This window comes from Oryctolagus cuniculus, chromosome 17, assembly GCF_964237555.1.
Source record: "Oryctolagus cuniculus chromosome 17, mOryCun1.1, whole genome shotgun sequence".
Classification (NCBI taxonomy): domain Eukaryota; kingdom Metazoa; phylum Chordata; class Mammalia; order Lagomorpha; family Leporidae; genus Oryctolagus; species Oryctolagus cuniculus.
In genome coordinates, this window is record NC_091448.1 from 60451329 (window position 1) to 61572854 (window position 1121526).

The 1121526-nt window shown below is 47.1% G+C and overlaps 13 protein-coding genes, 3 long non-coding RNA genes, 1 other non-coding gene and 1 pseudogene across 103 annotated transcripts; 9 read left to right on the forward strand and 9 right to left on the reverse strand.

Annotated features, from left to right (window-relative positions):
* Positions 1-237: 237 nt before the first annotated feature.
* On the forward strand, positions 238-91561 carry AKAP10 (A-kinase anchoring protein 10). Of its 2 annotated transcripts, none has more exons than XM_008270672.4 (15): positions 238-311; positions 14036-14083; positions 24329-24511; positions 26971-27528; positions 45916-46014; positions 51994-52078; positions 52823-52946; positions 53978-54114; positions 56598-56742; positions 59936-60109; positions 66980-67089; positions 71055-71137; positions 78256-78308; positions 78945-79040; positions 84462-91561. In XM_008270672.4, the coding sequence occupies exons 1-15, from the start codon at positions 302-304 to the stop codon at positions 84465-84467; spliced, it is 1911 nt and encodes a 636-aa protein (XP_008268894.2). In that variant the 5' UTR covers positions 238-301; the 3' UTR covers positions 84468-91561. The 2 variants fall into 2 exon arrangements, with proteins under 2 accessions (XP_008268894.2, XP_008268893.2); XM_008270671.4 differs by lacking the exon at positions 238-311 and adding an exon at positions 6766-7069.
* Positions 91562-93980: 2419 nt separating this feature from the next.
* On the forward strand, positions 93981-94144 carry LOC127484554 (U1 spliceosomal RNA). Its single transcript, XR_007911617.1, has one exon. It is a non-coding gene; the product is annotated as a U1 spliceosomal RNA (small nuclear RNA).
* Positions 94145-118011: 23867 nt separating this feature from the next.
* Positions 118012-201385, forward strand: ULK2 (unc-51 like autophagy activating kinase 2). 3 transcript variants are annotated; one of them, XM_008270670.4, is made up of 27 exons: positions 118012-118279; positions 119495-119587; positions 120631-120672; positions 133385-133417; positions 133719-133755; positions 137059-137232; positions 138676-138749; positions 140777-140878; positions 141910-141968; positions 143857-143939; positions 153773-153820; positions 154090-154235; positions 160304-160475; positions 167616-167676; positions 174091-174228; positions 179750-179895; positions 181951-182031; positions 185490-185776; positions 186101-186288; positions 186655-186758; positions 191266-191415; positions 192794-192999; positions 194634-194812; positions 195583-195701; positions 196318-196475; positions 197442-197577; positions 199720-201385. In XM_008270670.4, exons 1-27 carry the CDS (start codon positions 118190-118192, stop codon positions 199776-199778), a joined length of 3165 nt encoding a protein of 1054 aa, XP_008268892.1. In that variant the 5' UTR covers positions 118012-118189; the 3' UTR covers positions 199779-201385. The 3 variants fall into 3 exon arrangements, with proteins under 3 accessions (XP_008268892.1, XP_002718995.1, XP_051680394.1); XM_002718949.5 differs by having other exon boundaries at positions 118054-118279; positions 154147-154235; XM_051824434.2 differs by lacking the exons at positions 118012-118279; positions 133385-133417; positions 133719-133755.
* A 13050-nt stretch (positions 201386-214435) lies between these two features.
* LOC138846238 (uncharacterized) lies at positions 214436-247782 on the forward strand. The gene is made up of 3 exons (XR_011383709.1): positions 214436-214961; positions 228219-228250; positions 247714-247782. It is a non-coding gene; the product is annotated as an uncharacterized lncRNA (long non-coding RNA).
* Positions 247783-311438: 63656 nt separating this feature from the next.
* On the forward strand, positions 311439-930940 carry LOC103347106 (uncharacterized). Of its 50 annotated transcripts, none has more exons than XR_011383690.1 (32): positions 311440-315644; positions 316596-316735; positions 320254-320293; positions 329585-329623; positions 339216-339295; positions 341535-341694; positions 389891-389922; positions 440927-441082; positions 441722-441924; positions 442871-464186; positions 483145-489564; positions 490106-496378; positions 671063-671265; positions 672217-672356; positions 675006-675045; positions 692449-692523; positions 702547-704686; positions 705219-705925; positions 708267-708341; positions 711401-711469; positions 714626-714665; positions 729047-729195; positions 731432-731591; positions 736144-736346; positions 737338-737477; positions 779005-779036; positions 857852-866139; positions 866344-866382; positions 870960-874405; positions 874877-885522; positions 903226-903300; positions 907826-907975. XR_011383690.1 is itself a non-coding variant. In XM_070061481.1 (31 exons), exons 22-29 carry the CDS (start codon positions 764797-764799, stop codon positions 915902-915904), a joined length of 879 nt encoding a protein of 292 aa, XP_069917582.1. In that variant the 5' UTR covers positions 311452-315644; positions 316596-316735; positions 320254-320293; positions 329585-329623; positions 339216-339295; positions 341535-341694; positions 389891-389922; positions 483145-489564; positions 490106-496378; positions 671063-671265; positions 672217-672356; positions 675006-675045; positions 692449-692523; positions 702547-704686; positions 705219-705925; positions 708267-708341; positions 711401-711469; positions 714626-714665; positions 729047-729195; positions 731432-731591; positions 736144-736346; positions 737338-764796; the 3' UTR covers positions 915905-915924; positions 916197-916345; positions 918688-918762. The 50 variants fall into 50 exon arrangements, 32 of the variants coding, with proteins under 32 accessions (XP_069917585.1, XP_069917582.1, XP_069917589.1 ...); XR_011383692.1 differs by having other exon boundaries at positions 872356-874405; XR_011383695.1 differs by having other exon boundaries at positions 857852-858140; positions 859635-866382.
* On the reverse strand, positions 394655-443188 carry LOC103351455 (uncharacterized). 8 transcript variants are annotated; one of them, XR_011383704.1, is made up of 11 exons: positions 411850-411938; positions 409649-409722; positions 409422-409556; positions 404611-404681; positions 402227-403481; positions 401737-401761; positions 401055-401108; positions 398996-399042; positions 398507-398583; positions 398339-398427; positions 396566-396702 (listed from the first exon to the last, which is right to left on the reverse strand). XR_011383704.1 is itself a non-coding variant. In XM_070061520.1 (10 exons), the coding sequence occupies exons 6-10, from the start codon at positions 433874-433876 to the stop codon at positions 427613-427615; spliced, it is 426 nt and encodes a 141-aa protein (XP_069917621.1). In that variant the 5' UTR covers positions 433877-433915; positions 434561-434585; positions 435051-436304; positions 437447-437517; positions 441727-441861; positions 443059-443188; the 3' UTR covers positions 425747-427612. The 8 variants fall into 8 exon arrangements, 5 of the variants coding, with proteins under 5 accessions (XP_069917623.1, XP_069917621.1, XP_069917622.1 ...); XR_011383705.1 differs by lacking the exon at positions 409649-409722 and having other exon boundaries at positions 411850-411947; XR_011383703.1 differs by having other exon boundaries at positions 409422-409722; positions 411850-411941.
* Positions 604101-606422, reverse strand: LOC138846233 (leucine-rich repeat-containing protein 37A3-like). The gene has a single exon (XM_070061523.1). The coding sequence runs from the start codon at positions 605111-605113 to the stop codon at positions 604619-604621; it is 495 nt and encodes a 164-aa protein (XP_069917624.1). The 5' UTR covers positions 605114-606422; the 3' UTR covers positions 604101-604618.
* Positions 614161-615804, reverse strand: LOC103347368 (leucine-rich repeat-containing protein 37B). The gene is given in 2 exon segments (XM_070061472.1): positions 614161-615508; positions 615511-615804. Coding segments are annotated over 2 exon segments (1578 nt in total). The 5' UTR covers positions 615755-615804; the 3' UTR covers positions 614161-614174.
* Positions 659996-925581, reverse strand: LOC127489621 (uncharacterized). Of its 12 annotated transcripts, XM_070061507.1 has the most exons (13): positions 924416-925581; positions 915139-915538; positions 910452-910585; positions 909531-909696; positions 904816-904878; positions 904060-904157; positions 902038-902108; positions 901548-901572; positions 900851-900904; positions 787732-787778; positions 787242-787318; positions 787073-787161; positions 723915-724520 (listed from the first exon to the last, which is right to left on the reverse strand). In XM_070061507.1, exons 6-13 carry the CDS (start codon positions 904082-904084, stop codon positions 724156-724158), a joined length of 753 nt encoding a protein of 250 aa, XP_069917608.1. In that variant the 5' UTR covers positions 904085-904157; positions 904816-904878; positions 909531-909696; positions 910452-910585; positions 915139-915538; positions 924416-925581; the 3' UTR covers positions 723915-724155. The 12 variants fall into 12 exon arrangements, with proteins under 12 accessions (XP_069917617.1, XP_069917614.1, XP_069917608.1 ...); XM_070061508.1 differs by lacking the exon at positions 909531-909696; XM_070061506.1 differs by having other exon boundaries at positions 904060-904878.
* LOC138846237 (uncharacterized) lies at positions 690444-706577 on the reverse strand. Of its 2 annotated transcripts, XR_011383708.1 has the most exons (6): positions 705845-706577; positions 699679-705077; positions 698758-698923; positions 692864-697483; positions 691260-691330; positions 690444-690794 (listed from the first exon to the last, which is right to left on the reverse strand). It is a non-coding gene; the product is annotated as an uncharacterized lncRNA (long non-coding RNA). The 2 variants fall into 2 exon arrangements; XR_011383707.1 differs by having other exon boundaries at positions 690450-690794; positions 691260-697483.
* Positions 838465-848860, reverse strand: LOC100341317 (leucine-rich repeat-containing protein 37A3). The gene is given in 11 exon segments (XM_070060887.1): positions 838465-839791; positions 839829-840080; positions 840082-840202; positions 840204-840668; positions 840670-840888; positions 840890-841119; positions 842660-842723; positions 842853-842951; positions 843075-843106; positions 843618-844640; positions 845085-848860. Coding segments are annotated over 11 exon segments (4227 nt in total). The 5' UTR covers positions 846285-848860; the 3' UTR covers positions 838465-839269.
* Positions 890546-898749, forward strand: LOC138846123 (uncharacterized; annotated as a pseudogene).
* Positions 930941-973978: 43038 nt separating the features above from the next.
* Positions 973979-1041926, forward strand: EPN2 (epsin 2). 9 transcript variants are annotated; one of them, XM_070061528.1, is made up of 11 exons: positions 973982-974127; positions 1005750-1005850; positions 1006465-1007234; positions 1009029-1009199; positions 1025271-1025383; positions 1026363-1026455; positions 1027239-1027413; positions 1036401-1036574; positions 1037109-1037195; positions 1039024-1039239; positions 1039457-1041079. In XM_070061528.1, exons 3-11 carry the CDS (start codon positions 1006640-1006642, stop codon positions 1039753-1039755), a joined length of 1923 nt encoding a protein of 640 aa, XP_069917629.1. In that variant the 5' UTR covers positions 973982-974127; positions 1005750-1005850; positions 1006465-1006639; the 3' UTR covers positions 1039756-1041079. The 9 variants fall into 9 exon arrangements, with proteins under 9 accessions (XP_069917631.1, XP_069917630.1, XP_069917629.1 ...); XM_070061530.1 differs by lacking the exon at positions 1009029-1009199 and having other exon boundaries at positions 973979-974127; positions 1039457-1041926; XM_051824449.2 differs by lacking the exons at positions 1039024-1039239; positions 1039457-1041079 and adding an exon at positions 1037307-1037923.
* Positions 1041927-1042412: 486 nt separating this feature from the next.
* Positions 1042413-1049596, reverse strand: B9D1 (B9 domain containing 1). Of its 4 annotated transcripts, none has more exons than XM_008250338.4 (7): positions 1049406-1049596; positions 1048832-1048900; positions 1047481-1047592; positions 1046220-1046316; positions 1045850-1045912; positions 1043547-1043614; positions 1043255-1043451 (listed from the first exon to the last, which is right to left on the reverse strand). In XM_008250338.4, the coding sequence occupies exons 1-7, from the start codon at positions 1049466-1049468 to the stop codon at positions 1043309-1043311; spliced, it is 615 nt and encodes a 204-aa protein (XP_008248560.2). In that variant the 5' UTR covers positions 1049469-1049596; the 3' UTR covers positions 1043255-1043308. The 4 variants fall into 4 exon arrangements, with proteins under 4 accessions (XP_069917636.1, XP_069917637.1, XP_008248560.2 ...); XM_051824464.2 differs by having other exon boundaries at positions 1048876-1048900; positions 1049406-1049538; XM_070061535.1 differs by lacking the exon at positions 1043547-1043614 and having other exon boundaries at positions 1042413-1043451; positions 1049406-1049561.
* A 6967-nt stretch (positions 1049597-1056563) lies between these two features.
* Positions 1056564-1057764, reverse strand: LOC138846240 (uncharacterized). Its single transcript, XR_011383711.1, has 2 exons — positions 1057624-1057764; positions 1056564-1056841 (listed from the first exon to the last, which is right to left on the reverse strand). It is a non-coding gene; the product is annotated as an uncharacterized lncRNA (long non-coding RNA).
* Positions 1056837-1063454, forward strand: MAPK7 (mitogen-activated protein kinase 7). Of its 4 annotated transcripts, none has more exons than XM_008250339.4 (7): positions 1056837-1058581; positions 1059111-1059348; positions 1059836-1060001; positions 1060550-1061628; positions 1061739-1062430; positions 1062739-1062872; positions 1063007-1063454. In XM_008250339.4, exons 1-7 carry the CDS (start codon positions 1058363-1058365, stop codon positions 1063158-1063160), a joined length of 2682 nt encoding a protein of 893 aa, XP_008248561.2. In that variant the 5' UTR covers positions 1056837-1058362; the 3' UTR covers positions 1063161-1063454. The 4 variants fall into 4 exon arrangements, with proteins under 4 accessions (XP_008248561.2, XP_069917627.1, XP_008248562.1 ...); XM_070061526.1 differs by having other exon boundaries at positions 1056837-1058539; XM_008250340.4 differs by having other exon boundaries at positions 1058067-1058271.
* Positions 1063455-1063565: 111 nt separating this feature from the next.
* On the reverse strand, positions 1063566-1066757 carry MFAP4 (microfibril associated protein 4). The gene is made up of 7 exons (XM_002722656.5): positions 1066617-1066757; positions 1066308-1066358; positions 1065989-1066076; positions 1065568-1065722; positions 1065083-1065179; positions 1064811-1064993; positions 1063566-1064466 (listed from the first exon to the last, which is right to left on the reverse strand). The coding sequence occupies exons 2-7, from the start codon at positions 1066311-1066313 to the stop codon at positions 1064219-1064221; spliced, it is 777 nt and encodes a 258-aa protein (XP_002722702.1). The 5' UTR covers positions 1066314-1066358; positions 1066617-1066757; the 3' UTR covers positions 1063566-1064218.
* Positions 1066758-1086413: 19656 nt separating this feature from the next.
* On the forward strand, positions 1086414-1091920 carry RNF112 (ring finger protein 112). 2 transcript variants are annotated; one of them, XM_070060055.1, is made up of 15 exons: positions 1086414-1086558; positions 1086658-1086839; positions 1087022-1087062; positions 1087677-1087962; positions 1088063-1088269; positions 1088386-1088517; positions 1088723-1088827; positions 1089153-1089203; positions 1089432-1089488; positions 1089577-1089651; positions 1089762-1089882; positions 1089967-1090136; positions 1090212-1090265; positions 1090489-1090563; positions 1090651-1091920. In XM_070060055.1, exons 2-15 carry the CDS (start codon positions 1086786-1086788, stop codon positions 1091119-1091121), a joined length of 1899 nt encoding a protein of 632 aa, XP_069916156.1. In that variant the 5' UTR covers positions 1086414-1086558; positions 1086658-1086785; the 3' UTR covers positions 1091122-1091920. The 2 variants fall into 2 exon arrangements, with proteins under 2 accessions (XP_069916156.1, XP_051681123.2); XM_051825163.2 differs by having other exon boundaries at positions 1087698-1087962.
* Positions 1091921-1121526: the final 29606 nt, after the last annotated feature.

A 1121526-nucleotide genomic window follows, 5' to 3' on the forward strand; every position in this document is an offset into this window, starting at 1 on the left:
CTGAGCACCAGAGAAAAGAGAATGCCCAGCATTCCCAAGGACTGTGTGATACAGGATCTGAGCTAAGACTGACTGAAACCAGAGCACCCAGCGGAACATATTTTACACTTACAACACATCTTCACTTGACTAGCCACATTTCAAGGACTGAATATTCAGACAGGATAGGTCTGAAGAATGCTTGATTGTTTGGACATTCCGTATAGCATCATCCTGGGGCTCTGTGTTGATGATGTCATGCTATTTGTACCTAGCGAGCAAGCAATGGCATGTATTCCAGATACATTGACAAGACACATACATGCCAGAAGGTGGGAAATAAGCCCTCCCAAGATTCAGGAACTTGCTACACTGGCGATGTTTTTATACTTGTTAAGTATTTGTATAGAAAACAACTTAGCCCTATGCCCAAAGAGATATCTGACTTCTGCTGTTGACCACTTGGAAGTGATCTCTAGCCCTTGAAATATCACTCCTAAAATGAGTGTTTCTGTTTTGACTATGGGTCTTGGGCCAACCAAATAGCAACAACGTGATTTGGGTTGGGGACTTTGGGTCAGGCTGCATCAGTGGAAATCCCTGGAGGGGCTGGAATCCCTGATCAGTCCCATGGGCAGTCAGCCATGCTTGCATGATGGAATCTCAATAAAGACTTTGGACTCCAAGGTTTGGGTAAGCTTCCCTGGTTGGCAATACTCCACACTGGGTACCAACCCTGTCCTGGCTCCACGGACAATTGGAAGGTCCCCATTTGCAACTCCCCTGGACTCTGCCCTGTGCATGTCTTCCTGTGGCTGATTATAATCCATATCCTTTATCTGTAACAAATCATAAGTGTGAGTGTAACATCTTTCAGTGAGTTTTGTGAGCCCTTCTAGCAAATTATGGTATGAAGAGTAGTCGGGATTCCTGAAGTGAGGCTCTCTTGCGTGGACTGTGCTCCCACTAACTTCATAGTTATCGTTCACAACATTGTTATTGCTCTTTGTGATCAATGTGTATTTCTATTAATTCACATATGTATCACTTTCTTCATTCTTTAAATTTTTAAAAAATGCAAACAGGATCCTCTTGTTTTTTGAATATTTTTACTTACTTGCAAGGCAGAATTACAGACAGAGGAGGAGAGAACACAGAGAGCAAGAGAGATCGTCCATCCTCTGGTTCACTCCCCAAATGGGTGCAATGGCCAGAGCTGGGCCAGGCCAAAGCCAGGAGCCCAGAGCTTCTTCTGGGTATCCCAGATGGCTTCAGAGGCGTAAGCTTCTTCTGCCACTTTTGCAGGTGCATTTGTAGGGAGCTGTATCAGAAGTGGAGCTGCTGGAGCTTGAACTAGCTCCTATATGGGATGCCAGCAGTATGCTGCAATGCCAGCTCCCATTCTTTAAATAAAAAAAAAAAATTATTAGAAAGGCAGAGAGACAGAAACACAGAGAGATCTTTCATCTGCTGGTTCACTCCCCAAATACCCTAATAGCCAGATCAAAGCCAGGAGCCTGGGACTCAGTTCAAATCTTCTAGGTCTCCCATTTGGGTGACAGGGACCCAAGTATTTGGGTCATCACCTGCTGCCTCCCAGGGTGCACATTAGCAGGAATTTGGAACAGGAAGTAGAGCTAGGACTTGAACACAGGCACTCTGATACTAGATGCAGGTGTCCCAAGCAGTAGCTTATCCACGTCACCAAATGCCTCTCCCATGTTCTTTGTTCTTTATGTACCTTTCATTACTTTCCATCTTATATTGCCTTACTTCTGCCTGAAGTAAATCCTTTAGAGTACCCTTTAGTGAAATCTGCTGCTGAGAATTTTTCTGTTCATGTCTGAAAATGTCTTATTTTGTGACATCCTTGAAATATAGGCTTTGTGGGTATAGGATTTCAGGTTGATAGTTACTTTTTATAGCACATTCAAGGTCTATTTTTAGTCTTCTGGTTTTTATAGCTGTTGTTATAAAAAACAGCTGCTTAAGCATTATTTCTTTGAAAATAATGTTTCCCTAGCAGTTTTTAATAATTTGTTTTATTTCATGAAGTCTTGTTATTAATAATTTATGTACATATTTCTTTTGATTTATTTTGCTTGCAATTTATAGTGATTCTTGAGTTGATCTGGTTTCATTTATAACCTCAAGAAAATTTTCAGCCATTAGTTTTTCAAATATTTCCTTTACTACACTCTATTCTTTCCTTCCAGTACTCTGATCAAACACATGATAAACCTTACACCCTGCAAGTTTCATTTGAATATTTTCTTTTGGCCTGTCTTCCATTTCGTACATTCTCTCATCAGCTGTAGCTCTTCTTAACATATTATATAGTTTTGATTTCAGCAATCTTTCATTTCTTGAATTTCTAATTGCTTCCTGTCAGTTTTAATAGTTTCCAGTTCTTTGCCCAAATTTTCAATCTTGTCTCCTTGAATATAGTAGGAAGAGTTATACTGAAAGCTATGCCTGGTAATTCTGCTATGTAGGGATCCAGTATGACTGCCTCTATTGTCTGCTGTTTCTCTTGGCTTTTGTTCCTTTTGTCTGTGACTAAGTGCTAGACATATGAGAAAAAATGTTGAAAAATTGGATTGCTTGGATGATGTTATCCTATTCCAAGAGGATTTGCTTCCAGCAGGGACCCTGGGAAACCAGAGTATAGCTTTTCTTAATTTATTCTTAGGGATTAAGATTTCAGTCACCCAGATGACTGAAGCTGGGTCGCAACCATTTAAACAGTTGGTCTACTTAGGGTATAGTTTTCTCAGAATCACAGCCAAAAGCACACCTTGGACCTCAACTTTTTTCTTCTAGTTTGTGACACTATCAACAGCATCACTCAACTTTTCAATGTTTTTTTCATGAACAGCAAAATTTCCCAATGCAAAAGGTCCTAAAGAAGGGACTTGATTTGATTATCTGGATTTTGTTTTTCTTCTCTTTCTTCCCCCAGCAATTGATTCTTCTTTACCTTCTTATTGCCACAATGTCAATTTTTTTTTTCAAATTTTGGAAGCAGGGACAGAGTCCCCATGTGCTGATCCACTCCCCAGATGCCCACGACGGTTAGGTCTGGGTCAGATCGAACCTGGAAGCAGGGAACTCAATCCAGGTCTCCTATGTGAATGGTAAGGAAGGACCCAACTTCCTGAGCCAATACCTCATGTTCTGCACTAGCAAGAATCTGTAATCAGGGGTCCTGAACCCAGGTCTTTCAATGTGGGACATGGACGTCTTAACTGCCATGTACACATGCCTGCACCAACTCCCAAAGTCTTTCAATGTTTTATTCACCTTGTTATTTATTTATTCACCTTTTTAAAAGCATTCCTTAGCATGTGGTTACTCCAAAATTCCTACTCCACTGATAGGAATAGTGGAAATGTCTATTGTCCAAATTTAGGAGATTATAATCTCCTGGCATCTTGTTTTGAGGTTTTTTTTTTTTTTTTTTTTTTTTTTTTGGACAGGCAGAGTGGACAGTGAGAGAGAGAGAGACAGAGAGAAAGGTCCTCCTTTGCCGTTGGTTCACCCTCCAATGGCCGCCGCGGCCGGCGCCGGCGCACCACGCTGATCTGATGGCAGGAGCCAGGTGCTTCTCCTGGTCTCCCATGGGGGTGCAGGGCCCAAGCACCTGGGCCATCCTCCACTGCACTCCCTGGCCACAGCAGAGAGCTGGCCTGGAAGAGGGGCAACCGGGACAGAATCCGGCGCCCCGACCGGGACTAGAACCCGGTGTGCCGGTGCTGCAAGGCGGAGGATTAGCCTAGTGAGCCGCGGCACCGGCCTTGAGTTCTTTTGAAAAATGTGCAGTAAACTCCCACTTATCGAGCACGATTACAGAAACTCTAGAAGTAACTAATTTGATTAAGGTAAAAAAAATCAGAAGCCACTTTTATTTTATTTTATTTATTTCTTTGAAAAGTAGAGGGGGAGAGAGAGAGATCTTCCATTTGCTAGTTCACTTGCCCAAATGCCTACAACAGCCAGGGGCAGGGGCAGGGGCAGGGGCAGGGGCAGGCCGAAGCCAGGCGTAAGGAACTCCACCTCAGTGTCCCATACAGGTGGCAGGAGCCCAAGTACTTGTGTTTTCACCTGCTGCCTGTTAGGCACATCAGCAGGCAGCTGATTGGAAGCAGCAGTGGGGCTTGACCTCAGGCACTCTGATATGGGCTGTGGGCATTCTAAGCAGAGTATTAATGTGCCACACCACAGCACCAACCTCCCAAAGCCATAACTTTTTAGAGACAAATTTCACAAAGTTATTGATGCCAATGCTTTTGACAGTGTAAACAATGAGTTAAGAATTAATCTTTCCTTAGACAGTGATGAAAATTTTGTAAAGATCAATATGTTTTTGAGGTAAATGTGACCTTATAGCTGCTTATTAAAAGGTAACAAGGAGGGCCGGCGCCGTGGCTCACTAGGCTAATCCTCCGCCTTGCGGCACCGGCACACCGGGTTCTAGTCCCAGTTGGGGCGCCGGATTCTGTCCTGGTTGCCCTCTTCCAGGCCAGCTCTCTGCTGTGGCCAGGGAGTGCAGTGGAGGACGGCCCAAGTGCTTGGGCCCTGCACCCCATGGGAGACCAGGAGAAGCACCTGGCTCCTGCCTTCAGATCAGTGTGGTGCGCTGGCCACAGCGTGCCAGCCGCAGCGGCCATTGGAGGGTGAACCAACAGCAAAGGAAGACCTTTCTCTCTGTCTCTCTCTATCTCTCTCACTGTCCATTCTGCCTGTCAAAAAAAAAAAAAAAGGTAACAAGGAGGGACAGGCACTGTGGTACAGTAGATTAAGTCTCAGCTCATATAAGAGAGCCTGGATGGAGTTCCAGCTCTGCTTTTATTCAGCTTCCTGCAAATGTGACTGGGAGGCAGCACATGGCTGCCTAAGTATTTAGGGTCTTGTTGGGGGGGAGGGGTACCAGCAGGGAGTTGTTGACTCCTGCCATTGGCCTGGCCTAGCTCCAGCTGGGTGGGCATTTGTGGAATAAACTAATGGATAGATCTCTCCCTCTCCTTCTGTTTCAGTCACTCTGCCTTTCAAAAAAAGAAGGAACTTTCTTTTCCTATATAATAAATATAATTTTTTGCAATAGTTTCCTTTGGATTATGAATGATTGAGCTAGAAAGCTATTTTTATAGAATGTTTATTGTAGAATACTGTTCATTACTTTGTAAATGGTATTTGTCATGGGAGATTAATTTTACTCACAGACTTTGCTAATTAACAGATTTTACCTCACTGATTTGTTGTAATTAATACAACTGGTATTAAGAAAAACCTGCGAGGATTCCCTTAAAGATTAGGAACGTAATTAAAGGAACTCCTGGTAAAAAAAATTTAATTTTACATATAAAGTGACTCTTACAGATTAATTTGAAAAATCCAACGCAGAGTATCAGTTTGCCACAACTGGTTATTCAGGCCGGTGGAATACTCTTGTTTTTAAAACTCTTGTTTATTTTTAACTTTATTTATATGTGAATCATCAAATTTCAAGAGATTAAAACGACCTACTCTTAACAGGGAGCTTCCCTGAGCAAACACTTTAATGGATGATGATTCAGAAAGAACCAGAACCTCAGGCTTGCTGGTCCTTGGGAGGGAGAGGGGGCAGGACCCGCGGAATCAGTGGCCACAGCGGGGTGCGGTGCCCCGGGGCGCAGACTGGTTTTCAGACGCATTTCCCACCCCGCATTTCCCACCCCGGGGCCCGGGGAGATGGGTGGTTGCTCAGGCGCCCAGCAGCGCACACCCGACTCGGGCATCCAAACTCACCCCCAGTCCGTCTGGCTCCTGCCCAGCCAGCGTTCCTGCAGGCACTCTCTCTACCCAGAGGAAAATTAGGTCTGGAAAGCCAGGCTTCAAACCTAATTAGTCTGTGATCTGATGGGGGCAGGCGGCTTTTATTTTTCTGTGCCCAGTTTTTCCTTTCACCCAGACCGACCGGCTCCAAGGGCTATCACTAAATCCGCAGGGTTCAGCAAAGTACTTGCGCAGGGCACGTTTCCAAAGAAACGTCAGCTCTGCTCATCTTTCAGGCACCTGGAAACAGCCCCCAACACGAATGAACCCCGCCATAGACGTGATAAAACACACAGCAACCTGCGAACATCGGTTGCGTTGTTACTATCTTGGCGCTGCTCCAGGTTCAAGCCATAGCATCAGCACCCAGGCGCTGAGCGCACCGCGGGGTCCCCAGGGGGCACCCAAGGGGCGACGGGGGAGGCTTGCTTCATTCAGCTGTCGAGGTGGAGAGAGAGTATTACGTGGCTTTCCCTTTCAAATTTAAAATTCGCACTTTCCCCTTTTCATTCCCGGTTTCTCCTCAGGGTTCGGGTTCGTTTCGAACTTACACGCCGGGGGCCACCTGCTCCTTCGGGGACAGCAAGGGCTGGGTAGGGGAGTGGGGGTTTCAGGGTGAAGCTTCTCAGGCTGGCCCAGCATCTCAGAGCAAACTCGAACCGAGGGGCCAAGCTAGAGCGTGGAGTTGACACCCCGACTTTTTCGGAAGCGCACGCTCTGCAAGGCGCCCATCCGCCGAGGGCTCAGGACCCGAGGCGCCACATTATATAAACTGCTGGGGAGGGGGGAGGGTCTCCCGCTCCAGTCTGCAGCGCTCCACGAGGAGCCTGCTCCGGTAGCTACAAAACTGCAGCGGGAATCGCGGCCATGTGCAGGTTACCAGGGTCACGGGACCCGGCGCAGGCCGCACACGCCCAGGGTCACGTGGGAGGCGGCGGCGCGCACTCCTCCACCCACGGGAGGAGGCGGAGAGGGAGAGAGGCAGGGGGCGGGGCCGGAGGCTGGGCCTCCCGTGAAGCCTCGCGCGGGGAAGGACCGGAACTCCGGGCGGGCGGCTTGTTGATAATATGGCGGCAGGAGCTGCCTGGGCATCTCGAGGAAGCGGTGGGGCCCACACCCGGAAGAAGGGTCCTATTTCAGGCTAGTGCAGCGGCCCCTGCGGGCCCGGAAGTCCGGGCCGGTTGCTGAATGAGGGGAGCCGGGCCCTCCCCGCGACAGTCCCCCCGCGCCCTCCGCCCCGACCCGGGCCCCGCCATGTCCTTCTTCCGGCGGAAAGGTAGCTGAGGGGGTGCCGGCGGGGGAGCCAGGCCGGGCCTCAGGGGTTGGCGGTGGGGCAGGTGGGCCTGCAAGGGCTTCCTCCCGGGCGGCGACGGGGCCCTCCGTGAGCCTCCCGGCCTCCGCGCTGACGTCCCCGAATGCCTCCCACTGCTCCGGGTCTCTGCAGGGAGGGAGTAGGTGGCCTCCTCGCGCGAGGTCGCGGCGGAATTGTCGCGCTGGTCCGAAAGTGGTTGCTGGAACTCTTGGAAGTGAATGCTTGTTTGCTTAAGAATAGCTCTTTGGGTGTTTTTGGTTTCTTTTTCTTTTTCTTTTTTCTTGTGTGTGTGGTTTGCTGGGGGGGGGGGCGGGGGGAGGCTGTGGCTCAAGCTCAGGGACATCCCTTTAGTACCTTATTACGGAAGCCTCGGATTTTTCCAAATATTGAGGATTTTATGTCTAAAAGCAACACATGGAAAAACTGCTTTCTTCAACTAGTGCTGTTTTCCAGTTTCCTCTGTAGGGGGAAGGGAAATTGCAGTCTTTAAAAATAAAATGACTTACTGCTGAAGTTCCCCTACTGAGCAAGGTTGCTTGTTTTGATGACTTAGCACATTCACTAACTGCTGAAACCCTAACTTCAGATAGAAAGGAACTACTTCTGTGTCGGGTTTTCGGTGGTGGTAACTGCCCAGTTTTTTAGTAGAGGGCAAGGCTGTGGATTTCATGAAGAGTACCTATCCGAAGTGAACGAGTGTGAGTCTGTCGTGGATGACAGTGGTTTTGTCCCTATTACTAAAAAGAAACCGGACCGGACAGAAACAGGTTTTCTGAAAAAGCACTAAGCCACATCAGAGCCTGGGGTTCACATGCCATCTGAGCTCCCAGCCGTGTAACCTGCAGCAGGCCAGTTAACCCGTTTCTCTTTCTTTGCTCTACTGAGAATTAGATTATTCCAAAAGGCCCCATTCAACTCCAGACGACTAAAGAATTCCTCTCAATAGGTGCAGGATTTTAGTAACTGATAGTAGGTGGTGAATGAATGAAGGCTGGCAAAATGGTAGTAGGAAGCTTTGTTAGTAAAGGATGTAAGTATAGTTAATAGCTCTCTAATGTGTCTGACAGGGTTAAAATGTTTAGCTTGCTTTTTTTTTTTTAAGGTAAAAAAGTTTTCTTAGTAAAGCTAGTTACACAAGACATGACCATTCACCATGTACTTCTGAGTGCCTACAGTTTGCCAGGTACTGTGCTGAGTCCTTACCATCCAGCAGTACAAGACAGAGTCCCTGCATCCATGGAGCTTATTGCCTGCTGGGATAGACAATAAATAAGCACACAAATGTCTCTGTGTGTGTGTGTGTATTTGGTGTGTATTCACAAACTGAGTAAAGTGTAATGAAGGGGAAAAAAGACCTTGGTTGAATGTTAGAGGAAGGTCTCTGCAGGTGACCTTGAAACTTAGATCAGCAGGTGGTATCTTGACAGAAACCAGGTTAGAGCACTAGAGGTATGGGGAATGCCACGTTCAGAGGACGTGAGTTGATGACTGTCTAGAAGGGAAAGAAGGCTACTGTGGATGTGGCAGAGAGGTTGGCCAGTATCAGATGACTGAAAGGTTTTAGACTATTGGTGGGTTTTGTTCCAAGTTGAGAGAGACTGTTTAAAAAAATATTTAAAGTGGAATGATCTTGGCCGGCACCGCGGCGCAATAGGCTCAAACTCTGCCTGTGGCGCCGGCACACCGGATTCTAGTCCCGGTCGGGGCACCGGATTCTGTCCTGGTTGCTCTTCTTCCAGTCCAGCTCTCTGCTGTGGCCTGGGAGTGCAGTGGAGGATGGCCCAAGTGCTTGGGCCCTTCACCTGCATGGGAGACCAGGAGAAGCACCTGGCTCCTGGCTTCAGATCAGCGCGATGTGCCGGCTGCAGTGGCCATTGAGGGGTGAACCAACGGAAAAGGAAGACTTTTTTCTCTCTCACTGTCCACTCTGCCTGTCAAAAAGAAAAACAAAAGTGGAATGATCTCATTTTTGTTTCTTTTTTAAAGATTTATTTATTTATTTGAAAGTCAGAGTTAAACAGAGGAGAGGCAGAGAAAGAGGTCCTTCATCCCTTGGTTCTAGATGCTTTTTGGAGGTTTAGGTGTGTCAAAGGTGGAAGTTTTTTTATTTTTATTTATTTTAAAATTTTTTTTTTGACAAGCAGAGTGGACAGTGAGAGAGACAGAGAGAAAGGTCTTCCTTTGCCGTTGGTTCACCCTCCAATGGCCGCCGCGGCTGGTGCGCTGCAGCCGGCGCACCGCGCTGATCCGATGGCAGGAGCCAGGTACTTATCCTGGTCTCCCATGGGGTGCAGGGCCCAAGCACCTGGGCCATCCTCCACTGCACTCCCGGGCCACAGCAGAGAGCTGGCTTGGAAGAGGGGCAACCGGGACAGAATCCGGCGCCCCGACCCGTGCTAGAACCCGGTGTGCCGGTGCCGCAAGGCAGAGGATTAGCCTAGTGAGCCGTGGCGCCGGCCCAAGGGTGGAAGTTTTAAATACGACCTGTATGTTGATGATACCCAAATTTATATCTCCAGCTTGCATCCTATCCCTTGAATTTAGATTGGTCTATCCAGCTGTTAGTCCAATTTATTAACTCCAACTTATTAACTCTGAAACCTGTTCATCAGATTTTTGGCCTTTTAGTTAATTGCTCAGGCTACAGTTTTAGTATATCCTTGAAGGTCTCTTTCTTTCTACTCTGTATCTGATCTTTCAGCAAATCTGTAAGGCCTACACCAGAATATGTCCACTTCTACCCACTTCTTACCACCCCCTTACCAAGTTAACACTTTGGATTAGGCAGTTACCTCTGTTTAGATTGAGTGGTTAAGGACATCCTCCAAGGAGATGTCACAGAAGTCAAGAAGTCACAGAAGTCAAGAGGGAGCTGGTTTTATGAAGATTGAGGAAACAGTGTAATTTTGCTATAGCCTTCCATTTGGTTTCCCTCTATTCTTGATCCCTGTGATATGTTTTCAACATGAATGCATAGAAACAGACCTAGGTATATACGGAAACTTTATAAAAAAAAGTTTCTAGTCCTTTGAGAAAGGATGAACTAGTTGGTAAAGGATGTTGATTATCCATCTGGCAAAGGAAAAAAATTTCCTATCTCCTATCATACACATTAAGAAGTCAGAAAGGTTTTTCTTGAACGAACCAGATGTTTTTTGTCACACTCTCCTCTACCTTTGTAACTGTGAAAAGTATGTAAGAAAATGGGCATGGCTATATTACAATAAAACTTTATTTATAGAAAACTGATATTAGATTGAATTTGGCCCATGGTGTATAGTTTTCAATCCCTGATAAACAGAAATAATTTCCAGTTACATAAGAACCCACAACATGAAAAAAAAAAACCTTAAAATTATATAGAAAATGCAGGGGCAGGGTGAGATTCTGATCTTGGGGCAGTGAGGAAATTTTTGAAAAAGTAGACTGGGAAGGGCTGGCATTGTGGTGCAGTAGGTTAAGCTGCTGCTTGCGATGCTGGCATCCCATATTGGAGTGCCAGTTTGAGTCCTGACTGCCCTTCTTCCTGTTAATGTGCCTGGGAAGGCAGTGGGAAATAACCCAAATACTTGGGCCCCTGATCCCAAGACAGTTTCTGGCTCCATGCTTCAACTTGGCCCAGCCCTGGCTGTTGTGGCCATTTGGGGATTGAACCAGGGCATAGAAGGTCTTTTGTCTCTCTCTTCCCCACTTCCCTCTCCCGTCTTTGTGTCTGTCTGTCCCTGTCTCTGATGCTCTGCCATTCAAATAAATAAATAAACCTTTAAAACACAGGAAAGTAGAACCTATGTAATCTTCATTTGACTACATTAAAATAAAAATGCAATAAAATATACCTAAGATATTTGTAACAATGAAATATTAGTTTCTAGATTATAGTGTGTGTGTGTGTGTATATATATATATATATCAAGTTTCTGCAAGTAGTAAGTAAAACACAAAGAATGTGAAAAAGGGCTTTATGAAAGAGGAAACCTAAATGTTTTCTAAATATGAAAGAATGTTTAGGGGCTGGTGCTGTGGCACAGTGGGTTAAAACCCTGGCCAGAAGCGCCGACATCCCATATGGTCGCCTGTTCTAGTCCTGGCTGCTCCTCTTCTGATCCAGCTCTCTGCTATGGCTTGGGATAGCAGTAGAAAATGGCCCAAGTCCTTGGGCCCCTGCACCCACATGGGAGACCCGGAAGAAGCTCCTGGCTCCTGGCTTCGGATCGGCGCAGCTCCAGCCATTGCGGCCATCCAGGGAGTGAATCAGTGGATGGAAGACCTCTGTCTCTACCTCTCTCTGTAACTCTTTCAAAATAAACAAAATAAATCTTAAAAAAATGTTTAACCTCAAAGGAAACAAGGTGATGAATCTGAAACTTCAAATAGCATTTTTTTCAAAGATTTATTTATTTACTTGAAAGGCAGAGTTATAGAGAGGAGAGGTAGAAACAGAGAGAGATCTTCCATCTGCTGGTTCACTCTCCACTTGGCCGCAATGGGTGGAGCTGGGCCAATCTGGAGCCTGGAGCCAGGAGCCAGGAGTTTCTTCCACTGCTTTCCCAGGCCATAGCAGAGAGCTGGTTTGGAAGTGAAGCAGCTGGGACTGGAAGTGGCGCCCATATGGGATGCCAGCACTGCAGGCAGTGGCTTTACCTGATATGCCATGGCACTGGCCCCTCAAATAGCATTTTAAAACTACTAAACTGGCAAAAATTAAACATTCCAGAGATGAGATTATACAGCTTGTCTATAGGAGTGTAAATTGACACAGTCACTTCCGTTAAGAAGGTACACAATTTGTTACCTAGTGATTCCATTTCCAGGGACTTATGCATATATGTATAGGAAGACTGAACTAGAATCAGATGAATGTTTGTAAGTGAAAATTGGGGAAGAAAGTAAATGTTCATTAATAGGAAGATGGATTAATAAAGGCATATTTAAAAAGGAATTAAGTAGCTAAAGTGAATAGAGCTAATTGAATAAACCAGAAGTGCATCAGTATAGACATTGAATTACTGAATGGAAGTCACGAGTATGTATAAAGTATCATTTGTGTAATTTTAAAGATGTGCAGATACCATGTTTTCATTTTTTATACATTTATAGTTGTTTATGGTAAAAACAAAAACTAGTATACAAAGAAGACATGTTATTTAGGGTTAGTATTTACCTGGCAAGGGAAGAAGAGCAGTGGAGTCAGGTAGAGATTCATAGGGACCTTGACTATATATTATAAAATAGGGGACAAAAAAGTGCTATCATTTGATAGACTGTTGTACATTTTTATGCTTGAAGTATTACATAGGAGTCCTGATTAGTAGGACAATGGTTTAAGGCTAACAGAAGTGAAACTGGGGAGGTAGAATCAGTTGGTCTTAAGTGGTTTGTGTTGGAGGCAAAATATTAAGGCTGACTCCCAGACGCTGGCCTGAGTAACTGATGATAGATTCACAGGAAGATGAAGACTGAGGTAGGGACAGGATTGGGAAAAGATACATTCTGGTTTGGAGAAATGGAATTGAAGAGGGGTATGGGTGACTGTATGAATTTGAGATTTAAAAAATTTAGAGTGGAGATACATGAGTAAATGTAGGAGACACAGCATACGTATGAAAGCTTTAAGAATGGGTCAGGTCAGCCAGGAAATATCTATGGTGAACAATAAAAGAGGGGCCTGTCATTTTCCTGTGAAACCCAGCAAACCAGAGGTCAGGGAGGTGGGGGGTTACCAGAGGAGGGCTAGGGACCAGGAGAGGGGAGCGCTGTGGTAGCTGAGACTGGGTAATGTTTTCAGCTGCAGTTGTTTGGCAGGTGCTGCTGACGTGGCCGCAGGTGCTGTCAGCCTGCCACATTTTCATATTTTATCTTCACGATGCAGTGATCGGCTCCTGAGATGTTATTTCTTCATTGGTTCCCATTTGGGCCTCCACGTAGTCGAATGTAGACTTGAAGGGAAGATGCTGTCTTCTGAAAAGCCTGGAGAGTGGCACATATTGTGCTTTCAAATAGCTGTTGATGAATGGACTTCAGGGAGCTACTCTGACACCTAGTTATTTCCTGTTTCTAGCCTTTCAACTTCTAATATTGAAAAGGGTTAAGTAGACAGATGCGCATGCTGGGAGATAGCTTATTTTGAGGAATTGGAGATTAAAGGAAGTTTAATATTGAAAGAAACCAGAAAAGTAGAGGGTTAAAAATCGTCTTAGGTCAGCTCCCATAACAGTGTTCACGCTTGACTTAAGCTGGCTTGCACCTTCCTTCCTTGGATTTTATATTTTAGCTTATCTGCAGTAGAATCTTCGCTGTTTTGTATAATAGAGGAGGGTGTATGGTTATTTTAGAGACAAATTGTTAAGGCTTGAGTGTTAGGAGTTTACAGTGTTTGTCTTTGATGCCACTGGGGACAGGGCTAAAGAAGAAATCAAGTGATACACAACTAAAAACTCTTTCTTCATTCTTTCTTTGCATCTAATAGTAATAGCCAGTGTAGTGGGTAGCACATGGTAATAATATTAATGTTGATCCTAAATTTATTCCAAATCTATGCTAGTTACTGTTCTGTGCCCTATACAGATGTTTGGTTTTAGCTTTTTTTTTTTTTTTTTTTTTTTTTTAACCAGTAACCCTCTAAAGTAGACCTAATTGTATAAGGCAAGGAAATTAAGACCCGGAGCAGTAAATTATCTTTTCCAAGATTGCTTGGCTAATAAATGAGAAAGCCAGAATTTGAACCCTTGTATTATGACTACATTGTCTGCATTCCTTATGTTTTTGAATGCCATTCAGAGGTTACTTCCTTAGAGAAACCTTCTTCAGCTGACCTGCCTTGCCCCCCTCTGATCTTTGAATATTCATCTGTTAGAATAAAACTTGTCTGGTTTTTACAATCTATAAAATGTGTCTTTCAAAAGTTGGTCATAATGCTCCTTTGTCTTCTAGTGAAAGGCAAAGAACAAGAGAAGACCTCAGATGTCAAGTCCATTAAAGGTGAGTTCAGTGGCATTCATGGCACTAAAAAATTTTGTGTTGTGCATTTATGAGCTCTTTAATCCTGTTACCTTGTTCTTTCTTTCAGCATTAATCTTTTCTGCCTTATTTTGTAACTATGATCATGACTTATTTCCCTCTTTAACCTGTATGGTCTTAAACACTTAGCACACCATGAGCTTTAATTTCCTTTTCCAAAATTTATATATTTGACAGGCAGAGTGACAAGGAGGGAGGCGAGGAGGGAGAGAGAAATTTTCTGTTCATTGATTAACTTCCCAAACACCTGCAAGAGCCAAGGTTGGGCAGGCTGAACCGGGAACTCCCATCTTTGTCTCCTGTGAGGGTGGCTGGAACCCAGCTATTTGGGTGATCATCTGCTGCCGGCCAGGCGCCTAAGCAGGAAATCTGGGTCTTCTAGAAGCATGCAGTAGTTCAGACTCAAACCAGGCACTCCAATATGGGATACAGGTGTCCCAAGCAGTGGCTTAACCCACCGCACCATGCTGTCCTTGGATAATGAGATTTCTATTGGGCTTTTGTTGGCTGTACTGTTGATAACAGTGAGCTAAGTCCCTCCCTAGCGATCCCACATTTGATTGTTTACTAAAAGTAATTAGTTGACTCTTTTTAATAAAAGACCAAGAATACCTGTAACTGAGCAGTCTGGTAATGGACTGCCATTTATCCAGAAGTGTGGATGCTCGTGGTTTTCACTGCTTTATTACTTTGCATGGCCTTAATTTAAGATTAGTCAGGGTACTTTGTTGGGCCCAATACATTGTCCTTATTTACAGGTTAGAACATTATTTTTTTAGATAGTAATCTCTGCTGTGTTTTTGAATGATTTAGTTATGTCCACTGTACAGAGATTGGAATGGAAAAGTTATAATGGAAATTTTTTCTATGGTCATTATGTATACATATACGTGTTTATATACATGTATGTGTTATAAATGTAATTTATTATATAAAATCTACAGATAGCTGCTTACTAGATTTTTCTAATATTTTTATATTGTATAGCTAACACTTAGTATTTACTGTATATGCCCAGTTTCCCAGAGACTAATTATAACTTATTTATTTCTGATAATTTACAGCCAGCTGGGTTCCACATTAGTTCAGATTGCCTCCTTTAAGCAAAATTTGCTTGACAGAGAAGGCTTAAAGCCCTTAGCGAGTAGAGTCTTGTAAAGTCTAGATCTGATTGTATTGGAAGGAAGGAACTTTGTCTCAGGCAGTCAGAATACCAGCTTCCACTCTGAACCTTGGCTACTGACAGTATGACCTAGGTAAGTCAGGGAGCTTCCTTCAGCTTCTTCATTTGTAGAATAGGGACATTGGCCTAGCTAATCTAAATCTCTACCATGCTTACACTCTATGATGGTACATGATCTGTGCCTATTACTCACTGACTTAACCTTAGGCTGGTATAGAAGCAGTTACAGGAAACAGTGCCTCAGAAAGATTACAGTTTGATTAGAAAGACAAACTTAGGCACAGAATAGTAGCAACTAATAATGGCTACCATTTACAGAACGCCTCTTGTTCTAGGCATTAGACAAAAATTATGGCTATAACAGTGAACAAAAAAAGACTTGAATCCTGCCCTCATTGAACTTACAGATTGATAGGGGAAAGGAACAATAATCAAATAATTCCACAGAAGACCTGGATTAGTTATTAATTATGCAAAAAATTAGGAGGCAAAGTGTATAGAACTCTGTGACTGATTTAAATACAAGGTGTGAAGGAGGAGATAAAGTTTGATACCTACCTTTGTGGCTTGCCTAACAGAACCAGATAGGAAATTAGATGTTCAGTTTTGGTATGTTGGGTAGAAGGTACTTTTCAAAAACATTTTTAATAACAGTAATTATGCATATTTATGGGCTACAGTGTGATATTTCAATATATGTATACAGTGTATTTTGATCAAAACAGGATAATCAGAATTTCCCCTTCTTTGATATTATTTTATGGTTGGAGGATTAGAGCTTCTGTTTGTTCGTACAGTATATACTAGCTTATTGTGAACTATAGTCACCCCACTATGTTGTGACTTTGACTCTGATTTGGTACCTATGTCCAGCTCCCTCTGTCACCCCTCCCAGTCTCTAGTAATCACCATTCTCTGTTCAGATTGAAGGTTTTTTTTGTTGTTGTTGTTTTTTAGCTCCTATATTTGAGGGTATTTTTCTGGGTCTGGTTTATTTCATTAGCAAGATAACATCCAGTTCCAAGCATTTTGCTGCAAAGACAAGATTTCATTCTTGGTAAAGGCTTTTTAATGACTGAGTAGTATTCCCATTATATACTTACATAATTTTTTTATTCATTCATCTGATGATGGACACTTTGGTTGATTCCATATCTTAGCTGTTGGGAACAGTGCTGTGGTAACCATGGTAGAGCTGGTATCTCTTTGATATAATGATTGAGATATTCTGAATATTAAACCTTTGCTTATAGATAAGTAGCTTACAGATATTTTCTCCTATTCTGTTGGATGTATCTTCACTCTATTGATTATTTCGTTTGTTGTGCAGAAGCTTCTGAGTTTGATATAATCTCATTTATCTAATTTTGCTTTTGTTGCCTGAACTTTGGGGTGTTGTTCAAGAAATAATTGCTGGGGCCAGTGCTGTGGCTCACTAGGTTAACCCTCCGCCTGTGGCACTGGCACCCCAGGTTCTAGTCCTGGTTGCTCCTCTTCCAGTCCAGCTCTCTGCTGTGGTCTGGGAGGGCAGTGGAGGATGGCCCAAGTGCTTGGGTCCTGCACCTGCATGGGAGACCAGGAAGAAGCACCTGGCTCCTGGCTTTGGATCGGTGCAGCTCCTGCCATTGCAGCCATTTGGGGGGTGAACCAACGGAAAGAAGACCTTTCTTTCTGTCTCTTTCTCTCACTGTCTGTAACTCTACTTGTCAAATAAAATTAAAAAAAAAAATCATTGCCTATACCAGTGTCTTTTTTTTTTTTTTTGAAAGATTTATTTTATTTATTTGAAAGAGTTACAGAGAGAAGTAGAGACAGAGAGAGCGGTCTTCCTTCTGCTGGTTCACTCCCCAGATGGCCGCAATGACTAGAGCTGCACCGATCCAAAGCCAGGAGCCAGGAGCTTCTTCTAGGTCTCCCACATGGGTGCCAAGGACTTGGGCCATCTTCCACTGCTTTCCCAGGCCATAGCAGAGAGCTGAATCAGAAGAGGAGCAGCCGGGACTAGAACCGGTGCCCATATGGGATGCCAGGGCTTTAACCCACTATGCCACAGCACCGTCCCCTATACCAGTGTCTTGAAATATTTTCCCCATGTTTCCTTCTAGCAGTTTTCATAGTTTCAGGTCTTCCATGTAGATCATTGATCCATCTCAAGTTTATTTTTGCATATGGTAAGAGATAAGGATCTAATTTCATTGTTCTACATATGTAAATCTAGTTTTGCCAGCACCATTTATTGGAAAGACTCCTTTCTTTGTGTTCATGGTACCTTTGACCAAAATCTGTTAGCTGTATATACATGGATTAACTTCTGGGTTCCCTATTCTGTTCCATTAATCTGTGTGTTGGTTTTTATGCCAGTAATACCCTGCTGTTTTAATTGTCCTAGTTTTGTGGTATGGTTTGAAATCAGGTATTATGATTCCTCTAGCTTTATCTTTTTGATTAGGATAGCTTCGCTGTTCTGTGTCTTTTGTGGTTCCATATGAGTTTGGAATTTTTTTTTCTATTTTTATGAAGAATGTCCTTGGTATTTTTATACTGAACCTATATTGCTTTCAGTAGTATGGATATTTTAATGGTGTTAATATGTTGTCTTCTTTGTATGTGTGTCCTTGATGATTTCTTTTATCAGCACTATATAATTTTCATTATAGATATCCTTAATGTCTTTGGTTGAATTATTCCTAAATATTTAACTTTTTAGTAGCTATTATGAATGAGTTTTCTTTCTTTTTTGAAAAAAGATTTATTTGTTTGAAAGGCAGACTGTGAGACAGAGGAAGAGAGCGAGATCTTCATTTGCTATTCACTCCCCAAATGTCTGCAACATCCAGAACTGAGCCAGACCAAAACTGGGAGCCTAGAACTTCATCTGGGTCTCCCACATGGGTGGCAGGGGCCCAAGCACCTCCATCTTCTGTCGCTTTAATAGGTGCATAAGCAGGGAGCTGGATTGGAAGTGGAGCAGCCTGGACTTGAACATGTGCCCATATGAGTTGCCAGCATTGCAGGTGGCTGCTTAACATACCGCAACACTGGCTATATACTGAATTGTCTTATTGGTTCTAACAGCTTTTTGGCAAAATGTTTATAGATATTTCTGTGTATAAAATCATGTTACCTACAAACATGGGTGTTTTGACTTCCATCTTTCCATTTTCAATGCTTGCTTTGTTTCTGTTCCCTGGTTGTTCTTGCTAATATTTCCAATATATGTTGAAAAAGAGTGGTGAAAGTAGACATTCTTGTTTTGTTCCGGGTCTGATGAGAAATGCTTTCAATTTTTCTTCATTCTGTAGGATATTCACTGTGGGTTTATAATATATAGTCTTTATAGTTTTAAGATATTTTCCTTCTAAACTCAATTTGTTGATAATTTTTATCATGGGAGGGTGTGGAATCTTATCAAATGCCTTTTCTGCTTCTATTAAGATGATCATAGTTGTTTTGTTGATGTGATTTACTATGTTTATTGATCTGTAAATGTGGAATCACTTTTACATCCTTAGAATGTGTCCCACTTGATCATGATGTATGATCTTTTTGATGTAGTGTTGGATTCAGTTTGCTGATATTTCATTGAGCTTTTTTGCATCTTTGTTCCTCAAGCATATTGGTCTATGGTTTTCTTTTGGTGTTGTATCTTTGGTTTTGGTGTCAGAGTAATATTGGCCTCAGAAATTTTGTCAGAATTCCATCCTTTTCAGTATTTTGGAATACCCTGACAAGTAGTAGAGTTAGTCCCTCTTGAAATGTTTTGTAGAATTCAATTGTAAAGCTGTCAAGTGCTAGACTTTTCTTTGATAGGATATATTCAATCACTGCTTCAGTCTCATTATTTATTGGTCTGTTGAAAATTTCTATACTTATTGATTAATCTTGGTAGATTTTATGTATCTAGGAATTTATCCATTTTTCCAGGGTTTTCCAGTTTATTACCATGTAGTCATTCATAGTAATTTTTTATCCTTTTGTATTTCCATGTAATGTCTCCATGTTCATCTCTAATTTTATTTATTTCAATTTTTGCTCTTTTTCTCTTTGGCTAAAGATTAGTCTATTTTGTTTATCTTTCTTTAAAAACAACTCTTTCTTCTTTTGATCTTTTGCTATTTTTTAGTTTCAATTTCATTTATTTCTGTTCTGATCCTTATTAGTTTTTGTCTCCTGCTAATTTTGGGTTGGTTGGTTATTTTCTAGTTCCTTTAGCTGCATTGTTAGATTGTTTTTTTGAATTCTATTTTTTTAGAAGTATGCACTTAATGGCTATAAACTTCCCTCATAATAATGCTTTTGCTGTATCGTATCCCTGAAATTTTGATGTCGTATTTTTATTTCTTTCAAGAAATGTTTGATTTCTTTTTTTTTTTTTTTTAAAGATTTATTTATTTATTTGAAAGGCAGGGTTAGAGACAGAGAAGAAGAGACAGAAGAGGTGCCAAAGTCAGGAGCTTCTTCTGAGTTTGGCACGTGGGTAAAGTGTGCCAAGGACTTGGGCCATCTTCCACTGCTTTCCCTGGCCACATTAGCAGGGAGTTGGATTGAAAGTGAAGCAGCTGGGGCTTGAAACAGCACCAATATAGAATGCCAGCATTGCAGGCGGTGGTTTGACCTGTACCACAGTGCCAACCCTGCTTTTTAATTTGTCTTCAGTGATTCATTGGTCATTCAGGAACATGTTCAATTTCCATGTATTTATAATTTTCTGTTCTTGTTGTTGATTTCTAGTTTTAGTCCTTTGTGGTCTGAAAACATACATGATGTTCTTTCACTTTTTAAAAGTTTACTGAGACTTGATTTGTGGCCTAATTTTCTAGAAAATGTTCTTTGTGCTGATGAGAATATATATTCTGCAACTGTTGGATAAAATGTTCTCTAAATATCCATTACATCTATTTGGCCTATAATACATTCCAACTTTGATGTACCTTTGTTGATTTTCTGTCTAGATAATCTGTCCATTGATGACAGTGCATTGTTAAGTTCTCCAGTCTTACTGAATGAGTCTGTTTATCCCTTTATATCTAATTATATTGTTTAATATATTTGAGTGGTGTTGTATTTAGGTCATGTATATTTATGATTATTATATCTTCTTGCTGAATTGATCCTCTTATGAATATATAATGTCCTTCTTTGTCTTTTTTATAGTTTTTGATTTAAAAATCTTTTTTCTGACATGAATATGGCTACTCTAGCTTGGTTTTGGTTTTCATTTATGTGGTGTATCGTTTTGATAGATAAGAACTAACTTTGGTCATTTTGTTAGTTGCTTTCTGCCTCTTAATTTTCTTGTGTTTTGGTAGATTTCTGTCATCATCAAGTTAGATTTTCTTCTCTTTGTGTTTTACATTCTCTTAGTGAATTTTGTACTGTCTTATGTTTCATGATGGTTGTTGTGATTCTTTTACTTCTAATTTATGACTCCAACATTCCTGTAGGGTTGGTTTGGTGGTGGTGAATTTTCTGTTTTTGTTTGAGAAATTCTTTTTTTTTCTCTTTTAAAATTTATTTATTTGAAAGGTAGTGTTACAGAGAGATCAGTCTTCCGTCTTTCTCCAAATGGCTACAGTGGCCAGGATGGGGCCAGTCCAAAACCAGGAGTCTGGAACTCTCTTAAACTGAGGAAAATACCAGTCTTGCAGTATCGGTGTAGAGGTCAATGAAATAATGTCCAAACAACAGTGCATAGAGCAGCCAGCACAGTGTGCTCTCCTGTAGCTGTTTTTATCTAGTTTTAACAAAGCCTCCCCCTCAGTATTTGAATTACTCATATTAAATGAAGTATTACAAGGAAGTCAGAGGAATTTGAAATCAGTAAATGTTTTCTGAAGTTTAGGAAAGACTTCCTGGAAATGAAGAAGGATCACATGGAATCCACACCGGCTCAGCTTAATTCTTTTCATATATATTTGACAGATCTTTAGACAAGTAAAGCAAATTTTTACAGAAAAATTGAAATGAGGTTGGGGTTGGTCACAAGACCAGAACAGTGAATTGAGACAGAGAAAACAGGAAGCCATTGTAGGTTTTTGGCAAGATACCATGTCGTAAGTATGGTGTGTTTGTGCAGGTTTAGCCTGGAAGAGTTGTGTAGCTTAGAGATCTCATCAGTTTTCTGTAATGTAGCAAGACCTGTGCTGGAGATGTGGTGTTGAAAATAAATACAGGGGCCAGTGCTGTGGCATAGCAGTTAAAGCTGTTGCTTGCAGTGCTGGCATCCCATTTGGGTGCCGATTCGAGTCCTGGCTGCTCCACTTCTGATCCAGCTCTCTGCTATGGTCTGGGAAAGCAGTGGAGGATGGCCCAAGTGCTTGGGCCCCTGAACCTGCATGGGAGACCCAGAAGAGGCTCCTGGCCCCTGGCTTCAACTCCGGCCATTGCAGCCAATTGGGGAGTGAACCAGCGGATGGAAGACCTCCCCTTCCCCCTCCCCTCCCCCTCCCCCTTCCCCTCTCCCCCCTCCCCCCTCCCTCCGCCTCTGCCTCTCTGTAATTCTGCCTTTCAAATAAATAAATCTTGAAAATACATACATACGGGCCGGCGCCGCGGCTCACTATGCTAATCCTCCGCCTAGCGGCGCCGGCACACCGGGTTCTAGTCCCGGTTGGGGCGCCGGATTCTGTCCCGGTTGCCCCTCTTCCAGGCCAGCTCTCTGCTGTGGCCAGGGAGTGCGGTGGAGGATGGCCCAAGTGCTTGGGCCCTGCACCCCATGGGAGACCAGGAGAAGCACCTGGCTCCTGCCATCGGATCAGCGCGGTGCGCCGGCCGCAGCGCGCCGGCCGCGGCGGCCATTGGAGGGTGAACCAACGGCAAAGGAAGACCTTTCTCTCTGTCTCTCTCTCTCTCACTGTCCACTCTGTCTGTCAAAAAAAAAAAAAAAAAAAAAAAAGAAAATACATACATACGTACATAAGAAGATATTTAAATATCGTGGCCTAGCTAATATATTTTTTAAATATTTATTTATTTATTTGAAAAAGTTACAGAGAGGAAAAGGCAGAGAGGTCCTCCATCCACTGGTTCACTCCCCAGATGGCCACAATGGCCGAACTAGCTAATATTTTTTAATATCTTGAAGGAAGAATCAAGTAAAGAGATAAAAATGAATAGCAGCAAGTAAAGCGATAACAATGAAAAAGAATGGGACCAAGATTTTGAGCTTTGGAAACTGGTGGATTGAGCAGAGAGAGAAGTTGAGAAGGAAAGTTAGTTTAGGAGAAGATATGATTAAGTTGATATTTGGGCACATTAGGTTGAGACTGTAAAGTTAAACTGAAAATGCCTAGTAGTAAATAGTGATACCAGATCAAAGAACAGGTGTGAGATAGTGTTCGGGAGTTTTCCAGTGGTGTCCTCTAGAAGCTGTTGCCAAGAGGGTCCACACTGGGGGCATGACTGAAACTCTCTTTGAATCAACCAGAGTTACCATGATTTTCTGTTTTACAGGCATAATAAGGTCTGTGTTTTATTAAATTTATTTTAGGAGAGAAGTAAAGGAACTTATACCTTTTAAAAAGAATGTTCAGATACTATTGCTGTAATCATAATCGAAGGTTTGAGAATAAGTATGATTTCTAGCAGAAAGAGTCCAAGAGATAGCCTTGGAAAACAGAGGGCCAAGGAGGGAGGCCATGTCTTCACAGAGGGAATGAACAGCTAGGAGAGTGTAGAACCGTGGAGACCAAAGATAGACCGTCAGGAAGGAGCAGGTAGTCATGAGTTACTCCTTCTTACAGAGCAGTTAAAAGAGGGGGAAAAAGACTTGCACAACTTAGTTCATCACATTTGGTATTACACATACATCTAATTAAGAAACAGTCTCATTATTCCTATAGAACCTTATTTGTAACTTACAGCCTATATAAGAAAATCAATTATTAATAAACTTGCTGAAATGATTTTGTTCCCTTCAATCTATCATGACAGTACAAATAAATCAAAGCTGTCTTCTAAAGTTGAACAAATTGTTTGAAGGCATTCACTCTCCATTCCATAATTCCCACAATTCCTGTTTGATTTATCAGTTTAGATACCTGGGAAACAGGTACGAATATTCACATTCTTATTTGCTTTATCCTGCAGCCACTTCTCAAAGAGCCAGAAATCAAATTACAGTATTTTTTGTTTCTTTATAAGAAAGATTACTAAGTATTAACTTGTATTTTACATCTGGAAACTGCTGAGATAGGGAGCACTTACTAGTAGATAGAAGTCTGGTTACCTAAGAATATTTATGTTGAGTGCTGGTAGACAGACGTTTAGACACCTGACAATATTTATCTTGTGTGGTAGAATGTTGAGTGACCTATATAATTTCTGTACTTCTTGCTATAGCAATGCATTGAGCCAAAAAATTTTTTAAATCTTTAATAAGTTATTGATATTAGTGTAAAACAAATAGGATAAGTAGAATTTTAACTCAGCTGTAACAACAAGTTCATAGGATAACTTTGATAGTATTGTAATATTGAGTTATCTCCAACACATTGGTAGTTAACTTTATTCTGAAGCCTGAAGGACAATATTACTTCTTCAGACTACAAAAGAAAATATTTATTGTGAGAGTACATTACCTTAAGTGGCTTGAACTTTAACCATTAATGTATTTTGTTAGAATAATTTTATTACTCATTTAAAAAATAATTATTGTGAAAATATTTTTCTAGTCCCACCAAGCCAAGCCTTTATTCTGCATTTTTAGTTTTGCTTCTGAAACAAGCAAGGACCAAGGCATTAGAAGAAGTCTGTTTCAGAACACTTCCTAGCTTTGGTGCTTTCATTCTCAGTAACAATTCTCAAAGTTCTGTTTAATTTTCATTTCTGACACAATATTTTTAGAGTTATAAATAATACTGAAATGTTTCTTAGCTATTTTCTGTTGTGTAAGTTACCTTTTTTTAATTTTTGTTGGGTGTACCAACTTGAAGTATTACAAAATATAGTTTTTAAAGTTCTCTTATAAGAGTTTTGAACCATTAATTGTGTTTAATTTTTAACAATTTTTTGAAAAATTATAGCTTCAATATCCGTACATTCCCCACAAAAAAGCACTAAGAATCATGCCTTGCTGGAGGCTGCAGGACCAAGTCATGTTGCCATCAATGCCATTTCTGCCAACATGGACTCCTTTTCCAGTAGCAGGACAGCAACACTCAAGAAGCAGCCAAGCCACATGGAGGCTGCTCATTTTGGAGATCTGGGTAAGTAACTTTTTGCTAACTTGCTTTTTAAAAAAACAAAATATTTATTCATTTGAAAAGCAGTGTTGCAGTGAGAGGGGGAAAAACAGAGAAAGAGAGATGTCTTCTATCTGCTGGTTTATTCTCCAAAGGGCTGCAGTAGCCAGGGCTGGGCCAGACCAGAGCCAGGAGCTAAGAACTGCATCCAGGTCTCCCATGTGGGTGCAGGGACCCAGGCACTTGGGCCATCTCCTGCTGCTTTCCCAGACACATTAGCAGGAAGCCAGTTCTGAAATGCGGTAGCCAGGACTCAGACCAGCACTCCGATGTGAGATGCAGGCATCACAAGTGGCAGCTTAACCTTGTCCCTCAAGGCTGCCTGCCACCTGTGTTAATTTCTAATAGGAGGGAGATCTTGAGTACAGTACATGAAACTGCTGTCATAGGAGAGTGAGCTATATAATTGGAAGGGGCTTTGAAAAAATGGGTTTAAACTAAAATCACAGCACCAAGTATAATGGATGGCCCTATGTTCTCCTGTATATACATAAAACATGTCCAGTAGCAAAATGAACAGTTTCTAAATAAATATATTTAACTGTTTAATATAAATATATGAAAATGATATTTCATTTGGCTAGTGTTCAGGGAAATGCAATTTAAAATAATGAGTTACTCCTTGACACATTAACATATTTAAAGTTTGCCAAGGCTTTGCTGTTTCTTCCTAAGTGCTTCTCCAAAAAGATTTTGCCAGTATGTTGTCATCAGTGTGTAGGAGTGTTGCTATTTCCCTTGTTAGTATTTGTTATTAACTAAATTTTTTTCCATGGGGGGGGGCATTTGGTCTAGCAGTTAAGATGCTGGTTATGTTGTCTAGATCCCACATCGGGGTCCCTGGGTTCGATTCCCAGCTCTAGCTCCTGATTCTAGCTTCCTGCTAATGCAGATCCTGGGAGAAAGAGGTGATGGCTCCATTAGTTGGGTTCCCGCCACCTGCATTGAGTTCCTGGCTCCTAGCTTCAACCCCTTGGCTGTTACAGACACTTTTTTTTTTTTTTTTTTTTTTGACAGGCAGAGTTAGTGAGAGAGAGACGAGAAACAGAGAGAAAGGTCTTCTTCCGTTGGTTCACCCACCAAATGGCCGCTATGGCCGGTGTGCTGTGCCGATCCAAGGCCGGGAGCCAGGTGCTTCCTCCTGGTCTCCCATGCAGGTGCAGGGCCCAAGCACCTGCCTTCCCGGGCCACAGCAGAGAGCTGGACTGGAAGAGGGGCAACCGGGACAGAATCCGGTGCCCCAACCAGTACTAGAACCCGGTGTGCCGGCACCGCGGACGGAGGATTAGCCAAGTGAGCCGCGGCGCTGGCCTGTTACAGACACTTTTGAAGAGTAAACCAGCAGATGGGTGTCCTCTCTCCACCTCTCTAATAAATAAATATTTTTCCCTTTCTATAAGCAAAAAATGTCAGCTTTTTTAAATTTGCTTCCCTGGGATTTTTAATGGGGTTGAATATTTTTTCATATTTTTATTGGCCCTTTTTCTTTCTTTGGAACTAGTATCATTTCTTTCTGAAGAATTTACATAATCTGAATGGCCTTAAAAGAGATACTAGGATTAATTGAGTGATAGAACTTTTCAATAATTTAAATAAGTTTTGGACAGTTGTTTCTTTACTTTGTTTAGAAACTAAAACTGATTTTTTTTTAGTTCTTTACTCATTTTAATTGTTAGGAAGTAGACTTTTTTAAGATTTGTTTATTTAGTCATTCACTCACTCATTCATTCATTTGAAAGAGTGACACAACATGGGGAGAGGTGGAGATCTGGTTCACTCCTTAACTCCATTTGGTTCCCACATGTGTGAGAGGAACCCAGGTATGTGGGCCATCTTCCACCGCTTCCCAGGCATATTATCAGGGTGTTGGATTAGAAATGGAGCAGCTGGGACTAGATCTGGTGCTCTGATATTAGATGCCAGCATCACAACTGGTGGCTTAATAATGCCAGCCATTTTTTTCTTCTAATTTTTTTAATTTATATATTTGAAAGGCAGAGTGACAGAGAGAGGGAGACACACACATACACACACACACACTCACTCACTCTGTCTTTGCAGTAGTTCACTCCCTAAATGCCTGCAACAGCTGGGTTTGTGACAAGTGCAAGCCAGGAACCAGGAATTCCATCCAGGTCTCCTACCTGGGTACAGGGGCCCAGGCACTTGGGCCATCTCCCACTGGCTTCCCAGGCCATTACCAGGGAGCTGCACTGGGAGCAGAGCAGCCAGGACTTGAACTGGTGCTCCAAGATGATGCTGGCATCACAAGCAGTGGCTTAACCTGTTGTGCCACAGTGCTGGCCCCAGGAAGTAAATTTTATTCAAGACCTCTGGTACCACTGTTGCTAAAAGTGATAGATTCATCTGTTGCCTAAAATTGTTTGTACTGAACTGCTAATTCCTTTGTTTCTGACTTTTAGGCAGATCTTGTCTGGACTACCAGACTCAGGAGACCAAATCAAGTCTTTCAAAGACCCTTGAACAAGTCTTGCACGATTCTGTTGTCCTCCCATATTTCATTCAGTTCATGGAACTTCGGAGAATGGAGCATCTGGTTAAATTTTGGTTGGAGGCCGAAAGTTTCCACTCAACGACTTGGTCCCGAATAAGAGCACACAGTCTGAACACAGTAAAACAGAGCTCACTGGCTGAGCCTGTCTCTCCATCTAAAAAGCACGAAACTACAGCATCTTTTGTGACTGAGTCTCTTGATAGGAGATTGGAGGATTCTAGCTCAGCCCAATTGCTTATGACTCAGTCAGAAGAAATTGACCTGAATGGTAGAACTAACATCACTCAGAATCACTTGCTGCTCTCCCAGGAATGTGACAGTGTGCATTCTCTTCATCTTGAAATGGCCAGAGCAGGAACTCATCACGCTTCTGTAGAAACCCAAGAATCCTCCTCTAGACTTACAGTAGCCAGTAGAAATAGCCCCTCTTCTCCATTGAAAGAATTATCAGGAAAACTAATGAAAAGTAAGTATGTAATTTTCTGTTTCCATTTATTTTTAAATTTACAATGCAGGATTTAAGATGAAGAGTAAAGAATTGAGATTGTTTTGTTTTTTCTTCTCTAACAACTTGCAAATTTGGAAAGATTTGCAGAGTAGAGTGGAGTTAGATCAGTGCATGAAAAAGAAGCGAGAGAGAGGGGGGACATCCACAGATCCTCTAAGAAATGTGTTAGCAGAGTTGACAAATGAAGTATCCTACTTCTCTCTTCCACAGATGTGGAAATTAAGCCATTGTACCAATAGGTTTATTTTCTGTCTCAATCTTAATTTTTATTACTTTATTGCACTTTTCAGAGTTTTTATAAAATTACCAATACATGACACTTACTGAGTTCTGTGCTAAGCATACATTTGGATTTCCTTTAATAGTCACAACACCTCTATGAGGTGGGCATTATCGCATGTTACACATGAGAAAACCATGTCCTAGAAATGTTAATTTGCCCTAAGATGGTACAGTGAGATTTTTCTTCTTGTTGTTCATCTTATTTGTTCTTTGTTTATCTAAGGGGTTGGTTGATTTCTTTAGACCTGTTGGTTTTTTGATTCTTTCTAAAGGTAGGTTTAATCTGCTGTGGAACCAGTTTTTAGCATGTTGTTTTCATCTTAAAGGTAATGTGTTTTCATCTCTAGAAATTTTTTTCTTTTCTTCAGATTTACCTTTTTAAAAATAGTTTTTTGTTCCTGTTACCCTTCTCCTCTGGGTAGTCTTTTATTCCTCCTTTCTCTCTCTCTTTCTCTCTTTTTCTTTCTCTCCATCTTTCACTTCTTTAAATTAATTAGTCTTCTATCTACAGTTTGTGTGGATATAATTTTTTCTTTTTTTTAAGTTTCACACTCTTGGTGTGATTTTAGTGATTTTTGGCTGTGAACACATTTTGTGAACTTTCATCTGTGAGTTCTTTAGATAATCTGTTCAAATTGGGTTACTCATATTCGATTTGCTTTTGCCATGCATTTGGGGCCTGCTTCACTGTTCTCCTTTGAACAGCAGAGCAACAGAAAGAGAGAGGGGGAGACAGAGAGACATACAAACACCATTGTCTCTTCTGGGTAGTCTTCTATTCCTCTTTAGTTAACTCATCCAAGATGTCGCCCTTCGGATTTCCAGGTGAATGCCCCATCTTGTGCTTTTACTCATCTGGATTTGCACTGACTCCTTTTAAATCCAGAGATTTTGACTGCCAAAAGTTATTTTAAAAGTGAACAAATTTTGGTGTGAACTGCTATGAACTTACTGCAGAAATATGAATGTGTTTAATTTTGGAGTATTATCTCAGATACTGCTGGGGTGTTAATATTCTATGTGTTAAACATAGTGTATTATCTTTATAAAATCCTCCAAAATTGACCCCAGAGATTTCAGGTAAGAGAACTGCCTTTACTTGCTTCTGCTTTTGCACAAGCTCTGATACACTTTTTTTAAGGCATTTTGAGCCAATTCAGTATTGGGAAGAGTTTTTCTGAACATCTAGTCTGGATGCCTTCTGGAAATGGAAATCTGAGGCCTATTTCTTTAATATTAATATACTTTATTATTTTTGAAAACTTTTGATGGTAATTTATTTCAATGAACAATAGAAATAGCAGTGGAATCACTTAAAGAGGACTAGATTTTTTTTCCTTTTTCATTTTTAAAATTTATAGTGAATTTGGCCTTTTTGAAAGGTACACTTATATGAATTTTACCATATTCATAGATTTCTGTGACTGTCACCACAGTCATAACGAAGAAAAATCCTGTCACTTTTGCAGTCAAACCCGTCTGTCCTAACACTTGGCAACCTGTGATCTGTTTTCCAGATGTATAGTTCTGCCTTTTTTGGAGTGCCATAAATGTGGATTTATACTGTATGTAACCTTTGAAAATGGCTTTTTTTCACTCAGCACTGTAACTTTGAAGTTCATTCATGTTGTTGATTATATTAATATTTCACTCCTTGTTATTACACAATAGTACTCCTTTGTGTGGCTGTGCTGCCATTCTGTTGGAGGACATTTACTTTGCGGTTATTGGTGATTATAAATATAAGTGCTGTGGACATTTACGGACAGGTCTTTCTCTTTCTCTCTTTCTTTCTCTTTCTCTTTCTTCCTCTCTTTCTTCCTCTTTTTCTCTTTTTCTTTCTCTCTCTGTTTCTTCTTATTCTTCTTTTTTTTTTTTTTCTAAGATTTATTTATTGGGGCCAGCACTGTGGTGTAGGAACTTAAGCCTCCACCTAGAGTATCGGCATCCCAATTGGGTGCTGGTTCAAATCCTAGATGCTCCACTTCCAGCCCAGTTCCCTGCTAATGCTCCTGGGATAGCAGCGGAAGATGGCTCAAGTCCTTGGGCTCCTGTACCCATGGGAGATGCAGAAGAAGCTTCTGGTTCTTGGCTTCAGCTTGGCCCAGCCCCAGCCATTGTGGCTGTCTGGAGAATGAACCAGCGGATGGAAGACCTTTGTCTGTCTCTATCTCTCCTTCTCTCTATATCTCTAAATCTTAAAAAAAGAAAAAAAATTTTTTAAAAGATTTGTTTAGGCCGGCGCCGCAGCTCACTAGGCTAATCCTCCGCCTAGCGGCGCCGGCACACTGGGTTCTGGTCCCGGTTGGGGCGCCGGATTCTGTCCCGGTTGCCCCTCTTCCAGGCCAGCTCTCTGCTGTGGCCAGGGAGTGCAGTGGAGGATGGCCCAAGTGCTTGGGCCCTGCACCCCATGGGAGACCAGGAAAAGCACCTGGCTCCTGGCTCCTGCCATCGGATCAGCGCGGTGCGCCGGCTGCAGCGCGGCGGCCATTGGAGGGTGAACCAACGGCAAAGGAAGACCTTTCTCTCTGTCTCTCTCACTGTCCACTCTGCCTGTCAAAAAAAAAAAAAAAAAAAAAAAAAGATTTGTTTGTTTATTTGAAAGGTAGATACGGAGAGAGAGGGAGAGACAGATCTTCGATCTGCTTCTTCACTCCCCAAATGGCTACAACAACCAGTGCTGGGCCAGGCTGAAGTCAGGAGCTTCTTCTAGTTCTCCCATGGGGGTGGCAGGGTCCCAGATACTTGGGCCATCTTCTGCTACTTTCCTAAGTGCATTACCAGGGAGCTGGATCTGAAATAGAGCAGCCAGGACATGAACCAGCACCTATATGAGATGCTGGCATCACAGGCAGTGGCTTAACCTGCTATGCTACAATGCCAGCCCCTGGACATGTATTTCTGTGGATATAAAATTTCTCCAGAGTGAAGACCAAGAAGTGTGTTTGCTGGATTATATGTTAAGTGTATATTTAATTATGTAAGACTCTGCCAGACTGGTTTGTTGAATATTGCATTTTGCATTCTTACTAACAATATATGAGAGTTCTAGTCACTTCAGTTTCTTAGCAGCACTTGATACAGTCAGTTTTTTCTTTATTTGCTTTTTGTTTTAGTACTTCTAATTGATAAATAGTGGCATCAACTGTGGTGTTACTTTGCATTTCTCTAATAGCTAATGATGTTAAGTATTTTTTCATATGTGTTTTTGACATATGAATATGTTCTTTCATGAATTACTCAAATCTTTGCTCATAGTTTCTTGAGTTTTTTGTTTTGTTGAATCTTGAGAATTCTTTGTATATTCTGAATGTAAGAGCTTTGTTAACTATGTGATTTGCAAATGTTTAATTCCAGGTTATAACTTTTCATTTTAATGAAAGTGTTTTTCACGGAACAAAAGGACTTTTCCTCACTTCTTAAAATTAGATTACTGTTTTGAGATCTTGCTTTTCAAAAATAAACATTTAATGCTATAAATTTCCTTCCAACCACTACTGTAGCTACACTGCACATATGGAAATTTCAAATTGAGCGAAAATGAAATGTAATTTCCCTTACATCTTGCTGTTTTATCTGTAGAATATTTGAAAACACGTTTAATTTCTAAGTGGACGGCTTTTTTCCTTATTTACAGTTGATTTCTCATTTAACTGCAGTATGGTCAGAAGGTGATTGAGGATTGAATGTTGACTTTTTTATTTCTTTTAAATTTGTCAATTTTCAGAATGGTGACTATTCCATGTACAATGAAAAGAATGTATATTCTGTTGGCCAGTTTGCTATAAATGTAGTTGTACTGTTGGTTGATGATAGTATTCAGTTTTTCTATACTCTTAACTGATATTTTGTAAGCAGTCATAATACTCTGTTACCCAGAGAAGTATATTGAAGACTAAACATACTTGTGTTTTTTTCACTTCTGTATGGTTTTGCTTCATGTATTTTGAGGTCCCATTGTTAGATGTAAACACATTTATTATCGTGTCTTCTTAGTGAATTGCTTCTTTTAATTATTATGTGATCTATGTTAATTTTTCTAGTTATAAAGTCAGGGATATCTGTTGCTTGGTTTATGTATGCACTCCAGCATTCATTTGATCAGTGTTTACATGGTATATCTTTTTCATTCCTTTACTTTTGGACTACCTTTATAATTTTATTTATACTGGGTTTCTTATTGGTAGTATACAGTTGGATCGTGTTGCAGTAACCATTTTGACAGTCTTTGTTGATAAATTCAGTTATTTCAATATAAATTTTAGTGTCATTCTTTGCATTAAATGTAATTATTGCTGTATGACTATTTAGAATAGGGGTATGGAACATACTGCATATGTAGAATCATTTGATCTTGCCCTGCCAAGGCAGCCACAGGTGGGACTCGAAATTCAGTAAATCTGTAATAGGCTAATTTTTAACTTCATAATTTTGTTTTGCCTGACACTGAAGTTATAAGTATCCAAATAGTCCTTTGCAAGAAAAATATTTCCTACCCCTGATTTAGAAGCTAATATTCAAATACAGTTATATGAAGTGCAATTATGTGTGGTGTTAGGTCTACTAGTTACTGTTTTTTGTTTTCTACTCCTTGATTTCCTCTTTTCTGCTTTCTTCTAGATTGAATTTGGTTTTAGAGTTATCTACTGGGTTATTGTTTGTCTCTCTTTGTATAGGTTTTTTAGTGACTCTTGGAATTACAATGTACATAACTTTTCATATTGTACTTAATAGTATCACTTCAAGTGGAATGTAGAAACCTTACCATCACATAGATTCCTTTACTTTCCCACTTAGAGTTGTCATCTGCATACTTTGAAAACCTTGTCAGGCCGGCGCCGCAGCTCAATAGGCTAATTCTCCACCTTGCGGCGCCGGCACACCGGGTTCTAGTCCCGGTCGGGGTGCAGGATTCTGTCCCGGTTGCCCCTCTTCCAGGCCAGCTCTCTGCTGTGGCCAGGGAGTGCAGTGGAGGATGGCCCAAGTGCTTGGGCCCTGCACCCCTTGGGAGACCAGGATAAGTACCTGGCTCCTGCCATCGGATCAGCACGGTGGGCTAGCTGCAGCAGCCATTGGAGGGTGAACCAACGGCAAAGGAAGACCTTTGTCTCTGTCTCTCTCTCTCACTGTCCACTCTGCCTGTCAAAAAAAAAAACAAAACAAAAAAAACCAAAAAACAAAAAACAAAAAACACCTTGTTAGGAAGTGTTAGAAAAATTGTCTGTTTTATTTGTTCATATATTTGCTATCTGTGTTGCTGTTGAGTCTTTTTTTTTTTTTTAAAGATTATTTATTTATTTGAAAGGCAGAGTTACAGAGATAGAGATATCTTCTGTCTGCTGGTTCATTGCCCAAATGGCTGCAACAGCTGGGCATGGGCCAGGCCAGAGCCAGGAGCCAGGAGCTTCTGGATCTCCCATGTGGTTCAGGGGCCCAAGGACTTGGGCCATCTTCTGCTACTTTCCCAGGCCACAGCAGAGAGCTGGATGGGAAGAGAAGCAACTGGTACTAGAACCAGTGCCCATATGGGATGCCGGCACTACAGATGGAGGATTAACCTGCTGCGCCACAGTGCTGGCCCCTTTTTCTAGTCTTTTTTAAAAAAGATTTATTTATTTGTTTGAAAAGCAGAGATAGAGAAGGAGATAAGAGAGACCTTCCATCTGCTGGTTCACTCCCCAAATGGCTGCAGTGGCCAAGACTTGGCCAGGCTAAAGCCAGGAGCCTGAAGTTTCTTTTGGGTCTCCCATGTGGGTGCTGGGGCCCAAGCACTTGGGCCCAACCGCTGCTTTCCCAGGTGTATTAGCAGGGCGCTGTATCATAAGTGGAGCAGCTGAGACTTGAACCAGTGTCATATGGGGTGCTGGCACTGCAGGCAGAGGTTTAACCTTCTATGCCACAGCACTAACCACTTTTATAGCCTTTTTTTTAAATCCTATTGTTCAGCTTTAAAATTTCTTCCTTTTTTTTTTTTTTTAAGATTTGTTTATTTTGTTATTGGAAAGGCAGTTACAGAGAGAAGGAGAGGTTCACTCCTCAAACGGCCACAATGGGCAGCTGAGTCAGACCAAAGCCAGGAGCCAGGACCTTCATCCAGGTCTCCCATGTGGGTGGCAGGGTCCCAAACACTTGGCCATCTTCTGTTGCTTTCCCAAGCACACCAGTAGGGAGCTGGATTGGAAATAGAGCAGCTAGGAATCAAACTGGAGCCCATATGGGATGCAGGTGCCACATTCGGTGGCTTAACCCGTTGTGCCGCAGCACCAGCCCTAACTGTGAAATTTCTTTGCATCTGTCTTCAGATTCATTGATGCTTTCCTCTTTTGCTTCCATTCTGTTGTTAAGTCTTTGCAGTGAATTTTAAATTTTGATTTTTTTTTTAGTTCTAAAATTTCCTTTTTTGCTATCTTCTATTTTTCTGCTAAGAGTGTCTTTCCGTTTGTTTCAAGAGTGTTTGACCTTAGTTCTCAGAACATTATATCAATAGCTTTTTTTTTTTTTTTTTTGACAGGCAGAGTGGACAGAGAGAGAGATAGAGAAAGGTCTTCCTTTTGCCATTGGTTCACCCTCCAATGGCCACCGCGGCCGGCGATCGCGCTGATCCGAAGCCAGGAGCCAGGTGCTTCTCCTGGTCTCCCATGGGTGCAGGGCCCAAGGACTTGGGCCATCCTCCACTGCACTCCCAGGCCATAGCAGAGAGCTGGCCTGGAAGAGGGGCAACCGGGACAGAATCCCGCACCCCGACCAGGACTAGAACCCGGTGTGCCGGCGCTGCAAGGCAGGGATTAGCCTATTGAGCCACGGCGCCTGCCCAATAGCTTCTTTAAAACAAAACAAAAAGATCATTGTTATAACTCTAAAGTTTTGTCTTCTTGATTATCTTTTCTCTTGTGAAATAGTGGAATTTTCTGGTTTGTTTTTTAACAGTTAATTTTAGGATTATATCCTGGAATGTTAATGTTATTCTGGTGAAGTTGCATGATGCTGGGTCTTGTTTAAATCCTATAGAAAATGTTTACGTAAAAGCTATAGCAATGATCGACCTAGTTAGGGGCTGGGTTCAGGCCACAAGTGTCCACTCAGCATTCTGTCAGCTGTGGTTCCATCATCAGTTCAGTTTTGGATAATACCTGTGGATCTGCCTCCCAGGGTCCAGTCTGGGAGCTGGTCAGTGGTCAGATCTTAGTTCTCATTGCCTTTTATTAAATCTTAAAGTCAGATTCTTGGCATATCTCACTCAGGGATCACTCCAGGAATACATATACAACTTTCTTTTTTTATTTTATTTTTTTTTGCGAGGAAGAGTTAGACAGTGAGAGAGAGTTATAGACAGTGAGAGAGACAGAGAGAAAGGTCTTCCTTCTGTTGGTTCACTCCCCAAATGGCTGCTATGGCCAGTGTGCTGCAGGGATCCAAAGCCAGGAGCCAGTTGCTTCCTCCTGGTCTCCCATGTGGGTGCAGGGCCCAAGCACTTGGGCCATCCTCCACTGCCTTCCTGGACCACAGCAGAGAGCTGGACTGGAAGAGGAGCAACCGGGACAGAATCCGGTGCCCCAGATTTTAAAAATTGGAGCAAACTATCTTACTCTAGTAGTATTTGTTGAGTTAAAATTTTTAACTTATTTATATTATTTATTAAAATGTTTAAAAGTCTGTTAGCACACTTCTTAAGAGGCTGCTTGGGATCCCATATCAGAGTGCACAGTTCAAGTTCTAGCTGTTCTTTCTGTTCCCACTTCCTGCTAATGTGCACCCTGGAGACAGCAGGTAAAGGATTAATTAGTTGGGTCCTGTCATCCCATGTGAGAGACCTAGATGGAGTTCCAGGCTTTTTGTGCTATCCTGGCCCAGCCCTGGCTATTAAGGGCATTTGGGGTGTGAATCAGCAGTTGGAAGAAGATAGCTTTGGCTCTTGATCTTTGGCTCTCTTTCCCTTTCTTTCTCTATTTTCTGTCCCTCCCTTGTATCTCTGTATCTTTTAAATAAACAAGGAAAAAAAGTGTTAATGTCCTTGTGAAATATGTGAAAATTGAGATTTCCAGTTACAAAAGAAGTTCTGTTTCTGAAATGAAATGTAAAGGTGTCAAAACTTCATTCAGTAAGTTTAATCCCCTAGGAAATAAATACACATTAATATCTACACAATTGATTATTTCAGTTTTGTCTGGGATTGGCAGCTGTTTTTGGTTAATTGGGGGAACAAATATTTAGAAACAGCCCAAAGCTTTTGACAAATGTTTTCTATGTAACAAATGTCTTTGCTGTACTTAGTACTTTGTTTCTAGTAGCTATACCATAACTGTGTTCTAAAATAATGGAATTAATTTGGGTTATTTTAGACCTGCTAAAAGGGAGAAACAGTCCCTGAAAATCTCAACAAATTTTATTTTTCATGAAGGCCCTGTTATAGAAAGGTGTAATTTATAAATATGGATAATTCCCCTTCCAAAAACATTTCTTTAAACAACTTTTTATCTTAGAGACAACATTGTTTGTAAATTCAGACCTTAGTTTTAGTCCTGACATTATTGGTACTTTTTTCTTTTTCCCTATGAATTTTTGAAAATACTAATTTTTCAAAATGGCAATAAAAGTTATAAATATTTATGATGTACAACATGATGTGTTGACATATGTGCACATTATAGAATGCTTATCGATTCCTCACAGACTTAACTTTTCTTTATGGGAGAACTTTTGTTTTTTAAAGATTTATTTATTTGAAAGGCAGAATTGACCAAGAGAGATCTTCCATCTGCTGGTTCACTCCCCAAGTGGCCAGGAGCCAGGAGCTTCCTCTGGATTTCCATGTGGACGTGGGCCATCTTAAACTGCTTTCCCAGGCACATTAGCAGGGGGCTGGATTAGAAATGGATTCACACTGGTGCCTATATGGGATGCCCACACTGCAGGTGCAGCTTTACCCTCTACACCACAATACTGACCCCTCTGGGAGAACATTTAAAATCTATTAGCAATTCCCAAATATACAATACATTGTTTTGTTTTGTTTTTTTTGACAGGCAGAACTAGACAGTGAGAGAGAGACAGAGAGAAAGGTCTTCCTTCCATTGATTCACCCCCCAAATGGCCGCTATGGCCAGCACGCCGGCACGCTGCGCCGATCCGAAGCCAGGAGCCAGGTGCTTCCTCCTGGTCTCCCATGCAGGTGCAGGGGCCCAAGCACTTGGGCCATCCTCCACTGCCTTCCTGGGCCACAGCAGAGAGCTGGACTGGAAGAAGAGCAACTGGGACAGAATCTGGTGCCCCAACCGGGACTAGAACCTGGGGTGCCAGTGCTGCAAGCGAAGGGTTAGCCAAGTGAGCCGTGGCACCAGCCACAATACATTGTTATTAACTACAGTCACAAGTTGTACAGGTCTCTAAAATTGATTGTTTGGTCTAGTCAAAATTTTTTATCCTTTGACCAATGTTTTCCCTCTCCCCTTCTTGAATTCTTACCAACTAATAAATTAATCACTTGTGGGGCTGTGGGGCTGGTGTAAGGACACAGTGGCCTTTGATGCCACTTTGATTTAGCCTTTGATGCCAGTGTCCCATGTGAGCACTGGTTCTAATCCTAGCCACTCCAGTTCTGATCTGGCTCCCTGCTGTGCATCTGGGAAAACAGCAGAAAATGACCCAAGTTCTTGGGCCCCTACCACTCACATGGGAAACCTGGATGGAGTTCCAGGCTCTTGGCTTTGGGTTCTCCCAAGCCTAACCGTTGCAACCATTTGGGGAGTGAACCAAGGACAGAAGATCTCTGCTTCACTCGCCTTCGCCCTCTCTGTCTCCTTCTCTCGCCCCTTCTTCCTCTCAGTAATTTTGCCTTTCAAATAAATAAGTAGATCTTTTAAAAAATTATTATGGTAAGAACAGATGCATGAAATCTACAGTCTTAACAAATTTTTAAGTGTGTACTACAGTATTGTTAACTACAAGCACAGTATTGTAGATCGCTAGAACTTACATTACATCACTTAAATTTTATACTTCTTAATAATACTTCCCCATTTTCTTTTCCCCATCTCCTGACAACCACCATTGTGTTTTCTGCTTATGAGTTTGGCTGTTTTAATTTTTAATTCATTTATTCATTTTATCTGAAAGGCAAACAGGGAGACAAAGTTCATTCCCCAAATGCCTGCAACTGCTGGGGCTGGGCTAAGCCAGAGCCAGGAGCCAGAAACTCAGTCTGGGTCTGCCATGTATGTAGCAGGAACTCAACTACTTGAGCCATCACCTGCTGCCTCCCTAGGTGCACAACAGCAGGAAGCCAGAATTGTGAGTGGAGCTGGGAGTCAAACTCAAATACTCCATATGGTGTGCAGGCATCCCGAGCAGCATTTCTAGCTGCTGCACCAGTCAGTCAGTATTGGCTATTTTAGATACTTCATATCACTATATTTGTCCAGTGACTGGCTTGTTTAATTCAGAGTAATATTCTCAAGATTCAGCCATGTCATTGCATATAACAGGATATCCTTTCTTTATGGCAGGATAGTATGCCATTGTAGGCATATACCACATCTTATTTATCCATTCATCCATCAGTCAGTTTTTAAGTTGTGTCTTAGCTATTGTGAGTAATGCAGCAGTGAATGTGGGACTCCAACTGTCTCTTGAGATCCATGTTTCAATTCTTCTGGATAAATACCTTATATGTAAGATTCCTGGGTCATACGTTAGTTCTATTGTTAATTTTTTAAATTTTATTTGTTTTGAAGGACAGAGAGATAGGCAGAAAGAGAGTGCTTATCTACTGGTTCACTCCCCAGATGCCTGCCAAGGACAGGGCTTGGAGCAGGTAACTCACATCCAAGTCCATTAGCCATCAGCAGTGCCTGCCAGGATCTCCACTACAACAAACTGAAATCAGGAGCCAGAGGCAATTACTGAAATCAGGCAGAGTGGTATGACACAAGTGCCTTAACTGCTAGGTTAAATGCATCCCCCTATTTTTAATTTTTTGAGAAATTACTGTATTGTTTTGCATACCAGCTACACCATTTATATTCTTAACAACTGTGTGAAAGTGTTCCAGCTTTCCAGTGTCCTTACTAACACTTGTTTTGCTGATAAGGATCATCATAAAAGGTGTGAAATGTTATCTCATTGTGGTTTAGATGTACATTTCTCTTATATTACTGATTTTGAGCATCTTTTCATATATTTCTTCTCATATGAAATGTCTCTTTCAGTCATCTTTCAAGTCATTTGCTGGATAACTTGTTCTTATTGCTGAGTTGTAGAATTTTCAGTGAGGTACAGGATCGGCAAGTGTTTTCTCCTGTCTGTAGGTTGCCTTTTCATTCTGTTGATTGTTTCCTTTGCTGAGCAGAAACTTTTTAGTTTGGTGTAGTCCCCTGCTTATCCGTTTTTGCTTTTTTTGATGTCATATTCAGGAAATTACTACCTAGACCAGTGCCGTGAATGTTTTCTTCTAGAAGTTTTAGAGTTTCAAGTTTTTATTTTAAGTCTTTATTCCATTAGGAGTTGATTTTTGTGTCTGGAATAAGGTAAAGGTACAGTTTCATTCTTTAGCATGCGGATTTCCTGGTTTCCCAGCGCCATTTGTTGAAGACAGTATCTTTTCTCCATTATGTATTCTTAGTGCTCTTATCAAAGATTAGTGAACTGTATATGCATGGGTTTATTCTGGGCTCTCTGTTTCAGTCCATTGGTTTATTTATCTTTATGTCAGTGCCATACTTTTTTTTTTTTTTTTTAAGATTTTTTTTTTATTTGAAAGAGTTACACAGAGAGACAGTGAGAGACAGACCTTCCATCCACTGGTTCACTCCCCAGAGGGCTGCAGTGGGCCAGAGCTAAGTCAGGCTGAAGCCAAGAGCAAGGAGCTTCATCCACGTCTCCCACATGGGCAGCAGGGGCCCAAGCCACTTGGGCCACCTTCCATTGCTTTTCCTAGGCCATTAGCAGGGAGCTGGGTAAGAAGTAGAGCAGTTGGTATATGAATTGGCACCCAAATGGGTTGTCACAGGTGGAAGCTTTACCTGCTACACAACACTTGCCCCTATACTTTTTAAATTACTATAGATTTGTGACATATTTTGAAATCGAAGTGTGGTGCTTTCATATTTTTTTAAGATGTATTTATTTATTTGAAAGGCAAAGACAGAGAAAGAGAAAAAACAGAAAAGGATCATGTATCTCCATGGTTCACTCCCCAATTGCCACACCGGCCAGGTCTAAACCAGGCTGAAGCCAGGATTCAGGAACTCGCACTGGCACCATCTTCCGCTGCCTTCCCAGGCTCATCAACAGGAAGCTGTACCAAAAACAGAACAGCTGGGATGTTGGTGTTTAAAGTGGCAGCTTAAACCACTGGCCATAATGCCAGCCCCAGCTTTCTTCTTTCTCAAGATTGCTTTGGTTGTTTGTGGTCCTTTGTGGTTTCTTATGAATTTTAGGGTTATTTTTTATGTTTGTGTAAAAAATGCCATTGGAATTGGACAGGGATTGTATCGAATGTGTCTTTGCATATTAGGGACATTAAAAATATTGACTTCTAATCCATGAACACAGATGTCTTTCTATTTATTGCTGTCTTAATTTCTTTTCATTTGTGTTTTATAGTTTTGAGTGTGTAAGTCTTTTACCTCCTTAAGTTTATTCCTAAATATTTTATTCTTTTTTTTTTTTTTTTCTGACAGGCAGAGTGGATAGTGAGAGAGAGAGACAGAGAGGAATAAATATTTTATTCTTTTGGTGCTGTTATAAATGTGATTGTTTTCATAATTTCCTTTATATGGTTCATTTTTTAGGATATAGAAATGTAGTTGATTTTTCTGTGTTGGTTTTGTATCATGCAAGCCTATTGAACTTATTAATTTTAACAGTGTTTTGATAACATCTTTAGGGTTTTCTGCATGTGACATCTCTGCAAATAGATAATTTTACTTTTTCCTTTCCAAGTTGATGCCCCCTCCCTGGCTCCCCTTCTTGTACTGTACTGAATAGAAGTGAGAAAGAGCATCCTTCCCTTGTTCCTGATCTTAGAAGAAAAGCTTTCAGTTTTCACCATCGAGTATGATGTTTGCTATGGGCTTTTTATTTATGGCCTTTGCTACATCGAATAATTTCTTCCTATTCCTAATTTGTCAAGAATTTTTATTATAAAAGAGTGTTGGATTTTGTCTCATGTTTTTTTTCTGAATCCACTGAGATAATTGTGTGATTTTTATCCTTTTGTATTAATGAAATGTGTCACATTGATCAGTTTTGGTATGTTAAACCATTTTGTATCCCAGGGATAAATTCCACTGGATCATGATGTGTCATCCTTTTAATATGCTGCTGAAATTGATTTGCTGGGATTCTGTTGAGTAGTTTTTGCATCTTTGTTTATCAGGGATATTGTCCTGTAGTTTTCTTTTCTTGTATGTCCTTCTCTGGCTTTGGTACAAAGTAGTCCTGTCCTCATAAGTTTGGAAGTGTTTCCTTCTCTACAGTTTTTTGGGAATTTGAGAAAGATTGGCATTAATTCTTTTAATGCTTGATAGAATTCTCCATTTAAGCTATGGGGTCCTGGGTTTTGTTCAGAGGTTTTGATGTATTAGTCAATCTCTTGGTTATTGTTCCAATTTTCGCCTTCTTTATAACTCAATCTTGATAAGTTTTCTAAGAATTTATCCATTTCTCTAGGTTATCCAATTTGTTGAATTACAACTATAATTGTTGATAGTAGTCTCCTATGACCCCTTTTTAGTTCTGTGGCAATAGTTACAGTGTCTTCTTTTTCATTTTGATTTTACTTGAGTCTCCTTTTTTCTATGTCTAGTTAATGGTTTGTCAGTATCATTAATCTTAAAGACCTTTTGTTTTGTAGATTTTTCCATTTTCCCAATTTTTTATTTCTACTTTAAACTTTATTATTTTCCTCATTTTACTAACCATAAACATAGTTTGTTCTTGCTTTTCTAGTTTCCTGTGGTATAAAGTTAAGTTGTTTATTTGTGATCTTTTTTTTAACATAGGCATTTATCACTACAAACTTCCCATTTAACACTGCTTTTCTTGCCTCTCCCAAGTTTTGGTATGTTGTATTTTTATTTATCTAAAAATATTTTCTTATTTCTCTTCTGATTTATTCTTTAACCCTTTGATTGTTGAAGACTATATTGCTTAATCTCCACATATTTTTAAATTTTCTAGTTTTCCTTCTGCTGTTGTTTCATTGCATTGTAGTTGGAAGAGATATTTGATGTAATTTCAGTCTCCTTAAGTGTGTTAAGTCATGTTTTGTGATCTAATGTGATCTGTCCTAGACAATGTTCTGTGGGTGCCTCTGTGCTGCTGTTGGATGAACTGTTTTGTATGAGTCTGTTAGGTCTATAATTTTTAAACTCTGTTTCCTTACTTATTTTCTGCCCGGTTGTTTTACCCATTATTCAAAGTGGTGTATTGACGTTTTCAACTGTTATTATATTGCCATCTATTTCTCTCCTCAGCTTTGTCAGTATTGCTTTATATATTTGGTTCTCTGGCATTGAGTTCATGTATATCTACCATTGTTATATCTTCCTGGTGGATAGACCCTTTCATCATTTTTTTTTTTTTTTTGACAGGCAGAGTGGACAGTGAGAGAGAGAGACAGAGAGAAAGGTCTTCCTTTGCCGTTGGTTCACCCTCCAATGGCCGCCGCGGCCGGCACGCTGCGGCCGGCGCACCGCGCTGATCCGATGGCAGGAGCCAAGTACTTTTCCTGGTCTCCCATGGGGTGCAGGGCCCAAGCACCTGGGCCATCCTCCACTGCACTCCCTGGCCACAGCAGAGAGCTGGCCTGGAAGAGGGGCAACCGGGACTAGAACCCGGTGTGCCGGCGCCGCCAGGCGGAGGATTAGCCTAGTGAGCCGCGGCGCCGGCCCGACCCTTTTATCATTATATAAAATCCTTTTTTGTTTCTTGTGACAGTTTTTGAGTGAAAATCTCTGTACTCTGAATCCTGTATGGCTTTATTTTGGTTACCATTTGTGTGGTTTGCCTTTTTCCATCCCTTCACTTTCAGTCCATGTATGTCCTTTTTTTTTTTTTTTTTTTAAAGATTTATTTATTTTACTTGAAAGTCAGAGTTGCACAGAGAGAGGAGAGACAGAGAGAGAGAGAGAGAGAGAGGTCTTCCATCCACTTGTTTACTCCCTAATTGCCTGCAATGGCCAGAGCTGTGCTGATCTGAAGCCGGGAGCCTCCTCTGGGTCTTCCATGCAGGTGCAGGGGCCCAAGGACTTGGGCCATCTTCTACTGCTTTCCCAGGCCATAGCAGAGAGCTGGATTGAAGTGGAGCAGCCGGGTCTCAAACTGGCACCCATGTGGGATGCCGGCACTGCAGGTGGCGGCTTTACCCACTATGCCACAGCGCCGGCCCCCAATATATGTTCTTAAATCTAAAGAATTTAGGTCTCTTGTATACATCATATAGTTGGTTCTTTTTTATTATTATTATTCATGCTTCTATTCTGTGGCTTTTGATCAATAGTTTAGTCTGTTTACTTTTAAATTAATCATTGATAGGATTTATTATTGCCATTTGCTAATTGCTTTCTGTCTTACAGATCTTTTGTCCTTTTCCTCTCTTGCTGTCTTCCTTTGTATTTGTTTTTTTTGTAGTGTAATGCTTTGAAGTCTTTCTCATTTTCTTTTGTGTATCTTCTATAGATTTTTTTTCTTTGTGATTGCCATTGGAATTACATAAAATATCTTTTAACAATCTCCCTTTTTAAAATTTTTTTAAAAAATTTATTTGAAAGGCAGAGATAGAGAAGGGAGAGAGAACCTCCATATGCTGGTTTACTTCCCAAATGGTTACAAGGACTGTGGCTGGGCCAGGCTGAAGCCGGGAGCCAGGAGCTTCTTCTGTGTCTCTCACATGGGTGCAGGGGCCCCAAGGACTTGGGCTATCTTCCACTGCTTTTCCAGGCACATAGGCAGAGAGCTGATCTGCAGTGGAGCAGCCAGTACTTGAACTGGCAACCATATGGGATGCCAGCATTGCAGGCGGCAGCAAGGTTGATTGGATGGTTGATTGATTTGAAAGGCAGAGGCAGAGAGAGAGAGAGAGGTCTTCCATCCACTGGTTCACTCCCCAGATGGCCACAACAGCTGGAGCTGAGCTGATATGAAGCCAGGAGCCAGGAGCTTCTTCTGGGTCTCCCAAGCAGGTGCAGGGGCCCAAGGACTTGGGCCATCTTCCACTGCTTTCCCAAGCCATAGCAGAGAGCTAGATCGGAAATGGAGCAGCTGGGACTTGAACCAGCGCCCATATGGGGTGCTAGCACTGCAGTCGGCAGCTTTACCCACTACGCCACAGTGCTGGCCCTGACACATCTTTTTTTTTTTTTTTTTTTTTTTTTTAAGATTTACTTTATTTGTGGGGCCGGCACTATGATGCAGCAGGTTAATGCCCTGGTCTGAAGCGTCAGTATCCCATATGGGTGCTGCTTCGAGACCCACTTCCAATCCAGCTCTCTGCTATGGCCTGGGAAAGCAATAGAAGATGGCCCAAGTCCTTGGGCCCCTGCACCCGCGTGGGAAACCCAGAAGAAGCTCCTGACTCCTGGCTTTGGATCAGCCCAGCTCTGGCTATTGCGACCAATTGGGGAGTGAACCATTGGATGGAAGACTCTGCCTTGCTTCTCTCTCTGTAACTCTGACTTTCAAGTAAAATAAATAAATCTTTAAAAAAAAAAAAAAAGATTTACTTTATTTGAATGACAGAGTGACAGAAAAAGAGAGATCCTCTGTCTACTGGTTCACTCCTCAAATGGTCTCAACAGCTGGGGCTGGGCTAGGCTGAAACCAGGAGCCTGAAACTCCATTATGGTTGGTCTCCCATGTGGATGGCAGGGACCCAAGTAGTTGGGCCATCCTTTACTGATTTCCTAGACACATTAGCGGAGAGCTGGATTAGAAGCAGAGCAGGTAGAACTCAGACCAGTGCCTCAGCTGTGGCCCTAACATGTATCTTTTTATTGTAGAGCATGATTTTTGTTCAAAAGAATGACTACTAACTGTTATCATTTGTACTTGATTATTTGTCAGAAATTTATTTGGAAATGAATGAAGTGAGCCTGTCACCTCAAGGAAAATAGCTTATAGTATTTGATGTCAGTGATAAAAATTCAAGTTTTTCAAATGAAAATTAGAATTTTGGAAAATTGTTATCTACCACCATGTGCTTTAGCTTTAAAGAATGCTCTAATAAGGTTGTTGGTGGTATTAATGATGGGGTTATTTTTGTTTTTTTATAATTTCTGATGTAGTGGGTCAACATGTGGAAGATCAGTATGAATCAGGGTACCAATATTGTCTAAAATAGTGGAAATATATAAGGTTATAAAATCATTCTGTAATGTAAAAGTCCCATCAAATAGGGAGATAGACAGTGGATTTTAATGTAACAGAATATGAAAAGTTCATTGATACGGTTTTAGAGTCTATGTTCTAATTAACCTTTAAGAAATTGCTGCTTGTCGGGGCTGACATTGTGGTGTAGCAGGTAAAGCTGCTGCCCGTGATGCTGGCATCCCTTATGGGTACCAGTTCGGGTCCTGGTTGCAGTCACTTCTGATTCAGCTCCTTGCTGATGTTCTAGGAAAGCAGCAGAAGATGATGGCCCAAGTGTTTGGGCCCCTACCACCATGTGGGAGATGCAGATAAAGCTTCTGGCTCTTGACTTGGGCCTGTCCCAGTCCTGGCTATTGCAGCCATCTAGGGAGTTAACCAGCAGGTGGAAGGTGTTTCTCTCTCACTATAACTCTGATAAGTATTTTAAAAAAAAGAAAAAAAAAAAAGAAATTGCTACTTGTTGAGTTTTAGTGAAGTATCAAAGAAGCTTATTTGCACAGTTATCTGAAAAAGATATTCAGATTCTGTTCCCAACTCTATGTCTGTAAGGCCAGATTTTCTTAATACAGACTTCAGCCAAAACAGCATAGCACAAGATTGGATGGCAAAGCAGGTATAGAATCTAACTGTTTGCTATCAAGACAAATGTGTGATTTGCTTTTTGATTTTTGAAGTTGTTGTCCCCTTCCCTTGCAGGTATAGAGCAAGATGCCGTGAATACTTTTACCAAATATATATCTCCAGATGCTGCTAAACCAATACCAATTACAGAAGCAATGAGAAATGACATCATAGGTAAGCAGCACTTGAAGCTATGGGAAAAACAAAACAAAACCTGACTGTACTTGGTAATTGGCTAAGAAATTGTTTATGAATATAGAATATAAGTTCCTTTCCTAGTATGTTTTCAGAGTGCTTTCTTATATCTGACTGTTTCTCTTAAGTATTGGACTCACTCTCTTATATTTGAGCAAGAGTAACAATAGCACACATTTATTGAACACTTGGTATGTCTCTCACAATATTCTGAGCATTTTCCGTGGCTGACTGGTTTAATCTTCTAAAGAACCTTGTGTGATAAATACAGTTGTTGTTTACAAATGAGGAAACTGAAGCACAGAGGAGTCAAGTCCTTTGTCACACAGGTCAGACTGGCACTCAAGATTTGAAATCAGATTTCCACACCTTAACCACTGTGCTGTATCAGCAGTTTTTAATGCTGTATATTAGGACCAACCTTCTCATACATTCTTACTCCTCTGCCCAAAAAAAAAAGACTAGCTTAGAAACATTAAAGTGTTTCAGAGTAATAAGAGCAAAAATAATTTCAGGAAATTGTTCTGATCACATATACATATCTGTATATGATACTTAATCAGTAAATACACTTCTCTATAGGTCATAGAAAATAGAAAGTTTGAAAGCTTTTTCTATTTTGTCTGGATGGCTTTAGGTAGTTCTGTATTCACAGATGAAACTGGTTCATTTTTTTACATTTAAGAAGTATTCATTATAGTTCCACAAAGCCTAGTAGTACATTTTCTATTTTTATTCATCAAAAATTATTATTGGGGCAGACATTGTAGTGCAGCAGTTTAACCTGCTGCTTGCAATGCTCGTATCTCATATTGGAACACTAGTTAGAGTTCTGGCTATTCCACTTTCAGTCCAGCTTCCTGCTAATGTGCCTAGGAAGACAGTGGATGATGGCCAAAGTACTTGGGTCCCTGCCAACCATGGGAGACCCAGTGGACTCCCAGGCTCCTGGCTTCAGACTGGCCCTGCCTTGACTGTTGCAGCCATTTAGGGGGTGAACCAGCAGATCAAAGATAGCTCTCTGTGTCACTGCTCCTCTCTGTGTCATTCTGCCTTTCAAATAAATAAATAAGCATTTTTTTTTTCAAATAGTATCATTTTTGGCCTAGTGTTTACAATGCTGGTTAGGATGCCCACATCCCATATCAGAGTGCCTGGGTTCAATACCTGTCTCCAGCTCCTTGCTCCAGCCTTCTACTAATGTAAGCCTTGTGAGGCAGTGGTGATGGCTAAAGTAAAGTTCCTCCCACCCACATGGAAGATCTGGGTTGGATTCCCAGCTTCCAGTTTTGGCCTGGCCCAGTTCTGGCTGTTGTAGGCATTTAAGGAGTGAACCAGTAGATGGGGAGCTCACTTTCTCTGCCTCTCAGACTTAAAAAAAAACAAAGTATTTGGGATTACTGAAATAAAGCATGTAATTCCACCCCTAGCAAATTTTTCCCAGTATGAGACTTCTGCAGTCTTCACTGTATGTACTTTGCCCCTTTCTAGTCTCATCTGTGCGCTGTGGTTCTTAAAAATTGACAGTACTTTCCAGTGAACACCTATTGACTGCTTTGGGGTTCACCAGACGCTGTCCTCATTTCTTTTTTCTTTTCTCACACTGATATCTGTAACACGTGGGTCTTACAACTATTGATAGGATTTCCATATCTGCTTGTATTTGGGGATTTGTGAAGATACCATTTCACCTAGTTTTGTGACATGTTGCCATGGGATTTTGATTTTTTTGTGTAGTTGCTCTGGTTTTATGTGGGAATTTCCAGAGTTCCTTAGACCAACTTCTTCTAATAATACAACTAAGGTTTTAACTATTAGAGTTTGGCTATTTGAGAAATTGGTTGGCTATTAATTCCTTGAGTCTGTACTGTTGGATAAACTGGGTAGGAAAGAAAAGGAGGAAGACATTTTGAGCCAAAGAAAATAGTTTATTTTATTTTATTAAAGTTTTGTTTATTTGGAAGGCAGAGTTACAGAGAGGCAGAGAGAGGTCTGCTGGTTCCCTCCCCAAATGGCTGCAGTGGCTGGAGTTCGGCCATTCTGAAGCCAGGAGCCTGGAGCTTCTTCCTAGTCTCCCACGTGGATGCAGGAGCCCAAGGATTTGGGCATCTTCTGCTGCTTTCCCAGACCATAGCAGAGAGCTGGATCAGAAGTAGAGTAGCTGGGACTCAAACCAGTGCCCATATGGGATACCAGCACTGCAAGCAGAAGCTTTACCTGCTAGGCCACAGTGCTGGCCCCCCGAAAGAAGACATTTTAAAATGAAAAGTCACTGAAGCTCTATTTTTCTTTTATTTAAACTTTATCAAATTGTGTAGTCCCATGAGATAAAAAAAAAAAAAATCTGAAGGATCAAGTGAGTAACAATGATCAAGGGATCGGAGTTTCCATCCTGGAGTCTATTAGTATGCATTTTAGAATGTTAATTACCTATATGGCTTCAGACAACTTACTTTTCCACTTTGAACATTGTCCTGAATTCTGCCTTTATTTGTCCCCTCTTGCAGTTAGAATTTTTTAAAAGAGCTTTTCTTCAAATGAATTTTGTTCACATGAGCTTCTTTAGCTATTACTGTATATCCAGCCTGCTTCTTTAGTTGTAAATGCTACTAATGGGATTTTGTCTTGCTATCTAATTATTCTGCTTTTACATGGGGATTCAGAAATACAGAAACTCTGCTTCTATTACCACCTCTATCTTCCATAAGTCCTTGAAGTAGTAGTGTTTTTAAATGCTTTGAAGGAGCAGTTGATAGAATTTATGAGTGGGTATGAGAGGTTAGAAAAAGCTGCCAAGCATGACTCCATTAAACACACATACACACAAATGCCTAGAGTAGTGGAGTTGCCATTTATTAGTTAAGGAAGACTATGGGAGTAGTTGTTTATGGGGGAAAATCAGGAGTTTGGTTTGAGATATCCAGATGGTGAATGTGAAGTAGGCGATTGAACATCTACATTAGGAGTTGATGACAGAGGTTCACATTGGTGATAGATACTTGGGAGTCATCAGCATGGAGGTAGATTTAGAGCCATTACCACAGGAATGAGTCTAATGAGGGAAAAGAGGCCCAAGGACAGAGTCCTGCAGCATTTAGAAGTTTGCAGATGAGGAAGAATTGGCAAAGGAGACTTAGCAGTAAGAGCCACTGTGTAGGCCCTCTTACATCAGCTGTATTTCAAGAAAGTAGTTTTTTCTGGAAATCGGGGTGGGGGATTTCTGGGACAGAGTGATCAAAGATGTTAAACGTGGGAGACCCGAAAGAAGCTCCTAGCTCCTGGCTTCGGGTTGGCACAGCTCTGGCCATACGGCCACCTGGAGAGTGGACCATCAAATGGAAGACCTCTCTCTCTCTCTCTTTGCCTCTCCTTCTCTCTCTGTGTAACTCTGACTTTCAAATAAAATAAATAAATCTTTAAAAAAAAAAAAGATGTTAAACAGGAATAGATGTTAAGCCTAGTGGTTAAGATGCCTGCAACAAACATTGGAGTGACTAGGTTTGCTACTAGATCCATCTCTTGGCTCCAGGTTCCCACCAGCACAGACCCTGAGAGGCAGCAGTGATGGTTCAAATAGTTGGGTTCCTGCAACCCACATGGGAGACTTGGGTTGCAATTCTGACTCCAGCCCTAGCCACTGTGGGCATTTGGGGAGTGAACCAACATATGAGAACTCTCCCTCCTCCTCCCCCTCCCCCCCCTCCCCCTTTCCACTCTCCTGCTTCTCCATAGGATATGAGTTGGGATGTTTTCTAATTGTCCCATTCTAACACCATCTGCCCGAAACAGTGTCAGATCTCATAGACTGAGGGCTCAGGTCTACACTCCACATGGCCATTCCCAAGCATGGACTATGGCCTGAACTCCTGACTGATTGGCTGTGAATCAGGATTTCCACAATTCCCAGCTTGGGTTCAATTGATTTGCCCAAGTGGCTATAGAACTCAGGGAAACACTTCTCTGAACATTTATTATAAAGGGTATTATCAAGGATACAAATGAATACAGCGAGATAGAAGAGATGCATAGGGTAACATATAGAAGAAGGGGCATGGAATCTCTAGACACACTGCCCTCCAAGAACTTACCATGTTCAGCTATTTTTTAGGGCTTTTTGAGTCTTTCATTGTTAACACAGTTGATTACATCACTGGCCATTGATGATCAGCTTAGCCTTCGGCCTCTTTTCCCTCTCCAGAGGCTGGAGGATGTGGCTGAGCTTCCCAACCTTCTAATTCTGCCTTGGTCTTCCTGGTGACCAGTCATTTCATTAGTATGTGAAAGATACTCCCATTACTCTAGAGATTGAAAGAATTTTGGGAACTGTATGTTAGGGAACTGGACAGAAGATGAAATACGTATTTCACAGTATCACAGCTATATATTGTTTAGCAGAGTGAGAGAGTAACCAGGCCAGGAAACTATATGTGATCCTTGGCTTTTGGTTAAGGTCCCAATAAGGTCACAAGCTCAAAGTGAGACTAGCCATCCTGGTAGTGGGGTTTGTCTTTGTTTTTGCCAGCTGTTCGGCCACTAGCTAAATGGCAACAGCATATTGATTTAGGCAGTTCCTTGCATATGCTACCTAATTGTTCTACCAATAACGTTTTGATAAATTTTTTACATATAAATGTTTTCACAAATCCATAAATCCTTAGGTTGCAAACTTAGAGATAGAATTGCTGCCCAGAGGAGTATGTTCATTTTTAGCTTATTCTTTTTTTTTTTTTTTTTTTTGACAGAGTGGACAGTGAGAGAGAGAGAGAAAGGTCTTCCGTTGCCGTTGGTTCACCCTCCAATGGCCGCCGCGGTCGGCGCGCTTCGGCCGGCACACCACGCTGATCCGATGGCAGGAGCCAGGAGCCAGGTGCTTTTCCTGGTCTCCCATTGGGTGCAGGGCCCAAGCACCTGGGCCATCCTCCACTGCACTCCCTGGCCACAGCAGAGAGCTGGCCTGGAAGAGGGGCAACCGGGACAGAATCCGGTGCCCCAACCGGGACTTGAACCCGGTGTGCCGGCGCCGCTAGGCGGAGGATTAGCCTAGTGAGCCGCGGCGCCGGCCTATTTTTAGCTTATTCTATAAAGAGCCAGATTGCCTCCAGAAAAGGATCTATCAGTTTAAACTCCCACTAATAGTAGTGTCAGTTTTCCCATGCCCATGCTCAAACCTGTATATTATTAAACAATTGAACATGTGTATTGTTAAATCTATGCTGATTTATTAGACAAAAGGTATAGAAACTCCTTACTCTGATAATTTTTTCACATTGTCTATTTTATGTTTGTTCTTTTGTGAGTTGTCTATTATGTTCTTTGTTCATTTTTCTTTAGAGACATGTATTTGTAAGAGCTCTTGATAAATTAATGGTAGTAATATAAATTAATGGTAGTAATTTTTTTTTTAATTTTATGTATTTATTTGAAAGGCTGAGTTAGAGGAAGAGACAGATCTTCCATCTGTTTGTTCGCTCCCCAAATGATCTCAACGGCTGGAGCTCAGCCAGGATGAAGTTCCATCCAACCTGGAACACCATCCAGGTGTCCCATGCGGGTGGCAGGGGCCCAAGTACTTGGACCATTTCTGCTGCTTTCCCAGGCGCATTAACAGGGAGCTGGATAACAAGTGGAGCATCTGCTGGTGTTACTGGTGGCGGCTTAACTGCTGTGCCACAGTGTTGGCAGTGATAGTAATCTTTTGACTGTCACACATACTGCAAGTTTTGTTTGCCTTTTATTTTGTTTTATTGTATAGAAATTAATCTTATACTATTAAAACTTTTTTATTTTTGCTTTTGCACATGTGCTTCGAAGAAACTTTTTCTATCTCACATTGTTACCTGTATTTTCTTTTAGTTTTATTTAAAACTTTTATTTATACACTCTTTTGTTATTTCCTAGTTGGATTCACAAATGTGTACCGTTTAAATTTTTAGAAATACATGTATTTTTTTTTAACAGCAAAGATTTGTGGGGAAGATGGACAAGTTGATCCCAACTGTTTCATTTTGGCACAGTCCATAGTCTTCAGTGCAATGGAGCAAGAGTAAGTGAGTTTTGTATTTTCACATTTGCGTTCTTGGGAAGTTGGGTTTGGCATTAGAAATGGACTTCACTCAACTAAAAACAAAATATCTTTGAATATTTAAGTATTTTGGATATTTTACAGAATCATAAGCAGGAACATATCAACTAAAACTATCATAGTTAATAGTTTGTTTGAAATGTAAATGATTTTTATTTTTAATGTTGTATTTCCTAAGTTAAAATAATTTGTTTTTAGTTTTGAAGTCATTTCAAGGTGATTGGGACTATCAAATAATGCATGTCTTCAGATGGATAGCTTAATTTGTTAGTTCATGCTTTAAGCTTTAGATTTATTGAAACTGCCTTCAAAGTGTTTTTAGATTGACTGCTGCATGCCCTTGAAAAAAATTGTCTGTATTCATTCTTTCATTTCATATTTATTAAAAGTATGCTTTATGTAAGATATGGTAGATACAGTACTTAAAGGAAGTTGTAGCCTAATAACAGAAATAGGACATGCTCTTTGGTTACTGTAATACAAGGTAGCATGTGTTAAATATCAGGGGGAGCTTACAAAGTCAGTAAGAGGTGGGAGAGATTACTTACAGGTAAAGAAATCAGAAATGACATCATGGAAAGTGAGGTGTAGCCTTGACCTAGGCTTTTAAGATACAATAGGGACAATATGGAAAGAGTCTGGTTTTCCCAGTGAAGCTCTTTCCTTGGTCATTGCCTCAAATTTTCCCTTTTTGTCCATGTGCAGGCACTTTAGTGAGTTTCTGCGAAGTCACCATTTCTGTAAATACCAGATTGAAGTGCTGACCAGTGGAACTGTTTACCTGGCTGACATCCTGTTCTGTGAGTCAGCCCTCTTTTATTTCTCTGAGGTAAATTCTACATTTCCTTTCACACTGTGTTAGAGCATTCCAGCTGCTAAACCCTAAATGCTGGGGGCCTGTTTATAGAAAATAACATAGAAGAGACAAATTGTTTCCAAAGAGATTTATTATTGTTTTAAGTTGTATCTAATGTAAAGAGTACTTTAATGGCATATTAGTCAGATGAAAAGTTACTATAACTCTGATTTTTGAAACACTCAGTTAAACTTCTTATAAGAGAGTCCACATGTCTTAATTATTTGGAGCTACTTTAAAAACCTCAGAATTTGACACTTTTGATTACAGTACACAAATAATTGCAGACTAGACTTTATAAGACAGACAGAAAGGTAGTACAGTTTTTCCCTACTCTCACGGTTTTCACCTCAGCTGCTCAATAGGATTGCTTCAGTGAAGCGTTTGCTACAACCAGTAAATATGTTCATCTCTTTGAGGCATAGTTTAGTGTAATGTTATGTGTTAGGTTTCAGCAAATGAAATTCTTTTGTTAAACAAACGACTAGTAAGTAGCAGTAACGAGGGTTACTAATCTCTCAAGGCAGTTACTTACACACTTGTATTCTGCCTCTTCACAAGAACACTGTTACTCAGTTGACTTGTCATCTTCACTCCCTTTTCTTTGCCAAATCAGCATTTATTCAGGCGAATGTCCTTATGGCTTGATAGAAACAATCAGGTTTGAAAGACTTGATTTGGTTAGTCTATCCTTTGTATGTTTGCCTGTGAGGAACTGCTGATAATTTTTAGTCCAGTTCACTAAAGTTTGCCTCCAACTGTGTGGTGGTTAATTTTTGCTAATTTGAGGTAGGAGGGAGGGGAGTTGTTTCTTCCTTAAAACAATTTTTTTTAGCTTTTCAGTCTCTAATGCCTGTACGTTGCTAACTAGCATTAACTGAAGAAGTAGATCTTTCTGTTTTTTGCTTATGTACTGCATTTTAATACTTAGGGCTTATAGATTGGAGGTTGTGAGAGAAATCTGTTTCTAACCTTAATTTCCCTTTTATGTTTTTCCTTCCTAGTACATGGAAAAAGAAGATGCAGTGAATATCTTACAGTTTTGGTTGGCAGCAGATAACTTCCAGTCTCAGCTTGCTGCCAAAAAGGGCCAGTATGATGGACAGGAGGCACAGAATGATGCCATGATTTTATATGACAAGTGAGTCTCGTTTTATAGGTAGATGGCTTTAGCATCTAGCAGATGTTTATTGAGCATTTGGTATATGTATGGAAATAAAAGTGAGTAAACTCAGTTTCTGCCATCCAGGAGCTCATGGGGGCAGCATAAAAGCTGTGCAGATGGTGCATTTAAAGCTTTTGGAGGCAGGGTGTCCTAGAACAAAAGTTTTTCTTGGGTTTATGTGTGGAAGATAGGCTGATGGTACGTGGTGCCCACAAAAGGTTTTGCAGAAGAAAAGTTTGGTTTGGATCCTCAAGAATGAATGGAATTTTCCTAACCAGAGAAGGCAAGAAACAACATCTTGGCAAAGTCACTGAAACAAGCAGTCACAAATCCTTGGAGAAATGTGGCACTTTGAAGCAGGTTGAGTTTGGATTAACAAAGGGGTAAGGAAGGTGAAACTAATTGGAATTAATTATAAAGACACTTCAACACCTGTGTATGGTATCTCTGTTGCAAATCTGCTCAGCCACCTTACTAAATGAGTAACAGTTTTTCATTAGTTTTAACTGAAAATGAGAGATTGGAAAAATCTCACAGTAAACAGAATTGAAAACATCTGGTTAGACAAGTGAAAAGACTATGGCCAGTTCTCTAACTTCTTCAACTCTGTAAAGAGAAGTAATGTGTTACTTGTAACTACAAGTGAGTGCTAAGGTGGTAACTTGATGATAGAGAAAAGCCCTTGATTTGTTAGAGTCTATTAGAAGGGAGATAAGAGCATCTAGGCCAGTGGTTCTTGAGCATGGAGGTGTGCAGGCTCACGTGTGGTCTGCATGAGACTCACCTGCGAGCTGGTTAAAAATAGTCTCCCAGTCTTCCCCTAAGAGATTCTGAGTCAGCAGGCTTGAGATGTGACCCAGGAATCTATTTTTGTAAGACATGCCAGAAAATTCTGATGAATAGCCAGATTAGGTATCTAGTCTGATTTCCCTGTCTTGTAGATAAGGAAAGTAAGGCCCAGGAAGATAGTGATTTTCTCAAAGTCACGGGGCATTAGTGGCAGAACTTAGACTGAAATGCAATTTTTAATGTTTTGTCCAGTGTTTAGTGTAACATATCTGTAGAAGATATTATACAAGAAACATTATGGCTATTAAAATAGCAAGAATTTACATTTATAAATTTAATGTGGGGTGCCTAAAAATTTATGAAGCAGTGTTTTCCAACTTACTTGCAACATGGGAGACTCACTTTTTGTTATCAAAATGCTGATTTTCAAAGAAGAGTTCTGGGGCAGTGCTGTGGGGCAGTGGGTTAAAGCCCTAATCTACAGTGCCAGAATCCCATATGGGTGCCTGTTTGAATCCCGGCTGCTCCACTTCGTATCCAGCTCCCTGCTAATGTGCCTGGGAAAGTGGCAGAGGATGGCCCAAGTTCATATGGGGAGTGAACCAACAGATGGAAGTTCCCCCCAACCCCCCAACACCGCTGTCCTTCCCTCTCTCCCTCCCTCCCTCTTTCTCTTTCCTCTCTGTTTCTCCCTCTGTATCTCTTTCAAATAAATAACTTTTTTTTTTTTTTTTTAAGAATATCCTTTATGCTTGAACAGAATAATAGCACTAGTAAGATCCTGGCTGGAGCTCACTCACCACACAGAGTGTGAGCAAAGACCTTGTTTTCCCACAGAATCTCATTTTCACTTTGAGAGCCGTTTGTAGATGAAGATTACTATAGCATATCCGACTAGCACTGGCATTTTTACAAGTTATTGTGCCACATTTGACCTTAAAAATCCCTGCTTGTTTTTATATTTTGTATATGCATCATTACAATCACCCATAAGTTTCTGTCATAGCCAGGAGATGGAAGCATATATTTTTCTTCCTTTAATGTTTCTTTTGTATTCATCAGAAGCTTTCCAAAATACTAGCTATATTATATCCCATCAAGGTAGAAATCTTTGAACAACTGCCATTCATCACTCCTTTTCCTTCCCACACTATATCCTCAGCAGCTCCTTTTCTCTCTGAATATACCACATCTGGGCACTTTTTCCTCAGTGCCATTTCATTTTGAATTTCTTCACATTCATTGCTTGTGCCTCATAGTTATGATGGTATGTTTTTACTGTAGCCTACACATTGATCTTTGTCTTACTTTCTTGTAACTTCATTTCTGTCCTCCAGGTACTGAATAGAGAATAAGTGTCCATTCAATATGTGACTGATTGGTTTCTTTACCTAAGTTGTAACTTGACCCCTCCAGCTCTTAAAAACCAGTAGAGTTGTCTGGGCAAGAGTGAGGATGATTGAAAGAAGAAGGAAACAAGTTGACACAGATATTTTTGGGGAAGTGGGAATGAATAAAGGTGATAGCAGGGCTGTTGTCACCCCGCTCTATGGTTCTGGGTCTGCAGGCTGAATCAAGGTGCCCCATGTTAGATTGTCTGTTTAAATGCCAAACATTGCTTCTACTCAGCTGTGGAATTTGGTTTTACTTTGGTTGTCTATCTGCCATAGGTACTTCTCCCTCCAAGCCACACATCCTCTTGGTTTTGATGATGTTGTCCGGTTAGAAATTGAATCCAACATCTGCAGAGAAGGTGGACCGCTCCCTAACTGTTTCACAACTCCATTACGTCAGGCCTGGACGACCATGGAGAAGGTAACCAAGAGCTTCGAAAGTATTAAACTGTAGCAGCTTTTACTGATGGAACCTGGAATATACAGCATGGCGAAAACCACACCTGCCAGGGCAATGGGAAGTTGAAGCAGTGCAGCATGGTGCTTAAAGCAGAACTTTGGGTCTGCATTGCTGTGTATTAATCTTAACCTTGTGGGTTCAGTGACCTCTGGCTACTGAATTCAGTGTTGAATGCAGTTTTTATGGCTACTTACCTCAAAATTATTCATTATTTATTTATCATTTTTATTAAAGAGAGAGATGGATATAAAGAGAATGCCTCCCATCTGCTGGTTCACTTTGCAGAGGCCCACAACAGCTAGGACTGGGCCAAGTCAAAACCATGATCCAGGAATGAAATCCAGATTTCACATGTTGGTGACAGGCACATATGTACTGGAGCCATCACCACCACCTCAGAGGGTCTGCATTACAGGAGCCAGAGCTAGTTATCAAACCCAGTCACTCTTCATTTAGGACATGGGTGTCTTTTTTCTTTTTCTTTTTTTCTTTTCTTTTAAGATTTATAGATTCACAGAGAGAGGTAGAGACAGAGAGAGAGATCTTCCATCTGCTGGTTCGCTCCCCAAATGACCTCAATGACTGGAACTAAGCTGATCCAAAGCCAGGAGCCAGGAGCTTCTTCTGGGTCTCCCATGTGGGTGCAGGGGCCCAGGGACTTGGGCCATCCTCTGCTGCTTTCCCAGGCAGGGGGCTGGATCAGAAGCGGAGCAGCCGGGACCCTAACTGGCAGTTATATGGGATGCTGGCACTGCAGGCTGGGGCTTCAACCTGCTGTGCCACAGCGCCGGCCCCAACATGGGCATCTTAACCAGCGTAACTGTTGGGCTAAATGCCCACCCCTCTCAAAAGTTATTTTGAGGGTTTAAATGACTTTATAAATGAAATGCTTCTTAATGTAGCGCCTTACATAATAAATATTAAATAATGTTAGCTGGGGCAGGTATTTGGCCTAGCAGTTAAGATGCCTGCATCCCATATCAAAGTATCTGGGTTTGATAACCAACTCTGACTTTTGACTCCAGCTTCCAGCTAATGTGGACTCTGAGAGTCAGCAGGTGGTGGCTCAAGTAGTTGGATCCCTGCCACCCATATCAGAGACCTGGATTCAGTTCCAGGCTCCCAGCTTTAGACGCCAGCCCATTGCAGGCACATGGGGGAGTGGATGGGAGCTCCCCATCTCTCTATCTCTGAAAAGAAAAAAATGGGTCTACTACTGCTATTATTATTATTATTATATCATTTAAAATTATCAGCAGTATAAGGGAAAGGTAATTTAGGAATTACCCAAATATTGTTGAAATTTGTGAATAGTTTGTTCTTCTAGTGAATTAGAGTAGATGTAACCAGGAATTTTACAGAGCCAAAACAAACCTTTCAGGTTATGTTGCTTATGTATGTCATGTGGATCCAGGTGGAAAAAGCTTAAGTAAGCATTGTTACATAATACCATACATAGAAATGGAATTTTAGGAATAAAAAGTTCTATATAAAAATCAAACCATTGAAAAGCTAGTAGTAAATAGCATTTCTATCCGCTATTACCTAGGGATAGTATTTTTTATTATTAAAGTTAAAATTTTTTCTAATTTTAGAGGAAAAGTCCAGATCTGCATCCTATAGAGAATATTAATTTTCTGAGTAATAAAACACATCAAAAGAGAAATAGTTCACCGCGATGTTCTTACCACCCATGTAGGAGACTGAGATGGAGTTCTTGGCTCTCAGTATTAGGCTGGCCTGGCCTACGCTTTGTGAGCATTTGGAGAATGAACCAAAAGGAGGAAGTTCTCTGTCATCCTGCCTTTCAGATAAATAAATCTTAAAAAAACAAGACCATGGTAGATACTGGGAAAAAGACATGAATGATTTATTCAACAGATACTTTTAATTATTTCTGTGCTACTTTTGGTTGTTACAGTGATAAACAGGAAGAAAATATAGTTTCTATGTTTCTGGAGCGTAGTCTATAAATGAAGGCACATACTAAATACAGATATAAATACTTCCAATTGTGTGCTAACTGCTGTGATGGGAAAACAGATCGTAATTGGAAATGCATATAATGAACATGGGAATTTATTCAACATCATTAATAATTAAGAGCAAATTGAAACATCTGTGTATCATTAGGCATTTATTTAACAATAATTAAAATACAATCTAATTTTGGAAAGCCTGTGTAGAAATGGATACTTTGATAAGTTGCTTGTGATACAAATTGGTAAAATTATTTTGAGAAGTAAAAGGCCATACATACCAAAGTTAGTCTGACCCAGCTTCCTGCTAATAAAGCTGTCTGAGAGGCAGTGGATGACAGCTGAAGTTCTTGGGCCCCTGCCACTCACATGAGAGACCTGGATGAAGTTCCTGGCTTTGGCCTGGCCAATTCCTGGCTTTTGCAGCCATTTGGGGAGTGAACCAATGGATTGAATCTCTCTCACTCTGCCTGTCAAATAAAATTAATAAATCTTAAAATGGAATTTTTAATATCAGCAATCATAATCCTTTTAATTTATCTTAAATTCAGTTCAAAGATAAAAACCAACATATGCACAAAGAAAGAAAAATCTGTTTACAGATTGTATACACTGTGTAACAATTTCTGCTCACCATTTATTAAATTTTTCTTAATTATTTTCATGTTATTTGAAATTATGACAGAGAGGGAGAAAGAGAGGGAGCTTCCATCTGCTGCTTTATTCCCTACGACAGCCAGGGCTGAGCTAAGCCAAAGTTAGGAGTCTTGAACTCATCTGGGTCTCCCATGTGGGTTGCAGGGATTGTATGCCACCTCTCAGGGTGCACATTAACAGGAAACTAGATTGGAAGCAGAGGAGCCTGGACGTGAACCATCTACTCCAGTATGGGATGCAGGCATCCTAATTCCTGTACCAAACACCTGCCTTTGCTCACTAGTATTATTAGCAAGTCTATATAATAGTTTCATGAGAAGTAATTTTTTAGGGGATAGGGAATGCAACAAAGTGGCACAGAGTAATTTTAGTTACAGTGCAAAACTATGTGCAAAGGGATAATGGAATATAACAAGAAGTAAAACGTTTGTGTTAACTAGTGAGGTATAGGTAAAGTTTATTTAAAGTTCAGTTACATTAGATTTCAACTTTAAAACAGTGGTTTTCCTATCTTTCAGGTCTTTTTGCCTGGCTTTTTGTCTAGCAATCTTTATTACAAATATTTGAATGACCTCATTCACTCAGTTCGAGGAGATGAATTTCTGGGAGGGAATGTTCCACCGACTGCTCATGGCCCTGCAGGCCCTTCTGATGAGTCTCACCCAGGTGGTTCTGACAGCTCCGCTTCTCAGGTATTGGTTGATACGCATCTGTTCTTAGAAGAAAGGGATACAGCTCGTCTTCCGAACACCAGTAACAGATGCTGTCTTTTTAAATTATAGAATTAAAAAAGAAAATTACTATACTCGTACATTCCAATCATAGTATTGTGGTGGTTGATGGTATCCTGTATTGTATTGTAAGATGTCCTAGTATTTTTTTTAGGCCATGATTCTGCTTGACACTGTGACTGTTTCTCCTAATAATGAAATAATGTGAAATACATTTATGGCCTCTGGAGAAATTATTTGAGAAATTTTAATGCAAAATTTAGGATGCTGTTTTTTTTTATGGGGTAATTGAGTGGATCTCTTAGGTTTCTTGATATTGTATTTCAAGACCTTTTGGGTTTATTTTGTGGGTTGCTTTTTATTTTTGTTTTTGAGGGAATGCTTTCATATATCAAACCTTACCCAGTTCCACCAAAATCATAGTAGTATATCCCCAAGACAGGAGATCTAAGGATACATTCACAAGTTAGCTGATTTTATTGAAGTCACACAGTAAATGCCACAGCATGAGATATTCCCCATTGAGTATACTTCATGATAAGCTTTATAATAGAGCATAATATTCTGATCACTGTTGACAAATAGCACATTGGGTTTTTTGATACTGGGCTTTGGATAAATTGTCTTGGTTTATCAGATAGTCCTGTTGGCCATCAACAGAGCTCTCCTGAGTACCCTTTCTTCCTGTTAAACTACCATGGGCAGTAGCCTGCTTAGTGTAATTGCCATTTTGTTTTCTGATATAAGCTAGACTGTCTTGTTTTTATTCAGGCAATTAAAATGTCTAGGTGCTAATAAAATATATTTATGTTTTGTTGAAATATACCTACAAAAAAGTGCATATATAACTAACTATATATGTACCTTGAAGAACAGAATTAATTCATATTACCTGCATTTAGATCAAGATAGAATATTACCAACGTGGCAGAAGCCCTCTTGGACTCCGTTCTACTCCTCGTCATTCCCCCCGACTAGCATGGCACTCTCCTGACTCTATGGCATACATTAGTGTTACATGTTCTGGTTTTTTTTTTTTTTTTTTTTTTATGATTTATTAATTTAGCTTCCATCTGCTGGTTAACTTCCCAAATGGCTTCAGTAGCTGGGGCTGGGCCAGACCAAAACCAGGAGCCTGGAAGAACTCCATCCAGATCTCCTAATAGGGTAGTAGGGCCCAAGTACTTGGGCCATCTTCCACTGCCTTCCCTGGCACATTAGCAGGGAGCTGGATTGGAATGGGAGCAACTGGGGCAGCCAAGACTGAACACCAGCACTCATGGGATGCCAGCATTGTAGGGCAGTGACTTAACCCACTGCACCACAACACAGGCCTCTTTTGTCTTTTCATAAGTGAAATCATAATTATCTATCCTTTTGTTTCCTTCTTTTGTACATCTTTATTTTGGTAATTCACATTTATAATGTATAATTCAGTAGCTTTACAGGGTATTCACAGAATTGACCTTTTTTTCCACTGCAAAAAGAAACCCCATTTATTTTAACTCCAAATCCCCCACTTCAGCCTTAGGCAACTGCTAATCTACTCTTTGTATATAGAGACAATACATTTGCCTGTTCTGAATGTTTTGTATAAATGGAACCTCATCATATGTGGTCTTTTCTAACTGAGTTCTTTTACTTAGAATCATGTTTTCAGGGTTCATCAATGTTTAGCTTGTTTCTGAACTTTATTCTTCTTTATAGCTGAATAAGATCTCATTGTCAGGATATACTATTTTTTTAATTATCAGTTGGTGGACATATGAGTGGTGTCCCCCTTTCTGCTGTTATCAGTAATAATGCTGTGAATGTGTGTGTACAGGGTTTTTGTGTAGATCCATGTTTTTATTTCATACCCAGGAGTAGAATTGCTGAGTCAAGTGATAACTTTTGTTTAACTTTTTGGGGAATTGCCAGACTCTTTTCCAGTGTAGCTGGATCATTTTACATTCTGACCAGCAGTATATTAAGTTCTACTTGCTCCACATTTCAATCACCAAAGCTTGTCTTGGTGATTATAGCTATCTCAGTAGGTATAAAATACTACATTGCTGAGGTTTTTTACTTGCATTTCCCTGATACCTAGTGATGGTGACTATGTTTCCATGTGTTTATTGACCTTTTTTCTATTGTTGGAGGAATATTTATTCAAATCCTTTGCCCACTTTTAAATTGGGCTGTGTTTATTATTGAGGTACAGGGTTCTTTATATATTCTGTATGTAAGTCCCTTATCAAATATATGATTTTCAAATATTTCCTTCATTCTTTGAGCTGTCATTTCACTATTGATAGAGTTCTTTGAAGCACACAGTTGTTAGTTTTTTTTTCCAGATTTATTTATTTATTTATTTGAAAGTCAGCATTACAGAGAGAGAAGGAGAGGCAGAGAGAGAGGTCTTCCATCTGCTGGTTCACTCCCCAGATGGCCACAACAGCTGGAGCTGCGCTCATCCAAAGCCAGGAACCAAGAGCTTCTTCCAGGTCTCCCATGTGGGTACAGGGGCCCAAGCACCTGGACCAAATTCTACTGCTTTCCTAGGTCATAGCAGAGAGCTGGATCGGAAGTGGAGCCCATATGGGATGCCAACACTGCAGGCAGCGGCTTTACCCACTATGCCACAGCGCTGGTCCCTCAGGTTGTTTTAGTAAAGTCTAGTTTATCTATTTTTGTTATTTGTGCTTTTGATATTACATCTAAGAAGCCTTTGCCAAGTTCCAGGATATTAAGATATGTCTTTATGTCCTTTCCTGAATGTTTTATAATTTTATTTTATACTAATGTTTATGATGAACTTTGAGTTAGTATTTATATATATTGTGAGGTGGATAGCCAACTTTTTTTTTCTCTTAAAAGATTTATTTATTTATTTGAAAGGCAGAGTAACTGAGAGAGAAAGAGAGAGAATCTTCAATCTATTAGTTCACTCCGCAAGTGGCTGCAACAGCCAGGGCTGGGCCAGACCGAATCCAGGAGCCAAGAGCTTCTTCCAGGACTCCCATGTGGGTGCAAGGGCCCAAGCAGTTGGGCCATCTTCTCCTGCCTAACCAGTCATTAGCAGGGAGCTGGATCAGAGTCCTGGAGCAGCCAGAATTTGAACTGACACCCACATGGGATGCCAGCATCCCAGGTAGTGGCTTTATATGCTGCACCACAACACCGGCCCACCGTTTCAGTTATTTCTACAGGTGAATAATACTCTATATCACATTCAGTTTATCCGTCCGTTAATGGGCAGTGTTAATTATGTGAAAAGTGCTGTTATGAATATTCATGTACAAGTTGTTTGAGTATGCATCAACATGCATATACCTCAGAATGGAAATGCTGTCATATGTTAATTCCTTGTTTAAATGTTTGGGAATTGCCAGACTGCTTGTTTGTTTATTTGAAAAGCAGAGCGATAGTAAGACAGGGAGAGCTACAAAGACAGGGATTGATTGATTGACTTCTGTGCACTGCTTTACTCCCCAAATAGCTACAGTGGCTGGGTTGGGCCAGGCTGAAGCCAGGAACCCCATGCTGGTCTCCAGCATGGATGGCAGGGGCCCACTTGGGCCATCTTCTGCTGCTTTCCCAGGAGCATTAGCAGGGGGCTGGATTGGAAACAGCAGCTGGGACTTGAACTGGTGCTCCAATATGGGTACCCCCACAGTGCAGCTCCCCCAGCTGTTTTCTACAGCAGCTGTACCATTTTATATACCCATCATTGGTGTATGAGAGTTCCTGTTTCTGTATGTGTTTTCCAGTGATTGTCATTTTACATTTTTTGTGATGATATCCATCCTTCTTGGTGTGAAGTGGCACCTCTTTAAAAGTTTTGATTTTTCCTTTTGGTTTGTATTTCCCTGATGCCTAATGATACTAGTATCATATGCTTGTGGGCTACTTCTATATCTTCACTGAAGAAATGTCTATTCAGACCTTTTGCCCATTTTAAAAATTGAGTCTGCGGACCAGCGCCGTGGCGTAGCGGGTAAAGCCACTGCCACAACGACCACCGTTGTGCCGATCTGAAGCCAGGAGCCAGGACCTCCTCCGGGTCTCCCATGTGGGTGCAGGGGCCCAAGGACTTGGGCCATCCTCTACTGCTTTCCTAGGCCATAGCAGAGAGCTGGATCGGAAGTGAAGCAGCCAGGACTGGAACCGGTGCCCATATGGGATGCTGGCACTGCAGGCGGTGGCTTTACCCACTACACCACAGCGCTGGCCCCGTTAGTGTCCTTTGAAGCATAAATTTTTTTATTTTCAATGAAATCTAGTTTGTCTATTTTACTGTTTTTGCAGCTACTTTTGGTGTCTTGTCTTAAGAGTCATTACCAAACCTAGGATAATGAAGATTTACAAATTTCTATATTTACTTGAAGAGTTTTAGGTCTTTGGCCCATTTTGAGTTGGTTTTGCATATTGTATAAGATAGGGATCCAACTTCATTCTTCATCTGAATAAACAGATGTTTCATCACCATTTACTAGAAAAACGGTGTTTTTTTTTTGTTTTTTTTTTTGTTTTTTTTTTTTGTTTTTTTTTTTTACCATTGAATGGTGTTGCCATCCTTGCTGAAAATCATTGACTGTAGATGTATGGGTTTATTTCTGGACTATTCCATTGATCTGTGTGTCCTTCCCTACACCGGTACCACATTGTTCTAATTATTAAGCTTTGCCTTTAAGTTTTGAAATCAGAAAGTGTTTGTCCTCTGATTTGTTCTTTTCATTTCCAATATTATTTTGGCTATTCTTGGTTCCTTACAATTCCACATGAACTTTTTGAACATTTTGATCAGGATTGCATTATTGCATTGACTCTGAATTGCCTTTGTGAGTTTTGTCATCTTAGATGTTAAGTTTTCTAGACCATGAATGCAGTATAAGTTTTTCTTTCTGTCCTTAATTTTGTTCAGCAATATTTATAATTTTTGTCATGTAAGTCTTGAATTTTCTTAGGTCAGTCAATCCTAAATTTAAAAAAATTAAAATTATGTGAGAGAGATAGCAGTTGTTAGGAAGACAGACATGGGCAGGCAGAGCTCCCATCAGCTGGCTGGGTCACTCCCCAAATGCTCACAAAGGCCAGGATTGGGCCAGGCAAAAGCCAGAGCCAAAAACTCAGTCTAGGTCTCCCACATGGGTGGCAGGGACCCAACTACTTGAGCCTCTCAAGATGTGCATTAGCAGGAAACTGGAATTGGGAGTGGAGCAGAGACTTGAACCCAGGGAGTCAATATGGGATATGAACGTCCCAGCCAGTATCATAACTGCTAGATCAAATGCCTGCCCATCTGTGTTTAATTTCTAATGTTTTTATTGAGATGTTTATATCTGATGTTTCTGATGTGTGTATTGATAAAATTTGTTTATTTTCACTTTCAGTGTATTCATTGATAGTGCATAGAAACGGAGTGATTTTTGTTTGTTGATTTTGTACCCTCAACTTTGTTGTTTGATTTGTTAGCTCTAATAGTTTTCTTGTGAATTCTTTAGGATTTTCTATATGAACTCCTCACATCTGCAAATAGTGATAATTTTCTTCCTGTCTACTTCGGATGCCTTGTATTTATTTTCTTGATTGATTGTTCTGGCTCAAACTTCTAGTATGATGTTGACTATAAGTGGCTTAAGTAGGTATCTTTGTCTTTTTGTTCCTTACCTCACAGGGTGAGCTTTCAGTGTTTTACCATTCAGTATGATGCTAGGTTTGTGTTTTTGTAAATGAACTTTTTTTTTTTTTCTCACGAAAGATGTTGGGTTTGGTCAGATGTTCTTTCTGTGTCAATCAAAATGATCTTATAGGTTACAGTTATTAATATGTATTGTATTAATTGATTTTTAAATGTTAAACCAACCTTGCATTCTTGGGTTGATCTCAGGATGTGTGCATTCACTTTACTAGTATTTTGTTGAAGCTGTTGTATAATCATAAGATAGTACTTGTACTTACACTCACTAAGAGATTGTGGTCTGTAGTTTTCTTGCAATTTCTGGTTTGGGTATCTGAGTAGCAATGGCCCAATAGAGTTATCTGGGAAGTATTCCCTTTGCTTTTTTCTAGTGCCTTTCTTTTTGATTTGACTATGTGTCTTGGAGAATGTCCCTTTTTAGCAGATAAAGAGAGCCCCTTTCGCCGTAGAGTGTACTATAATCTGTGTTTAGTTATATTGTTTATTTAAGCTGTGCCTTAGTTATACATGTTAAGCTTATTCCTCTTTTGCTATTTCAAATAATGCTGCAATGAATAATCTTATATGTCATTTTTGCATTAGTGGTGATACTATCTATAATCGAATTTCTAGAAGTGGAATTTCTGGGTCAGCCCATAGCTCTGTATTTCATGAAAATTCCAATTCTGACTTGCCTTTTTGTGGGGGTGAGGAGTAGGAGGTAGAATGCTGGAGGGGAACATGCTGTACTCAGCTAGTCATTTTGGAAGGAGTTATTTAGCTTCTTTTTTGCCTCACTGAGAATCAAAAATATTCATGTTTACTCTGCAAAATTGGGCTTTACATTTATTAACCAGGATATATACCCCTGAGTACTTGCACACTGGGGGAAGATATCTGGGAGAACAGCACATTTGTTGGGACATAGGTCATTAAGGAAATGGACATATTTGGCATGCTAATGCTTATTTTATACAGTTTAATACTGTGCTTTCCTCTGGTGGTTAAAATTTGAGAATTATTGTTATAATTTCAGAATTATTGCCATTAAACATCTCAGTAATGATGGGGTTAAGGGAAAATTTGTGTGCTTCAAACTCTAAAGAACAAACACAGCACTGTTTTATTTCCTCATTAACAATCTGTTAATTTTATAATTTCTCTTGTAGTCCAGTGTGAAAAAAGCCAGTATTAAAATCCTGAAAAATTTTGATGAAGCAATAATTGTGGATGCTGCAAGTCTGGATCCAGAGTCTTTGTATCAGCGGACATACGCAGGGTAAGCTTAGCTCATGTCTTGGATTTTTACAAGTCTAAAGAATTTTTCATCTTTTAAAAATTTTAATTAAATGCTAATTTTTGTTACTAATTTTTTGCTTAGCACTTCCATATACACTGTAGTGTATGTGGTGGTTGGGAATAAAGTCTCTAGAGTGACTTCTGCATTTCCTCATGGCTGTCACTTCTTCCATCTATAAAACAAGAATACTATTAATGGATTAAATTAGATAATACTTAGATATTTTAATATTTAAAATATTCTCTGATACCTAATAAGCACTCCATAGGTATCATTACCGTCATTAGTCCACCACGATGTACAATTTTTGAGTGTCTTGTTTATATAGTATATTTTAGGTTGTTTCTTGGACATTTAATTTGATTTCACATCTTAAGCTATTTTCGTTTCAGTCTTCAAAATAAAAATAAAAATAAAAGAGTGGTAACATCATTTATTGTGGACTGCATAATTTCAGGCTTGGACAATGGAATAAAAGATTCTTTCATATTTAAGAATTAACTAGGTTGTTCCTTTAATCCTGTAACAAAAAGACAGTGATACATAGAATATGCCACCTAGTAAAATTTACCACAGATCAAAGCACAAAACCACCTCCTCTTTCCCAAAAGTGAGTTGATTAACGTGAAGCCTGTGTGAAGAGGTGTTTTTTTTTGTTTTTTGTTTGTTTTTTAATTTATTTGACAGAGTTAGTGAGAGAGAGAGAAAGGTCTTTGTTCCGTTGGTTCACCCTCCAAATGGCCGCTACGGCTGGAGCTATGCCGATCCAAAGCCAGGAGCCAGGTGCCTCCTCCTGGTCTCCCATGCAGGTGCAGGGGCCCAAGCACATGGGCCATCCTCCGCTGCCTTCCCGGGCCACAGCAGAGAGCTGGACTGGAAGAGGAGCAACCGGGACTAGAACCCAGTGCCCATATGGGATGCTGGTGCCGCAGGCAGAGGATTAACCAAGTGAGCCACGGCGCCGGCCCAGATTTTCTTGGCACTATTCTATACCCTACCCCAGTCCTAGCAGTATCATGAAAAAGGGATTTCAGTCTGCTCAATTGCATTCTTCAGAAAGTACCTGTGAGTAATTAAGAGATAAGGAGTCTGGAAAGTATTTTGAAGAAAATAAAAGGAAGTTTAGCCTCATTGTCTCTGGCAGGTACACTTCAGTAAGTCAGCTCTGGATTAATCTTTAATCTTCCTCATACTCTTAAAATGGTGAACAGTAGCCCAAACAAATTATTTATTCCAAAAGATAATATTTATTCCTAAGGAATGATTCATTTATTCAAAACCTTACATAAGAAAGACTATCAAAGATATTACTTCTCTAGGTTTTCTGCTTATGTAAACAAATTTTTTAAAAAAATATGAGTCAGAAAAGAGAAATAAAGATATTTCTTTAAGTATGGTTTTCAATTTTTTTTTTAGTTCCACATCTTTAGGATTTTCTTGAAGTCTTTCTCAAGGCAAATAAATTTGTGTTAGTTGAGATATTGGCACTCATAAAAGAAATAAAGATTCTTTAGGAAATCTTTCTCAAAAATAAGATCCACTTTGCCTGAAATAAAATAATGTATAAATTTCACAAAACTTGTTTTATTTCTTTTAATTGCAAATATGTTATTCTTGTTAAAATATGTATAGATAATTTAATGTCCCCCTTTAAAAATTTTTGTATTTATTTGTATCTTCCATCCCATTCGCTGGATCACTCCCCAGTTGCCCTCAACAGCAAGCAGTGGGCCAGGCTGAAACCAGGTGCCAGAAACTCAATTGGGTTCTCACATTTTGATGGCAGAGGCCCAAGTACTTGAGACATCACTGCTGCTTCCTAGAGTGTATGTTAGGAAGCTGGAATGGAGAGCAGCACCTAGAGTCAAATCCAGACTCTCTGATAGATGTGGACATTCTAACATTCTAAGCAGTGGTGTGACCTCTGCGCCAAACACCTACCTCCAGTGTCGCCTTTGATTGCACATCAGTGCTTGTTTCTTCCCCGTCCTCCATAGAGCGATGGTTGTTATGGTGTGTTTTTGTTTGCCCTCCCTCTCCACCCCCCGCCCCATGTATGCGTGTGTGTGTGTGTGTGTGTTTTGATTTTTGTTTTGTTTTTTTGTTTTTGTTTTGAGGTAGACAGGCAGCTCCCATCTGCTGTTTCACTCCCTAAATGCCCACAACAGCAAAGTCTGGGCTAGGCAAGCAGAGAGCCGAAAGCTCAATCCAGGTCTCCAGTGTGGATGACAAAGACCCAGTTACTTGAACCGTCACTGCTGCCTCTTTGGGTCTGCATTAGCAAGAAGCTGGAATCAGGAGCCAGAGCCAGAAATCAAACTCAGGCAGTATGATGAGATGCTGTCCTCTAAAAAAAGATTTATGTCCTCCTTCCGCCATCTTGGAGCCTGTGGAGGCCTGCTGTGTCTGTGATACAAGGCCATTCTTGCTGGCTGTAAGTGAGGACTGTAGAACCAGAGGGAGCACACAGCAGCACTGCTTAAAATTGAAGGTATTTATGCTCCAGATGAAACTGAATTCTGCTTAGGCAAGACACACTTATGTGTACAAAGAACAACACAATGACCTGGCATCAAACCTAACAAAACCAGAGTAATATGGGAAAAGTAACTTGTGCTCATGGAAACAGTAGTGTGGTTCATGCCAAATTCCAAAGCAGCCTTCCTGGGAAGGCCATTGAACACGGTATCCGTGTGATACTGTGCACTTCAAGAATTTTAAAGCACTGAAAAGTAAGCAAGTGAAAATGAATTGCTTCTCTTGTTAACAAAGATCACTCATTTGAAAGGCAGACGTACAAAGAGGGAGAGACAGAGAAATCTGTCCACTGGCTCACCCCCGAGATCGTCCCAACAGCCTGATCTGGGCCAGACAAAAGCCAGGAGCTCCATCACTAGTGGATGTCGAAGTTACAAGTACTTGGGTCCTCTCCCGCTGCCTGTCCAGGCGCACTAGTAGGGAGTTGAATCAGAAGTGGAATAGCTGGGACTTGAACTGGAGCTCCTGGCACCGCCGCAAATGACAGCTTCTTTCATTGTTGCTAGTGAGGTTGAGCTCCTTTTGCTAAGTTAGTTGATTATTTAGGTTTTTTTCTTCTATGACTTTTCATCTTTTTGTATTTTTTGGTTGGGTGATTTAATTAGTGACTTGTTAGAATTCTGTGGTTTTGGATATCTTATCATTGGTTGGTAATTTTAAAAGTAAGACCTTTCAGGAGCTGGCACTGTGGCACAGGGGGTAAAGCAGCCACCTGCAGTGCCGGCATCCCCTATGGGCTCTGATTCATATCCCAGCTGCTCTACTTCCAATCCAGCTCTCTGCTGTGGCCTGGGAAAGCAGTACAAGATGGCCCAAGTACTTGGGCCCCTGCATCCACATGGGAGACTCGGAAGAAGTTCCTGGCTCCTGGCTTTGAATCAGCTCAGCTCAGGCCATTGCGGCCATTTGGGGAGTGAACCAGCAGATGGAAGACCTCTCTCTCTGCCTCTCCTTCTCTTTCTGTGCAGCTCTGACTTTCAAATAAATAAATAAATCTTTAAAAAAAAAAGACCTTTCACTGCAATCTTTGCCTTTTTACTGCTTTATATCCCTGTAACTTTGTAATATATTTTAACGGTGTTAGAGTAAGACTTTTTTTGTTTCTTCTTTTACACGATTATCTTGGCTATTGTTTTGCCATTTCTCTTCTGAGAGTTTCAGAATTGTGAATTACTAATTAATGTGTCATGTTTCATAAACCTTATTGGGATTTTAGATGGAATTGAGTCAAAGATTGTTTTTCTTTCTGTGGAACAAAGTTGTTTCAAATAAGTCCCACTTTGAATAACATGAAATAGCATAAATGTGTTTCTGGTTTTTTAGGTTAGATGACATGCTTCAAATTGATACTTTTCTTCTAACTTTAAAACTAGTTGCTAGAAATTATATTCTTTTCTTCGTGTTAGGAAGATGACATTTGGAAGAGTTAGTGACTTGGGACAGTTCATCCGAGAATCTGAGCCTGAACCTGATGTGAAGAAATCAAAAGGTTTGTGATGTTTTCATACTCCATATTAAGCCTTTACTTACATTACTTATTGATTTTTTTTTAAGTGAAGGACACTGTAAGTTTTAATTAGTGATAAAATCAGCAACCTTCACCTTTGTAGGCACAAGTAAGTATAGGATGTGTTATCATGTCTCTCTAAAATCTGTTCCTCCGAATCAAGTTACTGAGCCTGCCTTACCAATACAGAGGCACATCAGTATGAAAAATACTGTTGCCTTTTTATTTAATGGCAAAATACACAAGCTCAGGGTCAACTTGAAGTTTATTTTGAGACCCTTTATTATATTAAATTTCCTCAAAATCTCAGAAAGATGTTTTGAAATATATGTGGAAAGTATTACTTTGTTGGAGTTCAGATTCTTATTTGGTTTAATCGGCAGAAAAGGGTCTTGGAGAAGACTAGACATTAGATGCAGAAATCCTTTTTAGACAGGTGTATTCTTTGTGACTGATTTCAGCTTACAAACTGTTGGTTTACCTAGGAAGTTTGGGAAGATAAAGATAGATCCATTAAAATACTATCTGTTAGATTTGTCTTTTTTATTTTTATTTTTTTAAAGCAGCAATAGTTGGGTAATGAATTGTACCACTTTGTTTCAGTGACTATCAGAGTAAACCAAAACATGCAACAATTATGGAAACAACTTAGACCAAAGTGTGTCTATTACATAGTTGACCTTATTTATTCAGATAATTAGTATATTTCCTATTTTGACAAAAAAGTCTCATATGGGTAGAATGTTGTAAAAACTGGATCAGGAAAGTTCATTCTGGAAATAGTTTTTGAGTTACTGTTCCTCTGTATGTACTGGTTTTCACTGGGCAGGTTAGAAGATAGGAATTGAAGCTGTCATTGTGTCATAGCTGGTAAAGCTGCCCTGTGTGATGCTGGCATCCTGTATAGGCACTGGTTTGAGTCCTGCCTGCTCCGCTTCTGATCTAGCTCCCTGCTAATCACCTGGGAAAGCAGCAGAAGATGGCCCAAGTGTTTGGGCTCCTGCCCACACGGGAGACCTGGATGAAGCTCCTGGCTTCTGTCTGGCCCAGCCCTGGCTGTTGCAGCCATTTGGGTAGTGAACCAGCAGATGAAAGATCTCTCTATGTCTCTCCCTCTCTCTCTCTAACTATGCCATTAAAATCAATAAAATAAGTCTTAAGAGGAAGAAGATAGGAATTCTGTTACCAGGAAACTTAGAGTTTAGTAGTTTTGTGTCTTGGATTGGGTGTAAGATGAACTCTGGGAAGCAATCAGTGGTGGCCTTGGAACAGGGGAAGTGTTGGATGATCCCAGTGAGATGTTGGCCAGAATGGACAAATTAATGTCATTAGGTAGCTTTTTTCCTTTTAAGATTTTTTTTTATTTATTTGAAAGAATGATAGAAAGATCTTCATCTGTTGTTCACTCCCCAAATGACCTCAATAGCTAGAGTTAAGCCAGACCAAAGCCAGGAGCCAAGAACTCCATCTGAGTCTCCCATATGGGTGGCAGGGGGCCCAAGTACTTGAGCCATCTTCTTTAAAAAAAAAAAAAAAAAAAAAAATTTATTTGAAAGGCACGGAAGCAAAGAGAAAGGTCTTCTATCCGCTGATTCATGCCCCAAATGGCCACAGTGGCCGAAGCCAGGAGCCAGGAGCTTCTTCAGGGTCTCCCACATGGGTGCAGGGGCCCAAGCACTTGGGCCATCTTCCACTGCTTTCCCAGGCCATAAGCAGAGCTGGATCAGAAAAGGAGCATCCAGGACAGAAACTGGCACTCATAAGGGATACTGGCGCCACAGGCAGAGGCTTAGCATACTATACCAAAGTGCCAGCCCCAAAGTCTCCAGTATTAACAGAAAATCTCTGAGCTGTTTGTTTTTTGGTTTTTTTTTTGAAGTTGGTCGTATACCTCTGACAGCTCATAAAGAAGTACTGCTGCTTCATGTATATAGATGTTGAATATATGCAGCTTGTTCTTGTTTCATATTAATTAAAGTGTTATGAGTAAGGATTTAAAAACAAACTTTTCCCCACGCTACTGAATCTCTGTTCATTCTGTTCACTGTCTCTTCATATTACTCATTCTAAAGCGTAATTGAGTGCCTACTAAATGTATCCCTTGTTCCAGGCACCAGGAAGAAAACAAATTTCCTATTACCCTAGAACTTACATAGTAGTGGAAGAGAGAGTAGATAGTTAAAGAAATGAATTACTGCATGTTACCTGTGCTTCTGTATTTCTGTATAAACATAAAAGGCAGGATAAGACACTAGGAAGGTGATGGGGGCTACTCTTTAGAGATGGTTGTCAGGAAAACCTTACTGAGGAGGCAGCATATTGAGGAAAGACCTGAGCACAACAGGGAAATAAGTCCTGGTAGTATCTGGAAGAAGAGTGTTTTTGGCAGAGGGCAAAGATTAGAAACCAGCAACCAGAGCAGATGACTGGGCATGGGCAGCATGGCTGGAGTGAAGTGACCAACAGGATGAGTGGGAGAAGGTGGGAGAGCTGGGAGGGTTTGCAGAGCCTACGGCAAGGACTTGAAAGCGTTGAGGACATAGTGGAAGTTGGAATAGGGAAGTGATGTGATGTTTTAAAGAGATTGCTGTAGCAGCTTTTGGAAAGTACAGAGTGGTGTTTGAGAAGCAGGGAAACAGAACCTTCTTGGCATGTAGTCTAAGTCATAGTCTGAATAAGGCATGATGGTGAGCGAGGGCTAGGCTGGTGGGGGAATAGCAGTCACACTTGGATTACATTTCAAGGAAGAGGTCACAGGGTTATTTTCTCTGCCAGGAAGTTCATCCATCAAGCTACTTACATTGTTAATTTGAGGCACACCTACATAAAGTAGTGAATAGGAATTTCTGCAATTTGCTTAAACACATACATTTATCCTGGTATGTCCTGTAATTGTCCAGGTATCCCTTAAGTCAACTATTTTTTGGTAATGAAGGAGCCAAGAGATTGCATTCATTCACTCCAGACACTTTGGAAAGATTTCTGTGTCTTGAACACTCTGCTTAGATGCCAGGGTTGTAAACTAGAGGGTAAAGAGGGAATGGGTTTCACTCTAGCCTGGTTCCTTCTTCATAACCCTGATCTATTAAGCACACTGGGCTAGTTTTCTTACAGAATGCTCAATGTGGATTTTCCTGGTTGTGTTATTTAGCTTATTCTTCCCTCCCCTTGAGCCCAGTTCTTCTAAACTAGAATTTATATCTGGAGTCTTGATAATTCAAGCTCTACATTCTTGGATAGAGCATGTCATAGGTAATGTATGTGGTGTTTTTAAGTCTGTCTGTTAATGGGTGTATACTTGCATGTTAAAATATTCCCTGAATGGATACACAGAATACTTAACAGTGATTGTGGAAGAGTAATTTACATTTTTTGTTATACCCTTTTCCAATTTTTGAATTTTCTTACCTTATGCAGACTTCACTGCTTAATTATCATCCCCACCACAGCATGGCTTCCTGTTGCACTTGAAATAAAATCTAACCTCTCTGCTGTGACCTGCAAATGTTCCTGCTGCCTCTACAAGTGTAACGTTACCCTGAAGCACTCTCCCTTTTGTGAACTAAGCTCTAATTGAACTATCCTTTATTCTTTTTTTGAGGTTTCTTCCCTTTCAGTCCTCTGCCCTGGCTTGTACATGATGACTGGCTCCTTCTCATCTCAGTATTAACCTCTTCACGGAGGCCTTCCTAGCCACATGGTCTGAAATCACCTGTACCACAAAGTGCCACTTCTGTGTCTTCCTCATTGTCTGCAGTCAGCCTGCTAGTTGTATGGACTTGCCTTTGGTCTATTTGATGACTAAACTATTACCTCTATGAGGGAGCACGGATTTTTTCTCTTATTTGGTATTATACCCTTTGTTTGTAAGATTATGCCTGGCATATGGTAGGCACTCATTGAATATTTGTAGATTGAACTAAATAATTTAAAATTTCATGATTATTTGGGTGGTGAGATTATGGGCCGTATCTATTATTTAAGAAAAAGGTCATTTTAAAACTTGGTTGCCCTTTGCATACTGGTATAGATAATAAGTTTTCTTATCTACATAGAGTCCCTTTATCCTTCTCAGACCCTAATTGGTATTTCTTAGCATTTTCCAGCTCATGTAATTAATTTTTTTTTATTATTTTTATTTATTTGACAGAGTTAGACAGTGAGAGAGAGGCAGAGAGAAAGGTCTTCATTCCATTGATTCACTCCCCAAATGGCCGCCATGGCTGGCACTGCGCCAATCCGAAGCCAGGAGCCAAGTGCTTCTTTCTGGTCTCCCATGTGGGTGCAGGGCCCAAGCACTTGGGCCATCCTCCACTGCCTTCCCGGGCCACAGCAGGGAGCTGGACTGGAAGAGGAGAAACTGGGACTAGAACCTGGTGCCCATATGGGATGCCAGCGCCGCAGGCGGAGGATTAACCAAGTGAGCCACGGTGCTGGCCCCTCATGTAATTCTTAGACGATACCTCTGTGAAGACAAGCTCCTCATTTTACAAGTGGTGAAATTGAGGAGTAGGAAGATTGTGGTTTGTTAGGAGTCAAACAGCAGCTTAATAGCAGATACAGAGTATTATTTGGTTCATAGTATTATCTTGACAACAGTTCTAAGCCTCAGGTCCCCTTCCTCTACATTTCTGTTCATCCTTGCTGAGGACAGTTGGAAAGACTTTCCATCTCAATGGTTTTAATTTGGGTTTTGGAAACCTAGTAATAGGGCACAAAGGAAATCAGACTGCGTTTTTCTTCTTTTTTAAAAAAATTATTTATTATTTATTTGAAAGAGTTACATACAGAAGGAGAGGCAGAGAGAGAGAGAGAGAGAGAAAGGTCTTCCATCCACTGGTTCACTCCCCAATTGACCACAACAGCCAGAGCTGGGCCCATCAGGAGCCAGGAGCTTCTTCTGGGTCTCCCACGCGGGTGCAGGGGCCCAAAGACTTGGGCCATCTTCTACAGCTTTCCCAGGCCACAGCAGAGAGCTGGGTCAGAAGTGGAACAACAGCCAGGGCTCAAACCAGCACTCATATGGGTTGCCAGCACTGCAGGCAACTGCTTTACCTGCTATGCCACAGTACCGGCCCCAAGACTGAGTTTTTAGAAGGGTGTATCTTAGAAGTTTCATGTAATCAAGGTAATTTACAAAGTGACATTAAAAGCATCTAGAGGAGAGTGTGGCAAGAAGGAATTATGAAGAATGTTGTGAGCCTGTGTCCCTGAGTGGAATTCCCCTCGTGTCTAGTTGGAGTGATGAGGGAGAAAGCAGTACTTGTGTCAGGAAAACCCTGGACTGTGGTGTTTAGGAGCATGGGCTCCACATGTAGTCATCAGCGGTTTCTAAGCAGAGTTGAGAAGAGACAGAGTGAGGGAGACTCTTAGACAACAGGATTAGTAGTAATGAAGAAGAGGTTTTGGAGTTAGTGATAACAAAATTTAGAGGGAAAGTCTGACTTAAGAGATTTCCAAGATTGAATTCAAGAGATTGTAGTCCAAGGGGAAACTAGGTGACAGATTCATATGTGAATGAGTAAATAAGGACAGAAGCGTGTTTTTTTTTTTTTTTTTTTTTTTTAAACCCAGGTGAAAATTATGGTCTTAACTGAAACAGAGGATGTAGAAAAAAGAATAGGTGGTGAGCTCAGTTTGGAACTTGTTAAATTTAACATGCCTTTGGACAACTTGAAAGTATGAATTTGATGCCCAAAGGGAGTTTCTGGGTTATTTGTATATTGAAGAAAATTGAAGCCCCAGCAGAGAAGTGAAGAATGCTAGTAGTAGAACTCTAAAGAAGTGCCCTGTTACAGAGTGAATGCAGAGGGTGAGTCAGAGGTGCAGGTAGAGGGGGAGAGGCAAGAGCGCCAGCAGCACGGTGCTGCAGATGAGACCGACCAGCAGTGGGGTAGACCTCGGACACAGCTTTCAGTGCTATGGCCCTGTTGCCTCTGCCTGACTGTAAACTTTGACTAAGCTAGTGCTCATACTTAAATTAATTAAAATTGTTGAGAGAAAAGGATTCAGGCTTGATGTTTTTCATAAAGGCTATGTATCCCATTTACTGAATTAGAAGTTTGCCTAAAGAAATAATCTGACAGTAACTCACGTAGTTTAAGGTACAGTTGGGAAGTTAATGTTTAAACTATTGAATAAAAGTTTAAACTATATATTTCATGTATAGAAATAGAGGCTAGGCTACTTCCTTGATAATTCTTCAGCATCTGTGTGCAGATATATGTTTGTGTGTCCTAGAAGTTGAGGTGTGCTGTAGCTTGGATAGAGCCTGCTGTTTGAAATTCTGCTCTCACTCACCTGATTTATGCAGACAAGACAGCCAGCATATAGCAGCACAGTCTGTACTGTGAGGAGCTGGTCTGGAAAGTTTGAAAATACAAGAAGTGGACCAATGTCTCCTCATCTATTGCTAGTTTTTACCCAAGAGCAATATCTTGGTTATGGGTTGTTTTTTTTTTTTTTAATTTGTTTTTAAGATTTATTTATTTTAAAGGCAGAGTTACAGAGAGGCAGCGGCAGAGAGAGAAAGATCTTCCATCTGCTAGTTGACTCCCCAGATGGCTCCAACAGCCAGAGCTGCGCTGATCTGAAGCCAGGAGCTTCCTCTGGGTCTCCCACACAAGTGCAGGGGCCCAAGGACTTGGGTCATCTTCTGCTGCTTTCCCAGGCCATAGCACAGAGCTGGATTGGAAGAGGAGCAGCTGGGACTAGAAATGGCGCCCATATGGGATGCCGGCACTACAGGCAGCCGCTTTACCTGCTACACTACAGCACTGACCCCTATGATTTTGTTTTGTTTTTCATGTTTGCTGTGTATTTAACAACAGATATAGTTTATTTCACTAAGTGAAGAAAGGAGAAGAAAAATCCAGAATTCTGAACAACTTTTAAAATGTATTTCAAGCCATGATATTTGCAAGTTAAATATTTGCTATGAAAACAGTATAGCTGGTGATTATTGATGATAATATTCCTTAAAGAATATCCATGTCCAGAAGGGAGCAGCTTTTAAAAGAACAGTATTTTTCAATGTAAATTTATGGATGAAATCTAAATTGTGCATGAAATCTACATTCAATTTTGGCTTTGTCTATTAGGATCCATGTTCTCACAAGCTATGAAGAAATGGGTGCAAGGAAATACCGATGAGGTAAATGCAACTTTAGTGTGAAGATTCCTGTTTGTGAGTACCACTTGTGTCCAAGAAGAGTTTGAGGTTTTCTTTCTTTAGTTCCCATACTTTAGCAACATGGCCCATCTGTATTCCCTTATCCAAGAAGTAACAAGAAAGGGTAAGGAGGGCTTCTTCGCATTTCACAATTGCCTGAAGCTAGAAGTGATCTTCAGCCCACAGACCATGGTCACTGAAGGATATCCATGCATTCAAGTTTTCATCGACCAGCGGGCATCAGTAGTCAGTGCAAAAAGCTTCTGTATTTCTGCACTCAGTTTGACTGTTTAAGAGTGGAGGCTTGCTTTTCGAATAGTTTTGTACATGAGAGATGGCAGCAGAAAAAGGAAAGAGTGTTATTTTGACCATCTAACATGAAAGTGGTCATGGTTCTTGATGCCTGTTGATTGATCCTAGAAGCCAGCGAGTGGCGTGTGCATACTCCTGTATCATAGCCAGAGCATATTCCAGATTTCTTTCATACATGGGAATGTACTTCTTATCCAGATAAATAGAAATTATATGCATATACAGTTGTGTTTAAAGCACTGATTATTTGCATCTTGATTCTTCTAATGAGTAACCATTATCAACAGTTTGAATTACTTCCTTTAGGCCCAAGAAGAGCTGGCTTGGAAGATTGCTAAAATGATAGTCAGTGACGTCATGCAGCAGGCACAGTATGATCAACCACTAGAGAAATCTACAAAGGTAAGGATGACTTGTGTTCTGACCTAGCTTTAGTAAATTATATTCTGGGTATATAAAGATTAAGAGGACATAGGGGACTTCTGTATGCACCTCTGGATTGCTGTGGGAATTGCCTTTTCATTATAAACAAGTAGAAAATTGATAAACTAAGTGAGAAAACTGTTTCCAGATATTAGACAATGGGAGTATAGGGCTGAAGAGTAACATTGAAGTAATCTTGTTTCACCACCAGAAGCAGCCTAGGAAGGGCAGAGAGAGGACAGAGTCCAGTAGTCTTGTTGAATTTGAGGAGTCAAATAAAAATCCAGAGACCCTGAAGTGTCTAGAAATTATAGAACAGGGGACAAGAGGGAGTTGCAGAGATTCAGAGAGGCTGTTGGCTGAATACATATCTGTGGATTGAAAATGCACATCTTCAGGGAAAGAACCACCAGAAATCATGAAGAAAGAACTATGAGTAGTACTTGTCCCTCCTGGTCAGAATGGTATACACAGAACTCTGGGTAGTGTCCACACAAAGGTTACACCTTACTACTGGGGCTGAGTTAGCCCCAGAGGAAAGCACTTCAACCTAGAGGGACAGGCATGTGGTATAGCAATTAGATGCCACTTGAGATACCTGTACTTCATAATGGAGTGCCTGGGTTTGAGTTCTGTCTCCCAGCTCCAGCTCTGTGTTAGTGCATACCCTGGGAGAAAGCAGGTGACACAGCACAAGTAGTTTGGTTCCTGCCCCCATGTGGGTGACACAGACTGAGTTCCTGGCTCCTGGCTTTAGCCTGACCCAACCTCAGCTGTTGGGGACATTTGGGGAGTAAACCAGTGGATAGAAGATCTTTTGCTCTCTGTTGCTGTGCATTTCAAATAAATAAGTCTTTAAAGAAAACAAAAAGAAATGAAAGAAGAAAGAACCAGTAGGACAAATAGCAAAGTAGATTTAAACCGAATGATATTAATAATTATATTAATTATTAATATTATTAATTATATTATAATTTATATATTTAATAATTATATTAATTATTAATATTGTCCTCAATGATTATTAATCATTATATTAATAATTATAATAGATGTAAATGGTCTAAGTAGTCTAGTTAAAAACTAGATTGTAGGATTGGAAAATAAAGCAGAAAAAGTAAAAAGGCAAAAGAATGAAAAAGATAAGCATACAGATGCTGTCAGAACCAAGCTACAATGGCCATTAATGCAAATCAGAGTAAAATTCAGAATAAGGAGGATTACGAGGTGCAGCTTCATCTAGAAAAGATGAAGAATCCTAATTATGTATGCAATTACTAAGAAGTTCAAGTTCAAGGGGGACAGCATTGCGGTGCAGAGGGTTGCAGTGCTGGTTCGAGTCCTGGCTACTCTGCTTCTGAATCAGCTTCCTGTTAATGCACCTGAGAAGGCAGCCTGGGGGAGACCTGGATAGAGTTCCTGGCTCCTGGCTTTGGGCTGACTCAGCCCAGCCCTGACTGTTATGGCCATTTGGGGGCAGTGACTCAGCAAACTGATGTCTGTCTGTCTCTGTCTCTCTGCCTTTCAAATAAATAAGTATTTTCTTAAAAATGCTCCAAGTACATGAAGCAGAAATGGATAGAACTGCACAGAGAGGTAAAGAAATCTGTAATAACATAGATTCCAGCAGTCTGCTCTTGGTAATAGAAAGGGCATTGCTCTTGAAGAATTGGTATACCCCTGTCCACCAGTCAGACCTGAATGACACAGCAACAGCAGAATGCACATTCTTTTTTTTTTTTTTTTTTTTTTTTTTTTTTTTTTTGTTGGACAGATAGGGTTAGGGAGAGAGACAGATTGGTTCACCCCCCAAATGGCCGCTACAGCCAGAGCTACACCAATCTGAAGCCAGTGGCTAGCTGCCTCCTCCTGGTCTCCCATGCGGGTGTAGGGGCCCAAGCACTTGGTCCATCCTCCACTGCCTTTCCAGGCCACAGCAGAGAGCTGGACTGGAAGAGGAAAAACTGGGACTAGAACCCGGCGCCCATATGGGATGCCGGTGCCGCAGGCAGAGGATAAACCAAGTGAGCCACAGCGCCGGCCCCTGAATGCACATTCTTTTGATGTTCCCATGAAACATTTACAAAGATGTGTTGTATTCTCAGCCATAAAACAAATTTCAGTAAAGTTTAAAGGATAGAAATCATCCAGAATATGTGAAGAACTCTTAAATTAAGGAAGACTGACCATCTGATTTTTTTAATGACCAAAAGCTATGAAAAGACTCTACATCTGAGAAAACACATGAATGGCAAAGCCTTATGTACATTGATAGTCATTATGGAAATGCAAATTAAAGTGATTCTGAAATTTCACATAAACATAGAAGAATGGCTAAAATTAATAAAATTTATAGTACCATGTGTTTACAAGATTGTGGAGTAGCTTAACGTGTGATATTTTACTGCTGGGAATGCAAAATGATAGAGCCACTTTCCAAAACAGTTTGACAGTATCTCATAAAGTTAAACATAAACTAGCCAGGCATTTCCTTGGGGAATCTGGTGTCAGAATTGTTAAGTTCTTGGACTGGTATGTTCTCCAGAGACCAGATTCCTACCTAGAAGATTCTTGCCAAGCTGCCCGTTTCTTATTAGCCAAGAAAGGACAAAGCTAGAGGGGCTCTGTATTATTACACATATATTATAGCCAATCCCTCCTTAATCCCCTCCACCCCATTTTCAGTGCAGCTTCCTTATCCGCAGGCATAGCTAGCATATTTTAGGCCAGAGACACTGTTTTATTCTACTCAGAGGTAGATGTCAGATTTTTGTGCTGAGGTTGAGTTTTGGGCAGAAGCAATCACACAGTATGGCTAATGAGAGCTTCAGAACCATCACTGTCAGATCTGCCTGCTTCTGCCTTGGGCTTTTGACAAGTCTTCATGTTTGCATGCACCCTCATTCACCTCACCGAGGTATATTGCCGCCAATTTTTGACAGTGTGAACCAGGTTACTGCTCAGCTCCTCTACTTCAGTGTTGGGTTGCGTATCTGGGTCCACTACATGATTTAACACTTGTCCATTCACTTCCAGCTTCCAGAATGTTGCCACTTCCACCCTTTTGTCCACTCATGTGAGTTTGTGTTTACAGAGAAAAACGTGGTGCCAGTGTAAGAAGGAATGAACTGAATGAGTGTGATCAGTCCACCAGTTCTCCCTGGAGGGCAGATAGCTCTGATTCAGAAATTAGGAAATCCAGACTTGCCTTCTCTGTAGATTCGCCACTAGTTCTCATCTTGCCCATGAAACTACACAAATAGCTTTCAGAAAATTGAAGACAATCACCTAGTCCCCCTTCCGTCTTTTCTTCAAATGAGACATTCTCAGTTCCTTCAGCACTTTTACTTTGTTACCTGAGGACTTAATGTGACAGAATTTCTGCTCATGTTCTTCATGCAGACATGAAACTACTCCTCTGTCACTTACGTTAACCAAAAATCAGGAATCGGAGGAAAGTATGATCAGATGACATGGAACTAGCAGTACTTTTGAGGGCTTTAGTTTGGTTTGGATTCATCATCACCCATTGCTTTCCAACTTTCCAGACAACGTTTTACTGTAAGAGCTGACATTATCACAGTGTGGTGTAACTTTTCATTGTGCTGATTCATTCCAAAGCCCTGTTCACTTTTGCAGACTCTATCCTCTTTTCTGTGAAAGGGTGATACTTTTATCTATATATATCTTCTGGCTCAGTCAAACTAAAATAGCAAGGAGCAAGCTAAAGGTGTTTAAAAAAAAAACACAGGGTGGTTATTTTTGTGATTCTCCATAATCATGGTGGTGATCAAATGTTTGACAATAAGATTATGTTCTTTAGAAACCATTTTGGAAAGCAGATGTTTAAAATTCAGACTTCTCGTTTGAGTTACATATTCAGATTTTATTACCATGTGCTTTTCATTTTGGAGATAGGCAGATGTGTTTTGCTCTATTTTGGTTCTTGAGCTTGCCAGGCCTTCTCTCTGATTTGTCAGGATGTCTGTGATGCCTGTCCCTCGGGCATTAAAACCAGCAGAACTAGCTGGGTCCATTTTTCGGCAATGTGTGCAACTTCTGCAAATGGCTTTCCTTCTCCAGTCCCTCATTTCCTCCTCAGTGAGTAAGAGAAATTGGACCAGAAAACCTCAGAAGGACCCCTTCTAATTCTCATTCTATGGTTTTAAGGTTGTAAGCGCCTGTAGGCCCTTGCAGGAATACTCAGTCTTTCTAGCCTGTGTTGATGACTCTCTGCCTGGAACCGTTAACTCTACGTTGCCTCTAGAGTGTGCTTGGACATTCAGCATGAGCTGTCTCATGCACTTCCTGAGTTGTTTCATGAGCCTAGTCTCATTTTACAAACAGTGGGCCATGTCCTCTGTGATGTTTATTTTCTCTTCAGTCCTCTTGAGCTTGGTCTGGGGAGCCTTGGTGATGAGAGTTCTTGGGGATATTCTGTGTTATGACATTATTATTATTATTATGATTATTAAGACTGTTTCAGGTTTCCCCTGTTACAAGCAATATTTATTTTCATTTTATTTTAAAGGTACAAAATGGAGAGAGAGTTCAGGTCTTCAGTCCACTGATTGACTCCTCAAATGCCAAACAGCTGAGTCTGGGCCAGGCCAAGCCCGTAACCTAGAACTCCAACCAGCTGCCTCCCAGGGCAGGAAGCTAGACTTGGAAGTGGGGCTAGCACCTGAACCCTGGCACTCTGATAATGGGATGCAGATATCCCCAGCAGCGTCTTAATTGCCATGCCAAACACTCCACAAACAATATTTTTATGAATGTCTGTATATTTAGATAAGTGGGAATATTTTTCATTGCGAAATCTGTTGCCAGAATGTAATGGTGAAACAGTCTGGATGCTGGTCTTTGTTGCGTGATGCAGAGTGAGTTATTTAACCTCTTTCAGCTTCCATTTACTCATTTGTAAATAATGCCCCCTCCCCCCAGCTGTGGCCCAGTAGGTTAATCCTCCACCTGTGGTGCTGCTGGTCTCCCATGTGAGTGCTGGTTCTAGTCCCGGCTGCTTCTCTTCCAACCCAGCTCTCTGCTGTGGCCTGGGAAGGCAGTGGAAGATGACCCAAGTCCTTGGGCCCCTGCACCCACATGGGAGACCAGAAAGAAGCACTTGGCTCCTGGCTTCGGATTGGTGCAGCTCTGGCCATTGCGGCCATTTGGGGAGTGAACGAACAGACGGAAGATTGTCTCCCTCTCACTGTCTGTAATTATACCTCTCAAATAAATAAATAAAATCTTTTTTTAAAAAAATGAAGATAATAATTGTATTTTACCTCAAAAGATGGTTGTCAGTTCTAGCTGTCATAAGCTGTGGTATATAGTAACACCTGCTAATGATAATGGGTCACTTGTAGCAATGTGCCTTACCTTTTTTTTTTTTTTTTCCAGCTATGACTCAAGCCTGAGATAAAGGAAATCTACTTTTGAGAAAACAGAAAACTTTTTTCCTTTGGTTGGAATCTTCAACACAGCCAGTGAAAACAGAGCACTATGTTTCCTTTCACTGATCTATCACTGTTGTTTCCAAGAAAGAATGGGAGACAATCCTAGACTTCTACCATAACGCAGAGTAACATGTAGACTTGATGCACACGATGTTCACACAGTGAGAGTCATAAAGATACAAAGTGGCATTGTTTACATTACTAGAAAATTCTTAGTTTTCCATGGCAATAACCCATTTATGAGAGAGTTTTAGCCCCTGGAATAGACAAAGGACCACATGCCTTGGGAGGCAGATCAGCCTGGGGTTGCTGTCACACTGATCCATCTCTGGCAGCATCACAGAGCAGGTGCCAGAGGTGCTGTGTGTAGTCCTCCTAAAACAGACAGGAGTGAGCCCACCGAGAGCCAGGAGGGGCGGCAGTGCGGTGCTAACAGAGAGGGGACTCAGCTGTGCTGTCTTCCTTCACAGAGGCGTTACTTGAGAAGGAAACTGACAGGCCATGGGTCAGGTCTCAGTGACATCATCATTCCCGTTGGTGGCAGTATACAATTTACACACCTTAATTGCTCCTGAGCTGCAGCGTCCTTACAGTTGTCTCTGCTGCTAACAAAGCGTGATGCTAGTTCACTGTGAGCATCCAGACTTGCTCCTTTGAATTCTGCGCTCCAGTGACTTAACTTTCCTTTCAGCATATGTGTGAAAAGAATGAATAATGATCACTCCAGTTTTCCTTCTGTAGTGTCTTGAACAAAATGGTTATTCCCAGATTGTACATTTTTTTTTTTTTTTTTTTTTTAAGTAAGATGGACAGGTTGGGCTGGAGGGAGGGAGGAACTCGCCTAGGTTTGCCTCCCCTGTTCTTTGCTCTGAGCTGGGAAGTGTACAGTTGGCGGCCTTTTTTCTTTCTGTCTTCAGGACAGAAGTAGACTCACTCACTGCTCTTGCGCTCAGTCAGCTCTTTCGTGGGGACCCCACAGCCGCCAGCAGGGCTGCCCAGTTGGCAAGCACACTCCACCGGCCCTGTGGTGCCAGTGCCTCCTCGATGTGCGTAATTGTTTGAAGGCAAAGTTTGTTCTCTTAGGTGTTACTGCTTTTGCAAAAAAGAAAAAATACTATATATATATATGTACTATATATATATAAATATATAACTATCAATCACTTCTGTCCTTGAGAAAGTCTTGAATGAACAAAGAATTTATTCCATTGCATTAGTTGATTGTATAGAGGCGCCCTGTTTCATCAGCAGAAGAGGCGAAAAGGCCGTGTGTAAGTTTTTGGTACTGTGTACCACCTGTTGTTGTTCTAAAGCGAAGTATTCATGTACGTAAACCATATTCTATTTAATTGTGTTTGATTTTAAAAAATATATATATGAATTATATTTAAAATCGTGTCAGCTTTCTGCTTTCAGGGCATTTATGGCTCTTCTGTTGAATATCTTAATCCTTCCAAATAATTCCATTTGCTTTACAAAACCCCTGAACTTGAGCCACTACTGGACTTAGCCTTGTGTTTGCACTGTATGGCATAGACCTGAGGTTTTTATTAAGGATATATGCTGTGATTAACTTATTTTGTTCTTTTTAACAAGAATATTTTCATCTATCTCACCTTGTTTCAATCTATGATGGAAAAGCAATACAAAGGTCATAGAATAAACTGGTTTGGGGTAACTCTGGCTGCCTCTGCATGTTGTGGAGTAACAATTTCTGGAAGATTCTAGGCTCTTTAAGCTGATGCGTTCAGTGAGATCATTTCTGATGGTTTCTTGGTATACGTTTTGTGCTTCTGTGCGGGAGATCCCAGTAGCTGTAAGCCTGTGGTGGAGGGAAGAGCAAGTTGGAGGTTTCGTTACCTTTTTTCTGCTCCACCCCCCAACCCACCTCTGTGGTGAGATGCAGAAGTTGGAATTGGGTTCACCTGACATTGAGCACCCTTTGTGTCCCAGGCTCTGTTCAGGGCATCTGGAGAATATGATTCCCTGGCAGGGTTTTTATAGGTTCAAGGAATAAGCTTCACCTTTATCATGTCATTGACATCAAACACAAATTGTTTAAAAAGAAAAGATGCCAGTGAGAAAGTGATACCTCTGGTAACTTTGTGTCTAAATAACTTCTGTAAGATTGGTGAAAGTAAAAAGCAAATGTCAAACCAAATCCAGTGAAGAGCAATAAAACAGGGAGCAACTTTTTGTAACTTTATCTACGTGAGTTTTAGTATTGTGTAGAGCTTTCTGAATTGTAAGCATTTTACAGTACTGGCGCTTTAACTGGTTCGGTAGGAATCTGGAGGGGACGGTCACTCTGAGTTTACAAAGTTACAGACTTTTTTGTTGTTTTATGTAAGTGTTGAGAGCTAAGACCCTGATGGACGCAGCAGCTGACCTCTAGTGGTGCTGTCTGGGGACCTGACTGTCTCACAGTAACCCCTCCTGGCCCCCACCTACACTGGCACAGGAGTAGGGGCCACGATTCTGGAGGAAGACTTTGCTCTCCCACCGTTTCCTCCTTGTCCCCACATAACCAGCTGACTCAGGGTTGAACTCTGACCCAAACGAGCCTAATTCTTTATTTTGGGAGTTTCGCTTGGATAAGGAGAGATAGCAGTCGCCCTCTGGGGTAGTGGCTTGGAGGGTCACTTACCCAGGCAGGAGCCTGCATGTGCGGACAGGCCTGCGAGAGCAGCTGCCTTGGCAACCCTGAGGACTGCATGTGGCCCTGCACCCTTACTTGGACTCCATTAATCCCTCAGGTGTGCTTAGAATGAATTTTGAGTTTTTTCAGAATCAGTCTGAATTGAGTTTCTACTGCATGCAGCCAAGAGGCCGTAATAAAAGGACCATGGCTCTGATTCCTGGTGACCCTGTGTACTCAGCATGTCTGCAAAGCACTGCTGAATTCTGGAGCATTTCCCTTTTGTAAACTTTCCCTGATCATCTTGTGTTTTTTTCTCAAAACGGAATCCTAATCTAATGTAAATGAAAGACACTCACTCTTCCTTACAGTGAGGAGTGAGGAAGGGACAGGGTAGGTGCCAACATCCTGTGGGGCGGTGACCACTAGGACTCAGGACAGGGGTTGTCTTCCTGTCTCCCGACTTCCTTCTCCACTCTCAGCAACTCTGCTAAACCTGGAAACACAGGGTGTTCCAGGTAATGAGTGCCCGACACAAGCTTAACATAGAGGAAGGGGGTAATGATTACAAAGTTTGTAAATGCTGACCACTTCTATGGATGCGGCAAGGTCTCTGGCATTTGGCTGGAGGCACAAAGGGAAAGTGGGCACCAGTAAACCCTGTGAGGCGACAGCATCAGCAGCCGCAGTAGTAGCTGCCCTCTGATCCCCTTACAGGTGGTCATTGTGAGCCCTGAGGGAGCCGTCCCCTGCGTGGGCAGAATCGGGAGTGGCTTGGAGCAGGGAGGATGGGGCTCTGCCTCCGGGACAGGCCTCGGGGTCATTCGTGACCATGTAGGATTTCTGCCCAGTTTGGCACACAGGCAAGGTGTTCCTTTGGTACTGCCTACTGTGGCACATTTAGGATGCCACAGACCTCACCTGGAATCCTTAGGCCTCTCGCCTAAGGGTGATAGCGCATCCACCACCTCCTAGCACCCCATGAGGCACTGCAGGACTGAGCCCTTTAGTGTCCCCTGAGTAGCCCTTGTAAGCACAGGCTGGAACAGTAGGCAAGGAGCCTAGGAAGAGCAGACTTGACTTCACCTCCCAGGGAACCAGGATTTGCCAGGGAGTCCATGAGAGACGAAGGCTGTGACAGCTGTGGCGTTTCTCCCAGCCTCAGATTTCCAGTCTCTTGCCTTAAAGGTGCCTTCTTCAGTCTCATCCCTGAGTGATTCCAAGCCAGCCTCTGCCTGAATCATGGGAAGGATCTCACATACCGTACCTGTGGAGGAGGCTCTGACTTGAAGAAGCACCTCGCCAGGACTTAGGGCTTCGGACTAAGGGCAGCTCTTAAGTCTGGACCCCAGCCTCACCAGCTCCCCAGAGCCCAACAAAAGCACCCAGGTGTTAGTTTCCCGTGGCCAACAGCAACCTTTGTTCCTTCTAATTACAGAACAACTGATGTAGTGAATGTTTACTCTGTTATAACAAAGCTGGGCACTGTTTACAGTGCAAGGGCACAGGAACAAAGTAAACAAACTTGGAAGCCCCACAGAGCTTGCTTTCTACTGAGGAGGCGGTGGAAGTTGCGTCTAGAATATATGTTGTTACTTTGGACTCAAGCTGACTTTTTGAGCCCAGGTTTAACTTCCTTTATTCCTCAAAAGAAATCACTGGGTCTCCCCTTGGACCACCCCAAGGAGAGCTACAGCTTAGGGAGGGAAAAGGCCGCGATACCCTCTCAGCCCCATGCCCTGTGAGGACCAGATGCTGTATTTTTTTTAAAGCATTTTATTTTATTTTATTTTATTTACAGGCAGAGTGGACAGTGAGAGAGAGAGACAGAGAGAAAGGTCTTCCTTTTGCCGTTGGTTCACCCTCCAATGGCCGGTGCACTGCACTGATCCGATGGCGGGAGCCAGGTACTTCTCCTGGTCTCCCATGGGGTGCAGGGCCCAAGCACTTGGGCCATCCTCCACTACACTCCCTGGCCATAGCAGAGAGCTGGCCTGGAAGAGGGGCAACCGGGACAGAATCTGGCGCCCCGACCGGGACCAGAACCCGGGGTGCCAGCGCCACAGGCGGAGGATTAGCCTAGTGAGCCGCGGCGCCGGCCTCAGATGCTGTATTCTTCCATTCGTTTGCTGCAGACCAGGTGTAGGCACTTAACCTGGGGTTGGGCACCTGGTTAGCAAAAAGCCTGCTCTCTGAGATGGTCAGGATGAGCTTCTCTGTGAACAGGGTAAGGCTTAGAGGACGCCAGAGGATCAGCCCCAACCCCCATGGCTCTCTGAGTTCTACTTAAATGATGGTAAGGACTGGCCAGCGTAATCCAGTATGTGCTCGTTCCAGGCACTATCACAGCCTTACAAAGGAAGTACTTGTTTTTCCCTTAGAAATGAGGACAGTAGTTGTTTGCTCTTGTCTCGTTTTGCAGCTCATTCGTACTCGCCACAGGCTAGTATGGCAGATGCTGAAGGCTTAAGAAAACTGGTGGCTTTAAAATGAAAAACATTCCATCCGTTACCTTAAAGCAGTAGTTCTTAAACTTGCACCCGCATCAGGATCCCCCAGAGACTTCTTAAAACGTAGAGTGCTGGGCCTAACCCGAGTTTCTGACTTACTAGGTTTGGGTTAGGGCCCGAGAATTTGCATTTTTCACAGATGGACAGATGATTATGCTGCTTTGGAGTCGACACTTTTGTGGATCACTGCCTTAAAGTCTTTCCAGCAAATCGGGAAATCAACGTTTCCATTTATTGGCTATATAGAAGTATAGTTTGAGGCGCATTACCCATGATTCACTCAACACGAGTCCTTTGTTAGTCAAATGTGTATCAATGCTGAGAGCACCCAAGCCCCACCCCACTGTCTCATCATGAGAACCTGGCCAGCGCTGAGGCCATCAAGGCCATCCTCACTGGGGTGGAGCTTAGCAGAGGCCACCACACAGCAGTCACAGACCCGGTGCCTTTGCTGGGGACGGGGAGCCTGACAGTCCCCTAGGTCTGAGACTTTGCACTGTTGGGAATCACACCTAAGTCCCCATGGACCGTTTTGCACTAATCCTGCCTCGTTCATGTCCTTCCAGCTTACCTCCCAGCTCCTTGCTGCCAGTTACCCTCCAGGATCCTGACCATGACTTTCCTGGTACCTCATTTCTTCCTTTCTTTCTCATTTGCCGAATCTCCCTCCTGACCATTTGTTCTCCAGCATGCGTTTCCTGATGGCCTGTTAATGTGACTATGCTAGGTGCTGAGGACACAGTCATACCCAGGACAGACAGACTGCCCGCCCTCCCTGTGGTCTAGGAAGCGAGGAATTACAAGTGGGGTGAGCGCTGTAAGGGTAAGGAAGCTTCCGGGGGGGATTTAGGTGGACACCCTCATCCCCTATGACTTACACTCCCTGGTCATCTCAGTCTTTCTGCCTATCCTACACGTCTCCTCTCCCTCAAGGTGCCGCTATTTCACAGTCCTAACTACATATCCAGGCCACTCTTAACCCCCTCCCCAGCTGGAGCAGGACTCCGTGTCCAGGTTGTCCACCAGCACCTGCTCCTGGCCGGTGCTGCCACCACAGTTTTGCTCAGACTCCTCACTGAAACCCTTGACCACCTGGGAGCCAGTCCTCCGCCATCTGGCTGCAGGCGGCCCCTGGCTTGCTCTCCAAGTCTGTGATACACCACTCCTTTCTCCATGCCTTTGTTCCGCCCCCGGAAGCGGCACTGGCCATGGTGACCATCGGCCCAGCAACCTGTGGCCTGTGGTTCTTTACCTGTTCTTTTCTCAAGAATGGGAAAATATTGAGGATGGTGTTTTACTCCACCCGTAACCAAACTCGGTCATCTGCCGCAACTGCTCTACCTCTGGTTTCTTCTCACACGTGTTAGCCCACAGCAACCTCAGATGGGGCAAGTCTGAATGGTCAGAGATTCCTCCTGTGGGAGTGGGTTGAAAGAAGGGAGGGAAGGAACTTACTCATTCCAGGAAGATACTCCTTCACCATTACAAGGGTCTAGTTTTGTAAACCAGCTTTTCAGAGAGCAATTTCAAAAGCAGTTAAGTGAGCAGTTCTGGTGCAAGGACTACAGACATCAGCCTATAACTTGGGGGTGGGGGGATGACAGTCCTAAGGGGGTGATTTGCATGAAACTCTCCAATGAGAGTGTCAGATGTGTGTCTTCAAAGTGCTGCAATCAAACACCTTAGACACGAGAGACGAGGTGCACGTCCGAGACACTGGCTATAGGTATCATGAAGACATTGATATCCAAGATTCTTGTAGAGAATTTGAATCAGATTGTTATTTGAAATATGAGAATGGGGAAAAAGCAATATTTTGTATTAATGTATTATTGTATATAATGTTATTTTAAATAAGCATGTGTAACTAAATTAATAAATTAGATACTATAATGACATCTGACTTACTTCATTGACATTCCTGAATGCTTAAGCACTCAGACTGAGACCTTGAATTTTTTTTTTAATTTCTTCCATAGTGATAAAATATGGATTTGCTGCTTGTCACCTGCCAAACAGATTCCAAATTCAGACCCTGAATTACACATCTCCTGCTCTTTCCTCCACGGGTTTTTAATTCTTAGAGTCAAGGTGAACATACTATAAAATGACCTCTCCAGGGTGGACATTTGTCCTACTGGGTAAGCTGCCAGTTAGGATGCCTGTCCCACATCAGTGTGCCGGAGTTAGAATTCTTCTGGCTTCTGACTCCAGCTCCCACTCATGCAGACTCTGGGAGGCAGGCAATGATGGCTTAAGTAATTGAGTCGCCACCCAGGTGGGAAAATCAGAAGGTGTACCCATTTTCTGGCTTTTCAGAGCCACCCAGCCTCTGCCTTTTTGGGCATTTTTAGTTGAGAGACCAAGAGATAATGGTGGTATCTCTCCCTTTGAAATTAATAAAGCTCTTTACATTGATTAGGGGCCAGCTTTGTATCACAGAGGGTTAAACCACTGCTTGCAATACAGGCATCCCATATTGGAGTGCCATTTTCAGTCCTGGTAGTTCTACTTCTGATCTAGCTCCTGGTTAATGCACCTGGGAAAGCAGCAGAAGATGACCCAAGTCTGTGGGCCCCCGACACCCTTGTAGGAGACCAGGTGGAGTTCTGGCTTTTTGCTTCTGCCTGGCCCAGCGCTGGCTGTTATGGGCATTTGGTGACTGAACCAACAGATGGAAGATGTTTCTCTCCCCTGGTCTCCCCCCTCCTCCGTGGCCATGTGTATCACTCTGCCTTTTGAATATGTCAACAAATCTTTGAAGAAAATTTACAGTGCCCTCGCCCTTCACTGTGTATAAAGAAGTTTTGCTTATCTTTGAAAACTAGCTCACTTCTGCCATCTCCTGCCAAGGTCTCCCCTGACGCCCTCTCTGGCTGACTTTCCCTGGTGACTTCCCCAAACAGTGTCCAGTTTGACCTCATTGGAAGTCTGTTCTGGCCCTGTCTGCCCCATCAGATGGGAATGAGTTTTCTCAGGAACGGCCTGAGTTTGACCTCCAGGGAATATGACCCAGAAAACTGCTAGAATAAACAGAAGTGTGCTTTAAGTGGAGAGTGCTCATCTTTCTGAGTGCATCTGCCCAGCCTCTGAACTAAGCCTGCCTGTAGCTCAGGGCAGAAAGATACTTTTCTGCTCTTAGCAAGAGGCTCATCCTGAGCTGTCCCTGGGCTAGCCCAGTAGTTCACAGGGTATCATTTTCTGGTGCTCAGGGGTCCCCAAGACCTTTTGTAGAGGTCTACAAGATCAAAGTTACCTTCTTAACACTAAGATGTGGGTTGCCATGGTCACCATGTGACTGTTGGCACTGACAGTGCAAAAGCCGGAGTGGGTGAGACTTCCGTCACCTTAGCAGGAATCTGGACAGTGACACTAAACTACCAATCATATTCTTCACCACCACCTACTGGAAAGAGGAAAGCTAGTTTCCCATAGGAATGTCCTTGATGAAGCAGTAACAATCACTCATTCTACATCTCGACCCCATAGTGTGGATTTTTACTGTGTGTGAGTCAATGGAAAGTCTACTTCCAAGCCAGCTTCCTGCTCGTGTGCCTTTAGGAGCAGTGAGTGATGACCAGAGGACTTGGGCTCCTGCCACCCGTATAGGAGACCCAGATGGAGTTCCTTGGTCTTGGCTTCAGCCTGGCCATTTGGGGACTGAACCAGCAGATGGAAAATTTGTTCATTCATTCATTCTCCCTCTGTGCCTTTCAAATAAATTAAAAAAAATATTTTTTTAATTTTAGAGAACACTCCTAACTATTGATTACTTCCCAAATTTCTGCAACAACCAGGGCTGGACCAGGCTGAAGCCAGGAGCTGGAAGTACCATCCAGGTCTCCCACATGGGTTGCAGGAACCCAGCTTCCTTGAGCCATCACTGCTACCTCGCAGGAGCTAGCGTGATGTGGATGTAGGCCTCTTAGCCCTAGGCCAAACGTCTGCCCCCACGGAAAGCTCTGCCACATACCCAAGTAGGATCTTTGTCTCCAGGAAAAGCACGTGTGCTGTTGTCAAGTCTTGAGCAGACTTGGCCATCATTTTCATGGACCATCATTTTTCCTTGAAAGAACAGTTGACAAAACTACTTATACTTGATATTTAAAAGACATTTTCTTGAACATGAATTAAGTGAGCCTGTCATATCAAGGAAAAGAATATTGACATAACTTACTGCCAAGGACAAAATTTGAGTCTTCAAGAACTAACTGATTTTGGCAGAGGGGTATTTGCCGCTATGAGCTTGATAATTTCCCAATGCCTATTAGTTCAGGTGAGATGTAGGTAGCAAATGTCATTTAAGATATGTGTAATACTTACCTGGCAGGGGAGATACCATGATCATGAAGGTGGTTTTCCCAGGGCGAGGCTTAGCCATTGCCCTCCAGATGTGCTGACCCCTGCAGTTTCCCCAAATGTGGGAAACTCGACTGCATAATTTGTGGTAGTGGGGAACTGCATTCACACTCTTCCCCTAATTAAAAAAAATTTGTAATACATTTGGAAGATCTGCGTAACTCAGTGAGCCAGTGTTTTCAAATGACCAAAGCATGGTGTACAAAACCGTGCATTGGTAAAAAGGATCCATTGAAAGTGCAAGATGTAATCAATAATTTTGATAGAATATGCAAAGTTCATTGATATGACCTAGATTCTATATTGTAACTAGTCTTTAAGAAACACCCACTTGGGGCCGGTGCTATGGTTTAGCAGGTAAAGCCGCCGCCTGAAGTGCTGGCATCCCATAAGGGTGCCGGTTCGAGTCCCGGCTGCTCCACTTCCCATCCTGCTCTCTGCTATGGCCTGGGAAAGCAGTGGAAGATGGCCCAAGTCCTTGGGCCCCTGGTTCTGCTTGGGAGACCCAGACAAAGCTCCTGGCTCCTGGCTTCAAATCAGCGCAGCTCCTGCTGTTGCAGCCAACTAGGGAATGAGCCAGCGGATGGAAGACACACACTCTCTCTCTCTCTCTCTCTCTCTGCCTCTCCTTCTCTCTCTGTGTAACTCTTTATTTCAAATAAATCAATCTTTTAAAAAAAAAACACCCACTAGTCAAATTCTGATCCAGTATCATGAATATCCATCAATCCTGAAGAATCTATTGAGTTACTCCTCCCCTTTCCAACTACGTTATCAGTTTGGCCAGATTTTCTTCTACTCTAATAGCAAATACCACAGATCGAATGCAAAAAAAGATAAAGAAAATCCAGTTATCCACTTTTCTCAAAATTTGGTTTGGAAAATATCAATTTTTTCATTGTGTGTTTTATGTGCTGATTTATAATGGGCATAGTGTTGCTCATAAATAAAAATAAATATAATTTAAATTCCTTAGTTCTAAATACAGTAAATATGTCAGGAGTCTTCAGACTAAATATTTAAGAACTGCCAGATTAATTAAGGAAATGACAAAAATGCTGAAACACAGGCCAGCGTTGTGGCACAGTGGGTGAAGCTGCCTCTTCAGATGCCAAGACCCCTATCAGAGTGCTGATCTGATTCCCAGCTACTCTGCTGCTGATCCAGCTTCCTGCTAATGCACCCTGGGAGGCAGGAGATGACAGCTCCAAGTATTTTGGCCCCTGCCACCTACGTGGGAGATCTGGATGGAGTTGTAGGCTCCTAGTTTTGGCCTTGCCCAGTCCTGGCTGTTATGAGCATTTGGGGAGAGAACAAGCAGATGGAAACACATACTCACTTGCCCTCTCTCTTTTTCAAGTTGGATGAGAATAAATAAAAACAATCTTTTTTAAAAAGTGAACACAAAACTAAGGAACAGTATGGGAAAGGAATGGACAAAAGAGAAATGAAGTTGGACCAGCGTGGTGGTGCATCCCGTATCTGAGTGCCAATTTGAGTCCCAGCTGCTCGGCTTCTGACCCAGCTTCTTGCTAATGAGCCTAGGAAGCAGTGTCTGATGGCCAAAACTTGAGTTCCTCCCACCCATGTGTAAGGCCTGGATGGGGCCGGTGGTCACTAGCTAATCCTCCGCCTGCGGCACCAGCTCCCCAGGTTCTAGTCCCGGTCGGGGAGCCGGGTTCTGTTCCGGTTGCTCCTCTTCCAGTCCGCTCTGCTGTGGCCCGGGAAGGCAGTGGAGGATGGCCCACGTGCTTGGGCCCTGCACCCCACGGGAGACCAGGAGAAGCACCTGGCTCCTGGCTTCGGATGGGCGCAGCACGCTGGCCACAATGCGCCGGCCGTAGCGGCCACTTAGGGGAAAAACCAACGGAAAAAAGGAAGACCTTTCTCTCTGTCTCTCTCTCACTGTCTAACTCTGCCTGTCAAAAAAATAAAAAATAAAAATAAAAAAAGACCTGGATGGAGTTCCTGTCTCCTGGCTTCATTCAGCCTAGCCGAACCCTAGCTTTTGCAGCCATATGAGGAGTGAACCAGTGGATGAAAGATTTTCTCTCTCTTATTTCAAATATATTTGAAAATATAGTTTCAAATATATGTCAAACTCTCTGAATTTCAAATATAAATCTTTTATAAGAAGCCCTTTCAATCTTTAAAAATAAGAATGAAGAGATATGTTGTGAGAAAAAACAATTCCAAGAGAAAATTTTAAGTTGTCTAATTATATGAAAGTAAGTTTATTTAATGACAAATTGAAAATTATAGTAAGCTTTTTAAATCTTTCCACTTGCAAAATTTTGAGACTTGTCCAAATGATTTAGGAACTCAATGAGTGAAGATGAGCAAAAATTAAGTAAAACACCAATCCCAATAAATTATTTGATAATAAAGATGTTAAATATGTTTTTTAAAGAGTCCTTGACATTATTACAAGGATTCTGGACTCAACACCATGAGCAGTATTGTTAATATTAGGAGACATTCTCTACATAGTATATTCATTTTTTAAGCAGGAATATTACGACTTTATTGTCTCTATAATGAAAGAAGATGAAGCTTCGAACTGGATCTCTTGAGCCCTTGTCTTATCTCCTCCCAGTTGGAAACGTTTGCATCTCTTAATAGCCAGCATTCTGTTAGATCCGGAGGCAGACTCCATGCGTTCACGCCTCAGCACAATCTTCTTTGGAGCTTTAGCCTTTTTCTGGAAAATCCGCTTAGTCTGCCTGCCATAGCCACTCTGCCTCCCCTCATAATGCCACTTTCCCTGGGCATGCGGAGACGCTTTGTCTTTCTCGTACTGTGTCACTTTGGTGCCCACCATGCTTCTTACAGGTCTGGTGAATTTCATTGGCACGGACAGTCAGTAAGTACGTCTTAAGTGACCTTATTACATTAAGTGTAATGAAGAAATGAAAAGAGATTGATATAGTTTCCCTCTCTGTCTCCCTCCCTCCCTTCCTCCCTCCCTCCTTTAAGATTTATTTATTTGAAAGGCAGAGCAATAGAAAGGGAAAAACATCTTCCATCAGCTGGTTCACTCCCCAAATGGCCACAGCAGCCAGAGCTGGGCCAGGCTAAAGCCAGGAGCCAGGAACTCCATTCAGGTCTCCCATGTGGGTGGCAGTGTCCCAAATACGTAGGCCATCTTCCACTGCCTTCCCAGGCACGTTAGCAGAAAACTGGGTCAGAAGCCAAGTAGCCAGGACTCGAATTGGCACTCTGATATGGGACACAGGTGTCCCAAGTAGTAGCTTTCCCCTCTGTGCCACAATACTGGCCCCTGTAATTCCTTGTATTAAAGCAAGGCTGGGGGTAGGGGATGCCAGTGCTCTGGTGAGCTGGATTCACACACCGGGAAACTCTATTTCCTCCTCATGCCCCTAGCCAGTTACTACCCCCAAAGGGAATAGTGTCATGACTTCCTTAACAAACAACAACACCAAAACCAAAAGATTAGATTAAATATTTTAAAAATGGGACAGAGATCTTCCATCTGCTAGTTCACTCCCCAGATGGTCACAATGGCCAGTGCTGAGCCAAGCTGGAGCCAGGACCTTCATCCAGGTCTCCTACATAGGTGGCAGGAGCCCAAACACTTGGGCCATCTTCTGCTGCCTTCCCAGGCGCATTAGCAGGGAGCTGGATCGGAGGTAGAGCAGCTGGGACAGGAACTGGTGCCCATATGGGAAGCCAGCATCACAGATGACATACTTGACATTGACAAGATACTAAGTGCTGTTTTTTTTTTTTTTTAAGTGTTTGTACCAATTTATACCACAACACTGCAGTGTGAGGGTTCTCTGCTCTGCCTTGCATCAACACTTGGTGGGGTCAGTGTCTTTAGCCATTTGGCGGGTGTGACAGTGCAGTCTAAGTCTCTCCTTGGCAGGCTGTAAGCTATATATTATATGGCCCGCCGGCACCGCAGCTCACTAGGCTAATCCTCTGCCTTGTGGCGCCAGCACACCAGGTTCTAGTCCTGGTCGGGGCGCCAGATTCTGTCCCGCTTGCCCCTCTTCCAGGCCAGCTCTCTGCTGTGGCCAGGGAGTGCAGTGGAGGATGGCCCAAGTTCTTGGGCCCTGCACCCCATGGGAGACCAGGAGAAACACCTGGCTCCTGCCATCGGATCAGTGCAGTGCGCTGGCCGCAGCGTACTGGCCGTGGCGGCCATTGGAGGGTGAACCAACGGCAAAGGAAGACCTTTCTCTCTGTCTCTCTCTCACTGTCCACTCTGCCTGTCAAAAAAAAAATTTATATTATATGGCCCAGAGCTGTCCCGTGTGGCAGGGGTCAGGGACAGAGCAGTCACCTCACCGCTGGAGCCGTGATGAGCAGCCCTTAAGGACTGCAACTTCCTGGCATTTGGTTGGTCAATCAGAAGGTGGTTTGAAAATCAAAGTGCGGCCAGCGTTGGGGTGCAGCAAGTTAAGCCACTGATTGGGATGCCCGCATCCTACACTGGAGTGCCTGGTTCAAGTCCTGGCTACTCTGCACTTCCGATCCAGCTTCCTGCTAATGGACCTGGGAGGCAGCAGATGTTGATGGCCCAAATGCTCAGGTCTCTGCCACCATTCATGTGGGAGAATCAGATGGAGTTCCTAGCTCCTGGCTTTGGCTTGGCCCAGGCCTGGCTGTTACAGGCATTTGGGGAGTCAATCAGTGGGTGGAAGATCCCTCTCCCCACTGCCATCACTTTGCTTTCCAAATAAATAAATAAATCTTACCAAAAAAAAATCAAAGTTACTTGGGAGAGGGAGGTGGTGGATTTGTTGCTTTCATTCCCTGGGATTCTTGTGGCATCACCAGACCCTGGATTTGGAGACAGGGCTCCTCCTCCTAATAACTCCAGTTCCTGGGGCCGGCGCTGGGAGTAGAGGGTAAAGCTACCACCTGCAACACCGGTTCAAGTCCCAGCTGCTCCACTTCTGATCCAGCTCTCTGCTATGGCCTGGAAAAACAGTACAAGATGACCCAAGTGCTTGGGCCCCTGCACCCATGTGGGAGACCAGGAAAAAGCTCCTGGCTCCTGGCTTTGGATCAGCACAGCTCCGGCCATAGTGGCCATTTGGGGAGTGAACCAGCGGATGGAAGCTCTCTCGCTCTCGCTCTCGCTCTCTCTCTCTCTGCCTTGCCTTTCCTTCTGTCTCCGTGTAACTCTGACTTTCAAATCAATAAAAAAAAAAAACAAAACCTCCAGTTCCTTGTTGCTTTGTTTTTCCCTAAGCTGATCTTCACCTGTCTTGAATTGAGAACTGCACATTCTGTGTAATAATCGTTTCCCAAACACACCAGACCCCTTCACTTCACTGAGATTTTACGGAATCTTTTGTAATCCTGCCACCTGCCATGCCATGCTCATTCTCAAAAGCCCAACTTCAGCGTCTTCTCTACAAAGGTGTCCCCGATTGTCCAGCCCTCCCAGTCTCTCCCCACAGTTAATAACTTGTATCTGGCGTTAGGGCGCTTGCCTATACGTGGGGCGTCTCCCTGCAAGCCCCTCCCACGCACGTGGCTCGCTCGCTCACCTCCTTCTCATGATTGTCCCCATGTGTCTGCTCAGCACCTTCTCCTCGGGCTGTAAGGTAAGCTCTATGAAGACAAGGATTTGTGTCTGCTTCATTTATGTATTCTGGTCCCAAGCCTCGGAAAATGCCTGGTTCCAGAGTAAAGGCTGCATTTGTTGAGTCAATAAATCTTGTCTCTTGCTTGACCGGATCACTCTGCCCTGTTTCCGCTGCTCTTTCCCTCACTGAACAACAAATTCCTGGTCTCAAGGACGGTGTCTGAAGCAGCTCTGTACTGTCTTAGCAACGGGCGCTTCCCACAAGCCAAGACAACTTGTTCAATGCAGAACAAAAACTGGAAGCAACTGATCAGATCCGTGTGGAATCAAAGGAGATCAAAGAGGGCTCTGGGCAAATGTGGAAAACGAGTCAGGTGGACAGGAGAACAGGAAGAGAGCTTCTACCCAGCGACAGCATCCCGCAGTAACCCGACAAGGCGGGAAGGTCGGGATTGAGCAGAGGGAGGAAGAAGATGAAACTGAGAAGGTAGCGAGGGGACACATCATTTCTTCATTCAGTGAGCGTTTAGTAGCTGAACAAGAGAGAGGTTTTGGAGTCATCAGTAGGGATAAAGCGACAAGAGGGGTTGAGACCAGAGAGTCCGGAAGAGGGAGTGCTGGGCTTTAGAAGCACCGAACTAGACCTTGTAAAGCCGCAGAAGCCCATTGAAGCGTCTCCTGGTAGGATTTTAAGAAACCTTTCCTGGTTTTTGTTTGTTTGTTTGTTTTAATATTATCTGTGCTTACAATAAAAGCAATAACAATTCATCGTAGGAAAATTTGAACACACAGAGAGCCATCCGGTGTTGGCCAAGAAACTCATGGCTCCTAGCCAGATCTGCTCACGGTTTTAGAAAGTAAGAGGGATGCTGAGAGCGGGTCTGAGTGCCTGTTTTTTTTGTGTGTGTGTCACTGTTTTTAAATGTATTTAGCTAAACATTTGTGTGGCTTTTCCAAAAAAAGGTACCAATGCTATTGTAATATACTTGCTGGAATTTCACACTCTTTTTTTTTTGGTTTGTTTATTTTTCTTCTATTTTTGCTGACCTCTCCCTTCCTCTTCTCCCAAGAGACTCATGTTAACAACCTAGTATGGATTTTTCCCATGGGAATACAATCACATAGAAACACATGGAGACGGGTGCTTATAAACACGCATGCAGACAGTACCCTTCCCATGTTTGTTAGAGGTATTAAAAGACATGATTCCATGGTACATACTCCACTGCAGTTTGCAGATACTTCAGAAAGGTTCTGGAAAAAGAAATGAAAAGGTAAGTTTACATGAGTGCAAAACATTTTGAAATCCACACATAGTTTTTTCTTTAAAAAAAAAAGATTCATTTATTTATTGGAAAGAGTGACACAGAGAGAGAGGAGAGGCAGAGAGAGAGGGAGAGAGAGGTCTTCCATCCGCTGGTGGTTCACTCCCCAGTTTGTTGCAATGGCCAGAGCTGCGCCGATCCAAAGCCAGGAGCCAGGAGCTTCTTCCTGGTCTCCCATGTGGGTGCAGGGGCCCAAGAACTTGGGCCATCCTCCACTGCTTTCCCAGGCCATAGCAGAGAGCTGGATCGGAAGTGGAGCAGCCAGGATTAGAACCGGTACCCATATGGGATGCTGGCGCTTCAGGCCAGGGCGTTAACCTGCTGTGCCATAGTGTCAGCCCCTAATTTGCATAATACCCAGTTGCAACCAACTTTTTGAAGACCCCCGCATATGCTTAGGTTTCAAAAAAATTTTTGCACCAAAATAAGCTTATGTTTCAATTACATTTTTTTATTTGACAGATTGAGTTAGACAATGAGAGAGACAGAAAGGTCTTCCTTCCGTTGGTTCACCCCCCAAATGGCCGCCACGGTTGGTGCTGTGCCGATCCGAAGCCAGGAGCCAGGTGCTCCTTCCTGGTCTCCCACGCGGGTGTAGGTGCCCAAGCACTTGGGCCATCCTCCACTGCCTTCCCGGGCCACAGCAGGGAGCTGGACTGGAAGAGGAGCAACCGGGACTAGAACCCAGCGCCCATATGGGATGCTGGTGCCGCAGGCGGAGGATTAACCAAGTGAGCCATGGCGCCGGCCCTATTACATTTTTTATGAACATCTTGAAGTACCCTCATATTACCGGATGGGATTCCTTCAAGCTGGCTGAAGCAAATCTAATTAACCCTTGTCAATAGTTGCATGCATATTAATGCCAGAGTGAGGGTGCACCAGATTCAGTTACTCCCTGTTGTCAGCCATTTACTATTTTGTGAGTGTTACTATGAAACATGCTACATTACATTTATCCTTTAGGTTTTGGTTCTTTTATTTCTTGGGACAGATTCCCTGGGGTGAAACTGCTAGGTTTGCTAGGATATGGACTTTTTAAAAAGATTTATTTTATTTATTTGAAAGACAGAGTTACAGAGAGAGGTAGAGCCAGAGAGAGAGGTCTTCTATCTTACTGGTTCAACCCCCAAATGACTGCAACAGCCAGAGCTGAGCCGATCCAAAGCCAGCAGCCGGGAGCTTCTTCTGGGTCTCCAATGTGGGTGCAGGGGCCCAAGGACTTGGACCATCTTCTACTGCTTTCCCAGGCCATAGTAGAGAGCTGGATTGGAAGGGGAGCATATGGGACTAGAACTGGTGTCCATATGGGATGCTGGTACTGCAGGCGGGGGCTTTAACCCGCTGTACCACAGCACCAGCCCCAAGGATATGGATTTTTAACTGTGATAGTTTTTCCAGATTACTTTCAGAAAATTCTGCCAGAGTTGCCATTTCTGCCTCTTTAAATTTTGCCAGCCCAAGGGCAGTAAAATGATATTTCAGGGTGAGCATTGTGAATAAGCTGCCATGGGGATGACTGTATCCCATATCAAAGCACCTGGGTTTGGGTCTTGCCTCTACTTCTGATCCAGCTTCCTGCTAATGCATACACTGGGAGGAAACAGGTGATGGCTCAATTACTTGGGTCCCTGCTACCCAAGTGCAAGACCCAGATGGAGTTCTGAGCTCCTGGCATCATCCTGGCACAAATCTACTGCAGGCATTTGGGGAGTGAACCAGCAGATGGAAAGATGGAAGATCTATCTCATTCTCTCTCTCTCTCTCTCTCTCTCTCATGCTCTGCATTTCAAATAAATAAAAATAAACACTTTCAATATTGGAATGTTTTTTAGATGAGATTTTGTTTTCTTTCATGTGCTTTTCCCTATAAACTTCCATAGATCTGTAAATCATTTGAATTTGCTATTGTGTGATTTGCCTGATCAGGCAAATCACATGATGGCGATGCATCAGAGCTCTTGGTAGAAATATATGTTATATATATACACACACACTCACACACACGTCTACAATGTGTCCACACAGAGTCATTTGACTTGAAAATCTTATTATTCCAAACCTATGATTTCCCTCTTGACTTTTTTAATGATATATTCGTGATACATTTTTAGTTTTCACCAAACACACTTTTCTGTTTTGTTTTCCCAGCTCCTTGGTTTCTCATGTTAATCAAGATGATCTTTTTTTTTTTGCCCTTTTTTTTTCTTTTTTATATTTAATTTTGAATACCTCTGAATTTGGGCTTTCCCTAAGGTATAAAAATGAAAACTGGCTCTCAAGTTTTTCTCTTTAGTCCTCTCAAGGTCATGTATTAAATGAGGCATCTCTTTTTGACAACGTCTCATTCATTCATTCAACACACAGTGGTTGTGTTGGGTACAAGGGCAGACACTGGGGGCCTTTCACAGGAGGACCACGTGGACGAAAGGTCATCTGAGAATCAAAGTTTAAAATCATCACAGAATGGCTCACAACAGAGGTTACAGGAAATCCTATGACTCCTACTCAGCGACATCTTTGAGTTGGGTCTGTTGCACAGCCTGCCATGCTGGCATCCCATATGGGCGCTGGTTCAAGTCCCGGTTGCTCCACTTCCGATCCAACTCCCTGCTAATGGCCTAGGAAAGCTTAGAAGATGGCTGAAGTCCTTGGACCCCTGCATGCATGTGGGAGACCCAGAAGAAACTCCTGGCTCCTGGCTTTGGCTTGGCCCAGCCTGGTCATTGCAGCCATTTGAGGAGTGAACCAGTTGGATGGAAGATCTTTCTCTGTGTCTCTCCTTTTTGGTAACTTTGCCTTTCAAATAAATAAATAAATCTTAGAAAAAAAAAAAAAAAGAATGTGTCAGTCAGAACACACCTGAAGAGCCAGCTTTGGAGTATGGGACTTAGGAACACTAGTGGACTGGGCTATCCATTCAAGGTAATTTATCAATATGCATAAGAGCCTTAAAATATTTATGCTCTTTCATCTAGTAATTATGATTCTGGAAATGTATCCTAAGGAAATAAATACGTAGGCAGAGATTTTATTTTCAATACTATAAACTAAATGCTATTTATAATAATGAGAAATTGGAACAGTCTAAATGCTCAGTATTCAAAGAACAGTTATATAAGCTATTGTACAAACTTGAGGCAGCCATTAAAAAGCTTGGGTTTTTTTGAGAAATATGTATTAATATGAGAAATATTTGACAATAAAACATGAAGTGGAAAAAATAGAAAAAAGAGAAAGCCAAGTTCTATGTGACAGTAATTCTGCATAAAAGTATATTTATAAATGTTATGTTTGTCTATCTGACTGTTACACAGATGTATTCAATTTGAGAAAGCTCAGTAAGCTATATGTTTACATTATTCACTATTTTTCTGTATGCATGACATATACCAATAAAATACTTGTTACACTTTGGTTTATAATATTTCATGATTATACCCAATTTTAAAAATGGAAATAAGTACAAAAGAAAAACAGTGTGCAAATCAGAAAGGAAGTAGGAACCTTAGAAGAGTAAAAAGGCAGAGTGAAGAGGACAGTCTGGAGGAGAGGGAGTATTTGTTAACTACTTCACACCCAGCTCCCTGCTGGTGCACCTGGGAAAGCAGCAGAGGATGGGCTAAGGTGCTTGGGCCCCTGCACCCACGTGGGAGACCAGATGAAGCTCCTGGCTCCTGGCTTTGGATTGGTCCAGCTCTGGCCATTGTGGCCATTTGGGGAGTGAGCCAGTGGGTGGTAGATCTTTCTCTCAATCTTTCCCTTTCTCTGTAACTCTGCCTTTCAAGGGATGGAAGACCTCTCTCTGTGTGTTTCTCCCTCACTCTCTGTAACTCTGCCTTTCAAATAAATAAAATAAATCTTTTCTTTTTTTTTGACAGGCAGAGTGGACAGTGAGAGAGAGACAGAGAGAAAGGTCTTCCATTGCCATTGGTTCACCCCTCAATGGCCGCCGTGGCTGGCGCCCTGAGGCCGGCGCACCGCGCTGATCCGAAGGCAGGAGCCAGGTACTTATCCTGGTCTCCCATGGGGTGCAGGGCCCAAGCACCTGGGCCATCCTCCACTGCACTCCCTGGCCACAGCAGAGAGCTGGCCTGGAAGAGGGGCAACCGGGACAGAATCTGGCGCCCCAACCAGGACTAGAACCCGGTGTGCCAGCACCACAAGGCTGAGGATTAGCCTAGTGAGCTGCGGCGCCGGCCCAAAATAAATCTTAAAGAAAAATATTTGAGTTACCATAACCTGGATGATACCTCCAACGACATTATCCAAGACCAGCAGATACCGTTGGCTTTGATTCTACTCACTCCAGACCCCTGAAGCCTCAGAGTCCCATGTAGCTTTGCAGTGCTGTGGGTAAGTAGTGGTCAATCATTACAGGCATTCTAGCCCTCAGGGCAGCTCAACTATTCACTCATCCAACAAGAATTTAGGAGGGGACAAAACTGACAGAGGCCTGTCCTCAAAGAGCTTACTCCCTAGTAGAAGCGGCAGACCATCAGTAGGAAGAATGAATGACAGGCAGGATGGCAGCTAAGGTATTAAGGAGAAAACTAAATGTGGGAAGTGAGGAAGGAGGTATGGAGGGAGGGATCTTTTTAGAGCAGGTGACCCTGAATGGCCTCACTGAGCAGGTGTCATTTGAGTGGAGACAACAAGGAAGGGAGGCTGTGATCCACAGGCGGGAGAGCACTCCAAGTTAACAGAAGAGCAAGCACACAGGCCATGAGTCAGGAGTCTGCGTCACCCAGTGAGACTGGAGCCGAGTCAACCGGGGGAAGGTGATTGTCGGTGACGTCACGGAGGCCAGAGACTGGGAAGCCTCGCAGGTCGTCATAGGAACTTGGGGTGCTGGCCTTGCGGGGTAGCGGGTAAAGCCGCTGCTTATGATGCCAGCATCCCTTACGGGCACCAGTTCATGTCCCAGTTGCTCCACTTCCAATCCTGCTCCCTGCTAATGGCCTGGGAAAAGCAGCAGAAGATGGCCTAAGTGTTTGGGAGCCTATCCCAGAAGGAGCTCTTGGCTCCAGGCTCCTGTCTTCAGCCTGGCCCACTGCTGGCTGTAGTAGCCATCGAGGAGTGAATCAGTGCATAAAAGATTCTCTCTCTCTCTCTCTTTCTCTTTCTCTCTCTGTGTGTGTGTCTGTTTCTCCTTCTCTCTCTGTAACCCTTTCAAATAAATGAAGAAATAATAAATAAATACATCTTTTAAAAAAGAAAGAACAAATGAACTAGGGCTTTTCCCCTGGGTCAGATGAGATTGTGTCAAGTTTTTGACAAAGAAATAACATGATCTGGGTTATTTTTATAAAAACAAAACAAAAGACTTCATTTTTAAAAGTAGTTTTAAATTCACAGCAAAAGTGAGCAGGAAATACAAAGAATTCCCGTATTTCCCCTGCCCGCCACCCCCAGCCCCACAAATAGCCTCCTCCACTTTTTTTTTTTAAAGATTTTATTTATTTATTTGTGAGGTAGAGTTACGGGGGTGGGGGGGGGGGAGACAGAGCAAGGTCTTCCATCCACTGGTTCACTCCCCAAATGGTCACAACAGCTGGAGCAGGGTTTGATCCGAAGCCAGGAGCTTCTTCCAGGTCTCCCATGTGGGTGCAGGGGCCCAAGCACTTGGGCCACCTTCTGCTGCTTTCCCAGGCCATACCACAGAGAAAATTGGATCAGAAGAGGAACTGCCAGACACAAACTGGTACCCATGCGGGATGCCGGTGCTGCAGGCGAAGGCTTAACCTACTGCCACACAGCACCTGCCCCGCCCATGATTAACACCCATCACGTGAGTGGTACATTGGCTATGATCAATGAACCTACATGGACTCTCCTAATCACTATAAGTCCATGGCTTACATTAGGGGCTATGGTGTGATCAAGATTTGACTTCAGGGGCTGGCACTGTGGCGTAGCGGGTAAAGCTGCCGCCTGCAGTGCTGGCATCCCATATGGGTGCCAGTTGGCATCTTGGCTGCTCCACTTCCCATCCAGCTCTCTGCTGTGGCCTGGGAAAGCAGTAGAAGATGGCCCAAGTCCTTGGGCCCCTGCACCCACGTGGGAGATCCATAGGAGGTTCCTGACTTTGGATCGGCTCAGCTCCAGCTATTGCGGCCAATTAGGGAGTGAAACAGCAGATGGAAGACCTCTCTCTCTCTCTCTCTCTCTGCCTCTCCTCTCTTTGTGTAACTCTGACTTTCAAATAAAAATAAATACATCTTTAAAAAGATAAATAAAATTAAAAAATTTTAAAAAGATTTAACTTTGGACCTCATGCAGATGTTAAATCCCAAAGTCATAAGTTGATGTACTTGAGCTAATTATGAGGTTTCAGAGGTGGACCTAGCAGGAGGTCATTAAGATCATTAGGGGCATGACCTTGGGAGGTAGTGCTTTTTTGTAAAGATTTATTTATTTATTTTAGAGGCAGAGTTAGAGAAAAACAGAGAGAAACAGAGAGGGAGGGAGGGAGGGAGGGAGAGAGGGAGAGAGGGAGAGAGAAAAAGAAAGAGAGAGAGAAATCCATTCACTAGTTCACTCCCCAAATGTCCCCTACAGCAGGAGTAGGGTCGATCCAAAGCCAGGAGCCTGGAACTTCTTCTGGTCTCCCATGTGGGCACAGGGCCCAAGCACTTGTGCCATCTTCTACTGTTTTCCCAGGCCATTAGCAGAACTCAAACCAGTGCCCATATTGGATGCTGGTGCTGTAGGCGGCAGTGTTACCCACTATGCCACAGCACTGGCCCCCTGCTGTACATTTTAATAATTGAACTAGTCCTCATAAACCAGCCAGCTGGCCCTCTGGACAATATTTGTGTATTGCAGCCTCTGAAAATGTGATTAACATGAACTTGAAGATGAAATCTCTCCCCTGGAACTCCTGGTGTTCATGAGACCTGCCAGGGTAAGCCAAGTCTGACACCCTGAATTCTTGAGGGAGGACAGTGGTGCCAGCTTCCCCTGATGTCCCTTCACTGTCAGCATGCAGTGCGGTGGCCTGCAGCTTTCCACTGGGTTCTGCTGATCCCACTGCTTATTTCTTCCCCAAGACCACACGCACGGTTTTAGTTCTCGTTGCCAGTGGGTTTTGCTTCTTCCTTCCTTTGAGAAAGGCCCACAGCCTCTAGAAGCTTCCTTCTGGGCAGCCGCAGCGTGTCAGCTGTGGGCTTTGTGGCTGGCCTCAGGCGGGCTCCCAGCCAGGGCCCCAGGACACAGAGGAGATGGCTTTGGGCCCTGCGGGTGACACAAGGCATCCACTTCCTCCCAAGTTGGGCAAAGATAGCGGATCAGCACTTCTCACTTAGCACGGTGGGGAGGAAAAAGGGAAATATTGTTTCCCACTGTCAGCAATCACACAACTGTAACTGAATCCTCAGGATTAGGGTCCCCTCCAGTGAGGCTCTAAGGACCACTGTGTCCGCCCTGGGAGAGCAGCCCTCCTTGGGAATGAGATGATTTGAGAGGGTCTCGGTAAGAAACCAGAGAAGACACACGAAGTCTCCAAACAAGTTCATGGGAAGATGGAATGAAGAGATGTTTCTTTTGGTGCAAAAGTTTTTGAAATCCAGGCAGGGGCTTTTCATCAGATGCATCTTCCATGAACTTTTTAGAGACCCTCCATACATCCACCCCGCCCCCCATCGCCCCCAGACTGCTCTCAAACTTTCTCATCTGAGTCCCTTCAAACTCCGGAAATGTTCTGAAGTTCTCCAAAGAGCTTTGGTTCATGTGAGTTTTGTCTATTGACATAAACTGTATCAGAAACTAAAATAGAGAAGTTCAAAGAATATTTATTTTTACTTCATTTTAAAATAATAATAAACTCAGGAATACTAACATAACTGACACATCATGAAGAATAACTATACTTTTTTTAAAAAAGATTTATTTATTTGCTTAAAGGCAGAGCTAGAAAGAGAAAGAAGCAGAGAGAGGTCTTCCATCCACTGGTTCACTCCCCAAATGGCCTCAACGGTCAGAGCTGCATCAATCTGAAGACAGGAGCCAGGAGCTTCTTCCAGGTCTCCCACACAGGTACCGGGGCCCAAGGACTTGGACCATCTTCCACTGCTTTCCCAGGCCATAGCAGAGAGCTGGATCGGAAGCGGAGCAGCGGGGACTGTAACCAGCACCCAGATGGGATACTGGCACTGCAGGTGTTGGCTTCACCCACTGCACCACAGCCCCGGCCCCAAACTATACTTTTCAGAACAAAAGATTGGCAGATGTTGTTTTACATGTTGCAGATATTTACAGTGTATGGTTATTAGAAGACAGCTGGATTCTCATACTAGCTTTGCATTTAGTCAGTTTTGAGACATTGTTTTGGTGGAAGTGTATGAAGAAAATCTGGCCTCACAGGTATGCAGCTGGAAGAGCGTTCTACTACTAGCTCTGTGGCTATTCTTCTCTGATAGTCATCAAAATTTGGCAAGTGGTTGTTTTTAAATGTTAGCTAAAATGTAAAATCCAAACCAGGTCCCATATCAATGAAACTTCCAGTCTCATATCAAAATCCATTGGTGGGGGCCGGTGTGGTGGCGCACTAGGTTAATCCTCTGCCTGTGGTGCCGGCATCCTATATGGGCGCCGGGTTCTAGTCCCAGCTGCTCCTCTTCCAGTCCAGCTCTCTGCTGTGGCCCAGGAAGGCAGTAGAGGATGCCCAAGTGTTTGGGCCCCTGCACCCGTGTGGGAGACCAGGAGGGAGCACCTGGCTCCTGTCTTCGGGTTGGTGTAGCTCCATTTGGGGAGTGAACCAACAGAAGGAAGACCTTTCCCTCTGTCTCTTTCTTTCACTGTCTGTAACTCTACCTGCCACATAAATAAATAAAAATCTTAAAAAAAAAATCCATTGGTGGGCCTTACACTTTGAATGGAAAAAACCAATGCGTGGTTTTGATTATCATGCATTGGTCATTTGAAAATATTAGTTCAGGCCGGCACCGCGGCTCACTAGGCTAATCCTCTGCCTGTGGTCGGGGTGCCGGATTCTGTCCCGGTTGCCCTCTTCCAGTCCAGCTCTCTGTTGTGGCCCAGGAGGGCAGTAGAGGATGGCCCAAGTGCTTGGGCCTGCACCCGTATGGGAGACTGGGAGAAGCACCTGGCTCCTGGCTTTGGATCAGCGAGGTGTGCCGGCCGCAGTGCGCCAGCCGTGGCGGCCATTGGAGGGTGAACCAACAGCAAAGGGGAAGACCTTTCTCTCTGTCTCTCTCTCACCGTCCACTCTGCTTGTCAAAAAATAAAAATAAAAATAAATAAAAAAAGAGAAAACATTAGTTCAGGGGCGGTGTTGTGGTGCAGTAAGTTATCTGTGACACTGGCATCCCTACAGGTACTGGTTCCTGTCCCAGCTGCTCCACTTCTGATCCAGCTCCCTGCTAACATGCTGGGGAAATCAGGAAGATGGCCTAAGTGCTTGAGCCCCTGCACCCACGTGGAGACCCAGATGGAGTTCCAGGCTCCTGGCTGTGGCCTGGCTCAGCCTTGGCCATTGCAGCAATTTGGGAAGTGCACTAGCGGATAGATCTCCTCTCTTTCTCTTTGTCTCTCCTTCCTCTTCTGTAGCTTTGCCTTTCAAATAAATAAATTGTAAAGAGAAAGAAAAAGGAAGGAAGGAAGGAAGGAAGGAAGGAGAAAAGAAAGAAAGAAAGAAAGAAAGAAAGAAAGAAAGAAAGAAAGAAAGAAAGAAAGGAAGGAAGGAAAGAAGGAAGAGAGAAAAAGAAAATTAGTTCAGCGGTTAAGATGCCTGTTAAGACACCCACATGCTATATTGCAGTGCCTGGGTTCAATACCTAACCCCAGCTCCCACCTCCAGTCTTCCTGCCAATGTAGACCTTGGGAGGCAGAAGCGATGGCTCCCATAATGGGATTCCTGCCACCCACATGATAGACCTGGATTGAGTTCCTGGCTCCTACTTTGGTTGCCTCTTCTCTGGCCATCATGGGCATTTGAGGAGTGAAACAGCAGATGGGAGAACACACACAGTCTCTTTTTTTCTCTGTCTTTCAAAAAAAAATAAATAAAACCTTAAAATAAAATCACGTTTGGGGCTGGTGTCACAGCTCAATAGGCTAATCCTCCACCTGCGGCACCGGCACCCCGGGTTCTAGTCCCGGTCGGGGTGCCGGGATTCTGTCCCAGTTGCCCCTCTTCCAGGACAGGCTCTCTGCTGTGGCCAGGAGTGCAGTGGAGGATGGCCCAAGTGCTTGGGCCCTGCACCCCATGGGAGACCAGGAGGAAGCACCTGGCTCCTGCCTTCGGATCAGCACAGTGCACCGGCAGCAGCCATTGTGGGGTGAACCAACAGTAAAGAAGACCTTTCTCTCTGTCTCTCTCTCTCACTGTCCACTCTGCCTGTCAAAAAAAAATAAATAAATAAATAAAACAAAATAACATTTGTTAGCCGGATCACATCAGAAATGTCTGGGTGTTGTGATGCTATCAGCTCCCAGTGATGAATGCCAGTTGTCCACAATTATAATTTTGACATGAAAACTAACATTTTATCTTTGATGCAACAGACTCACTTCACTCATCTTCAAGAATATATTTTTTAGATACCCAAATCAGAATAAGCAGTTTGTCCATTGTTCCTTCAAGTAAAAATGATATTCTATGAAAATGTTGGCTACGTCTTCTCAAGACTTGGATAATTGCACAGTTGCTTTTCCTGGAGACAGGGATCATATTTCAGTACATAGAAGATCTTTATGTGGACTTCCCATTTTGCCTTTTGTCACACATGATACATACTTGGATGGGGCCAGCGCTGTGGTGCAGTAGGTTAAAGCCCTGGCCTGCAGTGCCAGCATCCCATATGGGTGCTGGTTCTAGTCCCAGCTGCTCCTCTTCCGATCCAGCTCTCTGCTATGGCCTGGGAAAGCAGTAGAAGATGGTCTAAGTCCTTGGGCTTCTGCACCACTTGGGAGACCTGGAAGAAGTTCCTGGCTCCTGGCTTCGGATCAGCTCAGCTCTGACCGTTGTGGTCATTTGAGGAGTGAACCAGCAGATGGAAGACCTCTCTCTCTGTCTCTGCCTCTCTGTAACTCTGTCTTTCAAATAAATAAAATAAAATCTTTAAAATAAAAAAGTACATACTTGGGGGGCCGGCGCTGTGGCAGGTAAAAGCCAGTACCTGCAGTGCCTCAGCAGCCTGCCAGGTGGATTATGAAATTATGAAAACAGTTTTGACCTCACAGGATGTCTTGGAGATTTTCAGGAGTCTTTGAAGTCCACAGTTTGAGAACCAATGAGTCAATTTATCAGCTTCAACAATATTATAATAAAAGTAAGGAATGTAGTGACTTCTTCATTGTACTATCATTTAGTAAACCCAAAATAAGGGGCCAGCGTTGTGGTATAGGTGGTAAAGCTGCCACCTGCAATGCTAGCATCCCAAATAAAAGCCTGTTCATGACCCAGCTGTTCTGCTTCTGATCCTGCTAATGGCCTGGGAGAATGCAGTGGAAGACGGCCCAAGTGTTTGGGCCGCACCACCCATGTGGGAGACGGGATGAAGCTCCTGGCTCCTGGTTTGGCTTGGCCCAGCCCTGGCTGTTGCAGCCATTCGAGCAGTAAGCCAGAAGATAGAAGATCTCTCTGTTTCTCCCTCACTTTCTGTTAACTCTGACTTTCAAATAAATAAATAGATCTTTTAAATCAATAAATAAACCCAAACAAAATTTTTCACTTTAGTATTGAGCCACTCCCACTTTACAGTTCTTATGAAATGCAATACATTTAAAAAAAATTTTTTTTTTGACAGGCAGAGTGGACAGTGAGAGAGAGACAGAGAGAAAGGTCTTCCTTTTGCCGTTGGTTCACCCTCCAATGGCCGCTGTGGCCGGTGCGCTGCGGCCAGCGCACCGCGCTGATCCGAAGGCAGGAGCCAGGTGCTTCTCCTGGTCTCCCATGGGGTGCAGGGCCCAAGCACTTGGGTCATCCTTCACTGCACTCCCTGGCCACAGCAGAGAGCTGGCCTGGAAGAGGGGCAACCGGGACAGAATCCGGCGCCCTGAGCAGGACTAGAACCTGGTGTGCCGGAGGCGCAAGGCGGAGGATTAGCCTAGTGAGCCGCGGCACCGGCCTCCAACTCTTTTTTTTTATTATTATAAATTTTTAACTGATGAATTTTTCAAAAAATATTTTAATTTATCTATTTGAAGGGCAGATGGATAGATGGAGAGAGAGATAATCACAGTTCTCCCATCTGCTTGTTCACTACCCAAATACCTACAACAGGCCAGACCTAGGCTAAGCTGAAGCTAGGAGTCTGCAACTCCATCTGGATGCAACTCCATGTGCATGACAAGGATCCAAGTACTTGAGCCATCCTCTGCTGCATCCCATGGTGTGTATTAGCAGGAAGCTGGATAGAAAGTCGAGGAACCAGGACTCAAACCTAGGCACTCCAATAGGGGATGCAGGATCCCAGTTGGTGGCCTAATCTGTTGTGACATAATGCCCCCCCCAATTTTTTAATGACAAATTTTTCATTTTAGAACAAGGTCCAAGTCTTCATTCATCGGTAACTATTTCAGTTGCAGTTTTCAAGTACTTTATTTCATTCTCCCTTCAGTTTAGTCAATATATGGTAGTAAATACAAAACTTATCTAAGATTGACTAAAAGAGATTTACTCGCTTTACAAATGTATTATATCATCAAGAGGTAACTGAATATAGTGATTAAGTGCCACATTAAAATGTCTGAAAATTCTTTAAATATTTGGCTAAAATACTAGACTTTCTCCCTCTGTCGACCCGGTTTCCACTCCCTTTGTTTCACTGGTGTTAATTCCCGATAATCATCTCACACCTGAACTCTAGGTCAGTGTTCTGTTTCCAGAGAATCCAACCTGGGGCAGGTGTCGTGTCATCTCAGTAGGTCTTTGGTAAGAGGGAGTGAAATCTAGATTGTGATGAACTACAATAGGCTTATTTTTTCTCCAAGTTCAATAAATCCATTCTGGCTGAAAATGTTCTATTCTTTTTATTTATATATTTTTAAACGTTTATTTTCATTTTGGAAAGCATGGAGAGAGAGAGAGGTGGAGAGAGAGAAAGAGAGAGAAAGAGATCATCTCATCACAAATGCCTGCAACAGTCAGGACTGGGTCAGACTGAAGCCAGGAGCCTAGACACTCCATCCAGGTCTCCCATGTGGGTGTCAGGGGCCAAGGACTTGATTAAAAAAATGCCCCCCACTGTCCTCATTTTTTTGCATTTTATTAGACAATTCCTAGGCTGAAGTTTACTATTTACGCCATTTTAGAAAATTTATGTTTATGAATCAGGTTTTGGAGTATGTTTCTAAAAACTTTAATAAAGATATCCAAATCTTGTTGCTTTCTTTTTCTTAATGTTATTTAAGAGCAAGAGCGAGATCAAGACAGAGAGAGAGAGAGAGAGAGAAAGAGAGAGATCCTTCATCCCCTGGTTCACTCCCCAAATGCCCACAACCGCCAGGGCTGGGCCAGGCTGAATCTAAGAGGCTGGCACTTGATCTGTGTGTTCCACATGGGTGGCCTGGGCCCAAGCACTTGAGGCATCATTCGCGTCTTCCTAGGACGCATCAGTAGGAAGCTGGGTCAGAAGCAGAGACACCGGGACTCCAGCCGAGCACTCTGAGATGAGATGGGGATGTCCCAAGAAGCAGTTTGAGCTGCTGTGCCACAGTGCCCGCCCCTGCTGCTTCCTGGCTGAAACCAGGGGCCAGGAGAACTCCATCCGGGTCCCCACCATGGGTGGCAGGGGCTTCAGCACCTACAAGCAGGAGCTGAATGGGATGCAGGCGTCACAGGGGGTGGCTTCCCCTGCTGTGCCACAGTGCTGGCCCCTGGGAACTCTGAGAATCACACCTGTATTTTATCTGCACTTTTTTTTTTTTTAAACATTATCGTATTTGGTATTTGCTGTTTGTCATGGACATAGTCCTAAATAAACATTCTTTTTGCAAAGCTCCCACTACCTCCATCATTTCTTTTCAATAATGAGCCTCAAGGTCAAAACTCCTTATGTGCAAGTGGCCCAGGTCACAATGCACAGCGACATTAAGGGGTCTGCGGGTGGCTTCCTAAAAACATCTTCAGGAGGAGGGGGCGGGGCAGCGTGGCTTAGCAGGTAAAGCTGCCACCTGTGTGACACCAGCATCCCATATGGGCGCCGGTCCTTGTCTGCTGCTCTACTTCCAATCCAGCTCCCTGTTAATGAAACTGGGAAAAGCAGTGGAAAATGGCACAAGTGTTTGGGCCCCTGCACCCACGTAGGAGACCTTGAGGAAGCTCCTGGCTCCTGGCTTTGGCCTGGCCCAGCCCTGGCTCTTGAGGCCTCTTGGGGGATTGAAACAATAGAAGGAAGACTTCCCATAACTCTTTCAAATAAATAAGTAAATCTTAAAAAATAAAACTTTGGGGATAATTTTCGGATCAGGGTGCTGGGGGTGATACCCAGCTTCTAACTCCAGCTTTCTGCCTTTAACACATGGACCTTTGGGGACACCCAAACGAATATCCAAACAATAGCAAGGGGCTATCAACTGTATCTCACAACAAAAGCGTGGAGATGTGGATGTGTGTAAGATATGCGCTGGCTAAGCTGGACGCTGAGGGGACCACCAGGAGGGTTCCAGTGCTGTTCTCTGAGAGTTCCGAAGCCCAAGGAGGGGCTTTGGCACATAGACCCCCAGCCAGTGGCATCGGATGCTTCTGGGAAGTGGAGGATGGCTCCCTGAGCTTCTGTGGGAACTGCTGCTGGCCCTACTCTTGGTGTGCTGTTCCCTGCCCTGTTGCTTCCTTGCTATCCAAAAATTTCACGTTCATTGCTCTTGTCAACAAAGCTTACAGGAAGTGAATCCTCCAAACACCTGTTAGATTAACTGTCCTCAGTGGGTCTAGCTTGTCTGGCCATGGGGCTGAAAAATGTCGTCTCTATTCACCTGGAAACCACCTGTGGACTCAATGGAGGAGAGAGAGAAAGATGCTGACGGTGCCTGTCTGGGGCTGGGGACATACTGCCTAAGGCTAGCTTTGGTCTCACTTTCCTGACTTAACCCCCCCCCCCCCCCCATGTAGTGCCTATGCACTTTACACACTTTTCACTCATTAAAAAATTTTTTTTTGACAGGCAGAGTGAGAGAGAGAGAGAGAGCAGAGAGAGAGAGAGAGAGAGAGAGAGAAAGGTCTTCCTCTTCCATTGGTTCACCCCCCCTCCCCACCACCAAATGGCCGCTACGGACGGCGCCGCGCTGATCTGAAGCCAGGAGCCAGGTGTTTCTCCTGGTCTCCCATGCGGGTGCAGGGCCCAAGCACTTGGGCCATCCTCCACTGCACTCCCTGGCCACAGCAGAGAGCTGGACTGGAAGAGGAGCAACCGGGACAGAATTCGGCGCCCATGTGGGATGCTGGCGCCGCAGGTGGAGGATTAACCAAGTGAGCCACGGCGCCGGCCTCCCCTATTTCAATTTTCAAACCATAAGAAAAAAAAAAATCCTTCAATCCGCTGAGGAATCATCTCCAGATCAATCCTTGTGTGTGTATACCCACACTTGCTTCACTCACTGTCAGTGTCTAGAGCTCCAGATTTTCAATGTCCAGCCCAACCACCTGCGCCAGATTTTGAAGTCAGGATAGAATTATGTGGGAGGTCACAGCAGCAGGAATAGAAATGCAAGGCCCTCCGTTCTGAGGGCGTGGGCACGAGGGCGCTAAGGTCTGGGATACACTTTATCCCCTCTGGAACTCATACTGAAATAGAATCCCCGTTAGGAGATATTAAGAGGTGGGACCTTTAAGATGTGATTAGGGTTCCGCCTCCATGAATGGATCAATCTATTCAGGAGCATTCATTATCACAGGTGAGCGGGCTAAATGGAGAGTGGCTGCCTTGAAAGCCATTTTGGCTGGGTCTTGCGTGTGCTCCCAGCAAGATCATCCCCACATGGGACCACTCCACTTTGGACCAGAAATGTGAGCCGAAATAATGCGCTTTCTTTTGTAATTTACCCAGTCGCGGGTGTCGTGCGTGCAATTTGCAACCAAAACGGACTCAGACATTATCTGGGACTCCCGGGGGCTCGCTGCCTGAGGGTTGGATATTTCAGTCTTCAGAGGCTGCTGGCGGGGAGAGGTAACCTGAATGCAAACATCCTAAAAAAAGCTGAAGTACAGGGACCGAATTTTCCACCCCATTTCCAGGCATGCTGCTTATACAATGATTTCTCGGGACATTTTCTTGAGGGAAAGCTGGCCAACTTGAATGATCAGGTAGAAAAAAGAAAGTTCTCGAAAGCCACTGAACGTTAAGCCTCAAACTTAACAGAACCCGTGGGGAGTGGCCCCGGGACAGCGATGCATGGACACTAAGCCTGGGCGGCCACAGGGCCACGGGGTCTCCCTCACCCAAGAGATACCCTGGTCCCGCCCGCAGCTGCCATTCGACCTCCGGTTTCTGCACAGCACGCCTCAGGGCGTGGCCCGTGCCCAACGTGCTTCCCAACCCCGCGCGGAGCCCGGTAGCGGGTGACCCAGGTGTGGCCGCAGCGGCCCGAACACCCCGCCCTCGCCTCAGCGGACACCCGCGGGGGCCCCCTCAGGGAGGCGGAGCCGCGCCCCAAGCCGCGCACTCCTTTTCTCGGCGGAGGCAGCGGGCTCGCCGCGCGCTGCGTCCTACAAGACGTGCTGACGTCGCGGAGGGCCGGCAGTCGGCGCGGGAGCGGCCAGCGCGCGCGCCTGTGCGTTGGGTGCCGCTTGAGGCGGTGGGGCGCGGGGACCGGGCTGTGCCGGTCTTAGGGCGGCGACCGCCGCCGCCGCCGCCGCCACAGCAGCAGCAGCAGCAGGGAGACGAGGGCCGAGGCGGCCGCACAAGCTGGGGATGGGGAGGACCGGACTCCACACCTCTCCCTTGCGCGCGTCTAGCTCCAGGGGCGCACAGTGACGGCGGCGGCGCCCCCGGCCCGGCAGTGCCGAGGCCGTTTCACCAGAGACCCCACCACCATCACCACCGCCACCACCGCGGCCGGCGTCGGGCCGGGCCATGAGGAGGGGCCGGGCCAGCAGGCCTCGCTGACCCCGGCTCCGCGCGGCGGCCTCCTCCCGTTTCTGCCCCGGCCTCTCGGTATGAGCGTCCGCCCGGGCCCGGGGCCGCGGCTGCCCCAGCCCCGCCGCCCCTCGCGGGCGCGCTCCGGGCCCGCGGGCCCCCGGTGCTGATCCCTGCCCACCGCGCCGAACCGCTCTGCCGCCGCCGCCGCCAGCTCGCTGTATGCCCCGGAGGCGCGGCCATGGAGGTGGTGGGCGACTTCGAGTACAGCAAGAGGGACCTCGTGGGACACGGGGCCTTCGCCGTGGTCTTCCGGGGGCGCCACCGCCAGGTGAGCGCTGCCTGCCCCAGCCGGCCGCGGGGCGAGGCCAGGGCTTTTGGGGTGGTTTTGCAACTTGGCGAAGCCGCGCTCCCTCCCCACTCCCCAACTTGGCTGGCGGCCCCGGGCCTGCCATTGTGCGCGCTGTCAGTGTCGCGGGGTTGGTTTGGATCGAGCGGGGATTGTTTGGAGGCCGGAGCCACGCCAGGCAGCGCTGCACCGACCGAGCTGCCGGCCGCCCGGGGCAGCTGCTGACCCCCTTGGCTGTCGGGGTGCTGGGTAACCGGAGTGCGCCCGGGGGTCCAGCCTGAAGTTAACCCTCAACCCGAAAGGACTGCATAGCTCTCCGTGCACGTCTGGAGGCTCGAGCACGGCACGGCTGGACCTTTTTTTTTTTTTTTTTTTTTTTTTTCCTCCGCCCTGGCCTGCCAGAGATTGTCACCTCTGAGGTTGATAATTGCAGACCTGGTGGAAAGCGGGCGGGTTTCCCGTTAGCCCGGGGCTGTCTCCAACCGGCCGGTGTCACTTTCCCCGGCGAGCCCCGCACCATCTTCCCGTCTTGGGTTAGAGGGCTCCCAGTGGAAAAGATGGTTGCACGCTGTATTTTTCAGTCAGTGCAAGTAAACACGAACGCATGTTCAAGCCTGAATTGTTTATTTATTTATTTATTTTTCCTAAGAGGCCTTTGCTGTTTCGCAAGTAGGGTCACACGAGGTTTCAGAATCTAAAGAATTTGGAAAGGCGCACCGGGAGTGGAAATAATCCTAAAGGGTTTGGCAGTTATGAGTGGTGCCAAGGGGCATGTTGAAAGTGTGCCGTCTTTGCTGTTTGTTAGACGAGGTAGTAACTGCTTCTCATTTATTAGTAAAAATAACTTTAAAAAAGGAGGTGTCCTCCCACAGTAAACCAGGGTTGTTTTCAGTTAAGCATATTTATGTCCACATCTCCCTGCATCTTAGAAGTGGTTATGAACTGTGTTCTTTTGTCATTTAATGTGAGTGTCTGTGTGGTCTCAGTATGGATTATTTTCAGGAGCTGTGTTGTGTGTGTGTGTGTGGAAACACTGGCTTGTTACACTGTAACTGATGAAATCATTGCAGTTCTTTTCCATTGTCTCCCCCCCCCCCACATTTATTTGCTAAATCCATCTTTGTGCTTAGATTTTGTTTTCTGCTGACTTGTTTCTGTGGAATAACTTCCAGGAATAACATTGTTTTTCCTTTTCAGAAAACTGACTGGGAGGTAGCTATTAAAAGTATTAATAAAAAGAACTTGTCAAAATCCCAAATACTGCTGGGAAAGGAAATTAAAATCTTAAAGGTATGTTGCTTTGTGTAGAATTTCATCCCAGGTTAGAGGAAGTGAACACATGACGGCAGCCTTTGCAGATTTGGTGGTTGGCCCCAACTCAGAGTTTCTAGCTGCTCCTCATTTTGAAACATGGAGTACTCTGAAGCTGTTTTTACCAATTTACCAATACATGTTTGCCTCTTGGCCAAATGTTGGGGAGGGATTTTAAAAAGACTGCTTTTAAGTTTTTTTTTTCCCTTTCTTTCTCCCAGTTGCTGTGGTATTGTTTGAGAAGAGACCCACACATTGTTTACCTTTTCTGTTGACCCTAATTTAAAAAAAAATTTTTTTTACTACGTTGAAGAAAGGTATTTTCCTTGGAGGCAGTGTTTTTGGATCACTCACAATCAGTGTTACCCAAGTGAGCTGGTTTGAGGAAAGCAGGAAATGATTCCATGGGCAAATTAGTTTGGAAAATCCTTTTTTACTAAATACTTCTTGAACAAAGTACTTGGCTAATTAAAGTCTGAAAAATTGTACAAGGTTTGGTATACTTAACCCAGTATTTCCAAACTGCTATGGTCATGGAACCCAAACACGTAATCAGCTCTCATCAAAACTATTATGGCAATCTCTTTGGTAAGAATTATAGCTCTGAGTTAACAGTTATACTTTGTTTTCTTTTAGGCAGATAATGTGCTTTTGAAAAGCAGTTTGATATTTTTAATACCTCTATTGCTATTACAAATTGAATATTAAAGTTAGAAAACTGTTAGAAAGTCAGTAGCCATGTTAACTATAGAACATATTTTATAAACAAGTATAGGGACTTTGTTAGGCATCTAGAAACTGATGATGGTGAAAAACCACTTAGGCCATAAGAAAGTTGATCAGGTACATTGCTTCTTATGCTTTAATAGGTTGGATTGTTCTCACTATGTCTAGAAGTGTACTGTGCTATAACTAGTGTTTCTGTATGTGTGTAGGTGTGTGTATTTATATTTTTATTTGTATATTGAAATATATTAAAATTGTTAGATTACATACAAACGTTTTCTCAATTTCCTTAACAGGAACTTCAGCATGAAAATATTGTAGCACTCTATGATGTTCAGGTACCTTATTTTGGATTTTTTTTTAAATTAAAAACTCAGAAATTTTTATTTTTGTACAATATCAATGAATCATAATGGAAATAAAAAATGACCTTCATTCTTGTTGAAAAGACATGTAGCTTGAGTTATGTGTTTGTTAAGGTGTTGTTTAAAGAAGCACAGGGCAGTAGGCTAAAATAATGTGCTGCACGAGGAAACTTCCTAACAATTGATAATATAGGGGAGTTGTTTTAGGTCATGTAGAGGAATACTGGTACTACACCTAGTATTTCTGTGATAAGTAAGAAAAGACTATTGTGGGCACTTGAAAATTAAATAGAGCTTTTTTTTCTTGTTATGAAAGCCATATTTGTAAATTGTAGAAACACTTGAAAATAAAAAGGATCAAAACCAGGATAGTATCCATGTCTGTCACTAGCTCCTGAGTTGCGTTTTGCTTGGAGGTAGGAAGGCTGGATCTGAAGTTACCTGCTAAGGTGGATTTTCTTTATGATCCAGATGATTCTTGGAACTCCTTTTTAAGAGCCCAACTTTGGAGGAAATTTCTATTTTCTCAGTGAAGCATTAGATGAAGTAGTTGGTTCATACTTTGGGGCCATGGTATGTGCAGCAGTCCTCCTTTACATTACCTTCATGATTAGGGTGATGGTCACCATGTGAGATCCACAGAGGGAACAGCAGATTCGAGTTTTCACCCCAGAAAACCAGGGTATACAGTGTGCACAGCTTCTGTGACTTCTTTGTTTTGCTTTGATTAGTCTGCATAGTTGAATTTCAAGTAAACGAACATCTTTTGTGATTTTTCTATATGTATTTCTAGCTAAACCCTTTTCTGTACTCAATGACTCATATTTATCCATTTTGCATGTTTTTGAGTGGCTGTTATGTGCCAGGCATTGTTCTGATAATTGGGAATAAAGCAGTGGATAAAACCAAGTTCTTGATCTCAGTGTGCCTAATTTTTGTGGGGTGAGACAAAATAGACTATTTTATATGTACTTTTTAAAAAAATAGTAAACCTTTTTTTAAAGCTTTATTTTTTATTTATTTGAAAGGCAGAGTTACAGAGACAGTGAGTGGGGAGGAGAGAGAGAGAGATCCATCCATCCATCCATCCATCCATCCTCCATCCACTGGCTCAGTCCCCAAATGGCTGCAGTGGCTGGGGCCGGGCCATGCTGAAGCCAGGAGGCCAGGGCCTTTTCCCAGTCTCCCACGTGGGTGCAGGGACCTAAGGGGCTGCTTTCTTAGGCCATTAGCTAGGAGCTGGGTTGGAAATGGGGCAGTGGGGTCTCTAACTGGCACCATATGGGGTGCCAGCGTCTGCAGGCAGAGGCTTAACCTATGCTACAATGCTGGCCTCTACATGCACATTTTTTAATGTAGTCATTTTCATATGTTTATATCATAACACAACTATCTAAACTCACAAGATGTTTAGGTTTTTCTCATAACAGAAATAATGTGCACCTTCTGAATATATCCTTGATTATTTCAAATTCAGTTTTTAGAATTGGAATTACAAGGTCAAATAGCATGCACGTTTTAAAAATGTCTGTCTGTAGTATATTACGGCTCTACAAGAAATTTGTGATGTAAACTGCCATTTACAGAATATGTGTATGCTGTGGAGTATATTTTATTGCTTGTTCAAGTAGGTTTAAGTCTTTCCTTCACCTGAGAAATTCAAAACAGTACGGAAAGGAAGGAGAGGGGTGGGTGTTTGGCACCGTGGTTGAGACTCTGGCATCCTATATCCGAATTCCTGGGTTTATATCCTGCCTCTGCCTCTCCTGTTTCTTGCTAATTTGTACCATGGGAGGCAGCAGATGATGGCTCAAGTACATGGGTCTTGCCAACGATGTGGGAGACCTGCATTGAGTTCCAGGCCCCCAGTTTCAGTCCTGCTCGGTCAGCATCGCTGAGTCAGTGGGTGGAAGATCTGTCTCTGTCTTTCAAAAAAGTACAAATAGATAAATAAAAGTTATTTAAAAAGGAAAAAGAAAAAAAACTTGAGTCAAAACTAACTCAGCTCGTAATTCCTGGTTGAAACGTTGATTCTCCTCAGAGCTGTTACGTAATTTGTCTTGGTCTCTGTGTATCAAAGGCATCAAGTAGTGCAAGTCAGCTCCTACTACAAAAATTGCTAAATAATATTAACACTTTTTTTTTCAACAGGCAGAGTGGACAGTGAGAGAGAGAGACAGAGAGAAAGGTCTTCCTTTGCCGTTGGTTCACCCTCCAATGGCTACCGCAGCCGGCACGCTGTGGCTGGCGCACCGTGCTGATCCGAAGGCAGGAGCCAGGTGCTTCTCCTGGTCTCCCATGGGGTGCAGGGCCCAAGCACTTGGGCCATCCTCCACTGCACTCCCGGCCACAGCAGAGAGCTCGCCTGGAAGAGGGGTAACCGGGACAGAATCCGGCGCCCTGACTGGGACTAGAACCCGGGGTGCCGGCGCCGCTAGGCGGAGGATTAGCCTGTTGAGCCGCAGCGCTGGCCAATATTAACACTTTTGAAAGATTTATTTATTTATTTGAAAGGCAGTTACAGAGAGGCAGAGAGAGAGAGAGAGAGAGGTCTACCATCTATTGTTTCATTCCCCAAATGGCTACAACGGCTGGAGCCGTGCTGATCTGAAGCCAGGAGCTTATTCTGGACCTCCCACATGGGTGCAGGGGCCCATTCTTGGACCATCTTCTGCTTTCCCAGGCTACAGCAGAGAGCTGGATTGGAAGTGGAGCAGCCAGGAGTCGAACCGGCACCCAAATGGGATGCTGGCACTGTAGGCGGTGGCTTTACCCGCTACACCACAGCGCCAGCCCCAGTATTAACTCTTAATTTCCCCTTCTTGGAGAGGTACAGAAAACCCTCACAATTGCAGTGTAGATTTTGCTTTCGGGGTAGAGTATACTTAGACATTTTTTTTTTGTATTAGAATGAAAAATATTGTCAAGTGCCAGTGTTGATTGTTGAAGGAGATAAAACCTGAATTATCAAATAATCAGGACTTTCAAGCTGACTACATTAAAATGTTTCTTTTTAAAATTTATTTTGTGCTTTGTATACTACTGGATCTAATTTATAAAAATTTTAAACATATCAGTCAAATGAATATAGCCTTGAGTATTTGACTATCAAATAAGCAGAGTTTCAATCTAATATTTTGGGTTTGTTTCCTTGATTGTTACTGTTCATCAAGTGGTACATCATATTTAGATAACGTAAAACTGTGAATAAAGTGACACAGAACAATAGTATGTGCCATGCCATGTGTGGATCTCTGACCTTACGTTAGAGAGACGCCAGCCTTTATCGCCACCATGTGGTTCTACTTTTGCGAATTTCGGGAAGAGACGACTAGGCCTTGGTGAGAGGCATCAGGAAAGTTGGAACAGAGGTTGCCTCTTGGCAGCTGGGATCGATGACAGAGGGGCAGGAAGGAATTTTTTGGGGAGACATTATGCATTTCTATTCGAAGCGTAGGTACACGGTGTATACATTTGTGACAGCTCATTGAACTGTACACTTCCATCACTGTTGGTTTATGTAAATTGTACCTCAGTAGACACAAAAAGTGCAACTGGTAAATGATAGTTTGAAAAATATTTATAACAATAGATAACAGGGAAATATGCAAAGAATTTAAGACCTCACAAAATTAGTAAGGAAAAGACAAAGAAAAATAAGCAAAGGATATAAATTGTTGGTTCTCATAATAGAAATAAAAATGGCTACTAAATGAAGTAGGAAATGTAAATTAAAGTATCAGTGACGTGTCTCTTCTCATTTCATCCAACTGGTAAAATTAAAAAGTGCAGGGCCAAGTGCTTGGGTCCCTGCACCCGCATGAGAGACCAGGAGGAAGTTCCTGGCTCCTGGCTTTGCATCAGCGCAGCACTGGCCATAGCGGCCATTAGGGGAGTGAACCAACGGAAGGAAGTTCTTTCTGTCTCTCTCATTGTCTATAACTCTCTCTCTGTCTCTCTCTCTCACTGTCTAACTCTACCTGGCCAAAAAAAAAAAAAAAAAAAGTGCAGGGCCGGCATTGCAATGTTGTGGGTAAGGCTGCTGCCTGTGACGCTGACATCCCATGTGGGTAATGCTTATTGAGTCCTAGCTGTTCCACTTCCGATCCAGCTCCCTGCTGATGATCTGGGAAAGGCAGCAGAGGATGCCCAAGTACTAGGCCCCTGCCACCCATGTGGGAGACCTAGATGAAGCTCCTGCCAGCCCCTGTGTTGTAGTCATCTGGGGAGTGAACCCGTGGGTGGAAGACCTTTCCCTCCACCCTTTCCTCGTCCCCTCTCCCCTCCCCCAATACTCCCTCTAAACTCTGCTTTCTCTCTGTAACTCTGACTTGTAAAGAAGTCTTTTAAAAAAAAGTGCATCAGGGTAGGTAGGTGTTTGCCTAGTGATTAAGACACTGGTTAGGATGCCCGTATCCCATCTCCCAGTTCTTGGATTGAAGTGCCAGCTCTGCCCCTGGTTTCTGCATGTTGGGTGAGTGAGCCAGCAGATGGGAACTCTGTCTGCCTCTCAATTAAATACAGAAAAAATTTTAAGAAATAACTCCTCTCTCTAAGATTTATTTATTTATTTAGAGGGCAGAGTTAGAGGGAGAGGCAGAGAATCTTCCATCCACTGGTTCACTCCCCAAATGGCTACAACAGCTAGGGCTGGGCCAGGCCAGGCCAAAGCCAGGAGCCAGAAACTCCTTCCAGGTCTCCCATGTGAGTGCAGGGGTCCAATCACTTGGGCCATTTTTGCTGCCTTCCCAAGCACATTAGTAGGGAGCTGGATTGGGAGTGAAGCAGCCAGGACTTGAACTGGTACCCATATGGGATGCCAGCACTGCAGATGGCAGCTTAGCCTGCTCACTGTGCCTCAGTGCTGGTCCTGTGACTCCTCTTTAAAAAATAAAAGTACAGGGGGCTGGCGCCATGGCTCACTTGGCTAATCCTCTGCCTGTGGCGCTGGCATCCCATATGGACACCAGGTTCTAGTCCCAGTTGCTCCTCTTCCAGTCCAGCTCTCTGCTGTGTCCCTGGAGGGCAGTGGAGGATGGCCCAGGTCCTTGGGCCCTGCACCTGCGTCAGAGACCAGGAAGAAGCACCTGGCTCCTGGCTTCGGATCGGTGTAGCTCCAGCCGTGGCAGCCATTTTGGGGGTGAACCAACGGAATGAAGACCTGTCTCTCTCACTGTCTAACTATCTGTCAATTTATAAGAAAAATGTTTATTGGTAGGATTGGGGGGATTCCAGTGAATAGTGTATTATCATATGTCACATGTAGAAATGTGGATTGTTAGGACATTTGTGGAATATTGTTTGGTAATTCCTGTTTTTGCCCTTCTGCTTCCCATTAGAATATTCTCAACATTGCCACAAGAGTGGTCCTGTTAATGCCCAGGTCAGGGCATGCTGCCCCTCTGCTCAGAGCCTTGCAATGGTGTCTCATTTCTATCAGAGCAAAAGCCAAAGTCCTGTTACCACAGCCTAACCAGTTATGTAGGACTCCTCTGCCTTCTTTGTACCTTGCTGCTTCTGTGCTATCTACATCAGCCTCCTGATGGTTCCCGAAGCACCCGGTTACCCTGGCCCTGGCCCCTTTTCGCTTTCTACCTAGAACCTGCCTCCTCTAAATATGCTGCCCACGGGAATCTTTGTGTCTCAGTGACAGATGCTGGTGCCTCCAGATATGTTCCCCGGCCTTCTTGAGTCTTTATTCACAGACTGTGTTCTCAGGGAAGTTCTCTTTAGCCTAAATAAAGTAGCAATCTCCTCCCTAGCATTCTGTAGCTTCCTTCCCTACTTTTCCCCAAAGCACTCACCACCCTCTAACATACTGTTTACACTTTGTTTGTTTGTTGTCTCTCCCTGAGAATTTAAGCTTAAAGAGAACAGGGCACTTAAATCTGTTTGCTTACCGCTAGCAAATAGCTTGTGCTTGGATTAGAGACTCATCGTGTATAAGATAATTTAAAAATAGTGTAATCAAGAGGAATCTGTTTCTGTTGGAAATAGATACCCTTTTACTGAGCAGCCCTCAATTCCTGGACATCTGTCTCATAGCCGTAAAAGCATATGAACTAGGATATATGTCTTACAGTTATTAATGTAGCATTGCTTGATGTGCCTAAAACTGGAAACAAGTAAATGTCCTTTAGTGAATTAATAGTGATATAGCCCCACTGTAAAATATTATACAGTAATTGAAAAGAAAGTTACATATGTCTGGGTGAGAGACAATGATGAAGAGATGAAGCCTGGAAAATTAGGGAAATATTTAAGAGAATTGATAGGACTTAGGTACTTGGGCTGTAAGAGGTGAAGGAAAGGGAGTCACACTGACAGTTCTTTGTTGTGTATTGATGTTTTTTTCAAATGTCTACACTCTGGTTTTTCTTTGGTTGTTTTGATCTGATTTTGACCTTTTTTTGTACATAGAAGTTCTTACCTAGTAAAAATGTATCTGCCTATTCCTTAATGACCTGTAGGTTTCATGTCATAGAAGGATTTCTCCACCATGCAGTTATAAAAATGCCCTACCATATTTTTTGCTAATATTTTTGGCTTAATTTTTTCATATTTATGTTTTTGCTTTCTAGGATTTATGTTCAAAGGGATGATGTAGGGATTTAGCTTATTTTCCAGGAAGCTCAGCTAGTTAAACCAGGATTTTGGCTATTTTTGATGATAACTGTAGAAGAGGATTTCTTCCTCTTCTTTTAAAAATAGGATTTAAGCAATTTGAAGAATTATAGGCAAAGTCAGGTTCAGATTAGGTGGTACTTAGTTATCAGTTAATTGAGATCAGTGTTAAATATCTGGATGTTTTTGCAATCTTTTTTTTTTTTTAAGATTATTTATTTGAAAGAGTTACACAGAGAGAGAGAGAGAGGTCTTCCAGTCTTCCATCTGCTGGTTCACTCCCCATTTGGCCACAACAGCCTGTGTTGATCTGAAGCGAGGAGCCAGGAGCTTCCTCCAAGTCTCCACGTGTGTGCTGGGCCCAAGGACTTGGGCCGTCTTCTTCTGCTTTCCCAGGCCATAGCAGAGAGCTGGATCTGAAGTGGAGCAGCTGGGACTCGAACAGGTGCCCATATGGGATGCCGGATTGCAGGCTTTACCTGCTATGCAACAGTGCTGGCCTTGCAATCTTTGTTTTAATTAGTGCTCTTGACTACACATTAAGGAAACAATTTTTCCATAAATCTATGCTGGTTTGTGTCAGATCAGTAAGCTGGAAGTGACTTTCATATGCATCATTGTATTTTGCATCTTTGAGTTTTTAAGAGCTTCATCTGTATGTTTATATCCTTCCAAAATTCATGAGTTGACATTATATCCACCAAGGAGATGGTGAGAGGAGGTGGGGCCTTTGGAAGGTGGTTAGTTCTTAAAGTAGAGCCCTCCCAGGAGGGGTTAGTACCCTTATGAGAGAGAGCTGTCTCACCCTGCCTTTATGAAGACTGTCATCTGTGAGTGGTGGTGACAACATAGCCCTCACCAGATACCAGTTCTGCTGGTGCCTTGATGTATTTCCAGCTTCGAGAGCTGTAAGAAATCCCTGGTACCAGTCCCGCCCCCTCCAGTGTAGGGGAGGTTATGGTCAGAATGAGCTAAGAAATGATCTGTGAGGAAGAGCCTGGGCTGTAAGTAAGGAAAGCTGGGCAAAGAATGCTTTCTAGCAGACTAGACAGGAACTTGAGCAGGCCACTTGTTTCCCACGTTAACCCTACTCCTTGCTGAAGTGGGGATGATTCCAGCTTGCTCACTCATAGAATGCCCTGTTGTCCAGTGCGGGTAGCCCCAAGGGAACTAAACTGGAGGATTGTAATCTTTTTCCTTTTTTTAAGTTTATGTGATAACCACAGAGGTTACCTGAGAAGTAGAGATGAATTAAATATAGCAGAGAGATGTGAGGTTTTGAGTCTTAGGAACTGAGAATTTTTCTTTTCAGTCTTTCCCTTGTTACTTATTTTCTGTTGCTTTGGGTCTTACTTTGGGCCATCTTCTGCTTTCCAAGATGCATTAGCAAGGAGATGGATTGGAAGCAGAACAGTGGACTTGAACCAGGGCTCCAATTTGGGATGCCAGCATTGCAGGCAGCAGCTTAATGCGCTGCACCACAATGCTGGCCCTTGAACAGACATTCTTTTTTTTTTTTTTTTTTTTTTTTTTTTTTGACAGGCAGAGTGGACAGTGAGAGAGAGACAGAGAGAAAGGTCTTCCTTTGCCGTTGGTTCACCCTCCAATGGCCGCCATGGCCGGTGCGCTGCGGCTAGCGCACTGCGCTGATCCAATGGCAGGAGCCAGGTGCTTCTCCTGGTCTCCCATGGGGTGCAGGGCCCAAGCACCTGGGCCATCCTCCACTGCACTCCCTGGCCACAGCAGAGAGCTGGCTTGGAAGAGGGGCAACCGGGACAGAATCCGGCGCCCCGACCGGGACTAGAACCCGGTGTGCCAGCGCCGCTAGGCGGAGGATTAGCCTAGTGAGCCGCGGCGCCGGCTGAACAGACATTCTTAACTTTACTAGTCAAAGAAAAGAAAATTTAAAAAAACCAAACCCCCTTTACTATTTAGCTTACTGTGTCTTCCTTTCATATGAAGGATATTCAAAAATTTCATGGGATGTGTGTATTATGAAAATTCTATGCATGGATTTCAGAATTTTTTTGCATCCAGATAAACCTAACTTTTAATTTTATTGTTTTGATAACTTCTTTGAAATATTGTCATATTTAGTGCTTTTGTGTCTTAAGGCCACTTCCTGTATCCACTGTAGAGTCATGAAGATGTTTCCCCTTTTTTAAAGAAGTTTTAAATTCATTAATTTATTTGAAAGGCAGAGAGAGACATAGACAGATAGGGACAACTTTCATATACTGCTTCACTCCCCAAATGCCTGTGATGGCTTGGGCTGGGTCAGGCTAAAGCCAGGAGCCTGGAACTCAGTCTGGGTCTCCTACATGGGTGGCAGAGACCCAGCTACCTGAGCTGCCTCCCAGGGTGTGCATTAACAGGAAGCTGGAATCAGAACCAAAAGCGGGGTGGGGACTCCAATTCAGGTACTCCAATATAGGATGCTGGTGTTTCCAGTAGTGGTCTCACTGGTGCACCAAATGCCTGCCCCTCTCTAATTTTTTCCCCCAAATTCTTTATTTTTTAAAAACTTTTTGATTAGCATGTATACTTGTACAGGGCATAGTGTAATCTTTCAACACTTGGATAAGTGCAGACTGATTAAAGCAGGGAATTGGTGTCTCCACTTCCCCACCCTTTCTCTGTATTTGCAGCCAACCAGCTCCTCTCTTTGAGGTCTTTATACAGTGTATAGTACGTTGTTGTGAACTATAGTTACCCTACTGTGCTGTGGAACCCTGGAACCTATCTCCTTTCTGTATTTTTGGTATCTTTTATTCAACCTCTCTCCAACGCCCTCCCCGACTTTTCCCAGCCTCTAGCAGTCACTATTTTAAATTCAGATCAACTTTGTCTTTAACTTCCACATAGGAGAAAAAATAAGCAGATGACTAACCCATAGTTCAAATGGTTCAGAGCAACCATGAGTTTACTTTCTCCATCTGAAAGATGGATATTTACCAAGTATATGAACTGAAGTTTACTTCTGTTTTCACAAAACCTTTAAGAAATAAGTGTACAGACTTGTTTCATCTCTTTGCACTTGTGGCAACTATTAAAGCCATTGTCTGCTGAGTAGTTTCTTTTTAGGAGTTAGGTTTTTATCTTAGTCATTAAAGAGTTTGAGCAAGGAGAATGATAAAGTTAAATTCCTGTTTTTAATTTTGTTGGTGGAGGTGCTGGGGGGGGGGTGACGATTTCTTGTCATCAGGAAAGAATATGTATGTGTATAGCTAGGGCAAGGTGTCCATGGTGGTCTGGCTTACAAATTCCGAGGGCTTCCTTCTCAGCCTTTCTGATCCTACAAGTATCTGTTCTAGATTCTTATGTGCCCAGTGCTAGTTGAGTTTCCATGTGTCTATAGGTGACTTCATTCATTCTGTTCAAAGAAAAACACTTTCTTTTGCTAACTCTTTCCTGACTTGGCAGCTAGTCATGCTCCCAAGTATTTAAGTGCTTTATTTAAACATATGTACACTTCGGTAAGGGGGGACAAAATAAGAGGATATTTTGAGTGGTTGATTCTGTCGAGATTTTCACTGTTTTTAAGGTAGACAGAGGAAGGTTTTTATGAGATATCAATGATGTTAAAATATTTGTTATTTAATTTATTATTTATTAAATGAGTGAATAAAAGAGTAGTTGTGTATACTTCTAAAATTGTGAATACCCAGATGGGAATTTGACCTCCCTATTGAGAATAGAAGTTATTTATGGTGATTAATCCTCCTTTTGAGGATACCTATATTGATTCCATATCTTGGCTCTTGTGAGTAGGGTGAGTAGGGCTGCAGGAAACAGGGGAGTGCAGACTTCTCTTTTGCATACTCATTTCACCCCTTGGAATATCTGCCTAGCAGGAGGACTTATGTCCGGTCTGTTTCTAGTTCTTTGAGGAATCTCTATACTGTTTTTCATTGATAACTAATTTACATTCCCACCAACAGTGTGTGAGTTCATTCAGGGTTCTCTGCATCCTTGATGGCATTGTTATTTTTTGATCTCTCTGACAATCTATTCTAACTGGGATGAGATGGTATCTTGTGGTTGATTTCCCTGATGGCTAGTGGAGTTGAACATTTTTTCATATACTTGTTGGTTGTTTGTATATCTTCTTTCGAGAAGTGTGTATTCAGGTCATTCACCCATTTTCTAAATCAAATTTTTTTTGTTGAGTTTGTTATATATTCTGAAAATGTATCCTTTGTCAGATGCATAGGTATTATGGGTATTTTTCCCCAATTCTCAGCTTGTCTCTTCACCCTGTTGATTGTTTCCTTTGCTATTCAGAAGCTTTTTAGTTTAATGTAATCCCATTTGTCAACATTTGCTTTTGTTGCCTGTGTATTGGAGGTCATATTAAAAAAAAATCTTTTTCCAGACCAATGTCCTGACATGTTTCCCCTCTGATCATTCTTTGAGTTGCTTATCTGGGAAGCAGACGTGGAGCTATGTGAATTTGAGAGCCTACGTAAAACTCTTCAAATCAGTTCCTTAAAATCTTGGAACACATCTTGGGAACATGTGATGAAACATCTTCCATTTGCCAACAGTCCTCTGCTCATGTGACTACCCCAAATAAACATAAACACTAGAATAATAACAAAGTGCTCTGGGTCATGTGTTCCACAAATCAGATTGTGCATTTAGAATGGCTAGAGAGGATTAGAAGTTGTTTTGCTACTCTAAATCATAGACTTCAGGGTAGATGTACTTGCCTGAGCACCAAAGAATCTTTTCTCTTTTAAGTGGTAAATTTACCATGCTTTCCATCTTAGATATTGTGTTAGGTCAGTCTTAACCAAAAGATAGATATTTCTTCTTTCTTTAGTTCTTTCCATAAACGGAAATGAAGTTTTTTTTTTTTTTTAAAGATTTATTTATTTGAAAGGCAGAGTTACAGAGAGAGAGAGGAAGGACAGAGAGAGAGAGATCAATCTTCCATCTGCTGGTTCACTCCCCAAATGGCTGCAATGGCTGGAGCTGGGCCAGTCCAAAGCCAGAAGCTTCTTCTGAGTCTCTCGTGTGGGTGTGGGGGCCAAATACTTGGGCCATCCTCCACTGCTTTCCCAGGTGCATTAGCAGGGAGCTGGATTGAAAGTGGAGTAGGTTAGGCCAGCGCCATGGCTCACTAGGCTAATCCTCCGCCTTGCGGCGCCAGCACACCAGGTTCTAGTCCCGGTTGGGGCGCCGGATTCTGACCCGGTTACCCCTCTTCCAGGCCAGCTTTCTGCTGTGGCCCGGGAGTGCAGTGGAGGATGGCCCAAGTGCTTGGGCCCTGCACTCGCATGGGAGACCAGGAGAAGCACCTGGCTCCTGCCTTTGGATCAGCGCAAATCCGCAGTGCGGCGGCCATTGGAGGGTGAACCAATGGCAAAGGAAGACCTTTCTCTCTGTCTCTCTCTCATTGTGCATTCTGCCTGTCGAAAGAAAAAAAAAAGTGGAGTAGGCAGGACTTTAACTGGCGGCCATATTGGTATGCTGGTGCTGCAGGCAGCAGCTTAACCAGCTGCTGGTGTGCCATAGTGCCAGCCCCGAACTCCTTTTTTTTTTTTTTTTTTTTTTTTTTTTTTAATTTATATATTTTATTTGAAAGAGTTACAGAGAGAATGAGAGCCCAAGAGAGATGTCCTTCATCCTCTAACTCCCTCCTCAAATGGCTGGAGCTTCTTCTGAGTCTCCCACATGGATGCAGGGGCCCAAGTACTTGGGCCATCTTCTGCTGCTTTTCCAGGCTATTAGCAGGAAGCTGGATTGGAAGTGGAATAGCTGGGAAAGGAACCAGGGCCCATATGGGATGCCGGCATCATAGGCAGCGGCTTAACTCGCTATGCCACAATGCTAACCCTGGAATTGAACTTTTAATGACTAGTGTTGGTTAAAATTTGATTTGACTTTGAAGAGGAGATGTTTTAATCATTGTGTTGGGAATTTTACTTTTACATTCTAATGGATTTTTTATTTCATTTTGCTAGTTTAATAATGAACAAGTGTACCATTATTTTAGCTACGATAAATTTTTTGTTTAATTTTTTTCTAATCTAAGAGAGATATATTTACTTTCCAGGAATTACCCAACTCTGTCTTTCTTGTGATGGAGGTAGGTAGAATACAAGCTTCTGTTCAATTCATTTTAAATTCCCTTTGATTAATATGCACTTTAAAACTGATAGTAGATTATTATTTGAAAATTTGAATTAATGAAGTCAGTTCAGTCATCTAGATTTCTTCCATATAAGTAAGGAATATAAAATTTAAAAATTTTAATTCCATAATTATGTTTTTTAGACTAGATTCACATGATACACAAATGACTTTCTAAATAAAATGAACTGAGAATGGATTGAGTTAATCTTGAGTCACTGACCTTACTTTAATGACTTTTTCTTTTTCAATATCAGTATTGCAATGGTGGAGACCTGGCAGATTATTTGCAAGGTAATGTGTGTGTGTGTGTGTGTGTGTGTGTTCAGTATAGGTACTACTGCAGTCTGTTTAATACTAAGAAGTACTTTTGAAATATGCTGTCCTTGTTTTATACATTCCTATGAGACATTCAATAACTATTTTTGTGTATATTTAACATAGTCACTTTGCTAACAGTTTACTGTGGTTGTGTTCCTAAAGTTACCTGTGTGTAAATGCTGCTTTTGTGTGTGTGTGTTGAACACTGCGTAAGAGATGAGCCTTCTGCCCAGGAGGGAAGAAGCCAACTAGAATTTCTGTCCTTCAGAGGGCTCAACTGAGTTGCTGTCAGGGAACCTCGCATTTCTGACAAACTGGAAAATCTTAATGGAAGAATGTATTAAATAATGCATTTATGTGAATATGTCTTACAATTTAAAAAAATCCATTATGAAGAACTAAAGGTGACACTGAAATTATTTCATGGCATTGAATTAAGATTTTAGAACTGGATGGTGCATGAAATTTTGAATGCAAAGTGCATACACATAGGTTGTGAAGCATTCAAATAAAATTGTGTCTCTCCAAAGTATTTTATCATGTTAAAAAAAAAATAAGAGACAGCTTTCCCATCTGCTGATTTACTATCCAAATGCCTGCAGTGGCTGGGCCTGTGGGAAGAAGAGAACTCAGGTCTCCCAAATGGGTAGCAGGAACCCATTATTTGAACCATCCTACTACCTCCTGGGGTTTGTGTTAGCAGGAGCCAGAGCCAAGTACCAAACCTAGACACTGCAGTGTGGCATGTGAGCATCTGGGTTTGTGGCTTGTCCTCTATGCTAAACATCTCACCCCAGTATTTGATAATTAAAAAAATTTTTTTCTTAAGATTCATTTTATTATTTGAAAGCAGTTACAGGGAGAAGTAGAGACAGAGAGAGAGGTCTTCCATCTGCTGGTTCACTCCCTAGATGGCCTCAGTGGCTGAAGCTGTGCCGATCAGGAGCCAGGAGCCAGGAGCTTCTTCCGGGTCTCTCACGTGGGTGCAGGGGCCCAAGGACTTGAGCCATCTTCCACTGCTCTACCAGGCCATAGCAGAGAGCTGGATCAGAAGAGGAGCAGCCGAGACTAGAACTGGCACCCATATGGGATGGTGATGCTTTAGACCAGGGCTTTAACCCACTGCGCCAGCCCCCTAAAAAAAAATTTGTTTTCATTTTATTTAAGAGGTGTGGGTGGAGATCTTCCATTCACTGGTTCATTCCCCAAATGTCTGCAGCAAGTCAGGGCAGGGCCAGGCAGAAGCTAAGAGCTTACAGTTCCATCTAGTCTCCTCCATGAGTGGCAGGAACCCAACTACTTGAGCCATCAGCAGCAGCCTCCCTAGGGTGCTCATTAGCAGGAATTTGGATTAGAAGCAGGGTAGCTGGAACCAGGCTTTGCAGCGTGAGATGAAGGTATCTCAGGCAGCAACTTAACCACTGAGCCAAATGCCCGCCCCTAGTAATTTTTAAATCATGGAGATTTATTTTATTTGAAGATGGTGTCACTTGAGAAGTCATTAAGATGATTTTGGAACCATAATATTTCACTTGTTCCAGGTGTTAATGTTATTTTTATGTTTCTTAATTACAAATGGAAAGGTTATGTAGAACGTATTCTAAGAATTAGATGGACAAGAATGTCTTATCAAAAGATTTAAATAGAGTCAAAGATATTAAGTCTTTAATGTAGATTTGAGGAATTACATTTAGAACATTTACATTTGTTATATTTGAATGTGTAGTATATTTGAGTAATTATGTGCCAGACCTTTTTATAAAATCTTCATCATCAAACGTGTTATTTCGTTTAATCTTCATAACACTCTGTTATGTGGTTGGTCTCTTATCAGCTTTTATAGCTGAGGAAGTGGGCACAGGGATTCATTTTTTGGAGTTACACAGTGAGTGAAGGAGCCAGGATTTGAACAAGTTTAGCCTAACAATCAAGCCGTAAACCCTCATGCACCCCAGCACACACAGAAATGCTGTAGTGGTTACTACACGGTGATTACCTTTTAATGATATTCAGACTGCCTCTTTATAGTAGTAAAAGCATTTTTTTCTTAAAGGCATCTTTAGTTGAGAAACATCCAATGCTGGGACAGTAGTGTTGGGGAAACTGGGGAGAAAAAAGGAAAGAGAGAGATGTACGTTTGGCCTAGTGGATTAAGAAACTTCTTGGGGCGTGTTTCTGATTCTAGCTTGCAGCTCCCTGCTAATGCACACCCTGGGAGGCAACGAGTAATGGCTTAAGTTCTTGGATCCTTGCCATCCTTATGGGAAACTGAGTTGGAGTCCTAGCTCCCAGTTTTGGCCTGGTCAAGCCCTGGATGTTGTGGGCATTTAGGAAGTAATGGATGGGAGTTTATCTGTCTTCCTGTCTCTGTCTATCTGTCCCTCAAATAAATAAAATTTAAAAATAAAAGATAAGATGTGGGAACTCAGATCCTGAGAGGTATAAGCAATAGTGGTATCAAGTCTTTCTATTCAGAGATTTTGCCTGTATTTTTTTTTTTAAGATTAATTTATTTGAATGGCAGAGTGATATAGGGAGAGACAGAGAAAAAGAGACCTTCCATCTTCTAGTTCACCCCTGAAATGGCCACAACGGCCAGGGCTGAGCCAGGTTGAAGCCAGGATCCTGGAACTCCATCCAGCTCTCTATGTGAGTGGCAGGGGCCTAAGTACTTGGGTCCTCTTCTGATGCTTTCCCAGACACATTAGCGGGGAGCTGAATCTGAAGCAGAGCAGCTGGGACTCAAGTGGCACTCTGATATGGTATGCCTGTGTCATAGGCAGAGGCTTAACCTGCTGTACCACAATGCTGGCCCACATTTTGCCTGTTTTTTATTTTTAATTATTTTTATTTTGCTTGTTTTAAATTTGTGCTTATGTGATGGTTAGAATTAAATATGGACATTTACCCAGATACTTGACTAATATGAAAAGCAGCTTAGTTTTTGGCTTGTAAAGGAGATTCACATTTGTTGTACTTACAGTATTTTAGTAATGTGGCCACTTTCAGCAGTAAAAACAGAAAGGGCAAAGCCAAAATCACAGGTGACAATGGAGGAAAATGCAAATCAGTTTTCTTTGTAACAGATTGGTTACATTTTTGGAGAAATCTAATATTTCTTCATGGACTTCAGTTATTAAAGTTAAAAAGTGAGTGAATGTGCATTTCTTTTCTTCGCTTCATGCTGTCTTTCACAACTAAATTCTGTTAATGGAATATGCAGATGATATTTGATTTTTTTGTGCTTAAATATTTATGTAATTCCTTTCCTGCCAGCTAAAGGAACTCTCAGCGAAGACACTATCAGAGTATTTCTGCATCAGATTGCAGCTGCCATGAGAATTCTGCATAGCAAAGGAATAATTCACAGGGATCTCAAACCACAGAACATCTTGTTGTCCTACGCCAACCGCAGAAAGTCAAGTGTCAGTGGTATTCGCATCAAAATAGGTAAAAGGCCATGCATTGTTTCATGGAAGAGACGTTTTTGAGACTCAGTGTTGTAGATAATTTTAGTTCAGCTTTATTGATGCAATGTTGAAATTTTTATTGAGTTCAGCGAGGTCTGTTTAGATATGTGAATCCTTTTTACCTTATTGCGTTGTGCAAGGGATCTTCAGAGTTTATGGGAAATACATCTTATAAAGATATCTTATACCAAAATAGACTTTTAATTCCATTTTCTATGAAGTTTTGGAAGTACCTTTGTATAATAAGTCTTAGACAAGGCCAGGCTGTAAATACGAATCTGAGTAGCAAGTGTTGCTTCTCTTGGTGGGGAAGCTGATGTAGTATAATACTGGCACCAGTCTTATAACCTTGATTCTTTACAGCTCATGGGATTTTGATGTAAGGATCTAAAAGGTCATCTGGTTCAGCCATTGGCTCTTGTTTGGTGCTCTTGTTTCTCAGAATTATTTGAAGCAGTAGGGGAAAAAATTCAAATTTTATATCTGTTGTTGATATTTGTTGAAGTATATTAGTAAACCACTTATTAATAATTAACATTTTCATACCCCTTGCTTACAAATCTGGCAGAGTAGTTACTTAGACATTTGATGGTATTTTTTATTTTATTGAAATTGATAACCACTTTTTTTCTTTGGTAGATAGTCTTATTCAATAAGCTGTTTATTTTTCACAATTCTTTTTTTTTTTTTTTTTTTTTAAGATTTATTTATTTGAGTTACACAGAGAGAGAAGGAGAGGCAGAGAGAGAGTCTTCCATCCACTGGTTCACTCCCTAATTGGCCGCAATGACCAGAGCTGCACTGATCTGAAGCCAGGAGCCAGGAGCTTCCTCCAGGTCTCCCATGTGGGTGCAGGGGCCTGAGGGCTTAAACCCATCTTCTACTGCTTTCCCAGGCCTTAGCAGAGAGTTGAATTAGAAGTGAAGCAGCCGAGACTCGAACCGGCACCCACATGGGATGCCCGCACTGCAAATGGTGGCTTTAACTGCTATGCCACCGCACCAGCCCCCACAATCCTTTTTTTAAAAGGTTATTTATTTGAAAGAGTGACAGAGAAGGAGAGGCAGAAAGAGATCTCTTTGCTGGTTCACTCCCCAAATGTCTTCAATGGCTGGGGCTGGGCCAGTCTCAAGCCAGGAACCCAGAACTACATTCTGATCTCCCATGTGGGTGGTAGGGAACCAGATACATGAGCCATCAGCTGTTTTCCCAGGCACATTATCAGGGAGCTAGATCAGAAAGAGTAGCTTTCTGGACTTGAACCACCTCTCTTGATTTTGGATTGCTGGTGTCACAAGCAGCGGCTCAGCCCACTGAACCACAGTGATGGCTTATTTTTCATAACTCTTTTGTACCATCTTGTGCTTTGTTAAGTGTGAGCAAAGATATAATTTGTTTCTTGCCTTTTTATTTTGTGAAATAGCGGATTTTGGTTTTGCTCGTTACCTGCATAGCAACATGATGGCTGCAACACTGTGTGGATCTCCAATGTATATGGTGAGTGAGTGAGTGCATCCTTGTGTATTTAAAGCGTGGCATTAGAAACACTGGAATTTAAGTACAGTGGTCCCTCTTATCTGCAGGTCATGTGTTCCGGGACTTACAGGGCATGCCTGAAACTGTGGATTGTACTAAGCCCTGTATATCCTAAGTTTTTCCTGTAAGCACTGCCAGCATTGCTACATAGTGCCTGAATTAATATGTCCTTCCATGTTTTATACCCTAGTGCCTCCTTTGCATCATTACGCATGATTTTTGTTGGTACTGAAGTAAAATGAGGGTTATTTGAACATAAGCATTGTAATACTGAAACAGTTGATCTGGTAACTGAAAACGCTACTGAGTAGCTTCAGGTGGGTAGAGTGTATGGTGTAGATAGATTTTACCATGCTATTCAGAATGATGCGCAGTTTTAAGACTTAGGAATTTTCCTTTAATATTTTTAAATTATAGTTTATTGTGGACAACTGAAACTGCAGAAAATGAAACTGCAGATAAGATGGGACTACTGTATAATTCTTGTTTCCAAGTAAGGTGGTTTTATATAGTCTATGTTTATATTACTAACGTTAATTATATTAGTGATAATGCTATATACAGCATCATACATTGGTAGAGTAGGCTGTAAAATCAAGTCTAAGTCACGTTTGCTTATTTTAATTTTTTTAAATGATTAGTTATAGAAATCTATTAGCTTCAACTGAATATAAAAATTAATGAAGTTTTGTCAGGCTTACTTGATGCATCATGTTAGGGAGTTATTTAAAAAACGCCTTTTGGGGCACCTCTTCATCTGTAGGAAATGCTCATCTTGTGTGTTGCCTGTCTTAGCAAGATCCTATGGTGATTTTCTTACATGTCTTTACACTTAAAGCCAAAAAAATTTTAGCTTTCCTCTGTATCTTTTCACATAAATTTATCTTTTCACATAAATTTCACATAAATTTGTCTGATAGAATTGGGCTATTAAACTTTTGAACTAGTATGAAGTATTAAGCCTGGAAGTACATAATTCTGGAATTTCAGAGGAATACCTATTTCACTTCTTAGTTTAAAATGAGTTTATGTTAGGAAGTCCATTAAAAAAATCAACTTTGAGGTTTAATGAAACTAGTAAAGATTTAAAAAAAGTTTTTACACTAGATTTACTTCCTTGATCATAGTTTTACTGTTTATGTGGTTCATATTTTATAATTTAATTTTTAGTTTGCATTTTTTCTTGATTATGAGTTCAGTCTTGTAGAGTGTTTTGGCTGATTATTAAAGGAAGGTGACTCAGTAAGAAATTTACTAGAGACAGTAAATAAAAAGTGTTGCTTAGGAAATAAAATTCCACTATCTTTAAGTATATCTGACATTTCTATTTAATGTTTTTCCCAATTGGTGATATATTTTAAAAAAAGCAGCATTTGATGAGAAGCCTGAAAATACCTTTAACAAAGCAGCAAAGAAATGCCTTTACTTTTAGGATCATTTATTAAAAATTTTGTTGTTGTTCATTCATTTGAGGGACAGAGCTGCCATCCCTGGCTCTCTTCCTGATTGCCTGCAAGGGAAGGTGGGGTGGGTTGAAGTCAGGAGCCTAGAATAAGATCCAGGACTTTCAAGGAACTCAGTTACTTGTGCCACCCCGCTGCCTCCCAGGGGGTGAGTCAGGAACCCGAGCCAGGAATCTGCACGGCTTCCCCAGGGTGGAATAGAGGGCGTCTTGAGCACTAAGCTGAAGGCCTACCTCTCTATTGTTATCTTAATTCTCTTACTGTACTTTGTTTCCATAATGATATATAGAAACATTTGTGTCTACAACTTGTAACATAAATACAGAACTGTTTTTGATATTTTTAAATAAATCTCAATATAATAATGTAGTTCTAAGTTCATTGCAGTGTCATTTGTTTACAGAAATATCACAGTCTGTTAGTGTGTGTAACTTTATTAAGAGTTTGCCCTTTTCTAGTTAATTAGCATGTGTAGAGTAAGTCCAGATAACATGGCTTGTGTCTCTTGAATTTTTCTCTGCCTAGGCTCCTGAGGTTATTATGTCTCAACATTATGATGCCAAGGCAGACCTGTGGAGCATAGGAACGGTGATATATCAATGCCTAGTTGGAAAACCACCTTTTCAGGTAGGCTTTGTTCTTACAGCTTCACTTTTGGGATCTTATTTTACAATTGCCATTCGCTTATAAAATGAAAAGTACTCTGAAAGGAGTGTTTTTGGTTGCTTTGTCACTTACTTTGATTTTGTTAACGGCTAAAGCTGCTATGGTGAGCCAGAACACCTTTTTGCTTTTCCTCTTTTATCTGTCTGCACTTTGTAGGTGGACTGGCCATGAAACCTGTTGCAGGCTAACAAAGAAAACCAGGCAGAGTCAGGACTGATAGCTAGGGGGTCATATGCATGAATGATGACACCAGTGCTTCCTGCTTAACCTGGTTTTGGAGTCCTGGAATCCGTGTCAGGGCTGGGGTGGTTGGAGAGATCATGGGAAACTGTCTCCAGGTCTCAATTCCTGACACTGTTCAGTGAGAAGGGAGGAATTGTTGAGACTCCATGGAAATTATTTTGTTCTCTCCTAATATCTTGTCAAGAAGTGGCCCTCTGTTAAGAGTATGATCATAATGATTTCATATTGCCATGTTATAATTTCTTAGTTGCAAAGATTTTTGAATCTGATAACTGGAACAAAGTGGAATTATTTACCCAAGATAATCTGAAAAATAGAGAAATACCCAGGTTTAACACTTTGAATTTCCTATTTTAGTTTGTATGTAGAAGCAGTTTCACTAGCTCAGCAGCAGTTGCCACAGGGTGATGTTTGTGGCCATGGGAAGACAAAATAGCAGCAGTTCACTTAGTTCTCTTCCTTGAATCCCTTGAAATGCCAAGTGATCCAGACTGTAAACATATTCTGGCCATGTAACCACCAGAGTAGTGATTCTTAATCTTTTCTGATTTTTAGGCGCTTCTGAGTGTGTAAAAAGTGCACACAATTACAGAGGTTTTGTAAGTTCCTAATGCGCAGCTATGGCTCCTTCAGTAGTCCATGGCTTTTAAGTTCAGAATCTATGTTCTATAGCAAGAATGTGGCGCCAGTCATGTGATTTGGAAGTTTTGCCCCTGTTGTTTAGGAAATTATTTTTTTTTTTTAAACAGGCCAATAGTCCTCAAGATTTAAGGATGTTTTATGAGAAGAACAGGAGCTTAATGCCTAGGTATGTGTTTAGATTACACTGAATTTTACTATTTGGGAACATGGTGTTTTTATTTGGACTCTGTGTTTTATCTGTTTCTGTTGTTGATGCTTTTTTCACTTGACAGAAATGTGATTGTGTTTTTTATAACCACAAATCACAAAGTTACCAGCACATCATGGGTACTGTACCTTATTCCTTATCTTTTGAAATATGAAGCAATTTAAAAGAAAAATATTACAAAAGTTACATGTGTTCCTTATGGAGTGGGAGATGTGAAGAGAGTAGATATGCATAACATAGAAAGTAAATTCTCCCTTAGGCTTTGTCATACTCCATAAGGATAGTAAGAATTTGTTCTGTATCTTTACAGGTCTTTTTTATTGGAGCTCTTTATACATGTTTGAGTGTTCATTTATGGACGTATTTTTGAAAAATATTTATTTATTTGAAAGGCAGAGTTACAGAGAGGGAGAGGCAGAGGCAGAGAGAGAGAAGTCTTCCATTTGCTGGTTCACTCCCCAAATGGTCCCAGTGGCCAGGGCTGGGCCAGACTGAAACCAGGAGCCAGGAGCTTCATCTGGGTCTCCCACACGGATGCAGGGGCCCAAGGACTTGGGCCATCTTCCACGGCTTTCCCAGGTGCATTAGCAGGGAGTTGGATCAGGAGTGGAGCAGCCTGGACATGAACTGGTGCCTATATGGGATGCTGGCACTGCAGGAAGTGACTTAACCTGCTACACCACAGTGCCAACCCTAACGTACATATTTATGCATATATATATTTAAGACAAATTACATCATGCTTTATGAATTGTTCTCCAACTTTTACTCTGTTAGTATATCTTAAATGTTCAATTTCAGTATGTAGAGAGTTAACTGCAATCTTTTGAATGTCTACATAGAATCCCTTAATTAGATGTACCATACGGTATTTAATCAGATCCCTATTTTCATTTTTTGGCTTCTACAAACAGGTTAAAGTGAAATATATGTGCACTTTTGTGCATGTGTGAATTTCTTTAGGGTAGACTCCTAGAAATGGAATTATTGGGCTGAACAGCAGACTCTGCAGATAGGCTCTCCCAATTACTATAGCAATACAAGAGAATGTTCCTTTCCTCACTTTTAAAAAAAAAAATTTTTACTTATTTGTAAGGCAGAGTTACAGAGGAAAAGGGAGAGAGGGAGTCTTTTATCTGCTGGCTCATTCCCTAAATTGCTGCAACGTTCAGGCTGCAGCCAGGAGCTTCCCTTTGGTCCTCTCTATGGGTGCAGGAGCCAGATACTGGGCCATCTTTTGCTGCTTTCCCAGGCCATTAGTAGGGAGCTGGATTGGAAATGCAGCTGCAGGACACGAACCAGTTTATGCTGCTTCTCAAAGGCAGTTGTTTAGTGTTTTTTTCCCTCATCTTTGAGGTCTGAGGCTTTACCATGCTGCTCTTGTTATAAATGTGGTATCTGTGAAACTGCATGTATATTTTTCCTTTATCATAACAAGGCAAAAGTAATGTAATTAATAAATATAAACCCATGGAGCCAGTGCTGTGGTGCAGCGGGTTAAAGCCCTGGCCTGAAGTGCTGGCATCCCATATGGATACCGGTTTGAGTCCCGGCCATTCCACTTCTGATCCAGCTCTCTGTTATGGCCTGGGAAAGCAGTAGAAGATAGCCCAAGTTCTTGGGCCCCTGCACCCGCGTGGGAAACCCGGAGGAAGCTCCTGGCTTCGGAGCAGCACAGCTCCGACTGTTATGGCCAACTGGAGAGTGACCCATCAGATGAAGACCTCTCTCTCTCTCTGTCTTTCTGTCTCTCCTCTTTCCATGTAACTCTGACTTTCAAATAAATAAATAAAATAAATCTTTTAAAAAAATATGAACTCACTATTTTTTTTTCCCTTTCCCTCAGTATTCCCAGAGAAACATCACCTTACTTGACTAATCTCCTTTTGGGTTTACTTCAGAGAAACCAGAAAGATAGGATGGACTTTGGTAAGTAATGACTTCAAATTTTCATGGTTTCTAATTATTTTTGATTCCCAAAGGATTTTTAAAAAGATACTGTAGAGGGAATAGTACTTAGCCTGGCCGGCGCCGCGGCTCACTAGGCTAATCCTCCGCCTTGCGGCGCCGGCACACCGGGTTCTAGTCCCGGTCTTGGCGCCGGATTCTGTCCCAGTTGCCCCTCTTTCAGGCCAGCTCTCTGCTGTGGCCAGGGAGTGCAGTGGAGGATGGCCCAAGTACTTGGGCCCTGCACCCCATGGGAGACCAGGATAAATACCTGGCTCCTGCCATCAGATCAGCGGGGTGCGCTGGCTGCAGCGCGCCGGCCGCGGCGGCCATTGGAGGGTGAACCAACGGCAAAGGAAGACCTTTCTCTCTGTCTCTCTCTCTCACTGTCCACTTTGCCTGTCAAAAAAAAAGTAGTACTTAGCCTGGTGATTATGACACCTGCATCCCACAGTGGTGTGCTTGGATTTGAGTCCTGGCTCTGACTTCTGATAACAGATTCCTGCCAGTATAGACCCAGGAAGGCAGCAGTGTTGGCTCAAGTAATAGGATTCCTGCCACCCATGTGGGAGACTTAGGTTGCATTTCTGACTGCAGTCCAGCCCTAGCCATGGTGGGCATTTGGGGAGCAAACCAGTAGATGGGAGCTCTCTTCGTGTGTTTGTCTATATCACTCTCTCCTTGCAGATAAATAAAATATGATTATTTTTAAAGATTTATTTATTTATTTGAAAGAGTTACAGAAAAGCAGAGGCAAAGAGAGAGAGAGATCACTCTTCCATCCACTGGGTCACTCTTCAAATGGCTACAACAGCCAGAGCTGAGCCAATCTGAAGCCAGGAGCCAGGAGCTTCTTCCAGGTCTCCCACATGGGTGCAGGGGCCCAAGCTCTAGGGCCATTCTGCACTGCTTTTCCAGGAGCATTAGCAGAGAGCTGGATCTGAAGTGGAGCATCTGGGACTCAAACTTATGCCCATATGGGATGCTGGTTCTTTAACCTTCTGTTCCACAGTGCCGGCCCTGGTCTAATGTTTTAGTTTGCAATTGCTCTCTAGAGAGAATGAGAGCGAGTGAAATCTTCCATTTGTTTGCTCACTCCCCAAATGCCCATGATAGCTGGAGGTGAGCCAGGCTGAAGCCAGGACCCTGGAACTGTCTGGGTCTCTGATTCGGGTGTTAGGGACCTAAGTACTGGAGCCATCACCTGCTGCCTCCCAGAGTGCACAGTAGCAGGAAGCTGGAATGTGACAGTGGAGCTGGGACTGAAACCCACAGGCTGGATACATCAATGTTTACTGATGTATGGAATGTGGGTGTGAGAAAGAGAAGACAAAAGTACTCCAAGATTTGTGTCTGAGCAACTGAAAGGATGGGGTTGTAATTTATGGAGATTGCAATGATCATGTGGATGGAACAGGCTATGGGGACAATTAGGGGAATTTAGGTAGGGCATGGTAAGTTTAAGATAACCATTTGATATCCAAATGTGTATATTAAAAGAGCACTTGAATTTCAGAGGAGATATCTAGGCTGGGTGTATATTTTGGAATTGTCAGCTTCTGGGTGATATTTATTAAATTATTTTATAGTGTAATATTTACATCCTTTATTGATTGTTCTATTTAAAAATTCTTTAGTTATTTTCTTAATGGTTGCTCTACAATGTGCTTCTTAACTTACACAAACTACTTCATAATAATATTAGTTAAATTCCAGGACCATACAGAAACTTTGCCCATCTAATATAGCTCTGTTCCCTTCTGTCTTTGTGTTCTTATTGTCATATGTATTATGGCTATGTTATAGTCTCATAGATGCAGTGTTGTAGCTATTGCTTTGTATGTGTTTATATCTTTTAAGGAAGGTAGAAGAAGGAGAAAAAAATTTAGAGTCTTATATTAACCTGTATAGTTATCATTTCTGATACTCTTCAGTTCTTGTGACCAAGGTACTGTTTAGTGTCATTTTTTTGGCTCCAATATGGATGCCATTCCTTCTGCCTTTATGTTATCATTGTCATATATATTGGTCTTTATATGTTATAAGCCCAGCAGTACAATTTTACAGATATTATTTTATCATTTTATCTAATTTCTTTTAAGTCAGAGGAAGAAAAGAGATAAATGTAGGATATACAGATGGTCTCCAACTTAAAATGGTTTAACTTATTTAGAGTAATGTGAAGTACACCATGCAACTCTTCTGCTTTTCACTTTCAGACGAATATTAAAAAATTATGGGATACATTTAATACTTTATTACAAAGTATAGGCTTTTGTTAAAAGCTTTTGCTCAATTGTAGGCTAATATAAGTATTCTGAATATATTTAAGGGGGTTTAGGCTAAGCTGTGGTGTTTGGTGGCCTACGTGTATTTAAATGGTGTGTGTGTGTGTGTGTGTTTAAGATTTACACAGAGTTGCACAGAGAGTGAAGGAGAAGCAGAGAGAGAGAGGTCTTCCATCTGCCAGTTCACTCTGCTCTGCAATTGGCTGCACCGGCTGGAGCTGTGCTGATCCAAAGCCAGGAGCCAGGAGCCTCCCCTAGGTCTCCCACACAAGTGCAGGGGCCCAAGGACTTGGGGCATCCTCTACTGCTTTCCCAGACCATAGCAGAGAACTAGACCAGAAGTGGAGCAGCTGGGACCCATATGCTGGCGCCCAAATGGGATGCTGGCACTGCAGGCAGCGGCTTTACCCACTATGACACAGCACTGGCCCCTAAATGGTTTTTTAATCTCTGTTCCTTTCTCTGTCTCTTCATTGTCAAGGATTCCCACAATGCATATTTTGGTCCACTTGATGTCCTCATTGTTGCTTAGGCACTGTCACTTTTCTTTAATATCTTTTTTCTGTTCCTCATTTTTATTGTCTTCTATTCATATTTGCTGATTATTTTTTCTGTTTCCTCATGTCTGCCTTTGAATTCCTCTAGTGAATTTTCATTTTAGTTACTGTACTTTGTAGCTCCACAGTTCCCTTTTAGATTTTCTTTAAAAAAAAATTTATTTATTTGAAAGAGTTATACAGAGAAAGGAGAGGCAGAGAGAGAGAAAGGTCTTCCATCCACTGGTTCACTCCCCAATTGGCTGCAACAGCTGGAGCTGTTCCAGTCTGAAGCCAGGAGCTTCTTCTGGGTCTCCCAATCCAGTGCAGGAGCCCAAGCACTTGGGCCATCTTCTACTGCTTTCCCAGGCCATAGCAGAGAGCTGGATCTGAAGTGGAGCAGCTGGGACTCGAACCGGTGCCCATATGGATGCTGGCACTGCAGGCGGCAGCTTTTCCCACTATGCCACAGCGCCAGCCCCTAGATTTTCTATCACTATTGATATAACCATTTTTTAAAATATAATTTTTTGACTTTATCTAGATCTTCTTTTCATTCTTTGAGCATCCTCAAGACACTTATTTAAAGTCCATCTAGGGGGGCTGGTGCTGTGGTGTAGTCGGTAAAGCAGCCGCCTGCAGTGCTGGCATCCCATATGGGTGCCAGTTTGAGTCCCGGCTGCTGTACTTCCTATCCAGCCCTCTGCTATGGTCTGGGAAAGCAGTAGAAGATGGCCCAGGTCCTTGGGCCCCACGTGGGAGACCTGGAGGAAGCTCCTGGCTCCTGACTTTGGATCGGCTCAGCTCCAGCCATTGCGGCCATTTGGGGAGTGAACCATCGATGGAAGACCTCTCTCTCTTGCTCTCTCTCTGCCTCTCCTTCTCTCTCTGTGTAACTGTAATTTTCTAGTAAAATAAATAATTTTTTTATAAAAGTCCATCTAGGGGCCAGCATTGTGACGTAGTGGGCTTGTGTAGCTGGCATTTCATAGTGGAGCGCTGGTTTGAGGTTTGGTTGCTATACTTTGGCTTCAGCCCCTGCTGATTTGCCTGTGAAAGCAGAAGATGTTCCATGTATTTGGGCTCTTGCCACTCCTGTGGCTTTAGCCTGGCCCAGCTCCAGCTGTTATGGCCATTTGGGAAGTGAACCAGGAGATGGAAGGTCTTGAGCTCATCTCTCTTCTCTCTGTCAGGATTTCACATAAATAAAATAAATCTAAAAAAATAGTCTTTCTTGAGTAGGTCTGCCTTCAAGTTTTTTTAGGCACAGTTTCTCCATAGGCTATATTTTCCTCTTATTTAATTGAAAGGCAGAGTTATAGGGGCTGGCACTGTGGTATAGTAGGCTAAGCCTTCACTGGGGGCACTGACATTCCATATGGGTGCCGGTTCATGTCTGCTGTTCCTTTTCCAATCTAGCTTTTTGCTATGGCCCGGGAAAACAGTAGAAGATGAACCTGCACCCCCATGGGAGACCTGGCAGAAGCTGCTGACCAGCTGTTGAGGCCATTTGTGGAGTGAACCAGCAGATGGAAGATCTCTGTCTTTCCTCCTCTCTTTAACTCTACCTCTCAAATTAATAAATAAATCTTTTTTTTTTTTTTTTTTTTTTTTTTTTTTAAGGAAAAGAAAGGCAGTTATAGAGAGGAAGAGACAGAGAGATTTTCCATCTGCTGGTTCACTCCCCAAATGGCTGCAACAGCTGGGGCTGAGCTGGGCTGAAGGCAAGAACCAGGAGCCTCCTCCAGGTCTCTCATGTGAGTGCAGAGGCCCGAGCACCTAGGCCATCTTCCACTGCTTTCCCAGGCCCAGTATCAGGAAAATTGATCAGAGGTGGAGCAGCTGGGACACTAACTAGCGCTCATATGGGATGCCAACATAGCAGGTGGCCGCTTAACCCACTGTGCTTCAATGCCTCCTCTATATTTTCCTCCTTATTTGGGTGCATTGTGATTTTGGATTAAAAAACTGGACAGTGCACATCTAATAATGTGGTAGTTTTAGAAATCATATTCTTGCCCTTTCCCAGAGTTTTTTGTTACTATTTCTGTTTCTTTGATTGTTATAGACTGTCTCTGTGCCAAGGAACAGTCTCGAGAGAAAAGGTCTTTGGGAGTCTTTCCTGAGCCTATGCATTTTCCTGGGCGTGGACAGCCACTTTGTGATTTTTACTGTACATACAGCTGCTTTTGTGTGTTCTAGTCTTGCCTGGCTACTGTAAAGGAAAAATGAAAGAAATGAAGAGTAGGAAACATTTGGTTTATACTGGTTAAGATGGCAGCGTCCCATATTGGAATACCTGGGTTGGAGTCCTGGGTCCTGAATTCAGCTTTCTGCTAAAACAGAACCTGGGAGGCAGTGGTGATGACTCAACTAATTGGATCCCTGCCTCCCAAATGGGAGACCTGGATTGTGTTCTCAGTTCCCTGCAGCTTTTACTTGACCCACCCTTGGCCATGGCAGGCATTTAGGGAGTGAGCCAATGAATGGGTGAATGGGAGCACTCTGTTTTTCTGTTTCTTTCTGCCTTTTTGTCTCTGAAGATTAAAGAAAAAAAAGTGAAGTAGATCTTTAAATCCCTGGTAGTCACTTCAGCTGGATGGAGGGCCTTGCAACAGTAGCCACCCACCTCTTCGTACCTATGTGATCAGAAGTAGGTTACACCTTTGCCTGCAGTGCCGGCATCCCACATGGGAGCCAGTTTGTGTCCTGGCTGCTCCACTTCCAATCCAGCTCTCTGCTTTGGCCTGGGAAAGCAGTGGAAGATGGCCCAAGTGCTTGGGCCCATGTACCCACGTGGGGGACCTGGAAGAAGCTCCTGGCTCCTGGCTTTGGATCAGCTCAGCTCTAGCCGTCGCGGCTACTGGGGAGTGAACCAGCAGATGGAAGATCTTTCTATCTCTCCCTTCTCCCTGTAACTCTGCCTCTCAAATAATAAATAAATTTTTTTAAAGTAGCAATTAACAGTCAAAGTACATATGCCCAGTAAACAGGACAAAGTCCTTTGTGCTCACCGTGGCTCCTGCAAAGCTTGTATGCTTCAGGAAGAAATGCGCAGCTGCCCGCCGTAGCATTGGGTGGCTGCCACTGTGCTAAGGCCTGAAATGTATAGAAATTAACTGTAGTTGGCCTTCCAGCCTTCCTTTAGATGTTGCAAGCCTTTGGTACACTCCAGAGTTCCAAAATAGTGGCATCATGCAGAGTCTGCCAGTGCTATTTTTAGTCTGTAGAGGGGGAGCTAGGTTCCTGGTGCTTCATCCTCTGCCATCTTCCTAGAATACTTATATTTATTTCTTGTTTATAATGTACTTCATCATTTTGATAAATTTTCTTTCTTTACAGTATTATACTTAGGTAAATGAAGGGAAACAAGAAAATACCTTTATTAGAATGAAAGATATTTCTTAAACCACTATGAAGTCGGAAAGTCACCTTTCTCAGATAGTGTTAGGTTTCTGTAAGGCATTTGCTTTTTTTTTTTTTTAATTTACATTTTTTTTTTATTTGAAAGGCAGAGTAACAGAGACGGGGAGTTGAGAGCAAGAGGGATCTTCCATCTACTGGCTCACTCCCCAGACGGCTGCAACTGCTGGGGCTGAACTCCCACATGGGTAGCAGGGGCCCAGTACTTGGGCTGTCTTCTGCTTTCCTGTGGGGAGCAGCTCAGACTAGACTAAGTTACTGGAATTAAGACTTATTCTATGCATCTGCTCTCCTCTGTGGGGAGCAGCTCGGACTAGACTAAGTTACTGGAATTAAGACTTATTCTATGCATCTGCTCTCCTACAATATGGCGCTGGGAGAGGAGAAAACAGCTTCTACCCAGCTGCCTCCAGTTCAACCAATAAACTGTAGGACTTGCTCCTGATTGGAGAGCAGCGTACTCGGCGTGTGGGCAGCCGAGTTAGGATTGGCGGAGGAGGACTATAAAGGAGGAGAGAGACGGCACGCACCAGGAACACCTATGGGGAACATCTAAGGGGAACATGTAGCTGAAGGAACACCTGTGCAGCCCCCGAGAAAAGCCGGCCGGCGGTGTGCCGCTCCCCTGCGGAAGTGGGGAATGCGGCCAGGGGGAACTGCCCTTCCACGGAGGTGGAAGGGACGGTAGCCAACCCGGGAAGAACCAGCAGCAAACCCGGGGAGGGCCGAGCAGACGAAAGAACAGCGCAGGGTCCTGTGTCGTTCCTCCACGAAGAGGGGGAGCGACACTTTCCCAGGTGCATTAGCAGGGCGTTGGATCAGAAGTGGAGCAGCTGGGACTCGAACTGGCACAATGCTCTGATATGTGATGCTGGCGTCACAGGCAGCTTGCCTAACCTATGCCATAATGATGGCCCCCATTTACTCTTCTTGGATTTTAGTATTAGAAAGATCTACACCAGTCCAAGAAAGTACCACTAGTGATACTGATGTCCTGGAAGGTGACTTTTTGTGCTGTGCTTAGGAATAAGAAAAAACTGGGGGGGAGGGGGGAAAACTGGGTAGTTTGCCAACGTCCAGATTCCTGAATGCCTTTGCAGAGAAAGTTCTCAGATACTTAAGCTGCATTCCAGGTATTTTCAGTTCTTTGACCATTAAAAGATTTGGGAAGGAGGAAAAAAGAACACTGCAGACTCCTGTAGAAAGACTTTGGCCTCCAAGATGGGCTTTCAGGAAGAGGCAGCTTTGTGTGTGGTGACCCTTTGTGAATACACGCTCTGTGGCAGCTCAGCTGTCAGCAGGCTGCTCTCCCAAGCACAGTGCCTTGCACAGCCTACAGTAGCAGATGCAGCTTTCTTAGAGTTTTTGATTTTTAAGATGGGTCCTTGATTTGGGGCTCTCTTCTATAAGTATAAAGCTAAGAGTTTCCCTCTAAGCACTTTAACTTATCATAGTTTCCCTTCAAATGATGTTTTACCACTTCACATGAAGTGAAAGAACTTGGGACACATTTTTAGGGTTTATGTGATTCTTGAAGGTTTTGAAAAAACATTTATCCCCAAACTTGTTATAGTTTCAATTCCTCTTTGAGGAAAAATTCTCTGACTTGTTCTTATCCATCTTATGTAGACAATTAAAAATTATTCTTTCCAGGGCTGGTGTTGCGGTTTAAGACAGTGCCTGTGAAGCTGCTATCCTATATGTGCACCAGTTCAAGTCCAGGCCTCTCCTTTTCTTTTCTTTCTTTCTTTTTTTTTTTTTTTTTAATTTATTTGACAGGTAGAGTTATAGACAGTGAGGGAGAAAGCCAGAGAGAAAGGTCTTCCTTCCATTGATTCACTCCCCAAATGGTCTCCAAGGCCGGTGCTGTGCCAATCTGAAGCCAGGAGCCAGGTGCTTCCTCCTGGTCTCCCATGCAGGTGCAGGGCCCAAGCACTTGGGCCATCATCCACTGCACTCCTGGGCCACAGCAGAGAACTGGACAGGAAGAGGAGCAACCGTGACTAGAACCCAGCGCCCATATGGGATGCTGGCTCTGCAGGCGGAGGATTAACCAAGTGAGCCACAGTGCCAGCCCCTCAGGCCGCTCCATTTCAAATCCAGCTCTCAGCTAATGCTTCTGAGAAAGCAACGGAAATGGCCAAAGTACTTGGGCTCCTGCCATCCACATGGGAGACATAGATGGAGTTCCAGGCTTCTGGTTTTGGTCTGGCTCATTCCTTGTCATTGGGGCCGTTTGGAGAGTGAACCAGTGGATAGAAGATTCATATTCATTCTCTCTCCCTCTCACTCCCTCTCACTCTCCCCTCCCTCCCTCTCCCCTTCTTCTCTGTAAATCTGCCTTTCAAGTCTTTTTTTTTTTTTTTTAAAGATTGTTCTTCTTAGTCTTAATCCCATCAGTCATAGGTATATGTTGGTAAATACTTTTATCTTTCAGAGGAGAAATTAAACTGATGGTTGCTCTGAACCATGAGAAATATTGTTCAATAGTGAAGCAACATATTCATGGATAATAGTTTTAATTAAAGATTGTATGAAAAATTTGCATACTTTCAATGGAATAATAAATGGCTTGAAAAGTGGTTTTGTTGTTGGCATTCAGCCTACGTTATTTATATCTATTTCATTCCCGTTATATCTTGTGAAAATCTTAAATGTCAAATTGGAATTTATGAGTTTGTGTAGGTGTATAAATTTTTGTTCTAAAAAATACCTAAGGTAGAAAGTTCATGTTTCTCTTTAAAACCTTTCATGTTGGTATTCTGTAGCAAGGGTTATGATTGACATTTGCTCTAAGAGGCTTTGGGTATTTCAGTAAAACTCATGAGATCTTTTAGAGTAGAAGATAATTTATACTAAATAGAATTAAGCTTATTCTTGATCTTGCTTAAATCTCTCCATGTTAGGACTGTGCTATTCTCCTTGCACAGATAGTCACATACACAATTACTGTAAAAGTCTGAGATACAATGATAAAGGAGATTTTAAAAGTTTTTTTATGTTTTTAAAAGAAATAATGAAATACTTTAAACACACAGGAAAGTGAAGTAAATAATAAATTTCCATTTATACCTGCTTGTTTATCTTTTCTTAGCAGGCCTGTTGTGCAGGTTTTAACCTTGGTGAACAGTTAAAGAAATGAAATAATAGTTTTTCCAAAAAAATGTAAAGCCAGCTATAGGAGTATGTTTCTGGGCTGCAAGGAGAGTATTCATTTTACAAATAAGCTTCCTTGGTTTCCTCTTAGGACAATTAACAATCGCCATATTTCATAGACTTATGTGGTCAGCAAGGGCAAGGTGATGGCAGTGAACACATCTTCCAGAGTAGCCTCTGATCGGGTATCCCGGGTTGGTAATGAATGGTTTGAGAACTCACACTTAAATTATTTTACTAAGAATTATAATCACTTTTTGTATTATAAAAATAATGCACTTTTACATTTAAAGGAAATGGAAGCTATATAAAGAAGTTAATTATTTATGATCTAAGACATGTTGACTACATTGAGGAGATTATCCACAAGTCAATGGCTGTTTAAATATTGTATTCTGATTTTTCATTACAGAAGCATTTTTTAGCCATCCTTTTCTTGAGCAAGTTCCAGTAAAAAAATGTGAGTACTCGGTGTTTTTGCATTTTTACTTGAATCAGTGCAGACAATAAGTGCACTTTGTTGTGCATCTCAAGATTTCATTGAGATTCTCTTACATACCTGTAATTGGGCTTATTTAATGACAATTCTGTTTTTCCTTTCAAATCCAAGTTGAAAATTTCAGTGATTGCTTCATTTTTAGTTTGATCCATAGAAGCTATAATAAGTAGGTAAATACAAAATTGTGATCAGCACCAAGGTGTAGTGGTTTTGATGGGCTTTTCTATTAGGTCATGTAACTGCACTTCAAAGAAGAGACGGAGCTCTTTGTCGGTTTCTTCCCCCAGCTTGCCCAGTTCCAGTGCCTCTGTATGCTGGCTCTGTTTCCGGAAGCTCCTGTGGCAGCTCTCCATCTTGTCGTTTTGCCTCTCCACCAGTAAGTTCTGGTTTTATTAAAGAGATTTCGGATTTAGTGCTGCTGCATCTATTTACATACAGACATGCAAATATGTTGTGAATTATGCTTAGTGTAAAGTGTTTACAGTGAAACTGAGGTTCAGGAGAAAGCGTTACAGTTGGGTCAAATGGACCTCTGCCCTTACTTAGCTGTGTAAGCTTCAGCAAGAAATGTCACCTCTCTGGTCCATTTTCCTTTGAACAGTGAGTATGGTACTGCTATCTTTTTATGTTCTGTGAGATTTTGGGGATGGTACTTGAAAACAGAGTACCCATTACAGGTGGATAGGCAATATTTATTTTACCCATATATTATAAATGTCTGAGCCAGATTTTATTGGCTTGGTCTCACGTGATTGTAATTACTGTCCTCGCTTCCACTCAAACTTCTTCCTTCCCTCAAGTTACATTTCCTTCATGACCGTGTTCCTTCTCATTTAAGTGCTTCTTCCTGAACCTGAGAGCTTCTGGTAACTTCTTCCTACCCTACTCGCCCAGGGTTTTGTACGGACCCTCTCTCCAGTCTGTTGCAGCTCTGTGACCTTGAAGCTCTTTCACAAGCTGCTGGTGCTGGGCTCCTGTGGTAGGAGTTCTGTTTTCCACATTCTCCTGGCACATGTGCGTTTCTTAAATTCTGCTGGCTGAAGGTTGGGAGTCAGGAAGAGAGGCAGTTGTGTGATTAGCTGGTTGAGGCAATTCAGATTTAAGAGCATGGGGCTTGGGAGCTGTTACTTTCTTCACTAGTGACAATCTCTCTGAGCCAGTATCCTCATTTGTAAAGTAAATCTAATTTATCTACTTTGTGGGGTTCTTTAAGGATTAGTGAGCACACAGTAAGTACTCAGGTAGTAGCAGCTGCTATTATTATTTTCCAGGAAAACCTGATACCCATAGTCATAGCAGATGTGGAAACAGCCTCCTGCAAGCAGATGAGTCTTTACACTGGCAAAATACCACAAAAAACAAAAAACCCTTTCTTACACAGTTCTGCAAATTCAAACCAAATAGAAGAAGTGGTGTGTTAATAAGGCTTCTGTTATATTCTTGTCAATTTGAAAAATTAAGAGGAAAAATAACACTGTTTTTATTGTGTGAGTCTGGAATATTACAAAAAAATACCCCTGTGGATTTGGAGCTCACTGGGGAGAGACTTTATTTGGAGATTTGGAGTTAGGCAGACTGGGCTCAGTCCTGGCCCTCTGCTTGCCTGCTTAACTCTGAGAAGGTCAGTTAGAGTGCTGAATCAAGGGATCCTTATCTAGAACCTAGGCCTCATCACCCTTGGCTCCTGGGGTGTTGGTGCCTGGCTGCAGGTAAGTGCTCAATACATTGTAGCTGTTACTGTGAAGTTTACATTTTCACCATACATTGTGACACCTAGCCTGAAAAGCAAAGCTTGTGTCTCAGAAAGTAACCACAGGGAGGAACCTGATTATGGGAGAACAAGAATAAAGGATCCTGGAGGATGGTAGATGCCAAGGCCTCCAATCAGACCAGTGACAAGGATCAGAAAAAGAGAGCTCAGTAACGCATTGAACGGGAAATTTGCTTTGACTGACAGGCATGATGGGATTTTTATTGATTAGGTCAGCCCTGAAAGGAGAAAACAAAGCAAGAGCTAGCCTGGGGCTGCAAGGCAGAGCAGGAGAGAAGAGGGGTAAAGCAGGGGGAGGAGGAGCAGAGCAGGAGGGGGGAGGGGCAGGAGGGAATAGGGTGCCATATTTGGATGCTAAAACTTTGGTGGAAACCATTTTTAGGAGGCCTTTTTAAAAAAGCTAATATTTGAAGTGAAAATAAAAGGGAATTTAGGTGCATTTATCATCTCTAATTATTGAGATTAGAAAAAAGGATGGTTTGATAGAGCTTGTAGTTAAGACACTGCCAAAAGTGAGATGATTTTACCCGGACATCTTTGTTCTTAAGGCCGATACAGACTCTCATACTGAGAGTTGATATGGGCATGTAGTATAACGTTCTTTCTTTATGTTCTCCTGCACATGTAGTTGATTATTTATTTCAGAAGAATCTTTGAAACACAAAAATAAAAATATAATGAACAACAAAACTCCAGATCACTCCTTTTGTTTTGATACTATGAATCAAATGCTATTTAGGTGATAAAAATTTCTTTAGAATACCTATTATGTTTCATGACATTTGTTGAATGCCTGCTTTGTGTGAATTTTGGTTTATACTAATGAGTGACATGACCAGGCCACTCACTTAAGAGATTTTTAGTTTAATGGTGTGGACAAGAGGTGAGTAAACTTGATCACTATTAGAAGTGTCTGTGTCTTCAGAGATGTGGATAAGGGGCATCAGACCAAGGACTTAGGACTGTTGAGAGGAGAAGATTGAGCTGAGTTTTGAAGAGAGTTAACAAGAGGAATTAGTAAAAATGTGCTGTTGCAGACATAGGAATCCCTGCACGTGGGTAATAGAAGTTTGACCCACTGAAGGTACTCTTCTTATCCCCTGGAGACATTCACATTTAAATTTGCCTGAATTAATTTAAATTTAAAATTCGGTTCTTTGCTCACACTAGCCACATTTCAAGTGCTCAGTAGCTGCTACTGCTGGCTACCATATTAGACTGCTCAGATATAGAACATTTCTTCAATTGCAGAAAGGATCAGGCTGCTTTGGGTAGTTCAGTCTAGTGGAAGCAGAGAGCTCTGGCACTGTGGTGAGAGAAAAATAAAGCCAAGATTTGAGTGCTGAGCAAAAGAGTATAAACTGTATCCTTCAAGCAGTGGTTGGCCCTTAGAATGATTGTAAATGGAGAAGTGATGTGAGCCTGTGTGTTTTAGCTAGATTCTTCCAAAATAGCACCAGGGATTGCGTCTCTCTATTAGAGGAAAGAGAACAACCTGAGGTGGTTGCTATTATTACTATTATAGACTAAGCAGTAGAAAAAGAGGAGGGGCAAGGTAGAATGGAGGGAAAGAGTTTGAGTCTTAGAGGCCATTTGAACTTGGGACTTGAGGAGGGAGACCCTGCTGGTGGTTGAATGGTGACTGATGAAGTCGCTCAGTGAGAGAACATGGGAGCAAGGCTTTGGAGTAGAAAAGTGCTGAATTAATCAAGTTCAGGCTCAGCATTTTTTTTTAAGGTTTACTTATTTACTCAAAAGTCAGTTACACAGAGGAGAGGCAGAGAGAGAGAGAGAGAGAGAGAGAGGGAGAGGTCTTCCATCCGCTGGTTCACTCCCCAGATGGCTACAACGGCCAGAGCTGCGCCGATCTGAAGCCAGGAGCCAGGAGCTTCTTCCAGGTCTCCCACATGAGTGCAGGGGCCCAAGGACTTGGGCCATCTTCTGCTTTCCCAGGCCATAGCAGAGAGCTGGATCAGAAGAGGGGCATCCAGGACTAGAACTGGTGCCCATATAGGATGCTGGCACTTCAGCCAGGGCTTTAACCTGCACCACAGCGCTGGCCCCCAGGCACAGCATGTTGTCTGTACAAGTGAACACGGGTTTTGAGCTTGTTAGAAGGAACTAGCCTTGGGGTAAAAATTGAAGAGGACTGGTTACTGGACACATGGTTGTTAGAAGTAGAGTTAGAGTGGTCACTAGGGTAAGGATACAGAGTGGATGGCCCAGGGTGGCACCCAGGGGAATTCTGTACCCTCCATCTCCTCCTCTTCAAGGGGCAAGTGTGAAATTTGTACCCACAAAAGAGAATAGGAATGAAACCCCGGGAAGTAGAATGAAAAATAAGAGAGAATGGAGTCATTGGATGAAGGCAAAGATTGTCAAGACAGAATAATCCGTGGTGCTTATGTGGCAGAGAATGGAAGCCCCTGAGGGTGGAGGAAATGTCTGTTGGATGTGGTAGTTGGGAGTTGTTGGTGAGCTCAATAAAGGCCATTCTGGGGGCCACAGACCACCAGCCGCCTGCAGTGTCAGCATTCCATATAGGCACTGGTTCAAGTCCCAGCTGCTCCATTTCTGATCTAGTGCTCTGCTATGGCCTGGGAAAGCAATAGAAGATGGCCCAAGTCCTTGAGCCCCTGCACCTGCATGGGAGCCCTGAAAAGAAGCTCCTGGCTTTGGATCGGCGCAGCTCTGGCCATTGTGGCCATTTGAGAAGTGAACCAGTGGATGGAAGCCATCTCTCTCTCTCTCTCTCTCTCTCTCTCTCTCTCTCTCTGCTTCTCTGTAACTCTGCCTTTCAAATAAAATTAAGGAAAAGACATTCTGTTGAAGGATTGAAAGCAGAAAGAGGATTATGATGGGTTAAGTGGTCTACAGAAAGTGAGGATTGAGTCAATGAGGACTGATAATGTAGAAAATCAGTGTTAAGAAGTGAGAAGAGAGTGATCAGAGAGGGCTCTAGGGATTTCACATGAGAGAAAATGTAACCTGTTGATGGGCAGACAGGGTGGTGGGGGAAGCCACAGCAGGAGGAGAGGATGTGAGGGGAGTTTATTAGAGCCCTTGAGGAGGTGGGGGAGAAAAGACTGTAGAATGTCTCACTCAGATGAAAAAGGAGGACCAGGATGCAGATAGCTTTATAAGTAGCAGAGGAAGAAATTGAGAAAGCCCGTGCCTAAACAAAAGATATGGTGAAGTTAGATATTTGGAATCACATTTCAACTTGATTACTTTTTAATTTTGTGGGTTCTGGAAAATTACCTGACCATCTGAGTTTTGTCAGAGTAGGGCTGACACATGGGAAACTCTGAAAAGAGCCTAACCCATGGTTGATGCTCAGTCATGTTAGTCCTTCCATCTTCTATTCTCTTTATTACCTTTTTGAATAAAAATCTCTTCAAAAAGTGGCAAGATTTTGGGGGTGGGTGTTGTGGCATAGCAGAGTGAGCTACCACTTGAGATGCCTGCACATCATATCAGAGTCCTGGTTTGAATCCTGGCTTCTCCACTTCTGATTCAGTTTCCTGCTGATGCATCCTAGGAGGCAGCAGATAGCTCAAGGCTTGGGCCTCTGCCGCTCATGTGAGAGACCCGGATGGAGTTCTGGGCTCCTGGTGTTGGCCTGGCCCAGCCCTGGCTGTTGTGGGCATTTGAGGAATGAATCAGCAAGTGGAAGATCCCTCCCTCTGTCTCTGTCATTCTGCCTTTCAAGTAAATAAACACATATTTCAAAAAGTGTTTAAAAGTTTTATGTTATGTATGTGTCACACACGCTAGAGTAGAAAGGTGATTTGAGAGAGGATCAGCAGCAGTGAGTTAGGTATTTAAGACTTGAAGAGCATTATGTGGCAGTTTTCCTTTTCCTAAAAAAGCCAGTGATGCCACAGGGTGTTAGGGACTTAAACACAACAAATTGTGAAGTTAATTGTTTCAGAAAATCATTGTGTAATACTGCATTCCATTAGAGTTTTCACTAGAGTCCTTGAACTAGGCCAATACCAAAAGACACATAGCCAGTGACATACTCTTCTGTAACACGGATTGCCTATTTGTCTAAATATATTGTTTGCTTTTTTTTCTTTCCTATCCTCTCTCTCCCAAGCAAACCAATTCCATCCCCTAACAAAACAAAATCGAAAGGAACATATCTATACCTGTAAGGTTTTCTAAATCTTTCTGTGAGTGTAAATAACATTCTGAAGTTCGGGTAGCCTATTTGATTTTGTCTTCTCTTACACACAGATGGTCTTTTTGGTTTCCTGTTTGCAGTGTTTTCTTCATTGTCGATTTAAAACTTTTTTTATGTGTGTAGGATGTCATTAAAGTTTCTGGACATTTCCGATATTTAGTGTCTATTTTCTAGACCATGAGCTGAGGGAGGGGGACTGGGATGGTAAAAATGCAACCTTCCAGAATCTTGAGGAGAGGCAGAAATGTGCATATGATAGATGCTATGATGTAATTTAATGTGTCATTTTTGGAAAACATCTTGGAAGTATTTGTGAACATTTTTAAACTGTGCTTTTCTGAAGGAATGATTTTCCAAAGAGAATTTTTGAAATCTTTGATGGACCTGAACTTTATTCCCAGTTTTATGAAACAAAACATTCTTTAGTTGAGTGACTATTTGTACTTGCATTAGGCCAGTTTTAATTTTATTTTGTTAATTTTAGTCCCTTCCAGATATGCAGCATATTCAGGAAGAAAACTTATCTTCCCCACCATTGGGTCCTCCCAACTATCTACAAGTGTCCAAAGATTCTGCCAGTACTAGTAGCAAGAACTCTTCTTGTGACACGGATGACTTTGTTTTGGTTCCACACAACATCTCGTCAGACCACTCATGTGAGAATCTTTTCTACTTATACACATTATATTTGTTAATTTACTAAACTAGCACTTTTTAAAATTTTTTATATCACACTTTCTTGTGTAGGGCACCTTTTCAAATGGGCATTTTATTTAGTTTTAATTATCAGAATTTTACACCTACTTTCTGAAATCTGCTCAATCATGTTTTATTTAAAACAATAATTTTGCATTCTGAAGTTACATAAAAAGCTTTATTTGAAATAATCTCAAATTCTATTTGTATTCAAACAGAAAGAAAGAAAGAAGCTAACATGAACCTGGAATTAGGAGAGAAGCCAGAACTCAGTCCCAAGCACTGTGAAATGGAATGTGGCCATCTTAACTGCCATGCTAAATCCCCACCCTCCATTCACTTTTTGAAGCCCCTTGATATAATTTAATTTCAGCTTGATAAATCCGACAAAAATAGTTGAGAGATTTTGATGTAATCCCAGTGATTCTGTAGACTTATTCATATTCAGAGACAGTCAAGATCTCTAGTGTTAAATTGTCCAAACAAGATTGTTTCTCCATGTTTGTAGGACTTTTAAAAATGTGTCTCTATACATTTTTATATTTTTCTACATTAAAAGCACTCCTATCTTTTTGTTTTTATTCTAGTTACCTATGTGTTTTTGTGCTGCTGTAAATTTTTCAAAGTTGTTCCTATCCAGGTCTTTGTGCTGCCAAACCCCATGGTCAGTTCTCAGTCTTTGTCTTCTTGATGTCTCCATGGCATATGTTATAGTTGGCCACACTCTTTATTTTTAATTTCTAAAATGTTATTGTGAGTTATATCCTATATATAAGATATTTAAAACATCTGTAGAGTTTAAAAATAATATGTAACAAAGACCTCCTGAGACCCCTCCTGATTTTCTTATCTTTTTTGTCTGGTGTTCCATCTTTTGGTCTTATTGCTCTACTTTTAGGAGATTTCTGTGATGTTTTCTTGGTAATTTTTTCAAAGAACATAATTACAACATTGTGGGCTGGCTTTTGGCATAGTAGTTAAGATGCTCCTTGGAATGCCTGCATCACATATTGGAGTTCCTGAGTTCTAGTATTGGATACATTCCCATTCCAGCTTAGGAATAATGTGCTCCCTGGGAGATAGCAGGTGATAGCTCATAGCTGGGTCTCTGCCACACACAGAGGGGACCCTCATCAAGCTCCCAGCTCCTGGCTTCAAAGTGGCCTAGTTTCAGTTGTTGTGGGCATTTGGAGAATTAACCAGTAGATGGGAGATCTTTGTCTATCTGCCTTGTTTATTTTTTTCTGTCTTTCAAATAAATAAAATAAATAAATATTTGAAAAAATAGTCTATTAGGACCATTAATCAGTGTTGGCACTGTGGCATAGTGGGCTAAGCCTCCACCTGCAGTGCTGGCATATGGGATACCCGGCTGCTTCATTTCAGATCCAGCTGCCTGCTAATGCACCTGAGAAAGCAGTGAGGATGGCCCAAGTGCTTGGGCCCCTGCACCCATGTGGGAGACATGGAAGAAGCTTCTGGCTCCTGGCTTTGGATGGGCTCAACTCTAGTCATTGCTGCCAATTGGGTAGTGAAACAGCAGATAGAAGACCTCTCTCTCTCTCTGACTCTCCTTCTATTTCTGTGTAACTCTGACTTTCAAATAAATAAATAAATAAATCTTGAAAAAATTGTTGTAAAGTTAAAAAAGTATTTATTTGAAAGGCAGAGAGAAAAAGAGAGATCCAAGCAGTGTCTTCACTGCTGTTTCAAATGCCCACTTGGGCTTTATTTTTCTTTCTAGAACTGGGAGACACTTCATTCAATAAAATTGAATAAGTGTTCTAATGAGCCAAGCAGAGAGGTTTTTTTTGTTTTCTTTTTAAAAAGAAAAGGAGTTACACAGAAAGCGGAGAGGCAGAGAGAGAAAGAGAGATCTTCTATCTGCTGGTTTGCTCCCCAGTTGGCTGCAACGGCTGGAGCTGTACCAATCCAAAACTAGGAGCCAGGAGCTTCTTCCTGGTTTCCCACGTGGGTGCAAGGACTTGGGCCATCTTCTGCTTCCCAGGCCATAGCAGAGAGCTAGATTGGAAGTGGAGCAGCCAGGACTTGAACCAGCACCCATATGGGATGCTAGCACTGCAGGCGGTGGCTTTACCCGCTATGCCACAGTGCCGGCCCCAAGAAGGGTGTTTTTTTAAGAAAGAAAAAGCCTGAAGAAAGTCCAAACAGGTATCTAAAAGGGAATATCATTTCAAAGTTATTTTTCCTTATAAGGTGGGAATGAGGAGACAGAAAAATAGGAAAGCAATTGATTGGTTAACATCAGGTTATTTTAGGTTACTTTTTTGTGAAAGGATTAGGTAACTTCATTATAGTGCCAATTGAAACTGAACCATTTGGAAAATTTGTTCTCTCTCTAATGATTCTTGGAAAATAAGATGAGCAGTTTAGTTGCAGCTTGTTAATGTTAACAAGTGACTCCATTTTTTCTTAAGCCTGTTCTCTTGGAACCTGTTTAGTCTAAAACAGTGAACTCCTATATTTTTTGTTTAACTTTTTTCTATTGAGTTTTTCATTTATGCTGTCATGTTTTTAAATTTTCAGAGTTCTTTCTTTCCTTACTCTGAATATTGTTCTTATTTCAAGGTGCAATATTTTGTTTTGTTATATGATCATAATTAAAAATGAAGAATTTAAAAATTTTGTAAGTTCTGTATAGGTGGGGCTTATTGTCAATAAGCCTCTACACTAGGTTCTATGGGTGGGGCATTTATTTAGACTGTTTTCTTTTTGGAGGGCCACTCCAAAGAAGACTGATCAGGTCTTCTGCCTAAAGAGTATAACCTGGCACTGTTTTGAAGAAGTTTGGAGATCTCAGTAGTCAATGTAAGGTTTTACTTACTCTCCACCACCAGCCTTTTTTCACTGTTGGAGTACCCTCGCCATTCATTCTTAGTGTTCTACCATCTAGAGACCTTGTTTTCCTCTGTCCCGAATATAAACATCCATTGTTTAAAGATCCTCTCCTCAACTCTATGTAAACAGGACTGTCTGCATAGAATTGAGAAGAGGAAATGAAATACTGTCCTTTTAAAAAATTCTGTATTTTGAAAAATTTTATTGTATATACTTGAATATACAATAAAAGATACATATATAGTAACAAGATAAGTATATATAATAAAATGGCTACTATGGTGAAACTAATTCACATATCCATTGTCTCACATAGTTATCCATTTTTCCCCACGTGGCATGAGCAGCTATAATCTTATCTAGCAAAAGTCTTGAAGACAAGTACACAAATGGGATGAACATTATGGTGCAGCAGGTTAAGCCACCACTTGGGACACCCACATCCTTTATCAGAGTGCTTGTTGAAGTCCTGGCACCTCTGCTTCTGATCCAGCTTCTTGCTAATGCACCCTTGGAGGCAACATATGATGGTTCAATTAGCTGGGTCCCTGACACTCACGTGGGAGACCTGGAAGGAGTCCTGGTCTCCCGCCTTAGTCCTGGCCCAGGTCTGGCTGTTGTGAGCATTTGGAACATGAACTAGCAGGTAGAAGATATCTCTCTCTCTTGCTCTACCTTTCAAGTAGATGAAAATAAATGCATAAGCATTTAAAAATAAAAACTGTATTCTTACTGCTTCTAAATAGACTTTCAAACAATCCTCTTTTTAATTCTACCTTAAATGCCACTTTGAGAATTATATGGTGCTACTAATTACTCAATATTTTGGGGCTGTGTGCTATAAATTGGTTTACTTCTAGGACTAATGGCTGGCTAAGGATTCTGTCTTCTTGGGTCTATTTGGTCAAATACTCCTTGTCCATCAATTTTCTAACTTTCAGATTTTTTATAGCTGTGGAATTTTCTGTTCTTTCACCCTGTGAACTTAGTTTGTTCTCTTTGCTCATCTCTCCTCTTTCCCTATATTTTCAAAATAACAATATAGTATCAAAATAGCGATACAAATACCACGTAAAATGAGACTGTTAAAAACTGCTTTTAAAATACTTTGTGAATCTTGTGGTTCTTAGGATACTCTCATTAGGAATATGCAGTAAACGATTTGAGTTTTAAGGTCACTTGAAATAATTTCCTTTTGATGATTAAACTACCAAATTGATACATAACCAGTTAGGTTCCTTTACTTTGTTTTACTTTTGGTTTTCAGGAAATTTTTTTTCTTTTTCTGATTTCATTTTCTTTTATAATTATGTATAATTCCAGACTTAAAGTTTAAGACAGAATATACTTAGTAAAACCTAGCTTCTATCCTTGCCTCCTCTACTCTGTTTCTTCCATTCTCCTATAGGCAGCTATTTAATGTCTTTATAATAGACTCTGTCCTTACCGTGATTTGATACCTGTCAGCCAGTAGCACAGTGTGGTGACTGTAGTTCATAATAATGTATATTAACTGTATACTCCAAGTATAAAGAAATGAGAAAGAAATGGAAATGCTGATTACCTGGCTTGATCAGTTCTGCTGTATACATGTTGAAATACTGCATTATATCCCATACAATTGTACAAGTATTACATATTAATAAAAGTAGAAGCCAAAGTGTAAGTAGCCCCCGCTTACCCCACTACTCTTTGATCCCTTACCCCGATTTATGTTCTGTTATACTTCCATCGTATATGACATTATTATATGTGTTTTTGTACTACTAGAATGTAAGCTTCATGAGATGTGCCAAGTAAATGCATTTCTGGATTCCTATTTAGGGGTATTCAAAGGGATATTTGTGATTTTTTCCCCCTTTTGAATATAGGTTAGTAGCATAGTTTATTTATTTATTTATTTATCTTTTTTTTTTTTTTTTTTTTTTGACAGGTAGAGTTAGACAGTGAGAGAGAGAGCTAGAGAGAAAGGTCTTCCTTCCATTGGTTCACCCCCCAAATGGCCTCTATGGCTGGCGTGCTGCGCTGATCCGAAGCCAGGAGCCAGGTGCAGGGCCCAAGCACCTGGGCCACCCTCCACTGCCTTCCTGGGCCACAGCAGAGAGCTGGACTGGAAGAGGAGCAACCGGGACAGAATCTGGGCCCCAACCGGGACTAGAACCTGGAGTACTGCCGCTGCAGGCAGAGGATTAGCCTAGTGAGCCAGGGCGCCGGCCAGCATAGTTTATATTTATTTATTTTTTATTTTTTGCCAGGAAGAGTTAGCAAGAGAGAGAGAGAGGAAAGTCTTACTTCTGTTGGTTCACCCTCCAAATGGCTGCTACGGCCAGCGCTGTGCCGATCTGAGGCCAGGAGCCAGGTGCTTCCTCCTGGTCTCCCATGCAGGTGCAGGGCCCAAGCACCTGGGCCATCCTCCACGGCCTTCCCGGGCCACAGCAGAGAGCTGGACTGGAAGAGGAGCAACCGGGACAGAATCTGGGCCCCAACCAGGACTAGAACCTGGGGTGCCAGCGCCGCAGGTGGAGGATTAGCCAAGTGAGCCGCAGCGCCGGCCCAATTTTTAAAGTTTATATTATTTGATTAACATTGCTATTATACTTTAATAAAGGTATATTAATGATTCCTTTACAGGTGTTTAAAATTACAGAGGACAATATGATATAGTGACGCAACAGTGATAGAGATAGGAGTCCCCTGAGATCTGAGCTGTGTTCTGCTCCCTTACAGTTAACCCAGGGGTGGATGAAGATGACTGTGGCATGTGCTGAGTTTTTCCAAAAACTCATGCAAGTGCTGAGGGAATGTAATGCAGAGGCATTAGATTACATTAAACTTTGTTATATATAATTAGTTCTGGTTTTATATATGTACTGTATGGGTGGTCTGCAAAAAATTCAAGGAAAACGTGTATTATGAAAACATTATGCATGGATTCCAAAAATTATTGTACCAAAAGAAACTAACCTTTTAATTCCATTTTTCCACAAACTTTTTGAAGTATCCTTACATGCAAAAGTGTTCAGTAAAAGCTACAGAGCTTATGTGTGCAATGAAATTAGCACAACCCTCTAAACTTTCGGGGTGTGTGGCCCGGTGGTAAGCCATACTTGAGATGCTTGAATCTCATGCTGTGGTGCCTGGGTTTGAGTCCTGCCTTTGCTTCCAATCCAACTTTCTGCAAGTGAGCGCTCTAGGAGACAGCGGGTGATGGCTCAAGTACTTGGGTCCTTAATACTGTTACAGAAAGCTGGATTGGAGAAATCCCCTTCAAACAGGCACTAGAGGCTGGGTGGAGGATCAGCAGAACCAGTTTATTAACGTCGATGTGCCCAGTGGAACCTTTTCCCAAAACTGGGCATCTGATGCAGGTTTCTTAAAATATTTCTGGGTTTTTCAGAATGCATTAACAGTTACAGTCTTGGTGGGCTTCGTTACAGCCTTAGGACTCAGGACCACTGATGAGGAACTTCAGGTCACACTCATGGAAACTTGATGAGGGCGGAGAGGAGGGCTGCAGAAAACTGAGATTAGGATACCTACCCCGACATACCAGCACCTACAGGGGACAGATTTAGATGACTGCCCAAACAAGCCAGCACCTATGGGGAACTGGAACAGGGGTTACAGTAAATAGAGATTAGGACATCTGCCCTCCTCAAGAGTCTTGTCTCTCCCGTCTCTGGTCACAGCCTAACTTCCTCTTCAGACTGTGTTCCGGGCTCTAGACTTTGACCTGATTTAGCCCTGGCTGTGACAGGGATTTGAGGAGAGGACCAGTGAATCTCTCTCTCTCTCTCTCTTTGTTTTTCTTGTACTCTGCCATTTAAATAACATTGAAATTGAAAATTAAAGAACTGGAAAATACAAATAAGTTATTCCAAAGACTTAAAAAAATAACCTTTTGCCAGTGAGAAATGAAAAGAAACCTGATAAAAATGGTAGCACAGATTTGTGTGTGTTACACGATGAAGAAGATACATAAATTTTGCAATAAGATGTCACTTGACCTTGAAGAAGGCTCAGGTGTTCTTACAGAAGTGCTAGCACTGGAAGAGCTGCAGGCTGTGTATGCAGCTGGGTGCAGGCTTCTATTCTTTCTCATGGACGCAACTGCAGCATAAGCAGACAGGAAATGCATGCATGCTGTGTCAGGGTGTTTCCTAATAATAATGTCAGAACAAGTTTGCATTTTTTAAAGCAGGTGGTGTGGTGGGACTAATTATATTATTTTTCTCCTTTAGATGATATGCCCTCTGGAACTGCTGGAAGACGTGCTTCCAATGAGTTCTTGGTGTGTGGATGGTATGTGTATATAAAATCTATAAACAATTCTTCATATTTTGGTATTTTGAGTTAAGGCTATAGAAGTTTTTATTGTTGATTTAATATCTGTAGTTACATAATTTCTCATTAAAAATTATTAATAAAACATATAATCTATCTTAACTTTGAAAAAACAATTCTTATTTAATTTATTTGATAGACAGACACATTTAATTTATTTAAGAGACAGACCAATAGAGAGGGAGCAAGAGAGAGCGAGCGTGCATGTGCACTCACCTGACAGCTCGTTCTCCAAATGCCTGCTGGGGCCAGGGCCAGGCTGAGGCTGAAGCTGGTTTCTAGGAGCTTGATCCAGGTCTCCCATGTGAGTGGCAAGGGCCAGCTATTAGAAGCATTAATGCCGCCCTCCAGAGCGTGTGCACTAGCAGGAAGCTGGAATTAGGAGCCAGAGTCAGGAGTCAAACCTGGGGACTCCAGTAGGAGACACTGGTGTCTTAATTGCCGAGGCAAATGCCTGCCTCTTCCTGGTTTCTTTGTGTATACTTGGTGAACTCTTTTTGAAAATTGGGCATTTGACAAAACAGCTACCTCTCCCATTCTTATGTACTGGCTGTGTGCAGGGGAAGACTAAACATCTATCATGGTGCTTACAGGTTATGGGATCCATCAGACCATTCCTGGAAAGTGTCTTCTTTGGGAATGTATCTTTGCTTTTATTCAGATAAACACAGGTGCTTCTGAGTGTTTTAATTTCCTGTTCTCAGAAAGTTGCAAGTCTGTTACATTCCTCTGTCCTTAATCTCTTGCTCCCCCTGGTGCCTGCCATCAGAAATCCAGAGTCTGCTATTAACCAGTTCAGAGCTGTTTTCCTTGGCCTCTAGTCTGGTTTCCAGACTGTGTCACTATTCCATTCCTGCTGTGAGCCAAGCAGTACAGAAACTGGTTCCTCGAGCAGACCTTACTAGAATGCTGATACAAGGTTGGGTGGATTCCTTTGGTCCCAAGGGAAGAGGAAGGAATTCGGTGCTGTTCTCCTGACCCTGCCTTGCTGAGCCTGATGAGAAGAGGGGTTAGGGTAAACAAAAAGTGAACTTCCTTTCCCACCTTGGCGCCATCTCTCCTCTTACGCATTTCCTTATGCCTGGGTTACAGTTCCTTAACTAGTAGTTCCTAGTTCACAGAAAAATATTTTGGTACACATAAATTGCTTTTAAATCAGTATTTCCATGAGCAAACAAGGACCTATGACTTGTTAGTCTTGTGTCTTGCTTACATCATATTTTTCATTCTTTTAAACATGAGATAGGGCGTGGGCATCATGGTGCAGCAGGTAAGCTGCTATTTGGGACATCCATGTCCCATATCAGAGTGCTGGGGTTCAAATTCTAGCTCCACTTCCAGTCCAGCTTCTTGCTGTGCACACTGTTGGAGGCAGCAGGGGGTTTCAACCACCCATGTGAGAATCACAGGTGAAGTTCTGGGCTCCTGTCTCAGCCTTGGCTTTGTAGGTATACGTGGGGTGAACCAGTAGATGGAAGAGGATCTCTGTCTCTTTGTTTCTCTGTCAGTCTGCCTTTCAAATTGAAAGAAAAAAGAGTTTTTGCAAAGTTTGGAGAAAAGTAAAATATGGATAAAAGATATGGTCATTACCTGTATACTCATTCCTTTAACTCTGTTAAATCCTAACATTTTTGCCTTTTAACTGTTTGTTTGAAAGGCAGAGTTGCAGAGAGAGAAGGAGAGACAGAGAGAGAGGTCTTTCATCCACTGGTTCATTCCCAAATGGCCACAAAGGCCAGGGCTGGGCCAGGCCGTAGCCAGGAGCCAGGAAACTATTTGCATCTTCCAGGTGGGTGGCAGGGGCCCAAAGACTTGGGCCATGATGTGCTGATTTCCCAAGCACATTAGCAGGGAGTTGGATTAGAAGTGGAGCAGCCAGGACTTGCACCAGTGCTCATATGGGATATCGGCAGTGGCTTAACCCACTATGTCATAGTGCCAATCCCCTAACAGTTGTTAAGAGAAACAAAATATGAAGTCAGTTGAAATCACACACACACACACATACATATATGTCTGTACTGTTATAAGCAATATATAGATTTTTTGCATGATTTATATAAATGGCATAATACATGCTTTTTTTTAAAGTTTTTAAAATTAACAACAAAGTGTTAGAAGGATAAGCTGAGGTTTTAAATGTCCTGGACTGCAACGATGAAGTAAGAAACTCTAGACAGGACAAATGTGAATATAGTTTCTTACTTGTGTTACTACTGTTGGCTGTGGGTCAGCTACAGCTTTGCTTCATGTGTTGTGGTCTTTCTGGTGTACAGATTGGAAGGGCAGCTCTGATTTGGGACATGCTTTCTCAAAAGAAAGGGAAAGAGAGTGATGGCAGAACTGCACACAGGCTCTGCAAGCTTGTGCTCTGCCCTCCCAGCTGGGCGCTGTTCTTCCACACTGCCTCCTGGGGGGCTTGTGGTAGGCAGCACAGTCACCAAAATGAGCTTACCTTTTAATTCCATTTTTTCTTTGCACTTTTTAAAGTCTCCTCTTAAATTTCTAGGTTCCCCCCCCCTTTTTTTTTTACTTCCTGCCTTTTTTTTTTTTCAGGCATCTTGGGCTCCCTTTTAGCTTCTTTTCCTGTGATATATTTAACTTTTCTTTGCTTCACTGATGAGTGTATTTTTACCTAAAGAAACTTCTCTTAGTAATAGGTTCTTCGTTACCTGTGTGATGGTCTACAGTACAGGTAGGGAGCATAATACCTATTCTTCCTGCACCTGGGCAAAAAGTAGGTGCAGAGGTTGGTATATCAGAATTCTGAAGAAGGATTGTTCCCAGACAGTGATGGATGCCAGCCACATCCACAGCCTGTAGTGCGTGAGAGGATGTTACCTCCGTGTGGAGCCCCTTTTCTAGTGGCCTCCCTTCGTAGATACTAACTTCTTTCTTGCTGGACCCCTCACCTGCGTTTCATGTGCAGGTGTGGGACCACGTGCCAGGCTGGTCCCCTCTCTGTGCTGCTTTGGCTTCAGGATCATGACCACTTATCCCCAGGGAGCTCTGTGTGAGTCACAGCTGTGGCTCTGCATTTGTTTGCATAGGCCCTCCCTTCTTTCCGGGTGTTACATTCATTCTGGGTGAATCCTTGCTGGCCTGATGACTTGCTAACTTGATGGATTTACTCATGGAGTCTTCCTAAAACACAGAAGTGGTTACATAAAGACTGAATCTGAAGAAGAGTCACCCACTCTTAGCCCTTGCACTCGTCTTCTCTCAGCTTTGGGAGAGGAGATAGAATGGCCTGCGGCTGTGCTGCTGTGCTGTCAGACTGCATAATCTTTGCAGTATTCTGAGGGGCTCAGAGATGACGGTCCACACAGAGAATCCCCTAAACTGTGAGACCTGCTGGAGGTGAGGAGCTTGTGCTGGAGACATTTCCTTCCTTACCTCGGGCTCAGAGAGTCAAGCGATGCTTAAATATTGATTTCAGTGAAAAGCAGATAGAAAAAAGGCTGCAGTACCCTTAGCTGACTGGAGGTCTGGGAATTTGTCCAGGGAAGACTTTCTGGGCTCTGAGTCTATTTGCAGAGCCTGTCCAAAGACTGAATGAGACAACATATACACAACACTCACCAAGGCTGTTCCCTTCTCCATGTGCCGGGAAGAGGAGGAACCAGAGTTAGAGAGAGAGAAAAGGAAGGGGAAAGAGAGAAGGAGGGAGGGAGGGACAGAGAGAAGGAGAGGGAGGGAGGTGCTTTGAACTATGAGATTGCTAAATTTACTTCTTAGGGTCCCTTTATTTAGCTTTTCAATTTCCCATTAGAGATGGAAAAAATATTAGAACTTGACAATGTTTAAGTTAAAAGAAAATCCCTGATATACTTCGTTCAGAACTGAATGCTTTCAGAACTTTTTGTTTACTTTTTTTTTTTTTGACAGGCAGAGTGGACAGAGAGAGACAGAGAGAAAGGTCTTCCTTTGTTGTTGGTTCACCCTCCAATGGCTGCCGCGGCTGGTGCGCTGCGGTCAGCGCACCGCGCTGATCCAGTGGCAGGAGCCAGGAGCCAGGTGCTTCTCCTGGTCTCCCATGGGGTGTAGGGCCCAAGGAGTTGGGCCATCCTCCACTGCACTCCCTGGCCACAGCAGAGAGCTGCCTGGAAGAGGGGCAACCGGGACAGAATCCGGCGCCCCGACCAGGACTAGAACCCGGTGTGCCGGCGCCGCAAGGTGGAGGATTAGCCTATTGAGCTGCGGCGCCAGCCTGTTTACTTCTTTTTTTTTTTTTTTTTAACTTTTATTTAATGAATATCGATTTCCAAAGTACAGCTTATGGATTACATTGGCTCCCCCCCCCCCAATGACTTCCCTCCCACCCGCATCCCTCCCCTTTCCTGCTCTCTCTCCCCTTCCATTCTTATCAAGATTCATTTTCAATTTTCTTATATACAGAAGATCAGTTTAGTATACATTAAGTAAAGATTTAAACAGTTTGCACCCACATAGAAACACAAAATGAAAAATACTGTTTGAGTACTCGTTATAGCATTAAATCACAATGTACAGCACATTAAGGACAGAGATCCTACGTGAGGAGTAAGTGCACAGCGACTCCTGTTGTTGACTTTACAAATTGACACTCCTGTTTATGGGATCAGTTTACTTCTTAAAAGGAAACAGTGGGAAGATGGCAGTTGTCCATCCACATGCTGATACTTGTGTCTGCTGGTCGCTTGTTGTAAGGAACTTGGGCTGTCAGACCTGTGTGTGTATGAGCTTACAGGCCCTGGGCTAGTGAATGAAATCTCTTGAAGCTGTTTTAGTTTTGAGTGGTAGAGAGTTTATTTGTTTTTAGCTGTTCTCAGGATTCAGATAAACTGAAGAATCAGATGTATGATGTTAAAAACAAAAATCATCATATTAAAAAATACCTAATGGAAATACCTAAATGAAAACCAGCCCATTGAATGGTGTACAGTCTGAAATCCCCCTGGATGTAAATGACTGTGTGCTGACTGTAGCTGAGGTTTTCTGCTATCAAGAGCAGTCAGGGTAAACAGTTATTGTTTCTGTGGCTCAAAGAAGGTAATTGTCTCCAGTCCTCCTGGCCTTTTCTTTCTGTTTCTAAGGTAACTGCTAATAGTGAGAACGAGGCACATGAGATTGATTTTCTGGCCATCAGTTCACTCTCCAAATACCAGCAATATCTGGGGCTGTGTCAGACCAAAGCAAACACCTGGAACTCCTGTGGCATCTCCCACATGAGTGGCAGTGGCTAAAATACTTGAACCAGCACCTTCTACCTCCCAGGGCACATATTACCAGGAAGCTGGATCAGAAGAGGAAGCAGAACTTGGTCCCAGGCAGTCTGATAAAGGGATGTGGGCCTCCCAAGCAGCAGTTCAACCTGGTGCTTCACCAGGCTTGCTCCAAGTCATCATCCATTCATCCATCCATCCATCCATCTTCCCTCCTTCCTATCCTGCCTCCCTCCCTCCCTTCCTTCCAAATGAAGAGTTAGAGAGAGAGAAAGAACTCCCCAAATGGCTGCAATGACGGGCTAGGCTCGGCCAAAGCCAGGAGCCAGGAGCTTCTTCTGGGTCTCCCACGTGAGTGCAGGGGCCCAAGGACTTGGGCCATCCTCCACTGCTTTCCCAGGTTCATTAGCAGGGAACTGGATCAGAACTAGAGCATACAGGACTCAAACCAGTGCCTATATGGGATGCTGTCGCTGCTGGCTGTGGCTTAACCTGCTACACCACAGCACCAGCCTCCAAGTCATCTTTCTTAATGCCCAGCATTGTCCCTTGTATGTTTCAGGAAATTTTCCAAAATGAATTCAAAGTTATCCCAGGAATACTGTTTCTGAATTGATAAAAAGTGAAGAAGGAAGCTTACTAAAGAAACCAATACCAGACACTTGAAAATGTGGACCTCTTATCAGTTGTGTGCTTTGAGAATTGCGCAGTGTGTTTTCAATCTTCTTTAAGACAGATTTTCTTGGGAACCCTAACTGCATTCATGACTTTGATAAACATTCCAGTTACCCTTGCTCATGAATTTCCTGTTCTTCTACCCAGTGTATTTCCCTAGAAAAAATTTTTTCCCTGTCATAGAAATGAGTAGTAGAATGGGAATGGATGAAACAGTTTGTTGACTGTGGACTCTTACTGATGTTGTAGAGGAACTTTTCATCCCAGGTTATTGTTACAGCTCTTAGCCCTTGTTGTGCCTATGAATGTCAGGACAGCTCTTTAGATAACAAATGTGACTTTTTTTTTTTTTACCTCTAAATATATATTTTGTAACTTAGACACATACGTTGATCATTTGGCTGTTTCTCAGATTTTCTCTCTCATTAATGGGTCAAACAAAAGAAAAACCTTACTGATACTTCTTTTCTTTTTCAATAAATTATGATTGTAGGCAGTGTCAGCCTACTGTGTCACCTCACAGCGAAACAGCACCAATTCCAGTTCCTACTCAAATAAGGAATTATCAGCGCATAGAGCAGAATCTTACATCTACTGCCAGCTCTGGTACAAATCCACATGGTTCTCCAAGGTAAGCTGGCATTTTTCCTTTCTTTAAAAATTCTTTTGATACTGTGATTGAAAGATCCATGACTTTTGGTGACAGACTTAATCTCTTCCATATATGTATAATGGAAATGTACAAAATCGAAAGATTTTATGATTGACCCATTTAAGTGATATTTATGCTTAGCTGGATAATATAATATATGCACATATAATGAGGATACTTCAAAAAATTTGTGGAAAATGGAGTTAAAAGATACATTTATTGTAATGCAAAAAGTTTGAAATCCCTGCATAGTTCTTTCATAAGATACACTTTTCATAAACTTTTCAAAGTGTCCGTGTGTATTTATTAATATAATTACTTTTAAGAATTGAGTAAGAACTTGTTAAAATAATGAAATCCCACATGTAGCAGATTAGTTACATATTGTTTATTTCATCCTTGTCTTCAGACACTCCACTAACATTTTAGTAAAGGAATAACAAACACCAGTAACATAGGATAGATGTTCAAGGGCCGGTGTTGTGGCACAGAGGCTTAAGCTACCGCCTGCAATGCCATCATCCTGTATGAGTGCTGACTGAAGTCTAGGCTGCTCCTCTTCCAATCCCCCTCACTACTAATGCACTTGGGAAAGCAACGTAAGATGGCGCAAGGACCTTGGCTCCTACATCATGTGGGAGACCTAGATGGAGTTCCTGCATCCTGGCTTTTTCCTGTCCTAGCCCCAGCTGTTGCAGCCATTTGGGGTAGTGAACCAGCAGATGGAAGGTCTCTCACTTTCTCTAACTCTGCCTTTCAAATAAATAAATAGATCTTTAATAATAAATAGAAAAAGAGATGTTCAGTGGATTAGAGATTTTCATAATTTCTAGAAAATGGGAGGAAGATGGAAGAAGGGCTCACTTTAGCAGGGCTGATGTAATTGTGACTATCAGAGAGCTGACAGGATGAGATTTACTGTGCTCTCCAAAAGCCTCAGAGAAGACGGGATCTCAGAGAACTCAGGTGGAGTAGAGAGAAAAAATAGCACTTCAACTTCTAGTAACTTACTTTATAGATTCATGCACATAGGCATAAACATATTCTACACATATAGTCTTTGCCAAGGTATGAGATTGCATACATGCAAAATTATTAACTGTTATGATAGCAAAGGATGAGAAGTAAGCCAAGTGTGTACCAGTTAGGGGCCAATTGATACACAGTGTGTCTTCCATTACAAGAAGAATAAAGAAGGTGGTGATTTACTGAGGTCAGCACATTTTTTACTTATACTACACATTGGAAAAAAGATAGTTAATAGAATATTAATAGTCCTTTTTAAGATTTATTTATTTATTTGAGAGGCAGAGTGACAGGAGAGAGAGGGAGAGACAGAAAGAAAGGTCTTCCCTGAGCTGGTTCACTCCACAAATGGCCACAATGGCTGGAACTGGGCTGATGGGAAGCCAGGAGATTCCTCTGGGTCTCCCACATAGGTGCAGAGGCCCATATATTTGGGCCATCATCTGCTGTTTTCCCAGGCCCATTAGCAGAGAGAGCTGGATCAGAAGTGGAGCAGCCAGGTCTTGAATTGGCCCCCATATTGGATGCTGGTGCCGCAGGCAGAGGTTTAACCTACTACGCCACGGTGCTGGCCCAAGCAATAGTTGTTAAAGTGTGATCTTTGGGTTTCTTTACAGTGTCCATGGCAGCAAAGTGATTTTCATAATAACCCTAGGATATGGTTGGCTGTTTTGTTGCACTAATAGTGCCATAAGGAAAAATGCAACGGCTGGTTGCCTTAGTGTGAATCAAGATGGTAGAACTCAGCTGTACTTTTTTTTTTTTTTAAGATTTATTTATTTATTTGAAAGAGTTGCAGAAGGGGAGAGACAGAGAGATCTTCCATCTGCTGGTTTACTTCCCAGATGGCCACAAAGGCTGGGGCTGGGCCAGGCTGAAGTCAGGAGCTTCTTTCATGTCTCCCAGTTGGGCTATCTTATGTTGCTTATCCCAGGCCAACAGCAGGGATTCACTGCATTCTTAGTCTTGGTTTTTCTCACTACCACTGCACACTTTGTAGTACAAAGGAACATGAAATTTCTTTTTGAAGATCTCAACCCTTGAGTGTAATCTGTATGTAACTGTACATTAGAGTAAGGCCGGCGCCGCGGCTCACTAGGCTAATCCTCCGCCTAGCGGCGCTGGCACACCGGGTTCTAGTCCTGGTCAGGGCACCGGATTCTGTCCCGGTTGCCCCTCTTCCAGGCAGCTCTCTGCTGTGGCCAGGGAGTGCAGTGGAGGATGGCCCAGGTGCTTGGGCCCTGCACCCCATGGGAGACCAGGAAAAGCACCTGGCTCCTGGCTCCTGCCACTGGATCGGCACAGTGCGCCGGCCGCAGCGCGCTGACCGTGGCGGCCATTGGAGGGTGAACCAACGGCAAAGGAAGACCTTTCTCTCTGTCTCTCTCACTGTCCACTCTGCCTATCAAAAAAAAAAAAAAAAGTACATTAGAGTAGCTGTCTTAGGAGAAGCACTTATATGGTTTGCCTTAGTTGCAAGCTGAACTGGCCACTTTCTCATAGAATATCCTTTCTACTTTAAAGAATGCATGACAAATGTGGTTGTGGGCCTTTTTGTCAAAAATGAAGTTTTGTTTCTTTGAAGAAAGGAAGTGACAGCACATGTCAGTGATAAAATTTGAGCTTTTAAGCAAAAGTTAGAATATTGAAAACTTGTATTCACTACTGTGATCCTGACAACTCCTGTTATGTCTTGACATATGATTCTGTTGACATTGAAGATGATATTTTGATAAAAATGTTTAATGTGTCAGCGTTTGGAGTATCTGCATAACACCATGAACCAGTGAACAAGTATTAAAAAGTCATGCGTGGGGTTGATGTTTAGTCCAGCAGTGAGGATGCTGTTACAGGCACTGTGGCATAGTGGGCAGCACCTCTGCCTACAGCACCAGCAGCCTATATCGGTGCTGATTCGTGTCCTGGTGCTCCACTTGTGATCTAGCTCTCTGCTATGGCCTGGGAAAGCAGTTAAGGGTGGTACAAGTGCCTTGGGCCCCTGTACCTGCATGGGAGACCTGGAAGAAGCTCCTGGCTTCGGATCGGCCCAGCTCCAGCCATTGTAGCCATGTGGGGAGTGAACCAGCAGAGGGAAGACCTTTCTGTCTCTTCCTCTCTCTGAAACTCTACCTCTCAGATAAATAAATAAAATCTTAAAAAAAAAAAAAAAAAAAAGAGAGACACTGCTGTCCCATATCAGACTACCTGGGTTTAAGTCTCAGCTCAGCTCCTGAGTCCAGCTTTCTGTTAATGGGCACCCCCTGGGAGGCAGCAGATGATAGCTCAAGCAGTTGGATTCCTACCATCCAAGTAGGAGACCTGGATTGAATTCCTGGCTCCTGGCTTTGCCTGTGAACATTTGGGATATGAACTAGCAGATGGGATCTGTGTCTCTCAAATTTAAAAAAAAAATCACATGTTAAAAGATTCATTCAGAGTACAAGATATTTAGCTAAGGAACAGAACTTAATGTCGAAACGGAGTGCTAGAGTTCATTGGTAGTGTTAGATTCCACATTGTACTTTAGAAATTACTACTTGCTGACTTCTGGTGTAGTACAAGAGAAGAATATTACATTTATCTGAATAGACTGCCAAAATATTCCTTTCTTTCTCAGTAACATATCTCTGTAAGCCTGGATCTTTTATATACCTCACCCAGAAAAACATATTGTTTAACAAGTTCAATGCAGAAGCATTGATGATAATCCAAATGTCTCCTGTTAAGTCAGACATTAGGTATTTTCAAAAATGCAATAATATCCTGCTTCTCCTAATTTGTTTTGGAAAACATACTCATTTTCCATACTCTTATATTACATGTAATACATTATTTTGGTGAATTAATAATGTGTTAATTTTCAGTTACTTTGTAACACATTGACAAAAGATATAAATTATATAAATTAAAACTGGAATCTTCAGTAGTTATAAGAGTATAGATGGACCTCAAATCAAAAGGATTGACAATGCTTGGTAAATGATACCACCTTTGATGTTAAGACAAGTGAAAATAATATGTGTTCAGTTTGCTTATATGAGAACATGCATTGAGGAATTTTGGAGGGATACACTTGAAACTAAAAATAAAAGCAGATGATTGCACAGCAATTGAGTTGTTGCTTGGGATGCCTGCATCCCATATCTGAGCACTTGGCTTCAGTTCTGGCTCTTCCACTTCTCATCCTGCTTCCTGCTAATGTACACCCTGGGAAGCAATACATGATACCCAAGCACCTGCATCCCTACCACCACCCACATGAGAGACTCAGATTGAGTTCCTGGCTCATCCTGGCAAAACCCTGATGTAGGAATTTGGGAAGTCAGTGGAAGTGGATGAAAGATCTCTGTCTCTCTGCCTTCTTTTTTTTTTTTTTTTTTTTTTTTTTTGACAGGCAGAGTGGACAGTGAGAGAGAGAGACAGAGAGAAAGGTCTTCCTTTGCCGTTGGTTCACCCTCCAATGGCCGCCGCTGCAGCCGGCGCACCGCGCTGATCCGATGGCAGGAGCCAGGGTCCAGGTGCTTTTTTCCTGGTCTCCCATGGGGTGCAGGGCCCAAGCACCTGGGCCATCCTCCACTGCACTCCCTGGCCATAGCAGAGAGCTGGCCTGGAAGAGGGGCAACCGGGACAGAATCCGGCGCCCCAACCGGGACTAGAACCCGGTGTGCCGGCGCCGCAAGGTGGAGGATTAGCCTAGTGAGCCACGGCGCCGGCCTGTCTCTCTGCCTTCTAAGCAGAGGTGGTGGGGCAAGCATTGTGGTACAGTAGGTTAAGCTACTATTTGGGGAAATCTGCATCCCATGTCTGAATGCCAGTTTGAATCCTGGCTTCTCTGCACTTCTGATTCATCTTCCTGCTAATGTGGCCTGGGAAGCAGCAGATGATGATGGCCCGAGTATTTGGGTTCCTGCCATTCCCACCCTGTAGAGCTCCTGGCTTTGGCCTGGCCTAGACCCAGGTGTTGTGGGAATTTGGGAAGTGAACCAGTGGAGAGAAGATCTCTATTTTTCTTTATCTGTCACTCTGCCTTTCAAATAAGTAAATCTTAAAAGTATTTTAAAAAAGATTTTATTTTGTTTATTTGAAAGAGTTACAGAGAGGGAGATACAGAGTGAGAGAGAGAGAGATCTCCATCTACTGGATCACTCCCCAAATGGCTACAGGAACCAGGGCTGGGCCTAGCTACTTCCAGCTTTCCTATGTGGGTGCAGGGGCCCCCAAGTACTTGTACCATCTTCTGCTGCTTTCCCTGATGCATTGGCAGGGAGCTGGATTGGATATGGAGCAGCAAGGACACAAAGCACTGCCCATATGGGATGCTACACCACAATGCCAGTCCCAATGAGTTACATATTTTTAAAAACTCTACTCCGTAGCCTATTGTTAAGGAAGTTTCAGAAAAGGCCAGGAATAAAAAGAGCCCTATAACCTGCCAGAGAACAGAGAAGAAGTAATTGTTTTTCTTCTCTTTTAGATCTGCAGTGGTACGAAGGTCTAACACCAGCCCCATGGGCTTTCTTCGGGTGGGATCCTGCTCCCCAGCGCCAGCAGACACAGCACAGACAGTTGGACGGAGACTCTCTACCGGATCTTCCCGGCCTTACTCACCTTCCCCGTTGGGTAAGAAGAGTTTAAAGCAGTTGTTTTCAACCTTTCTTTCACTGTAACAAATATGACATGACATGACACAGTCTGTGTAGGAGTATTGGCTTTTTTTTTTTTTTTTTTTTTTTACAGGCAGAGTGGACAGAGAGAGAGACAGAGAAAGGTCTTCCTTTTTCTGTTGGTTCACCCCACAATGGCTGCTGCGGCCGGAGCACTGTGGCCAGCGCACCGCGCTGTCCGTAGCCAGGAGCCAGGTGTTTCTCCTGGTCTCCCTTGCGGGTGCAGGGCCCAAGCACTTGGGCCATTCTCCACTGCCCTCCCGGGCCATAGTAGAGAGCTGACCTGGAAGAGGGGCAACCGGGACAGAATCCAGCTCCCCGACTGGGACTAGAATCCAGGGTGCCTATGCTGCAGGCAGAGGATTAGCCTATTGAGCCGCGGCGCCGGCCAGGAGTATTGGCTTTTGATGACACCAGTTCTCAGCTGATGGGAGATCTTGGTCATCTCTCCAGCCATAACTCATTCCCAACACCTTCTTAAGAATCTCTGCATAAATCTATTAGGATCAGTATTAGAAAAATAATACAGCTGCATCTTCATAGAGTTTGGGTTCTAAATGCAAAGTCAGAAACCCTAGGTTAAAGAGCATAAAATGCCCACCCTCATCACTCGGATTTATGAGGATTAAAATACAGCAGCTCCTGCATGTACACCAGAAGCCTTCCATCTCCAGTAGGAACCTGGTGACAACTTTGTTACAGATCTTCTACTGGAAGTCATGTCCAGTAACAAGGAGAATGCTAAAAGGAACAGCACAAATTCTGTCAAACAGAAAAACAGACTACAAACTACATGTTCAGTGCAACTAAGAGAAAAAAATACCTGAACTCCAGACTATGTATAAGAAAGGCTAAAGCCACTGAGATGACAGCTCTGAGGGTGGGAAGAACTGGTGGCAGATCCTCAAATTGCAGATAGCATATTTCCAAGAGGAGAGGGCCCTACCTCATCGGAACTGCTGTAATAAAATTAAGATGGCACAGGAGGAAATCTCAGGAGATAGATAAAGGTTACAGGTAGTCCCCAGGAGCCCTGCTATTTTAAAAATGTAAGACCTACAATGATAATTTTTTTAAAAAAAATTAAATTTCATGTTACTGTTGTAGTACTTTTAAAGCTGTCTTTCTCTGGAAAATCTTCAGACAATCTTGGCCTTCTTTCATTTTGCAGGAGCCCTGGAGGCACTATAAGATCTTCAAAGACAAGAGCCAGACCTTATCATTGCACTCAGGAAAAGGCCCTTCCTTGGGATCTAAGCTCTGCCTAAGCATTTAGACATCATCCCCTTCTGCCATAGACTTGAGTGTCTTGTTTTTGTAAACTCCTGAAGCCTTTTCCAATGTTGCCTTTTATGTGTGTGTGTGAGTTCTAGGGAAGGTGAATGCAAAAAAAGAGATTATATGTGTAAGAGCCTGATCAAGGGAAATACCTGTGAAGGACAGCAGTGGATAGGGGAAGGCAGGAGGGCCCGCACCCAAACGTAGGTTAGACAGCTGGGAGAGAGGAAGGAAGGAAGCAAAATTGGGCAAATAATCTCAGATTTAACACACCTCTAACAAGGTGTTCTCCAGACTGAGGGAGTAGCTCGAGCACTGAGGCTCTCCCTGACACACTTCAACAGGCCCGAAGCAGTACCCTGCTATACACAGTCCTTGCTGGGAGCAGGGGCATCTGGCTTTATCACCAGTGGGGTTGATCCAGAGGGGCAGCAGCTGGATTGCTGCTAGCTGAGCCCCAGATACTTTTTACAAACTCTGTCATACACATGCGCCTGGTACAGGCATTAGTTTGGTCGTGAGACTTGCTTTCTTGATGATCTCATTTCAAAGCAAGTTACTATTGTAACCTTCATGTGCCTGGTGCCGGGTACATGGGTTGCTTGATAAATGTTTGTTGAGCTAAATCTTTGCTAATTTAAGTTTATAAACTGTAGAATTCTGAGCAGCTTGTGTATGTGTTACAACCCTGTATTGATTTGGGATCGTTTCTTTTCCCTGTCTCCCTTTGTAGTTGGGACAATTCCTGAGCAGTTCAGTCAGTGCTGCTGTGGGCATCCTCAGGGCCATGAATCCAGGAGTAGAAACTCTTCAGGTGGGAAAATTTATTTGGTATATTAATGATCTGGATTAAATTATGAGTGGATTGGCGTTTTACATTTCTTGTCCTGTTAAAAGAACAAAATTGCTGTGAAGTATTTCCTGTACTATCCTGGTTTTAGAATCTTGGTCTAATGTGTTTTAGCATATAATAGCAAATCTCATACTCTTTTTGGGTGTGAGATTTCATTATGAAAATAAGTATTAGGAATCAAATAACTTAGCTCAATTTTATTCATTGTCACATATAATTAATCTAGAAAATGAAATTTTATTATTTTGATATGATTTTTGATTAATATGATTTTTGCCAGTCATCGTCAGATTGTGTGACTACGTTTGCTTTACTATAGAATGTGCTCTCTAAAAAGATGTGGTGTAAATCCATGCCAGGTTAAATTTTGTTGTATGGGCATTTGAGGAATTGGCCAGTTAAAGGAACTCTTTTATTCTAAGTTTATTTGTACATATTTTGTATTTTCACATATATAAATGGCAAAACAGTTCTGAAAGAGTAAATATCAGTTTTGGAATGAAATTAATTTAGTGGCCAATAGCAAAGTTGCTGGTGTCTTTTTTTTTTTTTTTTAAAGATTTATTTATTATTTATTTGAAAGGCAGAGTGCAGAGAGAGGAGAGAGTGAGGTCTTCCATCTGCTGGGTCATTCCCCAAATGGCCGCAATGGCTGGAGCTAGGGCAATCCGAAGCCAGGAGCTTCTTCCCGGTCTCCCATGCAGGAGCCCAAGGACTTGGTCCATCTTCCACTGCTTTCCCAGGCCACAGCAGAGAGCTGGATCAAAAGTGGAGTAGCTGAGCCTCGGACTGGCTCCCATTTGGGATGCTGGTACTGCAGACAATGGCTTTATCTGCTAGGCCACGGCACCAACCCCTGGTGTGTTTTTAGAAAGATGATGGTTGGGTCCCTAAGAATACTTGCATGCCCTTAATGTTATTGGTGATAATTGACCTTGGAAGAAACTCTAAAGAATGTGTAACTGGAGCTCAAGCCTTGTTGGACCTTAAGTTGGCAACAGCGTAGTTTGTATAGGGAGAGGGGACTGTACCTCCTGGCTTTTGACATGGTACCCCTTAAGGGTCAAGAATATGTGTGGGCTGGCAAGTGTTTTCTTTGTAGAGAATTTGGGTTTTTATGTTTTAAATATGTCACTAATAAACCCAACAAAATACAGAAAATATCCTTACACCTGTTATTTTTAGACAGTAAAATTCTGGAAAAGTATTATCTTTATGATTTTCTTTTCTACTTTTTGTTTTATTTGAAAAGCACAGTAACAGAAAGGGAGAGACAGAGATCTTCTGTTTGCTGATTCACTCCCCAAATGCCCTCAGTGGCCCTCAATGGGGGCGGGGCAGAGCTAGGCCAAAGCCAGGAACCTGGAAATCGTCTGGGTCTGCCACGTGGGTGGCAGGGGCACAAGTACTTGTGCCTTCTTTCACTGCCTTTCCAAGCACATCAGCAGGGATCTAGATTGGAATGAAGATGGGACTTGAAGTGGTGCTGTGATACTGGATGCCAGTGTTCCATGTGGCAGCTTAGCCCACTGTGCCACACTCTCGCCCCACTTTTCTGTGTTTTTACAGTTTTCTTTTCTTTTTCTTTTTCTTTGGCCAGGCAGAGTTAGACAGTGAGAAAGACAGAGAGAAAGAGTTCTAGACAGTGAAAGACAGAGAGAAAGGTCTTCCTTCTGTTGGTTCACTCCTCTAATGGCCGATATGGCTGGCACACTGCGCCGATCCGAAGCCGGGAGCTGGGTACTTCCTTCTGGTCTTCCATGCGGGTGCAGGGACCCAAGCACTTGGGCCATCCTCCACTGCCCTTGTGGGCCACAGCAGAGAGCTGGACTGGAAGAGGAGCAACCGGGACTAGTACCCTGCGCCCCAACTGGGACTAGAACCTGGGGTGCCGGCACCACAGGTGGAGGATTAGTCTAGTGAGCTACGGCGCTGGCCTAAAGTTTTCTTACTTATTTTTATTTGGAAGGGAAGAAAGGAGGGGGGTGGGAAGAGAAAGGGAAGGAGGGAGGGAGGACAGTGTTCTTCATCTGCTGGTTTACTCTCTAAATGGCCACAACAACCAGGTTTGGGCTAGGCTGAAACCAGGAGCCACGAAGTCCATCTGGGTCTCCCAAGTAGGTGAAAGGGACCCAAGTGCCTGAGCCATTATCTGCTGCCTGCAAGGGTGCACATTAACAGGAAGCTGGATTGGAAGTGTCGGTGAGGCTTTCACCCAAGCATTCCATTATGGGATATAGACATCCCAAGCAGTGGATTAGCTGCCATACCATGATGCTTGCCCTCCATTTTGACTTGTTAATTTTTGTTTTGAATAGGGATTATTTTGGATTAATTTGAAAAGTTTCTTTTAGTTGCTAGGTAAGAAAAGAAAATAATAACACTGATAGACTCAAGATATATTCTTTTTTTTTTTTTTTTTTTTTTGACAGATAGAGATAGACAGTGAGAGAGAGAGACAGAGAGAAAGGTCTTCCTTCGTTGGTTCATCCCACCAAATGGCCACTATGGCTAGTGCTGCGCCGATCCAAAGCCAGGAGCCAAGTGCTTCTTCCTGGTTTCCCACGCGGGTGCAGGTGCCCAAACACTTGAGCCATCCTCCACTGCCCTCGCGGGCACAGCAGAGAGCTGGACTGGAAGAGGAGCAACTGGGACTAGAACCCGGAGCCCATATGGGATGCCAGCGCCGCAGGCAGAGGATTAACCAAGTGAACCATGGCGCTGGCCCCTCAAGATGTATTCTTATAAAAAGTACAAATCATATGTTCACTGTAGGCCTTTGTTTCCATTCACTGTAACCATTCATCAGTGTGTAGTTTTCTTTGGTGCATGAGACCTTGAATTAACCTCAGTGATTTGGGCTGGGCATTTGGCACAGTGGTTAAGTTGCTGCTTGACACCCACAGCCTGGTCCAAGTCTCAGCTCCTCTACTTCTGATCCAGCTGTCTGCTAATGTGCACCCTGCAGGCAGCAGAGGGTGACTCAAATACTTGGGTCCCTGCCACCCTTCTGGGAAACCTGGATTGAGTAGCTGGCTCTTGACTTTGGCCTTGCCCAGCCGTGGCTGTCACGGGCATTTGTAGAACAAAGCAGTGGGTGGAATATCTCTGTCTCCCTATGTCTCCTTGCCTTTCAAATAAAATTTAAAATTAGTAAATAAAGACTTTTTTAAAAAACAGCTAATCTGCCATTGATTAAATTTTGTCTCCTGAGACTACCAACCACATTGCTTTGTAAATGATGCCAGAAAGTCTATTGCCAAGCAAACAATTTTTAGAATATCTCATGAAAAACAAGACATTCCTCAAAATTCTTATTTAAACATTGTCTTCTTAATTTTTAAGTTTTTGCCTTGCATTTCTTCATCTTAGGTTAATGTTGCAATATTACTAATATCATTAATTCATTTTTTTGATAGGCTCTCCAGTGCCACAGGCCCAGTCACCACAACCTCACTTATTGGGTGCTAGACTGCAGAGTGCACCCACTCTGACTGACATCTATCAGAACAAGCAGAAACTCAGAAAGCAACACTCTGACCCTGTGTGTCCATCCCACTCTGGGGCTGGGTATAGCTACTCACCACAGCCCAGTCGGCCTGGTAGCCTTGGAACCTCTCCCACCAAGCACATGGGATCCTCCCCACGGAATTCTGATTGGTTCTTTAAAACGCCTTTGCCAACAATCATTGGCTCTCCTACTAAGGTGTGTTTATTAAACCCTTCTGTAGATCATGAAGTGGTATAGTATTTATGAAGAGGATTCATGATGAAAATAGCATAATTTAATGAACACAACCTCTGTGCCGGACACTAACCACTTGCTGAATGCTCTCCGTGCATGAGCCCATTTAATCTTCAGAAAAGGAAATAGAGACTTAGTGAGTTGAAATGAATGCTCTGAGGTGACAGGCTGTAAATAGAAGAGCCAGTATTTGAATCCAGGTCTGAGTCCTGATTACTGTGCCACACACCCTGCTAATTCTGAACACTTCCTGCCATATTAACTAGCTTGTATATGTTTCTTTAGACCACAGCTCCTTTCAAAATCCCCAAAACACAAGCGTCTTCCAACTTGTTAGCCTTGGTTACTCGTCATGGGCCTACTGAAGGGCAGTCCAAAGATGGGACTGACCCACGGGAATGCTCCCACTGCCTCTTCGTACAAGGAAGTAAGAGGCAGCGGCCTGAACAGCAGAGCAAGGCAGTGTTCGGCAGGTAAAAGACTGTTTCTTTCCTCGCCTTAAATATGAAAACTGTAATAGCAAAACAAATATATTTCTTTATAGAAGCTGCCAGATCATGTAAGTCTAGAAGCTGGCTTATGCCTTCTAATTATTAATATGTATTGTATACATTTAACATCTCTGGAAATTGCAGATGCTTCCAGTAACTGTAAAATGCAGAGTTCTTCCTGAACTTCCTGAATTTTCTACTTTTGTCTATTGTTTTGGTTATGGAAGTTTATATCTACCTTGAATTATTTGGTGTCTGAATTTTTGTTTCCTTATTCTCTGTCTATTAACCCTTCTATTTTTTTAAAAAACTATACCTCCACATTATTAACATGACTATTCTTTTTAGATCTGTCAGTACTGGGAAATTATCAGATCAACAAGTAAAGACAACTTTAGGTGGATACCAGGGGAGCACAGACAGTTTAAATACAGAACGACCAATGGATATAGGTAAGAAAAAAATCTAATTTCTTCTTAGGTAATTTATTAGCATATGCTTTACTTTCTTATTCCAGTGGTGACAAATTACCATAAACTTGGTGGCTTAAAACAGCTTAGATGTGAGGCCAGTGTGTGGCATAGCAGTTAAGCCACTGCCTACAATGTTAGCATCTTGTATCAAGTTCAAGTTTTAACTGCTCCACTTCCCATCCAGCTCCCTGCTAATGTGCCTGGGAAAGCAGTGCAAGATGGCCCAAGTCTTTGGGCCCCTGGCACCCATGTGGGAGACCAGAATGGAGTTCCAGGCTCCTGGCTTAGGCCTGGCTCAGCCCTAGCCATTGCAGCCATTTGGGGAGTGAACCAATGAATAGAAAATCTCTCTGTCTCTCTGTCCCTCTCTCTGCCACTCTGCCTTTCAAATAAAATCTTAACAAAAACCAGTTCAAATGTGTTACTGTACAGTTCTAGAATTGTCTTTGTCACCTCACTGTCCTGTGGAGATAGAGACTTGTTCAACATCTTGATGATTAGCAGCCTATAAATTAGAAGGAATTCTGACCTGGATTCTTTTTTTATTAGTAGGGTAATACAGGCCAAATTAGTGTAAATAGATGAGTGTACTTCAGAAGGTTCATGGAAAATGGAATATAAGATAAATGTAGTTGTATAATAAATTCCCCAGGTGATTATTATGTAAATGCAAATTTGAGAATCACCATTGTAACCTTTTTGTTGTTGTTTTCTCTGTCACTTTTTAATTGACTTCCCCTTGAGCATCCAAAGGAGAAAATGCCTGGTCAGCAAAATACCTTACTGCATGTGGTTTCTAGTTCAGAGAGAATTCTGTAGGATTTATTATTTCACTCTGTCTTCTTGCCTTCATGATTTCTAAAGAGAATTCCAGTTCATATTATGATGGTTGTTGGCATGATATATCATTTCCCATCCTTGTACTTTCAACCGAGTTATATTTTTGACACTAAAGTATGTCCTCTGTAGATGCATATATTGGATCTCATTTATTATAAGCTGACAGTCTTTATATATTATTTGGCATTTAATATTATTATTGACATAGTTAGATTTATGTATGCATTTTGCCTTTTTTTCTGTGTGTGTCATGTTTATTTTATTGCTTTCTTTTGCATTAAGTGAGTAGTTTGAAGTGTCAGATACTGATCCCTTTAATTATGTTTTTTACCTTCTTAAAAAGTTATTATTGGTTGTTTTGGTGCTTACAGTATATGTATGAAGGTACTTCAACAGTTTGTAGAAAGTGGAGTAAAGGGGCTGGCACTCTGGTGTAGTATTAAGCCTCTGCCTGCGGTGTCAGCATCCTATACGGGCGCCAGTTTGTGTCCCAGCTACTCCTCTTCCGATCCAGCTCTTTGATATGGCCTGGGAAAGCAGTGGAAAATTGCCCAAGTGCTTGAGCCCCTGCACCTTCGGATCAGCCCAGCTCTGGCTGTTGTGGCCATTTGAGGAATGAACCAGCAGATGGAAGACTTCTCTATTTCTTCCTCTCTAACCCTGTGGAATGAATAAATAAATCTTTAAAAAAAGAAAAAATTGAATAAAAAGGTAAGTTTATTTTGGTTCAAAAATTTTTGAATTCTGTGCATTTCATACTAATCTTAGCCCAGAGACTGAGAAGTGATTCTGTGCATTTCATAGTATGTACTTTTCATGAACTTTTTGAAGACTTCTGGTATGCATGGATTTCAATATTTTTGCACCAAAGTAAACATTTTAATTCCATTGCCACAAACTTCTTGAAGTACCTTTATATTAAATTATAATAATCCACTTCAGATTTACACTAACTTGATTCTAGTAAAGCATAAACATTTTACCCCTAGATAGCCCTTTTCTTTTCCCTCTTTAAGTACTATTTCTTTCTACTTGTAAAAAAATATTTATTTGAAAGGCAGAAAGATAGACAGACAGTATCTCCTGTCTGCTGATTCATTCCTTCACAGATGCTTGTAACAGCCTGTACTGGGCCGGGCTGAAACCAGGAGCAGGTTATTGAATCCAGATCTCCCAAATGGGTGGCAGGAACCCAAGTACTTGAGCAAGACTGCACGTGAGCAGGAAGCTGGACTGGGAGTGGAGCTGGGACTCAAACTCAGGCACTCCGATGCAGGATGCAGGCAGCCCAAGTGGTATCTTAACCACTGTGCTTAACCCTTTTCCGTCTTCAAGAGCAGTTTCTGTTGCCTGTTTTTTTCTCTGTGTACAGTTATACTCTTCACTGCTTATTTGCATGTATCATAATTCTTTAGTTGCAAATTGAACATGTTATATGATGTTTGATAGCAGTTCTAGATGTAGATCTTCCCTCCCCAAGCTTTATAAAATTTTTAAAATTTTGGGGTTGGTGCTATTGGGTAGAAGGTTAAGCCTTTGCCTGCAGTGCCTGCATCCCATCCTGGTGCTGGTTCAAGTCTCAGCTACTTCTGATCCAGCTCCCTGCTAATGTGCCTGTGAAAGCAGCAGCAGATGTCCCAAGTGCTTGGGCCCCTGCACCCATGTGGGCTCCTCTTTAGCCTGACTCAGTCCTGGCCGTTGGGACCATTTGGGGAATGAACCAGTGGATGAAATTCTCTCTCTCTCCTCTTTCTCTCTGTCTTCCCTCTTCCCCTTCCTCTGTATTTCTGCCTTTCAGATAAATAAATAAATAAATCTTAATTTTTTTTTGTCTGGTGAACTATTTCAGTGAAGTCTTGTATTTGCCATTACACAGGAAGATGATGCCGTGGCTGCATGGGTAGTCACTGTGGTGTGACAGTAGTTTTAGTAGAACTCTGATTCTGTTCTCTCCCCTGTTGACATCACTCCCAGCTGCTAGCCTCTCTTAATTGCCAGTAGGTTGCTCTGTTTTTGACAATGTCTTGGGGGTATAATTTGTTTAACAGGCTGATTTAATTAAATGCTGGCTCCTTTGCAGTAGTCTTTGAGGACAGTCTTCAAGCATTGTTTGGATTACAGGAAGGTTCTTAGGTGTCTCTTTCCTTAGTTCTCTCTGGTAAACTACTAGATGATGCATTGTTTACTTTCTGGCTCTCTTGGAGCTACCAGCCTCCTTGCATTTGCTTACTACCAACATCTGCATTGTTTTGGATACCTCCCTTCTGGGTGAACTTCCACATGATCTACTTCAAATCGTTTCCTTGGGGAGAGCTTCAGCATTTTCTGTTCTCTGTCTCTCCCACTGCCGGAGAAAACCTGTGCACCACTGCTGTGGAGCTGGGGCTGAGGACAGAGGTCTTATTTCTCTTGGAGGGACATCTCAGCTCTATGCATAAGTCATTCTTTTATGTGCTTTAACCCCAGAAGTCACTGGGAATTGGGACAGGTTTTGGAAACAGCCTGCCTTGATGACCATAATGTGTTTCATTGCACTTTATTTTTAAAGTTTATAGAACTCATTAGTTCTACATGAATATTTAAGTCCAAGTTAATGGATATGAAACCAGATTGCTTTTCTTAGAGTATTTAGTCATTAAAAAATGCATCTTTGATAATTTATACTCTTTTCCATTTCTGTCTTTCACATGAACTTTCTTATCATTTGAAGTTATGTATTTGCTTTCCAGTTACAGAGATTCAGCTTCTGAAAATTAAAAAAATGTTGATAGTGGGGGAAAAACTTAAGACTTTAGGTAAAAAAAAATAGGAACAGTAGATCTTAAAAATAGCTCCATGAACATCCTTAGATATTTTTATACCTGCTAAAATAAAATCTTGAATATATTAAATAGTTGTATAAATCATTTTATACATTTTCTCTAACAATAAGTACCTTTAATTAATTTATTTTTAAATTTTTCATGCTCTCCATTTGTTAATTATTTCCTGGCAGTTGCACTACGTTATAGATAAGATGGACATAGAGGCAATTTTTCAGTATTTTTTTAAGATTGTGATTTGTTTGTGATTAACTCCTGCCTCCATTCTGTGGTTTTGGAAGTAATGCTTGAATGTGGAAAAGCTTTGGGCAGCTTTCATTGGTTTTGCTTAGTTCAGTGGATAGGGGATTTTTCATCTGCCCTTCGTTTTTAGCTGAAGCTCAGTCCTCTGTCCAACATTGTCCAGCCTCCCTTCTTTCCTGAAAGATGGACGTATGTGATTCTGACATGTATGTTGGTATCTTTCTATAGCTGTATTGCTGTGGGAACTCTCCATTCAGCTTACTCTTGTGTTCTTATTTCCAGTTCTTGGTTTATACTTTTTCAAATTGCTCTCAACATATAGATTTGCATTTTATATATTTTGGAAGTATCCAGAAGTAACTGAGTACTAGACTTTGGTGTGTAATTCACACAACTATGAAGAGATTACTGTAAAATATTTTTAATGGAAATACAGTATTGGGTTTTTTGATTTTAAGAAATAAATGCCTTTTGTTGAAAGAAAAAAAACCTAATACAAAATCAGAGTCTCCCTGTACGATCCTACCCTCAGGTGTAAACACTGTCAAGGTAATACAACATTTGTAAACGTTTCATTGTAGCTCCTGCAGGAGCCTGTGGTGTTGTACTGGCACCTCCCACAGGAGTGGCAGCAAGTTCTAGGGCTGTCCTCTTCACTGTGGGGTCTCCTCCGCACAGTGCCACGGCCCCCACTTGTACCCATATGGTCCTTCGAACAAGAACAACCTCAGGTGAGGCACTTCATCCTATTATGATCTGGGGCTGGTATTTAGAGTGTAGTGTTCTGATAATGACTTACTGTAACTTCGACAAGTCATTTGTCTCTGGGTATCAGTTTCTGTAGAAATGGAAATAACCTTAAAGAGATATAAGAAGTAAATAAAAACCTTTATAAAGTAAATGTTATATTACTTATATAAAAATATTATAATATATCATAAATATATGCTTATGTATAATACTAAAAATAAATGTGATTTCTCCATGAAGAAGGAGCTATGCATATACTTTTCAGGTTATATGTTGAAGGCTTATTTTTATAGGCTGAATGAATTATTTGAAAATGATAGGCTATTGTTTGTTACTGTTTGTTTTTTAGAAACTCAAGTTTTTTTTATTTAAATGTTATATAGTTGAGGTTTTAATCTTTAAACTTTATCCTATATACATATAGATAATCTAATAGATTTGTTTTATCATGTATTCTGTATTAATTGGTTATATATGAAAAATTAAGTTAATAATATTTAGATTAGACTTGACATAAGCAATTTGATAGCATCTTATTTATATACTGTACTTTGTGTCCTTTAAGTTTTCTTTTTATGAATAAGTTACTAGTCACAACATCAGTAGATTAATAAGCAAAGGATAGAAGTAGGTAAGAAGAAGTAGAGCTAAAATGTTTTAAGATTATTAAAAATCTTAAATAATAAATTACTCTTTTAAGATTGTAATATTTTTATATCAATTAATATCCCAACATTTTTAGAAGTATTATGCTTGGTGTTGAAGTTAGTGGTATCTATGTACTTATGCCTGTTTTAGAAAGTAATGTGGCAGTTCTTAGGAAGAGCTGTAAACATGTTTGTAACATTTGATTTGTAGTAATCGATTCCTGTGTATAATACCACTTTGGAGTAATTTATCACAACAAAATTATTTAAAAGAAAGAAATAGCTGTGTGTTTCATAGTACTGTTGTTTATAATGTGAAAAAATCAGAAACACAAGTATAAATGACTCCAAATAAACATTACATATACACAGTTAGTGGACCACTGAGCATCCACTGAGTTTTCTAATTATGAAGCCTCTGGAGCAGCAAGGAGAAATGTATATGATATATATTTGTGTAAGGCAGATCATAAACTAGCTATGATGATATCTGTAAAATATACATATACGCAAGGGATAAGAGCGAACATGGAAAACTATAAACTAGTCATATGCTCAAAACAGGAGAGAGTATCAGTGACTTATCTTTTAACATTTCCTTTCTTACTTCACTAGGTTTTGTTCAATACATAAGAGTAGCAGTGGGTGTACAAGCCCTTACTCTGTGACCTAACTCTGGGCGCGGGGCCATGTGTCCTGTGCTTCCTTGCAGTGGGGTCCAGCAGCTCGGGAGGCTCCTTGTGCTCCGCAAGTGGCCGCGTGTGTGTGGGCTCCCCGCCTGGGCCATTGGGCTCTTCCCCTCCGGGAGCAGAGGCAGCTCCCAGCCTGAGATACGTGCCTTATGGTGCTTCACCCCCTAGCCTAGAGGGGCTCGTCACCTTTGAAGCCCCTGAACTGCCGGAGGAGACCCTGATGGAGGTAGAGGAGAGGCTGTAGTGGCATGTGAATGCGATGTGTGAGAACGGTTTATGATGCTAGAAGAGCAGCGCACATGGCATAGTCCTAAGTCGTGTTCTTCTCTTTACCTCACTTTTTCTTTTCTGTTTGGAAAGCATTGCTGGTGTGTTTTCAGAATAATAACACTCATCCTGGCAAGCTTTGGTTCACAGGAGGGACACATATAAATTTGGGTATTTAATATTTGGTTTGAAGTTTATTTACTACTTTGAGATTGTAAAAGAGTAGTATTTATCCTGTAACCACAACATTTTATTCTCAAAATATGCTTTTCTTCCCAAGGTAAAAATAATTTACTTAACACTTAAGTTTAAATTAATAAACTATAATGCCAGATTAGTCAATGATATCATTAAATGCTACCTGCTAAGCTGGCAGGGTGCTTGCATTTGTAGATCAGTACTGAGCCAGTTCTAAAGGGGAAAAAAAAAAAAGACATTGTACTTTGAAGTCTGCTGAGCACAAGTCTAGAACAGAAGTTAGTTTTATGATTTCAGTGTGTGGCCATACAATTCTAATTGTTTCAATTCAAAAACACCACTCAATTGAGTAATGTTTCTCAGTCCTTATGTGTCCTGCTAGTGTAGCCTGAGTTTTAATTAAAATAGCCAGCTCTTTAGGCTAAGTAAAGAACAAATTCTCTAGGACCTCTGCTGCTTTTTTTATGTAAATAAGAATAAATATTTATATACAAGTTATAAAATAGTACATGAGTAGTGATTTTGTAACTTAGAAGTAATTTAATCTAAAATTGAAAAAAAAATCCTGATTTTTTTTCTGCCTCCATCAAACTAGATATAAATTATATTCTAGTCTGTATTCTGGTGCATTGGAAGAATCCAGTCCATTGTACCATCACAGAACAGAGAGACTTTCAGAAGTTGATTAATGTATTCCCCTGTGTCTAGGAGAAACATAAAAGGAGGGCAAGAAACTTTAAATCTTATTTGAGATTTCAAAGTACATTTATAACTAAACCCAACAGAACATTAATTTCAAAATAGGTTTATAGCAGATCTCAACAGAGCGTTATTTCAGAATCCCCATTTTCAGTGTTGCTTCTTTGGGTGCAGTTATGCCTGTATATGCCTCCTTTAACTACCTGAAAAAGCCACGGAAATTCAGAGCTTTGGTATTAGGAGACCCTGTTAACTAAAAACCATCAGAAATTAAAATAAGGCTTTTTTTAACTACAAGAAGTTAGAACAATTCATTAAGTTACCAAGAAGTGTGTTTTAGCGTGGAGCATACACTTAAAATCTTGATATCTGTTTTGTCATGTTTCTGTCTCATGCATATTGATGTGATTTTTCAGTTTTCATTTTTTGTCTGATAAAAGCACAGTGACCTCTCTTTGGAGCTTACTTATATGGGTGCTCTAATACATACACAAACACACGCACATACCCACATTCAGCTACATTTATATTTTTCTTACCAGCTTTCTGACCTTTATTGAAATCTCAGTCTCCTTTGTTCATTCTAATATTCATGAGAGTAGAAAAGCATTAACAGTGGCCCTGGTTTGTGTACATAAGTAGGTATGTACCTATTGACCATCTGAAATCTTGCATGACACATTGACTTTGCTGCAGCGAGAGCACACAGACACCTTACGCCATCTGAACGTGATGCTGATGTTCACTGAGTGTGTGCTGGACCTGACGGCCGTACGAGGGGACAATCCTGAGCTGTGCACATCTGCTGTGTCCTTGTACCAGATTCAGGAGAGTGTGGTTGTGGACCAGATCAGCCAGCTGAGCAAAGACTGGGGGTAGGTGCCCCCCTCTTACGCATTTCTCAATCCTTTATGCTTTCCATAAACTTGTGTCTGCTATGTAGGCAGTATCATCCCCTGAAAATCCTATCTTATTATTAGAAGCTTCATGGGAGTCTCCTGAGTCATTTCGTTGTACACAATTTCACTGTATGAGTCAACAGATTCTGCAACCCTAGCATTGGCATTCCCCTTTCCCTGTAAACGATACCATTGAATATATTCGATGATGAAGAGATTGTTTTTATCTGAGAGTTTCCGTTGTGTTCAAAGTACACAAATCTTCCATGCCAAGCTTTCTCCCTTCAGGAGTTATGTGTGCACTAAAAAAGCAAGGAGGTGTTTGGGCATAGTGGTTAAGTTACCAATTGGAATGGCTGCATCCCATATCAGAGTGCCTGAGTTTGAGTTCTGGCCCCACTGTCAATTCCAGCTTCCTGATAGTGTGCGCCTTGGGAGATGGCAGGTGATAGCTCAAGTGCCAGGATTCTTCCGTGCACCTGGGAGATCCAGATTGATTTCCTGGTTCCTGATTTCAGCCTTGCCTAGTCCTGTCTAGGCATTTGGGGAGTGAAGTAGCAGATGGAAGCTCTCTGTCTGTCTGTCTGTCTGTCTGTCTGTCTCTCTCTTTGCCATTCAAATAAAATCAGTCAGTGAAGCAAGAAGATGCACTTTAGAAAGGCTTTTGAATGGTGTCCTAATGTGGGCCACCAAATCTGCTCTGTTGGTTCAGAGGTAACGCTCTGCTCCTGTCTTCCGGGTTGCAGGCGAGTGGAGCAGCTGGTGTTATACATGAAAGCGGCACAGCTGCTTGCAGCTTCCCTGCATCTTGCCAAAGCCCAGATCAAGTCCGGGAAGCTGAGCCCATCCACGGCTGTGAAACAAGGTATGGAAGCACACTGCAGTGTGTGGCACCAGGGCCCTTGAATTGCCCCATCCCATCCTGCCAAGGAAAAAAAGTTTCTTATGAGAAATTCCCTTGTTATTCAATATTCTTGACTTGGAAAAGATGCTGGGGTTTTTGGCCTTCACCATTTAATTGATGCAGAGACAAGTCAAAAGTGTTTTTATTAAAAATCTTTCCAGGCTGGCGCCGCGGCTCACTAGGCTAACCTCTGCCTGAGGCGCCGGCACTCCAGGTTCTAGTCCCGGTCGGGGCGCCGGTTCTGTCCTGGTTGCTCCTCTTCCAGTCCAGCTCTCTGCTGTGGCCTGGGAGGGCAGTGGAGGATGGCCCAAGTGCTTGGGCCCTGCACCTGCATGGGAGACCAGGAGGAAGCACCTGGCTCCTGGCCATTTGTGTGGTGAACCAACGGAAGGAAGACCTTTCTCTCTGTCTCTCTCTCTAACTCTGCCTGTCAAAAAAAAAAAAATCTTTCCTACAGAAAGAGGGCTCATAGGTCATTTGGTGTTACTTTCCTTATATCATCAGGAAAAAGTGTACATTACCATGTCTTTGTTTCTGGAGGAAAATTAAAATTAGTTCCATTTTAACTTTTTTTCAGTTGTCAAAAATCTGAATGAACGATATAAATTCTGCATCACCATGTGTAAGAAACTTACAGAAAAGCTGAATCGCTTCTTCTCTGACAAACAGAGATTTATTGATGAAATCAACAGCGTGACTGCAGAGAAGCTCATCTATAATTGTGCTGTGGAAATGGTAACTCTTTAATATTTAATCTCACATATGACTGCTTAACTTTAAGACCCTATTTTGGGCCGGCGCCGCGACTCAATAGGCTAATCCTCCGCCTAACAGCGCCGGCACACCGGGTTCTAGTCCCGGTCAGGGTGCCGGATTCTGTCCCGGTTGCCCCTCTTCCAGGCCAGCTCTCTGCTGTGGCCAGGGAGTGCAGTGGAGGATGGCCCAAATGCTTGGGCCCTGCACCCCTTGGGAGACCAGGAGAAGCACCTGGCTCCTGCCTTCGGATCAGCGCGGTGCGCCGGCCACAGCACACCAGCCGTGGCGGCCATTGGAGGGTGAACCTCTCTCACTGTCCACTCTGCCTGTCAAAAAAAAAAAAAAACAAAAAAAAACACCCTATTTTGAAGTATCTTTTTTTAAAGAATGTATGTCCTATCCCTCTCAAGTCCTAAGTATTCTGGATTACTAAGGAATATTAATCAACAGTAACACTTAATGTAATGTAATTTAATAATATGTTTAACTACAGTAAAATGTTATAATATCTTTTATTAAACATTGCTAACACTAGGCTTGAGCTAATCTTTTTATAGTTGGCATCTAAAAGTGTTGGCTGGATATGTTTCTGCATTTTTAGAAATTGTGACTTGATAAAACTGTTAGAAAAAATACTTTATTAACCAGTCTACAAAAGTTTATATGATTAGTTCCCACTTACTGATTTACTACTTTGAATTATACTGCTGTTCTAGTCTTATTTTGAAAGCCATTTAATGTGTCATTAAAATTTTTTTTAAAAAGATGCTAGTATACATTTTATGACACCTGATTCTGAATCCTGGAATCATAGTGTGGTGGATTATAATCATGTCATCAATGTGTTAATTTCAGATAGTTTCCACTTTAAAGCTACATTGTCCAAATGGATTTGTATTTTCTTGGAAAAGTTGAGAATCTTCTTGTCTTTGCTGCCTCTTCCAGGTTCAGTCTGCAGCCCTGGATGAGATGTTCCAGCAGACTGAAGATATTGTTTATCGTTATCATAAGGCAGCTCTTCTTTTGGAAGGCCTCACCAAGATCCTCCAGGACCCTGCAGATATTGAAAATGTACATAAATGTGAGTTGACTTATACTAATTGGTTGCAGTTTGTCTGTGTTCTACAAGTGTAGTAGAAAGAGCCTGGAAATTGGAATCTTTCTGCCTATGTTTGTATCGTGGATTTCCAACCTTGTGCCCATCACTAAACCTTTCTGGAGTCTCAGATTCTTGTTTTGTAAGATGGGGTTAACAGGCCGGCGCCGTGGCTTACTAGGCTAATCCTCCGCCTTGCGGCCCTGGCACACCGGGTTCTAGTCCCGGTCGGGGCGCCGGATTCTGTCCCGGTTGCCCCTCTTCCAGGCCAGCTCTCTGCTGTGGCCCGGGAGTGCAATGGAGGATGGCCCAAGTCCTTGGGCCCTGCACCCCATGGGAGACCAGGATAAGTACCTGGCTCCTGCCATCGGATCAGCGCTGTGCGCCGGCCGCAGCGCGCCGGCCGCGGCAGCCATTGGAGGGTGAACCAACGGCAAAGGAAGATCTTTCTCTCTGTCTCTCTCTCTCACTGTCCACTCTGCCTGTCAAAAAATAAAAATAAAAAAAAATAAAAATAAAGTATTGATAAATATGTCTAAACTAGAAATAGATACATAAATATAGCTACTCTAACATTTTATACATTTACATTCATAAAAGTAAATAATATGTTTATAAGTATTAATATGAAGGTACTTCAGAAAGTTGGTGGAAAATGAAATTAACAGTATGAGTTTATTTTAGTGCAAAAATTTTTGGAAATCTGTTTATAGTATTTTCCTAATATACATTTTCCAAATATCTGGAACAACATTTATTGCACTGAGCAACATTTTTACACCAGAATAAAATCATGCTTTTAATTCTACTTTTCTATGAACTTAAATTATCTATGTATATTAATATATTTAATATAACACAAATGAATATATTTAATAAAATTACTTTGTAGGAGAACCTCATTTTTATTATTAAATACAACTGGAGTAGGCATTGTGGTGTAGCATGTTAAGTTACTGCTTGGGGCATCTACATCCTACATCAGAGTGCTTGGGTTCACATCTTGCCTCAGCTTCTGATCCAGTTTCCTGCTAATGCATACTCTGAAAGGCAGCAGACGATGGCTCAAGTACTTGGGTCCCTGCCTCTGCCACCCATGAGATGAAGTTCCCTGGCTCCTGGCTTTGGCCTGACCCAGCCTCAGTTGTGGGCATTTATGCATTTGAACCATTAGGTAGAAATTGTCTTTCTCAGTCATTATGTCTTTCAAATAAGAATAAGATAAAGAAAGTTTAAAAAAAAATGCAACTGTTAGTGACTGAAGAATGCTGTGATGATCCTGTGTACTGCAGATTAGTTACAGATAGCGGAATGGAGAGTAGTAGGTTACCAGGATGACACTTTTTTTTTTAAGGTTGATTTATTTGAAAGGCAGTGAGAGAGAGTGAGCGAGCAAGTGAGCAAACTGTGGTTCACTTCCAAAATGCCCACAACAACCAGGTCTGGGCCAGGCTGAAGCCAGGAGCCAGGAACTCCAGGAACTTCATCTTGGTCTCCCACATAGGTGGCAGGAACCCTTGTACCTGGGTCACCTTCTGTTGTCTTTCTAGCCACATTAGCACAAAACTGGATAGGAAATGGAGTAGTCATTACTCGAACCAGTGCACTAGTTTGGGACATGGGTATCCCAAGTGGCAGTTCAACCTGCTGCACCACTGTGCCGGCCCCCAAGATAATATTATTACTTATCAAATAAAAGCCAGGATAGTATGTAGCCTAACTGGTGAGCTCACATTCTGTATCATAGTACCTAGTTCGAGTGCCAACTCCAGCTCCCAGTTCTGGCTTTCTGCCATTAGTCCCTGGAGGGTACATAGTTGTGTTACATTTTGAATAGCCACCAAAGGATGACAATTCTAAAATTATTTGTAGTTGTGAACAAGTCAGCTGTTAAAACCTGAATGTTCTTTGTATGATGTGTTTATTTAAATTTCACCACTGTGCAGCACTAAGCTAGAAACCACATCGAACTATTACGAGGCAGAAGGAAACATTCAGAACTGTTAACTTTGGGGCAAAGAAATGAGACAATGTAGAGAGTGATTTTTTTTTTTCGTGAGTTCTTCTGTCCTTGGTTTGGTTTTGAAACTATGGTTGTGAATTTCACTTGGAAAATTTTATTTCTAGATAAATCTAGTATTGAAAGAAGATTGTCAGCACTCTGCTATAGTACCGCTACGGTGTGAGCAGCAGCAGGCTATCCCGTGAACCACTGGTGGGAACAGGAGATGATCCACTTGGGAATACAGCTTGGGTTCTGCCACCCCATCCCCAGGAAACTGTAGTTTCTCAACTGGTGACTACCAAAGAACAAGCAGTGATTTCAAAAAGGAAAAACAATAAAAAACTACACATTTGTAGGAAATCTGCCTTATCGGAGAAGTCACCCCTACCCGTTTTCTTTGTAAAAGAAGCAAGAATATTCCACTTGACTCCCAGTTTGAACTTGGTAAATAAATGTACCTTAGAACTAGAATTATCAGTACAGTTATTCTTAAGGATAATTAAAGATGAGTGGCTTTTCACTCAGCTTTCACTTTCACCATAGCAGTGTGTGAAATTCCATGTGTTTGCTGAGGTACACAAGTAAAAATATTTACATCTCATCCAGGCAGTTTGATATTTGGAGTGATTTTATCTGAATCTGAGCATGCATCCTTAAACAGCTCAGGAAGAAACAGCTTAAGAAGAAGCAAAAGATGGCTCTTGGAAGGAATTTTGAAATCTTCAATTTGATCTTAAATGGACACATGTTAATCTTCCAAAATTCTTTTATATTGCACTAATTTATTAAAACAATTACATATTGGATTTTGCAATTTAAAACTAACTGAGGCACAATGAACTTGTTTAAAATATTTTACTTGATTATATACATATACCCTTTCCAGATTTCACATGTAATCACTAGTGAACTTTTAAATGGTCAAAACTTGTGTTCATGTGACCTTTGCATTTTTTTAACCTGTTCATCTACACCTACAGATTTTCTCAGTAATATTTTGAGTTGCTGGTTATTTGCTTTTGGTTGCATGCAGAATGTGCATTGATGCCTGTGACCTTAGAATTACTAAAGGCACTAGGTATTTGGGGGCAGTATTAAAAAGTATATCATGAATCAAGTTTCAAGAATCTTAGTAGGGCCAAAACGAAGTTGAAGATAAAGGCTTGTTAGTAATGTGGATTTTCTACATGAAGTTAGTGAAAAATGAGGTTTGTTTGTCTTAGGAAAACGGGCAGCTCTCTCCAGTCTAATGTGTATTTTTCATGTTCATCCTGACAATGCACCGAGTAGCTCATCATGGAGAATGCAGGCAGTTAACATCCCCCTCCAGGACTGGTCCCTACTTTGTATATTATTTTTGTTTCTTTTACTTATTTGCTTGAATACTTGAATAAACCACTTACCAGTTTAAATCCTTTTACTTTAAAATTTTTACATAAAATAATACAAACTCTTTGACAAATTGCACAGACACTCTGGCATTAACCTAATTTTAGTGTACTGATAAAAACAAAAACAAATATGATTTCCCTTACTTTGACAAAGTAATGTAATTTTTACCTTATTTATCTGTATGAAATTCCAGCAGTTAATTTGAACATTTATTTATATGATGTTTGTATTTTTAAGTCTTTAATACAGTGTTTCTACCTCTCATTTGTAACTGCATGCATTGTCCTTGAAACTAGGTAAAACTCACTAAATTGTTGTGTAATAAATAGCCTTTTTATTATTGCCTGTACAAATGTATATTAAGGTAAAATAAAACTGACAAGTGTTTCTAGGTTACAATTGGGTCCATGTTAAGTGGCCTGTCAAGCCAGATACTTCCTTAATGTGTTTGTAGACTTGGTTATAAAAATCCTTTGCCCCGTCAGAGGGCTGACAATTCTCTTGCAGGTGCCCTAGACCATTCAGCGATGATCCCTAGCCCTCCTTAGCCTCAGTGACACTGTCTTTTATGTAATATTTTGGACTTATAGTCAATTTTATTCATGTTTGCTCAGTTACCACCTGTATTATCTCAGATGACTCAGGTGTATTCCATCCCTTCCTCTCCTTCCTGTTTCATTTGAACATAGGATGAAACAGGTTCAGAGAGGGAAAGTGACTGGTCTGAAACCAGGAACTAGGTTCCTGATCTCACCGTGCTTTGTGACTTCCACCAGGAACTAGGTTCCTGATCTCACCGTGCTTTGTGACTTCCACATCTGGTGTTTGTCTTGCATAATAAAGGTCTCGTGGTAGGAGTTTTCGTGAACCAGTGAATTCTCAACAGCCGAGAACAAACTAAACTCATGAGTAATGGATCCGGTGATGCTTCCATTGTCAAGGCTAACTGCTGTAAGAGACTTTGCCTTGATTATAGCAATAATAAACAAATGCTTTATGTTTGCATGAGTATTTTCAGATTTCACATCATGTATCATAAAGTGGAAATGGTCTAGCCTATATCATGCATTGATACCTATATTCAAACTGTAACCTGAAATATTACTGGCCTCACAAATTAAGTAGAGGAATAATCAGCAAATTGTTAGTTGGCTTTCCTGCTGTGATGATTTCCTTTATTCCCTGTACCAGACTCTGCTCTAAGTCATTATTTCCCACGGTCCCATGCTCCCTTCCCTCCAAGAGGAGTGACCAGAGCAGCAGCAGTCCTCCACTTGCTAGGAACCAGGGAGGAGATTGTTAGAGCTGACCTCCTCAGTCCCCAGGGGCAATAAAGAGGACATTGAGTTTGAGGCAGTGGATATGAAGACATGGAGTAGTTGCCCCAAACCCGTGCATCCTTAAAGGTCGAGTCCCCACACCTCTGCTTTGTATGGCAGTAGCTGCTCTGCCTCCCTCCAGCTCACCCTCCTGCCAAGGCTTAAACCAGCTGTTGCTGATACTTACATGGGAATATCACATCTAAAAAGTATGTCACCCAATTGTAATACATTTAGTGGAGAGAAACAGCGTCCAGTCCCAGTCCTCACTAAGAAGATTCTGCCCATTCTAGAGTTGTGTGTCTTGAGCTGGGGAGGGGATCATTGTTAGGGTGGGCCACCTCAGTCTCCGAGGGCAATAAGTTGGAAGGTGAGTCACTGGGACATGAGAGCCTTGACTCAGACAGCTGAAAAACCCTTGCCATGATGGCAGTGGTGTAGCACTGCTTTGGTGGATGGCATCACACAATTTCCTGTGTGCTCCCTCCTCTTGGTTTCTGTAGACAGGTGTGTGTGTGTATGTTTTTTTAAGATTTATTTATTTGAAAAGCAGAGTTACAAAGTTATAGGAGAGAGATCTGCCATATGCTGGTTCACTCCCCAAATGACCACAAAGGTCAGGGCTGGGCCAGGCAGCAGCCAGGAGCCTAGAACTTCTCCCACATGGGTGGCAGATGCCCGAGGACTTGGGTCCTCTCCCACTGCTTTCCCAGGTGCATTAGCAGGGAGCTGGATCTGAAGTGGGGCAGCTGAGACATGAAACAGTGCCTAAATGGGATGTCAGCAGCATTGCAGGTGGCGGCTTAACCTGTTGCTCCCCCAGGCTGGCCCCTCTAGACAGTTTTCTTTTTGGATGAAGCAAAGTTGATCCGTTTTTTCCTAGGAGGATGGACTTTGGCAGGAAGTAGTCACTGGTTTTGTTCTGCCATAGATAGGTATAGATTAGAAGTATCTGCACTCACCTCTAGACAGCCTTAAACCACTTCTTGTATGTGGAATCCACAGCAGTCGAAGATGTTGGGTCCCTCCTAAGTTTATTTCTTGTTTATCAAAGCCTTTGCAAGGTTCGTTCTCTGGGGGAGGAGTCGAAGTGTTATTTTCCTCGCCTGAATCAGAAAACCACATAAGAGATGATCCACTTAAAAACACTGCAACCAGGAGAACTGTGAAAATTGTCTTGAGAACTTCAGCGTCTATGCAGGAGGTGAAGCTAAACTGGTGAAGGATCCGTGAGAATTCGGTGATCAAACTAGCGTACAGGAGCGGAGACTAACATCCTGCCACTGCCTGCAGAGCCCCTGCACCCTTGGGCTCAAGTGAGGCCGTGTCTGGTGTCCTGTGCAGTTGGAATTAGTCTGTAAGTTTTCCCTTTTTCCTAGAAGCCCATTAGGCCAGTTTTTTAATGTGACAAAGATGTTTTGTTGTTGAAGGTGTTTTAACAGCTCTCCATTGCGCCTTCTGGACTGAGTGCAGCAAAGGAGGCTGCAGAGGTGATGGAGCATGGTGGGGGGGGGCACTATGCTGTCCTTCCCGCCTTGGGGTTGAGGCTTCCCTGCATGCTGTGCATGGCCGGCCCAGGACGGGGTTGGGGAGGGGTCTCCCAGACAGGCTGCCTGGGTGAGCGGTCTTGGCCCTGCTCTGTGCTGCATGCCCTCCTCTCAGAATGGTGCTGCTCTTAGACACTTTGCTTCTATTCTCAGGAAACGTCAGTTCAAACACTGGTTTATTGAAAACTGTTCTTTCCCGCCTCAATTTGGCAGCATAACTTAGTGGTCCAGTTGGTCTCAAATCACAGCTGCACCCTGTCCAGCCGTGTGTCCTTGGGCAAACTTAACCGCTCCATCTCCCTCTCTGTTGTTGCATAGAGGGGTGAGGATGAAATGTCAATGACTCTGCAGTCCTTTGAACAGCACCTAGCATGTAGCATTCCCGTGAGGCCTGCTGGTGTGTGGCTGTCAGTGTAGGGCTCCTTGTTGCTCTTTGTTTTGAGGGGGTATGAATGGTAACTTGTTCTGCATTTGTTTGGGGGGCAAAGCTTGGATTTGGACTCACTGCATCCACATGTACTTTGGAATTTGCATGCAAGTCACCTTTTCCCAGCTTAGCCACCAGGCACCCTGGCTGCAGGCTTCCTTTGAGTTGCCTGTTTGGGTCAGTGTGACTGTTTAATGAAATGCGCCAGTACAGTATTTAGTACTTCATTTACTCCTCCCACCGATCCTTGCCTCATTTTACAGAGGGAAAAACAGATGTGCAGAGTGAGTTCCCCAAACCACACAACTGGCTCATGATGGGAGCAGACCACTGCAGAGGTCTGGACTTACACTGAGCTCAGCAAGCTCTCCCTGACCACCAGACAAGTCTGAGGCAGCTGGAGCCCTGCACTGGTTTCCCCCTAGAGACCCCAGGGCTCCATTCAACCCCCCATCTCCGGAACACGTTCTGGTGAGGCACAGGAAGCCGCGACAGGAGGAAGAGCTCCATGCCCTTTGGGGCCCACGCGTGTCCTGCTGGACCCATCTCCTGCCTGATGGAGGGCTGCAGAAGTTTGAGAAGCACGTGGTCGCACAGCTCTGTGCAGCCCTGTGCAGCCCTCAAGCCTGGAGCTGCAGCCCGGGAGCAGTCGGCGTTAGAAATCACCCAGGGTCTCCCAGCAGAAAGGGCTTCTGGGACATGTGAAAAACTCAAGCATTGGATGACCCATTGGGAATGGTTTCTGCTTGGTAGCTGGCTGGCTGTACGTGGGGCCCTGGATTGAGCTCACTCCTGGGAGCTGATTCAGTGTGAGATGGGAGCAGCCTCCACAGGCACAGCGCCAACCTGGGATCAGCACCTTCACTGGTGACAGGAGACACAGACCCCTTCCTCTGGAGTGCCCCGTGGGCTGCTGCTGCACGTGTGGCACAGTCCTGCCCAGTGGAGGGTTCAGTGCCAGCCCCGTGGCTCGGGAGGAGAGAGGCTGTATGGCCGTTGATCATTCCTCCCCACCTCAAGCCACCAAGTCTACCCAGTTTCTGCCTTCTGCTGCCCGACTCTTCCAGGCCAGCCCTCTTCACCGTGAGAGTTTGTGTGCCCCCGGTGCATGTCTGCAGGAGTGCCTGGTCGCATGGGAACCCCACCTGGCTGCTGCAGGAACAGCTTGGCAGAGGAGGAAGTGGCCTGTGCCCCGCCACACCTGTGGAAGCGCTTTTCCAAGTCATCCTGTGGGCGACTGAGTGCCTTCTGCCTGGCATGTTGATGCTTTCTGGGAGACAGCCATGGGAAGCCTGCAAGTGAGAGTTCTGATGTGTTCCTGGGCACCCAGAGTATTTCAGGGAAGATGAAGCGGAACTGAATGTGTTCCCCGGGAATAAACTAGCAGCAGAAAGACGGCCGGCAGCTGATTTGATAGCAGATGCCTTACACTGGGGTTGGAAAGTAGATTGACAGTTTCTCATACACACCTGGACTGTTCTGAGCATGACTCTTGCTTTTTCTTAGATCCCTTTTTCATGCTAACAGCAGCCCTGTGTACCTGTCCTTGGGGGGAACTTTTCTAAACTATGTTGAAACTGCTTCAGGGCCAGCGCAGTGTATTGGTCCCCTCCCCCTGAACCGGGGGTGAAGTGGATGGAGAGAGGGAAATGAAGCAAGCATTGCACTGTGGATATGAGTCTGGGTTCCTGGTGGCTCCTGCGTTGCTGCAGGGCTACCCACCAGGCTCCTCTCAGCTGGAGCAGCTTTGTTGAACTGGCTCTCCCTGGGTAATCATCTGCCTTGTGCTTCTAGCACCGTGTGGCTCCCCAGTGCCCCTGAGAAAGGGGTGGCCCAGGCTCCACCCAGCCCACTTTGGCTCCCTGAACAGAGGTGGCTGATCCGAAACTTGGGACGTCCCCACCTGCAGAGGCACCTGGCCTCCTGCAGCTCTGTACCGGCCTCTCCCCATGCCTTGCTGGAGCTCAGGCCTCATCTGCCCGGTTACTTCTCTCTACATTGCCTGGAGGCCCCCAGTTTTTGCCCTTTCTTTGGTAGCTCATTGAAAACAGGTTCATCTGCCAGGAATGGGCACAGAGCAGGAGACCAGGAAATGCCCTGATTGATGCAGACGGCGCCTTCTTGGGGGCCACTTTCCCTCCCAACATCCCTAGGTTGGAGCTAGAGGAGCTCACTGCAACGAGAAAGGCTATTCTTCTCGACTTGAGCTGCTGCCTCTTTTTCCCTCCTATTTACAAGAGTGGTTATCCTTAAGCATCGGCAAAGGGTTACCGGACTCCACGGTGCCCAAGCCCCTTAACAATAGAATGACACATCTGCCTATAACTGACAAGCACTGCTGTAGACTGCAAATCATCTCTAGATGACGTATAACGCCTAATACAATGTAAATGCTAGGTTAATGGTGGTTGTATTGTATTGCTTAGGGAATAGTGACCAAAAAAATCTGCAAATGTTCAGTACAATTTGTTTTTCCAAACATTTTTAAATTTTTTATTTTTTGACAGGCAGAGTGGACAGTGAGAGAGACAGAGAGAAAGGTCTTCCTTTGCCGTTGGTTCACCCTCCAATGGCCGCCTTGGCCGGCGCGCTGCAGCCGGCGCACCGTGCTGATCCGATGGCAGGAGCCAGGAGCCAGGAGCCAGGTGCTTTTCCTGGTCTCCCATGGGGTGCAGGGCCCAAGGACTTGGGCCATCCTCCACTGCACTCCCTGGCCACAGCAGAGAGCTGGCCTGGAAGAGGGGCAACCGGGACAGAATCCGGCGCCCCAACCGGGACTAGAACCTGGTGTGCCGGCGCCGCTAGGCGGAGGATTAGCCTAGTGAGCCGCGACGCCGGCTGTTTTTCCAAACATTTTGACCCAGGTAGTTTGGATCCATAGATGCAGAGCCTGTGATACAGAGAGTCAACTGTACTTAGCAGAAACCCTCACGATACAAATAAGCAAACAGAACAAGCTGCCCACAATCCTAGGGATTACATTAGCATCTCAGTCTTGTCCAGATTATCTTCCATGCATACAAAATCTTTGATAAAAAGGAGATCATAGAAAATACGCTACTTTATATCCTACTTTTAAAATTTTTTACAAGGCAGAGAGACCTAGAGAGCCACTGCCCATCCTTTAGTTTGCTTTCCAGATGCCCACACTGGTTCTGGGCCACGCTGGGGGCAAAGCTGGGAGCATGGAACTCAATCTTGGTCACCCAGGGTAGCAGGAGCCCAATATTTGAGCCATCATCCCTGTTTCCCAAGGTTCAAAATTTTTTTTAAAGATTTGCTTATTTTATTTGAAAGAGATCTTCCATCCACTGGTTCACTCCCCCAAATGGCTGCAACGATTAGAGATGGGCTAGTCTGAAGCTAGGAGCTTCCTCTCGGTCTCCCATACCAGTGCAGGCACCCAAACACTTGGGCCATCTGCTGCTTTCCCAGGTGCATTAGCAGAGAGCTGGATTGTAAGTGGAGCAGCCAGGCCTGGAATCAGCACCTATATGGGATGCCAGCACCGCAGGTGGTGGCTTTTCCTGCTATTCCACAGGGCTGGCCCCTTAAAATTTGTTAAATAAAATAATGATGCCGCTAACTTACAGTGGGGTTATATCCTGATAAATCCATTGTAAATTGGAAATTGCAGGTCATAAATGCGTTTAGTACACTTAACATATCACAAAAGCTTAGCCCAGCCTACTTTTCCTTTTCCCCAGATAAACCTTTTATATAAGGAATACAAATTTCATGCATTTCATAGATACAACTTTAGGAACACAGTGATTCTTCCCACCGTACCTGCCCTCCCACCCACACTCCCACCCCCCTTCCTTCTCTCCTATTCCCAGTCTTATTTTTTTACTAAGATCTATTTTTCAATTAATGTTATACATAGAAGATTATACTAAGTAAAGAGTTCAACAAATTGTATGGGAAAAAAACCCATTCCTCAATAGTCGAGACAAGGGCTGTTTAAAGTCATTGCATCTCGAAGTTGATTTCACTTTATTTTAGGCATTTTTTTTTGAGAAAGTTAACTTTAAAGAACCCAAGAATGATACATCTTTTGCAAGCACTTAGACATAACTAACTTATAAGACGTAAGAATATCCTCCACTTAATACACTGAAATGAAGTAAATCTTTGAGAACAAATTTTACAGTTAATTCTCACAATACAACTCATTGAGGACAGAGGTCCTGCATGGAGAGTTAGTGCACAGTGAGTCTTGTTGTTAATTTAACAATTAACACTCTTATGTATGACGTCAGTGACCTGAGGCTCTTGACATGCGCTGCCAAGGCTATGGAAGCCTTTTGAATCCACAGACTCTGTCAGTATTTAGACAAGGTCATAAACCAAGTGGAAGTTCTCTCTTCCCTTCAGAGAAAAGTACCTCCTCCTTTGATGGCCACTTCTTTCCACTGGGATTTCACTCACAGAGATCCTTCATGTAGAGCATTTTTTGCCACAGTGTCTTGACTTTCCATGCCTGAAATGCTCTCATGGGCTTTTTAGCCAGACCTGAATGCCTTGAGGGCTGATTCTGAGGTCAGAGTGAGCCCAGCCTACTTTTAACATGCTCAGAGCATTTCCATCAGCCTACAGTTGGGCAAAATCATGCAACAAATTCTATTTTATAATAAAATATTGAATGTTTCCTGTAATTTATTGACTGCCTGTGTCAAAAAAAATGCAGACAACACAGCACATTGTTAATCCCCTTTATAATAAATGGGTAAATTTATTTTCTGGGTTCTGTGAGCTAATGTAGCAAATTAATCGAACCCAAGAAGGGGGTTCCAGGAACCTCATTTACAATCACTTGGCCATGGCCTGAGCCCTCAACCTGAGTGATCAGAGGCTGTCTCCAGTAGGTGAAGTCACCTAAATCAGATTGGAGGACAAGAGACTGTGGATGCTGCTGCGGTGCTACCTACTTGGGGGATGGGGAGAAATTCCCACATCTGCTGTCTGCAGTGATCTGCGTTTTGAGAGAACAAGGGGTCTTCAAAATGTTCTTGAAAAATGTGTATTATGAAAAAGACCACACATGAATTTCAAAAATTTCTGTGCCCAAATAAACATCATTGAATCTCATTTTCCACAAATCTTTAAAAATGTACTTTATTTGAAAGGCATATATAGAGAGAGCTCTCTCTCATCTGCTGTTTTGCTTTCCAAACGCATGCAACAGCTGGGGCTGAGGCCAGGAGCCCAGACCTCATTTCAGGTCTCCCACATGGGTGGCAGGGACCCATGTACTTCAGCTGTCACCTGCTACCTCCTAGGGTCTACATTAGCAGGAAGTTAGGTTGGAAGCACAGGAGCTGAGGACTTGAACCCAAGCACCCTGATATAGGATATGGGTGTCCCAAATGGTGACTTCTCAGCTAAACCAATGCCTACTTCCCATGAGCTTTTTGAAGTTCCCTCAAATAGTAAGAGAAATGGGGGCTGGTGCTGTGGTGTAGTGAGTAAACCTGCCGTTTGCAGTACCGGCATCCCAATATGGGTGGCAGTACAAGTTCGGCTGCCCCACTTCCAATCCAGCTCTCTGCTATGGCCTGGGGAAGCAGTGAAAGATGGCCCAAGTCCTTGGGCCCCCGCATCCATGAGGGAGACCCGGAAGAAGCACCTGGATCCTGGCTTCGGATTGGCTCAGCTCCGACTGTTGTGGCCACCCAGGGAGTGAACCAGTGGGTGGAGAACCTCTCTCTGCCTCTGCCTCTCTGTAACTCTGCTTTTCAAATGAATACATAAATCTTAAAAAAAAAAAAAAAAAAAAAAAAAAAAAAAGGAGAGAAATGGAGTTCGAGTTTGTTTTTTCTAGTCCGGATTTTTTTTTTTTTTTTTTTAAGATTGATTGATTGATCTGAAAGAGTTAAAGTTTCCATCCACTGGTTCACTTCCCAGATGGCTACAACAGCAAGGCTGGAGCCAGGAGCCAGGAGCTTCTTCCAAGTCTCCCACATGGGTGCAGGGGCCCAAGGACTTGGGCTATCTTCTGCTTTCCCAGGCCATTAGCAGGGAACTGGATTGGAAGTGGAGCAACTGGGACTTGAACTGTGCCCATAGCTTAACCCATAATGCTGGCCCCAGGGAGAGGATATTTTAAAGGATGGAAAGCAAATGTTGATCAAGTTATAATTGGAGGCAGTAGTTGGTGGTGGGGGAGTACTGGAGGGGCTGGCGTTTTGGCTGCTGTAGCAGGTAAAGCAGACGCCTACGATGCCGGCATCTCATAAGGGCATGCATTTGAGTCCCAGCTGCTCCAAACTTCTCATCCAGCTCCCTACTAACGCACCTGGGAAAGCGGAAGATGTCCCAAGTGCTTCTGTCCCTTTAAGTCACAAAGGCAGAGTAATAGAGATAGAGCTAAGGAGAAAGGGATCTTCTTTCCATTGCTTCACTCCCCAAATGCGGTGACAGTCAGGGCTGGACCAGGCTGAAGCCAGGTGCCTAGAACTCCATCTGGGTCTCCCATGTGGGTGCATGGGCCCAAGCACTTGGGCCATCTTCTGCTTTCCCAGGTGCATTAGCAGGAAGCTGGATCAGAAGGGGAGCAGCCAAGACTCGAACTGGTGCTTATATGGGATACCAACAATTAATCTGCTGTGCCACAACACCCGCCCCTTTCTGTGTTTTCTGGTCCCATCCTGTGGTGTGTGGGGAGAATCCCTCCAGGGCAGCCAAACAGTTTGAATTCATTTTCCCCCCTGACTGTTGGATGTCAGTGTTACTGTGGAATGTGTGCACATGGCCATAACATTCCCTGTTGGCGGGAAACCGCTTTGCTGCCAGGTTTTGCCACTAGCATCCTGAACTTACTGGATCGTTAAAGATCATTAAAGATTTTTTTTTATTTTAAAAATTTTGAGATTTATTTGAAAGGCAGTGTCAACAGTGAGGCAGAGGCGGCGGGGGGGGGGGGGGGGGAGAATCTTCCATCTGCTGGTTCACTCCCCAAATGGCTGCAATGGCTGGAGCTGGGCCGATCCAAAACCAGAAGCCAGGAGCTTCTTCCAAGTTTCCCACACAGGTGCAGGGGCCCAAGGACTTGGGCCATCTTCTACTGCTTTCCCAGGCCACAGCAGGGAGCTGGATCAGAAGTGGAGCAGCCGGGACTTGAACTGGAGCCCATGTGGGATGCTGGCACTGCAGGTGGTGGCCTCACCCACAATGCTACAGCGCCGGCCTACTGGGGTCTTTTGTGTCATAGGTGTTGGCAGATGACTTTCCACAAAGGCCGGCTGGTGAGCCCGCAGACTTCTGTTGGGGGGCATGCTGTCTGGGGTTTCTCTGATCTACATTCCCATTTTCTGACTCTGGGTGGGGGGAGGGCTGGAGCATTCTTCACACACACACACACACACACACACACACAGGAAATTGGCCTCCATGTCCCAGGAGCAGCTGCTTTCATCCCTTGCTTCTGATGATGAGTCTTTGCGTTTTCCTTGTCAGCATTTGTGAACTCTTGGTGCCTCATAGCCACTTGCCTGACCAGGTGCTGGGGGTGGTCATGGTTTGTGTGTCCTCCAAAGGCTCATGTGCAGGAAGCTTGGTCGCCAGTGATGGAAGCTTTAAGAGATGGAGTTTAGCAGAAGGTCATGGGGGTGTTGCCCTCACAGGGCACTAATGTAGTTCTCATGAGAACCCCGTTAAATCCTGCAAGAGTGAGTTGTTACAGAAGAGCAAGACCGACCCCTCCCCGTCTTGCCCTGTGATGCTCATGTTCCCACTGTGATGTCATCTGCCATGATGTGGATACAGGCGGTGGGGCCCTCACCAGAGCCAAGCACATGCTGGCTCCATGCATGCTCTTGGACCTCCACATCCGTCAGCTAATAAACTTCTTTACAATTATCCAACCTTGGATATTTTGCTATAGACACAGACTGGTCTCTTGCAGCTCTCCTTGGTGCTGGTGGGCTGGACCCCCTCTGGGCACAGCCTGGAATACCCTCTGAAAAACAGGCTCAGGCTAGGAAACTGTTCCTGATCTGTTGCCCAAGTTCCTGTTTCCTCTTAGCCTCATTCCTACTCTTGGTTACAGACGCCCAGGCAGCTGGCAGGTGCTACAGTGACTTTCAGAAGAGAGGTGACCCCTGGGCATGGTCCCCAGGTGGCGGGAGGAGCAGAGTGGCAGGAACTGAGAGGGGGCAGACAGACGGAAATCAACCCATCTGCAGGCTGAAGGGTCTCTCCAGAGGTAAAGTCAGACACAAGGTCATGTACTTCTTAATGGTATTCCTGTCAATGACAAACCACATATACTAGGAAAACAATGATCCCCTAAGATCTTATCACTCAGTGATACCATAGCCATCTTTGTGCAAATGCAGTCTATGATGTTGGCACAATGTCAAAACCATCTGAAGATGCATTCCTCAGAACAGGTGACGCATGCTCGTATGTTACCTCAGGGGGACGAGCAGATCTGCAGAAAAAGCCATCCCTGTGGGTACATTTTGCAGTTCACTGGAACTTCCTCTGTAAGTGAACTATTTTGGAAAGAATTTCACATGGCAAAGGCGTTTGGTGGGTGCTGTCTCATTAGGATCCCTAGGGATTTGGGCCCAACTCTTAAATGGTGGAGAAATCAGGCCCAGGGAGGGTTTCTTCTGTGGGTCACACACACTCCTCCCTGCCGGACCATGTCCTCCTAGCACTGGTTTCTCTGGGTTCTTTTTTTTTTTTTTTTTAAGATTTATTTATTTACTTGAAAGTTAGAGTTACACAGAGAGAGAGGGAGGAGAGGCAGAGACAGAGAGAGATAGAGAGAGGCAGAGAGAGAGAGGTCTTCCATCTGATGGTTCACTTCCCAATTGGCCACAACGGCTGGAGCTGTGTTGATCTGAAGCCAGGAGCTGGGAGCTTCTTCTGAGTCTCCCACGTGGGTACAAGGGCCCAAGGACTTGAGCCATCTTCCACTGCTTTCCCAGGCCACAGCAGAGAGCCGGATCAGGAGTGGAGCAGCCGGGTCTCGAACCGGCAACCATATGGGATGCCCCACAGCATTGGCCCCTTCTCTGGGTTCTTGGATGCCACAAGTTCCAGTTCTTCCTCACCAGATTCTGATCCAAGATCAAATTCTCAGCCTTGATCCTGATCTCCTGAACTACGGACCTGGCTACCTTGGCATAGAACTTGGATTAAGTTTTTTAAATAAATGTATTATTTATTTGAGAGGGAGAGAGACAATGAGGGAGTATGTTAGTTTTCATCCCCTGGTTCATTCCCCTGCTGCCTGCCAGTGCCGGAGGCAGACTCAAATGCAGGTACCCCAATGAGGAACACATGTCAATCTTAACCACTAGGTCAAAGACTCTCCCCCCTCCCCAAATACGGTTTTGCTGGGCAGATCTAGGACAGGGGGAGGAGGGTTACACTGTGGTATCATGGAGGCTACAGGAACTTGAGAGCACCATGTACCAGTTACAGAACTGCTGAGAGTTACAAAGAAGTGGTGCCCAGTTTGCAAAGCCAAGCTCAGCAGTTAACCCACTTTGGGTTTGTAACTCTCTATCCTACATTCCGGGGAGGCTTAGTATCACAGCTGCACCAAGGTTAACCTAAGTCTTCATGAAGACACACCACGGTCATTTCTCACAGCCATTGCTGCTGCTTTCTTAGGCTCTTTAGCAGGAAGTGGGATTGGAAGAGGAACAGTTGGGACTTCCACTGGTGCTCTGATAAAGGATCTTGTTTGACAGGCAGAGAAGTTAAACCAGCTGCATCACAAGGCTGGCCAAGAATTTGAATTCTTAATAGAAGCCCAGGGGCCGACGCTGTGGTGTAGCAGGTAAAGGCGCCACCTGCAGTGCCGGCATCCCATATGGGCGCTGGATCGAGTCCTGACTGCTCCTCTTCCCATCCAGCTCTCTGCTATGGCCTGGGAGGGCAGTGGAAGATGGCCCAAGTGCTTGGGCCCTGCACCCACATGGGAGACCCGGAGGAAGCTCCTGGCTCCTGGCTTCAGATCAGCACAGCCCCGGCTGTTGCAGTCTATTGGGGAGTGAACCAGCAGATGGGAAAGTTTCTCTCTCACTTTCTCTGTCTCTCTCTCTCTGCCTCTCCTCTGTATAACTCTTTCAAATAAATAAATAAATAAAAATCTTTTTTAAAAAATAAATAGAAGCCCTCACAGTCACTTGGCGAAAGAACAATTCCGGATTTTCCCTCTAAAACATTCTTTCGCACTGTGGCATCGTCCTCCAGAGTCGCTGAGGCCAAACCCAGAGTCGCTGAGGCCAAACCCAGAGGCGGTACTTGCCCGCCCTTCTCCCTCCGCCATTTCCTCAACGCTCAAGCCCTCCAACCACCAAGAAAATGCGTCCCGCACTACATCTCACCATTGCTTGCCCGGCCTGAGCACCACGGAGCATTCCCTGCGATGCGGTCGTCCTTTTTCCTCGTCTTTATTTTTTTGATTGGTTGGGGCTCTTCCTCACCGTCCAATCAGAGTGAGTCTCCCAGAAGCCATCGCGCAAATACTGCAGCTATAAAAGGGGGCCTTGCGCTTCCCGCGCTTGCGCCATTTTTTCCACGAGGCCCAGCTTTTCTGCCCTTTTCCCTCGGATTGTCGTGTTACCTGACGGCCGTCAGGGGCTCCAGCCCCGATCGGCGAGCGAGGGGCAGCGGCGGACGCCGGCGGGAAGGGCGGGCCCGCGGCCGTGCGCCAGGTGAGGGCGCGGGTTCGGCCAGGCCGAGAGCTCTCCCGCGTCCGCGCGGCGCCGGCTCCTCAGGCCTGGCGAGTCCCGGTGTCCGCGGCCGGAGCGGCGCCGTCGGCCCTGACCCCGTCCCGGAGCGGGAGCCGGGAAGGGAGAGCGAGGACCCGGCGTCCGCGTGGCTCCTCTCGGTCAGCCCCGGCCGGGCAGGGCTCCTGCGGAGACGCCGCCCGGCGGCCTCGGCCTCTGAGGAGGGAGCGGCGCGGCCGCGCGGCCCCTCGTGGCCCGGGGTCCCGGCGGTGCCCGCGGGGCGCGGACGCTGAGGGGTCGGGAGGAGGCGCCTCCGGGGCGGATGGTGGGGGACCCCCGCTGGGCGGGGCGGGGTGGGGGTCACGATGCCCGCCCCGTGCTGGGAATCCTCTCCTTCGGGTGTGTCTGGTGTAGTGTCCGGGGTTCACGGCTCTACTTCGGACTCGTTTTCACTTCAGGGTAACAAATCCCAGCCGCCCTCCCCTCTCTGCGGAGGGCACGTTCCAGGACCCCCAAGCGACCCCTGAGGACGCAGCTCGTATGGAACCCTGTGTAAACCATGAGTTTTTAAATGTACATCACGCAAGGTGCATTCGTGAGTTACCCGCAGTGCAGGTCAGGTGTTTAGACGAGAGGTTCCGATGCTGGTTCCGAGGTCCATGTCTCATATTGCAGTACCCGAGTTTGCGACCCGGCTCTGGCTTCCGACTCTGCCCACTAATGCGTAGCTTGGGAAACAGCAATGACCGATGGATCGTGTCATTGAGCGGCTGCTGCCCACGTGGTAGACCCTGATGGCATTTTTGGCTCCACACACGTGGGTAGTGAGCCAGCAGATGCGAAGTGTGGCTCTGTTTCTCAAGTAAAATTAAATAAATAAATAAGGGGCATTAGAGGTTTAAAGCACCAATCTCCTTATAAATATGGGACAGTTGTTATAACTGGTGAAGTGAAAGTAGTGACATTGTTGTAGAGGGAGAAAATAGATTACTTTTATTTGGAGCTGCAATAGTTTGTTGGTTCCTAAAACCAATGGGTTATTTCTACCCTTTATAGCTTAAGAAAGCCATATTACTGTGTGTCTGAGCATGTTAGCCGTTTTTGCATACTTCCTCAGTGAATAAGGAGACTGAAGTTTCTGTTTTTACATTCATAAGCTAACGTTGTCTCTTTACAATGCGTGTTTCGTGAAATGATCTTAGAACTGAGTGATAGGGAAGAAGGTGATGGATATGAGTGATTTCCTCGTGTGAATGAAAGAGGGATGTTATTGATATGATATGGAAGTTTTCCTTGTTGTGTTGTGATTAGTAAGCAGATGCAGTGTATAGTGTTAATTCACAGGTTAGACTCTGTTAGGATGGTAGTAGGTTTGGACCGTGAGAATGATGTCTTTTTTGTGAACAGCCACCTGATTAAATTAATGATTGGTGCTGAGGCTGAGTTAGTTAGGTTTGCCAGGGTTCATCATGCTGCTGCTAGAGGTGAAACTGTTTTGTAGTCCTTGGGCAAATCGTGAAGTTTGCCTGTGAATAGAGTTTGCAAGACAAAATAATATTGCTGATGTTAGGCCATGGGCCAGTGTTAGAGCTGTAGCTCCTGTAAATCTTCGTGATGTTTGAATAAGGACAGTCACAATCACCAGTGTTAATGTGGCTCACTAATGAAAAAGTGGTTAGTGATGCTAGATGTGTTTGACAGAGCGAGATGGCGCTGGTTAGGGGTTTCCTCACAGGGCTCCTCTGGGCAGTGAGAAGGCTCTCTGCTCTGTTTAAGGGATTTCAGATTGTAGGCACTCATGCTATGCTGTAGCCTCCTAGTTTTAACAGTGTGACTGCAAGGCATATTGATCTGGCAATAGTGGCCTCTACATGGGCTTCTGGTAATCACAGGTGAAGACCATACAGGGACATTTTTGCTTTTTACTATCAAAGTTATTATGCATGGTTTCCATTTAAATGCTATTTAGTTTCCTCATTGGGTAATAGTTACTTGGGTTGAAATTACTGTTGATGAAAAGTATCTAGAACAAAATTACTTCTGTGCCTGTGAATGTCATAATTAAGAATGCCTATAGATTAATATTTAAATATAGCTTTCTTTCATGGAAGTGGTCCTTTAGAAAGGGGATACTCACTAGGATTATTAAGGGAAGCTGTGAGGTGGTATCAAGAGGAGGGTCAGAGAAGAGGCTGGTGAGAGACTGCTTATTTTATAATAGATTTATTTATAATAAATAGGATTATGAGGTAGTGTATAAGCTCTGTGTTTATGTTGATTCAGAGTATAATGTTTTTGTGTACATTGTTATGGGAATAAGTGTAATTGTAAATTATATAATTCATAGGAGAAGGGTTAAGTTTGTACATTATCTGACCGTAAGTGTTGGATGCTATTAACTGTGTTTGGCGCACAGTGGCTTCATAGGCTAAAAATACTAGTAGGCAATGAATATACATGATATGATAAAATGAGCATTCAGGATTACAAGGATTCCTAAAGTGAATGCATATAATATTGTGCCTTATAAAACACAAAAGTGACCATGTATCAGTATACTGATGATATTCCTAGTAAGGATGCAATATATGCTAAAATATTTATACAGATTTGAAGGCATATTGGTGATAATAGAATACCTTAACCTAATGGAGGGTGCAGGGCCCAAACACTTGGACGATCTTCTACTGCTTTCCCAGGCCAGAAGCAGAGAGCTGGATCAAAAGAGGAGCGGCCAGGACATGAACTGGCACCCATATGGGATGCCAGCATAGCAAGCAGAGGCTTAGCCTTCTGTGCCACAACCCCTGCAGGATTCCTTCTGTTGTTAATTCAGGATTTTACATAAGCTGGCTCTTCAAGTGTGTGATGTGATGTGGGCACTGTGTAGTATTCAAGTTTGTGACAGTTAAATTACTGAGACTTCTTGTTCTGAGGCAAAAACTTCTCAAATAACACAAATTATTACTATAATAGCTCTTAATGAAATAAATGACCCTGTTGATGATGCAGTATTTCTTGTTGAAATTTCATCAGGAAAGTTGGAGTATTATTGTTGTATGCCCAATTATGCAAGAAAAATATTGATTTATTATACAAATATAATTAAGTAAATTGTAGCTCAGGTAGACTCAAGTGTATATCCTGAAAATAGTAAAAGTCAGTATGTGACTCCTCCTGCGATTGTGAATGCAGATCTACAGACAAGACACAGTGGAAATGTGGTGTGGCACAGTATGCATCGTGAAGAACGGTGTCTAGGAATGAGTTGGCTAGAGCAATGCCTTGGCCATCTAACAGTAAATAGAAAGATAAAACCCAAGGCTCACAGTATGGGTGGGATCATTCGATATTACCTCCATATGAGTGTAACTAAAGAGGAGCCAGGAGCCTCTTCCAGGTCTCCAGTGCAGGTGCACAGTTCCAAGACCTGGGCCGTCTTCCACTGCTTTCAGGCTCTAGCAGAGATCTGTATTGGAAGTGGAGCAGCTGGGACTCGAACTGGAACCCATATGGGATGCTGGTGCTGCAGGCTGGGGCTTTAAGTTGCTGTGCCACAATGCCGGTCCCAGGAGGATTATATTTGTAAATAATAGTGATCCTACAAATGGTTGGGATATAGTAAGTGATTTAATATTAACTATCATGATGAAATTGATGGCTTCAAAAATTGATGAGACACCTGCCAGGTGAAGTGCAAAGATTGTAAATCTACTAAAGCTCGTGCGTGTGCTAGATTTTTGGCTGCAGATGGCTAAACTGTCTATCCTGTTCCACACCAGCTTCTATAGAAAAAGCAAGTAGTAATGAAAATGAAGGGAGTAATAATACAAAGCAGATTATCTACTTGAGGAAATGTTGTATCTGGGGCTCTGGGCATTGTAAATGGGGACAGTGTTGGTGTATTTGAGTCAAATGTAAAGATTTGACTTAGATAGCATTTAGTGTTTATATTTTCATATGCTTTCTAGTGGAATAAGATGGGTTTTACCACATGTCCAAGTTCTTTGAAAGTGGGTCTTGGATTGTGGTGGGCTTACACATCCTTTGTGACTTTGGAGATATGCCATTCTCAGTATGGGCTTGTGTCGCTCCCCCACTCACGGAGGAATGACACTGGGCACTGTTCTCTTTCCCAGGTCCTTCCCGGATTTGCTGCCGCTCCCCCGCCTCCGCGGAGGAGCGGCACCCCCACTGCTCCCTCGCTTTTGCTCTCCGACCGCATGTTGTCTCTCTCCCCCTTTTATAGTCCTCTCCCACCAATCCGTGCTCTGCTGCCCACGTGCTGAGCACACTGCTTTCTTCCAAACAGGGGTTGGGTCAGGAATCAGTTAATTAATGAAGCAGCTGTGTAAGATTTGTTTACTCTCTCTCAGCGCCATATGGTGGGAGATCAGACGCATAGAGTTAGTCTTAATAGTCTCAGTGGTCTAGTCTAGTCTTGGTAGTCTCAGTACTTATTTCGCCATGTTGCGGGAGACAGGCCCTGCTCCCCACAGGCTTGTGGTTATGTGTGCAGATTATAGGTGGAAATGTGTGGTTGTACTTGGTTGAGTGTCTGTTCTGCATTGACCAATGTGTCTCTCCTTCTGACAATACTACATGGGTTTTATTAGTTAATAGAAAAGTGTTGACATGGAAGGCACTTAATTCCCATTTTTTGAAATTGCTTCAGTTACTTTAGTGTCTCTCTCCACATATGATTTTTTAAAAAGATTTATTTTATTTATTTGAAAGAGTTACAGAGAGAAAGAGGTAGAGACCCGGGGGTGGGGAATCTTCCATCTGCTGGTTCACTCCCCTGATGGTCTCAATGGTTGAAGCTGAGCCGATCCGAAGCCAGGAGCTTCTCCCAGGTCTCCCGTGTGGGTGCAAGGGCCCAAGGATTTAGACCATCTTCCACTGCTTTCCCAGGCACATTAGCAGGGAGCTGGATCAGAAGTGGAATATCTGGGGCTCAAACCAGTGCCCATATGGGATACCAGCACTGCAGGCCAGGGCTTTAACTCACTGTGTGCCACAGCACTGGCCCCCACATGTGATTTTTTAAAAAATAAATGTGCATACCATTTTTCAACCAGGGAAGCTATGTAACTTGCTTTTTGCATTTACTATTTCATCACTCGTGATTTCCTCACTCAAACACAAGTTGAACTGCAGATCCATAGTATTGTGTGTACGGACGTACAGGAATTTATTTAAGGTGCCCTCTCTCACTGAATGTCTGAAATCCCCACCTCTCAGATTTTCTCATTTTTTTAAGGGAAAAGGTTTATTGTCATGTGGGGGAAACCTGACAGGCAGAGGGGAGAGGGCAAGAGAGTAAGCGAGAGAAAGAAGTCAAGAGAGAGATCAAGAGAGAGAGCACGTGTGCAGGAAGCGTGTCCTATTAAACCTTTGCAGGGGGCTGGGAAATAGCAGCGAATCCTATTGGAGTGGGGGTGGAGCTGACACCTGTGGTTGGGCCATTTTGTCATCTGGCTTCTAGCAGTGGTGGCGGGGGCTAGAGCTGAGGATGGTGTCCAGGGAGTAGATCGTGCCACAGATAAGACTGCACCATTTTACTAACCGCCCCCCCTTTTTATAAAGCAGGTGTTGTATGGGATCACATCAGCCCCCAAAGTCCAGGAGGGTTGGAGGGATGATGATCTGTCTTTAGAGCTACTTTCTGTTGACATGGGACAACAAGTTACTCTCTGCTGGCATGGGGTGATGCCTCAAGCTGCGATCTCCTGGGTGGGGAGCCAAGTATATCCCTGTAGCAGCATTGGGTTTACCACCTGACTGGTGAAGGCTTTGGTTCGTTCCATTATCACCTCCTGTAATCACTTAAACAGACACTGTAGTATGAAAGACAGGGTGAGGATAGCAGCCAGTGGTCATAAGAGTGGCATTAACTAAGTAATGAGAGGATTTCATAGAGGAGAGGAAATGAGGGGGGAGTCTCTGGACTCTGTAAGACTGTTTGATGGATGTAGTTTTGCCTGACCTTATTGATTAATATAATAACAACACAGTTAAGGTCCATCTATTCCATAGTACCACATCGGTTAGTGAGGCAATATGGCTTTGGAGACCTTAGATGACATCAACTGAGGTCTCGATGGGCCTAGTGACCTTCTCTTGTAACTGCAAACAACAGTTGTAAAACTGTTGGAGTTGTTTGCAGTAGGTTGGTTGAGATAACATTGTGGCCAAAAGCTGCTCTGAGACCACTACTGAGGACAGAGAGGCTGCGGAGCTGATCCCAACCAAGACTGGGAGAAAGGTCGCTCAATTCTTGTGGGTAGAGGGCCTTGTCTGTAGAAAAATTCTGGGGGCTGGCGCTATGGTGCAGCGGGTTAAAGCCCTGGCCTAAATCGCTGACATCCCATATGGGCGCCGGTTCTAGTCTCGGCTGCTCCTCTTCTGATCCAGCTCTCTGCTGTGGCCTGGGAAAGCAGTAGAAGATGGCCCAAGTCCTTGGGCCCCTGCACAGCATGCGAGACCCGGAAGAAGCTCCTAGCTCCTGGCTTCGGATTGGCAGAGCTCCAGCCATTGAGGTCATCTGGGGCGTGAACCAGAAGATGGAAGACCCCTCTCTCTGTCTCTAGATTTATCTGTAACTCTGTATTTCAAATAAATAAAATCTTTAAAAAAAGAAAAATTCTGAACAATTATACAACATTAAGTGGGGGAGAGGACCATCAATGCATATGGTTGGAGTGGAGCCATTGATGTAAGAGTAGAGGCTGTGATTACAAAGGAATGAGTCCCCAAGTGGGCTAGACAGGGTCTAAAATAAAGGACAAAGTCATTATTAGGGGACCCAAGAAAGCTGCTGTCTAAACCATGAACAAGTTTTTTGATTGAGAGGCAAATAGAAACTGACAGAAGGGGCCTGATAATAGTCAGGTGGGCTTTAAGGCCTTGCCAGTTATGAGGCCCAGACCTATCTGTCTCTTCACATGGGGTACATCCCAAGGGAGGTGTGAACCTCCTTGGGGAAGGCACCCTGTTGACTTCCCTTATGTAGCTGGCCTGAGAGGAGAGCTGGCCAGGGAAAAGCAGGTGGCATCTCTAACAGGAAATTTGCAGTTCTTTCTGCAATGTTACTGACCCTACTTGGCCGTCCCCTCAGCAGCAGTGGTTAGTTTGGAAGCTGGGTCGAGTGAAGGGCTCTTCAGCTTAGAGCCAACAAAGTCTGCAGCTCTGATCTGGGCGTCCTTTGACTCCAGGGCAGATCCATTTCCGGTGACCCGACTGTTTGCTGGCAGAGCTGCCAGGGCTCTTCATAAGCTGAAGCCCTGGCTTTCCATATAAACCAGCGCATGACTGGGCTGTTGTCTCCTTGATGGCAGATCACTGTGTAGAGCAGCCTTAATTGGCCTGCCGCCTATCTTTACAGTGCTTCTGCTGCCTAGCTTTCTCTTCCTCTGTTTTTTTTTTTTTTTTTTTTTTTTTTTTTTTAAAGCAGGCCAGAGGGAATTTTTAAGAGGATGCAAGTCAAAGGGGTGCTCAAATCCCATCTCTGATCTTTGATGGTCTAAATTAGAAGTCTATGGTAGGATTTTAAAAAACATTTATCCCTTTTAGGTCTGGTAATACAAGATCATTAGACTTTTTATCTTTGGACATTTGTATCTGTAGTATTTTATATTATCATAACTTAAAATTTAGCACCACTTCACATCTTGACAGTACCTGTAATATAATCAAATTGCCTGATTAGTTGGTGTCTCTACAAGATGAGAGACAGATATCCTTTGATATTTCCAGGGGCCCAAATGGAAATATCAAAGTCCAGAGAATTTGGAACTTTGATTTTTTGAATACCTGTCAAGGATGCCAAGAAGGCTTAAAATATCTGGTTGAAATAGGATCTCTTAACATCATGACATAATATAGACCAGATTTGATCACTGTTACAAGGTGATTACTCAGATGTTTTAGAGTAAACATATATTTAAACAAACCAAAACTCTTAATAAAAAACTCAGTTGTAAAACAATTCGAACCTAACAAAGATATTAAGAGAGCACAATAGATTACTTCAATGGAACACAAAATCTGTGTCTTTGGTCATTCCAAAAATCAGAAATAAAATGTTAAATTTAAGAGCCAGTGCATGGAGGCCAGCGCCGCGGCTCACTAGGCTAATCCTCCGCCTAGCGGTGCCGGCACACCGGGTTCTAGTCCCGGTTGGGGCGCCGGATTCTGTCCCGGTTGCCCCTCTTCCAGGCCAGCTCTCTGCTGTGGCCAGGGAGTGCAGTGGAGGATGGCCCAGGTGCTTGGGCCCTGCACCCCATGGGAGACCAGGAAAAGCACCTGGCTCCTGGCTCCTGGCTCCTGCCATCGGATCAGCGCGGTGCGCCGGCCGCAGCGTGCCGGCCGCGGCGGCCATTGGAGGGTGAACCAACGGCAAAGGAAGACCTTTCTCTCTGTCTCTCTCTCTCACTGTCCACTCTGCCTGTCAAAAAAAATAATATAAAAAAATATAAGAGCCAGTGCATGGGATCATATCCAATAACTTGGAAGAGTTTTAATAGAGTCAGAACTAGGGAAGAGAGAATAGCTTACTGGAGCTGGCTTGAAAACTGAGAGTCAGCAGTTAAACAAAAATTTTTTTTAAAATTTAATTTAATAAATATAAATTTCCAAAGTACAGTTATGGATCACAATGGCTCCCCCCCATAACTTTCCTCCCACCCGCAACCCTCCCATCTCCTGCTCCCTCTCCCATTCCATTCACATCAAGATTCATTTTCAATTATCTTTATATACAGAAGATCAATTTAGTATATATTAAGTAAAGATTTCAACAGTTTGCACCCACACAGAAACACAAAGTGTAAAATACTGTTTGAATACTAGTTATAGCATTAAATCACAATGTACAACACATTAAGGACAGAGATCCTACATGAGGAATAAGTGTACAGTGACTCCTGCTGTTGACTTAACAAATTGACACTCTTGTTTATGGCATCAGTAATCACCCTAAGCTCTTGTCATGAGTTGCTAAGGCTATGGAAGCATTTTGAGTTTGCCGACTCTGATCTTATTTAGACCAGGTCATAGTCAAAGTGGAAGTTCTCTCCTCCCTTCAGAGAAAGGTACCTCCTTCTTTGATGGCCCATTCTTTCCACTGGGATCTCACTCGCAGAGATCTTTCCTTTAGTTGTTGTTGTTGTTGTTGTTGTTTTGCCAGAGTGTCTTGGCTTTCCCTGCCTAAAATACTCCCATGGGCTCTTCAGCCAGATCCAAATGCCTTAAGGGTTGATTCTGAGGCCAGAGTGCTTAAACAAAACTATTAAAAGGAGATGCTACAGGTTCTAAACAGATTTTTAAGATAATTTCAAAATATTATAAAAACCTCCTTGCTTTAACAGAAGATCAGATTCTAGTTCCATGTCAAATAATAGTTTTTGCTTTCCACCTGCTGATTTCCTTGATTTATATTTTGAAATAACCCTTTAGAAATCTCCAGTTAAGACAACATTTTCAAAATAAGATAACATATCATATTCTAACCTTACTGTCAAGCAATGTTGGACTATTTTCATAGACAATTTATGAAAACATGTTAGCAAACTCAAGTAGTTTTTGCATAGAATATAAGGTGCTAAGTTTACATTTAGACACATTTATCTCATTTGCTTTACCCAATTTACATTTAGCAATTACACTTGGATGACTGAAATTGCTGATATTATACCATACCTCTATCTGAATTATGGTCAAAATTACATTCACATGGAATTCTACTCCTTTTATAAAACCATCTATAAATCAGTTGCATTAAACCAGAGACTGAAAAAATCCACATTTACCCATTGCTGTTTCATTGGAAACTTGTTAAAACCAAATTGCAAACCAAGATGCGCAAGTTACAAAGCAACTATTTTTTTAAAAATTTATTTATTTATGTATTTATTTTGACAGGCAGAATGGACAGTGAGAGAGAGAGACTGAGAGAAAGATCTTCCTTTTCCGTTGGTTCACCCCCAATGGCCACTGCGGCCAGCACGCAGCGGCCGTCGCACCATGCTGATCTGAAGCCAGGAGCCAGGTGCTTCTCCTGGTCTCTCATGCGGGTGCCTTGGGCCATCCTCCACTGCCCTCCTGGGCCACAGCAGAGAGCTGGACTGGAAGAGGGGCAACCGGGACAGAATCTGGTGCCCCAACTGGGACTAGAATCCTGGGTGCTGGCACTGCAGGTGGAGGATTAGCCTATTGAGCCGTGGCGCCGGCCACAACTATTTTTTTAAAGGCAGTAATCTTCCTAGATTCAAAGAGAGAAATTCTTGTAAACCCAATGTCCATTTACAGTTGAACCAAATTCTAATGCATGAGATTGTTATTTACCAAAGACATTTTTTTAGATTCCAATTGGATTTGAGTCTACTTTTCTTTTTACCCAAGAAAGACCTTAGGCCAGTGATGCCCTGGTCAACAGTCAGCCACTCGGGACTGCCTCTGAATCAAAAGTTCAGGCAGCTGCTAGACAGGTCCCAAGGGTGACTGTGGGCTGGGGCCGATGTGCCAGGGACAAGAAGTCATTATGTTAGATTTAATGGGGCAGAATATCCATAAGAGTAGATGGACACCCCTCCAGAGATTCCTAAGGAGGAAATCTGATAGGTGACAGAGCAAGGGGCAGTTAGGGAAAAGGAGATATGTCTGGAAATAGTAATTAACCTGGTGAGCTGGCTGGTTTGCAGGTCTGGTAGTGTTGATCTTTATTTCATGTGGGTTGGGAGAGATATATCTAGGAAATGCTCACTCCTGGGACCAGGAAATCGAGTTTGTAGGAATTGAGGAGACCTGGTGAGGTCAGCTTGAAATTCAGTTACAAGGCGAGGACAAAACCCACCAAAAGACCTGATTATCCTGTCTGACTTGCTCATGATAAAACAAAAGAGCTATCAAAAGGGTGGGATAGGTGACAGGAGAACTCAGGAGGTTGGAATCGCCACTGCCTTGCTATTCTTATGGTAAAATTGGAACAGGAGCTGGAGGGGTGAAGCCCCTTGGAGAATGAGAGCTGGAGGGTGATGGCATGGAGACAAGCCCACTCCCAAACTTGCCTTTGCTTCTCTGGGAGTAGGGTGTTAGGGAGGATAATAGATTAGGCAGGGGGAGTAGACTTTGGACAAGGGCTAGTTCTGTGATAGGTGGGAATTCCTGGACAGGAGGGGGAGATACAATTGAGACAGCAAGAGCCAGAGCAGCGAATGTAAAAGAAAGGGGTTTTGGCTTTTTAGTGAGCTTTGGAGGTTCAGAGAACTTGAGCCAGAGGAGGTTTAGACTGAGATAGGAGAAAGCTTGGACATAGGAAATCTTCCACTTTTCCGAATGCTCACAGATGGAGACCTTGAACTGGTTGTCGAGGTAGCAGACTAACAAGAGGAGGATTAACTAGAACATGGGAAGAAGCTCTCCTGGTGACCCGTAGAGTCAGACTGGCCGATGTTGGGGATCCCTGAGATCATGGCCATCTGACGGAAGGATATGGGAACAGAGGGTGGCGTCGTTACCCATGCACCCATGGGAACCAAGGACATAACTCGTAGAAAGGAAACAGGGGGTTGAGTCGTCACCCATACCTGCTATTGGCTGGACACAGAGTCTGTAGAGGCATGAGGCCGTAGGAGTTGTGGTGCCTGGTACCAGGACTTTGGGGTGAAGTTGCATAGAACCATAACCTGTAGAGTCTAAATGACAGGATTCTTCTTCCTCCCTGTCTTACCTTGGAAATTTGGAGGGCTGGTGTGTGGATGGAGATTGCAGAGTGTTCAGAGGTGAGGGAAGTCCGGGGTTGAGTTTTGTGGTTGGCAGAAATCCAGGATCCCAAAGCAGCTCACATCCCCGAGACGAAAGCAAGGTTGAGGGCAGAGTCTGGCCCCAGGTTTTGGAGCCAATGAAAGGTCACCACAAAACACACCAAACACCAGAGTAAGGGAAAATGTTTATTGTCAGGTGGGGGAAACCCGACAGGCTGGAGGAGAGGGCAAGAGAGATCAAGAAAGAGAGAGCAGATTTTCTCATTATAGTAGGTAATGCTGAAACCAGTATCTTTTAAACATTTATTTAAAGAAGCCCAGAGTGAACCAACGGCAAAAAAAGATCTTTCTCTCTGTCTCTCTCTCTCTCTCTCTCACTCTCACTGTCCACTCTGCCTGTCAAAAATAATAAAGAATAAAAAACATAAAATAAAGTAAAATAAAAGTGAAAAAAAATAAAGAAGCCCAGAAATTACACGTGTTTCTAGGGCACCACTTAATGGGCAGGCAGCATCCTTTGCGTATGTGCATTCGCACAGATGATCCCCATAGCGTTGGCTGTTTTCACGCTGCTTCTGTGTTATGTTTAAACTTCAAGTGGTCATGGTCATTTGTCATTTCCCTTTTGTCCTCTAGGCTTTGTTTTATTCCTGAAAGCCCTTCTCCAGTCGGGAATGCCAGGATCACACTGGTGCTGAGAGTCCTGGGTTTTCAATGTGGGAGGCCTAAGACACATGGTTTCTAGTTGTTTCTCAATGAGTCAGTGAGCCCGTCCTCTAGGTAGCTACATTGGCCTCTAGGACAAGGGAGTTATAGGTAGAGCCAGCTCTGTAATAGGGCATAGTGTTCAGGGTCTGGGCCTGGCTTCTGTAAGTCCCCAAACATCCTCCTTGAAGTCCATTCCTGGTAGGGTTGTCCGTCCAGCCTGATGCCATGATGTGTACTCTCTCCATGGTGAACTGAGAGCACAGTGTGAGGGAATGTTCTTAGAGGTCAGCTGCTGCCAGACCCATTGGTTGAGATTCTAAGCTCTGACTCTAAGCAGTTGAGATTCTAAGCTCTGACTTAACTAAAAGATGGGTTTTCCTTCTTGTGGACATCTTTGGAAAGAGCGTTCAGCTCCCTAATGGGCTACCTGTTGCCATAGGTAGTTCAGTGACATGTCCCTGGTGATTGGTGTTGCCATGGACCATGGACATGGCAGTGAAGGGATTTCCTGGGTGTGTATGCCCTCAATATTGCCAATGCTGGAGGGGAGGGCCAAATGGCCTTTAGACAAAGGAAGTGAATGTGTGGTTGTGTGTGCTTTGCTGTGTATCTAACTTATTTGTACATGTACACTTTCTTGTTATACTCTCATGCATGTGGGATCAGATATTTTTCTATTTTATTTATTCCTGTGATGTACATGTTTGTATATATTTGTGTTTGTATACATTTGTAGAAATAATGATGTTAATGCATTCTTTTCTCCTAGGGAGTTGAAGCATCCTGGTTGCAAGAATACAGGTAAAGGAACCATTTTCTGTATGTTTATAGAGTGGTACAAGTAGTCAGACAGTTAAGAATATATCTTTAAGAGTTTGTTCAATGTTTATGTACATTTTCATAAGTGTATACAGGCCAGGATTTCTACAAGAGCACTATTTTAGCTATGAATACCATACAGAACAGAACCTGCCAATCATGGGCCAGAAATGTGCAACCCTGCCTGGGTTGAGGTCATAGGAGCCCTTGGCTGACCATCGCCTTTCCTGTACGAGAGTGTGGGGGCCATAAACATCCAAGGAGACCCTCGGAAGTCCCACGTTATCCTCAGGGCACTCTCACGTGGCAGACCTGTGCCACCAGCCTTATGTCACCAGAACTCAGGTCTTCATGGACTACCTCCAAGTCAGCCTCAGAACATAGCTCTCTGTGTGAGGAAATTCTCCACAGAGAGGGCTAGCTTCAGTTCTGTTGGCATCTGAGTTGCTCAGACTCGTGGCTGATTCAAAGGATGTGTTTTTCTTTTGATGGAAAGAGTGGCCATCTTTCCACCAAGATTCAGATCCATGTTGTCATGGCTGTTTTGGTAGAAAGGCCCTGGTGATTGGTGTGCACTAAGGGGCCCTGGAATGGGCAGTGAAGGGCCTCCAGGTGTGTTATACCCCAAGCTTGCCAGTGAGACGTGGAGGGCCTAATGCCTGGACAATTAGATTATATAGACTATACGTGTGTCTATGTGTCTATGTGTGTCAGATTGTGTGTGCTCCCCAGTGTTGTGTGTGTAGTTATTTGTATATGTACATTGTCTTGTTATAGAATCATGGATTTAATACTCATGGATTTATTTCTCTGTTACTTACTTTGGAAACATATGTTTGCATGTATTTTTGAGTATATACAGCTCTAGAAATAATGGCCATAGAACATTCCTCCCTTCTACAGTGTCAGATTATCCCATATAGCTCCACAGTTAAAGGAACCACTGTCTGTTCTGTAGACTAATAGGAGTACATACACAGTTATGTACACTTCCTCCGCAGTTTGTTCAGTACATGCACACATTTACAGATGTGTGTGTAATGCGTATTTGTCTAAGAGTTTTAACTTTTCTTGTGGATATGATATGGGTTTCTACCTGTCAATGTAGAAGCAAGGGACTTCTGGAAAGATTAATGGCCTGGGGATTGGGGACTGGGGATGACCTATCGCCTTGCTCCTGTCTTCTGGCTATGTCCATGGGCAACATATATGTGCACACACGTCTAACAGTTTTTCTAAGTGTCTTGGCCTATAATTAGTGGGCCCTAAAATAGACAGTCTCCTTATGCATCCACCTTGGCTTTCAGACCAGACATCCAGCCTGTGACCTGGTGAGGGGTATCTTTCACATGGGGGTGTTGTCTGTAAAGGGTGTTGTCAGCCATGGGTCCTGAGCGCCTCAGGTGTGGGAGGCGTACAGCATGTGGACTCCAGGTGTTTCCAAGAGAGTCAGTGAGCTGGCCCTGCAGTTCTCCTGGGTAGTATCTCTAGGACATGCTGCTTTGGCCAGAGCTGGCTTTCCCAGAGTGTGTAGCCTTCAGGCCTGTGCCATTTCCTGGTCTCTTTGAAGTCCCCAAACAACCCCATTTTGGTTGCACTGTGACAAGACCATCCCTCCAGCCTCATGCCATCTGACCTGGTGCCTAGGTTTACTGCCTACAAGATAACCTCCCCAGAAACACGGATTAGGGGGAGAGGCCAGACTTCACCTACCCTTGTTGAACCAGGAGTCTTTTTTTTTTTTTTTTTTTTTTTTTTTTTTTTTTTTTCTGACAGGCAGAGTGGACAGTGAGAGAGAGAGACAGAGAGAGAAAGGTCTTCCTTTTGCCGTTGGTTCACCCTCCAATGGCCGCCGCTGCAGCCGGCGCACCGCGCTGATCCTGGCAGGAGCCAGGAGCCAGGTGCTTTTTCCTGGTCTCCCATGGGGTGCAGGGCACAAGCACCTGGGCCATCCTCCACTGCACTCCCTGGCCATAGCAGAGAGCTGGCCTGGAAGAGGGGCAACCGGGACAGAATCCGGCGCCCCAACCGGGACTAGAACCCGGTGTGCCGGCGCCGCAAGGTGGAGGATTAGCCTATTGAGCCACGGCGCCGGCTTGAACCAGGAGTCTTTAAGTGCCACAAGTTTTCAAAATGTGAGTTTTCTTTCTGGAAAAGAGTGGCCAACAATCCACTGATGTTGAGGTCCCTGGTTTCAGGGCTGATGCACTGACATGTCCGTGGTGATTGGTGTCATCCCATGGTCAATGGAACTATCAGCAAGGGTCTCTGGGTGTTTCTGACCCCCATGCTTTCCAGCACAGAGAGGAGGGCTCAGTGGCCCCTCTGTGAAGAGCTTGAGTGTGTGTGTCCAATTCTGTATGAGCTCTTTGGGGCTGTGTATATTAGTTTTGTAAGCCCAATGTGTTGTGAACATCAGGTATATGGATGTTACAGATTGGTTTCTATCTGTATTTGTTTCTAGGATACATGTTTTACGTATTTGTGGTGTGCACATTTGTAAATTAAAGGTTGTCCTGACTTCCTTCTTCCTTTGAGAGGGAAGCATCCTGGAAAGAAGGATTCAACTTTACAAGTAAAAAACAACTTTCTTTTTTTCTTTTTCTTTTTTTTTTTTGACAGGCAGAGTGGACAGTGAGAGGGAGAGACAGAGAGAAAGGTCTTCCTTTTGCCGTTGGTTCACCCTCCAATGGCCGCCGCGGCTGGCGCGCTGCAGCCGGTGCACCGTGCTGATCCGATGGCAGGAGCCAGGTACTTATCCTGGTCTCCCATGGGGTGCAGGGCCCAAGGACTTGGGCCATCCTCCACTGCACTCCCTGGCCACAGCAGAGAGCTGGACTGGAAGAGGGGCAACCGGGACAGAATCCGGTGCCCCAACCGGGACTAGAACCCATGTGCCGGGGCCACAAGGCGGAGGATTAGCCTAGTGAGCTGCGGTGCCGGCTACAACTTTCTTTTTTAAAAAAGATTTATTTATTTATTTGAAAGGCAGTTCTGGAGAGAGGAGAGAGAGAGAGAGAGAAATCTTATCCGCTGTTTCACTCCCGTGGTGGCTGCAACAGCCAGGACTGGGCCAGATAGAAGCCAGGAGCCAGGAGTTTCATCCAGGTCTTCCATGAGGGTGTAGGGGCCCAAGCACTTGGGCCATTTTCTGCTCTTTCCCAGGCACATTAACAGGGAGCTACATCAGAAGTGGTGCAGGGGCTGATGCTGTGGCATAGTGGTTAAAGTCACCTCTTATAGTACCTGCATCCCATATAGGTGCCCATTCAAGACCTGGCTGCTTCACTTCTGATCCAGCTTCCTACTATGGCCTGGGAAAACGGTGGAAGATGGCCCAAGATGGAAGATTCTCTCTCTCTCACTCTCTCTGCCTATGCCTATGCCTCTCTGTAACTCTGCCTATCAAATAAATAAATATATAAAAAAAAGTGGAGCAGCTGGGACTTGAACTGGCACCCATATGGGATGCAAGCACCACAGGCAGAAACTTTACCCACTACACCGTAGTGAGCCCCCAAATTTTATTTTTCAAAGCATAGAGGTATTTATAAAGTTATATATGTGTCTTTAAACATTCATTCAGTACTTTCACACATTTCCTTAAATACATCAAGGGAGGAATGTGTCCAAAAAGGTTACTTTTGCTACATATCCCTTGCAGCACTCAAATTCCCATTAATGAACCAGGAGTCGTCCGGAAATCTCGTTGACATGAGATCCGGGGACTCAAGGCTGATCTAGATGCTCACTCTGTCCCTATCTCCTGATCTTAGATGATGCATAGACAGCTCACATCCCTGTGCCCTCCAATAAGGGAGATAACCTACTCACCAGCAGAAGGTCCTTTATTAGACCCATTCTTGTGCTTCTACCTGTTTTTTTATGCTTTATCCTCAGCCTCTGGTGTGGGGGTTTGTTGTCTCCCACATGTCCCATTCGAATAGCCAGTAAACCAGCCACAGGTCCATAATGCCCCTCCAAGCACATGAGAGGCTTAACAGGAGTGGTTTCCAGGTGTTTCCAGGAAGTTACTTCTCTGGCCTCCTGCTCACTGTGTCTGAGGCTGTTCCATCCACTGTTCCATCCACTGTTATCCCTTTTAGACTTGCTGACTCTGAACTATCTGCACCATGCACAAGTGCATCAGGAGGCCAGCCCAGCGCCTCCTCTGCATGCCATGCCTATGTTTCTGAAGTCACAGGTGCACACCATGCCATCCATGAATCCTGCCAACCGGTGCCTGGACAGTTTGGGGAGAGATCACCTGTGCATGCTTGTAGGGTATCAGAGGCTTGAAGAGCTTGTATGATATTAATCTTGTCTTTTGCTAACAAGCGATGCCATGTGTATGTGTTTGTGTGTGGGGGGCAGGGCTAAGATGCAGCTGTGGGGGTCAGTGTTGTGGCACAGCAGGTTATCCTGTCACCTGGAATGCCGGTATCCCATATGGCCACCAGTTTATGACCGGCTGCTCCACCTCCCACCCAGCACCTTGCTAATGCACTTGGAAAAGCAGTGGAAGATGGCCCAAGTGCCTGGGCCCCTGCACCCACGTGGGAGATCCAGATGAAGCTTCTAGCTTCTGCCTTTGGCCTGACCCAATCCCAGCTGTTATGGCCATTTGGAGAGTGAACCACCAGTAGATGGAGGATCTCTCTCTCTCTCTCTCTCTCTCTCTCTCTCTCTCTGTGTGTGTGTGTGTGTGTGTGTTTCTCTCTCTCTGACTCTGCCTTTCAAATAAATAAATAAATAAATAAATCTTGAAAAGGAAAGATGCAGCTGTGGGCCTGGCTCAGCCATTCCACCAATGGGTGTCCCTGGACAGTGAGCAGTAGGACATCCCCAGGCTCCAGGGAGCCAGAGTTCATTCATGAACTCCTGGTTTGTGAGTATAAGATCATCATTTTATTTTCCAAGCCACCCATCCTATAGTGTGTGTGTGTTCTGGTGTGTGTGTGTGTGTGTGTGTGTGTGTGTGTATAAATCTTTATTTGCTCAGGAATTGAATTCATGACATTATATGGATGACAGGTTTTTTTTTCCTGTACATTAAATTTTATATATCAGCAAAGAAAATTCAAAGAGTACTTTTGCTTAGAGAGTTTATTTCCAAGGTAGTGTATTTAAGGACAACAAGGGCAAATCAGTAAGGATGATCCTTGGCCATTCTGTGTCAAACACAAGAGATTGTGGTAAGCCAGCTGTTTATGCTTGAACTTGGCAAAACTCATTTCTGCTGGAGTTGTGGACCTAGGTGAACCTGATCTTGCATGTACCTGTTTGATAGTCTAAGGGATTCAAAATGCATAGCACTCACTAACTAAACCTAACTAACTAAAAAACATTTTGGTAACTGAAACCAAATTTTTCTGAAATAAGACTGATGTAAAAGTAAAGTGAAAATTACTAATTCTAAACTCAAATGCCACAAATATAAATAAAAAAGCTCCTAAATTTTGTGATTCAAAGAAACCAAAAAACTAAAACTTAATGATCCTATGAATGAAATGGTGACCGATAAAGACAGGCTAACCAGTCACTCAGAGAAAAGAATTTTGTAGACATCATAGAAAGTAACTGCATAATCTCAGAAATTCTGATACTGACTCTTCATAGAAAGGGATTTTATAAATCTAGATTTGCAAAGTTGGGGGCCATTGTTTCCTTATATAACAGGCCTTCCTATGGAGTAGCAATAATCCAGTTAAGCTGAAAAAGGGGTTTTCAGAGGGGAATCTCATATGGAATAATGGTAAATTGCAGAGCCAAGAAATCAGGTGTCATGTTTTTCAGCATTGCACAAAAGCAACTGAGAGAAGCTATGTGAAGTAAGACAAGTCTTTCTGAATCCTATTGCTCATGCAGAATTCCCAAAACCGAATTTTCTATTAAAAGGAACAAAACCAGAATCTTGGTGGCAATATGCCCATCCCCATATAAAAGTACTAGAGGGAGGAATCAGTAATAAAGAGAGAGAAAGTACTCTCTGATACATGAAAACACTTCCATCTTTGTGTAATTTGTGTTCTCGGTGGGGTAGTTTTCAGGATGAGGGAGACATGGTTGAGACAATGATACCAAGCATGGAAGGACATGATACTAAGAATCAGGGAAGCTCAGAAATGAATGGGCAGACTCAGGAAAGAAGGAGGAAAACAGGAAAAACTAACATCACCCGTGAAATGCAAACCAGAAGAAACACAAACAGATCTGTGCCTTTCAGGAAACAGAAGGTGAGAGAGGACATATACAGAATAGGAGCTTGACCAAAGATTTCAGAAGATGAGAGAGGAATACCAGAAGTTGAATACCTGCATGTGTATGAATGAGATTGCTGGAAGAGGAAAAACCAATGCAATGATCTAAAGCTAATAATTATAATTCAGACTGTTTCCGGAAATGACAATATGCTCTCAAACTCCTCCTTCACAGAAAACTGGGTCATACTTTGAGTGAGTGAAGCCATTTATAGTCTAGTAAAATCTGGGAATTATATGAAAAATATTCAGAGATCTAGAATACAGGGATGAGTAACATAGAAGGGAATGAAAATGATCCAGCTGGTCTGGGTTGGGAGGAAAAAGAAGACAATATTTAAGATGCTCAAGAAGAGCCAAGAACTTTGTGCCATCCAAGCTGCCATTAGGTGAAAAATAACATTGGCATCCAAGTCTTTGTGAGAGATCTTGGGTGAGATGAACCACATGATCCCTTCCAGAGGAAGGAACAGACATGAGACAAAAACCCTAGAAAGTCATTACTGTAAGGACAGATTTTAACAGCCAACCTGGCAGTGACTTTGTTCAGTGAAGACCAAATGAGATTCCTCTCGAGGGAGTGATGATGGTAGTACTCCCTAGGGTGACTGCTCTCTGATCATTTTAAGTTCTGCCTTTGCTAAAGGTGTTTTCTTATGATGTATTTATTTTACAGAAAAGCATGTAAAGATCAACTAGTACTAGGTGAAAGAATTTAATATAAAGCTCGCAGAGGACTGGTGAGGAGGGCCGTGGCTGCTGTTGTGTCTCCTCCTGTGTGGTTCAAGCTTCCGATGGTGTGGGAAGCTCCAGCTCCTCTGGGTCCAAGGACTCCACACTGCAGACTTCCGAGCAGCTGAAGATGTCTGCAAGAAAGACACAGGAGCAGGGGTCAGTGGGGAGGACAGGGATGAGGCTGGGGTGGGGACAGTGGGATGGGTGTGCAGCTCTCAGAAGGCTCCTGTGCCCTGGGAGGTAACCGTAGGTCCTGAACTCCACAGCAGTCAGGGCCATGGGGCACTGAGGCCCATCTGGATGGGGTGTGGATGTCCTACAATTGTGAATTCCCCTAGGCACTCACCTGGGCAGCCTTCATGGGACTGGCTACTTTGGCAGTGAACCTGATGCACGGGAAGGGGGAGGTCTCTTGGCCCCTGGGATTACAAATCCAAGGCCCACTCCCCTGGGTCTTGTGAGGAGCAGGAGGTCTGATGACACAGAATGGGAGTCCTGACCTTGCCCACTCAGTCCTTACCCCACAGGTCTGGGGCCTGTGAGCTGCATGTTAATCATGGACAACTGCACAGAGCCTTTGGTTTCCTTCCCTAATCTTGTAGAAGTTCTTTCTATCCTCCCTGTAAAAGTCATCTCAGAGATTTTATTGGCAAAGAATTATTCTGTGGCATTAAAACCCCACCATTATTGCTTTAGTATATTTTGGCATGGAACATGTGATGGAAGACTTTCTTTTGAAGACATACAGCCAATGTGTATTTGTAATTGAAGTATAGATTAGAGCACAAATGAGAAGAACAGAGGGGCTTGGGGCCCTGCTCCTGCCAATCTTCGAAGTGAGCTTTGCCTTGAATTGCTGGCAAGTGTTTGAATTTTTTTTTTTAGTTTTTTTTTTTTTTTTGACAGGCAGAGAGAAAGGGGCAGAGAGAAAGGTCTTCCTTTTCCGTTGGTTCACCCCTCAATGGCCACTGTGGCCGGTGCACTGCTGCCAGCGTACCACACTGATCTGAAGCCAGGAGCCAGGTGTTCCCTCGTGGTCTCCCATGCAGGTGCAGGGCCCAAGGACTTGGGCCATCCTCCACTGCACTCCTGGGCCATAGCAGAGAGCTGTACTGGACGAGGAGCAACTGGGACAGAATCCAGCTCTCCGACCGGGACTAGAACCCTGGGTGCTGGCGCTGCAGGCGGAGGATTAGCCTATTGAGCCATGGCGCCAGCCCAAGTGTTTGAATTTGACAGGTACATAGGAAATTTTATACCCAGAAAAATAAAGCAATCAACATATAAAAAAGGCTCTAAGAAAGTAGCCTGAGGTCCCCAAAAGGCCTGGAGCTCTTGTGTTCTGTGCTGGCTCCTATTTGGTGTCAGCATGGGCTGGGTACCCACAAGGATACAAAAGTGGGTGCAGTGGGCTCTCTTCCTGGTGTGAAAAGGACACCCATAGGTACCTCTCTCTGTCTCGCCCTCTTCCTAATCGTCCTGAGTTTGAAGAGGTCAGGGACAACCCCTAGTATCTCCCCACACCTGTGAAGCTGCCTGTTGACTTTGGGCTGGGCAGGTAGGGATGCACCCTGTAGTGGGAGATGTTCAACAGCTCTGGGGGCTCTCCCCAGAAACAACACAACTAACATCCCCCTCCGAAGTCATTTGCATGCCAATCCTGCTAGCAACTCCAGCCTTTCCTTCAGATGAAGCAGATACTGGGGGCTCAGCCTGGGAGCCCTAAGGGCTGCCATGGAATGGGGATGTGTCCCTGGAACCACCTCTGGGTGCATCTTTCACTCACCTGCGTGGATCCTGAACATCCATTCATCACTCTCCAGGTCAGGCTCGACGGCAGCCTCTTCACCTCTGGGCTCCAGTTTGTTGGCTTCCCTGAGGTGTCACAAAGAATGTGAAGCAATGGAGTCCATGTGCCCTTACTTCCCTGACCCCCGTCTACCTGCTCTAAACTCACATTTCCTGATCTTGATCGAGGTCCTCCATGTCCTGTAGACTTTCAGGGTAGTTAACGTCAAGGGAACATGTGGACAGCTGGAAGGAGACAAGTATGTTTTCTGAACCAGGTGTTAAGGAAAAGCCCTGTCCTGGGGGACATGGAGGCCAGAGTCAGACTTCCCTGGAGTCCTCCCTCCACTGACACTGGGACCCTGCCTGCCTGTCCCCGGCCAAGTTCCCTGTGTGGGACAGTTGGGTTCCTCAGCACCATTTCATAGTGCAGTGTGGGGGTGAGGAGTGAGGGCAGGGCTGATGAAGGGAGAGGGGAGGGCTGCAGAGAGACTGGATCAGCATCCACAGTGCAAGGACATCCACTGCCTGGATGCCACCAGGTCCTTCAGGATGCGAATCATCCACTGTGGTGAGGAGGGAACACGAGAAGCAGGACCAGGTGCTTGTGAGCAAGCAAGCAAGAGAGTCAGAAAAAAATGAAAGGAATCACTCACCCCTAGATCGCCGCTGCCAAAATAACTTTCAGATTCTGCCAGGTTGCCTTCCGTGTGCACCAGAGCAGAGAGAAGGAAAGGGGAGAGTTAGACTTGAGGTAAGGACTCGGATCCCTGCTGCTGGTTGGATGATGTAGGCCAACCTTGGACCCCATGTCTATATCCCTATTCCAGGGCCTAGATGGCTTCACCTCTGTAATAAGTGAGAGGATCTCTGAACTTTGCCTTCTTCTTCCTGCCTCAGATTCCCATCACTGTGCCTAAGAAGTGTCACCTTGTTCCTCCATAGGTAGCCACTGGGTCGATGTGTGCAACTCATTGTTTTCCATCCCCTCATGTTTCCCTTCCTCTATTTTGTCTCATAACTCTTGTCCATTTCCTTTGTCCTTGTCATCTACCAATCATATTATTGTCTGATATGGGAGCTCTGGAGGCCAAGATAAAGATATACTGTGACCTGGGGCTGGCATTGTGGTGCAGCAGGTTCAAGCGCCACCTGTGGGGACCCCTCCATGGGTCTCCACTGGTTGGTGTCCCTGCTCCTCCACTTCTGATCCAGCTCCCTGCTAATGTGCCTCAGAAAGCAGTGTAAGATGGCTCGTGCTTGGGCCCTGCCAGCTGTTTGGGAGACTCTGATGGAGTTTTGGACTCCTGATTCGGCCTGGCCCAACCTGCTCATTGAGGTTCTATGGGGACTGAGCCAGTGGATGGAAGATTTCACTCTGTTTTTCCCTCTCTGTCTATAACTCTGCCTTTCAAGTAAGTAAATAAATCTATAAAAAACATGTTGCCATGGCTGGCGCCGCGGCTCACTAGGCTAATCCTCCGCCCAGCTGCGCTGGCACACCGGGTTCTAGTCCTGGTTGGGGCACCGGATTCTGTCCCGGTTGCCCCTCTTCCAGGCCATCTCTCTGCTGTGGCCAGGGAGTGCAGTGGAGGATGGCCCAGGTGCTTGGGCCCTGCACCCCATGGGAGACCAGGAAAAGCACCTGGCTCCTGGCTGCTGCCATTGGATCAGCGTGGTGCACCGGCCGCAGTGCGCCGGCCGTGGCGGCCACTGGAGGGTGAACCAACGGCAAAGGAAGACCTTTCTCTCTGTCTGTCTCTCTCACTGTCCACTCTGCCTGTCAAAAAAAAAAAAAAAACCATATTGCCACGCACAGCAATATATCTATAGATCACTTACATGGGGAACAAGTGTCATGGACACTTGTTGGACCTTTGGAAGGTAATGAGGACCAACCCCACATGTCTGGGGTAACCTCATGGAGTTTGGAAATATTGAATCATCATAAGAATCCCATGTTTCCTGATCCAGTTGAAAAGATGACCCCGAGAGGAGAGGAAATTTAATTTGTTCAAATTCTGGTAGTCGGCCAAGGAGGCAACAGGGTGTCCACAGCAGGTGTATTCTTGGCTATATCAATAAATGGGACTTGCTAGGGTTTCACTGAGCAGTGGGAGGACTGGGAAGTAGGACATTGGCAGGCCTGAGGACAGGGAACGTGCTAGGCATGACTGGAGGGGGAACAGGCTGTGTTTGAAGCAGTGCATCTGAGGGGAACAGTGATGCCCAGTCCTGCTGCCCAGAGGCCCTCCACTGAGCCCAGTGCATTCCAGGAGATGAGGTCAGCAGGACCGTGTGTGTGTCCAGCCCAGGATCCCCTAACACACATCCTCTGGGCAGCCTGTACAGCTATGCAGTGTCTCCAGTAGTATCTGGATAATGGCCTGTCACACAGTCTACTCCAAACACTAGACTTGGAGGAGATTAGGAAGCCAAGATGAACCCAGAGTAATGCTTGGCCCTCACAACTCTAAGACGCTGGGGCCTCCCCAGTCAGCCCAGAGCAAGTATTCTTTAACTCAACTGACCCGGGGTGTGTGTGTGTGTGGGGGGTGCTCTTCTTCCTTCTGCCCTGAGCTGAGGATGAAGCAAGGAGCCCTTACTGAGACACAATGGCAGCACCTTGCTCTTTGACCTTCAACCTTGTAAGAAAGAAATTTCTGTTCCTGATTAGTTACAGAGTCTCAGGTATTATGTTGTGGCCAGAAATGGACGAAGACAATGGTCAGTGCAAAACCCAGACATCTCTTGTGTTCAGTTGGAAGGTAGTGCTGTCCTGTCACAATGCAGTGGATTTGATCTTTGCAATGGAAAAGCTGGGGTGGCCAGTATTAAAGCAAATGTAAAGTTTTAAATAGTAAAGCAAGAAATGATAGTTTAAAATTTCTATTGCTCCAATCCCATGGGCATAAAACCTCTTCCTACTCTATAATTAATATAAAAAAGAACTAATCAGACGTCTACATACAATGTCTTTTTTCCTCCTGAGTTCCTGTGTCCTCTCAGGGGTCCACAGCAGCAGATAACCCAAGCATTGCCCTAATTTGACCCTCTGGTCTTTGTGGGTGTTGCTCCTACCTGAAGAGGCTTCATCGTCACTGGTATAGTCAGAAACGCTCTGTAAGACCCAATCTTGAGAGACACAAACACAGACAATAAGTGTTCACAGAGAGTCTCACCCATTCCTCCCCTGAATTGCTCAGCATGACCCTGCCCCTTGCTCTGTGCTCTCAGCCTCTTCCTGGGCTCTGTGGACCTGACCTTCAGGCAGACATTGACCACAGCTTCAAGCCTTCCAGGGAGGGAGAGGAGCTGACAGCACCACCTCTCAACGTCTCACTTTCCCTAGTGCACTGAAATATGGTGCCTCCATCCTGCATCTGAAACCCCTCACTTTTTTATATACATATTCCTGTAACCATGCAGCAATACCTCTGTGATTGTTTTTTTACAGAGAACTGATAGTGGCTTCAAAGGAACATAATTAGGGTAATACACACAAACTGCCAAACTCAGACACTCAGAACTGTAACACATGGGTACCCACATAGATAAAGCCCACCCCCATGCACAAGCCAGTATCTTCCAGGGACCCCAGAAAATGATCATTACCCTTTATGAGGAAGTTAATTTCCCACCAGCGCACTCCTAGTCCTCTGTCATAGCAGGAATTGGGCGTCAGGTGGCCTTTCACACTAAAGCCCCCAAGATAGTCCCATTTGTGCTGTCATCTGGACTATTCATACTATAGGGAGTAAATGTTTCCCGAATACATACCACTTGCTGTTCGTATTGAAATCACCTGTAATTAGAAAATGGCACCATGAGGGTCTGAACACTCTGTGTCCCTTTGCACCCGTCTTTAATACCCTTGGTGACACTGGGAAACCCCATGTGAAAGAGTGGTCCTATGGAGGGAACCCAAAGATGTGAGCAGAGCGATCACACTCAGGCCAGGAGGCATGAGCTCTTCATGGGGGACGTGTCTCTCCAGTCCACTGTGGTGGGAAGTCACAAAATTCCTTTCAAAAGAGGAGAAGTGCTGCAGAGAAAAGCTTGCTGTGGTCCAGTCCTGACAGTCATTTTGTCCCTGTGTCCCGGGTCAGCTCTCTGTTGGTGTAAACTCTCCCTCTCAGTGGCCCTCACCATGCACAGGGTGTATCATGGACCCTATCCATGTTCAGATTTTTCTTCTCTTCATATGGTTGAGAACGGAAGAAGCCGAGGAAGGAACATTTCTGTTTTTGAGGAAGGCGGGGGCCCTTACCTCAGTGTACTCTGGAGTTTCTTTATCCTCCGTGTCACCAGGAAGCTCCTCCCATGCATCCTCCAGGGGCACTAAAAGGACATATGAGAACTGTCAGTACACTGGTGCATCAGGGAGCATTGTTGGATATGGGCATGGGGCGAGGGTTAAGGTGAAGGAGAAGAACGTGAAAGACCTGAGAAGCAGAGCCTTAAACATTCTAGTCAAGGCAGCTTCATTCATGGGAACTATTTGGGGTCAATACCACTATGGTTGCTGTATTTCAGTAAGAGTCCTCGGACGACTCCTGCATGTTTAGAAGCCAAATAAACGGCTACTGTCGTCTTGATGTTTCCCAAGGTACTACTACTCAGGGATCAATATCTGTTTATTGTATTTGAATATGTCATCTCTCCTATGAGCTTCTGAACTTAATTAAAAGCAACCATTAGTGGGAGAAGGACTCAGTTGTAGGCAAAGCAACATGTTCATTTATTGCCAATCCCTAGGTACCACACAAGTAAATGAAGAAGATGTAAAAATGGTGAAATTCCACCATTTAAAAATGAGCACCAGGCATTATGGTAAAACTTTTCTCCTGATCTTATTGTTTTTATTACCATTAGAAATGGTATCTTTATGGATTATAGCATAAGAATTCATTGTATGCAGACAGTGTGTGATGATCAAATCATGTTGACCTTTCCAGCTCGCTAAATATATTTTAAACTGTTTTCATTAGTATTAAATACTTTTCACATATGTTGGGAGTATGTTTCATATCCAGCTAAGCCATGGAATTGTGACCTAACCATTAGACACATGTGGGGAAAGGGTTGAATGAGCTCACTTATAAAGTGTGGAGGGTGATCAGGTTCTTTTTTGTTTTTGTTTTTTGAGAATTGAACCTTGAGCTGTGCATTTGGGAACACTTTTTCTGTGGGAAGTATGTACACATATACACATCCAAGCACTTTCAAAGACATACACGCTCACTCCTAAAAACTCACCATACTGGGGCACAGAAACCCCCACCATCTAAATGACATAGCTATTTCCAGAGCCTGCCTTAGATGCCTGTAGCTATGTGCTAGTCTTTCTGGTTTTTGTTTTACCACACCCTCAATCTTTTTAATCCACCAGGAAGCTGGAATCAGGTTGGCTCTCCAGAAGAGAACCGGCAGGAAGGTCCCAGTGTCTCCTCCCTTCAGTTGTTCCTCAGCACCGGAGGCATTCTAGAATACGTACAGTGTCCACTGGATCCTGAGTCCACCTGCAGTCAGAGAAAGGAAGTCACTGTGAGGTCAGATACTGTTTGCACAGGTCTCTTCTCCTGGTGCTGACCTTGGGAAACTTGATGGGATACAGTGCATGAGGCAAATGCCCCAAATAAAGCACAGAGGATACTTGTGTGAAATACGTGAGTTTTTCACAGCCTATTTTATGTGTTCATTTTGGTTGGCAAATGCAACATTCATTTGTGAAAATGAAAACCTGGGGGTTGGCCTTGTGGCACACTGGGTTAGGCTGCCCCCTGTGAGGCAAGCATCCCATATCAGAGCACCAAATCAAGTCCAGGCTGCCCTGCTGCTGCCAGTTCCCTGCTCATGTACTTGGGAAGGCAGTGGAGGATGTCCCAAGTATTTGAGTCCCTTCCAACTAGTGGGAGACCCCCAGATGGAGTCCCTGGCTCCTGGCTTCTACATGGCCAGCCCCAGTCATTATAGCCATTTGGGAGGGTAACCAGAGGATTTAAGGTCTTTCTCTGAGTGTCTTTCTGTTATTCTGCCTTTCAAATAAAGAATAAATCTTTTAAATCATAAAATATTTCAACTATGCAGAACTGCTCCTGTGGGAAACGCCCAGCACCCCATCACTTGTAATTGATGCTGTGATTACAGGAGACCCTCTTGAGTCATGTCTCACTTTATAACAGACATGCCCTGGGCTTTCCCCACCAAATAAATTGTGGAAGTCATCTGCAGTATAGGCGTTCAGATTTTCATATCTGAGAAAAACGTTGCCTGGGCCTGATGTTGTGACACAGTGAACGGAACTGCTGCCTGCAGTGCCAGCAGTCCATCCTGCAGTGCCAGTTTGCATCCTGGTTGCTCAGCTTCCAATACAATGCCATGCTGTTGTGCCTGGGGAGGCATGGAGAATGTCCCCTGTCACTCATGTGGGAGATCTGGATAGCGCACTGGACTCCTGGCTTTGGCCTGGACCAACTCTGGCCTTTGTAGGCATCTGGGGAGTAAACTACTAGATGGAAGATCTTTTGTTCTCTTCCCCTGTCTCTCTGTAACTCTGCCTTTCAAATAAATAAGTAAATAAGACTAGTGATTGTATACCAGGAACATTTGTTTCTGTGACCAAAAACCCCAGTCATACCTTGCCAAGAGATGTGACCTCCTCCTCTGCTCTGCCTCTCGGAATCGCTTCCACCAGGTCCTCAGGAGCAGCTAGGAGAACCACGGGGTAACTGTCAGGTGTTGTGGATGAGTTCGGCAGGGAGACTTGCTTGCTGTGGACATGGGCCTAGGCTGTGTGTGGGTGGTTGGTGAGCAGTGAACAATGTCAAGAGTTCTGTGCTGCACTCAGTAACAGAGCAAGAAAAAGACAAGCCAGCCCTGCACCCACAAGTAGCAGGAAGGCCACCTGATGTGGGCTTGGAACTGCACACGTGCCACTGCTGGGCCATCCTCCCTGGTGGATGACAAAGCCCAAGAAGAGGAGCAGGAAAGAAATGAGAAGGGGAGTTTTGGCTTTCTTACTACCAGCAACCAAATGAAACAGTCAATTTAGAAATGAAACAGTCAATTTAGAAATAGGCGATTGCTATAGTGCACTGATTCCTTGATGATGCCTCATCATTGCTCCTGCCCAAAATGGGCGTGGAAATGCCCAGATTGTAGACCATGGAAATCCCCACATTTTTCTTGTTGTGTCCCAAGATCATTTACCTCCATGAATCTACATAAGCAGCTATTACATTTGCCATCTTTCCTTTCAGCTATTTTTAAATTGCTGTGGGCAAGTAGACATTTATTATCTGAATCACTTGTAAGTGAAAATTTCAGTGGCATGAATTACTTGGCAGTGCTGTGTAAGCACCACCCCTGTGTGCCCCAACAGTTTTCATCATACCCAATCTAAACTCTGCATCTATAAAGGAAGAACTTTACCTTCTCCTCCATCAATCCCCAACTAATCTGTACTTCCAGTCCCTTTGAATTTGCCTGTTGTAGACATGCCATTGTATTAGAAACATACAGTGTTTGTCTTTCTGTGTCCACCTTAATACAGTGTCATGTGTTACCATGTCCATCCGTGGTGTGATATAAAACTTTAATTCAGTTTTACATATTTTAAACTCTTCCATTGTGTTTATATAGCACATTGTCATTACTCATCCATTTGTTGGTGGATACTGGGAAATAACCCAGTTTTTGTTGTTTCTACTTTCTGCTTGCTGTGAACACTTAGGTACAGAGAGATACCTGCTTCATCATCTGCTGTCCACTTTTTGGTGATACACAGAGTGTGACAGAAAGGGAGAGACTACCTCAAAAAAGCCAACATAGGGGCCAGCACCATGGCACAGTATGTTAATCTTCTGGCTGCAGCGCTGGCATCCCGTATGGGCACCAGTTCTAGTCCCAACTGCCCCTCTTCCAGTCCAGCTCTCTGCTGTGGCCCAGGAAGGCAGTGGAGGATGGGCCAAGTGCTTGGGCCCCTGCACCACGTGGGCGACCAGGAGGAGACACCTGGCTCCTGGCTTCGGATCAGCGCAGCTCCAGCCCTTGCAGCCATTTGGGGAGTGAACTAACAGAAGGAAGATCTCTCTCTCTGTCTCTCCCTCTTATTCTCTGTAACTCTCTCTCACAAAAAATCTTTTCTTTTAAAAAAAGGCCAACTTAGATCTATCAAAAAAGTGAAGCAAGTGGGCAAGCTGGCACCCTGAAATTCCTGCCTGCAGCTGACAGGTGCAGAGAGCACAGCTGCAGTCAGCATAGCTGAAGCAGCGGTCCTGGAGCCTGTGGCTCACAGCGCACATGGATGGGAGTGTGGATGGGCTCAGAGGCTGAGTGTGCACCTGCTGGAGAACGGACCCAGTGGGCTCCAGTCTCCAGGTCACCCCACTTCCATATGTTTGTGCTCCACAGGTCCACCAGATTCTCATGGTGAAGGTCGGAGGAGAACCCCTGTGGGCCCAGGAGAGGGGGAAATGCCTATTTGGAAATACTCAGGGGAAAGTGAGCACTGTGAAGTATTCCCAGGTGTTCTTCATAACAAAGTCACATCCTCCAAGGAAACCACCAGAACCTTATGTGACTGGATAGGGGGCATCCAGACAACTCTAGTCCCCACTAGTTTTAGTAAAATAAATAGGGAGAATAGGAGGCTAGGGAAAGCTCCTGGCTCCTGGCTTCAGATCAGACCAGCTCCAGCCATTGCAGCCAATTGCAGATGGAAGACCTCTCTCTCGCTCTGCCTCTCCTTCTGTCTCTGTGCAACTCTGACTTTCAAATAGATAAATAAATCTTAAAATAATAAAGGTTCATTAAAGTCAGAGACCTTCAGCCATGTGGCATGGAGGGGCACAAATTCACTATTGTTTTTTTTTTTTTTTTGACAGGCAGAGTTAGAGACAGAGAGAAAGGTCTTCCTTCCGTTGGTTCACCCCCAAATGGCCGCTATAGCCGGCGCGCCAATCCGAAGCCAGGAGCCAGGTGTCTCCTCCTGGTCTCCCATGCAGGTGCAGGGCCCATGCACTTGGGCCATCCTCCACTGTCCTCCCGGGCCACAGCAGAGAGCTGGCCTGGAAGAGGAGCAACCGGGACACAATCCAGAGCCCCAACTGGGAGTAGAACCCAGGGTAATGGTGCCCCAGGCAGAGGATTAGCCAACTGAGTTGCGGTGCTGGCCTACAAATTCACTAATATCATTGAAAATTGACAGATTGAGCAGGAATGAAACAAGCCAGGTGGAGTTGAAATGGACAGCAGTATGAGGGCTTCAGCATGTTCCCTCCCCCTTTCACTTGAAGGACCTGTGAAGGTGACCTTATTTGGGCATGGAGTCATTGGAGGATTAACCAGTCAATATGAATTCATATTGGAGTAGCAAGGACTTGTTCCCATATGACTGGCATTTTTACAAGATGAGGAAACAGGTCCAAGATGGAAGGATGCCATGAAATGATGGGGGCAGAAATTCAGGTGCTATGGTAGGCACACAGGAGGCCCAGGATTTCCAGGAAACCAGCAGAAGCTGGGAAGGGACAGGAAAGATTAGTCCTGATGGGTTTCTGTGGGAGGGTGACTATGCATAAACCTAGATTTCTGACACCCAATCTCCAGACCTGTGGAAATATAAAATATCATGCACTTCAAACTGACCACCAACCAGGCACTTGATTATGGCAGCCCGAGAAAATTATTATCCCTCAACTAACTATTTTGATTGGCGTGTAGAGACATTTCAGCCATGAGGGAAACACATTCTTCTCAGGTTCATATGAAGAAGTCTCCAAGGCAGATCAAAGTATGAGCTCTGTCACACAACCACTCACTCAAAGTAATGTATGTCACACAGCTTGTGCCACTAGGCAACTATGGAAATACAATAGAGTTCAATCAATGCAATGAAGATTGCTTGGCAAATTTCGCAAGAACTATGGAAGCTAAAAAGCATACTCTCCAAAACAAATGGGACAAAGAAGACTGTATAGACATTTTAAACTATTTTGAACCAAGCAAATAAAAACCCCTTTTGCAACTTTGGGTTGCAATGAAGCAGTGCTCAGAAGGAAAATGGAGCCCTTGAGTGAAATACTTTAGAAAATGATGATGATCTAAAATCAATAAGGGATTCTTACAACCTAGAGAAGTAGATGACCAAAAACAATTTGATGTAAATTAGATAAAAAATGAAAAAATAGCAATTTTCTCAGAAATGGATGTAATAGGAAATGGGCAGAATAAAACAAAAAGTCAAAAAATATTTTTTTTGAAAAAAATCCATAAGATTGTGAAACCTCCGCCTGTCTAAGCACAAGGCAAAAAGAGAAGAAACAATGTCTGCTACTGCAAATGAGAAGGGAATCCTCACCTTTCATGGCATGGACAGGAAAAGGAAAAGAAAAAAGTACTTTACATACTGTATGCCCACAAGTAGGTTCAACGAAGCCTGAAATTCCTTCAGAGTCAGAAACTACCCAAACTAACCCATGGGCCCGAGCCTTTGAAGAGAACTTTACAGCTACAAAAGGCGAAAGAAGGTGTCAGGGCCATGTGGCTTCATTGGTGAACTCCAGTCAGTTTTACCAAGAAAAATGTCATCCCCATCCAAGCAAGGGGCCATAGTCCTAGGTGTTTACCCAATTAATTTAAAAAACTTTGTCCCCACAGAACCCTGCCACATGACTGTTTCTGGTGGCTTTCTTCCTGATTGCTTAAATTGGAAACCAGGACCAAGAACATTGGCCCATCTATCCAAGGGGGTATAACTCAGTGATGAAAATCATTGAGCAATCAAGCCACAAAAAGGAGCAGAAGAGTTCTTATGTATGTTACCAAATCTAATTCCAACTCTAGGAAACTGAAAAAGAATGACTAAAAAGATATTTAAAATGGCCAGTTCTAGGGTCATGTTCTGGGGTCATTCAAGGGTTCTAGAAACATGGGTAAAGTTGAATAACTCCTAGGACTGTACCACCAGAAACAACCAACCTTAGTGCAGACTTGGGAGTTGAGTCAATAGTAACATTTCTTTATTGGTTCAGTCTCCATAACAAATGTACCGTACTAATGGAAGTGTCATCAGAAAAAGGGAAGTGGGAGTCCAGTATGAGAACTTTAGGAGCTATCTGTTCAGTTTTCCTATTTTATCTCCAATTGTTAATATTAGCATGAAATCTGGTGGCACTCTCTCAGTAAGATGTCCATTTCAGCGCATGTTGCACAATCGGGCAAATGTCTGAACAGTACCTTGAGATGTTACTACTAACAGTGACCCCAAGTTTAAGTTGTTAACATGTCTTCCCTGTGTAGTGGTCACCCTGCTGATTGAGTTGACCAATTCTAATTTTGCAGTCATGGAATGAAAGACACAGATAGCATAGCTTTTTAAGAGTTTTGTCTTAACTATGAGGCCCTGAATAAAGCAGAATCCTGATTGTTGAATGAGCTTCATGATTGAATTTGCAGAGTACCTTCAACTGATTCCTTTGTTGTGGGCATCCTGTTCTTTGGCAAGACACGGATTTTTCTGACCTTCTGTGTGGAATGGACAGTCGATGTTCTTGACCTCCGACTTCCTTTTCGTCTAAAACTCTTTAGACAAGATCCTGGAACAGTATGACAATACAGACAGCTGTTGACATCCCACTGACAGGAGACCACAGGGAAGTGTATGATCATTGCAGTTCCTCACTTTCTTCCCAGTTTTCCCATTCCATAGTGCAGAGCCATCCTCTAGGCGGATCTTGCAGTGTGGTGAACATTTCCTACCCAGCTGTTTGATAGGGTAGACAAAGACTTTTGTTAAGATGAGAGTACAGGGACGGTGCTTGAAGGTTCAGCCCCTAGAGGAAAGCTGCACGTACCTGGGAAAGTTGCACAGAGTCCCCACCCCCACCACCTGTCTAGGTTCCCTGTAGGAGATGTGGAGATACTGATATGACCTGTGTTGTTTTTTGAGCTCAAGTGATTGAAAATAAGTGGATCTATACCCAGTGTGGTGCTGCATAATTGTCTGAAATTCTTCAGTCTTCAGATGTCTGGAGGAACAAGTTGATCACTGGTGGTGACTGAATGCAGGGAGGATATGTGACCACAGAGGAGGACAGGATGGAAATTGCTCTCCCTTCTTCCATGCATAGAAAGCTTTACAGCTCATGGACAGACTCTGTCATTTCCAGGCTCCCCGCACAGCCCCAAGCTATGGGCAGACCAGCATCTGCTCCATGTTGATTTACTATTAAGCAAATTGAAAATTAGGGGCTGTCGGTGAGTTGTCCACATTCCTAACACTGACAAGTCATGGATCTGGATCAGTCTCACCATTGGTCCCTGGGGGATGGAGGACTGTGAATGTCTTTACTAGAACCCTGGACTAAGCACTGTCAGTGGCTTTCTGACATCTTCCAGGGCAGGATTTCCTCGGGAATAGTCTTGCTCAGAGCAAAGTTCTGGAGACAAGAGAACTCATGACCCAGATGCCTTCCTCTAGAGTTCTATTCCTGACTTAAGATAGGATGCTTTCCTCCAGGACATCCTTTGCGAGGGTCTGGAGAAACCCAAACTTACACCCATCCTGACCCCGCATGTTCACACTGGCTCAGCCTTCCCCATGGCCAGGTGACACCACAGGGCCAGTGGTGTGTTTGGTTTTAAAACTGGCTCAAAACTCAGGACATTCCACAGCAACTGCCATGTGAGGGTGAGCCAAGCATCGACTTCTCAGCCATGGCCAACGCTGCATGAACACTGAACAGAAATTCACCCAAAATGGGGCCATTCCATTGTTGTGGTGTTGGGGGATGGGGAATTTGGGAACAGATTGTTGAAGGGAGTTCGTGTGGTTCTCAGTACTGAATTGGTTAATACTGGGGAGAGTCACTAGAACACAAGCCCAACCCCTCTTCCTGTCTCTCTTCTGTCACTCTGCTTGCTCTTCTACTTTTCCACAATGATGGGACACAACATGGGACCCTTGATATGGGCACCTGATCTTGGACTGCTAGACTTGAGAATCCTGAGCTTGGGGGTCTTCTTCCTTTATCATTTACTCTGTCTCAGATGAATTTTTTAATGCCACAGAAAAGTTAATATCTGTCCTTCAGAGAAAAGTGACTGAGCAGTCTCAAATCCCTGTCTGAAAAAGGCAATGTCTGTACCAACTCTGTGTTTGCACCTTCATGCCCATGACCTTTCTCACCAAAACCCAGTCCCTAGGAACTCTTCACCTCTCTCTAGACCCTGCAGGGACAGCATACACAATTCCCTCTCCCATCGGTGAGGTTCATCCATTGCCAGGCTTGCCCCATCCAACCCATGATTCTGCCTGAGGACCATCAGGCAGGCCCCCTTCTCTCAGTCTTCAGACGTCTGCCCCGCTGACCAACGGTGCTGTCCCTCCTCCCCGTTTCCCTGTAACCCCCAAACAGCAGGGTTCATGTGTTTATCCACCCCACCCTGAAATCCCAGTTTCTTCCAATGTGACAAAAAGATATCTGGGTTCAGACTGTTCTTACAGTCTTGGTCTCAGATGGCGACCTCTACAGACAGAAGAGGTTGGCTTGAAAGTGCCTTTTTGTGTGATGTCTGTGTTGTGTTTGGTCTTAATTTTTCCTGACTGATGAGAGTAGTGTGAGTTTCTTTCCTATCATCATTCTCTGGATAAGGTGCAAACAAACTTGACATTGGAAATAATGTGTTTCCCTAAATTTAGGAAAGATTTTGAAACAACAAACTTAACAGAAGCATCAAAAGTAGAAACTGAATAATACGGATGACCAACTATCTTTATAAATCTGTAGACAGCCTGGAATGGGGAAATGACAGTCCATGAGGAGAGTGATTAAGCAGAAGGTAAGTGGCCGGTGGAGAAGCAGCATTGTGGAGGTCAGTGTGGCCTACCTGCTGGACAGCAGTTGAGATTTCCCATCGCGGACCACTCTGGATAGGACGATACGCACGTTCCCACTGCACTCAAGTTTGAACCTTTCAGCTCAAGAGAGTGACAGTTGGAATGGCAGGATGATGTCACTCACCTTGTTACCCTGGCGACAGGACACCATGGAATTTTCAAAGTGAGCCATGCCACAGTGTAGGTGCTGCTGTACTGCTGTCTACACACATATTTTTCAGTGTCCAAGCGTGGTCATTTTAGAGTCCAAGTTTTGTTTCCAAAACTGACTCCAAGACCCACACATTATCATTCCCTCCTTGTGAAGTAAGTTGAGTGACTTAAGAGGATCTGTTTCCAATATAGCTGAGCAGACCTGAAGCATGGAGCCCTAGGACTTGGACAATTCTCTGCTGCTTTCCCAGGCAGATTTGCAGGAGACTGAATGGGAAATGGAGCAGCTGGGACTCAATCTGGTACCCATATGGGTTGCTGGCACTGCAGGCCAGGGCTTTAACCTAATGTGTCACAGCGCCAGTCCTCCTGATTTAGTCTTAGTAGGATATGTGTATTCAGGAGTTTATCCATTTCTTCCAGGTTTTCCAGTTTATTAGCATACAATTCTTCACAGTAATTTCTTGTAAGATTTTGCATTTCAGTGCTGTTGGTTGAAATATCTCCCTTTTCATCGCTAATTTTATTTATTTGAGTTTTCTCTCTTTCTTTGTTAGTGTGGCTAGAAGTTTAACTATTTTCATTATCTGCTCAAAATGCCAACTTTTTCCAATGTTGTTTTTTGAAAATTTCCAAATTTCCTTTATTTCTACTCTGATCCTTAATTATTTCTTCCTTCTATTGATTTGGGGTTTGGTTTTTTCTCATTTTCATTTATTTCAAGAAAGTTTTTCATTTTAATTTCTTCAATGACCCATTGATCTATCAGTATCATGTTTAATTTCCAAGTATTTATGATTATTCTATTGTTTTTTTTTTGACAGGCAGAGTGGACAGTGAGAGAGAGAGACAGAGAGAAAGGTCTTCCTTTACCATTGGTTCACCCTCCAATGGCCGCCACAGCCGGCATGCTGTGGCAGGCGCACCGCACTGATCTGATGGCAGGAGCCAGGTACTTATCCTGGTCTCCCATGGGGTGCAGGGCCCAAGGACTTGGACCATCCTCCACTGCACTCCCGGGCCACAGCAGAGAACTGGCCTGGAAGAGGGGCAACCGGGACAGAATCTGGCGCCCCAACCGGGACTAGAACCTGGTGTGCCTGCACCGCAAGGCGGAGGATTAGCCTAGTGAGCCGCGACACCGGCCTACATTGTTCTTGTTGTTGATTTCTAGTTTTATTGCTTTCTGGTCTGAGAAATTACATGATATGATTTCAGTCTTTTCAAATTTGCTGAGACTTATGTGTGGCCTAACATGTGGTCCTATCCTGGAGAATGCTCCGTGTGCTGATGAGAAGAACGTGTGTTCTGTAGCTACGGGTGAAATATGCTGGACATGTCTGCTATGTCCACTTCCTCGATAGTCAGTTTCAACTCTGATGTATCTTTATTGATCTGTCCTTTGGTGAGAGTAGGGTGTTGAAGTTACCCACTGTGATGTATTGGAGTCTATCTCTTCCTTTAGGTCTAGTACTATTTGCTGTATATATCTGAGTGGTCTTGTGTTGGGTGTATATATATTTCTGGTTGTTATGTCTTCTTGCTGAATTGTATAAAAATATAGTGTCCTTTTTATCTCTTTTACAATTTTTAATTTAAAGTCTGTGTTACCTGATATCAGAATAGCTATGCCTGCTCAGTTTGGTTTCTATTTGCCTAGTATATCTTTTTCCAACCCCTCACTTTCAGACTGTGTGTGTCTTGGCGAAGTAAGTTTTTGTAGGCAGCCTATAGTGGGGTCTTGATTTTTATCCATGCAGTCAATCTAAGTCTTTTGGTTGGAGAATTTAATCCATTTATATTCAAGGGAAGTATTGATAGAAAAGAACTAAGACATTTATTTTGTTGATTGGACACTGATTCTACCTGCTCTGTTACTGTATTTGTTGGTGTCCTGTGTTTTCATGTTTATTTCTAATGCAGGAAGCCCTTCAGAATTTCTTGGAAGGCTGGTCTTGTAGTGGTGAACTCTCTCACTTTTTGCTTAACTGGAAAATGCCTTGTTTCTTTTTCACTTTTAAAGGATAGCTTTGCTGGATATAATATTCTTGGTGAACTTTTTTTCTTTTTCTTTTTTTAAAAAGATTTTATTTATTTATTTATTTGAGAGTTAGGGTTACAGACAGAGGGAGAGACAGAGAGAGAGAGGTCTTCCCTCTGCTAGTTCACTCCCCAAATGGCCACAATGGTAGGAACTGCTTTTCTTCTGGGTCTCCCATGAGGGTGCAGGGGCCCAAGGACTTGGGCCGTCTTCCAGTGCTTTCCCAGGCCACAGCAGAGAGCTGGATCAGAAATAGAGCAGTGGGGACTCCAAGTGTCACCTACGTGGGATGTTTGATGTTATCTAATTGGTTTTTCTTTATATGTAACTTGATTCTTTTCTCTGGCTGTTTTAGAATTCTCTCTTTGTCTTTAACTTTCGACAGTTTGACTAGAATTTGCCTTAGGGAGATCTTTCTTGGTTGAGTCTACTTGGTGTTCTTTGGGCTTCTTGTATCTGGATTTCTGTGTCTCTTTAAAGACACGGGACATTTTCAACTATTACTTTATTTAGCAGGTTCTCAACACCTTTCTCCTTTTCCTATCTTTCAGGATTGCCTAAAATATTTAGTCATTTAATGGTATCCCATATTTCACATAGACTTTGTTCATTCCTTTGAATTATTTTCTCTTTATTTTTGTCTGATTGCTTTATTTCATGTTTTACCCTTGAGGTCAGAAATTCTTTCCTCTACTTAGTCTTTTTTGATGTTAGTGATCTAAGTCATATATTGTATTTCATTGATTGAAAATTTCATTTCTAAAATTTCTGTTTGGTACTTATTTATTTATTTATTTTTTATTTTTATTTTTTTGACAGGCAGAATGGACAGTGAGAGAGAGAGACAGAGAGAAAGGTCTTCCTTTGCCGTTGCTTAACCCTCCAATGGCCACTGTGGCCGGCGCGCTGCAGCCAGTGCACCGCGCTGATCTGAAGGCAGGAGCCAGGTGCTTATCCTGGTCTCCCATGGGGTGCAGAGCCCAAGCACTTGGGCTATCCTCCACTGCACTCCTGGGCCATAGCAGAGAGCTGGCCTGGAAGAGGGGCAACAGGGACAGAATCTGGCGCCCCGACCGGGACTAGAACCCGGTGTGCTGGCGCCGCAAGGTAGAGGATTAGCCTATTGAGCCATAGCACCAGCTGTGTTTGGTACTTTTTACGGCACCCCGGGTTCTAGTTCTAGTTAGGGCGCCAGATTCTGTCCTGGTTACTCCTCTTCCAGTCCAGCTCCCTGCTGTGGCCAGGGAAGGCAGTAGAGGATGGCCCAAGTACTTGGGCCCAGCATCCGCATGGGAGACCAGCAAGAAATACCCGGCTCCTGGCTGCGGATCGGTGCTGTGCGTCGGCCATAGCAGATATTTGATGGGTGAACCAACGGAATGAAGACTTTTCTCCCTCTCTCTCTCACTGTCTAATTCTGCCTGTCAAAAAAAAATTTCCTTATTTGAGAGTTACGGTTAGAAAGAGAGGAAGACAGAAAAGTCTATCATCTGTTAACTCACTCCCCAAATGGCTGCCATGGCCAGAGCTGAGCCAACCCAAAGCCAGGAACCAGAAACTTCTTCTGGTCTTCCACAGGGTGAGGGGCCCAAGCACAGGGTCATCTTCCACGACTTTCCCAGGCCATACCAGAGAGCTGGATTGGAAGAGGAGCAGCTGGGACATGAACTGGCAGCTTTATGGGTGTTGGTACAGCAGATGGAGGCTTAGCCTGTTGGGTTCTTCTTAATGAGTTCTACATCATTAGAAATATTTTCATTCATGTCACTCATTGATTTTCTCATTTCTTTAGTCTGTCTGTCTATAATGTTCTCTTGTACCTGACTGAATTTCCTTACCATCATTATTTTGAATTCTGTATCTGTCATTTCATAGATTTCCTTCAGTTCAGGATCTAATTCTGCAGGATTATTGTGTTATTTTGGAGGCATTATTCTACCTTGCTTCTTCATGCCTCCTGTGTTCTTAGGTTGACCTCTGCACATCTTGTGTACTTGTCCCTTCCTCTTTATGGAGTAATTTTTATAGGAAAAGGGCTTATGCTTTAGCTGGAATGCAGGGTATCACTTGGCTTGTACCTTTGTCTTTGGTTCTAGGTGTGCCTGGGAATGTAGTCTCAGTGATTTCTTTGACTTAATCAGTGTCAGTGTATCTGCAGATGATACAGTGGTTTTGTATGGGACAGTTTGTTGGGATGTGAGTGTGGCTTTAGATGAATATGGATTTTCTAGCATGTGTGTCTTTGGTCCACGATGAGTTTGGCATCAGTCTTCCTGGTGATGGTGATAGCTAGGGCCTTGTTTTTTGTGCTGAGGGAGACAAGGATGGGTGTCCCTTCGTCCTGCTGGCCTGAGTGATGCCAGGGCTTGTGACATGGATTGCCATAGCTCTAAGACTGTGGGATGTGGATGGACCTTTCCTCCACCCTACTAGGGAGTCCAGCTGGTGCTGTGGCTTAGAACACCAACAGCCCTAGTCCTAGGACCAGCAGATGTGAACTGAACATTGGTCCAGTCCTACAGGATGACTACAAGGGATACAGGACATTGTGCTCTGGAGTGTATGAGTCCAGAGTGATTGATTGCAGGTAGGGTCTTTCCTTGGTCCCCCAGGGAGATTCCAGTGGCACTGAGACACTAAGAACTGATTGCTATGGTCTTTGTGTTGCAGGGTATAGTGGAGTCATTACCCAGATCTCCCAGGGTGGAGCAGATTTTTTATGGGTTGTTTCTGGTGTTATCCCCCAGAAGCTAAGGTGAATCCTCCTGGCTCACATAGAATGGTGAGCATAGCTCTGGGGCTCATGCCCCAAACTCTCCTAGCTGCAGCAAGCAGGTGGTCTGTCTTTGCCCCACATGTTGCCCTGATGCTGATGCTGGCAGGAGTGAATAGAGGTTTGTGTGACTTTTTGTTGCCGAGTATGGCTCTCTGCAGAGTCAGGGAGGGGCAGGGATCCATGTGGCTTCCCTTCTGCAAGCCTGGCGGTCGCTGAGACCACAGTCAGCTCTGTAGGCAGACGTGGGGGTCATCAGGTGACTGGAATTACCTCTCAGCTAAAGCTGTGAGGGAGGGGCCCGGGGCACTTGCTTCCTGCCTTGACGTGGCAAGATGGCCGCTCTCAAGCTGGCAGCTGGTCTGCTGTGTGGCTGCAGCAGGGTCTCTGTCTTCTCTCCTCTTGTCCCACAGAGTCTTTCTTGTTTCTTTACTTCTTCGCCAAACATCTCTGTCAGTGAGACCCCTGGAAGTGTGGTGCCTCCTTTGTTCTTTTTGTGTCCCAGAGCAGCTGGGGACTAGCGGGTTACACCCTATACAACCATCCTGGGCCTCCCCCAACAAGACCTTCTAATCCATAATGTGATAACTCTGGAAATCTTCCCCGCCCCACGTTTGCGGTTCATGGTTAACATTTTCTCATTTTTAATTAATGTCCATTATGTGTATGTGCATGTATATACATATGTGTGTATGCATTATGTGTATGTACATGTATGTGTATATTGTACATTATATATATGCCTGGGGTCAGCCTAAGGGTGGGCTTTAGATTCTCTTGCATCTTTTCTGAGTCTGAATCTTCGGGTATTTGTAGTAATTTTCTCAGTTTTTCCATACATAACTTGCAGTTGATTTTTCAGAAAGATTTACTTATTTATATGAAAGGCAGAGCAAGAGAGAGAGAGCAAGGAGGAAAGAGAGAGAAAAAGAGAGAGCGAAGAGAGAGAGAGAGAGAGCACTTCCATCTACTGGTTTACTTCCCAAATTGCTACAGCCATCAAGTGTGGAACGAGCCACAGCCAGGAGCCAGGAATTCCATCCTGGTCTCCCACTTGGGTGGCAGGGGTTCAAGAACTTAGGCCGTTTTCTGCTGCCTTCCCAGATACATAAGCAGGAAGCTGGACTGGAAGCAGAGTAGCTTGGACTCAAATCTGTCTCTGGAAAGTCCCCAAACATGTACATTCTGATGGCACTGCATCTTGTCCCTTTAGTCACCTGACCTCATGCCTATGTGTACTGCTCTCATGGCAATCTCAGAACACAGAATGAGGACATGTTCTCAAGGGAGAGGCCCAGCTGCAGCCTCCCCTGTTGGCACCTGAGTGTCTGAGTCCTCCATGGGTTATTGAAGGTATGAACTTTCCTTTGTGGTAAGCATCTTTGGGAAGAGTGGCCAGCTCCCCACTGAGAGCCAGTGAGCTGTTTCAGGGTGATACTCATGTATTTGGGAGTTGTAGATTTATTTGTGGCTATATTATTATACAATATGTGTGTATGTAGTTGTATATGTATACCTTTCTAGAAGTTACAATAGTAATGAATTCTTTCTCCTAGGAGTTGGAGCATTCTGTACCCAAGAATACACCTACACAGGTAAAGGATCCATTTCCTATCTGTAGGCTCTTTCAAGTGTTTTTGTAAAAGGAAAGATGTGGGTCCAGAGTGTCCCCCACAAGTGAGAGTGGCCTAGGGTATGTGGATCCTAAATGTTTCCAAGTCAGTGAGCTGGTCCTCAGCTTGCCAGGTTCACTTTCCAGCTCAAGGGAGTATGGGCCAGACCCGGTGGTCTAATAATGCTTGGTAATACCAGTCTGGAGCTGTTCCTGGGCCCGAGGAAGCCCCCTAATTCCCATCTTGCTGCCTTTCCTTCATGGCTATCCCCAGTCCAGCACCGTAGCACCTTAAGTCTGTGAGTGCTGCCTCCAGGGTAGTTTTAGGAAAGAGAGTGAGACGTTCTCAAGGGAAAGGCACAGGTACAGCTGTCACTCGTGGATCTCAGGTCCCCTTGGGTATTCAGAAGATGAGCTTTGTTTCTCTGGAAAGAGTGGCCAGCTCCACACTGAGAGTGAAGTCCCTGTTGTTGGGGTGGTTCAGTGACATGGCCGTGAAGATTGGTGTCAGCCAAGGGATCCCGGACTTGGCAGCAAAAGACTCCATGGGTATTTTTGCCTCCTAGCTATCCAGAGAGGGAGAGGAGATCTCACTGTCATGAGGACAAAAAAGATTGTGTGTCAAATTGTGTGTTTCCCTGCCTGATGTGTGTTATTTGTTTCCATTTGTACACTTTCAGTTTATAGATGCATATATTTAGGAATCATAGATTTTTCTAACTATATTACTTTTTCTGACATAGAGTGATGATAGTGATGAATCCATATTCCTAGGATGTTGAAGGTTCTCAGCTACAAGGATGTAGCCAGATGGGTCCTGGAAAATTTTTCTGTAATTTTAAACAAGTGTGAGTAGTTACACAAACACACACAGAAACACACACACACATACATCTTTAGAGGTTCATTCAGTGTTTATAAACATTTACAGAGTTGTGTAGCCAAAGATTTATTGGAAGTTGGTTGTTTCCCTTTGGACATCAGACAGGGCTCATTCTCTCACCAACAAACCAAGAGATGTCTGGAAACTTGCTGCTTGAGGTGGGACAGGACGTGGGCTTTCCACGGCCTTAGGTCCTACTTTGTCCTGGGTTGTACATGTGCAATCCCCAGTCCCACTTACCTCTAGCAGTTGGCTAAACCTCTTTGCCCAAGAGAGTTGGGCCCTAAGTTAGAAACACTCCTTATATATCTTAATGGGCTAGCAGGACTGAAAGTCGCCCTCTGACCTGGTGAGCTGGATCTCTTTTATGTCATATTGTTCAGAAGGCTGGTAAACCTGCTGTGGGCCCAGAATGCCCCTCCAAGACAAGCGGCTTACAGCATGTAGGTTCCGTGTGTTTCCCAGAAAGCTAGTGTGGTGGCCCTCCAGCTAGCCTGGTCCACATCTCTAGGACAAGTTCATTTTGGCCGAGTCTGACTCCCAGAGTGTGTAATCTTCAGGGATGGTGGCCAGAGCTGACTCTGGGGAGTGTGCAGATCCACATTCTGGTGGCACCATGGCATAGCTGACCCTGCAGCCAGGTGTCATCTTCCTGGTACCTGCCTATCCTGCCCAAAAGGAAACCTCAAAACCCAAGGAAGGGCCAGCATTATGGCACAGTGGGTTCAGCCACCAGCTACGATGCCAGCATCCCATATGGGAGTCAAGCTGTGTCTTATCTGTTCTGCTTGCTATCCAACCCTCTGCTAATGCACCTGGGAAGGAAATAGAAGGTGGTCCAATTCCTTGGGTCCCTGCACCCATGTGGGAGACCCAGATGGAGTTCCAGACTCCTGGCTTTGGTCTGGCCTAGCCCTGGCTTTTGTGGCCATTTGGGGAGTGAACCAGCAGATGGAAGATCTTCACCCTCTATCTCTCTCTACATATCACCCTGCTTTTCAAATACATAAAGATAACTCAGATTGAGTGGGAGTTCTCAGAGGAGAGGCCCAACTCCATCTACCCCAGTCTGTAGTCCAGGCTCTGAGACCCTGGGTTGTACAAAATGTTCTTTTCCTTCTGGGTAAAATCTCAGGCAAGGATGGCCAGCTCCCCATAGAGAGGGAAGTCACTGTGGTCAGGGTTGTGCATGGGCACACCCCTGGGGAGTATCAGTGATCACACCCTGAAACTGGTGTGAAGGGTCTTCTTGGGTGGTTATGAGCCTGATGCAGAGCAACAGGGAAGGGAGAGCCCAGTGCTCCCTAACCACAGAGGTCGTGTGTTTCTTCTTGTGTTGTATGTGATTGATTTGTATATGTACATCTTCTTGCTTAGAAATTCTTGTATTTGGAAATCATTGGTGGACTTCTGTCTCTGGGTATTTATTTCTGAGACAGACAGACACTACCCTGTAACTGTGTGGGTGAGCATTTCTAGGACTAATGGGAGTCGTGATTTCCTCCTTCCCAGCATGGTGAAACATCCCAGTGCAAGGAAATAGCACTACATGTAAAAGAACAATTTTCTATATTGTGCAGACACACACAAGTATTTCGACAGTTATGCACATGTGCTTTGGCTTTCATTTAATATTTGTGTGCCTCTCTGTACATGAATACAGGAAGGTATATGCCCCATCGTGTTATTTTGACTGTGGACATCATTCAAGATGCAGCTACCACTTGATAAGCCAAGAGTCACCTGTACATGGTGGCAGGGTATCAGAGGCTGGAATGGCTCACATGATGTTGATCTTTCCTTTTGCTGACAAGTGATGCCAGTTTGTGTGATGGAGATGTTTAACATGCAGCCGTGGGTCTGGCTCAGCCGTTGCACCAATAGGAGTCCCTGGACAGTGAGCAGTAGAGCACCCCAGGCTACAGGAAGCCAGAGTTCATTCACGTAGTCCTGACACGTGAGTTTATCTGTATAAACGCAGCAGGATTTTACTTCCAAGCCATACTTCTATAGAGTATGTGTGTGTGTATACATATTTAATTGCTCAGGCTTTGGTTCTTGACATTATGTAGATGATAGGTTTTTTATCTATATATTATTTTTTTAATTTGGCAAAGACAATTCATACACTGCTTTTCCTATGAGATCTTATTTTCAAAACACTGCATTTAAGGATAATTTGGGCACAAAGTAAGGTGATTCTTGGCCATTCTGTGTCAAATCCAGGAGATTGGGGTGAGTCTGCTGTCTGTGTCTGAACTTGGCAAAAGCCATTTCCTGCTAGAGTTGTGGCCTAGGTGAATGTGACCCCGGATGTTCCTGTCTGGCAGTCTGACAGACTCAAAATGAATAACATCACTAATTAATTAAAAAGCATTTCTGTGATTTAACGCAAATTTTTCTGAAATTAGATTGATACAAAAATAAAATAAAATTATTAACTCTAAACTCAAATGACACAAGTAAAATTAAAAAACTCTCAATTTTGTGGCTCAACGAAACTAAAACTGATTCATCAAATGAATGAAAGGATGTCCACTAAAGAAAGGTTTACCAATAATTACGAGAAAATCATTTTGTAGATTAGATGAGTCCATGAGCTCAGTGATTCTGATACTGACTCTCCATTAAAAGGGAATAAATATGGCCAGCGCCGTAGCTCACTATGCTAATCCTCTGCCTGCGGCGCTTGTACCCCGGGTTCTAGTCCTGGTTTGGGCACCAGATTCTGTCCCAATTGTTGCTCTTCCAGTCCAGCTCTCAGCTGTGGCCTGAGAAGGCAGTGGTGGATGGCTCAGGTGTCTGGGCCCTCCAGCCACGTGGGAGACCAGGAGGAAGCACCTGGTTCCTGGCTTCAGATAGGTGCAGCATGCTGGCCGTGGCGGCCATTTGGGGAGTGAACCAACGGAAGGAAGACCTTTCTCTCTGTCCCTCTCTCTCACTGTCTAATTCTACCTGTCAAAAAAAGCTAATAAATCTGGATTTGTGCACTTGGGGGACCGTTGTTGTCTTCCATAAGAGACCTCTCTAAAGTAGCAATATTTTGGGTGGGGAGACTCATATGATATAAACTGCAAAACTAGGAAATTAGATATCATATTTGCTAGCTTTGCACAGAAACCACTGAGAGAAGCTGTGTGAGGTGAGGCAAGCTTTTCTGAATCTTTGCGCTCATTCTAGAAAAACCAAATTTTCCATCAAAAGGGAGAACAAAAACCTTGATGGGAATATGCCCATCCCCATACAAAGGCATTAGAGGGGGGAATCAGTACTAGAAAGAGAGCAAGGACTCCCACACTGAAAACATTCCCAGCTTGATGTCATCTGTGCTCTCAGCAGGGTAGTTTCCAGGATGAGGAAAAAGTCATTAGGAAAATGATACCAAGCATGAAAGGACGTCGTTACTAAGAATCCAGGAAGCTCGGGAATGGATGGAGAGAAAAGGGGAAAGAAGAAGGAAAATGGGAAAAGGAACATCAGCCATGAAGTGTAAACTAGAAGAAACACAGGAGCAGGATGTGCCTTTCAAGACACGGAAGGTGAATAGAAGAAAATGTTAACAACAGAAACCTGATCAGAGATGCCAGGAGATGAAGAGAAGCACAGGGAGCTGCTGGATGCCTGAGATTCCTGGAAGGGAAGAGACAGTGCAGTGACCCAAAGCCAATCAGCACAATGCAGACTTCTTCTGCCAACGAAAATGCACTGTCAGATTCCATCTTAGAAGACCACTGGATATGACTTTGGCTGATGCCATTGATATTGCAGTAAAATCTATGTATTAAAAGAAAAATGTTCAGGCATCTAGAATACAAGGATGAGTGACATAAAGGGAAATGAAACTGAGTATCTCATCGGTCTTGTAGAGACAGCGAGTCTGGGCAAAAGGAAAAAGAATATATTTAAGATGCTTGAGAAGAGAAACTAAACCTGGAATTCTGTGCCATCCAAGCTGACATTAGGTAAAAAGTACATTGGCATCCAGGTCGTCAAGAGAAACCTTGAGTGAAAGGGACCCCATGATGCCTTCCAATGGAAGGAACAGATGGGTGACAACAAAACCCCTAGGGACCGTCAGCAGGTTAACGCCCTGGCCTGAAGTGCTGGCATCCCATATGGGTGCTGGTTCGAGACTCGGCTGCTCCACTTCCGATGTAGCTCTCTGCTATGGCCTGGGAAAGCAGTAGAAGATGGCCCAAGTCCTTGGGCCCTGTACCCGTGTGGGAGACCTGGAAGAAGCTCCTGGCTCCTGGCTCCTGTCTTCAGATCGGCGCAGCTCTGGCCGTTGCGACCATCTGGGGAATGAATCAGAAGATGGAAGACTTCTCTCTCTGCCTCTTCTCTCTCTGTGTAACTATGACTTTTGAATCAATAAATAAATCTTTAAAAAACCATAGAAAGTATTGCTGTAAGAACGGATTGAAAAGACCACCCTGGCAGTGACTATTCATTGAGGATCAAATGGGATTCCTCCTGAGGGGTTGGTGGTGGTGGTAGTCACTAGGGTGACTGCTCTCAGATCCTTTAAGTTCTACCTTTGCTGAGGTGTTTCCCTGTGATGTGCTTCATTGGACAAAACCATATGAAAAGCAACCAGTACGGATGATGATAATTTAATACCATAATCTGCAGAGGACTGGTGAGGAGAGATGTGGCTGGTGAGCTGTGTCTCCTCCTGCGTTGTTCAAGCTTCCTGTGGTTGGAGAAGCTCCAACTCCTCTGTGTCCCACCCTCCACATTGCAGGCTTCTGAGGAGCAAAGGAATCCGCAGGAAGACACAGGAATGGGGATCAGTGAGGAGGACAAGGATGCGGCAGCTGGTGCAAGGGGTGTGTGCAGGACTCGGAAGTTTTCTGGGACCCTCGAAGGTGACCCTAGGCTGTGATCTGCCCAGTGATTTGGGCCATCGGTAATGGAGGCCCATTTGCTTGTGGTATGGACATCCCACAAGAGTGAATTCCTGGGGGCCCACATGTGGTATAACAGGGTAATACCACCTGCAACTCCCTCATCCCATGTGGCACCATTTCAAGTCCTGGCTGCTCCACTTCTGATCCAGCTCCCTGATAATGTGTCTGGGAAAGCAGTGGAAGATGGCCCAAGTCTTTGGGCCCCTGCACCCATGTGGGAGACTGGAAGAATCTCCTGGTTCCTGGCTTCAGTCTGGCCGAACCCCGGCTGATGGGGCCATTTGGGATGGAAGATCTCTCTATGTCTCCATGTCTCTCTCTCTCTCTTGCTCTTGCTCTCGCTCTCTGTAACTGTGCCTTTCAAATAAAATAAATCTTTAAAAAAAGAGTAAATTCATCTAGACATTCACCTGGGCAGCCTTCAGGGAACTGGCCCATTAGGTAGTGAACCTGATGCACAGGAAGTGGGAACTCTCTTAGCCCCTCAGATGCACAGGAAAAGGGAACTCTCTTGACCAACTTACTTGGGTCCTGTGAGGAGGAGGAGGTCTGATGACACAGGAAGGAGTACTGACCCTCCTCACTCTGTTCATACCCCAGGATCCTAGCTTGTGACTGACAAGTTAACTATGGAAGACTTCCCAGAGCTCTTTGAGTTCCTCCCCTGGTCAAGCAGAACTTCTTTCTATTCTCCCCTGATTGCAGGGATTTTATTAGAGAAGAATCATTTTGGGATCAGAATTGTGGCATGATGAGTTAAGCCACCACCTGTAATGCCTGCATCCCATTTGGGATGCAGTCCAAGTCCTGGCTGCTCCACTTCCAATCCAGCTCCTTGCTAATGGATGTGGGAAAGCAGCAGAAAATTGCACAAGTCCTTGGGCCCTTAAGCTGATGTGGAGGATCCAGATGAAGGCTGACTCCTGGTTTTGGTCTGGACCAACCCAGGCTGTTGTGGCCATCTGGGGAGTAACCAGTGGATGGAACATCTCTCTCTCTGTTTCTCCCTCCCTCTCTGTAACTATGCCTTTGAAATAGAAAAGAATAATTTTTTTTGACTTTTAAACCCGAACATTATTGCTTTTGTGCATATCAGCATTGAAGGGGTGACGGAAAACACTTCTTTTCAAAAGGTCATAAACCCAGTGTGCATATATAATTTAACTATAATTAGAGCACAAATAAAAGGAACACAAGGGATTTATAACTCTGCTCCTCTTGCTCTTCAAAGTGAGCTTTGAATTGCCATCGTGTTTCTGTGTGAATTAGACAGATGCACAATTTTATAATCCTTCCAAATAAAACAATCCAACCATATAAATAATCCTTCTTTATCAGCCTTTTACGAAAGCAGGTTGAGGACCCCTATGGCTTGGGAAATCCCTGTAGCTCTTGTGTGTGTGTGTGTTTTTTTTTTTTTTAAGATTCATTCATTTATTTGAGTCGGAGTTACACAGAAAGAGAAGGAGAGGCAGAGAAATATAGGTCTTCCATCCGATAGTTCACTCCCCAGATGCCGCAACGGCCAGGGCTTCACCAATCCGAAGCCAGAAGCCAAGAGCTTCTACTGGGTCTCCCATGTGGGTGCAGGGGCCCAAGCAGTTGAGGCATCTTCTTCTACTTTCCCAGGCCATAGCAGAGAGCTGGATTGGAAGTGGGGCAGCTGGGACTTGAACCGGTGCCCATATGGGATGCCAGCACTGCAGGCGGTGGCTTTACCTGCTGTGCCACAATGCCGGCCCCATCTCTTTGTTCTGTGCTAGCCTCTGTAATGTCAGGATAAGTTGGGTGCCCACAGGGATGCAAAGGTGAGTGCAGTGGGATGTTCTCCTGGAGTGAAAAGGAGCCTCAAAATGTGACTCTCTCACCCCCTTCCTAATCATCCTGAGCTGGAGGAGGTCAGGGATGGCCCTGTGTCTCCCCATGGCAGAGAGTCTCCCTGTTGACTTTGGGGATGGGCAGGCAGGGATGTAGGCTCTGGAGGGAGATGTTCACAGCTCTGGCGGCTCTCCCCAGAAACACACGGCCAGCAGCTCCCTCTGATGACGTTCGTGTGCCAGTCCTCCCCTTCCGATGAAAGCAGCCACTGGGGGCTCAGCCTGGGAGCCCTAGGGGCTGCCATGGAATGGGGATGTGTCCCTGGGACCACCTCAGGGCACATCCTTTACTTGCCTGTGTAGATCCTGAACATCCATTAGTGTCTACTTGATGGATCAGGGCTGACGGCAGCCTCTCCACTTCTGGGCTCCATTATGTTGGCTTCCCTGAGGTATCACAAAGAATGTGAAGCAGTGAAGTCCGTGTGCACTTACTTCCCTGCCCCCCATCAACCTGCTCCAAACTCACATTTCCTGTTCTTCTTGGTCAAGGTCCTCCATGTCCAGAAGACTTTGGTGATAGTTCACCTCCAGGGAACATGTGGACACCTGGGAAGAAGAAATGGTGTGAGTTTCCTGAACCAGGCATTAAGGAAAGGCCCTCTCCTGGGGGACATGGAGGCCAGAGTCAGACTTCCCTGGAGTGCTCCCTCCACTGACACTGGGACCCTGCCTGCCTGTCCCCAGCCCAGCTCCCTGTGTGGGCAGTCGGGTTACTCAGCACCGTTTCATAGTGCAGTCCAGGGGTGAGGAGTGGGGGCAAGGCTGATGAAGGGAGAGGGGAGGGCTGCAGAGAGGCTGGATCAGCATCCACAGTGCAAGGACATCCACTGCCTGGATGCCACCAGGTCCTGCAGGATGCGAATCATCCACTGTGGTGAGGAGGGAACGTGGGAGAAGCAGGACCAGGGGCTTGTGAGCAAGAAAGCGAGAGAATCAGAAAAGAGTTGAAAGAGGAATCACTCACCCCCCAATTGCCACACCCAGTGGAAAGTTCAGATGCTGCCACATAGCCTTCTGAGTGCACCAGAGCAGGGGTGTTGAGGTTGCCAGAGAGAAGGAAAGGGGAGATTTAGGCTTGAGGTGAGGACTTGGATCCCTGCTGCTGGTTGGATGATGTGGGCCAGCCTTGGGACCCCATGTCTATAACCCTATCCCAGGCCTGGATGTCTTCACCTCTGCAATGAGCCTGAGGATCTCAGAATGTTCATCTCTTCTTCCGCCCTCAGCTCCCATGACTGTGGCCAGGAAAGGACCCCCGTGTCATCTTGTTACTCCATAGGGAGCCATGTCCATGACATGATCTCTGTAACACACTGTTTTCCACCCTTCATCTTTCCCTTTCTCTATTCTCTCTCCTAATTATTGCCAATCTCCTTTGCGTTCATCAGCCTGCACGAATCAAATTGCCATCTGCTATGAGAGCTTTGTAGGCAAAATGAAAGTTGTGCTGCCACGTGAGGATGGCACTGTGGTCGCGCCAGCGTCCCCCAGAGCACTTGTTAGTGTCCTGAATGCCCCACTTCTGATCCAGCTCCCTCTTAACGGGCCTGGGAATGCACCAGAAGATGGCCCAAGTGCTTGTCCCCTTGCCACCAATGTGGGAGAAGTGGATGGAGTTTCAGGCTCCTGACTGGCCTGGTGTAGCTCAATACTGGGGCCAATTGTGGAGTAAACCTAAGGATGGGAGAGCCCTTCCTCTTGTTTCTCCCACTCTTTCTGTTACTGTGTTTTTTTTTTAATATTTATTTATTTATTTGAAATGAGGAGTTACAGAGAGAGAGGGAGAGACAGAGAGATCGTGCATGTGCTGGTTCACCCCTCAGATAGCCGCAATGGCTGGGACTGTGCCAGATGTCAGGGGTCAGAAGCTTCTTCTGAGCTCCCACGTGGGTGTAGGGGCCCAGAGACTTGGGCCATCTTCTGCTGTTTCCCAGGTGCATTAGCAGGGGGCTGGGTTGGCAGTGCAGCAGCCAGCCCTCAACCCAGCTGCCATATGGGATGCTGGTACTGCAAGCTGCCACTTAACCTGCTTCACCATTCGCCAACCCAGAACCCCCAAACACACATCCTCTGGGAAGCTTGCACAACCATGCTGCATCTCCCGTGGCAGCTGGATGACAGCCTGTCATGCAGCCTACTCCAGACAGTGGACTTGGGTGAGATGTGGAAGCTGAGATGAACTCAGGGTTATGCCCTCTCCTCACAACTGGAAGTCAGTCAGCCCAGAGGAAGTATTTAACTTGCCCAGCCTGGGTCAGGCCCAGTAAACTGGAGTAGACAATGAGGACAGAGCATGAAGGTGCTGATCCACGGACTGGCCATGCAGAGGGAAGGGTCCACTAGTCACTGTCGGCTGGCACTTGCTACAAGGACTCTGTGGGTTCCAGCCGGTGCCTGTGAGAGAGGGCGCCCACTGCATCCCCTGTCCTTGATGCAGCAAGGAGCCCTTCCTCAGAAGCAATGCAGCACCTTGGTCTTGGACCTGCCAGCCTCCGCACAGGAAGAAAGAATTTCTGTTCCTTGTGAATGACTGAGTGTCAAGGGTTTTGTTACTGCGCACAAATGGACTGACAATGGTCAGTGCCAAAGTCAAATACAAATCTCCTGTGCTCAGTTCCTAGTCAGTGCTGTCCCATCATGACGCAGTGGATTTCAGCTTTGCCTTGGCAAAGCCAAGGATGGTGGGTATTAGAGAAAATTACATTTTTTCATTCGAAAGGAAGAAAAGTTCATTGTAAACTCAGTTCTCCTCATGCCCATGGAAATAAAACCTGTTGCTACTGTGCCAATCCCATAGAAGAACAAAGCAGACTTCTACGTACACTGCCTCTCTTTCCTCCTGACTTCATGTGCTCTCTCAGGAGTCCTAAGCAGCAGGTGTACTCCCATTGTTCCCTCTTAATGACCCCCCGTCCTTATGGGTGTTGCTCCATACCTGAAGAGACTTCAGCTTCACTGTAGGACTTAGAAATGCTCTTTGAGTTCCAATCTTCAGAGACACAAAGACAGACAATAAGTGTTCACAGAGGTGTCTCGCCCATTCCTCCCCTCACCCTTGTGCACATCTTGGATCACACAGCATGACCCTGCTCCCCCTCTGTGCTCTCAGCCCCTTCCTGGGCTCTGTGGCCCTGCCCCTCAGCCAGACATTGACCACAGCTTCAAGTGTTCCAGTGAGGGAGAGGAGCTGATGGCACCTCCTCTCAGTGCCTCACTTTCCCCACTCCTGAATGACAGTGGCTCCAGCCTCCATCTGAAAACCCCCAGATCCCACTGTGCTGTGCATGCTCTGAGCTTTATGGCTGCATCCCCAGCTCCCTTCCACAGCAAGGAGCTGGCATCAGGTGACCATGCATGATAAAGTCCCCAGGGTAGTCCCCCCTATGTCACCATCTGGACTATTCCTGCTTCAGGGAGTGATTCCAGAGTATGTACCAATTGTCATTCCTACTGGGGTCACCTGTAATTAGAAGACAACACTAAGGAACAGATTGAGCTGTGTGCCGTGACCGCAGGTCTTTCATTCACTTGGTGCCATTGAAACCAGATGGGGAAGAGCAGTCCCATGGAGGGAACCCCAAGACAAGAACAGAGAGATCCTAGTTCACGCCAGCAGACACGAGCTCTTCACACATGTCTGTTCAGTGCACTTTGGTTGGCAGTATTACAGAATTCGCAAAGGAAGGGATATGGTGCTGAGGAAAATCTTGCTATGTCCAGTGCCAACTGGTGCTGCCATTTTGCTTGTTGTGTCCTGAGTCATCCCTCAGTACATAGAGACTTTACTGCAGTTGCTCCCATCAAGCACAGGGTGTGTGATTGACCCTTCCCGTGTTTGGATTTTTCTTTCTGTTTTATTAAGAAAGCAGCCAAGGAAGGAGCGTTTCTGTTTTAGAGAAAGGTGGGGCACCTCACCTCAGTGTGTGGAGATTCTTTATCCGCTGTGTCAGCAGGAAGCTCCGCCTCTGCATCCTCCTTGGGCACTAGGAGGAAATAGGGTGACTGTCAGTACAGGTGGAGCTGCCCCTCAGTGACCCGAGGAACACTGATGGACATGGGCGTGGGGCGAGGGTTAAGGCAGAGCAGACGAGCAGGAAAGAAACGAGAAGCAGAGCCTTTGGCTTTCTAGCAAGAGGCACTTCATCCAGGGGAAACAGTCCACTGAAATCGGGTCAGTACCACCATGATTGCAGTATTTCAGGAAAAAATCCTAGGACGCCTCCTATCTGTTGGGAACCGGACCTAAACTCCCATTGCTGTCTTGGTGTCTCTACAAGGTCATTTCTTCTCCTGGCACTTACTGTATTTGAATACATCACTTCTCCTATCAGCTTCTGAACATGCTAAAAAGCAACCTTTATTGGGAGGAGGGACTCCATTGTATGAAAACATCCCATTATATTCAGGTATTCCACAGTCCTGCATTATCAAAGCAATTAAATAAGATTTAAAACACTGAAATCCAAATGTATTCCTAATGTATTTAATGGGTTTTGTAACCTCTTTGTCTTTCTTTTCTATATGATATGTTTATGTCCATTGAATGGGCGGCCCAGGCCTGCTATCTAAAGCAACAGTGGGATAGTTGATGCAAGAAGTCATCATGTGGTGGGCAATGGTGTCTCAGAGACTACACAGGAGATTTGAGACAAGGGTGATGGACATAAGGCTCACAACATCATTGTAGTTTCAGTCCTTATTTTGCGCTGTACGCTCAGGGAGAATTCTGCTGGGTTTGAGCATTTAATTCCACAGCTTGTGTTGATCATCTGTTAAATTCAATAACATTTCTCCCTTATCTTTCTCTGCTTTGGCCAGCTGCTGAGAAAGGGCCTTGGCCTTGCCATTGGTTTACCTTCACTGTCAGAATCTGTGAGTTGACCAGAATTTTTGTTTATGTTTCACATTCATGATGATGTAGAAGCCTGCAGTTCAGTGTACCCATTGCTTCTTGTGTTATTTGACCTTGGATCTCAGCTTGTAATCGTGTATAACATCTTGGATCTCTATGGTTATGATAACTCTTGGGGAATATGTAAGTCCTGGACTCCCTTTCATGGTGTTGATAGTTATCTCATGGCTGAGTGCTGACTACAGCTCAGTAGCCAGGAGGTCAGGGTTCATACTTGCTTTTCTCATTGGGACATGAATGTCTTGGGCCACTTGTTTATGTATCATGTCCATATAAGGAATGGAAGTGGAACCTACCCTTCAGACACATGTTGGGAGAGGGCTGAACGATTCACTTACATAAAGTGCAGAGGGAGATCAGATATTTTTGAGAACCGAGACTTGAGTTGTGCATGTGGAAAAACATGTTCTGGGGAAATGCACACACACACACACACACACAAATGCTTTTAAACACATTCATGACCACTCATATAGATCTCACAACAGTGATGCACACAAACCTAACAGCATCTACATGGCAAAGCTATTTCCAGGGCCTGCCATACGTAGCCATAGATGTTCCTGGCCCATCTGTTTCTTTCTCCACACCCCCAGTCCTTTTTCCACCAAGAAACTGGAATCAGGTTGGATCACCAGAAGAAAGCAGGCAGGAAGTTCCCTCTCCCATCCCTTCGATCGTTCCTCAGCAGTGGAGGGATTCTAGAATATGTAGGGTTTTCACTTGCTCTTGAGGTCATCTGCAATCAGAGAAAGGAAGTCACTGTGGGACAGCCGTGTTTGCACAAGTCTTTCCCCTTGCTGACCTTGGGAAGCCTGAAGGGACATAGTGTATGAGGCAACTGCCCTCAAATAAAGCACAGATGGCACTTGTGTGCCTGCAAGGTACAAGCTTTTTTCATGTCTATTTAGGTTGGAAATTCTTTTTTTTTTTTTTTTGACAGGCAGAGTGGACAGTGAGAGAGAGAGACAGAGAAAGGTCTTCCTTTGCCGTTGGTTCACCCTCCAATGGCCACTGCGGCCGGTGCGCCGCGCTGATCCAATGGCAGGAACCAAGTCTTATCCTGGTCTCTCATGGGGTGCAGGGCCCAAGCACTTGGGCCATCCTCCACTGCACTCCCTGGCCACAGCAGAAAGCTGGCCTGGAAGAGGGGCAACCGGGACAGAATCTGGCGCTCCGACTGGGACTAGAACCCAGTGTGCCGGTGCTGCAGATGCAGGATTAGCCTATTGAGCTGCGGCACCGGCCTAGGTTGGCAATTCTAACATTGATTTGTAAGAACAAAAAGCTGCGGGCTGGCATTGTAGGGCAGTGGGTTAAGCCACCCCATTTGATGCTAGCATCTTGTATCAGCATACTGGCTGATTTTCCTATTAATGTGCCTGGGAAGGCACTGGAAGATGGCCCACGTACTTAAGTCCCTGCTACCCACATGGGAGACCCAGGTGAATTTCCTGGCTTCTGGCTTCATCCTGGCCTGGCCCTGCCTATTATGGCCATGTGCGTAGTGAACCAAAGGATTTAAGATCTCTCTCTCTCTGTCTTTCCCTCTTGCTTTCTGTTACTTTGCCTTTCAAGTAAACACTTGATGGGCTTCATCATGTCTGCCCAAAGTAGATGCTTCACTCGCAGGACCTTTGAGTCATTGGAGACTGAATCCATTAAGCTGAGTTCATATTGGAGAAGGTGTAGGTACACCTGCAGGTCATCTTTGAAGATGAAAAGGCAGGACCAAGATGGGAGACAGCCAGGAGATGGTGGGGGAAGAAATTCAAGCATTGCTGTAGCTATCCAGGAAGCCCTGGGTTCCAGGAAACCAGAGGAAGCTGAGAACGGGCAAGGAACGGTTGTCCTTGGTGGATTTCTGAGGGAGTCTGCCTTGCCTACACCTGGGTTTCTGACACCAACCCTCAGACATGAAACAGCATTTCCTGCTTTTCAAACCAACCAACCAACCTGGTCCTTAGTTATGGCCACCCTAAAAACCAGTACAGGCACCTTCAATCAATGAGACTTGATTTGCATTTAGAGCGATTTCCACAGTAAGAGAACTACATTCTGTGGTTCACATGAAGAAGTTTCTGAGGTAGACCAAAGTGTGAGCCCTATCACACACTGTACTTATTTAAATATTGCATGTCATACAGAATATGCTACTAAGTCATTAAGGGATTGCACTAGCGTTCAATAAAGGAAGATTGCTTGAAAAATTCCCCAGCAAGTATGGAAGCCAAATAACATACTGTCCAAAACAAATGGATCCCTAGTAGACTCTGTGGTAAATTTAAATTATTGCGAACAAAACAAAATGAAAACATCATTTGTGGGTTGCATTGAAGCAGTGCTGAGAAGGAAAATGGTGCCACTAATGAAATATATTAGAAAATGAAGATGCCCTATGATAATAAGGGATTCTTTTGGCCTGGGAAACCAGAGGATCAAAGGGCAATTAATGTAAATTAGATGTTAAAAAATGGCAGTTTTTCTCAGAAATCAATGTAATAGAAAATAGGAACTCAACAGCAAAAACCAAAAAGTCAAAAATCGTTTCTTTGAAAAGCTCAGTAAGATTGTGAAACCTCTCCCTATCCAAGCTCAAAAAAGAGGTAACAGTGTACTGCTACATCCTTACCATGGATGGCGTGGACAGTAAATGGAAAATAAAGGAGTGTTTTGCATACTGTGTGCTCACAAAGTGGACAGATCCCATGGAACAGACTGATTCCTTTAGAGTCAGAAACCACTTCCGCTAGCCAAGCTAAGATCTAAGCAAGCTGAAGAGGCCTTTGTAACTAGGAAAGACATGAACGCATAAGTTTGCAACAAAAGGTATCAGGCCTAGATGGATCCATTGGCCAATTCCAGCCAATTCTTACCAAGAAAAACATTGTCCCCAAACAAACAAGGGGGAAGCTGTATATACCTGGGAAAGTTGCACAGACCCTCACACCTCATCCCCACCACCACCCCTGTGCCTAAATTCCCTGTGTGAGATGTGGAAATATTGATATATTCTGTGCGTGGTTTTGAGCTCCAGGGATTAAAAACAAGTGAAAACTTTCCAAGTTGTTGCTTCACTATTGAATTTGTTCAGTCTTCAAATGCCTGGAAGAATAAATGAGTCATGTGGGGGTGACTGAATACAGGGAGGATTCTAGGATGACTACTGAAGAGGGTAGAAAGCTTTCTACCTCCTGGAGAATCTCTGTGATTGCCCAAGGATTAGCCCTGAGTTATGGCAGATTAGCAGTTGTTCCGTGTGATTTGTAGTTGAGCAAGTTGAAGTTTACAGATTGACCGTTGCTTGTCCAGAGCCCCAAAACTGACAAGTGATGGATCAGGGGCAGGATCACTGTTGTGTCCCTAGTGGACAGAGAACCCTGAACACCCGAGATGTCTTCTTCCTGCCCCCAAGAACCCTGGACTAGGAGTTCCTCTACTCTCTCAAATCCTCCAGGACCAGGGTTTCCTAGGGAACACCCATGTTCTGGAAGAAGTGTCAGAGACAAGAGAAATTGTGAGCCAGATGTCTCCTCTGGGTTTCTAATCCTGACTTAAAGTGGGACACTTCCCTCCAGGACTTCCTCTCTGAGGGTCTGGAGAAGCCCATATTGAGCCCTTTGTGGTCTGGCATCTTCACACTGTCCCCTGTCTCCCAGCCTTCCCCATAATCAGATGACCACCCCATGGCCCAGTGGTCAGGGCATCTCCCAGAAAGTGCCATGTTAGGGTGAGCCATGAATTCTCTTCCTTGCCATGGCCTTGCCCACATGCACACTTAACAGAAATTCACCTGAAAGTGTGCCATGTGGGCAGGGCCTCAGGGACCTTCCTTCTGTGATTCCCTGTGGTTTGCCTGTGGTTTGTCCTCCAACAGGTTGACATTGACACCCATCACTGTGGTGGTGTAGGGTGGGGCTTTCAGCAGTGATTAGAGTTGAAGGGGATTCCTGTGGTTGTCTCAGGACTGAACTGGTCAGGACCTGGGTGGGTCATCAGGAAGCAAGCTCAGCCCTCCCACTGTCTCTCTTCTGCATGGTCCTGCTCTTCCACTTGTGCACCATGGTAGGATACAACCTGGGACGCTTACCAGATATGAGCACCTGATCTCCAGACTCCCACCATTGACAACCCTGAGCTCAAGGATCTTCTTTCCTTTATAATTTACCCTGTGTCTGGTGTGGTTTAATTTCTCAGAAAATTAGGAATTCCTGCTCAGAAAGTAGCTGAGCAGCCTCAAATTTCTATCTGAGAAAGGGCAGTGTCTGTAGCAGCTCTGAGTGTGCCCATGACCTTCCTCACCAAAACTCAGTCCTTAGGAAGCCCTCACTTCTCTCTAGACCCTGCAGGGACAGAAGACACATTCCCTCTCCTGTCAGAGAGGTCGACCCATTGTCAAACCTTCTGCATTCAAACCCATTTCTCCCTGCAGACCACCAAGTAGGTCCCCTCTCTTCTGTCTTCAGATGTCCATCTCATTGACCCAGCCACACTGTCCCTCCTCCCCACTTCCCTGATAGTCCCCAAACAGCAGGGTTCATGTGTTCACCCACCCCGTGGAAATCCCAGCCTGACATCCCAGTTTCTTTTCTCATGTGAAAAAATATCTCTGGATTACCACTGTTCTTATAGTCTTGGTCTCAGATGGTGACCTCTGAAGAGATGGGCATGAAAGTTCCCTCTTGAGTGATGTCTGTTTTGTGTTTGGTCTCAATTTCTCCTGACCTGACGAAAGTAGTGTGGTTTCTTCCCTCTCATCTATTCTCTCAATAGCTGTGAGCAAACTTGGCATTAGGAACAATGTATTTTTCAAAATATAGGAAATATTTACAACAGCAAATAAATAGAAGCACTGAAAGTAGAAAGTGAGTAATACTAACCTCCAGATTTATAGATCTGTAGACAGGTTGGAGTAGGGGAAGTGAAAGTCCCTGAGGAAAGTGTGTCATGCAGCACGTGCTGGCCCCGTGGAAGAAACAGCCCCGTGGAGGTCTCTGTGACTTACCTGCTGAGCAGCAGTTGTGATTCCCCATCTTGGACCACTCTGGCCATGAAGATGGGGATGGCACTACTGCGTTCAAATGTGAGCCTCTCAGCTCACAGAGTGACAGTTGGAATGGAAGGCCGATGTCACTCAGCACATTACCGTGGTGACAGGACACCATATAGTTTTCAGAGTGAGGCCATGCCCCACTGTACGTGATGCTGGGCTGCTGTCTACACAGCTATACTTTTCTATGTCCAAGAGTGTCATTGGACAGTCCCCAAATTTGTTTCTAAACCTGAAACCAAGACGCACACACTGCCATTCTCTGCTTGTGACAGTAAGTTGCATGAATAAAAATGACCTGTTTTCAATCATGGCATTTTCAGCGTGAGGCTGGCATAGCAAACATGTTGAGAGTAGAAGGGGTTCATTCCATGCTTGATTTGAGATCCCATTATTATCCCATGACATATTTTTAAGTCATCAGGTATATCTAGGTCAAGCAATTTATATTTGTTCCAAGTTAAATTTTTTTATATTTTATTTTGTTTAATGAACATAAATTTCCAAAGTACAGCTTATGGATTACAATAACTTCCATAACCCATAACTTCCCTCCCACGCACAACTCTCCCCTCTCCCACGCCCTCTCCCATTCCATTCACATCAAGATTAATTTTCAATTATCTTTATATATAGAAGATCAATTTAGCATATATTAAGTAAAGATTTCAACAGTTTGCACCCACATCGAAACACAAAGTGTAAAATACTATTTGAGTACTAGTTATAGCATTAATTAAACACCTAAGAGTAATTGTGTATTAATTACAGAGTTCAACCAATAGTTTTAAGTAGAACATAAAAAATACTAAAAGGGTAATGTATTAAGTTCTTTTTTTTCTTTTTCTTTTTTGTTTGTTATATAGTTATTTTTTATTTAATAAATGTGAATTTACAAAGTGCAACTTTTGTATTGTTGTGCCCCCCCTCAACCTTCTTCCCTCCCGTGGCCCTCCCCTCTCCCACTCCCTCTCCCATCCCGCCCTTCATCGAGTTTCATTTTCAATTACCTTCATATACTGAAGATCAACTTAGTACATACTAAGCAAGGATTTCAACAGGCTGCACTCACACAACCACACAAGGTATAGGGTATTGTTCGACTAGTAGTGTTGTTTTTAAGTTTCGTAGTAGAACACATTAAGGACAGAGATCCTACCTGGGGAGCATGTAACCAGTGACTCCCGTTGTTGATTTAACAATTGGCACTCTTATTTATGACGTCAGCAATCACCCGAGACTCTTGCTATGAGCTGTCTAGGCTATGGAAGCCCTTTGAGTTCACTGACTCTGAATGAACTTCTTTGGTCAAGGCCGTATCACAGTGGAGGTTCCTTCCTCCCTTCAGAGAAAGGCACCTCTCTCCTTGATGGCCTGTTCCTTCTGCTGGGGTCTTGTTCACCAGGATCTTTCATTTAGATTGTTTTTTGCCGCCGTGTCATGGCTTTCCATGCCTGTGAGACTCTCATGGACCTTTTAGCCAGATCCGAATGTCCCAAGGGTTGATTCTGAGGCAGGAGTGCTACCATTCTATGAGTCTGCTGTGTGTCCTGTTTTCCCCGCAGGATCATTCTCTCCTTTTAATTCTATCCTTCATTAGTTGCTTACACTGGTCTTATTTGTGAAATTTCATCGACACATACCCTATATTTTTGATCGGTTGTGTATTTATACTTATCACTTTACCAAGTGCGTTGGCATTGGTACCTTCCTCCTTGGTAAGATTGAGTTGAAATCCCCTGGCACATTTCTAGTTCCACCATTGGAGGTAAGTCCGAGTGAGCATGTGCCAACCTATATATCTCCTCCCTCTCTTATTCCCACTCCTATGTTTAACAGAGATCACTTTTCTGTTAATTTTAAACACCTAAGAATGATTGTGCATTGATTACAGAGTTCAACCAGTGGTCTTATGTAGAACAAACAGAGCAGCAGCAACAACAACAACAACAACAATACTAAAAGGAATAAAATAGTAAGTTGTTCCTCAACAGTCTAGACAAGGGCTGATCATGTCATTGTCTCTCATAGTGTCCATTTCACTTCAATGGGTATAATTTTAGATGCTCGTTTAGTTGCCATCGATCAGGGAGAACATATGATATTTGTCCCTTTGGGACTGGCTTATTTCACTCAACATGATGTTTTCCAGCTTCCTCCATTTTGTTGTAAATGCCCGGATTTCATTGTTTTTTACTGCTATATAGTGTTCCACAGAGTACATATCCCATAGTTTCTTTATCCAGTCATCCATTGATGTACATTTAGGTTGATTCCATGTCTTAGCTATTGTGAATTGAGCTGCAACAAATATTGAGGTGCAAATGGCTCTTTTTTTCTCCCCTTTAATTCCATTTGGGTAAATTCCAAGGAGTGGGATGGCTGGGTCCTGTGGTAGTGCTATATTCAGGTTTCTGAGGACTCCCCAAACTGTCTTCCATAGTGGCTTTACCAGTTTGCATTCCCACCAACAGTGGATTAGTGTCCCTTTTTCCTGACATCTTTGCCAGCATCTGTTGTTGGTTGATTTCTGTATGTAACCAATCTAACCAGAGTGAGGTGAAACCTCATTGTGGTTTTGATCTGCATTTCCCTGATGGCTAGGGATCCTGAGCATTTTTGCATGTGTCTGTTGGCCATTTGGATTTCCTCTTTTGAAAAATGTCTGTTAAGGTCCTTGGCCCATTTTTTATTGGGTTGTTTGTTTTGATTTTGTGGTGTCTTTTGATCATTTTATAGATTCTAGTTGTTAATCCTTCATCTGTTGTGTAGTTTTTGAATAACGTCTCCCATTCTGTTGGTTGCCTCTTCACTTTCCTGACTGTTTCCTTTGCTGTAAAGAAACTCTTCAATTTGAGGTAATCCCATTTGTTTATTTTATCTTTGATTACTCGTGCCTCTGGGGTCTTCTCCAGGAATTCTTCACCTGTTCCAATATCTTGAAGGGTTTCCCCTATGTTCTCAATTAGTTTCATGGTGTTGTGGCGCATCTCTAGTTCTTTGATCCATGTTGAGTGGATTTTTGTATAAGGTGTAAGCTAGGGGTCTTGCTTCATACTTCGACATGTGGACATCCAGTTTTTCCAGCACCATTTGTTGAAGAGGCTGTCCTTGTGCCAGGGGTTGATTTTAGGTCCTTTGTCGAATATGAGTTGGTTGTAGATGTTTGGATTAATCTCCGGTGTTTCTATTCTGTTCCATTGGTCTATCCATCTGTTTTTGTACTAATACCAGGCTGTTTTGTTTATAACTGCCCTGTAGTATGTCTTGAAGTCTGGAATTGTGATGCCTCCGGCCTTGCTTTTATTGTAAAGGATTGCTTTAGCTATTCTCGGTCTGCTGTTTCTCCATATGAATTTCAGCATCATTTTTTCTGGGTCTTTGAAGAATGACTTTGGTATTTTGATTGGTATTACATTGAACTTGTAAATTGCTTTTGGGAGAATGGACATTTTGATAATATTGATTCTTCCAATCCATGAGCATGGCAGGTTTTTCCATTTTTTTGTGTCGCCTTCTATTTCTTTCTTTAGTGTTTTGTAATTTTCATTATAGAGGTCTTTGACATCCTTGGTTAAATTTATTCCAAGGTACTTTATTGTTTGTGTGGCTATCGTAAATGGAACTGATCTTAGAAGTTCTTCCTTGGCCCTGGCGTTACCTGTGTATACAAAGGCTGTTAACTTCTAATCATTGACTTTGTATCCTGCCACTTTACCAAACTCTTCTATGAGTTCCAATAGTTTGTTGGGTCCCCTATATATAGTATCATGTAATCTGCAAATAGGGATAGTTTAACTTCCTCCTTTCCCATTTGTATCCCTTTAATTTCTTTTTCTTGCCTGATGGCCCTGGCTAACACTTCTAGGACTATATTGAATAGCAATGGTGAGAGTGGGCATCCCTGTCTGGTGCCAGTTTTCAATGGAAATGCCTCCAACTTTTCCCCATTCATTATGATGCTGGCCATTGGTTTATCATAGACTGCCTTAATTGTGTTGAGGAATGTTCCTTCTAACCCCAATTTGCTTAGGGTTATCATCATGAAAGGGTGTTGTATTTTGTCAAATGCTTTCTCTGCATCTATTGAGATAATCATATGATTTTTGTTTCTCAATTTATTAATGTGATGTGTTATATTGATTGACTTTCGAATATTGAACCATCCCTGCATACCAGGGATAAATCCCACTTGATCCGGGTGAATGATCTTTCTGATGTGCAGTTGGATTTGGTTTGCCAGAATTTTGTTGAGTATTTTTGCATCTATGTTCATCAGGGAGATAGGTCTGTGGTTTTCTTTCTCTGTTGTATCTTTTCTGGGCTTAGGAATTAAGGTGATATTGGCTTCGTAGAAAGAATTTGGGAGGATTCCCTCCCTTCCAATTGTTTTGAATAACTTGAGAAGAACGGGGGTTAGTTGTTCTCTAAATGTCTGGTAAAATTCGACGGTGAAGCCATTTGGTCCTGGGCTCTTCTTTTTCAGTAGTGCGTTTATTACTGATTCAATTTCTTCCATGGTTATGGGTCTGTTTAGATTTTCTATATCTTCACGGCTCAGTTTAGGAAGGTTGTATGTGTCCAGGAATCTATCCGTTTCTTCTAGGTTCCCCAGTTTGTTAGCATACATCTCTTCGTAGTGGTTTCTAATGATTCTTTTTATTTCTGTTGTGTCTGTTGTTACATTTCCATTACTATCTTTGATTTTACAGATTTGGTTCTTCTCTCTCCTTTTTTGGGTTAGTTGGGCCAATGGTGTGTCGATTTTGTTTATTTGTTCAAAGAACCAGCTCCTGGTTTTGTTGATCTTTTGTATTGCTTTTTGGTTTCAATTCTGTTTATTTCTTCTCTGATCTTTAGTATTTCTTTCCTCCTTCTGGATTTGGGCTTCATTTGCTGCTGTTTTTCTAAATCCTTGAGGTGCATGGAGAGTTCATTTGTTTGGTTCCTTTCTAGCTTCTTGATGTAGGCCCCAATTGCTATAAACTTTCCTCTTAGCACTGCTTTTGCTGCATACCACAGATTTTGATAGGTTGTGTTATCATTTTCATTTGTTTCTAGAAATCTTTTGATTTCTCTTTTAATTTCTTCGATAACCCACTGTTCATTTAGGATCATGTTGTCCATTCTCCATATATTTGCATATTGTATAGAGATTCTTGGGTTGTTGATTTTGAGTTTCACTGCGCTATGGTCTGAGAAACTGCATGGTATAGTTTCAATTTTTTTGAATTTGTTGAGGCTCCCTTTATGGCCTAGCATATGGTCAATCCTAGAGAACATTCCATGTACTGGGGAGAAATACGTGAACTATTTGGCTGTGGGGTGGAAGGTTCTGAAGATATCTATTAGGTCTATTTGGTCTATAGTGTCAATTAGCTCTGTTGTTTCCTTGTTGAATTTCTGACTGGTTGATCTGTCCATTGGTGAGAGTGGGGTGTTGAAGTCCCCTGTTACTATTGTATTTGAATCTATATCTCCCTTTAAATCCTTTAGTAATTCTTTCAGGTAGCCAGGTGCCCTGTACTTAGGTGCGTATACATTTATAATAGTAGTGTCTTCCTGTTGGATAGATCCTTTAATCATTATATAATGCCCTTCTCTGTCTCTTTTAATAGTTTTTATGTTAAAGTCTATTTTGTCTGATATCAGGATGGCCACACCAGCTCTTTTTTGATTTCTGTTAGCTTGGAGTATCTTTTTCCATCCTTTCACTTTCAGTCTGCGTGCATCTTTGCTGATAAGGTGTGTCTCCTGAAGGCAACATATAGATAGATTCTCTTTCTTGATCCAATCAGCTAGTCTATGTCTTTTGGTAGTAGAATTAAGACCATTCACACTGGCCGGCGCCGTGGCTCAATAGGCTAATCCTCCACCTTGCGGCGCCGGCACACCGGGTTCTAGTCCCGGTTGGGGCGCCGGATTCTGTCCCGGTTGCCCCTCTTCCAGGCCAGCTCTCTGCTATGGCCAGGGAGTGCAGTGGAGGATGGCCCAGGTGCTTGGGCCCTGCACCCCATGGGAGACCAGGAAAAGCACCTGGCTCCTGGCTCCTGCCAGGATCAGCGCGGTGCGCCGGCTGCAGCGGTGGCCATTGGAGGGTGAACCAACGGCAAAGAAGACCTTTCTCTCTCTGTCTCTCTCTCTCTCACTGTCCACTCTGCCTGTCAAAAAAAAAAAAAAAAAAGACCATTCACATTCAGTGTGATTACTAAGTACTGTCTTTTCCCATTCATGTTTCCTAAACAAGCTGTTTATGTATTTTGAACTTTGTTTGTAGGTTACTCTAGATTCGCTTTTTTTTTTTTGTAGTGAAGTTCTTGTTTTTGTATTTCTGTGTGTAGCAAGTCTTTGAGCAAGTGTTGTAGGGTTGGACGCGTGGATAGAAATTCTTTCAGTTTCTGTTTGTCTTGGAAGATTTTTATTTCCCCTTCATTCATAAATGATAGCTTTGCAGGGTATAGTATTCTAGGTTGGCATTGTTTGTCTTTTAAAACTTGAAATATATCATGCCATTGTCTCCTTGCCTATAGTGTTTGTGATGTGAAGTCTGGGGTGAGTCTGATTAACTTACCCCTGAATGTGATTTGTCTTTTTTCTCTGGCACATTTTAGGATTTTTTCTTTGTGTGTCACGTAGCTGAGTGTTGCCACAATGTGTCGTGGTGAATTTCTCTTCTGGTCTACCCTGTTCGAAGTCCTGGCTATCTGTTGAATTTGCCTGTTGTTATCCAGCTGCCTTTGTTTGAAGTTTTCTGATATTATTTCATTGAAAACACCTTCCAATCCATTCTCTCTTTCCACCCCCTCAGAGACTCCTATTATCCAAACATTACACCATTTGATTGAATCTTGTAGGTCTCCGACCATATGTTTTAATTTTTTTATTTCTTCTTCCTGCGTTTGAACTGACTGTATTATTTCTGGAAGTTTGTCTTCGAATTCTGATATTTGGTCTTCTGTTTCATCTGTTTGATTTCCGAGAGATTCCACGGTGTTTTTTATTTGGTCAATTGAATTTTTCATTTCCAGTATTTCATTCTGGCTTCTCTTTAGGATCTCTAGTCCTCCCTCGCTGCCCGCCCCTGTGCAAGGAGTGTCCTGTCGCTCCACTCCACCTTTGGGCTCCGCCTCCAAAGGTTAGTGCAGAGGCAGAGGCAGTTCTCCCCTAAGCCCGAATGTAAACAAACAAGATGGCTGCTTCCCGCCCGCTGCAGCTCCGACTTGGGGGAGGGATCCTCGCTTGTTTAGTCCCTCAATTTGTCCCCCTGAATCGGGCGCTCTTTCCACAGGCGCTACTCACTCTGTTCCGTTTTCTATTTCCTCCCCTACTCAGTCATGCGTGTCTCAGTGTCCGTCCCAGGGTGGGTTGGGGGAGGGGTGGTGGTGGCTGTTACAGCAGTACTGGGCGAGCGCCCTGTCTCACCTTGGCTTCCAGCGCTGGTGCGTACACACTCCTGCTGGTGTCCTGCTCCTCAGGCATCTGCGTCCTCCTCGCAGGTCCACCCTGTCTCTCCCATTTCGAAAGAGCTTCCCTTTCCCCAAAACTACAAATTCTCACCCCTCTTTGAACCTTCCCTTCCCAGATCATCAGTGTGCTCCCTCCCTATTCCCCCAAGTTAAAATAAAAATTGATTTATTAGGAATTTCACTTTAAAATCTCCCTCACTCTTAATCAAATTCTTCCAATGTTCATTGCTTTAACAAAATACCCAGGGTTGCATAAGTTGTAAAAAAAAAAAGAAAAAAAGGAAAAAGGCTTCATGAGAGCAGGCATTTGGGCAGCAGTTAAGGTGTCCCTTGGTTTGCCCACATTCCATATCAGGGCCTAAGTAAAGTCTGGGTCCAACCCTGAGACCACCTTGCTGCTACTGTGCAGCCTGGGAGGCAGACAATAGCTGCTTGAGTAGTTGGATTCCTAGCACCCACACGGGAGACCTGCATTCACTTCCCAACTCGTGAATTTGGTGTTGTATATTCATCTTCACTTGTTGGGATAATACTTTTAATTTCTGACAGGCTCTGGTTTTGAATTTTTTAAGTAAAAATAAGTGTTGCTGGGATGGCGCTGTGTCACAATGGGTAAAGCCACCACCTTGCAGTGCTGGCATCCGGTATGGGCATTGGTTCAAGTCCTGGCTTCTCCAGTTCTGATCCAGCTCTCTGCTATGGCCTGGGAAAGCAGTGGAAAATGATCCAAGTCCTACATGGGACCCAGAAGAGGCTCCTGGCTCCTGTTCAGATTAGCTCAGCGCTGGCCATTGTGGCCATTTTGCAAGTGAAACAGGACAGAAAACCTCTCAGTAACTTTGCTTTTCAAATAAATAAATCAGTAAATCTTTAAAAAAAAAACCAAATTGCTGCTTGGTCTCAAGGTGTTTGTGAATACTCCACATACCCTTGTATTTTGAATTGCCAGTTGAATGTGCATTTTGATCTGGGAACATGCTCTGTAGGATTTATGATAGTTAATATTGCACAGATTGTTTCTTGGACACTGAATGTGTTACGTGCACCAGTGTTTGGCATGGTGCTGTTGAGGAATGCACTATTCTAGACTTATTTCTTAGATGCAGGTGATTGATGATGCTCTTCAGTTCAACCCTGAACTCACAGGCGCCCTGGGTTGATTGGGCACGAGGCTGTAACCAGCTCCTGGCTTGTGCATTGTCAGTTGACATCCCCAGACCTTCCAGGAGTTGGACTATTCCTCTTTGCCCAACAGTGGAGCTTCTGGACTGGACCCAGTGCTTATGCACCCACCTGGCTATTAGGCCCACACTCTGCCTTGGATCTAGTGAGGTGAGTCTCATGTGTTGTGTTTCCCAGAATGGTGGTACAACCACACTTGAATCCTGTAGCTACGCAGATAAAGGAACAATTTTCCCGGTTTTTTAGACAGTTTTTTGTCCAGTTATGTACTTGTCTTTATCTAATTGTTTGTAAGAGGATGTGGCCAAGTATTTTCCAAGAGGGTTATTTTTGTTATAGACAACAGAAAGGTCTCAGCTTCTCAATGATGAATGAAGAGACACCTGGAAACCTTGCTGGGCTAAGATCAGAGGTGACCTGGGCTGATACAGGCCCTTGTTCTTACCTAGGACTTTGAAGAGGCCTGTGGCATATGGCTTAGGAGTATAACTAAAAGAGGTAGTCAGTTGGTCTTTTAAGTAACCTGTTCTCTGCCTTTAGGAAAAAATAATTTTGGCCTGCCTTGGCTGTCTTATAAGGCCTGTGGCCTTAGCCTGGCTATATGAATTCCCCATCATCCACACTGTTGTCCTACCTGGCATGGCTCTCCTGTAGCCTGGTTTCATGTTACCTCATGCTTTTGTGTACTGCCTGTCTCCAGAGGAACCTGACAGTGCATAGTAATGGAAAGTTCTCAGGGGATAGCCCCAGCTCCAGCCCCTCCCCCTGCTCTCAAGTTGGAGCCTTTGTGGTTTATTGAAGAGATTTATTGAAGAGATGGTTGCATATCCTTGGGAAGAGAGGCAGTATCACCACTTGGAGTGAGGTCCTTTCAGTCAGGGATGGTTCAATGGCATGGGAATGTGCCTAGTGAGTGGTGTCTGCCTTGGGAATCTGGGGCTGGCAATGAAGGGACTCTCTGGGTGTTTATGCCCCATGCACTTGCCTGTAAGGGAGCAGAGGTCCCAATGGCCCTTGACCTGGGAAATGGGTTTTGTGTATTTTTGTGAATTATATGTATATTGCAGGGCCTCCCTGGGTGTTTATGACCTCAAATTTGCCAGTAGGAGTACAGAGGGACCAGTGACCCCTGGAGAAATGGACTGTATGTGTGTGTGCGAGGATAATGTGTGTTTCTAAGTATTTGGTGGATATTTATTCATATATTTAATACTTTCTTGATAGCAACTAATGATTTTGGGAGCCATGTATTTATTTCTGTATTATTTGTTTTAATAACTTTTTGTTCCAGAACATTTTTTAATCTACAAAAGAAAATTTGTGAAGTAGTACACAGAGTTTATGTATACCCAATACCCGGATTTCTCTTTTATTAACATCTCATATTAGCATTGTATGTTTTTGCAATTAATGAACCACGTCCAGCTTCCCCTATTTGTTATCCATATTCCTTCTATCCTCCCCTCCCCTCCCAGTCTCTAGTAATCAACATTCTGTGTTCACATTGAATTTTATTTTGCTTCCACAAATGAGGGAGAACATATGGACATACGGTATTTGCCTTTCTGGCTTATTGCACTCAATGTGATGTCCTCCATTTGCATCTATTTTGCTAAAAATGATAAGATCCCATTCTTTTTTTTTATCTTTTATTTAATGAATATAAATTTCCAAAGTACGACTCATGGGTTACAATGGCTTCCCCCCCCATACCGTCCCTCCCACCCACAACCCTCCCCTTTCCCACTCCCTCTCCCCTTCCATTCACATCAAGATTCATTTTCGATTATCTTAATATACAGAAGATCAGCTTAGTATACCTTAAGTAAGGATTTCAACAGTTTGCTCCCACACAGAAACATAAAGTGAAAAATAATAGATGATTTTTTCTAAATGTTCATGAAATCAGATCAGACCTATTGTCATGTTTAATCACAGTGGGAGTCAAGTTGGGAATTGATAATTTCTTTTTTTTTTTACAGAAGATCAGTTTAGTATACATTAAGTAAAGATTTCAACGGTTTGCACCCCCATAGACACACAAAGTGAAATATACTGTTTGAGTACTCGTTATAGCATTAAGCCTCAATGTACAGTACATTAAGGACAGAGATCCTACATGAGGAGTAAGTGCACAGTGACTCCTGTTGTTGACTTTACAAATTGACACTCCTGTTTATGGCATCAGTAATCTCCCTATGCACCAGTCATGAGTTTCCAAGGCTATGGAAGCCCCTTGAGTTCTCTGACTCTTATCTTGTTTAGACACGGTCATAGTCAAAGTGGAGGTTCTCTCCTCCCTTCAGAGAAAGGCACCTCCCTCTTTGAAGACCTGTTCTTTCCACTGGGATCTCACTCACAGAGATCTTTTTGCCAGAGTGTCTTGGCTTTCCATGCCTGAAATACTCTCATGGGCTTTTCAGCCAGATCCGAGTGCCTTTAGGGCTGATTCTGAGGCCAGAGTGCTATTTAGGACATCCGCCATTCTATGAGTCTGCTGAGTATCTCACTTCCCATGTTGGATCACTCTCCCCTTTATTTATTCTATCGGTTAGTGTTAGTAGATACTAGACTTGTTTATGTGCTCCCTTTGACTCTTAGTCCTTTCATTATGATCAATTGTGAACTGAAATTGAAGATCCCATTCTTTTAATGGCTGAATAGTGTTCCATTGTGTGTATATATCACTTCTTTTTTATCCACTCACTTTGGGGTCTTATCCAAGAAATCATAGCCTATTTCAACATCTTGAAGTAATCACCCTTGGTTTTCTAATAGCTATTTTAGACTTTCATGTCTAACATTTAGATCTTTGATCCATCTTGAGTTGATTTGTGTATTTGGAGAGATAGGATTCTAATGTTTTTAAAGATTAATTAATTTATTTGAAAGGTGGAGTTACAGAAATGCAGAGGCATAGAGAGAGAGACAGGTCTTCCATCCACGGGTTGATTCCCCAGATTGCTGCAATGGCCAGAGCTGTGTCGATCTGAAGCTAGGAGCCAGGAGCTTCCTCCAAGTCTTCCCACATGGGTGCAGGGGCCCAAGGACTTGAGCCATCTTCTGCTGCTTTCCCAGGCCATAGCAGAGAGCTGGATCAGAAGTGGAGCATTCAGGACTTGAAGCAGTGCCCCTATGGAATGCCAGCACTGCTGGCGGCAGCTTTACCTGCTACGCCACAGCGCTGGCCCCAGGACTTTAATTTTATTCTTCTATGTATGTACCAAGTTTTGCCAGCACCATTATTGAAAAGGCTGTCCTTTCCCCATATTCTTGGTGCCTTTGTCAAAGATCAGTGGGCTGTTTTTACCTGTCTTAATTTCTGAGTTCTCTATTGCACTTTATTGATCTGTGTGTTGGCTATTGTGCCAGTTCTGTGGTGTTTTAGGTCCTGCACCTTTGCAGTTTGCTTTGAAATCAGCTATTGGGACACCATCAGCTTTTTGTTTGGTTTTGCTCAGAGTTGCTTGGCTCTTCTGGGTCTTTTGTGATTCCAAATGGATTTTTTGGTTGTTTCTTCTAATTGTGTAAAGAATGTGATTGGTGTTTTGATTTGCGTTGCATTGAATCTGTAGGATTATTTAGGTAGTACGGACATTTTAATTACATTAGTTATTACAGTCCATGGGCATGCAGTTTGTTTCCACTTTTTTTGTGTCCTTGGTGATCTCTTCTGTCATTGTTCTGTATTTTTATTGTAGAGATCTTTAACTTATTTGGTTAAATTTCTTTCTAAATATGAATGGAAAATTAGCAGGCAGTATACTAGCCAAGTTCAATGAAGAGAGTACACCTGACAGGCCAGGTGCTCATCTAAAGAAAGAATTGAGAACCTAGTCTGCATTCAGACTTGATTTTTATAGGAGTTCACTATGGCCAGGTGTCATATTGCTTGTAAGAAAGCCTTAAAATGCAGAGTGAGGGACTGGCATTGTGGCACAGCGTGTTAAGCCACCAGTTGTTAAGCCACTGCCTGTGTGCCAGCATCCCATACGGGTGCCATTCAAGTCCTGTCTGCTCTGTTTCCAAATCAGCTGCCCACTAATGTGCCTGGGAAAGGAGCAGAAGAGGCTCAAGCCCTTGATCCTCTGTTCCCACGTGGAAGACCCAGATGGACTTCCAGGCTCTTGGCTTTAGCCTGGCCATTGCAGTGATTTGGGGAGTGAGCCACTAGTTGGAAGATCTCTTGCTCGCTCGCTTGGTCTCTCTCTCTCTCTCTCTCTCTCTCTCTCCCTCTCCCTCTCCCTCTCCCTCTCCCTCTCCCTCTCCCCATCTCTCTATGTAATTCTGCCCTTCAAATAATATTTAAAAAAATCCTGACATGGAGGCAAAGTTCTCAGGGGAGAGGCCCAGCTTAATCCATTTTTAGTATTTGAAAAAGCTCTTACTGGTTTCCATTAGGGCTGTACTGTTCACCATAGTCATATTAAAAAGGCATGGTGATATATAATACACGTTTTTATTTACATTTCCTGGGAGGATTAGTGATGTTGAGTGTATTTCCTTGTATCTTTTGTACTTGTGTATGTACTCTTTGAGATATGCGTGTGGATGTATTTGCTCCATTTATAAAGGAAATTACATGGTGTCTTCTTATATAGCTGTTGGAGGTCCTTGAATATTTTGAGTGTTAACCGCTTATGAGATGAGTGATTTGCACTTGTTGTCTCCTGTTCTGTAGGTCGTCTCTTCACTCTGTTGGTTGTTTCTTGTGCTGTCAAGAAGCTTTGTGGTTGGAGGCAATCACATTGGTGTATTTTCATTTTTGTTCTCTCTGGTTTTAGGGCCAAATCCAACAAACATCCCAGTCAACATCAACATCATGAATTCAAAAATCCTTTTCCCTATTATTTCTTGATGGTAGTGGTTTAGGTTTAGAGTTTGAAATCTTCCTCTTGGCCAGCGCCACAGCTCACTTGGCTAATCCTCCACCTGAGGCACCAGCACCCATGGTTCTAGTCCAGGTTGGGGTGCCAGATTCTGTTCTGGTTGCTCCTCTTCCAGTCCAGCTCTCTTCTGTGGCCTAGGAAGGCAGTGGAGGATGGCCCAAGTGCTTGGGCCCTGCACCCACATGGGAGACCAGGAGAAGCACTTGGCTCCTGGCTTCGGACTGGCACAGCGCACCGGCTGTAGCGGCCATTTGGGGAGTGAAGCAACGGAAGGAAGACCTTTGTCTCTGTCTCTCTGTCTCTCTCTCTCGCTGTCTAACTCTGCTTGTCCAAAAAAAAAAAAACAAAAAAAAAACAAAAAAAACACCAAAAAACCTTTCTCTTCAGTCTTAATCCATTTTGTCTTGAGTCTGTTGGGAAGCCACAAGCCCTTGATTCTGCAGCAGGAAAACCTAGAAACCATAGTCAACTTTATCAAAAGCACACTGCCCAACCTGGGCTTGGTACAGATGGAGAAGACCATCAACCAGGTGTTTGAGATGGACATCGCTAAGCAGTTACAAGCTTATGAAGTCGAGTACCATGTGCTTCAAGAAGAGTTCATCAATTCCTCCCTGCTCAGTGACAACCAAGGAATGCATAAATTAGAGAAAACCAACAACAGCTTACACAAACAGAACCTTGACCTCCTTGAACAATTGCAGGTGGCAAACAGCAGGATCCAAAGCCTGGAGGCCACGGAGGAGAGCTGCTGAGCAGTGAGAGCAAGCTGAAGCAGGCCCTGTTGGCACTGGAGCTGGAGCGCACCGCCCTGCTGCAGGCTGCAGAGGGGCTGCAGGGGCAGTTGCGGGCCCGGCCTGTGCTCAGCCCCAGCCCACAGGCGACTGAAGGCCCGGAGGAGAGGGCGCAGCTCCATCCTGACGCTGTCCAGGCCCTAGCTGAGAGGGACCAGAGATGCTGGAGGAGACAAGGGAGCGTGGAGTGAGCTTCTCAGGGAGGAAACTGGCAGCCAGCATGCAGCCTCATGAGCTCAGACTCGCAGCCCAGGGGGCACCTGTGCTGTTGTGGTGACGGTGTTTTGGGTTCTGAACCGTCCCTTCTCTGGTCCTAATTACTGTACTCAACAGCTTTAGATGGCATGGACACAAATAAATGCACATTTATATTTCAAAAAGAAAAAAATACGGGTTGTTATTTTATTTTGTTGCAGGTGGATATCCAGTTTCCTCAACCTGCTTCATTGACAAGTTATCCTTTTATCATTGTATGTTCTTGGCACAATTGTCAAAGACCACTTGATTCTCAATCCATAGGTTTATTCTGTTTTCTGTTCTGTCACATCGCTCAGCATGTCTGTTTTTATGCCAGTACCATCTAATTGTGGTTACACTAACTTTTTTTCCCCAAAGAAAGCTTTTATTTAAGGAATACAAATTTCATAAGTACAACTTTTTTTCCAAAGAAACCTTTTATTTAATGAGCACAAATTTCATAAGTACAACTTAATGAATATAGCATTCTTCCCACTAAACCTGTCCTCCCACCACCACTCCCACCCCACCTCCTTCTCCCTCTCCCATTCCCAATCCCATTCTTCATTAAAATGCATTTTCAATTAACTTTATACACAGAAGACCAACAATTTTACACATATACACAAAATATACAAACTGTTTGAGAACAAGTTTTATAGTTAATTTTCATAATACATCTCACTGAGGACAGAGATCCTGCATAGGAAGTAAGTGCACAGTGACTCCTGTTGTTAATTTAACAATTGACACTCTTATGTATGATGTCAGTGATCACCTGAGACTCTTGACATGAGCTGCCTAGGATATGGAAGCGTTTTCAGTCCACAAACTCCATCAGTATTTGGACAAGGCCATAGGCAAAGTAAAAGTTCTCTCCTCCATTTAGAGAAAAGTACATCCTTCTTTGATGGTTACTCTTTCTGCTAGGTCCTCACTCACAGAGATGTTTCACACAGAACATTTTTGCCACAGCGTCTTGAATTTCCATGCCTGAAATTCTCTCATGGGGTTTTCAGCCAGAGCAGGAAGCCTTAACGGCCTTCATGATTTTCTTATTTCTGTACAACTCACTTAGCTTCACTGAGGTGACTACTTTTTATTTCCCTTTTTAATTTAAGTTTATTGATACATTAGATCGTAGTGTGACAGCAAATGCATGGTACTTACTACAACAAAATTCTCACCAATTTTCATGCTAATGTGATATTAGCACAAAGAGAAGAGATTAGGTGACTTTTAAATTATGTATCAGGCTGTTTGCAGTTCTGCCCTTTTTCTAGGTGAATTACCTGCAGTTTTGTTTTCTTGGTTTGATTGCATCAGTGCAGTTGACGCTGTGTTTCTGGAAGCCAAGCCTTGCTTTCTTGTTTGTACATTGGAAACAACAACAACTGCTCCCTGTCATGATGGCCTGGTGCTCCATCAGTCAGCAGTGCTCTGCTTGATACAAGAGATGGACTGACCCCTGAGTGTGTTGTGTGAGACTTGGGAACTTCTTTCACCACTTCTTTTCCTTCTACATCACAAGAAAGAGCTTGGACCTGTACTTCAGTGAATTCTCCAAGTCCAGCCTTGTCTGTCAGAAGAGTTCCTGCCCTAACTGTTCTGTGAGTCAGGCAGTGATCAGGATGAGCATCTGGGAAAGGGCCCTGTGGGGGGTGACCTGCGTGGTCGGGAGGCCAGGAGTCCAGGTGCACACTCCAGTCTCAGTGTCCCTCCTGTAGGAGAAGTCAAAGTCAGCCACCTTCCCTGGGTTTTGCTCAGCTTGGTTCAGGGAGAAGGTAATGTGCAGAATGTGACATTGTTCTTACTCATTATAAATTGACTGCTTCCTGATTGCTCGTGGGTGCCTCAGCTTCTCAGAGACTGAATTCAGAACATCTCTTCAGAGGCTCAATAGGCTAATCCTCTGCCTTGTGGCACCGGCACACTGGGTTCTATTCCCAGTTGGGGCGCCAGATTCTGTCCTGGTTGCCCCTCTTCCAGTCCATCTCTCTGCTGTGGCCTGGGAAGGCAGTGGAGGATGGCCCAAGTTCTTGGGCCCTGCATCCGCACTGGAGACCAGGAGAGACACCTGGCTCCTGGCTTTGGATCAGCGTGGTGCACTGGCCACAGCATGCCGGCCATAGCCGCCATTGGGGGTGAACCAATGGAAAAGGAAGACCTTTCTCTCTCTCTCTCTCTCTCTCTCTCTCTCTCTGTTACCTTCACTCTGCCTGTCAAAAAATTAAAAAAAAAAAAGAATATCTCTTCATGGTGTTTTGCTACTGATGTCATTTAATTTAAATGTAAATGGGCACTTAGCCATTCGTTGCTTTCTGATGTTTTCTTTGATTATTGGTATCATAGTGATACTGAGATTTAGGCTCATTCTGTGTACACTTGTAATCCACAGTGTTCAGACACAAGGAATATGAATTTTAGAATTGTCTTCCTCATGAACTTGTGTTCCTAATGAAATTATTTGTGACTTTCCTTTTCTCCTGACTGCAATGATCTGCAAATTTAATTTATACTTTGTATGTGTTTAGGGTATGTCCCATATTACATCATTTCTCAAACCACAGGTTCTAAACTGTGAAACATTATTTTTTAAAAAAGATTGATTTTGCTTATTTAAAAGATAAAGTTACAGAGAGAGGTACAGACAAAGAGAGAGAGAGAGAGAGAGAGAGAGAGAGAGGTCTTCTATCTGCTGGTTCCCTCCTCAAATGACTGCAACAGCCAGAGCTGAGCCATTCTGAAGCCAAGAGCCAGGAGCTTCTTCCAGGTCTCCCACCTGGGTGCAGGGTTCCAAGGACTTGGACCATCTACTGCTTTCCCAGGCCATGTCAAAGAGCTGGATCAGAAGTACAGCATCCAGTACATGAAACCAGCAGCACTCATATGGGATGCCAGCACTGGAGGCCAGGTCTTTAACCTGCTATACCAGGCTCCAGCCCAAATCTAAAAACATTGTTGTCATCCACTCGTAGATCTCACTGCAGTGACTATGCATCTGTTTCCTTTTGGTCATAATTTTCCTGAGCAGTTCTGCTGCCTGAGAGCAGCACTTTGTTTCCAGTTGGGCTCTCTCACTGGATGCTTCCTAATTGTACGGGTGCCAGTGAAAGGCTGCCAGGACAGATAGATCAGCCGGGGTCCCAGCACTGGTTCTGAGGGTCCCCCATGAAGAGTTCCCCTGCCTCCTAAGGCCATTCTGCTTTTCCACACGCTGCTGTCTTCACTTCTAGACCTGCTGATCTGAACCATCCCTAGCGTGCACGTACACACAGGAGACTAGACCAGCGCCTCCACCGCATGCCTCGGCAGCATTTCTGAGGTCACCGGTGCACATTATAGAATCCATGAATTCTTCCAGCCTGTGCTTGGAGTGCTCTGGGACAGGTCACCTGTACATGCTTGCAGGGCATCAGAGGCTGGAAGGGCTTGTATGACATTGTCCTGCATTTGTTGACAAGTCATGCATGTGTGTATGTGCAGGGGTGCTTAAGATGCAGCTGTGACCTGGCTCAGCCATTCCTTCAATGGGAGTCCATGGAGAGTGAGCACTAGAGCATCCCCAGGCTACAGGAAACCAGGAGTTCATTCACACAGTCCTGCTGTTAACTTTACATGTGTAAGGATCAGTGTTTTATTCCAGGAAACCCAGTCTGTAGTGTGCATGCATACATCTTTAATTCTCAGGAATTAGATTCATGACGTTATGTGAATGATAGGATTTTATTTATACATTAATTTTTTTACATGGACAAAAAAAAAGTCAAGGAGTACTTTCCCTTTGGGAATTTATTTCAAAACAGTGCATTTAAAGGCAACATGGGTGAATCAGTAAGAGGGTCCTTGGCCATCGTGTATCAAACACAAGGAATCGTAGCATGCCTGCTTTCTTTGTCTGAACTTGGCAAGACTGTATTATGCTAGAGTTGTGGGCCTAAGTATATATGACTTTATGTGTATCTGTCTTGTAATCTAAGGAATTCAAGAGGAATAATAATCACTAATTAATGAAAAAAATTTCTGCAGTTTAACCAGATTTTTCTGAAGATTGATATAAAGTGAAAATTATTATCTAAATTCAGATGACACAAATATAAGTAGAAAAACCACTAATTTTTTATTTTGTGACTCAAATAAACCAGAAGAAATTCAGACCTAATGATCCTATGAATGAAATAGTGACCAACAGAGAAAGGGTAACCAGTAACTCAGGGGAAGCATTTTGTAGACACATGATAGAAATAACTCCGTGAGCTCCAGGATTCTGACACTGCCTCCCTGTATAAAGGGACTGAATCTAGATTTGGGAACTTGGGGGCTGTTGTCCTCCATAACAGGACTTCTACTGAGTAAGAATAATCAGGTCAGACTGATTGAGAGGGGAGGTTCATGAAACAATGAACTACAGAGGCAGGAGATTAGGTGTTGTATTATTCAGCATTGCACAGAAACAACTGAGAAAGCAGGGTGAGGCGAGACAGGCATTTCTGAATGCTATTGCTCATTCAGAATTACCAGAACTTAATTTTCTATAAAAAGGAAGAAAACAAAATATTGATGGATCATACAAGGGTACCAGAGGGAGAATCAGTAATCGAAACAAAGAAGGAACCACGCCACACATGAACAGACTCCGATCTTGCTGTCCTTTGTGTGTGGAGCAGAGTCGTTTTCAGGATGAAGGAAAAATCACCAAGACAATGGTACCAAGCGTGAAGGGACATCATTACTAAGAATCAGGGAAACTCAGAAATGGATGGGCAGGACACAGGAAAGAAGAAGGAAAACAGGAGAAAATAACATCAGCCTTGAAATGCAAACCACAAGAAACACAGGAACAGACTGTGCCTTAGAAGAAGCAGAAGGTGGCATAAGGGAAATACTGTTAAGAATAGGAAGTTTACTGAAGATTTCAGAACACGAGAGGGAGATACCAAAGGTGAATCCATGCATGTGTATGAATGGGATTCCTGGAAGAGGGAACCAATGCAGCGATCCAGAGCTAATAATTAGAATTCAGACTTCTTCTGCTATGAAGTATACTCCCACACTACTTCACAGAATCCTGGGTCTGACTTGGAGTGACTGATGTCACTGATACTCTAGTAGCATCTGTGAATTAAAAGAAAATGTGTTCATGCATCTAGAGTTCAAGGATGAGCGGCACAGAAGGAAATGAAAATGAGAATCTCACCAGTCTTGTAGAGACAGCGAGTCTGGGTCAGGGGAATAAAAATGTATTTAAGATACTCAAGAAGAGAAAGGATAAGTCAGGAACTTTGTGCCATCCAAGCTGACGTTAGGTGATAAATGCTTTGGCGTCCAGGTGGTCATGAGAGGTCCTGGGTGAGATGGACCTCATGGTCCCTTCCAGAGGAGGAGCAGACACGAGACAACACAACCACTAGGAAGTCATTGCTGCAGCACAGATTGAAAAGACCACGCCTGGCAGTGACTTTCAGTGGAGACCACATCTTTCCGGTTCCTTTCCAGAGAGTGCTGGTGAGGGCACTCACCAGGTGACAGCTCCCGGACCCTTTGAACTTCTACCTTTGCTAAGCTTGTTTTCCTACACTGTGCTTTATTAGACAAAACCATATGAAACCAACTGGTGCTCGGTGATGATTTAATATCAGAGCTCGCAGAGGACTGGTGAGGAGGGCCGTGGCTGCTGTTGTGTCTCCTCCTGTGTGGTTCAAGCTTCCGATGGTGTGGGAAGCTCCAGCTCCTCTGGGTCCAAGGACTCCACACTGCAGACTTCCGAGCAGCTGAAGATGTCTGCAAGAAAGACACAGGAGCAGGGGTCAGTGGGGGGACAGGGATGCAGCAGGGGTGTGGGCAGTGGGATGGGAGTACAGCACTCAAGGGCTCCTGATCTCAGGATCTCCCGAACTCAGCAGTAGTCAGGGTCCTGGTCACTGAGGCCCATTTGCTAGGGCGAATTCCCCCAGGCATTCATGGGACAGCCTTCAGGGAGGGGACCCCTTAAACTGTGAACTTGATGCACAGGAAAGGGCAAGTCTCTCGGGCCCTGGGATTTCTCTCTCTCTCTCTGTCTGTCTCTCTCTCTCTCTCATTTACTAAATATAAATTTCCGAAGTACAACTTTTGGATTGTAGTGGCTTTTTTCCCCCATAAACTCCCTCCCACCGCAACCATCCTATCTCCCACTCCCTCTCCCATCCCATTCACATCAAGATTCATTTTTAATTATCTTTATGTACAGAAGATCAGTTTAGTATACACTAAGTAAAGATTTCAACATTTTGCACCCACACAGAAACACAAAGTATAGAGCACTGTTTGAGTACCAGTTATACCATTAATTCACATAGTATAACATATAAAGGACAGAGATCCTACTTGAGGAGTAAGTGCGCAGTGACTCCTGTTGTTGGTCTAACAATTGACACTCTTATTTATGATGTCAGTAATCACCCGAGGTTCTTGTCCTGAGCTGCCAACGCTATGGAAGCCTCTTTATTTATTTATTTATTTATTTATTTATTTATTAATTTTTTTTGACAGGTAGAGTATAGAGAGAGTCAGAGAGAAAGGTCTTCCTTCCATTGGTTAACCCCCCAAATGGGTGCTATGGCCAACGTGCTGTGGCTGGCTTGTTGCACAGATCCGAAGCCAGGAGCCAACTTCCTCCTGGTCTCCCATATGGGTGCAGGGCCCAAGCACTTGGGCCATCCTCCACTGCCTTCCCAGGCCACAGCAGAGAGCTGGACTTAAAGAGGAGCAACCGGGACAGAATCTAGTGCCCCAAACGGGACTGGAACCTGGGGTTCCAGCGCCACAGGCAGAGGATTAGCCTAGTGGGCCACGGCGCTGGCCTGGGAGCCTCTTGAGTTCACCAACTCCCATCTTGTTTAGACAAGGCCATAGTCAAAGTGGAAGTTCTCTCCTCCCTTCAGAGAAAGGTACCTCTTTCTTTGATGGCCTGTTCTTTCCGCTGGGATCTCACTCACAGAGATCTTTCATTTAGGTCATTTTTTTTTTCCCTGAGTGTCTTGGCTTTCCATGCTGGAAATACTCTCATGGGCTCTTCAGCCAGATCTGAATGCCTTAAGGGCTGATTCTGAGGCCAAAGCGCTGTTTGAAACATCTGCCATTCTGTGAGTCTGCTGTGTATCCTGCTTCCCATGTTGGATTGTTCTCTCCATTTTAGTTCTATCAGTTAGTATTAGCAGACCCTAGTCTTGTTTATGTGTCCCTTTGACTCTTAATCCTATCATTATTATCAATTATGAACTGAAGCTGATCACTTTGACTAGTGAGATGGCATTGGTACATGCCACCTTGATGGGATTGAATTGGAATCCTGTGGCACATTTTAGCTCTGCCATTAGGGGTAAGTCTGATTGCACATGTGCCAAACTGTACATCTCCTCCCTCTCTTTTTCCCACTCTTATATTTAATTTCAGTTAAATTTCAACACTTCAGAATAATTGTGTGTTAATTAAAGAGTTCAACCAATGGTACTAAATAGAACAAAAAATACTAAAAGGAATAAAGCAGTAAGTTGTTCCTCAACAGTCAGGATAAGGGCTGATCAAGTCACTGTTTCTCATAGTGTCCATTTCACTTCAACAGGTTTCCTTTTAGGTGCTTAGTTAGTTGTCACCGATCAGGGAGAACATATGATATTTGTCCCTTTGGGACTGGCTTATTTCACTCAGCATGATGTTTTCCAGATTCCTCCATTTTGTTGCAAATGACTGGATTTCATTTTTTTTAACTGCTGTATAGTATCCTATAGAGTACATGTCCCATAATTTCTTTATCCAGTCTACTGTTGATGGGCATTTAGGTCGATTCCATGTCTTAGCTATTGTGAATTGAGCTGCAATAAACATTGAGGTGCAGACAGCTCTTTTATTTGCCAATTTAATTTCTTTTGGGTAAATTCCAAGGAGAGGATTGGCTGGGTTGTATGGTAGTGCTATATTCAGGTTTCTGAGGAATCTCCACACTGGCTTCCATAGAGGCTTTACCAGTTTGCATTCCCACCAACAGTGGGTTAGTGTCCCTTTTTCCCCACTTATTCACCAGCATCTGTTTTTGGTAGATTTGTGTAAGTAAGCCGTTCTATCCTGGTCCTGGGATTAAAAAGCCAAGGCCTACTCCCCTGGGTCTGATGACACAGGGTGGGGCCGTGATCCTGCCCAGTCTGACCTCACCATCAGGATCCAGGATCCAGCCTGTGACCCACATGTTAACTACAGACAACTGCCCCAGCTCTTCGGTTTCCTTCCCTAATCCTGCAGAACTTCTTTCTATCCTCCCTGTAGATCTGATCTCAAGCATGTAATTGGAAACAGTTATTTTGTGGCATTAAAACCATATCATGATTGCTTTAGTACCTTTCAGCATGGAACTGGGATGGAAGCCACTTCTTCTGAAAGGGTCATAAAACCAGTGTGTGTGTATAATTGAAGTGTAAAATCAGAGCACAGACGAGAAGAACAGAGGGACTTGTGGCCCTGCTCCTGTCACTCTCCAAAGTGAGCTTTGCTTTGAATTGATGTCAAGTGTTTTTGTTAGAACTTGACAGCTATACAGATGATTTTATATCCCCCCCAATAAAACAGTTTAAACATATTTTAAAAAGCCTCGGTCATCACCCTCTAAGAAAAGGGGCTGAGGGCCCCCTGAGGATTGGGGAAATCCCAGCAGCCCCTTGTTCTGCACTGGCCCCTAAGTGGTGTCAGGATGGGCCGGGTACCCACAGGGCTGCAAAGGTGGATCTGTGGCCTCTTCTGGTGTGAAAAGGAGCCCAGAGGTGCCTCCCTCTGTCCATCCTCACCTCATTGTCTCGAGGTGGAGGAGCTCAGGGACAACACCAGTGTCCCACCACAGCTGGTGAGGCTCCCTGTTGGCATCCATGTTGGGCAGGCAGGAAAGTGCCCTCTAGAGGGAGGTGTTGAGCGGCTCCGGTGGCTCTTCCAGAAACACCACCACCCGTGGCCACACTGAAGCCATTCACATGCCAGTTGTACCAGCACCCCCAGCCTTCCCTTCAGATGAAAGCAGCTCCTGGGAGTTCAGCCTGAGAGCCCTAGGAGGATGTGTTCCTGGGACCACCTCAGGGCGCATCCATCACTCACCTGCGTGGATCCTGAATAGCCATTCCTCTCCACTCTCCAGGTCAGGCTCGACGGCAGCCTCTCCACCTCTGGGCTCCAGTTTGTTGGCTTCCCTGAGGTGTCACAAAGAATGTGAAGCAATGGAGTCCATGTGCCCTTACTTCCCTGACCCCCATCTTCCTGCTCCAAACTCACATTTCCTGATCTTCATCAAGGTCCTCCATGTCCTGAAGACTTTGGGGATAGTTCATGTCCAGGGAACATGTGGACAGCTGGAAGGAGATAAGTATATTTCCTGAACCAGGCATTAAGGAAAAGCCCTCTCCTGGGGGACATGGAGGCCAGAGTCAGACTTCCCTGGAGTCCTCCCTCCATAGACACTGGGACCCTGCCTGCCTGTCCCCAGCCCAGCTCCCTGTGTGAGCAGTCGGGTTGCTCAGCACCATTTCATAGTGCAGTCCGGGGGTGAGGAGTGAGGGCAAGGCTGATGAAGGGAGAGGGGAGGGCTGCAGAGAGACTGGATCAGCATCCACAGTGCAAGGACATCCACTGCCTGGATGCCACCAGGTCCTTCAGGATGCGAATCATCCACTGTGGTGGGAAGAAGCAGGGCCAGGGGCTTGTGAGCAAGAAAGCAAGAGAATCAGAAAAGAGATGAAAGAAGAAATCACTTACTCCCAGATCGCTGCTCCCGAGGGAATGTTCGGATGCAGCCACATAGCCTTCCATGTGCACCAGAGCAGGGGTGTTGAGGTTGCCAGAGAGAAGGAAAGGGGAGAGTTAGACTTGAGGTGAGGACTCGGATCCCTGCTGCTGGTTGGATAATGTGGGTCAACCTTGGACCCCATGTCTGTATCCCTATCCCAGGGCCTAGATGGCTTCACCTCTGTATAAGTGAGAGGATCTCTGAACTTTGCCTTCTTCTTCCAGCCCTCAGATTCCCATCACTGTGCCTAAGAAGTGTCACCTTGTTCCTCTATAGGCAGCCACTGGGTCGATGTGTGCAACTCATTGTTTTCCATCCCTCGTGTTTCCCTTCCTCTATTTTGTCTCATAACTCTTGTCCATTTCCTTTGTCCTTGTCTTCTTCTACCAATCATATTATTGTCTGATATGGGAGCTCTGGAGGCCAAGATAAAGATATACTGTGACCTGGGGCTGGCATTGTGGAGGAGCAGGTTCAAGCGCCACCTGTGGGGACCCCTCCATGGGATCACTGGTTGGTGTCCCTGCTCCTCCACTTCTGATCCAGCTCCCTGCTAATGTGCCTCAGGAAGCAGTGTAGGATGTCTGAAGCTTGGGCCCTGCCAGCTGTTTGGAAGACTCTGATGGAGTTTTGGACTCCTGATTCATCCTGGTCCAACCTGCTCCTTGAGGTTCTATGGGGACTGAGCCAGTGGATGGAAGATTTCTCTCTGATTTTCCCTCTTTGTCTATAACTCTGCCTTTCAAGTAGTAAATAAATCTTTACAAAACGTATTGCCATGCACAGCAATACATCTATAGATCACTTACATGGGGAACAAGTGTCATGGACTCTTGTTGGGCCTTGGGAAGGTAATGTGGACCAACCCCATATGTCTGGGGTAACCTCATGGAGTTTGGAAATATTTAATCATCACAAGAATCCCATGTTTCCTGATCCACTTGAAAAGATGACCCCAAGAGGAGAGGAAATTTAATTTGTTCAAATTCTGGTAGTCGGCCAAGGAGGCAACAGGGTGTCCACAGCAGGTGTATTCTTGGCCATATCAATAAATGGGACTTGCTAGGGTTTTCACTGAGCAGTGGGAGGACTGGGAAGTAGGACATTGGCAGGCCTGAGGACAGGGAACGTGCTAGGCATGACTGGAGGGGGAACAGGCTGTATTTGAAGCAGTGCATCTGAGGGGAACAGTGATGCCCAGTCCTGCTGCCCAGAGGCCCTCCACTGAGCCCAGTGCATTCCAGCAGATGAGGTCAGCAGGACCGCGTGTGTGTCCAGCCCAGGATCCCCTAACACACATCCTCTGGGCAGCCTGTACAGCTATGCAGTGTCTCCAGTAGCAGCTGGATAATGGCCTGTCACACAGTCTACTCCAAACACTAGACTTGGATGAGATGTGGAAGCCAAGATGAACCCAGAGTAATGCTTGGCCCTCACAACTCTAAGATGCTGGGGCCTCCCCAGTCAGCCCAGAGCAAGTATTCTTTAACTCAACTGACCCTGGGTGTGTGTGTGTGGGGGGGTGCTCTTCTTCCTTCTGCCCTGAGCTGAGGATGAAGCAAGGAGCCCTTACTGAGACACAATGGCAGCACCTTGCTCTTTGACCTTAACCTTGTAAGAAAGAAATTTCTGTTCCTGATTAATTACAGAGTCTCAGGTATTACGTTGTGGCCAGAAATGGACGAAGACAATGGTCAGTGCAAAACCCAGACATCTCTTGTGTTCAATTCGAAGGCAGTGCTGTCCTGTCACAATGCAGTGGATTTGATCTTTGCAATGGCAAAGCCGGGGGTGGTCAGTATTTAAGAAAATGTAAAGTTTTAAATAGTAAAGCAAGAAATGATAGTTTAAAATTTCTATTGCTCCAATCCCATGGGCATAAAACCTCTTGCTACTTTATAATTAATATAAAAAAGAACAAATCAGACGTCTAAATACAATGTCTTTTTTCCTCCTGAGTTCCTGTGTCCTCTCAGGGGTCCAAAGCAGCAGATAACCCAAGCATTGCCCTAATTTGACCCTCTGGTCTTTGTGGGTGTTGCTCCTACCTGAAGAGGCTTCATCCTCACTGTTATAGTCCGAAATGCTCTGTAAGACCCAATCTTGAGAGACACAAACACAGACAGTAAGTATTCACAGAGTGTCTTGCCCGTTCCTCCACTGGATTGCTCAGCATGACCCTGCCCCTTCTTGTGCTCTCAGCCCCTTCCTGGGCTCTGTGGACCTGACCTTCAGGCAGACATTGACCACAGCTTCAAACCTTCCAGGGAGGGAGAGCAGCTGACGGCACCACCTCTCAACATCTCACTTTCCCTAGTGCACTGAAATACGGTGCCTCCAGCCTGCATCTGAAACCCCTCACTCTTTTATATACATATTCCTATAACCATGCAGCAATACCTCTGTGATTATTTTTTTAGAGAACTGATAGTGATTTCGGAGGAACATAACTAGGGTAATACACACAAACTGCCAAGCTTATACACTCAGACCTGTAACACATGGGTACCCACAGAGATAATGCCCACCCCCATGCACAAGCCAGTATCATCCAGGGACCCAAGAAAATGATCATTACCCTTTATGAGGAAGTTAATTTCCCACCAGCGCACTCCTAGTCCTCTGTCATAGCAGGAATTGGGCATCAGGTGGCCTTCCACACTAAAGCCCCCAAGATAGTCCCATCTGTGCTGTCATCTGGACTATTCATACTACAGGGAGTAAGTGATTCCCGAATACATACCACTTGCTGTTCGTATTGAGATCACCTGTAATTAGAAAATGGCACCATGAGGGTCTGAGCACTCTGTGTCCCTTTGCACCTGTCTTTAATGCCCTTGGTGACACTGGGAAACCCCGTGTGAGAGAGTGGTCCTATGGAGGGAACCCAAAGACGTGGGCAGAGTGATCACACTCACGCCAGGAGGCATGAGCTCTTCATGGGGGACGTGTCTCTCCAGTCCACTGTGGTTGGACATCACAAAATTCCTTTCAAAGTATGGAAACACATGGAGACTGAACAACATGCTCCTGAATGAACACTGGGTCATTCAAGAAATCAAAAGAGAAATCCAAAACTTTCTGGAAGTAAATGAAGACAACAACACAACATATCAAAACTTATGGGATACAGCAAAAGCAGTATTGAGAGGCAAATTTATAGCAATAGGTGCCTATATCAAGAAATTGGAAAGGTACCAAATAAATGAGCTTTCAGCGCACCTCAAGGACCTAGAAAAACTGCAGCAAACCAAACCCAAATCTAGTAGGAGAAGAGAAATAATTAAAACCAGAGAAGAAATTAACAGGATTGAATCCAAAAAAACATTACAAAAAATCAGCCAAGCGAGAAGCTGGTTTTTTGAAAAAATAAACAAAATTGACACCCCATTGGCCCAACTAACTAAAAAAAGAAGAGAAAAGACCCAAATCAATAAAATCAGAGATGAAAAAGGAAACGTAACAACAGACACCACAGAAATAAAAAGAATCATCAGAAATTACTACAAGGACCTGTATGCCAGCAAACAGGAAAACCTATCAGAAATGGATAGATTCCTGGACACATGCAATCTACCAAAATTGAACCATGAAGACATCGAAAACCTAAATAGACCCATAACTGAAACAGAAATTGAAACAGTAATAAAGGCCCTCCCAACAAAGAAAAGCCCAGGACCAGATGGATTCACTGCTGAATTCTACCAGACATTTAAAGAAGAACTAATCCCATTTCTTCTCAAACTATTCAGAACAATCGAAGAAGAGGGAATCCTCCCAAATTCTTTCTATGAAGCCAGCATCACCTTAATCCCTAAGCCAGAGAAAGATGCAGCACTGAAAGAAAATTATAGACCAATATCCCTGATGAACATAGATGCAAAAATCCTCAATAAAATTCTGGCCAATAGAATACAACAACACATCAGGAAAATCATCCACCCAGACCAAGTGGGATTCATCCCTGGTATGCAGGGATGGTTCAACATTCGCAAATCAATCAATGTGATTCACCACATTAACAGACTGCAGAAGAAAAACCATATGATTATCTCAATTGATGCAGAGAAAGCATTTGATAAAATTCAACACCCTTTCATGATGAAAACTCTAAGCAAATTGGGTATAGAAGGAACATTCCTCAATATAATCAAAGCAATTTATAAAAAACCCACAGCCAGCATCCTATTGAATGGGGAAAAGTTGGAAGCATTTCCACTGAAATCTGGCACCAGGCAGGGATGCCCACTCTCACCACTGCTATTTAACATAGTTCTGGAAGTTTTAGCCAGAGCCATCAGACAAGAAAAAGAAATCAAAGGAATACAAATCAAGAAGGAAGAAGTCAAACTATCCCTCTTTGCAGACGATATGATTCTGTACTTAGAGGATCCAAAGAACTCTACTAAGAGACTATTGGAACTCATAGAGGAGTTTGGCAAAGTGGCAGGATATAAAATCAATGCACAAAAATCAACAGCCTTTGTATACACAAGTACTGCCATGACTGAGAAAGAACTGCTAAGATCAATCCCATTCACAATAGCTACAAAAACAATCAAATACCTTGGAATAAACTTAACCAAGGACGTTAAAGATCTCTACGATGAAAATTACAAAACCTTAAAGAAAGAAATAGAAGAGGATACCAAAAAATGGAAAAATCTTCCATGCTCATGGATTGGAAGAATCAACATCATCAAAATGTCCATTCTCCCAAAAGCAATTTATAGATTCAATGCAATCCCAATCAAGATACCAAAGACATTCTTCGCAGATCTAGAAAAAATGATGCTGAAATTCATATGGAGGCACAAGAGACCTCGAATAGCTAAAGCAATCTTGTACAACAAAAACAAAGCCGGAGGCATCACAATACCAGATTTCAGGACATACTACAGGGCAGTTGTAATCAAAACAGCATGGTACTGGTATAGAAACAGATGGATAGACCAATGGAACAGAATTGAAACACCAGAAATCAATCCAAACATCTACAGCCAACTTATATTTGATCAAGGATCTAAAACTAATTCCTGGAGCAAGGACAGTCTATTCAATAAATGGTGCTGGGAAAACTGGATTTCCACGTGCAGAATCATGAAGCAAGACCCCTACCTTACACCTTACACAAAAATCCACTCAACGTGGATTAAAGACCTAAATCTACGTCCTGACACCATTAAGTTATTAGAGAACATTGGAGAAACCCTTCAAGATATTGGCACAGGCAGAGAATTTCTGGAAAAGACCCGGGAGGCACAGACAGTCAAAGCCAAAATCAACTATTGGGATTGCATCAAATTGAGAAGTTTCTGTACTGCAAAAGAAACAGTCAGGAGAGTGAAGAGACAACCAACAGAATGGGAAAAAATATTTGCAAACTATGCAACAGATAAAGGGTTAATAACCAGAATCTACAAAGAGATCAAGAAACTCCACAAAAACAAAACCAACAACCCACTTAAGAGATGGGCCAAGGACTTCAATAGACATTTTTCAAAAGAGGAAATCCAAATGGCCAACAGGCACATGAAAAAATGTTCAAGGTCACTAGCAATCAGGGAAATGCAAATCAAAACCACAATGAGGTTTCACCTCACCCCGGTTAGAATGGCTCACATACAGAAATCTACCAACAACAGATGCTGGCGAGGATGTGGGGAAAAAGGGACACTAACCCACTGTTGGTGGGAATGCAAACTGGTCAAGCCACTATGGAAATCAGTCTGGAGATTCCTCAGAAACCTGAATATAACCCTACCGTTCGACCCAGCCATCCCACTCCTTGGAATTTACCCAAAGGAGTTTAAATTGATAAAGAAAAAAGCGGTCTGCACCCTAATGTTTATTGCAGCTCAATTCACAATAGCCAAGACCTGGAACCAACCTAAATGCCCATCAATGGTAGACTGGATAAAGAAATTATGGGATATGTATTCTTTAGAATACTATACCACAGTAAGAAACAACGAAATCCAGTCATTTGCAACAAAATGGAGGAATCTGGAACACATCATGCTGAGTGAAGTAAGCCAGTCCCAAAGGGACAAATACCATATGTTCTCCCTGATCGGTGACAACTGACTGAACACCAAAAAGGAAACCTCCTGAAGTGAAATGGACACTATGAGAAATGGTGACTTGATCAGCATAGCCCTGACTGCTAATGGACAACTTAATACATTATCCCTCATAGTATTTTTTTTTGTCTGTTCTACTTAATATGACTGGTTTAATTCTGTAATTATCACACAGTTATTCTTAAGTGTTGAAAATTAACTGAAATGTGATCCCTGTTAAACATAAAAGTGGGAATAAGAGAGGGAAGAGATGTATAATTTGGGGCATGCTCGGGCTGACTTGCCCCAGTTGGTAGAGTTGGAAACATACTAGGGGATTCCAGTTCAATCCCATCAAGGTGGCATGTGCCAATGCCATCTCACTAGTCCAAGTGATCAATTTCAGTTCACAATTGATCATAATGAAAGGACTAAGAGTCAAAGGGAGCACATAAACAAGTCTAGTATCTGCTAACACTAACCGATAGAATAAATAAAGGGGAGAGTGATCCAACATGGGAAGTGAGATACTCAGCAGACTCATAGAATGGCGGATGTCCTAAATAGCACTCTGGCCTCAGAATCAGCCCTAAAGGCACTCGGATCTGGCTGAAAAGCCCATGAGAGTATTTCAGGCATGGAAAGCCAAGACACTCTGGCAAAAAGATCTCTGTGAGTGAGATCCCAGTGGAAAGAACAGGTCTTCAAAGAGGGAGGTGCCTTTCTCTGAAGGGAGGAGAGAACCTCCACTTTGACTATGACCGTGTCTAAACAAGATAAGAGTCAGAGAACTCAAGGGGCTTCCATAGCCTTGGAAACTCATGACTGGTGCATAGGGAGATTACTGATGCCATAAACAGGAGTGTCAATTTGTAAAGTCAACAACAGGAGTCACTGTGCACTTACTCCTCATGTAGGATCTCTGTCCTTAATGTGCTGTACACTGAGGCTTAATGCTATAACGAGTACTCAAACAGTATATTTCACTTTGTGTTTCTATGGGGGTGCAAACGATTGAAATCTTTACTTAATGTACACTAAACTGATCTTCTGTTAAAAAAAAAAAAAAAAAAGAAACTATCAATTCCCAACTTGACTCTCACTGGGATTTTTTTTTTTATCTTTTATTTAATGAATATAAATTTCCAAAGTACGACTCATGGGTTACAATGGCTTCCCCCCCCATACCGTCCCTCCCACCAACAACCCTCCCCTTTCCCACTCCCTCTCCCCTTCCATTCACATCAAGATTCATTTTCGATTATCTTAATATACAGAAGATCAGCTTAGTATACCTTAAGTAAGTATTTCAACAGTTTGCTCCCACACAGAAACATAAAGTGAAAAATAATAGATGATTTTTTTAAAATGATGATGAAATCAGATCAGACCTCACTGGGATTAAACATGACAATAGGTCTGATGTGATTTCATCATCATTTAAAAAAAAATCATCTATTATTTTTCACTTTATGTTTCTGTGTGGGAACAAACTGTTGAAATCCTTACTTAAGGTATTCTAAGCTGATCTTCTGTATACTAAGATAATCGAAAATGAATCTTGATGTGAATGGAAGGGGAGAGGGAGTGGGAAAGGGGAGGGTGGTGGGTGGGAGGGACGGTATGGGGGGGAAAGCCATTGTAACCCATGAGACGTACTTTGGAAATTTATATTCATTAAATAAAAGATAAAAAAAAATTCCTTTCAAAAGAGGAGAAGTGCTGCAGAGAAAAGCTTGCTGTGGTCCAGTCCTGACAGTCATTTTGTCCCTGTGTCCCGCATGAGCTCTCTGTTGGTGTAAACTCTCCCTCTCAGTGGCCCTCACCGTGCACAGGGTGTATCATGGACCCTATCCATGGTCAGATTTTTCTTCTCTTCATCTGGTTGAGAAAGGAAGAAGCCAAGGAAGGAACATTTCTGTTTTAGAGGAAGGTGGGTGCCCTTACCTCAGTGTACTCTGGAGTTTCTTTATCCTCCGTGTCACTAGGAAGCTCCTCCCATGCATCCTCCAGGGGCACTAGATGGACATATGGTGACTGTCAGTACACTGGTGCATCAGGGAGCATTGGTGGACATGGGCATGGGCGAGGGTTAAGGCCAAGGAGAAGAACGTGAAAGACCTGAGAAGCAGAGCCTTAAGCTTTCTAATTCAAGGCAGCTTCATTCATGGGAACTATTTGGGGCCAATACCACCACAGTTGCTGTATTTCAGTAAGAGTCCTGGGACGACTCCTGCATGTTTAGAAGCCAAATAAACGGCTACTGTCGTCTTTATGTTTCCCAAGGTCACTACTACTCAGGGGTCAATATCTGTTTATTGTATTTGAATATGTCATCTCTCCTATGAGCTTCTGAACTTAATTAAAAGCACCCGTTATGGGGAGAAGGACTCAGTTGTAGGTAAAACAACATGTTCATTTATTGCCAATCCCTAGATACCACACAAGTAAATAAAGAAGATGTAAAAATGGTGAAATTCCACCATTTAAAAATGAGAACCAGGCATTATGGTAAAACTTTTCTCCTGATCCTATTGTTTTTATTACCATTATAAATGGTATCTTTATGGATCATAGCATAAGGATTCATTGTATGCAGACAGTGTGTGATGATCAAATCATGTTGACTTTTCCAGCTCCCTAAATATATTTTAAACTGTTTTTATTAGTATTAAATACTTTTCACATATGTTGGGAGTATGTTTCATATCCAGCTAAGCCATGGAATTGTGACCTAACCATCAGACACATGCGGGGTGAGGGTTGAATGAGCTCACTTACATAAAGTGCAGAAGGTGATCAGGTTCTTTTTGTTTTTGTTTTTTGAGAATTGAACCTTGAGCTGTGCATTTGGGAACACTTTTTCTGTGGGAAATATGTACACATATACACATCCAAGCACTTTCAAAGACATACACGCTCACTCCTAAAAACTCACCATGCTGGGGCACACAAACCCCCACCATCTAAATGACATAGCTATTTCCAGAGCCTGCCTTAGATGCCTGTAGCTATGTGCTAGTCTTTCTGGTTTTTGTTTTACCACACCCTCAATCTTTTTAATCCACCAGGAAGCTGGAATCAGGTTGGCTCTCCAGAAGAGAACCGGCAGGAAGGTCCCAGTGTCTCCTCCCTTCAGTTGTTCCTCAGCACCGGAGGCATTCTAGAATACGTACAGTGTCCACTGGATCCTGAGTCCACCTGCAGTCAGAGAAAGGAAGTCACTGTAAGATCAGATACTGTTTGCACAGGTCTCCTCTCCTGGTGCTGTCCTTGGGAAACTTGATGGGATACAGTGCATGAGGCAAATGCCCCAAATAGAGCACAGAGGATACTTGTGTGAAATATGTGAGCTTTTCACAGCCCATTTTGGTTGGCAAATGCAACATTCATTTGTGAAAATGAAAACCTGGGGGTTGGCCTTGTGGCACACTGGGTTAGGCTGCCCCCTGTGAGGCAAGCATCCCATATCAGAGCACCAAATCAAGTCCAGGCTGCCCTGCTGCTGCCAGTTCCCTGCTCATGTACCTGGGAAGGCAGTGGAGGATGTCCCAAGTATTTGAGTCCCTTCCAACCAGTGGGAGACCCCCAGATGGAGTTCCAGGCTCCTGGCTTCTACATGGCCCAGCCCCAGTCATTATAGCCATTTGGGAAGGTAACCAGAGGATTTAAGGTCTTTCTCTGAGTGTCTTTCTGTTATTCTGCCTTTCAAATAATGAATAAATGTTTTAAATCAGTAAAATATTTAAACTATGCAGAACTGCTCCTGTGGAAAACGCCCAGCACCCCATCACTTGTAATTGATGTTGTGATTTCAGGAGACCCTCTTGAGTCATGTCTCACTTTATAACAGACATGCCCTGGGCTTTCCCCACCAAATAAATTGTGGAAGTCATCTGCAGTATAGGCATTCAGATTTTCGTATCTGAGAAAAACGTTGCCTGGGCCTGATGTTGTGACACAGTGAACGGAACTGCTGCCTGCAGTGCCAGCAGTCCATCCTGCAGTGCCAGTTTGCATCCTGGTTGCTCAGCTTCCAATACAATGCCATGCTGTTGTGCCTGGGGAGGCATGGAGAATGTCCCCTGTCACTCATGTGGGAGATCTGGATAGTGCACTGACTCCTGGCTTTGGCCTGGACCAACTCTGGCCTTTGTAGGCATCTGGGGAGTAGAGTACTAGATGGAAGATCTTTTGCCTTGTTCCCCTATCTCTGTGTAAACTCTGTCTTTCAAATAAATAAGTAAGTAAGTAAATAAGACTAGTGATTGTATACCAGGAACATTTGTTTCTGTGACCAAAAACCCCAGTCATACCTTGCCAAGAGATGTGACCTCCTCCTCTGCTCTGTCTCTCGGAATCGCTTCCACCAGGTCCTCAGGAGCAGCTAGGAGAACCACGGGGTAACTGTCAGGTGTTGTGGATGAGTTCAGCAGGGAGACTTGCTTGCTGTGGACATGGGCCTAGGCTAGGTGGGGATGGTTGGTGAGCAGTGAACAATGTCAGGAGTTCTGTGCTGCACTCAGTAACAGAGCAAGAAAAAGACAAGCCAGCCCTGCACCCACAAGGAGCAGGAAGGCCACCTGATGTGGGCTTGGAACTGCACACGTGCCACTGCTGGGCCATCCTCCCTGGTGGATGACAAAGCCCAAGAAGAGGAGCAGGAAAGAAATGAGAAGGGGAGTTTTGGCTTTCTTACTATAGCAGCGAAATCGTTACGAAACAGTCAATTTAGAAATAGGCGAATGCCATAGTGCACTGATTCCTTGAATATTGCCTCATCATTGCTCCTGTGCAAAATGGGCATGGAAATGCCCAAAATGTAGACCATGGAAATCCCCACATTTTTCTTGTTGTGTCCCAAGATCATTTACCTCCATGAATCTACATAAGCAGCTATTACATTTGCCATCTTTCCTTTCAGGTATTTTTAAATTGCTGTGGGCAAGTAGACATTTATTATCTGAATCACTTGTAAGTGAAAATTTCAGTGGCATGCCATGAGAGTATTTCAGGCATGGAAAGCCAAGACACTCTGGCAAAAAGATCTCTGTGAGTGAGATCCCAGTGGAAAGAACAGGTCTTCAAAGAGGGAGGTGCCTTTCTCTGAAGGGAGGAGAGAACCTCCACTTTGACTATGACCTTGTCTAAACAAGATAAGAGTCGGAGAACTCAAGGGGCTTCCATAGCCTTGGAAACTCATGACTGGTGCATAGGGAGATTACTGATGCCATAAACAGGAGTGTCAATTTGTAAAGTCAACAACAGGAGTCACTGTGCACTTACTCCTCATGTAGGATCTCTGTCCTTAATGTGCTGTACACTGAGGCTTAATGCTATAACGAGTACTCAAACAGTATATTTCACTTTGTGTTTCTATGGGGGTGCAAACTGTTGAAATCTTTACTTAATGTACACTAAACTGATCTTCTGTTAAAAAAAAAAAAAAAAAAAGAAAGAAACTATCAATTCCCAACTTGACTCTCACTGGGATTAAACATGACAATAGGTCTGATGTGATTTCATCATCATTTAAAAAAAAATCATCTATTATTTTTCACTTTATGTTTCTGTGTGGGAACAAACTGTTGAAATCCTTACTTAAGGTATACTAAGCTGATCTTCTGTATACTAAGATAATCGAAAATGAATCTTGATGTGAATGGAAGGGGAGAGGGAGTGGGAAAGGGGAGGGTGGTGGGTGGGAGGGACGGTATGGGGGGGAAAGCCATTGTAACCCATGAGACGTACTTTGGAAATTTATATTCATTAAATAAAAGATAAAAAAAAAAAAAAGAAGTGTGAAAAAAAAAAGTTCATGGAAAAAAAAAATAAAAATAAAAATATGAGAAGACAGCAAAAAAAAAAAAAATTTCAGTGGCATGAATTACTTGGCAGTGCTGTGTAAGCACCACCCCTGTGTGCCCCAACAGTTTTCATCACACCCAATCTAAACTCTGCATCTATAAAGGAAGAACTTTACCTTCTCCTCCTTCCATCCCCAACTAATCTGTACTTCCAGTCCCTTTGAATTTGCCTGTTGTGGACATGTCATTGTAATGGAAACATACAGTGTTTGTCTTTCTGTGTCCACCTTATTACAGTGTCATGTGTTACCATGTCCATCCCTGGTGTGGTATAAAACGTTAATTCATTTTACATATTAAAACTCTTCCATTGTGTTCATATACCACATTGTCATTACTCATCTGTTTGTTGTTGGATACTGGGAAATAACCCAGTTTTTGTTGTTTCTGCTTTCTGCTTGCCGTGAAAACTTATGTACAGAGAGATACCTGCTTCATCTTCTGCCGTCCACTTTTTGGTGATACACAGAGTGTGACAGGGAGATACTACCTCAAAAAAGCCAACATAGGGGCCGGCACCATGGCACAGTAGGTTAATCCTCTGGCTGCAGCGCTGGCATCCCGTATGGGCACCAGTTCTAGTCCCAACTGCCCCTCTTCCAGTCCAGCTCTCTGCTATGGCCTGGGAAAGCAGTGGAAGATGGCCCAAGTCCTTGGGCCCCTGCCCCACGTGGGAGACCAGGAAGTTGTGCCTGGCTCCTGGCTTCGGATTAGCACAGCTCCAGCCATTACAGCCATTAGCTCTAATTTATTCTTATAATCAGATCTCAGAATAAGGTCAGTATTAGAGACAAATATGGGCATTCTGTATTAAAGCAAATGTTGTTGAACAGTCTAGATCAATATTTACTGTGCATTTGCCTAATAGTAGAGCCTCAGAATTCTTGAGGCAAAAATGGATGGAACTACAAGGGCGGATAGACAAATTCAGTATTTTTTTTTTTGAGATTTATTAGAGGAGGCCTGCACTGTGACGTAGCAGGTTAAGCTGCTACCTGCAGTGCTGGCATCCCATATGGGCACAGGCTTGAGACCCGGCTGCTCCATTTCCAATCCAGCTCTCTGCTATGGCCTGGGAGAGCAGTAGAAGATGGTCCAAGTCCTTGGGCCCCTGCACCCATATGGGAGACCTGGAAGAATCTCCTGGCTCCTGGCTTCAGATCAGCCCAGCTCCAGCCACTGTGGCCAGTTGCGGATGGAGGACTCCTCTCTCTGCCTCTCCTTCTGTCTCTGTGTAACTCTGACTTTCAAATAAATAAATAAATCTTAAAATATAAAAGGTTTATTAGAGTCAGAGACCTCCAGTAGAGTGGCATGGGGGGGGGCACAAATTCACTACTGTTGAAAATTGACAGATTGAGCAGGAATGAAACAAGCCAGGTGGAGTTGAAATGAACAGCAGTATGAGGGCTTCAGCATGTTCCCTCCCCCTTTCACTTGAAGGACCTGTGAAGGTGACCTTATTTGGGCATGGAGTCATTGGAGGATTATCCAGTTAATATGAATTCATATTGGAGTAGCAAGGACTTGTTCCCATATGACTGGCATTTTTACAAGATGAGGAAACAGGTCCAAGATGGAAGGATGCCATGAAATGATGGGGGCAGAAATTCAGGTGCTATGGTAGGCACACAGGAGGCCCAGGATTTCCAGGAAACCAGCAGAAGCTGGGAAGAGACAGGAAAGATTAGTCCTGATGGGTTTCTGTGGGAGGGTGACTATGCATAAACCTAGATTTCTGACACCCAATCTCCAGACCTGTGGGAAAATGAAATATCATGTACTTCAAACTGACCACCAACCAGGCACTTGATTATGGCAGCCTGAGAAAATTATTATCCCTCAACTAACTATTTTGATTGTGTGTAGAGACATTTCAGTCATGAGAGAAACACATTCTTCTCAGGTTCATATGAAGAAGTCTCCAAGGCAGATCAAAGTATAAGCTCTGTCACACAACTGCTCACTTAAAGTAATGTATGTCACACAGCTTGTGCCACTAGGCAACTATGGTAATACAATAGAGTTCAATCAATGAAGATTACTTGGTAAATTTTGTAAGAACTATGGAAGCTGAATAACATACTCTCCAAAACAAATGGGACAAAGAAGACTGTATAGACATTTTAAACTATTTTGAACCAAGCAAATAAAAACCCATTTTGCAACTTTGGGTTGCAATGAAGCAGTGCTCAGAAGGAAAATGGAGCCCTTGAGTGAAACACTTTAGAAAACAATGATGATCTAAAATCAATAAGGGATTCTTACAGCCCAGAAAAGTAGATGACCAAAAGCAATCTGATGTAAATTAGATAAAAAATGAAAAAATAGCAATTTTCTCAGAAATGAATGTAATAGGAAAAAGGAAATGGGCAGAATAAAACAAAAAGTCAAAAAATATTTCTTTTGAAAGAAATGCATAAGATTGTGAGAACTCCGCCTGTCTAAGCACAAGGCAAAAAGAGTAGAAACAATGTCTGCTACTGCAAATGAGAAGGGAATCCTCACCTTTCATGGCATGGACAGGAAAAGGAAAAGAAAAAAGTACTTTACATACTGTATGCCCACAAGTAGGTTCAACGAAGCCTGAAATTCCTTCAGAGTCAGAAACTACCCAAACTAACCCATGGGCCCGAGCCTTTGAAGAGAACTTTACAGCTACAAAAGGCGAAAGAAGGTGTCAGGGCCATGTGGCTTCATTGGTGAACTCCAGTCAGTTTTACCAAGAAAAATGTCATCCCCATCCAAGCAAGGGGCCATAGTCCTAGGTGTTTACCCAATTAATTTAAAAAACTTTGTCCCCACAGAACCCTGCCACATGACTGTTTCTGGTGGCTTTCTTCCTGATTGCTTAAATTGGAAACCAGGACCAAGAACATTGGCCCATCTATCCAAGGGGGTATAACTCAGTGATGAAAATCGCCGGTGCCGCAGCTCACTAGGCTAATCCTCCGCCTAGCGGCGCCGACACACCAGGTTCTAGTCCCGGTCGGGGCGCCGGATTCTGTCCCGGTTGCCCCTCTTCCAGGCCAGCTCTCTGCTGTGGCCAGGGAGTGCAGTGGAGGATGGCCCAGGTGCTTGGGTCCTGCACCCCATGGGAGACCAGGAAAAGCACCTGGCTCCTGGCTCCTGCCATCGGATCAGCGTGGTGTGCTGGCCGCAGCGCGCCGGCCGCGGCGGCCATTGGAGGGTGAACCAACGGCAAAAGGAAGACCTTTCTCTGTCTCTCTCTCACTGTCCACTCTGCCTGTCAAGAAAAATTAAAAAAATTAAAAAAAAAAAGAAAATCATTGAGCAATCAAGCCACAAAAAGGAGCAGGAGAGTTCTTAGATGTATGTTACCAAATCTAATTCCAACTCTAGGAAACTGAAAAAGAATGACTAAAAAGATATTTAAAATGGCCAATTCTAGGGTCATGTTCTGGGGTCATTTAAGGGTTCTAGAAACATGGGTAAAGTTGAATAACTCCTAGGACTGTACCACCAGAAGCAACCAATCTTAGTGCAGACTTGGGAGTTGAGTCAATAGTAACATTTCTTTATTGGTTCAGTCTCCATAACAAATGTACCGTACTAGTGGAAGTGTCATCAGAAAAAGGGAAGTGGGAGTCCAGTATGAGAACCTTAGGAGCTATCTTTTCAGTTTTCATATTTTATCTCCAGTTGTTAATATTAGCATGAAATCTGGTGGCACTCTCTCAGTAAGATGTCCATTTCAGCCCATGTTGGACAGTTGGGCAAACGTCTGAATAGTAGCTTAGATGTTACTACTAACAGTGACCCCAAGTTTAAGTTGTTAACATGTCTTCCCTGTGTAGTGGTCACTCTGCTGATTGAGTTGAACAATTATAATTTTGCAGTCACGGAATGAAAGATACAGATAGCATAGCTTTTTAAGAGTTTTGTCTTAACTATGAGGCCCTGAATAAAGCAGAATCCTGATTGTTGAATGAGCTTCATGATTGAATTTGCAGAGTACCTTCAACTGATTCCTTTGTTGTGGGCATCCTGTTCTTTGGCAAGACATGGATTTTTCCGGCCTTCTGTGTGGAATGGACAGTCGATGTACTTGACCTCCGACTTCCTTTTCGTCTAAAACTCTTTAGACAAGAACCTGGAACAGTATGACAATACAGACAGCTGTTGACATCCAGCTGGCAGGAGACCACAGAGAAGTGTATGATCATTGCAGTTCCTCACTTTCTTCCCAGTTTTCCCATTCAATAGTGGATCAGGTTGTTGAAAGGAGTTTGTGTGGTTCTCTCAGTACTGAATTGGTTAATACGGGGGAGAGTCACTAGAACACAAGCCCAACCCCTCTTCCTGTCTCTCTTCTGTCACTCTGCTTGCTCTTCTACTTTTCCACAATGATGGGACACAACATGGGACCCTTGATATGGGCACCTGATCTTGGACTGCTAGACTTGAGAATCCTGAGCTTGGGGGTCTTCTTCCTTTATCATTTACTCTGTCTCAGATGAATTTTTTAATGCCACAGAAAAGTTAATATCTGTCCTTCAGAGAAAGTGGCTGAGCAGTCTCAAATCCCTGTCTGAAAAAGGCAATGTCTGTACCAACTCTGCATTTGCACCTTCATGCCCATGACCTTTCTCACCAAAACCCAGTCCCTAGGAACTCTTCACCTCTCTCTAGACCCTGCAGGGACAGCATACACAGTTCCCTCTCCCATTGGTGAGGTTCATCCATCGCCAGGTTTGCCCCATCCAACCCATGATTCTGCCTGAGGACCATCAGGCAGGCCCCCTTCTCTCTGTCTTCAGATGTCTGCCCCACTGTCCAATGGCGCTGTCCCTCCTCCCCGTTTCCCTGTAACCCCCAAACAGCAGGGTTCATGTGTTTATCCACCCCACCCTGAAATCCTGGTTTCTTCCAATGTGACAAAAAGATATCTGGGTTCAGACTGTTCTTACAGTCTTGGTCTCAGATGGCGACCTCCTCAAAGAGAAGAGATTGACTTGAAAGTGCCTTTTTGTGTGATGTCTGTGTTGTGTTTGGTCTTAATTTTTCCTGACTGAAGAGAGTAGTGTGAGTTTCTTTCCTGTCATCATTCTCTGGATAAGGTGTGAACAAACTTGACATTGGAAATAATGTGTTTCTCTAAATTTAGGAAATATTTTGAAACAACAAACTTAACAGAAGCATCAAAAGTAGAAACTGAATAATACGGATGACCAACTATCTTTATAAATCTGTAGACAGCCTGGAATGGGGAAATGACAGTCCATGAGGAGAGTGATTAAGCAGAAGGTAAGTGGCCGGTGGAGAAGCAGCATTGTGGAGGTCAGTGTGGCCTACCTGCTGGACAGCAGTTGAGATTTCCCATCGCGGACCACTCTGGATAGGACGATACGCACGTTCCCACTGCACTCAAGTTTGAACCTTTCAGCTCAAGAGAGTGACAGTTGAAATGGCAGGATGATGTCACTCACCTTGTTACCCTGGTGACAGGACACCATGGAATTTTCAAAGTGAGCCATGCCACACTGTAGGTGATGCTGTACTGCTGTCTACACACATATTTTTCAGTGTCCAAGCATGGTCATTTTAGAGTCCAAGTTTTGTTTCCAAAACTGACTGCAAGACCCACACATTATCATTCCCTCCTTGTGAAGTAAGTTGAGTGACTTAAGAGGATCTGTTTCCAATATAGTTGAAGTAACAGTTTGAATGAGAGGCATGACCTAGCACTGTACAGCATCATGTCATCTGCAAACGTGGATATTTGGTTTCCTCTTCTGTGACATTTGAAGCTCATTGTTTCTTTAATTCTGTAATTGCTCATGCTAAAACTTTCTAATTTTTAAGATATATTTATTTATTTGAAAGGCAGAGTTACAGAGAGGCAGAGGCGGAGGCAGAAGCAGAAAGAGAGAGAGAGAGAGAGAGAGAGAGAGAGAGAGAGAGAGAGAGAGAGAGGTCTTCCATCCACTGGTTCACTCCCCAGATGGGTGCAACTGCCAGAGCTGTGCCGATCGAAGCCAGGAGCCAGGCGCTTCTTCTGGGTCTCCCACGTGGGTACAGGGGACCAAGGACTTGGGCCATCTTCCACTGCTTTCCCAGGCCATAGCAGAGAGCTGGATCAGAAGAGGAGCATCCAGGACAGAAACTGGCACCCATAAGAGATACTGGCACTACAGGCAGTGGCTTTACTCACTACGCCACAGCACAGCACCCCCTCCCCCTTGCTCATGCTTTCAACACTATATCAAGTACGAGTGGTAAAAATTGGACATCCTTGTCTTGTTCTGGATCTGGTTTCAAGTGTTCTGTATTCAGGATGATACTGATTGCCAGTTTTTCATATACATACATGCACACACATATAGGTGTATCATTTTGAGATATGCTCCTTGTAGAACTAATTTGTTGAGGGTTTTTATAGAGATGGGATGCTGAATCATGATTTCTCTGCATCTATCGAGATGATCATATGGTGTTCTTCAGTTTGCTACTGTGACTTACGATATTTATGGGTTTGTGAATGTTGAACCACACTTGCACCACTGGGGTAAATGCTAGTTGATCACGGTTATGATCTTTTTGATGTAGTGTTGGATTCAGTTTGCTAATCTTTTGTTGAGAATTTCTACATCTGTGTGTATCAGGAATATTGGTCTATAGTTTACTTTTTATGTTATGTCTTTGTTTGGTTTTGGTATCAGAGTAACACTGGCCTCATAAAAAGAATTCAGCAGAATTCTTTCATTTTCAGCATTTTGGAATAATTTGCAAGTATTGGAGTTAGTTCCTGTCTAAATGTTCTGTAGAATTCAGTTGTAAAGACATCAGGTCCTGGACCTTTCTTTGACAGGAGACTTTAGGTACTGCTTCAATCACATTGTTATGGTTTTCTATATCTTCTTGATGTATTATTGGCAGATAGCGTGCACCCAGGAATTCATCCATCTCTTCAAGGTTTTCTAAGTTGATAGCACAAAGTCATTCACAGGAGTCACTTGTAATTCTTTGTGTTTCTGTGGTATCATTTTTCATCTCTAATTTTATTTATTTTAGCTTTTTTCTCTATTTTCTTTGTTAGTTGGCTAAAGATTTAGCTGTTTTGCTTATTTTTCAAAAACCATCTTTTCCCTTTTTTTTGATTTTAAGAGTTGTTAATTTTGTTTGAGTTTCATTAATTTCTGCTCTGATTCTCTTGATTTCTCACCTCCTACTAATTTTGGGTATGGTTTTTCTTGCTTTTCCAAGTCTTTAACATGAATATTAGATAATTTATTTGAGATCTTTCCATTTTAAGGGAAGCTTGTTGTTGTAAACCTTCCTCGGAATACTGCATTGGCTGTCCTGAGATTTTGATATGTGTTGTTGATATTCTCATTTGTTTCAAGAATTTTTATTTCTACTTTAATTTCTTCCATGATCCATTAGTCATTCAGTAGCATGTTGTTTAATTTCCATGTATTTGCAGATTTTCTGTTGTTACAATTAATATTTTTAAAGATTTATTTATTTATTTGAAAGTCAGAATTACACAGAGGAGAAGCAGCGGAGGGTGGGGGGCGTCCATTCGCTGGTTCACTCACCAGTTAGCCACAATAGCTGGAGCTATGCTGATTCGAAGGCAGGATCCAGGAGTTTCCTCCAGGTTTCCCACATGGGTGCAGAGGCCCAAGGACTTGGGCCATCTTCTACTGCTTTCCCAGGCCATAGCAGAGAGCTGGATCAGAAGTGGAGCAGCCAGGACTCGAACCAGCTCCCATATGGGATGCTGGCACTGCAGGAGGCAGCTTCACCCTCTACACCACAGCTCCAGCCCGCATAATTGATTTCTAAATGTTTTCCTTTGTGGCTTGAAAATATACATGATGTCAATTTATTTTTTTTGTTTACTGAGTCTTGATTTGTGGCCTCATCTGGGGTCTATCCTAGAAAATGTTCCATGTGCTGATGAGTAGAATGTGTACTCTATAATTGTTGGGGAAATGTTGTTTAAAGTCTCCTAGGTCAATTTGCTCTATGATATGGTACAACTCTGATGTTTCTTTGATGCCTGTCAGTGGTTGAAGTCTCCTGGTATTACTGTGGTGGAGTCTATCTCTCCCTTTAGCCCTAATAATATTTACTGTATTTGTATGGTCTTGTGTGCCTGTATTTTCATATATGTTATATTATCTTGATGAATTGATCCTTTTATGAATATATGATATCCTTGTCTCTTTTTGCAGCTCTTAATTTAAAGTCTATTTTATCTGATACCAATATGGTTCCTGCAGCTTGTTGCTGGTTTCCATTTACATGATATATCTTTTTCCAACCCTTCATTTTTGCTCTTTTTTTTTTTAAAAAAAAAAAGAGGTACAGAGAGGCAGAGGCAGAGAGAGAAGTCTTCCACCTGCTGATTTACTCCCCAGTTGTCTGTAATGGCCTGAGCTGAGCCAATCTGAAGCCAGGATCCAGGAGCTTCTTCTGGGTCTCCCACGCTGGTGCAGGGGCCCAAAGACTTGGGCCATCTTCTACTGCTTTCCCAGGCCATAGCAGAGAGCTGGATTGGATGTGGAGCTGCCGGGTCTTGAACTGGCACCCTTATGGGATACCGGCCTGCAGGTTGTCGCTTTACCCACTGTGCCAAAATGCTGGCCCCTCCAATCCTTACATTTTTAGCTTATATGTATATTTATCTGTGAATTGAGTGTAGACAGCATGAAGTTGGATCATGTACATTTATCCATTCAGGAGGATAAACAATTTATCCATTCAGGAAGTAGACATCTGTGTAAGTTATGATGGTACCAATTCTTTCCTCCTAGGATGTTGAAGCTTCCCAGATGCAAGGATACAGCTACACAGGTAAAGGAAGATTAACTAGTTCATAGAATTTATAAGTATTTAAATAGTTACATGTCTTACTGGTTCACTCACTTTTGTTCATACTTCCATAAGCGACATAGGTAAGGGTTTTCCAGTAGGGTTCTTTCGCTATGGACACAGTACATGTCCCACTTCCTACTGAGGAACCATGGACGGGATGAAGTTGTAGGGCCCCTTGGATGATAGAAGCCCTTACTGACAGCCTCCATCGATGTAAAACTGGCTCTGGGCCTTGTGCATGGTGATTTGCATCCATGGCTTCCTCCAGTGGTTGTGACAGTCCCCGTCACCCCACAGTGGAGGGCCCTGTGTCAGTCACACCTCGTGCATACCTTTGGGAAGGCCCAGCATTGCCCTCTGACCCAGCGATGTGGGTCTGTGTTGTGTCACATTTTCCATAAGGTGTGGGATCTGGGTGTGTACATTCTTTGTCAGGATCTGTGAAACAGCTCCAGGGAAATTTGAGTGGGGCTGCCCCATAGATACGGTTGAGAAAAACATTGGCATTTTCATTCTCACTTTGCAAATAATAAAGAGGGAGAATTGGCCGGCGCAGCGGCTCACTAGGCTAATCCTCCGCCTTGTGGCCCCGGCACACCGGATTCTGTCCCGGTTGCCCCTCTTCCAGGCCAGCTCTCTGCTGTGGCCCAGGAGTACAGTGGAGGATGGCCCAAGTGCTTGGGCCCTGCACCCCATGGGAGACCAGGATAAGTACCTGGCTCCTGCCATCGGATCAGCGCGGTGTGCCTGCCACACCGTGCCGGCCGCAGCGGCCATTGGAGCTGAAGCAAAGGCAAAGGAAGACCTTTCTCTCTGTCTCTCTCTCTCACTGTCCACTCTGCCTGTCAAAAAATAAAAAAAGAGGTAGAATTGTCCGCTTATGTTTATTTTATTCCTGTACTCTGTTTCATAATTTTGGATGTAGTTTTGCACGTATATTGCTAGATGTGTAACTCCTTTATTTTTCAGTGTCTAGTAAATGCTATTTGGTAACCTGTAAATGGCAATTGTTCTTCGCTGGTATAATGTAGGTGCATAGACATCTATATCCGACGGTGTCTTTGCTTCTTTTTGTCTCCATCTGCTGTCGTGCACAGGATGCCTAACTAATCCCCATCTATGAAAACCACTGGACAGCGACTCAGTCAGTAGTCCAGCAGGGGGCAGCAGGGAAGAAGTCAACGGTTCTGAGCATCCTGCAGTGTGGACAAAACGGCCAGCAGGTGGAGCCCCAAAGCACCTTGGCTGCCCTGAGCCTGGCAGCACACATGTGCATTTCCCACTGTTGTCTGGCTGCCTCTGTCCAGGAAAGTGCACCCCCGGCTGCTTCTGTTGCAACCGGAGGAGGCACCGCTGCACCTTCAGGGAGACTTGAAGCCACGTTCACAGAGAGGAAAAGGCTCCCGATGTGACACGGGTGCTTGAAGAGGGAGGTTTCTGGGAAGCAGCACCTGAGACACCCTCGTTTTCCAGAACGTTCTCTGCTGGGGTCTTTACTTCCTCACTTAATGTCTTAGCTAAGTTTACTTTACAAAAATATCTGTCCTTGAGGAGTATAATGGATGCCGTCAGGTCAGACTAGAGTTCTTGTGGATTTAGTATTGCTTAGGGGAGACTCAGGAGGGGCAGATGTCTACACAGCAGGAGAGAAACCAGAGAATCTGTCACACCCTGCAGTGTGGTCTGGGGAGAGGCCGCTTCTGTCAGAGCCTGAGGTGGAGGGACAATGGGAGCCCCGAGTGCCTGATGCTTTTTTAAAAAAAAAAAAAAACAGGTAGAGTTACAGACAGTGAGAGAGAGAGACAGAGAGAAAAGTCTTCCTTCCATTGGTTCACTCCCCAAATGGCCACCATGGCCAGCACTGCACTGATCCAAAATCAGGAGCCAGGTGCTTCCTCCTGGTCTCCCGTGCGGGTGCAGAGCCCAAACACATGGGCCATCCTCCACTGCACTCCCGGGCCACAGCAGAGAGCTGGACTGTAAGAGGAACAACCGAGACTAGAACTCGGTGCCCATACGGGATGCTGGTGCTTCAGGCCAGGGCATTATCCCGCTGCGCACAGCGCTGGCCCAAGGGGTGTTGAATTTTATCTGCATCTATTGAATTGACCATATGGGTTTTTTTTTTTTAAAGAGCTTTTAAAAATTTATTTGAGAGGTAGAGTTACAGAGAGAGAGAGGGAAGAGGAGCAGCCGGGGTATGAACTGGTGCCCATATGGGATGCCAGCAGCACAGGTGGAGGCTTCGCCCACGATGCTACAGTGAAGGCCCCAACCACATGCTTTTTGTTCTTCATTCTATTGGTGTGATTTATGACACTTATTGATTTGTGAATGTTCAAGCACGCTTGCATTTCTAGGATAAATTCCACTGGATCATCATGTGTGATCTTTGTGATGTGGTCTTGGATTTAATTTGCTAATTTTTTTGAGAATCTGCATCTATGTTCATTGAGGGTCTCGTTTGTAGGTTTCTTTTCATGTCATATCTTTGTTTGGTTTTGGTATCAAAGTGTTACTGGGCTCATAAAAAGAGTTTGGCAGAGTTCCATGCTGTTTTGTATTTGGAATAATTAATAATTTGAAAAGTATTGGAGTTACTTGCTCTTTGAATGTTTTATAGAATCCAGCATCAAAACTATCAGGTCCTGGGCTTTTCCCGATGTAAGACTTTTGGTTACTGCCCCAATCTCATTGCTTGTTACAAGTCCATTTAGGTTCTGTATGTCTTCCTGATTTAGTCTTTTTTTTTTAAGATTTATTTTATTTATTCAAAGGAGTTACAGAGAGGTAGAGGTAGAGGTAGAGACAAGGAGAGAGAGAGAGAGAGAGAGAGAGAGAGAGAGAGAGAGAGAGAGATCTTTCATCATTGTAGAGATCTTTCACTCCTCAAATGGCTGCAATGGCGGAGCTGAGCCGACCTGAAGCCAGGAGCCAGGAGCTTCTTTTGGGTGCAGGAACCCAAGGTATTGGACAATTCTCCGCTGCTTTCCCAGGCAGATTTGCAGGAGACTGAATGGGAAATGGAGCAGCTGGGACTCAAACTGGTGCCCATATGGGATGCTGGCACTGCAGGCCAGGGCTTAACCTAATGTGTCACAGCGCCAGTCCTCCTGATTTAGTCTTAGTAGGTTATGTGTATCCAAGAGTTTATCCATTTCTTCCAGGTTTTCCAGTTTATTAGCATGCAGTTCTTCACAGTAATTTCTTGTAAGATTTTGCATTTCAGTGCTGTTGGTTGAAATATCTCCTTTTTCATCTCTAATTTTATTTGAGTTTTCTCTCTCTCTTTCTTTGTTAGTGTGGCTAGAGGTTTATCTATTTTCTTTATCTGCTCAAAATGCCAACTTTTTCCTTTGTTGATTTTTTAAAATTTCCAAATTTCCTTTATTTCTACTTTGATCCTTAATTATTTCTGACCTCCTGCTGATTTGGGGTTTGGTTTTTTCTCATTTTTCTAAGTCTTCAAGATACATCATTCGATCTTTAATTTGAGGGATTTGTCTTTTTTGATGTAAACACTTAATGCTGTAAACTTCCCTATTAATACTGCCTTTGCTGTGTCTCACAGGTTTTGATACGTTGTGTTCTCATTTTCATTTGTTTCAAGAAAGTTTTTCATTTTAATTTCTTCGATGACCCATTGATCAATCAGTAGCATGTTTAATTTCCAAGTATTTATGAGTATTCTATTGTTCTTTTTTTTTTTTTGACAGGCAGAGTGGACAGTGAGAGAGAGAAGAGAGAAAGGTCTTCCTTTGCCATTGGTTCACCCTCCAATGGCTGCCGCGGCCAGCGCGCTGCGGCAGGCGCACCGTGCTGATCCGATGGCAGGAGCCAGGTACTTATCCTGGTCTCCCATGGGGTACAAAGCCCAAGCACTTGGGCCATCCTCCACTGTACTCCCTGGCCACAGCAGAGAGCTGGCCTGGAAGAGGGGCAACTGGGACAGAATCCGGCGCCCCAACCGGGACTAGAACCCGGTGTGCCGGCGCCGCAAGGCGGAGGATTAGCCTAGTGAGCCACGGCACTGGCCTACATTGTTCTTGTTGTTGATTTCTAGTTTTATTGCTTTCTGGTCTGAGAAATTACATGATATGATTTCAGTCTTTTCACATTTGCTGAGACTTATGTGTGGCCTAACATGGGGTCCTATCCTGGAGAATGTTCCGTGTGCTGATGAGAAGAACGTGTGTTCTGTAGCTACGGGTGAAATGTCCTGGACATGTCTGCTATGTCCACTTGCTCGATAGTCGGTTTCAACTCTGATGTATCTTTATTGATTTTCTGTCTGCATGATAGTCCTTTGGTGAGAGTTGGGTGTTGAAGGCACCCACTGTGATGTATTGGAGTCTGTCTCTTCCTTGAGGTCTAGTACTATTTGCTGTATATATCTGAGTGGTCTTGTGTTGGGTATACACATACTTCTGATTGTTATGTCTTCTTGCTGAATTGTATAAAAATATAGTGTCCTTTTTATCTCTTTTACAATTTTTAATTTAAAGTCTGTGTTACCTGATATCAGAATAGCTATGCCTGCTCAGTTTGGTTTCTAGTTGCCTAGTATATCTTTTTCCAACCCCTCACTTTCAGACTGTGTGTGTCTTGGTGAAGTAAGTTCTTGTAGGCAGCCTATAGTGGGGTCTTGATTTTTTATCCATGCAGCCGATCTAAGTCTTTTGGTTGGAGAATTTAATCCATTTATATTCAAGGGAAGTATTGATAGAAAAGAACTAAGACATTTATTTTGTTGATTGGACACTGATTCTACCTGCTCTGTTACTGTATTTGTTGGTGTCCTGTGTTTTCATGTTTATTTCTAATGCAGGAAGCCCTTCAGAGTTTTTTGGAAGTCTGGTCTTGTAGTGGTGAACTCTCTCACTTTTTGCTTAACTGGAAAATGCCTTGTTTCTTTTTCACTTTTAAAGGATAGCTTTGCTGGATATAATATTCTTGGTGAACTTTTTTTTTTGAAGATTTTATTTATTTATTTATTTGAGAGTTTGAGTTACAGACAGAGGTAGAGACAGAGAGAGAGAGGTCTTCCCTCTGCTGGTTCACTCCCCAAATGGCCACAATGGCAGGAACTGCTTTTCTTCTGGGTCTCCCACGAGGGTGCAGGGGCCCAAGGACTTGGGCCATCTCCTCCTGCTTCCTCAGGTCACAGCAGAGCGCTGTATCGGAAATAGAGCAGTGGGGACTCCAAGTGTCACCTACGTGGGATGCTTGATATTATCTAATTGGTTTTTCTCTATATGGAACTTGATTCTTTTCTCTGGCTGTCTTTACAATTCTCTCTTTGTCTTTAACTTTCAACAGTTTGACTAAATTTGCCTTAGGGAGATCTTTCTTGGTTGAGTCTACTTGGTGTTCTTTGGGCTTCTTGTATCTGGATTTCAGTGTCTCTTTAAAGACACGGAACATTTTCAACTATTACGTTATTTAGCAGGTTCTCAACACCTTTCTCCTTTTCCTATCTTTCAGGATTGCCTAAAATATTTAGTCATTTAATGGTATCCCATATTTCACATAGACTTTGTTCATTCCTTTGAATTATTTTCTCTTTATTTTTGTCTGATTGCTTTATTTCAAGTTTTACCCTCGAGGTCAGAAATTCTTTCCTCTAATTGGTCTATTTTGCTGTTAGTGATCTAAGTCATATATTGTATTTCATTGATTGAAAATTTCATTTCCAAAATTTCTGTTTGGTACTTATTTATTTATTTACTTTTTATTTTTATTTGTTTGACAGGCAGAGTGGACAGTGGGAGAGAGAGACAGAGAGAAAAGTCTTCCTTTTCCATTGGTTCACCCTCTAATGGCCGCCGCGGCCAGTGTGCTGTGCTGATCCGAAGGCAGGAGCCAGGTACTTCTCCTGGTCTCCCATGGGGTGCAGGGCCCAAGCACTTGGGCCATCCTCCACTGCACTCCCAGGCAATAGCAGAGCGCTGGCCTGGAAGAGGGGCAACCGGGACAGAATCCGGCACCCCAACCAGGACTAGAACCCGGTGTGCCGTCACTGCCAGGCGGAGGATTAGCCTATTGAGGCACGGCTCCGGTTCTGTTTGGTACTTTTTAAGGCACCCTGGGTTCTAGTTCCAGTTGGGGCGCCAGATTCTGTCCTGGTTACTCCTCTTCCAGTACAGCTCTCTGCTGTGGCCAGGGAAGGCAGTAGAGGATGGCCCAAGTACTTGGGCCCAGCATCCGCATGGGAGACCAGCAAGAAATACCCAGTTCCTGGCTGCGGATTGGTGCTGTGCACCAGCTGTAGCTGATATTTGAGGGGTGAATCAACGGAATGAAGACCTTTCTCTCTCTCTCTCTCTCTCTCTCTCTCTCTCACTGTCTTATTCTGCCTGTCAAAAAAAAATTTATTTCCTTATTTGAGAGTTACAGTTAGAAAGAGAGGAAGACAGAAAAGTCTATCATCTGTTAACTCACTCCCCAAATGGCTGCCATGGCCAGAGCTGAGCCAACCCAAAGCCAGGAACCAGAAACTTCTGGTCTCCCACAGGGTGAGGGGCCCAAGCACCTAGGTCATCTTCCACAACTTTCCCAGGCCATACCAGAGAGCTGGATTGGAAGAGGAGCAGCTGGGACATGAACTGGCAGCTTTATGGGTGTTGGTACAGCAGATGGAGGCTTAGCCTGTTGGGTTCTTCTTAATGAGTTCTACATCATTAGAAATATTTTCATTCATGTCACTCATTGATTTTCTCATTTCTTTAGTCTGTCTGTCTATAATGTTCTCTTGTATCTGACTGAATTTCCTTACCATCATTATTTTGAATTCTGTATCTGTCATTCCATAGATTTCCTTCAGCTCAGGATCTAATTCTGCAGGATTATTGTGTTATTTTGGAGGCATTATGCTACCTTGCTTCTTCATGCCTCCTGTGTTCCTAGGTTGACCTCTGCACATCTTGTGTACTTGTCCCTTCCTCTTTATGGAGTAATTTTTATAGGAAATGGGTTTATGCTTTAGCTGGAATGCAGGGTATCACTTGACTTGTACCTTTGTCTTTGGTTCTAGGTGTGCCTGGGAATGTAGTCTCAGTGATTTCTTTGACTTAATCAGTGTCAGTGTATCTGCAGGTGATACAGTGGTTTCGTATGCTACAGTTTGTAGGGATGCGAGTGTGGCTTTAGATGAATATGGATTTTCTAGCATGTGTGTCTTTGGTCCACGACAAGTTTGGCATCAGTCTTCCTGGTGATGGTGATAGCTAGGGCCTTGTTCTTTGTGCTGAGGAAGACAAGGATGGGTGTTCCCTCATCCTGCTGACCTGAGTGATGCCAGGGCTTGTGACATGGATTGCCGTAGCTCTAAGACTGTGGGATGTGGATGGACCTTTCCTCCACCCTACTAGGGAGTCCAACTGGTGCTGTGGCTTAGAACACCAACAGCCCTAGTCCTAGGACCAGCGGATGTGAACTGAACATTGGTCCAGTCCTACAGTGTGAATGCAAGGGAGACAGGACATTGTGCTCTGGAGTGTATGAGTCCAGAGTGATCGATTGCAGGTAGGGTCTTCCCTAGGTCCCCCAGGGAGATTCCAGTGGCACTGAGACATTAAGAACTGATTGCTATGGTCTTTGTGTTGCAGGGTATAGTGGAGTCATTACCCAGATCTCCCAGGGTGGAGCAGATTTTTTATGGGTTGTTTTTGGTGTTATCGCCCAGAAGCTAAGGTGAATCCTCCTGGCTCACATAGAATGGTGAGCATAGCTCTGGGGCTCATGCCCCAAACTCTCCTAGCTGCAGCAAGCAGGTGGTCTGTCTTTGCCCCACATGTTGCCCTGATGCTGATGCTGGCAGGAGTGAATAGAGGTTTGTGTGACTTTTTGTTGCCGAGTATGGCTCTCTGCAGAGTCAGGGAGGGGCAGGGATCCATGTGGCTTCCCTTCTGCAAGCCTGGCGGTCGCTGAGACCACAGTCAGCTCTGTAGGCAGACGTGGGGGTCATCAGGTGACTGGAATTACCTCTCAGCTAAAGCTGTGAGGGAGGGGCCCGGGGCACTTGCTTCCTGCCTTGACGTGGCAAGATGGCCGCTCTCAAGCTGGCAGCTGGTCTGCTGTGTGGCTGCAGCAGGGTCTCCTTCTCTCCTCTTGTCCCACAGAGTCTTTCTTGTTTCTTTACTTCTTCGCCAAACATCTCTGTCAGTGAGACCCCTGGAAGTGTGGTGCCTCCTTTGTTCTTTTTGTGTCCCAGGGCAGCTGGGGACTAGCGGGTTACACCCTATACAACCATCCTGGGCCTCCCCCAACAAGACCTTCTAATCCATAATGTGATAACTCTGGAAATCTTCCCCGCCCCACGTTTGCTGTTCATGGTTAACATTTTCTCATTTTTAATTAATGTCCATTATATGTATGTGCATGTATATACATATGTGTGTATGCATTATGTGTATGTACATGTATGTGTATATTGTACATTATATATATGCCTGGGGTCAGCCTAAGGGTGGGCTTTAGATTCTCTTGCATCTTTTCTGAGTCTGAATCTTTGGGTATTTGTAGTCACTTTTTCAGTTTTTCCATACATAACTTGCAGTTGATTTTTCAGAAAGATTTACTTATTTATATGAAAGGCAGAGCAAGAGAGAGCAAGGAGGAAAGAGAGAGAAAAAGAGAGAGAGAGAGAGCGAAGAGAGAGAGAGAGAGAGAGCACTTCCATCTACTGGTTTACTTCCCAAATTGCTACAGCCATCAAGTGTGGAACGAGCCACAGCCAGGAGCCAGGAATTCCATCCTGGTCTCCCACTTGGGTGGCAGGGGTTCAAGAACTTAGGCCGTTTTCTGCTGCCTTCCCAGATACATAAGCAGGAAGCTGGACTGGAAGCAGAGTAGCTTGGACTCAAATCTGTCTCTGGAAAGTCCCCAAACATGTACATTCTGATGGCACTGCATCTTGTCCCTTTAGTCACCTGACCTCATGCCTATGTGTACTGCTCTCATGGCAATCTCAGAACACAGAATGAGGACATGTTCTCAAGGGAGAGGCCCAGCTGCAGCCTCCCCTGTTGGCACCTGAGTGTCTGAGTCCTCCATGGGTTATTGAAGGTATGAACTTTCCTTTGTGGTAAGCATCTTTGGGAAGAGTGGCCAGCTCCCCACTGAGAGCCAGTGAGCTGTTTCAGGGTGATACTCATGTATTTGGGAGTTGTAGATTTATTTGTGGCTATATTATTATACAATATGTGTGTATGTAGTTGTATATGTATACCTTTCTAGAAATTACAATAGTAATGAATTCTTTCCTCCTAGGAGTTGGAGCATTCTGTACCCAAGAATACACCTACACAGGTAAAGGATCCATTTCCTATCTGTAGGCTCTTTCAAGTGTTTTTGTAAAAGGAAAGATGTGGGTCCAGAGTGTCCCCCACAAGTGAGAGAGGCCTAAGGTATGTGGATCCTAAATGTTTCCAAGTCAGTGAGCTGGTCCTCAGCTTGTCAGGTTCACTTTCCAGCTCAAGGGAGTGTGGGCCAGACCCGGTGGTCTAATAATGCTTGGTAATACCAGTCTGGAGCTGTTCCTGGGCCCGAAGAATTCCCCTAATTCCCATCTTGCTGCCTTTCCTTCATGGCTATCCTCAGTCCAGCACCGTAGCACCTTAAGTCTGTGAGTGCTGCCTCCAGGGTAGTTTTAGGAAAGAGAGTGAGACGTTCTCAAGGGAAAGGCACAGGTACAGCTGTCACTCCTGGATCAGGTCCCCTTGGGTATTCAGAGGATGTGCTTTGTTTCTCTGGAAAGAGTGGCCAGCTCCACACTGAGAGTGAAGTCCCTGCTGTCGGGGTGGTTCAGTGACATGGCCGTGAAGATTGGTGTCAGCCAAGGGACCCCGGACTTGGCAGCAAAAGGACTCCATGGGTATTTTTGCCTCCCAGCTATCCAGAGTGGGAGAGGAGATCTCACTGTCATGAGGACAAAAAAGATTGTGTGTCAAGTTGTGTGTTTCCCTGCCTGATGTGTGTTATTTGTTTCCATGTGTATACTTTCAGTTTATAGATGCATATATTTAGGAATCATAGATTTTTCTAACTATATTACTTTTTCTGACATAGAGTGATGATAGTGATGAATCCATATTCCTAGGATGTTGAAGGTTCTCAGCTACAAGGATGTAGCAGATGGGTCCTGGAAAATTTTTCTGTAATTTTAAACAAGTGTGAGTAGTTACACAAACACACACAGAAACACACACACACATACATCTTTAGAGGTTCATTCAGTGTTTATAAACATTTACAGAGTTGTGTAGCCAAAGATTTATTGGAAGTTGGTTGTTTCCCTTTGGACATCAGACAGGGCTCATTCTCTCACCAACAAACCAAGAGATGTCTGGAAACTTGCTGCTTGAGGTGGGACAGGACGTGGGCTTTCCACGGCCTTAGGTCCTACTTTGTCCTGGGTTGTACATGTGCAATCCCCAGTCCCACTTACCTCTAGCAGTTGGCTAAACCTCTTTGCCCAAGAGAGTTGGGCCCTAAGTTAGAAACACTCCTTATATATCTTAATGGGCCAGCAGGACTGAAAGTCGCCCTCTGACCTGGTGAGCTGGATCTCTTTTATGTCATGTTGTTCAGAAGGCTGGTAAACCTGCTGTGGGCCCAGAATGCCCCTCCAAGACAAGCGGCTTACAGCATGTAGGTTCCGTGTGTTTCCCAGAAAGCTAGTGTGGTGGCCCTCCAGCTAGCCTGGTCCACATCTCTAGGACAAGTTCATTTTGGCCGAGTCTGGCTCCCAGAGTGTGTAATCTTCAGGGATGGTGGCCAGAGCTGACTCTGGGGAGTGTGCAGATCCACATTCTGGTGGCACCATGGCATAGCTGACCCTGCAGCCAGGTGTCATCTTCCTGGTACCTGCCTATCCTGCCTAAAAGGAAACCTCAAAACCCAGAGGAAGGGCCAGCATTATGGCACAGCGGGTTCAGCCACCACCTACGATGCCAGCATCCCATATGGGAGTCAAGCTGTGTCTTATCTGCTCTGCTTGCTATCCAACCCTCTGCTAATGCACCTGGGAAAGAAATAGAAGGTGGTCCAATTCCTTGGGTCCCTGCACCCATGTGGGAGACCCAGATGGAGTTCCAGACTCCTGGCTTTGGTCTGGCCTAGCCCTGGCTTTTGTGGCCATTTGGGGAGTGAACCAGCAGATGGAAGATCTTCACCCTCTATCTCTCTCTACATATCACCCTGCTTTTCAAATACATAAAGATAACTCAGATTGAGTGGGAGTTCTCAGAGGAGAGGCCCAACTCCATCTACCCCAGTCTGTAGTCCAGGCTCTGAGACCCTGGGTTGTACAAAATGTTCTTTTCCTTCTGGGTAAAATCTCAGGCAAGGATGGCCAGCTCCCCATAGAGAGGGAAGTCACTGTGGTCAGGGTTGTGCATGGGCACACCCCTGGGGAGTATCAGTGATCACACCCTGAAACTGGTGTGAAGGGTCTTCTTGGGTGGTTATGAGCCCAATGCAGAGCAACAGGGAAGGGAGAGCCCAGTGCCCCCTAACCGCAGAGGTTGTGTGTTTCTTCTTGTGTTGTATGTGATTTATTTGTGTATGTACATTTTCTTGCATAGAAATTCTTGTATTTGGAAATCATTGGTGGACTTCTGTCCCTGGGCATTTATTTCTGAGACAGACAGACACTACCCTGTAACTGTGTGGGTGAGCATTTCTAGGACCTGACACCATCAAGTTACTAGAGAACATTGGAGAAACCCTTCAAGATATTGGCACAGGCAAAGAGTTTCTGGAAAAGACCCGGGAGGCACAAGCAGTCAAAGCCAAAATTAACTATTGGGATTGCATCAAATTGAGAAGTTTCTGTACTGCAAAAGAAACAGTCAGGAGAGTGAAGAGACAACAGACAGAATGGGAAAAAATATTTGCAAACTATGCAACAGATAAAGGGTTAATAACCAGAATCTACAAAGAGATCAAGAAACTCCACAAAAACAAAACCAACAACCCACTTAAGAGATGGGCCAAGGACCTCAATAGACATTTTTCAAAAGAGGAAATGCAAATGGCCAACAGGCACATGAAAAAATGTTCAAGGTCATTAGTAATCAGGGAAATGCAAATCAAAACCACAATGAGGTTTCACCTCACCCCAGTTAGAATGGCTCACATACAGAAATCTACCAACAACAGATGCTGGCGAGGATGTGGGGAAAAAGGGACACTAACCCACTGTTGGTGGGAATGCAAACTGGTCAAGCCACTATGGAAATCAGTCTGGAGATTCCTCAGAAACCTGAAGATAACCCTACCGTTTGACCCAGCCATCCCACTCCTTGGAATTTACCCAAAGGAGTTTAAATTGACAAATAAAAAAGCGGTCTGCACCCTAATGTTTATTGCAGCGCAATTCACAATAGCCAAGACCTGGAACCAACCTAAATGCCCATCAACGGTAGACTGGATAAAGAAATTATGGGATATGTATTCTTTAGAATACTATACCGCAGTAAGAAACAATGAAATCCAGTCATTTGCAACAAAATGGAGGAATCTGGAACACATCATGCTGAGTGAAATAAGCCAGTCCCAAAGGGACAAATACCATATGTTCTCCCTGATCGGTGACGACTGACTGAACACCAAAAAGGAAACCTCCTGAAGTGAAATGGACACTATGAGAAATGGTGACTTGATCAGCATAGCCCTGGCTGTTAATGAACAACTTAATACATTATCCCTCTTAGTATTTTTTTTTGTCTGTTCTACTTAATATGACTGGTTTAATTCTGTAATTATCACACAGTTATTCTTAAGTGTTGAAAATTAACTGAAATGTGATCCCTGTTAAACATAAGAGTGGGAATAAGAGAGGGAAGAGATGTATAATTTGGGACATGCTCAAGCTGACTTGCCCCAAATGGTAGAGTTAGAAACATACCAGGGGATTCCAATTCAATCCCATCAAGGTGGCATGTACCAATGCCATCTCACTAGTCCAAGTGATCAATTTCAGTTCACAATTGATCATAATGAAAGCACTAAGAGTCAAAGGGAGCACATAAACAAGTCTAGTATCTGCTAACACTAACCGATAGAATAAATAAAGGGGAGAGTGATCCAACATGGGAAGTGAGATACTCAGCAGACTCATAGAATGGCAGATGTCCTAAATAGCACTCTGGCCTCAGAATCAGCCCTAAAGGCATTCGGATCTGGCTGAAAAGCCCATGAGAGTATTTCAGGCATGGAAAGCCAAGACACTCTGGCAAAAAGATCTCTGTGAGTGAGATCCCAGTGGAAAGAACAGGTCTTCAAAGAAGGAGGTACCTTTCTCTGAAGGGAGGAGAGAACCTCCACTTTGACTATGACCTTGTCTAAACAAGATAAGAGTCGGAGAACTCAAGGGGCTTCCATAGCCTTGGAAACTCATGACTGGTGCATAGGGAGATTACTGATGCCATAAACAGGAGTGTCAATTTGTAAAGTCAACAACAGGAGTCACTGTGCACTTACTCCTCATGTAGGATCTCTGTCCTTAATGTACTGTACATTGAGGCTTAATGCTATAACGAGTACTCAAACAGTATATTTCACTTTGTGTGTCTATGGGGGTGCAAACCGTTGAAATCTTTACTTAATGTATACTAAACTGATCTTCTGTACAAAAAAAAAGAAATTATCAATTCCCAACTTGACTCCCACTGGGATTAAACATGACAATAGGTCTGATCTGATTTCATGAACATTTAGAAAAAATCATCTATTATTTTTCACTTTATGTTTCTGTGTGGGAACAAACTGTTGAAATCCTTACTTAATGTATACTAAGCTGATCTGTATATTAAGATAATCGAAAATGAATCTTGATGTGAATGGAAGGGGAGAGGGAGTGGGAAAGGGGAGGGTTGTGGGTGGGAGGGACGGTATGGGGGGGAAACCATTGTAATCCATAAGTTGTAATTTGGAAATTTATATTCATTAATAAAAGTTAAAAAAAGAGAGAGAGACAGAAAGATGGGCTAGAACTGTAACTTCGCTGTTTGGATCAATACTTTAAAATAAAAAATACAGGAGAAAAAAAAAGATACTCAAGAAGAGAAAGGATAAGTCAGGAATTTTGGGCCATCCAAGCTGACCTTAGGTGATAAATGCTTTGACGTCCAGGTGGTCATGAGAGGTCCTGGGTGAGATGGACCTCATGGTCCCTTCCAGAGGAGGAGCAGACACGAGACAACACAACCACTAGGAAGTCATTGCTGCAGCACAGATTGAAAAGACCACGCCTGGCAGTGACTTTCAGTGGAGACCACATCTTTCCGGTTCCTTTCCAGAGAGTGCTGGTGAGGGCACTCACCAGGTGACAGCTCCCGGACCCTTTGAACTTCTACCTTTGCTAAGCTTGTTTTCCTACACTGTGCTTTATTAGACAAAACCATATGAAACCAACTGGTGCTCGGTAATGATTTAATATCAGAGCTCGCAGAGGACTGGTGAGGAGGGCCGTGGCTGCTGTTGTGTCTCCTCCTGTGTGGTTCAAGCTTCCGATGGTGTGGGAAGCTCCAGCTCCTCTGGGTCCAAGGACTCCACACTGCAGACTTCCGAGCAGCTGAAGATGTCTGCAAGAAAGACACAGGAGCAGGGGTCAGTGGGGGGACAGGGATGCAGCAGGGGTGTGGGAAGTGGGGTGGGTGTACAGCACTCACAGGGCTCCTGATCTCAGGATCTCCCGAACTCAGCAGTAGTCAGGGTCCTGGTCACTGAGGCCCATTTGCTAGGGCGAATTCCCCCAGGCATTCATGGGACAGCCTTCAGGGAGGGGACCCCTTAAACTGTGAACTTGATGCACAGGAAAGGGCAAGTCTCTCGGGCCCTGGGATTTCTCTCTCTCTCTCTCTCTCTCTCTCTCTCTCTCTCTCTCTCTCATTTACTAAATATAAATTTCCGAAGTACAACTTTTGGATTGTAGCGGCTTTTTCCCCCATAAACTCCCTCCCACCACAACCATCCTATCTCCCACTCCCTCTCCCATCCCATTCACATCAAGATTCATTTTCAATTATCTTTATATACAGAAGATCAGTTTAGTATACACTAAGTAAAAATTTCAACATTTTGCACCCACACAGAAACACAAAGTATAGAGCACTTGTTTGAGTAACAGTTATACCGTTAATTCACATAGTACAACACATTAAGGACAGAGATCCGACATGAGGAGCAAGTGCACAGTGACACCTGTTGTTGGTTTAACAATTGACACTCTTATTTATGATGTCAGTAATCACCCGAGGTTCTTGTCCTGAGCTGCCAATGCTATGGAAGCCTCTTTATTTATTTATTTATTTATTTATTTATTTTGACAGGTAGAGTTAGAGTCAGAGAGAAAGGTCTTCCTTCCATTGGTTAACCCCCCAAATGGGTGCTATGGCCAATGTGCTGCGGCCGGCTTGTTGCGCCAATCCTAAGCCAGGAGCCAACTTCCTCCTGGTCTCCCATGCAGGTGCAGGGCCCAAGCACTTGGGCAATCCTCCGCTGCCCTCCCAGGCCACAGCAGAGAGCTGGACTGAAAGAGGAGCAACTGGGACAGAATCCAGTGCCCCAACCGGGACTAGAACCTGGGGTTCCAGCGCCACAGGCAGAGGACTAGCCTAGTGAGCCACGGCGCTGGCCTGGGAGCCTCTTGAGTTCGCCAACTCCCATCTTGTTTAGACAAGGCCATAGTCAAAGTGGAAGTTCTCTCCTCCCTTCAGAGAAAGGTACCTCTTTCTTTGATGGCCTGTTCTTTCTGCTGGGATCTCACTCACATAGATCTTTCATTTAGGTCATTTGTTTTTTCCCTGAGTGTCTTGGCTTTCCATGCCTAAAATACTCTCATGGGCTCTTCAGCCAGATCCGAATGCCTTTAGGGCTGAACTGAGGCCAAAGTGCTGTTTAAAACATCTGCCATTCTGTGAGTCTGCTGTGTATCCCGCTTCTCATGTTGGATCGTTCTCTCCCTTTTTTATTCTATCAGTTAGTATTAGCAGACACTAGTCTTGTTTATGTGTCCCTTTGACTCTTAGGCCTATCAGTAGGATCAACTGTGAACTGAAATTGATCAGTTTTACTAGTGAGATGCATTGGTACATGCCACCTTGATGGGAATGAATTGGAATCCCCTGGTATGTTTCTAGCTCTACCATTAGGGGTAAGTCCGATTGTGCATGTGCCAAACTGTACATCTCCTCCCTCTCTTTCTCCCACTCTTAGATTTAATGGGGATCACTTTTCAGTTAAATTTCAACACTTTAGAATAATTGTGTGTTAATTAAGGAGTTCAATCAATGGTACTAAATAGAACAAAAAAACATATTAAAAGGAATAAAGTAGTAAGTTGTTCCTCGACAATCAGGACAAGGGCTGATCAAGTCACTGTTTCTCATAGTGTCCATTTCACTTCAACAGGTTTCCTTTTAGATGCTCAGTTAGTTGTCACCAATCAGGGAGAACGTATGATATTTGTCCCTTTGGGACTGGCTTATTTCACTCAGCTTGATGTTTGCCAGATTCCTCCATTTTGTTGCAAATGACCAGATTTCATTTTTTTTTACTGCTGTATAGTATTCTATAGAGTACATGTCCCATAATTTATTTATCCAGTCTACTGTTGATGGGCATTTAGGTCGATTCCATGTCTTAGCTATTGTGAATTGAGCTGCAATAAACATTGAGGTGCAGACAGCTCTTTTGTTTGCCAATTTAATATCCTTTGGGTAAATTCCAAGGAGAGGATTGGCTGGATTGTATGGTAGGGTTATATTCAGGTTTCTGAGGAATCTCCACACTGGCTTCCATAGAGGCTTTACCAGTTTGCATTCACAGCAACAGCGGGCTAGTGTCCCTTTTTCCCCACTTATTCAGCAGCATCTATTTTTGGTAGATTTGTGTAAGTAAGACATTCTAACCTGGTCCTGGGATTAAAAAGCCAAGGCCTACTCCCCTGGGTCTGATGACACAGGGTGGGGCCGTGATCCTGCCGAGTCTGACCTCACCATCAGGATCCAGGATCCAGCCTGTGACCCACATGTTAACTACAGACAACTTCCCCAGCTCTTCGGTTTCCTTCCCTAATCCTGCAGAACTTCTTTCTATCCTCCCTGTAGATCTGATCTCAAGCATGTAATTGGAAACAGTTATTTTGTGGCATTAAAACCATATCATGATTCCTTTAGTACCTTTCAGCATGGAACTGGGATGGAAGCCACTTCTTCTGAAAGGGTCATAAAACCAGTGTGTGTGTGTAATTGAAGTGTAAAATCAGAGCACAGATGAGAAGAACAGAGGGACTTGTGGCCCTGCTCCTGTGTCTCTCCAAAGTGATCTTTGCTTTGAATTGATGTCAAGTGTTTCTGTTAGAACTTGACAGCTATACAGATGATTTTATATCCCCCCCAATAAAACAGTTTAAACATATTTTAAAAAGCCTCGGTCATCACCCTCTAAGAAAAGGGGCTGAGGGCCCCCCGAGGATTGGGGAAATCCCAGCAGCCCCTTGTTCTGCACTGGCCTCTAAGTGGTGTCAGGATGGGCCTCGTACCCACAAGGCTGCAAAGGTGGATCTGTGGCCTCTTCTGGTGTGAAAAGGAGCCCAGAGGTGCCTCCCTCTGTCCATCCTCACCTCATTGTCTCGAGGTGGAGGAGCTCAGGGACAACACCAGTGTCCCACCACAGCTGGTGAGGCTCCCTGTTGGCATCCATGTCGGGCAGGCAGGAAAGTGCCCTCTAGAGGGAGGTGTTGAGTGGCTCTGGTGGCTCTTCCAGAAACACCACCACCCGTGGCCACACTGAAGCCATTCACATGCCAGTCGTACCAGCACCCCCAGCCTTCCCTTCAGATGAAAACAGCTCTGGGGGCTCAGCCTGGGAGCCCTAGGAGGATGTGTCCCTGGAACCACCTCAGGGCGCATCCTTCACTCACCTGTGTGGATTCTGAATAGCCATTCCTCTCCACTCTCCAGGTCAGGCTCGACGGCAGCCTCTCCACCTCTGGGCTCCAGTTTGTTGGCTTCCCTGAGGTGTCACAAAGAATGTGAAGCAATGGAGTCCATGTGCCCTTACTTCCCTGACCCCCGTCTACCTGCTCCAAACTCACATTTCCTGATCTTCATCGAGGTCCTCCATGTCCTGAAGACTTTGGGGATAGTTCACATCCAGGGAACATGTGGACAGCTGGAAGGAGACAAATATGTTTCCTGAACCAGGCATTAAGGAAAAGCCCTCTCCTGGGGGACATGGAGGCCAGAGTCAGACTTCCCTGGAGTCCTCTCTCCCAATGAGATTGGTGCCCAACTTTGCCTGTCCCACCCCAGCGCCCTATGTGGGCAGTCGTGTTCCTCAGCACCGTTTCATAGTGCAGTGTGGGGGTGAGGAGTGAGGGCAGGGCTGATGAAGGGAGAGGGGAGGGCTGTAGAGAGACTGGATCAGCATCCACAGTGCAAGGACATCCACTGCCTGGATGCCACCAGGTCCTTCAGGATGCGAATCATCCACTGTGGTGAGGAGGGAATGTGGGAGAAGCAGGGCCAGGGGCTTGTGAGCAAGAAAGCAAGAGAATCAGAAAAGAGATGAAAGAAGAAATCACTTACTCCCAGATCGCTGCTCCCGAGGGAATGTTCGGATGCAGCCACATAGCCTTCCATGTGCACCAGAGCAGGGGTGTTGTGGTTGCAGGGAGAAGGAAAGGGGAGAGTTAGACTTGAGGTGAGGACTCGGATCCCTGCTGCTGGTTGGATGATGTAGGCCAACCTTGGACCCCATGTCTGTATCCCTATCCCAGGGCCTAGATGGCTTCACCTCTGTATAAGTGAGAGGATCTCTGAACTTTGCCTTCTTCTTCCTGCCTCAGATTCCCATCACTGTGCCTAAGAAGTGTCACCTTGTTCCTCCATAGGTAGCCACTGGGCTTCATCCTCACTGTTATAGTCGGGAACGCTCTGTAAGACCCAATCTTGAGAGACACAAACACAGACAGTAAGTATTCACAGAGCGTCTTGCCCGTTCCTCCACTGGATTGCTCAGCATGACCCTGCCCCTTCTTGTGCTCTCAGCCCCTTCCTGGGCTCTGTGGACCTGACCTTCAGGCAGACATTGACCACAGCTTCAAACCTTCCAGGGAGGGAGAGGAGCTGACGGCACCACCTCTCAACATCTCACTTTCCCTAGTGCACTGAAATACGGTGCCTCCAGCCTGCATCTGAAACCCCTCACTCTTTTATATACATATTCCTATAACCATGCAGCAATACCTCTGTGATTGTTTTTTTATAGAGAACTGATAGTGGCTTCAGAGGAACATAACTAGGGTAATACACACAAACTGCCAGACGTGTGCACTCTGAACTGAACTGTAATACATGGGAATCCACAGAGATAAAGCCCACCCCCATGCACAAGCCAGTATCTTCCAGGGACCCCAGAAAATGATCATTACCCTTTATGAGGAAGTTAATTTCCCACCACCACACTCCTAGTCCTCTTTCATAGCAGGAATTGGGCATCAGGTGGCCTTCCACACTAAAGGCCCCAAGATAGTCCCATCTGTGCTGTCATCTGGACTATTCGTACTACAGGGAGTACGTGATTCCCGAATACATACCACTTGCTGTTCGTATTGAGATCACCTGTAATTAGAAAATGGCACCATGAGGGTCTGAGCACTCTGTGTCCCTTTGCACCTGTCTTTAATGCTCTTGGTGACACTGGGAAACCCCGTGTGAGAGAGTGGTCCTATGGAGGGAACCCAAAGACGTGAGCAGAGCGATCACACTCAGGCCAGGAGGCATGAGCTCTTCATGGGGGACGTGTCTCTCCAGTCCACTGTGGTTGGAAGTCACAATATTCCTTTCAAAAGCGGAGAAGTGCTGCAGAGAAAAGCTTGCTGTGGTCCAGTCCTGACAGTCATTTTGTCCCTGTGTCCCACGTCAGCTCTCTGTTGATATAAACTCTCCCTCTCAGTGGCCCTCACCGTGCACAGGGTGTATCATGGACCCTATCCATGGTCAGATTTTTCTTCTCTTCATCTGGTTGAGAAAGGAAGAAGCCAAGGAAGGAACATTTCTGTTTTAGAGGAAGGCAGGGGCCCTTACCTCAGTGTACTCTGGAGTTTCTTTATCCTCCGTGTCACCAGGAAGCTCCTCCCATGCATCCTCCAGGGGCACTAGACGGACATATGGTGACTGTCAGTACACTGGTGCTTCAGGGAGCATTGGTGGACATGGGCATGGGGTGAGGGTTAAGGCCGAGGAGAAGAACGTGAAAGACCTGAGAAGCAGAGCTTTAAGCTTTCTAGCTCAAGGCAGCTTCATTCATGGGAACTATTTGGGGCCAATACCACCACGGTTGCTGTATTTCCGTAAGAATCCTGGGACGACTCCTGCATGCTTAGAAGCCAAATAAACTGCTACTGTCGTCTTTATGTTTCCCAAGGTCACTACTACTCAGGGATCAATATCTGTTTATTGTATTTGAATATGTCATCTCTCCTATGAGCTTCTGAACTTAATTAAAAGCACCCGTTATGGGGAGAAAGACTCAGTTGTAGGCAAAGCAACATGTTCATTTATTGCCAATCCCTAGGTACCACACAAGTAAATGAAGAAGATGTAAAAATGTTGAAATTCCACCATTTAAAAATGAGCACAAGGCATTATGGTAAAACTTTTCTCCTGATCTTATTGTTTTTATTGCCATTATAAATGGTATCTTTATGGATTATAGCATAAGGATTCATTGTATGCAGACAGTGTGTGATGATCAAATCATGTTGACCTTTCCAGCTCCCTAAATATATTTTAAACTGTTTTTATTAGTATTAAATACTTTTCACATATGTTGGGAGTATGTTTCATATCCAGCTAAGCCATGGAATTGTGACCTAACCATCAGACACATGTGGGGTGAGGGTTGAATGAACTCATTTACATAAAGTGTGGAGGGTGATCAGGTTCTTTTTGTTTTTGTTTTTTGAGAATTGAACCTTGAGCTGTGCATTTGGGAACACTTTTTCTGTGGGAAGTCTGTACACATATACGCATCCAAGCACTTTCAAAGACATACACGCTCACTCATAAAAACTCACCATACTGGGGCACAGAAACCCCCACCATCTAAATGACATAGCTATTTCCAGGGCCTGCCTTAGATGCCTGTAGCTATGTGATAGTCTTTCTGGTTTTGTTTTACCACACCCTCAATCTTTTTAATCCACCAGGAAGCTGGAATCAGGTTGGCTCTCCAGAAGAGAACCGGCAGGAAGGTCCCAGTGTCTCCTCCCTTCAGTTGTTCCTCAGCACCGGAGGCATTCTAGAATACGTACAGTGTCCACTGGATCCTGAGTCCACCTGCAGTCAGAGAAAGGAAGTCACTGTGAGGTCAGATACTGTTTGCACAGGTCTCTTCTCCTGGTGCTGACCTTGGGAAACTTGATGGGATCAGTGCATGAGGCAAATGCCCCAAATAAAGCACAGAGGATACTTGTGTGAAATACGTGAGCTTTTCACAGCCCATTTTACATGTTCATTTTGGTTGGCAAATGCAACATTCATTTGTGAAAATGAAAACCTGGGGGTTGGCCTTGTGGCACACTGGGTTAGGCTGCCCCCTGTGAGGCAAGCATCCCATATCAGAGCACCAAATCAAGTCCAGGCTGCCCTGCTGCTGCCAGTTCCCTGCTCATGTACCTGGGAAGGCAGTGGAGGATGTCCCAAGTATTTGAGTCCCTTCCAACCAGTGGGAGACCCCCAGATGGAGTTACTGACTCCTGGCTTCCACATGGCCAGGCCCAGCCATTATAGCCATTTGGGAAGGTAACCAGAGGATTTAAGATCTTTGTCTGTCTGTCTCCCTGTTATTCTGCCTTTCAAATAAAGAATAAATGTTTTAAATCAGTAAAATATTTAAACTATGCAGAACTGCTCCTGTGGAAAACGCCCAGCACCACATCACTTGTAATTGATGCTGTGATTTCAGGAGACCCTCTTGAGTCATGTCTCACTTTATAACAGACATGCCCTGGGCTTCCCCCACAAATAAACTGTGGAAGTCATCTTCAGTATAGGCGTTCAGATTTTCGTATCTGAGAAAAACGTTGCCTGGGCCTGATGTTGTGACACAGTGAACGGAACTGCTGCCTGCAGTGCCAGCAGTCCATCCTGCAGTGCCAGTTTGCATCCTGGTTGCTCAGCTTCCAATACAATGCCATGCTGTTGTGCCTGGGGAGGCATGGAGAATGTCCCCTGTCACTCATGTGGGAGATCTGGATAGCGCACTGGACTCCTGGCTTTGGCCTGGACCAACTCTGGCCTTTGAAGGCATCTGGGGAGTAAACTACTAGATGGAAGATCTTTTGCCTTGTTCCCCTATCTCTCTAACTCCAATAAGTAAGTAAATAAGACTAGTGATTGTATACCAGGAACATTTCTTTCTGTGACCAAAAACCCCAGTCATACCTTGCCAAGAGATGTGACCTCCTCCTCTGCTCTGTCTCTCGGAATCGCTTCCACCAGGTCCTCAGGAGCAGCTAGGAGAACCACAGGGTAACTGTCAGGTGTTGTGGATGAGTTCGGTAGGGAGACTTGCTTGCTGTGGACATGGGCCTAGGCTGTGTGTGAGTGGTTGGTGAGCAGTGAACAATGTCAGGAGTTCTGTGCTGCACTCAGTAACAGAGCAAGAAAAAGACAAGCCAGCCCTGCACCCACAAGGAGCAGGAAGGCCACCTGATGTGGGCTTGGAACTGCACATGTGCCACTGCTGGGCCATCCTCCCTGGTGGATGACAAAGCCCAAGAAGAGGAGCAGGAAAGAAATGAGAAGGGGAGTTTTGGCTTTCTTCCTACCAGCAACCAAATCATTACGGAACAGTCAATTTAGAAATAGGCGAATGCCATAGTGCACTGATTCCTTGATGATGCCTCATCATTGCTCCTGCCCAAAATGGGCATGGAAATGCCCAAAATGTAGACCATGGAAATCCCCACATTTTTCTTGTTGTGTCCCAAGATCATTTACCTCCATGAATCTACATAAGCAGCTATTACATTTGCCATCTTTCCTTTCATGCATTTTTAAATTGCTCTGGGCAAGTGGACATTTATTATCTGAATCACTTGTAAGTGAAAATTTCAGTGGCATGAATTACTTGGCAATGCTGTGTAAGCACCACCCCTGTGTGCCCCAACAATTGTCTTCATACCCAATCTAAACTCTGCATCTATAACGGAAGAACTTTACCTTCTCCTCCTTCCATCCCCGACTAATCTGTACTTCCAGTCCCTTTGAATTTGCCTAGTGTAGACATGTCATTGTAATGGAAACATACAATGTTTGTCTTTCTGTGTCCACCTTATTACAGTGTCATGTGTTACCATGTCCATCCCTGGTGTGGTATAAAACGTTAATTCATTTTACATATTAAAACACTTCCATTGTGTTCATATACCACATTGTCATTACTCATCTGTTTGTTGTTGGATACTGGGAAATAACCCAGTTTTTGTTGTTTCTGCTTTCTGCTTGCCGTGAAAACTTATGTACAGAGAGATACCTGCTTCATCTTCTGCCGTCCACTTTTTGGTGATACACAGAGAGTGACAGGGAGATACTACCTCAAAAAAGCCAACATAGGGGCCGGCACCATGGCACAGTAGGTTAATCCTCTGGCTGAAGTGCTGGCATCCCGTATGGGCACCAGTTCTAGTCCCAACTGCCCCTCTTCCAGTCCAGCTCTCTGCTATGGCCTGGGAAAGCAGTGGAAGATGGCCCAAGTCCTTGGGCCCCTGCCCCACGTGGGAGATGAGGAAGTTGTGCCTGGCTCCTGGCTTTGGATTAGCACAGCTCCAGCCATTACAGCCATTAGCTCTAATTTATTCTTATAATCAGATCTCAGAATAAGGTCAGTATTAGAGACAAATATGGGCATTCTGTAATAAAGCAAATGTTGTTGAACAGTCTAGATCAATATTTACTGTGCATTTGCCTGATAGTAGAGCCTCAGAATTCTTGAGGCAAAAATGGATGGAACTACAAGGGCGGATAGACAAATTCAATATTTTTTTTTGAGATTTATTAGAGGAGGCCTGCACTGTGACGTAGCAGGTTAAGCTGCTACCTGCAGTGCTGGCATCCCATATGGGCACAGGCTTGAGACCCGGCTGCTCCATTTCCAATCCAGCTCTCTGCTATGGCCTGGGAGAGCAGTAGAAGATGGTCCAAGTCCTTGGGCCCCTGCACCCATATGGGAGACCTGGAAGAATCTCCTGGCTCCTGGCTTCAGATCAGCCCAGCTCCAGCCACTGTGGCCAGTTGCGGATGGAGGACTCCTCTCTCTGCCTCTCCTTCTGTCTCTGTGTAACTCTGACTTTCAAATAAATAAATAAATCTTAAAATATAAAAGGTTTATTAGAGTCAGAGACCTCCAGTAGAGTGGCATGGGGGGGGGCACAAATTCACTACTGTTGAAAATTGACTGAGCAGGAATGAAACAAGCCAGGTGGAGTTGAAATGAACAGCAGTATGAGGGCTTCAGCATGTTCCCTCCCCCTTTCACTTGAAGGACCTGTGAAGGTGACCTTATTTGGGCATGGAGTCATTGGAGGATTATCCAGTTAATATGAATTCATATTGGAGTAGCAAGGACTTGTTCCCATATGACTGGCATTTTTACAAGATGAGGAAACAGGTCCAAGATGGAAGGATGCCATGAAATGATGGGGGCAGAAATTCAGGTGCTATGGTAGGCACACAGGAGGCCCAGGATTTCCAGGAAACCAGCAGAAGCTGGGAAGGGACAGGAAAGATTAGTCCTGATGGGTTTCTGTGGGAGGGTGACTATGCATAAACCTAGATTTCTGACACCCAATCTCCAGACCTGTGGGAAAATGAAATATCATGTACTTCAAACTGACCACCAACCAGGCACTTGATTATGGCAGCCTGAGAAAATTATTATCCCTCAACTAACTATTTTGATTGGCGTGTAGAGACATTTCAGCCATGAGGGAAACACATTCTTCTCAGGTTCATATGAAGAAGTCTCCAAGGCAGATCAAAGTATGAGCTCTGTCACACAACCACTCACTTAAAGTAATGTAAGTCACACAGCTTGTGCCATTAGGCAACTATGGTAATACAATAGAGTTCAATCAATGCAATGAAGATTACTTGGTAAATTTTGTAAGAACTATGGAAGCTAAAAAGCATACTCTCCAAAACAAATGGGACAAAGAAGACTGTATAGACATTTTAAACTATTTTGAACAAAGCAAATAAAAACCCATTTTGCAACTTTGGGTTGCAATGAAGCAGTGCTCAGAAGGAAAATGGAGCCCTTGAGTGAAACACTTTAGAAAACAATGATGATCTAAAATCAATAAGGGATTCTTACAGCCCAGAAAAGTAGATGACCAAAAGCAATCCGATGTAAATTAGATAAAAAATGAAAAAATAGCAATTTTCTCAGAAATGAATGTAATAGGAAATAGGAAATGGGCAGAATAAAACAAAAAGTCAAAAAATATTTCTTTTGAAAAAAATGCATAAGATTGTGAAACCTCCGCCTGTCTAAGCACAAGGCAAAAAGAGGAGAAACAATGTCTGGTACTGCAAATGAGAAGGGAATCCTCACCTTTCATGGCATGGACAGGAAAAGGAAAAGAAAAAAGTACTTTACATACTGTATGCCCACAAGTAGGTTCAACGAAGCCTGAAATTCCTTCAGAGTCAGAAACTACCCAAACTAACCCATGGGCCCGAGCCTTTGAAGAGAACTTTACAGCTACAAAAAGTGAAAGAAGGTGTCAGGGCCATGTGGATTCATTGGTGAACTCCAGTCAGTTTTACCAAGAAAAATGTCATCCCCATCCAAGCAAGGGGCCATAGTCCTAGGTGTTTACCCAATTAATTTAAAAAATTTTGTCCCCACAGAACCCTGCCACATGACTGTTTCTGGTGGCTTTCTTCCTGATTGCTTAAATTGGAAACCAGGACCAAGAACATTGGCCCATCTATCCAAGGGGGTATAACTCAGTGATGAAATTCATTGAGCAATCAAGCCACAAAAAGGAGCAGGAGAGTTCTTAGATGTATGTTACCAAATCTAATTCCAACTCTAGGAAACTGAAAAAGAATGACTAAACAGATATTTAAAATGACCAGTTCTAGGGTCATGTTCTGGGGTCATTCAAGGGTTATAGAAACATGGGTAAAGATGAATAACTCCTAGGACTGTACCATCAGAAACCACCTTAGTGCAGACTTGGGAGTTGAGTCAATAGTAACATTTCTTTATTGGTTCAGTCTCCATAACAAATGTACCCTACTAGTGGAAGTGTCATCAGAAAAAGGGAAGTGGGAGTCCAGTATGAGAACCTTAGGAGCTATCTGTTCAGTTTTCCTATTTTATCTCCAATTGTTAATATTGGTGTGAAATCTGGTGGTACTCTCTCAGTAAGATGTCCATTTCAGCCCATGTTGGACAATTGGGCAAACGTCTGAATAGTAGCTTAGATGTTACTACTAACAGTGACCCCAAGTTTAAGTTGTTAACATGTCTTCCCTGTGTAGTGGTCACCCTGCTGATTGAGTTGACCAATTTTAATTTTGCAGTCACGGAATGAAAGATACAGATAGAATAGCTTTTTAAGAGTTTTGTCTTAACTATGAGGCCCTGAATAAAGCAGAATCCTGATTGTTGAATGTGCTTCATGATTGAATTTGCAGAGTACCTTCAACTGATTCCTTTGTTGTGGGCATCCTGTTCTTTGGCAAGACATGGATTTTTCCGGCCTTCTGTGTGGAATGGACAGTCGATGTTCTTGACCTCCAACTTCCTTTTCGTCTAAAACTCTTTAGACAAGAACCTGGAACAGTATGACAATACAGACAGCTGTTGACATCCAGCTGGCAGGAGACCACAGAGAAGTGTATGATCATTGCAGTTCCTCACTTTCTTCCCAGTTTTCCCATTCAATAATGGATCAGGTTGTTGAAAGGAGTTTGTGTGGTTCTCTCAGTACTGAATTGGTTAATACGGGGGAGAGTCACTAGAACACAAGCCCAACCCCTCTTCCTGTCTCTCTTCTGTCACTCTGCTTGCTCTTCTACTTTTCCACAATGATGGGACACAACATGGGACTCTTGATATGGGCACCTGATCTTGGACTGCTAGACTTGAGAATCCTGAGCTTGGGGGTCTTCTTCCTTTATCATTTACTCTGTCTCAGATGAATTTTTTAATGCTACAGAAAAGTTAATATCTGTCCTTCAGAGAAAGTGGCTGAGCAGTCTCAAATCCCTGTCTGAAAAAGGCAATGTCTGTAGCAACTCTGTGTTTGCACCTTCATGCCCATGACCTTTCTCACCAAAACCCAGTCCCTAGGAACTCTTCACCTCTCTCTAGACCCTGCAGGGACAGCATACACAGTTCCCTCTCCCATCGGTGAGGTTCATCCATCGCCAGGCTTGCCCCATCCAACCCATGATTGTGCTTGAGGACCATCAGGCAGGCCCCCTTCTCTCTGTCTTCAGATGTCTGCCCCACTGTCCAATGGCGCTGTCCCTCCTCCCCATTTCCCTGTAACCCCCAAACAGCAGGGTTCATGTGTTTATCCACCCCACCCTGAAATCCTGGTTTCTTCCAATGTGACAAAAAGATATCTGGGTTCAGACTGTTCTTACAGTCTTGGTCTCAGATGGCGACCTCCTCAAAGAAAAGAGATTGACTTGAAAGTGCCTTTTTGTGTGATGTCTGTGTTGTGTTTGGTCTTAATTTTTCCTGACTGAAGAGAGTAGTGTGAGTTTCTTTCCTGTCATCATTCTCTGGATAAGGTGTGAACAAACTTGACATTGGAAATAATGTGTTTCTCTAAATTTAGGAAATATTTTGAAACAACAAACTTAACAGAAGCATCAAAAGTAGAAACTGAATAATACGGATGACCAACTATCTTTATAAATCTGTAGACAGCCTGGAATGGGGAAATGACAGTCCATGAAGAGAGTGATTAAGCAGAAGGTAAGTGGCCGGTGGAGAAGCAGCATTGTGGAGGTCAGTGTGGCCTACCTGCTGGACAGCAGTTGAGATTTCCCATCGCGACCACTCTGGATAGGACGATACGCATGTTCCCACCTCACTCAAGTTTGAACCTTTCAGCTCAAGAGAGTGACAGTTGGAATGGCAGGATGATGTCACTCACCTTGTTACCCTGGCGACAGGACACCATGGAATTTTCAAAGTGAGCCATGCCACACTGTAGGTGATGCTGTACTGCTGTCTACACACATATTTTTCAGTGTCCAAGCGTGGTCATTTTAGAGTCCAAGTTTTGTTTCCAAAACTGACTCCAAGACCCACACATTATCATTCCCTCCTTGTGAAGTAAGTTGAGTGACTTAAGAGGATCTGTTTCCAATATAGTTGAGGTAACAGTTTGAATGAGAGGCATGACCTAGCACTGTACAGCATCATGTCATCTGCAAACATGGATATTTGGTTTCGTCTTCTGTGACATTTGAAGCTCATTGTTTCTTTAATTCTGTAATTGCTCATGCTAAAACTTTCTAATTTTTAAGATATATTTATTTATTTGAAAGGCAGAGTTACAGAGAGGCAGAGGCGGAGGCAGAAGCAGAAAGAGAGAGAGAGAGAGAGAGAGAGAGAGGTCTTCCATCCACTGGTTCACTCCCCAGATGGGTGCAACTGCCAGAGCTGTGCCGATCGAAGCCAGGAGCCAGGCGCTTCTTCTGGGTCTCCCACGTGGGTACAGGGGACCAAGGACTTGGGCCATCTTCCACTGCTTTCCCAGGCCATAGCAGAGAGCTGGATCAGAAGAGGAGCATCCAGGACAGAAACTGGCACCCATAAGGGATACTGGCACTACAGGCAGTGGCTTTACTCACTACGCCACAGCACAGCGCCCCCTCCCCCTTGCTCATGCTCTCAACACTATATCAAGTACGAGTGGTAAAAATTGGACATCCTTGTCTTGTTCTGGATCTGCTTTCAAGTGTTCTGAATTCAGGATGATACTGATTGCCAGTTTGTCATATACATACATGCACACACATGTAGCTGTATCATTTTGAGATATGCTGCTTGTAGAACTAATTTGTTGAGGGTTTTTATAGAGATGGGATGCTGAATCATGATTTCTCTGCATCTATCGAGATGATCATATGGTGTTCTTCAGTCTGCTACTGTGACTTATATTTATGGGTTTGTGAATGTTGAACCACACTTGCACCTCTGGGGTAAATGCTAGTTGATCATGGTATATGATCTTTTTGATGTAGTGTTGGATTCAGTTTGCTAATCTTTTGTTGAGCATTTCTACATCTGTGTGTATCAGGAATATTGGTCTGTAGTTTACTTTTTATGTTATGTCTTTGGTTTTGGTATCAGAGTAACACTGGCCTCATAAAAATAATTCAGCAGAATTCTTTCATTTTCAGTGTTTTGGAATAATTTGCAAAGTATTGGAGTTAGTTCCTGTCTAAATGTTCTGTAGAATTCAGTTGTAAAGACATCAGGTCCTGGACCTTTCTTTGACAGGAGACTTTAGGTACTGCTTCAATCACATTGTTATGGTTTTCTATATCTTCTTGAAGTAATATTGGCAGATAGCGTGCACCCAGGAATTCATCTATCTCTTCAAGGTTTTCTAAGTTGATAGCACAAAGTCATTCACAGGAGTCACTTGTAATTCTTTGTGTTTCTGTGGTATCATGTTTCATCTCTAATTTTATTTATTTTAGGTTTTTTCTCTGTTTTCTTTGTTAGTTGGCTAAAGATTTAGCTGTTTTGCTTATTTTTCAAAAACCATCTTTTCCTTTTTTTTGATTTTAAGAGTTGTTAGTTTTGTTTGAGTTTCATTAATTTCTGCTCTGATTCTCTTGATTTCTCACCTCCTACTAATTTTGGGTATGGTTTTTCTTGCTTTTCCAAGTCTTTAACTTGAATATTAGATAATTTATTTGAGATCTTTCCATTTTAAGGGAAGCTTGTTGTTGTAAACCTTCCTCGGAATACTGCATTGGCTGTCCTCAGATTTTGATATGCTTTGTTGATATTCTCATTTGTTTCAAGAATTTTTATTTCTACTTTAATTTCTTCCATGATCCATTAGTCATTCAGTAGCATGTTCTTTAATTTCCATGTATTTGCAGATTTTCTATTGTTACAATTAATATTTTTTTTGACAGGCAGAGTGGACAGTGAGAGAGAGAGAGACAGAGAGAAAGGTCTTCCTTTGCCATTGGTTCACCCTCCAATCGCCGCCGCGGCCGGCGCACTGCGGCCAGCGCACTGTGCTGATCCCATGGCAGGAGCCAGGAGCCAGGTGCTTTTCCTGGTCTCCCATGGGGTGCAGGGCCCAAGCACCTGGTCCATCCTCCACTGCCTTCCCGGGCCACAGCAGAGATCTGGCCTGGAAGAGGGGCAACCGGGACAGAATCCGGCGCCCCGACCGGGACTAGAACCCGGTGTGCCGGCGCCGCTAGGTGGAGGATTAGCCTAGTGAGCTGCGGCGCCGGCCCCAATTAACATTTTTAAAGATTTATTTATTTATTTGAAAGTCAGAATTACACAAAGGAGAAGCAGCGGAGGGTGGGGGGCGTCCATTCGCTGGTTCACTCACCAATTAGCCACAATAGCTGGAGCTATGCTGATTCGAAGGCAGGATCCAGGAGTTTCCTCCAGGTTTCCCACATGGGTGCAGAGGCCCAAGGACTTGGGCCATCTTCTGCTGCTTTCCCAGGCCATAGCAGAGAGCTGGATTGGAAGTGGAGCAGCCAGGACTCGAACCAGCTCCCATATGGGATGCTGGCACTGCAGGAGGCAGCTTCACCCACTACACCACAGCTCTGGCCCGCATAATTGATTTCTAAATGTTTTCCTTTGTGGTTTGAAAATATACATGACGTCAATTTATTTTTTTGTTTACTGAGTCTTGATTTGTGGCCTCATCTGGGGTCTATCCTAGAAAATGTTCCATGTGCTGATGAGTAGAATGTGTACTCTATAATTGTTGGGGAAATGATGTTTAAAGTCTCCTAGGTCCATTTGCTATATGATATGGTACAACTCTGATGTTTCTTTGATGCCTGTCAGTGGTTGAAGTCTCCTGGTGTTACTGTGGTAGAGTCTATCTCTCCCTTTAGCCCTAATAATATTTACTGTATTTGTATGGTCTTGTGTGCCTGTATTTTCATATATGTTATATTATCTTGATGAATTGATCCTTTTATGAATATATGATATCCTTGTCTCTTTTTGCAGCTCTTAATTTAAAGTCTATTTTATCTGATATCAATATGGTTCCTGCAGCTTGTTGCTGGTTTCCATTTACATGATATATCTTTTTCCAACCCTTCATTTTTGCTCTTTTTTTTTTTTTTAAAAAAAAAGAGGTACAGAGAGACAGAGACAGGGAGAAAAGTCTTCCATCTGCTGGTTCACTCCCTGAAAGGCTGCAATGGCATGAGCTGAGCCATTCTGAAGCCAGGAGCCAGGAGCTTCTTCTGGGTCTCCCATGCTGGTGCAGGGGCCCAAGGACTTGGGCCATCTTCTACTGCTTTCCCAGGCCATAGCAGAGAGCTGGATTGGAAGTGGAGCTGCCGGGTCTTGAACTGGCACCCTTACGGGATGCCAGTGCTGCAGGCGGCGGCTTTACCCACTATTGCACTATACTGGCCCCTCCAATCCTTACATTTTCAGCTTATATGTATATTTATCTTTGAATTCAGTGTAGACAGCATAAAGTTGGATCATGTACATTTATCCATTCAGGAGGGTAAACAATTTATCCATTCAGGAAGTAGACATCTCTGTAAATAATGATGGTACCAATTCTTTCCTCCTAGGATGTTGAAACTTCCCAGATGCAAGGATACAGCTACACAGGTAAAGGAAGATTAACTAGTTCATAGAATTTATGAGTATTTAAATAGTTACATGTCTTACAGGCTCACTCACTTTTGTTCATACTTCCCTAAGCGACATAGGTAAGGGTTTTCCAGTAGGATTCTTTCGCTATGGACACAGTACAGGTCCCAGCTTCCTACTGAGGAACCATGGACGGGATGAAGTTGTAGGAGCCCTTGGATGATAGAAGCCCTTACAGACAGCATCCATCGATGTAAAAGTGGCTCTGTCTGGGCCTTGTGCATGGTGATTTGCATCCATGGCTTCCTCCAGTGGTTGTGACAGTCCCCGTCACCCCACAGTGGAGGGCCCTGTGTCAGTCACACCTCGTGCGCACCTTTGGGAAGGCCCAGCACTTGCCCTCTGACCCAGCGATGTGGGTCTGTGTTGTGTCACATTTTCCATAAGGTGTGGGATCTGGGTGTGTACATTGTGTGTCAGGATCTGTGAAACAGCTCCAGGGAAATTTGAGTGGGGCTGTCCCATAGATACGGTTGAGAAAAACATTGGCATTTTCATGCTCACTTCTTAAATAATAAAGAGGTAGAATTGGCCAGTGCCGCGGCTCACTAGGCTAATCCTCTGCCTTGCAGTGCCGGCACACCGGGTTCTAGTCCCAGTCGGGGCGCCGGATTCTGTCCCGGTTGCCCCTCTTCCAGGCCAGCTCTCTTCTGTGGCCAGGGAGTGCGGTGGAGGATGGCCCAAGTGCTTGGGCCCTGCACCCGCATGGGAGACCAGGAGAAGTACCTGGCTCCTGCCATCGGATCAGCGCAGTGCAGTGGAGTTACTTGCTCTTTGAATGTTTTATAGAATCCAGCAGCAAAGCTATCAGGTCCTGGGCTTTTCCTTGATGTAAGACTTTTGGTTACTGCCCCAATCTCATTGCTTGTTACAAGTCCATTTAGGTTCTGTATATCATCCTGATTTAGTCCTTTTTTTTAAAGATTTATTTTATTTATTCAAAGGAGTTACAGAGAGGTAGAGGTAGAGGTAGAGACAAGGAGAGAGAGAGAGAGAGAGAGAGAGAGAGAGAGAGAGATAGAGAGAGAGAGATCTTTCATCATTGTAGAGATCTTTCACTCCTCAAATGGCTGAAATGGCCAGAGCTGAGCCGACCTGAAGCCAGGAGCCCTAGGACTTGGACAATTCTCTGCTGCATTCCCAGGCAGATTTGCAGGAGACTGAATGGGAAATGGAGCAGCTGGGACTCAAACTAGTGCCCATATGGGATGCTGGCACTGCAGGCCAGGGCTTTAACCTAATGTGTCACAGAGCCAGTCCTCCTGATTTAGTCTTAGTAGGTTATGTGTATCCAGGAGTTTATCCATTTCTTCCAGGTTTTCCAGTTTATTAGCATACAATTCTTCACAGTAATTTTTTGTAAGATTTTGCATTTCAGTGCTGTTGATTTAAATATCTCCTTTTTCATCTCTAATTTTATTTATTTGAGTTTTCTCTCTCTCTTTCTTTGTTAGTGTGGCTAGAAGTTTAACTGTTTTCTTTATCTGCTCAAAATGCCAACTTTTTCCTTTGTTGTTTTTTGAAAATTTCCAAATTTCCTTTATTTCTACTCTGATCCTTAATTATTTCTGACCTCCTGCTGATTTGGGGTTTGGTTTTTTCTCATTTTTCTAAGTCTTCAAGATACATCATTCGATCTTTAATTTGAGGGATTTGTCTTTTTTGATGTAAACACTTAATGCTGTAAACTTCCCTATTAATACTGCCTTTGCTGTGTCTCACAGGTTTTGATATGTTGTGTTCTCATTTTCATTTGTTTCAAGAAAGTTTTTCATTTTAATTTCTTCGATGACCCATTGATCAATCAGTAGCATGTTTAATTTCCAAGTATTTATGAGTATTCTATTGTTCTTTTTTTTTTTTTTGACAGGCAGAGTGGACAGTGAGAGAGAGAGAGACAGAGAGAAAGGTCTTCCTTTGCCTTTGGTTCACCCTCTAATGGCCGCCATGGCCAGCACCCTGTGGCAGGCGCACCACGCTGATCCAATGGCAGGAGCCAGGTACTTATCCTGGTCTCCCATGGGGTGCAGGGCCCAAGCACTTGGGCCATCTTCCGCTGCACTCCCTGGCCACAGCAGAGAGCTGGCCTGGAAGAGGGGCAACTGGGACAGAATCCGGCACCCCGACTGGGTCTAGAACCCAGTGTGCCGGCTCCGCAAGGCGGAGGATTAGCCTAGTGAGCCACGGCACCGGCCTACACTGTTCTTGTTGCTGATTTCTAGTTTTATTGCTTTCTGGTCTGAGAAATTACATGATATGATTTCAGTCTTTTCACATTTGCTGAGACTTATGTGTGGCCTAACATGGGGTCCTATCCTGGAGAATGTTCCGTGTGCTGATGAGAAGAACGTGTGTTCTGTAGCTACGGGTGAAATGTCCTGGACATGTCTGCTATGTCCACTTGCTCGATAGTCGGTTTCAACTCTGATGTATCCTTATTGATTTTCTGTCTGAATGATAGTCCTTTGGTGAGAGTGGGGTGTTGAAGGCACCCACTGTGATGTATTGGAGTCTGTCTCTTGCTTTAGGTCTAGTACTATTTGCTGCATATATCTGAGTGGTCTTGTGTTGGGTATATTCATACTTCTGATTGTTATGTCTTCTTGCTGAGTTGTATAAAAATATAGTGTCCTTTTTATCTCTTTTACAATTTTTAATTTAAAGTCTGTGTTACCTGATATCAGAATAGCTATGCCTGCTCAGTTTGGTTTCTAGTTGCCTAGTATATCTTTTTCCAACCCCTCACTTTCAGACTGTGTGTGTCTTGGTGAAGTAAGTTCTTGTAGGCAGCCTATAGTGGGGTCTTGATTTTTTATCCATGCAGCCGATCTAAGTCTTTTGGTTGGAGAATTTAATCCATTTATATTCAAGGGAAGTATTGATAGAAAAGAATTAAGACGTTTATTTTGTTGATTGGACACTGATTCTACCTGCTCTGTTACTGTATTTGTTGGTGTCCTGTGTTTTCATGTTTATTTCTAATGCAGGAAGCCCTTCAGAATTTCTTGGAAGGCTGGTCTTGTAGTGGTGAACTCTCTCACTTTTTGCTTAACTGGAAAATGCCTTGTTTCTTTTTCACTTTTAAAGGATAGCTTTGCTGGATATAATATTCTTGGTGAACTTTTTTCTTTTTTTTTAGATTTTATTTATTTATGTATTTGAGAGTTAGAGTTACAGAGGTAGAGACAGAGAGAGAGAGAGGTCTTCCCTCTGCTGGTTCACTCCCCAAATGGCCACAATGGTAGGAACTGCTTTTCTTCTGGGTCTCCCACGAGGGTGCAGGGGCCCAAGGACTTGGGCCGTCTTCCAGTGCTTTCCCAGGCCACAGCAGAGAGCTGGATCGGAAATAGAGCAGTGGGGACTCCAAGTGTCACCTACGTGGGATGCTTGATGTTATCTAATTGGTTTTTCTCTATATGTAACTTGATTCTTTTCTCTGGCTGTCTTTGGAATTCTCTCTTTGTCTAACTTTCGACAGTATGACTAGAATTTGCCTTAGGGAGATCTTTCTTGGTTGAGTCTACTTGGTGTTCTTTGGGCTTCTTGTATCTGGATTTCAGTGTCTCTTTAAAGACATGGGACATTTTCAACTATTACTTTATTTAGCAGATTCTCAACACCTTTCTCCTTTTCCTATCTTTCAGGATTAACTTCCAGGGTCTTTTCCAAGAAGTCTGCCGGTACCTATATCTTGCAGGGTTTCTCCAATGTTCTCTAATAATTTGATGGTATCAGGTCATAGATTTAGGTCTTTAATCCATGTTGAGTGAATTTTTGTGTAAGGTGAAAGGTAGGGGTCTTGCTTCATGCTTCTGCACGTGGAAATCCAGTTTTCCCAGCACCATTTATTGAATAGACTGTCCTTACTCCAGGGATTGGTTTTGGATCCTTGATCAAATATAAGTTGGCTGTCGATGTTTGGATTGATTTCTGGTGTTTCTATTCTGTTCCATTGGTCTATCCATCTGTTTCTGTACCAGTACCATGCTGTTTTGATTACAACTGCCCTGTAGTATGTCCTGAAATCTGGTATTGTGATGCCTCCAGCTTTGTTTTTGTTGTACAAGATTGCTTTATCTATTTGAGGTCTCCTGTATCTCCCTATGAATTTTAGCATCATTTTTTCCAGATCTGAGAAGAATGTCTTTGGTATTTTAATTGGTATCGCATTGAATCTATAAATGCTTTTGGGAGAATGGACATTTTGATAATGTTGATTCTTCCAATCCAGGAGCATGGAATTTTTTCCGTTTTTTTGGTATCCTCTTCTATTTCTTCTTTAAGATTTTGTAATTCTCATCGTAGAGATCTTTAACGTCCTTGGTTAAGTTTATTCCAAGGTATTTATTGTTTTGTGGCTGTTGTGAATAGGATTGATCTTAGAAGTTCTTCCTCAGCCGTGGCATTGTCTGTGTATACAAACGCTGTTGATTTTTGTGCATTGATTTTATATCCTGCTACTTTGCCAAACTCTTCTATGAGTTCCAATAGTCTCTTAGTAGAGTTCTTTGGGTCCCCTAAATAATGAATCATATCATCTGCAAAGAGGGATAGTTTGAGTTCTTCCTTCCCAATTTGTATCCTTTTAATTTCTTTTTCTTGCCTGATGGCTCTGGCTAAAACTTCCAGAACTATATTGAATAGCAGTGGTGAGAGTGGGCATCCCTGTCTGGTACCAGATCTCAGTGGAAATGCTTCCAACTTTTCCCCATTCAATAGGATGTTGGCCGTTGGTTTTTCTTTTTTTTTTTAATTTTTTGACAGGCAGAGTGGACAGTGAGACAGAGAGACAGAGAGAAAGCTCTTCCTTTTGCCATTGGTTCACCCTCCAATGGCCACCACGGTCGGCGCACTGCACTGATCCAATGGCAGGAGCCAGGTACTTATCTTGGTCTCCCATGGGATGCAGGGCCCAAGTACTTGGGCCGTCCTCCACTGCACTACCTGCCCACAGCAGAGAGCTGGCCTGGAAGAGGGGCAAATGGGACAGAATCTGGCGCCCCGACCGGGACTAGAACCCAGTGTGCTGGCGCTGCAAGGTGGAGGATTAGCCTAGTGAGCTGCAGTGCCAGCTGGTCGTTGGTTTTTCATAAATTGCTTTGATTGTATTGAGGAATGTTCCTTCCATACCCAGTTTGCTTAGAGTTTTCATCATGAAAGGGTGTTGTATTTTATCAAATGCCTTCTCAGCATCTATTGAGATAATCATATGGTTTTTCTTCTGCAGTCTGTTAATGTGGTGTATCACATTGATTGATTTGCACGCATTGAACCATCCCTGCATACCAGGGATAAATCCCACTTGGTCTGGGTGGATGATCTTTCTGATGTGTTGTTGCATTCTATTGGCGAGAATTTTATTGAGGATTTTTGCGTCTATGTTCATCAGGGATATTGGTCTGTAATTCTCTTTCAATGCTGCATCTTTTTCTGGCTTAGGAATTAAGGTGATGTTCGCTTCATAGAAAGAATTTGGGAGGATTCCCTCTTTTTCAATTGTTCTGAATAGTTTGAGAAGAATTGGAGTTAGTTCTTCTTTAAATGTCTGGTAGAATTCAGCAGTGAATCCATCTGGTGCTGGGCTTTTCTTTGTTGGGAGGGCATTTATTACTGTTTCAATTTCTGTCTCAGTTATGGGTCTGTTTAGGTTTTCTATGTCTTCCTGGTTCAATATAGGTAGGTTGCATGTGTCCAGGAATCTATCCATTTCTGATAGGTTTCTCTGTTTGCTGGCATACAGGTCCTTGTAGTAATTTCTGATGATTCTTTTTATTTCTGTAGTGTCTGTTGTTATGTTTCCTTTTTCATCTCTGATTTTATTGATTTGGGTCTTTTCTCTTCTTTTTTTAGTTAGTCGGGCCAATGGCATGTCAATTTTGTTTATTTTATCAAAAAACCAGCTCCTTGTTTGGCTTATTTTTTCTAATTTTTTTTCAATCCTGTTTATTTCTTCTCTGATTTTAATTATTTCTCTTCTCCTACTACATTTGAGTCTTCTTTGCTGCAGATTTTCTAGATCCTTGAGATGCACTGAAAGCTCATTTATTTGGTGCCTTTCCAATTTCTTGATGTAGGTATCTATTGCTATAAATTTGCCTCTCAATACTGCTTTTGCTGTATCCCATAAGTTTTTATATGTTGTGCTGTTATCCTCATTTACTTCCAGAAAATTTTTGATTTCTCTTTTGATTTCTTCTATGACCCAGTGTTCATTCAGTAGCATGTTGTTCAATCTCCATGTGTTTGCATATGCTCTAGGGATTCTTGAGTTGCTAATTTCCACCTTCATTCCACTATGGTCTGAGAAGCTGCATGGTATGATTCTAATTCTTTTGAATTTGTTGAGACTTGCTTTATGGCCTAGTATGTGGTCAATCCTAGAGAAGGTTCCATGCACTGCTGAGAAGAATGTAAATGCTTTATGTGTAGGATGAAAAGTTCTGTAGATATCTGTTAGATCCATTTGGGCTATAGTGTCGTTTAAATCTACTGTCTCCTTGTTGATCTTCTGTCCTGTTGATCTATTTCTGAGAGTGGAGTATTGAAGTCCCCCAGTACTATTGTATTGGGGTCTAAGTCTCCCTTTAAGTCCCTTAACAAATCTTTTAAATAAACCGGTGCCCTGTAATTAGGTGCATATACATTGATAATCATTATATCTTCCTGTTGAATTGATCCCTTAATCATTATATAGTGCCCCTCTTTGTCTCTCCTAACAGATTTTGTGGTAAAGTTTATGTTGTCAGATATTAAGATGGCTACAGCTGCTCTTTTTTCATTTCTGTTGGCATGGTATATCTTTTTCCAGCCTTTCACTTTCAGTCTGCATGCATCTTTGTTGGAAAGATGTGTTTCTTGTAAGCAGCAAATAGATGGGTTTTGTTCCTTAACCCAGTCAGCCAATCTGTGTCTTTTAACTGGACAGTTCAGGCCATTAACATTCAATGTGACTATTGATAAGTAGTAACTTTGCCCTGCCATTTCCCAAAGATATCTTCTAATATATGTTTTGAACTTCCTGTGATCTTTTGCTGTGAGGTTTCCTTCGTTTACCTTCTTTCACATTGATGACCGTGTTTCTGTGTTTCTGTGTGTAGCACATCTTTAAGCATCTTTTGCAGGGCTGGACGAGTGGCGACAAATTCTTTCAATTTCTGTTTGCTGTGAAAGGTCTTTATTTCACCTTCATTCACAAATGAGAGCTTAGCAGGATATAATATTCTGGGCTGGCAGTTTTCCTCTCTTAGTACCTGGGCTCTATCTCGCCATTCCCTCCTAGCTTGTAGGATTTCTGATGAGAAGTCAGCTGTGAGTCTGATTGGAGATCCTCAGAGAGTAATCTGATGTTTCTCTCTTGCACATTTTAGGATCTTTTCTTTATGTTTCACTGTGGTGAGTTTGATTACAATGTGTCATCATGAGGATCTCTTTTGGTCACGTTTACTAGGGGTTCTATGAGCTTCCTGTACTAGGATGTCTCTGTCCTTCTCCAAACCTGGGAAGTTCTCTGCTAGTAGCTCACTAAAAAGGCCTTCTAATCCTTTCTCTCTCTCCATGCCTTCAGGAACTCCTAGAACCTGAATGTTGGGTTTTTTAATAGTATCTTGAAGATTCTCGACAATATGTTTTAGATTTCTAATTTCCTCTTCTTTTCTTTGGTTTGACTGTATATTTTCCTGTTCTCTGTCTTCTAAGTCCGATATTCTCTCTTCTGCTTCACTCATTCTGTTTTTAAGGCTCTCTAATGTGTTTGTCATTTGATCTATTGAATTCTTCATTTCATTATGATTTCTCATCACTATCACAGTTTCATGTTCTACTAGTTGTTTCATTTCATTTTGATTCCTCCTTAATATTTCATTTTCACAAGAGAGATTTTCTATCTTGTCCATTAAGGATTTCTGTAGTTTGAGAATTTGTTTTTGAGAACTTCTTAATGTTCTTATCAATTTTTTTGTGATCTGTATCTTGCATTTCTTCTATCTCATCATCTTCATAATCTTGAATTGGGGTGTCTATTTCATTTGGGGGCATCATAGTGTCTTCCTTGTTCTTGTTACCTCAGTTTCTGCGTTTGTTGTTTGTCATATTGGAGATATTCTTTGGATTCTTTGCTGTGGTGCTTTTTCTCATTGTACTGTGACTCTAGATTCAGTGGACTGTCTGCTTTTGATGGATCCTTAGAGGCTGTAATGGGTGTGGCCAGAGAGCTCTGTTTGGTTCTTCAGGGTTAAGGGTGTGCCAAAGGTGATCCACCCAGATTGTTCTCTCACTCGCTTGCTCTCTCTCTCTCTCTCTTTTTTTTTCTGACTCAGTTGGGAAGTAATTCCACACAGCTGAGTGTGATTGAGGGTAGTTGATGTATGAAATCTGGCCCCTGTGGGTATTTGTTTGCTTACCCCTGGGAGCACACAAAGAGTTTATGGAGCCCTCAGTGTGGTCTCAAGTTTCTCTGCAGTCTCTTACCAGTTTGCACAAGTTACCGAGTTTGTGTACTCGGTGAGTTCTCTCTCCCCCTGTCAGATTTTCACAGTCTCAGTTCGTTAGCTCCACACTTTCACTAACTAGGTCTTAACTTCCTGTTATTTCTCCCAACCAGAGTCAGGTTTTTCTGGTTGGCTAATGGCAGGCACCTCTTACATACATAAAATGGTGCCTGCTCTTTGTCTTGCTCAGCTTTGTAAGGTGAGTGGAGAGAGAGGTTAATGTCCGTGCCGGTTCCCCTTATTTGTTCATTTTTTCTCTCCTCCAGTCAGCCTGGTGAACTTTCCCCCGTGGGGCTTCAGGCCTCATTCCCTGTGGGCTCTTTCTGCCTTTCCCCGCCAGTGTCTCTGGTTACTGAGGTTTTTTGTCTCACCTCCCCTTCCCGCAGTGGCATGCACACTCTGTGACTCACGTGGCTCGGCTCCCGCGGCGGCTCGGCTTCCACATGGTGGGTGACCTTGCTCTCCCCGTAGGTCCTCTGTGTCACATCCACTAGATCCAGAAGAGTTTCCTCTGTAATTTTTTCCTGAGCCTTTTCCTGAGGCTACAGTAATTCAACTTTTATTAAATATCTTTTCCCGGACTATTGGTGTGCGCCCTCACTATTCTGCCATCTTTGCTCCACCCCTTATTATTATTTTTTAAAGATGTATTTATTTGAAAGGCAGATGTACAGAGAGAGGGAAGGAGGGAAGGAGGGAGAAAGGGAGAGAAGGAGAGAGAGACAGAGAAAGACAGAGAGAAAAAAGAGAGAGAGAGATCTTCTGTCCTCTGGTTCACTCCCCAGATGGCTGCAAATTGTTGGAGCTGGGCCAGGAGGCAGAAGATTCCTCCGGGTCTCCCACATGGGTGCAGGAGCCTAAGCACTTGGGCCATTTTCTGCTGCTTTCCCAGATGCATTAGCAGGGAGCTGGATTGGAAGCAGAGCAGCCAGGGCTCGAACCGGTGTCCATATGGGATGCTAGCATCCTGATCTAGCACCTGTGTTCAAGGTGCTATAGCCAAGAGATGGAGGCAACCTTCTTTGCAGGGCCTCTACACATGGACTGAAGACTCTGACTTGGGTGCAGTTTCACAGCACATACTGGGACCCTTGCTGGTTCTGGGGACCCTGGTTCTGGGGACCCCAAGCAACTGCCCTCATTTCGTCCAGACCACTATGTCTAGCCTCAGCCCCAGGGCACTGAAGAGAGAGACTTTGCCTGGGATGATAGAAACAGACATCTTAAACGGATGTCTCCCAGTCGATTCCCAAAGGAATCGACCTCATTGGTAATGGAGAATGAAGGCACACATGCTTTTAGGTGCTCTGGAGAACTATGGGGATTGTGGGGAAAGGCAATTAGGGACAGAGTCAAGATCAGGCCAAACTGTAGGGCCAGCCAGTCTGCAAGAGAGAATTGTGAATAATACGATAAGAGTGATGTAGGTAATGAGGTATTAATTTTTTTTGACTGGTCATGTACAAAGATACACATTCTAAGTACTGACATATATAAAAAGCACAATCAGATAAAGTTTATTTAGAAGATGAGAAAGTGGACACACACACACATGTGAGCATGGGTTGCTCCATGTAGAGAAATCAGTCGCAGTCATGAGTAGACAGTGGGCCAGATTTGCCTGCGAAGAGAATGGGTGGGAGAAGGAAGACAGACAGGGCTCCAGGCAGTCCCTCCAGCCATAGTCTGTGGTGGAAGAGAGACCCCCTCCCTTCTTATGGTCTCTTACGAGCTTGGGGCTGTGCCTTTCCAGGCATGGAGCTACCTGGGAATGAATTATACGGCACCTCTGCGAGTTCCATGTGGAGCTCATTATAAATATTGATAGGTCCCGGATGAAGCAGCAACATCCCAGGAAAGGGGGTGTCTTGATAGACAAGTGAGAGGATAGAATTACACACAGGGGCTTGTGACCTGCATCTCAGCAATCCTAAACAAACTTCCTGCCTATTTCTATCTCATCAAAAGAAGCTGAAATGTCAAAAAAGAGACAGCACGCGCGGTGGGTGTCATGCAATGTCCCTTCAAGAGAGCCGTTATTGACTGGATTAGTTTTGTGGGGCACAAAATTTATAACTCAGGACATTGTGGGAAATGATAACGCAACCAGCCAGTGGTTCATGGAGTTCAACAGCTGGGTGTGTTTAGGGGAAGAGAGGAAGAGAGCCCTCCCCATGCACTGCTGTCCTGAATGTCTGCACACATGGAAAAAGCTGAGCCTCTCTGAGGAGCAAAATCAAGAGTTGCAGGGAGGAAACAGACTTTATTAAAATATTAAGCTGATCACTAAGCAAATAAATGAGAAGATAAAAACCAACCAGCCTTCGAGAGAGGAGAATCACACCCAGCATTGCTATGATCTACAATGTCTTTTCAAAAAAAAAAAAAAAGTAAGCAAAAAATCCAGGAAGGCATGACCCACACACTGGGAGGAAAAAGCAGGCCAGGAAACTGCCTGTGAGAGGGCTCAGATGTTGGACTTAGCAGAAAGAGACGTGCATTGGGCCTTTTAGAATGAAAAAATAAAAGTAGCAACCACAAGAAAGCTGGAGTGGCTGCTGTGCTATCAGGCAAGATAAACAACACGAAAATGTTACTAGAGAGAAACAGGGACACTTAATACTGTCAAAAATATATAACATTCCCAGATAAATATCCAGCCAATGGCAAAGGACCAAGATACATGGAACAGCACTGACAAAATGAAGGGAGAAATAGACAAGTCGACCAAAATGGCTGGAGATTTCCACAACCTGCTTTCAGAAACGTACAGAAAAATTCGACCAAAGGTCAACAAGGAAGTGGAAGGTCAGAGCAACACTATAAATCGATTATATCTAACAGACATCTCTGGAACACTTCATCCAACAACGGCAGAATATACCTTCTTATCAAGTGCAAATACAACATCCTGTAGACCATAGACTCAATTAAGCCTAGAGCGAATTATAAAAAGCCATAACAAATTTAAAAGATAGAAACATATAAAGTTCATTTCCAACACAGAGTAAAATGAAAAACCAGTAGCAGTAAAAAATCGAGGAAATTAAAAAGTATGTGAAACTTAAGCAACACATTTTTTTTAAATTACCTATTTGAGAGGCAGAGTTACAGAGAGAGAGAGAGAGAGAGGGAGGGAGAGAGAGAATGAGAAACAGTAAGAAATCCTCCATCCTGTGGTTCACTCCCCAAATGGCCACAGCAGCCAGGGCTTGTCCAGGCTGAAGGCAGGAGCCTGGAACTCCAGCGTGGGTCTCCCCTGTGGGTGGAACTCAACTACTTGAGAGCATCACCCAGTGCAGCAATAGCAGGGAGCTGGATCAGAAGTGGAGCCTCTGGGACTCAACTGGGCACTCCTGACATGGGGTGTGGGCATCCCAAGCAAAGGCTTAAACTGCCGTGCCACCACACGCTCCTCACAATTACTTACAAAAATGCAGCTGTAACAAAGCACCATGAATCCTGCGGCGTAATGCAACAGGAATTCCCTACATTAGAGCTGTGCAGGGTAGGAGTGGAGGTGGTCCTGGCCGGGCGGCCTTGCATAGGGTCCCGTAAGCCTGCTCAGGTGTGGGCAGGGCTGCATCCCTGTACTACAGACTCTGGGGAGGAGGCGGCTGCTGAGTTCATCCAGATTTTGGGCTGAACTCTGTTCCTCAAGGGTGCAGTACTGAGGACCCCCTTTCCTTGCTGTCTGTCACCTGCAGGCTGGTGCCATGTTTCCATGTGGCTCCTGTCTACAGTCATGGGCTCCGTCTCTCTCTCGCCCCCTCAGCTCTCTCTGACCTGCCCTTCTGTGTCCCCTCTCTCACTCAGCCCAGATTAAGTTCTCTGACTCCTGCCATCAGACTGAGCCCACTGGTGTGGGGGTGCCTCTGGGAAGGCCCATGGCCGTGACATCTGTGACACCTGCTAAGGCTCTCCTGCCCAGCGACATGGTCACAGGACATAGGGTGAGGACTGGAGGTTCTTTTGGGAGGCCACTCCATCTACTACAGTCCTCTAAACAGGCGTTTCTTGCTGCCATCCCACCACACTTATCCTTTCTGGGTCACCAAGGACCTACACGTTACCAGATCCAGCGGTCAGTCCTCAGTGTGGCTGGTGTTGGCCCTCTGTAATACTGGATCCGCCTGATGCCTTTCTTTGCATGATGGTTTCAGCCCCTGCCTTTACGGCCCTTCGTCCCTGACAGCTCTTGGTCTTCTTTGCTGCTTCCTGCTTTAACCCACCGCCTGGAGCTGCCTGGCTCCAAGGCTCTGGTCTTGAATCTGTTCTCCCTCCAACTAAGTGGTTACACTTCTTCAATAGCTTGAACAGCTATAACTCTATGATTCCTGAATGACCTGCTGGAGTGATTGAGACTACTGACATTGTGGCATCCCTGAAATTAAGAACTGGCTTCAGTAAAACGCCGCCCTGCATTTGACGACTGACTCAGCAATCCATGGTGCTGGATGTAGACCAGGAGAGCTCTTTTCTCCCGAGGTGTACGCCCAAGATGAGAAAATCGCATCATTGGAAGTTGTCAATCACACCCTGCTGATCCATGATCCTGTGGAGCTCAAGAGAGGCTGGGGGAGGCAGAAGCAGTGCCTCTGCCTCTCTTCTCACTCGGCAATTGATTATTGGGGTCTAATACCAAGTGTATAGCCACCACTTCCTCTCCTGAGTATCATAAAGTGTATTTTCACTATCCCTTACTATAAAAGGTGACTTTTTTTAAAGGTTATATTTATTTATTTGAAAGGCAGAGTTAGAGAGTGAGAGTGAGAGAGAGAGAGAGATCTTCCATCTGCTGGTTCACTCCCCCCATGGCTGCAATGGCTGGAGCTGGGCTAGTTCAAAGCCAGGAGACAGGAGCTTCTTCTGGGTCTCCCACATAGGTGCAGGGGCCCAAGGATTTGGGCCATCTTCCACTGCTTTCCCAGGCCATAGCAGAGAGCTGGTTTGGAAGTGGAACATCCAGGACAAACTGGCACCCATATGGGATGTCGGCACTACCTGCTAAGGCACAGTGCCGGCCCTTTTATTTTTGTTTTGCAACTGTTTTGACTCTTTATTGATCCAAAAGGTGTTCATGGAGGGCCAATTCTTCACTGTGCCCCCACAGAGAATACAATCAAGAACAGGACGGGTAGGGAGCTTACAGACAGGTGACGAATAAGAGAGAGGGAAGTGCAGGTTGTGATTAGGGTTTGAGATAAGAAGAGAGACAGGGCACCTCGTGGAGAAGAAGCCAGGACAGTGTGGAGAGGCATCATAAGAGAGGACCTGAGATGACAGCATTTCAACTCAACCTCACGGATGAGAAGCAGCTGCCATCGCCACACTGGCATCCCCAGAATTCTTGGCTGAGTGATCTACATGCCTCAGGAGGATACAGCTGAGCCCTCTGGAGGAGGGGGGTCTTCATGCAGGGCTGATGCGACTGGAGCCCAGTGCATGGGGACACTGTATTGCTTGCAAGTCTGAAGGTGTGCTCAGGGCACAATGTCAGACCTCCAGGCCAAGGTGCACTCAGGGCCTTCCTCACACAGGTCACTGTAGGCCCTGGTGCGGGGCCACAATGTTACTCTGCAGGGTTTTGCAGCATGGGACTGAGCATGTCACGTCACTGTTTGTCATGCCTGGTTCTGACTGTCAGTAGATGATGGTTGGAAGGCAAGGCCATTGTGAAGCAGGGACCCAGTCAGCCAAGGGCGTAGCCATGGTCTGCAATACCTGGGGCTCCGTCCTGGGAGTGGCAGTGACCTTGGAAGAAGCAGTGGACAGAACTGCAGTATAGGCTGGAGACCCGGCCTGCTGCGTGCACTCTCCTCGCAGCCCGGAGCACAGATGCAGTGACTACTCTGCCTTGAAAGCAGCAATTTCGGGGCCGGTGTTGTGTCCCAGCTGTTCCTCTTCCAAGCCAGCTATCTGCTGTGGCCCGGAAAAGCAGTGGAAGATGGCTCAAGTGCTCCGGCCCCTGTACCCAAGTGGGAGACCCTGAGGAAGCTCCAGGTTCCTGGCTTCGGATTGGCGCAGCTCTGGCCTTTGTGACCATTTGGGGGGTGAACCAGCAGATGGAAGACCTCTCTCTCTGTCTTTCCCTCTCTCTGTCTGTAACTCTACCTCTCAAATAAATCATCTCTTTTTATTTTTTTGACAGGCAGAGTGGACAGTGAGAGAGAGAGACAGAGAGAAAGGTCTTCCTTTCCCGTTGGTTCACCCTCCAATGGCCGCTGTGGCTGGTGTGGCCGGCGCACTGCGCTGATCCGATGGCTGGAGCTAGGTGCTTCTCCTGGTCTCCCATGGGGTGCAGGGCCCAAGCACTTGGGCCATCCTCCACTGCACTCCCGGGCCACAGCAGAGAGCTGGACAGGAAGAGGAGCAACCGGGACAGAATCTGGCACCCCGACCGGGACTAGAACCTGTGTGCCGGCGCCGCAGGTGGAGGATTTATTTGGCGCCGGCCAAACAAATCTTTAAAAAACCCAGAAAAAAAACAAAAAACCTGAGTCTGAAAAGTAATCCCTTTGATCCAAGGTCATATATTTTGTATCTCTTAATAAGAAAATTTTATAAATATATATTTAAATATTTATTTATTTGAAAAGCACAGCTATGAACAGAGAGGGAGAGACAGAGAGTGAGTGAGAGAGAGAGAGAGAGGGAGAGAGAGAGAGGTCTTCTGTCCACTGGTCCACTGATGGCCAGGAAATCCAGGGCTGAACCAGGCTGAAGACAGGAGCTAGGAACTTAATCCTATGTGAGTGCAGGACCCAAATACTTGGGCCATCTTCTGCTTTCCCAGGCCATTAGCAGGGAACTGGATTGGAACTTGAGCAGCTGGGACACGAACTGGCATGATGGCATTGCAGGCAGCAGCTTAGCCCAGCCCCCTATAAATATTTTTAGAAGTCACAATAAGTCAGGTACTTTAAAAAATTATTTGTGTGTGTGTGTGTGAGAGAGAGAGAGAGAGAGAGAGAGCAAGCTCATCTTCTGGTTCACTCCCCAGATGCCTATATCTAAGGCTGAAGCCAAGAGCCAAGAGCCAAGGACCCAGTCCAGGTCTCCCTTGTAGGATGCAGGGACTGAAATGCTTGAACCATCCACACTGTCTCCTGAAGTCTGCTTTAGCAGGAAGCTGAAGTCAGGAGCCAGGGCTGGGTATTGAATCCGGGTCTCCAGTGTTGAATATGGGTGTCTTAACTGCTGGGCCAAACACTCATCCCCATCATGCACTTTTTTTTTGACAGGCAGAGTGGACAATGAGAGAGAGACAGACAGACAGAAAGGTCTTCCTTTGCTGTTGGTTCACCTTCCAATGGCCGCTGTGGCCAGCGTGCTGCAGCCGGCACACCGCGCTGATCTGAAGCCAGGAGCCAGGTGCTTATCCTGGTCTCCCATGGGGTGCAGGGCCCAAGCACTTGGGCCAGCCTCCACTGCACTCCCTGGCCACAGCAGAGAGCTGGCCTGGAAGAGGGGCAACCGGGACAGAATCCGGCACCCCGACTGGGACTAGAACCCAGGGTGCCAGTGCCGCAAGGCGGAGTATTAGCCTATTGAGCCATGGCGCCGGCTCTCTTTTTTTTTTTTTTTTTTTGACAGGTTGATTTATAGACAGTGAGAGAGAGAGAGAGAGAGAAAGGTCTTCCTTCCGTTAGTTCACCCCCTAATGGCTGCTACGGCCGGCGCTGCGCCAATCCGAAGCTGGGAGCCAGGTGCCTCTTCCAGGTCTCCCATGTGGGTGCAGGGCCCAAGCACTTGGGCCATCCTCCACTGCCTTCCTGGGCCACAGCAGAGAGCTGGACTGGAAGAGGAGCAACTGGGACTAGAACCCGGTGCCCACCCCGTCATGCACTTTAAAGCCTTTCTTCAGTCTCTCAAATACTTTTTGAACAAAACAAGGCATAGATAATAAAGGAATGAACGGTTTTCCAAAAAAGCAGTGTCTTTAAAATACAGAGTACAGCACACCCTCCACATTCCACAGTCATGGCTGATTGCTGCCATTGTCTAGGGTGTTCTGGGCCTCCCTGGGCCAGGCTGTGCTTAGCACACACTTGGTCGAGCCCCCCTCGCCATTCCCAGTGCTGTGCGCTGAGTGGAAGGAGATGGAAGAGGCAGATTCTGCCCTGGTGCAGGGAGAACTGGTTCTGTTAGCCTGAGAACCTCTGCTCCCATCATAGTTAAGAAACAAATGAATAGAGATCTTGCTTGATTCCCTTTCTAGACATAAACACATCTTGAAGATCAAAAATAAAACACCACTGAGCATACGCAGTGGATGGCCACTGCATAGTGGACAAAGTGAGGGAAGGTGACATCTGTCCCAGGAGGTCCCTTCTCTGGGCTGGCCTGTGGTTGACCTTTGTGGCCACTTTCTGGTAAGACGCACAACTTGGTCGCATGTTTACATGGTTTAGCTATGGAAGGACACAGACAGCCTTGTATTGTTGGGAACAGATGGAAAAGTCATCACAATTTCCCCTGACCTTTTTTAGTAAAGGAAAACATTTTCATTGGATTGCATAAACCACTGGCTCGGGGCCAGTGTTGTGACACAGTGGGTTAAGCCGGAACTTGCAACGCTGGCATTGATACCAGAGCACAGATTGAGTCCCACTTCTTCTTCTCCTTCTTCTCCTTCTCCTTCTCCTCTTCCTCCTCCTCCTCCTCGTTCTTAAAATTTTATTTATTTGAAAGATTTACAGAGAGAGGTAGAGCCAGAGAGAGAGAGAAAGAGGTCTTCATCCGCAGGTTCGCTCCCCAAATTACTGCAGAGCTGAGCTGATCTGAAGCCAGGAGCCAGGAACTTCTTCCAGGTCTCCAACACGGATACAGGGGCCCAAGAACTTGGGCCATCTTCTACTGCTTTCCCAGGCCATAGCAGAGAGCTGGATCAGAAGTGGAGCAGCCGGGACTTGACTGACACCCATATGGGATGCTGGCACTGCAGGCTAGGGCTTTAACCCGCTGCGCCACAGCACAGACCCCCCTATTCCACTTATGATCCAGCTCTCTGCTAATGTGTTTAGGAAGCAATGGAAGATTGTCCAAGTACTTGGGCTCCTGTCAACTTAATTCCCTTAAAAAAACTATTTAATTATGCAAATAAGATTAATCACATCATCAAAAAGCGAGTTACCTGAGTTGGCTATTTAGCAGATTGTGTTATTTCAGTGTCTACAGAGATGTGACTATCTCTAAGATAAAAGCTCAACTTGTGGAGTGCAGGTTAGTTTTCCAGAATGTGGCCCCCGCCCCCAGTCCTGGACATCCCAGGAGCCCCGCGTGCATTCACAGGGCTCACACTACACACACCTGCTGCTCTGAACAAGTGCACACCAAGCCGCACGAGTGTTTTGCACCGAGGGCTCCTCACATGCACTCAACACTCTTCTTTCCTGTCCTCCTCACTCGGATCTGCCAAAGCCTCACAGATCACACATCTGAGTCAACTAAAATAGTTCCAAGTTCTACGGCACTAAGGTCTATAAGGCACTTGTCCACTTAAGGCAACGACTTCCAGTGCCTACCGGGAGAAAGGACATTTTTATGCTGTTCTCTGCGTGTCTTCTTTTCCGTGATAGATCTCTTATCAGTCTCCATTTTGTGGGTGAAAAGAAGCAGCTTCATTTGGGTGATGTGTGAAGTCTTTGATGAGAGTGTTTACAATAAAGCTTTTTTAAAAAATATGTATTTGAAAGGCAGAGTGACAGAGAGGGTAGAGTAACAGAGAGGGAGACAGAAAGAGAGAGAGAAAGAGAGAGACTCTTTCATCCACTGGTTCATTCCCACGTGAGTAGCAGGGGCCCAAGGGCTTTGGCCATTCTCTACTGCATTCTCAGGCACATTAGCAGGAAGTGGGATAGGAAGCAGAGCAGCCAGGACTTGAACCGGTGCTCCAATATGGGGTATAGTTTTTGCAAGCATTAGCTTAACCCACTGTGCCAAACACTGGCCCCAGTACTTTCAGATTTAGATAGACTCATTTTTTTTTTTTTTTTTACTCCTTAAAAGCAACGTGTAAGAATTTGGGGAATTGAGGGATATGTTAGTACAAAAGTTACCTGTTTAGAAAGTATCAGTATTTTCCTACAATTTGTTCCATGCTAGCCAAGACAGCCAGTAGTGGATGGCGACCGTTTTCTATTTTCCTTTTATGTTTCAATTGTCTTTAATATAATTGATACTAGAGGGGCCGGTGTTGTGGCACAGTTGGTTAAAGCTGCATCCTGCAGTGTTGGCATGCTATATGGGTGCCGGTTTGAGTCCCAGCTGCTCCACTTTTGATCTAGCTCTCTGCTAATGTGCCTGGAAAAGCAGTGGTGAATGGCCCTAGTCCTTGGGCCCCTGCACCCACATGGGAGACCCGGAAAAACTTCTTGGCTCCTGGCTTCAGATCAGCTCAGCTCTGACCACTGCGGCTACCTGGGAGTGAACCAACAGATGGAAGATCTCTCTTTCTCTCTCTCTCTCTCTCTCTCTTTATCTAACTCTGCCTTTTAAATAAATAAATCTTTAAAAAATAGTTGGTACTAGGAGAAACTCATTCCTTTTTGGCCTTGAGCCTCAATGGCAACATTCATTTAGTTGGCTTAATACTTTCCAAAGAATGTTCCCTTGGACAAATAAAAGAAGTTGCTAGAAAACAAAATTATCAAGGCAGAGTTTTAATTTCCCAAGACGGAAAAATAGAAATTATTTTGTGGATGTTTTTTCCTGAAGTGTAAAGGTATAAAGTTAATTGGGAGGGTCCAGCGCTGTGGTGTAGCAGGTAAGCATTTGCTTGCAGTGCCAGCATCCCATATGGGTGCTGGTTCGAGTCCTGGCTGCTCTACTTCTTATCTTGCTCTCTGCTATGGCCTGGGAAAACAGAAGATGGGTCCAAGCCTTTGGGCCCCTGCATCCTTGTGGGAGACCTGGAGGAAGCTCTTGGCTCCTGGCTTTGGATCGGTGCAGCTCCAGCTGTTGCAGCCAATTGGGGAGTGAACCAGTGGATCGAAGACCTCTCTCTCTCTCTGTAACTCTGACTTTGAAATAAATAATAAATAAATCTTTCTTTTTTAAAAAAATTTTAGACAATCTAGTGAGATTTTTTTTAAAGATTTATTGATTTATTTGAAAGTCATAGTTACATAGAGAGAGGAGAGGCAGAGACAGAGGGGAAGGGAGAGATAGAGATAGAGATAGAGATAGAGATAGAGATAGAGAGAGAGAGAGAGAGAGAGAAAGAGAGGTCTTCCATCTGATGGTTCATTCCCTAATTGGCCGCAATGGCCAGAGCTGCGCCGATCTGAAGCCAGGAGCCAAAAGCTTCTTCTGGGTCTCCCATGTGGGTGCAAGGTCCCAAGGACTTGGGCCATCTTCTACTGCTTTCCCAGGCCATAGCAGAGAGCTGGATCAGAAGTGGAGAAGCTGGGTCTCGAACCGGCGCCCATATGGGATGCCAGCGCTTCAGGGCAGGGCGTTAACCCACTGTCCCACAGCACCAGCCCCATAAGTAAATCTTTCAAAAAAAAAAAAAGAACCCCACCCTGGTTAAAATGCCTGCTCCCATATTGTACTGCTTGAGTTCCATACTCAGCTCTGGCTCCTGACTCCAGATTCCTGCTGATACAGGCTCTGGGAGGCAGCAGTGTTGACTCAAGTCATTGGGTTCCTGGCAACCACACGGGCGACGCAGCTTCAGCACAGCTCAGTACTTGCTCTTGCAGGCATCTGAGGATTGATCCAGCAGATGGGAGCTTAGCTGCCTGCCCTTCCTCCCCTGCGTCATCAGTGCCCCCTCACACGGGGTCAGTCCTGGTCTCCAGTATCCTACACCTTATCTACAACCCCACCCCTCAGAGCAACCCCAGAGCCCTTGAGGCTGACACCTGTGCCTGCTTCCCTCTAGTGAGGGGTAGCGGAGGGGCAGAGGTACAAGTGAGCTGCTTTGCATTGCTTGAAAGCCCCCACGGCCCCCTGTGGTCCCCTGCACCAATATCTGGGTGGCTGACGAGGAAGAGAAACCCACTCACCCCCAGGTGCACCCTCCACTCTGCATGCTCCTTCCCAGCGCTGCGTCTGATTGGTGGTCGGTTCTCAGCACCTCCTCCACTCCACCCACCGGCCCCGCCAGGGGAGTCCCCATCACCTCTGACCTTGCGTCGGGTGCCAGCGGCCTCTGTGTGGGCACACCCCACAGTCTCCTAGGTCAGTCAGCCGCCTCACCTCCACCACCTCCTTCCTGTCTGACCACGCCCTCCTGCCCGAACTGGCTTCTCTGGGTTCCTGGGCCAGACATGCTCCAGTTCTCCCTCTTTAGAGTCTGTTCCCAAATGAACATCTCAGCCTTGACCCTGATCTGCTGTATCACTGACCCAGCAACTTGAATTTCAAGAAATTTTTTAGTTAAAGAATTTATTATATATATTTAGTTGAGAGGCAGAGAGAGAGAGCGAGAGAGAGAGTGAGAGAGCGAGAAAGATAGCAGTCATATACTGGTTCACTCCACAAATACCCACGACAGCTGGGGCCTGGGCTGATGCCAAGAGCTAGGAACCCAATCCGGGTCTCCTTCATGAATGATAGGAACGCAATTCTTTCAGCCATCGTCTGATGCCTCCCTGCACTGGCATGAATCTAGAACAAGAGCCAGAGGCAGGACCTGAACCCACGCACTGCAATGTGGGATGCAGGTGTCATTTTTTTTTTAAAATACCAATTGCTCCCTTATCTTTGAATGTATTTCACTAACTTTTTTTTTAAGATTTATTTATTTATTTATTTGAAAGGCAGTTACAGGGAGGCAGAGGCAGGCAGTGGATATCTTTCCATTTGCTGGTTCACGCCTCAGATGACCACAATGACCGGAGCGTCACCAATCTGAAGCCAGGAGCCAGGAGCCAGGAGCTTCTTCTGGGTCTCCTACGTGGGTGCAGGGGCCCAAGCACTTGAGCCATCTTCTGCTGCTTTCCCAGGCCGTAGCAGAGAGCAGGATCTGAAGTGCAGCAGCCGGGACCTGAACCAGCGCCTATATGGGATGCAGGCACCGCAAGCAGCAGCTTTACCCACTTTGCTACAGCGGCGGCCTCCAGACGTCATTTTAACCACTAGGCCAAATGCTCACCATGAGAAGATTCTTTTTAAATTTTTTCAATTGTTTTTAAAATTTATTTTTTATTTGAAGGCGCAGGAGGGGTGGGGGAGAGGGGAAGAGAGAGAGAGCTTCCATACGCGGGTTCACTCCCCAAATGGCTGCCATGGCCTAGGGCTGGACCAGGCGCCAGGAGCTTCATCTGGGTCTCCCACTTGCAGGGACACAAGTGGTTCCGTAAGGGATGCTGGCATCGCAGGCGACGGCCTAACCTGCTAAACCTCGCCGCCGGCCCTGTCTTCGCTTTTTGATTGGTTGGTGCCCTTCCGCATCATCCAATCAGAATGAGTCTCCGGGACCCGCCACCTTAACACCGAGGCTATAAATAGGCCGCTGAGCTTCCCCCTCGCCATTTTCTCCGCGAGGCCCGGCTTTTCTGTCCTTCGGCCAGGGGTTGCGCGGTCACCTAACGGCCGTGCGGGGCTCCAGCGCCGATCCCTGGATCCCTGGACAGGACGGCAGCGGCGGACGCCGGCGGGAAGGGCGGGCCCGCGGCCGTGCGCCAGGTGAGGGCGCGGGTTCGGCCGGGCCGAGAGCTTTCCCGCGTCCGCGCGGCGCCGGCTCCTCAGGCCTGGCGAGTCCCGGTGTCCGCGGCCGGAGCGGCGCCGTCGGCCCTGACCCCGTCCCGGAGCGGGAGCCGGGAAGGGAGAGCGAGGACCCCGGCGTCCGCGTGGCTCCTCTCGGTCAGCCCCGGCCGGGCAGGGCTCCTGCGGAGACGCCGCCCGGCGGCCTCGGCCTCTGAGGAGGGAGCGGCGCGGCCGCGCGGCCCCTCGTGGCCCGGGGTCCCGGCGGTGCCCGCGGGGCGCGGACACTGAGGGGTCGGGAGGAGGCGCCTCCGGGGCGGATGGTGGGGGACCCCCGCGGGGCGGGGTGGGGGTCACGATGCCCGCCCCGTGCTGGGAATCCTCTCCTTCGGGTGTGTCTGGTGTTGTGTCTGGGGTTCACGGCTCTACTTCGGACTCGTTTTCACTTCAGGGTAACAAATCCCAGCCGCCCTCCCCTCTCTGCGGAGGGCACGTTCCAGGACCCCAAGCGACCCCTGAGGACGCAGATCGTATGGAACCCTGTGTAAACCATGAGTTTTTAAATGTACATCACGCAAGGTGCATCGTAAGTTACCCGCAGTGCAGGTCAGGTGTTTAGACGAGAGGTTCCGATGCTGGTTCCGAGGTCCATGTCTCATATTGCAGTACCCGAGTTTGCGACCCGGCTCTGGCTTCCGACTCTGCCCACTAATGCGTAGCTTGGGAAACAGCAATGACCGATGGATCGTGTCATTGAGCGGCTGCTGCCCACGTGGTAGACCCTGATGGCATTTTTGGCTCCACACACGTGGGTAGAGAGCCAGCAGATGCGAAGTGTGGCTCTGTTTCTCAAGTAAAATTAAATAAATAAATAAGGGGCATTAGAGGTTTAAAGCACCAATCTCCTTATAAATATGGGACAGTTGTTATAACTGGTGAAGTGAAAGTAGTGACATTGTTGTAGAGGGAGAAAATAGATTACTTTTATTTGGAGCTGCAATAGTTTGTTGGTTCCTAAAACCAATGGGTTATTTCTACCCTTTATAGCTTAAGAAAGCCATATTACTGTGTGTCTGAGCATGTTAGCCGTTTTTGCATACTTCCTCAGTGAATAAGGAGACTGAAGTTTCTGTTTTTACATTCATAAGCTAACGTTGTCTCTTTACAATGCGTGTTTCGTGAAATGATCTTAGAACTGAGTGATAGGGAAGAAGGTGATGGATATGAGTGATTTCCTCGTGTGAAGGAAAGAGGGATATTATTGATATGATATGGAAGTTTTCCTTGTTGTGTTGTGATTAGTAAGCAGATGCAGTGTATAGTGTTAATTCACAGGTTAGACTCTGTTAGGATGGTCGTAGGTTTGGACCGTGAGAATGATGTCTTTTTTGTGAACAGCCACCTGATTAAATTAATGATTGGCGCTAAGGCCGAGTTAGTTAGGTTTGCCAGGGTTCATCATGCTGCTGCTAGAGGTGAAACTGTTTTGTAGTCCTTGGGCAAATCGTGAAGTTTGCCTGTGAATAGAGTTTGCAAGACAAAATAATATTGCTGATGTTAGGCCATGGGCCAGTGTTAGAGCTGTAGCTCCTGTAAATCTTCGTGATGTTTGAATAAGGACAGTCACAATCACCAGTGTTAATGTGGCTCACTAATGAAAAAGTGGTTAGTGATGCTAGATGTGTTTGACAGAGCGAGATGGCGCTGGTTAGGGGTTTCCTCACAGGGCTCCTCTGGGCAGTGAGAAGGCTCTCTGCTCTGTTTAAGGGATTTCAGATTGTAGGGACTCATGTTATGCTGTAGCCTCCTAGTTTTAACAGTGTGACTGCAAGGCATATTGATCTAGCAATAGTGGCCTCTACATGGGCTTCTGGTAATCACAGGTGAAGACCATACAGGGACATTTTTGCTTTTTACTATCAAAGTTATTATGCATGGTTTCCATTTAAATGCTATGTAGTTTCCTCATTGGGTAATAGTTACTTGGGTTGGATCAAAAGAGGAGCGGCCAGGACATGAACTGGCACCCATATGGGATGCCAGCATAGCAAGCAGAGGCTTAGCCTTCTGTGCCACAACCCCTGCAGGATTCCTTCTGTTGTTAATTCAGGATTTTACATAAGCTGGCTCTTCAAGTGTGTGATGTGATGTGGGCACTGTGTAGTATTCAAGTTTGTGACAGTTAAATTACTGAGACTTCTTGTTCTGAGGCAAAAACTTCTCAAATAACACAAATTATTACTATAATAGCTCTTAATGAAATAAATGACCCTGTTGATGATGCAGTATTTCTTGTTGAAATTTCATCAGGAAAGTTGGAGTATTATTGTTGTATGCCCAATTATGCAAGAAAAATATTGATTTATTATACAAATATAATTAAGTAAATTGTAGCTCAGGTAGACTCAAGTGTATATCCTGAAAATAGTAAAAGTCAGTATGTGACTCCTCCTGCGATTGTGAATGCAGATCTACAGACAAGACACAGTGGAAATGTGGTGTGGCACAGTATGCATCGTGAAGAACGGTGTCTAGGAATGAGTTGGCTAGAGCAATGCCTTGGCCATCTAACAGTAAATAGAAAGATAAAACCCAAGGCTCACAGTATGGGTGGGATCATTCGATATTACCTCCATATGAGTGTAACTAAAGAGGAGCCAGGAGCCTCTTCCAGGTCTCCAGTGCAGGTGCACAGTTCCAAGACCTGGGCCGTCTTCCACTGCTTTCAGGCTCTAGCAGAGATCTGTATTGGAAGTGGAGCAGCTGGGACTCGAACTGGAACCCATATGGGATGCTGGTGCTGCAGGCTGGGGCTTTAAGTTGCTGTGCCACAATGCCGGTCCCAGGAGGATTATATTTGTAAATAATAGTGATCCTACAAATGGTTGGGATATAGTAAGTGATTTAATATTAACTATCATGATGAAATTGATGGCTTCAAAAATTGATGAGACACCTGCCAGGTGAAGTGCAAAGATTGTAAATCTACTAAAGCTCGTGCGTGTGCTAGATTTTTGGCTGCAGATGGCTAAACTGTCTATCCTGTTCCACACCAGCTTCTATAGAAAAAGCAAGTAGTAATGAAAATGAAGGGAGTAATAATACAAAGCAGATTATCTACTTGAGGAAATGTTGTATCTGGGGCTCTGGGCATTGTAAATGGGGACAGTGTTGGTGTATTTGAGTCAAATGTAAAGATTTGACTTAGCATTTAGTGTTTATATTTTCATATGCTTTCTAGTGGAATAAGATGGGTTTTACCACATGTCCAAGTTCTTTGAAAGTGGGTCTTGGATTGTGGTGGGCTTACACATCCTTTGTGACTTTGGAGATATGCCATTCTCAGTAAGGGCTTGTGTCGCTCCCCCACTCGCGGAGGAATGACACTGGGCGCTGTTCTCTTTCCCAGGTCCTTCCCAGATTTTTGCCGCTCCCCCGCCTCCGCGGAGGAGCAGTGGCACCCCCGCCGCTCCCTCGCTTTCGCGGAGGAGTGGCACCAAGGAGCTCTCCGACTGACTCTCTCAGGGGGGCCCCTGCATGTTGTCTCTCTCCCCCTTTTATAGTCCTCTCCCACCAATCCGTGCTCTGCTGCCCACATGCTGAGCACGCTGCTTTCTTCCAAACAGGGGTTGGGTCAGGAATCAGTTAATTAATGAAGCAGCTGTGTAAGATTTGTTTACTCTCTCTCAGCGCCATATGGTGGGAGATCAGACGCATGGAGTTAGTCTTAATAGTCTCAGTGGTCTAGTCTAGTCTTGGTAGTCTCAGTACTTATTTCGCCATGTTGCGGGAGACAGGCCCTGCTCCCCACAGGCTTGTGGTTATGTGTGCAGATTATAGGTGGAAATGTGTGGTTGTACTTGGTTGAGTGTCTGTTCTGCATTGACCAATGTGTCTCTCCTTCTGACAATACTACATGGGTTTTATTAGTTAATAGAAAAGTGTTGACATGGAAGGCACTTAATTCCCATTTTTTGAAATTGCTTCAGTTACTTTAGTGTCTCTCTCCACATATGATTTTTTAAAAAGATTTATTTTATTTATTTGAAAGAGTTACAGAGAGAAAGAGGTAGAGACCCGGGGGTGGGGAATCTTCCATCTGCTGGTTCACTCCCCTGATGGTCTCAATGGTTGAAGCTGAGCCGATCCGAAGCCAGGAGCTTCTCCCAGGTCTCCCGTGTGGGTGCAAGAGCCCAAGGACTTAGACCATCTTCCACTGCTTTCCCAGGCACATTAGCAGGGAGCTGGATCAGAAGTGGAATATCTGGGGCTCAAACCAGTGCCCATATGGGATACCAGCACTGCAGGCCAGGGCTTTAACTCACTGTGTGCCACAGCACTGGCCCCCACATGTGATTTTTTAAAAAATAAATGTGCATACCATTTTTCAACCAGGGAAGCTATGTAACTTGCTTTTTGCATTTACTATTTCATCACTCGTGATTTCCTCACTCAAACACAAGTTGAACTGCAGATCCATAGTATTGTGTGTACGGACGTACAGGAATTTATTTAAAGTGCCCTCTCTCACTGAATGTCTGAAATCCCCACCTCTCAGATTTTCTCATTTTTTTAAGGGAAAAGGTTTATTGTCATGTGGGGGAAACCTGACAGGCAGGGGGGAGAGGGCAAGAGAGTAAGCGAGAGAAAGAAGTCGAGAGAGATCAAGAGAGAGAGCACGTGTGCAGGAAGCGTGTCCTATTAAACCTTTTCAGGGGGCTGGGAAATAGCAGCGAATCCTATTGGAGTGGGGGTGGAGCTGACACCTGTGGTTGGGCCATTTTGTCATCTGGCTTCTAGCAGTGGTAGCGGGGGCTAGAGCTGAGGATGGTGTCCAGGGAGTAGATCGTGCCACAGATGAGACTGCACCATTTTACTAACCCCCCCTTTTTTATAAAGCAAGTGTTGTATGGGATCACATCAGCCCCCAAAGTCCAGGAGGGTTGGAGGGATGATGATCTGTCTTTAGAGCTACTTTCTGTTGACATGGGACAACAAGTTACTCTGCTGGCATGGGGTGATGCCTCAAGCTGCGATCTCCTGGGTGGGGAGCCAAGTATATCCCTGTAGCAGCATTGGGTTTACCACCTGACTGGTGAAGGCTTTGGTTCGTTCCATTATCACCTCCTGTAATCACTTAAACAGACACTGTAGTATAAAAGACAGGGTGAGGATAGCAGCCAATGGTCATAAGAGTGGCATTAACCAAGTAATGGGAGGATTTCATAGAGGAGAGGATATGAGGGGGGAGTCTCTGGACTCTGTAAGACTGTTTGATGGATGTAGTTTTGCCTGACCTTATTGATTAATATAATAACAACACAGTTAAGGTCCATCTATTCCATAGTACCACATCGGTTAGTTAGGCAATATGGCTTTGGAGACCTTAGATGGCATCAACTGAGGTCTCGATGGGCCTAGTGACCTTCTCTTGTAACTGCAAACAACAGTTGTAAAACTGTTGGAGTTGTTTGCAGTAGGTTGGTTGAGATAACATTGTGGCCAAAAGCTGCTCTGAGACCACTACTGAGGACAGAGAGGCTGCGGAGCTGATCCCAACCAAGACTGGGAGAAAGGTCGCTCAATTCTTGTGGGTAGAGGGCCTTGTCTGTAGAAAAATTCTGGGGGCTGGTGCTATGGTGCAGCGGGTTAAAGCCCTGGCCTAAAGCACTGACATCACATATGGGCACTGGTTCTAGTCTCGGCTGCTCCTCTTCTGATCCAGCTCTCTGCTGTGGCCTGGGAAAGCAGTAGAAGATGGCCCAAGTCCTTGGGCCCCTGCACAGCATGCGAGACCCGGAAGAAGCTCCTAGCTCCTGGCTTCGGATTGGCAGAGCTCCAGCCATTGAGGTCATCTGGGGCGTGAACCAGAAGATGGAAGACCCCTCTCTCTGTCTCTAGATTTATCTGTAACTCTGTATTTCAAATAAATAAAATCTTTAAAAAAAGAAAAATTCTGAACAATTATACAACATTAAGTGGGGGGGAGGACCATCAATGCATACGGTTGGAGTGGAGCCATTGATGTAAGAGTAGAGGCTGTGATTACAAAGGAATGAGTCCCCAAGTGGGCTAGACAGGGTCTAAAATAAAGGACAGAGTCATTATTAGGGGACCCAAGAAAGCTGCTATCTAAATCATGAACAAGTTTTTTGATTGAGAGGCAAATAGAAACTGACAGAAGGGGCCTGATAATAGTCAGGTGGGCTTTAAGGCCTTGCCAGTTATGAGGCCCAGACCTATCTGTCTCTTCACATGGGGTACATCCCAAGGGAGGTGTGAACCTCCTTGGGGAAGGCACCCTGTTGACTTCCCTTATGTAGCTGGCCTGAGAGGAGAGCTGGCCAGGGAAAAGCAGGTGGCATCTCTAACAGGAAATTTGCAGTTCTTTCTGCAATGTTACTGACCCTACTTGGCCATCCCCTCAGCAGCAGTGGTTAGTTTGGAAGCTGGGTCGAGTGAAGGGCTCTTCAGCTTAGAGCCAACAAAGTCTGCAGCTCTGATCTGGGCGTCCTTTGACTCCAGGGCAGATCCATTTCCGGTGACCCGACTGTTTGCTGGCAGAGCTGCCAGGGCTCTTCATAAGCTGAAGCCCTGGCTTTCCATATAAACCAGCGCAGTGACTAGGCTGTTGTCTCCTTGATGGCAGATCACTGTGTAGAGCAGCCTTAATTGGCCTGCCACCTATCTTTACAGTGCTTTTGCTGCCTAGCTTTCTCTTCCTCCTGTTTTTTTTTTTTTTTAAAGCAGGCCAAAGGGAACTTTTAAGAGGATGCAAGTCAAAGGGGTGCTCAAATCCCATCTCTAATCTTTGATGGTCTAAATTAGAAGTCTATGGTAGGATTTTAAAAAACATTTATCCCTTTTAGGTCTGGTAATACAAGATCATTAGACTTTTTATCTTTGGACGTTTGTATCTGTAGTATTTTATATTATCATAACTTAAAATTTAGCACCACTTCACATCTTGACAGTACCTGTAATATAATCCAAATAGCCTGATTAGTTGGTGTCTCTACAAGATGAGAGACAGATATCCTTTGATATTTCCAGGGGCCCAAATGGAAATATCAATGTCCAGAGAATTTGGAACTTTGATTTTTTGAATACCTGTCAAGGATGCCAAGAAGGCTTAAAATATCTGGTTGAAATAGGATCCCTTAACATCATGACATAATATAGACCATATTTGATCACTGTTACAAGGTGATTACTCAGATGTTTTAGAGTAAACATATATTTAAACAAACCAAAACTCTTAATAAAAAACTCAGTTGTAAAACAATTCGAACCTAACAAAGATATTAAGAGAGCACAATAGATTACTTCAACGGAACACAAAATCTGTGTCTTTGGTCATTCCAAAAATCAGAAATAAAATGTTAAATTTAAGAGCCAGTGCATGGGATCATATCCCATAACTTGGAAGAGTTTTAATAGAGTCAGAACTAGGGAAGAGAGAATAGCTTACTGGAGCTGGCTTGAAAACTGAGAGTCACCAGTTAAACAAAACTATTTTTTAAAAATTTTATTTAATATGCCTGTTGGCCATTTGGATTTCCTCTTTTGAAAAATGTCTATTGAGGTCCTTGGCCCATCTCTTAAGTGGGTTGTTGGTTTTGTTTTTGTGGAGTTTCTTGATCTCTTTGTAGATTCTGGTTATTAACCCTTTGTCTGTTGCATAGTTTGCAAATATTTTTTCCCATTCTGTCGGTTGTCTTTTCACTCTCCTCACTGTTTCTTTTGCAGTACAGAAACTTCTCAATTTGATGCAATCCCAATAGTTGATTTTGGCTTTGACTGCCTGTGCCTCCCGGGTCTTTTCCAGAAATTCTTTGCCTGTGCCAATATCTTGAAGGGTTTCTCCAATGTTCTCTAGTAACTTGATGGTGTCAGGTCGTAGATTTAGGTCTTTAATCCATGTGGAGTGGATTTTTGTGTAAGGTGTAAGGTAGGGGTCTTGCTTCATGATTCTGCACGTGGAAATCCAATTTTCCCAGCACCATTTATTGAATAGACTGTCCTTGCTCCAGGAATTAGTTTTAGATCCTTGATCAAATATAAGTTGGCTGCAGATGTTTGGGTTGATTTCTGGTGTTTCAATTCTGTTCCATTGGTCTATCCATCTGTTTCTGTACCAGTACCATGCTGTTTTAATTACAACTGCCCTGTAGTATGTCCTGAAATCTGGTATTGTGATGCCTCCGGCTTTGTTTTTGTTGTACAAGATTGCTTTAGCTATTCGAGGTCTCTTGTGCCTCCATATAAATTTCAGCACCATTTTTTCCAGATCTGAGAAGAAGGTCTTCGGTATCTTGATTGGTATTGCATTGAATCTGTAAATTGCTTTTGGGAGAATGGACATTTTGATGATATTGATTCTTCCAATCCATGAGCATGGAAGATTTTTCCATTTCTTGGTATCCTCTTCTATTTCTTTCTTTAAGGTTTTGTAATTTTCATCGTAGAGATCTTTAACGTCTTTGGTTAAGTTTATTCCAAGGTATTTGATTGTTTTTGTAGCTATTGTGAATGGGATTTTTCAAAAGAGGAAATCCAAATGGCCAACAGGCACATGAAAAAATGTTCAAGGTCATTAGCAATCAGGGAAATGCAAATCAAAACCACAATGAGGTTTCACCTCACCCCGGTTAGAATGGCTCACATGCAGAAATCTACCAACAACAGATGCTGGCGAGGATGTGGGGAAAAAGGGACACTAACCCACTGTTGGTGGGAATGCAAACTGGTCAAGCCACTATGGAAGTCAGTCTGGAGATTCCTCAGAAACCTGAAGATAACCCTACCGTTCGACCCAGCCATCCCACTCCTTGGAATTTACCCAAAGGAATTTAAATTGGCAAACAAAAAAGAGGTCTGCACCCTAATGTTTATTGCAGCTCAATTCACAATAGCTAAGACCTGGAACCAACCTAAATGCCCATCAACGATAGACTGGATAAAGAAATTATGGGATATGTACTCTTTAGAATACTATACCGCAGTAAGAAACAACGAAATCCAGTCATTTGCAACAAAATGGAGGAATCTGGAACACATCATGCTGAGTGAAATAAGCCAGTCCCAAAGGGACAAATACCATATGTTCTCCCTGATCGGTGACGACTGACTGAACACCAAGAGGGAAACCTGTTGGAGTGAGGTGGACACTATGGGAAATGGTGGCTTGATCAGCATAGCCCTGACTGTTAATGAACAACTAAATACATTATCCCTCTTAGTAGTTTTTTTTATCTGTTCTACTTAATATGACTGGTTTAGATCTGAAATTGATGCACAGTTATTCTTAAGTGTTGAAAATTAACTGAAATGTGATCCCTGTTGAACATGGTGGTGGGAATGGGAGAGGGAAGAGATGTATAATTTGGGACATGCTCAGGCTGACTTGCCCCAAGTGGTGGAGTTGGAAGCATACCAGGGGATTCCAATTCAATCCCATCGAGGTGGCATGTACCAATGCCATCTCACTGTTCCAGGTGATCAGTTTCAGTTCACAGTTGGTCATGGTGAAGGGACTGGGAGTCAAAGGGAGCACATAGACAAGTCTAGTACCTGCTAACGCTAACTGATGGAGTAAATAAAGGGGAGAGTGATCCAACATGGGAAGTGAGAATCTCAGCAGACTCATAGAATGGCAGATGTCCTAAATAGCACTCTGGCCTCAGAATCAGCCTAAAGGCATTCGGAGCTGGCTGAAAAGCTCATGAGAGTATTTCAGGCATGGAAAGCCAAGACACTCTGGCAAAAGATCTCTGCGAGTGAGATCCCAGTGGAAAGAACAGGCCGTCAAAGAAGGAGGTACCTTTCTCTGAAGGGAGGAGAGAACCTCCACTTTGACTATGAGCTTGTCTAAACAAGATAAGAATCGGAGAACTCAGAGGGCTTCCATAGCCTTGGAAACTCATGACTGGAGCATAGGGAGATTACTGATGCCATAGACAGGAGTGTCAATTTGTAAAGTCAACAACAGGAGTCACTGTGCACTTACTCCTCATGTAGGATCCCTATCCTTAATGTGCTGTACATTGAGATTTAATGCTATAACGAGTACTCAAACAATATATTTCACTTTGTGTTTCTATGGGGGTGCAAACTGTTGAAATCCTTACTTAATGCATACTAAACTGATCCTCTGTAAAAAAAAAAAAAAAAAAAAAAAAAAAAAGAAAGAAATTATCAATTCCCAACTTGACTCTCACTGGGATTAAACATGACAATAGGTCTGCTTTGATTTCATCATCATTTTAAAAAATCATCTATTATTTTTCACTTTATGTTTCTGTGTGGGAGCAAACTGTTGAAATCCATACTTAATGTATACTAAGCTGATCTTCTGTATATTAAGATAATCGAAAATGAATCTTGATGTGAATGGAAGGGGAGAGGGAGTGGGAAAGGGGAGGGTTGTGGGTGGGAGGGACGGTATGGGGGGAAAGCCATTGTAATCCATAAGTCGTACTTTGGAAATTTATATGCATTAAATAAAAGTTAAAAAAAAATTTTATTTAATAAATATAAATTTCCAAAGTACAGTTATGGATCACAATGGCTCCCCCCCATAACTTTCCTCCCACCCGCAACCCTCCCATCTCCTCCCTCTCCCATTCCATTCACATCAAGATTCATTTTCAATTCTGTTTATATACAGAAGATCAATTTAGTATATATTAAGTAAAGATTTCAACAGTTTGCACCCACACAGAAACACAAAGTGTAAAATACTGTTTGAGTACTAGTTATAGCATTAAATCACAATGTACAACACATTAAGGACAGAGATCCTACATGAGGAATAAGTGTACAGTGACTCCTGTTGTTGACTTAACAAATTGACACTCTTGTTTATGGCATCAGTAATCACCCTAAGCTCTTGTCATGAGTTGCTAAGGCTATGGAAGCATTTTGAGTTTGCCAACTCCGATCTTATTTAGACCAGGTCATAGTCAAAGTGGAAGTTGTCTCCTCCCTTCAGAGAAAGGTACCTCCTTCTTTGATGGCCCGTTCTTTCCACTGGGATGTCACTCGCAGAGATCTTTCCTTTAGTTGTTGTTGTTTTGCCAGAGTGTCTTGGCTTTCCCTGCCTAAAATACTCCCATGGGCTCTTCAGCCAGATCCAAATGCCTTAAGGGTTGATTCTGAGGCCAGAATGCTTAAACAAAACTATTAAAAGGAGATGCTGCAGGTTCTAAACAGATTTTTAAGACAATTTCAAAATATTATAAAAACCTCCTTGCTGGCTGGCGCCGTGGCTCACTAGGCTAATCCTGCACCTAGCGGCGCCGGCACACCGGGTTCTAGTCCCGGTCGGGGCGCCGGATTCTGTCCTGGTTGCCCCTCTTCCAGGCCAGCCCTCTGCTGTGGCCAGGGATTGCAGTGGAGGATGGCCCAGGTGCTTGGGCCCTGCACCCCATGTGAGACCAGGAAAAGCACCTGGCTCCTGGCTCCTGCCATCGGATCAGCGCGGTGCGCCGGCCGCAGCGCGCTGGCCGCGGCGGCCATTGGAGGGTGAACCAACGGCAAAGGAAGACCTTTCTCTCTGTCTCTCTCTCTCACTGTCCACTCTGCCTGTCAAAAAAAAAAAATATTATAAAAACCTCCTTGCTTTAACAGAAGATCAGATTCTATTTCCATGTCAAATAATAGTTTTTGCTTTCCACCTGCTGATTTCCTTGATTTATATTTTGAAATAACCCTTTAGAAATCTCCAGTTAAGACAACATTTTCAAAATAAGATAACATATCATATTCTAACCTTACTGTCGAGCAATGTTGGACTATTTTCATAGACAATGTATGAAAACATGTTAGCAAACTCAAGTAGTTTTTGCATAGAATATAAGGTGCTAAGTTTACATTTAGACACATTTATCTCATTTGCTTTACCCAATTTACATTTAGCAATTACACCTGGATGACTGAAATTGCTGATATTATACCATACCTCTATCTGAATTATGGTCAAAATTACATTCACATGGAATTCTACTCCTTTTATAAAACCATCTATAAATTAGTTGCATTAAACCAGAGACCGCAAAAATCGACCTTCACCCATTGCTGTTTCATTGGAAACTTGTTAAAACCAAATTGCAAACCAAGATGCGCAAGTTACAAAGCAACTATTTTTTTAAAAATTTATTTATTTATGTATTTATTTTGACAGGCAGAATGGACAGTGAGAGAGAGAGACTGAGAGAAAGATCTTCCTTTTCCGTTGGTTCACCCCCAATGGCCACTGCGGCCAGCACGCAGCGGCCGTTGCACCATGCTGATCTGAAGCCAGGAGCCAGGTGCTTCTCCTAGTCTCTCATGCGGGTGCCTTGGGCCATCCTCCACTGCCCTCCTGGGCCACAGCAGAGAGCTGGACTGGAAGAGGGGCAACTGGGACAGAATCTGGTGCCCCAACTGGGACTAGAATCCTGGGTGCTGGCACTGCAGGTGGAGGATTAGCCTATTGAGCCGTGGCGCCGGCCACAACTATTTTTTTAAAGGCAGTAATCTTCCTAGATTCAAAGAGAGAAATTCTTGTAAACCCAATGTCCATTTACAGTTGAACCAAATTCTAATGCATGAGATTGTTATTTACCAAAGACATTTTTTTAGATTCCAATTGGATTTGAGTCTACTTTTCTTTTTACCCAAGGAAGACCTTAGGCCAGTGATGCCTTGGTTAACAGTCAGCCACTCGGGACTGCCTCTGAATCAAAAGTTCAGGCAGTTGCCAGACAGGTCCCAAGGGTGACTGTGGGCTGGGGCCGATGTGCCAGGGACAAGAAGTCATTATGTTAGATTTAATGGGGCAGAATATACATGAGAGTAGATGGACACCCCTCCAGAGATTCCTAAGGAGGAAATCTGATAGGTGACAGAGCAAGGGGCAGTTAGGGAAAAGGAGATATGTCTGGAAATAGTAATTAACCTGGTGAGCTGGCTGGTTTGCAGGTCTGGTAGTGTTGATCTTTATTTCATGTGGGTTGGGAGAGATATATCTAGGAAATGCTCACTCTTGGGACCAGGAAATCGAGTTTGTAGGAATTGAGGAGACCTGGCGAGGTCAGCTTGAAATTCAGTTACAAGGCGAGGACAAAACCCACCAAAAGACCTGATTATCCTGTCTGACTTGCTCATGATAAAACAAAAGAGCTATCAAAAGGGTGGGATAGGTGACAGGAGAACTCAGGAGGTTGGAATCACCACTGCCTTGCTATTCTTATGGTAAAATTGGAACAGGAGCAGGAGGGGTGAAGCCCCCTTGGAGAATGAGAGCTGGAGGGTGATGGCATGGAGACAAGCCCACTCCCAAACTTGCCTTTGCTTCTCTGGGAGTAGGGTGTTAGGGAGGATAATAGATTAGGCAGGGGGAGTAGACTTTGGACAAGGGCTAGTTCTGTGATAGGTGGGAATTCCTGGACAGGAGGGGGAGATACAATTGAGACAGCAAGAGCCAGAGCAGCGTATGTAAAAGAAAGGGGTTTTGGCTTTTTAGCGAGCTTTGGAAGTTCAGAGAACTTGAGCCAGAGGAGGTTTAGACTGAGATAGGAGAAAGCTTGGACATAGGAAATCTTCCACTTTTCCGAATGCTCACAGATGGAGACCTTGAACTGGTTGTCGAGGTAGCAGACTAACGAGAGGAGGATTAACTAGAACACGGGAAGAAGCTCTCCTGGTGACCTGTAGAGTCAGACTGGCCGATATTGGGGATCCCTGAGATCATGGCCATCTGACGGAAGGATATGGGAACAGAGGGTGGCGTCGTTACCCATGCACCCATGGGAGCCAAGGACGTAACTCGTAGAAAGGAAACAGGGGGTTGAGTCATCACCCATACCCGCTATTGGCTGGACACAGAGTCTGTAGAGGCATGAGGCCATAGGAGTTGTGGTGCCTGGTACCAGGACTTTGGGGTGAAGTTGCATAGAACCATAACCCGTAGAGTCTAAATGAGAGGATCCTTCTTCCTCCCTGTCTTACCTCAGAAATTTGGAGGGCTGGTGTGTGGATGGAGATTGCAGAGTGTTCAGAGGTGAGGGAAGTCCGGGGTTGAGTTTTGTGGTTGGCAGAAATCCAGGATCCCAAAGCAGCTCACATTCCCGAGACGAAAGCAAGGTTGAGGGCAGAGTCTGGCCCCAGGTTTTGGAGCCAATGAAAGGTCACCACAAAACACACCAAACACCAGAGTAAGGGAAAATGTTTATTGTCAGGTGGGGGAAACCCGACAGGCTGCAGGAGAGGGCAAGAGAGATCAAGAAAGAGAGAGCACATTTTCTCATTATAGTAGGTAATGCTGAAACCAGTATCTTTTAAACACTTATTTAAAGAAGCCCAGAGTGAACCAATGGCAAAAAAAGATCTTTCTCTCTGTCTCTCTCTCTCTCTCTCTCTCTCTCTCTCACTCTCACTCTCACTGTCCACTCTGCCTGTCAAAAATAATAAAGAATAAAAAACATAAAATAAAGTAAAATAAAAGTGAAAAAAAATAAAGAAGCCCAGAAATTACACGTGTTTCTAGGGCACCACTTAATGGGCAGGCAGCATCCTTTGCGTATGTGCATTCGCACAGATGATCCCCATAGCGTTGGCTGTTTTCACGCTGCTTCTGTGTTATGTTTAAACTTCAAGTGGTCATGGTCATTTGTCATTTCCCTTTTGTCCTCTAGGCTTTGTTTTATTCCTGAAAGCCCTTCTCCAATCGGGAATGCCAGGATCACACTGGTGCTGAGAGTCCTGGGTTTTCAATGTGGGAGGCCTAAGACACATGGTTTCTAGTTGTTTCTCAATGAGTCAGTGAGCCTGTCCTCTAGGTAGCTACATTGGCCTCTAGGACAAGGGAGTTATAGGTAGAGCCAGCTCTGTAATAGGGCATAGTGTTCAGGGTCTGGGCCTGGCTTCTGTAAGTCCCCAAACATCCTCCTTGAAGTCCATTCCTGGTAGGGTTGTCCATCCAGCCTGATGCCATGATGTGTACTCTCTCCATGGTGAACTGAGAGCACAGTGTGAGGGAATGTTCTTAGAGGTCAGCTGCTGCCAGACCCATTGGTTGAGATTCTAAGCTCTGACTTAACTAAAAGATGATTTTTCCTTCTTGTGGACATCTTTGGAAAGAGCGTTCAGCTCCCTAATGGGCTACCTGTTGCCCTAGGTAGTTCAGTGACATGTCCCTGGTGATTGGTGTTGCCATGGACCATGGACATGGCAGTGAAGGGATTTCCTGGGTGTGTATGCCCTCAATATTGCCAATACTGGAGGGGAGGGCCAAATGGCCTTTAGACAAAGGAAGTGAATGTGTGGTTGTGTATGCTTTGCTGTGTATCTAACTTATTTGTACATGTACACTTTCTTGTTATACTCTCATGCATGTGGGATCAGATGTTTTTCTATTTTATTTATTCCTGTGATGTACATGTTTGTATATATTTGTGTTTGTATACATTTGTAGAAATAATGATGTTAATGCATTCTTTTCTCCTAGGGAGTTGAAGCATCCTGGTTGCAAGAATACAGGTAAAGGAACCATTTTCTGTATGTTTATAGAGTGGTACAAGTAGTCAGACAGTTAATTATATATCTTTAAGAGTTTGTTCAATGTTTATGTACATTTTCATAAGTGTATCCAGGCCAGGATTTCTATAAGAGCACTATTTTAGCTATGAATACCATACAGAACAGAACCTGCCAATCATGGGCCAGAAATGTGCAACCCTGCCTGGGTTGAGGTCATAGGAGCCCTTGGCTGACCATCGCCTTTCCTGTACGAGAGTGTGGGGGCCATAAACATCCAAGGAGACCCTCAGAAGTCCCACGTTATCCTCAGGGTACTCTCACGTGGAAGACTTGTGCCACCAGCCTTATGTCACCAGAACTCAGGTCTTCATGGACTACCTCCAAGTCAGCCTCAGAACATAGCTCTCTGTGTGAGGAAATTCTCCACAGAGAGGGCTAGCTTCAGTTCTGTTGGCATCTGAGTTGCTCAGACTCGTGGCTGATTCAAAGGATATGTTTTTCTTTTGATGGAAAGAGTGGCCATCTTTCTACCAAGATTCAGATCCATGTTGTCATGGCTGTTTTGGTAGAAAGGCCCTGGTGATTGGTGTGCACTAAGGGGCCCTGGAATGGGCAGTGAAGGGCCTCCAGGTGTGTTATACCCCAAGCTTGCCAGTGAGACGTGGAGGGCCCAATGCCTGGACAATTAGATTATATAGACTATACGTGTGTCTATGTGTCTATGTGTGTCAGATTGTGTGTGCTCCCCAGTGTTGTGTGTGTAGTTATTTGTATATGTACATTGTCTTGTTATAGAATCATGGATATAATACTCATGGATTTATTTCTCTGTTACTTACTTTGGAAACATATATGTTTGCATGTATTTTTGAGTATATACAGCTCTAGAAATAATGGCCATAGTACATTCCTCCCTTCTGCAGTGTCAGATTATCCCATATAGCTCCACAGTTAAAGGAACCACTGTCTGTTCTGTAGACCAATAGGAGTACATACACAGTTATGTACACTTCCTCCGCAGTTTGTTCGGTACATGCACACATTTACAGATGTGTGTGTAATGTGTATTTGTCTAAGAGTTTTAACTTTTCTTGTGGATACGATATGGGTTTCCACCTGTCAATGTAGAAGCAAGGGACTTCTGGAAAGATTAATGGCCTGGGGACTGGGGATGACCCATGGCCTTGCTCCTGTCTTCCTGCTATGTCCATGGGCAACATATATGTGCACACACGTCTAACAGTTTTTCTAAGTGTCTTGGCCTATAATTAGTGGGCCCTAAAATAGACAGTCTCCTTATGCATCCACCTTGGCTTTCAGACCAGACATCCAGCCTGTGACCTGGTGAGGGGTATCTTTCACATGGGGGGTGTTGTCTGTAAAGGGTGTTGTCAGCCATGGGTCCTGAGCGCCTCAGGTGTGGGAGGCGTACAGCATGTGGACTCCAGGTGTTTCCAAGAGAGTCAGTGAGCTGGCCCTGCAGTTCTCCTGGGTAGTATCTCTAGGACATGCTGCTTTGGCCAGAGCTGGCTTTCCCAGAGTGTGTAGCCTTCAGGCCTGTGCCATTTCCTGGTCTCTTTGAAGTCCCCAAACAACCCCATTTTGGTTGCACTGTGACAAGACCATCCCTCCAGCCTCATGCCATCTGACCTGGTGCCTAGGTTTACTACCTACAAGATAACCTCCCCAGAAACACGGATTAGGGGGAGAGGCCAGGCTTCACCTACCCTTGTTGACCCGGGAGTCTTTAAGTGCCACAATTTTTTCAAAATGTGGGTTTTCTTTCTGGAAAAGAGTGGCCAACAATCCACTGATGCTGAGGTCCCTGGTTTCAGGGCTGATGCACTGACATGTCCGTGGTGATTGGTGTTATCCCATGGTCAATGGAACTATCAGCAAGGGTCTCTGGGTGTTTCTGACCCCCATGCTTTCCAGCACAGAAGAGGAGGGCTCAGTGGCCCCTCTGTGAAGAGCTTGAGTGTGTGTGTCCAATTCTGTATGAGCTCTTTGGGGCTGTGTATATTAGTTTTGTAAGCCCAATGTGTTGTGAACATCAGGTATATGGCTGTTGCAGATTGGTTTCTATCTGTATTTATTTCTATGATACATGTTTTACGTATTTGTGGTGTGCACATTTGTAAATTAAAGGTTGTCCTGACTTCCTCCTTCCTTTGAGAGGGAAGCATCCTGGAAAGAAGGATTCAACTTTACAAGTAAAAAACAACTTTCTTTTTTTCTTTTTCTTTTTTTTTTGACAGGCAGAGTGGACAGTGAGAGGGAGAGACAGAGAGAAAGGTCTTCCTTTTGCCATTGGTTCACCCTTCAATGGCCGCTGCGGCTGGCGCGCTGCAGCCGGTGCACCGTGCTGATCCGATGGCAGGAGCCAGGTACTTATCCTGGTCTCCCATGGGGTGCAGGGCCCAAGGACTTGGGCCATCCTCCACTGCACTCCCTGGCCACAGCAGAGAGCTGGACTGGAAGAGGGGCAACCGGGACAGAATCCGGCGCCCCAACCGGGACTAGAACCTGCTGTGCCGGGGCCACAAGGTGGAGGATTAGCCTAGTGAGCCGCGGTGCCGGCTACAACTTTCTTTTTTAAAAAAGATTTATTTATTTATTTGAAAGGCAGTTCTAGAGAGAGGAGAGAGGAGAGAGAGAGAGAGAGAGAGAAATCTTATCCGCTGTTTCACTCCCGTGGTGGCTGCAACAGCCAGGACTGGGCCAGATAGAAGCCAGGAGCCAGGAGTTTCATCCAGGTCTTCCATGAGGGTATAGGGGCCCAAGCACTTGGGCCATTTTCTGCTGCTTTCCCAGGCACATTAACAGGGAGCTACATCAGAAGTGGAGCAGGGGCTGATGCTGTGGCATAGTGGTTAAAGTCACCTCTTATAGTACCTGCATCCCATATAGGTGCCCATTCAAGACCTGGCTGCTTCACTTCTGATCCAGCTTCCTACTATGGCCTGGGAAAACGGTGGAAGATGGCCCAAGATGGAAGATTCTCTCTCTCTCACTCTCTCTGCCTATGCCTATACCTATGCCTATGCCTATGCCTCTCTGTAACTCTGCCTATCAAATAAATAAATATATAAAAAAAAGTGGAGCAGCTGGGACTTGAACTGGCACCCATATGGGATGCAGGCACCACAGGCAGAAACTTTACCCACTACACCATAGTTAGCCCCCAAATTTTATTTTTCAAAGCATAGAGGTATTTATAAAGTTATGTATGTGTCTTTAAGCATTCATTCAGTACTTTCACACATTTCCTTAAATACATCAAGGGAGGAATGTGTCCAAAAAGGTTACTTTTGCTACATATCCCTTGCAGCACTCAAATTCCCATTAATGAACCAGGAGTCGTCCGGAAATCTCGTTGACATGAGATCCGGGGACTCAAGGCTGATCTAGATGCTCACTCTGTCCCTATCTCCTGATCTTAGATGATGCATAGACAGCTCACATCCCTGTGCCCTCCAACAAGGGAGATAACCCACTCACCAGCAGAAGGTCCTTTATTAGACCCATTCTTGTGCTTCTACCTGTTTTTTTATGCTTTATCCTCAGCCTCTGGTGTGGGGGTTTGTTGTCTCCCACATGTCCCATTCGAATAGCCAGTAAACCAGCCACAGGTCCATAATGCCCCTCCAAGCACATGAGAGACTTAACAGGAGTGGTTTCCAGGTGTTTCCAGGAAGTTACTTCTCTAGCCTCCTGCTCACTGTGTCTGAAGCTATAGCTCCTGTTCCACCCACTGTTATCCCTTTTAGACTTGCTGCCTCTGAACTATCTGCATCATGCACAAGTGCATCAGGAGGCCAGCCCAGCGCCTCCTCTGCATGCCATGCCTATGTTTCTGAAGTCACAGGTGCACACCATGCCATCCATGAATCCTGCCAACCAATGCCTGGACAGTTTGGGGAGAGATCACCTGTGCATGCTTGTAGGGTATCAGAGGCTTGAAGAGCTTGTATGATATTAATCTTGTCTTTTGCTAACAAGCGATGCCATGTGTATGTGTTTGTGTGTTGGGGGGCAGGGCTAAGATGCAGCTGTGGGGGTCAGTGTTGTGGCACAGCAGGTTATCCTGTCACCTGGAATGCCGGTATCCCATATGGCCACCAGTTTATGACCGGCTGCTCCACCTCCCACCCAGCACCTTGCTAATGCACTTGGAAAAGCAGTGGAAGATGGCCCAAGTGCCTGGGCCCCTGCACCCACGTGGGAGATCCAGATGAAGCTCCTGGCTTCTGCCTTTGGCCTGACCCAATCCCAGCTGTTATGGCCATTTGGAGAGTGAACCACCAGTAGATGGAGGATCTCTCTCTCTCTCTCTCTCTCTCTCTCTCTCTCTCTGTGTGTGTGTGTTTCTCTCTCTCTGACTCTGCCTTTCAAATAAATAAATAAATAAATAAATCTTGAAAAAGAAAGATGCAGCTGTGGGCCTGGCTCAGCCATTCCACCAATGGGTGTCCCTGGACAGTGAGCAGTAGGACATCCCCAGGCTCCAGGGAGCCAGAGTTCATTCATGAACTCCTGGTTTGTGAGTATAAGATCATCATTTTATTTTCCAAGCCACCCATCCTATAGTGTGTGTGTGTTCTGGTGTGTGTGTGTGTGTGTGTGTGTGTGTGTATAAATCTTTATTTGCTCAGGAATGGATTCATGACATTATATGGATGACAGGTTTTTTTTTTTCTGTACATTAATTTTTATATATCAGCAAAGAAAATTCAAAGAGTACTTTTGCTTAGAGAGTTTATTTCCAAGGTAGTGCATTTAAGGACAACAAGGGCAAATCAGTTAAGGATGATCCTTGGCCATTCTGTGTCAAACACAAGAGATTGTGGTAAGCCAGCTGTTTATGCTTGAACTTGGCAAAACTCATTTCTGCTGGAGTTGTGGACCTAGGTGAACCTGATCTTGCATGTACCTGTTTGATAGTCTAAGGGATTCAAAATGCATAGCACTCACTAACTAAAACTAACTAACTAAAAAACATTTTGGTAACTGAAACCAAATTTTTCTGAAATAAGACTGATGTAAAAGTAAAGTGAAAATTACTAATTCTAAACTCAAATGCCACAAATATAAATAAAAAAGCTCCTAAATTTTGTGATTCAAAGAAACCAAAAAACTAAAACTTAATGATCCTATGAATGAAATGGTGACTGATAAAGACAGGCTAACCAGTCACTCAGAGAAAAGAATTTTGTAGACATCATAGAAAGTAACTGCATAATCTCAGAAATTCTGATACTGACTCTTCATAGAAAGGGATTTTATAAATCTAGATTTGCAAATTTGGGGGCCATTGTTTCCTTATATAACAGGCCTTCCTATGGAGTAGCAATAATCCAGTTAAGCTGAAAAAGGGGTTTTCAGAGGGGAATCTCATATGGAATAATGGTAAATTGCAGAGCCAAGAAATCAGGTGTCATGTTTTTCAGCATTGCACAAAAGCAACTGAGAGAAGCTATGTGAAGTAAGACAAGTCTTTCTGAATCCTATTGCTCATGCAGAATTCCCAAAACCGAATTTTCTATTAAAAGGAACAAAACCAGAATCTTGGTGGCAATATGCCCATCCCCATATAAAAGTACTAGAGGGAGGAATCAGTAATAAAGAGAGAGAAAGTACTCTCTGATACATGAAAACACTTCCATCTTTGTGTAATTTGTGTTCTCGGCGGGGTAGTTTTCAGGATGAGGGAGACATGGTTGAGACAATGATACCAAGCATGGAAGGACATGATACTAAGAATCAGGGAAGCTCAGAAATGAATGGGCAGACTCAGGAAAGAAGGAGGAAAACAGGAAAAACTAACATCACCCGTGAAATGCAAACCAGAAGAAACACAAACAGATCTGTGCCTTTCAGGAAACAGAAGGTGAGAGAGGACATATACAGAATAGGAGCTTGACCAAAGATTTCAGAAGATGAGAGAGGAATACCAGAAGTTGAATACCTGCATGTGTATGAATGAGATTGCTGGAAGAGGAAAAACCAATGCAATGATCTAAAGCTAATAATTATAATTCAGACTGTTTCCGGAAATGACAATATGCTCTCAAACTCCTCCTTCACAGAAAACTGGGTCATACTTTGAGTGAGTGAAGCCATTTATAGTCTAGTAAAATCTGGGAATTATATGAAAAATATTCAGAGATCTAGAATACAGGGATGAGTAACATAGAAGGGAATGAAAATGATCCAGCTGGTCTGGGTTGGGAGGAAAAAGAAGACAATATTTAAGATGCTCAAGAAGAGCCAAGCACTTTGTGCCATCCAAGCTGCCATTAGGTGAAAAATAACATTGGCATCCAAGTCTTTGTGAGAGATCTTGGGTGAGATGAACCCCATGATCCCTTCCAGAGGAAGGAACAGACATGAGACAAAAACCCTAGAAAGTCATTACTGTAAGGACAGATTTTAACAGCCAACCTGGCAGTGACTTTGTTCAGTGAAGACCAAATGAGATTCCTCTCGAGGGAGTGATGATGGTGGTACTCCCTAGGGTGACTGCTCTCTGATCATTTTAAGTTCTGCCTTTGCTAAAGGTGTTTTCTTATGATGTATTTATTTTACAGAAAAGCATGTAAAGATCAACTAGTACTAGGTGAAAGAATTTAATATAAAGCTCGCAGAGGACTGGTGAGGAGGGCCGTGGCTGCTGTTGTGTCTCCTCCTGTGTGGTTCAAGCTTCCGATGGTGTGGGAAGCTCCAGCTCCTCTGGGTCCAAGGACTCCACACTGCAGACTTCCGAGCAGCTGAAGATGTCTGCAAGAAAGACACAGGAGCAGGGGTCAGTGGGGAGGACAGGGATGAGGCTGGGGTGGGGACAGTGGGATGGGTGTGCAGCTCTCAGAAGGCTCCTGTGCCCTGGGAGGTAACCGTAGGTCCTGAACTCCACAGCAGTCAGGGCCATGGGGCACTGAGGCCCATCTGGATGGGGTGTGGATGTCCTACAATTGTGAATTCCCCTAGGCACTCACCTGGGCAGCCTTCATGGGACTGGCTACTTTGGCAGTGAACCTGATGCACGGGAAGGGGGAGATCTCTTGGCCCCTGGGATTACAAATCCAAGGCCCACTCCCCTGGGTCTTGTGAGGAGCAGGAGGTCTGATGACACAGAATGGGAGTCCTGACCTTGCCCACTCAGTCCTTACCCCACAGGTCTGGGGCCTGTGAGCTGCATGTTAATCATGGACAACTGCACAGAGCCTTTGGTTTCCTTCCCTAATCTTGTAGAAGTTCTTTCTATCCTCCCTGTAAAAGTCATCTCAGAGATTTTATTGGCAAAGAATTATTCTGTGGCATTAAAACCCCACCATTATTGCTTTAGTATATTTTGGCATGGAACATGTGATGGAAGACTTTCTTTTGAAGACATACAGCCAATGTGTATTTGTAATTGAAGTATAGATTAGAGCACAAATGAGAAGAACAGAGGGGCTTGGGGCCCTGCTCCTGCCAATCTTCGAAGTGAGCTTTGCCTTGAATTGCTGGCAAGTGTTTGAATTTTTTTTTTAGTTTTTTTTTTTTTGACGGGGCAGAGAGAAAGGTCTTCCTTTTCCGTTGGTTCACCCCTCAATGGCCACTGTGGCCGGTGCACTGCTGCCGGCGTACCACACTGATCTGAAGCCAGGAGCCAGGTGTTCCCTCGTGGTCTCCCATGCAGGTGCAGGGCCCAAGGACTTGGGCCATCCTCCACTGCACTCCTGGGCCATAGCAGAGAGCTGTACTGGACGAGGAACAACTGGGACAGAATCCAGCTCTCCGACCGGGACTAGAACCCTGGGTGCTGGCGCTGCAGGCAGAGGATTAGCCTATGAGCCACGGCGCCAGCCCAAGTGTTTGAATTTGACAGGTACATAGGAAATTTTATACCCAGAAAAATAAAGCAATCAACATATAAAAAAGGCTCTAAGAAAGGAGGCTGAGGTCCCCAAAAGGCCTGGAACTCTTGTGTTCTGTGCTGGCTCCTATTTGGTGTCAGCATGGGCTGGGTACCCACAAGGATACAAAAGTGGGTGCAGTGGGCTCTCTTCCTGGTGTGAAAAGGACACCCATAGGTACCTCTCTCTGTCTCGCCCTCTTCCTAATCGTCCTGAGTTGGAGGAGGTCAGGGACAACCCCTAGTATCTCCCCACACCTGTGATGCTGCCTGTTGACTTTGGGCTGGGCAGGTAGGGATGCACCCTGTAGTGGGAGATGTTCAACAGCTCTGGGGGCTCTCCCCAGAAACAACACAACTAACACCTCCTTCGAAGTCATTTGCATGCCAATCCTGCTAGCAACTCCAGCCTTTCCTTCAGATGAAGCAGCTACTGGGGGCTCAGCCTGGGAGCCCTAAGGGCTGGCATGGAATGGGGATGTGTCCCTGGAACCACCTCTGGGTGCATCTTTCACTCACCTGCGTGGATCCTGAACATCCATTCATCACTCTCCAGGTCAGGCTCGACGGCAGCCTCTCCACCTCTGGGCTCCAGTTTGTTGGCTTCCCTGAGGTGTCACAAAGAATGTGAAGCAATGGAGTCCATTGCTTACTTCCCTGACCCCCGTCTACCTGCTCCAAACTCACATTTCCTGATCTTGATCGAGGTCCTCCATGTCCTGTAGACTTTCAGGGTAGTTAACGTCAAGGGAACATGTGGACAGCTGGAAGGAGACAAGTATGTTTTCTGAACCAGGTGTTAAGGAAAAGCCCTGTCCTGGGGGACATGGAGGCCAGAGTCAGACTTCCCTGGAGTCCTCCCTCCATTGACACTGGGACCCTGCCTGCCTGTCCCCGGCCAAGTTCCCTGTGTGGGCCAGTTGGGTTCCTCAGCACCATTTCATAGTGCAGTGTGGGGGTGAGGAGTGAGGGCAGGGCTGATGAAGGGAGAGGGGAGGGCTGCAGAGAGACTGGATCAGCATCCACAGTGCAAGGACATCCACTGCCTGGATGCCACCAGGTCCTTCAAGATGCGATTCATCCACTGTGGTGAGGTGGGAATGTGGGAGAAGCAGGACCAGGGGCTTGTGAGCAAGAAAGCAAGAGAATCAGAAAAAAATGAAAGGAATCACTAACCCCTAGATCGCCGCTGCCAAGATAACTTTCAGATTCTGCCAGGTTGCCTTCCATGTGAACCAGAGCAGAGAGAAAGAAACGGGAGAGTTAGACTTGAGGTGAGGACTCGGATCCCTGCTGCTGGTTGGATGGTGTAGGCCAACCTTGGACCCCATGTCTATATCCCTATCCCAGGCCTAGATGGCTTCACCTCTGTAATGAGTGAGAGGATCTCTGAACTTTGCCTTCTTCTTCCTGCCTCAGATTCCCATCACTGTGCCTAAGAAGTGTCACCTTGTTCCTCCATAGGTAGCCACTGGGTCGATGTGTGCAACTCATTGTTTTCCATCCCTCGTGTTTCCCTTCCTCTATTTTGTCTCATAACTCTTGTCCATTTCCTTTGTCCTTGTCATCTACCAATCACATTATTGTCTGATATGGGAGCTCTGGAGGCCAAGATAAAGATATACTGTGACCTGGGGCTGGCATTGTGGTGCAGCAGGTTCAAGCGCCACCTGTGGGGACCCCTCCATGGGATCCCTGTTTGTTGTCCCTGCTCCTCCACTTCTGATCCAGCTACCTGCTAAAGTGCCTCAGAAAGCAGTGTAGGATGTTTCGTGCTTGGGCCCTGCCAGCTGTTTGGGAGACTCTGATGGAGTTTTGGACTCCTGATTTGGCCTGGCCCAACCCGCTCATTGAGGTTCTATGGGGACTGAGCCAGTGGGTGGAAGATTTCACTCTGTTTTTCCCTCTCTGTCTATAACTCCGCCTTTCAAGTAAGTAAATAAATCTTTAAAAAACATATTGCCACGCACAGCAATACATCTATAGATCACTTACATGGGGAACAAGTGTCATGGACGCTTGTTGGGCCTTGGAAAGGTAATGAGGACCAACCCCACATGTCTGGGGTAACCTCATGGAGTTTGGAAATATTGAATCATCACAAGAATCCCATGTTTCCTGATCCACTTGAAAAGATGACCCAAAGAGGAGAGGAAATTTAATTTGTTCAAATTCTGGTAGTCGGCCAAGGAGGCAACAGGGTGTCCACAGCAGGTGTATTCTTGTCCATATTAATAAATGGGACTTGCTAGGGTTTTCACTGAGCAGTGGGAGGACTGGGAAGTAGGACATTGGCAGGCCTGAGGACAGGGAACGTGCTAGGCATGACTGGAGGGGGAACAGGCTGTGTTTGAAGCAGTGCATCTGAGGGGAACAGTGATGCCCAGTCCTGCTGCCCAGAGGCCCTCCACTGAGCCCAGTGCATTCCAGAAGATGAGGTCAGCAGGACCGTGTGTGTGTCCAGCCCAGGATCCCCTAACACACATCCTCTGGGCAGCCTGTACAGCTATGCAGTGTCTCCAGTAGCAGCTAGATAATGGCCTGTCACACAGTCTACTCCAAACACTGGACTTGGATGAGATGTGGAAGCCAAGATGAACCCAGAGTAATGCTTGGCCCTCACAACTCTAAGATGCTGGGGCCTCCCCAGTCAGCCCAGAGCAAGTATTCTTTAACTCAACTGACCCTGGTGGTGTGTCGGGGAGGGGGGTGCTCTTCTTCCTTCTGCCCTGAGCTGAGGATGAAACAAGGAGCCCTTACTGAGACACAATGGCAGCACCTTGCTCTTTGACCTGAAACCTTGTAAGAAAGAAATTTCTGTTCCTGATTAGTTACAGAGTCTCAGGTATTATGTTGTGGCCAGAAATGGACGAAGACAATGGTCAGTGCAAAACCCAGACATCTCTTGTGTTCAGTTGGAAGGCAGTGCTGTCCTGTCACAATGCAGTGGATTTGATCTTTGCAATGGCAAAGCCGGGGGTGGTCAGTATTAAAGAATATGTAAAGCTTTAAATAGTAAAGCAAGAAATGATAGTTAACAATTTCTATTGCTCCAATCCCATAGGTATAAAACCTCTTCCTACTCTATAATTAATACAAAAAAGAACAAATCAGATGTCTACATACAATGTCTTTTTTCCTCCTGAGTACCTATGTCCTCTCAGGGTCCAAAGTAGCGGATAACCCAAGCATTGCCCTAATTTGACCCTCTGGTCTTTGTGGGTGTTGCTCCTACCTGAAGAGGCTTCATCATCACTGGTATAGTCAGAAACACTCTGTAAGACCCAATCTTGAGAGACACAAACACAGACAGTAAGTGTTCACAGAGAGTCTCGCCCGTTCCTCCCCTGGATTGCAGAGCATGACCCTGCCCCTTCTCTGTGCTCTCAGCCTCTTCCTGGGCTCTGTGGACCTGACCTTCAGGCAGACATTGACCACAGCTTCAAGCCTTCCAGGGAGGGAGAGGAGCTGAGGCACCACCTCTCAACGTCTCACTTTCCCTAGTGCCTCCAGCCTGCATCTGAAACCCCTCACTTTTTTATATACATATTCCTGTAACCATCCAGCAATACCTCTGTGATTGTTTTTTTATAGAGAACTGATAGTGGCTTCAGAGGAACATAACTAGGGTAATACACACAAACTGCCAAACTTGTAGACTCAGAACTGTAACACATGGGTACCCACATAGATAAAGCCCACCCCCATGCACAAGCCAGTATCTTCCAGGGACCCCAGAAAATGATCATTACCTTTTATCAGGAAGTTAATTCCCCACCACCACACTCCTAGTCCTCTGTCATAGCAGGAATTGGGCATCAGGTGGCCTTTCACACTAAAGTCCCCAAGATAGTCCCATCTGTGCTGTTATCTGGACTATTCATACTACAGGGAGTAAGTGATTCCCGAATACATACCATTTGCTGTTCGTATTGAGATCACCTGTAATTAGAAAATGGCACCATGAGGGTCTGAACACTCTGTGTCCCTTTGCACCTGTCTTTAATGCTCTTGGTGACACTGGGAAACCCCGTGTTAAAGAGTGGTCCTATGGAGGGAACCCAAAGACGTGAGCAGAGCGATCACACTCAGGCCAGCAGGCATGAGCTCTTCATGGGGGACGTGTCTCTCCAGTCCACTGTGGTGGGAAGTCACAAAATTCCTTTCAAAAGAGGAGAAGTGCTGCAGAGAAAAGCTTGCTGTGGTCCAGTCCTGACACTCATATTGTCCCTGTGTCCCGTTTCAGCTCTCTGTTGTTGTAAACACTGCCTCTCAGTGGCCCTCACTGTGCACAGGGTGTATCATGGACCCTATCCATGTTCAGATTTTTCTTCTCTTCATCTGGTTGAGAAAGGAAGAAGCCAAGGAAGGAACATTTCTGTTTTAGAGGAAGGCAGGTGCCCTTACCTCAGTGTACTCTGGAGTTTCTTTATCCTCTGTGTCACCAGGAAGCTCCTCCCATGCATCCTCCAGGGGCACTAAAAGGACATATGAGAACTGTCAGTACACTGGTGCATCAGGGAGCATTGGTGTACATGGGCATGGGAAAAGGGTTAAGGCTAAGGAAAAGAACGTGAAAGACCTGAGAAGCAGAGCCTTAAGCTTTCTAGCTCAAGGCAGCTTCATTCATGGGAACTATTTTGGGTCAATACCACCACGGTTGCTGTATTTCCGTAAGAGTCCTGGGACGACTCCTGCATGTTTAGAAGCCAAATAAACGGCTACTGTCGTTTTGATGTTTCCCAAGGTCACTACTACTCAGGGATCAATATCTGTTTATTGTATTTGAATATGTCATCTCTCCTATGAGCTTCTGAACTTAATTAAAAGCACCCGTTATGGGGAGAAAGACTCAGTTGTAGGCAAAGCAACATGTTCATTTATTGCCAATCCCTAGGTATCACACAAGTAAATGAAGAAGATGTAAAAATGTTGAAATTCCACCATTTAAAAATGAGCACCAGGCATTATGGTAAAACTTTTCTCCTGTTCCTATTGTTTTTATTACCATTATAAATGGTATCTTTATGGATTATAGCATAAGAATTCATTGTATGCAGACAGTGTGTGATGATCAAATCATGTTGACCTTTCCAGCTCCCTAAATATATTTTAAACTGTTTTAATTAGTATTAAATACTTTTCACATATGTTGGGAGTATGTTTCATATCCAGCTAAGCCATGGAATTGTGACCTAACCATCAGACACATGCGGGGTGAGGGTTGAATGAGCTCACTTACATAAAGTGTGGAGGGTGATCAGGTTCTTTTTTGTTTTTGTTTTTTGAGAATTGAAACTTGAGCTGTGCATTTGGGAACACTTTTTCTGTGGGAAATATGTACACATATACACATCCAAGCACTTTCAAAGACATACACGCTCACTCATAAAAACTCACCATACTGGGGCACAGAAACCCCCACCATCTAAATGACATAGCTATTTCCAGGGCCTGCCTTAGATGCCTGTAGCTATGTGATAGTCTTTCTGGTTTTGTTTTACCACACCCTCAATCTTTTTAATCCACCAGGAAGCTGGAATCAGGTTGGCTCTCCAGAAGAGAACCGGCAGGAAGGTCCCAGTGTCTCCTCCCTTCAGTTGTTCCTCAGCACCTGAGGCATTCTAGAATACGTACAGTGTCCACTGGATCCTGAGTCCACCTGCAGTCAGAGAAAGGAAGTCACTGTGAGATCAGATACTGTTTGCGCAGGTCTCCTCTCCTGGTGCTGACCTTGGGAAACTTGATGGGACACAGTGCATGAGGCAAATGCCCCAAATAAAGCACAGAGGATACTTGTGTGAAATACGTGAGCTTTTCACAGCCCATTTTAGGTGTTCATTTTGGTTGGCAAATGCAACATTCATTTGTGAAAATGAAAACCTGGGGGTTGGCCTTGTGGCACACTGGGTTAGGCTGCCCCCTGTGAGGCAAGCATCCCATATCAGAGCACCAAATCAAGTCCAGGCTGCCCTGCTGCTGCCAGTTCCCTGCTCATGTACCTGGGAAGGCAGTGGAGGATGTCCCAAGTATTTGAGTCCCTTCCAACCAGTGGGAGACCCCCCCAGATGGAGTTCCTAGCTCCTGGCTTCCACATGGCCCAGCCCCAGCCATTATAGCCATTTGGGAAGGTAACCAGAGGATTTAAGATCTTTGTCTGTCTGTCTCTCTGTTATTCTGCCTTTCAAATAATGAATAAATCTTTTAAATCATAAAATATTTAAACTATGCAGAACTGCTCCTGTGGAAAACGCCCAGCACCACATCACTTGTAATTGATGCTGTGATTTCAGGAGACCCTCTTGAGTCATGTCTCACTTTATAACAGACATGCCCTGGGCTTCCCCCACAAATAAATTGTGGAAGTCATCTTCAGTATAGGCGTTCAGATTTTCGTATCTGAGAAAAACATTGCCTGGGCCTGATGTTGTGACACAGTGAACGGAACTGCTGCCTGCAGTGCCAGCAGTCCATCCTGCAGTGCCAGTTTGCATCCTGGTTGCTCAGCTTCCAATACAATGCCATGCTGTTGTGCCTGCGGAGGCATGGAGAATGTCCCCTATCACTCATGTGGGAGATCTGGATAGTGCACTGGACTCCTGGCTTTGGCCTGGACCAACTCTGGCCTTTGCAGGCATCTGGGGAGTAAACTACTAGATGGAAGATCTTTTGCCTTGTTCCCCTATCTCTCTGTAAACTCTGTCTTTCAAATAAATAAGTAAGTTAGTAAATAAGACTAGTGATTGTATACCAGGAACATTTGTTTCTGTGACCAAAAACCCCAGTCATACCTTGCCAAGAGATGTGACCTCCTCCTCTGCTCTGCCTCTCGGAATCGCTTCCACCAGGTCCTCAGGAGCAGCTAGGAGAACCAGGGGGTAACTGTCAGGTGTTGTGGATGAGTTCCGCAGGGAGACTTGCTTGCTGTGAACATGGGCCTAGGCTGTGTGTGGGTGGTTGGTGAGCAGTGAACAATGTCAGGAGTTCTGTGCTGCACTCAGTAACAGAGCAAGAAAAAGACAAGCCAGCCCTGCACCCACAAGTAGCAGGAAGGCCACCTGATGTGGGCTTGGAACTGCACACGTGCCACTGCTGGGCCGTCCTCCCTGGTGGATGACAAAGCCCAAGAAGAGGAGCAGGAAAGAAATGAAAAGGGGAGTTTTGGCTTTCTTACTACCAGCAACCAAATGAAACAGTCAATTTAGAAATGAAACAGTCAATTTAGAAATAGGCGACTGCTATAGTGCACTGATTCCTTGATGATGCCTCATCATTGCTCCTGTGCAAAATGGGCGTGGAAATGCCCAAATTGTAGACCATGGAAATCCCCACATTTTTCTTGTGTGTCCCAAGATCATTTACCTCCATGAATCTACATAAGCAGCTATTACATTTGCCATCTTTCCTTTCAGGTATTTTTAAATTGCTGTGGGCAAGTAGACATTTATTATCTGAATCACTTGTAAGTGAAAATTTCAGTGGCATGAATCACTTGGCAGTGCTGTGTAAGCACCACCCCTGTGTGCCCCAACAATAGTCATCATACCCAATCTAAACTCTGCATCTGTAACGGAAGAACTTTACCGTCTCCTCCTTCCATCCCCGACTAATCTGTACTTCCAGTCCCTTTGAATTTGCCTATTGTAGACATGCCATTGTATTAGAAACATACAGTGTTTGTCTTTCTGTGTCCACCTTATTACAGTGTCATGTGTTACCATGTCCATCCGTGGTGTGATATAAAACTTTAATTCAGTTTTACACATTTTAAACTCTTCCATTGTGTTCATATAGCACATTGTCATTACTCATCCATTTGTTGGTAGATACTGGGAAATAACCCAGTTTTTGTTGTTTCTACTTTCTTCTTGCTGTGAACACTTAGGTACAGAGAGATACCTGCTTCATCATCTGCTGTCCACTTTTTGGTGATACACAGAGTGTGACAGAAAGGGAGAGACTACCTCAAAAAAGCCAACATAGGGGCCAGCACCATGGCACAGTATGTTAATCCTCTGCCTGCTGGGCTGGCATCCCATATGGGCACCGGTTCTAGTCCCAACTGCCCTTCTTCCAGTCCAGCTCTCTGCTGTGGCCCAGGAAGGCAGTGGAGAATGGGCCAAGTGCTTGGGCCCCTGCACCACTTGGGAGACCAGGAGGAGACACCTGGCTCCTGGCTTCGGATCAGCGCAGCTCCAGCTCTTGCAGCCATTTGGGGGGTGAACTAACAGAAGGAAGATCTCTCTCTCTGTCTCTCCCTCTTATTCTCTGTAACTCTCTCTCAAAAAAAACTTTTTTTTAAAAAAAGGCCAACTTAGATCTATCAAAAAAGTGAAGCAAGTGGGCAAGCTGCCGCCCTGAAATTCCTGCCTGCAGCTGACAGGTGCAGAGAGCACAGCTGCAGTCAGCGTAGCTGAAGCAGGGGTCCTGGAGCCTGTGGCTCACAGCGCACATGCATGGGAGTGTGGATGGGCTCAGAGGCTGAGTGTGCACCTACTGGAGAACAAACCCAGTGGGGTCCAGTCTCCAGGTCACCCCACTTCCATATGTTTGTGCTCCACAGGTCCACCAGATTCTCATGGTGAAGGTCAGAGGAGAACCCCTGTGGGCCCAGGAGAGGGGGAAATGCCTATTTGGAAATACTCAGGGGAAAGTGAGCACTGTGAAGTATTCCCAGGTGTTCTTCATAACAAAGTCACATCCTCCAAGGAAACCACCAGTACCTTATGTGACTGGATAGGGGGCATTCAGACAACTCTAGTCCCCACTAGTTTTAGTAAAATAAATAGGGAGAATAGGAGGCTAGGGAAAGCTCCTGGCTCCTGGCTTCAGATCAGACCAGCTCCAGCCATTGCAGCCAATTGCAGATGGAAGACCTCTCTCTCGCTCTGCCTCTCCTTCTGTCTCTGTGCAACTCTGACTTTCAAATAGATAAATAAATCTTAAAATAATAAAGGTTCATTAAAGTCAGAGACCTTCAGCCATGTGGCATGGAGGGGCACAAATTCACTATTGTTTTTTTTTTTTTTTTGACAGGCAGAGTTAGAGACAGAGAGAAAGGTCTTCCTTCCATTGGTTCACCCCCAAATGGCCGCTATAGCCGGCGCGCCAATCCGAAGCCAGGAGCCAGGTGTCTCCTCCTGGTCTCCCATGCAGGTGCAGGGCCCATGCACTTGGGCCAACCTCCACTGTCCTCCCAGGCCACAGCAGAGAGCTGGCCTGGAAGAGGAGCAACCGGGACACAATCCAGAGCCCCAGCTGGGAGTAGAACCCAGGGTAATGGTGCCCCAGGCAGAGGATTAGCCAACTAAGTTGCGGTGCTGGCCAGAAATTCACTACTATCATTGAAAATTGACAGATTGAGCAGGAATGAAACAAGCCAGGTGGAGTTGAAATGAACAGCAGTATGAGGGCTTCAGCATGTTCCCTCCCCTTTCACTTGAAGGACCTGTGAAGGTGAGCTTATTTGGACATGGAGTCACTGGCAGATTAACCAGTTAATATGAATTCATATTGGAGTAGCAAGGACTTGTTCCCATATGACTGGCATTTTTTACAAGATGAGGAAACAGGTCCAAGATGGAAGGATGCCATGAAATGATGGGGGCAGAAATTCAGGTGCTATGGTAGGCACACAGGAGGCCCAGGATTTCCAGGAAACCAGCAGAAGCTGGGAAGGGACAGGAAAGATTAGTCCTGATGGGTTTCTGTGGGAGGGTGACTATGCATAAACCTAGATTTCTGACACCCAATCTCCAGACCTGTGGGAAAATAAAATATCATGTACTTCAAACTGACCAACAACTTGATTATGGCAGCCTGAGAAAATTATTATCCCTCAACTAACTATTTTGATCGGCGTGTAGAGACATTTCAGCCATGAGAGAAACACATTCTTCTCAGGTTCATATGAAGAAGTCTCCAAGGCAGATCAAAGTATGAGCTCTGTTGCACAAGCACTCACTTAAAGTAATGTATGTCACACAGCTTGTGCCACTGGGCAACTATGGTAATACAATAGAGTTCAATCAATGCAATGAAGATTACTTGGTAAATTTTGCAAGAACTATGGAAGCTAAATAACATACTCTCCAAAACAAATGGGACAAAGAAGACGGTATAGACATTTTAAACTATTTTGAACAAAGCAAATAAAAACCCATTTTGCAACTTTGGGTTGCAATGAAGCAGTGCTCAGAAGGAAAATGGAGCCCTTGAGTGAAATACTTTAGAAAACAATGATGATCTAAAATCAATAAGGGATTCTTACAACCTAGAAAAGTAGATGACCAAAAACAATCTGATGTAAATTAGATAAAAAATGAAAAAATAGCAATTTTCTCAGAAATGGATGTAGTAGGAAATGGGCAGAATAAAACAAAAAGTCAAAAAATATTTTTTTTGAAAAAAATCCATAAGATTGTGAAACCTCCGCCTGTCTAAGCACAAGGCAAAAAGAGAAGAAACAATGTCTGCTACTGCAAATGAGAAGGGAATCCTCACCTTTCATGGCATGGACAGGAAAAGGAAAAGAAAAAAGTACTATACATACTGTATGCCCACAAGTAGGTTCAACGAAGCCTGAAATTCCTTCAGAGTCAGGAACTACCCAAACTAACCCATGGGCCCGAGCCTTTGAAGAGAACTTTACAGGTACAAAAGGCGAAAGAAGGTGTCAGGGCCATGTGGCTTCATTGGTGAACTCCAGTCAGTTTTACCAAGAAAAATGTCATCCCCATCCAAGCAAGGGGCCATAGTCCTAGGTGTTTACCCAATTAATTTAAAAAACTGTCCCCATAGAACCCTGCCACATGACTGTTTCTGGTGGCTTTCTTCCTGATTGCTTAAATTGGAAACCAGGACCAAGAATATTGGCCCATCTATCCAAGGGGGTATAACTCAGTGATGAAAATCATTGAGCAATCAAGCCACAAAAAGGAGCAGAAGAGTTCTTATGTATGTTACCAAATCTAATTCCAACTCTAGGAAACTGAAAAAGAATGACTAAAAAGATATTTAAAATGGCCAGTTCTAGGGTCATGTTCTGGGGTCATTCAAGGGTTCTAGAAACATGGGTAAAGATGAATAACTCCTAGGACTATACCACCAGAAACAACCAACCTTAGTGCAGACTTGGGAGTTGAGTCAATGATAACATTTCTTTATTGGTTCAGTCTCCATAACAAATGTACCCTACTAATGAAAGTGTCATCAGAAAAAGGGAAGTGGGAGTCCAGTATGAGAACTTTAGGAGCTATCTGTTCAGTTTTCCTATTTTATCTCCAATTGTTAATATTAGCATGAAATCTGGTGGCACTCTCTCAGTAAGATGTCCATTTCAGCCCATGTTGCACAATCGGGCATATGTCTGAACAGTACCTTGAGATGTTACTACTAACAGTGACCCCAAGTTTAAGTTGTTAACATGTCTTCCCTGTGTAGTGGTCACCCTGCTGATTGAGTTGACCAATTCTAATTTTGCAGTCATGGAATGAAAGACACAGATAGCATAGCTTTTTAAGAGTTTTGTCTTAACTATGAGGCCCTGAATAAAGCAGAATCTGATTGTTGAATGAGCTTCATGATTGAATTTGCAGAGTACCATCAACTGATTCCTTTGTTGGGGGCATCCTGTTCTTTGGCAAGACACGGATTTTTCTGACCTTCTGTGTGGAATGGACAGTCGATGTACTTGACCTCCGACTTCCTTTTCGTCTAAAACTCTTTAGACAAGATCCTGGAACAGTATGACAGTACAGACAGCTGTTGACATCCAGCTGGCAGGAGACCACAGGGACGTGTATGATCATTGCAGTTCCTCACTTTTACCCTGTTTTCCCATTCCATAGTGCAGAGCCATCCTCTAGGCGGATCTTGCAGTGTGGTGAACATTTCCTACCCAGCTGTTTGATAGGGTAGACAAAGACTTTTGTTAAGATGAGAGTACAGGGACGGTGCTTGAAGGTTCAGCCCCTAGAGGAAAGCTGCATGTACCTGGGAAAGTTGCACAGAGTCCCCTACCCCCACCACCTGTCTAGGTTCCCTGTACAAGATGTGGAGATACTGATATGACCTGTGTTGTTTTTTGATCTCAAGTGATTGAAAATAAGTGGATCTATACCCAGTGTGGTGCTGCATAATTGTCTGAAATTCTTCCGTCTTCAGATGTCTGGAGGAACAAGTTGATCACTGGTGGTGACTGAATGCAGGGAGGATATGTGACCACAGAGGAGGACAGGATGGAAATTGCTCTCTCTTCTTCCATGCATAGAAAGCTTTACAGCTCATGGACAGACTCTGTCATTTCCAGGCTCCCCACACAGCCCCAAGCTATGGGCAGACCAGCATCTGCTCCATGTTGATTTACTATTAAGCAAATTGAAAATTAGGGGCTGTCAGTGAGTTGTCCACATTCCTAACACTGACAAGTCATGGATCTGGGACAGTCTCACCATTGGTCCCTGGGGGATGGAGGACTGTGAATGTCTTTACAAGAACCCTGGACTAAGCACCCTCAGTGGCTTTCTGACATCTTCCAGGGCAGGATTTCCTCGGGAACAGTCTTGCTCAGAGCAAAGTTCTGGAGACAAGAGAACTCATGACCCAGATGCCTTCCTCTAGAGTTCTATTCCTGACTTAAGATAGGATGCTTTCCTCCAGGACATCCTTTGCGAGGGTCTGGAGAAACTCAAACTTACACCCATCCTGACCCCGCATGTTCACACTGTCACTGGCTCAGCCTTCCCCAAGGCCAGGTGACACCACAGGGCCAGTGGTGTGTTTGGTTTTAAAACTGGCTCAAAACTCAGGACATTCCACAGCAACTGCCATGTGAGGGTGAGGCAAGCATCAACTTCTCAGCCATGGCCAAAGCTGCATAAACACTGAACAGAAATTCACCCAAAATGGGGCCATTCCATTGTTGTGGTGTTGGGGGATGGGGAATTTGGGAACAGATTGTTGAAGGGAGTTCGTGTGGTTCTCTCAGTACTGAATTGGTTAATACTGGGGAGAGTCACTAGAACACAAGCCCAACCGCTCTCCCTGTCTCTCTTCTGTCACTCTGCTTGCTCTTCTACTTTTCCACAATGATGGGACACAACATGGGACCCTTGATATGGGCACCTGATCTTTGACTCCTAGACTTGAGAATCCTGAGCTTGGGGGTCTTCTTTCTTTGTAATTTACCCTAAGATGAATTTTTAATGCCACAGAAAACTTAATATCTGTCCTTCAGAGAAAGTGGCTGAGTAGTCTCAAATCCCTGTCTGAAAAAGGCAATGTCTGTACCAACTCTGCGTTTGCACCTTCATGCCCATGACCTTTCTCACCAAAACCCAGTCCCTAGGAACTCTTCACCTCTCTCTAGACCCTGCAGGGACAGCATACACAGTTCCCTCTCCCATTAGTGAGGTTCATCCATGGCCAGGCTTGCCCATCCAACCCATGATTCTGCTTGAGGACCATCAGGCAGGCCCCTTCTCTCTGTCTTCAGATGTCTGCCCCACTGACCAACGGTGCTGTCCCTCCTCCCCGTTTCCCTGTAACCCCCAAACAGCAGGGTTCATGTGTTTATCCACCCCACCCTGAAATCCCAGTTTCTTCCAATGTGACAAAAAGATATCTTGGTTCAGACTGTTCTTACAGTCTTGGTCTCAGATGGCGACCTCTACAGACAGAAGAGGCTGGCTTGAAAGTGCCTTTTTGTGTGATGTCTGTGTTGTGTTTGGTCTTAATTTTTCCTGACTGAAGAGAGTAGTGTGAGTTTCTTTCCAATCATCATTCTCTGGATAAGGTGCAAACAAACTTGACATTGGAAATAATGTGTTTCTCTAAATTTAGGAAAGATTTTGAAACAACAAACTTAACAGAAGCATTAAAAGTAGAAACTGAATAATGCGGATGACCAACTATCTTTATAAATCTGTAGACAGCCTGGAATGGGGAAATGACAGTCCATGAGGAGAGTGATTAAGCAGAAGGTAAGTGGCCGGTGGAGAAGCAGCATTGTGGAGGTCAGTGTGGCCTACCTGCTGGACAGCAGTTGAGATTTCCCATCGTGGACCACTCTGGATAGGACGATACGCACGTTCCCACCGCACTCAAGTTTGAACCTTTCAGCTCAAGAGTGACAGTTGGAATGGCAGGATGATGTCACTCACCTTGTTACCCTGGCGACAGGACACCATGGAATTTTCAAAGTGAGCCATGCCACACTGTAGGTGATGCTGTACTGCTGTCTACACACATATTTTTCAGTGTCCAAGCGTGGTCATTTTAGAGTCCAAGTTTTGTTTCCAAAACTGACTGCAAGACCCACACATTATCATTCCCTCCTTGTGAAGTAAGTAGAGTGACTTAAAAGGATCTGTTTCCAATATAGTTGAGGTAACAGTTTGAATGAGAGGCATGACCTAGCACTGTACAGCATCATGTCATCTGCAAACATGGATATTTGGTTTCGTCTTCTGTGACATTTGAAGCTCATTGTTTCTTCAATTCTGTAATTGCTCATGCTAATACTTTCTAATTTTTAAGATATATTTATTTATTTGAAAGGCAGAGTTACAGAGAGGCAGAGGCAGAAAGAGAGAGAGCGAGAGAGAGGTCTTCCATCCGCTGGATCACTCCCCAGATGGGTGCAACTGCCGGAGCTGTGCCGATCGAAGTCAGGAGCCAGGCACTTCTTCTGGGTCTTCCACGTGGGTACAGGGGCCCAAGGACTTGCGCCATCTTCCACTGCTTTCCCAGGCCATAGCAGAGAGCCTGATCAGAAGAGGAGCATCCAGAACAGAAACTGGCACCCATAAGGGATACTGGCACTACAGGCAGTGTCTTTACTCACTACGCCACAGCACAGCGCCCCGCTGCCCATGCTCATACTTTCAACACTATATCAAGTACGAGTGGTAAAAATTGGACATCCTTGTCTTGTTCTGGATCTGCTTTCAAGTGTTCTGAATTCAGGATGATACTGATTGCCAGTTTGTCATATACATACATGTACACACATGTAGCTGTATCATTTTGAGATATGCTGCTGTAGAACTAATTTGTTTGAGGGTTTTATAAAGATGGGATGCTGAGTCATGATTTCTCTGCATCTATCAAGATGATCATATGGTGTTCTTCAGTCTGCTACTGTGACTTATATTTATGGGTTTGTGAATGTTGAACCACACTTGCACCTCTGGGGTAAATGCTAGTTGATCATGGTATATGATCTTTTTGATGTAGTGTTGGATTCAGTTTGCTAATCTTTTGTTGAGCATTTCTACATCTGTGTGTATTGGGAATATTGGTCTATAGTTTACTTTTTATGTTATGTCTTTGTTTAGTTTTGGTATCAGAGTAACACTGGCCTCATAAAAATAATTCAGCAGAATTCTTTCATTTTCAGTGTTTTGGAATAATTTGCAAAATATTGGGGTTAGTTCCTGTCTAAATGTCCTGTAGAATTCAGTTGTAAAGACATCAGGTCCTGGACCTTTCTTTGACAGGAGACTTTTAGGTACTGCTTCCATCGCATTGTTATGGTTTTCTATATCTTCTTGAAGTAATATTGGCAGATAGCGTGCACCCAGGAATTCATCCATCTCTTCAAGGTTTTCTAAGTTGATAGCACAAAGTCATTCAGAGGAGTCACTCTTTTTTTTAACTTTTATTTAATGAATATAAATTTCCAAAGTACGACTTATGGATTACAATGGTTCCCCCCCATACTGTCCCTCCCACCCACAACCCTCCCCTTTCCCACTCCCTCTCCCCTTCCATTCACATCAAGATTCATTTTTGATTATCTTAATATACAGAAGATCAGCTTAGTATACATTAAGTAAGGATTTCAACAGTTTGCTCCCACACAGAAACATAAAGTGAAAAATAATAGATGATTTTTTAAATGATGATGAAATCAGATCAGACCTATTGTCATGTTTAATCCCAGTGAGAGTCAAGTTGGGAATTGATAATTTCTTTTTTTTTTTTTTTACAGAAGATCAGTTTAGTATACATTAAGTAAAGATTTCAACAGTTTGTACCCCCATAGAAACCCAAAGTGAAATATACTGTTTGAGTACTCGTTATAGCATTAAATCTCAATGTACAGTACATTAAGGACAGAGATCCTACATGAGGAGTAAGTGCACAGTGACTCCTGTTGTTGAATTTACCAATTGACACTCCTGTCTATGGCATCAGTAATCTCCCTATGCTCCAGTCATGAGTTTCCAAGGCTATGGAAGCCCTCTGAGTTCTCCGACTCTTATCTTGTTTAGACACGGTCATAGTCAAAGTGGAGGTTCTCTCCTCCCTTCAGAGAAAGGTACCTCCTTCTTTGAAGACCTGTTCTGTCCACTGGGATCTCAGTCACAGAGATCTTTCATTTAGGTTTTGTTGTGTTTTTTTTTTTTTTTTTTTTTTTTTGCCAGAGTGTCTTGGCTTTCCATGCCTGAAATACTCTCATGGGCTTTTCAGCCAGATCTGAATGGCTTTAGGGCTGATTCTGAGGCCAGAGTGCTGTTTAGGACATCTGCCATTCTATTGGCTATCTGTTGAATTTGCCTGTTGTTATCCAGCTGCCTTTGTTTGAAGTTTTCTGATATTATTTCATTGGAAACACCTTCCAATCCATTCTCTCTTTCCACCCCCTCAGGGACTCCTATTATCCAAACATTACACCATTTTATTGAATCTTGTAGGTCTCCGACCATATTTTTTAATTTTTTAATTTCTTCTTCCTTCGTTTGAACTGACTGTATTATTTCTGGAAGTTTGTCTTTGAATTCTGATATTTGTCTTCTGTTTCATCTGTTTGATTTCCGGGAGATTCCACGGTGTTTTTTATTTGGTCAATTGAGTTTTTCATTTCCAGTATTTCATTCTGGCTTCTCTTTAGGATCTCTGATCCTTGGGCTTGTTTTTCGTTCAGGTCTCAACACTGTTTCTCATTATTTCTAAGTATTCTGATTATTAATTTTCTGAATTCTTTTTCTGGCATAGTTTCAAATTCTTCCTCTTCAGCGTCTGTTATGGTTGGTTTAGCCTGCTCCATTGTAAAGTTTATATGTTCTTCTATATCCTTATTGTGGGTTTTTGTTTTCTTTTTTTTTTTTTTTTGCATTCTTTCTGGGTGGTTTTTCAGGTTGATTTCCCTCTGCTATGGGCTGCTGTGAGTCTGTACCAATATCCAGTGTAAGCAGGCTGATCTGCCTTCCAGAGTTTATTTGTTTATTTTTTACTTACTTATTTATTTATTTTTTGTAACTTGAGTGGGCTGGTGTCAGGGCTTTGAGGTGCCAATCTCCGCCCCTTGGGGGGCCATTTTCCTTGTTCCTATGTTCACCCTTACGTGTCTGTGCCTGGGGTTCGTTGGTCAGCCACTCTCTTTCACTGCACCTCCTGCGTGAAGAGTGTAAGTAGCTCCAGACCACCTTTGGACTCCGCCCCTGCTGCTTCCTCCTTTGGAGCAGAGGCCAGCCTCCTTTAAGCCCGAATGTAAACAAACAAGATGGCTGCACTCTGCCCACTGCAGCTCTGATTGTGGGTTGGGTGGTCCTAAGGATCCTGGTGTTATTGATCCCTCAGTTTGTCCCCCTGGATCCTGCCCTCTTCCCACGGGCGCTGTTCAATTTTTTTTTCTGGTAACTTGAGTAGACTGGTGTCAGGGCTTTGAGCTGCCCTCCCTCGCTGCCCGCCCCTGTGCAAGGAGTGTCCTTTCGCTCCACTCCACCTTTGGGCTCCGCCTCCAAAGGTTAGTGCAGAGGCAGAGGCAGTTCTCCCCTAAGCCCGAATGTAAACAAACAAGATGGCTGCTTCCCGCCCGCTGCAGCTCCGACTTGGGGGAGGGATCCTCGCTTGTTTAGTCCCTCAATTCGTCCCCCTGAATCGGGCACTCTTTCCGCAGGCACTACTCACTCTGTTCCATTTTCTATTTCCTCCCCTACTCAGTTGTGCGTGTCTCAGTGTCCGTCCCAGGGTGGGTTAGGGGAGGGGTGGTGGTGGCTGTTACAGCAGTACTGGGCGAGCGCCCTGTCTCACCTTGGCTTCCAGCGCTGGTGCATACACACTCCTGCTGGTGTCCTGTTCCTCAGGCATCTGCGTCCTCCTTGCAGGTCCACCTCGTCTCCCCCATTTTGGAAGAGCTTCCCTTTCCCCAAAACTACAAATTCTCACCCCTCTTTGAACCTTCCCTTCCCAGACCATCGGTGTGCTCCCTCCCTATTCCCCCAAGTTAAAATAAAAATTGATTTATTAGGAATTTCACTTTAAAATCTCCCTCACTCTTAATCAAATTCTTCCAATGTTCATTGCTTTAACAAAATACCCAGGGTTGCATAAATTGTAAAAAAGAAAGAAAAAAAGGAAAAAGGCTTCATGAGAGCAGGCATTTGGGCAGCAGTTAAGGTGTCCCTTGGTTTGCCCACATTCCATATCAGGGCCTAAGTAAAGTCTGGGTCCAACCCTGAGACCACCTTGCTGCTACTGTGCAGCCTGGGAGGCAGACAATGGCTTCTTGAGTAGCTGGATTCCTGCCATCCACATGGGAGACCTGCATTTACTTCCCAAATCGTGACTTTGGTGTTGTATATTCATCTTCATTTGTTGGGATAATACTTTTAAATTCTGACAGGCCCTGGTTTTGAATTTTTAAATAAAAATAAGTGTTGCTGGGATGGCTCTGTGTCACAGTGGGTAAAGCCACCACCTTGCAGTGCTGGCATCTGGTATGGGCACTGGTTCAAGTCCTGGCTTCTCCAGTTCTGATCCAGCTCTCTGCTATGGCCTGGGAAAGCAGTGGAAAATGATCCAAATCCTTGGGCCCATGCACCTGCATGGGAGACTCACAAGAGGCTCCTGGCTCCTGTTTTTAAATTACAATGGCCAGCTCAGCCCTGGCCATTGTGGCCATTTTGCGAGTGAAACAGGATGGAAAACCTCTCTGTAACTTTGGTTTTCAAATAAATAAATCAGTAAATCTTTAAAAAAAAAAAACAAAGTGCTGCTTGGTATCAAGGTGTTTGTGAATACTCCACACACCCTTGTATTTTGAATTGCCAGTTGAATGTGCATTTTGATCTGGGAACATGCTCTGTAGGATTTATGATATTTAATATTTGCACAGATTGTTGCTTTGACACTGAATGTGTTAAGTGCACCAGTGTTTGGCATGGTGCTGTTGAGGAATGCACTATTCTAGACGTATTTCTTAGATGCAGGTGATTGATGATGCTCTTCAGTTCAACCCTGAACTCACAGGCGCCCTGGGTTGATTGGGCACAAGGCTGTAACCAGCTCCTGGCTTGTGCATTGTCAGTTGACATCCCCAGACCTTCCAGGAGTTGGACTATTCCTCTTTGCCCAACAGTGGAGGTTCTGGACTGGACCCAGTGCTTATGCACCCACCTGGCTATTAGGCCCACGCTCTGCCTTGGATCTAGTGAGGTGAGTCTCATGTGTTGTGTTGCCCAGAATGGTGGTACAACCACACTTGAATCCTGTTGCTATGCAGATAAAGGAACAATTTTCCCGGTTTTTTAGACAGTTTTTTGTCCAGTTATGTACTTGTCTTTATCTAATTGTTTGTAAGAGTACGTGGCCAAGTATTTTCCAAGAGGGTTATTTTTGTTATAGACAACAGAAAGGTCTCAGCTTCTCAATGATGAACGAAGAGATACCTGGAAACCTTGCTGGGCTAAGATCAGAGGTGACCTGGGCTGATACAGGCACTTGTTCTTACCTAGGACTTTGGGGAGGCCTGTGGCATATGGCTTAGGAGTATAACTAAAAGAGGTAGTCAGTTGGTCTTTTAAGTAACCTGTTCTCTGCCTTTAGGAAAAAATAATTTTGGCCTGCCTTGGCTGTCTTATAAGGCCTGTGGCCTTAGCCTGGCTATATGAATTCCCCATCATCCACACTGTTGTCCTACCTGGCATGGCTCTCCTGTAGCCTGGTTTCATGTTACCTCATGCTTTTGTGTACTGCCTGTCTCCAGAGGAACCTGACAGTGCATAGTAATGGAAAGTTCTCAGGGGATAGCCCCAGCTCCAGCCCCTCCCCCTGCTCTCAAGTTGGAGCCTTGGTGGTTTATTGAAGAGATTTATTGAAGAGATGGTTGCATACCCTTGGGAAGAGAGGCAGTATCACCACTTGGAGTGAGGTCCTTTTAGTCAGGAATGGTTCAGTGGCATGGTAATGTGTCTAGTGAGTGGTGTCTGCCTTGGGAATCTGGGGCTGGCAATGAAGGGACTCTCTGGGTGTTTATGCCCCATGCACTTGCCTGTAAGGGAGTAGAGGTCCCAATGGCCCTTGACCTGGGAAATGGGTTTTGTGTATTTTCATCGATTATATGTATATTGCAGGGCCTCCCTGGGTGTTTATGACCTCAAATTTGCCAGTAGGAGTACAGAGGGACCAGTGACCCCTGGAGAAATGGATTGTGTGTGTGTATGTGTGTGTGTGAGGATAATGTGTGTTTCTAAGTATTTGGTGGATATTTATTCATATATTTAACTTTCTTGATAGCAACTAATGATTTTGGGAGCCATGTATTTATTTCTGTATTATTTGTTTTAATAACTTTTTGTTCCAGAACATTTTTTAATCTACAAAAGAAAATTTGTGAAGTAGTACAAAGAGTTTATGTATACCCAATACCCAGATTTCTCTTTTATTAACATCTCATATTAGCATTGTATGTTTTTTGCAATTAATGAACCACGTCCAGCTTCCCCTATTTGTTATCCATATTCCTTCTATCCTCCCCTCCCCTCCCAGTCTCTAGTAATCAACATTCTGTGTTCACATTGAATTTTATTTTGCTTCCACAAATGAGGGAGAACATATGGACATACGGTATTTGCCTTTCTGGCTTATTGCACTCAATGTGATGTCCTCCATTTGCATCTATTTTGCTAAAAATGATAAGATCCCATTCTTTTAATGGCTGGATAGTGTTCCATTGTATGTATATACCATATCTTTTTTATCCACTCACTTTGGGGTCCTATCCAAGAAATCATAGCCTATTTCAACATCTTGAAGTAATTACCCTTGGTTTTCTAATAGCTCTTTTAGACTTTCATGTCTAACATTTAGATCTTTGATCCATCTTGAGTTGATTTGTGTATTTGGAGAGATAGGATTCTAATGTTTTTAAAGATTAATTTATTTATTTGAAAGGTGGAGTTACAGAAATGCAGAGGCATAGAGACAGGTCTTCCATCCACGGGTTGATTCCCCAGATTGCTGCAATGGCCAGAGCTGTGTCGATCTGAAGCTAAGAGCCAGGAGCTTCCTCCAAGTCTTCCCACATGGGTGCAGGGGCCCAAGGACTTGAGCCATCTTCTGCTGCTTTCCCAGGCCATAGCAGAGAGCTGGATCAGAAGTGGAGCATCCAGGACTTGAAGCAGTGCCCCTATGGAATGCCAGCACTGCCGGCGGCAGCTTTACCTGCTATGCCACAGCGCTGGCCCCAGGACTTTAATTTTATTCTTCTATGTATGTACCAAGTTTTGCCAGCACCATTATTGAAAAGGCTGTCCTTTCCCCATATTCTTGGTGCCTTTGTCAAAGATCAGTGGGCTGTTTTTATGTGTCTTAATTTCTGAGTTCTCTATTGCACTTTATTGATCTGTGTGTTGGCTATTGTGCCAGTTCTGTGGTGTTTTAGGTCCTGCACCTTTGCAGTTTGCTTTGAAATCAGCTATTGGGATACCATCAGCTTTTTGTTTGGTTTTGCTCAGAGTTGCTTGGCTCTTCTGGGTCTTTTGTGATTCCAAATGGATTTTTTGGTTGTTTCTTCTAATTGTGTAAAGAATGTGATTGGTGTTTTGATTTGCGTTGCATTGAATCTGTAGGATTATTTAGGTAGTACGGACATTTTAATTACATTAGTTATTACAATCCATGGGCATGCAGTTTGTTTCCACTTTTTTGTGTCCTTGGTGATCTCTTCTGTCATTGTTCTGTATTTTTATTGTAGAGATCTTTAACTTATTTGGTTAAATTTCTTTCTAAATATGAATGGAAAATTAGCAGGCAGTATACTAGCCAAGTTCAATGAAGAGAGTACACCTGACAGACCAGGTGCTGATCTAAAGAAAGAATTGAGAACCTAGTCTGCATTAAGAATGGATTTTTACAGGAGTTCACTATGGCCAGGTGTCATATTGCTTGTAAGAAAGCCTTAAAATGCAGAGTGAGGGACTGGCATTGTGGCACAGCGTGTTACGCCACCAGTTGTTAAGCCACTGCCTGTGTGCCAGCATCCCATACGGGTGCCATTCAAGTCCTGTCTGCTCTGTTTCCAAATCAGCTGCCCACTAATATGCCTGGGAAAGGAGCAGAAGAAGGCTCAAGCCCTTGATCCTCTGTTCCCACGTGGAAGACTCAGATGGACTTCCAGGCTCTTGGCTTTAGCCTGGCCGTTGCAGTTATTTTGGGGAGTGAGCCACTAGTTGGAAGATCTCTTGCTCGCTCGCTTGGTCTCTTTCTCTCTCTCTCTTTCAATCTCTCTCTCTCTCTCTCTATCTCTATCTCTCTATCTCCATCTCTCTCTCCCCATCTCTCTATGTAATTCTGCCCTTCAAATAATCTTTAAAAAAATCCTGACATGGAGGCAAAGTTCTCAGGGGAGAGGCCCAGCTTAATCCATTTTTAGTATTTGAAAAAGCTCTTACTGGTTTCCATTATGGCTGTACCAGTTTATGTTCCCATTAACTGTTCACCATAGTCATATTAAAAAGACATGGTGATATGTAATAGAAGTTTTTATTTACATTTCCTGGGAGGATTAATGATGTTGAATGTATTTCCATGTATCTTTTGTACTTGTGTATGTACTCTTTGAGATATGCGTGTGGATGTATTTGCTCCACTTATAAAGGAAATTACATGGTGTCTTGTAATACAGCTGTTGGAGTTCCTTGAATATTTTGAGTGTTAACCCCTTATGAGATGAGTGATTTGCACTTGTGTGTCCTGTTCTGTAGGTCGTCTCTTCACTCTGTTGGTTGTTTCTTGTGCTGTCAAGAAGCTTTGTGGTTGGAAGCAATCACATTGGTGTATTTTCATTTTTGTTCTCTCTTTTAGGGCCAAATCCAACAAACATCCCAGTGAACATCAACATCATGAATTCAAAAATCCTTTTCCCTATTTTTTCTTGATGGAGATGGTTTAGGTTTAGAGTTTGAAATCTTCCTTTTGGCCAGCGCCACGGCTCACTAGGCTAATCCTCCACCTGTGGCACCAGCACCCATGGTTCTAGTCCAGGTTGGGGTGCCAGATTCTGTTCTGGTTGCTCCTCTTCCAGTCCAGCTCTCTTCTGTGGCCTAGGAAGGCAGTGGAGGATGGCCCAAGTGCTTGGGCCCTGCACCCACATGGGAGACCAGGAGAAGCACTTGGCTCCTGGCTTCGGATTGGCACAGCCCACTGGCTGTAGGGGCCATTTGGGGAGTGAAGCAATGGAAGGAAGACCTTTGTCTCTGTCTCTCTGTCTGTCTCTCTCACTAACTCTGCCTGTCCAAAACAAAAAAACAAACAAACAAAAAAAAACCTTTCTCTTCAGTCTTAATCCATTTTGTCTTGAGTCTGTTGGGAAGCCACAAGCCCTTGATTCTGCAGCAGGAAAACCTAGAAACCATAGTCAACTTTATCAAAAGCACACTGCCCAACCTGGGCTTGGTACAGATGGAGAAGACCATCAACCAGGTGTTTGAGATGGACATCGCTAAGCAGTTACAAGCTTATGAAGTCGAGTACCATGTGCTTCAAGAAGAGTTCATCAATTCCTCCCCGCTCAGTGACAACCAAGGAATGCATAAATTAGAGAAAACCAACAACAGCTTACACAAACAGAACCTTGACCTCCTTGAACAATTGCAGGTGGCAAACAGCAGGATCCAAAGCCTGGAGGCCACGGAGGAGAGCTGCTGAGCAGTGAGAGCAAGCTGAAGCAGGCCCTGTTGGCACTGGAGCTGGAGCGCACCGCCCTGCTGCAGGCTGCAGAGGGGCTGCGGGGGCAGTTGCGGGCCCGGCCTATGCTCAGCCCCAGCCCACAGGCGACTGAAGGCCCGGAGGAGAGGGCGCGGCTCCATCCTGACGCTGTCCAGGCCCTAGCTGAGAGGGACCAGAGATGCTGGAGGAGACAAGGGAGCGTGGAGTGAGCTTCTCAGGGAGGAAACTGGCAGCCAGCATGCAGCCTCATGAGCTCAGACTCGCAGCCCAGGGGGCACCTGTGCTGTTGTGGTGACGGTGTTTTGGGTTCTGAACCGTCCCTTCTCTGGTCCTAATTACTGTACTCAACAGCTTTAGATGGCATGGACACAAATAAATGCACATTTATATTTCAAAAAGAAAAAAATACGGGTTGTTATTTTATTTTGTTGCAGGTGGATATCCAGTTTCCTCAACCTGCTTCATTGACAAGTTATCCTTTTATCATTGTATGTTCTTGGCACAATTGTCAAAGACCACTTGATTCTCAATCCATAGGTTTATTCTGTTTTCTGTTCTGTCACATCGCTCAGCATGTCTGTTTTTATGCCAGTACCATCTAATTGTGGTTACACTAACTTTTTTTCCCCAAAGAAAGCTTTTATTTAAGGAATACAAATTTCATAAGTACAACTTTTTTTCCAAAGAAACCTTTTATTTAATGAGCACAAATTTCATAAGTACAACTTAATGAATATAGCATTCTTCCCACTAAACCTGTCCTCCCACCACCACTCCCACCCCACCTCCTTCTCCCTCTCCCATTCCCAATCCCATTCTTCATTAAAATGCATTTTCAATTAACTTTATACACAGAAGACCAACAATTTTACACATATACACAAAATATACAAACTGTTTGAGAACAAGTTTTATAGTTAATTTTCATAATACATCTCACTGAGGACAGAGATCCTGCATAGGAAGTAAGTGCACAGTGACTCCTGTTGTTAATTTAACAATTGACACTCTTATGTATGATGTCAGTGATCACCTGAGACTCTTGACATGAGCTGCCTAGGATATGGAAGCGTTTTCAGTCCACAAACTCCATCAGTATTTGGACAAGGCCATAGGCAAAGTAAAAGTTCTCTCCTCCATTTAGAGAAAAGTACATCCTTCTTTGATGGCTACTCTTTCTGCTAGGTCCTCACTCACAGAGATGTTTCACACAGAACATTTTTGCCACAGCATCTTGGATTTCCATGCCTGAAATTCTCTCATGGGGTTTTCAGCCAGAGCAGGAAGCCTTAACAGCCTTCATGATGTTCTTATTTCTGTACAACTCACTTAGCTTCACTGAGGTGACTACTTTTTATTTCCCTTTTTAATTTAAGTTTATTGATACATTAGATCATAGTGTGACAGCAAATGCATGGTACTTACTACAACAAAATTCTCACCAATTTTCATGCTAATGTGATATTAGCACAAAGAGAAGAGATTAGGTGACTTTTAAATTATGTATCAGGCTGTTTGCAGTTCTGCCCTTTTTCTAGGTGAATTACCTGCAGTTTTGTTTTCTTGGTTTGATTGCATCAGTGCAGTTGACGCTGTGTTTCTGGAAGCCTTGCTTTCTTGTTTGTACATTGGAAATGGCAACGACTGCTCCCTGTCATGATGGCCTGGTGCTCCATCAGTCAGCAGTGCTCTGCTTGATGCAAGAGATGGACTGACCCCTGGGTGTGTTCTGTGTGACTTGGGAACTTCTTTGACCACTTCTTTTCCTTCTACATCACAAGAAAGAGCTTGGACCTGTACTTCAGTGAATTCTCCAAGTCCAGCCTTGTCTGTCAGAAGAGTTCCTGCCCTAACTGTTCTGTGAGTCAGGCAGTGATCAGGATGAGCATCTGGGAAAGGGCCCTGTGGGGGGTGACCTGCGTGGTCGGGAGGCCAGGAGTCCAGGTGCACACTCCAGTCTCAGTGTCCCTCCTGTAGGAGAAGTCAAAGTCAGCCACCTTCCCTGGGTTTTGCTCAGCTTGGTTCAGGGAGAAGGTAATGTGCAGAATGTGACATTGTTCTTACCTAGTATAAATTGACTGCTTCCTGATTGCTCGTGGGTGCCTCAGCTTCTCAGAGACTGAATTCAGAACATCTCTTCAGAGGCTCACTAGGCTAATCCTCTGCCTGCGGCACCGGCACACTGGGTTCTATTCCCAGTTGGGGCGCCAGATTCTGTCCTGGTTGCCCCTCTTCCAGTCCAGCTCTCTGCTGTGGCCTGGGAAGGCAGTGGAGGATGGCCTAAGTGCTTGGGCCCTGCATCCGCACTGGAGACCAGGAGGAGACACCTGGCTCCTGGCTTTGGATCAGCGCGGTGCACTGGCCACAGCATGCCAGCCATAGCCGCCATTGGGGGTGAACCAATGGAAAAGGAAGACCTTTCTCTCTGTCTCTCTCTTTCTCTCTCTCTTACCTTCACTCTGCCTGTCAAAAAATTAAAAAAAAAAAAGAATATCTCTTCATGGTGTTTTGCTACTGATGTCATTTAATTTAAATGTAAATGGGCACTTAGCCATTCGTTGCTTTCTGATGTTTTCTTTGATTATTGGTATCATAGTGATACTGAGATTTAGGCTCATTCTGTGTACACTTGTAATCCACAGTGTTCAGACACAAGGAATATGAATTTTAGAATTGTCTTCCTCATGAACTTGTGTTCCTAATGAAATTATTTGTGACTTTCCTTTTCTCCTGACTGCAATGATCTGCAAATTTAATTTATACTTTGTATGCCTTTAGGGTATGTCCCATATTACATCATTTCTCAAACCACAGGTTCTAAACTGTGAAACATTATTTTTTAAAAAAGATTGATTTTGCTTATTTGAAAGAGCTACAGAGAGAGGTACAGACAAAGAGAGAGAGAGAGAGAGAGAGAGAGGGAGAGAGAGAGAGAGAGGTCTTCTATCTGCTGGTTCCCTCCTCAAATGACTGCAACAGCCAGAGCTGAGCCATTCTGAAGCCAGGAGCCAGGAGCTTCTTCCAGGTCTCCCACCTGGGTGCAGGGTTCCAAGGACTTGGACCATCTACTGCTTTCCCAGGCCATGTCAAAGAGCTGGATCAGAAGTGCAGCATCCAGTACTTGAACCAGCAGCACTCATATGGGATGCCAGCACTGGAGGCCAGGTCTTTAACCTGCTATACCAGGCTCCAGCCCAAATCTAAAAACATTGTTGTCATCCACTCATAGATCTCACTGCAGTGACTATGCATCTATTTCCTTTTGGTTATAATTTTCCTGAGCAGTTCTGCTGCCTGAGAGCAGCACTTTGTTTCCAGTTGGGCTCTCTCACTGGATGCTTCCTAATTGTACGGGTACCAGTGAAAGGCTGCCAGGACAGATAGATCAGTCGGGGTCCCAGCACTGGTTCTGAGGGTCCCCCATGAGGAGTTCCCCTGCCTCCTAAGGCCATTCTGCTTTTCCACACGCTGCTGTCTTCACTTCTGGACCTGCTGATCTGAACCATCCCTAGCATGCACGTACACACAGGAGACTAGACCAGCGCCTCCACCGCATGCCTCGGCAGCATTTCTGAGGTCACTGGTACACATTATGGAATCCGTGAATTCTTCCAGCCTGTGCTTGGAGTGCTCTGGGACAGGTCACCTGTATATGCTTGCAGGGCGTCAGAGGCTGGAAGGGCTTGTATGACATTGTCCTGCATTTGTTGACAAGTCATGCATGTGTGTATGTGCAGGGGTGCTTAAGATGCAGCTGTGACCAGGCTCAGCCATTCCTTCAATGGGAGTCCATGGAGAGTGAGCACTAGAGCATCCCCAGGCTACAGGAAACCAGGAGTTCATTCACACAGTCCTGCTGTTAACTTTACATGTGTAAGGATCAGTGTTTTATTCCAGGAAACCCAGTCTGTAGTGTGTGTGCATACATCTTTAATTCTCAGGAATTAGATTCATGACGTTATGTGAATGATAGAATTTTATTTATCCATTAATTTTTTTACATGGGCAAAAAAAAGTCAAGGAGTTCTTTCCCTTTGAGAATTTATTTCAAAACAGTGCATTTAAAGGCAACATGGGTGAATCAGTAAGAGGGTCCTTGGCCATCGTGTATCAAACACAAGGAAACGTAGCATGCCTGCTTTCTTTGCCTGAACTTGGCAAAATCACATTGTGCTAGCGTTGTGGGCCTAAGTATATATGACTTTATGTGTATCTGTCTTGTAATCTAAGGAATTCAAGAGGAATAATAATCACTAATTAATGAAAAAATTTCTGTAGTTTAACTAGATTTTTCTGAAGATTGATATAAAGCGAAAATTATTAACTAAATTCAAATGACACAAATATAAGTAGAAAAACCACTAATTTTTGATTTTGTGACTCAAATAAACCAGAAGAAATTCAGACCTAATGATCCTATGAATGAAATAGTGACCAACAGAGAAAGGTTAACCAGTAACTCAGGGAAGCATTTTGTAGACACACAATAAAAATAACTCCGTGAGCTCCGGGATTCTGACACTGCCTCTCTGTATAAAGGGACTGAATCTAGATTTGGGAACTTGGGGGCTGTTGTCCTCCATAACAGGACTTCTATTGAGTAAGAATAATCAGGTCAGACTGATTGAGAGGGGAGGTTCATGAAACAATGAACTACAGAGGCAGGAGATTAGGTGTTGTATTATTTAGCATTGTGCAGAAACAACTGAGAAAGCAGGGTGAGGCGAGACAGGCATTTCTGAATGCTGTTGCTCATTCAGAATTTCCAAAACCTAATTTTCTGTAAAAAGGAAGAAAACAAAATATTGATGGATCATACAAGGGTACCAGAGGGAGAATCAGTAATCGAAACAAAGAAGGAACCACACCACACATGAACAGACTCCGATCTTGGTGTCCTTTGTGTGTGGAGCAGAGTCGTTTTCAGGATGAAGGAAAAATCTCCAAGAAAATTGTACCAAGCATGAAGGGACATCATTACTAAGAATCAGGGAAACTCAGAAATGGATGGGCAGGACTCAGGAAAGAAGAAGGAAAACAGGAGAAAATAACATCAGCCTTGAAATGCAAACCACAAGAAAAACAGGAACAGACTGTGCCTTAGAAGAAGCAGAAGGTGGCATAAAGGGAAATACTGTTAAGAATAGGAAGTTTACTGAAGATTTCAGAACACGAGAGGGAAATACCAAAGGTGAATCCATGCATGTGTATGAATGGGATTCCTGGAAGAGGGAACCAATGCAGTGATCCAGACTAATAATTAGAATTCAGACTTCTTCTGCTATGAAGTATACTCCCACACTACTTCATAGAATCCTGGGTCTGACTTTGAGTGACTGATGTCACTGATACTCTAGTAGTAGCATCTGTGAATTAAAAGAAAATGTGTTCATGCATCTAGAGTTCAAGGATGAGCGGCACAGAAGGAAATGAAAATGAGACTCTCACCAATCTTGTAGAGATAGCGAGACTGGGTCAGGGGAATAAAAATGTATTTAAGATACTCAAAAAGAGAAAGGATAAGTCAGGAATTTTGTGCCATCCAAGCTGACGTTAGGTGAAAAATGCTTTGGCGTCCAGGTGGTCATGAGAGGTCTTGGGTGAGATGGACCTCATGGTCCCTTTCAGAGGAGGAGCAGACACGAGACAACACAACCACTAGGAAGTCATTGCTGCAGCACAGATTGAAAAGACCACGCCTGGCAGTGACTTTCAGTGGAGACCACATCTTTCCGGTTCCTTTCCAGAGAGTGCTGGTGAGGGCACTCACCAGGTGACTGCTCCCGGACCCTTTGGACTTCTACCTTTGCTAAGCTTGTTTTCCTACACTGTGCTTTATTAGACAAAACCATATGAAAACCAACTGGTGCTCGGTGATGATTTAATATCAGAGCTCGCAGAGGACTGGTGAGGAGGGCCGTGGCTGCTGTTGTGTCTCCTCCTGTGTGGTTCAAGCTTCTGATGGTGTGGGAAGCTCCAGCTCCTCTGGGTCCAAGGACTCCACACTGCAGACTTCTGAGCAGCTGAAGATGTCTGCAAGAAAGACACAGGAGCAGGGGTCAGTGGGGGGATAGGGATGCAGCAGGGGTGTGGGCAGTGGGGTGGGAGTACAGCACTCACAGGGCTCCTGATCTCAGGATCTCCCGAACTCAGCAGCAGTCAGGGTCGTGGTCACTGAGGCCCATTTGCTAGGGCGAATTCCCCCAGGCATTCATGGGACAGCCTTCAGGGAGGGGACCCCTTAAAATGTGAACTTGATGCACAGGAAAGGGCAAGTCTCTCGGGCCCTAGGATTTCTCTCTCTCTCTCTCTCATTTACTAAATATAAATTTCCAAAGTACAACTTTTGGATTGTAGCGGCTTTTTTCCCCCATAAACTCCCTCCCACCACAACCATCCTATCTTCCACTCCCTCTCCCATCCCATTCACATCAAGATTCATTTTCAATTATCTTTATATACAGAAGATCAGTTTAGTTTACACTAAGTAAAGATTTCAACATTTTGCACCCACACAGAAACACAAAGTATAGAGCACTGTTTGAGTACCAGTTATACGTTAATTCACATAGTATAACACATTAAGGACAGAGATCCTACATGAGGAGTAAGTGCACAGTGACTCCTGTTGTTGGTCTAACAATTGACACTCTTATCTATGACTTCAGTAATCACCCGAGGCTCTTGTCATGAGCTGCCAAAGCTATGGAAGCCTCTTTTTTTTTTTTTTTTTTTTTTGGACAAGTAGAGTTAAACAGTGAGAGAGGAGACAGAGAGAAAGGTCTTCCTTCCATTGGTTAACCCCCCAAATTGGTGCTATGGCCAACGTGCTGTGGCCAGCTTGTTGCGCCAATCCTAAGCCAGGAGCCAACTTCCTCCTGGTCTCCCATGCAGGTTCAGGGTCCAAGCACTTGGGCCATCCTCCACTGCCTTCCCAGGCCACAGCAGAGAGCTGGACTGAAAGAGGAGCAACTGGGACAGAATCCAGTGCCCCAACCGGGACTAGAACCTGGGGTTCCAGCGCCACAGGCAGAGGATTAGCCTAGTGAGCCACGGCGCTGGCCTGGGAGCCTCTTGAGTTCACCAACTCCCATCTTGTTTAGACAAGGCCATAGTCAAAGTGGAAGTTCTCTCCTCCCTTCAGAGAAAGGTACCTCTTTCTTTGATGGCCTGTTCTTTACACTGGGATCTCACTCACAGAGATCTTTCATTTAGGTCATTTTTTTTTTTCCCGAGTGGCTTGGCTTTCCATGCCGGAAATACTCTCATGGGCTTTTCAGCCATATCCAAATGCCTTAAGGGCTGATTCTGAGGCCAAAGCGCTGTTTAAAACATCTGCCATTCTGTGAGTCTGCTGTGTATCCTGCTTCCCATGTTGGATTGTTCTCTCCATTTTAGTTCTATCAGTTAGTTTTAGCAGACACTAGTCTTGTTTATGTGTCCCTTTGACTATTAATCCTATCATTATGATCAATTATGAACTGAAGCTGATCACTTTGACTAGTGAGATGGCATTGGTACATGTCACCTTGATTGGATTGAATTGGAATCGCCTGGTATGTTTCTAGCTCTACCATTAGGGGTAAGTCCGATTGTGCATGTGCCAAACTGTGCATCTCCTCCCTCTCTTATTCCCACTCTTATATTTAATGGGGATCACTTTTCAGTTAAATTTCAGCACTTCAGAATAATTGTGTGTTAAGTAAAGAGTTCAACCAATGGTACCAAATAGAACAAAAAAATACTAAAAGGAATAAAGTAGTAAGTTGTTCCTCAATAGTCAGGACAAGGGCTGATCAAGTCACTGTTTCTCATAGTGTCCATTTCTCTTCAACAAGTTTCCTTTTAGGTGCTTAGTTAGTTGTCACCAATCAGGGAGAACATATGATATTTGTCCCTTTGGGACTGGCTTATTTCACTCAGCATGATGATTTTCAGATTCCTCCATTTTGTTGCAAATGACCGGATTTAATTTTTTTTTTTACTGCTGTATAGTATTCTATAGAGTACATGTCCCATAATTTCTTTATCCAGTCTACTGTTGATGGGCATTTAGGTCGATTCCATGTCTTAGCTATTGTGAATTGAGCTGCAATAAACATTGAGGTGCAGACAGCTCTTTTATTTGCCAATTTAATGTCCTTTGGGTGAATTCCAAGGAGAGGATTGGCTGGGTTGTATGGTAGGGTTATATTCAGGTTTCTGAGGAATCTCCACACTGGCTTCCACAGAGGCTTTACCAGTTTGCATTCCCACCAAGAGTGGGTTAGTGTCCCTTTTCCCCACTTATTCACCAGCATCTGTTTTTGGTAGATTTGTGTAAGTAAGCCGTTCTATCCTGGTCCTGGGATTAAAAAGCCAAGGCCTACTCCCCTGGGTCTGATGACACAGGGTGGGGCCGTGATCCTGCCCAGTCTGACCACACCCTCAGGATCCAGGATCCAGCCTGTGACCCACATCTTAACTACAGACAACTGCCCCAGCTCTTCGGTTTCCTTCCCTAATCCTGTAGAACTTCTTTCTATCCTCCCTGTAGATCTGATCTCAAGCATGTAATTGGAAACAGTTATTTTGTGGCACTAAAACCATATCGTGATTGCTTTAGTACCTGTCAGCATGGAACTGGGATGGAAGAAACTTCTTCTGAAAGGGTCGTAAAACTAGTGTGTGTGTGTAATTGAAGTGTAAAATCAGAGCACCGACAAGAAGAACAGAGGGACTTGTGGCCCTGCTCCTGTCACTCTCCAAAGTGAGCTTTGCCTTGAATTGATGTCAGTGTTTCTGTTAGAACTTGACAGCTATACAGGTGATTTTATATCCCCCCAATAAAACAGTTTAAACATATTTTAAAAAGCCTCGGTTGTCACCCTCTAAGAAAAGGGGCTGAGGGCCCCCTGAGGATTGGGGAAATCCCAGCAGCCCCTTGTTCTGCACTGGCCCCTAAGTGGTGTCAGGATGGGCCGGGTACCCACAGGGCTGCAAAGGTGGATCTGTGGCCTCTTCTGGTGTGAAAAGGAGCCCAGAGGTGCCTCCCTCTGTCCATCCTCACCTCATTGTCTCTAGGTGGAGGAGCTCAGAGAAAATACCAGTGTCCCACCACAGCTGGGGAGGTTCCCTGTTGGCATCCATGTCGGGCAGGCAGGAAAGTGCCCTCCAGAGGGAGGTGTTGAGCGGCTCTGGGGCTCTTCCAGAAACACCACCACCCGTGGCCACACTGAAGCCATTTACATGCCAGTTGTACCAGCACCCCCAGCCTTCCCTTCAGATGTAAACAGCTCCTGGGGGCTCAGCCTGGAAGCCCGAGGGGAGCCCTGGGACCACCTCAGGGTACATCCTTCACTCACCTGCGTGGATCCTGAATAGCCATTCCTCTCCACTCTCCAGGTCAGGCTCGACGGCAGCCTCTCCACCTCTGGGCTCCAGTTTGTTGGCTTCCCTGAGGTGTCACAAAGAATGTGAAGCAATGGAGTCCATGTGCCCTTACTTCCCTGACCCCGAGATACCTGCTCTAAACTCACAATTCCTGATCTTCATCGAGGTCCTCCATGTCCTGAAGACTTTGTGGATAGTTCGCATCCAGGGAACATGTGGACAGCTGGAAGGAGACAAGTATATTTCCTGAACCAGGCATTAAGGAAAAGCGCTGTCCTGGGGGACATGGAGGCCAGAGTCAGACTTCCCAGGAGTCCTCCCTCCATTGACACTGGGACCCTGCCTGCCTGTCCCCAGCCCAGCTGCCTGTGTGGGCCAGTTGGGTTCCTCAGCACCATTTCATAGTGCAGTCCGGGGGTGAGGAGTGAGGGCAAGGCTGATGAAGGGAGAGGGGAGGGCTGCAGAGAGACTGGATCAGCATCCACAGTGCAAGGACATCCACTGCCTGGATGCCACCAGGTCCTTCAAGATGCGATTCATCCACTGTGGTGAGGTGGGAATGTGGGAGAAGCAGGATCAGGGGCTTGTGAGCAAGAAAGCAAGAGAATCAGAAGAGATGAAAGAAGAAATCACTTACTCCCAGATCGCTGCTCCCGAGGGAATGTTCCGATGCTGCCACATAGCCTTCCATGTGCACCAGAGCAGGGGTGTTGAGGTTGCCAGAGAGAAGGAAAGGGGAGAGTTAGACTTGAGGTGAGGACTCGGATCCCTGCTGCTGGTTAGATGATGTGGGTCAACCTTGGACCCCATGTCTATATCCCTATCCCAGGCCTAGATGGCTTCACCTCTGTTATAAGTGAGAGGATCTCTGAACTTTGCCTTCTTCTTCCTGCCTCAGATTCCCATCACTGTGCCTAAGAAGTATCACCTTGTTCCTCCATAGGTAGCCACTGGGTCGATGCGTGCAACTCATTGTTTTCCATCCCTCGTGTTTCCCTTCCTCTATTTTGTCTCATAACTCTTGTCCATTTCCTTTGTCCTTGTCATCTTCTACCAGTCATATTATTGTCTGATATGGGAGCTCTGGAGGCCAAGATAAAGATATACTGCCACCTGGGGCTGGCATTGTGGTGCAGCAGGTTCAAGCACCACCTGTGGGGACCCCTCCATGGGATCACTGGTTGGTGTCCCTGCTCCTCCACTTCTGATCCAGCTCCCTGCTAAAGTGCCTCAGAAAGCAGTGTAAGATGGCTTGTGCTTGGGCCCTGCCAGCTGTTTGGGAGACTCTGATGGAGTTTTGGACTCCTGATTTGGCCTGGTCCAACCTGCTCCTTGAGGTTCTATGGGGACTGAGCCAGTGGATGGAAGATTTCCCTCTGATTTCCCTCTTTGTCTATAACTCTGCCTTTGAAGTAGTAAATAAATCTTTACGAAACGTATTGCCATGCACAGCAATACATCTATAGATCACTTACATGGGGAACAAGTGTCATGGACGCTTGTTGGGCCTTGGAAAGGTAATGAGGACCAACCCCACATGTCTGGGGTAACCTCATGGAGTTTGGAAATATTGAATCATCACAAGAATCCCATGTTTCCTGATCCACTTGAAAAGATGACCCAAAGAGGAGAGGAAATTTAATTTGTTCAAATTCTGGTAGTCGGCCAAGGAGGCAACAGGGTGTCCACAGCAGGTGTATTCTTGTCCATATCAATAAATGGGACTTGCTAGGGTTTTCACTGAGCAGTGGGAGGACTGGGAAGTAGGAAGTTGGCAGGCCTGAGGACAGGGAACGTGCTAGGCATGACTGGAGGAGGAACAGGCTGTGTTTGAAGCAGTGCATCTGAGGGGAATAGTGATGCCCAGTCCTGCTGCCCAGAGGCCCTCCACTGAGCCCAGTGCATTCCAGGAGATGAGGTCAGCAGGACCGCGTGTGTGTCCAGCCCAGGATCCCCTAACACACATCCTCTGGGCAGCCTGTACAGCTATGCAGTGTCTCCAGTAGTATCTGGATAATGGCCTGTCACACAGTCTACTCCAAACACTGGACTTGGAGGAGATTAGGAAGCCAAGATGAACCCAGAGTAATGCTTGGCCCTCACAACTCTAAGACGCTGGGGCCTCCCCAGTCAGCCCAGAGCAAGTATTCTTTAACTCAACTGACCCTGGTGGTGTGTCGGGGAGGGGGGTGCTCTTCTTCCTTCTGCCCTGAGCTGAGGATGAAGCAAGGAGCCCTTACTGAGACACAATGGCAGCACCTTGCTCTTTGACCTTCAACCTTGTAAGAAAGAAATTTCTGTTCCTGATTAGTTACAGAGTCTCAGGTATTACGTTGTGGCCAGAAATGGACGAAGACAATGGTCAGTGCAAAACCCAGACATCTCTTGTGTTCAGTTGGAAGGTAGTGCTGTCCTGTCACAATGCAGTGGATTTGATCTTTGCAATGGAAAAGCTGGGGTGGCCAGTATTAAAGCAAATGTAAAGTTTTAAATAGTAAAGCAAGAAATGATAGTTAACAATTTCTATTGCTCCAATCCCATGGGCATAAAACCTCTTCCTACTCTATAATTAATATAAAAAAGAACTAATCAGACGTCTACATACAATGTCTTTTTTCCTCCTGAGTTCCTATGTCCTTTCAGGAGTCCACAGCAGCAGATAACCCAAGCATTGCCCTAATTTGACCCTCTGGTCTTTGTGGGTGTTGCTCCTACCTGAAGAGGCTTCATCGTCACTGGTATAGTCAGAAACGCTCTGTAAGACCCAATCTTGAGAGACACAAACACAGACAGTAAGTATTCACAGAGTGTCTTGCCCGTTCCTCCCCTGAATTGCTCAGCATGACCCTGCCCCTTGCTCTGTGCTCTCAGCCTCTTCCTGGGCTCTATGGACCTGACCTTCAGGCAGACATTGACCACAGCTTCAAGCCTTCCAGGGAGGGAGAGGAGCTGACAGCACCACCTCTCAATGTCTCACTTTCCCTAGTGCACTGAAATATGGTGCCTCCATCCTGCATCTGAAACCCCTCACTTTTTTATATACATATTCCTGTAACCATGCAGCAATACCTCTGTGATTGTTTTTTTACAGAGAACTGATAGTGGCTTCAAAGGAACATAATTAGGGTAATACACACAAACTGCCAAACTCAGACACTCAGAACTGTAACACATGGGTACCCACATAGATAAAGCCCACCCCCATGCACAAGCCAGTATCTTCCAGGGACCCCAGAAAATGATCATTACCCTTTATGAGGAAGTTAATTTCCCACCACCGCACTCCTAGTCCTCTGTCATAGCAGGAATTGGGCGTCAGGTGGCCTTTCACACTAAAGCCCCCAAGATAGTCCCATTTGTGCTGTCATCTGGACTATTCATACTATAGGGAGTAAATGTTTCCCGAATACATACCACTTGCTGTTCGTATTGAAATCACCTGTAATTAGAAAATGGCACCATGAGGGTCTGAACACTCTGTGTCCCTTTGCACCCGTCTTTAATACCCTTGGTGACACTGGGAAACCCCATGTGAAAGAGTGGTCCTATGGAGGGAACCCAAAGATGTGAGCAGAGCGATCACACTCAGGCCAGGAGGCATGAGCTCTTCATGGGGGACGTGTCTCTCCAGTCCACTGTGGTGGGAAGTCACAAAATTCCTTTCAAAAGAGGAGAAGTGCTACAGAGAAAAGCTTGCTGTGGTCCAGTCCTGACAGTAATTTTGTCCCTGTGTCCCGGGTCAGCTCTCTGTTGGTGTAAACTCTCCCTCTCAGTGGCCCTCACCATGCACAGCGTGTATCATGGACCCTATCCATGTTCAGATTTTTCTTCTCTTCATCTGGTTGAGAACGGAAGAAGCCGAGGAAGGAACATTTCTGTTTTAGAGGAAGGCGGGGGCCCTTACCTCAGTGTACTCTGGAGTTTCTTTATCCTCCGTGTCACCAGGAAGCTCCTCCCATGCATCCTCCAGGGGCACTAAAAGGACATATGAGAACTGTCAGTACACTGGTGCATCAGGGAGCATTGTTGGATATGGGCATGGGGCGAGGGTTAAGGCCGAGGAGAAGAACGTGAAAGACCTGAGAAGCAGAGCCTTAAACATTCTAGTCAAGGCAGCTTCATTCATGGGAACTATTTGGGGTCAATACCACCACGGTTGCTGTATTTCAGTAAGAGTCCTCGGACGACTCCTGCATGTTTAGAAGCCAAATAAACGGCTACTGTCGTCTTGATGTTTCCCAAGGTACTACTACTCAGGGATCAATATCTGTTTATTGTATTTGAATATGTCATCTCTCCTATGAGCTTCTGAACTTAATTAAAAGCAACCATTAGTGGGAGAAGGACTCAGTTGTAGGCAAAGCAACATGTTCATTTATTGCCAATCCCTAGGTACCACACAAGTAAATGAAGAAGAAGTAAAAATGGTGAAATTCCACCATTTAAAAATGAGCACCAGGCATTATGGTAAAACTTTTCTCCTGTTCCTATTGTTTTTATTACCATTAGAAATGGTATCTTTATGGATTATAGCATAAGAATTCATTGTATGCAGACAGTGTGTGATGATCAAATCATGTTGACCTTTCCAGCTCCCTAAATATATTTTAAACTGTTTTAATTAGTATTAAATACTTTTCACATATGTTGGGAGTATGTTTCATATCCAGCTAAGCCATGGAATTGTGACCTAACCATCAGACACATGTGGGGTGAGGGTTGAATGAGCTCACTTACATAAAATGTGGAGGGTGATCAGGTTCTTTTTTGTTTTTGTTTTTTGAGAATTGAACCTTGAGCTGTGCATTTGGGAACACTTTTTCTGTGGGAAGTATGTACACATATACACATCCAAGCACTTTCAAAGACATACACGCTCACTCATAAAAACTCACCATACTGGGGCACAGAAACCCCCACCATCTAAATGACATAGCTATTTCCAGAGCCTGCCTTAGATGCCTGTAGCTATGTGCTAGTCTTTCTGGTTTTTGTTTTACCACACCCTCAATCTTTTTAATCCACCAGGAAGCTGGAATCAGGTTGGCTCTCCAGAAGAGAACCGGCAGGAAGGTCCCAGTGTCTCCTCCCTTCAGTTGTTCCTCAGCACCGGAGGCATTCTAGAATACGTACAGTGTCCACTGGATCCTGAGTCCACCTGCAGTCAGAGAAAGGAAGTCACTGTGAGATCAGATACTGTTTGCACAGGTCTCTTCTCCTGGTGCTGACCTTGGGAAACTTGATGGGACACAGTGCATGAGGCAAATGCCCCAAATAAAGCACAGAGGATACTTGTGTGAAATACGTGAGCTTTTCACAGCCCATTTTAGGTGTTCATTTTGGTTGGCAAATGCAACATTCATTTGTGAAAATGAAAACCTGGGTGTTGGCCTTGTGGCACACTGGGTTAGGCTGCCCCCTGTGAGGCAAGCATCCCATATCAGAGCACCAAATCAAGTCCAGGCTGCCCTGCTGCTGCCAGTTCCCTGCTCATGTACCTGGGAAGGCAGTGGAGGATGTCCCAAGTATTTGAGTCCCTTCCAACCAGTGGGAGACCCCCCCAGATGGAGTTCCTAGCTCCTGGCTTCCACATGGCCCAGCCCCAGCCTTTATAGCCATTTGGGAAGGTAACCAGAGGATTTAAGATCTTTGTCTGTCTGTCTCTCTGTTATTCTGCCTTTCAAATAATGAATAAATCTTTTAAATCATAAAATATTTAAACTATGCAGAACTGCTCCTATGGAAAACGCCCAGCACCACATCACTTGTAATTGATGCTGTGATTACAGGAGACCCTCTTGAGTCATGTCTCACTTTATAACAGACATGCCCTGGGCTTTCCCCACCAAATAAACTGTGGAAGTCATCTTCAGTATAGGCGTTCAGATTTTCGTATCTGAGAAAAACGTTGCCTGGGCCTGATGTTGTGACACAGTGAACGGAACTGCTGCCTGCAGTGCCAGCAGTCCATCCTGCAGTGCCAGTAGTCCATCCTGCAGTGCCAGTTTGCATCCTGGTTGCTCAGCTTCCAATACAATGCCATGCTGTTGTGCCTGCGGAGGCATGGAGAATGTCCCCTATCACTCATGTGGGAGATCTGGATAGTGCACTGGACTCCTGGCTTTGGCCTGGACCAACTCTGGCCTTTGCAGGCATCTGGGGAGTAAACTACTAGATGGAAGATCTTTTGTTCTCTTCCCCTGTCTCTGTGCAACTCTGCCTTTCAAATAAGTAAGTAAATAAGACTAGTGATTGTATACCAGGAACATTTCTTTCTGTGACCAAAAACCCCAGTCATACCTTGCCAAGAGATGTGACCTCCTCCTCTGCTCTGTCTCTTGGAATCGCTTCCACCAGGTCCTCAGGAGCAGCTAGGAGAACCACGGGGTAACTGTCAGGTGTTGTGGATGAGTTCCGCAGGGAGACTTGCTTGCTGTGGACATGGGCCTAGGCTAGGTGGGGATGGTTGGTGAGCAGTGAACAATGTCAAGAGTTCTGTGCTGCACTCAATAACAGAGCAAGAAAAAGACAAGCCAGCCCTGCACCCACAAGTAGCAGGAAGGCCACCTGATGTGGGCTTGGAACTGCACACGTGCCACTGCTGGGCCATCCTCCCTGGTGGATGACAAAGCCCAAGAAGAGGAGCAGGAAAGAAATGAGAAGGAGAGTTTTGGCTTTCTTACTACCAGCAACCAAATCATTACAAAACAGTCAATTTAGAAATAGGCAAATGCCATAGTGCACTGATTCCTTGATGATGCCTCATCATTGCTCCTGTGCAAAATGGGCGTGGAAATGCCCAAAATGTAGACCATGGAAATCCCCACATTTTTCTTGTTGTGTCCCAAGATCATTTACCTCCATGAATCTACATAAGCAGCTATTACATTTGCCATCTTTCCTTTCAGGTATTTTTAAATTGCTGTGGGCAAGTAGACATTTATTATCTGAATCACTTGTAAGTGAAAATTTCAGTGGCATGAATTACTTGGCAGTGCTGTGTAAGCACCACCCCTGTGTGCCCCAACAGTTTTCATCATACCCAGTCTAAACTCTGCATCTATAAAGGAAGAACTTTACCTTCTCCTCCTTCCATCCCCAACTAATCTGTACTTCCAGTCCTTTGAATTTGCCTGTTGTAGACATGCCATTGTATTAAAACCTACAGTGTTTGTCTTTCTGTGTCCACCTTATTACAGTGTCAGGTGTTACCATGTCCATCCCTGGTCTGGTATAAAACGTAAATTCACTTTTACATATTAAAACTCTTCCAGTGTGTTCATATACCACATTGTCATTACTCATCTGTTTGTTGTTGGATACTTTGAAATAATCCAGATTCTGTTGTTTCTGTTTTCTGCTTGCTGTGAACACTTAGGTACAGAGAGATACCTGCTTCATCATCTGCCGTCCACTTTTTGGTGATACACAGAGTGTGACAGAAAGGGAGAGACTACCTCAAAAAAGCCAACATAGGGGCTGGCAACATGGCACAGTAGGCTAATCCTCTGGCTGCAGCGCTGGCATCCCATATGGGCACTGGTTCTAGTCCCAACTGCCCCTCTTCCAGTCCAGCTCTCTGCTATGGCCTGGGAAAGCAGTGGAAGATGGCCCAAGTCCTTGGGTCCCTGCACCACGTGGGAGACCAGGAAGTTGTGCCTGGCTCCTGGCTTCGGATTAGCACAGCTCCAGCCATTAAAGCCATTAGCTCTAATTTATTCTTATAGTCAGATCTCAGAATAAGGTCAGTATTAGTGACAAATATGGACTTTCTGTAATAAAGCAAATGTTGTTGAACAGTCTAGATCAATATTTACTGTGCACTTGCCTAATAGTAGAGCCTCAGAATTCTTGAGGCAAAAATGGATGGAACTACAAGCGCAGATAGACAAATTCAGTTTTTTTTTTTTTTTAGATTTATTAGAGGAGGCTGCACTGTGACGTAGCAGGTTAAGCAGCCACCTGCAGTGCTGGCATCCCATATGGGTGCAGGCTTGAGACTAGGCTGCTCCATTTCCAATCCAGCTCTCTGCTATGGCCTGGGAGGGCAGTAGAAGATGGTCCAAGTCCTTGGGCCCCTGCACCCATGTGGGAGACCTGGAAGAAGCTCCTGGCTTCAGATGAGCCCAGCTCCAGCCACTGCAGCCAATTGCAGATGGAAGATTCCTCTCTCTCTCTGCCTCTCCTTCTGTCTCTGTGTAACTCTGATTTTAAATAAATAAATAAATCTTAAAATATAAAAGGTTTATTAGAGTCAGAGACCTCCAGTAGAGTGGCATGGGGGGGCACAAATTCACTACTATTGAAAATTGACAGATTGAGCAGGAATGAAACAAGCCAGGTGGAGTTGAAATGAACAGCAGTATGAGGGCTTCAGCATGTTCCCACCCCTTTCACTTGAAGGACCTGTGAAGGTGACCTTATTTAGGCATGGAGTCATTGGAGGATTATCCAGTTAATATGAATTCATATTGGAGTAGCAAGGACTTGTTCCCATATGACTATGATTGGCATTTTTACAAGATGAGGAAACAGGTCCAAGATGGAAGGATGCCATGAAATGATGGGGGCAGAAATTCAGGTGCTATGGTAGGCACACAGGAGGCCCAGGATTTCCAGGAAACCAGCAGAAGCCGGGAAGGGCCAGGAAAGATTAGTCCTGATGGGTTTCTGTGGGAGGGTGACTATGCATAAACCTAGATTTCTGACACCCAATCTCCAGACCTGTGGGAAAATAAAATGTCATGTACTTCAAACTGACCAACCAACCAGGCACTTGATTATGGCAGCCCAAGAAAATTATTAACCCTCAACTAACTATTTTGATTGGCGTGTAGAGACATTTCAGCCATGAGAGAAACACATTCTTCTCAGGTTCATATGAAGAAGTCTCCAAGGCAGATCAAAGTATGAGCTCTGCCGCACAACCACTTAAAGTAATGTATGTCACACAGCTTGTGCCACTGGGCAACTATGGTAATACAATAGAGTTCAATCAATGCAATGAAGATTACTTGGTAAATTTTGCAAGAACTATGGAAGCTAAATAACATACTCTCCAAAACAAATGGGACAAAGAAGACTGTATAGACATTTTAAACTATTTTGAACGAAGCAAATAAAAACACCTTTTGCAACTTTGGGTTGCAATGAAGCAGTGCTCAGAAGGAAAATGGAGCCCGTGAGTGAAATACTTTAGAAAACAATGATGATCTAAAATCAATAAGGGATTCTTATAACCTAGAAAAGTAGGTTGTAAGTAGAAAAGCAATCTGATGTAAATTAGATAAAAAATGAAAAAATAGCAATTTTCTCAGAAATGAATGTAATAGGAAATAGGAAATGGGCAGAATAAAACAAAAAGTCAAAAAATATTTTTTTTGAAAAAAATGCATAAGATTGTGAAACCTCCGCCTGTCTAAGCACAAGGCAAAAAGAGAAGAAACAATGTCTGCTACTGCAAATGAGAAGGGAATCCTCACCTTTCATGGCATGGACAGGAAAAGGAAAGAAAAAAGTACTTTACATACTGTATGCCCACAAGTAGGTTCAACGAAGCCTGAAATTCCTTCAGAGTCAGAAACTACCCAAACTAACCCATGGGCCCGAGCCTTTGAAGAGAACTTTACAGCTACAAAAGGCGAAAGAAGGTGTCAGGGCCATGTGGCTTCATTGGTGAACTCCAGTCAGTTTTACCAAGAAAAATGTCATCCCCATCCAAGCAAGGGGCCATAGTCCTAGGTGTTTACCCAATTAATTTAAAAAACTTTGTCCCCACAGAACCCTGCCACATGACTGTTTCTGGTGGCTTTCTTCCTGATTGCTTAAATTGGAAACCAGGACCAAGAACATTGACCCATCTATCCAAGGGGGTATAACTCAGTGATGAAAATCATTGAGCAGTCAAGCCACAAAAAGGAGCAGAAGAATTCTTATGTAAGTTACCAAATCTAATTCCAACTCTATGAAATTGTGAAAAAGAATGACTAATCAGATATTTAAAATGGCCAGTTCTAGGGTCATGTTCTGGGGTCATTCAAAGGTTCTGGAAACATGAGTAAAGATGAATAACTCCCAGGACTGTACCACCAGAACCAACCTTAGTGCAGACTTGGGAGTTGAGTCAATGATAACATTTCTTTATTGGTTCAGTCTCCATAACAAATGTACCCTAATAATGGAAGTGTCATCAGAAAAAGGGAAGTGGGAGTCCAGTATGAGAACTTTAGGAGCTATCTGTTCAGTTTTCCTATTTTATCTCCAATTGTTAATATTAGCATGAAATCTGGTGGCACTCTCTCAGTAAGATGTCCATTTCAGCCCATGTTGCACAATCGGGCATATGTCTGAACAGTACCTTGAGATGTTACTACTAACAGTGACCCCAAGTTTAAGTTGTTAACATGTCTTCCCTGTGTAGTGGTCACCCTGCTGATTGAGTTGACCAATTCTAATTTTGCAGTCATGGAATGAAAGACACAGATAGCATAGCTTTTTAAGAGTTTTGTCTTAACTATGAGGCCCTGAATAAAGCAGAATCTGATTGTTGAATGAGCTTCATGATTGAATTTGCAGAGTACCTTCAACTGATTCCTTTGTTGTGGGCATCCTGTTCTTTGGCAAGACATGGATTTTTCCGGCCTTCTGTGTGGAATGGACAGTCGATGTACTTGACCTCCGACTTCCTTTTCGTCTAAAACTCTTTAGACAAGAACCTGGAACAGTATGACAATACAGACAGCTGTTGACATCCAGCTGGCAGGAGACCACAGAGAAGTGTATGATCATTGCAGTTCCTCACTTTCTTCCCAGTTTTCCCATTCAATAGTGGATCAGGTTGTTGAAAGGAGTTCGTGTGGTTCTCAGTACTGAATTGGTTAATATGGGGGAGAGTCATTAGAACACAAGCCCAACCCCTCTTCCTGTCTCTCTTCTGTCACTCTGCTTGCTCTTCTACTTTTCCACAATGATGGGACACAGCATGGGACCCTTGATATGGGCACCTGATCTTTGACTCCTAGACTTGAGTATCCTGAGCTTGGGGGTCTTCTTTCTTTGTAATTTACCCTGTCTAAGATGAATTTTTAATGCCATAGAAAACTTAATATCTGTCCTTCAGAGAAAGTGGCTGAGTAGTCTCAAATACCTGTCTGAAAAAGGCAATGTCTGTACCAACTCTGTGATTGCACCTTCATGCCCATGACTTTTCTCACCAAAACCCAGTCCCTAGGAACTCTTCACCTCTCTCTAGACCCTGCAGGGACAGCATACACAGTTCCCTCTCCCATTAGTGAGGTTCATCCATGGCCAGGCTTGCCCATCCAACCCATGATTCTGCCTGAAGACCATCAGGCAGGCCCCTTCTCTCTGTCTTCAGATGTCTGCCCCACTGACCAACGGCGCTGTCCCTCCTCCCCGTTTCCCTGTAACCCCCAAACAGCAGGGTTCATGTGTTTATCCACCCCACCCTGAAATCCCAGTTTCTTCCAATGTGACAAAAAGATATCTTGGTTCAGACTGTTCTTACAGTCTTGGTCTCAGATGGCGACCTCTACAGACAGAAGAGGCTGGCTTGAAAGTGCCTTTTTGTGTGATGTCTGTGTTGTGTTTGGTCTTAATTTTTCCTGACTGAAGAGAGTAGTGTGAGTTTCTTTCCTATCATCATTCTCTGGATAAGGTGCAAACAAACTTGACATTGGAAATAATGTGTTTCTCTAAATTTAGGAAAGATTTTGAAACAACAAACTTAACAGAAGCATCAAAAGTAGAAACTGAATAATGTGGATGACCAACTATCTTTATAAATCTGTAGACAGCCTGGAATGGGGAAATGACAGTCCATGAGGAGAGTGATTAAGCAGAAGGTAAGTGGCCGGTGGAGAAGCAGCATTGTGGAGGTCAGTGTGGCCTACCTGCTGGACAGCAGTTGAGATTTCCCATCGCGGACCACTCTGGATAGGGCGATACACACGTTCCCACCTCACTCAAGTTTGAACCTTTCAGTTCAAGAGAGTGACAGTTGGAATGGCAGGATGATGTCACTCACCTTGTTACCCTGGCGACAGGACACCATGGAATTTTCAAAGTGAGCCATGCCACACTGTAGGTGATGCTGTACTGCTGTCTACACACATATTTTTCAGTGTCCAAGCATGGTCATTTTAGAGTCCAAGTTTTGTTTCCAAAACTGACTCCAAGACCCACACATTATCATTCCCTCCTTGTGAAGTAAGTTGAGTGACTTAAGAGGATCTGTTTCCAATATAGTTGAGGTAACAGTTTGAATGAGAGGCATGACCTAGCACTGTACAGCATCATGTCATCTGCAAACATGGATATTTGGTTTCATCTTCTGTGACATTTGAAGCTCATTGTTTCTTCAATTCTGTAATTGCTCATGCTAATACTTTCTAATTTTTAAGATATATTTATTTATTTGAAAGGCAGAGTTACAGAGAGGCAGAGGCGGAGGCAGAAGCAGAAAGAGAGAGAGCGAGAGAGAGGTCTTCCATCCACTGGTTCACTCCCCAGATGGGTGCAACTGCCAGAGCTGTGCCGATCGAAGCCAGGAGCCAGGCGCTTCTTCTGGGTCTTCTACGTGGGTACAGGGGCCCAAGGACTTGGGTCATCTTCCACTGCTTTCCCAGGCCAAAGCAGAGAGTTGAATCAGAAGAGAAGCATCCAGGACAGAAATTGGCACCCATAAGGGATACTGGCACTACAGGCAGTGGCTTTACTCACTACGCCACAGCACAGCGCCCCGCTGCCCATGCTCATACTTTCAACACTATATCAAGTACGAGTGGTAAAAATTGGACATCCTTGTCTTGTTCTGGATCTGCTTTCAAGTGTTCTGAATTCAGGATGATACTGATTGCCAGTTTGTCATATACATACATGCACACACATGTAGCTGTATCATTTTGAGATATGCTGCTTGTAGAACTAATTTGTTGAGGGTTTTTATAGAGATGGGATGCTGAGTCATGATTTCTCTGCATCTATCAAGATGATCATATGGTGTTCTTCAGTCTGCTACTGTGACTTATATTTATGGGTTTGTGAATGTTGAACCACACTTGCACCTCTGGGGTAAATGCTAGTTGATCATGGTATATGATCTTTTTGATGTAGTGTTGGATTCAGTTTGCTAATCTTTTGTTGAGCATTTCTACATCTGTGTGTATCAGGAATATTGGTCTATAGTTTACTTTTTATGTTATGTCTTTGTTTGGTTTTGGTATCAGAGTAACACTGGCCTCATAAAAAGAATTCAGCAGAATTCTTTCATTTTCAGTGTTTTGGAATAATTTGCAAAGTATTGGAGTTAGTTCCTATCTAAATGTTCTGTAGAATTCAGTTGTAAAGACATCAGGTCCTGGACCTTTCTTTGACAGGAGACTTTAGGTACTTCTTCAATCGCATTGTTATGGTTTTCTATATCTTCTTGAAGTAATATTGGCAGATAGCGTGCACCCAGGAATTCATCCATCTCTTCAAGGTTTTCTAAGTTGATAGCACAAAGTCATTCACAGGAGTCACTTGTAATTCTTTGTGTTTCTGTGGTATCATTTTTCATCTCTAATTTTATTTATTTTAGGTTTTTTCTCTATTTTCTTTGTTAGTTGGCTAAAGATTTACCTGTTTTGCTTATTTTTCAAAATCCATCTTTTCCTTTTTTTTTTTGATTTTAAGAGTTGTTAGTTTTGTTTGAGTTTCATTAATTTCTGCTCTGATTCTCTTGATTTCTCACCTCCTACTAATTTTGGGTATGGTTTTTCTTGCTTTTCCAAGTCTTTAACATGAATATTAGATAATTTATTTGAGATCTTTCCATTTTAAGGGAAGCTTGTTGTTGTAAACCTTCCTCGGAATACTGCATTGGCTGTCCTCAGATTTTGATATGTGTTGTTGATATTCTCATTTGTTTCAAGAATTTTTATTTCTACTTTAATTTCTTCCATGATCCATTAGTCATTCAGTAGCATGTTGTTTAATTTCCATGTATTTGCAGATTTTCTGTTGTTACAATTAATATTTTTAAAGATTTATTTATTTATTTGAAAGTCAGAATTACACAGAGGAGAAGCAGCGGAGGGTGGGGGGCGTCCATTCGCTGGTTCACTCACCAGTTAGCCACAATAGCTGGAGCTATGCTGATTCGAAGGCAGGATCCAGGAGTTTCCTCCAGGTTTCCCACATGGGTGCAGAGGCCCAAGGACTTGGGCCATCTTCTACTGCTTTCCCAGGCCATAGCAGAGAGCTGGATTGGAAGTGGAGCAGCCAGGACTCGAACCAGCTCCCATATGGGATGCTGGCACTGCAGGAGGCAGCTTCACCCGCTACACCACAGCTCTGGCCTGCATAATTGATTTCTAAATGTTTTCCTTTGTGGCTTGAAAATATACATGATGTTCATTTATTTTTTGTTTACTGAGTCTTGATTTGTGTCCTCATCTGGGGTCTATCCTAGAAAATGTTCCATGTGCTGATGAGTAGAATGTGTACTCTATAATTGTTGGGGAAATGATGTTTAAAGTCTCCTAGGTCCATTTGCTCTATGATATGGTACAACTCTGATGTTTCTTTGATGCCTGTCAGTGGTTGAAGCCTCCTGGTGTTACTGTAGTAGAATCTATCTCTCCCTTTAGCCCTAATAATATTTACTGTATTTGTACGGTCTTGTGTGCCTATATTTTCATATATGTTATATTATCTTGATGAATTGATCCTTTTATGAATATATGATATCCTTTTCCCTTTTTGCAGCTCTTAATTTAAAGTCTATTTTATCTGATACCAATATGGTTCCTGCAGCTTGTTGCTGGTTTCCATTTACATGATATATCTTTTTCTAACCCTTCATTTTTGCTCTTTTTTTTAAAAAAAAAAAAAGAGGTACAGAGAGACAGAGACAGGGAGAAAAGTCTTCCATCTGCTGGTTCACTCCCTGAAAGGCTGCAATGGCATGACCTGAGCCAGTCTGAAGCCAGGATCCAGGAGCTTCTTCTGGGTCTCCCATGCTGGTGCAGGGGCCCAAGGACTTGAGCCATCTTCTACTGCTTTCACAGGCCATAGCAGAGAGCTTCTTTAAGATTTTGTAATTCTCATCGTAGAGATCTTTAACGTCCTTGGTTAAGTTTATTCCAAGGTATTTATTGTTTTGTGGCTGTTGTGAATAGGATTGATCTTAGAAGTTCTTCCTCAGCCGTGGCATTGTCTGTGTATACAAACGCTGTTGATTTTTGTGCATTGATTTTATATCCTGCTACTTTGCCAAACTCTTCTATGAGTTCCAATAGTCTCTTAGTAGAGTTCTTTGGGTCCCCTAAATAATGAATCATATCATCTGCAAAGAGGGATAGTTTGAGTTCTTCCTTCCCAATTTGTATCCTTTTAATTTCTTTTTCTTGCCTGATGGCTCTGGCTAAAACTTCCAGAACTATATTGAATAGCAGTGGTGAGAGTGGGCATCCCTGTCTGGTACCAGATCTCAGTGGAAATGCTTCCAACTTTTCCCCATTCAATAGGATGTTGGCCGTTGGTTTTTCTTTTTTTTTAAATTTTTTGACAGGCAGAGTGGACAGTGAGACAGAGAGACAGAGAGAAAGCTCATCCTTTTGCCATTGGTTCACCCTCCAATGGCCACCACGGTCGGCGCACTGCACTGATCCAATGGCAGGAGCCAGGTACTTATCTTGGTCTCCCATGGGATGCAGGGCCCAAGTACTTGGGCCGTCCTCCACTGCACTACCTGGCCACAGCAGAGAGCTGGCCTGGAAGAGGGGCAAATGGGACAGAATCTGGCGCCCCGACCGGGACTAGAACCCAGTGTGCTGGCGCTGCAAGGTGGAGGATTAGCCTAGTGAGCTGCAGTGCCAGCTGGTCGTTGGTTTTTCATAAATTGCTTTGATTGTATTGAGGAATGTTCCTTCCATACCCAGTTTGCTTAGTTTTCATCATGAAAGGGTGTTGTATTTTATCAAATGCCTTCTCAGCATCTATTGAGATAATCATATGGTTTTTCTTCTGCAGTCTGCTAATGTGGTATATCACATTGATTGATTGGCGCACACTGAACCATCCCTGCATACCAGGGATAAATCCCACTTGGTCTGGGTGGATGATCTTTCTGATGTGTTGTTGTATTCTATTGGCCAGTATTTTGTTGAGGATTTTCGCATCTATGTTCATCAGGGATATTGGTCTGTAATTCTCTTTCAATGCTGCATCTTTTTCCAGCTTAGGAATTAAGGTGATGTTGGCTCCATAGAAAGAATTTGGGAGAATTCCCTCTTTTTCGATTGTTCTGAATAGTTTGAGAAGAACTGGAGTTAGTTCTTCTTTAAATGTCTGATAGAATTCAGCAGTGAATCCATCTGGTGCTGGGCTTTTCTTTGTTGGGAGGGCATTTATTACTGTTTCAATTTCTGTCTCAGTTATGGGTCTGTTTAGGTTTTCTATGTCTTCCTGGTTCAATTTAGGTAGGTTGCATGTGTCCAGGAATCTATCCATTTCTGATAGGTTTCTCTGTTTGCTGGCATACAGGTCCTTGTAGTAATTTCTGATGATTCTTTTTATTTCTGTAGTGTCTGTTGTTATGTTTCCTTTTTCATCTCTGATTTTATTGATTTGGGTCTTTTCTCTTCTTTTTTTAGTTAGTTGGGCTGATGGCGTGTCAATTTTGTTTATTTTATCAAAAACCAGCTCCTCGTTTGGCTGATTTTTTGTAATTTTTTTTTATTCAATCCTGTTTATTTCTTCTCTGATTTTAATTATTTCTCTTCTCCTACTAGATTTGGGTCTGGTTTGCTGCAGATTTTCTAGATCCTTGAGATGCATTGAAAGCTCATTTATTTGGTGCCTTTCCAATTTCTTGATGTAGGCACCTATTGATATAAATTTGCCTCTCAATACTGCTTTTGCTGTATCCCATAAGTTTTGGTATGTTGTGCTGTTATCCTCATTTACTTCCAGAAAATTTTTGATTTCTCTTTTGATTTCTTCTATGACCCAGTGTTCATTCAGTAGCATGTTGTTCAATCTCCATGTGTTTGCATATGCTCTAGCGATTCCTGAGTTGCTAATTTCCACCTTCATTCCACTATGGTCTGAGAAGCTGCATGGTATGATTCTAATTCTTTTGAATTTGTTGAGACTTGCTTTATGGCCTAGTATGTGGTCAATCCTAGAGAAGGTTCCATGTACTGCTGAGAAGAATGTAAATGCTTTATGTGTAGGATGAAAAGTTCTGTAGATATCTGTTAGATCCATTTGGGCTATAGTGTTGTTTAAATCTACTGTCTCCTTGTTGATCATCTGTCCTGTTGATCTGTCTATTTCTGAGAGTGGAGTATTTAAGTCCCCCTGTACTATTGTATTGGGGTCTAAGTCTCCCTTTAAGTCCCTTAACAAATCTTTTAAATAAACCGGTGCCCTGTAATTAGGTGCATATACATTGATAATCATTATATCTTCCTGTTGAATTGATCCCTTAATCATTATATAGTGCCCCTCTTTGTCTCTCCTAACAGATTTTGTGGTAAAGTTTATGTTGTCAGATATTAAAATGGCTATAGCTGCTCTTTTTTTCATTTCTGTTGGCATGGTATATCTTTTTCCAGCCTTTCACTTTCAGTCTGCATGCATCTTTGTTGGAAAGATGTGTTTCTTGTAAGCAGCAAATAGATGGGTTTTGTTCCTTAACCCAGTCAGCCAATCTGTGTCTTTTAACTGGACAGTTCAGGCCATTAACGTTCAATGTGACTATTGATAAGTAGTAACTTTGCCCTGCCATTTCCCAAAGATATCTTCTAATATATGCTTTGAACTTCCTGTGATCTTTTGCTGTGAGGTTTCCTTCATTTACCTTCTTTCACATTGATGACCGTGTTTCTGTGTTTCTGTGTGTAGCACATCTTTAAGCATCTTTTGCAGGGCTGGACGAGTGGCGACAAATTCTTTCAATTTCTGTTTGCTGTGAAAGGTCTTTATTTCACCTTCATTCACAAATGAGAGCTTAGCAGGATATAATATTCTGGGCTGGCACTTTTTCTCTCTTAGTATCTGGGCTCTATCTTGCCATTCACTCCTAGCTTGTAGGATTTCTGATGAGAAGTTAGCTGTGAGTCTGTTTGGAGATCCTCTGAGAGTAATCTGATGTTTCTCTCTTGCACATTTTAGGATCTTTTCTTTATGTTTCACTGTGGTGAGTTTGATTACAATGTGTCATCATGAGGATCTCTTTTGGTCACGTTTACTAGGGGTTCTATGAGCTTCCTGTACTAGGATGTCTCTGTCCTTCTCCAAACCTGGGAAGTTCTCTGCTAGTAGCTCACTAAAAAGGCCTTCTAATCCTTTCTCTCTCTCCATGCCTTCAGGAACTCCTAGAACCTGAATGTTGGGTTTTTTAATAGTATCTTGAAGATTCTCGACAATATGTTTTAGATTTCTAATTTCCTCTTCTTTTCTTTGGTTTGACTGTATATTTTCCTGTTCTCTGTCTTCTAAGTCCGATATTCTCTCTTCTGCTTCACTCATTCTGTTTTTAAGGCTCTCTAATGTGTTTGTCATTTGATCTATTGAATTCTTCATTTCATTATTTCTCGTCACTATCACAGTTTCATGTTCTACTAGTTGTTTCATTTCATTTTGATTCCTCCTTAATATTTCATTTTCACAAGAGAGATTTTCTATCTTGTCCATTAAGGATTTCTGTAGTTCGAGAATTTGTTTTTGAGAACTTCTTAATGTTCTTATCAATTTTTTTGTGATCTGTATCTTGCATTTCTTCTATCTCATCATCTTCATAATCTTGAATTGGGGTGTCTATTTCATTTGGGGGCATCATAGTGTCTTCCTTGTTCTTGTTACCTCAGTTTCTGCGTTTGTTGTTTGTCATATTGGAGATATTCTTTGGATTCTTTGCTGTGGTGCTTTTTCTCATTGTACTGTGACTCTAGATTCAGTGGACTGTCTGCTTTTGATGGATCCTTAGAGGCTGTAATGGGTGTGGCCAGAGAGCTCTGTTTGGTTCTTCATGGTTAAGGGTGTGCCAAAGGTGATCCACCCAGATTGTTCTCTCACTCACTTGCTCTCTCTCTCTCTCTCTTTTTTTTTCTGACTCAGTTGGGAAGTAATTCCACACAGCTGAGTGTGATTGAGGGTAGTTGATGTATGAAATCTGGCCCCTGTGGGTATTTGTCTGCTTACCCCTGGGAGTACACACAGAGTTTATGGAGCCCTCAGTGTGGTCTCAAGTTTCTCTGCAGTCTCTTACCAGTTTGCACAAGTTACCGAGTTTGTGTACTCGGTGAGTTCTCTCTCCCCCTGTCAGATTTTCACAGTCTCAGTTCATTAGCTCCACACTTTCACTAACTAGGTCTTAACCTCCTGTTATTTCTCCCAACCAGAGTCAGGTTTTTCTGGTTGGCTAATGGCAGGCACCTCTCTACATATGTAAAATGGCGCCTGCTCTTTGTCTTGCTCAGCTTTCTAAGGTGAGTGGAGAGAGAGGTTAATGTCCATGCCGGTTCCCCTTATTTGTTCATTTTTTCTCTCCTCCAGTCAGCCTGGTGAACTTTCCCCAGTGGGGCTTCAGGCCTCATTCCCTGTCTTTCTGCCTTTCCCCGCCAATGTCTCTGGTTACTGAGGTTTTTTGTCTCACCTCCCCTTCCCGCACTGGCATGCACACTCTGCGACTCATGTGGCTCGGCTCCCGCGGCGGCTCGGCTTCCACGTGGTGGGCGACCTTGCTCTCCCCGTAGGTCCTCCGTGTCACTTCCACTAGATCCAGAAGAGTTTCCTCTGCAATTTTTTCCTGAGGCTACAGTAATTCAACTTTTATTAAATATCTTTTCCTGGACTATCGGTGTGTGCCCTCACTATTCTGCCATCTTGTCTCCGCCCTTTATTATTATTTTTTAAAGATGTATTTATTTGAAAGGCAGAGGTACAGAGAGAGGGAAGGAGGGAGGGAGGGAGAAAGGGAGAGAAGGAGAGAGAGACAGAGAAAGACAGAGAAAAAAGAGAGAGAGAGAGAGATCTTCTGTCCTCTGGTTCACTCCCCAGATGGCTGCAAATTGTTGGAGCTGGGCCAGGAGGCAGGAGATTCCTCCGGGTCTCCCACATGGGTGCAGGGGCCCAAGCACTTGGGCCATTTTCTGCTGCTTTCCCAGATGCATTAGCAGGGAGCTGGATTGGAAGCAGAGCAGCCAGGGCTCGAACCGGTGTCCATATGGGATGCTAGCATCCTGATCTAGCACCTGTGTTCAAGGTGCTATAGCCAAGAGGTGGAGGCAACCTTCTTTGCAGGGCCTCTACACATGGACTGAAGACTCTGACTTGGGTGCAGTTTCACAGCACATACTGGGACCCTTGCTGGTTCTGGGGACCCCAAGCAACTGCCCTCATTTCGTCCAGACCACTATGTCTAGCCTCAGCCCCAGGGCACTGAAGAGAGAGACTTTGCCTGGGATGATAGAAACAGACATCTTAAACGGATGTCTCCCAGTCGATTCCCAAAGGAATCGACCTCATTGGTAATGGAGAATGAAGGCACACATGCTTTTAGGTGCTCTGGAGAACCATGGGGATTGTGGGGAAAGGCAATTAGGGACAGAGTCATGATCAGGCCAAACTGTAGGGCCAGCCAGTCTGCAAGAGAGAATTGTGAATAATACAGATAAGAGTGATGTAGGTAATGAGGTATTAATTTTTTTTTGACTCTGGTCATGTACAAAGATACACATTCTAAGTACTGACATAAATAAAAAGCACAATCAGATAAAGTTTATTTAGAAGATGAGAAAGTGGACACACACACACATGTGAGCATGGGTTGCTCCATGTAGAGAAATCAGTCGCAGTCATGAGTAGACAGTGGGCCAGATTTGCCTGCGAAGAGAATGGGTGGGAGAAGGAAGACAGACAGGGCTCCAGGCAGTCCCTCCAGCCATAGTCTGTGGTGGAAGAGAGACCCCCTCCCTTCTTATGGTCTCTTACGAGCTTGGGGTGGTGCCTTTCCAGGCATGGAGCTACCTGGGAATGAATTATACGGCACCTCTGCGAGTTCCACGTGGAGCTCATTATAAATATTGATAGGTCCCGGATGAAGCAGCAACATCCCAGGAAAGGGGGTGTCTTGATAGACAAGTGAGAGGATAGAATTACACACAGGGGCTTGTGACCTGCATCTCAGCAATCCTAAACAAACTTCCTGCCTATTTCTATCACATCAAAAGAAGCTGAAATGTCAAAAAAGAGACAGCACGCGCGGTGGGTGTCACGCAATGTCCCTTCAAGAGAGCCGTTATTGACTGGATTAGTTTTGTGGGGCACAAAATTTATAACTCAGGACATTGTGGGAAATGATAACGCAACCAGCCAGTGGTTCATGGAGTTCAAGAGCTGGGTGGTTTAGGGGAAGAGAGGAAGAGAGCCCTCCCCATGCACTGCTGTCCTGAATGTCTGCACACATGGAAAAAGCTGAGCCTCTCTGAAGAGCAAAATCAAGAGTTGCAGGGAGGAAACAGACTTTATTAAAATATTAAGCTGATCACTAAGCAAATAAATGAGAAGATAAAAACCAACCAGCCTTTGAGAGGAGAATCACACCCAGCATTGCTATGATCTACAATGTCTTTTCAAAAAAAAAAAAAAAAAGTAAGCAAAAAATTCAGGAAGGCATGACCCACACATTGGGAGGAAAAAGCAGGCCAGGAAACTGCCTGTGAGAGGGCTCAGATGTTGGACTTAGCAGAAAGAGACGTGCATTGGGCCTTTTAGAATGAAAAAATAAAAGTAGCAACCACAAGAAAGCTGGAGTGGCTGCTGTGCTATCAGGCAAGATAAACAACACGAAAATGTTACTGGAGAGAAACAGGGACACTTAATACTGTCAAAAATATATAACATTCCCAGATAAATATCCAGCCAATGGCAAAGGACCAAGATACATGGAACAGCACTGACAAAATGAAGGGAGAAATAGACAAGTCGACCAAAATGGCTGGAGATTTCCACAACCTGCTTTCAGAAACGTACAGAAAAATTCGACCAAAGGTCAACAAGGAAGTGGAAGGTCAGAGCAACACTATAAACCGATTATATCTAACAGACATCTCTGGAACACTTCATCCAACAACGGCAGAATATACCTTCTTATCAAGTGCAAATACAACATCCTGTAGACCATAGACTCAATTAAGCCTAGAGAGAATTATTAAAAGCTGTAACAAATGTAAAAGATAGACACGTATAAAGTTCATTTCCAACACAGAGTAAAATGAAAAACCAGTAGCAGTAAAAAATTGAGGAAATTAAAAAGTATGTGAAACTTAAGCAACACATTTTTTTTAAATTACCTATTTGAGAGGCAGAGTGAGAGAGAGAGAGAGAGAGGGAGGGAGAGAGAGAATGAGAAACAGTAAGAAATCCTCCATCCTGTGGTTCACTCCCCAAATGGCCACAGCAGCCAGGGCTTGTCCAGGCTGAAGGCAGGAGCCTGGAACTCCAGCGTGGGTCTCCCCTGTGGGTGGAACTCAACTACTTGAGAGCATCACCCAGTGCAGCAATAGCAGGGAGCTGGATCGGAAGTGGAGCCTCTGGGACTCAACTGGGCGCTCCTGATGTGGGGTGTGGGCATCCCAAGCAAAGGCTTAAACTGCCGTGCCACCACACGCTCCTCACAATTACTTACAAAAATGCAGCTGTAACAAAGCACCATGAATCCTGCGGCGTAATGCAACAGGAATTCCCTACGTTAGAGCTGTGCAGGGTAGGAGTGGAGGTGGTCCTGGCCGGGTGGCCTTGCATAGGGTCCCGTAAGCCTGCTCAGGTGTGGGCAGGGCTGCATCCCTGTACTACAGACTCTGGGGAGGAGGCGGCTGCTGAGTTCATCCAGATTTTGGGCTGAACTCTGTTCCTCAAGGGTGTAATACTGAGGACCCCCTTTCCTTGCTGTCTATCACCTGCGGGCTGGTGCCATGTTTCCATGTGGCTCCTGTCTACAGTCATGGGCTCCGTCTCTCTCTTGCCCCCTCAGCTCTCTCTGACTTGCCCTTCTGTGTCCCCTCTCTCACTCAGCCCAGATTAAGTTCTCTGACTCCTGCCATCAGACTGGGCCCACTGGTGTGGGGGTGCCTCTGGGAAGGCCCATGGCTGTGACATCAGTGACACCTGCTAAGGCTCTCCTGCCCAGCGACACGGTCACAGGACATAGGGTGAGGACTGGAGGTTCTTTTGGGAGGCCACTCCATCTACTACAGTCCTCTAAACAGGCGTTTCTTGCTGCCATCCCACCACACTTATCCTTTCTGGGTCACCAAGGACCTACACGTTACCAGATCCAGCGGTCAGTCCTCAGTGTGGCTGGCGTTGGCCCTCTGTAACACTGGATCTGCCTGACGCCTTTCTTTGCATGATGGTTTCAGCCCCTGCCTTTACGGTCCTTTGTCCCTGACAGCTCTTGGTCTGCTTTGCTGCTTCCTGCTTTAACCCACCGCCTGGAGCTGCCTGGCTCCAAGGCTCTGGTCTTGAATCTGTTCTCCCTCCAACTAAGTGGTTACACTTCTTCAATAGCTTGAACAGCTATAACTCTATGATTCCTGAATGACCTGCTGGAGTGATTGAGACTACTGGCATTGTGGCATCCCTGAAATTAAGAACTGGCTTCAGTAGAATGCCGCCCTGCATTTGACGACTGACTCAGCAATCCATGGTGCTGGATGTAGACCAGGAGAGCTCTTTTCTCCCGAAGTGGACGCCCAAGATGAGAAAATCGCATCACTGGAAGTTGTCAATCACACCCTGCTGATCCATGATCCTGTGGAGCTCAAGAGAGGCTGGGGGAGGCAGAAGCAGTGCCTCTGCCTCTCTTCTCACTCGGCAATTGATTATTGGGGTCTAATACCAAGTGTATAGCCACCACTTCCTCTCCTGAGTATCATAAAGTGTATTTTCACTATCCCTTACTATAAAAGGTGACTTTTTTTAAAGGTTATATTTATTTATTTGAAAGGCAGAGTTAGAGAGTGAGAGTGAGAGAGAGAGATCTTCCATCTGCTGGTTCACTCCCCCCATGGCTGCAATGGCTGGAGCTGGGCTAGTTCAAAGCCAGGAGACAGGAGCTTCTTCTGGGTCTCCCACATAGGTGCAGGGGCCCAAGGATTTGGGCCATCTTCCACTGCTTTCCCAGGCCATAGCAGAGAGCTGGTTTGGAAGTGGAACATCCAGGACAAACTGGCACCCATATGGGATGTCGGCACTACCTGCTAAGGCACAGTGCCGGCCCTTTTCTTTTTGTTTTGCAACTGTTTTGACTCTTTATTGATCCAAAAGGTGTTCATGGGGGGCCAATTCTTCACTGTGCCCCCACAGAGAATACAATCAAGAACAGGACAGGTAGGGAGCTTACAGACAGGTGACGAATAAGAGAGAGGGAAGTGCAGGTTGTGATTAGGGTTTGAGATAAGAAGAGAGACAGGGCACCTCATGGAGAAGAAGCCAGGACAGTGTGGAGAGGCATCATAAGAGAGGACCTGAGATGACAGCATTTCAACTCAACCTCATGGATGAGAAGCAGCTGCCATCACCACACTGGCATCCCCAGAATTCTTGGCTGAGTGATCAGCAAGCCTCAGGAGGATACAGCTGAGCCCTCTGGAGTGGGGGGGGCTTCATGCAGGGCTGATGCGACTGGAGCCCAGTGCATGGGGACACTGTATTGCTTGCAAGTCTGAAGGCGTGCTCAGGGCACAATGTCAGACCTCCAGGCCAAGGTGCACTCAGGGCCCTCCTCACACAGGTCACTGTAGGCCCTGGTGCGGGGCCACAATGTTACTCTGCAGGGTTTTGCAGCATGGGACTGAACATGTCACATCAGTGTTTGCCATGCCTGGTTCTGACTGCCAGTAGATGATGGTTGGAAGGCAAGGCCATTGTGAAGCAGGGACCCAGTCAGCCAAGGGCGTAGCCATGATCTGCAATACCTGGGGCTCCGTCCTGGGAGTGGCAGTGACCTTGGAAGAAGCAGTGGACAGAACTGCAGTATAGGCTGGAGACCCGGCCTGCTGCGTGCACTCTCCTCGCAGCCCGGAGCACAGATGCAGTGACTACTCTGCCTTGAAAGCAGCAATTTCGGGGCCGGTGTTGTGTCCCAGCTGCTCCTCTTCCAAGCCAGCTCTCTGCTGTGGCCTGGAAAAGCAGTGGAAGATGGCTCAAGTGCTCTGGCCCCTGTACCCAAGTGGGAGACCCTGAGGAAGCTCCAGGTTCCTGGCTTCAGATTGGCGCAGCTCTGGCCTTTGTGACCATTTGGGGGGTGGACCAGCAGATGGAAGACCTCTCTCTCTGTCTTTCCCTCTCTCTGTCTGTAACTCTAACTCTCAAATAAATCATCTCTTTTTATTTTTTTGACAGGCAGAATGGACAGTGAGAGAGAGAGACAGAGAGAAAGGTCTTCCTTTCCCGTTGGTTCACCCTCCAATGGCCGCTGTGGCTGGTGTGGCCGGCGCACTGCGCTGATCCGATGGCTGGAGCTAGGTGCTTCTCCTGATCTCCCATGGGGTGCAGGGCCCAAGCACTTGGGCCATCCTCCACCGCACTCCTGGGCCACAGCAGAGAGCTGGACAGGAAGAGGAGCAACCGGGACAGAATCTGGCGCTCCGACCAGGACTAGAACCTGGTGTGCCGGCGCCGCAGGTGGAGGATTTATTTGGCACCGGCCAAACAAATCTTTAAAAACCCCAGAAAAACCAAAAAACCTGAGTCTGAAAAGTAATCCCTTTGATCCAAGGTCATATATTTTGTATCTCTTAATAAGAAAATTTTATAAATATATATTTAAATATTTATTTATTTGAAAAGCACAGCTATGAACAGAGCGGGAGAGACAGAGAGCGAGTGAGAGAGAGAGAGAGGGAGAGAGAGAGAGGTCTTCTATCCACTGGTCCACTGATGGCCAGGAAATCCAGGGCTGAACCAGGCTGAAGACAGGAGCTAGGAACTTAATCCTGGTCTCCTATGTGAGTGCAGGACCCAAATACTTGGGCCATCTTCTGCTTTCCCAGGCCATTAGCAGGGAACTGGATTGGAACTTGAGCAGCTGGGACACGAACTGGCATGATGGCATTGCAGGCAGCAGCTTAGCCCAGCCCCCTGTAAATATTTTTAGAAGTCATAGTAAGTCAGGCACTTTAAAAAATTATTTGTGTGTGTGTGTGTGTGTGTGTGAGAGAGAGAGAGAGAGAGAGAGAGAGAGAGCAAGCTCATCTTCTGGTTCACTCCCCAGATGCCTATAACTAAGGCTGAAGCCAAGAGCCAAGGACCCAGTCCAGGTCTCCCTTGTAGGCTGCAGGGACTGAAATACTTGAACCATCCACACTGTCTCCTGAAGTCTGCTTTAGCAGGAAGCTGAAGTCAGGAGCCAGGGCTGGGTATTGAATCCGGGTCTCCAGTGTTGAATATGGGTGTCTTAAGTGCTGGGCCAAACACTCATCCCCATCATGCACTTTTTTTATGACAGGCAGAGTGGACAATGAGAGAGAGACAGACAGACAGAAAGGTCTTCCTTTGCTGTTGGTTCACCTTCCAATGGCCACTGTGGCCAGCGTGCTGCGGCCGGCACACCACGCTGATCCGAAGCCAGGAGCCAGGTGCTTATCCTGGTCTCCCATGGGATGCAGGGCCCAAGCACTTTGGCCATCCTCCACTGCACTCCCTGGCCACAGCAGAGAGCTGGTCTGGAAGAGGGGCAACCGGGACAGAATCCGGCACCCCGACTGGGACTAGAACCCAGGGTGCCAGCGCCGCAAGGCGGAGGATTAGCCTATTGAGCCACGGCGCCAGCCCTCTTTTTTTTTTTTTTTGATTTATATACAGTGAGAGAGAGAGAGAGAGAGAGAAAGGTCTTCCTTGCATTGGTTCACCCCCCAAACAGCTGCTATGGCCGGCGCTGCGCCAATCTGAAGCTGCCTCCTCCAGGTCTCCCATGTGGGTGCAGGGCCCAAGCACTTGGGCCATCCTCCACTGCCTTCCTGGGCCACAGCAGAGAGCTGGACTGGAAGAGGAGCAACCGGGACTAGAACCCGGTGCCCACCCCGTCATGCACTTTAAAACCTTTCTTCAGTCTCTCAAATACTTTGAACAAAACAAGACACAGATAATAAAGGAATGAACGGTTTTCCAAAAAAGCAGTGTCTTTAAAATACAGAGTACAGCACACCCTCCACATTCCACAGTCATGGCTGCTTGCTGCCATTGTCTAGGGTGTTCTGGGCCTCCCTGGGCCAGGCTGTGCTTAGCACACACTTGGTCGAGCCCCCCTCGCCATTCCCAGTGCTGTGCGCTGAGTGGAAGGAGATGGAAGAGGCAGATTCTGCCCTGGTGCAGGGAGAACTGGTTCTGTTAGCCTGAGAACCTCTGCTCCCATCATAGTTAAGAAACAAATGAATAGAGATCTTGCTTGATTCCCTTTCTAGACATAAACACATCTTGAAGATCAAAAATAAAACACCACTGAGCATACGCAGTGGATGGCCACTGCATAGTGGACAAAGTGAGGGAAGGTGACATCTGTCCCAGGAGGTCCCTTCTCTGGGCTGGCCTGTGGTTGACCTTTGTGGCCACTTTCTGGTAAGACGCACAGCTTGGTCGCATGTTTACATGGTTTAGCTATGGAAGGACACAGACAGCCTTGTATTGTTGGGAACAGATGGAAAAGTCATCACAATTTCCCCTGACCTTTTTTAGTAAAGGAAAACATTTTCATCAGATTGCATAAACCACTGGCTCGGGGCCAGTGTTGTGACACAGTGGGTTAAGCCGGCACTTGCAACGCTGGCATCGATACCAGAGCACAGATTGAGTCCCACTTCTTCTCCTCCTTCTCCTTCTCCTTCTCCTTCTCCTTCTCCTTCTCCTTCTCCTTCTCCTTCTCCTTCTCCTTCTCCTTCTCCTTCTCCTTCTCCTTCTCCTTCTCCTTCTCCTTCTCCTTCTCCTTCTCCTTCTCCTTCTCCTTCTCCTCCTCCTCCTCCTCCTCCTCCTCCTCCTCCTCCTCCTCCTCCTCCTCCTCCTCCTCCTCCTCCTCCTCCTTCTTAAAATTTTATTTATTCGAAAGAGTTAGAGAGGTAGAGCCAGAGAGAGAGAGAAAGAGGTCTTCATCCGCAGGTTCGCTCCCCAAATTACTGCAGAGCTGAGCTGATCTGAAGCCAGGAGCCAGGAACTTCTTCCAGGTCTCCAACACGGATACAGGGGCCCAAGAACTTGGGCCATCTTCTACTGCTTTCCCAGGCCATAGCAGAGAGCTGGATCAGAAGTGGAGCAGCCGGGACTTGACTGACACCCATATGGGATGCTGGCACTGCAGGCTAGGGCTTTAACCCGCTGCGCCACAGCACAGACCCCCCTATTCCACTTATGATCCAGCTCTCTGCTAATGTGTTTAGGAAGCAATGGAAGATTGTCCAAGTACTTGGGCTCCTGTCAACTTAATTCCCTTAAAAATACTATTTAATTATGCAAATAAGATTAATCACATCATCAAAAAGCGAGTTACCTGAGTTGGCTATTTAGCAGATTGTGTTATTTCAGTGTCTACAGAGATGTGACTATCTCTAAGATAAAAGCTCAACTTGTGGAGTGCAGGTTAGTTTTCCAGAATGTGGCCCCCGCCCCCAGTCCTGGACATCCCAGGAGCCCCGCGTGCATTCACAGGGCTCACACTACACACACCTGCTGCTCTGAACAAGTGCACACCAAGCCGCACGAGTGTTTTGCACTGAGGGCTCCTCACATGCACTCAACACTCTTCTTTCCTGTCCTCCTCACTCAGATCTGCCAAAGCCTCACAGATCACACATCTGAGTCAACTAAAATAGTTCCAAGTTCTACGGCACTAAGGTCTATAAGGCACTTGTCCACTTAAGGCAACGACTTCCAGTGCCTACCGGGAGAAAGGACATTTTTATGCTGTTCTCTGCCTGTCTTCTTTTCCGTGATAGATTTCTTATCAGTCTCCATTTTGTGGGTGAAAAGAAGCAGTTTCATTTGGGTGATGTGTGAAGTCTTTGATGAGAGTGTTTACAATAAAGCTTTTTTAAAAAATATGTATTTGAAAGGCAGAGTGACAGAGAGGGTAGAGTAACAGAGAGGGAGACAGAAAGAGAGAGAGAAAGAGAGAGACTCTTTCATCCACTGGTTCATTCCCACGTGAGTAGCAGGGGCCCAAGGGCTTTGGCCATTCTCTACTGCATTCTCAGGCACATTAGCAGGAAGCGGGATAGGAAGCAGAGCAGCCAGGACTTGAACCGGTGCTCCAATATGGGGTATAGTTTTTGCAAGCATTAGCTTAACCCACTGTGCCAAACACTGGCCCCAGTACTTTCAGATTTAGATAGACTCATTTTTTTTTTACTCCTTAAAAGCAACGTGTAAGAATTTGGGGAATTGAGGGATATGTTAGTACAAAAGTTACCTGTTTAGAAAGTATCAGTATTTTCCTACAATTTGTTCCATGCTAGCCAAGACAGCCAGTAGTGGATGGCGACCGTTTTCTATTTTCCTTTTATGTTTCAATTGTCTTTAATATAATTGATACTAGAGGGGCTGGTGTTGTGGCACAGTTGGTTAAAGCTGCATCCTGCAGTGTTGGCATGCTATATGGGTGCCGGTTTGAGTCCCAGCTGCTCCACTTTTGATCTAGCTCTCTGCTAATGTGCCTGGAAAAGCAGTGGTGAATGGCCCTAGTCCTTGGGCCCCTGCACCCACATGGGAGACCCGGAAAAACTTCTTGGCTCCTGGCTTCAGATCAGCTCAGCTCCGGCCACTGCGGCTACCTGGGAGTGAACCAACAGATGGAAGATCTCTCTTTCTCTCTCTCTCTCTCTCTCTCTTTATCTAACTCTGCCTTTTAAATAAATAAATCTTTAAAAAATAGTTGGTACTAGGAGAAACTCATTCCTTTTTGGCCTTGAGCCTCAATGGCAACATTCATTTAGTTGGCTTAATACTTTCCAAAGAATGTTCCCTTGGACAAATAAAAGAAGTTGCTAGAAAACAAAATTATCAAGGCAGAGTTTTAATTTCCCAAGACGGAAAAATAGAAATTATTTTGTGGATGTTTTTTCCTGAAGTGTAAAGGTATAAAGTTAATTGGGAGGGTCCAGCGCTGTGGTGTAGCAGGTAAGCATTTGCTTGCAGTGCCAGCATCCCATATGGGTGCTGGTTCGAGTCCTGGCTGCTCTACTTCTTATCTTGCTCTCTGCTATGGCCTGGGAAAACAGAAGATGGGTCCAAGCCTTTGGGCCCCTGCATCCTTGTGGGAGACCTGGAGGAAGCTCTTGGCTCCTGGCTTTGGATCGGTGCAGCTCCAGCTGTTGCAGCCAATTGGGGAGTGAACCAGTGGATCGAAGACCTCTCTCTCTCTCTGTAACTCTGACTTTGAAATAAATAATAAATAAATCTTTCTTTTTTAAAAAAATTTTAGACAATCTAGTGAGATTTTTTTTAAAGATTTATTGATTTATTTGAAAGTCATAGTTACATAGAGAGAGGAGAGGCAGAGACAGAGGGGAAGGGAGAGATAGAGATAGAGATAGAGATAGAGAGAGAGAGAGAGAGAGAGAGAGAGAGAAAGAGAGGTCTTCCATCTGATGGTTCATTCCCTAATTGGCCGCAATGGCCAGAGCTGCGCCGATCTGAAGCCAGGAGCCAAAAGCTTCTTCTGGGTCTCCCATGTGGGTGCAAGGTCCCAAGGACTTGGGCCATCTTCTACTGCTTTCCCAGGCCATAGCAGAGAGCTGGATCAGAAGTGGAGAAGCTGGGTCTCGAACCGGCGCCCATATGGGATGCCAGCGCTTCAGGGCAGGGCGTTAACCCACTGTCCCACAGCACCAGCCCCATAAGTAAATCTTTCAAAAAAAAAAAAAGAACCCCACCCTGGTTAAAATGCCTGCTCCCATATTGTACTGCTTGAGTTCCATACTCAGCTCTGGCTCCTGACTCCAGATTCCTGCTGATACAGGCTCTGGGAGGCAGCAGTGTTGACTCAAGTCATTGGGTTCCTGGCAACCACACGGGCGACGCAGCTTCAGCACAGCTCAGTACTTGCTCTTGCAGGCATCTGAGGATTGATCCAGCAGATGGGAGCTTAGCTGCCTGCCCTTCCTCCCCTGCGTCATCAGTGCCCCCTCACACGGGGTCAGTCCTGGTCTCCAGTATCCTACACCTTATCTACAACCCCACCCCTCAGAGCAACCCCAGAGCCCTTGAGGCTGACACCTGTGCCTGCTTCCCTCTAGTGAGGGGTAGCGGAGGGGCAGAGGTACAAGTGAGCTGCTTTGCATTGCTTGAAAGCCCCCACGGCCCCCTGTGGTCCCCTGCACCAATATCTGGGTGGCTGACGAGGAAGAGAAACCCACTCACCCCCAGGTGCACCCTCCACTCTGCATGCTCCTTCCCAGCGCTGCGTCTGATTGGTGGTCGGTTCTCAGCACCTCCTCCACTCCACCCACCGGCCCCGCCAGGGGAGTCCCCATCACCTCTGACCTTGCGTCGGGTGCCAGCGGCCTCTGTGTGGGCACACCCCACAGTCTCCTAGGTCAGTCAGCCGCCTCACCTCCACCACCTCCTTCCTGTCTGACCACGCCCTCCTGCCCGAACTGGCTTCTCTGGGTTCCTGGGCCAGACATGCTCCAGTTCTCCCTCTTTAGAGTCTGTTCCCAAATGAACATCTCAGCCTTGACCCTGATCTGCTGTATCACTGACCCAGCAACTTGAATTTCAAGAAATTTTTTAGTTAAAGAATTTATTATATATATTTAGTTGAGAGGCAGAGAGAGAGTGAGAGAGAGAGTGAGAGAGCGAGAAAGATAGCAGTCATATACTGGTTCACTCCACAAATACCCACGACAGCTGGGGCCTGGGCTGATGCCAAGAGCTAGGAACCCAGTCCGGGTCTCCTTCATGAATGATAGGAACACAATTCTTTCAGCCATCGTCTGATGCCTCCCTGCACCGGCATGAATCTAGAACAAGAGCCAGAGGCAGGACCTGAACCCACGCACTGCAATGTGGGATGCAGGTGTCATTTTTTTTTTAAATACCAATTGCTCCCTTATCTTTGAATGTATTTCACTAACTTTTTTTTAAAGATTTATTTATTTATTTATTTGAAAGGCAGTTACAGGGAGGCAGAAGCAGGCAGTGGATATCTTTCCATTCGCTGGTTCACGCCTCAGATGACCACAATGACCGGAGCGTCACCAATCTGAAGCCAGGAGCCAGGAGCCAGGAGCTTCCTCTGGGTCTCCTACGTGGGTGCAGGGGCCCAAGCACTTGAGCCATCTTCTGCTGCTTTCCCAGGCCGTAGCAGAGAGCTGGATCGGAAGTGCAGCAGCCGGGACCTGAACCAGCGCCTATATGGGATGCAGGCACCGCAAGCAGCAGCTTTACCCACTTTGCTACAGCGGCGGCCTCCAGACGTCATTTTAACCACTAGGCCAAATGCTCACCATGAGAAGATTCTTTTTAAATTTTTTCAATTGTTTTTAAAATTTATTTTTTATTTGAAGGCGCAGGAGGGGTGGGGGAGAGGGGAAGAGAGAGAGAGCTTCCATACGCGGGTTCACTCCCCAAATGGCTGCCATGGCCTAGGGCTGGACCAGGCGCCAGGAGCTTCATCTGGGTCTCCCACTTGCAGGGACACAAGTGGTTCCGTAAGGGATGCTGGCATCGCAGGCGACGGCCTAACCTGCTAAACCTCGCCGCCGGCCCTGTCTTCGCTTTTTGATTGGTTGGTGCCCTTCCGCATCATCCAATCAGAATGAGTCTCCGGGACCCGCCACCTTAACACCGAGGCTATAAATAGGCCGCTGAGCTTCCCCCTCGCCATTTTCTCCGCGAGGCCCGGCTTTTCTGTCCTTCGGCCAGGGGTTGCGCGGTCACCTAACGGCCGTGCGGGGCTCCAGCGCCGATCCCTGGATCCCTGGACAGGACGGCAGCGGCGGACGCCGGCGGGAAGGGCGGGCCCGCGGCCGTGTGCCAGGTGAGGGCGCGGGTTCGGCCGGGCCGAGAGCTTTCCCGCGTCCGCGCGGCGCCGGCTCCTCAGGCCTGGCGAGTCCCGGTGTCCGCGGCCGGAGCGGCGCCGTCGGCCCTGACCCCGTCCCGGAGCGGGAGCCGGGAAGGGAGAGCGAGGACCCCGGCGTCCGCGTGGCTCCTCTCGGTCAGCCCCGGCCGGGCAGGGCTCCTGCGGAGACGCCGCCCGGCGGCCTCGGCCTCTGAGGAGGGAGCGGCGCGGCCGCGCGGCCCCTCGTGGCCCGGGGTCCCGGCGGTGCCCGCGGGGCGCGGACACTGAGGGGTCGGGAGGAGGCGCCTCCGGGGCGGATGGTGGGGGACCCCCGCTGGGCGGGGCGGGGTGGGGGTCACGATGCCCGCCCCGTGCTGGGAATCCTCTCCTTCGGGTGTGTCTGGTGTTGTGTCTGGGGTTCACGGCTCTACTTCGGACTCGTTTTCACTTCAGGGTAACAAATCCCAGCCGCCCTCCCCTCTCTGCGGAGGGCACGTTCCAGGACCCCAAGCGACCCCTGAGGACGCAGATCGTATGGAACCCTGTGTATACCATGAGTTTTTAAATGTACATCACGCAAGGTGCATTCGTAAGTTACCCGCAGTGCAGGTCAGGTGTTTAGACGAGAGGTTCCGATGCTGGTTCCGAGGTCCATGTCTCATATTGCAGTACCCGAGTTTGCGACCCGGCTCTGGCTTCCGACTCTGCCCACTAATGCGTAGCTTGGGAAACAGCAATGACCGATGGATCGTGTCATTGAGCGGCTGCTGCCCACGTGGTAGACCCTGATGGCATTTTTGGCTCCACACACGTGGGTAGAGAGCCAGCAGATGCGAAGTGTGGCTCTGTTTCTCAAGTAAAATTAAATAAATAAATAAGGGGCATTAGAGGTTTAAAGCACCAATCTCCTTATAAATATGGGACAGTTGTTATAACTGGTGAAGTGAAAGTAGTGACATTGTTGTAGAGGGAGAAAATAGATTACTTTTATTTGGAGCTGCAATAGTTTGTTGGTTCCTAAAACCAATGGGTTATTTCTAACTTTATAGCTTAAGAAAACCATATTACTGTGTGTCTGAGCATGTTAGCCGTTTTTGCATACTTCCTCAGTGAATAAGGAGACTGAAGTTTCTGTTTTTACATTCATGAGCTAATGTTGTCTCTTTACAATGCGTGTTTCGTGAAATGATCTTAGAACTGAGTGATACAGTTATTCTTAAGTGTTGAAATTTAACTGAAATGTGATCCCTGTTAAACATAAGAGTAGGAATAAGAGAGGGAAGAGATGTACAATTTGGGACATGATCAAGCTGACTTGCCCCAAATGGTAGAGTTAGAAACATACCAGGGGACTCCAATTCAATCCCATCAAGGTGGCATGTACCAATGCCATCTCACTAGTCCAAGTGATCAATTTCTGTTCACAATTGATCATAATGAAAGGACTAAGAGTCAAAGGGAGCACATAAACAAGTCTAGTACCTGCTAATACTACCCGATAGAATAAATAAAGGGGAGAGTGATCCAACATGGGAAGCGAGATACACAGCAGACTCATAGAATGGCCCATGTCCTAAACAGCACTCTGGCCTCAGAATCAGCCCTAAAGGCATTCGGATCTGGCTGAAAAGCCCCTTAGAGTATTTCAGGCATGGAAAGCCAAGACACTCTGGCAAAAAACAAAAACAAAAACAAACACAAACACAAACCTAAATGAAAGATCTCTGTGAGTGAGATCCCAGTGGACAGAACAGGTCTTCAAAGAAGGAGGTACCTTTCTCTGAAGGGAGGAGAGAACCTCCACTTTGACTATGACCTTGTCTGAACAAGATAAGAGCCGGTGAACTCAAAAGGCTTCCATAGCCTTGGAAACTCATGACTGGAGCATAGGGAGATTACTGATGCCATAAACAGGAGTGTCAATTTGTAAAGTCAACACCAGGAGTCACTGTGCACTTACTCCTCATGTAGGATCTCTGTCCTTAATGTGCTGTACATTGAGATTTAATGCTATAACGAGTACTCAAACAGTATTTTTCACTTTGTGTTTCTATGGGGGTGCAAACTGTTGAAATCTTTACTTAATGTATACTAAACTGATCTTCTGTAAAAAAAAAATTATCAATTCCCAACTTGACTCTCACTGGGATTAAACATGACAATAGGTCTGATCTGATTTCACCATCATTTAAAAAATCATCTATTATTTTTCACTTTATGTTTCTGTGTGGGAGCAAACTGTTGAATTCTTTACTTAATGTATGCTAAACTGATCTTCTGTAGATAAAGAGAATCGAAAATGAATCTTGATGTGAATGGAAGGGGAGAGGGAGTGGGAAAGGGGAGGGTTGCGGGTGGGAGGGACATTATGGAGGGGAAGGCATTGTAATCCATAAGCTGTACTTTGGAAATTTATGTTCATTAAATAAAAGTTAAAAAAAAAAAGAACTGAGTGATAGGGAAGAAGGTGATGGATATGAGTGATTTCCTCGTGTGAATGAAAGAGGGATGTTATTGATATGATATGGAAGTTTTCCTTGTTGTGTTGTGATTAGTAAGCAGATGCAGTGTATAGTGTTAATTCACAGGTTAGACTCTGTTAGGATGGTAGTAGGTTTGGACCGTGAGAATGATGTCTTTTTTGTGAACAGCCACCTGAAATTAATGATTGGCGTTAAGGCCGAGTTAGTTAGGTTTGCCAGGGTTCATCATGCTGCTGCTAGAGGTGAAACTGTTTTGTAGTCCTTGGGCAAATCGTGAAGTTTGCCTGTGAATAGAGTTTGCAAGACAAAATAATATTGCTGATGTTAGGCCATGGGCCAGTGTTAGAGCTGTAGCTCCTGTAAATCTTCGTGATGTTTGAATAAGGACAGTCACAATCACCAGTGTTAATGTGGCTCACTAATGAAAAAGTGGTTAGTGATGCTAGATGTGTTTGACAGAGCGAGATGGCGCTGGTTAGGGGTTTCCTCACAGGGCTCCTCTGGGCAGTGAGAAGGCTCTCTGCTCTGTTTAAGGGATTTCAGATTGTAGGGACTCATGTTATGCTGTAGCCTCCTAGTTTTAACAGTGTGACTGCAAGGCATATTGATCTAGCAATAGTGGCCTCTACATGGGCTTCTGGTAATCACAGGTGAAGACCATACAGGGACATTTTTGCTTTTTACTATCAAAGTTATTATGCATGGTTTCCATTTAAATGCTATGTAGTTTCCTCATTGGGTAATAGTTACTTGGGTTGAAATTACTGTTGATGAAAAGTATCTAGAACAAAATTACTTCTGTGCCTGTGAATGTCATAATTAAGAATGCCTATAGATTAATATTTAAATATAGCTTTCTTTCATGGAAGTGGTCCTTTAGAAAGGGGATACTCACTAGGATTATTAAGGGAAGCTGTGAGGTGGTATCAAGAGGAGGGTCAGAGAAGAAGCTGGTGAGAGACTGCTTATTTTATAATAGGTTTATTCATAATAAATAGGATTATGAGGTAGTGTATAAGCTCTGTGTTTATTTTGATTCAGAGTATGATGTTTTTGAGTACATTGTTATGGAAATAAGTGTAATTGTAAGTTACATAATTCATAGGAGAAGGGTTAAGTTTGTACATTATCTGACTGTAAGTGTTGGATGCTATTAACTGTGTTTGGCCCACAGTGGCTTCATAGGCTACAAATACTAGTAGGCAATGAATATTATACATGATATGATAAAATGAGCATTCAGGATTACAAGGATTCCTAAAGTGAATGCATATAATATTGTGCCTTATAAAACACAGAACTGACCATATATCAGTATACTGATAATATTCCTAGTAAGGATGCAGTATATGCTAAAATATTTATACAGATTTAAAGGAATATTGGTGATAATAGAATACCTTAACCTAATGGATTGAAATAATTTATTTCAATGATTATACTCATTATAGTCCTTTTTGAATTCATTCATAGGCTAGACATAGGGCTAAAATGGAAATTATAATTAGTGCTATGGTAAGTGTAAGTGTTGGGTTTTTTATTTGGGTACTCATGACAGGAGAAGTAAGATAGTAATATCTAAGCTGAATACAAAGGCTGTAATGGCTAAAAGAGAATTTATGGAGGGTAGTAGTTGGGCCGATGCTATAGGATCAAATCTACATATTGTATGGACTTTATTTTTCTATGTAGATATTTAATTACAGCAACCAGATTGTGGTGGTTCCAAGAAGTAGCACTAAAGATATATTGATTGCCAGGGAGAGAGTAAGGTTGATTATTCTTTTTCAGTTTAAAACTGAAGATAATACATTGGAAGCCAATAGCAGTAGTTAACATTAAAAGAATATGATCCTCGGGCCGGTGCCACAGCTCACTAGGCTAATCCTCCACCTAGCGGCGCCGGCACACCAGGTTCTAGTCCCGGTCGGGGCGCCGGATTCTGTCCCGGTTGCCCCTCTTCCAGGCCAGCCCTCTGCTGTGGCCAGGGAGTGCAGTGGAGGATGGCCCAGGTGCTTGGGCCCTGCACCCCATGGGAGACCAGCAGAAGCACCTGGCTCCTGGCTCCTGCCATCGGATCAGCGCAGTGCGCTGGCCGCAGTGCGCTGGCCGCGGCGGCCATTGGAGGGTGAACCAACGGCAAAGGAAGACCTTTCTCTCTGTCTCTCTCTCTCACTGTCCACTCTGCTTGTCAAAAAAAAAAAAAAAAAAAGAATATGATCCTCATAAGTGAAGGGAGATGTGTCAGGGCCAGCGCTGTGGCATAGCGGGTAAAGCCACTGCCTGCAGTGCCGGATTCCCACATGGGCGCCGGTTCAAGTTCTGGCTGCTCCAGTTCTGATTCAGCCTCTCTGCTGTGGCCTGGGAAGGCAGTGGAAGACAGCACAAGTTGTTAGGCCCATGCACCCACATGGGAGACCTGGAAGAAGGTTCTGGCTCTAGCCATTGCGGCCAACTGGGGAGTGAACCAGTGGATGGAAGACCTCTCTCTCTCTCTCTCTAACTCTGACTTTCAATTAAATACATAAATCTTTTTTTTAAAAGAGATGCATAAGAATAATTAGACTATGTCCACAAATTATGTCAGGCATCAGTTTCAATGCCAAAATGATGGTTTGATATCAAGTGAAATTTTAATTGTTATAAGGTGAGAAAGTAAGATTTATGATTACAAATAGGCTGTGCAATCCTGTGGCTGTGAAGAGTGTTGAACTATCCACAGCCTCAGAGATGGTGAAGGATATATTGAAATATTCTGAAGTTTGTAGACTTGTAAAATCAGCTCCAAGTTTGATTGATTAGTGGAATTTGTATGATATTTTTGGTTTCTTCTATGAAATTATGGTGAGCTTGGGTAATTGATACTCCTGAGACTAATAATTCTGATTATTAGACACAATTCTAGTAGCTTTAGGGCTCAGATGCCTGTTGGTAGGTAGCAGCCCCTTTGCTTTAGGACTAGCCATGAGGGATAGAATGGATAGAAGAATCCAGCAGAGGAAAAAAACTCCTGATAGAATGAAAAAGATAATTTCATATCATGATCCTGGCCCTTAGTTGTACCCTCTCAGACTATATCATCATCCTTGGTATATTGTTAGTGTATTAGTTCCTAGGCCAGGAATGATAGAGTAAAAGAATTAAACTGGAAACCTATCATTAGCTGTATGTTAGAAACAGAGCTGACAAGGGGTTTTGTGGTGTAGCAGGCTAAGCCTCCACCTGCAGTGCTGGCATCACATATGGGTACTAGTTCATGTCCTGGCTGCTCCACTTCCAATCCAGCTCTTTGCTTCTGGCCTGGGAAAACAGTGGAAGATGGTCTAAGCACTTGGGCCCTTGCACCCATGTGGAAGACCCAGAAGAAGCTCTTGGCTTCAAATTGGCTGAGTTCTGGCTATTGCCATTTAGGAGTGAACCAGCCGAGGGAAGACCTTTCTCTCTGTCCCTCCCTCTCTCCATTGGTAACTCTACCTCTCAAATAAGTAAGTAAGTAAATAAATAAGTAAAATCTTAAAGCAATAGCTCTGACAATGCCTTTGTTTATGGTCAGGGCTGGGGTTAACTGTATGATAGCCTGATTTTGGTGGGTCATTAACCATGAGAGTGGAAATATGGGCACTTGGATTGGGTTACAGTGAATTAAAGAACAGCTAGAATTAGAATAAATCTGATTATAGCTGTTGCAGAACTGATGCATGTCAAGACTAAGGAGGCTCTGCCAATAAAATGTATGAGTATGTGAAGAGCTATAAATAGGCTGATAGTTTCTTTTTTTTTTTTTATCTTTTATTTAATGAATATAAATTTCCAAAGTACGACTCATGGGTTACAATGGCTTCCCCCCCCATACCGTCCCTCCCACCAACAACCCTCCCCTTTCCCACTCCCTCTCCCCTTCCATTCACATCAAGATTCATTTTCGATTATCTTAATATAATAATAATATCTTAATATAATAATTACTATCAAAGGAATAAATGAGGCAGGTGCACCTTGAGGGAGGAAGTGGCTAATGATGCTTTTGTTTTATGGCAGAGGCCAGTAATGACTGCTTCTGCTCAAGGCATGACAGCTAGTCCTAACAACTGATAATTGGGCTGTGTGAGCCATACAAGGTAACTGTCCTAGCTGATTTGTTGAATCACAGAATATGAGTGAGATTAGTATTAGAGACCAGGTTCTTCTTTCAGTGATGTGAATGGTTATTTGTTTAAGAATGAGTTGCACCCATCACTGTTGAAGGTAGATGAATTGATTATTGACCAGGCAGTTGGGAGATGGGATTAAAATATTAGGGGAGATGATAATTACAGTGCGTAATCCTGCTATTGTAGGGGTAATGAAAAAAGGTGAGCACACCTTCATTCTGTTTCTCATGGCATTTCGTCTTGGTGATTCAGTGTATTTTGGTGTGGGTTTGGGGGTTAAGTGTAGTTAGTGAGTTTTAGCTGGAGAAATAAAGTGCTAATTTTATTGAGATCATGCTAATTAATTATATTGGTGAGTCTAATTGTGGCATTTTATTACAGAAATATTTTTGCTTTCAGTATTAAACTGATGCTAGTTAGATTCATAATGACATAACAGATATTTGTCATTTTTCAAAGTGTTTTAGTGTTGCTAGTTCAAAGACATGGAGATGTGGTTGGACCCACACACATCAGAGCATTGTCATAATATAAACCAAGTGGAGTAGATGTGAAGGTTGCTTCACGCAAGCACCTTGGGATGGGATTTGTTTTTAGATCAAATGGTGTGTCAACTTCTGAGTGTAAGCCATCTTCAGATGAAAGTAATGTATGGATTGGCATTTCTATAGGTATGACGACTCTGTTATCCACTGTATCCTGGTTTCAAATCTTCTATGGGATTATATAAGAGTCAGAGTTTAAGTCATCATATCTGTATATTCACAGCTTCAATATTGTTGGTGTCCTGTATCTTTTATGGTTAAGAGCTGTTAATTTCATCTATCCTATGTATAGAATTTGTAATTATGACTGGGCAATTAAAATTTGAGTAATAATAATAAAAGACAACACTGTTTCTTCTTGGGCATCTTTGGTTGTCAACATAGGTGAAACAATGTGAAGAACTCAAGAGCTAGCTAAGAATAAGATTAGTAGGGTGGGCCGGCGCGGCGCTGGCACACCAGGTTCTAATCCCGGTCGGGGCGCCGGATTCTGTCCCGGTTGCCCCTCTTCCAGACCAGCTCTCTGCTGTGGCCAGGGAGTACAGTGGAGGATGGCCCAAGTGCTTGGGCCCTGCACCCCATGGGAGACCAGGATAAGCACCTGGCTCCTGCCATTGGATCAGCGTGGTGCGCTGGCCGCAGTGCGCCGGCCGTGGCGGCCATTGGAGGGTGAACCAACGGCAAAGGAAGACCATTCTCTCTGTCTCTCTCTCTCACTGTCCACTCTGCCTGTAAAAAAAAAAAGATTAGTAGGGTGGAGTCATGAGGGTGTAGTTCTTCTGTAATGGATGATGTAACATCTTGGAATGCTAGTTGAAGTGGATATGCCATAAGGATCTGAAAGATTTCAATCTATAAATTAACCTTGACAAAGTTATGTAATATTTTTACTTATATTTTTATCAAGGAAGGGTTGTAAGGTGTTCGATTCCTTCCTTTGTTGTTTTTTAAATTATTTTTTCTAAAGATTTTATTTATTTATTTGAGAGGCAGAGTTATAGACAGAGGCAGAGACAGAGAAATGCCTTCCATCCATTGGTTCAGTCCCCAAATGGCTGCAACAACTGGAGCTGGGCTGGCCAGAAGCCAGGAGCCAGGAGCTTTCTTGGGGTCTCCCATGAGGGTGCAGGGCTGAAGCATCTTCTACTGCTTTCCCAGACCAGAAGCAGAGAGCTGGATCAAAAGAAGAGCAGCCAGGACATGAACTGACACCCATATGGGATGCCAGTGTAGCAGGCAGAGGCTTAGCCTACTGTGCCACAACGCCTGCAGGATTCCTTCTGTTGTTAATTTAGGATTTTACATAAGCTGGCTCTTCAAGTGTGTGATGTGATGTGGGCACTGTGTAGTCATTTGAGGTTTCTGACAGTTAAATTACTGAGACTTCTTGTTCTGGGGCAAAAACTTCTCAAATAACACAAATTATTACTATAATAGCTCTTAATGAAATAAATGACCCTGGGGCTGGCGCCATGGCTCACTTGGTTAATCCTCCGCCTGTGGTGCCGGCATCCCATGTGGGCACCGGATTCTGGTCCCTGTTGCTTGTCTTCCAGTCCAGCTCTCTGCTGTGGCCTGGGAGGGCAGTGGAGGATGGCCCAAGTGCTTGGGCACCTGCACCCGCATGGGAGACCAGGAAAAGCACCTGGCTTCTGGCTTCAGATCGGCACAACATGCTGGCTATAGCGGCCATTTGGGGGGTGAACCAATGGAAGGAAGACCTTTCTCTCTGTCTCTCTCTCTCACTGTCTAACTCTGCCCAATAGTTAAAAAAAAAAGAAAGAAATGACCCCGTTGATGATGTAGTATTTCTTGTTGAAATTTCATCAGGAAAGTTGGAGTATTGTCATGGTATGCCCAATTATGCAAGAAAAATATTGATTTATGCTACAAATATAATTAAGTAAATTGTAACTCAGGTAGACTCAAGTGTATATCCTGAAAGTAGTAAAAGTCAGTATGTGAATCCTCCTGTGATTGTGAATGCAGACCTACAGACAAGACACAGTGGAAATGTGGTGTGGCACAGTATGCATCGTGAAGAACGGTGTCTAGGAATGAGTTGGCTAGAGCAAAGCCTTGGGCATCTAACAATAAATAGAAAGATAAAACCCAAGGCTCACAGTATGGGTGGGATCATTTGATATTACCTCCATATGAGGGTTCTAGTAAATGAAACATTTTACTGCTAAAATAGCAACACTTATGTGGGAAAAGCAATAATCATGAAGCTAATATGAAATATGCTCATGTGTCACTGTACATGGTGAGCTGAGATAATGAACTCTAAAAACCAGTGGATATATAGCTCAAACTATTCCTCCATGCCCCATTGCTTCCTTTTTTCTCAGAATATTAGGTTACAATGTGTGGAATTATTCCAAAGTCTGGTAGAATACTGCAGGTCCTTTGGGATGATCAAAGAATCAAAGAATAGATTTTGGTATAAAACTGGGATCTTCCTCCTGTTTGGTAAAAGAAGTAGTGTATAGGTTTCAGTCTGTTAATAGTATTGTAATTCTTGCTTCTAGTACTGGAAGAGATAATAGGATGATTCTTTCTTTTTTAAAGTTTTATTTATTTATTTGAGAGAGAGAGAGAGAGAGAGAGAGAGAGTCCCCTATCCACTGGTTCACTCCCCAGATGGCTGCAGTGGCCAGAGCTGTGCTGATCCAAAGCCAGGAGCCAGGAGCTTCTTCCAGGTCTCCAGTGCAGGTGCACAGTTCCAAGACCTGGACCATCTTCCACTGCCTTCAGGCTCTAGCAAAGAGCTGGATTGGAAGTGGAGCAGCTGAGACTTGAACCGGTGCCCATATGGGATGCTGGTGCTGCAGGCTGGGGCTTTAAGCTGCTGTACCACAATGCTGGTCCCAGGAGGATTATATTTGTAAATAATAGTGATCCTACAAATGGTTGGGATATAGTAAGTGATTTAATATTAACTATCATGATGAAATTGGTGGCTCCAAAAATTGATGAGACACCTGCCAGGTAAAGTGCAAAGATAGTAAATCTACTAAAGCTCCTGCGTGTGCTAGATTATTGGCTGCAGGTGGCTAAACTGTCTATCCTGTTCCCACTCCAGCTTCTATAGAAAAAACAGCAGTAATGAAAATGAAGGGAGTAATAATACAAAGCAGATTATCTACTTGAGGAAATGTTGTATCTGGGGCTCTGGGCATTGTAAATGTGGACAGTGTGGGTGTAATTGAGTCAAGTGTGAAGATTTGACTTAGATAGCATTTAGTGTTTATATTTTCATATGCTTTCTAGTGGAATAAGATGGGTTTTACCATATGTCCAAGTTCTTTTGAAAGTGGGTCTTGGATTGTGGTGGGCTTGCACATCCTTTGTGACTTTGGAGATATGCCATTCTCAGTATGGGCTTGTGATTATGTGTGCAGATTATAGGTGGAAATGTGTGGTCGTACTTGGTTGAGTGTCTGTTCTGCATTGACCAATGTGTCTCTCCTTCTGACAATACTACATGGGTTTTATTAGTTAATAGAAAAGTGTTGACATGGAAGGCACTTAATTCCAATTTTTTGAAATTGCTTCAGTTACTTTAGTGTCTCTCTCCACATATGATTTTTTAAAAAGATTTATTTTATTTATTTGAAGGAGTTAGAGGGAGAGGGAGAGGGAGAGGGAGAGAGAGAGAGAGAGAGAGAGAGAGAGGTCTTCCATCCGCTGGTTCACTCCCCTGATGACCTCAGTGGTTGGAGCTGAGCCGATCTGAAGCCAGGAGCCAGTTGCTTCTCCCGGGTCTCCCATGTGGGTGCAGGGGCCCCAGGACTTGGGCCATCTTCCACTGATTTCCCAGGCACATTAGCAGGGAGCTGGATCAGAAGTGGAATATCTGGGGCTCAAACCAGTGCCCATATGGGATAACGGCACTGCAGGCCAGGGCTTTAACTCACTGTGTACCACAGTGCTGGCCCCCACATGTGATTTTTTAAAAAATAAATGTGCATACCATTTTTCAACCAGGGAAGTTATATAACTTGCTTTTTGCATTTACTATTTAGTCACTCGTAATTTCCTCACTCAAACACAAGTTGAACTGCAGATCCATAGTATTGTGTGTACAGACGTATAGGAATTTATTTAAGGTGCCTTCTCTCACTGAATGTCTGAAATCCCCACCTCTCGGATTTTCTTATATTTTTTTAAGGGAAAAGGTTTATTGTCAGGTGGGGGAACCTGACAGGCAGGGGGAGAGGGCAAGAGAGTAAGCGAGAGAAAGAAGTCAAGAGAGAGATGAAGAGAGAGAGCACGTGTTCAGGAAGCGTGTCCTATTAAACCTTTGCAGGGGACTGGGAAATATCAGCGAATCCCATTGGAGTAGGGGTGGAGCTGACACCTGTGGTTGGGCCATTTTGTCATCTGGCTTCTAGCAGTGGTGGCGGGGGCTAGAGCTGAGGATGGTGTCCAGGGAGTAGATTTGCACCATTTTACTAAAATTCCCCCCCCCCCACTTTTTTTTTTTATAAAGCAAGTGTTGTATGGGATCACATCAGCCCCCAAAGTCCAGGAGGGTTGGAGGGATGATGATCTGTATTTAGAGCTACTTTCTGTTGACATGGGACAACAAGTTACTCTCTGCTGGCATGGGGTGATGCCTCAAGCTGCGATCTCCTGGGTGGGGAGCCAAGTATATCCCTGTAGCAGCATTGGGTTTACCACCTGACTGGTGAAGGCTTTGGTTCGTTCCATTATCACCTCCTGTAAACAGACACTGTAGTATAAAAGACAGGGTGAGGATAGCAGCCAGTGGTCATAAGAGTGGCATTAACTAAGTAATGAGAGGATTTCATAGAGGAGAGGAAATGAGGGGGGAGTCTCTGGACTCTGTAAGACTGTTTGATGGATGTAGTTTTGCCTGACCTTATTGATTAATATAATAACAACACAGTTAAGGTCCATCTATTCCATAGTACCACATCGGTTAGTGAGGCAATATGGCTTTGGAGACCTCAGATGGCATCAACTGAGGTCTCGATGGGCCTAGTGACCTCCTCTTGTAACTGCAAACAACAGTTGTAAAACTGTTGGAGTTGTTTGCAGTAGGTTGGTTGAGATAACATTGTGGCCGAAAGCTGCTCCTGAGACCACTACTGAGGACAGAGAGGCTGCAGAGCTGATCCCAACCAAGACTGGGAGAAAGGTTGCTCATCTCTTGTGGGTAGAGGGCCTTGTCTGTAGAAAAATTCTGGTGGCTGGTGCTATGGTGCAGCGGGTTAAAGCCCTGGCCTGAAGTGCCGACATCCCATATGGGCGCCGGTTCTAGTCCCGGCTGCTCCTCTTCTGATCCGGCTCTCTGCTGTGGCCTGAGAAAGCAGTAGAAGATGGCCCAAGTCCTTGGGCCCCTGCACAGCATGGGAGACCCGGAAGAAGTTCCTGGCTCTTGGCTCCGGATTGGTACAGCTCCGGCCGTTGAGGCCATCTGGGGCATGAACCAGCAGATGGAAGACCTCTCTCTGTGTCTCTACATCTCTCTGTAACTCTGTATTTCAAATAAATAAAATAAATCTTTAAAAAAAAAAGAAAAATTCTGAACAATCATACAACGTTAAGTGGGAGAGAGGACCATCAATGCGTACGGTTGGAGTGGAGCCATTGATGTAAGAGTAGAGGCTATTATTACAAAGGAATGAGTCCCTAAGTAGGCTAGACAGGGTCTAAAATAAAGGACAGAGTCATTATTAGAGGTCCCAAGAAAGCTGCTGTCTAAATCATGAACAAGTTTTTTGATTGAGAGGCAAAAAGAAACTGACAGAAGGGGCCTGATAATAGTCAGGTGGGCTTTAAGGCCTTGCCATTTATGAGGCCCAGACCTATCTGTCTCTTCACATGGGGTACATCCCAAGGGAGGTGTGAACCTCCTTGGGGAAGGCACCCTGTTGACTTCCCTTTTGTAGCTAGCCTGAGAGGAGAGCTGGCCAGGGAAAAGCAGGTGGCATCTCTAACAGGAAATTTGCAGTTCTTTCTGCAATGTTACTGACCCTACTTGGCCATCCCCTCAGCAGCAGTGGTTAGTTTGGAAGCTGGGTCGAGTGAAGGGCTCTTCAGCTTAGAGCCAACAAGGTCTGCAGCTCTGATCTGGGCGTCCTTTGACTCCAGGGCAGATCCATTTCCGGTGACCCGACTGTTTGCTGGCAGAGCTGCCAGGGCTCTTCATAAGCTACTTCTGCTGAAGCCCTGGCTTTCCATATAAACCAGCGCAGTGACTGGGCGGATCGCTGTGTAGAGCAGCCTTAATTGGCCTGCCACCTATCTTTGCATTTCTTCTGCTGCCTAGCTTTCGCTTCCTCCTGGTTTTTTTTTTTTTTTTTTTTTTTAAAGCAGGTCACAGGAAGCTTTTAAGAGGATGCAAGTCAAAGGGGTGCTCAAATCCCATCTTTAATCTTTTATAGTCTAAATTAGAAGTCTATGGTAGGATTTTAAAAAGCATTTATCCTTTTTTAGGCCTGGTAATACAAGATCATTAGACTTTCTAACTTTGGACATTTGTATCTGTAGTATTTTATATTATCATAGCTTAAAATTTAGCACCACTTCACATCTTGACAGTACCTGTAATATAATCCAAATAGCCTGATTAGTTGGTGTCTCTACAAGATGAGAGACAGATATCCTTTGATATTTCCAGGGGCCCAACTGGAAATATCAAAGTCCAGATTTTTTTATTTTTTGGATACCAGTCAAGGATGCCAAGAAGGCTTAAAATATCTGGTTCAAATAGGGTCCCTTAAATCATGACATAATATAGACCAGATTTGATCATTGTTACAAGGTGATTACTCAGATTTTTTTTTTTTTTGACAGGCAGAGTGGACAGTGAGAGAGAGAAAGACAGAGAGAAAGGTCTTCCTTTTGCCGTTGGTTCACCCTCCAATGGCCGCCGTGGCTGGCGTGCTGTGGCCAGCGCACCGCACTGATCCGATGGCAGGAGCCAGGTGCTTCTCCTGGTCTCCCATGGGATGCAGGGCCCAAGTACTTGGGCCATCCTCCACTGTACTCCTGGGCCACAGCAGAGAGCTGGCCTGGAAGAGGGGCAACCAGGACAGAATCCGGCACCCCCACTGGGACTAGAACCCGGTGTGCTGGCGCCGCAAGGCGGAGGATTAGCCTAGTGAGCCACGGTGCCGGCCTACTCAGATGTTTTAGAATAAACATATATTTAAACAAATCAAAACTCTTAATAAAAAACTCAGTTGTAAAACAATTAGAGCCTAACAGAGATATTAAGAGAGCACAATACATTACTTCAACAGAACACAAAATCTGTGTCTCTTTGGTCATTCCAAAAATCAGAAATAAAACGTTAAACTTAAGAGCCAGTGCATGGGATCATATCCCATAACTTGGAAGAGTTTTAATAGAGTCAGAACTAGGGAAGAGAGAATAGCTTACTGGAGCTGGCTTGAAAACTGAGAGTCACCAGTTAAACAAAACTATTAAAAGGAGATGCTGCAGGTTCTAAACAGATTTTTAAGACAATTTCAAAATATAAAAACCTCCTTGCTTTAACAGAAGATCAGATTCTAGTTCCATGTCAAATAATAGCTTTTGCTTTCCACCTGCTGATTTCCATTTTGAAATAACCCTTTAGAAATCTCCAAATTAAGACAACCTTTTCTAAATAAGATAACACATTGTATTTTTTTTGACAGGCAGAGTTAGACAGTGAGAGAGAGAGACACAGAGAAATTTCAGTCTTCCTTCCTTTGGTTTACCCCTCAAATGGCTGCTACGGCCATTGGTGCTTCCTCCTGGTCTCCCATGCGGGTGCAGTGCCCAAGGACTTGGGCCATCATCTGCTGCCTTCCCGGGCCACAGTAGAGAGCTAGACTGGAAGAGGAGCAGCTGGGACTAGAATCTGGCACCCATATGGGATGCTGGTGCCGCAGGCAGAGGATTAGCCTAGTGAGCTGTAGCACTGGCCAACACATTGTATTTTAACCTTAGTTACTTTCAAGCAGTGTTGAACTATTTTCATAGAGAATTTATGAAAACATGTTAGCAAACTCAAGTAGTTTTTCCCACAGAACATAAGTTGCTAAGAGTACCAAAGTTTACCTTTAGACATATTTATCTCATTTGCTTTACCCAATTTATATTTAGTAATTACACTTGAATGACTGAAAATGCTAATATTATACCATTCCTCTATCTGAATTATGGTCAAAATTACATTCACATGGAATTCTATTCCTTTTATAAAACTCTAGCTATAAATCAGTTACATTAAACCAGAGACTGCAAAATCCACCTAAGGGTCTATATTGAGTACTGATTACCCATTGCTATTTCATTGGAACCTTGTTAAACCAAATTGCAAAACAAGATGGGCAAGTTACAAAGCAACTTTTTTTTAAAAGGCAGTGATCTTGCTAGATTCAAAGAGAAATTCTTGTAAACCCAATGTCCAGTTAGAGTTGAAGCAAATTCTAATACATGAGATTGTTTATTTTTTAGATTCCAATTGGATTTGAGTCTACTTTTCTTTTTACCCAAGAAAGACCTTAGGCCAGTGATGCCCTGGTCAACAGTCAGCCACTCGGGACTGCCTCTGAAACAAAAGTTCAGGCAGCTGCCAGACAGGTCCCAAGGTGACTGTGGGCTGGGGCCGATGTGCCAGGGACAAGAAGTCCACTGGAGACTGTTCATTGTGTTAGGCTTAATGGGGCAGAATATCTATGAGAGTGGATGGACACCCCTCCAGAGATTCCTAAGGAGGAAATCTGATAGGTGACAGAGCAAGGGGCAGTTAGGGAAAAGGAGATATGTCTGGAAATAGTAATTAACCTGGTGAGCTGGCTGGTTTGCAGGGCCAGTAGTGTTGATCTTTATTTCATGTGGGTTGGGAGAGGAGAGATACATCTAGGAAATGCTCACTCCTGGGACCAGGAAATAGAGTTGTAGGAATTGAGGAGACCTGGCGAGGTCAGCTTGAAATTAAAAACCCATCAAAAGACCTGATCATCCTGTCTGACTTGTTCAAGATAAAACAAAAGAGCTATCAAAAGGGTGGGATAGGTGACAGGAGAACTCAGGAGGTTGGAATCACCACTGCCTTGCTATTCTTATGGTAAAATTGGAACAGGAGCGGGAGGGGTGAAGCCCCTTGGAGAATGAGAGCTGGAGGGTGATGGCATGGAGACAAGCCCACTCCCAAACTTGCCTTTGCTTTTCTGGGAGTAGGGTGTTAGGGAGGATAATAGATTAGGCAGGGGGAGTAGACTTTGGACAAGGGCTAGTTCTGTGATAGGTGGGAATTCCTGGACAGGAGGGGGAGGTACAATTGAGACTGCAAGAGCCGGAGCAGCAAATGTAAAAGAAAGGGGTTTTGGCTTTTTAGCGAGCTTTGGAAGTTCAGAGAACTTGAGCCAGAGGAGGTTTAGACTGAGATAGGAGAAAGCTTGGACATAGGAAATCTTCCACTTTTCCAAATGTTTACAGATAGAGATCTTGAATTGATTGTCAAGGTAGGAGACCACCGAGAGGAGGATTAACTAGAACACAGGGAGAAGCTCTCCTGGTGACCTGTAGAGTCAGACTGGCAGATATTGGGGATCCCTGAGATCACAGCCATCTGACGGGAGGATATGGGAACAGAGGGTGGGTCATTACCCATGCACCCATTGGAGCCCTGGACATAACCCATAGAAGGGAAACAGGGTTGAGTTGTCACCCACACATGCTATTGCCTGGAGACAGAGTATGGAGGCATGAGGCCGTAGGAGATGTGCCTGGTACCAGGACTTTGGGGCAAAGTTGCATAGAACCATAACCCGTAGAGTCTAAATAAGAGGATCCTCCACCTGCCACGTCTTACTGTTGGGCACCAAAAAATATGTTGTGCCCAGATCGTTAGATCCCCACAGAGACCCCCAGAGAGTCGATCACACCGAACTGCAAAAGCAAGGTTTATTCGGGAGTACAAGCCGTGACAGGGACCCCATCCAACCTACCGGCACAGCGGAGGAAGGAGTGAGGCCCCGGTCTTTGTTTGGGAGAGTTTTTAAAGGAAAAAGGGGCTACATCAGCAGGAAAAAAGAGTTACATACAGCATGGAAGCTCTGGGTACAGGGAGTTACTTTGTTTAGCAATCTCTACTGTGCTGTCCTTGGTCTACCGAGCTAGCTGTCCCTGGTAAGCTTTGATATCTCCGGAATGCCTGAACGCCTGCTTTTACAAGGACACGGGTCTGCTATGGGAAATGGAGGCTGCTTTTTTATTGTTTTAAAATGGAATCACTTTGGTTCTTCATTGCCTCAGAAATTTGGAGGGCTGGTGTGTGGATGGAGATTGCAGAGTGTTCAGAGGTGAAGGAAGTCCGGGGTTGAGTTTTGTTGTTGGCAGAATTCCAGGATCTCAAAGCAGCTCACATCCCCGAGAGGAAAGCAAGGTTGAGGGCAGAGTCTGGCCCCAGGTTTTGGAGCCAGTGAAAGGTCACCACAAAAACAAACAAACAAACAAAAAAACTGGATTTCATTGTTTTTTTTACTGCGGTATAGTATTCTAAAGAGTACATATCCCATAATTTCTTTATCCAGTCTACCGTTGATGGGCATTTAGGTTGGTTCCAGGTCTTAGCTATTGTGAATTGAGCTGCAATAAACATTAGGGTGCAGACCCCTTTTTTGTTTGCCAATTTAAATTCCTTTGGGTAAATTCCAAGGAGTGGGCTGGGCTGGGTTGAATGGTAGGGTTATGTTCAGGTGAAACCAGTATCTTTTAAACATTTCTTTAAAGAAACCCCGAAATTACACATGTTTCTAGGGCACCACTTAATGGGCAGGCAGCATCCTTTGCGTATGTGCATTCGCACAGATGATCCCCATAGCGTTGGCTGTTTTCACGCTGCTTCTGTGTTATGTTTAAACTTCAAGTGGTCATGGTCATTTGTCATTTCCCTTTTGTCCTCTAGGCTTTGTTTTATTCCTGAAAGCCCTTCTCCAATCGGGAATGCCAGGATCACACTGGTGCTGAGAGTCCTGGGTTTTCAATGTGGGAGGCCTAAGACACATGGTTTCTAGTTGTTTCTCAATGAGTCAGTGAGCCCGTCCTCTAGATAGCTACATTGGCCTCTAGGACAAGGGAGTTATAGGTAGAGCCAGCTCTGTAATAGGGCATAGTGTTCAGGGTCTGGGCCTGGCTTCTGTAAGTCCCCAAACATCCTCCTTGAAGTCCATTCCTGGTAGGGTTGTCCATCCAGCCTGATGGCATGTATGTGTACTGTCTGCGTGGTGAACTGAGAGCACAGTGTGAGGGAATGTTCTTAGGTTAGAGGTCAGCTTCTGCCAGACCCATTGGCAGCTGAGATTCTAAGCTCTGACTTAACCAAAAGATGGGTTTTCCTTCTAGTGAACATCTTTGGAAAGAGCGTTCAGCTCCCTAATGAGCTACCTGTTGCCATAGGTAGTTCAGTGACATGTCCCTGGTGATTGGTGTTGCCATGGACCCATGGACATGGCAGTGAAGGGATTTCCTGGGTGTGTACACACTCAATATTGCCAATACTGGAGGGAAGGCCCAAATGGCCTTTAGACAAAGGAAGTAAATGTGTGTATGTGTGTGGTTGTGTGTGCTTTGCTGTGTATCTAACTTATTTGTACATGTACACTTTCTTGTTATACTCTCATACATGTGGGATCAGGTGTTTTTATGCTTTACTTATTCCTGTGATGTACATGTTTGTATGTATTTGTGTTTGTAGAAATAATGTTGTTAATGTATTCTTTTCTCCTAGGGAGTTGAAGCATCCTGGATGCAAGAATGCAGGTAAACGAACCATTTTCTATATGTTTATGGAGTGGTACAAGTAGTCAGACAGTTAAGCATGTATCTTTAGGGGTCTGTTCAATGTCTATGTACATTTTCATAAGTGTATATAGGCCAGGATTTCTACAAGAGCACTATTTTAGTTATGAATACCATACAGAACAGAACCTGCCAATCATGGGCCAGAAATGTGCAACCCTGGCTGGGTTGAGGTCATAGGAGCCCTTGGCTGACCATCTCCCTTCCTGCACAAGAATGTGTGGGCCATAAACATCCAAGAAGACCCTCAGAAGTCCCAAGTTATCCTCAGGGCACTCTCACGTGGCAGACCTGTGCCACCAGCCTTATGTCACCAGAACTCAGGTCTTCATGGACTACCTCCAAGTCAGCCTCAGAACATAGCTCTCTGTGTGAGGAAATTCTCCACAGAGAGGGCTAGCTTCAGTTCTGTTGGCATCTGAGTTGCTCAGACTCGTGGCTGATTCAAAGGATGTGTTTTTCTTTTGATGGAAAGAGTGGCCATCTTTCCACCAAGATTCAGATCCCTGTTGTCATGGCTGTTTTGGTGGAAAGGCCCTGGTGATTGGTGTGCACTAAGGGGCCCTGGAATGGGCAGTGAAGGGCCTCCAGGTGTGTTATACCCCAAGCTTGCCAGTGAGACGTGGAGGGCCCAATGCCTGGACAATTAGATTATATAGACTATACGTGTATCTAAGTGTGTCAGATTGTGTGTACTCCCCAGTGTTGTGTGTGTAGTTATTTGTATATGTACATTGTCTTGTTATAGAATCATGGATATAATACTCATGGATTTATTTCTCTGTTACTTACTTTGGAAACATATGTTTGCATGTATTTTTGAGTATATACAGCTCTAGAAATAATGGCCATAGTATATTCTTCCCTTCTGCAGTGTCAGATTATCCCATATAGCTCCACAGTTAAAGGAACCACTGTCTGTTCTGTAGACCAATAGGAGTACATACACAGTTATGTACACTTCCTCCTCAGTTTGTTCAGTACATGCACACATTTACAGATGTGTGTGTAATGCGTATTTGTCTAAGAGTTTTAACTTTTGTTGTGGATACGATATGTGTTTCCACCTGTCAATGTAGAAGCAAGGGACTTCTGGAAAGATTAATGGCCTGGGGACTGGGGATGACCCATGGCCTTGCTCCTGTCTTCTGGCTATGTCCATGGGCAACATACATGTGCACACACGTCCAACAGTTTTTCCAAGTGTCTTGGCCTATAATTAGTGGGTCCTAAAATAGACAGTCTCCTTATGCATCCACCTGGGCTTTCAGACCAGACATCCAGCCTGTGACCTGGTGAGGGGTATCTTTCACATGGGGGGTGTTGTCTGTAAAGGGTGTTGTCAGCCATGGGTCCTGAGCGCCTCAGGTGTGGGAGGCGTACAGCATGTGGACTCCAGGTGTTTCCAAGAGAGTCAGTGAGCTGGCCCTGCAGTTCTCCTGGGCAGTATCTCTAGGACATGCTGCTTTGGCCAGAGCTGGCTTTCCCAGAGTGTGTAGCCTTCAGGCCTGTGCCATTTCCTGGTCTCTTTGAAGTCCCCAAACAACCCCATTTTGGTTGCACTGTGACAGGACCATCCCTCCAGCCTCATGCCATCTGACCTGGTGCCTAGGTTTACTACCTACAAGGTAACCTCCCCAGAAACACGGATTAGGGGGAGAGGCCAGACTTCACCTACCCTTGTTGACCCGGGAGTCTTTAAGTGCCACAAGTTTTCAAAATGTGGGTTTTCTTTCTGGAAAAGAGTGGCCAACAATCCACTGATGTTGAGGTCCCTGGTTTCAGGGCTGATGCACTGACACGTCCATGGTGATTAGTGTCATCCCATGGTCAATGGAACTATCAGCAAGGATCTCTCTGGGTGTTTCTGACCCCCATGCTTTCCAGCACAGAAGAGGAGGGCTCAGTGGCCCCTCTGTGAAGAGCTTGAGTGTGTGTGTCCAATTCTGTATGAGCTCTTTGGGGCTGTGTATATTAGTTTTGTAAGCCCAATGTGTTGTGAACGTCAGGTATGTGGATGTTACAGATTGGTTTCTATCTGTATTTATTTCTAGGATACATGTTTTATGTATTTGTGGTGTGCACATTTGTAAATTAAAGGTTGTCCTGACTTCCTCCTTCCTTTGAGAGGGAAGCATCCCAGAAGGAAGGATGCAGCTTTACAAGTAAAAAACAACTTTCTTTTTCTTTTTTTAAAAAAGATTTGTTTATTGAAAGCAGCACTAGAGAGAGGAGAGAGAGATACAGAGAGAGAGAGAGAGAGAGAGAGAGAGAGAGAGAGAAATCTTCATCCACCATTTCACTCCCATGGTGGCTGCAACAGCCAGGGCTGGACCAGATAGAAGCCAGGAGCCAGGAGTTTCATCCAGGTTTTCCATGAGTGTGTAGGAGCCCAAACACTTGGGACATTTTCTGCTGCTTTCCCAGGCACATTAACAGGGAGCTACATCAGAAGTGGAGCAGGGGCTAATGCTGTGGCATAGTGGTTAAAGTCACCTCTTGTAGTACCTGCATCCCATATAGGTGCCCATTCAAGACCTGGCTGCTTCACTTCTGATCCAGCTTCCTACTATGGCCTGGGAAAACGGTGGAAGATGGCCCAAGATGGAAGATTCTCTATCTCTCACTCTCACTCTCTCTCTTTCTCTCTCTCTGCCTATGCCTATACCTATGCCTATGCCTCTCTGAAACTCTGCCTTTCAAATAAATAAATATATTAAAAAAGTGGAGCAGCTGGGACTTGAACTGGCACCCTTATGGGATGCCGGCACTACAGGCAGCAACTTTACCCACTACACCATAGTGCAGCCCCACAATATTATTTTTCAAAGTATAGAGGTATTTATAAAGTTATATATGTGTCTTTAAACATTCATTCAGTACTTTCACACATTTCCTTAAATACATCAAGGGAGGAATGTGCCTAAAAATGTTACTTTTGCTACATATCCCTTGCAGCACTCAAATTCCCATTAATGAACCAAGAGTCATCCGGAAATCTCGTTGACATGAGATCCAGGGACTCATGGCTGATCTAGATGCTCACTCTGTCCCTATCTCCTGATCTTAGATGATGCATAGACAGCTCACATCCCTGTGCCCTCCAACAAGGGAGATAACCCACTCACCAGCAGAAGGTCCTTTATTAGACCCATTCTTGTGCTCCTACCTGGTTTTTGATGCTTTATCCTCAGCCTCTGGTGTAGGGGTTTGTTGTCTCCCACATGTCCCATTCGAATAGCCAGTAAACCAGCCACAGGTCCATAATGCCCCTCCAAGCACATGAGAAGCTTAACAGGAGTGGTTTCCAGGAAGTTACTTCTCTAGCCTCCTGCTCACTGTGTCTGAGGCTATAGCTCCTGTTCCACCCACTGTTATCCCTTTTAGACTTGCTGCCTCTGAACTATCTGCACCATGCACAAGTGCATGAGGAGGCCAGCCCAGTGCCTCCTCTGCATGCCATGCCTATGTTTCTGAAGTCACAGGTGCACACCATGCCATCCATGAATCCTGCCAACCAATGCCTGGACAGTTTGGGGAGAGATCACCTGTGCATGCTTATAGGGTATCAGAGGCTTGAAGAGCTTGTATGATATTAATCTTGTCTTTTGCTAACAAGCGATGCCATGTGTATGTGTTTGTGTGTTGGGGGGCAGGGCTAAGATGCAGCTGTGGGGGTCAGTGTTGTGGCACAGCAGGTTATCCTGTCACCTGGAATGCCGGTATCCCATATGGCCACCAGTTTATGACCGGTTGCTTCACCTCCTACCCAGCACCTTGCTAATACACTTGGAAAAGCAGTGGAAGATGGCCCAAGTGCCTGGGCCCCTGCACCCACGTGGGAGATCCAGATGAAGCTCCTGGCTTCTGCCTTTGGCCTGACCCAATCCCAGCTGTTATGGCCATTTGGAGAGTGAACCACCAGTAGATGGAGGATCTCTCTCTCTCTCTCTCTCTCTCTCTCTGACTCTGCCTTTCAAATAAATAAATAAATCTTGAAAAAGAAAGATGCAGCTGTGGGCCTGGCTCAGCCATTCCACCAATGGGTGTCCCTGGACAGTGAGCAGTAGAACATCCCCAGGCTCCAGGGAGCCAGAGTTCATTCATGAACTCCTGGTTTGTGAGTATAAGATCATCATTTTGTTTTCCAAGCCACCCATCCTGTAGTGTGTGTGTATGTGTGTGTGTAAATCTTTAATTGCTCAGGAATTGGATTCATGACATTATATGGATAACAGTTTTTTTTCCTGTACATTAATTTTTATATATCAGCAAAGAAAATTCAAAGAGTACTTTTGCTTAGAGAGTTTATTTCCAAGGTAGTGCATTTAAGGACAAGGGCAAATCAGTAAGATGATCCTTGTCCATTCTGTGTCAAACACAAGGGATTGTGGTAAGCCAGCTGTTTATGCTTGAACTTGGCAAAACTCATTTCTGCTGGAGTTGTGGACCTAGGTGAACCTGATCTTGCATGTACCTGTTTGATAGTCTAAGGGATTCAAAATGCATAGCACTCACTAACTAAAGCTAACTAACTAAAAACCATTCTGGTAACTGAAACCAAATTTTTCTGAAATAAGACTGATGTAAAAGTAAAGTGAAAATTACTAATTCTAAACTCAAATGCCACAAATATAAATAAAAAACCAAAACTCCTAAATTTTGTGATTCAAATAAACCAAAAGAAACTAAAACTTAATGATCCTATGAATGAAATGGTGACCGATAAAGACAGGCTAACCAGTCACTCAGAGAAAAGAATTTTGTAGACATCATAGAAAGTAACTGCATAATCTCAGAGATTCTGATACTGACTCTTCATAGAAAGGGATTTTATAAATCTAGATTTGCAAAGTTGGGGGCCATTGTTTCCTTATATAACAGGCCTTCCTATGGAGTAGCAATGATCCGGTTAAGTTGAAAGAGGGGTTTTCAGAGGGGAATCTCATATGGAATAATGGTAAATTGCAGAGCCAAGAAATCAGGTGTCATGTTTTCCAGCATTGCACAAAAACAACTGAGAGAAGCTATGTGAAGACAAGTCTTTCTGAATCCTATTGCTCATGCAGAATTCCCAAAACCAAATTTTCTATTAAAAGGAACAAAACCAGAATCTTGGTGGCAATATGCCCATCCCCATATAAAAGTACTAGAGGGAGGAATCAGTAATAAAGAGAGAGAAAGTACTCTCTGATACATGAAAACACTTCCATCTTTGTGTAATTTGTGTTCTCGGCGGGGTAGTTTTCAGGATGAGGGAGACATGGTTGAGACAATGATACCAAGCATGGAAGGACATGATACTAAGAATCAGGGAAGCTCAGAAATGAATGGGCAGACTCAGGAAAGAAGGAGGAAAACAGGAAAAACTAACATCACCCATGAAATGCAAACCAGAAGAAACACAAACAGATCTGTGCCTTTCAGGAAACAGAAGGTGAGAGAGGAAATATACAGAATAGGAGCTTGACCAAAGATTTCAGAAGATGAGAGAGGAATACCAGAAGTTGAATACCTGCATGTGTATGAATGAGATTGCTGGAAGAGGAAAAACCAATGCAATGATCTAAAGCTAATAATTATAATTCAGACTGTTTCCGGAAATGACAATATGCTCTCAAACTCCTCCTTCACAGAAAACTGGGTCATACTTTGAGTGAGTGAAGCCATTTATAGCCTAGTAAAATCTGGGAATTATATGAAAAATATTCAGAGATCTAGAATACAGGGATGAGTAACATAGAAGGGAATGAAAATGATCCAGCTGGTCTGGGTTGGGAGGAAAAAGAAGACAATATTTAAGATGCTCAAGAAGAGCCAAGAACTTTGTGCCATCCAAGCTGCCATTAGGTGAAAAATAACATTGGCATCCAAGACTTTGTGAGAGATCTTGGGTGAGATGGACCCCATGATCCCTTCCAGAGGAAGGAACAGACGTGAGACAAAAACCCTAGAAAGTCATTACTGTAAGGACAGATTTTAACAGCCAACCTGGCAGTGACTTTGCTCAGTGAAGACCAAATGAGATTCCTCTCGAGGGAGTGATGATGGTGGTACTCCCTAGGGTGACTGCTCTCTGATCATTTTAAGTTCTGCCTTTGCTAAAGGTGTTTTCTTATGATGTATTTATTTTACAGAAAAGCATGTAAAGATCAACTAGTACTAGGTGAAAGAATTTAATATAAAGTTCGCAGAGGACTGGTGAGGAGGGATGTGGCTGATGTTGGGTCTCCTGTGTAGTTCAAGTTTCCGATGGTGTGGGAAACTCCAGCTCCTCTGATTGCCAGGACTCCACACTGCAGACTTCTGAGCAGCTAAAGATGTCTGCAAGAAAGACACAGGAGCAGGGGTCAGTGGGGAGGACAGGGATGAGGCTGGGGTGGGGACAGTGGGGTGGGTGTGCAGCTCTCAGAAGGCTCCTGTGCCCTGGGAGGTAACCGTAGGTCCTGAACTGCACAGCAGTCAGGGCCATGGGGGCACTGAGGCCCATTTGGATGGGGTGTGGATGTCCTACAATTGTGAATTCCCCTAGGCACTCACCTGGGCAGCCTTCATGGGACTGGCCGCTTTGGCAGTGAACCTGATGCACAGGAAGGGGGAGGTCTCTTGGCCCCTGGGATTACAAATCCAAGGCCTACTCCCCTGGGTCTTGTGAGGAGCAGGAGGTCTGATGACACAGAATGGGAGTCCTGACCCTGCCCACTCAGTCCTTACCCCACAGGTCTGGGGCCTGTGAGCTGCATGTTAATTATGGACAACTGCACAGAGCCTTTGGTTTCCTTCCTTAATCTTGTAGAAGTTCTTTCTATCCTCCCTGTAAAAGTCATCTCAGAGATTTTATTGGCAAAGAATTATTCTGTGGCATTAAAACCCCACCATTATTGCTTTAGTATATTTTGGCATGGAACATGTGATGGAAGACTTTCTTTTGAAGACATACAGCCAATGCGTATTTGTAATTGAAGTATAAATTAGAGCACAAATGAGAAGAACAGAGGGGCTTGGGGCCCTGCTCCTGCCAATCTTCGAAGTGAGCTTTGCCTTGAATTGCTGGCAAGTTTTTGAATTTTTTTTTTTTTTTTGACAGGCAGAGAGAAAGGGGCAGATAGAAAGGTCTTCCTTTTCCGTTGGTTCACCCCTCAGTGGCCGCTGTGGCTGGTGTGCTACGGCTGGCGCACTGCACTGATCTGAAGCCAGGAGCCAGGTTCTTCCTCCTGGTCTCCCCCATGCGGGTACAGGGCCCAAAGACCTGGGCCATCCTCCACTGCACTCCTGGGCCACAGCAGAGAGCTGGACTGGAAGAGGAGGAACCGGGACAGAATCAGGCGCTCCGACTGGGACTAGAACCGGGTGTGCCGGCACTGCAGGCAGAGGATTAGCATATTGAGCCATGGCACTGGCCCAAATGTTTGAATTTGACAGGTACATAGGAAATTTTACACCCAGAAAAATAAAGCAATCAACGTATAAAAAAGGCTCTAAGAAAGGAGGCTGAGGTCCCCAAAAGGCCTGGAGCTCTTGTGTTCTGTGCTGGCTCCTAGTTGGTGTCAGGATGGGCTGGGAACCCACAAGGATACAAAGGTGAGTGCAGTGGGCTCTCTTCCTGGTGTGAAAAGACACCCAAAGGCACCTCTCTCTGTCTCACCCTCTTCCTAATCGTCCTGAGTTTGAAGAGGTCAGGGATGACCCACAGTGTCTCCCCACACCTGTGAAACTGCCTGTTGACTTTGGGTTGGGCAGGTGGGGATGCACCCTGTAGTGGGAGATGTTCAACAGTTCTGGGGGCTTTCCCCAGAAACAACACAACTAACATCCCCCTCCGAAGTCATTTGCATGCCAATCCTGCTAGCATCTCCAGCCTTTCCTTCAGATGAAAGCAGCTACTGGGGGCTCAGCCTGGGAGCCCTAAGGGCTGCCATGGAATGGGGATGTGTCCCTGGAACCACCTCTGGGTGCATCTTTCACTCACCTGCGTGGATCCTGAACATCCATTCATCACTCTCCAGGTCAGGCTCGACGGCAGCCTCTCCACCTCTGGGCTCCAGTTTGTTGGCTTCCCTGAGGTGTCAAAAGAATGTGAAGCAATGGAGTCCATGTGCCCTTACTTCCCTGACCCCCGTCTACCTGCTCCAAACTCACATTTCCTGATCTTCATCGAGGTCCTCCATGTCCTGTAGACTTTCAGGGTAGTTAACGTCAAGGGAACATGTGGACAGCTGGAAGGAGACAAGTATGTTTCCTGAAACAGGCGTTAAGGAAAAGCCCTGTCCTGGGGGACATGGAGGCCAGAGTCAGACTTCCCTGGAGTCCTCCCTCCATTGACACTGGGACCCTGCCTGCCTGTCCCCAGCCAAGTTCCCTGTGTGGGCAGTCGGGTTGCTCAGTACCGTTTCATAGTGCAGTGTGGGGGTGAGGAGTGAGGGCAGGGCTGATGAAGGGAGAGGGGAGGGCTGCAGAGAGACTGGACCAGCATCCACAGTGCAAGGACATCCACTGCCTGAATGCCACCAGGTCCTTCAGGATGCGAATCATCCACTGTGGTGAGGAGGGAATGTGGGAGAAGCAGGACCAGGTGCTTGTGAGCAAGCAAGCAAGAGAGTCAGAAAAAAATAAAAGAGGAATCACTCACCCCTAGATCGCCGCTGCCAAGATAACTTTCAGATTCTGCCAGGTTGCCTTCTGTGTGCACCAGAGGAGAGAGAAGGAAAGGGGAGAATTAGGCTTGAGGTGAGGACTCGGATCCCTGCTGCTGGTTAGATGATGTAGGCCAACCTTGGACCCCATGTCTGTATCCTTATCCCAGGCCTAGATGGCTTCACCTCTGTAATGAGTGAGAGGATCTGAACTCTGACTTCTTCTTCCAGCCCTCAGATTCCCATCACTGTGCCTAAGAAGTGTCACCTTGTTCCTCCATAGGTAGCCACTGGGTCGATGTGTGCAACTCATTGTTTTCCATCCCTCGTGTTTCCCTTCCTCTATTTTGTCTCATAACTCTTGTCCATTTCCTTTGTCCTTGTCATCTACCAATCACATTATTGTCTGATATGGGAGCTCTGGAGGCCGAGATAAAGATATACTGCCACCTGGGGCTGGCATTGTGGAGGAGCAGGTTCAAGCGCCACCTGTGGGGACCCCTCCATGGGATCCCTGGTTGGTGTCCCTGCTCCTCCACTTCTGATCCAGCTACCTGCTAAAGTGCCTCAGAAAGCAGTGTAGGATGTTTCGTGCTTGGGCCCTGCCAGCTGTTTGGGAGACTCTGATGGAGTTTTGGACTCCTGATTCGGCCTTGTCCAACCTGCTCATTGAGGTTCTATGGGGACTGAGCCAGTGGATAGAAGATTTCACTCTGTTTTTCCCTCTCTGTCTATAACTCCGCCTTTCAAGTAAGTAAATAAATCTTTAAAAAACATATTGCCACGAACAACAATATATCTATAGATCACTTCTTAGGTGGGAAACAAGTGTCATGGATGCTTGTTGGGCCTTGGGAAGGTAATGAGGACCAACCCCATATGTCTGGGGTAACCTCATGGAGTTTGGAAATATTGAATCATCACAAGAATCCCATGTTTCCTGATCCAGTTGAAAAGATGACCCAAAGAGGAGAGGAAATTTAATTTGTTCAAATTCTGGTAGTCGGCCAAGGAGGCAACAGGGTATCCACAGCAGGTGTATTCTTGGCCATATCAATAAATGGGACTTGCTAGGGTTTTCCTGAGCAGTGGGAGGACTGGGAGGTAGGACATTGGCAGGCCTGAGGACAGGGAACGTGCTAGGCATGACTGGAGGGGGAAAAAGGCTGTGTTTGAAGCAGTGCATCTGAGGGGAACAGTGATGCCCAGTCCTGCTGCCCAGAGGCCCTCCACTGAGCCCAGTGCATTCCAGGAGATGAGGTCAGCAGGACCGCGTGTGTGTCCAGCCCAGGATCCCCTAACACACATCCTCTGGGCAGCCTGTACAGCTATGCAGCGTCTCCAGTAGGTTCTGGATAATGGCCTGTCACACAGTCTACTCCAAACACTAGACTTGGATGAGATGTGGAAGCCAAGATGAACCCAGAGTAATGCTTGGCCCTCACAACTCTAAGATGCTGGCGCCTCCCCAGTCAGCCCAGAGCAAGTATTCTTTAACTCAACTGACCCTGGGTGTGTGTGTGTGGGGGGGGTGCTCTTCTTCCTTCTGCCCTGAGCTGAGGATGAAGCAAGGAGCCCTTACTGAGACACAATGGCAGCACCTTGCTCTTTGACCTTCAACCTTGTAAGAAAGAAATTTCTGTTCCTGATTAATTACCGAATCTCAGGTATTACGTTGTGGCCAGAAATGGACGAAGACAATGGTCAGTGCAAAACCCAGACATCTCTTGTGTTCAATTCGAAGGTAGTGCTGTCCTGTCACAATGCAGTGGATTTGATCTTTGCAATGGCAAAGCCAGGGGTGGTCAGTATTAAAGCAAATGTAAAGTTTTAAATAGTAAAGCAAGAAATGATAGTTAACAATTTCTATTGCTCCAATCCCATAGGTATAAAACCTCTTCCTACTCTATAATTAATATAAAAAAGAACAAATCAGACGTCTACATACAATGTCTTTTTTCCTCCTGAGTTCCTATGTCCTCTCAGAGTCCAAAGCAGTGGGTAACCCAAGCATTGCCCTAATTTGACCCTCTGGTCTTTGTGGGTGTTGCTCCTACCTGAAGAGGCTTCATCGTCACTGGTATAGTCAGAAACGCTCTGTAAGACCCAATCTTGAGAGACACAAACACAGACAATAAGTGTTCACAGAGAGTCTTGCCCGTTCCTCCCCTGGATTGCTCAGCATGACCCTGCCCCTTCTCTGTGCTCTCAGCCCCTTCCTGGGCTCTGTGGACCTGACCTTCAGGCAGACATTGACCACAGCTTCAAGCCTTCCAGGGAGGGAGAGGAGCTGACGGCACCACCTCTCAACGTCTCACTTTCCCTAGTGCACTGAAATATGATGACTCCAGCCTGCATCTGAAACCCCCCACTTTTTTATATACATATTCCTGTAACCATGCAGCAATACCTCTGTGATTGTTTTTTTATAGAGAACTGATAGTGGCTTCAGAGGAACATAACTAGGGTAATACACACAAACTGCCAAACTTGTACACTCAGAACTGTAACACATGGGAGCCCACAGAGATAAAGCCCACCCCCATGCACAAGCCAGTATCTTCCAGGGACCCCAGAAAATGATCATTACCCTTTATCAGGAAGTTAATTTCCCACCAGCGCACTCCAAGTCCTCTGTCATAGCAGGAATTGGGCATCAGGTGGCCTTCCACACTAAAGCCCCCAAGATAGTCCCATCTGTGCTGTCATCTGGACTATTCGTACTATAGGGAGTAAGTGATTCCCGAATACATACCACTTGCTGTTTGTATTGAGATCACCTGTAATTAGAAAATGGCACCATGAGGGTCTGAACACTCTGTGTCCCTTTGCACCTGTCTTTAATGCCCTTGGTGACACTGGGAAACCCCATGTGAAAGAGTGGTCCTATGGAGGGAACCCAAAGACGTGAGCAGAGTGATCACACTCACTCCAGGAGGCATGAGCTCTTCATGGGGGATGTGTCTCTCCAGTCCACTGTGGTTGGAAGTCACAAAATTCCTTTCAAAAGAGGAGAAGTGCTGCAGAGAAAAGCTTGCTGTGGTCCAGTCCTGACAGTCATTTTGTCCCTGTGTCCCGCGTCAGCTCTCTGTCGGTGTAAACTCTCCCTCTCAGTGGCCCTCACCGTGCACAGGGTGTATCATGGACCCTATCCATGGTCAGGTTTTCTTCTCTTCGTATGGTTGAGAAAGGAAGAAGCCGAGGAAGGAACATTTCTGTTTTAGAGGAAGGCGGGGGCCCTTACCTCAGTGTACTCTGGAGTTTCTTTATCCTCCGTGTCACCAGGAAGCTCCTCCCATGCATCCTCCAGGGGCACTAAAAGGACATATGGTGACTGTCAGTACACTGGTGCACCAGGGAGTATTGGTGGAAATGGGCATGGGGCGAGGGTTAAGGTGAAGGAGAAGAATGTGAAAGACCTGAGAAACAGAGCCTTAAGCTTTCTAGCTCAAGGCAGCTTCATTCATGGGAACTATTTGGGGCCAATACCACCACGGTTGCTGTATTTCAGTAAGAGTCCTGGGACGACTCCTGCATGTTTAGAAACCAAATAAACTGCTACTGTCGTTTTGATGTTTCCCAAGGTCACTACTACTCAGGGGTCAATATCTGTTTATTGTATTTGAATATGTCATCTCTCCTATGAGCTTCTGAACTTAATTAAAAGCACCCGTTATGGGGAGAAGGACTCTGTTGTAGGCAAAGCAACATGTTCATTTATTGCCAATCCCTAGGTACCACACAAGTAAATGAAGAAGAAGTAAAAATGGTGAAATTCCACCATTTAAAAATGAGCACCAGGCATTATGGTAAAACTTTTCTCCTGTTCCTATTGTTTTTATTACCATTATAAATGGTATCTTTATGGATTATAGCATAAGAATTCATTGTATGCAGACAGTGTGTGATGATCAAATCATGTTGACCTTTCCAGCTCGCTAAATATATTTTAAACTGTTTTCATTAGTATTAAATACTTTTCACATATCTTGGGAGTATGTTTCATATCCAGCTAAGCCATGGAATTGTGACCTAACCATCAGACACATGTGGGGTGAGGGTTGAATGAGCTCACTTACATAAAATGTGGAGGGTGATCAGGTTCTTTTTTGTTTTTGTTTTTTGAGAATTGAACCTTGAGCTGTGCATTTGGGAACACTTTTTCTGTGGGAAGTATGTACACATATACACATCCAAGCACTTTCAAAGACATACACGCTCACTCATAAAAACTCACCATACTGGGGCACAGAAACCCCCACCATCTAAATGACATAGCTATTTCCAGAGCCTGCCTTAGATGCCTGTAGCTATGTGCTAGTCTTTCTGGTTTTTGTTTTACCACACCCTCAATCTTTTTAATCCACCAGGAAGCTGGAATCAGGTTGGCTCTCCAGAAGAGAACCGGCAGGAAGGTCCCAGTGTCTCCTCCCTTCAGTTGTTCCTCAGCACCTGAGGCATTCTAGAATACGTACAGTGTCCACTGGATCCTGAGTCCACCTGCAGTCAGAGAAAGGAAGTCACTGTGAGGTCAGATACTGTTTGCACAGGTCTCTTCTCCTGGTGCTGACCTTGGGAAACTTGATGGGATACAGTGCATGAGGCAAATGCCCCAATTAAAGCACAGAGGATACTTGTGTGAAATATGTGAGCTTTTCACAGCCCATTTTACGTGTTCATTTTGGTTGGCAAATGCAACATTCATTTGTGAAAATGAAAACCTGGGGGTTGACCTTGTGGCACAGTGGGTTAGGCTGCCCCCTGTGAGGCAAGGATCCTATATCAGAGCACCAAATCAAGTCCAGGCTGCCCTGCTGCTGCCAGTTCCCTGCTCATGTACCTGGGAAGGCAGTGGAGGATGTCCCAAGTATTTGAGTCCCTTCCAACCAGTGGGAGACCCCCAGATGGAGTTACTGACTCCTGGCTTCCACATGGCCAGGCCCAGCCATTATAGCCATTTGGGAAGGTAACCAGAGGATTTAAGATCTTTGTCTGTCTGTCTCTCTGTTATTCTGCCTTTCAAATAATGAATAAATCTTTTAAATTAGTAAAATATTTAAACTATGCAGAACTGCTCCTGTGGACAATGCCCAGCACCACATCACTTGTAATTGATGCTGTGATTTCAGGAGACCCTCTTGAGTCATGTCTCACTTTATAACAGACATGCCCTGGGCTTCTCCCACAAATAAATTGTGGAAGTCATCTGCAGTATAGGCGTTCAGATTTTCGTATCTGAGAAAAACGTTGCCTGGGCCTGATGTTGTGACACAGTGAATGGAACTGCTGCCTGCAGTGCCAGCAGTCCATCCTGCAGTGCCAGTTTGCATCCTGGTTGCTCAGCTTCCAATACAATGCCATGCTGTTGTGCCTGCGGAGGCATGGAGAATGTCCCCTGTCACTCATGTGGGAGATCTGGATAGTGCACTGGACTCCTGGCTTTGGCCTGGACCAACTCTGGCCTTTGCAGGCATCTGGGGAGTAAACTACTAGATGGAAGATCTTTTGTTCTCTTCCCCTGTCTCTGTGCAACTCTGCCTTTCAAATAAATAAATAAGACTAGTGATTGTATACCAGGAACATTTGTTTCTGTGACCAAAAACCCCAGTCATACCTTGCCAAGAAATGTGACTTCCTCCTCTGCTCTGTCTCTCGGAATCGCTTCCACTAGGTCCTCAGGAGCAGCTAGGAGAACCATGGGGTAACTGTCAGGTGTTGTGGATGAGTTCGGCAGGGAGACTTGCTTGCTATGGACATGGGCCTAGGCTAGGTGGGGATAGTTGTGAGCAGTGAACTACATCAAAAGTTCTGTGCTGCACTCAATAACAGAGCAAGAAAAAGAAAAGCCAGCCCTGCACCCACAAGTAGCAGGAAGGCCACCTGATGTGGGCTTGGAACTGCAAATGTGCCACTGCTGGATCATCCTCCCTGGTAGATGAAAAATCCCAAGAAGAGGAGCAGGAAAGAAATGAGAAGGGAGTTTGGCTTTCTTACTACCAGCAACCAAATCATTATGAAATAGTCAATTTAGAAATAGGCGAATGCCATAGTGCACTGATTCCTTGATGATGCCTCATCTTTGCTCTTGCCCAAAATGGGCGTGGAAATGCCCAAAATGTAGACCATGGAAATCTCCCCATTTTTCTTATTGTGTCCCAAGATCATTTACCTCCATGAATCTACATAAGCAGCTATTTCATTTGCCGTCTTTCTTGTCAGGTATTTTTAAATTGCTGTGGGCAAGTAGACATTTATTATCTGAATCACTTGTAAGTGAAAATTTCAGTGGCATGAATTACTTGGCAGTGCTGTGTAAGCACCACCCCTGTGTGCCCCAACTATTGTCATCATACCCAATCTAAACTCTGCATCTATAAAGGAAGAACTTTACCTTCTCCTCCTTCCATCCCCAACTAATCTGTACTTCCAGTCCCTTTGAATTTGCTTTGTGTAGACATGTCATTGTATTAGAATCATACAGTGTTTGTGTTTCTGTGTCTACTTTATTGCAGTGTGTTGTTTTACCATGTCCTTCCATGGTGTGGTATAAAACTTTACTTCATTTTTATATATTAAAACTCTTCCATTGTGTTCATATACCACATTGTCATTACTCATCCGTTTGTTGATTGGCACAGCTCTGGCCATTGCAGCCATTTGGGGGTGTGAACCAACAGAAGGAAGACCTTTCTCTCTGTCTCTCCCTCTCACTCTCTGTAACTCTCTCAAAAAAAGTAAAATAAAATCTTTACAAAAAAAGGCCAACTTAGATCTATCAAAAAAGTGAAGCAAGTGGACAAGCTGCCACCCTGGAATTCCTGCCTGCAGCTGACAGGTGCAGAGAGCACAGCTGCAGTCAGCATAGCTGAAGCAGTGGTCCTGGAGCCTGTGGCTCACAGCGCACATGCATGGGAGTGTGGATGGGCTCAGAGGCTGAGTGCGCACCTGCTGGAGAACAGACCCAGTGGGGTCCAGTCTCCAGGTCACCCCACTTCTGTATGTTTGTGCTCCACAGGTCCACCAGATTCTCGTGGTGAAGGTCAGAGGAGAACCCCTGTGGGCCCAGGAGAGGGGGAAATACCCATTTGGAAATACTCAGGGGAAAGTGAGCACTGTGAAGTATTCCCAGGTGTTCTTCATAGCAAAGTCACATCCTCCAAGGACACCACCAGAACCTTATGTGACTGGATAGGGGGCATCCAGACAACTCTAGTCCCCACTAGTTTTAGTAAAATAAATAGGGAGAATAGGAGGCTAGGGAAAGGTGAAAGAGGAAAGGTCAGGGACTCGGGTTGGCTTAAAAAGGGGTTGAAACAAGGGTTGATACAAAACTTTCCTTCCCCTACTCCTCACCACCAGTTCAACAGGGCCTCCATGAAATAATAGTGAATTAAAATGGAGACAGCAGTGAGACAGGTATAATTAGGAGTATGAAGGCAAATATAGAGGCCATTGGAAAAGTAATAGAACAGTGGGAATGGAGGCACAGAAGCCTCAGACTGCTATAATTACAGAAATATTCACACAAAGCTCATCTCTCATCCATAATGACACAAAGTCTCCCACAAAGTGGTGGCCATTTCTCATAATGCTTTAGACACCCTTAAATGCTCCTGTTACACACTGGAATAATGCTACTGATCCCAGGTGCTTGCTAGTGTGCACTCTGCAAGGCAGGATGTGATGGCTCTTGTGGTTGGATTCCTACTAACCCTGTAGGAGGCCTGCACTGAGTTTCCAACTCCCAGTTTCAGCCAGGCCCAGCCTAGTTGAGGGCATTTTAGGAGTGATGCAGTGAATGGGAGACTCCCTTTATATCTCTCTTTCTGTCTCTGTGTGCATCTTTAAAACAAAAATAAAACCTGGAAAGGGAGTTAATGAAAGGTATGTTTTAGCAAAGGAAAAGAATAAAAGATTAATTTCATGTAGATATAAATCTAAATGTATTGATATCACATTGGCATAGGCAAAGACTTCATATTAAGACCCGGGAAGCACAGGCAATAAAGGCAAAAATAGACATATGAGATTACATCAAGCTAGGAAGCTTCTGCAGAGTAAAGAAACATTCAACAAACTGACACCATGGGCGAAAATGTTTGCAAATGATACTTCTGATAAAGAATTACTATTTACGATATATAAAGAGCTCAAGAAGCTCAACAGCAATAAAACAAGCAATCCAGTTAAGAAATGAGAAAGGATACGACCAAGCATTTTTCAAAAGATGAATTACAGATGGTCCAAAGAAACATGAAAAGATGCTCAGCATTGCTAGCTGTCAGTAAATTCAAATAAAAATCACAGTGAGATTTTACCTCCCCCCTGTTAGAATGGTTATCATCCAAAAATCAAAAAATAAAAAATGCTGTCAAGGACATGGGGAAAATAGTAGCCTAATACTTGGTGGGAAGGTAAACTAGTACAAGCATTGTGGAAGATAGTATGGCAATTTCTCAGAGATCTGAAAATGGATCTACCACAGGTCCCAGCCATTCTACTCCTGGAAATTTACCCAAAGGAATTGAAATCACTATATGAAAGAGTTGTGTGTATCCCTCTGTCGATAGCACTCAGCTCACAGTGGAGTCAACCCAGATGTCCATCAACTGATGATTGGATGAAGAAATTATGGTGTATATATACATGATGGAATGGTACTCAACCATAAAAAGAATGCAGCCCTGTCTTTCACAAAAATGTAGATGCAACTGCAGACCATTATGCTTAGTGAAATAAACCAGGCCCCAAAAGACAAATATGTTTCCCCAAATTTGTGGTAACATACAGAGTACAAAAAAGTAATGAATATGAGTGAAATTGACATTTTGAGATTTGATTAGTGACCTTATTTGGGCATAGAGTCATTGGAGGATTAACCAGTTAATATGAATTCATATTAGAGGAGCAAGGACTTGTTCCCATATGACTGGCATTTTTACAAGATGAGGAAACAGGTCCAAGATGGAAGGATGCCATGAAATGATGGGAGCAGATTCAGGTGCTTTGGTAGCCACCTAGGAGGCCCAGGATTTCCAGGAAACCAGCAGAAGCTAAGAAGGGACAGGAAAGATTAGTCCTGATGGGTTTCTGTGGGAGGGTGACTATGCATAAACCTAGATTTCTGACACCCAATCTCCAGACCTGTGGGAAAATAAAATATCATGTACTTCAAACTGACCACCAACCAGGCACTTGATTATGGCAGCCTGAGAAAATTATTATCCCTCAACTAACTATTTTGATTGGCATGTAGAGACATTTCAGCCATGAGAGAAACACATTCTTCTCAGGTTCATATGAAGAAGTCTCCAAGGCAGATCAAAGTATGAGCTCTGTCACACAACTGCTCACTTAAAGTAATGTATGTCACACAGCTTGTGCCACTAGGCAACTATGGTAATACAATAGAGTTCAATCAATGAAGATTACTTGGCAAATTTTGCAAGAACTATGGAAGCTAAATAACATACTGTCCAAAACAAATGGGTCAAAGAAGACTGTATAGACATTTTAAACTATTTTGAACCAAGCAAATAAAAACCCCAAATTTGGGTAGCAATGAAGCAGTGCTCAGAAGGAAAATGGAGCCCTTGAGTGAAATACTTTCAAAAATGATGATGATCTAAAATCAAGGGATTCTTACAACCTAGAAAAGTAGGTTGTAAGTAGAAAAGCAATCTGATGTAAATTAGATAAAAAATGAAAAAATAGCAATTTTCTCAGAAATGGATGTAACAGGAAATAGGAAATGGACAGAGTAAAACAAAAAATCATGAATTAGTTTTTTGAAAAAATCCATAAGATTGTGAAGCCTCCGCCTGTCTAAGCACAAGGCAAAAAGAGAAGAAACAATGTCTGGTACTGCAAATGAGAAGGGAATCCTCACCACTGATGGCATGGACAGGAAAAGGAAAAGAAAAAAGTACTTTACATACTGTATGCCCACAAGTAGGTTCAACGAAGCCAGAAATTCCTTCGGAATCAGAAACTACCCAAACTAACCATGGGCCTGAGACTTTGAAGAGAACTTTACAGCTACAAAAGGCAAAAGAAGGTGTCAGGGCCATGTGGATTCATTGGTGAACTCCAGTCAGTTTTACCAAGAAAAATGTCATCCCCATCCAAGCAAGGGGCCATAGTCCTAGGTGTTTACCCAATTAATTTAAAAAACTTTGTCCCCACAGAACCCTGCCACATGACTGTTTCTGGTGGCTTTCTTCCTGATTGCTTAAATTGGAAACCAGGACCAAGAACATTGGCCCATCTATCCAAGGGGGTATAACTCAGTGATGAAAATCATTGAGCAGTCAAGCCACAAAAAGGAGCAGAAGAATTCTTATGTATGTTACCAAATATAATTCCAACTCTAGGAAATTGTGAAAAATAATGACTAAAGAGATAATTTTTTTTTGACAGGCAGAGTGGACAGTGAGCAAGAGAGACAGAGAGAAAGGTCTTCCTTTGCCATTCGTTCACCCTCCAATGGCCGCCGCCGGTCGGTGCACCGCGCTGATCCGATGGCAGGAGCCAGGAGCCAGGTGCTTTTCCTGGTCTCCCATGGGGTGCAGGGCCCAAGCACTTGGGCCATCCTCCACTGCACTCCCAGGCCACAGCAGAGGGCTGGCCTGGAAGAGGGGCAACCGGGACAGAATCCGGCGCCCCAACCGGGACTAGAACCCGGTGTGCTGGCGCCGCTAGGCGGAGGATTAGCCTAGTGAGCTGCGGCACCGGCCGACTAAACAGATATTTAAAATGACCAGTTCTAGGGTCATGTTCTGGGGTCATTCAAGGGTTCTGGAAACATGGGTAAAGATGAATAACTCCTAGAACTGTACCACCAGAACCAACCTTAGTACAGACTTGGGAGTTGAGTCAATGATAACATTTCTTTATTGGTTCAGTCTCCATAACAAATGTACCCTACTAATGGAAGTGTCATCAGAAAAAGGGAAGTGGGAGTCCAGTATGAGAACCTTAGGAGCTATCTTTTCAGTTTTCATATTTTATCTCCAGTTGTTAATATTGGTGTGAGATCTGGTGGCACTCTCTCAGTAAGATGTCCATTTCAGCCCATGTTGGACAATTGGCCAAACATCTGAACAGTAGCTTGAGATGTTACTACTAACAGTGACCCCAAGTTTAAGCTGTTATCATGTCTTCCCTCTGCACTGGTCACCCTGCTGATTGAGTTGACCAATTCTAATTTTGCAGTCATGGAATGAAAGACACAGATAGCATAGATTTTTAAGAGTTTTGTCTTAACTATGAGACCCTGAATAAAGTAGAATCCTGATTGTTGAATGAGCTTAATGAATGAATTTGCACAGTACCTTCAACTGATTCCTTTGTTGGGGGTATCCTGTTCTTTGGCAAGACAAAGATTTTTCTGACCTTCAGTGCAGAATGGACAGTCGATGTTCTTGACCTCTGACTTCCTTTTCGTCTAAAACTCTTTAGACAAGATCCTGGAACAGTATGACAATAGACAGCTGTTGACATCCCACCAGCAGAAGAGCACAGGGAAGTGTGCAGTTCCTCACTTTCATCCCAGTTTTCCCATTCAATAGTGCAGAGCCATCCTCTAAATCAGAGTTGTATGCTAGGCAGTTCTTGCAGTGTGGTGAACATTTCCTACCCAACAGTTTGATAGGGTAGACAAAGACTTTTCTTAAGATGAGAGTACAGGGACTAGTGCTTGAAGGTTCAGACCCTAAAGGGAAGCTGCATGTACCTGGGAAAGTTGCACAGAGTCCCCTGACCCCCATCACCTGTCCTGGTTCCCTGTTATGAGATGTGGAGATACTGATATGGCCTGTGTTGTGTTTGAGCTCAAGAGATTAAAAAGAAGTGGATCTTTATCAAGTCCGGTGCTGCATAATTTTTAAAAGATTTTTTAATTGTTTATTTGATGGGTAGAGTTACAGAGAGAGAGAGAGAGAGAGAGAGAGAGAGAGAGAGAGAGACAGAGGTCTTCCTTCCATTGGCTTACTCCCCAAATGGCCGCAACAGCCAGAGCTACACTGATCTGAAGCCAGGAGCCAGGTGCCTCCTCCTGGTCTCCCATGGGGGTGCAGGGGCCAAGCACTTGGACCATCCTCCACTGCCTTCCCAGGCCACAGCAGAGAGCTGGACTAGAAGAGGAGCAGCTGGGACTAGAACCTGGCGCCCATATGGGATGCTGGCTCTGCAGGCAGAGGATTAACCTAGTGCACCACGGCGCTGGCCCTGGTGCTGCATAACTGTCTGAAATTCTTCAGTCTTCAAATGCCAGGAAGAATAAGCTGATCACTGGTTGTGACTGAATGCAGGGAGGATACGTGACCACAGAGGAGGACAGGATGGAAATTGCTCTCCCTTCTTCCATGCATAGAAAGTTTTACAGCTCATGGAGAATCTCTCATTCCCATGCTCCCCACACAGCCCCAAGCTATGGGCAGATCTGTGTCTGTTCCATGTTGATTTACTATTAAGCAAATTGAAAATTAGAGACTCTCAGTGAGTTGTCCACATTCTTATAACTGACAAATCATGGATCTGGGACAGTCTCACCATTGGTTCCCTGGGGGACAGAGGACCATGAATGTCTTTACTAGAACCCTGGACTAAGCACCCTCAGTGGCTTTCTGACATCTTCCAGGGCAGGATTTCCTCGGGAACAGTCTTGCTCAGAGCAAAGTTCTGGAGACAAGAGAAATCATGACTCAGATTGCTCCCTGCAGGTTTCTTTTCCTGGCTTAAAATAGGACTCTTTCCTCCAGGACACCCTCTCTGAGGGTCTGGAGAAACCCAAACTTACACCCATCCTGGCCCCACATATTCACACTGTCACTGGCTCAGGCTTCCCCATGGCCAGGTGACCCCACAGGGCCAGTGGTGTGTTTGGTTTTAAAACTGGCTCAAAACTCAGGACATTCCACAGCAACTGCCATGTGAGGGTGAGCCAACATTGACTTCTCGGCCATGGCCAACGCTGCATGAACACTGAACAGAAATTCACCCAAAGTGGGGCCATTCCATTGTTGTGGTGTTGGGGGATGGGAAATTTGGGAACAGATTGTTGAAGGGAGTTCGTGTGGTTCTCTCAGTACTGAATTGGTTAATACTGGGGAGAGTCATTAGAACACAAGCCCAACCCCTCTTCCTGTCTCTCTTCTGTCACTCTGCTTGCTCTTCTACTTTTCCACGATGATGGGACACAACATGGGACCCTTGATATGGGCACCTGATCTTTGACTCCTAGACTTGAGAATCCTGAACTTGGGTGTCTTCTTCCTTTATAATTTACCCTGTCTCAGATGTATGTTTTAATGCCACAGAAAACTTAATATCTGTCCTTCAGAGAAAGTGGCTGAGCAGTCTCAAATCCCTGTATGACAAAAGGCTGGCTGTACTAGGTCTGTGTGCATCTTCATGCCCATGACTTTTCTCACCAAAACCCAGTCCCTAGGAACTCTTCACCTCTCTCTAGACCCTGCAGGGACAGCATAAACAGTTCCCTCTCCCATTGGTGAGGTTCATCCATCGCCAGGCTTGCCCCATCCAACCCATGATGCTGCCTGAGGACCATCAGGCAGGCCCCCTTCTCTCAGTCTTCAGATGTCTGCCCCACTGACCAACGGCACTGTCCCTCCTCCCCGTTTCCCTGTAACCCCCAAACAGCAGGGTTCATGTGTTTATCCACCCCACCCTGAAATCCCAGTTACTTTCCAATGTGACAAAAATATATCTGGGTTCAGACTGTTCTTACAGACTTGGTCTCAGATGGCGACCTCTACAGACAGAAGAGGCTGGCTTGAAAGTCCCTTTTTGTGTGATGTCTGTGTTGTGTTTGGTCTGAAATTTTCCTGGCTTGATGACAGTAGTGTGAGTTTCTTTCCTATCATCATTCTCTGGATAAGGTGTGAACAAACTTGGCATTGGAAATTATTTTTCTAAATTTAGGAAATATTTTGAAACAACAAACTTAACAGAAGCATCAAAAGTAGAAACTGAATAATACGATGACCAAATGTATTTATAAATCTGTAGACAGCCTGGAATGGGGGAAATAACAGTCCATGAGGAGAGTGATTAAGCAGAAGGTAAGTGGCCAATGGAAGAAGCACCATTGTGGAGGTCAGTGTGGCCTACCTGCTGGACAGCAGTTGAGATTTCCCATCGTGGACCACTCTGGATAGGACGATACGCACGTTCCCACCGCACTCAAGGTTGAACCTTTCAGCTCAAGAGAGTGACAGTTGGAATGGCAGGATGATGTCACTCACCTTGTTACCCTGGTGACAGGACACCATGGAATTTTCAAAGTGAGCCATGCCGCACTGTAGGTGATGCTGTACTGCTATCTACACACACATTTTTCAGTGTCCAAGCGTGGTCATTTTAGAGTCCAAGTTTTGTTTCCAAAACTGACTCCAAGACCCACACATTATCATCCCCTCCTTGTGAAGTAAGTAGAGTGACTTAAAAGGATCTGTTTCCAATATAGTTGATGGTAACAGTTTGAATGAGAGGCATGACCTAGCACTGTACAATCATGTCATCTGCAAACATGGATATTTGGTTTCCTCTTCTGTGACATTTGAAGCTCATTCTTTCTTTAATTCTTTTAGCGTTTTGGAATAATTTGCAAAGTATTGGAGTTGGTTCCTGTCTAAATAAATGTTCTGTAGAATTCAGTTGTGAAGACATCAGGTCCTGGACCTTTCTTTGACAGGAGACTTTAGGTACTTCTTCAATCGCATTGTTATGGTTTTCTATATCTTCTTGAAGTAATATTGGCAGATAGCGTGCACCCAGAAATTCATCTATCTCTTCAAGGTTTTCTAAGTTGATAGCACAAAGTCATTCACAGGAGTTACTTGTAATTCTTTATGTTTCTGTGGTATCATTTTTCATATCTAATTTTATTTATTTTAGGTTTTTTCTCATTTTCTTTGTTAGTTGGCTAAAGATTTACCTGTTTTGCTTATTTTTCAAAAACCATCTTTTCCTATTTTTGATTTTAAGAGTTGTTAGTTTTGTTTGAGTTTCATTTGCTCTTCTCTGATTCTCTTGATCTCTCACCTCCTATTAATTTTGGGTATGGTTTGTTCTTGCTTTTCCAAGTCTTTAACATGAATATTAGATAATTTATTTCCATTTTATAAGGTAAGCTTATTTTTTTAAAACTTTTATTTAGTAGATATAAATTTCCAAAGTTCAGTTTATGGATTACAATGGCTTTTCCCCCCCCATAACTTCCCACCCACCCACAACCCTCCCATCTCTCGCTTCCTCTCCCATTTTATTCACAACAAGATTCATTTTTGATTATCTTTATATACAGAAGATCAATTTAGTATATATTAAGTAAAGCTTTCATCAGTTTGCCCCCACACAGAACACAAATTGCCAATATTGTTTGAGCACTAGTCATATCATTAATTCACATTGAACTACACATTAAGGACAGAGATTCTACATGGGGAATAAGTGCACAGTGACTTCTGTTGTTGACTTAACAAATTGACACTCTTGTTTAAGGTGTCAGCAATCGCCCCAGGCTCTAGTCATGAGTTGCAAAGGCCATGGAAGCCCCCTGAGCTCACCAACTTTGCCCTTATTTCGACAAGGCCATAGTCAAAGTGGAAGTTTTCTCCTCCCTTCAGAGAAGGCCCTTCTTTGGTGGCCTATTCTTTCCACTGGGATCTCACTCGCAGAGATCTTTCATTTAGTTTTTTTTTTGCCAGAGTGTCTTGGCTTTCCATGCCTAAACTACTCTCAAGAGCTCTTCAGCCAGATCCAAATGCGTTAAGGACTGATTCTGAGGCCAGAGTGCTGTTTAGGACAACTGCCATTCTATGAGTCTGTTGTGTATCCCACTTCCCATGTTGGATCGTTCTCTCCCTTTTTTATTCTATCAGTTAGTATTAGCAGATGCTAGTCTTAGTTACGTGGGCCCTTTGACTCTTAGACCTATCAGTGCAATCAATTGTGAACTGAAATAGATCACTTGGATGAGTGAGGTGGCATTGGTACATGCCACCTTGATGGGATTGTATTGGAATCCCCTGGCACATTTCTAACTCCACCACTTGGGGCAAGTCAGCTTAAACATGTCCCAAATTGTATATCCCCCTCCCTCTCTTATTCCCACTCTTATAATTAACAGAGATCACTTTTCAGTTAACTTTAAACACCTAAGAATAATCGTGTGTTAATTACATAGCTCAACCAATGGTATTAAGTATAACAAACAAAAATACTAAAAGGGATATAGTATTAAATTGTACATCAACAGTGATGATAAGGGCTGATCAAGTCACTGCTTCTCATAGTGTCCATTTCACTTCATCAGGTTTCCTTTTTGATGCACAGTTAGTTGTCACCGATCAGGGAGAACATACGACATTTGTCCATTTGGGACTGGCTTATTTCACTCAGCATGATGTTTTCCAGGTGTCTCCATTTTGTTGCAAATGACCGGATTTCATTGTTTTTTTTACTGCTGTATAGTATTCTATAGAGTACATGTCCCATAATTTCTTTATCCAGTCTACTGTTGATGGTCATTTGGGTTGATTCCAGGTCTTAGCTATTGTGAATTGAGCTGCAATAAACATTAAGGTGCAGAGCGCTTTTTTGTTTACCAATTTCATTTCCTTTGGGTAAATTCCAAGGAGTGGGATGGCTGGGTTGAATGGTAGGGTTATATTCAGGCTTCTGAGGACTCTCCAAACTGACTTCCATAGTGGCTTTACCAGTTTGCATTCCCACCAACAGTGGGTTAGTGTCCCTTTTTCCCTACATCCTCGCCAGCATCTCTTGTTGGTAGATTTCTGAATGTGAGCCATTGCAACTGGGGTGAGGTGAAACCTCATTGTGGTTTTGATTTGCATTTCCCTGATTGCTAGTGATCCTGAACATTTTTTCATGTGTCTGTTGGCCCTTCGGATTTCCTCTTTTGAAAAACGTCTATTGAGGTCCTTGGCCCATACCCAGTTTGCTTAGAGTTTTCATCATGAAAGGGTGTTGTATTTTATCAAATGCTTTCTCTGCATTTATTGAGATAATCACATGGTTTTTCTTCTGCAGTCTATTAATGTGGTGTATCACATTGATTGATTTGCACACACTGAACCATCCCTGCATGCCGGGGATAAATCCCACTTGGTCTGGGTGGATGATCTTTCTGATGTGTTGTTGCATTCTATTGGTCAGTATTCAGTATTTTATTGAGGATTTTTGCATCTATGTTCATCAGGGATATTGGTCTGTAATTCTCTTTCAATGCTGCATCTTTCTCCGGCATAGGAATTAAGGTGATGGTGGCTTCACAGAAAGAAATTAGGAGGATCCCCCCTTTTTCGATTGTTCTGAATAGTTTGAGAAGAATTGGAGTTAGTTCTTCTTTAAATATCTGATAGAATTCAGCAGTGAATCCATCTGGTCCTGGGCTTTTCTTTGTTGGGAGGGCCTTTATTACTATATCAATTTCTGACTCAGTTATGGGTCTGTTTAGGTTTTCTATGTCTTCCTGGTTCAATTTAGGTAGGTTGCATGTGTCCAGGAATCTATCCATTTCTGATAGATTTTCCTGTTTGCTGGCATACAGGTCCTTGTAGTAATTTCTGATGATTCTTTTTATTTCTGTGGGATCTGTTGTTATGTTTCCTTTTTCATCTCTGATTTTATTGATTTGGGTCTTTTCTCTTCTTTTTTTAGTTAGTTGGGCCAATGACGTGTCAATTTTGTTTATTTTTTCAAAAAACCAGCTCCTTGTTTGGCTGATTTTTTGTAATTTTTTTAACTCAATCCTGTTATTTCTTCTCTGATTTTAATTATTTCTCTTCTCCTGCTAGATTTGGGTCTGGTTTGCTGCGGATTTTCTAGATCCTTGAGATGCATTGAAAGCTCATTTATTTGGTGCCTTTCCAATTTCTTGATGTAGGCACCTATTGCTATAAATTTTACTCTTAGCACTGCTTTTGCTATATCCCATAAGTTTTGATATGTTGTGCTGTTGTCCTCATTTACTTCCAGAAAGTTTTTGATTTCTCTTTTGATTTCTTCTATGACCCAGTGTTCATTCAGTAGCATGTTGTTCAATCTCCATGTGTTTGCATATGCTCTAGGGATTCCTGAGTTGCTAATTTCCACCTTCATTCCACTGTGGTCTGAGAAACTGCATCGTATGATTCTAATTTTTTTGAATTTGTTGAGACTTGCTTTATGGCCTAGTATGTGGTTAATCCTAGAGAAGGTTCCATGCACTGCTGAGAAGAATGTAAATTCTTTTTGTGTAGGATGAAAAGTTCTGTAGATATCTGTTAGATCCATTTGGGCAATGGTGTTATTTAAATCTATTGTTTCCTTGTTGGTCTTCTGTCTGGATGATCTGTCTATTTCTGAGAGTGGAGTATTGAAGTCCCCCAGTAATATTGTATTGGAATCTAAGTCTCCCTTTAAGTCCCTTGGCATATCTTTTAAACAAACCGGTGCCCTGTAATTAGGTGCATATACATTGATAATCGTTATATCTTCCTGTTGAATTGATCCCTTAATCATTACATAGTGCCCTTCTTTGTCTCTCTTAACAGTTTTTACATTAAAGTTTATTTTGTCTGATATTAAGATGGCTACGGCTGCTCTTTTTTCATTTCTGTTGGCATGGTATATCTTTTTCCAGCCTTTCACTTTCAGTTTGCATGCATCTTTGTTGGAAAGATGTGTTTCTTGTAGCAGCAAATAGATGGGTTTTGTACCTTAACCCATTCAGCCAATCTGTGCCTTTTAACTGGAGAGTTAAGACCATTAATGTTCAATGTGACTATTGATAAGTAGTAACTTTGCCCTGCCATTTGCCAAAGATATTTTCTAATGTATGCTTTGAACTTCCTGTGATCTTTTGCTGTGAGGTTTCCTTCGTTTACCTTCTTTCACATTGATGACCGTGTTTCTGTGTTTCTGTGTGTAGCACATCTTTAAGCATCTTTTGCAGGGCTGGATGAGTGGCGACAAATTCTTTCAATTTCTGTTTGCTATGAAAGGTCTTTATTTCACCTTCATTCACAAATGAGAGCTTTGTAGGATATAGTATTCTGGGCTGGCAGTTTTCCTCTCTTAGTACCTGGGCTATATTCACCATTCCCTCCTAGCTTGTAGGGTTTCTGATGAGAAGTCAGCTGTGAGTCTAATTGGAGATCCTCTGAGAGTAATCTGACATTTGTCTCTTGCACATTTTAGAATCTTTTCTTTATGTTTCACTGTGGTGAGTTTGATTACAACGTGTTGTGGTGAGGATCTCTTTTGGTCATGTTTACTAGGGGTTCTAAGAGCTTTCTGTACTAGGATGTCTCTGTCCTTCTCCAAACCCAGAAGTTCTCTTCTAGTATCTCACTAAAAAGGCCTTCTAATCCTTTCTCTCTCTCTCCATGCCTTCAGGAACTCCTAGAACCCGAATGTTGGGTTTTTTCATAGTATCCTGTAGATTCCCAACAATCTTTTTTAGATTTCTAATTTCCTCTTCTTTTCTTTTGTTTGACTGTATACTTTCCTGTGCTCTCTCTTCTAAGTCCGATATTCTCTCTTCTGTTTCACTGACTCTGTTTTTAAGGCTCTGTAATGCGTTTGTTATTTGATCTATTGAGTTCTTCATTTCATTTTGATTTCTCTTCACTATCATACTTTCCTGTTCTACTAGTTTCTGTGTTTCATTTTGATTCCTCCTTAAGATTTCATTTTTACAAGATTTTCTATCTTGTCCAGTAAGGATTTCTGTAGTTCAAGAATTTGTTTTTGAGAACTTCTAAATGTTCTTATCATAAATTTTTTTGTGATCTGTATCTTGCATTTCTTCTATCTCGTCATCTTCATAATCTTGGCTTGGGGTGTCTTGTTCATTTGGGGGCATCATAATGTCTTCCTTGATCTTGTTTCCTCGGTTTCTGTGTTTGTTGCTCGGCATTGTTGAGATATTCTTTGAATTCTTCTTCCCTCGCTGTGGTGTTTTTTTCATGTTATACTATGACTGTGTTAAGTGGACTTTCTGCTTTTGGAGGAGCCTTAGAGGCTTGAGGCTTGAGATGGGTGTGGCCAGAGAGCTTTGCTTGGTTCTTCAGGTTTAAGGGTGTGCTAAAGGTGACACACTGAGGTTAGGCATGATAAATCTCTCTCTTTATTTATTTATATATATTTTTTGATTCAGGAGGGAAGTAATTCTGCATAGGTGAGCAGAATTGAAGGTAGTCAGCTTCCGATATCTGTCTTCTGTGGGTATTTCATTCGTTTTTCCCCCCAGGACCACACAAAGTATCTGTCCTGCCCTCAGTATTGGCTCAAATTCTCCTGCAGTCTCCCACCGGGTTGCCAAGGTTACTGAATTGTAGCGTCTCTGGAGAGTACTCACGTGAACTCTGTGAGTTCTCTCGCCCACCGTCTCTTTTTTCACCGCCTCAGTTCATTAACTCCACCCTTTCACTAAGTCCTAACCTCCTGTTATTTCACCCCCCAGAGTCAGGTTTTTCTGTTTGACTGGGGCGGGCACAGCTCTCAGGTCTCACACAGCCCTGAGATTGCTAGTGCACCTTTTACATAAGTCCAAAATGGCTCCTGCTCTGTCTCTTGCTCACCTTTGCAAGGCGGGTGGAGAGAGACTGTACTGGTCCCCCCCTTTTCTTTTTCCCTCTCTCTGTAGGTAGTCTGGTGAACTTTACCCAGTGGGGCTTCAAGCCAGTTTCCCTGCCTATGTCTCGGGGAGCTCACCTCCCCTTCCAGCGCAGATGCGTAGGCTCCGCTGTTTGGCTTCCGTGGGCGTCCTTGCTCTCCCCGCAAGTCGTCCATGTCACATCCACTAGATCCGGAAGTTTCCTCTGCAATTTTTTCTCCAAGCCTTTCCTGAGATTACCGTAATTCAACTTTTATTAACCTATCTTTTCCCGGACTATCAGTGCGCATCCTCTCTATTCCGCCATCTTGGCTCCCAGCTTATTGTTGTAAACCTTCCTCTGAATACTGCATTGTCTGATCTCAAATTTTGATATGTTTTGTTGATATTCTCATTTGTTTCAAGAATTTTTATTTCTACTTTAATTTCTTCCATGATCCATTAGTCATTCAGTAGCATGTTGTTTAATTTCCACGTATTTGCAAATTTTCCATTGCTATAATTGATTTTTTAAAGATTTATTTATTTTTTTGAAAGTCAGAATTACACAGAGAGAGGCGAGGCAGAGAAAGAAAGAAAGAGAGAAAGAGAGAGAGAGAGAGGTCTTCCATCCACTGGTTCACTTACCAATGAGCTGCAATGGCTGGAGCTATGCTGATTCGAAGTCAGGATCCAGGAGCCTCCTCCAGGTCTCCCACGTGGGTGCAGAGGCCCAAGGACTTGGACCACCTTCTACTTTTTCCCAGGCCATAGCAGAGAGCTGGATTGGAAGTGGAGCAGCCAGGACTCGAACCAGCTCCCATATGGGATGCTGTCACTGCAGGTGGCGGCTTCACCCGCTACGCCACAGTGCCGGCCCATGTGATTGATTTCTGAATGTTTTCCTTTGTGATTTGAAAATATACATGACTTCAATTTATTTTTTTTGTTTACTGAGGCTTAATTTGTGGCCTCATCTGTGGTCTTTTTTTTCTTTTTTTTATTTAATAAATGTAAATATACAAAGTGCAACTTTTGCATTGTTGTGGCTTTTTCCCCCATAACCTCCCTTCCACCCGCAGCCATCCCATCTCCCATTCCCCCTCCCATCACACTCTTCATCACGTTTCATTTTCAATTATCTTTATATACAGAAGTTCCACTTAGTATCTACCAAGCAAAGATTTCAACAGACTGCACCCACACAACCGCACAAGATATAGAGTAGTGTTCGACTAGTAGTTTTATCATTAACTCTCATAGTAAAACATATTAAGGACAGAGATCCTATGTGGGGAGCATGTGCACAGTGACTCCCATTGTTGATTTAACAATTGACACCCTTATTTATGATTCAGTAATTACCCGAGGCTCTTGCCATGAGCTATCGAGGCTATGGAAGCCCCTTGAGTTCACCAACTCTGAACTTATTTAGTCAAGGCCATATCACAGTGGAGGTTCCTTCCTCCCTTCAGTGAAAGGTGCCTCCTTCTTTGATGGCCTGTTCTTTCTGCTGGGATCTTGTTCACCGAGATCTTTCATTCAGGTTGTTTTTGCTACAGTGTCTTGGCTTTCCATGCCTGTGAGACTCTCATGGGCCTTTTAGCCAGATCCAAATGCCCCAAGGGTTGATTCTGAGGCTGGAGTGCTGTTTAGGGCATTTGCTATTCTATGAGTCTGCTGTGTGTCCTGCTTCCCCCGTCAGATCACTCTCTCCCTTTTAATTCTATCCTTCTTTTGCAGACACTGGTCTTTTTTGTGAAATCTCTTTGACACTTACCCTTTTTGATCAATTATGTACTTAAACTTATCACTTTAACAAGTGAGATGGCATTGGTACATGCCTCCTTGATAAGATTGAATTGGAATCCCCTGGCACATTTCTAGCTCCACCATTGGAGGTAAGTCCGAGTGAGCATGTGCCAACCTGTATATCTCCTCCCTCTCTTATTCCCACTCTTATATTTAACAGAGATCACTTTTCTGTTAATTTTAAATGCCTAAGAATAATTGTGTATTAATTACAGAGTTCAACCAATGGTATTAATAGAACAAAACAACAACAACAACAACAATACTAAAAGGAATAAAAGAGTAAGTTGTTCCTCAACAGTCAAGACAAGGGCTGATCATGTCACTGTTTCTCATAGTGTCCATTTCACTTCAATGGATTTCCTTTTAGGTGCTTGGTTAGTTGTCACCGATCAGGGAGAACATATATTTGTCCCTTTGGGATTGGCTTATTTCACTCAGCATGATGGTTTCCAGGTGTCTCCATTTTGTTGCAAATGACCGGATTTCATTGTTTTTTTACTGCTGTATAGTATTCTATAGAGTACATGTCCCATAATTTCTTTATCTAGTGATCTGTTGATGGGCATTTAGGTTGATTCCAGGTCTTAGCTATTGTGAATAGAGCTGCAATAAACACTGAGGTGCGAACAGCTCTTTTTTTCCCATTTAATTCCCTTTGGGTAAATTTCAAGGAGTGGGATGGCTGGGTCATGTGGGTGGGCTATATTCAGGCTTCTGAGCACTCTCCAAACTGACTTCCATAGTGGCTTTACCAGTTTGCTTTCCCACCAACAGTGGGTTAGTGTCCCTTTTTCCCCACATCCTCACCATCATCTGTTGTTAGTTGATTTCTGTATGTAAGCCATTGTAACTGGGGTGAGGTGAAACCTCATTGTGGTTTTGATTTGCATTTCCCTGATGGCTAGGAATCCTGAGCATTTTTTCATGTGTCTGTTAGCCATTTGGATGTCCTCTTTTTATTTTTTTATTTTAAATTTTTTGAGAGGCAGAATTAGACAGTGAGAGAGAGAGAGACAGAGAGATAGGTCTTCTTTTTCCCACTGGTTCACCTCCCAAGTAGCTGCTACGTCTGGTGTGCTGTGGCCGGCATGCTGCGCCAATCCAAAGCCAGGAGCCAGGTGCTTCCTCCTGGTCTCCCATGTGGGTTCAGGGCCCAAGGACCTGGGCCATCCTCCACTGCACTCCTGGGCCACAGCAGAGAGCTGGCCTGGAAGAGGAGCAACCAGGACAGAATCCAGCACCCCAACTGGGACTAGAACCTGGGGTGCTGGTGCCACAGGAGGAGGATTAGCCTAATGAGCTGTGGCACTGGCCTGGATTTCCTCTTTTGACAAATGTCTGTTAAGGTCCTTGGCCCATCTTTTTATTGGGTTGTTTGTTTTGTTGCTGTGGAGTTTCTTGATCATTTTATAGATTCTAGATTCTATTTGTTAATCCTTTATCAGTTGTGTAGTTTGCTAATAACATCTCCAATTCTGTTGATTGCCTCTTCACTTTCCTGTTTCTTTTGCTGTAAAGAAACTTTTCAATTTGAGGTAATCCCATTTGATTATTTTAGCTTTGATTACCCGTGCCTCTGGGGTCTTCTCCAGGAATTCTTTGCCTTTTCCAATGTCTTGAAGGGTTTCCCCTATGCTCTTAATTAATTTCATGGTGTTGCGGTGTGTCTCTAGTTCTTTGATCCATGTTGAGTGGATTTTTGTATAAGGTGTAAGGTAGGATTCTTGCTTCACACTTCAACATGTGGACATCCAGTTTTCTCAGCACCATTTGTTGAAGAGGCTGTCCTTGTTCCAGGGATTGGTTTTAGGTCCTTTGTGAAATATGAGTTAGTTTAGATGTTTGGATTTATTTCTGGTGTTTCTATTCTGTTCCATTGGTCTATCCATCTGTTTTTGTACCAGTACCAGGCTGTTTTGATTATAACTGCCCTGTAGTATGTCTTGAGGTCTGGAATTGTGATGCCTCCGGCTTTGTTTTTATTGTAAAGGATTGTTTTAGCTATTCGCAGTCTCCTGTGTCTCCATATTAATTTCAGCATCATTTTTTTAGGTCTTTGAAGAATGACTTTGGTATTTTGATTGGTATTGCATTGAGCTTGTAAATTGCTTTTAGGAGGTTGGACATTTTGATGATATTGATTCTTCCAATCCATGAGCATGGCAGATTTTTCCATTTTTTGTGTCTTCTATTTATTTATTTAATGTTTTGTAATTTTCATCATAGAGGTCTTTGACATCCTTGGTTAAATTTATCCCAAGGTACTTGATTGTTTTTGTGGTATTGTGAATGGGATTGATCTTAGAAGTTCTTCCTCAGCCACGGCATTGTGTATACAAAGGCTGCTGATTTCTGAGCATTGACTTTGTATCCTGCTACTTTACCAAACTCTTTTATTTTTTTTTATTTTTTTTTGACAGGCAGAGTGGACAGTGAGAGAGACAGAGAGAAAGGTCTTCCTTTGCCATTGGTTCACCCTCCAATGGCCACCGTGGCCGTCGTGCTGCAGCCGGTGCACCGCAATGATAAGATGGCAGGAGCCAGGTACTTATCCTGGTCTCCCATGGGGTGCAGGGCCCAAGCACTTGGGCCATCCTCCACTGCACTCCCTGGCCACAGCAGAGAGCTGGCCTGGAAGAGGGGCAACTGGGACAGAATCCAGTGCCCTGACTGGGACTAGAACCTGGTGTGCCGGTGCCGCAAGGTGGAGGATTAGCCTAGTGAGCCGTGGCGCTGGCCCCAAACTCTTTTATGAGTTCCAATAGTCTCTTATAGGGATTTTTGGATCCCCTATATATAGGATCATGTTATCTACAAATAGGGATAGTTTAACTTCCTCCTTTCCATTTGTATCCCTTTCATTTCTTTTTCTTGCCTGATGGCTCTGGCTAAAACTTCTAGGACTATATTGAATAGCAATGGTGAGAGTGGGCATCCCTGTCTGGTGCCAGTTTTCAGTGGAAATGCCTCCAACTTTTCCCCATTCAATATGATGCTGGCCATTGGTTTATCATAAATTGCCTTAATTGTATTGAGGAATGCTCCTTCTAACCCCAATTTGTGTAGAGTTTTCATTATGAAAGGGTGTTTTATTTTTGTCAAATGCTTTCTCTGCATCTGTTGAGATAATCATATGATTTTTGTTCCTCAACTTGTTAATGTGATTATCACATTGATTGACTTTTGAATATTGAACCATCCCTGCATACCAGGGATAAATCCCACTTGGTCCGGGTGAATGATCTTTCTGATGTGCAGTTGGATTTGGTTTGCCAGAATTTTTTTGAGTATTTTTGCATCTGTGTTCATCGGGGAGATAGGTCTGTAGTTTTCTTTCTCTGTTGTGAATTTTCCAGGCTTAGGAATTAAGGTGATATTGGCTTCATAGAAAGAATTTGGAAGGATTCCCTCCCATTCAATTGTTTTGAATAATTTGAGAAGAACTGGAGTTAGTTGTTCTTTAAATTTCTGGTAGAATTTAGTGGTGAAGCCATCCGGTCCTGGGCTCTTCTTTTTCAGTAGTGCGTTTATTACTGATTCAATTTCTTTCATGGTTATGTGTCTGATTAGGTTTTCTATATCTTCACGGCTCAGTTTAGGAAGGTTGTATGTGTCCAGGAATCTATCCATTTCTTCCAGGTTCCCCAATTTGTTAGCATACATCTCTTTGTAGTGATTTCTGATGATTCTTTTTATTTCTGTTGTGTCTGCTGTTACATTTTCATTATTATCTTTGATTTTTTTTTGCAGGCAGAGTGGACAGTGTGAGAGAGAGAGAGAGAGAAAGGTCTTCCTTTTGCCGTTGGTTCACCCTCCAATGGCCGCCGCGGCTGGTGCACCACGCTGATCCAAATGCATGAAGCAGGTGCTTCTCCTGGTCTCCCATGGGGTGCAGGGCCCAAGTACTTGGGCCATCCTCCACTGCACTCCCTGGCCACAGCAGAGAGCTGGCCTGGAAGAGGGGCAACTGGGACAGAATCCAGCGCCCCGACTGGGACTAGAACCCGGTGTGCCGGCGTCGCAAGGTGGAGGATTAGCCTAGTAACCTGCGGGGCCGGCCTATTATCTTTGATTTTACAGATTTGGGTCTTCTCTCTCCTTTTTTGGTTAGTTGGGCCAATGGTGTGTCTATTTTGTTTATCTTTCAAAGAACCAGCTCCAGGTTCTGTTGATCTTTTGTATTTTTTTTTTTTTTGATTCAATTCTGTTTATTTCTTCTCTAATCTTTAGTATTTCTTTCCTTCTGCTGGGTTTGGGCTTGAGGCTTGATTTACTGCTGTTTTTCTAAATCCTTGAGGAGCATGGAAAGGTCATTTTTTTTGGTTCCTTTCCAGTTTCTTGATGTAGGCCCAATTGCTATAAACTTTCCTCTTAGCACTGCTTTGCTGTATCCCACAGGTTTTGATAGGTTGTATTGTCATTTTCATTTGTTTCTAGAAATCTTTTGATTTCTCCTTTGATTTCTTCTATGACCCACTGTTCATTCAGAATCATGCTGTCCATTCTCCATGTGTTTGCATATGGTGTAGAGAGTCTTGGGTTGTTGATTTCGAATTTCACTGCACTATGGTCTGAGAAGATGCATGGTATAGTTTCAATTATTTTTGAATTTGTTGAGGCTCCCTTTATGGCCTAGTGTATGGTCAATCCTAGAGTATGTTCCATGTACTGGGGAGAAATATGTGAACTCTGTGGTTGTGGGGTGGAAGGCTCTGAAGATATCTACTAGGTTTATTTGGTCTATAGCATCAATTAGCACTGTTGTGTCTTTGTTGATTTTCTGTCTGGTTGATCTGTCCATTGGTGAGAGTGGGGTGTTAAAGTCCCCTGTTACTATTGTATTTGAATCTATATCTCCCTTTTAGTCCTTTAGTAATTCTTTCAAGTAGCCAGGCGCCCTGTAATTAGGTGCATATACATTTATAATAGTAATGTCTTCATGTTGGATAGATCCTTTAATCATTATATAATGTCCTTCTTTGTCTCTTTTAATAGTTTTTATGTTAAAGTCTATTTTATCTGATATTAGGATGGCCACACCAGCTCTTTTTTTGATTTCTGTTAGCTTGGAATATCTTTTTCCATCCTTTCACTTTCAGTCTGCGTGCATCTTTGCTGATAAGGTGTGTTTCCTGAGGCAGCATATAAATGGATTCTCTTTTTTTGATCCAATCAGCTAGTCTGTGCCTCTTGGTAGTAGAGTTAAGGCCATTTACATTCAGTGTGACTACTGTTAAGTACTGTCTTTTTCCAGTCATGTTTCCTGAAATGAGCTGTTTATGTATTTTGAGATTTGTTTGTAGCTTATTCTACATTTGATTTTTTTGTAGTGAAGTTCTTTTTTTATTATTATTTTTTGACAGGCAGAGGGGACAGTGAGAGAGACACACACAGAGAAAGGTCTACCTTTTCCGTTGGTTCACCCCCCAATGGCCGCTGCAGCAGGCATGCTGCGGCCGGTGCGCTGCAGCCAGCGCACTGCGCTGATCCAAAGCCAGGACCCAGGTGCTTCCTCCTGGTCTCCCATGTGGGTATAGGGCCCAAGCACTTGGGCCATCCTCCACTGCCTTCCTGGGCTGCAGCAGAGAGCTGGACTGGAAGAGAAGCAACTGGGACTAGAACCCGGTGCCCACATGGGACGCCGGTGCTGCAGGCTGAGGATTAACCTAGTGAGCCATGGTGCTGGCCCCTGTAGTGTAAACCACCATTGAATTTTATTGCAAAGCATGCTAACTAGATTTTAAGGAAACTGAGGGAATAACTGATGAGCTCTAGTAATCATGCATTGAATTCAGGGTTTTATATTAAACCCTCAGTGTTGAAAAAAGATGCCTCCTATCACTTAAATTGTCCTTTTATAGCTCTTAGCCCATTTTACCAAAGATGACACTTGTAGATTTTCTTTCCTTCTCTGTTATTTTCAGAAGTTTAATTTTTAATGTCTGTCTTAAACTTGAACCAAATGTTACAAAATGATGCAATGATTCTTTGAGGATGAAATATATTTGTGGGGATTTTGATTCCCTGAAGTTACTGAAAATTTAGAAATTTTGTAATTGAGAAACAGGATAAAGAGGTGAGCATTCACATCACTTAACCCCTTCTCTTTTGGGAAAATTTTATCTCAAATAGCCTTTCTTTCCCTAAATTGACACATGTGTTTCCTTTTCTCGCCTTCCCAATTTCTTCCTCTTTGTTCCATGGTGTTCCTGCAGCACTTTGCCCCAGAAAAGTCAGGTAAAGTGATTACTCTATAGAAAATCTTTGGTTTTTTAAAAAGACATTTGTAAAAAAAAAAAAAAAAAGAAGAAATTATCAATTCCCAACTTGACTCTCACTGGGATTAAACATGACAATAGGTCTGATCTGATTTCATCATCATTTAAAAAAATCATCTATTATTTTTCACTTTATGTTTGTGTGGGAGCAAACTGTTGAAATCTTTACTTAATATATGCTAAACTGATCTTCTGTATATAAAGAGAATCGAAAATGAATCCTCATGTGAATGGAAGGGGAGAGGGAGTGGGAAAGGGGAGGGATTCGGGTGGGAGAGACAATATGGGGGGGGGAAGCCATTGTAATCCATAAGCTGTACTTTGGAAATTTATATTCATTAAATAAAAGTAAAAAAAAAGACATTTGGAAAAGGTGGCTAACTAGCTACTATCAAAACTAGAGGGGAGGGGCCAGCACTGTGGCACAGTGGGTTAAAGCCCCAGCCTGCAGTGTCAGCATTCCCTATGGGCGCCAGTTCAAGTCCCAGCTGCTCCTCTTCCAATCCAGCTCTCTGCTATGGCCTGGGAAAGCAGTGGAAGATGGCCCAAGTCCTTGGGCGCCTGCACCCACGTGGGAGACCTGGAAGAATCTCCTGTTTCCTGGCTTTGGATTGGCACAGCTCCTGCCATTGTGGCCAATTGGGGAGTGAACCAGCGGAATGGAAGACCTCTCTCTCTCTCTCTGGCTCAACCTCTCTGTGTAACTCGGTCTTTCAAATAAATAAAATAATTCTTTAAAAAACTAGAGGGGATGACCCGGGAGGGCAGTGGAGGATGGCCCAGGTGCTTGGGCCCTGCACCTGCATGGGAGACCAGGAGGAAGCACCTGGCTCCTGGCTTCAGATCAGCGCAGCACCAGCCATAACGTTTGGGGAGTGAACCAATGGAAGGAAGACCTTTCTCTCTGTGTCTCTCTCTATCACTGTCTATAACTCTACCTGTCAAAAAAAAAACCAACTAGAGAGGAGCAGCAAGTAGAGTTTGGTGCTTCAGTAAGAGATTTTAGCCCTAGCTAAAAGTAAGTACTGGTTACATTTTAAAGGAATTGAAAATAATTTATCCTCTTGCAAAAAGAGATCTGACTTTACTATCACTGGATGTCTTCCTTATGTTTTGGCCATAATTAAGCAACCCTCTCTAGCAAAATTCCTTCTCTGCTCTACCTTGAGCCAATAAAACCAGTTTTTCTTATCTTTCTCTTTCCTGTGATCTAGAGAAGTGCTGCCTTCATTTTGGTACCCTAGCTGCTGGAGTGCTGAGATATGTTAAATTAACCTGCCAGAAATAGTGCTGCCATGCAGGTAGGGAAAGTTGTAGGAACTATGGGTGTAAGGCTTGTGTTCTGTTTTATTATACTGCACTTTGAGCCTGGTGATGGCATCAATTACTTTTCTGGAATAAATTGAAGGCTGAGCTAGAACACTCATCAGACACTCTTTTGTGGCTGCTTTGAGTTCATTTATCAAAATCAGGTGGCTAACATTTTGGCATCACTTTCTTAGGTTTTATTTCAACTTTATTAAATTAGGCCTATCTTACATAATTTCTATCAGTTATACTTGGCAGCATGGTACTTTTTTTTTTATAATTTAGTGAAAATCGGCACCATAGAAGCGGATAGTGAATAGAGTAATTCATGGGTGAGGAAGTGATGGAGACACCTAGTAACCACATGTTTTACCTGGACTCTTATGCAAGGGTACATGCTACATGGCTTTATTCAGATTATGATACAGATGGAATCACGTCTTGACTTTCAGTCTGGATGAAAGTGGATATGGAGGTAGAGATTAAAGCACGTGCCTTGTGTTTCCTGGAAACTACTGAAATTCATTTGGATGAAAGATTCTCAGTTGGTGATAGTTTATTACACCTCTGCCTTTTTCTTGGGACAACTTCAAGTCATATAGTAAAATACAAAATGTCCTTGATTTACCATTTTTTTGTTTGCCTGAAACTACTCATATTTGATTTTGTTCCCACATTACATATGATGGAAAAGCCAGGATTACCTGGCAGAATTTAATTCTTCCTTGGATCTAGTTTCATTTTTAATGTGGGATCCCTTCCTTAAATCTGATTACTCTAGCTCTCTAGAATAACTTAAAACATTCTTACCACATCTTTGGTCACAAGAACTAAAAACAATTCCTTTTATTTCTTAAGGTGCTCAACAAATCACCTTTATTTTGAGATGGTAGTCTTTCAAGTTACTGTTACTTACAACCCTTCTCAGTGATGATAAAATACTGAGTTCCCTTCATGGTGCACTCATATAAACCTCTTGTGGCATATTTTAATAGCTACATTCTTAGACTTAGAGAACATGCACATTTTAGCCTTTGGAATACCCCAAATATTAAAAGGTGTTGCTTTGTTTTAGGTTAGCTGCTTCTCTTTCTGATGCCATAGAATATAGCATGTTAGGTGTCCTAGCCACCTCCTCTTAATGTTTTTCACTGGTTTTTAAATCGTATAATGACCAGTAGATTCATCGAGTGGCATGCAACTGACAAGTACTATGATATTTAAGATGAAGGCAAATAATTTTAACTATTTTTGCTATAGGTTTATAGGAGAAATGGGCTGTAAAAGAAATCTCTATAAACCAAAGAGAGCATTTAGGAAACTATATTTTATAGAGGATCACTAATGTGTCCTTAATTTAAGATATAAGATATACAGTTTACACTCCTCTTCCAGTCCAGCTCTCTGCTGTGGCCCAGGAAGGCAGTGGAGGATGGCCCAGGTGTTTGGGCACCTGCACCCACATGGGAGACCAGGAAGAAGCACCTGGCAAAAAAGGGAGTGACTCAAATGCATGTCTTTTGGTAGACTCTATTTTATTGCAGGATAAATCTCTAGGAAAAGGAAAACATTGCCTTGGTTAGCTATTACCTCTATTGTCAGGATCTCCCCCTCTGGGAATTGGCCAGGTTGCTGTGAAGGAAGAGTCAAGGAGACTGAGGAAGATCAAGCTAAACACACTTTATTGGTACTCTAGGTGACTAGGAGGAGAGATCACTCAAGCCAACTCCTGCAGGCACTAGGCGCTATGGACCAGGAGCTTCTCCCCATGGGCACAAGGCACTACGGACCAGAGAGAGAGGCTGAGCAACCTCTGGTTTACAGCATCTGATGGTCCCCTTATATACAGTTTCTAGAGGCTAGCCCCGCTCACCCGCTGACCTCCCAGGGTCCCGTAGTCATGGCAACAACAGTTATGACCATTGGTTTGTGGTTTGTGGTTAGGCTGTCCGATCAGGCCATCCCTTTTCAAACTTACGCTCTAGAACGGTTACTTTTCGTCTGTGCTACAGTTACTTTCTCTGAGAATGGTTCCCTAACAGTCCTCCCTTTTCTTTAAATGCTCTCATAGCCCTGTAAAGCCGGTTGAGCCGCTAGGCCAAGGGGATGAATATTCTTGAGCATATCCCGGATTGATTTCCAGATTTGGGGTCTCCTTTTTCTTCTTCTTCTTCTATTTCTGGTGGGCTGGGTTCCTCTCGGAGGGCTAGGTATCCCTTCGTGAAATTCCATCCAGTTGAGAAGAGGTGCTGTAAGATAGGCAAGCATACAAGAACTATACAAAATATTGCTCCTATTTTAAACCATTTCCAGGATGGGAGCCAAGAGGAAACTGTGTCAGTCAGAGTATTTATTGTCTGTTCCACTGTTTTGACCTGACCTATCTTAAATGCCGCTATATTTTGAAGCTGTATTATCTGTAGAGCTCTCTTAGTAATGTTAGCCTCAAGATGAGCGGTTGCAATTACCCACTCTAGCCAGGTAGAATGGTTGTGTTTGAACATATCAGCTAGTTGTGTTGCATCAGGAATAGATAGATTGTTCCACGGAATGGTGGTAATGCAAACTCTTCCACACTTGAGTTCTCTTTCCAAAGCTAGTATAGTAATCATCTGTTCTATTTGAACCGTGTGTGCTTTGAGCATTTGGAACCCCATAGCATGTGTCTTAAGCAGTGCTGACTGATCACCTAGCTGAGCCTAGTGCTTCTGAATTATCTTCAGGAGGGACTCCAAAGCATCTCCCTGTAGTTGGGTAGTACTTATAGCCAGTACTCCAGTCACAGCACCAGCTACCACGGCTGCTGACACTGCTATAGTGACAATAGCTGCTGTTACTCCAAAGTCTTTTTTTTGTGCATCGGTTTGATTGGTATAGTCAAATCAGACATATTTACTGGTTCATATGTGAAGGGAGTTGCCTTTACCACCATATATGGAGCCAAGAATGTTATCATTCTCTCTTCCCATTCCAAGTCCCTTATATAGCAACTGATCTCCTTTTTAGAATCTAATGGGTGTGTGCATCTAGTACACAATACCTCCCCTTCTGTCCTGCATGTCCAACTTCCTGAGTCTTCCCTTACTGGAGTTTTACAAAATGTTTGGGAAACATTTCATATCCTGCCTGCCAAAAACAATGTGTTGACTGATTATTACTTGGAGGTCTGCATCTAATATCCTGACCTTGGTATATTTGAATCACAGGTAAAGGGTACATTACTAATATCAGGGTATGTATAGGCTGGTGGGTTTTCTACTAAGCCTAATACTTATTCTTCTGTTTTTACATTTGGAAATATAATTAAGATGATGATTGTCATGATCAATCCATAAGCTCTGAGCATAGGTAGTTCAAATTTTTCCCACAATCTCATTAAGTTACCTAATACTTTAAATCATGTAAGTGCTTGCTTACCTTCAATTAACTTACCTTTATCTGAGTCCCATCTCTTTAATTCTTCTTTTACCTGTTGTAGATGTGCTTGTTGTTGGGCCGCTAATTCATCTTGTTGGTCCTCGGGCAATCCCTCAAAAGGGTTTACAACTGGTGGATTTTCTTCCTCACTTAATTGTTTAAGTGCATACTGTTCGTAGAGGTCTTTTGCTTCTCTTTCTTTAATGTACATTTCTCCATTTGCTGCTGCTGTTGCCATTTCTGGAGTTCTTTAGTCCTAGCTCTGGAATACACAATCCCTAATTCTTTCTGTAAAAAGCACAACTGACAGTGGTATCTACATTTCTTACAAACACATGAATTCTTTTGACAGGATAATTGCAATTGATATTCCATTAGTGCCTAATTGGAAATTCCCAAATCCTGAGGTCCTGGGGCTGGAACATTCCTAACATGTCTTTGGGGCAAGCTAATAATCCCCTTTTCAGGTGTGTTGATCACTAATGCTCCTTCTCCTTTCCAAAGGATGGTAGTGAGCCCTTTCCAGTCTTTACTGTTTGGTAATCTATAAAAGCAAAAGAGTTTTTTGTCTTTAAATTTCTGAAGTTGGAGTGCTTGCTCTAGTTTTTGCCATCTCTGATGGATATATCTTTCAGTAGGAGTATAGCCCCCTATTCCTCTCCTTTTCTTTTGATTAAGGGTGATAAGAGCCAATTGTAGCTGTGCTTCAAAGGTTTGAACTACGTCAGCAAATTTATGCATTTCTTGTTTTAAGGATTAATTAGCTCTCTCAACCATTCCCTGCGACTGTGGATTATAGGGTGTGCCTGTAGTATGATCAATATTTAAATATTGGCACAGTCCTGTGACCCTTTCTGCTGTGAAGTTAAGCCATTATCTGTATGGAGTGCTTGGATATGAAATAGGTTCTGTAGTTCTAATATTCCCCATACTGTTTCCTGGGCAGTTTCCTTAGGAATTAGCTTAGCCCATAGAAGGCCAGTAGATGTCTCAATGGCTACCAGAATTAGCCAGGCGTCATAATGGGTCACATCCATTTGCCACAGTCCTGACCCTGATCTACTAATACGAGGAGTAGTTCCTCCTTTATGCACACACTTGGGGCAGTTCTTTATTATTTGTTCTGCTACAATTTTTGGTAAGCTGAATTGTTGTCTCAAGTATGATGCATCACTATGCCATTTAGCATGATCATCCGTGGCTGTCTCAATATGTTCTAGAAAAAAGATGTTTGGTGACTTATATATGTTTTTATATACTAATTTTTTATGGAGGACAGGCATTAAAATTAACTGAGCTATTAGTTGTCCTGTCTTTACACATCTTTCAGTGTATTTATTTGTGAAACTAATTTGCCAATATTTTCATTGCCTGGTATTCCCTTATGTCCAGGCACCCATTGGATGTAAATTTCTTCTTCACTTTGTATAGCTTCTAGTATGGTTCTAAGCAAAGGTTCTTCAATATTAACAGGTAAAGGTCTGGCCTCAATTAATGTATATACATATTGGGAATCCGTAACTATATTCATTATTGGGGGTCCTTCTTGAAGGGCTAGTAGCATGGCTCTTTTTTCTAATTCTTGATTACTTTCCTCACTCTCCTTAACTAGTTTAACTCCATCTGATCTCCAAAAGCGATATCTTCCTTGCCCCTGTTTGCTTCCTCCATCAACAGAGTAAGTAGGTCCTGGCACGGGATGACCTTGAAGACTGCTTAGCGCTCTTCTAAGCATTAAAGGCACATGGATACATTCAATCTGCAGTACCCAATGCAAGTAGGGGTCCTCCTGAATCATAATGTCTAAATCCTCTTTTTTTTATAGGTAACCTATATATAGGTTCTTGCCCTATTCATATAATACATTCTTGTCAAATTTTATGTAGATATTTTAGGGCTCTAGTTAGAGGAGATGCTGCTAATACCTTTGGAAATTCCTGTCTACCTACCCAAAGGATATCACATCCTTGGTGCACTTTATAATTTATGGTGTTACCTCCCATCCTAACTGTACAATAAACTTCCTTGCTGGGGTCCCAGTAGCTTAAAGGTTTGTGTTCTTGTAATAGCCTCCTTATAGTCCATAACTCCTGTCTTGCTTCGGGGGTCCATTCCCTGATACTATTTAACTCTTCATTTCCCTTCCTCATGAGAGTAAAAGGTTTTGTCTTAATTCCAGGAACAGCTTGGGTCATCCAATTAAGGAGTCCTACTAACTTTTGTAGTTCGTTTAGAAGTTCTGGCAACTCTAGTTTTTGCAATGTCCATTTATTCGGGTGCAACAAGAACCCCATCCATGAATAAGGATATTATTCTTGTAATTTCTCATTTGGGGTCTTGAATCCATTTTCTAGAAGCATTTTTCTAAGTTTTTCTATGATCAGTTTGTGTTGTTTTGGAGAATGATCGGACCCAATATGTATAACATCCATATATTGATAAAGATCTACCTCTGGATGTTGTTGTCTCCAGGGCTCTAGTATGTCCCTTAGTGTACTTTGGTAAATCAAGGGACTCAATACAAAACCTTGTGGGAGGCAATTCCAAACATACCTATGGCCTGGACCTTGATTATTAGCCTCTGGGATGGTAAAGGCAGTGTACTGCCTGAAGTCCTTATCCAGAGGGATGGTAAAATAAGCATCCCCTATATCCAAAACAGTAACCTGGTTTCTTCTTTGTAATCCTCCAGGGTGTGGAATACCTAACTGAACTTCTCTTCCCTTATCTACTAATTTATTAAGTTCTCTAAAATCTATTAATATTCACCATTTACCTGATTTTTCCCTTATCACAAATATTGGGGTGTTCCAGGGATTATCTGGGCTTGCTGGAAATATCTTCCCTTCCTCTAGTAGTCTTTTGGTATTTCCTTAATCCCTTCTAATTTTTTTTTTTGGTTAAAGGCCATTGAGGAATCAAGGGACCTTTATTAGGATCCTTCATTTTAATCTATATTGGGGTAATTTGGGTAGAGAGTTGCACCATAATTAGGGCTACCCCAACTTTGTTAAGATATCCCTTCCAAATATATTGATGGGAATATCTGGGGATATTAGAATGGATGTCTTTGTCTTCCTTCCTTTTTTATCTTTTTTTTTAACAGGCAGAGTGGACAGTGAGAGAGAGAGACAGAAAGGTCTTCCTTTTGCCATTGGTTCACCCTCCAATGGCCGCTGCGGCTGGTACTTATCCTGGTCTCCCATGTGGGCGCAGGGCCCAAGTACTTGGGCCATCCTCCACTGCACTCCCTGGCCACAGCAGAGAGCTGGCCTGGAAGAGGGGCAAGTGGGATAGAATCCAGCTCCCTGACCGGGACTAGAACCCAGTGGGCCGGTGCCGCTAGGTGGAGGATTAGCCTAGTGAGCCGCGGTGCCGGCCCTGTATTCTTTTGACTGGGACGTCCCACCCATCGTGGTTTCTTTCAACCACCGCTACTCACCCTATTGACAATTCCTCAAGGGCTCGTCTCCTTACCGTCTGACTTCAAGTCCCTGTTTGGGCACCAGCTGTCAGGATCTCCCCCTCCAGGAACTGGCCAGGTTGCCATGAAGAAAGGGTCGAGGAGACTGAGGGAGGTCAAGCTAAACACACTTTATTGGTACTCCAGCCAACTAGGAGGAGATTGCTCAAGTCAACTCCTGCAGGCACTAGGCGCTGCAGACCAGGAGCTTCTCGCCGTGGGCACAAGGCACTATGGACCAGAGAGAGAGAGGCTGAGCAACCTCTGGCTTACAGCATCTGAGGGTCCCCTTATATACAGTTTCTTTTCTTTCTTTCTTTTTTTTTTTTTTTTTTTGACAGGTAGAGTGGACAGTGAGAGAGAGAGACAGAGAGAAAGGTCTTCCTTTTCCACTGGTTCACACCCCCAATGGCTGCTGCGGCCAGTGTGCTGTGGCCAACATTGCACTGATCCAAAGCCAGGACCCAGGTGCTTCTCCCAGTCTCCCATGCGGGTGCAGGGCCCAAGGACTTGGGCAATCCTCCACTGCACTCCTGGGCCACAGCAGAGAGCTGGACTGGAAGAGGAGCAACTGGGACATATCCGGTGCCCCGACCAGGACTAGACCCTGGTGTGCTGGGGTGGGGGTGCAGGCAGAGGATTAGCCTATTGAGCCATGGCGCTGGCCCTATATAAAGTTTCTAAAGGTTAGCAACGCCCACCCGCTGACCTCCCAGGATCCTGTAGTTATAGCGACGATGGTTATGACAGTTGGTTTGTGGTTTGCTGTTGGACCGTTGGATCAGGCTGTCCCTTTCAAACTTACACTCTAAAGCAGTTACTTTTCTACTGCACAGTTACTTTCTTTCAAACTGCGCTCTAGTTACTTTCTCTGAGAATGGTTCCCTAACATATATAGTCAGTGGGAGTAATAAAATTTACATTTGATAATGTTGGATATGCAGTTTTTGCCTAAACTGTAAAGCTTTGGACTTGTATTTGACCTTCTGGAGATACTAACCTTTCTCACAACCTCTCCTAGTAGTCTCACTGTTAGGATCTTCATAAATGACATATACAACTATAGAGCTTGATAGATTGTGGTGGTAAACTTCCCTGAGAGCAGAAGAATTGATTAGATGAACTTTCATAGTCTTCATCCATTTGAAACAAGGAGCAAAGCTGTCATCTCCATTTTTAATCTCTAATATTCAAAAGAACACTCACAGACCTTTCCTGGTTTAGTCCTGTTTTTCTAACTTCATTCGATACCAGAAAAAAAGATGCCATTTCAAATCATTTGAAAGGAAATTGGTCTCTAATTAATTCATTATTTTGAACTGATTCAGAATTACACTTTCTGTCATACTAAAGGAAATTTATTTGTTGCTTGTTGCTTGATATTCCATGAAAGCCATGATAGAACCGTCGGAAAACAGCATGACACTGGATTCCCACTTGAAAACACTCTTGGTGGTAGAGGACTCTTACTTCCACTGATTACAATTTGACCCTCACTTTTCACCTGCAACTCATCTGTTGGTGGCTCCATCTCTAGAATCTCCTTCTCTCACCTGTCCCACGCGCAGTCACCAGTGGGACTTGCCCTAAGTGACTCTCTGAGGCCAACATCACTAGGTGCTTACAGAAGAGGCAGATTCTCAGCCCTGTTCTAGACCAACTCAGGCAGTTACTGTGGGGGTAGGGTTCAGAGCCCCAGGTAACTGTGGTGCAAGCTCAAGTCTGTTTTAGAGCACTGCTGTGATGGCATGGTTCCCCATGGTGACTCTTGCTCAGCATTCAAAGGCCTGGAAGACCTGGCTTCACTCTCCCGCTTTCCCTGCATCTCTGTGCCTCAGAAGCTTCCATGTTTTCTCTTTCTCCCATGATATTCTCTCCAAGATGTCTGTCTGATGATGCCCAGTGTCCATTGGAAGTAAGGAAATGATAAGTCAACAAATGGACAGTGGACAGAAACCTCAATGAAATATAGATGCTTTAATAAATATATAAAGACATTTAAATTTATGAGTAATCAGAGAAATCCAAATTCAGCTGGGAACACTTTTATTTTTATTAGCAAAAAGACAAAGAGTATCCGGTGGTGAAGAGGTGATGGAAGGTTTACTGTTGTGGCATAGCAGGCTAAGCCGTCACTTGAGAAGCGTAAATTCAATATTGGAGAGCCTGGTTAAAGTCTTGGACCCTCTGCTTCTTCTTCTTTTTTTAAAGATTTTATGCATTTATTTGAGAGGTAGCGTTATAGACAATGAGGCTGAGAGAGAGAGAGTGGTCTTCCATCTGCTGGTTCATTCCACAAATGGCCGCAATGGCTGGAGCTGTGCTGATCCAAAGCCAAAAGCCAGGAGCTTCTTCTGGTCTCCCACATGGTTGCAGGGGCCCAAGGACTTGAGCTATATTCTACTGCCTTTCCAGGTGATAGCAGAGAGCTGGATTGGAAGAGGAGCAGTCAGGACTAGAACCGGCATCCATATGGGCTGCCGGTGCCACAGGCAGGGGATTAACCTACTGTGCTACAGCGCTGGCCCCAGACCATTTGCTTCTGAGCCAGATGCCTGCTAGTGCACCTAGGAGGTAGTAGACGATGGGCCAAGTGCTTGATTCCTCGCCATCCCTGTGGGAGACCCAGAATCAAGTATTAGATCTTAGCTTTGGCCTGGCCCAGCCATGGCTGTTTTGGGCATTTGGGGAATAAAGCAGTGGATGGAAGATTCTCTCTTTCTCTCACTCTCTCATTTGCTCTCACTCTATCTCTCCCTCCCCCCACTCCCATTTTTCAAGTAAACAAATACATATTTTTAAAAAGGATGAAGGGAAACGAATGTTCTTATATTCTGTTATCTGGAGTGTAAGTAAGTGTACACAGCTTTTCTGAGGGCAATTAAAATTTCCTATCTCTGTAGTCTTCATCCATTTTCGTCCTTTTTTTTAGAGATTTATTTATTTATTTGAAAGTCAGATTTACACACAGAGAGAAGGAGAGGCAGAGAAAGAGAGAGGTCTTCAATCCACTGGTTCACTCCCCAATTGGCCGCAATGGCCAGAGCTGTGCCTATCCAAATCCAGGAACCAGGAGCCAGGAGCTTCTTCTGGTCTCCCACATGGGTGCAGGGGCCCAAGGACTTGGGTCATCTTCTACTGCTTTCCCAGGTCATAGCAGAGAGCTGGATCAGAAGTGGAGCATCCAGGACTCAATCCAGCACCCATATGAGATGCTGGCACCGCAGGTGGCAGCTTTTACCACTATGCCACAGTGTAGGCCTCCCCATTTTCTTTCTAGACTTCTGTTTTGCAAAATGTTTGTCCATGTTCACAAGTTTGCACAAGGATTTTCCTTGCAGCAATACATGAGAAGAGGACATAATCCAAAATTCATTGATAGAGGGATTATTAAGCAAACTGTGAAATGGCCATCCATACTACAGAATATCATGCAGGAGTTTAAATGAATAGGGGAACCAGCTGAGTACTAGGAGGGAAAAAAATCCAGGAGAAACCATGAAGTGGGAGAACCAAGTTGTGGGATGTTACTATTTAGGTTAAAAAAAGAAAGAAACCACACAACACACCTATTATGCTCTATGTAAATATATTTGTAGATAATTTTTGGAAGGATATATGCCAAACTCAGAGCATGATTATTACCTCATAGGTAGGAAATTAGGACACAATGAAGGTCTTCACTATCCCTAACACTTTTTATCTACTAAGGATATAATCAGGTATTACTGATAAATGCAAATAACTATAAGTAGTTTCTTATTTCATATTCTGTGCCTGGTTCAAATAAGCATTGAATTATAATCAGCAGATGTTGATTGTGACTGGAGAGGGGAATACTTTTTCTCAGACATACTGACCTCAAAATACTGCAACAAGAAAGCTCTTACAATGCAGTTAGTTTTTTGTATTCATGTTTTGGGAGCGTGTACTCACAGGTTCTCAGCCCAATGGTATGCTTTCCATACATTTTCTTTCTTTTTTTTTTTTTTGACAGGCAGATTGGATAGTGAGAGGGAGAGAGACAGAGAGAAAGGTCTTCCTTTTGCCGTTGGTTCACCCTCCAATGGCCGCCACAGCTGGCGCACTGCACCGCACTGATCTGAAGGCAGGAGCCAGGTGCTTCTCCTGGTCTCCCATGGGGTGCAGGGCCCAAGTACTTGGGCCATCCTCCACTGCCTTCCCTGGCCACAGCAGAGAGCTGGCCTGGAAGAGGGGCAACTGGGAAAGAATCCGGCGCCCTGACCAGGACTAGAACCCGGTGTGCCGGCACCGCTAGGTGGAGGATTAGCCTATTGAGCCACGGCACTGGCCCCATACATTTTCATCAATGAAAGAAATTGAGTTTCCTTGGAAATTTCTGTAAAGGAACACAGTTCACATCCTTGAATGGGTTGGAAAAGAATGAACAGAATGAGGGAAAAATCATGGCACCCTCATGGGAGAGTACTGAAACACAGAAATATTATCAGCTTTCTAATAAATACCAGTGCCCTTAAGGTCCATAGCTCTCTACTTCCAGGTTTGCTCACTCAATAAATAATGAGGGGCCACTGACACAAACAATGAAGCATCCTCTCAGAAACTTAACTTTGTCTCTGTCCAGTCTCTTTGACAGTAAAGACAGTCAATCACTTTGAATATTAAGTATTTTCACCAAAATAACTCAGGTGTCTACACTGACTTCTACAAATCAGTGAGAAAAAGATAAATAACTCAAGAAAAAAAATGGGCAAAATGTATTGTCACTAATAAGAATAATGAAAACCTATGGCAGGTAATACCAGTGCTTTGGCCAAGTGCCCTCTGCTGAAATCTTTCTAAGTATTGAATGGATACAGACAATTTAAAATCAGAGGGACTAATGTGCTGATGTGGAAAGCCTTTTGGAATACAGCATAGGGTAAAAGTGCCGATTACTGAGCCAGGAGCCAAGCATTACCTCCATAGGAAAAAAAAAAGAGAGGAGGTTGGAAGGAAAGACACACAGCCTGAGTTACAGGTGATAGAGTGAGGACCAGGGGATGATGAGGGTGTGTGGGGGTTCATACTTTCACATTTTATCCTACATTCTTCTGTGCACTTTTTAAAAAGGGGAAAGGTACTCATCATAATGGACACATGTTTACAAGAAGCTGTTAAATGACTTATATTTAGCTTCAACTCTGAATTGCTGTGAGTGCTTACCTTTAACTCTGTCCTCACTCCTCAGCAACAATGAACCTATTTGTTTTAGGTACACATTTTCCTGGAAGCAGGAGCAGCAATAAAACAGATACCTGTATGCTCACCTGCCTGGTGGATATGTCCTCTCGGGTTACTTTATGCTCATCCATAAAAAGTGCCTAACACTGAACACATCTCCCACTAACGGGCTCTTCTTTCTGACTGCTGTGCTTCTGCCTTATAGACCACCATCATTCTCGCTGTCATCCAGGGAAAGACTGTGGAGTCACGCATTTTTATTTTCTGTTACAACCTATCCCACAACTCTTTAAGCCAGTGACTTATTCTGTCTGTTTTTTTGTATTCTCCCGGGACTTCCTTTTCACTTCTATCCCAGCCACTCTGGCTCCATTCTCACTATGCTCCTAGATTTTGCTAGAGTATTTCTATTTTGTCTCTCAGAATTAAAATATCCTGTCTAGATCACTCTACATATGGATGCTAAAATAATCCTCCTTGGGCGGGCATTTGGCCTAGTGTTAGACACTGGGTAAGACACTGTAATGCATCCCACATCAGAGTGCCGGGTTTTGATATCCAGCTCCAGTTAGTTCCTGGCTTCAACTTCCTGCCAGTGCAGACCCCTGGAGGCAGTGGTGATGCCTCAAGTAGTTGTGTTCCTGTCACCCACATACAAGACCTGGTTTGAGTTCTGGGCTCCCCTCGCTGGCCTCCCCACTCTCTGCCATTGCATGCATTTAGAGAATGAATAAGCGAATGAGACCTCTTTCTCTGTTGCACTGCTTCTCAAGTAAATAAATAAAAACCTTTAAAAGAAAATAATAGATTAAAATATCCCCCATTTGAAATCATCTTTCTCTTGCTCACAAGCTTTTAATGACACTCCATATCTCATTATGAACTTTGAAACCCCTCAGCCAATATTCAAGGTTGTTTGCATATCTTTCATTGCTTCCTAAATCAATCTCTTGTAGCCAGACTGTCTCTTAAATCTTGATCATTCCATCAGACAAATATTTGCCTAAGATAGACTCCCCATTTTTTTCTTGATTTTACAAATTATAGCCATATTGTAGGCCTCAGGTAAAGTTTTAGAATAACTGTGCTCTATCTGTGGTTCCTGTGACACCCTGGAATGGCACAAAATGGCTACTATGTATAGAGGAACAAAGGTGAGGTCAGGCTATAACTGAGGGGCTCAGCAATAATGGTATTTATTACGAGTTTACATTCACATATGCTTGGAAGTGATGTATTGTGTGTCCACTCATCTAAATACACAACGGTCTAGTGAACTGATCACGGCCATAATCCAGTTTTACAGATGAGGAGATTGAATCCAAGCTAAGTAACTTGTCCAAAGTCACAAAGCTAATCACTGGGAGACCTGTGTTCAAAGCCAGGCAACCTGGCTCCAGAATCTATCCTTAAAACTGTTGTATCATCTCTAATAAGTTGGGATGAGGGCTGTGTTTAAGAATGGGAGTAAAGCAATGAGGTAATAATATGGCAGAAATCAACAAAAAATGAATCAGGAAAAGCAGTAAGGGCAATCACATATGAGACTGTAGAAGGCACACAAGAGTAAGAAGAGAAGGAGGATAAGGAAAGCTCACAAGCAAAGTGGCCACTTGGTGAGTGAACCAACGGAAAAAGGAAGACATTTCTCTCTGTCTTTCACTGTCCTACTCTGTCTGCCAAAACACACACACACACACGCACACACACACAGTCAACATAAGGTGGGGACTTGAGGAGGGCTCTTGAGGAAAAGCTGCTGAGACAGGCAGGCTGTAGGGAACCATGAGGAAGGGAGATTCTTACAATATGCTGAAGGTGCCGTTGTAGCTGTTGGGCTCTGGTACAGGAACTCTGTGAAGCTTCTGCACTGGGCTGAGGCCAGTGCATGAAAGTGTCTCATCTTTGCAGGAGCAGAGCTCACAGACATTTATGGTGGCAGCCGCATTCAGGGGTTGATCTGTGACTTCAGTTAGGGTTGGGTGCTGAGTCTGAACCTGGCCTGGATGTAGATCTGTAGTCTTCTTCAGGGATGGAGAATGGCCAGCTTTTGCAGTGGGTACCAGAGTTCTGGTAAGCTCCATCTTGGAAGGCTGAGCTATGACACTGGGTGATGTTGGGTGCTGAGCTTGATGCTGACCTGCTGTTGGAACTGTCATCTCATTGTACCCTGGGGACTGAGTTACAAGCTCCTTTAGTGGCTCTGTAGACTGAGTTAGGGTCATTTGCATGGTAGTAGAAGGTGTAACCTCTGTAGTAGTTGTGGGGTGTGGGTAATTTCCAGGTCCCAAGGCTTAACTGTGACTGGAGGTAGGTTTGCATGCTGAGTCTGAAACTGGACTGGAGGTGAAAATGTCACCTCAGGAGGATGGCGGAATAGTGAGGGCGCGCACCGATAGTCTGGGAAAAGATAGTTTAATAAAAGTGGAGTTACGGTAGCCTCAGGAAAAGGATCAGGAAAAAATTGCAGAGGAAACTTCCGGATCTAGTGGCTGTGACTCGGAGGACCTACGGGGAGAGCAAGGTTGCCCACCACGTGGAAGCCAAGCCACGGGAGCCGCAGAGTCTGCGCGCCAGTGCTGGAAGGGGAGAAGGAAAATTGAAGAAGCTCAAACTGCCTCAGTAAGACTTGAGCAAACATCAATCTCTGGAGTTAAGACTTTGGTGGACCTGTGTGGAGAGCGTGGGAGCCCACAGTTTGGACACCAGCGGCAGACTCAACACACCAGTGCTGGAACGCAAGGTGAGCTGAACCTCAATAGCCCGAGACACTGGCAGGCAAGCAGAAAGAGGTAAAAGTTCACCAGGCTAACTAGAAGAGAGAGAGAGAGACAGAAAAAAAAAGTGACCGATACAGACATGAGTTTCTCTCTCTCTGCTCACCTCTCATAGGCGAGCAAGACAAAGAGCAGGCGCCATCTTGGACATACGTCATAAGCAGGGCGACCTCAGGTCTGCACCGGCCCTGAGCCTAGCAGAAAAACCTAACTTGGGGTGGGGGGTGCATTAACTGGAGATTAGGACCTAGTGAATGTGTGGTGCTACTGAGCTGAGACTGTGAAAAAAGAGACGATGGGGGAGAGAACTCACAGAATTCACGTGAGTACTCTCCAGAGATGCTACAATTCAGTAACCTTGGCAACCCAGTGGGAGACTGCAGGAGAATTTGAGCCCACACTGAGGGCAGGACAGATTCCCTGTGTGGTCCTTGGGAAAGAGCTTCCGATCTCTGGCTCCTGTGGGTATATCATTTGCCTGCTAACTACCTCCAATTCTGTTCAGCTGTGTGGAATTACTTCCCTTTTGAATCAAAAGAAAGAAAGAAAGAGAGAGAGATTTACCATGCCTTACCTGGGACTGTCACCTTTGGCACACCCTTAACCCTGAGGAACCAAACAGAGCTCTCAGGCCACACCCATCTCATGCCTCTAAGGCTCCATCAAAAACAGACAGTCCACTTAATCCAGAGTCATAGTATAACAAGAAAAAGCACCACAGTGAAGAAACCAAATATCTCCAATATGCCAAACAACAAACGCAAAAACCAAGGTAATAAGAACAAGGAAGACACTATGATGCCCCCAAATGAAAAAGACACCCCAATTCAAGATTATGAAGATGATGAGATAGAAGAAATGCAAGAAGCAGATCTCATTTATTTCATTATCCATTTTAGTATTTTCTCTTTGTTTTGTTCTAGTACTATTGGTTGAACTCTGTGATTAACACACAATTATTCTTAGGTGTTTAAATTTTAACTGAAAAATGATCCCTGTTAAATATAAGAGTGGGAATAAGAGAGGGAGGAGATGTACAATTTGGGACATGCTCAATCGGACTTGCCCCAAATGGTGGAGTTAGAATCATGCCAGGGGATCCCAATACAATCCCATCAAGGTGGCATGTACCAATGCCATCTCACTAGTCCAAGTGATCAATTTCAGTTCACAATTGATCACACTGATAGGTCTAAGAGTCAAAGGGATCACACAAACAAGTCTAGTGTCTGCTAATACTAGCTGATAGAATCAAAAAGGGAGAGAACAATCCATCATGGGAAGTGGGATACACAGTAAACTCATAGAATGGCAGATGCCCTAAATAGCACTCTTCAGAATCAGCCCTTAAGGCATTCGGATATGGCTGAAGAGCCCATGAGAGTATTTTAGGCATGGAAAGCCAAGACACCCTGGGAAAAAAATAAAGGAAGACCTAAATGGAAGATCTCGGTGAGTGAGATCCCAGTGGAAAGAATGGGGCCATCAAAGAAGGAGGTACCTTTCTCTGAAGGGAGGAGAGAACTTCCACTTTGACTATGACCCTGTCGGAATAAGATCAAAGTCGGTGAACTCAAAAGGCTTCCATAGCCTTGGCAACTCATGACAAGAGCCTAGGGAGATTATTGATGCCATAAACAAGAGTGTCAAATTGTTAAGTCAACAACAGGAGTCACTGTGTACTTACTTCTCATGTGGGATCTGTCCTTAGTGTGTTGTCCAATGTGAAGTAATGCTATAACTAGTATGGAAACAGTATTTTACACTTTATGTTCTGTGTGGGTGCAAACTGATGAAATCTTTACTTAATATATACTGAATTGATCTTCTGTATATAAAGATAATTGAAAATGAATCTTGATGTGAATGGAATGGGAGAGGGAGCGGGAGATGGGAGGGGTGTGAGTGGGAGGGAAATTGTGTGGGGGGAAGCCATTGTAATCCATTAACTGTACTTTGAAAATTTATATTTACTAAATAAAAAATTTTAAAAAAAGAAAAAAAAGAAAATGTCAAAATGTCACCTCAGAGTACATTGGATAAGGAGGAGGAGATATAGACTTGAAGGCTGTAGAATGTCATCCTGTGTAGTGGATATCTGAGTTATGGTTGGCTCTAGCTTTGAAGGTTCAGCTGTGGCACTGGGTGACAATGGATGCAGAGTTTGATCTTGACTTGGTTTTGGAACTACATTCTCATAATAAACTGGAGGATGATAGACCACTTCATTATGTGGCCCTGGAGGCTGCCCTGAAGTCTCCTGCATGGTTGGGAGTGGTTCACCCTTCACAATGGATTCTGGAGTTAGGGTAAGTTCTACATCAAAAGGTTGAACTGTGACTTCTGTCAGGGTTGGATGCTGAGCCTGAACCTGGTGTGGTTGTGAAAGTACCTCCTCATGGAGCACGGGAGGTACTTTAGTCTTCTTCAGGGCTGTAGAATGTTCAGCCTTCCTGGTACGCTTTGCATTTATGGTAAGCACTGTGTCCAAAGGCTGAACTGTGATGTGAGGCAATGTTGGATATTGAGCTTGATTATGACCCAGTGTTGGAACTGTCACCTCTTGATGTATTGGAGATTGGGTTACACCCTCCGTGGGAGGGTGACTTGAGGTCTCCTGCATGTCTGTAGAGGGTTCAGTCACCATACTGCTGGTTTCTGGAGTTATGGTAAGTCCCAGGTCCAGATGTTGAGTTGTGACTGGAGTCAGGTTTGAAGATGGAGCTGTAGTCTTGCTCAGGTCTGCAGGATGCTCAGCCTCTGTAGTAGGTTCTGTAGTAATGGTAAGTGCCAGGTCTAAAGGTTGATTTGTGACACTGGGTGATAGTGGAGGTTGATTTTGATCCTGACCTAATGTTGGAACTGTCATCACATGATGCACTGGTACTGAGCTACAGTTTCTTTAGTTGGAGTCTCCTGCACATTTGTGGCAAGTTCAGCCTCTGTAATGGGCTGTGGAGTTATTGTAAGTGCCAGATCAAAAGGTCGAAACATGATGCGGGGTGATTTTGGAAACTGATCTTGATCCTGAGCTGGTGTTGGAACTGTCACCCCCTGATATCCTGGGGGTTGAGCTATACCCCCCTTAGATGGCCCTGGAAGCTGAACTGGGGCCTCCTGCATGATTGGAGAAAGTCCGCCTTCCATTCCAGGTTGTGTAGTTATGGTGAGTTCCACATCCAAAGGTTGACCTGTGACTTTGGTCAGGTTTGGTTGCTGAGTTTGAAGCTCCTGCTGGGTTGCAGATGATTGAGTGTTAGGGAAGTCTTGTGGCTTGGCTGGGGCTACATTTTGTACTGGAGCTTGTTCTGCATTCCTGAGGGGCTCTGGAGGCTCAGCTCGAGAAAGTTCCATCTTTTCAGGCAGTGCCAGAGGCTTGGCAAGAGGAGGCTCAAGCTGGGTTGGAGAAAATTCAACTCACTCGGTGGGAACTGTAGGCTGGGCAGGTCCTTCCTGCTGACTCCAGTAAGGACAAACTTCTGGAGTGGGCTTTAGGGTTCTGGTAAGGTCAATATCCACATGTTTTGGTGTGGTTTTAGACAACCTTAAATGCTGAGTTCTAAGTATTTCTTCCGGAATAAGAGGTGAAAATAATGTCATATTCATTGGGATAGCATCACTCATCTCTGGGAAGATTACTGAAGGCTGGTTTGTGTTTCCCTGTTGGAGAGGTAATTGGTAAGCACTTACGGGGCACTCTAGAGGTGGAACAGAAATCCCCTGCTGGCTTGGTGAAGGTTCCTTCAGTTCTTCAGGCTGAGCTGGGATCCCTGGAACTGGGGAGTGCTCATCCTCTTCCGGGGGCTTTGGCTGCTGAGCTGTGTCTGCCTCCTGGTCTTTCAAAGGCTCATGCTCCGTAGGGAACACTGAGGCGTGAGCTTGGGCTTCCTGATGGATTGGAGAAGGTCCAGCCTCCACGGGGATCTGTACATAATGGGTTCTCTGGCTCAATAGTCAGCTGCTTGCTGGTATTGTTCTTCCAGGCTTGCAATATCTTCATGAATGCCCCCTTTGGGTTCCCTATAGATGCTTCTTCAACTGTCAAAAAAAGAAGAGACTGCTTTTTGGCACAGAAGACTGATGGGACAGTTTTATGTCAGTCCACAGCCCTACACTCTGATCAATTAAATTAGGAGTCAAATCTAATATTTGGGATACCATTGAGACTTTAAATTTTAAAAAGAATTTTTTGACGGGCAGAGTGGACAGTGAGAGAGAGAGAAACAGAGAGAAAGGTCTTCCTTTTGCCGTTGGTTCACCCTCCAATGGCCGCCACGGCTGGCGTGCTGTGGCCTGTGCACCGCGCAGATCCAAAGGCAGGAGCCAGGTGCTTCTCTTGGTCTCCCATGGGGTGCAGGGCCTAAGCACTTGGGCCATCCTCCACTGCCTTCTCTGGCCACAGCAGAGAGCTGGCCTGGAAGAGGGGCAACCGGGAAAGAATCCAGCTCCCCGACAGGGACCAGAACCAAGTGGGCCAGTGCCGCTAGGTGGAGGATTAGCCTACTGAGCCGTGCCGGCCATCATTGAGACTTTAGAGAGAAAAGTAAAACCAAACTCAAACCTTATGAAAAGGCAACAACAAAGGAGAAAAAGGTATTTTTGAGAGGGGCATTCAGAAGAGTTCACAGTGTTAAAAAGCAGTAACTATGATCAGTATTATTTCATTGGTTTCCAATGACCAACCACTCCAGGCTTAGAATAAGGCTGGAGGACAAATGGCCCCACCCAGCTGCCCCTTCTGTGGCTCTGCCCCTGCTTCTCAGCCACATCATTGCACAGTCCTGCCTCATGCTGAGGGAGCACAGGCTTCCTCCCTCCCTCCCTCCCTCCCTCCCTCCCTCCCTCCCTCCCTCCCTGTGGCCCTGTGTTCTTGCTGCCATCACAGGTGTCCATGGCAAAAGATAGGCATGTAAGGGGAGTGAGGGCAGAGGTGGTCAAGCCAAGGGGCCTTGCTCCTCACCTCAATGTGTTCTTTCCCACCCTTGTAAAGGGAGATTAACAATGCTTGTCCTTCTCACCTCTTGAGACGAAGGGAATAATATAATTGGTAGGAAACTGGTCTGGAAGGTGAGCAACACTGTGTAGATGGGTATACAGTTATCACTGTGCTAATGCCTCAGATCCCTGACTGAGATCCGAATTCAAGCTGTCTAAGGAAGAAAGTGGTCACATTTTGGAAGTCATGACATCAGTGGTAATAACCCTCATCTACAGAAAGATACTTAAAAGTACCCGAGTGTTCTGTGGATAGAAAAGTGTGAGACTCAGAGCAGGTTCAGAGTTGGACAGTCTACAGGAATGGAGGAGCCTTCCGACTGCATCAGAGGAGCCAGGCAGCCATTTCTGGTTATGGGACCAGAAACTCCCAGGCTCCCAATAAAACAGCATCACTTGTACTCTTCTCTACAAGTGCAAAAACAAACAACCGCAGTGAGCAGTGTAGACCTGTTCTATAAGACAGAGGGCCCTTGAGGCCCAACACGTAGAAAACCAGTTTATAGACTGTGTGCAAATGAGTTATCATTGGAAAGCAAAGCACCCAAGAGCACAGAACACCACATGTGTGGTTCCCAACATTACTTCCTTCCCCTTCCATCTCTTTTTCATGATCCTTTGTGCATATGTAAGTTACATTATTAAATTACATAGTGGTAATTGGGAACCTGACTTTTAGCAAGGGAGCAGTTTAGCAATTTAGGGAGTTGAAATCTGAATGGATGAATAAAAATATAGCAGTTAATCACATTGTTACTTTAAACTTGTCCCTAAAATTTTAAAGTAAGAAATTTAAAACAAATAAAAATTAAAAAAAAAAAAAAAAGATCATCAGGTAGTTCCGACTCACGCCAATGTGTCGTATTTGCCAGGCTTGATGGTCATGCAGACACTCTTGATAGTATGTTTAAATTGGCAGAGGCAGCAGGCCATATGGCTAGGTAAGATCCTATGAATAGAAACAAAGAACTAAGTTACCTGTAAAGGGGTTCCTTGGGTGGGTCAAACAGGTGAGCCAAGGTGCCAGCAAAGGCGTTCTTGAGGTGTGCGGCCAGGACATCTGGGTAGGTGCCTGGTGGCCAATTGTTGCTCTTGAATATGAGACTAGAGGAAGGAGGGAGAGGTGCCCAGAGAAGGAGTAGGCATGGAAGTGGGTGTGGTGTGCCAGCACCTGGAAGGGAGCAGAAGACCCCAGGTAATCAAAGCCGCCAGGGTCTGCCATGGGTGTGAGCGAGTCAGGCGATTCAGGTGGGACATTCAAGGAGTGGGAAGACCAGGGCTCAGAGAGCCAAGGGATCTGGACTGGGAGCCCCTGGTCTTCCCATGTGGGGTCTCCTAAGTGATGGGAAAGTGCAGGTCTCCTGTCCTCACCTTACTCGACTCCTGCTCTTTCTGTCCACTCGGGGCTTCTGTACTCTCATTGATATAGGTCTCAGTCCTCCACTGCTCTGTGTCCCATTCTTTCTTGGCTATCTTTTCTTCCTGCTGCTCACTGAGGAGCTTCATCAGGATGCCTGTTTTGGAGATGAGCTTGGCACAGGGCAGTTGCGCCTGGGCCTCAGAGCAGTCCATTTTCAGAGTGCGGATGACGTGAGAAATGAGCTTTTTCATGTCCGTGTTGGGGATGAGGGACCGTAGCTGCTGATTCAGCTGAATTTCAAACTGTTCTCCCTGGGACAGCATCACGGGGTAGGTGAAGCCTGCGGGCATGGTGAGGGCTTCAGTGCCCTCGCTGGGGTATTCCCACTGTGTTTCCTTGGTTTGGTCCACAGTTGGCATTACGTTGAACTCGGTCCCAGCAGAATCTGTAGCTGAAGGATCTATGTGCATTTTGTCGCCAGGGAGCGTTTCTTCATGCACAGTGGTGTTTTCTGTCAAAATATTTTCTTCGAAAACACGCCCTCCGGAATGGTTTTCCTCCCGTGTCTTCTATAGAAGGTTCTGAAAGTGCCAATTCTCTCAGAGGAGGACTCCCCTGAGAATGCAGGCCTCCGGGGGATGAGAAAGCCTCTCCGGATGGGGAATTTATGAGACTCCGCAGTGCAGGGAACGGAGGCCTCTTCCCAGCCGTCAGCCTGTTGAGGGAATTTTTCCTTCTGAACTTCTGACTCAGTTTGGCCTTGGGGGTTCGGAGGACCAGGTGAGAGAGAGCGAGTTTTATGAAAGCGGTAATTCTGTCTGGAATGCGAGATTGGTTTCCCTGCCGCCTTATTTTTGGCTCTAGCATTGGCATCTTCTAAGACAAAAATGGTGTAGGTTAAGTCTTCCTTTGTTGTTGATCTCAGAGAGAGATTTTGGAGGGGAGGTAGAAGGCCTGCCCAGGATGTGTTTCTTCAGGAAAGAGGGGGCTGCAGCCTCACGTTCCTTCGTGAGCAAGGGCTCCATGTGCAAGGAGTTTCCGGCCACCTGCCTGGGCCTCTGAGCCACTTGAAGCTCCTTCAGCTCCCTGGAGCCTGCTCTCCCAAGCCTTCTTCCCCCAATGCTCTCCGCAAAGGGCCAGGTGCCCTGTCTCCTCCCGAGGCTCTTCCTCATCTCCTGGAGGTGCCTTTCCCGTAAGCCCTTTGGCCCCTTGGTGACTTTTTTCACTCTCTGCAGCCTGTACCCCACACTTGGCATGGTTGCCAGGCTGTTCTTCTGTGATGGGGCAGTTTCTTATTTCTTTAGGAGGATTTTAGGGTTAAATTGAGGACCTAACAGGATAGGCTGCATAAGTGTGGCTTTTTCTTCCTTTTTAACCTCATCGATTTTTTTCTTGAATAACTTCATCTAACAAATTCTCCAGAAAATAGAGCTTTCTCAACTTATTTCTGTAAGGATGAGAGGGCCTCCTTATGTGGGTTTTCACATAGCTCAGGGACTTATCTCTATCTTGCACATTTGAAAAAAGCAGTGTAATGAATGGTAATAATGTTGATTCTACATTTTGTAGATTTTCCTCTGAGAAATAAGGCAATAATAAGTGCACTAATAACGTCACTTTCATCGTTGAGGTCCCGCTGTTCACTCATGCGGCCTGGGAAGTCCACACTGTTTCTCCTTGATACTGAGTTCTCTGGCTCAATAGTCAGCTGCTTGCTGGTATTGTTCTTCCAGGCTTGCAATATCTTCATGAATGCCCCCTTTGGGTTCCCTATAGATGCTTCTTCAACTGTCAAAAAAAGAAGAGACTGCTTTTTGGCACAGAAGACTGCTGGGACAGTTTTATGTCAGTCCACAGCCCTACACTCTGATCAATTAAATTAGGAGTCAAATCTAATATTTGGGGTACCATTGAGACTTTAAACTTTAAAAAGAATTTTTTGACGGGCAGAGTGGACAGTGAGAGAGAGAGAAACAGAGAGAAAGGTCTTCCTTTTGCCGTTGGTTTGCCCTCCAATGGCCGCCACGGCTGGCGTGCTGTGGCCTGTGCACCGCGCAGATCCAAAGGCAGGAGCCAGGTGCTTCTCTTGGTCTCCCATGGGGTGCAGGGCCCAAGCACTTGGGCCATCCTCCACTGCCTTCCCTGGCCACAGCAGAGAGCTGGCCTGGAAGAGGGGCAACCGGGAAAGAATCCAGCTCCCCGACCGGGACTAGAACCAAGTGGGCCAGTGCCGCTAGGTGGAGGATTAGCCTATTGAGCTGGGGCGCCAGCGATCATTGAGACTTTAGAGAGAAAAGTAAAACCAAACTCAAACCTTATGAAAAGGCAACAACAAAGGAGAAAAAGGTATTTTTGAGAGGGGCATTCAGAAGAGTTCACAGTGTTAAAAAGCAGTAACTATGATCAGTATTATTTCATTGGTTTCCAATGACCAACCACTCCAGGCTTAGAATAAGGCTGGAGGACAAATGGCCCCACCCAGCTGCCCCTTCTGTGGCTCTGCCCCTGCTTCTCAGCCACATCATTGCACAGTCCTGCCTCATGCTGAGGGAGCACAGGCTTCCTCCCTCCCTCCCTCCCTCCCTCCCTCCCTCCCTCCCTCCCTGTGGCCCTGTGTTCTTGCTGCCATCACAGGTGTCCATGGCAAAAGATAGGCATGTAAGGGGAGTGAGGGCAGAGGTGGTCAAGCCAAGGGGCCTTGCTCCTCACCTCAATGTGTTCTTTCCCACCCTTGTAAAGGGAGATTAACAATGCTTGTCCTTCTCACCTCTTGAGACGAAGGGAATAATATAATTGGTAGGAAACTGGTCTGGAAGGTGAGCAACACTGTGTAGATGGGTATACAGTTATCACTGTGCTAATGCCTCAGATCCCTGACTGAGATCCGAATTCAAGCTGTCTAAGGAAGAAAGTGGTCACATTTTGGAAGTCATGACATCAGTGGTAATAACCCTCATCTACAGAAAGATACTTAAAAGTACCCGAGTGTTCTGTGGATAGAAAAGTGTGAGACTCAGAGCAGGTTCAGAGTTGGACAGTCTACAGGAATGGAGGAGCCTTCCGACTGCATCAGAGGAGCCAGGCAGCCATTTCTGGTTATGGGACCAGAAACTCCCAGGCTCCCAATAAAACAGCATCACTTGTACTCTTCTCTACAAGTGCAAAAACAAACAACCGCAGTGAGCAGTGTAGACCTGTTCTATAAGACAGAGGGCCCTTGAGGCCCAACACATAGAAAACCAGTTTATAGACTGTGTGCAAATGAGTTATCATTGGAAAGCAAAGCACCCAAGAGCACAGAACACCACATGTGTGGTTCCCAACATTACTTCCTTCCCCTTCCATCTCTTTTTCATGATCCTTTGTGCATATGTAAGTTACATTATTAAATTACATAGTGGTAATTGGGAACCTGACTTTTAGCAAGGGAGCAGTTTAGCAATTTAGGGAGTTGAAATCTGAATGGATGAATAAAAATATAGCAGTTAATCACATTGTTACTTTAAACTTGTCCCTAAAATTTTAAAGTAAGAAATTTAAAACAAATAAAAATTAAAAAAAAAAAAAAAAGATCATCAGGTAGTTCCGACTCACGCCAATGTGTCGTATTTGCCAGGCTTGATGGTCATGCAGACACTCTTGATAGTATGTTTAAATTGGCAGAGGCAGCAGGCCATATGGCTAGGTAAGATCCTATGAATAGAAACAAAGAACTAAGTTACCTGTAAAGGGGTTCCTTGGGTGGGTCAAACAGGTGAGCCAAGGTGCCAGCAAAGGCGTTCTTGAGGTGTGCGGCCAGGACATCTGGGTAGGTGCCTGGTGGCCAATTGTTGCTCTTGAATATGAGACTAGAGGAAGGAGGGAGAGGTGCCCAGAGAAGGAGTAGGCATGGAAGTGGGTGTGGTGTGCCAGCACCTGGAAGGGAGCAGAAGACCCCAGGTAATCAAAGCCGCCAGGGTCTGCCATGGGTGTGAGCGAGTCAGGCGATTCAGGTGGGACATTCAAGGAGTGGGAAGACCAGGGCTCAGAGAGCCAAGGGATCTGGACTGGGAGCCCCTGGTCTTCCCATGTGGGGTCTCCTAAGTGATGGGAAAGTGCAGGTCTCCTGTCCTCACCTTACTCGACTCCTGCTCTTTCTGTCCACTCGGGGCTTCTGTACTCTCATTGATATAGGTCTCAGTCCTCCACTGCTCTGTGTCCCATTCTTTCTTGGCTATCTTTTCTTCCTGCTGCTCACTGAGGAGCTTCATCAGGATGCCTGTTTTGGAGATGAGCTTGGCACAGGGCAGTTGCGCCTGGGCCTCAGAGCAGTCCATTTTCAGAGTGCGGATGACGTGAGAAATGAGCTTTTTCATGTCCGTGTTGGGGATGAGGGACCGTAGCTGCTGATTCAGCTGAATTTCAAACTGTTCTCCCTGGGACAGCATCACGGGGTAGGTGAAGCCTGCGGGCATGGTGAGGGCTTCAGTGCCCTCGCTGGGGTATTCCCACTGTGTTTCCTTGGTTTGGTCCACAGTTGGCATTACGTTGAACTCGGTCCCAGCAGAATCTGTAGCTGAAGGATCTATGTGCATTTTGTCGCCAGGGAGCGTTTCTTCATGCACAGTGGTGTTTTCTGTCAAAATATTTTCTTCGAAAACACGCCCTCCGGAATGGTTTTCCTCCCGTGTCTTCTATAGAAGGTTCTGAAAGTGCCAATTCTCTCAGAGGAGGACTCCCCTGAGAATGCAGGCCTCCGGGGGATGAGAAAGCCTCTCCGGATGGGGAATTTATGAGACTCCGCAGTGCAGGGAACGGAGGCCTCTTCCCAGCCGTCAGCCTGTTGAGGGAATTTTTCCTTCTGAACTTCTGACTCAGTTTGGCCTTGGGGGTTCGGAGGACCAGGTGAGAGAGAGCGAGTTTTATGAAAGCGGTAATTCTGTCTGGAATGCGAGATTGGTTTCCCTGCCGCCTTATTTTTGGCTCTAGCATTGGCATCTTCTAAGACAAAAATGGTGTAGGTTAAGTCTTCCTTTGTTGTTGATCTCAGAGAGAGATTTTGGAGGGGAGGTAGAAGGCCTGCCCAGGATGTGTTTCTTCAGGAAAGAGGGGGCTGCAGCCTCACGTTCCTTCGTGAGCAAGGGCTCCATGTGCAAGGAGTTTCCGGCCACCTGCCTGGGCCTCTGAGCCACTTGAAGCTCCTTCAGCTCCCTGGAGCCTGCTCTCCCAAGCCTTCTTCCCCCAATGCTCTCCGCAAAGGGCCAGGTGCCCTGTCTCCTCCCGAGGCTCTTCCTCATCTCCTGGAGGTGCCTTTCCCGTAAGCCCTTTGGCCCCTTGGTGACTTTTTTCACTCTCTGCAGCCTGTACCCCACACTTGGCATGGTTGCCAGGCTGTTCTTCTGTGATGGGGCAGTTTCTGATTTCTTTAGGAGGATTTGAGGGTTAAATTGAGGACCTAACAGGATAGGCTGCATAAGTGTGGCTTTTTCTTCCTTTTTAACCTCATCGATTTTTTTCTTGAATAACTTCATCTAACAAATTCTCCAGAAAATAGAGCTTTCTCAACTTATTTCTGTAAGGATGAGAGGGCCTCCTTATGTGGGTTTTCACATAGCTCAGGGACTTATCTCTATCTTGCACATTTGAAAAAAGCAGTGTAATGAATGGTAATAATGTTGATTCTACATTTTGTAGATTTTCCTCTGAGAAATAAGGCAATAATAAGTGCACTAATAACGTCACTTTCATCGTTGAGGTCCCGCTGTTCACTCATGCGGCCTGGGAAGTCCACACTGTTTCTCTTTGATACTGAGTTCTCTGGCTCAATAGTCAGCTGCTTGCTGGTATTGTTCTTCCAGGCTTGCAATATCTTCATGAATGCCCCCTTTGGGTTCCCTATAGATGCTTCTTCAACTGTCAAAAAAAGAAGAGACTGCTTTTTGGCACAGAAGACTGCTGGGACAGTTTTATGTCAGTCCACAGCCCTACACTCTGATCAATTAAATTAGGAGTCAAATCTAATATTTGGGGTACCATTGAGACTTTAAACTTTAAAAAGAATTTTTTGACGGGCAGAGTGGACAGTGAGAGAGAGAGAAACAGAGAGAAAGGTCTTCCTTTTGCCGTTGGTTTGCCCTCCAATGGCCGCCACGGCTGGCGTGCTGTGGCCTGTGCACCGCGCAGATCCAAAGGCAGGAGCCAGGTGCTTCTCTTGGTCTCCCATGGGGTGCAGGGCCCAAGCACTTGGGCCATCCTCCACTGCCTTCCCTGGCCACAGCAGAGAGCTGGCCTGGAAGAGGGGCAACCGGGAAAGAATCCAGCTCCCCGACCGGGACTAGAACCAAGTGGGCCAGTGCCGCTAGGTGGAGGATTAGCCTATTGAGCTGGGGCGCCAGCGATCATTGAGACTTTAGAGAGAAAAGTAAAACCAAACTCAAACCTTATGAAAAGGCAACAACAAAGGAGAAAAAGGTATTTTTGAGAGGGGCATTCAGAAGAGTTCACAGTGTTAAAAAGCAGTAACTATGATCAGTATTATTTCATTGGTTTCCAATGACCAACCACTCCAGGCTTAGAATAAGGCTGGAGGACAAATGGCCCCACCCAGCTGCCCCTTCTGTGGCTCTGCCCCTGCTTCTCAGCCACATCATTCCACAGTCCTGCCTCATGCTGAGGGAGCACAGGCTTCCTCCCTCCCTCCCTCCCTCCCTCCCTCCCTCCCTCCCTCCCTCCCTGTGGCCCTGTGTTCTTGCTGCCATCACAGGTGTCCATGGCAAAAGATAGGCATGTAAGGGGAGTGAGGGCAGAGGTGGTCAAGCCAAGGGGCCTTGCTCCTCACCTCAATGTGTTCTTTCCCACCCTTGTAAAGGGAGATTAACAATGCTTGTCCTTCTCACCTCTTGAGACGAAGGGAATAATATAATTGGTAGGAAACTGGTCTGGAAGGTGAGCAACACTGTGTAGATGGGTATACAGTTATCACTGTGCTAATGCCTCAGATCCCTGACTGAGATCCGAATTCAAGCTGTCTAAGGAAGAAAGTGGTCACATTTTGGAAGTCATGACATCAGTGGTAATAACCCTCATCTACAGAAAGATACTTAAAAGTACCCGAGTGTTCTGTGGATAGAAAAGTGTGAGACTCAGAGCAGGTTCAGAGTTGGACAGTCTACAGGAATGGAGGAGCCTTCCGACTGCATCAGAGGAGCCAGGCAGCCATTTCTGGTTATGGGACCAGAAACTCCCAGGCTCCCAATAAAACAGCATCACTTGTACTCTTCTCTACAAGTGCAAAAACAAACAACCGCAGTGAGCAGTGTAGACCTGTTCTATAAGACAGAGGGCCCTTGAGGCCCAACACATAGAAAACCAGTTTATAGACTGTGTGCAAATGAGTTATCATTGGAAAGCAAAGCACCCAAGAGCACAGAACACCACATGTGTGGTTCCCAACATTACTTCCTTCCCCTTCCATCTCTTTTTCATGATCCTTTGTGCATATGTAAGTTACATTATTAAATTACATAGTGGTAATTGGGAACCTGACTTTTAGCAAGGGAGCAGTTTAGCAATTTAGGGAGTTGAAATCTGAATGGATGAATAAAAATATAGCAGTTAATCACATTGTTACTTTAAACTTGTCCCTAAAATTTTAAAGTAAGAAATTTAAAACAAATAAAAATTAAAAAAAAAAAAAAAAGATCATCAGGTAGTTCCGACTCACGCCAATGTGTCGTATTTGCCAGGCTTGATGGTCATGCAGACACTCTTGATAGTATGTTTAAATTGGCAGAGGCAGCAGGCCATATGGCTAGGTAAGATCCTATGAATAGAAACAAAGAACTAAGTTACCTGTAAAGGGGTTCCTTGGGTGGGTCAAACAGGTGAGCCAAGGTGCCAGCAAAGGCGTTCTTGAGGTGTGCGGCCAGGACATCTGGGTAGGTGCCTGGTGGCCAATTGTTGCTCTTGAATATGAGACTAGAGGAAGGAGGGAGAGGTGCCCAGAGAAGGAGTAGGCATGGAAGTGGGTGTGGTGTGCCAGCACCTGGAAGGGAGCAGAAGACCCCAGGTAATCAAAGCCGCCAGGGTCTGCCATGGGTGTGAGCGAGTCAGGCGATTCAGGTGGGACATTCAAGGAGTGGGAAGACCAGGGCTCAGAGAGCCAAGGGATCTGGACTGGGAGCCCCTGGTCTTCCCATGTGGGGTCTCCTAAGTGATGGGAAAGTGCAGGTCTCCTGTCCTCACCTTACTCGACTCCTGCTCTTTCTGTCCACTCGGGGCTTCTGTACTCTCATTGATATAGGTCTCAGTCCTCCACTGCTCTGTGTCCCATTCTTTCTTGGCTATCTTTTCTTCCTGCTGCTCACTGAGGAGCTTCATCAGGATGCCTGTTTTGGAGATGAGCTTGGCACAGGGCAGTTGCGCCTGGGCCTCAGAGCAGTCCATTTTCAGAGTGCGGATGACGTGAGAAATGAGCTTTTTCATGTCCGTGTTGGGGATGAGGGACCGTAGCTGCTGATTCAGCTGAATTTCAAACTGTTCTCCCTGGGACAGCATCACGGGGTAGGTGAAGCCTGCGGGCATGGTGAGGGCTTCAGTGCCCTCGCTGGGGTATTCCCACTGTGTTTCCTTGGTTTGGTCCACAGTTGGCATTACGTTGAACTCGGTCCCAGCAGAATCTGTAGCTGAAGGATCTATGTGCATTTTGTCGCCAGGGAGCGTTTCTTCATGCACAGTGGTGTTTTCTGTCAAAATATTTTCTTCGAAAACACGCCCTCCGGAATGGTTTTCCTCCCGTGTCTTCTATAGAAGGTTCTGAAAGTGCCAATTCTCTCAGAGGAGGACTCCCCTGAGAATGCAGGCCTCCGGGGGATGAGAAAGCCTCTCCGGATGGGGAATTTATGAGACTCCGCAGTGCAGGGAACGGAGGCCTCTTCCCAGCCGTCAGCCTGTTGAGGGAATTTTTCCTTCTGAACTTCTGACTCAGTTTGGCCTTGGGGGTTCGGAGGACCAGGTGAGAGAGAGCGAGTTTTATGAAAGCGGTAATTCTGTCTGGAATGCGAGATTGGTTTCCCTGCCGCCTTATTTTTGGCTCTAGCATTGGCATCTTCTAAGACAAAAATGGTGTAGGTTAAGTCTTCCTTTGTTGTTGATCTCAGAGAGAGATTTTGGAGGGGAGGTAGAAGGCCTGCCCAGGATGTGTTTCTTCAGGAAAGAGGGGGCTGCAGCCTCACGTTCCTTCGTGAGCAAGGGCTCCATGTGCAAGGAGTTTCCGGCCACCTGCCTGGGCCTCTGAGCCACTTGAAGCTCCTTCAGCTCCCTGGAGCCTGCTCTCCCAAGCCTTCTTCCCCCAATGCTCTCCGCAAAGGGCCAGGTGCCCTGTCTCCTCCCGAGGCTCTTCCTCATCTCCTGGAGGTGCCTTTCCCGTAAGCCCTTTGGCCCCTTGGTGACTTTTTTCACTCTCTGCAGCCTGTACCCCACACTTGGCATGGTTGCCAGGCTGTTCTTCTGTGATGGGGCAGTTTCTGATTTCTTTAGGAGGATTTGAGGGTTAAATTGAGGACCTAACAGGATAGGCTGCATAAGTGTGGCTTTTTCTTCCTTTTTAACCTCATCGATTTTTTTCTTGAATAACTTCATCTAACAAATTCTCCAGAAAATAGAGCTTTCTCAACTTATTTCTGTAAGGATGAGAGGGCCTCCTTATGTGGGTTTTCACATAGCTCAGGGACTTATCTCTATCTTGCACATTTGAAAAAAGCAGTGTAATGAATGGTAATAATGTTGATTCTACATTTTGTAGATTTTCCTCTGAGAAATAAGGCAATAATAAGTGCACTAATAACGTCACTTTCATCGTTGAGGTCCCGCTGTTCACTCATGCGGCCTGGGAAGTCCACACTGTTTCTCTTTGATACTGAGTTCTCTGGCTCAATAGTCAGCTGCTTGCTGGTATTGTTCTTCCAGGCTTGCAATATCTTCATGAATGCCCCCTTTGGGTTCCCTATAGATGCTTCTTCAACTGTCAAAAAAAGAAGAGACTGCTTTTTGGCACAGAAGACTGCTGGGACAGTTTTATGTCAGTCCACAGCCCTACACTCTGATCAATTAAATTAGGAGTCAAATCTAATATTTGGGGTACCATTGAGACTTTAAACTTTAAAAAGAATTTTTTGACGGGCAGAGTGGACAGTGAGAGAGAGAGAAACAGAGAGAAAGGTCTTCCTTTTGCCGTTGGTTTGCCCTCCAATGGCCGCCACGGCTGGCGTGCTGTGGCCTGTGCACCGCGCAGATCCAAAGGCAGGAGCCAGGTGCTTCTCTTGGTCTCCCATGGGGTGCAGGGCCCAAGCACTTGGGCCATCCTCCACTGCCTTCCCTGGCCACAGCAGAGAGCTGGCCTGGAAGAGGGGCAACCGGGAAAGAATCCAGCTCCCCGACCGGGACTAGAACCAAGTGGGCCAGTGCCGCTAGGTGGAGGATTAGCCTATTGAGCTGGGGCGCCAGCGATCATTGAGACTTTAGAGAGAAAAGTAAAACCAAACTCAAACCTTATGAAAAGGCAACAACAAAGGAGAAAAAGGTATTTTTGAGAGGGGCATTCAGAAGAGTTCACAGTGTTAAAAAGCAGTAACTATGATCAGTATTATTTCATTGGTTTCCAATGACCAACCACTCCAGGCTTAGAATAAGGCTGGAGGACAAATGGCCCCACCCAGCTGCCCCTTCTGTGGCTCTGCCCTTGCTTCTCAGCCACATCATTGCACAGTCCTGCCTCATGCTGAGGGAGCACAGGCTTCCTCCCTCCCTCCCTCCCTCCCTCCCTCCCTCCCTCCCTGTGGCCCTGTGTTCTTGCTGCCATCACAGGTGTCCATGGCAAAAGATAGGCATGTAAGGGGAGTGAGGGCAGAGGTGGTCAAGCCAAGGGGCCTTGCTCCTCACCTCAATGTGTTCTTTCCCACCCTTGTAAAGGGAGATTAACAATGCTTGTCCTTCTCACCTCTTGAGACGAAGGGAATAATATAATTGGTAGGAAACTGGTCTGGAAGGTGAGCAACACTGTGTAGATGGGTATACAGTTATCACTGTGCTAATGCCTCAGATCCCTGACTGAGATCCGAATTCAAGCTGTCTAAGGAAGAAAGTGGTCACATTTTGGAAGTCATGACATCAGTGGTAATAACCCTCATCTACAGAAAGATACTTAAAAGTACCCGAGTGTTCTGTGGATAGAAAAGTGTGAGACTCAGAGCAGGTTCAGAGTTGGACAGTCTACAGGAATGGAGGAGCCTTCCGACTGCATCAGAGGAGCCAGGCAGCCATTTCTGGTTATGGGACCAGAAACTCCCAGGCTCCCAATAAAACAGCATCACTTGTACTCTTCTCTACAAGTGCAAAAACAAACAACCGCAGTGAGCAGTGTAGACCTGTTCTATAAGACAGAGGGCCCTTGAGGCCCAACACATAGAAAACCAGTTTATAGACTGTGTGCAAATGAGTTATCATTGGAAAGCAAAGCACCCAAGAGCACAGAACACCACATGTGTGGTTCCCAACATTACTTCCTTCCCCTTCCATCTCTTTTTCATGATCCTTTGTGCATATGTAAGTTACATTATTAAATTACATAGTGGTAATTGGGAACCTGACTTTTAGCAAGGGAGCAGTTTAGCAATTTAGGGAGTTGAAATCTGAATGGATGAATAAAAATATAGCAGTTAATCACATTGTTACTTTAAACTTGTCCCTAAAATTTTAAAGTAAGAAATTTAAAACAAATAAAAATTAAAAAAAAAAAAAAAAAGATCATCAGGTAGTTCCGACTCACGCCAATGTGTCGTATTTGCCAGGCTTGATGGTCATGCAGACACTCTTGATAGTATGTTTAAATTGGCAGAGGCAGCAGGCCATATGGCTAGGTAAGATCCTATGAATAGAAACAAAGAACTAAGTTACCTGTAAAGGGGTTCCTTGGGTGGGTCAAACAGGTGAGCCAAGGTGCCAGCAAAGGCGTTCTTGAGGTGTGCGGCCAGGACATCTGGGTAGGTGCCTGGTGGCCAATTGTTGCTCTTGAATATGAGACTAGAGGAAGGAGGGAGAGGTGCCCAGAGAAGGAGTAGGCATGGAAGTGGGTGTGGTGTGCCAGCACCTGGAAGGGAGCAGAAGACCCCAGGTAATCAAAGCCGCCAGGGTCTGCCATGGGTGTGAGCGAGTCAGGCGATTCAGGTGGGACATTCAAGGAGTGGGAAGACCAGGGCTCAGAGAGCCAAGGGATCTGGACTGGGAGCCCCTGGTCTTCCCATGTGGGGTCTCCTAAGTGATGGGAAAGTGCAGGTCTCCTGTCCTCACCTTACTCGACTCCTGCTCTTTCTGTCCACTCGGGGCTTCTGTACTCTCATTGATATAGGTCTCAGTCCTCCACTGCTCTGTGTCCCATTCTTTCTTGGCTATCTTTTCTTCCTGCTGCTCACTGAGGAGCTTCATCAGGATGCCTGTTTTGGAGATGAGCTTGGCACAGGGCAGTTGCGCCTGGGCCTCAGAGCAGTCCATTTTCAGAGTGTGGATGACGTGAGAAATGAGCTTTTTCATGTCCGTGTTGGGGATGAGGGACCGTAGCTGCTGATTCAGCTGAATTTCAAACTGTTCTCCCTGGGACAGCATCACGGGGTAGGTGAAGCCTGCGGGCATGGTGAGGGCTTCAGTGCCCTCGCTGGGGTATTCCCACTGTGTTTCCTTGGTTTGGTCCACAGTTGGCATTACGTTGAACTCGGTCCCAGCAGAATCTGTAGCTGAAGGATCTATGTGCATTTTGTCGCCAGGGAGCGTTTCTTCATGCACAGTGGTGTTTTCTGTCAAAATATTTTCTTCGAAAACACGCCCTCCGGAATGGTTTTCCTCCCGTGTCTTCTATAGAAGGTTCTGAAAGTGCCAATTCTCTCAGAGGAGGACTCCCCTGAGAATGCAGGCCTCCGGGGGATGAGAAAGCCTCTCCGGATGGGGAATTTATGAGACTCCGCAGTGCAGGGAACGGAGGCCTCTTCCCAGCCGTCAGCCTGTTGAGGGAATTTTTCCTTCTGAACTTCTGACTCAGTTTGGCCTTGGGGGTTCGGAGGACCAGGTGAGAGAGAGCGAGTTTTATGAAAGCGGTAATTCTGTCTGGAATGCGAGATTGGTTTCCCTGCCGCCTTATTTTTGGCTCTAGCATTGGCATCTTCTAAGACAAAAATGGTGTAGGTTAAGTCTTCCTTTGTTGTTGATCTCAGAGAGAGATTTTGGAGGGGAGGTAGAAGGCCTGCCCAGGATGTGTTTCTTCAGGAAAGAGGGGGCTGCAGCCTCACGTTCCTTCGTGAGCAAGGGCTCCATGTGCAAGGAGTTTCCGGCCACCTGCCTGGGCCTCTGAGCCACTTGAAGCTCCTTCAGCTCCCTGGAGCCTGCTCTCCCAAGCCTTCTTCCCCCAATGCTCTCCGCAAAGGGCCAGGTGCCCTGTCTCCTCCCGAGGCTCTTCCTCATCTCCTGGAGGTGCCTTTCCCGTAAGCCCTTTGGCCCCTTGGTGACTTTTTTCACTCTCTGCAGCCTGTACCCCACACTTGGCATGGTTGCCAGGCTGTTCTTCTGTGATGGGGCAGTTTCTGATTTCTTTAGGAGGATTTTAGGGTTAAATTGAGGACCTAACAGGATAGGCTGCATAAGTGTGGCTTTTTCTTCCTTTTTAACCTCATCGATTTTTTTCTTGAATAACTTCATCTAACAAATTCTCCAGAAAATAGAGCTTTCTCAACTTATTTCTGTAAGGATGAGAGGGCCTCCTTATGTGGGTTTTCACATAGCTCAGGGACTTATCTCTATCTTGCACATTTGAAAAAAGCAGTGTAATGAATGGTAATAATGTTGATTCTACATTTTGTAGATTTTCCTCTGAGAAATAAGGCAATAATAAGTGCACTAATAACGTCACTTTCATCGTTGAGGTCCCGCTGTTCACTCATGCGGCCTGGGAAGTCCACACTGTTTCTCCTTGATACTGAGTTCTCTGGCTCAGTAGTCAGCTGCTTGCTGGTATTGTTCTTCCAGGCTTGCAATATCTTCATGAATGCCCCCTTTGGGTTCCCTATAGATGCTTCTTCAACTGTCAAAAAAAGAAGAGACTGCTTTTTGGCACAGAAGACTGCTGGGACAGTTTTATGTCAGTCCACAGCCCTACACTCTGATCAATTAAATTAGGAGTCAAATCTAATATTTGGGGTACCATTGAGACTTTAAACTTTAAAAAGAATTTTTTGACGGGCAGAGTGGACAGTGAGAGAGAGAGAAACAGAGAGAAAGGTCTTCCTTTTGCCGTTGGTTTGCCCTCCAATGGCCGCCACGGCTGGCGTGCTGTGGCCTGTGCACCGCGCAGATCCAAAGGCAGGAGCCAGGTGCTTCTCTTGGTCTCCCATGGGGTGCAGGGCCCAAGCACTTGGGCCATCCTCCACTGCCTTCCCTGGCCACAGCAGAGAGCTGGCCTGGAAGAGGGGCAACCGGGAAAGAATCCAGCTCCCCGACCGGGACTAGAACCAAGTGGGCCAGTGCCGCTAGGTGGAGGATTAGCCTATTGAGCTGGGGCGCCAGCGATCATTGAGACTTTAGAGAGAAAAGTAAAACCAAACTCAAACCTTATGAAAAGGCAACAACAAAGGAGAAAAAGGTATTTTTGAGAGGGGCATTCAGAAGAGTTCACAATGTTAAAAAGCAGTAACTATGATCAGTATTATTTCATTGGTTTCCAATGACCAACCACTCCAGGCTTAGAATAAGGCTGGAGGACAAATGGCCCCACCCAGCTGCCCCTTCTGTGGCTCTGCCCCTGCTTCTCAGCCACATCATTGCACAGTCCTGCCTCATGCTGAGGGAGCACAGGCTTCCTCCCTCCCTCCCTCCCTCCCTCCCTCCCTCCCTCCCTCCCTCCCTGTGGCCCTGTGTTCTTGCTGCCATCACAGGTGTCCATGGCAAAAGATAGGCATGTAAGGGGAGTGAGGGCAGAGGTGGTCAAGCCAAGGGGCCTTGCTCCTCACCTCAATGTGTTCTTTCCCACCCTTGTAAAGGGAGATTAACAATGCTTGTCCTTCTCACCTCTTGAGACGAAGGGAATAATATAATTGGTAGGAAACTGGTCTGGAAGGTGAGCAACACTGTGTAGATGGGTATACAGTTATCACTGTGCTAATGCCTCAGATCCCTGACTGAGATCCGAATTCAAGCTGTCTAAGGAAGAAAGTGGTCACATTTTGGAAGTCATGACATCAGTGGTAATAACCCTCATCTACAGAAAGATACTTAAAAGTACCCGAGTGTTCTGTGGATAGAAAAGTGTGAGACTCAGAGCAGGTTCAGAGTTGGACAGTCTACAGGAATGGAGGAGCCTTCCGACTGCATCAGAGGAGCCAGGCAGCCATTTCTGGTTATGGGACCAGAAACTCCCAGGCTCCCAATAAAACAGCATCACTTGTACTCTTCTCTACAAGTGCAAAAACAAACAACCGCAGTGAGCAGTGTAGACCTGTTCTATAAGACAGAGGGCCCTTGAGGCCCAACACATAGAAAACCAGTTTATAGACTGTGTGCAAATGAGTTATCATTGGAAAGCAAAGCACCCAAGAGCACAGAACACCACATGTGTGGTTCCCAACATTACTTCCTTCCCCTTCCATCTCTTTTTCATGATCCTTTGTGCATATGTAAGTTACATTATTAAATTACATAGTGGTAATTGGGAACCTGACTTTTAGCAAGGGAGCAGTTTAGCAATTTAGGGAGTTGAAATCTGAATGGATGAATAAAAATATAGCAGTTAATCACATTGTTACTTTAAACTTGTCCCTAAAATTTTAAAGTAAGAAATTTAAAACAAATAAAAATTAAAAAAAAAAAAAAAAGATCATCAGGTAGTTCCGACTCACGCCAATGTGTCGTATTTGCCAGGCTTGATGGTCATGCAGACACTCTTGATAGTATGTTTAAATTGGCAGAGGCAGCAGGCCATATGGCTAGGTAAGATCCTATGAATAGAAACAAAGAACTAAGTTACCTGTAAAGGGGTTCCTTGGGTGGGTCAAACAGGTGAGCCAAGGTGCCAGCAAAGGCGTTCTTGAGGTGTGCGGCCAGGACATCTGGGTAGGTGCCTGGTGGCCAATTGTTGCTCTTGAATATGAGACTAGAGGAAGGAGGGAGAGGTGCCCAGAGAAGGAGTAGGCATGGAAGTGGGTGTGGTGTGCCAGCACCTGGAAGGGAGCAGAAGACCCCAGGTAATCAAAGCCGCCAGGGTCTGCCATGGGTGTGAGCGAGTCAGGCGATTCAGGTGGGACATTCAAGGAGTGGGAAGACCAGGGCTCAGAGAGCCAAGGGATCTGGACTGGGAGCCCCTGGTCTTCCCATGTGGGGTCTCCTAAGTGATGGGAAAGTGCAGGTCTCCTGTCCTCACCTTACTCGACTCCTGCTCTTTCTGTCCACTCGGGGCTTCTGTACTCTCATTGATATAGGTCTCAGTCCTCCACTGCTCTGTGTCCCATTCTTTCTTGGCTATCTTTTCTTCCTGCTGCTCACTGAGGAGCTTCATCAGGATGCCTGTTTTGGAGATGAGCTTGGCACAGGGCAGTTGCGCCTGGGCCTCAGAGCAGTCCATTTTCAGAGTGTGGATGACGTGAGAAATGAGCTTTTTCATGTCCGTGTTGGGGATGAGGGACCGTAGCTGCTGATTCAGCTGAATTTCAAACTGTTCTCCCTGGGACAGCATCACGGGGTAGGTGAAGCCTGCGGGCATGGTGAGGGCTTCAGTGCCCTCGCTGGGGTATTCCCACTGTGTTTCCTTGGTTTGGTCCACAGTTGGCATTACGTTGAACTCGGTCCCAGCAGAATCTGTAGCTGAAGGATCTATGTGCATTTTGTCGCCAGGGAGCGTTTCTTCATGCACAGTGGTGTTTTCTGTCAAAATATTTTCTTCGAAAACACGCCCTCCGGAATGGTTTTCCTCCCGTGTCTTCTATAGAAGGTTCTGAAAGTGCCAATTCTCTCAGAGGAGGACTCCCCTGAGAATGCAGGCCTCCGGGGGATGAGAAAGCCTCTCCGGATGGGGAATTTATGAGACTCCGCAGTGCAGGGAACGGAGGCCTCTTCCCAGCCGTCAGCCTGTTGAGGGAATTTTTCCTTCTGAACTTCTGACTCAGTTTGGCCTTGGGGGTTCGGAGGACCAGGTGAGAGAGAGCGAGTTTTATGAAAGCGGTAATTCTGTCTGGAATGCGAGATTGGTTTCCCTGCCGCCTTATTTTTGGCTCTAGCATTGGCATCTTCTAAGACAAAAATGGTGTAGGTTAAGTCTTCCTTTGTTGTTGATCTCAGAGAGAGATTTTGGAGGGGAGGTAGAAGGCCTGCCCAGGATGTGTTTCTTCAGGAAAGAGGGGGCTGCAGCCTCACGTTCCTTCGTGAGCAAGGGCTCCATGTGCAAGGAGTTTCCGGCCACCTGCCTGGGCCTCTGAGCCACTTGAAGCTCCTTCAGCTCCCTGGAGCCTGCTCTCCCAAGCCTTCTTCCCCCAATGCTCTCCGCAAAGGGCCAGGTGCCCTGTCTCCTCCCGAGGCTCTTCCTCATCTCCTGGAGGTGCCTTTCCCGTAAGCCCTTTGGCCCCTTGGTGACTTTTTTCACTCTCTGCAGCCTGTACCCCACACTTGGCATGGTTGCCAGGCTGTTCTTCTGTGATGGGGCAGTTTCTTATTTCTTTAGGAGGATTTTAGGGTTAAATTGAGGACCTAACAGGATAGGCTGCATAAGTGTGGCTTTTTCTTCCTTTTTAACCTCATCGATTTTTTTCTTGAATAACTTCATCTAACAAATTCTCCAGAAAATAGAGCTTTCTCAACTTATTTCTGTAAGGATGAGAGGGCCTCCTTATGTGGGTTTTCACATAGCTCAGGGACTTATCTCTATCTTGCACATTTGAAAAAAGCAGTGTAATGAATGGTAATAATGTTGATTCTACATTTTGTAGATTTTCCTCTGAGAAATAAGGCAATAATAAGTGCACTAATAACGTCACTTTCATCGTTGAGGTCCCGCTGTTCACTCATGCGGCCTGGGAAGTCCACACTGTTTCTCTTTGATACTGAGTTCTCTGGCTCAGTAGTCAGCTGCTTGCTGGTATTGTTCTTCCAGGCTTGCAATATCTTCATGAATGCCCCCTTTGGGTTCCCTATAGATGCTTCTTCAACTGTCAAAAAAAGAAGAGACTGCTTTTTGGCACAGAAGACTGCTGGGACAGTTTTATGTCAGTCCACAGCCCTACACTCTGATCAATTAAATTAGGAGTCAAATCTAATATTTGGGGTACCATTGAGACTTTAAACTTTAAAAAGAATTTTTTGACGGGCAGAGTGGACAGTGAGAGAGAGAGAAACAGAGAGAAAGGTCTTCCTTTTGCCGTTGGTTTGCCCTCCAATGGCCGCCACGGCTGGCGTGCTGTGGCCTGTGCACCGCGCAGATCCAAAGGCAGGAGCCAGGTGCTTCTCTTGGTCTCCCATGGGGTGCAGGGCCCAAGCACTTGGGCCATCCTCCACTGCCTTCCCTGGCCACAGCAGAGAGCTGGCCTGGAAGAGGGGCAACCGGGAAAGAATCCAGCTCCCCGACCGGGACTAGAACCAAGTGGGCCAGTGCCGCTAGGTGGAGGATTAGCCTATTGAGCTGGGGCGCCAGCGATCATTGAGACTTTAGAGAGAAAAGTAAAACCAAACTCAAACCTTATGAAAAGGCAACAACAAAGGAGAAAAAGGTATTTTTGAGAGGGGCATTCAGAAGAGTTCACAATGTTAAAAAGCAGTAACTATGATCAGTATTATTTCATTGGTTTCCAATGACCAACCACTCCAGGCTTAGAATAAGGCTGGAGGACAAATGGCCCCACCCAGCTGCCCCTTCTGTGGCTCTGCCCCTGCTTCTCAGCCACATCATTGCACAGTCCTGCCTCATGCTGAGGGAGCACAGGCTTCCTCCCTCCCTCCCTCCCTCCCTCCCTCCCTCCCTCCCTCCCTCCCTCCCTGTGGCCCTGTGTTCTTGCTGCCATCACAGGTGTCCATGGCAAAAGATAGGCATGTAAGGGGAGTGAGGGCAGAGGTGGTCAAGCCAAGGGGCCTTGCTCCTCACCTCAATGTGTTCTTTCCCACCCTTGTAAAGGGAGATTAACAATGCTTGTCCTTCTCACCTCTTGAGACGAAGGGAATAATATAATTGGTAGGAAACTGGTCTGGAAGGTGAGCAACACTGTGTAGATGGGTATACAGTTATCACTGTGCTAATGCCTCAGATCCCTGACTGAGATCCGAATTCAAGCTGTCTAAGGAAGAAAGTGGTCACATTTTGGAAGTCATGACATCAGTGGTAATAACCCTCATCTACAGAAAGATACTTAAAAGTACCCGAGTGTTCTGTGGATAGAAAAGTGTGAGACTCAGAGCAGGTTCAGAGTTGGACAGTCTACAGGAATGGAGGAGCCTTCCGACTGCATCAGAGGAGCCAGGCAGCCATTTCTGGTTATGGGACCAGAAACTCCCAGGCTCCCAATAAAACAGCATCACTTGTACTCTTCTCTACAAGTGCAAAAACAAACAACCGCAGTGAGCAGTGTAGACCTGTTCTATAAGACAGAGGGCCCTTGAGGCCCAACACATAGAAAACCAGTTTATAGACTGTGTGCAAATGAGTTATCATTGGAAAGCAAAGCACCCAAGAGCACAGAACACCACATGTGTGGTTCCCAACATTACTTCCTTCCCCTTCCATCTCTTTTTCATGATCCTTTGTGCATATGTAAGTTACATTATTAAATTACATAGTGGTAATTGGGAACCTGACTTTTAGCAAGGGAGCAGTTTAGCAATTTAGGGAGTTGAAATCTGAATGGATGAATAAAAATATAGCAGTTAATCACATTGTTACTTTAAACTTGTCCCTAAAATTTTAAAGTAAGAAATTTAAAACAAATAAAAATTAAAAAAAAAAAAAAAGATCATCAGGTAGTTCCGACTCACGCCAATGTGTCGTATTTGCCAGGCTTGATGGTCATGCAGACACTCTTGATAGTATGTTTAAATTGGCAGAGGCAGCAGGCCATATGGCTAGGTAAGATCCTATGAATAGAAACAAAGAACTAAGTTACCTGTAAAGGGGTTCCTTGGGTGGGTCAAACAGGTGAGCCAAGGTGCCAGCAAAGGCGTTCTTGAGGTGTGCGGCCAGGACATCTGGGTAGGTGCCTGGTGGCCAATTGTTGCTCTTGAATATGAGACTAGAGGAAGGAGGGAGAGGTGCCCAGAGAAGGAGTAGGCATGGAAGTGGGTGTGGTGTGCCAGCACCTGGAAGGGAGCAGAAGACCCCAGGTAATCAAAGCCGCCAGGGTCTGCCATGGGTGTGAGCGAGTCAGGCGATTCAGGTGGGACATTCAAGGAGTGGGAAGACCAGGGCTCAGAGAGCCAAGGGATCTGGACTGGGAGCCCCTGGTCTTCCCATGTGGGGTCTCCTAAGTGATGGGAAAGTGCAGGTCTCCTGTCCTCACCTTACTCGACTCCTGCTCTTTCTGTCCACTCGGGGCTTCTGTACTCTCATTGATATAGGTCTCAGTCCTCCACTGCTCTGTGTCCCATTCTTTCTTGGCTATCTTTTCTTCCTGCTGCTCACTGAGGAGCTTCATCAGGATGCCTGTTTTGGAGATGAGCTTGGCACAGGGCAGTTGCGCCTGGGCCTCAGAGCAGTCCATTTTCAGAGTGCGGATGATGTGAGAAATGAGCTTTTTCATGTCCGTGTTGGGGATGAGGGACCGTAGCTGCTGATTCAGCTGAATTTCAAACTGTTCTCCCTGGGACAGCATCACGGGGTAGGTGAAGCCTGCGGGCATGGTGAGGGCTTCAGTGCCCTCGCTGGGGTATTCCCACTGTGTTTCCTTGGTTTGGTCCACAGTTGGCATTACGTTGAACTCGGTCCCAGCAGAATCTGTAGCTGAAGGATCTATGTGCATTTTGTCGCCAGGGAGCGTTTCTTCATGCACAGTGGTGTTTTCTGTCAAAATATTTTCTTCGAAAACACGCCCTCCGGAATGGTTTTCCTCCCGTGTCTTCTATAGAAGGTTCTGAAAGTGCCAATTCTCTCAGAGGAGGACTCCCCTGAGAATGCAGGCCTCCGGGGGATGAGAAAGCCTCTCCGGATGGGGAATTTATGAGACTCCGCAGTGCAGGGAACGGAGGCCTCTTCCCAGCCGTCAGCCTGTTGAGGGAATTTTTCCTTCTGAACTTCTGACTCAGTTTGGCCTTGGGGGTTCGGAGGACCAGGTGAGAGAGAGCGAGTTTTATGAAAGCGGTAATTCTGTCTGGAATGCGAGATTGGTTTCCCTGCCGCCTTATTTTTGGCTCTAGCATTGGCATCTTCTAAGACAAAAATGGTGTAGGTTAAGTCTTCCTTTGTTGTTGATCTCAGAGAGAGATTTTGGAGGGGAGGTAGAAGGCCTGCCCAGGATGTGTTTCTTCAGGAAAGAGGGGGCTGCAGCCTCACGTTCCTTCGTGAGCAAGGGCTCCATGTGCAAGGAGTTTCCGGCCACCTGCCTGGGCCTCTGAGCCACTTGAAGCTCCTTCAGCTCCCTGGAGCCTGCTCTCCCAAGCCTTCTTCCCCCAATGCTCTCCGCAAAGGGCCAGGTGCCCTGTCTCCTCCCGAGGCTCTTCCTCATCTCCTGGAGGTGCCTTTCCCGTAAGCCCTTTGGCCCCTTGGTGACTTTTTTCACTCTCTGCAGCCTGTACCCCACACTTGGCATGGTTGCCAGGCTGTTCTTCTGTGATGGGGCAGTTTCTGATTTCTTTAGGAGGATTTTAGGGTTAAATTGAGGACCTAACAGGATAGGCTGCATAAGTGTGGCTTTTTCTTCCTTTTTAACCTCATCGATTTTTTTCTTGAATAACTTCATCTAACAAATTCTCCAGAAAATAGAGCTTTCTCAACTTATTTCTGTAAGGATGAGAGGGCCTCCTTATGTGGGTTTTCACATAGCTCAGGGACTTATCTCTATCTTGCACATTTGAAAAAAGCAGTGTAATGAATGGTAATAATGTTGATTCTACATTTTGTAGATTTTCCTCTGAGAAATAAGGCAATAATAAGTGCACTAATAACGTCACTTTCATCGTTGAGGTCCCGCTGTTCACTCATGCGGCCTGGGAAGTCCACACTGTTTCTCCTTGATACTGAGTTCTCTGGCTCAATAGTCAGCTGCTTGCTGGTATTGTTCTTCCAGGCTTGCAATATCTTCATGAATGCCCCCTTTGGGTTCCCTATAGATGCTTCTTCAACTGTCAAAAAAAGAAGAGACTGCTTTTTGGCACAGAAGACTGCTGGGACAGTTTTATGTCAGTCCACAGCCCTACACTCTGATCAATTAAATTAGGAGTCAAATCTAATATTTGGGGTACCATTGAGACTTTAAACTTTAAAAAGAATTTTTTGACGGGCAGAGTGGACAGTGAGAGAGAGAGAAACAGAGAGAAAGGTCTTCCTTTTGCCGTTGGTTTGCCCTCCAATGGCCGCCACGGCTGGCGTGCTGTGGCCTGTGCACCGCGCAGATCCAAAGGCAGGAGCCAGGTGCTTCTCTTGGTCTCCCATGGGGTGCAGGGCCCAAGCACTTGGGCCATCCTCCACTGCCTTCCCTGGCCACAGCAGAGAGCTGGCCTGGAAGAGGGGCAACCGGGAAAGAATCCAGCTCCCCGACCGGGACTAGAACCAAGTGGGCCAGTGCCGCTAGGTGGAGGATTAGCCTATTGAGCTGGGGCGCCAGCGATCATTGAGACTTTAGAGAGAAAAGTAAAACCAAACTCAAACCTTATGAAAAGGCAACAACAAAGGAGAAAAAGGTATTTTTGAGAGGGGCATTCAGAAGAGTTCACAGTGTTAAAAAGCAGTAACTATGATCAGTATTATTTCATTGGTTTCCAATGACCAACCACTCCAGGCTTAGAATAAGGCTGGAGGACAAATGGCCCCACCCAGCTGCCCCTTCTGTGGCTCTGCCCCTGCTTCTCAGCCACATCATTGCACAGTCCTGCCTCATGCTGAGGGAGCACAGGCTTCCTCCCTCCCTCCCTCCCTCCCTCCCTCCCTCCCTCCCTCCCTGTGGCCCTGTGTTCTTGCTGCCATCACAGGTGTCCATGGCAAAAGATAGGCATGTAAGGGGAGTGAGGGCAGAGGTGGTCAAGCCAAGGGGCCTTGCTCCTCACCTCAATGTGTTCTTTCCCACCCTTGTAAAGGGAGATTAACAATGCTTGTCCTTCTCACCTCTTGAGACGAAGGGAATAATATAATTGGTAGGAAACTGGTCTGGAAGGTGAGCAACACTGTGTAGATGGGTATACAGTTATCACTGTGCTAATGCCTCAGATCCCTGACTGAGATCCGAATTCAAGCTGTCTAAGGAAGAAAGTGGTCACATTTTGGAAGTCATGACATCAGTGGTAATAACCCTCATCTACAGAAAGATACTTAAAAGTACCCGAGTGTTCTGTGGATAGAAAAGTGTGAGACTCAGAGCAGGTTCAGAGTTGGACAGTCTACAGGAATGGAGGAACCTTCCGACTGCATCAGAGGAGCCAGGCAGCCATTTCTGGTTATGGGACCAGAAACTCCCAGGCTCCCAATAAAACAGCATCACTTGTACTCTTCTCTACAAGTGCAAAAACAAACAACCGCAGTGAGCAGTGTAGACCTGTTCTATAAGACAGAGGGCCCTTGAGGCCCAACACATAGAAAACCAGTTTATAGACTGTGTGCAAATGAGTTATCATTGGAAAGCAAAGCACCCAAGAGCACAGAACACCACATGTGTGGTTCCCAACATTACTTCCTTCCCCTTCCATCTCTTTTTCATGATCCTTTGTGCATATGTAAGTTACATTATTAAATTACATAGTGGTAATTGGGAACCTGACTTTTAGCAAGGGAGCAGTTTAGCAATTTAGGGAGTTGAAATCTGAATGGATGAATAAAAATATAGCAGTTAATCACATTGTTACTTTAAACTTGTCCCTAAAATTTTAAAGTAAGAAATTTAAAACAAATAAAAATTAAAAAAAAAAAAAAAGATCATCAGGTAGTTCCGACTCACGCCAATGTGTCGTATTTGCCAGGCTTGATGGTCATGCAGACACTCTTGATAGTATGTTTAAATTGGCAGAGGCAGCAGGCCATATGGCTAGGTAAGATCCTATGAATAGAAACAAAGAACTAAGTTACCTGTAAAGGGGTTCCTTGGGTGGGTCAAACAGGTGAGCCAAGGTGCCAGCAAAGGCGTTCTTGAGGTGTGCGGCCAGGACATCTGGGTAGGTGCCTGGTGGCCAATTGTTGCTCTTGAATATGAGACTAGAGGAAGGAGGGAGAGGTGCCCAGAGAAGGAGTAGGCATGGAAGTGGGTGTGGTGTGCCAGCACCTGGAAGGGAGCAGAAGACCCCAGGTAATCAAAGCCGCCAGGGTCTGCCATGGGTGTGAGCGAGTCAGGCGATTCAGGTGGGACATTCAAGGAGTGGGAAGACCAGGGCTCAGAGAGCCAAGGGATCTGGACTGGGAGCCCCTGGTCTTCCCATGTGGGGTCTCCTAAGTGATGGGAAAGTGCAGGTCTCCTGTCCTCACCTTACTCGACTCCTGCTCTTTCTGTCCACTCGGGGCTTCTGTACTCTCATTGATATAGGTCTCAGTCCTCCACTGCTCTGTGTCCCATTCTTTCTTGGCTATCTTTTCTTCCTGCTGCTCACTGAGGAGCTTCATCAGGATGCCTGTTTTGGAGATGAGCTTGGCACAGGGCAGTTGCGCCTGGGCCTCAGAGCAGTCCATTTTCAGAGTGCGGATGACGTGAGAAATGAGCTTTTTCATGTCCGTGTTGGGGATGAGGGACCGTAGCTGCTGATTCAGCTGAATTTCAAACTGTTCTCCCTGGGACAGCATCACGGGGTAGGTGAAGCCTGCGGGCATGGTGAGGGCTTCAGTGCCCTCGCTGGGGTATTCCCACTGTGTTTCCTTGGTTTGGTCCACAGTTGGCATTACGTTGAACTCGGTCCCAGCAGAATCTGTAGCTGAAGGATCTATGTGCATTTTGTCGCCAGGGAGCGTTTCTTCATGCACAGTGGTGTTTTCTGTCAAAATATTTTCTTCGAAAACACGCCCTCCGGAATGGTTTTCCTCCCGTGTCTTCTATAGAAGGTTCTGAAAGTGCCAATTCTCTCAGAGGAGGACTCCCCTGAGAATGCAGGCCTCCGGGGGATGAGAAAGCCTCTCCGGATGGGGAATTTATGAGACTCCGCAGTGCAGGGAACGGAGGCCTCTTCCCAGCCGTCAGCCTGTTGAGGGAATTTTTCCTTCTGAACTTCTGACTCAGTTTGGCCTTGGGGGTTCGGAGGACCAGGTGAGAGAGAGCGAGTTTTATGAAAGCGGTAATTCTGTCTGGAATGCGAGATTGGTTTCCCTGCCGCCTTATTTTTGGCTCTAGCATTGGCATCTTCTAAGACAAAAATGGTGTAGGTTAAGTCTTCCTTTGTTGTTGATCTCAGAGAGAGATTTTGGAGGGGAGGTAGAAGGCCTGCCCAGGATGTGTTTCTTCAGGAAAGAGGGGGCTGCAGCCTCACGTTCCTTCGTGAGCAAGGGCTCCATGTGCAAGGAGTTTCCGGCCACCTGCCTGGGCCTCTGAGCCACTTGAAGCTCCTTCAGCTCCCTGGAGCCTGCTCTCCCAAGCCTTCTTCCCCCAATGCTCTCCGCAAAGGGCCAGGTGCCCTGTCTCCTCCCGAGGCTCTTCCTCATCTCCTGGAGGTGCCTTTCCCGTAAGCCCTTTGGCCCCTTGGTGACTTTTTTCACTCTCTGCAGCCTGTACCCCACACTTGGCATGGTTGCCAGGCTGTTCTTCTGTGATGGGGCAGTTTCTGATTTCTTTAGGAGGATTTGAGGGTTAAATTGAGGACCTAACAGGATAGGCTGCATAAGTGTGGCTTTTTCTTCCTTTTTAACCTCATCGATTTTTTTCTTGAATAACTTCATCTAACAAATTCTCCAGAAAATAGAGCTTTCTCAACTTATTTCTGTAAGGATGAGAGGGCCTCCTTATGTGGGTTTTCACATAGCTCAGGGACTTATCTCTATCTTGCACATTTGAAAAAAGCAGTGTAATGAATGGTAATAATGTTGATTCTACATTTTGTAGATTTTCCTCTGAGAAATAAGGCAATAATAAGTGCACTAATAACGTCACTTTCATCGTTGAGGTCCCGCTGTTCACTCATGCGGCCTGGGAAGTCCACACTGTTTCTCTTTGATACTGAGTTCTCTGGCTCAATAGTCAGCTGCTTGCTGGTATTGTTCTTCCAGGCTTGCAATATCTTCATGAATGCCCCCTTTGGGTTCCCTATAGATGCTTCTTCAACTGTCAAAAAAAGAAGAGACTGCTTTTTGGCACAGAAGACTGCTGGGACAGTTTTATGTCAGTCCACAGCCCTACACTCTGATCAATTAAATTAGGAGTCAAATCTAATATTTGGGGTACCATTGAGACTTTAAACTTTAAAAAGAATTTTTTGACGGGCAGAGTGGACAGTGAGAGAGAGAGAAACAGAGAGAAAGGTCTTCCTTTTGCCGTTGGTTTGCCCTCCAATGGCCGCCACGGCTGGCGTGCTGTGGCCTGTGCACCGCGCAGATCCAAAGGCAGGAGCCAGGTGCTTCTCTTGGTCTCCCATGGGGTGCAGGGCCCAAGCACTTGGGCCATCCTCCACTGCCTTCCCTGGCCACAGCAGAGAGCTGGCCTGGAAGAGGGGCAACCGGGAAAGAATCCAGCTCCCCGACCGGGACTAGAACCAAGTGGGCCAGTGCCGCTAGGTGGAGGATTAGCCTATTGAGCTGGGGCGCCAGCGATCATTGAGACTTTAGAGAGAAAAGTAAAACCAAACTCAAACCTTATGAAAAGGCAACAACAAAGGAGAAAAAGGTATTTTTGAGAGGGGCATTCAGAAGAGTTCACAGTGTTAAAAAGCAGTAACTATGATCAGTATTATTTCATTGGTTTCCAATGACCAACCACTCCAGGCTTAGAATAAGGCTGGAGGACAAATGGCCCCACCCAGCTGCCCCTTCTGTGGCTCTGCCCCTGCTTCTCAGCCACATCATTCCACAGTCCTGCCTCATGCTGAGGGAGCACAGGCTTCCTCCCTCCCTCCCTCCCTCCCTCCCTCCCTCCCTCCCTGTGGCCCTGTGTTCTTGCTGCCATCACAGGTGTCCATGGCAAAAGATAGGCATGTAAGGGGAGTGAGGGCAGAGGTGGTCAAGCCAAGGGGCCTTGCTCCTCACCTCAATGTGTTCTTTCCCACCCTTGTAAAGGGAGATTAACAATGCTTGTCCTTCTCACCTCTTGAGACGAAGGGAATAATATAATTGGTAGGAAACTGGTCTGGAAGGTGAGCAACACTGTGTAGATGGGTATACAGTTATCACTGTGCTAATGCCTCAGATCCCTGACTGAGATCCGAATTCAAGCTGTCTAAGGAAGAAAGTGGTCACATTTTGGAAGTCATGACATCAGTGGTAATAACCCTCATCTACAGAAAGATACTTAAAAGTACCCGAGTGTTCTGTGGATAGAAAAGTGTGAGACTCAGAGCAGGTTCAGAGTTGGACAGTCTACAGGAATGGAGGAGCCTTCCGACTGCATCAGAGGAGCCAGGCAGCCATTTCTGGTTATGGGACCAGAAACTCCCAGGCTCCCAATAAAACAGCATCACTTGTACTCTTCTCTACAAGTGCAAAAACAAACAACCGCAGTGAGCAGTGTAGACCTGTTCTATAAGACAGAGGGCCCTTGAGGCCCAACACATAGAAAACCAGTTTATAGACTGTGTGCAAATGAGTTATCATTGGAAAGCAAAGCACCCAAGAGCACAGAACACCACATGTGTGGTTCCCAACATTACTTCCTTCCCCTTCCATCTCTTTTTCATGATCCTTTGTGCATATGTAAGTTACATTATTAAATTACATAGTGGTAATTGGGAACCTGACTTTTAGCAAGGGAGCAGTTTAGCAATTTAGGGAGTTGAAATCTGAATGGATGAATAAAAATATAGCAGTTAATCACATTGTTACTTTAAACTTGTCCCTAAAATTTTAAAGTAAGAAATTTAAAACAAATAAAAATTAAAAAAAAAAAAAAAGATCATCAGGTAGTTCCGACTCACGCCAATGTGTCGTATTTGCCAGGCTTGATGGTCATGCAGACACTCTTGATAGTATGTTTAAATTGGCAGAGGCAGCAGGCCATATGGCTAGGTAAGATCCTATGAATAGAAACAAAGAACTAAGTTACCTGTAAAGGGGTTCCTTGGGTGGGTCAAACAGGTGAGCCAAGGTGCCAGCAAAGGCGTTCTTGAGGTGTGCGGCCAGGACATCTGGGTAGGTGCCTGGTGGCCAATTGTTGCTCTTGAATATGAGACTAGAGGAAGGAGGGAGAGGTGCCCAGAGAAGGAGTAGGCATGGAAGTGGGTGTGGTGTGCCAGCACCTGGAAGGGAGCAGAAGACCCCAGGTAATCAAAGCCGCCAGGGTCTGCCATGGGTGTGAGCGAGTCGGGCGATTCAGGTGGGACATTCAAGGAGTGGGAAGACCAGGGCTCAGAGAGCCAAGGGATCTGGACTGGGAGCCCCTGGTCTTCCCATGTGGGGTCTCCTAAGTGATGGGAAAGTGCAGGTCTCCTGTCCTCACCTTACTCGACTCCTGCTCTTTCTGTCCACTCGGGGCTTCTGTACTCTCATTGATATAGGTCTCAGTCCTCCACTGCTCTGTGTCCCATTCTTTCTTGGCTATCTTTTCTTCCTGCTGCTCACTGAGGAGCTTCATCAGGATGCCTGTTTTGGAGATGAGCTTGGCACAGGGCAGTTGCACCTGGGCCTCAGAGCAGTCCATTTTCAGAGTGCGGATGACGTGAGAAATGAGCTTTTTCATGTCCGTGTTGGGGATGAGGGACCGTAGCTGCTGATTCAGCTGAATTTCAAACTGTTCTCCCTGGGACAGCATCACGGGGTAGGTGAAGCCTGCGGGCATGGTGAGGGCTTCAGTGCCCTCGCTGGGGTATTCCCACTGTGTTTCCTTGGTTTGGTCCACAGTTGGCATTACGTTGAACTCGGTCCCAGCAGAATCTGTAGCTGAAGGATCTATGTGCATTTTGTCGCCAGGGAGCGTTTCTTCATGCACAGTGGTGTTTTCTGTCAAAATATTTTCTTCGAAAACACGCCCTCCGGAATGGTTTTCCTCCCGTGTCTTCTATAGAAGGTTCTGAAAGTGCCAATTCTCTCAGAGGAGGACTCCCCTGAGAATGCAGGCCTCCGGGGGATGAGAAAGCCTCTCCGGATGGGGAATTTATGAGACTCCGCAGTGCAGGGAACGGAGGCCTCTTCCCAGCCGTCAGCCTGTTGAGGGAATTTTTCCTTCTGAACTTCTGACTCAGTTTGGCCTTGGGGGTTCGGAGGACCAGGTGAGAGAGAGCGAGTTTTATGAAAGCGGTAATTCTGTCTGGAATGCGAGATTGGTTTCCCTGCCGCCTTATTTTTGGCTCTAGCATTGGCATCTTCTAAGACAAAAATGGTGTAGGTTAAGTCTTCCTTTGTTGTTGATCTCAGAGAGAGATTTTGGAGGGGAGGTAGAAGGCCTGCCCAGGATGTGTTTCTTCAGGAAAGAGGGGGCTGCAGCCTCACGTTCCTTCGTGAGCAAGGGCTCCATGTGCAAGGAGTTTCCGGCCACCTGCCTGGGCCTCTGAGCCACTTGAAGCTCCTTCAGCTCCCTGGAGCCTGCTCTCCCAAGCCTTCTTCCCCCAATGCTCTCCGCAAAGGGCCAGGTGCCCTGTCTCCTCCCGAGGCTCTTCCTCATCTCCTGGAGGTGCCTTTCCCGTAAGCCCTTTGGCCCCTTGGTGACTTTTTTCACTCTCTGCAGCCTGTACCCCACACTTGGCATGGTTGCCAGGCTGTTCTTCTGTGATGGGGCAGTTTCTGATTTCTTTAGGAGGATTTGAGGGTTAAATTGAGGACCTAACAGGATAGGCTGCATAAGTGTGGCTTTTTCTTCCTTTTTAACCTCATCGATTTTTTTCTTGAATAACTTCATCTAACAAATTCTCCAGAAAATAGAGCTTTCTCAACTTATTTCTGTAAGGATGAGAGGGCCTCCTTATGTGGGTTTTCACATAGCTCAGGGACTTATCTCTATCTTGCACATTTGAAAAAAGCAGTGTAATGAATGGTAATAATGTTGATTCTACATTTTGTAGATTTTCCTCTGAGAAATAAGGCAATAATAAGTGCACTAATAACGTCACTTTCATCGTTGAGGTCCCGCTGTTCACTCATGCGGCCTGGGAAGTCCACACTGTTTCTCCTTGATACTGAGTTCTCTGGCTCAATAGTCAGCTGCTTGCTGGTATTGTTCTTCCAGGCTTGCAATATCTTCATGAATGCCCCCTTTGGGTTCCCTATAGATGCTTCTTCAACTGTCAAAAAAAGAAGAGACTGCTTTTTGGCACAGAAGACTGCTGGGACAGTTTTATGTCAGTCCACAGCCCTACACTCTGATCAATTAAATTAGGAGTCAAATCTAATATTTGGGGTACCATTGAGACTTTAAACTTTAAAAAGAATTTTTTGACGGGCAGAGTGGACAGTGAGAGAGAGAGAAACAGAGAGAAAGGTCTTCCTTTTGCCGTTGGTTTGCCCTCCAATGGCCGCCACGGCTGGCGTGCTGTGGCCTGTGCACCGCGCAGATCCAAAGGCAGGAGCCAGGTGCTTCTCTTGGTCTCCCATGGGGTGCAGGGCCCAAGCACTTGGGCCATCCTCCACTGCCTTCCCTGGCCACAGCAGAGAGCTGGCCTGGAAGAGGGGCAACCGGGAAAGAATCCAGCTCCCCGACCGGGACTAGAACCAAGTGGGCCAGTGCCGCTAGGTGGAGGATTAGCCTATTGAGCTGGGGCGCCAGCGATCATTGAGACTTTAGAGAGAAAAGTAAAACCAAACTCAAACCTTATGAAAAGGCAACAACAAAGGAGAAAAAGGTATTTTTGAGAGGGGCATTCAGAAGAGTTCACAGTGTTAAAAAGCAGTAACTATGATCAGTATTATTTCATTGGTTTCCAATGACCAACCACTCCAGGCTTAGAATAAGGCTGGAGGACAAATGGCCCCACCCAGCTGCCCCTTCTGTGGCTCTGCCCCTGCTTCTCAGCCACATCATTGCACAGTCCTGCCTCATGCTGAGGGAGCACAGGCTTCCTCCCTCCCTCCCTCCCTCCCTCCCTCCCTGTGGCCCTGTGTTCTTGCTGCCATCACAGGTGTCCATGGCAAAAGATAGGCATGTAAGGGGAGTGAGGGCAGAGGTGGTCAAGCCAAGGGGCCTTGCTCCTCACCTCAATGTGTTCTTTCCCACCCTTGTAAAGGGAGATTAACAATGCTTGTCCTTCTCACCTCTTGAGACGAAGGGAATAATATAATTGGTAGGAAACTGGTCTGGAAGGTGAGCAACACTGTGTAGATGGGTATACAGTTATCACTGTGCTAATGCCTCAGATCCCTGACTGAGATCCGAATTCAAGCTGTCTAAGGAAGAAAGTGGTCACATTTTGGAAGTCATGACATCAGTGGTAATAACCCTCATCTACAGAAAGATACTTAAAAGTACCCGAGTGTTCTGTGGATAGAAAAGTGTGAGACTCAGAGCAGGTTCAGAGTTGGACAGTCTACAGGAATGGAGGAGCCTTCCGACTGCATCAGAGGAGCCAGGCAGCCATTTCTGGTTATGGGACCAGAAACTCCCAGGCTCCCAATAAAACAGCATCACTTGTACTCTTCTCTACAAGTGCAAAAACAAACAACCGCAGTGAGCAGTGTAGACCTGTTCTATAAGACAGAGGGCCCTTGAGGCCCAACACATAGAAAACCAGTTTATAGACTGTGTGCAAATGAGTTATCATTGGAAAGCAAAGCACCCAAGAGCACAGAACACCACATGTGTGGTTCCCAACATTACTTCCTTCCCCTTCCATCTCTTTTTCATGATCCTTTGTGCATATGTAAGTTACATTATTAAATTACATAGTGGTAATTGGGAACCTGACTTTTAGCAAGGGAGCAGTTTAGCAATTTAGGGAGTTGAAATCTGAATGGATGAATAAAAATATAGCAGTTAATCACATTGTTACTTTAAACTTGTCCCTAAAATTTTAAAGTAAGAAATTTAAAACAAATAAAAATTAAAAAAAAAAAAAAAGATCATCAGGTAGTTCCGACTCACGCCAATGTGTCGTATTTGCCAGGCTTGATGGTCATGCAGACACTCTTGATAGTATGTTTAAATTGGCAGAGGCAGCAGGCCATATGGCTAGGTAAGATCCTATGAATAGAAACAAAGAACTAAGTTACCTGTAAAGGGGTTCCTTGGGTGGGTCAAACAGGTGAGCCAAGGTGCCAGCAAAGGCGTTCTTGAGGTGTGCGGCCAGGACATCTGGGTAGGTGCCTGGTGGCCAATTGTTGCTCTTGAATATGAGACTAGAGGAAGGAGGGAGAGGTGCCCAGAGAAGGAGTAGGCATGGAAGTGGGTGTGGTGTGCCAGCACCTGGAAGGGAGCAGAAGACCCCAGGTAATCAAAGCCGCCAGGGTCTGCCATGGGTGTGAGCGAGTCAGGCGATTCAGGTGGGACATTCAAGGAGTGGGAAGACCAGGGCTCAGAGAGCCAAGGGATCTGGACTGGGAGCCCCTGGTCTTCCCATGTGGGGTCTCCTAAGTGATGGGAAAGTGCAGGTCTCCTGTCCTCACCTTACTCGACTCCTGCTCTTTCTGTCCACTCGGGGCTTCTGTACTCTCATTGATATAGGTCTCAGTCCTCCACTGCTCTGTGTCCCATTCTTTCTTGGCTATCTTTTCTTCCTGCTGCTCACTGAGGAGCTTCATCAGGATGCCTGTTTTGGAGATGAGCTTGGCACAGGGCAGTTGCGCCTGGGCCTCAGAGCAGTCCATTTTCAGAGTGCGGATGACGTGAGAAATGAGCTTTTTCATGTCCGTGTTGGGGATGAGGGACCGTAGCTGCTGATTCAGCTGAATTTCAAACTGTTCTCCCTGGGACAGCATCACGGGGTAGGTGAAGCCTGCGGGCATGGTGAGGGCTTCAGTGCCCTCGCTGGGGTATTCCCACTGTGTTTCCTTGGTTTGGTCCACAGTTGGCATTACGTTGAACTCGGTCCCAGCAGAATCTGTAGCTGAAGGATCTATGTGCATTTTGTCGCCAGGGAGCGTTTCTTCATGCACAGTGGTGTTTTCTGTCAAAATATTTTCTTCGAAAACACGCCCTCCGGAATGGTTTTCCTCCCGTGTCTTCTATAGAAGGTTCTGAAAGTGCCAATTCTCTCAGAGGAGGACTCCCCTGAGAATGCAGGCCTCCGGGGGATGAGAAAGCCTCTCCGGATGGGGAATTTATGAGACTCCGCAGTGCAGGGAACGGAGGCCTCTTCCCAGCCGTCAGCCTGTTGAGGGAATTTTTCCTTCTGAACTTCTGACTCAGTTTGGCCTTGGGGGTTCGGAGGACCAGGTGAGAGAGAGCGAGTTTTATGAAAGCGGTAATTCTGTCTGGAATGCGAGATTGGTTTCCCTGCCGCCTTATTTTTGGCTCTAGCATTGGCATCTTCTAAGACAAAAATGGTGTAGGTTAAGTCTTCCTTTGTTGTTGATCTCAGAGAGAGATTTTGGAGGGGAGGTAGAAGGCCTGCCCAGGATGTGTTTCTTCAGGAAAGAGGGGGCTGCAGCCTCACGTTCCTTCGTGAGCAAGGGCTCCATGTGCAAGGAGTTTCCGGCCACCTGCCTGGGCCTCTGAGCCACTTGAAGCTCCTTCAGCTCCCTGGAGCCTGCTCTCCCAAGCCTTCTTCCCCCAATGCTCTCCGCAAAGGGCCAGGTGCCCTGTCTCCTCCCGAGGCTCTTCCTCATCTCCTGGAGGTGCCTTTCCCGTAAGCCCTTTGGCCCCTTGGTGACTTTTTTCACTCTCTGCAGCCTGTACCCCACACTTGGCATGGTTGCCAGGCTGTTCTTCTGTGATGGGGCAGTTTCTGATTTCTTTAGGAGGATTTGAGGGTTAAATTGAGGACCTAACAGGATAGGCTGCATAAGTGTGGCTTTTTCTTCCTTTTTAACCTCATCGATTTTTTTCTTGAATAACTTCATCTAACAAATTCTCCAGAAAATAGAGCTTTCTCAACTTATTTCTGTAAGGATGAGAGGGCCTCCTTATGTGGGTTTTCACATAGCTCAGGGACTTATCTCTATCTTGCACATTTGAAAAAAGCAGTGTAATGAATGGTAATAATGTTGATTCTACATTTTGTAGATTTTCCTCTGAGAAATAAGGCAATAATAAGTGCACTAATAACGTCACTTTCATCGTTGAGGTCCCGCTGTTCACTCATGCGGCCTGGGAAGTCCACACTGTTTCTCCTTGATACTGAGTTCTCTGGCTCAATAGTCAGCTGCTTGCTGGTATTGTTCTTCCAGGCTTGCAATATCTTCATGAATGCCCCCTTTGGGTTCCCTATAGATGCTTCTTCAACTGTCAAAAAAAGAAGAGACTGCTTTTTGGCACAGAAGACTGCTGGGACAGTTTTATGTCAGTCCACAGCCCTACACTCTGATCAATTAAATTAGGAGTCAAATCTAATATTTGGGGTACCATTGAGACTTTAAACTTTAAAAAGAATTTTTTGACGGGCAGAGTGGACAGTGAGAGAGAGAGAAACAGAGAGAAAGGTCTTCCTTTTGCCGTTGGTTTGCCCTCCAATGGCCGCCACGGCTGGCGTGCTGTGGCCTGTGCACCGCGCAGATCCAAAGGCAGGAGCCAGGTGCTTCTCTTGGTCTCCCATGGGGTGCAGGGCCCAAGCACTTGGGCCATCCTCCACTGCCTTCCCTGGCCACAGCAGAGAGCTGGCCTGGAAGAGGGGCAACCGGGAAAGAATCCAGCTCCCCGACCGGGACTAGAACCAAGTGGGCCAGTGCCGCTAGGTGGAGGATTAGCCTATTGAGCTGGGGCGCCAGCGATCATTGAGACTTTAGAGAGAAAAGTAAAACCAAACTCAAACCTTATGAAAAGGCAACAACAAAGGAGAAAAAGGTATTTTTGAGAGGGGCATTCAGAAGAGTTCACAGTGTTAAAAAGCAGTAACTATGATCAGTATTATTTCATTGGTTTCCAATGACCAACCACTCCAGGCTTAGAATAAGGCTGGAGGACAAATGGCCCCACCCAGCTGCCCCTTCTGTGGCTCTGCCCCTGCTTCTCAGCCACATCATTGCACAGTCCTGCCTCATGCTGAGGGAGCACAGGCTTCCTCCCTCCCTCCCTCCCTCCCTCCCTCCCTCCCTCCCTCCCTCCCTCCCTCCCTCCCTGTGGCCCTGTGTTCTTGCTGCCATCACAGGTGTCCATGGCAAAAGATAGGCATGTAAGGGGAGTGAGGGCAGAGGTGGTCAAGCCAAGGGGCCTTGCTCCTCACCTCAATGTGTTCTTTCCCACCCTTGTAAAGGGAGATTAACAATGCTTGTCCTTCTCACCTCTTGAGACGAAGGGAATAATATAATTGGTAGGAAACTGGTCTGGAAGGTGAGCAACACTGTGTAGATGGGTATACAGTTATCACTGTGCTAATGCCTCAGATCCCTGACTGAGATCCGAATTCAAGCTGTCTAAGGAAGAAAGTGGTCACATTTTGGAAGTCATGACATCAGTGGTAATAACCCTCATCTACAGAAAGATACTTAAAAGTACCCGAGTGTTCTGTGGATAGAAAAGTGTGAGACTCAGAGCAGGTTCAGAGTTGGACAGTCTACAGGAATGGAGGAGCCTTCCGACTGCATCAGAGGAGCCAGGCAGCCATTTCTGGTTATGGGACCAGAAACTCCCAGGCTCCCAATAAAACAGCATCACTTGTACTCTTCTCTACAAGTGCAAAAACAAACAACCGCAGTGAGCAGTGTAGACCTGTTCTATAAGACAGAGGGCCCTTGAGGCCCAACACATAGAAAACCAGTTTATAGACTGTGTGCAAATGAGTTATCATTGGAAAGCAAAGCACCCAAGAGCACAGAACACCACATGTGTGGTTCCCAACATTACTTCCTTCCCCTTCCATCTCTTTTTCATGATCCTTTGTGCATATGTAAGTTACATTATTAAATTACATAGTGGTAATTGGGAACCTGACTTTTAGCAAGGGAGCAGTTTAGCAATTTAGGGAGTTGAAATCTGAATGGATGAATAAAAATATAGCAGTTAATCACATTGTTACTTTAAACTTGTCCCTAAAATTTTAAAGTAAGAAATTTAAAACAAATAAAAATTAAAAAAAAAAAAAAAAAGATCATCAGGTAGTTCCGACTCACGCCAATGTGTCGTATTTGCCAGGCTTGATGGTCATGCAGACACTCTTGATAGTATGTTTAAATTGGCAGAGGCAGCAGGCCATATGGCTAGGTAAGATCCTATGAATAGAAACAAAGAACTAAGTTACCTGTAAAGGGGTTCCTTGGGTGGGTCAAACAGGTGAGCCAAGGTGCCAGCAAAGGCGTTCTTGAGGTGTGCGGCCAGGACATCTGGGTAGGTGCCTGGTGGCCAATTGTTGCTCTTGAATATGAGACTAGAGGAAGGAGGGAGAGGTGCCCAGAGAAGGAGTAGGCATGGAAGTGGGTGTGGTGTGCCAGCACCTGGAAGGGAGCAGAAGACCCCAGGTAATCAAAGCCGCCAGGGTCTGCCATGGGTGTGAGCGAGTCGGGCGATTCAGGTGGGACATTCAAGGAGTGGGAAGACCAGGGCTCAGAGAGCCAAGGGATCTGGACTGGGAGCCCCTGGTCTTCCCATGTGGGGTCTCCTAAGTGATGGGAAAGTGCAGGTCTCCTGTCCTCACCTTACTCGACTCCTGCTCTTTCTGTCCACTCGGGGCTTCTGTACTCTCATTGATATAGGTCTCAGTCCTCCACTGCTCTGTGTCCCATTCTTTCTTGGCTATCTTTTCTTCCTGCTGCTCACTGAGGAGCTTCATCAGGATGCCTGTTTTGGAGATGAGCTTGGCACAGGGCAGTTGCGCCTGGGCCTCAGAGCAGTCCATTTTCAGAGTGCGGATGACGTGAGAAATGAGCTTTTTCATGTCCGTGTTGGGGATGAGGGACCGTAGCTGCTGATTCAGCTGAATTTCAAACTGTTCTCCCTGGGACAGCATCACGGGGTAGGTGAAGCCTGCGGGCATGGTGAGGGCTTCAGTGCCCTCGCTGGGGTATTCCCACTGTGTTTCCTTGGTTTGGTCCACAGTTGGCATTACGTTGAACTCGGTCCCAGCAGGATCTGTAGCTGAAGGATCTATGTGCATTTTGTCGCCAGGGAGCGTTTCTTCATGCACAGTGGTGTTTTCTGTCAAAATATTTTCTTCGAAAACACGCCCTCCGGAATGGTTTTCCTCCCGTGTCTTCTATAGAAGGTTCTGAAAGTGCCAATTCTCTCAGAGGAGGACTCCCCTGAGAATGCAGGCCTCCGGGGGATGAGAAAGCCTCTCCGGATGGGGAATTTATGAGACTCCGCAGTGCAGGGAACGGAGGCCTCTTCCCAGCCGTCAGCCTGTTGAGGGAATTTTTCCTTCTGAACTTCTGACTCAGTTTGGCCTTGGGGGTTCGGAGGACCAGGTGAGAGAGAGCGAGTTTTATGAAAGCAGTAATTCTGTCTGGAATGCGAGATTGGTTTCCCTGCCGCCTTATTTTTGGCTCTAGCATTGGCATCTTCTAAGACAAAAATGGTGTAGGTTAAGTCTTCCTTTGTTGTTGATCTCAGAGAGAGATTTTGGAGGGGAGGTAGAAGGCCTGCCCAGGATGTGTTTCTTCAGGAAAGAGGGGGCTGCAGCCTCACGTTCCTTCGTGAGCAAGGGCTCCATGTGCAAGGAGTTTCCGGCCACCTGCCTGGGCCTCTGAGCCACTTGAAGCTCCTTCAGCTCCCTGGAGCCTGCTCTCCCAAGCCTTCTTCCCCCAATGCTCTCCGCAAAGGGCCAGGTGCCCTGTCTCCTCCCGAGGCTCTTCCTCATCTCCTGGAGGTGCCTTTCCCGTAAGCCCTTTGGCCCCTTGGTGACTTTTTTCACTCTCTGCAGCCTGTACCCCACACTTGGCATGGTTGCCAGGCTGTTCTTCTGTGATGGGGCAGTTTCTGATTTCTTTAGGAGGATTTGAGGGTTAAATTGAGGACCTAACAGGATAGGCTGCATAAGTGTGGCTTTTTCTTCCTTTTTAACCTCATCGATTTTTTTCTTGAATAACTTCATCTAACAAATTCTCCAGAAAATAGAGCTTTCTCAACTTATTTCTGTAAGGATGAGAGGGCCTCCTTATGTGGGTTTTCACATAGCTCAGGGACTTATCTCTATCTTGCACATTTGAAAAAAGCAGTGTAATGAATGGTAATAATGTTGATTCTACATTTTGTAGATTTTCCTCTGAGAAATAAGGCAATAATAAGTGCACTAATAACGTCACTTTCATCGTTGAGGTCCCGCTGTTCACTCATGCGGCCTGGGAAGTCCACACTGTTTCTCCTTGATACTGAGTTCTCTGGCTCAATAGTCAGCTGCTTGCTGGTATTGTTCTTCCAGGTTTGCAATATCTTCATGAATGCCCCCTTTGGGTTCCCTATAGATGCTTCTTCAACTGTCAAAAAAAGAAGAGACTGCTTTTTGGCACAGAAGACTGCTGGGACAGTTTTATGTCAGTCCACAGCCCTACACTCTGATCAATTAAATTAGGAGTCAAATCTAATATTTGGGGTACCATTGAGACTTTAAACTTTAAAAAGAATTTTTTGACGGGCAGAGTGGACAGTGAGAGAGAGAGAAACAGAGAGAAAGGTCTTCCTTTTGCCATTGGTTTGCCCTCCAATGGCCGCCACGGCTGGCGTGCTGTGGCCTGTGCACCGCGCAGATCCAAAGGCAGGAGCCAGGTGCTTCTCTTGGTCTCCCATGGGGTGCAGGGCCCAAGCACTTGGGCCATCCTCCACTGCCTTCCCTGGCCACAGCAGAGAGCTGGCCTGGAAGAGGGGCAACCGGGAAAGAATCCAGCTCCCCGACCGGGACTAGAACCAAGTGGGCCAGTGCCGCTAGGTGGAGGATTAGCCTATTGAGCTGGGGCGCCAGCGATCATTGAGACTTTAGAGAGAAAAGTAAAACCAAACTCAAACCTTATGAAAAGGCAACAACAAAGGAGAAAAAGGTATTTTTGAGAGGGGCATTCAGAAGAGTTCACAGTGTTAAAAAGCAGTAACTATGATCAGTATTATTTCATTGGTTTCCAATGACCAACCACTCCAGGCTTAGAATAAGGCTGGAGGACAAATGGCCCCACCCAGCTGCCCCTTCTGTGGCTCTGCCCCTGCTTCTCAGCCACATCATTGCACAGTCCTGCCTCATGCTGAGGGAGCACAGGCTTCCTCCCTCCCTCCCTCCCTCCCTCCCTCCCTCCCTCCCTCCCTCCCTGTGGCCCTGTGTTCTTGCTGCCATCACAGGTGTCCATGGCAAAAGATAGGCATGTAAGGGGAGTGAGGGCAGAGGTGGTCAAGCCAAGGGGCCTTGCTCCTCACCTCAATGTGTTCTTTCCCACCCTTGTAAAGGGAGATTAACAATGCTTGTCCTTCTCACCTCTTGAGACGAAGGGAATAATATAATTGGTAGGAAACTGGTCTGGAAGGTGAGCAACACTGTGTAGATGGGCATACAGTTATCACTGTGCTAATGCCTCAGATCCCTGACTGAGATCCGAATTCAAGCTGTCTAAGGAAGAAAGTGGTCACATTTTGGAAGTCATGACATCAGTGGTAATAACCCTCATCTACAGAAAGATACTTAAAAGTACCCGAGTGTTCTGTGGATAGAAAAGTGTGAGACTCAGAGCAGGTTCAGAGTTGGACAGTCTACAGGAATGGAGGAGCCTTCCGACTGCATCAGAGGAGCCAGGCAGCCATTTCTGGTTATGGGACCAGAAACTCCCAGGCTCCCAATAAAACAGCATCACTTGTACTCTTCTCTACAAGTGCAAAAACAAACAACCGCAGTGAGCAGTGTAGACCTGTTCTATAAGACAGAGGGCCCTTGAGGCCCAACACATAGAAAACCAGTTTATAGACTGTGTGCAAATGAGTTATCATTGGAAAGCAAAGCACCCAAGAGCACAGAACACCACATGTGTGGTTCCCAACATTACTTCCTTCCCCTTCCATCTCTTTTTCATGATCCTTTGTGCATATGTAAGTTACATTATTAAATTACATAGTGGTAATTGGGAACCTGACTTTTAGCAAGGGAGCAGTTTAGCAATTTAGGGAGTTGAAATCTGAATGGATGAATAAAAATATAGCAGTTAATCACATTGTTACTTTAAACTTGTCCCTAAAATTTTAAAGTAAGAAATTTAAAACAAATAAAAATTAAAAAAAAAAAAAAAAAGATCATCAGGTAGTTCCGACTCACGCCAATGTGTCGTATTTGCCAGGCTTGATGGTCATGCAGACACTCTTGATAGTATGTTTAAATTGGCAGAGGCAGCAGGCCATATGGCTAGGTAAGATCCTATGAATAGAAACAAAGAACTAAGTTACCTGTAAAGGGGTTCCTTGGGTGGGTCAAACAGGTGAGCCAAGGTGCCAGCAAAGGCGTTCTTGAGGTGTGCGGCCAGGACATCTGGGTAGGTGCCTGGTGGCCAATTGTTGCTCTTGAATATGAGACTAGAGGAAGGAGGGAGAGGTGCCCAGAGAAGGAGTAGGCATGGAAGTGGGTGTGGTGTGCCAGCACCTGGAAGGGAGCAGAAGACCCCAGGTAATCAAAGCCGCCAGGGTCTGCCATGGGTGTGAGCGAGTCAGGCGATTCAGGTGGGACATTCAAGGAGTGGGAAGACCAGGGCTCAGAGAGCCAAGGGATCTGGACTGGGAGCCCCTGGTCTTCCCATGTGGGGTCTCCTAAGTGATGGGAAAGTGCAGGTCTCCTGTCCTCACCTTACTCGACTCCTGCTCTTTCTGTCCACTCGGGGCTTCTGTACTCTCATTGATATAGGTCTCAGTCCTCCACTGCTCTGTGTCCCATTCTTTCTTGGCTATCTTTTCTTCCTGCTGCTCACTGAGGAGCTTCATCAGGATGCCTGTTTTGGAGATGAGCTTGGCACAGGGCAGTTGCGCCTGGGCCTCAGAGCAGTCCATTTTCAGAGTGCGGATGACGTGAGAAATGAGCTTTTTCATGTCCGTGTTGGGGATGAGGGACCGTAGCTGCTGATTCAGCTGAATTTCAAACTGTTCTCCCTGGGACAGCATCACGGGGTAGGTGAAGCCTGCGGGCATGGTGAGGGCTTCAGTGCCCTCGCTGGGGTATTCCCACTGTGTTTCCTTGGTTTGGTCCACAGTTGGCATTACGTTGAACTCGGTCCCAGCAGAATCTGTAGCTGAAGGATCTATGTGCATTTTGTCGCCAGGGAGCGTTTCTTCATGCACAGTGGTGTTTTCTGTCAAAATATTTTCTTCGAAAACACGCCCTCCGGAATGGTTTTCCTCCCGTGTCTTCTATAGAAGGTTCTGAAAGTGCCAATTCTCTCAGAGGAGGACTCCCCTGAGAATGCAGGCCTCCGGGGGATGAGAAAGCCTCTCCGGATGGGGAATTTATGAGACTCCGCAGTGCAGGGAACGGAGGCCTCTTCCCAGCCGTCAGCCTGTTGAGGGAATTTTTCCTTCTGAACTTCTGACTCAGTTTGGCCTTGGGGGTTCGGAGGACCAGGTGAGAGAGAGCGAGTTTTATGAAAGCGGTAATTCTGTCTGGAATGCGAGATTGGTTTCCCTGCCGCCTTATTTTTGGCTCTAGCATTGGCATCTTCTAAGACAAAAATGGTGTAGGTTAAGTCTTCCTTTGTTGTTGATCTCAGAGAGAGATTTTGGAGGGGAGGTAGAAGGCCTGCCCAGGATGTGTTTCTTCAGGAAAGAGGGGGCTGCAGCCTCACGTTCCTTCGTGAGCAAGGGCTCCATGTGCAAGGAGTTTCCGGCCACCTGCCTGGGCCTCTGAGCCACTTGAAGCTCCTTCAGCTCCCTGGAGCCTGCTCTCCCAAGCCTTCTTCCCCCAATGCTCTCCGCAAAGGGCCAGGTGCCCTGTCTCCTCCCGAGGCTCTTCCTCATCTCCTGGAGGTGCCTTTCCCGTAAGCCCTTTGGCCCCTTGGTGACTTTTTTCACTCTCTGCAGCCTGTACCCCACACTTGGCATGGTTGCCAGGCTGTTCTTCTGTGATGGGGCAGTTTCTGATTTCTTTAGGAGGATTTGAGGGTTAAATTGAGGACCTAACAGGATAGGCTGCATAAGTGTGGCTTTTTCTTCCTTTTTAACCTCATCGATTTTTTTCTTGAATAACTTCATCTAACAAATTCTCCAGAAAATAGAGCTTTCTCAACTTATTTCTGTAAGGATGAGAGGGCCTCCTTATGTGGGTTTTCACATAGCTCAGGGACTTATCTCTATCTTGCACATTTGAAAAAAGCAGTGTAATGAATGGTAATAATGTTGATTCTACATTTTGTAGATTTTCCTCTGAGAAATAAGGCAATAATAAGTGCACTAATAACGTCACTTTCATCGTTGAGGTCCCGCTGTTCACTCATGCGGCCTGGGAAGTCCACACTGTTTCTCCTTGATACTGAGTTCTCTGGCTCAATAGTCAGCTGCTTGCTGGTATTGTTCTTCCAGGCTTGCAATATCTTCATGAATGCCCCCTTTGGGTTCCCTATAGATGCTTCTTCAACTGTCAAAAAAAGAAGAGACTGCTTTTTGGCACAGAAGACTGCTGGGACAGTTTTATGTCAGTCCACAGCCCTACACTCTGATCAATTAAATTAGGAGTCAAATCTAATATTTGGGGTACCATTGAGACTTTAAACTTTAAAAAGAATTTTTTGACGGGCAGAGTGGACAGTGAGAGAGAGAGAAACAGAGAGAAAGGTCTTCCTTTTGCCGTTGGTTTGCCCTCCAATGGCCGCCACGGCTGGCGTGCTGTGGCCTGTGCACCGCGCAGATCCAAAGGCAGGAGCCAGGTGCTTCTCTTGGTCTCCCATGGGGTGCAGGGCCCAAGCACTTGGGCCATCCTCCACTGCCTTCCCTGGCCACAGCAGAGAGCTGGCCTGGAAGAGGGGCAACCGGGAAAGAATCCAGCTCCCCGACCGGGACTAGAACCAAGTGGGCCAGTGCCGCTAGGTGGAGGATTAGCCTATTGAGCTGGGGCGCCAGCGATCATTGAGACTTTAGAGAGAAAAGTAAAACCAAACTCAAACCTTATGAAAAGGCAACAACAAAGGAGAAAAAGGTATTTTTGAGAGGGGCATTCAGAAGAGTTCACAGTGTTAAAAAGCAGTAACTATGATCAGTATTATTTCATTGGTTTCCAATGACCAACCACTCCAGGCTTAGAATAAGGCTGGAGGACAAATGGCCCCACCCAGCTGCCCCTTCTGTGGCTCTGCCCCTGCTTCTCAGCCACATCATTGCACAGTCCTGCCTCATGCTGAGGGAGCACAGGCTTCCTCCCTCCCTCCCTCCCTCCCTCCCTCCCTCCCTCCCTCCCTCCCTCCCTGTGGCCCTGTGTTCTTGCTGCCATCACAGGTGTCCATGGCAAAAGATAGGCATGTAAGGGGAGTGAGGGCAGAGGTGGTCAAGCCAAGGGGCCTTGCTCCTCACCTCAATGTGTTCTTTCCCACCCTTGTAAAGGGAGATTAACAATGCTTGTCCTTCTCACCTCTTGAGACGAAGGGAATAATATAATTGGTAGGAAACTGGTCTGGAAGGTGAGCAACACTGTGTAGATGGGTATACAGTTATCACTGTGCTAATGCCTCAGATCCCTGACTGAGATCCGAATTCAAGCTGTCTAAGGAAGAAAGTGGTCACATTTTGGAAGTCATGACATCAGTGGTAATAACCCTCATCTACAGAAAGATACTTAAAAGTACCCGAGTGTTCTGTGGATAGAAAAGTGTGAGACTCAGAGCAGGTTCAGAGTTGGACAGTCTACAGGAATGGAGGAGCCTTCCGACTGCATCAGAGGAGCCAGGCAGCCATTTCTGGTTATGGGACCAGAAACTCCCAGGCTCCCAATAAAACAGCATCACTTGTACTCTTCTCTACAAGTGCAAAAACAAACAACCGCAGTGAGCAGTGTAGACCTGTTCTATAAGACAGAGGGCCCTTGAGGCCCAACACATAGAAAACCAGTTTATAGACTGTGTGCAAATGAGTTATCATTGGAAAGCAAAGCACCCAAGAGCACAGAACACCACATGTGTGGTTCCCAACATTACTTCCTTCCCCTTCCATCTCTTTTTCATGATCCTTTGTGCATATGTAAGTTACATTATTAAATTACATAGTGGTAATTGGGAACCTGACTTTTAGCAAGGGAGCAGTTTAGCAATTTAGGGAGTTGAAATCTGAATGGATGAATAAAAATATAGCAGTTAATCACATTGTTACTTTAAACTTGTCCCTAAAATTTTAAAGTAAGAAATTTAAAACAAATAGAAATTAAAAAAAAAAAAAGATCATCAGGTAGTTCCGACTCACGCCAATGTGTCGTATTTGCCAGGCTTGATGGTCATGCAGACACTCTTGATAGTATGTTTAAATTGGCAGAGGCAGCAGGCCATATGGCTAGGTAAGATCCTATGAATAGAAACAAAGAACTAAGTTACCTGTAAAGGGGTTCCTTGGGTGGGTCAAACAGGTGAGCCAAGGTGCCAGCAAAGGCGTTCTTGAGGTGTGCGGCCAGGACATCTGGGTAGGTGCCTGGTGGCCAATTGTTGCTCTTGAATATGAGACTAGAGGAAGGAGGGAGAGGTGCCCAGAGAAGGAGTAGGCATGGAAGTGGGTGTGGTGTGCCAGCACCTGGAAGGGAGCAGAAGACCCCAGGTAATCAAAGCCGCCAGGGTCTGCCATGGGTGTGAGCGAGTCAGGCGATTCAGGTGGGACATTCAAGGAGTGGGAAGACCAGGGCTCAGAGAGCCAAGGGATCTGGACTGGGAGCCCCTGGTCTTCCCATGTGGGGTCTCCTAAGTGATGGGAAAGTGCAGGTCTCCTGTCCTCACCTTACTCGACTCCTGCTCTTTCTGTCCACTCGGGGCTTCTGTACTCTCATTGATATAGGTCTCAGTCCTCCACTGCTCTGTGTCCCATTCTTTCTTGGCTATCTTTTCTTCCTGCTGCTCACTGAGGAGCTTCATCAGGATGCCTGTTTTGGAGATGAGCTTGGCACAGGGCAGTTGCGCCTGGGCCTCAGAGCAGTCCATTTTCAGAGTGCGGATGACGTGAGAAATGAGCTTTTTCATGTCCGTGTTGGGGATGAGGGACCGTAGCTGCTGATTCAGCTGAATTTCAAACTGTTCTCCCTGGGACAGCATCACGGGGTAGGTGAAGCCTGCGGGCATGGTGAGGGCTTCAGTGCCCTCGCTGGGGTATTCCCACTGTGTTTCCTTGGTTTGGTCCACAGTTGGCATTACGTTGAACTCGGTCCCAGCAGAATCTGTAGCTGAAGGATCTATGTGCATTTTGTCGCCAGGGAGCGTTTCTTCATGCACAGTGGTGTTTTCTGTCAAAATATTTTCTTCGAAAACACGCCCTCCGGAATGGTTTTCCTCCCGTGTCTTCTATAGAAGGTTCTGAAAGTGCCAATTCTCTCAGAGGAGGACTCCCCTGAGAATGCAGGCCTCCGGGGGATGAGAAAGCCTCTCCGGATGGGGAATTTATGAGACTCCGCAGTGCAGGGAACGGAGGCCTCTTCCCAGCCGTCAGCCTGTTGAGGGAATTTTTCCTTCTGAACTTCTGACTCAGTTTGGCCTTGGGGGTTCGGAGGACCAGGTGAGAGAGAGCGAGTTTTATGAAAGCGGTAATTCTGTCTGGAATGCGAGATTGGTTTCCCTGCCGCCTTATTTTTGGCTCTAGCATTGGCATCTTCTAAGACAAAAATGGTGTAGGTTAAGTCTTCCTTTGTTGTTGATCTCAGAGAGAGATTTTGGAGGGGAGGTAGAAGGCCTGCCCAGGATGTGTTTCTTCAGGAAAGAGGGGGCTGCAGCCTCACGTTCCTTCGTGAGCAAGGGCTCCATGTGCAAGGAGTTTCCGGCCACCTGCCTGGGCCTCTGAGCCACTTGAAGCTCCTTCAGCTCCCTGGAGCCTGCTCTCCCAAGCCTTCTTCCCCCAATGCTCTCCGCAAAGGGCCAGGTGCCCTGTCTCCTCCCGAGGCTCTTCCTCATCTCCTGGAGGTGCCTTTCCCGTAAGCCCTTTGGCCCCTTGGTGACTTTTTTCACTCTCTGCAGCCTGTACCCCACACTTGGCATGGTTGCCAGGCTGTTCTTCTGTGATGGGGCAGTTTCTGATTTCTTTAGGAGGATTTGAGGGTTAAATTGAGGACCTAACAGGATAGGCTGCATAAGTGTGGCTTTTTCTTCCTTTTTAACCTCATCGATTTTTTTCTTGAATAACTTCATCTAACAAATTCTCCAGAAAATAGAGCTTTCTCAACTTATTTCTGTAAGGATGAGAGGGCCTCCTTATGTGGGTTTTCACATAGCTCAGGGACTTATCTCTATCTTGCACATTTGAAAAAAGCAGTGTAATGAATGGTAATAATGTTGATTCTACATTTTGTAGATTTTCCTCTGAGAAATAAGGCAATAATAAGTGCACTAATAACGTCACTTTCATCGTTGAGGTCCCGCTGTTCACTCATGCGGCCTGGGAAGTCCACACTGTTTCTCTTTGATACTGAGTTCTCTGGCTCAATAGTCAGCTGCTTGCTGGTATTGTTCTTCCAGGCTTGCAATATCTTCATGAATGCCCCCTTTGGGTTCCCTATAGATGCTTCTTCAACTGTCAAAAAAAGAAGAGACTGCTTTTTGGCACAGAAGACTGCTGGGACAGTTTTATGTCAGTCCACAGCCCTACACTCTGATCAATTAAATTAGGAGTCAAATCTAATATTTGGGGTACCATTGAGACTTTAAACTTTAAAAAGAATTTTTTGACGGGCAGAGTGGACAGTGAGAGAGAGAGAAACAGAGAGAAAGGTCTTCCTTTTGCCGTTGGTTTGCCCTCCAATGGCCGCCACGGCTGGCGTGCTGTGGCCTGTGCACCGCGCAGATCCAAAGGCAGGAGCCAGGTGCTTCTCTTGGTCTCCCATGGGGTGCAGGGCCCAAGCACTTGGGCCATCCTCCACTGCCTTCCCTGGCCACAGCAGAGAGCTGGCCTGGAAGAGGGGCAACCGGGAAAGAATCCAGCTCCCCGACCGGGACTAGAACCAAGTGGGCCAGTGCCGCTAGGTGGAGGATTAGCCTATTGAGCTGGGGCGCCAGCGATCATTGAGACTTTAGAGAGAAAAGTAAAACCAAACTCAAACCTTATGAAAAGGCAACAACAAAGGAGAAAAAGGTATTTTTGAGAGGGGCATTCAGAAGAGTTCACAGTGTTAAAAAGCAGTAACTATGATCAGTATTATTTCATTGGTTTCCAATGACCAACCACTCCAGGCTTAGAATAAGGCTGGAGGACAAATGGCCCCACCCAGCTGCCCCTTCTGTGGCTCTGCCCCTGCTTCTCAGCCACATCATTGCACAGTCCTGCCTCATGCTGAGGGAGCACAGGCTTCCTCCCTCCCTCCCTCCCTCCCTCCCTCCCTCCCTCCCTGTGGCCCTGTGTTCTTGCTGCCATCACAGGTGTCCATGGCAAAAGATAGGCATGTAAGGGGAGTGAGGGCAGAGGTGGTCAAGCCAAGGGGCCTTGCTCCTCACCTCAATGTGTTCTTTCCCACCCTTGTAAAGGGAGATTAACAATGCTTGTCCTTCTCACCTCTTGAGACGAAGGGAATAATATAATTGGTAGGAAACTGGTCTGGAAGGTGAGCAACACTGTGTAGATGGGTATACAGTTATCACTGTGCTAATGCCTCAGATCCCTGACTGAGATCCGAATTCAAGCTGTCTAAGGAAGAAAGTGGTCACATTTTGGAAGTCATGACATCAGTGGTAATAACCCTCATCTACAGAAAGATACTTAAAAGTACCCGAGTGTTCTGTGGATAGAAAAGTGTGAGACTCAGAGCAGGTTCAGAGTTGGACAGTCTACAGGAATGGAGGAGCCTTCCGACTGCATCAGAGGAGCCAGGCAGCCATTTCTGGTTGTGGGACCAGAAACTCCCAGGCTCCCAATAAAACAGCATCACTTGTACTCTTCTCTACAAGTGCAAAAACAAACAACCGCAGTGAGCAGTGTAGACCTGTTCTATAAGACAGAGGGCCCTTGAGGCCCAACACATAGAAAACCAGTTTATAGACTGTGTGCAAATGAGTTATCATTGGAAAGCAAAGCACCCAAGAGCACAGAACACCACATGTGTGGTTCCCAACATTACTTCCTTCCCCTTCCATCTCTTTTTCATGATCCTTTGTGCATATGTAAGTTACATTATTAAATTACATAGTGGTAATTGGGAACCTGACTTTTAGCAAGGGAGCAGTTTAGCAATTTAGGGAGTTGAAATCTGAATGGATGAATAAAAATATAGCAGTTAATCACATTGTTACTTTAAACTTGTCCCTAAAATTTTAAAGTAAGAAATTTAAAACAAATAAAAATTAAAAAAAAAAAAAAAGATCATCAGGTAGTTCCGACTCACGCCAATGTGTCGTATTTGCCAGGCTTGATGGTCATGCAGACACTCTTGATAGTATGTTTAAATTGGCAGAGGCAGCAGGCCATATGGCTAGGTAAGATCCTATGAATAGAAACAAAGAACTAAGTTACCTGTAAAGGGGTTCCTTGGGTGGGTCAAACAGGTGAGCCAAGGTGCCAGCAAAGGCGTTCTTGAGGTGTGCGGCCAGGACATCTGGGTAGGTGCCTGGTGGCCAATTGTTGCTCTTGAATATGAGACTAGAGGAAGGAGGGAGAGGTGCCCAGAGAAGGAGTAGGCATGGAAGTGGGTGTGGTGTGCCAGCACCTGGAAGGGAGCAGAAGACCCCAGGTAATCAAAGCCGCCAGGGTCTGCCATGGGTGTGAGCGAGTCAGGCGATTCAGGTGGGACATTCAAGGAGTGGGAAGACCAGGGCTCAGAGAGCCAAGGGATCTGGACTGGGAGCCCCTGGTCTTCCCATGTGGGGTCTCCTAAGTGATGGGAAAGTGCAGGTCTCCTGTCCTCACCTTACTCGACTCCTGCTCTTTCTGTCCACTCGGGGCTTCTGTACTCTCATTGATATAGGTCTCAGTCCTCCACTGCTCTGTGTCCCATTCTTTCTTGGCTATCTTTTCTTCCTGCTGCTCACTGAGGAGCTTCATCAGGATGCCTGTTTTGGAGATGAGCTTGGCACAGGGCAGTTGCGCCTGGGCCTCAGAGCAGTCCATTTTCAGAGTGCGGATGACGTGAGAAATGAGCTTTTTCATGTCCGTGTTGGGGATGAGGGACCGTAGCTGCTGATTCAGCTGAATTTCAAACTGTTCTCCCTGGGACAGCATCACGGGGTAGGTGAAGCCTGCGGGCATGGTGAGGGCTTCAGTGCCCTCGCTGGGGTATTCCCACTGTGTTTCCTTGGTTTGGTCCACAGTTGGCATTACGTTGAACTCGGTCCCAGCAGAATCTGTAGCTGAAGGATCTATGTGCATTTTGTCGCCAGGGAGCGTTTCTTCATGCACAGTGGTGTTTTCTGTCAAAATATTTTCTTCGAAAACACGCCCTCCGGAATGGTTTTCCTCCCGTGTCTTCTATAGAAGGTTCTGAAAGTGCCAATTCTCTCAGAGGAGGACTCCCCTGAGAATGCAGGCCTCCGGGGGATGAGAAAGCCTCTCCGGATGGGGAATTTATGAGACTCCGCAGTGCAGGGAACGGAGGCCTCTTCCCAGCCGTCAGCCTGTTGAGGGAATTTTTCCTTCTGAACTTCTGACTCAGTTTGGCCTTGGGGGTTCGGAGGACCAGGTGAGAGAGAGCGAGTTTTATGAAAGCGGTAATTCTGTCTGGAATGCGAGATTGGTTTCCCTGCCGCCTTATTTTTGGCTCTAGCATTGGCATCTTCTAAGACAAAAATGGTGTAGGTTAAGTCTTCCTTTGTTGTTGATCTCAGAGAGAGATTTTGGAGGGGAGGTAGAAGGCCTGCCCAGGATGTGTTTCTTCAGGAAAGAGGGGGCTGCAGCCTCACGTTCCTTCGTGAGCAAGGGCTCCATGTGCAAGGAGTTTCCGGCCACCTGCCTGGGCCTCTGAGCCACTTGAAGCTCCTTCAGCTCCCTGGAGCCTGCTCTCCCAAGCCTTCTTCCCCCAATGCTCTCCGCAAAGGGCCAGGTGCCCTGTCTCCTCCCGAGGCTCTTCCTCATCTCCTGGAGGTGCCTTTCCCGTAAGCCCTTTGGCCCCTTGGTGACTTTTTTCACTCTCTGCAGCCTGTACCCCACACTTGGCATGGTTGCCAGGCTGTTCTTCTGTGATGGGGCAGTTTCTGATTTCTTTAGGAGGATTTGAGGGTTAAATTGAGGACCTAACAGGATAGGCTGCATAAGTGTGGCTTTTTCTTCCTTTTTAACCTCATCGATTTTTTTCTTGAATAACTTCATCTAACAAATTCTCCAGAAAATAGAGCTTTCTCAACTTATTTCTGTAAGGATGAGAGGGCCTCCTTATGTGGGTTTTCACATAGCTCAGGGACTTATCTCTATCTTGCACATTTGAAAAAAGCAGTGTAATGAATGGTAATAATGTTGATTCTACATTTTGTAGATTTTCCTCTGAGAAATAAGGCAATAATAAGTGCACTAATAACGTCACTTTCATCGTTGAGGTCCCGCTGTTCACTCATGCGGCCTGGGAAGTCCACACTGTTTCTCTTTGATACTGAGTTCTCTGGCTCAATAGTCAGCTGCTTGCTGGTATTGTTCTTCCAGGCTTGCAATATCTTCATGAATGCCCCCTTTGGGTTCCCTATAGATGCTTCTTCAACTGTCAAAAAAAGAAGAGACTGCTTTTTGGCACAGAAGACTGCTGGGACAGTTTTATGTCAGTCCACAGCCCTACACTCTGATCAATTAAATTAGGAGTCAAATCTAATATTTGGGGTACCATTGAGACTTTAAACTTTAAAAAGAATTTTTTGACGGGCAGAGTGGACAGTGAGAGAGAGAGAAACAGAGAGAAAGGTCTTCCTTTTGCCGTTGGTTTGCCCTCCAATGGCCGCCACGGCTGGCGTGCTGTGGCCTGTGCACCGCGCAGATCCAAAGGCAGGAGCCAGGTGCTTCTCTTGGTCTCCCATGGGGTGCAGGGCCCAAGCACTTGGGCCATCCTCCACTGCCTTCCCTGGCCACAGCAGAGAGCTGGCCTGGAAGAGGGGCAACCGGGAAAGAATCCAGCTCCCCGACCGGGACTAGAACCAAGTGGGCCAGTGCCGCTAGGTGGAGGATTAGCCTATTGAGCTGGGGCGCCAGCGATCATTGAGACTTTAGAGAGAAAAGTAAAACCAAACTCAAACCTTATGAAAAGGCAACAACAAAGGAGAAAAAGGTATTTTTGAGAGGGGCATTCAGAAGAGTTCACAGTGTTAAAAAGCAGTAACTATGATCAGTATTATTTCATTGGTTTCCAATGACCAACCACTCCAGGCTTAGAATAAGGCTGGAGGACAAATGGCCCCACCCAGCTGCCCCTTCTGTGGCTCTGCCCCTGCTTCTCAGCCACATCATTGCACAGTCCTGCCTCATGCTGAGGGAGCACAGGCTTCCTCCCTCCCTCCCTCCCTCCCTCCCTCCCTCCCTCCCTCCCTCCCTCCCTGTGGCCCTGTGTTCTTGCTGCCATCACAGGTGTCCATGGCAAAAGATAGGCATGTAAGGGGAGTGAGGGCAGAGGTGGTCAAGCCAAGGGGCCTTGCTCCTCACCTCAATGTGTTCTTTCCCACCCTTGTAAAGGGAGATTAACAATGCTTGTCCTTCTCACCTCTTGAGACGAAGGGAATAATATAATTGGTAGGAAACTGGTCTGGAAGGTGAGCAACACTGTGTAGATGGGTATACAGTTATCACTGTGCTAATGCCTCAGATCCCTGACTGAGATCCGAATTCAAGCTGTCTAAGGAAGAAAGTGGTCACATTTTGGAAGTCATGACATCAGTGGTAATAACCCTCATCTACAGAAAGATACTTAAAAGTACCCGAGTGTTCTGTGGATAGAAAAGTGTGAGACTCAGAGCAGGTTCAGAGTTGGACAGTCTACAGGAATGGAGGAGCCTTCCGACTGCATCAGAGGAGCCAGGCAGCCATTTCTGGTTGTGGGACCAGAAACTCCCAGGCTCCCAATAAAACAGCATCACTTGTACTCTTCTCTACAAGTGCAAAAACAAACAACCGCAGTGAGCAGTGTAGACCTGTTCTATAAGACAGAGGGCCCTTGAGGCCCAACACATAGAAAACCAGTTTATAGACTGTGTGCAAATGAGTTATCATTGGAAAGCAAAGCACCCAAGAGCACAGAACACCACATGTGTGGTTCCCAACATTACTTCCTTCCCCTTCCATCTCTTTTTCATGATCCTTTGTGCATATGTAAGTTACATTATTAAATTACATAGTGGTAATTGGGAACCTGACTTTTAGCAAGGGAGCAGTTTAGCAATTTAGGGAGTTGAAATCTGAATGGATGAATAAAAATATAGCAGTTAATCACATTGTTACTTTAAACTTGTCCCTAAAATTTTAAAGTAAGAAATTTAAAACAAATAAAAATTAAAAAAAAAAAAAAAGATCATCAGGTAGTTCCGACTCACGCCAATGTGTCGTATTTGCCAGGCTTGATGGTCATGCAGACACTCTTGATAGTATGTTTAAATTGGCAGAGGCAGCAGGCCATATGGCTAGGTAAGATCCTATGAATAGAAACAAAGAACTAAGTTACCTGTAAAGGGGTTCCTTGGGTGGGTCAAACAGGTGAGCCAAGGTGCCAGCAAAGGCGTTCTTGAGGTGTGCGGCCAGGACATCTGGGTAGGTGCCTGGTGGCCAATTGTTGCTCTTGAATATGAGACTAGAGGAAGGAGGGAGAGGTGCCCAGAGAAGGAGTAGGCATGGAAGTGGGTGTGGTGTGCCAGCACCTGGAAGGGAGCAGAAGACCCCAGGTAATCAAAGCCGCCAGGGTCTGCCATGGGTGTGAGCGAGTCAGGCGATTCAGGTGGGACATTCAAGGAGTGGGAAGACCAGGGCTCAGAGAGCCAAGGGATCTGGACTGGGAGCCCCTGGTCTTCCCATGTGGGGTCTCCTAAGTGATGGGAAAGTGCAGGTCTCCTGTCCTCACCTTACTCGACTCCTGCTCTTTCTGTCCACTCGGGGCTTCTGTACTCTCATTGATATAGGTCTCAGTCCTCCACTGCTCTGTGTCCCATTCTTTCTTGGCTATCTTTTCTTCCTGCTGCTCACTGAGGAGCTTCATCAGGATGCCTGTTTTGGAGATGAGCTTGGCACAGGGCAGTTGCGCCTGGGCCTCAGAGCAGTCCATTTTCAGAGTGCGGATGACGTGAGAAATGAGCTTTTTCATGTCCGTGTTGGGGATGAGGGACCGTAGCTGCTGATTCAGCTGAATTTCAAACTGTTCTCCCTGGGACAGCATCACGGGGTAGGTGAAGCCTGCGGGCATGGTGAGGGCTTCAGTGCCCTCGCTGGGGTATTCCCACTGTGTTTCCTTGGTTTGGTCCACAGTTGGCATTACGTTGAACTCGGTCCCAGCAGAATCTGTAGCTGAAGGATCTATGTGCATTTTGTCGCCAGGGAGCGTTTCTTCATGCACAGTGGTGTTTTCTGTCAAAATATTTTCTTCGAAAACACGCCCTCCGGAATGGTTTTCCTCCCGTGTCTTCTATAGAAGGTTCTGAAAGTGCCAATTCTCTCAGAGGAGGACTCCCCTGAGAATGCAGGCCTCCGGGGGATGAGAAAGCCTCTCCGGATGGGGAATTTATGAGACTCCGCAGTGCAGGGAACGGAGGCCTCTTCCCAGCCGTCAGCCTGTTGAGGGAATTTTTCCTTCTGAACTTCTGACTCAGTTTGGCCTTGGGGGTTCGGAGGACCAGGTGAGAGAGAGCGAGTTTTATGAAAGCGGTAATTCTGTCTGGAATGCGAGATTGGTTTCCCTGCCGCCTTATTTTTGGCTCTAGCATTGGCATCTTCTAAGACAAAAATGGTGTAGGTTAAGTCTTCCTTTGTTGTTGATCTCAGAGAGAGATTTTGGAGGGGAGGTAGAAGGCCTGCCCAGGATGTGTTTCTTCAGGAAAGAGGGGGCTGCAGCCTCACGTTCCTTCGTGAGCAAGGGCTCCATGTGCAAGGAGTTTCCGGCCACCTGCCTGGGCCTCTGAGCCACTTGAAGCTCCTTCAGCTCCCTGGAGCCTGCTCTCCCAAGCCTTCTTCCCCCAATGCTCTCCGCAAAGGGCCAGGTGCCCTGTCTCCTCCCGAGGCTCTTCCTCATCTCCTGGAGGTGCCTTTCCCGTAAGCCCTTTGGCCCCTTGGTGACTTTTTTCACTCTCTGCAGCCTGTACCCCACACTTGGCATGGTTGCCAGGCTGTTCTTCTGTGATGGGGCAGTTTCTGATTTCTTTAGGAGGATTTGAGGGTTAAATTGAGGACCTAACAGGATAGGCTGCATAAGTGTGGCTTTTTCTTCCTTTTTAACCTCATCGATTTTTTTCTTGAATAACTTCATCTAACAAATTCTCCAGAAAATAGAGCTTTCTCAACTTATTTCTGTAAGGATGAGAGGGCCTCCTTATGTGGGTTTTCACATAGCTCAGGGACTTATCTCTATCTTGCACATTTGAAAAAAGCAGTGTAATGAATGGTAATAATGTTGATTCTACATTTTGTAGATTTTCCTCTGAGAAATAAGGCAATAATAAGTGCACTAATAACGTCACTTTCATCGTTGAGGTCCCGCTGTTCACTCATGCGGCCTGGGAAGTCCACACTGTTTCTCTTTGATACTGAGTTCTCTGGCTCAATAGTCAGCTGCTTGCTGGTATTGTTCTTCCAGGCTTGCAATATCTTCATGAATGCCCCCTTTGGGTTCCCTATAGATGCTTCTTCAACTGTCAAAAAAAGAAGAGACTGCTTTTTGGCACAGAAGACTGCTGGGACAGTTTTATGTCAGTCCACAGCCCTACACTCTGATCAATTAAATTAGGAGTCAAATCTAATATTTGGGGTACCATTGAGACTTTAAACTTTAAAAAGAATTTTTTGACGGGCAGAGTGGACAGTGAGAGAGAGAGAAACAGAGAGAAAGGTCTTCCTTTTGCCGTTGGTTCGCCCTCCAATGGCCGCCACGGCTGGCGTGCTGTGGCCTGTGCACCGCGCAGATCCAAAGGCAGGAGCCAGGTGCTTCTCTTGGTCTCCCATGGGGTGCAGGGCCCAAGCACTTGGGCCATCCTCCACTGCCTTCCCTGGCCACAGCAGAGAGCTGGCCTGGAAGAGGGGCAACCGGGAAAGAATCCAGCTCCCCGACCGGGACTAGAACCAAGTGGGCCAGTGCCGCTAGGTGGAGGATTAGCCTATTGAGCTGGGGCGCCAGCGATCATTGAGACTTTAGAGAGAAAAGTAAAACCAAACTCAAACCTTATGAAAAGGCAACAACAAAGGAGAAAAAGGTATTTTTGAGAGGGGCATTCAGAAGAGTTCACAGTGTTAAAAAGCAGTAACTATGATCAGTATTATTTCATTGGTTTCCAATGACCAACCACTCCAGGCTTAGAATAAGGCTGGAGGACAAATGGCCCCACCCAGCTGCCCCTTCTGTGGCTCTGCCCCTGCTTCTCAGCCACATCATTGCACAGTCCTGCCTCATGCTGAGGGAGCACAGGCTTCCTCCCTCCCTCCCTCCCTCCCTCCCTCCCTGTGGCCCTGTGTTCTTGCTGCCATCACAGGTGTCCATGGCAAAAGATAGGCATGTAAGGGGAGTGAGGGCAGAGGTGGTCAAGCCAAGGGGCCTTGCTCCTCACCTCAATGTGTTCTTTCCCACCCTTGTAAAGGGAGATTAACAATGCTTGTCCTTCTCACCTCTTGAGACGAAGGGAATAATATAATTGGTAGGAAACTGGTCTGGAAGGTGAGCAACACTGTGTAGATGGGCATACAGTTATCACTGTGCTAATGCCTCAGATCCCTGACTGAGATCCGAATTCAAGCTGTCTAAGGAAGAAAGTGGTCACATTTTGGAAGTCATGACATCAGTGGTAATAACCCTCATCTACAGAAAGATACTTAAAAGTACCCGAGTGTTCTGTGGATAGAAAAGTGTGAGACTCAGAGCAGGTTCAGAGTTGGACAATCTACAGGAATGGAGGAGCCTTCCGACTGCATCAGAGGAGCCAGGCAGCCATTTCTGGTTATGGGACCAGAAACTCCCAGGCTCCCAATAAAACAGCATCACTTGTACTCTTCTCTACAAGTGCAAAAACAAACAACCGCAGTGAGCAGTGTAGACCTGTTCTATAAGACAGAGGGCCCTTGAGGCCCAACACATAGAAAACCAGTTTATAGACTGTGTGCAAATGAGTTATCATTGGAAAGCAAAGCACCCAAGAGCACAGAACACCACATGTGTGGTTCCCAACATTACTTCCTTCCCCTTCCATCTCTTTTTCATGATCCTTTGTGCATATGTAAGTTACATTATTAAATTACATAGTGGTAATTGGGAACCTGACTTTTAGCAAGGGAGCAGTTTAGCAATTTAGGGAGTTGAAATCTGAATGGATGAATAAAAATATAGCAGTTAATCACATTGTTACTTTAAACTTGTCCCTAAAATTTTAAAGTAAGAAATTTAAAACAAATAAAAATTAAAAAAAAAAAAAGATCATCAGGTAGTTCCGACTCACGCCAATGTGTCGTATTTGCCAGGCTTGATGGTCATGCAGACACTCTTGATAGTATGTTTAAATTGGCAGAGGCAGCAGGCCATATGGCTAGGTAAGATCCTATGAATAGAAACAAAGAACTAAGTTACCTGTAAAGGGGTTCCTTGGGTGGGTCAAACAGGTGAGCCAAGGTGCCAGCAAAGGCGTTCTTGAGGTGTGCGGCCAGGACATCTGGGTAGGTGCCTGGTGGCCAATTGTTGCTCTTGAATATGAGACTAGAGGAAGGAGGGAGAGGTGCCCAGAGAAGGAGTAGGCATGGAAGTGGGTGTGGTGTGCCAGCACCTGGAAGGGAGCAGAAGACCCCAGGTAATCAAAGCCGCCAGGGTCTGCCATGGGTGTGAGCGAGTCAGGCGATTCAGGTGGGACATTCAAGGAGTGGGAAGACCAGGGCTCAGAGAGCCAAGGGATCTGGACTGGGAGCCCCTGGTCTTCCCATGTGGGGTCTCCTAAGTGATGGGAAAGTGCAGGTCTCCTGTCCTCACCTTACTCGACTCCTGCTCTTTCTGTCCACTCGGGGCTTCTGTACTCTCATTGATATAGGTCTCAGTCCTCCACTGCTCTGTGTCCCATTCTTTCTTGGCTATCTTTTCTTCCTGCTGCTCACTGAGGAGCTTCATCAGGATGCCTGTTTTGGAGATGAGCTTGGCACAGGGCAGTTGCGCCTGGGCCTCAGAGCAGTCCATTTTCAGAGTGCGGATGACGTGAGAAATGAGCTTTTTCATGTCCGTGTTGGGGATGAGGGACCGTAGCTGCTGATTCAGCTGAATTTCAAACTGTTCTCCCTGGGACAGCATCACGGGGTAGGTGAAGCCTGCGGGCATGGTGAGGGCTTCAGTGCCCTCGCTGGGGTATTCCCACTGTGTTTCCTTGGTTTGGTCCACAGTTGGCATTACGTTGAACTCGGTCCCAGCAGAATCTGTAGCTGAAGGATCTATGTGCATTTTGTCGCCAGGGAGCGTTTCTTCATGCACAGTGGTGTTTTCTGTCAAAATATTTTCTTCGAAAACACGCCCTCCGGAATGGTTTTCCTCCCGTGTCTTCTATAGAAGGTTCTGAAAGTGCCAATTCTCTCAGAGGAGGACTCCCCTGAGAATGCAGGCCTCCGGGGGATGAGAAAGCCTCTCCGGATGGGGAATTTATGAGACTCCGCAGTGCAGGGAACGGAGGCCTCTTCCCAGCCGTCAGCCTGTTGAGGGAATTTTTCCTTCTGAACTTCTGACTCAGTTTGGCCTTGGGGGTTCGGAGGACCAGGTGAGAGAGAGCGAGTTTTATGAAAGCGGTAATTCTGTCTGGAATGCGAGATTGGTTTCCCTGCCGCCTTATTTTTGGCTCTAGCATTGGCATCTTCTAAGACAAAAATGGTGTAGGTTAAGTCTTCCTTTGTTGTTGATCTCAGAGAGAGATTTTGGAGGGGAGGTAGAAGGCCTGCCCAGGATGTGTTTCTTCAGGAAAGAGGGGGCTGCAGCCTCACGTTCCTTCGTGAGCAAGGGCTCCATGTGCAAGGAGTTTCCGGCCACCTGCCTGGGCCTCTGAGCCACTTGAAGCTCCTTCAGCTCCCTGGAGCCTGCTCTCCCAAGCCTTCTTCCCCCAATGCTCTCCGCAAAGGGCCAGGTGCCCTGTCTCCTCCCGAGGCTCTTCCTCATCTCCTGGAGGTGCCTTTCCCGTAAGCCCTTTGGCCCCTTGGTGACTTTTTTCACTCTCTGCAGCCTGTACCCCACACTTGGCATGGTTGCCAGGCTGTTCTTCTGTGATGGGGCAGTTTCTGATTTCTTTAGGAGGATTTGAGGGTTAAATTGAGGACCTAACAGGATAGGCTGCATAAGTGTGGCTTTTTCTTCCTTTTTAACCTCATCGATTTTTTTCTTGAATAACTTCATCTAACAAATTCTCCAGAAAATAGAGCTTTCTCAACTTATTTCTGTAAGGATGAGAGGGCCTCCTTATGTGGGTTTTCACATAGCTCAGGGACTTATCTCTATCTTGCACATTTGAAAAAAGCAGTGTAATGAATGGTAATAATGTTGATTCTACATTTTGTAGATTTTCCTCTGAGAAATAAGGCAATAATAAGTGCACTAATAACGTCACTTTCATCGTTGAGGTCCCGCTGTTCACTCATGCGGCCTGGGAAGTCCACACTGTTTCTCCTTGATACTGAGTTCTCTGGCTCAATAGTCAGCTGCTTGCTGGTATTGTTCTTCCAGGCTTGCAATATCTTCATGAATGCCCCCTTTGGGTTCCCTATAGATGCTTCTTCAACTGTCAAAAAAAGAAGAGACTGCTTTTTGGCACAGAAGACTGATGGGACAGTTTTATGTCAGTCCACAGCCCTACACTCTGATCAATTAAATTAGGAGTCAAATCTAATATTTGGGATACCATTGAGACTTTAAATTTTAAAAAGAATTTTTTGACGGGCAGAGTGGACAGTGAGAGAGAGAGAAACAGAGAGAAAGGTCTTCCTTTTGCCGTTGGTTTGCCCTCCAATGGCCGCCACGGCTGGCATGCTGTGGCCTGTGCACCGCGCAGATCCAAAGGCAGGAGCCAGGTGCTTCTCTTGGTCTCCCATGGGGTGCAGGGCCCAAGCACTTGGGCCATCCTCCACTGCCTTCCCTGGCCACAGCAGAGAGCTGGCCTGGAAGAGGGGCAACTGGGAAAGAATCCAGCTCCCCGACCGGGACTAGAACCAAGTGGGTCAGTGCCGCTAGGTGGAGGATTAGCCTATTGAGCTGGGGCGCCAGCGATCATTGAGACTTTAGAGAGAAAAGTAAAACCAAACTCCAACCTTATGAAAAGGCAACAACAAAGGAGAAAAAGGTATTTTTGAGAGGGGCATTCAGAAGAGTTCACAGTGTTAAAAAGCAGTAACTATGATCAGTATTATTTCATTGGTTTCCAATGACCAACCACTCCAGGCTTAGAATAAGGCTGGAGGACAAATGGCCCCACCCAGCTGCCCCTTCTGTGGCTCTGCCCCTGCTTCTCAGCCACATCATTGCACAGTCTTGCCTCATGCTGAGGGAGCACAGGCTTCCTCCCTCCCTCCCTCTCTCCCTCCCTGTGGCCCTGTGTTCTTGCTGCCATCACAGGTGTCCATGGCAAAAGATAGGCATGTAAGGGGAGTGAGGGCAGAGGTGGTCAAGCCAAGGGGCCTTGCTCCTCACCTCAATGTGTTCTTTCCCACCCTTGTAAAGGGAGATTAACAATGCTTGTCCTTCTCACCTCTTGAGACGAAGGGAATAATATAATTGGTAGGAAACTGGTCTGGAAGGTGAGCAACACTGTGTAGATGGGTATACAGTTATCACTGTGCTAATGCCTCAGATCCCTGACTGAGATCCGAATTCAAGCTGTCTAAGGAAGAAAGTGGTCACATTTTGGAAGTCATGACATCAGTGGTAATAACCCTCATCTACAGAAAGATACTTAAAAGTACCCGAGTGTTCTGTGGATAGAAAAGTGTGAGACTCAGAGCAGGTTCAGAGTTGGACAGTCTACAGGAATGGAGGAGCCTTCCGACTGCATCAGAGGAGCCAGGCAGCCATTTCTGGTTATGGGACCAGAAACTCCCAGGCTCCCAATAAAACAGCATCACTTGTACTCTTCTCTACAAGTGCAAAAACAAACAACCGCAGTGAGCAGTGTAGACCTGTTCTATAAGACAGAGGGCCCTTGAGGCCCAACACATAGAAAACCAGTTTATAGACTGTGTGCAAATGAGTTATCATTGGAAAGCAAAGCACCCAAGAGCACAGAACACCACATGTGTGGTTCCCAACATTACTTCCTTCCCCTTCCATCTCTTTTTCATGATCCTTTGTGCATATGTAAGTTACATTATTAAATTACATAGTGGTAATTGGGAACCTGACTTTTAGCAAGGGAGCAGTTTAGCAATTTAGGGAGTTGAAATCTGAATGGATGAATAAAAATATAGCAGTTAATCACATTGTTACTTTAAACTTGTCCCTAAAATTTTAAAGTAAGAAATTTAAAACAAATAAAAATTAAAAAAAAAAAAAAAAGATCATCAGGTAGTTCCGACTCACGCCAATGTGTCGTATTTGCCAGGCTTGATGGTCATGCAGACACTCTTGATAGTATGTTTAAATTGGCAGAGGCAGCAGGCCATATGGCTAGGTAAGATCCTATGAATAGAAACAAAGAACTAAGTTACCTGTAAAGGGGTTCCTTGGGTGGGTCAAACAGGTGAGCCAAGGTGCCAGCAAAGGCGTTCTTGAGGTGTGCGGCCAGGACATCTGGGTAGGTGCCTGGTGGCCAATTGTTGCTCTTGAATATGAGACTAGAGGAAGGAGGGAGAGGTGCCCAGAGAAGGAGTAGGCATGGAAGTGGGTGTGGTGTGCCAGCACCTGGAAGGGAGCAGAAGACCCCAGGTAATCAAAGCCGCCAGGGTCTGCCATGGGTGTGAGCGAGTCAGGCGATTCAGGTGGGACATTCAAGGAGTGGGAAGACCAGGGCTCAGAGAGCCAAGGGATCTGGACTGGGAGCCCCTGGTCTTCCCATGTGGGGTCTCCTAAGTGATGGGAAAGTGCAGGTCTCCTGTCCTCACCTTACTCGACTCCTGCTCTTTCTGTCCACTCGGGGCTTCTGTACTCTCATTGATATAGGTCTCAGTCCTCCACTGCTCTGTGTCCCATTCTTTCTTGGCTATCTTTTCTTCCTGCTGCTCACTGAGGAGCTTCATCAGGATGCCTGTTTTGGAGATGAGCTTGGCACAGGGCAGTTGCGCCTGGGCCTCAGAGCAGTCCATTTTCAGAGTGCGGATGACGTGAGAAATGAGCTTTTTCATGTCCGTGTTGGGGATGAGGGACCGTAGCTGCTGATTCAGCTGAATTTCAAACTGTTCTCCCTGGGACAGCATCACGGGGTAGGTGAAGCCTGCGGGCATGGTGAGGGCTTCAGTGCCCTCGCTGGGGTATTCCCACTGTGTTTCCTTGGTTTGGTCCACAGTTGGCATTACGTTGAACTCGGTCCCAGCAGAATCTGTAGCTGAAGGATCTATGTGCATTTTGTCGCCAGGGAGCGTTTCTTCATGCACAGTGGTGTTTTCTGTCAAAATATTTTCTTCGAAAACACGCCCTCCGGAATGGTTTTCCTCCCGTGTCTTCTATAGAAGGTTCTGAAAGTGCCAATTCTCTCAGAGGAGGACTCCCCTGAGAATGCAGGCCTCCGGGGGATGAGAAAGCCTCTCCGGATGGGGAATTTATGAGACTCCGCAGTGCAGGGAACGGAGGCCTCTTCCCAGCCGTCAGCCTGTTGAGGGAATTTTTCCTTCTGAACTTCTGACTCAGTTTGGCCTTGGGGGTTCGGAGGACCAGGTGAGAGAGAGCGAGTTTTATGAAAGCGGTAATTCTGTCTGGAATGCGAGATTGGTTTCCCTGCCGCCTTATTTTTGGCTCTAGCATTGGCATCTTCTAAGACAAAAATGGTGTAGGTTAAGTCTTCCTTTGTTGTTGATCTCAGAGAGAGATTTTGGAGGGGAGGTAGAAGGCCTGCCCAGGATGTGTTTCTTCAGGAAAGAGGGGGCTGCAGCCTCACGTTCCTTCGTGAGCAAGGGCTCCATGTGCAAGGAGTTTCCGGCCACCTGCCTGGGCCTCTGAGCCACTTGAAGCTCCTTCAGCTCCCTGGAGCCTGCTCTCCCAAGCCTTCTTCCCCCAATGCTCTCCGCAAAGGGCCAGGTGCCCTGTCTCCTCCCGAGGCTCTTCCTCATCTCCTGGAGGTGCCTTTCCCGTAAGCCCTTTGGCCCCTTGGTGACTTTTTTCACTCTCTGCAGCCTGTACCCCACACTTGGCATGGTTGCCAGGCTGTTCTTCTGTGATGGGGCAGTTTCTGATTTCTTTAGGAGGATTTGAGGGTTAAATTGAGGACCTAACAGGATAGGCTGCATAAGTGTGGCTTTTTCTTCCTTTTTAACCTCATCGATTTTTTTCTTGAATAACTTCATCTAACAAATTCTCCAGAAAATAGAGCTTTCTCAACTTATTTCTGTAAGGATGAGAGGGCCTCCTTATGTGGGTTTTCACATAGCTCAGGGACTTATCTCTATCTTGCACATTTGAAAAAAGCAGTGTAATGAATGGTAATAATGTTGATTCTACATTTTGTAGATTTTCCTCTGAGAAATAAGGCAATAATAAGTGCACTAATAACGTCACTTTCATCGTTGAGGTCCCGCTGTTCACTCATGCGGCCTGGGAAGTCCACACTGTTTCTCCTTGATACTGAGTTCTCTGGCTCAATAGTCAGCTGCTTGCTGGTATTGTTCTTCCAGGCTTGCAATATCTTCATGAATGCCCCCTTTGGGTTCCCTATAGATGCTTCTTCAACTGTCAAAAAAAGAAGAGACTGCTTTTTGGCACAGAAGACTGATGGGACAGTTTTATGTCAGTCCACAGCCCTACACTCTGATCAATTAAATTAGGAGTCAAATCTAATATTTGGGGTACCATTGAGACTTTAAATTTTAAAAAGAATTTTTTGACGGGCAGAGTGGACAGTGAGAGAGAGAGAAACAGAGAGAAAGGTCTTCCTTTTGCCGTTGGTTTGCCCTCCAATGGCCGCCACGGCTGGCGTGCTGTGGCCTGTGCACCGCGCAGATCCAAAGGCAGGAGCCAGGTGCTTCTCTTGGTCTCCCATGGGGTGCAGGGCCCAAGCACTTGGGCCATCCTCCACTGCCTTCCCTGGCCACAGCAGAGAGCTGGCCTGGAAGAGGGGCAACCGGGAAAGAATCCAGCTCCCCGACCGGGACTAGAACCAAGTGGGCCAGTGCCGCTAGGTGGAGGATTAGCCTATTGAGCTGGGGCGCCAGCGATCATTGAGACTTTAGAGAGAAAAGTAAAACCAAACTCAAACCTTATGAAAAGGCAACAACAAAGGAGAAAAAGGTATTTTTGAGAGGGGCATTCAGAAGAGTTCACAGTGTTAAAAAGCAGTAACTATGATCAGTATTATTTCATTGGTTTCCAATGACCAACCACTCCAGGCTTAGAATAAGGCTGGAGGACAAATGGCCCCACCCAGCTGCCCCTTCTGTGGCTCTGCCCCTGCTTCTCAGCCACATCATTGCACAGTCCTGCCTCATGCTGAGGGAGCACAGGCTTCCTCCCTCCCTCCCTCCCTCCCTCCCTCCCTCCCTCCCTGTGGCCCTGTGTTCTTGCTGCCATCACAGGTGTCCATGGCAAAAGATAGGCATGTAAGGGGAGTGAGGGCAGAGGTGGTCAAGCCAAGGGGCCTTGCTCCTCACCTCAATGTGTTCTTTCCCACCCTTGTAAAGGGAGATTAACAATGCTTGTCCTTCTCACCTCTTGAGACAAAGGGAATAATATAATTGGTAGGAAACTGGTCTGGAAGGTGAGCAACACTGTGTAGATGGGTATACAGTTATCACTGTGCTAATGCCTCAGATCCCTGACTGAGATCCGAATTCAAGCTGTCTAAGGAAGAAAGTGGTCACATTTTGGAAGTCATGACATCAGTGGTAATAACCCTCATCTACAGAAAGATACTTAAAAGTACCCGAGTGTTCTGTGGATAGAAAAGTGTGAGACTCAGAGCAGGTTCAGAGTTGGACAGTCTACAGGAATGGAGGAGCCTTCCGACTGCATCAGAGGAGCCAGGCAGCCATTTCTGGTTATGGGACCAGAAACTCCCAGGCTCCCAATAAAACAGCATCACTTGTACTCTTCTCTACAAGTGCAAAAACAAACAACCGCAGTGAGCAGTGTAGACCTGTTCTATAAGACAGAGGGCCCTTGAGGCCCAACACATAGAAAACCAGTTTATAGACTGTGTGCAAATGAGTTATCATTGGAAAGCAAAGCACCCAAGAGCACAGAACACCACATGTGTGGTTCCCAACATTACTTCCTTCCCCTTCCACCTCTTTTCCATGATCCTTTGTGCATATGTAAGTTACATTATTAAATTACATAGTGGTAATTGGGAACCTGACTTTTAGCAAGGGAGCAGTTTAGCAATTTAGGGAGTTGAAATCTGAATGGATGAATAAAAATATAGCAGTTAATCACATTGTTACTTTAAACTTGTCCCTAAAATTTTAAAGTAAGAAATTTAAAACAAATAAAAATTAAAAAAAAAAAAAAAGATCATCAGGTAGTTCCGACTCACGCCAATGTGTCGTATTTGCCAGGCTTGATGGTCATGCAGACACTCTTGATAGTATGTTTAAATTGGCAGAGGCAGCAGGCCATATGGCTAGGTAAGATCCTATGAATAGAAACAAAGAACTAAGTTACCTGTAAAGGGGTTCCTTGGGTGGGTCAAACAGGTGAGCCAAGGTGCCAGCAAAGGCGTTCTTGAGGTGTGCGGCCAGGACATCTGGGTAGGTGCCTGGTGGCCAATTGTTGCTCTTGAATATGAGACTAGAGGAAGGAGGGAGAGGTGCCCAGAGAAGGAGTAGGCATGGAAGTGGGTGTGGTGTGCCAGCACCTGGAAGGGAGCAGAAGACCCCAGGTAATCAAAGCCGCCAGGGTCTGCCATGGGTGTGAGCGAGTCAGGCGATTCAGGTGGGACATTCAAGGAGTGGGAAGACCAGGGCTCAGAGAGCCAAGGGATCTGGACTGGGAGCCCCTGGTCTTCCCATGTGGGGTCTCCTAAGTGATGGGAAAGTGCAGGTCTCCTGTCCTCACCTTACTCGACTCCTGCTCTTTCTGTCCACTCGGGGCTTCTGTACTCTCATTGATATAGGTCTCAGTCCTCCACTGCTCTGTGTCCCATTCTTTCTTGGCTATCTTTTCTTCCTGCTGCTCACTGAGGAGCTTCATCAGGATGCCTGTTTTGGAGATGAGCTTGGCACAGGGCAGTTGCGCCTGGGCCTCAGAGCAGTCCATTTTCAGAGTGTGGATGACGTGAGAAATGAGCTTTTTCATGTCCGTGTTGGGGATGAGGGACCGTAGCTGCTGATTCAGCTGAATTTCAAACTGTTCTCCCTGGGACAGCATCACGGGGTAGGTGAAGCCTGCGGGCATGGTGAGGGCTTCAGTGCCCTCGCTGGGGTATTCCCACTGTGTTTCCTTGGTTTGGTCCACAGTTGGCATTACGTTGAACTCGGTCCCAGCAGAATCTGTAGCTGAAGGATCTATGTGCATTTTGTCGCCAGGGAGCGTTTCTTCATGCACAGTGGTGTTTTCTGTCAAAATATTTTCTTCGAAAACACACCCTCCGGAATGGTTTTCCTCCCGTGTCTTCTATAGAAGGTTCTGAAAGTGCCAATTCTCTCAGAGGAGGACTCCCCTGAGAATGCAGGCCTCCGGGGGATGAGAAAGCCTCTCTGGATGGGGAATTTATGAGACTCCGCAGTGCAGGGAACGGAGGCCTCTTCCCAGCCGTCAGCCTGTTGAGGGAATTTTTCCTTCTGAACTTCTGACTCAGTTTGGCCTTGGGGGTTCGGAGGACCAGGTGAGAGAGAGCGAGTTTTATGAAAGCGGTAATTCTGTCTGGAATGCGAGATTGGTTTCCCTGCCGCCTTATTTTTGGCTCTAGCATTGGCATCTTCTAAGACAAAAATGGTGTAGGTTAAGTCTTCCTTTGTTGTTGATCTCAGAGAGAGATTTTGGAGGGGAGGTAGAAGGCCTGCCCAGGATGTGTTTCTTCAGGAAAGAGGGGGCTGCAGCCTCACGTTCCTTCGTGAGCAAGGGCTCCATGTGCAAGGAGTTTCCGGCCACCTGCCTGGGCCTCTGAGCCACTTGAAGCTCCTTCAGCTCCCTGGAGCCTGCTCTCCCAAGCCTTCTTCCCCCAATGCTCTCCGCAAAGGGCCAGGTGCCCTGTCTCCTCCCGAGGCTCTTCCTCATCTCCTGGAGGTGCCTTTTCCGTAAGCCCTTTGGCCCCTTGGTGACTTTTTTCACTCTCTGCAGCCTGTACCCCACACTTGGCATGGTTGCCAGGCTGTTCTTCTGTGATGGGGCAGTTTCTGATTTCTTTAGGAGGATTTGAGGGTTAAATTGAGGACCTAACAGGATAGGCTGCATAAGTGTGGCTTTTTCTTCCTTTTTAACCTCATCGATTTTTTTCTTGAATAACTTCATCTAACAAATTCTCCAGAAAATAGAGCTTTCTCAACTTATTTCTGTAAGGATGAGAGGGCCTCCTTATGTGGGTTTTCACATAGCTCAGGGACTTATCTCTATCTTGCACATTTGAAAAAAGCAGTGTAATGAATGGTAATAATGTTGATTCTACATTTTGTAGATTTTCCTCTGAGAAATAAGGCAATAATAAGTGCACTAATAACGTCACTTTCATCGTTGAGGTCCCGCTGTTCACTCATGCGGCCTGGGAAGTCCACACTGTTTCTCCTTGATACTGAGTTCTCTGGCTCAATAGTCAGCTGCTTGCTGGTATTGTTCTTCCAGGCTTGCAATATCTTCATGAATGCCCCCTTTGGGTTCCCTATAGATGCTTCTTCAACTGTCAAAAAAAGAAGAGACTGCTTTTTGGCACAGAAGACTGATGGGACAGTTTTATGTCAGTCCACAGCCCTACACTCTGATCAATTAAATTAGGAGTCAAATCTAATATTTGGGATACCATTGAGACTTTAAATTTTAAAAAGAATTTTTTGACGGGCAGAGTGGACAGTGAGAGAGAGAGAAACAGAGAGAAAGGTCTTCCTTTTGCCGTTGGTTTGCCCTCCAATGGCCGCCACGGCTGGCGTGCTGTGGCCTGTGCACCGCGCAGATCCAAAGGCAGGAGCCAGGTGCTTCTCTTGGTCTCCCATGGGGTGCAGGGCCCAAGCACTTGGGCCATCCTCCACTGCCTTCCCTGGCCACAGCAGAGAGCTGGCCTGGAAGAGGGGCAACCGGGAAAGAATCCAGCTCCCCGACCGGGACTAGAACCAAGTGGGCCAGTGCCGCTAGGTGGAGGATTAGCCTATTGAGCTGGGGCGCCAGCGATCATTGAGACTTTAGAGAGAAAAGTAAAACCAAACTCAAACCTTATGAAAAGGCAACAACAAAGGAGAAAAAGGTATTTTTGAGAGGGGCATTCAGAAGAGTTCACAGTGTTAAAAAGCAGTAACTATGATCAGTATTATTTCATTGGTTTCCAATGACCAACCACTCCAGGCTTAGAATAAGGCTGGAGGACAAATGGCCCCACCCAGCTGCCCCTTCTGTGGCTCTGCCCCTGCTTCTCAGCCACATCATTGCACAGTCCTGCCTCATGCTGAGGGAGCACAGGCTTCCTCCCTCCCTCCCTCCCTCCCTCCCTCCCTCCCTCCCTCCCTCCCTCCCTCCCTGTGGCCCTGTGTTCTTGCTGCCATCACAGGTGTCCATGGCAAAAGATAGGCATGTAAGGGGAGTGAGGGCAGAGGTGGTCAAGCCAAGGGGCCTTGCTCCTCACCTCAATGTGTTCTTTCCCACCCTTGTAAAGGGAGATTAACAATGCTTGTCCTTCTCACCTCTTGAGACAAAGGGAATAATATAATTGGTAGGAAACTGGTCTGGAAGGTGAGCAACACTGTGTAGATGGGTATACAGTTATCACTGTGCTAATGCCTCAGATCCCTGACTGAGATCCGAATTCAAGCTGTCTAAGGAAGAAAGTGGTCACATTTTGGAAGTCATGACATCAGTGGTAATAACCCTCATCTACAGAAAGATACTTAAAAGTACCCGAGTGTTCTGTGGATAGAAAAGTGTGAGACTCAGAGCAGGTTCAGAGTTGGACAGTCTACAGGAATGGAGGAGCCTTCCGACTGCATCAGAGGAGCCAGGCAGCCATTTCTGGTTATGGGACCAGAAACTCCCAGGCTCCCAATAAAACAGCATCACTTGTACTCTTCTCTACAAGTGCAAAAACAAACAACCGCAGTGAGCAGTGTAGACCTGTTCTATAAGACAGAGGGCCCTTGAGGCCCAACACATAGAAAACCAGTTTATAGACTGTGTGCAAATGAGTTATCATTGGAAAGCAAAGCACCCAAGAGCACAGAACACCACATGTGTGGTTCCCAACATTACTTCCTTCCCCTTCCATCTCTTTTTCATGATCCTTTGTGCATATGTAAGTTACATTATTAAATTACATAGTGGTAATTGGGAACCTGACTTTTAGCAAGGGAGCAGTTTAGCAATTTAGGGAGTTGAAATCTGAATGGATGAATAAAAATATAGCAGTTAATCACATTGTTACTTTAAACTTGTCCCTAAAATTTTAAAGTAAGAAATTTAAAACAAATAAAAATTAAAAAAAAAAAAAAAAGATCATCAGGTAGTTCCGACTCACGCCAATGTGTCGTATTTGCCAGGCTTGATGGTCATGCAGACACTCTTGATAGTATGTTTAAATTGGCAGAGGCAGCAGGCCATATGGCTAGGTAAGATCCTATGAATAGAAACAAAGAACTAAGTTACCTGTAAAGGGGTTCCTTGGGTGGGTCAAACAGGTGAGCCAAGGTGCCAGCAAAGGCGTTCTTGAGGTGTGCGGCCAGGACATCTGGGTAGGTGCCTGGTGGCCAATTGTTGCTCTTGAATATGAGACTAGAGGAAGGAGGGAGAGGTGCCCAGAGAAGGAGTAGGCATGGAAGTGGGTGTGGTGTGCCAGCACCTGGAAGGGAGCAGAAGACCCCAGGTAATCAAAGCCGCCAGGGTCTGCCATGGGTGTGAGCGAGTCAGGCGATTCAGGTGGGACATTCAAGGAGTGGGAAGACCAGGGCTCAGAGAGCCAAGGGATCTGGACTGGGAGCCCCTGGTCTTCCCATGTGGGGTCTCCTAAGTGATGGGAAAGTGCAGGTCTCCTGTCCTCACCTTACTCGACTCCTGCTCTTTCTGTCCACTCGGGGCTTCTGTATTCTCATTGATATAGGTCTCAGTCCTCCACTGCTCTGTGTCCCATTCTTCCTTGGCTATCTTTTCTTCCTGCTGCTCACTGAGGAGCTTCATCAGGATGCCTGTTTTGGAGGTGAGCTTGGCACAGGGCAGTTGCGCCTGGGCCTCAGAGCTTGGGCTTCCTGATGGATTGGAGAATGCTCAGCCTCCTTGGGGTCTGTACATTTTCAGCTGTTTCCTCCTGTTGGGTCATAGAGGGTTTCTCATCCTGCATAACTTCTGGTGATTGAATTGGCAATGGTTCAACCTCTTCAAGAGGCTTTGGAGGCATAGCTGGGACTGAGGCCTGAGTTGTCGTGGCCTGATGGCTGACTGGAAATGTTTCCACTTCTGCTGCAGGTTTTGGTGTTACGGTCAGCTGCAGGTCTGGAGGTTTAGTAGTCACATTGTGCAAGTCGTACTGCTGAACTTGATAGTGACCGGGAGATAAAATGGTCACTGCGTGAGGACTTGGAGGCTGGGCTGGGACTTCTGTCTTCTTTCCAGAAGACTCAACCTCCTCAGAAGACTCAGAGGGCTGCCTTGGTTGCTCCTGCTCACTGATATAAGGTTCTGTCTCCATAGGAGGGACTGGAGTCAGAGCTAGGGCCTCCAGCTGGCCTGGAGGAGCTTGAGTCTCCACCAGGGCCTCCGCGTACTGAGCAATCTGCTGCTGTTCTCTGAGAGAAGGCTCTGTCTCCACAGGAGGGCCTGGAGGAGGCTGAATCTCCACCAGAGCCTCCGCATACTGCGCTATCTGCTCCTGTTCACGGGGAGAAGGTTCTGCCTCCACGGAAGGGCGTGCAGTGTGAGCTCTGGGTGCCTGCTGGAATGGGGAAGGTTCCGTCTCTGCAGAAGGGACCGGAGTCAGCTCTGGGGGTTCCTGCTGGGCTGGAGAAGCTTCTGTCTCCAGGGAAGGGCCCAGAGTTTGATATGGGGTCTCCTGCTGGGCTGGAGAGGGTTTGTTCTCTACAGAAGACTCAACATACTGAGTGGGCTGCTCCTGTTCACTAATATAGGGTTCTGTCTCCACAGGAGGGCCTGGAGTCTGAGCAGAGCCCTCCTGCTGCGCTGGAGAAGAGTCCCGCTCCATGGTAGGCTCCGGAGTTATGGTCAGCGCCACATCTGCAGGCTTGATGGTCACGTTGGGCAGGTTATAACAGTGATCTTGATTCTGATCTAGAGACCAGTCTGTCCCCTTCTGAATCTGTGTTGTCTGAGCTATGATAGTCTCTTCAGGAGAGTCTAGCGCTTGAGCTTGGGGATCTTGCTGTACTGGAGATTTGACTTCCACAGGGAGTGCCAAAGGCTTCTCCGGGTCTTCCAGTTGGCTTCTAGAAGGTTCGATCTCGGGAGACTCAGAAGGCTGAGCAGGCTGCTCCTGATTGCTGGGGAATATTCAGTGGTCACAGGCAGGCCTGGAGGCTGAGCTGGGGCCCCCTGCTGGCCTACAGATGGGCTGACTTCCTCAGCATACTCTGAGGGCTGAGCTGTGGCATCGTTTTGGGTAGAGAAAGGTCCAGTCTCCTCAGGGAGATCTGAAGTCTGAGCTAGACCCTCTTGAGTCCAAGATTCCACCCTCCCAGGGAATTCCAGAGTCTGCACTGGGGCCTCTTGTTGGGCTGAGGGGAGTCCCACTCCCTCAGGATGCCCCAGAGGCTGAGCTGGAGCCTGCTCCGTGCTTGGAGTAGATTGAACTTCCTCACCTGCCCCTGAGGCTTCTGTCAGCTCCGTGTCTGCAGGTTTCAGTGTGACGCTGGGGAAGTTTGCTTGGAGAGCTACAATCTGAGGTGAGGATGGAGTGTTAGGATCATGATACACTGATGCCTGACCTACTACTTCTGCAGTAGCAAATGGATTCTGAGCGGGGGCCTCCTGCTGCAATGGAGATGCTTCTTCCTCGGGCTGCTGCAGGTCTGCACCTGGGCCCTCTTGCTGGGGTGAAGAAGGTTCATCTGGTTCAATGGGCTGTGGAGGCGGAGCTTGTTCTTCTTGCTGTGGGGAGGAGGATTGGATGGGCTCCTGAGTCTCTGGATTTTGAGTCTGGCCCTCCAGCAGGAATTGAGATGGTTCAGCCTGCTCAGAGGGCTGTGCAGTTTCCCCTGGGTTCTCCTGGGATTCTGTAGGAAAACCACCAGGATAGAGCCCATAGTCAGCCAGCAAAACTTGATTTTGACCCTGAAGCTTGTCTGCTTTGTCTGGAGTTCCAACACCAACCTTAGGAAGCCGTCGACGCCGAGCTAGATCTTTCTTGGGAGTCAGGGGTGAAACAATCAACTTGTTTCCTTGTGAACTCTGACTGTCTAGAGGCAGAACGAGTGCTTCCAATGACTGGTGAGCATTTCCTTCCAGTCGAGGAGGCAGAGCCAGGGGCTGATCCTGATCCCCGTCTAGCACGGGAATCACCTCTGGTAGCCTCTGTTGTCGAGTCAGCCTATTGAAATACTGGTACGGAACAGAAAGCTGTTCTGGCTCTGGGGGCAGTTCCAGAAAAGGAAGCAAACTCACAGTGGACTCTTGAGGCGAGGCCAGCATCTGGGAGAGAGCAGAAGACCGCAGGTCATCAAAGCTGCGGGGTCTGCCGGGGGTCTGAGCGGGTCAGGTGATTCAGGTGGGAAGTTCGAGGAGTGGGAAGACCAGGGCTCAGAGAGCCAAGGGAGGCTGGAGGTCATCTGGACCAGGTCCTGGGTCCACTCCAGAGGCTGAGTCGCCTGGACCAGCAGCCACAGCAGTTGCCACTTGAAGAGGAGCCATGGGACCCACAGGCACAGATGGGTCATTGACGGGGTTTTCAGGATACAGTGACTCAGGCTGCTGGGGCACATGCAGTATGCCCTGAGCAGGAGCTGGTGGATTATGGCAGCCCCTTGGAGCACGTGCCTTAGCAACTGTGCACCCCACCCCACCCTTTATGACACCTGACCTTTATTTACACATTCTTTATTAGGCTCCGCCTCCAGGGCTCTTCAGCTTTGAGCCAGGGCAGCCTTTTTCTACAGCCACTGGGCCCCAGCCTCCGCTGCCCATGCAGAGGTGACAGCTGCCTCCCTGCCAGCCTCATCATCCCTCATCACAAGGCAGGATCTGGGTCACAGACCCAGGTGGTGAAGAACCAAAATTACTCCATTTTAAAACAATAAAAAAAGCAGCCTCCATTTCCCATAGCAGACCCAGGTCCTTGTAAAAGCAGGCATTCAGGCATTCCAGAGATATCAAACTTTACCAGGGACAGCTAGCTCGGTAGACCAAGGACAGCACAGTAGAGATTGCTAAACAAAGTAACTCCCTGCCCCCAAAGCTCCGGTGCTGTAAGCCCCCACTGCAACTCCCTGTACCCAAAGCTTCCATGCTGTATGAACTCTTTTTTCCTGATGATGTAGCCCATTTTTCCTTTAAAAACACTCCCAAACCAAGACTGGGGCCTCACTCCTCTGCTGCATGGGTTCGTTGGATGGGGTCCCTGTTGTGGCTTGTACTCCCGAAGAAACCTTGCTGTTGCAGTTTGGTGTGATCAACTCTCTGGGGGTCTCTGCGGGGATCTAATGATCTGGGCACAACATATTTGGGGGCTTGTCTGGGATTGTGATCCCCAAAAAGCCCCTCAGCTACTTCGACCCCGAAGGTTTGCTCCAGTTGACTGGGTGAGTTTGTTTGTTTGTTCGTTAAACAATGAATCTGAAGCATTGGCCGTTGTATCTGTATTCTGAATCTGTGGAGGGTCACTGCCCAAGTGGACACGCTTGCAGGGCACACCCCGCAGGAAACGGGAGATGTCCCGATTCCTCATCTGGGACCTGGGTAGGTCCAATCTGTATCTGGGGACGAAGAGAACAGGGACTGCTGCAGAGTTCTCGTCCCATCTGTAAGGTCTTTGGTCTCCTTCAGACTCCCGGAGGTTTGCCCTTGGAGCAGTCGAGATCTTCTGTAATATGACCATCTGAATCTGTCCGCAGAAATTCTATATGGGCCCTGTGTTTGTCTTTTCGTTAAGTGGTGTTTGTGTTATTTCTGTTGACAACTGACTTAACTGGACAGAATATGGGGTGACTCCACTGGATCTAACTCTTGCACAGTAAAAAAAATGTAAAAAAAAAGGTGGCTCATAATAATGTAGGTTAAGGGCTGGGTCGGTCGGGCTGGAGCGCAAAGTGGAGTTGGGTGTGCGCCTCCCCCCAGCACCTGGGGAGCAGGCGGCGGGGACTCTGGATGAGAGCTGGGCCCTTCCCATGGATTGCCCCAGCTGCGATGGGAGTTGTGGCCGCCTTCGGGGAGCCTGGCAGGCTCTGCATGCGCGGTGCTCCCAGGGTCGGGGTGCGAGGAGGAGACCCCTCTCCTTTTCCCGCAGTGCCGCGCAGTGCGTGGCCCCTCCCCCCGCCGGGCCCACCCCTGTGGCTTCAGTTCCATGCAGCAGCTGGCCTTGGCCAGCACCTAACAGCCAACTTAGAAGTGGTGCAGACCAGGGGAATCCAATTGTTAAAGCATCCTGAGGGCCCGTGGCATGTGTTGATGCGATGTGATTTCTGCCCAGTGCTCTAAATGTCAAAGTAAAAAATTTCAATAAAGCGCGGAAAGCCAGCGGGAGCCCTGGGGGGCTGGCGGCATCCCTGAGCTCTTGCTGGCCCTTAAAAATCTGGGGGAGAGGGTATAAATCTCTCACACCGGGCCATACCCATATCTGCAACAGGTCTCCAAGGTGAACAGCCTCTGGTATGTTAAAACAATGTAAATGTTAAAAAGGACAATTACAATTGGGTTAATTTCTGTAAAGGAGAGAGTCCATGTCTGTCGCTCCCCGTCTTCGTGGAGGAACGACACAGGACCCTGTGTTGTTCTTTCGTCTGCTCGGCCCTCCCCGGGTTTGCTGCTGGTTCTTCCCGGGTTGGCTACCGTCCCTTCCACCTCCGTGGAAGGGCGGTTCCCCCTGCCACATTCCCCACTTCCGCGGGGGAGCGGCACACCACCGGCTGGCTCTCTCGGGGGCTGCACAGGTGTTCCTCAGGTGTTCCTGGTGCATGTTGTCTCTCTCCTCCTTTATAGTCCTCCTCCGCCAATCCCAACTCGGCTGCCCACACGCCGAGTACACTGCTCTCCTCCAATCAGGAGCGGCTCTTGCAGCTTGTCAAGTTGGTGAGAGGCAGCTGGGTAGAAGCTGTACGCTCCTCTCCCAGTGCCACATTGTGGGAGAGCAGATGCATAGAATAAGTCTTAATTCCAGTAACTCAGTCCAGTCCGGGTTGCTCCCCACACATGTCTATCGCCAGGCTCTGTTGGCGGGTTTCAAAGCAGTGGCGCTGTGCGCAAGATTGGCACAAAATTTGATTTTGGCCTTAGAGATTGGCATGGACTGGGTAACTCTCCTCCCCCTTGCCTTATCTCAGAATTTGAACTCTATCTTAAAATCAGGTCTGGTCCAAAGTCTACTCTCCCTGTCTTATCAATGAAACAAATCGGGTATCCCACCCTTCTGATGGCTCTTCTGTTTTATCTCGTACAAGCCAGAAGATATTGCTTTGTAACTTGCTGAACTTATTTTGCAATTTGTTTTAAAAAATTTCTGGGTGGTCAGTACTCAATGAAACAGTAATAGGTAATTAGCACTTGTTTTAGATAAATACAATTTTAATTTTAATTAAATTCAGATAGAGATATATAATATCAGGATCTTAAGTCATTTAGGTGTAACTGCTAATTTAAATTGGGTAAAGGCAAATGAGATAAGTGTCTAAATGTAAACTTTGGTACTTTCAACACCTTACACCTTATGTTCTATAGAAAAACTACTTAAATTTGCTAACGTGTTTTCATAGATTGTCTATATAAAAAGTAGTTCAACATCACTTAAAATTAATTAACACTGAAATTTAAGGTGTTACCTTGTTTAAGAATGTTGTCTTAATTTAAAGATTTTAATAGGTTATTTCAAAATGTAAAGCAAGAAAATTGACAGATAAAAAACATCACAAGCATAAAAAATTTTTTGAAGTAAGAGGGTATGCAAAAGTCACAAAAAGTTATAAGAAAAAAAATTTTTGGACACGGAAGCTATTACTGATTCTCTGTTAAAGCAATAAGTTAAAGTAATCTATTATGTTCTCTTGATGTCTTTGTTAAATTCTACTTGTTTAAAAACAACTGAGTTTTTATTAAGAACTATGGGTTATTTAAATATGTGCTTATTTTCAAACCTTTAAATAATCACCCTGTAACAGTGATCAAATTTGGTCTGTATTATGTCATAATATAAAATGGTATTAATACAAATGTCTGAAAATTATAAAGTCTGGTAATCTAGTGTTACTGAACATAATGGTCATCTTGGTGAAGGGGCCCCAGAGGCCTAAAAAAGTTAAGTGTGCCTTGTAAAATCCTACAGGTGCTTTCAAAAATGCTATGTAAAGTAAACAAGTGTCTCTTCTTGGTTAACAAGTTTGTAATTTTAAATATAACAACTTAAGGTCTTTTGTCATCCACAGTTTTGTATATCAGATTTACTACTCATAAAACTAAAGTGTTGTTGGTTCTGTGTTTAACTGTCCTCCTATTGGTTGCAATGGACTTTTTCCAGCTACATCTATTGTATTCAGTACCTTGGGATGACTTTGTGGACTGATAAAGCCAATAATGAATTACAGGTACCAACTAGGAAAAAGTATAGTTAACTGAGTTTACTAAGATCAGAAAGTAATTCAAATCAATTGGTAATTTATAAAAAAGGTTAAAGATTCTAACAACTATCACTGAAACTGCTTTATTGTTCTGATGTATGTGACCCTATAGTTTGCTGTGAAACTAAATGCATCTATCTAATCAACTCCTCTGTATCATTTATGTATGTTTTTCTAATGTCTCTGCTGGACTAAATGTTATGTATACAAGAAAGTTATCTCAAGTGTTCATATTGCTGTAGAGTTTGATTATATTGTAATCTGTAACAAAATGTTTCCTGTAAGTTTAAACAGCTAAAGTTAATTGAAAATTCGTGTAACCTAAATCTCTGTAAACTTGTTAAAAAAAACAACTGAAAACATTTTATTACTTGTGCTTAAATTTGCTGGTTAAACAAGCTACACCATGTTGGGTATTTAAGAGATGTTTCCAAGTACATGTATTTTTTTTTTGACAGGCAGAGTGGACAGTGAGAGAGAGAGACAGAGAGAAAGGTCTTCCTTTTGCCATTGGTTCACCCTCCAATGGCTGCCGTGGCCGGAGTGCTGCGGCTGGCGCACTGCGCTGATCTGATGGCAGGAGCCAGGTGCTTCTCCTGGTCTCCCATGGGGTGCAGGGCCCAAGCACTTGGGCCATCCCCCACTGCACTCCCTGGCCACAGCAGAGAGCTGGCCTGGAAGAGGGGCAACCGGGACAGAATCCGGTGCCCTGACGGGGACTAGAACCCGGTGTGCCAGAGCCGCAAGGCAGAGGATTAGCCTAGTGAGCCATGGCGCCAGCCCCAAGTACATGTATTCTTAACATTTGTAAAGGACATTGGACCTTCTGGTAAGTGTTTTCCTAAGTTGTTTTCTAATAATTAAATCTACTTGCTAAGTTTTCATTTGATATTACTCTTAAAATGTTTGTGCATGGAAAAGCTGCCCTACCTTTTTGACCCTATTGCCATATATAATTATTCCTTGTAAGATTACTTAATTACTTGGATTAAAGACTAGCATAAAAAATTAAAGCTGCCTCCAGGCAACACCACACAGAGTAACGTGTCTGTTTTGCCTCTGGTGGTGCAAGGTTTTTAAGCATGGCTGGTAACTGGTAAGATTTTGTAGTGATAATCTGGCAGTATCCTTGCATAGCTATTTGGGTAAGGATATAAGTCAGTTCTGTTAAAGGTCAACCATGTTCAGAAATCAGAGTAACTCAGCCCAGCTAAATATTCATAAAAAACATGCCTATGACTATAGACTTCTAGTCTAGGCAATGAAAATTAGAGGTGGGACTGAGCACTCCCTTGACTTGCATTCTCTGGTCTGATTTAACAAGAACCAGGAGAAAAAGAGAGCTGGGCATCAGAAGCAATGTAAAGATGGGTGGCAGGCCTATTATAGGCAGCTCTGTACAGTGATCTGCCCTCAGGGAGACCCAACAGGCCAGTCCACTGCAGTGGCGTTCAATGTGGTAAGCCTGGGCTTCAGCAGAAGTCAGCTTGTGAAGAGCCCTGGCAGCTCTGCCAGCCAAGAGTTGGATCACTGGAAATGGACCTGTCCTGGAGTCGAAGGACTTCAGGTCAGAGCCACGGATCTTATTGGCTCTAAGCTGAAAAGCCCTTCACTCAGCCCAGCCTCCAAAGTGACCACCACTGTTGAAAGAATGGCCAAGTAGGGTCAGTAACATTGCAGACAGAGCTGTAAATTTCCTATTGGAGATGCCACCTGCCTTTACCTGGCCAGCTCTCCTCCCAGGCCAGGTAAGTAATAAAAGTCAAAAGGGTGCCTTCCCCAAGGAGGTTCACACCTCCCTTAAAATGTACCCTATGTAAAAAGATAAATAGGTCTAGGTCCCTTAACTTACAAGGCCTAAAGCCCACCAGGTTATTATCAAGCCCCTTCTATCAGGTTCTCTTTGCATCTCAATCAGAAAACTTATTTGTAACTTGGACAACACCTTTCTTGACTCCTCTAATAGCAACTCTGGACCCTGCCTGGCCCACTCCTGGGCCTCATTCCTTTGTAATTTTGTTGCTTATTAAAATCAGTGGTACACAGACATTCTGTACATATCCTGTGGGGGCAGCTGTAGTATCTTTTAAACAGTATTACCGTAAATAGTGTACTTCAAAATGTAAATTACCTTGTTTAAAACTGTGACTTTAACATCTGTATAATTAGTGCATATGGTATCTACTCTCCATTATCAGGATAATTCATTATTAGGTAAATTTGGCTAGTAGGAAATACAGTTCTGTGAGCAGTGTTTCCTATTAAATATCAACTACTATCTCAGTTACGCATAACAGCAGCAGCTCCGCCTTGTTCAGAAAAAGTAAATGCACAAAGTTAAAAAGTTTAAAAGATATACTGCAAATAGCTAGTCATTATTCTGAGTACTAAAGTAGAGCAGAAATTAAACGCTGAGGATTTCTGTAAATTCTTTGTTCTCTGTAGTAGATCACCGTTTATACTCCCAGCATGTGTGTACTGGTAATCCTCTCCCACACTAATGAGTGATTTTTCTCCCAGTTTTGGCTGGAATATGCTTTATTCTCACCCTGTCTCTATAGTACAGTGTCTGGTTAAGTGTTTACAGCTGGTGATAGAGCGAACCAAGGCCTTCGGCAACCAGGAGGTCAACCAAATGCTACTACAGGAATGTGCTCGGCTCCCCACCCAGGATACAGTGGCTTAAGACATCGCCCCATGGCAGTGCAGAGTGCCTCGTTGCCCCACATCAACAGGGGTGGCTCTGAAGACGGATCGTCATCCCTCTGTACCTCTTGGACTTTTGGGACTGATGTGATGGGCTGTGCGCCACTCTGGGAAAAAATGCTGCTTTTACGCTGATCACTCGGGCCTAATAAAAGATAACATGGCTGGCTAAGGTCAGGGAGGGGCTGGCAAGATAAAAAAAAGAACAGGAGGCCTCTCAGGGGTGGTTTGAGTCTTGGTTCAATTCTTCTCCGTGGCAAGCCACCCTACTATCAGGACTCATAGGGCCCTTGTTCTCCTGATTTTAATTTTAACCTTCAGACCTTGCATTGTTAACAAACTTGTACAGTTTATGAAACAGAGATTGGACACCATTCAATTAATGGTCCAACAGTCCCAATATAAACCCTTAAATGTTTGTAAAACCTATAAAATGTCAGTCCAAAACCCATGATTGGGTTTTTCAAACATGTACAAAAACAAGGGGGGAATGAAGAACCAAAGTGACTCCATTTTAAAACAAAAAAAAAGCAGCCTCCATTTCCCATAGCAGACCCGTGTCCTTGTAAAAGCAGGCATTCAGGCATTCCGGAGATATCAAAGCTTACCAGGGACAGCTAGCTCGGTAGACCAAGGACAGCACAGTAGAGATTGCTAAACAAGGTAACTCCCTGAGCCCAAAGCTTCCATGCTGTATGAACTCTTTTTTTCCTGCTGATGTAGCCCCTTTTTCCTTTAAAAACTCTCCCAAACAAAGACTGGGGCCTCACTCCTTCCTCCGCTGTGCAGTTTGGTTGGATGGGGTCCCTGTCGTGGCTTGTACTTCTGAATAAACCTTGCTGTTGCAGTTCGGTGTGATCGACTCTCTGGGGGTCTCTGCGGGGGTCTAACGATCTGGGCACAACAGTGGCTCCAGGACTCCAGCAGCCCACTGGTGTGGGGTGGGGTGGAGGAGGTGGAGTTTCCCAAGGAAGTAACGGGGCTGGCTTTTTTGGAGGGGGGTCTTCAGAGTTGTGGTCTGGTTCTGGTTGCTAGCTTGAATTTTCCTCTTCCAAGTTCAAATCCAAGAGCTGTCTTTCCTCCCATCAGGGCCAGTTAGGGCAGACATAGGAGGACACATATTATGCTTATTTATTATGGAATGAGGCCATTTCCTCTAAAGTCTCAGTATCCTTTTTTTTCATATTTGACAATTCTGTTAGGTAGGGGCTACAGTGAAATCAGTTCTTAGAAGATTTCTGTAGGAGACGCGGGCAATTCAGTGTGGGTGTGATGATTAGAACACATATGAATAGCAGTTTACATTGCCATAGGAAAACTTCCCCCATTCTACCTTGGCTCGGTACAGCTACTAACATAGAAGTAACAATGGCACTTTCTAGTGGTTTTACCCTGTGTAGCCATAGAGAAGATGTGTAAGATGTTAAAGTGCACAAAGCATACTGCTGTCACCAGAACCCAGCTGACTTCCTTCAGAGCCCTTTTCAGAATCTATTTTGTTATGCACTGTCTGACACAGCTTCTACTATGGAAACTCCAAGAGAGGTCTCTGTCTTATTCCCAGTACCTAGCACATGGCTTGGCATATGGTAATGATTTTCATAGTTTTTAAATTTGAAATGATTATTTGAGAAGTAGAGAGACAGAGGGAGGTAGAGAGCGCTCTTATGTACTGGATTATTTCCCAAATACCTGCAATGGCTGAGATGGGGCCAGTCAAACCAGAAATCAAGAACTCAATCCAGCTTTGCCATATGGGTGGCAAGAACCCAACTACCCAAGCCATTGCTGCTCTCAAAGTCTGCATTAGGAGGAAGCTGGAGTTAGAAGCCAGACCTGTGTGTTGAACCCCAGGTACTCTGAATGTGGGATATAAATGTCTTTATTGCCAAATATCCTGGTAATGGTGTTAAAAGTGGAAGTGAAGGGGCTGGTGCTGTGGCTTAGCAGGTAAAGCCGGTGCCTGCAGTGCTGGGATCCCATATGGTGCTGGCTCGAGTCCCGGCTGCTCCTCTTCTGATCCAGCTGTCTGCAATGGACTGGGAAAGCAGTAGAAGATGGTCCAAATCTGTGGACCCCTTCATCATGTGGGAGACCTGGAGGAAGCTCCTGACTCCTGGCTTCAGTTTGGCCCAGCTCTGGCTGTTGTGGCCATCTGGGGAGTAAACCAGTGGATGGAAGACCTCTCTCTGCCTCTGCCTCTCTGTAACTCTGCCCTCCAAATAAAGAAATAAATCTTTAAAAAATGGAAGTGAGTGCAAGATTTGGTTCATTTGAGGATCTGTTAACAAGTTTCTAATCAGTGCTGAATTCCTTTCTCTCATATTTCAAAGGAAGGTTTTTTTTAAAAAAAAAAAGATTTATTTATTTATTTGAAAGGCAGAGTTTACAGAGGAGCAGAGGCAGAGGGATCTTCTGTCTGCTGGTTCACTCCCCAAATGGATGCAATGGCCAGAGTTGTGCTGATCTGAGCCAGAAGCCAGAGCTGCTTCTGGGTCCCCCACGGGTGCAGGGGCCCAAGCACTTGGGGCATCCTCCACTGCTTTCCCAGGCTAGAGCAGAGAGCTGGATTGGAAGTGGAGCAGCTGGGACTCGAACCGGTGTCCATATGGGATGCTGGTGCTGCAGGTGGCGGCTTTACCTGCTATGCCACAGCACCGGCCCAGGAACTTCTTAAAGTTTGCAGTTTCATTGACTGGCTTTTATTTAAATTGGATTAAAGTGTTTTATATGGAAAAAATTTGATATACTTTTCAGAATGCAACTGACAGGTACTAGCCTATGTTTATGGGAGGAAAAAAATCAATTACCTGAGACAAGGGGCCTAGATATCTTGGAAACATGTCTTGAGAACAACCCAACATTTGCAGATCAAAGGCCCTGCCCAATATCATTGTAAGGAAGGTCCCAAGTCTGGTGCCAGGAACCTTTCTGCCCAGTAATGTAACACCCAGGGAGGATCCTGCACTTGGGTGTTCTGCCTAGTAATCTTCCAGAGATGGGTAGGGAATATGGTTGAAAAAATTTGCCCATACCCATACAAACCATAGTCTAAATGCGGATGGGGGCATATACACTGACTTTTGGCTGAGCTCCCTTCTTGATGAGTCAGGTGCACTTCTTCATCAACCTCACTAGCGTGCTTGCTGCCAGTCTCTTGTCTCTCCTCTGAATTCTTGTCGAATGGGGAGGTAAGGACTCCATTATAAATGTACCTGAACAAATGCTGTGAAGAGTTGGCCTGTCTTCCTGGGAGAAGTGAGGGATGATCCCAGAAGCTTAAAAGGCCTATTTGCCTGTGAGAAACTCCCCTTTAGACTACCTTGGTGATGTCACAGCTCTTTCCATATTTCAAGGGGAGAAGCAAATTTTGGAAGTGCTGAGCTTCAACTTCCAGCCTTACTGGCAATGCCGCTTTCTCTACCTTTGTCAAAACAACACACACACACACACACACACACAACCAACAAAACACAACTTTGGGCTGAGTTAACAAATCAAACTCACATAAGACCACAGTTAGTTTGTTCTGAATTCCTGGGATCCTGTATGTGGGGAGTTCTGAAAGGCTTGTGTTCAAGCAGCCCAGCATCTGCAACCCCTGGAAATGTCGTAGGGTGGCTTGTCCATGTTCTTTTCTTCAGGGCAAGAAAAGAGTTCAAGGATGAGACTTAGGTAAAGCTTAGCAGAGAAACAAGATTTAGTTACATGCAAAGTGATGCATGCTCGAGAGAGCTACATTCTGTAAGGTTCAGGTCCATCCTTTTCTATGGCCTGGAGGCCAAAGGGATGGGCTTGGAGCAGAGCTTCTAAGAGCAGAAAGAGCATTTTCCTAGAAATTTTCTCACCTTACACTTTGTTTTTTTTTTTTTTCACAGTTGTTAAAAAATGTATGAAGTGCCAACTATTGTTGGCTCAAAGAATTTTGTGATCTTAGATGTAGAAGCTATGGAAATAGGAAGTATGGAAACAAAAATGTCCTATCGGTGTTGAATAGTAAGGTATTAGGTGGGTGGGTGTGTCAAAGTGAGTTTAAATCTGGGATAGAGACCACTGAACTAACACACTTCATTGTATAACGTTGGGGGCAGTTGTGTACTCCCTTTGAACCAAAACTGCACTAGATTGTGAACAAAGCTTTGGAGAGAGCATTTCAGCATTTTATTTGCAGATACTGGCCTACCTACCAATCAAAACACAACTCCCTTCTAGGCAACCTGGAGACACACAGCTTTGGACCCAAGAAGGTTTGAGTATATACAAGGGTAGGGAGACATATTAGGGAGAGGTAAACAACCTAGACCTTTAGTTTGGTTCATAAAGGGTATGCAGTGATGGGAATTCCACCTGAGGGCAAGGGAAATTAGACCACCACTAGAAGGGCTGCCCTAGATCAAGGCCACCTTGGATAACTCAGCTAGAATTTCTCTGTCTAGGCCTTCGGGATTGGGAATCAGGAGAGCAATTATGTTCAGAGACTTTCTGGAAAGTATCAAGTTTCTTTTGAACACATAAAACATTCATACCACTGTGGAACTAGCAGGGATCACCATCAGTGACACTCAGTAGTGTGGCCTCTTTCAAGGCTCACACAAAAGCAGTTGATTAGACAAATCATATTTGCCCAATGTCTGTGTCAGCAATGAAGCCTGAAATGGAATTCTTGATTCAGAGAACAGAATCTTACAATTTCCCTCCTCTGCAGTGATTTAACACATACTCTCTGCTTACAATATAGCCATAGGTAGAAGCTGTTTCCATTCATCATCTCTTTGGCAATATCCTTCATAAGGTGGATTGAATTGCTAAACCTGTTTTATGGAAGAGATGACAGCTTAGAGATAATAGAAATCTTCAACTCTTTCTCATCTATAACATGTAAAATTGTGTAAAAAAATCTGAGACAAAATTAGGACTCACATCCCAGTGTCCAGTGCTTTTTAGCACAGTGTATACTAGGCAATGATCAAGAAAGGAGAGCTGGATCAAACACTTTATCATTCTACATTATAAACTGGGGAGATAATGTTTGCTGGCTTTTTTTCTCAGAAATGTCATAACAGATTTGAGATCATTGTTGTGAAAACTTTAGTAAATAAGAGCATGCTATGGAACATCTTCGATGTCCCTCTTTAAATCCTAGTAACTTTTCAAAATGAGTTTATTTGCTCATGGAAACAAGCACTTTAAAGATAGTTGAGAAAGCCCTACCTAAAACCACAATCAACAGTTTCTGGAATCTATCTGACAATGCTTTCTGAATAGTTTGTTTCTGGGATGTCTTCTCCTTCGTAAGGAAAAATAGTGGTCTTAGATTCAACCAGAACAAATGGATGGAGAATGTCTAGATGAGTGCTGATAATATGTCTAAAAATGGAAGTATGTCCACTCTTCTTGGATGCATATCTTGGTGATGACGGGCACACACAGCACACGGTATCCTGGGAGGGCCCATCACCACTGTTGCCCTCTATTCCAGAAGTTCCTGGTGTGCTGGCAGTGAGGTCTGGGACGGGAACTGGGCACTCATGGATCTCAAATTGGTAAGTGGAAGCCGCACATCTACAAACTCTGCCCTTCTGTGAGTCAAAGGCCGAGACACCATACAGAGAATGGATTGGTGGTGAGTACAGATGATCTGTCCCTTCATCAGGTATCATCCATGGGAGCCTACTGTATTTCACTTGCTGACATCCCTACCGCTGACTTAAGACTCCTGAGACTAGGACCATAGATTCTAGAAAAAAATAATAGAAGATCCTTTTCAGGTACATAGGTTGGCCCCTTTTCCCATTCAAACCCTTCCATTAACAGACAAAGAACCAAATGTTTATATGAGAGTGTGTTGAAACCTTCAGATGATTTTGCTGAGACAACTTATCTGTGTTTGAAAGACTATTTTGGGCTGGTGCCACAGCTCACTAGGCTAATCCTCTGCCTGCAGCACTGGCACATCGGGTTCTAGTCCCGGTAGGGGCACCGGATTCTGTCCCGGTAGCTCCTCTTCCAGTCCAGCTCTCTGCTGTGTCTCGGGAGTGCAGTGGAGGATGGCCCAAGTGCTTGGGCCCTGCACCACATGGGAGACCAGGAGGAAGCACCTGGCTCCTGGCTTCGGATCGGCACAGCACGCCGGCTGTAGCGGCCATTTGTGGGGTGAACCAATGGAAAAGGAAGACCTTTTTCTCTGTCTCTCTCTCACTAACTCTGCCTGTCCAAAAAAAAAAGACTATTTTGCATAAAACAAGTTCTTAACCCAAAACTGGGAAGATGTTATTTCTTCCCTAAGCTTCCTGGCAGGAGATCAGCTGAAGGATTTTAAATATCAGCCTTCTGTGAGGTATTGCCCAATGTAAAAATCTGCCCAGGAATTTAATAGGGATGGCCTGAAATGTATCTGAAAAGATTAATTTTTAAAATATATATGTATTAATTTATTTGAAAGAACAACAGAGGGAGAGAGGGAGAGGAGGGGGAGAGGGAGAGGAGGGGGAGAGGGAGAGCAGAGAAGAGGAGAAAAAGAGAAGAGAAGGGAAAGGAAGGGAAGGGAAGGGGAGGGGAGGAGAGGGAAGGAGAGTAGAGAAAGAACAAAAGAAATATCTTCAACCACGGCTGGTGCTGTGGCGTAGTGGGTAAAACCACTGCCTGCATGTCAGCATCCCATATGGGCACCAGTTCAAGTCCCAGGTGCTCCTCTTCCCATCCAGCTCTCTGCTCTGGCCTGGGAAAGCAGTAGAAGATGGCCCAAGTCCTTGGACCCCTGCACCTGCATGGGAGACCTGGAAGAAGCTCCTGGCTCCTGGCTCCTGGCTCCTGGCTTTGGATGAGTGCAGCTCCAGTCATTGTGGCCATTTGAGGAGTGAACCAGCAAATGGAAGACAGACTTTCTCTCTCTCTCTCTCCCACCCCTGTGTAACTCTGCCTTCCAAGTAAATAAATAAATCTTTTAAAAAAAGAAAAAAAAGAAATATTTCAACCTTCTGGTTTACTACCCTAATGTCCATAACAGCCAGAGGTAGGTCAGGCAGAAGCCAGGAGCCAGGAGCTGCCACACGGGTGGCAGGGGCCCAAGCACTTGGGCTATCTTCTTCCTTCTCAGGCATGTTAGTAAGATGTTGGATCATAAGCAGAGCAGCCAGCACTGGAACTGGCATTCTGATATAGGAGTGACAGCTTAATCTGCTGCACCACAATACCAGCCTTAAAGATGAATTTCAGAAATAGGAAAAAAGTCTTTTCCTTATTCCCTCACCTCTCTCTTGCAGTGATAATGGACTTCCCTCCTTCAGAGTATCCAAAGGCTTCTCCACCACCCGGAATCCTAGAACAGCAACACTGTGGGGAGCAAGCCGGACTGGACTGAGTTACTGGAATTAAGACTTATTCTATGCATCTGCTCTCCCACAGTATGGCGCTGGGAGAGGAGTAAACAGCTTCTACCCAGCTGCCTCTCACCAACTTGACAAGCTGCAGGAGCTGCTCCTGATTGGAGGAGAGCGGCGTACTCGGCGTGTGGGCAGCCGAGTTAGGATTGGCAGAGGAGGACTATAAAGGAGGAGTGAGACGGCATGCACCAGGAACATCTAAGAGGAACATCTAAGGGGAACACCTGTGCAGCCCCCGAGAGAGCCGGCCGGCGGTGTGCCGCTCCCCTGTGGAAGTGGGGAATGTGGCCAGGGGGAACTGCCCTTCCACGGAGGTGGAAGGGACGGTAGCCAACCCGGGAAGAACCAGCAGCAAACCCGGGGAGGGCCGAGCAGACGAAAGAACAGCGCAGGGTCCTGTGTTGCTCCTCCACGAAGAGGGGGAGCGACACAACACCACTTCTAAGACACAAAAGAACTTCAAGCTTTGCTTCTCAGGTGGTCACACAGTGTCTTCGTTTTCCTTTTCAAGGTCAGAGAGCCCCAAAGCTGTTAGAATTTTAATTGAAATGTCCTCCCTACAATCTTCATGTTAACTTCAAAATGTTTTGTGACTAGAAATCGAAACTCCAGCAGTTGACAGTTGAGGTGTCCTTTAGCTTCAAAATCAAGTAAGATTCACCACTGAATTACTAGAAACAGACATCAGTTTTTATTGTTATATACCACACAAATTATGAAACACCACCACATGTGTAATGTATGTGATCATATATAACTCAAATGCACGTCCTCCCCACCTCCCAGTCCTTCTGGCTAACGTTCAGGATTGTAGTGTTGAAGGGGAGTGTGGTCAGTAAAATGAAAAACTCTGTGTTTACCTTGATGCTCCTTGTGTGCATGCATTGAAACTAAAAGAACACTTCTCCAGTTCTTGACATTGGCACTGTCTAGGGCAAGCACTTGGTGTTAAAACCGGCCTACGTCTGGTGCTGAGAAGATCCTCAAGTCACAAAAGACACACCTACAGATATCACGACCTGCCACATATTTTCATTTTGGATACGAGATTTGTCAATACCGATCTCACAGTGTGAAGATTAAAATGGGATAGAGCACTCAGCAGACTCATAGAATGGCAGATGTCCTAAATAGCACTCTGGCCTCAGAATCAGCCCTAAAGGCATTCGGATCTGGTTGAAAAGCCCATGAGAGTATTTCAGGCATGGAAAGCCAAGACACTCTGGCAAAAGATCTCTGTGAGTGAGATCTCAGTGGAAAGAACAGGTCTTCAAAGAGGGAGGTACCTTTCTCTGAAGGGAGGAGAGAACCTCCACTTTGACTATGACCTTGTCTAAACAAGATAAGAGTCGGAGAACTCAGAGGGCTTCCATAGCCTTGGGAACTCATGACTGGAGCATAGGGAGATTACTGATGCCATAGACAGGAGTGTCAATTTGTAAAGTCAACAACAGGAGTCACTGTGCACTTACTCCTCATGTAGGATCTCTGTCCTTAATGTGCTGTGCATTGAGATTTAATGCTATAACGAGTACTCAAATAATATATTTCACTTTGTGTTTCTATGGGGGTGCAAACTGTTGAAATCTTTACTTAATGCATACTAAACTGATCCTCTGTAAAAAAAAAAATTATCAACTCCCAACTTGATTCTCACTGGGATTAAACATGACAATAGGTCTGATCTGATTTCATCATCATTTAAAAAAATCATCTATTATTCCTCACTTTATGTTTCTGTGAGGGAGCAAACTGTTGAAATCCTTACTTAATATATACTAAGCTGATCTTCTGTATATTAAGATAATCGAAAATGAATCTTGATGTGAATGGAAGGGGAGAGGGAGTGGGAAAGGGGAGGGCTGTGGGTGGGAGGGACGGTATGGGGGGAAGCCATTGTAATCCATAAATCGTACTTTGGAAATTTATATTCATTAAATAAAAGTTTAAAAAAATGGGATAGAGCGATGTCAGCATTGCATTCATAGTAAGCCCTAAATCAGTGAGCGCTTTAAAGCCACAGCACTTCTCTGCAACATTTTAAGGCACTTGAGTAACTGGAAAGTGTCCCTGACTTTGGTGATGAATAGTGGTGATGAAAGCAACCAAGGAAGCCCTGCCAAAGCAAGTGATAGGGCTGTGGGTGAGCCGCAAAATGTGTTAGTCTTCTCCCTCAGTAGCTAGGGCTGGGAATATGAGAAGGAATGTATAAGGTGAATAGACCACATACTACTCCTCTCCCCAAGTTACTAACCTGTTGGAGGTGAGAATACACATACCTCTGTGAATTTACCAGCAACTGTAGCAGTTAGAGGTTCACGTGCCTTCACAAACTGCTTTGAGAATGCAACTATCTTCTGAGTGTTAACTGAATTTCTTACATCACTAGTTTTTAGTAAATGTATATTTCTCATTTGAAAAGCATAGTATATAAAAATGAGGTTGTATCAAAATGTTTGTGCAGGGGGCCAGTGCTGTGGTATAATGCAGGTGCTATAATGCAGGTGCTAAGCCTGCACCTGCATTGCTGGCATCCCATATGGGCGCAAGTTCTAGTCCCAGCTGCTCTTCTTTCAGTCCAGCTCCCTGCTGATGGCCTGGGAAAGCAGTGAAAGATGACCCAAGTGCTTGGGTCCCTGCACCCACATGGGAGACCTGGAAGAAGCTCCTGGTTTCCCTCCCTCCCTCCCTCTCACCCTCCCTCTTACCCTTCTTCTTTTTACCTTTCTGTCATTTAAACAAATTTTTTGAGTTAGCATATTTTATTTATTTTTAAAATTTTTTAATTTTTTTTTGACAGGCAGAGTAGACAGTGAGAGAGAGAGAGACAGAGAGAAAAGTCTTCCTTTTTCCATTGGTTCACCACCCAATGGCCTCTGCAGATGGCACACTGCGGTCAGTGCACCACGCTGATGTGAAGCCAGGAACCAGGTGCTTCCCCTGGTCTCCCACGCGGGTGCAGGGCCCAAGCACTTGGGCCATCCTCCACTGCACTCCCAGGCCACAGCAGAGAGCTGGCCTGGAAGAGAGGCAATCGGGACAGAATCCAGTGCCCCGACCAGGACAAGAACCCGGGGTGCCAGCGCCGCAGGCGGAGGATTAGCCTATTGAGCTGTGGCGCCAGCCCAAGTTAGCATATTTTAAACTTACATTACAGTAAAAAGGCTTAATACTTCAGGGAGTAAGAAGTTTACCAAGTAAAAATCAAAAAGACTCTAATTTAGTGGGAATATAGACAATGGCTATAAATAATAATTGAGTGGAAAAAATGACCATTTCACCCATATACAATTTATTTGTCATTCATAATTTCTTTCAATGAAATAGAACCAATGACAATGTAACATCCAGATATTTCCTCTGTGGTTACAAGGTAATAATTTAGCTCATTTAGACTTTTAGCCATTTCTTCTTAACAGGTTATGCACAGGTATGACTTCATGCAGATTGCAATGCAAATCATCATATATTACATTTTTGGTGTTCTATTAGTTACCACAGAAACTAATAGGGAAAATATATGGTATTTGTCTTTTGTGGCACTCGCTTATTTCACTAAGCATAATTGTTTCCAGTTGCATCCATTTTGTTGTGAAAGACAGGATTTCTCTTTTTTTTGTGGCTGAATAGTATTCTATAGTGTATATATACCAAATTTTACTTATCCAGTCATCAGTTGATGGGCATCTCGGTTGATTCGTATCTTAGCTACTGTGTATTGAACTGCAATAAACATAGGGGTACAAATAACTCTTTCATATGCCAATTTCATTTTTCTTGGATAAATTCCCAAAGGTGGGATGGCTGGGTCATATCATAGATGTATTTTTGGATTTCTGAGGAATCGCCATATAGTCTTCCATAGTGGTTGCCCTAGTTTACACTCCCACCTGCAATGATTTAGGGTACCAACTTCCATACATCTTTGCCAGCATTAACTATTTTTCAATTTTTGGATGATAGCCATTCTAAATGGGTTGTGGTGAAACCTGGTTGTTTTTATTTGTGTTTCCCTGGTAGCTAGTGATCCTGAGCATTTTATACTGTTTCTGCTGACCATTTGTATTTCATCCTTTCAAAAATGCCTACTCGTGTCCTTTACTCTTTTTAGCTAGCTTGTTTATTTTGTTGTTCTTGAGTTTCCTGAACTGTTCATGGATCCTAGAAAATCCATTATCAGTTGCATACTTTGCAAGTATTTTCTCCCATTCTGTTGGTTGCTTTATTTTGTTAAGTGTTTCTTTTGAGTGCAGAAACATCTTTTTTTAAAAAAGATTTTATTTATTTATTTATTTAATTGAAAGTCAGAGTTACACAGAGACAGAAGGAGAGGCTGAGAAAGAGAGAGAGAGACCTTCCATCCGCTGGTTCACTCCCCAGTTGGCCACAATGGCCAGAGCTATGCCGATCCAAAACAAGGAGCCAGGAACCTTCTCTGGGTCTTCCACGTGGGTGCAGGAGCCAAAGGATGTGGTACATCTTCTACGGCTTTTCCAGGCCACAGCAGAGAGCTCTGCCCCTCTTTGTCTCCCTTAACAGTTTTGTGTTAAAGTTTATTTTGTCAGATATTAAGATGGCTACGCCCACTCTTTTTTCATTTCTGTTGGCATGGTATATCTTTTTCCAGCCTTTCACTTTCAGTCTGCATGCATCTTTGTTGGAAAGATGTGTTTCTTGTAAGCAGCAAATAGATGGGTTTTGTTCCTTAACCCAGTCAGCCAATCTGTGTCTTTTAACTGGAGAGTTGAGGCCATTAACATTCAATGTGACTATTGATAAGTGGTAACTTTGCCCTGCCATTTTCCCAGAGATGTTTTCTAATATATGCTTTGAACTTCCTGTGATCTTTTGCTGTGAGGTTTCCTTCCTTTACCTTCTTTCATATTGATGACCATGTTTCTGTGTTTCTGTGTGTAACACCTCTTTAAGCATCTTTTGCAGGGCTAGACGAGTGGCGACAAATTCTTTCAATTTCTGTTTGCTATGAAAGGTCTTTATTCACAAATGAGAGCTTTGCAGGATATAATATTCTGGGCTGGCAGTTTTTCTCTCTTAGTACCTGGGCTATGTCTCGCCATTCCCTTCTAGCGTGTAGGGTTTCTGATGAGAAGTCAGCTGTGAGTCTAATTGGAGATCCTCTGAGAGTAATCTGACGTTTGTCTCTTGCACATTTTAGGATCTTTTCTTTATGTTTCACTGTGGTGAGTTTGATTACAATGTGTCGTCATGAGGATCTCTTTTGGTCATGTTTACTAGGGGTTCTATGAGCTTCCTGTACTAGGATGTCTCTGTCCTTCTCCAAACCTGGGAAGTTCTCTGCTAGTATCTCACTAAAAAGGCCTTCTAATCCTTTCTCTCTCTCCATGCCTTCAGGAACTCCCAGAACCCGAATGTTGGGTTTTTTAATAGTATCCTGTAGATTCCTAGCCATATTTTTTAGATTTCTAATTTCCTCTTCTTTTCTTTGGTTTGACTATATACTTTCCTGTTCTCTGTCTTCTAAGTCCGATATTCTCTCTTCTGCTTCACTGACTCTGTTTTTAAGGCTCTCTAATGTGTTTGTCATTTGATCTATTGAGTTCTTCATTTCATTTCGGTTTCTCTGCACTATCACATTTTCCTGTTCTACTAGTTTCTGTGTTTCATTTTGATTCCTCCTTAAGACTTCATTTTCACGAGAGAGATTTTCTATCCTGTCCAGTAAGGATTTCTGTAGTTCAAGAATTTGTTTTTGAGAACTTCTCAATGTTCTTATCATAAATTTTTTGAGATATGTATCTTGTATTTCTTCTATCTCATCATCTTCATAATCTTGACTTGGGGTGTCTTATTCATTTGGGGGTGTCATAATGTCTTCCTTGTTCTTGTTTCCTCAGTTTATGTGTTTGTTGCTTGGCGTTGTTGAGATATTCTTTGGATTCTTCTTCCCTCGCTGTGGTGTTTTTTTCTTGTTATACTATTATTGTATTAAGTGGACTGTCTGCTTTTGATGGAGCCTTAGAGGCTTCAGATGGGTGTGGCCAGAGAGCTCTGTTTGGTTCTTCAGGGTTAGGGGTGTGCCAAAGGTGACACACCCAGGTTAGGCATGGTAAATTTCTCTCTCTCCTCTCCCTCTCTCTCTCTGATCCAGAAGGGAAGTAATTCTGCACAGCTGAGCGGAATTGAAGGTAGTCAGCTTCTGATCTCTGGCTCCTGTGGGTATAACATTTGTCTGCTCTTTCCCAAGGACCACACAAAGAATCTGTTCTGCCCTCAGTGTGGGCTCAAATTCCCCTACAGTCTCTCACTGGGTTGCCAATTTTACCAAATTGTAGCATCTCTGGAGAGTACTCACGTGAACTCTGTGATTTCTCTCACCCACTGTCTCTTTTTTCACTGCCTCAGTTCATTAGCTCCACACATTCACTAGGTCCTAACCTCCTGTTATTTCACACACACACACACACACACACACACACCCCAGAGTCCAGTTTTTCCACTTGACTTTGGCAGGTGCAGCCTGGAGGTCGCACAGCTTTTACGTATGTCCAAAATGGTACCTGCTCTTTGTCTTGCTCGCCTTTGAGAGGTGAGTGGAGAGAGAGAGACTCGTGCCTGTACCAGTCCTTTCCCTCTCTGTCTCTCTCTCTCTCTTCTCGAGTTAGCCTGGTGAACTTTTCCCCATGGTGCTTCAGGCCTCATTCCCTCTAGGCTTCTCCTTCTGCTTTCCTGCCAGTGTCTCAGGCTACTGAGGTTTTGGCTCACCTCGCGTTCCAGCGCTGCTGTGTAGATTCCACGACTGGTGTCCTGAGCTGTGGGCTCCCACGCTTTCTACGCAGGTCCACCGTGAATCACTGGTTCTGGAAGAGTTTCCTCTGCTGTTTCTTCCACAACTCTTCCTTGAACCTGCAGTATCTCAACTTTTATTAAACTGTCTCCTCCCGAACTATCAGTGTGCTCCCTTCCTATTCCACCATCTTGCCGGACACCCAAGCTCTGGACATTCTTACTCCATAATGTGGTAACTCAAAATCGTCTCCGCCCACGTTTGCTGTTCATGATTAGCATTTTCTCATTTTTTACTATTGTACATTATGTCTGTGCCTGGGGTAAACCTAAGGGTAAGCTTTAGATTCTCTTACATCTTTTCTGAGCCTGAATCTTTGGGTATTTGTAGTCACTTTCTCAGTTTTTCCATACATAACTTGCAGTTGCTTTTAAAGAAAGATTTACTTATTTATTTGAAAGGCAGAGAGAGAGAGCAAGGAGGAAAGAGAGAGAAAAAGAAAGAGAAAGAGAGAGAGAGAGAGAGAGAGAGAGAGCTAGAGAGAGAGCACTTCCATCTACTGGTCTACTTCCCAAATTGCTACAACCATCAAGTGTGGAACGAGCCATAGCCAGGAGCCAAGAATTCCATCCTGGTCTCCCACTTGGGTGGCAGGGGTTCAAGAACTTAGGCCGTCTTCTGCTGCCTTCCCAGATACATAAGCAGGAAGCTGGACTGGAAGCAGAGTAGCTTGGACTCAAATCTGTCTCTGGAAAGTCCCCAAACATGTACATTCTGATGGCACTGCATCTTGTCCCTTTAGTCACCTGACCTCATGCCTCTGTGAACTGCTCTCATGGCAATCTCAGAACACAGAATGAGGACATGTTCTCAAGGGAGAGGCCCAGCTGCAGCCTCCCCTGTTGGCACCTGAGTGTCTGAGTCCTCCATGGGTTATTGAAGGTATGAACTTTCCTTTGTGGTAAGCATCTTTGGGAAGAGTGGCCAGCTCCCCACTGAGAGCCAGTGAGCTGTTTCAGGGTGATACTCATGTATTTGGGAGTTGTAGATTTATTTGTGGCTATGTTATTCTACAATATGTGTGTATGTAGCTTTATATGTATACCTTTCTAGAAATTACAATAGTAATGAATTCTTTCCTCCTAGGAGTTGGAGCATTCTGTACCCAAGAATACACCTACACAGGTAAAGGATCCATTTCCTATCTGTAGACTCTTTCAAGTATTTTTTTTTTTGACAGGCAGAGTGGACAGTGAGAGAGAGAGAGAGAGAGAGAGAGACAGAGAAAGGTCTTCCTTTGCCATTAGTTCACCCTCCAATGGCTGCCGTGGCCAGTGAACTGTGCTGATCCGATGACAGGAGCCAGGTACTTATCCTGGTCTCCCATGGGGTGCAGGGCCCAAGCACTTGGGCCATCCTCCACTGCACTCCCTGGCCACAGCAGAGAGCTGGCCTGGAAGAGGGGTAACTGGGACAGAATCCGGCGCCCCGACCGGAACTAGAACCTGGTGTGCCGGTGCTGCAAGGCGGAGGATTAGCCTAGTGAGCCACGGCGCCGGCCTTCAAGTGTTTTTGTAAAAGGAAAGATGTGGGTCCAGAGTGTCTCCCACAAGTGAGAGAGGCCTAGGGTATGTGGATCCTAAATGTTTCCAAGTCAGTGAGCTGGCCCTTTGCTTGCCAGGTTCACTTTCCAGCTCAAGGGAGTGTGGGCCAGACTCGGTGGTCTAATAATGCTTGGTAATACCAGTCTGGAGCTGTTCCTGGGCCCTACGAAGTCCCCTAATTCCCATCTTGCTGCCTTTCCTTCATGGCTATCCTCAGTCTGGCACCATAGCACCTTAAGTCTGTGAGTGCTGCCTCCAGGGTAGTTTTAGGAAATAGAGTGAGACGTTCTCAGGGGAAAGGCCCAGGTACGGCTGTCACTCATGGATCTCAGGTCCCCTTGGGTATTCAGAAGATGTGCTTTGTTTCTCTGGAAAGAGTGGCCAGCTCCACACTGAGAGTGAAGTCCCTGCTGTCGGGGTGGTTCAGTGACATGGCCGTGCAGATTGGTGTCAGACAAGGGACCCTGGACTTGGCAGCAGAAGGACTCCATGGGTATTTTTGCCTCCCAGCTATCCAGAGAGGGGGAGGAGATCTCACTGTCATGAGGACAAAAAAGATTATCTGTATGTCAAATTGTGTGTTTCCCTGCCTGATGTGTGTTGTTTGTTTCCTTATGTATACTTTCAGTTTATAGATGCATATATTTAGGAATCATAGATTTTTCTAGCTATATTACTTTTTCTGACATAGAGTGATGATAGTGATGAATCCATATTCCTAGGATGTTGAAGGTTCTCAGCTACAAGGATGTAGCCAGATGGGTCCTGGAAAATTTTTCTGTAATTTTAAACAAGTGTGAGTAGTTACACAAACACACAGAGAAACACACACACATACATCTTTAGAGGTTCATTCCGTGTTTATGAACATTTACATAGTTGTGTAGCCAAAGATTTGTTGGAAGTTGGTTGTTTCCCTTTGGACATCATACAGGGCTCATTCTCTCACCAACAAACCAAGAGATGTCTGGAAACTTGCTGCGTTGAGGTGGGACAGGACGTGGGCTTTCCAAGGCCTTAGGTCCTACTTTGTCCTGGGTTGTACATGAGCAATCCCCATTCCCACTTACCTCTAGCAGTTGGCTAAACCTCTTTGCCCACGAGAGTTGGGCCCTAAGTTAGAAACACTCCTTATATATCTTAATGGGTTAGCAGGACTGAAAGTTGCCCTCTGACCTGGTGAGCTGGATCTCTTTTATGTCATGTTGTTCAGAAGGCTGGTAAACCTGCTGTGGGCCCAGAATGCCCCTCCAAGACAAGCGGCTTACAGCATGTAGGTTCCGTGTGTTTCCCAGAAAGCTAGTGTGGTGGCCCTCCAGCTAGCCTGGTCCATATCTCTAGGACAAGTTCATTTTGGCTGAGTCTGGCTCCCAGAGTGTGTAATCTTCAGGGATGGTGGCCAGAGCTGACTCTGGGGAGTGTGCAGATCCACATTCTGGTGGCACCATGGCATAGCTGACCCTGCAGCCAGGTGTCATCTTCCTGGTACCTGCCTATCCTGCCTAAAAGGAAACCTCAAAACCCAGAGGAAGGGCCAGCATTATGGCACAGTGGGTTCAGCCACCACCTACGATGCCAGCATCCCATATGGGATTCAAGCTGTGTCTTATCTGCTCTGCTTGCTATCCAACCCTCTGCTAATGCAGCTGGGAAAGAAATAGAAGGTGGTCCAATTCCTTGGGTCCCTGCACCCATGTGGGAGACCCAGATGAAGTTCTAGACTCCTGGCTTTGGTCTGGCCTAGCCCTGGCTTTTGTGGCCATCTGGGGAGTGAACCAGTGGATGGAACATCTCTCTGTTTCTCCCTCCCTCTCTGTAACTGTGCCTTTGAAACACAAAATAATCATTTTTTTTTGGTGTTTAAACCCAAACATTATTGCTTTTGTGCATATCAGCATTGAAGGGGTGACGGAAAACACTTCTTTTCAAAAGGTCATAAACCCAGTGTGCATATATAATTTAACTATAATTAGAGCACAAATAAAAGGAACACAAGGGATTTATAACTCTGCTCCTCTTGCTCTTCAAAGTGAGCTTTGCTTTGAATTGCCATCGTGTTTCTGTGTGAATTAGACAGATGCACAATTTTATATTCCTTCCAAATAAAACAATCCAACCATATAAATAATCCTTCTTTATCAGCCTTTTACGAAAGTAGGTTGAGGGCCCCAATGGCTTGGGCAAATCCCTGTAGCTCTTGTGTTTTTTTTTTAAGATTCATTCATTTATTTGAGTCGGAATTACACAGAAAGAGAAGGAGAGGCAGAGAGATAGAGAGAGGTCTTCCATCCGATGGTTCACTCCCCAGATGCCGCAATGGCCAGGGCTCCAAAGTCCGAAGCCAGGAGCCAGGAGCTTCTATTGGGTCTCCCACACGGGTGCTGGGGCCCAAGCACTTGAGGCATCTTCTACTTTCCCAGGCCATAGCAGAGAGCTGGATCGGAAGTGGGGCAGCTGGGACTTGAACCAGTGCCCATATGGGATGCCAGCACTGCAGATGGTGGCTTTACCTGCTGTGCCACAGCGCCGGCCCCATCTCTTTGTTCTGTGCTAGCCTCTGTAATGTCAGGATAAGTTGGGTGCCCACAGGGATGCAAAGGTGAGTGCAGTGGGATGTTCTCCTGGAGTGAAAAGGAGCCTCAAAATGTGACTCTCTCACCCCCTTCCTAATCATCCTGAGCTGGAGGAGGTCAGGGATGGCCCTGTGTCTCCCCATGGCAGAGAGTCTCCCTGTTGACTTTGGGGATGGGCAGGCAGGGATGTGGGCTCTGGAGGGAGATGTTCAGCAGCTCTGGTGGCTCTCCCCAGAAACACATGACCAGCAGCTCCCTCTGATGACGTTCGTGTGCCAGTCCTCCCCTTCTGATGAAAGCAGCCACTGGGGGCTCAGCCTGGGAGCCCTAGGGGCTGCCATGGAATGGGGATGTATCCCTGGGACCACCTCAGGGCACATCCTTTACTTGCCTGTGTAGATCCTGAACATCCATTAGTGTCTACTTGATGGATCAAGGCTGATGGCAGCCTCTCCACTTCTGGGCTCCATTTTGTTGGCTTCCCTGAGGTATCACAAAGAATGTGAAGCAGTGAAGTCCGTGTGCACTTATTTCTCTGCCCCCCATCTTCCTGCTCCAAACTCACATTTCCTGTTCTTCTTGGTCAAGGTCCTCCATGTCCAGAAGACTTTGGGGATAGTTCACATCCAGGGAACATGTGGACACCTGGAAAGAAGAAACAGTGTGAGTTTCCTGAACCAGGCATTAAGGAAAAGCCCTTTCTTAGGGGACATGGAGGCCAGAGTCAGACTTCCCTGGAGTCCTCCCTCCACTGACACTGGGACCCTGCCTGCCTGTCCCCAGCCCAGCTCCCTGTGTGGGCAGTCGGGTTCCTCAGCAGTGTTTCATAGTGCAGTGTGGGGGTGAGGAATAAGGGCAAGGCTGATGAAGGGAGAGGGGAGGGCTGCAGAGAGACTGGATCAGCATCCACAGTGCAAGGACATCCACTGCCTGGATGCCACCAGGTCCTGCAGGATGCGAATCATCCACTGTGGTGAGGTGGGAATGTGGGAGAAGCAGGACCAGGGGCTTGTGAGCAAGAAAGCAAGAGAATCAGAAAAAAATGAAAGAGGAATCACTCACCCCCCGATTGCCACACCCAGTGGAAAGTTCAGGTGCTGCCCCATAGCCTTCCATGTGCAGCAGAGCAGGGGTGTTGAGGTTGCCAGAGAGAAGGAAAGGGGAGAGTTAGACTTGAGGTGAGGACTCGGATCCCTGCTGCTGGTTGGATGATGTGGGCCAGCCTTGGGAGCCCATGTCTATATCCCTATCCCAGGCCTGGATGTCTTCACCTCTGCAATGAGCAAGTGGATCTCTGAACGTTCACCTCTTCTTCCTGCCCTCAGCTCCCATGACTGTGGCCAGGAAAGGACCCCCGTGTCATCTTGTTACTCCATAGGGAGCCATGTCCATGACATGATCTCTGTAACACACTGTTTTCCACCCTTCATCTTTCCCTTCCTCTATTCTCTCTCCTAATTATTGCCAGTCTCCTTTGCATTCGTCAGCCTGCACGAATCAAATTGCCATCAGCTATGAGAGCTTTGTAGGTAAAATGGCACTGTGGTCATGCCAGCGTCCCCCCAGAGCACTGGTTAGTGTTCTGAATGCCCCACTTCTGATCCAGCTCCCTCTTAACGGGCCTGGGAATGCACCAGAAGATGGCCCAAGTGCTTGTCCCCTTGCCACCTATGTGGGAGAAGTGGATGGAGTTTCAGGCTCCTGACTGGCCTGGCACAGCTCAGGTATTGGGGCCATTTGTGAAGTAAACCTAAGGATGGGAGAGCCCTTCCTCTTGTTTCTCCTTCTCTTTCTAATACTGTGGGGCTTTTTAAATATTTATTTATTTATTTGAAATGAGGAGTTACAGAGAGAGAGAGGGAGAGACACAGAGATCGTCCATGTGCTGGTTCACCCCTCAGATAGCCGCAATGGCTGGGACTGTGCCAGATGTCAGGGGTCAGAAGCTTCTTCTGAGCTCCCATTTGGTTGTAGGGCCCAGGGACTTGGATCATCTTCTGCTGTTTCCGAGGTGCATTAGCAGGGGGCTGGATTGGCAGTGGAGCAGCCAGCACTCAACCCAGCTGCCATATGGGATGCTGGTACTGCAAGCTGCCACTTAACCTGCTTCACCGTTCGCCAACCCTGTCACTGTGCCTTTTTAAGAAATAAATAAATGAATGAATACTGCTACCCACAACAGTAAGTCTATAGATCCCTTCCTAAGAGGGGAGCAAGTGTAACAGGCCTGGCTCCTGCTGGCTCCTGGGAAAGCTGATGAGGAACAACTGCAGGTGTTGAATCGCTGTTCTGTGTCTGAGGAAACCTCAGGGAGTGTGAAAATATTTATTTCTCACAATAACCCCTGTGTTCCCTGACCCATATGAAAAGATGATCCCAAGAGGAGAAGAAATTTAACTTGTTCAAATTCTGGTAGTCTGCCAAGGAGGCAATAAATGAGACTTGCCAGTGATTTCACTGCAGGCCTGAGGGCACGGAACGTGCCTGGCCTGAGTGGAGGGGGGAACAGGGCAGCACTGACTAGAGCAGCGTGTCTGAGGGGACCAGTGACCCTCGGCCCTGCTGCTCAGAGGCCCTCCACAGAGCCCAGCACATTCCAGAAGATGAGGTCAGCAGGACCATGAGGGCCAGTGTGTGCGTCCAGCCCAGAACCCCCTCTGGGAAGCCTGCACAACCATGCTGCATCTCCAGTGGCAACTGGATGACAGCCCATCATGCAGCCTACTCCAGACACTTGACTTGGGCGAGATGTGGAAGCTGAGATGAACTCAGGGTTATGCCCTCTCCTCACAACTGGAAGTCAGTCAGCCCAAAGGAAGTATTTAACTCACCCAGCCTGGGCAGGCCTTGTAAACTGGAGTAGACAATGAGGACAGAGCATGAAGGTGCTGATCCACGGACTGGCCATGCAGAGGGAAGGGTCCACTAGTCACTGTCGGCTGGCACTTGCTACAAGGACTCTGTAGGTTCCAGCCGGTGCCTGTGAGAGAGGGCGCCCACTGCATCCCCTGTCCTTGATGCAGCAAGGAGCCCTTCCTCAGAAGCAATGCAGCACCTTGGTCTTGGACCTGCCAGCCTCCAACAGGAAGAAAGAATTTCTGTTCCTTGTGAATGACTGAGTGTCAAGGGTTTTGTTGCTGCACACAAATGGACTGACAATGGTCAGTGCCAAAGTGAAATACACATCTCCTGTGCTCAGTTCCTAGTCAGTGCTGTCCCATCATGACGCAATGGATTTCAGCTTTGCCTTGGCAAAGCCAAGGATGGTGGGTATTAGAGAAAATTACATTTTTTAATTTCAAAGGAAGAAAACTCAGTTCTCCTCATGCCCATGGAAATAAAACCTGTTGCTACTGTGCCAATCCCATAGAAGAACAAAGCAGACTTCTACGTACACTTCCTCTCTTTCCTCCTGACTTCATGTGTCCTCTCAGGAGTCCTAAGAGGCAGGTGTACTCCCATTGTTCCCTCTTAATGACCCCCGGTCCTTATGGGTGTTGCTCCGTACCTGAAGAGACTTCAGCTTCACTGTAGGACTTGGAAATGCTCTGTGAGGCCCAATCTTCAGAGACACAAAGACAGACAATAAGTGTTCACAGAGGTGTCTCACCCATTCCTCCCCTCACCCCTGTGCACATCCTGGATCACACAGCATGACCCTGCTCCCCCTCTGTGCTCTCAGCCCCTTCCTGGGCTCTGTGGCCCTGCCCCTCAGCCAGACATTGACCACAGCTTCAAGTGTTCCAGTGAGGGAGAGGAGCTGACGGCTCCTCCTCTCAATGTCTCACTTTCCCCACGCCTGAATGACAGTGGCTCCAGCCTCCATCTGAAAACCCCCCAGATCCCACTGTGCTGTGCATGCTCTGAGCTTTATGACTGCATCCCCAGTTCCCTTCCACAGCAAGGAGCTGGCATCAGGTGACCATGCATGATAAAGTCCCCAGGGTAGTCCCCCCTATGTCACCATCTGGACTATTCCTGCTACAGGGAGTGATTCCAGAGTACGTACCATTTGTCATTCCTACTGCGGTCACCTGTAATTAGAAGACAACACTGTAAGGAACAGATCGAGTTGTGTGCTGTGACCGCGGGTCTTTCATTCACTTGGTGCCATTGAAACCAGATGGGGAAGAGCAGTCCCATGGAGGGAACCCCAGGACAAGAACAGAGAGATCCTAGTTCATGCCAGCAGACACGAGCTCTTCACACATGTCTGTTCGGTGCACTTTGGTTGGCAGTATTACAGAATTCGCAAAGGAAGGGATATGGTGCTGAGGAAAATCTTGCTATGTCCAGTGCCAACTGGTGCTGCCATTTTGCTCGTTGTGTCCTGAGTCAGCCCTCAGTAGATACAGACTCTACTGCAGTTGCTCCCATAAAGCACAGGGTGTGTGATTGACCCTACCTGTGTTTGGATTTTTCTTTCTGTTTTATTAAGAAAGCAGCCAAGGAAGGAGCGTTTCTGTTTTAGAGAAAGGTGGGGCACCTCACCTCAGTGTGTGGAGATTCTTTATCCGCTGTGTCAGCAGGAAGCTCCGCCTCTGCATCCTCCTTGGGCACTAGGAGGAAATAGGGTAACTGTCAGTACAGGTAGAGCTGCCCCTCAGTGACCCGAGGAACACTGATGGACATGGGCGTGGGGCGAGGGTTAAGGCAGAGCAGACGAGCAGGAAAGAAATGAGAAGCAGAGCCTTTGGCTTTCTAGCAAGAGGCAGCTTCATCCAGGTGAAGCAGTCCACTGAAATCGGGTCAGTACCACCGTGATTGCAGTATTTCAGGAAAAATCCTAGGACGCCTCCTGTCTGTTGAGAACCGGACCTAAACTCCCACTGCTGTCTTGGTGTCTCTAAAGGTCATTTCTTCTCCTGGCACTTACTGTATTTGAATATATCACCTCTCCTATCAGCTTCTGAACACGCTAAAAAGCAACCTTTATTGGGAGTAGGGACTCCATTGTATGAAAACATCCCATTATATTCAGGTATTCCACAGTCCCGCATTATCAAAGCAATTAAATAAGATTTAAAACACTGAAATCCAAATGTATTCCTAATGTATTTAATGGGTCTTGTGACCTCTTTGTCTTTCTTTTCTATATGATATGTTTATGTCCATTGAATGGGCGGCCCAGGCCTGCTATCTAAAGCAACAGTGGGATAGTTGATGAAAGAAGTCAGCATGTGGTGGGCAGTGGTGTCTCTCAAAGACTGCATAGGAGATTTGAGACAAGGGTGATGGACACAAGGCTCACAACATCATTGTAGTTTCAGTCCTTATTTTGCGCTGTACGCTCAGGGAGAATTCTACTGCTGGGTTTGAGCATTTAATTCCACAGCTTGTGTTGATCATCTGTTAAATTCAATAACATTTCTCCCTTATCTTTCTCTGCTTTGGCCAGCTGCTGAGAAAGGGCCTTGGCCTTGCCATTGGTTTACCTTCACTGCGAGAATCTGTGAGTTGACCAGAATTTTTGTTTATGTTTCACATTCATGATGATGTAGAAGCCTGCAGTTCAGTGTACCCATTGCTTCTTGGGTTATTTGACCTTGGATCTCAGCTTGTAATCATGTATAACATCTTGGATCTCTATAGTTATGATAACTCTTGGGGCATATGTAAGTCCTGGACTCCCTTTCATGGTGTTGATAGTTATCTCATGGCTGAGTGCTGACTACAGCTCAGTAGCCAGGAGGTCAGGGTTCATACTTGCTTCTCTCACTGGAACGTGAATGTCTTGGGCCACTTCTTTATGTATTATGTCATGTAAGGAGTGGAATGGAACCTACCCTTCAGACACATGTCGGGAGAGGGCTGAACGATTCACTTACATAAAGTGCAGAGGGAGATCAGATATTTTTGAGAACCAAGACTTGAGTTGTGCAAGTGGAAAAACATGTTCTGGGGAAATGCACACACACACACACACACACAAATGCTTTCAAACACATTCATGACCACTCATATAGATCTCACAACACTGATGCACACAAACCTAACAGCATCTACATGGCAAAGCTATTTCCAGGGCCTGCCATACGTAGCCATAGATGTCCCTGGCCCATCAGTTTCTTTCTCCACACCCCCAGTCCTTTTTCCACCAAGAAACTGGAATCAGGTTGGATCACCAGAAGAAAGCAGGCAGGAAGTTCCCTCTCCCATCCCTTCGATCGTTCCTCAGCAGTGGAGGGATTCTAGAATATGTAGGGTTTTCACTTGCTCTTGAGGTCATCTGCAATCAGAGAAAGGAAGTCACTGTGGGACAGCCGTGTTTGCACAAGTCTTTCCTCTTGCTGACCTTGGGAAGCCTGAAGGGACATAGTGTGTGAGGCAACTGCCCTCAAATAAAGCACAGATGGCACTTGTGTGCCTGCAAGATACAAGTTTTCCACATGTCCATTTAGGTTGGCAATTCTTTTTTTTTTTTTTTTTTTGACAGGCAGAGTGGACAGTGAGAGAGAGAGACAGAGAAAGGTCTTCCTTTGCCGTTGGTTCACCCTCCAATGGCCGCTGCGGCCGGTGTGCCGTGCTGATCCAATGGCAGGAACCAGGTCTTATCCTGGTCTCTCATGGGGTGCAGGGCCCAAGCACTTGGGCCATCCTCCACTGCACTCCCTGGCCACAGCAGAGAGCTGGCCTGGAAGAGGGGCAACCAGGACAGAATCTGGCGCTCCGAAAGGGACCAGAACCCAGTGTGCCGGTGCCGCAGATGCAGGATTAGCCTATTGAGCCGTGGCACCAGCCTAGGTTGGCAATTCTAACATTGATTTGTAAGAACAAAAAGCTGGGGGCTGGCATTGTAGGGCAGTGGGTTAAGCCACCCCATTTGATGCTAGCATCTTGTATCAGCATACCTGGCTGCTTTTCCTATTAATGTGCCTGGGAAGGCACTGGAAGATGGCCCATGTACTTAAGTCCCTGCTACCCACATGGGAGACCCAGGTGAATTTCCTGGCTTCTGGCTTCATCCTGGCCTGGCCCTGCCTATAATGGCCATGTGCGAAGTGAACCAAAGGATTTAAGATCTCTCTCTCTCTCTGTCTTTCCCTCTTGCTTTCTGTTACTTTGCCTTTCAAGTAAACACTTGACGGGCTTCATCATCTGCCCAAAGTAGATGCTTCACTCGCAGGACCTTTGAGTCATTGGAGACTGAATCCATTAATCTAAGTTCATATTGGAGAAGGTGTAGTTACACCTGCGGGTGTTCTTTGAAGATGAAAAGGCAGGACCAAGACGGGAGACAGCCAGGAGATGGTGGGGGAAGAAATTCAAGCACTGCTGTAGCTATCCAGGAAGCCCTGGGTTCCAGGAAACCAGAGGAAGCTGGGAACGGGCAAGGAAAGGTTGTTCCTGGTGGATTTCTGAGGGAGTCTGCCTTGCCTACACCTGGGTTTCTGACACCCAACCCTCAGACGTGAGACAGCATTTCCAGCTTTTCAAACCAACCAACCAACCTGGTCCTTAGTTATGGCCACCCTAAAAACCAGTACAGGCACCTTCAATCAATGAGACTTGATTTGCATTTAGAGCAATTTCCACAGTAAGAGAACTACATTCTGTGGTTCACATGAAGAAGTTTCCGAGGTAGACCAAAGTGTGAGCCCTATCACACACTGTACTTATTTAAATATTGCATGTCATACAGAATATGCTACTAAGTCATTAAGGGATTGCACTAGAATTCAGTAAAGGAAGATTGCTTGGAAAATTCCCCAGCAAGTATGGAAGCCAAATAACATACTGTCCAAAACAAATGGATCCCTAGTAGACTCTGTGGTAAATTTAAATTATTGTGAACAAAACAAAATGCAGAAATCAATGTAATAGAAAATAGGAACTCAACAGCAAAAACCAAAAAGTCAAAAATCGTTTCTTTGAAAAGCTCAGTAAGATTGTGAAACCTCTCCCAATCCAAGCTCAAAAAAGAGGTAACAGTGTACTGCTACATCCTTACCATGGATGGTGTGGACAGTAAATGGAAAATAAAGGAGTGCTTTGCATACTGTGTGCTCACAAAGCAGACAGATACCATGAAACAGACTGATTCCTTTAGAGTCAGAAACCACTTCCGCTAGCCAAGCTGAGATCTAACCAAGCTGAAGAGGCCTTTGTAACTAGGAAAGACATGAACGCGTAAGTTTGCAACAAAAGGTATCAGGCCTAGATGGATCCATTGGCCAATTCCAGCCAATTCTTACCAAGAAAAACATTGTCCCCAAACAAGCAAGGGGGAAGCTGTATATACCTGGGAAAGTTGCACAGACCCTCACACCTCATCCCCACCCCCACCCCTGTGCCTAAGCTCCCTGTGTGAGATGTGGAAATATTGATATGTTCTGTTCGTGGTTTTGAGCTCCAGGGATTAAAAACAAGTGAAAACTTTCCAAGTTGTCGCTTCACTATTGAATTTGTTCAGTCTTCAAGTGCCTGGAAGAATAAGTGAGTCATGTGGGGGTGACTGAATACAGGGAGGATTCTAGGATGACTACCGAAGAGGGGAGAGTGAAAGTCACTCTTCCTCCTTCCATGGGTAGAAAGCTTTCTACCTCCTGGAGAATCTCTGTGATTGCCCAAGGATTAGCCCTGAGTTATGGCAGATTAGCAGTTGTTCCGTGTGATTTGTAGTTGAGCAAGTTGAAGTTTACAGATTGACCGTTGCTTGTCCAGAGCCCCAAAACTGACAAGTGATGGATCAGGGGCAGGATCACTGTTGTGTCCCTAGTGGACAGAGAACCCTGAACACCCGAGATGTCTTCTTCCTGCCCCCAAGAACCCTGGACTAGGAGTTCCTCTACTCTCTCAAATCCTCCAGGACCAGGGTTTCCTAGGGAACACCCATGTTCTGGAAGAAGTCTCAGAGACAAGAGAAATTGTGAGCCAGATGTCTCCTCTGGGTTTCTAATCCTGACCTAAAGTGGGACACTTCCCTCCAGGACTTCCTCTCTGAGGGTCTGGAGAAGCCCATATTGAGCCCTTCGTGGTCTGGCATCTTCACACTGTCCCCTGTCTCCCAGCCTTCCCCATAATCAGATGACCACCCCATGGCCCAGTGGTCAGGGCATCCCCCAGCAAGTGCCATGTTAGGGTGAGCCATGAATTCTCTTCCTTGCCATGGCCTTGCCCACATGCACACTTAACAGAAATTCACCTGAAATGGTGCCATGTGGGCGGGGCCTCAGGGACCTTCCTTTCTGTGATTCCCTGTGGTTTGCCTGTGGTTTGTCCTCTCCAACAGGTTGACATTGACACCCATCACTGTGGTGGTGTAGGATGGGGCTTTCAGCAGTGATTAGAGTTGAAGGGGATTCCTGTGGTTGTCTCAGGACTGAACTGGTCAGGACCTGGGTGGGTCATCAGGAAGCAAGCTCAGCCCCTCCCACTGTCTCTCTTCTGCATGGTCCTGCTCTTCCACTTGTGCACCATGGTAGGATACAACCTGGGACGCTTACCAGATATGAGCACCTGATCTCCAGACTCCCACCACTGACAACCCTGAGCTCAAGGGTCTTCTTTCCTTTATAATTTACCCTGTGTCTGGTGTGGTTTAATTTCTCAGAAAATTAGGAATTCCTGCTCAGAAAGTAGCTGAGCAGCCTCAAATTTCTATCTGAGAAAGGGCAGTGTCTGTATCAGCTCTGGTGTGCCCATGGCCTTCCTCACCAAAATTCAGTCCTTAGGAAGCCCTCACCTCTCTCTAGACCCTGCAGGGACAGAAGACACATTCCCTCTCCTGTCAGAGAGGTCGACCCATTGTCAAACCTTCTGCATTCAAACCCATTTCTCCCTGCAGACCACCAAGTAGGTCCCCTCTCTTCTGTCTTCAGATGTCCATCTCGTTGACCCAGCCACACAGTCCCTCCTCCCCACTTCCCTGACAGTCCCCAAACAGCAGGGTTCATGTGTTCACCCACCCCGTGGAAATCCCAGCCTGACATCCCAGTTTCTTTTCTCATGTGAAAAAATATCTCTGGATTACCACTGTTCTTATAGTCTTGGTCTCAGATGGTGACCTCTGAAGAGATGGGCATGAAAGTTCCCTCTTGAGTGATGTCTGTTTTGTGTTTGGTCTCAATTTCTCCTGACCTGATGAAAGTAGTGTGGTTTCTTCCCTCTCATCTATTCTCTCAATAGCTGCAAGCAAACTTGACATTAGGAATAATGTGTATTTTAAAATATAGGAAATATTTACAACAGCAAATAAATAGAAGCCCTGAAAGTAGAAAGTGAGTAATACTAACCTCCAGATTTATAGATCTGTAGACAGGTTGGAGTAGGGGAAGTGAAAGTCCCTGAGGAAAGTGTGTCATGCAGCACGTGCTGGCCCCCTGGAAGAAACAGCCCCGTGGAGGTCTCTGTGACTTACCTGCTGAGCAGCAGTTGTGATTCCCCATCTCAGACCACTCTGGCCGTGAAGATGTGGACGGCACAACTGCGTTCAACTGTGAGCCTCTCAGCTCACAGAGTGACAGTTGGAACGGAAGGCTGATGTCACTCAGCACATTACCGTGGTGACAGGACACCATATAGTTTTCAGAGTGAGGCCATGCCCCACTGTACGTGATGCTGGGCTGCTATCTACACAGCTATACTTTTCTATGTCCAAGTGTGTCATTGGACAGTACCAAAATTTGTTTCTAAACCTGAATCCAAGACCCACACACTGCCATTCTCTGCTTGTGACAGTAAGTTGAATGAATAAAAAGGACCTGTTTTCAATCATGGCATTTTCAGTGTGAGGCTGGCATAGCAAACATGTTGAGAGTAGAAGGGGTTCATTCCATGCTTGATTTGAGATCCCATTATTATCCTGTGACATATCTAGATCAAGCAGTTTATATTTGTTCTAAATTAAATTAAAAATTGATTTATTAGGAATTTCACTTTAAAATCTCCCTCACTCTTAATCAAATTCTTCATATGATCATTGCTTTAACAAAATACCTGGGGTTGCATGAATTGTAAAAAAGAAAGGAAAAAGGCTTCATGAGAGCAGGCATTTGGGCAGCAGTTAAGGTGTCCCTTGGTTTGCCCACATTCCATATCAGGGCCTAAGTAAAGTCTGGGTCCAACCCTGAGACCACCTTGCTGCTACTGTGCAGCCTGGGAGGCAGACAATGGCTGCTTGAGTAGCTGGATTCCTGCCACCCACACGGGAGACCTGCATTCACTCCAACTCGTGACTTTGGTGTTGTATATTCATCTTCATTTGTTGGGATAATACTTTAAATATCGGACAGGCTCTGGTGTTGAATTTTTAAATAAAAATAAGTATTGCTGGGATGGCTCTGTGTCACAGTGGGTAAAGCCACCACCTTGCAGTGCTGGCATCTGGTATGGGCACTGGTTCAAGTCCTGGCTTCTCCACTTCTGATCCAGCTCTCTGCCGTGGCCTGGGAAAGCAGTGGAAAGTGGTCCAAGTCCTGCATGGGACTCAGAAGAGGCTCCTGGCTCCTGTTCAGATCAGCTCAGCCCTGGCCATTGTGGCCATTTTGCGAGTGAAACAGGATGGAAGACCTCTCTGTAACTTTGCTTTTCAAATAAATAAGTAAATCTTAAAAAAAAAATTGCTGCTTGGTCTCAAGGTGTTTGTGAATATTCCACACACCCTTGTATTGTGAATTGCCAGTTGAATGTGCATTTTGATCTGGGAACATGCTCTGTTTGATTTATGATATTTAATATTTGCACAGATTGTTTCTTGGACACTGAATGTGTTACGTGCACCAGTGTTTGGCATGGTGCTGTTGAGGAATGCACTATTCTAGATGTATTTCTTAGATGCAGGTGATTGATGATGCTCTTCAGTTCAACCCTGAACTCACAGGCGCCCTGGGTTGATTGGGCACGAGGCTGTAACCAGCTCCTGGCTTGTGCATTGTCAGTTGACATCCCCAGACCTTCCAGGAGTTGGACTATTCCTCTTTGCCCAACAGTGGAGGTTCTGGACTGGACCCAGTGCTTATGCACCCACCTGGCTATTGGGCCCACGCTCTGCCTTGGATCTAGTGAGGTGAGTCTCATGTGTTGTGTTGCCCAGAATGGTGGTACAACCACACTTGAATCCTGTCGCTATGCAGATAAAGGAACAATTTTCCCGGTTTTTTAGACAGCTTTTTGTCCAGTTATGTACTTGTCTTTATCTAATTGTAAGAGGACATGGCCAAGTATTTTCCAAGAGGGTTATTTTTGTTACAGACAACAGAAAGGTCTCAGCTTCTCAATGATGAACGAAGAGACACCTGGAAACCTTGCTGGGCTAAGATCAGAGGTGACCTGGGCTGATACAGGCCCTTGTTCTTACCTAGGACTTTGGGGAGGCCTGTGGCATGTGGCTTAGGAGTATAACTAAAAGAGGTAGTCAGTTGGTCTTTTAAGTAACCTGTTCCCTGCCTTTAGGACAAAATAATTTTGGCCTGCCTTGGCTGTCTTATAAGGCCTGTGGCCTTAGCCTGGCTATATGAATTCCCCATCATCCGCACTGTTGTCCTACCTGGCATGGCTCTCCTGTAGCCTGGTTTCATGTTACCGCATGCTTTTATGTACTGCCTGCCTCCAGAGGAACCTGACAGTGCATAGTAATGGAAAGTTCTCAGGGAATAGCCCCAGCTCCAGCCCCTCCTCTGCTCTCAAGTTGGAGCCTTGGTGGTTTATTGAAGAGATTTATTGAAGAGATGGTTACATACCCTTGGGAAGAGAGGCAGTATCACCACTTGGAGTGAGGTCCTTTTAGTCAGGGATGGTTCAATGGCATGGGAATGTGTCTAGTGAGTGGTGTCTGCCATGGGAATCTGGGGCTGGCAATGAAGGGACTCTCTGGGTGTTTATGCCCCATGTGCTTGCCTGTAGGGGAGTAGAGGTCCCAATGGCCCTTGACCTGGGAGATGGATTTTGTGTGTTTCCATGGATTATGTGTATATTGGAGGGTCTCCCTGGGTGTTTATGACCTCAAATTTGCCAGTAGGAGTACAGAGGGACCAGTGACCCCTGGAGAAATGGACTGTGTGTGTGTATGTGTGTGTGTCTGTGTGTGTGTGTAGATAAGGCATGTTTCTAAGTATTTGGTGAATATTTATTCATATATTTAATACTTTCTTGATAGCAACTAATGATTTTGGGAGCCATGTATTTATTTCTGTATTACTTATTTGTTTTGGTAACTTTTTGTTCCAGAACATTTTTTAATCTACAAAAGAAAATTTGTGAAGTAGTACAAAGAGTTTATGTATACCCAATACCCGGATTTCTCTTTTATTAACATCTCATATTAGCATTGTATGTTTTTGCAATTAATGAACCACATCCAGCTTCCCCTATTTGTTTTCCAAATTCCTTCTATCCTCCCCACCCCTCCCAGTCTTTAGTAATCAACATTCTGTGTTCACATTGAATTTTATTTTGCTTCCACAGATGAGGGAGAACATATGATATTTGTCTTTCTGGCTTATTTCACTCAGCGTGATGTCTTCCATTTGCATCTATTTTGCTAAAAATGATAAGATCCCATTCTTTTAATGGCTGGATAGTGTTCCATTGTGTGTATATACCACTTCTTTTATATCCACTCACTTTTGGGGTCCTATCCAAGAAAACATAGCCTACTTCAACATCTTGAAGTACTTGCCCTTGGTTTTCTAGTAGCTATTTTATACTTTCATGTCTAACATTTAGATCTTTGATCCTTCTTGAGTTGATTTATGTATTTTGAGAGATAGGATTCCAATTTTTAAAAATATTTATTTATTTATTTATTTTAAAGGTGGAGTTACAGAAAGGCAGAAACAGAGGCAGAGAGAGAGAGAGAGAGAGAGAGAGAGAGAGAGGTCTTCCATCCACGGGTTCATTCCCCAGATTGCTGCAATGGCCAGAGCTGTGTCGATCTGAAGCTAAGAGCCAGGAGCTTCCTCCAAGTCTTCCCACATGGGTGCAGGGGCCCAAGGACTTGAGCCATCCTCTACTGCTTTTCCAGGCCATAGCAGAGAGCTGGTTCAGAAGTGGAGCATCCAGGACTTGAACCCGTGCCCATATGGAATGCTGGCAGTGCCGGCGACAGCTTTACCCTCTACGCCACAGCGCTGGCCCCAGGACTCTAATTTCATTCTTCTATGTATATACCAAGTTTTGCCAGCACCATTATTGAAAAGGCTGTCCTTTCCCCATATTCTTGGTGCCTTTGTCAAAGATCAGTGGGCTGTTTTCACATGTCTTAATTTCTGAGTTCTCTATTGCACTTCATTGATTTGTGTGTTGGCTGTTGTGCCAGTTCTGTGGTGTTTTAGGTCCTGCACCTTTGCAGTTTGCTTTGAAATCAGCTATTGGGACACCATCAGCTTTTTGTTTGGTTTTGCTCAGAGTTGCTTGGCTCTTCTGGGTCTTTTGTGATTCCAAATGGATTTTTTGGTTGTTTCTTCTAATTGTGTAAAGAAGGTCATTGATGTTTTGATTTGCGTTGCATTGAATCTGTAGGATTATTTAGGTAGTACAGACATTTTAATTACATTAGTTATTACAGTCCATGGGCATGCAGTTTGTTTCCACTTTTTTTGTGTCCTTGGTGATCTCTTCTGTCATTGTTCTGTATTTTTATTGTAGAGATCTTTAACTTATTTGGTTAAATTTCTTTCTAAATATGAATGGAAAATTAGCAGGCAGTATACTAGCCAAGTTCAATGAAGAGAGTACACCTGACAGACCAGGTGCTGATCTAAAGAAAGAATTGAGAACCTAGTCTGCATTAAGAATGGATTTTTACAGGAATTCAGTATGGCCAGGTGTCATATTGCTTGTAAGAAAGCCTTAAAATGCAGAGTGAGGGACTGTCATTGTGGCACAGCGTGTTAAGCCACCAGTTGTTAAGCCACTGCCTGTGTGCCAGCATCCCATACGGGTGCCATTCAAGTCCTGTCTGCTCTGTTTCCAAATCAGCTGCCCACTAATGTGCCTGGGAAAGGAGCAGAAGAAGGCTCAAGCCCTTGATCCTCTGTTCCCACGTGGAAGACTCAGATGGACTTCCAGCCTCTTGGCTTTAGCCTGGCCATTGCAGTCATTTGGGGAGTGAGCCAGTAGTTGGAAGATCTCTTGCTCTCTCGCTCTCTCTCTCTCTTTCAATCTCTATCTATTATCTATCTATCTCTATTTCTATATCTCTATCTTTATCTCTATTTCTCTCTCCATCTCTCTTTGTAACTCTGCCCTTCAAATAATCTTTTAAAAAAAATCCTGATATGGAGGCAAAGTTCTCAGGGGAGAGGCCCAGCTTAACTCATTTTTAGTATTTGAGAAAGCTCTTACTGGTTTCCATTATGGCTGTACCAGTTTATGTTCCCATTAACTGTTCACCATAGTCATATTAAAAAGGCATGGTGATATGTAATAGAAGTTTTTATTTACATTTCCTGGAGGGATTAGTGATGTTGAGTGTATTTCCATGTATCTTTTGTACTTGTGTATGTACTCTTTGAGATATGTATGTGGCTGTCTTTGCTCCATTTATTAAGGAAATTACATGGTGTCTTGTAATACAGCTGTTGGAGGTCCTTGAATGTTTTGAGTGTTAACCCCTTATGAGATGAGTGATTTGCACTTGTTGTCTCCTGTTCTGTAGGTCATCTCCTCACTCTGTTGGTTGTTTCCTGTGCTGTCAAGAAGCTTTGTGGTTGGAGGCATCACATTGGTGTATTTTCATTTTTGTTCTCTCTGGTTTTAGGGCCAAATCCAACAAACATCCCAGTGAACATCAACATCATGAATTCAAAAAATCCTTTTTCCTATTTTTTCTTGATGGAGGTGGTTTAGGTTTAGAGTTTGAAACCTTCCTCTTGGCCAGTGCCACGGCTCACTTGGCTAGTCCTCCACCTGCGGCGCCAGCACCCATGGTTCTAGTCCAGGTTAGGGTGCCAGATTCTGTCCTGGTTGCCCCTCTTCCAGTCCAGCTCTCTGCTGTGGCCCAGGAAGGCAGTGGAGGATGGCCCAAGTGCTTGGACCCTGCACCTACATGGGAGACCAGGAGTAAGCACTTGGCTCCTGGCTTCGGACTGGCACAGCGCACCAGCTGTAGCAGCCATTTGGGGAGTGAAGCAACGGAAGGAAGACCTTTGTCTCTGTCTCTCTCGCTGTCTAACTCTGCCTGTCCAAAAAAAAAAAAAAAAAAGAAAGAAACCTTTCTCTTCAGTCTTAATCCATTTTGTCTTGAGTCTGTTGGGAAGCCACAAGCCCTTGATTCTGCAGCAGGAAAACCTAGAAACCATAGTCAACTTTATCAAAAGCACACTGCCCAACCTGGGCTTGGTACAGATGGAGAAGACCATCAACCAGGTGTTTGAGATGGACATCGCTAAGCAGTTACAAGCTTATGAAGTCGAGTACCACGTGCTTCAAGAAGAGCTCATCGATTCCTCCCCGCTCAGTGAAAACCAAGGAATGGATAAATGAGAGAAAACCAACAACAGCTTACACAAACATAACCTTGACCTCCTTGAACAATTGCAGGTGGCAAACAGCAGGATCCAAAGCCTGGAGGCCACGGTGGAGAGCTGCTGAGCAGTGAGAGCAAGCTGAAGCAGGCCCTGTTGGCACCATCTACTGCTTTCCCAGGCCATGTCAAAGAGCTGGATCAGAAGTGCAGCATCCAGTACTTGAACCAGCAGCACTCGTATGGGATACCAGCATGGAGGCCAGGTCTTTAACCTGCTATACCAGGCTCCAGCCCAAATCTAAAAACATTGTTGTCATCCACTCGTAGATCTCACTGCAGTGACTATGCATCTATTTCCTTTTGGTTATAATTTTCCTGAGCAGTTCTGCTGCCTGAGAGCAGCACTTTGTTTCCAGTTGGGCTCTCTCACTGGATGCTTCCTAATTGTACGGGTGCCAGTGAAAGGCTGCCAGGACAGATAGATCAGCCGGGGTCCCAGCACTGGTTCTGAGGGTACCCATGAGGAGTTCCCCTGCCTCCTAAGGCCATTCTGCTTTTCCACACGCTGCTGTCTTCACTTCTGGACCTGCTGATCTGAACCATCCCTAGCGTGCACGTACACACAGGAGACTAGACCAGCGCCTCCACCGCATGCCTCGGCAGCATTTCTGAGGTCACCGGTACACATTATGGAATCCATGAATTCTTCCAGCCTGTGCTTGGAGTGCTCTGGGACAGGTCACCTGTACACGCTTGCAGGGCGTCAGAGGCTGGAAGGGCTTGTATGACATTGTCCTGCATTTGTTGACAAGTCATGCATGTGTGTATGTGCAGGGGTGCTTAAGATGCAGCTGTGACCTGGCTCAGCCATTCCTTCAATGGGAGTCCATGGAGAGTGAGCACTAGAGCATCCCCAGGCTACAGGAAACCAGGAGTTCATTCACACAGTCCTGCTGTTAACTTTACATGTGTGAGGATCAGTGTTTTATTTCCAGGAAACCCAGTCTGTAGTGTGTGTGCATACATCTTTAATTCTCAGGAATTAGATTCATGATGTTATGTGAATGATAGGATTTTATTTATACATTAATTTTTTACATGGGCAAAAAAAAGTCAAGGAGTTCTTTCCCTTTGAGAATTTATTTCAAAACAGTGCATTTAAAGGCAACATGGGTGAATCAGTAAGAGGGTCCTTGGCCATCGTGTATCAAACACAAGGAATCATAGCATGCCTGCTTTCTTTGTCTGAACTTGGCAAGATCGTATTGTGCTAGCGTTGTGGGCCTAAGTATATATGACTTTATGTGTATCTGTCTTGTAATCTTAGGAATTCAAGAGGAATAATAATCACTAATTAATGAAAAAAATTTCTGTAGTTAAAACAGATTTTTCTGAAGATTGATATAAAGTGAAAATTATTAACTAAATTCAAATGACACAAATATAAGTAGAAAAAAACACTAATTGTTTATTTTGTGACTCAAATAAACCAGAAGAAACTCAGACCTAATGATCCTATGAATGAAATAGTGACCAACAGAGAAAGGGTAACCAGTAACTTAGAGGAAGCATTTTGTAGACACACAATAGAAATAACTCCGTGAGCTCCGGGATTCTGACACTGCCTCTCTGTATAAAGGGACTGAATCTAGATTTGGGAACTTGGGGGCTGTTGTCCTCCATAACAGGACTTCTACTGAGTAAGAATAATCAGGTCAGACTGATTGAGAGGGGAGGTTCATGAAACAATGAACTACAGAGGCAGGAGATTAGGTGTTGTATTATTTAGCATTGCGCAGAAACAACTGAGAAAGCAGGGTGAGGCGAGACAGGCATTTCTGAATGCTGTTGCTCATTCAGAATTTCCAAAACCTAATTTTCTGTAAAAAGGATGACAACAACATATTGATGGATCATACAAGGGTACCAGAGGGAGAATCAGTAATCGAAACAAAGAAGGAACCAGGCCACACATGAACAGACTCCGATCTTGGTGTCCTTTGTGTGTGGAGCAGAGTCGTTTTCAGGATGAAGGAAAAATCACCAAGACAATGGTACCAAGCATGAAGGGACATCATTACTAAGAATCAGGGAAACTCAGAAATGGATGGGCAGGACTCAGGAAAGAAGAAAGAAAACAGGAGAAAATAACATCAGCCTTGAAATGCAAACCACAAGAAACACAGGAACAGACTGTGCCTTAGAAGAAGCAGAAGGTGACATAAAGGGAAATACTGTTAAGAACAGGAAGTTTACTGAAGATTTCAGAACACGAGAGGGAGATACCAAAGGTGAATCCATGCATGTGTATGAATGGGATTCCTGGAAGAGGGAACCAATGCAGTGATCTAGACTAATAATTAGAATTCAGACTTCTTCTGCTATGAAGTATACTCCCACACTACTTCACAGAATCCTGGGTCTGACTTGGAGTGACTGATGTCACTGATACTCTAGTAGTAGCATCTGTGAATTAAAAGAAAATGTGTTCATGCATCTAGAGTTCAAGTATGAGTGGCACAGGAGGAAATGAAAATGAGACTCTCACCAATCTTGTACAGACAGTGAGTCTGGGTCAGGGGAATAAAATGTATTTAAGATACTCAAGAAGAGAAAGGATAAGTCAGGAACTTTGTGCCATTCAAGCTGACGTTAGGTGAAAAATGCATTGGCGTCCAGGTGGTCATGAGAGGACTTGGGTGAGATGGACCTCATGGTCCCTTCCAGAGGAGGAGCAGACACGAGACAACACAACCACTAGGAAGTCATTGCTGCAGCACAGATTGAAAAGACCACGCCTGGCAGTGACTTTCAGTGGAGACCACAGCTTTCTGGTTCCTTTCCAGAGAGTGCTGGTGAGGGCACTCACCAGGTGACTGCTCCCTGACCCTTTGAACTTCTACCTTTGCTAAGCTTGTTTTCCTACACTGTGCTTTATTAGACAAAACCATATGAAACCAACTGGTGCTCGGTGATGATTTAATATCAGAGCTCGCAGAGGACTGGTGAGGAGGGCCGTGGCTGCTGTTGTGTCTCCTCCTGTGTGGTTCAAGCTTCCGATGGTGTGGGAAGCTCCAGCTCCTCTGGGTCCAAGGACTCCACACTGCAGATTTCCGAGCAGCTGAAGATGTCTGCAAGAAAGACACAGGAGCAGGGGTCAGTGGGGGGACAGGGATGCAGCAGGGGTGTGGGCAGTGGGGTGGGAGTACAGCACTCACAGGGCTCCTGATCTCAGGATCTCCCGAACTCAGCAGCAGTCAGGGTCCTGGTCACTGAGCCCATTTGCTAGGGCGAATTCCCCCAGGCATTCATGGGACAGCCTTCAGGGAGGTGACCCCTTAAACTGTGAACTTGATGCACAGGAAAGGGCAAGTCTCTCGGGCCCTGGGATTTCTCTCTCTCTCTCTCTCTCTCTCTCTCATTTACTAAATATAAATTTCCAAAGTACAACTTTAGGATTGTAGCGGCTTTTTCCCCCATAAACTCCCTCCCACCGCAACCATCCTATCTCCCACTCCCTCTCCCATCCCATTCACATCAAGATCATTTTCAATTATCTTTATATACAGAAGATCAGTTTAGTATACACTAAGTAGATTTCAACATTTTGCACCCACACAGAAACACAAAGTATAGAGCACTGTTTGAGTACCAGTTATACCATTAATTCACATAGTACAACACATTAAGGACAGAGATCCTACATGAGGAGTAAGTGCACAGTTGGTCTAACAATTGACACTCTTATTTATGATGTCAGTAATCACCCAAGGCACTTGTCATGAGCTGCCAACGCTATGGAATCCTATTTTTTTTTTTTTTTGGACAGGTAGAGTTAGACAGTGAGAGAGAGAGACAGAGAGAAAGGTCTTCCTTCCATTGGTTACCCCCCAAATGGGTGCTATGGCCAACGTGCTGTGGCTGGCTTGTTGCGCCGATCCGAAGCCAGGAGCCAAATTCCTCCCGGTCTCCCATGCGGGTGCAGGGCCCAAGCACTTGGGCAATCCTTCGCTGCCCTCCCAGGCCACAGCAGAGAGCTAGACTGAAAGAGGAGCAACTGGGACAGAATCCAGTGCCCCAACAGGGAATAGAACCTGGGGTTCCAGCGCCAGAGGCAGAGGATTAGCCTAGTGAGCCACGGCGCTGGCCTGGGAGCCTCTTGAGTTCGCCAACTCCCATCTTGTTTAGACAAGGCCATAGTCAAAGTGGAAGTTCTCTCCTCCCTTCAGAGAAAGGTACCTCTTTCTTTGATGGCCTGTTCTTTCCGCTGGGATCTCGCTCACAGAGATCTTTCATTTAGGTCATTTGTTTTTCCCCTGAGTGTCTTGGCTTTCCATGCCTGAAATACTCTCATGGGCTTTTCAGCCATATCCAAATGCCTTAAGGGCTGAACTGAGGCCAAAGTGCTATTTAAAACATCTGCCATTCTGTGAGTCTGCTGTGTATCCTGCTTCCCATGTTGGATTGTTCTCTCCATTTTAGTTCTATCAGTTAGTATTAGCAGACACTAGTCTTGTTTATGTGTCCCTTTGACTCTTAATCCTATCATTATGATCAATTATGAACTGGAGCTGATCACTTTGACTAGTGAGATGACATTGGTACATGCCACCTTGATGGGATTGAATTGGAATCGCCTGGTATGTTTCTAGCTCTACCATTAGGGGTAAGTCCGATTGTGCATGTGCCAAACTGTACATCTCCTCCCTCTCTTATTCCCACTCTTATATTTAATGGGGATCACTTTTCAGTTAAATTTCAACACTTTAGAATAATTGTGTGTTAATTAAAGAGTTCAACCAATGGTACTAAATAGAACAAAAAAAATACTAAAAGGAATAAAGTAGTAAGTTGATCCTCGACAGTCAGGACAAGGGCTGATCAAGTCACTGTTTCTCATAGTGTCCATTTCACTTCAACAGGTTTCCTTTTAGGTGCTCAGTTAGTTGTCACAGATCAGGGAGAACATATGATATTTGTCCCTTTGTGACTGGCTTATTTCACTCAGCATGATGTTTTCCAGATTCCTCCATTTTGTTGCAAATGACCGGATTTCATTTTTTTAACTGCTGTATAGTATTCTATAGAGTACATGTCCCATAATTTCTTTATCCAGTCTACTGCTGATGGGCATTTAGGTCGATTCCATGTCTTAGCTATTGTGAATTGAGCTGCAATAAACATTGAGGTGCAGACAGCTCTTTTATTTACCAATTTAATTTCCTTTGGGTAAATTCCAAGGAGAGGATTGGCTGGGTTGTATGGGAGGGTTATATTCAGGTTTCTGAGGAATCTCCAAACTGGCTTCCATAGTGGCTTTACCAGTTTGCATTCCCACCAAGAGTGGGTTAGTGTCCCTTTTTCCCCACTTATTCAGCAGCATCTGTTTTTGGTAGATTTGTGTAAGTAAGCCGTTCTAACCTGGCCCTGGGATTAAAAAGCCAAGGCCTACTCCCCTGGGTCTGATGACACAGGGTGGGGCTGTGATCCTGCCCAGTCTGACCTCACCATCAGAATCCAGGATCCAGCCTGTGACCCACATGTTAACTACAGACAACTTCCCCAGCTCTTCAGTTTCCTTCCCTAATCTTGCAGAACTTCTTTCTATCCTCCCTGTAGATCTGAAGCATGTAGATCTCAAGCATGTAATTGGAAACAGTTATTTTGTGGCATTAAAACCATATCATGATTGCTTTAGTACCTTTCAGCATGGAACTGGGATGGAAGCCACTTCTTCTGAAAGGGTCATAAAACCAGTGTGTGTGTGTAATTGAAGTGTAAAATCAGAGCACAGACGAGAAGAACAGAGGGACTTGTGGCCCTGCTCCTGTCACTCTCCAAAGTGAGCTTTGCTTTGAATTGATGTCAAGTGTTTCTGTTAGAACTTGACAGCTAACCAGATGATTTTATATCCCCCCCAATGAAACAGTTTAAACATATTTTAAAAAGCCTCGGTCATCACCCTCTAAGAAAAGGGGCTGAGGGTCCCCTGAGGATTGGGGAAATCCCAGCAGCCCCTTGTTCTGCACTGGCCCCTAAGTGGTGTCAGGATGGGCCGGGTACCCACAGGGCTGCAAAGGTGGATCTGTGGCCTCTTCTGGTGTGAAAAGGAGCCCAGAGGTGCCTCCCTCTGTCCATCCTCACCTCATTGTCTCGAGGTGGAGGAGCTCAGGGACAACACCAGTGTCCCACCACAGCTGGTGAGGTTCCCTGTTGGCATCCATGTCGGGCAGGCAGGAAAGCACCCTCTAGAGGGAGGTGTTGAGTGACTCTGGTGGCTCTTCCAGAAACAACACCACCCGTGGCCACACTGAAGCCATTCACATGCCAGTTGTACCAGCACCCCCAGCCTTCCCTTCAGATGTAAGCAGCTCCTGGGGGCTCAGCCTGGGAGCCCTAGGAGGATGTGTCCCTGGGACCACCTCAGGGCGCATCCTTCACTCACCTGCGTGGATCCTGAATAGCCATTCCTCTCCACTCTCCAGGTCAGGCTCGACGGCAGCCTCTCCACCTCTGGGCTCCAGTTTGTTGGCTTCCCTGAGGTGTCACAAAGAATGTGAAGCAATGGAGTCCATGTGCCCTTACTTCCTTGACCCCCGTCTACCTGCAACAAGCTCACAATTCCTGATCTTCATCGAGGTCCTCCATGTCCTGAAGACTTTGTGGATAGTTCGCATCCAGGGAACATGTGGACAGCTGGAAGGAGACAAGTATGTTTCCTGAACCAGGTGTTAAGGAAAAGCCCTCTCCTGGGGACATGGAGGCCAGAGTCACACTTCCCTGGAGTCCTCCCTCCACTGACACTGGGACCCTGCTTGCCTGTCCCTAGCCCAGCTCCCTGTGTGGGCAGTCGGGTTGCTCAGCAGTGTTTCATAGTGCAGTCCAGGGGTGAGGAGTGAGGGTAAGGCTGATGAAGGGAGAGGGGAGGGCTGCAGAGAGACTGGATCAGCATCCACAGTGCAAGGACATCCACTGCCTGGATGCCACCGGGTCCTGCAGGATGCAAATCATCCACTGTGGTGAGGAGGGAATGTGGGAGAAGCAGGACCAGGGGCTTGTGAGCAAGAAAGCAAGAGAACCAGAAAAAAAATGAAAGAAGAAATCACTTACTCCCAGATCGCTGCTCCCGAGGGAATGTTCCGATGCAGCCACATAGCCTTCCATGTGCACAAGAGCAGGGGTGTTGAGGTTGCCAGAGAGAAGGAAAGGGAGAGTCAGCCTTGAGGTGAGGACTCGGATCCCTGCTGCTGGTTGGATGGTGTAGGCCAACCTTGGACCCCATGTCTATATCCCTATCCCAGGCCTAGATGGCTTCACCTCTGTAATAAGTGAGAGGATCTGAACTCTGACTTCTTTTTCTAGCCCTCAGATTCCCATCACTGTGCCTAAGAAGTGTCACCTTGTTCCTCCATAGGTAGCCACTGGGTCGATGTGTGCAACTCATTGTATTCCATCCCTTGTGTTTCCCTTCCTCTATTTTGTCTCATAATTCTTGTCCATTTCCTTTGTCCTTGTCATCTTCTACCAATCACATTATTGTCTGATACGGGAGCTCTGGAGGCCAAGATAAAGATATACTGCCACCTGGGGCTAGCATTGTGGTGCAGCAGGTTCAAGTGCCACCTGTGGGGACCCCTCCATGGGATCCCTGGTTGGTGTCCCTGCTCCTCCACTTCTGATCCAGTTCCCTGCTAAAGTGCCTCAGAAAGCAGTGTAGGATGTCTCGTGCTTGGGCCCTGCCAGCTGTTTGGAAGACTCTGATGGAGTTTTGGACTGCTGATTTGGCCTGGCCCAACCTGCTCATTGAGGTTCTATGGGGACTGAGCCAGTGGATGGAAGATTTCTCTGATTTTCCCTCTTTGTCTATAAATCTGCCTTTCAAGTAGTAAATAAATCTTTAAAAAACATATTGCAACACACAGCAATACATCTATAGATCACTTACATGGGGAACAAGTGTCATGGACGCTTGTTGGGCCTTGGGAAGGTAATGAGGACCAACCCCATATGTCTGGGGTAACCTCATGGAGTTTGGAAATATTGAATCATCACAAGAATCCCATGTTTCCTGATCCAGTTGAAAAGATGACCCAAAGAGGAGAGGAAATTTAATTTGTTCAAATTCTGGTAGTCGGCCAAGGAGGCAACAGGGTGTCCACAGCAGGTGTATTCTTGGCCATATCAATAAATGGGACTTGCTAGGGTTTTCACTGAGCAGTGGGAGGACTGGGAAGTAGGACATTGGCAGGCCTGTGAACAGGGAACATGCTAGGCATGACTGGAGGGGGAACAGGCTGTGTTTGAAGCAGTGCATCTGAGGGGAACAGTGATGCCCAGTCCTGCTGCCCAGAGGCCCTCCACTGAGCCCAGCACTGAAAGAAAATTACAGACCAATATCCCTGATGAACATAGATGCAAAAATCCTCAATAAAATTCTGGCCAATAGAGTACAACAACACATCAGGAAAATCATGCACCAAGACCAAGTGGGATTCATCCCTAGTATGCAGGGATGGTTCAACATTCGCAAATGAATCAATGTGATTCACCACATTAACAGACTGCAGAAGAAAAACCATATGGTTATCTCAATTGATGCAGAGAAAGCATTTGATAAAATTCAACACCCTTTCATGATGAAAACTCTAAGCAAATTGGGTATAGAAGGAACATTCCTCAATATAATCAAAGCAATTTATAAAAAACCCACAGCCAGCATCCTATTGAATGGGGAAAAGTTGGAAGCATTTCCACTGAAATCTGGCACCAGGCAGGGATGCCCACTCTCACCACTGCTATTTAACATAGTTCTGGAAGTTTTAGCCAGAGACATCAGACAAGAAAAAGAAATCAAAGGAATACAAATCAAGAAGGAAGAAGTCAAACTATCCCTCTTTGCAGATGATATGATTCTGTACTTAGAGGATCCAAAGAACTCTACTAAGAGACTATTGGAACTCATAGAAGAGTTTGGCAATGTGGCAGGATATAAAATCAATGCACAAAAATCAACAGCCTTTGTATACACAGACAATGCCATGGCTGAGGAAGAACTGCTAAGATCAATCCCATTCACAATAGCTACAAAAACAATCAAATACCTTGGAATAAACTTAACCAAGGACGTTAAAGATCTCTACGATGAAAATTACAAAACCTTAAAGAAAGAAATAGAAGAGGATACCAAGAAATGGAAAAATCTTCCATGCTCATGGATTGGAAGAATCAATATCATCAAAATGTCCATTCTCCCAAAAGCAATTTATAGATTCAATGCAATACCAATCAAGATGCCGAAGACCTTCTTCTCAGATCTGGAAAAAATGGTGCTGAAATTCATATGGAGGCACAAGAGACCTCGAATAGCTAAAGCAATCTTGTACAACAAAAACAAAACCGGAGGCATCACAATACCAGATTTCAGGACATACTACAGGGCAGTTGTAATCAAAACAGCATGGTACTGGTACAGAAACAGATGGATAGACCAATGGAACAGAATTGAAACACCAGAAATCAACCCAAACATCTACAGCCAACTTATATTTGATCAAGGATCTAAAACTAATTCCTGGAGCAAGGACAGTCTATTCAATAAATGGTGCTGGGAAAATTGGATTTCCACGTGCAGAATCATGAAGCAAGACCCCTACCTTACACCTTACACAAAAATCCACTCAACATGGATTAAAGACCTAAATCTACGACCTGACACCATCAAGTTACTAGAGAACATTGGAGAAACCCTTCAAGATATTGGCACAGGCAAAGAATTTCTGGAAAAGACCCGGGAGGCACAGGCAGTCAAAGCCAAAATCAACTATTGGGATTGCATCAAATTGAGAAGTTTCTGTACTGCAAAAGAAACAGTCAGGAGAGTGAAGAGACAACCGACAGAATGGGGAAAAATATTTGCAAACTATGCAACAGATAAAGGGTTAATAACCAGAATCTACAAAGAGATCAAGAAACTCCACAAAAACAAAACCAACAACCCACTTAAGAGATGGGCCAAGGATTTCAATAGACATTTTTCAAAAGAGGAAATCCAAATGGCCAACAGGCACATGAAAAAATGTTCAAGGTCATTAGCAATCAGGGAAATGCAAATCAAAACCACAATGAGGTTTCACCTCACCCCGGTTAGAATGGCTCACATTCAGAAATCTACCAACAACAGATGCTGGCGAGGATGTGGGGAAAAAGGGACACTAACCCACTGTTGGTGGGAATGCAAACTGGTCAAGCCACTATGGAAGTCAGTCTGGAGATTCCTCAGAAACCTGAAGATAACCCTACCGTTCGACCCAGCCATCCCACTCCTTGGAATTTACCCAAAGGAATTTAAATTGGCAAACAAAAAAGCGGTCTGCAGCCTAATGTTTATTGCAGCTCAATTCACAATAGCTAAGACCTGGAACCAACCTAAATGCCCATCAACGGTAGACTGGATAAAGAAATTATGGGATATGTACTCTTTAGAATACTATACCGCAGTAAGAAACAACGAAATCCAGTCATTTGCAACAAAATGGAGGAATCTGGAACACATCATGCTGAGTGAAGTAAGCCAGTCCCAAAGGGACAAATACCATATGTTCTCCCTGATCGGTGACAACTGACTGAACACCAAAAAGGAAACCTCCTGAAGTGAAATGGACACTATGAGAAATGGTGACTTGATCAGCATAGCCCTGACTGTTAATGGACAACTTAATACATTATCCCTCTTAGTAGTTTTTTTGTCTGTTCTACTTAATATGACTGGTTTAATTCTGTAATTATCACACAGTTATTCTTAAGTGTTGAAAATTAACTGAAATGTGATCCCTGTTAAACATAAGAGTGGGAATAAGAGAGGGAAGAGATGTATAATTTGGGACATGCTCAAGCTGACTTGAACCAAATGGTAGAGTTGGAAACATACCAGGGGATTCCAGTTCAATCCCATCATGGTGGCATGTGCCAATGCCATCTCACTATTCCAAGTGATCAATTTCAGTTCACAATTGATCATAATGAAAGGACTAAGAGTCAAAGGGAGCACATAAACAAGTCTAGTACCTGCTAACACTAACCGATGGAATAAATAAAGGGGAGAGTGATCCAACATGGGAAGTGAGATACTCAGCAGACTCATAGAATGGCAGATGTCCTAAATAGCACTCTGGACTCAGAATCAGCCCTAAAGGCACTCGGATCTGGCTGAAAAGCCCATGAGAGTATTTCAGGCATGGAAAGCCAAGACACTCTGGCAAAATATCTCTGTGAGTGAGATCCCAGTGGAAAGAACAGGTCATCAAAGAAGGAGGTACCTTTCTCTGAAGGGAGGAGAGAACCTCCACTTTGAATATGACCGTGTCTAAACAAGATAAGAGTCGGAGAACTCAGAGGGCTTCCATAGCCTTGGAAACTCATGACTGGAGCATAGGGAGATTACTGATGCCATAGACAGGAGTGTCAATTGGTAAAGTCAACAACAGGAGTCACTGTGCACTTACTCCTCATGTAGGATCTCTGTCCTTAATGTGCTGTGCATTGAGATTTAATGCTATAACGAGTACTCAAACAATATATTTCACTTTGTGTTTCTATGGGGGTGCAAACTGTTGAAATCTTCACTTAATGCATACTAAACTGATCCTCTGTAAAAAAAAAAAAAAAGAAATTATCAATTCCCAACTTGACTCTCACTGGGATTAAACATGACAATAGGTCTGATCTGATTTCATCATCATTTAAAAAAAATCATCTATTATTTTTCACTTTATGTTTCTGTGTGGGAGCAAACTGTTGAAATCCTTACTTAATGTATACTAAGCTGATCTTCTGTATATTAAGATAATCGAAAATGAATCCTCATGTGAATGGAAGGGGAGAGGGAGTGGGAAAGGGGAGGGTTGTGGGTGGGAGGGACGGTATGGGGGGGAAGCCATTGTAATCCATAAGTCGTACTTTGGAAATTTATATTCATTAAATAAAAGTTAAAAAAAAAAAGAAATGATGGGGGTAGAAATCCAGGTGCTATGGTAGCCACACAGGAGGCCCAGGATTTCCAGGAAACCAGCAGAAGCCGGGAAGGGACAGGAAAGATCAGTCCTGATGGGTTTCTGTGGGAGGGTGACTATGCATAAACCTAGATTTCTGACACCCAATCTCCAGACCTGTGGGAAAATAAAATATCATGTACTTCAAACTGACCACCAACCAGGCACTTGATTATGGCAGCCCGAGAAAATTACTATCCCTCAACTAACTATTTTGATTGGTGTGTAGAGACATTTCAGCCATGAGGGAAACACATTCTTCTCAGGTTCATATCAAGTCTCCAAGGCAGATCAAAGTATGAGCTCTGTCACACAACTGCTCACTTAAAGTAATGTATGTCACACAGCTTGTGCCACTAGGCAACTATGGTAATACAATAGAGTTCAATCAATGCAATGAAGATTACTTGGCAAATTTCGCAAGAACTATGGAAGCTAAATAGCATACTCTCCAAAACAAATGGGTCAAAGAAGACTGTATAGACATTTTAAACTATTTTGAACAAAGCAAATAAAAACCCCTTTTGCAACTTTGGGTTGCAATGAAGCAGTGCTCAGAAGGAAAATGGAGCCCTTGAGAGAAATGCTTTCGAAAACGGTGATGATCTAAAATCAATAAGGGATTCTTAAAGCCTAGAAAAGTAGGTTGTAAGTAGAAAAGTAGGTTGTAAGTAGAAAAGCAATCTGATGTAAATTAGATAAAAAATGAAAAAATAGCAATTTTCTCAGAAATGGATGTAACAGGAAATAGGAAATGGGCCAAATAAAACAAAAAATCAAAAAATAGTTTTTGAAAAAAATCCATAAGATTGTGAAACCTCCACCTGTCTAAGCACAAGGCAAAAAGAGAAGAAATAATGTCTGGTACTGCAAATGAGAAGGGAATCCTCACCTTTCATGGCATGGACAGGAAAAGGAAAAGAAAAAAGTACTTTACATACTGTATGCCCACAAGTAGGTTCAACGAAGCCTGAAATTCCTTCAGAGTCAGAAACTACCCAAACTAACCCATGGGCCCGAGCCTTTGAAGAGAACTTTACAGCTACAAAAGGCGAAAGAAGGTGTCAGGGCCATGTGGATTCATTGGTGAACTCCAGTCAGTTTTACCAAGAAAAATGTCATCCCCATCCAAGCAAGGGGCCATAGTCCTAGGTGTTTACCCAATTAATTTAAAAAACTTTGTCCCCACAGAACCCTGCCACATGACTGTTTCTGGTGGCTTTCTTCCTGATTGCTTAAATTGGAAACCAGGACCAAGAACATTGGCCCATCTATCCAAGGGGGTATAACTCAGTGATGAAAATCATTGAGCAATCAAGCCACAAAAAGGAGCAGGAGAGTTCTTATGTATGTTACCAAATCTAATTCCAACTCTAGGAAACTGAAAAAGAATGACTAAACAGATATTTAAAATGACCAGTTCTAGGGTCATGTTCTGGGGTCATTCAAGGGTTCTGGAAACATGGATAAAGATGAATAACTCCTAGGACTGTACCACCAGAACCAACCTTAGTGCAGACTTGGGAGTTGAGTCAATGATAACATTTCTTTATTGGTTAAGTCTCCATAACAAATGTACCCTACTAATGGAAGTGTCATCAGAAAAAGGAAAGTGGGAGTCCAGTATGAGAACTTTAGGAGCTATCTGTTCAGTTTTCCTTTTTTATCTCCAGTTGTTAATATTGGTGTGAAATCTGGAGGCACTCTCTCAGTAAGATGTCCATTTCAGCCATGTTGGACAATTGGGCAAACGTCTGAATAGTAGCTTAGATGTTACTACTAACAGTGACCCCAAGTTTAAGTTGTTAACATGTCTTCCCTGTGTAGTGGTCACCCTGCTGATTGAGTTGACCAATTCTAATTTTGCAGTCATGGAATGAAAGATACAGATAGCATAGCTTTTTAAGAGTTTTGTCTTAACTATGAGGCCCTGAATAAAGCAGAATCTGATTGTTGAATGAGCTTCATGATTGAATTTGCAGAGTACCTTCAACTGATTCCTTTGTTGGGGGCATCCTGCTCTTTGGCAAGACATGGATTTTTCCGGCCTTCTGTGTGGAATGGACAGTCGATGTTCTTGACCTCCGACTTCCTTTTCGTCTAAAACTCTTTAGACAAGAACCTAGAACAGTATGACAATACAGACAGCTGTTGACATCCAACTGGCAGGAGACCACAGGGAAGTGTATGATCATTGCAGTTCCTCACTTTCTTCCCAGTTTTCCCATTCAATAGTGGATCAGGTTGTTGAAAGGAGTTTGTGTGGTTCTCTCAGTACTGAATTGGTTAATACGGGGGAGAGTCACTAGAACACAAGCCCAACCCCTCTCCCTGTCTCTCTTCTGTCACTCTGCTTGCTCTTCTACTTTTCCACGATGATGGGACACAACATGGGACCCTTGATATGGGCACCTGATCTTTGACTGCTAGACTTGAGAATCCTGAGCTTGAGGGTCTTCTTTCTTTATAATTTACTCTGTCTCAGATGAATTTTTTAATGCCACAGAAAAGTTAATATCTGTCCTTCAGAGAAAGTGGCTGAGCAGTCTCAAATCCCTGTCTGAAAAAGGCAATGTCTGTACCAGCTCTGCGTTTGCACCTTCATGCCCATGACCTTTCTCACCAAAACCCAGTCCCTAGGAACTCTTCATCTCTCGCTAGACCCTGCAGGGACAGCATACACAATTCCCTCTCCCATTGGTGAGGTTCATCCTTCGCCAGGCTTGCCCCATCCAACCCATGATTCTGCCTGAGGACCATCAGGCAGGCCCCCTTCTCTCAGTCTTCAGATGTCTGCCCCACTGACCAATGGCACTGTCCCTCCTCCCCATTTCCCTGTAACCCCCAAACAGCGGGGTTCATGTGTTTATCCACCCCACCCTGAAATCCCAGTTTCTTCCAATGTGACAAAAAGATATCTGGGTTCAGACTGTTCTTACAGTCTTGGTCTCAGATGGCGGCCTCTACAGAGAGAAGAGATTGACTTGAAAGTGCCTTTTTGTGTGATGTCTGTGTTGTGTTTGGTCTTAATTTTTCCTAACTGATGAGGGTAGTGTGAGTTTCTTTCCTGTCATCATTCTCTGGATAAGGTGCAAACAAACTTGACATTGGAAATAATGTGTTTCTCTAAATTTAGGAAAGATTTTGAAACAACAAACTTAACAGAAGCATCAAAAGTAGAAACTGAATAATACGGATGACCAACTATCTTTATAAATCTGTAGACAGCCTGGAATGGGGAAATGACAGTCCATGAGGAGAGTGATTAAGCAGAAGGTAAGTGGCCGGTGGAGAAGCAGCATTGTGGAGGTCAGTGTGGCCTACCTGCTGGACAGCAGTTGAGATTTCCCATCGCGGACCACTCTGGATAGGACGATACACACGTTCCCACCGCACTCAAGTTTGAACCTTTCAGCTCAAGAGAGTGACAGTTGGAATGGCAGGATGATGTCATTCACCTTGTTACCCTGGCGACAGGACACCATGGAATTTTCAAAGTGAGCCATGCCACAGTGTAGGTGCTGCTGTACTGCTGTCTACACACATATTTTTCAGTGTCCAAGCGTGGTCATTTTAGAGTCCAAGTTTTGTTTCCAAAACTGACTGCAAGACCCACACATTCTCATTCCCTCCTTGTGAAGTAAGTTGAGTGACTTAAGAGGATCTGTTTCCAATATAGTTGAGGTAACAGTTTGAATGAGAGGCATGACCTAGCACTGTACAGCATCATGTCATCTGCAAACATGGATATTTGGTTTCATCTTCTGTGACATTTGAAGCTCATTGTTTCTTCAATTCTGTAATTGCTCATGCTAATACTTTCTAATTTTTAAGATATATTTATTTATTTGAAAGGCAGAGTTACAGAGAGGCAGAGGCAGAGAGAGAGTGAGGGAGAGATAGGTCTTACATCCGCTGGTTCACTCCCCAGATGGCGGCAACTGCCAGATCTGTGCCGATCGAAGCCAGGAGCCAGGAGCTTCCTCCAGGTCTCCCACACAGGTGCAGGAACCCAGGGACTTGGGCCACCTTCCACTGCTTTCCCAGGCCATAGCAGAGAGCTAGATCAGAAGAGGAGCATCCAGGACAGAAACTGGCACCCATAAGGGATACTGGCACTACAGGCAGTGGCTTTACTCACTACGCCACAGCACAGCCCTCCCCTCCCCCATGCTCATACTTTCAACACTATATCAAGTATGAGTGGTAAAAATTGGACATCCTTGTCTTGTTCTGGATCTGCTTTCAAGTGTTCTGAATTCAGGGTGATCCTGATTGCCAGTTTGTCATATACATACATGCACACACATGTAGCTGTATCATTTTGAGATATGCTGCTTGTAGAACTAATTTGTTGAGGGTTTTTATAGAGATGGGATGCTGAATCATGATTTCTCTGCATCTATCGAGATGATCATATGGTGTTTTCAGTCTGCTACTGTGACTTATATTTATGGGTTTGTGAATGTTGAAGCACACTTGCACCTCTGGGGTAAATGCTAGTTGATCATGGTTATGATCTTTTTGATGTAGTGTTGGATTCAGTTTGCTAATCTTTTGTTGAGAATTTCTACATCTGTGTGTATCAGGAATATTGGTCTATAGTTTACTTTTTATGTTATGTCTTTGTTTGGTTTTGGTATCAGAGTTACACTGGCCTTGTAAAAAGAATTCAGCAGAATTCTTTCATTTTCAGTGTTTTGGAATAATTTGCAAAGTATTGGAGTTAGTTCCTGTCTAAATGTTCTGTAGAATTTAGTTGTGAAGACATCAGGTCCTGGACCTTTCTTTGACAGGAGACTTTAGGTACTGCTTCAATCGCATTGTTATGGTTTTCTATATCTTCTTGAAGTAATATTGGCAGATAGCGTGCATCTAGGAATTCATCTATCTCTTCAAGGTTTTCTAAGTTGATAGCACAAAGTCATTCACAGGAGTCACTTGTAATTCTTTGTGTTTCTGTGGTATCATTTTTCATCTCTAATTTTATTTATTTTAGGTTTTTTCTCTGTTTTCTTTGTTAGTTGGCTAAAGATTTACCTGTTTTGCTTATTTTTCAAAAACCATCTTTTCCTTTTTTTTTATTTTAAGAGTTGTTAGTTTTGTTTGAGTTTCATTAATTTCTGCTCTGATTCTCTTGATTTCTCACCTCCTACTAATTTTGGATATGGTTTTTCTTGCTTTTCCAAGTCTTTAACATGAATATTAGATAATTTATTTGAGATCTTTCCATTTTAAGGGAAGCTTGTTGTTGTAAACCTTTCTCGGAATACTGCATTGGCTGTCCTCAGATTTTGATATGCTTTGTTGATATTCTCATTTGTTTCAAGAGTTTTTATTTCTACTTTAATTTCTTCCATGATCCATTAGTCATTCAGTAGCATGTTGTTTAATTTCCATGTATTTGCAGATTTTCTATTGTTACAATTAATATTTTTAAAGATTTATTTATTTATTTGAAAATCAGAATTACACAGAGGAGAAGCGGCAGGGGGTGGGGTGCTTCCATTCGCTGGTTCACTCACCAATTAGCCACAATAGCTGGAGCTATGCTGATTCGAAGGCAGGATCCAGGAGTTCCCTCCAGGTTTCCCACATGGGTGCAGAGTCCCAAGGACTTGGACCATCTTCTACTGCTTTCCCATGCCATAGCAGAGAGCTGGATTGGAAGTGGAGCAGCCGGGTCTTGAACTGGCACCCTTACAGAATGCCAGTACTGCAGGCGGCGGCTTTACCGACTATGCCACAATGCTGGCCCCTCCAATTCTTACATTTTCAGCTTATATGTATATTTATCTGTGAATTGAGTGTAAACAGCATAAAGTTGGATCATGTACATTTATCCATTCAGGGGGATAAACAATTTATCCATTCAGGAAGTAGACATCTCTGTAAATAATGATGGTACCAATTCTTTCCTCCTAGGATGTTGAAGCTTCCCAGATGCAAGGATACAGCTACACAGGTAAAGGAAGATTAACTAGTTCATAGAATTTATGAGTATTTAAATAGTTACATGTCTTACAGGTTCACTCACTTTTGTTCATACTTCCCTAAGCGACATAGGTAAGGGTTTTCCAGTAGGGTTCTTTCGCTATGGACACAGTACAGGTCCCACTTCCTACTGAGGAACCATGGATGGGATGAAGTTGTAGGGGCCCTTGGATGATAGAAGCCCTTACTGACAGCCTCCATCGATGTAAAACTGGCTCTGGGCCTTGTGCATGGTGATTTGCGTCCATGGCTTCCTCCAGTGGTTGTGACAGTACTCGTCACCCCACAGTGGAGGGCCCTGTGTCAGTCACACCTCGTGCGTACCTTTGGGAAGGCCCAGCACTTGCCCTCTGACCCAGCGATGCGGGTCTGTGTTGTGTCACATTTTCCATAAGGTGTGGGATCTGGGTGTGTGCATTGTGTGTCAGGATCTGTGAAACAGCTCCAGGGAAATTTGAGTGGGGCTGCCCCATAGATACGGTTGAGAAAAACATTGGCATTTTCATGCTCACTTTGCAAATAATAAAGAGGTAGAATTGGCCGGCACCGCAGCTCACTAGGCTAATCCTCCGCCTTGCAGTGCCGGTACACCAGGTTCTAGTCCCGGTCGGGGCGCCGGATTCTGTCCCGGTTGCCCCTCTTCCAGGCCAGCTCTCTGCTGTGGCCCGGGAGTGCAGTGGAGGATGGCCCAAGTGCTTGGGCCCTGCACCCCATGGGAGACCAGGAGAAGCAACTGACTCCTGCCATCGGATCAGCGTGGTGCGCCTGCCGCAGTACACCAGCTGTGGCGGCCACTGGAGCATGAACCAAAGGCAAAGGAAGATCTTTCATCTGTCTCTCTCTCTCTCACTGTCCACTCTGCCTGTCAAAAAGTAAAAGAAGAGGTAGAATTGTCCTCTTACGTTTATTTTATTCCTTTACTCTGTGTTTCATAATTTTGGATGTAGTTTTGCACGTATATTGCTAGATGTGTAACTCCTTTATTTTTCAGTGTCTAGTAAATGCTATTTGGTAACCTGTAAATGGCAATTGTTCTTCGCTGGTATAATGTAGGTGCATAGACATCTATATCCGACGGTGTCTTTGCTTCTTTTTGTCTCCATCTGCTGTCGTGCACAGGATGCCTAACTAATCCCCATCTATGAAAACCACTGGCAGTGACTCAGTCAGTAGTCCAGCAGGGGGCAGCAGAGAAGAAGTCAACGGTTCTGAGCATCCTGCAGTGTGGACAAACGGCCAGCAGGTGGCGCCCCAAAGCGCCTTGGCTGCCCTGAGCCTGGCAGCACACATGTGCATTTCCCACTGTTGTCTGGCTGCCTCTGTCCGGGAAAGTGCACCCCGGGCTACTTCTGTTGCAACCGGAGGAGGCACCGCTGCACCTTCAGGGAGACTTGAAGCCACGTTCACAAAGAGGAAAAGGCTCCCGATGTGACACGGGTGCTTGAAGAGGGAGGTTCCTGGGAAGCAGCACCTGAGACGCCCTCGTTTTCCAGGACGTTCTCTGCTGGGGTCTTTACTTCCTCACTTAATGTCTTAGCTAAGTTTACTTTACAAAAATATCTGTCCTTGAGGAGTATAATGGATGCCGTCAGGTCAGACTGGAGTTTTTGTGGATTTAGTATTGCTTAGGGGAGACTCAGAGAGGGACAGATGTCTACACAGCAGGAGAGAAACCAGAGAATCTGTCACACCCTGCAGTGTGGTCTGGGGAGAGGCCGCTTCTGTCAGAGCCTGAGGTGGAGGGACAATGGGAGCCCCGAGTGCCTGATGCTTTAATTTAAATTGTTCATTTCACCACCAAAGTTGAAATACCTGTGGGTATCTTTAAAACCAAGTGTCTTCCAACTAGAAGGGTACTGGAAGTTTAAATATACCAAACCAATTTATGATCTTAAAACATTCCTGCATGTAATTGAAGCTAGCTTTTAATTTTTTAAAAAAATTTAATTAGTTTTTATTAGATTCTATATGATTTGTAGGTACAGTTTTTTAAAAAAGATTTATTTATTTGAAATGTGGAGTTACAAAGAGGCAGTGGCAGAGAGAGAGAGAGGTCTTCCAACCTCTGGTTCACTCTCCAGATGGCCACAACGGCCAGAACTGCGCTGATCCAAAGCCAGGAGCCAGGAGCTTTCTTTGGGTCTCCAATGCAGGTGCAGGGGCCCAAGAACTTGGGCCATTTTCCACTGCTTTCCCAGGCCAAAGCAGGGAGCTGAATTAGAAGTAGAGCAGGGCCGGTGCCCCGGCTCACTGGGCTAATCCTCTGCCTGTGGCGCCAGCACCCCGGGTTCTAGTCCCGGTTGGGGCGCCGGATTCTGTCACGGTTGCTCCTCTTCCAATCCAGCACTCTGCTGTGGCCCAGAAGTGCAGTGGAGCATGTCCCAGGTCCTTAGGCCCTGCACCCGCATGAGAGACCAGGAGGAAGCACCTAGCTCCTGGCTTCGAATCGGCACAGCGTGCCAGCCATAACGTGCCAGCTGTAGCGGCTACTTTGGGGGTGAAGGAACGGAAAAAGGAAGACCTTTCTCTCTCTCTCTCTCCCTCTCTCTCTCTCTCTCTCTCTCTCTCTCTCACTGTCTAACTTTGCCTGTAAAAAAAAAGAAAAAAAAAAGTAGAGTAGCCAGGACTTGAACTGGCACCCATATGGCATGTCAGCACTACAGGTGGTGGCTTTAACCACTATGCCACAACGCTGGCCCCTGCAGATACAATTCTAAGAACAGAATACTATTCAATTCCTCCCTCCCTCCCTCCTCCTTTACCCGTTATACCCTTCTTTCTTCTTCTTTTTTTTTTTTTTAGTTTTTGAGGTAATATATTTTAAATTTACATTATAGTCTAAAAAGGCTTAATAAGTCACCAAATCAGAAGTTTAACAAGTAAAAAAAAAAAAAGAAAAAGACTGGAGTGTAGTGGTAAAGTGTAGCGGTAATATAGACAATGACTATAAACAATAATTGAATGGAAAAATGACCATATTTTAAAGTAATCACAAATTAGTAAAACTATAATAGTATAGCATTCTTAACCTAACATTCTTAACCATTGGTTTTATAAAGGTATAAACAAAGTTTCACACAACTATATTTGCAGCAGTAATGATACCCCTTCCTTCCTGCCTGCCTTCTTTCCTTCCTTCCTTCCTTCCTTCCTGCCTTCTTCTTTCTTCCTTCCTTCCTTCCTTCCTTCCTTCCTTCCTTCCTTCCTTCCTTCCTTCCTTCTTTCCTTCATATAAGGGAGAACATACAGTATTTGTCTTTCTGGGTCTGGCTTAATTTACTTAACATGTTGTCCTCCAGTTGTGTCCATTTTGCTGCAAATGGTAGAATTTTGTTCTTTGTTATAGCTGAATAATACTCCATGTTCTTTATTCTGTCATCTGTTGATAGATACCTTGGTTGATTCCAAATTTTGGCTTGTGAACAGTGCTCTATAAACGTGGTGGTGCAGGTATCTCTTTGATGCAGTGTGTTCATGGTTTTTGGGTATATACCCTATAGTGGGGTTGCTGAATCATATGGCAAGTCTATTTCTAGGTTTTTTTGTTTGTTTGTTTTTGATAGGCAGAGTGGACAGTGAGAGAGAGAAAGAGAGAAAGGTCTTCCTTTTCTATTGGTTGACCCCACAGTGCCCACAGCGGCCGGTGCGCTGTAGCCGGCGTACCACACTGATCCGAAGCCAGGAGCCAGATGCTTCTGGTCTCCAATGCAGGTGCAGGGCCCAAGGACCTGGGCCATCCTCCACTGCCTTCCCGGGCCACAGCAGAGAGCTGGATTGGAAGATGAGCAACCATGACAGAATCCGGCGCCCCAACCGGGACTAAACCCGGTGTGCCAGCTCTGCAGGCAGAGGATTAGCCTAGTGAGCCCTGGCGCCCGCCCTATTTCTAGTTTTTAAAGAAAACTCCACAGTGATTTCCATACTGGCTGCACTAATTTGCATTTCCTCCAACAGTGGTGTAAGTGTTCCCCTTTCTCCACATGCTCACCAGCATTTGTTACTCTCTGCATTTTGGGTTTTAGCCAATCTGACAGGGATGAGGTGATATCACAATATGGTTTTGATTTGCATTTCCCTGAAGGCTAGTGAAACTGATCATTGTTTCATACATTTGTTGAGGTTCCTTGCTCATTTCTTAAATGGGTTATTTGTTTTTTGTTGTTGAATTTTTTTAAAGATTTATTTATTTATTTGAAGGCAGAGTTACAGAGAGGGAAAGGCAGAGAGAACGAGACCAAGAGAGAGGTCTTCCATCTGCTGGTTCACTTCCTAGATGGCTGCAACAGCTGGAACTGCACTGATCTGAGGCCAGTAACCAGGAGCTTCTTGTTGGTCTCCCTTGTGAATACAAGGGCCCAAGGCTTTGGGCCATCTTCCACGGCTTTCCCAGGCCATAGCAGAGAGCTGGACCAGAAGTGGAGCAGCTAGGACTCAAACTGGTGCCCATATGGAGTACCTGCACTGTAGATGGCGGCTTTATCTGCCATGCCACAACTCTGGCCCTGTTGATGCATTTTTAAAGTTCCTGATATATCCAGGGTAATAATCCTTTGTCAGATAGTTTGCGAATATATTTTCCCATTATGTTGAAATTTACTTCATCCTGCTAGTGGTTATCTTTCTGTGCAGCAGCTTCTGAGTTTGATATAGTCCCATTTGTTTAGTTTTGCTTTTGTTGCCTGTGCTCTGGGGTGCTTGTCCAAGAAGTCATCCCCTATTTATGCCAATGTCTTGGAATGTTTTCTTCCAGTAACTTCATAGTCTCAGGTCTTAAATTTAGTCTTTAACCCATTTTTCATTGATCTTTGTATATTGTGAGAGGTATGAATCTGAGTTCATTCTACATTATCTATATACCTACATATATATATATATGTGTGTGTGTGTGTGTGTGTGTGTGTATATATATATATATATATATATATATATATATATATATATCCAGTTTTGACAGTAGCATTTGTTGAAGAGAATATCCTTAGTCTACTGTATGGTCTGAGTACTTTGTCAAAAATCAGTAGGCCAGGGGGCCAGGGCTAAGCCTTCACCTGTGGTGCCAATATCCCATATGGTTGCTGGTTCATGTCCCGGTTGCTTCTCTTCTGATTTGCTTTTTGCTATGTCCTGAGAAAGCAGTGGTAGATGGTCTAAGTGTTTGGACCCCTGCACCTGCAGGGGAGACCCAGACGAAGCTCCCAGTTCCTGGCTTTGAATCGGCCCAGCCTCAGCCATTGCGGCCATTTGTGGTTTGAATCCAGTGCATGCAAGAGCTTTCTCTCTCTCTCTCTCTCTGTCTATAACTTAACCTCTCAAATAAATAAATAAATAAAAATTTTAAAAAATCAGTTGGCTGTGTGTAAATGGGTTAATTTCTGGGCTCTCTATTCTGTTCCACTGACCCATGTATCGGTTTGTATATCAACACCAAGGTGTTTTCATTGCTATAGCTTTGTAGTGTGCTTTGAAGTCAGGCATTGTGATGCCTCCAGCTTGACTTGCCTTACTCAGGATTGCTTTGGCTATTTGGAGTCTTTTGTGATTCCATATGAATTTTAGTATTTTTTCTAATTCTGTAAAGAATGCCATTGGTATTTTGATAGGATTGCATTGAATCTGTAGATTGCTTTAGGTGGTATAGACATTTTAATGATACTGATTCTTCCAATCCATGAGCAAGGAATAGTTTTCCTTTTTTTGTGTTCTTGATGATTTCTTTCATCAATGTTTGATAATTTTCATTGTAGAGATCTTTCACTTCTTTGGTGAAATTTATTCCTAAGTATTTGATATTTTTATGGCTATTGTGAATAGGATTTCTTGCTTTCTTTTTCAATGAGCTCATCATTAGCCTAAAAAAAGTTACTGTTTTTGTCTGTTTTGTAACCTGTAACTTGACTGAATTGATTTGCCAATTCTAACAGGTTTTTGGTGGAGTGTTTAGGTATTTCCATGTGCAACATCACTCATTTGCAAACATGGATAATTTGACTTCCTCTTTTCCAGTTTTGATGCCCCTTACTTCTTTCTCCTCCCTAATTGCTCTTGCTAAAACTTCCAGTAGTATATTAAATAAGAGTGGTGAAAGCGGACATTTTTGTCTTGTTCCAGATCTCAGGGGAAGTACTTTTAGCTTTCTCCATTCAGTATGATCTTGGCTGTTGGTTTGTGATATATAGCCTTCCTAATTCGAGGAGTGTTCTTTCTATATATAAATTGTGGAGAGTTTTTTTTTTTATCACGAAGGGGTGTTGAATTTTATCAAATGCTTACTCTGCATCTATTGAAATGATCATATGTTTTTTCAAAAAAACCTTTTTTTAATTTTTTTGACAGGCAGAGTGAACAGTGAGAGAGGTAGAGACAGAGAGAAAGGTCTTCCTTTACCATTGGTTCACCCTCCAATGGCCGCTGTGCCCAGTGTGCTGCAGCCGACGCACTGCACTGATCCGAAGCCAGGAGCCAGGTGCTTCTCCTGGTCTCCCATGGGGTGCAGGGCCCAAGCACTTGGGCCATCCTCCGCTGCACTCCCTGGCCACAGCAGAGAGCTGGACAGGAAGAGGAGTGACCAGGACAGAATCCGGTGCCCCGACCAGGACTACAGCCCGATGTGCCGGCGCGGCAGGTGGAGGATTAGCCTAGTGAGCCATGGCGCTGGCCAAAAAATAAAAAAAAAAAGAAGAAGAAGAAATTTTTAAGATTTATTTCAAAGGTAGAGTTACAGACAGAGAGAGGGAAGAGGAGCAGTCGGGGTATGAGCTGGTGCCCATATGGGATGCCAGCAGCACAGGTGGAGGCTTCACCCACGATGCTACAGCGCAGGCCCCAACCACATGGTTTTTGTTCTTCATTCTATTGATGTGATTTATGACACCTACTGATTTGTGAATGTTCAAGCACACTTGCATTTCTTGGATAAATTCCACTGGATCATCATGTGTGATCTTTGTGATGTGGTTTTGGATTTAATTTGCTAATTTTTTTGAGAATCTGCGTCTGTGTTCATTGAGGATCTTGTTTGTAGGTTTCTTTCTTTTCATGTCATATCTTTGGTTTTGGTATCAAAGTGTTGCTGGACTCATAAAAAGAGTTTGGCAGAGTTCCATGCTGTTTCATATTTGGAATAATTTGAAAAGTATTGAAGTTACTTCCTCTTTGAATGTTTTGTAGAATCCAGCAGTAAAGCTATCAGGTCCCGGGCTTTTCCTTGATGTAAGACTTTTGGTTATTGCCCCAATCTCATTGCTTGTTCATTTAGATAGTGTATATCTTCCTGATTTAGTCTTTTTTTAAGATTTATTTCATTTATTTGAAAGAGTTTTAGAGAGATAGAAAGGTAGAGGGAGAGAGGGAAAGAGGGAGATAGAGAGGGAGGGAGAGAGGAAAGGAGGGAGGGAGAGAGGGAGAGAGGGAGAGAGGGAGAGAGAGAAGGAGAGGGAGAGGGAGAGGGAGAGAAAGAGATCTTTCATCTGCTGGTTCACTCCCCAAATGGCTGCAATGGCCGGAGCCAAGCCGAAGCCAGGAGCCAGCAGCTTCTTTTGGGTGCCCAAGGACTTGGACAATCCTCCACTGCTTTCCCAGGCAGATTTGCAGGAGACTGAATGGGAAATGGAGCAGCTGGGACTCAAAATTGTGCCCATATGGGATGCTGGCACTACAGGCCAGGGCTTTAACCTAATGTGTCACAGCGCCAGTCCTCCTGATTTAGTCTTAGTAGGTTATGTGTATCCAGGAGTTTATCCATTTCTTCCAGGTTTTCCAGTTTATTAGCATACAATTCTTCACAGTAATTTCTTGTAAGATTTTGCATTTCAGTGCTGTTGGTTGAAATACCTCCTTTTTCATCTCTAATTTTATTTATTTGAGTTTTCTCTCTTTCTTTGTTAGTGTGGCTAGAGGTTTATCTATTTTGTTTATCTTCTCAAAATGCTAACTTTTTCTTTTGTGGATTTTCAAAAACTTTCCAAATTTCCTTTATTTCTACTCTGATCCTTAATTATTTCTGACCTCCTGCTGATTTGGGGTTTGGTTTGTTTTTGTTTTTCTAAGTCTTCAAGATACATCATTCGATCTTTAATTTGAGGGATTTGTCTTTTTTTGATGTAAACACTTAATGCTGTAAACTTCCCTATTAATACTGCCTTTGCTGTGTCTCACAGGTTTTGATACGTTGTGTTCTCATTTTCATTTATTTCAAGAAAGTTTTTCATTTTAATTTCTTCGATGACCCATTGATCAATCAGTAGCATGTGTAATTTCCAAGTATTTATGAGTGTTCTATTGTTCTTGTTGTTGATTTCTAGTTTTATTACTTTCTGGTCTGAGAAATTACATGATATGATTTCAGTCTTTTCACATTTGCTGAGACTTATGTGTGGCCTAACATGGGGTCCTATCCTGGAGAATGTTCCGTGTGCTGATGAGAAGAACGTGTGTTCTGTAGCTATGGGTGAAATGTCCTGGACACGTCTGCTATGTCCACTTGCTCGATAGTCGGTTTCAACTCTGATGTATCTTTATTGATTTTCTGTCTGCATGATAGTCCTTTGGTGAGAGTGGGGTGTTGAAGGCACCCACTGTGATGTATTGGAGTCTGTCTCTTCCTTGAGGTCTAGTACTATTTGCTGTATATATCTGAGTGGTCTTGTGTTGGGTATACACATACTTCTGATTGTTATGTCTTCTTGCTGAATTGTATAAAAATATAGTGTCCTTTTTATCTCTTTTACAATTTTTAATTTAAAGTCTGTGTTACCTGATATCAGAATAGCTATGCCTGCTCAGTTTGGTTTCTAGTTGCCTAGTATATCTTTTTCCAACCCCTCACTTTCAGACTGTGTGTGTCTTGGTGAAGTAAGTTCTTGTAGGCAGCCTATAGTGGGGTCTTGATTCTTTATCCATGCAGCCGATCTAAGTCTTTTGGTTGGGGAATTTAATCCATTTATATTCAAGGGAAGTATTGATAGAAAAGAACTAAGACATTTATTTTGTTGATTGGACACTGATTCTACCTGCTCTGTTACTGTATTTGTGGGTGTCCTGTGTTTTCATGTTTATTTCTAATGCAGGAAGCCCTTCAGAATTTCTTGGAAGGCTGGTCTTGTAGTGGTGAACTCTCTCACTTTTTGCTTATCTGGAAAATGCCTTGTTTCTTTTTCACTTTTAAAGGATAGCTTTGCTGGGTATAATATTCTTGGTGAACTTTTTTTAAAGATTTTATTTATTTATTTATTTATTTATTTGAGAGAGTTACAGATAAAGGGAGAGACAGAGAGAGAGGGAGGGTCTTCCCTCTGCTGGTTCACTCCCCAAATGGCCACAATGGCAGGAACTGGTTTTCTTCCTTCTGGGTCTCCCACAAGGGTGCAGGGGCCCAAGGACTTGGGCCATCTTCCAGTGCTTTCCCAGGCCATAACAGAGAGCTGGATCAGAAATAGAGCAGCAGAGACTCGAACTGGCACCCATGTGGGATGCTGGTGCTGCAGGCAGAGGATTAACCCTCTGAGCCACAGTGCCAGCCCTGAACTTTTTTCTTTTAAGACCTTGAATATAGCCTCCCACTGTCTTCTGGCTTGTCAGGTTTCAGCTGAGAAGTTTGATGTTATCAGATTGTTTTTTCTTTATATGTAACTTGATTCTTTTCTCTGGCTGTCTTTAGAATTGCTCTCTTTGTCTTTAACTTTTGAAATTTGACTACAATTTGCCTTAGAGAAGATCTTCCTTGGTTGAGTCTACTTGGTGTTCTTTGAACTTCTTGCATCTGGATTACTGTGTCTCTTTAAAGACATGGGACATTTTCAACTATTACTTCATTTAGCAGATTCTCAACACATTTCTCCTTTTTGTATCTTTCAGGAATACCTAACATATTTAGTCAGTTAATGGTATCCCATATTTCACATAGACTTTCTTCATTCCTTTTAATTATTTTCTCCTTATTTTTGTCTGACTGCTTTATTTCAAGTTTTGTCCTCGAGGTCAGAAATTCTTTTCTCTACCTGGTCTATTTTGCTGTTAATGCTCTCAGTCAAGTTTTTTATTTCATTGAATGAAAATTTCATTTCCAAAATTTCTGTTTGGTACTTTTAAAAATTTTTATTTATTTATTTGAGAGGCAGAGTTACAGTTAGAAAGAGAGGAAGACAGAAAAATCTGTCATCTGTTAACTCACTCCCCAAATGGCTGCCACGGCCAGAGCTGAGCCAATCCAAAGCCAGGAACCAGGAGCTTCTTCTGGTCTCCCACAGGGTGAGGGGCCCAAGCACAGGGTCATCTTCCACGACTTTCCCAGGCCATACCAGAGAGCTGGATTGGAAGAGGAGCAGCTGGGACATGAACTGGCACCTTTATGGGTGTTGGTACAGCAGATGGAGGCTTAGCCTGTTGGGTTCTTCTTAATGAGTTCTACATCATTAGAAATATTTTCATTCATGTCACTCATTGATTTTCTCATTTCTTTAGTCTGTCTGTCTATAATGTTCTCTTGTATCTGACTGAATTTCCTTACCATCATTATTTTGAATTCTGTATCTGTCATTTCATAGATTTCCTTCAGTTCAGGATCTAATTCTGCAGGATTATTGTATTATTTTGGAGGCATTATGCTACCTTGCTTCTTCATGCCTCCTGTGTTCCTAGGTTGACCTCTGCACATCTTGTGTACTTGTCCCTTCCTCTTTATGGAGTAATTTTTATAGGAAAAGGGTTTATGCTTTAGCTGGAATGCAGGGTATCACTTGACTTGTACCTTTGTCTTTGGTTCTAGGTGTGCCTGGGAATGTAGTCTCAGTGATTTCTTTGACTTAATCAGTGTCAGTGTATCTGCAGGTGATACAGTGGTTTCGTATGCTACAGTTTGTAGGGTTGTGAGTGTGCCTTTAGATGAATATGGATTTTCTAGCATGTGTGTCTTTGGTCCACGACGAGTTTGGCATCAGTCTTCCTGGTGATGATGATAGCTAGGGCCTTGTTCTTTGTGCTGAGGAAGGAAAGGGGAGAGTTAGGCTTGAGGTGAGGACTCGGATCCCTGCTGCTGGTTGGATGATGTAGGCCAACCTTGGACCCCATGTCTGTATCCCTATCCCAGGGCCTAGATGGCTTCACCTCTGTAATGAGTGAGATGATCTCTGAACTTTGCCTTCTTCTTCCAGCCCTCAGATTCCCATCACTGTGCCTAAGAAGTGTCACCTTGTTCCTCCATAGGTAGCCACTGGGTCAATGTGTGCAACTCATTGTTTTCCATCACACATGTTTCCCTTCCTCTATTTTGTCTCATAATTCTTGTCCATTTCCTTTGTCCTTGTCATCTTCTACCAATCATATTATTCTCTGATATGGGAGCTCTGGGGGCCAAGATAAAGATATACTGCCACCTGGGGCTGGCATTGTGGTGCAGCAGGTTGAAGCGCCACGTGTGGGGACCCCTCCATGGGATCACTGGTTGGTGTCCCTGCTCCTCCACTTCTGATCCAGCTTCCTGCTAAAGTGCCTCAGAAAGCAGTGTAGGATGTCTCGTGCTTGGGCCCTGCCAGCTGTTTGGGAGACTCTGATGGAGTTTTGGACTCCTGATTTGGCCTGGCCCAACCTGCTCATTGAGGTTCTATGGGGACTGAGCCAGTGGATGGAAGTTTTCTGTTTTTCCCACTCTGTATATGACTCTTCCTTTCAAGTAGGTAAATAAATGTTTAAAAAATGTATTGCCATGCACAGCAATACATCTATAGATCACTTACATGGGGAACAAGTGTCATGGACGCTTGTTGGGCCTTGGAAAGGTAATGAGGACCAACCCCATATGTCTGGGGTAACCTCATGGAGTTTGGAAATATTGAATCATCACAAGAATCCCATGTTTCCTGATCCAGTTGAAAAGATGACCCGAAGAGGAGAGGAAATTTAATTTGTTCAAATTCTGGTAGTCGGCCAAGGAGGCAACAGGGTGTCCACAGCCATATCAATAAATGGGACTTGCTAGGGTTTCACTGAGCAGTGGGAGGACTGGGAAGTAGGACATTGGCAGGCCTGAGGACAGGGAATGTGCTAGGCATGACTGGAGGGGGAACAGGCTGTGTTTGAAGCAGTGCATCTGAGGGGAACAGTGATGCCCAGTCCAGCTGCCCAGAGGCCCTCCACTGAGTCCAGTGCATTCCAGGAGATGAGATCAGCAGCACCGCATGTGTGTCCAGCCCAGGATCCCCTAACACACATCCTCTGGGCAGCCTGTACAGCTATGCAGTGTCTCCAGTAGGATCTGGATAATGGCCTGTCACACAGTCTACTCCAAACACTAGACTTGGATGAGATGTGGAAGCCAAGATGAACCCAGAGTAATGCTTGGCCCTCACAACTCTAAGATGCTGGGGCCTCCCCAGTCAGCCCAGAGCAAGTATTCTTTAACTCAACTGACCCTGGGTGTGTGTGTGGGGGGGTGCTCTTCTTCCTTCTGCCCTGAGCTGAGGATGAAGCAAGGAGCCCTTACTGAGACACAATGGCAGCACCTTGCTCTTTGACCTTAACCTTGTAAGAAAGAAATTTCTGTTCCTGATTAATTACAGAGTCTCAGGTATTACGCTGTGGCCAGAAATGGACGAAGACAATGGTCAGTGCAAAACCCAGACATCTCTTGTGTTCAATTCGAAGGTAGTGCTGTCCTGTCACAATGCAGTGGATTTGATCTTTGCAATGGAAAAGCCAGGGGTGGTCAGTATTAAAGAAAATGTAAAGTTTTAAATAGTAAAGCAAGAAATGATAGTTAAAAATTTCTATTGCTCCAATCCCATGGGCATAAAACCTCTTCCTACTCTATAATTAATATAAAAAAGAACAAATCAGATGTCTACATACAATGTCTTTTTTCCTCCTGAGTTCCTATGTCCTCTCAGAGTCCAAAGCAGTGGGTAACCCAAGCATTGCCCTAATTTGACCCTCTGGTCTTTGTGGGTGTTGCTCCTACCTGAAGAGGCTTCATCCTCACTGTTATAGTCGGAAATGCTCTGCAAGACTCAATCTTGAGAGACACAAACACAGACAGTAAGTGTTCACAGAGAGTCTCTTCCTCCCTGGATTGCTCAGCATGACCCTGCCCCTTCTCTGTGCTCTCAGCCCCTTCCTGGGCTCTGTGGACCTGACCTTCAGGCAGACATTGACCACAGCTTCAAGCCTTCCAGGGAGGGAGAGGAGCTGACGGCAGCACCTTTCAACGTCTCCCTTGCCCTGGTGCACTGCATGAGGATGCCTCCAGCCTGCATCTGAAACCCCCAATCCCAGCTGTGATGTGCACACTCTTGGATGAGCTGAGGAGTGGGCTGTCCAGGCTGAGAGAGCCTTCTGTGAGAGCTGCAGCTAATGGGGCAGGAGGAGCACTTTCTTCAGGAGCTCATGCTCCTTCCGCCTGACTGGTCAGAGCCTGCACAGGTAACTGACCTGGCATGGGCTCCAACAGGCTCACAAGGTGAGGAGCGAGCCTTTCCAGCCCTGTGCTAGATCCCAGACCAGGGACCCTAGGAGGACAGCCAAGAGCCAGGCTGGGGCATGGCAACATCAGAAAGACAGAGCAGGCCTGGCCAGCCTTCCTGTGCACCACAGTGGGAGAACTCGAAGACTTCCCAGTGCTGCTAAACCACAGAAGTCTTTGGGTCACACAGAGGAGCAGCAAGGGCACATGGACCCCATCACTGCTCTGAGCTGGCCCTGTGCTGGAGCTTATGCCGCTCCCAACCTGTCCTGTTACTGCAGTGTGCTGCAGGTGTAATGGCCCCTCCAGTTTCCCTGTTTCTGCCTGCACATTGAGGTGACTTCCAGAATCCTGTTCCCTGTTCAGGCCCCAAAGGATCAGACCTGGGATCCTCTCTGTATCTGGCCTGAACCTGAAATCCATCTCTGCCGAGTCACATCCTGCCCTTCTGGGCAGAGAGGTGGAGACCTGCCTCCTCTGACCCTCCCCAAGTTCTCCTGGTGGCATTGCCAGCATGACACTGGAAGATGGAAGCCACTGACAATGGAAGGGCCTCCTCTTACCAGGGCATTAGGGAGCCATCAGAGAGTGCTCAAGCCAGGATCAAGGATGTGTTGCTCGTTTTCACTCAGATGGGGACTCCTCCTTCTGTTTGCCCAGGTGATGCTGCTGTACTGATTCTCCTGGTCATTAAGTCATGGGATGCCTGCTGCCTGCCAGGGCCTGGACATCCTAGTGCCTTCCTTCTCCTCTGCTAGGGACCAGCCACGGCTGTGCTCTGCTCCTTCTCATAGAGTTCACAGGAAGCTGCCCCTGATGTGCCCTAGACTTGCTGTGGCCACAGGGATTTTTTTTTTCCTTTTAGCCCTCCTAGCAGCGGGCCCTTTGAAGCCATGGGGACAGTGATTTAGAGGTGAAAGATGGTAATGAAATATTGTTGGGGTGGATAATCTGTGGGCTACACAAGTAAATATTTGTTGGAGGAGCAGTCTCAGTACTTTGTTTCGTGGGAACCAGCTTGACACTTTCAGACCATCTAATTCCATGGAAATGCAATGCTGCTCCCCAGGAAGCTGCTCCCAGAGGAAATCCACAGTATCCTTTGTTTCCTTTTGTGTTCACACGAGCTTCACACAACAACCTTGAATTCTTTCCTTAGCAATGCCTTCTGGACAAATCTAGAACCTATTTCAACTGGGGGGTTCAGCAGGAATATTGTGGGATCCTCCAGACCCAGGGCATGGTTGACATGTTCCCCCTTGCAGTGCACAACCACCCATGGTTCCTCCTAAAAAGAGAGGCAAGAGTCCCCTTTGGCACTCAAATCTCAACCCGAACTCATTTGTCTGCGTTTTGCCACATTTCTTTCAGAGGACACAGATACCATGGTTAGACTAATGGATGACATCTTAGCAGCATGACTCAAGGGTCAGTGTTAGGTCTCACAATTCCTCCCTATCTGAAGGCTCCTCTTTCCCATATTGCTACCAGAACTGTGGGTTGTGCAGCTTCCCCGTGTTCTTGCTCCAATGCACAGATTAACTCAGAGGACGTCTTTCCCAGAGAAGACTCGTGAGTAGGGAAGTATGAAGCGGGAAGTAAGCTGAACAAGATAACGACACAAGGCAAGAGGCCTCCTGAGGAGTGAGATTTATTATTGCCTCCTGTAGCTGCTGATACACTCCCTGTGCTTCTGAAACACTGTTTTGTCCTTGTGTAGCTAGGTGAACATTGTCCCGGGAAGTTTTTGTTAGGTAAACTGATGTGAGTGATCAATATCTTTTATGCATATAATGAACTGCACCCATGTGAAGTGTACACCGTGTGAAGTGTTTACATATGTGTATAAACAAGTGTTCACTCTTGTTTATATACATATTCCTGTACCATGCAGCAATACCTCTGTGATTGCTTTTTTACAGAGAACTGATAGTGGCTTCAGAGGAACATAACTAGGGTAATACACACAAACTGCCAAACTCAGACACTCAGAACTGTAATACATGGGAACCCACAGAGATAAACCCCACCCCCATGCACAAGCCAGTGTCTTCCAGGGACCCCAGAAAATGATCATTACCCTTTATCAGGAAGTTAATTTCCCACCAGCGCACTCCTAGTCCTCTGTCATAGCAGGAATTGGGCGTCAGGTGGCCTTCCACACTAAAGCCCCCAAGATAGTCCCATTTGTGCTGTCATCTGGCCTATTCGTACTACAGGGAGTAAGTGATTCCCGAATACATACCACTTGCTGTTCGTATTGAGATCACCTGTAATTAGAAAATGGCACCATGAGGGTCTGAACACTCTGTGTCCCTTTGCACCTGACTTTAATGCCCTTGGTGACACTGGGAAACCCCGTGTGAAAGAGTGGTCCTATGGAGGGAACCCAAAGACGTGAGCAGAGCGATCACACTCAGGCCAGCAGGCATGAGCTCTTCATGGGGGACGTGTCTCTCCAGTCCACTGTGGTTGGAAGTCACAAAATTCCTTTCAAAAGAGGAGAAGTGCTGCAGAGAAAAGCTTGCTGTGGTCCAGTCCTGACAGTCATTTTGTCCCTGTGTCCCGGGTCAGCTCTCTGTTGGTGTAAACTCTCCCTCTCAGTGGCCCTCACCGTGCACAGGGTGTATCATGGACCCTATCCATGGTCAGATTTTTCTTCTCTTCATCTGGTTGAGAAAGGAAGAAGCCAAGGAAGGAACATTTCTGTTTTAGAGGAAGGCGGGGGCCCTTACCTCAGTGTACTCTGGAGTTTCTTTATCCTCTGTGTCACCAGGAAGCTCCTCCCATGCATCCTCCAGGGGCACTAGATGGACAGATGGTGACTGTCAGTACACTGGTGCATCAGGGAGCATTGGTGGACATGGGCATGGGGCGAGGGTTAAGGCCAAGGAGAAGAACGTGAAAGACCTGAGAAGTGGAGCCTTAAGCTTTCTAGCTCAAGGCAGCTTCATTCATGGAAACTATTTGGGGTCAATACCACCACGGTTGCTGTATTTCAGTAAGAGTCCTGGGACGACTCCTGCATGTTTAGAAGCCAAATAAACTGCTACTGTCGTCTTGATGTTTCCCAAGGTCACTACTACTCAGGGGTCAATATCTGTTTATTGTATTTGAATATGTCATCTCTCCTATGAGCTTCTGAACTTAATTAAAAGCACCCGTTATGGGGAGAAGGACTCAGTTGTAGGCAAAGCAACATGTTCATTTATTGCCAATCGCTAGTTATCAACACGGGTAAATAAAGATTTTAAAATGCTAAAATTCTGCCATTTACAAATGAGCACCAGTTATCACGCGGTAACTTTTCTCCTGGCCTTCCTTTTTTATTACTATAATGGTACATCTTTGTGGACTGTAGCATAAGAATCATTATATGCAGACAGTGTGTGATGATCAAATCAAGTGGGTTCACTTTTCCAGTTTCCTCAATATGTTTTATATTCTTTTGATTAATATTAAATGCTTTCATCTGTTTGGAGTATAGTGTGATGTGTCAGATATGTAAAGACTGTGTATGGTACAGATGAGGGCTATTAGCATTCCCCTTCCTTATTATGACAACTTTGGAGCCATTGAGCTCCTCTCTTCTATTTACTCCATTTATTCCTCCTGGATATTATGGGCTATTGTAAACTGCTGGTCTTCCTTTTCCACGTGATGTGTGCATACCCCTTGAGTCAACAGCTCCCCAGGCTCATGCAACCCAAAGCCAACGGCAGGATCATGGATCAAGGAAGTCAGCATGTGGTGGGCAGTGATGTCTCTCACCATGCTGCATAGGGGATTTGTGACAGGGTGACGAGCTCAAAAGAACCCTTCAGGGTGTGCGCTGCTGGGTTTGAGCAATGATTTCTAAGGCTCGTGTTGATGATCTATGAAATCCAATCAAGTGTCTCCCTTTTTCTTGTCTGTTTTGGCCAGGTGCTGAGGAAAGACTGGACCTGACAGAGGTGGACCTTTGCTGTCCACCATGGTGCCACACAGCTCTCAGAATCTGTGAGTTGATGAGGATTTCTGTCTGTGTGTTTCATGTTCATGATGCTGCCAAAGCCTGCAATTTGGTGTACCTATTGCTACTTGGATCATGTGACCACAGAAATCAGCTTATAATTATGTACAGCTTTGGGATCTCTGTGGATCTGATAGTTCTTGGCACATAAGTACTGGAACTCCCTTGCATGGTGGTGCTGGTTATCCCATGGCTGGGAGTTCACTGCAGGCCAGTAGTCAGAAGGATCAAGCTGGGGACTTATTTGCCTCTCTCACTTGGGCCATCAAGGTCTTGGGCAATTTGTGTTTGCATCATGTCTGTGTAAGCTGTGGAAATGTAACTTACCCTTCCGGCATTAGGTGGGGATGGGGTTGAATGGGTTCATTTACATAGAGTGCCGCCAGTGATCAGATTCTTCTCGACTTTTGAGAACTTGAGCTGTGCATCGGAATGCATTTTCTAGGGAAAACACACACACACACACACACACACACACTTTTAAAAAACATACACGATTAATCATAAAAACCTCACAACACTGATGCGCACAAACCCACACCATCTCTAAATGACCCAGCTCCTTCCAGGGCCTGCCTTAGATGCCCATGGCTATGCACTAGCCCATCTGTTTCTTTCACCACACCCGAGATCCTCTTATCCACCAGGAAGCTGGAATCAGGTTGAATCACCAGGGGAGAGCAGGCAGGAAGGTCCCACTCTCTCCTCCCTTCGGTTTCCCTCAACAACCGAGGGATTCCAGGATACATACAGTTTTCGCTGGATCTCGAGTCCGTCTGCAACCAGAGAGAGAGAGTCCCTGTAGGACCGTATTCTGTCTGCACAGGGCTCCTGCCGACTGTGGGAAACCTGATGGGACACAGTGCATGAGGCAGCCGCCCCCAGATAAAGCACAGAGCACACTTGTGTGCAAGACACGACCTTCCGCAGGTGATGGCGCATGTCTGTTTGCTTGGCAAATACAAGATGCTCTTTTAAGAATGAAAAGTGCTACTGAGGAAATGCTCCATACCACATAGCTTGTAAACGCTGCTGTCGTTTTTTAAATTTATTTGACAGATAGAGTTAGACAGTGATAGAGAGAGACAGAGAGAAAGTTCTTCCTTCCGTTGATTCACCCCCAAAATGGCTGCTATGGCCGGCGTGCTGCACTGATCTGAAGCCAGGAGCCAGGTGCTTCTCCTGGTCTCCCATGTGGGTGCAGGGCCCAAGCACTTGGGCCATCCTCCACTGCCTTCCTGGGCCACAGCAGAGAGCTGGACTGGAAGAGGAGCAACCAAGACTAGAACCCAGCACCCATATGGGATGCTGGTGCCACAGGCAGAGGATTAACCAAGTGAGCCACGGCACCGGCCCTGCTGCGGTCATTTTTGAAGACCATCTTGAGTCAGGTCTCATTTAATAATAGGCGAGCACTTAATTTATACCAACAGGAAAATTGTGGGAGTCATCTGCAATGTATGCAGCCAGATTTTCTATTTGAGAAAGAAAATTGATTGTAAACAAAGAAACAAAGGCACCCATACCTTGCCAAGCGGTGTGGCCTTCTCCTCTGCCCTGTGTTTGGTGTGTTCTTCCACCAGGTCGTCGGGGGCAGCTGGGAGGACACAGGGTAACTGTCATTAAATTCGAGTTGTGGACGAGTTAGGCAGGGACACTTGCCTACGTGGACACGGGACTAGGACTTGTGGGTTGGTGAGCAGTGAACAACATGGACAGTTCTGTGCTGCACTCAGTGACAGAGCAAGAAATAAAGCCAGCCCCACGCCCACAAGCAATTCAGAAAGGCCACCGGAAGCGGGCTCTGAACTGCTCGTGGACACTTTGGGGCCATCCTCGTAGGTGGGTAAAAGAAGGCCAAGCAGAGGGGTGGGAAATAAATGAGAAACGGGGTCTTGATTTCTTGCCCAAAGCAACCAAATCAATGTGAAATAGTTTGAGGTAGTCACGTGCTGTAGTGCACTGACTCCTTTGCAAGGTCTCATCACTGCTTCTGCCCATTTTCAGGCCATGGAAATCCCCAGTTTTTCTTGAAGTGTTCCAACATCACTTACCTCCATGGCTCAACATGAGCTGCTGCCTCATTGGCTGTCTGTTCTGTTGGATATTTGTATTTTGATATTTTAAGATTTATTTTATTTCTTTGAAAGGCAGAGGCAGGGAGAGAGTGGGGGTGGGGAGAGAGAATCTTCTATCTGCTGGCTCACCCTCCAGATGGCTGCAATGGCCACGGTTAGGCCAGGCTGAAGCCAGGAGCCTGGGTCACCTCTGGGTCTCATATGTAGACAGCAGGGGCCCAGGCACTTGGACCATCCCGCACTGTTCCCAGGAGCAGGAACAGCAGCTGCTGGGACTCAAACTGGAGCTCCAGTAGGGACAGGCTTTCCTCATGCACCACCATGCCAGGCCCTCTGTTGGGTGTTTTAAGTTGCTATGGGGAAGCAGACATATTACTTATTATTTTAATCATTTGGAAGGGAACACTGCAGTGGCATGAATTATTTGACGATGCTGTGCATACCTTATTCCTGTGTGCTGCAACTGTTGTCATCATACCCACTGTAAATTCTGCAGTTATTAAGAAAGAAATTTACCTTCCCCTCTCCTTCCATCCCTGGCTTATCTGTACTTTCAGTTCCTTTTGGTTTGTTTCTTGTGGACATGCCACTTTAAGGGAAACACGCAGTGTTTGCCTTTAGTGCTTGCCTTTTTCAGTAAGCATTGTGTGTTACCACGTCCGTCCATGTTGTGGTATACATCAAACTTTGATTGTCTATATACTCCATTTTCATCACACGTTCATTTGTTGGTGGACACTGGGAAATACTCCAGTTCTGTGTCTCCACCTGCTGCCTGCTATGAGCGCTGGGGTAGAGAGATACCTGCTTGCCCCCTGCTTTCCACTTTTTGGTGATTTATACCACAGGTGGTATATGAGGTGAGAAACTACCTGATAGTCCTTAGGTACATGATAGGGATTCATGTCGAAAATGAAAGCAACTCAGTTAAAAATGGTAAATTGACACGTGCACAGTGAAAGTATCCCAGGAGCCAGCATGCATAGGGAGCAGTGCTCAACACCATCTGCTGTAAGGAACCATGAACTGAGATGACAATGAGTCCAGGAACCATGAATCAGGATACTGTGACCCAGGCATCCCACTGCCACAGAGAAGGCCAACAAATGATCACACCCACAGCTGTGACAAGGGCTCACAGCATTGTGCAGAGAAAGTGCAACTGTCCAATGGTGCTGTCAGTGAAGAGGATGTGGTATAACCTTGTCTTCAGGGCACATGTGCCTGCTTGATGAAGAGGGAGAAAGGCACGGTTCATGCTAGAGAATTGCTGGACCTTGGAAACATGGTGCTGGGTGGGAGAAGCCACACACCAAGGGTCACCTTTCCTGTGGTTCTGTTTATATGAGAAGTATGTCGCAAAGAAATTCAGAGACAAAGTACATTCATGATTGCCAGGGCCTGGGATTAAGTGAAGGGAAGAGGATTGGTCAGTGATAAGTGGTTTCCTCTGGAGTGGTGGTGAAATGGTTTTTGAAATCTTGCAGGTGTCTGCACATCCATGCAAATATTTAATAAAACGACATCAGTGTTTGATTTAGCAGGTGATTTTTGGGATGAATCCTTTACACATCAGTAACATAACAAGAAAATGGTCCCGGAACCTGCATCTTAGTGTAGTGGGCAAAGCCTGTCTCCTGCAATGCCAGCATCCCATATGGGCTGGCATTGGGTTCATGGACCAGCTGCTCTGCTTCAGTGCAGCTCCCCGCAAATGGCCTGGGAAAGCAGTGGAAAATGGCCCAAGTCCTTGGGCTCCTGACACCATGTGAGAGACCCAGAAGAAACTCTTGGTTCCTGGCTCTGGACCAGCTCAGCTCTGGCTGTTGTGGCCATTTGGGGAGTGAGCCAGAAGATGGATGATTCTCTCTCTCTCTGTCTCTGTCTTTCAAATAAATAAATAAATCTTTTTTAAAAAGTAAAGGGCCCACCTTCCAGGCTTAACTGACATCAGAAGAGCTTGAAGGTCATCAGCTCTGTCCTTACAACAACAAGAAGTCTGAACCAAGTGGAAACGGAAGGCTCCACTTAGAACCCTCAGACAGTGGAAGTTCCCAGGTGAGCCGCCACCTGAAGTTTCTGCCTGCAGAGGACAAAGCCGACAGCCACAGCCAACATCGTCTCACTGGAGAGGGGTCACGGAGCCTGTTGCTCACAGGAACGCATACATGGGAATGGCCTGCAGAGGCTGCGTGTGCACCTGCTTCCCAGTGAGCACCCGCAGGGTCCAGTCTCACGGGGCCACCACACTCTCACAGGCGTGTGCTCCACGAGTCCACCATTCTCATGCTGAAGGTCAGAGGAAGTCCACTGTGGGCTCAGGTTAGGGGGAAATTGCAACTGGAAATAGTCGAGTGGGGAAGCTCTGGTAGACAAAAAACTGAGGTAGAGCATAATATGACATAATGCTTCCCTTCTCACTGCCAACAGGGTGTTCACGCAACAGCAGTGAATGACAGTGGAGCAGCAAATACGCCCGTCCAGGAACAATCAAGGCAGACGCTCTCCAACTGTCTACAGCAGTCTTTACTGTGCATGTGCCTACAACAGAGCGTCAAAATCCTTGAGGCCAAAATTAATGGAGCAGAAAGGCAGACCAGTTCACGGTTATCATTGAAGACTTCAACACCACGTCACAAGTTACTGCCAGGCCCAGTAGGAGGGGACAAGTGAAGGCAGAGTGGCAGAGAACAACACCAGCGTGGGATCTGTCGTGCTCCCCTGCCAGATATGTCGTCATATCGTCATATGTCGTCACAGCAGGACCTGGGAAGGGGCCTTCGCTGGCCACGAAGTCACTGGAGGTTGAGTCACTTAGGTTGAGTTGATACTGGAGTAGGGTGGGCCTGTTCTCATCTGACCAGTGTTCCTACAAGATGAGAAGAGAGGCCAGGGGTGGGAGAATGCCATGGGATGGAGGGAGAAGAAATGCAAGGGCTGCAGCACCCACCCAGGAGACCCAGGGCTTCCAGGAGCCCGGCACAAGCTGGGAAGTGAAGGAAAAGGTTCTCTTATGATTTCTGAGGGCGCCTGGCCATACTCGCATCTGGAGTTCTGACACCCAACATGCAGACTCACGAGACAATGTTTCTTGTACTTCAAACCAACCAACCAACCTGGAACTTGCTTTGACTGCTCTAGGAATCTAATCTGGGCACCATCAGCCAACCAGATTCTATTGCCATTTAGAGAAATTTCAGCAGCCAGAAACACATTCTTCTCTGGGTCAGATCAAGTTTCCACGGTAGACCAAAGAATGACTCCTTTCACACACAGTACTTAAAATAATACATGTTATACAAAATACACTACTTAGTCATTATGGTATCGCACTAGAGTTCAATAAGGAAAGATTGCTTGGAAAATCCCCCCAATAAATATGGAGGCTATATAACATACTCTCCAAAACAAAGGGGTCCAATGTAGAGTCTATGGAAAAGTTAAACTATTTTGAACAAAAATAGTCTGTGGGTTGTATTGAAGCAGTGCTCAGGAGGAAAATGTTACCACTGAATGAAAGACATTAGAAAATGAGGGTGATCTTCTCTGGCTCTCCTTCTATCTCTGAGACTCTGGCTTTCAAATAAACAAATAAAAATCTTTACAAAATAAAAAGAAAAGAAATCAGGGTGATTTACAATAATAAGGGATTCTTATGCCCTGGGAAACCAGAGGGCCAAAGGGCAACACAATGCATATTACACATATAAAAGAAACCAATGTGATAAAAAAAAAATAGGAACTCAATAGGGAAAACCCAAAAGTCAAAAATCAGATCTTTGAAAAGATCAGTAAGATTGTGATACCTCTCCCTCTCCAAGCACAAAAAAAAAGAAGAAACATTGTATTGTCACATCCTTGCCACTGATAGCAAGTACAATAAAAAGAAAATAAGGAATTACTTTGCCTACTGTGTGCCCACAGATTAGACAGATTCCGTGAAACAGACCGATTACTCCAGAGTCAGAAACTACCCACACTAAGCAAGGGGAGATGGACCCTCTGAAGAGCCTTTACAATTAGGAAAGACATGAACGTATGAGTTTGCAAGAAAGTAAGGTGCTAGGCTGAGATGGATTCATTGGTCAATCGCATCCCATTCTTACCAAGAAAACGTCATGCCACATAATCGTAGGTACTTACCCAGTTAACGTTAAGAATAATGTCCTCACAGAACCTGCCACAGGAATGCTCCAGGTGGCCTTCTTCCTGCTTGCTGCAATCAGAAGCCACTAAGAAGTCCTCTAGTACTGGGAGGACCGTCAAAGATGGGATGTTGCTCAGTGATGACAATCATTCAACAATCAGCCTACAAAAAGATTTAAAAGAATTCCTAGATCTGTCGCCAAGTCACAGGGACCTGCAGACTCAGTGGCTGCAACTCTAGGAAATTCTGAACAGCACGAGTATAAATGCAGTAAAATGACCAGTCCTGGGTCATGTTCTGGGGTCTTTCGGGGGTTCTGGGAGACACGGGTAGAGATGAACGGGTGATGCTCAGGTCATGTTTAGGGCAGTGAAACCACTGTGTATTGGTGGTGAGTGGCCTGAGGCATCTGTGGAACTCAGAGAACTCTACCACCAGAGTCAGTCTTGGTGCCAACTTCAGAGCTGAGTAATAACAACCTGTCACTGTTGGTTCAGTTTCTATAACATATGTATCCTACCAGTGGAAGTGTCAATAGAAAAAGGGAAACTGGGAATTCAGTATGAGAACTTTCTGAACTCTATATTCAATTTGCATGCTCATCTCCAACTGTTACTATTAATGTAGAATCTGGTGACACTGTCTCAGGAAGAGGCCTGCTTCAGCCCCTGTTGCACCATCAGGTAAATGTCTGAACATTAGCCTGAGAGGTTGCCATTGACAGTGAACCCAAGGTTAAGTTGTTAATACAGCTTTCCCCTGTACTGGGCACCCTGCTGATTGATTTGACCATTTTACTGTGCGTACATGGAATAAAAGATAGCATAGGCTTTTTAAAGCTTTGTCATCACCATGAGACCTTGAATAAAGTAGAATCTTGACTTTTGAATGAGCTTGATGATCAATTTACACTGTACCTTCGTCGACTCCTTCACAGGGTGCATCCTGTTCTTTGGCAAGACACGGATTTTTCTGACTTTCTCGATAGGACGGACGGTAGATCTTCTTGACTTCCGAGTTGCTTTTCTTCTTAAACTCTGGAGACAAGATCCTGGAACAGTATGACAGTACAGACAGCTGTTGACATCCCACTGGCAGGAGACCACAGGGAAGTGTGTGCTCATTTGGCTGAAGTTCTAACTTTGGTGCCAGTTTTCACCTTGAGTATTACAGAGCCACCTCGTGAATCAGAGTTGGATACTAGGCAGATGTGCAGTGTGGTGAACACTTCTACTCGACAGTCTGATAGTGCGGGTGAATACCTCACTTGAGATGAGACTGTGGACAGGCATCAGAAGACAGTGGCTGAGAGCAGAGGGGCTGGTACCAGAAGGTCTGTGTTCAGCTCCTGGAGGGAAGCTGCATGTACCTGGGAAAGTTGCGCAGGCACCACCCCACCCCCACCCCCGCAGTGTCTCAGGTCCCTATTATGAGATAGAGAAATAATGCTATGTCCGTGTGATGTGTTGTCAAGCTCAGGTGATTAAAAACACATGAAGTTTTACCGAGCTGATGCTGCATAATTGTCTGAAATTGTTCACTCTCCGAATGTCAGAGAACGAGTGTGTCACTCGGTAGTGGCTGCATACAGGGAGGGTTCTTGGATGACCCCTGAGGCAGACAGGGTGGGAGTTCCTCTTCCCCTGTCCATGGATAGGAAGCTTTCCACGTGGAGAATCTCTGATTTCCCACGCAGCCCACAGCACAGCCCCAAGCTATGGGCAGCTCAGCTGTTCCATGTAATTTATAATTAAGCAAATGTAAATTTAGGGATTGTCAGTGACTTGTCCAGAGTCCCCACATTGACAGGTGATGGATCTGGGGCAGGATCACTGTGTTTTCCTGGGAGACAGAAGGCTCTGAACACCTGGAATGTCCACTTCCTGCCCTAGAACCCTGGGCCAGGAGCTCCTCTCACTCTTTCTCAAGTGCTCCAGGACCAGGCTTTCCTTGGGAACAGGATGTTCTGGGAAAAGTCCCAGAGACAAGAGAAACCACAGCCCACTGGTGGGGGTCATGAGCATGAAGGTTCACACTCAGAGCTGGTACAGCCTCTGCCCCTCTCAGACAAGTATTGGAGGCTGCTGAACTACTTTCTAAGAAACACAGGTCTACTTAAGGCTTCTGTGGCGTTAAAAAACACCTGACTTTCATCAACACTGAGCCCTAGGAACTCCTCACCCCTCCAGAGACCCTGCATGGACAGGAGGCACAACTCTCTCTCTTGTCAGAGAGGCACCTGTCATCAAGCCTGCCCCCTCCAAATCCAGTATTCTGCCTGAGGACCACCAGGCATGCCGCTTGCCTCTCCCTTTAAATGTCCCCATCACTGACTCAAAAGTACTGTCCCTCTGTCCCACTTCCTTGAGAGCCCCAAACAGCAGGGTGCATGTGTTCATCCAACCCGTGGAAACTCCACCCTGAGATCCCAGTTTCTTTCCATTGTGAAAACAAAAATCTCTGTATTCAGACTGTTCTTAACAGACTTGGTCTCAGATGGCAACCTCTATATTCAGAAGAGATTGGCTTGAAAGTTCCCTTTTGTAAGATGCCTGTGTTGTGTCTGGTCTCAATTTCTCCTGACCAGATGAATGTAGTATGGGTTTCTTCAGTCTTTTCTCTGGAGAGGTGTGAGCAAACTTGGCATTAGAAATAAGGTATTTTCTAAATTTAAGATGTATTTATACAAATGCTGTTGATTTTTGTGTGTTTTTATATCCTGCAAAAATGCTCAGGATGACCAGCCATCAGGGAAATGCAAATAAAAAACCACAATGAGATTTCACCCCACCCCAGTCAGAATGGCTGTCATCCAAAAATCAAAAAATAACCACTGCCGATGAAACTATGGAGAAAAGGTACCCTAAATACACTGTTGGTGGGAATGGAAGCTGGTATAGCCATTGTGGAAGACAGTGTGGAGATTCCTCAAAAAATAGATCTGCCGTATGATTCAGTCATCCCATTTGTGGGAAGATACCCAAGGGAAACGAAATAAGCATGTGAGCGAGTTATCTGTACCCCTGTGTTGATAGCAGCTCAATTCACAATAGCTAAGGTAGAGAATCAACCCTTATTTCCATCAACTGGTAACTCATTAAAGAAAATGTGGTACAAATATACACGATGAAATACTACTCAGCCATAAAAAAGAACGAAATTCTGTCTTTTGCAACAAATGTATGCAATCGGAGGCCATTATGCTTATGAAAGAAGGCAGATCCCAAAAGACAAATATATGCTTTCTCCAGTTGGTTGTAGCTAATATATAGAGTACAAAAAACATAATGTATATCAAGCTAAACTGACATCTTATGATTTGATTGTTGTCTACAGCTCTTGTCTCTACCCTTGTAAAACAGAGATCTATCTACATTTTACTTGTGGAGATCTTTGGTTAAAGGAGTTTTGAACCGGTGATTGTAAAGTAAATTGAAATTTTGTCATTGCAAAAAATTTAAAGAAAAAAATAGGAGAAAGTTAGGGGGATGGAGTAAGAGAGAAAATGTTGTATTCTTAGAGTCTTATCTATGAAATTCATGAAACCCATTCTCTATAAATAAATTAAAAAGTAAGTCAAAAAAGAACTCAAAAAAGAAATATTTAAACACAAGCTTAATGGCTTGTGATACCTTTCTTACCCCTTGACCTATTTCTACATCATCAGGTATATCTAGATCAAACAACTTATAAGTTGTTCCATATTAAATTAAAATTGTATTCTTAGAAATGCCATTAAACATCTCCCTCATCTTTTATTCCATTGTTCATATTCCATGTTTTAGCAGAATATCTGAGGCTGCGCAGACTGACAAATGGGCTTCAGGACTGCGGGCACTTGGACGGCCGTTAAGCGGTGCTTTGGGATGCTCCCACCCCTACCAGAGTGCAAGTTCTCAGGTCACGGCTCCAGTCTGGAGTCTACGTTGCGGCTACTGTGCAGCCTGGGAGGCAGCCGATGATTGCTTGAGGAATCGAGTCTCTGCCACACACGTGACTTCAATTCCCAACCCCTGACTTCAGCCTGGCCCATGCCTGGCTGTGCAGACACTTTAAGAGTGAACTGGTGGGCCGGCGCCGCGGCTCAATAGGCTAATCCTCCACCTGCAGTGCGGGCACACCGGATTCTAGTCCCAGTTGGGGCTCCGGATTCTGTCCCAGTTGCCCCTCTTCCAGGCCATCTCTCTGCTATGGCCCAGGATGGCAGTGGAGGATGGCCCAAGTGCTTGGGCTCTGCACCCCATGGGAGACCAGGAGAAGCACTTGGCTCCTGCCTTCGGATCAGCGTAGTGCACCGGCCGCAGCACACTGGCTGCGGTGGCCATTGGAGGGTGAACCAACGGCAAAAGGAAGACCTTTCTCTCTGTCTCTCTCTCTCTCACTGTCCACTCTGCCTGTCAAAAAAAAAAAATAGTGAACTGGTGGGCCGGCGCCGCAGTTCACTTGGCTAATCCTCCGCCTACGGCACTGGAACCATGGGTTCTAGTCCCAGTTGGGGCGCTGGTTCTGTCCCGGTTGCTCCTCTTCCAGTCCAGCTCTCTGCTGTGGCCCGGGAAGACCTTTCTCTCTATCTCTCTCTCTCTCACTGTCTGACTCTGCCTGTCCAAGAAAAAAAAAGTGAACTGGTGGATAGGAGATAACTCTGTATCCTTGTCTCTAGGCCTTTCAAACAAGTAGGGCAAATGCTTTACAACTTCAAAAAGTGTATTTGAAAGAGGCTGATGGCATATGTTTGGCCAAGGAATTCAGACGCAAGTTGAGATGCCCATGTCCCTTATTGGAGTTCCTGCATTGGTACCTGGCCACATCTCATGACTGAAGAACCCTCCCGGAGCAGGACTTGGGAGACGGCTGGGATGGCTCAGAAATGATATGACTGCCACCCTCCTGAGAGCTCTGGGTTGTGGTCCTGGCTCCCAGCTCTGGCCTGTGTGCAAGCTCGTGTGGGCATTGTGGAGTGACTGGGTGGAAGGGAGAGAGTGCTGTCTGTCTCCAGTCCTCCCACCTCCTCTGTCACCCTCTCCCTCTATCCTCTCCCCTCCTCCCTTCTCCATCTCTGTCACTCTGCCTCTATAATTTAAGATGCTTACTTAGTATACACACACACACACTCACACTTACACACACATACTCTCACACACACACGTACACACATACACTCAAAAACACACTGAGCCTTGAAAGTCGTGCTCAACTGCCTCAGAGAGAATGGTCATCAGGGAGCCCATGTGATGTGACCACCGTGGAGTCAGGACCCAGAGAGCAGGGAAGGGCAGTTGTCCTCTCTCAGACAGGTCTCTCGTGACAGCTCCCTGGGTCCCGTGGGAGCTACGTTAATCCCTTCAGTGGCAGCCCACGGTGACCTCATTACTTCACGCTTGTCTCTGCCTCTTAAAATTTCCTCTTCCTTCGCTACACTGGGGACCAAGCTTCCATCCCAGAAACGTTTTGGCGACACACTCAGACTGCACCACACAGAGCACTGTCCCCCAACTTCTAGAATTCATGCTGGGAGATACTGATGCGGTGAAACCCCGCATCACCACAGATGGCGCTGCTTTTCCTCAGGGGTCACTCAGCCGCACGGGCGGGTGGGCAGGGGAGGGGAGGGAGAGGCGGTGTTTGGTTGTTCAGCAGGGAGACTCGTAGGGTCTGCAGCTCGAGAGAAAAGTTGTGTGTGAGCATGAGGGGCAGTGGGCAAGGGCAGACAGAGAGACAAGGAGAGAGAGAGAGAGAGAGAGAGAGAGAGAGAGAGAGAGAGAGAGGCAGTGACTGAGTAGAAGGAATCAGTTCTTACATTGCCCAGCATGGTGGAATTTGCTGCAGTTCACAATAATCTCTCTTTTGTGAGCAAATAGAAAAGGGGAGTTCAAAGGACCCAAAACTAAAGTGATGATAAAGAGAGGAAAACTTTACCTTGATTTGGTGAGTACCTGTTGTCCACATTTATTGATCTGTCACACCATAGTCAATAACTATTGGCCGTTACTAAGTGCTGGTCTCCGACTGTTTCAAATGTTTAATGAGAGGACAGTGGTGCAGGATCTGTCTTGTTCATCACACACTGAACACGCGGATGGAAGTGGAGTACGTACAGGCCGAGCCCTGGAACGAAGCCCGCACAGTGTCGGTGCTGCTCGGTTCTGGGTCAGTCGATGCTGAAGGTTCTGCAGCAGTGTTCCAGAAGCTTCTTCCAGAGCCGGGCCTCACGGGGAGTGACGGAGGGGAGGGAGGAAAGGCAGATTTCTCGTCCATGTCTGTGCCTTTTACCTCCACTACACCCATGCTGTTTCTCTTGTTGTGAACATGCAATTTTCTTTCAAATAAAATTGGATAAGATTAAATTTAATAAATACATAAATTATATGTAAATATATAAATTGTTTATGTGATTATATAAAGAAAATAAATATACATATTATGAATATAATCATGCTATTTTGCTCCTGGCCTAAAGGGAGAGCAGTCCAGAGGAGACATGGTGGTGATGGCCCACATCTCCTTGTTGATGCCTGGGGTCTGAGGGAAGAGCTAGTGGCTGGGACTGAGTCCACAGCGAGGAGCTGGCGTCGTCTGGAGACACCGTCACTCAAGACCAGCAGTGGAGCTGGGTTCAGACTGAGGGCTGCAGGAAACCTCCTGTGTGGCCTTGGCGTCCTGCAGCAGGGGAGCCCGGGGCATGCAGAGTGCTGGTCTGGTCAAGGGCTCCACAGGTGAGCGACACCAGTGACCTGGCAGAGGCCCCTGGCATTTCCATAGAACTCTGGAAGTCCCACAGAGTGCCTTCCACACCGTGGGACAGTGCTGGGCAAACCCAGGGGCCGCTCTGGTTCAGAGGGAGGAGAGACGCCAATGAACATGTGTAAATCAGCTATGTGCACAGACTACTTTGTTCTGTTCCTTAACATCTGTACAAGTTATTTGTGATGCAGGTTGTGAGATGCATAAAACATCTTCAATGGCCTCTTGCCTCTGAACTTGACTTATGAATATATTAGTGTTCTGTGTCTTGCAGCTTATTTGGGGAAGGATGACCAGAGTCTTTAGAATAGATCTAAAACTTCAGACTTTGATGTCACTCACCACAATATTGTCTGGAATTCCAAAAATGTTCCATCAGCGGTGATCTGGGTCTTTCTGGATTTGACATTTGATAGAAGTTGGGTAAGTGAATATCATATATTTTTCCTATGTGACCCTGTCATTCAAGGCATAGAATTTATCTGCGATGTCACTGCCAATTAAAACTGAAAACAGGCGGAGGATGTAACGATGCTGAGCAAAGAACAAATATAATTTCGTTGTCCTCCAAGACACATATCGACAGTCGGTTTCTGCTGTTAGGATTACCTGAAAAATGCCTTCCTCTGTGGGCCTCAGTGAGTACCACGCAGAGAATCCAGGAACTCAAAGGGGAGAATGTAACACAGAAACTGTCGGTCTGCTCTACAAATGAAATACTGGCAAGATGATAAATGGTGCCTTCAGCCTCTTGCTTCCAGACTGTGCAGACGGGGCGTTCAAGTAGCAGATTCTTCCATAAACTTGAACTTCTTTCCATGGTTGTGCTACTACCTGGTTCCCTTTTCAGTTGACTTTAAATGACAGTGGGGCAAGCAGTTATGTCCTTTGCATTTCCATAAAATGAGAGTTTTGCTCAGTCTTCACAAATCACAAAAATTGTTCAGTAGCATGCAGTTTAACTTTTATGTTTGTAAAGCTTCTATTCTTCTTGTAATTTTATTCCTTTGTTGTCTGAGAAGATAAATGTATAATTTCATTTTTTAAAGATTTTATTTATTTAAAAGGCAGAGTTAGAGAGAGAGGGAGACACAGAGAGAGTGGTCTTCCATCCACTGATTCATTCCCCACATGGCCACAATGGCCGGACCTGAGCCTATCCAAAGCCAGGTGCCAAGAGCTTCTTCTGGTCTCCACGTGGGTGCAGGAACCCAAGCACTTCAGGCATCTTCTACTGCTTTCCCAGGCCATAAGCAGGGAGCTGGATGGGAAGAGGAGCAGCTGGGACACGAATGGTGCCCATCAGGGATACGGGTGCCATAGGCGGAGGCTTAGCCTACTACGCCACAGCACAGCCCTACAACTTGCATTTTTTATTCAGCATTTCATTAACAATGTTTAACTCATTAAAAATAAGCTGCAGAATCATAGCATTAAGCTGTAAGATGCATTGGAATGTGTTGAATCTGGCTGCTCCTACAGAATGCCTGTATTTCCCTCATCTCAGTTTTTGGTTGTTATAATATATAATGCTGAAATCAATGTTCTTTCCTATAAATGTGTGGCACAGCGGGTCAAACCGCCACCTGCAATGTGTGCATCCCGTATTGGCGCTGGTTCACACCCTGGCTACTCCACTTCCAATCCAGATTTCTGCTAATGGCCTGAGAAAAGCAGAGGAACCTGGCCCAAGTGCCTGGGCCCCTGCCACCCACTGGGGACACTGGATTAAGCTCCTGGCTTTGGACTGGCCCAGGCTTGACTTGTAGCAGCCATCTTGGGAGTGAATTGGCAGATACAGACTCGATCTCTCCCTGCCCCGCATTGTAATTCTAGCTTTCAAATAAATTTTTAAAAGAATAATAAAATAAGAGACATAAAATTGTACATGTTTAACAGGCACTAGTATGTTATGGGCAAACAAAATCCCTAATGCACACTCATTGGAAGAAATGGTACCAATTTTGCCATCTTGTTCTCTTGTGAATACTGTTTAAACTTTATGTGTCAAGGTCATGGTCGTTGCCTCCATCTTCTGAACTTTAAGCCTGAAATACCGTCTCCAGCCCCACGTGACAGGATCGTGTCGATTGTTGGAGGACTTCCTGGTCCACCGGGGCTGCGCGGCTCTGGGCGCCCCTGACAGGCCGCTCTCCTGCAATCCACGACCCCAGACCTGGGGACTGGCCCGCGCGGCCGAGGTCGAGGGCGGTGTCCCTCGTGCAGCGGGGGCAGTTGTGCTGGAGCGAGCTCCGAGGCGGACGTCCCAGGGCCACGCGGGATGTCCTCTCCCTGCCCGGCGGGAGGGAGGTGGTCCAGGTCCGTGCACCTCCATGCTCCTGTCTGGCTCTGCCCCTGTACGTTAGTGCCGGTGGTCAAGCGCCCCCCATCGTCCACTTTTATATCGTCCAGTGAGGCCGGCCAGGTGGCGGGTCCTGAGCGGGAGGTGGGGGTGGGGGAGTGGGGGCCCAACGGACGCTCGGACGGTTACAGTTGGGGCTGATTGACCGGTGCGTGGTAGGAGTTAGCGGTTGGGTGGGTGATAGGGCGTGAGGCTTGCTGTGGTAAAATAATGCTTATGTAACTCATTTTCGTTATATAGAAGTTATAGTGATTAATATACAGATACTAATGTGTGTAATCACAGATACTAAGATACGTTGAATATATATAACAAATATGCATTGTATAAATCTTAGTACTTATATCAGAATATTAGAATGCTATGATTATTTGTAATTATTAACATTGTTATAAATACTAGAAACCCACAGAGGCAGGACCTGCAGCTGCGGAGAGTTGACTGCATTGTTCCAAAGCTGCAGCCCTCACTGAACAGGTAAGCTTAAGTCATTCCATCTGCCACAGCCACCATTTGGCTCCAAGTGTTTGATGGAAACCAGCGAGAGCCGGCACAGTGGCTCACTTGGTTAAACCTCTGCCCTCGGTGCTGGCACCCCATATGGGCGCCGGGTTCTAGTTCTGGTTGCCCCTCTTCCAGTCCAGCTCTCTGCTGTGGCCCGGGAGGGCAGTGCAGGATGGCCCAAGTGGTTGGGCCCTGCACCCACATGGGAGACCAGGAGGAAGCACTTGGCTCCTGGCTTTGGATCTACGCATCGCCGGCCATAGCAGCTATTTGGGGGGTGAACCAATGGAAGGAAGACCTTTCTCTCTGTCTCTCTCTCTCACTGTCTAACTCTGCCTGTCAAAAAAAAAAAGAAAGAAAGAAAGAAAAAAAACAGTGAGTGTGCATTGCACTGAATGGGAAACAAGCCCACCTGAGTCCACCCAAAGGATGAACTCAGAAACAAGAAGGAAACAGTAGGCGAGGTGTTTATTGATACCTGGTCATTTTTAACAAAGGGTTTACTTATTTATTTATTTATTTATTTGAGGGGCAGTTTCAGAGAGAAGGAGAGATAGAAAGGTCCTCCATCTGCTGGTTCACTCTCCAAATGGCTGTAAGGGCCAGAGCTGGGCCAATCTGAAACTAGCAGCCAGGAGCTTCTTCTGGGTCTCCCAGGTAGGTGCAGGGGCCCAAACGATGGGGCCATCTTCCACTGCTTTCCAAGGTGCATTAGAAGGGAGCTGGATCAGAAGTGGAGCGACCAGGACTTGAACCAGCGCCCATATGGGATGCCAGGCTGCAGATTAATCTGCACCACAGCACTGGCCCTAGGGATTCATTTTGTGACACCATCAGAATGAAGAGATATATTTCTTCTTTCATTTATTAACGTTTGTCATGAATAAAATATTGAATCCCTTTAGATGTCTCTGAAATGAAAGGATTTGTTGAGTCATAACAGATGCCAGCCAGGAAGAAAGGACTGGTCTTGGACAAGTTCCAGCAGCCCTTGGCACCAGGGGTGGCCAGCACTGGAGAGCTGTGTGTCAAATCTACACAGCTGGCATATTTCACACTGCAAGTCTGGGGAGAAGAAAGCATGCATGGCTCCCACTGAGCCTGCACTGCCTACAGATAAGAGCAGTGGACAAGCACAGAGCACATCTTTAGTATTCAAGGAGAGTGCATGACTTGGTGTTGCTGGATGAAGAATGGAGGGGGCTTGTGGCGTAGCAGGTAAAGCCACTGCCTGTGATGCTGGCATCCCGTATGGGTGCCAGTTTGAGTCCCAGCCACTCCACTTCTGATCCAGGTCCCTACTAATGTGCCTGGGAAAGCAGTGATGGATGGCCAAGTACTTGGGCTCCTGCACCTATGCGGGAGACCTAGCTCCGGCCATTGTAGGTGTTTGGGGAGTGAACCAGCAGATGGAAGATCTCTTTCTCTATGAGTCTCCCTCTCTAGCTCTGTAACTCTGTCTTTCAAATAAATAATTTTTTTTTGACAGGCAGAGTGGACAGTGAGAGAGAGAGACAGAGAGAAAGGTTTTCCTTTGCCGTTGGTTCACCCTCCAATGGCCGCCGCTGCGGCCGGCGCACCGCGCCGATCCGATGGCAGGAGCCAGGAGCCAGGTGCTTTTCCTGGTCTCCCATGGGGTGCAGGGCGCAAGCACCTGGGCCATCCTCCACTGTACTCCCTGGCCACAGCAGAGAGCTGGCCTGGAAGAGGGGCAACCGGGACAGAATCCGGTGCCCTGACCGGGACTAGAACCCGGTGTGCCGGCGCCGCTAGGCGGATTAGCCTAGTGAGCCGCGGCGCCGGCCCTCAAATAAATAATTTTTTTGACAGGCAGACTGGACAGTGACAGAGAGATAGAGAGAAAGCTCTTCCTTTTTGCCATTGGTTCACCCTCCAATGGCCACCGCGGCCAGTGCGCTGCGGCCAGTGCACTGCGCTAATCCGAAGCCAGGAGCCAGGTACTTCTCCTGGTCTCCCATGGGGTGCAGGGCCCAAGCACTTGGGACATCCTCCACTGTACTCCCTGGCCACAGCAGAGAGCTGGCCTGGAAGAGGGGCAACCGGGACAAACTCCAGCGCCCCAACCGGGACTAGAACCCGGTGTGCCGGTGCCGCAGGTGGAGGATTAGCCTAGTGAGCCACGGCGCTGGCCAATACATTTTTTAAAAAAAGGAAAAGTGGAAAGAACCCTTGATGCCCTGCTCCTGGGTGCTGAGTGGAGGCTTAATGCAGGTGTAGGAGTGGGGAGCAGCTTTTTCTTGCTATTTCTGTTTTGGTCCCAATCTGTTCACTGGACTGCTTTTTTTTCTTTCTCCAACCTTATAAATACATTTAGGACATCTTAGAATTGTATCAGTCTCTAGACATGAGACAAGAGAATTGTATGCCAGCCTTCTCCTACTCATTCCTAATGACAGACAGAGACAAGGAAGGACAATGAGTTCACCTGGAAGGTTTAGGATATAGCGTCTGGGTCTGGGCCTATCCGTGTCCCTGGGGAGTCTCAGACTCCCACCTTGCTGTCCCGCCCCACAGCGCTGCCCTTCAAGACTGATGCCATCTCACCTGGTGCATTCGTGTACTGCCCCCAGGGTAATCTCAGAGCACAGAGCCAGCTCCAACCACCCCCACTGGCACTCAAGTCTCTGAGCCCCATGGGCATTCAAACACGATTTTCCTTCTGGTGGACATCTTTGGGAAGAATGGCCGGCCCCTCACTCAGAGTGAGGTTCCTGTTGTCAGGACAGGTTCAGCGATGAGGTCTTAGTGGCTGGTGTTAACCAAGAGCTCCTCTATGTGGTAGCAACAGTGCACCTGGGGTGTTTATGCTAGTAGGGGAGGGGAGGACCCAGTGGCCCATGGACAAACAGATTAAGTGTGTGTGTGTGTGTTAGATTACATGTGTCTTCCCACATTGTGTGCACATTTATTTGTATATGTACACTTTCCTATAAGCTCATGTATTTTGAGTCAGGTTTATTTCCACCTGAATTGTTTTTGAAACATATGTGTCTGTATGTCTGCATCTCTAGAAAAAATGTCCATGAGTTGTTACCCCCAGGATACTGAAGTGTGTCAGTGACAAGGACACAGCTACCCAGGTAAGGGAATAATTTTCAGTGAGTATTTGTTCAGTTATATGCATGTCTTTGGAGGTTTGTTCAATAGTTACATGTATTTACATAAGTGTATATAACCAAAGATTTTTCCAAGTGCATTATTTCTACTATGTGCACCTGTAGGTCTCAACTCCCAATTGGTAAACAGAGAGCCATCTGGAGAACTCACTGCATTGCAGTGGGAGAGGACCCAGACTTTCCAAAGTCTTAGGTCTTCCCTTGTCCTGGACTTATCCATGGGCAGTGCATGTCCCCACCCACCCCTAGCAGTTGGGCTAATGCTCGTTAGCCAGGAAGAGTGGGCCCAAAGTTAGACACACTCCTTATGCATCTCCTTGGGCTAGCCCCCAACACTCACCCTCAGACCCAGTGACATGGGCCTCCCTTGTGTCCTGCTGCCCACTAGTGCTGGTTAACCAGCCACGGAATCCACAGTGCCCCAGCAAAACACGGGAGGTTTAAGACATGCAGTTTCTCGGCCGGCGCCACGGCTCACTAGGCTAATCCTCCGCCTTGTGGCCCCGGCACACCGGGTTCTAGTCCCGGGCGGGGCGCCGGATTCTGTCCCGGTTGCCCCTCTTCCAGGCCAGCTCTCTGCTATGGCCAGGGAGTGCAGTGGAGGATGTCCCAAGTGCTTGGGCCCTGCACCCCATGGGAGACCAGGATAAGTACCTGGCTCCTGCCATCGGATCAGCGCGGTGCGCCGGCCGCAACATTCTGGCCGCGGTGGCCATTAGAGGGTGAACCAACGGCAAAGGAAGACCTTTCTCTCTGTCTCTCTCTCTCTCTCACTGTCCACTCTGCCTGTCAAAAAAATAAATTAAAAAAAAAAAAAACACATGCAGTTTCCAAGACTGTGAGGTGGCCCTCCAGCCAGCCTGCTCGCTCTCTCTAGAACAAGGATGTTTGGGCAGGGTCTGGCTCTTTCACACGGTGTGGCCGTCAGGTACTTGGGCCGTTCCCTGGCTCTGGGAGGTCACCAGACACACACTTTCAGCCACACAGTGTCAGGGCTGTTCTTCCAGCCTGGTGCTGTCATAACTGCCCACAAGAAAAGCCCCGATCACAGAGAGAATGTTCTCAGAAGTGACACTGCTCCCGCCGCCTGTCTGCACCCAGTCTCTGCAGTGCCAAGGTGTTGAAGACATGGTTTTCTGCCGGCGCCGCGGCTCACTAGGCTAATCCTCCGTCTGCGGCGCCGGCACACCGGGTTCTAGTCCCGGTCGGGGTGCCGGATTCTGTCCTGGTTGCCCCTCTTCCAGGCCAGCTCTCTGCTGTGGCCCGGGAAGGCAGTGGAGGATGGCCCAAGTGCTTGGGCCCTGCACCCCATGGGAGACCAGGAGAAGCACCTGGCTCCTGGCTACGGATCAGCACGGTGCGCCGGCCACAGCGCGCCGGCTCCGGCGGCCATTGAAGGGTAAACCAACGGCAAAGGAAGACCTTTCTCTCTGTCTCTCTCTCACTGTCCACTCTGCCTGTCAAAAAATAAAAATAAAAAAAAATACATGGTTTTCCTTCTGGGGAAAATCTTCGGAAAGCACAGTCAGGTCACACTCAGAGGGAGGTCCCTGTGGTCAGGGCTGCTGCCGTGACAACACTGGTGACTGGGGTCCTGCAAGGAACCCTGGATGCCAAGGGTCTCCTTGGATGTTTATGGCCATCGTAATTGCCAGCAGCGGAAGGAAGGGACCAGTGGTCACTGACGAGAGAGAGAGGTTGTGCTTCCTTGATGTATATGTATATTGAATTTTATATGTTCATTTTTCGTAAACTATGAACCATTGGGAACCATAGTTTTATTTCTGCCTGCATTATTTCTGAGGACATATGTGTTTATGTATACCTTTGTGGTTAAAAAAAAGTCATAATCTCCCTCTCCCTAGGATAATGAAGCATCCCAGGTACAAGGATATGAGTATAAAGGTCAAATTAAAATGTTCTACATTTTATAGCACATGTGAATATTTATTCAGTTATGTCCATCTGTTTCATGACTTGTTCAGTACTTGCATATGTTTGCCTCAGTCGGTATCACTAAGTGTTTTCCTAAGAGATAAATCTTGCAGTACACTCCATGCAGACATCAGCCTTCCATTTATGAACCAAGAGACATCTGGAACCCTGGCCAGATGTGACCCTACATGTTCATGTGACCCTACATGAACAATTAGGGTCCCTAATGTGACCCTACATGAACAAGTGCACGGGAACTTGACATCTCCACCCTATGCAACAGTTAGAATAACCCTCTTCACTCGCCATTGGATGCCCTAAATTGGACGCACTCCTTACGCATCCACACGGCCCAATATGCTGCATCACAAGTCACGTTGCCCAGAAGGGATTGTAGACCAGCTGTGCATCCCGAGTGCCCCTCTGAGAGTGCAGGAGGCCTAAGACACATGGTCCCTGCTTATTCCCCAGCACCCCAGGGAGCTGGCCCTCCAGGTGGCTATGCCGTTCTCTCCAGGACAGAGGAGTTCGAGGGCAGACCATGCTTTCAAACTGTGTGTGGTATTCAGGGACTGGGGTCTCTCCCTGGCCCTTGGGAGCCCTCAACCTCCCTCTTGCTGTCCTACCTGGACAGTTGTCCCCACAGCCTGGTGCCACCTTACCCTATGGCTATATTTGCTTCCTCCAGGGTAACCTCAGAACACAGAGTGAGGGAAAGTTCTTAGGGTAGACACCCAGCTCCAGCCAACCCCATCAGCACCCATGACTCTGTGTCCCCTGGGTTACTCTGTAAATGGCTGGTCCTTCTGGTACATACGATTCCAAAGTGTGCCCAGCTTCCTACTGAGAACAGGCTCCCTTTTGGTCAGGGTGGTTCAGGGACATTTCCCTGGTGATGGTGTCAGCCAAAGGCTCTTGGTGTTTATGCCCCAGACTGACTGTAGTGGAGAGGAGAGCCCAGTGAGCTATGGACAAGGACATTGTGTATATGCCATTTGTATGTGTTTGCCTTTGTTGTCTGTATATTTAATTTGCATATGCACACTTTCTTGTTATAAACTTAAGTATTTGGAAACTGAAGGTTTACTTCAATCTCTATTACTTACTTCTGTTATATATATGTTTATATATTCCCTTGTATATACATTTTTGAAATAATGATATTAATGAATTCTTCCCTCCTAGAATGTTGAAGTATCCCAGACACAACAGCACCATCACACAGGTACAGGAACAATTTCCTACATTCCTAGACTAGTGTGATAGTGACATTGTACACACGTCTTTGGGGGATCCTCAAAGTTTATGTACATTGATTTAATTGGATGTAGCCTAGGATTACTCCAAGAGCATTATTTTGGCTACAAACACCCCAAGGATTCAACCTCCCATTGATGAGCCAAGACACATCTTGAGCTCTGCATGGATGGAGGCTACAGGGACTTTTGGCTGACCCAAACCCCTGATGCTGGACTAGACATTGGCCTTGTGTGGGGGTGCTTGGCTCCCCACTGCAACAGTTGGGGTACCCTCTTCTTCCCACAGTGGAGGCTTCAAATCAGACACAGTTCTTTACAACAACATGGGGAGGTCCAACACTTACCTCTGACCTGGTCACGTGGTCTCTCACATCCTGTGTTACCCACAGGTGAGGTACCCCAGATCTGGGTCCTGAAGCCCCCTCCAGAGGTGGGGAGGGCTAAGCATGTTGTCTCCAAGCAAGACAGGTAGCTGGGCCTCCAGGTGGACTGGTCCATCTCTAGGGCAGGGAAGTCTGGGGAGACCCAACGATCCTATCTTATGGCCCCCATGGTTGCCAGTGGGGAGAGATTTAAGTGTCTGTGCGTGTTCCACTGTGTGTTTCTCTGAGTTGTGTGTATATTGAACTCACTTATGTCCAGTTTTTCCATAAACTCAAACTGTCTTGTAATCTTAGGAATTCAATAGGAATAAAATCACTAATTAATAAAAAAATTACTGTAGTTTAAACCAGATTTTTCTGAAATGAGATTGATATAAAGTGAAAATTATTAAATTCAAATGACACAAAAATAAGTAGAAAAACACTGATTTTTTAATTTGTGACTCAAATAAACCAGAAGAAACTCAGACCTAATGATCCTATGAATGAAATAGGGACCAACAGAGAAAGGGCAACCAGTAACTCAGGGAAGCATTTTGTAGACACACGATAGAAATAACTCCATGAGCTCCAGGATTCTGACACTGCCTCTCTGTATAAAGGGAATGAATCTAGATTTGGGAACTTAGGGGCTGTTGTCCTCCATAACAGGACTTCTACTGAGTAAGAATAATCAGGTCAGACTGATTGAGAGGGGAGGTTCATGAAACAATGATGAACTACAGAGGCAGGAGATTAGGTGTTGTATTATTTAGCATTGCGCAGAAACAACTGAGGAAGCAGGGTGAGGCGAGACAGGCATTTCTGAATGCTGTTGCTCATTCAGAATTTCCAAAACCTAATTTTCTGTAAAAAGGATGACAACAACATATTGATGGATCATACAAGGGTACCAGAGGGAGAATCAGTAATCGAAACAAAGAAGGAACCAGGCCACACATGAACAGACTCCGATCTTGCTGTCCTTTGTGTGTGGAGCAGAGTCGTTTTCAGGATGAAGGAAAAATCACCAAGACAATGGTACCAAGTGTGAAGGGACATCATTACTAAGAATCAGGGAAACTCAGAAATGGATGGGCAGGACACAGGAAAGAAGAAGGAAAACAGGAGAAAATAACATCAGCCTTGAAATGCAAACCACAAGAAACACAGGAACGGACTGTGCCTTAGAAGAAGCAGAAGGTGGCATAAAGGGAAATACTGTTAAGAATAGGAAGTTTACTGAAGATTTTAGAACACGAGAGGGAAATACCAAAGGTGAATCCATGCATGTGTATGAATGGGATTCCTGGAAGAGGGAACCAATGCAGTGATCCAGACTAATAATTAGAATTCAGACTTCTTCTGCTATGAAGTATACTCCCAGACTACTTCACAGAATCCTGGGTCTGACTTTGAGTGACTGATGTCACTGATACTCTAGTAGCATCTGTGAATTAAAAGAAAATGTGTTCATGCATCTAGAGTTCAAGGATGAGCAGCACAGGAGGAAATGAAAATGAGACTCTCACCAGTCTTGTAGAGACAGAGAGTCTGGGTCAGGGGAATAAAAATGTATTTAAGATACTCAAGAAGATGGACAGAAAGAGGGCGGAGCCAAGATGGCAGAATAGTGAGGGCGCGCACCGATAGTCCGGGAAAATTTAGTTTAATAAAAGGGGAGTTATGGTAGCCTCAGAAAAATGAACCAGGAAAATGTTGCAGAGGAAACTCTTCTGGATCAAGTGGCTGTGAATCGGAGGACCTACTGGGAGAACAAGGTCGCCCACCGCGGGGAAGCCGAGCCGCGGGACCGAGCCGCGGAAGCCGCAGGGTCTGTGCGCCAGTGCTCGAAGGGGAGTGCATGCCACACAGACAACAGCGGGGAGATTTGGGACGTCCAGGGCTCCGAGTCCACACATCGGCGCTAGAAGGGGAGGTGAACTCAATAACCCGAGACATTGGTGGGGAAACGGGGGTCAGAATCTAGAGGGGGGCCGGAAAGTGCAGCAAACTCACTACCGGAAAGAAGGAAAAAAGCTTGGGGGTTTCTCTTTCCCCTAACCTTGGAAAGGTTGCAAGGCTGCAAGGCTTGAAGAATTCACAAGAGACAAAGCGCAGGCCCCCTCTCTGGATTTACATATCAACGGGGGAGAGCTAAGGAACTGAGTCACTACAATTCAGTAGCCTAGGCAACCCAGTGGGAGTCCAAAGGAGCCTAAACAGACTCTGTGGGTAGAAGCCAGAGACTGGAAGCTAAATACCATCAGTTCTGCCATGCCTTGCGGTGTTACTTGCCCCTGAATAAACAAAATAAATAAATAAATAAATAAATAAATAAATAAATAGAGAGAGATTTACCATGCATAACCTGAGGGTGTCACCTTTGCACACCCTTAACCAGGAAGAACCAAGCAGAGCTCTCAGGCCGCACCCATCTCAAGCCTCCAAGGCTCCTCCAACAGCAGGCAGTCCACTTAACAGGGACATAGTATAAAATAAAAAAAAAACGCACAGTGATGAAAGAAGAATTAACTATGCCGAGTAACAAACACAGAAATCGAGGGAACAAGATCAACCATGACACTATGATGCCTCCAAATAAACAAAACACCCCAAACCAAGATTATGAAGATGATGAGATAGAAGAAATGCAAGATATGGATTTCAAAAAAATTATGATAAGAACATTGAGAAGTTTTCAAAAGCAAATCCTTGAACTACAGAAATACTTAATGGACAAGATTGAAAATCTCTCTCGTGAAAATGAAATTTTAAGGAAGAATCAAAATGAAACTCAGAAACTAGTAGAACAGGAAAGTGTGATAGTGAAGAGAAATGAAGAGCTCAATAGATCAAATGACAAACACATTAGAAAGCCTTAAAAACAGAATGGGTGAAGAAGAAGAGAGAATATCGGACTTAGAAGATAGAGCACAGGAAAACATACAGTCAAACCAAAGAAAAGAAGAGGAAATTAGAAATCTAAAAAATATTGTTGGGAATCTACAGGATACTATTAAAAAAACCAACATTCGAGTTCTAGGAGTTCCTGAAGGCATGGAGAGAGAGAAAGGATTAGAAGGCCTTTTTAGTGAGATACTAGCAGAGAACTTCCCAGGTTTGGAGAAGGACAGAGACATCCTAGTACAGGAAGCTCATAGAACCCCCAATAACCATGACCAAAAGAGATCCTCACCACGACACATGGTAATTAAACTTACCACAGTGAAACATAAAGAAAAGATCCTAAAATGTGCAAGAGAGAAACGTCAGATTACTCTCAGAGGATCTCCAATCAGACTCACAGCAGACTTCTCATCAGAAACCCTACATGCTAGGAGGGAATGGCGAGACATAGCACAGGTGCTAAGAGAGAAAAATTGCCAGCCCAGAATATTATATCCTGCCAAGCTCTCATTTGTGAATGAAGGTGAAATAAAGACCTTTCACAGCAAACAGAAATTGAAAGACTTTGTGGCCACTCGTCCGGCCCTGCAAAAGATACTTAAAGATGTGCTACACTCAGAAACACAGAAACATGGCCATCAATATGAAAGAAGGGAAAGGAAGAACACCTACCAGTAAAAGAGCATGGGAAGCTCAAAGCATATACTAGAAAATATTTCCGGGAAAATGGCAGGGCAAAGTCACTACGTATCAATAGTCACATTGAACATTAATGGTCTGAATTCTTCAGTTAAAAGACACTGTTTGGCTGACTGGCTCAAAGAACACAACCCAACGATTTGTTGCCTACAAGAAACACATCTCTCTAACAAAGAGGCATGCAGACTGAAAGTGAAAGGTTGGAAAAAGATATCCCATGCCAACAGAAACCAAAAAAAAGCAGGTGTAGCCATATTAATATCAGACAAAATAAACTTCAATACAAAAACTGTTAAGAGAGACAAAGAGGGACACTATATAATGATTAAGGGTTCAATTCAACAGGAAGATGTAACTATTATAAATGTATATGCACCTAATTACAGGGCACCGGTCTATTTAAAAGATATGTTAAGGGACTTAAAGGGAGATTTAGATTCCAATACAATAGTACTGGGGGACTTCAATACTCTACTCTCAGAAATAGACAGATCATCCGGACAGAAGATCAACAAGGAAACAGCAGATTTAATTGACACTATTGCCCAAATGGATCTAACAGATATCTACAGAACTTTCAACCCTACATCTACAGACTTCACATTCTTCTCAGCAGTGCATGGAACCTTCTCTAGGATTGATCACATACTAGGCCATAAAGCAAGTCTCAGCAAATTTAAAAGAATTAGAATCATACCATGCAGCTTCTCAGACCACAGCGGGATGAAGCTGGAAATTAGCAACTCAGGAAACCCCAGAAAGTATGCAAACACATGGAGACTGAACAACATGCTCCTGAATGAACACTGGGTCATTCAAGAAATCAAAAGAGAAGTCAAAAACTTTCTGGAAGTAAATGAAGACAACAACACAACATATCAAAACTTATGGGATACAGCAAAAGCAGTATTGAGAGGCAAATTTATAGCAATAGGTGCCTATATCAAGAAATTGGAAAGGTACCAAATAAATGAGCGTTCAGCGCATCTCAAGGACCTAGAAAAACTGCAGCAAACCAAACCCAAATCTAGTAGGAGAAGAGAAATAATTAAAACCAGAGAAGAAATTAACAGGATTGAATCCAAAAAAAAACTACAAAAAATCAGCCAAGCGAGAAGCTGGTTTTTTGAAAAAATAAACAAAATTGACACCCCATTGGCCCAACTAACTAAAAAAAAAGAAGAGAAAAGACCCAAATCAATAAAATCAGAGATGAAAAAGGAAACCTAACAACAGACACCACAGAAATAAAAAGAATCATCAGAAATTACTACAAGGACCTGTATGCCAGCAAACAGGAAAACCTATCAGAAATGGATAGATTCCTGGACACATGCAATCTACCAAAATTGAACCATGAAGACAGAAAACCTAAATAGACCCATAACTGAAACAGAAATTGAAACAGTAATTAAGGCCCTCCCAACAAAGAAAAGCCCAGGACCAGATGGATTCACTGCTGAATTCTACCAGACATTTAAAGAAGAACTAACTCCAATTCTTCTCAAACTATTCAGAACAATTGAAGAAGAGGGAATCCTCCCAAATTCTCTCTATGAAGCCAGCATCACCTTAATCCCTAAGCCAGAGAAAGATGCAGCACTGAAAGAAAATTACAGACCAATATCCCTGATGAACATAGACGCAAAAATCCTCAATAAAATTCTGGCCAATAGAGTACAACAACACATCAGAAAGATCATCCACCCAGACCAAGTGGGATTCATCCCTGGTATGCAGGGATGGTTCAACATTCGCAAATCAATCAATGTGATTCACCACATTAACAGACTGCAGAAGAAAAACCATATGATTATCTCAATTGATGCAGAGAAAGCATTTGATAAAATTCAACACCCTTTCATGATGAAAACTCTAAGCAAATTGGGTATAGAAGGAACATTCCTCAATATAATCAAAGCAATTTATAAAAAACCCACAGCCAGCATCCTATTGAATGGGGAAAAGTTGGAAGCATTTCCACTGAAATCTGGCACCAGGCAGGGATGCCCACTCTCACCACTGCTATTTAACATAGTTCTGGAAGTTTTAGCCAGAGCCATCAGACAAGAAAAAGAAATCAAAGGAATACAAATCGAGAAGGAAGAAGTCAAACTATCCCTCTTTGCAGACGATATGATTCTGTACTTAGAGGATCCAAAGAACTCTACTAAGAGACGATTGGAACTCATAGAGGAGTTTGGCAATGTGGCAGGATATAAAATCAATGCACAAAAATCAACAGCCTTTGTATACACAAGCAATGCCATGACTGAGAAAGAACTGCTAAGATCAATCCCATTCACAATAGCTACAAAAACAATCAAATACCTTGGAATAAACTTAACCAAGGACGTTAAAGATCTCTACAATGAGAATTACAAAATCTTAAAGAAAGAAATAGAAGAGGATACCAAAAAATGGAAAATTCTTCCATGCTCATGGATTGGAAGAATCAACATCATCAAAATGTCCATTCTCCCAAAAGCAATTTAAAGATTCAATACAATCCCAATCAAGATACCAAAGACACTCTTCTCAGATCTAGAAAAAATGATGCTGAAATTCATATGGAGGCACAAGAGACCTCGAATAGCTAAAGCAATCTTGTACAACAAAAACAAAGCTGGAGGCATCACAATACCAGATTTCAGGACATACTACAGGGCAGTTGTAATCAAAACAGCATGGTACTGGTACAGAAACAGATGGATAGACCAATGGAACAGAATTGAAACACCAGAAATCAACCCAAACATCTACAGCCAACTTATATTTGACCAAGGATCTAAAACCAATCCCTGGAGTAAGGACAGTCTATTCAATAAATGGTGCTGGGAAAACTGGATTTCCACATGCAGAAGCATGAAGCAAGACCCCTACCTTACGCCTTACACAAAAATCCACTCAACATGGATTAAAGACCTAAATCTGCGTCCTGGCACCATGAAGTTACTAGAGAACATTGGAGAAACCCTTCAAGATATTGGCACAGGCAAAGAATTTCTGGAAAAGACCCGGGAGGCACAGGCAGTCAAAGCCAAAATCAACTATTGGGATTGCATCAAATTGAGAAGTTTCTGTACTGCAAAAGAAACAGTCAGGAGAGTGAAGAGACAACCGACAGAATGGGGAAAAATATTTGCAAACTATGCAACAGATAAAGGGTTAATAACCAGAATCTACAAAGAGATCAAGAAACTCCACAAAAACAAAACCAACAACCCACTTAAGAGATGGGCCAAGGATTTCAATAGACATTTTTCAAAAGAGGAAATCCAAATGGCCAACAGGCACATGAAAAAATGTTCAAGGTCATTAGCAATCAGGGAAATGCAAATCAAAACCACAATGAGGTTTCACCTCACCCCGGTTAGAATGGCTCACATGCAGAAATCTACCAACAACAGATGCTGGCGAGGATGTGGGGAAAAAGGGACACTAACCCACTGTTGGTGGGAATGCAAACTGGTCAAGCCACTATGGAAGTCAGTCTGGAGATTCCGCAGAAACCTGAATATAACCCTACCATTCGACCCAGCCATCCCACTCCTTGGAATTTACCCAAAGGAGTTTAAATTGACAAACAAAGAAGCAGTCTGCACCCTAATGTTTATTGCAGCTCAATTCACAATAGCCAAGACCTGGAACCAACCTAAATGCCCTTCAACGGTAGACTGGATAAAGAAATTATGGGATATGTATTCTTTAGAATACTATACCGCAGTAAGAAACAACGAAATCCAGTCATTTGCAACAAAATGGAGGAATCTGGAACACATCATGCTGAGTGAAGTAAGCCAGTCCCAAAGGGACAAATACCATATGTTCTCCCTGATCGGTGACAACTGACCAAACACCAAAAAGGAAACCTGTTGAAGTGAAATGGACACTATGAGAAATGGTGACTTGATCAGCATAGCCCTGACTGTTAATGAACAACTTAATACATTATCCCTCTTAGTAGTTTTTTTGTCTGTTCTACTTAATGTGACTGGTTTAATTCTGTAATTATCACACAGTTATTATTAAGTGTTGAAAATTAACTGAAATGTGATCCCTGTTAAACATAAGAGTGGGAATAAGAGAGGGAAGAGATGTATAATTTGGGACATGCTCAAGCTGCCTTGCCCCAAACGGTAGAGTTAGAAACATACCAGGGGATTCCAATTCAATCCCATCAAGGTGGCATGTACCAATGCCATCTCACTATTCCAAGTGATCAATTTCAGTTCACAATTGATCATAATGAAAGGACTAAGAGTCAAAGGGAGCACATAAACAAGTCTAGTACCTGCTAACACTAACCGATAGAATAAAGGGGAGTGTGATCCAACATGGGAAGTGAGATACTCAGCAGACTCATAGAATGGCAGATGTCCTAAATAGCACTCTGGCCTCAGAATCAGCCCTAAAGGCATTCGGATCTGGCTGAAAAGCCCATGAGAGTATTTCAGGCATGGAAAGCCAAGACACTCTGGCAAAAAGATCTCTGTGAGTGAGATCCCAGTGGAAAGAACAGGTCTTCAAAGAAGGAGGTACCTTTCTCTGAAGGGAGGAGAGAACCTCCACTATGAATATGACCTTGTCTAAACAAGATAAGAGTCAGAGAACTCAAAAGGCTTCCATAGCCTTGGAAACTCATGACTGGAGCATAGGGAGATTACTGATGCCGTAAACAGGAGTGTCAATTTGTAAAGTCAACACCAGGAGTCACTGTGCACTTACTCCTCATGTAGGATCTCTGTCCTTAATGTGCTGTACATTGAGGCTTAATGCTATAACGAGTACTCAAACAGTATATTTCACTTTGGGTTTCCATTGGGGTGCAAACTGTTGAAATCTTTACTTAATGTATACTAAACTGATCTTCTGTAAAAAAAAAAAAAAAAAGAAAAAGAAATTATCAATTCCCAACTTGACTCTCACTGGGATTAAACATGACAATAGGTCTGATCTGATTTCATCATCATTTAAAAAATCATCTATTATTTTTCACTTTATGTTTCTGCATGGGAGCAAACTGTTGAAATCTTTACTTAATGTATACTAAGCTGATCTTCTGTATATTAAGATAATCGAAAATGAATCTTGATGTGAATGGAAGGGGAGAGGGAGTGGGAAAGGGGAGGGTTGTGGGTGGGAGGGACAGTATGGGGGGGAAGCCATTGTAATCCATAAGTCGTACTTGGGAAATTTATATTCATTAAATAAAAGCTAAAAAAAAGAGAGAGAGAGAGACAGAAAGATGGGCTAGAACTGTAACCTCGCTGTTTGGATCAATACTTTAAAATAAAAGATACAGGAGAAAGAAAAAAAATAATCAAGAAGAGAAAGGATAAGTCAGGAATTTTGTGCCATCCAAGCTGACGTTAGGTGAAAAATGCTTTGGCGTCCAGGTGGTCATGAGAGGTCTTGGGTGAGATGGACCTCATGGTCCCTTCCAGAGGAGGAGCAGACATGAGACAACACAACCACTAGGAAGTCATTGCTGCAGCAGAGATTGAAAAGACCATGCCTGGCAGTGACTTTCAGTGGAGACCACATATTTCCGGTTCCTTTCCAGAGAGTGCTGGTGAGGGCACTCACCAGGTGACTGCTCCCGGACCCTTTGAACTTCTACCTTTGCTAAGCTTGTTTTCCTACACTGTGCTTTATTAGACAAAACCATATGAAACCAACTGGTGCTCGGTGATGATTTAATATCAGAGCTCACAGAGGACTGGTGAGGAGGGCCGTGGCTGCTGTTGTGTCTCCTCCTGTGTGGTTCAAGCTTCCGATGGTGTGGGAAGCTCCAGCTCCTCTGGTCCAAGGACTCCACACTGCAGACTTCCGAGCAGCTGAAGATGTCTGCAAGAAAGACACAGGAGCAGGGGTCAGTGGGGGGACAGGGATGCAGCAGGGGTGTGGGCAGTGGGGTGGGAGTACAGCACTCACAGGGCTCCTGATCTCAGGATCTCCCGAACTCAGCAGCAGTCAGGGTCCTGGTCACTGAGGCCCATTTGCTAGGGCGAATTCCCCCAGGCATTCATGGGACAGCCTTCAGGGAGGAGACCCCTTAAACTGTGAACTTGATGCACAGGAAAGGGCAAGTCTCTCAGGCCCTAGGATTTCTCTCTCTCTCTCTCTCTCTCTCTCTCTCTCTCTCATTTACTAAATATAAATTTCCAAAGTACAACTTTAGGATTGTAGCGGCTTTTTTCCCCCATAAACTCCCTCCCACCGCAACCATCCTATCTCCCACTCCCTCTCCCATCCCACTCACATCAAGATTCATTTTCAATTATCTTTATATACAGAAGATCAGTTTAGTATATACTAAGTAAAGATTTCAACATTTTGCACCCACACAGAAACACAAAGTATAGAGCACTGTTTGAGTACCAGTTATACCGTTAATTCACATGGCACAACACATTAAGGACAGAGATCTGACATGAGGAGTAAGTGCACAGTGACACCTGTTGTTGGTTTAACAATTGACACTCTTATTTATGATGTCAGTAATCACCCGAGGCTCTTGTCATGAGCTGCCAACGCTATGGAATCCTATTTTTTTTTTGTACAGGTAGAGTTAGACAGTGATTGAGAGAGACAGAGAGAAAGGTCTTCCTTCCGTTGGTTAACCCCCCAAATGGGTGCTATGGCCAATGTGCTGCAGCCGGCTTGTTGCGCCGATCCTAAGCCAGGAGACAACTTCCTCCTGGTTGCCCATGCAGGTGCAGGGCCCAAGCATTTGGGCCATCCTCCACTGCCTTCCCAGGCCACAGCAGAGAGCTGCACTGAAAGAGGAGCAACTGGGACAGAATCCAGTGCGGCAACCGGGACAAGAACCTGGGGTTCCAGCGCCACAGGCAGAGGATTAGCCTAGTGAGCCACGGCGCTGGCCTGGGAGCCTCTTGAGTTCGCCAACTCCCATTGGTTTAGACAAGGCCATAGTCAAAGTGGAAGTTCTCTCCTCCCTTCAGAGAAAGGTACCTCTTTCTTTGATGGCCTGTTCTTTCCGCTGGGATCTCACTCACAGAGATCTTTCATTTAGGTCATTTGTTTTTTCCCTGAGTGTCTTGGCTTTCCATGCCGGAAATACTCTCATGGGCTCTTCAGCCAGATCCGAATGCCTTAAGGGCTGAACTGAGGCCAAAGCACTGTTTAAAACATCTGCCATTCTGTGAGTCTGCTGTGTATCCCGCTTCTCATGTTGGATCGTTCTCTCCCTTTTTTATTCTATCAGTTAGTATTAGCAGACACTAGTCTTGTTTATGTGTCCCTTTGACTCTTAATCCTATCATTATGATCAATTATGAACTGAAGCTGATCACTTTGACTAGTGAGATGGCATTGGTACATGCCACCTTGATGGGATTGAATTGGAATCCCCTGGTATGTTTCTAGCTCTACCATTAGGGGTAAGTCTGATTGTGCGTGTGCAAAACTGTACATCTCCTCCCTCTCTTATTCCCACTCTTATATTTAATGGGGATCACTTTTCAGTTAAATTTCAACACTTTAGAATAATTGTGTGTTAATTAAAGAGTTCAACCAATGGTACTAAATAGAACAAAAAAAATACTAAAAGGAATAAAGTAGTAAGTTGTTCCTCGACAGTCAGGACAAGGGCTGATCAAGTCACTGTTTCTCATAGTGTCCATTTCACTTCAACAGGTTTCCTTTTAGGTGCTCAGTTAGTTGTCACCAATCAGGGAGAACGTATGATATTTGTCCCTTTGGGACTGGCTTATTTCACTCAGCTTGATATTTGCCAGATTCCTCCATTTTGTTGCAAATGACCAGATTTCTTTTTTTTTTACTGCTGTATAGTATTCTATAGAGTACATGTCCCATAATTTCTTTATCCAGTCTACTGTTGATGGGCATTTAGGTCGATTCCATGTCTTAGCTATTGTGAATTGAGCTGCAATAAACATTGAGGTGCAGACAGGTCTTTTTTTTGGCCAATTTAATATCCTTTGGGTAAATTCCAAGGAGAGGATTGGCTGGATTGTATGGTAGGGTTATATTCAGGTTTCTGAGGAATCTCCACACTGGCTTCCACAGAGGCTTTACCAGTTTGCGTTCCCACCAAGAGTGGGTTAGTGTCCCTTTTTCCCCACTTATTCAGCAGCATCTGTTTTTGGTAGATTTGTGTAAGTAAGCCGTTCTAACCTGGTCCTGGGATTAAAAAGCCAAGGCCTACTCCCCTGGGTCTGATGACACAGGGTGGGGCCGTGATCCTGCCCAGTCTGACCTCACCCTCAGGATCCAGGATCCAGCCTGTGACCCACATGTTAACTACAGACAACTTCCCCAGCTCATCGGTTTCCTTCCCTAATCCTGCAGAACTTCAGAAAAGAGATGAAAGAAGAAATCACTTACTCCCAGATCGCTGCTCCCGAGGGAATGTTCGGATGCAGCCACATAGCCTTCCATGTGCACCAGAGCAGGGGTGTTGAGGTTGCCAGAGAGAAGGAAAGGGGAGAGTTAGACTTGAGGTGAGGACTCGGATGCCTGCTGCTGGTTGGATGATGTAGGCCAACCTTGGACCCCATGTCTATATCCCTATCCCAGGGCCTAGATGGCTTCACCTCTGTAATAAGTGAGAGGATCTCTGAACTTTGCCTTCTTCTTCCTGCCTCAGATTCCCATCACTGTGCCTAAGAAGTGTCACCTTGTTCCTCCATAGGTAGCCACTGGGTCGATGTATGCAACTCATTGTTTTCCATCCCTCCTGTTTCCCTTCCTCTATTTTGTCTCATAACTCTTGTCCATTTCCTTTGTCCTTGTCATCTTCTACCAATCACATTATTGTCTGATATGGGAGCTCTGGAGGCCAAGATAAAGATATACTGCCACCTGGGGCTGGCATTGTGGTGCAGCAGGTTCAAGCGCCACCTGTGGGGACCCCTCCATGGGATCACTGGTTGGTGTCCCTGCTCCTCCACTTCTGATCCAGTTCCCTGCTAAAGTGCCTCAGAAAGCAGTGTAGGATGTCTCGTGCTTGGGCCCTGCCAGCTGTTTGGGAGACTCTGATGGAGTTTTGGACTGCTGATTTGGCCTGGCCCAACCTGCTCATTGAGGTTCTATGGGGACTGAGCCAGTGGATGGAAGATTTCTCTCTGATTTTCCCTCTTTGTCTATAACTCTGCCTTTCAAGAAGTAGATAAATCTTTAAAAAACATATTGCAACGCACAGCAATACATCTATAGATCACTTACATGGGGAACAAGTGTCATGGATGCTTGTTGGGCCTTGGAAAGGTAATGAGGGCCAACCCCATATGTCTGGGGTAACCTCATGGAGTTTGGAAATATTGAATCATCACAAGAATCCCATGTTTCCTGATCCACTTGAAAAGATGACCCCAAGAGGAGAGGAAATTTAATTTGTTCAAATTCTGGTAGTCGGCCAAGGAGGCAACAGGGTGTCCACAGCAGGTGTATTCTTGTCCATATCAATAAATGGGACTTGCTAGGGTTTTCACTGAGCAGTGGGAGGACTGGGAAGTAGGACATTGGCAGGCCTGAGGACAGGGAACGTGCTAGGCATGACTGGAGGGGGAACAGGCTGTGTTTGAAGCAGTGCATCTGAGGGGAACAGTGATGCCCAGTCCTGCTGCCCAGAGGCCCTCCACTGAGCCCAGTGCATTCCAGGAGATGAGGTTAGCAGGACCGCGTGTGTGTCCAGCCCAGGATCCCCTAACACACATCCTCTGGGCAGCCTGTACAGCTATGCAGCGTCTCCAGTAGCATCTGGATAATGGCCTGTCACACAGTCTACTCCAAACACTAGACTTGGATGAGATGTGGAAGCCAAGATGAACCCAGAGTAATGCTTGGCCCTCACAGCTCTAAGATGCTGGGGCCTCCCCAGTCAGCCCAGAGCAAGTATTCTTTAACTCAACTGACCCTGGGGGTGTGTGTGTGGGGGGGTGCTCTTCTTCCTTCTGCCCTGAGCTGAGGATGAAGCAAGGAGCCCTTACTGAGACACAATGGCAGCACCTTGCTCTTTGACCTGCACCCTTGTAAGAAAGAAATTTCTGTTCCTGATTAGTTACAGAGTCTCAGGTATTACGTTGTGGCCAGAAATGGACGAAGACTTTGGTCAGTGCAAAACACAGACATCTCTTGTGTTCAATTCGAAGGTAGTGCTGTCCTGTCACAATGCAGTGGATTTGATCTTTGCAATGGCAAAGCCGGGGTGGTCAGTATTAAAGAAAATGTAAAGTTTTAAATAGTAAAGCAAGAAATGATAAAAAGTTCTATTGCTCCAATCCCATGGGTATACAACCTCTTCCTACTCTATAATTAATATAAAAAAGAACAAATCAGACGTCTACATACAATGTCTTTTTTCTTCCTCTGTTCCTATGTCCTCTCAGGAGTCCAAAGCAGCAGATAACCCAAGCATTGCCCTAATTTGACCCTCTGGTCTTTGTGGGTGTTGCTCCTACCTGAAGAGACTTCATCGTCACTGTTATAGTCCGAAACGCTCTGCAAGACCCAATCTTGAGAGACACAAACACAGACAGTAAGTGTTCACAGAGAGTCTCACCCGTTCCTTCCCTGGATTGCTCAGCATGACCCTGCCCCTTCTCTGTGCTCTCAGCCCCTTCCTGGGCTCTGTGGACCTGACCTTCAGGCAGACATTGACCACAGCTTCAAGCCTTCCAGGGAGGGAGAGGAGCTGACGGCACCACCTCTCAACGTCTCACTTTCCCTAGTGCAGTGAAATACGATGCTTCCAGCCTGCATCTGAAACCCCTCACTTTTTTATATACATATTCCTGTAACCATGCAGCAATACCTCTGTGATTTTTTTTTATAGAGAACTGATAGTGGCTTCAGAAGAACATAACTAGAGTAATACACACAAACTGCCAAACTTGTAGACTCAGAACTGTAATACATGGAAACCCACATAGATAAAGCCCACCCCCATGCACAAGCCAGTATCTTCCAGGGACCCCAGAAAATGATCATTACCCTGTATGAGGAAGTTAATTTCCCACCACCGCACTCCTAGTCTTCTTTCATAGCAGGAATTGGGCATTAGGTGGCCTTCCACACTAAAGCCCCCAAGATAGTCCCATCTGTGCTGTCATCTGGACTATTCATACTACAGGGAATAAGTGATTCCCGAATACATACCACTTGCTGTTCGTATTGAGATCACCTGTAATTAGAAAATGGCACCATGAGGGTCTGAACACTCTGTGTCCCTTTGCACCTGTCTTTAATGCCCTTGGTGACACTGGGAAACCCCATGTGAAAGAGTGGTCCTATGGAGGGAACCCAAAGACGTGAGCAGAGCGATCACACTCAGGCCAGCAGGCACGAGCTCTTCATGGGGGACGTGTCTCTCCAGTCCACTGTGGTTGGAAGTCACAAAATTCCTTTCAAAAGAGGAGAAGTGCTGCAGAGAAAAGCTTGCTGTGGTCCAGTCCTGACAGTCATTTTGTCCCTGTGTCCCTCGTCAGCTCTCTGTTGGTGTAAACTCTCCCTCTCAGTGGCACTCACTGTACACAGGGTGTATCATGGACCCTATCCATGGTCAGATTTTTCTTCTCTTCATCTGGTTGAGAAAGGAAGAAGCCAAGGAAGGAACATTTCTGTTTTTGAGAAAGGCGGAGGCCCTTACCTCAGTATACTCTGGAGTTTCTTTATCCTCCATGTCACCAGGAAGCTCCTCCCATGCATCCTCCAGGGGCACTAGATGGACATATGGTGACTGTCAGTACACTGGTGCATCAGGGAGCATTGGTGGACATGGGCATGGGGCAAGGGTTAAGGCGAAGGAGAAGAACGTGAAAGACCTGAGAAGCAGAGCCTTAAGCTTTCTAGATCAAGGCAGCTTCATTCATGGGAACTATTTGGGGTCAATACCACCACGGTTGCTGTATTTCAGTAAGAGTCCTGGGATGACTCCTGCATGTTTAGAAGCCAAATAAACTGCTACTGTCGTCTTGATGTTTCCCAAGGTCACTACTACTCAGGGGTCAATATCTGTTTATTGTATTTGAATATGTCATCTCTCCTATGAGCTTCTGAACTTAATTAAAAGCAACCGTTAGTGGGAGAAGGACTCAGTTGTAGGCAAAGCAACATGTTCATTTATTGCCAATCCCTAGGTACCACACAAGTAAATAAAAAAGATGTAAAAATGTTGAAATTCCACCATTTAAAAATGAGAACCAGGCATTATGGTAAAACTTTTCTCCTGATCCTATTGTTTTTATTACCATTATAAATGGTATCTTTATGGATTATAGCATAAGAATTCATTGTATGCAGACAGTGTGTGATGATCAAATCATGTTGACCTTTCCAGCTCCCTAAATATATTTTAAACTGTTTTCATTAGTATTAAATACTTTTCACATATGTTGGGAGTATGTTTCATATCCAGCTAAGCCATGGAATTGTGACCTAACCATCAGACACATGTGGGGTGAGGGTTGAATGAGCTCACTTACATAAAGTGTGGAGGGTGATCAGGTTCTTTTTTGTTTTTGTTTTTGGAGAATTGAACCTTGAGCTGTGCATTTGGGAACACATTTTCTGTGGGAAATATGTACACATATACACATCCAAGCACTTTCAAAGACATACACGCTCACTCATAAAAACTCACCATACTGGGGCACAGAAACCCCCACCATCTAAATGACATAGCTGTTTCCAGAGCCTGCCTTAGATGCCTGTAGCTATGTGCTAGTCTTTCTGGTTTTTGTTTTACCACACCCTCAATCTTTTTAATCCACCAGGAAGCTGGAATCAGGTTGGCTCTCCAGAAGAGAACCGGCAGGACGGTCCCAGTGTCTCATCCCTTCAGTTGTTCCTCAGCACCTGAGGCATTCTAGAATACGTACAGTGTCCACTGGATCCTGAGTCCACCTGCAGTCAGAGAAAGGAAGTCACTGTGAGGTCAGATACTGTTTGTACAGGTCTCTTCTCCTGGTGCTGACCTTGGGAAACTTGATGGGATACAGTGCATGAGGCAAATGCCCCAATTAAAGCACAGAGGATACTTGTGTGAAATACGTGAGCTTTTCACAGCCCATTTTATGTGTTCATTTTGGTGGGCAAATGCAACATTCATTTGTGAAAATGAAAACCTGGGGGTTGGCCTTGTGGCACACTGGGTTAGGCTGCCCCCTGTGAGGCAAGCATCCCATATCAGAGCACCAAATCAAGTCCAGGCTGCCCTGCTGCTGCCAGTTCCCTGCTCATGTACCTGGGAAGGCAGTGGAGGATGTCCCAAGTATTTGAGTCCCTTCCATCCAGTGGGAGACCCCCCCCCCCAGATCGAGTTCCTAGCTCCTGGCTTCCACATGGCCCAGCCCCAGCCATTATAGCCATTTGGGAAGGTAACCAGAGGATTTAAGATCTTTGTCTGTCTCTCTATTATTCTGCCTTTCAAATAATGAATAAATCTTTTAAATCATAAAATATTTAAACTATGCAGAACTGCTCCTGTGGAAAACGCCCAGCACCACATCGCTTGTAATTGATTCTGTCATTTTATGAGACCCTCTTGAGTCATGTCTCACTTTATAGCAGACATGCTCTGGGCTTTCCCCAACAAATAAATTGTGGAAGTCATCTGCAGTATAGGTGTTCAGATTTTCGTATCTGAGAAAAACGTTGCCTGGACCTGATGTTGTGACACAGTGAATGGAACTGCTGCCTGCAGTGCCAGCAGTCCATCCTGCAGTGCCAGTTTGCATCCTGGTTGCTCAGCTTCCAATACAATGTCATGCTGTTGTGCCTGGGGAGGCATGGAGAATGTCCCATGTCACTCATGTGGGAGATCTGGATAGCACAGTGGACTCCTGGCTTTGGCCTGGACCAACTCTCGCCTTTGTAGGCATCTGGGGAGTAAAATACTAGATGGAAGATCTTTTATTCTCTTCCCCTGTCTCTGTGTAACACTGCCTTTCAAATAAATAAGTAAATAAGACTGGTGATTGTATACCAGGAACATTTCTTTCTGTGACCAAAAACCCCAGTCATACCTTGCCAAGAGATGTGACCTCCTCCTCTGCTCTGTCTCTCAGAATTGCTTCCACCAGGTCCTCAGGAGCAGCTAGGAGAACCACGGGGTAACTGTCAGGTGTTGTGGATGAGTTCGGCAGGGAGACTTGCTTGCTGTGGACATGGGCCTAGTAGGCTGTGTGGGGGTGGTTGGTGAGCAGTGAACAATGTCAAGAGTTCTGTGCTGCACTCAGTAACAGAGCAAGAAAAAGACAAGCCAGCCCTGCACCCACAAGTAGCAGGAAGGCCACCTGATGTGGGCTTGGAACTGCACACGTGCCACTGCTGGGCCATCCTCCCTGGTGGATGACAAAGCCCAAGAAGAGGAGCAGGAAAGAAATGAGAAGGAGAGTTTTGGCTTTCTTACTACTAGCAACCAAATCATTACGAAACAGTCAATTTAGAAATAGGCGAATGCCATAGTGCACTGATTCCTTGATGATGCCTCATCATTGCTCCTGCCCAAAATGGGCATAGAAATGCCCAAAATGTAGACCATGGAAATCCCCACATTTTTCATGTGTGTCCCAAGATCATTTACCTCCATGAATCTACATAAGCAGCTATTACATTTGCCATCTTTCCTTTCAGGTATTTTTAAATTGCTCTGGGCAAGTAGACATTTATTATCTGAATCACTTGTAAGTGAAAATTTCAGTGGCATGAATTACTTGGCAGTGCTGTGTAAGCACCACCCCTGTGTGCCCCAACTATTGTCATCATACCCAGTCTAAACTCTGCATCTATAAAGAAAGAACGTTACCTTCTCCTCCTTCCATCCCCAACTAATCTGTACTTCCAGTCCTTTGAATTTGCCTGTTGTAGACATGCCATTGTATTAAAACCTACAGTGTTTGTCTTTCTGTGTCCACCTTATTACAGTGTCAGGTGTTACCATGTCCATCCCTGGTCTGGTATAAAACGTAAATTCACTTTTACATATTAAAACTCTTCCAGTGTGTTCATATACCACATTGTCATTACTCATCTGTTTGTTGTTGGATACTGGGAAATAACCCAGTTTTTGTTGTTTCTACTTTCTGCTTGCCGTGAACACTTAGGTACAGAGAGATACCTGCTTCATCTTCTGTTGTCCACTTTTTGGTGATACACAGAGTGTGACAGGGGGAGACTACCTCAAAAAAGCCAACATAGGGGCTGGCACCGTGGCACAGCAGGTTAATCCTCTGGCTGCAGCGCTGGCATCCCATATGGGCACCAGTTCTAGTCCCAACTGCCCCTCTTCCCAGTTCCCTCCCCCTTTCACTTGAAGGACCTGTGAAGGTGAGCTTATTTGGGCATGGAGTCACTGGAGGATTATCCAGTTAATATGAATTCATATTGGACTAGCAAGGACTTGTTCCCATATGACTGGCATTTTTACAAGATGAGGAAACAGGTCCAAGATGAAAGGATGCCATGAAATGATGGGGGTAGAAATCCAGGTGCTATGGTAGGCACACAGGAGGCCCAGAATTTCCAGGAAACCAGCAAAAGCCGGGAAGGGACAGGAAAGATTAGTCCTGATGGGTTTCTGTGGGAGGGTGACTATGCATAAACCTAGATTTCTGACACCCAATCTCCAGACCTGTGGGAAAATAAAATATCATGTACTTCAAACTGACCACCAACTAGGCACTTGATTATGGCAGCCCGAGAAAATTATTATCCCTCAACTAACTATTTTGATTGGCATGTAGAGACATTTCAGCCATGGGGGAAACACAGTCTTCTCAGGTTCATGTGAAGAAGTCTCCAAGGCAGATCAAAGTATGAGCTCTGTCACACAACTGCTCACTTAAAGTAATGTATGTCACACAGCTTGTGCCACTAGGCAACTATGGTAATACAATAGAGTTCAATCAATGCAATGAAGATTACTTGGTAAATTTTGCAAGAACTATGGAAGCTAAATAACATACTGTCCAAAACAAATGGGTCAAAGAAGACTGTATAGACATTTTAAACTATTTTGAACAAAGCAAATAAAAACCCATTTTGCAACTTTGGATTGCAATGAAGCAGTGCTCAGAAGGAAAATGGAGCCCTTGAGTGAAACACTTTCGAAAACAATGATGATCTAAAATCAATAAGGTATTCTTACAGCCCAGAAAATTAGATGACCAAAAGCAATCTGATGTAAATTAGATAAACATGAAAAAATAGCAATTTTCTCAGAAATGAGTGTAATAGGAAATAGGAAATGGGCAGAATAAAACAAAAAAATGAAAAAATATTTCTTTTAAAAAAAATGCATAAGATTGTGAAACCTCCGCCTGTCAAAGCACAAGGCAAAAAGAGGAGAAACAATGTCTGCTACTGCAAATGAGAAGGGAATCCTCACCTTTCATGGCATGGACAGGAAAAGGAAAAGAAAAAAGTACTTTACATACTGTATGCCCACAAGTAGGTTCAACAAAGCCTGAAATTCCTTCAGAGTCAGAAACTACCCAAACTAACCCATGGGCCCGAGCCTTTGAAGAGAACTTTACAGCTACAAAAGGCGAAAGAAGGTGTCAGGGCCATGTGGATTCATTGGTGAACTCCAGTCAGTTTTACCAAGAAAAATGTCATCCCCATCCAAGCAAGGGGCCATAGTCCTAGGTGTTTACCCAATTAATTTAAAAAACTTTGTCCCCACAGAACCCTGCCACATGACTGTTTCTGGTGGCTTTCTTCCTGATTGCTTAAATTGGAAACCAGGACCAAGAACATTGGCCCATCTATCCAAGGGGGTATAACTCAGTGATGAAAATCATTGAGCAATCAAGCCACAAAAAGGAGCAGGAGAGTTCTTAGATGTATGTTACCAAATCTAATTCCAACTCTAGGAAACTGAAAAAGAATGACTAAACAGATATTTAAAATGACCAGTTCTAGGGTCATGTTCTGGGGTCATTCAAGGGTTCTAGAAACATGGGTAAAGATGAATAACTCCTAGGACTATACCACCAGAAACAACCAACCTTAGTGCAGACTTGGGAGTTGAGTCAATGATAACATTTCTTTATTGGTTCAGTCTCCATAACGAATGTACCCTACTAGTGGAAGTGTCATCAGAAAAAGGGAAGTGGGAGTCCAGTATGAGAACCTTAGGAGCTATCTGTTCAGTTTTCCTTTTTTATCTCCAATTGTTAATATTGGTGTGAAATCTGGTGGCACTCTCTCAGTAAGATGTCCATTTCAGCCCATGTTGGACAATTGGGCAAACGTCTGAATAGTAGCTTAGATGTTACTACTAACAGTGACCCCAAGTTTAAGTTGTTAACATGTCTTCCCTGTGTAGTGGTCACCCTGCTGATTGAGTTGACCAATTCTAATTTTGCAGTCATGGAATGAAAGATACAGATAGCATAGCTTTTTAAGAGTTTTGTCTTAACTATGATGCCCTGAATAAAGCAGAAACCTGATTGTTTAATGTGCTTCATGATTGATATTGCAGAGTACCTTCAACTGATTCCTTTGTTGGGGGCATCCTGCTCTTTGGCAAGACATGGATTTTTCCGGCCTTCTGTGTGGAATGGACAGTCGATGTACTTGACCTCCGAATTCCTTTTTGTCTAAAACTCTTTAGACAAGAACCTGGAACAGTATGACAATACAGACAGCTGTTGACATCCAGCTGGCAGGAGACCACAGAGAAGTGTATGATCATTAGAGTTCCTCACTTTCTTCCCAGTTTTCCCATTCAATAGTGGATCAGGTTGTTGAAAGGAGTTTGTGTGGTTCTCTCAGTACTGAATTGGTTAATACGGGGGAGAGTCACTAGAACACAAGCCCAACCCCTCTCCCTGTCTCTGAGTAACTAGAACACAAGCCCAACCCCTCTCCCTGTCTCTCTTCTGTCACTCTGCTTGCTCTTCTACTTTTCCACGATGATGGGACACAACATGGGACCCTTGATATGGGCACCTGATCTTTGACTGCTAGACTTGAGAATCCTGAGTTTGAGGGTCTTCTTTCTTTATAATTTACTCTGTCTCAGATGAATTTTTTAATGCCACAGAAAAGTTAATATCTGTCCTTCAGAGAAAGTGGCTGAGTAGTCTCAAATCCCTGTCTGAAAAAGGCAATGTCTGTACCAGCTCTGCATTTGCACCTTCATGCCCATGACCTTTCTCACCAAAACCCAGTCCCTAGGAACTCTTCACCTCTCTCTAGACCCTGCAGGGACAGCATACACAATTCCCTCTCCCATTGGTGAGGTTCATCCTTTGCCAGGCTTGCCCCATCCAACCCATGATTCTGCCTGAGGACCATCAGGCAGGCCCCCTTCTCTCAGTCTTCAGATGTCTGCCCCACTGACCAATGGCACTGTCCCTCCTCCCCATTTCCCTGTAACTCCCAAACAGCAGGGTTCATGTGTTTATCCACCCCACCCTGAAATCCCAGTTTCTTCCAATGTGACAAAAAGATATCTGGGTTCAGACTGTTCTTACAGTCTTGGTCTCAGATGGCGACCTCTACAGACAGAAGAGGCTGGCTTGAAAGTGCCTTTTTGTGTGATGTCTGTGTTGTGTTTGGTCTTAATTTTTCCTGACTGATGAGAGTAGTGTGAGTTTCTTTCCTATCATCATTCTCTGGATAAGGTGTGAACAAACTTGACATTGGAAATAATGTGTTTCTCTAAATTTAGGAAAGATTTTGAAACAACAAACTTAACAGAAGCATCAAAAGTAGAAACTGAATAATACGGATGACCAACTATCTTTATAAATCTGTAGACAGCCTGGAATGGGGAAATGACAGTCCATGAGGAGAGTGATTAAGCAGAAGGTAAGTGGCCGGTGGAGAAGCAGCATTGTGGAGGTCAGTGTGGCCTACCTGCTGGACAGCAGTTGAGATTTCCCATCGCGGACCACTCTGGATAGGACGATACGCACGTTCCCACCGCACTCAAGTTTGAACCTTTCAGCTCAAGAGAGTGACAGTTGGAATGGCAGGATGATGTCACTCACCTTGTTACCCTGGTGACAGGACACCATGGAATTTTCAAAGTGAGCCATGCCACACTGTAGGTGATGCTGTACTGCTGTCTACACACATATTTTTCAGTGTCCAAGCGTGGTCATTTTAGAGTCCAAGTTTTGTTTCCAAAACTGACTACAAGACCCACACATTCTCATTCCCTCCTTGTGAAGTAAGTTGAGTGACTTAAGAGGATCTGTTTCCAATATAGTTGAGGTAACAGTTTGAATGAGAGGCATGACCTAGCACTGTACAGCATCATGTCATCTGCAAACATGGATATTTGGTTTCCTCTTCTGTGACATTTGAAGCTCATTGTTTCTTCAATTCTGTAATTGCTCATGCTAATACTTTCTAATTTTTAAGATATATTTATTTATTTGAAAGGCAGAGTTACAGAGAGGCAGAGGCGGAGGCAGAAGCAGAAAGAGAGAGAGAGACAGAGGTCTTACATCCGCTGGTTCACTCCCCAGATGGGTGCAACTGCCGGAGCTGTGCCGATCGCCATGCGCTTCTGGGTCTCCCACGTGGGTACAGGGGCCCAAGGACTTGGGCCATCTTCCACTGCTTTCCCAGGCCATAGCAGAGAGCTGGATCAGAAGAGGAGCATCCAGGACAGAAACTGGCACCCATAAGAGATACTGGCACTACAGGCAGTGGCTTTACTCACTACGCCACAGCACAGCGCCCCCTCCCCCATGCTCATACTTTCAGCACTATATCAAGTACGAGTGGTAAAAATTGGACATCCTTGTCTTGTTCTGGATCTGCTTTCAAGTGTTCTGAATTCAGGATGATACTGATTGCCAGTTTGTCATATACATACATGCACACACATGTAGCTGTATCATTTTGAGATATGCTCCTTGTAGAACTAATTTGTTGAGGGTTTTTATAGAGATGGGATGCTGAATCATGATTTCTCTGCATCTATCGAGATGATCATATGGTGTTCTTCAGTCTGCTATTGTGACTTATATTTATGGGTTTGTGAATGTTGAACCACACTTGCACCTCTGGGGTAAATGCTAGTTTATCATGGTATATGATCTTTTTGATGTAGTGTTGGATTCAGTTTGCTAATCTTTTGTTGAGAATTTCTACATCTGTGTGTATCAGGAATATTGATCTATAGTTTACTTTTTATGTTATGTCTTTGTTTGGTTTTGGTATCAGAGTAACACTGGCCTCATAAGAAGAATTCAGCAGAATTCTTTCATTTTCAGCGTTTTGGTATAATTTGCAAAGTATTGGAGTTAGTTCCTGTCTAAATGTTCTGTAGAATTTAGTTGTGAAGACATCAGGTTCTGGACCTTTCTTTGACAGGAGACTTTAGGTACTGCTTCCATCGCATTGTTATGGTTTTCTATATGTTCTTGAAGTAATATTGGCAGATAGCGTGCACCCAGGAATTCATCCATCTCTTCAAGGTTTTCTAAGTTGATAGCACAAAGTCATTCACAGGAGTCACTTGTAATTCTTTGTGTTTCTGTGGTATCATTTTTCATCTCTAATTTTATTTATTTTAGGTTTTTTCTCTATTTTCTTTGTTAGTTGGCTAAAGATTTACCTGTTTTGCTTATTTTTCAAAATCCATCTTTTCCTTTTTTTTGATTTTAAGAGTTGTTAGTTTTGTTTGAGTTTCATTTGCTCTTCTCTGATTCTCTTGATTTCTCACCTCCTACTAATTTTGGGTATGGTTTTTCTTGCTTTTCCAAGTCTTTAACATGAATATTAGATAATTTATTTGAGATTTTTCCATTTTAAGGGAAGCTTGTTGTTGTAAACCTTCCTCTGAATACTGCATTGGCTGTCCTCAGATTTTGATATGCTTTGTTGATATTCTCATTTGTTTCAAGAATTTTTATTTCTACTTTAATTTCTTCCATGATCCATTAGTCATTCAGTAGCATGTTGTTTAATTTCCATGTATTTGCAGATTTTCTGTTGTTACAATTAATATTTTTAAAGATTTATTTATTTATTTGAAAGTCAGAATTACACAGAGGAGAAGCAGCGGAGGGTGGGGGGCGTCCATTCGCTGGTTCACTCACCAATTAGCCACAATAGCTGGAGCTATGCTGATTCGAAGGCAGGATCCAGGAGCTTCCTCCAGGTTTCCCACATGGGTGCAGAGGCCCAAGGACTTGGGCCATCTTCTACTGCTTTCCCAGGCCATAGAAGAGAGCTGGATCGGAAGTGGAGCAGCCAGGACTCGAACCAGGTCCCATATGGGATGCTGACACTGCAGGAGGCAGCTTCACCCTCTACACCACAGCTCCAGCCCGCATAATTGATTTCTAAATGTTTTCCTTTGTGGCTTGAAAATATACATGATGTCAATTTATTTTTTTGTTTACTGAGTCTTAATTTGTGGCCTCATCTGGGGCCTATCCTAGAAAATGTTCCATGTGCTGATGAGTAGAATGTGTACTCTATAATTGTTGGGGAAATGTTGTTTAAAGTCTCCTAGGTCCATTTGCTCTATGATACGGTACAACTCTGATTTTTCTTTGATGCCTGTCAGTGGTTGAAGTCTCCTGGTATTACTGTGGTGGAGTCTATCTCTCCCTTTAGCCCTAATAATATTTACGGTATTTGTACGGACTTGTGTGCCTGTATTTTCATATATGTTATATTATCTTGATGAATTGATCCTTTTATGAATATATGATATCCTTGTCTCTTTTTGCAGCTCTTAATTTAAAGTCTATTTTATCTGATACCAGCATGGTTCCTGCAGCTTGTTGCTGGTTTCCATTTACATGATATATCTTTTTCCAAGCCTTCATTTTTGCTCTTTTTTAAAAAAAAAAAAAAAGAGGTACAGAGAGGCAGAGGCAGAGAGAGAAGTCTTCCACCTGCTGATTTACTCCCCAGTTGTCTGTAATGGCCTGAGCTGAGCCAATATGAAGCCAGGATCCAGGAGCTTCTTCTGGGTCTCCCACGCTGGTGTGGGGGCCCAAGGACTTGGGCCATCTTCTACTGCTTTCCCAGGCCATAGCAGAGAGCTGGATTGGAAGTGGAGCAGCCGGGTCTAGAACTGGCACCCTTTTGGGATACCGGCCTGCAGGTTGTCGCTTTACCCACTATGCCACAATGCTGGCCCCTCCAATCCTTACATTTTCAGCTTATATGTATATTTATCTGTTAATTGAGTGTAGACAGCATAAAGTTGGATCATGTACATTTGTCCATTCAGGGGGATAAACAATTTATCCATTCAGGAAGTAGACATCTGTGTAAGTTATGATGGTACCAATTATTTCCTCCTAGGATGTTAAAGCTTCCCAGATGCAAGGATACAGCTACACAGGTAAAGGAAGATTAACTAGTTCATAGAATTTATGAGTATTTAAATAGTTACATGTCTTACAGGTTCACTCACTTTTGTTCATACTTCCCTAAGCGACATAGGTAAGGGTTTTCCAGTAGGGTTCTTTCACTATGGACACAGTACAGGTCCCACTTCCTACTGAGGAACCATGGATGGGATGAAGTTGTAGGAGCCCTTGGATGATAGAAGCCCTTACTGACAGCATCCATCGATGTAAAACTGGCTCTGGGCCTTGTGCATGGTGATTTGCATCCATGGCTTCCTCCAGTGGTTGTGACAGTCCCCGTCACCCCACAGTGGAGGGCCCTGTGTCAGTCACACCTCGTGCGTACCTTTGGGAAGGCCCAGCACTTGCCCTCTGACCCAGTGATGTGGGTTTGTGTTATGTCACATTTTCCATAAGGTGTGGGATCTGGGTGTGTACATTGTTTGTCAGAATCTGAAACAGCTCCAGGGAAATTTGAGTGGGGCTATCCCATAGATAAGGTTGAGAAAAACATTGGCATTTTCATGCTCACTTTGCAAATAATAAAGAGGTAGAATTCGCCGGCGCAGCAGCTCACTAGGCTAATCCTCCGGCTTGTGGCCCCGGCACACCAGGTTCTACTCCTGGTTGGGGCGCTGGATTCTGTCCCGGTTGCCCCTCTTCCAGGCCAGCTCTCTGCTGTGGCCCGGGAGTGCAGTGGAGGATGGCCCAAGTGCTTGGGCCCTGCACCCCATGGGAGACCAGGAGAAGTACCTGACTCCTGCCATCGGATCAGCACGGTGCGCCTGCCACACCGTGCCGGCCGCGGCGGCCATTGGAGCTGAAGCAAAGGCAAAGGAAGACCTTTTTCTCTGTCTCTCTCTCTCACTGTCCACTCTGCCTGTCAAAAAATAAAAAAAGAGGTAGAATTGTCCGCTTATGTTTATTTTATTCCTGTACTCTGTTTCATAATTTTGGATGTAGTTTTGCACGTATATTGCTAGATGTGTAACTCCTTTATTTTTCAGTGTCTAGTAAATGCTATTTGGTAACCTGTAAATGGCAATTGTTCTTAGCTGGTATAATGTAGGTGCATAGACATCTATATCCGATGGTGTCTTTGCTTCTTTTTGTCTCCATCTGCTGTCGTGCACAGGATGCCTAACTAATCCCCATCTATGAAAACCACTGGACAGCGACTCAGTCAGTAGTCCAGCAGGGGGCAGCAGGGAAGAAGTCAACGGTTCTGAGCATCCTGCAGTGTGGACAAACGGCCAGCAGGTGGAGCCCCAAAGCGCCTTGGCTGCCCTGAGCCTGGCCGCACACATGTGCATTTCCCACTGTTGTCTGGCTGCCTCTGTCCGGGAAAGTGCACCCCCGGCTGCTTCTGTTGCAACCTGAGGAGGCACCGCTGCACCTTCAGGGAGACTTGAAGCCACGTTCACAGAGAGGAAAAGGCTCCCGATGTGACACGGGTGCTTGAAGAGGGAGGTTTCTGGGAAGCAGCACCTGAGACGCCCTCGTTTTCCAGAACGTTCTCTGCTGGGGTCTTTACTTCCTCACTTAATGTCTTAGCAAAGTTTACTTTACAAAAATATCTGTCCTTGAGGAGTATAATGGATGCCGTCAGGTCAGACTAGAGTTCTTGTGGATTTAGTATTGCTTAGGGGAGACTCAGAGAGGGACAGATGTCTACACAGCAGGAGAGAAGCCAGAGAATCTGTCACACCCTGCAGTGTGGTCTGGGGAGAGGCCGCTTCTGTCAGAGCCTGAATTGGAGGGACAATGGGAGCCCGAGTGCCTGATGCTTTTTTTTTTTTAACAGGTAGAGTTACAGACAGTGAGAGAGAGAGACAGAGAGAAAAGTCTTCCTTCCATTGGTTCACTCCCTAAATGGCCACCACGGCCAGCACTGCACTGATCCAAAATCAGGAGCCAGGTGCTTTCTCCTGGTCTCTCGTGCGGGTGCAGAGCCCAAACACCTGGGCCATCCTCCACTGCACTCCCGGGCCACAGCAGAGAGCTGGACTGGAAGAGGAACAACCGAGACTAGAACTTGGTGCCCATACGGGATGCTGGTGCTTCAGGCCAGGGCGTTATCCTGCTGTGCACAGCGCTGGCCCAAGGGGTGTTGAATTTTATCTGCATCTATTGAAATGACCATATGGGTTTTTTTTAAAGAGCTTTTTAAAATTTACTTGAGAGGTAGAGTTACAGACAGAGAGAGGGAAGAGGAGCAGCCGGGGTATGAGCTGGTGCCCATATGGGATGCCAGCAGCACAGGTGGAGGCCTCGCCCACGATGCTACAGTGAAGGCCCCAACCACATGGTTTTTGTTCTTCATTCTATTGATGTGATTTATGACACCTACTGATTTGTGAATGTTCACGCGCACTTGCATTTCTTGGATAAATTCCACTGGATCATCATGTGTGATCTTTGTGATGTGGTTTTGGATTTAATTTGCTAATTTTTTTGAGAATCTGCATCTATGTTCATTGAGGATCTCGTTTGTAGGTTTCTTTTCGTGTCATATCTTTGTTTGGTTTTGGTATCAAAGTGTTACTGGGCTCATAAGAAGAGTTTGGCAGAGTTCCATGCTGTTTCGTATTTGGAATAATTTGAGAAGTATTGGAGTTACTTCCTCTTTGAATGTTTTATAGAATCCAGCAGCAAAGCTATCAGGTCCTGGGCTTTTCCTTGATGTAAGACTTTTGGTTACTGCCCCAATCTCATTGCTTGTTACAAGTCCATTTAGGTTCTGTATATCATCCTGATTTAGTCTTTTTTTTAAGATTTATTTTATTTATTCAAAGAAGTTACAGAGACGTAGAGGTAGAGGTAGAGACAAGGAGAGAGAGACAAGGAGAGAGAGAGAGAGAGAGATTGAGAGATCTTTCATCATTGTAGAGATCTTTCACTCCTCAAATGGCTGAAATGGCTGGAGCTGAGCCGACCTGAAGCCAGGAGCCCTAGGACTTGGACAATTCTCCGCTGCTTTCCCAGGAGACTGAATGGGAAATGGAGCAGCTGGGACTCAAACTGGTGCCCATATGGGATGCTGGCACTGCAGGCCAGGGCTTTAACCTAATGTGTCACAGAGCCAGTCCTCCTGATTTAGTCTTAGTAGGTTACGTGTATCCAGGAGTTTATCCATTTCTTCCAGGTTTTCCAGTTTATTAGCATACAATTCTTCACAGTAATTTCTTGTAAGATTTTGCATTTCAGTGCTGTTGGTTGAAATATCTCCTTTTTCATCTCTAATTTTATTTGAGTTTTCTCTCTCTCTTTCTTTGTTAGTGTGGCTAGAAGTTTAACTATTTTCTTTATCTGCTCAAAATGCCAACTTTTTCCTTTGTTGTTTTTTGAAAATTTCCAAATTTCCTTTATTTCTACTCTGATCCTTAATTATTTCTGACCTCCTGCTGATTTGGGGTTTGGTTTTTTCTCATTTTTCTAAGAATTCAAGATACATCATTCGATCTTTAATTTGAGGGATTTGTCTTTTTTGATGTAAACACTTAATGCTGTAAACTTCCCTATTAATACTGCCTTTGCTGTGTCTCACAGGTTTTGATACGTTGTGTTCTCATTTTCATTTATTTCAAGAAAGTTTTTCATTTTAATTTCTTCAATGACCCATTGATCAATCAGTAGCATGTTTAATTTCCAAGTATTTATGAGTATTCTGTTGTTCTTTTTTGGGGGGACAGGCAGAGTGGACAGTGAGAGAGAGAGAGACAGAGAGAAAGGTCTTCCTTTGCCTTTGGTTCACCCTCTAATGGCCGCCATGGCCAGCGCCCTGTGGCAGGTGCACCGCGCTGATCCGATGGCAGGAGCCAGGTACTTATCCTGGTCTCCCATGGGGTGCAGGGCCCAAGCACTTGGGCCATCCTCCGCTACACTCCCTGGCCACAGCAGAGTGCTGGCCTGGAAGAGGGGCAAGTGGGACAGAATCCGGCACCCCGACCGGGTCTAGAACCCAGTGTGCCGGCACCGCAAGGCGGAGGATTAGCCTAGTGAGCAGCGGCACCGGCCTACATTGTTCTTGTTGTTGATTTCTAGTTTTATTGGTTTCTGGTCTGAGAAATTACATGATATAATTTCAGTCTTTTCACATTTGCTGAGACTTATGTGTGGCCTAACATAGGGTCCTATCCTGGAGAATGTTCCGTGTGCTGATGAGAAGAACATGTGTTCTGCAGCTACGGGTGAAATGCACTGGACATGTCTGCTATGTCCACTTGCTCAATAGTCGGTTTCAACTCTGATGTATCTTTATTGATTTTCTGTCTGCATGATCTGTCCTTTAGTGAGAGTGGGGTGTTGAAGGCACCCACTGTGATGTATTGGAGTCTGTCTCTTCCTTTAGGTCTAGTACTATTTGCTGCATATATCTGAGTGGTCTTGTGTTGGGTATATTCATACTTCTGATTGTTATGTCTTCTTGCTGAGTTGTATAAAAATATAGTGTCCTTTTTATCTCTTTTACAATTTTTAATTTAAAGTCTCTGTTACCTGATATCAGAATAGCTATGCCTGCTCAGTTTGGTTTCTAGTTGCCTAGTATATCTTTTTCCAACCCCTCACTTTCAGACTGTGTGTGTCTTGGTGAAGTAAGTTCTTGTAGGCAGCCTATAGTGGAGTCTTGATTCTTTATCCATGCAACCGATCTAAGTCTTTTAGTTGGAGAATTTAATCCATTTATATTCAAGGGAAGTATTGATAGAAAAGAACTAAGACGTTTATTTTGTTGATTGGACACTGATTCTACCTGCTCTGTTACTGTATTTGTTGGTGTCCTGTGTTTTCATGTTTATTTCTAATGCAGGAAGCCCTTCAGAATTTCTTGGAAGGCTGGTCTTGTAGTGGTGAACTCTCTCACTTTTTGCTTAACTGGAAAATGCCTTGTTTCTTTTTCACTTTTAAAGGATAGCTTTGCTGGATATAATATTCTTGGTGAACTTTTTTCTTTTTTTTTTTAAGATTTTATTTATTTATGTATTTGAGAGTTAGAGTTACAGAGGTAGAGACAGAGAGAGAGAGAGGTCTTCCCTCTGCTGGTTCACTCCCCAAATGGCCACTATGGTAGGAACTGCTTTTCTTCTGGGTCTCCCACGAGGGTGCAGGGGCCCAAGGACCTGGGCCATCTTCCAGTGCTTTTCCAGGCCACAGCAGAGAGCTGGATCGGAAATAGAGCAGTGGGGACTCCAAGTGTCACCTACGTGGGATGCTTGATGTTATCTAATTGGTTTTTCTTTATATGTAACTTGATTCTTTTCTCTGGCTGTCTTTGGAATTCTCTCTTTGTCTAACTTTCGACAGTATGACTAGAATTTGCCTTAGGGAGATCTTTCTTGGTTGAGTCTACTTGGTGTTCTTTGGGCTTCTTGTATCTGGATTTCGGTGTCTCTTTAAAGACATGGGACATTTTCAACTATTACTTTATTTAGCAGATTCTCAACACCTTTCTGCTTTTCCTATCTTTTAGGATTACCTTCCGGGGTCTTTTGCAAGAAGTCTTTGCCGGTACCTATATCTTGCAGGATTTCTCCAATGTTCTCTAATAATTTGATGGTGTCAGGTCATAGATTTAAGTCTTTAATCCATGTTGAGTGGATTTTTGTGTAAGGTGAAAGGTAGGGGTCTTGCTTCATGCTTCTGCATGTGGAAATCCAGTTTTCCCAGCACCATTTATTAAATAGACTGTCCTTACTCCAGGGATTGGTTTTGGATCCTTGGTCAAATATAAGTTGGATGTCGATCTTTGGATTGATTTCTGGTGTTTCTATTCTGTTCCATTGGTCTATCCATCTGTTTCTGTACCAGTACCATGCTGTTTTGATTACAACTGCCCTGTAGTATGTCCTGAAATCTGGTATTGTGATGCCTCCAGCTTTGTTTTTGTTGTACAAGATTGCTTTATCTATTCGAAGTCTCCTGTATCTCCATATGAATTTTAGCATAATTTTTTCCAGATCTGAGAAGAATGTCTTTGGGATTTTGATTGGTATTGCATTGAATCTATAAATTGCTTTTGGGAGAATGGACATTTTGATGATGTTGATTCTTCCAATCCATGAGCATGGAGTTTTTTCCATTTTTTTGGTATCCTCTTCTATTTCTTCTTTAAGATTTTGTAATTCTCATCGTAGAGATCTTTAACGTCCTTGGTTAAGTTTATTCCAAGGTATTTATTGTTTTGTGGCTGTTGTGAATAGGATTGATCTTAGAAGTTCTTCCTCAGCCGTGGCATTGTCTGTGTATACAAAGGCTGTTGATTTTTGTGCATTGATTTTATATCCTGCTACTTTGCCAAACTCTTCTATGAGTTCCAATAGTCTCTTAGTAGAGCTCTTTGGGTCCCCTAAATAATGAATCATATCATCTGCAAAGAGGGATAGTTTGAGTTCTTCCTTCCCAATTTGTATCCTTTTAATTTCTTTTTCTTGCCTTATGGCTCTGGCTAAAACTTCCAGAACTATATTGAATAGCAGTGGTGAGAGTGGTCATCCCTGTCTGGTACCAGATCTCAGTGGAAATTCTTCCAACTTTTCCCCATTCAATAGCATGTTGGCCATTGGTTTTCCTTTTTTTTTTAATTTTTTGACAGGCAGAGTGGACAGTGAGAGAGAGAGACAGAGAGAAAGGTCTTCCTTTTGCCATTGGTTCACCCTCCAATGGCCACCACAGTCGGCGCACCGCACTGATCCGATGGCAGGAGCCAGGTACTTATCTTGGTCTCCCATGGGATGCAGGGCCCAAGTACTTGGGCCATCCTCCACTGCACTACCTGGCCACAGCAGAGAGCTCGCCTGGAAGAGGGGCAAATGGGACAGAATCTGGTGCCCCGACCGGGACTAGAACCCGGTGTGCTGGCGCCGCAAGGTGGAGGATTAGCCTAGTGAGCTGCAGTGCCAGCTGGCCGTTGGTTTTTCATAAACTGCTTTGATTGTATTGAGGAATGTTCCTTCCATACCCAGTTTGCTTAGAGTTTTCATCATGAAAGGGTGTTGTATTTTATCAAATGCCTTCTCAGCATCTATTGAGATAATCATATGGTTTTTCTTCTGCAGTCTGTTAATGTGGTGTATCACATTGATTGATTTGCACGCATTGAACCATCCCTGCATACCAGGGATAAATCCCACTTGGTCTGGGTGGATGATCTTTCTGATGTGTTGTTGCATTCTATTGGCGAGAATTTTATTGAGGATTTTCGCATCTATGTTCATCAGGGATATTGGTCTGTAATTCTCTTTCAATGCTGCATCTTTTTCCGGCTTAGGAATTAAGGTGATGTTGGCTTCATAGAAAGAATTTGGGAAGATTCCCTGTTTTTCGATTGTTCTGAATAGTTTGAGAAGAATTGGAGTTAGTTCTTCTTTAAATGTCTGGTAGAATTCAGCAGTGAATCCATCTGGTCCTGGGCTTTTCTTTGTTGGGAGGGCATTTATTACTGTTTCAATTTGTCTCAGTTATGGGTCTGTTTAGGCTTTCTATGTCTTCCTGGTTCAATTTAGGTAGGTTGCATGTGTCCAGGAATCTATCCATTTCTGATAGGTTTCTCTGTTTGCTGGCATACAGGTCCTTGTAGTAATTTCTGATGATTCTTTTTATTTCTGTGGGATCTGTTGTTATGTTTCCTTTTTCATCTCTGATTTTATTGATTTGGGTCTTTTCTCTTCTTTTTTTAGTAGGGCCAATGGGGTGTCAATTTTGTTTATTTTATCAAGAAACCAGCTCCTCATTTGGCTTATTTTTTGTAATTTTTTTATTCAATCCTGTTTATTTCTTCTCTGATTTTAATTATTTCTCTTCTCCTACTAGATTTGGGTCTGGTTTGCTGCAGATTTTCTAGATCCTTGAGATGCATTGAAAGCTCATTTATTTGGTGCCTTTCCAATTTCTTGATGTAGGCACCTAGTGCTATAAACTTTCCTCTTAACACTGCTTTTGCTGTATCCCATAAGTTTTGGTATGTTGTGCTGTTATCCTCATTTACTTCCAGAAAATTTTTGATTTCTCTTTTTGATTTCTTCTGTGACCCAGTGTTCATTCAGTAGCATGTTGTTCAATCTCCATGTGTTTGCATATGCTCTAGGGATTCCTGAGTTGCTAATTCCACCTTCATTCCACTATGGTCTGAAAAGCTGCATGGTATGATTCTAATTCTTTGGAATTTGTTGAGACTTGCTTTATGCCTAGTATGTGGTCAATCCTAGAGAAGGTTCCATGTACTGCTGAGAAGAATGTAAATGCTTTATGTGTAGGATGAAAAGTTCTGTAGATATCTGTTAGATCCATTTGGGCTATAGTGTCATTTAAATCTACTGTCTCCTTGTTGATCTTCTGTCCTGTTGATCTGTCTATTTCTGAGAGTGGAGTATTGAAGTCCCCCAGTACTATTGTATTGGGGTCTAAGTCTCCCTTTAAGTCCCTTAACAAATCTTTTAAATAAACCGGTGCCCTGTAATTAGGTGCATATACATTGATAATCGTTATATCTTCCTGTTGAATTGATCCCTTAATCATTATATAGTGCCCCTCTTTGTCTCTCCTAACAGATTTTGTGGTAAAGTTTATGTTGTCAGATATTAAGATGGCTACAGCTGCTCTTTTTTCATTTCTGTTGGCATGGTATATCTTTTTCCAGCCTTTCACTTTCAGTTTGTATGCATCTTTGTTGGAAAGATGTGTTTCTTGTAAGCAGCAAATAGATGGGTTTTGTTCCTTAACCCAGTCAGCCAATCTGTGTCTTTTAACTGGACAGTTCAGGCCATTAACGTTCAATGTGACTATTGATAAGTAGTAACTTTGCCCTGCCATATTCCCAAGGATATCTTCTAATATATGTTTTGAACTTCCTGTGATCTTTTGCTGTGAGGTTTCCTTCGTTTACCTTCTTTCACATTGATGACCGTGTTTCTGTGTTTCTCTGTGTAGCACATCTTTAAGCATCTTTTGCAGGGCTGGACGAGTGGCGACAAATTCTTTCAATTTCTGTTTGCTGTGAAAGGTCTTTATTTCACCTTCATTCACAAATGAGAGCTTAGCAGGATATAATATTCTGGGCTGGCACTTTTTCTCTCTTAGTACCTGGGCTCTATCTCGCCATTCACTCCTAGCTTGTAGGGTTTCTGATGAGAAGTTAGCTGTGAGTCTGATTGGAGATCCTCTGAGAGTAATCTGATGTTTCTCTCTTGCACATTTTAGGATCTTTTCTTTATGTTTCACTGTGGTGAGTTTGATTACAATGTGTCATCATGAGGATCTCTTTTGGTCACGTTTACTAGGGGTTCTATGAGCTTCCTGTACTAGGATGTCTCTGTCCTTCTCCAAACCTGGGAAGTTCTCTGCTAGTAGCTCACTAAAAAGGCCTTCTAATTCTTTCTCTCTCTCCATGCCTTCAGGAACTCCTAGAACCTGAATGTTGGGTTTTTTAATAGTATCTTGAAGATTCTCGACAATATGTTTTAGATTTCTAATTTCCTCTTCTTTTCTTTATATTTTCCTGTTCTCTGTCTTCTAAGTCCGATATTCTCTCTTCTGCTTCACTCGTTCTGTTTTTAAGGCTCTCTAATGTGTTTCTCATTTAATCTATTGAATTCTTCATTTCATTATTTCTCGTCACTATCACAGTTTCATGTTCTACTAGTTGTTTCATTTCATTTTGATTCCTCCTTAATATTTCATTTTCACAAGAGAGATTTTCTATCTTGTCCATTAAGGATTTCTGTAGTTCGAGAATTTGTTCTTGAGAACTTCTTAATGTTCTTATCAATTTTTTTGTGATCTGTATCTTGCATTTCTTCTATCTCATCATCTTCATAATCTTGAATTGGGGTGTCTATTTCATTTGGGGGCATCATAGTGTCTTCCTTGTTCTTGTTACCTCAGTTTCTGCGTTTGTTGTTTGTCATATTGGAGATATTCTTTGGATTCTTTGCTGTGGTGCTTTTTCTCATTGTACTGTGACTCTAGATTCAGTGGACTGTCTGCTTTTGATGGATCCTTAGAGGCGGTAATGGATGTGGCCAGAGAGCTCTGTTTGGTTCTTCAGGGTTAAGGGTGTGCCAAAGGTGATCCACCCAGATTGTTCTCTCACTCGCTTGCTCTCTCTCTCTCTCTCTCTTTTTTTTCTGACTCAGTTGGGAAGTAATTCCACACAGCTGAGTGTGATTGAGGGTAGTTGATGTATTAAATCTGGCCCCTGTGGGTATTTGTCTGCTTACCCCTGGGAGCACACACAGAGTTTATGGAGCCCTCAGTGTGGTCTCAAATTTCTCTGCAGTCTCTTACCAGTTTGCACAAGTTACCGAGTTTGTGTACTCGGTGAGTTCTCTCTCCTCCCGTCAGATTTTCACAGTCTCAGTTCATTAGCTCCACACTTTCACTAACTAGGTCTTAACCTCCTGTTATTTCTCCCAACCAGAGTCAGGTTTTTCTGCTTGGCTAATGGCAGGCACCTCTCTACATATGTAAAATGGCGCCTGCTCTTTGTCTTGCTCAGCTTTCTAAGGTGAGTGGAGAGAGAGGTTAATGTCCGTGCCGGTTCCCCTTATTTGTTCATTTTTTCTCTCCTCCCAGTCAGCCTGGTGAACTTTCCCCAGTGGGGCTTCAGGCCTCATTCCCTGTGGGCTCTTTCTGCCTTTCCCCGCCAATGTCTTGGGTTACTGAGGCTTTTTGTCTCACCTCCCCTTCCCGCACTGGCATGCACACTCTGCGACTCACGTGGCTCGGCTCCCGCGGCGGCTCGGCTTCCACGTGGTGGGGACCTTGCTCTCCCTGTAGGTCCTCCATGTCACTTCCACTAGATCCAGAAGAATTTCCTCTGCAATTTTTTCCTGAGCCTTTTCCTGAGGCTACAGTAATTCAACTTTTATTAAATATCATTTCCTGGACTATCGGTGTGTGCCCTCACTATTCTGCCATCTTGTCTCCGCCCCTTATTATTATTTTTTAAAGATGTATTTATTTGAAAGGCAGAGGTACAGAGAGAGGGAAGGAGGGAGGGAGGGAGAAAGAGAGATAAGGAGAGAGAGACAGAGAAAGACAGAGAAAAAAAAGAGAGAGAGAGAGATCTTCTGTCCTCTGGTTCACTCCCCAGATGGCTGCAAATTGTTGGAGCTGGGCCAGGAGGCAGGAGATTCCTCCGGGTCTCCCACATGGGTGCAGGGGCCCAAGCACTTGGGCCATTTTCTGCTGCTTTCCCAGATGCATTAGCAGGGAGCTGGATTGGAAGCAGAGCAGCCAGGGCTCGAACCGGTGTCCATATGGGATGCTAGCATCCTGATCTAGCACCTGTGTTCAAGGTGCTATAGCCAAGAGGTGGAGGCAACCTTTTTTGCAAGGCCTCTACACATGGACTGAAGACTCTGACTTGGGTGCAGTTTCACAGCACATACTGGGACCCTTGCTGGTTCTGGGGACCCCAAGCAACTGCCCTCATTTCGTCCAGACCACTATGTCTAGCCTCAGCCCCAGGGCACTGAAGAGAGAGACTTTGCCTGGGATGATAGAAACAGACATCTTAAACAGATGTCTCCCAGTCGATTCCCAAAGGAATCGACCTCATTGGCAATGGAGAATGAAGGCACACATGCTTTTAGGTGCTCTGGAGAACCATGGGGATTGTGGGGAAAGGCAATTAGGGACAGAGTCATGATCAGGCCAAACTGTAGGGCCAGCCAGTCTGCAAGAGAGAATTGTGAATAATACAGATAAGAGTGATGTAGGTAATGAGGTATTGTTTTTTTTTTGACTCTGGTCATGTACAAAGATACACATTCTAAGTACTGACATAAATAAAAAGCACAATCAGATAAAGTTTATTTAGAAGATGAGAAAGTGGACACACACACACATGTGAGCATGGGTTGCTCCATGTAGAGAAATCAGTCGCAGTCATGAGTAGACAGTGGGCCAGATTTGCCTGCGAAGAGAATGGGTGGGAGAAGGAAGACAGGGCTCCAGGCAGTCCCTCCAGCCATAGTCTGTGGTGGAAGAGAGACCCCCTCCCTTCTTATGGTCTCTTACGAGCTTGGGGCAGTGCCTTTCCAGGCGTGGAGCTACCTGGGAATGAATTATACGGCACCTCCACAAGTTCCACATGGAGCTCATTATAAATATTGACAGGTCCCGGATGAAGCAGCAACATCCCAGGAAAGGGGGTGTCTGGATTGACAAGTGAGAGGATAGAATTACACACAGGGGCTTGTGACCTGCATCTCAGCAATCCTAAACAAACTTCCTGCCTATTTCTATCACATCAAAAGAAGCTGAAATGTCAAAAAAGAGACAGCACGCGCGGTGGGTGTCATGCAATGTCCCTTCAAGAGAGCCGTTATTGACTGGATTAGTTTTGTGGGGCACAAAATTTATAACTCAGGACATTGTAGGAAATGATAACGCAACCAGCCAGTGGTTCATGGAGTTCAAGAGCTGGGTGTGTTTAGGGGAAGAGAGGAAGAGAGCCCTCCCCATGCACTGCTGTCCTGAATGTCTGCAGACATGGAAAAAGCTGAGCCTCTCTGAGGAGCAAAATCAAGAGGTGCAGGGAGGAAACAGACTTTATTAAAATATTAAGCTGATCACTAAGCAAATAAATGAGAAGATAAAAACCAACCAGTCTTCGAGAGAGGAGAATCACACCCAGCATTGCTACGATCTACAATGTCTTTTCAAAAAAAAAAAAAAAGTAAGCAAAAAATCCAGGAAGGCATGACCCACACACTGGGAGGAAAAAGCAGGCCAGGAAACTGCCTGTGAGAGGGCTCAGATGTTGGACTTAGCAGAAAGAGACGTGCATTGGGCCTTTTAGAATGAAAAAAAAAAAGTAGCAACCACAAGAAAGCTGGAGTGGCTGATGTGCTATCAGGCAAGATAAACAACACGAAAATGTTACTAGAGAGAAACAGGGACACTTAATACTGTCAAAAATATATAACAGTCCCAGATAAATATCCAGCCAATGGCAAAGGACCAAGATACATGGAACAGCACTGACAAAATGAAGGGAGAAATAGACAAGTCGACCAAAATGGCTGGAGATTTCCACAACCTGCTTTCAGAAACGTACAGAAAAATTCGACCAAAGGTCAACAAGGAAGTGGAAGGTCAGAGCAACACTATAAACCGATTATATCTAACAGACATCTCTGGAACACTTCATCCAACAACGGCAGAATATACCTTCTTATCAAGTGCAAATACAACATCCTGTAGACCATAGACTCAACTAAGCCTAGAGAGAATTATTAAAAGCTGTAACAAATTTAAAAGATAGAAACGTATAAAGTTCATTTCCAACACAGAGTAAAATGAAAAACCAGTAGCAGTAAAAAATCGAGGAAATTAAAAAGTATGTGAAACTTAAGCAACACTTTTTTTTAAAATTACATATTTGAGAGGCAGAGTTACAGAGAGAGAGAGAGAGAGAGAGAGAGAATGAGAAACAGTAAGAAATCCTCCATCCTGTGGTTCACTCCCCAAATGGCCACAGCAGCCAGGGCTTGTCCAGGCTGAAGCCAGGAGCCTGGAACTCCAGCGTGGGTCTCCCCTGTGGGTGGAACTCAACTACTTGAGAGCATCACCCAGTGCAGCAATAGCAGGGAGCTGGATCAGAAGTGGAGCCTCTGGGACTCAACTGGGCACTCCTGACGTGGGGTGTGGGCATCCCAAGCAAAGGCTTAAACTGCCGTGCCACCACACGCTCCTCACAATTACTTACAAAAATGCAGCTGTAACAAAGCACCATGAATCCTGCGGCGTAATGCAACAGGAATTCCCTACGTTAGAGCTGTGCAGGGTAGGAGTGGAGGTGGTCCTGGCCGGGCGGCCTTGCATAGGGTCCCGTAAGCCTGCTCAGGTGTGGGCATGGCTGCATCCCTGTACTACAGACTCTGGGGAGGAGGCGGCTGCTGAGTTCATCCAGATTTTGGGCTGAACTCTGTTCCTCAAGGGTGTAGTACTGAGGACCCCCTTTCCTTGCTGTCTGTCACCTGCAGGCTGGTGCCATGTTTCCATGTGGCTCCTGTCTACAGTCATGGGCTCCGTCTCTCTCTCGCCCCCTCAGCTCTCTCTGACCTGCCCTTCTGTGTCCCCTCTCTCACTCAGCCCAGATTAAGTTCTCTGACTCCTGCCATCAGACTGGGCCCACTGGTGTGGGGGTGCCTCTGGGAAGGCCCATGGCCGTGACATCAGTGACACCTGCTAAGGCTCTCCTGCCCAGCGACACGGTCACAGGACATAGGGTGAGGACTGGAGGTTCTTTTGGGAGGCCACTCCATCTACTACAGTCCTCTAAACAGGCGTTTCTTGCTGCCATCCCACCACACTTATTCTTTCTGGGTCACCAAGGACCTACACGTTACCAGATCCAGCGGTCAGTCCTCAGTGTGGCTGGCGTTGGCCCTCTGTAACACTGGATCTGCCTGACGCCTTTCTTTGCGTGATGGTTTCAGCCCCTGCCTTTACGGTCCTTTGTCCCTGACAGCTCTTGGTCTGCTTTGCTGCTTCCTGCTTTAACCCACCGCCTGGAGCTGCCTGGCTCCAAGGCTCTGGTCTTGAATCTGTTCTCCCTCCAACTAAGTGGTTGCACTTCTTCAATAGCTTGAACAGCTATAACTCTATGATTCCTGAATCACCTGCAGGAGTGATTGAGACTACTGGCATTGTGGCATCCCTGAAATTAAGAACTGGCTTCAGTAAAACACTGCCCTGCATTTGACGCTGACTCAGCAATCCATGGTGCTGGATGCAGAACAGGAGAGCTCTTTTCTCCCGAGGTGGATGCCCAAGATGAGGAAATCGCATCATTGGAAGTTGTCAATCACACCCTGCTGATCCATGATCCTGTGGAGCTCAAGAGAGGCTGGGGGAGGCAGAAGCAGTGCCTCTGCCTCTCTTCTCACTCAGCAATTGATTATTGGGGTCTAATACCAAGTGTATAGCCACCACTTCCTCTCCTGAGTATCATAAAGTGTATTTTCACTATCCCTTACTATAAAAGGTGACTTTTTTTTTAAAGGTTATATTTATTTATTTGAAAGGCAGAGTTAGAGAGTGAGAGTGAGAGTGAGAGAGAGAGAGCTTCCATCTGCTGGTTCACTCCCCCCATGGCTGCAATGGATGGATCTGGGCTAGTTCAAAGCCAGGAGACAGGAGCTTCTTCTGGGTCTCCCACATAGGTGCAGGGGCCCAAGGATTTGGGCCATCTTCCACTGCTTTCCCAGGCCATAGCAGAGAGCTGGTTTGGAAGTGGAACATCCAGGACAAACTGGCACCCATATGGGATGTCGGCACTACCTGCTAAGGCACAGTGCCGGCCCTTTTCTTTTTGTTTTGCAACTGTTTTGACTCTTTATTGATCCAAAAGGTGTTCATGGAGGGCCCATTCTTCACTGTGCCCCCACAGAGAATACAATCAAGAACAGGACAGGTAGGGAGCTTACAGACAGGTGACGAATAAGAGAGAGGGAAGTGCAGGTTGTGATTAGGGTTTGAGATAAGAAGAGAGACAGGGCACCTCCTGGAGAAGAAGCCAGGACAGTGTGGAGAAGCATCATAGGAGAGGACCTGAGATGACAGCATTTCAACTCAACCTCATGGATGAGAAGCAGCTGCCATCGCCACACTGGCATCCCCAGAATTCTTGGCTGAGTGATCAGCATGCCTCATGAGGATACAGCTGAGCCCTCTGGAGGGGGGGGGCTTCATGCAGGGCTGATGCGACTGGAGCCCAGTGCATGGGGACACTGTATTGCTTGCAAGTCTGAAGGCGTGCTCAGGGCACAATGTCAGACCTCCAGGCCAAGGTGCACTCAGGGCCCTCCTCACACAGGTCACTGTAGGCCCTGGTGCGGGGCCACAATGTTACTCTGCAGGGTTTTGCAGCATGGGACTGAGCATGTCACGTCACTGTTTGTCATGCCTGGTTCTGACTGCCAGTAGATGATGGTTGGAAGGCAAGGCCATTGTGAAGCAGGTACCCAGTCAGCCAAGGGTGTAGCCCTGATCTGCAATACCTGGGAATCTGTTCTGGGAGTGGCTGTGACCTTGGAAGAAGCAGTGGACAGAGCTGCAGTATAGGCCGGAGACCTGGCCTGCTGGGTGCACTCTCCTCTCAGCCCGGAGCACAGATGCAGTGACTACTCTGCCTTGAAAGCAGCAATTTCGGGGCCGGTGCTGTGGCGCAGCATGCTGAGCCGGTTTGTGTCCCAGCTGCTCCTCTTCCAATCCAGCTCTCTGCTGTGGCCAGGAAAAGCAGTGGAAGATGGCTCAAGTGCTCTGGCCCCTGTACCCAAGTGGGAGACCCTGAGGAAGCTCCAGGTTCCTGGCTTCGGATTGGCGCAACTCTGTCCTTTGTGATCATTTGGGGGGTGAACCAGCACATGGAAGACCTCTCTCTCTGTCTTTCCCTCTCTATGTCTGTAACTCTACCTCTCAATTAAATCCATCTTTTTTTTTTTTTTTGACAGGCAGAGTGGACAGTGAGAGAGAGAGACAGAGAGAAAGGTCTTCCTTTTCCATTGGTTCACCCTTCAATGGCCGCTGTGGCCGGTGCGGCCGGCGCACCGCACTGATCTGAAGCCAGGAGCCTGGTGCTTCTCCTGGTCTCCCATGGGGGTGCAGGGCCCAAGCACTTGGGCCATCCTCCACTGCACTCCCGGGCCACAGCAGAGAGCTGGACAGGAAGAGGAGCAACCGGGACAGAATCTGGCACTCCGACCGGGACTAGAACCTGGTGTGCCGGCACTGCAGGCAGAGGATTAGCCTATTGAGCCACGGCGCCAGCCAAATAAATCTTTAAAAAACCCAGAAAAAACAAAAAACCTGAGCCTGAAAAGTAATCCCTTTGATCCAAGATCATATATTTTGTATCTCTTAATAAGAAAATTTTATAAATATATATTTAAATATTTATTTATTTGAAAGGCACAGCTATGAACAGAGGGAGAGACAGAGAGCGAGTAAGAGAGAGAGAGAGAGAGGGAGAGAAAGAGGTCTTCTATCCACTGGTCCACTGATGGCCAGGAAATCCAGGGCTGAACCAGGCTGAAGACAGGAGCTAGGAGCGTAATCCTGGTCTCCTATATGAGTTCAGGACCCAAATACTTGGGCCATCTTCTGCTTTTCCCAGGCCATTAGCAGGGAACTGGATTGGAACTTGAGCAGCTGGGACACGAACTGGCATGATGGCATTGCAGGCAGCAGCTTAGCCCAGCCCCCTATAAATATTTTTAGAAGTCACAATAAGTCAGGCACTTTAAAAAATTATTTGTGTGTGTGTGTGTGTGTGTGTGAGAGAGAGAGAGAGAGAGAGAGAGAGCAAGCTCATCTTCTGGTTCACTCCCCAGATGCCTATAACTAAGGCTGAAGCCAAGAGCCAGGGACCCAGTCCAGGTCTCCCTTGTAGGCTGCAGGGACTGAAATACTTGAACCATCCACACTGTCTCCTGCAGTCTGCTTTAGCAGGAAGCTGAAGTCAGGAGCCAGGGCTGGGTATTGAACCCGGGTCTCCAGTGTTGAATAAGTGTGTCTTAACTGCTGGGCCAAACACTCATCCCCATCATGCACTTTTTTTTTTGACAGGTTGATTTATAGACAGTGAGAGAGAGAGATAGAGAGAAAGGTCTTCCTTCCATTGGTTCACCCACAAATGGCTGCTACGGCCGGCGCTGCGACAATCCAAAACCAGGAGCCAGGTGCCTCCTCCAGGTCTCCCATGCGGGTGCAGGGCCCAAGCACTTGGGCCATCTTCCACTGCCTTCCTGGGCCACAGCAGAGAGCTGGACTGGAAGAGGAGCAACCGGGACTAGAACCCGGTGCCCACCCCGTCATGCACTTTAAAACCTTTCTTCAGTCTCTCAAATACTTTTTGAACAAAACAAGACACAGATAATAAAGGAATGAACGGTTTTCCAAAACAGCAGTGTCTTTAAAATACAGAGTACAGCACACCCTCCACATTCCACAGTCATGGCTGCTTGCTGCCATTGTCTAGGGTGTTCTGGGCCTCCCTGGGCCAGGCTGTGCTTAGCACACACTTGGTCGAGCCCCTCTCGCCATTCCCAGTGCTGTGCGCTGAGTGGAAGGAGATGGAAGAGGCAGATTCTGCCCTGGTGCAGGGAGAACTGGTTCTCTTAGCCTGAGAACCTCTGCTCCCATCATAGTTAAGAAACAAATGAATAGAGATCTTGCTTGATTCCCTTTCTAGACATAAACACATCTTGAAGATCAAAAATAAAACACCACTGAGCATACGCAGTGGATGGCCACTGCATAGTGGACAAAGTGAGGGAAGGTGACATCTGTCCCAGGAGGTCCCTTCTCTGGGCTGGCCTGTGGTTGACCTTTGTGGCCACTTTCTGGTAAGACGCACAGCTTGGTCGCATGTTTACATGGTTTAGCTATGGAAGGACACAGACAGCCTTGTATTGTTGGGAACAGATGGAAAAGTCATCACATTTTCCCCTGACCTTTTTTAGTAAAGGAAAACATTTTCATTGGATTGTATAAACCACTGGCTTGGGGCCAGTGTTGTGACACAGTGGGTTAAGCCGGTACTTGCAACGCTGGCATCGATACCAGAGCACAGATTGAATCCCACTTCTTCTCCTTCTCCTTCTCATTCTCCTCTTCCTCTACCTCCTCCTCCTCCTCCTCCTCTTTCTTCTTAAAATTTTATTTATTCAAAAGAGTTACAGAGAGAGGTAGAGCCAGAGAGAGAGAGAAAGAGGTCTTCATCCACAGGTTCGCTCCCCAAATTACTGCAGAGCTGAGCTGATCTGAAGCCAGGAGCCAGGAGCTTCTTCCAGGTCTCCAACACGGATACAGGGGCCCAAGAACTTGGGCCATCTTCTACTGCTTTCCCAGGCCATAGCAGACAGCTGGATCAGAAGTGGAGCAGCTGGGATTTGACTGACACCCATATGGGATGCTGGCACTGCAGGCTAGGGCTTTAACCCGCTGCGCCACAGCACAGACCCCCCCCTATTCCACTTATGATCCAGCTCTCTGCTAATGTGTTTAGGAAGCAATGGAAGATTGTCCAAGTACTTGGGCTCCTGTCAACTTAATTCCCTTAAAAAACTATTTAATTATGCAAATAAGATTAATCACATCATCAAGAAGCGAGTTACCTGAGTTGGCTATTTAGCAGATTGTGTTATTTCAGTGTCTACAGAGATGTGACTATCTCTAAGATAAAAGCTCAACTTGTGGAGTGCAGGTTAGTTTTCCAGAATGTGGCCCCCGCCCCCAGTCCTGGACATCCCAGGAGCCCCGCATGCATTCACAGGGCTCACACTACACACACCTGCTGCTCTGAACAAGTGCACATCAAGCCACATGAGTGTTTTGCACCGAGGGCTCCTCACATACACTCAACACTCTTCTTTCCTGTCCTCCTCACTCCGATCTGCCAAAGCCTCACAGATAACACAACTGAGTCAACTAAAATAGTTCCAAGTTCTACGGCACTAAGGTCTATAAGGCACTTGTCCACTTAAGGCAACGACTTCCAGTGCCTACCGGGAGAAAGGACATTTTTATGCTGTTCTCTGCGTGTCTTCTTTTCCATGATAGATCTGTTATCAGTCCCCATTAATTCATGGTTTCTCCATTTTGTGGGTGAAAAGAAGCAGTTTCATTTGGGTGATGTGTGAAGTCTTTGATGAGAGTGTTTACAATAAAGCTTTTTAAAAAAATATGTATTTGAAAAGCAGAGTGACAGAGAGGGTAGAGTAACAGAGAGGGAGATGAGAGGGAGAGAGAGAAAGAGAGAGAGAGACTCTTTCATCCACTGGTTCACTCCCACGTGGGTAGCAGGGCCCCAAGGGCTTTGGCCATTCTCTACTGCATTCTCAGGCACATTAGCAGGAAGCGGGATTGGAAGCAGATCAGCCAGGACTTGAACCGGTGCTCCAATATGGGGTATAGTTTTTGCAAGCATTAGCTTAACCCGCTGTGCCGAAACACTGGCCCCAGTACTTTCAGATTTAGATAGACTAATTTTTTTTACTCCATAAAAGCAACATGTAAGAATTTGGGGAATTGGGGGATATGTTAGTACAAAAGCTACCTGTTTAGAAAGTATCAGGAAACACCTTCCACCTTTTCCTACAATTTGTTCCATGCTAGCCAAGACAGCCAGTAGTGGATGGCGACCGTTTTCTATTTTCCTTTTATGTTTCAATTGTCTTTAATATAATTGATACTAGAGGGGCCAGTGCTGTGGCAAGTCGGTTAAAGCTGCATCCTGCAGTGTTGGCATCCCATATGGGTGCCGGTTTGAGTCCCAGCTGCTCCACTTTTGATCTATCTCTCTGCTAATGTGCCTGGAAAAGCAGTGGTGAATGGCCCTAGTCCTTGGGCCCCTGCACCCACATGGGAGACCTGGAAAAACTTCTTGGCTCCTGGCTTCAGATCAGCTCAGCTCCGGCCACTGCGGCTACCTGGGAGTGAACCAACAGATGGAAGATCTCTCTTTCTCTCTCTCTCCCTCCCTCTCTCTCTCTCTCTCTTTATCTAACTCTGCCTTTTAAATAAATAAAATAAATCTTTAAAAAATAGTTGATACTAGGAGAAACTCATTCCTTTTTGGCCTTGAGCCTCAATGGCAACATTAATTTAGTTGGCTTAATACTTTCCAAAGAATGAAATTATCCCTTGGACAAATAAAAGAAGTTGCTAGAAAACAAAATTATCAAGGCAGAGTTTTAATTTCCCAAGACGGAAAAATAGAAATTATTTTGTGGATGTTTTTTCCCGAAGTATAAAGGTATAAAGTTAATTGGGAGGGTCCAGCGCTGTGGTGTAGCAGGTAAGCATTTGCTTGCAGTGCCAGCATCCGATATGGGTGCTGGTTTGAGTCCTGGTTGATCTACTTCTTATCTTGCTCTCTGCTATGGCCTGGGAAAACAGAAGATGGGTCCAAGCCTTTGGGCCCCTGCATCCTTGTGGGAGAACTAGAGGAAGCTCTTGGCTCTTGGCTTTGGATCGGCGCAGCTCCAGCTGTTGCAGCCAATTGGGGAGTGAACCAGTGGATCGAAGACCTCTCTCTCTCTCTCTCTCTCTCTCTCTCTGTAACTCTGACTTTGAAATAAATAATAAATAAATCTTTCTTTTTTAAAAAAATTTTAGGCCGGCGCCGTGGCTCACTAGGCTAATCCTCTGCCTTGTGGCGCCGGCACACTAGGTTCTAGTCCCGGTCGGGGCGCCGGATTCTGTCCTGGTTGCCCCTCTTCCAGGCCAGCTCTCTGCTGTGGCCAGGGAGTGCAGTGGAGGATGGTCCAAGTACTTGGGCCCTGCACCCACATGGGAGACCAGGATAAGCACCTGGCTCCTGCTTTTGGATCAGCGCAGTGCGCCGGCCGCAGCGCACCGGCCACGGCGGCCATTGGAGGGTGAACCAACGGCAAAGGAAGACCTTTCTCTCTGTCTCTCTCTCTCACTGTCCACTCTGCCTGTCAAAAAAAATTTTAGACAATCTAGTGAGATTGTTATTTTTTAAAGATTTATTTATTTGAAAGTCATAGTTACATAGAGAGAGGAGAGGCAGAGACAGAGGGGGAGAGAGAGAGAGACAGAGAGAGGTCTTCCATCTGATGGTTCACTCCCTAATTGGCCACAATGGCCAGAGATGCGCCAATCTGAAGCCAGGAGCCAAGAGCTTCTTCCAGGTTTCCCACGTGGGTGCAAGGCCCCAAGGACTTGGGCCATCTTCTACTCCTTTCCCAGGCCATAGCAGAGAGCTGGATCAGAAGTGGAGTATAAAGTTAATTGGGAGGGTCCAGCGCTGTGGTGTAGCAGGTAAGCTTGAACCGGAGCCCATATGTGATGCCAGCGCTTCAGGGCAGGGAGTTAACCCACTGTCCCACAGCACCAGCCCCATAAGTAAATCTTTCAAAAAAAAAAAAAAAAAAGAACCCCACCCTGGTTAAAATGCCTGCTCCCATGTTGTACTGCTTGGGTTCCATACCCAGCTCCGGCTCCTGACTCCAGATTCCTGCTGATACAGGCTCTGGGAGGCAGCAGTGTTGACTCAAGTCATTGGGTTCCTGGCATCCACACGGGCGACGCAGCTTCAGCACAGCTCAGTACTTGCTCTTGCAGGCATCTGAGGATTGATCCAGCAGATGGGAGCTTAGCTGCCTGCCCTTCCTCCCCTGTGTCATCAGTGCCCCCTCACACGGGGTCAGTCCTGGTCTCCAGTATCCTACACCTTATCTACAACCCCACCCCTCAGAGCAACCCCAGAGCCCTTGAGGCTGACACCTGTGCCTGCTTCCCTCTAGTGAGGGGTAGCGGAGGGGCAGAGGTACAAGTGAGCTGCTTTGCATTGCTTGAAAGCCCCCACGGCCCCCTGTGGTCCCCTGCACCAATATCTGGGTGGCTGACGAGGAAGAGAAACCCACTCACCCCCAGGTGCACCCTCCACTCTGCATGCTCCTTCCCAGCGCTGCGTCTGATTGGTGGTCGGTTCTCAGCACCTCCTCCACTCCACCCACTGGCCCCGCCAGGGGAGTCCCCATCACCTCTGACCTTGCGTCGGGTGCCAGCGGCCTCTGTGTGGGCACACCCCACAGTCTCCTAGGTCAGTCAGCCGCCTCACCTCCACCACCTCCTTCCTGTCTGACCACGCCCTCCTGCCCGAACTGGCTTCTCTGGGTTCCTGGGCCAGACATGCTCCAGTTCTCCCTCTTTAGAGTCTGTTCCCAAATGAACATCTCAGCCTTGACCCCGATCTGCTGTATCACTGACCCAGCAACTTGAATTTCAAGAAATTTTTTAGTTAAAGAATTTATTATATATATTTAGTTGAGAGGCAGAGAGAGAGCGAGAGAGAGAGTGAGAGAGCGAGAAAGATAGCAGTCATATACTGGTTCACTCCACAAATACCCACAACAGCTGGGGCCTGGCTGGGCTGATGCCAAGAGCTAGGAACCCAATCCGGGTCTCCTTCATGAATGATAGGAACACAATTCTTTCAGCCATCGTCTGATGCCTCCCTGCACCGGCATGAATCTAGAACAAGAGCCAGAGGCAGGACCTGAACCCACGCACTGCAATGTGGGATGCAGATGTCATTTTTTTTTTTAAATACCAATTGCTCCCTTATCTTTGAATGTAGTTCGCTAACTATTTTTTTAAGATTTATTTATTTATTTATTTATTTGAAGGCAGTTACAGGGAGGCAGAGGCAGGCAGTGGATATCTTTCCATTTGCTGGTTCACGCCTCAGATGACCACAATGACAGGAGCGTCACCAATCTGAAGCCAGGAGCCAGGAGCTTCTTCTGGGTCTCCTACGTGGGTGCAGGGGCCCAAGCACTTGAGCCATCTTCTGCTGCTTTCCCAGGCCGTAGCAGAGAGCAGGATCTGAAGTGCAGCAGCCGGGACCTGAACCAGCGCCTATATGGGATGCAGGCACCGCAAGCAGCAGCTTTACCCACTTTGCTACAGCGGCGGCCTCCAGACGTCATTTTAACCACTAGGCCAAATGCTCACCATGAGCAGATTCTTTTCAAATTTTTTCAATTGTTTTTAAAATTTATTTTGTATTTGAAGGCGCAGGAGGGGTGGGGGAGAGGGGAAGAGAGAGAGAGCTTCCATACGCGGGTTCACTCCCCAAATGGCTGCCATGGCCTAGGGCTGGACCAGGCGCCAGGAGCTTCATCTGGGTCTCCCACTTGCAGGGACACAAGTGGTTCCGTAAGGGATGCTGGCATCGCAGGCGACGGCCTAACCTGCTAAACCTCGCCGCCGGCCCTGTCTTCGCTTTTTGATTGGTTGGTGCCCTTCCGCATCATCCAATCAGAATGAGTCTCCGGGACCGCCACCTTAACACCGAGGCTATAAATAGCCCGCTGAGCTTCCCCCTCGCCATTTTCTCCACGAGGCCCGGCTTTTCTGTCCTTCGGCCAGGGGTTGCGCGGTCACCTAACGGCCGTGCGGGGCTCCAGCCCCGATCCCTGGATCCCTGGACAGGACGGCAGCGGCGGACGCCGGCGGGAAGGGCGGGCCCGCGGCCGTGCCCCAGGTGAGGGCGCGGGTTCGGCCGGGCAGAGAGCTCTCCCGCGTCCGCGCGGCGCCGGCTCCTCAGGCCTGGCGAGTCCCGGTGTCCGCGGCCGGAGCGGCGCCATCGGCCCTGACCCCGTCCCGGAGCGGGAGCCGGGAAGGGAGAGCGAGGACCCGGCGTCCGCGTGGCTCCTCTCGGTCAGCCCCGGCCGGGCAGGGCTCCTGCGGAGACGCCGCCCGGCGGCCTCGGCCTCTGAGGAGGGAGCGGCGCGGCCGCGCGGCCCCTCGTGGCCCGGGGTCCCGGCGGTGCCCGCGGGGCGCGGACACTGAGGGGTCGGGAGGAGGCGCCTCCGGGGCGGATGGTGGGGGACCCCCGCTGGGCGGGGTGGGGTGGGGGTCACGATGCCCGCCCCGTGCTGGGAATCCTCTCCTTCGGGTGTGTCTGGTGTTGTGTCCGGGGTTCACCGCTCTACTTCGGACTCGTTTTCACTTCAGGGTAACAAATCCCAGCCGCCCTCCCCTCTCTGCGGAAGGCACGTTCCAGGACCCCCAAGCGACCCCTGAGGACGCAGATCGTATGGAACCCTGTGTATACCATGAGTTTTTAAATGTACATCACGCAAGGTGCATCGTAAGTTACCCGCAGTGCAGGTCAGGTGTTTAGACGAGAGGTTCTGATGCTGGTTCCGAGGTCCATGTCTCATATTGCAGTACCCGAGTTTGCGACCCGGCTCTGGCTTCCGACTCTGCCCACTAATGCGTAGCTTGGGAAACAGCAGGTGAGGATGGATCGCGTCATTGAGCGGCTGCTGCCCACGTGGTAGACCCTGATGGCATTTTTGGCTGCACACACGTGGGTAGTGAGCCAGCAGATGCGAAGTGTGGCTCTGTTTCTCAAGTAAAATTAAATAAATAAATAAGGCGCATTAGAGGTTTAAAGCACCAATCTCCTTATAAATATGGGACAGTTGTTATAACTGGTGAAGTGAAAGTAGTGACATTGTTATAGAGGGAGAAAATAGATTACTTTTATTTGGAGCTGCAATAGTTTGTTGGTTCCTAAAACCAATGGGTTATTTCTACCCTTTATAGCTTAAGAAAGCCATATTACTGTGTGTCTGAGCATGTTAGCCGTTTTTGCATACTTCCTCAGTGAATAAGGAGACTGAAGTTTCTGTTTTTACATTCATAAGCTAACGTTGTCTCTTTACAATGCGTGTTTCGTGAAATGATCTTAGAACTGAGTGATAGGGAAGAAGGTGATGGATATGATTTCCTCGTGTGAATGAAAGAGGGATATTATTGATATGATATGGAAGTTTTCCTTGTTGTGTTGTGATTAGTAAGCAGATGCAGTGTATAGTGTTAATTCACAGGTTAGACCCTGTTAGGATGGTCGTAGGTTTGGACCGTGAGAATGATGTCTTTTTTGTGAACAGCCACCTGATTAAATTAATGATTGGCGCTAAGGCCGAGTTAGTTAGGTTTGCCAGGGTTCATCATGCTGCTGCTAGAGGTGAAACTGTTTTGTAGTCCTTGGGCAAATCGTGAAGTTTGCCTGTGAATAGAGTTTGCAAGACAAAATAATATTGCTGATGTTAGGCCATGGGCCAGTGTTAGAGCTGTAGCTCCTGTAAATCTTCGTGATGTTTGAATAAGGACAGTCACAATCACCAGTGTTAATGTGGCTCACTAATGAAAAAGTGGTTAGTGATGCTAGATGTGTTTGACAGAGCGAGATGGTGCTGGTTAGGGGTTTCCTCACAAGGCTCCTCTGGGCAGTGAGAAGGCTCTCTGCTCTGTTTAAGGGATTTCAGATTGTAGGGACTCATGCTATGCTGTAGCCTCCTAGTTTTAACAGTGTGACTGCAAGGAATATTGATCTGGCAATAGTGGCCTCTACATGGACTTCTGGTAATCACAGGTGAAGACCATACAGGGACATTTTTGCTTTTTACTATCAAAGTTATTATGCATGGTTTCCATTTAAATGCTATGTAGTTTCCTCATTGGGTAATAGTTACTTGGGTTGAAATTACTTTTCATAAAGTATCTAGAACAAAATTACTTCTGTGCCTGTGAATGTCATAATTAAGAATACTTATAGATTAATATTTAAATATAGCTTTCTTTCATGGAAGTGGTCCTTTAGAAAGGGGATACTCACTAGGATAATTAAGGGAAGCTGTGAGGTGGTATCAAGAGGAGGGTCAGAAAAGAAGCTGGTGAGAAACTACTTATTTTATAATAGGTTTATTTATAATAAATAGGATTATGAGGTAGTGTATAAGCTCTGTGTTTATGTTGATTCAGAGTATGATGTTTTTGAGTACATTGTTATGGGAATAAGTGTAATTGTAAGTTACATAATTCATAGGAGAAGGGTTAAGTTTGTACATTATCTGACCGTAAGTGTTGGATGCTATTAACTGTGTTTGGCCCACAGTGGCTTCATAGGCTACAAATACTAGTAGGCAATGAATATTATACATGATATGATAAAATGAGCATTCAGGATTACAAGGATTCCTAAAGTGAATGCATATAATATTGTGCCTTATAAAACACAGAAGTGACCATATATCAGTATACTGATAATATTCCTAGTAAGGATGCAATATATGCTAAAATATTTATACAGATTTAAAGGAATATTGGTGATAATAGAATACCTTAACCTAATGGATTGAAATTTCAATGATTATACTCATTCTAGTCCTTTTTGAATTCATTCATAGGCTAGACATAGGGCTAAAATGGAAATTATAATTAGTGCTATGGTAAGTGTAAGTGTTGGGTTTTTTATTTGGGTACTCATGACAGGAGAAGTAAGATGGTAATATCTAAGCTGAATACAAAGGCTGTAATGGCTAAAAGAGAATTTATGGAGGGTAGTAGTTGGGTTGATGCTATAGGATCAAATCTACATATTGTATGGACTTTATTTTTCTATGTAGATATTTAATTACAGCAACCAGATTACGGTGGTTCCAAGAAATAGCACTAAAGATATATTGATTGTCAGGGAGAGAGTAAGGTTGAGTATTCTTTTCCAGGTTAAAACTGAAGATAATACATTGGAAGCCAGTAGCAGTAGTTAACATTAAAAGAATATGATCCTCATAAGTGAAGGGAGATGTGTCAGGGCCGGAGCTGTGGCATAGCAGGTAAAGCCACTGCCTGAAGTGCCGGATTCCCATATGGGCGCTGGTTCAAGTTCTGGCTGCTCCACTTCTGATCCAGCCTCTCTGCTGTGGCCTGGGAAGGCAGTGGAAGACAGCACAAGTTGTTGGGCCCATGCACCCACATGGGAGACCTGGAAGAAGGTTCTGGCTCCTGGCTTTGGATTGGCACAGCTCTAGCCATTGCAGCCAATTGGGGAGTGAACCAGTGGATGGAAGACCTCTCTCTCTCTCTCTCTCTCTCACTCACTCTCTCTGTAACTCTGACTTTCAAATAAATACATAAATCTTTTTTTTTAAAAGAGATGCATAAGAATAATCAGACTATGTCCACAAATTATGTCAGGCATCAGTTTCAATGCCAAAATGATGGTTTGATATCAAGTGAAATTTTAATTGTTATGAGGTGAGAAAGTAAGATTTATGATTACAAATAGGCTGTGCAATCCTGTGGCTGTGAAGAGTGTTGAACTATCCACAGCCTTAGAGATGGTGAAGGATATGTTCAAATATTCTGAAGTTTGTAGACTTGTAAAACCAGCTCCAAGTTTGATTGATTAGTGGAATTTGTATGATATTTTTGGTTTCTTCTATGAAACTATGGTGAACTTGGGTAATTGATACTCCCAAGACTAATAATTCTGATTATTAGACACAATTCTAGTAGCTTTAGGGCTCAGATGCCTGTTGGTAGGTAGCAGCCCCTTTGCTTTAGGACTAGCCATGAGGGATGGAATGGATAGAAGAATCCAGCAGAGGAAAAAAAACTCCTGATAGAATGAAAAAGATCATTTCATATCATGATCCTGTCCCCTAGTTGTACGCTCTCAGACTATATCATCATCCTTGGTATTAGTTCCTAGGCCAGGAATGATAGAGTAAAAGAATTAAACTGGAAACCTATCATTAGCTGTATGTTAGAAACAGAGCTGACAAGGGGTTTTGTGGTGTAGCAGGCTAAGCCTCCACCTGCAATGCTGGCATCACATATGGGTACTAGTTCATGTCCTGGCTGCTCCACTTCCAATCCAGCTCTTTGCTTCTGGCCTGGGAAAGCAGTGGAAGATGGTCTAAGCACTTGGGCCCTTGCACCCATGTGGGAGACCCAGAAGAAGCTCTTGGTTTCGAATTGGCTGAGTTCTGGCTATTGCCATTTAGGAGTGAACCAGCCGAGAGAAGACCTTTCTCTCTGTCCCTCCCTCTCTCCATTGGTAACTCTACCTCTCAAATAAGTAAGTAAGTAAGTAAATAAATAAATAAGTAAAATCTTAAAGCAATAGCTCTGACAATGCCTTTGTTTATGGTCAGGGCTGGGGTTAACTGTATGATAGCCTGAGTTTGGTGGGTCATTAACCATGAGAGTGGAAATATGGGCACTTGGATTGGGTTACAGTGAATTAAAGAACAGCTAGAATTAGAATAAATCTGATTATAGCTGTTGCAGAACTGATGCATGTCAAGACTAAAGAGGCTCTGCCAATAAAATGTATGAGTATGTGAAGAGCTATAAATAGGCTGATAGTTTCAATAATTACTATCAAAGGAATAAATGAGGCAGGTGCACCTTGAGGGAGGAAGTGGCTAATGATGCTTTTGTTTTATGGCAGAGGCCAGTAATGACTGCTTCTGCTCAAGGCGTGACAGCTAGTCCTAACAACTGATAATTGGGCTGTGTGAGCCATACAAGGTAACTGTCCTAGCTGATTTGTTGAATCACAGAAAACGAGTGAGATTAGTATTAGAGACCAGGTTCTTCTTTCAGTGATGTGAATGGTTATTTGTTTAAGAATGAGTTGCACCCATCACTGTTGAAGGTAGATGAATTGATTGTTGACCAGGCAGTTGGGAGATGGGATTAAAATATTAGGGGAGATGATAATTACAGTGTGTAATCCTGCTATTGTAGGGGTAATGAAAAAAGGTGAGCACACCTTCATTCTGTTTCTCATGGCATTTCGTCTTGGTGATTCAGTGTATTTTGGTGTGGGTTTGGGGGTTAAGTGTAGTTAGTGAGTTTTAGCTGGAGAAATAAAGTGCTAATTTTATTGAGATCATGCTAATTAATTATATTGGTGAGTCTAATTGTGGCATTTTATTACAGAAATATTTTTGCTTTCAGTATTAAACTGATGCTAGTTAGATTCATAATGACATAACAGATATTTGTCATTTTTCAAAGTGTTTTAGTGTTGCTAGTTCAAAGACATGGAGATGTGGTTGGACCCACACACATCAGAGCATTGTCATAATATAAACCAAGTGGAGTAGATGTGAAGGTTGCTTCATGCAAGCACCTTGGGATGGGATTTGTTTTTAGATCAAATGGTGTGTCAACTTCGGAGTGTAAGCCATCTTCAGATGAAAATAATATATGGATTGGTATTTCTATAGGTATGACGACTCTGTTATCCACTGTATGCAGTGATAATTCTCCTGGTTTCAAATCTTCTATGGGATTATATAAGAGCCAGAGTTTAAGTCATCATATCTGTATATTCACAGCTTCAATATTGTTGGTGTCCTGTATCTTTTATGGTTAAGAGCTGTTAATTTCATCTATCCTATGTATAGAATTTGTAATTATGACTGGGCAATTAAGATTTGAGTAATAATAATGAATAATAAAAGACAACACTGTTTCTTCTTGGGCATCTTTGGTTGTCAGCATAGGTGAAATAATGTGAAGAACTCAAGAGCTAGCTAAGAATAAGATTAGTAGGGTGGGCCGGCGCCGCGGCTCAATAGGCTAATCCTCCACCTAGCGGCGCTGGAACACCGGGTTCTAATCCCGGTTGGGGCTCCAGATTCTGTCCCGGTTGCCCCTCTTCCAGGCCAGCTCTCTGCTGTGGCCAGGGAGTGCAGTGGAGGATGGCCCAAGTGCTTGGGCCCTGCACCCCATGGGAGACCAGGATAAGCACCTGGCTCCTGCCATTGGATCAGCGCGGTGCGCCGGCCACGGCGGCCATTGGAGGGTGAACCAACGGCAAAGGAAGACCTTTCTCTCTGTCTCTCTCTCTCACTGTCCACTCTGCCTGTAAAAAAAAAAAAAAAAAAAAAAAAGATTAGTAGGGTGGAGTCATGAGGGTGTAGTTCTTCTGTAATGGATGATGTAGCATCTTGGAATGCTAGTTGAAGTGGATATGCCATAAGGATCTGAAAGATTTCAATCTATAAATTAACCTTAACAAAGTTATGTAATATTTTTACTTATATTTTTTATCAAGGAAGGGTTGTAAGGTGTTCGATTCCTTCCTTTGTTGTTTTTTAAATTATTTTTTTCTAAAGATTTTATTTATTTATTTGAGAGGCAGAGTTATAGACAGAGGCAGAGACAGAGAAATGCCTTCCATCCGTTGGTTCAGTCCCCAAATGACTGCAACAACTGGAGCTGGGCCGGCCAGAAGCCAGGAGCCAGGAGCTTTCTTGGGGTTTCCCATGAGGGTGCAGGGCTGAAGCATTTGGGCCATCTTCTACAGCTTTCCCAGACCAGAAGCAGAGAGCTGGATCAAAAGAGGAGCAGCCAGGACATGAACTGACACCCATATAGGATGCCAGTGTAGCAGGCAGAGGCTTAGCCTTCTGTGCCACAACCCCTGCAGGATTCCTTCTGTTGTTAATTTAGGATTTTACATAAGCTGGCTCTTCAAGTGTGTGATGTGCTCGTGAGCACTGTGTAGTCATTTGAGGTTTCTGACAGTTAAATTACTGAGACTTCTTGTTCTGGGGCAAAAACTTATCAAATAACACAAATTATTACTATAATAGCTCTTAATGAAATAAATGACCCTGGGGCTGGTGCCGTGGCTCACTTGGTTAATCCTCCGCCTGTGGTGCCAGCATCCCATGTGGGCGCCGGATTCTGGTCCCGGTTGCTCGTCTTCCAGTCCAGCTCTCTGTTGTGGCCTGGGAGGGCAGTGGAGGATGGCTCAAGTGCTTGGGCACCTGCACCCGCGTGGGAGACCAGGAAAAGCACCTGGCTTCTGGCTTCAGATCGGCACAACACGCTGGCTATAGCAGCCATTTTGGGGGGTGAACCAATGGAAGGAAGACCTTTCTCTCTGTCTCTCTCTCTCTCACTGTCTAACTCTGCCCAATAGTTAAAAAGAAAAGAAAAGAAAAGAAAGAAATGACCCCGTTGATGATGCAGTATTTCTTGTTGAAATTTCATCAGGAAAGTTGGAGTATTGTCATGGTATGCCCAATTATGCAAGAAAAATATTGATTTATGCTACAAATATAATTAAGTAAATTGTAACTCAGGGAGACTCAAGTGTATATGCTGAAAGTAGTAAAAGTCAATATGTGACTCCTCCTGCGATTGTGAATGCAGATCTACAGACAAGACACAGTGGAAATGTGGTGTGGCACAGTATGCGTCATGAAGAACGGTGTCTAGGAATGAGTTGGCTAGAGCAATGCCTTGGGCATCTAACAGTAAATAGAAAGATAAAACCCAAGGCTCACTGTATGGGTGGGATCATTTGATATTACCTCCATATGAGGGTTCTAGTAAACTAAACATTTTACTGCTAAAATAGCAACACTTATGTGGGTAAAGCAATAATCATGAGGCTAATATGAAATATGCTCATGTGTCACTGTACATTCCTACCACAAATAATATGGTGAGCTCAGATAATGAACTCTAAAAACTAGTGGATATTATAGCTCAAACTATTCCTCCATGCTCCATTGCTTCCTTTTTTTTCTCAGAATATTAGGTTACAATGTGTGGAATTATTCCAAAGTCTGGTAGAATACTGCAGGTCCTTTGGGGTGATCAAAGAATCAAAGAATAGATTTTAGTATAAAACTGGGATCTTCTTCCTGTTTGGTAAAAGAAGTGGTGTTTAGATTTCAGTCTGTTAATAGTATTGTAATTCTTGCTTCTAGTACTGGAAGAGATAATAGGAGGATTCTTTCTCTCTCAAATAAATAAAACTTTAAAAGAGAGAGAGAGAGTGAGTCCCCTATCCACTGGTTCACTCCCCAGATGGCTGCAGTGGCCAGAGCTGTGCTGATCCGAAGCCAGGAGCCAGGAGCCTCTTCCAGGTCTCCAGTGCAGGTGCACAGTTCCAAGACCTGGGCCATCTTCCACTGCCTTCAGGCTCTAGCAAACAGCTGGATTGGAAGTGGAGCAGCTGAGACTCGAACCGGTGCCTATATGGGATGCTGGTGTTGTAGGCTGGGGCTTTAAGCTGCTGTGCCACAATGCTGGTCCCAGGAGGATTATATTTGTAAATAATAGTGATCCTACAAATGGTTGGGGTGTAATAAGTGATTTAATATTAATTATCATGATGAAATTGGTGGCTCCAAAAATTGATGAGACACCTGCCAGGTGAAGTGCAAAGATAGTAAATCTACTAAAGCTCCTGCGTGTGCTAGATTATTGGCTGCAGGTGGCTAAACTGTCTATTCTGTTCCCACTCCAGCTTCTATAGAAAAAACAGCAGTAATGAAAATGAAGGGAGTAATAATACAAAGCAGATTATCTACTTGAGGAAATGTTGTATCTGGGGCTCTGGGCATTGTAAATGTGGACAGTGTGGGTGTATTTGAGTCAAGTGTGAAGATTTGACTTAGATAGCATTTAGTGTTTATATTTTCATATGCTTTCTAGTGGAATAAGATGGGTTTTACCACATGTCCAAGTTCTTTGAAAGTGGGTCTTGGATTGTGGTGGGCTTGCACATCCTATGTGACTTTGGAGATATGCCATTCTCAGTATGGGCTTGTGGTTATGTGTGCAGAATATAGGTGGAAATGTGTGGTCGTACTTGGTTGAGTGTCTGTTCTGCATTGACCAATGTGTCACTCCTTCTGACAATACTACATGGGTTTTATTAGTTAATAGAAAAACGTTGACATGGAAGGCACTTAATTCCCATTTTTTGAAATCGCTTCAGTTACCTTAGTGTCTTTCTCCATATATGATTTTTTAAAAAGATTTATTTTATTTATTTGAAGGAGTTAGAGAGAGAGAGAGAGAGAGAGATCTCTTCCATCTGCTGGTTCATTCCCCTGATGACCTCAGTGGTTGGAGCTGAGCTGATCTGAAGCCAGGATCCAGGAGTTTCTCCTGGGTCTCCCATGTGGGTGCAGGGGCCCAAGGACTTGGGCCATCTTCCACTGCTTTCCCAGGCACATTAGCAGGGAGCTGGATCAGAAGTGGAATATCTGGGGCTCAAACCAGTGCCCATATGGGATACCAGCACTGCAGGCCAGGGCTTTAACTCACTGTGTGCCACAGCGCTGGCCCCCACATGTGATTTTTTAAAAAATAAATGTGCATACCATTTTTCAACCAGGGAAGTTATGTAACTTGCTTTTTGCATTTACTATTTTGTCACTCGTGATTTCCTCACTCAAACACAAGTTGAACTGCAGATCCGTAGTATTGTGTGTACGGACGTACAGGAATTTATTTAAGGTGCCCTCTCTCACTGAATGTCTGAAATCCCCACCTCTCAGATTTTCTAATTTTTTTAAGGGAAAAGGTTTATTGTCATGTGGGGGAAACCTGACAGGCAGAGGGGAGAGGGCAAGAGAGTAAGCGAGAGAAAGAAGTCGAGAGAGAGATCAAGAGAGAGAGCACGTGTTCAGGAAGCCTGTCCTCTTAAACCTTTGCAGGGGGCTGGGAAATAGCAGCGAATCCCATTGGAGTGGGGGTGGAGCTGACACCTGTGGTTGGGCCATTTTGTCATCTGGCTTCTAGCAGTGGTGGCGGGGGCTAGAACTGAGGATGGTGTCCAGGGAGTAGATTTGCACCATTTTACTAAAATTCCCCCCACCTTTTTTTTTTTTTTTAATAAAGCAAGTGTTGCCAGCGCCGCGGCTCACTAGGCTAATCTTCCGCCTAGTGGCGCCGGCACACCGGGTTCTAGTCCCGGTCGGGGCGCCGGATTCTGTCCCGGTTGCCCCTCTTCCAGGCCAGCCCTCTGCTGTGGCCAGGGAGTGCAGTGGAGGATGGCCCAGGTGCTTGGGCCCTACACCCCATGGGAGACCAGGAAAAGCACCTGGCTCCTGGCTCCTGCCATCGGATCAGCGCGGTGCGCCGGCTGCAGCACGTCAGCCGCGGCGGCCATTGGAGGGTGAACCAACGGCAAAGGAAGACCTTTCTCTCTGTTTCTCTCTTTCACTGTCCACTCTGCCTGTCAAAAAAAAAAAAAAATAAAGCAAGTGTTATACGGGGTCACATCAGCCCCCAAAGTCCAGGAGGGGTGGAGGGATGATGATCTGTTTTTAGAGCTACTTTCTGTTGACATGGGACAACAAGTTACTCTCTGCTGGCATGGGGTGATGCCTCAAGCTGCAATCTCCTGGGTGGGGAGCCAAGTATATCCCTGCAGCAGCATTGGGTTTACCACCTGACTGGTGAAGGCTTTGGTTCATTCCATTATCACCTCCTGTAATCACTTAAACAGACACCATAGTATAAAAGACAGGGTGAGGATAGCAGCCAGTGGTCATAAGAGTGGCATTAACTAAGTAATGAGAGGATTTCATAGAGGAGAGGAAATGAGGGGGGAGTCTCTGGACTCTGTAAGACTGTTTGATGGATGTAGTTTTGCCTGACCTTATTGATTAATATAATAACAACACAGTTAAGGTCCATCTATTCCATAGTACCACATTGGTTAGTGAGGCAATATGGCTTTGGAGACCTCAGATGGCATCAACTGAGGTCTCGATGGGCCTAGTGACCTCCTCTTGTAACTGTTGGAGTTGTTTGCAGTAGGTTGGTTGAGATAACATTGTGGCCGAAAGCTGCTCCTGAGACCACTACTGAGGACAGAGAGGCTGCGGAGCTGATCCCAACCAAGACTGGGAGAAAGGTCGCTCATCTCTTGTGGATAGAGGGCCTTATCTGTAGAATCTGTGAATTCAAAGAAAATGTGTTCATGCATCTAGAGTTGAGGGCCTTGTCTGTAGAATCTGTGAATTCAAAGAAAATGTGTTCATGCATCTAGAGTTCAAGGATGAGCGGCACAGAAGGAAATGAAAATGAGACTCACCAATCTTGTAGAGACAGCGAGTCTACTTTTCTTTTTACCCAAGGAAGACCTTAGGCCAGTGATGCCCTGGTCAACAGTCAGCCACTCGGACTACCTCTGAAACAAAAGTTCAGGCAGCTGCTAGACAGGTCCCAAGGTGACTGTGGGCTGGGGTCGATGTGCCATGGACAAGAAGTCCACTGGAGACTGTTCATTGTGTTAGGCTTAATGGGGCAGAATATCCATGAGAGTGGATGGACACCCCTCCAGAGATTTCTAAGGAGGAAATCTGATAGGTGACAGAGTAAGGGGCAGTTAGGGAAAAGGAGATATGTCTGGAAATAGTAATTAACCTGGTAAGCTGGCTGGTTTGCAGGGCCAGTAGTGTTGATCTTTATTTCACGTGGGTTGGGAGAGATACATCTAGGAAATGCTCACTCCTGGGACCAGGAAATCGAGAACTTGAGCCAGAGGAGGTTTAGAGCTGAGACAGGAGAAAGCTTGGACATAGGAAATCTTCCACTTTTCCAAATGTTCACAGATAGAGATCTTGAACTGGTTGTCAAGGTAGGAGACCACCGAGAGGAGGATTAACTAGAACATGGGGAGAAGCTCTCCTGGTGACCTGTAGAATCAGGCAGATATTGGGGATCCCTGAGATCACAGCCATCTGACGGGAGGATATGGGAACAGAGGGTGGGTCATTACCCATGCACCCATTGGAGCCCTGGACATAACCCATAGAAGGGAAATGGGGTTGAGTTGTCACCCACACATGCTATTGCCTGGACACAGAGTATGGAGGCATGAGGCCATAGGAGATGTGGTGCCTGGTACCAGGACTTTGGGGCAAAGTTGCATAGAACCATAACCCATAGAGTCTAAATAAGAGGATCCTCCACCTGCCACGTGTTACTGTTGGGCACCAAAAATATGTTGTGCCCAGATCGTTAGATCCCCACAGAGACCCCCAGAGAGTCGATCACACCGAACTGCAAAAGCAAGGTTTATTCGGGAGTACAAGCCGTGACAGGGACCCCATCCAACCAAACTGCACAGCGGAGGAAGGAGTGAGGCCCCGGTCTTTGTTTGGGAGAGTTTTTAAAGGAAAAAGGGGCTACATCAGCAGGAAAAAGGAGTTACATACAGCATGGAAGCTCTGGGTACAGGGAGTTACTTTGTTTAGCAATCTCTACTGTGCTGTCCTTGGTCTACCGAACTAGCTGTCCCTGGTAAGCTTTGATATCTCTGGAATGCCTGAATGCCTGCTTTTACAAGGACCCGGGTCTGCTATGGGAAATGGAGGCTGCTTTTTTTTATTGTTTTAAAATGGAGTCACTTTGGTTCTTCATTACCTCAGAAATTTGGAGGGCTGGTGTGTGGATGGAGATTGCAGAGTGTTCAGAGGTGAAGGAAGTCCGGGGTTGAGTTTTGTCGTTGGCAGAATTCCAGGATCTCAAAGCAGCTCACATCCCCGAGAGGAAAGCAAGGTTGAGGGCAGAGTCTGGCCCCAGGTTTTGGAGCCAGTGAAAGGTCACCACAAAAAAAAAAAAAAAAAAAAAACTGAATTTCATTGTTTTTTTACTACGGTATAGTATTCTAAAGAGTACATATCCCATAATTTCTTTATCCAGTCTACCGTTGATGGGCATTTAGGTTGGTTCCAGGTCTTAGCTATTGTGAATTGAGCTGCAATAAACATTAGGGTGCAGACCCCTTTTTTGTTTGCCAATTTAAATTCCTTTGGGTAAATTCCAAGGAGTGGGCTGGGCTGGGTTGAACGGTAGGGTTATGTTCAGGTGAAACCAGTATCTTTTAAACATTTCTTTAAAGAAACCCAGAAATTACACATGTTTCTAGGGCACCACTTAATGGGCAGGCAGCATCCTTTGCGTATGTGCATTCACACAGATGATCCCCATAGCGTTGGCTGTTTTCACGCTGCTTCTGTGTTATGTTTAAACTTCAAGTGGTCATGGTCATTTGTCATTTCCCTTTTGTCCTCTAGGCTTTGTTTTATTCCTGAAAGCCCTTCTCCAATCAGGAATGCCAGGATCACACTGGTGCTGAGAGTCCTGGGTTTTCAATGTGGGAGGCCTAAGACACATGGTTTCTAGTTGTTTCTCAATGAGTCAGTGAGCCCGTCCTCTAGGTAGCTACATTGGCCTCCAGGACAAGGGAGTTATAGGTAGAGCCAGCTCTGTAATAGGGCATAGTGTTCAGGGTCTGGGCCTGGCTTCTGTAAGTCCCCAAACATCCTCCTTGAAGTCCATTCCTGGTAGGGTTGTCCGTCCAGCCTGATGGCATGTATGTGTACTGTCTGCATGGTGAACTGAGAGCACAGTGTGAGGGAATGTTCTTAGGTTAGAGGTCAGCTTCTGCCAGACCCATTGGCAGCTGAGATTCTAAGCTCTGACTTAACCAAAAGATGGGTTTTCCTTCTAGTGAACATCTTTGGAAAGAGCGTTCAGCTCCCTAATGAGCTACCTGTTGCCATAGGTAGTTCAGTGACATGTCCCTGGTGATTGGTGTTGCCATGGACCCATGGACATGGCAGTGAAGGGATTTCCTGGGTGTGTACGCACTCAATATTGCCAATACTGGAGGGAAGGCCCAAATGGCCTTTAGACAAAGGAAGTAAATGTGTGTATGTGTGTGGTTGTGTGTGCTTTGCTGTGTATCTAACTTATTTGTATATGTACACTTTCTTGTTATACTCTCATACATGTGGGATCAGGTGTTTTTATGCTTTACTTATTCCTGTGATGTACATGTTTGTATATATTTGTGTTTGTAGAAATAATGTTGTTAATGTATTCTTTTCTCCTAGGGAGTTGAAGCATCCTGGATGCAAGAATGCAGGTAAACGAACCATTTTCTATATGTTTATAGAGTGGTACAAGTAGTCAGACAGTTAAGCATGTATCTTTAGGGGTCTGTTCAATGTCTATGTACATTTTCATAAGTGTATATAGGCCAGGATTTCTACAAGAGCACTATTTTAGTTATGAATACCATACAGAACAGAACCTGCCAATCATGGGCCAGAAATGTGCAACCCTGCCTGGGTTGAGGTCATAGGAGCCCTTGGCTGACCATCTCCCTTCCTGTACAAGAGTGTGGGGGCCATCAACATCCAAGGAGACCCTCGGAAGTCCCACGTTATCCTCAGGGCACTCTCACGTGGCAGACTTGTGCCACCAGCCTTATGTCACCAGAACTCAGGTCTTCATGGACTACCTCCAAGTCAGCCTCAGAACATAGCTCTCTGTGTGAGGAAATTCTCCACAGAGAGGGCTAGCTTCAGTTCTGTTGGCATCTGAGTTGCTCAGACTCGTGGCTGATTCAAAGGATGTGTTTTTCTTTTGAGGGAAAGAGTGGCCATCTTTCCACTAAGATTCAGATCCCTGTTGTCATGGCTGTTTTGGTGGAAAGGCCCTGGTGATTGGTGTGCACTAAGGGGCCCTGGAATGGGCAGTGAAGGGCCTCGAGGTGTGTTATACCCCAAGCTTGCCGGTGAGACGTGGAGGGCCCAATGCCTGGACAATTAGATTATATAGACTATATGTGTATCTAAGTGTGTCAGATTGTGTGTGCTCCCCAGTGTTGAGTGTGTAGTTACTTGTATATGTACATTGTCTTGTTATAGAATCATGGATATAATACTCATGGATTTATTTCTCTGTTACTTACTTTGGAAATATATATGTTGCATGTATTTTTGAGTATATACAGCTCTAGAAATAATGGCCATAGTACATTCCTCCCTTCTGCAGTGTCAGATTATCCCATATAGCTTCACAGTTAAAGGAACCACTGTCTGTTCTGTAGACCAATAGGAGTACATACACAGTTATGTACACTTCCTCCGCAGTTTGTTCAGAACATGCACACATTTACAGATGTGTGTGTAATGTGTATTTGTCTAAGAGTTTTAACTTTTGTTGTGGATACGATATGGGTTTCCACCTGTCAATGTAGAAGCAAGGGACTTCTGGAAAGATTAATGGCCTGGGGACTGGGGATGACCCATGGCCTTGCTCCTGACTTCTGGCTATGTCCATGGGCAACATATATGTGCACACACGTCCAACAGTTTTTCCAAGTGTCTTGGCCTAGGATTAGTGGGTCCTAAAATAGACAGTCTCCTTATGCATCCACCTTGGCTTTCAGACCAGACATCCAGCCTGTGACCTGGTGAGGGGTATCTTTCACATGGGGGTGTTGTCAGTAAAGGGTGGTAACCAGCCATGGGTCCTGAGCGCCTCAGGTGTGGGAGGCGTACAGCATGTGGACTCCAGGTGTTTCCAAGAGAGTCAGTGAGCTGGCCCTGCAGTTCTCCTGGGCAGGATCTCTAGGACATGCTGCTTTGGCCAGAGCTGGCTTTCCCAGAGTGTGTAGCCTTCAGGCCTGTGCCATTTCCTGGTCTCTGAGAAGTCCCCAAACAACCCCATTTTGGTTGCACTGTGACAGGACCGTCCCTCCAGCCTCATGCCATCTGACCTGGTGCCTAGGTTTACTACCTACAAGGTAACCTCCCCAGAAACACGGATTAGGGGGAGAGGCCAGGCTTCACCTACCCTTGTTGACCCGGGAGTCTTTAAGTGCCACAAGTTTTCAAAATGTGGGTTTTCTTTCTGGAAAAGAGTGGCCAACAATCCACTGATGTTGAGGTCCCTGGTTTCAGGGCTGATGCACTGACACGTCCATGGTGATTGGTGTCATCCCAAGGTCAATGGAACTATCAGCAAGGATCTCTCTGGGTGTTTCTGACCCCCATGCTTTCCAGCACAGAAGAGGAGGGCTCAGTGGCCCCTCTGTGAAGAGCTTGAGTGTGTGTGTCCAATTCTGTATGAGCTCTTTGGGGCTGTGTATATTAGTTTTGTAAGCCCAATGTGTTGTGAACGTCAGGTATGTGGATGTTACAGATTGGTTTCTATCTGTATTTATTTCTAGGATACATGTTTTATGTATTTGTGGTGTGCACATTTGTAAATTAAAGGTTGTCCTGACTTCCTCCTTCCTTTGAGAGGGAAGCATCCCGGAAGGAAGGATGCAGCTTTACAAGTAAAAAACAACTTTCTTTTTCTTTTTTAAAAAAAGGTTTGTTTATTTGAAAGGCAGCACTAGAGAGAGGAGAGAGAGATAGAGAGAGAGATAGAGAGAGAGAGAGAGAGAGAGAAATCTTCATCCACCGTTTCACTCCCGTGGTGGCTGCAACAGCCAGGGCTGGACCAGGTAGAAGCCAGGAGCCAGGAGTTTCATCCAGGTCTTCCACGAGGGTGTAGGAGCCCAAGCACTTGGGCCATTTTCTTCTGCTTTCCCAGGCACATTAACAGGGAGCTACATCAGAAGTGGAGCAGGGGCTAATGCTGTGGCATAGTGGTTAAAGTCACCTCTTGTAGTACCTGCATCCCATATAGGTGCCCGTTCAAGACCTGGCTGCTTCACTTCTGATCCAGCTTCCTACTATGGCCTGGGAAAACAGTGGAAGATGGCCCAAGATGGAAGATTCTCTCTCTCTCTCACTCTCACTCTCTCTCTTTCTCTCTTTGCCTATGCCTATACCTATGCCTATGCCTCTCTGAAACTCTGCCTTTCAAATAAATAAATATATTTAAAAAGTGGAGCAGCTGGGACTTGAACTGGCACCCTTATGGGATGCCGGCACTGCAGGCAGCAACTTTACCCACTATACCATAGTGCAGCCCCACAATATTATTTTTCAAAGTATAGAGGTATTTATAAAGTTATATATGTGTCTTTAAACATTCATTCAGTACTTTCACACATTTCCTTAAATACATCAAGGGAGGAATGTGCCCCAAAAGGTTACTTTTGCTACATATCCCTTGCAGCACTCAAATTCCCATTAATGAACCAGGAGTCGTCCGGAAATCTCGTTGACATGAGATCCAGGGACTCAAGGCTGATCTAGATGCTCACTCTGTCCCTATCTCCTGATCTTAGATGATGCATAGACAGCTCACATCCCTGTGCCCTCCAACAAGGGAGATAACCCACTCACCAGCAGAAGGTCCTTTATTAGACCCATTCTTGTGCTCCTACCTGGTTTTTCATGCTTTATCCTCAGCCTCTGGTGTGGGGGTTTGTTGTCTCCCACATGTCCCATTCTAATAGCCAGTAAACCAGCCACAGGTCCGTAATGCCCCTCCAAGCACATGAGAGGCTTAACAGGAGTGGTTTCCAGGAAGTTACTTCTCTGGCCTCCTGCTCACTGTGTCTGAGGCTGTAGCTCCTGTTCCACCCACTGTTATCCCTTTTAGACTTGCTGCCTCTGAGCTATCTGCACCATGCACAAGTGCATCAGGAGGCCAGCCCAGCGCCTCCTCTGCATGCCATGCCTATGTTTCTGAAGTCACAGGTGCACACCATGCCATCCATGAATCCTGCCAACCGGTGCCTGGACAGTCTGGGGAGAGATCACCTGTGCATGCTTGTAGGGTATCAGAGGCTTGAAGAGCTTGTATGATATTAATCTTGTCTTTTGCTAACAAGCGATGCCATGTGTATGTGTTTGTGTGTTGGGGGGCAGGGCTAGATGCAGCTGTGGGGGTCAGTGTTGTGGCACAGCAGGCTATCCTGTCACCTGCAATGCCGGTATCCCACATGGCCACCAGTTTATGACCGGCTGCTCCACCTCCCACCCAGCACCTTGCTAATGCACTTGGAAAAGCAGTGGAAGATGGCCCAAGTGCCTGGGCCCCTGCACCCATGTGGGAGATCCAGATGAAGCTCCTGGCTTCTGCCTTTGGCCTGACCCAATCCCAGCTGTTATGGCCATTTGGAGAGTGAACCACCAGTAGATGGAGGATCTCTCTCTCTCTCTCTCTCTCTCTCTCTCTGACTCTGCCTTTCAAATAAATAAATAAATCTTGAAAATGAAAGATGCAGCTGTGGGCCTGGCTCAGCCATTCCACCCACCAATGGGTGTCCCTGGACAGTGAGCAGTAGAACATGCCCAGGCTCCAGGGAGCCAGAGTTCATTCATGAACTCCTGGTTTGTGAGTATAAGATCATCATTTTGTTTTCCAAGCCACCCATCCTGTAGTGTGTGTGTATGTGTGTGTGTAAATCTTTAATTGCTCAGGAATTGGATTCATGACATTATATGGATGACAGTTTTTTTCCTGTACATTAATTTTTATATATCAGCAAAGAAAATTCAAAGAGTACTTTTGCTTAGAGAGTTTATTTCCAACGTAGTGCATTTAAGGACAAGGGCAAATCAGTAAGATGATCCTTGGCCATTCTGTGTCAAACACAAGGAATTGTGGTAAGCCAGCTGTTTATGCTTGAACTTGGCAAAACTCATTTCTGCTGGAGTTGTGGACCTAGGTGAACCTGATCTTGCATGTACCTGTTTGATAGTCTAAGGGATTCAAAATGCATAGCACTCACTAAAACTAACTAACTAAAAAACATTTTGGTAACTGAAACCAAATTTTTCTGAAATAAGACTGATGTAAAAGTAAAGTGAAAATTACTAATTCTAAACTCAAATGCCACAAATATAAATAAAAAAAGCTCCTAAATTTTGTGATTCAAAGAAACCAAAAGAAACTAAAACTTAATGATCCTATGAATGAAATGGTGACTGATAAAGACAGGCTAACCAGTCACTCAGAGAAAAGAATTTTGTAGACATCATAGAAAGTAACTGCATAATCTCAGAGATTCTGATACTGACTCTTCATAGAAAGGGATTTTATAAATCTAGATTTGCAAAGTTGGGGGCCATTGTTTCCTTATATAACAGGCCTTCCTATTGAGTAGCAATAATCCAGTTAAGTTGAAAAAGGGGTTTTCAGAGGGGAATCTCATATGGAATAATGGTAAATTGCAGAGCCAAGAAATCAGGTGTCATGTTTTTCAGCATTGCACAAAAGCAACTGAGAGAGGCTATGTGAAGTAAGACGAGTCTTTCTGAATCCTATTGCTCATGCAGAATTCCCAAAACCAAATTTTCTATTAAAAGGAACAAAACCAGAATCTTGGTGGCAATATGCCCATCCCCATATAAAAGTACTAGAGGGAGGAATCAGTAATAAAGAGAGAGAAAGTACTCTCTGATACATGAAAACACTTCCATCTTTGTGTAATTTGTGTTCTCGGCGGGGTAGTTTTCAGGATGAGGGAGACATGGTTGAGACAATGATACCAAGCATGGAAGGACAGGATACTAAGAATCAGGGAAGCTCAGAAATGAATGGGCAGACTCAGGAAAGAAGGAGGAAAACAGGAAAAACTAACATCACCCGTGAAATGCAAACCAGAAGAAACACAAACAGATCTGTGCCTTTCAGGAAACAGAAGGTGAGAGAGGAAATATACAGAATAGGAGCTTGACCAAAGATTTCAGAAGATGAGAGAGGAATACCAGAAGTTGAATACCTGCATGTGTATGAATGAGATTGCTGGAAGAGGAAAAACCAATGCAATGATCTAAAGCTAATAATTATAATTCAGACTGTTTCCGGAAATGACAATATGCTCTCAAACTCCTCCTTCACAGAAAACTGGGTCATACTTTGAGTGAGTGAAGCCATTTATAGCCTAGTAAAATCTGGGAATTATATGAAAAATATTCAGAGATCTAGAATACAGGGATGAGTAACATAGAAGGGAATGAAAATGATCCAGCTGGTCTGGGTTGGGAGGAAAAAGAAGACAATATTTAAGATGCTCAAGAAGAGACAAGCACTTTGTGCCATCCAAGCTGCCATTAGGTGAAAAATAACATTGGCATCCAAGACTTTGTGAGAGATCTTGGGTGAGATGAACCCCATGATCCCTTCCAGAGGAAGGAACAGACATGAGACAAAAACCCTAGAAAGTCATTACTGTAAGGACAGATTTTAACAGCCAACCTGGCAGTGACTTTGTTCAGTGAAGACCAAATGAGATTCCTCTCGAGGGAGTGATGATGGAGGTATTCCCTAGGGTGACTGCTCTCTGATTAAGTTCTGCCTTTGCTAAAGGTGTTTTCTTATGATGTATTTATTTTACAGAAAAGCATGTGAAGATCAACTAGTACTAGGTGAAAGAATTTAATATAAAGCTCGCAGAGGACTGATGAGGAGGGATGTGGCTGATGTTGTGTCTCCTGTGTAGTTCAAGTTTCCAATGGCGTGGGAAACTCCAGCTCCTCTGATTGCCAGGACTCCACACTGCAGACTTCTGAGCAGCTAAAGATGTCTGCAAGAAAGACACAGGAGCAGGGGTCAGTGGGGAGGACAGGGATGAGGCTGGGGTGGGGACAGTGGGGTGGGAGTGCAGCTCTCAGAAGGCTCCTGTGCCCTGGGAGGTAACCGTAGGTCCTGAACTCCACAGCAGTCAGGGCCATGGGGCACTGAGGCCCATCTGGATGGGGTGTGGATGTCCTACAATTGTGAATTCCCCTAGGCACTCACCTGGGCAGCCTTCATGGGACTGGCTACTTTGGCAGTGAACCTGATGCACAGGAAGGGGGAGGTCTCTTGGCCCCTGGGATTACAAATCCAAGGCCCACACCCCTGGGTCTTGTGAGGAGCAGGAGGTCTGATGACACAGAATGGGAGTCCTGACCTTGCCCACTCAGTCCTTACCCCACAGGTCTGGGGTCTGTGAGCTGCATGTTAATTATGGACAACTGCACAGAGCCCTTTGGTTTCCTTCCCTAATCTTGTAGAAGTTCTTTCTATCCTCCCTGTAAAAGTCATCTCAGAGAATTTATTGGCAAAGAATCATTCTGTGGCATTAAAACCCCACCATTATTGCTTTAGTATATTTTGGCATGGAACATGTGATGGAAGACTTTCTTTTGAAGACATACAGCCAATGTGTATTTGTAATTGAAGTATAGATTAGAGCACAAATGAGAAGAACAGAGGGGCTTGGGGCCCTGCTCCTGCTACTCTTCAAAGTGAGCTTTGCCTTGAATTGCTGGCAAGTGTTTGAATTTTTTTTTTAGTTTTTTTTTTGTTTGTTTTTTGTTTTTTGTTTTTTTTTGACAGGCAGAGAGAAAGGGGCAGAGACAAAGGTCTTCCTTTTCCGTTGGTTCACCCCTCAATGGCCGCTGTGGCTGGTGTGCTACGGCTGGCGCACGGCACTTATCTGAAGCCAGGAGCCAGGTTCTTCCTCCTGGTCTCCCCCATGCGGGTGCAGGGCCCAAGGACCTGGGCCATCCTCCACTGCACTCCTGGGCCACAGCAGAGAGCTAGGCTGGTAGAGGAGCAACCAGGACAGAATCAGGCGCTCCGACTGGGACTAGAACCTGGTGTGCCGGTGCCGCAAGGCAGAGGATTAGCCTAGTGAGCCATGGCACTGGCCCAAATGTTTGAATTTGACAGGTACATAGGAAATTTTACACCCAGAAAAATAAAGCAATCAACATATAAAAAAGGCTCTAAGAAAGGAGGCTGAGGTCCCCAAAAGGCCTGGAGCTCTTGTGTTCTGTGCTGGCTCCTATTTGGTGTCAGGATGGGCTGGGTACCCACAAGGATACAAAAGTGGGTGCAGTGGGCTCTTTTCCTGGTGTGAAAAGACACCCAAAGGCACCTCTCTCTGTCTCACCCTCTTCCTAATCGCCCTGAGTTTGAAGAGGTCAGGGACGACCCACAGTGTCTCCCCACACCTGTGAAACTGCCTGTTGACTTTGGGTTGGGCAGGTGGGGATGCACCCTGTAGTGGGAGATGTTCAACAGCTCTGGGGGCTCCCCCCAGAAACAACACAACTAACATCCCCCTCCGAAGTCATTTGCATGCCAATCCTGCTAGCAACTCCAGCCTTTCCTTCAGATAAAGCAGCTACTGGGGGCTCAGCCTGGGAGCCCTAAGGGCTGCCATGGAATGGGGATGTGTCCCTGGAACCACCTCAGGGTGCATCTTTCACTCACCTGCGTGGATCCTGAACATCCATTCATCACTTTCCAGGTCAGGCTCGACGGCAGCCTCTCCACCTCTGCGCTCCAGTTTGTTGGCTTCCCTGAGGTGTCAAAAGAATGTGAAGCAATGGATTCCATGTGCCCTTACTTCCCTGACCCCGTCTACCTGCTCCAAACTCACATTTCCTGATCTTGATCAAGGTCCTCCATGTCCTGTAGACTTTCAGGGTAGTTAACGTCAAGGGAACATGTGGACAGCTGGAAGGAGACAAGTATGTTTCCTGAAACAGGCGTTAAGGAAAAGCCCTGTCCTGGGGGACATGGAGGCCAGAGTCAGACTTCCCTGGAGTCCTCCCTCCATTGACACTGGGACCCTGCCTGCCTGTCCCCAGCCCAGCTCCCTGTGTGGGCAGTCGGGTTGCTCAGCACCGTTTCATAGTGCAGTCCGGGGGTGAGGAGTGAGGGCAAGGCTGATGAAGGGAGAGGGGAGGGCTGCAGAGAGACTGGACCAGCATCCACAGTGCAAGGACATCCACTACCTGGATGCCACCAGGTCCTTCAGGATGCGAATCATCCATTGTGGTGAGGAGGGAATGTGGGAGAAGCAGGACCAGGGGCTTGTGAGCAAGAAAGCAAGAGAATCAGAAAAAAATAAAAGAGGAATCACTCACCCCTAGATCGCCGCTGCCAAGATAACTTTCAGACTCTGCCAGGTTGCCTTCCGTGTGCACCAGAGCAGAGAGAAGGAAAGGGGAGAGTTAGACTTGAGGTGAGGACTCGGATCCCTGCTGCTGGTTGGATGATGTAGGCCAACCTTGGACCCCATGTCTATACCCTATCCCAGGCCTAGATGGCTTCACCTCTGTAATGAGTGAGAGGATCTGAACTCTGGCTTCTTCTTCCAGCCCTCAGATTCCCATCACTGTGCCTAAGAAGTGGCACCTTGTTCCTCCATAGGTAGCCACGGGGTCGATGTATGGAACTCATTGTTTTCCATCCCTCGTGTTTCCCTTCCTCTATTTTGTCTCATAACTCTTGTCCATTTCCTTTGTCCTTGTCATCTTCTACCAATCACATTATTGTCTGATATGGGAGCTCTGGAGGCCAAGATAAAGACATACTGCCACCTGGGGCTGGCATTGTGGTGCGGCAGGTTCAAGCGCCACCTGTGGGGACCCCTCCATGGGATCACTGGTTGGTGTCCCTGCTCCTCCACTTCTGATCCAGTTCCCTGCTAATGTGCCTCAGAAAGCAGTGTACGATGTTTTGTGCTTGGGCCCTGCCAGCTATTTGGGAGAGTCTGATGGAGTTTTGGACTCCTGATTTGGCCTGGTCCAACCTGCTCATTGAGGTTCTATGGGGACTGAGCCAGTGGATAGAAGATTTCACTCTGTTTTTCCCTCTCTGTCTATAATTCTGCCTTTCAAGTAAGTAAATAAATCTTTAAAAAACATATTGCCATGCACAGCAATATATCTATAGATCCCTTCTTAGGTGGGAAACAAGTGTCATGGATGCTTGTTGGGCCTTGGGAAAGTAATGAGGACCAAACCCATATGTCTGGGGTAACCTCATGGAGTTTGGAAATATTGAATCATCACAAGAATCCCATGTTTCCTGATCCACTTGAAAAGATGACCCAAAGAGGAGAGGAAATTTAATTTGTTCAAATTCTGGTAGTCGGCCAAGGAGGCAACAGGGTGTCCACAGCAGGTGTATTCTTGGCCATATCCATAAATGGAACTTGCTAGGGTTTTCACTGAGCAGGGGGAGGACTGGGAAGTAGGACATTGGCAAACCTGAGAACAGGGAACGTGCTAGGCATGACTGGAGGGGGAACAGGCTGTGTTTGAAGCAGTGCATCTGAGGGGAACAGTGATGCCCAGTCCTGCTGCCCAGAGGCCCTCCACTGAGCCCAGTGCATTCCAGCCGATGAGGTCAGCAGCACCGTGTGTGTGTCCAGCCCAGGATCCCCTAACACACATCTTCTGGGCAGCCTGTACAGCTATGCAGTGTCTCCAGTAGCATCTGGATAATGGCCTGTCACACAGTCTACTCCAAACCCTAGACTTGGATGAGATGTGGAAGCCAAGATGAACCCAGAGTAATGCTTGGCCCTCACAACTCTAAGATGCTAGGGCCTCCCCAGTCAGCCCAGAGCAAGTATTCTTTAACTCAACTGACCCTGGGGGTGTGTGGGGGGGTGCTCTTCTTCCTTCTGCCCTGAGCTGAGGATGAAGCAAGGAGCCCTTACTGAGACACAATGGCAGCACCTTGCTCTTTGACCTTCAACCTTGTAAGAAAGAAATTTCTGTTCCTGATTAATTACAGAGTCTCAGGTATTACGTTGTGGCCAGAAATGGAAGAAGACAATGGTCAGTGCAAAACCCAGACATCTCTTGTGTTCAATTCAAAGGTAGTGCTGTCCTGTCACAATGCAGTGGATTTGATCTTTGCAATGGAAAAGCTGGGGGTGGTCGGTATTAAAGAAAATGTAAAGTTTTAAATAATAAAGCAAGAAGTGATAGTTAAAAATTTCTATTGCTCCAATCCCATGGGCATAAAACCTCTTCCTATTCTATAATTAATATTAAAAAGAACAAATCAGATGTCTACATACAATGTCTTTTTTCCTCCTGAGTTCCTATGTCCTCTCAGGAGTCCACAGCAGCAGATAACCCAAGCATTGCCCTAATTTGACCCTCTGGTCTTTGTGGGTGTTGCTCCTACCTGAAGAGACTTCATCCTCACTGTTATAGTCCGAAACGCTCTGCAAGACCCAATCTTGAGAGACACAAACACAGTAAGTGTTCACAGAGAGTCTTGCCCGTTCTGCCACTGCATTGCTCAGCATGACCCTGCCCCTTCTCTGTGCTCTCAGCCCCTTCCTGGGCTCTGTGGACCTGACCTTCAGGCAGACATTGACCACAGCTTCAAGCCTTCCAGGGAGGGAGAGGAGGTGACGGCACCACCTCTCAATGTCTCACTTTCCCTAGTGCACTGAAATACGGTGCCTCCAGCCTGCATCTGAAACCCCCCACTTTTTTATATACATATTCCTGTAACCATGCAGCAATACCTCTGTGATTATTTTTTATAGAGAACTGATAGTGGCTTCAGGGGAACATAACAAGGGTAATACACACAAACTGCCAAACTTGTACACTCAGAACTGTAATACATGGAAACCCACAGAGATAAAGCCCACCCTCATGCACAAGGCAGTGTCTTCCAGGGACCCCAGAAAATGATCATTACCCTTTATGAGGAAGTTAATTTCCCATCACCGCACTCCTAGTCCTCTGTCATAGCAGGAATTGGGGTCAGGTGGCCTTCCACACTAGAGCCCCCAAGATAGTCCCATCTGTGCTGTCATCTGGACTATTCATACTACAGGGAGTAAGTGATTCCCGAATACATACCACTTGCTGTTCGTATTGAGATCACCTGTAATTAGAAAATGGCACCATGAGGGTCTGAACACTCTGTGTCCCTTTGCACCATCTTTAATGCCCTTGGTGACACTGGGAAACCCCGTGTGAAAGAGTGGTCCTATGGAGGGAACCCAAAGACGTGAGCAGAACGATCACACTCAGGCCAGGAGACATGAGCTCTTCACGGGGGACGTGTCTCTCCAGTCCACTGTGGTTGGAAGTCACAATATTCCTTTCAAAAGAGGAGAAGTGCTGCAGAGAAAAGCTTGCTGTGGTCCAGTCCTGACAGTCATTTTGTCCCTGTGTCCTGCGTCAGCTCTCTGTTGGTATAAACTCTCCCTCTCAGTGGCCCTCACCGTGCACAGGGTGTATCATGGACCCTATCCATGTTCAGATTTTTCTTCTCTTCATCTGGTTGAGAAAGGAAGAAGCCAAGGAAGGAACATTTCTGTTTTAGAGGAAGGCGGGTGCCCTTACCTCAGTATACTCTGGAGTTTCTTTATCCTCCGTGTCACCAGGAAGCTCCTCCCATGCATCCTCCAGGGGCACTAAAAGGACATATGGTGACTGTCAGTACACTGGTGCATCAGGGAGCATTGGTGGACATGGGCATGGGGCAAGGGTTAAGGCCAAGGAGAAGAACGTGAAAGACCTGAGAAGCAGAGCCTTAAACATTCTAGTCAAGGCAGCTTCATTCATGGGAACTATTTGGGGTCAATACCACCACGGTTGCTGTATTTCAGTAAGAGTCCTGGGATGACTCCTGCATGTTTAGAAGCCAAATAAACAGCTACTGTCGTCTTGATGTTTCCCAAGGTCACTACTACTCAGGGATCAATATCTGCTTATTGTATTTGAATATGTCATCTCTCCTATGAGCTTCTGAACTTAATTAAAAGCAACCGTTAGTGGGAGAAGGACTCAGTTGTAGGCAAAGCAACATGTTCATTTATTGCCAATCCCTAGGTACCACACAAGTAAATAAAGAAGATGTAAAAATGGTGAAATTCCACCATTTAAAAATGAGCACCAGGCATTATGGTAAAACTTTTCTCCTGATCTTATTTTTTTATTACCATTAGAAATGGTATCTTTATGGATTATAGCATAAGAATTCATTGTATGCAGACAGTGTGTGATGATCAAATCATGTTGACTTTTCCAGCTCCCTAAATATATTTTAAACTGTTTTCATTAGTATTAAATACTTTTCACATATCTTGGGAGTATGTTTCATATCCAGCTAAGCCATGGAATTGTGACCTAACCATCAGACACATGTGGGGTGAGGATTGAATGAGCTCACTTACATAAAGTGTGGAGGGTGATCAGGTTCTTTTTTGTTTTTGTTTTTTGAGAATTGAACCTTGAGCTGTGCATTTGGGAACACTTTTTCTGTGGGAAATATGTACACATATACACATCCAAGCACTTTCAAAGACATACACGCTCACTCATAAAAACTCACCATACTGGGGCACAGAAACCCCCACCATCTAAATGACATAGCTATTTCCAGAGCCTGCCTTAGATGCCTGTAGCTATGTGCTAGTCTTTCTGGTTTTTGTTTTACCACACCCTCAATCTGTTTAATCCACCAGGAAGCTGGAATCAGGTTGGCTCTCCAGAAGAGAACCGGCAGGAAGGTCCCAGTGTCTCCTCCCTTCAGTTGTTCCTCAGCACCTGAGGCATTCTAGAATACGTACAGTGTCCACTGGATCCTGAGTCCACCTGCAGTCAGAGAAAGGAAGTCACTGAGAGGTCAGATACTGTTTGCACAGGTCTCTTCTCCTGGTGCTGACCTTGGGAAACTTGATGGGATACAGTGCATGAGGCAAATGCCCCAATTAAAGCACAGAGGATACTTGTGTGAAATACGTGAGCTTTTCACAGCCCATTTTACGTGTTCATTTTGGTTGGCAAATGCAACATTCATTTGTGAAAATGAAAACCTGGGGGTTGGCCTTGTGGCACACTGGGTTAGGCTGCCCCCTGTGAGGCAAGCATCCCATATCAGAGCACCAAATCAAGTCCAGGCTGCCCTGCTGCTGCCAGTTCCCTGCTCATGTACCTGGGAAGGCAGTGGAGGATGTCCCAAGTATTTGAGTCCCTTCCAACCAGTGGGAGACCCCCCCCCCAAGATGGAGTTTCAGGCTCCTGGCTTCCACATGGCCCAGCCCCAGCCATTATAGCCATTTGGGAAGGTAACCAGAGGATTTAAGATCTTTGTCTGTCTGTCTCTCTGTTATTCTGCCTTTCAAATAAAGAATAAATCTTTAAATCATAAAATATTTAAACTATGCAGAACTGCTCCTATGGAAAACGCCCAGCACCACATCACTTGTAATTGATTCTGTCCTTTTATGAGACCCTCTTGAGTCATGTCTCACTTTATAACAGACATGCCCTGGGCTTCCCCCACAAATAAACTGTGGAAGTCATCTTCAGTATAGGCGTTCAGATTTTCATATCTGAGAAAAACGTTGCCTGGGCCTGATGTTGTGACACAGTGAACGGAACTGCTGCCTGCAGTGCCAGCAGTCCATCCTGCAGTGCCAGTTTGCATCCTGGTTGCTCAGCTTCCAATACAATGCCATGCTGTTGTGCCTGGGGAGGCATGGAGAATGTCCCCTGTCACTCATGTGGGAGATCTGGATAGCGCACTGGACTCCTGGCTTTGGCCTGGACTAACTCTGGCCTTTGCAGGCATCTGGGGAGTAAACTACTAGATGGAAGATCTTTTGTTCTCTTCCCCTGTCTCTGTGCAACTCTGCCTTTCAAATAAATAAATAAATAAATAAATAAGACTAGTGATTGTATACCAGCAACATTTCTTTCTGTGACCAAAAACCCCAGTCATACCTTGCCAAGAGATGTGACTTCCTCCTCTGCTCTGTCTCTCGGAATCACTTCCACCAGGTCCTCAGGAGCAGCTAGGAGAACCACGGGGTAACTGTCAGGTGTTGTGGATGAGTTCGGCAGGGAGACTTGCTTGCTGTGGACATGGGCCTAGGCTAGGTGGGGGTAGTTGTGAGCAGTGAACAACGTCAAAAGTTCTGTGCTGCACTCAATAACAGAGCAAGAAAAAGACAAGCCAGTCCTGCACCCACAAGTAGCAGGAAGGCCACGTGATGTGAGCTTGGAACTGCACATGTGCTACTGCTGGGTCATCCTCCCTGGCAGATGAAAAATCCCAAGAAGAGGAGCAGGAAAGAAATGAGAAGGGAGTTTGGCTTTCTTACTACTAGCAACCAAATCATTATGAAATAGTCAATTTAGAAATAGGCGAATGCCATAGTGCACTGATTCCTTGATGATGTCCCATCATTGCTCCTGCCCAAAATGGGCGTGGAAATGCCCAAAATGTAGACCATAGAAATCCCTGCTTTTTTCTTGTTGTGTTCCAAGATCATTTACCTCCATGAATCTACATAAGCAGCTATTTCATTTGCCATCTTTCCTTTCAGGTATTTTTAAATTGCTGTGGGCAAGTAGACATTTATTATCTGAATCACTTGTAAGTGAAAATTTCAGTGGCATGAATTACTTGGCAGTGCTGTGTAAGCACCACCCCTGTGTGCCCCAACAATTGTCATCATACCCAATCTAAACTCTGCATCTATAAAGGAAGAACTTTACCTTCTCCTCCTTCCATCCCCAACTAATCTGTACTTCTAGTCCCTTTGAATTTGCCTAGTGTAGACATGTCATTGTATTAGAAACATACAGTGTTTGTGTTTCTGTGTCTATTGCAGTGTGTTGTTTTACCATGTCCATCCTTGGTGTGGTATAAAACTTTACTTCATTTTTATATATTAAAACTCTTCCATTGTGTTCATATACCACATTGTCATTACTCATCCGTTTGTTGATTGGCACAGCTCTGGCCATTGCAGCCATTTGGGGGTGTGAACCAACAGAAGGAAGACCTTTCTCTCTGTCTCTCCCTCTCACTCTCTGTAACTCTCTCAAAAAACGTAAAATAAAATCTTTATAAAAAAAGGCCAACTTAGATCTATCAAAAAAGTGAAGCAAGTGTGCAAGCTGCCACCCTGGAATTCCTGCCTGCAGCTGACAGGTGCAGAGAGCACAGCTGCAGTCAGCGTAGCTGAAGCAGCGCACATGCATGGGAGTGTGGATGGGCTCAGAGGCTGAGTGTGCACCTGCTGGAGAACAAACCCAGTGGGGTCCAGTCTCCAGGTCACCCCACTTCTGTATGTTTGTGCTCCACAGGTCCACCAGATTCTCATGGTGAAGGTCAGAGGAGAACCCCTGTGGGCCCAGGAGAGGGGGAAATACCCATTTGGAAATACTCAGGGGAAAGTGAGCACTGTGAAGTATTCCCAGGTGTTCTTCATAGCAAAGTCACATCCTCCAAGGACACCACCAGAACCTTATATGACTGGATAGGGGGCATCCAGACAACTCTAGTCCCCACTAGTTTTAGTAAAATAAATAGGGAGAATAGGAGGCTAGGGAAAGGTGAAAGAGGAAAGGTCAGGGACTCGGGTTGGCTTAAAAAGGGGTTGAAACAAGGGTTGATACAAAACTTTCCTTCCCCTACTCCTCACCACCAGTTAAACAGGGCCTCCATGAAATATTAGTGAATTAAAATGGAGACAGCAGTGAGACAGGTATAATTAGGAGTATGAAGGCAAATATAGAGGCCATTGGAAAAGTAACAGAACAGTGGGAATGGAGGCACAGAAGCCTCAGACTGCTATAATTACAGAAATATTCACACAAAGCTCATCTCTCATCCATAATGACACAAAGTCTCCCACAAAGTGGTGGACATTTCTCATAATGCTTTAGACACCCTTAAATGCTCCTGTTACACACTGGAATAATGCTACTGATCCCAGGTGCTTGCTAGTGTGCACTCTGCAAGGCAGGATGTGATGGCTCTTGTGGTTGGATTCCTACTAACCCTGTAGGAGGCCTGCACTGAGTTTCCAACTCCCAGTTTCAGCCAGGCCCAGCCTAGTTGAGGGCATTTTAGGAGTGATGCAGTGAATGGGAGACTCCCTTTATATCTCTCTTTCTGTCTCTGTGTGCATCTTTAAAACAAAAATAAAACCTGGAAAGGGAGTTAATGAAAGGTATGTTTTAGCAAAGGAAAAGAATAAAAGATTAATTTCATGTAGATATAAATCTAAATGTATTGATATCACATTGGCATAGGCAAAGACTTCATATTAAGACCCGGGAAGCACAGGCAATAAAGGCAAAAATAGACATATGAGATTACATCAAGCTAGGAAGCTTCTGCAGAGTAAAGAAACATTCAACAAACTGACACCATGGGCGAAAATGTTTACAAATGATACTTCTGATAAAGAATTACTATTTACAATATATGAAGAGCTCAAGAAGCTCAACAGCAACAAAACAAGCAATCCAGTTAAGAAATGAGAAAGGATACGACCAAGCATTTTTCAAAAGATGAATTACAGATGGTCCAAAGACACATGAAAAGATGCTCAGCATTGCTAGCTGTCAGTGCATTCAAATAAAAATCACAGTGAGATTTTACCTCCCCCCTGTTAGAATGGTTATCATCCAAAAATCAAAAAATAAAAAATGCTGTCAAGGACATGGGGAAAATAGTAGCCTAATACTTGGTGGGAAGGTAAACTAGTACAAGCATTGTGGAAGATAGTATGGCAATTTCTCAGAGATCTGAAAATGGATCTACCACAGGTCCCAGCCATTCTACTCCTGGAAATTTACCCAAAGGAATTGAAATCACTATATGAAAGAGTTGTGTGTATCCCTCTGTCGATAGCACTCAGCTCACAGTGGAGTCAACCCAGATGTCCATCAACTGATGATTGGATGAAGAAATTATGGTGTATATATACATGATGGAATGGTACTCAGACATAAAAAGAATGCAGTCCTGTCTTTCACAAAAATGTAGATGCAACTGCAGACCATTATGCTTAGTGAAATAAACCAGGCCCCAAAAGACAAATATCATGTTTCCCCAAATTTGTGGTAACATACAGAGTACAAAAAAGTAATGAATATGAGTGAAATTGACCTTTTGAGATTTGATTAGTGACCTTATTTGGGCATAGAGTCATTGGAGGATTAACCAGTTAATATGAATTCATATTAGAGGAGCAAGGACTTGTTCCCATAAGACTGGCATTTTTACAAGATGAGGAAACAGGTCCAAGATGGAAGGATGCCATGAAATGATGGGAGCAGATTCAGGTGCTTTGGTAGCCACCTAGGAGGCCCAGGATTTCCAGGAAACCAGCAGAAGCTAAGAAGGGACAGGAAAGATTAGTCCTGATGGGTTTCTGTGGGAGCGTGACTATGCATAAACCTAGATTTCTGACACCCAATCTCCAGACCTGTGGGAAAATAAAATATCATGTACTTCAAACTGACCACCAACCAGGCACTTGATTATGGCAGCCTAAGAAAATTATTATCCCTCAACTAACTATTTTGATTGGCGTGTAGAGACATTTCAGCCATGAGAGAAACACATTCTTCTCAGGTTCATATGAAGAAGTCTCCAAGGCAGATCAAAGTATGAGCTCTGTCACACAACTGCTCACTTAAAGTAATGTATGTCACACAGCTTGTGCCACTAGGCAACTATGGTAATACAATAGAGTTCAATCAATGAAGATTACTTGGCAAATTTTGCAAGAACTATGGAAGCTAAATAACATACTGTCCAAAACAAATGGGTCAAAGAAGACTGTATAGACATTTTAAACTATTTTGAACCAAGCAAATAAAAACCCCAAATTTGGGTAGCAATGAAGCAGTGCTCAGAAGGAAAATGGAGCCCTTGAGTGAAATACTTTCAAAAATGATGATGATCTAAAATCAAGGGATTCTTACAACCTAGAAAAGTAGGTTGTAAGTAGAAAAGCAATCTGATGTAAATTAGATAAAAAATGAAAAAATAGCAATTTTCTCAGAAATGGATGTAACAGGAAATAGGAAATGGACAGAGTAAAACAAAAAATCATGAATTAGTTTTTTGAAAAAATCCATAAGATTGTGAAGCCTCCACCTGTCTAAGCACAAGGCAAAAAGAGAAGAAACAATGTCTGCTACTGCAAATGAGAAGGGAATCCTCACCTTTCATGGCATGGACAGGAAAAGGAAAAGAAAAAAGTATTTTAAATACTGTATGCCCACAAGTAGGTTCAACGAAGCCTGAAATTCCTTCAGAGTCAGAAACTACCCAAACTAACCCATGGGCCTGAGCCTTTGAAGAGAACTTTACAGCTACAAAAGGTGAAAGAAGGTGTCAGGGCCATGTGGATTCATTGGTGAACTCCAGTCAGTTCTTACCAAGAAAAATGTCATCCCCATCCAAGCAAGGGGCCATAGTCCTAGGTGTTTACCCAATTAATTTAAAAAACTTTGTCCCCACAGAACCCTGCCACATGACTGTTTCTGGTGGCTTTCTTCCTGATTGCTTAAATTGGAAACTAGGACCAAGAACATTGGCCCATCTATCCAAGGGGGTATAACTCAGTGATGAAAATCATTGAGCAGTCAAGCCACAAAAAGGAGCAGAAGAATTCTTATGTATGTTACCAAATCTAATTCCAACTCTAGGAAATTGTGAAAAAGAATGACTAAACAGATATATTTTTTTGACAGGCAGAGTGGACAGTGAGCGAGAGAGACAGAGAGAAAGGTCTTCCTTTGCCGTTGGTTCACCCTCCAATGGCTGCCGCCGGTCGGTGCACCGCGCTGATCCGATGGCAGGAGCCAGGAGCCAGGTGCTTTTCCTGGTCTCCCATGGGGTGCAGGGCCCAAGAACTTGGGCCATCCTCCACTGCACTCCCAGGCCACAGCAGAGGGCTGCCCTGGAAGAGGGGCAACCGGGACAGAATCCGGTGCCCCGACCGGGACTAGAACCCGGTGTGCCGGCGCCGCTAGGCGGAGGATTAGCCTAGTGAGCTGCGGCACCGGCCGACTAAACAGATATTTAAAATGACCAGTTCTAGGGTCATGTTCTGGGGTCATTCAAGGGTTCTGGAAACATGGGTAAAGATGAATAACTCCTAGAACTGTGCCACCAGAACCAACCTTAGCACAGACTTGGGAGTTGAGTCAATGTTAACATTTCTTTATTGGTTCAGTCTCCATAACAAATGTACCCTACTAATGGAAGTGTCATCAGAAAAAGGGAAGTGGGAGTCCAGTATGAGAACCTTAGGAGCTATCTGTTCAGTTTTGCTATTTTATCTCCAGTTGTTAATATTGGTGTGAGATCTGGTGGCACTCTCTCAGTAAGATGTCCATTTCAGCCCATGTTGGACAATTGGCCAAACATCTGAACAGTAGCTTGAGATGTTACTACTAACAGTGACCCCAAGTTTAAGCTGTTATCATGTCTTCCCTCTGCACTGGTCACCCTGCTGATTGAGTTGACCAATTCTAATTTTGCAGCCATGGAATGAAAGACACAGATAGCATAGATTTTTAAGAGTTTTGTCTTAACTATGAGACCCTGAATAAAGTAGAATCCTGATTGTTGAATGAGCTTCATGAATGAATTTTCACAGTACCTTCAACTGATTCCTTTGTTGGGGGTATCCTGTTCTTTGGCAAGACAAAGATTTTTCTGACCTTCAGTGCAGAATGGACAGTCGATGTTCTTGACCTCCGACTTCCTTTTCGTCTAAAACTCTTTAGACAAGATCCTGGAACAGTATGACAATAGACAGCTGTTGACATCCCACCAGCAGAAGAGCACAGGGAAGTGTGCAGTTCCTCACTTTCATCCCAGTTTTCCCATTCAATAGTGCAGAGCCATCCTCTAAATCAGAGTTGTATGCTAGGCAGATCTTGCAGTGTGGTGAACATTTCCTACCCAACAGTTTGATAGGGTAGACAAAGACTTTTCTTAAGATGAGAGTACAGGGACTAGTGCTTGAAGGTTCAGACCCTAAAGGGAAGCTGCATGTACCTGGGAAAGTTGCACAGAGTCCCCTGACCCCCATCACCTGTCCTGGTTCCCTGTTATGAGATGTGGAGATACTGATATGGCCTGTGTTGTGTTTGAGCTCAAGAGATTAAAAAGAAGTGGATCTTTATCAAGTCCAGTGCTGCATAATTTTTAAAAGATTTTTTAATTGTTTATTTGATGGGTAGAGTTACAGAGAGAGAGAGAGAGAGAGACAGAGAGAGAGAGAGAGACAGAGGTCTTCCTTCCATTGGCTTACTCCCCAAATGGCCGCAACAGCCAGAGCTACACTGATCTGAAGCCAGGAGCCAGGTGCCTCCTCCTGGTCTCCCATGGGGGTGCAGGGGCCAAGCACTTGGACCATCCTCCACTGCCTTCCCGGGCCACAGCAGAGAGCTGGACTAGAAGAGGAGCAGCTGGGACTAGAACCTGGTGCCCATATGGGATGCTGGCTCTGCAGGCAGAGGATTAACCTAGTGCACCACGGTGCTGGCCCTGTGCTGCATAATTGTCTGAAATTCTTCAGTCTTCAAATGCCAGGAAGAATAAGCTGATCACTGGTTGTGACTGAATGCAGGGAGGATACGTGACCACAGAGGAGGACAGGATGGAAATTGCTCTCCCTTCTTCCATGCATAGAAAGTTTTACAGCTCATGGAGAATCTCTCATTCCCATGCTCCCCACACAGCCCCAAGCTATGGGCAGATCTGTGTCTGCTCCATGTTGATTTACTATTAAGCAAATTGAAAATTAGAGACTCTCAGTGAGTTGTCCACATTCTTATAACTGACAAATCATGGATCTGGGACAGTCTCACCATTGGTTCCCTGGGGGACAGAGGACCATGAATGTCTTTACTAGAACCCTGGACTAAGCACCCTCAGTGGCTTTCTGACATCTTCCAGGGCAGGATTTCCTCGGGAACAGTCTTGCTCAGGGCAAAGTTCTGGAGACAAGAGAAATCATGACTCAGATCGCTCCCTCCAGGTTTCTTTTCCTGGCTTAAAATAGGATTCTTTCCTCCAGGACACCCTCTCTGAGGGTCTGGAGAAACCCAAACTTACACCCATCCTGGCCCCACATATTCACACTGTCACTGGCTCAGCCTTCCCCATGGCCAGGTGACCCCACAGGGCCAGTGGTGTGTTTGGTTTTAAAACTGGCTCAAAACTCAGGACATTCCACAGCAACTGCCACGTGAGGGTGAGCCAACATCGACTTCTCGGCCATGGCCAACGCTGCATGAACACTGAACAGAAATTCACCCAAAGTGGGGCCATTCCATTGTTGTGGTGTTGGGGGATGGGGAATTTGGGAACAGATTGTTGAAGGGAGTTCGTGTGGTTCTCTCAGTACTGAATTGGTTAATACTGGGGAGAGTCATTAGAACACAAGCCCAACCGCTCTCCCTGTCTCTCTTCTGTCACTCTGCTTGCTCTTCTACTTTTCCACGATGATGGGACACAACATGGGACCCTTAAATGGGCACCTGATCTTTGACTCCTAGACTTGAGAATCCTGAACTTGGGTGTCTTCTTCCTTTATAATTTACCCTGTCTCAGATGTATGTTTTAATGCCACAGAAAACTTAATATCTGTCCTTCAGAGAAAGTGGCTGAGCAGTCTCAAATCCCTGTATGACAAAAGGCTGGCTGTACTAGGTCTGTGTGCATCTTCATGCCCATGACTTTTCTCACCAAAACCCAGTCCCTAGGAACTCTTCACCTTTCTCTAGACCCTGCAGGGACAGCATACACAGTTCTCTCTCCCATCGGTGAGGTTCATCCATGGCCAGGCTTGCCCCATCCAACCCGTGATGCTGCCTGAGGACCATCAGGCAGGCCCCCTTCTCTCAGTCTTCAGATGTCTGCCCCACTGACCAACGGCACTGTCCCTCCTCCCCATTTCCCTGTAACCCCCAAACAGCAGGGTTCATGTGTTTATCCACCCCACCCTGAAATCCCAGTTACTTTCCAATGTGACAAAAATATATCTGGGTTCAGACTGTTCTTACAGACTTGGTCTCAGATGGCGACCTCTACAGACAGAAGAGGCTGGCTTGAAAGTCCCTTTTTGTGTGATGTCTGTGTTGTGTTTGGTCTGAAATTTTCCTGGCTTGATGACAGTAGTGTAAGTTTCTTTCCTATCATCATTCTCTGGATAAGGTGTGAACAAACTTCGCATTGGAAATTATTTTTCTAAATTTAGGAAATATTTTGAAACAACAAACTTAACAGAAGCATCAAAAGTAGAAACTGAATAATACGATTACCAAATGTATTTATAAATCTGTAGACAGCATGGAATGGGGGAAATAACAGTCCATGAGGAGAGTGATTAAGCAGAAGGTAAGTGGCCGGTGGAGAAGCAGCATTGTGGAGGTCAGTGTGGCCTACCTGCTGGACAGCAGTTGAGATTTCCCATCGCGGACCACTCTGGATAGGACGATACGCACGTTCCCACCTCACTCAAGTTTGAACCTTTCAGCTCAAGAGAGTGACAGTTGGAATGGCAGGATGATGTCACTCACCTTGTTACCCTGGTGACAGGACACCATGGAATTCTCAAAGTGAGCCATGCCGCACTGTAGGTGATGCTGTACTGCTATCTACACACACATTTTTCAGTGTCCAAGCGTGGTCATTTTAGAGTCCAAGTTTTGTTTCCAAAACTGACTCCAAGACCCACACATTATCATCCCCTCCTTGTGAAGTAAGTAGAGTGACTTAAAAGGATCTGTTTCCAATATAGTTGATGGTAACAGTTTGAATGAGAGGCATGACCTAGCACTGTACAGCATCATGTCATCTGCAAACATGGATATTTGGTTTCCTCTTCTGTGACATTTGAAGCTCATTCTTTCTTTAATTCTTTTAGTGTTTTGGAATAATTTGCAAAGTATTGGAGTTGGTTCCTGTCTAAATAAATGTTCTGTAGAATTCAGTTGTGAAGACATCAGGTCCTGGACCTTTCTTTGACAGGAGACTTTAGGTACTGCTTCAATCGCATTGTTATGGTTTTCTATATCTTCTTGAAGTAATATTGGCAGATAGCATGCACCCAGGAATTCATCTATCTCTTCAAGGTTTTCTAAGTTGATAGCACAAAGTCATTCACAGGAGTTACTTGTAATTCTTTATGTTTCTGTGGTATCATTTTTCATCTCTAATTTTATTTATTTTAGGTTTTTTCTCATTTTCTTTGTTAGTTGGCTAAAGATTTACCTGTTTTGCTTATTTTTCAAAAACCATCTTTTCCTTTTTTTGATTTTAAGAGTTGTTAGTTTTGTTTGAGTTTCATTTGCTCTTCTCTGATTCTCTTGATTTCTCACCTCCTATTAATTTTGGGTATGGTTTTTCTTGCTTTTCCAAGTCTTTAACATGAATATTAGATAATTTATTTCCATTTTATAAGGTAAGCTTATTTTTTTAAAACTTTTATTTAGTAGATATAAATTTCCAAAGTACAGTTTATGGATTACAATGGCTTTCCCCCCCCCCATAACTTCCCACCCACCCACAACCCTCCCATCTCTCGCTTCCTCTCCCATTCAATTCACAACAAGATTCATTTTTGATTATCTTTATATACAGAAGATCAATTTAGTATATATTAAGTAAAGCTTTCATCAGTTTGCCCCCACACAGAACACAAATTGCCAATATTGTTTGAGCACTAGTCATATCATTAATTCACATTGAACTACACATTAAGGACAGAGATTCTACATGGGGAATAAGTGCACAGTGACTTCTGTTGTTGACTTAACAAATTGACACTCTTGTTTAAGGTGTCAGCAATCGCCCCAGGCTCTAGTCATGAGTTGCAAAGGCCATGGAAGCCCCCTGAGCTCACCAACTTTGCCCTTATTTCGACAAGGCCATAGTCAAAGTGGAAGTTTTCTCCTCCCTTCAGAGAAGGCCCTTCTTTGATGGCCTATTCTTTCCACTGGGATCTCACTTGCAGAGATCTTTCATTTAGTTTTTTTTTTTTTTTTTTGCCAGAGTGTCTTGGCTTTCCATGCCTAAACTACTCTCAAGAGCTCTTCAGCCAGATCCAAATGCGTTAAGGGCTGATTCTGAGGCCAGAGTGCTGTTTAGGACAACTGCCATTCTATGAGTCTGTTGTGTATCCCACTTCCCATGTTGGATCGTTCTCTCCCTTTTTTATTCTATCAGTTAGTATTAGCAGATGCTAGTCTTAGTTACATGGGCCCTTTGACTCTTAGACCTATCAGTGCAATCAATTGTGAACTGAAATAGATCACTTGGATGAGTGAGGTGGCATTGGTACATGCCACCTTGATGGGATTGTATTGGAATCCCCTGGCACATTTCTAACTCCACCACTTGGGGCAAGTCAGCTTAAACATGTCCCAAATTGTATATCCCCCTCCCTCTCTTATTCCCACTCTTATAATTAACAGAGATCACTTTTCAGTTAACTTTAAACACCTAAGAATAATCGTGTGTTAATTACATAGCTCAACCAATGGTATTAAGTATAACAAACAAAAATACTAAAAGGGATATAGCATTAAATTGTACATCAACAGTGATGATAAGGGCTGATCAAGTCACTGCTTCTCATAGTGTCCATTTCACTTCATCAGGTTTCCTTTTTGATGCTCAGTTAGTTGTCACCGATCAGGGAGAACATACGACATTTGTCCATTTGGGACTGGCTTATTTCACTCAGCATGATGTTTTCCAGGTGTCTCCATTTTGTTGCAAATGACCGGATTTCATTGTTTTTTTTTACTGCTGTATAGTATTCTATAGAGTACATGTCCCATAATTTCTTTATCCAGTCTACCGTTGCTGGGCATTTAGGTTAGTTCCAGGTCTTAGCTATTGTGAATTGAGCTGCAATAAACATTAAGGTGCAGAGCGCTTTTTTGTTTGCCAATTTCATTTCCTTTGGGTAAATTCCAAGGAGTGGGATGGCTGGGTTGAATGGTAGGGTTATATTCAGGCTTCTGAGGACTCTCCAAACTGACTTCCATAGTGGCTTTACCAGTTTGCATTCCCACCAACTGTGGGTTAGTGTCCCTTTTTCCCTACATCCTCGCCAGCATCTGTTGTTGGTAGATTTCTGAATGTGAGCCATTGCAACTGGGGTGAGGTGAAACCTCATTGTGGTTTTGATTTGCATTTCCCTGATTGCTAGTGATCCTGAACATTTTTTCATGTGTCTGTTGGCCCTTTGGATTTCCTCTTTTGAAAAACGTCTATTGAGGTCCTTGGCCCATACCCAGTTTGCTTAGAGTTTTCATCATGAAAGGGTGTTGTATTTTATCAAATGCTTTCTCTGCATTTATTGAGATAATCACATGGTTTTTCTTCTGCAGTCTATTAATGTGGTGTATCACATTGATTGATTTGCACACACTGAACCATCCCTGCATGCCAGGGATAAATCCCACTTGGTCTGGGTGGATGATCTTTCTGATGTGTTGTTGCATTCTATTGGTCAGTATTCAGTATTTTATTGAGAATTTTTGCATCTATGTTCATCAGGGATATTGGTCTGTAATTCTCTTTCAATGCTGCATCTTTCTCCGGCATAGGAATTAAGGTGATGGTGGCTTCACAGAAAGAAATTAGGAGGATCCCCCCTTTTTCGATTGTTCTGAATAGTTTGAGAAGAATTGGAGTTAGTTCTTCTTTAAATGTCTGATAGAATTCAGCAGTGAATCCATCTGGTCCTGGGCTTTTCTTTGTTGGGAGGGCATTTATTACTGTTTCAATTTCTGTCTCAGTTATGGGTCTGTTTAGGTTTTCTATGTCTTCCTGGTTCAATTTAGGTAGGTTGCATGTGTCCAGGAATCTATCCATTTCTGATAGATTTTCCTGTTTGCTGGCATACAGGTCCTTGTAGTAATTTCTGATGATTCTTTTTATTTCTGTGGTGTCTGTTGTTACGTTTCCTTTTTCATCTCTGATTTTATTGATTTGGGTCTTTTCTCTTCTTTTTTTAGTTAGTTGGGCCAATGGGGTGTCAATTTTGTTTATTTTTTCAAAAAACCAGCTCCTTGTTTGGCTTATTTTTTGTAATTTTTTTATTCAATCCTGTTTATTTCTTCTCTGACTTTAATTATTTCTCTTCTCCTACTAGATTTGGGTCTGGTTTGCTGCAGATTTTCTAGATCCTTGAGATGCATTGAAAGCTCATTTATTTGGTGCCTTTCCAATTTCTTGATGTAGGCACCTAGTACTATAAATTTTACTCTTAGCACTGCTTTTGCTATATCACATAAGTTTTGATATGTTGTGCTGTTGTCCTCATTTACTTCCAGAAAGTTTTTGATTTCTCTTTTGATTTCTTCTATGACCCAGTGTTCATTCAGTAGCATGTTGTTCAATCTCCATGTGTTTGCATATGCTCTATGGATTCCTGAGTTGCTAATTTCCACCTTCATTCCACTATGGTCTGAGAAACTGCATCGTATGATTCTAATTTTTTTGAATTTGTTGAGACTTGCTTTATGGCCTAGTATGTGGTTAATCCTAGAGAAGGTTCCATGCACTGCTGAGAAGAATGTAAATTCTTTTTGTGTAGGATGAAAAGTTCTGTAGATATCTGTTAGATCCATTTGGGCAATGGTGTCATTTAAATCTATTGTTTCCTTGTTGATCTTCTGTCTGGATGATCTGTCTTTTTCTGAGATTGGAGTATTGAAGTCCCCCAGTAGTATTGTATTGGAATCTAAGTCTCCCTTTAAGTCCCTTGGCATATCTTTTAAACAAACCGATGCCCTGTAATTAGGTGCATATACATTGATAATCGTTATATCTTCCTGTTGAATTGATCCCTTAATCATTACATAGTGCCCTTCTTTGTCTCTCTTAACAGTTTTTACATTAAAGTTTATTTTGTCTGATATTAAGATGGCTACGGCTGCTCTTTTTTCATTTCTGTTGGCATGGTATATCTTTTTCCAGCCTTTCACTTTCAGTTTACATGCATCTTTGTTGGAAAGATGTGTTTCTTGTAGCAGCAAATAGATGGGTTTTGTACCTTAACCCAGTCAGCCAATCTGTGCCTTTTAACTGGAGAGTTAAGACCATTAATGTTCAATGTGACTATTGATAAGTAGTAACTTTGCCCTGCCATTTCCCAAAGATATCTTCTAATGTATGCTTTGAACTTCCTGTGATCTTTTGCTGTGAGGTTTCCTTCGTTTACCTTCTTTCACATTGATGACCGTGTTTCTGTGTTTCTCTGTGTAGCACATCTTTAAGCATCTTTTGCAGGGCTGGACGAGTGGCGACAAATTCTTTCAATTTCTGTTTGCTATGAAAGGTCTTTATTTCACCTTCATTCACAAATGAGAGCTTTGTAGGATATAGTATTCTGGGCTGGCAGTTTTCCTCTCTTAGTACCTGGGCTATATTCACCATTCCCTCCTAGCTTGTAGGGTTTCTGATGAGAAGTCAGCTGTGAGTCTAATTGGAGATCCTCTGAGAGTAATCTGACATTTGTCTCTTGCACATTTTAGAATCTTTTCTTTATGTTTCACTGTGGTGAGTTTGATTACAACGTGTTGTGGTGAGGATCTCTTTTGGTCATGTTTACTAGGGGTTCTAAGAGCTTTCTGTACTAGGATGTCTCTGTCCTTCTCCAAACCCAGAAGTTCTCTTCTAGTATCTCACTAAAAAGGCCTTCTAATCCTTTCTCTCTCTCTCCATGCCTTCAGGAACTCCTAGAACCCGAATGTTGGGTTTTTTAATAGTATCCTGTAGATTCCCAACAATCTTTTTTAGATTTCTAATTTCCTCTTCTTTTCTTTTGTTTGACTGTATACTTTCCTGTGCTCTCTCTTCTAAGTCCGATATTCTCTCTTCTGTTTCACTGACTCTGTTTTTAAGGCTCTGTAATGCGTTTGTTATTTGATCTATTGAGTTCTTCATTTCATTTTGATTTCTCTTCACTATCACACTTTCCTGTTCTACTAGTTTCTGTGTTTCATTTTGATTCCTCCTTAAGATTTCATTTTCACAAGATTTTCTATCTTGTCCAGTAAGGATTTCTGTAGTTCAAGAATTTGTTTTTGAGAACTTCTAAATGTTCTTATCATAAATTTTTTTGTGATCTGTATCTTGCATTTCTTCTATCTCGTCATCTTCATAATCTTGGCTTGGGGTGTCTTGTTCATTTGGGGGCATCATAATGTCTTCCTTGATCTTGTTTCCTCGGTTTCTGTGTTTGTTGCTCGGCATTGTTGAGATATCCTTTGAATTCTTCTTCCCTCGCTGTGGTGTTTTTTTCATGTTATACTATGACTGTGTTAAGTGGACTTTCTGCTTTTGGAGGAGCCTTAGAGGCTTGAGGCTTGAGATGGGTGTGGCCAGAGAGCTTTGCTTGGTTCTTCAGGTTTAAGGGTGTGCTAAAGGTGACACACTGAGGTTAGGCGTGATAAATCTCTCTCTTTATTTATTTATATGTATTTTTTGATTCAGGAGGGAAGTAATTCTGCATAGGTGAGCAGAATTGAAGGTAGTCAGCTTCCGATATCTGTCTTCTGTGGGTATTTCATTCGTTTTTCCCTCCAGGACCACACAAAGTATCTGTCCTGCCCTCAGTATTGGCTCAAATTCTCCTGCAGTCTCCCACCGGGTTGCCAAGGTTACTGAATTGTAGCGTCTCTGGAGAGTACTCACGTGAACTCTGTGAGTTCTCTCGCCCACCGTCTCTTTTTTCACCGCCTCAGTTCATTAACTCCACCCTTTCACTAAGTCCTAACCTCCTGTTATTTCACCCCCCAGAGTCAGGTTTTTCTGTTTGACTGGGGCGGGCACAGCTCTCAGGTCTCACACAGCCCTGAGGTCACTAGTGCACCTTTTACATAAGTCCAAAATGGCTCCTGCTCTGTCTCCTGCTCGCCTTTGCAAGGCGGGTGGAGAGAGACTGTACTGGTCCCCCCCTTTTCTTTTTCCCTCTCTCTGTAGGTAGTCTGGTGAACTTTACCCAGTGGGGCTTCAAGCCAGTTTCCCTGCCTATGTCTCGGGGAGCTCACCTCCCCTTCCAGCGCAGATGCATAGGCTCCGCTGTTTGGCTTCCGTGGGTGTCCTTGCTCTCCCCGCAAGTCATCCATGTCACATCCACTAGATCCGGAAGAGTTTCCTCTGCAATTTTTTCTCCAAGCCTTTCCTGAGATTACCGTAATTCCACTTTTATTAACCTATCTTTTCCCGGACTATCAGTGCGCATCCTCTCTATTCCGCCATCTTGGCTCCCAGCTTATTGTTGTAAACCTTCCTCTGAATAGTGCATTGTCTGATCTCAAATTTTGATATGTTTTGTTGATATTCTCATTTGTTTCAAGAATTTTTATTTCTACTTTAATTTCTTCCATGATCCATTAGTCATTCAGTAGCATGTTGTTTAATTTCCACGTATTTGCAAATTTTCCATTGCTATAATTGATTTTTTAAAGATTTATTTATTTTTTTGAAAGTCAGAATTACACAGAGAGAGGCGAGGCAGAGAAAGAAAGAAAGAGAGAAAGAGAGAGAGAGTCTTCCATCCACTGGTTCACTTACCAATGAGCTGCAATGGCTGGAGCTATGCTGATTCAAAGTCAGGATCCAGGAGCCTCCTCCAGGTCTCCCACGTGGGTGCAGAGGCCCAAGGACTTGGGCCATCTTCTACTTTTTCCCAGGCTATAGCAGAGAGCTGGATTGGAAGTGGAGCAGCCAGGACTCGAACCAGCTCCCATATGGGATGCTGCCACTGCAGGTGGCGGCTTCACCCGCTACGCCACAGTGCCGGCCCATGTGATTGATTTCTGAATGTTTTCCTTTGTGATTTGAAAATATACATGACTTCAATTTATTTTTTTTGTTTACTGAGGCTTAATTTGTGGCCTCATCTGTGGTCTTTTTTTTATTTAATAAATGTAAATATACAAAGTGCAACTTTTGCATTGTTGTGGCTTTTTCCCCCATAACCTCCCTTCCACCCGCAGCCATCCCATCTCCCATTCCCCCTCCCATCACACTCTTCATCACGTTTCATTTTCAATTATCTTTATATACAGAAGTTCCACTTAGTATCTACCAAGCAAAGATTTCAACAGACTGCACCCACACAACCGCACAAGATATAGAGTAGTGTTCGACTAGTAGTTTTATCGTTAACTCTCATAGTAAAACATATTAAGGACAGAGATCCTACGTGGGGAGCATGTGCACAGTGACTCCCATTGTTGATTTAACAATTGACACCCTTATTTATGATTCAGTAATTACCCGAGGCTCTTGCCATGAGCTATCGAGGCTATGGAAGCCCCTTGAGTTCACCAACTCTGAACTTATTTAGTCAAGGCCATATCACAGTGGAGGTTCCTTCCTCCCTTCAGTGAAAGGTGCCTCCTTCTTTGATGGCCTGTTCTTTCTGCTGGGATCTTGTTCACCGAGATCTTTCATTCAGGTTGTTTTTGCTACAGTGTCTTGGCTTTCCATGCCTGTGAGACTCTCATGGGCCTTTTAGCCAGATCCAAATGCCCCAAGGGTTGATTCTGAGGCTGGAGTGCTGTTTAGGGCATTTGCTATTCTATGAGTCTGCTGTGTGTCCTGCTTCCCCCGTCGGATCACTCTCTCCCTTTTAATTCTATACTTCTTTTGCAGACACTGGTCTTTTTTGTGAAATCTCTTTGACACTTACCCTTTTTGATCAATTATGTACTTAAACTTATCACTTTAACAAGTGAGATGGCATTGGTACATGCCTCCTTGATAAGATTGAATTGGAATCCCCTGGCACATTTCTAGCTCCACCATTGGAGGTAAGTCCGAGTGAGCATGTGCCAACCTGTATATCTCCTCCCTCTCTTATTCCCACTCTTATATTTAACAGAGATCACTTTTCTGTTAATTTTAAATGCCTAAGAATAATTGTGTATTAATTACAGAGTTCAACCAATGGTATTAATAGAACAAAACAACAACAACAACAACAATACTAAAAGGAATAAAAGAGTAAGTTGTTCCTCAACAGTCAAGACAAGGGCTGATCATGTCACTGTTTCTCATAGTGTCCATTTCACTTCAATGGATTTCCTTTTAGGTGCTTGGTTAGTTGTCATCGATCAGGGAGAACATATATTTGTCCCTTTGGGATTGGCTTATTTCACTCAGCATGATGTTTTCCAGGTTCCTCCATTTTGTTGCAAATGACCGGATTTCATTGTTTTTTTACTGCTGTATAGTATTCTATAGAGTACATGTCCCATAATTTCTTTATCTAGTCATCTGTTGATGGGCATTTAGGTTGATTCCAGGTCTTAGCTATTGTGAATAGAGCTGCAATAAACACTGAGGTGCAGACAGCTCTTTTTTTCCCATTTAATTCCCTTTGGGTAAATTCCAAGGAGTGGGATGGCTGGGTCATGTGGGTGGGCTATATTCAGGCTTCTGAGGACTCTCCAAACTGACTTCCATAGTGGCTTTACCAGTTTGCTTTCCCACCAACAGTGGGTTAGTGTCCCTTTTTCCCCACATCCTCACCATCATCTGTTGTTAGTTGATTTCTGTATGTAAGCCATTGTAACTGGGGTGAGGTGAAACCTCATTGTGGTTTTGATTTGCATTTCCCTGATGGCTAGGAATCCTGAGCATTTTTTCATGTGTCTGTTGGCCATTTGGATGTCCTCTTTTTATTTTTTTATTTTAATTTTTCTGAGAGGCAGAATTAGACAGTGAGAGAGAGAGAGAGACAGAGAGATAGGTCTTTTTTTTCCCACTGGTTCACCTCCCAAGTAGCTGCTACGGCTGGTGTGCTATGGCCGGCATGCTGCGCCAATCCAAAGCCAGGAGCCAGGTGCTTCCTCCTGGTCTCCCATGTGGGTTCAGGGCCCAAGGACCTGGGCCATCCTCCACTGCACTCCTGGGCTACAGCAGAGAGCTGGACTGGAAGAGGAGCAACCGGGACAGAATCCAGCACCCCAACTGGGACTAGAACCTGGGGTGCTGGCGCCACAGGAGGAGGATTAGCCTAATGAGCTGTGGCACTGGCCTGGATTTCCTCTTTTGACAAATGTCTGTTAAGGTCCTTGGCCCATCTTTTTATTGGGTTGTTTGTTTTGTTGCTGTGGAGTTTCTTGATCATTTTATAGATTCTAGATTCTATTTGTTAATCCTTTATCAGTTGTGTAGTTTGCTAATAACATCTCCAATTCTGTTGATTGCCTCTTCACTTTCCTGTTTCTTTTGCTGTAAAGAAACTTTTCAATTTGAGGAAATCCCATTTGATTATTTTAGCTTTGATTACCCGTGCCTCTGGGGTCTTCTCCAGGAATTCTTTGCCTTTTCCAAGTCTTGAAGGGTTTCCCCTATGCTCTTAATTAATTTCATGGTGTTGCGGTGTATCTCTAGTTCTTTGATCCATGTTGAGTGGATTTTTGTATAAGGTGTAAGGTAGGATTCTTGCTTCACACTTCAACATGTGGACATCCAGTTTTCTCAGCACCATTTGTTGAAGAGGCTGTCCTTGTTCCAGGGATTGGTTTTAGGTCCTTTGTGAAATATGAGTTAGTTTAGATGTTTGGATTTATTTCTGGTGTTTCTATTCTGTTCCATTGGTCTATCCATCTGTTTTTGTACCAGTACCAGGCTGTTTTGATTATAACTGCCCTGTAGTATGTCTTGAGGTCTGGAATTGTGATGCCTCCGGCTTTGTTTTTATTGTTAAGGATTGTTTTAGCTATTCGCAGTCTCCTGTGTCTCCATATTAATTTCAGCATCATTTTTTTAGGTCTTTGAAGAATGACTTTGGTATTTTGATTGGTATTGCATTGAGCTTGTAAATTGCTTTTAGGAGGTTGGACATTTTGATGATATTGATTCTTCCAATCCATGAGCATGGCAGATTTTTCCATTTTTTGTGTCTTCTATTTATTTATTTAATGTTTTGTAATTTTCATCATAGAGGTCTTTGACATCCTTGGTTAAATTTATCCCAAGGTACTTGATTGTTTTTGTGGTATTGTGAATGGGATTGATCTTAGAAGTTCTTCCTCAGCCACGGCATTGTCTGTGTATACAAAGGCTGCTGATTTCTGAGCATTGACTTTGTATCCTGCTACTTTACCAAACTCTTTTATTTTTTTATTTATTTTTTTTGACAGGCAGAGTGGACAGTGAGAGAGACAGAGAGAAAGGTCTTCCTTTGCCATTGGTTCACCCTCCAATGGCCGCCGCGGCCGTCGTGCTGCAGCTGGCACACCGCACTGATAAGATGGCAGGAGCCAGGTACTTATCCTGGTCTCCCATGGGGTGCAGGGCCCAAGCACTTGGGCCATCCTCCACTGCACTCCCTGGCCACAGCAGAGAGCTGGCCTGGAAGAGGGGCAACTGGGACAGAATCCAGTGCCCTGACTGGGACTAGAACCTGGTGTGCCGGTGCCGCAAGGTGGAGGATTAGCCTAGTGAGCCGTGGCGCTGGCCCCAAACTCTTTTATGAGTTCCAATAGTCTCTTATAGGGATTTTTGGATCCCCTATATATAAGATCATGTTATCTACAAATAGGGATAGTTTAACTTCCTCCTTTCCCATTTGTATCCCTTTCATTTCTTTTTCTTGCCTGATGGCTCTGGCTAAAACTTCTAGGACTATATTGAATAGCAATGGTGAGAGTGGGCATCCCTGTCTGGTGCCAGTTTTCAGTGGAAATGCCTCCAACTTTTCCCCATTCAATATGATGCTGGCCATTGGTTTATCATAAATTGCCTTAATTGTATTGAGGAATGCTCCTTCTAACCCCAATTTGTGTAGAGTTTTCATTATGAAAGGGTGTTTTATTTTTGTCAAATGCTTTCTCTGCATCTGTTGAGATAATCATATGATTTTTGTTCCTCAACTTGTTAATGTGATTATCACATTGATTGACTTTTGAATATTGAACCATCCCTCCATACCAGGGATAAATCCCACTTGGTCCAGGTGAATGATCTTTCTGATGTGCAGTTGGATTTGGTTTGCCAGAATTTTGTTGAGTATTTTTGCATCTGTGTTCATCAGGGAGATAGGTCTGTAGTTTTCTTTCTCTGTTGTGAATTTTCCGGGCTTAGGAATTAAGGTGATATTGGCTTCATAGAAAGAATTTGGAAGGATTCCCTCCCTTTCAATTGTTTTGAATAATTTGAGAAGAACTGGAGTTAGTTGTTCTTTAAATTTCTGGTAGAATTTAGTGGTGAAGCCATCCGGTCCTGGGCTCTTCTTTTTCAGTAGTGCGTTTATTACTGATTCAATTTCTTTCATGGTTATGTGTCTGATTAGGTTTTCTATATCTTCACGGCTCAGTTTAGGAAGGTTGTATGTGTCCAGGAATCTATCCATTTCTTCCAGGTTCCCCAATTTGTTAGCATACATCTCTTCGTAGTGATTTCTGATGATTCTTTTTATTTCTGTTGTGTCTGCTGTTACATTTTCATTATTATCTTTGATTTTTTTTTTGCAGGCAGAGTGGACAGTGAGAGAGAGAGAGAGAGAGAGAGAGAGAGAGAGAGAAAGGTCTTCCTTTTGCCGTTGGTTCACCCTCCAATGGCCGCCGCGGCTGGTGCACCACGCTGATCCAAATGCAGGAAGCAGGTGCTTCTCCTGGTCTCCCATGGGGTGCAGGGCCCAAGTACTTGGGCCATCCTCCACTGCACTCCCTGGCCACAGCAGAGAGCTGGCCTGGAAGAGGGGCAACTGGGACAGAATCCGGCGCCCTGACTGGGACTAGAACCCGGTGTGCCGGTGTCGCAAGGTGGAGGATTAGCCTAGTAACCTGCGGCGCCGGCCTATTATCTTTGATTTTACAGATTTGGGTCTTCTCTCTCCTTTTTTGGTTAGTTGGGCCAATGGTGTGTCTATTTTGTTTATCTTTCAAAGAACCAGCTCCAGGTTCTGTTGATCTTTTGTATTTTTTTTTGGATTCAATTCTGTTTATTTCTTCTCTAATCTTTAGTATTTCTTTCCTTCTGCTGGGTTTGGGCTTGAGGCTTGATTTACTGCTGTTTTTCTAAATCCTTGAGGAGCATGGAAAGGTCATTTTTTTGGTTCCTTTCCAGTTTCTTGATGTCGGCCCCAATTGCTATAAACTTTCCTCTTAGCACTGCTTTGCTGTATCCCACAGGTTTTGATAGGTTGTATTGTCATTTTCATTTGTTTCTAGAAATCTTTTGATTTCTCCTTTGATTTCTTCTATGACCCACTGTTCATTCAGAATCATGCTGTCCATTCTCCATGTGTTTGCATATGGTGTAGAGAGTCTTGGGTTGTTGATTTCGAATTTCACTGCACTATGGTCTGAGAAGATGCATGGTATAGTTTCAATTATTTTTGAATTTGTTGAGGCTCCCTTTATGGCCTAGTGTATGGTCAATCCTAGAGTATGTTCCATGTACTGGGGAGAAATATTTGAACTCTGTGGTTGTGGGGTGGAAGGCTCTGAAGATATCTACTAGGTCTATTTGGTCTATAGCATCAACTAGCTCTGTTGTGTCTTTGTTGATTTTCTGTCTGGTTGATCTGTCCATTGGTGAGAGTGGGGTGTTAAAGTCCCCTGTTACTATTGTATTTGAATCTATATCTCCCTTTTAGTCCTTTAGTAATTCTTTCAAGTAGCCAGGCACCCTGTAATTAGGTGCATATACATTTATAATAGTAATGTCTTCATGTTGGATAGATCCTTTAATCATTATATAATGTCCTTCTTTGTCTCTTTTAATAGTTTTTATGTTAAAGTCTATTTTATCTGATATTAGGATGGCCACACCAGCTCTTTTTTTGATTTCTGTTAGCTTGGAATATCTTTTTCCATCCTTTCACTTTCAGTCTGCGTGCATCTTTGCTGATAAGGTGTGTTTCCTGAGGCAGCATATAAATGGATTCTCTTTTTTTGATCCAATCAGCTAGTCTGTGCCTCTTGGTAGTAGAGTTAAGGCCATTTACATTCAGTGTGACTACTGTTAAGTACTGTCTTTTTCCAGTCATGTTCCCTGAAATGAGCTGTTTATGTATTTTGAGATTTGTTTGTAGCTTATTCTACATTTGATTTTTTTGTAGTGAAGTTCTTTTTTTATTATTATTTTTTGACAGGCAGAGGGGACAGTGAGAGAGACACACACAGAGAAAGGTCTACCTTTTCCGTTGGTTCACCCCCCAATGGCCGCTGCAGCAGGCATGCTGCGGCCGGCGTGCTGCAGCCAGCGCACTGCGCTGATCCAAAGCCAGGACCCAAGTGCTTCCTCCTGGTCTCCCATGCGGGTATAGGGCCCAAGCACTTGGGCCATCCTCCACTGCCTTCCTGGGCTGCAGCAGAGAGCTGGACTGGAAGAGAAGCAACTGGGACTAGAACCCGGTGCCCACATGGGACGCCGGTGCTGCAGGCTGAGGATTAACCTAGTGAGCCATGGTGCTGGCCCCTGTAGTGTAAACCACTATTGAATTTTATTGCAAAGCATGCTAACTAGATTTTAAGGAAACTGAGGGAATAACTGATGAGCTCTAGTAATCATGCATTGAATTCAGGGTTTTATATTAAACCCTCAGTGTTGAAAAAAGATGCCTCCTATCACTTAAATTGTCCTTTTATAGCTCTTAGCCCATTGTACCAAAGATGACACTTGTAGATTTTCTTTCCTTCTCTGTTATTTTCAGAAGTTTAATTTTTAATGTCTGTCTTAAACTTGAACCAAATGTTACAAAATGATGCAATGATTCTTTGAGGATGAAATATATTTGTGGGGATTTTGATTCCCTGAAGTTACTGAAAATTTAGAAATTTTGTAATTGAGAAACAGGATAAAGAGGTGAGAATTCACATCACTTAACCCCTTCTCTTTTGGGAAAATTTTATCTCAAGTAGCCTTTCTTTCCCTAAATTGACACATGTGTTTCCTTTTCTTGCCTTCCCAATTTCTTCCTCTTTGTTCCATGGTGTTCCTGCAGCACTTTGCCCCAGAAAAGTCAGGTAAAGTGATTACTCTATAGAAAATCTTTGGTTTTTTAAAAAGACATTTGTAAAAAAAAAAAAGAAGAAGAAATTATCAATTCCCAACTTGACTCTCACTGGGATTAAACATGACAATAGGTCTGATCTGATTTCATCATCATTTAAAAAATCATCTATTATTTTTCACTTTATGTTTGTGTGGGAGCAAACTGTTGAAATCTTTACTTAATATATGCTAAACTGATCTTCTGTATATAAAGAGAATCGAAAATGAATCCTCATGTGAATGGAAGGGGAGAGGGAGTGGGAAAGGGGAGGGATGCGGGTGGGAGAGACAATATGGGGGGTGGGAAGCCATTGTAATCCATAAGCCGTACTTTGGAAATTTATATTCATTAAATAAAAGTTAAAAAAAAAGACATTTGGAAAAGGTGGCTAACTAGCTACTATCAAAACTAGAGGGGAGGGGCCAGCACTGTGGCACAGTGGGTTAAAGCCCCAGCCTGCAGTGTCAGCATTCCCTATGGGCGCCAGTTCAAGTCCCAGCTGCTCCTCTTCCAATCCAGCTCTCTGCTATGGCCTGGGAAAGCAGTGTAAGATGGCCCAAGTCCTTGGGCGCCTGCACCCACGTGGGAGACCTGGAAGAAGCTCCTGTTTCCTGGCTTTGGATTGGCACAGCTCCTGCCATTGTGGCCAACTGGGGAGTGAACCAGCGGAATGGAAGACCTCTCTCTCTCTCTCTCTGGCTCAACCTCTCTGTGTAACTCTGTCTTTCAAATAAATAAAATAATTCTTTAAAAAACTAGAGGGGATGACCCAGGAGGGCAGTGGAGGATGGCCCAGGTGCTTGGGCCCTGCACCTGCATGGGAGACCAGGAGGAAGCACCTGGCTCCTGGCTTCAGATCAGCGCAGCACCGGCCATAACGTTTGGGGAGTGAACCAATGGAAGGAAGACCTTTCTCTCTGTGTCTCTCTCTATCACTGTCTATAACTCTACCTGTCAAAAAAAACCAACTAGAGAGGAGCAGCAAGTAGAGTTTGGTGCTTCAGTAAGAGGTTTTAGCCCTAGCTAAAAGTAAGTACTGGTTACATTTCAAAGGAATTGAAAATAATTTATCCTCTTGCAAAAAGAGATCTGACTTTACTATCACTGGATGTTTTCCTTATGTTTTGGCCATAATTAAGCAACCCTCTCTAGCAAAATTTCTTCTCTGCTCTACCTTGAGCCAATAAAACCAGTTTTTCTTGTCTTTCTCTTTCCTGTGATCTAGAGAAGTGCTGCCTTCATTTTGGTACCCTAGCTGCTGGAGTGCTGAGATATGTTAAATTAACCTGCCAGAAATAGTGCTGCCATGCAGGTAGGGGAAGTTGTAGGAACTATGGGTGTAAGGCTTGTGTTCTGTTTTATTATACTGCACTTTGAGCCTGGTGATGGCATCAGTTACTTTTCTGGAATAAATTGAAGGCTGAGCTAGAACACTCATCAGACACTCTTTTGTGGCTGCTTTGAGTTCATTTATCAAAATCAGGTGGCTAACATTTTGGCATCACTTTCTTAGGTTTTATTTCAACTTTATTAAATTAGGCCTATCTTACATAATTTCTATCAGTTATACTTGGCAGCATGGTACTTTATTTTTTTATAATTTAGTGAAAATCGGCACCATAGAAGCGGATAGTGAATAGAGTAATTCATGGGTGAGGAAGTGATGGAGACACCTAGTAACCACATGTTTTACCTGGACTCTTATGCAAGGGTACATGCTACATGGCTTTATTCAGATTATGATACAGATGGAATCACGTCTTGACTTTCAGTCTGGATGAAAGTGGATATGGAGGTAGAGATTTAAGCACGTGCCTTGTGTTTCCTGGAAACTACTGAAATTCATTTGGATGAAAGATTCTCAGATGGTGATAGTTTATTACACCTCTGCCTTTTTCTTGGGACAACTTCAAGTCATATAGTAAAATACAAAATGTCCTTGATTTACCATTTTTTTGTTTGCCTGAAACTACTCATATTTGATTTTGTTCCCACATTACATATGATGGAAAAGCCAGGATTACCTGGCAGAATTTAATTCTTCCTTGGATCTAGTTTCATTTTTAATGTGGGATCCCTTCCTTAAATCTGATTACTCTAGCTCTCTAGAATAACTTAAAACATTCTTACCACATCTTTGGTCACAAGAACTAAAAACAATTCCTTTTATTTCTTAAGGTGCTCAACAAATCACCTTTATTTTGAGATGGTAGTCTTTCAAGTTACTGTTACTTACAACCCTTCTCAGTGATGATAAAATACTGAGTTCCCTTCATGGTGCACTCATATAAACCTCTTGTGGCGTATTTCAATAGCTACATTCTTAGACTTAGAGAACATGCACATTTTAGCCTTTGGAATACCCCAAATATTAAAAGGTGTTGCTTTGTTTTAGGTTAGCTGCTTCTCTTTCTGATGCCATAGAATATAGCATGTTAGGTGTCCTAGCCACCTCCTCTTAATGTTTTTCACTGGTTTTTAAATTGTATAATGACCAGTAGATTCATCGAGTGGCATGCAACTGACAAGTACTATGATATTTAAGATGAAGGCAAATAATTTTAACTATTTTTGCTATAGGTTTATAGGAGAAATGGGCTGTAAAAGAAATCTCTATAAACCAAAGAGAGCATTTAGGAAACTATATTTTATAGAGGATCACTAATGTGTCCTTAATTTAAGATATAAGATATACAGTTTACACTCCTCTTCCAGTCCAGCTCTCTGCTGTGGCCCAGGAAGGCAGTGGAGGATGGCCCAGGTGTTTGGGCACCTGCACCCACATGGGAGACCAGGAAGAAGCACCTGGCAAAAAAGGAGTGACTCAAATGCATGTCTTTTGGTAGACTCTATTTTATTGCAGGATAAATCTCTAGGAAAAGGAAAACATTGCCTTGGTTAGCTATTACCTCTATTGTCAGGATCTCCCCCTCTGGGAATTGGCCAGGTTGCTGTGAAGGAAGAGTCAAGGAGACTGAGGAAGATCAAGCTAAACACACTTTATTGGTACTCTAGGTGACTAGGAGGAGAGATCACTCAAGTCAACTCCTGCAGGCACTAGGCGCTGCAGACCAGGAGCTTCTCCCCATGGGCACAAGGCACTACGGACCAGAGAGAGAGGCTGAGCAACCTCTGGTTTACAGCATCTGATGGTCCCCTTATATACAGTTTCTAGAGGCTAGCCCCGCTCACCCGCTGACCTCCCAGGGTCCCGTAGTCATGGCAACAACAGTTATGACCATTGGTTTGTGGTTTGTGGTTAGGCTGTCCGATCAGGCCATCCCTTTTCAAACTTACGCTCTAGAACGGTTACTTTTCGTCTGTGCTACAGTTACTTTCTCTGAGAATGGTTCCCTAACAGTCCTCCCTTTTCTTTAAATGCTCTCATAGCCCTATAAAGCCGGTTGAGCCGCTAGGCCAAGGGGATGAATATTCTTGAGCATATCCCGGATTGATTTCCAGATTTGGGGTCTCCTTTTTCTTCTTCTTCTTCTATTTCTGGTGGGCTGGGTTCCTCTCGGAGGGCTAGGTATCCCTTCGTGAAATTCCATCCAGTTGAGAAGAGGTGCTGTAAGATAGGCAAGCATACAAGAACTATACAAAATATTGCTCCTATTTTAAACCATTTCCAGGATGGGAGCCAAGAGGAAACTGTGTCAGTCAGAGTATTTATTGTCTGTTCCACTGTTTTGACCTGACCTATCTTAAATGCCGCTATATTTTGAAGCTGTATTATCTGTAGAGCTCTCTTAGTAATGTTAGCCTCAAGGTGAGCGGTTGCAATTACCCACTCTAGCCAGGTAGAATGGTTGTGTTTGAACATATCAGCTAGTTGTGTTGCATCAGGAATAGATAGATTGTTCCACGGAATGGTGGTAATGCAAACTCTTCCACACTTGAGTTCTCTTTCCAAAGCTAGTACAGTAATCATCTGTTCTATTTGAACCGTGTGTGCTTTGAGCATTTGGAACCCCATAGCAAGTGTCTTAAGCAGTGCTGACTGATCACCTAGCTGAGCCTAGTGCTTCTGAATTATCTTCAGGAGGGACTCCAAAGCATCTCCCTGTAGTTGGGTAGTACTTATAGCCAGTACTCCAGTCACAGCACCAGCTACCACGGCTGCTGACACTGCTATAGTGACAATAGCTGCTGTTACTCCAAAGTCTTTTTTTTGTGCATCGGTTTGATTGGTATAGTCAAATCAGACATATTTACTGGTTCATATGTGAAGGGAGTTGCCTTTACCACCATATATGGAGCCAAGAATGTTATCATTCTCTCTTCCCATTCCAAGTCCCTTATATAGCAACTGATCTCCTTTTTAGAATCTAATGGGTGTGTGCATCTAGTACACAATGCCTCCCCTTCTGTCCTGCATGTCCAACTTCCTGAGTCTTCCCTTACTGGAGTTTTACAAAATGTTTGGGAAACATTTCATATCCTGCCTGCCAAAAACAATGTGTTGACTGATTATTACTTGGAGGTCTGCATCTAATATCCTGACCTTGGTATATTTGATTCACAGGTAAAGGGTACATTATTAATATCAGGGTATGTATAGGCTGGTGGGTTTTCTACTAAGCCTAATACTTATTCTTCTGTTTTTACATTTGGAAATATAATTAAGATGATAATTGTCATGATCAATCGATAAGCTCTGAGCATAGGTAGTTCAAATCTTTCCCACAATCTCATTAAGTTACCTAATACTTTAAATCATGTAAGTGCTCGCTTACCTTCAATTAACTTACCTTTATCTGAGTCCCATCTCTTTAATTCTTCTTTTACCTGTTGTAGATGTGCTTGTTGTTGGGCCGCTAATTCATCTTGTTGGTCCTCGGGCAATCCCTCAAAAGGGTTTACAACTGGTGGATTTTCTTCCTCACTTAATTGTTTAAGTGCATACTGTTCATAGAGGTCTTTTGCTTCTCTTCCTTTAATGTACATTTCTCCATTTGCTGCTGCTGTTGCCATTTCTGGAGTTCTTTAGTCCTAGCTCTGGAATATACAATCCCTAATTCTTTCTGTAAAAAGCACAACTGACAGTGGTATCTACATTTCTTACAAACACATGAATTCTTTTGACAGGATAATTGCAATTGATATTCCATTAGTGCCTAATTGGAAATTCCCAAATCCTGAGGTCCTGGGGCTGGAACATTCCTAACATGTCTTTGGGGCAAGCTAATAATCCCCTTTTCAGGTGTGTTGATCACTAATGCTCCTTCTCCTTTCCAAAGGATGGTAGTGAGCCCTTTCCAGTCTTTACTGTTTGGTAATCTATAAAAGCAAAAGAGTTTTTTGTCTTTAAATTTCTGAAGTTGGAGTGCTTGCTCTAGTTTTTGCCATCTCTGATGGATATATCTTTCAGTAGGAGTATAGCCCCCTATTCCTCTCCTTTTCTTTTGATTAAGGGTGATAAGAGCCAATTGTAGCTGTGCTTCAAAGGTTTGAACTACGTCAGCAAATTTATGCATTTCTTGTTTTAAGGATTAATTAGCTCTCTCAACCATTCCCTGCGACTGTGGATTATAGGGTGTGCCTGTAGTATGATCAATATTTAAATATTGGCACAGTCCTGTGACCCTTTCTGCTGTGAAGTTAGGCCATTATCTGTATGGAGTGCTTGGATATGAAATAGGTTCTGTAGTTCTAATATTCCCCATACTGTTTCCTGAGCAGTTTCCTTAGGAATTAGCTTAGCCCATAGAAGGCCAGTAGATGTCTCAATGGCTACCAGAATTAGCCGGGCGTCATAATGGGTCACATCCATTTGCCACAGTCCTGACCCTGTCTACTAATACGAGGAGTAGTTCCTCCTTTATGCACACACTTGGGGCAGTTCTTTATTATTTGTTCTGCTACAATTTTTGGTAAGCTGAATTGTTGTCTCAAGTATGATGCATCACTATGCCATTTAGCATGATCGTCCGTGGCTGTCTCAATATGTTCTAGAAAAAAGATGTTTGGTGACTTATATATGTTTTTATATACTAATTTTTTATGGAGGACAGGCATTAAAATTAACTGAGCTATTAGTTGTCCTGTCTTTACACATCTTTCAGTGTATTTATTTGTGAAACTAATTTGCCAATATTTTCATTGCCTGGTATTCCCTTATGTCCAGGCACCCATTGGATGTAAATTTCTTCTTCACTTTGTATAGCTTCTAGTATGGTTCTAAGCAAAGGTTCTTCAATATTAACAGGTAAAGGTCTGGCCTCAATTAATGTATATACATATTGGGAATCCGTAACTATATTCATTATTGGGGGTCCTTCTTGAAGGGCTAGTAGCATGGCTCTTTTTTCTAATTCTTGATTACTTTCCTCACTCTCCTTAACTAGTTTAACTCCATCTGATCTCCAAAAGCGATATCTTCCTTGCCCCTGTTTGCTTCCTCCATCAACAGAGTAAGTAGGTCCTGGCACGGGATGACCTTGAAGACTGCTTAGCGCTCTTCTAAGCATTAAAGGCGCATGGATACATTCAATCTGCAGTACCCAATGCAAGTAGGGGTCCTCCTGAATCATAATGTCTAAATCCTCTTTTTTTTATAGGTAACCTATATATAGGTTCTTGCCCTATTCATATAATACATTCTTGTCAAATTTTATGTAGATATTTTAGGGCTCTAGTTAGAGGAGATGCTGCTAATACCTTTGGAAATTCCTGTCTACCTACCCAAAGGATATCACATCCTTGGTGCACTTTATAATTTATGGTGTTACCTCCCATCCTAACTGTACAATAAACTTCCTTGCTGGGGTCCCAGTAGCTTAAAGGTTTGTGTTCTTATAATAGCCTCCTTATAGTCCATAACTCCTGTCTTGCTTCGGGGGTCCATTCCCTGATACTATTTAACTCTTCATTTCCCTTCCTCATGAGAGTAAAAGGTTTTGTCTTAATTCCAGGAACAGCTTGGGTCATCCAATTAAGGAGTCCTACTAACTTTTGTAGTTCGTTTAGAAGTTCTGGCAACTCTAGTTTTTGCAATGTCCATTTATTTGGGTGCAACAAGAACCCCATCCATGAATAAGGATATTATTCTTGTAATTTCTCATTTGGGGTCTTGAATCCATTTTCTAGAAGCATTTTTCTAAGTTTTTGTATGATCAGTTTGTGTTGTTTTGGAGAATGATCGGACCCAATATGTATAACATCCATATATTGATAAAGATCTACCTCTGGATGTTGTTGTCTCCAGGGCTCTAGTATGTCCCTTAGTGTACTTTGGTAAATCAAGGGACTCAATACAAAACCTTGTGGGAGGCAATTCCAAACATACCTATGGCCTGGACCTTGATTATTAGCCTCTGGGATGGTAAAGGCAGTGTACTGCCTGAAGTCTTTATCCAGAGGGATGGTAAAATAAGCATCCCCTATATCCAAAACAGTAACCTGGTTTCTTCTTTGTAATCCTCCAGGGTGTGGAATACCTAACTGAACTTCTCTTCCCTTATCTACTAATTTATTAAGTTCTCTAAAATCTATTAATATTCACCATTTACCTGATTTTTCCCTTTTCACAAATATTGGGGTGTTCCAGGGATTATCTGGGCTTGCTGGAAATATCTTCCCTTCCTCTAGTAGTCTTTTGGTATTTCCTTAATCCCTTCTAATTTTTTTTTGGTTAAAGGCCATTGAGGAATCAAGGGACCTTTATTAGGATCCTTCATTTTAATCTATATTGGGGTAATTTGGGTAGAGAGTTGCACCATAATTAGGGCTACCCCAACTTTGTTAAGATATCCCTTCCAAATATATTGATGGGAATATCTGGGGATATTAGAATGGATGTCTTTGTCTTCCTTCCTTTTTTATCTTTTTTTTTAACAGGCAGAGTGGACAGTGAGAGAGAGAGACAGAAAGGTCTTCCTTTTGCCGTTGGTTCACCCTCCAATGGCCGCTGCGGCTGGTACTTATCCTGGTCTCCCATGTGGGCGCAGGGCCCAAGTACTTGGGCCATCCTCCACTGCACTCCCTGGCCACAGCAGAGAGCTGGCCTGGAAGAGGGGCAAGCGGGATAGAATCCAGCTCCCTGACCGGGACTAGAACCCAGTGGGCCGGTGCTGCTAGGTGGAGGATTAGCCTAGTGAGCCGCGGTGCCGGCCCTGTATTCTTTTGACTGGGACGTCCCACCCATCGTGGTTTCTTTCAACCACCGCTACTCACCCTATTGACAATTCCTCAAGGGCTCGTCTCCTTACCGTCTGACTTCAAGTCCCTGTTTGGGCACCAGCTGTCAGGATCTCCCCCTCCAGGAACTGGCCAGGTTGCCATGAAGAAAGGGTCGAGGAGACTGAGGAAGGTCAAGCTAAACACACTTTATTGGTACTCCAGCCAACTAGGAGGAGATTGCTCAAGTCAACTCCTGCAGGCACTAGGCGCTGCAGACCAGGAGCTTCTCGCCGTGGGCACAAGGCACTATGGACCAGAGAGAGAGAGGCTGAGCAACCTCTGGTTTACAGCATCTGAGGGTCCCCTTATATACAGTTTCTTTTCTTTCTTTTTTTTTTTTTTTTTTTTTGACAGGTAGAGTGGACAGTGAGAGAGAGAGACAGAGAGAAAGGTCTTCCTTTTCCATTGGTTCACCCCCCCCCAATGGCTGCTGCGGCCAGTGTGCTGTGGCCAACATTGCACTGATCCAAAGCCAGGACCCAGGTGCTTCTCCCGGTCTCCCATGCGGGTGCAGGGCCCAAGGACTTGGGCAATCCTCCACTGCACTTCTGGGCCACAGCAGAGAGCTGGACTGGAAGAGGAGCAACTGGGACATATCCGGTGCCCCGACCGGGACTAGACCCTGGTGTGCTGGGGTGGGGGTGCAGGCGGAGGATTAGCCTATTGAGCCATGGCGCTGGCCCTATATAAAGTTTCTAAAGGCTAGCAACGCCCACCCGCCGACCTCCCAGGATCCTGTAGTTATAGCGACAATGGTTATGACAGTTGGTTTGTGGTTTGCTGCTGGACCATTGGATCAGGCTGTCCCTTTCAAACTTACACTCTAAAGCAGTTACTTTTCTACTGCACAGTTACTTTCTTTCAAACTGCGCTATAGTTACTTTCTCTGAGAATGGTTCCCTAATATATATAGTCAGTGGGAGTAATAAAATTTACATTTGATAATGTTGGATATGCAGTTTTTGCCTAAACTGTAAAGCTTTGGACTTGTATTTGACCTTCTGGAGATACTAACCTTTCTCACAACCTCTCCTAGTAGTCTCACTGTTAGGATCTTCATAAATGACATATACAACTATAGAGCTTGATAGATTGTGGTGGTAAACTTCCCTGAGAGCAGAAGAATTGATTAGATGAACTTTCATAGTCTTCGTCCATTTGAAACAAGGAGCAAAGCTGTCATCTCCATTTTTAATCTCTAATATTCAAAAGAACACTCACAGACCTTTCCTGGTTTAGTCCTGTTTTTCTAACTTCATTCAATACCAGAAAAAAAGATGCCATTTCAAATCATTTGAAAGGAAATTGGTCTCTAATTAATTCATTATTTTGAACTGATTCAGAATTACACTTTCTGTCATACTAAAGGAAATTTATTTGTTGCTTGTTGCTTGATATTCCATGAAAGCCATGATAGAACCGTCGGAAAACAGCACGACACTGGATTCCCACTTGAAAACACTCTTGGTGGTAGAGGACTCTTACTTCCACTGATTACAAGTTGACCCTCACTTTTCGCCTGCAACTCATCTGTTGGTGGCTCCATCTCTAGAATCTCCTTCTCTCACCTGTCCCACGCGCAGTCACCAGTGGGACTTGCCCTAAGTGACTCTCCGAGGCCAACATCACTAGGTGCTTACAGAAGAGGCAGATTCTCAGCCCTGTTCTAGACCGACTCAGGCAGTTACTGTGGGGGTAGGGTTCAGAGCCCCAGGTAACTGTGGTGCAAGCTCAAGTCTGTTTTAGAGCACTGCTGTGACAGCATGGTTCCCCGTGGTGACTCTTGCTCAGCATTCAAAGGCCTGGAAGACCTGGCTTCACTCTCCCACTTTCCCTGCATCTCTGTGCCTCAGAAGCTTCCATGTTTTCTCTTTCTCCCATGATATTCTCTCCAAGATGTCTGTCTGATGATGCCCAGTGTCCATTGGAAGTAAGGAAATGATAAGTCAACAAATGGACAGAGGACAGAAACCTCAATGAAATATAGATGCTTTAATAAATATATAAAGACATTTAAATTTATGAGTAATCAGAGAAATCCAAATTCAGCTGGGAACACTTTTATTTTTATTAGCAAAAAGACAAAGAGTATCCGGTGGTGAAGAGGTGATGGAAGGTTTACTGTTGTGGCATAGCAGGCTAAGCCGTCACTTGAAAAGCGCAAATTCAATATTGGAGAGCCTGGTTAAAGTCTTGGACCCTCTGCTTCTTCTTCTTTTTTTTAAAGATTTTATGTATTTATTTGAGAGGTAGAGTTATAGACAATGAGGCAGAGAGAGAGAGAGAGAGAGAGAGAGAGAGGTCTTCCATCTGCTGGTTCATTCCACAAATGGCCACAACGGCTGGAGCTGTGCTGATCCAAAGCCAAAAGCCAGGAGCTTCTTCTGGTCTCCCACATGGTTGCAGGGGCCCAAGGACTTGAGCCATATTCTACTGCCTTTCCAGGCGATAGCAGAGAGCTGGATTGGAAGAGGAGCAGTCAGGACTAGAACCGGCATCCATATGGGCTGCCGGTGCCACAGGCAGGGGATTAACCTACTGTGCGACAGCACTGGCCCCAGACCATTTGCTTCTGAGCCAGATGCCTGCTAGTGCACCTAGGAGGCAGCAGATGATGGCCCAAGTGCTTGATTCCTCGCCATCCCTGTGGGAGACCCAGAATCAAGTATTAGATCTTAGCTTTGGCCTGGCCCAGCCATGGCTGTTTTGGGCATTTGGGGAATAAAGCAGTGGATGGAAGATTCTCTCTTTCTCTCACTCTCTCATTTGCTCTCACTCTATCTCTCCCTCCCCCTACTCCCATTTTTCAAGTAAACAAATACATATTTTTAAAAAGGATGAAGGGAAACGAATGTTCTTATATTCTGTTATCTGGAGTGTAAGTAAGTGTACACAGCTTTTCTGAGGGCAATTAAAATTTCCTATCTCTGTAGTCTTCATCCATTTTCGTCCTTTTTTTTTAGAGATTTATTTATTTATTTGAAAGTCAGATTTACACACAGAGAGAAGGAGAGGCAGAGAAAGAGAGAGGTCTTCAATCCACTGGTTCACTCCCCAATTGGCCACAATGGCCAGAGCTGTGCCTATCCAAATCCAGGAACCAGGAGCCAGGAGCTTCTTCTGGTCTCCCACATGGGTGCAGGGGCCCAAGGACTTGGGTCATCTTCTACTGCTTTCCCAGGTCATAGCAGAGAGCTGGATCAGAAGTGGAGCATCCAGGACTCAATCCAGCACCCATATGAGATGCTGGCACCGCAGGTGGCAGCTTTTACCACTATGCCACAGTGTAGGACTCCCCATTTTCTTTCTAGACTTCTGTTTTGCAAAATGTTTGTCCATGTTCACAAGTTTGCACAAGGATTTTCCTTGCAGCAATACATGAGAAGAGGACATAATCCAAAATTCATTGATAGAGGGATTATTAAGCAAACTGTGAAATGGCCATCCATACTACAGAATATCATGCAGGAGTTTAAAAGAATAGGGTAACCAGCTGAGTACTAGGAGGGAAAAAAATCCAGGAGAAACCATGAAGTGGGAGAACCAAGTTGTGGGATGTTACTATTTAGGTTAAAAAAAGAAAGAAACCACACAACACACCTATTATGCTCTATGTAAATATATTTGTAGATAATTTTTGGAAGGATATATGCCAAACTCAGAGCATGATTATTACCTCATAGGTAGGAAGTTAGGACACAATGAAGGTCTTCACTATCCCTAACACTTTTTATCTACTAAGGATATAATCAGGTATTACTGATAAATGCAAATAACTATAAGTAGTTTCTTATTTCATATTCTGTGCCTGGTTAAAATAAGCATTGAATTATAATCAGCAGATGTTGATTGTGACTGGAGAGGGGAATACTTCTTCTCAGACATACTGACCTCAAAATACTGCAACAAGAAAGCTCTTACAATGCAGTTAGTTTTTTGTATTCATGTTTTGGGAGCGTGTACTCACAGGTTCTCAGCCCAGTGGTATGCTTTCCATACATTTTCTTTTCTTTCTTTTTTTTTTTTTTTTTTTTTGACAGGCAGATTGGATAGTGAGAGGGAGAGAGACAGAGAGAAAGGTCTTCCTTTTGCCATTGGTTCACCCTCCAATGGCCGCCACAGCTGGCGCACTGCACTGCACTGATCTGAAGGCAGGAGCCAGGTGCTTCTCCTGGTCTCCCATGGGGTGCAGGGCCCACACACTTGGGCCATCCTCCACTGCCTTCCCTGGCCACAGCAGACAGCTGGCCTGGAAGAGGGGCAACTGGGAAAGAATCCGGCGCCCTGACCAGGACTAGAACCCAGTGTGCCGGCACCGCTAGGTGGAGGATTAGCCTATTGAGCCACGGCGCCGGCCCCATACATTTTCATCAATGAAAGAAATTGAGTTTCCTTGGAAATTTCTGTAAAGGAACACAGTTCACATCCTTGAATGGGTTGGAAAAGAATGAACAGAATGAGGGAAAAATCATGGCACCCTCATGGGAGAGTACTGAAACACAGAAATATTATCAGCTTTCTAATAAATACCAGTGCTCTTAAGGTCCATAGCTCTCTACTTCCAGGTTTGCTCACTCAATAAATAATGAGGGGCCACTGACACAAACAATGAAGCATCCTCTCAGAAACTTAACTTTGTCTCTGTCCAGTCTCTTTGACAGTAAAGACAGTCAATCACTTTGAATATTAAGTATTTTCACCAAAATAACTCAGGTGTCTACACTGACTTCTACAAATCAGTGAGAAAAAGATAAATAACTCAAGAAAAAAAATGGGCAAAATGTATTGTCACCAATAAGAATAATGAAAACCTATGGCAGGTAATACCAGTGCTTTGGCCAAGTGCCCTCTGCTGAAATCTTTCTAAGTATTGAATGGATACAGACAATTTAAAATCAGAGGGACTAATGTGCTGATGTGGAAAGCCTTTTGGAATACAGCATAGGGTAAAAGTGCCAATTACTGAGCCAGGAGCCAAGCATTACCTCCATAGGAAAAAAAAGAGAGGAGGTTGGAAGGAAAGACACACAGCCTGAGTTACAAGTGATAGAGTGAGGACCAGGGGATGATGAGGGTGTGTGGGGGTTCATACTTTCACATTTTATCCTACATTCTGTGCACTTTTTAAAAAGGGGGAAGGTACTCATCATAATGGACACATGTTTACAAGAAGCTGTTAAATGACTTATATTTAGCTTCAACTCTGAATTGCTGTGAGTGCTTACCTTTAACTCTGTCCTCACTCCTCAGCAACAATGAACCTATTTGTTTTAGGTACACATTTTCCTGGAAGCAGGAGCAGCAATAAAACAGATACCTGTATGCTCACCTGCCTGGTGGATATGTCCTCTCGGGTTACTTTATGCTCATCCATAAAAAGTGCCTAACACTGAACACATCTCCCACTAACGGGCTCTTCTTTCTGACTGCTGTGCTTCTGCCTTATAGACCACCATCATTCTCGCTGTCATCCAGGGAAAGACTGTGGAGTCACGCATTTTTATTTTCTGTTACAACCTATCCCACAACTCTTTAAGCCAGTGACTTATTCTGTCTGTTTTTTGTATTCTCCCGGGACTTCCTTTTCACTTCTATCCCAGCCACTCTGGCTCCATTCTCACTATGCTCCTAGATTTTGCTAGAGTATTTCTATTTTGTCTCTCAGAATTAAAATATCCTGTCTAGATCACTCTACATATGGATGCTAAAATAATCCTCCTTGGGCGGGCATTTGGCCTAGTGTTAGACACTGGGTAAGACACTGTAATGCATCCCACATCAGAGTGCCGGGTTTTGATATCCAGCTCCAGTTAGTTCCTGGCTTCAACTTCCTGCCAGTGCAGACCCCTGGAGGCAGTGGTGATGCCTCAAGTAGTTGTGTTCCTGTCACCTACATACAAGACCTGGTTTGAGTTCTGGGCTCCCCTCACTGGCCTCCCCACTCTCTGCCATTGCATGCATTTAGAGAATGAATAAGCGAATGAGACCTCTTTCTCTGTTGCACTGCTTCTCAAGTAAATAAATAAAAACCTTTAAAAGAAAATAATAGATTAAAATATCCCCCATTTGAAATCATCTTTCTCTTGCTCACAAGCTTTTAATGACACTCCATATCTCATTATGAACTTTGAAACCCCTCAGCCAATATTCAAGGTTGTTAGCATATCTTTCATTGCTTCCTAAATCAATCTCTTGTAGCCAGACTGTCTCTTAAATCTTGATCATTCCATCAGACAAATATTTGCCTAAGACTCCCCATTTTTTTCTTGATTTTACAAATTATAGCCATATTGTAGGCCTCAGGTAAAGTTTTAGAATAACTGTGCTCTATCTGTGGTTCCTGTGACACCCTGGAATGGCACAAAATGGCTACTATGTATAGAGGAACAAAGGTGAGGTCAGGCTATAACTGAGGGGCTCAGCAATAATGGTATTTATTATGAGTTTACATTCACATATGCTTGGAAGTGATGTATTGTGTGTCCACTCATCTAAATACACAACGGTCGGCCGGCGCCGCGGCTCAATAGGCTAATCCTCCGCCTAGCGGCGCCGGCACACCGGGTTCTAGTCCCGGTCGGGGCGCCGGATTCTGTCCCGGTTGCCCCTCTTCCAGGCCAGCCCTCTGCTGTGGCCAGGGAGTGCAGTGGAGGATGGCCCAGGTGCTTGGGCCCTGCACCCCATGGGAGACCAGGAAAAGCACCTGGCTCCTGGCTCCTGCCATCGGATCAGCGCGGTGCGCTGGCCGCAGCGCGCCGGCCGCGGCGGCCATTGGAGGGTGAACCAACGGCAAAAGTAAGACCTTTCTCTCTGTCTCTCTCTCTCTCTCACTGTCCACTCTGCCTGTCAAAAAAATAAATAAATAAATAAATAAATACACAACGGTCTAGTGAACTGATCACGGCCATAATCCAGTTTTACAGATGAGGAGATTGAATCCAAGCTAAGTAACTTGTCCAAAGTCACAAAGCTAATCACTGGGAGACCTGTGTTCAAAGCCAGGCAACCTGGCTCCAGAATCTATCCTTAAAACTGTTGTATCATCTCTAATAAGTTGGGATGAGGGCTGTGTTTAAGAATGGGAGTAAAGCAATGAGGTAATAATATGGCGGAAATCAACAAAAAATGAATCAGGAAAAGCAGTAAGGGCGATCACATATGAGACTGTAGAAGGCACACAAGAGTAAGAAGAGAAGGAGGATAAGGAAAGCTCACAAGCAAAGTGGCCACTTGGTGGGTGAACCAACGGAAAAAGGAAGACATTTCTCTCTGTCTTTCACTGTCCTACTCTGTCTGCCAAAACACACACACACACACGCACACACACACAGTCAACATAAGGTGGGGACTTGAGGAGGGCTCAGGAGGCTCTTGAGGAAAAGCTGCTGAGACGGGCAGGCTGTAGGGAACCATGAGGAAGGGAGATTCTTACAATATGCTGAAGGTGCCGTTGTAGCTGTTGGGCTCTGGTACAGGAACTTTGTGAAGCTCCTGCACTGGGCTGAGGCCAGTGCATGAAAGTGTCTCATCTTTGCAGGAGCAGAGCTCACAGACATTTATGGTGGCAGCCGCATTCAGGGGTTGATCTGTGACTTCAGTTAGGGTTGAGTGCTGAGTCTGAACCTGGCCTGGATGTAGATCTGTAGTCTTCTTCAGGGATGGAGAATGGCCAGCTTTTGCAGTGGGTACCAGAGTTCTGGTAAGCTCCATCTTGGAAGGCTGAGCTATGACACTGGGTGATGTTGGGTGCTGAGCTTGATGCTGACCTGCTGTTGGAACTGTCATCTCATTGTACCCTGGGGACTGAGTTACAAGCTCCTTTAGTGGCTCTGTAGACTGAGTTAGGGTCATTTGCATGGTAGTAGAAGGTGTAACCTCTGTAGTAGTTGTGGGGTGTGGGTAATTTCCAGGTCCCAAGGCTTAACTGTGACTGGAGGTAGGTTTGCATGCTGAGTCTGAATCTGGACTGGAGGTGAAAATGTCACCTCAGGAGGATGGCGGAATAGTGAGGGCGCGCACCGATAGTCTGGGAAAAGATAGTTTAATAAAAGTGGAGTTACGGTAGCCTCAGGAAAAGGATCAGGAAAAAATTGCAGAGGAAACTTCCGGATCTAGTGGCTGTGACTCGGAGGACCTACGGGGAGAGCAAGGTTGCCCACCACGTGGAAGCCAAGCCACAGGAGCCGCAGAGTCTGCGCGCCAGTGCTGGAAGGGGAGAAGGAAAATTGAAGAAGCTCAAACTGCCTCAGTAAGACTTGAGCAAACATCAATCTCTGGAGTTAAGACTTTGGTGGACCTGTGTGGAGAGCGTGGGAGCCCACAGTTTGGACACCAGCGGCAGACTCAACACACCAGTGCTGGAACGCAAGGTGAGCCGAACCTCAATAGCCCGAGACACTAGCAGGCAAGCAGAAAGAGGAGACTAGAGGGAACGACCCCGTGGGTAAAAGTTCACCAGGCTAACTAGAAGAGAGAGAGAGAGAGAGAAAAAAAAAGTGACCGATACAGACATGAGTTTCTCTCTGCTCACCTCTCATAGGTGAGCAAGACAAAGAGCAGGCGCCATCTTGGACATACGTCATAAGCAGGGCGACCTCAGGTCTGCACCGGCCCTGAGCCTAGCAGAAAAACCTAACTCGGGGTGGGGGGTGAATTAACTGGAGATTAGGACCTAGTGAATGTGTGGTGCTACTGAGCTGAGACTGTGAAAAAAGAGACGATGGGGGAGAGAACTCACAGAATTCACGTGAGTACTCTCCAGAGATGCTACAATTCGGTAACCTTGGCAACCCAGTGGGAGACTGCAGGAGAATTTGAGCCCACAATGAGGGCAGGACAGATTCCCTGTGTGGTCCTTGGGAAAGAGCTTCCGATCTCTGGCTCCTGTGGGTATATTATTTGCCTGCTAACTACCTCCAATTCTGTTCAGCTGTGTGGAATTACTTCCCTTTTGAATCAAAAGAAAGAAAGAAAGAAAGAGAGAGAGATTTACCATGCCTTACCTGGGACTGTCACCTTTGGCACACCCTTAACCCTGAGGAACCAAACAGAGCTCTCAGGCCACACCCATCTCATGCCTCTAAGGCTCCATCAAAAACAGACAGTCCACTTAATCCAGAGTCATAGTATAACAAGAAAAAGCACCACAGTGAAGAAACCAAATATCTCCAATATGCCAAACAACAAACGCAAAAACCAAGGTAATAAGAACAAGGAAGACACTATGATGCCCCCAAATGAAAAAGACACCCCAATTCAAGATTATGAAGATGATGAGATAGAAGAAATGCAAGAAGCGGATCTCATTTATTTCATTATCCATTTTAGTATTTTCTCTTTGTTTTGTTCTAGTACTATTGGTTGAACTCTGTGATTAACACACAATTATTCTTAGGTGTTTAAATTTTAACTGAAAAATGATCCCTGTTAAATATAAGAGTGGGAATAAGAGAGGGAGGAGATGTACAATTTGGGACATGCTCAATCGGACTTGCCCCAAATGGTGGAGTTAGAATCATGCCAGGGGATCCCAATACAATCCCATCAAGGTGGCATGTACCAATGCCATCTCACTAGTCCAAGTGATCAATTTCAGTTCACAATTGATCACACTGATAGGTCTAAGAGTCAAAGGGATCACACAAACAAGTCTAGTGTCTGCTAATACTAGCTGATAGAATCAAAAAGGGAGAGAACAATCCATCATGGGAAGTGGGATACACAGTAAACTCATAGAATGGCAGATGCCCTAAATAGCACTCTTCAGAATCAGCCCTTAAGGCATTCGGATATGGCTGAAGAGCCCATGAGAGTATTTTAGGCATGGAAAGCCAAGACACCCTGGGAAAAAAATAAAGGAAGACCTAAATGCAAGATCTCTGTGAGTGAGATCCCAGTGGAAAGAATGGGGTCATCAAAGAAGGAGGTACCTTTCTCTGAAGGGAGGAGAGAACTTCCACTTTGACTATGACCCTGTCGGAATAAGATCAAAGTCGGTGAACTCAAGAGGCTTCCATAGCCTTGGCAACTCATGACAAGAGCCTAGGGAGATTATTGATGCCATAAACAAGAGTGTCAAATTGTTAAGTCAACAACAGGAGTCACTGTGTACTTACTTCTCATGTGGGATCTGTCCTTAGTGTGTTGTCCAATGTGAAGTAATGCTATAACTAGTATGGAAACAGTATTTTACACTTTATGTTCTGTGTGGGTGCAAACTGATGAAATCTTTACTTAATATATACTGAATTGATCTTCTGTATATAAAGATAATTGAAAATGAATCTTGTTGTGAATGGAATGGGAGAGGGAGCGGGAGATGGGAGGGGTGTGAGTGGGAGGGAAATTGTGGGGGGGGGGAAGCCATTGTAATCCATTAACTGTACTTTGAAAATTTATATTTACTAAATAAAAAATTTTAAAAAAAGAAAAAAAAGAAATTGTCAAAATGTCACCTCAGGGTACATTGGATAAGGAGGAGGAGATATAGACTTGAAGGCTGTAGAATGTCATCCTGTGTAGTGGATACCTGAGTTATGGTTGGCTCTAGCTTTGAAGGTTCAGCTGTGGCACTGGGTGACAATGGATGCAGAGTTTGATCTTGACTTGGTTTTGGAACTACATTCTCATAATAAACTGGAGGATGATAGACCACTTCATTATGTGGCCCTGGAGGCTGCCCTGAAGTCTCCTGCATGGTTGGGAGTGGTTCACCCTTCACAACGGATTCTGGAGTTAGGGTAAGTTCTACATCAAAAGGTTGAACTGTGACTTCTGTCAGGGTTGGATGCTGAGCCTGAACCTGGTGTGGTTGTGAAAGTACCTCCTCATGGAGCACGGGAGGTACTTTAGTCTTCTTCAGGGCTGTAGAATGTTCAGCCTTCCTGGTACGCTTTGCATTTATGGTAAGCACTGTGTCCAAAGGCTGAACTGTGATGTGAGGCAATGTTGGATATTGAGCTTGATTATGACCCAGTGTTGGAACTGTCACCTCTTGATGTATTGGAGATTGGGTTACACCCTCCTTGGGAGGTTGACTTGAGGTCTCCTGCATGTCTGTAGAGGGTTCAGTCACCATACTGCTGGTTTCTGGAGTTATGGTAAGTCCCAGGTCCAGATGTTGAGTTTCTGTAGTAATGGTAAGTGCCAGGTCTAAAGGTTGATTTGTGACACTGGGTGATAGTGGAGGTTGATTTTGATCCTGACCTAATGTTGGAACTGTCATCACATGATGCACTGGTACTGAGCTACAGTTTCTTTAGTTGGAGTCTCCTGCACATTTGTGGCAAGTTCAGCCTCTGTAATGGGCTGTGGAGTTATTGTAAGTGCCAGATCAAAAGGTCAAAACGTGATGCGGGGTGATTTTGGAAACTGATCTTGATCCTGAGCTGGTGTTGGAACTGTCACCCCCTGATATCCTGGGGGTTGAGCTATACCCCCCCTTAGATGGCCCTGGAAGCTGAACTGGGGCCTCCTGCATGATTGGAGAAAGTCCGCCTTCCATTCCAGGTTGTGTAGTTATGGTGAGTTCCACATCCAAAGGTTGACCTGTGACTTTGGTCAGGTTTGGTTGCTGAGTTTGAAGCTCCTGCTGGGTTGCAGACGATTGAGTGTTAGGGAAGTCTTGTGGCTTGGCTGGGGCTACATTTTGTACTGGAGCTTGTTCTGCATTCTTGAGGGGCTCTGGAGGCTCAGCTGAGAAAGTTCCATCTTTTCAGGCAGTGCTGGAGGCTTGGCAAGAGGAGGCTCAAGCTGGGTTGGAGAAAATTCAACTCACTCGGTGGGAACTGTAGGCTGGGCAGGTCCTTCCTGCTGACTCCAGTAAGGATAAACTTCTGGAGTGGGCTTTAGGGTTCTGGTAAGGTCAATATCCACATGTTTTGGTGTGGTTTTAGACAACCTTAAATGCTGAGTTCTAAGTATTTCTTCCGGAATAAGAGGTGAAAATAATGTCATATTCATTGGGATAGCATCACTCATCTCTGGGAAGATTACTGAAGGCTGGTTTGTGTTTCCCTGTTGGAGTGGTAATTGGTAAGCACTTATGGGGCACTCTAGAGGTGGAATGGAAATCCCCTGCTGGCTTGGTGAAGGTTCCTTCAGTTCTTCAGGCTGAGCTGGGACCCCTGGAAGTGGGGAGTGCTCATCCTCTTCTGGGGGCTTTGGCTGCTGAGCTGTGTCTGCCTCCTGGTTTTTCAAAGGCTCATGCTCCGTAGGGAACACTGAGGTGTGAGCTTGGGCTTCCTGATGGATTGGAGAAGGTCCAGCCTCCACGGGGGTCTGTACATAATGGGTTCTCTGGCTCAATAGTCAGCTGCTTGCTGGTGTTGTTCTTCCAGGCTTGCAGTATCTTCATGAATGCCCCCTTTGGGTTCCCTATAGATGCTTCTTCAACTGTCAAAGAAAGAAGAGACTGCTTTTTGGCACAGAAGACTGATGGGACAGTTTTATGTCAGTCCACAGCCCTACACTCTGATCAATTAAATTAGGAGTCAAATCTAATATTTGGGGTACCATTGAGACTTTAAATTTAAAAAAGAATTTTTTGACGGGCAGAGTGGACAGTGAGAGAGAGAGAAACAGAGAGAAAGGTCTTCCTTTTGCCATTGGTTCACCCTCCAATGGCCGCCACGGCTGGCGTGCTGTGACCTGCACACCGCGCTGATCCAAAGGCAGGAGCCAGGTGCTTCTCTTGGTCTCCCATGGGGTGCAGGGCCTAAGCACTTGGGCCATCCTCCACTGCCTTCCCTGGCCACAGCAGACAGCTGGCCTGGAAGAGGGGCAACCGGGAAAGAATCCAGCTCCCCGACCGGGACTAGAACCAAGTGGGCCAGTGCCGCTAGGTGGAGGATTAGCCTACTGAGCCGTGCCGGCCATCATTGAGACTTTAGAGAGAAAAGTAAAACCAAACTCAAACCTTATGAAATGGCAACAACAAAGGAGAAAAAGGCATTTTTGAGAGGGGCGTTCAGAAGAGTTCACAGTGTTAAAAAAGCAGTAACTATGATCAGTATTATTTCATTGGTTTCCAATGACCAACCACTCCAGGCTTAGAATAAGGCTGGAGGACAAATGGCCCCACCCAGCTGCCCCTTCTGTGGCTCTGCCCCTGCTTCTCAGCCACATCATTCCACAGTCCTGCCTCATGCTGAGGGAGCACAGGCTTCCTCCCTCCCTCCCTCCCTGTGGCCCTGTGTTCTTGCTGCCATCACAGGTGTCCATGGCAAAAGATAGGCATGTAAGGGGAGTGAGGGCAGAGGTGGTCAAGCCAAGGGGCCTTGCTCCTCACCTCAATGTGTTCTTTCCCACCCTTGTAAAGGGAGATTAACAATGCTTGTCCTTCTCACCTCTTGAGACGAAGGGAATAATATAATTGGTAGGAAACTGGTCTGGAAGGTGAGCAACACTGTGTAGATGGGTATACAGTTATCACTGTGCTAATGCCTCAGATCCCTGACTGAGATCCGAATTCAAGCTGTCTAAGGAAGAAAGTGGTCACATTTTGGAAGTCATGACATCAGTGGTAATAACCCTCATCTACAGAAAGATACTTAAAAGTACCCGAGTGTTCTGTGGATAGAAAAGCGTGAGACTCAGAGCAGGTTCAGAGTTGGACAGTCTACAGGAATGGAGAAGCCTTCCGACTGCATCAGAGGAGCCAGGCAGCCATTTCTGGTTATGGGACCAGAAACTCCCAGGCTCCCAATAAAAGAGCATCACTTGTACTCTTTTCTACAAGTGCAAAAACAAACAACCACAGTGAGCAGTGTAGACCTGTTCTATAAGACAGAGGGCCCTTGAGGCCCAACACATAGAAAACCAGTTTATAGACTGTGTGCAAATGAGTTATCATTGAAAAGCAAAGCACCCAAGAGCACAGAACACCACGTGTGTGGTTCCCAACATTACTTCCTTCCCCTTCCATCTCTTTTTCATGATCCTTTGTGCATATGTAAGTTACATTATTAAATTACATAGTGGTAATTGGGAACCTGACTTTTAGCAAGGGAGCAGTTTAGCAATTTAGGGAGTTGAAATCTGAATGGATGAATAAAAATATAGCAGTTAATCACATTGTTACTTTAAACTTGTCCCTAAAATTTTAAAGTAAGAAATTTAAAACAAATAAAAATTAAAAAAAAAGATCATCAGGTAGTTCCGACTCACGCCAATGTGTCGTATTTGCCAGGCTTGATGGTCATGCAGACACTCTTGATAGTATGTTTAAATTGGCAGAGGCAGCAGGCCATATGGCTAGGTAAGATCCTATGAATAGAAACAAAGAACTAAGTTACCTGTAAAGGGGTTCCTTGGGTGGGTCAAACAGGTGAGCCAAGGTGCCAGCAAAGGCGTTCTTGAGGTGTGCGGCCAGGACATCTGGGTAGGTGCCTGGTGGCCAATTGTTGCTCTTGAATATGAGACTAGAGGAAGGAGGGAGAGGTGCCCAGAGAAGGAGTAGGCATGGAAGTGGGTGTGGTGTGCCAGCACCTGGAAGGGAGCAGAAGACCCCAGGTAATCAAAGCCACCAGGGTCTGCCATGGGTGTGAGCGAGTCAGGCGATTCAGGTGGGACATTCAAGGAGTGGGAAGACCAGGACTCAGAGAGCCAAGGGATCTGGACTGGGAGCCCCTGGTCTTCCCATGTGGGGTCTCCTAAGTGATGGGAAAGTGCAGGTCTCCTGTCCTCACCTTACTCGACTCCTGCTCTTTCTGTCCACTCGGGGCTTCTGTACTCTCATTGATATAGGTCTCAGTCCTCCACTGCTCTGCGTCCCATTCTTTCTTGGCTATCTTTTCTTCCTGCTGCTCACTGAGGAGCTTCATCAGGATGCCTGTTTTAGAGATGAGCTTGGCACAGGGCAGTTGCACCTGGGCCTCAGAGCAGTCCATTTTCAGAGTGCGGATGACGTGAGAAATGAGCTTTTTCATGTCCGTGTTGGGGATGAGGGACCGTAGCTGCTGATTCAGCTGAATTTCAAACTGTTCTCCCTGGGACAGCATCACGGGGTAGGTGAAGCCTGCGGGCATGGTGGGGGCTTCAGTGCCCTCGCTGGGGTATTCCCACTGTGTTTCCTTGGTTTGGTCCACAGTTGGCATTACGTTGAACTCGGTCCCAGCAGAATCTGTAGCTGAAGGATCTATGTGCATTTTGTCGCCAGGGAGCGTTTCTTCATGCACAGTGGTGTTTTCTGTCAAAATATTTTCTTCGAAAACACGCCCTCCGGAATGGTTTTCCTCCCGTGTCTTCTATAGAAGGTTCTGAAAGCACCAATTCTCTCAGAGGAGGACTCCCCTGAGAATGCAGGCCTCCGGGGGATGAGAAAGCCTCTCCGGATGGGGAATTTATGAGACTCCGCAGTGCAGGGAACGGAGGCCTCTTCCCAGCCGTCAGCCTGTTGAGGGAATTTTTCCTTCTGAACTTCTGACTCAGTTTGGCCTTGGGGGTTCGGAGGACCAGGTGAGAGAGAGCGAGTTTTATGAAAGCGGTAATTCTGTCTGGAATGCGAGATTGGTTTCCCTGCCGCCTTATTTTTGGCTCTAGCATTGGCATCTTCTAAGACAAAAATGGTGTAGGTTAAGTCTTCCTTTGTTGTTGATCTCAGAGAGAGATTTTGCAGGGGAGGTAGAAGGCCTGCCCAGGATGTGTTTCTTCAGGAAAGAGGAGGCTGCAGCCTCACGTTCCTTTGTGAGCAAGGGCTCCGTGTGCAAGGAGTTTCTGGCCACCTTCCTGGGCCTCTGAGCCACTTGAAGCTCCTTCAGCTCCCTGGAGCCTGCTCTCCCAACCCTTCTTCCCCCAATGCTCTCCGCAAAGGGCCAGGTGCCCTGTCTCCTCCTGAGGCTCTTCCTCATCTGGAGGTGCCTTTCCCGTAAGCCCTTTGGCCCCTTGGTGACTTTTTTCACTCTCTGCAGCCTGTACCCCACACTTGGCATGGTTGCCAGGCTGTTCTTCTGTGATGGGGCAGTTTCTGATTTCTTTAGGAGGATTTGAGGGTTAAATTGAGGACCTAACAGGATAGGATGCATAAGTGTGGCTTTTTCTTCCTTTTTAACCTCATCGATTTTTTTCTTGAATTACTTCATCTAACAAATTCTCCAGAAAATAGAGCTTTCTCAACTTATTTCTGTAAGGATGAGAGGGCCTCCTTATGTGGGTTTTCACATAGCTCAGGGACTTATCTCTATCTTGCACATTTGAAAAAAGCAGTGTAATGAATGGTAATAATGTTGATTCTACATTTTGTAGATTTTCCTCTGAGAAATAAGGCAATAATAAGTGCACTAATAACGTCACTTTCATCGTTGAGGTCCCGCTGTTCACTCATGCGGCCTGGGAAGTCCACGCTGTTTCTCTTTGATACTGAGTTCTCTGGCTCAATAGTCAGCTGCTTGCTGGTGTTGTTCTTCCAGGCTTGCAGTATCTTCATGAATGCCCCCTTTGGGTTCCCTATAGATGCTTCTTCAACTGTCAAAGAAAGAAGAGACTGCTTTTTGGCACAGAAGACTGATGGGACAGTTTTATGTCAGTCCACAGCCCTACACTCTGATCAATTAAATTAGGAGTCAAATCTAATATTTGGGGTACCATTGAGACTTTAAATTTAAAAAAGAATTTTTTGACGGGCAGAGTGGACAGTGAGAGAGAGAGAAACAGAGAGAAAGGTCTTCCTTTTGCCATTGGTTCACCCTCCAATGGCCGCCACGGCTGGCGTGCTGTGACCTGCACACCGCGCTGATCCAAAGGCAGGAGCCAGGTGCTTCTCTTGGTCTCCCATGGGGTGCAGGGCCTAAGCACTTGGGCCATCCTCCACTGCCTTCCCTGGCCACAGCAGACAGCTGGCCTGGAAGAGGGGCAACCGGGAAAGAATCCAGCTCCCCGACCGGGACTAGAACCAAGTGGGCCAGTGCCGCTAGGTGGAGGATTAGCCTACTGAGCCGTGCCGGCCATCATTGAGACTTTAGAGAGAAAAGTAAAACCAAACTCAAACCTTATGAAATGGCAACAACAAAGGAGAAAAAGGCATTTTTGAGAGGGGCGTTCAGAAGAGTTCACAGTGTTAAAAAAGCAGTAACTATGATCAGTATTATTTCATTGGTTTCCAATGACCAACCACTCCAGGCTTAGAATAAGGCTGGAGGACAAATGGCCCCACCCAGCTGCCCCTTCTGTGGCTCTGCCCCTGCTTCTCAGCCACATCATTCCACAGTCCTGCCTCATGCTGAGGGAGCACAGGCTTCCTCCCTCCCTCCCTCCCTGTGGCCCTGTGTTCTTGCTGCCATCACAGGTGTCCATGGCAAAAGATAGGCATGTAAGGGGAGTGAGGGCAGAGGTGGTCAAGCCAAGGGGCCTTGCTCCTCACCTCAATGTGTTCTTTCCCACCCTTGTAAAGGGAGATTAACAATGCTTGTCCTTCTCACCTCTTGAGACGAAGGGAATAATATAATTGGTAGGAAACTGGTCTGGAAGGTGAGCAACACTGTGTAGATGGGTATACAGTTATCACTGTGCTAATGCCTCAGATCCCTGACTGAGATCCGAATTCAAGCTGTCTAAGGAAGAAAGTGGTCACATTTTGGAAGTCATGACATCAGTGGTAATAACCCTCATCTACAGAAAGATACTTAAAAGTACCCGAGTGTTCTGTGGATAGAAAAGCGTGAGACTCAGAGCAGGTTCAGAGTTGGACAGTCTACAGGAATGGAGAAGCCTTCCGACTGCATCAGAGGAGCCAGGCAGCCATTTCTGGTTATGGGACCAGAAACTCCCAGGCTCCCAATAAAAGAGCATCACTTGTACTCTTTTCTACAAGTGCAAAAACAAACAACCACAGTGAGCAGTGTAGACCTGTTCTATAAGACAGAGGGCCCTTGAGGCCCAACACATAGAAAACCAGTTTATAGACTGTGTGCAAATGAGTTATCATTGGAAAGCAAAGCACCCAAGAGCACAGAACACCACGTGTGTGGTTCCCAACATTACTTCCTTCCCCTTCCATCTCTTTTTCATGATCCTTTGTGCATATGTAAGTTACATTATTAAATTACATAGTGGTAATTGGGAACCTGACTTTTAGCAAGGGAGCAGTTTAGCAATTTAGGGAGTTGAAATCTGAATGGATGAATAAAAATATAGCAGTTAATCACATTGTTACTTTAAACTTGTCCCTAAAATTTTAAAGTAAGAAATTTAAAACAAATAAAAATTAAAAAAAAAGATCATCAGGTAGTTCCGACTCACGCCAATGTGTTGTATTTGCCAGGCTTGATGGTCATGCAGACACTCTTGATAGTATGTTTAAATTGGCAGAGGCAGCAGGCCATATGGCTAGGTAAGATCCTATGAATAGAAACAAAGAACTAAGTTACCTGTAAAGGGGTTCCTTGGGTGGGTCAAACAGGTGAGCCAAGGTGCCAGCAAAGGCGTTCTTGAGGTGTGCGGCCAGGACATCTGGGTAGGTGCCTGGTGGCCAATTGTTGCTCTTGAATATGAGACTAGAGGAAGGAGGGAGAGGTGCCCAGAGAAGGAGTAGGCATGGAAGTGGGTGTGGTGTGCCAGCACCTGGAAGGGAGCAGAAGACCCCAGGTAATCAAAGCCACCAGGGTCTGCCATGGGTGTGAGCGAGTCAGGCGATTCAGGTGGGACATTCAAGGAGTGGGAAGACCAGAGCTCAGAGAGCCAAGGGATCTGGACTGGGAGCCCCTGGTCTTCCCATGTGGGGTCTCCTAAGTGATGGGAAAGTGCAGGTCTCCTGTCCTCACCTTACTCGACTCCTGCTCTTTCTGTCCACTCGGGGCTTCTGTACTCTCATTGATATAGGTCTCAGTCCTCCACTGCTCTGTGTCCCATTCTTTCTTGGCTATCTTTTCTTCCTGCTGCTCACTGAGGAGCTTCATCAGGATGCCTGTTTTGGAGGTGAGCTTGGCACAGGGCAGTTGCACCTGGGCCTCAGAGCTTGGGCTTCCTGATGGATTGGAGAAGGCTCAGCCTCCTTGGGGTCTGTACATTTTCAGCTGTTTCCTCCTGTTGGGTCATAGAGGGTTTCTCATCCTGCATAACTTCTGGGGATTGAATTGGCAATGGTTCAACCTCTTCAAGAGGCTTTGGAGGCAGAGCTGGGACTGAGGCCTGAGTTGTCGTGGCCTGATGGCTGACTGGAAATGTTTCCACTTCTGCTGCAGGTTTTGGTGTTATGGTCAGCTGCAGGTCTGGAGGTTTAGTAGTCACATTGTGCAAGTCGTACTGCTGAACTTGATAGTGACCGGGAGATAAAATGGTCACTGCGTGAGGACTTGGAGGCTGGGCTGGGACTTCTGTCTTCTTTCCAGAAGATTCAACCTCCTCAGAAGACTCAGAGGGCCGCCTTGGTTGCTTCTGCTCACTGATATAAGGTTCGGTCTCCATAGGAGGGACTGGAGTCAGAGCTAGGGCCTCCAGCTGGCCTGGAGGAGCTTGAGTCTCCACCAGGGCCTCCGCGTACTGAGCAATCTGCTGCTGTTCTCTGAGAGAAGGCTCTGTCTCCACAGGAGGACCTGGAGGAGGCTGAGTCTCCACCAGAGCCTCTGCATACTGAGCTATCTGCTCCTGTTCACGGGGAGAAGGTTCTGTCTCCACGGAAGGGCGTGCAGTGTGAGCTCTGGGTGCCTGCTGGAATGGGGAAGGTTCTGTCTCTGCAGAAGGGACCGGAGTCTGCTCTGGGGGTTCCTGCTGGGCTGGAGAAGCTTCTGTCTCCAGGGAAGGGCCCAGAGTTTGATATGGGGTCTCCTGCTGGGCTGGAGAGGGTTTGTTCTCTACAGAAGACTCAACATACTGAGTGGGCTGCTCCTGATCACTAATATAGGGTTCTGTCTCCACAGGAGGGCCTGGAGTCTGAGCAGAGCCCTCCTGCTGCACTGGAGCAGAGTCCCGCTCCATGGTAGGCTCCGGAGTTATGATCAGCGCCACATCTGCAGGCTTGATGGTAACGTTGGGCAGGTTAGAACGGTGATCTTGATTCTGATCTAGAGACCAGTCTGTCCCCTTCTGAATCTGTGGATGTGAGCTATGATATTCTCTTCAGGAGATTCTAGCACTTGAGCTCAGGGATCTTGCTGTACTGGAGATTTGACTTCCACAGGGAGTGCCAAAGGCTTCTCTGGGGCTTCCAGTTGGCTTCTGGAAGGTTTGATCTCAGGAGACTCAGAAGGCTGAGCATGCTTGCTCCTGATTGCTGGGGAATATTCAATGGTCACAGGCAGGCCTGGAGGCTGAGCTGGGGCCCCCTGCTGGCCTACGGATGGGCTGACTTCCTCAGCATACTCTGAGGGCTGAGCTGTGGCATCGTTTTGGGTAGAGAAAGGTCCAGTCTCCTCAGGGAGATCTGAAGTCTGAGCTAGACCGTCTTGAGTCCAAGATTCCACCCTCCCAGGGAATTCCGGAGTCTGCACTGGGGCCTCTTGTTGGGCTGAGGGGAGTCCCACTCCCTCAGGATGCCCCCAGAGGCTGAGCTGGAGCCTGCTCTGTGCTTGGAGTAGATTGAACTTCCTCACCTGCCCCTGAGGCTTCTGTCAGCTCCGTGTCTGCAGGTTTCAGTGTGATGCTGGGGAAGTTTGCTTGGAGAGCTACAATCTGAGGTGAGGATGGAGTGTTAGGATCGTGATACACTGATGCCTGACCTACTACTTCTGCAGTAGCAAATGGATTCTGAGCGGGGGCCTCCTGCTGCAATGGAGATGCTTCTTCCTCGGGCTGCTGTAGGTCTGCACCTGGGCCCTCTTGCTGGGGTGAAGAAGGTTCATCTGGTTCAATGGGCTGTGGAGGCGGAGCTTGTTCTTCTTGCTGTGGGGAGGAGGATTGGATGGGCTCCTGAGTCTCTGGATTTTGAGTCTGGCCTTCCAGCAGGAATTGAGATGGTTCAGCCTGCTCAGAGGGCTGTGCAGGTTCTCCTGGGTTCTCCTGGGATTCTGTAGGAAAACCACCAGGATAGACCCCATCGTCAGCCAGCAAAACTTGATTTTGACCCTGAAGCTTGTCCGCATTGTCTGGAGTTCCAACACCAACCTTAGGAAGCCGTCGATGCCGAGCTAGATCTTTCTTGGGGATCAGGGTCAGGGGTGAAACAATCAACTTGTTTCCTTGTGAACTCTGACTGTCTAGAGGCAGAACGAGTGCTTCCAATGACTGGTGAGCATTTCCTTCCAGTCGAGGAGGCAGAGCCAGGGGCTGATCCTGATCCCCGTCTAGCACGGGAATGGCCTCTGGTAGCCTCTGTTGTCGAGTCAGCCTGTTGAAATACTGGTACGGAACAGCAAGCTGTTCTGACTCTAGGGGCAGCCCTTGAGCTGAATCCATGTCCAGAAAAGGAAGCAAACTCACAGTGGACTCTTGAGGCGAGGCCAGCACCTGGGAGGGAGCAAAAGACCCCAGGTCATCAAAGCTGCTGGGGTCTGCCATGGGTGTGAGCGCGTCAGGTGATTCAGGTGGGAAGTTCGAGGAGTGGGAAGACCAGGGCTCAGAGAGCCAAGGGAGGCTGGAGGTCATCTGGACCAGGTCCTGGGTCCACTCCAGAGGCTGAGTTGCCTGGACCAGCAGCCACAGCAGTTGCCACTTGAAGAGGAGCCATGGGACCCACAGGCACAGATGGGTCGTTGACGGGGTTTTCAGGATACAGTGACTCAGGCTGCTGGGGCACATGCAGTATGCCCTGAGCAGGAGCTGGTGGATTATGGCAGCCCCTTGGAGCACGTGCCTTAGCAACTGTGCACCCCGCCCCACCCTTTATGACACCTGACCTTTATTTACACATTCTTTATTAGGCTCCGCCTCCAGGGCTCTTCAGCTTTGAGCCAGGACAGCCTTTTTCTACAGCCACTGGGCCCCAGCCTCCGCTGCCCATGCAGAGGCGACAGCTGCCTCCCTGCCAGCCTCATCATCCCTCATCACAAGGCAGGATCTGGGTCACAGACCCAGGTGGTGAAGAACCAAAATTACTCCATTTTAAAACAATAAAAAAAGCAGCCTCCATTTCCCATAGCAGACCCAGGTCCTTGTAAAAGCAGGCATTCAGGCATTCCAGAGATATCAAACTTTACCAGGGACAGCTAGCTCAGTAGACCAAGGACAGCACAGTAGAGATTGCTAAAGAAAGTAACTCCCTGCCCCCAAAGCTCCGGTGCTGTAAGCCCCCGCTGTAACTCCCTGTACCCAAAGCTCCAGTGCTGTATGAACTCTTTTTTCCTGCTGATGTAGCCCCTTTTTCCTTTAAAAACTCTCCCAAACAAAGACCGGGGCCTCACTCCTTCCTCTGCTGCACGGGTTCGTTGGATGGGGTCCCTGTTGTGGCTTGTACTCCCGAAGAAACCTTGCTCTCTTGCAGTTTGGTGTGGTCAACTCTCTGGGGGTCTCTGCGGGGATCTAATGATCTGGGCACAACATATTTGGGGGCTTGTCTGGGATTGTGATCCCCAAAAAGCCCCTCAGCTACTTCGACCCCGAAGGTTTGCTCCAGTTGACTGGGTGAGTTTTGTCTGTTTGTTCGTTAAACAATGAATCTGAAGCATCGGCCGTTGTATCTGTATTCTGAATCTGTGGAGGGTCACTGCCCAAGTGGACACGCTTGCAGGGCACACCCCGCAGGAAACGGGAGATGTCCCGATTCCTCATCTGGGACCTGGGTAGGTCCAATCTGTATCTGGGGACAAAGAGAAGAGGGACTGCTGCATAGTTCTCGTCCCATCTGTAAGGTCTTTGGTCTCCTTCAGACTCCCACAGGTTTTCCCTCGGAGCAGTCGAGATCTTCTGTAATATGACCATCTGAATCTGTCCGCAGAAATTCTATATGGGCCCTGTGTTTGTCTTTTCGTTAAGTGGTGTTTGTGTTATTTCTGTTGACAACTGACTTAACTGGACAGAACATGGGGGTGACTCCACTGGATCTAACTCTTGCACAGTAAAAAAAAAAATGTAAAAAAAAAAAAGGTGGCTCATAATAATGTAGGTTAAGGGCTGGGTCGGTCGGGCTGGAGCGCAAAGTGGAGTTGGGTGTGCGCCTCCCCCCGGCACCTGGGGAGCAGGCGGCGGAGACTCTGGATGAGAGCTGGGCCCTTCCCATGGATTGCCCCAGCTGCGATGGGAGTTGCGGCCGCCTTCGGGGAGCCTGGCAGGCTCTGCATGCGCGGTGCTCCCGGGGTCGGGGTGCGAGGAGGAGACCCCTCTCCTTTTCCCGCAGTGCTGCGCAGTGCGTGGCCCCTCCCTCCGCAGGGCCCGCCCCTGCGGCCTCAGTTCCATGCAGCGGCTGGCCTTGGCCGGCACCTAACAGCCAACTTAGAACTGGTGCAGACCAGGGAAATCCAATTGTTAAAGCATCCTGAGGGCCCGTGGCATGTGTTGACGCGATGTGATTTCTGCCCAGTGCTCTAAATGTCAAAGTAAAAAATTTCAATAAAGCGCGGAAAGCCAGCGGGAGCCCTGGGGGGCTGGCGGCATCCCTGAGCTCTTGCTGGCCCTTAAAAATCCGGGGGAGAGGGTATAAATCTCTCACGCCGGGCCATACCCATATCTGCAACAGGTCTCCAAGGTGAACAGCCTCTGGCATGTTAAAACAATGTAAATGTTAAAAAGGACAATTACAATTGGGTTAATTTCTGTAAAGGAGAGAGTCCATGCCTATCGCCAGGCTCTGTTGGCGGGTTTCAAAGCAGTGGCGCTGTGCGCAAGATTGGCACAAAATTTGAATTTGGCCTTAGAGACTGGCATGGACTGGGTAACTCTCCTCCCCCTTACTTTATCTCAGAATTTGAACTCTATCTTAAAATCAGGTCTGGTCCAAAGTCTACTCTCCCTGTCTTATCAATGAAACAAATCGGGTATCCCACCCTTCTGATGGCTCTTCTGTTTTATCTCGTAGAAGCCAGAAGATATTGCTTTGTAACTTGCTGAACTTATTTTGCAATTTGTTTTAAAAATTTTCTGGGTGGTCAGTACTCAGTGAAACAGTAATAGGTAATTAGCACTTGTTTTAGATAAATACAATTTTAATTTTAATTAAATTCAGATAGAGATATATAATATCAGGATCTTAAGTCATTTAGGTGTAACTGCTAATTTAAATTGGGTAAAGACAAATGAGATGAGTGTCTAAATGTAAACTTTGGTACTTTCAACACCTTACACCTTATGTTCTATAGAAAAACTACTTAAATTTGCTAACGTGTTTTCATAGATTGTCTATATAAAAAGTAGTTCAACATCACTTAAAATTAATTAACACTGAAATTTAATGTGTTACCTTGTTTAAAAATGTTGTCTAAATTTAAAGATTTTAATAGGTTATTTCAAAATGTAAAGCAAGAAAATTGACAGATAAAAAACATCACAAGTATAAAAAATTTTTTGAAGTAAGAGGGTATGCAAAAGTCACAAAAAGTTATAAGAAAAAAATTTTTGGACACGAAAGCTATTACTTATTCTCTGTTAAAGCAATAAGTTAAAGTAATCTATTATGTTCTCTTGATGTCTTTGTTAAATTCTAATTGTTTAAAAACAACTGAGTTTTTATTAAGAACTATGGGTTATTTAAATATGTGCTTATTTTCAAACCTTTAAATAATCACCCTGTAACAGTGATCAAATTTGGTCTGTATTATGTCATAATATAAAATGGTATTAATACAAATGTCTGAAAATTATAAAGTCTGGTAATCTAGTGTTACTAAACATAATGGTCATCTTGGTGAAGGGGCCCCAGAGGCCTAAAAAAGTTAAGTGTGCCTTGTAAAATCCTACAGGTGCTTTCAAAAATGCTATGTAAAGTAAACAAGTGTCTCTTCTTGGTTAACAAGTTTGTAATTTTAAATATAACAACTTAAGGTCTTTTGTCATCCACAGTTTTGTATATCAGATTTACTACTCATAAAACTAAAGTGTTGTTGGTTCTGTGTTTAACTGTCCTCCTATTGGTTGCAATGGACTTTTTCCAGCTACATCTATTGTATTCAGTACCTTGGGATGACTTTGTGGACTGATAAAGCCAATAATGTATTACAGGTACCAACTGGGAAAAAGTATAGTTAACTGAGTTTACTAAGATCAGAAAGTAATTCAAATCAATTGGTAATTTATAAAAAAGGTTAAAGATTTTAACAACTATCACTGAAACTGCTTTATTGTTCTGATATATGTGACCCTATAGTTTGCTGTGAAACTAAATGCATCTATCTAATCAACTCCTCTGTATCATTTATGTATGTTTTTCTAATGTCTCTGCTGGACTAAATGTTATGTATACAAGAAAGTTATCTCAAGTGTTCATATTGCTGTAGAGTTTGATTATATTGTAATCTGTAACAAAATGTTTCCTGTAAGTTTAAACAGCTAAAGTTAATTGAAAATTCGTGTAACCTAAATCTCTGTAAACTTGTTAAAAAAAAAAAACAACTGAAAATATTTTATTACTTGTGCTTAAATTTGCTGGTTAAACAAGCTACTCCATGTTGGGTATTTAAGAGATGTTTCCAAGTACATGTATTCTTTTTTTTTGACAGGCAGAGTGGACAGTGAGAGAGAGAGACAGAGAGAAAGGTCTTCCTTTTGCCATTGGTTCACCCTCCAATGGCTGCCGCGGCCAGAGTGCTGCGGCTGGCGCACTGTGCTGATCCGATGGCAGGAGCCAGGTACTTATCCTGGTCTCCCATGGGGTGCAGGGCCCAAGCACTTGGGCCATTCCCCACTGCACTCCCTGGCCACAGCAGAGAGCTGGCCTGGAAGAGGGACAACCGGGACAGAATCCGGTGCCCTGACGGGGACTAGAACCCGGTGTGCCAGAGCCACAAGGCAGAGGATTAGCCTAGTGAGCTGCGGCGCTGGCCCCAAGTACATGTATTCTTAACATTTGTAAAGGACATTGGACCTTCTGGTAAGTGTTTTCCTAAGTTGTTTTCTAATAATTAAATCTATTGCTAAGTTTTCATTTGATATTACTCTTAAAATGTTTGTGCATGGAAAAGCTGCCCTACCTTTTTGACCCTATTGCCATATGTAATTATTCCTTGTAAGATTACTTAATTACTTGGATTAAAGACTAGCATAAAAAATTAAAGCTGCCTCCAGGCAACACCACACAGAGTAACGTGTCTGTTTTGCCTCTGGTGGTGCAAGGTTTTTAAGCATGGCTGGTAACTGGTAAGATTTTGTAGTGACAATCTGGCAGTATCCTTGCATAGCTATTTGGTAAGGATATAAGTCAGTTCTGTTAAAGGTCAACCATGTTCAGAAATCAGAGTAACTCAGCCCAGCTAAATATTCATAAAAAACATGCCTATGACTATAGACTTCTAGTCTAGGCAATGAAAATTAGAGGTGGGACTGAGCACTCCCTTGACTTGCATTCTCTGGTCTGATTTAACAAGAACCAGGAGAAAAAGAGAGCTGGGCATCAGAAGCAATGTAAAGATGGGTGGCAGGCCTATTATAGGCAGCTCTGTACAGTGATCTGCCCTCAGGGAGACCCAACAGGCCAGTCCACTGCAGTGGCGTTCAATGTGGTAAGCCTGGGCTTCAGCAGAAGTCAGCTTGTGAAGAGCCCTGGCAGCTCTGCCAGCCAAGAGTTGGATCACTGGAAATGGACCTGTCCTGGAGTCGAAGGACTTCAGGTCAGAGCCACGGATCTTATTGGCTCTAAGCTGAAAAGCCCTTCACTCAGCCCAGCCTCCAAAGTGACCACCACTGTTGAAAGAATGGCCAAGTAGGGTCAGTAACATTGCAGACAGAGCTGTAAATTTCCTATTGGAGATGCCACCTGCCTTTACCTGGCCAGCTCTCCTCCCAGGCCAGGTAAGTAATAAAAGTCAAAAGGGTGCCTTCCCCAAGGAGGTTCACACCTCCCTTAAAATGTACCCTATGTAAAAAGATAAATAGGTCTAGGTCCCTTAACTTACAAGGCCTAAAGCCCACCAGGTTATTATCAAGCCCCTTCTATCAGGTTCTCTTTGCATCTCAATCAGAAAACTTATTTGTAACTTGGACAACACCTTTCTTGACTCCTCTAATAGCAACTCTGGACCCTGCCTGGCCCACTCCTGGGCCTCATTCCTTTGTAATTTTGTTGCTTATTAAAATCAGTGGTACACAGACATTCTGTACATATCCTGTGGGGGCAGCTGTAGTACCTTTTAAACAGTATTACCGTAAATAGTGTACTTCAAAATGTAAATTACCTTGTTTAAAACTGTGACTTTAACATCTGTATAATTAGTGCATATGGCATCTACTCTCCATTATCAGGATAATTCACTATTAGGTAAATTTGGCTAGTAGGAAATACAGTTCTGTGAGCAGTGTTTCCTATTAAATATCAACTACTATCTCAGTTACACATAACAGCAGCAGCTCTGCCTTGTTCAGAAAAAGTAAATGCACAAAGTTAAAAAGTTTAAAAGACATACTGCAAATAGCTAGTCATTATTCTGTGTATTAAAGTAGAGCAGAAATTAAACGCTGAGGATTTCTGTAAATTCTTTGTTCTCTGTAGTAGATCGCCGTTTATACTCCCAGCATGTGTGTACTGGTAATCCTCTCCCACACTAATGAGTGATTTTTCTCCCAGTTTTGGCTGGAATATGCTTTATTCTCACCCTGTCTCTATAGTACAGTGTCTGGTTAAGTGTTTACAGCTGGTGATAGAGCGAACCAAGGCCTTCGGCAACCAGGAGGTCAACCAAATGCTACTACAGGAATGTGCTCGGCTCCCCACCCAGGATACAGTGGCTTAAGACATCGCCCCATGGCAGCGCAGAGTGCCTCGTTGCCCCACATCAACAGGGGTGGCTCTGAAGACGGATCGTCATCCCTCTGTACCTCTTGGACTTTTGGGACTGATGTGATGGGCTGTGCGCCACTCTGGGAAAAAATGCTGCTTTTACGCTGATCACTCGGGCCTAATAAAAGATAACATGGCTGGCTAAGGTCAGGGAGGGGCTGGCAAGATAAAAAAAAGAACAGGAGGCCTCTCAGGGTTGGTTTGAGTCTTGGTTCAATTCTTCTCCGTGGCAAGCCACCCTACTATCAGGACTCATAGGGCCCTTGTTCTCCTGCTTTTAATTTTAACCTTCAGACCTTGCATTGTTAACAAACTTGTACAGTTTATGAAACAGAGATTGGACACCATTCAATTAATGGTCCAACAGTCCCAATATAAACCCTTAAATGTTTGTAAAACCTATAAAATGTCAGTCCAAAACCCATGATTGGGTTTTTCAAACATGTACAAAAACAAGGGGGGAATGAAGAACCAAAGTGACTCCATTTTAAAACAAAAAAAAAGCAGCCTCCATTTCCCATAGCAGACCCGGGTCCTTGTAAAAGCAGGCATTCAGGCATTCCGGAGATATCAAAGCTTACCAGGGACAGCTAGCTCGGTAGACCAAGGACAGCACAGTAGAGATTGCTAAACAAAGTAACTCCCTGAGCCCAAAGCTTCCATGCTGTATGAACTCCTTTTTTCCTGCTGATGTAGCCCCTTTTTCCTTTAAAAACTCTCCCAAACAAAGACCGGGGCCTCACTCCTTCCTCCGCTGTGCAGTGTGGTTGGATGGGGTCCCTGTCGCGGCTTGTACTCCTGAATAAACCTTGCTGTTGCAGTTTGGTGTGATCGACTCTCTGGGGGTCTCTGCGGGGATCTAACGATCTGGGCACAACAGTGGCTCCAGGACTCCAGCAGCCCACTGGTGTGGGGTGGGGTGGAGGAGGTGGAGTTTCCCAAGGAAGTAACGGGGCTGGCTTTTTTGGAGGGGGGTCTTCAGAGTTGTGGTCTGGTTCTGGTTGCTAGCTTGAATTTTCCTCTTCCAAGTTCAAATCCAAGAGCTGTCTTTCCTCCCATCAGGGCCAGTTAGGGCAGACATAGGAGGACACATATTATGCTTATTTATTATGGAATGAGGCCATTTCCTCTAAATTCTCAGTATCCTTTTTTTTTCATATTTGACAATTCTGTTAGGTAGGGGCTACAGTGAAATCAGTTCTTAGAAGATTTCTGTAGGAGACACGGGCAATTCAGTGTGGGTGTGATGATTAGAACACATATGAATAGCAGTTTACATTGCCATAGGAAAACTTCCCCCATTCTACCTTGGCTCGGTACAGCTACTAACCTAGAAGTAACAATGGCACTTTCTAGTGGTTTTACCCTGTGTGGCCATAGAGAAGATGTGTAAGATGTTAAAGTGCACAAAGCATACTGCTGTCACCAGAACCCAGCTGACTTCCTTCAGAGCCCTTTTCAGAATCTATTTTGTTATGCACTGTCTGACACAGCTTCTACTATGGAAACTCCAAGAGAGGTCTCTATCTTATTCCCAGTACCTAGCACATGGCTTGGCATATGGTAATGATTTTCATAGTTTTTAAATTTGAAATGATTATTTGAGAAGTAGAGAGACAGAGGGAAGGAGAGAGCGCTCTTATGTACTGGATTATTTCCCAAATACCTGCAATGGCTGAGATGGGGCCAGTCAAACCAGAAATCAAGAACTCAATCCAGCTTTGCCATATGGGTGGCAAGAACCCAACTACCCAAGCCGTTGCTGCTCTCAAAGTCTGCATTAGGAGGAAGCTGGAGTTAGAAGCCAGATCTGTGTGTTGAACCCCAGGTACTCTGAATGTGGGATATAAATGTCTTTATTGCCAAATATCCTGGTAATGGTGTTAAAAGTGGAAGTGAAGGGGCTGGCGCTGTGGCTTAGCAGGTAAAGCCGGTGCCTGCAGTGCTGGGATCCCATATGGTGCTGGCTCGAGTCCCGGCTGCTCCTCTTCTGATCCAGCTGTCTGCAATGGACTGGGAAAGTAGTAGAAGATGGTCCAAATCCATGGACCCCTTCATCATGTGGGAGACCTGGAGGAAGCTCCTGACTCCTGGCTTCAGTTTGGCCCAGCTCTGGCTGTTGTGGCCATCTGGGGAGTAAACCAGTGGATGGAAGACCTCTCTCTGCCTCTGCCTCTCTGTAACTCTGCCTTCCAAATAAAGAAATAAATCTTTAAAAAATGGAAGTGAGCGCAAGATTTGGTTCATTTGAGGATCTGTTAACAAGTTTCTAAAATCAGTGCTGAATTCCTTTCTCTCATATTTCAAAGGAAGGTTTTTTTAAAAAAAAGATTTATTTATTTATTTGAAAGGCAGAGTTTACAGAGGAGCAGAGGCAGAGGGATCTTCTGTCTGCTGGTTCACTCCCCAAATGGATGCAATGGCCAGAGTTGTGCTGATCTGAGCCAGAAGCCAGAGCTGCTTCCGGGTCCCCCACGGGTGCAGGGGCCCAAGCACTTGGGGCATCCTCCACTGCTTTCCCAGGCTAAAGCAGAGAGCTGGATTGGAAGTGGAGCAGCTGGGACTTGAACCGGTGTCCATATGGGATGCTGGTGCTGCAGGTGGTGGCTTTACCTGCTATGCCACAGCACCGGCCCAGGAACTTCTTAAAGTTTGCAGTTTCATTGACTGGCTTTTATTTAAATTGGATTAAAGTGTTTTATATGGAAAAAATTTGATATACTTTTCAGAATGCAACTGACAGGTACTAGCCTATGTTTATGGGAGGAAAAACATCAATTACCTGAGACAAGGGGCCTAGATATCTTGGAAACATGTCTTGAGAACAACCCAACATTTGCAGATCAAAGGCCCTGCCCAATATCATTGTAAGGAAGGTCCCAAGTCTGGTGCCAGGAACCTTTCTGCCCAGTAATGTAACACCCAGGGAGGATCCTGCACTTGGGTGTTCTGCCTAGTAATCTTCCAGAGATGGGTAGGGAATATGGTTGAAAAAATTTGCCCATACCCATACAAACCATAGTCTAAATGCGGATGGGGGCATATACACTGACTTTTGGCTGAGCTCCCTTCTTGATGTGTCAGGTGCACTTCTTCATCAACCTCACTAGCGTGCTTGCTGCCAGTCTCTTGTCTCTCCTCTGAATTCTTGTCCAATGGGGAGGTAAGGACTCCATTATAAATGTACCTGAACAAATGCTGTGAAGAGTTGGCCTGTCTTCCTGGGAGAAGTGAGGGATGATCCCAGAAGCTTAAAAGGCCTATTTGCCTGTGAGAAACTCCCCTTTAGACTACCTTGGTGATGTCACAGCTCTTTCCATATTTCAAGAGGAGAAGCAAATTTTGGAAGTGCTGAGCTTCAACTTCCAGCCTTACTGGCAATACCACTTTCTCTACCTTTGTCAAAGCAACACACACACACACACACACACAACCAACAAAACACAACTTTGGGCTGAGTTAACAAATCAAACTCACATAAGACCACAGTTAGTTTGTTCTGAATTCCTGGGATCCTGTATGTGGGGAGTTCTGAAAGGCTTGTGTTCAAGCAGCCCAGCATCTGCAACCCCTGGAAATGTCGTAGGGTGGCTTGTCCATGTTCTTTTCTTCAGGGCAAGAAAAGAGTTCAAGGATGAGACTTAGGTAAAGTTTAGCAGAGAAACAAGACTTAGTTACATGCAAAGTGATGCATGCTCGAGAGAGCTACATTCTGTAAGGTTCAGGGCCATCCTTTTCTATGGCCTGGAGGCCAAAGGGATGGGCTTGGAGCAGAGCTTCTAACAGCAGAAAGAGCATTTTCTTAGAAATTTTCTCACCTTACACTTTGTTTTTTTTTCACAGTTGTTAAAAAATGTATGAAGTGCCAACTATTTTTGGCTCAAAGAATTTTGTGATCTTAGATGTAGAAGCTATGGAAATAGGAAGTATGGAAACAAAAATGTCCTATCGGTGTTGAATAGTAAGGTATTAGGTGGGTGGGTGTGTCAAAGTGAGTTTAAATCTGGGATAGAGACCACTGAACTAACACACTTCATCGTATAACGTTGGGGGCAGTTGTGTACTCCCTTTGAACCAAAACTGCACTAGATTGTGAACAAAGCTTTGGAGAGAGCATTTCAGCATTTTATTTGCAGATACTGGCCTACCTACCAACTCAAAACACAACTCTCTTCTAGGCAACCTGGAGACACACAGCTTTGGACCCAAGAAGGTTTGAGTATATACAAGGGTAGGGAGACATATTAGGGAGAGGTAAACAACCTAGACCTTTAGTTTGGTTCATAAAGGGTATTCAGTGATGGGAATTCCACCTGAGGGCAAGGGAAATTAGACCACCACTAGAAGGGCTGCCCTAGATCAAGGCCACCTTGGATAACTCAGCTAGAATTTCTCTGTCTAGGCCTTCGGGATTGGGAAGCAGGAGAGCAATTATGTTCAGAGACTTTCTGGAAAGTATCAAGTTCCTTTTGAACACATAAAACATTCATACCACTGTGGAACTAGCAGGGATCACCATCAGTGACACTCAGTAGTGTGGCCTCTTTCAAGGCTCACACAAAATCAGTTGATTAGACAAATCATATTTGCCCAATGTCTGTGTCAGCAATGAAGCCTGAAACGGAATTCTTGATTCAGAGAACAGAATCTTACAATTTCCCTCCTCTGCAGTGATTTAACACATACTCTCTGCTTACAATGTAGCCATAGGTAGAAGCTGTTTCCATTCATCATCTCTTTGGCAATATCCTTCATAAGGTGGATTGAATTGCTAAACCTGTTTTATGGAAGAGATGACAGCTTAGAGATAATAGAAATCTTCAACTCTTTCTCATCTATAACATGTAAAATTGTGTAAAAAAAATCTGAGACAAAATTAGGACTCAAATCCCAGTGTCCAGTGCTTTTTAGCACAGCGTATACTAGGCAATGATCAAGAAAGGAGAGCTGGATCAAACACTTTATCATTCTACATTATAAACCGGGGAGATAGTGTTTGCTGGCTTTTTTTCTCAGAAATGTCATAACAGATTTGAGATCATTGTTGTGAAAACTTTAGTAAATAAGAGCATACTATGGAACATCTTCGATGTCCCTCTTTAAATCCTAGTAACTTTTTAAAATGCGTTTATTTGCTCATGGAAACAAGCACTTTAAAGATAGTTGAGAAAGCCCTACCTAAAACCACAATCAACAGTTTCTGGAATCTATCTGACAATGCTTTCTGAATAGTTTGTTTCTGGGATGTCTTCTCCTTCATAAGGAAAAATAGTGGTCTTAGATTCAACCAGAACAAATGGATGGAGAATGTCTAGATGAGTGCTGATAATATGTCTAAAAATGGAAGTATGTCCACTCTTCTTGGATGCATATCTTGGTGATGACGGGCACACACAGCACACGGTATCCTGGGAGGGCCCATCACCACTGTTGCCCTCTATTCCAGAAGTTCCTGATGTGCTGGCAGTGAGGTCTGGGACGGGAACTGGGCACTCATGGATCTCAAATTGGTAAGTGGAAGCCGCACATCTACAAACTCTGCCCTTCTGTGAGTCAAAGGCTGAGACATCATACAGAGAACGGATTGGTGGTGAGTACACATGATCTGTCCCTTCATCAGGTATCATCCATGGGAGCCTACTGTATTTCACTTGCTGACATCCCTACCGCTGACTTAAGACTCCTAAGACTAGGACCATAGATTCTAGAAAAAAATAATAGAAGATCCTTTTCAGGTACATAGGTTGGCCCCTTTTCCCATTCAAACCCTTCCATTAACAGACAAAGAACCAAATGTTTATATGAGAGTGTGTTGAAACCTTCAGGTGATTTTGCTGAGACAACTTATCTGTGTTTGAAAGACTATTTTGGGCTGGTGCCACAGCTCACTAGGCTAATCCTCTGCCTGCAGCACTGGCACATCGGGTTCTAGTCCCGGTCGGGGCACCGGATTCTGTCCCGGTTGCTCCTCTTCCAGTCCAGCTCTCTGCTGTGGCTCGGGAGTGCAGTGGAGGATGGCCCAAGTGCTTGCGCCCTGCACCCCATGGGAGACCAGGAGGAAGCACCTGGCTCCTGGCTTCGGATCCGCACAGCACGCCGGCTGTAGCGGCCATTTGTGGGGTGAACCAATGGAAAAGGAAGACCTTTTTCTCTGTCTCTCTCTCACTAACTCTGCCTGTCCAAAAAAAAAAAAAGACTATTTTGCATAAAACAAGTTCTTAACCCAAAACTGGGAAGATGTTATTTCTTCCCTAAGCTTCCTGGCAGGAGATCAGCTGAAGGATTTTAAATATCAGCCTTCTGTGAGGTATTGCCCAATGTAAAAATCTGCCCAGGAATTTAATAGGGATGGCCTGAAATGTATCTGAAAAGATGAATTTTTAAAAATATATGTGTATTAATTTATTTGAAAGAACAACAGAGGTAGAGAGGGAGAGGAGGGGGAGAGGGAGAGGAGGGGGAGAGGGAGAGCAGAGAAGAGGAGAAAAAGAGAAGAGAAGGGAAAGGAAGGGAAGGGGAGGGGAGGAGAGGGAAGGAGAGTAGAGAAAGAACAAAAGAAATATCTTCAACCAGGGCTGGTGCTGTGGCGTAGTGGGTAAAACCACTGCCTGCATGTCAGCATCCCATATGGGCACCAGTTCAAGTCCCAGGTGCTCCTCTTCCCATCCAGCTCTCTGCTCTGGCCTGGGAAAGCAGTAGAAGATGGCCCAAGTCCTTGGACCCCTGCACCTGCATGGGAGACCTGGAAGAAGCTCCTGGCTCCTGGCTCCTGGCTCCTGGCTTTGGATGAGTGCAGCTCCAGCCATTGTGGCCATTTGAGGAGTGAACCAGCAAATGGAAGACAGACTTTCTCTCTCTCTCTCTCTCTCCCACCCCTGTGTAACTCTGCCTTCCAAGTAAATAAATAAATCTTTTAAAAAAAAAAAAGAAATATTTCAACCTTCTGGTTTACTACCCTAATGTCCATAACAGCCAGAGGTAGGTCAGGCAGAAGCCAGGAGCCAGGAGCTGCCACATGGGTGGCAGGGGCCCAAGCACTTGGGCTATCTTCTTCCTTCTCAGGCATGTTAGTAAGATGTTGGATCATAAGCAGAGCAGCCAGCACTGGAACTGGCATTCTGATATAGGAGTGACAGCTTAATCTGCTGCACCACAATACCAGCCTTAAAGATGAATTTCAGAAATAGGAAAAAAGTCTTTTCCTTATTCCCTCACCTCTCTCCTTGCAGTGATAATGGACTTCCCTCCTTCAGAGTATCCAAAGGCTTCTCCACCACCCGGAATCCTAGAACAGCAACACCACTTCTAAGACACAAAAGAACTTCAAGCTTTGCTTCTCAGGTGGTCACACAGTGTCTTCGTTTTCCTTTTCAAGGTCAGAGAGCCCCGAAGCTGTTAGAATTTTAATTGAAATGTCCTCCCTACAATCTTCATGTTAACTTCAAAATGTTTTGTGACTAGAAATCGAAACTCCAGCAGTTGACAGTTGAGGTGTCCTTTAGCTTCAAAATCAAGTAAGATTCACCACTGAATTACTAGAAACAGACATCAGTTTTTATTGTTATATACCACACAAATTATGAAACACCACCACATGTGTAATGTATGTGATCATATATAACTCAAATGCACGTCCTCCCCACCTCCCAGTCCTTCTGGCTAACGTTCAGGATTATAGTGTTGAAGGGGAGTGTGGTCAGTAAAATGAAAAACTCTGTGTTTACCTTGATGCTCCTTGTGTGCATGCATTGAAACTAAAAGAACACTTCTCCAGTTCTTGACATTGGCACTGTCTAGGGCAAGCACTTGGTGTTAAAACCGGCCTACGTCTGGTGCCGAGAAGATCCTCAAGTCACAAAAGACACACCTACAGATATCACGACCTGCCACATATTTTCATTTTGGATACGAGATTTGTCAATACCGATCTCACAGTGTGAAGATTAAAATGGGATAGAGCGATGTCAGCATTGCATTCATAGTAAGCCCTAAATCAGTGAGCGCTTTAAAGCCACAGCACTTCTCTGCAACATTTTAAGGCACTTGAGTAACTGGAAAGTGTCCCTGACTTTGGTGATGAATAGTGTGATGAAAGCAACCAAGGAAGCCCTGCCAAAGCAAGTGATAGGGCTGTGGGTGAGCCGCAAAATGTGTTAGTCTTCTCCCTCAGTAGCTAGGGCTGGGAATATGAGAAGGAATGTATAAGGTGAACAGACCACATACTACTCCTCTCCCCAAGTTACTAACCTGTTGGAGGTGAGAATACACATACCTCTGTGAATTTACCAGCAACTGTAGCAGTTAGAGGTTCACGTGCCTTCACAAACTGCTTTGAGAATGCAACTATCTTCTGAGTGTTAACTGAATTTCTTACATCACTAGTTTTTAGTAAATGTATATTTCTCATTTGAAAAGCATAGTATATAAAAATGAGGTTGTATCAAAATGTTTGTGCAGGGGGCCAGTGCTGTGGTATAATGCAGGTGCTATAATGCAGGTATAATGCAGGTGCTAAGCCTGCACCTGCATTGCTGGCATCCCATATGGGCACAAGTTCTAGTCCCAGCTGCTCTTCTTTCAGTCCAGCTCCCTGCTGATGGCCTGGGAAAGCAGTGAAAGATGACCCAAGTGCTTGGGTCCCTGCACCCACATGGGAGACCTGGAAGAAGCTCCTGGTTTCCCTCCCTCCCTCCCTCCCTCTCACCCTCCCTCTTACCCTTCTTCCTTTTACCTTTCTGTCATTTAAACAAATTTTTTTAGTTAGCATATTTTATTTATTTTTAAAATTTTTTTATTTTTTTGACAGACAGAGTAGACAGTGAGAGAGAGAGAGAGACAGAGAGAAAAGTCTTCCTTTTTCCATTGGTTCACCCCCCAATGGCCTCTGCAGATGGCACACTGTGGTCAGCGCACCGCGCTGATGTGAAGCCAGGAACCAGGTGCTTCTCCTGGTCTCCCACGCGGGTGCAGGGCCCAAGCACTTGGGCCATCCTCCACTGCACTTCCAGGCCACAGCAGAGAGCTGGCCTGGAAGAGAGGCAACTGGGACAGAATCCAGCACCCTGACCGGGACTAGAACCTGGGGTGCCAGTGCCGCAGGCGGAGGATTAGCCTATTGAGCTGTGGCGCCAGCCCAAGTTAGCATATTTTAAACTTACATTACAGTAAAAAGGCTTAATACTTCAGGGAGTAAGAAGTTTACCAAGTAAAAAGCAAAAAGACTCTAATTATTGGGAATATAGACAATGGCTATAAATAATAATTGAGTGGAAAAAATGACCATTTCACCCATATACAATTTATTTGTCATTCATAATTTCTTTCAATGAAATAGAACCAATGACAATGTAACATCCAGATATTTCCTCTGTGGTTACAAGGTAATAATTTAGCTCATTTAGACTTTTAGCCATTTCTTCTTAACAGGTTATGCACAGGTATGACTTCATGCAGATTGCAATGCAAATCATCATATATTACATTTTTGGTGTTCTATTAGTTACCACAGAAACTAATAGGGAAAATATATGGTATTTGTCTTTTGTGGCACTCGCTTATTTCACTAAGCATAATGGTTTCCAGTTGCATCCATTTTGTTGTGAAAGACAGGATTTCTCTTTTTTTGTGGCTGAATAGTATTCTATAGTGTATATATACCAAATTTTACTTATCCAGTCATCAGTTGATGGGCATCTCGGTTGATTCGTATCTTAGCTACTGTGTATTGAACTGCAATAAACATAGGGGTACAAATAACTCTTTCATATGCCAATTTCATTTTGCTTGGATAAATTCCCAAAGGTGGGATGGCTGGGTCATATCATAGATGTATTTTTGGATTTCTGAGGAATCGCCATATAGTCTTCCATAGTGGTTGCCCTAGTTTACACTCCCACCTGCAATGATTTAGGGTACCAACTTCCGTACATCCTTGCCAGCATTAACTATTTTTCAATTTTTGGATGATAGCCATTCTAAATGGGGTGTGGTGAAACCTGGTTGTTTTTATTTGTGTTTCCCTGGTGGCTAGTGATCCTGAGCATTTTATACTGTTTCTGCTGACCATTTGTATTTCATCATTTCAAAAATGCCTACTCGTGTCCTTTGCTCTTTTTAGCTAGCTTGTTTATTTTGTTGTTCTTGAGTTTCCTGAACTGTTCATGGATCCTAGAAAATCCATTATCAGTTGCATACTTTGCAAGTATTTTCTCCCATTCTGTTGGTTGCTTTATTTTGTTAAGTGTTTCTTTTGAGTGCAGAAACATCTTTTTTTAAAAAAGATTTTATTTATTTATTTATTTAATTGAAAGTCAGAGTTACACAGAGACAGAAGGAGAGGCTGAGAAAGAGAGAGAGAGAGACCTTCCATCTGCTGGTTCACTCCCCAGTTGGCCACAATGGCCAGAGCTATGCTGATCCAAAACAAGGAGCCAGGAGCCTTCTCTGGGTCTTCTACGTGGGAGCAGGGGCCGAAGGATGTGGTACATCTTCTACGGATTTTCCAGGCCACAGCAGAGAGCTCTGCCCCTCTTTGTCTCCCTTAACAGTTTTTGTGTTAAAGTTTATTTTGTCAGATATTAAGATGGCTACGCCCACTCTTTTTTCATTTCTGTTGGCATGGTATATCTTTTTCCAGCCTTTCACTTTCAGTCTGCATGCATCTTTGTTGGAAAGATGTGTTTCTTGTAAGCAGCAAATAGATGGGTTTTGTTCCTTAACCCATTCAGCCAATCTGTGTCTTTTAACTGGAGAGTTGAGGCCATTAACATTCAATGTGACTATTGATAAGTGGTAACTTTGCCCTGCCATTTTCCCAGAGATATTTTCTAATATATGCTTTGAACTTCCTGTGATCTTTTGCTGTGAGGTTTCCTTCCTTTACCTTCTTTCATATTGATGACCATGTTTCTGTGTTTCTGTGTGTAACACCTCTTTAAGCATCTTTTGCAGGGCTAGACGAGTGGCGACAAATTCTTTCAATTTCTGTTTGCTATGAAAGGTCTTTATTCACAAATGAGAGCTTTGCAGGATATAATATTCTGGGCTGGCAGTTGTTCTCTCTTAGTACCTGGGCTATGTCTCACCATTCCCTTCTAGCGTGTAGGGTTTCTGATGAGAAGTCAGCTGTGAGTCTAATTGGAGATCCTCTGAGAGTAATCTGACGTTTCTCTCTTGCACATTTTAGGATCTTTTCTTTATGTTTCACTGTGGTGAGTTTGATTACAATGTGTCGTCATGAGGATCTCTTTTGGTCATGTTTACTAGGGGTTCTAAGAGCTTCCTGTACTAGGATGTCTCTGTCCTTCTCCAAACCTGGGAAGTTCTCTGCTAGTATCTCACTAAAAAGGCCTTCTAATCCTTTCTCTCTCTCCATGCCTTCAGGAACTCCCAGAACCCGAATGTTGGGTTTTTAATAGTATCCTGTAGATTCCTAGCCATATTTTTTAGATTTCTAATTTCCTCTCCTTTTCTTTGGTTTGACTATATACTTTCCTGTGCTCTGTCTTCTAAGTCCGATGTTCTCTCTTCTGCTTCACTGACTCTGTTTTTAAGGCTCTCTAATGTGTTTGTCATTTGATCTATTGAGTTCTTCATTTCATTTTGGTTTCTCTGCACTATCACATTTTCCTGTTCTACTAGTTTCTGTGTTTCATTTTGATTCCTCCTTAAGACTTCATTTTCACGAGATTTTCTATCCTGTCCAGTAAGGATTTCTGTAGTTCAAGAATTTGTTTTTGAAAACTTCTAAATGTTCTTATCATAAATTTTTTGAGATACATATCTTGTATTTCTTCTATCTCATCATCTTCATAATCTTGACTTGGGGTGTCTTGTTCATTTGGGGGTGTCATAATGTCTTCCTTGTTCTTGTTTCCTCAGTTTATGCGTTTGTTGCTTGGCATTGTTGAGATATTCTTTGGATTCTTCTTCCCTCGCTGTGGTGTTTTTTTCTTGTTATACTATGACTGTATTAAGTGGACTGTCTGCTTTTGATGGAGCCTTAGAGGCTTCAGATGGGTGTGGCCAGAGAGCTCTGTTTGGTTCTTCAGGGTTAGGGGTGTGCCAAAGGTGACACACACAGGTTAGGCATGATAAATTTCTCTCTCTCCTCTCCCTCTCCCTCTCTCTCTCTCTCTCTCTCTCTCTCTGATCCAGAAGGGAAGTAATTCTGCACAGCTGAGCGGAATTGAAGGTAGTCAGCTTCTGATCTCTGGCTCCTGTGGGTATAACATTCGTCTGCTCTTTCCCAAGGACCACACAAAGAATCTGTTCTGCCCTCAGTGTGGGCTCAAATTCCCCTACAGTCTCTCACTGGGTTGCCAATGTTACCAAATTGTAGTGTCTCTGGAGAGTACTCACGTGGACTCTGTGAGTTCTCTCACCCACTGTCTCTTTTTTCACTGCCTCAGTTCATTAGCTCCACACATTCACTAGGTCCTAACCTCCTGTTATTTCACACACACACACACACACACACACACCCCAGAGTCCAGTTTTTCCGCTTGGCTTTGGCAGGTGCAGCCCGGAGGTCGCACAGCTTTTACGTATGTCCAAAATGGTACCTGCTCTTTGTCTTGCTCGCCTTTGAGAGGTGAGTGGAGAGAGACTCGTGCCTGTACCAGTCCTCTCTCTCTCTCTCTCTCTCTCTCTCTGTCACTCTCTCTCTCTCTCTCTCTCTCTCTCTTCTTGAGTTAGCCTGGTGAACTTTTCCCCATGGTGCTTCAAGCCTCATTCCCTCTAGGCTTCTCCTTCTGCTTTCCCACCAGTGTCTCAGGCTACTGAGGTTTTGGCTCACCTCGCGTTCCAGCGCTGCTGTGTAGATTCCGCGACTGGTGTCCTGAGCTGTGGGCTCCCACGCTTTCTACGCAGGTCCACCATGAATCACTGGTTCTGGAAGAGTTTCCTCTGCTGTTTCTTCCACAACTCTTCCTTGAACCTGCAGTATCTCAACTTTTATTAAACTGTCTCCTCCCGAACTATCAGTGTGCTCCCTTCCTATTCCGCCATCTTGCCGGACACCCAAGCACTGGACATTCTTACTCCATAATGTGGTAACTCAAAATCATCTCCGCCCACGTTTGCTGTTCATGATTAGCATTTTCTCATTCTTTACTATTGTACATTATGTCTGTGCCTAGGGTAAACCTAAGGGTAAGCTTTAGATTCTCTTACATCTTTTCTGAGCCTGAATCTTTGGGTATTTGTAGTCACTTTGTCAGTTTTTCCATACATAACTTGCAGTTGCTTTTAAAGAAAGATTTACTTATTTATTTGAAAGGCAGAGAGAGAGAGAAAGGAGGAAAGAGAGAGAAAGAGAGAGAGAGAGCTAGAGAGAGAGCACTTCCATCTACTGGTTTACTTCCCAAATTGCTACAACCATCAAGTGTGGAACGAGCCATAGCCAGGAGCCAGGAATTCCATCCTGGTCTCCCACTTGGGTGGCAGGGGTTCAAGAACTTAGGCCGTCTTCTACTGCCTTCCCAGATACATAAGCAGGAAGCTGGACTGGAAGCAGAGTAGCTTGGACTCAAATCTGTCTCTGGAAAGTCCCCAAACATGTACATTCTGATGGCACTGCATCTTGTCCCTTTAGTCACCTGACCTCATGCCTCTGTGAACTGCTCTCATGGCAATCTCAGAACACAGAATGAGGACATGTTCTCAAGGGAGAGGCCCAGCTGCAGCCTCCCCTGTTGGCACCTGAGTGTCTGAGTCCTCCATGGGTTATTGAAGGTATGAACTTTCCTTTGTGGTAAGCATCTTTGGGAAGAGTGGCCAGCTCCCCACTGAGAGCCAGTGAGCTGTTTCAGGGTGATACTCATGTATTTGGGAGTTGTAGATTTATTTGTGGCTATGTTATTCTACAATATGTGTGTATGTAGCTTTATATGTATACCTTTCTAGAAATTACAATAGTAATGAATTCTTTCCTCCTAGGAGTTGGAGCATTCTGTACCCAAGAATACACCTACACAGGTAACGGATCCATTTCCTATCTGTAGACTCTTTCAAGTATTTTTTTGACAGGCAGAGTGGACAGTGAGAGAGAGAGAGACAGAGAAAGGTCTTCCTTTGCCATTAGTTCACCCTCCAATGGCTGCCGTGGCCAGTGCACTGTGCTGATCCGATGACAGGAGCCAGGTACTTCTCCTGGTCTCCCATGGGGTGCAGGGCCCAAGGACTTGGGCCATCCTCCACTGCACTCCCTGGCCACAGCAGAGAGCTGGCCTGGAAGAGGGGTAACTGGGACAGAATCCGGCACCCCGACCGGAACTAGAACCCGGTGTGCCGGCGCTGCAAGGCGGAGGATTAGCCTAGTGAGCTGCAGCGCCGGCCTTCAAGTGTTTTTGTAAAAGGAAAGATGTGGGTCCAGAGTGTCTCCCACAAGTGAGAGAGGCCTAGGGTATGTGGATCCTAAATGTTTCCAAGTCAGTGAGCTGGCCCTTTGCTTGCCAGGTTCACTTTCCAGCTCAAGGGAGTGTGGGCCAGGCTCGGTGGTCTAATAATGCTTGGTAATACCAGTCTGGAGCTGTTCCTGGGCCCTACGAAGTCCCCTAATTCCCATCTTGCTGCCTTTCCTTCATGGCTATCCTCAGTCTGGCACCATAGCACCTTAAGTCTGTGAGTGCTGCCTCCAGGGTAGTTTTAGGAAATAGAGTGAGACGTTCTCAGGGGAAACGCCCAGGTACGGCTGTCACTCGTGGATCTCAGGTCCCCTTGGGTATTCAGAATATGTGCTTTGTTTCTCTGGAAAGAGTGGCCAGCTCCACACTGAGAGTGAAGTCCCTGCTGTCGGGGTAGTTCAGTGACATGGCCGTGCAGATTGGTGTCAGCCACGGGACCCTGGACTTGGCAGCAGAAGGACTCATTGGGTATTTTTGCCTCCCAGCTATCCAGAGAGGGAGAGGAGATCTCATTGTCTTGAGGACAAAAAAGATTATCTGTATGTCAAATTGTGTGTTTCCCTGCCTGATGTGTGTTGTTTGTTTCCATATGTATACTTTCAGTTTATAGATGCATATATTTAGGAATCATAGATTTTTCTAGCTATATTACTTTTTCTGACATAGAGTGATGATAGTGATGAATCCATCTTCCTAGGATGTTGAAGGTTCTCAGCTACAAGGATGTAGCCAGATGGGTCCTGGAAAATTTTTCTGTAATTTTAAACAAGTGTGAGTAGTTACACAAACACACAGAGAAACACACACACATACATCTTTAGAGGTTCATTCAGTGTTTATGAACATTTACATAGTTGTGTAGCCAAAGATTTGTTGGAAGTTGGTTGTTTCCCTTTGGACATCATACAGGGCTCATTCTCTCACCAACAAACCAAGAGATGTCTGGAAACTTGCTGCGTTGAGGTGGGACAGGACGTGGGCTTTCCAAGGCCTTAGGTCCTACTTTGTCCTGGGTTGTACATGAGCAATCCCCATTCCCACTTACCTCTAGCAGTTGGCTAAACCTCTTTGCCCACGAGAGTTGGGCCCTAAGTTAGAAACACTCCTTATATATCTTAATGGGCTAGCAGGACTGAAAGTCGCCCTCTGACCTGGTGAGCTGGATCTCTTTTATGTCATGTTGTTCAGAAGGCTAGTAAACCTGCTGTGGGCCCAGAATGCCCCTCCAAGACAAGGGGCTTACAGCATGTAGGTTCCGTGTGTTTCCCAGAAAGCTAGTGTGGTGGCCCTCCAGCTAGCCTGGTCCACATCTCTAGGACAAGTTCATTTTGGCCGAGTCTGGCTCCCAGAGTGTGTAATCTTCAGGGATGGTGGCCAGAGCTGACTCTGGGGAGTGTGCAGATCCACATTCTGGTGGCACCATGGCATAGCTGACCCTGCAGCCAGGTGTCATCTTCCTGGTACCTGCCTATCCTGCCTAAAAGGAAACCTCAAAACCCAGAGGAAGGGCCAGCATTATGGCACAGTGGGTTCAGCCACTGGCTACGATGTCAGCATCCCATATGGGAGTCAAGCTGTGTCTTATCTGCTCTGCTTGCTATCCAACCCTCTGCTAATGCAGCTGGGAAAGAAATAGAAGGTGGTCCAATTCCTTGGGTCCCTGCACCCATGTGGGAGACCCAGATGGAGTTCTAGACTCCTGGCTTTAGTCTGGCCTAGCCCTGGCTTTTGTGGCCATTTGGGGAGTGAACCAGCAGGTGGAAGATCTTCACCCTCTATCTCTCTCTACATATCACCCTGCTTTTCAAATAAATAAAGATAACTCAGATTGAGTGGGAGTTCTCAGAGGAGAGGCCCAACTCCATCTACCCCAGTCTGCAGTCCAGGCTCTGAGACCCTGGGTTGTACAAAATGTTCTTTTCCTTCTGGGTAAAATCTCAGGCAAGGATGGCCAGCTCCCCATAGAGACGGAAGTCACTGTGGTCAGGGTTGTGCATGGGCACACCCCTGGGGAGTATCAGTGATCACACCCTGAAACTGGTGTGAAGGGTCTTCTTGGGTGGTTATGAGCCCGATGCAGAGCAACAGGGAAGGGAGAGCCCAGTGCCCCCTAACCACAGAGGTTGTGTGTTTCTTCTTGTGTTGTATGTGATTGATTTGTGTATGTACATCTTCTTGCCTAGAAATTCTTGTATTTGGAAATCATTGGTGGACTTCTGTCTCTGGGTATTTATTTCTGAGACAGACAGACACTACCCTGTAACTGTGTGGGTGAGCATTTCTAGGACTAATGGGAGTCGTGATTTCCTCCTTCCCAGCATGGTGAAACATCCCAGTGCAAGGAAACAGCAATACATGTAAAAGAACAGTTTTCTATATTGTGTAGACACACACAAGTATTTCGACAGTTATGCACATGTGCTTTGGCTTTCATTTAATATTTGTGTGCCTCTCTGTACATGAATACAGGAAGGTATATGCCCCATCGTGTTATTTTGACTGTGGACATCATTCAAGATGCAGCTACCACTTGATAAGCCAAGAGTCACCTGTACATGGTGGCAGGGTGTCAGAGGCTGGAATGGCTCACATGATGTTGATCTTTCCTTTTGCTAACAAGTGATGCCAGTTTGTGTGATGGAGATGTTTAACATGCAGCCGTGGGTCTGGCTCAGCCATTGCACCAATAGGAGTCCCTGGACAGTGAGCAGTGGAGCACCCCAGGCTACAGGAAGCCAGAGTTCATTCACGTAGTCCTGACACGTGAGATTATCTGTATAAACGCAGCAGCATTTTATTTCCAAGCCATACTTCTATAGAGTATGTGCGTGTGTATACATATTTAATTGCTCAGGCTTTGGTTCTTGACATTATGTAGATGATAGGTTTTTATCTATATATTATTTTTTTAATTTGGCAAAGACAATTCAAACACTGCTTTTCCTATGAGATCTTATTTTCAAAACACTGCATTTAAGGATAATTTGGGCACAAATTAAGGTGATTCTTGGCCATGCTGTGTCAAATCCAGGAGATTGGGGTGAGTCTGCTGTCTGTGTCTGAACTTGGCAAAAGCCATTTCCTGCTAGAGTTGTGGCCTAGGTGAATGTGATCCCAGATGTTCCTGTCTGGCAGTCTGACAGACTCAAAATGAATAACATCACTAATTAATTAAAAAGTGTTTCTGTGATTTAACGCAAATTTTTTCTGAAATTAGATTGATACAAAAATAAAATAAAATTATTAACTCTAAACTCAAATGACACAAGTAAAATTAAAAAACTCTCAATTTTGTGGCTCAATGAAACTAAAACTGATTCATCAAATGAATGAAAGGATGTACACTAAAGAAAGGTTTACTAATAATTCCGAGAAAATCATTTTGTAGATTAGATGAGTCCATGAGCTCAGTGATTCTGATAATGACTCTCCATTAAAAGGGAATAAATATGGCCAGCGCCGTAGCTCACTATGCTAATCCTCTGCCTGCGGCGCTGGTACCCCGGGTTCTAGTCCCGGTTTGGGCACCAGATTCTGTCCCGGTTGATGCTCTTCCAGTCCAGCTCTCAGCTGTGGCCTGGGAGGGCAGTGGTGGATGGCTCAGGTGTCTGGGCCCTGCACCTGCATGGGAGACCAGGAGGAAGCACCTGGCTCATGGCTTCAGATAGGTGCAGCATGCTGGCCATGGCGACCATCTGGGGAGTGAACCAACGGAAGGAAGACCTTTCTCTCTGTCCCTCTCTCTCACTGTCTAACTCTACCTGTCAAAAAAAAAAAGTGAATAAATCTGGATTTGTGCAGTTGGGGGACCGTTGTTGTCTTCCATAAGAGACCTCTCTAAAGTAGCAATATTTTGGCTGGGGAGACTCATATGAAATAAACTGCAAAACTAGGAAATTAGATATCATATTTGCTAGCTTTGCACAGAAACCACTGAGAGAAGCTGTGTGAGGTGAGGCAAGCTTTTCTGAATCCTAGTGTTCATTCTAGAAAAACCAAATTTTCCATCAAAAGGGAGAACACAAACCTTGATGGGAATATGCCCATCCCCATACAAAGGCACTAGAGGGGGGAATCAGTACTAGAAAGAGAGCAAGGACTCCCACCCTGAAAACATTCCCAGCTTGATGTCATCTGTGCTCTCAGCAGGGTAGTTTCCAGGATGAGGAAAAATCATTAGGAAAATGATATCACGCATGAAAGGACGTCGTTACTAAGAATCCAGGAAGCTCAGGAATGGATGGAGAGAAAAGGGGAAAGAAGAAGGAAAATGGGAAAAGGAACATCAGCCATGAAGTGTAAACTAGAAGAAACACAGGAGCAGGATGTGCCTTTCAAGACACGGAAGGTGAATAGAAGAAAATGTTAACAACAGAAACCTGATCAGAGATGTTGGGAGATGAAGAGAAGCACAGGGAGCTGCTGGATGCCTGAAATTCTTGGAAGGGAAGAGACAGTGCAGTGACCCAAAGCCAATCAGCACAATGCAGACTTTTCTGCCAACGAAAATGCGCTGTCAGATTCCATCTTAGAAGACCACTGGATGTGACTTTGGCTGATGCCATTGATATTCCAGTAAAATCTGTGTATTAAAAGAAAAATGTTCAGGCATCTAGAATACAAGGATGAGTGACATAAAGGGAAATGAAACTGAGTATCTCATCGGTCTTGTAGAGACAACGAGTCTGGGCAAAAGGAAAAAGAATATATTTAAGATGCTTGAGAAGAGAAACTAAACCTGGAATTTTGTGCCATCCAAGCTGACATTAGGTAAAAAGTGCATTGGCATCCAGGTCGTCAAGAGACACTGTGAGTGAAAGGGACCCCATGATGCCTTCCAATGGAAGGAACAGATGGGTGACAACAAAACCCCTAGGGGCCGGCAGCAGGTTAACGCCCTGGCCTGAAGTGCTGGCATCCCATATGGGTGCCGGTTCGAGACTCGGCTGCTCCACTTCCAATCCAGCTCTCTGCTACAGCCTGGGAAAGCAGTAGAAGATGGCCCAAGTCCTTGGGCCCTGTACCCGTGTGGGAGACCTGGAAGAAGCTTCTGGCTCCTGTTTTCAGATCAGCGCAGCTCTGGCCGTTGCGACCATTTGGGGAATGAATCAGAAGATGGAAGACTTCTCTCTCTGCCTCTTCTCTCTCTGTGTAACTATGACTTTTGAATCAATAAATAAGTCTTTAAAAAACCATAGAAAGTATTGCTATACGAACGGATTGAAAAGACCACCCTGGAAGTGACTATTCATTGAGGATCAAATGGGATTCCTCCTGAGGGGTTGGTGGTGGTGGTAGTCACTAGGGTGACTGCTCTCAGATCCTTTAAGTTCCAACTTTGCTGAGGTGTTTCCCTGTGATGTGCTTTATCGGACAAAACCATATGAAAAGCAACCAGTACGGATGATGATAATTTAATATCATAATCTGCAGAGGACTGGTGAGGAGAGATGTGGCTGGTGAGCTGTGTCTCCTACTGCGTTGTTCAAGCTTCCTGTGGTTGGAGAAGCTCCAACTCCTCTGTGTCCCACCCTCCACATTGCAGGCTTCTGAGGAGCAAAGGAATCCGCAGGAAGACACAGGAATGGGGATCAGTGAGGAGGACAAGGATGCGGCAGCTGGTGCAAGGGGTGTGTGCAGGACTCGGAAGTTTTCTGGGACCCTCGAAGGTGACCCTAGGCTGTGACCTGCCCAGTGATTTGGGCCATCGGTAATGGAGGCCCATTTGCTTGTGATATGGACATCCCACAAGAGTGAATTCCTGGGGGCCCACATGTGGTATAACAGGGTATTACCACCTGCAACTCCCTCATTCCATATGGTGCCAGTTCAAGTCCTGGCTTCTCCACTTCTGATCCAGCTCCCTGATAATGTGTCTGGGAAAGCAGTGGAAGATGGCCCAAGTCTTTGGGCCCCTGCACCCATGTGGGAGACTGGAAGAATCTCCTGGTTCCTGACTTCGGTCTGGCCGAACCCTGGCTGATGCGGCCATTTAGGATGGAAGATCTCTCTATGTCTCCATATCTCTCTCTCTCTCTCTCTCTCTCTCTCTCTTGCTCTCGCTCTCTGTAACTGTGCCTTTCAAATAAAATAAATCTTTAAAAAAAGAATAAATTCACCTAGACATTCACCTGGGCAGCCTTCAGGGAACTGGCCCATTAGGTAGTGAACCTGATGCACAGGAAGTGGGAACTCTCTTAGCCCTCAGATGCACAGGGAAAGGGAACTCTCTTGACCAATTTACTTGGGTCCTGTGAAGAGGAGGAGGTCTGATGACACAGGAAGGAGTACTGACCCTCCTCACTCTGTTCATACCCCAGGATCCTAGCTTGTGACTGACAAGTTAACTATGGAAGACTTCCCAGAGCTCTTTGATCCTCCCCTGATCAAGCAGAACTTTCTATTCTCCCCTGATCGCAGGGATTTTATTAGAGAAGAATCATTTTGGGATTGGAATTGTGGCATAATGAGTTAAGCCACCACCTGTAATGCCAGCATCCCATGTGGGATGCAGTCCAAGTCCTGGCTGCTCCACTTCCAATCCAGCTCCTTGCTAATGGATGTGGGAAAGCAGCAGAAGATCTCACAAGTCCTTGGGCCTGATGTGGAGGATCCAGATGAAGGCTGGCTCCTGGTTTTGGTCTGGCCCAACCCAGGCTGTTGTGGCCATTGGGGGAGTGAACCAGTGGATGGAACATCTCTCTGTTTCTCCCTCCCTCTCTGTAACTATGCCTTTGAAACACAAAAGAATCATTTTTTTGGCGTTTAAACCCAAACATTATTGCTTTTGTGCATATCAGCATTGAAGGGGTGACGGAAAACACTTCTTTTCAAAAGGTCATAAACCCGTGTGCATATATAATTTAACTATAATTAGAGCACAAATAAAAGGAACACAAGGGATTTATAACTCTGCTCCTCTTGCTCTTCAAAGTGAGCTTTGCTTTGAATTGCCATCGTGTTTCTGTGTGAATTAGACAGATGCACAATTTTATATTCCTTCCAAATAAAACAATCCAACCATATAAATAATCCTTCTTTATCAGCCTTTTACGAAAGCAGGTTGAGGGCCCCAATGGCTTGGGCAAATCCCTATAGCTCTTGTGTTTTTTTTTAAGATTCATTCATTTATTTGAGTCGGAATTACACAGAAAGAGAAGGAGAGGCAGAGAGATAGAGAGAGGTGTTCCATCCGATGGTTCACTCCCCAGATGCCGCAACGGCCAGGGCTCCAAAGTCTGAAGCCAGGAGCCAGGAGCTTCTATTGGGTCTCCCACACAGGTGCTGGGGCCCAAGCACTTGAGGCATCTTCTTCTACTTTCCCAGGCCATAGCAGAGAGCTGGATCGGAAGTGGGGCAGCTGGGACTTGAACCAGTGCCCATATGGGATGCCAGCACTGCAGATGGTGGCTTTACCTGCTGTGCCACAGCGCCGGCCCCATCTCTTTGTTCTGTGCTAGCCTCTGTGATGTCAGGATAAGTTGGGTGCCCACAGGGATGCAAAGGTGAGTGCAGTGGGATGTTCTCCTGGAGTGAAAAGGAGCCTCAAAATGCGAGTCTCTCACCCCCTTCCTAATCATCCTGAGCTGGAGGAGGTCAGGGATGGCCCTGTGTCTCCCCATGGCAGAGAGTCTCCCTGTTGACTTTGGGGCTGGGCAGGCAGGGATGTGGGCTCTGGAGGGAGATGTTCACAGCTCTGGCGGCTCTCCCCAGAAACACACGGCCAGCAGCTCCCTCTGATAACGTTCGTGTGCCAGTCCTCCCCTTCCGATGAAAGCAGCCACTAGGGGCTCAGCCTGGGAACCCTAGGGGCTGCCATGGAATGGGGATGTGTCCCTGGGACCACCTCAGGGCACATCTTTTACTTGCCTGTGTAGATCCTGAACATCCATTAGTGTCTACTTGATGGATCAGGGCTGACGGCAGCCTCTCCACTTCTGGGCTCCATTTTGTTGGCTTCCCTGAGGTATCACAAAGAATGTGAAGCAGTGAAGTCCGTGTGCACTTATTTCTCTGCCCCCCATCTTCCTGCTCCAAACTCACATTTCCTGTTCTTCTTGGTCAAGGTCCTCCATGTCCAGAAGACTTTGGGGATAGTTCACGTCCAGGGAACATGTGGACACCTGGAAAGAAGAAACAGTGTGAGTTTCCTGAACCAGGCATTAAGGAAAAGCCCTTTCTTAGGGGACATGGAGGCCAGAGTCAGACTTCCCTGGAGTCCTCCCTCCACTGACACTGGGACCCTGCCTGCCTGCCTCACCCCAGCTCCCTGTGTGGGCAGTCAGGTTGCTCAGCACCGTTTCATAGTGCAGTCCGGGGGTGAGGAGGGCAAGGCTGATGAAGGGAGAGGGGAGGGCTGCAGAGAGACTGGATCAGCATCCACAGTGCAAGGACATCCACTGCCTGGATGCCACCAGGTCCTTCAGGATGTGATTCATCCACTGTGGTGAGGAGGGAATGTGGGAGAAGCAGGACCAGGTGCTTGTGAGCAAGAAAGCGAGAGAATCAGAAAAAAATGAAAGAGGAATCACTCACCCCCCGATTGCCACACCCAGTGGAAAGTTCAGGTGCTGCCCCATAGCCTTCCATGTGCACCAGAGCAGGGGTGTTGAGGTTGCCAGAGAGAAGGAAAGGGGAGAGTTAGACTTGAGGTGAGGACTCGGATCCCTGCTGCTGGTTGGATGATGTGGGCCAGCCTTGGGACCCCATGTCTATATCCCTATCCCAGGCCTGGATGTCTTCACCTCTGCAATGAGCAAGAGGATCTCAGAACGTTCACCTCTTCTTCCTGCCCTCAGCTCCCATGACTGTGGCCAGGAAAGGACCCCCGTGTCATCTTGTTACTCCATAGGGAGCCATGTCCATGACATGATCTCTGTAACACACTGTTTTCCACCCTTCATCTTTCCCTTCCTCTATTCTCTCTCCTAATTATTGCCAGTCTCATTTGCGTTCATCAGCCTGCACGAATCAAATTGCCATCGGCTATGAGAGCTTTGTAGGCAAAATGAAAGTTGTGCTGCCACGTGCAGATGGCACTGTGGTCATGCCAGCGTCCCCCAGAGCACTGGTTAGTGTCCTGAATGCCCCACTTCTGATCCAGCTCCCTCTTAAAGGGCCTGGGAATGCACCAGAAGATGGCCCAAGTGCTTGTCCCCTTGCCACCGATGTGGGAGAAGTGGATGGAGTTTCAGGCTCCTGACTGGCCTGGCACAGCTCAGGTATTGGGGCCATTTGTGAAGTAAACCTAAGGATGGGAGAGCCCTTCCTCTTGTTTCTCCTTCTCTTTCTAATACTGTGGGGCTTTTTAAATATTTATTTATTTATTTGAAATGAGGAGTTACAGAGAGAGAGGACACAGAGATCGTCCTTGTGCTGGTTCACCCCTCAGATAGCCGCAATGGCTGGGACTGTGCCAGATGTCAGGGGTCAGAAGCTTCTTCTGAGCTCCCATGTGGGTGTAGGGCCCAGGGACTTGGACCATCTTCTGCTGTTTCCGAGGTGCATTAGCAGGGGGCTGGATTGGCAGTGGAGCAGCCAGCACTCAACCCAGCTGCCATATGGGATGCTGGTACTGCAAGCTGCCACTTAACCTGCTTCACCATTCGCCAACCCCGAACCCCCAAACACACATCCTCTGGGAAGCCTGCACAACCATGCTGCATCTCCAGTGGCAGCTGGATGACAGCCCGTCACGCAGCCTACTCCAGACACTTGACTTGGGCGAGATGTGGAAGCTGAGATGAACTCAGGGTTATGCCCTCTCCTCACAACTGGAAGTCAGTCAGCCCAGAGGAAGTATTTAACTCGCCCAGCCTGGGCAGGCCTTGTAAACTGGAGTAGACAATGAGGACAGAGCATGAAGGTGCTGATCCACGGACTGGCCATGCAGAGGGAAGGGTCCACTAGTCACTGTCGGCTGGCACTTGCTACAAGGACTCTGTGGGTTCCAGCCGGTGCCTGTGAGAGAGGGCGCCCACTGTATCCCCTGTCCTCGATGCAGCAAGGAGCCCTTCCTCAGAAGCAATGCAGCACCTTGGTCTTGGACCTGCCAGCCTCTGCACAGGAAGAAAGAATTTCTGTTCCTTGTGAATGACTGAGTGTCAGGGGTTTTGTTGCTGCGCACAAATGGACTGACAATGGTCAGTGCCAAAGTCAAATACACATCTCCTGCACTCAGTTCCTAGTCAGTGCTGTCCCTCATGACACAGTGGATTTCAGCTTTGCCTTGGCAAAGCCAAGGATGGTGGGTATTAGAGAAAATTACATTTTTCATTCCAAAGGAAGAAAACTCAGTTCTCCTCATGCCCATGGAAATAAAACCTGTTGCTACTGTGCCAATCCCATAGAAGAACAAAGCAGACTTCTATGTACACTGCCTCTCTTTCCTCCTGACTTCATGTGTCCTCTCAGGAGTCCTAAGAGGCAGGTGTACTCCCATTGTTCCCTCTTAATGACCCCCGGTCCTTATGGGTGTTGCTCCGTACCTGAAGAGACTTCAGCTTCACTGTAGGACTTGGAAATGCTCTGTGAGGCCCAATCTTCAGAGACACAAAGACAGACAATAAGTGTTCACAGAGGTGTCTCACCCATTCCTCCCCTCACCCCTGTGCACATCCTGGATCACACAGCATGACCCTGCTCCCCCTCGGTGCTCTCAGCCCCTTCCTGGGCTCTGTGGCCCTGCCCCTCAGCCAGACATGGACCACAGCTTCAAGTGTTCCAGTGAGGGAGAGGAGCTGACGGCACCTCCTCTCAGTGTCTCACTTTCCCCACGCCTGAATGACAGTGGCTCCAGCCTCTATCTGAAAACTCCCAGAACCCACTGTGCTGTGCATGCTCTGAGCTTGATGAGTTGCAGGATGGGTCCTGTGCTGGGTTGAGAGAGAGAATTCTGGAGCAGGCTGGGCTGAAGAGCACTTTCTCCAGTAGCAGGTACTCTTCCCTCTGGCCTGGTCAGACCTGGGCAGGTACTCGGCTCAGTGTGTGGTTCAGCGGGCAGCACACGGTGAGCACGGAGTCTTTCCAGCCCTGAGCCAGATTCCAGTCCAGGGTGTATTCCTCACCTGCTCATGGGCCAAGGGCCAGGATATGGATGCGAATGTGTACTAAGATAGAACAGCCCTGGCCAGTGTTCTTATAGCAGTGAGTGTCAGGACACAGATGGACTTTGTCCAAGATATTTTGGATCCGCTGAACCACAGATGTCCTTGGGCCACAGAAAGGAGTAGCAAGGGCTCCTAGACTGTGGGATCCATGCCCTCCCTGCACTGAGCCTGCTCTGTGCTGGAGCCTGTGGCCCTCCCACCTGCCCTGTACTGCAGTGTGCTGCAGCTGTGATGTGACATGACTTCCAGGTCCCCATGTTTCTGCCAGACAACTCCTGGCCAACATCAGACACATAGCACTTAGTGGGCATTGATCTGGGTGTGGAGGGATGTTTTCCCTAGGGAAGCTTGTGCAAGGAATTGAGGTTAATTAAGCATAGTAGGAGCTGCACTCATGTAAAGTGTACAATTTCATTCATTTTACACATGCCTGTAGCCATGGGGTGAGTCCAATAGGAGTAATTTGTTACTGAGATACTGACAGAGGCTTCTGGGGAATATGACACTAGGGACACATGCAAACTGCAGAACTCACACATTCAGAATCACATCCCATGGATACAGACATAGACATACCCACCCCAAGCACAGAATACACAGTATCTTCCAGGGACCATAAGAAAGGGCCACAACCCATCAACAGGGATATCACTTTATGACTGCATCCCCAGTTCCCTTTCACAGCAAGGAGCTGGCATCAGGTGACCATGCATGATAAAGTAGTCCCCCCTATGTCACCATCTGGACTATTCCTGCTACAGGGAGTGAGTGATTCCAGAGTACGTACCATTTGTCATTCCTACTGCGGTCACCTGTAATTAGAAGACAACACTGTAAGGAACAGATCGAGCTGTGTGCCGTGACCACGGGTCTTTCATTCACTTGGTGCCATTGAAACCAGATGGGGAAGAGCGGTCCAATGGAGGGAACCCCAAGACAAGAACAGAGAGATCCTAGTTCACGCCAGCAGACACAAGCTCTTCACACATGTCTGTTCGGACCACCTCGGTTGGCAGTATTACAGAATTCGCAAAGGAAGGGATATGGTGCTGAGGAAAATCTTGCTATGTCCAGTGCCAACTGGTGCTGCCATTTTGCTCGTTGTGTCCTGAGTCAGCCCTCAGTAGATACAGACTCTACTGCAGTTGCTCCCATCAAGCACAGTGTGTGTGATTGACCCTATCTGTGTTTGTATTTTTCTTTCTGTTTTATTAAGAAAGCAGCCAAGGAAGGAGCGTTTCTGTTTTAGAGAAAGGTGGGGCACCTCACCTCAGTGTGTGGAGATTCTTTATCCGCTGTGTCAGCAGCAAGCTCCGCCTCTGCATCCTCCTTGGGCACTAGGAGGAAATAGGGTGACTGTCAGTACAGGTGGAGCTGCCCCTCAGTGACCCGAGGAACAATGATGGACATGGGCGTGGGGCGAGGGTTAAGGCAGAGCAGACGAGCAGGAAAGAAACGAGAAGCAGAGCCTTTGGCTTTCTAGCAAGAGGCAGCTTCGTCCAGGGAAACAGTCCACTGAAATCGGGTCAGTACCACCGTGATTGCAGTATTTCAGGAAAAATCCTAGGATGCCTCCTGTCTGTTGAGAACCGGACCTAAACTCCCACTGCTGTCTTGGTGTCTCTAAAGGTCATTTCTTCTGCTGGCACTTACTGTATTTGAATACATCACTTCTCCTATCAGCTTCCGAACATGCTAAAAAGCAACCTTTATTGGGAGTAGGGACTCCATTGTATGAAAACATCCCATTATATTCAGGTATTCCACAGTCCCGCATTATCAAAGCAATTAAATAAGATTTAAAACACTGAAATCCAAATGTATTCCTAATGTATTTAATGGGTTTTGTGACCTGTTTGTCTTTCTTTTCTATATGATATGTTTATGTCCATTGAATGGGCGGCCCAGGCCTGCTATTTAAAGCAACAGTGGGATAGTTGATGAAAGAAGTCAGCATGTGGTGGGCAGTGGTGTCTCTCAAAGACTGCACAGGAGATTTGAGACAAGGGTGATGGACACAAGGCTCACAACATCATTGTAGTTTCAGTCCTTATTTTGCGCTGTCTGCTCAGGGAGAATTCTACTGCTGGGTTTTAGCATTTAATTCCACAGCTTGTGTTGATCATCTGTTAAATTCAATAACATTTCTCCCTTATCTTTCTCTGCTTTGGCAAGCTGCTGAGAAAGAGCCTTGGCCTTGCCAGAGGTTTACCTTCACTGTCAGAATCTGAGTTGACCAGAATTTTTGTTTATGTTTCACATTCATGATGATGTAGGAGCCTGCAGTTCAGTGTACCCATTGCTTCTTGTGTTATTTGATCTTGGATCTCAGCTTGTAATCATGTATAACATCTTGGATCTCTATGGTTATGATAACTCTTGGGGCATATGTAAGTCCTGGACTCCGTATCATGGTGTTGATAGTTATCTCATGGCTGAGTGCTGACTACAGCTCAGTAGCCAGGAGGTCAGGGTTCATACTTGACTCTCTCACTGGGACATGAATGTCTTGGGCCACTTGTTTATGTATCATGTCCATGTAAGGAATGGAAATGGAACCTACCCTTCAGACACATGTGGGGAGAGGGTTGAACAATTCACTTACATAAAATGCAAAGGGAGATCAGATTTTTTTTTTTGAGAACCAAGACTTGAGTTGTGCACGTGGAAAAACATGTTCTAGGGAACTGCACACAAACTCACACACACACACAAATGCTTTCAAACACATTCATGACCACTCATATAGATCTCACAACACTGATGCACACAAACCCAACACCATCTACATGGGAAAGCTATTTCCAGGGCCTGCCATACATAGCCATAGATGTCCCTGGCCCATCTGTTTCTTTCTCCACTCCCCCAGTCCTTTTTCCACCAAGAAACTGGAATCAGGTTGGATCACCAGAAGAAAGCAGGCAGGAAGTTCCCTCTCCCATCCCTTCGATCGTTCCTCAGCAGTGGAGGGATTCTAGAATATGTAGGGTTTTCACTTGCTCTTGAGGTCATCTGCAATCAGAGAAAGGAAGTCACTGTGGGACAGCTGTGTTTGCACAAGTCTTTCCTCTTGCTGACCTTGGGAAGCCTGAAGGGACATAGTGTGTGAGACAACTGCCCTCAAGTAGAGCATAGATGACACTTGTGTGCCTGCAAGATACAAGCTTTCCACATGTCCATTTAGGTTGGCAATTCTTTTTTTTTTTTTTTTTGACAGGCAGAGTGGACAGTGAGAGAGAGAAACAGAGAAAGGTCTTCCTTTGCCTTTGGTTCACCCTCCAATGGCTGCCGCGGCCATTGCGCCGCAGCTGGCGCATCGCGCTGATCCAATGGCAGGAACCAGGTCTTATCCTGGTCTCTCATGGGGTGCAGGGCCCAAGCATTTGGGCGGTACTCCACTGTACACCCGGGCCACAGAAGAGAGCTGGCCTGGAAGAGGGGCAACTGGGACAGAATCCGGCGCCCAGACCGGGACTAGAACCCAGTGTGCCAGTGCCGCAGGTGCAGGATTAGTCTATTGAGCCACGGCACCGGCCTAGGTTGGCAATTCTAACATTGATTTGTAAGAACAAAAAGCTGGGGGATGGCATTGTAGGGCAGTGGGTTAAGCCACCCCATTTGATGCTAGCATCTTGTATCAGCATACCCGGCTGATTTTCCTATTAATGTGCCTGGGAAGGCACTGGAAGATGGCCCACGTACTTAAGTCCCTGCTACCCACATGGGAGACCCAGGTGAATTTCCTGGCTTCTGGCTTCATCCTGGCCTGGCCCTGCCTATAATGGCATATGTGCCATCTGTCTTTCCCTCTTGCTTTCTGTTACTTTGTCTTTCAAGTAAACACTTGACGGGCTTCATCATCTGCCCAAAGTAGATGCTTCACTCGCAGGACCTTTGAGTCACTGGAGACTGAATCCATTCAGCTGAGTTCATATTGGAGAAGGTGTAGTTACACCTGCGGGTGTTCTTTGAAGATGAAAAGGCTGGACCAAGATGGGAGACAGCCAGGAGATGGTGGGGGAAGAAATTCAAGCACTGCTGTAGCTATCCAGGAAGCCCTGGGTTCCAGGAAACCACAGGAAGCTGAGAACAGGCAAGGAAAGGTTGTCCCTGGTGGATTTCTGAGGGAGTCTGCCATGCCTACACCTGGGTTTCTGACACCCAACCCTCAGACATGAGACAGCATTTCCAGCTTTTCAAACCAACCAACCAACCTGGACCTTAGTTATGGCCACCCTAAAAACCAGTACAGGCACCTTCAATCAATGAGACTTGATTTGCATTTAGAGCAATTTCCATGAATTTAGAGCAATTTTACATGAAGAAGTTTCCGAGGTAGACCAAAGTGTGAGCCCTATCACACACTGTACTTATTTAAAATATTACAAGTCATACAGAATATGCTACTAAGTCATTAAGGGATTGCACTAGAGTTCAATAAAGGAAGATTGCTTGAAAAATTCCCCAACAAGTATGGAAGCCAAATAACATACTGTCCAAAACAAATGGATCCCTAGTAGACCCTGTGGTAAATTTAAATTATTGTGAACAAAACAAAATGAAAACATCATTTGTGGGTTGCATTGAAGCAGTGCTGAGAAGGAAAATGGTGCCACTGAATGAAACATATTAGAAAATGAAGGTGCCCTATGATAATAAGGGATTCTTTTGGCCTGGGAAACCAGAGGATCAAAGGGCAATTAATGTAAATTAGATGTTAAAAAACGGCAGTTTTTCTCAGAAATCAATGTAATAGAAAATAGGAACTCAACAGAAAAAAACAAAAAGTCAAAAATCGTTTCTTTGAAAGCTCAGTAAGATTGTGACACCTCTCCCTGTCCAAGCTCAAAAAAGAAACAGTGTACTGCTACATCCTTACCATGGATGGTGTGGACAGTAAATGGAAAATAAAGGAGTGCTTTGCATACTGTGTGCTCACAAAATGGACAGATCCCATGAAACAGACTGATTCCTTTTAGAGTCAGAAACCACTTCTGCTAGCCAAGCTGAGATCTAACCAAGCTGAAGAGGCCTTTGTAACTAGGGAAGACATGAATGCATGTTTGCAACAAAAGGTGTCAGACCCAGATGGATCCATTGGCCAATTCCAGCTAATTCTTACCAAGAAAAACATTGTCCCCAAACAAGCAAGCGGGAAGCTGTATATACCTGGGAAAGTTGCACAGACCCTCACACCTCACCCCCACCCCACCCCTGTGCCTAAGCTCCCTGTGTGAGATGTGGAAATATTGATATGTTCTGTGTGTGGTTTTGAGCTCCAGGGATTAAAGACAAGTGAAAACTTTCCAAGTTGTCGCTTCACTATTGAATTTGTTCAGTCTTCAAATGCCTGGAAGAATAAGTGAGCCATGTGGGGGTGACTGAATACAGGGAGGATTCTAGGATGACTACCGAAGAGGGGAGAGTGAAAGTCACTCTTCCTCCTTCCATGGGTAGAAAGCTTTAGACCTCCTGGAGAATCTCTGTGATTGCCCAAGAATTAGCCCTGAGTTACGGCAGATTAGTGGTTGTTCCCTGTGATTTATGGTTGAGCAAGTTGAAGTTTACAGATTGACCGTTGCTTGTCCAGAGCCCCATATTGACAAGTGCTGGATCTGGGGCAGGATCACTGGTGTGTCCCTAGTGGACAGAGAACCCTGAACATCTGAGATGTCTGCTTCCTGCCCCCAAGAACCCTGGGCCAGGAGCTCCTCTACTCTCTCAAATCCTCCAGGACCAGGGTTTCCTAGGGAACATCCATGTTCTGGAAGAAGTCTCAGAGACAAGAAAAATTGTGAGCCAGATGTCTCCTCTGGGTTTCTAATCCTGACCTAAAGTGGGACACTTCCCTCCAGGACTTCCTCTCTGAGGGTCTGGAGAAGCCCATATTGAGCCCTTCGTGGTCTGGCATCTTCACACTGTCCCCTGTCTCCCAGCCTTCCCCATAATCAGATGACCACCCCATGGCCCAGTGGTCAGGGCATCCCCCAGCAAGTGCCATGTTAGGGTGAGCCATGAATTCTCTTCCTTGCCATGGCCTTGCCCACATGCACACTTAACAGAAATTCACCTGAAATGGTGCCATGTGGGCGGGGCCTCAGGGACCTTCCTTTCTGTGATTCCCTGTGGTTTGCCTGTGGTTTGTCCTCTCCAACAGGTTGACATTGACACCCATCACTGTGGTGGTGTAGGATGGGGCTTTCAGCAGTGATTAGAGTTGAAGGGGATTCCTGTGGTTGTCTCAGGACTGAACTGGTCAGGACCTGGGTGGGTCATCAGGAAGCAAGCTCAGCCCCTCCCACTGTCTCTCTTCTGCATGGTCCTGCTCTTCCACTTGTGCACCATGGTAGGATACAACCTGGGACGCTTACCAGATATGAGCACCTGATCTCCAGACTCCCACCACTGACAACCCTGAGCTCAAGGGTCTTCTTTCCTTTATAATTTACCCTGTGTCTGGTGTGGTTTAATTTCTCAGAAAATTAGGAATTCCTGCTCAGAAAGTAGCTGAGCAGCCTCAAATTTCTATCTGAGAAAGGGCAGTGTCTGTATCAGCTCTGGTGTGCCCATGGCCTTCCTCACCAAAATTCAGTCCTTAGGAAGCCCTCACCTCTCTCTAGACCCTGCAGGGACAGAAGACACATTCCCTCTCCTGTCAGAGAGGTCGACCCATTGTCAAACCTTCTGCATTCAAACCCATTTCTCCCTGCAGACCACCAAGTAGGTCCCCTCTCTTCTGTCTTCAGATGTCCATCTCGTTGACCCAGCCACACAGTCCCTCCTCCCCACTTCCCTGACAGTCCCCAAACAGCAGGGTTCATGTGTTCACCCACCCCGTGGAAATCCCAGCCTGACATCCCAGTTTCTTTTCTCATGTGAAAAAATATCTCTGGATTACCACTGTTCTTATAGTCTTGGTCTCAGATGGTGACCTCTGAAGAGATGGGCATGAAAGTTCCCTCTTGAGTGATGTCTGTTTTGTGTTTGGTCTCAGTTTCTCCTGACCTGATGAAAGTAGTGTGGTTTCTTCCCTCTCATCTATTCTCTCAATAGCTGTGAGCAAACTTGACATTAGGAATAATGTGTATTTCAAAATATAGGAAATATTTACAACAGCAAATAAATAGAAGCCCTGAAAGTAGAAAGTGAGTAATACTAACCTCCAGATTTATAGATCTGTAGACAGGTTGGAGTAGGGGAAGTGAAAGTCCCTGAGGAAAGTGTATCACGCAGCACGTGCTGGCCCCGTGGAAGAAACAGCCCCGTGGAGGTCTCTGTGACTTACCTGCTGAGCAGCAGTTGTGATTCCCCATCTCGGACCACTCTGGCCATGAAGATGGGGACGGCACTACTGCATTCAAATGAGAGCCTCTCAGCTCACAGAGTGACAGTTGGAACGGAAGGCCGATGCCACTCAGCACATTACCGTGGTGACAGGACACCATATAGTTTTCAGAGTGAGGCCATGCCCCACTGTACGTGATGCTGGGCTGCTGTCTACACAGCTATACTTTTCTATGTCCAAGTGTGTCATTGGACAGTCCCAAAATTTGTTTCTAAACCTGAATCCAAGACGCACACACTGCCATTCTCTGCTTGTGACAGTAAGTTGAATGAATAAAAAGGACCTGTTTTTAATCATGGCATTTTCAGTGTGAGGCTGGCATAGCAAACATGTTGAGAGTAGAAGGGATTCATTCCATGCTTGATTTGAGATCCCATTATTATCCCGTGACATATTTTTAAGTCACCAGGTATATCTAGATCAAGCAATTTATATTTGTTCCAAGTTAAATTAAAAATTGATTTATTAGGAATTTCACTTTAAAATCTCCCTCACTCTTAATCAAATTCTTCATATGTTCATTGCTTTAACAAAATACCTGGGGTTGCATAAATTGTAAAAGAAAGAAAAAAAGGAAAAAGGCTTCATGAGAGCAGGCATTTGGGCAGCAGTTAAGGTGTCCCTTGGTTTGCCCACATTCCATATCAGGGCCTAAGTAAAGTCTGGGTCCAACCCTGAGACCACCTTGCTGCTACTGTGCAGCCTGGGAGGCAGACAATGGCTGCTTGAGTAGCTGGATTCCTGCCACCCACACGGGAGACCTGCATTCACTTCCCAACTCGTGACTTTGGTGTTGTATATTCGTCTTCATTTGTTGGGATAATACTTTTAATTTCTGACAGGCTCTGGTGTTGAATTTTTAAATAAAAATAAGTGTTGCTGGGATGGCACTGTGTCACAGTGGGTAAAGCCACCACCTTGCAGTGCTGGCATCTGGTATGGGCACTGGTTCAAGTCCTGGCTTCTCCACTTCTGATCCAGCTCTCTGCTATGGCCTGGGAAAGCAGTGGAAAATGATCCAAGTCCTACATGGGAGACCCAGAAGAGGCTCCTGGCTCCTGTTCAGATCAGCTCAGCCCTGGCCATTGTGGCCATTTTGCAAGTGAAACAGGATGGAAGACTTCTCTGTAACTTTGCTTTTCAAATAAATAAATCAGTAAATCTTAAAAAAAAAAAAAAACAAATTGTTGCTTGGTCTCAAGGTGTTTGTGAATATTCCACACACCCTTGTATTGTGAATTGCCAGTTGAATGTGCATTTTGATCTGGGAACATGCTCTGTAGGATTTATGATAGTTAATATTGCACAGATTGTTGCTTTGACACTGAATGTGGTAAGTGCACCAGTGTTTGGTATGGTGCTGTTGAGGAATGCACTATTCTAGATGTATTTCTTAGATGCAGGTGATTGATGATGCTTCAGTTCAACCCTGAACTCACAGGCGCCCTGGGTTGATTGGGCACGAGGCTGTAACCAGCTCCTGGCTTGTGCATTGTCAGTTGACATCCCCAGACCCTCCAGGAGTTGGACTATTCCTCTTTGCCCAACAGTGGAGGTTCTGGACTGGACCCAGTGCTTATGCACCCACCTGGCTATTAGGCCCACGCTCTGCCTTGGATCTAGTGAGGTGAGTCTCATGTGTTGTGTTGCCCAGAATGGTGGTACAACCACACTTGAATCCTGTAGCTATGCAGATAAAGGAACAATTTTCCAGGATTTTTAGACAGCTTTTTGTCCAGTTATGTACTTGTCTTTATCTAATTGTTTGTAAGAGTACGTGGCCAAGTATTTTCCAAGAGGGTTATTTTTGTTATAGACAACAGAAAGGTCTCAGCTTCTCAATGATGAACGAAGAGACACCTGGAAACCTTGCTGGGCTAAGATCAGAGGTGACCTGGGCTGATACAGGCACTTGTTCTTACCTAGGACTTTGGGGAGGCCTGTGGCATATGGCTTAGGAGTATAACTAAAAGAGGTAGTCAGTTGGTCTTTTAAGTAACCTGTTCTCTGCCTTTAGGACAAAATAATTTTGGCCTGCCTTGGCTCTCTTATAAGGCCTGTGGCCTTAGCCTGGCTATATGAATTCCCCATCATCCACACTGTTGTCCTACCTGGCATGGCTCTCCTGTAGCCTGGTTTCATGTTACCTCATGCTTTTATGTACTGCCTGTCTCCAGAGGAACCTGACAGTGCATAGTAATGGAAAGTTCTCAGGGGATAGCCCCAACTCCAGCCCCTCCCCCTGCTCTGAAGTTGGAGCCTTGGTGGTTTATTGAAGAGATTTATTGAAGAGATGGTTGCATACCCTTGGGAAGAGAGGCAGTATCACCACTTGGAGTGAGGTCCTTTCAGTCAGGAATGGTTCAGTGGCATGGGAATGTGTCTAGTGAGTGGTGTCTGCCATGGGAATCTGGGGCTGGCAATGAAGGGACTCTCTGGGTGTTTATGCCCCATGCACTTGCCTGTAGGAGAGTAGAAGTCCCAATGACCCTTGACCTGGGAGATGGATTTTGTGTGTTTCCATGGATTATATGTATATTGGAGGGTCTCCCTGGGTGTTTATGACCTCAAATTTGCCAGTAGGAGTACAGAGGGACCAGTGACCCCTGGAGAAATGGACTGTATGTGTGTGTGTGTGTGTGTGTGGATAATGCATGTTTCTAAGTATTTGGTGAATATTTATTCATATATTTAATACTTTCTTGATAGCAACTAATGAATTTGGGAGCCATGTATTTATTTCTGTATTATTTGTTTTAATAACTTTTTGTTCCATAACAGTTTTTAATTTACAAAAGAAAATTTGTGAAGTAGTACAAAGAGTTTATGTATAACCAATACCCGGATTTCTCTTTTATTAACATCTCATATTAGCATTGTAGGTTTTTGCAATTAATGAACCACATCCAGCTTCCCCTATTTGTTTTCCAAATTCCTTCTCTCCTCCCACCTCTCCAAGTCTCTAGTAATCAACATTCTGTGTTCATGTTGAATTTTATTTTGCTTCCACAAATGAGGGAGAACATATGGTATTTGCCTTTCTGGCTTATTGTACTCAGTGTGATGTCCTCCATTTGCATCTATTTTGCTAAAAATGATAAGATCCCATTCTTTAATGGCTGGATAGTGTTCCATTGTGTGTATATACCACTTCTTTTTTATCCACTCACTTTGGAGTCCTATTCAAGAAAACATAGCCTACTTCAACATCTTGAAGTACTTGCCCTTGGTTTTCTAGTAGCTATTTTATACTTTCATGTAAAACATTTAGATCTGGATCCATCTTGAGTTGATTTGTGTATTTGGAGAGATAGGATTCTAATGTTTTTAAAGATTTATTTATTTATTTGAAAGACGGAGTTACAGAAATGCAGAGGCAGAGAGAGAGAGAGAGAGAGAGAGAGAGAGAGAGAGAGAGAGAAAGAGAGGTCTTCCATCCACAGGTTCATTCCCCAGATTGCTGCAATGGCCAGAGCTGTGTCTATCTGAAGCTAGGAGCCAGGAGCTTCCTCCAAGTCTTCCCACATGGGTGCAGGGCCCAAGGACTTGGGCCATCTTCTGCTGCTTTCCCAGGCCATAGCAGAGAGCTGGTTCAGAAGTGGAGCATCCAGGACTTGAAGCAGTGCCCCTATGGAATGCCAGCACTGCCAGCGGCAGTTTTATCTGCTACACCACAGCGCTGGCCCCAGGACTTTAATTTTATTCTTCTATGTATGTACCAAGTTTTGCCAGCACCGTTATTGAAAAGGCTGTCCTTTCCCCATATTCTTGGTGCCTTTGTCAAAGATCAGTGGGCTGGGCCAGCGCCGCGGCTCACTAGGCTAATCCTCTGCCTAGCAGCGCCGGCACACCGGGTTCTAGTCCCGGTCGGGGCGCCGGATTCTGTCCCGGTTGCCCCTCTTCCAGGCCAGCTCTCTGCTGTGGCCAGGGAGTGCAGTGGAGGATGGCCCAGGTGCTTGGGCCCTGCACCCCATGGGAGACCAGGAAAAGCACCTGGCTCCTGGCTCCTGCCATCGGATCAGCGCGGTGTACCAGCCGCAGCGCGCCAGCCACGGCGGCCATTGGAGGGTGAACCAACGGCTAAAGGAAGACCTTTCTCTCTCTCTCTCTCACTGTCCACTCTTCCTGTCAAAAAATAAAAAAATAAAATAAAAAATAAAAAAGATCAGTGGGCTGTTTTCACATGTCTTAATTTCTGAGTTCTCTATTGCACTTTATTGATCTGTGTGTTGGCTATTGTGCCAGTTCTGTGGTGTTTTAGGTCCTACACCTTTGCAGTTTGCTTTGAAATCAGCTTTTGGGACACCATCAGCTTTTTGTTTGGTTTTGCTCAGAGTTGCTTGGCTCTTCTGGGTCTTTTGTGATTCCAAATGGATTTTTTGGTTGTTTCTTCTAATTGTGTAAAGAATGTCATTGGTGTTTTGATTTGCGTTGCATTGAATCTGTAGGATTATTTAGGTAGTACAGACATTTTAATTACATTAGTTATTACAGTCCATGGGCATGCAGTTTGTTTCCACTTTTTTGTGTCCTTGGTGATCTCTTCTGTCATTGTTCTATATTTTTATTGTAGAGATCTTTAACTTATTTGGTTAAATTTCTTTCTAAATATGAATGGAAAATTAGCAGGCAGTATACTAGCCAAGTTCAATGAAGAGAGTACACCTGACAGGCCAGGTGCTCATCTAAAGAAAGAATTGAGAACCTAGTCTGCATTAAGAATGGATTTTTACAGGAATTCAGTATGGCCAGGTGTCATATTGCTTGTAAGAAAGCCTTAAAATGCAGAGTGAGGGACTGTCATTGTGGCACAGCGTGTTAAGCCACCAGTTGTTAAGCCACTGCCTGTGTGCCAGCATCCCATACGGGTGCCATTCAAGTCCTGTCTGCTCTGTTTCCAAATCAGCTGCCCACTAATGTGCCTGGGAAAGGAGCAGAAGAAGGCTCAAGCCCTTGATCCTCTGTTCCCACGTGGAAGACTCAGATGGACTTCCAGGCTCTTGGCTTTAGCCTGGCCATTGCAGTCATTTGGGGAGTAAGCCAGTATATGGAAGATCTCTTGCTCTCTCTCTCTCTCTCTCTCTCTCTCTCTTTCAATCTCTATCTATTATCTATCTATCTCTATATCTCTATCTTTATCTCTATTTCTCTCTCCATCTCTCTTTGTAACTCTGCCCTTCAAATCTTTAAAAAAAAATCCTGACATGGAGGCAAAGTTCTCAGGAGAGAGGCCCAGCTTAATCCATTTTTAGTATTTGAGAAAGCTCTTATTGGTTGCCATTATGGCTGTACCAGTTTATGTTCCCATTAACTGTTCACCATAGTCATATTAAAAAGGCATGGTGATATGTAATAGAAGTTTTTATTTACATTTCCTGGGGGGATTAGTGATGTTGAGTGTATTTCCATGTATCTTTTGTACTTGTGTATGTACTCTGAGATATGCGTGTGGATGTCTTTGCTCCATTTATAAAGGAAATTACATGGTGTCTTCTTATATAGCTGTTCGAAGTCCTTGAATGTTTTGAGTGTTAACCCCTTATGAGATGAGTGATTTGCACTTGTGTGTCCTGTTCTGTAGATCATCTCCTCACTCTGTTGGTTGTTTCTTGTGCTGTCAAGAAGCTTTGTGGTTGGAGGCAATCACATTGGTGTATTTTCATTTTTGGTGTCTCTGGTTTTAGGGTCAAATCCAACAAACATCCCAGTGAACATCAACATCATGAATTCAAAAAATCCTTTTTCCTATTTTTTCTTGATGGTAGTGGTTTAGGTTTAGAGTTTGAAACCTTCCTCTTGGCCAGTGCCACAGCTCACTTGGCTAGTCCTCCACATGCGGCGCCAGCACCCATGGTTCTAGTCCCGGTTGGGGTCAGATTCTGTCCCGGTTGCTCCTCTTCCAGTCCAGCTCTCTGCTGTGGCCCAGGAAGGCAGTGGAGGATGGCCCAAGTGCTTGGGCCCTGCACCCACATGGGAGACCAAGAGTAAGCACTTGGCTCCTGGCTTCAGACTGGCACAGCGCACCGGCTGTAGCGGCCATTTGGGGAGTGAAGCAACGGAAGGAAGACCTTTGTCTCTGTCTCTCTCACTGTCTCTCTCACTGTCTAACTCTGCCTGTCCAAAAAAAAAAAAAAAAGAAACCTTTCTCTTCAGTCTTAATCCATTTTGTCTTGAGTCTGTTAGGAAGCCACAAGCCCTTGATTCTGCAGCAGGAAAACCTAGAAACCATAGTCAACTTTATCAAAAGCACACTGCCCAACCTGGGCTTGGTACAGATGGAGAAGACCATCAACCAGGTGTTTGAGAAGGACATCGCTAAGCAGTTACAAGCTTATGAAGTCGAGTACCACATGCTTCAAGAAGAGCTCATTGATTCCTCCCCACTCAGTGACAACCAAGGAATGGATAAATTAGAGAAAACCAACAACAGCTTACACAAACAGAACCTTGACCTCCTTGAACAATTGCAGGTGGCAAACAGCAGGATCCAAAGCCTGGAGGCCACGGTGGAGAGCTGCTGAGCAGTGAGAGCAAGCTGAAGCAGGCCCTGTTGGCACCATCTACTGCTTTCCCAGGCCATGTCAAAGAGCTGGATCAGGAGTGCAGCATCCAGTACTTGAACCAGCAGCACTCGTATGGGATGCCAGCACTGGAGGCCAGGTCTTTAACCTGCTATACCAGGCTCCAGCCCAAATCTAAAAACATTGTTGTCATCCACTCGTAGATCTCACTGCAGTGACTATGCATCTATTTCCTTTTGGTTATAATTTTCCTGAGCAGTTCTGCTGCCTGAGAGCAGCACTTTGTTTCCAGTTGGGCTCTCTCACTGGATGCTTCCTAATTGTACAGGTGCCAGTGAAAGGCTGCCAGGACAGATAGATCAGCCGGGGTCCCAGCACTGGTTCTGAGGGTACCCATGAGGAGTTCCCCTGCCTCCTAAGGCCATTCTGCTTTTCCACACGCTGCTGTCTTCACTTCTGGACCTGCTACATCTGAACCATCCCTAGTGTGCACGTACACACAGGAGACTAGACCAGCGTCTCAACCGCATGCATCGGCAGCATTTCTGAGGTCACCGGTACACATTATGGAATCCATGAATTCTTCCAGCCTGTGCTTGGAGTGCTCTGGGACAGGTCACCTGTACATGCTTGCAGGGCGTCAGAGGCTGGAAGGGCTTGTATGACATTGTCCTGCATTTGTTGACAAGTCATGCATGTGTGTATGTGCAGGGGTGCTTAAGATGCAGCTGTGACCTGGCTCAGCCATTCCTTCAATGGGAGTCCATGGAGAGTGAGCACTAGAGCATCCCCAGGCTACAGGAAACCAGGAGTTCATTCACACAGTCCTGCTGTTAACTTTACATGTGTAAGGATCAGTGTTTTATTCCAGGAAACCCAGTCTGTAGTGTGTGTGCATACATCTTTAATTCTCAGGAATTAGATTCATGACGTTATGTGAATGATAGGATTTTATTTATCCATTAATTTTTTTACATGGGCAAAAAAAAGTCAAGGAGTACTTTCCCTTTGAGAATTTATTTCAAAACAGTGCATTTAAAGGCAACATGGGTGAATCAGTAAGAGGGTCCTTGGCCATCGTGTATCAAACACAAGGAAACGTAGCATGCCTGCTTTCTTTGCCTGAACTTGGCAAAATCACATTGTGCTAGCGTTGTGGGCCTAAGTATATATGACTTTATGTGTATCTGTCTTGTAATCTAAGGAATTCAAGAGGAATAATAATCACTAATTAATGAAAAAAATTTCTGTAGTTAAACCAGATTTTTCTGAAGATTGATATAAAGTGAAAATTATTAACTAAATTCAAATGACACAAATATAAGTAGAAAAACCACTAATTTTTTATTTTGTGACTCAAATAAACCAGAAGAAATTCAGACCTAATGATCCTATGAATGAAATAGTGACCAACAGAGAAAGGGTAACCAGTATCTCAGGGAAGCATTTTGTAGACACACGATAGAAATAACTCCGTGAGCTCCAGGATTCTGACAGTGCCTCCCTGTATAAAGGGACTGAATCTAGATTTGGGAACTTGGGGGCTGTTGTCCTCCATAACAGGACTTCTACTGAGTAAGAATAATCAGGTCAGACTGACTGAGAGGGGAGGTTCATGAAACAATGAACTACAGAGGCAGGAGATTAGGTGTTGTATTATTTAGCATTGCGCAGAAACAACTGAGAAAGCAGGGTGAGGCGAGACAGGCATTTCTGAATGCTGTTGCTCATTCAGAATTTCCAAAACCTAATTTTCTGTAAAAAGGATGACAACAAAATATTGATGGATCATACAAGGGTCCTAGAGGGAGAATCAGTAATCGAAACAAAGAAGGAACCACGCCACACATGAACAGACTCCAATCTTGCTGTCCTTTGTGTGTGGAGCAGAGTCATTTTCAGGATGAAGGAAAAATCTCCAAGACAATGGTACCAAGCGTGAAGGGACATCATTACTAAGAATCAGGGAAACTCAGAAATGGATGGGCAGGACTCAGGAAAGAAGAAGGAAAACAGGAGAAAATAACATCAGCCTTGAAATGCAAACCACGAGAAACACAGGAACAGACTGTGCCTTAGAAGAAGCAGAAGGTGGCATAAAGGGAAATACTGTTAAGAACAGGAAGTTTACTGAAGATTTCAGAACACGAGAGGGAGATACCAAAGGTGAATCCATGCATGTGTATGAATGGGATTCCTGGAAGAGGGAACCAATGCAGTGATCCAGACTAATAATTAGAATTCAGACTTCTTCTGCTATGAAGTATACTCCCACACTACTTCACAGAATCCTGGGTCTGACTTTGAGTGACTGATGTCACTGATACTCTAGTAGCATCTGTGAATTAAAAGAAAATGTGTTCATGCATCTAGAGTTCAAGGATGAGTGGCACAGAAGGAAATGAAAATGAGACTCTCACCAATCTTGTAGAGACAGCGAGTCTGGGACAGGGGAATAAAAATGTATTTAAGATACTCAAGAAGAGAAAGGATAAGTCAGGAATTTTGTGCCATCCAAGCTGACGTTAGGTGAAAAATGCATTGGCGTCCAGGTGGTCATGACAGGTCCTGGGTGAGATGGACCTCATGGTCCCTTCCAGAGGAGGAGCAGACATGAGACAACACAACCACTAGGAAGTCATTGCCACAGCACAGATTGAAAAGACCATGCCTGGCAGTGACTTTCAGTGGAGACCACAGCTTTCCAGTTCCTTTCCAGAGAGTGCTGGTGAGGGCACTCACCAGGTGACTGCTCCCAGACCCTTTGGACTTCTACCTTTGCTAAGCTTGTTTTCCTACACTGTGCTTTATTAGACAAAACCATATGAAACCAACTGGTGCTCGGTGATGATTTAATATCAGAGCTCGCAGAGGACTGGTGAGGAGGGCCGTGGCTGCTGTTGTGTCTCCTCCTGTGTGGTTCAAGCTTCCGATGGTGTGGGAAGCTCCAGCTCCTCTGGGTCCAAGGACTCCACACTGCAGACTTCTGAGCAGCTGAAGATGTCTGCAAGAAAGACACAGGAGCAGGGGTCAGTGGGGGGACAGGGATGCAGCAGGGGTGTGGGCAGTGGGGTGGGAGTACAGCACTCACAGGGCTCCTGATCTCAGGATCTCCCGAACTCAGCAGCAGTCAGGGTCCTGGTCACTGAGGCCCATTTGCTAGGGCGAATTCCCCCAGGCATTCATGGGACAGCCTTCAGGGAGGTGACCCCTTCAACTGTGAACTTGATGCACAGGAAAGGGCAAGTCTCTCAGGCCCTGGGATTTCTCTCTCTCTCTCTCTCTCTCTCTCTCTCATTTACTAAATATAAATTTCCAAAGTACAACTTTTGGATTGTAGCGGCTTTTTTCCCCCATAAACTCCCTCCCACTGCAACCATCCGATCTCCCACTCCCTCTCCCATCCCATTCACATCAAGATTCATTTTCAATTATCTTTATATACAGAAGATCAGTTTAGTATACACTAAGTAAAGATTTCAACATTTTGCACCCACACAGAAACACAAAGTATAGAGCACTGTTTGAGTACCAGTTATACCGTTAATTCACATAGTACAACACATTAAGGACAGAGATCCGACATGAGGAGTAAGTGCACAGTGACACCTGTTGTTGGTCTAACAATTGACACTCTTATTTATGATGTCAGTAATCACCCAAGGCTCTTGTCATGAGCTGCCAACGCTATGGAATCCTATTTTTTTTTTTTTTTTTTTTTGGACAGGTGGAGTTAGACAGTGAGAGAGAGAGACAGAGAGAAAGGTCTTCCTTCCATTGGTTAACCCCCCAAATGGGTGCTATGGCCAAAGTGCTGCGGCCGGCTTGTTGCGCCGATCTGAAGCCAGGAGCCAACTTCCTCCTGGTCTCCCATGCGGGTGCAGGGCCCAAGCATTTGGGTCATCCTCCACTGCCTTCCCAGGCCACAGCAGAGAGCTAGACTGAAAGAGGAGCAACCGGGACAGAATCCAGTGCCCCACCTGTGACTAGAACCTGGGGTTCCAGTGCTACAGGCAGAGGATTAGCCTAGTGAGCCACGGCGCTGGCCTGGGAGCCTCTTGAGTTCGCCAACTCCCATCTTGTTTAGACAAGGCCATAGTCAAAGTGGAAGTTCTCTCCTCCCTTCAGAGAAAGGTACCTCTTTCTTTGATGGCTCGTTCTTTACACTGGGATCTCACTCACAGAGATCTTTCATTTAGGTCATTTATTTGTGTCTTGGCTTTCCATGCCGGAAATACTCTCATGGGCTCTTCAGCCAGATCTGAATGCCTTAAGGGCTGATTCTGAGGCCAAAGCGCTGTTTGAAACATCTGCCATTCTGTGAGTCTGCTGTGTATCCTGCTTCCTATGTTGGATTGTTCTCTCCATTTTAGTTCTATCAGTTAGTATTAGCAGACACTAGTCTTGTTTATGTGTCCCTTTGACTCTTAATGCTATCATTATGATCAATTATGAACTGAAGCTGATCACTTTGACTAGTGAGATGGCATTGGTACATGCCACCTTGATGGGAATGAATTGGAATCACCTGGTATGTTTCTAGCTCTACCATTAGGGGTAAGTCAATTGTGCATGTGCCAAACTGTACATCTCCTCCCTCTCTTATTCCCACTCTTAGATTTAATGGGGATCATTTTCAGTTAAATTTCAACACTTCAGAATAATTGTGTGTTAATTAAGGAGTTCAACCAATGGTACTAAATAGAACAAAAAAATACTAAAAGGAATAAAGTAGTAAGTTGTTCCTCGACAATAAGGACAAGGGCTGATCAAGTCACTGTTTCTTATAGTGTCCATTTCACTTCAACAGGTTTCCTTTTAGATGCTCAGTTAGTTGTCACAGATCAGGGAGAACATATGATATTTATCCCTTTGGGACTGGCTTATTTCACTCAGCATGATGTTTTCCAGATTCCTCCATTTTGTTGCAAATGACCGGATTTCATTTTTTTTAACTGCTGTATAGTATCCTATAGAGTACATGTCCCATAATTTCTTTATCCGGTCTACTGTTGATGGGCATTTAGGTCGATTCCATGTCTTAGCTATTGTGAATTGAGCTGCAATAAACATTGAGGTGCAGACAGCTCTTTTATTTGCCAATTTAGTATCCTTTGGGTAAATTCCAAGGAGAGGATTGGCTGGATTGTATGGTAGGGTTATATTCAGGTTTCTGAGGAATCTCCACACTGGCTTCCATAGAGGCTTTACCAGTTTGCATTCCCACCAACAGTGGGTTAGTGTCCCTTTTTCCCCACTTATTCACCAGCATCTGTTTTTGGTAGATTTGTGTAAGTAAGCCGTTCTAACCTGGTCCTGGGATTAAAAAGCCAAGGCCTACTCCCCTGGGTCTGATGACACAGGGTGGGGCCGTGATCCTGCCCAGTCTGACCTCACCATCAAGATCCAGGATCCAGCCTGTGACCCACATGTTAACTACAGACAACTGCCCCAGCTCTTCGGTTTCCTTCCCTAATCCTGCAGAACTTCTTTCTATCCTCCCTGTAGATCTGATCTCAAGCATGTAATTGGAAACAATTATTTTCTGTCATTAAAACCATATCATGATTGCTTTAGTACCTTTCAGCATGGAACTGGGATGGAAGCCACTTCTTCTGAAAGGGTCATAAAACCAGTGTGTGTGTATAATTGAAGTGTAAAATCAGAGCACAGACGAGAAGAACAGAGGGACTTGTGGCCCTGTTCCTGTCACTCTCCAAAGTGAGCTTTGCTTTGAATTGATGTCAAGTGTTTCTGTTAGAACTTGACAGCTACACAGATGATTTTATATCCCCCCCAATAAAACAGTTTAAACATATTTTAAAAAGCCTCGGTCGTCACCCTCTAAGAAAAGGGGCTGAGGGCCCCCTGAGGATTGGGGAAATCCCAGCAGCCCCTTGTTCTGCACTGGCCCCTAAGTGGTGTCAGGATGGGCCGGGTACCCACAGGGCTGCAAAGGTGGATCTGTGGCCTCTTCTGGTGTGAAAAGGAGCCCAGAGGTGCCTCCCTCTGTCCATCCTCACCTCATTGTCTCGAGGTGGAGGAGCTCAGGGACAACACCAGTGTCCCACCACAGCTGGTGAGGCTCCCTGTTGGCATCCATGTCGGGCAGGCAGGAAAGTGCCCTCTAGAGGGAGGTGTTGAGCGGCTCTGGTGGCTCTTCCAGAAACACCACCACCCGTGGCCACACTGAAGCCATTCACATGCCAGTCGTACCAGCACCCCCAGCCTTCCCTTCAGATGAAAGCAGCTCCTGGGGGCTCAGCCTGGGAGCCCTAGGAGGATGTGTCCCTGGGACCACCTCAGGGCGCATCCTTCACTCACCTGCGTGGATCCTGAATAGCCATTCCTCTCCACTCTCCAGGTCAGGCTCGACGGCAGCCTCTCCACCTCTGGGCTCCAGTTTGTTGGCTTCCCTGAGGTGTCACAAAGAATGTGAAGCAATGGAGTCCATGTGCCCTTACTTCCCTGACCCCCATCTACCTGCTCCAAACTCACAATTCCTGATCTTCATCGAGGTCCTCCATGTCCTGAAGTCTTTGGGGATAGTTCACATCCAGGGAACATGTGGACAGCTGGAAGGAGACAAGTATGTTTCCAAAACCAGGCATTAAGGAAAAGCCCTGTGCTGGGGCACATGGAGGCCAGAGTCAGACTTCCCTGGAGTCCTCCCTCCATGGACCCTGGGACCCTGCCTGCCTGTCCCACCCCAGCGCCCTGTGTGGGCAGTCGGGTTGCTCAACACCGTTTCATAGTGCAGTCCGGGGGTGAGGAGTGAGGGCAAGGCTGATGAAGGGAGAGGGGAGGGCTGCAGAGAGACTGGATCAGCATCCACAGTGCAAGGACATCCACTGCCTGGATGCCACCAGGTCCTTCAGGATGCGAATCATCCACTGTGGTGAGGAGGGAATGTGGGAGAAGCAGGACCAGGGGCTTGTGAGCAAAAAAGCAAGAGAATCAGAAAAGAGATGAAAGAAGAAATCACTTACTCCCAGATCGCTGCTCCCGAGGGAATGTTCGGATGCAGCCACATAGCCTTCCATGTGCACCAGAGCAGGGGTGTTGAGGTTGCCAGAGAGAAGGAAAGGGGAGAGTCAGCCTTGAGGTGAGGACTCGGATCCCTGCTGCTGGTTGGATGATGTAGGCCAACCTTGGACCCCATGTCTGTATCCCTATCCCAGGCCTAGATGGCTTCACCTCTGTAATAAGTGAGAGGATCTCTGAACTTTGCCTTCTTCTTCCTGCCTCAGATTCCCATCACTGTGCCTAAGAAGTGTCACCTTGTTCCTCCATAGGTAGCCACTGGGTCGATGTGTGCAACTCATTGTTTTCCATCCCTCATGTTTCCCTTCCTCTGTTTTGTCTCATAACTCTTGTCCATTTCCTTTGTCCTTGTCATCTTCTACCAATCATATTATTGTCTAATATGGGAGCTCTGGAGGCCAAGATAAAGATATACTGCCACCTGGGGCTGGCATTGTGGTGCAGCAGGTTCAAGCGCCACCTGTGGGGACCCCTCCATGGGATCACTGGTTGGTGTCCCTGCTCCTCCACTTCTGATCCAGCTCCCTGCTAATGTGCCTCAGAAAGCAGTGTAGGATGTCTCGTGCTTGGGCCCTGCCAGCTGTTTGGGAGACTCTGATGGAGTTTTGGACTCCTGATTTGGCCTGGTCCAACCTGCTCATTGAGGTTCTATGGGGACTGAGCCAGTGGATGCAAGATTTCTCTCTGATTTTCCCTCTTTGTCTATAACTCTGCCTTTCAAGTAGTAAATAAATCTTTAAAAAACGTATTGCCATGCACAGCAATACATCTATAGATCACTTACATGGGGAACAAGTGTCATGGACGCTTTTTGGGCCTTGGAAAGGTAATGAGGACCAACCCCATATGTCTGGGGTAACCTCATGGAGTTTGGAAATATTTAATCATCACAAGAATCCCATGTTTCCTGATCCACTTGGAAAGATGACCCAAAGAGGAGAGGAAATTTAATTTGTTCAAATTCTGGTAGTCGGCCAAGGAGGCAACAGGGTGTCCACAGCAGGTGTATTCTTGGCCATATCAATAAATGGGACTTGCTAGGGTTTTCCTGAGCAGTGGGAGGACTGGGAAGTAGGACATTGGCAGGCCTGAGGACAGGGAACGTGCTAGGCATGACTGGAGGGGGAAAAGGCTGTGTTTGAAGCAGTGCATCTGAGGGGAACAGTGATGCCCAGTCCTGCTGCCCAGAGGCCCTCCACTGAGCCCAGTGCATTCCAGCAGATGAGGTCAGCAGGACCACGTGTGTGTCCAGCCCAGGATCCCCTAACACACATCCTCTGGGCAGCCTGTACAGCTATGCAGTGTCTCCAGTAGCAGCTGGATAATGGCCTGTCACACAGTCTACTCCAAACACTAGACTTGGATGAGATGTGGAAGCCAAGATGAACCCAGAGTAATGCTTGGCCCTCACAACTCTAAGATGCTGGGGCCTCCCCAGTCAGCCCAGAGCAAGTATTCTTTAACTCAACTGACCCTGGGGGTGTGTGTGTGGGGGGGTGCTCTTCTTCCTTCTGCCCTGAGCTGAGGATGAAGCAAGGAGCCCTTACTGAGACACAATGGCAGCACCTTGCTCTTTGACCTTCAACCTTGTAAGAAAGAAATTTCTGTTCCTGATTAATTACAGAGTCTCAGGTATTACGTTGTGGCCAGAAATGGACGAAGACAATGGTCAGTGATAAACCCAGACATCTCTTGTGTTCAATTTGAAGGCAGTGCTGTCCTGTCACAATGCAGTGGATTTGATCTTTGCAATGGCAAAGCTGGGGTGGTCAGTATTAAAGAAAATGTAAAGTTTTAAATAGTAAAGCAAGAAATGATAGTTAAAAATTTCTATTGCTCCAATCCCATGGGCATAAAACCTCTTCCTACTCTATAATTAATATAAAAAAGAACAAATCAGACGTCTACATACAATGTCTTTTTTCCTCCTCTGTTCCTACGTCCTCTCAGGGGTCCAAAGCAGCAGATAACCCAAGCATTGCCCTAATTTGACCCTCTGGTCTTTGTGGGTGTTGCTCCTACCTGAAGAGGCTTCATCCTCACTGTTATAGTCAGAAACGCTCTGTAAGACCCAATCTTGAGAGACACAAACACAGACAGTAAGTGTTCACAGAGAGTCTCGCCCGTTCCTCCCCTGGATTGCTCAGCATGACCCTGCCCCTTCTCTGTGCTCTCAGCCCCTTCCTGGGCTCTATGGACCTAACCTTCAGGCAGACATTGACCACAGCTTCAAGCCTTCCAGGGAGGGAGAGGAGCTGACGGCACCACCTCTCAATGTCTCACTTTCCCTAGTGCACTGAAATATGGTGCCTCCAGCCTGCATCTGAAACCCCCCACTTTTTTATATACATATTCCTGTAACCATGCAGCAATACCTCTGTGATTGTTTTTTTATAGAGAACTGATAGTGGCTTCAGAGGAACATAACTAGGGTAATACACACAAACTGCCAAACTTGTACACTCAGAACTGTAACACATGGGAACCCACAGAGATAAAGCCCACCCCCACGCACAAGCCAGTATCTTCCAGGGACCCCAGAAAATGATCATTACCCTTTATGAGGAAGTTAATTTCCCACCAGCGCACTCCTAGTCCTCTGTCATAGCAGGAATTGGGCATCAGGTGGCCTTCCACACTAAAGCCCCAAGATAGTCCCATCTGTGCTGTCATCTGGACTATTCATACTACAGGGAGTAAGTGATTCCCGAATACATACCACTTGCTGTTCGTATTGAGATCACCTGTAATTAGAAAATGGCACCATGAGGGTCTGAACACTCTGTGTCCCTTTGCACCTGTCTTTAATGCCCTTGGTGACACTGGGAAACCCCGTGTGAAAGAGTGGTCCTATGGAGGGAACCCAAAGACGTGAGCAGAGCGATCACACTCAGGCCAGCAGGCATGAGCTCTTCATGGGGGATGTGTCTCTCCAGTCCACTGTGGTTGGAAGTCACAAAATTCCTTTCAAAAGAGGAGAAGTGCTGCAGAGAAAAGCTTGCTGTGGTCCAGTCCTGACAGTCATTTTGTCCCTGTGTCCCGGGTCAGCTCTCTGTTGGTGTAAACTCTCCCTCTCAGTGGCCCTCACCGTGCACAGGGTGTATCATGGACCCTATCCATGGTCAGATTTTTCTTCTCTTCATCTGGTTGAGAAAGGAAGAAGCCAAGGAAGGAACATTTCTGTTTTAGAGGAAAGCGGGTGCCCTTACCTCAGTGTACTCTGGAGTTTCTTTATCCTCCGTGTCACCAGGAAGCTCCTCCCATGCATCCTCCAGGGGCACTAGACGGACATATGGTGACTGTCAGTACACTGGTGCATCAGGGAGCATTGGTGGACATGGGCATGGGGCGAGGGTTAAGGCCAAGGAGAAGAACGTGAAAGACCTGAGAAGCGGAGCCTTAAGCTTTCTAGCTCAAGGCAGCTTCATTCATGGGAACTATTTGGGGTCAATACCACCACGGTTGCTGTATTTCAGTAAGAGTCCTGGGACGACTCCTGCATGTTTAGAAGCCAAATAAACTGCTACTGTCGTCTTGATGTTTCCCAAGGTCACTACTACTCAGGGATCAATATCTGTTTATTGTATTTGAATATGTCCTCTCTCCTATGAGCTTCTGAACTTAATTAAAAGCACCCGTTATGGGGAGAAGGACTCAGTTGTAGGCAAAGCAACATGTTCATTTATTGCCAATCGCTAGTTGTCAACATGGGTAAATAAAGATTTTAAAATGCTAAAATTCTGCCATTTACAAATGAGCACCAGTTATCACGCGGTAACTTTTCTCCTGGCCTTCCTTTTTTATTACTATAATGGTACATCTTTGTGGAGTGTAGCATAAGAATCATTATATGCAGACAGTGTGTGATGATCAAATCAAGTGGGTTTACTTTTCCAGTTTCCTCAATATGTTTTATATTCTTTTGATTAATATTAAATGCTTTCACCTGTTTGGAGTATAGTGTGATGTGTCAGATATGTAAAGACTGTGTAGGGTACAGATGAGGGCTGTTAGCATTCCCCTTCCTTATTATGACAACTTTGGAGCCATTGAGCTCCTCTCTTCTATTTACTCCATTTATTCCTCCTGGATATTATGGGCTATTGTAAACTGCTGGTCTTCCTTTTCCACGTGATGTGTGCATACCCCTTGAGTCAACAGCCTCCCAGGCTCATGCAACCCAAAGCCAACGGCAGGATCATCTATCAAGGAAGTCAGCATGTGGTGGGCAGTGATGTCTCTCACCATGCTGCACAGGGGATTTGTGAAGGGTGACGAGCTCAAAAGAACCCTTCAGGGTGTGTGCTGCTGGGTTTGAGCAATGATTTCTAAGGCTCGTGTTGATGATCTATGAAATCCAATCAAGTGTCTCCCTTTTTCTTGTCTGTTTTGGCCAGGTGCTGAGGAAAGACTGGACCTGACAGAGGTGGACCTTTGCTGTCCACCATGGTGCCACACAGCTCTCAGAATCTGTGAGTTGATGAGGATTTCTGTCTGTGTGTTTCATGTTCATGATGCTGCCAAAGCCTGCAATTTGGTGTACCTATTGCTACTTGGATCATGTGACCACAGAAATCAGCTTATAATTATGTACAGCTTTGGGATCTCTGTGGATCTGATAGTTCTTGGCACATAAGTACTGGAACTCCCTTGCATGGTGGTGCTGGTTATCCCATGGCTGGGAGTTCACTGCAGGCCAGTAGTCAGAAGGATCAAGCTGGGGACTTATTTGCCTCTCTCACTTGGGCCATCAAGGTCTTGGGCAATTTGTGTTTGCATCATGTCTGTGTAAGCTGTGGAAATGTAACTTACCCTTCCGGCATTAGGTGGGGGTGGGGTTGAATGGGTTCATTTACATAGAGTGCCGCCAGTGATCAGATTCTTCTCAACTTTTGAGAACTTGAGCTGTGCATCGGAATGCATTTTCTAGGGAAAACACACACACACACACACACACACTTTTAAAAAACATACACGATTAATCATAAAAACCTCACAACACTGATACACACAAACCCACACAATCTCTAAATGACCCAGCTCCTTCCAGGGCCTGCCTTAGATGCCTATGGCTATGCACTGGCCCATCTGTTTCTTTCACACACCCGAGATCCTCTTATCCACCAGGAAGGTGGAATCAGGTTGAATCACCAGGGGAGAGCAGGCAGAAAGCTCCCACTCTCTCCTCCCTTCAGTTTCCCTCAACAACCGAGGGATTCCAGGATACATACAGTTTTCGCTGGATCTCGAGTCCATCTGCAACCAGAGAGAGAGAGTCTCTGTAGGACCGCATTCTGTCTGCACAGGGCTCCTGCCGACTGTGGGAAACCTGATGGGACACAGTGCATGAGGCAGCCGCCCCCAGATAAAGCACAGAGCACACTTGTGGGCAAGACACGACCTTCCGCAGGTGATGGCGCATGTCTGTTTGCTTGGCAAATACAAGATGCTCTTTTAAGAATGAAAAGTGCTACTGAGGAAATGCCCCGTACCACATAGCTTGTAAACGCTGCTGTCGTTTTTTTAAATTTATTTGACAGATAGAGTTAGACAGTGATAGAGAGAGACAGAGAGAAAGTTCTTCCTTCCCTTGATTCACCCCCAAAATGGCCGCTATGGCCGGCGCGCTGCACTGATCTGAAGCCAGGAGCCAGGTGCTTCTCCTGGTCTCCCATGTGGGTGCAGGGCCCAACCACTTGGGCCATCCTCCACTGTCTTCCCGGGCCACAGCAGAGAGCTGGACTGGAAGAGGAGCAACCATATGGGATACTGGTGCCACAGGCAGAGGATTAACCAAGTGAGCCACGGCACTGGCCCTGCTGCGGTCATTTTTGAAGACCATCCTGAGTCAGGTCTCACTTAATAATAGGCGAGCACTTAATTTATACCAACAGGAAAATTGTGGGAGTCATCTGCAATGTATGCAGCCAGATTTTCAATTTGAGAAAGAAAATTGATTGTAAACAAAGAAACAAAGGCACCCATACCTTGCCAAGCCTTCTCCTCTGCCCTGTGTTTGGTGTGTTCTTCCACCAGGTCGTCGGGGGCAGCTGGGAGGACACAGGGTTACTGTCAGTAAATTCGAGCTGTGGACGAGTTAGGCAGGGACACTTGCCTATGTGGACATGGGACTAGGACTTGTGGGTTGGTGAGCAGTGAACAACATGGACAGTTCTGTGCTGCACTCAGTGACAGAGCAAGAAAAAAAGCCAGCCCCACGCCCACAAGCAATTCAGAAAGGCCACCGGAAGCGGGCTCTGAACTGCTTGTGGACACTTTGGGGCCATCCTCGTAGGTGGGTGAAAGAAGGCCAAGCAGAGGGGCGGGAAATAAATGAGAAACGGGGTCTTGATTTCTTGCCCAAAGCAACCAAGTCAATGTGAAATAGTTTGAGGTAGTCACGTGCTATAGTGCACTGACTCCTTTGCAAGGTCTCATCACTGCTCCTGCCCATTTTGTAGGCCATGGAAATCCCCAGTTTTTCTTGAAGTGTTCCAACATCACTTACCTCCATGGCTCAACATGAGCTGCTGCCTCATTGGCTGTCTGTTCTGTTGGGTATTTGTATTTTGATATTTTAAGATTTATTTTATTTCTTTGAAAGGCAGAGACAGGGAGAGAGTGGGGGTGGGGAGAGAGAATCTTCTATCTGCTGGCTCACCCTCCAGATGGCTGCAATGGCCACGGTTAGGCCAGGCTGAAGCCAGGAGCCTGGGTCACCTCTGGGTCTCATATGTAGACAGCAGGGGCCCAGGCACTTGGACTATCCCGCACTGCTTTCCCAGGAACAGTAGCAGGAGCAGGAACAGCAGCTGCTGGGACTCAAACTGGAGCTCCAGTAGGGACAGGCTTTCCTCATGCACCACCGTGCCAGGCCCTCTGTTGGGTGTTTTAAGTTGCTATGGGGAAGCAGACATATTACTTATTATTTTAATCATTTGGAAGGGAACACTGCAGTGGCATGAATTATTTGACAATGCTGGCATACCTTATTCCTGTGTGCTGCAACTGTTGTCATCATACCCACTGTAAATTCTGCAGTTATTAAGAAAGAAATCTACCTTCCCCTCTCCTTCCATCCCTGGCTTATCTGTACTTTCAGTTCCTTTTGGTTTGTTTCTTGTGGACATGCCACTTTAAGTGTTTGCCTTTAGTGCTTGCCTTTTTCAGTAAGCATTGTGTGTTACCACGTTCGTCCATGTTGTGGTATACATCAAACTTTGATTGTCTATATACTCCATTTTCATCACACGTTCATTTGTTGGTGGACACTGGGAAATACTCCAGTTCTGTGTCTCCACCTGCTGCCTGCTATGAGCGCTGGGGTGGAGAGATACCTGCTTGCCCTCTGCTTTCCACTTTTTGGTGATTTATACCACAGGTGGTATATGAGGTGAGAAACTACCTGATAGTCCTTAGGTACATGATAGGGATTCATGTCAAAAATGAAAGCAACTCAGTTAAAAATGGTAAATTGACACGTGCACAGTGAAAGTATCCCGGTAGCCAGCATGCATAGGGAGCAGTGCTCAACACCGTCTGCTGTAAGGAACCATGAAGTGAGATGACAATGAGTCCAGGAACCATGAATCAGGATACTGTGATCCAGGCATCCCACTGCCACAGAGAAGGCCAACAAATGATCACACCCACAGCTGTGACAAGGGCTCACAGCGTTGTGCAGAGAAAGTGCAACTGTCCAATGGTGCTGTCAGTGAAGAGGATGTGGTAGAACCCTGTCTTCAGGGCACATGTGCCTGCTTGATGAAGAGGGAGAAAGGCACAGTTCATGCTAGAGAATTGCTGGACCTTGGAAACATGGTGCTGGGTGGGAGAAGCCGCACACCAAGGGTCACCTTTCCTGTGGTTCTGTTTATATGAGAAGCATGTCGCAAAGAAATTCAGAGACAAAGTACATTCATGATTGCCAGGGCCTGGGATTAAGTGAAGGGAAGAGATTGGTCAGTGATAAGTGGTTTCCTCTGGGGTGGTGGTGAAATGGTTTTTGAAATCTTGCAGGTGTCTGCACATCCATGCAAATATTTAATAAAACAACATCAGTGTTTGATTTAGCAGGTGATTTTTGGGATGAATCCTTTACACATCAGTAACATAACAAGAAAATGGTCCTGGAACCTGCATCTTAGTGTAGTGGGCAAAGCCTGTCTCCTGCAATGCCAGCATCCCATATGGGCTGGCACTGGTTCATGTACCAGATGCTCTACTTCAGCGCAGCTCCCTGCGAATGGCCTGGGAAAGCAGCGGAAAATGGCCCAAGTCCTTGGGCTCCTGACACCATGTGAGAGACCCAAAAGAAACTCTTGGTTCCTGGCTCTGGACCAGCTCAGCTCTGGCTGTTGTGGCCATTTGGGGAGTGAGCCATAAGATGGATGATTCTCTCTCTCTCTCTCTCTCTCTCTCTCTCTCTCTCTTTCTCTTTCAAATAAATAAATAAATCTTAAAAAAAGGAAAGGGCCCACCTTCCAGGCTTAACTGACATCAGAAGAGCTTGAAGGTCATCAGCTCTGTCCTTACAACAAGAAGAAGTCTGAACCAAGTGGAAACCGAAGGCTCCACTTAGAACCCTCAGACAGTGGAAGTTCCCGGGCGAGCCGCCACCTGAAGTTTCTGCCTGCAGAGGGCAAAGCCGACAGGCACAGCCGACATTGTCTCACTGGAGAGGGGTCACGGAGCCAGTTGCTCACAGGAACGCATACATGGGAATGGCCTGCAGAGGCTGTGTGTGCACCTGCTTCCCAGTGAGCACCCGCAGGGTCCAGTCTCACGGGGCCACCACACTCTCACAGGCGTGTGCTCCACGAGTCCACCATTCTCATGCTGAAGGTCAGAGGAAGTCCACTGTGGGCTCAGGTTAGGGGGAAATTGCAACTGGAAATAGTCGGATGGGAAAGCTCCCAGTGTGAATTATTCTCCGGTAGACAAAAAACTGAGGTAGAACATAATATGACATAATGCTTCCCTTCTCACTGCCAACAGGGTGTTCACGCAACAGCAGTGAATGACAGTGGAGCAGCAAATACGCCCGTCCAGGAACAATCAAGGCAGATGCTCTCCAACTGTCTACAGCAATCTTTACTGTGCATGTGCCTACAACAGAGCGTCAAAATCCTTGAGGCCAAAATTAATGGAGCAGAAAGACAGACCAGTTCACGGTTATCATTGAAGACTTCAACACCACGTCACAAGTTACTGCCAGGCCCAGTAGGAGGGGACAAGTGAAGGCAGAGTGGCAGAGAACAACACCAGCGTGGGATCCGTCGTGCTCCCCTGCCAGATATGTCATCATATCGTCATGTCGTCACAGCAGGACCTGGGAAGAGGACCTTCGCTGGCCACGAAGTCACTGGAGGTTGAGTCACTTAGGTTGAGTTCATACTGGAGTAGGGTGGGCCTGTTCTCATCTGACAAGTGTTCCTACAAGATGAGAAGAGAGGCCCGGGGTGGGAGAATGCCATGGGATGGTGAGAGAAGAAACGCAAGGGCTGCAGTACCCACCCAGGAGACCCAGGGCTTCCAGGAGCCCGGCACAAGCTGGGAAGTGAAGGAAAAGGTTCTCTTATGACTTTCTGAGGGCGCCTGGCCGTACTTGCACCCGGAGTTCTGACACCCAACCTGCAGACTCACGAGACAATGTTTCTCATACTTCAAACCAACCAACCAACCTGGACCTTGCTTTGACACTCTAGGAATCTAATCTGGGCACCATCAGCCAACCAGGTTCTATTGCCATTTAGAGAAATTTCAGCAGCCAGAAACACATTCTTCTCTGGGTCAGATCAAGTTTCCACGGTAGACCAAAGAATGACTCCTTTCACACACAGTACTTAAAATAATACATGTTATACAAAATACACTACTTAGTCATTATGGTATCGCACTAGAGTTCAAAAAGGAAAGATTGCTTGGAAAATCCCCCCAATAAATATGGAGGCTGTATAACATACTCTCCAAAACAAATGGGTCCAATGTAGAGTCTATGGAAAATTTAAACTATTTTGAACAAAAATAGTCTGTGGGTTGTATTGAAGCAGTGCTCAGGAGGAAAATGTTACCACTGAATGAAAGACATTAGAAAATGAGGGTGATCTTCTCTGGCTCTCCCTCTATCTCTGAGATTCTGGCTTTCAAATAAACAAATAAAAATCTTTACAAAAAGAAAAGAAATGAGGGTGATTTACAATAATAAGGGATTCTTATGCTCTGGGAAACCAGAGGGCCAAAGGGCAACACAATGCATATTACACATATAAAAGAAACCAATGTGATAAAAAAAAATAGGAACTCAATAGGAAAAACCCAAAAGTCAAAAATCAGATCTTTGAAAAGATCAGTAAGATTGTGATACCTCTCCCTCTCCAAGCACAAATAAAAGAAGAAACATTGTATTGTCACATCCTTGCCACTGATTGCAAGTACAATAAAAAGAAAATAAGGAATTACTTTGCCTACTGTGTGCCCACAGATTAGACAGATTCCGTGAAACAGACCGATTACTCCAGAGTCAGAAACTACCCACACTAAGCAAGGGGAGATGGACCCTCTGAAGAGCCTTTACAATTAGGAAAGACACGAACATATGAGTTTGCAAGAAAGTAAGGTGCTAGGCTGAGATGGATTCATTGGTCAATCGCATCCCATTCTTACCAAGAAAACGTCATGCCACATAATCGTAGGTACTTACCCAGTTAACGTTAAGAATAATGTCCTCACAGAACCTGCCACAGGAATGCTCCAGGTGGCCTTCTTCCTGCTTGCTGCAATCAGAAGCCACTAAGAAGTCCTCTAGTACTGGGAGGACCGTCAAAGATGGGATGTTGCTCAGTGATGACAATCATTCAACAATCAGCCTACAAAAAGATTTAAAAGAATTCCTAGATCTGTCGCCAAGTCACAGGGACCTGCAGACTCAGTGGCTGCAACTCTAGGAAATTCTGAACAGCACGAGTATAAATGCAGTAAAATGACCAGTCCTGGGTCGTGTTCTGGGGTCTTTCGGGGGTTCTGGGAGACACGGGTAGAGATGAACGGGTGATGCTCAGGTCATGTTTAGGGCAGTGAAACCACTGTGTATTGGTGGTGAGTGACCTGAGGCATCTGGGGAACTCAGAGAACTCTACCACCAGAGTCAGTCTTGGTGCCAACTTCAGAGCTGAGTAATAACAACCTGTCACTGTTGGTTCAGTTTCTATAACATATGTATCCTACCAGTGGAAGTGTCAATAGAAAAAGGGAAACTGGGAATTCAGTATGAGAACTTTCTGAACTCTATATTCAATTTGCATGCTCATCTCCAACTATTACTATTAATGTAGAATCTGGTGACACTGTCTCAGGAAGAGGTCTGCTTCAGCCCCTGTTGCACCATCAGGTAAATGTCTGAACATTAGCCTGAGAGGTTGCCATTGGCAGTGAACCCAAGGTTAAGTTGTTAATACAGCTTTCCCCTGTACTGGGCACCCTGCTGATTGATTTGACCATTTTACTGTGCGTACATGGAATAAAAGATAGCATAGGCTTTTTAAAGCTTTGTCATCACCATGAGACCTTGAATAAAGTAGAATCTTGACTTTTGAATGAGCTTGATGATCAATTTACACTGTACCTTCGTCGACTCCTTCACAGGGTGCATCCTGTTCTTTGGCAAGACACGGATTTTTCTGACTTTCTCGATAGGACGGACGGTAGATCTTCTTGACTTCCGAGTTGCTTTTCTTCTTAAACTCTGGAGACAAGATCCTGGAACAGTATGACAGTACAGACAGCTGTTGACATCCCACTGGCAGGAGACCACAGGGAAGTGTGTGCTCATTTGGCTGAAGTTCTAACTTTGGTGCCAGTTTTCACCTTGAGTATTACAGAGCCACCTCCAGAATCAGAGTTGGATACTAGGCAGATGTGCAGTGTGGTGAACACTTCTACTCGACAGTCTGATAGTGCGGGTGAATACCTCACTTGAGATGAGACTGTGGACAGGCATCAGAAGACAGTGGCTGAGAGCAGAGGGGCTGGTACCAGAAGGTCTGTGTTCAGCTCCTGGAGGGAAGCTGCATGTACTTGGGAAAGTTGCACAGGTACCACCCCTACCCCCACCCCCGCAGTGTCTCAGGTCCCTATTATGAGATAGAGAAATAATGCTATCTCCATGTGTTGTGTTGTCAAGCTCAGGTGATTAAAAACACATGAAGTTTTACCGAGCTGATGCTGCATAATTGTCTGAAATTGTTCACTCTCCGAATGTCAGAGAACGAGTGTGTCACTCGGTAGTGGTTGCATACAGGGAGGGTTCTTGGATGACCCCTGAGGCAGACAGGGTGGGAGTTCCTCTTCCCCTGTCCATGGATAGGAAGCTTTCCACGTGGAGAATCTCTGATTTCCCACGCAGCCCACAGCACAGCCCCAAGCTATGGGCAGCTCAGCAGCCATTCCATGTAATATATAATTAAGCAAATGTAAATTTAGGGATGGTCAGTGACTTGTCCAGAGTCCCCACATTGACAGGTGATGGATCTGGGGCAGGATCACTGTGTTTTCTTGGGAGACAGAAGGCTCTGAACACCTGGAATGTCCACTTCCTGCCCTAGAACCCTGGGCCAGGAGCTCCTCTCACTCTTTCTCAAGTTCTCCAGGACCAGGCTTTCCTTGGGAACAGGATGTTCTGGGAAAAGTCCCAGAGACAAGAGAAACCACAGCCCACTGGTGGGGGTCATGAGCATGAAGGTGCACACTCAGAGCTGGTACAGCCTCTGCCCCTCTCAGACAAGTATTGGAGGCTGCTGAGCTACTTTCTAAGAAACACAGGTCTACTTAAGGCTTCTGTGGCGTTAAAAACACCTGACTTTCATCAACACTGAGCCCTAGGAACTCCTCACCCCTCCAGAGACCCTGCATGGACAGGAGGTACAACTCTCTCTCTTGTCAGAGAGGCACCTGTCATCAAGCCTGCCCCCTCCAAATCCAGTATTCTGCCTGAGGACCACCAGGCATGCCGCTTCCCTCTCCCTTTAAATGTCCCCATCACTGACTCAAAAGCACTGTCCCTCTGTCCCACTTCCTTGAGAGCCCCAAACAGCAGGGTGCATGTGTTCATCCAACCCGTGGAAACTCCACCCTGAGATCCCAGTTTCTTTCCATTGTAAAAACAAAAATCTCTGTATTCAGACTGTTCTTACAGACTTGGTCTCAGATGGCAACCTGTATATTCAGAAGAGATTGGCTTGAAAGTTCTCTTTTGTAAGATGCCTGTGTTGTGTCTGGTCTCAATTTCTCCTGACCAGATGAATGTAGTATGGGTTTCTTCAGTCTTTTCTCTGGAGAGGTGTGAGCAAACCTGGCATTAGAAATAAGGTATTTTCTAAATTTAAGATGTATTTATACAAATGCTGTTGAGTTTTGTGTGTTTTTATACCCTGCAAAAATGCTCAGGGTGAACAGCCATCAAGGGAAATGCAAATAAAAAAACACAATGAGATTTCACCCCACCCCAGTCAGAATGGCTGTCAACTAAAAACCAAAAAATAACCACTGCCGATGAAACTATGGAGAAAAGGTACCCTAAATACACTGTTGGTGGGAATGGAAGCTGGTATAGCCATTGTGGAAGACAGTATGGAGATTCCTCAAAAAATAGATCTGCCGTATGATCCAGTCATCCCATTTGTGGGAAGATACCCAAGGGAAACGAAATAAGCATGTGAGCGAGTTATCTGTACCCCTGTGTTGATAGCAGCTCAATTCACAATAGCTAAGGTAGAGAATCAACCCGTATTTCCATCAACTGGTAACTCATTAAAGAAAATGTGGTACAAATATACATGATGAAATACTACTCAGCCATAAAAAAGAATGAAATTCTGTCTTTTGCAACAAATGTATGCAATCGGAAACCATTATGCTTATGAAAGAAGGCAGGTCCCAAAAGACAAATAGATGCTTTCTCCGGTTGGTTGTAGCTAATATATAGAGTACAAAAAACATAATGTATATCAAGCTAAACTGACATCTTATGATTTGATTGTTGTCTACAGCTCTTGTCTCTACCCTTGTAAAACAGAGATCTATCTACATTTTACTTGTGGAGATCTTTGGTTAAAGGAGTTTTGAACTGGTGATTGTAAAGTAAATTGAAATTTTAGTCATTGCAAAAAATTTAAAGAAAAAAATAAGAGAAAGGTAGGAGGATGGAGTAAGGGAGAAAATGTTGTATTCTTAGAGTCTTATCTATGAAATTCATGAAATCCATTCTCTATAAGTAAATTTAAAAGCAAGTCAAAAAAGAACTCAAAAAAGAAATATTTGAACAATAAGCTTAATGGCTTGTGATACCTTTCTTACCCCTTGGCCTATTTCTACATCATCAAGTATATCTAGATCAAACAACTTATAAGTTGTTCCATATTAAATTAAAATTGTATTCTTAGAAACTCCATTAAACATCTCCCTCATCTTTTATTCCATTGTTCATATTCCATGTTTTAGCAGAATATCTGAGGCTGTGCAGACTGACAAATGGGCATCAGGACTGCGGGCACTTGGACGGCCATTAAGCGGTGCTTTGGGATGCTCCCACCCCTACCAGAGTGCAAGTGCTCAGGTCACGGCTCCAGTCTGGAGTCTACGTTGCAGCTACTGTGCAGCCTGGGAGGCAGTCGATGATTGCTTGAGGAATTGAGTCTCTGCCACACACATCGCTTCAATTCCCAACCCCTGACTTCAGCCTGGCCCATGCCTGGCTGTGCAGACACTTTAAGAGTGAACTGGTGTGCTGGCGCCGTGGCTCAATAGGCTAATCCTCCACCTGCGGCGCCGGCACACCGGGTTCTAGTCCTGGTTGGGGCGCCGGTTCTGTCCCGGTTGCTCCTCTTCCAGTCCAGCTCTCTGCTGTGGCCCAGAAAGGCAGTGGAGGATGGCCCAGGTGCTTGGGCCCTGCACCTGCATGGGAGACCAGGAGGAAGCACCTGGCTCCTGGCTTCGGATTACCCACTTGGGGGGTAAACCAACGGAAAAGGAAGACCTTTCTCTCTATCTCTCTCTCTCACTGTCTGACTCTGCCTGTCCAAGAAAAAAAAAAGTGAACTGGTGGATAGGAGATAACTCTGACTGTGTCTCCTTGTCTCTAGGCCTTTCAAACAAGTAAGGAAATTCAGACGCAAGTTGAGATGCCCACGTCCCTTATTGGAGTTCCTGCATTGGTACCTGGCCGCATCTCATGACTGAAGAACCCTCCCAGAGCAGGCCTCGGGAGACGGCTAAGATGGCTCAGAAATGATATGACTGCCAGCCTCCTGAGAGCTCTGGGTTGTGGTCCTGGCTCCCAGCTCTGGCCTGTGTGCAAGCTCGTGTGGGCATTGTGGAGTGACTGGGTGGAAGGGAGGGAGTGCTGTCTCTCTCCAGTCCTCCCACCTCCTCTCTGTCACCCTCTCCCTCTATCCTCTCCCCTCTTCCCTTCTCCATCTCTGTCACTCTGCCTCTATAATTTAAGATGCTTACTTAGAACACACACATACACTCATACACACACACACACACACACACACACACACGGAGCCTTGAAAGCCGTGCTCAGACTGCCTCAGAGAGAATGGTCATCAGGGAGCCCATGTGATGTGACCACCGTGGAGTCAGGACCCAGAGAGCAGGGAAGGGCAGTTGTCCTCTCTCAGACAGGTCTCTCGTGACAGCTCCCTGGGTCCCGTGGGAGCTACGTTAATCCCTTCAGTGGCAGCCCACGGTGACCTCATTACTTCACGCTTGTCTCTGCCTCTTAAAATTTCCTCTTCCTCCCAGCATCGCTACACTGGGGACCAAGCTTCCATCCCAGAAACGTTTTGGCGACACACTCAGACTGCACCACACAGAGCACTGTGCCCCCAACTTCTAGAATTCATGCTGGGAGATACTGATGCGGTGAAACCCTGCATCACCACAGATGGCACTGCTTTTCCTCAGGGATCACTCGGCCGCGCAGGCGGGTGGGCAGGGGAGGGGAGGGAGAGGCGGTGTTCTGTTGTTCAGCAGGGAGACTCGTAGGGTCTGCAGCTCGAGAGAAAAGTTGTGTGTGAGCATGGGGGGCAGTGGGCAAGGGCGGACAGAGAGACAAGGAGAGAGAGAGAGAGAGAGAGAGAGAGAGAGAGAGAGAGAGACAGTGACTGAGTAGAAGGAATCAGTTCTTACGTTGCCCAGCATGGTGGAATTTGCTGCAGTTCACAATAATCTCTCTTTTGTGAGCAAATAGAAAAGGGGAGTTCAAAGGACCCAAAACTAAAGTGATGATAAAGAGAGGAAAACTTTACCTTGATTCGGTGAGTACCTGTTGTCCACATTTATTGATCTGTCACACCATAGTCAATAACTATTGGCCGTTACTAAGTGCTGGTCTCCGACTGTTTCAAATGTTTAATGAGAGGACAGTGCTGCAGGATCTGTCTTGTTCATCACACACTGAACACGCAGATAGAAGTGGAGTACGTACAGGCCGAGCCCTGGAACGAAGCCTGCACAGTGTCGGTGCTGCTCGGTTCTGGGTCAGTCGATGCTGAAGGGTCTGCAGCAGTGTTCCAGAAGCTTCTTCCAGAGCCGGGCCTCGCGGGGAGTGACGGAGGGGAGGGAGGAAAGGCAGATTTCTCGTCCATGTCTGTGCCTTTTACCTCCACTACACCCATGCTGTTTCTCTTGTTGTTGACATGGAATTTTCTTTCAAATAAAATTTGATAAGATTAAATATAATAAATACATAAATTATATGTAAATATATATTGTTTATGTGATTATATAAAGAAAATAAATATACATATTATGAATATAATCATGCTATTTTGCTCCTGGCCTAAAGGGAGAGCAGTCCAGAGGAGACACGGTGGTGATGGCCCACATCTGCTTGTTGATGCCTGGAAAGAGCTAGTGGCTGGGACTGAGTCCACAGCGAGGAGCTGGCGTCGTCTGGAGATGCCGTCACTCAAGACCAGCAGTGGAGCTGGGTTCAGACGGAGGGCTGCAGGAAACCTCCTGTGTGGCCTTGGCGTCCTGCAGCAGGGGAGCCCGGGGCATGCAGAGTGCTGATCTGGTCAAGGGCTCCACAGGTGAGCGACACCAGTGACCTGGCAGAGGCCCCTGGCATTTCCATAGAACTCTGGAAGTCCCACAGACTGCCTTCCACACCGTGGGACAGTGCTGGGCAAACCCAGGGGCCGCTCTGGTTCAGAGGGAGGAGAGACGCCAATGAACATGTGTAAATCAGCCATGCGCACAGACTACTTTGTTCTGTACAGGATGTGAGATGCATAAAACATCTGCAATGGCCTCTTGCCTCTGAACTTGACTTATGAATATATTAGTGTTCTGTGTCTTGCAGCTTATTTGAGGAAGGATGACCAGACTCTTTAGAATAGATCTAAAACTTCAGACTTTGATGTCACTCACCACAATATTGTCTGGAATTCCAAAAATGTTCCATCAGCGGTGATCTGGGTCTTTCTGGATTTGACATTTGATAGAAGTTGGGTAAGTGAATATCATATATTTTTCCTATGTGACCCTGTCATTCAAGGCATAGAATTTATCTGCGATGTCACTGCCAATTAAAACTGAAAACAGGCGGAGGATGTAACGATGCTGAGCAAAGAGCAAATATAATTTCGTTGTCCTCCAAGACACATATCGACAGTCGGTTTCTGCTGTTAGGATTACCTGAAAAATGCCTTCCTCTGTGGGCCTCAGTGAGTACCACGCAGAGAATCCAGGAACTCAAAGGGGAGAATGTAACACAGAAACTGTCGGTCTGCTCTACAAATGAAATACTGGCAAGATGATAAATGGTGCCTTCAGCCTCTTGCTTCCAGACTGTGCAGACGGGGCATTGAAGTAGCAGATTCTTCCATAAACTTGAACCTCTTTCCATGGCTGTGCTACTACCTGGTTCCCTTTTCAGTTGACTTTAAATGACAGTGGGGCAAGCAGTTATGTCCTTTGCATTTCCATAAAATGAGAGTTTTGCTCAGGCTTCAAAAACCACAAAAATTGTTCAGTAGCATGCAGTTTAACTTTTATGTTTGTAAAGCTTCTATTCTTCTTGTAATTTTATCCCTTTGCTGTCTGAGAAGATAAATGTATAATTTCATTTTTTAAAGATTTTATTTATTTAAAAGGCAGAGTTAGAGAGAGAGGGAGAGACAGAGAGAGAGGTCTTCCATCCACTGATTCATTCCCTACATGGCCACAGTGGCCGGACCTGAGCCTATCCAAAGCCAGGTGCCGAGAGCTTCTTCTGGTCTCCACGTGGGTGCAGGAACCCAAGCACTTCAGGCATCTTCTACTGCTTTCCCAGGCCATAAGCAGGGAGCTGGATGGGAAGAGGAGCAGCTGGGACACGAATGGTGCCCATCAGGGATACGGGTGCCATAGGCGGAGGCTTAGCCTACTACGCCACAGAGCAGCCCTACAACTTGCATTTTTTATTCAGCATCTCATTAACAATGTTTAACTCATTAAAAATAAGCTGCAGAATCATAGCATTAAGCTGTATGGATGCATTGGAATGTGTTTAATCTGGCTGCTCCTACAGAATGCCTGTATTTCCCTCATCTCAGTTTTTGGTTGTTATAATATATAATGCTGAAATCAATGTTCTTTCCTATAAATGTGTGGCACAGCGGGTTAAACCACCACCTGCAATGTGTGCATCCATATTGGCGCTGGTTCACACCCTGGCTGCTCCACTTCCAATCCAGATTTCTGCTAATGGCCTGAGAAAAGCAGAGGAACCTGGCCCAAGTGCCTGGGCCCCTGCCACCCACTGGGGACACTGGATTAAGCTCCTGGCTTTGGACTGACCCAGGCTTGACTTGTAGCAGCCATCTTGGGAGTGAATTGGCAGATACAGACTCGATCTCTCCCTGCCCCGCATTGTAATTCTAGCTTTCAAATAAATTTTTAAAAGAATAATAAAATAAGAGACATAAAATTGTACATGTTTAACAGGCACTATGTATGTTATGGGCAAACAAAATCCCTAATGCACACTCATTGGAAGAAATGGTACCAATTTTGCCATCTTGTTCTCTTGTGAATGCTGTTTAAACTTTATGTGTCAAGGTCATGGTTGTTGCCTCCATCTTCTGAACTTTAAGCCTGAAATACCGTCTCCAGCCCCACGTGACAGGATCGTGTGGATTGTTGGAGGACTTCCTGGTCCACCGGGGCTGCGCGGCTCTGGGCGCCCCTGACAGGCCGCTCTCCTGCAATCCACGACCCCAGACCTGGGGACTGGCCCGCGCGGCCGAGGTCGAGGGCGGTGTCCCTCGTGCAGCGGGGGCAGTTGTGCTGGAGCGAGCTCCGAGGCGGACGTCCCAGGGCCACGCGGGATGTCCTCTCCCTGCCCGGCGGGAGGGAGGTGGTCCAGGTCCGTGCACCTCCATGCTCCTGTCTGGCTCTGCCCCTGTACGTTAGTGCCGGTGGTCAAGCGCCCCCCATCGTCCACTTCTATATCGTCCAGTGAGGCCGGCCAGGTGGCGGGTCCGGAGCGGGAGGTGGGGGTGGGGGAGTGGGGGCCCAACGGACGCTCGGACGGTTACAGTTGGGGCTGATTGACCGGTGCGTGGTAGGAGTTAGCGGTTGGGTGGGTGATAGGGCGTGAGGCTTGCTGTGGTAAAATAATGCTTATGTAACTCATTTTCGTTATATAGAAGTTATAGTGATTAATATACAGATACTAATGTGTGTAATCACAGATACTAAGATACGTTTAATATATATAACAAATATGCATTGTATAAATCTTAGTATTTATATCAGAATATTAGAATGCTATGATTATTTGTAATTATTAACATTGTTATAAATATTAGAAACCCACAGAGGCAGGACCTGCAGCTGCGGAGAGTTGACTGCATTGTTCCAAAGCTGCAGCCCTCACTGAACAGGTAAGCTTAAGTCATTCCATCTGCCACAGCCACCATTTGGCTCCAAGTGTTTGATGGAAACCAGCGAGAGCCGGCACAGTGGCTCACTTGGTTAAACCTCCGCCCACGGTGCTGGCATCCCATATGGGCGCCGGGTTCTAGTTCTGGTTGCCCCTCTTCCAGTCCAGCTCTCTGCTGTGGCCCGGGAGGGCAGTGCAGGAGGGCCCAAGTGGTTGGGCCCTGCACCCACATGGGAGACCAGGAGGAAGCACTTGGCTCCTGGCTTCGGATCCATGCATCGCCGGCCATAGCAGCTATTTGGGGGGTGAACCAATGGAAGGAAGACCATTCTCTCTGTCTCTCTCTCTCTCACTGTCTAACTCTGCCTGTCAAAAAAAAAGAAAAGAAAAAAGAAAAAAACCAGTGAGTGTGCATTGCACTGAATGGGAAACAAGCCCACCTGAGTCCACCCAAAGGATGAACTCAGAAACAAGAAGGAAACAGTAGGCGAGGTGTTTATTGATACCTGGTCATTTTTAACAAAGGGTTTACTTATTTATTTATTTATTTATTTGAGGGGCAGTTTCAGAGAGAAGGAGAGATAGAAAGGTCCTCCATCTGCTGGTTCACTCTCCAAATGGCTGTAAAGGCCAAAGTTGGGCCAATCTGAAATTAGCAGCCAGGAGCTTCTTCTGGGTCTCCCATGTAGGTGCAGGGGCCCAAACGATGGGGCCATCTTCCACTGCTTTCCCAGGTGCATTAGAAGGGAGCTGGATCGGAAGTGGAGCAACCAGGACTTGAACCAGCGCCCATATGGGATGCCAGGCTGCAGATTAATCTGCACCACAGCACTGGCCCTAGGGATTCATTTTGTGACACCATCAGAATGAAGAGATATATTTCTTCTTTCATTTATTAACGTTTGTCATGAATAAAATGTTGAATCCCCTTAGATGTCTCTGAAATGAAAGGATTTGTTGAGTCATAACAGATGCCAGCCAGGAAGAAAGGACTGGTCTTGGACAAGTTCCAGCAGCCCTTGGCACCAGGGGTGGCCAGCACTGGAGAGCTGTGTGTCAAATCTACACAGCTGGCATATTTCACACTGCAAGTCTGGGGAGAAGAAAGTATGCATGGCTCCCACTGAGCCTGCACTGCCTACAGATAAGAGCAGTGGACAAGCACAGAGCACATCTTTAGCATTCAAGGAGAGTGCATGACTTGGTGTTGCTGGATGAAGAATGGAGGGGGCTTGTGGCGTAGCAGGTAAAGCCACTGCCTGTGATGCTGGCATCCCGTATGGGTGCCAGTTTGAGTCCCAGCCACTCCACTTCTGATCCAGGTCCCTACTAATGTGCCTGGGAAAGCAGTGAAGGATGGCCAAGTACTTGGGCTCCTGCACCTATGCGAGAGACCTAGCTCCGGCCGTTGTAGGTGTTTGGGGAGTGAACCAGCAGATGGAAGATCTCTTTCTCTATGTGTCTCCCTCTCTAGCTCTGTAACTCTGTCTTTCAAATAAATTTTTTTTGACAGGCAGACTGGACAGTGACAGAGAGACAGAGAGAAAGGCCTTCCTTTTTGCCATTGGTTCACCCTCCAATGGCCACCACGGCCAGTGCGCTGCGGCCAGTGCACTGTGCTAATCCGAAGCCAGGAGCCAGGTGCTCCTCCTGGTCTCCCATGCGGGTGCAGGGCCCAAGCACTTGGGACATCCTCCACTGCACTCCCTGGCCACAGCAAAGAGCTGGCCTGGAAGAGGGGCAACCGGGACAGACTCCAGCACCCCGAACGGGACTAGAACCCGGTGTGCCGGCGCCGCAGGTGGAGGATTAGCCTAGTGAGCCACGGTGCTGGCCAATAAATTTTTTAAAAAAAGGAAAAGTGGAACGAACCCTTGACGCCCTGCTCCTGGGTGCTGAGTGGAGGCTTAATGCAGGTGTAGGAGTGGGGAGCAGCTTTTTCCTGCTGTTTCTGTTTTGGTCCCAATCTGTTCACTGGACTGCTTTTTTTTCTTTCTCCAACCTTATAAATACATTTAGGACATCTTAGAATTGTATCAGTCTCTAGACATGAGACAAGAGAATTGTATGCCAGCCTTCTCCTACTCATTCCTAATGACAGACAGAGACAAGGAAGGACAATGAGTTCACCTGGAAGGTTTAGGATATAGTGTCCGGGTCTGGGCCTATCCATGTCCCTGGGGAGTCTCAGACTCCCACCTTGCTGTCCTGCCCCACAGGGCTGCCCTTCAAGACTGATGCCATCTCACCTGGTGCATTCGTGTACTGCCCCCAGGGTAATCTCAGAGCACAGAGCCAGCTCCAATCACCCCCACTGGCACTCAAGTCTCTGAGCCCCATGGGCATTCAAACACGATTTTCCTTCTGGTGGACATCTTTGGGAAGAATGGCCGGCCCCTCACTCAGAGTGAGGTTCCTGTTGTCAGGACAGGTTCAGCGATGAGGTCTTAGTGACTGGTGTTAACCAAGAGCTCCTCTATGTGGTAGCAACAGTGCACCTGGGGTGTTTATGCTAGTAGGGGAGGGGAGGACCCAGTGGCCCATGGACAAACAGATTAAGTGTGTGTGTGTGTGTTAGATTACATGTGTCTTCCCGCATTGTGTGCACATTTATTTGTATGTGTACACTTTCCTATAAGCTCATGTATTTTGAGTCAGGTTTATTTCCACCTGAATTGTTTTTGAAACATATGTGTCTGTATGTCTGCATCTCTAGAAAAAATGTCCATGAGGAGTTGTTACCCCCAGGATACTGAAGCGTGTCAGTGACAAGGACATAGCTACCCAGGTAAGGGAATAATTTTCAGTGAGTATTTGTTCAGTTATATGCATGTCTTTGGAGGTTTGTTTAATAATTACATGTGTTTACATAAGTGTATATAACCAAAGATTTTTCCAAGTGCATTATTTTTACCATGTGCACCTGTAGGTCTCAACTCCCAATTGGTAAACAGAGAGCCATCTGGAAAACTCACTGCATTGCAGTGGGAGAGGACCCAGACTTTCCAAAGTCTTAGGTCTTCCCTTGTCCTGGACTTATCCATGGGCAGTGCATGTCCCCACCCACCCCTAGCAGTTGGGCTAATGCTCGTTAGCCAGGAAGAGTGGGCCCAAAGTTAGACACACTCCTTATGCATCTCCTTGGGCTAGCCCCCAACACTCACCCTCAGACCCAGTGACATGGGCCTCCCTTGTGTCCTGCTGCCCACTAGTGCTGGTTAACCAGCCATGGAATCCACAGTGCCCCAGCATAACACGGAAGGTTTAAGGCATGCGGTTTCCAAGACTGTGAGGTGGCCCTCCAGCCAGCCTGCACGCTCTCTCTAGAACAAGGACGTTTGGGCAGGGTCTGGCTCTTTCACACGGTGTGGCCGTCAGGTACTTGGGCCGTTCCCTGGCTCTGGGAGGTCACCAGACACGCACTTTCAGCCACACAGTGTCAGGGCTGTTCCTCCAGCCTGGTGCCGTCATAACTGCCCACAAGAAAAGCCCCGATCACAGAGAGAATGTTCTCAGAAGTGATGCAGCTCCAGCCGCCTGTCTGCACCCAGTCTCTGCGGTGCCAAGGTGTTGAAGACATGGTTTCCCTTCTGGGGAAAATCTTCGGAAAGCACAGTCAGGTCACACTCAGAGGGAGGTCCCTGTGGTCAGGGCTGCTGCAGTGACAACACTGGTGACTGGGGTCCTGCAAGGAACCCTGGACGCTAAGGGTCTCCTTGGATGTTTATGGCCATCGTAATTGCCAGCAGCGGAAGGAAGGGACCAGTGGTCACTGACGAGAGAGAGAGAGAGGTTGTGCTTCCTTGATTTATATGTATATTGAATTTTATATGCTCATTTTTCGTAAACTATGAACCATTGGGAACCATAGTTTTATTTCTGCCTGCATTATTTCTGAGGACATATGTGTTTATGTATACCTTTGTGATTAAAAAAAGTCATAATCTCCCCTCCCTAGGATAGTGAAGCATCCCAGGTACAAGGATATGAGTATAAAGGTCAAATTAAAATGTTCTACATTTTATAGACACATGTGAATATTTATTCAGTTATGTCCATCTGTTTCATGACTTGTTCAGTACTTGCATATGTTTACCTCAGTCAGTATCACTAAGTGTTTGCCTAAGAGGTAAATCTTGCAGTACACTCCATGCAGACCTCAGCCTTCCATTTATGAACCAAGAGACATCTGGAACCCTGGCCAGATGTGACCCTACATGTTCATGTGACCCTACATGAATAATTAGGGTCCCTAATGTGACCCTGCATGAACAAGTGCACGGGAACTTGACATCTCCACCCTACGCAACAGTTAGAATAACCCTCTTCACTCGCCATTGGATGCCCTAAATTGGACGCACTCCTTACGCATCCACACGGCCCAACATGCTACATCTGACCTGTTGAGGTTAGTGTCTCACAAGTCACGTTGCCCAGAAGGGATTGTAGACCAGCTGTGCATCCCGAGTGCCCCTCTGAGAGTGCAGGAGGCCTAAGACACGTGGTCTCTGCTTATTCCCCAGCACCCCAGGGAGCTGGCCCTCCAGGTGGCTATGCCATTCTCTCCAGGACAGAGGAGTTTGAGGGCAGACCATGCTTTCAAACTGTGTGTGGCATTCAGGGACTGGGGTCTCTCCCTGGCCCTTGGGAGCCCTCAACCTCCCTCTTGCTGTCCTACCTGGACAGTTGTCCCCACAGCCTGGTGCCACCTTACCCTATGGCTATATTTGCTTCCTCCAGGGTAACCTCAGAACACAGAGTGAGGGAAAGTTCTTAGGGTAGACACCCAGCTCCAGCCAACCCCATCAGCACCCATGACTCTGGGTCCCCTGGGTTACTCCGTAAATGGCTGGTCCTTCTGGTACATACGATTCCAAAGTGTGCCCAGCTTCCTACTGAGAACAGGCTCCCTTTTGGTCAGGGCAGTTCAGGGACATTTCCCTGGTGATGGTGTCAGCCAAAGGCTCTTGGTGTTTATGCCCCAGACTGACTGTAGTGGAGAGGAGAGCCCAGTGAGCTATGGACAAGGACATTGTGTATATGCCATTTGTATGTGTTTGCCTTTGTTGTCTGTATATTTAATTTGCATATGCACACTTTCTTGTTATAAACTTAAGTATTTGGAAACTGAAGGTTTACTTCAATCTCTATTACTTACTTCTGTTATATATATGTTTATATATTCCCTTGTATATACATTTTTGAAATAATGATATTAATGAATTCTTCCCTCCTAGAATGTTGAAGTATCCCAGACACAACAGCACCATCACACAGGTACAGGAACAATTTCCTACATTCCTAGACTAGTGTGATAGTGACATTGTACACACGTCTTGGGGGATCCTCAAAGTTTATGTACATTGATTTAATTGGATGTAGCCTAGGATTACTCCAAGAGCATTATTTTGGCTACAAACACCCCAAGGATTCAACCTCCCATTGATGAGCCAAGACACATCTTGAGCTCTGTGTGGATGGAGGCCACAGGGACTTTTGGCTGACCCAAACCCCTAATGCTGGACTAGACATTGGCCTTGTGTGGGGGTGCTTGACTCCCCACTGCAACAGTTGGGGTACCCTCTTCTCCCCACAGTGGAGGCTCCAAATCAGACACAGTTCTTTACAACAACATGGGGAGGTCCAACACTTACCTCTGACCTGGTCACGTGGTCTCTCACATCCTGTGTTACCCACAGGTGAGGTACCCCAGATCTGGGTCCTGAAGGCCCCTCCAGAGGTAGGGAGGGCTAAGCATGTTGTCTCCAAACAAGGCAGGTAGCTGGGCCTCCAGGTGGACTGGTCCGTCTCTAGGGCAGGGAAGTCTGGGGAGACCCAACTATCTTATGTTATGGCCCTCATGGTTGCCAGTGGGGAGAGGGAGGTTCCAGTGGCTCCTGGCCAAGGAGATTTAAGTGTCTGTGTGTGTTCCACTGTGTGTTTCTCTGAGTCGTGTGTATATTGAACTCACTTACGTCCAGTTTTTCCATAAACTCATACATTTGGGAGTCAGTTGTATTTGTCTACATTATTTACTTCGAAGAGCATCCGTGTGTGTTTGCCTGAGTTCACATCCGTTAGGAGAAAAGCACTTGCGTGACTTCCTCTTCCCTAGGACGGAGAAGCAGCTCAGATGCGAGGGCGACTGCAGTGCTGTGTGTTGAACAGATGTGCATGCACTTGTGTACACACCCTTGCATGGCTCATGCAGTGTTCATGCACATTTACATCATGGGCAGTAAGTAAGCATGTGTCCAAGATGGTTCCTTTTCCCACAGACTGCATCCAGCCGTCAGGCTCTCACTGCTGAAGGGTCGTCGGGAACCTTGGCTGGGCTGTCACAGCCTCCCTTGGCTGACTGTTGCCCTAGACGCATGACCAGCTCCTGGGCATGTGCAGAAAGTCACATCCTGACCCCTGGCCAGCAGCAGGGATAGCCGTCTTTGGCCAGCAGTGGAGGGCTCCAAATTAGACACTCCTCATGCATCCGTGCAGGCTGGCCACGCTCAGCCTCTGAGCTGACGCGGTGGGCTTCTCATGGGCCACGCTGTCCAGAGGACTGGAGAACCACACCCGTGTGGTGTGTGCAGACTGGGTGCCAGCTGCGGGAAGATAAAAGGCGTGTAGCTCTCAGGTTTTCCGTGCACATCCGTGAGGTAGCCTCCAGGTAGTCCGTCGGTCTCTACAGGACAAGGGAGTTTCAGTCTGGCTCAGCTCTCGAGTTGTGATCTGGAGCCCTTCCCCATCACTGGGAAGTTCCCTGACCTCCTCCTGTGGCCCCACCATTGCAGGGCTGCCTGTGTGCCTCATGCCTTCTCCCTCTTTGCTGTGTGTTTTGCTTCCAGGGTAACCTCAGAACACAGAATGAGGGAATGTTCTCAGGGCCAGGCCCTGCTCCAGCCATTCCTGTTGGTGTCTGAGTCTCTGAGCTCAGTGGGTTATTTTATTTAAAGATTTTTTATTTATGTGAAGAGTTACAGAGAGGCAGAAGCAGAGAGAGAGGTCTTCTATCCACTGGTTCACTCCCTAAATGGCCATAACAGGTGGAGTTGGGATGATCTGATGCCAGGAGCCAGGAACTTCTTCCAGGTCTCCCACATAGGTGCAGAGGCCCAAGCACTCAGACCATCTTCCACTGCTTTCCCAGGCCATCAGCAGGGAGCTGGATTGGAAGTGGAGCAGCCGAGACCTGAATTTGTGCCCGTATGGGTTGCCAGCACTGCAGGTGGTGGCTTTACCCACTATGCCACAGCGCCGACCCCGCTCAGTGGGTTATTCAAAGTATGGGTTTTCCCTCTGTTGGTTGTTTCTGGAGAGAATGGCCAGCTGCCCATTGAAAGAGAGGTCTCTCTTGTTAGAGCTGGTTCATACGCAGTGTTGGTGATTGGGCCGATGGACCCTGGACCTGGAGGCAAAGGAAGCCTCGATGCTTATGACCCCGTGATTGCCTCCCCCGTGGGAGGGCCCAGTACACAGTGATTAAGTGTCTCTGTATTGTGTGCATAATTAATTCATCTGTATCTGTACACTTTGTTCCTATAAGGTGGTGTATGTGGGAGTCGTAGGTTTATTTCTGTCTGTGTTGTTTTATGATGTGTATTTGTCTATGTAAGTAAACATATTGATACACATTTGTGTGTAAGTAGACATTTCTGGAAATAATGACAGTAACACTTCCTTCTTAGGATATCGAAGCCACCCAGATGCAAAGATACAGCTATACAGGTAAAGGACATTTATTTATATTTTATAGACATTTATGAGTATTTATACAGTTAAATACATGTCTTTAGAACATTCCCCTGTGTGGATATAGGTAAGTATTTGTCCCAGATTGTTGTTTTTGCTATAGACATAATACAAGCTTTAACCTCCCATTGGTGAGCCACGGCCCTACTGAGGTTGTAGGAACTTTTGCTGACAGGAGCCCTTGCCTGGCCGCAGCCGTAGATGTAAAACTGGCTCTTGGCCTTGTGCATGGCTGGTTTGTGTCCACAGCTTCCTCCAGGGGTTGGGACTTACCACAGTCCAACAGCGGGGATCTTACATTAGTCACACCTCACGCATCCCCTCGGGAAGGCCCACCCTTTGGCCTCTGGCCCAGTGATGTGGGCAGTCATGTTCCCCAAGATGGTCTGGAATTCTAGGTGTACACGGGTGTGCCAGTGTCTATGAAACAGGTCTGGAGAAATACGGGGACGCCCTACAGATGGTGCTGAGGAGAGAAGCAGAGACGTTTCATACTCAGTTTACAGATCGTACAAGCTACCTTGATTTTTGTAGCTTTTTGGAGACATTTTTGTAAGTATTTTGCTCGACCTGTGACTATTTTTGTGTGGTCCAGTAAATGGCCTTTGGTAACATTGACATTCCAGCTGCTCTCTGCAGGTGTAACACGCATAGCGCAGGCGTCCGCACACTGACAGTGTCTTTGCTTCTTCTGGGCTCCGTCTGCAGCGATTCACCTGGCGTCCAGCAGGGGGCGGCGGGCAGAAAGTCCGCAATTGTGAGCCTCCCGCCCGGTGGGCCCGCGCCTGGAGGTGGTGCCCAGGGCCCCTTGGCTGCGCGGTGCCTGCGCATGTGCGCATGAGCGCGTGTCTCGCAGCTCCCCAGGCTGCACCCCCCTGAAGAGCATGCCCTGGGTTCCTTTCGTTGCAACCTGCGGCTCCTGACCGAGCCGCTGATGCCTGAGGGGGAACTAGCAGCAGAGAAGCGCTGTGTTCCAGAATGTTCTCAGGTGGGCGGTTCTTTACTATCTCGCTTCATGTTTTACCAGATTTACTTTGCAAGAGTATCCATCCTTGAGGGGTGTAATGGGTGGACATCGGGTCAGACCATGAAGTTGCTGCGGATCCAGGATGGTTGTGGGAAAATCCTGACAGGCCCGGGACCGCAGACCCAGAGCAGGAAAGGACACCCCACCCCACCCCCGCCCCGTGGTCCCTGGGCCCCTGCAGTGCTGAGGCGGGGCGGGCGGCTACCCTCAGAGCCTGCGCTGAAGGGGAATGGAGTCCCGAGCACCCGGCTGCTGTCGTTGTTAACTGCTTGCTTTTCCGTCAAGGCTCATGTGGCTGTGAGTATCTTTAAAAGCAGTTGTTGTCCAGCACTGCGGCTCACTAGGCTAATCCTCCACCTAGCGGCGCCGGCACACCAGGTTCTAGTCCCGGTCGGGGTGCTGGATTCTGTCCCGGTTGCCCCTCTTCCAGGCCAGCTCTCTGCTGTGGCCAGGGAGTGCAGTGGAGGATGGCCCAAGTCCTTGGGCCCTGCACCCCATGGGAGACCAGGAGAAGCACCTGGCTCCTGCCTTCGGATCAGCGCAGTGCACCGGCCGCGGCGGCCATTGGAGGGTGAACCAACGGCAAAGGAAGACCTTTCTCTCTGTCTCTCTCTCTCACTGTCCACTCTGCCTGTCAAAAAAAAAAAAAAAAGAATGTTTTTGTTCACACAGACATCAGGACAGCTGTGAGGAGTATTGTATAGACTATGACACCAACAGAGGGACTTCTGATTAGTTACATCAGAATATACATTGTCTTATACCCGGGGATTCTTGTGGGAGAATTTTCCTAAATGATTTAATTCTTCAAACAAACTAATTTCAGGTAAATCTGGATTTGTTAGTTTTTCTCATCTTTATTTTGGTAATTCTCACATGGGAAAATACATTTGCAGTTTTTTAAATAGACTTGTTTTGTTTGTTTGTTTGTTTGTTTTACCAAGTGAGAGGGATAGGATGGGAAGAAAACACATGCCCTCCACAGTTTATGTCCCCTGATGCCTGCAGGGGCCGGGGTGGACTGGGGCCAAGTCAGGAGCTGGGGGCTCAGTCCAGGAGTGACAGGGACCCGGCTACTGGAGCCGTGACCTGCTGCTTCCAAGTGCCGGCGGGAACGGAAGCCGGGCCCGAGTGCATGGCATGTGAGCCTCTTGTCCTGTGTCTCAACTGCTAGGCCAAGAACCACTCCAGGTTTATTTACTTTTTTACATTCTTAGAAGAGTTTTTAAAAAGATTTATTTTATTTATTTGAAAGACAGAGTTACAGAGAGAGGTAGAGCCAGAGAGAGAGACACACACACACACATACACAGAGAGAGAGAGTGAGAGAGAGAGAGAGTGGGTTTGTGCATCACTGGTTCACTCCCCAAATGACGGTGACAGCCAAAGCTGAGCTGATCCGGAGCCAGGAGCCTCCTCCGGGTCTCCCATGTGTGTGCAGGGGCCCAAGGACTTGGGCCATCTTCTGCTGCCTTCCCAGGCCATAGCAGAGAGCTGGATCGGAAGTGGAGCAGCCGGGACCTGAACCGGCGCCCATATAGGATGCCGGTGCTGCAGGCCGCAGCTTTAACCCGCTGCACCACGCCACCAGCCCAGGAGATTTTCTGAAAGTGAATATTGGATTCCTCGTCTGCAGTAGTTCGGTGTGGTCCTTCTTCATCACTTACGTCAGGGAGTTCTGACCATGTCCGTGTGCTTTTCCCTGACTTTATCTGCTGGCCTGTGCCTGCCTGTGTGACTCGCTGAGCCTCCACTCAAGTGACTTTCTGGCGTTCCTTCAGCAGTTTGCAGCTGTCCCCTCTCCTGGGGCCGTTACTGGGATTTGTCATGCATTTTACGGCCCGTGTTCCTCACTGGTGTGCTCACGGGGCACTGGGAGAGCAGCCCCACACCCTCCTCCACACAGTCTTCTCGGGGAATGTCCACAGAACCCAGCACGATCAGCTGGAGGCGAGACAGAGGCTCAGCCCAGGGGCGCTCCGGGAGGCCGGGCGCAAGTGCCCACCACTGCTCCCTCCCCATTGCACAGGGGAGACCTCAGTCCTGAACCTCACTGAAATAGCCAGGATCAGCCCTGGCTCTGAGGGCAGGCCTTGACCCTCCCCTTGTCCCTGCTGGCCCCTGAGTCAGGCTCCGCGGGCTGCCCACTGTGCGGGAAGAGCCAGCCCAGACCTGACCCCAGGAGGGCGGCGTGAGCAGGTCAGAGGCCAGGTGGCCAGGGCACTGCGCAGCCGCACGCTCCCTCCTGCGGAGCCGGGGGCGAAGGCGGCCTTGTCTGTGGTGGCTAACCCCGATGGGCGCGGGGGTGATGCACGGAAGCTGCTCTTCTCGCCCCGTGTGAGGGCGACTGCTCCGGGGCGTGCCTGGTGCTTCAGCCGCTGCCGACTCTGGACTTCAGAGCGTTGGGGCAGTAGCTGCAGTGTCAGTCGGTGTGACTGTGGAACAGGCAGCGCGGGCTTCCTGCTGCGCCCTCGTCCTGTGAATTTAAGAAAATGGGAATCCCTGCTGTGACGCTGGTGCTCTCTCGGACACTGCCGCCACCATGGAGGCCACGGTTTAGAAGTGACCTTGGCTTCTGGCACACGAGTCAGATGCCTTTACTCAGCCAGTCACGGAAATACTCATCCTAGACTTGTCGTCCCATTACCTGGCTCCTCACACGCAGGCTTTTGTAAAACATTGTTCTCTCCCAGAGGCAGTGGTTTCCACAGAATTTACTGTTTGTGAGCATGTGGGTATTTCCTCTGGAACACTGCTGCAGCTTTCAACCAGAGACCTCCCAGACGTCCTGGCAGTGGCTCTGTGCACATTGTCGCTTTGCATTAGTTTACTGACCAACTGTCTGAATGCCGGTTGTGTCCGGGCACACACTCAGGTTGGACGTTTTCTGTTTGTGCAGATCCCACAGGGAAGGCTCCTGCGACGGACAGAGCAGCCTGAGTCCCGCTCGGGCCCTGGAGGGCGCCCACGGGGAATTCTCCGGCTCTCACGAGGACTTAGCTGCTGCGTTCACGCGTGGACCTGCTGCTTCCAGACTGTCCGGGTCATGCACATGTGCACCGGGAGCCCAGACCCGTGCCTCCGCTGCGGCCCTGCCTGCGTTTCTGAAGTCCCGGGCCGCACCACGCCATCCATGCGTCCTTCCGACCTGTGCTGGCCTCCTGCCACAGGTCACCTGTCCCTGGTGCGGAGCGTCAGCGGCGGGAAGGGCCTGTGTGAGTAACTTGTCTTGCTGAGAAGCGATGCAGGGATGTTTCAGATGCAGCTGTGATCCCGCAGCCGCCCAGCAGAGGGAGCCCATGGCGAGCGAGCGGCAGAGCGTCCCGGTCAGGAGGCCAGGAGTGCGCATGTGCAGCCCTGGAGACCACTAAGAATAGAAACTGAGCACAGATTCCGTACTATTTTTAAAGATTTATTTATTTGAAAGAGTTACACAGAGGAGAGACACAGAGAAAGAGAGGGCTTCCAACCGCTGGTTCACTCCCCAGTTGGTCACAGCGGCCGGAGCTGCACCCATCTGAAGCCAGGAGCCTGGAGCCTGGAGCTTCATCCAGGTCTCCCACCTGGGTGCAGGGGCCCGAGGTCTTAGGCATCTTCCATGCTTTCCCAGGCCATAGCAGGGAGCTGGATTGGAAGTGGAGCAGCCGGGACTCGAACCGGCGCCCATATGGGATGCCGGCGCTGCAGGCGGCGGCTTCACCTGCTACAGCACAGCACTGGCCCTGTTTCTGTACTATTTGAGAGAAATAGTTACATACAAAGACAACCAGAGTAAATCTGAGGTATAAATGAAATTCTGGGGGGAAAACCAAAATGGGGAAACAAAGATAATGCTGAAAATAATTCAGTTTTTTCCGTCAATGGAAATGTACTTTAGACTGCTGGGTTTTGAGAAAACTCCTCTGGGCATCTAGACGGAAAGAAGTGACCTAGAAAGGTGCGCATTAGCAGGACGCTGGACTGGAAGCAGAGAACCTTGGACTCAGACTGTTTGCGTCGGGGTCCCGGGCTGGGGTTCTTCCAGAGTCTTCCCTCCACACGGAGACAAAGATGCATAGGAAAGCAGGGTTTATGGAAAGCACAGGAAAAGTGCACGTTTAAGAGCTAAGCCAGGCCAACGAGAGAGAGAGAGAGAGAGAGGAAGGGGGGGAGGGAGAGAGAGAGAGGGAGGGAGAGAGAGAGGAAGGGGGGGAGGGAGAGAGAGAGGAAGGGGGAGAGAGAGAGAGAGAGAGAGAGAGACAGAATAGAAAAAAGACTTCAGCGCTGCAGAAACCCCCCCGCGAGGCTCAGACCCTGCTTTCACGTGATTGGTGGATGTGGGAGGTGGTGTCTGGGGCAGGACTTAACTGAATTTGAAAATACCGGTTGTCAGGCACCAGAGGGGATGGGAGTGGGAGTGCTGGCCGTGGTAACTCAGTAGGGTGGCGTGCCCATGACCGGAGGTCATCGCGGGGCCGCCCTGCAGCCGTATTGCGCATTCCAGCTGGCGCTGGGGGAACGTTGGCTGCACTGAGGAACTTGCTGGCTCTTGGTATTTGGAAGCTGGTGGGTTGGTGGCGCGTGGGAGGTGGGGTGGGTGCTGTGCAGAAGGGGAGCTCTGGGGTGCCAGCTGGGCCGGGCTGTCAGGCGGGGTCAGCTGCAGCTGCTGTCACCTGGCGAGTCCCCCCCCTGGGGCCGTCCCATGATGGGCTGGGCCAGAGCTGGCAGGTGGTGGCCGGCACTGCTGCGTGTGTTGGCTGAGCTGCCCAGTAGTGGCCCACAGTGCCACGGGAGTTGGCTGGGGCTGGCTAACCTCGGCTCCTCTCCTCGCTACCTCCCTCCCCCCTGGTTGCCCGGAACCAGGCCCTCAGATGTGGGTGTGGGCGTCCCACCCCTGCCCCAGGTAGGCTTCAGTGAGGAAGCGGTCAGGTGGTGCTCGCGGGAGGACGCTGTCCCCTGGTGAGTTTCATGCGAGAAAAGCAGCTAGTGCTGGGTGACCGACTCCAGAGAAGACTCCACCACGGCACACTGAAAGGAGACTCTCGGTGTGCAGCATGGCTCTGAAGTACCTGGACAGGGCTGGATCCCGGTCACCGGGAGCTCAGCAGCGGGAGTGAGGGTACTTGATGGAGGGCTGCTGCGCACAGAGGGGCGCTGTGAGGGGCGACGTGGCTGCTCTGCGTCTCCTCCTGTGTTGTTCAAGCTTCCGATGGCTTGGGAAGCTCCGGTTCCTCTGAGACTCGGACTCCACATTGCAGACTTCCAAGGAATTAAAGGGATCCGTCCCTAGATACAGAGCAGGGATCACCAGGCAGGGCACAGAGGAGGCAGGAGGGCTTCACTGGGCTCGGTGTGCGGACTGGGAGGCCCCTGCGGCCCTGGAAGTGACTGGACCCCGACCTTCCAGTGCTCAGGGCCGCAGGTCCCTGGGGCCTGGCCGCTTCCTTCTGCTGACAGTACTGTCCACCAGCAGAGGGGAGAGAGCCGTCCTGCACGAGGGAGTCCCCCTAGGCACTCGTCTGGGCAGCCCTCAGGGGCCCGGCCCCCTCGGCAGTGAACCTGAAGCCCAGGAAAGGGGAGGTCTCTGGGCCCTGGGGAGAAGCCGAGGCCCCCTGGGCCCTCGGAGGAGCAGGAGGTTGAGGACAGAGGGCGGAGTGCTGGCCCTGCCGCCCCGGCTGACCCCAAGGGACCCCTCCTGGAGCTGCGTGCTGACTGTGGAAAACTCGCCCGAGCTCTTTGGTTTTCTCTCCCCGTTCTGTTGGAAAATAGTTTTCTTGTGTTGGAGATACTGAAGTATATTTCAGCCCCAGCAGAGCACTTCTGCACGCCCCAAACACTGCAGGGCAGGAGAAGCCAAGGCCAGCGTCACCCTTCCCTGGGCCTCGCTCCCGGGCTCGGTGGGGCCCGGCTCACCTGCTCCTGCTGCAGCTCCGGCACGGGCAGTCGGGCTGCTCAGCGTGACGTCACAGTGCAGCCTGGGGGTCAGGAGTGAGGGCGCAGCTGATGACGTGGGAGAGGGGGCTGCAGAGAGACCGCACCAGCATCCGGGTGCAAGTGTGTCCACTGCCGTCAGCACGAGAGTCGTCAGCTGTGGGAAAGGGAGTGAGGAGGGGCAAGGACAGGGCGGAGGAGGAGGAGGAAGGCGGGTCAGGAGGAATCCAGCTCCCTGCAAACCTCCACTTCCTCCTGTCTTCTCATTGCCATGTCGCCTTCTGCGTGCAGGAGCGGTGGCTGTGGCGGGGGCGCCCTGGGAGTGAGAGGGAGGGCAGGGTGGACTTGAGGTGCAGGCTCAGGCCCCGCTGCTCATCGGATGACGTAGCCCAACCTCACGACCCTCTCGCGTCCTCACCTCTACACCCCTCTCCCCGCGCCTGGTGCTTCACCTTGAAATGAGTGCATGGTCCCTGCACTCACACGTATTCCTCCACCCCTCCCATTGCATCCCTGCGGCTAGGAAGGGACTCCCGTGTCATCCTCCGTCTCCCTGACTCTGTGTGGGAAGCCGTCTTGATTCTCTCGTGTTTCCTTCCTCGATGAAGTGTCAGGGCTTCCACAGCAGGGGGCTTGTGCAGATCAAGGGCACTCACTAGAGTGTTCACTGAGCAGGTGGACTGGGAGGGCAGGGCACCTGTGGCCTGGGGATAGGAGAGATCTCATCTGGGCATGTGTGGAGTGGGGGGAACAGGGAAGCTCTGGATGGCCAGAGCAGTGATGGAGAAGCAGGGACCTGGCCCTGATGCCCGGAGGCCCTGTGCTGACCCTGGGCCGTCCCAGGAGGGGAGGTCATGGAGCCGTGAGGCCGCTGTGTGCTGCAAGCCCAGCCGCGCCTGCACAGATGTCCTCTGGGCTCCCTGCCCGGCCACGGGGTCTCCAGGGGGAGCTGGATGTGGGGCTCCAAGTGGACGCCAATGCCAGGAACCAGACGTGGGGGAGATTGGAAGAACTCGGGGTTGTGCTTGCCCCCAACTTCTCTGAGAGGCTGGGGCCTCTCCCTTCACCCCAGAGTAAGTGTTCTTCTGCGTCCCCCACCACGGGAGGACCTTGTGACCCCAGAGGAGACAGGACAGAGCACAGAGGAGCTGCCCCAAGCCCTGGATGCAGAGGAAGGAGCCCGCTGCTCCCCACCGCCCGGAACTCGCTGCAGGAAGGCGTGGCTCCCGCAGGTGCCCTGGTGGGCGTCCTGTCAGCCCCGCCCTTCTGTCTCCTGCTGCTCGAGTTGAGGATGCAGCAAGAGGCCGCCGGGACCACACGCCCTGGGCCTTGGACGCGGGCTCTCCAGCCTTCAGAACGGTGAGAAGTTGATTTCTGTTCCTAACAGTTACTGGGTCGTCAGGAATTTCTGATAGCAGTGAAAACGGGCATAGACAGCAGTCAGCACCAGCCCACACACCAGTCTCGTGGACTGAATTCCGAGGGTGCTGCTGCAGCAGCACCCACGGCTGTGGGATTTGCTGCAGTGCAGGCAGGACACACTTCCAGGAGAGGCAGGTCTGTGAATACCAGAGCAAGAAAGGAGCAGGGAGACTCTGGTTGACGGGAACTCTCCTACCGTATCATCAAGACAGAGAAGGAGGGGCCGGCGTTGTAGTATAGTGGGCTAAGTTGCTACTCTAGAGAACTGAGTCCCACCCTGGAGTGCCTGGATTGGGAGTCCTTCCAGCTTCCTGCTCACGCACACACGGGCAGGCAGGTGATGGCTTCACTGTCCGGGCACGTGCCGCTCAGGTGCGACACCTGGATTCTTTTCCCTGGCTCCAGGCTTCATGGCTGTTTGGGGAGGGAACAGCTAGAATCCAAGGAGAGCTGGATTCACCGCCCTGGCCCTACTTGTTACAGTCATTTGGGAAGTGAACAAGTAGGTAGGAGGCGTCTCTCTCTCTCTCTCAACTAAAATGAAAATAAACAAATGAATGAATAAATAAAAGATGCCCTTGGCCATAAAAACGAGCGGCAAGGACAGGTGGACTGCGGGTTCAGCCCCCGCTACTGGGCTGACCCTCGCCTGTGCCTGAGCCCCCGCCCTGCGCTACCACTGCAGGGTTCCCGCTGCACTGGTCCCAGCTCCACTTCCAATCCCAGGTTCCTGCTAATGCACACCCTGGCCGGCAGTGATGGCTCCTATACGTGGGTCCCAGCCACACCCATGGCTGGGCAGACTGGTTCATGGTGCCCACTTTGGCCCGGCCAGGCCCTGGCTCTGGTGGGCAATTGTGGAACAGGAAGAAGCAAGAGCTATGTGTCTGCCTGTGTCCTTTTCCTCTAAGGAGTGGAATGGTGACTTTTCAGACGGGAGGAGAGGGTAGAATTATGTACATGTACACACGGATGGGGCTGACGGAGTGTATTTTTAGAGTTGAAAGTGGCACTAGGCACTGGGGAATCTTTTCTGGAAAATACATTTTTTCAAACAATTGCACAGTCACTGTGCATGGACTCACACAGAACCCTCCCAACGCCGGCGCACCTGCTCCCCCGGCCCCATCGGCGTGACACAGCTGCACCCGCGGTTCTTTGCTGCCCTCTCCACTTCTCTCCCCACCCCCCGGTCCTCGTGTGCAGAGGCCTCGGGAATCCTGCTCTCTTCAGAGGGAGCAGCAGTGAACCCCCTCTCGGACGTTGGTTGTTCTTCGGCCGTGGAGGGTCCCACAGTATGTATGGTTTTCACTTGCTCTTGCGTCCACCTGGGATCAGGAAGGGGATTGATGGGAAATCCAGGTCGCACTTGTGCAGGTCTTTCTTCTCTCGGTGACTTTAGAAACCGAGCCGGGCACGGAGGCTGAGGCCGTGGTCCCGGGGTGAAGTGCAGGTGGCGCCTGCATCCAGGTGTGAGCTGCTCACAGACAGCGTCACTGCCCACGTTGCTCGGCAGATAGCAGATTCGTTTCCCGGAGTGAAGACTGAGGAAAAGGCTCCGTAGCGTGTAGATAACTGACGCTGCCATGTCCTGTTAGTATCTGGAGTCTGGTCTCAGTGCATAATGCATGTGCACTTGAGTCCCCCCCCCCAGGAAAAGGCTTAGGCCACCTGAAATAGGCACGTGCATACTGCCATTTGTGAAGAAGGGTGGCTGAAAACAAACAGCATAAGAGGTGTGGCCTCCTCCCCTGGCCTGGCCCTGGGGATCCCTTCCACCAGGTCCTTGGGGACAGCCAGGAGCTCACAGGGTAACGGTCCGTGGATCGGCCTTGTGGAAGAGTCAGGCAGGCAGCCTTTATGCTGCGGACATGGGACGAGATTGCGTGGAGGTGGTCGGTGAAGAGCCCCAGACTCGGCCACTGCCGGGCCGTCCTCCTCGGTGTAGTCCAGAGGCCCCAGGAGAGGATCGGGGAAGAGAGGAGAAACAGCCCTGGCCGTCTTGCTCAGGACAGCCAGGCAGGAGGAAGGAGCCAGCGTAGGGGCTGGTGAACGCTCTGTGCACTGTGCAACACACAGGGCGTCTCTCCCTGCTGCTGGCCACGCTGCGGGCAGGGTTCCCGTCCCCAGACCGCTCAGCTCGCGTGGGTCTACATAAACTGCTACCACGTTTACCATCAATGCCATCGGGCACCGTTTAACTGTTACAGTGTGTATATGTCACATTGTTCTGTGATTTGTGAGTAGATTTCAGGGACATTAATTACAAAGACAGTACCCCATGTCCATCGCCACCACGTGCACCAACAGTGTGCATTACACCCAACACAAGCACTGAACTACAGCACAAACCTCCCTCTCCCTCCAGCCCGGGGCAGTCTCTACCTCCCCTCCCTTTGAATTTGTCGGCTGTAGATGTTGTAGATGTTGTGTTGGAAGGAAATGCTCACCAACTTTCCGTGTCTGCCGTGTTTCAGTAGTGTGTCTGACTGTGTCCATCCATGTTGAATTCTGAATAAAAACTCAACTCATGCTTGTGTCTTCATAGCCTCCCTTGTACGTGCAGACCGCGTGTACACTGTCCATTCTGGGAGTGGTAGTGAGGACGCCAGGAAGCCGCTTCCTGGTTGCCAGGGCCTGGGGCTGAAGCGGATGGAAGTGGGCTGGTGGAGGGGTTCGATTTCCTTTGGTGACAAAGTGCTTCTTAACGTCTCAGTGCAGCCTGCACATCCGGTGGACACAATCAAATCCTGCCATTGCATGGGGAACAGGTGGCTTTAGGGGAAACTCATTTCTGTGTCCACGAAATAAAAAGCAGTCAGCGTTCCAGGTCTCACTTGGACATAGTAAGAGGGTGAATGTCTTCACTATTACGCTCACAATCACAAAGCTGAACAAACCGGAAGGGACCCCCTGCAACTTCCGCCCCCAGCAGGCAAACGCCGAGGACCACAGCTGAAACCCGCTAGGGCGGGAGACGGTGGAACCTGTCCCTGTGGGAATATCCAAATGGGAATGTGGGTGGATCGCCAGGGCTGCGTGTGCGCCAGCTGCAGAGCGAAAACCCTGACATTGCGGTCTAAGATGGCCGCCGTATTCTCATAGGGTTAACGCCATGGTGAAGGGCAGAGGAAAACCTGGGTCCAGGTAGAGGGAAAACGCCCATCTGTAGATACTGGGCGGGGAGGGGGGCAGCCAGGTTGACTACGCCCAGGTGATCTTCTCACCAAGTCACGGCCCCCTGGGAAACTGCAGAGCCTTGCGTGACCTGGACGGGGCTCTGGACAGCTCTGTTCCCATCTGGCTTTGCCGTCTGAGAAGAAAAGCACAAAGTGATGACTCTGGGGGAGCGTCCAGGGACTCAGTGGACAGACCGTGGGCATCCACTCAGGAGACGCTAGCATCTCCTTCCCCCACCTCGTACCCAGAACCACGGGGCTGTGGTGTAACAACAGAAAACAGGGCTGAGGGAGCAGCGAGGGGGCTGCGTGGGACGTGCCGAGGAGACCCGGAGATCTGGGGCAGCGATTCAGCCAGGGGGGCAGGAACTGGAGCTTCAGGCACTTCAGGTGCAGTGAACAGTAAAGCCCACCTCCCGGCAATGTGCAGGCGTCCCACGCCCAGGGGCCGGCGCTCAGCTCGCAGCTAAGTCTCGGGTTAAGAAGCCCGCACCACGTCAGAGTCTCTGGGTTCACCCAGACTCTGCCTCCTCCCCATTTCCTACCAACATGGACTCTTGGATGCGGCAGGGATGGCTCAGGTGGTTGGGTCCCTGCCCAGTGTGGGAACCTGGACTGAAGGGTGTTCTGAAAATTCACACACACTGAAAGGCTACGCAACACACGCCACAAATAAACGAGTCCGAGAGGAAACCTCAGTGGGGATTTCACAGCCAACAGTTGCACAGAGAAACCCAGCAGCTTGTGGGCTTGCTCCTGGTGACGACGGCAAGGAGCTTCATGGCTGCAATTCTCAGCAGTCACCGTCACCGTCACGGTCACTGTCCCGTGTGCTGTATCTGACCCAGTGCCTGCTCTGAGGTCTGAGTGTCCCTGGGGAGCCCGTGTCCCCGTGTGCTGTGTCTCAGTCCCTGCTCTGGGGTCTGAGTGTCCCTGGGGAGCCCCGTGTCCCCGTGTGCTGTGTCTCAGTCCCTGCTCTGGGGTCTGAGTGTCCCTGGGGAGCCTGTGTCCCCGTGTGTTGTATCTCAGTGCCCTGCTCTGAGGTCTGAGTGTCCCTGGGGAGCCCCGTGTCCCCGTGTGTTGTGTCTCAGTGTCCTGCTCTGGGGTCTGAGTGTCCCTGGGGAGCCCCGTGTCCCCGTGTGCTGTATCTGACCCAGTGCCCTGCTCTGAGGTCTGAGTGTCCCTGGGGAGCCCTGTGTCCCCGTGTGTTGTGTCTCAGTGTCCTGCTCTGGGGTCTGAGTGTCCCTGGGGAGCCCGTGTCCCCGTGTGCTGTGTCTCAGTGCCCTGCTCTGGGGTCTGAGTGTCCCTGGGGAGCCCGTGTCCCCGTGTGCTGTATCTCAGTGCCTGCTCTGGGGTCTGAGTGTCCCTGGGGAGCCCGTGTCCCCGTGTGCTGTGTCTCAGTCCCTGCTCTGGGGTCTGAGTGTCCCTGGGGAGCCCGTGTCCCCGTGTGCTGTGTCTCAGTGCCCTGCTCTGGGGTCTGAGTGTCCCTGGGGAGCCCCGTGTCCCCGTGTGCTGTGTCTCAGTGCCCTGCTCTGAGGTCTGAGTGCCCCTGGGGAGCCCGTGTCCCCGTGTGCTGTATCTGACCCAGTCCCTGCTCTGGGGTCTGAGTGTCCCTGGGGAGCCCGTGTCCCCGTATGCTGTGTCTCAGTGCCCTGCTCTGAGGTCTGAGTGTCCCTGGGGAGCCCGTGTCCCCGTGTGCTGTGTCTCAGTGCCCTGCTCTGGGGTCTGAGTGTCCCTGGGGAGCCCGTGTCCCCGTGTGCTGTATCTCAGTGCCTGCTCTGAGGTCTGAGTGTCCCTGGGGAGCCCCGTGTCCCCGTGTGCTGTATCTGACCCAGTGCCTGCTCTGGGGTCTGAGTGTCCCTGGGGAGCCCGTGTCCCCGTGTGCTGTGTCTCAGTGCCCTGCTCTGGGGTCTGAGTGTCCCTGGGGAGCCCGTGTCCCGTGTGCTGTGTCTCAGTCCCTGCTCTGGGGTCTGAGTGTCCCTGGGGAGCCCCGTGTCCCCGTGTGCTGTATCTCAGTGCCCTGCTCTGGGGTCTGAGTGTCCCTGGGGAGCCCGTGTCCCCGTATGCTGTGTCTCAGTGCCCTGCTCTGAGGTCTGAGTGTCCCTGGGGAGCCCGTGTCCCCGTGTGCTGTGTCTCAGTGCCCTGCTCTGGGGTCTGAGTGTCCCTGGGGAGCCCGTGTCCCCGTGTGCTGTATCTCAGTGCCTGCTCTGAGGTCTGAGTGTCCCTGGGGAGCCCCGTGTCCCCGTGTGCTGTATCTGACCCAGTGCCTGCTCTGGGGTCTGAGTGTCCCTGGGGAGCCCGTGTCCCCGTGTGCTGTGTCTCAGTCCCTGCTCTGGGGTCTGAGTGTCCCTGGGGAGCCCGTGTCCCCGTGTGCTGTATCTCAGTGCCTGCTCTGGGGTCTGAGTGTCCCTGGGGAGCCCGTGTCCCCGTGTGCTGTATCTCAGTGCCCTGCTCTGAGGTCTGAGTGTCCCTGGGGAGCCCGTGTCCCCGTGTGCTGTGTCTCAGTGCCCTGCTCTGGGGTCTGAGTGTCCCTGGGGAGCCCCGTGTCCCCGTGTGCTGTATCTCAGTGCCTGCTCTGAGGTCTGAGTGTCCCTGGGGAGCCCCGTGTCCCCGTGTGCTGTATCTGACCCAGTGCCTGCTCTGGGGTCTGAGTGTCCCTGGGGAGCCCCGTGTCTCCGTGTGCTGTATCTCAGTGCCCTGGTCTGGGGTCTGAGTGTCCCTGGGGAGCCCGTGTCCCCGTGTGCTGTATCTCAGTGCCTGCTCTGGGGTCTGAGTGTCCCTGGGGAGCCCGTGTCCCCGTGTGCTGTATCTCAGTGCCCTGCTCTGAGGTCTGAGTGTCCCTGGGGAGCCCGTGTCCCCGTGTGCTGTGTCTCAGTGCCCTGCTCTGGGGTCTGAGTGTCCCTGGGGAGCCCGTGTCCCCGTGTGCTGTATCTCAGTGCCCTGCTCTGGGGTCTGAGTGTCCCTGGGGAGCCCGTGTCCCCGTGTGCTGTATCTCAGTGCCCTGCTCTGGGGTCTGAGTGTCCCTGGGGAGCCCGTGTCCCCGTGTGCTGTATCTGACTCAGTCCCTGCTCTGGGGTCTGAGTGTCCCTGGGGAGCCCCGTGTCCCCGTGTGCTGTATCTCAGTGCCCTGCTCTGAGGTCTGAGTGTCCCTGGGGAGCCCGTGTCCCCGTGTGCTGTGTCTCAGTGCCCTGCTCTGGGGTCTGAGTGTCCCTGGGGAGCCCCGTGTCCCCGTGTGCTGTGTCTCAGTGCCCTGCTCTGGGGTCTGAGTGTCCCTGGGGAGCCCGTGTCCCCGTGTGCTGTGTCTCAGTGCCCTGCTCTGGGGTCTGAGTGTCCCTGGGGAGCCCCGTGTTCCCGTGTGCTGTGTCTCAGTGCCCTGCTCTGGGGTCTGAGTGTCCCTGGGGAGCCCTGCTCCTCCTCTCCAGAGAACCAGAGCCCTGTGCCTTCCTCCCTTCTGTCTCCCTCGCCTGCCTTTTGCTGTCACGTGGGGCTCCCTGTGCAGCTGGGGCGCCCGCCTGGCTCCCCTCTCCTGTCATAACCTGGTGCTTCCCTGGACCCCTCCTGGCCTCCGTAAGCGTCACCTCCACATAGGGGGCGCCACAGGGGCTGTGACAACGTTTCCTTGCAAAGCTTTTCTAGGTGCAATTTATAAATGCGGGGGTCTTCAAACAGATCATGGAAATGCATGTTATAAACAACCACGTATGCATTCCACATTTTGTGCACCCAAATAGGCTTCTTTCTACTTTTTTTTTTCTAGGAATGTTTTGCGGTACCCTCACCAAGTTTCCCATTTTATTGCAAACTACCTGCATGCTATCATTCGGGAATTGTCTACGCTGTAACTTCTGAGCAACCCTTGGTTCCCTTCTAATGTTTAGCATCATTAAAACAAGCACACTTGGCCGGCGCCGTGGCTCACTAGGCTAATCCTCCGCCTAGCGGCGCCGGCACACCGGGTTCTAGTCCCGGTCGGGGCGCCGGATTCTGTCCCGGTTGCCCCTCTTCCAGGCCAGTTCTCTGCTGTGGCCAGGGAGTGCAGTGGAGGATGGCCCAGGTGCTTGGGCCCTGCACCCCATGGGAGACCAGGAAAAGCACCTGGCTCCTGGCTCCTGGCTCCTGCCATCGGATCAGCGCGGTGCGCCGGCCGCAGCGCGCCAGCCGCGGCGGCCACTGGAGGGTGAACCAACGGCAAACTCTCTCTCTCTCTCACTGTCCACTCTGCCTGTCCAAAAAAAAAAAAAAAAAAAAAAAAGCGCACTTGCAGTCAGGCCGCCGTGGCCAGAGCGCCTGCCTCGGGTCTCCTGGGTTCTCAGCAGGCTCCTGGGCTGCAGCCGGGAAGCAAAGGAACAGCCAGCGCTGACGCCAGGGGACGCGCACCCACGCGTCACTGAGCGGCTGTGGCCGCGAGGACCGTGTCGGACCCGCCCACAGACGGAGGCCGGAGCGCGATGCGGTGCGTTTTAGACCAGGAACCACGGGCGTCAGGGCCGCGGAAGGCGGGAACCGAGGAGTCAGAGACGGAAGCATTGGCTGGAGCCGGGACTCCTGCCACAGCCCTCGGGTTCTGGCTCTGCGCGGCGAGAGCTGTGTCCAGGGAAGGGGAGCGGGTGCGCTGTCGTCGCGCGGAGATGGCAGGGACAAAGATCCCCGGCTTTGACCGTCCTGGGCTCAGCAGCCCCCGGCATTTAAGGGGGAACCGCGGGTCCCCGTGCAGGGGAGAAGCCCAGACACCGCCCCCCAAACCCTCCTCTCCACCACCCAGCGCGTGCTCAGAGCTGAGCCAGGCCCCGGGCCCTGGTTCTGCGTGAGTGCGCCAATAAAGCCATGGCTGAAGGGACCGACGGTGACACCTGCATCCCTGTGAGCACTGGATCAGCGCCCGGCTGCTCCTCTTCCGATCCAGCTCCCTGCTATGGCCTGGGAAAGCAGTGGAAGATGATCCAAGTGCTTGGGCCCCTGCTCCCACCTGGGAGACCTGGAAGAAGCTCCTGGCTCCTGGCTTCTGCCAGAGTTGTGGCCCTCTGGGGGATGAACCAGCAGGTGGAACGTCTCAGTCTCCAACCCGCTCACTCAACTCTGCCTTTCAAATAAATCTTTGTTTTAAAAAATCGTTTCGATGGGGCTGGCGCCATGGCTCACTTAGTTAATCCTCCGCCTGCGGTGCCAGCATCCCATATGTGTGCTGGGTTCTAGCCCCGGCTGCTCCTCTTCCAGTCCAGCTCTCTGCTGTGGCCTGGAGGGGCAGTAGAGGATTTCCCAGGTCCTTGGGCCCCTGCACCCGCATGGGATACCAGGAACAAGCGCCTGGCTCCTGGCTTCGGATCGGCGCAGCACCGGCTGTAGTGGCCATTTGGGGAGTGAACCAACGGAAGGAAGACCTTTGTCTCTGTCTGTCTCTCTCACTGTCTACAACTACTGGCAAATAAATAAACAGAAAAAAAATCGTTTTGAAAACCAAGGATTTTCTTTGCTGGTTAGGACGCTTATGACTTTTTATTGCTGGGTAACTTTCTCAAGGTTTTCCTTTTAATAAAGCTCAAGAGTTGCTCTTATTAGAAAGGCAGAGACGCAGAGAGCTTTGGCGACCCCGGACCCAGAGTCGCTGGGCGGAGGGCGGAGGGCGGAGGGCGGAGGGCGGAGGGCGGAGGGCGGATGGGCCCGGGCCGGGCGCGGTCAGCGTCTGCACCACCGACCTTGGCGCGGCTCTCGGTCACCCCCTGGCGGGCGCTTCTTTTCTTTTCCTTCCAGAGCTCGGAATCTGGAGAGGCCCGGGCTGCGGTCACAGCGCCCGGGAGCAGTTCCAGGAGCCCGGCAGTGTCTGCAGGATCGTTCCGGCCGTGCCAGAGACTGAGCATTGCACCTGTTCTCTGCAGATTGGACTCGAACTGCGGCCGTGCACTCCATCTCCGGGCTCCCGGGATGTGCGGGTACCCCAGGGCCCCGCGCCCGGACGCCCACCCCTCCACGGACCCCGGCATTTCCGAGTCCCGCCCCGGTGGGGGCAGCGGCTGGGCTCCGTGTGACGAAACCGGGGCGGTCCACGGGGGCTCCCGCGCGTGTGCGTGGGGTCCCTGCGGGCGGCCTCGGTTGCAGCAGGCTGGGCCCGACCTGGAAGCGGGCGGCACAGCGCCGCGTTCCACAGCGGCCGCACGGGCCCAGTGCGTGGACTTGGCCTCCACCGTTCCTGAGTCCCGCTTGGAGAGCGCCAGGGCTGGGGCCAGGGCCGCGAGTGTAGCCGGCAGCACGCGAGCGGGGTCGGGGCCTCGCTCGTGGCGCGCCCTGTGTGCGGGGGTCCCGCCGACACCGATGCCCTCTGCCCACCTCTGGGAGCGCCTGGAACCGCGCGAAGCATGGGCGTGGAGACCTTGGGTTCACCCAGCGTCCCCAGGGCCCCCTGCTTGGCCGGGGTCTCGGCAGGCGGAGCAAGTGCAGGACCTGGAGCCGAACGCGCGGGGCGGCTGGCGCGGTGTGTGTATATGTGTGCGTGTGTGTGTGCACGGGTGTATGCGTGTGTGCAAATCCCGATCAACAGGTTGTAATCGTGTTACTCCGACTTCTATGAATGCTGCCCGCTGCGGAGGCTCCAGACGCGGCTCGGCGCGGGGCGCACAGGTGAGCACCATATGCCTCCTTGTTGGTCTCTGTCACTGCTGCTGGATCTGCTGTGATGGACACGCGGGACCCCTGCACTCCGGCCGTGGGGATTCCCGGGTCCGGGAGCCTGGGCAGCCGGCGCACGCGGAGGGGCCGGGGCGGACGGCTGCGGGGCGGTGCGGGGGCGAGGCTGAGCCCGGGCTTCCGAGGCCCCTTCGGCTGCCCAGGGCGCCGCCGCCCTACCCGCGCTGGCCAGGGAGCCGCAGGCGGGAAAGGAGCCGAGCGGGACCGGACAAGGCCGGGCTCTGACCCGCGGGCGGTGCGCCCCCTCCCACCTGCGATCCACAGTTGCCGGGCGACTTCCACGCTGGGTGTAGGGCGCCCCCTGGCGGCCGCTGTTATGTCCGCAGGAGCGACCCGGTGGCCAGGCCTGATGGTGCTGGGGGCGGCTGTGGGTTGGGGGCCTGTCGGATGTTAAAGCTGAGATTTGTTGAGAGCAGGATAGGGTGTCGGATGTGTGATGCAGTCCTGAGGTTCAAAGTAGTAAAAGGAACCTGGAGGGGCTGTGACGTAGCGGGTAATGCAGCCGCCTGCAGTGCAAGCGTCCCATATGGGCGCTGGTTCGAGTCCCTCTGCTCCACTTCCTATCCAGCTCTTTGCTATGCATGGAAAAGCAGTAAAAGATGGCCCAAGACCTTGGGCCCCTGAACCCCCGTGGGAGACCTGGAAGAAGCTCCAGGCTCCTGACTTCAGATTGGTGCAGCTTCGGCTGTTGCAGCCAATTGGGGAGTGAACCAGCAGATGCAAGACTCCTCTCTCTCTCTCTCTCTCTCTCTCCCCCCCCCTCCCTCTCCCTCTCTCTCTCTCTCTGTGTGTGTGTGTGTGTAACTCTGACTTTCAAATAAATAAATCTTTAAAAAAAAAAAAAAGATGCTGTGGCTCACTTGGCTAATCCTCCGCCTGCGGCGCTGGCACCCCGGGTTCTAGTCCTGGTTGCTCCTCTTCCAGTCCAGCTCTCTGCTGTGGCCCGGGAAGGCAGTAGAGGATGGCTCAAGTGCTTGGGTCCCTGCACCCGCATTGGGGACCAGGAGGAAGTACCCAGTTCCTGGCTTCGGATCGGCGCAGCACCAGCCGTACCGGACATTAGGGGAGTGAACCAACGGAAGGAAATCCTCTCTGTCTCTTTCTCACTGTCTAATTCTGCCTGGCCAAAAAAAAAAAAAAGAAAAGAAAAAAGAAAGAAAGAAAAAGGAACCTGGAGTGACTGATGGTGACCAATCAGGAATTTTCCTCTTTGTTCCCTGTCCTTGTCCCCCTCCCCCTTCCAGGATCACAGCTGTGAAATGACCAACTTGTCCTCTGCCTGAGCTGGGCATCCCCTTCCCCAGAATTACAGGGAAGCTCAGTGTTGCTCAGCTGGGGCTGAGGGGGAGGAGCCGAGAGGCGCCCGGCTGACTGCGCGACTCCGGGAAGCCCTGGGCCTTCCTTCTGATCCCAGAGGAGTCCACGCCACAGGTGATTTGGAGAAGAGAAAAGGCATGAGGATGGGGGCGGGAGGACCCACCCAGACCCACCCAGATCCTCCCCACCACCGGCCACACTGAGTGGAGACCAAGCAAGGGCCACGTCCGCCCCTGAAGCCCCCACCTCTGCCCCACAGGAGTCCCCAGGGAGATGCCACGCAGTCCCGTGACCGCGGGAGCATCCTTAGTGCTCGGGCCTTCCACAGGAGCTGGACCTGATCAAGGGCCAGAAAGTACCCATCAGGCACTGGGTGCAGCCCCCCATGGTGGCGAGCATCCCACAAGCCTACAGAGTAGCCCCATGGTGGGTACACATTGCTTTCACCTATTGGGCGGGAGTGGGTTCCAGGACACCCTCAGCAGGTGGGGGCTGAGCATGGCTCCTGGGAAGCAGCCCCCACACAAGCCTAGAAGCCCCTGGTCCCCACAGGGCTTCAGCTCTCCCCACCAATGCAGCATCCTCAGGGAGTGGGGGCAGTAGAGGCCACAGCAGCGTGCGGTGGATCCATCATTTCAGGGCCACCAGCGTCCAGGCTATGGCCGCCTGGATGGGGCCCACCTGGCCCTCTATTTGTGGGGGAGACAGAAGGGACCCAGCAGGGGCTCGGGTGAGTGGCAGGTGCATGCTGGCCCCTTCAAGGATCAGATCTTCAGCCCCGCCCCCATGCAGGTCACTGCACAGTTGTCCCACGTTCTCCCAGGATGGGGCCAGGGATGCGCTGGTGGCGGTGGACTGAGCTCTGCCCCTCTCTGAGCCTGGGCAGCTTCCTCTGTAGGAGTGGAGGCAGGAGCTGGATGCCAGCTACACAGGTCTCAGCCCTGCCGGCTCTGCTTGTTTCCTGCCTAGGCCCCCATCATGCTCACGGACATGCACCCCCAGTCCCTGGTGACACAGGAGGGGATCGGGATGTGGACATCCGCCATTTGTAGGCCCTGCCTGGAGGAGGGCACCCAGCTCCACCCTGGCCCCTCCGTGTTCTCCTCAGTGACAAGGAGTGTCCTGGGGCTCCCAGGGCCTGGAACCCACATGCACACAGGACCAAGGTGTCCGCAGACCTGGATTCATTTCAGAACTTCCTGCTGATTGCTGTGTGCCCAGGTCAAGTCACTGAGCCTCTCTGAGCCTCTTTGCCGCGTCTCCCAGATCAGCACAGGAGCATCACCCGAGAACACAGAACGGGTCACTGACAGCCCTGCGCTGTCGTGGGAGCCATGAATGTGACAGTGTCCCCAGGGGGCGCTGGGGGCCACGTGATGCGTGGAGAGGGTGGGCAATGCAGCTGGGGCTCTGCCCACACTTGTGTCTTTGCGGCTCCAGGCTCAGAGCAGGAAGGGAGGCCTGGGGAGGCCTGGGACAGGCCATGCGGGGTCTTGGTACACGTGACTCAGATGACTGCAGAGCTACCAAGCCATGAGTGACAGCCAGCGACCTCATCGACCCCGTCCCCGTGCACTCTGTGCCCTTCAGGGCGGTGGGTGAGTTTGGGGCCTCCCTCCAGGGATGCCCAAGACCACACCCACTCCCCCAGGGAAGTCCAAGGCAGCACATTCATTCTCAGAGCCTGGAGGGTCCTTAGTGCACCTGGCCTGCTTCACAGAGGCCATTTATTGGGGTGGAGGGTCGTGGCTCCTCCTGGGCACCCTCTGTTCTACAGCTCTGTGACATCTGCCTCCATGAGCGTGGTGGGCCAGGCTGCTCCGTGACACAGTGCAGGCCTCTGCATGAAGCCCCCAGGACTATGTCTGAGTGCTGCTCATGGGGACCCAAGGACAGGGAGCCAGGCCAGGGCCAGGACCCCCAGTGCCATGGGCGGCTTTTGTTAGGCAGCAGTGAGCCCAGGGTGCAGCCGTTGAGGTAAGAAGCCAGGACGGGGCCCCGCATTGGAGGTCTGAAGCAGGGGTTGCTCCGAGGAGCTGGGCAGATGCGGTGACAAGAACCAGCCCCACGTGGGCCCCTGCTGCCACCACCAGAGGCGTGGGGCCAGGGTGGGCACCCTGTGTCTGTGCATCAAACATCACCTCTCCCAAAAAAAGCCAACCCTCCACCTGGGCCAGGCCCCCCCCCCACCCTTGCCTGCCTCCCCTTCCTCCCCTGCGTCATCACACGGGGTCAGTCCTGGTCTCCAGTATCCTATACCTTATCTACAACCCCCACCCCTCAGAGCAACCCAGGAGCCCTTGAGGCTGACACCTGTGCCTGCTTCCCTCTAGTGACGGGCATGGGCACAGGTGAGCCGCTTTGTGTCCTTTGAATGCCCCGGGCCCCTGTGGGTCCCTGCACAAATAGCTGGGTGGTTGACGAGGAACAAAAAGGATCTCCTAACCCACCCACCCCCAGCACACCCTCCTCTCTGCACTCCCCGCCCCCCAGCGCTGCGTCTGATTGGTGGTCGGTTCTCAGCGCCTCCTCCACTCCGCCCAGCTCAGCCCCGTCAGGTTCTCCATCTTGCAAGGGGTTATCCTGTGTCAGATGCTGGCCCCGAGAACCTGGGTCCTTATGGAACCCCTGACAGTCACTCGGCCAAAGGACAAATTCTGATTTCCCCTCTGCGCCATCTTTCCCGCTGTGGCTTCATCCTCCAGAGTCACTGAAGACAGAGCCTGCAGGTAATGCTCGCCGCCCTCCCTGCCCTCCTCACGTTCCATCAAGGTCAAGACTTTCAACGATCAGGACATTGTGTCCCACACTGCATTTCACCGTCGCTAGCCCGCCTGAGCACCACCAAACGCTTCCTGGTTCCCGGCTGTCTTTTTTTTTTTTTTTTTTTTTTTTTTTTTGACAGTGAGAGAGAAAGGTCTTCCTTTGCCGTTGGTTCACCCTCCAATGGCCGCCGCGGCCGGCGCACCGCGCTGATCCGATGGCAGGAACCAGGTGCTTCTCCTGGTCTCCCATGGGGTGCAGGGCCCAAGTACTTGGGCCATCCTCCACTGCACTCCCTGGCCACAGCAGAGAGCTGGACAGGAAGAGGGGCAACCGGGACAGAATCCAGCACCCCGACCGGGACTAGAACCCAGTGTGCCGGCGCCGCAAGGCCGGCTGTCTTATTAGCCGTCGTTCTTTGATTGGTCGGTGCTCTTCCTCGCTGTCCAATCATAGTGAGCCTCCCAGGAGTCCCCGCCTCACTACTAGGGCTATATAAGGGGCTCTGGCCCGGCTCTCTGCTCTTCTGCCCGGGGTTGCGCGGTTACCTGAAGGGCGCTGGGGCTCCAGCCCCGATCCCGGACTGGGCGGCGAGCGGCAGCGGGTGTCGCCGGCAGGAAGGGCGGGCCCGCGGCCGTGCGCCAGGTGAGGGCGCGGGTTCGGCCGGGCCGAGAGCTTTCCCGCGTCCGCGCGGCGCCGGCTCCTCAGGCCTGGCGAGTCCCGGTGTCCGCGGCCGGAGCGGCGCCGTCGGCCCGACCCCGTCCCGGAGCGGGAGCCGGGAAGGGAGAGCGAGGACCCGGCGTCCGCGTGGCTCCTCTCGGTCAGCCCCGGCCGGGCGGGGCTCCTGTGTGAATTCGTGTATGTATACATTTGCAGAAATAATAGCACTAATATGTTCTTCTCGCCTAGGGAGCTGAAGCATCCTGCATGCAAAAATCCGACTGTGCAGCTAAAGGAACCATTTCCTATATATTTATAGAATGATATGATCAGTTGCAGTTACATGCATACCTTCAGTAGTTCGTCCTATGCATATATGCATTTCCATGAGTGTATATGGGCGAGGGTTTCTCCAAGAGCACTGTTTTGGCTATGCATACCCTGGAGACCTCAGCCCCCCACAGATGGACCAGGAGATGTGTAGAACCCCAGCTAAGCTGAGGTCAAAGGAGCCCTTGGCTGACCATGGCCCTCTCATACTGGAAAGGGTGGGAGCCGAGCGCATCCAAGGAAACGCTTGGAAGTCCAAGATCCCACCTGGCAAGCAGCGCCACAGCCTTTTTGTTGCCATACCTTGTGCCTACGTGGACTGCCTCCATGTCAGCCTCAGAACAGAGAAATTCCCCCACAAAGAGGCCCAGCTGCAGCTCCTGGTGGCGCCTGAATCTCTCAGACCCGTGGCCGATTCAAAGGGCATGTTTTTCTTTTGGTGGAAATCTTTGGAAGAGTGGGTATCTCCTCACTGCGATTCAGATCCCTGTTGCCAGGGCTGTTTTAGCGAAAAGACCCTGGTGATTGGTGTGCGCCAAAGGCCCCTGGAATGGGCAGTGAAGGGCCTCCAGGTGTGTTACGTTCCAAGTTTACCAGTGGGGACAGAGGGCCAAATACAGTGTGTGTGTCTGTGTGTGTGTGTGTGTGTGTGTGAGAGAGAGAGAGAGAGAGAGAGAGAGAGAGAGAGAGAAATTGTATGTGTTTCCCGGTGTGTGGGTTTTTTTAGAAGGAAAGGTAGAGACAGAGAGAGACAGTTCTTCCTTCCATTGGTTCAACCCCCAAATGGCTGCTATGGCCAGCGCACTGCACTGATCCAAAGCCAGGAGCCAGGAGCCTCCAGGTAATAATAGTGAATTACAACAGAGTACAGTAGTAAGACAGATGACAATTAGGAGTATGAAGGAAATTGCAGGGTCCATTGGAGAAGTAACTAAACCAGGAGAATGGAGGATACAGAAGCATCAGGCTGCTACAACTATAATAATAATTGAGACAAAGCACATTTCCCAGCAAGAATTACACGAAAAACAAAGTGGTGTGCATTTAGCCTAGTGTTTCAGAAACCCTTTAAGATCGCCCCATTACACATTGGAGTACCTGGGTTTGAAACCCAGCTCAGGCTTCTGACCCCAGCTGCTTGATAGTGTGAACTCTGGAAGGCAAAAGTCGACAGCTCGTGTGGTTACATTCCTACCACCCATGTTGGAAACCTGCACTGAGTTTCCAGCTCCCAGTCCAGCCAGGCCCAGACTCACTTTTGCAGCTTTTGGGGGTGATCCAGTATATGGAAGATCTCCCTCTGCATCACTTGCTCTATCTCTGTGTGTGTGCATCTTAAAAAAATAAAATGAGGGGGCTGGCACTATGGCATAGAAGGTAAAGCTGCTGCCTGCAGTGCCGGCAACCCATATAGGCACCGGTTCAAGTCCCAGCTGTTCCATTTCTGATCCAGCTCTCTGCTGTGGTCTTGGAAAGCAGTGGGAGATGACCCAAATGCTTGGGCCCCTGCACCCACATGGGAGATGAAGCTCTTGGCTCCTGGCTTCGGATCAGTGCAGCTCTGGCCGTTGTGGCCATCTGGGGAATGAACCAGTGGATGGAAGACCTCTTTCTGCCTCTACTTCTCTGTATAACTCTGCCTTTCAAATAAATAAATCCTTTAAAACATTAAAAAAAAAAATGGGGGGGGCGGGCAGAGCCAAGGCCGTTGTACTCAATCCTAGAGTCTAGAATCCTCCAGGTACTTTGGGATGCTCACAACAGGTTGATGGGCCACTTGTCTGGTTAGAGGTGGTTTCAAATGGAATGATGTATCCGGTAATACTACTCTGAACTTCTAAAACAGCACTGCACAATAGAAATAATAACTGTCATTTTGCAATTTAAAAATTTCTAGGAAGTTAGGAGGAGCCCCCAAGATGGCAGAGTAGGGGGGGAGCTTACCACTCTAGTCCAGGAGAGGATTGTGAAAAGAGTGCAGTCTCAGGAAAGAGTGAGGGAGGAAACAGCAGAGGAAATGATGGAAGTTACGGGACGCCCACAACTCGGAACTCCAGCAGCCGAGAACCTATGCACCAGCATTGGAAAGTGAGGTTAGACCAGATCCCAGCAGCCCAAGGCACTGGCGTTAAAGCTGCAGTTAGAGCCTAGAGGGAACCTGGCTTGGAGCCCTGTGGGGGATAGTGTACCTGCCAAACAAGAGGAGGCAAAAAAAAAAAAAAAAAAGATACATTTCTCATTTCTCTCTCCCTGATCACTTTATGATGGCGTCTTGTAACAACCCGATAGAGCAGGCACCGTTTTGGACACACACCAGCTCGTGTCCGCCCCCAGCAACCAGCTGAGTAGAGACTCCTGATTCTGGTGGAGACAACTAACAGGGCAGGGAGCTCCTCCTGACTGTGGGAGGTTTCTGTGCCAGGACTGTGAAAAAAAAGCCGAGGCTGTGTGGGAGGATGCACGGTGTGGCTGGGACTTTGGGCAGTCACTGTGGGAGACTCCACATGCTCAGAGTGTCTTGGTAGCAGGATATAAAATCAATACACAAAAATCAACAGCCTCTGTATACACTGACAATGCCACAGCTGAGAAAGAACTTCTAAGATCAATCCCACTCACAGTAGCTACAAAAAAAAAAAAAATCAAATACCTTGGAATAAATTTAACCAAGGATGTCAAAGATCTCTATGATGAAAATTACAAAACATTAAAGAAAGAAATATAAATACCAAAAAAAGGAAAAATCGTTCATGTTCATGGATTGGAAGCATCAATATCAAAATGTCCATTCTTCCGAAAGCAATGTATAGATTTAATGCAATACCAATCAAAATACCAAAGACATTCTTCTCAGATCTAGAAAAAAAATGATGCTGAAATTCATTTCAAAACACAGGAGAGCTCGAACAGCTAAAGCAATATTATACAAAAAAAAAAAAAAGCTGGAGGTATCACAATACCAGATTTCAAGACATACTACAAGGCAGTTATAATCAAAACAGCCTGGTACTGGTACAAAAACAGATGGATAGACCTTTGGAACAGAATGGAAACACCAGAAATCAATCCAAGCATCTACAGCCAACTTATATTCGACCAAGGAGCTAAAACCAATCTCTGGATCAAGGACAGTCTCTTCAACAAATGGTGTTGGGAAAACTGGATTTCCACATATAAGAGTATGAAACAGGACCCCTACATTACACCTTAACACAAAAATCCACTCAAAATGTATTAAAGACATAAATCTATGACCCGACAACATCAAATTATTAGAGAACATTGGAAAAACCCTCCAAAATATTGGCACTGGCAATGAGTTCTTGGAAAAGACCCTAGAGGCACAGGAAATCAAAGCCAAAATTGATCCAGCTCTCTGCTATTGCCTGGTGAAGCAGTGGAAGATGGCCCAAGTCCTTGGGCCCCTGCACCCACATGGGAGAGCTGGAAGAAGCCCCTGGCTCCTGGCTTCAGATTGGCACAGCTCTGGCCATTGCAGCCAAATGGGTAGTGAACCAGTGGATGGAAGACTTTCTCTCTCTCTCTCCCCCTCTCTCCCTCCCTCCCCCCTCCCTCCCTCTTCTCTCTGTGTGTAACTATGACTTTCAAATAAATAAATCTTTTTTTAAAAAATAGCCAGAATATATAAATAGATCAAGAAACTCCACAACAAGAAAACAAGCCAGTTAAGAAATGGGTGAAGGACTTAAACAGACATTTTTCAAAAGAGGAAATCTGAATGGCCAATAGACATCATGAAAAAATATTCAGGACCACTAACCATCAGGGAAATGCAAATCAAAACCACAATGAGGTTTCATCTCACCCCAGTTAGAATGGCTTTCATACAGAAATCAATGAACAACAAATGCTGGCAAGGATGTGGGGAAAAAAGTACCCTAATCCACTGTTGGTGGGAATGTAAACTGGTAAAATCACTATGGAAGACAGTTTGGAGATATTTCAGAAATCTGAATGTAGACTTACCATATGATTCAGCCATCCCACTCCTGGGAGTTTACCCAAGGGAAATGAAATCAGCAAATAAAAGAGTTATCTGCACCCCCATATTTATTGCAGCTCAATTCACAATAGCTAAGACATGGAATCAACCTAAATGCCCATCAACAAAAGACTGGATAAATAAATTATGGGATTTGTACTCTATGGAATACTACCCAGCAGTTAAAAAAAAATGAAATCCAGTCATTTGCAACAAAATGGATGAACCTGGAAAACATCATACTTAAATAAGCCAGTCCCAAAGGTACAAATACTATATGTTCTCCCTGATCTGTGATAACTAACAGAGCACCTAAAATGAAACTGTAGAAGTGAAATTGGCACTTTGAGAAGCAATGACCTAAACAGCCCTTAACTATCGAGGAACAGCTTTCTTTCCCCCTTCTTCATACCATTTGTTGAACTCTTTACTTAACATAGAGTTAATCATGTGTATAAAGTCAATTTAAAATAGATCGATCTCAGAAAAAAAAAAAGGTGGGAATAAGGGAAGAGGAAGTTTGTAACTGTAAAGCTGTATAATTCTGCATATATTCCTAAAGACTCACTTTTAAGGGTACAGTTTAAAAACATGCCATGGAGGCCGGCGCCACAGCTCACTAGGCTAATCCTCCGCCTTGCAGCGCCAGCACACTGGGTTCTAGTCCCGGTCGGGGTGCCGGGTTCTGTCCAAGTTTCCCCTCTTCCAGGCCAGCTCTCTGCTGTGGCCAGGGAGTGCAGTGGAGGATGGCCCAAGTGCTTGGCCCTGCACCCCATGGGAGACCAGGATAAGTACCTGGCTCCTGCCATCGGATCAGCGCGGTGCGCCGGCCGCGGCGGCCATTGGAGGGTGAACCAATGGCAAAGGAAGACCTTTCTCTCTGTCTTTCTCTCTCACTGTCCACTCTGTCAAAAAAAAAAAAAAAAAAAAAAAAACTTGCCATGGGACCCCAAATTCCATTAAGTTGGGTGGTAAAAATGCCATCTTAAGTGTTAAAGTGATCCTATAGATAGGACTAAGTGTTAGTGATCATATAAATAAGATCAAGTGTCTGGTATTAATAATAGAATTAAAAAGGAGAGAACATTCCAAAATGGGAGGCAGTATACACAGCAGACTCATAGAATGAAATCGCTTTAAATAGCACTCTGACCTCAGAATCAGCCCTTAAAACATTCTGGGCTTGCTGAAAAGCCCATGAGAGCATTTCAAGCATGGAAAGCCAAGATACTGTGGCAAAAATGTTCTACATGAAGGACCTCTGTGAGTGAGACCCCAGTAGAAAGAATTGTCTATCAAAAAAAGATGTACTTTTCTCTGAAGGGAAGAGAGAACTTCCACTTTGTTTATGGCTTTGTCTAAATACTGACAGAGATTCCATCAGTATTCGATAGTCTTGGCAGCTCATGTCAAGAGCCTCAGGTGATCACTGACATCATACATGAAAGTGTTAGTTGTTAACACAGAAGTCACTGTGCACTTACTTCCCATGCAGGACTTCTGTCCTCAGTGAGTTGTATTATGAGCGTTAACTGTAAAACTTGTTCTCAAACAGTCGTGTGTGTGTGTGTGTGTGTGTGTGTGCAAATTGTTGAAATTTTACTTAGTTGGTCTTCTGTGTATAAAGTTAACTGAAAATGAATCTTAGTGGAGAATGGTACTGGGAATGAGAAAGGGAAGAGGAGATGGGGTAGGATTGGGGGTGGGAGGGTGGGTATGGTGGAAAGAATCACTATATTCCTAAAGTTGTACTTAAGAAATTTGTACTTGGCTGGTGCCGAGGCTTACTTGGCTAATCCTCCACCTGCGGTGCCAGCACACCGGGTTCTAGTCTCGGTTGGGGCACTGGATTCTGTCCCGGTTGCTCCTCTTCCAGTCCAGCTCTCTGCTGTGGCCTGGAAAGGCAGTGGAGGGTGGCCCAAGTGCTTGGGCCCTGCACCCGCATGGGAGACCAGGAGGATCAGCACCTGGCTCCTGGCTTTGGATCAGTGCAGTGCACCGGCCGTAGCAGCCATTTGGGGGGTGAACCAACAGAAGGAAGACCTTTCTCTCTGTCTCTCTCTCTCTCTCTAACTCTGCCTGTCCAAAAAAAAAAAGAAAGAAAAAAGAAATTTGTACTCATTAAATAAAAGCTTTCTTTAGAGGAAAAAAGATGTTTTTAAAATTTTTTTAAAAATTTAACCAAGGGGGGCCAGCACTGTGGTGCAGAGGGTTAACACCCTGGCCTGCATCCCATATGAGCACTGGTTCTAGTCCCAGCTGCTCCACTTCTGATCCAGCTCTGTGCTATGGCCTGGAATAGCAGTAGAGGATGACCTAAGTCCTTGGGCCCCTGCACACACATGGGAGACCCGGAGGAGGCTCCTGGCTCCTGACTTTGGATCAGCCCAGTTCCGGCTGTTGCAGCCATCTGGGGAGTGAACCAGCAGATGGAAGACTGCTCTGTCTTTGCTTCTCTGTAACTCTGCCTTTCAAATAAATAAATAAATAAATAAATCTTTTTTTTTTTTTTTTTTTTTGACAGGCAGAGTAGACAGTGAGAGAGAGAGATAGAGAGAAAAGTCTTCCTTTGCCATTGGTTCACCCTCCAACGGCCGCTGAGGCCAGCGCACCACGCAGATCCGATGACAGGAGCCAGGTACTTATCCTGGTCTCCCATGGGGTGGAGGGCCCAAGCACTTGGGCCATCCTCCACTGCACTCCCTGGCCACAGCAGAGAGCTGACCTGGAAGAGGGGCAACCGGGACAGAATCCGGCGCCCCGACCGGGACTAGAACCCAGTGTGCCAGCGCTGCAAGGCGGAGGATTAGCCTAGAGAGCTGCGGCACCAGCCAAATAAATAAATCTTTAAAAAAAAAAAAAAAGAAGAAGAAGAAATTAACTCCTTCAGGTTTCTTTTGTGTTACTATGACAGGCATGTCTTTCCCTATCCATTAACTTATACTATATTTTTGTATTTACAGTGAGTTTTTTGTACACATCATATAATTACTTCTTATTGTTGCCTTTCTAAGATTTACATATTAATTTGAAAAGCAGGAGACAGAGAGAAGAAAAGAGAGAGAGGAGAGAAAAGGAGAGCAGCGAGAGGGAGGGAGAGGGATGGAGGGGAGGGGAAGGAGAGAGAGTGAGAAGGGAAGAGGGAGAGGAGGGGAGGGAAGGGAAGGAGAGGAGAGGAGGGGATGACCACAGATAGCAGGCAATTTGTTGCATTTTTTTTTCCTGTACACTAAGTTGCTTGCATTTTTTCCTTGTGCTGGACATACACTATTTTTATAGAAATAGTCATTACTTAATATTGTTTAATTGAGTGAAGTAATCGGACATTTCTTGCACCCCTGAGTGGGCGGGCAAATATTCAAGTGTTTGTGTGTATTGGTTTGCAGTGGGGAGAAAGAGCAGAAGTGGGTAGATTTTTCCAGTTCGTTTCTCCTCCCTCTCCCTGCCCTGCCTCACGCATTCACCTGCTCACTGCTCTCAGTATCAGGTACCAGCTAAACAAAACCTCCTAAAGTTCTTCGAGCTCATTAAGTGGCCCCAGTCCCTGTGGAAGACCCACAGTTCCCAGCTAAAGGCAGGGGCTGTGAGCAGGTGTGAGAACTAGGTATATTACACCCGGATAAACTCGTCACCATAGCCCCCTTCCTGGGGGCGGGTGTGAGAGCCTCAGCCTAGGGAAGGAGCTGGGTTCAAACTGGTCGCTCTGGCCAGACCGCGATGCTTCCGGGGTTTCCCGGGTTTCTTTGTCCCCAGCCCGAGGCCAGCCCAACGGACCAGCCTCACTGGCGGGCAGCCCCTGCCCTCTTGCGGCCTCTCCCCGGACTACAGTCTCCTTCCCGCTGAGGAGCAAGACAGAGGTCGGCGGCCGTGGCTGTGCCAGGGAGGCCCAGGCAGGGTCACTACAGCCCCTCAGCCTCCCAGGCCACACAGCGACAGATCCAAGGTGCAGAGTGGGGCAGAGGGGCCCTGCAAGGTGAAGGCTGCAGGTGGAGCCAATTCCTGACAGCCGGGGGGGTGAGGGGGAGCCGGGTTGGAGTCTGGGGTCTCCCCGGGGGTTTCCAGGCTGCGGGTGAGGTGGGGGCTGGCCGCAACCCCCTCGCCACTCCTCTGCTGCTCTCGGACCCCACTGCACCCTCCCTGAAGTGCTAGTGCTTAGGAAAACTTAGAATTCTTCTGAGAATAGATGACTTAAAAAAAACAAACACACAAAAAGTGATGTTTAAAATTTCACTGAATGTACTTAAAAGGGGATTCTTTATGTTGCAACTCCTTTTTTACTCTTTTAGATTTATTTATGTATTCGAGAGGCAGAGTTACAGAGAGGGGGTGACAGAGAGAGGTCTTCCATCTGCTGGTTCACTCCCCAAATGGCCCCAAAGGCTGGAGCTGCACCGATCCAAAGCCAGGAGCCAGGAGCTTCTCCCGGGTCTCCCACATGGGTGCAGAGGCCCAAGGACTTGGGCCATCCTCCACTGCTTTCCCAGGCCACAGCAGAGAGCTGGATCAGACGTGGGACAGCCGGGACTCAAGCAAAGGGCAGAGGAGGGTTTTCCAAATACCTGCTAGGAGGGAACTGCAAAAAGCTCGTGGAAATTGGTAGTGGCAAAAATCATTCACATCTTTCCATTCTTTCACACCAAAGCACTTTCACCTTTCATTCTATTTTTCGACGAGTTTGTGCAGCCCCCTTGTGCACTCTCAGTAGATAGAAACAGGAAAGAAAACTTCACCAGATGGCCCCACGCGTTCCCAGTGTTCGCTCTCCCGTTTTATTCAGTCAGTTCTGGGTTTTGTGTTGTCAGCACTCAGGAGCAGGGAGTCGCAATGCCCAGGAAAACGAGGTGGGGGTGGGCGCTGAGCGGTGGTACCTGGGGGCTGCTGCTTTCCACTTCTGGGCCTGTTCAGAAATTGCAAACGAAGTGGAATGTCTAAACAATGATTTGGAGCTGCTAGATTGATTTTGCAGCCCACTAAGGGAACACAGACCACCGACAGGGAGAGTGCATGTGAAGAGATGTAGAGTGGTCCTACGGACCACGGAGCGAGGTTGCCTGGACACACTCCACGGGCTGACGATGCGAGGGGAGCTGCCTTCCAGCACGGTCTCCTCACCCACCATGGCCAGCACCAGCACGGCGTCCCCCCATCAGGAGGCAAAGCCCGCTTCCCCTCCCGGGGAGCCCGGACGGGCCCTGCCGCTGTTTTACCAATGTGCACGTGCTTGAAAAAACTCGCGGAAGACAGGATTTCATGATAATCTGACTGGGGTGCAGAAAGGCTTTTCAGTGTGTGCACAGGAAGTCTTCCAGAGGACTTCGGCGGGAAGGCTGCTTCAGCGCCTGTTTTAATCGTATTTGAACATTTTACATCGTGACGGACCTTGTTTAAAGGAGGCACTGAGCGCCAGCTGCTGCACGGTGACCCCTTTGCTTGTCGCCTTCCCCATCTCCCCAGGTCCCCATCCGTGCTTCCAAAGAAACTCTCTGCACCCAGGTTCTCAGCCCTGGGTGTGTCCGAAGGGAAGCCAAACAGAGACAAGTACGAACTCAGTGAAGACTGGCCACAGAGGAATGCATCGTCACTCTGATCGGCAGCCCGGGCTTTCTCCATCCTGACCCCTGATCCCTGGCCCGCTGCAGCCACACTGGCCTCCTCACGGATCCCCCACCCCCAGGAGCACGCCAGCCTCCAGGCCTGTGCACCTGCCACCTGTGCTCTGCTCTCCAGCCCGCCCAATGCACAGTGCCTCCTCGTTGCGCTTCCTCCTTGCGGCCACCAGGGGGCGTGGTGGAGGGGCTAGGGGAAGACTCACAGCGAGGCGAGAACCAGAGTCTGTGGCCCCACGGCCTAGGCATCCCCCTAAATGATGCGCTTCCCGGGATTCGGGTCTTGCTCTGGGCCTCTGTGCCCCCACCGGGTCCTCCACGGGAACCTGGGGCCGAGCACAGAGGCTGCGCCAGCACCCAGGAGCCGCCGGCAGAGGGCGCTGCCGGTGCGCAGCCGCCCCAAGGAGCGCGTGGGCGGGCGGAACCCGGGAGAAGCTCCGGGTCCGCAGGGAGCCGTGGGAGCCTCAGGGCGGTGCCTGGGCGGACGCCGCAGCCGTTAGGATTCGGTGAGGTCATCAGAGCGGAGCCCCAAGATGGAACTCGGGGGGCTTTATGAAAAAGAGAGCGGAGGACGTGCTCACGCTGCCTCTCCCCATGGCGCGCCCCAGCCACCCGGGGACCCCTCCCGCAAGGACGTGGTCCCTGCCGCCCTGGCCACGCTCTCGGGGAGGGACAGGGCCCTCCCTCTCTCAGCGTCGGTCCACGGCGCGGCGTGGCGGCAGCTAAGAGGAGCCCACGGGCTTTGGGAAGTGCACCAGCGGATGGAGGACTGACTCACTCCTCCCCGTCTCTTCCTCTACGTCACTCTCAAATAAGGACATCTTACAAAAATCCACCTGTGAACGTGTCTCAGCGACGCTGCGCAACACCAAAGTCAAAGAGGAGATCCTGCAGAGCCAGAACAGGTTCCTGCCGGCCACAGAGATACATTCGTGGAGGGTTTCCACACCATCAAGGGCCGGGCGGGAAACGCGCACGCGTGTGAACTAACCGGGCGCACGACACCAGCAGGGCCATGGCCCATCTAAGGGGGCAGCCCTGCCCCGGGTCGACAGGCCACTGCCCAGCGTCCAGCTTCCGATTCCCAAAGAGAAGCCAACGTGGCGGCCTCCGGCTGGACAGGGTCAGAGGCCGGTGGGGAGGGCGGCGTCAGGGCAGCAGTGGGGCTGGAGGGGCGTCGAGGGTCAAGTGTGGCAGTCACCAGGGGCGGCTGCCCCGCCTGCCTCTCCCAAGCCTGCTTCTCAGCCTTCCAACGTAGCTAGGAGAGGCCTCGGCACGCAGTTCTGAGCATTGGATCACAGTTCCCAAGACTTAACCACGCCTCTTCCCGTCTTAAACACGGACACAGCCGCAATGCCAGGAGCAGCGGCAGCTATTCCGCACAACAGAGGGAAAAGCCAATGAACGCCGCCCACGGCTTATCTCCAGGCTCCGTTAACACGGGAAAATAAACCTCTACTTGTCTACACTATTGCGACCCGTCTTCTATTTCCTGCAGCCAAACACATTCTAAAGACGACAGAACATGGCTAAAGGCTACAGTTCCGAAAGGGAAAGGCTGGGCAGGGGGAGGGGAGGGGCGAGGCGTGTCTCCGCGGCCACAGCGCGCGCCAGGCACGGCGACCTAACGCGGGACCCACTCGCGAACTCCCACCGCAGCCCCCGGGGCAGGCCGTGGAGCCCCACGCCTCGTCCGGGGAGCCCGCAGCATTCGCACTCGGGCGAGGCCGAATCCGGCCAAAGACGGACTCCGAGGCAGGGACAGGCAGCCAACACGCACGTCCACAAACGGGAGCGCCCCGGCCCTTCCCGGGGCCTCGGTGTCCTCGTGGGAAACGGGCCCCTGCGACACATCGCCAGCTGTCCGTCGCCCGGCCCGCGCCAGCGCTGAGCTAACCCGGGTAGGCGGCGAGGCCGCCCTGGCGTGCGCATGCGCGGAGGGCGGGGCTCGTCCAGGCCCCGCCCGCGGCGCGTGACCCCCGCCCCGCTGAGGTAGCCCGGGCGGCGGGCACTGACCTGAAGTGCGCGTGCGGAGGGCGGGGCTCGGTCAGGCCCCACCCCCGCCGAGGTAACCCGGCGGCGAGACGGACCTGAAGTGCGCGTGCGCCGGGCCCCGCCCGCAGCGCGCGACCCCGCCCCGGCTGAGGGGCCGCAGCATGGCGGGGCCGCGGAGGGAGCGGCGGGCAGCGGTACCCCGGAGCCGCCCACTTGCCTCCTCCGGCATCTCTGGGGCCGGGGTGCGGCGCCCGGACCCCGTGGGCCGCTCCCTCCCGGGTCGGCCGCGCCCGATCCCGCCCCAAGCATTTCCTGCCAGGCCTCAGGAAATGCCGGAGGCCGCCCCGCCCCCGCCTCCTTCCGGCAGCGCGGCTCGGCCCCCGGCCGGAGACCCCGCCTGGCCGCCGCGTCCGGGACTCGGAGCGAGGGGGCTGCGGAATGGAGGGGCTGGGCACCCGCGCCCCACGGCCGAGAGAGACAGCTGTGGGGGAGACGGAGAGGACGGGGTCGTGGCACTTACAGTGTGCCAGCCAGATCCCCGTGCCGTGGGCGTAGCGCCTCACTACCTGGGCCCCGCGAAAAGGGAAAGGGCGCCCAGGGGGCCTCCGCCGTGCCCTGAGGCGGGGGCGTGGGGAGCCGCTGGGAGCCTGAGGGAGGAGTGGTCCGGGGCGCCCCCTGGAGGAACAGCGGTGCAAGAGCCTGGGGGTGGGACGAGGCGGAGGCCCTGGGAGGGGCGCTGGGACCCCCACAGCGGGGTGAGGTGCTGAGCCGCAGGTCACAGTGGTGGCGCTGCGCAGCGCCGGTGGCTTCCGAGAGCGGAGCCGCCGCTGCACAGGGAGCGGCCACCCGGGACAGGCCGCAGCCAGTGTGACTGAGAGACCCTGCCCCCACCCCCAACCGCGGGGGGAGGCAGCGGAAATCAATGTGGGGCGGTGGAGGCCGCGGTGGCCGTGATGTGGTTTCCCCGGGGGGCCCTGTGGTTCCTGCCTGGGCACTGAGCCCACGCCCTGTGGCTTCCTCACCGGCCACCGGGATTCCCCCCGTGGGGGTGGGGGTGGGGGCAAAGGCTGGCAGGTTCAGACAGGGACAGGGGCTGCCCCAGGGACTTGGCGAGTCACAGCCCTCACCCATTCACTCCCTCAGGGTGACAGAGGCACTCACTCACTCGTGACCTGATGGAGCCTGCTGGCCGTGCCCCACAGGAGACACGCAGCTGTCCCGACTGCAGCCCCTCCTGGACCACTGGGCTTGGCGGAGGTGGCAGGGAGGGGCTAGCCCTGAGGACGGTCCCACACCGTCCCCCAGCTGCTCACTCAAAGCCCCTTCACTGGCTGCGCCCCTAAAGCTACTCGGGGGGCACCCAATGAAGATGTTTGTTGGTTCAGCCTCTGTCCAGCCGAGGGAGACTGGGCACTGGGCATGTGGGTGTGGCGCGTGAGTCCTTGCCTAGTGGGAGAAGTGGGGACAGCTGACTCCAGGCAGTGTGGTTAGTGCTGTGACCTAAGGATCTTACAGGGAGAGTGACCACTTCTGCCTGGGTGGCCAAGCGACTTCTCAGACATTCCTCTCCCCCTTGACCTTGAAAGATGACCCGGGGCATCCCCAGCAGGCCGAGGGCAAGGGTGTTCAGTCGTGGTGTGCAGACCAGGAACAGGAGCAAGGAGAGACTGAGGGATGGTGTCACCGGAGATGCTGGTGGGGTCAGCGCCCAGTGGCCTCCAGCGGGGGTGGGGTGTTGCTCAGACTGCCTCGTGGTCATGGGGAGCCGGGTGGCGCTGCAAGTTTTTGAGCAAGGGCAGGGTTTGACTTTTTTTTTTTTAAGATTTATTTATTTTAGAAGCAGAAAGAGAAGTCTTCCATCCACTGGTTCACTCCCCAGATGGCCACAATGGCCAGAGCTGCGCCGATCTGAAGCCAGGATCCAGGAGCTTCTTCCGGGTCTCCTACATGGGTTCAGGGGTCCAAGCACTTGGGCCATCTTCCACTGCTTTCCCAGGTGCATTAGCAGAGAGCTGGATAGGAAGAGGAGCAGCCAGGACTCGAACCAGTGCCCATATGGGATGCTGGTGCTGCAGGCTGAGGTTTAAGCTACTACTACACCAGCGCCGGCCCTGGTTTGACTTTGGAGGGAGGCCCCACTTTTCTCTGCAGAGATCTTGCAGGTGTAGCATTCTCTCTCTCTCCCCTTGCAGGAGCACATGGTGGGACAGCTGGCACAGCAGAGCCGCTGCATCCCTGGGGGGCTCTCCATCCTATAGTGAGCATGGGACTCCCTGAGTCTTCCCACCTGTGAGCCAGTGGGGACACTGAGGCACGGGGCCAGACCTCGATCAAGGCCCCATAGCTAGGAGGTAGGGGCACTGGGGTAGAACCCAGGCTTCCTCCGGCTTTGTGCACACCTCCTGTCATTGCCCAGTGCCAGCCGCTCAGCTCCTGGAGGGCTCCAGGCACCAGTTCCCTCTCCAGCACCGCCTGTGAACCCTAAGGGTGAACAGGGGCAGCTTGGGTGTGACTTGTGTCAAGAACCGGGGGGATCACCTGGGCCGGGAGAGGAAACGGGCTGTCGCCTCCCTCGGGTCTGAGCTTGCTCCCCTGTGGGCTGTGGCGAGCCGCACCTGTGCTGCTCTAACTGGATGCCTGAGACCTGTGATTTTACAAAGCCCTGAGACTTCTCGACTCACAGCGCAGGGTGCTGGGAAGTCCAACAGGGCGGCGTCGGCACCTGCTCAGCTCTGGTGAGGGCCTCGTGCTGCCTCCCTCTGTGGAAGCAGGCGCCCGCAGAAGGGCCTCACTTCACTGGCTTCCATCTGGGTCCTAATCCCTGACAAAGACTGGAGCACCTCTTCCAGGCCCCCGCCACAGGGGGCCAAGATTCAAATCCCAGCACCTGCTCGGCTCTGCGTAATGCCCGCCCTGTGAGCAGGTTGAACGCTGCCTGCGGGCTGTCCCTTTCTCAGTGCAATGCCCACACCCCGGAGGGCTGGGTCAGAGCACAGACCCCCAGTCTGCCACCTACTGGCCCATTTCTGACCCTGGTCCACTGTAACTTGCCTTCTTGTGGGATAATGAGGGGGCCTTCCCCCTGGTCCTTGTGAAAGTTAAGAGAGGTGCTATATGGAAAGGCTCAGAAGAGAAGCTGAGTGGTCACTGTTGTTTTTCTGCTTCGGTTTTTTAATGGTATTTACTTATTTGGAAGACACACACGCACACACACACACACACAGCGTGTTCCCATCTGATGATGGTTCACTCTTCAAGTGCCCGCAGTCGCTGAGGCTGGACCAGGAGCCAGGAGCTCGAGCCAGGTCTCCCAAGTAGGTAGCAAGGACCCAGCTTGAGGCATCCCGGGATGTTCCTTAGCTGGAAGCTGGAGCAGCGTCCTTTTCTTTATTTTTTTGACAGGTAGAGTGGACAGTGAGAGAGAGAAAGGTCTTCCTTTGCCATTGGTTCACCCTCCAATGGCCGCCGCGGCCGGCGCACCACGCTGATCCGAAGGCAGGAGCCAGGTGCTTCTCCTGGTCTCCCATGGGGTGCAGGGCCCAACACTTGGGCCATCCTCCACTGCACTCCCGGGCCACAGCAGAGAGCTGGCCTGGAAGAGGGGCAACCGGGACAGAATCCGGCGCCCCGACCAGGACTAGAACCCGGTGTGCCGGCGCCACAAGGCGGAGGATTAGCCTAGTGAGCCGCGGCGCCGGCCTCAGTCAGCGTCCTTAACCACTGCACCAGATGCCTCACCACAGTGTCTCTGTCCTCACTGTGCACCTACTACACGCCAGGACCCTGCACAGAGGAAGCAGCCTTCGGAGACCTGTGCCATCTGCATTGCCCATGGCGTGGAGTCTCACCGACGCAGAGACAGAGGGTCAGCCGGGCTCGGAGGAGGCTCAGAGCTCACAGCAGGGGAGAAGGGTGGGCTCGGGAGTGGAACCCTGTCTGCGTGACACACAGTGGCTGTGGCTCAAGGTCGTTGGAAGAGGAGGAGGAGGTGGGGCCAGCAGGTGCCGAGGGGAGTTCGACTTCTATTTTCTCAGAACTGCAAGTGCTGGTGGGGGCTGCCCCTGGGGCTGGAGCGTGGCCAGGGCTGGCAGAGAGGAGTCTGACCCCTCAGCCTGGGCACAGCTACCACTCGGAGGCTCCACCCCATAGTGTAGGGGCTGCCCAGGCTGCCTTCGCCTGTCTGTCCCAACCTGCTGGGTGACTCCCCAGAGAGGGGTGGGGGCAAGCTGCTGGGACCCTGGTCACAGGACCCCTGTGTGGTCACAGTGGGATCCCTGGGCCTGTCTGCAGGGCTCTGAACCGGTGGACCTAGTGAAAGTCAGAGCCAGGGCTGGGAAAGCAGGGAACACTCTAGCCGTTGACAGAAGCAAGGCACATCCCCCATATAGGAGCTGGGAGCTCCTTTGTCCTCCTGGGAGCAGGGGTGCAGTGACCTTGGCCCATCTGAGCCTCTGAGTAGCCCCTCCACAGCCCCTGGACCCCAGACTCCACTCGTGGGACCCCTGTGGGGTGCAGGGGGACACCTCTGAGCCACTCATCTGCCCACTGGTTCACCGGATCCTGGCTGAGTGCCCACTGGCTGCTGGCCCTCACCTGGGTTCTGGGGCCGCTGCCAGAAGAGGCCTTGAGTGGAGTGGAGAGGAGGTTCCCAGACATCTGCAGGAGCCAGGAACTCCATCCGGGTCTCTCATGTGGGTGGCAGGGACCCAAGGACTTGATCCGTCACCACTGCCTCCCAGAAGTCTGCCCTGACGTGAGAAAGCTGGAATTGGGAAATAAACCCAGGTACTCTGATTTTGCAGCGTGGGTATGTTTAAAGCAATGTTTTTTTTTTTTAATTTATTTATTTATTTGAAAGTCAGAGTTACACAGAGAGAGGAGAGGCAGAGAGAGAGAGAGGTCTTCCCTCCAATGGTTCACTCCCCAGATGGCCACAACGGCCGGAGCTGTGCCGATCCAAAGCCAGGAGCCAGGAGCTTCTTCTGGGTCTTCCACACAGGTGCAGGGGCCCAAGGACTTGGGCCATCCTCTACTGCTTTCCCAGACCATAGCAGAGAGCTGGATCAGAAGAGGAGCAGCCGGGACTAGAACCGGCGCCCATATGGGATGCCGGCACTTCAGGCCAGGGCGTTAACCCGCTGTGCCACAGCGCCAACCCCTAAAGCAATGTTTATTAACAATAATTGTACACGTGGAGGGGTGACAGTGCGATGTTCAGAACTGACGTAAACGGAGTGATCAGCATGTCCCCCTCTCTGCCACTACTCTGTGACTGGAGCCTGGGAGCTTCGTTCCTCCACTCGCTCTGCAGCATCTGCCAGCTTACTGTGCACTCGTGCCCTGGTGTGCTGTGCAACACAACTGGTGTCTTAGCCACTAGGCTCGTCACCCACTCACGATTTCCAAGTGACACATCACATCTGCCCTTATTCATAAGGAGTAGTACAGTTTGAGACGTGTGTGCAGTGGGTAACCATGGGCACATCCACACGGTCCTTGCTGTGTGCTGGGAGTCCCCCCCGCCCTTCTCCCTCTTAACAGATGTTTGACCAGAGCCGAGCCAATGTTGAGAAATCGGGAGGAGCACTCAGGATGGGCAACCCACAGCCAGGGCTGTAGGGGTCTGGTTTCGTCCTTTTATTTATGGCTTGAATGGAGGCACAGTGTGGAGACAGCTGTTTATTGACCGGGTGCGGGACTTCCAACGGCGATGGACAAAGCGTCAGGTAGAGTCCACTGGTCTCAAGCAATGGCAGCGCATTCCAGAGCGCCAGCAGGTGAAACACACGAGGTGGGGTAGACGTAGCCGGGAGAAGTGGAGTAGCTCAGAGAAGCAAGGGCAAGACGTGGAAAAGCCAGCACCCCAGACAGCCCCACGATCCTGGAAGTGAGAATTAGCAGGGCCAACGTGGAGCACTTAATCCAGTGGAGGACCCCTCCGGGAGCTAAGATGTTGAGGAAGGCAAACGACTCCCCAGAGGTCTCCCAAGCATCTGGCATGCAGGACCCCACTGAGCAAGAAGCAACTTGGCCAAGATGGATTGCAAGTCTTCCCTTTGAGCCTAAGAGACCAATAGGGGTCAGGGAGGGATACCTGGCCTCCCAGCAACCTGTAGACTGTGGAATTGCTATTTTTAGAAACTTATGTGGGGGTGGGGCTGGCACTTTGGTGTGGTGGGCTAAGCCCCTGCCTGCGGCGCCAGCATCCTATATGGTTGCCGGTTCGTGTCCAGGCTGCTCCTCTTCTGATCCAGCTCTCTGTTAATACACCTGGGAAAGCAGCAGAGGATGACCCAAGTCCTTGGGTCCCTGCATCCACATGGGAGACCCAGAGGAAGCTTCTGGCTCCTGGCTTTGGCTTGACCCACCCAGCTCCGGTCCTTTTGTGGCTATTTCAGGAATAAACCAGAGGATGGAAGACCTCTCTCTCCGTATCTGTCTGTAACTCTGCCTCTCAAATAAGTAAATCTGAAGGAAGAAAGAAAGACACTAACTTACTAAGTAAGTCTATTTTCCATGACTCTAATGGCTGGGTAAGTTTACAAAGAAAAGAGATTTACTCATCTCACAATTCTGGAGGTTCAAGGGTATGGTGGCCACGTCACCCGCGTCACCTCGGCTCTGGTGAGGACCTCATGGCGGACAGCACAGCTGTGAGAGGAGTGATCACACGGACAGACAGGAGCCCAAGAGGGAGTCCGGGATCAGGCTTGGGCTTTTATAACAACCTGCTGCCATGTTAACAAACTCGAGACCTCATAAAAACCTTAATCTCTTTGGAGAGCAGGTCACCCAGTGGTCCAGGGACCTCCCAGTGGGCCCCACCCCACAAGGGTCTCACCACCTCTTACACACCCACCCTTGATGACCAAGCCTCCAACCCTTGGGGGACAACCCAGGACCCAACTGTCCCCTTTACCTTGCAGGTGAGTTTGCCCAGGAGTGCAAAGATGCATGGCCAAGGGTGCACATGGTATGCAGCTTGGTCTTTGGAAACAGAGGCAGGGGGATGGGCACACAACACACAAGGCACGCACAAGGCAGTCCCTTCATGCTGGTGTGGATCAATCACCCAGAGACACGCTGGGAAGGGAGGTAAGCGGGAGGTGGGTGCAGAGGGAGCTACTGTGCGCCTATGGTGGGAGTCAGTACCAGCAAGACCCCCAGTTCCCAGGGAGCATAGGAGGGCAGCTGCTGGTCTGCAGAAAGAGCAGGAAGGAAACTGCTCAAACCTTATCCTGGGCCTGTGGAGTGGTTTTGTTTTTTAAAACAAAGGTTGTTTTCATGTGCTTTTAGATGGACAGAAAAGTTACAAAGACACAGCAGGGAGCACCCTTCTCCTGTTTACTCAGCTTTACCTACTGACCTTATACTTCTGTTTCCCTTGGTGACAATGAAGGTATTAGCAGTAGTGTGACTCCAGTGACTCAGCCCCAGGGGTTATTTGAATTTCTCCAGCTTTTCCATCCATCCATCCACCCAATCACCCCTCCACCCACCCATCCACTCACCCATCTACCACCCATCCATCCACCCACCCACACATCCATCCATACATCTACCACCTATCCATCCACCCATCCATCCACCCACACATCTACCATCCACCCATCCATCCACCCATCCACCCATCCACCCATCCACTCATCCACCCACCCATCCATCCATCCTTCCATCCCGATCCACACATCACATTGTGCATAGTCATCCTGAGTCTCCCCCTATTTGGGACAGTTTTTGAGTGTTGTGTTTCATAACTGAACAGTTTTGAAGAATGCTGATCAAGTCTCCACAGAGTGTGGGTCTGTGTATTTTAGGATTGTTTAAAAAGATTTTTACTATATATAAAAATAAAGAACTTGGGGACAGTATTGTGGTGTAATGGGTTAATCCACCACCTGAGATGCCAGCATCCCATATGGGCACCGGTTTGTTTCCCGACTGCTCCACTTCCTATCCAGCTTCCTACTAATGCGCCTGAGAAAGCAGCAGAAGATAGCCCAAGTGCTTGGGCCCCTGCACCCATGTGGGAGACCCAGATGAAGCTCTTGGCTCCTGGCTTTGGTCTGGTCCAGCCCCAGCTATTGTGACCATCTAGGGAGTGAACCAGAAGATGGAAGGCTGCCCTCTCTCTGTAACTCTGTCTTTCAAATAAATAAATAAATCTTTAAACAGGCAAAGAGAAAAATAGGGATATAAAAAGGAATGAAAAAGGAAAGATGAGAAGAAAAGACTTTGTTCTTTTGCAGGAGGACGGCAGGCGGGCGCTCTGCAAAGCTGCAGAGCAGGCATAGATCCATGCACCCGCGACACCTGGCAGCCAGTCTCTCCTGAGTCATCCCCTGCTCTCGCCCTCTGCATTCTGCGGTCCAGCTAGCTGCACCCTGGCTCCTGAGTTCTCGTGCCTTTTTTTCTATTTTGCAAAACTGTACTTTTCATTTTTATTTGACATATAGTAATTGTACATGTGCATTGGGACACCGTGCCACACTTCAGTATAGCATGCAGTGCTCAGCTCTGGGCCCTGTGAATGTCTGGTATTAAGGGCCCCGCATGTGTCTCCAAAGAAGGGGTGCCCTGCGGGAGGACAGCAGAGCACAGCCGGGAGCTGCTCGCCCCCGACCGCCACTGCCTGGTGTGGTGGGAGCCGCGGCCCTGTGCTCCTCAGCTGTTCTGACTCACTCGCCTGTGACACGGGAGTATCACGGGTGCCTCTGGGGGCCGGCGCTGTGGTGCAGCAGGCCAAGCCTCCCCCTGCAGCATCAGCATCTCATATGGGTGCCGGTTCGAGTCCCAGCTGCTCCACTTCCGATCCAGCTCCCTGCTAATGCACCTGGGAAAGCAGTGGAAGAGGGCCCAAGTGCTTGGCTCCTGGATTTGGATTGGCTCAGAGTGAATCAGTGAATGGAAGCTCACTTTCTCTCTCTCTCTCTCTCTTTCTCTGCCTCTCTGTAACTCTGCCCTGATTGGCTCCGCCTTGCTTATCTGCCCACCAGGGAGCTGGAGAGAGGAGCCATCTCTCCCTGGAGCCTGCACAAATTCCTTTGCAACTAGATAGACCCAGGTGGTCCAGCGTGACCATTTTTTACCAGGGAGATTTTTGGGGCAAATAACTGCTTGAACCTCATCTATAAAAGAGATATTGATGATTTCAACCTCCTTTTTCTGGATTTTCTAGTTTTTTATTTATTTGAAAGGTAGATAGAGCGGTATCTTCTACCTGCTGATTTACTCTCCAAATGGCTGCAACAGCCAGGATTGGACCAGACTGAAGCCGGGAGCCTGGAACTCCACTGTGGTCTCCCACGTGGGTGGCAGGGACCCACGCACTCGAGTGATCTTCAGCTGCTTTCCCGGGTACATTAGCAGGGAGCTGGGTTAGAAGCAGAACAGCCAGGACTCAAAACTGCTGTACCACAGCACCAGCCCCATCTCAGCCTCTCGGAGCTGTTAGGAAGAGGCAGTGGCTTCTCCAGGCAAAGCGTTTGCACAACACTCACAACGATGTTGCCATCGTTACTATGAACGCTTTTGTCTTTCAGCACCTCCACTTCCAGGAAGTCTGCCTTGATCACTGCCTCCCAGCGAGCCAGAAGGAAGTTGTCCCCTGGGGGCTCTCACAGCCCTCTCTGGGGATCGTCCGTGTGACCTTTCCGTTTCTGCTGTGTGCGTGACTCTCGCATCCTCCCAGACTTCCAGCCCCAAGAGGGGCCGGGGTAGCTGCAGCCGTGTCTCTAATTTAGTAAGAACCATTGCTAACACCCACCCAAGGCTCACAGCTGCTGGGGCCTTCTCCCCCTGCCTGCTGTGAGCTAGAAGGCTGTGCCACGGGGCAGGAGGACATCACAGACGGGGAAGCGTGATGGCGCCAAGGTCAGGCAGCCAGTTGGCGGGTCAGGCAGGGGCTTCTGGATTCCCAGCACAGGGCTCTTTTCACGCGACACAGGGCTGTGAGTGTAGACCTCACCTGGACTGGACGGTGCTGGTCACTCAGCACGCAGGCTGGCTGCTAGTGCCCCCACTGCTGTGTCCCCATGCGGAGCCCTCCTCCCCCAGCCCCTCCTTGCCTCGTACTGCCCTCTCCTTCTTTGGTCATGCACCTCCCAGGTCAGACCGGCCATGGTCAGTCCACCTGCAGATCCCTGGAGGGCAGGTGAGTGTCCGCTTCAGCCCTGGCCTCTTAGACTGCTCCGGGCGGCGGAAGCAACGCTTCCAGCTTATCACGGCACCCTCCTCGGCCAGACTGCCTGTGGGCTCAGGCCCTCGCAGCCAGGCCTGCATGTGAGTTCTCCCAGCCAGAGGCTGCCCCCACCTCCCCGGCCTCCGACTCACTTCCTGTCCCGAGTGTGAGCTCATGACTGCCTCTTCCCAGAGCTGGCATCTTATCTCTGTGCCCACACACGCTTGCCGGCTGGGGAGGTGGAAAACTGGATTTCACGTCTGTAATGTGAACAGAGATGGCGCCCCCGGTGGAGAAGTGGCAGAGGCTTTAGGCTAGCAGCCCCGTGAGCCTATTTACATTCATGTGCACGAAGGTTAAACACAGGTTTCCAGTTCAGCTCCGCTGTGACGCGGCCACGCTTCGCGCAGCTTGGCACGGACAGGTGGCATTTGCATCGTCCAAGGACGTGTTGTTGACCAAGCCGGTTTGGGGCAATCCATGCGGCGCCGGCTGTGTGTTGTGAAGCCCCTGACCTTGTTAGCTGTGGAGGAGGCGGGGTGTGTGAGTGTGTGTGTGTGTGTGTGTGTGATTTCACAGGTGCCTGTTTTCAGTAGATTGTGCCCTGTTTCCACGTGGCTGTCCACTCTCCTTCAGACCTAAGCACAAAAGGGGGCGAGGGACGGGATGGGGGGAGGGAGGTCCTCATTCCTGAGGGCTCCCATGGATGTAAAACTGTGATCAGGTAAACGCCTGATACTTTCCCTTGTTGTAGGAATGTGGGCGGTGACCGTTAAGGTAGGGTGGGAAGGGATCGCAGCACCTCCCCACCCTTCCAGGCGGACCAGGTTCAAAACAGGGAGCCACTGTTCCTTCCCCACTACAAGGACAACTCTGCTCTCCTGCCGGAGAAGGTACTGGAGGCAGTGCGAGGCACAGCTAATCATGCCTGTTTCTAGCATCTGGAACCACGCGTTTTGGACTTTTCCAAGGAGAAGTGGCCATGTAGGCTTGCAAATGTATTAAGATCTCTCAATTTTTTTGTTGTTGTTGTTCAGGCTTCCTTCAAATGGTTTGTGGGAAATGGGGTGAAAAGATAGACTACTTATTATGATGCAAACCCAGTTGAATTTCATACATTAATGTTTTTCATGATACGCGTTTCCCTTGAACTTTTTTTTTTTTTTTGAAGATCCTCGGATTCAGGGATTATTTCAAGGTGTTTTAAAACAAGGCAAACTTACCTTTTGTTTTTGTTTTCCGAGAACTTTCTGAAGTGCCCTGGTATTTTTGGCAGAGAACGGATGTCCAGGTGCCGGGCTGTGGGAACCCCAAGGAGTACTTCCCCCCACCTGCCTCCTGCTGCCCAGGGCGGAGGAGTCCCAGGCTCAGGGGAGGGCAGTCACTCCGCGAGTGGGGGCAGAGTGGGACTTCTAGAAACAGCTCCTGGTGCTGACGTCATGTGGGGAGCAGGGATGGCCCCTTGTGCTCAGCCAGCAAGCCCGGATTCACGCCCCAAGCTGGGCTGTGAGGGGCCCCTGCTGACACCCACCCTTGCAGGCTGGAAGTCCAGCTTTCAACCCTGACTGACCCCTGTGGGGTAGACCCCTGGGCCCCAGCATCGGTCACCTTCGGGGCTGTCTCTTTTCTGTGGCCAGCACTGGGGTGGCCGCTGGGTGTCGTGGAACCGGGGAAAAAGCCGTAGGGGCTGCTGGTGGTCGAGCACCCGTGAGACCCTGCGGGCCCGCATCCCTCTGCACCTGTTCAGTTCCAGGAACCTGGTGGGTTCACGAGCAGCCGGAGAAGCTGGGCGCCTGCTCAGAGGCGTCTAGGAGTTGAGTTTATTGAAGTACAGCACACACGGAGAGAGTGCACGCATCTGAAGAGCACATCACTGAACTGTCACTACGTGAACGCACTGGCAGCTCGAGGCCCCCACCGCGACCAGCGCCCCGCAGGTCCCAAGCCCCCTGCCAGCCTGGACTCCCTGCACGGTGGGGACAGGAGTCCTGGCCTGGGTGGTGCGTGCAGTGTGCGGCTGAGGGTCCCGAGCGCGTGTGTGGGGCTGGGGAGCCCTGGTGGGGGGTCGGAGTGACGGTTGCTGAGTATGAATTTGCCGGGATTAATTGTGTGGCGGTCGGGGGTGCGGGATTTGGGCGCTGCGGGAGGCTGGGCGGTCGGCGCGGGGTCGCGAGGACCCTGGGAGCGGCCGCAGAGCCGTGAGGAGGTGGGTGTGGCCTTCGCGGGGTCGCGGGGGCGGAGCCTCAAGTGGGCGGGGCCGGGGCGCCGATGGGGTCGCAGGGGCGGGGCCGGGGCGCCGAAGGGGTCGCAGGGGCGGGGCAGGTGGGCTCTGGGGCGGGGCCTCGGAGGGGCGGGGCCGGCGGGCGCGCGCACGCAGCCGGCGCGCCCCCTCCCGGCCGCCATGTTGGTTGGTGTGTGGGTGTCAAAGGGAGGCAGACGCGGCGGCGGCGGCGGCTGCGGCTCCGCGGGCTCCGGTGGCTCCCGCCTGCCTTCCCAGCGCTACGGGCGGCAGCAGCAGCGCACACGCCCCGGCCCGGAGGAGCGGAGGTGAGCTGGGACGTGCGGGCTCGGGAGCCGCAGCGGGGCCGCTGGGCGCGGACCCTCCCCCTCGGCAGGGCGAAGCCCCCTGGAGCGTGCACCCCTGCCGCCTCCTCCCAGGCAGGACCCTCTTGCTTGCACCCTGGCCCCCTCCCGCTGCGAGCGCTCCCTTTCCTGTCCTCGGAGTCTGGGGCTCCCCGCACTCACACCTCCGACGCGGGCGCCCCCGGGCCCGGCGCCCCTTCCTCCGGGGCCATCCTGGTCTCCCTGGCGCCCCGCGTGCCCGAGCGCAGCCCCAGCTTCCTCCGGGAATCGGGGGAGGGGTCCCCGCTCTCCTCCGGGCCGAAGCGGGGCCTCCTTTCCCCCTCCCCAGCCGCCGCCCCCACAGCGCAGCGGGGACGGGGGCGGCGAAGCCGGGCTCCAGCTGCCTTTTGTTCCCGCGTGGGATGACAGAGACCCGGGCCGCGGTCCTGCGGGGCTCGTCGGGGTAGGGAGCGGCCTCTGCCGGGAGACCCTGGCCTGAGTCTCCCCGTGGGGCGGCTCCCTCGGAGCCGAGCGCGTGGGGGAAGAGGCTGGCGCTCGCCGGAGTCGTTCGTGCCAACAGGTTTTCGTACCTGAAGTTGGCTGGGTGGTTGAGCCTGAGCTCCCTAGAAAGCCCAGCTGGGGCCTGTGAAAACCCATTCCCGGGAGATCCCTCTGTCCGGGCGGGCCTCTCCGTGTTGTGCTGCCCCGGGGCGGGCGCATCTGCAGTCTGTGCATTAAGGGAGGGGGCTTAGGTATTATTGGGGTTCAGGTGGTGGTGGGGGAAACCGAGGCGCAGATTTGCCCAAGGTCACGCTGCAAAACTTTGTCAGTGGCAGAACTGGAAGCTCCGTCTCCAGTGTTCTCTCCACGAAATTTAAATTTTTTTTTTTCTGGAGAGATGTTCAGAATTCCCTTCCCCTTTTAACATTCACGTAAGAAAACGGGCAGGAAAAGGCGAGAAGGACGAGTTCTTCCCCGAAAATACCCTGTGGACGAAAGGATTGGAACAAGGGGTTGAAATGATTGAACAAGGTGAATTTTAATTACCGTGCTCCGGGTCCCTGCATTACGTAATACAATGAGGAGTTGGCAGGAAACACGTGCACCTTGTAGCTGGAGATAGGGGATGCTCGCGCTGACAAGATCCTACTGAGTGCTTGGGTCTGCGCTGGGAGTTTGCATCTGTGGCCAGATGAGCGGTTGGTGTCTGTGCACGGCGGCTCGGGTGCTTGTGTTCTGAACAAGTGGTTGTGTTGGGGAAGCGCACCTGTGTCTTCCCGAGCTTTAATCGTCTGTCCTGCCCAGTCTCACGGGGAGATAAGTTTGGGAGAATGTGGGTCGCTGTGAGGCAGGATTCAGGCCGCCGGGCCAGGAGCAGGTTCCGATGGGTGGCCTGGTTGGATGACGCCTTGCTTCCATCTGCCTGCCCTGTGGGGGCTTCTAGCCTCCCTGCCGCCCCCAGGCAGACAGATGGGGATCTCTGGGGAGAACTGTTTCCCAGCAAGGCGTGAAGAATGCGAAACCTTCAAGTGTTAATACCCCGCCTTTGTAGAACTGGGCTGTAGAAGTAGGGTTGCTACAGTCTTTCATAACCAGGGGAGGTTTCCCAAGAGTGAGATTCTGATAAGAGCCTTGCAGAAGTGGTGAAGTTTTTGAAGCTCTGATTGGTGCTGAGGGCTTGGCTTGTGGAAGGGCAGGTGTCCCTCTACCCCAGGAGTTCTTCCTGACTTCCTGAACCACAGGCTAAGAGATTTTCATCCGTGGAATTGTCATCCTCCTGCGCTGGAAAGAGCCTTCAAGTTGTCTAACTTTGCGGCGCGTGTTCTCCCCTTTCTCAGCACTTTACCTGTCCTGTTCATGGCGTGTGCATGACCAAGGTCCTTGCCCCTTCCTGGCAGGAGTACCTGGTAACCCTTAGCTTTGGAGAAGTCCTAGAGCGAGGACTCCAGGGATTTGAAGTTGGAAGGGATGTGGGGAATGCTTAGTTCTACCCGTCTTTGTCTCCTGGACTTCTTACTGGCGTGTTGGGTTTACATGCACCTCTTCTGTCAAGGCTCCGCCAGCCAGTGCACTGGTTGAGTCCCTGTTCCTGCACCCTCCCAGCCCCTCCACCCCATATACTCAGTGGGAGCCCGTATCTGGGGCTCTTGTGACCCTGTGATGTCTTGGAAGCCAGCGCCCTGCTGGGTTGTGGGTACTCGTGGCGGGCGCACAGTAAAGACCTCGCAGGGGACGTATTCTTGGGGGGCAGTGGGTCCAGCAGTCACATGTCAGTCATCTAGGTGCTGTCGCTCTCCTACAGGTGAGAAACAGACACGTGTCCTGTCACACAGCCCGGTGGAGCTGGGGGCTTTACGTGAGTGACAGGTCTGTAGAACTCCACAGTATTTTTTTTTAAAGATTTTAAGATTTATTTATTTGAAATTCAGAGTTACACAGAGAGAAGGAGAGGCAGAGAGAGAGGTCTTCCGTCCTCTGCTTCACTCCCCAATTGGCCGCAACTCCAGGAGCTGTGCCGATCCAAAGCCAGGAGCTTCCTCCGGGTCTCCCATGCAGGGGCCCAAGCACTTGGGCTATCTTCTGCTGCTTTCCCAGGCCATAGCAGAGAGCCGAATTGGAAGTGGAGCAGCCGGGACTCGAACCGGCGCCCATATGGGATGCCGGCGCTGCAGGCGGCAGCTTTACCCGCTACACCACAGCGCCGGCCCTGGACTCCAGAATATTATCCCTGTGCCTTGTTGGAGAGCCCAAGTCTCAGGGAAAGGCAGAGTGAACCGGAAGTTGCTGCCGGGATGAATCTGATGTGGGTCAGAGTTGAGGACTGGAGAAAGCTCATTCTGCTTTGTCAGCTGCCTGGTGGAATCGCTGCTTAGGTCTGGCCGTCCGGTTTTTGAAAATTGACCAATTTTTCAGATACGTTCCTCGGTGGATTTTTTTTCTTTATTAGCTTGTTGAAAGTGTCTAAGTAGAAATCTAGAGAAACGTACAATGAAATTAGTGTGTGTGTGTGCTGTCCCTTCCTTCCGTGGGCTGGTTTGACTGGACCCATTTCCAAACAAGTGCTTCAGTTTTTCATGTTCCAGAGTCTTGCAAGCTGCTTAAGTCGCTTTTACAAAAACAGCCAGAAAGCCGATAGTTTACATTGGTGCATGGCATGGTTTTACCACCAGGTGTGAGTGGAAGAACAGAGCCCCGGAGTGGAGAAGCGGGAGCAGCTGGCGTGGCTGGGATTCAGACGCAGGCCCCTGACTCCCAGGCGTGGGTCCCTTTGACTCCAGCCTCTCCCGTGCAGAGCGCCAGAGAGAGATGGGATTCACTTCCAGGGACAGGGCGGATCTGTGCCCCGAGCATCGTTGTCAGGCTCATGTGAGAAGGTTGGGAATCGTGAATGAGGTGTCTGGCTTCTTCCTGACCGTGAGGCTGCAGTTTGAATGTCAGTCATTTAATGGACCACCTTATCTGATAGAAGCTTGATTTAGGGTTTGATTAAAAAAAAAAAAAAGGTCCACTTTGAGCCAGCCTGGCAGCATTGTAGTGCCCCTGTGCGCGCATTGGATTCTTTGCGGTGACTCACTCCCAGCGCACCCAGTACTGCAGGCTGCTTTGTTCCTGGGCCCACAGAGGACTTTTCCTGGTTGTTTCCTGTGGGTGCTGGTCTGGGCAGAGTGAGCAGCGCGGTTAAGCGTTCCAGAGACAGAACAGGCAACTCGATTCTCTTTCTCTTCAAAGCAGTGCGCGGGATCGGGTGCGCCAGGGACTGTCAGGGACGGGACCCAGCTTCCTCCTGGCCGCCCAGCTGCTAAGCAGAACAGGGAAAGCAGCCTGGTCCTGGGGGACGGCGAGCTTCAGGGCTAATGCGTGATGTGGGTTTAATCATTTATAATTCATCACTGCCGAGTGCAGACGTCACCACCCGTCCTCTGGTCCTCTCGCCTCACGTCGCCGCAGCTCAGCTAGGCCACTCAGAGCAAATGGTATCGACAGTTTGGCTACAAAGTGGCAGACTGCTTTGGAGTCAGGTGCAGGCAGCTGGGCCTCCGGGGGTGGGGGCTGGGGGCGCTTCCATTTCCTGAGCTCTGGGGTGGGGCAGTCGTGGCCATGTCACGCCCTGAGCCAGCAGTGTTTCTCACACTCTAGTGCACATAGGCGGGGCCCTCTGCAGAGCTTCTGACGCAGTAGGCGAGACGTGGGAAGGGGTGTTGTTAACCAGCTCCCAATGCTGCTGCCGGCCTGAGACTGAGTGAGGGCACCTGCCGCTGTGCCAGGGGAACTCCAAAGCGACACTTCTTTTCTTTTTTAGATTTATTTATTTATTTGAAAGGCAGAGAGGCAGAGAGAGAGAGAGAGAGAGAGAGATCCTCCATCCACTGGTTCACTCCGAAGCTGATCCGAAGGCAGGAGCCAGGAGCTTCCTCTGGGTCTCCCACATGGGTGCAGGGGCCCAAGGACTTGGGCCATCTTCTGCTTTCCCAAGCCATAGCAGAGAGCTGGATCAGAAGTGGAGCAGCCGGGACTCAAACCGGCGCCCATATGAGATACTGGCGCTGCAGGCGGCGGCCTTACCCACTATACCACAACACTGGCCCCAACACTATTTTCTGCCTCCGTAGTGCTGCTGCTGCTGCTGCTTTTTTTTTTTTTTTTTTTTTTTTTTTTTTGACAGGCAGACTTAGAGAAAGGTCTTCCTTCCGTTGGTTCACTCCCCAGGAGCCAGGTGCTTCCTCTTGGTCTCCCATGCGGGTGCAGGGCCCAAGCACTTAGGCCATCCTCCACTGCACTCCCTGGCCACAGCAGAGAGCTGGACTGGAAGAGGAGCAACCGGGACAGAATCTGGCGCCCCGACTGGGACTAGAACCCGGGGTGCCGGCGCCGCAGGTGGAGGATTAGCCTAGTGAGCCTTGGCGCCGGCCCTGTAGTGCTTCTAAATACTGCTCCCAAGATGGCTGCGTGGCAGGAGGGAAGGAGATGTTCTCAGCGAGTTGCTTTTGCTTTGTTTCTTTCCTGACTGTAGCTTGGTCGCTGATCGCAGGTGCTGTTAACTTGGGTCGGTTGGGACATTTCCCTTAATGAGGAGGAGCTGAGATGTCCATGGCTGTCAGACGTGCAATCTTCGCTTCTGTGGTAGAAGCAGGTTCAGCATCCCCACACGTCACATGAGACATGCACTGTTCAAGGCTTTCTAGAAATGCAGCTGGACGGCTCGGGTGCCAGGGGTACACGCAGACCATCCGCGCGGATGGAAGGATGGAAGTCACTCCTCCTCCCTCCAGCAGTTCACGGCGGTTTAATATTCCTTGTTTTTTTTTTTTTTTTTTTTGAGTTTGGGAAACTTTTTTCCTCCAGTAGTAATTAGCATCTTGTCCGTCAAAACCAAACGCCGTGTGGGAGGTGACCCCTGAAGGTTTTTGAGTGTCTCCCGGTGTAGCAGGCGCTGTGCTGCTCCTTTTAGGCATTGGCATTTAATTTTCGCCAATGATCCTGCAAGACCTGTCATTGTTCCTCTTTTTGCATATGCGAAAACTAAGATTCAGAGTGGACCGGCAGCGTGCTGCAGGCCACACAGCCAGTGCGTGCCCCAGCTGGTGTCTGCTGCCACCTGTGTGGGACTCAGACTGCTTCGTGCCAGCTGCTCCCATTACCAAACTGTCCCCTCACAGCAGCCCCGGGAGCTGGGCGGGACCTGAAGTCAGGTCCCTGCCTGTCTGACTTCGGAGCTCTAGGAACGCATTCCTATGACGACACCGCAGCTCCCTGCCCAGGACCACAGAAGGCATTGTCGTGCCTCAGCTGCCCAGATGTGAGCCGCGGGGGCCTGGGGATGCTCCAGCCGGGCTGGCTGCAGGGACGTCTGTGTGGGCTGGGAAGGCTTTTTGTCTGCAAAGCTGTGTTACAGTAATTGGCCAAGTTGCTCTTAGAGGGAAGGGGGCGTTTTTAAACTTTAATCCGGAGCCTTTGCATGCGGGTTCTGTAGATGTTCCACTCGGCTGCCGAGGGCCACAAATCCTCCCGTAATCCTGCTGCTAGAGCATGATGGCATTCCCACAGAAGAGCTGGGTGTGACGAGAAAGGCAGAGTGTCGCCTTCCTCCGTGGGCACTCGCACAGGAGCTCCAGCTCAGCTCTCACGGTGCCCCGAGGGGGCTGAGGTGAGCACTTTCCCAAGGTTTGCAGAGCGCCTGCAGCTCCCAGCCAAGGCGTGGTGAACAGCTGTGTTGCTGCCTGCCTTGCACTGTGGCAGGCCCTGGAGGTTTAGATCAGAGTCTGTGTTTTTGTGAACTCAAACTCTGAGGCGAATATATCAGTGGGAGCAAAACGTTGCTATCAAAAGACCGCCTCCTCTTTCCCAAGAGCCAAGGCAATAAAGGAATACTGGAATACAGATGGGCTACTCGTTCACGTTTTTTTCTTTTTCTTAAAAAAGATCTGTTTATTTATTTGAAAGGCAGAGCAGCAGACACAGAAAGAGAAAGAGGGAGAGAGAGCTTCCGTCTTCAGGTTCACTCCAGATGGCTGGAACAGCCAGGGCTGGGCTAAGCCAGGATTTCCATATGGGGGGCAGGGGTCGTCCTCTGCTGCCTTCCCAGGCGCATCAGCAGGAGCTGGATCAGAAGCAGAGTAGCAGGGACTCAAACCAGCATAGCAAGTCGGGGCTTAACCCGCTGCACTACATTCACACTTTTCTTAAAAAGCCAACCCTCCCCGCCTACCTGTCCTGGTGTATAAAGAGCATACTAGGGAATGGTGGTCAGAGGAGAGATTTTTTTTTTAATGTCACCTGACGTGAGACAGCCTGGAGATGCAGAGCTGTGGTTGCTTCAGGGACAGTTTGACGACACCTGAATGTTTCCAGTCGATGTCAGCGGGAAAACACGCAGCACGTGGGCCCTGGAGTCGAAGGATGAGTGCAGAACAAATGCCACGTTTCTCTCTGCCGAGTTGAATGAGAAAACAACCTTTGTGAGATAATTAGAAGGTAGCAGTTTGTTGAGCTGTGATTGTGCGTCTTTGGGGTTCAAGAACGGGGAGACGAATCTAGAAGGCTGTGGAAGGCACCAGGGAGAAGACAGGGTGTGCGCTGGACCTTGCAGGATGGGGATGGGGTCTCGGAGCCGAGGCAGGTGGGAGCTGCATCAGGCACGGCCGGAGGTGGGCATGGTGTGTGTGTGTGTGTGTGTCCATGGCAGCTCTGTCTGGTGCATGGCCGCCAAGAGCAGGCCCCAGGGGCCTCTGGCCATGCTCTGATGAGGCAGCCTCGCAGGGATTTGGTTTCGTTGGCAGTAGTGGGGAAGGGGGCAGGTCTCCAGACTCTGTTCTCTAGGAGTATGTGGAGACAGAGGCGCTCTGGCCGTGGCCTGCAGGTGGAGGCGTGGCCCAGGCTGTCTTCCGGAGACTGGGGCAGTTTCAGACAGGGTGAAGGAGGTCCACTGTTCATGGAAGAGGCTATCTCTCAGTGCTGGCGAGAGGTGTGCATTTGACATACAAGGCGCCTGCAGGTTTTGTTTTGTTTTAAAGATTTATTTTTTGGAAGGGCAGAGTGGCAGAGAGAGGAAGGGAGAGGTAGAGAGCGATCGAAATCTTCCATCTGCAGATTTACTCTTCAAATGGATATAGTGGCCAGGGTTGGGCCAGGACAAAGCAAGGCGTCTGGAACTCCATCCAGGTCTTCCATGTGGGTGGCAGAGGCCCAGCTACTTGAGCCATCTTCCTCAGCTTTCCCAGGTGCTTTAGCAGGGAGCTGGATCAGAAGCAGAGCAGCCGGGACTTGAACTAGTGCTCTGATATGGGATGCTGGCATTGTAAGTGGTGTCACCTGCCATGCCACAGTGCTGGCCCCAGCTTACAGTTCTTATCCCTGGCTGCACCTGCAAACTGTGTGGCCTGGAAAACTTTTTATTTTTTAAAAGATTCATTTGAAAGAGTTAACAGAGGAGGAGAGGCAGAGAGAGAAAGAGAGAGAGAGAGAGAGAGGAGAGAGAGAGGTCTTCAGGTCTTCCATCTGCTCGTTCACTCTCAGTTGGCCGCAACGGCTGGGGCTGCGCCAATCAGGAGCCAGGAGCTTCCTCTGGGTCTTCCCACACAGGTGCAGGGGCCCAAGGACTTGGGCCATCTTCCTCTGCTGGAAAGCTTTTTAAAAATGCCTGTGATGGGACCTCACTTTGGACCCAAGAGGGACCAGTAGCTTTTAGAAGTGCCCCAGACAGTTCTAGCAGGCTGTGTGGGTTGAGAACCTGAGGTCTGTGTTCAGCAGCGTCTGGGTCTCCGAGAGTGTCAGGGATGGAGGTGGGAGGAGGTTGGAGTCAGAGAGCTGGAAGCGTTTGCCAGAATGAGAGATGGATGCTTGTGCGCGTGGGGCTGTTGAGTAACTGGACAGGCTTGAGAAAAGAGGGAGGGGTAGCTCCGCAGAGAGAGTGGAGAAGGTGAGGCGGGGAGGAGGCTGCGAGCTGCCTGTGAGGTCACCCTCCCTGCACCCTGAGCGCCCGTGGAGCGGGCCCAGCAGGTTCTGACCTTGCAGCTTTTCATTCAGGCTTGCAGCAGACAGTACTTGTGAAATGCGAAACTCTGTTTCTTTCCTGTAGTTCCTTCACAGACAGTGTGATGTGGATTTCACCTGGCCGCCCCAGGAGTTTCACCTGGCATTAGGCCCCGTAATAGCATTCTGACTCAGGATCGTTTGGTCAAAACTGTCTCGTCTTGCGGTTCGTTCCTATAATGTGTTCTGTCGCCGATGCTTCCTGAGCACTTGTGTCTGTGCTGCGGGTCTGGAATCCGTGGGTGAATGCATTGTAAGTTCCTGCCCGCAGACAGCTTTGAGTCTGCAGGGAGGGGTTCTTGGCCTAGGGACAAGTGACGTCAGCCTCGGAGAGGTTTGGGAGCTGGGTTCAGGCACCGAGGATGGAACCTGGGGCTCAGGGCAGGCGTCAGAGGAAAGGAGCAGGAAGTTGAATCTTGAAGGAAAAAGTGCAAATCCTGGGGGACAAAGACGAGAGGAACCCAGGTCAGGTTGCAGGCTCTGTGTTGTGTGGCAGCCTGGAGGCAGGAGTGTCTGATCCAAGCCAGGCAAGGGAGGTGTGAGGAGGAAGGGCTGGACGCGTGGCGGACGCCCAGCTGCTGGCTGACCAGGCCGTCCCGGAAGGGCCGCGGGAGTTGGGGGAGATCTGATTCATGGGCCGTGCTTTGCATGCAGTCTTCCGATGGTGAGTGGCAGGGCTGTGGGTGCTCACCCCACCCCTAATCGGAGCAGCTCTGCCCCAATGAAAGTGGGGAACTCGAGAGAGCTCATTTGGAAAGTGCGTCTCTGTGTTTGAAGAAAGCCAAAGCTGTCTCCTTGCTGTAGGTGCTGGCGAGCGAGGCGGGGACTGAGGCTGCCGAGAAGGAGCTGGGAAACTCTGTCCCTTTGTGTACAGCGAGGGTGGAGTTGACAGGTCTCCCTGTCCCAGCCTGTCTTAGGGCCGCAGGGTGACTGATGCCTTTGCCACGTGCTGGGCTTCCATTTGTGGTCCCTCGGGATGTGAACTCCTATGTTAAGCAGCTCTGTTTTCCATAAATCCCTGGAGAATTGTAGGAGCATGTGGTAAGGTATGGGGCCTTGTGGTTAATCTGGGATGCATGTCATTAGTGGCTGGGTGCCAGGGAGGTGGGCCTGACCTTCCAGTCTGCTCAGTCCCCACTGGGGGACTGTGGGGCGGGCGGCTGGTGTCCACAGAGCTATATTGTGCCTCTCCGTCCTGTGCCTGTCTCTGAAGCATCAGCTGGTGCTGAGTCAGTTTCCCACAGCCACTGTGACAAATGACCACAACACAGTGGCGTAGATTGACTCGCTTGTGTAGGTGAGAAGTCTGCCTCAGGTCTTAGAGGGGTAAAGTCGTGGTGTCCCCAGGGTGCACTCCTGGACGCTCTGGGGCCCTCTGCCTGCCTTGGCTCATGCCCCTTCTGTCTTCAGAACCACCTGTGGTGGGCCCGCATTCCTCACGCTGCGACTCTTCTGCCTCCCACTTCCCCTTTGTATGCACGTGTGATTGAGGGCCCTGGGCAGTCCAGGGTATTCTCCTGATTTTAAAATCTGCTGATTACAAACTTTAGTTCTGTCTCCTTCGTTAATTCCCATTTGCCAAATAACCTAACATATTCACAGGTTGCAGGATTAGGATTTGGGAAGCCTTATTCGCCCCCCCGGAGTTGCCAGCATTAAAATCAGGAGCTCTTGCCCAGGCACCCACAGTTTGCAAGTTGATGGACACATCAGAACACTTGGCAGCCGGGGGCCTGCACTGTTGCCTGGCAACAGCGGTTGGAGCCATGTCAGCACCATTGCTAGATGGGGCTTGCGTGTGCAGCTTCACTATGGTGCCTTCTTACTTCCCTTCGTTCATTCTCTGGTTCCTGCTTCAGAGACACGAAGGCTTACCCAGCGTCTAGTCGTGGCAGCGTTCCCATGTTCAAGGTGGTCCAACTTGCCCACCTCCCGGACCTCCATCCGGCGGCCCGAGCCGAGTCTTGTCCTGAAGCTGCCTCCCTGCCTCTGCCTGGCTTGCACTGTCCCTCCTCTGTGTGTCCCACTGTGTCTCTGATGCTGTTTTTGGTGCATTGTTTGTGCCATGATGCCTTGTCTCCCATCTGCTCCTTTTCTGGCGCCCAACGTGAGTACATTCTAGTGCTTTCTGTTTTATGTCTTGCATTGGCAGTGGCAAAAGGTAAGTCCTCATGATGTACCTTTAGAGCAGTATCCGTCCAAGGCCAGGATCGCATAACCAGAGTGTTGTCCGAGCGCTCTTCCTGGATGCAGGGAGGGCAGCAGGCAGCGAGATGGAGACTCCTGCCGCCTTCCCTGTGAATCTGCTCCTTAAGAAGGAGCAGAAGGAAGTGAATAGACCATTAGTGTGCACCTCCTCCTGCCTCTCAGGCCTAGGGGTGAGCTCTTCTGCACTCTGGGGCTCTCTTAGAGGCATGTTGATGAGAAGACCCCAGCTGAGAGTGGAATTCCAAGCAGGCCTTTCAGAGCTTGCAGCGTGAGGGCCCCTTGGCCAAACAGCTCCCTGCACAGTGGCCTGTTGGTCTGCACTGGGGCTCTGGGGGGTCCCTTGGCCAAACAGCTCCCTGCACAGTGGCCTGTTGGTCTGCACTGGGGGCTCTGGGGCTGACAGCTTAGGGGCAGGCCCTTCTTGTATCTGCACAGACTATCATCCAGTATGTTAAAGGTCTTTGAAAGCTTGCTTATAACCAACACAAAAGGTTTCATTACGGAGGATTTTACACATGTAAAGGTAGAACAGACCTCACTCAGTTTCGGGTCTCCCCTTTCTTGGATTTTTTTAAAAGGTTTATTCATTTGAAAGGTGGAATTACAGAAGAGAGAGGGAAAGACAGATCATTTATCTGCGGCTCCCTCGCCAAATGGCCACAATCACCAGGTACTGCTTATGCCACGTTGTTCTCTTTTCTTGTGGTATTCTGGGAGGGTCTTCAGCTTTTTCCTTTGACCCAGGAGGGCCCTCCCCCCCCCCTTTTTTTTAAATATTTATTTGAAAGGCAGAATGAGAGAGAGAGATCTTCCATCTGCTGGTTCTGCTGGTTCACTCCCCAAATGGCTGCAAAGGATGGGGCTGTGCCAGACCAGAGCCGGGAGCCAGGAGCTTCTTCCAGGCCTCCCACACAGGTGCAGGGGCCCAAGCACTTGGGCCATCTTCTACTGCTTTCCCAGGCCATAGCAGAGAGCAGGGTTGGAAGTGGAGCAGCCAGGACTCCAACCAGCACTCATAGGCAGCTTAACCCCTTATACCAGGACTCTGGCCCCGGCAGTTTCCTCTTGATTCCGTTTATGTCATCACGGTTTGAAAGAATTTGCAACTGAGCTGTGGTGCAGGTGATAGAAGAGCCCAGGACTGTGTGTGTAGCCTCAGCACGTGAGGGACGCAGAGGCCTCTTTGGAGTGTGTGTGTGTGTGTGTGTGTCTGTCTGTATCTCTGGTGACTGTGGTCTGATGGACAGACCTTACTGTAAGAGGCTGCGGGTGTGAGGGTGGCCTTTCTTCCCAGCGGCATGGAGGGCAACATCGGCAGTCTCTGGGACTTTGTCCCCTCTTGGGTTATGGGGACAAACTTGTATTGTCGTGAGAGCCATTCGGAGAAGAGCTTGTTTTCCTGGGCACCACGTTGGGCGCCTTTGTTCTAGGTGTTGTGACAGCGTGCTAGAGCCCAGGGTGGCAGGTTAGATGCATGGCCAGTGTGGGAAAGGGTCTGGGCGTGTAGGGTGCTGCACGTGCGGCCCCGAGGCATGGGGAGTAGCCAGGAGTTGACTGGTGGACCCTCTTCTGGGGAGCCAGGCCTGCGCCCGCCGTGCTACCTCAGGCTGTGTGTTCACTTGTGCGGATTCGGTCGGAGGGAGGCCAACTGGGTCTGGTAGATGGCCGGAGGCCCCTTTGCGTGGGCCTTCAGGAAACTCAGCTCAGCTATTCGTCCCAGCTGTGTGCGCCTGCGCGTTGAGTTCTGCCTGTGCTCCCTGTGCCGGCTTTGGTTTTCCTTCCGTTTCCCTTTGCCTGGGCTCTTTCTTTTCTTGCTTTTCATTCTGTTCTCTGGATTTCTCTAAGCCAGAGGTTCTGCACTTTGGGGAAGTTGATTTAAGTCCTGATGATTGGCTGCACCCCTTCTGTTGTAAGCTTTCTGGGATGAGGCCTGAGCGCCGATGTTTCCAGAGCTCTCCAAAGATTGGAATGAGTGGCTCAGGAGGGGAGCTGCTGCCGTGGGCTGTTCCAGCAACAAGGCAGGGATAAACAGACAGAAAGGGTGGAGTCTGGGAGGAGCGCCAGACCAAGGGACAGTGGTCTGATCTCAGAGGAGAGGATTATGTAGCCTCTAGCAGTTTCCCTGCCAGTGGCACCCGGTGGAGAAGCTCTGAGGAGCTACCCTCCTTGTCAGAGCCACAGAGGCTCCACCGGGGTTAGGAGGGACTGGAGATTCAGCTCTGAAGTCCTGAGCTTCCGGATCTTCTGTCCTGGGCTGTCCATTTATGCCTGATACCATCTTCTATGGAGATACAGAGAAGACCTAGTATGTAAAGAGAGATTTCAGTTTTTAAAAATTTCTTTTTTTTTTTTTTTTTTTTTAAATTTTTTGACAGGCAGAGTGGACAGTGAAAGAGAGACAAGCAGAAAAGTCTTCCTTTTGCTGTTGGTTCACCCTCCAATGGCCGCCACAGCTGGCGCACCACGCTGATCCGAAGGCAGGAGCCAGGTGCTTCTCCTGGTCTCCCATGGGGTGCAGGGCCCAAGGACCTGGGCCATCCTCCACTGCACTCCTGGGCCACAGCAGAGAGCTGGCCTGGAAGAGGGGTAACCTGGACAGAATCCGGTGCCCCGACCGGGACTAGAACCCCGTGTGCCGGCGCCGCAGGTGGAGGATTAACCTAGTGAGCTGCGGCGCCGGCCTAAAAGTTTCTTACTTTATGTGAAAGGTACAGAGAGAGAGAAAGAGAGAAAGAGAGAAAGAGAGAGAGAGAGAGATCTTCCACTGCTGATTCACACCCTGATTACTTGTAACAGCTGGGACCAGACCAGGCTGAAGCCAGGAGTCGGGAAAACTATCTGGATGGTAGGGGCTCAAGTACTTGAGCCTGTACCACCACCTGCCATGGCACGCCGTAGCAGAAAAATGGATCTGAATTGGAGTGGCTGGGATTCGAACCAGGCACTCTGATATGGGGCGCGTGTGTCGTAAGTGGCAACCTAAGTTCCTGAGCCAAGCGCACAGGCCCGGAACATTCAAGCATGCGTTTGCCACTAATCGGATGCCTCTGTGCTTCAGCACAGAGACAGAAACCCCACTCTCCCTGCTTAACTGAGAAGCAGGGAATCATGAAACAAACACTCTATTGATCTAAAACAGTGTATTTTAGCGCAGGAGAAAACACTAGGTACTACAAGGAACTGCTGCTTGTCACCTAAGTGCATGCTATTAGGTGGACGTTAACTTTTGAAGAAAAGAGAAACAATTTCTTTGAACAAAGCAAATGCCCGAGTTTCTCCTAAAAAAACCACCCTGTGTTGTTATCATTTCGTTCTTTTGCCTTTTGTGCAAAAATCTCGCCAACCTTTCTTCCTTCCCGACCATCTGAGGATGATTCCAAAGACTGTTAGAGTCAGCTCTCCGCAAACAGACTGCGTACAGTATGGTCTTTCTGCACCGATTCTCTTCTTTCTCTTGAGTCCCATGGAGATTGGTCGGGAGATCTGTCTGGATGGTGGCGACATGGAGGAGGGTGGCACCTTTCCCCATCCCGGCAGAGAGCTCTGTAACAAAAGACAGGTCCCCGGGAGAAAAGCAGCCACGTTTATTAATCGTCATTCTTCATGACACGGGAGCCTTTGGAATGAAGACCCAGAGGCATAGGGGAAGATGAGGGTTTCGGAGCAGCAGGGTCGACTGTAGAAATATGGACAGTAGAGGGGTGAGCTAGCAGCAGCAGATGTGGGCACCAGGCCCGGCCCGTGCGCTCAGGTCCTCCAGGCTTCTCGGCTGTAGCGTTCCTTCCTCCTAGCTACGGGGCAGCACCCTCTTAGGGTCTGCAGTGAGGCTCCTAGGACCTGCTGTCGGGGCAGGCCAGAAAATGATTTTTTTAAAAAGATCTATTTATTTACTTGAAAGGCAGTTAGAGAGAGACACACGCACAGATTTTCTGTCTGCCAGTTTACTCCCCAAATGCCCAAATAGCAGGAGCTGGGCCGGCTGGAAGCTGGGAGCTAAGAACTGCATCCAGGTCTCCCATGTGGGTACAGGGGCCCAAGCACTTGGGTCGTCCTCTGCTCCTTTCCCAGGCACATCAACAGGGAGCTGGATCAGAAACAGAGTAGCCAGGACTAGAATGCCTGTGGCTCAGGTGGCGGCTTAACCCACTGTGCCATAGCACTGGCCCCGTGAGTTTCATTCGTCCTCCCTCCTCCCTCTCTCCTCCCCTCCCTCCCTCCCTCCCTCCCTCCCTCCCTCCTTCCTTTCATTCCTCCTCCTCCTTTTTTTTTTTTTTTACTTGACAGAGTTTTTGAGACAGAGAGAAAGGTCTTCCTTCCGTTGATTCACTCCCCAAATGGTCACCGCAGCCGGCACTCTGCCGATCTGAAGCCAGGAGCCAGGTGCTTCTTTCTGGTCTCCCATGCAGGTGCAGGGGCCCAAGCACTTGGGCCATCCTCCACTGCCCTCCTGGACCACAGCAGAGAGCTGGACTGGAAGAGGAGCAACTGGGACTGGAACCCAGCGCCCATATGGGATGCCGGCGCCGCAGGCGGAAGATTAGCCAAGTGAGCCACAGTGCTGGCCCCCTCATTCCTTTTTAAGATTCATTTATTTATTTATTTATTTATTTATTTTTTTTTTACAGGCAGAGTAGACAGTGAGAGAGAGAGACAGAGAGAAAGGTCTTCCTTTGCCGTTGGTTCACCCTCCAATGGCCGCCGCTGCAGCCGGCGCACCGCGCTGATCCGATGGCAGGAGCCAGGATCCAGGTGCTTTTTCCTGGTCTCCCATGGGGTGCAGGGCCCAAGCACCTGGGCCATCCTCCACTGCACTCCCTGGCCATAGCAGAGAGCTGGCCTGGAAGAGGGGCAACCGGGACAGAATCCGGTGCCCCGACCGGGACTAGAACCCGGTGTGCCGGCGCCGCAAGGTGGAGGATTAGCCTATTGAGCCACGGCGCCGGCCCATTTATTTATTTGAAAGGCAGAGTTAACAGAGAGGCAAAGGCAGAGAGAGAGGTCTTCTATCTGCTGGTTTACTCTCCAGTTGGCCGCAATGGCTGGAGCTGCACTGATCCAAAGCCAGGAGCCAGGAGCTTCTTCCAGGTCTCCCACAAGGGTGCAGGGGCCCAAGAACTTGGGCCATCTTCTGCTTTCCCAGGCCATAGCAGAGAGCTGGATCAGAAGTGGAGCAGCCGGGACTCGAACTGGGGCACATATGGGATGCCAGGGCTTTAACCCACTGTGCCACAGCACCAGCCCCCTCCCCCTTTTTAATCCTCCCCCTTAAATCTCCTCCCTTAAAGAAAGGCATCTGTGTAGTCTCTGTGGTGCTATCCCTAGTACGTCTACAACATGGCACCTGCCACGCACATTCTCTCCCTGTGTGCAGGTGGTCCCCATGGGTAGCGTCCCCCAGGGACATTGTGGGCTCAGAGGGGAGAAACACTTGTCACAGGTTGTGCCCAGCTGCGCCTTACCAAGTGCTCTGTGGTGTGTCCCCACTGACAGTGTGAACGCTTGTTGGCCCACAGCCTTGCTGACGAAGATGTAGTCAGATGTTTGGGGTTTTGCTGGCTGACAGGTATAAATGCTATCTCAGTATAGTTTGGATTTGCACTTTTCTGAGGTGTGAGCTGATCATGCTGTCATGTTTTAAGGACCATTTATAACTCTATTCCTTCTCCCTGTCCAACCCCCCGTCCCACCCCCACCCCCACCGCCTTGGGTTTAACGATTGAGACTGTGGCATTGGGACAGAGTCTGGTGCTTGTTGGGACAGAACCACAACCGTGGCAGCTGTCCAAGGTTTGATGTTAATGGCCACAGACACATTTTCAGCCTGGCCACAGGCAGGCGTGGGTGTGTTTGCATCCTACCGGGATGGGTCCCTGACGCGCAGAGAGCTGCCAGCCCGTCACTTGTCAGTGCCCTGCCGTGGCATGGTGCACGTGTTGTGTGTCCAGGGTGTGTGGCCAGAGGACTTGGTGTCTTGTATGGATGCAGGATGGTGGAGTAGCAAACTTTGACTGTTGTTAGAAGTTTTATTAATTAATTTATGTGTCATACAGTCAGTTTCACCCATTTGAATTTTAATATCTGGATATGACTGGGATATTTTTAGTGTATTTAAGGTGGTGCAACCGTCAACATAATCTTTACTTCTAGAACATCTTATCACCCCCAGAAGCAGCCCTGTACCCGTAGATAGCCCCTCCCCGTGCCACTGTGAGGCTGCTGTGTGTCTGGAGGTTTGCCTGCCCTGAGTGTCACGTCGGTGGGGTGTGCGTGGCTGGCCTCTCACTCAGCATCGTGTGTTCAGGATTCCTGTGTGTTTGTTCCTTTTTTGAGGGCTGAGTACTCTCCCAGGTGTGGGCACACCACTCATCTTGCCTGCACTCTGGCTGTTGTGTGGAGCGCAGGTTTGGGCGTAGGCAGGCACCCCCTGTTGTCACGACAGGAAGGGAATGTGGGGATGGCAGCTGCCTTTTTTTTTGCCAGGTAGAGTTATAGACAGAGAGACAAAAAGGTCTTCCTTCCGTTGGTTCACTCCCCAAACGGCCGCTATGGCCGGTGCTGCGCCTATCCGAAGCCAAGAGCCAGGTGCTTCTCCTGGTCTCCCGTGCGGGTGCAGGGCCCAAGCATCTGGGCCATCCTCCACTGCCTTCCCGGGCGGAAGGATTAACCAAGTGACCCAGGGCGCCGGCCCCGCTTTTGATTTATTTATTTGAGACAGAGAGAGAGAGACAGAAGGAGGGCGGCCGCTCCAGTGGCATTGCCTGGTTCACTACCCGCCTGCCTGCTCTGGTCAGGACTGGGCTGAGCGGAAGGCAGGAGCAGGGACCCAGCCCAGGTCTCCCGTGTGGGTGTCAGGAGCCCAGCTGACTTGAATTATCACTTGTTGCCTCCCAGGATCTGTATTGGCAGGAAGCTGGGGTCAGGAGCCAGAGCTGGCCTCGAACCAAGGTTCTCCCGTGTGGGACCTGGGCCTCTGAGCTGGTCTTGGCCACTGTGCTACAATGCTGCCCGGCACCTGCCTTCTGAAGTGCTTGACGAGAGAGTGGCACACCTGCCTTAGGTCTCACCATCCAGTGTGTGACTGACCTGGGGGAGTGGGAAGGCGCGATCCTTCCTGGAAGTGTGTGGAGAACTGACAGGCGAAAGAGGAGTGAGGCTCCCTGGGAGCCAGGAGGGCGGCGGTGTGTGGACGGGTCCCTGGGAAAGCTGTTCAGGGAGGCGGGCGTGGCAGGGGAGCAGTTACAGGGCGACCCTGGGAGCTGCCTGCCGGCGAGACCTCACATTTACAAGGAGCATCTTCTTCTGTGAAGATTTATTTATTTATTTGAAAGGCAGAACTACAGAGAGGTGGAGAGAGAGAGAGAGAGAGAGTGTGTGTGTGTGTGTGTGTGTGTGCGCTTCCATTTGCTGGTTCACTCCCCAAATGACAGCAACAGCCAGAGCTGTGCTGAAACAAAGCCAGGAGCCAGGAGCTTCTTCCGGGTCTCCCACGCAGGTGCAGGGGCCCAAGCACTTGGGCCATCCTCCACTGCTTTCCCAGGCCATAGCAGGGAGCTGGATCAGAAGTGGAGCAGCTGGGACACAAATTGGCACCCACGTTGGATGCCGACACTGCAGGCAGCGGCTTTACCTGCTATACCACAGCGCCAGCCCCATAAGGAACATCTTAGATGGGTCTGGGGATACTGGAGCAGAGAACGGTGACCACCTGGAGGTGACTAAACTTGATTGAGGTTGACAGTTGAGCCCTTCTGAGTTTGTCCCAGAGGCCAGCTGGCCCGGTGGAGAGGGCAGAGCAGCAGCCCAGCTGCAGGACCTGCCACAGGTCCTCCTCCCTCTCTGCACTTGCAGGATGCCTCCCTTGCACAGCTGCAGCAAGAGTGGGGCCCTGAGGCCCCCTGGCCGTGCCTGCCACCTATCACCTTGAGCCTGCAAGCACTGGGTGGTCGGTGCTGGCCTTCCAAGGCCTTGGGTTTGTGTTTTCTTTGTGAAGCAGCGGTGGCTTGCCGGACAGTCCTGTGCTCACGCCCTGGGTCTCCCTGTGATGGCTGACGCAGGGAGTGGCAGGCGCGAGGAGGAAGGCTGGGGCCACTGACATGACCAGAGTGTATTCCGAGGGCGAGAAGGAAGCAATCTTGCACCAGAAGGGTGGAAGCAGAGCATTTTCTGGGTGCGGGAGCAGCTGGGCAGGTCTGCGGCTGGGCTCAGTGGTCAGTGCTGGAAGTGCGCCCCTGGATTCTCATTTTTCTAAACAAAGCCGGACAATAGCAGTGTAAACATAGTTTGGCCAGAAGCACTTGGCTAATGGAGATAAAACCAAAAAGGAAAATAACAATTTTCGTTTCTTCTTGGTTTTTGTGTTTTGACATTTGGTGGGAACACTGCTAATTTTTTTTCCAAATACTGCTAATCTTTTAAAAATTAAAAAAAAATGCACGGTTTACAAACTGCTGTTTGCACTTGCTTTGTTCAGTTTCAAGGACTCCAGCAACCCCTGGCTGGGATGTCAGCTTGAGCAGGTTTGCTTTTTTCAGGAGGGGGTGTGGTGAAGGCACAGTGGACCTGGATTGGGGGGGGGGGGGGGATGTTTTATCCCCTGGTTCACTCCCTAAATGGCCATAATGGCTGGGGTGGGGCTGAGCCGGAGCCAGGAGCTTCATCCAGGTCTTCCACATGGATGTGAGGGGCCCAAGCACCTGGGCCATCTTCAGCTGCTTTCCTAGGTACATTAGTAGGAGCTGGATCTGAAGTGGAGCAGCGGGACTTGGGCTGGAGGCCACATGGGCTGTTTAACCTGCTGTGCCACAAGATCGGCCCCCACCCTTTCTGTGTTACACACGGAAAGGCAGTTCTAGCCCGGTGAACAGTGCTAAGACTGTATCAGGGGAGGGCGTAGCAGCCAGTGGGTTAAGCTGCAGCTTGAGATACCTGTGGCTCTTCTCACTGCCAGTTTGAGTCCAGCTTCCTGCTAATGTGCCCAAGTCCTTTGATCTCTGCCACCCACATGGGAGACCCTGATGGGTTCCTTGCTCCTGATTTCAGCCTAGCCCAGCCCTGGCCGTTGTGGGCGTTTGGGGTGTGAGCCAGCAGGTGGGGGTACCATCTCTGCGTCTGTTTTCCCTGTCTCTGCCTCTATCTCTCCTCTCACTGTCACTTTGCCTTTCAGATAAATAAATTTTCAAAATAAGCTATACTGTTGATAGGCCGTGTTCTGTATTCATTGTGGGCCTCTGTAGGCTCTTGCTTTGGAGGTGTGAGGGGGGTCGGAGAGCTCCAGGAGAGGGGGAAGTGGTGGAGCAGGTGGGGGCCGGACTTGGTGCCCTGTGGAGTCATTCATTGCTGCAGCAGATGTGTACCAGGCGCCACGCCAGGCCCGGCACAGTCTGGGCCTCTGTCCCCTGAGAGCCTGCAGTCCAGAGGTCGTGGGAGAAAGGGAGGGTGGAGGGAGAGCTGGAAGCCTCAGGCCCAGGCAGCTGGGCAGCAGGTGGTGAGTCCCAGGCAGAGGATCCCCAGAGGGAGGGCCAGTGGGACGAGACATGGTGACTTCAGCTCTGTCCTGAGACTGGAGGCCGGGCTGGCACGCTTCACGCTCCCCTGTGAGGGGTTCTGAGCCATTCCTTGGTGGTCTTCGGTAGAAGGCACCGTCATTGCGGCTCCCTGTTCCCTGCTTCCCTGCCGCTGGATGTACCTCCCGTGTCTTCACCCCATTCCTGGCTGCTTCGTGAACTTTGCTGATGGTCATTCACCTCCTCCCGGCTTCCGTCCTCATTTTCTCCATGGCCCTCTCACCTCCCCCTGGCAGCAGTGGCCGTTTGGCTGTCCGTTCTTTGTACTTGTCCTGCCCTACACCTCCGGTTCTGCTTGTCTGAAATAAAATCGTGTATTCTGCCTTCCAGGGGAGGGCACGTCTGCTCCTGGTCACACCTACCCCTCCTGCACCCCTCCCCCCCCGCTGGCCTCTGATGATCTCCTGCCCTTTGCTGCTCCCCTGCCACGCCCACACTTGGGCTGTCATCTCTTTTCATCACTCAGTCCTGGCATCAAAGTGGTCTTCCTGTCTGTGTCCCCCGCTCTGCCCCAGCCTTCTACCCACAGCTGCTTGTCCAGGATGTCAGAAATTCTGTTCTGATGACGTCAGCTCCCTGCTCCCAAGCAAAACAAAACCCAGCTTCAGTAGCTTTGCCTTCAGTAGATCCCAAAGTAATTTTAAGGTGGTATATACAGTTGGGTGGTGTTTGCTTCAGTCTTTAAAATGTCACAGCCCTTTGACAGTTTCCTGGAAAGGTAAGCACACAGTGTATGGAGCAGCAGTCCCTGTTCTCAGTCTGCGCGCAGGACAGCTGCAAACATGTGCACACAGAGACTTGGACACAGGCGTCCATGATAGCCAGACATCCTGGAAACAGCTCAGAATGTCCGTTGACTGATGGACAGCACAGAACGAGGTATATCCCCACCATGGAGGAGTGTTTAGCCCTCAAGATGCATCAGGTGACACGGATGAGGCTTTCCAACACTGCTGAGTGAAAGAAGCCAGGCACAAAAGGCCACGCCCTGAGTGATACCATGTGTGTGAGACGTCCGTGATGGGATGCTCCAGGGGACCAGCAGTAGATGGGTGCTTGCCAGGGGCTGCAGGAGGGAGCAGTGAGTAGTGACTGCTAACAGATACCGGCTTGCTTTTTAGAGGGTGATAGAAATCTTCTGGAATTAGGTAGTAGTCATGATTGTACCACGTTGTGAATATACCAAAAGAAAAAAATCCCACTTACGGTAGTGAAATTTGTGCTGGGTCAATTATTATATCAATAAAAACAAAACAAAAAGGCCACCCCCCAATGCCATACCAGTAATATCTGATTGCATAAATTAAATGTTATTCACAGTCAGTATGTGAATCTCGAAGCAAAATAATATTGGACAGGTGTTGTGACTCAGTGAGTAAACCTGCTGCTCCAGACCCATATCCACTTCCAGTCCAGCTTTGTGCTAAGGTGTACCCTGGGAGGCAGCAGATGCTGGGCCCCTGCCACCCATAGGAGAGACCTGGATGGAGGTCCTGGCTCCTGGCTTTGATCTGGCCCAGCCGTGGCGTTGCAGGTATTTGGGGAGTGAACCAGTGATTAGAAGATCTCTCTCTCTCAGGGTCGGCGCTGTGGCTCACTTGGTTAATCTTCTGCCTGTAGTGCCAGCATCCCATATGGGCGCCGGGTTCTAGTCCTGGTTGCTCCGCTTCCAGTCCAGCTCTTTGCTGTGGTCTGGGAGGACAGTGGAGGATGGCCCAAGTGCTTGGGCCCCTGCACCTGCATGGGAGACCAGGAGAAGCACCTGGCTTCTGGCTTTGGATTGGCGCTACGGCGCTGGCCATAGCAGCCATTTGGGGAGTGAACCAACAGAAGGAAGACCTCTCTCTGTCTCTCTCACTGTCTATATCTCTACCTGTGAAATTAAAAAAAAAAAAAAAGATACCTCTCTCTCTCCTTTGTCTCTTGCTCTGCCTTTCACAAAAGTTAAAAATAAAGTTTGAAAATAAGTTGATTTTAAAAATATTAAGCCAACAGTAATATAGCCTATAGCAAGACTTTTTTTTTTTAAGATTTATTTATTTGAAAGAGTTATACAGAGAGACAGAAAGGCAGAGAGAAAGAAGTCTTCCATCTGCTGGTTCTCTTCCCAAATGACTGCAACAGCTGGAGCTGAGCCAATCCAAAGCCAGGAGCCAGGAGCTTCCTGGCACCTGGTAAGTGCTCTGTCACTGTTAGCCCTTGTTACTGTTTGGAGGAGATGGCAAAAATCTTGAGGGTGGTTGGCAGGCCCAGGTTCCAGGGCATGCTGGTGAGGCCCTGGCGTACACCTGCTGGCCACTGCCTGCCCAGCCGTCCCACATCTTTGTGTCTCGCACACCCTACCCGCGGTGGCCTATTTCTCCTCATGGACTTGCTCATCTCTGTCATTCTTCAAGACTGTGCCTCTCCTCCACTTGATGCCCCACAGCCTGTCCTCCTGTCTGAAGCAGCCAGTGTGGAGTCGGGTGTGGAGCACAGGTGTCCTGCATGAGGTGTTGTCCCCAACCCCAGACACTAGAAGCGCATCTCCTGCTTCCCTAAATTCCATACACCTGCTGTCATCACCTTCTTTACCCACAGGAAGTGTGTGAAGAGTACTTGGGGACTCTGGTGTCAGCTAAACTACTATTATGTCTTTGTAATGACAGAATGGCTGTTGTAAAGCTGAGTGGCAAAAGCACTTTTAAAATACAGTGCCGAGAGCTTTTGTATACCCTACGAATGAGCAGTTCTCTTCCTAGCAACATACTGTAGATACACTTAGCACGGGGGCCCAGGAGACGACACACTCTCGTAACAGCAGAGTCCCAGATGTCTTTGACAGGGGCCACAGCGTCGGGGGCAGCGGTTAAATGCTCACTTTAACAATCTGTGGTTCCACGTGGGGTCAGGGGTGCATCTCAGCAGTGCACCAAGTGACAGGAGCGTGTGGTGGAAGATAGGGCACTGCGAACCCAGGACCGGCTGTTTGTCCCCCAGGGGCAGAGGAGGTGGGAGGGGAAGTCCCCCGGGGGTCTGTGGTTTGTGTGTCACTTGTAGTATGCACGTCACACGTGGTTTACACATGTTCTGTTACGCAAGTGGTACGTACTAGAACATTTCAGACGACAGAGGCTGACGTGTGCCCTTTCTGGGGTAGACTGGGCACTTCCGAGGTGGGAAGGGGCATTTCCGCCCAGGGCGTCCTGTCAGCCTGGCAGGGAAGGAGACCGCCCCCAGCAGCAGAGGAAAGAGGGAAGCCACGTTTTCATTCTGTGCCCAAGCAGGAAATGGCCCCTTCAGCCTTGGCGGCCCACTTGGAGTGGTGTTCCAGGTGACGCACGCGCAGGCTGCTCAGGTGCCCGCCTTGGTGTGGCTGACCTAGGGAAGAGATTGCTGGGGACCAGGAGGCGTCCTTTCCCACGGGTGTGGCTTCTGAGGCGTCGCCATGCCTGTTTCAGACCGCCCTGGCCGCCTCCACGGGAGTGCAGCCTGCGGAGCCTGCCCCGTCTCCAGGGGAAGCTTTCTTTGAAGATCATCAAAGCCCCTTCCTTTTGGCGGCTGCACCGGCAGGAGCTGGGAAGGCCCAGTTGTGATCCTGGCCGGCCCCGAATTGCTCTGCGCTGCCGTGGTGGCGTGCCTGTGGGCGAGTTCCGCCGACGCCCCTCGGGCTGTGGCCTTTTGCTCCTGCTTGTCTGACCTGCTGAGCTGGCCGGGGAAGGCATCTCGTCGCTGAGCAGGGCCTGGGGAGTCGGTGCTGCTTTGCCGTCTGTATGCCTGAGACCATCACACCAGGAGGAGTCTCTTCAGGTCTGCAGATTCGGCTAGGAAAACCTCCTCCTCCGCAGTGACTTTCAGCACTGGTTTTTGGCTGAAGTCAGAAAGAATAGGATTAGGTATGGAGGAGAGGACCGAAGGCTGGGATTACATCCTAGTCCTGCTGCTTCCTAGCCACGCAGCCTTAGTCCAGGGGACCTCTGTGTGCCTCAGTTTCCTCTCTAAAGGCTATCATAGAATTGCAGCAAAGAGCTCAGGCCTGGTGTCCAGTCTGGGGCTCCGCTGACGTCTGCTGGCTTCTACTCATGGCCCCTTTGAGGTCCTGTTACTCCCCTTGCATTTCCTTCTGTTACTCGTACCGGAGTAAGCCCCTCTGAGACTTCTCAGACACAGCAGCTGCAAAGGAGAAGAGCAGGCAGGACCGGTGCTGGTGCTTCCCGGTGGTGTGTGTGGTTTGCAGATGCACTGCACCCACGCCGGCTGGCAGCTTCCACCCAGCCGGATCGCGTGGAGACGGCTCTACCGCTGTGCCTCCTGCTGGCACGCAGGCCTGGGCAGGCGGGGGGCGGGGGGAGCAGATATGTGGACACCTGTCGTCTGCCCCTCCCACTCTGCAGCAGCCCTGAGTGTAGACCTAGAGGCTCAGGAAAAGCCCAGCCTGCCTCAGGGCACACAGCTGGAGGCAGGACACAGACCCCCCCCCCCCCCCCCGCCCCGGTCAGAGCAAGAACTGCCCGTTGGAGCTCCCTGATGCCGTCTCTCAAGCTGGCACCGGCCTCGGGCAGCTTCTCGTGCGCTGCCTCCGTGCCCCAGAGGCTGCGGCAGTTCATCCATGTCCTGGGCACTTTACTTGCACTAGGTAGGGCCCTCCTGTCCCCATGCAGTTTGTCATCAGACAGATGGTGACGGTGACTCAAGGGTAGAGACCAAAGGTAAGCAGAGCAGGGAGGGTGGCGTGGAGGCGTTGACTGAGTCTGCGCAGACCGGCTGGTGGAGAGGCTCCCTTCTCTTCTCGTTCACACAGCCGTGTTTATGAAGTGCTTACTCCGTGCCTGGAGCTGTGCTAGACCTTGGAGAGAGTGGTGAGGAGACAGGCAGGGTCGTGGCTAGGGGGGCAGCGGACAGATGAACAGATGCAGATGCTAGAAGTCAGCTGGAGGAAGACCACCACCCAGTCTGCCTGTTGGTGGCTTGGTAGAGTGCGCTTGATGCATTCGGAGGGAGCGGTGTTTAGACTGAGGTCTGAATGACCAGGAGCTCGGCCAGCGACAGTCAGAGGTGCCGGGCAGAAGGCACATGGGTGGAGGGTAAGAGTGCAAGAATGAGCCCCTCGGAAGTGACAGTGTCCTTTTGTAGTTCCAGTGATGAGCAGAGCCCCCTGGGAAAAGGGTGCAGTGTGCGGGTGGCACAGAGTCGCTCAGCTCTGGCCTTCCCCAGGACACCTGGGCCCAGGTTGCAGATCGCCGAGCTCATCCTCTGAGCGTGTGCTGAGGTGAGCCTGGTCCCTGGGACTCCATGCGCCCCACCCCCCCAGGCCCCATCCCTCAGTGCTGCTGGGGTGGGGTGCCGCCTCGCTCCTCCGCAGCCAGACCTGCCTCCCAGATGTGCTGGGTGCAGGGCAGAGGTGTGGAGGCTGTTTGCCTTTATCCTGCTGTGGTCCTGCGCTCACTCACTGTGAAATTTCTGCCGCTGGGCGAGCCCCTCTTGGCAGGCATCTCAAGCTGCCTTTAAGAAAAGTGTGAAATCACTGTGCCGCCTGAAACGCGGAGTCTGCGGAGGAATCCGCAGCTCGGCCCCTTCACTTCGGGCTGGCGCGTGCTCAGGGGCGCCAGCAGCTCCGCGCGGAGTGCCGCCACGGCCCCCTGCCAGGGCTAAATTAAGCACGACATCATGGAGAGTCTAGATTTTCTCAGGCACCTCTGCGTTTTTTCTGAAGCGATGTGATCTGCGGCTCGGCCTGGCCCGCGGGCAGGAGCGGATGAAGCTGGCACAGCCCATCCTCCGGCGCGGGCAGCAGCGCCAGTCCCCTCACAGGCTCGCAGGCGGTGTGAGGAACGGAGGCTGTGCAGACAGGCCGCCCCCCTGCGGAGGGGGAGGATGCAGGGCTCTGAGGGCCGCGCTCCCAAAGCCGGGAGGGGAGCTCCTTTTGTCCCAGGAGCACACCCCCCCCCCCCCCCCCGTGGTTGAAGTGAGACCCTGGGTACGCTGGCTTCTGTGGTGCCTCCGTCCCTGCTTCTGTTCATCCCCCCCCCCCCCACTGTTTCCTTTCTGTCCCTGGTGTGACCATTTGCCCAGCTGCTTTGGGTAGAACAAGGTGGGGGGACTGACAGTCTTTATTTCCCGGGGTCTTTGATCTTTACCCGGGAGAGGGATGTGGCTCCCCACCCCATAGGCAGGAGCGAGAGTCGGGCCACCTGGCCCACCCTTGCCTCACACAGCGTGTTTAAAGAGGACTGCCTTTCTCCACCCACGCGGCCTGTGCCGCTAGAGGCTACACAGATGTCCAGTCCCAGCGTGAAGAAAGCCGGAGTTCCTTGCCACGTGTTTCGGTTCTTGATCTCTGCTTCCAGAAAAACGAGGGACACGTGACGTCCCAGGCGCCTGGGCTGCCACGGTGCTAGTGACTGGCAGTCTGCTGGAGGGAAGGCGGGCGCTCCTTCCCACAGTCAGCCCCTCGCCGCTCTGTCCTGGCGTGGGTTGAGCAGCATCCCGCAGGGGCCCCGCTGCCTGGCATGGGCTTGTTTCACTTCGCCGGAGACCCTGGGATCGCCTGCAAGTGTCAGGTCCTGAACGACTTCTTTCCCTTTAAATTGTTTACTGTGTGGGTAGCGAGGGTTTTTAAGTTCGCGTTATGGATAGGGATACAGGATGCTTTCTGTAACCAGCAAGAAGCCAAGGATGTGGAGATAACCCAATGCCCAGTTAGAGAAGTTTCTTTTCTGGCTGAATCTCGCTGTTCTGGTTTGAGGGAAGGAGAAGATCCGCCCCCCCCTTTTATTTTGCATCTCCGCATGAGCCGTGGTTATTAGGCTTTAAGTTAATGTGAGCATGGCTGGGCCAAGTCATAATAGTCCTTTCTCTTTAGACTGAAACGGTCACTGTTGGAAAGAATGTGGCACTGTGCACACTGTCCTGACTGCGCCGTTGTCTCCTGTGGAGCCCTAGGCTTGGTCACGTGTGCTGCTGTCACAGCTGCCCCTGCCTGGCCTCCTGTTCTCCAGCAGGAAGGCGCAGAGTTCCTCCCGTGTGTGTGGCCAGCATGGCAGAGGACTGCACACGCCACACGTGCACACGTGTCACACAGCGGGCAGCCTGCTGAGAAACAGCTCTGCCCCCGGCTGTTGTGTTTTCTGGAAATCTTGAACTGGCACCCAGGGGCTTCCGTGGGCCGCACTGGTGTGTCCCCTTCCCAGGCTCGCTCACCTGCTGGGAGGAGGCTGCCTGCCATCCATCATTGAGCTGCCCTTTGGGGTGGAGATCTTACTGCTGGGACTGAGTTGCCACGGCAGTGTTGACTGGCCTGTGGCTGTCAGGTTTAGGGAAGGGGGTGAGGTGCTCACAGCCCTTGCAGCTCGGAAGCCACTGGCCAGGTGTCTACTTGGCGATTGGTGTCTGTAGACCTTGACTGAGGGGTGAGCGTCCTCTCAGCACGTGGCCACCCTCAGCTTGGCACCCTGGCACTGGGCAGAGACTTGTGGGGCTTGACCACTGCGCCCCGTGGACTGTGGGGACCCACAGAAATCTCCCCCGTCCTCTGTTGTTGCGAACGCTGGGTTTGGAGAGGAGCTCTCTGTCCAGCCCTGCAAGTGCATGGAGCACATTCTTACGGGATTCTTCTGGCCTCTGGGGACGGCACCCTAGGCTTGGAAAACTTTTTTTATTTTTTATTTTTTTTGCATCTGCCCTGCCCTCCCTGCTAGCCTGGTTTTGTTTGCTGTTTGGTTCAGTCTCTTTCCAGTCTCCACTGACATTTGAAAGCTGATTGTGTTTTCAGTATGCCCCAATTATTTTTTCCCTCGTTTGTCCCCTGCACACGTAGGGGTCCCCTCACAAAAGAGTGGATGACCCTAGCCTTTGATTGGGGTGCTGCATTCTGGGGGCGGTGGTGAGTGTCCCTGGGAAGACCACAGCCCCTCCTTGGTCAGCACAGGGCTGAGGAGAGCATGGTGGTGTCTATGCCCTGGTACGTACGCTGCCACTGGGGCTCAGGGGCGTGTCCATGCTCTCTGTGTGTTGTCTGGCTCTTGCTAGCTTCCTGCTGTCCCCCTCTCAGGCACAGGCTCAGACCCGGTGCTGTGTGTCTCAGGGCCCCTCCTGTCCTCGGCTCCTTCAGTCTCAGGTACACAGAAGCCCTGGCCCTGTGATGGTTTCCAGCGGCCTCTCCCCGTGGTTTCAGGGCCCGTGCCGCACGGTCTGCAGGTGGTCTGGGCTGGATTGTCACTGTGCCCTGATGGCACCTCTGCCCTGCAGCTGTGGGAGCTCCAGGCTCCCCCGCCAGCTCCCGGGAGACTGAGGTGCCCACTCCATGGCAGCGGGAGATGGTGGTTGCCCGGCAGAAGCAGCAGGTTCACTGCGGTGATGGAGTCCTGGTGTGTTGGCTGAAGGCCTGGTCCTGGTTCTGGGGCTGGTCCTGCCGCACCAAGGCCATCGCGCGGCCGCTCCCAGGCATTCTGAAAGGCCCGGCAGATCTGTGTTGCCCACAGTGAGGCTTCCCCGGGCCAGCTGGTGAGTTCACTTTCTCTGCTGTTGGTTGGGATTTTTGTCCACTCAGTGTGGTTGTTTCATTAATGCAGTGTTAAAACATGGGCTTTTATTAGGGCTGGGAACCTTTGCCTGCTCATCTCCTGTGAGCCTGCCTAGCCTCATGCAGTCCAGCTCTGTAACTAGAATCAGAACGGTGTTTTTTTTTTTTTTTAAACCTGGAATAATAAATCCCAATTTGAAGTAATCTTGCTGTCTCCATTCAAAAATATTTAAAGTTGCAACAGAATTGTATGAACTTGTGTACCTTTTTTTTTTTTTTGCCTCTACCTGATGGTAGAACTAGATTTCTAAAGGTATTTCTACTTATTCATGTTCTCATGGTAATTGTTAGGATGCTATTTATAAAAATAAGTTTGCATGCTTCTGTTTTGCTATCCTTGTTCTAAAGTTGATTTTTCCTTGTCATTTTGATAGTCCTCTGTCCACCCTCCTCCCCACCCCCTGCCCCCATCTAATCCATATCTGGCCTGGGTGTCCTTAGAAATGACTGATGTTTGTGCATTGCTTGCACATCCTCAGGTTTGAATGAGGAGCCCAGAGGGTATCAGATACCCTGTTTCAGTTGCTTTGGCGTGTGTGTTAGTTCAGGCTCAGCGAGCTAGAAAGGAAACTGGCAAACAAAGAAGGAAAGTTTGGAAAGTGGAGCATGCAAACTATTCCAAAAAAGAACAGGAATAAAAGAAAAATTGAGATTCTAGAAATAACAGGATGTGTCCTGTGTGTGTGTTGGGGAGTGCTCAGGGCTTGTTCGTAGGAGGGAGTCCTGGCGGCCAGACGCCGGGGCTGGAGATGTTGAAGTGTTCAGAGCCCATTGCTGAGGTTGAGTGGAGTTTATGGTTGGAAAGACCAGGTTTGCGGTGCACACGGCCCAGAGTGGCAAGGCCGCGGAGGTTGAGGTGCTGAGGAAGCAGGGCTCAGAGCTCCGTGGCCCACATGCCACAGGCCCTTCCTGTGCAAGCTCCTGGCCTGGCGAACAGCCTACTGGGGAGACCTCTGGTATCCTTGTATCCTTTCTCACCCAGGTCTTTGCCTTCTCATCATCTGCCTGTCCTGAGAGCCACTCTTTTTTTTTTTTTTTTAAAGAAGACAGCAGGCAGCTGTGCTACAAACTCTATTTTGAAAATTTTTTCTGACTGCAGTAAGTACTTTATTAGCTTTTCCTTCTTCTCACAGCAAATACCCTTTTAGCTTTTTCCTTCTCTAAGCCTAAGCATTTCAGGCATCCCCCCAGCAAGTGTCTTTGCAAGTTGAGTCCATTGGAGAAAGGCCCTGCCCTGCTCAGCGTGCCCGGTCCACATGGGAGGGAGCTCCTTGCCCAGCCCTTGCACACAGGAGTTGCTGCCTTTTATTTGCCACCCAAGCCCTAGGAGCTTCCGTGGGAGCCCTGGCTGTGCCTTTTATGGCCTCCTGGACAGTGGGCCCTGCTAGGGGTCTTCTTTCCCCGCCTCCCTCCTGCCCCGCCCAGATGGCCAGAGCCACAGGCAGCTGGGCCTGGGTGTGGTTTCTCATCAGGGAAAAAAGTATTTTTTTCTTAAGGTCTTCTCAACCATCTGGCCCTTATCACGTCCGCTTCCTCTTGTGCTTAATCATCGCTGCTTTGTGACCTGGAGGGACGTCTCTTGGGTGAGACTCCCAGCTGCGGTCACTTTTCTGAGGCGTGGGACAGGCATCCCTGCCGAAACCAAATGGATAGACGTGGAAGTGCCCGCTGGTGCCTGGCACACTGTGGGGCCCTTGGGCAGTAAGTGTGTCTGAACGTGGCCACTAGTTTTCACACATACCTGCACTGTAAGCTGGGGAGTGCACCCTGCAGAATCCGAGTGTCCCTCTTCCCCTTTGAGAGAGCCAGCCCATCTCTGGCCAGCCATGGATGCCGCATCGTGAATGAGAAACCCAGTCAAAGCAAATCTGCAAGTCACGGTGGAAATGTTTTTCGCCTCGGTCGTTTGACAGGCTTTAGGGGATTCATGAGAGCTGGCCAGATGGGCGGAGGGGCAGAACGCGCCTGCCTTCTGTCGAATCCAGTTCTGTGGCTTCAGATGGAAACAGACTCCTTGGCGGATATCCTAGGCGAAAGTGTGTGGGGAGAAGGCTGGCGAAATTTTACAAGACTGAGTCCCCTTCTGGCTGGGGCCTTTGGCATAGAGCGGGGTAGGGATGCTGCTTTCGCGTGTGGTCATCTGTGAGAGGGACCGTTGCCTTCCCTGTGACTCTCCCTCAGTTGTTTGTTTGATGAGGCCGTGCCCACCTGAGGCTTCGGAAGAGGACGGTGGGGCCGTGCCTTGTTTCTCTGGCAGGCACTGCAGTCCGGTGGCCAGTGAGAGCAGGGCTGGTGCTGGGTGGGCTCAGGAGCAGAGTTCAGCTCCCAGCCCGGGGCCTTGGGCAGCCAGCGTGGTCCCAGGCTCTCCCACGGGAACAGTGTTCCTCACTCAGAAGGTTTTCCTGGGTGTTAAGTGACACAGAGCCTGGCCCAGAGTCCCCAGTGACCAACCAGGCTGTGGGGTGATAGAGCCATTGCCTCCTGCCCGGGCCCCAACATGCCGATCTCTCTGTGGCCGTTTCTGGAGTCTTCTGGGCTTCAGTTTCCCCATTTTACACGAGAGCCAGTAAGTTCCTAGATAAATCCTTCTTGAGGCAGGTTAGTTGCTGAAATCCATAGCTAACTTTGTAGTGAGCATTCTCCCTGGAGGCATCTTTGTTCCCCAGGCGTCTGGTCTTCCTGAGGACTGTGACACTGTTTCCAATCTGTAACCCCCTGTTTCTTCAACAGTGTGTGTTTTGTGTCAGGCTTGGTGCTAGGTGCTGGGGACTTGCTGTGAACAAGACAGATGGGGACCACCAAGCGCTTGGACCAGAGCCCGGCGTTGGAGACGTGGACCTCACTGTAGGTCTGTAAGTGTTTGTATCTTACATGGAGGGAGACAGAGGGTGGGCGTGTTTAAAGCCAAGTCACGCCAGCTCTCGGCCTGTTTTCTTCTCTGTGAAGTGAGGGGGTTGGGCAAGAACCAGGTTAGTTTTCTGGAGCCCTCCCCTGGTCTGGAGCAGGCAGGGTCCAGAGGACAGTGCCCTCAGGAGAATGCCCTGAGAGGTGGCAGCACTGGGGACCAGAGCCCAGTGCTCCGTGATTCTGCAGGTGCAGACAGGCTTTGGGGGGCGAGGACAGGCCTGACATGAGAGGCCTCCTTGCGCGTGCGCATCTATCAGGGCCAACTTTCCCAGCTTGCTGATTCCTTCACGGCTGGCTTCTTCCTGGAGTCAAAAATACAACCCCCAGAAGAGCCATCCTGGTAGGTGCATTGTGCACACAGGACGCCAGGCGCACTTCTTCCTCCCAAAGGCTTGGCCTTGCGTTTACCTTCTACGCCCTCCTAACTGGCGAGACAGATGTGATCTGGTTTGGGAAGAAAGATGGACGGTTACCCCAAGGAGGCTGTGGTATGTTCGCTCAGCCCTGCCCCGGGGCTGACCCCTGCCCTCGGCTGTGCTTTGCTTCTTCCTCTAGGCCATGGCCCCCGGCGTCTCGGACCTGAGCCTCCAAAGGAGGAAATGATTGTTCCGGGATCCCGCTCCAGGTTGATTTTGGAAGCTGGCCTGCACAGGGCGCGGACTTGCCGAGGACGGGAAAGTTTCTGTCTTCCTTTGAAGGGCTTTTGATTTTTGTCACAGAGGACATAACCATGACGACTTCGTCCATCAGACGGCAGATGAAGAACATTGTGAACAATTACTCCGAGGCCGAAATCAAAGTCCGGGAAGCCACCTCCAATGACCCGTGGGGCCCGTCCAGCTCGCTGATGACCGAGATCGCCGACCTGACCTACAACGTGGTGGCCTTCTCCGAGATCATGAGCATGGTGTGGAAGCGGCTCAACGACCACGGCAAGAACTGGCGGCACGTGTACAAGGCGCTGACGCTGCTGGACTACCTCATCAAGACGGGCTCTGAGCGGGTGGCCCAGCAGTGCCGGGAGAACATCTTCGCCATCCAGACCCTGAAGGACTTCCAGTACATCGACCGCGACGGCAAGGACCAGGGCGTGAACGTGCGCGAGAAGTCCAAGCAGCTGGTGGCCCTGCTCAAGGACGAGGAGCGGCTGAAGGCTGAGAGGGCCCAGGCCCTCAAAACCAAAGAGCGCATGGCCCAGGTGGCCACCGGCATGGGCAGCAACCAGATCACCTTTGGCCGCGGCTCCAGCCAGCCCAACCTCTCCACCAGCTACTCAGAGCAGGAGTACGGCAAGGCCGGGGGCTCGCCGGCCTCCTACCATGGCTGTGAGTAATCCAAGGGCCCTCCCCGCCCCTCCCCTGAGCAGGCGCCATGTGCAGTCGGGGGTGGGTGTCCAGGTGTCCCGGGGCTGAGAGGGTAGTGGCCGCTACCGAGCGCAGCCTGTCCCTGGTTCTCAGTTTCTGGCAGCCCTCGGTCTGGATTGAGTTACAGGTACAAAGGGGCCGTCTGTCCATGGCCGCTGTGACTTGGGGCTTTCGTTCTGTGTGTCTGGACAGGGCCAGCCCCTGGCTCCCCGAGTCCTCAGGAGAAGGTGGCCCCTGAGGCAGGTCTGGCCTGCGTCCTCCTCGGGGAAGGGACGGTGGGGAGCTGGCTCTTTGTGGTAGCCGAGAGGAAGCGAATGCTCGTTCTTGATCATCTCGCTGCTTTAATCTCGTATTAAATGTTTTTCTGCCGCCTGAGCTGCAAGTCTCTTGAACAGCTCAGTGTGTTACTCTGAGCAGCACAGAGAGGGCGAGATCGGAGATCAGGTGTCCCCTGGCTCACTTTAAAGAGGGAAAATGCAAAAAGACTTGCCCAGGTTGTTGGCGCCAGCAGGGCCTCCTTTTCAACCATGCAAATGAGAGTTCTCGGGGGACTTGCCTGCATGACTGGATCTCTGCTGGGCGGGGTGGGTCTGCGCTCTGGTTTTGCATGTTGGATCACTTTGGGTCTTTGGCCAATGTTCAGGAGCGATTCTAAGGAGCAGAAGTGGGGCTCAGGGCCTGGCAGGAGCAGCCGGTCTCTGTGAGCCGTCTTGGTGTTCCGGGGGTCCCACCGGAAGGGTTCCGGGAGCAGTGCTGTGCGGCCACAGTGTGGAGCCCACCCTCAGGGGGAGCCCTGGGGCCTTGGGAGGCAGGGTAGGATGGGGGCTGCGGACATTGTGTCTTGTGCTGAGAAGCAGCCGTGCAGAGCCCCATCCCCTGTCTTTCTGGACGCAGGAACACTGTGTCAGCAGAAGAGTGAACTTTTTCCTTTGTTTTTGAAAGGAAGTTGTTTGTAGTTTGGCAGACCCCTGCCGACCCTTGCTTACCAGGCCGCTTATGTTTCCTGCTTTGGCTGGTTTCAGTTTGACTCTGTACGGCCACCGCCAGCGCTTGAGAGATGTGTCAGCTGGGAGGCTTGCATACCAAACTCAGACTTCCTGTCTCCAGGAAATCTAGGTGACTGTCCCCTGGAGCAGCTCTGCGGCTCCCTGTCCTGCTGCTAGGTGTTGTCACTGGCCCGTTGAAACTGCTTTGCTCAAGCAAGGGCCGGGACCTCCAGAACACTGCTGAAACCGATTTAAACTTCCTTTCCTCCAGTCTCCCTTAATGTTCAGGTTTTTGCATCAAAAAAGCGGAGATGCCCTTTAGATAGGGAGAAGGTTTTCTTTCTCCCTAGCGCCCCCCTCTCGCCGGAAAGGCTCCCCTGGCCTAAGTTAGCCCCAGCCTGCTGTGGCTCCTCTGCCACGTGTGGCAGTGGTCGTGGCACACAGCCGAGGGGGGCGGCTCCTCTCTGTACGTGCTTTTCATGGCCATTGTCCCCAAGCGTGCTGGACAGGACGAGGCGGGAATGCAGGAGCCCCTCGTCCCGCGGACACAGGTCCTCCCCGCCTTCTGCTGGGCAGAGTGATGTGCGGCCGTCAGTCGCGGCTCTGGAGTTTGCTGGTCCCCTCAGTCCTTGAGCCTGAGCTGCATGTCCAGGGTCAGAAGGTGGTCCACAGGCCCCACGGCTCGCCCTGTGCCCTCGCGGGGCCGTGCGCACCCTCTAATGGCATGTCTCTCTCTGTATGTGTGTGTGTGTATGTCCCTGCCCAACAGCGCCCGAGGCCTCGCTGTGCCCCCAGCACCGCACAGGGGCCCCGCTGGGTCAGAGCGAGGAGCTGCAGCCGCTGAGCCAGCGCCACCCTTTCCTGCCGCACCTGGGGCTGGCCTCCCGCCCAAGTGGCGACTGGTCCCAGCCCTGCCTCACTTGTGACCGCGCAGCCCGAGGTGGGACGGCGGTTTGCTTTCTTCCTTCCTAGAAATGCGGGGCAGCTTGCTGGTGGGGGGTGCTTGCCATGCCAGTACAGCCAACTCTCTCCCTGCTTCCTGCTGGGCCTGGTGTCCTCTCCTGGGGAGTCCCAGCCTGGCTGTGCTCCCCTTCACGTGGTCACACGTCAGTTGTTCACCCTATGCCAGAGGCTTAGTGGGGAGACGCTCATTGGTTAAGGCCTGAGGTGAGTGCCCGTCTTCTGCCCGGGCCTCCACACCTGACCGCGTGGGATGGGGTGCTGCTGCCTGCCAGGCCCGCCCGTGGTGGTGTATCAGACTGCTTGGTCCGTGGAAGCAGAGGCGCACGGTGCAGGCCTTGCCGTGCTGGGCAGGTGCAGGCTCCTCCGTGGGTGGTTGCTGGCAGCCGTCGTCCTGATGCCTTGCTGAGCATGAGCTGGGGCTGTTTGGGCTCCCGGTGTTACTGCTGGCCTCCTGAAGTTCCTGTTTCCGTGGTACAGAGAGTTAGCTGTACTGTCAACTCTTAGATCATGTGCGTGAAGGTTCCTAAGTGGATGGGTAACTAAAAATGGAGGTTCTCTTTTGACTGATGAATAGTGTGTCCTGGTCAGAACCTACAGCCGGTGCAGGCTGAACTGGAAAAAGATGATCGCCGGTGTCTGCCCGTCTCCCTGGTGTCCCAGGTGCGGGCTGCTGCAGGGGAGGAGCCCGTGGGCGGCTGAGCGCTTTTATGCAGCTCCTTCTGATAAGGTAGCCCGCCTCCGCTCGGCCCTGGAAACGGCTCCTGCGCATTCGTGCCTCATTAATATTAGAGCTTGTTTGACTTGGGTGTTCGCGCGGCCGCTATATTTAGCTCTGGGATTGTTTTCCTTTGTGCCCTGTCTTCCCCTAACAGTTTATACAGGGTTCTGGCGTCTCCCAAACTGACGTAGAAAACCCGAGGAGGGACCAGCGTGGCGCTGGGAGGAATGTAATCAGACAGCGTGTCGTGCAGGGCTGCCCGGAGGCGCTGGGGTTCTGTCTCCCTGCCCGGCAGGTTCCCACAGAACTCCGTGGAGCCCCCCCCCCCCTTTGGTTTTCCTGTGTTCTGCCCATTCAGGAACTGGGAAACTGTGGTGAGTGCTGTGGCCCAGCTGGCTTCCCTGAGGCGTTTGTTGGAATCAGGCCTCCCCCAGATGTGGCTTGCCTTACCTGCACACCTTTGCCTGTGCCGTCTGTGTCTCCACCCCTCCCCAGTCTGACAAGGTTTAAGTTGTGGATTTCTCCTCTTTCAGCTTGGGTGTGAATCAGAGGTTAAAAGGAGGCTTGTTTTGGCAACTTATGCCCAACGTGAGTTTAGAGCAAACAGGTGTTAGGTGGAGCTCCACTTCATCCTTTAACTGTGTGTATGTGTGCACACATTTTCCCACACCTCACACCCTCCTCCCATCATATGGTGGGGGCTGTTGGGAGTATGCTCTCTTTCATTCTTTTTTAAAGATTTATTTATTTGAAAGGCAGAGTTGCAGAGAGTTAGAGAAAGAGATCTTCCATCTGCTGGTTCACTCCCCAAATGTCCGCAACTGGTGGAGTTTTGCCGATTTGAAGCCAGGAGCCAGGTGCCTCTTCTGGGTCTCCCAAGCGGGTGCAGGGGTCCAGGGACTTGGGCCATCTTCTGCTTTCCCAGGCCATAGCAGAGAGCTGGGTCGGAAGTGGAGCAGCCAGCCAGTACTCAAACCAGCAGCCATATGGGATATGGCACCCAGGTGGCGGTTTTACCCAATAAGCCACACACCAGTCCCGCCCTGTTTCTTTGGTGTTCTTTTTTGGGGCCTCACAAAGTGTCAGGTGAAAGGTAGCTAGCTGCTTAGTGCACTCACTGGTGGATCTGGGTGGACCTCAGAATCTAGAAGTGAGAGTTTATCCAGAAAATGGCCTTGGGAAATGTAGGCTGACTCAGGAGGAACATTTGGGAGGGGTGCTCTTAGGACCCCAGGCCCTACAAGGGCGGGGGAGGCTGGCTACTGAGAAACCACCACACACGGCGCAGCCACAGCCAGGCAGGCTTCAGGGCCTTGGCTGTTGTCCTGATGGAGGTGCTGGTGTTTGATGAGGGCTTCCTTCTCCTGCTGGGCCTGGGGCCATCCTCCCTGGGCCACTTGCCTCTCCCTCATGCCCCACAGCCCTGCAAACTGTCATTCTGCACCTCACCTAGCCCGCGCCTCTCAGTTTGCTGCCAGTTTTCTTGCCATTGACTGTTGTCAGCCTCCCATCCCCATCCACCCAGGACCTCTGCCCTGGGATGCAGAATATCTCCTAGATACCAAGTTCTCTGCAGTGTCCACTCCAGAGTGTTTGACTGGCAGCCGCCCTCCGCTGCTCTGTCCCCCACCTCAGTCCACACCAGCCCTGTCTTCCTCCAGGTGCAGGGTGTCTGCCCCAGGGCACACCCCTGGCTCCTCCTTTGCAGCCTGCCCCACGCGTGCTCTGGGCTCCCGCAGTCCTGTGGCGCAGTATTCGCCGCGCCTTGTGGCATGCCAGGCTCTTCGTGCTGTGTGCAGAGCAGAACCCCCACCCTTCCGCCCTGTGCAGCTTAAGTAGTAATGGAAAGAGAAACCCAATGTAAATAAATTACATGGCCTGTTACTGGATGAGGGCTCTGGAAAACAGCAAAACAAACAACCGGCCTAGTGATTTTATGGGAAGCAGAGGGAGTGGTTTGCAGCATGAACTATGCGAGGCATGAAAGAGGAGGAAGGGTGAGCTGTGTGGAAGCCGGGCAGAGGGGCCAAGTGCAGAAGGCCAGAGTGGGAGCGAGCCAGGGCCTCGAGGCTCAGGAATGCGGTAGTGAGGCTGGGACCTAGCGAGGGAGGTGGCAGGTGGGGTCAGGGTGGAGAGAGCAGAGGTGAGCCGCAGGAGGGCGCGGGTGGCAAGGAGCGCTCCCTAACTCCTGGTGCACCTCAGATGGGCCTTTGGTGTTGGCGTTCGAGTGCTGACTGCTTTCTCTTACTGTCTGTCCTAACCTCATCACAGGCCGCGTGCTCGGTCGACCGGCAAGTGTGGGGCCTTCCAGGTCTGTGCCGAGTTCCTTCGGCCTGTGCTCAGTGAGGCAGGAGCAGTTCCTAGAGGACTGGACCGTGGTGGCAGGGGATGGAGTTGAGGGCAGTTCTGAGGACTGCGAGCTGTGCACCTGGAGGAGGGAGTGGCCGGGTGAGAAGAGCTCTGGGTCAGCAGTTGTGGGCGGCAGGTTGAGTGTCCACACAGTGCAGAAGTGGAGGTGCCAGGAAGGCCTGAGACGGCTGGCGTCAGGGCGAGAATTCTGGGCTGAAGATGCTGGTGGCAGCTGCTGGTGCACGGGCAGTGCTTTTGTCCTCCCAGAGCCCACGTGTGCTGTCCTGCCTGTCGACGTCGCAGCTTCCCGTGCTGGGTGCCCTCCTATAATCCCAGCATGCAGTCAGTCTTTGGGACCGCGTCTGTCAGCTGAAGCTGCATAGCCCAGAGCAGGCCTCTCCAAGTTAGACATTTGCCCAGGATCCCACAGGGCGGCAGCCGCCTTGAATCTGCACCCAAGTATGAGCAGCCCACCTGTTACCCTGCCCGCGGCTCCTGCTCCCCTCACACGTTTTGCAGGACTGATGGTGACACTCAGCAAACTGTGGAGAAATTGCAGAAAGTTTGTTTTTAAGAGATTGATTTATTTCAAAGTCAGAGGGAGAGGCAGAGAGAGCAAGCGAGTGAACTTCTGTCCATGGGTTCACTCCCCAGGGGTTGGACCAGGCCGAGGCCAGGAGCCAAGAACTTCGTCCAGGTCTCCCATATGGGAGCACGTGGGCCATCTTCTGCTGTTTTCCCAGGCCATTAACAGGGTGCTGGATTGGAAGCGGCACCCATATGGGATGCTGGTGTCTCAGGCGCTGGTGCCTTCACCTGCCAGGCCACAGTGCCAGCCTTATTGCAGAAATTCTTGGGGTAGCAGGGACCTGCATAAGAGGTAGCTGATGGAGGCCGGCGTTGTGGTGCAGCAGGTTAAGCCACCACTTGCGAGGCCGGCAACCCATATCGGAGCACTGGTTTGAGTCCCGGCTATTCCACTGCTGATCCAGCTTCTCGCTAACATGCCTGGGTAGAAGCAGATGATGGCCCGAGTCCTTGGCCCCAGGTGGACGTCAGCCAGGTCTGCTGTGATGGCGCCCCCTTGGGTGCTCCAGCAAGTGCAGAGTGGCTGGCCATGGCATTGGGTCGCGTCAGAGGTTCCTCCAGGCCCGTGTTCCTTTAGCTGGCAGCCCCTTGTGCCAAGGCCGGTCCCTCCTCACAGCCCCAGCAGTGGTTCACCCTGCCTTCCTGGAGACCGTGCCCATTCAGTGTGTTTGCCCTGCTGCACTCTAGAAAGGATTTCAGTTGGCTTACAAAACATGCACACGCAGTACCATAGGATTAAATAGGTACCAGAGGAACTGGGGCAAGAGGAAAATCAGGGTGAGAAAATCAGGCAAAGCCAGGGTCACGCACGGGGGCTCGGGATGGACCCAAACTTGGTTTTGAACTTCTCGGCCATCAGTGTCTGGTTTCTGGGCAGGTGGAGGTATAAGAAGGCTGGCGCTTACTGTGCAGGTGGGAGGGGCTGGGCCTAAGAGCAGCCCCAGCAGTCCTGTGGCCTCCCAGAAGCCACTGCCTTCAGCAGAACCTGAGCTTGGAGTCTGGCGGCAGTGCCACCAGTCTCCTGGGGCCTGGCGGGAATGCTGGGACGTCGCAGGCCTTGGGGACTGAAGGGGTGGCATGGCCATCTTGTTCCCTCCACAACAATCAGTCGATGTCATCTCCATTTTCTCCTCTGCCTCCTCCTCCATAATTTATGTATTTGAAAGGCAGTGACAGAGAGGGAAAGATCCAGAGATCAGTCATCAGTCTTCTATCTACTGGTTCACTCCCCAAATGCCCACAGCAGCCAGGGCTGGGCCAGGCTGAAGCCGGGAGCCAGGAGCTCTCCGGCTGGGTCTCCCACGACACGGGTGGCAGGAACCCAGGTATCTGGGCTGTCGTCTGCCTCCTGGACACATTAGCAGGCAGCTGGCCCAGAAGCGCCTGATAGCTGGGACTTGAACTGCTCTCTTGTAACTGAACCTGCGTGTCCCAAGTAGCGGCCCAACCTGCTGTGCCACATGCCTGCCCCAGTGATCAACCAACCTTAAACCCTGTAGAGGTTCTGAATTGAAGAATCTGAAAGCTGTTTGGGCAGCATTTCACTGTGGCAGTAGAACTGGAGTCTGTATACAGGCGCATGTAATGTACATATAAGGGACAAGTTTTCTAACAGATAGGCATCTGGGGGCCAGCGCTGTGGCACAGCGGGTTAAAGCCATGGCCTGAAGCGCCGGCATCCCATATGGGTGCCGGTTCTGGTCCCAGCTGCTCCTCTTCTGATCCAGCTCTCTGCTGTGACCTGGGAAAGCAGTAGAAGATGGCCCAAGCCCTTGGGCCCCTGCACACGGGTGGGAGACCTGGAAGAAGCTTCTGGCTTCAGCCTGACCCAGTCCCGGCCATTGCAGCCATTTGGGGAGTGAACCTATGATGGAAGATTCTCTGTCTGCAGCTCTGCCTTTCAAGTAATAATAGTAAATAAATCTTAAAACAAAACAAAACAAAAAAAACGAGTTTCTGTTTAAAAAAAGAAAAAAAGAGATAGGCATCTGAGGGGATGGCAGCAGTGTGGTGGAGCAGGTAAAGCTGCCACCTGTGATGCTGGCATCCCGTGTTGGCACCTGTTCATGTCCCAGCTGCTCTACTTCCAGTCCTGCTCCCTGCATATGGCCTGGGAAAGCAGTGGAAGATGGCCCAAGTGTGTGGGCTCCTGCACCCACGTGGGAGACCCGGATGAAGCCCCTGGCTTTGGCCTGCCTGACTCAGCCCTGGTCATTGCAGCCATCTGGGGAGAGATGGAAGATAACCTAGCTAGCTATCTCTTTCTCTCTACCTCCCTCTCTCTTTCTCTTTGTCTCTGTCTCTCCTCTCTATCTCTAACTCTGACTTCCAAATAAATTAATTAAAAAAAAAAAGAAAGCACTAGGCATCAGAGACAGGGAGTCCTCCACAGGCCTATTTTTGAAAACCTGAGGGTGTGGGAAAAATATATTAATTGTTCAAAAAAGAGAACTTAAGGAGTAGGTGGTGTCTGTCCTAGTGGCCACGATGTCTGTGTCCCATATCAGAGTGCCTGAGCCTGATGCCGTGGACTGTGTGCATCCCAGGAGGCAGTGAGTGGTGACTCAGGTACATGAGTCCCTGCCACCCACGTGGGAGACCTGGGTGAGTTCCTAGCTCCTGACTTTGGCCCTGGGCCCAGCCCCCAGCACTCCCCAGTGTATTTGGGTAGTGAACTAGTAGATACGAGCACTTCTCTCTCTCTCTCTCTCTCTCTCTCTCTCTCTCTCTCTCTCTCTCTCTCTCTCTCTGACTCTCAAAAATTTTTTTAATTCAAAAGAAAAAAATCAAACCCCAACAGTGTTTGCTTCAGAAGGGCCTGGGCCAGTGTGGGTCTCCTGAGAGTGTGGGAGGTGGGGGTGTAACAGAGCTCTGGGCTGCAGATCTGAGGGGTGCTGTCAGGGAGCCTGCAGGTGAGAAGCAGTTGGCGGCCCCCAGCTGGGCATTTCTCAGTGTCCGGAGTGTACCTAGCCCTGGCTGACTGGCGCTCTGCTGCAGGGCCCTTGTGACACGTTACTGTGCTGAAGTGGGTGTGTTGTGTAAACTCGGGGAGCGCTGCTCTCCGGAGTCAGCCCTGGTCCGGAGTCAGCCCTGGTGGCCGGGGTGGGAAGGACTGTGGGCGCTGGTTTGCTCCAGAGAGCTCATCTCTTGGAGTGGAGATAGCATCACAGGCAAAGCCCATCAGTGCAGTGAGCACAGCCCCGCTGGTCCGTCCCAGTCCCAGTCCCACGTCTTTCCAGGGGCACAAACAAGAGGAGCTCATCCTTGCTGTAAGGGCTTGAGTCTTAAGTGGGATTCGAACATGGGATGTTGCGGTGGTTGGGTGGCAGGTGTGGTCATTGAGGAAGTAGAGATGGAGTCACTCCCCGAAATCTAAGTGATGAACGCCAGGACTGGAACTGGCCTTTGGGGGAAATGAGCTTTTTTCCCCCAACACTTTATTTTATTTATTTGAAAGGTAGCATTAGAAAGAGAGAGAGATCTTCCATCCATTGCTTCACTCCCCAAATGGCTGCAACTTCTTCTGGGTCTCCCATGTGGGTGCAGGGACCCAAGGGCTTGGGCCATTATCTGCTGCTTTCTCAGGTGCATTAGCAGGGAGCTGGCTCAGAAGAGGAGCAGCCGGGACTTGAACCGGCGCCTGCTTTGCCTGCTACGCCACGGCGCCTGCTTTGCCTGCTACGCCACGGCGCCGGTCCCAACCCAGGAGCTTTTAAATGTGCAAAGCCTGGGCCATACTCCTGGAATTGGAACCTCTGGGATGAGCCCTGGGCGACCTGGTGGCCCAGACTGCAGTGCTGCGGGGCCAGACTGCCAGTTGGGCTTTACAGTCTTCCCTCTGTCGCGCTGATTGAGTGGCCTTTGACAAAGTGTAGGCAGCAGGCAATGCTCTACTCTCTGCAGTTTGCAAGTTGATGTTGCAAATTGAACGGGGCCCTTCCTGCTGATGGCTCAGAGTTCCTCAGTGACCCACCTCCCCACTTGCAAGTTGGAAGTCTTGCTAGTTTTCTCGTAAAAGAAATACATGTCCATTCATGATCATTTACAAGATGCGAACACAAAAATATCTCGTGAGCTGACTACGCAGAGGCACCAGCTGTCCACCTGTTGGCGTATCTCCTAGACGTTTCTCCTAAGCACGGTCCCCATGCGTGCCGTTACTCTGCAGGTGCATTGGTGTCCCTCCTTGCTGTCCCGTGACCTCGCAGCAGAAGCGTTTTCTCCAGTTTGACGCAGCCCTGTCAGTGTCCCCGCTGCACGGAGCGCGGCTCCAGGACCTCGCTCCCCTGCGGAAGCCGTCACCCTCAGGTGCTCACGTCCCCTCGTGTAAAGTGGCCCAGCATTTGCCTGTAACTGATGCACACCCACACCCAGCCCCTGGACGCTTCAGCACCTCCTACAGTGTGAGTGCTGTGTGCATGGCTGTTAGGTGTGTTGTTTAGAGAGTGGTCACAGGGCACAGTCTGCAGGTTCAGGACAGACGCTGAAGCATCGAGCGCGCGGATACACAGCTGTGCGGTGTCACCTGAGTCATCCCTCGGACCGGCAGTCACTTCTCGTATTCACAAGGATTGGGCCAGCCGTGGGCAGCGGCAGGGTCACCACCTGGATGGTGACCTCGGGTGGTCAGGAGCCTCTGGGCTGTGCAGTTTCCTCACGGTCATAATCTGGAGAGGAGCTGAGGGCCAGGGTAAGGCCCACGTGCCCCATGAGTCGCTGTGTGACAGATCTGGGGCTTGGGTCTGAACAAGCCTTCAGGCAGGCTGTTTCTGGTATACGGATTGTAGAACAGCATTACTGAAGTGTTCTTCATGACCAAAGCGCCCTCCCCAAAGTGTCACTTCGCTCACCTGCTGACGTTTTGTAACCATACATAGCAGGTCGGTCCTAAGCTTTGAGGGGCCTGCAGCCGAGGGCTGAGACTCCGCCCCTGAGAGGCAGACGCAGGGTGCTCAGTGTGGCTCCCGGGATGGGGGTGAGGCTGGGGGCCACTGCATGTTCTAACCCTTCCCTGGGCAGGTGTCAGTCTCAGTGTGAGGCGAGACAAGGCACGAGGGAGCCGGGGAGGGACAGGCGGGCACAGGAGCTGAGTTCCTCGTTCCCATGATAAGTAAGACAGTTGTGCAGTTAGATTTTTTTTTTTTCCATGTAACTCTATGCATCTTTCATGTGGCTGCCTGGGTGTATTTGGCTGTAAAGGTTAAACCTTGATCAGGTTAAGCTCCTCTGTGTGTACAATGGGCACAGTGTTGGTGCTCCTCTTTTGGACTGCTCCCTGTAATCTACATGTACAGAGACGTGCACTCTGCGTGTGGACCCTTCACGGTCATCCCGGGGACCAGAGTCGTTGTCATGCCCCGGTTAACTTTGTGTAGAAAGTGGGTTGTTTTTGTTTTGTTTTAAGGCTATTTTGGATTATTTCCTTCGTGTAGAATTCCTACAAGTGGGATTAACGGGAAGAGCAGACTAACACGGCTGCAACTTCAAGGACCGTGCCCCAGCAGTGGGGGAGAACACTCAGCTACTGCCCGAGCCCACAGTGGATGCGGAAACACTCTTAAGGATTATTACTGATTAAATCGATGGAAATTACTATCCGGATATACATTTTAAGTCATTTCCTGTTTACACGTGTTATTCTAAGAATAATGGATGGCTCAGTTTTAAGAGGAGACAAGTGGCGTCTTTGTGAAGGTTCCCGCCTCCCAGGTTTGGTGCTGCTGTTCACCGCCCTCCCCTGGCCCCTGCGGCTGAGGGCGGCTCCAGGGGAGGCTGGCAGGGCCGTGCTCCTGGCTGCCAGGCAGGACGAGGCTTGCGCTTGAGTGCTCCACCCTTGGAGGGACAGCCTGGAGCTTTGTCACTTCGCTGTGGATGGGGTGTGGCAGGGACCAGGGGACCACTGGGTGCGCGGCAGTGAGAGAAAGCTGCTGGGTGTTTGGGACAAGCCCTCCCTTCCCTGCCCAGTGGCTGGCGCTCCTGTGATGGACAGAGTTGCATCTGCAGCCCCAGGACTGCCCAGACTTGCTCTTCAGTCTCAGCCGAGGCTAGGTTTGGGTCATGCAGACAGAAGGACGGCCTTTTGTCTCTGCTCTGGGCCTGCTTGTGGCCATTGCTGGGCTCCGTCCTCCCTCTCCTTGCGCTCAGCTTCCTTGTCTGTCCCCAGAGGTATCCCAGGGTGGGGTAAGGACGTTAACAGCCATTACTAGTTGAACCAGAAACTCGGCCTGCCTGCGAGCTGGTAGATGTTTGGGCACCTGCCTGGTGTCCTGACCCAGAGCAGCTGATGCAGGCGCCGCTCCCTGGAGCATGCAGCAGGTCGGGGCAGGTGGCTGGCAGCGGCTCTGCACGCAGCGCAGAAGGCGTGGGGCAGACCACGAAGGTGGCAGAGCGGCTCCGAGGGCACCCACCGGGTGTGCTGTGCGCTGGGCCTGCTGCAGGGTCCCGGAGTCGGTGCTCCATGAAGCTGCTAAGACCCCCTGCTCCGCAGAGCCCCCAGCCTGGCAGCACAGCCAGGGAAGGTGCGTCTGCCGGCACTGACAGGGCAGCACCGCAGGAGAGTGCGCCGGGAAGCACCTTGACTGGGTGTCTGAGGAGGCTGGAGCCAGATGACAGGAGCAGTGCCATTCTGCATGACGGGGGTACCCTTAGCAGCACAGGACACGGGGGGGGGGGGGGGGCCTGAGGTGCATGCTGGCCAGGGCTGGGTCTGCTGCAAAAAAGCTCTAACCCTGGGCGGCTTCCACAGCAGAAAGGGCTTCTGACCACTGTGGAAGTCCAGGTGTTTGTTACAGGGCTGTGCCCTCCTGAAACCTGCAGGGGAGAGTCCTTCCTGCCTCTTCAGCTTCCGGTGGTGGACGGCAGCCCCCGAGCACCAGTCACGGGCTTTAGGGCTCGCCCTGCTTCAGCCTGTGCTCACGTTGCCACCCCACCAGCTCATGCTGCCCACAACCCCTGGTCAGAAGAAAGCGCTGTGCGTGTCCGCGGCGATGGCACATGCGCCATACCCTGCTCACAGGGCCAGGCAGGAGCATTTTCAATATGGCAGAGCCTCAGGGAAGTACATCTGGAATCTGGCCGCTTCTGTAGCCGCCTCGCTGACCCAGGTCCCCTCCCCTGCTCCCTGGGTAGACAGCGGCCTCCCTCCCGGGCCCTGAGCCCCCACAGCGCTTCGACTTGTGCTCTTGGGCGCCCTCTGCTGCTTCTGTGCTGTGACCCCCACCTGCAGCAGAAGCTCCCCACCCCTCCCCACCCTCCAAGTCTCAAAGGGAGCAGGGAGGGCAAGCTCTCTGCACCTGCCGCTGCCTCCTGCCCTGCTCAGGGCCTGACAGCGACACATCCCGAAACATGAGATGGAGGTCCTGAGCCCTGGCTGGAGTTCTGTCCCTGTCACGGGCCAGCCACGCAGCCCTCTGAACTCTCGCCTGCTCTGAGAAGGGCCAGTGATGAAGGGCCAGTCCTTGGGGCTAGGCGCCACCTCGCCCTGGCTGAGGTGTGGGCACGTCACTGCCCCTTTAAGCCCAGCCCGGCTCTCGTGTGCTGGGCCTTGGGCGAGGTGCTTGTCGCGTGGTCACTCGTTTGATCCTGATGGCTGCCTTGGGAGGCAGGCTCTGTCTCTCGTATGCAGAGAGGAAGCCGGCACAGGGAATGTAGCCTTCAGGGCCCGTGCGTTGGGGTGCCAGGGCCTGGGCTGGCTGCCTTGCTGGTGGCCTCTCAGGCAGCCAGCACTGAGTGCAGCTCCCAGGGTTCCCTGCCTGTGGGGAAGTGTCCGGAAGAGGAGTGCGCAGGGGAGCGTTCCGGGTGGCCCTTTGGGCCGGTGTTGGCAGCTGCTTCCTCTGGGGAGAGGAGTGGCCCCCGCCGCCCCCTGTGCTGAAGAGCTAACAGTAAGTCACGGGCCTCGCCAGGTCCTGCCCCGTAGGCTCGGGGTGCGTCTGCCTGTAGGGTCACAAAGCCACCGCCGCACCTCACAGGAGCAGGGACTGCCAGTGCCCCCATGTGCCCTCTGCATTTGGCTCTTGCTGGTTGTCCCGGAAGCCTCTTGCCAAGCAGGAGTACCCCAGGACCCCGTGTTGCGCCCGGCCATTCCTGTCCCTGCCCTCTGTCGGATCACAGTGCCTCCCTTTTCCTCCTGCAGCCCCAGGAGACCAAGGAGGCTGCCCTGGCCTGTGTCTGTCCGTCTAGGGCCTCTCACGCTGCTAGCCCAGCGCTCACCCCGGACTTCCTGTGGACTGGGTATCACATCCGCAGAGTGGATTCCACTCAAGTCAGCGTTTTGCTGGGACAGGCCCGGTGGTGGTGTGATGTCATCTGACAGGCCGGGGACCCACCACTGGGCTCGCCAGGCAGGCTAGGGCGGGAGGTGGCGGCAGCTTGTCCCCTTACTGCAGAGTCACCTTTTCGGTGGCGGCCAACAGCCACATGGCCATGCCGTGCTTAGCGCACTTCTCGTTTTTGAACCCTGTTTGGCCTTGCTGCCCTGCATTCATATTCCCGTTCCTTTCTAACGTTAACCTTAGATAGTATGAGCTTGTTTTCTTGTGGTTTGCAGTGTTAGACTAAACGCAGTCTTTCCTGCCGCTCCCTGCAGGGAGGCAACGTGAGGGCCCCGCTCAGGCCTGAGCTGCTGGAGTGTCCTGGTGACCCCGGTCATCACTGACTCAGGAAGATGTCACTGCCCTGGAGAAGGCCCAGAGCGCACTTCCCAGCTGCTCCTTGTTGAGGAAGCAGCTTTGCTAGAGAGGAGAAGGGGTCACCGGGCAGAGGGGCCTGGCTCTGGGCTCAGCGTTGGCTCAAGACCCAGCCCTGCAGAGGGAGCCCGGGCCTGTTCCCATGGAGACCCAGGAAGGGTGGGTTTCTGCTCAGACAGGGCCCACTGCTGATCAGTGGTGGGAACAGCATTTGTCCGTTCGGTGCTCTCCCCGCTAGCTGACCCCCAGCTGATGTGGATAGGACTTAAGGCGGTGGTGGTACTGCTCACGGCCACCTGGGTTCTGCTCAGAACCCACTCCCCCCTCCCCCCCAAGCTTGGGCATCTCATGCTGGCCGAACTGTCAGACACAGCTGTGTGCCCAGCGAGCGTCCCCAGCCCAGGCTGGGGCCACACAGAGACGCGTTCCTCCCCTCATCCTGCGGCGTGGTGTCTGGTTCCTCTGATCAGTGTAGCATCATTGGCAGATGCCACGTCACTGCTTTCTAGGAAAATCCCAGGAAGTGAGTTCCTGTTTTTCTGACTGCCTCGCATTCCTCTCTCAGGAGTACCTGAACGCAGCCGGCCGAAGCATCTTTAGTAGAGTCTTTCTGCTTTTGTTTTGTTTGCGACCCCCCTGCCCACCCCGCACACGCACAGCACGGGCCTGGGCCCAGAGTAGGCAGAGTGAAGTTGAATCCGGGGCACAGTGTCTGTCTGAGCCGGAGGAGTTCCTTGGTCGTCTTCAGACCGAGCGTTGTTGGAAATGTTGGGCCTTCGCTGCTCAGTCTCTCTGGGTCTCTCTCCCAGACCCAGGAGGGGGAAGACGAGGCCTGCCCGTGGTTATCCCCCGCAGCCCCGTGAGTGAAGACTTGGAGCCCTTGCAGGTGGGGGCCTGGAGGAAGGAGAAGCCCGTGATGCACTTGGCGCCCCTTCAGTGATGCGCTCAGCCTCACCCGGGGGAGGGGGGCGGCAGAGGAAGTGCGGGCTGCACCGGAGGGGTGGGGGTGGCGCCCCTGGGCCCCTGGGTTGTGAGTCTTCACATCCTGAGCGCAGGGCCCGGCCAGGCGCAAGTCCATTCAGGCCTGTCTCACAACGACGGCTGTGTTCCCTGTCATGTGCCTGGCACAGAGGTCCTTTGTGAGGCTGAGGTGCTGTCACTGAGGCCAGAGTCTCTGCTGGAACGCTCGCCGGAGTTCAGAGCCGCTGCACAGAGCCCAGCTGACACTCGGCGCCGGGGCTGTGAATTCCGCCACCTGCCGCCCCGAGGGCTGTGCATCCGTTTTCACGGCCCACACTGTTGGGGGAGTACTCTTTGTCTAATCTCCACACTGACGTGGGGAGCTGTTTCCACGTGTGCTCGCTGTGCGCTGTGTCTGCAGCATCCGTCAGGGTAACCATGAGCAGAGACATTTGTGTTTGAAGCCAGGCACACCGAAAAGCCCTGAGGCCCAGCAAGCCTCAGTCCCCCCGCCAGTCCTCTGCACAGCCTGGGCGTTCACCCCTTGCCTGGCTGCCCCAGGCCCATGGCAGTGCAGCTCCCAGAGTAGCTTTCCTGCCGGCACGGGGTAGGGTGTGGTGCAGCGAGAAAGCCTCCTGCTTTGTTTCTTTCCGATTTTCAGCTGGTAGCAAACAGAGTAAACAGTAAACAGTAAACAGTGCAGTGCCTGTTAGAAATCAAGACTTTCGTGACCCAGGACTGAGGGATTCTAACCAGGAAGGAGTATAGGACTGGCGGCTGGGTGTGGTGGGTGACCAGGGTGGAGAAGCCAGCCTCAGCGGATGGCCGCCTCTGTCCCTGCCTGTCTGGACCGTGGCGTCTGCGCCCTCCACACGATGAATCCCAGACCCGAGCACCTGGATCTGCAGAGGTGACTCGGAACCAAGCACACCAGAACTGGACGTTTTGCTTTATCGCGTTTTTAAGCAGTCGGGTGGTGAAGCTGGGCTTGGGGACCTTCTGCTACAAGTGCTTAAGAAAATGTAATTGGGTGGCACACTCGGATGAGGTCTGACATGCTTTATGTAAAGAAAAACACATTTGTGTTTTTAATAACCGCATTACTGTTGCTCTTTGCCCCGCCTGTGCCGTTAGAGGAGACACGGGGCATTTATCAGTAGCTGTTTGGAGGGGAGGGGATGGTTCTTTCAGATGATGACAAGTCGAAGCAAGCGCTCCGTGTGCTTCGTGCCAGGGTTGTTCCCACTTGGTTCTTAGCTGTGACGTGCGCTGTGTGTTTCTAAAACTTCTCAGCTAAGTGCCCCTGCTCGGCCACTTCGTGAAGACCCCAGCCCCACCCCGGCCTCTGCCCGGAGGCAGCCTTGTGCGGCCCCCCGGTTCCTCGTCGGTTACCCCTGGGGTTACCAGCTGCACTTAGGCCTCTTCTGCTTGACCCACTGCAGCTGGGGCCTGGCTGTCTAGAAGCCTCCTGTGTCAGGAATCCTCCTCCCAGAGCTGTGTCCTAAAGGGGTTTAGGGTTAGGCAGAAGCAACACATGTGAGTGAATCCCAGTGTGGTCAGTGTCACTGGAGGGCCGTCATGAAGGAAGGAAGCAAGCTCATGAACGGTTTGACCGTTTCATAGCAGTGCTCGTTAGCTCTGAAGTTGGGTCACTCCTCTTCCCAGCCACCCGTCCATCCCCCACCCGACAGGTATTTGCCCGTGGCGTGAGTGCAGTGCGGGAGTCAGAGCGTGGCCTGGCTGCAGGGCGGAGGCTCTGCTGGACCTGTCAGATGCCAGGTCAACAGTCGGGAGAGCAGGAGCAAGGGAGGGAGGGGAGCTGAGGGCAGCGTGCACGGAGGCCCCGGGGGCGGGGCGTGGGCAGGGGGCACAGCCGGCACCACTGTGAGGGTTTGGAGGCGCTGTGGGTCCTCTCCTGGACAGGGCAGAGGAGAGCACTCACTCAGGCAGCTACTTCCCGAACGCCACATCTCACTTCTGGGGCCTCCAGACTCGCTGACGCACACAGGACGCTGGTGGCCCTGTGGGCCCCGCATTCTCCCGGGGGCTTCCAGCGTGAATATGAAGACTTCTGGGTTTATGATATCAGCTAGGAATTCACATCTCAGCCCTCCAGTCTAAACTGTCTTTCCAGGGGCTGCTTACAAGTGTTTAAGCTAGCTGAGTACTTAACAGAAATGTGTGTTCACCTTGTTCTGGTCAGTGTTTACTGTTACAAAAACAGGCTGCCCAGGGTCACCGCCCGGGTGGGTGGCTTCATGCCCTGCGATCCTCAACACCACGAAGTGCCACCTGTGATTGAGACGCGGCTGTGTCTGGAGCCCTCAGTCCAGAGGCCCCATGCCTGGCTGCAGGGTGCCGCAGGGTGCTGCAGGCTCAGCGCCCCAGAATCCCCCTGGGTCTCTGAGTCACTTCCTGCCTTCTGGGCAGTGCAGCTCTGCCGGGAAGCCCGAGGTGCTGAGCCTCAGGAGCCCCGAGCGCCGCGGCTTGCACACCCAAAGGGGGCGTCTCCCTTGGTGCAGTGTGGCTTGGCTGATACTGTAGTTGTGAAGCCACACTGTGCTGTCATTTAGTTTTAACCCTGAGATGTCTATAAACCCTTTCTCATCCTCTGACTGTGTCATTGGGCTCTGTGGCCCTTTGTGGGTGTACGGTGGGGACGGGCTGTGGTTTGACCAGGGAACTAGCGGATGTGGCCTGTGACACTGCATCTTTTGCATATGGCCGTGACTTTGCCCTCTCCCCACAGCCACCTCCCCGCGGGTGTCCTCTGAGCTGGAGCAAGCCCGGCCCCAGACGAGTGGAGAAGAAGAGCTTCAGCTACAGCTGGCACTCGCCATGAGCAGAGAAGTGGCCGAGCAGGTCAGTGCCCAGCGGAGGAGGACACATGCCTCGGCCTCGCCGTGGCCTCGGGGTCTGGAACGTGTTGCCAGCAGGGTGCTCTTATTGCCCACCCACCGCCTGCTGCTCAGCCAGGCGGGTTCCGCGCAGACAGGTTCTCCAGCAGTGGCACGGATGTGCAGGGGAGCCGGCCGAAGGCAGTCCAGGGAGTGAGAGGGGTTTGATTTCCAGCGACAGGACTATGGGACATTATGCCTTTTCTCCAGTTCCCGTTGTTCTTTAATATGCACCTGTTCCTTTAACATGGGACGAGAGGGAACGCAGTGATTGACCCCTGAGGCAGGGTGGGTGGAGCCAGGGGTGGCGAGGGGAGAAGTGTGTGGGCTCCTTGAGTTAAAGTGCAGTGTCCAGCAGTGTTCGCGTAGCCGAGACTGGAAAGACCTGGCCGCCTGCTAATGACAGACAGCGTCCGTCACGGCCTGTCCGTGCCTAGGAAGGACGTACTTGGGAGAAGGTACGGAGGAGCTCATTCTAGTTACCATGTCTAGTAGCGTGGAAGTAGCAGACTGACTTACACGCGAGGGCAGCCCTGTCTCTCGTATGTTGGTGGCTGTGCCTTAAGTAAACAGAATGACTCATTGCTGTTAGAATTCATGGAAACGTGGACCTGTTTTCTGGAATGTTCGCAGCAGGAGGTGGGATGACGGGCGATTTTCATCTCCAATTCCTTCCTGGGTTGTCAGATCAGTGTTTCGTAAGGAGACATGCTGTGTCTATAAATAGAATCACCGAGCCGCTTGCATTTCGAGACAGAAATGTTTTAGATGAAGCATTCCCCTTTTCCCAATTTGGTGGTGCCTGAGCCAGTGTGCCGGGCCAGGTCCCAGGGGCACTGGAGCTGGCGGCACATGTGCGTTCAGTCCTGTGTGCACTGCCCGCCACTGGCCAGCGGGGTCAGCCCCAGAGCCCTCAGCTTCCGGCTGCCATTGTCCCTGCACAGGAAGAGCGCCTGAGGCGGGGCGATGACCTCAGACTGCAGATGGCCCTCGAGGAAAGCCGGAGAGACACAGTTAAAGTTCCTAAGAGGAAAGAGGTAAGAGCTGGCCGGCAGGCGCGTGTGTGAGGCTTGGCCCGCCCGTCACTGTCGCCTCGGTGGCCCCCGCAGCCCGCGGCATGGGTGGGATCCAGAGCTCACGCATCGAGTAACCAAGTGCTGAAAACACACCCGCACACCCGAACCCCCGGAGATGCTGGGCGTCCCAGAGCCCCAGCCCCCTCCCCTGCTTGGCAGCCGCTAGCTCAGTTGCACGCCTAGGGCTCTGGCTCGAGCTCCTGGCCTGGGTGAGCCCTGCCTGGTGCTGGTGATCATCACAGCCAGTGCTGTGCCCAGGCTTCCTGCTGTCACCTAAAGGTGACCAGAGGTGACTGGGGTGTGGCTCGCCGTTGTCCAGGAGACACCCCCCCGGGACCATGGGGCCTCCTCTGTGGCAGCGCCTCTGGGCCCCAGATGATGCACAGGGCGCCCGTGGAATAGGAAGGCTAGGTCAGTCCTCAAGATAGAGGGCCCCGCTGGAGACGGATGCTGTTCTGGGGGGAGGGGCAGCCTGGGCAACAGGAGCTCTGTTTGAAAGCCCACAGAGTATTCGACAAGCAGCCGAGAGCTGGAGCCCGGGCCAGGGCCGGGGCCATCCTGGGAGGCGGGAGTGTGGGTGGAGCTAGCAGGTAGAGCAGGCCATGGGCAGCTCAGCCTCTGTTCCCGGCTGCACCCTGCCACCCCAGGCCTTCCCCCGATTCCGGGCGGCGATGCTTGTGGCTGACGCATGGCTACTTGCTGTGACACCGCTAAATAAAACCCGTCGTCTTCTCTGTCTTGAAGCACGGCTCCCGTCCGCCACAGACCCCTCTGCTGGACCTGCTGGACGCCCTCCCCAGCTCAGGCCCCGCCACCCAGAAGTCAGAACCCTGGGCCCCAGCGGCTGCTGCTAACCAGACCAACCCCTGGGGCGGGCCCGCGGCCCCCACCAGCACCTCGGAGCCCTGGCCGTCATTCGGTAAAGACCCTGTCCTTGTGCTCTGGTGCTTGCCTGCTGGTGGGGTGAGTGGGAGGAGGGAGGGCCGGAGCCTCTCGCTGTGTCCCACCCTGCAGGGTCGGGGGTGGGTGTCCGCCTGCTTCGAGATGCTGCCAGCGACGTGCAGCGGGCCGCTGTCTTCCCCATCGCGGGCAGGGGCACAGCATCCTGTTTCTTCCTGTTCTGAGTGGTTTTCTGCTTGCTAAGGGGAAAACTGACTTCCCCCTGCCTCCCACGTGCTTCGGAAATGACCTGTCCCTCCTCTGGGACACAGCTCAACTCTCAGCCTCAGCATCGCACCCAGCACCCCGGCTGTACACGGCCTGGGACCTGCTGCTCATTTTAAAGGGGCAGCGCTGGCCGTGACCGCTGTCCCCTGTCATTTACAGCGAATGGTAAAGCAGCTGCTAGCAGGCTGAGTGCGTGGAAGTTTTGTTGACTGGCAAATGGGAGATTGTGTGGTGGGCAATGCCACCCGTCACGGTGACGCAGTTGGCTGGCTCTGGGTGATCATCCCAGGAACACGAATTTCTTGACTGCTGGACAGGCAGCGTGGCCTCGCAGATTTCATGAGGACTTCCGGTCTGGTGCTGAGAGCCATGCCGACCACGTGACTGGGCTTCCACTCCGGTTAGCTCTGCGTATTCTGGGGGCATCGTGGCTCTATTTCTTGGAGTCCCTGTTTCCCCAGACTGGAACCCTCTTTTGTATTCCGCTCGGGTTCCTGGATGTTTGCAGAAGTGTCCCAGATGCCAGCTTTGCCCTGCCGTGCAGGAGCCCTAAGACAAACCGGTAACAGAGGTCCCTGCCCTCAGGCCCTGGTCAGTTGCGGACAGGACAGGATGCACAGGGTCCCGGCAGTGCCAGGAAGTCCCGGCCTTGGTGGGGGTCGTGGGAGGGGTCCTGGGGTGGGACTCAGCCAGGGGCCGCCTCTGTTGAGTCGTCAGGGAGACAGGTGGGCAGGAGTTCCCTGCAGCAGACTTGGCTCGTGACGGGCTCTGCGGAGTGGAAGGCGACCTGCCCCGCGTGCGGCGGGCAACAGGTGGGGGGGTGGAGGAGCGGAGTTGGGGGGCGTCTGGGTCCCTCGGCGGGTCTGGGCCAGCCTTGCCAAGGGCCTGGACGTGCTCTAGCGGAGGTGTTGGTGCCGGATGCACTTTGGGGCTGCTTTTGGCCCCTGTGACAGGTAGAATCCACACTCCCATGGCAGGAGTCTTCTGAACCTGCAGAATTGTCCTATTCTCCCCCACTGAAGACTGGGCAGGGCGGCTTGGGAGTGAGGTGGGGTCACGTGGGCCTTTGGTGTGGCTGTAGTCCTGGCCAGGTACATCCGGGACATGTGAGGCAGGGGCTGGCCATGCCCTGACAGCAGTATCCTGGGGACAGCAGGTCCACCCACACAGGGGCTCTGACTTCATTCTCACTGATTTTTTTTTTCCATTTTATTTGAAAAGCAGAGAAGCAGAGATGTCCCATCTGCTGGTTCACTCCCAGAGTGATTTAATTATTTGAGAGGCAGAGTTAGAGAGGGAGAGGCAGAGTGCGAAGTCTGGTTCACTTCTCAAATGGCCGCAGGTTCTTCCTGGTCTCCCACATGAGTACAGGGACCACTGCTTTCCTAGGCCAGTCTGCAAGGAGCTGGATCAGAAATGGAGCAGCCAGGACTCGAACCAGCGCTCATGTGGGATGCAGGTGCCGCAGGCGGAGGTTCAACCTGTTACGCCACATTGCCGGCCCTTTCCAATGATTTTGTTGAAGATTTATTTATTTGGGCTGAACCTGCTTCGTAGCAGGTAAAGCCGCCACCTGCAGTGCCAGCACCCCATGTGGGCGCCAGTTCATGTCCCAGCTGCTCCACTTCCAATCCAGCTCTCTGCTGTGTCCTGGGAAAGCAGTAGAAGATGGCCCAAGTCCTTGGGCCCCTGCACCCGTGTGGGAGACCTGGAGAAAGTTCTTGGCTCCTGGCTTCAGATCGGCACATCTCTGATTTCGGTTAATTGGGGAGTAAACCAGCAGATAGAAGACTTCTCTCTCTCTCTCTCTCTCTGCCTCTCCTTCTGTCTCTGTGTAACTTTCAAATAAATAAATAAATATTTTTAAAAAGAGATTTGTTTATTTATTTGAAGGGCAGAATTGGAGAGAGGGAGATCTATCCACTGGTTCATTCCCCAAATGGCTGTAATGAATGATTGAGGCTGGGCCAGGCCAAAGCCAGGAGCCAGGAGCTCCATCCAGGTCTCCCACATGGGTGCAGGGGTCCAAGCACTTGGACCATTTTCTGCAGCTTTCTCAGACACATTAGCAGGAAGCTGGATTGGACGTGGAGCAGCCGGGACTCAAATCAGCCTTCATACAGGATGCCGACATTGCAGGCAGCAGCTTCAACCTAGTGCACTGCAACACTGGCCTCTCCAAGTATTTTTTTTAACTGAGCAAAATTGACCACTTTAACAATTTGAAAGAGGACAGTTCAGTGCTTTCTTCGCATTCTCAGTGTTATGCAACTACCAGGATCTGTTCCTGAAACATTTCCATCGCCCCAGAAAGCAACCCTTACCCAAGCCCCTGGAGCCATCGGTCTACTCTCTGTGTCTTAGGGATTTGCCCGTTATGGACGGTTCATGTAAATGGAACCGTACAACGTATGTTCACCTGTGACTGGTGTTTGCGGTTGGCTCAGTCTTGCCCAGGGTCATTCCTTTCCTGGCCGAATGGTATTCCACCGGGTGGCTGTACCGCGTTGTGTTTAACCATCCAGCACTGATGGACATCTGTGCTGTTTCCGCCTCTTAGCTGTTACGAATCCAGTTGTTTGAAAAGATTGAAACTTGCCTTTTGGAAATCGTAGTGTTTAAATATTGGCAGTAAATTTAGAAATGAAAAACATGAGGGTGCTAATCAGGATCTAGCTGAAAGTGGCCACAGCCGGCCTGGGGCTACCTGCCCAGCCCGGCTTCTGTCGCACTTGGTGTTTTGGTCCGTGACCTGGGAAGGAAGGAAGCCGCCCGAGTCCAGAGAGGTGGTTAGCTCCCCTGAGGTCAGAGGGCAAACCAGGGGCTGGCTCAGAGCCAGGGGCAGCACACCCATGACCTGTCACACAGTCCCGCATTGCTACAGTCACCTCCGGTCCCCGCATGGAGAGACGGTCATGGCTAACACGGCAGCTTTGCTTTCTGGATGTTGCGCGCGGTCACGAGTGTTCCCAGGCCTCGGCAGGTGCTCAGCACCGCCTGGCTCTCACAGAGTGCCGGGGGCTGTGGCGCACTCGGCAGCCCAGCGGTGCGTGCAGAGGCGGCTTCACAGGTCCAGCAGTGCGCTTTCCAGGAAAAAAGACATTCACCACCCAGGGTTCTGTGGGAACTAACTCCCTGCAGCAAAACCGATCGGCTCTGCAGGAGTGCCCTGAGCTGGCTCCCGAGCTAACAGGGCCTCTGCTTCTGCTCGGGCAAGAGCGTGGCGTTAGGTTCACTGCTCAGCATCTCCCGAGCCCCAGGAGGGAGCAGTATCAGTGCTCACAGACCTGGGAGCGCGGTGTCCCTTGCCGTAGCACAGCTAGCTGCACCTGCCGGGTGCGAAAATCACTGTTCCCAGGGAGCCCTGGCACTTCGCTGCTTTCCAGGCGGCACCGGGAACCGCTTGGCCAAGTGGCCCTGGGAGGAAGTGCCACGGCTGGGAGCAGGGAAGTCGGGACCTGGCAGGGCACTTCCTGCCCTGTTGCAGACACACAAAGCGGCCACCTGGCCGGAGGGGGCTCACTGGCCTGGGACTGAGGAGGCCTTGGCCCGCAAGGCTCGGCCCCTCTGCCCGCCCGCCCCCACGGCTGGGACGGAGCCCGTCTTCCGCCCTGACAGCCGCAGGTGGTGCTGCTGGCTTCTTAGGGTGACCCTGTGTGGCTTGTGACTGCTTCCCTGTCACATGAATATTCATGCATGGGCCTGGGGCTGAGCCAGGCTGGTGGCACACGTGCTGCCTGTGAATGGCCCCACAGAGGATGAAGCCGGAAGCCGCTGATCGTCCGGATCTCGGTTCCTTCCTGCCTTCCGCATTCAGCCGCACTCTGAATGAGGATCTATTGATGTGTGGTGTGGTGTGGCCTGGAGCCCACTGAGGACGTGCAGGCCCAGAGCACAGAGCAGCCTCGCCGGGGCCCTGCTGTGCATTCCCAGAGGGGAGCCTCCCTGGCCAGCAGTGCTCCCTGAGGGCCAGCTGGGCCCCAGGCCTGGGCTGGCCACATGCCCACAGCCAACGGAGGGAGCACTGTGTCCCCAAGTCAGGTTTGAAGAAAGCAAGGTGGCACTGGGTGTGGGACCGCCTCGCTGTCTCTGTGGGACTTGGCTAGTTTGCATAATCTGTAGTCAGCCAGCAGCTGGTGGCGTGTCCTGGGCACACATAGGTCTCCAGGGTCGCTCACAGGGTGGAAACCAGACGGAGCTCCCCAGGCCAGGCAGCTTTCCCTGGTGATCTGATGGCTTGGGGGTAACCAGGGTTTGAACCAGTTCACCCCACGTGCAGAGGTCTCTGAGCCGTGACCAGCCCGGTCCGTACAGACTGCGGGGTGGGGCCTCCTCCCCAGCCAGAGTATGCTGCTGGCAGCAGCATGCCTCGTGCAGGCTGCTGGTTTCTCAGGCCCTAGACTGTGCTGGTTTCGTTCTTTCAGCAGCAGATCCTAAAAGGAAGGCACACGAGGCCCATGGGAGAAAACGGGAGGAGGGATCAGGCAGGTCCCGAGAGGCCGGAGAGGAGTTTCGGCATGGCGCTGCGCAGCATGGAGGGTGGTCTGTCTGCAGCAGGTCTCACTTGCCTGCAGCCCTGCACGGGCTAGTGGGGGCTCAGCAGGACGCAAGGGCCACCCAGGAGCCAGAGCTGTCCTCAGACCTGCCTTCTGCCCCACCATGGTCCGCGCGCTGGTGCAGTGACTCGTGTCTCTGTCTCTTGGGGCAGGGCCCATCCTGGGGAGTGCTGACCAGCTTCTGTCTAGGTAGAGGGAGGTGAAGCCAGGGCCTGTGTCTACCAGGCGTCCTCCCACTCAGGCCTGTGCGTGGGAGCTGAGCCATCAGGAAGCCTCGCTGGTCGGGAGGGCTCGACCAGGGACCTGAGTGCACCAGGAGCGCTCAGGTGGGTCTCGGGCCTCCTGGCTGCCCGTCTCTGTCACCGGCAGAGTTTGCAAAGTGCAGGTGCCCAGCCTTTGTGCCAGCATCCGTGTGCGCGGTGGGAGAGGGCAGCACCTGTAGGTGACTGAGATGCACACGGAGCTTCCAGGACGGTGCCCCTGCATGCCGAGGGTCTCAGGACTCCCCCTGGGAAGGGGCGGGAGGGCAGGTGGGCAGCTCCCAGCGCACGTGTGCCGGGCTTCGGAATGCGTGTTTGCCCAGAGCCTCCTGGAAGCTGTCAGCCAGGTCCGTGCTGTCCCCGAGGAGCAGGTTAGAGCAGGTGCACCTCACAGCCCCTCCAGGGGGCGGCTCTGTGCTAACCTTGCTCCCTCGCCACTCACTTCCCTTCAGTCTCGGTTCTAGGGGCCAGAGTTGGCCCAGCTGCTGCCCTCAGGGGCCACCCGTGCCAGCAGGGGAGACAGACGCATACTCAGCCTAGAGAGGGAGGGCACAGACGCCCATAGACTGCTCCAGGTGGGTTGGGTGATGGGCAGACTTGGCAATGGCAATAGCTGGGTCACTTTGCTGCCCGGCAGGTGATGGCCAGGACTCGGCACCTCTGCTCTGCTGCCCACCTGCCCCCACCTTTCCCATGAGCCCCCTCTCTGCACTGCGGCCTCAGGAACTCAGGGCTGTGCTCTTCTGTGAGCTCAGTGGCTGCCTTGGGTGGCCTGCATGTCCTGTCCACACACACTGTGTGCCTCTGCTCCTGCACCGCTTCTGGGATCGTGGCTGGGGTGGGGGTTGGCTTTGAACAGGGAGACCTAGAGGCCCTGCTGGGCAAGGCAAGCCCCTGTCCCTGTCCCTGCCTCATGAATCCAGCGGGGCCGGGGTTCGATCTCCCACTGCACCCTTTGTCGTGTCAGGCCGAAGTGGCCCTGGGAGGGTTGTTCATCCCCAGGGGAGTAGCTGTGCGGGAGACGTGGGAGACCTGGGTGACGGCGAAGCAACTTGTGCAGGGAACCGGGTGCTTCTGGGAGCTCGGGGGGCCGTGGGTTCGGGGCAGCAGCAGAAGCCACAGTCCAGAGTCAGCCGCAGGAAATGAAGGGCAGGCAGGGGTGTCCCCGGGGTGTTGGGGGGAGCCTGCAGGATGTTATCCGCCCCTCCATCTCTAGCTCAGGGCTGCTGGAGGGCCGGAGGGTGGGGTGGGGGGAGTAGCAGTGTCCCCCTAGCCTCCCCACCGCACACACACACACTGCTGCACCAGCCATCGCTGGTCCCAGCCGAAAGAGGCATCGAGACAGTGGCTGGTGTGGCTCTGTGGGCCGCACTAAAGCCGTCTGGCATCTGAGGCACGAAGCCCCATGGTAGAATACCTGCCTACTTCCATCCCTGAGCAGGGGAGCTGGGGCTGAAAGGGCCGTATGTGGAGGTGGGCATCCAGGGGGTGGGTGCTCCCAAAGGCGCGGGGGAGCCCCCCACCCCGTCTCCTGTGAGATGGGTGGAACACCGTCCCCTCCTGCGGCCCCTCTCAGCCTCAGCTCTGCCAGGTCGTCAGAGGTTTCCTGGGTGCTACCCTCCTCTCCTGCTGGGCTGCAGCTGTTTCTACCCCAAGGGAGCCCGAAAGGAGCGTTATGTGATAGCCAATCTGAAAACAAGCCAGGGACAGGTGTGTGTCACAGGGCCTGGCTGCTCTGCTCCCGATCCAGCTTCCTGCTAGTGCACTTGAGAGAGAAGATGGCTCAAGTGCTTGGGCCCCTGCGACCCACGCGGAAGACCAGGGTGGAGTTCCAGGCTCCTGGCTTCAGCCTCACCCAGCCCCAGCCATTGCAGCCTTTTGGGGCGTGAACCAGCCAACCAGCCAAATGGAAGATCTCTCTCGTCTCTCCCTCCCTCTCTGTCACTCTGCCTTTCAAATAAATAAGTAAATCAATAAATGAAGCCGACCGGAGGACTTTAGAGGGCTGAGGGAAGGCAAGAAGAGAAAGGCAGAGGTGGAGCACTGATGGACAAGACTGGGGAGCCCGGGGGGGCTCGGTGGAGCTGCTCCAGTGTGGCTGGGGAGCCGCGGGCACGCTTCTGCGGGGACTTCCCAGAGAACGGGTACTCGGGAAGCCTGGGCTGCAAGAACCGCGGAAAGCGCCCTTTGATCCAGGGAGCCCGAGTCCAGCCCTTCCCCACCTAGACACAGCACCGCCCACGGAACAGGCCACTCGGTGGCAGGGAGAGGCAGACGACAGTGGGCTGGTGTGTTCAGCACGCGGGAAGGCAGCCCTATCGCCAGCGGATCCGTTCTTAGTGGAGTCCCCTTCCCTCTAAGAGTGGTAGTGTGGAGACAGCATGGAGACCAGGACCTCTGGGATCTGTGCTCCGTCAATGCCGAAGGCGGCACGATGGCGTCTCGTGGGGACAGAGCACGAAGAGGGACTGGTGCCAGCACATCTGTCTATGGAAGTGCCGAGGGAGTCCTTCACTGATGGGAGGGGAGAGCAGACGGGCTCCAGGGAGGGGCGACAGTGGGCGGGAGTGTACAGGAAGCAGCCAGGATGCAAGGCGAACCGAGCAGCACGGGGAATGAGTGACCATGTGCTGAGCAAAAGAGCCAGCCTCGCCACATTCCACAACACGAGAGTCACACAGAGCACGTTTTCTGGTCACAGTAGTCTTGAGAATCAGTAGCACCGAGGTAAGGACGGGAATTCCACTCACTAGAAATTTTAAAGACACTTGCGGGGCCGACGATGTGGTGCAGCAGGGGAAGCTGTGTCCTGCAGTGCCGGCCTCCCATATGAGCACGGGTTCGAGTCCTGGCTGCCCAACAGAGGGAGCCCCGGAGGAAGCACATGGCACAGGGGCACGTGGGACGCAGATGCACAGATGGACGCTTTTTTTTTTTCTTAATGTTATTTCTTTGAAAGAGGGGAGGGAGCTTTCATGTGCTGGTTCTACTCCCCACATGCCCACCACAGCCAGGGCTGGGCCATTGGCCAAAACAAATGTGGGTCTCCCAGTTGGATGGCAGGGACCCAAATGCTTGCGCCATCCCCCGCTGCCTTCCCAGGGGAAGTGGAGTCGCTGGGACTGAGGTGGGCACTCTGGTAGGGGATGTTGGCTTCTTCCGCGGCGGCTGCACCGCAGCACCCACCCCGGGCTGTGAGAGACAGAGGCGACCCAGACTCAGACAGGCACCTTCATAGGAGAGGAATCTGGAAGATCCGGGAGTGTCGGACAAGACGCAGCACTTGATAAGGGGACAAGGACGTGAATCAAATCCATGGTGCAGTAGCGAATTTGACGCCCACCAGATTGGCACAGACGTTTTGAGCATTTAGAGAGTGGGTGGGCAGCTCCCCAGGCTGCTGGTGCAGCCACCGTGGGACTGGATGAGCCCGGTGGCGTGAAGAACAGGTGGTGAGACCCCATATTGGAGCGCAGCTTCAGAAGACCGAAATAAAACACACCACGGGCTGAGCACTTGCCTTTTGATACACTGAAGTATTCTATTCTATAAAAAAACAAAGCCAGTTATGACCACTGAAGCCATCTTGTCGCTCACAGCCTGAATGCTGTGTTGCCGGCCTGTTTTGTACACTACGCTCTGCGGAGGGACCTGTGGCCATAGCCTCTCAAAGTGGGGTATAGCTCGGGGAGGGGGCTCTTTCGCAAGCCCCGTGTGCTGGAGGTGGTTTGGAGAGGGTCTCTGGGCTGCTGCATCTCGGGAGCTGGCCAAGGGCGCTCTCCCTCCCCGGGGCTCAGCCCCCGCCAGCCTGCTGCTGTGCCTGCCTGGCACAGGGGACAGACCCAGGTGTCCCTTGACCTCTTGCCGCAGCTGCCCTGAACTTTGGGGGAAGCCTCTCTGAGCCCTGACTTGGCCTTCTGCAGGTGCCAAGCCAGCTGCTTCTGTCGACCCGTGGGGAGTGCCCACCGGAACCAGCGCACACACTGTCCCCAAGAGCTCAGACCCCTGGGCGGCTTCGCAGCAGCCAGCTTCCGGTGCCGGGAAGACAGCTGATGCCTGGGGTGCGGCCTCAGCCACCAAGCCCATGTCTGCTTCTGGTGAGACCTCGTCCCCGCAGGGCCCCGGGCTGGTGGCTCCTCCCGGCTCCGGCTCCGGCTCCGGCTCCGGCTCCGGCTCCAGCTCCTGCTCTCGGCGAGCGGCCTGCTGGTCTGCCTGCATCTGCGTCTGCCCCCCACCCCTGCCCTGAGCCTTCGCCCTTGAGCTTACAGGCCCTTCCGCTAGCCCCTCCCTCCCGGGGGGCTGCTGAGAGGGGCGTGGCTCTGGGTGCCACTGGCTGTGCCCCTGGGGTCCTTCAGGTGGCCTCCTGCACACCCTTAGCCAGCTTCCAGCCCTGCTGCCTTGTGCCAGGATCGTCACTGGCCCCCTTCCCTCGGGGTGGGGTTGATGAGGGCGGTGGTGGCTGGTGCCCACGGCTGTCCCCAGAGGCCAGGCTGCCTGCTGCTCTCCTGAGCTGACCTGAGCGAGCCTGTACTGCCCTGTTTGGCTCAGGCCTCCCGCTGAGGTGGGAGACACTGGGAGAGCCGCGTGGCCAACCCAGCTCAGCCCATGCCACGGGCCTCTCTGTCCACCAGGGTCCTTTGAGCTCTTCAGTAACTTGAATGGTACAGTTAAAGACGACTTCTCCGAATTTGACAACCTCCGAACTTCAAAAAAAGCAGGTAAGTAAAGGTGGCGCTGGTCTCCCTGGCCTGCAGTGTGTCTGCAGAAGCATCAACCAGCTTTCAAAACCTGCGTGTATGCCTTTTCTCTGTGTTTTTATCCCGTTGCAGCCCTGGCCAACTCGCCCAGCGAGGCCCCGCCCCCCACGTCTGCTACTTCCTGTCCAGCCACTCCCCAGGGTGCCCGCCTTGGAGACCCACAGTCTAGGCTCTGGGCCCAGCCTCCTCCCATGGGTGCATTGAGCAGCGAGGACATGGAGGGGCAGAGGGACGCACCCCCGTGTGCGAGGGGGCCGGCTGGGTGGCTCTGTCCCCTCCCTCAGGGCCTCGCCTCCTGGCCCGCTCGCCCCTCCCAGGTCCCTGCTACCCTGTCCCTGCCCTCTGGAGCCCTGCCAGCTGCAGCACAAGCCCAGCCCTCCCACCTCCCAGGCCCTTGTAGCTCAGCAGCTCCCAGCAGGAGCCCAGAGGCTGTTTTTCAAGGTCTTCCTGCTGCTGCATTTAAAAAAAAAAAAGTGAAATTCCAGAACACAGCCAAAGTGCGTTCTGCCTGTCCTTGGCTGCCCCCCCCAGCCCCGTGCCTCAGTGGGCAGGTGCTTGGCCATGACAGCTTGTTGACTTTTGAAATATCTGTCCCCAATTATATAACCGTTTCCGGCGTAGAAAATTTAGAATTGCACGATTAGGAATTTCCGCATTGTAGAAAATGTGGAATTGCGAACCCTTCCAGCTACCCTCGGCCACGCGGTTTGCTTCCAGTGTTTTTTCTGAGTGTGTACACTCTGCTGTGTGCACGTCTCCCTGTCAGAGTGGAGTCTGTCCCCAAGACGGTGAGAAAAACAGGCGCAAAGCATCCTCTCTGCACAAGAATACCCTGGGACAGAGTTTGTAGCCAGCTGTGTAACCCCTCTCTCTGTGGCTCAGTGAGCAGTCAACTTCCGGGAGTGCCTGAGGGTGCCTGCCAGTCACTAATGCTTTGTGCTTACGTCCCTGTCCCCATTTCATGTGATTCTGAGGAATGGGCTTGCTGAGCGAGAGCTTGACCAAGGTTAGGAGCCCCTGCCGGCGGGGCCACGGTGCCTTCCTGCTGGTCTGTCTCAGCATGCCCTCTGGTGGCCAAACTCTAAAATACAATTTGCTTGTCTTCCCATCAAAACCATGTTCATAGTAGACAACTAAGAGAATGAAATCGCAAGACAAAATATAAACTACCCATGCCTCGCCACCAGTCCAAGTTCACATCCTAATTTTTTTTGAAGGGTGCCTTATATATACATTGTTTGAAACCTGTTTCGATTGAAAAACTTGGATTTTTTTTTTTTTTTGGTCTTTTTAATTTGAGACACAGAGGGACGGAGACAGAAGCCCTGTGGGCTGGCTCACTCCCCCAGAGCCCGTGACAGCCGGAGCTGCTCTGGGACTGAAGCTGGGGCCCTAGAATTCAATCCAGGTCTCCCACGTGGGAGGCGAGAACCCAGTGACTTGGGCCGTCGCACTGCCTTGCCCGGGTGCACGCTGGTAGGGAGCTGGAGTGGGCAGCCGGAGCTGGGACTCACACCGGGCTCTCTGATGGGCTGTGGGCTCCTCCCTCCACGCAGTGTTTGGTAACAGCTTTCTTAGCTCATTTTCAGGTTTTCTTTTGCTCCTGCATTTTGGGCTTTGGCGCTGTGGCTGCGTGGTTTTAGGACCCGCCTGTGCCAGACACACCGGTGTAGCTTCGGCACTGACCACATCCGTGTTTCGCTGATGCCCTCTGGGCTGGCAGCGTGCGGTGCGTGGTCAGGTGTCTGCCTGCACGCTCACCGTGCCCGTGTGTGTCTCTCACTTGCAGCCGAGCCTGCGGCCCCCCCGCCTTCTCAAAACAACGGCACTACGAGCCCCGACCCCTTCGAGTCTCAGCCCCTGCCCGGCACCTCCAGTAAGCCCAGCAGTGCCCGGAAAACGCCCGAGTCCTTCCTGGGCCCTAATGCAGCCCTGGTGAACCTGGACTCCCTGGTGACCAGGCCCACACCGCCAGCCCAGTCCCTCAACCCTTTCCTGGCGCCAGGTAGGCTCTGTCCCCGGCCCCTGAGTGGGTGTGGCAGGCCGGGGTAGGGGGTGACTGGCCCTGGGACCTCTGGGAAAAGCCCACCACCCTCCCTGGACCGTGCCTGGGTAGACGTGGAAGCTGCTCCTTGGCAGGGTGGGGGGGAGGGGGCAGGACAGGAGCACCTGGGGGAGAGGCCGTCCCAGCAGCTCGGCCCTGCCCGCTGCTCTCTCTCCAGGTGCGGCCGCCACCTCGGCCCCTGTCAACCCGTTCCAGGTGAACCAGCCCCAGCCGCTGACACTGAACCAGCTGCGCGGGAGCCCCGTCCTCGGGAGCAGCGCGGCCTTCGGGCCTGGCCCCGGGCCGGAGCCCCTGCCTGTGGCCCCCGTGACCTCCACAGCCCCACACCCCACTCTGGGGGCCGGGGGCCCCTCCCTGACACCGCTGGGCCCTGCAGCCATGAACACGATGGGCAGCGTGGGCCTCCCCTCGTCGACAGCCCAGGCCTCCGGCACCACCAACCCTTTCCTTCTCTAGCACCTGGCCTGGGACTGGCCAGAGGGTGCTGAGCTGGGTTGCTGTTCTGTGGGACGATGTCTGAGGGGTGGGGGTGGGGCAGGGTGGGTCTGGCTTCCCTGCAGCCCCCACCCTCACTGTCCAAGGCATGTGGGCCCCCCCGCCCCCCGTCCTCAGCCTGACCGGCTCTCACCACTCCCTCCCGAATGCTCAGGTCCTGGCTGGGCTCTGAGGCCCGGGACAAGGAGGCGGGCACGGGGGTGCGGCCCTCGCCCCAGCCTGAGCCAGTGGGCCTGCCTGGCAACTCGGGACAGCCGCCTCGTCCTCCACCCCCGGCCCCAGGGGCAGCCCAGGCAGTCCCAGCGTGGACGGATGATGCGCTGGCCCCATAGACACCCTGCTGGGGAAGGGGTGGCGCCTGGGTCGTTTTCCTTTGACTCTGTGTGAGTTCAAAGCAAGCAGCAGCACCGTGGACAACTCTCGACGTAAACCCACTAGCGCGAGCTTTCACACTAACCTGAGCATAACCCTGCCACGTCGGTTCTCTGCTTGTATCTGTTTGCACATAATCTGTTTAGTACAGTTTCATATTTGAGTTTGCAGAATTATCTAATAGTCTTTTTTTGGCTAATATTTTTATAACGTGGTTCTTATTTAACTGTCTAGTTTTGATAGAACTGACCAAGTCTGGCTGAATTAAGATGTTGGCACGTGTCGTTTAGTGGTTTAAATCCTCTTATTTATGGTTTTAACTCTGTGTGAGAAGTTGAGAAGGAAGAGCTCTTCGGATGACAAAAATGCCTTATGGAGAAACTACAGCAAAACTGTTGATAGGAAAAAATAGGGGAATTTGATTACAAATGAAAGATGTTTATTTAAAAGAAAAATTCCAACAACAAAAATCCTAGCCTCCGGCTGCCTTTTCCTTTCAACTCCCCCTTTTTGGTGAATTGCTGAACCCACCGACTCCCAGAGAGGCTATTTTTACTGATAAACCAACATCCTAAAAGTTAAAAGGAAAACGCTAATGTATGAATGTGACTCACCAGTTTTTATCGACTAATTCCTTTTTTTAAATTAAGTAGGCCTGCAGGGATTAAGAAGGACTTGTGTTTACAGTGGAATTGGAAGTGGAAGAGCGTCCTCCGCCCGGCCCCCACGCAGGTGCAGGGGGTGGTCCCACGTGGGGGTGTGCGCTATGCATGCAGTCCCAGGGGGCCCAGTCCCCAGGTGGAGGCGGGGCCGAGGGACCAGGGCTGGCCCGGGCCACCTGCCTGCTAACCCCAGACGCGTGCGCAGGCTGCGTCGTCTCTGTTTGGAGATGAAATTAAAAAAAAAAAAACAAGATCCGCACGTGGGACAGTGGGGTAGCAGTGGGGTAGATTTTGAACAGACGTGCACTAAGACTGCCACCCTCTCCTGAGGTCCTACTGTCCCGTCCCCCCCCACACGGGTAATAAAGTATTAAGTGCAAGTGAAAGGCCAGGAAGGACTTGCTCCTCCCCAAGGGCCAGCCCGCCTCCGTGTTGGGGGGCCGGGTGGCCGGCCTGGCAGGTGCTCCTGGCTCTCTTCTAACCTGCTCTGAGGACAGCTGAACGCTGGCCAGCACTTCTCTGGATCCAGAAGGAGAGGCGCCCTTAGCACCGGCTCCCAGAGGTTTGTGGTGGTCCCTGGGCTGCCCGCTCAGGCCCTCTCCCTGTGTCCTGTTTGAAGAGCCCAGCCCCCTACCCCTGCGTCCCTGGGGCTGGGGCCGCAGCAAGGCTGTCTGGGGCTGCCCGTCCAGAGCTGCTGCAGGACGCCTGCTGGGAAGGTGCTTCCCCTCACATGGTGCGCGGCCCGGGCCAGCCTTACGCCTCTGACTCCGCTGCTGGGGGTCGGGGATCCTTTGGTCCCAGACGAGCCCTTCCTGATGTGAGATAGCCACGAGTCACCAGGGCTCAGGAAGACGGTCCCAGCCCCACCTGGCAGGCGTCCCAAGCACCCAGTGTCCCATTGCCCACTGCACTGATCATGAAGCCGCCAGCCACTGCCACGCATGTTGCTCACGTGCCGTGCCCCCTCCCTCCCGACGGGCACCCCAGTGCGAGACGTCACCCAGCTGTGTCTCAGTCCCAGGGGCCGGTGGCTGGTTTGGAATTTGTGTTGACTGTTGATATTTACTGTATAAATATAATTTATCATTTGTATCATGATGCAGTTTCCGTCTGTGTCTTTCCCAGGCCACGGGAGGGGGCCATTCGGCCTAGGGAGACACCCCTGCCCACCGTCAGCGTGTAAGCACTCGGGCCGTCTTCTACTGCTTTCCCAGGCCATAGCAGAGAGCACTGCAGGTTGTTGGTTTTTTTTTTTTTTTTTTTTTCTTTTTTTTGACAGGCAAAGTGGACAGTGGGAGAGACAGAGAGAAAGGTCTTCCTTTGCCGTTGGTTCACCCTCCAATGGCCGGCACACCGCGCTGATCCGAAGGCAGGAGCCAGGTGCTTCTCCTGGTCTCCCATGGGGTGCAGGGCCCAAGCACCTGGGCCATCCTCCACTGCACTCCCTGGCCACCGCAGAGAGCTGGCCTGGAAGAGGGGCAACCGGGACAGAATCCGGCGCCCCAACCAAGACTAGAACCTGGTGTGCCGGTGCCACAGGAGGAGGATTAACCTAGTGAGCCGCGGCGCCGGCCAGCAATGCAGTTTTTTAAAAAGGTTTATTTATTTGAAAGCTAAGAGTTACAGAGAGGGGGAAGAGACAGAGATCTTCCACCCTGTGGTTCACTCCCCAAGTTGGCTGCAACAGCCAGGGCTGGGCCAGGCTGAAGCCAGCAGTCAGGATCTCCATCCGGGTCTCCCACATGGGTGCAGGGATTCAGTCACTTGGGCCTTTATCTTCTGCTTTCCCAGGTGCGTCAGCAGGGAGCTGGCTCAGAAGCGGAGCAGCAGCACTGGAACTGGTGGCCACATGGGATGGGGGGGGGATAGCTTCCGGGGCCGCTAACAGCCAGCTTGTGGGGTTGAATCCACAAGTGGAGAACCTGTGGACCCAGGAGCCCAGGCAGTGGGCGTGGGGGCTCCCTGTCACGTTCAGCTTTGCTGTGTAACCACCTGGCCACGTCAGAACCCAGACCACTAAACCTGAGGCGAGGGTGGCCCACGTCTCGGCTGAGGAGCACTCACAGGAAGGAGGTTTTGGGTGGGGACAGATGTCTCTCCCAGGGGTCCCTGCAGGGGCAGGATCCTACAGGAGGCAGGCAGCAGGAGCCCCCCGTGGGTCTGACAGCCGGGAGAAGCGGAGCACACGGGCCCACCGGCCCTGGGGTGCAGAAGGTGATGGTGGGAACAGAAGGCGAGAAAGCTTTTCCCAGACCAGGGCTGCAAGGTGGTCACGGAGCACGGGGCTTCTTCCTGGTGCCCCACGCTTCAGAGGGAGACAGTGGGCGTGCCAGCGGAACCAGCACTGGGCGGCAGCTCAGCCTGCAGGCCTGGGTCCCCACCCTGCGCTGGGGAGGAGGGCTGAGGGGACAAGGTGGCGCCAGCACTCCCGCAAAGTGACTTTATTTTACAAAACAGTTCTGCCCCCAACACCAGGGCCCTCAGTGGGGCAGGCCCTGCGCGGGGCTGGTTCCCCAGGTGGCCTGGGTGTCCGTGGGCCCCGTGTCGTAGCCCAGCTTCCTCATGTCCTTGGTCACCACATTGAAGACGACGGTGACAAAGCCCTGGGAGCGGACGCGGGTCACTGGGGACAGAAGGACAGCATCAGTGGGGCTCAGCCTCCGTGGTCCCTTCTGGAGGATGGGGCAGTGCCTGGCCCTCCCCTCCCACGGGCTTTACCTTCCCGGCCTTCTCCCTGCGCCACCACCTTGGGGTCCGTGTACTCGGGCCGCCGTCCCATGAACCAGCTGGGAACACGGGGGGAGGGGGGGAGCCGGGTGAGCAGAACCTACAACCAACTCCACCTCCTGCCCCGCCCACTCTGCCAGGTCGCAGCCAGGGCAGACCTGTAGGGCTTCCCTCCCCACCCCACACTGTCCTCTCCCGCCGCACTCACTGAGGATGCAAGGGGGCACGATGAGGGGGTGGCCAGGGGGGTGGCAAGGGGGCCAAGGTGACCCCACCTCCTCCCACTGGCTGAAAGGTCACTCTGTCAACGGAACGGGAAGCAGGGCACCGCCCACGAGCCTACAGCTTGGGACCAGGCCTGTCCAGCTTACTGACCAGCCATACCCAGCAGTTTCCAACAGGGAGAGGGGGCGTGGCCTGCACCCTCCCTCATCCTCGGGGACAGTGGATGTGCCCATACTTGGGGCAAGGGTCTCGCAGGTGGGGTGGGAGGTGCTGAGGTGTAGATTGTTCTAGGTTGTTCTGGATCTAGTTGAGACCCAAGTGTCCTCGTTAGAGGGAGCTCCGAGGCCCACAGAGGGAGGCCGTGTGACCAGGAGGCCGTATGGGGGCAACTCAGCCACAAGCGGAGGAGGCTGGAAGCCCCCAGGAGCTGGAGGCGCCCCCGAGCCTGCCCACGGGCCATTCCCGACTCCGGGCTTTCAGCGCGGGGGGGAGGTACATGGCTGCTTTAAGCCATCAAGGTTGTGGAAGTTACCCTGGTGGCTGCAAGACACTACGGGGACGATGGTTATGTGCGGGCCCATGGACGGGGAGGCGGTGGGGGGCAGGGATGGAGGGAGCGGGACGGCTCGTCTGCTCGGGCAGGCCTCTCTGGACACCCCCACTAGTGACCCAAGTACACATCACCTTGGCCGTGAAGAGCCGGAGCAAGGGGCTGGAGACGGCCCCCCGCGCTGGGCTACTCCCACCAGCACAGGAAACCTGTGGTTTTTCCAGCCGTCCGGCCTCATGCTCTGGGCTCGCACCTGCTCCCACACTCCCGCCACAGCCAAGCCTGCTCATGTCACCCCCACTGCACCCTGGAAAGCCCAGGGGGTGGGAGGTGCCACCTCTAGGTGACCCTGGCACAGGACATCTGGCTAGGGAGCCCCTTCCCACCTGGTGGCCTCCTAGAAGGGCTCCTGCGGTGGTGGGCACCCCAGTCCTAGGACAGAGGCCAGTGGACCCGCGGTCACTCCCACCACAGGCCTCACTCGGTGAGGCACCGTGGCTCTGAGGTTTGATGCTGTCCCTGCACCCACAGGGCATGGCCCCAACAGCCTGAGCCGGCTGGTGGGCAGCTGGCTGCCCACTGCGCCACAGAGCCCAGGCCATCCGTCCTCTAGGATGTCTGTGCCCTGGGCCTTCCCCTGACGCATCCCCTCCTCCACCCTGGCTCACTGCTTCCCAGCCACGTTGACCTGCAAGGGCTCAGCTGTTCACTGTGCCTGGATTTTTTTTTCCCAAGATTGATTTATTTGAAAAGCAGAGTTACAGAGATAGGCAGAGATGTCCCATCCACTGGTTCACTCCCAATATGGCCACAATGGCTAAGGCTAAACCAGGCTGAAGCCAGGAGCCAGGAGCTTCTTCCGGGTCTCCCATGCAGGTGCAGGGGCCCAAGCACTTGGGCCATCTTCTGCTGCTTTCCCAGGTGCATCAGCAAGGAGCCGGATCGAAAGTGACGCAGCCAGGACTCGAACTGGTGCCCATACGGGATGCCGGCACTGCTGGCTGCTCACCCCACTGCACCACAACGCCAGCTCCAGTGCCTGGATGTTCTTCCACATTTTTCCCTGGTGGCCACTTACCTCTGCTCTTGTTTCTGCTTAAGTGTCACCTCCTCCCGGAGGTGCCCATGGGTAAAGACGTCTGGTGACCAGTGGATCAAAGGTCCCCACTGCGGGCAAGTCCCAGCTGCTCCACTTCCCATCCACTCCCTGCTGATGGGCCTGACAGCGGACGATGGCCCAGGTGCTTGGGCCCCTCCACCCGTACAGAAGACCCGGATGAAGCTCCTGGCTTAGGCCTGGCCCAGCCCCAGCTGTGGTGGCCATCTGGGAAGTGAACCAGCATTTTGCGGTGGCTCCGTGCCCGTCCGCGTTTCTCCCCTGCTCCATCCCAGACAGACTTGGAGCGGCTCCACGGGACCCGTTTAGGTGAGGCCCAGGTGCATCCCAAGCATGGCGTGTGACGCCGTCTGCCACCAGAGCGGGAGGGGCGACTTGGGGGCACACGGGCAGGACACTCACCTGGTGAACTTCTGCAGTTTGGATGTGGACTCTGGGACGAACATGGGGATGGTCTTTCTGTACCTGGAACACACGTGTGCACACGGATGGTGCTGAGCTGCCACAGGATGGCCCCGTGGGAGCCTGCAGCGAGCACACGGCCCAGGCCCAGCCTCCCCGAGTCCTTCCGGGCCTGCCCCCTGCCCAGCTTCAGTGCGAGCCTCGGCACCCACACGCGTGGGCCCCCCACCCACAGTAAGGGCTGCACCCCTCACCCTCTGTGCTGAGCTCTGCCCAGGCCCCTGGGAGCCCCAGAGACTTCCCAGCCGGAGGCCCAAACAGAACTGGAGGCGACATCTGCCCAGCAGCCAGGGGCAGTGCAGGGACCTACCGGCCAGGGGAGAAGGGGACATGCACGGCCCCGTAGCCCCGGACCACGTCGTTCCCGAACACATCCGGACCGTACACGCTGAGCACCATCTGTGGCCCTGGGGGAGGACAAGGCGGGGGGCAGCAGAGGGGCGGGGCGTCCAGCTGAGCTGCAGGCTGGGGATGGCGGGCTGGCGGGCGGGCGAGCGAGCAGGAGTGCACGTGGGAACTGACTGCACCCTGGTATTCCTGGGCCCGCCGTGGCACCCAGCCAGCCCCTCTGCATCGCCCCGCCCCCGCCACGGCTGTCCTCTGTCCCTGGGAGACAGGGGCAGAGGTTCAGTCCTGGCTCACTGGGCGCTTGCTTTCTGATGGAGGCGGTCGCAGCTCAGGGGACTGGGGCGCCCGCGCTGCACTCGGGAGAGGTGTCAGAGCAAAGCACTTCCAGGCACCTTCCTTTAAAACGGGCTAGTCAAGGCCGGCGCTGTGGCGCAGCAGGTTAAAGTCCTGGCCTGCAGCGCCGGCATTCCGCATGGTGCCAGTTCGAATCCTGACTGCTCCACTTCCGATCCAGCTCCCCGCTTGGCTCAGCTCTGGTTGTTGCAGCCATTTGGGGAGTGAACCAGCAGATGGAAGACCTCTCTCTCTCTCACTCTTGCAAATAAAACAAAACAGGGCTGGGGGAACCTTTCTCACCCAAGGGCCGTTTTCATAGTTTATAACCTCACCCACAGGCCTTGGGTCTTGGGCCTCCCAGGCCACATCTTAATGGCTATGCCCAAGGTGCTGTCCCCAAAAAACGCTTCTTATTTGCTTTTGTCAGGTGTCTGGACCCTAACAGTCTTGGAGCTTAAGCCCCAAATCCAGGGCTAGGACTGTCAGGGGCCTGGGACTCCACCCCCTTCCTCCCAGGGCAGCCCTTTGAAGCTCCCCTCCCCTCCCCGCTCGGCTCCAGCCTCAGGTTCTGGGGCCCTGGGTGCAGTCTCCCAGGACTCTGGACTTCCATTTCACCACCCCCCCCGCCCCATCCTCAGCCTGTGAGTCTGCCCTCCAGCTGGCCCCCTGCCGCCCCCGGGAGCCCGACATGAGCCCAGGAGGGAAGCTGAGAGCCGCTGGGGCCAGAGCTGCCCTGACCCCCTCTGCACTGCCTGCAGGTGACCCGGGCCAGGGGAGGGAGCACATGGGAGCGACGGGCAGTGCCCACGTGAGCGTGGACGGTGCCAGGCAGGACGGCGCAGGGCCCGTGCCCGCCCCCCGCCAGCCCCACAGGTCCCTGCACTCACAGCCGAAGGGGTTGGTGCTCTTAAACGTGACGTCGATGGGGAAGTTCCACACCAGCGCCTGCCGCACGTCCTGGCTCTTGCACGTGATCTGTGAGATCCCCTCCTCCAGCCCCTGTGGGGACAAGGACGACGACGCTGGAGTCGGCTGCAGGCTGCCCAGCCACCACCCGCCCCTCCCCGCAGGCAGCAGGAGGGAAGAGCGGCCACCTGGGGCGGGTGCTGCCCGCAGAAGCTGCTGGGAAGCGCCCTCACCTGGTCACCCGCCCGGTCACACCTGCCCGGCACAGAGCACCAGAGCTCGGCCTCTGCCCTCTCTCGCCCGTGTCGCTGTAACAGTGCCCGTCCTGCTGTGCCCACCCTTGCCCCCACACAGCCGGCCCTCAGCAGAGAAGCCGGGCGAGGGGTTGGCTATTTATTTATCTACTGGGGAAAGCAGAGTTACAGACAGACAAGGAGGGAGGGAGAGAGGGAGAGAGGGAGAGGGGGAGAGGGGGAGAGGGGGAGAGCGGGAGAGGGGGAGAGAGGGGAGAGAGGGGGAGAGAGGGGGAGAGAGAGGGAGAGGGAGAGGGAGAGAGAGAGGGCTTCTGTCTGTTGGTTCACGCCCCAGATGGCAGCAACGGCTGGAGCTGGGCTGATCTGAAGCCAGGAGCCAGGAGCTTCCTCTGGGTCTCCCATGCTGGTGCAGGGGCCCATGTACTTGAGCCATCCTCCACTGCTTTCCCAGGCCACAGCAGAGAGCCGGATGGGAAGAGGAGCAGCCGGGACACAGTGTCACTCATAGGGCATGCTGGTGCTGCAGGTGGACGCTTCACCTGCTACGCCAGAGCGCCGGCCCCCAGAGGGCTCAGATCCCTCTCTTGTGGGTTCACAGCTCTCTGGTGGGGGACTACCTCCCTGAGTGAAGGCCCTGGTCCTTACTCTGCCCTACCAAGTCTTACAGAATCTGCCCCCTAGGCCTCCTGGCTTCCTCTCTGGCGACTCTTCTCGCTCGCTCCGTTCCCTGGCCGAGCTAGCCTCCTCACTGTTCCTCAGACGTGCCCCAGGGCCTTTGCACACCCTGCTCCTTCTGCCTACAGATTCCTCCACGGTTCGTTCCCTCACCGCCTTCGGGTCTCCTCTCCAAAGCCACCCTCCCGCAGGCCTCCCCCGGCCGCTCACCCGGCCCCAGGCTTCCTCTTGGTTCCTCAAGGGAGACTCGATGATGTCACTAAGGACACGCCCGGGGGGACCAAGGGGCCCGACTTCACCTCCCCCAGGAACACACTCCTGCTCTGGCCCTCTCTGAAGGGGAGTAGCAGGGTGTGGGGGCCGCCCGCAGAGAGCCCGCCCGTCACCCCGGAGCCCAGCTTACCGCAGTGGGGGCCCAGTCCTGGCCGTACACAAAGCAGTACTTACAGTACAGGTCGTCATACTCCGGAAACTGTGGAGAGAGAGCACACGGGGCGGTCGGCGGGGGACCTGGCGGTGCAGTGGGGCCAGCCCCGGCGGGGGCTGGGGCCGGGAGCCTGTGCCCGTGGACAGCCCGGGCTGAGGCAGGCCTGGACAGCAGAGCCTGGGTCACTGTCCCTGGAGAAAGGGGCAGCCTGGTGGGGGCTGGGGGACGCCTGTTTATTTACCTGTAGTAGGCGGTCCCTTATGGTGGGGCGAGGCGGGGAGCTCGGCGGGACCCAGCCCCGCCCTCCCTGGTCACTCCGCCCAGTGAGCAAAGCATCCCGCTCCCAGCCCGAGCTCGGGGGTCCCGCGAGCCCCGCTCCGCGCCTTTACGCCCCCGGGAGACTCCCGCGGTGCCCCCACCAAGGCGACGCGACCCTCGGGCCCGAGTCCGCGCCTCGTGCGGCGGCAGCCTCGCGCCACGCCTCTCCAGCGCCGGATCCCCTCCCCTCGCCTGAGCGAGCGCAGCGCCTCTGGGGTCCACGGCTGCTCACCTGGGCGCTCTCCACCTGCCCGTTGACCATGAGCAGGAAGACGCTGGGACTCGCAGCCGCCATGGCCGGGGGAGACCCACTCGGTCCACGCGCGCGCGGGATCTAAGAGGCGCCGCGGTTGCCGTGGATACTGACGGCGTGGCGCGCGGGACACGCTTCCTGCCAGCACCGCCTTCGCGGAAGCCAGCGAGTGAGTGGCAGCGCGCAGGCGCAATCAGCGGGGGCGGGAGCAGCCCGGGGGCCGGGCCAAATGGGGCGCGGCTCCTCGGTGGCACCCTGGTCCTTCCAGGCCTTGGGGCGCCCAGCTCGGCCATCGATCAGGTTACCGCCTTAGGGGACGTGCGTTCACTCCGACTCGGCCCTGCCCCCCCCCCCTCCAGCGGAGTGCGGAGGCGGGAAAGAGCCGGGTCTTGAGGATAAGCAAGTGTTAAATAAGTACCCCACTCCCCCGGCCACTAGATGTCGTGCGGCCCTGCCGGGAGACGACGGAGAGCCGGGCCGGGGGGCCGGGAGGGTCCCCCCAGCTGGGGCCCAGCAGCGCCTTGGGGACTTCGGAGAGCCTTGGCCCGGAGCTTGTTAAACTTGGGGACCTCGAGAATCCACGCATCGAAGGCACTGCTGCTCCGTGGGAGTGGGGAAACTGAGGCCCACGGAGGGGTAGCCTCTGGCACTCCCGCCGCCCCACGCTCGCTCGGGGCTGGGGGACTCGCTGGCCAGAGCCATGGCGTTGTCGGGGCCGCTTGTTCAAAGGGGAGTCAGTCCCCGGCTGACCCGGCAGGCCACAGCTTCTGTTGCCACGCGGGTCCGCTTCCTCTTCACGCTCACTGAGAATTGCTCGTTGAGCTGGCCCGAAGGGCTGGGGGCCGGAGCACAGCACTGGGAGCACGGGCCAGGGCCTCCCTCCACCCCTCACCCCATTCTGTCCAGTTCAAATGCGCTCTCCCGCCGGCCCCACCCTCCTCTTTCCTCCTGTGATCGGGCACGCCTGCAAACGGCTGGGGGCTCCTAGCAGTTTCCAACCCACATCAAACAGGACATCAAGGGGCCGGGAGCTCGGGGGTGGCCCCCAGGGACCAACAAGCCCAAGTGTGGGCAAAGGGCGACCAGGGCTAGCGGCCAAGTCCAGTGGCATTGGGAGGAACTTCCAGGGAGGGGGTGTCAGGGGCTGCTCGGGGCCTGCGGGAATGCTCACCCCAGTTCAGGTGAGCCAGCGGGGTGCAGGGGTCTGCAGAGGGGTGGAAGAGGCCCTCCGCCCAGGCTGCTGTGGGGTGCATCTGTGCCAGGGCTCTCCCAGCCTCCCTCTACACTCCCTGCTCCCACCTCACTCGTCCCCTGCCCACCTCTCTGGTGCTTCCCTCGAAGAAGTTTCCGGCACAGTGGGATCTGGGACCCACTGGGCTTGGGGAGGGCCCACGAGGTGGGTGAGACGGTGCCGTCAGGGCGGGGTAGTGCTGGGGGCGGACTCCGGCCTAGCAGTGTCAGCAGCCACCCCTGTCCCCCGCAGGCTCCTGTCGCGTGCTGGAGAGCAGCTGGCCAGGGAGGCTGTTCTCCGGGGCTCAGGGACTAGGAACTACCATCCTTGTAGGGCCCCATGCCGCCCTCAGCCAGCCCAGGCTTCTGCGCCCAGCTTTCCAAAATCAGCTGCAAACCCTTGAGCTCAGCAGAGCTGCTAAGGGGCGGGAAAAGGCAGCCCAGAGGCTAGGGAGACAGGCTGCACAGGGCCGCAGGGAGCTGCGGGCCTGGCCAGTGGTGCCAGGGCCAGGGGCAGCTCCTCCACAGCCGTCTTAACCCTCCCAAGGGTCCAGCCACAGGCCGTTCCTAGGCTGAGCTCAGCTCTGTGACCTAGGGCCCCAGCTCCACAGTTGCGGTGGAATACTGTGTGACCCGGGGGAAGTCACTCAACCTCCCAGCGTCCGTGTTCTTGTCACCCCCGGAGGGTTGCTGTGTCAGTGACGTGTGGTTATACACATCAGGCACGGGACTGGGAATGCCGAGACGCACTGCATCCGTGGCTTCTCACTGGAAGTCGTGGAGGGGGGCAGTGCTCACGTCTGCATGCGTCCAGGTTTGCACGTGCTGTTCCTCTGCTACCTGGCACAGCAGCCCCTACCTTCCCCACCCCGAGAGCTCCCATTCAGCTGTCTGAGCCCACTTGAGAAGTCTTCCTCTGAGTAAAGCTACTAAGGCAGCCAGACCTCCTGAAGGGGAGCCCCCCAACTGCTCCACCGTTGGGATTTTCAAAGGCTGACCCCAGATCCCATGGGGCTCCCCACTCTGCAGGCTGGGGACCCAGGTTCCTGTGGCTGCAACCCGGGACTGGGATCACTTTAAGAGAGCCTCTCTTCCTCTCTGCCCCCAGCTCTTTACCAAATAGCAGCAGGGCTGGCATCCGCATGGTGCTGCGTCTGACCTCCTCTGTGTCAACCCAGGAAATTTAGCCATCCCAGTGCCCTGTCCCCAGGATGCCCACCAGGCCCACGTCACCAGGCAAGGGGGAGGTGGCTGGGGGAAGAGGAGGCAGCTGTGGCAGGGCTTGAGCTCAGACTCCAGGGGTAGGGTGGGCGTGCTGCTCCCGGATTCTCCTCTCAGGGTCTCGTCCCCTGCGGGGACCCCTGCTCTGCCTCCTGTCTCAGGGGAGGCAGAGAGCACAGCCCACTGCCATCCACAGCAAGAACCCCACGTGCCCCCTTCCAGATCTTCATTAGGAAGGGGGCGTTGCCTGGGCTGCCTCTGCAGTCCCTACCTCGGGGGTGGGGTGCGCATACCCTCTTTGCCCCTGAGGTTCAAGGGAGGTAGTGGTGGAGCAGCAGTTACCAGGAGCCAGCCAGCAGAGGGAGCTGTCCAGACTCTGGCCCTCCAAGCTGTGACCTTGGGGCGACTGCTTCACCCTCTCTGTCAGTTTCTAGAAAAGTGGGGATCATAAGACCCTCCTCCTGGCAGAGGTCAGTACATGGCAGCGACGGCCTCAACGGTGAAGACAATGTGGTTGGAGTCCAGCTCCTTTGTCATTTTTTGAAAGGCAGAGTCGGGGGGGGGGGCAGGAGAAAGAGGTCTTCCATCAGCTGGTTCACTCCCCACATGGCCACAACAGCCAGAGCTGGGCCAATCCGAAGCCAGGAGCTTCTTCCATTTCTCCCACACGGGTGCAGGGGCCCAAGTACTTGGGCCATTATCCACTGCTTTCCCAAGCCACAGCAGAGAGCTGGGTCAGAAGTGGGGCAGCTGGGACTTGAACAGATGCCCACATGGGATGCCAGCGCTTCAGGCAGAGGCTTAACCTGCTACACCACAGTGCCGACTCTGATGTTTCTGAAATAATTATTCAGTGTTAGCTGAAATTAAAATCTAATTGTGTATTCTGTGCTTCACCTGGAAACCCTAGAGGCAGGTGCCAGTAGGAGAACGTAGATGCTCATGGTCAGGTCTGGAAGGCTCATCACTGGACCCCGCCCACCCAGTCCTGGGCAAGGACTCCTCCTGGGAGGTTCGGAACAGAACCTCTACCTCCCCCACCCCAACTGCTCGTGGGGCTCCGTGCTCTTCAGCCGTTTCCCACAGGCTTCCCATGCAGATCGGTGGGGGGGGATCTCACGGGAAACCAAACAAACAAGCTGCCGCCGCGCACTGACCCCTCCTCCATCCCCGTTCAGTGTCAGGAGGAGGGCCTTGCTGGCCTCGGTGACAGGCCTTATTCCATGGGATGTGTACACTATTGTGAAGACATGACCTGATTTTTTTTTTTTTAATTTTTATTTATTTGAAAGGCAGAGAGAGAGAGAGAGAGAGAGATCCGCTGGTTCATTCCCCAAATGGCCACAATGGCTGGGGCTGGGCCAAGCCAAAGCCAGGAGTCTGGAACTTCATCCGGGTCCCCCACGTTGGGTGGCAGGGACATGAGTACTTGGACCATCTTCCGCTGCTTTCCCAGGGCATTCGCAGGGTGCTGGACTGGAAGTGGAGCAGTTGGCACTTGAACTGGTGCTCGTATGGGATGCTGGAATCACATGCGGCAGCTTAATCCACTGCACCACAAAGCTGCCCCTTCCCCCCATGCACAGAGGGAGGTGTCCGGGACCATGGAGGGCAGGGGCAGTGTGGCTGGCAGGGAGTAGGGGCCCAGCCTTGGAGATACCAAAAACCCAGGGAAGGGCGGAGGCCAGGAGCAGGGGCGTGTGGCTGCCATCTCCCGACATTCGTGGCGTCTGTCTCCCTCACAGACTGCGACCTTTCCAGGGACAGAGAGCAGATATGAGTCTGCACCCCCACACCCAGGGTGAGCGTAGGCATTCAGGGGATGTTCCGGGCTGGGCAACTGTCAACCTCAGTGTCTGCTCAGCTTCTGGGCTCTCTCAGGACTACAGCGCGAGGACAGACACCCAGGCACTGGCGGGATGGGCGGCCGACTTCCCCTGCCCAGGTCAGTGGTTGGCCAGGCTGTGCTCAGCGTCAGAACAGGGCTGAGATCACCACGCGGCCCTGGCCTCTGGAAACCAGGGACAGTCACTTCCGGATGCTGCTTCCTGCTGGTCCCTCCGCCCAAACCACATTCAGCTCACAGGGTGGCGTAGTGAAAGCCCCTTTCCCGCTGGGAGACCTGCAAGCGAATACTGCTGCTGAGCAGAGCCAAGGCTGCGTGGGTGTCAGGCCCGGCTCCTGCTGTCCACAGGCCAATGCCCAGCGGCCACACTGCCTTGGTGCCGGGCCCCAGGCCGCAGTCCCTGAGGCCCTTGTGCCATCAGCTTGACCACGCTCGGAGTCTGTGAGCCCCAGCCCACACAGCAGGCCTGTGCCCATCCCCTCCCCGCTCCCCGGTGTGGAAGGCGCTTCCAGCCAGAATCCTCGGGACACGCCGGGGAGAAAGCATCCCTGGGCCACTCTGCAGAGGCAGACAGAGCCCACGAGGAAGCACTGGGGCGGAGGGTGGCTGTGCAGGTGCTGCGTGTCCTGCGGGGGGATGTCTCAGCATCCACGCGCCCCAGTGTGGGCGGCGGTAGCTTGTCACCTGGCTCTGTGTCCCTGGGTGTGCCTCCGCAGCTCTCGGCAGGTTTGTCAGTGTGTGTGTGCTGGGAGTGGGGGAAGAAGGGGTCCTGCAGAGGAGGGCGAGAAGGGCTGGGTGTGTGAACGAGGGGACTCCTGGACACGGAGGTGGCCAGCCTCAGCCCCGACCCCCTTCACGGGGACACGGATGTGTGCCGACTGCCCCGCTGGGAAAGGTGAGGGTGGAAACGTCTGCGGTCACGGGGAGGTAGTGCTGGCAGTGACAGAAGGGCCGGGCCCTGTGCCAGGTGCTCTGTGGATGTGATGTCTCAGCTCCACCCAACAACCCCACGGGCATCTGCACACCCCGCTTCACAGACGAAGAAACCGCCCACGACCTCCATCCTAGGGTCTCGCATGGTCGGTCCCCACCTGCCTCTGGCCCCGTGTCTCTGTGACCCCTCTCCCGCTGTCAGCCTGTTGACCCTGGCCGTGCCGCTCCTCTGCTCGGAGCCTCCCCTGCCTGCCTGGCTGGCTCACACCTGTCCCTGATGTCCTCTTCCCACGTCACTTCCGGAAGCCCTTCCTGACTTCTGAGTGCCCAGCGCAGGCCTCCCGCATCAGGTGGGCTGGGACTGCCCAGTTAGGAGCCCAGCCACAGCAGTCAGCCGAGGACACTGTGGGCTTGCCGGGGCGCAGCAGGAGTCAAACCACACTGTTTCCGAGGCAGCGATGTCAGGAGCGTGGCGTCCCCTGTGTAGCCCCCTCTGCTCCTCTGACTACCCCCACCCCACCCCACCGGCACAGGAGCATGACTGTGCAGGACACTGCTGTTCTTCTCATCGGCCCCTCGGCCGCCCACTGTCCCTACCTCCCAGGCTTCCTTGGGAAAATGGGCCCCATCCACACATGGCCAGAGCAGAGCACAGGTGACTGGGGTTTGGCCAATCAGCACACTCTTCCCCTAGGCTGGGCCTGTCCAATGGGACATGACCTGGAAACGAGGCTAGATGCCCCACGGGCCGGCATGGAGTTCTGCGACACCAACACCCCATATTGGAGACTGGAGCACTGGCTAGAGCCCCGGCTGCTCCAGTTCTGATGCAGCTCCTGGCTAACACACCGGGAGGCAGCAGATGGCCCAGATACCTGGGCCCCTGCCATCCGCGTTGAGACCTGGATGGAGTACCTGGCTCCTGGCTTCAGCCTGGCCCAGCCCTGGCTGTTGTGGCCATTTGGGGATGAGCCAGCAGATGGAAGAGCTCTCTCTCTCTTTCTCCCTCCCTCCCTGCCTGTAACTCTACCTCTCAAATAAATAAATAACATCTTTAAAAAATAAAATGTCCTCTCTTTAGGCTGACACTGGGGCACAGTGGGTAAAGTAGGAACCAACCAGTGGATGGAAGACCTTTCTCTCCATCTCTCTGTAACTCTACCTCTCAGATCCTTAAAAAATTAAAAAGGGAAAAACTTTTTAAAAATAAATCCCATGTGGCCTTGGTATAGATGAAACCTACCTGGGGTGCAGTCATGTCTTGGGCCTGCAGTCACCCTGCACTGACCCCGACTCACCCAGAACAACTTCCGGTCCCGCAAGCCCCATTCGTGGTGAGTGCCCTCCACAGAAGCACTATTTATTCTCGTCTATATTTCACGGTGCTTCCCCACGCTTAGATAGGTTGTGCTACGCAAACACCACCGTTACAAATGCCCACAGGTGTGTGCAGGGCGCAGCAGGTAAGTTCTCACAATGCCAACACCGCCTCCCAGTGTGATTCGCAGAACGCAGCCCTGTCCTGATGGGACCTGGGACTGTCTGAGTCACTTTCCTCTAGTGGCCACCAGGAGGCGGGACCAAGATTTTTCACTTAAACGTTTCTTTACCAAAGTCTCGAACCACAAGAAAATGTGATTCCACCCTTTCCGTTTTTAAACAAGTGGTCAGTTGTGTCAGATGCAACAGAGAGTTCGAGAGGGCAAGGGTCAAAAGGCTGGATTTGACCAGAAAGGGATAACTGATGACTTCTCCAAGACAGAGCCGCTGCTGTGGGAGCAGCAGCACAGTAATTCAGACAAAAAGTAAGAGAATCAGTCTTTTTAACCAGGGGATAGTGAATTGTCTGCAGCGAATAACCTGACTGGATGGAATATTTTTGAAGTATTTAAAGGATACACAGTGCATTAGTCTCTTCTGATATTTTATTCCTGATTCAAATAGGACCACCAGACAGAGTACAGTGGGTCCCTAGAAAATCATGTGTTTCATGTTCCGGCCTCTGTGTGACCTCTGCTTACACTGAGAGCTGACACAGGGCCTCACGCTGCATGGATTTCATCTCTAGAAAGGCCCCTGGGGCCGGCGCTGTGGTTAAGCCGTGGCCTGCAGTGCTGGCATCCCGTATGGACACTGGTTCAAGTCCCAGCTGCTCCACTTCCGATCCAGCTCCCTGCTGAAGCGTCTGGAAAGCAGAAGATGGCACAAGTGCTTGAGCCCCTGCACCTGCGTGCGAGACCTGGAAGAAGCTCCTGGCTCGGCCTGGTCCAGCTCCGGCCATTGCGGCCACAGGGGGAGTGAGCCAGCAGACAGATCTGTCTCTCCCTCTTTCTCTGGTTCTGCCTTTCGAATAAAACAAATAAATCTGTGTAAAAAAAAAAAAATTCCCCTCAAACACTTCCATATCTCAGTAACAGGAAACCCCGTTTCTCAAGAGTACGGTTGGTTGCCTTATTAATGCTCAGTGCAAATCACGTGAGATAATTTGGCTTTGTTATGCTGCCAGGGAAACCAAACAAATTTAGACTTCAACCCCAACTCAGTTGGTTCATACGATCGCTACCTATCTAACTACTAGATATACATATAAAGGTACCGCACGCACTGTGGAAAGCAGAATCAAAAACTTTTTTTAAAAAGAGATTTACTTAGGTGCCTGAAAGGCGTAACTAGAGAGCGGCGAACCGGAGAGAGATCTCACACGTAACGGCTCCCTTCCCAATGGTGGCCACAGCCAGGGCTGTGCCAGGCCGAGCCGGGAACCGGCAACTCCACCCCCGTGTCCGCCGCGGAGGGCAGGGGCCACCTCCCAGGGACCACGCAGCACGGGGGCAGGAAGCCGGATCGGAAGTGGGGCGGCTCGAGCAGGCGCCCCAGCGCGGGCTGCCGGCCGAGGCTGCATTCGTTAAGCCACAACGCTGGCCCTCCCCCCTCAAAAAAGTGTGAAATCCATGCAAAATAAACGACCTTTGAACTCTGCCGAAACGGTCAACCTGGCACTCCGGGACTCCTGACGACCGGGTTCCCTCCCGCTCTCCCCGTCTTCCCATCCGCCGGGCCTGGTGCAGGGCAAACTCGCCCGAATGTCCCAGCTCCACACCGTGGCTCCGCCTGCAGGGCCTTCATTCCTCCACGGAAACAGTCACCGCCGGAGTCTCCACCACAAAGCCGCTTCTTCCTCGCCGCTCTTACCTCCAGCCCTCGCCGCCCTGGCGTCGCAGGGCGGGGCTCGACACTCGACTACGCGAGGAATGGCGTTCCAGTCAGAGTGCTGCCGACTCGCGGACTCCACAGAAGGGCCCGCTGCCTCCTTCCACTCTGTCGCAGCCCGAAACGCCGGAGCCGCGGGACAGAGCCACTGCGGAGGGCAGACGCCGGACCAGCAAACTACCAGCGAGCGCCGGAAGTGTGCGAGAAGACCGGCCGCCGGAAGTCAGCGGCAGCTCCGAGGCCGGACGCTCTAGAATCCCGGAGGACCCAGGTCTCTATGGTTGGACGTGCCTGCTCGCCCTTTCCCGCGAACGATGCTTTCCCAGAGCTCCCAGAACCGAGAAAATGGGGACCCGTTAAGGAAGAGGGGCCCAAGGAGGGGTATTGCGGGAGCCAGTCTCCAAGGTAACAACCCCAGGCCTCTCAGCTCGCCCCGAGTGCCCGGCTGTTCCCCACAATCGCGGGACGAGCCGTGATTGACCGCAGGAGCCGATGGATGGGGACGCGCGCGGGCCGACGTGCAGGGGCGTTGCCTCCTATTCTCGCGGCGCCCGGGGCTGCCGGTGCGCATGCGTGCAGGGGACTGCGCCCGGCGGCCGGCGCACCCCTCCGGAGCGCCGAGCGCCCTCAGGGCGGCGGCTCCCGCCGGCGAGCCGGACCCCGGCGGGCGGAGGTACGGTTTCCTAGGCCGATGCGCCCTGATTGGGCTCAGCAGGTAAAAGGGGTGGGAACCTCCGCAGGGGCCGCTCGCCGATTGGCCGGCGGCGGGAGGGAGCGTGGTCTCGGGAGGCGGGGCGGTGGGGTCCGGGCTGGGCAGCGCGCGGCGCTGAGGAGGTGGCCGCGGGCCTCGGACGGGCGGGAGTGCGGTTCCCGGAGCCCCCTCCTCTAGCCGGGGCCGAGGACGCCGGCGAGCGCTGGGACTTCCAGGATCCCTGAGGAGGCGCCGGTCAGTGAGTGTGGCCCCGAGGAACCCGAGGGCCCCGCCCGCCCTTTCTTCCTGGACTGCGCCGCGCCGCTCCCTCCCCCACCCGCGACCCCGACCCCCACCCGGACCCAGGCCCGGGGCGGCGGCTCCCAGCGTCGGGTGTCTCCAGCGGGCCAGCCGCTCCCATTCGCCAAGTGGCTGGTTTTGGAAACTTGGAAATTTCCCTGGTGCCCCCTCCCCAACCCACAGAAGGGGAAACTGAGACCCCCGGGATGGGGGCTGGGGGTGGGCCCTCTTCATCACCGGCGTCTCCACACAGAGGACCATGGCCGAGCCCCTTAAAGAGGAAGATGGCGAGGATGGCTCTGGGGAGCCCCCCGGGTCGGTGAAGGCTGAACCCGTCCACACCGCCGCCTCGGTCGCCGCCAAGAACCTGGCCCTGCTCAAGGCCCGTTCCTTCGACGTGACCTTCGACGTGGGCGACGAGTACGAGATCATCGAGACGATCGGCAACGGGGCCTACGGGGTGGTGTCATCCGCCCGCCGCCGCCTCACCGGTGCGTCTCCTGGGTCACTGTCCTTGTCAGATTCGGAGTGAGAAACCCTGCCTTAGCCAGCCGGGCTGTGAGGTGTGGTTCCGATCCAGAGATCTCTAGGTGCCCAGGCTCCCAGTGAGGCAGGACTCCTTGCAACTCTGGCCTAGCCGTTTTTTGTTTGGTTTTGTTTTGCCATCCCACCAGGCTGCTGGGCTCTGGGGCCAGAGCCTGGCACCAGGGAGTGGTGGCGGGATGGGCTAGGTCTGGGAGGCTCTCTTGCTAACTGGCTGTGCAGCTTCTCACAGATGACCGCGCCGGGTTCCCTCGTCTGTAACGTTGAGCCGGTAGTACCTACCTCATAGGGTAGCAGCAGTGTGGTTGAAGTGCTTAGTTAGCACCAGGCTCGGTAGCCTGTAGGTGCCCAGTGTGTGGGAGCTGTAGTTGTTTGCATCCTGGAAGTGGCTGCTCTAAGAGACCCTGTGGTGACAGCCTTTGCCCTGCCCCCCAGGCCAGCAGGTAGCCATCAAGAAGATCCCTAATGCTTTCGACGTGGTGACCAATGCCAAACGGACCCTCAGGGAGCTGAAGATCCTCAAACACTTCAAACACGACAACATCATTGCCATCAAGGATATCCTGAGGCCCACGGTGCCCTATGGCGAGTTCAAATCCGTGTAAGCAGCGTGATGGGAGAGGGAGGCACAGTTAGGACTTGTAGCAAGGGCTGGGGCTCCTATCGCTGAAGCTAGGAAAGGCAGCTGGGAAAATTTCCATAATCGCAAGGCCAGTGCTGCCTTAGGGCGTTGCCAGGGCCAGCTGTTACTCCTCAGGAAGAGTAGAGGCCTTACAGTTTCATAGACTCTCAGTGTATAAGCTGGCCAATGTAGAACGTTGATGCTGCTATTGCACCCTCCTACTCCCACAGCAGACATCACTAATTGATCACAGAACCCTTCTCTAGAGAAAACGGGTATGCCTTCACAGTTTTCATCATAGTCCTTCGAGCAGCCCAACAGCAGAGTTAGCCACCAAACTGAACCTTTCGGCCAGCCCTGGTGCAGGCCAGCCCCATCTTGTATGTGGTAAGGAAACTAGGTCTGGAAAGAATCTGGAATTCAGTGCTGTGCCGTCAGGGTCCCAGGGCAAGGCCAGGAGGGCACTGTGAGGATGGTTCTTAGCCCTGGAATACGGAGCCCAGGCCTCTCCCCTGTCCCCCTTCCAGCTACGTGGTCCTAGACCTGATGGAGAGCGACCTGCACCAGATCATCCACTCTTCGCAGCCGCTCACGCTGGAGCACGTGCGCTACTTCCTCTACCAGCTGCTGCGGGGCCTCAAGTACATGCACTCGGCCCAGGTCATCCACCGTGACCTCAAGCCCTCCAACCTGCTGGTGAACGAGAACTGCGAGCTCAAGATCGGGGACTTTGGTATGGCCCGTGGCCTGTGCACGTCTCCCGCCGAGCACCAGTACTTCATGACCGAGTACGTGGCCACCCGCTGGTACCGGGCCCCCGAGCTCATGCTCTCCCTGCACGAGTACACCCAGGCTATCGACCTCTGGTCCGTGGGCTGCATCTTTGGCGAGATGCTGGCCCGGCGCCAGCTCTTCCCAGGCAAAAACTATGTGCATCAGCTACAGCTGATCATGACGGTGCTGGGCACCCCGTCGCCGGCCGTGGTTCAGGCTGTGGGGGCCGAGAGGGTGCGGGCCTATATCCAGAGCCTGCCGCCACGCCAGCCTGTGCCCTGGGAGACCGTGTACCCGGGTGCTGACCGTCAGGCCCTCTCCCTGCTGGGCCGCATGCTGCGTTTCGAGCCCAGTGCCCGCATCTCAGCCGCCGCCGCCCTGCGCCATCCCTTCCTGGCCAAGTACCATGACCCTGATGATGAGCCTGACTGTGCCCCGCCCTTTGACTTTGCCTTTGACCGTGAGGCCCTCACCCGGGAGCGCATTAAGGAGGCCATTGTGGCTGAGATCGAGGACTTCCATGCCCGGCGAGAGGGCATCCGCCAGCAGATCCGTTTCCAGCCTTCCCTGCAGCCTGTGGCCAGCGAGCCTGGCTGCCCAGACGTTGAGATGCCCAGTCCCTGGGCACCCAGCGGGGACTGTGCCATGGAGTCGCCCCCACCCGTCCCACCGCCGTGCCCTGGCCCTGCACCTGACACCATTGATCTGACCCTGCAGCCACCCCCAGCAGCCAGCGAACCCGCCCCACCGAAGAGAGAGGGCGCCATCTCAGACAACACCAAGGCCGCTCTCAAAGCCGCCCTGCTCAAGTCCCTGCGGAGCCGCCTCCGAGGTGACTTGTGGACCCAGCATCTGGCCGAGGAATGGGGTGGTGGCGGGGGGGTCTCTTCCCCGAGCCGGGCTGCAGGCTCTCACCCTGCCCCCTGCCCAACTTCCCTGCAGATGGGCCCAGCGTCCCCCTGGAAGCTCCTGAGCCTCGAAAGCCGGTGACAGCCCAGGAGCGCCAGCGGGAACGGGAGGAGAAGCGGCGGCGGCGGCAAGAGCGTGCCAAGGAGCGGGAGAAGCGGCGGCAGGAGCGGGAACGGAAGGAGCGGGCTGTGGGGGCCCTCGGGGGCCCCTCGACTGACCCTCTGGCCGGGCTGGTGCTCAGTGACAATGACCGCAGTCTGCTGGAGCGCTGGACTCGCATGGCCCGGCCCCCGGCCGCGGTCCCTGCCCCAGCACCCACTGTGGTCCCAGCCCCTGCTCCCGTACCGACGCCTCCCCCAGCCCAGCCTGCCAGTCCTCCCCCTGGCCCTGTAGCCCAGCCTGCTGGCCCCCCATTGCAGCCCTCAGGCTCCAGCCCCGCTCCTGTCCCCCAGCCTGCCTGCCCACCCCCTGGCCCTGGTCCCCACCCTGCTGGCCCTCCTGTGCCTGCCCCTGTCCCAGCTGCACTCCAGACTGCCACCTCCAGCAGCCTCGTGGCTCCCCAGTCACTTGTGACACCTGCTGGGTTGCCAGGCCCCAGTGCCCCGGGAGTGCTGCCTTACTTCCCAGCCGCCCCTCCTCCTCCAGACCCCCGGGCTGCCCCTCCCCCTTCTACATCAGAGTCGCCCGACGTCAACCTAGTGACCCAGCAGCTGTCCAAGTCGCAGGTGAGAGGAAGGGCCCAGGCTGCGGGGACACCCGGATCTGAGCCTGGGGGTGTGGGTTCTGGAAGGCGTCCGTGTTCCTTGAGGACTGCCCAGAGATGGGGCTTTCTCTCAGCTCGTGCCCAGCTCGTAGAAGGAGCACAGTGCCAGTGAGGAGGTTGTTGGGACATCGATAAGGTCCTGGCTGGAGAGGGCCCAGCCGGGGCTCGCTGATGAGACTGGCATTTGCTGTGGCGCTATCCAGGCGGAGCAGTCAGCATCCGTCTGTGGCTGCTGGTGCCTTCGTTGTGACCTGTTGCTACCCCCTGCAGGTGGAGGACCCTCTGCCCCCCGTGTTCTCAGGCACTCCAAAGGGCAGCGGGGCCGGCTACGGTGTTGGCTTTGACCTGGAGGAATTCCTAAACCAGTCTTTTGACATGGGTGTGGCTGACGGGCCCCAGGACGGGTAAGAGGGCTGGAGCGAGCTCCTGGAATGGGGCTTGGGGAGGGGCCGTGGTGCAGGAGGCCTTTGTCTGTGGGATAGGGGAGAAGATGGCCTAGGCTAACAGCACCCCTTTGCCCTGTGTCCTCTCCTTGCAGCCAGGCAGACTCGGCCTCCCTGTCGGCCTCCTTGCTCGCGGACTGGCTGGAGGGCCACGGCATAAACCCTGCCGACATCGAGTCCCTGCAGCGGGAGATCCAGATGGACTCCCCGATGCTGCTGGCTGACTTGGCTGACCTCCAGGAGCCCTGAGCGCACGCGCTGGGCCTTGCTGCGGGGCAGAGCCAGCTCCAGGGCCGCAGCCCTGGCCCAGCAGGTGGGGCTCCGCTTGGATCAACTCTGCAGGTTCATCTCAGACCCACCCTCAGCCTTAAGCCGCCACTTGAGCTGCCACCGAGCCATAACTGGATCATGAAACCCCGGCTCCCTGAGTGATCCTTTTCAGTATTGTATTTTTATTATTATTATTGTTGTCGTCGTTATTATTATGTTATTGCAGTCTTTTTGCCGTCAGAGTGAGGCCTGTGAAATAGAAGGTTACCTCCAGCCCCTGACTCTAGGTGTCATTCTTGGAGTTGGGGGAGGGTACCGGCAGTAGAACACGGAGCAGCCGGGTGCGCACATTGAGAGCCAAGCAAATACATCTGTGTGCGGGAATCCGGTTCATTCAGGTCCCAAAGGTTTATTGAGACCACTCCTCACCTGTTCCGGCCCCACCGAGGTCGTCCTCTGCCCCTCCCACGATCAGACGCCAGCTTGGGGGCTGGGTGGGGAACCTTGTGTCCACATCTACCTCAGCTGTGGCTGTTCTGGGTGGGCAGGGGGGCAAGGGGGAGGCATGCAGTAGCTGTGGCATCAAGCTTGGGGGCTGGGGCAGGCAGGGGGGAAGCTGAGTATGACGTGAGGTGGGGCTGGGGGTCCCTGCTGTGTCCCTCAGGGGCATGAGTTGGGAGGGCGGCCACGGACAGGAGAGACTCAGAACAGCCCGAGGGAGGCGGGGGTGCAGCAGGGACCACCATGCCGGGGTCGCCTCAGACAGCCTATGGCGGGGAGGGTGGCTCCTGGCTCTGGGCTGTTGGGACAGCTGAGAGGTAACGCAAGTCTCGTGGGGGCTCGGCCCCGGCCAGGACGGCTGTGCCTCTGAGAATGGGTGGGGAGCTGCTGGCAGTGTGGGCTCAGGTGGAGGCGAGCGGCACCAGCTTGGAGGTGGGTGACAGATCAGCTGTGGCTGTGTGAGAAGCTGGGAGGCAGCAGGGGAGGGAGCGCGCCCAGGGTGGCCAGGGGAGGTGGGGCCTGACAGGACCAGCCTGTCAGGTCCGGCGGATTTTCATCTCCGTGCGTTTGAGGGAGTAGTAAAAACCCTTCCACTGGGCCCAGTTGATGCCGTTGGCGTAGGAGAGGTGGGAGCCACCCAGGTAGAAGCCATTGAGGTTGGCGAAGTGGCAGCTGCGGAACCAGAAGGCACCCGAGGAGAGGGCCGCGCAGTTCTGCACAAAGAGGTCCTGGTCCCGGTCGAAGGTGGAGAATTTCTGGCCACTGTGGTAGGACAGGGAGTCGCCTGGCAGAGGGGAAGGGAGGGGAGGGGCTGCTGAGGTGGGGAGCGGAGTCCCACGCGGCCTGGGCTGATGGGACACCGCGAGGCAGCCCCGGGCACCCTTGCTGAGCCGCACGGCGGGTGGACAAGCTCTTGTAGCAGAAACAGCTGTGCCTCTGCAGAGTGGCCTGGAGCCCGGCCAGCCCGGCTGCTCTCCAGGCTGAGGCCCGAGCTGGGCTCAGCTGGTCTGGAGCCAGCTGTGATGCGTCCAAGCCCAGGAGGGTTGAAGGAGGGGCCTGAAGGGGGTCAGGGGCCGACTGAGCAGGGCCAGCCCCCCTGCAACCCTTCCAAAAGCCAGCAGTGGGTACCTGCCCCGCCGTCCTCGAAGCCTGCCACGTAGAGAGTGTAGCCGTCTTCCTCCGCGCTCACTGCGTTGGGGGAGATGGAGAAGTCCACGTACTTGGCAAAGGCCGTGTTGTTCTCGAAGTCTTCCAAGTCCACCCGCAGCTCGTACTTCTGCTTCAGCGTCAGGAGGTGCAGGTTCTGCAGCCCTGGGGCGGGGGGAGGAGGAGGAGGCAGCCTGCTCAGCAAGGACCTGGCTTCAGGCAGCCCCCACCCAGGCCACCCGGCCCCACCTTACCCAGCCAGTACTCCCCGTCAGCCCGGCCAAAGCCCAGCTTGTAGTCATTCCAGCCCCGGAAGAAGCTCACGGAGCCATTGAATCTCTTCTGGAAAACCTGGACCAGAGGGGAACGGGAGACTGCGTGGTCAAGGACCCTGTGCTGCAGAGGCCAGTCTGGTAAAGGACTGAGCCAACGCCAGGTGCATGCTGGTCTGAGGCCCCTCACGGAGCAGCTGGGTGCCAGCACCCCCCTGGGTTCTCACACGCAGGAGGTACTGTGGAGAGGCAGGAAAGGAGAGTGCCTGAAGGGGAGACCTGGTACAGGCCGTGTGACCAGCCCGAGATCAATGAGGGCTGCGTGTATTAACCTACCTAGGCACTTGGGACAGCTGCTGTATGGATCACCTAGTTACTGCGTTTCAAAGGTGAAGAGAGTGAGGCAAATCAGGGTCACACAGCTAGGACTAGAACCAGGCCTGGCCCGCTGGCCCACTCCCACTCACCGTCCACTTGCCGCCCTCGGTGGTCATGTCACAGAAGACAGGCACGGGCACGCTGGGGCCCGAGGGGTAGATGAGGTACACGCCGTCCGTCTGGTAGCCCTGGGCGTAGATGTCATCACAGTCCAGCGGCTGCTGAAGGCACGCCCTCTCCAGAGCTGGGGTGGGGGCGCCGGGACAGTGAGGCGAGGGGTTCAGGCGCAGTGCACATGGCACCCCTCAGTTTGCCTCAGTCCCGGGGGAGGAGGGGGTGGCACAGAGCACTCCCCAGAAATGGGGTGATTTCTTCAAGGGGCAGGGGATGCCCCAGAGATGCATTTCATCCACCTGCCCCTTCAAGAAGGGGAGGGCCAGTTCTACAGCCTCAGCCTGGGCCCGGCACAGGCCAGCCCGGCTCTGCTTCTATGAACACGGGGCTACTCACCATCTCCCCGGATCCCAGAGATCTGGGGGGCGCAGGGGGGTGCCGAGAGCAGCAGCAGCAGCAGCGGTGGCAGCAAGGCCAGGAGAGCCTGGTGGCAAGAGCAAGGTCAGCGTGGCACCGGCCCTGGCCCCAGACCGCCTGTTCCTTTGCATCTGTCTCCCGCACAGGCCAACCGGCCCCAAGCCTTTCCCTCCCAAGGAACCCCACTCCCTGGGACAGACTGGACACCCTAGGAGCTTAAGGAGTCACAGCCGCCTCCCTGGCAAGGGGCCTCCCCCCAGGGCGCGTGCTGTGAGTCCCCCTCCCCGGGCCACACTACCTTCATGCTGGCAGTTCGGCTCAGAGCAGCTGGGTGTCTGCGGGTGCCGGACTGCAACGGGCCAGAGTTATGTGCTGGGCCCCTGGCCAGCCGCCTCAGCCCCGCCCCCTGAAGCGGCAAAACCCCCCTCCCCCTTCCCCACACTACAAGGCGTCAGCTTTCACTGTCAGGGGCCAGGCGACCACCTGGGTCTCATTAGGCCTGTGGGGCAGAGCCCTGCAGACCAGACGGTTAACTCCCTGCTGGCTCCCCTGTTCCCTGGCCCTCACTCCCGCCGCCTGCCTGCTGGACCCGGGGGGCCCCTGGTACCTCTAGCCAGCCCAGCACCCCGCTTCCTGATGGGCCCCCTGCAGAGGGCTGGTCTCTCCCTGTCCTACTTTGGCCTGTGTTTCATCAGCTATCAAAGGGGAGGCCAGAGGAGGAGGCTGGGCGGAGGTGTGCCTGGGTTCTGGGGGCCCTGGGATTGCGGTGGAGGGGGGAACAGCTTCAGGGCTCCTGATGTGGGAGTCTGCCTGGGGCCGGTGGGGGCCGGGGGCAGCAAGGGCCAGGCTGTCTCCTGGCAGGCCTGGGACATTTCTGAGCCATGAGCACAGGGCTGCCGGCGGCCAACTGCTCTGTCTGCCCCAGCTCAAGCCAGGGCCCCTCTCCAGCCCCCTCCCCGGCCCTCCTCCCGCGCTCTGGCCACCTCAGCCCCCTCCTTCCTCCTCCCACAGCTCCCTGGCCCAACTGGGCAGCCTTTGTTTCTCCTCCCCCCAGCCCGCCTGCCTTCCTCAAACCCCTGTCTTGGCCCCCACTGCCCTGAGACTCCCCCGCTTCCTCAGGCCTGGAAGCCCACCCTTCCCTCCACGTGCCCACGGAGCCTGCTCTCTGCCTGCCCTCACTGTGGCTGCTCGCTGCTCCTGCCTCTGCAATGCATCCCCTTTCTTCCGGTCCCTCTCCCATCTGCCCTCCGTTTATCACCGGGCCAGTCGGCCTAGGCAGCTGCTCTGACTGTCACCCCCTGTTTGAGCCTCCAGTGGCCTCAGGGCAAAGACCAAATTTTTCACCTGGAATAGGAAAGGAATTCCAAGTCTGGCTCCCGCCTACCTTCAAGGCCATATCCACTGTTCACAAACTACGGTCTGGCAGCGTCTGGCTGCGGGCAGGCCCCCTTGGCTTTGCCCACCTGGCCCGCTCTTCTGGGCCGTAAGTCTCAGTGGGCAGGGTCTGTGTCTCTCACTGCTGCACATTCAGCGACTGTCAGGCCTGATACATTCACTCATGAAGCATTTCTTGAGCACCTACTATGTGCAATATACTCCATGCTACTGCCAGGGCTATAGTATCTGCCCCTAAGGAGTGGCAAACGCTGGCCTTAGGCAGGGAATTGCCAGTGTACTGGGAGTAAGGAGAAGACGTTTGTTGAGTGGATAAAGAAATGGCATACTCAAAGGCGAAGTGAGAAGGCTCTGGCTTGGGTCCCTTCTCTCCTGAGTTGTTAGATAATAAGCCCGTGGTGGCGGGAACCAAGCGCCTGTGTTCGGAGTGCATGTTGCCCTCTGGGTTCTGCAGCCAAGCCACCTGCGTTCAGATCCACAACTCTTCCTGTTCACTGAGTGACCTCAAGCCAATGGCCTCGCCTGTCTGTGCCGCCGTCCCCGCCGCTGTTAAATGGGGATAGTAACGCTGCCTACTTCCCAGGGGCGTGGTGAGGATTAGGCAATCCCCATCCAGTGCCAAGAACAGCGCTCACTATTACTTCTTAAAAGGAAAAATCTTAAACTAATCAAATGCAACAGCGTTTACTTGAGCAATTATAAACAAGACAGAATGAAGCAAAACAAAGGCAATGTGTGCAGCAGGCAGTCCCCAGACCTGAAGCAAATTCGGAGAATTCTCTCCAATAACACGATCTGACAGCATTTATGGGAAACAGAAGTGCGGTGTGGAGACAGCTTAATTGGTTAATTGGTTACAGAGCCTCTTGCAATTAACTAGAGCTCAGACACTGTGGTTAAACTCTGTATTGGTCTGGGCTCTGTATCAGTGCGACAGCTTAGTTTAAATCAATGGCCTCCCACGCAGATATTTTTTTAAACGTTGCAATAACTGTTTAGGAATTGTTATCTACCATCATCGTCATAAACTTCATGATTGTTCTTGTGCGGTTAGGTTGTCTTCAACACAATTTTTTCAGAAAAAATCGAAGTCAGAATTAGGGAGGGAAAGACAGCGATCTTCCATCTGCTGATTCACTCCCCAGATGGCCACAATAGCCAGCGCTGGGCCGGGTGGAAGCCAGGAGCCAGGAGCTCCATTCGAGTCTCCCATGTGGGTGGCAGGGGCCCAAGCACTTGGGCCATTTGCTGCTGCTTTTCCCAGGCCATTAGCAGGGAGCTGGATCAGAAGTGGAGCAGCTGGGACTCGAACCGGCGCCCATATGAGATGCCGGCACTGCAAATGGCAGGGTTGCCCGCTATACCACAGTGCTGGCCCCTTCAATATGATTTTTATCCCTGTCTATGGAAGAAACATTTGGCTCCTCCCAGCTTCCTTCCCTCACTCCCCAGGAAGACCCTGCTTTTTATCTGGGTTCCTTGCCCAGCTTCTGTGTTAGCTAGCCAAGGTCATGTGTATAAATTTTGGTCAATGAGCTGCAATAGGCTTTGTGGAGTAGTGAATTAAGCCACCACCCATGACGCTGGCATCCCATATGGGTGCTGGTTCGAGTCCTGGCGGCTCCACTTCTGATCCAGCTCTCTGCTAATGGCCTGGGAAAGCAGAAGATGGCCCAAGTGCTTGGGCCCCTGCACCTGCATGGGAGACCTGGAGGAAGCTCCTGGCTCCTGGCTTTGGTCAGGTCCAGCCCTGGCCGTTTGTAGCCATCTTGAGAGTGAACAAGCAAATAGAAATCAATCTCTCTCTGTAGCTCTGATTTTCAAGTCAATCAATCAATCAATCATTATAAAAAAAGAAAAGATGCAATTAGAAGGGTGGAAAGGGGAGGGGTCTGGGGTCAAGGTGGGCCTCTGGTCACTGCCTGGCGCAGTGGGGATGCGGCCTTATCATGCCTGGGACGGCAGGGGCTGGTCTGAGAGGTGCTGGGCCCCTTAGGGGTTTGTGGAGAGGCTGCAAAGCCGGCCCTGGACTGCTGTTCTCCAGGCCCCTCTTATGTGGAAAAGAAAGAAACTTCCATGTGGTCTGAGCCTCTGCTTGTCCCCTGTAACACACAGCTGAACTTAATCCTAACCTCTTCTTTCAGCAAATGCCAGCTAATTTTAGCACAAGGTCACAAAAAGTAAAATAAGAAAAAAAATCCATCATCGAAACAGCTAATAAAATGTGTCCGAAGTCTTGGAGACTTTAGGAGTGCACAAGTAATATACAAACATAGGAATGGGAGACAGAGCCGGGGGTGGGGCAAGCCAGGGAAGCTGCTGGCATGTCACTCATGGTTTGCCTAGGACTGTATGAACACTTTTTTAAGATTTATTTATTTATTTGAAAGAGTTACAGAGAGAGGTAGAGACAGAGAGAGAGGTTTTCCATCTGCTGGTTCACTCCGCAGATGGCCACAACGGCCGGAGCTGAGCTGATCCGAAGCCAGGAGCCAGGAACTTCTTCCGGGTCTCCCATGCGGGTGTGGGGGCCCAAGTTTTGGGGCCGTCTTCTACTGCTTTCCCAGGCCATAGCAGAGAGCTGGATCAGAAAAGGAGCAGCCGGGACTCCAACCGGTGCCCATATGGGATGCTGGCACTGCGGGCGGCAGCTTTACCTGCTATGCCACAGCGCCGGCCCCAAGTATAAACATTTTTAATGATGACGTGCACATGTGTGGCCAAGCAGGACTGCTTTGCAGACCGTGCTTGGGAATTAGTTAGACTCTCCTAGGAAAGAAACTTGGCAACACGTACCAAGCGCCAGTCCCCCTTCAAAGCTGCCCTTGGAGGAACTACTCTGCCGTTGGAGAGGTTGCGTGTGGAATCGTGGGCGTGATGGAAACTTCTTCCATGTTCCAGGGTCCCCCTAACTGGAACGCTGGTGCTTGCTCCCTCAGGCCTGCTTGCAGTTCTGTTGAAGGCTCGTGGCCTTGGTGTGGCCAATGCAACACGCAGCCCAGGGCCTCATTTCCGGAGATAGCGGGTTACAGAGCAGGAACAGGAAGAGTCCATGTGGCTGGCGGCGGCCCCGTGGCGCCTGGTTCCTGGGGTCTCTGGCAAGCACAGAGCTGAGTGATTCAGGCTGCAAAGCCCTGAGCGTGGTTCCCGGCCCTTCTGGCGGTTGGCCTGCCCATTTTCTTTTTTTGGAAATACCCTGCTTCACAAGCCTGAAGATGCTGCTATCAGGATCCTCTCATCGGCAGCTTCAGACGCCAAGTCTGACTTTGCTGGGAGTCTGTGCCCCGGGCTGGGTCAACCCCTGGAGCCTGGGAAACGGGCCTTCAGTGGGAGCCTCTTACCCCATGGGCAGGCCTAAGGCTTGGTCTGTCTGTGTGAGATGCCAGGGCGGGGGGCGCCCATCCCCGGGGCTTTGCTTGGGCCATTTTGCCCAGCCCCTTGGCTCCTCCTGCCTCCCCCTCCACCTTTCTGTCCTGCTCTGGGATCTGTCTCAGGGATCTCTCCCTGAGATGCCAGCCTTCCCCATCTGGCTTCTTCACCTCCGCCAGCGACCTGCCCCAGTGGGGCAGGGGTGGGGCGGGGAGGGGAGAAGAGCGGAAGCTGGGATATTCATACCCCTCCTAGGAGTCTGCTGGAGCCGAGATGGGACATTCTTTGCCATCTGGGGTGAGATCCCTTGATCTCCAGGGCCTGCACCTCTCCCTGGGTCTCGCTACTCAGCTGCTCCTTTATAACCAGTGTCCTTTAGCCTGAGCCAAAGAAGACTGAGAGAGGGCTTTGGAAGCGGACTCATCGTAACAGAGAACACTTGGGGAGGGCAAGGGGTTTGCCCTCCAGCCCAGGCCAAGCAAGAGGGCTCCAAGAGAGGTGGGGTTGTGGGCCACTGGGGCCACTGGAGCCCAGACTTCCTTTCCCAGAGGCCACCACTGCAACCATCCCTGGAAGACTGGGGCAGGGGGTCTGCCCAGTCCTTGTCGGGCAGGACAAGGGGTGACGTCCCTAGGGGCCAAGTGTGCGCCGTGGAGGCTCAGGTGAGGTCGTGTTGGATTTGGGTCTCATTTTGCCTTCTCTACCGCTTTAAAGGCTGCATCTCCAAATATTCCCGGCCCCCACGTACACCCGCTTATCAGCATCTGACGCCAGAGCCTGTGTTGACGGTCACCATCGCCTAACGCTCCTGGGTGCTGGGCGTGCAGGGACATGCGTCCATCGTTGCATCACACAAGGGACTTTCAGGGCCTCAAAATCTCCTCCATGCTCCATCTGTTCATCCCCTCTTTCCCCCGACTTCTGGCAACCTCTCGTCTATTCCAGGAGGCCGTAGAACTGGGAGCATGCAGGACGGTTTGCATTGGCTTCTTTCACTGAGTCATAGGTGTCGGAGAGTCCTCTGTGTTTTCCCACAGCTTGCTCTTCCCAGTACTGGATGCTGCTCCCTAGTCTGGATGTAGCTCCCTTTATGTATCTATTTATCCACTCACCTACTGACGATGCATCGGTGGTTTCCCAGTTCCACGTTTATAAACAGAGCTGCACCCACATGCGAGTGTCTGAGTGGACTTGTGTTTTCAACTCACTTGGGGAAATCCAAGGAGCATGAGAAGAGTGTGGCCACACCAAGTTGCGGTCCCATCAGCAGTGACGAGGAAGCCTGTGGCTCCACATCCCCACTCGCATCTGGAGTTACTCTTTTTCCTTCTAGCTCCTCACCTATGTGTGTGATGATGTCTCTGTGATTCTAGCTCGATCCCTGGTGGCTAACGGTGTTGGACATCCTTTCTCTGCTTGCCATCCACATCTCCTCAGTGAGATGCCTGTTCATGTCTTTTGCCCATGTCATAATTAAGTTGTTTGTTTTAATTTTTTTTGAAGATTTTTATCAGTGCATTGGAGAGGAGGGTTACACACAGAGAGGTGGAGAGACAGAGAGAGAGGTCTTCCACCCACTGGTTCACTCCCCAAATGCTGCAGTGGTCAGAGCTGGGCTGATCTGAAGCCAGAAGCCAGGAGATTCTTCCAGGTCTCCCATGCGGGCGCAAGCGCCCAAGGACTTGGGACATCCTCTACTGCTTTCCCAGGCCATGGGCAAACCTGGATTGGAAGTGGAGCAGCTGGGACTCGAACCGGTGTCCATATGGGATGCTGGGATTGCAGGTGGCGGCATAACCTGCTATGTCACCTGACTCAGGCTTTTATGAGAATTCCCTTCCAGGGACGTGCTCCCGAGCACCTCCCTCTAGTCTCCACCTCCTAACCTGCATAACTTCATTAAGTTTCCACCCTCTTTGTACCATTAATTTATTTTTAAAAATTATTTATAGAGGCCAGCGCTGTGGCGTAGCAGGTAAAGCCGCGACCTGCAGTGCCGGCATCCCATATGGGTGCTGGTTCCAGTCCCGGCTGCTCCACTTCCGATCCAACTCTCTGCTATGGCCTGGGAAAGCAGTAGAAGATGGCCCAAGTTCTTGGGCCCCTGCACCCGCGTGGGAGACCTGGAAGAAGCTCCTGGCTTCGGATTGACGCAGCTCCGGCCATTGCAGCCAACTGGGGAGTGAACCAGTGGATGGAAGACTTCTCCTCTCCCTCTGTAACTCTGCCTTTCAAATAATAAATAAATCTTAAAAATAAATAAAAATAAGGCCGGCGCCGTGGCTCTCTAGGCTAATCCTCCGCCTTGCGGCGCCGGCACACCAGGTTCTAGTCCCGGTCAGGGCGCCAGATTCTGTCCCGGTTGCCCCTCTTCCAGGCCAGCTCTCTGCTGTGGCCAGGGAGTGCAGTGGAGGATGGCCCAAGTACTTGGGCCCTGCACCCCATGGGAGACCAGGATAAGCACCTGGCTCCTGCCATCAGATCAGCGTGGTGCGCCGGCCGCGGCGGCCATTGGAGGGTGAACCAACGGCAAAAAAGGAAGACCTTTGTCTCTGTCTCTCTTTCTCACTGTCCACTCTGCCTGTAAAAAATAAATAAATAAATAAAAATAATTTATTTATTTGAAAGGCAGAGAGAGAGAGAGAGGGTGAGATCCTCTACCCATCAGCCTGCCCACTCCCCACATGCTCCCAACAGCTGTGGCTGGGCCAGGACAAAGCCAGAAACCAGGAGCTCAATGCAGGTCTCCTGTGTGGGTGGCAGGGAGCCAACCAGTTGAGCCATCACCTGCGGTGCACTGGGTGCACATTAGCAGGAAGCTGGAGTCGGAAGTGAAGCTCTGACTTGAACCAGGGGCTCCAATGTGGATATGGACATCCCAGGTGGTGACTTAGCACTGTGCCACATGTTTGCCCAGTACCATTAACTTACAACTTTGGGGGGTGGGGTCTTTCCCTTTGGGAGTTTGGGAGCCAAATCACGTTCAAACCATATCAGGCACCTGGCTCTTGCAGTGAGCTGCATGAGAATGATTCCAGCTTCAGTTTTGCCGCGGAGGGAAGTAAGCTTGGGCGAGGGCAATGACTTGGCCCCCTGAGTTGGGCAGAACCAGAACTGGAAGTGAGGCCAGTTTGGAGCCGGCGCCGAGGTTCCGTCCAGTGTCCCATGCAGCCTCGCTGGTGTGGTCTGCTTCGCAAGGCGGGATAGGTCAGCTGGCCAGTGGAGTGCCATCCACAGAAGCCTGACCACAGCAAGCCCAGCTCTGCCCTGTCCTGCTTCACCAGCTGTGAGCGGCTGCCTCTCACTCCGGAGCAGTCTGGAGGGCCTGGCTTCCAGCCAGGCAGTCTGGCGGGGTGGGGGCGGGGTGGGGGCGGGGCGTCGTTTGCGGCACAGGCGCCAGCTGGCTGTGTTTCTCAACTCCCTGGCTGACTGCCCAGATGCTCCTGACCCGGGGTCATGGTGGGCAGCTTGGGAGTGGAATGGGGGCTGCCAGAGGCGGGGCGGGTGGGGAGGGGTCTGAGACCAAATCCTAGACCTGATTTGGAGGATGGGAGTGATGTGTGAGGGTGGATTGGCCGCCGGAAATCGGGCTTTGCCACCTATGTCTGTGAACTTCCCGAGAGGCGCTGGACGGGTCTCCTAGCTGCCAGCTTCCTCCCTTGTTGTCCCCACATCAGCCCTGCCTCTGCCACCGCCTTCCTGTCTCCCCCGCCCCGCCCCGTTCTGGGCTTCGTCATTTCTGGGGGTGAGCAGTCCGTATTTGAATTTTGCCTTCTCCCACTTTCTTCAGTGTTTGCTGGGCTACCCCAGATCTGACTGATTTACTATTGAAGCTTCTTACGTATTAAACTGGTGTTGGAGGCTGGCGCTGTGGTGTAAGGGGTTAAGCCGCCGCCTGCAACACTGGCATCGCCTATGGGTGTTGTTGGTTCAAGACCCAGTTGCTCCACTTCTGACCCAGCTCCCTGCTAATGTGCCTGGGACAGCAGCAGAAGATGGCCCAAGTCCTCGGGCCCCTGCACCCATGTGGAAGACCCAGAAGAAGCTCCTGGCTTCAGCCTGGTAATTGTGGCCATTTGGGGAGTGAATCAGCAGATGGAAGATCTCTCTATCTCCTCCTCCTCTCTCTGTAACTTCACCTTTCAAATAAATAAAATAAATCTTTTTTTTTTTTTTTGGACAGGCAGAGTGGACAGTGAGAGAGAGAGACAGAGAGAGAAAGGTCTTCCTTTGCCGCTGGTTCACCCTCCAATGGCCGCCGCTGCAGCCGGCGCACCGCGCTGATCCTGGCAGGAGCCAGGAGCCAGGTGCTTTTCCTGGTCTCCCATGGGGTGCAGGGCCCAAGCACCTGGGCCATCCTCCACTGCACTCCCTGGCCATAGCAGAGAGCTGGCCTGGAAGAGGGGCAACCGGGACAGAATCCGGCGCCCCAACCGGGACTAGAACCCGGTGTGCCGGCGCCGCAAGGCGGAGGATTAGCCTATTGAGCCACGGCGCCGGCTATAAAATAAATCTTAAAAAAAAAAAACAACCTGGTGTGAATCAGGGAAGTCATGAAACCTCTCCAAGTCTCTGTTTTCCCATCTGTAAAATGGGTTGGAGTGGCTAATACCCTCCTCAGGAAGCTCTGGGCTCTAGGGGCCTCCTTATCCTGCTCCCAACCCCCACAAACTGGCCCCCGGTTTCTCCCCACCCTTCTGACCCTCCTCCTACACCAATTGCTAGAGCAAGGGCCAAAAGTTCTACTACACATTTGGCTCTTGTGGTTGCTCCATTATTTTTAGGGGACAGAGCCCTGGTTTTTCAGCCTGGTACTGGGGCCTTTCTGGGTCATGCTGGCCTCTCCCGCCCTTTCCACATTCACCCAGCTCATTGTCTACCTAGGGCCCACTGTGGGCCGAATCGTGTCCTCCCCCTAAATCCGTGTGTGGAAGCCCTAACTCCTAGTACCTCAGGATGTGACTTTATTTGGAGATTAAGTCTTTTAAAGAAGGAAATCAAGTTTAAGTGAGGTCATGAGGGGTAGGCGCTGGCCCAGTGTGACTATGACTGGTGACCATATAAGAAGAGGAGATTAGGACACACACCACACACTGCACAGGGACAACCACGTGAAGCCACCAGAGGAAGGCACAAGCCAAGGAGGGGCCTGGGGGGAAAGCAGCCCCACCAATACCCCCAGCACCTGCCGCTCCAGCCACGCAGCCTGCCCGGTCCTTGATGCGGGGCTCCTCAGGGACCTCTGCGTTCCACCCCGGACCAGCTGGTCCATGGCTGCCCAAGGCGTCCACCGCAAGCGTAAGCAACACACCTCAGCCTCCGTACCCCCAGCCGGCATGCCTTCGTTTCTCAGCACTCTAGAACCTTCTCAGACCGGAAGTGGCCGACGTTAGAGGTCTGCCTGCTGTCCCTTTCCCCCCTGCTTCTCTCCTACAAGAGCCGCAGCAAATGCTGCTCTTTCTGGGGGTGGGGTGGGGTGGGGGGGCGTGGCTGCACCTGCATCCACCAAGGAGCCTGTGGCTGGCGTCCGGCAGGGGTGCCCACCACACCCGTCGTATGCAGGAGTCAGTGTCTCATCAGGAATGGCCTTGGTCTCAGGCTCAGGTCCCTCAGGGTCCACCTGCCCACAAGGACTTGACAGAGGAACCACAGGTCTGACCACAACCTGCTTGTTTATAACTGGACACTGGGGACACCTTAAATCCCCGTTCATTCGGCCCATTGCCCTGCCTCCACCCTCCCCTCTGACTGCGGTCCCTGGACCCCTAGCCCCCTGCGAAGCTGAGCTTTGCGGGCACCCAGGCATGACCCAGGGGCTCCCCGCCACTCTCTGCACTGCCGTCTCTGCACAGGGACAGCGCCTGCCTCCTTCTTTGTGCCTAACCTTTGAGATCCTCTGGGCGGGGACCCCTCAAAGACAAAATGACCAAGGAGTGGGTTCAAGCCCCAAGTGGCTTTCATTTGCAGCTCTAGAAGCAGGCAGCTCCTCATTGGTAGAGAGGAGGAGGGGTGCTCCCGCTCTGAGCGTGGAGCTTGGTCTCTAGGGGCAGGAAAGGGCTGGCCAGCAGAAACAGAACCAGAGTGGAACTGGCGGCTGCTTCCGAGTTGCTCCCCTTCTAGGTTATTTATGTATTTATTTATATCTTTAAAAGATTTATTTATTTGAAAGGCAGAGTTACAGAGAGAGAAAAGTCTGGTTCACTCCCCAGATGGCTACAACAGCCAGAGCTGTGCCGATCTGAAGCCAGGAGCCAGGAGCTTCTTCCAGGTCTCCCACGCAGGTGCAGGGGCCCAAGCACTTGGGCCATCTTCCACTGCTTTCCCAGGCCATAACAGAGAGCTGGATTGGAAGTGGAGCAGCCAGGACTTGAACCGGCACCCTTATGGGATGCCGGCACTGCTTCACCTGCTGTGCCACAGCACCGGCCCCTTCTTCTAGGTTTAAAGCCGAGGGGACTGGCTTTTCGTGCCAGCTACCACCAGCCTGTGTTTGGATTTGGCGTCTCCCAATTTCTCAGAAGATCAGATAAACAACTTTGGCTTGGCTGTGTGGATATTAGCAGGAGTGAGTCCGTTTCGTCCTGGTCAGCTGACCTGGGTCTAGGGGTCGGGTCTTGTGTGGACAAGGGGAGGGGGGAGGGTACGCCAGGCAAGGGCGGGACCAGGACACGTGGGCAGAGCGGGGACATTGCCAGACAGCAGCAGCCAGTGGGTCCGGGAGGAGGGGTGACTGATTTCTCCTTGCAGGGCTGTCACTGGGCGTCCTCTTCAGCCCCCTGAGCTTCACTTCCTCACTAGAAAGGCAAGTCTGGGACTGGCACTGTGGCGCAGTGGGTTAAGCCATTGCCTGTGCTGTCAGCATCCCATATTGGAGTGCTGGTTCAAATCCCGACTGCTCTGCTTCCGATCCAGCTCTCTGCTGTGGCCTGGGAAAGCAGTAGAAGATGGCCCAAGTCCTTGGGCCCCTGCTCCCATGTGATAGACCTGGAAGAAGCTCCTGGCTCCTGGCTTTGGCCTGGCCAGGAATGACCATTACAGCCAGTTGTGGAGTGAACCAGAAGATGGAAAACCTCTCTCTGTCTCTGTCTCTTTGTCTGTGGCTCTGCCTCTAAAATAAATAAATAATTTTTTTATTTGACAGGTAGAGCTATAGACAGTGAGAGAGAGACAGAGAGAAAAGTCTTCCTTCCGTTGGTTCACTCCCCAAGTGGCCACTACGGCTGGTGCACTGCGCTGATCCGAAGCCAGGAGCCAGGTGCTTTTTCCTGGTCTCCCATGTGGGTACGGGGGCCCAAGCACCTGGGCCATCCTCCACTGTACTCCTGGCCACAGCAGAGAGCTGGACTGGAAGAGGAGCAACCCGGACAGAACCGGTGCCCCAACCAGGACTAGAACCTGGCGCCCATATGGGATGCCAGAGCCACAGGCGGAGGATTAACCAAGTGAGCCACGGTGCCGGCCCCAAATAAATAATTTGTAAAGTCTCTAAGCATAAACGGGTGACTGTGTTATGACGATTAATGGTTGTTTCAGGAGGCCTGGGGTCAGCTTGGTGGAGGGGTGGGGCTGCTGGGTGATGGAAGCCTCCGCAGTGGCTGGGATTTGGGGTGTCTGGGCTGCGGCCAGACATAGGCCTTCCCATCCTCGGGGCTGTTGGGGCAGGGCTGGGCCCCCCGCGGGAACTGTCCAGCAAAGCTTGCAGAAGCAGGAATTCCTCACCATGGCCGAGCTCACCGTGAGCGCCGTTGGAAGCTGGAGGTGTCAGCCCAGTGTGGCCGCTGCTGGAGGAACCGGCACCTCCCTCTCACTCTGTGGTCTGTGGTCTCGGCTCTGGTCCTGCGGCTCTAACACCCTGCAGGACCCAGCAGCAGCTCAGGCCCGGCCTCTGCAGTCCACGAGAGGGCCAGGGTGAGAGCAGGGTGGGGGCAGGAAGGGCCGCTGGGCCTGGGGCAGGAGGGGGGCAGGCCCTGGAAACAGAGGCTGCAGCACCTCGGGACCAGGGTGAGGGTGCAGGCGTGAAGGCAGCCACGTTGGCATGGGCAGCAGGATGGCTGGGGGTTCTGCAGTCCGCCCCAGCTCCCCACACCGGGTGGCACCCGGAGCTGTTGCTTGACAAGACAGTCAGCCTCCTGAGCCCTGTGGGAGAGCGCCGAGGGCAGGAAGGCTGGTATGCTGTGTGGCCAGCCCTAGCACCCCTACCTCTCCTTGCTTTGCAAACTTCACCCCAACCAGGCCTTATCCTGCACACCTGCTTTGTCAAATGGGCGGTGTCTCTGCTGTCCCCACCCCTCTGTCTGTAGGAAGCCCTCCCAGGTGCCTTTGCCTGGTTGTCATGCGTCTGCCTTTACTCGCTCTACTCCTCCCGGGGCCTAGGATGAGGCCCGGTGTGCAGCGCTCACTAAGTATTTGTAACACGGCTGGATGAGCCTGTGCACGGATGGGTGAGACACAGGCAGATGTGTGGACAGCTGAGGAGTCGGTCGGGGCGTGAAAATGCGTGTTTGTGACATACATGGGGGTGGATGCACGAGGGTGGCTAGATGGGTGGGTGGGGGATATCATGCATACGCAGGCATGGAGAGAAAGGATGGGAAGACTTACAGGAAGCCAACAGTGGATAATGAGTGCATGGGTGATGGAGAAGTCAGTAGTCAGTGAACTTGATCTTGACGGGTGTGCACGAGGGGTGGTTGGAGATTGGGGATCAGATCCGGGAGAGGTGGACTCCTCATTCCCAGGCAGGTATCTGGGATGCCTGGGGTGTCCCCTGTTGAGGGGACCTAGCACATCCAGTCCAACGATCAGGGTCTCTGGGCTGACCTGTTCGGGGGTGGCACATGGACCCTCCCCGCCGGGAGACTGGAGAGGAGGAAAGCTGTGGCAGACAGAGGATGAGGGGTGAGAGCTGAGCCCCGAGCCTCGGCCGCAGCCAGACAAGCTTGTGTCCAGGAAGAGCTCCTGGGGTACGAGGGAATGGGGGTGCCTGGGGAGAGCAGGGGTGGCTGGGGAGTACCTGGGTTCCGTGGGGTGCAGCCCCCGGCTCTGGGTCAGGTCTGCCCTGCCACTGTCTCAGCCAGTGCCCCAGCGGGAGGTGTGCCCCCGACCCCACCATGGGCAGCCAGAGGAAGGTCGGGAGATGTCCTGGGAGAAGCCACAGGATGCCCCAGCTGCCCGTCACACAGCCCGCACCTCCCTGGCAGAGCTGGGGTGCCCAGGCGGCTCCAGGTAGCAGGGGCGAGCAGTGCGCCACAGTTAGAATGTGGCCCCCCCAAAGTCCATTGCGACAGCGCTGAACAGTGGGAGCTCAGTGGGGAGATTGGGCCACGGAGGCCCTGCCTGCACGAGTCCACTGATGCTGGTGTGTAGGAAGCGCCCCTCCCCTGTCCCTCTGTCACCGTGTGACACCTTGCAGCAAGGGGCCCAGGTGAGTTTCCTTGGGCCAGATGCACCAGCATCCAGAACCCACAAGCCAAACACAGTCTGTGATGGCCCTGGGATGCAATGGGGCCACGCCCACTGTGCCAAGTGCCCTGCCCCGCCCCCTCAGGAAGCTCCCCGACTGGAGCGGGCACACTCCAGCCTCTGGTTTCCTGGAGAGCGCTCGGCGCACACATCAGGAGACAGGCCCAGAGACGGTCACACAGGTGCCTGTTTCCACTTCTCTCAAAGACGGAGGCTGGCTGGGTCCCTCCCACCCCCAACCCCCGCCCTGCCTGAGACAAGTGAGTGCAAACAGACGCAGCAAGACCACAAATGGTTTCCCACACCTGCCATTATGATCCGGGTTATTTCGGCCTCCCACGAGACCATGGTGAGCTGTGGTTCAGAGCTTGGTTTTGGGTAGCTGAAGTCCCAGGCTTGGATTCCAGCTTCCCTGTTGATAGCTGTGTGTCCTTACATGAGTGACTTAACCTGTCTGTGCTTCTGTGCTAGCGGACCTCCCTCCTAAGGGCACTGGTGAAAGCGAGTTCAGGGGCCAGCACTGTGGCGCAGCGGGTAAAGCTGCCACCTGCAGTGCCGGCATCCCATATAGATGCCGGTTCAAGATTGGCTGCTCCGCTTTTGATCCAGCTCTCTGCTATGGCCTGGGAAAGCAGTAGACGATGGCCCAAGGCCTTGGGTCCCTGCACTCATGTGGGAGGCCCAGAGGAAGCTCTTGACTCCTGGCTTTGGATTGGCCCAGCTCCGGCTGTTGCGACCATCTGGGGAGTGAACCAGCGGATGGAAGACCTCTCTCTCTTTCTCTGCCTCTCCTCTCTCTGTGTAGCTCTGACTTTCAAATAAATAAATCATAAAAAAAAAATAAAGTGAGCTCCTTGCAGGAGGAGCCTGGGACAGCTTGGGCACTGGGTGAGGCTGAGTGATGTGTGTGTGTGTGCATAGACAGCCGCGTGAGATCCCTGCGTGCAGACGGGTCAGTGGGCGAGTGTGAATGTGTGTGGGTGTGAGTGCGAGCATTCACGTGTGGATGCCATGGTTACGTGGGGTAAGGCAAGCAGTGACTGTACACGTGTACACAATGTGAGCTGGGCGGAGCTCTCGGCCGTGTGCGTGTATGGGGGGTCTGTGTATGTGTATAAGTCTGTGTATGGGGTGTCTGTATGTCTGTGTGTTGGGGGTGTGTGCGTGTGGTGTATGTGCTGTGTGGGGTGTGAGTGTGTGTGTATATGTGTGTGGGGTGTCTGTGTATATCTGTGTATGTGTATGTTAGTGTGTGTATATGAGTGTGTCTGTGTGTGGGTGTGTGTGTGTGGTGTGTATCTGTATGTGTGTATTGGGGGTGTCTGTATATCTCTATATGTGTGTGTGGTATGTGTGTGTGTAGGGGTGTGTCTGTGGGGGGTATATGTTTGTGTATCTGTGTGTATGTCTGTGTGTATATGTGTATATATGTGTGCGTGCTTTGGGGGTGTGTGTATGTGTATATATATGTGTGTGTGGTGTGTGTGGTGTACATGGGGTGTGTATATGTGTGTATGTGTGGGGGTGTGTATGTGTGTGCATGGTGTATGTGCTGTGTGTGGGGTGTGAGTATGTGTGTGTGTATGTGTGTGGGGTATGAGTATATGTGTGTGTGGTATGTATATGTGTGTGTGTGGCGTGTGAGTATGTGTGTGTGTGGTATGTATATGTGTGTATGTGTGTGGCGTGTGAGTATGTGTGTGTGGTGTGTATGTGTGCGTGGTGTGTATGGTGTGTATGTGTATATGTGTGTGTGGTGTGTATGTTGTGTGTGTGTGTCTGTGTGTGGTGTGTATGGTGTGTGTGTATGTGTCTGTGTGTGGGACAGAGAAGCCAGAAACCTCCCAGAGAGCACCGTGGCTCGACCCTCCCTGCCCACAGCCTGGCAGCTGGAGCCAGGGGACAGGAAGTGAGGAGGCCGGCGGCCCTGAGTGGGTGCCCAGGAGGCAGGGACGGGGAGGACGCAGAAGGAGAGCAGGTGCTGGGAGTTCCTGGGGGCGGACAGCACGGTGCCCACACGGGGAGGGGGAGGGGCGGGGCAGAGACCCTGTGCGCAGGCTGTGCCAGCTGGGAGCTGTGGGAGTGCAGGGCCCAGCACCCGCAGTCCTGGCTGGCTAAGGCACGGTACGAGGCCAATGGACAGACGAGCGAGGGGCAGTGGAGCCTGCACAGCATAACCCTGCTGTCCATCCGGCCCTGCGTTCTCCGGGTCAGGGCCCTGTCTGAACGGCTCCTCGCTGGAGGTGAACGGACCAATGGTGAAATGATAAAGCCGCATCTCTGGAGTCTGAAATCCCCTCCCTCCCCTGCAGCCCCGCCTCTCCCTCTCTCTCCACCTCCCCGTGGACTCCCCTAGCACGGCTGGCACCTCTCAGCCCCTAGCAGTACCCAGCAGGACTGTGCCTGGCTGTGTGTGTCCCTTCTTGGCCCTGGGGGAGGTCAGGGGCCAGCCAGCGACACCACGGGGGACCGGAGCAGTAGCTTCCCCTTAGTGGAAAAATAAAAGAATGTGGTTGCTTCCGGTTGCTTCTGGTCTTTTCTGGACGTGCTGGCGTCTGCCTGGGGTGGCTGCCCTCCTGTGAAGGCCCCACTGGCCAGGCCCGAGGACTCTGTAGGTTCCAAGCTCTTTGACTCTCCATGTCAGATCAAACACACTAGGACATGGGCTACCCAGACCTAACGGAACAGTCCCAGGTGGGACTGAAGGTCTGGGTCATGAATATTTTTGAAAGGATTTGTGTCATCTTTTAAAAAAAAGATTTATTTATTCATTTGAAAGTCAGAGTTACAGAGAGAGAGAGAGAGAGAGAGAGAGAGAGAGAGAGGTGTCTTTCATCTTCCAATTGGTTCACTCCCCAATTGGCCGAAATGGCCGGAGCTGCGCTGATCCGAAGCCAGGAGCCAAGAGCTTCTTCTGGGTCTCCTACATGGGTACAGGGGCCCAAGCACTTGGTCCATCTTCCACTGCTTTCCCAGGCCATAGCAGAGAGCTGGATCGGAAGAGGAGCAGCCGGGACTCGAACCAGTGCTCATATGGGATGATAGCACTTCAGGCCAGGGCGTTAACCTCCTGTGCCACAGCACCGGCCCCCTTGTATCATCTTTAGAATGTGGCACTTTGATAATGTCTGGACACTGCACTGCTATTTTGATTATGGCTGATTCCCTACTATGCTTGGCACTTAATAGGTGTGCAGCAAACACTGGCGGGTCAGTAGCAATTGTTGGGATTTGAACCTGGCCTTGCAAATGATCCTATGAGCTGAGTTTATCAGGAACATGATGGACGCGGTGTTAAACAGGTATTGCTTTAAAAAAATATTTATTGGCCAGCGCCGCGGCTCAATAGGCTAATCCTCTGTCTGCGGCGCCAGCACACCGGGTTCTAGTCCCGGTCAGGGCACTGGATTCTGCCCCGGTTGCCCCTCTTCCAGGCCAGCTCTCTGCTGTGAGCAGTGGAGGATGGCCCAAGTCCTTGGGCCCTGCACCCCATGGGAGACCAGGAGAAGCACCTGGCTCCTGCCATCAGATCAGTGCGGTGCACCGGCCACAGTGCGCCGGCCGTGGCGGCCATTGGAGGGTGAACCAGCAGCAAAGGAAGACCTTTCTCTCTGTCTCTCTCTCTCACTGTCCACTCTGCCTGTCAAAAAATTATTTATTTATTTGAGAGGTAGAGTTACAGACAGAGAGAGAAGTCTGCAGGTTCACTACCCAAATGGCCACAATGGCCAGAGCTGGGCCGATCCAAAACCAGGAGCCAGGAGCTTCTTCCAGGTCTCCCACAGGGTGACAGGGGCCCAAGGACTTGGGCAATTTTCTGCTGCTTTCCCAGGCACAGCAGCAGAAAGCTGGATCGGAAATAGAGCAGCTGGGACTCAAACCAGCGCCCACATGGGGTGCCGGCATTGAAGGTGGAGGCTTTACCAGATACACCGCCATGCTGGCCCCTGCGGTCGCCATCTTGAATCTCTGAATACCATTACCTTGGGGTTTGTGTTTTGTAAGTGAAATCTGATGAGAAAATGGAGCTTAGCTCCCCTGTGTCCTCCTTCCATACCCCCCAGAACGGGTTCCCGTCGACTCACTTCCTGTCCCCGAGCGCCTCCGCCTCTGCCCCACCTGGCCGACCCCCTCCATCTCCAGGCATGGAGCAGGTGCTTTCCCAGGTGCATTAGCAGGGAGCTGGTTCGGAAGAGGAGCAGCCAGGACACAAACTGGTACTCATATGGGTTGCAGGCTTTGCAGGCAGCAGCTTAACCTGCTGCCCCACAGGGAGGATTGAAGACTGCTGGACTGACCTCTGGCACCCTCACCCTGGGATGTGATGTGACAAGGTGGTGGCTGTCCCCTCCACATGCTGAAACTCGGCTCGGGTCTCTTGCCCACCCCCATCCAGTGCTGAGCAGGTCTCAGGACGACTGTGGCAAGCCCTCAGGGGTCCCCACTAGCCACGAGCTGGCCGGTGGGTGGGCCCCTCCTGCTGGCACCGTGCAGCTGCCCTGCTGGGCTCTCCGGGGATGCTGACTCATTGAGGGCTCCTGCCCAGCCAGCTGGAGCTCCTCCATCCTGAGAACGGGCCACGCCCCTCGTGTCTCTGAGCCCTGCACCTGAACCGTCTTTCCCTGCCTCCTTGCTGAGCCCCCCCGCCCCCACTGCCTCTGTCACAGCAGGGCCTTTGCACTGTATCACTGGGACCCCAGAGAGGACAGGGTTTTGTCTCTCTTGCTCCCAGCTCTACCCCAGTTTCTGTGCTCAGTAAGCATTCCCACGTGAAGACCCATCTCCTGACTTACGTTTCAAATAGTGCAATCATGGATTTAAAAAAAAGATTTATTTGAAAGGGAGAGTGTCGGGGTAGGAGAGGGAGAGAGAGAGAGGGAGATTTCCCACCTGCTGGTTCACTTCCCAAATGCCTGTAACAGCCAGGCAGGACTGGTTCCAGCTAAAGCCCAGAGCCTAGAACTCCATCCAGGTCTCCCACGTGGGTGCAGGGGCCTAAGCTCTGGGGCCATCTGCTGCTGCTTTCCCAGGCACATTAGCAGGGAGCTGGATTGGAACTGGAGCAGGTGCTTTCCCAGGTGCATTAGCAGGGAGCTGGATTGGAAGAGGAGCAGCCTGGACACAAACTGGTACTCATACGGGTTGCAGGCTTTGCAGGTAGCAGCTTAACCTGCTGCCCCACAACACTGGCCCTGGCGCGGGAGTCTTAACCACTAGGTCTTAACTACCAGGCCAAAGGCCCAGCATTGTTACAGTTGATCTAACAACCTGAACCTGAGGAAGAGGATCCATCCTGCGCTTCAGGGCTGTGCTTGCCTGCTGGGGGTGACCCCCAGGGTACCTCTCCACCTCCTAGCAGTTACAAATAACTCCCCTGCCTGGCAGGTGGCTCCGGGCAGTTACCTGTGAGCCCCTTGGAGCTCAGAGAGGTAAAGTTCCCCGGGTCCCCAGCTGAGAACCGAGCCCAGATTAGCCTGGCTACTAAACCCGTCGCAAGTCAATGTCCAAGCCACACACCATCCGAGTGCATGTCGCATCCACCTGGGGTGGGGCAAAGCGAAGAGGCTGCAGGGACACGGGCTGAGGGCGAGCAGACAGGGAAGGGATGGCGAGAGGGCGGCTGCAGAGAGAGGTTCAGATGCTACACTGGATCTTAGCCAAAAGGCCGAGGCGCGACTGAGGAAGGTTCAGGCCCAGGAAGGCAGGCTGGGTGGTTCGAGTTTCTATCCGTGGGTAGTAGGGAGCCATGGGAGGTGTTTGCAAGGCGGGTGGGGGGCGGGGTCAGCCTTGCTGAGGGAATCTCTAGAGGCTGTGCACTTGGCAGCAGGTGGGAGGAGAGGAGGAGCCCACTCAAGGGGCAGGTAGATGGTCCAGAGGTGACCCACCCCCCTGAAACAGGGCGAGAGCCATTTTTTTTTAAGGCAAAAGAGCCATTGGGAAATATGGAGGCTTGGGTGCTGGGGAGAGCAGGTTGAGGGGGGGTGAGGAAGGGTGGCCAGGGGACTGTGGTGGCAGCCTGGGGACAGCCTGGGGCCCTGAGCATACAGGTGCTCTGTGACTGTCTCAGGTTTCCCACCCTGTGTGCCCATCCTGCCCTGGTCCCCGGGGAGCACTCCACCCATCCCGTAGCTCCACCGGAGGGCGCCCTCTGTCTTTGTCATGCACCCACACGGCTCCTCTCTCTCTCCCTCCAACCCCCTCCCCCTGCCTGTCCTTATCTTTCCCTCCGTCTCCATGGCGACTCACCACCTCGGCTCGCTTGCATCCCAGCCTCTGCCAGGGATTCTGAGCCGGGCTCCGTCCCTCCCTCCTCCGGAGCCCTGGTACCCGCAGCCCTGTCTCCTCCCCCTGGGGTGAGTCCAGTGGCATCCGCCCTCTCCTGACCGACCGACCGACCAGCACCTTCCTCTCCTGGTTCCCAGAAAGGAGTCCGTGCTGCTGGGGCGAGCGGCCGCCACCCTCCGCCTGCCACCACCCGGCTCTGCTGCCCAGGAGGAGCTGCCTAGCCTCGGCCCGCTCGTACCGGATCCTCTCCCCACCCAAACCTCCCATGCCGAGGCCCACCTTGTCAGTCACTTCCTTCTGTCACCGGCTGGGCAAACGGGCAAGTCTCAAGTCCTGGGATGGGGGATGGTTTGGGGCTGGGGGGGAAGGGGGAGGAAAGGATGGGAACCTCTGAAATCCAGGCTGAAGATGGAAGTCTGCATTGTGTTCTAGATCTCTCTCTCTCCTCTCTCCTCTCTCTCTCCTCTCTCCTCTCTCTCTCTCTCTCTTCCTCTCATCAAGGAGAGAAAACAGAGCTTCATGGGAAACAGCAGCAACAGTTGGTGAGTGGAGGGCCCTGCGGCTGGGGTCAATGTCCGGTGGGCTGGCAATGTCAGACTCCAGGAGCTCAGCCCTGCAGCCCAGACGGATGGACGGATGGACAGATAGATGGAATTCTGGGGAAGGGAGTGCAAGGCTGGATCTGCCAGGCTGGCGAACAGGGACAGGAAGGAGCAGGTGGTGCTGTGTGGAGGCAGACGCCAGCTCAGAGCACAGACTGGAAGGAATCTTCCGAGAACCAGGGCCATCTGCCTAGCGGCAGAGCAGGCTGCCACGCTGTCCTCCTGTCCCCTGGGCAGCCTGGCTGAGGGCAGCTCCCCACCCCCCGCGCCCCACCCCCGCCCCTGCTGCAGCAGGCCAGGGAGTGGTGTTTCTGGAGCACGCATGCCGGGCCCGGCGCACACTGCTGCCTGGCCACCACAGGTTTGGGCAGCTCTGTAGCCGCGACCTCTCCGTTGGGACAGCGAGGCAAGCAGGGGCCCAGACGGTGGAAGGAGGTGGCCTCCGGCTTGCATGGCTGGGAGGAGCAGAGGCAGGGGCCGTCCCGGGCTTCTCTCATCACCACTGTGCTGCTAAACAGCCTGTGTTGCTCCCCCTGCCCCCCACCCCCACCCAGGTCCCACCCGACGTTCCCCAGGTTGGAGCTGGGCCTGGGGCCCCGGCCGGCTGCGCCCCGGGACCTCCCCGCCTGCTCCATCTGCCTGGAGCGGCTGCGGGAGCCCATCTCGCTGGACTGTGGCCACGACTTCTGCCCCCGGTGCTTCAGCACGCACCGCGTCCCAGGCTGCGAGCCACCCTGCTGCCCCGAGTGCCGGAAGATCTGCCGGCAGAAGAGGGGCTTCCGCAGCCTGGGGGAGAAGATGCGGCTCCTGCGGCAGCGGGCGCTGCCTCCCGTCCTGCAGGTGCGGGGCAGAGCGGAAGGGGACGGCCCTGGGAGTCCAGGCCAGACGCACGCCAGATACCTGACTCGGGGATGCTTCTTCTTCCCCCACTCTCCCCCAGGAGACCTGTGCGGTGCGGGCAGAACCGCTGCTCCTGGTGCGTGTCAACGCCTCCGGAGGCCTCATCCTCAGGATGGGCGCCATCAACCGCTGCTTGAAGCACCCCCTGGCCAGGGACACCCCCGTCTGCCTCCTCGCTGTCCTCGGGCAGCAGCACTCAGGGAAGTCTTCGCTCCTCAACCACTTGCTCCAGGGCCTGCCCGGCCTGGTGAGGGCGGGCACGGGCAGGAGGTTGGTGTGGGGGCGGGGGGTGGAGTCGGTGGCCCCTGTTGGTCTCTGGGGACCGGACAGGGACCAGCTGACGCTCTCCTTCTGCACCTGCAGGAGTCCAGAGAGGGCAGCTGGCCACGAGGGGCTGAGGGGTCCCTGCCGGGCTTCGGCTGTGGCGGCAACGGCCTCACTAGGGGCATTTGGATGTGGAGCCACCCCTTTCTGCTGGGGAAGGAAGGCAAGAAGGTGCGGGGCGGGGGAGGGCGGTGGAGGTTCCGCAAGAGGAAGCAAGGATTGGGCTGGGGGCGGAGGAGAGAGAGAGCGAGCGAGCAGAGATGGATAAAGAAGCGGGGAAGAAAGACTTTGCAGGACCTGGTGGAGAGAGCCGGGCCTGACCCCCCTTCCCCCCCATCCCGGCCCCGGCTGGCCCCCCACCCCGGCGCCCACGTAGGTGGCTGTGTTCCTGGTGGACACTGGGGACGCCATGAGCCCTGAGCTGAGCAGAGAGACGAGGATCAAGCTCTGCGCACTCACCATGATGCTGAGCTCCTACCAGGTGAGGCTCTGAGCCAGGAGGTCCGTGCCCTGCCCCAGCTCAGCCTCCCCCACAACTGAGGACTCTCACAGCCTGGGTAGCCAGGGGTCTCCCCATGGGCAGAAGTGGCAGCGGGCGTGGTTGTAAAGGTGGCTGACCGTGCCCGAGCCAGCACGAGGCCTGTGAGGGTCACCACGTCCCTCCTGGCCTGCCATCTGAACCCCGAGGCAAGCCCAGCCCTGCAGGCCTCTCCTGGCTTGTAGGACCACAGTTCCTCCTTGCCAGGATCTTCCCAGAATCCCCCTGCCTCTGCAGACCCCCTTGCTTCTTGTTTTCCTTGTCCCAGATCCTCAACACCTCCCAGGAGCTGAAAGACACAGACCTGGACCACCTGGAGGTGAGCAGGCCCAGCATCCGGAGTAGGCGGAGCCAGGTGCTCTCGGGTTCTGGCGGAGGACTCTAGGATGCTTCCGCAGGGCCAATGGTCTGCACCTGGAGGGTGGGGCGGGAGAGGCCTGGTTTGTGCGGAGGTGGGAGAACCCAGAGGCTGTGGAATGGAAGCTGGGTTCCTATGGCCGGCACGGGATGGACCAAGGCCCTGACACGCTCTGTGGCCCATCCCTAGATGTTCGTCCATGTGGCGGAGGTGATGGGCAAGCATTATGGGATGGTGCCAATCCAGGTGAGGTCCCCAACCTGTGCGCTTGTCAGCCCAGGCCCGGACCCCCGACCCCCTGCTGGCTGCGGCCATGGAACCTTTTTTCTTCCAGCACCTGGACCTCCTGGTGCGCAACTCCTCCCACCCCAGCAAGGCGGGGCAGGGGCACGTGGGCGAGGTCCTCCAGGTGAGCCTTGCAGAGGGAGGCCGCAGAGGTGCCTGGTGGGTGAGGGAGGGGCGGGGGAGGTGGGGAGGGGTCCCGGATGCCCATCTCAGAGCCCTCCCCATCTGTCTCAGAAATTGTCCGGCAGATATCCCAAGGTCCAGGAGTTGCTGCAAGGACGGCGAGCCCGCTGCTACCTGCTGCCTGCTGCGGGGAGGCAGTGGGTGGACAAAGACCACGGCAGCACCGGAGGCGGTGAGCGTCTCCCCCGCAGAGACCACGGCGTGGCTCCTGGCTCTGTCTTTGGAGCCGCTTCAGCCCCAGGCCTCTCTCCCACAGGAGCCGAGGATGACTGCGGCCGCCTGCTGGGGGCCTACGTGCTGGACGTGCTGAGCGCAGCCCCCCAGCACGCCAAGAGCCGCTGCCCAGGGTACTGGAGCGAGGGGCGCGCCGTGGCCCGAGGGGACCGACGCCTGCTCACGGGACAGCAGCTGGCCCAGGAGATCAAGGTGTGAAAGCTCCCTGCAGCCCCAGGCGCTCGGCTGGCCCCAACTCTCCCTGACCCCGCCATGGTGTCTCTGCAGAACCTCTCGGGCTGGATGGGGAGGACGGGGCCTGGTTTCAGCTCCCCGGACGAGGTACGGAGTCCCGGGGAGGAGCGGGGGAATGGCAGAGAGGCAGAGCGTGCGTGTGCGTGTGCGTGTGCGTGTGTATGGGGGGGGGGATGGAGCCCAGGCCTTGGCCGTGGGGGTCCCTGTGCCCTGGGAGTGGCAGTGAGAAAGCAGGGGCAGCCCGGCCGGGGTCGGGGTTGGGGGGCGGGGGAGGGGAGGCAGGAGGCAGCCTGGGCTCTCCCGTGGACAGATGGCGGCGCAGCTGCATGACCTGAGGAAAGTGGAGGTTGCCAAGAAGGAGTTCGAGGAGTACGTGAGGCAGCAGGTGAGCCCCAGGAGGCTGCACACGGCGGGGAAAGAGACGCCCGCGGTCTCCCAGTGAGCGCAGCCTCCTGTCTCCTCCCCGTCCCAGGACTTGGCCACCAAGCGCATCTTCTCGGCGCTCCGCGTGCTGCCCGACACCATGCGGAACCTCCTCTCCACCCAAAAGGACGCGGTCCTGGCGCGGCACGGCGTGGCCCTGCTGTGCAAGGGCAGGGAGCAGACCTTGGAGGCCCTGGAGGCCGAGCTGCAGGCCATGGCCAAGGCCTTCATGGACTCCTACACCATGCGCTTCTGCGGCCACCTGGCAGCCGTGGGCGGCGCCGTGGGGGCGGGGCTCATGGGTCTGGCGGGGGGCGTGGTGGGGGCGGGCATGGCAGCAGCGGCGCTGGCGGCCGAGGCTGGGATGGTGGCGGCCGGAGCTGCTGTGGGTGCCACGGGGGCGGCCGTGGTCGGGGGCGGCGTGGGTGCTGGGCTGGCTGCCACCGTGGGCTGCATGGAGAAGGAAGAGGACGAGCGGGTACAGGAAGGAGACCGCGAGCCCCTCCTGCAGGAAGAGTAGCCACCCCAGGAGGCAGGAGAGGAAGTGGGGGGAAGCGGTGCCTGCGATTGCGAGGTGCCCACGCCTACCAGCCTGAATGACAGTGTGCAGGCGGCTGGCTGGGGGAGGTGCCCTCGACCGGGAGGCAATGTTTTGGGGTGACGAGCGGAGCGCGGGGCCTGTTTCTGGTTGCAGGTAATTGCTGATGTGCCATCATCCCAGATGACCTTGACCCCCGAGTCTCCCACCACAAGTGAGGATCCACTCTCCCCCACTATTTTCTTGATGACCCTGGACTGTTAGCAGGGCTTAGCAGGTGCCATCCTGGAAGTCTACCCCTGGATCCTGACCTTGGCATTCAGGAGCTGGGGACCCTGACTGGGGCTGTGGAAGAGAGCAGGTGTTCATCCTGAAGCAACCCCCACAACGTGTGGCTTCCTGCGGCCTCCCAGGGCTCCTGCTGTCTGTCCAGCCCACGTGGGTGCAGCAGTACCCATGTTGTGTGTGGAATGCCCTCACCCTGACAGTTTGGATGCCAAAGAACAGCACAGGAACTGCACCCTGGGCTTGAGCAGTCTTGACAGCGCTCTGTCGAAGTCTTAAGGAGTACAACAAAGCGAGCAGATCTCCTCAAACTTGACCTCACTCCCTGAGCTTGTAAGAGCCCTCTGCTCCTTGTCAGTCCCGGTGCCCACTGCCGAGGCCTTACAGGGACTCAGGGGCTGGCGGGGTGGGGGCTCTCCCTGGGGGATGAGGCTCTACAGGATGGATGGGGTACGTGACCCTTTATTTTATGCAAAATAAAAAGTGTGTATGTGGACGTCCGCTTCCTTGTACGATACTGGAACAAGATTTCAAGCCCCACAGGGCTGGCCTTTGTGGTGCAGTGGTTAAGCCGCTGCCTGTGACACCGGCATCACCCTGGAAGCGCTGGTTTGAGCCCTGGCTGCCCCACTTCCGATCCAGCTCTCTGCTAATGTGTCTGGGAAAGCAGTACCTGGGCCCCTGCCACCCACATGGGAGCCCCGGATGGAGCTCCAGGCTCCTGGCTTCAGCCTGACCCAGCCCCGGCTTTTGCGGCCGTTTGGGGAGTGAACCAGCAGGTTTCTGTCTAGCTCTGTCTCTGTCTCTGGAACTCCGCCTTTCAAATCAACGAAATACATCTTAAAACAAAGGAATCCGGCCGGCGCCGCGGCTCACTAGGCTAATCCTCCGCCTTGCGGCGCCGGCACACTGGGTTCTAGTCCCGGTCGGGGCGCCGGATTCTGTCCCAGTTGCCCCCCTTCCAGGCCAGCTCTCTGCTGTGGCCAGGGAGTGCAGTGGAGGATGACCCAAGTGCTTGGGCCCTGCACCCCACAGGAGACCAGGAGAAGCACCTGGCTCCTGCCATCAGATCAGCGCGGTGTGCCGCCCGCAGCGGCCATTGGAGGGTGAACCAACGGCAAAGGAAGACCTTTCTCTCTCTCTCTCTCTCTCTCTCACTGTCCACTCTGCCTGTCAAAACAAACAAACAAACAAACAAACAAAAACCAAAAAACAAACAAACAAAAAAACAAAGGAATCCAAGCCCCAGAGGACTGCGGGGGGTGGGGTGGGGTGGGGTGGGGTGGGGTTAGGTCAGAGACCAAGCCTGCGGCCATCTTCATGGGCTCGTCCACGAAGACGTGTGGTGCTGTTCCTGTCGGCTCCCCTCTGAAAAAAACTGCTCAGAGGACACAAGCGGGGAGACCTTGGTATACAACTGCGGAGGAGCGGGGCGCCCAGGGCCAGTTCCACAGGGCTCAGGCACGCCGAGAGCTCACCTGCCTGCTTCTCCCAGGCTCAGCTCCCCGTGAGAGCCGCAGGAGCAGTCACTGTGTCAAACCCTGCGTGTTGTAGACACGAGAGGGGACACTCAGAGGAGGGCTACACCGCGGGCCGGTGGCGGAGCAAAGCGTATCTCCAGGGTCTGGTTCCCCTGGGCAGAGGCTGGTGCCTCCGCAGGCATTGGAGAACCTTCCAGCTGCTTCTTATAGTTCCTGGAGCCACGCATGCGCGGGGCAGAGCCGGAGGACCGGGGTCTGGGGCAGATTGCTCAGGTGTTAAAGCACAGTGAACGCGCTGGAGACAAAGAACACATGAGAGAGAGCGAGAGTGAGAGCGAGAGAGAGAGCCCACAGACCGAATGGGGGGGAGAGAGGGTGCAGACAAGGTAAAGACAGATGAGGGGGGCTCTTTCTTGGGGACTGGGCCAGGGCTGGGCGCAGGGTCTAGGGTGCGTGGTGTTTCCAGGAAGTTTCCTGGTAGCCTCTCTCTCTCTCTCTCTCTCTCTCTCTCTCTCTCTCTCTCTCTCTCAGGCTTCCATCATCTGGTGGACACATGAGCTAGGAAACCTCCCAGACCCTGGGGCGGGCTCAGGCCTGAGGAGGAGGGGGGCTTCTGAGGACTCACAGTGGTGGGCGCTGCGAGTCCCGCTGTGGTCCCACCCAGCAGCACTGGCTGGGGTCTACCTCGCCCTGCTCTTTGAACACGCAGCGGAAGACGCGGTGGCCCCGCGGGGAGAGAGCCTCCAGAGACAGCCGGCAGCTGAGTCATGCCAAGTGGTGTGCGCGTCTCGTGCGTTACAGCTTTTAAAGCATTTCCCAGACACTCGCGGCTGCCTCGTGTCCTGTGCGCAACACGCATTTTTTTAGGGGACGGCACCCAAGCTCCGAGAAAAGACGCGTCTCCGTTGAAACAACCAGTCAGAGACGAATCACGACTCAAGCCCGAGATTTCCAATGCCAAGTCCTTTTCTCAGCGAGTCCTCGGCCCCACAGTTCTCCCCTAGACTCCCAGATGGGGCCTCGGGGGTCTCGGGGGCTGAGCTGTAGCCGTGCCATCGCTCCCAACCTTAATGAGCACAGAAAGCGGAAGTGGGGTGACGTTGTGACAAACCCCCAGAGTGTCGCGGGCCTGTGGTCTCTCGTGACAAAACATGTGCTCAACTGTCACCTACAGTAACTTGGAAGGCAGACCTTGTGCTGCTCAGGAAAACTTTTTTTTTTTTTTTTTTGTAAAATCTGCCAACCCAGACTCCCCCAAATGTGGAAAAGGAAGCAAAATCATTCTGATTGACTATGCATTGAAACCAGATTGGGATGCGTCACAGAGACAGAAGGAATCGCAGCCTCTTTATACAAAAGAACTTGAAAAAATTCGTGGGGAAATGGAATATAAAGGTAAGTTTATTTTTGGTGCGGAAAAAAAAAAGGTTTTGAAATCCATGCTAAGTTTCTTATGATGTTCATTTTTCTTGAACTTTTTGAAAACCTCTTATATGGATGGATTTCAAGCTTTCTTTTACTCCAAATTAAACTTAATATTTTTGTTGCATGTTCCATGAACTTTTTGCCCCGCCCTGGTATAGCCCATTGCTCACATGTCCACAGGCGACAACACTGCACCGTGTCACGTGCTGTCAAGATTTCATAGCATACCCTACATTCACTGGCAACTTGGGAGCCCTCTCTGCTGGATAATTGCCGTTTCCAGAAGGAAAAAAATCAGCATCTTGGATCTCAATGACAAGTAGGTAGTCAGGGCGCTGAGGTCAAGCTCCCTTGGTGACAGGTAGCTGGTGACACGGAGACAGCGTGCTGGCCCCTTCTAAGTTTATGCTTAAAAGAGGAGGCTCCCACGTCCTTCAGAAAGATAATCCTGGGTTTTAATTCTGATAAGAGGTTTATTTAATCTTTACAAAGATTTGCATAAGTATCAGGGGAACAGAGGGGGATTAAAAAACACAAATTTTCTCAAATGCTCTAAGAAAAGGGAAGAGAGGGCTGGGGCTGTGGTGTAGTAGGTTAGGCCTCCACCTGCGGCGCCAGTGGTCCATATGGGCTCTGGTTTGTGTCCTGGCTTATGGTCCGGGAAGGCACTGGAGGGTGGCCCAAGTGTTTGGGCCCCTGCACCTGCGCGGGAGACCTGGAAGAAGTTCCTGGCTTTGGATTGGCTCAGCTCCAGCCATTGTGGCCATTTGGGGAGTGAACCAGCAGATGGAAGATCCGTAATCAATAAATAAATCTCTTTTTTTTATTATTTGACAGGTAGAGTTACAGACAGTGAGAGAGAGAGACAGAGAGAAAGGTGTTCCTTCCATTGGTTCACTCCCCAAATGGCCGCTATAGACGGTGCCGCGCCGATCTGAAGCTGAGAGCCAGGTGCTTCTTCCTGGTCTCCCATGCAGGTGCAGGGCCCAAGCACTTGGGCCATCCTCCACTGCCTTCCTGGGCCACAGCAGAGAGCTGGACTGGAAGAGGAGCAACCTGGCGCCTATATGGGATGCCGGCGCTGCAGGCGGAGGATTAACCAAGTGAGCCAAGGCACCGGCTCCCAATAAATAAATCTTAAAAAAAAAAAAGAAGAAAAAGGGAAGAGAAAATCTCTCTTTCTAAAGATTTACTTATTTGTTTGAAAGAGTTACAGAGAGAGAGGGAGAGACAGAGAGAGTGAGCGAGAGTGAGAGCGAGGGATCCTCTATCTACTTCCTCATGGCTGCAATGGTTAGAGCTGGGCCAGGCAGAAGCCAGGAGCCAGGAGCCAGGAGCCAGGAGCTTCTTCCAGGTCTTCCCATGTGGATGCAGGAGCCCAAGGACTTAGGTCATCTTCTACTGCTTTCCCAGACCATAGCAGAGAGCTGGATCGGAAGTGGAGCACCCGGGACTTGAACCGACATCCATATGGGATGCCGGCACTGCAGGCAGCGGCTTTACCCACTATGCCACAGCACTGGCTCCCCTCGGAGGGTTTTGGGGCCTCATTGCCAGACTGCTGTATGTCTGAGTGTCTTTGAGACCTTCGTGGTGAGTTTGTTTGGCAACAGCCCAGTCCCGAATTTTCCTCCATTTCCATTGCAATTTCAGTATGTGTTTTTGGGATTATCCCAAAGTACTAAGTTTACTCGTCGAAGAGTCAACATAAACAAGCATTAGCTGTGCTCGCCTGTTTCTATGGCTGCGGGAATTGTATTTCATGAGTTTCTTCCTGTCCTTCTATGGCCCCAGATGGCCCCTTACAAAGCAAATTCCACAGGGGAGACCTCAGAGCCCGTGAGTCCAGTTTGACGTTTCGTGTCCAGCTGACGCTTTGAGTACTGAGATGAGGTATTAATTATATTTACTTGAACATAACAAAAAATGACCTATGGTCTTGATGGGTGGGGGTAGATAGGAAGATAATATAGAAGCTGGGGGATTTTCCATGATTTTTGCCTCCAGCCCTGCATTGTAACTTCGCCCTTCACCTGTCAATCCAGCATGCCCACTTTCCCATGATGCACCTGTGTCCCAACCAGGACAGGGAAGGAGGATCCGCCATGATGGCCACATGGAAGTTTATACTCCATGGAACTCCCAGAAAGCCTCATACATACACCAAACCCCGCCCAAACTCCACCTCAGTCGCATATCCAATCAAGGCACCACCCCCACCCCATAAAGGGGGCTGCTACACATGGGGGTGGTCCTACTTTGTCTTTTGCCTTCAGGCCCTTGCTGATCCTTCTTGGGCCTCCTCTGGCGTTCTCTCCCCCATGGGCAACTCCGGCCCACTGGTGACGGGCACCTGTCCTCGTGGGGTGGCCCATTCTCACACGTGAGTCAAAACGCACTGCTTTTCCAATGAATGCTGCTCTCACTTGTGCACTTTCCTTATGGCGCTGCCTTGAATTCCTGTCTGGGCGGGGACAGTAAGAACCTGGAGTGAACGTGGAGACACGTGTTCCCATAGCAGTGCTGTTCTCCACTCCCCTCTGCCGACAGTCAGACTGTTGGACTGGACCACCATCAAAAATCTAGAATGCAGCTTGGAGCGCACGAGGCAAGGGCAAGAGCAGTGTTAGCAATCGGTTATTTATTTCAAGTACATTGCGGCTGTCACAGTTACAAAATCAGCTCTGCTGCAAAGACCGCTTATGATAACAAGTCCGCCGGACCGGCTCTTTGTAGTTGATTCAGTACCCGTATCAACTATTCTGCTTGTTTTTTCACTTCTGAGTCCTGGTGGGAACCCCAGGCCAGTCCTGCTGGGGTGCTGGCTTCACACGGAAAGCATGAATGGAGCCGGATGGCTCTTCACTTTCATGGCCGCAGCCCGGCTCCACGCCTTGATGTCCCTGACATCTCACTGATCAGTGGCTGGCGGTGGCAGGTTGCCTCTGGTGGGCCCTTCCGGCTCCTTCTGATTTTACGTCTCAGCAGTCCCAGGCAAGAGAGAAGCTCTTTGAAGTGCAGAACACGACGATGAGAGGATTCAGCTATATCGGGCCGGGCCCGGTCTCAGACCCAGTAGACACGGCTGGTAAGCAAGTTTCGAGGACGCCCACTGCACCTGCTCGCAGAGGCCATTCTGGTTTCTAGCGAGGCTGGCGGCCAGGCGCTGGGTCACCCTTAGCTTACAGACTGCCGAGCAGCTGGCTCTCCCATGTATGTGGCAGGGGCCATCAGTGCTGCTTCCCCTAGTGCCTGGTAGCAGGCAGCTGGATCAGAAGTGGAGCTGGTTCAAGTCCTGGCTGCTCCTCTTCCAATGCAGCTCTATGCTGAGGCCTGGGAAAGCAGTAGAAGATGGCTCAAGTCCTCGGGTCCCTGCACCCGTGTGGGAGACCTGGAAGAAGCTCCTGACTCCTGGCTTCGGATCAGCACAGCTCTGGTCATTGCGGTCATTTGGGGAGTGAACCAGCAGAATGGAAGACCTCTCTCTCTCTGGCTCTACTTCTCTCTGTAACTCTGTCTTTCAAATAAATAAAATACTTCTTTAAAAAAAAGAAGTGGGGCCGGCGCCGTGGCTCACTAGGCTAATCCTCCGCCTTGCGGCGCCGGCACACCGGGTTCTAGTCCCAGTCGGGGCGCTGGATTCTGTCCCGATTGCCCCTCCCTTCCAGGCCAGCTCTCTGCTGTGGCCAGGGAGTGCAGTGGAGGATGGCCCAAGTGCTTGGGCCCTGCACCCACATGGGAGACCAGGAGAAGCACCTGGCTCCTGGCTTCGGATCAGTGCGATGTGCCGGCAGCAGCACGCTGGCCGCGGCGGCCATTGGAGGGTGAACCAACGGCAAAAGGAAGACCTTTTTCTCTGTCTCTCTCTCTCACTGTCCACTCTGCCTGTCAAAAAAAAAAAAAAAAAAAAAAAAAGTGGAACTGGGACTGGAACCCAGGCATTGAGTTGCGTCTTATCAGTGTGCCAAACACCTGCCCCTGAAAGTGGGCCCCCACCCGTGGAGGCTACCACATTCAACGGCGGCTTTTGCAACTGTGCAGAAAAATCACTTCCTTTAGAAATGTTGGAATCGTGCTTCATGTGGAAGTTACGATGGGGGGACGTTGTAAAGTCCCTAACAACTCAGCTTTTGATTCTAGGTTAGACCCTCCTTTCTTTCTGAATCGTCTCTGTTGCATGACAGATCTATTCTATTAGTATGGAGATTTGTTTTAAGTCCTGAACCCGGAGCTGCAGTCTTAGTAACTCCTATTAATTAACTCAGCTCGTGCTGATGGAATTCCAAGGAAAAGTCTGACTTCCAAAGTTACAGGATCAACCGCCATAATTGGCACAGGCAGCCTTAAAGTTAGCCATCTGCAACCCTTACGTGACCTATCGGTAAATACGATCTGGGGCAGATGTTTGGAACGGTGGTTAAGATGCCTCTTAGGATGGCTGCGTCCCGTATCGGCGTGCCTGGGGATAGAATCCCGGCTGCACCCCTGACTCCAGCTTCCTGCTAATGTGCACCCGGGAGAAAGCAGGCGATGGCTCAAGAGCCTGGGCCCTGCCACTCCCATGGGAGAGCTTCCCGTCTGGACCTGGTCCAGTGCTGGCTGTTGAGGATGTTCGGGAAGTGAATGGAAGATTCCCAGTGGATGGAAGATCTTTCTCCATGTGCTCTCTCCCTCTCTCTGCCTTTTAAACAAATTTAAAAATAAATAAGTGAATATGACCCATCAAGAACACCTAAAGTACAGCCAGTTTAGAAATTTGGAAGGTCTTCACCGGCGTTTCTTTGTGATCTTGACTTGGGCAACTCTCATGCCACAGCACTGCTCCCAAGTCCTGGGGCTTCGTTCCCCTTTCTTTCTTCCTTTTTCTTTGCAGACATTGTCAAATCCATCTTCAAGTTCACTTCAAGTTCACGGTCACACTTCCTTCTACCAGTTCAAATCTACCACTGAGCATTTTAAATTCCAGTTTTTTTTTTTTTTTTTTTTTTTTTTTTTTTTTTTTTTTTAGAATCTGTTTTATTTGAAAAGGAGAGAGAAAGAGAGAGATCTTTCATTTGCTGATTCTCTTCCCAAATGGCCACAACAGCTGGGGCTGGGGCTGGGGCTGGGGCTGGGGCTGGGGCTGGGGCTGGGGCTGGGCTGGCCAAAGCCAGGAGCCAGGAACTCCATCTGGGTCTGCCATGTGGGTGGCTGGAGACTAACTACTTGGGCCATCTTCCACTGCCTTCCCAGGCTCATCAGCAGGGAGCTGGATTGGAAGCGGAGCAGCCAGGACTCTGATAGGGGATGCCGGCTTAACCTCTGCGCCGCACCGTGCGGCCCCTGTTTTCCTTTTGTTTTTCTTCCCTCTCCTTGTGCAGGGATGGTAGTTTTGACGGCAGGTCAGACGGTTCCCTAACGTGAACGAAGAGGCTGTGGGCGGTGTCGTGTTTCCCTGGGAGGGCTGCTGTGTGCTCTGTGGGCAGACACCAGCAGGGCTCTTCACTTGCCTCTGCTCAGGGACGGTGCAGCACTGGAGCTCTGGGCACAGTGGATCCACGCCTGGGTCCCTGCCCCGAGGCTGCGGGCGGCTGGGAGTTTCCTGCTAGCATTGCGCTGTGGCTGGACCTCATGTCGTCAGCGCCGTGAGACGGGAGGGTGTCTTACTCTGCTTTTCTGCCCAGCGGCCAGGCGATACCCTGCAGAGCGGACCTGCCTGCCTGGGCGGCTCCTTAAAGTTTCGTTGTGCTTGGCGCTGGCGTTCCCGTGAACAGAGGTGCTCTCCTCTGAGCTCATGGTCTCTCAGTGGGAGTCACTCAACAGGGCACAGAGAGGCCGGGGGAGGGCGAGAGGCTGGGACAGCTGAGCCTTGAAGGATGGGGACTGCCATGGGGACACCCACACTTTCCCTACTTCTTCCCACAGGCTCGGTCAGTAATCCCATGTACATTGTCAGGCACCCCTATGGGCCCAGCCCTGAGATATCACTAGGGATCTCCCGGTGAGCAGGTGTGGCCTCTACCCTCGTGGAGTTCACTGTTTGAGAGGCAGGCTTCCTTTTTATTTCTGTAGCATCGGTTGTATTGTCTCCTCTTTCATTTCTGACTTTTAAAAAAATTGCTTTTTTTTTTTAAAAAAAAATTCTGCTTTTATTTTCTTTTTCTGGCTTCACTCCCACTGTCTCCTTTCTCTCTCCCTCCCTTTCCTTTTCTTACTTCTTTAGGTGAATGCTTAGTTTGTGTATTAGAACTTTTACCTCTCAAGTTTTGCATTGAGTCTTTTTCTTTCCTGAAAATCTATCTAAGACCTAATGTGTTTTGAAAACAAGTGGGTCCCAATCAGAAAGGAATTATTGGGGCTGATGTTGTGGTGCAGAGGGTTAAGTTGCCTCTTGGGACACTGGCAGCCCACATCAGGGTGCTTGTCTGAGTCTTGGACGCTCTGTTTCCCATCCAGCTTCCTGCTAGTGCACCTGGGAAAGCAGCAGCAGATGGCCCAAGTCCTTCGATCCCTGCCACCCACGTAAGAGACCCAGATGGAGTTCCCGGTGCCAGACTTAGGCCTGGTCCAGCCTCTGCTGTTGCTGTTATTTAAAGAGTGAATCGGCAGGTGGAAGAGTCTCTCTCTCCTTCCCTCTCTGTCACTGGGACTTTCATATTAATAAATAAATATTTTTAAAGATTTATTCATTTATTTGAAAGTCAGAGTTACACAGAGAGAGGAGGAGAGGCAGAGAGAGAGACAGAGAGAGAGAGAGAGAGAGAGAAAGGTCTTCCATCCGATGGTTCACTCCCCAATTGGCCGAAATGGCCGGAGCTGCGCCGATCCGAAGCCAGGAGCCAGGAGCTTCTTCCCAGTCTCCCACATGGGTGCAGGGGCCCAAGGACTTGGGCCATCTTCTACTGCTTTCCCAGGCCACAGCAGAGAGTGGATCAGAAGAGGAGCAGCAGGGACTTGAACCAGTGCCCATATGGGAGATGCTGGTGCTTCAGGCCAGGGCATTAACCTACTGAGCCACAGCGCCAGCCCCAAATAAATCTGCTTTTAAAAATATAGGAATTATCTTGTTTGCAGATGACATGATCTCATATATAGAAAACCACACACACACACAGAAAAACCTGTAACCAAAAAAAGAAAAAAAGAAAAACCCTGTTACAACTAATAAATGAGTTCAATCAAATTGCAGGCAACAAAATCAGTGTACAAAAATCTGTCTCATTTGGGTCTTGAAGACTTACCTGAGCACTCACTGCAGCATTATCTGTGGACACAACACAAGTGCACGTTTGTGGGTGAATGGGTGAAGACCATGTGGAATACTATTCATGTCGCTCCCCCTCTTCGTGGAGGAACGACACAGGACCCTGCGCTGTTCTTTCGTCTGCTCGGCCCTCCCCGGTGCTGCTGGTTCTTCCCGGGTTGGCTACTGTCCCTTCCACCTCCGTGGAAGGGCGGTTCCCCCTGGCCACTTTCCCCACTTCCGCAGGGGAGCGGCACACCGCCGGCCGGCTCTCTCGGGGGCTGCACAGGTGTTCCCTCAGATGTTCCCCTTAGATGTTCCTGGTGCATGGTGTCTCTCTCCTCCTTTATAGTCCTCTTCCACCAATCCCAACTCTGCTACCCACACGCCGAGCATGCTGCTCTCCTCCAATCAGGAGCAGGATCAGCTCCTGGAGGTCATCACTCAAGTTGGCAAGAGGCAGCTGCGTAGAAGCTGTTTCCTCCTCTCCCAGCGCCATATTGTGGGAGAGCAGATGCATAGAATAAGTCTTAATTCCAGTAACTTAGTCTAGTCCGAGTTGCTCCCAGTTGCTCCCCACATATTCAGCCTTCAAAAAGAAGGGACGGGGCGGGGGATGACCCTTGGGACCATTCTGCTAAGTGAAGTAAACCATTCACCAAAGAACAAATGCCGGTCGATTCCATTCATGAACTCAGCAGTCAAATTCCTAGAAGCAGACATAGAAGGGAGGTTGCTGGGGTTGGGGGCCTGAGGGAATGGCCAAGCACTTGGGCCATCTTCTGCTGTTTTCCCAGGTGCATCAGCAGGGAGCTGGTTTGGAAGGGGAGCAGCCAGGACTCCAACCGGCGCTCTTTTGGGATGTCCCAGTGCTCCAGTTTTGCAAGATGGACACGTTCTAAAGACAGATGGTAGGTCGGCCGAAGCTGCGGCTCAACAGGCTAATCCTCCGCCTGTGGCGCTGGCACACCGGGTTGTAGTCCCAGTCAGGGTGCTGGATTCTGTCCCGGTTGCCCCTCTTCCAGGCCAGCTCTCTGCTGTGGCCCGGGAGTGCAGTGGAGGATGGCCCAAGTGCTTGGGCCCTGCACCCCATGGGAGACCAGGAGAAGCACCTGGCTCCTAGCTGCGGCACCAGCCACAGCGGCCATTGGAGGGTGAACCTTTAGGAAGACCTTTCTCCCTGTCTCTCTCTCTCACTGTCCTGTCCACTCTGCTATGTGGCTCCCCCCCCCCATTTACCACCATAAAGATGATCACATGGTTAACGCACACAGGAGTGAAGGAACTCTGCCTCTTAAATAAATACATAAAAATATTTTTAAAAAGTCCCCTGAGCATAGTTTTTTGTATTTAATGAAATGGCTCCCATTGAACGTATTTTATTTTTCCAAGTGAAACTAAACGATAAAATGCGCTCCTGAAACGCCTTTGGGATGAAGGGGGCCGCCTTCCCGTGTAAAATTAGCACCCTGTGGGCTTGGCGGGTTCACGGTCGCTGTGAGAGCTGCTCCTGGGAATCCTCCTCCCTCGGGGGAACTTGGCGCGGGGCGCACCCGCCGGGTTCTAGGTCGCAGGGCGGAGGCGCGGAGGTCGCACGTGGGTCCGCAGCTGGGTTCTCTGCCTTGTCTGCCTGCAGGGCCGCACCGCAGCGCTCCGCGGGGCCGCGCCGGAAGCCGCGCCTCGCCTGCCTTTGCTTCGCTGGCCTGGCGGCTAAGCTGGGGTCACCCTCGCGGGATGCGGGCGGGCACCCACACCCGCTGAGTTCCATGTGGAATGTTCCAATCAGGGTCAAGAACGGCTTTCTCCTCTATGTATCATGCATTTGTGCGGCCAACATTCAATAGCCTTCATTCTGCTTTTTTTTAAAGGGGAAAAAAAAAGGCCAGCGCTGTGGTGTAGCAGGTAAAGCCGCCGCCTGCAGTGCCGGCATCCCACATGGGCGCCGGTTCGGGTCTCAGCTGCTCCACTCCCGATCCAGCTCTCTGCTGTGGCCTGGGAAAGCAGTGGAAGATGGCCCAAGTCCTTGGGCCCCTGCACCCGTGTGGGAGACCTGGAAGAAACTCCTGGCTCCTGGCTTCGGATTGGCGCAGCTCCGGCCGTTTCGGCCATCTGGGGAGTGAATCAGTGGAAGACCTCTCTCTCTGCTTCTCCTCTCTCTATGCAACTCTGACTTTCAAGTAAATAAATAAATCTTAACAACAACAACAAATAAACACCAGACCACACGTGGTCATTGTCTACCTTTAGACAGGTAAGCGGAGCTCAGAGTAAACCTGTACCTGGTGGAAGCAACCAGCACCTCACGCCAGGTTTGGGTGGCACTTCCTGTTCTCAGGTAGGCAAAGTTATTTCCCAACAGCCCTCTTCCCGCGGCAAATACTTCTACTCATGTAGATTTCCTTTACGGATGCACATTTCTCTTACAAAAGGGCAGCTCTCCAGAGTTGCTTTTCTGTAGCTGCAGGTTCTCAGAATAACCAGCTGGAAGAATGCTGGAGAAGTCTATTTCGGGGTAGAATATTCTGGTCCCCTGCAGGGGTATTTTGGGATGGCGTGGCCCTCTGAGCCCCAGCGTGGGCTTCTCGCACCACGCCTATGACTACTGCTCGAGCCACACAGTCTTCCGCTTCCGTGTGTCTCACTCTCGGAGGCATCTCGATGTGAACGCCCACAGAAGGTCAAAGAGCTCACCAGAAGGAGCAGGGGTCTAGCCCAGCGGTTAGGATGCCCACAGCCCACACTGCAAGGCCTGGGTTTGAGTCCCAGCTCTACCCCCCATTCCAGCTTCCTGCTAAGGCAGCCCCTTGTCGGCAAACAGCTTGGGCCCTGCCACCCAAGTGGGAGACCCTGATGAAGCCCTTGGCTCCTGGCATTGGCCTGGATCAGCGCTAGTGTGTGTGGGTATTTGGAGAGTGAACCAGTGAACAGGAGTGTTCGTTCTCTCTCTCTCTACCACCAACCCCCCCCCCCCATCTCCCTCTCTCTCTACCTCTCAGTCTAGGGGTTGATGCTGTGGCATAGCGGGTAAAGCTGGTATCCCATATGGGGGTCGGTTCCTGTGCCAGCTGCTCCACTTCTGATTCAGCTCCCTGCTAACAGCCCGGGAGAGGCAATGAAAGATGGCCCAAGTGCTTGGGCCCCTGCCACCCCTGTGGGAGACCCTGATGAAGCTCTTGGCTCCTAACTTTGGCTTGGCTCAGCCCTGAATCAGCAGATGGAAGAATTCTCTCCCTCCCTCCCTCCTTCCCTTTCTCTCTCTGTAACTTTCAAATAAATAAATAATTTTTTTTACAAAAAAAGTCTAGACTTTATTGAAAAAAAATTAAATTTCTGTACAGCTTCATCCTAGACAACATCAATAATGAAGCAAATGAAACAGATAGCACTTTCTATGTTTTTAAAAATTTTGATTTGCTGGGGCCAGTGCTGTGGCGTAGCGGGTAAAGGCGCTGCCTGCAGTGCCAGCATCCCATATGGGCGCCGGTTCAAGTCTCAGCTGCTCTACTTCTGATCCAGCTCTCTGCTATGGCCTGGGAAAGCAGTAGAAGGTAGCGCAAGTCGCTGGGTCCCTGCACTCATGTGAGAGACCCGGAAGAAGCTCCTGGCTTCTGGCTTCAGATTGGCGCAGCTTCGGCCATTGTAGCCATTTGGGGAGTGAACCAGCAGATGGAAGACCTCTCTCTCTCTCTCTCTCTCTCTCTCTTTCTCTTTGCCTCTGCCTCTCTGTAACTCTACCTTTCAAATAAAGAAATCTTTTAAACACACACACACACATACACAGAGCATGCGAGAGGACTTTTCCATCTGCTGGTTTATTTCCCAAATGCCTGAGCCTTGTGGGCCTTGATGCCAGGCTCCAGGAACTCCATGTGACTCTCCCACATGGGTGGTGGGCGCCCCACCCCGTACTTGAGTCATCGTTTGCTGCCTCCTGGGATGAGCATTAGCAGGAAGCTGAAATCAGCAGCAGAGCCGGGACTCTACATGGGGTGTGGGCCTCCCAGGCAGTGCCTTAACCTTGGCACCAAACAGCTGCCCCTCTGTTTGGAGATGCTGGATCTGCAAGATGGACATACACAGGAAGAGGCTCCAGGAGGGGCTGGGACCCTTTCCCTTCCTCTCCCCCACCCCCACATACACACATACAGGCGCACAGTGCACCTGCATGTGCCTGGCTCACACAGGCAAGCCCACGAACCCACAGGCTAGCAGGAAGGGGAGGGCCCGCAGTGGCAAGCCTCGAAGCCTAGGGCTTAGGCCTGGGTGGAGCCGCTGCAGGTCAGATCTAGGGGTAGTGGCCGGTAGTCACACAGGAACTTCAAAGGCCCAGGGGAGGGGTTCTGTGAGAAGAGCATGGAACACGGATCTGTCGGTCCTGGGCGTTGCGGAAGGGACAGGTCATGGCTTCCGTTCCACCTGTTGAAAGGGTGTTGAGTTCAGGTCCACAAATCCTAGGTGGCAGAGATTGGGAGCAGCCAGGTGTCCAGTGTAGCAAAAGCTGGCAGGACCCTGAGGGAAGGGTTCTGTTTCCGTTGTGGCCACCCAGGGAGCCCAGCAGAACCACCTGTGCCTGGCAGGATCTCAGGAGCTAAGCGTGGCTGGGCCTGGTGAAGACTCTGGCTACTGGCGCTGAGCGGCCGGGCTCCCCCTGCTGGAGACCGGTCAGGGCAGCCGGAACCTCCCTGTGGGTGAGAGGTCGCTTGATTTTCATTTTCCATAGGAAGGGGAAATGTAGGTTCTCTGGCTCCTACACAGCGGGTGGCAGAAAAGCTCCCAGGGAAGCACCTTGACCTTCCGAGGGTTTCTGGGGAGAGAGCTCGTGTCCTCTCTCCATGCACAGATCCCTGCGTGGGAGGGCCTGGGGCACACAGAGAGGGTGCGGGTCCTCTGCGTACACCATGCTTTGCAAGTCATCTGCTCACTCAGGAGACAGTTGTGCGAATTGTCAAGCAATCCCAAGATTCCACCCCCTCGGGAAATAAGTTTCCTGCATGCCTAGCTCTCCTTTCTCCCTCTCTCCCTAGACCAGCTTGTCTCTGATATGACGGATGATCAGAATTAAAGGGCACTATGTAAACACATGTTCTCCCCATAAACCTTAAATCCTATTTGTGGCAAAGCCCACCCAGCTAAAACTTCTGTGGACAAATCCAGAGACCTCTGGAATCCGATTACCACTTGCTATTTTAATGTTAACATCCCAGGGGCCAGCATTGTGGTGCAGCCGCCATCTGCAAGGGCCCGATCCCATGTTGGAGTGCTAGTTCAAGTCCACCTGGCTCCCTGCTATCCCATATTGGAGTGCTAGTTCAAGTCCACCAGCTCCCTGCTAGTGAGCCTGAGAAATCAGCAGATGATGATGGCCCAAGTACTTGAGCCCTTGTCACTTACGAAGGGACACCTGGATGGAGTTCCAGGCTCCTGGTCTAGTCCTGGCTGGTGTGAACCAGTCCTGGCTGGTGTGGCCCAGTGCTGGATGGGGCGTGAATGAGCGGATGGAAGATTCTCTTGCTGTCTGGCCTTCTCTCTGTCACTCTGCCTTTCAAAGAGATAAAATAAAGACTTTAAAATATATCAGCAGCATCCCATTGGGACTAAACCAAAACAATTCCTGCTGCCAAAATAAAAGTCGAAATCAAAGAATAGAAAAATCGAACAGAAAAACCCATTGTAGTGAAGATTCTCAGGGGGTCAACACAGAAATGTTTCCCACTCTTCCAGGGAATGAAGAGTTAATGAACAAAAGGAGGAATCAAGGCTCTGGCTTCCTTACGGTCTCCATGGATACCGGGGGCGGGGCCCGAGGCTTTGGCATTTCAGAGCTGGCAACCCCCCCTAGGTCTGGAAAAGGGAACACTGGGATTGGGGACCTGTCCTGCTTTCAGCTGGCAGTGTGACCCTGGACAGGTCACCCTCTCCGAGTCCCAGTAAACGTATCAATAGACTAAAGACATCAGCATGGACACCGCAGAGCAGGGGGGAGGGAGGCTGGAGGAGGACTCTGGGTATCTGGGAGGACTTGCCCAGATGGCGTCAAGTGGGATGGGGTCCAGGATGACATCATGGGTGCCCACTGTGGTGCACGCTGAGCCTCAGCCAGGATGCGCCGAGTGGGTCCGTGGCTGGGATGACAGCCAGGTTGCCAGGGCTGGACGCTGGAGAGAGAGCCCAGGGCCATGGGAGACACTGCCGCTCCCCTCCCAGCCCTCAGCCCCATGCCTCCTCTCCCGGGTCTCAAGTGTTTGCCTCAATTCTTCTTCTGTCTGTCTTAGCTGTCTTTAAGGCAGCTAAGAAAGAAGCAGGAAAACTAAGGGGAACCAACATCCAGAGGCTTACTGGGCAGTGTCAGAGGAGCCCACCAGCAGAAGGAGAAGCATCTGCACCCAGTGGCCCTAATCAATGTCCAGGGAAATCCCAGAAGGCCCGGGGACAGCCACTGGAGCTAGGGTATGGGGCAAAGAGAGCCATGTGGCAGAGTCGCTAGGCAGAGCCATCCGGGCAGAAAGAGAAAGGTGTGGGAGGCGCACGTGCAAGACGTCCCTGGGGCCAGCACGTCTGTGACTTAGAGATCTGAGTCTCTTTCCTTCCTAACACAGAACAGTGGGGTCTGGATGAACCCTTGAGGAAGCTGCAACCTGCTGATGTGTGCCCTGCACGGGCACAGCCACAGAACAAGACATCAGCAAAAGCTTGGGATGGAAGTCAGAGCCCAGGTGAGCGCCAGGACCAGGGGTCCCGGGACCCGTAGGTGAGGAGACAGGCACTGTCCCGCCCAGCTCCTGGGGATGTATGAATGCGTTCGTCCACATCATGGATTATTCATGGGGGCGGGGCGTGGCGAAAGCAGAGCCTTGCTGCTCCTCCTAGGACGTGGACTCCGGAGCCAGACACACCCCCGGTGAGCAGTGTATCCCACACGCGGCCCCTCCATGCTCCCTCTGAGCTGGGTAAAGCTTTGTGCCACGAGAGCTCCCTGCTCTGACTTTCCTCCACTCTGCTCTGTGACTGTATATTCAGGGCTCACACAATGAAGTTCTCTGTTGGCGTAGTGGTCTGCTTTCAGTTACTGTAACAAAAGTCCTGAGGCTGGGTACTTTGTAAGGAAAAGATTTATTTAGCTCACATTTTGGGGGCTCAAAGTCCAAGATTGGGGTGGGGGGGAGGGAACCCTGTTAATTCAGCTTCTGTTGAGGGCCATCTTGGCTGGGATACGTCATGGCAAATGGCACCATGATTGTGTGTGTTGGCGGGAGGTGGGGGTGGGGAGTGCTCCCGTCTGCTGGTCATTCCCTTGGCCCACCAGGCTGAAACCAAGAGGCAGGAACTCCATCCAGGGCTCCCACGTGGGTGGCAGGGGCCCAACTATTTGAGCCATCACCAGTGCCACCCAGGAAGTGGAATGGGGAGCAGAGCGGGCTGAGGAAGCCCGACCCTGAGGAAGGCAGCTGAGCCGAGGCCTCGCTCCTGCTGCCGGCCCGTCTTAGCCCTTCGTCTCAGTTTCTCCTTATCCCATTTACAACTCTGAGATGGGCTCTCAACCTCCCATGGGGCAAGGAAAAGAGACTGCTCTTCCTGCTTTGCCTTTGACCTGCGAGCAGATCTGAGAGAGACACAAAGATGGAATTTCGGACTCACGGTGTGAATGCTGGTGCACCACTTCCCCCTGAGCCTCCTTCTCTCCAGATGCACCTTAGGGGGTTAGCTCCAAACCCGGCTCATGACGGGCAACAGCTACAGCAAATCGCTCGGTCATGGTTTATGTGGACATGGGGTGTCTTTCCCCACCTCTGCTCTCTCCAGTCCCTTGAGGCCCCAGAGCCACCACTCACCAAGCTCCTGCACAGCACCTCCCCCCAGTGCCCAGCTGCCGAGGTCCCCCGATGGTCAGCTCTTTCAAATATTCCTGGTACTTTGCTTGGATTCAGGTGTGGCGCGGCCAAGAACAGATCAGGAGACCATTGCAATGGACAGTTTGTTACTCACAGTTCCCAGGGGAAGCACAAGGGGGCGCTCTGAGGCTGCGGGAGGCAGGTGGGAGGTGGGCGTGTGTTGAGAACCGTTCCCATGAGCTCTGGAGTGTTGGGGTGTCCCACGCTCCGCAGCCCTGGGACAACGTAGGATGCAGGAGGAGACTGCAGAGCCGGGAATCTCTTGGCAGGGCCTCATGTGGACAGCTCATCTCTGCTCCCCTGCCTGGGGCTTCACTTCCAGACAGTTCAAAGAACGGGGGGTGGGGTGGGGGTGGGGTGGCCTGCAGGGAGACCTGTCTGCAGCCTTCCAGAAAACAGTCTGTTGGTGGGAGACTGAGTTAGGGTACGGGTCGGAGGGGGCTGGTAATTAAGTGACAATGACACATCTTTCCCATCAAGACGCATTTCTTCATGCAAGAAGAGCTTAATCTCCAAACTGCGCCTCCAGTGCCAAGGTGCCTCGGGCCCAGCGCCATGCCCTGAGCAGGAGGGACTGGCCAGGAGTGGCTGTGAGAGCGGAATGGAGGCTGGGCTGCTTCACACAGCTTCCAGGGTGGCCTGGGGCTTTTGCGGAAGCCCTGGAGCGGCTGCAGATCGTGCAGCCTGGCAGTCCATGGAGAAAGAGGCTATTCTTTTGATCTGATTGCAAAAATCTCCAACAGGGGCTGGCATTGTGGCGCAGTGGGTTGTGATTGTCAGCAACCCCTACCAGAGCACTAGTTTGAGTCCCGGCTGCTCTGCTCCTGATCCAGCTCCCTGCTGATGACCTTGGGAAGGCAGCAGAGGATGGCCTAAGTACCCGGGCCCTGCTGGGCAGAAGACCCAGCTGGAGTTCATCCCGGTAAGACCCAGCTGGAGTTCATCCCGGTCCAGACCTGGTTGTTGTTGTCATTTGAGAATTGAACCAGCTGATGGAAGATCCCTCTCTGTCACTCTGCCTTTCTTTTTTTTTTCTTTTTTTTTCTTTTTGACAGGCAGAGTGGATAGAGAGAGAGAGAGACAGAGAGAAAGGTCTTCCTTTGCCGTTGGTTCACCCTCCAATGGCCGCCACGGCTGGCGCGCTGCGGCTGGCGCACCGCGCTGATCCGATGGCAGGAGCCAGGTGCTTATCCTGGTCTCCCATGGGGTGCAGGGCCCAAGTACTTGGGCCATCCTCCACTGCCTTCCCGGGCCACAGCAGAGAGCTGGCCTGGAAGAGGGGCAACTGGGACAGAATCCAGCGCCCCGACCGGGACTAGAACCCGGTGTGCCAGCGCCGCAAGGCGGAGGATTAGCCTAGTGAGCCGCGGCGCCGGCTCACTCTGCCTTTCAAATAAATTATTAATTAAAAAAAAAATCTCTGGCCAGCGCCACGGCTCAATAGGCTAATCCTCCACCTAGCGGCACTGGCACACCGAGTTCTAGTCCCGGTCGGGGCGCTGGATTCTGTCCCGGTTGCTCCTCTTACAGGACAGCTCTCTGCTGTGGCCCGGGAGTGCAGTGGAGGATGGCCCAAATGCTTGGGCCCTGCACCCCATGGGAAACCAGGAGAAGTACCTGGCTCCTGCCATCGGATCAGCGCAGTGCGCCGGCCACAGTGCGCCAGCCGTGGCGGCCATTGGAGGGTGAACCAACGGCAAAGGAAGACCTTTCTCTCTGTCTCTCTCTCCCACTGTCCACTCTGCCTGTCAAAAAAAAAAAAAAAAATCTCAGCGATCCATGGAAACTGGCAGGGTAGGGTGCCCCAAATTCGCCCCACCAAAGAAATATGTGAACCCAGGAGGTCTGAGCCAGGCTGTCACCTTCCAAGGGGCAGCTTACAGATAAGGAACCTGTGGCCCTGAGACTAAAGCATAGTCCAAAAGTCAAACTACAGCTCCGGGTTTGGCCATAGAGACAAGAGCGTGGCTGCGAGTGCCACCACCTGCCACGGACCTACAGTAGTGGTTGTGGTCTCGTACGAGAAGAGCGAGGGGCTCTATTCAGCGGCTGCCTTGCTGTGCTCACCTAGGCGATGCCGGAAGTTGCAGGCCTTCCTGCCTGAGGCTCTGCGCCACTGGATTCAAAGTCTGGGTTACCCACTTCAGGGATCGGAAAATAAGAAACAGGACCCCCACTGGCACTCCCCCCTAGCTAGAGCTCCCTCTGATGGCTAGCTAGCTCCATGATAGTCACCTCTCCTGTCGTAAGACGTGGCTTTGCCGTGAGTGTCTAGGGTCCTCCATTGCTGTCTGGGCCCCTCCCCTCCCTCGGCAGACATATGTGTCATGGAATGTAGCTCTTACCCATTAATGTGAGTGTGAGACATATGGTGGGACCTTTAAGAGGTGGGACCCCATGGAAGGTCTTACATCACTGCGTGCAGTGTCCTTAGGAGGGACTGATGGAGTTCTTGTGGACCCCTGGTTAGTTCTCACAAGAGGGTTGTTACAAAGACAAATACCAGCCCCTCCCTGCTCTCTGGCTTCCTGTCTTCCCATGGGATCTCTCTTTCTCACACACACACACACACACATTCCCACCATTGCAACGGCAACCGTCAGGAAGACTTCACGGAGCCAAGATGTTGCAAGTACCATGACCTCAAATCTCCAGAGCTGTGAGGTAAATGAATCTCTTTTCTTTCTGGTTCACTTTCCCAAATTTCTGTAATGGCAGGAGCTGGGCTGAGGCCAAAGCTGGGAGCTTGGAACTCAGTCCCGGTTTCCCACCTGGGTGGCAGGAGCACATTGTTTCGGCCATCGCTGCTTCCTCCCAGGGTCTGCATTAGCAGGAATCTGGAGCCGGAGCTGGAGCCAAGATAGCAAACCCAGACACCCGGCTGCGGGAGCCTTACCATCTTAACTGGCCTCTTTGTTTTTTAAACAAAAGTTTTTTTTAATACTAATGGAAAATGGACTACATTCACATCAACAGTGTGTGAGGGTATCATTTCTCAATACTTGGAAATATTTTCTCCTGTTTTGTAGGTTATCTTTATTGGTAGTGGTCTTTGAAGTACAAGTCTTTAATTTTTTTTATTTATTTATTTTGACAGGCAGAGTGGACAGTGAGAGAGAGAGACAGAGAGAAAGGTCTTCCTTTGCCGTTGGTTCACCCTCCAATGGCCGGCGCGGCCGGCGCGCTGCGGCCGGCGCACCGTGCTGATCCGATGGCAGGAGCCAGGAGCCAGGTGCTTTTCCTGGTCTCCCATGGGGTGCAGGGCCCAAACACCTGGGCCATCCTCCACTGCACTCCCTGGCCACAGCAGAGAGCTGGCCTGGATGAGGGGCAACCGGGACAGAATCCGGCGCCCCGACCGGGACTAGAACCCGGTGTGCCGGCGCCGCTAGGCGGAGGATTAGCCTAGTGAGCCGCGGCGCCGGCCCACAAGTCTTTAATTTTAATGAAGTCTTCATTTATTTCTTTTGTTGCTTGTGTTTTTGGTGTCATATATAAGAACTCACTGAGAGATATAAGGTCTCTTGCAAAAGAGTTATAGATTTCCCTCATACTTTGGTTTTTAATCTATTTTAATTGATTTTTTAAAAAAGACTTATTTAGGGCCGGAGCTGTGGTGTGGTGTGCCGGCCTGCAGCACAAAGAACCGGGTTTCCTGAAACAGAGAGTGGGAATGCAGGGACAAGGACGCAAAAAATGGAGCCAAGACAAGTCCTGATCAAGGCTCGTTTATTCAACAAATCCAGTAGTATTTAAACATGACCAGTTGTTTACAAGAAGGAGCACAAAAGATTTACATATCAAAAAGGCTTTTAAGGTTACAAAGAGTTCCCAATAAGGTTCTTAATTATTGATTACAAGGGTATAATAAAACACACAGGTGATAAATGCAGGTTTCAGGTGTGACTGATTATCTATATCATCCCTTGTGACAGGTTTAGCAGTGAGATAAGGTTCTTCCTGCCTCTTCCCAGGAATCTCCTTAGTCTAATTGTCTGTGCCGGGAAGTCTCCATCCATGTGTTTAAGTGTAAACAAAGGGAGCGACTACCTGTGGCTGCCCACAGTGTGGCAGGGTAAGCCTCTGCCTGCGGCTGAACAAAGTGTTGGGCCATGTTCTAGGTGGGACGGGATTTCATCATGGTACTCAGAATGGCTGCAACTTAAAACCCGTGAAATGTTTACGTCTGGCATTTTAAATGGAATATTTTCAGATCATGGTTGACCACAGGTGACTGAAACCATGAAAAAGCACACCGTGGATAAGGGGGATGTACTGTGTCTGGAGTTCATTCGGCTTCTTGGATGTGTGATCCAAGTCCTTCGTCAAATTCGGGACGTTCGGGTCATTGTTTCTTCAAACGTTCTTCCTGCATTTTCCCTTCCTTCTTCTTCTGTGTTGGCACTTTGGTGTCTCATGGTTCTCTTCGGCTCTTCATTTTTTCTTAATTTTCTCCTCCAGTTCTTCATACTGGATAGCCAATCTAAATCAACTTATCTTCAAGGTCACTAATTTTTGTGACCACTCAAAGAACGCTTACAGTGATTTTTCATTTCTTTTTTTTTTTAAAGATTTATTTATTTTTTATGTATTGAAAGGCAGAGTTAACAGAGAGAGGAGGAGACAGAAAGAAAGAGAAAGACAGATTTTCCATCTGCTGGTTCACTCCCCAAATGGCCACCATGGCTGGGTCTCCCATGTGGGTACAGGGGCCCAAGGACTTGGGTCATCTTTCACTGCTTTCCCAACCACATTAGCAGGGAGCTGGATCAGCCAGGGCAGTGGGGCAGCCAGGTCTTGAACCAGCGTCCATATGGGATGTCAGCATCACAGGCAGAGGCTTAACCCACTACGCCACAGCGCCAGCCCCACGAATTTTCATTCCTCTTTGGTTTCTTTTTATAATGTCTGTCTCATTACTTATAGTATCTATTTGGTGCTGTTCCTTTCACGTCTTTTACCTTTTGCTCATGGTTTCTTTGCACATGGTTTCTTTGTGCATATGTAAGAGCTGACTTAGAGCCTTTATTTATTTATTTTTATTTATTTATTTATTTATTTATTGACAGGCAGAGTGGACAGTGAGAGAGAGAGACAGAGAGAAAGGTCTTCCTTTGCCGTTGGTTCACCCTCCAATGGCCGCCGCGGCCAGCGCACTGCGCTGATCCGATGGCAGGAGCCAGGTGCTTTTCCTGGTCTCCCATGGGGTGCAGGGCCCAAGCACCTGGGCCATCCTCCACTGCACTCCCTGGCCACAGCAGAGAGCTGGCCTGGAAGAGGGGCAACTGGGACAGAATCTGGCGCCCCAACCGGGACTAGAACCCGGTGTGCCGGCGCCGCAAGGCGGAAGATTAGCCTAGTGAGCCGCGGCGCCGGCCAGAGCCTTTGTTTATTAAATGAATGCCTGGAATCCCCAAGGACAGTTTCTGGTAAGTTTTTCTTCTGAATTGGCTTTTCTCTTGGTTGCAACTCTGAAAGAGATGCTCCCCCCTCCCCAGGGCTTGTTGTGGCTGCTTGTCATGGGTGGTTGTTGTTTAAGTTGTTTATTGGTTTTCCTAAACTACTGTTGGAAAGTCTTTGTTTTTGGTCATGTGGCCATTGAGGTCTGTGTTCCACTAGATCAACAGATTTATTTATTTTTTTGGTATAGGATTTCCTTAAATGCTTGGAAGCAAAGGAACAAGGAAAAGAAAATAACATTCTCTAAGTCTTTTCTGGTTCTGGGTTGGGCATGTGTTTCACAGCGTGGTGAGGTCATGCGCGGTTCTGCCTTAGCCTTTGGCTGCTGCTTGCGTGGAACCTGATGGCCAGCCAGTGGTAAAAGCTTAGGGTCTTCTGGGGCTTTGGCTGAGCAGGCCTCCAACTCTGGGCATGTGTACATGGGTGGCCTTAATCCAATGACTGGAGTCCTTGTGAGGAAACGACACAGACACACACAGAGACGACCCTGTAGACGCAAAGGAAGACAGCCATCTGCAAGCCAGGGAGAGAGGCCTTACAGGAAGCCAAGCCTGCTGACCCCTTGACCTTGGACTTCTAGTCTCGAGAACTGTGGGGAAATAAATCTGTGATTTAGGCCTCCCAGCTGTGGTACTTCGTTATGGAAGCCCTAGTAAACTCATCTGCAATGTTTTTAATGGTCACCCTTCTGACACAGCTTTTAGTGTGGGATTAATAAACCAAATAAAATGCTAATAAAATGCTGAAAATTAAAACATGGTAAAAATTCGGCAGACAAATATAAACTCATGTCACATGAATGCTCTCAGTTCACAAGTCCAGCATTGTCCTTTCACCCACAGAGTCCATTGCTGGAAAACCAGATTGTATCAGCACTGGCGGCAGGAAATGTAGACTAGAATAGGGAATAGAGGGCCAGCATCCTGCTGTAGTGGGTAAAGCTGCCGCCTACAATGCCAGCATCTCATATGGACGCTAGTTCAAGTCCCAGCTGCTCCACTTCTGATCCAGCTCCCTGCTAATGTGCCTGGGAAAAGCAATGGGAGATGGCCCAAGTCCTTGGGCCCCTGTTACCTACGTGGGAGATTTCACTCTCTCTCTCTCTCTCTCTAACTCTTTCAAATAAATAATCTTTTTTAAAAATAGGGAAGTGAGGTGTTTTTATTACCTAGTCCCCCCCTCCCCACACACATACCTGCTCTCAATGAAAAAAATGAGACACAAATAGGAAAGAATTCTGTTTAAATATAAGCATAATTATTTAAGTAGCTGAAAATCAATTACAAATCAAAGCCTTTAAATACAGAATAAGAAATACAACTTCTAAGACATTACTAAAAATGCAAGAAGACTCACCTCCATACAAAAATAAAACGGAGCAGAGGCTGGCATTGTGGCCTAGAGGGTAAAGCTGCAGCCTGCAATGCCAGCATCCCCTATGGGTGCCAGTTCGAGTCCCGGCCACTCCACTTTCAGTCGAGGTCTCTGCTAATGGTGTGGAAAACACAGTGGAAGATGGTCCAAATGCCTGGGGCCCTGCCACCCACATGAGACCCAGATAAAGTTCCTGGCTGCTGCTGCCATGGGTGAGTGAACCAGCAGATGGACATGTCCCCCCACCCCTCGCCCCAGCCCTGTAACTCTTTCAAAAATAAATAAATAAATAAATATTTTTAAAAATGAATGGCATAGACCTTGAGAATGTAAACAGGTGTTCTAACTCATTGTGCTAGGCTGAAACATGGCCCCAAAAACATCCACATGTGATTCCCAGAATTAGCTTGCATGGAAAATGCAGAATTCTGTAGATGGGGTTAAGTTAAGGATCTTGACAATGGGTGATTATTCCGGGTCATTCAGGTGGGCAAGCTCAGCATTAGGTAGGACCACAGAGGGAAGAGGATGGAGTGATGTGACAAAGAGGCCGCAAACCAGGGAGAGGAGTGGCCTACGGTGCCTGAAAAAGGCAGACAAATCCTCCAGAAGGAACACAGCCCCGTGCACCTTGATTTTAGATTTCAGGCCCCCACAAAAATGTAAACTTCTGATAATGCATCATAGTAGCAATAAGAAAACAAATCTCTCATCAAATACTTAAGGATAGCCACAGGTTTCCTAAGAAGACTTAAATAGAAAATAGACATTGTGGTTCAGGGGCTGTTAAACAGGGCTTTTTACTTGGAGACCTTTTAAAACAACACAGATGCTTGGAAATACTGCCTAAGCGAGTCTGGACTGCACTGATGATTTTTTTTTCTTAATGTTTCCCAGAGAATTTTGGCTTGAAGGAGGGAGCATACATTTGGCATTTCTATTGCTTTTTTGTTCCCCCAAAACCCATTGAAAGCAACCAGTGAACTCAGAAACAAATGCAGGTCCACAAAATGGCAGTAAAGCTTGCACAAAGATGAGGGGAAGCTGGGGGAAGACGCAGGCGACAGCGCTCAGGAAAACCTTTAAATGTACTTTTCCATCAGGACGAGGGCCACTTCCTGAGAGGCACGACGAAAATTCCTGTCTTAAAAAAGTGACCACTGGGTGTGGGCATTTAGCCATGGGACTAAGACGCCTGACTCCAGCTGCCTGCTCTTGTGCACCGTAGGAGGCAACAGGGATGGCTTAAATAGCTGGGTGCTACCATCCACAGGGGAGACTTGCATTGTGTTCCCAGGCCCTAGCTTTGCAAACACCCCACTCCACCCCCAGGCTATTGCAAGCATCAGAGTGAGTGCGTTAGTGAATGAGAGCTCCATCTCTCTACCTCTTCAACAAAAAAGAGAGGTAAGAAAAGCCTTAAGTTACACAGGCTGGAGAGTGAGTGTCTGGATTTTGCCTCTGGCAGAGAAAAAAAGGATACAGGTGAATCCCATTATCAATCCATAGAGAAACAGACCTAGGAACTGTTGGATGCAGGAAGAAACAGAAACCGTTCATCACCATTGACTGGGTAAGAAGCAAATGCCACATGCACACACACACACATACACACACGCACAAGTAGGAAGGCTCTGGAACCAGTGCTCAGGGAGCTGTCTAGAGAACAAAGGTATATATCTCCGGCAGTGTTACTGGACTGCACCAAGATGCAGTCACACCCTATGACCCAGCAATTCTACTTCTAGCGCCCTCACTGGCCTGGGAAATCCCGACCAACCAGCTTAGAGAAGTATTGCATTACGCAAAAGCCAAGTGCTCATTAAAAGTAAATCTTTTTTTTTTTTTTTTTGACAGGCAGAGTGGACAGTGAGAGAGAGAGATGAGAAAGGTCTTCCTTTTGCCGTTGGTTCACCCTCCAATGGCTGCCACGGCCGGCGCGCTGTGGCTGGCGCACTGCGTTGATCCGAAGGCAGGAGCCAGGTACTTCTCCTGGTCTCCCATGGGGTACAGGGCCCAAGCACTTGGGCCATCCTCCACTGCACTCCTGGGCCACAGCAGAGAGCTGGCCTGGAAGAGGGGCAACTGGGACAGAATCCGGCGCCCCGACCGGGACTAGAACCCGGTGTGCCGGCGCCGCAAGGCGGAGGATTAGCCTAGTGAGCCACGGTGCCGGCCGTAAATAAATAAATCTTTAAAAATTCTCTCAAAAATAACGTTTATCTTGCCTGCACCCTGTCTGGCCCTGAAGCCTCCCTGTATGTGTAACCCCTCCTCACCAAGCCACACTCACCACCAGCTGCATCATGGGAGCCCTGGGGAGCACGGCCTTTGCATGTAGTCAAGTGCGGAGTTCCACAGCTCCAGACTGAAAAACACCTCTAAGGACAAGTTCAGCTACAACTGTCACTTGGGGGCAAAGAGAATGAGGAAAGGGCACATTTGTATTGTCACAGAGGGACAATCAGGGACTGGAAAACTGACCTTGCCGGCTGCCCTCACAGCGGTTAACCCACAACTGACTGGAACTTTCTGCTTGCAGTCTTGCATATCTCCAGACTGCCCTCGCTACTCTCTGGACCGCTGACCATTCGTGGCAGTCTTCTCACCAGGCTGTTCAAAGACACCCATCTAAGCCAGAGTTATGTCAGTTTAACTCAGCCGTGTCCTCAGGAAAACCACAGGAGCTTTAAAGGGCAGAGAGGAATGTGGAGCAATTGTATTGACTTTGTAGTCCTTTTGGGTTTCCCACTTTAAGAGGGTTTCTTTCCTAATCAAGGTATTTGAGGCCCAACACAATGAAAACCTGGCATCAGACAAATCATCATGCAAATAAAAATGCCCAAAGGTTACAAATTTCCCAAATTTGCATTATTTTTTAAAATTTGAGACAAATAAGAGCCCCCATCTGTTGCTTCACTCCCTAAATGGGGGGATCCAAGTTTCCCATGTGTGTGGCAGGAATCCAATCCCTTGGGTCAACACTGCTGCCTCCCAGGGTCTACATTAGCAGGAAGCTGGAGCCTGGTTCTCAACACCAGGCACTTTGGGGCCCGCGCTGTGAAGTAGCAGGTAAAGCCGCCACCTGCAGTGCTGGCATCCCATATGAGCGCTGGTTCAAGTCCTGGCTGCTCCACTTCCTATCCCGCTCTCTGCTATGGCCTGGGAAAGCAGTAGAAGATGGTCCAAGTCCTCGGGCCCCTGCACCCACGTGGGAAACCCAGAAGAAGCTCCTGGCTCCTGGCTTTGGATCAGCACAGCTCCGGCCATTGCAGCCATCTGGGGAGTGAACCAGCGGATGGAAGACCTATCCCTTTCTCTGTGTGTGTCTCTCTGCCTCTCCTTCTCTCTGTGTAACTCTTTCAAATAAATAAATGAAAACAAAAACAAAAAACTGGGCACTCTGATATGAGCTATGGGCTTCTTAACCAAGAGGCCAAATGCTCACCCCCATGATATTTTTTTCTCTTTTGTAGCCGTCAGATTGTACCTTTATCTCCTTGTTATGACCTTCTATGTACGGTTTTTGTTGTTTTTTATCTTTGTGGTTTTTTTGTCAGTCAGGGGACCGCATCTCGGTGGAGACCTGGCCCCTGCCTGCCTCCCTGTTTTCTGGTGGAAGTGTAGAATGTCCCACCACGATCAAGGACATTCCTGCTTCTGAACAGTGGGACTTAGCAGAAGGCTTTCTTTCACAACATGAAACAGGAATTCCATTCCTCTCCTCTGCGCTAGATTTCTGTTCGAAGGCAGGTTAAGCGGGGAGACGAGAAAGCTGATCCAGAGACTGCTACCCGCAATCTCAAGTCTTCTACTGATTTGACTCACTCATACTTGAGATTCCGGCTTGAAGTAGACCACCAAGGATGAGGAGAAAAGGGAAAAAAATCTGCAAATGGAGTGCATGCTGCATGCTGCGGCAGACCCCGGATGTGCCCTCGGAGCCTCCTCCAGCGACCACAGGCAAGGCAAATGGTAGACAACCTCCAGCTGTCTGCCTTCACACCCCTCAGCTTTCACGCCAAGGTCATCTTCCTCCAGGAGTGACCCTGACCTGGGACTGATCAAACTCAAGGGACAGAACAAGCCCCTTCTGTGAGACTGGGGATTTCTCCCATGGATCTTTGCGCTGGCTGGCAGAGACCACCAGCTGTGCACCACAGCTTCTCCTGCCTGCTCAGCTGCTTCCTGTCACTCCCACATGTGATCCTCCCGCGCTCCACTCAACGTCCGGCAGATGCTTCCGGAAAACCCAGCCTGCAACAGTTAAAGCCGCTCCTCAAATCTTTGTTTTGGCGGCACTGCAGGCGGCAGCCTGCCTTCTCTCCCTCGGGGCTCTGATTGGAATCTGTTGGATGCGGAAGGTGTAGATCTGAATGACAGAGGGCATTTTCCACGGATGGGCTGTGGAGAGCTGGACATTAGCAGCCATGTAGGAAACAGGAGCCAAGGAAAGACTTTTTCTTGGGCCACTGAAGACAGCAATTGCCAGGGTGTGCGATGAGGCGAAACCGTGCACAGGCTCTTGTGTTCCTCCATAAGGGGGCAGCCCCACTCATAATGTGCCCCCAGCATAATACCTGCATCCTCCCTCCTCCGGCATAGCCCTCACTCTCTGGGGCCAGGGCTCACCAAGATCTGCTTCCCTGCCTTACTCCCTAGGGAAGCTAGAGTGGACATGTGCATTGCAGTAGTCAAGATGGCTCCAATGTTTCATTGTTACAAGAAACAATTTTGATGAAGAGTTTTGCATTCATCTTTAACTGTTTCCTTTGTACATATTCTCTAGAAGAGGCAATGCTTGGACAGAGGCACTTTAAAACGTTTTGTTAGGGCCCGGCCTGCAGTGCTGGCATCCAATATGGGCGCCGGTTTGAATCCCGGCTGCTCCACTTCCCATCCAGCTCTGGCCTGGGAAAGCGGTAGAAGATGGCCCAAGTCCTTGGGCCCCTGCACCTGCGTGGGAGACCTGGAAGAAGCTCCTGGCTCCTGGCTTCAGACTGCACAGCTCCAGCCATTGTGGCCATCTGGGGAGTGAACCAGCTGATGGAAGACCTCTCTCTCTCTGCCTCTCCTTCTATAGTTGTTAATTGGACGTTGGCTGTTCTTAATCTTGAAATTTCTGTATTCTAAAGAATTAAAAAAATAAGGTTGAGGGGCCAATATTGTGGGGCAGCAAGTTATGCTGCTGCCATCTGGGGAGTGAACCAGAGGATGGAAGATTCTCTGTCTCTCTCTCTGTTGCTCTGCC

What these genes read in the sequence shown, in the direction of transcription:
- AKAP10 (XM_008270671.4), top strand. Translation starts at nt 6,982, where the DNA reads ATGAGGGGAGCCGGGCCCTCCCCGCGACAGTCCCCCCGCGCCCTCCGC. An exon ending in AGATGTCAAGTCCATTAAAG is followed by an intron (nt 14,084 to 24,328) that starts GTGAGTTCAGTG and finishes GAAAAATTATAG; the next exon opens with CTTCAATATCCGTACATTCC. An exon ending in TGCAAGGAAATACCGATGAG is followed by an intron (nt 78,309 to 78,944) that starts GTAAATGCAACT and finishes TACTTCCTTTAG; the next exon opens with GCCCAAGAAGAGCTGGCTTG.
- ULK2 (XM_008270670.4), top strand. Translation starts at nt 118,190, where the DNA reads ATGGAGGTGGTGGGCGACTTCGAGTACAGCAAGAGGGACCTCGTGGGA. An exon ending in CTGTCTTTCTTGTGATGGAG is followed by an intron (nt 133,418 to 133,718) that starts GTAGGTAGAATA and finishes TTTCAATATCAG; the next exon opens with TATTGCAATGGTGGAGACCT. An exon ending in CGGAGGAGACCCTGATGGAG is followed by an intron (nt 193,000 to 194,633) that starts GTAGAGGAGAGG and finishes ACTTTGCTGCAG; the next exon opens with CGAGAGCACACAGACACCTT.
- LOC103351455 (XM_070061519.1), bottom strand. Translation starts at nt 431,956, where the DNA reads ATGGGGTCCAAGGTTGACCCACATCATCTAACCAGCAGCAGGGATCCG. An exon ending in CTCGATGAAGATCAGGAATT is followed by an intron (nt 431,211 to 431,292) that starts GTGAGTTTAGAG and finishes GTGACACCTCAG; the next exon opens with GGAAGCCAACAAACTGGAGC. An exon ending in GCTATTCAGGATCCACGCAG is followed by an intron (nt 427,808 to 431,118) that starts GTGAGTGAAGGA and finishes TCTTTCTTGCAG; the next exon opens with ACATCTTCAGCTGCTCAGAA.
- LOC138846233 (XM_070061523.1), bottom strand. Translation starts at nt 605,113, where the DNA reads ATGCACATAGATCCTTCAGCTACAGATTCTGCTGGGACCGAGTTCAAC.
- LOC103347106 (XM_070061484.1), top strand. Translation starts at nt 764,797, where the DNA reads ATGAGTCTCCGGGACCGCCACCTTAACACCGAGGCTATAAATAGCCCG. An exon ending in CCAAGAATACACCTACACAG is followed by an intron (nt 866,383 to 874,876) that starts GTAACGGATCCA and finishes TTCTTGGTCAAG; the next exon opens with GTCCTCCATGTCCAGAAGAC. An exon ending in CCACACAGCTCTCAGAATCT is followed by an intron (nt 903,301 to 915,677) that starts GTGAGTTGATGA and finishes CCTGGCCTAAAG; the next exon opens with GGAGAGCAGTCCAGAGGAGA.
- LOC127489621 (XM_070061508.1), bottom strand. Translation starts at nt 904,084, where the DNA reads ATGGACTCGAGATCCAGCGAAAACT. An exon ending in TGAGGATGAAGCCTCTTCAG is followed by an intron (nt 787,779 to 900,850) that starts GTAGGAGCAACA and finishes TGCACACGGAAG; the next exon opens with GCAACCTGGCAGAGTCTGAA. An exon ending in GATGTTCAGGATCCACGCAG is followed by an intron (nt 724,521 to 787,072) that starts GTGAGTGAAAGA and finishes TCTTTCTTGCAG; the next exon opens with ACATCTTCAGCTGCTCGGAA.
- EPN2 (XM_051824449.2), top strand. Translation starts at nt 1,006,640, where the DNA reads ATGACGACTTCGTCCATCAGACGGCAGATGAAGAACATTGTGAACAAT. An exon ending in GCAGAGAAGTGGCCGAGCAG is followed by an intron (nt 1,025,384 to 1,026,362) that starts GTCAGTGCCCAG and finishes GTCCCTGCACAG; the next exon opens with GAAGAGCGCCTGAGGCGGGG. An exon ending in CAAGCCCATGTCTGCTTCTG is followed by an intron (nt 1,036,575 to 1,037,108) that starts GTGAGACCTCGT and finishes TCTGTCCACCAG; the next exon opens with GGTCCTTTGAGCTCTTCAGT.
- B9D1 (XM_070061535.1), bottom strand. Translation starts at nt 1,049,468, where the DNA reads ATGGCGGCTGCGAGTCCCAGCGTCTTCCTGCTCATGGTCAACGGGCAG. An exon ending in GGCAGGTGGAGAGCGCCCAG is followed by an intron (nt 1,048,901 to 1,049,405) that starts GTGAGCAGCCGT and finishes CTCTCTCCACAG; the next exon opens with TTTCCGGAGTATGACGACCT. An exon ending in GTCCCCTTCTCCCCTGGCCG is followed by an intron (nt 1,045,913 to 1,046,219) that starts GTAGGTCCCTGC and finishes CGTGTGTTCCAG; the next exon opens with GTACAGAAAGACCATCCCCA.
- MAPK7 (XM_008250339.4), top strand. Translation starts at nt 1,058,363, where the DNA reads ATGGGGACGCGCGCGGGCCGACGTGCAGGGGCGTTGCCTCCTATTCTC. An exon ending in AGCAGCTGTCCAAGTCGCAG is followed by an intron (nt 1,062,431 to 1,062,738) that starts GTGAGAGGAAGG and finishes TACCCCCTGCAG; the next exon opens with GTGGAGGACCCTCTGCCCCC. An exon ending in GCTGACGGGCCCCAGGACGG is followed by an intron (nt 1,062,873 to 1,063,006) that starts GTAAGAGGGCTG and finishes CTCTCCTTGCAG; the next exon opens with CCAGGCAGACTCGGCCTCCC.
- MFAP4 (XM_002722656.5), bottom strand. An exon ending in TGACGGGGAGTACTGGCTGG is followed by an intron (nt 1,064,994 to 1,065,082) that starts GTAAGGTGGGGC and finishes CCCCCGCCCCAG; the next exon opens with GGCTGCAGAACCTGCACCTC. An exon ending in CTTCGAGGACGGCGGGGCAG is followed by an intron (nt 1,064,467 to 1,064,810) that starts GTACCCACTGCT and finishes CCCCTCTGCCAG; the next exon opens with GCGACTCCCTGTCCTACCAC.
- RNF112 (XM_070060055.1), top strand. Translation starts at nt 1,086,786, where the DNA reads ATGCCGAGGCCCACCTTGTCAGTCACTTCCTTCTGTCACCGGCTGGGC. An exon ending in CGCTGCCTCCCGTCCTGCAG is followed by an intron (nt 1,087,963 to 1,088,062) that starts GTGCGGGGCAGA and finishes ACTCTCCCCCAG; the next exon opens with GAGACCTGTGCGGTGCGGGC. An exon ending in TGATGCTGAGCTCCTACCAG is followed by an intron (nt 1,088,828 to 1,089,152) that starts GTGAGGCTCTGA and finishes TCCTTGTCCCAG; the next exon opens with ATCCTCAACACCTCCCAGGA.